Raw genomic sequence first — 934,206 nt, 5'->3', positions numbered from 1 at the left:
TTCTGTGACCTTAAAATGCTGCAACTTTGGTACGCTGGTCGGCGGCACTTGTTGGGCTGGTTGATTGGTCAGTTGTGGTTGTGCGGCCGACGCAGCTTATGCAGCCAGTAGTTGTTGTATCGTCGTCAGCAGGGTTGCGATTTATTGGTTCTGAAACTGAAAAACTTGTGTTGTATTCATCACATTGGCTGTCTCCAGCTGAGGCGCGCGGTCAGGGGGTGGAGGGGGCGAGGTAACCATGGTTTATACAACTACATTATAGCAAAAGAGCAAGCAAAGCGTCTGAAAAAAAATTTCATTAGTTATGCGGCCCCGCTTCATTATATGAAAGAATACAATAACAAATTAGCAGATTAACACTTGAACACGAGCACCGTGCAAGCTAAAACACAAGAGAAGCAAGCAAAATCTTAGGCCAAGTTGATTATCTTCGATCGCCACTGAATTATCCTCATTGGTACTGTAGTATCCTTGTCACCTCTGTAGTATCCTTGTCTCCACTGTAGAGTCTTGTACTGTAAGGATGCAAGGCAGAGGATGTTATGGGTGGCCAGTATCCTCTTCCCACAATAGAAATGCACATGTGGATTAATAAGGTTCTTTACTTACATGAACTCGAAGTATTTACTTATCTTGAATAGAATCCATGTCTTGTGGTATAAGTGCATTAGTATTTGTCCTCTTACAGACAGTATCAGTAATCTTGCTATTACAAACTTTATTTCTCTCTGCCAGTCTCGCTGTAGTCAAAAATCTGGTCATTGTGTACTGTTGTAACCTGTGACCCGCTCTCCAAGTGGACTAACAGACGCCAAACCGGAAGAGTCAGTGAGTCAGGCCCTCTGGCCAGCAGTGGCGGCCTAAATACTTGCTGTTGGGAGTGCGTTGGCGGTATGTTGCTTGTCGGTGTGTCTCTCGCCTCTCTCGTGATGGACGCGCTTGATCCAGAGCCTACTAATCGATCTTTGCTTAATGTTTACTGACTGGTGTGCTAGCAACAGCTTATGCCAGCACAACCAGTACCATTAATGAGTTGCAAACAGCGTACAAAGGTCTACCTGAACATGTGCAAAACCTGTCATTGCAATTAAGCAGTGTAAGTTTACATACTCTGTTCATGAGAAAGGAGCAAGACAGGATAGATAAATACATTAAGGAAATAAAGAGTAGAGCTGGGGCTGGTATCCTAGACCAAGGGGCAGTACTCTGGTGCTGGAAGTAGTCCAGGAACACAAGTATTATGTATATGTGATTGAGGAAGCAATGATGGTACATACGACAGAACCAACAGCTGAAACAGATCAGAGGTTGAAAACAATGGAGGAAAAATCGCTGACTAACATAATCAAAAAAAAAAAGCTCTGAGCACTATGGGACTTAACATAAGAGGTCATCAGTCCCCTAGAACGTAGAACTACTTAAACCTAACTAACCTAAGGACATCACATACATCCATGCCCAAGGCAGGATTCGAACTGGCAACCGTTTCGGTCGCGCGGTTCCAGACTGAAGTGCCTAGACCCGCTCGGTCAGTTAACATAATCGGTAACATTGAAAAGGAAAGAGAACATTGAACCCCAAGCTATCAGGTATCAACAGAAAGTATAGATAATCCTAACATCTTTTCCCTCAGGGGGCTCAGCATTCGTTTGCTGTGTACGGGCTTGGCGAACCCGGGGTCCTCGAGCTGTGGAATGGTGTGCGCCGCCAGTCTGCTGATACCGTAAGCTCTGGGCATGCTTCAGCAACCACCGTTTGGCGCAACGGTGGAACGTTGTGTGTCTTAGGGACCGGGGATCTTGGCTTGGTTGCCTGGATCGCGAGGACGGTACATACCACTATAAAAAACTCTTCAATCTTAAGGTGTGCTGCGCGCCGATAAGATGCATGGATGTTGAGGTGGAACAGTCGCTAGCGGGCAACCTCTGGGGAACCTGCCGCACCTCAGTTGTACAAGGCTTATCCAGGCATGCGGGGCTCTGTCTGGATGGACGTAAGTTTCTCTAGCTGCTCGTGGAACGACCATGAATACCACGAATTCTTCCTCTTTTCCTCCTTCTAATTTTTCGCTGGACAGTGGGATGGGTGGACAGGTGGTAGGTACTACCGCCCAATCCAACAAGAGGGCTAGGTTAGCCAGTCCTCCTGACTCCGGCGTCAGCAAACGTACAGCAGTTCAGAGTAACAGAGCACATACTGAAAACCAGAATGTGTTTTTAACTATAAAAAGGAAAGAGGGTTCCTTTGAAAAGGTTTCGCCATTCTATATCCAAAAGGGTCTAGAAGAAATAGATGGAACTTTAAAATCAGTGAAGCGTTTACAGATTGGGACACTACTTGTTGAAGCACCAACTGCTCAGCAAGCAGTTAACCTTCAAACAGCTAAAAGCTTGGGGGAATACACTATCGATACAGAGCTTCACGGCACCCTGAACTCCAGTAAGGGTGTTGTTACCTGTAGGGAACTCGTGGACATTCCTGTAGAAGAATTAAAGAGTGAGTGGGCTCAGGAGGGAATTGTTGACGTTCAGAACATCGTGAAAAGGGTGGATGGGAACCTGGTGAAATCAGACTCCTTCATTCTTACTTTCAATACCCCCAAACTCCCAGAACACGTCAATGCAGGATTTCTTCGACTAAACGTCCGGTCTTATGTCCCAAACCCAATGCGCTCTTTTAAGTGCCAGCGTTTTGGGCATACAACTCTAGGGTGTAAGGGAGAAGCGATGTGTGGCAACTGTAGTAAGTGTGCCCATGACGGAATTGACTGTTCGTCGCCTGTCAAATGTATAAACTGTTTGAAAGCCACCCTGTTTGGAGTAAGGACTGTAGAATCTTCCTAGAGGAACATAAAATACAAGAAATAAAAACAACTAAGCGTATCCCCTACAGTGAAGCCAAAAAGATCTTTAAGGTCATGCAGCCCCCCACATTCGTTACGTCTTTTGCTTCCATTGTTCAGAAGCCGCCTCTGAAGGTCGATGCATCTACACAGACGGAGGTTGTTAGTGCTGGCACCGAACACGTGCACATGTCAGTGCACTTGCAAGGCAGCAACTGTATCAGAGCCTGTAGCCCCTCCTAGAACAGCAGAGAAAGGTACACTAGCTAACACTGAAGAGCCCCAGGCATCTCCGACTGCTGAGGCTGTTCCAAAGCCTAGCATTGTCATAAACACCCTAGCTCCGGTTCCAGCAAAGCCCTCTAAACAAAGGAAAGCACATATGAAGCAGCACCAACAGATTAAATCGGCTGGTAAACCCTCGGATCATGTTAATGTGGTCCCGCTAGACGCTTCATCAGACTCTTCCCCAGAGCTGATGGAGTCTGAGAATATGGGGCAATCATCTCGCCCCAAGACTGAGCCTCCACCCGCTGCAGTCTCCCCACCTCGGCGGAAAGAGAGGCAGAAAATACAACCACCGTGATGGCTCCCATACTACAATGGAACCTGCAAGGGTTCAGGACACATGTGGAGGAACAACGTCTATTGATTCAGGATAGACCTATGTGTGTATGTCTGCAAGAGACAAATTTCAGTGAAACATACACCCCAGAGCTACGTGGTTATGTCCTCCACAAAAAGGACGACCTGAGTGGACAGAGAGCTCGAGGAGGAGTAGGTATCTTCGTCAACACAGACTACCACTCCTCGCCTCTCTCCCTCACGACAGATTTACAGGCAGTTGCAATATTAGTACATGTGCGCCATATGCTAATAGTATGTTCGCTTTACCTGCCCCCACATGATGTACTTGACGAAGAGGCTCTCAGTGATCTTCTTACACAGCTCCCCCACCCCTTCATCCTCTGTGGTGATTTTAATGCACACAATATGCTTTGGGGCTCTGTGAGTACTTGCCCCAGGGGTAGAGCAATTGAGAGGCTTCTTCTGTCTACCAGTGCCTATTTTCTCAACACAGGTCAAAGCACGCATTTTTGCATTGCAACTGCGTCGTTCTCTGCCATTGATCTATCGCTTTGCTCTCCAGCCATCGCCCACCTGCTGCATGGGAAGTGGTTGATGACTTACACGGCAGCGATCACTTCCCCATCCGGATTCACCTGCCACATGCATTGGAACCAGAAAGGAAACCGCCTCGATGGGTGCTCGCTAGAGCCAACTGGGCACTGTATAGTCAACTCGCCCAGTTTTAACATCGGGTCAGTGTCCAGGAATGGGTGGATCATATTACTGAAGTGATCCACCGCGCCCATCCCACAGTCCACGGGACAACCGAAGCGGCAGCCTGTCCCTTGGTGGAACGACGAATGCCGCTGTGCAATCAGGACTAGGCGGACAGCTCTGCGTAGGTTCAAATGCCGGCCAACTGTAGAGAAGCTTGCAGCTTTTCGGGTGGCGAGGGCAAAGTGTCGTCGGATTATACGAGAGAGCAAGAAGAGGTCGTGGCAGCAGTTCCTTAACACCATTAATCGTTCTACGCGAAGTTCCATTGTATGGGAGACCATCAGGAGAATTTCTGGGAGAGGTGGGAGGTGCCCTATGGCTGCTATAATGTGGAATGGTACTCTCCATACGACCCCAAAAGATATTGCCAATCTATGGCGGCTCATTTTGCAGGTATTACTGCAACCGCCAGTCAGAATCCAGCTTTCCAGCCCCACAGAGTGGCTGCTGAGAGGAGTCGTTTGGACTTCCGTTCACCCAATACAGAAGAGTACAACTGCCCGTTTTCCATGTGGGAACTGGATTCTGCATTGTGTGGGGCTCGTGATACATCCCATGGTCAGGATAGAATCCACTATAGCATGCTGCGGCACCTCACAGGGAGATAAAGAAATCTTCCTCCGACTTTTTAATTTAGTTTGGATGTCCGGTCACTTCACCGACTCGTGACGTGAAGCAATTTTAATTCCTCTTTTAAAACCTGGGAAGGACCGCACGTGCTCGGGTAGTTACCGTAGTGTTGCCCTCACTAGCTGCGTGGGAAAGACCTTGGAGCGGATGGTCAACCGCCGCCTTGTCTGGATGCTAGAATCCAGACAACTCCTTAGTTGCTTTCAGTGTGGGTTAAGGAGGTGTCGTTCCACCTTTGATAACCTGGCCCTCCTGGAGGCGGCTATACAACAGGCTTTCCTGCGCCAGCATCACCTATTGGGAATATTTTTGGACATTGAAAAGGCATATGACACTACTTGGAGGCATCTTATCATCAGTCAGCTCCACGAATGGGGTTTTCGTGGACGTCTTCCCAATTTTATTCGGTCCTTCCTGTCGCCACGTTATTTTCGGTACCGAGTCGGAGACGTACTGTCTAGTCGCTTTGAACAAGAGAACGGTGTTCCTCAAGGTAGTGTTTTAAGTGTGACGGTCTTTGCTATTGCTATTAATAGTATTACGTCTGTTGTGAAAAGTCCTGTGCAGTGTTCCTTGTTTGTGGACGATTTCTCTGTATTTTGCTCTTCTCCCAGCCTTGCATCGACGACTCGTCAGTTGCAACTCCCTCTCCGACGTTTGGATGACTGGGCACAGAAGAGTGGTTTTCAGTTTTCAACTGATAAGTCGGTGTGTGTTCTTTTTAACCGTTCTCGTTCCATTTTTGACTTGCCTGAGTTGAGGATGAGGGACACCGTTCTGAATTTTAAAGACACGGTGAAGTTTCTGGGCCTCACTTTTGATTCTAAGCTTACGTGGCTGCCACACATTAAGGAACTGAAAAAAACGGTCTCTTAAGGCGCTGTCTATTTTAAAATGTCTTAGTCACCTCACATGGGGAGCAGACAGGACTTTTCTGCTCCGGTTTTACAGAGCCTTCGTGCGGTCCCGGCTTGATTATGGATGCACGGTGTATGGGTCTGCAAGGCCCACTTATTTGAAGCTGTTGGATGTGGTGCACCATGAGGGGATTCGGCTGGCCACTGGGGCGTTCAGAACGAACCCCATACCGAGCCTGTGTGCAGAGGCAGGTGAACCGCCACTTCACCTCCGGCGGCGTCTACTAATGGTGCGCCAGGCCTATCAAACATTATCCACACCATACACGCCTGCATACCACACTGTTGCTCAGCCTCCACTGGAAAGGCTTTTTCGCAACCGGCAACGAGCAACAAGGCCCTATGGGATTCGCGCAAAGGATTGCATTTTAGAGATGGGTGTGGCCGATTTTAATGTTTCATGTCGAGGTTGGAGCAGATACCCACCTTGGCTCCTCCAGAGGCCCAGACTGATTTTAGATTTGGCAAATTTTAAGAAAGACAGTACACCAGATTTTACTTTCAAATCTTTATTTTCTAACATTTTAGATAGGCATCATGATTTTACAGTAGTATACACTAATGGATCCCAACAGGGGGATTTTCTTGGCTGTTCAGTAGTGTTCCCCGAACGTGTCATCAGTATTCGCCTTCCCCGGGAATACACTGTTTTTTTCCGCAGAACTTCACGCGATCCTGAAGGCATTGGAGCAGATACGGTGCACTCAGGGCAAAAACTTTCTAATTTGCTCTGACTCAATGAGCGCATTACAGTCACTGCAGAACCTGTACCCAGCGGAGAAGTTGGAACAGCTGGTTTACGACCAACTGTACATCCTCCAACGACAGGGCAAGCAAGTGTCCTTTTGCTGGGTGCCAGGGCATGTGGGCATACGGGGAAATGAACAAGCTGATAGAGCTGCCAAAGACGCCTGCAGATTACCGGAGGTGACACAATGTTCTATTCCTTTGCAAGGTATTGTTTCTGTGCTGCGGCTGAAGTGTATGCAATTGTGGGAGGAGGAATGGCTGTCGGTGAGGGAAAATAAGCTGCGATTGATGAAACCCACCATCCAGCGGTGGTGTTCCTCCTGCCGGTCACCTAGGCGTGACGAAGTGACCCTTACACGTCTTCGCATAGGACACTGTCCTCTTACGCATGCCTTCTTACTACGGCGAGAGGAACCCCCACTGTGTGATGCCTGTGGCGTACGAATCTCTGTACGCCACATTTTAGTTGAGTGTGATTTATATCGTTCTGTCAGGGCGGAAGTTAATATTAGTGGGGATCTGCCCTCGATTCTAGCCGATGACGAGGCGAGTGTCAAGAAAGTTTTAAGGTACTGTGATGTTTCTGGGCTTCAGCCAAAAATTTTAGGTTGTAATTTTTAGTGTGTTGTCGAGTGGCTTACCACTCCTTTTTATACTTGTAATAGGCCAGTTCCAAACATGTGCTATGTGTTTCATTTTAACCCTTTCACCTACGTTCTCTTGCGGTTATCCTCTTTATGTGCTGCATTCCACTTTGCAACTATTGACGTGCAAACTGCCTATGTAGCCTTTCACTTTTAATTTTAGTCCTATTTTAGCACTTGCTACATTTTAGTGACACTCGTCCGTTGTTGTTTCCGTTCGGGCGCTAAAGACTACACTATTGAGCGCCCATATCCACCATACCCATCCCATCTGATATCTTTCCACACTTGAACTCTAACCTGTCAGGTGAAATAGATCGCAACTATGAGATGCAGCAAGCGCTGCCGACTTCCATCCCTGTTGCGCATAGGTATTCGGAATACGATCCGCCACGCCGGCAGCGGACAGTGCTGCATGCCTTTCTACTTTGCTTGAAGATGAGGGCATATTATGCCATAGTCAGTTTCCTATTTTTTCTTCAGAAGGTAAGCAAAAAAACCCAGTCGTGTTCGTAAGGGCCTTTCGGAATGTCTTCCGAAGGAATTGTATTTGAAGCATAGAAGATATACTTTTTGGTAGGTTGTGCACAGGATAATGTATTGCCATGGGTCATTGACAGGGCAAAAAGTGTCACACCTGCGAACAGTTTGAAAAGACATTCCTAGATGAGTTCTGGTCCACTGAAGTACAAGAGAGGTTGAGGCACGAACCATTTAACCCTGCGCCATTCAGCAGTAAACAAGGAGGGCTCAGAAGATACTTCGAGAAGTATCTAAATAAAACTCTTCACTGAGGAAACCTGACATCGCACGTAGTTGCTCTAAAAAATTTGAAACACTGATAACCGTCTAACATAAGAGAGGAATTAATAACGCTCCTGAGCAAGATACAGATATTTTACTCTCAGTTCTCGCTTCCATTGATCTTATCTGCGAGGAGAGGCCCGCCCAACCACAAAATGACAGCACACAGGCAGATCCCACAAGAACTAATGAACAACATGGTCCGAATGGCAATAACAACCATCACAAATGGCAGCCATATCCCCCCCGTAGCAATACCAACAGAAACCAGTTTTCTAAAGGAAAGGGACGAAAATTCAAGCAAGGATGCAAAAATAACCAAATACAAAATTTTAATCGGTCAGGATTCAGTAGGCAGAGAGGTTACAGTCAGCCAACGTACAATGCACCGCCGACCAGGTGCAATAACCCAAACGACCAATTGTTAGGGCAGACTTCAACTGGGCCACAAAATAATCCGCCGCCGCCTTACTGTAATCGGTAAAATCCAAATTACGTTTGGAATAGTGGCCAGGGACAACGAAATTTCAAATAGAGAGCCGCACAAGATACTAATTGGTGGAACCAGATGCATAATGTGCGCATAGTCGAGGTTACCCCTAATGAGGAGTTCAGTCCTCAAGGTAATTCTAAAAACTCGTACCGGTCTGGTACCAGTAATAGCGTGGGGGCATAGAACTAGTTAAAAGCTATATGACAAAAAGTACCACCACAACTGTCTCTTGCGAATGTCATGCGATCACACAACTAGTTTTGGAGGCACATTATCGCCATGCTCAGACCCCGCCACTGCCAAAAGAGTGTTTGATTTCCTTGGCGCATTTATTGTGGAGTCCTTGTTACTAATATAAGTGGGCTAGCTTTCACCAGATGTCTATACTCGGCACCATATTGTCTCCATCAGTTAAAGTCTGTTTTCTTAGATATGACAGCTGTGGTGATATCAAAGATGACTTGTGTCAGGAAGATATTACCAACTGTGTAAATGAAAATGAAGACATAACACAAATGCCTGATTTACGGGTATCCATAATACAGGACATTGGAGCTATCACGAATATAATTTCACAGGGTCTGATTGATCAGTTACAGTAATGAGGACACATACCGACATTTCCAGTCCAAAACTGTAAAATCCAAACAGCTGTAGGAGGTAAATCTAAAGGCATAAAACTGCAGGCATCGATACCTATTTAAATTTATAGCTTTTCTTAACAATCCATTTTTCTTTTGGCTGAAAGGCTAGTAGCATACTGACTTATCGGCATGGACACCTTTGCATTTTTCTTTTGTCAGAAAGGCTAATAATAAACTGCCTTATCGGCATGGACACCTTTAGGAAGTACGAAGGACAAATTAACATTGGTAAGGGAAGTCTCGTTTCCTTTTGAACGACCAATAATATTCAGTAGACCTAGTCAAGTCAAACGCCAGAGGAAGCAAACCAAAACAAGCTGCTGATATTCAAATAAAATCCTTCTAACCTACCGTCATATTTGTAAACACAGGGAATTGACCAATCACAGGAAGAGGAAATAGGCCCTGAGACTGTGTGCACCATGGTGAGTCAGAATATCTTACAGAAGAACTCAAGGAAGCAGTGAAGGAGCTGTTAATACATTATGCTCACGTTTTTTAATGAGACCCTGGCATAACAATACAAAATGGTGTTTTACCCACATGAAACCTTCTGCTTTTCGTCTCATCCAATTCCAAGGGCCACGAAGGAGGCTGTGAGGAAAGAGATCAACAGAACGCAAAACTGGGAAACAATATAACCATCCTGATCTCCACTGTAGCCGCATTTTGGTTGTCAGCAAATCAGACAGTAGTGTCCACCTCGTGCTCGATGCACGAGGAATAAATAAAATTATTGTGCCTGTCAAGAAGCAGCCTCACAACCTGGAAGAACAACTTCTAAAACTCTATAACGTTAAGCATCTCACTATAATAGGTCTCTGACCCTCGTAATGGCAAATTGCACTACATGAAGATAGCTATAAGTACACTCTGTATGTGGGGGCAGGGGCTATGAGTTCTGCGTTCTTCCTTTGTTTAAACGTCAGCGCAGGCGTATTTATTTCTGTTTTAGATCGGGTCTTAGGATATGAATTGTTATGCAGAGTCACTGTGTACATTGATGATATACTTACTGCTACCCCCATGTCGTCAGAACACTTCTACTTCTACATCTACATCTACATTCATACTCCGCAAGCCACCCAACGGTGTGTAGCGGAGGGCACATTACGTGTCACTGTCATTACCTCCCTTTTCTGTTCCAGTCGCGTATGGTTCGCGGGAAGAACGACTGTCTGAAAGCCTCCGTGCGCGCTCCAATCTCTCTAATTTTACATTCTCCACGGGAGGTATAAGTAGGGGGAAGCAGTATATTCGATACCTCATCCAGAAACGAACCCTCTCGAAACCTGGCCAGCAAGCAACACCACGATGCAGAGCGCCTCTCTTGCAGAGTCTGCCACTTGAGTTTTCTAAACATCTCCGCAACGCTATCACGGTTACCAAATAGCCCTGTGACGAAACGCGCCGCTCTTCTTTGGATCTTCTCTATCTCCTCCATCAACCCAATCTGGTACGGATCCCACACTGATGAGCAATACTCAAGTATAGGTCGAACAGGTGTTTTGTAAGCCACCTCCTTTGTTGATGGACTACATTTTCTAAGGACTCTCTCAATGAATCTCAACCTGGTACCCGCCTTACCAACAATTAATTTTATATGATCATTCCATTTCAAATCATTCCTCACGCATACTCCCAGATATTTAACAGAAGTAACTGCTACCAGTGTTTGTTCCGCTATCATATAATCATACGATAAAGCATCCTTCTTTCTATGTATTCGCAATATATTACATTTGTCTATGTTAAGGGTCAGTTACCACTCCCTACACCAAGTGCCTATCCGCTGCAGATCTTCCTGCATTTCGCTACAATTTTCTAATGCTGCAACTTCTCTGTATACTACAGCATCATCGGCGAAAAGCCGCATGGAACTTCCGACACTATCTACTAGGTCATTTATATATATTGTGAAAAGCAATGGTCCCATGACACTCCCCTGTGGCACGCCAGAGGTTACTTTAACGTCTGTAGACGTCTCTCCTTTGATAACAACATGCTGTGTTCTGTTTGCTAAAAACTCTTCAATCCAGCCACACAGCTGGTCTGATATTCCGTAGGCTCTTACTTTCTTTATCAGGCGACAGTGCGGAACTGTATCGAACGCCTTCCGGAAGTCTAGGAAAATAGCATCTACCTGGGACCCTGTATCAAATAATTTCTGGGTCTCATGAACAAATAAAGCGAGTTGGGTCCCACACGATCGCTGTTTCCGGAATCCATGTTGATTCCTACAGAGTAGATTCTGGCTTTCTAAAAACGACATGATACTCGAGCAAAAAACATGTTCTAAAATTCTACAACAGATCGACGTCACAGATATAAGTCTATAGTTTTGCGCATCTGCTCGACGACCCTTTTTGAAGACTGGGACTACCTGTGCTCTTTTCCAATCGTTTGGGACCTTCCGTTCCTTTAGAGACTTGCGGTACACGGCTGTTAGAAGGGGGGCAAGTTCTTTCGCGTACTCTGTGTAGAATGGAATTGGTATTCCGCCAGGTCCAGTGGACTTTCCTCTGTTGAGTGATTTCAGTTGCTTTTCTATTCCTTGGCTCTTGTTTGAAGTCCTGTATAGGTTTTCCGAATTCGAAGTCAGAGCCAACCTAATGTCACATTTTGGCAAGGAAAGAGTTAAATTCGTTAGACACATAATACCACCTCAAGACATACTTCCAGATCCTAAGAAGCTCGATGCTATAAGGCCCTGGACCTCAAAGTAAGAGAAACAGGTGAAGGGTTATCTTGGATTAGCATCTTTCTTCAGAAAATTTATACAACAGCAGCTTTTAAATAGAGATGCTCTATTGAATCTTCAATGGAATAACCAGTCCTGGTTATCGACAAAGGGTGGTAAGCTGAATCACAAGTTGTAACTGCTGTACACTGGGTCATTTATCATATCAAAATCCCTCATCTCCCGATATGTTAATATACTTGAACAGTGGTAAGGAAAAGGTTTTTACCGACACAAAGATTTACATGAATTTCTGCACTAAACAGAATTTGACACTGGTCAACCATGGCTTAGAGGAATGTTTATAGTGTACATAAGGGATGACCTATTGTCCACTTGAATATACGTATTACAACTGATATTTAGTGTTAAGAAAAGATTTCATTTTTGACTATTTCATGTGTGTTCCCTTATTAGGACATAAGTTTTAGTTATGAAAGATTTTCATTGTATGTTTACAAACCGAAGAAGCTCATAAAACATTACCCTACCGAGCACGAGAAATTATTTAATTTGACATTGTACTATTTAAACAAACAGTACGCGTGTGATTGAGGTGCAACACATGTAAGTAGTGAAATGGAGTGGGGACAGATAAGCGCATGAGCAGAAGCTATCTCTAAGGTTGACAACCTCTGTGCATGCGCGCAGCACAGCGTAGACCCGACGGATCGCCGCCTGAGTAGCTTAACAAAGAGACACCAAGAAATCTACAATTAGAGAAACTTTATAATATGAGTTAACTAGTAAAGAAATATAGCGTTTACGCTACAGAAGAAACTATGAGTAAGAAATTAGGAAGAAATAAGCTAAGAAATATATACAGAGGACAAAGCAAACACTATCTGGAGAAAACTAGCTGCACATCGCGATGCTACATACAAGTTACCATTCACAAGTTGCTACTTGCGTGCTACACGAAAGTGGAAATCTGTGTGAGGAATGAAGGAATATAACTTAGATCTACAACAACACTTTCCTTTCCAGGTTCAAAAAGGCAAGTCAAAACGATAACTGCAGAACGAACATGTTCGCTCTTACAACTCATAAATAAAACAGATAAAGAATGAACTGCGTACTTATAGAAATTGAATATATGAATATTGGAAGTGTGATGCATTAGTAGCCAGCGAGCATCTATGCACTGTATTTAAGTGTCCTTCCAGCGATCGTGCATAGTCACCTCGTGGGTAAAACAGAGAACACAATAGTTAGGTGTTTGGTACCAAAGCATAAGGCACACAAAAAATAAATAATTACAATTATAAAAATATGTGTGCATGTAACAGTGTGGATCTGTCTATGAAAAAGCTACAGTATGCCAGATGTATTAACGGTTGAACTTAAGTCATGTGCTACCAAATGAAAAGGGATCAGACCAAGCATTACAAGTCTATGTGACTGAGAAAAGCGCCAAGCAAGAGCTATTACAGAACATTTGAACACGAGCACAAGTTGTCTCAACATTGTTTTATATTTGTTCATTGACACAATTCTCGTAGAGGCTTATTCATGCACATCAGTATACACATGAGTGATAGCCTATAGCAAAGAAAGTGTAAGTCACCGACAATGAAGTACTATGTTTACAGCTGATGATGACATTTGTATAAATAATATCGTACTGCCAGAATGTATCAGTAGCTAGTAAACACGAATTAAGTGGATTAACACGAGTAGATAGTCATGAAATGACGTACTCAATGGTTCCCCGTGATCAACGAAAGATTGCAATGATACAGTAAAAATGAATGTTCCTTCCTGCCGTAACATTTCCTGTAGACCAGTAGACACATCCTGGGAGACTTGTCAGAGGCGTAGCTAAGCGTAGATGTGTAGGCTTATCCCGATTTCGTGTTATGAAGCTATTCTTTCTCCGCATCTATAACGTTGGATACTCGCGTCGCTTGCGGTGTTTGAACACAAAACTCATGCACATACGTGATAGTGTTATATGCAAATATTTTGCCAATACTGGGAAATGAGATTGAAAAAAAAACCACAAGCTGTGTAGCATTAAAGTAAGTTGAGAACGTGAATACAGATTGCTCACAAATGAACATTAGAAAAGGGTAATGGCCGACAGCAAAATGTCATAAAAATGATAATGTAAAAACTGAAAGATATTACGTGACTTAAAATATCAGGAAATGTACGTAGTATTAACTGACTTGTATGTATAATTTATGTTCAGTAGTTACGTTAATTTTTGTATAATATTTATGTAAAACATGTAAATACCATATGGAAATGTATATGCACTGAGTAATAAATACGGAGGAAGGAGCACGATCAACCTGATATTTTCTATCCGTCAACTGATAGAAAAAAGTTGGGAGTATAACAAAAGGTTATAATAGTTTTTATAGACATAGAAAAGGCATATGACTCACTTGACAGGGAAAGACTCTGCGAAGAACTGAAGAAGATAGATATAGAAGATGGATACATTAATGTTATAAAGACAATGTACAGAGGCCACAATTGTAGAATTATAATACCACTGGGGAACTCTGAATACTTCGAAATAAGACAAGGTCTTAAGCAAGGACGTATTCTATCTCCTGCGCTTTTTAATGTTGTGATGAAGGGAATGAATAGGACAGTTAAAGATATAGTAAAAGAAAAAGACAAAAAGATGATTTTTGCAGATGATTATGGTAATATGGGGTGATAAAGAGGTAGATGTACAGCTACAGCTTGATGCGTGGAAGGAAATAATGAAAAGGTATGGATTAAAAATAAATAAAGGTAAGATTGAAGTAATGAATTTGGAAGAGAGAAAGGAATCAATGGAAATATTACCTTGAACGGAGAACCCCTCAAAGTGGTAGAAAGTTTCACTTATTTAGGGAGTGAAATATCTAGGGATGGAAGAATAACTGACGAAATTAATAGGAGGTTACAGAAGGGAGGCAATTTCTACCAAACAATAAAACATCTGATTTGGAATAATAAGGTTTCAGAAAGAGCAAAACTCCTTATGTATAAGAATTATTACATCCCTGTTGTCACCTATGGTGGAGAAACATGGACAATGACAGAAAGGGACTGGAGCAGACTGCAAGCAGGGGGAAATGAAATTCCTCAGAGCAGTTAAGGGCAAACAAGAATGTACAGAGTAATGAATGTAGAGATTAGAAAGGACCTCAAACAAGAAAGTATGAGAGAAGAAATGAAAAGAAAGAGATTAAGATGGTATGGGCATGTTAAGAGGATACATGGGCAGAGACTCCCCAAAATTATGGAAGAACTAAAGATGGGTGGGAAAAGACCTAGAGGGCGCCCAAGAACACGGTGGAAAATGGGAGTGAGAATATATGTTGAAAGGAGAGGTGTGACCTGGGAGCAAGTGGAGGAAGAAAAGTGGTGGGAGGACCGAGCCAAATAGAGAGGACTCGTCAGCACCCAGACCCGGCAGTAGCTGGAGCGGGATTCGGATATAGATAGAAGACATACGCAAACCCGGCTTGTCAATATACACTCCTGGAAATGAAAAAAAAGAACACATTGACACCGGTGTGTCAGACCCACCATACTTGCTCCGGACACTGCGAGAGGGCTGTACAAGCAATAATCACACGCACGGCACAGCGGACACACCAGGAACCGCGGTGTTGGCCGTCGAATGGCGCTAGCTGCGCAGCATTTGTGCACCGCCGCCGTCAGTGTCAGTCAGTTTGCCGTGGCATACGGAGCTCCATCGCAGTCTTTAACACTGGTAGCATGCCGCGACAGCGTAGACGTGAACCGTATGTGCAGTTGACGGACTTTGAGCGAGGGCGTATAGTGGGCATGCGGGAGGCCGGGTGGGCGTACCGCCGAATTGCTCAACACGTGGGGCGTGAGGTCTCCACAGTACATCGATGTTGTCGCCAGTGGTCGGCGGAAGGTGCACGTGCCCGTCGACCTGGGACCGGACCGCAGCGACACACGGATGCACGCCAAGACCGTAGGATCCTACGCAGTGCCGTAGGGGACCACACCGCCACTTCCCAGCAAATTAGGGACACTGTTGCTCCTGGGGTATCGGCGAGGACCATTCGCAACCGTCTCCATGAAGCTGGGCTACGGTCCCGCACACCGTTAGGCCGTCTTCCGCTCACGCCCCAACAACGTGCAGCCCGCCTCCAGTGGTGTCGCGACAGGCGAGAATGGAGGGACGAATGGAGACGTGTCGTCTTCAGCTATGCGAGTCGCTTCTGCCTTGGTGCCAACGATGGTCGTATGCGTGTTTGGCGCCGTGCAGGTGAGCGCCACAATCAGGACTGCATACGACCGAGGCACACAGGGCCAACACCCGGCATCATGGTGTGGGGAGCGATCTCCTACACTGGCCGTACACCTCTGGTGATCGTCGAGGGGACACTGAATAGTGCACGGTACATCCAAACCGTCATCGAACCCATCGTTCTACCATTCCTAGACCGGCAAGTGAACTTGCTGTTCCAACAGGACAATGCACGTCCGCATGTATCCCATGCCACCCAACGTGCTCTAGAAGGTGTAAGTCAACTACCCTGGCCAGCAAGATCTCCGGATCTGTCACCCATTGAGCATGTTTGGGACTGGATGAAGCGTCGTCTCACGCGGTCTGCACGTCCAGCACGAACGCTGGTCCAACTGAGGCGCCAGGTGGAAATGGCATGGCAAGTCGTTCCACAGGACTACATCCAGCATCTCTACTATCGTCTCCATGGGAGAATAGCAGCCTGAATTGCTGCGAAAGGTGGATATACACTGTACTACTGCCGACATTGTGCATGCTCTGTTGCCTGTGTCTATGTGCCTGTGGTTCTGTCAGTGTGATCATGTGATGTATCTGACCCCAGGAATGTGTCAATAAAGTTTCCCCTTCCTGGGACAATGAATTCACGGTGTTCTTATTTCAATTTCCAGGAGTGTATTTTAAAATGTTATGGCATCTGTGACGGAATATAAAGCTGAATGCGTTTTTCATGACTGTATATGTGAAATAACAACTATAAACGTTTTACGAACATTTTGTGAAGGTTTGAAACCCGTAATTCTGTATGAGTTCCAGTGAAAAACGTGTGCCAGTGCTGCACAGGAACGAACATTTATATCCTCAATGGAATCTGGTACCGACAAGACATTCTACCACAGAGAAGGCATGGAAACGAATAATGGCATAATTTGTAAAGTGTCCATTAAACAGAATTAGATATACTTTGTAACGATACTTTCCGCGACTAAACAAGGTAAACTTGGCCCCGAATATACGTCTTAGTACTCCGACAGGACAAGAGTTTAAAGTACAGAAAAGGTGCAAACAATGCAATATACCACCTCTGTATTCTGGCGTCCAGTGATACGGATCACGCAAGTATACAGTTGGAGAAGGGAGGGAGATATAAGTTCTTTAATGACCTACAGACCCACATATATGAATAAATATTCGCACCCTACCCGTGAGGCAAAGATATCGTAGGGAGACATGATTACATCTACGCTGACAGAAAATTGAAGAGCAAAACTATCATTTTTCTTTTGTACCTCATTTTTTTATACAGATCTCCATGTCTGTCGGTGTTTTAAGCTGGTGTGAGAAAGACGTATGTAACTGAGTAGTCTCGGTACTGTTTTAACTAAAAGTTCTAATATGCAGAAGTCCCAATTTTTCGTTCTACTACTGAAGTACGTCCTAATTTACCTCTCCCTATGAGAGGACTTGCATTATTAAAGGGAGCTTTTCAGAAATGAAGTCAATGCGGAGAGAGAATAGCCGCCGCAGCCACGCCGACATTATTGTACATCATTCGGCAGAAAAGGTAAAACGTTAATTACTTCAGATCTGGACAACTCCCATAATCTCTCTCCTTAACCACTGTACTACAGAAATGATTTGCAAACAAATGATTCTTAACACTAACTAAATGATATAACGAGGCCACAGTGGCTTACTGCCATATTCTACGCAAACTTCTGCTGCGGTTTCTATTTAAGGGGTCAAGTGGTCTGATTTCCACTGTGTCATTCTCGTGATCACGTTGCGGACTTCGCTTATAAATCCTCCCATTATTCCTTGTTTTCTCTGAGTTCCAGACGGGTTAGAATTTTGCATTTACCTCCTGTGTTATTTCTGTTTTCTTGAAAATTACCGCAATACCTTACTTCCCTCGTCTGCTTCTATCATTTAACTCACGCACATTATTAAATCTTTGGCCTTGGTACTGGTTTCTTGTTGCCCTGTTTCTATTCGCATTCAGCCCGTCATTATTTCCACCAGATGCGCCCTGCGAATTTCGTTTGTTATGTCTCATTCGGTCCCTCGCGTTTTGTGCTTCCTTGAGATAGTCTTACTCTCGTAGAGAGCTTTTACATCACTCTGTTGTGTCATTACATTTTCCAGTGGGCAGCTCCTGGTGCCTCAATAGCAGTTTCATGTAGCAGTGTCGTATTATCTTTTTCTCACTATAAGGTTGGTCCATGTAATGGTTCTTGTTGACAAACGTGTCGAAAAACTTTACCGGTCTGCGGCACCCCGATAGTTCGTAATCCTTCTCTAACACAACCTCCTGTTTAATCCTTTCTTGGGCGTCTTGTGACTAGTAGGTATTGAGAAAAGTCTGCGGCAGTTTGCTGCAACGCTACGCATGTGTTTTGCTATCGAACCTTCCAGGTATCCACAAACTAATTTCATTTTGTATACTAGTGGCCATCACTCGGGTACTACCCTGTTATATCGAGCAATCCATGACTTGGGATGTAATAAATTGTGGTTCTCTTTGTAAAACAGAAAAATTTGAATAGAGGGAAAATGTCTTAATTCGAAATGTTCATAATTTTGCGGCCCTGGAGTATCTCTTAGCTTCTGACACGAATGGGCCCAAGATTTCATGGCCGACAGATCCCTGAATGCTGTTCTACCTCGCCTCGCGTCATCAGAGTGATGTAGTAATGTACGTCTGAGGCGCGAGCAGTTGTGATCTGGCTCGGAACTTTGTGAACTACGCGGCCCTCACTGCGAACGCTCCGCCGAGCGCTGTATCCCGTCAAGTGGACGTTTCCTGCCGTATATTGCCCTGTGTCGGGGATGTGGCAACGGGTTGAATTGCAATATCTTGTCTTTGACATTCCTGGTGACCAACGAACTCACGGCCACGTGCTGGTACTTCTGGCTGGAATTCTACACGAACGACCCTTTCGCACATTTTTTTCATCTCATCCGACAGCTCATTCTGCCGGGTAGTGAGACGTCTTTGCTCGTCTTTGATTTCTGACATTTCTTTCTGGGCCTTTTCAACTACTCTCCGTCCCAGTTTTTTAAGACCAGAAATAGCTGTCTTATCTGCGCTCACTTCGACGTTTGCCAGCGCTGCCTGATCTCGCGCTATTTGGGTATTTTTCGCGCATTTCGTACTATCCTAGCCTTACGTTTCGACTCTACCGCTACATACCGCGTCTCATCTCAAGTTTTCCTAATGTCTTCAACCTACGCCTTTACACGCTTTACTTTATTCCTGACCTCATTTACATTTTCGACAAACTCAGCATCCCTTGTAACGGTAACACCGACCACCATAAACGGCAATCGACTCTAACGTTAAACCTCTGCCAGGAATGTCTGAGAAAGTTGCGACCGTGGGATAACCTAATGGGAACAGAACAATCAGACTGGGATTCGTTTCCGGAACATTCCAGCAGAATATAACCGACAGTAAACAGATGGGTCACGAACAGATAATCTCCCAGCACAAAAGCAAGTTGTAATATCACGTATTAATAACGGTCGCCAGCCCTATTAGGCATTCTTTTGTCAAGCATTATAATAAAGCAGAGGGCAGTGCTAAGGCTAACCTAACCATCCCCGACATACATACTAAACTCTTTCTTTATATCTGTTCACCTACAACACAGTAACCTAATATTGCAGACAAATGTACTACTGACTTGGAAGTCAGACAAACAAATGACCAATGAGATAGCAAACAGCAACAGGTGCCTCTCAAAAACTTTAAATGAGCCTGATGCAGCAGTTTATGGAACCAATTACCAACTAACATGAAACTAATAGCAATACTAAACAGGGAAGGGCATGAAATGATTCTGGTTTAAATCAGGGTGTCTATTAATGATCATACTCCATAACATCATTGTTTAGTACAGGGTCTCTGTGCCTGTCCATTGACCGAATTGCAATACAATAGCTAGCACAGTAAATACTTCTTTCTAAAGGTTATTTTGAAGGAATGAAACAGAATGCAAATCTAACTACTCTGACTCTGAAGGAGCCTTTGATTTGCTTCATTCACTAACCAACCTAGCAGATGAGGACCCTTAAATTTTCATGGTTTGAAGAACCATGCACATTAACAAAACTACACAAGTATGTATGAGAAATGGGAAATATTGTCATCAATAACTAGTAATTAGGTAAAGAACAACAAACTATAACTCTTTCATTAACAAATGTGCTTTGATAAGCAGTCTTTTAACTTATTCAAAATATAGTTGTCTGTGCAAATGCCAACAAAACATTAAATTATAGTTCAATCACTTTGTCATGAAATGAACACTGATAAAACTTCATAATTCTGATCAAAGTGCATAAATGCTACAATTAATAATCTTTTTCATTTCAGATCATTATTATCTTTCTTTTAACTGTCAACGTTACTATTTTCAGGCAGCTTTTCCAGTAAGGCAAATTATTTAAGAAAGTGACTGCAGATTCATTTAAAAATGCACTGGAAATGGAGTATTTCTCAAACTATAAAATTGGACTTTAAAACACTATATCTCCACACATAAGACAGCAATCACAACTATTTTTACAGTTGCCGAATAAGACTTTCCATAATAAATTAGGACACTCTGAATTAAATTCACTAGGACAGAATTCCTATCCAAGTTTGTGATTTGGGATAATCACAGGTGTAAGACTGAATTTTAGCTACACCACTATTGTTATTAAAACCAACCACATTTCACAAATACCTGGTCCATTTAAGAGTGCCAAATACAAACAATTTAGTGGAAGGCTGGTGGCACTGGTGACGTAATTTGTAGTGGCTGTTAAGATGGCGGCGGTGAATTCATGGTAGTACTGTTGGCCTCGCCGTGTTGCAGATCTTTTTGGCAGCGGAATTATATTTTTACAGTGCCAAAAATCGTGCCATGATAATACTGTTACCAAATACAACATACGAGGCCCAGAAATACTGCTCTTAAGCTCATCTGGCCTCAAAACTCCAAGAATATGAGCCAAAATGGTCCGCTACTGCTATCGAGACGTTAACCACGGCACTGTTCAGCCCCGACACAACGAACGAGATACCACTTGCGCGCCAACCACACCTTTCCCACTCAGCCAGGCTATTTCCGTAGCTGTGGGGCTTCCCCACATCTTTTACATTCAACCCTACTTTCCCTAACTATGGACCAAGTCACTTACATTACATTATGTAACAATCATTCCAGTTGTTATTTAAATCCATAAGCACAGTTTAAACACCATCGTTCAAAACTTCACATAACTGAAATATGTATACATAGTCAAAGAATTTCCATGACAGATACAACACTATACATAAGCAACACTTCAAATTTACATAGAAATATCGATACAAATAAAAACAGGTCAAAAATAGATGTTACGCCGTCCTCTGGATTTCCTTAATTTATTTCATGACTTCGTCTTGCCTCTTTTCTTCCTTGTCTAGTCGCCTCTGAATTTCGCTAATTTCATTATTGAAGATTTCCTGTCTTTGGTCTTCCTGCTGTTTCTTTTCTTCCCTTTCCTGTCGTCTCTTCTCTGCCTCTTGCATCAACTGGATAATCGATACTACTTGCGCACTTCCAGTAACGTACCCAGGAGTAGGCGCACCCGATTCAGCTGCTCTGTGACGCCTTATCCGCAAAATGTGGCTTCCTCCATACACTTTCTGCCACCTGGCCACCTTCTCAACGGACTGCCGCGCAGCCCAGGTAAACTGTTTTGCGAACTGGCGCCCTTCTCTCCGACCCTAAGTGGAAGGAGGAGAGGTTTCCAGTCAGAAATCCCTCTGTAGGTAGGATCCACAGTGCGCTGTTTCCCAGAATTACTTACACATCCTGGTTGCTTAACTCAGCATTTAAGGCTCCCACTTTATCTCTCTGTTCTCCATTGTTTCCACGGTGGCCCCTGGGGTACAAGTTCTCTACAGGTTACACATGCAGTTAACGCAACATCCTGTCCACAGTTTCCTCTTGTAAAGACGTAATAAACGACACATACCAAATGCAGTACTGGGAAACACCCAGATCATGAAATAAAATATGAATGTTAATCTGACTGACAACATTGTTAAAGTGAGAAAGCAGCGTGCCATCTGTCAGTGAGACGGAGGTAATCTCCTTGGTTGGAATGGGTGCTCAGTTAAAACTGGTTGGTAATTTTCATGAGAGCAGCAGGATTGATCTACTGAACCAGCAAGTTATTAAACTTAGACACTTCATTTATTGTTCTATCAAGACACTTGTTTATTGAGATGTCAAACCAAAACCCCTTAACAGAATGTCAAATGCTTTCAATAATCACTAGGAAGGACCTTTATCAGAGACGAGTGCTTTCACTGCCACCCGGTCTGATAAGCATTTGCCCCGTAGCCTAAATAATAAATCATCAAATCTTTGAAGTAATTCACTGTGAATCATGAGCCACTTGACCTACAGTACAATTGCCAATCAGTGACTTGCTCCTCGAATTCATCAAAATTCCTCTAACTTAGAGACAGTCAGTCTCTGTTCAACACTATTCCAATGAATACTGAAAACTGTTACTTATCTTACAGTTTCCAAGGGTTCACCAGAGTCCGTCACCATCTTCTCATACTTAATGCGTCTACCGCTCCATCAGGTGTTTTTGAGGAGCGTCACTGCACTCTCGCTGCTCAGATTACTCGCTGAGTCTCTCCTCTCTGTTATACTACTATTACTACCGCTGCCCTTCTCTGAGCATTTCTTCCGTTCTAAATTTGTTCTGGATGCATACGGCCCTCTGCAATATCTGTTGGGAACATTCTCTTGGAAGCTTTCCTCGAAATTTGATCGTCTTAATTTGTGACCGACATTCTAAATTGTACTTGGGGTTCTTCCACTGCGCACGCTGGAAAGTCCGCTATCATGCCGTTGACCTCGACCCTCGACGCTGCTGGCGAGGTGTCGCGTGTACTGCTTGTGGGCGTTTTTTTACCAGGCCCGCAGAAGCCAAAAGTATCCAGTACCTTTCAGACGCAATATCTGCCCCGTAAATCCTGTTTAACGTCCTTCGGTCACACACGACGGCAGCCTTACATAAGGAACCAAGCTCACTTCTTACCTTATGATCTAATACGTAATTAAAATTATTAACATATCCGATCTGACTTGCTAGTAAAATTATTAACATTTTCTACGGTCATGACCCAGGCACACAGGTGAACAGTGGAGTGAGGTTTGCATACAGTGAATGTGGAGGTGGCGCTCAATGCAGTTATATCACAGTCAACATACATAATGCCATTTTGAGTAATTTAAAATTTCTCTTTATGTGCGACTATGTGTTGATTAATTGTAACCTCTACTGTGATTCAACCGTTTTTAGATGCTTTTTGTAATCGTTGACTGTCATACAACTGAGCGCCACGTATGTCTATTCTCTTCAGTCACGGTATGAAAGCCTCATTCCGTTGCTGGTCTGAGTGCCCGCTTGATGCAGCACCGCTGTGTGTTCTGCGTAAATGTGTATACTTGTTTGTCAGTGTGGTCCTACCTTCGAACCATTATGGCCTGCGGATACGACATTATTAATGTATGCTTCGTTCAGTTTTATTATTTATTTAACATTCTGTCAATCCATTACATGTAATACATTAGTTGTTTTTCAGCAGGCCTGTGCGTGTTCATCTGATTTTATGAGTGCATGAATGTAGCCCACAATCGTTCTATGGTTTTCTCTAACATTGTAAAAGAAACATTCTGAATTAGTAACAATTCCTTATTCATATTTAGAATCGTGCTTGCTAGGACAACGCTCTGATTTCTGGTTGTTATCTATATAGATAATCTGAAGATGTGCGACGAAGCAGAAACGTGTTGCTAGTAGAAGAATAAATCACAGCCAAGATTGCTTTGATTGAAAAAAAAAATCCATCTAACATATTTATGCTGCTTAAACGCCAGTCATATTTACAACGTTGATGTAAGAGCATTGATGTAAATTCTTGTAGAAAGGCCCTTACTATTTTGTTCTAGAGCTCATCGCAAGACACGCCAGACTGGGTGCAGATTTCGTGTTTTTGTGTTTTCTCTGTCTTTATTAATGTCCTTTGTTATCGTGACACAATGCGAATGTTCCATGACGAATTGAATATTTTTCATTGTTCTTCCACGGAAAAGGCCACACATCTGAAAGTAAAAAATGATTAAGCTTTTAAAACATCTGCATAGAGGAAAAGCGTGCACTATATAGAAGTATAACTTGATGTAGCAGCTTTCATTGAATATACATTTTTTAACAATTAAAAAATCAACTCTGCTGAAGAGACGTTATTTGGCACCTTAATGAACAACCCGAAGCAGGTTAATTGAAATAGTGTTTGATGGTTTATATTTCTGTATTTTGGATGGCAATAAATGTCGATCTTTCGAAATCTATTGATGATATTTTTCCTGTTGTTTCTCTTCTGAGCAGCCTGTCATACAAACTTTGTCAAGAACATTCGTTATCAGTTGTTCTGGTCACTAACAAAACTTGCCATTGCTATTTCCTTAATTCTGATACTATATTCATACATGTATCTCAGAACCCCAGTTTCACCTTTCGGTAGTGGGCTACGTTCAGTGATGTGGAGTCGACATTCCGTTAAGTGTGAACCTACCATTATCTGACAGTGGCGTCAGCCTCCGTTCCGTTGAATTTTGGTGTAACTCGGTCTTTACGAAGTTGATGTACACTGAGGTGACAAGAGTCGAGGGACGCTTCCAAATATCGTGTCGGACCTTCTTTTGCTCGTTGTAGTGCGTCAACTCGAAGGCGTCGAAGTCCCCAACGGAAATACTGAGCCATGCTGTCCTTACAACCTCCTGTGCCGCTGCAGGATTTTATGTACTAACTGACCTCTCCATTACGTTCGATGGGATTCGAGTCGGGCGATGTGCTTGGGCAATTCATTCACTCGGACTGTTCAGAATGTTCTTCAAATTAATTGCGAACAATTGTAGCCTAGCTACATAAAATCCATAAAATCCATAAAAATTCAATCGCTGTTTGGGGACATGAGGTCCATGAAAGGCTGCAAATGGTCTCGATGTAGCCGAACATAAACATTTCCAGTTAGTGATCGGTTTAGTTGGACCAGAGAACCTAGACTATTCCATGTAAAAAGAGTCCACACCATTATGGATAAGCACCATCAACTTGCACAGTGCCTTATTGGGCCCATGGCTTCGTGGGCTCTGCACCACACTCGAACCCTACCGTCCCCTCTTACGAACTTTAAACGGGACTCACCTGGCCAGGCCGGCCGAGGTGGCCGACCGCTTCTAGGCGCTACAGTCTGGAATCGCTCGACCGCTACGGTCGTAGGTTCGAATCCTGCCTCGGGCATCGATGTGTGTGATGTCCTTAGGTTAGTTAGGTTTATGTAGTCCTAAGTTCTAGGTGACTGATGACCACAGCAGTTGAGTCCCATAAGCTCAGAGCCATTTCAACCATTATTTCACCTGGCCGGGTCACGGTTCTGCACTCGTCCAGGGTCCAACCGATATTGTCATGGGACCAGGAGGGGCGTTGCAGGCGATGTTGTGCTGTTAGCAAAAACATTCGCGAAGGTCGTCTGCTACCATAGCCCGTTAACTCCAAATTTCGCTGCTCTGTCCTAACCTTATGTCACGAAGTCTTGCTCGTCTGACAATTCTTCGCGGACGCTGCTGCTTGCAGTTGCTAAGTGAAGGCAATCGGCCACTGCGTTTTCTGTGGTGAGAGCTAATGCCTGAAGCATGGTATTATCGACACACAGTTGACACTGTGGATCTCGGAATACCGAATTCCCTCGCGGTTTCCGAAATGGGACGTCCCATGCTTATAGCTCCAACTACCATTCCGCATTCAAAGTCCGTAACTCCCGCCGTGTGGCCATAATCACGTCGGAAACCTCTACCTAAATTACAGCTCCGACAATGCACCGCGCTTTTATGGCCTGTGTACGCGATACTACCAATATCTGTAAATGTGCATAGCGCTACACCTCGGTGTCTTTCCCTTCATGAAAATGTTTTTGGAACGGAGTGTAACAGTTTGCCCTAGACCAAGGCAGGCAGTTGGGATCCCTCAGTTTCCCTCCTGCTCCGTCCTCGGCCCGCTTTTGTCGGCGGCCGAGCCGCACCGCGAGATATATTGCAGCGTCACCGCTGGCTGCGGCGCCGTCGTCCCTACCTGCGACCCCAGGATTGCTTTCTGTCTGCCTCCCCCGCCGCATTTCCACCCACGCGGTGCGCCAAATGGAGGCGGCTCGTGTCATAGCTCTCGCTGTTCTCACTAACGGAGATATATGGCTGTGTCTAGGTTTCCGTTGCGGTAATAAGAGCGGGAAAAGCTTTTACGTTTGATATTGACGCGGGAGGCGGATATCAGACCTCGACTGGGTAGTACCGAACACTCACTGCGCCTTGCGCTGAGTCAGAAATACACTCCTGGAAATTGAAATAAGAACACCGTGAATTCATTGTCCCAGGAAGGGGAAACTTTATTGACACATTCCTGGGGTCAGATACATCACATGATCACACTGACAGAACCACAGGCACATTGACACAGGCAACAGAGCATGCACAATGTCGGCGCTAGTACAGTGTATATCCACCTTTCGCAGCAATGCAGGCTGCTATTCTCCCATGGAGACGATCGTAGAGATGCTGGATGTAGTCCTGTGGAACGGCTTGCCATGCCGTTTCCACCTGGCGCCTCAGTTGGATCAGCGTTCGTGCTGGACGTGCAGACCGCGTGAGACGACGCTTCATCCAGTCCCAAACAGGCTCAATGGGGGACAGATACGGATATCTTGTTGGCCAGGGTAGTTGACTTACACCTTCTAGAACACGTTGGGTGGCACGGGATACATGCGGACGTGCATTGTCCTGTTGGAACAGCAAGTTCCCTTGCCGGTCTAGGAATGGTAGAACGATGGGTTCGATGACGGTTTGGATGTACCGTGCACTATTCAGAGTCCCCTCGACGATCACCAGAGGTGTACGGCCAGTGTAGGAGATCGCTCCCCACACCATGATGCCGGGTGTTGGCCCTGTGTGCCTCGGTCGTATGCAGTCCTGATTGTGGCGCTCACCTGCACGGCGCCAAACACGCATACGACCATCATTGGCACCAAGGCAGAAGCGACTCTCATCGCTGAAGACGACACGTCTCCATTCGTCCCTCCATTCACGCCTGTCGCGACACCACTGGAGGCGGGCTGCACGATGTTGGGGCGTGAGCGGAAGACGGCCTAACGGTGTGCGGGACCGTAGCCCAGCTTCAAGGAGACGGTTGCGAATGGTCCTCGCCGATACCCCAGGAGCAACAGTGTCCCTAATTTGCTGGGAAGTGGCGGTGCGGTCCCCTACAGCACTGCGTAGGATCCTACAGTCTTGGCGTACATCCGTGCGTCGCTGCGGTCCGGTCCCAGGTCGACGGGCACGTGCACCTTCCGCCTACCACTGGCGACAACATCGATGTACTGTAGAGACCTCACGCCCCACGTGTTGAGCAATTCGGCGGTACGTCCACCCGGCCTCCCGCATGCCCACTATACGCCCTCGCTCAAAGTCCGTCAACTGCACATACGGTTCACGTCCACGCTGTCGCGGCATGCTACCAGTGTTAAAGACTGCGATGGAGCTCCATATGCCACGGCAAACTGGCTGACACTGACGGTGGCGGTGCACAAATGCTGCGCAGCTAGCGCCATTCGACGGCCAACACCGCGGTTTCTAGTGTGTCCGCTGTGCCGTGCGTGTGATCATTGCTTGTACAGCCCTCTCGCAGTGTCCGGAGCAAGTATGGTGGGTCTGACGCACCGGTGACAATGTTTTTTTTCCATTTCCAGGAGTGTATATAAATGCAAGCATTGAAAGTCTTTCTGACAGTATTTATCTAGAGAGGAACGTCATACGATAGTAAAACATCGACGAAAAACAGTGCAGACAAATAAAGAAAAGAAATTTGTGTATTTGGTGCTACTGGAGAATGCTGATGATCAGAATAGGAAAGAACAGAATTATGGGGCAAAGCTTGATGAAAATAGGAGTTACACTGACAAGAAACTTCAAGGAAAAATTTATTTTGCTTTTGAAGTGCGAGGGGTGAAAATTGTAAGCATCTTTAAATGGATACAGGCTGCAAAGCTGAACAGACGTTGACTAAATGGACTAAAGTGGAGAGCTACCTCAAACGATTCTTCTGAGAGAATACGGCAATAACAACAACAATAACAGCAACAGTGACATGGTGATTTTGATTTTTGGTGGAGGTGAGGTAAAGTGTAAAGATCGACTGTCGTCCAAACTGGCAGTGACGCATTCCGCAACTACACTCCTGGAAATGGAAAAAAGAACACATTGACACCGGTGTGTCACACCCACCATACTTGCTCCGGACACTGTGAGAGGGCTGTACAAGCAATGATCACACGCACGGCACAGCGGACACACCAGGAACCGCGGTGTTGGCCGTCGAATGGCGCTAGCTGCGCAGCATTTGTGCACCGCCGCCGTCAGTGTCAGCCAGTTTGCCGTGGCATACGGAGCTCCATCACAGTCTTTAACACTGGTAGCATGCCGCGATAGCGTGGACGTGAACCGTATGTGCAGCTGACGGACTTTGAGCGAGGGCGTATAGTGGGCATGCGGGAGGCCGGGTGGACGTACCGCCGAATTGCTCAACACGTGGGGCATGAGGTCTCCACAGTACATCGATGTTGTCGCCAGTGGTCGGCGGAAGGTGCACGTGCCCGTCGACCTGGGACCGGACCGCAGCGACGCACGGATGCACGCCAAGACCGTAGGATCCTATGCAGTGCCGTAGGGGACCGCACCGCCACTTCCCAGCAAATTAGGGACACTGTTGCTCCTGGGGTATCGGCGAGGACCATTCGCAACCGTCTCCATGAAGCTGGGCTACGGTCCCGCACACCGTTAGGCCGTCTTCCGCTCACGCCCCAACATCGTGCAGCCCGCCTCCAGTGGTGTCGCGACAGGCGTGAATGGAGGGACGAATGGAGACGTGTCGTCTTCAGCGATGAGAGTCGCTTCTGCCTTGGTGCCAATGATGGTCGTATGCGTGTTTGGCGCCGTGCAGGTGAGCGCCACAATCAGGACTGCATACGACCGAGGCACACAGGGCCAACACCCGACATCATGGTGTGGGGAGCGATCTCCTACACTGGCCGTACACCTCTGATGATCGTTGAGGGGACGCTGAATAGTGCACGGTACATCCAAACCGTCATCGAACCCATCGTTCTACCATTCCTAGACCGGCAAGGGAACTTGCTGTTCCAACAGGACAATGCACGTCCGCATGTATCCCGTGCCACCCAACGTGCTCTAGAAGGTGTAAGTCAACTACCCTGGCCAGCAAGATCTCCGGATCTGTCCCCCATTGAGCATGTTTGGGACTGGATGAAGCGTCGTCTCACGCAGTCTGCACGTCCAGCACGAACGCTGGTCCAACTGAGGCGCCAGGTGGAAATGGCATGGCAAGCTGTTCCACAGGACTACATCCACCATCTCTACGATCGTCTCCATGGGAGAATAGCAGCCTGCATTGCTGCGAAAGGTGGATATACACTGTACTAGTGCCGACATTGTGCATGCTCTGTTGCCTGTGTCTATGTGCCTGTGGTTCTGTCAGTGTGATCATGGGATGTATCTGACCCAAGGAATGTGTCAATAAAGTTTCCCCTTCCTGGGACAATGAATTCACGGTGTTCTTATTTCAATTTCCAGGAGTGTATATATTTTTTCTATGAGGCCTCTTAGTTTCATACTTAGGAGACCAACTTTTTTTTCACGACTTGTCAAGAGAACGATGAGAGATGTGCATCCGTGTTTATCAGTTTCCAGGCCTGGTAAGGAAGCAACACGTCATAAGCTAAAACATGCTATTGTTGTGGTCCTCAGTCCAAAGACGGTTTTATGCAGTTCTCCAAGCTACTTTATCACGTGCAAGCCCCTTTATCTCCGAGTAACTACTGCAACTTACATCCTTTAGAATCTGCTTACTGTATAAATCTTTTAGTTTCCCTCATCGATTTCTCCCCACACTTACCTTCCGTACCGAATTGGTGATCCAATGATGTCGCAGAATATGTCGTACCAACCGATCCCTTCTTCCAGTCAGTTTGTGTTACAAATTTCTTTTCTCCCTAGTTGTCTTCAGTACTATCTCCTTAGTTAACTGATCTGCTCACCCAATCTTCAGCAGTGTTTCTGTCGCACCATATTTAAAAAGATTCTAGCCTTTTCTTGCCTAAACTATGTATCGCTCATGTTTCACTTCCATGCACGGCTACACTCCATACAAATACTTTCCGAGAAGACTTCCTAGCGCTTGAATCTATATCGACGTTAAGAAATTTCTCCTCTTCAGAAATGCTCTCCTTGCCATTGACAGTCTACATTTTATATCCTCTCTACTTTGGCCAACAATAGTTGTTTTGCTGCCCAAATATCAAAACTCATCTACTACATTAAAGTGTCTCGTTTCTTAGTCTAATTCCCTAGCATCATCTGGTTTAATTCGACAACATCCCATTATCCTTGTTTTGCTTGTTCATCTTACATGCTCCTTTCAAGCCATGTCCATTTAGTTCAACTGCTCTTAAACGTCATTTGCTGCCAACGGAAAATCTTAAAGTTTTTATTACTTCTCCCTGGACTTACATTCCTACTCCAAATTTGTCTTCTGTTCCCTTTTGTAGCCCTCCGCTCCCTTTATTTTATTCCTGCTATCCCCAGAATTTCAAAGAGAACATTCCATTCAACGTTGACAAAACTTTCTGTAAGTCAACAAATACTACAAATGTAGGTTTGCCTTTCCTTGACCTATCTTCTATGTTAAATCATAGTGTCAGTATAGCCTGACGTGTCCTTACATTTCTCCGGAATCCAACAGATCTCCTCTGAGGTCGCCTTCCACCAAATTTTCCGTTCTAATGTAAGCAATTCGTGTTAATACACATATCAAAAAAGTTTTGCATTACCCCGGTTCCCAGAACTCCTGAAGATAGACGTTGATTTCATATTATGTAACAGACACAGTCCCTTTGTCTGTTTAAAGATGTCACTAAACCCGCCCAAAGATGTAAACAACCATATATAAGCAGTGCCTATTAGACAGAGGAGTCCGACAGCCAATCAGTTCCAGACATTGTACCAGGAAGAAGGTACACGGCTCGTGTTGTCTGTTGTTCAACCATGCCTAGACGGTCAATACCTCAGTTCGATCGCGTCCCCATTGTTACGTTGTGCCAGGAAGGGCTCAACAAGGGAGTGTCCAGGTCCCGGAGTGAACCAAAGCGATGTTGTTCAGACATGGAGGAGATACAGAGAGACAGGAACTGTAGATGACATTCCTCGCTCAGGCCGCCCAACGGCTACTACAGCAGTGGATGACCGCTACCTACGGATTATGGCTCGGAGGAACCCTGACAGCAACGCCATTATGTTGAATAATGCTTTTCGGGCTGCCACAAGACGTAGAGTTACGACTCAAACTGTGAGCAATAAACTGCATGATGCGCAACTTCACTCCTGATGTCCATGGCGAGGTCCATCTTTGCAACCACGACACCATGCACGCGGTACAGATGGGCCCAACAACATGCCAAATGTGTCGCTCAGGATTGGCATCACGTTCTCTTCACCGATGAGTGTCGCATATGCCTTCAACCAGACAGTCGTCGGAGACGTGTTTGGAGGCAACCCGCTCAGGCTGAACGCTAGCCAGAGAGTGCAGGAAGATGGAGGTTCTCTGATGTTTTGGGGTGGCATTATGTAGGGCCGACGTACGCCGCTGGTAGTCATGGAAGGCTCCGTAACGGCTCTGCGATACGTGAATGCCATCCTCCGACCGATACCGCAACCATATCGGCTACATATTGGTGAGGGGTTCGTCTTCATGGACGACAATTCGCGCCACCATCGTGCACATCTTGTGAATGACTTCCTTCGGGATAACGACATCGCTCGACTAGAGTGGTCAGCACGTTCCTCAAATATGAACCTTATCGAACATGCCTGAGATAGATTGAAAAGGGCTGTTTGTGGACGACGTGATCCACCAACCACTCTTAGGGATCTACGCCGAATCTCCGTTGAGGAGTGGGATAATCTGGACCAACAGTGCCTTGATGAACTTGTGGATAGTATGCCACGACCAATACAAGTATTCATCAATGCAAGAGGACGTGCTAGGTACCGGTGTGAAGAGCAATCTGGACCACCATCACTGATGGTCTCGCTGTATGGTGGTACATCATGCAATGTGTGGTTTTCCTGAGCAATAAAAAGCGTGGAACTGATGTTTATGTTTGTCTCTATTCCAATTTTGTGTACAGATTCCGGAACTCTCAGAACTGAGGTGATTCAAAACTTTTTTGATGTGTGTATTTTGCAATAATGACTTATTAAACTAATAGTCCAGTAATATTCACAACTGTCAGCACATTCTTTCTTTGGGATTGGAATTACCATACTTTTTTTTGAAGACTGAGGGTGTCTCGTCTGTTTCATACAGCTTGCTCACCAGATGGAAAAGTTTTGTCATTTCTGTCTCTCCCAAGCGTGTCAGTAGTTATAACGGAATGTCGTCTACTCTCGGGACCTTGTTTCGACTTAGATGTTTCAGTGCACTGTCACATTCTTCTCATAGTATCATATCTCCCATCTCAACTTCATCTATGTGCTCTTCCATTTCTATAATACTGCCCTCAAGTACATCTCCTTTGAGTAGACTCACTATGTACTCCTTCGAACTTTCAGCTTTCCCCTCTTCGTTTACAACTGGTTTTCCACCTATGCTCTTAATATTCATAAAGTTGGTTCTCTTTTCTCCAAAGGACTTCTTTATTTTCCTAGTGATAGACGCTTCTAAATCCTTACATTTATCCTCTTCCCATTGCTGTTTTGCCATTTTGCAGTTCCTGTCAATCTCCTTTTTTTAAAAGTTTGTATTCCCTTTTGCCTGTTTCATTTACTGCCCTTTGTGTTTTCTCCTTTCATCAATTAAATTAAATATGCCTTGTGTTATCCAAGGACTTCTAATAGGCTTTGTCTTTTTACCTATTTGATCCTCTGCTGCCTGCACTATTTTATCTCTCAAAGTTTCCCATTCTTCTTCTACTGTATTTCTTTCCCCTGCTCTTGTCAATTGTTCCCTAACGCCCCTCTCAAACCCTCAACAACCTCTGATTGCTTCAGAGGCTGTTTCCTACATTTTTGCAATTTCTTCGCCAAAAAAAGTAAATGTCGTGTGACTAGGGCCTCCCGTCGGGTAGACCGTTCGCCGGGTGCAAGTCTTTCAATTTGACTCCATTTTGGCGACTTGCAAGTCGATGGAAATGAAACGATGTTGATTAGGAAAACACAACACCCAGCACCTGAACGGATCAAATCTCCCACCTAGCCAGGAATCGAACCCGGGCTCTTAGGATTGACATTTTGTCGCGCTGACCACGCAGCTACCGAGGGCGGACATTTCGTTACTTGTTACCTGTGGTTCATAACCAATAAATTGTGGTCAGAATCCACATTTGCTCTGCAAACGTCTTTCAATTTAACATCTGGTTCCGAAATCTCTGTATTACCATTACGTAATCAAACTGAAACCCTCCAGTGTCTTCAGGTCTCTTCTACGCGTACAACCTATTTTCATGATTCTTAAACCAAATCCTAGAGACGATTAAATTATGAAAAATTCTACCAAGCCCTTCCTCTTTCATTGGTTACTTTCCTTTCTCTTCCATTTTCTGCTACCGAATTCTATTCCCCCACGACTATTAAATTTTCGTCTCTTTTATCAGAATAATTTCTTTTATCCTACTACATATTTCTTCAATTTCTTCATCGTCTGCGTAGCTTTTTGGCGTATAAACTTGTCCAACAGGGGAGTGCGTGAGCTTTTTGTATATCTTGAGTACAATAATGCGTTCACTATGCTGATAATAGTAGCTTACCCGTGCTCCTGTTTTCTTATTCATTATTAAATCAACGCCTTCAGTACCCCAATTTGATTTTGTACTTATAACCCTGTATTCACCTGGCCAGAAGTTCTGTTCCTCCTGGCACCGAATTTCACTCATTCCCACTATACAGGGTGGTCCATTGATGGTGACTGGGCCCAATATCTCACGAAATAAGCATCAAACGAAAAAACAAGGAACGAAACTATTCTAGCTTGAAGGGGGAAACTAGATGGCGCTATTGTTGGCCCGCTAGAAGGCGCTGCCATAAGTCAAACGGATATCAATTGCGGCTTTTTTTTTAAATGGGAACCCTCATTTTTTATTGCATATTCATATAGAACGTAAGGAAATATGAATGTTTTAGTTGGACCACTTTTTTCGCTTTGTGATAGATGGCGCTGTAATAGTCACAAACTTATAAGTACGTGGTATCACGTAACGTTCCGCCAGTGCGGACGGTATTTCCTTCGTGATACATTACATGTGTTAAAATGGACCGTTTACCAATTGCGGAAAAGGTAGCTATCGTGTTGAATTATGGCTATTGTGATCAAAATGCCAAACGGGGTGTGCTGTGTATTTTGCTCGGTATCCTGGACGACACTATCCTAGTGTCCGGACCTTTCGCCGGATAGTTACGTTATTTAAGGAAACAGGAAGTGTTCAGCCACATGTGACACGTCAACTACGACTTGCAACAAACGATGATGCCCAAGTAGACGTTTTTGCTGCTGTCGCGGCTAATCCGCACATCAGTAGCAGACAAATTGCGTGAGAATCGGGAATCTCAAAAACGTCGGTGTTGAGAATGCTACATCAACATCGATTGCACCACTACCATATTTCTATGCAGCAGGAATTGCATGGCGAAGACTTTGAATGTAATGTACATTTCTGCCACTGGGCACAAGACAAATTACGAGACGATGACAGATTTTTTGCACGCGTTCTATTTAGCGACGAAGCATATTCACCAACAGCGGTAACGTAAACCGGCATAATAAGCACTATTGGGCAACGAAAAATCCACGATGGCTGCGACAAATGGAACATCAGCAACCTTGGCGGGTTAATGTATAGTGCAGCAATATGGGCTCTGAGCACTATGGGACTTAACATCTGTAGTCATCAGTCCCCTAGAACTCAGAACTACTTAAACCTAACTAACCTAAGGACATCACACAACATCCAGTCATCACGAGGCAGAGAAAATTCCTGACCCCGCCGGGAATCGAACCCTGGAACCCGGGCGCGTGAAGCGAGAGGGAGGAAGGATAATTGACCCCCATTTTATCGATGGAAATCTAAATGGTGCAATATATGCTCATTTCATACGTAATGATCTACCGATGTTACTACAAGATGTTTCACTGCATGACAGAATGGTGATGTAATTCCAACTTGAGGGATGTCCGGCACATAACTCGCGTGCGGTTGAAGCGGTACTGAATAGCATATTTAATGACACATGGATTGGTCGTCGAAGCACCATACCATGAGCCCCACGTTCACCGGATCTGACGTCCGCGGATTTCTTTCTGTGGGGAAAGTTTGTAAGTAGGCTGTTTAAGTTTTTTTTATTGGTAACGCCACATAGCACTCTGTATGAAAAATCACTGGCTGTGCTGTGCGCATTCTGTGGCTAGTTTGCATTGTTGTCTGCCATGGTAGTGTTGGGCAGCTGCAGCTGGATGTGAACAGCGAGTAGCGTTGCGCAGTTGGAGGTGAGCTGCCAGCAGTGGTGGACGTGGGGAGAGAGATGGCGGAGTTTTGAAATTTGTAAGAATTGGTGTCATGAACTGATATATATATTATGACTATAAAGGTAAACACATTGTTTGTTCTCTATTAAAATCTTTCATTTGCTAACTGTGCCTATCAGTAGTTAGTGACTTCCGTAGTTTGAATCTTTTAGTTAGCTGGCAGTAGTGGCGCTTGCTGTATTGCAGTAGTTCGAGTAACGAAGATTTTTGTGAGGTAAGTGATTTGTGAAACATATAGGTTAATGTTGGTCAGGGCCATTCTCTTGTAGGGATTATTGAAAGTCAGATTGCGTTGCGCTAAAAACTATTGTGTGTCAGTTTAAGCACAGTCGTGTATAAATTTTTCGAAGGGGACGTTGCAAGTTGAAGGATATTTGCTATCTTAATTCACCGACAACGCCTGACAACATGCGTCAACATATTGTCAAAAAAATTTTCAAATGTGTGTGAAATCTTAAGGGACTTAACTGCTAACGTCGTCAGTTCCTAAGCTTACACACTATTTAACCTGAATTATCTTAAGGACAAAGACATGCACCCATGCCCGAGGGAGGACTCGAACCTCCGCCGGGAACAGCCACACTGCATATTGTCAATGCCTGTGCGAACATTACGGAAGGCGAACTACTCGCTGTTGTTGTTGTTGTGGTCTTCAGTCCTGAGACTGGTTTGATGCAGCTCTCCATGCTACTCTATCCTGTGCAAGCGCCTTCATCTACCAGTACCTACTTCAACCTACATCCTTCTGAATCTGCTTGGTGTATTCATCTCTTGGTCTCCCTCTACGATTTTTACCCTCAACGCTGCCCTCCAATACTAAATTGGTGATCCATTCATGCCTCAGAACATGTCCTACCAACCAATCCCTTCTTCTAGTCAAGTTGTACTACAAACTTCTCTTCTCCCCAATCCTATCCAACACCTCCTCATTAGTTATGTGATCTACCCATCTAATCTTCAGCTCGCTATTGAGAGGAATGTCGTTACACGTATTGCCAAATGCATTGATAATGATGGATATCATTTCGAGCATTGTTGCATTAATGTGGTATTTACAAGTAATCACGCTGTAGCAGCATGCGTTCTCAGAAATGATAAGTTCTTAAAGGTACATGTATCACATTGGAACAACCGAAATAAAATGTTCAAACGTACCTACTATTTTATTTATTGTAATTTTGATACCCGTATAAGAAGAGGTAGGCTGGCAGCAGCACCTTGCGCCGCTCTTCAGCCTCAGAGTTAACAATGATAAAACAGAGAGAAGACACATAAGAGTTTGAACAATTGGCGGGTAAAAACAGTAGAGACAGAACATAAAAAAACTTGAAGCCATTCACACTAGACAAAAAACCACTAAAATTGTCGACACGATGCACAGACGCTGATGATGTCAACGGCATATGTGTACGTCGAAGCGTGATGGCGGACACTAAACACAAACATGATGGCACACACACGAGAAACTGATGGCGATGATCTTCGGCGCGCGAATGTCCACGTAGCGTGTACAATTCCAGGGACCTGCCAAGACGGGAAGGGGAGGGGGAGGTGAAGGTGGGAGAGCAAAGATGCCAGTGGCAGAGGAGGTAGGAGGAGGAATGGAGGTATTGGGGTAGGGGAAGTCCAGGGGAGGAGTGGGAGAAAGGGGGGAGGGAGGGAAGGGGAAGAGAAGGGAGAGAGGCCACTCAAAGGAAAAGACATAGGAAGAGGTAGGGATGATCAAAGTTGGTAGGAGGGATAGATGGAGGGGAGGAGGGCATCATCAGGGAAGGGGAGCTGGCGGAAGCCACCTTGGGAGAGGGTATGGAGAGATGGAGGGCAGATGGGACATGGAAGTACAGGTGCGGCAGCAGATGGGGACGGGAGAGGATGGGAGAGACCAGCGGGAGAGGAGGATCAAGTTTGTGGGAGGTGTAGGGGACCCGTATCCGTTCGAGGAAAAGGAGGAGGTGGAGGAAAGAAATAAGGTCGTATAGGATCTGTGTGGGGGAGGGGAGATGGATGCGATAGGCGAGGCGAAGAGCATGGCGTTCGAGGATCTTAAGGGATTTGTAAGAGGTTGGGGGAGCGGAGATCCAGACAGGATGGGTGTAGCAAAGGATAGGTCGAATGAGGGATTAATAGGTATGGAGGATGGTGGAGGGTTCCAGATCCCAAGTACGGCTGGAAAGGAGTTTGAGGAGAAATAGTCTGGAGAGTGCCTTGGCTTGGATCGTCCGGAGTTGGGGAGTCCAGGAGAGGCGACGGTCGAGGGTGACACCAAGATACTGAAGGGTGGGGGTGAGGGCGATAGGATGGCCATAGATGGTGATGTAGAACTCGAGGAGGCGGAAGGAAGGGGTGGTTTTGCCTACTATGATCGCCTGGGTTTTGGCAGGATTGACCTTAAGCAACCACTGGTTGCACCAAGTGGTGAACCGGTCAAGATGGGATTGAAGAAGGTGTTGGGAGCGCTGCAGGCTGGGGGGAAGGGCAAGGAAGGCGGCGTCATCGGCGTACTGGAGAAGGTGAATGGGGGGTGAAGGCGGCGGCATGTCCGTAGTATATAAGAGGTACAGAAGAGGGAAGAGGACGGAACCCTGGGGCACACCGGCGGAGGGGAAAAAGGTGTAGGAATCCGTGTTGTGGATGGTGACGCAGGAAGGACGTTGGGTATAAACGTACCTACTTTCTGCATTTTATTTTAAAAAACCTACCTGTTACCAACTGTTCGTCTAAAATTCTGAGCCATATGTTTGTGACTATAACAGCGCCATCTATCACAAAGCGAAAAATGTAGCCCAACTGGAACAATCATACTTCTTTACGTACTACACGAATTTATAATAAAAAAATGGGGGTTCGTATTTTAAAAATCGCAGTTGACATCCGTTTGACCTATGGCAGCGCCATTTAGCGGGCCAACCATAGCGCCATATGGTTTTCCCCTTCAAGCTAGACAAGTTTCGTTCTTTGTAGTTTTTTTCAGTTGACGCTTATTTCGTGAGATATTTGTCCCGGTCACTATCAGTGGACCACCGTGTATATAACATTAACCAATCCATTTCCCTTTTTAAGTTTTCTAACCTACCTGCCCGATTAAGGGATCTGACTCTTTAGGGAACCATTTGCACCGGAGCACAGACAATATTTAATTTAGTTAACTTAGATTATATGTATCAATTTTTTAAGACAAGAGAATGCAAAATAAAGAAATTAACAGCGCTCTCTTGTCACAGCCAGTACGCATCTACACTCTTATGTCATTCGTTGTCCTACAAGGACGTGATATGGCTCCACAGTTAGCCATATTGATATTTATTTGCAGAATAAGTCGCTCTCATTTGTGAATTATTTGCAGTTATTTAGATAGAATTTTACTAGTTTTGATCACTCCATTTTCATGATTGAAGCTCAGGTCATATAGCAGACTTTGTCTACAAAGAAATATATATACAATGAGCCCTGGCTACGCTCCTTACATCTTCGGACGTGCGAAGCTCGATGAATTCACCACCTAAATTTTTAATCTCTCAATTACTTAGTCAACCAAACAAACAATTATTATTATTATTACAGATTATTATTATAATTATATTATTATTATTATTTTATTTTATTTTTTATTTGTTAAACTGGCGACTATGTGCCAGGACTCGTTATTGTATCTGTACTACTACTAATTGTTCTTTTTCATGTACATCCTGACCGGCAACAACCTATGTGACGAGAAAATTGAAGAAAACGAATAAAATCTGGAGATAATTTGGACTGGAAATGCAATCTTCGCATTAAGACGACATGTACGGTAAGACGCAGCACTCGCGCATCCACAATTGATTCCAAGCACATTTTTCATTCCTAATTATTTTTTCTCAGCATTAAATTCAATATTCAGTTACCATTTAGTAATTTTTTCCAAATTACGAGAAACCTCATTATTCAGACGATTGCACTCCAATCCAACAATACGCAAGTTACATTGCACAATATGGCCGACATTGTACAAGATGCAAGCAACATGGCTAGTCACCATTAACGTGTATGCTACTTTCGATCTTTGACGTCATCTCTCAATCATTCTCAGTCATTTCAACACACACATAGGCAGTACATTTTCACACTAAGTGTTTAAACGATTTTTTTTCTTGCACACAATTTATTCACGATATGGTAGAAACTCGACACCAGTACACAATGGAACAACAATCAAGTAACGCAAACATGGATACACAGACACATTCAGACACAGAAAATAATACAGACACGCAAGCACATCAAAATAACCCGCTACACACATACACAAACACAGAAAGGAGCAATTCAGATCCAAAGATGAGAGACCACGTCCCGTCTAATGACGCGGCGGGGGCAAGCTCATTTTGCAATCAAAATTTTGCCCCTGTACTGAAATCAATTTTGGAAGGCATATCAAATATTAAGCAAGATGATGACGAAAAATTCACACAATTAATGACAGATAATGCCGCTTTCAGAAATGAGATAAAATCAGATTTTGCCACACTGACTCAAAAGGTAGATGAAATTAATACACGTCTTTCCAAACAGGTCGACGATCTTACAGAAAAATTTGAAAATTTAGAGTTGCGACAAAGCGACAATGCCAATCGCATCCATGAATTGACAAAAACCTGTGAAACTATTAATTGCAAATTAGAATCAAACACGCATGCATGTGACGAAATCAATTTAAAGGTGAATACAATAGAAACAAACATAGCTGACATTCACAAACAGATTCACACAACAATACAGATAGAGGCTGATCCCCATTTGTCTCGCATTAATTCACAATTCAAAGAATGGACAGCACACAAAGACGAAATTTTTGAAGAATGTATACAAAACAAATTGCCACACATTGTGCACGATTCTGTAGTGGAATACATTAACAACAGTAGACAAGTAATCGATGGCGTTATGCAAACAACGACAACTCAATGTCAAGCACAACAGAATAGTACACCCACTACACATTTTAACACACACAAAACAAAAACTCGATTCGGAAATGAATATATGTACACACACGAATTTCAACACTCAAATACACAATACACTGACACACATAGCAACAGATACCCATGACATGAAATACAATACAATTATCATTTTGATGAAGAACCATGTACACACAGGGAAGAATTCAATGATTACACGGAAGGAAACAGACGAACACGTAATAAAGAGGAAGAAAGTCTATTCAAGCACCGTAAATTCCAACCTTTTATACCGGGCAAAAACGCTGTACACCCTGTCATCTCCTTAAAAGATTTTAAGAACGCATTCCCACGTTCGTGGAGCGGCCACAAACGCATTGCATACGTTGTGGATTACGCTGCTGTCTGGACTTACCATGAAAGCGACAGATGTGTAACATACGAGCAGTTTGAACGCGCCTTCTTGAAGAAGTTTCGGTCACCCACTGTGCAGGAACGTATCCGCAAACAAGTCACTGACCCCCAACACTTCAATCCTAAAAACTGCAATCTGCTCCGATATTTCGAGAAGTGCCTAAACATGATACACTTCCTTAATGAACCAGTGAAACCAAAAGATGTTATCCGATCACTGAAAGCAAGACTTCCTTTTAATATTAAAGAAAAATTACTGTACTTACCGGACGACGATCCTGAATATTTTTTGAAAAGTTAGATGTTGTTGATTTACTGTATGAAGAACAGGAACAAACACACAACTCACGCAGTAGGAATCAACATTTCTACATTGCTACATCACCAAACACGCAGCAAAATTCACAACACACAGTAAACATGCAAAACAATTACCAAAACTCACAGCTGCACACAGTCAACAACTGTAACTATACACATGGAGATTACCAGTACAAAAAACAAAGAAACGACAATTTTAATTCAAGAAGGAATAACGAAAAAAACAACGGACACAAAGCCAAACAGAAACACTGGCAAAGAAACAACAACACAGATTACACAAGAAATGGAACTCCTACACCGCACTTTAACCAGAACAACAACCAGTATTATGTGAGACAGTGGCAAACAAAATGGTTCAAATGGCTCTGAGCACTATGGGACTTAACATCTATGGTCATCAGTCCTCTAGAACTTAGAACTACTTAAACCTAACTAACCAAAAGACAGCACACAACACCCAGCCATCACGAGGCAGAGGAAATCCCTAACCCCGCCGGGAATTGAACCCGGGAACTCGGGCGTGGGAAGCGAGAACGCTCCCGCATGACCACGAGATGCGGGCAGTGGCAAACACAGCAACCGCCACCACAAAATCATATTCATAGGCCACAAGGGAATTTTGCACAAACAAGTAACACAAACCAACAAATGACATCAGGCAACAGAAAACAGGCGGGCGATTGGCAAAGACAACATTCTAATGTGAATATTATTGAGGTATCCAGAATCATCTCATTCTGGAAACATCCCCCAGGCTGTGGCTAAGCCATGTCTCCACAGTATCCTTTCTTTCACGAGTGCTAGTTCTGCAAGGTTCGCAGGAGAGCTTCTGTGAAGTTTGGGAGGTAGGAGACGAGATACTGGCAGAAGTAAAACTGTGATTCCCGGGCGTGAGACGTGCTTCGGTAGCTCAGATGGTAGAGCACTTGCCCGCGAAAGGCAAAGGTCCCGAGTTCGAGTCTCGGTCGGGCACACAGTTTGAATCTGCCAGGAAGTTTCATTATTGAGGTAGCTAATGAAACTACACGTACACTTGCCAATGATCAGACAAATCAGGTAAACTAGAATCAGTCATCACTGAGCCCCAGGTTGTGACTGAGGAACATTTGGGGGCAACTTCAATTTAGAAACTATGTTTGAATATACACTTGCTAGTGAAACTGTGAAACAAGAAAACTTAACATTTACGCAACAAGAGTTTTCTACACTATTCTTAAGATATAATGAAAGTGGAAACTTAGCTGATGATCTGAGAAATGACAACACACAATGTCACAATGCAAAGAAGAGATTTGTACTGTCTTCCACCTCAGGCAGTGTAGGAGTTATACCTACTAACATAATTATTGATACAGAAGCTGCTGTCAGTGTGATTTCTCACAATTTTTATACTATGATGAAGAACACTTCTAAGGTACCAGAGTTCCCAGTTCAAAACTGTTTAATATTAACTGCATTAGGTAATTAGTCGAGTAGAGTTAATAAGCAGGTATTTGTGACTGTTAATATGGGAAATGGAATCGTACAATGGCCTTTCCTAGTAGTCCAAAACCTTGCTGCCAATGGCATATTGGGCATTGATTTTCTTTGCAAGAAGGACTGCGCTATAGACTTCTCCAAAGGCATCTGTTATTTTAAGTATCAAGGCAGAGATATAGTTTTGAACTTGGACACTCGACTAGTAGACCATAACAAGAACTGTTCTGGCTACAAGTTACAGATTATACACGAGACTGACGTAGATTCTACACGACAACCTGTATCACACAGTGAGGTACTGAATGATGTAGTTACACAAATTAATTCTAAGTTATCAGAATGTGATGCTATTAATGAAGAGGAGAGATCCCAGCTTAAACATGTTTTACTTGTGAGTAAGGCTGTTTTCACTAGTAAGCCAGGTAGGATCAACACATATATGTATACGATTGAAGTCAAGCCTCACCAAATCTATTACCACAAGTCATACAATGTACCTCTAGCTCTGCGACCTGCAGTTTGGGAATAACTAAAGAAAATGATTACATAGAACCCTCAAAATCTTCATATTGTAGCCCTTTGCATGTAGTGAAAAGACACAATGGAAGTATCAGGTTAGTATTAGATGCAAGAGCTATCAACCAAATTATCTTACCTGTGAGGACACAACCAGAAAATCTTGACGAACAACTTCAGAAATTCTTGGATGCAAAATATTTCTCTACAATAGACATTAAATTTTCGTTTTGGCAGGTGCCAATAAGCAAAGAATCTAGAAAATATACAGCCTTTATGTTTGGTGGTAGAACTTACCAATTTTGTGTATTACCATTTGGCCTAAATGTAAGCTCAGGAGTATTCATTACTGCACTAAACTCTGTACTCGGTGATGATTTCCTAGAAACTGTAACACACTATGTAGATGACATACGGATTGCTTCAAAAAACTGGAAGGAACACACTGATACCCTGAACACTTTACTATGCATATTCACACAAGCTGGAATCACTGCCAATCTTTGTAAATCTAGATTTGCTTATTCTGAAATCAAATATCTAGGACACATCATCGACACACAAGGCATTAAACCTGATCCTTCAAAATTAGATACTATCAGACATTTCCCCAGTCCTATACAAAGAAACAGTTAAAATAATTTCTCAGTCTATGCTTATTTTTCAGACGATTCATACCTAAACAGTTACTCAATGTAATATGCTTACTAAACTTATTAAAGAAGAACCAGATATGGATTTGGAACCAAGACTGTGAAAAGGACTTTACTAAAATCAAAGAAGCCTTAGTAAATTCTAACATGCTGGAACATCCAGACTTCAATTTGAACTTTTGTATTGCTTGTGAAGCATCAAACATTGGTTTGGGATGTTGTTTATTTCAACTTGTTAGAACAGAAACTTCAGAACATATTAAGATCATTGGTTTTGCCAGTAGGACTTTAACGGAATGTGAAAGATCTTAATCCACCACAGAATTGGAAACATTATCTATTATATTGGCATTTAAAAAGTTTAATTATTATCTGTATGGAAGACACACCATTATATACACTGACCACAAGCACTTACCTTCCTGTTGTCATGTAAACTCATTATCCTAGACTTACACGATGGGCACTTGCATTACAGAATTACTCTTTCGAAATTTACATGATAGCTGACACACTTTCAAGACTACCACAAGAATTACACCATAACAATACAGACTTCGAGAACACACATGATTACAGAATACTACTCATGCAAGACAAACAGTTTACGCAATACTACAAAGACCTATGCAAGAACATGGCAACACTACAAGATTCAGATCTACACTGGTACAAAATAAAGCAAATAATAGTACAACAACACAACGACACTTAACAAGACAGATACATGTCACACAACAACATACTTTTCTACAAAAGACACACAAATTCTACTAACTGGTGCGTTTGCATACCACAAGATTCTGTACACAATCTCATTGCACACGCTCACACAGTTTGGGAACACTACGGAACAAAGAAATGTCTAAACAAGTTACATACATATTGCTATTTTCCAAACATGAGAAGAAAAATACATGATGTTATCAGCAAATGTCTCATATGTCAAAAATCCAAGCCACAAAATCAATCCACCAAGACAGATTTGCACTCTATCTTACCTACTGGACCTATAGAGATACTTTGTACACATGTTACTGGACCTCATCTAACTAACATCGGTGGTTGTAAATACATTCTAGGATTTTATGACATATTTTCTAAGCACATCAAAGTTTTTGCCATAAAGTCACCCACAGCAAACACCATCATCAGAAGATTCACAAGTGATTACATGCCATACCGTGGAAAACCTAAAGCCATTCTTTCAGATAACGCCACGTATTATGCAGGATTCACCTGGAGAAAATTTCTAAAGGACAATAACATTAAGAGTATCTTTATTTCAAAGTTTCGTGCATCAGCCAACCCTTGTGAGAGAATTTTTAGAAAATTAAATAGATTCTTGAGAACTTATACCTCAACATTGCACAATAACTGGATACATTACCTAGCACTTTACAACAATTTAAATATAAACAACACACCCTACACTCCCAGAGAAATCATGTTTGACACAAAGGAAATTAATGAATGGAGCAACCCACTACCAAAATTTTCTGACACCAAACCTTCACACCAGGAAAAGGTAAGGGAAGTACTCATTGCAATTACTGGACAAGCTGACATTAGAAATAAGAATTATGGTGCTAATCTGAAAAGCAGGCAAAACTTTACAATAGGCATGCAAGTTTTACTTAAGACCCACTACAAATCGTCATCACCTTTAAAACGTAATGATAAGTGGCGTCCATTATATGAAGGTCCTTACACAATCTTTGATATACCACACCCTGGAGCATATCTTCTACAAAACCCCAAGAATAAGAGAATTTTAGGTTTGTACTCTCACAAAGATTTGTAAACTTTTAGCCCTTAGCAGAGTATGTTGATACAAAAACAAGGTAAGTCACATCTGGTACTTCAACCTGGAAGAAGAAGAAGATATAAGCTATAATCTTAAGTATCTACATTTTACTGCACCAGCAACAACTGCAGCAGCAAGAAGATAAGACACAGGAAGAACTAACAATTTTCATGCAAAGCACAGCTGCTGATTATATTTATTAATATCCTGCAGACAAGCTGACAGACTAAATGACTGGAGACAATTTCTGCCCTGAACCTGATATATTAATTGGCATGATAGACACTTTATTTGCTATTCACACTCGCACCACACTCCACATGAACACAACATGCACAAAAAACACTCTACAGGAAATGACAAATGAGATTAATTGAGCAAGGCTATAAACTTTATTTTATTTGTAAATGGTACTTCGTGTTTGTGCTAATTTGGAATTTATTGTGGATGTGACGTGTCGTGTCTTATTGTAATCATGACTTTTCAGGATAGATCATCTCCACGGTGTTTTTAACCTACTATGACAGTTTATGTTGCAGGAAATATTTAATGAGGAAGAACATTTATTGTGTAGTACTGATGCAAAGGAAAATATACTTAAAAGGAAAACTTTATTTAAAAAAACACTGAACCTATAAGATAATTTTTTCTATGTCTGACCCATATGTATTTGTAAATATCTAGTTTAATGCAACTGAAAAATGTAAAATATGTATATGTATTACCAAACAATGTAATGTAAATGTATAGGTACATGTTACACAGGAAATTTTTTATATCTATGTAAATATGTACTAGAACACTGTACTCAATGTGAAGTGATATTTGTTATGTTTTGTGCTCTCTTTTGTGAACAAACAATTTGTTTTGCAACGAACAATGCATGAAAAAAAGTTCTGTGCAAATTAGAAAAAAAACGGTTCACAGCACTAGTGATGGGACACTATAGGTGACGTGAGTCGCAAAACCACGGCACACTTTTCGACGAAACGACGACACAATATCCATGAGACGACATACGCCTTTTGGAAGATGAAATATGGAGTTTATTGAGTAGATTTCACACGGACTGGTCAGTATGGAACCACTGACACCATGTATTCCTGACAAGACGAAACCACATATTAACTACGTCTTCCAAAGCACGCTTCATTGCGGGATTGTTGATCTCCAATTTATCTTTTCAAGAACTTTCGTCTAATCATAAACAAAACGTGTGACACGTGATATTTATTTTAAAGTGCAAAGACCTTAGAACAGTATAAACAATTTCTAACAAGTGACATTCTACACAAAATACGTTCACATATCTCTAAATATGGACAAAAACATTAATTAATTTTATTTATCGAATGAACATGTGTAATAACATTTTGAAGTGAAAGAAAACAATACCCAACAATTTTTTACAAAGTGACTAAGCACAAGTGAATACGAACTGTGAAATGATTGTTACAGTCTATATATACATGCTCTTGAAATTTGTCGTGAAGTATGCATCAACAGCTACGTACTAGCGCCCTCGACTATGAAGCAAAAGTGCGCGGGTTCAATTCCGCATGGGAACAATTGCTTTTTTTCTTTCTTTTCACTTTCATTTAACTTGTATGTAAAACAACAACACTTAATTAATCAAGTCAATAAATTTGATTAATTTTCCACTTGATTAATTTTCTAACAGCTGTTTTTAATCACATACCAGAATTTTGTATTGGAAAAGAACACAGTTTTGTTCAAGTACAAAAATGTTCCTTCTGGTTTAAACTGTGCTTCGTCTGACTTATACTCATACCTTGAACTAACCTTTAGTAGTTTGAAAATGCTCCGATTATATAATTTCACGTTACCTAACTGAATGATTGGTTTCCTATTCAGTGATTCCAAAGGTGCGCAAACTGTCCGTCCAGTGTTTGGAACACACATACAGTGTCAATTGTCGATAATTAACACACAATTGAGGTGTGGAAAACTCTCTGAAAATCCTGTTGTAACTTTAGACATTCAGCATTTCTCCACTTCTTTCAATTTTTCTTTTAAAATAGCGGATAGGAGATCTTCTGCAACTCGAGAACAGAATGGCGGTATCAACTAACACAAGTGATAAAAAATAACTTTTATACAAAATGCCAAAAAGTGAAAGAACGCATAAAGCTGGCGCTAATTATCGCTGTTTCGATGGGAGTGATATAATAAACACATACAGGAACTGGACCAAAATATGGTAACACCGCGAGAATTTCACGCTTCAACATAAACGCAGATGCAACCATGTCTGTATATTGCGCTGTTGCATCTGAGCACGAGTCGCGCCTGTTCTCAATATGCCGCAAGTATCAGTCGTCAGGATAATGTTCTGTGTAGTTGTCAGCGCATTCTTTCGGATCTAGGTGAATCCGAAAGTGGGCAAAGTGTTGCTGCTCCTATGGAAGACGTTTCCGTAACTTTGGTAGGTCGCATCGTCCAGTCCTGGTTTTGTGAACACGAGGTTGAACTGGCGCATCTCCCCTGCCTACCACAGCCGACAGATCTCAACATCATCGAGCCTTTGTAGTCTACTTTGGAGAGGAGGATGGAACTTCATTATCCCCTTTCATCATCATTACCTGCAATTCGGACTACTTTGCATGAAGAATGGTATAAGATTTTCATGTAAACCACACATGTAATTATCCATTCCAAGGTAACTGGAAGCTGATTTGAATGCCAACGGTTTTCCTACACCGCATTAGCTGTTGTCATGTGCTTTTGGCGTTTTTATACAATCGGACCACCTCTGTCTGCCGGAACCGGTCATAGCGGCCCCTTGTCCGTTAGAGGGCCCGCACAACAGACAAGCAAGGTGGGCTGCCGACGTCCCTTCAAGAGCTGGCGAGTGGATGTAATCATCAACAGCTTTCCCGCATAAACACGGCACTACATCGCGAAAAGCCACGTGACAGAGATCATCCAATTGGAACTAAAGTGACTACGTGTAGCACTTCGCCAAATCGGTGTTGCAAGCACGACAGCAGAGTCAGACCGGCGGTTTGTACCTACAGCTAGGACAGCTCTGGCCAATACTTATGTCGGCTCAAGCCTAGTAGACACTCAACGTAGGGTTCAGTAGAAATTTGTATCTTGTTGGGCGTAACGCCACTTTGTAATTGTGTAGCGTAGTATTTTGGTTACTATTTCTTTTCATTGTCTTGTATTCTTACTGGCTTCTGTACAACAAAAATTGATGGGTTTCTTATTGCTCTTGAATTTGGAAATTAGTCCACGCCAAGAAGAAGTTTTAGTTAAACAAAGTGTGTTCAAACTTAGTCGTTAGCTCTTCCCTGCCGACCGTAGGACACTACAGAACCAATAATGTCAAGGATGACGAAGGGATGTCTGGTGGAAATCTGAATGTAATTACTGAAGGCGTTTTATTTGCGAATTATGTGAATGAGAAAAGAATCTGTTACATGTCAGTTAGAATTATAGACCTGTAGAACTGTACGCTATCTATCTAAGAAACCAGAAAGATGAAAGACACACACAGAGTGAGAATAAAGAGAGAGGCAGACAGAAGATTGTGTGTGTGTGTGTGTGTGTGTGTGTGTGTGTGTGTGTGTGTGTGTATGTGTGTGTGTGTGTGTGGAGGCAACACAGTGAGATGCAGAATGGACCTCGACTAGCAACAAACTCAAGTGTTCATACATGGTGACCGTACATGGGTACGATTCACTGTCATGACACAACAGAATAATTCTCATCATACAGATCATTTGATACATTCAGACAACCATAGAGTTTCAGTTTTCTAAGGATGTTGGAAGATAACGGAGTCAAAACGTTGAAAACTGTGAATTAAATTCGAGGTGAAAGGATATCATCGACATGATTAACCGATGAAGAAGAATTATGCGATCTTTTGAATTAATGATCAATGTAAGTAGTGCACACTGTGGACTGAGAGTAAACCTTAGAAACGAAAGTAATGAGGAGCGGAAGAAATGAGATTAGTGGCATACTTATCATCAAAATTGGTGATCAAACAGTAGGCGAACGGAAGGAGCTCTGCTACTCTAGAAACAAAATAAACTCATGCCAGACAAAACAAAGACGACATAAGAAGCAGACGCACTCAAGGAAAGATAGCGTTCTTCACTTAGAGTGTCAAACAAAGGTCTCAGTATGAGAGTGTACAGTAGGTACACAGAATTATCAGGAAGCGAATCATGGACTGTGCGAACCCGAAAAGATTAGAATCAAAGAGCTTTAGATTTACTTCTCTATAAGGTTGTTGAAAATTAGGTGATAACAAATAAGGAGGTTACAAGCAGAATCGGCAAGCGAGAAGTCAACTTTGTAGCAATACTGAAGACAGTAAGTGAAGCATTTTTCGGCAAAGAAAGGGATTACTGAAAGAAGTGTTTACAATTTTATTTCTGTTTTCTCTTCCACTATTGTCTTAGTTCACACTTACTAACCTACTGTACTTGAAAGAGGAAAAGTTCGTTCATGCTCTCTGTTCATACGCAAAAATTAAAACAGTGGTTCTTATATTTAATTATTAATAGCACTCAAATTGTGTTCAGGGAGATAACGGATGAAACCCGTCTCCGACCATCCAGATACAGGTTTTTCACGATTTCCCTAAATCGCTTAAGGCGAACGCCGCGATGGTTACTCTCAAAGGGAACGGCCGATTTCCTTCCCATCCTTAACCAATCCGAGCTTGTGCTCCTCCTCTTACAAACTCGTTGTCGACCGGACGTTAAGCCCTATTATTCCTTCATTCTTTAATAGCATTGCACTTTACAGTAATATTCGTCGACTGTCTTACTGCACTGCCGTTTCTGCAGTACTTTGAGCGATTTTTATTTAATAGTCAATTGTTAACAAGTGACCATCACAGATAATTCATGTCTTATATAACCAGTCATGGATGTGAATCTTAAGACTGTGTAGTTTTCATTTTTCCAGCTGAAGCCACTACCTTCATCTAATTTCATTAGTAACTGCGCTCTTTAGCATAACCGGTAATGGTTGGGGCAAGTTACGAGGCCGTGCCTCCGAATTTTTTATGTTAAAACTCTTAAAGCTCCTCTCTCAGCTTTATCACCCTGGCGACTAACACGTATCTCCCAATTAGAGACCATTTTGTTGATACTGTCACTGTAGGTTGCTCAAATTTGTCGAAAGAGTCGCAATCTCACCTCTGCTTGCAACGTTTCATCACTGTCAGTGTGAAGTTTCGGAAGCTGACGAAAATGGGACGGGGCCGCCGGATCTATTTCGAGGACTATTGATGACAAAGAACCCAAGACGTCGCATTGCTGCAGGCGTCGCAAGCTTGTGTGTGGGCTTTGCCATGCTGAAGGAGAAGGTGCACAATGTATGATCGAACTATTCGAATTCGAAACACGATTACACGACGCTGTTTCTCACGCATTGACAAAGTCACGTTACCCACCACCATGTTAGACGCTAAAACTCAAAGCTCTCTAGCGGCAGAGGGTTGGAGCTTGCGTCAGCGAAGCGAGAAAGTCGACCGAGTGATGCGCATGACATCTAACGGTTCAAATGGCCCTGAGCACTATGGGACTTAACATCTATGGTCATCCGTCCCCTAGAACTTAGAACTACTTAAACCTAACTAACCTAAGGACAGCACACAACACCCAGTCATCACGAGGCAGAGAAAATCCCTGACCCCGCCGGGAATCGAACCCGAGAACCCGGGTGCGGGGAGCGAGAACGCTACCGCAGGACCACGAGCTGCGGACGTGTCATCTAATACATCAACCATAGTTTAAATACACACAGTCCACGAGGTCGTCGCTAATTGGCTGTAGTTTTATGGTTGTAGCTCCACAACTGAGCACGAGTCACGCAGTAACTGTAAATTACGGGCCGGCGACTTATGGGCGCTGAGCATTCCAGCAGCATTCCAGAGATTTAGAACAGGCCTGTTTGGTAGCTAAGATGTCAAAATAAGTTCACTGTAAAGCTCCACAAACCACTGCAGTACGATTCTGGCGCTCGGATAGGGAGCGTTACTTGCTGCTAGATGCCACTGTCTTGGGAAGTGACATCAAAGATGAAGGGATGTGAGTGGTACATATCTACATTCTCCTAGTTCACAGCTGTTATGATGTCTCCGATTACTACCACACATCCAAAAAGGCCAGATGAATGTACCTTATAGCATAATACTGCCCACATAGCCTGCATGTTTCCAGCAGCCATTCCCCTCAATGACGGCTGTCAGAAACCGACCATTGAGCTGGTATAGCCAGAAACGTAGTTTGTCTACCAAGCGACAGTACCCATTACTCCACGGTCAAATACAAATGATACAATATCTTACGCAATCCCTAATTATGATATCGCTGGGTCAACATTATAACAAATAAGAATTTAAGGAAGATGTGATGGACAGGGTGAGTTGCAATCTGCGGCTTTTTGCTGATGATGCTGTAGCTTACAGAAAGATGTCCTCGTTGAGTTACTGTAGAGGGATACAAGACGGCTTAGACAAAATTCCTAGTTGTTGTGGTGAATGGAAACAAACTCTAAATGTAGAAAAATGTAACTTATGGAGATGAATAGGAAAAACAAATCCGTAATGTTCGAATATAGCATTGGTAGTGTACTGCTTGACACAATCACAGCGATTAAATAACTAGGAATAACGTTGCAGATCGATATGAAATGGAACGATCATGTAAGGACGGTAGTAACCTGACCCTCTCCTGTCATTTAACTACTCTAAAAATTATTACTCATGATTATTTTCCCAAACTGTGCAAAAACTATGTTTTCGTCGGAATAAAATGTGTTCACCTGTGTAAAGCATGAATATGAGAAAGAGAGAGAGCCAGTAATCGGTATTTTGCACGTCACTTATTATTCTTTGAACAATGTACATTCTTTCTTTTAATGGCCCGGTCTTCGTAGGTTTATGATTCTTTGAAGCTAATACTGCAAAGAGGTGTCGGGAGACGGTTTATCTGTGCATTAAATAAGCAACAGCGTGTAGCAGAAATGTTTGTTCTTCTCAATTACATTATTTCATTGTTTCCAGTTTTCAAGAATTAAATCACTCCTTGACACTAATCATTTACAAGTGTACAAGAACATGCTTAGATTCCAACTGTTTTGCCCCCAAAAAAACCTGTCACACAAACTCCAAGTGAAGAAGAATAAACAGTACATACATTTCAGTAAAAATATAAGTTTACATAATCGGTATACTCGATACAATCGTCGTCTTTGACCAAAGAATTACGATTGATTAATTCTTCATAGCAATAAAAAGTAATGTAGTTTTTAGTGAGTTGGTCTTTTTGAACATTTATGAAAAACAAGATGTACTATATTAACAACAATTTTGCTTGTATCGTGTACTTCTACTCTTCTCGTAAAATTTCATTCCAGAGGGAAGGCGAATGGTCGATTCCGGTTTATTAGAACTATTTTAGGAAAGTGTGGTTCATCTGTAAAACATACCACATATCGGACACTAGAGTGACCCATTCTTGAGTACTGCTCGAGTGCTTGGGGATTCCCACCAGGTCGGACTAAAGGATGACATAGAAGCAATTCAGGGGCATGCTGGTAGATTTGTTACCAGCAGGTTCGATCAACACGCAGGTATTACAGAGATGCTTTGGGAACTCGAATGATAATCCCTGGAGAGGAAGCGACGTTCTTTTCCTGGAACGCTGTTGAGGAAATGTAGAGAATCGGAATGTCAAGCTGACTGCAGAAAGATCCTACTGCCGCCAACGTATATTTTGCTTAAGGACCACGAACATAAGATAAGAGGAATTAGGGCTCGTACGGAGGCATATAGACAATCGTTTTTCCCTCCCTCTATCTGCAATAGGGACAGGAAGGGAAATGACTAAGTGTGGTACAATGTTCCCTCCGTCAAGCACTGTATGGTGGCTTGGTGAGCATGTATTTAGATGTAGATTATCATCTGCGGAGCCTCACCTTCTACAACGTTCACTGAGCTGTGATCTTCAAACACCTGTGCCTGTATCAGTCTTGTACTCTGTCGTCATATCTTTCACGGATCGCCGCGTATCCCACTTTACAGAGTGTGCAAAGACCGAACTCCAAGCTCTGTGATACGCGGACGTCCACCACTTTAACTGCTCATGGTTAAAACTCCTTCAAGCACTTTTCATAGTTGCTTACAACAGTACCATGAGAATAGCCTATTAGGTTCGTCGTTTCGAAGTTACTAGTTCATATGCGCGGGGCAATAACAAACTGCTCTTTGCCACAGTCATTTAAGTCAGTGGATTTTCCCATTTGGGGCCTGCATTAACGCTAGAATGATTTGCCATTCGCTGGTACTCCGCTTATACGCTTCTCTTGCTGCGTCACGTGACCACAGCGTCACAAACAGCATTGAAACTTGCAGTAGGCAGTGGTCAAAATGTGTAATATCAGTCACACATATCTTCTGTAATTTATACAAACGTTAATTGTGAATGGCACATAGACCCAATGGTCACGAAGACTAGCTCCTGAGAATGGTTTTTCATTTTCACTCTGGCGCATCTCTGACTCACCTTTGAGCCATCGTGGCAACAACAGCAGCCTGGCAACGTGACCACTGTGGTGACGCTGGTCGGTGACCGCAACGAGACGCGCTTGGCACGTGGCCGCTCGTTCACGTGGCTGCCATTCAGCGCTGAAACGTGCATCGCGTGGAGTGCAACAGCAGAGCCCTCTCACAGCTTATCGATTTTCCTTCCGTATATTTATCACGAATTTAACAACAGCGCTGTCTAAACAAAACCTTAGAGCAACTCTGGTAGTAAATGAAAGTTACAAGTTTAGTATGCACTATGTGATCAAAAGTATCCGGACACCTGGCTTACAAGTTCGTGGCGCCCTCCATAGGTAATGCTGGAATTCAAGATGGTGTCAGCCCACCCTTAGCCTTGATGACAGTTTCCACTCTCGCAGGCAAACGTTCAATCAGGTGCTCGAACCTTTCGTAGGGAATGGCAGCCCATTCTTCACGGAGTGCTGCACTGAGGAGAGCTATCGATGTCGGTCGATGAGGCCTGGCACGAAATCGGTGTTCCAAAAGATCCCAAAGGTGTTCTACAGGCTTCAGGTCAGGACACTGCGCAGGCCAGTGCATTACAGGCAAGTTGTTGTCGTGCAACCACTCCGCCGGAGGCCGTGCATTATGAACAGGTGCTCGATCGTGTTGAAAGATGCAGACGCCATCCGCGAATTGCTCTTCAACAGTGGGAAGTAAGAAGATAATTAAAACATTAGTGTAGGCCTCTGCTGTGATAGTGCTACGCAAAACAACAAGAGATGCAAGCCCCTCCATGAAAAACACGACCACACCATAACACCACCGCCTCCGAATTTTACTGTTGGTGTCACACACGCTGGCAGATGACGTTCACTGGTCATTCGCCGTACCCACACCCTGGCATCGGGTCGCCACATTGTGTACCGGCATTCGTCACTCCACACAACGGTTTTCCACTATTCAATTGTCCAATGTTTACGCTAATTACACCAAGCGAAGCCTCGTTTGGCATTTACCGGCGTGAAGCGTGGCTTATGAGCACCCACTCGACTATGAAATCCAAGTTTTCTCACCCCTCGCGTGTCTATCATAGTACTTGCAGTGGATCCTGATGCAGTTTGGAATACCTGTGTGATGGTCTGGATAGATGTCTCCCTATAGCACATTACGACCCTCTTCAACTGTCTGTGGTCTCTGTCACTCAACAGATGAGGTCGGCCTGTACGATTTTGTGCTGTACGTGTCCCTCCACGTTTCCACTTCACTGTTACATCGGAAACTGTTGACCTGGGGCTGTTTAGGACCGAGGAAATCTTGCGTACAGACGTATGACACAAGTGACACCCAATCACCTGACAACGTTCGAAGTCTGTGAGTTCCGCGGAGCGTCCCATTCTGCTCTCTCACCTTGTGTAATGACTACTGAGGTCGCTGATATGGAGTACCTATCAGTATGTGGCAGCACAATGCACCTTATATGAAAAACGTACGTTTTTGGGGCTGTCCGGCTACTTTTGATCACATATTATCTATGGTTACAGAGCCCTAGAAGAAAAAAGAACTTGAAAGTATCTTCGCTCCCATTACCTGACAAGCCATTTCTCTTCAGATGAACCTAACGACAACCGACAGCAGGCACCAAGATTTGTAGAACGCCAACGAATGTCCGCGTGTCAGTGTCTTCCATTGTCTATATGATTTTTCTCCGTGCAGTCACAATATTATACGCAAGTGCACATTCCTAGAGGCCGTGTTGCTAGCTGAAGACTGAAACTACAGCACTCTCAAATGTGAGTCTCTTGCCCATAGAACTGCGGCACCGCGCTCGGTATCTCAGTTCAAAAAGTAGGTCTTGTCTCGCTGAAGTAAAGTAAGTGCACCCTCGCTAACGTTCAGAATTATTCGGTTGATTCCCTACAGTTAGATACCTACTTGTCTTTTAAATTTACTAATATATTGCACTTACAATGAGCTGTAACAATAGCATTCTCGAATAACTTCTTTCTCTCAGCCCTCGTAGCTTACCATAATCTTTCCGAGAAATCCTCGCTAAAATAATCGATTAATTTTCGCTTTGTTGACGAAGGACTTCTACATCTACATCAATGCGTACATACTCCGCAAGCTACTGTACGGTGAATGGCGAAACGTATTTACGAGAAATGTATGTTAGCTGCGATAGAAACATTCCGCAGACACTTACCAATGCGGGTTCTTCACATTTTCTCAGTAGTGCTACGCGAAAAGAACTTTGTCTTCCATCCAAGGAGTCTGTTTTGAGCTCGCAAACATCTCTATAACACTCTCGTCTTGACTGAACCGACAGATAACACATCTAGCGGCCCAACTCTAAATTGCCCCAATGTCTTCCTTTATTCCGACCTGGTGGGGATCCCAACACTGGACCAGCAGTCAAGAATGGGTCGCACAAGAATTCTACACGCGGTCTCCTTTGTGGATGAGCTACACTTTCCTAAAATTGTCCCAATAAACGGAAGTGGCTAATTCGCCTTCCCTACTGCCGTCATCGTTGCACTTTTACACTTCATTTCACTTTGGAATTTTTTTATTCTTTCTTTTTTTACGTCGCTCTTCTGACTGGTTTGATGCGTCGCGCCACGATTTCTTCTCCTGTGTCAATCTTTTCATCTCAGAGTAGCGCTTGCAAACTACGTGCTCAATTATTTAGTGTACGTATCCGAATTCTCTCTTCTTCTACAGCTCCGTCCAGTGCCAAGGGCGTTATTCCCTGTTGTCTTAACAGATGTCCTAGCATCCGGTTCCTTCTTCACACCGATTCTTTTTCACACCGATTCTGCGGAGAACCTCTTCATTCCTTACCTTACCAGACCATCTAATTTTAAACATTGTTCTGCAGCACCACATGTCGGACGCTTCGATTCTCATTAGTTCCAGTTTTCCCACTGACTATGATTCACTACCATATAACGCTGCGCTCCAAACATACGTTCTCAGAAATCTCTTTCTCACATTAAACCTTACGTTTGACACCAGTAGCTTTATCTTTGGCCAGGAGTATCGCCCTTCCCTGTGCTAGTCTGCTTTTTATGTCTTCCCTGATTCGTCCATCACGTATTATTTTGCTGCCAAGAAGTCAGAATTTTAACTTCGCCTACTTCTTGACCACCACTTCTGACGTTAATTTTCCCGTTATACTCATCTCCCCTATTTCTTATGACTTTTGTCTTTTTTCGGTCTACTCCGAACTCATATTCTGTACTCATTAGACTGTTCAATCCATTCAACAGATCCCATAATTCTTATTCACTTTCCCTGAGGATAGAAATGCCATCAGCGGTTCTGAACACTGATATAATTTCACATTGAATTCTTGAACATTCACATTCATTTCTGTCATTGGTTCATAGACTGAACAGTAACGGCGAAAGGCTACATCCCTGTCATACACCCTATTTAATCCGTGCACGTCTTTCTTGCTCTTCCACTCTTAGTGTTCCCTGATGGTTCTTGTACATATTTTATATTGCTCGTCTCTTTCTATAGCTACCCCAATCTTTTACATCGAATATGTTACACCATTTGGCTTTTTCCAGGCCAAGAAGTCCAACGGATTTGTCTTGATTTTTCTTCAGTATTGCTTTCATTTTCAGAACTGCCTCTCTGGTGCTTTTATCTTTCCTAAATCCAAATTGATCTTCATCTAAAATATCGCCAATTTTCTTTTCCATTATTCTCTGTATTATTCTTGTCGCCATTTCACCCATTGTTTTAGAAACTCCGATGGAATGTTATCTATACCTTCCGCCTTATTTGGTTTTAGGTCTTCCAAACCTCTTCTAAATTGTGACTAACAATGCACCACCTATGTGTTCCTTAACGACTTCTGTTTATTATTCTATTACATCAGACACGTCTTCCCCCGCATAGAAGCCTTCAATGTACTCTTTCTACCCATCCGCTCTCTCTTCTCCATTTGACAGTAGAGTTCCTACTGCAATATTATGTTATCGCCTTTGCTTTTAATTTCACCGAAGGTTGTTTTGTCATTTCTACATGCTGAGATACTCCATCCGACAATCATTTCTTTTTCAATTTCTACACATTTTTCACGTAGCAGTTTCGTCTTAGCCTCAGTGCACTTCCTGTTTATTTCTCTCCTAAGTGACTTGAATTTCTGTATTCCCGAATTTCCCTGAACATTTTTGCATTCCCCTCTTTCATCAATGAACTGAAGTATTTCTTCCTTTACCCGTGGTCATTGTATTATTTCCCGCGAATCTTCGTTTTTCCCTCCAATTTCTGTGATTGCCATTTTTATAGATGATCACTTCTCTTCAGCTGAACTGCCTACTGATCTATTCCTTATCGCAGTATCAAAGACCTCAGAGAACTTCAGGTGTATCTCTTCCCTTACTACTACCATATTTCACTTCTTTGCACACTGATACTCCTTGACTAGTTTCTTGAACTTCAGCCCATTCTTCATCATTATCAAAGTGAGGTCTGAGTCTATATCTGCCCCTGGATACTCTATACAGTCCAATATTTGATTTTCTGAATCTCTCCCTGACCATGATGTACTCTGACTAAAATATTTTCATATCTCCCGGCCTTTTCCAAGTATACATCTTCCTCTTGTGGTTCTTGAACAGTGTATTCACTATTACCATCTGAAATTTATTGCAGAACTCAGTCTTTCTCCTCTCTCATTCCTACCACCAAGCCGATATTTTCCTTTACCCCTTCTTGTGCTTCCTCCCCTATAGCCGCATTTCAGTCCCCCATTAATATAACATTTTTATCTCCCTTTACGTATCGAATTACCCTTTCAATATCCTCACATACTTACTTTGTCCCTACATCTTCTGCTTAAGACGTCGGCATGTATACCTGAACTATTGCCGTAGGCGTTGGTTTGCTGTTGGTTCTTATAAAACCAAACCTATTACTGAACATTTGTCTGTAACTCAGTCTCTATCCTGCCTTCCTATTCATAACGAATTCTACTCCCGTTACACCATTTTCTGCTGATGTTGATTTTACCCTATACTCATCTCACCAGAAATCCTTGTCTTCTTTCCATTTCACTTCAATGACGCCCACTGTATCTAGATTTAGCCTTAACATTACCCCTTTTAGATTTTTTAGCTTCCCTGTTACGTTACAATTTCCAACATTCTAAGCCCCGACTCGTAGAACGTTATCATTTCGTTGGTTATTCCGTTTATTTCTCAAGGACACCTTCCCCTTGGTAGTCCCGCCCGGAGATCCGAATGGGTGACCAGTCTGGAATCTTTTGCCAATGGAGAGATCATTATTACACATGCCCTGTGGACACAAGTTATGCGTCTTTAATTCAGTGATTTCCATTGCCGTCTGATCACTGCAGATTCTTCTGTCTTTCAAGGACAGTTTCCCACACAAAGGGCAAGAGAGTGCCCTGAACCTCTGTCCGCTACTCCACCCTCTTTGACAAGTCCACTGGCATAACGAGAGTGACTTCTTATGCCGGAATCTTCGGCCGCTATTGATGATCACTTTTATTCAAAATAAGTAGGAAATGATACACAGTCAGTCATTTCGGAACTGATGTCCATAATCAAAATCAGTATGACGTGTGTCTCCCATCAGGAGCGAATTCACTCATGTATTACTTATGGTAGTGCAGCTAACAGCCTCCAAATACTTTGAGTAACTACTTTCCAAGCGTGCAAACACATGTTGTGTCATTGTTGGCTGGAGATCCCATCACATCCGATCAGAGACGTTCTCTGTGGGTGACAGTTCAGGAGACTGGGCAAGGCTATATATACATTCGTCAAGGAGTTTGTGGTGTTAACTGCACTGTCATCTTGGATTATACTGCTGGAATATGACATTTCATAGCCTGTCGTTAAGGGTATTACATGGTTTATCATTCACGCCAGACACTGACAAACAATCAGCCTCCCATCAAAAATGGAAAATCAACTCTGTTTTTGTATCCAATAGTCCTTCACAACGCGGTTCCGGGAGCGGAAAGAATTGTTGCTTCCTATGACCTTTCACAAGGTCGTCAACGGACGCGGTGACGCCGACCTGATCGCCTCAAACAGAAGTGAGACTCATCGCTGAACACAACAAAACGCCACTCACTATATGACTCGTATATGACTAGATTTGCGAAACTGCAGTCTCTGTTGTCTGCGCTTAACAAGGCATGATAGCTCGAGGCCCGAACCCAGCTTCCAGTAACCCATTCTCGACGTTTCGTGGTGACACACTGCCTGTAACATCTATTGGGATTTCATCTGTTGTCTAGTGGTCAGAGCCAGTAGAGCAATCCCATCATCTTCCCATGGCGTAGCCCTTCTGGAGAATCCGTTCCTACCCTTCTTGCCCCGCTATTGTCTTCAGTCCATCTCGTCACCATCCGATCTGTAGTCGTTCTACAATAGCCAGTTGTCTCGGCGGTCTGACGTTGTGTCTCTCATGCCAATGATTTGATCTTTCTCTAAACCCGAAAGTCGTTGGTAAGCTACATGTGACTGTACTCGGAGCATGCTGTGTTGCGAATTTCAGGACAGACACACCCAACAGGAACACTTGTGCAAACAACATTCTTATTCCTTAGGAATGGCTTTTTTATGTATTGAAATTTTGTTCACTGTGTCCAACAGACTTGTAAATGCTGGAGTATCAATTAAGAAGAGTTCAGCCACTTCCCGTTTCGTTTAGCGCAGCTTGTCCCCTACATAGATAAAACCAGCGCGTTTGTCATGTGTACAGAAATGTCACGCCTTGTGAATAAGATACTGTGTTTAAAATGCACAGATAATTAATCAAGTTATGGTGGTTCTTTCTATAGATAATGTCATGTTTAAGACTTCCCACACTTTCGTAACCAACATTCGATTCTCCTACGCATTAATATACAGAGTGTACCAAAAAGGACTTTACAGCTTAGAAAATTCTTACGAACTTATTCATACGCATTACAGACTTAGTCTTGCTGTCATCTTGAAGGAAAATAGATCACGTTTTGACCAACGTGGTACGCTAGTACCGAAACGGGCCACAGCAAGCACTAGGGGCACTTGCAGAAAATGTTCTTTTATGACAGCTGGAATCCGACACAACCAGGAGACAGTAGCCGATAGGCCGAGCCATCGACGATAAGACGTCGAAAACCATAGGAAGACAACAACAGCGATGGGCGAACGACGACGACAACGCGATAGAATGACATGTCTGGAAAGTGATAAACATCACGAGCTTACACGTAGCAATATCAGGAACCAAGTAACGCTGAGTTGAATGAAAATTACAAGAGCGCAATCTTAAAACGACAGAGGTCCGAGCCCATGCGCCACTAGCTTTGTAGCGCTGCTGCATGCGTCGGTAGGTTGGTGCGGGAACGTCTTCCACATCTAGTACTAAGGCGGCGACACAAGCGCTCGCAAATATTAGGTGCGCCACCTAACGGCTGTCGTCTTGAGACCTTTACTGGCCCCGAGACTGCTCCCTCTGTGTTTTGGTCTGAAGCATCTAAGTCCACAGCTGTCCAATATAGTTTTCATACAGAGTATGCTAAGGATGCTCCCAGTAGACGTATATTTATGAGTGGCGTAAGTGTTTTACTGAAACTGGATGGTCTGTAAGGCATGACAAATCCTCAGGTCGTTCCAGTGCATTGGACGTCATAAAGCAAGTGAGACCAAGCTTTGTGAACAGTCCTGTTAAGAAAGTGGTTGCATCTCAAACTACACAGGTTTACAATGGTGCAAGAACTGAAACACACTGATAACGATTGCTTATCAGGACATTTCCATGGAAATGTTAAATAAGTTGAATGTAGCTGGAGATTTCATTCGAAAGATCACTTTTAATTACGTGGCGATTTTTTGCGTTAGTGGTAAAGTTGATAAACATAAGTGTAAGATTAGGAGCAGTGAAAACCCACAAAAATTCTTGGAACATGAATGTCATAGCGCAAAAATTGAATTTCTTTTTTACCCTAAGTTTAAGAACCTTTCGTTTTCCAAGAGAATAGTGTCAGCGGAGTAGTGTACTTACAAGGAATCCCTTGAGTGGTTGCTCACAAAAGGCCCATGATGTTTATGAGATTCGACAGCTCACATATTGTCTACGATGTAGCCATAATATTTGCTAATAATGGCAACAGGAGGCGGGACTGGAGGTATCCAAAGGTGAGCACAGCATGAGGCTATGAGAGTAGTTGAATTGCTTAGTCGACAATAACTCATAACAGTGCTACAGTGGGGTCGACACGAAAGCAAACATTGCGTTATATCTACAGTAACAGTTGCCGAAGTAGACATTTCGTCAGAAAGGGACCCCAAGAATTTCACAGAGTGAAAAAGAAGTAGCAGATGAAATATTTCCGTTTCTGCGAAATGTGTCAGTGGAATGTGTGGTGTCTTATACGCTTGACTGTACGGACAATGTGCATGATGATTACACTGGTGACGATACGTGCTTAACAAATGAAAGTGATATTGAAACATGTGTCGAGCCATGTAGTTAATCATCCTTATCGGACAGAGAGCCTCAAATCCCGACATCAATGAAACATAGTAAAGGACAATCGTTATCCAACGGGCGGGTACTAAGCATAATTACGTACATAGATTATCATACACAAATAGTAAAAAGACAATTCTGGACAGATTTCGAAGAAGCCATAAGCAATATAAGGAAAACTACGGATATTCGTAGTAGGATAAGGCGCACTTGTTACAGGAACTAGTGTTTGCGCTTTTCAAGGATGCTCAATACAATTTACTGGATGTCCATGACAGTGATCTACTTCGTTACGCGAACTGCACGCAACATTGATTACAGTGATTTCAAGGGAAACAGTGGGTAGTTGCATAACTTCAGACAGTGCTACAGAACTAGAAGACGTAAGATAGCGAAATTTCAAACCGTCAAATTGACGATGCACACCAAATTTGTAGATGAAATAAACAAACTTATCCCATCGTTCAGTTAGGAATTTGTTTTTAACTCTGAACTATGAGCATTTGAAGAGGGTAAGTAGGCTGTTTAGATTTTTTTACTTGTAACACCACCTGTGTATGAAAATCATTGGCTGTGCTGTGTGCAGTCTGTGGCTGGTTGGCATTGTTGTAATACTCGCCATTGTAGTGTTGGGCAGTTGGCTGTTAGCGGCGCGTAGCGTTGCGCAGTTGGAGGTGAGCCGCCAACAGTGGTGGATGTGGGGAGAGAGATGGCGGAGTTTTTAAATTTGTAAGAACGGATGTCATGAACTGATATATATATTATGACTATTAAGGTAAATACATTGTTTGTTCTCTATTAAAATCTTTCATTCGCTAACTATGCCTATCAGTAGTTAGTGCCTTCCGTAGTTTGAATCTTTTATTTAGCTGGCAGTAGTGGCGCTCGTTGTATTGCAGTAGTTTGAGTAACGAAGATTTTTGTGAGGTAAGTGATTTGTGAAACATATAGGTTAATTTAGTCAGGGCCATTCTCTTGTAGGGATTACTGAAAGTAAGATTGCGTTGCGCTAAAAATATTGTGTGTCAGTTTAAGCACAGTCTTCTGTAATTGTTCTAAGGGGACGTTTCAAGAGAAATGCTTATGAAAGAATACCTGGAAATTCGAAGTACCAAGAGAGTTGTGTCAAGATCTAGTAACAACAATGCCTTAATACATTCGAACACAATTATGATGACTGTGAATCTGTGTCTTAAATTGACTGGAAAGTTATTTATTGCCCCGCGTGAAGTTGGAGGTGCTGTGCCCCCTATGATACTTTCTTATGTGCGTGATCTTGCAAGGGCAGTAGGGAATATTTACGTCACAGAACGGAAGAGCGTGAAAAGGCTGTAACAGAACAACAACTGTGGTATGAACACTGCTTTTGGTCTACAGCTGGTCAAGATAATTTGCTTTTGCTTGATCCCTGATATGCGTATAAAATTCATTTAGGGCACACTACCCCTTCTGAAAAGTGGGTGATATAGCAATTTTTACGGGACAAATTCAGCCTCTGGATGTTATTTTTCGTGCCTAAAAAACATATTATCGCGCTATTTTCAGGTAAAGGATAGATAGTTTCACAGTAAGCTCTACAATAGACTGTATTTCATTCGTTTGCAAGCCATCATGCATCAGTTCTCATCACCCCGTTACACCACTATGCTTCTGCATGTACTTTTTGAGAGTGGATACCTGTCTGAACGTCCGCCACGTTTTGTAACTGCTATGGAGTTCGCCTTCGATCTTGATGACGCTAATATTTGTGCTCACTTTGGCACGCCATTTTTCATTCGGTGTTCAAGGTGCAAGTTAATGGTTTAGTGTTCTTAACATTTCTCCAATGTCGACGATGTCCATTTTGTGAAATGTAATACATACATCCCACAGAAGATTGATATGTGCACCTCCCAGACGCTTATTTACTGTCGCTCTCCTGATGCACATGGTGAGTCATTAGCAGATAATATTTTTCCTGTCATAATTAATGAGCCTTACTAAAGACTGAACTTACGACCTCGCACTCAAGAAGTTCCGTGTTAGATATACTGAAACTCTTTTTAATCTCCATATTGACGTTATGCTAAATGATACATCGCCGCACTACTTCTCCAGAATTCGGGATTTCCTAAATGTACGCTCTCTAGATAAGTGGCTGGGCCGAGCTGCGCCAATTGCTTGGCCTCAACGTTCACCAAACCTGATACTTCTTGAGTTTCTCTTTTGTGGAACAATCAAGGGTACCGTCCATTCTAAACTTACTGGCTTCTCTATGTGAACTGAGAGATAGAATTTACCTCGCAGTTGAACAATCACGCCTGACATGCTGCAGAGAGTTTGGCAAGATCGACTTCAGACTGGACGTGTGCCACATAACCAACAGCGGTCACGTTGAACCCGTTTAAGTAAAAGGTAAAGCACTTGATGTATTTTGCTACAAAGTGACAGCAAAACCAGCTCTGTAAGTTAAATGATTACATCAATATCAATTTTCCAAATTTTGAAATCCTTTTTGATATACAAAATATAAATAACCGCTCAATACATGTTTTACTATATCTGTTTGTACTACCACGTCCTACGTTACTACTGAAGTGCAGAATAGAACTCTCTAAAAATGCGTGCCTATCTTTCATACCAGACATTATCGCAATACTACGCGAATTAGCAGAGCAACGTTTGCTCGGACCACCCAAAGAGTTTTTAAGTACTGTTGTACGACGAAAACAGCTTTTGTAACTGCAGGTGTCAACTAGATTCCAAGTACCACGAGTTCAATACAGATTTTTTATAGTGGAATGCATCAATGCGATGACACAGGGAATTGAGCAATGTCCTCGGATGCTACAACGTTTTCTCCGACTGCATCTACATCTACATGACTACTCTGCAATTCACATTTAAGTGCTTGGCAGAGGGTTCATCGAACCACAATCATACTATCTCTCTACTATTCCACTCCCGAACAGCGATCGGGAAAAACGAACACCTAAACCTTTCTGTTCGAGCTCTGATTTCTCTTATTTTATTTTGATGATCATTCCTACCTATGTAGGTTGGGCTCAACAAAATATTTTCGCATTCGGAAGAGAAAGTTGGTGACTGAAATTTCGTAAAAAGGTCTCGCCGCGACGAAAAACGTCTATGCTGTAATGACTTCCATCCCAACTCGTGTATCATATCTGCCACACTCTCTCCCCTATAACGTGATAATACAAAACGAGCTGCCCTTTTTTGCACCCTTTCGATGTCCTCCGTCAATCCCACCTGGTAAGGATCCCACACCGCGCAGCAATATTCTAACAGAGGAAGAACGAGTGTAGTGTAAGCTGTCTCTTTAGTGGACTTGTTGCATCTTCTTAGTGTCCTGCCAATGAAACGCAACCTTTGGCTCGCCTTCCCGACAATATTATCTATGTGGTTCTTCCAACTGAAGTTGTTCGTAATTTTAACACCCAGGTACTTAGTTGAATTGACAGCCTTGAGAATTGTACTATTTATCGAGTAATCGAATTCCAACGGATTTCTTTTGGAACTCATGTGGATCATCTCACACTTTTCGTTATTTAGCGTCAACTGCCACCTGACACACCATACAGCAATCTTTTCTAAATCGCTTTGCAACTGATACTGGTCTTCAGATGACCTTACTAGACGGTAAATTACAGCATCATCTGCGAACAATCTAAGAGAACTGCTCAGATTGTCACCCAGGTCATTTATATAGATCAGGAACAGCAGAGGTCCCAGGACGCTTCCCTGGGGAACACCTGATATCACTTCAGTTTTACTCGATGATTTGCCGTCTATTACTACGAACTGCGACCTTTCTGACAGGAAATCACGAATCCAGTCGCACCACTGAGACGATACCCCATAGCTCCGCAGCTTGATTAGAAGTCGCTTGTGAGGAACGGTGTCAAAAGCTTTCCGGAAATCTAGAAATACGGAATCAACTTGAGATCCCCTGTCGATAGCGGCCATTACTTCGTGCGAATCAAGAGCTAGCTGCGTTGCACAAGAGCGATGTTTTCTGAAGCCATGCTGATTACGTGTCAATAGATCGTTCCCTTCGAGGTGATTCATAATGTTTGAATACAGTATATGCTCCAAAACCCTACTGCAAACCGACGTCAATGATATAGGTCTGTAGTTAAATGGATTACTCCTACTACCCTTCTTAAACACTGGTGCGACCTGCGCAATTTTCCAATCTGTAGGTACAGATCTATCGGTGAGCGAGCGGTTGTATATGAGTGCTAAGTAGGGAGCTATAGTATCAGCGTAATCTGAAAGGAACCTAATCAGTATACAATCTGGACCTGAAGACTTGCCCGTATCAAGGGATTTGAGTTGTTTCGCAACCCCTAAGGTATCTACTTCTAAGAAACTCATGCTAGCAGATGTTCGTATTTCAAATTCTGGAATATTCCATTCGTCTTCCCTGGTGAAGGAATTTCGGAAAACTGCGTTCAATAACTCCGCTTTAGCGGCACAGTCATCGATAACAGTACCATCGGCACTGCGCAGCGAAGGTATTGAGTGCGTCTTGCCGCTTGTATACTTTACATACGACCAGAATTTCTTCGGATTTTCTACCAAATTTCGAGACAATGTTTGCGTTAAGATAATCTGTCTCTCTAAAGAATTTAATGTGTTTCGTGCTGTGATGTGTCCTGATCTCAGTGCATTAGACCAAATGAAGCATGTGATCTGAAGGTTGGAGTTTCTTATCTGAGTTCTGAGTACAGCATTCATATTCTGCTCCAAAAAGACAAATGAGACCGGGGTTCTAGATACGTTCTTGTCTAAAACATTCTCTCCTCCTGAAGTTATAGAGAAAAGAGACGCTATGCCACCTGATAGCATCGTACCCATGTAAATAAATTAGTGTGTACTACAACCAGGAACGCAATTTGGCTACATACGTTCAGTTACTGTCCTGTCCATCTGCTTGCTCTGGTGTAGTTTTTGATAACTGTTGTCGTCAGCTGAAGGTAGTGAAAAACAAGTTGCAGTGTTGAAAGCGGTCTTACGAAAAGAAGGAAAGAATATTACACATTTGCGTCCCTTCGACATGGTCAAAAGAGATAGAGTGAGAGCTCGGATTTGGGTAAGATGTCGGAAGAAATCGGCAATGTACTTTTGAAAGGAACCATCCCGTGATGCGACTTATGCGAATGAGGAAAACCGTAGAAATCTGGATATGATAGGAGGATAAGGACTTGATGCTTGACGGTCCCGAAAGCTCCCTGCAATCCCTTAATCTCGCTCGTACCAACAATACGATTATGGGATGCAATCCTCTAACAACTGTAACCAGTGAAGTCATTCTGTTTTAGAATAAGACACTACAACTAATCTGCACTTCGCAAGCCAACTTACACTGTGTGAGAGTATTTTGAGCACCTCTGAGCCGGCCGCTGTGAATGAGCGGTTCTAGGCGCTTCAGTCCCGAACCGCGCTGCCGCTATAGTTGCAGGTTCGAATCCTGCCTCGGGCATGGATGTGTGTAATGTCTTTAGGTTAGTTATGTTGAAGGAGTTCTATATCTAGGGGACTGATGACCTCAGATGTTAAGTCTCATAGTGCTTAGAGCCATTTGAACAATTTTTTGCTTTTCTGACACTTCCCTATTTGCTGTCCCAGCAGCGAATAGTTCTAGGGAAGAACAATTGTTGGGCCTTCCTGTGAGCTGCAATATCTCTTATTTTACATTCCTTATCTTCTTTCGGGATATACGTAGGAAGAAGCAATACATTTGTTGCATCTATTAGGAACGTATGCTCTCGGAGTTTTAACGATAAACTATACCGTGAAACAGAACGCCTTTGTAATGCTTATGCGTCTGTAACGACCTGTAACAAAACGTGGTGCTATTCTTTGGATCATCTCTGCTTCCTTTATCAGCCCTCTCTGGTTTGCATCCCAGGCTGACTAGTAGTAGTCAGGTATTGGTCGAATGAGGCTTTTATAATGTATTTACTTTGTGAGTGGACTATAGTTTCTTAGACTTCTTCCAACGAATCTCTGTCTGACATCTGCCTTTCCTGTGATTAGTTTTATATGGTCGTTCCACTTTAAATCGCTCTGTATACGTGCTCCTAGCTATTCTACGGATGTGACTGTTTCCAGTGATTATTCTGTACTCACTTAGACGTACAACAATGATTCCTTCTGCCTCTTAATGCGCAGTATGTTACATGTGTTATGTTTGAATGAACTGCCCGTCACTGCACCAAACATCTATCCTCTTCAGGTCTTTCTGCATTTCTGTACAGTTTTATAGTGTTGCAACTTTTTCTATAAACAACAGCATCGCTCCTCTTACATATTTCAAACTGTGCAAGGTCGCAGAATTTTACTGTTACAAAACATTGAAAAATATTACGAAATGTCTTATACAGCATAACAATTAAATACATGTCAGTGTGTACTCTTTGGGAATAGTAATCAGTAATACTGCTCAATTTATGATTTATTTCTAAGTCCAACAAGAGTTATTCGATGGGAATTATTCTTGCCAATGAATCAGGCACAAAAACTTTTCTGAAAAGGCCTGAAAAAATCTGCATGAAAGTAGCAAGCTCAATTTCTGTTAGTTAACATATTCCCCCAGGAAGAAATTTTCGAAAGGACTGGGGGAGGGGAGGGGCGGTCCACAACGAACTTCAGATCACGCACGTAAATTCAAAGTCGCACTTTAGTATCAGAGTCAGTTTCACGTATTTCATGAAATGCATCTTCAAACAGAAGCAGACAGTCTACCCCACCTTCGGAATCTGTAGTAGACGTTTCACCCACTAATCCACTGGAGACTGTGATACCTGGACTGCCATCAGGTACTGCAGAAGCGCTTGAAACCGTAAAAATAGTAGCTGCATCAGATTCTCCTACAAATTTTCAATTTTCTGCGTGCTCTTCTGTAATGCCTTCATTAGACGATTAGTTAGAAATTCATTTGTCATGGAACTATGCCGCCACAGTTAAATATCATTCTAATACACTAACGGGAAAAAGCTTGCAGCTCCGAAACATAATTGCTCTACTGCCCATAGAAATTGCTACACCAAGAAGAAATACAGATGATAAACGGGTATTCATTGGACTAATATATTATACTAGAATCGACATGTGATTACATTTTCACGCAGTTTCGGTGCATAGATCCTGAGAAATCAGTACCCAGAACGACCACCTCTGACCGTAATAACGGCCTTGATACGCCTGGGCATTGAGTTAAACAGAGCTTGGATGGCATGTACAGGTACAGCTGCCCATGCAACTTCAACACGATACCACAGTTAATCAAGAGTAGTTACTGGCGTATTGTGAGGAGCCAGTTGCTCGGCCACCATTGACCAGACGTTCTCAATTGGTGAGAGATCTGGAAAATGTGCTGGTCAGGGCAGCAGTCGAACATTTTCTGTATTCAGAAAGGCCCGTACAGAACCTGCAACATGCGTTCGTGCATTATCCTGCTGGAATGTAGGGTTTCACAGGGATCGAATGAAGGGTAGAGCCACGGGTCGTAATACATCTGAAATGTAACATCCACTGTTCAAAGTGCCGTCAATGCGAACAAGAGGTGACCAATGGCACCCCATAACATCACGCCGGGTGATACAGCAGTATGGCGATGACGAATACACGCTTCCAATGTGCGTTCACCGCGATGTCGCCAAACACGAATGTGACCATCATGATGCTCTAAAACGAACCTGGATTCATTCGAAAAAATGTTTTGCCATTCGTTCATCCAGGTTCGTCTTGGAGTACACCATCGCAGGCGCTCCTGTCTGTGATGCAGCGTCAAGGCTAACCGCAGACATGGTCTCCTAGCTGATGGTCCATGCTGCTACATTCGTCGTCGAACTGTTCGTGCAGATGGTTGTTGTCTTGCGAACGTCTCTATCTGTTGACTCTGGGATCGAGACATGGCTGCACGATCCGCTACTGCCATGCCGATAAGATGCCTGTCATCTCGACTGCTAGTGAAACGAGGCCATTGGGATCTAGCACGGCTTTCCGTATTACCCTCCAGAACCCACCGATTCCATATTCTGCTATCAGTCATTGGATCTCGAAAAATGCAAGCAGCAGTGTCGCGATACGATAAACTGCAATCGCGATAGGCTACAATCCGACATTTATCAAAGTCAGGAAAGTGATGGTACTCGTTTCTCCTCCAAACACGTGGCCTCACAATAACGTTTCGCCAGGCAACGCCCGTCAACTGCTGTTTGTGTATGATAAATGGGTTGGAAACTTTGCTCATGTCAGCACGTTGTAGATGTCGCCACCGGCGCTAACCTTGTGTGAATGCTCTGAAAAGCTAAGCATTTGCATATCACAGCATCTTCTTCCTTTCGGTTAAATTTCGCGTCTGTAACACGTCATCTTCGTGGTGTAGCAATTTTAATGGCCAGTAGTTTAATATAGAGTAATGAAATTTCGGCAATACGTTTGTCTAGGCAACGTATTTAAGTGATTAACACTGCAAGATCACAGATTAATGTAAGCACGAGGTAAGCCGTTGCAAATATGAAATGCTGGCGCGTTAATAACCGCTGTAACCGCCTGAATGTTGAATGCAATCATGCAAACGTGTATACCTTTTGTTACATAGGTGCCGGATGCTAGTTTGTGGGATGGAGCTCCATGCCTGGTGCACTTGTTCGGTCAATACAGGGATTCGGTCAATACAGGGACGGTTAAAAGACCCTGCAACTGCGTGGCCCATCAGGGTGGCGTGCACGGGCCTGTGGAGTGTGAATGAGAGCGCTAATACGCTTCGCGAACTTTGGCGGAAATTGCCGAAGATTACTGATGCTAATGACAGCAGTCTGAGCGCATATACAAGCGACTGGCACAGCAGCCTCAGCCGCGCGGATTTCACGCTCCTGTACTCGCTTACGCACAGGATGCGAATTTAGAGTGTATGCATATGCGGTGCGCTTCACTTAACACCGGATTTGGGCATAATTTATGTGATTGACGAATAATGAATGTAGTTATGAAGCACTGTTCGTTATTCGTGAGTAAAAAGTATTATTCGAAACATTATTCACTTACACTAATAAAAACAGTATTCGTCATCACTAAATAAAAAGTGTTAGGGACAATAGATAAATTTTAAATCCAGTTGCATTTATATTTTCAGGTATTTGTCATTTCTTAAACCAACGTACTTTTTGTTTATTTTAAATTTGTTTTCAGAACTTTTCCTTTTTTGAAACGTTTCATCGAAAACTTTTATTTGTTTTACGGAAATTTAGCGTTGTGACACTAAAGAAAATACGTTCTTCACATCCAATGCACTCGTGAATTCGTCTTTAATCATGACTTCGGTGTATGACTTTCAGCTCATAATCCGCTTTAAAAAAAAAAAAAAAGAAAAACTGGAAATCATCAATTTCGGTGTAGGTTTTGACGAATAATTCGATGTGATTCCACTTTTACTTCACTTGTCAGATCACATTCCTAATAAAATCTTCTTTTTACGTCATAATATTATTCGAAACTCGTGACCCGATTTATTTGATATTTTTTTTGGCTATTGTATGTCTGAAGTTTGTTGTAAACTTCCCTTGGTCATGGACAGTAATATAGATGAAGTACTTGTTTTCAGTTGAGGGTAAGACTTTGCTGCAGTATTTGCAGCTGGTATAGAAAGGCGAAAAACGTGTTACAATCGTCTCTTGACGCTTTCACGGTACACAATTTGTAAGTGGGCTGAAATATTACGAAATATTTTATATACTCGAACTCAATGTCTCTTCAAAATTTTTGAATCTCAAACCTCTACGTTATTGCATAGATGAATATGGGATCGAAAAACTATTCCATATTCTATCGGCAAGCTCACTCAGAGTACTTTTTGGTGTGTGTGTGTGTGTGTGTGTGTGTGTGTGTGTGTGTGTGTGTGGTGCTTTGCACAATATGGTGATGTGCAAATCATATAAGTGCTGCATATATTTTGGAATATTTGAAAAATACAATCCTGCAACTTCGCAACAAAATCGAGCGGAATTTTAGATGGCACCAACACATCAAGAATATTTCGCCACATTGGAAGAATAAAAATCGAAAACTGACGATTATGTAAAATGTATCTTGCAAATCTTGTGAACAGCCGTCTGACGATGAAGTTGTATGTTCGAAACCTGTTACGGCGCTATTTACTTAAATAAATAGCAGTATTAATAGTGGCTGGTTGCGGTCTTCTTTGTAAGAATCACTCAGAGTTAATTCAAAAACACTTCGGATGACTCTGAACGTCCAGCAGCATGCCATAAACGTTTTTATAGACTTTACACTAAAAGTAAGGTGATGTTAATCGTTAGGAACCACCGACTTCTTGGTTGGTTCACTCATTTTGTACCACTACAGCCACGAATTCCGTAATAATATTAAGGAGACAAGCATATCCGATAGTGTATGGCAATCTAAGAAAGATTTTGAAGATTGAGTTTTTGTCGGGGTGCATTCTCATCGCTGGATGCATACAGAGAGTTTTTGAGCCACGTTAACAGTGGGAGGGAGAACCTACGGGCAAGTGCAGAGACAGATGACGGGGCCCGAGTCGATAGCGTAGAAGGCTGTAAAGCACTAGGCAGTCCATCTGCTGCAGCCAGTAAAAGAATGACGTGTTCTGTAGCCCGAGCACTGGCCGCAGCCACTGCCAGCTGGCTGCGCGCGGTCAGTTGTGAACAGGCTGCCTCGTGAAGAACTTAATGCCTGCCTTCAGCGTCCGCGCTCTTGTAGAAGCAGCCAGACCTTCCTTGCATTCTGAAAAAAAAATCATAACGACTTTCGACAACTTGTAGAACTTGGGGGAATTTCCAGTTCTTGAGTGACGTACAGTGTACCTTTAAATTTATAGCCATCTCTTTCTGGCACATTATTTTGTAAAACGCAATGGCAATTGTAAATTCATCTCTTGGGCCATGAGTAATTCGCGGCGCTCTATCTATTTGTTTTATAAACGGTCTAGTTCGAAACGTCGACTTTTAAATGTTATTTTATTATTTGTTTGGCTCCTTCCTCGATAAGGACGCATTGAATTTTCAGGAGTACAAAATGCCTCGTGTCCGACAATGACACACAGCATCGGTACTCCCTTGTCTGATACGGGGCTTTCCTTCGATATTTGTAAACTTTTACTAACGAGATATTCGTGCAAAATTGATTGATAAAAATAGATGAGTCATTATATTTTCCGTACGCAAAACTGGCTTCATGAAAACAGATGAGTCATTACTTTTCAGTATGCTCCAACATACTTGTAAGTGAACTTATAATCCGCGACACATAAAACAAGTAAAACGACGAAAAAACCATATGTGTGACTGGAGTAAAGTACGTTTGTCATGAGGAAAAAGACATAACATATTCCGAGTTCCACCTCGCTCGGCTGATCTGTCGCGACTGTCCGTCAGCTGGTTGACTAAATTGGCTTCTTAACATTGCGGTTGGCTAGTACGTTTTAGCCCAAACTGCTGAGGCCGCCGTCTCTAAACCTGTGCTCAACTTGAAGAATGGTTTCAACAGTGCAGTGTTTTACTTGGCATGGTAGTGTGCCCTTGACATCTTCCCACCTCTGAATAGATACAGCAAGTTCGAGGGGGATCTACATTTCAACATGAACTCTGAAATGCAACTTCACTTGGCATTATTTTCATTGTTATAGTTGAAAGAAGCCATAAGAACAGAGAAAACCTTTGGACTAACTGGGGATGGAACCCGAAGCCGAACTTTTGTACTCTGGAATTTAAGCCACTGAGACACAAAGGCGCACTTCTGGACAAACGATTAATAAGTTATTTATAAAACAGAAACTGCACTGAGCCAAGGGAACATATACTAATTTTGTAGAAGCAGTAAACGAAGAAAAAAGACAGTGGCATTTTATGTTATCCGTTATTTTATTTACAGATAATTTATTGGTGAATAAATTTGTTTGCATGATCTGGTTATTACAATAACTATCCAGACAGAAATCTATTCGAATAATACCTATCCATTTCCACCAATACGCTGTACGCTTCAAACGGTGCAAATGGATCTGAGCACTATGGGACTTAACTTCTAAGGTCATCAGTCCCCTAGAACTTAGAACTACTTAAACCTAACTAACCTAAGGACATCACACACATCCATGCCCGAGGCAAGATTCGAACCTGCGACCGTAGCGGTCGCGCGGTTCCAGACTATAGCGCCTAGAACCCCTCGGCCACTCCGGCCGGCCCCTTATGCTTCCTTTCTCTTTATGCTCATATTATTAAATGTAAAGAGTCCTACTAATTCACTTGCTCGATTTCCTCACTAAATCCTATGGTGTACTGGAATTGAAGTTTGTTTAGTTAACTGTAAACAAAATTGACAATTATAGTTTGTTGTCACATTCTCAACGTAAATCTGTTTAATTTGTTCTGTTCAAATTACGTCTAAATGTCAGTGCTGTTTAAGCCGCTGACTGTACGCGAGCATTAATTCATTAAATGTTCTTTCAAGGAAATAAACGGCCCCACAGCTGAAACAATGACCTCCAATAACATTCAATATAAGATTATAACCATAATTTTCGTTATACTGTGGTAACACTTGGAGAATATCACGTATAGGCCTCACACCTTCTTCTTCTTCGAAGCTGTATACGTGGAGTCTGTGTTTCCTTACGAGTATGGCTATGCCACGCGGCTGTTGGCCGTCGCTCGGTGAGTGAGCGCCACGTGATACCGAGTGAGTGAACTGCCAGCCACGTGCTTCTGCTTACGCAAGCATACTGAATGATGTACAAAGCACTGTTCACTCGTATTCCCCACACGGCTGCAGTACTCTAATGGCTAATACCGGATGAAGCTGGAGTTGTCATCTAATGGTGTCCCAATTACGCTCGATTGGAGACAGATCTGATCGAGCTGGGCAAGGCATGCCGCGCGGGATTAGCCCAGCAGTCTTAGGCGCTGTAGTCATGGACTGTGCGACTGGTCCAGGTGGAGGTTCGAGTCCTCCCTCGGGCATGAGTGTGTGTGTTTGTCCTTACGATAATTTAGGTTAAGTAGTGTGTAAGCTTAGGGACTGATGACCTTAGCAGATAAGTCCCATAAGATTTCACACAAATTTGAACATTTGGTCAAGGCATGTCGACACTCTGTAGACCAGCCTCACACTCCATGACTGCACCGCCTTAGACCGCCCGTCTAATCCCGCGCGGCAAACTCTGTAGAGTATGTTGGGTTACAACAGCGGCTTGTGGGTGAGCGTTATGCTGTTGGAGAACGCCACCTGGAATTCTATTCCTAAATGACAACATACCAGGTCGAATCACCAGAATGACGCACAATTTTGTAGTCAGGATGCGTGGGATAACCACGGAAGTGCTCCTGCTGTCATACTAAATTGCACCCAGACCAGACCTTCAGGTGTTGGTCCAGTGTATCTAGAACGCAGACAAGTTGCTTACAGACCCTTAACTGGTCTCCTAACCAACACACTGGCACCGAGGTAGAAACAGCTTTCATCAGAAAACGCAGCAGACCTACACCTTGTCTTAGAATATGCTCTCACTTGGCACCGCTGAATAGCAGACGGCCGTGGTTTGGGTCAGTGGAATGCACACTCCAGGGCGTCTGGTTCGGAGCTGTCCTTGACGTAACTGATTTGTAACAGTTCGTTGTGTCACTGTGGGGTCAACTGCTGCTGAAATTGCTGCTACGGATAGAGTATGCTGCGCCAGAGCCATGCGCTAAACACGATGATCTCCCCTATCGGTAGTGCCACGTAGCCATCCTGAACCGATCTTCTTGCGACCATATATTCACGTGAACACCGCTGCAAGATATCATGTACAGTGGTTTACATTCCTGCCCAGTCTTTCTGTAACTTATAGTAGCCCTATTACACGACCTCGTTCAAACTCAGTGAGGTGTTAATAATGGCGTCTTTGTCGGCCTTATGGCGCCTTTAACGTAAGTCAACACGTCCAATCTCAGAAGTAACTAACGCCCAACTCTGTCACAGCGTGCATTATAAAAAAAAAAAGAAAAAAACCTGATTTTCATCCTTACAGTGGAGATACCTGAGCCACTCTTATGCGCCTGTTGCGAAGTTTGAATAGATATCATCATTCAGATGTTGAGACACGCCTATTAACTTTCGGTGACGTCGCACAACTCATCCTTTGTGTTGCGATTTTTTTTACGTCAATGTGGATTTAAAAGGAGTATTCACGAATGGCAGTGTGATCCCTCAGTCTCCAGGGCGACTAGGCAGTGTTTTACAAGAAACTACGTGCGTACTATGCTGCCATTAAGAGAATCGTCGCCCTGACTACGTGACAGGTGAAGCTACCACACACTGAAGACCCGTTCGCCGCAGCCAGAGCTGGACCACAGCTGATGCAGCGAAAAGACACGAGCCAGACTTTGGGCTCTCGCCACAGTTTAGTTGTGGCCTACACGATGAAAAATGATGCCCTTTAAAAACAATGTCAGGCGAAGCCTGCATCAATACAGCCCATCCAGGCAGTATCAGTCACTACTTGTACCCAGCTACAAGAACCCATCTCCTCATGTGGGTAATCTAACTGCCATTATTAGACGCCACATCCTCTAGCTGCTACTGGTTGGGCGTACGCCTTATGCTGCAGGGAAATGATTGTTACCTGCAGCCGGGGCCACGTATTGGCTGACTGCTGACGACTCCAGGAACCTGAGCACCTGCAGGGTCGCCGCTTGTCTGCGTCGGACACACTCTACACCTGCAGGCCATTACTGCTGCTGCCCACATTGTGGTCGCTGGTTCAGCTTAGCGCGCTCACTGCCTTGAGCCGCGTCCTTTAGCTGCCAACGCAACTGGCTTATGTGGACGCCGCACGATGCAGCCTGCTTCCATCCAGACAGCCTGAAGGAACTTCTACAACTTCCAAAACGCTGACGGCATTACTGTGCCTCACTGCGACATACTGTAAGCTGTCTGCAAAGACTGTTTGTTGCCTTCTCCACACTAGAGACCCGAGGTCCAACTCCGGCCTCTGACTCCGACAACGCAACTGCTCCAGTACCAAACGCGCGGCTAGTCAGCTCACTACCGGTATCATGGTATCTGAGTTAACACTAGAAGTTCCACGTGGGTTATTTTTGACCCACGAGCGTTCTTCGAGGGCCCCAACCCCCTCTATAATCACTGCTGGACCAAATGCTTCCGTGACTTTTCATCATGGGGTTGAACAACTCACCAAAATTTCATCTCTCTATCCCACCTAGAAGACTGTAAAATTTACCTGTTATACAAAACCTATACATTGAAGAGGCGCTGAAAAAAGTAAGGGAAATTTCACAGACACGTGTAGTCATTCGTGGCCAACGAATAGATATGATAAGATATGCCGATGATATAGCTGTCCCAGCTGAAAGTGAAGATCTTGTAGTCCTACTGAACAGAATGGATAAAGTTATGGGGGAAGAATATAATACGGGAATTAATAAAGCAAAAACAAAAGTAATGGCATGCGACAAAAAAGATCAACTGAAAGTCCAAGTTCATGTAGGCAATGAACTGCTTGAACAAGTTGATAAATTTACTTATCTGGGCAGTAATATTATCAGGGGTGAAAGGAGCAAGGCAGAAGTGAGAAGTAGAATTGCTCAAGCAAAGGCTGCTTTTCAAGAAGAAAAACATCTCAACATCTAAGAGCATCAGCCTTGAAATGAGGAAAAGATTTTTGAAATCATATGTGTGGAGTGTGGCATGCTATGGGTGTGAAACATGGACTCTCGGGACAGAGGAAGACCAGAAGCTAAATCTTTTGAAATGCAGTGCCATACACGCATGCTCAAAATATAATGTATCGACAAGGTCACAAACAAAGTGGTTCTGGAAAGAGCAGGTGAGCAGAGAAGCTTCTAGAGTTTCATTGTTAAAAGAAGAGTGCAATATACAGGCCATCTATTAAGACGTAAAGGACTCCTGAACACAATCATAGAGGGATATGTCGAGGGAAAAAGACCAAGAGGAAGACCACGACTGAGGTACATGGATCAAATCGTGAAAGATGTGGGATGTATCACCTATAAAGAAATGAAGAGAAAATCTTAAAGAGGCACAGAATGGAGACAAGCGGCCATTGTAGCTGTTGTAAACCAATCCTTGGCTTGACCACTATACAAGAAGAAAGACATATGTGGGGCATTTTCGACCCATACACGTTTTAACGCAATTTGATAACAGTAACACCAATGTTCAGGCACTAAATAGTTTCTGGGGTTGCCCTGACTTTATTCACGAGATGCTGGAGTATATTTGCAACACTTTGCGCCAAAAAGAATGCAAAATAGGAAGAATTCGGAGGTCAGGCGATACTTTATATCAGCGTGGCTTTCCGTTTTATACGGGCGACGTGCAGACGTACGGAGTGACACTGGGAAGCTACAGAGTAACATATTATACAGTATAGTGGGAAAGCTGCCGCCTCCACCCGTCGCCCCACAGCTACATCGCTGCCTGGGGTACTACTAAAAGTTCTCTTACACAGCAGCAGATGTCAGACGCGTCGCCCCTACGGAACATTACGACCGGCAACTTTTTGACCTCTGTGAAACCTGCAGATGAGCTGGAACGAAAAGGAACAAGTGTAGCTGGTACTCGTCGGAGATCACTTAAAGAGATATCTCCTGCGACGTGAAGAGGAAATGATGCATTGTATGCAACATACTTGCAAGTCACGCGACAATCATCGAACAGCATACCAAGGGAAAAAGAAAAAAATCCTTATTCTGAGTAACATGTATGCTGGATGCCAGATGACTGAGAATACTGAGAAGAAACTTGCAGAAACGGTGAAGTTTTATAATAAAACTAAGGTTGGAGTCGATATAGTTGACCAAATGGCTAGAAGCTACAGTGTCCCAGCTAGCACTCACCGATGGCCTGTCCATGTCTTTTGCAGTAATTTTGACCTTACCTTGATCAACACTAATTTTCAAATTATTTGCCCCTAAGATTCCTCACCGACACTTTATTCTCAGAGCAGCAGATCAGCTTGCTCTCATCTACAAACTGCAGAGATGAGCCAATCTCCTCTTGCAGCTACTCGATACTGGCGCTGGCTAATATGGAAACAGAAGGTGTTAGGAAATTCAGGTTTCCTGCAAACAACAAAGGGGAATAAAACATCAAACATGTGCTTCAAGTGAAATAAGTATGTGTGTAAAAGCTGCCATCAAAACCTCTTGTTGGGTGTCTGAGCTGTGAGCCCATCCCGCCTAAGGCAGCTGTGTCTAGTGTGTATTCCTATATATTCCCAAATATTTATAGTTATAGAACGAAGTATTTTGTTCTTATGTTTTAGTTCCTCGATTACAATAAACAAGAAAAAACGCAAAGCATTTGGGTCAGCTGATGTGTCTTAGAATCTTTCACAAATATTCGGTAATTAATCTGTCTGTAAAAGAGGGAAAAAGCTGCTAGTACTCACGTTAATAATATGTTTTGGTTGTGTTTCAATCTTTTTATAAAGAAAAACATTGAAATATTGTTTTACTTACTGGTTTTAATGATGACTGATGAAATACTGTGGAATTTCTTCCGTAAAATTCAATATAAAAAAGTTTGTTGCTGAAGATTTATATTTGACATTGTACTATTCATTTTAGAGACCAAATTATCGTTTGGTTACGCTTGCTACTAGGGATACTGCAAAGTCCGGTATTTCTAGTATTAAGCGCCATCCCAACACTCCGCTACAATATACCTAAGCAGTCTGTCAGATAGGATGAGCAGCAATTTGTGATTGTCTGACGGTGACTCTGTAGTGTAAGGGAAAGTGCCTCCTTTGTGTGATCATAGGAGGATACAGGATGACATAGAATTTCTAATTGGCGTGATGGATAGCAGCTTGCTCTAAATGTAGAAAAATGTAAATTAATGCGGAAGAATATGGGAAACAATTCTCTAATGTTGAATACAGTATTCGAGGTGGATCGTGCCTCACCGCCCTAGGATCCAGAACCGGAGTGACGTGGGCCGCCGGCCTGTGGCTGCACTCATTACCGGCAACGACTATGCTCCTTGGAACAGGGGAATTCCTCCCTGCAACCAGGGAACCAACAATCAATGGAAGAGGCAGATCCAACCACAGCGCCCTCAAAGCGCCCATGAAACCGGCAGCGGCGTAGCGATGGGATGCATTGAGGAAACAGGCAGACGAAAAGTGAAGAGATTGTAACTTCAGCGCCGCGCGGGATTAGCCGAGTGGCCTGGGTCGCTGCAGTCGTGGACTGTGCGGTTGGTCCCGGCGGAGTTAGAGTCCTCCCTCGAGCATTTGAAGTGCGCTGTTTGACGCAGCCACGTCGATTAACTATCCAGGCGTAACGTTGCAAAGCGACACGAAATAAAATAAGCACGTAAGGTCGGTAGGAAGGAAGGCAAATTGTAAGCTTCGGTGTTCTGTAAGAATTCTAGAAAAGTGTAGTTCATCTGCAAAGGAGACAGCGTACAAAACATTTGTGTGACCCATTTTTTAGTACTGTTGGAGTGTTTGGGACCCCAACCAGATCCTATTAATGGAAGGCAACGAAAGTGGCGTGCGGCTAAAGTTGTTACAAGCACGTTCGACGAACACTCTAGTATTACAGAGATGCTTCGTTCCTTTTGCGGAATACTGTTGATCAAATTTAGAGAACATTGGTGAAGTATCGGCGGAGCTCGGCCACATGAGGCAGCCGTCAACAGCTGTTGTGCGACAGCAACTGTGCAATAATACACTATGTCGTCAAAAGTATCCGGAAACCTGGCTGCAAATGACTTAAAAGTTCGTGGCGCCCTCCATCGGTAATGCTGCAAGTCAGTATGGTGTTGGCCCACCCTTGATGACGGCTTCCACTCTCGCAGGCATACGTTCAATCAGGTGCTGGAAGGTTTCTTGGGGAAGGCAGCCCATCCTTCAAGGAATGCTGCACTGAGGAGAGGTGTCGACGTCGGTCGGTGGGGCCTGGCACGAAGCCAGCGTTCCAAAATATCCCAAAGGTGTTCTATAGGAATCAGGTCAGGACTCTCTGCAGGCTGGTCCACTACACGGATGTTACTGTCGTGTAACCACTCCGCCACAGGCCGTGCAGTATGAGCAGGTGCTCGATCGTGTTGAAAGATGCATTCGCCATCCGCGAATTCCTCTTGAACGTGGGAAGCAAGAAGGTGATAAAAACATAAATGTAGGCCTGTACTGTGATAGTGCACGCAAAACAACAAGGGAAGCAAGCCCCTCCATAAAAAACACGAACACTCCATAACACACACCACCGCCTCCGAATTTTACTGTTGGCACTACAAAGGCTGGCAGATGAAGTTCACCGGGTATTCGCCATACCCGCACCCTGCCATCGGATCACCACATAGTGTACCGTGATTCGTCACTCCACAAAATGTTTTTCCTCTGTTCAATCGTCCAATGTTTACGCTCCTTACACCAAGCGAGGCGTCGTTTGGCATTTACCGGCGTGATGTGTGGCTTATGAGCACTCGACCATAAAATCCAAATAATCTCACCTCCCGCCTAACTGTCATAGTATTTGCACTGGATCCTGATGCAGTTTGGAATTCCTTTGTGATGGTCTGGATAAAAGTCCACCTATTACACGTTACGACCCCCTTCAACTGTCGGCGGTCTCTGCCAGCCAACAGACGAGGTCGGTCTGTACGCCTTTGTGCTGTAGGTATCCCTTCAAGCTTCCACTTCGATATCACATCGGAAACAGTGGACATAAGGTTGTTTAGGAGTGAGGAAACCTAGCGCACAGACGCATGACAAAAGTGACACCCAACCACCCGATCACGTTCGAAGTCCGGGAGTTCCGCGGAGGGCCCCATTCTGCTCCCTCACGATGGCTAATGAGTACTGAGATCGCTGATATGGAGTACCTGGCTGTAGGTGTCAGCACAACGCACTAAATATGAAAAAGGTATGTTTTTAGGTGTGTCCGGATACTTTTGATTTATATCTTAACGAATTATTAGGCGTCCTTTCTCATTTTAAACTGCCATCATTGACAATTTCTACGAGTCATTCAATAAACTGACTTCGTTTAATAGCTATTTGTATTGAAATTTTTGTACGTACAAGCTGCGGGAGTCGCTGTTTAGCTGCTCAAAGTTCAGTCGCCATAGTGTTGATACGCAGTCTCGACTGTCTCTAGGTAGTTCATAACGGGCGGTTGGACGAAACTTCCTTCTTAGAGGACCGAAAAGAGGCTTTCAGAGGGTATTTGGTCGTTAATAACCGGCAGCTCTCCCTTATTACAATATTCATGGATTTACTGAAGTACTTACAAAATTATGCGCATGCTTGCGAGATCTATGGAGCATTCATTTGGTTAAAGTTTCGCATGAGCGTCAAATAATTTTCTGTTTCTTATTACTTATGGCTCTGTTGAGAACAAATATGTTATACAATACATCCCTACAACTTTTGGTTACTTCTATACGACTGTTTCTTTCGCCAACGATGTCCCATTAGTTTCGGCGACTTTTCGGAAGCAGGTAGCGTCTTTTAATTTTCGGGTATTTGCACAAAATATTATGAACACTACTTTGTGAAGTTTTGTTCAGTAGCGAAACGCTGTTTGTCTCCATTAAGTGTAACAATTGTTATAACAAAAGGAAGGAACTATTAAATAATTGTGGAGAGTGATTGGATTTATCATCATTTTAGTGATTTGCACAGTTGAACAAAATATGTTAGCCTTTGTAACGATATTGAAGACCATCTTCTCGTCAAGAAGGTATTAGTGTTTAAGAGTCGCAAGCGTCATCCGAAGATGTTACACGTCATGAATCTGATGAATAAAAATGAAATCAGTAATCATGCAAACCTTAAGCTATGAGAAAAATGCTATTTAACGATCAAAATATGTTACAGCTGAATAGTTCATTCCACATACATATGCTGCGTCTATAACACAAAATCTTCATTGTAATTGTACATTATTATTTCCCATTACTAAGTGGTAATTTACATATACATCAGCACATGAATGTGATTTCGCTTTATGCATCGATACCTAAGTTCTGAAAACGGTACGTTACATATTGTCTTTATACGAAGTTAACCTTCTTCTGTCACGATTATTGAAGAACATGTTTCCTAGGCAATGTTAAAATGTACTGAAAACATTCTGAGGATTTTACTCCCCTGTCATAAACACTTCACCATTTTTACATTTCTGCCTTTCTTCGTATATTTAACAACCGAATGAAAAATGCTCCTATCGTAGCGGAAAAACAGGTATGTCATGGGTAGAGGCAGGGATGTAAATGAGGGGAACTAGATTTTCGATTTATTTGGCAGCTTCAAAGACACTAAAACCAAAACATTTGTACATATTCGCGCTACTTAGTATTAGCACCCATGTCAAGTAATGTATGGCATCGTTTCAAGTAAAGTAACATTATACAAGACGTCATATCGCATATCACGACACATGCCAACACATCATCCAGCATGGCATTTGTCATGTCGTACAAAATGAGACTACGTATGTTAATACAGATGCATCCCCGTCCCCTCTGATACCTCCTGTTGTAGATGCATCCCACTCTCTAGAAACACATCAATTTGTGTCCGTTTGTTCTCACATCCGTCTACATACATGTAACAGGGGGTGGGGTTGGGGGAGAAACTGGTCCACTCGGGGAAAAAAATCACCCCCCCCCCCAATCCCTCACCTCACCCAGAAATCAAAATAATTGTTCCAGCATCCTCCCAGGAACAAACCCACTCCCAGAAAAACTTTTACCTGTCACATATGATAATATACAGGGTGTTTCCGTAAGAGCTTCCAAAAAATGTAACAGGAGAAAGAGAATGCTCCACTGAACAATTTGAGGTAGGGAACCTGGGGTCGGAGAATACAGCTTAAGGAGATATGGAAGTTAACTTGTCTACCACTTTGCCTACCATTACTATGTTTACAACTAACATACGTACAAGTTTACACGCAAGAAAACAAGGAGGACGAGCATGATTACTAGGCAGTCAAGATGCAGTAGGCCGTCTGAGTGGCCACCTGTACTTGAGGTTCGTGCAAAGAGTTCTACCTGAGATGTTGGAAAACGTACCCTTGGTTGCTGGTGAGAGAATGTGGAAGAACATAACGGTGCACGGTCTCACTTCAGTGTGGATGTCCGCAACCATCTCGATACTGTATTTTCTGGTCGCTACATAGGAAGGGGTGGTACTATTCCATGGCCTGCGAGTTCACCTAACCTGAATCCCCTTGATTAATTCCTGTGGGGATATCTAAAGTCACTTGAGTATGAGACCCCAGTGGATACGGAGATAGGAATTAGTTGCCACAATTGTAGCTGCTTGTGATTCAAAACATACCAGGGCTATTTGTCAGGGCGCGTCAGAATCTTGTTCGCCGATGTCATGCTTGCATGGCGGTTGATGGCCGTCAATTTCAGCGTGTTTTGTAAGATAGTGGACAAATAACACGTTCATTGTGTCAGTGAGGATATTTGCAGTTAATTGTAACTAATGTAAATAAAAAAAAGTCCACAACGGCTTCTCCGACCAGGTTCCATACTTCAAATTGTTCAGTGGAGCATCCTCTGTTCTGTTAAATTTTTGCTCGCCCTTACGGAAGCATCCTGTGTAATATTTACTATGACAGGCGAATCTTCTGGATTTGGAACATATAATCAGGGACTTTAGCCTATAAGCTGCAAGATGCAGGTGTTCCAACTCATTGCAGCTAGGAAAGCTGACGGCTTTAGACTAAACACACTCAATTTCGTTGACACTGCAGCATGATAACAAGATCCTACCAACTGTTAACTCCGCATGTTGGAAACAAGATTACATCCATGATCTTTGTGAACCATGAAATCACCCGATACTCAGAACTGAGTTGATCGGGTCGTTCCTAGTACCCAACATCGTCTAATTATTAGCTGAATGAACACAGTGACTCAGCCACAGATTACTTTCTTTCGCGGTAGATTTAACGCAAGCTGAGCAAAAATCTACTTCGTCGCTAAATGTGTATATTGTCCACATGCCAAATTCATAAATGCAAGCTTTAGACACCGAGGAATATTGTTCACATATTGCATTTTTACCGAGGTTGCAGAACACAGAATATACGTTGATGGAAAAAAGTCGTTACACTAAAAAATAATTAATGTTCTTTAATGAAAATTCGGGAATACATTTTTCTAGGTAATACATGTAGGTGATTAAAACTGCAAGATCACACGTTAATGTAAGCACGAGACAGCCACTCCACATGTGAAATATTATATTACCCTGCTCAAAAGAAGAAATTAATGTTTTTCAAGCTGGTAATATTAAACTCGTTATTGAACTAGTGTCTGTAGTGTCTCTATTTGTATGTCTGTGACTTGATCGGAGTCGACTACTACTACAGCATACGTATTTTCTTAGACGTAGACAAGTTAATCTCGTGATGGAGAAGCACCTGCCGTCTCCGGCGGATGCCTCTAAAATTCTTGAATTGGTTAAAATAGTTCAAATGACTCTGAGCACTATGGGACCTAACTTCTGAGGTCATCAGTCGCCTAGAACTTAGAACTAATCAAACCTAACTAAACTAAGGACATCACACACATCCAAGTCCGAGGCAGGATTCGAACCTACGACGGTAGCGGTCGCTCTGTTCCAGACTGTAGCACCTAGAACCGCACGACCACTCTGGCCGGCATTCTTGAAATGTAAGAGGAAGGAAACTTCTATAGGATCTTCTCGGACTGGAACACTGCCATTCGCATTTGGTCATTCGATGATTGTATGCGAGCGAATGAGTTCTTTTTAGCAGACGAAACTTTCTCTATACTTTTGGCCGTGTTATTGAAGCAGGTTCTACAGCAAACATAGACCACCAATAGTTCACCACAGATTCATTTGATCAAAATTAAATACGCGCAGTTACATTTGAAAAACTTCACATTAACATTACATATCGCTTGTGAATCTCAAAATACACAATTTATCCAATATGGCAGCTAACAATGACTGTTTCACTGCACACACTTCCTACACGTCCTCTGGTTATCTTGACTCGTAACGAAGTCCAGTCACATTCCGATTTTCTTACTTTTCTTTGCTCGCCATGGAGCAATGCGGAGTCAAGGAATAATCATTTCGCTCGCGAGGGTGAAACACGCCGCCTCGTGATATGCATTTGTTCACTTTAAACCGATAGCAGCAGAAGGGTCGTTGAACCGATAACTATCTTCCAGCAGCTAGTACGGGCCAAGGAATGCTATAGAAACGTACGTTAGTAGCGGTATTGTTTGGTCGCTGGATGTAAGTTTGTGGGATGGAGTTTCAGGCCTGCAGTTTCAGGCCTGTAGCACTTGGTAGGTCAATACAGAGACAGTTAATTATGCCCGATTGGAGACAGATCTGGTGATCAACAAGCACACGGCAACATGTCGACACTCTATAGAGCATGTTGGGTTACAAACTTAGGTATGTGTGCGATCGATATCCTTAGTCTATAAACCACCAACCTTTGATGATCTCAACAACTTTAAAATGTTAACCATTAAGTTAGTCAGGAGATAGATACCCATGTAAACTGTGATGCTGTTGTGGACTAAGTAGCATAAACTATTTTGGCACTGCCGCTTGATAAGAAATTCCTAACATCTGCTACAATCCTCATTCAAAACGAGACTGCAACTAAGCTCTTTGTGAACAATAAAATCATCCAACATCAGAGAAGTCAGTTCAACTGGCCATTCCTTGTACCAAACATCCACTAATTATATGCCGAATTAATGCAGTAAAAATGCCACAGCTTATTCTCTTTCGTAGCATATATAATGTAAAGTAAGCTGATGTATAAATCTACTTCATCTGTAAATGAATATATTGTCCATGTGGAACTTGTGCCAAATTCATGTCGATAGTTTGCTGACACTGTGAAATATTGTTCACATATTGCTCATTGAAACTGCTGTGGCCTGTCTCACCTGTACCACAAAAACTCTTTCAGCTAAACAAAAATCGCCGAAGGGAATATTGTTCATAGATTATAGAGTGTATAAATAATACTGCCAATCACTTACCACAGAGGCCATCAGTGTTGTTTGTTCTTGAGCCAATACTAAGAGTGTGAGGTAGCAGTGGGACAAAGACAACACCAACATGATTTGTTAGTGTGGGTTGCCAACATTCAGGGGCAAGCATACATTCAGGGCAAACCTATTGTTTTCTTTTGATGTCCTCAACCTATTGTTATGCTAAATGGATTCTGATCCCCTGGGGATAATCCCTCCTTGACCTATTGTTCCCCCACTCATACCCTCCCCCTCTTCCTCCCTCTCACCAACCTCCTCCTTCATCCCTCTGGGAATTCCCCTTGCTGATACAATTACACTCTTAATAACAATTTGATTGACTAATTAATTAAATTGATAATTAAACTCATTTTCTGGGAAGTCCCCAGACCTTCCTCTCCTCGCCCCCATTTGGAAACTGGTGGGAAAATGAATCAGACTGTGCTGGAAAGGAAGGATCTCATGACAGGAAAAACTATTGTATATCATAGGATATACTGTTTAATTATAAAATTTTATTTTGAGAAGCTGGATCTATCTCTTATTTAGTGGGATCATCTCACATGAAACAACTACATGACCTAATTACGTAATTGCGCTACTCTAGAACAGAGGTGTAGTCGCTTTAGAAAATTTTCGTATGTGTGCTAAACTTGACATATAGGGATTACATGAGCTAGTGCACAATGCCACAACCAGACGATGTCCCATCCCCTATCCTACCCCTCACCCCTTCCCCCTCCCTCTACCTACTCATCACTCTCTGCTAGAGAGGAAGGATGACCGTCTCTCCTATGTAGATGAGAGATTCAAATATTGTTAGAAGATATCATCACAAGGAAAAAAACGCTAAGTCAAGAATCATACCTGTGGTTCCCTAGCCATCGCCTCCACCTGCAAGATGTGTCATTGATATCAAATTGATAGGCTAATTAATTAAATTGATCATAAGAGTTACTTTGCATGGTGAGCAATTTATCATTTTTAGTAGTCAGGTTAGATTCACTAGGCAGTTCAAATGGGAATCTCTGGAGGGAAGATGATATTCTTTTCGAGGGACACTATTGAGAACAGACATTTGATGCTAACTGCAGAAGGACTCTACCGACGACAATATAATTTTCGCGTGATTACTGTGCTGTTAAAAACCCAGTCACAACGACAATGTTACGGTCACCCTGCATAAAAGTCAGTCTTGGTTCAACAGGCACACGCAGGAGCCACTAATAGTGTTACACTTCCTGATAGAAATGCTCTCTGCAATTTGGAATCAATTCTATCCGGTCAACCACATACCTGCGTTGGATCCTATGGAGTCGTCTTTTAATGATTACAGCCACTGGTGAACCATATTCATGCCACTTTCATATCTCGAAACGATTCACCTTTTCGAACCTATCTTCTACAGCAAAACGCCAACGTGGCTTTGGACAGTCACTCTGTATCTTGTCACTGTTCCTCTCTCCCTGAGGTTTACCTGAGTTAATGTGACAGGACTGTCTTTTTTGGCCACGTGGTGGAAATGGGGACATATTGTCGTAGCCCCACCAATGGTTTACGACGTGTATGGCAAGCGCCAACACGAGATCATATGAAAGACAGTATGGGAAGTGAAAGAGGGATGAGGAGTTAAGACATTGCATTGCAAAGCTTTTCCAAACAACATACAGGTACTAAAGTCTGAAAGGGGTCTGCATCCCTCAGCGTGCATTCATGTTTGTCACCCCAACATTATCTCTATCATCATTATTCTGTACCATCCAACAGAGGAAAAAACCTACATACTATGAAAGCTCCACTAAGTTCATGCCACAGAATTCTCAATAAGATTTTACTGCATCTCCCTCTTCCAGTATATCGAAAATAAGTACCGTATGTGTGCTAGCATCAAGCTTATACGGCGATCCTATTAAATATATAGGCTCTGATCCATTGAAACAGGTGGCCAGTGATTGAACTCGCTTGCACAGACCAGTGTAAAGTTTCATCGCCTGTACTGTAAGAGGTCCTTATCCCACAGGGTATCAGTCGCTAGAGAGGGTCCCTGTTTTCTTACCTGATACAGTATTTTTTCTGCTGTAACATGTTCAGTCAGTGTATTACTACAGCTTTGCACGTTGCCATACATTTTGCTTTTTTCCACCACGACTTCGAGGTCTGTGTAAAGTTATAAACTGACATTAACATATCTTGATCCATTGGCTCTCACAGAAAATGGTGTAGATCATGTTGCTGCTGCTCCCACCACACACACATCGGATGATTGATTTAAAAAACAGTCACAACATAAGAGAACTGGAAGAGATTTGCAGCATTGTGGAGCGTTTCCAAACAGCTGTCCGAAGGTGATTGATGACCTCTATATTTAAACTTACCTTTCACAGTGTTGGGGTAGTAGATGGATCTGTGTTCCGTATCGAGTGATTCCTCATATTGCAGCGATGTACGTGATCACTGTTTCGTTGTTAGCCATCCTAAGGAAATGTTGCCCCTCCACCAACGCTCTTTCTCCATCTCAAACAAGTGACGTCAGTCAATCATTATGTGGTGTCAACACTGTACTAGTGGACAGATGGGAAGCATTACAGTCGATAGTGCGACAAATTTTAGCAATTTTACTGGTTTTTTAGTGGCAACCAATGACACCGCAGCATGCTTCGCAATAAGATGATTGTGTAGTACATCCATTCGTTGTTAATTATCGAACATTTACGCCAAAGTATACCAGAAAGCGATCTACATATTTCTAAGCTCACAGTGCGTAATTTACGATTACGACTACCCATCTTGGCATAAGTGGATGGGAGTCACAGAGCATTCTCGTATTCTCAGGGTAAAGTTACAGATTTAAAGATCTCCTCGCATTGTCTTCGACCAACACTCCCTGCATCATTGTCGTCGATTTCATTTTTAGCTGAGCAGATGTAGACCGCCAAATTACACTTCTCGTAAAGGAACAGAGCGAGCCAACTCCATAGGTGCTGTTCAGCGAACACGGTTCCGCACCAATCTTACTCACAGTACCAATCCAAGTACACAAGATCTCTCCAGATGCGCGCATGTCGAGGTGTTTAGCACCCCTTATCGGTCTGTAATATATATGGGAGTGTTATGTCTTATCACTGACGGTTATGAAGAATAAACGTGTGGTTTATTCGTGATTGAGCTCCAAACGGACATACTTTGAAGCATTTTATGTAAATCAACTGTGCCATCAGTCCGATTTTATTCTAATGTCAGAGGTCAGTACCAAGAAGATATTAGTAAGAGAGAAATGATCGTGGAACATAAAAACATGCATTCCTAAGGCTACACAGATCTGCATTCAAAACATGCTAAATGCTAGACTAGTGTGGCTTCCGACCTATTAGTAGTGAAGAATGCAGCCCTGCTAATATTTCAGTGTAAGAAATATGTCCCCAACACATGACATATATTCTGCATGCAAGTTTCTCTACGATAAACTATGGTGACCAACTGTAAAGTGATAGAACTGCTATCTTGCGCATGAAAGAAAACATCGATTCTTTGTAACACAAACACTATATTGGTTGCTAGAGGTGTACGACACCTGCTGTTTGCAAATTTCATGCCCGATTGCAGTTCGTAATTATGTTATGTTCACAACAGCCGTATAAAATGTTCGTCGATAGCTGAAAATGCATACAAAGAAGCATTGCCTCCTTAGGTGAAAATAAATAGTACGATCAATAGCCAGGTGTGATGTAACAGTCTTACTGCAGTTTACCACCGCCGCTGGTAACCTTCCTCTTTCACACAGAGATCAAAGCCAGATGATAGGCTGTATTGCTCATCTGCAGGACGATACTGCCCTTTCGCCTTGACGTCACGTCACTGGAATGCCTCCTGTCTCCACTATCAAGGTGTGTATCTGTAGCATCATTTTCTCTCCTCCTTCAGAACAAACAATTGTATTGATTTTGCTCAATACTCTTTCAATGGTCTCTAATTTTATGTATTCTCAGTCAATTTCCGTAACCTACAAGGTGTTCGCGATTTTATATATTTCATGGTCTTTCTCTCAATTTTTGCGTATCTCACGAAAATTTCTCGTGATTATACAAGGTTTTCCTAGAATTTTACCGATTTTATGTCATCTTCCATATTTTTCCACAGCATGTATATGGTCATTCTGCAGACGTACCCATGTGCTGTTTGATTTTCTATGAGAATATCTGATCATTTTATACATCAAACGACTAAAAAGTCCATTTGCATGCATTTAGGGTAGGACGATCATGGAAAGTACAGTAACAGTCGTTTCATACCTATATGAAACTGAAGATTCGATCTGGGTCCAAGATGTGGCAGAGAAATTGGGCTATTTCGTATACGTCTTCGTTCGTCTAGAGGAGGGTACAGAAACGGGTTTTTCACTGATGGACGTGTTTCATCGCAGATGAGTTGGAAGTCCTCTAATGAGTGTCGTTTGGAGAGGTTTCCTGTTAACGATTACCGAACACACATTTGTATACAAGTCCCTCGCAGGCTATACAGTACAACTGATACGCCCTGAGAGAGCAACAGAAAGAATGGTTAAATCTGTGACAAGTGACCTGCAGCAACGTCTCCCTCTCTCCCTCTCAGCTGATCACTCCATCTACTTTCTATCGTTCTTTCACGCAGATCAGTGTAAGTTTAGAGGCAGATGGCTCTCTTTTCCAGGAAAGCACCAAAGACAGCAGTCATCTTGACTGTGTCACTATTACCTCAATATACATACATTAGAATGTTGCCATACAGCAAATGTTTCTTAGCTGACACCGCAAGATTGTGGTTGACAGAGAGTACAGAAAGCATTTTATCACTACTGTTTGTTAGAGTTAAAAAAAATGGTTCTGAGCACTATGGGACTTAACTGCTGAGGTCATCAACCCCCTAGAACTTAGAACTACTTAAACCTAACTAACGTAAGGACATCACACACATCCATGCCCAAGGCAGAATTCGAACCTGCGATCGTAGCGGTCGCTCGGTTCCAGACTGTAGCGCGTACAACAGAACCGCTCGGCCACTCCGGCCGGCGTGTCCAAGAAAAAAGGAGAACTAAATAGTCCTGCACTGGGTCAAACACATGATCCATTCTGTAGTAGTTGTAAACAGTCACCCCAGCTGGTGACACAACGCTCTATAGCTAAAGACATTTTATAAAAATTTATGGGGTGGTCTTGTGATCTGACACACACACACATATATATATATATATATATATATATATATATATATATATATATATATTACACTTGAAATTTGGTGGTAATCCACTTTAAACAGTCTATTCTTACAGTCTTATCACTGACGATGAAAACCGATTGTTTCCGTGATTCCCGGTGTTTCCACTTCAACATTCCCTTGTATGCCTCGTGCTGTCACCCACTAGTTCCCATGTACAAAAATTGCCCAGCACCAAGCAGAAGACAAGCAAGTACTACTCCATTTCCCCAAATTTCGGTTTAGTTTCTCTAAATTTATCGTACTTGCCGTCATTTTTTATACTTTTACCGATTTTGTCACTTCAACCCATGCGATCATGACATCACTTCTAATTCCGTATTCTAAAATTGCCTGTAAACGTAGTACAGTTGCTAACACCTAGCGCAAATGCACTATTTTTCTGGTCTGACGGCATAGTACAGCACTGTACTCAAACCCACCTAGTCACCTCCAACCACATTTTCCACAGTTGCAATGTGGCTGCTTGGTTCTCTGTATCTATGTGTCAGTGCAATCGTAATCGTAAATAATGCCCTATGATCGAAGTGCTAGAAATATGTAGATCGCTGTCTCATATACTTTGGTGTATATATTTGAGAATTAAAAATGAATAGACGTACTGCACAGTCATCTATCTACAGTCATATATCTACATTCGCAATGGTAATAGCAGAGTAGAAGAGGCGTCGTTAAGCAACAATACGAAAATTGGGAAGAATGTTGCCGTGTTACTGATCGGCGTTGAATCGCACTGTCAACTGTGATGCTCCTTACAGTAGATCGACGATATCTTTTCCATCCCATCTGTCCACTGGCACACTGTTGATTACCACTTGAAACAAAACACAAAGCCATCTGCTTCCCCAACACTGTGAAAAATAAGTTTAAATATATAGGTCATCAATCACATACGGACAGCTGTTTGGAAGTGCTCCATAATGCTGCAAACCTCTTCCAGTTTCCTTATGTTGCGACTGACTTTCATTTCAATCATCCAATTTGTGTGTTGTGGGTGGAGCAGTAACATGATTTACACAGTGCGATGTCTAGTTTTCTGTGAGAGCCAATGGATGGAGACATGTCAATGTCAGTTTAGAGCCTGACACAGACCATGAAGTCGTGGTGGAAAAGAGCTGAGTGTATGGCGATGTACAAAGCTGTAATAATATTCCGCTTGGACATATTAAGCAGAAAAAGCACTGCATCAGACTAGAAAATATGGACCCTCTCTTGTGACTGTTATCATGTGGGATATGGACCTCCTAAAGTAGAGGCGATGAAAGTTTACACTCGTCTGTGCAAGCAAGTTCGGTCACTCGTCAGATGCTCTAATGGATCAATACCTATATATTTAATAGGATCGCCACATGTGCTTGATAAGAGCACACAGACGGTACTTCTTTTTGATATATCGGAAGAGAGAGGCAGTAAAATCTTATTGAGTTCTCTGTTGGATGAGGTTAGCAGAGCTTCTATAGTTCGTAGTTCTTTTTCTGATGAATGGTACAAAATAACGATGATAGAGAGAATGTTGGGGTGACAGACATGAATGCGTCCTGAGGGATTCAGACCTCCTTCAGACTGTAGTACCTGTATGTTACTTGGAAAGGCATCACAAACAATGTTCAAATGTGTGTCAATTCCTGAGGGCCGTAAGTACTGAGGGCATTGGTCGCTAGACTTACACACTACTTAAACTAACTTATGCTAAGAACAACACACACATCAATGCCTGAGGGAGGACTCGAACCTCCAGTGGGACAGGGCCACGCATTCTGTGAATGGCACCTGAGACCTTGTGGTCACTTCACTCAGCACAGGCATCACAATGCAGTAACAAATTCCTCATCCTTCTTTCAGTTCCCATACTGTTTTTTATATGATCTCATGTTGCAGGATAAATCTATGATCAAATGTTACCATTTCCACCGAGTGGCCAAAAAAGACAGTCCTGTCGCATAAACTCAGCTATACCTGTTTCCTCATGAGTTGCAGCAGGAGGTAGATAAAACGCTCTCTGACTTCTGTTCAGTTCTGACTTAAACTGGCTTGATCACATAGTTGAGCTGTAGGGGGGCGGGGGGCGGGCAGAGACAGAGGAACAGTTATAAGATGCAGAGTGACTGTCTAAAGCCATGTTGGAGTTTTTCTGTAGCAAATAGGTTGCAAAAAGGTGAATCATTTCAGTGGCTGTAATCATTAAAAGACAATTCCATAGGATCCAACGCAAGTATGTGGTTGACCAGATAGATTTGATTCCAAACTGAAAAAAAAAGGTTCAAATGGCTCTGAGCACTATGGGACTTAACATCTATGGTCATCAGTCCCCTAGAACTTAGAACTACTTAAACCTACCTAACCTAAGAACATCACACAACACCCAGCCATGACTAGGCAGAGAAAATCCCTGACCCCGCCGGCAATCGAGCCCAGAAACCCGGGCGTGGGAAGCGAGAACGCTACCGCACGACCACGAGATGCGGTCTCCAAATTTCAGACAGCATTTCTACAAGAACGCGTAATGCTATTAGCGGCTTCTGTGTGTGCACGTAGAACCAAGGTCACTTTTTATGCAGGGTGATGGTAACACAGTAGTTACAATTGTGTTTTTAATAGTGCAGTCCCTACACGAAATGTATGTTGCCCCAGTTGATTCCTTCAGTGATCATCTTCAAATGTTGGTTCTCAACAGTGTTCCTCGAAAAGAACGTCATCTTCCGTCCTGGGAATCCATCTGATCCACCTAGTGAGTGTTATCTGACTACCGAAAAACATAAATTACTCGCCATACATGCTGACTTTCATGAGCAATTTAATTAATTAGCCTATCAGTTTGATATCAGTGACGCGCCTGGCATGTGGAGCCAATGGCTATGGCACCACATATATGATTCTTGACTTGGCGTTTTTTTTTTCCTCGTGGTGATATCTTTGAACAATATTTGAATCTCTCACCTACACAGGGAAAGACGACCATCCTAATAAAATCAGATGTATTACTGAGTTTGTAAAGTTACACATATCTATTTGCAACTCCTGTAAGCTTTTACGTTAAGAGAGAATCCAAAAGTGAGGAGGCGTCCTACGACTGGTAGATTTTAGCACTCCATCATTAGCCGAGAATGAGTTTAATATTCTGCTCCTCTGATTACAGAGAAGAAAATATATTTTTCTAGCTGATGAAATAATACTTCGAGTGAATATGGCCTATGCCGTAGTCCTGTACATGATTTTCGCAACCAGTAACGCCTGTATTGTCCGATTTCTTCTATTTTCGAAAATAACTCGTATAAACGAGAAGAATCCACATTTAGCATGAAAAATTCAAGGTGTATGATCAACAACGTCGTTGCCTCAGATTGGGTAAAGTGGATTTTTAAACTGGTGGGTCTACATTGGGTGGAACTGTTAAAACTACTGTGTATATCCAAGCTGCAATTGTTCGTTTAGCAGTGCACTGCAGCTGGTTGCAGTGGCTCTCACTAGGAGTTACCGAGCGAGGTGGCGCAGTGGTTAGCACACTGGACTCGCATTCGGGAGGACGACGGTTAAATCCCGTCTCCGGCCATCCTGATCTAGGTTTTCCGTGATTTCCCTAAATTGCTTCAGGCAAATGCCGGGATGGTTCCTTTGAAAGGGCACGGCCGATTTCCTTCCCCATCCTTCCCTCACCCGAGCTTGCGCTCCGTCTCTAATGACCCCGTTGTCGACGGGACGTTAAACACTAATCTCCTCCTCCTCCACTATGAGTTGGCAACCAGAAGTAACAGATTAGCTCAGCCTGGGCCAACTACAAGGAATGCGCCAACCTGTCTGTTCCTGCCCACGGCAGCAACGAATGGCGAAGAGACCAGTTTGCCAGTGAGCAGCGACAGAAGCTGATGTGTGTGTATTGCGAGAGAGGATTCAAAACGATGGACGTTTGCGTCGGACATATTGACAACATTCGAATTCCTACCACTCCAATCATCCCAAAACGACCTCTAAGGCCGGGGGTGGTACACTCTGGCAAATACGCGCATCCACAACTGCACTGCGAGTACGGCAATAGTTTTCATTCACGTTCAGCACTGTCAGTGTACAAGGGGATGGGCGTGCTGTTTGTGGACATCTGCAAGGTGACTACGTGGGATGTGTTAGTGTTTCAGCTACCTCCGGCAACTACCCACAGCAACTACTGCCATACACTAGGTCATGGTTTAAGTGTGTCATGTTTAGTGCATCTCAATACGTCGCACTGCACTCTGTCTTGCAGTGGTATTTGCTGTTGTCTCTATACTATCATGCAGTAGGACCTCCTCCTTGCGAATATAGCAGAGAGACGCAATTCAAGAATTATATAGTAGTTAAAAAATCTAGTCACGACGCCAAATTCCCGATTGGGAGACATGACAACATTTTATAATGGACTTGATCGTGGTTTAAATGTGTCATATTTAGAACTTCTCATTACATGAGAGTGGACTTTGTCTTGTAGTGGTATTTGCTGTTCTCTTATCTATCACGCAGTAGGCCTTCCTCGTTCCAAACGTAGTGGATAGAAGTAATTTAGGAATTCTATAGATCTTTAAAATCCCAATCGCAAAGTCAAAATTCCGATTGAACAGCTTATTGTTTCAATAGTTGTACTGAGTGCATGCATGCATTCCGTATGGGCAGGCATACCTAGCACAGGTGTGAGTCTCTCTAACCTGGCCTGTGTCGACAGTGTTACCCTGCAGTCAGTCGACAGCACACTTTGTGATCGTGGCTTTGTCGGATAAGCAGAAATTTTTCTCCAGGTATGTTTAATGCATACGTTTTCATGGAGGAGGATGTTTGTTTCTCAAATGTCGGTGCTACAATCTATTAGCGATGAAAATTTCATTACTCGACGTGCATAATGTTTGTGTGTGGTACTCAGGCGTTTAAAGTATGTTTTATTATGAAGAAGGCTCCTTGTAAGGTGGAGGTGAGTGTTTTAAGCGATGTATTTGACTGCTGTATATTGTTGTCTCCAGCATTAGGCAATAGATATACAGTACTTTGAGGAGAAATGAAAATCAATTTTTTTGTGTTTGGAGACAATGGTTCACACAGATCTCTTGAGAGAGACACACACATGAAGTGGGCCTGGAACTTGCCGATCAACAGAATGCCGCCACTTGATGATTTGTTTCGGGACCATGAGATCAGAGGAGGCCTATATCCAATTGGTGGTCGGTGGCATTTAGTAACATTATCTGTAATTAGGACAGTGAATCTTCGTTGCGACACCCTGGCGACAGACACATACGACGGAGACACCAAAAGGTGGTTACTATATCGCACTTCATTCCATTCCCTGGTAATTATAGATCACTGTAAGATGGAGGTAAGTGATTTAAGCGATGTATTTGACTCCTGCAAATTTTCAAACAATTAATTCGATAGATTATTGCATATGGATTATTTCACTCTATTTTTGATATCTAAATTGCGTCAACTTTCCCTTTGTCTCCAGCGTTAGGCAACAGGAATGCAGTATTATGAGGAGAAATGAAAGCGTCCATTTTTGTGGTTGGAGACGTCGGTTCTCACTGACCTCTTGAGAAAGAAAGAGACATGAAGTGACTGGAATATGTCAGTCAACAGAATGCCACCACTTGATGCTGTGTTTGGAGACCACAAGATCAAAAGAGTCCTATATTCAATTTGTGGTCGGTGGCATTTAGCAACATTATCTGTAACTAGGACATTGGATCTTCATGGCGGTTCCCTGACGATACACACAAAGGCGGGAGACACCAAAAGTTTATTTCTATACCACTCTTCATTCCATTCCCTTGTGATTACAGTTATTATGTCGTGGTGAGAAAGGTTGGGGGGTAGAGTCATAATGCCTACCCCAGTGAGGGAAACCTATCTCCCACAAACTGATTAAATACAGAAAATGTTTCAATATGTTATTTACTTTGATCTGAATCTCGTGTCATGAGATCCTTCCTCTCCAGCACAGATTGAGTCATTTACCCACCAATTTCGAGATAGGAGACAGGTGGGGAAAGACTGGGGGTTTACAAGAATGAGGGTTTTATTAATTTATCTATTTAATTAATTAGTCAATCAAATTTATATCAGAAGTGTGCTTGTATCAGCGAGGTGAGTACCATGAGGGATAGGGGAGAAGAAGGGGGAAAGGGAGGATGAATGGGAAGGGTATGGGTGGAGGAACAATAGGTTAAGGACCTGTCAATCAAAACGAAGTATTACCCAAAAGGGGTCATAATCCTCTTAGCAGAACAATAGGTTAAGGACCTGTCAATCAAAAGAGAACAATACATTTGCACCAGAATGTATAACTGCCCCTGAATGTAGGCAACCCCCACTATCAAAACACACTGATGTTGTCTTTGTCCCACTACTTGAGGTGGCTCTTTGGGCCCCATATGAAGTAATCTTATTATTAATTGGTAATCTACATGAATAGTACGTTATGAGCACCCATTTGACCAACTATACGAAAAACATGATAAGTTGACTTCCAGTCCCAAATTACTGATAAATTGGTACCAATTGGAACGTTTCGTGTGGACTGTTTCTGTTTCAGACTGTCGCCAATCTCAGCGACATGTCATTTTTCTTCTACTCATTCCATTGTACTATAACAGCCATAATTTAATTCTTTATTTCGTGCTACGGATAAGTACCACATGAAGATGGCTATCTCTTATAATGCACACTCATGAATCCATATTACTACTACTTGAAATTAAACCACAGCAGCTAATTGGTACAAGGCATACATGCATATACGTTGTCAGCACTGCATGACAAACAGTAAAATATTACCCAGCTTGTATCCTCTAACCCTGCAGTGGCCACGCCATTTCACCCTGTCCCATGAGGCAAGCGGCCAGTATTAATTCGCTACAGTCGAATTCACCAATGTTGGGTAGCTATAGTCTGCATAAACTCTTAACGCTAGTCGACGTTTTTGGATTCGGCTGTTAGTTATTACATGTACATTATTATAAAATGTGGTTAAAACCTGTAGGCTACACCAAAAACTGATTGTGGCCGCATATGGCCCATGAACCGCAGACTGATGAACACTAGGTTGGCCCCTTAGCACCGCATGACGACAAACCTGAAAATTTTTCAGGCTGTAAAATAAAGTGGACAAAAAGAACATGAGATTAATGAACTAACACAAACACACACACACATATATAAACACCCGCTCCTGTAGAAAAGTTTCTAATGATGTGAAAATATATGTATGGATTAAAGGACTTGCTGTACTTTCTGAGAATATTGCTGTAACTGGTGATATTACGCTGTATTACAATTATTAATAAAGTGTTATCCTTGACTCCTGTAACCTGGGGCGTCAGCCGAGAACCGCTACATGTAAATCTGGTAATCGGGGGCTCAAGGATGCAACAATTTGAAAAAATTAACAAAGCATAGTGCCGCACTGCCCGCTGGGTGCCTAGTCGGGCGGTTACAAAACCCGCTTGGCTCGGCGCCAGGCCGGCGCAGCAGCAGACTTGCGCTCATAGTACAGCTAGAGCGCGCGTACGCTATATTTCTCTCCCGCCGGTGCGCCCAGAGTCTAAGTTTCATATCAGCGCGTTACGTAATGAAGGTCACGCGTTCTCTATATAAGCGGGCAGTGCACGCCAGCGTGCGTATATATAAGAGTACGAAGGGGTGGAGATCTCTTCTGATCTGAGCAGCACGTTGCAAGGCATCCCAGATATGCTCAATACTGTTCATGTCTTGGGAGTTTGGCGGCCAGCGGAAATGTTTAAACTCAGGTCAGTGTTCCTGAAGCCACTCTGTAGCGATTCTGGACATGTGAGGTGTCGCACTGTCCTGCTGGAATTGCCCAAGTCTGTCGCAATGCACAACGGACATCAATGGATGCAGGTGATCAGTCAGAATGCTGACGTATGTGTCACCTGTCAGGGTCGTATCTAGATGTATCAGGGGGTTGCACATCACTCCAACTGCACATGCTCCATACTATTACAGAGCCTCCACCAGCTTAAACAGTCCCCTGCAGATATGCCGAGTCTGTGGATTCATAAGGTTGTCTCCATCCTGTATGTCCATCCCCTCGATACAATTTGTAACGAGACTCTTTCGACCTGGCAACATGTTTTCAGTCATCAACAGCCTAATGTCGGTGTTGACGGGCCCGGCGTAGGCATAAAGCTTTGTGTCTTGCAGTCATCAAGAGTACGCAAGTGGGCCTTTAGCTCAGAAAGTTCATATCGATGGTGTTTCGTTCAATGGTTCTCATGCTGACACTTGCTGATGGCCTAGCATTGAAATCTGGAGCAATTTGCGGAAGGGTTGCACTTCTGTCACGTTCAACGATTCTCTTCAATCGTCGCTGCCCCCGTTCTTGCAGGATCTTTTTCCGGCCGCAGCGATATCGGAGATTTGATGTTTTACTGGATTCCTGATATCCACAGTACACTCGTGAAATGGTCATACGGGAAAATCCCCAATTCATCGCAATCTCGGAGATGCTGTGTCCCATCACTCATGCGCCGACTACAACATCATGTTGAAACTCTCTTAAATCTTGATAACCTGCCAGTATAGCAGCATTAACCTATCTAACAACTTCGCCATACACCTTTTGTCTTATATAGGCGTTGCCGAACGCAGCGCTGTATTCTGACTGTTTACATTTATTTGCATTTGAGTACGCATGCCTACACTGATTTCTTTGGTGTTTGTATAGGATTGTGTGTGCAGTAATGACTCATTACAGTTGTAGTTTGTGCAGCAGTATGAATCACAGCAAACTGAAAAGGCATGTAAAGACAAAGGACATCAGAAATATATTAATAGTTTAAAGCGGTGCTCCAAAGAGTGGCCACCATAGCTATACAGATTCACAGCGACGGCGCATGGATCGGTGTACATTAGAAAAGATGTCAGGCTTGTTGATCACATTTCCAGCACCAACAGACCAGCGGGCAACTAGATCTTCTTCCGATGTGACGGGGCTCTAGAACACCAGGTTTTTCATATGACGCCACAAGGATACCTCTGTGGCCAGGGATCTGGACTGCCCCGTCCAATCGACTGATGGCCGTAGACAGTGTCTAGGTGATTACTGACGTTTCGGCTGAAGTGAACTTGGGCTCTGTAGTACTGGAACCACATTCGTCTGCCGACAGTTAGAGGAACATCGACCACATATTTAGGTAAGCCCTTCTGCACCAAAATATTGTATGTGAGGCCAGTTATATGACAGGTACAATGTACGGTCATACTAAGTCCTTGTGCACAATGCCTGCCCAAACATTAATGGAACACTTTTCTTGGTAGGCACGTGCTGTTATCTCTTGTGGGTAACCATGAGCCCATAGGTGAGAATAAGGGACGTTTAATATACCCGACCGCGTAAAGGTAGCCTCATCAGTAAATAAAACATCTGTGGGGAAGGTTTCGTTGGCTGCAGTCTGCTATAGGTACCAATGAGCAAAGTTTAGACGTGGAAGATAATCGTGAGGGGCATTGCTTGCACTCTCTGTAAATGATAGTGACGCATTCCGTCTTAATATAAAGTCCTAAAAACAATTTGATGGCTCACACCCATCGCACGTCCTACAGCTCTCTAACTTCTCGATGGATTATCATCTAGTGTTAGTTCTTCCACTGCACGAGTTGTGAGGTATCTTCCAACGCCCTGGAAGCATAAAACGATCCACTCGTACCTAATTCCCGATGAATACGCTCAAATATTCGCCGATCCGGCTGATTCCTATGAGGGAGTCGCTCCCTGTACATCCTCTGAGCAGCAATCCATTTCCTTGTGCGGCTTGTTGGCCAGATCCGCATTGGCAAACGATGCTTGGTGCTCGAGACCCGTGCTGGAAATTACGCAACACGCTATCGAAGCGCTTTTATACGCCCAGTCACCAGCGCCCTCTTTCGGCTCAAGGCGGTATTACCCCAGAAATATTCCGCTCTCCTCCACCTGCAGTTACGTTTTTAACATATACACGCATTACAAAAAGTTTTGCATCACCTCGGTTCCGAGAATTCCGGAATATGTACAGAAAATTGTGTAGAGATCAACATAAACATTATTTCCGCTCTTTTCATTGCTCAAGAAAACCACACATTACATGTTGTACCACCATACAGCGAGACCTTCAGAGGTGGTGGTCCAGATTGCAGTACACACCGGTACCTCTAATACCCAATAGCACGTCCTCTTGAACTGTTGCATGCCTGTATTCCTCGTCGCTTACTATACACAAGTTCATCAAGGAACTGTTGGTCCAGATTGTCACACCACTCACCGGCGATTCTGCGTAGATCCCTCAGAGTGGTTGGTGGGTCACGTCGTCTATCCTAGGCATGTTCGATAGAGTACATCTCTGGAGAACATGCTGGCCACACTGGTGGAATGACAGGAACTGATTGGCTGTCGGTCCCCCTCTGTGTAATAGGCGCTGCTCATGCTTGGTTGTTTACATCTTCCGGAGGGTTTAGTGACATCTCCGAACAGTCAAAGGGACTGTGTCTGTGATACAATATCCACAGTCAATATCTCTCGTCAGGAGTTCTGGGAACCGGGGTGATGCAAAACTTGTTTTTGTGTGTGTAGTTAAGGACCATCCTGTGTAGAGGATGAGTATAAAATGTACAACATTGCAGGTGTAGCTTTTATCGACCTGAAAGCTGTTTATGATACTGACAATCATGGCCAATCACTCGGAAACAGTGGGTTATATATAGACTCTCAGAGACAATGCAATCGATAGAAATGAATGATAAATGTGTTACGACAAGGAAGTACATTGAAACTTGCTCATTCGCTTGCTATATTGTCGCTAATTGTGCCACAAGACGTAGTAGATATTAAATCACAGAAATACGTTAACTAAATACTTCGATTTCACAATTTCTCCGAAAGAAACAATTTCAATATCTTTCCAGTTGCAAATAACATTTACGGGAAATTAAATACGCCGAATAGGAATTTACGCTATCGCATAACTAATTAGAAGATGAAATTAATTTCTGAATAATGAATACTTTACCTATTTCATTATCTCGTTTTAATTCGGAAATGATGGCTCCATCCTTTCTACAATGTTGGCTACTCGCCAAATCTTCGGATAGCATTAAGCTTCCGTAAACGTCTAAGTGAAAATGAAGGGGAGCTGATGAGAAAAATGTAATGTTAATTAGCAAAGTTTTAATTACATTCCAGTCAATGACATTGTAGCGTTTATTAAACTTGCATCAAAGGGGTGCTTACTCGTTTCTCATATCCTTCACTTCGCGAACTTCACGACACCATCCAGATGACCGAACCCAACGGATCCTTAGAAGAAAATTATGCCGCTTGTTAAAAAATAAGAGTTATCCCGCAGAGACTCTTCTTTAAGTAGAAATATTTTTTTTTTAAATTGTCTTATAGAAAATGCGAAAAGTTGTCTACTGAATATTAGTTCTTCCATAAGGGGTTCATATTCGTTTGACATCTTTTTTTAGATTATCTCCTTCTTGTTGAAGTAGCTACGTATGTTATCGCAGACGTACAGTTATATAGTGTGTTCCAAAAATTCCGGAAGTTGTAGAAGGAAATTAACAGGAAAAATTATCCTTATAACATGCTTTAGGAAATTAACTTTTTTTCATACTACGAGGAAAACAAATTTATTTCGACAGAGACGCGTCTTTCATGAGGAAAGTTGCTTTCAACCGTCAAAACAGCCACTTTATCAAATAAATAAATCTTGATGCTACACATTCCCCTTCTATTATCCTAAGTTTTATGCCATTCGATAGATATAATCGATGGTGATATACAGATCCTTCTACCCAGTCTATTCGGTCAAAAGTGCCTTTGTTTTAGGCAAGAAGTATTGGTGGTGTTCTGCGAAAATGTGCCAATTGGCATTCAAGTGGAAATGCCGACTGAGTATTCTGTACCATAAACACGACAGGCAATGCTCGCCTGTCCGACGGCACTCGATTTGAAGGTTATTGTTGGTGTCGTTGTCGATGTTGTGATTGTGCTGAAATAGCCTTCGAATCTTGGTGGTGGCAGAAATTTCCACAGTCCATGTTTGGCCGGCAAAGGGAGAAAAATGGTTCAAATGACTCTGTGCACTATGGAACTTAACATCTGTGGTCATCAGTCCCCTAGAACGTAGAACTACTTAAACCTAACTAACCTAAGGACATCACACATATCCATGCCCGAGACAGGATTCTAACAAACAACAGTTGCGGTCGCGCGGTTCCAGACTGAAGCGCCTAGAGAAGCTCGGCCACACCGGCCGGCCAAAGGGAGCAGAGGAAGTGGCATAAAATTCCTGATCACAGGACTTAGCGCCAGTGTCCTGGATTGAATTACAAATCTCTCGGCGTTGTTTCATGGAGTCACACTCCTGTGGGTAGTATTATAAGTTATGTAATTAACATATTCTTGCTCCCATGAAAGTTGACATTTTTTTTTTATTTTTGCATATGACCGGTTTCCGAGTGGAGAAGAATGTTCTCCAAGCCCGCACGGACAGGTCTGCCCGACGTCAGAAATTCCGACTGTCATCAAGGAATGTAGATCTGATAATGGTCTTACAGAAGATCAAAACCGGATATCTAAAAAACAAAAAGTAACGACTTTAATGCAATAAAGACTATTTTCATTAAATAAGTTATAATATTAACAGAGCACTGTTTTCCTGGAACAATGGTCCAAAAATTATTCATAAATGTATTATTAATTATTTAGAGTTGTTTACTTATAAACATTTCGAAAAAATGCGAATTCTACAAAAATACAAATACTACAATTACTTTCTTCCAGTACAAAACTACAATAAACACCCCTTAACCAACTATTCAACTACTGCTGCTGTCAGTGCAACAGATTCTGCTCCGTTTATTTCCAGTTTTTAGGGTGCATGAAACAGTTGACGTACATGTACGTTGCTGGATCCGCCTGTATACTAACCCCGGCAATAGCCATTGCTTATTGGATTTCCTGGACAAAGGGCAGCGCAGCATCACCATAAATATAACATCACACTATATAACATCGATTACAGTCACCTAAACTCAAAGAATGCACTTAAAACGCAACACAGCTTTCACATACTTCTCGTAGGAAGACTATTCTTTTCGATTAGGAGCCTGAACCTATCCCTCGAGATGTTCCAGACACCAATTCCATATAACTCTTTCTTCGTTCTCAAGCTCATCAGCTATTTGAAATAACAGAGGACTGCAGACTGCACTGCACAATGAAACGGTATTATATTCATCAAATGAACCAATGATCTGGAATCGATGGTCATAAAACCGGGACAGATTTACGTAGGTGGTGGTCTGCCTGTCTTGAGATGAATATTGTAATCTTTGCAGTAGCCTGTTTAATTTCCATCCTCCCTACCCTTGACGTACAAAGATTTTAAGACCCGCTCTAGGTGCAGTGCCAGCCTAAGATCGATCCACAGAGATTGCACAAATAAAGTTCCTAGCTGCTTACGATTAGTAAAAGTTCAGTCCACACGGAGGGTATATAAATTCCTAAGAACAATTATAGCACTGCAAAAATCACCTAGTTAATCCCACTAAAATTTGAATACACTGTCCAAAGCTAACCTCAAACAAACAATCAGTAATACCAATTTATCTAACGCCAGTCTACAGATCACAAAGTCGCGATTGCTGTAACTCAAGAACTATATTCTCTAAAATCCAACACAAATGTTGCGCCTCCCTGGTTGACTTTACGTATTTTCAGTGAAGGCAAATACAATGTTCACTCAGTCAAAAAGCATTGGCCATGCACATAGATATTTTCAGTATACAATTCAAGAAGAAACTGAACGTAGACCAGACATTTTTCCATTTTTTCGTTCTTCCGGAATGGCGTTATGAAACTCCTTCACGGTTGGGCTTTTGCTTTGCTGTCACTGCTTCTGCATCTCCCCATCTCATAACCAGATATTGTAATTCCCTGTAGCGTCTGCATATTAAAGGTTTTATTTTATTTGTACATATAAAGATATACAGTATGTGAGAATATATATGTTATTCTAACTTCAGTAACTCAAATTTCATATTTCAGTTCAATAAAAAGAATAACAATGTTCACCGATGACTGCTTTTTAGGCTCTCACAATGTTGAACTTGACAATGACCCTAGATGTGGCTATTTCATGACACTATTCCTTTCGAATTGTTTCCAATGCACCTCGTTCTTCGAAACGCGGATGCAAAAATAGATATAAACTTAATCAATTCATACATGAAACAGTGAATGCATTCCATGGTCTCTATCTACAAATCAGTACTTTAACTTTTGTTTAACAGTCTTCTGAGAACGTAGTGTATAATGTAATATATGTTTTTACAATAGTGACTGTGCTTCTGACCTATCTGTATAACAGTTCAAACCAAATGCGTTTTGAATTTAATAATAACTGAGCGCAATGGCGGATTCTGTCAAATTCACTGAGATGCCAACTCGAGAAGACGGACCCTACGACAGAAAAGTGAACATTGAGTGATAAAACAGCCTATGAACGTAATTCGATGCAGCGATGTATAAAAACTGTTTAGCTTTTTCTCTTGTTCTAAGAATGTTTCTCTCGTTGCAGATACAAAAATTTCACTGACGTCAGTGTTGGTGTTATATCCGCAGGTACATCGAGATGTGGTAAGGCTCAGTTCATAACTTCTGAAACACAATCATACAATCATTAGCACAAATAAATCCTCCAACTCGCTGAAAGTTGTCCACTCAACAATGATTAATGACAACATTTTCCTAGGCATACCATATGTCTGTGGATTAAAAGGAATGTTGGCGGACGCACTAGACAATACACCACAACTCATCTGACAGGAATACGAAATATTATCGCGCTCAATGCCAACATAGCTCTCACTAGCTTGCAAGTCTTCTGTGCTCCGATAACGTCTGCACATTTCACCTTTGAGTGTCATTTTGTGGTTCTGTCAGGATCTGCAGAAAAAAGGGACAGATAATTATTGAATTCATGATAAGAAAGACTGGAATTCAAAACTGTATTTTAATTCACGTTGAGGTTTTCTGTGGTCTCCCTAATTTGTTCCAGAGTAAGGCAGGATTAGTTAAATACACTTCACCAAAGTTTATTGCTACCCTCCTCTGCATCAGTCAGAATTAAGATTTGAAGAAACTTCCAATAGCCAAGATCGCGTTCAATGCTACTCTGGTGTAAAAAATTAAAGCAACAAATTTTTTCAAGGTTTTATTTTGCCGCAAAACAGCGTAAACAAGTGATAACACAGCGGAAACAGTGTAAAGAATATAGAACGTAAACAACTACAATATACACAATGGTAGACAAAAATGTTTTTCGTTTTATCCAGCTTAACGGGTTGGCACACACATTCAGACAGCTTGTTAATGTGCTCAGTATGAGTTGTGACCACCTCTGGCAAAAATATAGGCCTGACAACGTCGGGATATGCTGTGAATGAGGTCGTTAGTCTAACGTTGAGACAATACCGCATATTCTTCCTGCAGAGCTGTTCGCAGGTCCGTAGATGATGACGCCATGCAACCCGTATCCCTAGTGCATCCCAGACATGCTGTATGGGATTCAAATCGGGATAGCATGCAGTCTACGCCGTGCATGCAATATCTTCCGTTCCAAGAAAAGAGCAACCCTTGCTCTATGAAGTCGAGCATCATCGTCCATCAGTATGAAGTCTGGGCTCACAGCGTGCCGCGCGAACAGCGCATGAGATCACAAGATTTCTGTCACGATTCACCTTCACAATTTCACGAAGAGCTGTTCGAGTGGTCAACGTAATCCTTGCCCACACCGTTAAGGTTCAATTGGTTCAAATGGCTCTGAGCACTATGGGACTTAACATCTATGGTCATCAGTCCCCTAGAACTTAGAACTACTTAAACCTAACTAATCTAAGGACAGCACACAACACCCAGCCATCACGAGGCAGAGAAAATCCCTGACCCCGCCGGGAATCGAACCCGGGAACCCGGGCGTGGGAAGCGAGAACGTTACCACACGACCACGAGACGCGGGCACACCGTTAAGGATCCTCCTTGATATCAGTCCTTTTTTCATGATGTTGGGGTCCCGAAATCGTGTTCCACGTTCCCTCCAGATGCGAGTCCGTTGAGAACCATCGTCCAGACCAAATCGGGAGTCATCTGTCAAAAGAACAATGGCCCACTCTTCGGCCGCACAGGTGGCACGTTGACGACTCCAGTCTAGACGTCTCTTTCTGTGAATCCGCGTCAGAGGTAAACATACAGCAGGTCTCTAACAATAAAAGCCACTCTGCCGAAGCCTTCAGTACACCGTGCATCTCGATGCAACGCGTCTAGTGGGTGCTGCGAGGTCAGATGCCAGTTGCCGTGCAGTACTAAGTCGGTACCGTCGTACCCTTACAGCCAAATAACGGTCCTCTCTCTCTCTCTCTCTCTCTCTCTCTGATGCCACACTTGGCCGGCCCTGCCCTGATCTTCGGGATACAGTTTCGGGCTTTATAAACTGTCGCCACATCCAAGAAACAACAGAACGACTCACGTTAAACGATCGTACCGCATCAGCTTGCGACTGTTCTGCTTCCATTCTTCCTACGGCCCTACACCGTAGAGGGTCTGTTAGGCGTCTTCTGTGTGCAATATTGCACCGTCGGTGACTGTGTACTAACCGATTGTAGATATGGGATTATCCGACAAAACCTACCCCTTTTGGTAGGTGCCCTGATGCCATCGTTAGCGTTGTTGTCTATTGACCGGACCGCCCTCTTTCGTTCGGTACACGATCGTACGATCATCTGTTGACAGTTTGTACGGCTATGTCGTGATTAGACACATGACGGGGAAATAGCGGTTTGTTGTTTTAATTTTGGCCACCAGAGTATTTATTCCTGACCTTCAAAAAACTTGATATTATACGTTCTGTTCCATTATGACTGTATCACAAATGTCATGTTGACATTATGGTGGATAGAATTTAGCATATTCTGCACAGATTTATAAAATTGAAAACAGGCTTGTCACAAACAGAAACAATACAAGTTAAAGGACCCTTTGTAGCTAGAGATGTCCATGCACGTAACATTCCACTGTTGCTTGTTAGATATTGAACTAGGTAAGAGTGCACATTAGTGCTCATGTTTACATTTACAAGACGAATTAACGCGTTTCAATACCACGCTTTTCAAAGTACTGCTTAAGACACAAGCAGTTTTTTAATACTATAGCAGTATCTGTTTTGTATTGGTATTATGGCACCCAACCCACAGATCTGTAGGGCCTTAATGAATGAATGGACCATTGACAATATTCCATTCAAATGATAATCGTACAAAATCTAATCCACGGGTAGAAAAGTAATTTTTTTAATTATGACAGTGCTGTGCAAAAAAATTAATCATTCATTTCGGGCAGAGTCATCACACAGATTGTTGGTGTACAACAGTAACCAGAAACAAATTGGTTTTAGACTACTTTATTCAAAAATAGGCCTACCATTAAGTGAACTGCAAGACTGAATCTGCCAGGTTAGCGAATCCAAAATGTTGTTTTGAATATGGTACGTAATTTAAAACTAGGTTGTGGCTAAATGCTGCCGTATGTCATCAACAATCTGTGTCACAAAACAGCCAAGACCTCCAGTCAAGTTTTCACTTGACGAAATTGCACAGTCATCACAGTTTATGAAGATTTGTGTATGAATTTTACAATGACTGTTCCGCGTCCAATGTGAAGATGCTTTACGTTATTAAAATAAGGGGAAGAAAAGTTTCCATGTATGATGGTAATCTAGAAGTTGGTTCCACAGATCTTCATTTTGTCCTACAGTGGACACTTGGTGAGGATTGTTACTTATGCTTCTAAGTTATATGGAAGGCTCATAAGAAGTGGATCGATGTTGTTCGGAATCTGTTGGAATACAAAATACAGAAGTTGAAAGAAAGCATCATACAGCCAAATACGACATCTATAGTCAAGCACAGACAAAGAGTCGCGATGAATCAGTTGATCAATATGCAGAAAGTAAAGGAGAAACATGATTAACAAAATGGAATAAACAAATTGAAACAACAACCGTAAATAGTCTTTACGGGTTTGCCGCCAGATCACATTGTACATATTCCACAATATTTCCTTGGAGCGACTGTCCGACATCTACAGATGGTTCAATCTTGCTGGTCGCTAGGTAGCGGCAAGGTTGAAGGACCTGAAGATGTCGGGCGACTGCTCCGAGGAAATATTGTGGAATATGCACAACGTGATCCAGCGGCAAACCCATGAAGACTATTTACAACATATCCGGTGGGAAAACTTGAAGCGTCACAACATTAAAATCGACTTCCAAAAAATAGACTGCAGCTAATAAACAATATACAGTAATTTTGTTTTGATATTTCAGTAATTATTTATTAGATTGAGTTATCACACTCAGAGTTAAGAAGCCGCTGTCAAATTTAAGCAAGTGAAATAAAATAACAATTAAAAATAAAGATACTGGCGGATTCTTTTCATTCCATGGTAGTCATATTGTAGTGTAACACACACTAACACAGATGCGTAGTTGCAGAGTGGTTCCTGCATCCGTCGTTCATTTCTTCTTCTTTATTGCTGTCACTGCTGTTGCTGAAATTAAAAGAGGCAGACCTCAAAGAGTTTGACACTGCTGTTATTAAAGTTTGTTTAGTTTTTCTCTACAGTGTTTATTGCCTTGCGAGCACACCCAGGGCCCTCTTTCTGTGTTGCACAACAGATAATAACAACATGATGCTTTATTTTCTGCAGAATAAAATAAGAATGGAATAAAGTACTGCTCAGCGGAGACTGATATACAGACATTAAGCGTAGGTATGTTACTTTTACGTAGTAAGCAATATATTTTACAGATATTTATCTTCCATTTATTTACATCACTATTTGGTATAAAAAAATTAGCATCAGATCAGTTCAGCACTAAAACTTGCTGTTGGCCGCATGGTTTTGCTCGCATTAATAATAACACAAATAACTTTCTTTATTGAAATACGTTAATAGTACATAAAATACAATAACAGATATGTAATATTTGACAGCGTTTTTTGTCAAATTATCGATTCCGTGCCAGCACTAACGAACGAAGCAGTGATCATAAGTCTGGGCAAGTGCACTCTGTGATTGTCTTGAGATATTGTAAGAGATTATTTCACTTCAGAAATTTTTGAAACTCTCTCGATTTCGTAATCGAACATCCCTTGGAATGACAAGAGTTATTTTTGTCAGTGTTACAGTAACGATTTAACAAGCAGAAGTGCGTTAGATTATTAACTGATTATCTGCAGGGAATGAGGTTCGCAACTTAAATTAGTAAATAAGTTCGACATCTTGTGGTGTAAAAATGTAGACAGCTCGTCAGTATATCATTAATATTAATCATATTGTAATGCAGGTTGCCAAAGACTTTGTAGCTATTCAAATTAATGCCTACCAGTGCTACTTTGGAAGACAGGCAAATGAGCTATGTACTAATAGAGTGTGCTAGAGATTTGTGAGCGTTATTGTGATACATTAGTCACACTGATTTTTCATTTAAATAGCTTCAGACAACTGATCGGAAAAAATTTTCCCGCTAGCTATATACACACATTGAAAACGATGGACGTACAGGCTTAAGCGCAAGATAATATCGTGAGTAGTGCAAATAATAAATGGATATTTTAAAGCAGTACTTTTATTGCTCAGTACTTTTAGAGATCATGATCATTATTATCATTAATGTTTTTTGTGGTTCCATAAAGAAGTGATCGGATCAGGGAAATGGTGGTGAAATACAGGGCACATTTACTCATTTCGAAGTTACTTTGTTATACCTGTTGCTGATTTATGTTGTCTGCTCGACATAGTCCTCTAACTATCTTACAAATATTATATTCAAAACTTAATTTCAATATGACGTTTAGTTAATATTATTCATTACATAACAATGAAACAGCCGGGTTGTGATTTAATCAGATTCAGTGCGATTTATCGGGGTTTGCGAAACGAAATATGCACCATCTAAGAACCTTACTTTCGAACCACATTATCTTTCCCTTGTTTTCAAATTTACATTTTATGTCGCATTGCAGATATTAGTAGCATTCAGTGATCTCTTTCACTACTGCAGAACGGATTAATAGGGAGCAAGATTTCAATTCCGCGCTAGCTGAAGTAACCGCTAGACCATCTGCCGCTGCTAGCTGTTGGAGGGTTAGGGCGCAATGGCTAGTTGTAATAAAGTCAGGTGCATCAGCTCACACTACGGAGAGAACCAGAGCAATGCTGGTCATGCTGGTTTTGTATGGTAAACATATACTAATAAAAGCCACTTTTCCCATTTCCGGTATTAGGAGAAGCCTACCAGTCACAAGCACTTCCTTACACCAATATCAGTATGGAAGAAATCAGTCGTTTCAATAAATAAATGAACAATATTCAAGCTAAAGAAGTTCTAAGAACAGCTACGATGTTTAACGACTGTAAGTACGAGATCTCGACTCCACGCCAATCTCGCCAGTCGCCGACAGGATACTTTCTGATTCTGAGCGTGTTCTGTTGCAAGACCATACTCGAGAAGAGTGCTAGTTTTTGAGTTGGTAAAGTATTATAGCCTTCATTATTATCATTTTACGATGTTTTCGCAAATAAACACATCATAATGGCATCCACAGCTCTATTTCACCAACCTACATCGACGCTTAAATTACAGGGTGCTGCTACAGATTCTACGAGGGGTATCACGAGAGCCTCACGGCAAAACATTTAGGAGGACAGCCTACACGACGATTCAGTGAGATAACTCATGGACAGATTGTTCTTAATCTTTGCAAATCTCGGATGGAAAAGCAAGCAAGTCCTACAGTACGCCCCTTATACTATCGTCTTTGGACTCGCTAGCTACACTGAGACACTCCAGGATATTTTGTAAAGTGAGAGTATTTGCAACCAGAGTCACACTCAAGCATGAAACATACACAAAGGATATGTGCAGCAAATCATTTACAGCGATTTTATTAAAATGAACTTTCGATAGGACTTACAGAGCACTGCAGATCAAGGAGGTGCACATTGGTTGGCCCCATGAATTCAGCACAATGACATACAAAACTGCAAAAACTGTTGGGCATAAATTTTCCATGTGTGTAAGTAATAATGTTGCTCATTAACTCTACCTTACTGTACATTCTGATTAGGATTACGAGACTTTGCACATTCAGGATGGGACACATGGTGGCTGATGGCCAAAATCTACCATTTTGGTAAAAATTCAATAACTCAGACGTTATTAAAGTTAAGCATCCATGCGAGGATTCATTAATATCAAAAAGAGAAGATCTCACATTAAATTTAGGTAAAATGAACTAGCTTTAAGTTGGAGGACATGTAGTGGCTGATTGTCAAAATCTGTCAGTCACACAAGAGGAACACCATCACAATTTAGACCAAACAGAAAAACAAAACGCGGTTTATGGATATAAGGAAAATAGAATCTATTCATAAGCAGTGTCCCTCATCTTCATAGTGTAGATTCTTAGCACATAGCCCTGGCTCTAACGGTCGTTTCCCAAAATAAGGTAACGTACACTAAGTTCCTTCAGTCATGTACTTTTACATCAAAACACCAAAATATTAAGATTCATAAATACTGTGCAGTGTCACGATGAACAATCGTTCTGCCGGCCGGGTGGCCGTGCGGTTGTAGGCGCTACAGTCTGGAGCCGGGCGACCGCTACGGTAGCAGTTTCGAATCCTGCCTCGGGCATGGATGTGTGTGATGTCCTTAGGTTAGTTAGGTTTAATTAGTTCTACGTTCTAGGCGACAGATGACGTCAGAATTTAAGTCGCATAGTGCTCAGAGCTATTTTGAACAAACAATCGATCTAAATCGATGAAAATATCAAGTCGATACAAATTTACAGAAAGATTTATTCACAATCTGAGAGAAGAGCAAGCAAACTCCATCCATTTGCATACCAGTCACAAATGAACAGTGATCTCCCAGTGTGCCTCTCCTCCAGGTGGCTGATCGGGAAAGAACAAAAGGCACTTGCTGCCAATACCTGCACCTTGCAACGCAATGGAGTGTTCACTTTGCGTCGCTCAGTTATGTCTCTGGTCCTACACTAACAAGTTGAAAAGTTGGTACTATTCGCCAATGTCACAATTATACCCTCGCATTACGGAGGAAAGAGCTTCAAAACGTTCAAACATTCCCAGTTACATCCACTGCGCAACACAATCAAGAGATCACTTTTCCGAAACACCGTAACTGTCTGCAATTGAGACGTAGGAGTTTGAAATTTGCACAAGGGTGGCTACAACCTTTCTCTGTGACAGTACAAAATCACGGAGCACTGTGACGTCACCCTTGGATCTAGCGACGCTTGAGATAGCGAGGTGTAAACGCATGGGAAGGAACGCCAGAGTTAAGAAGTTCATGTGGATTAATGATGTCACATTGACAACAAACTCCAATATAATTCTGTCTAATGTCAGCGTGGCCGTATCACACCATGGGAATGTCGTCACATCCCCTCTTACCCACATTTTGACCTACCTTTGACGCTTCTGTGATGGAGATCAAAAGCGCCACACCCAATGTTGAAATCACATGAATTTTTATGTGCGGCAAATCAAAGAAATTCAGACACATCGCCGCTCAGAATCGAAACGAAAATGATTTTGGGAGTGGATAAAGGGTGTCATTGAACTATGTTTTTCCTTGGAGCTTCGATTTCCACACATTTCGCGGCCACAAACGAAAGTTCGCAATGTGATGAGCAACATGACGACGTTTTTGACAACCTTTGATACTGCTGACACCGACAGGACGATTCATCTCTTCTGTAAGCGGATCGTCGGCCAGTAACCAATTGAACATGGTCGCACATCATTAGAGTCCAGAGCGAACACAGGTTTTTGCTCTGATGTTGAGAGTGGAACCCCTAGAGGCTGTTTAAAACCATTCGACGAAATCTGAGCGCCACTCGAAGCAGCAGAGGATGATTATGCTTTTACACCACTCCTGTTTCACGTTCTCCTGTGGAGTGATCACAGAGGGGTGAGACATTGACACACGAGTGAATAATTTGGCAGTGTGTCCCACCAATGTGCATGGTGCCAGCCATCTGTGTTTGTTGAGCACTTTAAAAATGTACCTGTACAGAGACAAAATGTAGCGCAGTTCGAAATGCCTGCAAACATACAACCCCTTGACATCTCTCCGATTCTGCATTCTTACTAAGAGGCCCAAGAGCAGCAGCATGCATAGTCTGCCTGCAGGGGACTAGGACTCTCGTCAAGGTTTGTCTCTGTACAGGCACGTTTTTAAAGCGCTCAATAAAGGCAGTGAGGTGTCGCAAAACGGCTTGGAATAGGAAAAAGCATAACACCTTTTGCTGCTTTGGATGATATTCAAATTACATCGAATGGTTTTGAAAGGTACCTGATCCCATCATATATACCACATTAAAAACTGTGGTCATACAGCTCTCCAAAGGGGTGCGATCACTTCAGCACGGTTGCTGGCCCATGATGTTCTTACAGAAAAGCTAAATCGTCCGAGGGGTGTCATCAGCGTCAAGAGATGTCAAGAAAATCATGCTGTTGCTTATCACAGCGCAAACTGTCGTTTTCGACCGCTAAATGTGTAGGACTCAATGCCCCAACGAAAGGGATGGTTTCATTTAACACTTTAAGCCACCATCCTGTGACCTTCTCCTGTCGGTTCTGAGCGGCAGTGTGTCTGAGATATTTTCCTTGACCACTCATAAGAAAATCGTGCCATTTCAATGTTCGGCGTCGCGGTTCTGGCCTCCGTAGTGAAGGCGTCAAAGAAAAGGTGAAATGTTAGTAAGAGGGGATGTGAAGATCTTCCCATTCTGTGACACATCTGCGACGGCGATGGGTAGAATTGTGGTGAAATTTGGTGCCAATATAACGTCATTAATGCACCTTATGCCTAACATGGCTCTGGCCTTTTTTTTTCGTTTTTCCATGTACCGACGTCTTGCTGTTTGAAGTGTTGCCCGAGGCTGACGTAGCATGGCGCCACACTTTTGCACCATTACGGAGTGTGGAGATAACGGATAACAGGGAATCACAAAATATAACTGTATCATGGAAAACAACACTTCCTCGAACCTCGATGGATAGAATCGACTGTGTTCAATTACCCGGACTGACAGTACTACAGTCCGTCTCCCCTAAATTTATTGCGTCCGGAAATTTTAAGTTAATTGTAACCAGGAACACTCTTCTTTTCTTCGATTTGGCTAAACATTGCATTGACACAACAAGTAATTATCCGAAATTTCTAACATTGCTAATAATAACCTATAGCCCAAATAAAACAGATTACCGCTGATAAAATATTCTCCTACACAAACTGAACATGTCATGATGTGTTTTTATCTTCTGAGGCAATGGCTGATAATGCACAGCGTGAAAAATTCATGGTCAGAGCACAATAATTCGTATGAGGTTAAACGCAGAACATGCAGTTGTACGTAAACACAGACTGCAGAAATAATAAAGCATTGACAAACGCAAATGAAAAGAAACCAAGACGCAGAAGAGCTCCTGTGAAGTTTGGACGGTAGGAGACGAGGTACTGCCAGAATGGAGGCTGTGTGGACGGGTCGTGAGTCGCACTTGGGTAGCTCAGATGACTTTCGGTCACAGGGTTAGCTGCCCTCTGTAATAAAAGAAGAACTGAGTTAATCGATCAACAATGAACTTAAACGGATGTCTTATGACGTCCGCTCCGAGCAGATGCAAAAGCGAACAAAATGCGATTAAAAAAAGATGATAGAGCACTTGCCCACGAAAGGGAAAGGTCCCGAGTTTGAGTCTCGGTCCAGCATACAGTTTTTTTTATCTGCCACGAAGTTTCAAACCAAAACTGTTCAACTTTTATCTCAGTATGTTAGTAACTTTTGTTTGCAAAACTGTGTCGGTAATTAATGGCTCTGCAAAGTTATTATGATTACGAAAATAAATTTTTAAATGGATGAAACCAAGTTTTAACTACTGTCTGAATATTACTGAAAATAAAGAACAGTATTACAGTATGGCAGTTGGCAATTACGTAAAATGCATGACCAAGAAAAGATATTGTTGTTTCTAAGTAGAGTGTTTTTACATCACTGTCAACGTGTAGCTCGCGCGTCTCTTAATGATCTTTCAATACAGTTCCCAACTAGCTAATGTTGCTGGCGAGTCGTCGACATCCGCGTCGTTAATCTTTGATCCTTGAGCACAATTGCTCTTGTCATGTTGATGAGCACCTAGATCGTCAACACCAGTTGTGAATGTAACAAGTACGCTCGGTGTTTGCAGAATTAGTTCGAATCTCTCGTGTCTACATACGACGACGAAAATAAAACACTCTTCTTCTCGTCGACCCATGACGTACCCTGACGTTATAATGTGAGTTATCCATTTTAGCCACAGTTTTCAATTTTATGGTTTATGATCGCGGTACGACATTTGTTACAATATATCCGTCCGCATTAATGGAAGTAAATCAAGTCGATTGTACTGTAATTCATTAGTCCGTGGTTTGAACAGAACAATCAGTGCCGTGCGCAATTGTCTACGCAATCACTTCAGTCATGTGACAATCAGCACACCGTACATTCACTGTTAAAGTTCTTCGTATCCATATACGAAACAAAAAAGTGTTGCCATATTTTCTGTTTCATTCTTCAGTCCATGATATGCAAAAAACCTCGTGCGGTCTACAATCGGAAACAGCATGTGTACGGTGTGCACATATCTTAACGGTCCGCACATCAAAGTTTTATGTTCAGTGAGTCAAAATGCAGCCGGCCGGAGTGGCCGTGCGGCTCTAGGCGCTAAGGTCTGGAACCGAGCGACCGCTACGGTCGCAGGTTCGAATCCTACCTCGGGCATGGATGTGTGTGATGTCCTTAGGCTAGTTCGGTTTTATTAGACTGATGTCCTCAGAAGTTAAATCGCTTAGTGCTCAGAGCCATTTGAACCAATTCCAAAACGCAGTTCCGGTAAAAGAGCAAAGCGGCCTGTAAAGCAACTAGTTCATTATTCCCTGTAAACACCGAGATCATAAATGTAGCACTGTCCAGACACTAACCACGAACACAACTTGTAGCAGTACACGTGCAGACTGACAATCACTTTCACTCTCCTCTTATCGCTCCCGACTTCTATATCAAACTATCGATACGATTGTACATCGCTTATACACATCGCTTTACGTAACACTTACGAAGATTCTGATTACATCGATTTACAGTTTTCATGGAAGTAAAAGAAGAAGGGAGATGGCATTATAGACTTAGACTGAAAGTTATTTTGAAACCAGTATGGCCACTTTTAAAACAGTATTGGACACATCATGATATAACATAGTTCATATACACTGGGTTTAACATAATTACAAACATAGTCTGACAAGAATGGGACAAGCAACCGGCCGTGGTCTCATAGTAGCAACCATTCTGGTATTTGCCTGCAGTAATTTAGCAACACCATAGAAAACCTGAATCAAGACAGTCGGATGAAGATTACAACCTCGATCCTTACGAATATGTGGCCAGTCTGTCAAAAGTAGCGCTACCTCATTCGATCTAACTTACAATACTGTCTTACAAAGAATTTAATAATGTAAAAGGCTAGTGCTACATTATTCACTGATTTCTCACTTCCAGCCACAATACACACAACGCACACACACTATTTCCATACAAGAAAAGAAAGAAAATGAAACATAGTTTGAAAGTGCAATGTGAAATAATAGATGCTTTATTATTACTATAGTTATTATTATTTAGTCATGTTTTTACGAAATCCTTTTTCTGTGTTCTCTAAGTAATTCTTCACGGTTCGTTTAAAATGCCTTTTTTAAATAAGTTCGTTTTAGTCATCTGTTTAAACTGCTGTCTCAGTTTGTTGAAGACTTTCTTCCATGGTAGAAAATGATTTTTTGAGTCTTATGTTTATTCTTTCTTGGTGAATATAAATTTGTCCGATGTCTTGTTCCATGGTCATAGATAGAGCTGTTTGTACAGTAGTTACCAATGCTATTTGCGATGTGAACAACTGATTAGCAAATATACTCACATGCTGTAGTTACAATAGCCAGTGACTTACAATGACCTCACCACTACTTTAGATTATTATTTATGTGGCACTTCTCTGTAGTTTGAAAATTGTGTTCATATTTTGTGCTCTTATACCTTAAAAAAACTCCATCACTAAGAACTGATTGTGCATCTCAGTAGCATGTAATTAAAAGAGACTGGCTATTACGCACTATTAACAGGATTCCAAAGTGTGAGCTTGCGCAATACTTGATATTTAGGTAGCACGCTGGTGCTTGTAGTAATTTTAGGCACTATCACCGGATATAGTTGTTATCACCAGCATGGCCGCGAGGCAGTCAGACAGTCGGTGTCAGGACCCGCGTATACACCTAGCCCGTGGCGTGCCGTAATGAAGAGCGCGTTACACGGAACTTGGTAATGTTTCTACGAACAGTCTGAATGTTCTTAAGAACAGTACGAAAGTATTTTTATAGAAATATAATGTATTCACTAACAAATGGTGTTGCTCGCAGGGTTTAATTAAACACGAACATGAATTTTTATCAAGATATCTGTGAATGATTCACTGTGAAGTATGAGTAATTCCACTGAACTGAACCATATATATATATATGATTAGGGAATAATATATAGATATGATTAGGGTATAAGTGCAGATATTTTCGTTGGTGATTGAAGGTGGTATACTGAAACGCAGTACATCAGTATTTATTTCTTTTGCAGACTAATAATAATAGCAAGTAGGAGCAATATGTTTGTAGGTTGGTTAGCATATGCAAGTACATGTGGAAAGAGTAATCCACTAATATTTATTAGCCCATTGGCAGCACGTCAGGTATTAAAGTGTGGTCGTATGGATGCAAAGTGGATAATCTATACTGCAGAGAACTTAGAGGTTCAGTTACGACAATGCAGAAAACATCAGGTAGTTTATTACGTGATGTGGTTGTGGGAAGACTGTTTAAAACATACAACCAACACACTGATGGATGTATATACACTACTGACCATCAAAATTGATACACCACGAAGATGACGTGCTACATACGCGAAATTTAACTGACAGGAAAAAGATGCTGTGATATGCAAATGATTATCTTTTCAGATCATTCACACAAGGTTGGCGCCGGTGGCGACACCTACAACGTGCTGACATGAGGAAAGTTTCCAACCGATTTCTCACACAAAAACAGCAGTTGACCGGTGAAAAGTTGTTGTGATGCCTCGCGTAAGGAGGAGAAATGCGTACCATCACGCTTCCGACTTTGATAAAGGTCGGATTGTAGCCTATCGCGAATGCGGTTTATCGTATGGCGACATTCCTGCTCGCGTTGGTCGAGATCCAATGACTGTTAGCAGAATACGGAATCGGTGGGTTCAGGAGGGTAATACGGAACACCGTGCCGGATCCCAACGGAATCTTATCAGTAGCAGTCGAGATGACAGGCATCTTATCCGCATGGCTGTAACGGATCGTGCAGCCACGTCTCGATCCCTGAGTCAACAGATGGGGACGTTTACAAGATAACAACCATCTGCACGAACAGTTCGACGACGTTTGCAGCAGCATTGACTATCAGCCCGGAGACCATGGCTGCGGTTACCCTTGACGCTGCATCACAGACAGGAGCGCTTGCGATGGTGTACTGAATGACGAACCTGGGTGCACGAATGACAAAACGTCATTTTTTCGGATGAATCCAGGTTCTGTTTACAACATAATGAGGGCCGTATCCGTGTTTGGCGAAATCGCGGTGAACGCACATTGGAAGCGTGTATTCGTCATCGCCATACTGGCGTATCACTAGGCGTGATGCTATGGGGTGTCACTGGTTACACGTCTCGGTCACCTCTTGTTCGCATTGACAGCACTTTGACGTTAAGCCGTCGGCACACGGACCGTACTGTCGAACGTTAACGTTGAGCGTGCCAAGTTCAACGTGCTGCTGAACGCTCAGGAACGATGCGACTTGTGCATACAGTACGTGGGCCCCAACGTAATATACGCCATTGCATCGCACTCCAGCATCAGTTGAGGGACATTTCTAGTTCGTAAATCACACTGTTTACTTAACGGGCGCGCGTAAAATTCCCACCCTAGCTCTATTAAAACTATCCACAAAAAGGAAGGTACCATGTTCAATCAATAAGTACACAGACTTATAAAAGTCCCATTATAAACAGTGTGTTGCAGATTTGGAATACTTCTCCGAATAAGATAAACATTATTTCATCATTCCCAATTTTATTAAACCCCAAGGTCAATCCTACTTGATCACTGTTCCTACCCAGTAGCAGAATATTTTTAACATGTGAATTACGAAGCGTAAAAGAAAAAGGAGCAAAATATCTTTATACAACTAGCGCAAGCTGTCCTTTAGATTAAGCCAATCGAACAGTCACCCCACAAAAAAAGCTGGACTTCTATTTACACTCCTGCAAATTGAAATAAGAACACCGTGAATTCATTGTCCCAGGAAGGGAAAACTTTATTGACACATTCCTGGGGTCAGATACATCACATGATCACACTGACAGAACCACAGGCACATAGACACAGGCAACAGAGCATGCACAATGTCGGCACTAGTACAGTGTATATCCACCTTTCGCAGCAATGCAGGCTGCTATTCTCCCATGGAGACGATCGTAGAGATGCTGAATGTAGTCCTGTGGAACGGCTTGCCATGCCATTTCCACCTGGCGCCTCAGTTGGACCAGCGTTCGTGCTGGACTTGCAGACCGCGTGAGACGACGCTTCATCCAGTCCCAAACATGCTCAATGGGGGACTGATCCGGAGATCTTGCTGGCCAGGGTAGTTGATTTACACCTTCTAGAGTACGTTTGGTGGCACGGGATACATGCGGACGTGCATTGTCTTGTTGGAACAGCAAGTTCCCTTGCCGGTCTAGGAATGGTAGAACGATGGGTTCGATGACGGTTTGGATGTACCGTGCACTATTCAGTGTCCCCTCGACGATCACCAGAGGTATACGGCCAGTGTAGGAGATCGCTCCCCACACCATGATGCCGGGTGTTGGCACTGTGTGCCTCGGTCGTATGCAGTCCTGATTGTGGCGCTCACCTGCACGGCGCCAAACACGCATACGACCATCATTGGCACCAAGGCAGAAGCGACTCTCATCGCTGAAGACGACACGTTTCCATTCGTCCCTCCATTCACGTCTGTCGCGACACCACTGGAGGCGGGCTGCACGATGTTGGGGCGTGAGCGGAAGACGGCCTAACGGTGTGCGGGACCGTAGCCCAGTTTCATGGAGACGGTTGCGAATGGTCCTCGATGATACCCCAGGAGCAACAGTGTCCCTAATTTGCTGGGAAGTGGCGGTGCGGTCCCCTACGGCACTGCGTAGGATCCTACGGTCTTGGCGTGCATCCATGCGTCGCTGCGGTCCGGTCCCAGGTCGACGAGCACATGCACCTTCCGCCGACCACTGGCGACAACATCGATGTACTGTGGAGACCTCACGCCCCACGTGTTGAGCAATTCGGCGGTACGTCCACCCGGCCTCCCGCATGCCCACTATACGCCTACCGCTCAAAGTCGGTCAACTGCACATACGGTTCACGTCCACGCTGTCGCGGCATGCTACCAGTGTTAAAGACTGCGATGGAGCTCCATATGCCACGGCAAACATGTTGACACTGACGGCGGCGGTGCACAAATGCTGCGCAGCTAGCGCCATTCGACGGCCAACACCGCGGTTCCTGGTGTGTCCGCTGTGCCGTGCGTGTGATCATTGCTTGTACAGCCCTCTCGCAGTGTCCGGAGCAAGTATGGTGGGTCTGACACACCGGTGTCAATGTGTTCTTTTTTCCATTTCCAGGAGTGTATATAACATCAAATATCATAGTATATACTTATATTAAACTAATAATAAAGTATCAGATCCTAATAAAAACGTGAATGTTAGGGAAAAAATTGGTTGTGTCAAGACGTGAACCACCGCCCCAACAAAATAACTCCTATTGGGTCAGTGACGCTACTCATTACACTAAACCAACATCACCCATTTTATATCTAATCACTTGCTGAAAAACTTAATCGCATATGTTACTAACTGAAATTTAATCATAACGAACTGTACCAAGAACAATGCGTTTTGTATGGATCTTCAGTGTCTCGCTGATTTCAAATAGCCTACTCTGGTAATACGCAAGTTACGATAATTCTTTTGCCACGAATATGATGTTTTTCATTGTGTTATTGGAACGAATCACACAGTTAACAAAGGGTTTTGCAGTGATTCTCAATTTGCTGGTGCTCAGAAACGGCATGTACGTATAGGCTTGAAATGAATGCCAATATGGCGTCTCAGAACTCTGTACTGAAAAGAGCGGCGAGCTTGTGACGTAGGTGGCGTTGTGCCATCTCATTGGTCAACGCTCAGACACACGCTCAGAACATATGACATGCCAGAAATTGCTCTGCACGTTTGAAAAGACTCCCGAGCGTGCTACTCCACTTTATGACGTCAGAAACTCGGGACGCTCGACGTTCGGATGCACGGTCCGTGTGCCGACGGCTTTACATTTCAGACATGTTTCGACCCGTGGCTCTACCCTTCATTCGATCCCTGCGAAACCCTACATTTCAGCAGAATAATGCACTACCGCATGTTGCAGGTCCTGTACGGGCCTTTCTGGATACAGAAAATGTTCGACTGCTGCCCTGGCTAGCACATTCTCCAGATCTCTCACCAATTGGAAACGTCTGGTCAATGGTGGCCGAGCAACTACCTAGTCACAATACGCGAGTCACTACTCTTCATGAACTGTGGTATCGTATTGAAGATGCATGGACAGCTGTACCTCTACACGCCATCCAAGCTCTGTTTGACTCAATGCCCAGGCGTATCAAGGCCATTAATACGGCCCGAGGAGGTTGTTCTGAGTACTGGTTATTCAGCATCTATCCACCCAAATTGTGTGAAAATGTAATCATATGTCATTTCTAGTATAATACATTTGTCCAATGAGTACCCGTTTATCATCTGCATTTCTTCTTGGTGTAACAATTTTAATGAGCAGTAGTGTATTAAATTACTACATATAAAATATTTGCACTTATAACTACTACACCTGATATAAATACATAGGGTGTAACATATATAGCAAACAAGACGCTGATGTGTGTGCATATTAAGGTACAACATATAAAAATATCTGCACTTACGCTTCTCCTCACAGCTATAATAATTAGCCTGTAAATAAGTAAATAGGTGTATTGTTGCTCTGTCCTCAGTCACCAATAAAAATATCTCTGTGCGTGTAGCACCCATGTCTGGGGAGTGTTTTCGTGTTAGGGAAGTAGCCGATTTTGACCTGCATACTGTGCGCAGAATTTTTTTTTTCATTGTGCATGTTCCTGAGATTGAATGGACACTGCGTATCTGCAGTTCTGGACGACAAGTGCAGTCTCTCTGTGCGTTGCTGCACCTGCTAGTTGGTCAGTTACTCCGTGCGACTACCGTCCAGGTTCGGAAATACACTGAGGGCTATGAGATCCCGAAGATCGTGACAACAGTGCTGACGTCACGATAAATGAAGTTGGCCTACTATAGCTAGACTAGAAATTGGTAAATGTGTGAAGACAAGCATTTTCCATTAAGAGTTGCAGTCGAAGTGTTCCAAATCGTAAATACGGGATACAAGAAGAGGTGGATATCATTTCTTAGATATTGGTTTTCCTAGAACGACATTTTAGCTAGGACCAAAGACGCAGCCAATAAGTGGGGGTTTCCTAAATGAAACTACACACGACATGATTTTCAGTCATATGACGAAAATGAGATACGTATTATCAATAGCCAGCAAGGCCAACGATAGGTTTGAGCTGTCTCCACATCCATTGCAATATCGGCTATCAGCCATCCGTGTTATACCCCATACCAATTGTTAGGTTTCCTTGATCTCAGTTATTTTTTTAGTCAGTTCATTTCTTACTTACAGTAGAATTTAATGTACGTTCTATCGTTTATTGGTTTTGTGCATTGTGCTGTTGTGATAGTTTATAATTATGGATAAGTTTGTAACAAGAAAGAAAAGGAAAACCGATAGAGATTTGTCCACTAGCGCTATGGTAAGTCAAAAATATGTAAGCACTACTATAACAGCCTAATTACCTATCTATAGTAATTTAACATTATGGAGTCGTTATTTGGATGCTGGTAACTCTTTGGGGTTACAATACTTCAGTATTTCACAAGGCAGCAAGCGGTAAATATCATAAAAAGTAAGATTAAATTGAAATCAGTAAATAAAAATACATTTGGATTTCGCTGTGTCGCGCAAAAATCGTCTTGATCAAGAAAAACGTGGCCTAAATGGCTAAGACTACATTTCTTTAAAAGTTTGCTTAATATTCTGTCATTTATAATCCAAATGGCTAACAATCACATGATCTGGTCACCTGGGTGGTATTGGTTACGAAAACCAGTTCCGTTACGGAACAATGTGGTGTGGGAGTTGGAGGGGGGGGGGGGGGGGGGAGATAGAGGGTTGTGAACAGCGGGGAGGATATGGATATGTGATGACAACACATTCCTTAGTTCGTCGTTTGTAACATATTTCTTTAGTGGACTGCTTGAATTCGTCCGAGCCGACTGCGCCCATCATCCCTCCCTCCCCCTTTCGTCCAGAATTTATTTACGTACTTGTAACACTATAATAACTGAAAAAACTGGAAATTTATGGTAAGTTTCTTTGGGACCAAAGTATTGAGGTCATCGGTCCATAGGCTTACACACTACTTAATCTAACTTTAACTTACGCTAAGGAAAACACACACACACACACACACACACACACACACACACACGCACACACACATGTCCGAGAGAGGACTCAACCCTCCGACGGTGGGAGCTGCGCGAACCGTGGCATGGCGCCTCAGCTGTAGCCACCGATTTCATGCACAATTAAAACTTAAAATGTACACTCATTTATGCACTGTCAAATGACTAACATGCACATATAAGGGAAAAGCATGCACTGCCAGATTTCAGTCTTTTGGGGGTGTGATGCATTTTATTTTTCTTTAAAACAACGTACAACAACCAATTTTTGTAAATTCTCCGTCGACTGCGGGTAGCTCTACGTGTTGAGCCGCTAAGCTACCAATCCCTGGATTTGGGAGGCGACGTGATTTGAATTCATCCGTCGGCTACCGTGAAAATGATGTTCAGTGGATTCCCGTTTGCAGTTATGAAAATTCCGAGGCTGGGCCCTTACTGTAGGTCACAGCCTACTGCTTCCGAACACCTTTATGCAACCCCTTTGCTTGAATGAAAAGAGCTGCATCGAAGGTGAGCCGAGCATCTCTCCGGAGACTCCCAGCAATAAAAGTGGTATGATAAATAAATGACAATGCTTCTCATTTAGGCGCACGCAATTGTTTGCTGGAATGGTCTTTAATCCAGAAAATTATCTTTCTCTTATTGCAAGAAGTGTCATATACACGCTTAAATGAGGAAGTATGGGGAAGTGTAAAGCTGCATGATTCTAGCTCGTTTGCATTTTCGGCGCCAAAAATTATGCTAACTTCTCCGTCGAACAGATTATATTTCAAAAACCCTGTCGGAATAATTACGGTACCTCAAAAGATTAGTACGCATGCATTCCTGATCACTCCCTCAGCTGAAATCCAGACTGAAAGAGAAATAATTTAAAATGACCTTGGATGGTGAAGGGAGACTGAAACCTGACTGTTTCTTCGTGGTTTGTCAATGTACAGCACTACTAAATAACGGTAATATACAAGGTGACAATTATTGAACTATATGACAAAAAATCTAAATTAGTTACAAACTACGACGTGCAGACACTTTACTCAACATGTAAACGTCACTACAGATATTCGGGTTTAGGTTATGACATGTTCGATATGCCTGCCATCCTTGGCGATGATGTGGCGCAGACGAATAGCGAAATTCTGCATCACCCGCTGAAGTGTCGGAATATCGATGCTGTAGATGACCTCCTGAACGGCTGCTTACAGCCCAGAAATGCGGTTTCCAAAGTGCTCCTCCAGGACATCAAACACTCTCCTGCTTCGATGGGGTCGAGCTCCGTCTTGCATGAACCACATCTTGTGAAAATAACGACGATGAAATCATCTTCCAAAGCCTTCACGTACCATTCGGTAGTCACCGGGCCGTCAAGGAATATCGCACCGATTATTCCGTGACTAGACAGTGCACGCCACACAGTCACCCGTTGAGGGTGAAGAGACTTCTCGATCGTGAAATGCGGATTCTCATTCACCAACTGCGCCAATTTTGGTTGTTGACGAAGGCAATCTAATGAAAGTGGACTTCGTCGCTAAACCATGTATACTAATTTCCATCACGCCCCGAGGCCAACCTTGCAGTTTGAATGTCCAACGCAAACCGTTCAGACGTTATGACGATTTTATTTCATATAGTTCAATAATTGTCACTCTCTATTTCTGCTTGATTAAAACTTCGAGATCAGTTTGGAATAAAATGAGTTATTGTTCTTGTTCGTAATGAAAATTTTGAAAATAAATTATTCTCTGTACGATTCTCTTTAATAAATCGGACTCCCCCATTGACAAAATCCTGGCTACGTTCTTGCTGGTACAGAAGAATATGGTATAGTGATGGAGTCTGCAGCTGCGAAACCATTTCATTATCATTCTGCCAGTGGACTGCAAAAAAAATGCAAAATGCAGAAGATATTTATAAACTTCTTAAAATTTTAAGTTAGAAATTTTAATAATCAACGTGACCTAAAATTTCTCTGCACAGCTAACTGGCACACACGACACGGAACATTCCAACTTGGTTACCGACAGTAAGACACCAGCACCTATAAACTGTTTTTGAATATTAGGCCGTAAGTGGTTATGATACTGCTCCCAAGAGCAAAGACACTTTTTCTCCCCACTAGTAACGTTATTGGAAAAGTGACAGATGAATAAGAGGACCACTATTGGTCGTAACATACAACGTGAGGAACTCGTATATAAATGTTTTTGCATTTTGATAAGTGTTTCACTACAACTTTAGTCTTGTTTGAGGTTTGTGTTATGTCAGCTGATTTTATCCTGTCTTGTACGTATGATCAGAATTAGTCATTACCATGCTTTTTATCCAAATGCTTCTAGCTTATGTAGCAGAACTTATGATTAACGGTATCAAAAGCCTTTGAAGAGGTCTAAGATCGCTTGTGACGCCTTGCCCCTTGTTAAGAGATTCAAGCAATATTGTACTGAATTCTGTTATGATTGATTCTGTGCTTCAACCACTACAGTACCAAAAAGGCGATTCACTTATAAGGCTGTAATTACACTCCTGGAAATTGAAATAAGAACACCGTGAATTCATTGTCCCAGGAAGGGGAAACTTTATTGACACATTCCTGGGGTCAGATACATCACATGATCACACTGACAGAACCACAGGCACATAGACACAGGCAACAGGGCATGCACAATGTCGGCACTAGTACAGTGTATATCCACCTTTCGCAGCAATGCAGACTGCTATTCTCCCATGGAGACAATCGTAGAGATGCTGAATGTAGTCCTGTGGAACGGCTTGCCATGCCATTTCCACCTGGCGCCTCAGTTGGACCAGCGTTCGTGCTGGACGTGCAGACCGCGTGAGACGACGCTTCATCCAGTCCCAAACATGCTCAATGGGGGACAGATCCGGAGATCTTGCTGGCCAGGGTAGTTGACTTACACCTTCTAGAGCACGTTGGGTGGCACGGGATACATGCGGACGTGCATTGTCCTGTTGGAACAGCAAGTTCCCTTGCCGGTCTAGGAATGGTAGAACGATGGGTTCGATGACGGTTTGGATGTACCGTGCACTATTCAGTGTCCCCTCGACGATCACCATAGGTGTATGGCCAGTGTAGGAGATCGCTCCCCACACCATGATGCCGGGTGTTGGCCCTTTGTGCCTCGGTCGTATGCAGTCCTGATTGTGGCGCTCACCTGCACGGCGCCAAACACGCATACGACCATCATTGGCACCAAGGCAGAAGCGACTCTCATCGCTGAAGACGACACGTTTCCATTCGTCCCTCCATTCACGCCTGTCGCGACACCACTGGAGGCGGGCTGCACGATGTTGGGGCGTGAGCGGAAGACGGCCTAACGGTGTGCGGGACCGTTACCCAACTTCATGGAGACGGTTGCGAATGGTCCTCGCCGATACCCCAGGAACAACAGTGTCCCTAATTTGCTGGGAAGTGGCGGTGCGGTCCCCTACGGCACTGCGTAGGATCCTACGGTCTTGGCGTGCATCCGTGCGTCGCTGCGGTCCGGTCCCAGGTCGACGGGCACGTGCACCTTCCGCCGACCACTGGCAACAACATCGATGTACTGTGGAGACCTCACGCCCCACGTGTTGAGCAATTCGGCGGTACGTCCACCCGGCCTCCCGCATGCCCACTATACGCCTACCGCTCAAAGTCGGTCAACTGCACATACGGTTCACGTCCACGCTGTCGCGGCATGCTACCAGTGTTAAAGACTGCGATGGAGCTCCATATGCCATGGCAAACTGGTTGACACTGACGGCGGCGGTGCACAAATGCTGCGCAGCTAGCGCCATTCGACGGCCAACACCGCGGTTCCTGGTGTGTCCGCTGTGCCGTGCGTGTGATCATTGCTTGTACAGCCCTCTCGCAGTGTCCGGAGCAAGTATGGTGGGTCTGACACACCGGTGTCAATGTGTTCTTTTTTCTATTTCCAGGAGTCTATTCAAGTAATTCATTAGTTTGTCATTCTTAATTTATTCTGTTATTTTTTATTACATAAAGCCGGGAAATGAGACAGTAATTTACTATGTATTCTATACTACCTTCCTTTAGCAGAGGCACAAGTTTTGCCTGTTGTAAACGTTCTGGAAATTTCCCTGATGCGAATATCTCATTTATTATGTTTGTTACGAGACTCGTCTACTCTGTATTCGTTGTTTCGGTACAAGTATTACAACTACATCTAAGATTACTGGCTTCTTATTACTTTATCTTTCTCCATTGTTATTATATTATACTTTTTGTCTCTCCCTTTTCTGTTTAATGACATCTCCAATTGCGTTTTTTTTTTCTTTGTGTTATATACTATGTTGTCACTAATTGCATTTGTTGCAGCAGTCAGTGTCTTCCAATAAACCTTTGTGTTCTTACGACAAAATTTAAGATCTCAGGCACATTGCGATTCTTGTTAGTGGAACTGTGGTATTTAGAGTTTAGCAATGTGTTTCTAATATTAATTATCAACTTTTCTTTTGTTTGGAGAAAAGTTGCTATTAACGTAGGTATTTCTCAAAAAGTTCAGTTTAAATGATTTTGAGAACTCAGAGAACCTCGCATGTACATTGATTTCTCTGTACATTTCACCCTAGCTATGGTTTGTTAATCCTCTTGAAAAATCTTGTGTTACGATTTCTTAGAAATGTCTTTTGTAGAACTGCAGTTCAGGGATTTTTTTCTGTATTCGATTTTTCTGTCATTACTTGGCAGAAATGATCTGAGAGTCCAAAGATATTATATAGCTACATCGCACTTTTCCCTTCCCGTGTTCCTGGCTACACAGACTATTAGTGAAGTAGTCGTTGGAATTACTCCTGTTCTACTACTGATCAAAAGGGAAGTGCTGGAAGCCTGAACGATATTTATGAGTATACTACTAGGTTCTTTCGCAACATTTGTGTTTGTCTCCACACAAAATTATATTTACTTTCGTTGTAGAGACTTTACTTAGAACATGCGTTAATCGCCACTGGGTGATCGATACACACACAAAATGATTAGTTTCTTATTGATTTCAAGCTCCATTAATCCAACAGTTGTCACGTCAGTGTTTGTCCTCAGCTGCTGCACTAAGGTCACGTCTTGATATAAACTTTCTTCTTTTCCTGAACTAAATGCGTGGTGCTCCATCCACCCTCTGAAGTGATACTGGAATGATAAATAAATAACATGCCCACTGTATTGCCGAAAATCTCTTAGGTTCATTACCATGGTTTCTAATTGTTAATCGGGCTTCAGTCTGACAATGGCACGTGGAAGCGCACCTGACCCGACTTTCATGCATTTCAGACATCAGCACCGGCCCCCTGTGGTCTGTCTCTCTTTGGAGCAGGCGTCTCCTGTCTGCCATCGACGCTCCGTCGTAAATGTAACAGTGTGTCAAATACCAGTGTAAGCAGCAGAAAATACCTGCCAGTACTTCATCAAGTATTCCCAGTTAGTAATCCACTCGCGTTACATCCATGTTATCTTTATTTCTTACTTTTTTAAGGGACATGAATTCGACGACGGTCCACAACAGAGAAAATAACTAAACGGACCAAAAAAAATCTTTTTTTAGTCCAGATAGATAGGAGGTGTTAGCATAAAACTGGCAACAAGGTTACTCGTCATATGCCGAGCGGAAGAGTTAAATCGTGAATTGATGACAATTTTATTTAAATTTATTTATTTGTTATTCCATCCCAGGGCATTTCAAAATTAAGTGTGTGTTTCTCCATTGCACTTTACTAAGGAGCTGAAGATTTCTCTCCTGTCCAAGTCTTATGGAAAGGACATACAGCTGTCGCCGAAAATTGTTAATCGGCGTAGCTTGGCGTCCTGTTTTGGAAGCAATGAGGCACGAGCGACATAGCTTGACGTCCTGTTTTGAAGCAATAAGGCACGAGCGACATCACCCAGTGTGTCGTGGATTATTCGAGTGTGGAGGGAGCGCGCCGAATAGAGCGCAAACGCGAGGCAGGGCAGCCATAAAGTTTTGGAAAGACCGTTACGGGATTTAAATGTCTGTCGGGGCAGACGCCTGTGTGAGAAGACGGACTGCGGCGCTCCAACGTAGCAAAAGGTCGAATCTCGCTCTCCCTATCCTTAGACTCTGCACAACATGCGGCTGTGTTTCATATACCCGCTTCCTGCCCAAGCGCCACTGCTTTTCGCTTCAAACCAAGTACGTACCCCTAATTTCATCTCTGCTGGTTATCCTTCATATGTGACACAAGGTAAGTACGGGGTCAGTTGTCCCAGTTTCTTTGTTTTCTACTTGCCTTGACATCCTAAAATCATCCCGTCATTTCTATACACTCTAATAATATAATAACACTCCATTTCTTTGCGTCCATGCCAGACTTCATGCAGTCAAATGATCCCTTAACTCTGCTGCTGCATCAGCTCTCCAAAAATCCAGGAATAAAATTGTAGGGAAAAGCTATCCCTCCCTGAAACCTTGTACCAACAGTACGAAACCGCTGTCTGCCTAGCCAACACCTGCAAATACATGGCTCTGCTATTCTACCAAAAAATTAGAATACCTACATCCTAGTGATCTAAAATAATCTGTTAACATCCATCATTCATATACTAAAGACATTCGCCTGCTCCTTATCTATGTAAATATTGTATGGATCTCCCCCTCCCCTCCTCCTAATTTTTTGTCTCTGAGTGGCATAAATTCCTTCTCATTGTTCACCATCCCTATATTCTACCCATAAATACCCAAAATCATGAAACATATTCGTCTGGCCTCCTTCTCACGTAAACCTTAACTTCAACGCTACAGATTAAAAACATTCATGAGAAACCTAGACTTTTTCGTGTCTTCACTGACTCTTTCTATGTTCCTTACATCGCCAAACAGTCCTCAGCTTTTCTGGGACTCATCTGAACAGTCCTTTTCTCCCTGTCCTCGAAGTCATCCCTCAAACTTACTCACCCTACAACCATAAACTTTCTGTCTATACATATCCAGTGGTGCTTCCAATAAGCCCATTTCTTGCCTAGCCGCAATCTTACATATTTTGTAACACCAATAGCCGATCAATATATATCACTTCTATCTCCATATGGCATTTTCTGTACTTGTGTTACCACCAGAGGCCTCTACCCACAGTTCTCAGATGCTTTCACCATCATGATCTCCGTAGGTCATTGGCACAACATCGTGTCAGGAATTCAGTAAGCATACACGCCGTAAACTCTACTCATATTTCAGGCGTTGTTATGCATATATTTGTCAGTCAGTCGAACACTCCTACGATGTTCTTGAGATGTAGTCCTTCCGGAAGCACTCATGCTACTCTAATTGCCACAATGTTGTCATGAGTCCACTTTATCACCACTCGTCCTCTAGTCGTTGCACTCCAAATAATCTGTGGTGCTCCCGTGTCCAGCACTGCAGTGATCAGGAAGATGGCGATAAATTACACGTGTACTTCCTCTGATCCTGCTGAGTTGCAACCTCCACCTCAAAACTTCCACTGTCATTAGAAACACCCAACAGTCATCATGAACTCGCACTGACATGTCGCGACGTTACGCCTACAAGATCGATAACAAATCATACATACCGAAAAGCAGATTTCCTGGTGTTTCCCTAGGCGGTTGTTGCGGATCAAGGGAATTTACTTGCTTTTGCGATGTATGTAACCGAAAATATTAGGTTGGTGCATAACTTCGTAGCGATTTTCCCATAAGTTTAATAAACACAACAGATACACGTAAGAGAGACTCTAGCCATCAATAACAAATTCTCCTTCACTATTTACAACAGACCATCAACTCTGGGATAACTTTTTGATTCCGCAACTGTATATATCACGTGATTTTGAGGCAAAGAACTAGTTGAGACATGTTCAGAGCGCTTCTTCATCCACAAAAAACGTTTTTTCTAGGATGAGATTTTCACTCTGCAGCGTAGTGTACGCTGATATGAAACTTGCTGGCAGATCAAAACTGTGTGCCGGACCCAGACTAGAACTCGGATTCTTTGCTTTTCGCGGGCAAGTGCTGTACCATCTGAGCTACACAAGCACGACTCACGCCCCCTCCTCACAGCTTTACTACCGGCAGTACTTCGTCTCCTGCTGGTAGAGCACTTACCAGTGAAAGGCAAAGGTCTTGTGTTCGAGTATCGGTCCGGCACACAGTTTTAATCTGCCAGGAAGTTTAAAGTTTTTTCTAGTTTGTTCGATAGGGAGCGGAAAAAGTGAAAATCTGAGGGCACAAGATCAGGTGGATAAGGTGGGTGCGGAATGAATTCCGAACTCACATCCTGAATAGTGTTTTTTATCATTCTAGCAGAATGAGGGCGGGCGTTATCATGGAGTACCATCAATTCACGCTATCCTCCTGGTCACTGTTCTTGGATTTCTCCTGAAATACGTTTTATTTGTTGAATGTTGTTAAATGTAAGCAGTGATGGTTACACCTCGAGGAAGCAATTCGTAGTCCACCACACCGGCGCTGTTCCACCAAATGCATAACATTATCATTTTTGGATTCCCGCAGGTATTTTTTCAGAGAGCTGCTGCTTTGTTTGGGCTCCACCATTTTCCTTGCGTTAGCATAAAGACACAATTTCTCGTCATCAGTAACGATACATGTTAGGAATGGTCGGTAGTGATAACTAGCAGACGGAGATGTCATAATGTGACACTTTTTTATTGTGGTTTAGAGTACGCAGTACTCATACACCCAATTTTGAACCTTCCCCATTGCATGCAAATGTCGCACTATTGTGGAATGGTCACATTTCATCACATGTGCCAGTTCTCGAGTACACTCACGTGGATCATTGTGGACTAATGCTTTTAAACAATATTCGACAAACGTCGAAGGTACTCCTGAACTCAAAGAGCCACTAATGTCGAAACGATCCTTCTTAAAGTGAGAAAACCATTTTATTGCCATGCTCTGTTCAATGACATTATTCCCACACACGGTGCAAATGTTTGTGACTGCCTACGTTAGTGTCACCCCCTCTGTTGAACTCGAACAGAAGCATATGTTAACAATGTTCCAATTTCTCCACTTGGCACTCCATTTTCTAGCAGCCACAGCTCCACTGTTGTTGCTGTTGTGGTCTTCAGTCCTGAGACTGGTTTGATGCAGCTCTCCATGCTATTCTATCCTGTGCAAGCTGCTTCATCTCCCAGTACTTACTGATCCCTACATCCTTCTGAATCTGCTTAGTGTATTCATCTCTTGGTCTCCCTTTACGATTTTTACCCTCCACGCTGCCTTCCAATGCTAAATTTGTGATCACTGTCTCCAAATGACAACCTGCGCTATGGACAAAGCCCTGGGTCGCTGCGATGCCACCGATGGACCTGTCCTCGTGAATGTATATATCTTAAAACTTTAAAGTATTCTAAGGAAACTTCAACTCCGTGCATAGACAGAAGAACTTAAATATTTTGTCGAAATTTAACTCCACGCGTGGCCGGGAGTAATTAAATTTTTTGTTAGTTTTCAACTCCGCTTCAAGACGGGGTAAATAGGCTCCTAGCTGAGCTTTGCTTCAAATCGGTCTCATTGAGAGTTAGCACCTTTGGGTGACTCGTTTTCTAAATTACAGCCTTTCGTCTTACAAATCTTGTATAACGATGCGTCAGAATGGACGAACAATGTTTCCCATTTCTGAGAATAAACTTTTTGAAGAATCTGAGACAGTTTATGGTGCCGCCTAACGGCGGATTCATCACACACCATTTTTCATCTGCGTGATTTTTTTTTGTGTACTGAAAGTACCTAAATAAGATCACGTAAGACAGAACTTTTCATCATGGAAATACTGAAGTCAGTTCGGTAGCATTTTGTCGAAGTATTCGTGGTGTGACACTTTCCATTTCTTTCGGTGTATTGCATAATGAAGTTATTCTTCATGGGTCACGGGTCTCTTTATTGGGACACACTTTGTAGTACCTCCCGTTTTGTCTCAGATTTCTACTTCAGGGTTCAGGGATAGTGTGAGGACGAGCTAAGAGGGCGCGAGGCAAACGCTCTTGTGCGGGCTGTGGTCAGGCGGGTGGTGGCAGCCCTGCAGGCCGGCGCTAACGAGATTAGCTGTAACAAAACAGGCCTGCCAACTCGCGCAAACTCAATTCCTGCAGTATTGCCGCACGGTCCGGCTTCTGGTGAGCTGCTGGCTTAAGCGTATCTGCAGCTCTTAGTCGCCACCCATTGGCTCGGAGCACCGGTTTGAGCCCTCCAGACGTAATCGGATGAGAGGAACATTGCACACAAGAGCGTAAGAAACACCCGGAGCTCATTTCGCGCCCTGTGGTGCCTCCTCTAACGCACATTGTTATGACCGCGAAGGGTGCTGGCATGGTTGGAGTTTTCACTGCAAATGCTACTTTTTTCGTATAGTTTGTCAACGTTAAATGATTCTTTCATTACTGATTGGCAGATCAGTTCCCCACTTGTAGCTAAATCCACAGCCGTGAACGTGATGCAGTTTTAACTGTAAGCTACTGATGATCAGTCTTCTCACTAGCTTGACGCGATCCGCCACGAATTCCTCTTCTGCGCTAACCTCTTCACCCCAGAAAAGCACTTGCACCCTACGTCCCCAATTGTTTGCTGGATGTATTCTAATCTCCGTTTTCCCCCGTTCCCCTGCAATTCTTACCCTCTACAATACTCTCTAGTGCCATGGAGGCTATTTCATAATGTCTTAAAACATGTCCTAACTTCCCGTCCCTTCTTGTCAGTGTTTTTGAAATGCCCGTTTCTTCACCGATTCTGCGGAGAACCTCCTCATTCCTCATACAAGAGGTGACCGTGACATGTAACCGACGGCACAACATACCGTCATGCTGGGTGAAAGGCCAGTATGCCGATGACGAATACATGCTTCCAATGTGCGTTCACCGCGATGTCGCCAAACACGGATGCGACATCATGATACTGTAAACAGAACCTGGATTCATCCGAAAAAATGACGTTTTGCCATTCATGCAGCCACGTTCTTCATTGAGTACACCATCGCATGCTGCTGCAAACATCGTCGAACTGTTGGTGCAGATGATTGTTGTCTTGCAAACGTCCCCATCTGTTGACTCAGGGATCGAGACGTGGCTGCATGATCCGTTACAGCCATGCCGATAAGATGCCTGTCATCTCGACTGCTAGTGATAAGAGGCCGTTGGGATCCGGCACGGCGTTTCGTATTACCCTCCTGAACCCACCGATTCCTTATTCTGATAACATTCATTGGATCTCGACCAACGCGAGCAGCAGTGTCGCAATACGATAAACCGCAATCGCCATAGGCTACAATCCGACCTTTATCAAAGTCGGTAACATGATAGTACGCATTTCTCCTCCTTACACGAGGCATCACAACAACGTTTCACCAGGCAACGCTGGTCAACTGCTGTTTGTGTATGAGAAATCGGTTGGAAACTTTCCTCACGTCAGCACGTTGTAGGTGTCGCCACCGGCGCCAGCCTTGTGTGAATGCTCTGAAAAGCTAATCATTTGCATATCACAGCATCTTCTTCCCGTCGGTTAAATTTCGCGTCTGTAGCACGTCATCGTCGTGGTGTAGCAATTTAATGGCCAGTAGTGTACATTCAGAGAAATTTCTTCCTTAAATTAAGGCTTCTGTTTGATTCCAGTTGACTTCTCTTGGCTATTCATGCACTCTATGCTTGTGCTAGTATGATTTTTGTCTCCCCTTGCTTCACCCGTCCTGGGTTATTTTGCCTCCAAGGTAGCACAATTCCTCAACGTCGTCTAGTTAGTGACCATCGGTTTCAATGTTAAGTTTTGCGCTATTCTCATTCGCAGTGCATTGGTGGAACTGTCTTCTGTACTCTGGTGATTCATGTGAAAAAATTTTCAACGTTATTATGGTTTCAGGACGGGAATTAACAGGCTTCGAACGCGGAATGGCAGTTGGAGCTAGACGCATGGGACATTCCTTTTCGGAAATAGTTAGGGAATTCGATATTCGGCGATTCAGCGGATCAACAGTGTGCCCAAAACACCAAATTTCAGGCATTACCTCTCATCACGGACAGCGCAGTGGCAGACGACCTTCACTTAATAATTGAGAGTAGCGGCGTTTGTGTAGAGTTGTCAGTGCTAACATACTAACAGACAAGCAACACTGTGTGAAATAACCACAAAAATCAAAGTTGGACGTACGACGAATGTATCGTTAAGACAGTTCGGCGAAATTTGGCGTTAATGGACTGTGGGCGCAGACTACCGACGCGAATACCTTTATTAACAGCATGGCATCGCCTGCAGCCCCGCTCCCAGGCTCGATGACCATATCGGTTGGACTCTGGACGAGTGGAAAACCATGGCCTGGTCAGATGAATCCCGGTTTCAGTTGATAAGAATTGATCGTAGGTTTCGAGAGTGGCGCAGACCCAGCGAACCAATGGACCCAAATTGTCAACAAGGAACTGTGCTACCTAGTGGAGGTTCCACAATCATATGAGCTGTTCTTACGTGGAGTGTACTGGGTTCTATAGCCCAGCTGAATCGATAATCGTCTGCAAATGTTTCTGTTCGGGTAATTGCAGATAATTTTCAGTCATTCATTGACTTGATATGACAAACAACGATAGAGTTTCTATGCATGAAAATGCGCCCCGTCACCGGCCACAGTTATTCGCAATTGGTTTGAAGAACATTCTGAAATGTTCGAGGGATTGAGTTGGCCATGTAGATCGCCCGACATGAATCTCATCGAACACTTATGGGACATAATCGAGATGTCAGTTCTTGAACAAAATATGGCACCGGCAATTCATTCGCAGTTGTGGACGGCTGTAGATGCAGCACTGCTCAATATTTTTCCAATGGACTTCCAACGACTTGTTGAGTCCATACCACGTCGAGTTGCTGCACTACGCCGGATAAAAAGAGGTCTGACACGATATTGCGAGGTATCCCATGACTTTTAATAGAATATTAGCATGCATAATGCACGGAGAATAAACAAACTAAGGAATATTTCTCTACAGGACGGATAAAGGCATAAGGCGGCCTCCCATCCACATATTACGTAAATTTCGAAAAAAATTATCACACAGTTGCTCGATTATTTAAATCCAAAATATAAGTATCGCGAGCACAAATATTTAACGGCTGCTTCGACTCTCGTAAACAGTCAATCAATTGTCACGTGGTCTTAAAATCATACAAAAGCGACAAACTTCTATCTCATGAAAATGTGTGACAAATGGTGCTCACATTGAACATTTATATGGTTTTTGGTAAAATTGTTTGAGTTGTTCTTTCATTTGACATACCATTTATAGCTGTTAAGCTATTATAAACCGTTAAAACCCCGATATTCATTTATAAACACCCTGTACTAATGTCAGTTATGGCGATACGAAAGTAAGGGCAAGATAGTACTCAGCTGCCGAGCAAAGAAAATCTCTGACGGGCCGGGAATTGAACACAAACCCCATCACTTAGCAATCAGCCGTGCTGACAGTACACGTACCGAGGCCGACCACTGAAACGTGTCTTATAGCTTCCTAAGCATCAATGCACATAGCTATGCCACAAATGGGTTAAAAGGTGAAAAGTTGTAGGCTGGTCCATCTTAAATTATAGATTGTAGCGACACTGTATCTGCAAAGCAAAAAAGCTTTGCGAAGGTGGTGACAGTGTGAAACGGCGTCGAAAGTGACGACTGCCTTGCGAAGGTTGTGACTGGAGGCGAAGGCGATGACTGCCAATGACTGGCAACGATGACTGGCGGCGAAGACGATGTCTGGCGGAGATGACTGTTGAAGATATCCACGGGCGTGCTAAGTAAGTTTTTCCTATCAAAATTTCAGCCTAGATAGCACCCTAAGCGGCTGGTTGGTTGGTTGGTTGGCTGATTTGGGGGAAGGAACCAAACAGTAACGTCATCGGCCGTATCGCGTTAGGGAAAGATGGGGAAGGAAGTCGACTGTGTCCTTTCAAAGAAACCACCCTGGCATTTGCCTGAAGCGATTTAGGGAACTCACAGAAAACCTAAATCAGGATGGCCGGACGCGGGTTTGTAACGTCCGTCAGTGCTAGACAAGATGACATACTACATTAGATTCATACCAACTGCCCCTCACATCGCGGCTCCATTGCATCGCTTGTGTTGCAAAACTGTACCTTTTGTGTTGAACGTTAAGTGTCACAGCGCATTTCAGAAACTCAAAAATGCCTTTCTCAGTGACAGATGTTTAGTGCATTCCGACCCTGTCAGGCCAGTAGTTTTTGCAAGTCGAATGCGAAACTCAGCCCTGTGGTCATGGAGGAGAAGGTGTTGGAGGAACGTCCTCCATCTCCTCCCTCAGGGAGCCCTGATTTTTAACTGTCGCCATCCTGTTGACCTCCCCCATTCCCATCCTCAATCCTATCACTGCCAACACTGTCTCCCCTAGAACGGCCACTTCCCTTTAATCTTCAAGAACCTCCCCCACCTGCCCCCACTGTAAAGTCTCCCACATCCTCAGTGTCATAGCCATGCCTCTACTCTTTCCTGCAATACCTGCAATGAACCCCACCCCACCTACTCCTCCAAATGCAAAGCCAAATCTCCTCCAACCAACCCTGAGACCACTAACCCCATTTGCCCCATTGACCAGCCCATCCACTCCAACAGTTCCTTCTGCCCTCTCCCCATGGCCGAAGACATCATCCGGTTCCTGACCATTGTCCTCCTGACTATCCACCCCCTCCAACGCTCCCACACCCTCCAGCAGATCTCCCTTACCACCCACTCCATTTTCAATTTGAATACCTATGCCACATACTCCCACAACCACGCCTACTTCACCTTCACTCACCTCAACACCCTCTTTTAAGACTCTCTCTACTCCTCCCTCTGCTCCCTCTCCACCTCCCACCTCCTGGCTCATCAACAGTATTATCTCCTACACCTAAACATTTACTTCCTCCCTGCCAACAAATATCTCTTCATGCATTCCCTGTCCCAGCTCCAGATCGACTCCTTCATCTTTAATCAAACCTTCCTCCAACATCACCATGTTGTCTGCACCCTTCCCTGTCTCCTTCACTACACTGACAAACCTCTTCCCCTTGCAGAAGGCAGGATCGCTATTGGCCAACTCAAGGATATTGCTGTTCAGCCACAACCCGCTGCTCAATGACCTGACTGAACACGTTCTTCTCAGTATCTTTTTTCCCTCCTCCCTATCACCTGTGTCACTATGTGTGTCTGTCCCACAGCTGCTCTCCCCTAAAACTTCATTTACCATGTTGACCATATCTTCTTCACCAATGTGATTGCTACTGGCCTCAACATCCACAGTTGTGACCCTGCTTCCTCTTGGTGGTGGCACCAGTTCCTTGTCACCCTCCACAGTGAACTAGTTCCCCTTCCACAGCGCACCCATCCTGAAAGTAATTCCACCCCAATGTCGTCCTCGATTCCCCCAACCTCCTTGGTCGTATCGCCACAGACGTCCTCGACCCTGTTGGTACCGACCATCTCCCAGTCATTCTCACCATCTCTTCAGCCCATTGTTCCCTTCCTGCCGCCACTCTGCTGCCGCTCTGAAGTCCATCCATGACTACCGTTGTGCTGACTGGGATGCCTACCAGGAATCCATTGCTTCACAGGTCAAAAACCATCCCCCTACCTTTCACCAGCCTCCTTACATCACTGATGCCTCTTCGTTCTTCCTTCCTCCAGAATACCATCACTGACGCTGTTGAGTCCCACTTTCCTACCAAACTTATCTACCCTCACCACCTCTTTCTTCCTCTGCAGGTGGTCCTTCATCTCTGTTAATCCCACAGGCTCTAGCACTCCGTACTCAGCACCCATGACCAGGATAAGCTCCTCCACCACCGACAATCGCAATGAAACATCTGATACCTCTTCACAGCAAAGAAACGCCAGGACTGGCACCAGACATGTACATGTCTCCTCCTTACTGGTAGCCATACCACGTCACATTACCCTCTTCTCCAAGACAACTGCCCCTTCCCTGACATCCTTAGTAAGGCTAACTATTTTGCTTTCCACCTCTCCGAGGTTTGTCCATTGCTGATGATCTCCATTTTGATTACCCCCTCTTACCAACAGTCCTTGAACACATTGATACCTCTGTCCTGCCAATTGCCCCCGTGTTTCTGGTACTTGAATCAGTTACCTGTCCTCAGACATAAACACCACCATTACTGCACACGACATCAAACTCGTCCTCCACTCCAAACACAACACCATCCCTGGTCATGATGGTGTTACCTAGTAACACCTGAAGAAATCACCACTCCTCCCTGGCTGATCTTGCTACCATGTACAATGTCCTCTTCTCCACTGGCTTTTACCCTGACCTGTGGAAGACTTTGTGTCCTGCTGTTCCCTAAATCCAACCAATGCCACTCTGACACCTCTCCCTATAGTTGCATCTGCCTCACCCATATTCATCACCACCTAACCAGCACCACCTCCTTCCCCTTACCCATTGTGGCTGCCAGTGCTCCTCAGCTGACAATAAGCTCTTAATCCTTATCAGTCATCTTTTCCTCCAACATAACTCTCATCACTTAGCTATCTTTGTTTTCCTTGACCTCCAGAACGCCTACAACCATGTCTGGCATCCCAGGTTCATCTTTAAACTTCAGACCTACACTCTTCCCATCAATTTCGACCATCTTGTTGCTTTCTTCCTCGCCCATCGTCCCTCCTATGTCACTGTCCACAAAACCAACTCCTGTACTTTCTACCCCAATGCCAGGGTGACCCAAGCCTCCATCCTTTCCCCTCTCCTCTTCTCCTGTATAATGTAGATATTCCCAAACCTCCCATACTTTTCAGCTCCTCCAATTTTCTGGTGACACCGCCTTCCTGGCCCTTTATCTTACCTTTCAATGGTCGCAGCACACCCTTCAAACCCACCTCGACCAGTTCACTACCTGCTGCAACCAGTGACTCCTTTGCATCAACCCTTCCAAGAGCCAGGCAATCATAATCGGTGGTACTACTCACTCCTTCTGGCTCCACGGCTTTTACCTTACCATTTATCGTCATCCTATCCACCTCATTCCTACCCTGGAATGTCTTGGCCTCACTCTCAACTGTCTCTGCACCTGGACTCCCCATCTCCTTACGATCCAACACAAAGCCCACAGTCGACTCCACCTCCTGAAACTCCTGTCCAGCTGGACATGGGGACTGCACCCTTCCACTATCCTTCACACCTACAAATCCTTGATTCACCCTATCCTTTGTAATGCCAGTGTCACCTGGATTTTCGCCCTTCCCAGATTCTATAAAACCCTCCAAAGCCTTCAACACCAAGCAATCCACCTTACCTTCTGTATGCACCTCCCGTCCCTCATGCCAATCCTCTACAACCTCATCCCCTTCCCACATCTCCTTCTTTCTCTTAAAAAGACCTGCACGCTATACATCATCTACCAACTCGATCCCCCATCCCCTGGTGTCTTCTATTCTCCCTACCCCCAGACTGTTTCCACATCTTTACCATTATGTCCCGCCATGTCTCCACCTCCACATCCACCACCTCTCTACTCATCACAGCTTCCAGCATCCACCCTTCCCAGATGATGAGCTTCGCCCTGATTTCTACCCCTCCTACCAACTCTAACCCTCCTACTCCAAAGGGCTCCCTCTCCAATCCCCTTCCCTTTCCCTGGGTGGTTTTCATCTCTCTTACATACCCCTTCCTTTCCTGTGCCTCCCTTCTGTGTCTCTCCACTCCCTCCTGACTTGCCTTCCCTCTCCATCTCTCACCCCGCCCGTCTCCTGCCTATTGGTACACCCCAACCCCCCTTTCTCTTTTCATCCCACCTCTTCCAGCCACCCCTCCTCCATTACACCTTCCTCTCCCTTCTTTTCCTCCTTTCAGGCCTCCTCTCCCTTGGCAAGTCCCTCCCATCAATTTCTATTCTTCGCTGTATATGCTCCATCCCATATAATAGTTTTTAAGTGTCATCGCTCTGGAATATTTAATACTGTGGCCAACTTTCAACCTGTGCATGTTACTTCAATGTTTTTCTGTGCTACACACATGGTCCACTATGTTTTTAATTAATGTGTATTTCTTTAACTGTCCCATTGGCAGTCTCCATGAACATGTGTATTTTAACCCCCAATGTCTCTCCTTACTGTATTCTTATGCCCCTCTTTATAGCTTTTTACGAGGGTTGAAACTTAAATAGTGGCAACTTTTTATTTACAAGCGATACAAAAGAGTTAAATGTTTGCACCTATTACTGTCCTTCAAAGTAGTCACCAACGTTGTGTACAGCCCGTTGCCAGTGATGTGGAAGGCGTAGTATGCTGTTAGCAGAGACTGTTGTGTTGATGGTGCGAATGTAGCGGTCTAAAGTTATGGTGATGGTGTTATCCTAAGGCATTACGTTCCTCCACAGCACACCGTCAGTGCACAGTATTATCATTCGCACCGTCAACAGAACAGGCCCTTGCAAATTATAGATTGCAGCGATCAGTCGTCCTTTTGAAATTTTATTGTGCAGATCTAGATTTCGGCTAGAAGCTAGCCATTCTCAATTCATTATTATTTTCGCTCAATACATGTAATGCTTGTTGGTTGGGCTTCATCCACAGTTCTCTGCTAACGGTATACTACCCCTTCCACAACGCTGGCAACGGGTTCTACACAACGCTGGTGACTTCTTTGAAGGACAGTAACAGGTGGAAACATGTAACTATTATATCGGTTGTGTGTAAATCGTTGCCACTATTTAAGTCCCAACCCTCATAAACGTCTTGTGTTCCCTCTCTTTTATCAACTGTATCACTCAGCTGAAGATCGGCGGATTTTTCTGTTGACAGCCCTGCCATGCCCATATGGGGCAGCGGAATGAAATCACAATGAAGAAAAATATCGAAGGCTCCTTGCACTATGTTGTTGCTTACGTTGCTATTGACTTCTACACCTACATCTAAGTGATTACTCTGACAATTAATTGCCAGGCAGAGGGTTGAATGAACCAATTTCAAGCTGTCTCTCTACCATTCCACAATAGAACGGCGCTCGGGAAAAACGGGCACTTAAATTTTTCTGTGCCGGCCCTGATTTGTCTTATTTCTCGTGAAAATCATTTCTCCCTATGTAGGTGAGTGCCAACAGAATGTTTTCGCAGTCGGAAGAGAAAACTGGTGATTGAAATTTCATGAGGAGATCCCGTCGCAACGAAAAACGCCTTTGTTTAATGATTGCCACTCCAGTTCACGTATCACGTCTGTGGAACTATCTCCCCTATTTCGCGATAATACAAACCGATCCACCTTTCTTTGAACTTTTGCAATATCATCCGCCAGTCCCACCTGATATGTATCCCACACCACACTGCAGTACTCCAGAATAGGGCGGACAAGTGTAGTGTAAGCAGTCTCTTTAGTAGATATGTTGCACTTTCTACGTGTTATGCCAGTGAATCGCAGTCTTTGATTTGCTCTACCCACAACATTATCTATGTGATCGTTCCAATTTAGGTTATTTATAATTGTAATCCCTAAGTATTTTGTGACTCATCGCGTAATCTAAATTTAGCAGATTTCTTTTAGTACCCCAAGAAAAGTGTGAAGTTATTCAGCTTGACACTTTTCTTTATTCAAGGTCAATTGCCACTTTTCGCACCATATAGATATATTATCTAAATCATTTTGCAACTTGCTCTTGTTGTGTCGGGTCCGCCCTTCGCTCAGTGCTGTTGCTCGACTCCGGCGTGGATTTGAGTCCTGTCCACAGGTGGTCTTTCCGCCTTGCGTCGTCATAGTATCTCTCCTGTTTTCTGGCATGTGCACCAGTATCCGGCTACTCCCAGATGTAGCAGAATCTGTCTCCAGTCGAGCATATATGGCACATCATCGGAAGACAACTCCAGCATCATCCACAAACAATGTTAACCGTCCATGTATTGACCGACCAAGTGCAACAGGCATGGAATTCCATCCCACAAGCCGGCCGCGGTGGTCTAGCGGTTCTAGGCGCTCAGTCCGGAACCACGCGACATCTACGGTCGCAGGTTCGAATCCTGCCTCGGGCACGGATGTGTGTGATGCCCTTAGGTTAGTTAGGTTTAAGTAGTTCTAAGTTCTAGGGGACTGATGACCACAGATCATAGTGCTCAGAGCCATTTGAACCATTTCCCATCCCACAAACTGATTTTCGGCACCTGGACAACACAATGCATGCACGTTTGCTTGACTGTATTCAATCTTCTGGCGATTACACAGTTTATTAACGTAGCAGCATTTCACATTTGCAAAGGGTCACCTGAAGTTTACATTGTTTGCAATGTTAGTCGACTTTCCGGAATTTCAGTACTCTGCGTGAATTATTATCGGTGCTGTGACTTTTTTCCGTCGCTGTATGAGCAATACCGAATGTGGCACTTCGATTTTGCAAAAATTTAAAACAACATAGCGTGCAATCACCTTTCAACGCAAACTTGAACCTTCGCTAATCTGGGTATCGTGCTGTCATCCCCGACTTCATCCACCAATAATGTAATGTTGAGTAAATACTGAAACAATCTCACTAGGGAAGGCTTCAGAGACGGCTCATAACTGGGAGCTCGGACTCAACATCCCCCCCCCCCCCCCCATTTTTGAGAAAACCACCCTAATTGACAGGCTATATAGATAACTGAAAACTGAGTCTTTCGTCGTCATATGTGGCGACTGCAAACACCAGTTTTGCTACAGACCTAGAAAGAAAACTATTACGAGTGTCGCCGATGTACCTGCTCTGCAAAAGAGCTCCCTGGTTTTGCGACCAAGGCATATGGCTGAGAAGGTGAGAAGAGGTGTTTTATTTCCAAATGCGTTCTACAAGGTACTGAAAAAGAATAACAACAATGTAGGCAAAAAAATTTCTCGATACTTCATTAGCGCAGAATCTAAGTTTTATTTCATGTTATCATATATTCGCTCATTAATTCACTCTGCTACATGTCCTCACTTCCCTTCGAACAACTACATCGATGGTACTTTCGAAGCAAATGTACTGGCGGCAACTATTACATCTAACGAACGCAGTTTTCGTGCAGTTACATCGTTCCTTCCAATGTCTGGGCATAAAATGGTTTACGTTTAAAAACATTTCTTTTTCGGAAATCAGTATGAATGTATAGCATGCATACCACAAAATCGCCAGAAAAGTCGGTGCTGAAAGTTAATCATTAATTATGCTGTGGATCGTTGTTACGTCCTCGCGGTTGTATATTTCTTGCTGGGTATCTATAAGCACATTGTATTCTGAAACCATCAAATAAAGGTCTGTAGCACGCCTCGCTGTAAATTAGCATCGCGATCTTGGCTGTCTGTGGTCCCTCGTGACGAATCCGCAACTGTTCTCATATAACGATGATTGAGATATTTATTGTTATTTTGTTGTTATTCAGTATGGATTACCGTTTTATCTCTCTCATTCCTTCTAGTTTCGGTATGCAATAAAATACAACTAAAAAATCTGCAGAATGCATTTGGAAATCGAGCACATGTTCGCTGCTCGCTAGGGAAGGCTTCAGAGACGGCTCATAACTGGGAGCTCGGACTCAACATCCCCCCCCCCCCCCATTTTTGAGAAAACCACCCTAATTGACAGGCTATGTAGATAACTGAAAACTGAGTCTTTCGTCGTCATATGTGGCGACTGCAAACACCAGTTTTGCTACAGACCTAGAAAGAAAACTATTACGAGTGTCGCCGATGTACCTGCTCTGCAAAAGAGCTCCCTGGTTTTGCGACCAAGGCATATGGCTGAGAAGGTGAGAAGAGCTCTTTCGCCAGCGGCGCTTTCATTGAAAAGCATTTACCTTGAAAGTCGCGAGCCCTATCCTCTTATCTCGTGTTTTCTACTGAAAGTCTCGTGCTTGCACTCTTGTTAACTTAACTATTACAGAGATCGCCTACACTCTATTTTATTTTATTGGTTCTGTGCGTAACAAATAACTTACTTGTCTTTCTGCTGCCACTGCTTGATCTTCCGCGTTCTATTATTTAACAAAAACATAAAAAACCTGTTATTCATGCTTAGTGCAATGCATGTTCTGTATGGCAGCTCCTGCTGTTGCTGCAGCTGCTGTTGCTTACTAGAACTACATATAATTCAAGAAAAAGGGTTTGGTCAAATCTAAACTCGATAAATGATAATCCAAACACATAGTTCTATTTTTTAAAAAAAAACTTTATTCTGAAAGCGATTCTTTCTCATTCAATTCAAAAAGATGGAAGCTCTTTGAACAATCGCTACGTATGTCAATCCGCCTCCAGTGGCATTAAACCAATATTGCAAATTGATCAAACTCTTAGGACAGACTGAAATACTGCTCAATTAAATACATAGTGAAACAATTCCCTGACAATTACAAAAGAAATCAATGACCAAAATCAATACCTAATCTAACAATGGTTTCCCTTAGGAATTCAACTCCTATCAATATCGAAATTACCGTCTGCTGGTACGCACATACACAAACCCTTTTCTTTAAATTAATAAGCACTCTGCAAATTATAAAAAAAAATCAACTAAATACCAAATCCTGTATCGCTGCTGGCGGACACGGCAGTACGGCAGCACGGCAGCTCGGCGACGACCCCCTCGCCCAACACATGTGCGCACCACAGCGGGCTCCTACACTGGCCTCCAAATTGCTACTAATTAATCCGTGCGCTGCGAAGCGCAACAACAATATCTTAGATTCCAGAGCTTGTATATGCGCGCTGTAGCCAACTTTTAAATCCTAAGAGAGTATTGCCAACTCTCATAACCCCTAACCTCATTTTTGAAAATTTAGATCTGCGTTCATACTTGCTACTGCGCCAGCAATGTTTTTGGGGCTTGCACTTATGTACAGTTGGATGTCGTCGGCATAAAGATGGTAGTAGCAGGAGTGAATCACTAAAGAAATATCATTGATGTACAGTGAGAAGAGTAGTGGACCAAGGACGGAGCCTTGGGGAACTCCAGAGCGCACACTTTTCCATGATGACTTTTCCGACCCACAAATGACTTGTTGACGTCTGTTTTTGAGGTAGCTGTCGAACCAGTGTATTGCGCTGTTTGAGAAATTCAGCTGTTTCATTTTAATTAGTAATATATCGCAGTCAACTGTGTCAAAAGCCTTGCTAAAGTCAAGCAGTGTTAGGATAGTAGCTTCACGTCTGTCCATTGCATGTTTAATGTCATCAGTTACTTTGATTAATGCAGTTACTGTACTATGGTGCTTTCGGAAGCCTGACTGATATTCGTCATGGATGTTATGAGTTTTGAGGCAATCCGTCAGCTGTTCATGGACGATGTATTCTAGGGCTTTAGATATTGCAGGTAGTATGCTGATCAGCCTGTAGTCACCTGGCGACTTAGGGTTGTCAGTCTTGGGTATAGGCTGAATTAAACTTTGCTTCCACTCAGTAGGATATGTACTACTGACAAGAGACAGGTTGAAGATGTCTGTGATAACTGGAATAATAGTGTCTACGACGTTCTTAATCATGCCAATGCTCACTCCCTTTCCTACTGCCTCGGAAGAGATTCTCATTATTGCCTTGTGTACTGTGCCGGTAGTGACATGTTTTAGGAAAAACCTGTCTCTCGAGAGATTGATATCTTGGGGCTGGTAATTTGTCGCTGCGTGGCAGTTTACAGCTGTTGAGAAGAAATCGTTTAATTCTTCTGCAGACGCTTGATAAACAGCGTCAGATCTTCGCTTCCCTATACCGAAACTGCGCAGCTTTTTCCACAGTGCAGCAGGTTTTGATATGCCGCATACGACAGAGCGGGCATGTCTGATTTTGGCATTCCTCACGCTTTGCTTAGTTCTGTTTCGGAGTTTCCTATAAGCTTCGTACGCCCCGGGAGTTGGGTTACGCTTGAAGGTCCTATGTGCAGCATCACGTTTATTCATTAACTGGCGTAATGCAGTGGTGAGCCACGGAGCGGAAGCTCTCTTTACCTTGACAGGGCGTTGAGGAGCATGTTTATCATACAGTGCAATCATTTTGCGACATAATTGCCGAATTTTTCCGTCTAAAGTCGGTTCATTGCTTATATCATGCCAAGGGATGTATTATATCATATAAACAGGCATGTGAGCTCTGAGCTCATTCAAATGTTTTCTTTAACTTTATTGCCACAGCAATTACAGATTTGTGGCATATATCTCAAGTCATGAATAATGTGAGGCTCACCACACGGTGGCAAAATCAATTTTCTTTAAACTTCTTGCTGCAGCAATCACAGATTTGTGGCATGTATTTTTCTATTCAGTCATAATTTGAGGCACACCACACGGTAGCAAGTTAATTTTCTTACTATTAGTTTGTCCAATAAGAGTGGCAAAGTTTTGATTGTGACCACGAATCATTACAAATGTGGCACCACACAAAAAATATTATTTTAATTTGTTACAATATTTGTTACAATAATTGTGTAAATTTTTGTTATAAAATATTTAAATAACCCTACAAATTCCATAGTGATGCTATAATAAATGTTACAAAATCATTTAGAAAAAGTCTACCCAACGGCTGGTCAAATAAATTCATGAATATGTACAAAATTTAGTGAATAATTACGTGACTTTGCGTCAGAATCTTTTTACACTAGTTACTAAGTTATACCAAATTTATAATTATCAGTCTGTAATAACTCTCAATATTTCTGATGTCAAACGCCAATGTCTGTGGTATAACGTCTCAATCGTTTTTATATGGAGTTCTCATTGTCTGTGTTTGGAGGCCTCCTTAGTCTTTGTATGAATCTGTGTGGCCATATCTTGGATGGTCACAAAGAACAAGAAAAAGAAACAACCTTCAAAGCAAACAATAAAAAAATAGATTATTCACACAATGCAACACATAAAACCCCTCCATCTGTCCGGTAGAAACTGAAAGAAATGGTTTATTCATCAAGGTGACAAGAAATAAACTTATGATATGACAAGAGAAAAATCATCACCTTCCAATTAACCTCGTGCTGGAATCGGCACTGCATCACTAAATGACAATCATCAAATAGAAAAAACAAGATAAATATTACATGGACTTATTTTACACTCCTATTTACACATTCATTAAATATGGCAGATACTCTCACCTCTTGGCCTAAGAGCCATTTCACTCTGGAAAGAGAAAAGAAATCGTTTAATGCACGACATAATTATTTAGGTCATAACTCGGTGTTTGTCACGACGGACTGTTTCTGGAACGTCTTTTTCTCGCGACACTTAACGCTAAGCGTGCTATGCTCCAATCTGAAAATATCGTCTACTACAGAAAATTACGTCACGTTAAGTTCTTTCGTTTCTGCAATGGAGAAAACATCTGTTGCGATCATGTTTCCTGTAATAAAGTCCTGCAATAAAGCCAACCTTAACAACAATAAGAAGAGAAACAACACTATCATTCTTACCATTCGGCACTTTCACAGAGAAAAAGAAGAAAAAAAATTCTTGGCATTCATTCATCACACAATTCAACACTCTGCCGTGTATTTGTATCAGAACTCCTTTCGTGACTCATAGCTATGTCTTAACTTTACATGTTACTTAGATTTTAAGTAAGTGTGTACTCTACCTTAACATTACTGTGACTTAAATTTTACGCAAATGTGTGTAAGCTACATCTTCCTTCATAGAATACAGTTGTGGGTTTCTTTGTTTAGAAGTGTATCTTTCTTACCTTCTCTTGTTCTATAAATGTCTGCTAAGTGCTTCCTCATTGTGTCACACTATTCATGAGTGGTCCATAAATCCTAATACGCCTTACCTGGCAAATTAATAAACACGAAAAATCCACATAAATCCTCACTCTTCAAACTACCTCATAAATCAGAACAAGTTCCAGTTCGAAGGTTTCCTAATTTTACCATTGCCCATCAAATATACCTTCTCAATTCAGAGCCTCTTATACTCTATATTTTACCTGAAGATAATTTATTTCTCCCTAAAAAAACGTACATAGTTGTTTCTCACATTTTCCTTCAAATACGCGACGAAAATTTCATTGTTTCAGTGAACAATCTCAAGATTTGAACAGCTGGTATAATCTTCTTGTCAGAAATGCCCCTTTGCAAAGTTCTCATTCCCTCAAACAATACAAATCATTCATAATCATTCATTCTTGGTCTTTCATACTGGAAGATTGATAGCAAAAAATTAATAGATAAATAGGTTAGTCAAAGATTATGAAACAGTACTGAAAATAAAAGTCGGAAGAATATAATGTAACGGCTGGAGCACCTATGCTCGCCAAACATATTTACTAAAGATCGGTAAACCCCCTAGGGCCTCATTCCTTGAAAATTTTAATGTGTGATACGTGATGAAGACCTCGCGATTTGTGTGTTCGTATAGTCTCAAGTTCCACAGCGTTTGTGTGTGCAATGCGTCATATACGGAAGGGTCCTTCATGCACCAAGAAAAACTTCCTACTCAAATATTTTCCTTTATGAGATAGTCGATGTGATCCAAGCAAAACTTGTTGACCTACTTGTAAATTCTTGACGTTGACTCGTGGATTATGCAGCTTCTTTCTTCTGTCTGCAGCTTTCTTGATGTTCTGTAATGCTATACTTACCACTTCATGGTGTTTTTGCAATAGTTCACCTAGAGTCTGTGGTCTATCTGTTTCAGGTTTGATTACTGTGTTAATTTGTGTGGAATCAAGTACCGGTCTAATGAAATTATCCCTTTTCTTAACCACATTTAATGAGCTGTTATATGAACTCACAGCAGGTTCGATAATTCCCTGCTCTAACATGGGTTGTATTTCCTGTTTGACTGTCTCTGTATTTCAATGGGATGACGTACGGTGGTACAGAAAATTTATTATCTTCCTTCACCTTGAATTCATAAAGAAAGTTACGTATTGTTCCTGTCTTGCGAGAAAAAACTTCTCAATTTGTTTGTAATATTTCAAATAACTCATCAGTACCTGCATTAGGATTACTTCGTCTCTGTAAACTTTCCTTTTAATTAATTGTTCTGTACTAATGGGTTGTTCTGTTTCACAGTAAAATGTAGTGATGTTATCAGTGCAACTATTAGACAAATTCATTGACTGTTGTGCCTCAAGCGGGACGAGAAAACGCAGATAATTCACTTCCTCATTCTCCTTTGTTAGCCATCCTTGAAATTTAAGTGTGGCTAGCATTTGATTTACTCGTAACATGACTTCAGGATTGCAAAAGTTTAACATTGCTTTATATCCACGTAGGAATTCCACACCCAAAATCATTTCTGTTGATAAAAGAGGGACGACTAAGAAATGTGCAGAAACCCGTATCCTTGACTCCTAAAAACTGAAGAGTCTGATTGCATACGTCTACACTCTTTCCATGAATGACTCCCTTTAATTTGGTCTTTAATAATGGCAAGGATGGACAAACAGATGCCTGTTCACACTTCTTAAACATTGTCTTGCTAATTACATTCACAGGGCTGCCAGAATCAGCTGAAAGTAGAATATTTCCTACTGAGATTTTTATAATTGGATGACTATACATAAAATTGTTGTTGTCATTTTGTTGTAATAATGTGTCCTCCGGTCCAAAGAAGTTGACATAATTTGTGTGTCGGTTCGTTCGTTTGTAGTCTTTGTTTCTAGTAATTGTTGTACCAGCTCGTGTTGCGGCGAATTATTGCTTGGGTTGGGTGGTCTGATTTCTACATTGTCGACACGCTCTAAATTGGAATTTCTGTGACCCTGCCAATTTTGATATGTCCACTCATTATAACTGTTTTGGTTCTCATAATTGTTATAACCATAATTATCACGTGGGCTCGATGCTCTGTATTCTGCATGAGCACCGCGTTCCAAATTGTAATTTGCATGTCCGCGCCAATTTCGGTTGTCTCTACCGCAACCATTTCTTCTAAAATAATTGTCATTTCCATAACGCCCTTGCTCTCGCGGTCCTCGATCTCTATTACTGTACTGAGAGTACCTATGACCATAAAAATTATTTCTCTGGCGTCTACGATCTGTGTTATACGGTTGATGCCGCATATCGCGCCTATCTTCTTCCGCCCTGTAAGCATGAGGTTCGTCCGAGTTCCATACTCGTTTACTGTCACGTGCGGATTATTATTTTCCCAATACTGATTACTATAATCTCTTTGTGTATTTTCATATTTGTCAAATTCTAATTCATACAAAAGAGCTTGGAATGCCTCCAAGTCATCTTTGCACCTACCTGCCAAAATTATGTGGCCTAATCTGATCGGCAGTTTTGTCAAACAGATACGAATTAATTCCGACTGACTGTACGGATTCGTTAAACATCTGTTCATGTGCATCATGTTTTCAAAATATTGCACTGGAGTTGAAAATTTCGACTGCTCATAACTTTGCATCATAATAACGTAATGTTTTACGTGGTCTTGTGTAGTCTCTGACCAGTCAGCAGATAAGAATGAGTGATTAAAATCACCATGTGTGTGACATTCACGTACTGTTGTGCGTATTCTTGTTGCAGGCTCTCCTTCAAGATAACTGCAAATGAATTCCAGTTTGTGGCCAATTGACAATGTTGGTGGTAAGGAATAGTCAAATTGTTGTAACCACTCATGGGTGGATTTCGTGACTAGCATATCGAAAAATTTTAAACGCTGTGAGAAAACGCTTATAGTCAAACTCGTCATTTTTCTTAGCGGGCGAGTTTTCTTTTACAGCATGACTCACGTTTCCTTCATTACGCCCCGCAAACGTGTCATATCCATGAGAAAAGTGGTCGGCATTTCCATAATTAACGCGCTCATTGCCGTTACCCATTTGGTAATTATCAGATCTACCAGTGTCATTGCTGCGATCGATCTTTTCTTCGATACTGGCAACCTGTTCCGGTATGTTTTTCACGTCTCGTTTGTTTTGCTAGTTAATTGTCATCTGCCCTTATTTAAAACGTTGCGGAGACAAATTCTTCGGTATCCGCGATCGGTACCGGCTGAGTGTCATCTGACCTCGTCTCTAACCCGCTACTCAGTTCCGTCACTTTCATGGATAATTCATCTACCTGTTTAGTTACTGTCGTTAATTTAGTTTCTATGTTTGAAACTTCATTGGTGGTCTGTAATTGCAATGACTCAACATTTTTCGCTAATTCCTCTACTTGCAGGTCTTGTTGTGACGTCTGTCGTTTCACTTCAACAATATGAACATTTTGTACGTGATCAAGTCGGGATAAAAGATTATTAATATCTTATTTGAATTCTTCACGTAGCTGACTTTTCTACTGACTGGTCATTTCTTCAAATTTACTATTTAAATTGTCATTCACCTCACCCAGAAACAATGTGAGATTCTCGTTAATTTCGTTCTGAAGCGATTTGATATTCTTTGCATTATTGTTGTTAAAGGCAGTGAGTTTACTCTTAAATGCAGTGAGTTTACTCTTAAATGCAGTGAGTTTACTCTCCTGTCTGTCAATGCATTCAGTGAGTTTACTCAGTAACAATTATAAAACATCATTACTGAGGGCAGGGAGTGCAACATTACTCTTCTCAGTTAAAGCAAAAGCAGTACCTGCATTTCCACTGACAGAAGGAAAGGCAAAATTACTCCGCTGTATTGGAGTCGCAACCAGACCTGAATTTCCATCGAAAGTGGGGAAAACGAAATTACTCTGCACTTTTGAGGCGGAAGCCACACTGGAATTTCTCATAACGAGTTCGGTTTGCGTCACTGTATTGTCATGTCCTAAGTTGCGTGTAGTACACAGTTGTTCACCACGCATTGCTGTAAATGATCGCCTACACTCCGATTCTCCGCAGTATTGTTCGAAAATTCCCAGATCTCAATATTCTCAAAATAATTTTCTACTCTGTTCCGAATTTTCGGAAACAGTGTTTGAAACCGCTCCTACATTCATGTCGCAACCGTATCTACGTTCGCGTTTGTAGTAGCATCTGCATTATTTCCCATTTTCTTTTGTGTTCGCGTCATCATTGTCGCAATACGAACGAAAACATGTCACTAAGATACACCGCTATCCTAAAAATTCCACTGTTCAATTAACTATTACACAATGCACCAACAAATTCAAAGACAAAACTGCTGACATAAAATTATGTGTTAATACAAAGCAGTGCGCAAGCGATCAAAATGCTGTGCCTCCACTAATGATTACTGTTGCGTAAGCTTGCAGCTGGCAGTAGAAAGACGAAGCATATCTAACTACGACTCATCCAAAAAAGAAAAAACGTATCCTGGCAGGCATGTCGACAGGTGAAAGTCGCGAGCTCTATCCTCTTATCTCCTGTTTTCTACTGAAAGTCTCGTGCTTGCACTCTTGTTAACTTAACTATTACAGAGATCGCCTAAACTCTATTTTATTTTATTGGTCCTGTGCGCAACAAATAACTTACTTGTCTTTCTGATGCCACTGCTTGATCTTCTGCATTCTATTATTTAACAAAAACATAAAAAACCTATTATTCATGCTGAGTGCAATGCATGTTCTTTATGGAAGCTCCTGGTGTTGCTGCGGCTGCTGCTGCTTACTAGAACTACATATAATTCAAGAAAAAGGGTTTGGTCAAATCTAAACTCGATAAATTATAATCCAAACACATAGTTCTTTTTTTTAAAAAAAAAAAACTTTATTCTGAAAGCGATTCTTTCTCATTCAATTCAAAACGCTAGAAGCCCTTTCAACAACCGCTTCGTATGTAAATCTGCCTCCAGTGGCATTAAAGCAATATTGCAAATTAATCAAACTCTTAGGACAGACTGAAATACTTCTCAATTAAATACATAGTGAAACAATTCCCTGACAATTACAAAAGAAATCAATGACCAAAATCAATACTTAATCTAACAATGGTTTCCCTTAATTATCGAACTTACCGTCTGCTGGTACGCACATACACAAACCCTTTTCTTTAAATTAATAAGCACGCTGCAAATTATAAACAAATCAACTAAATACCAAATCCTGTATCTCTGCTGGCGGACACGGCAGCACGGCAGCTCAGCGACGACCCCCTCGCCCAACACATGTGCGCACCACAGCAGGCGGGCTCCTACACTGGCCTCCAAATTGCTAATAGTTAATCCGTGCGCTGCGAAGCGCGACAACAATATCTTAGATTCCAGAGCTTGTGTATTCGCGCTGTAGCCAACCTTTAAATCCTAAGAGAGTATTGCCAACTGTCAACCTTATGGGAACATAATCAGCAGCTGCAACAGTTTATCCTCGATTTTTAGGAAAATATGCTGAAAGTGTCCTTTACTAATTTATTTTCGTTTGATTTGATTGTGAACTGGCTTGGTTATAACTTTGCTGTTGTTTAGGTTTTGCCGTCCGCGGTGGTCTCGCGGTTCTAGGCGCGCAGTCCGGAACCGTGCGACTGCTACGGTCGCAGGTTCGAATCCTGCTTCGGACATGGGTGTGTGTGATGTTCTTAGGTTAGTTAGGTTTAAGTAGTTCTAAGTTATAGGGGACTGATGACCACAACAGTTGAGTCCCATAGTACTCAGAGCCATTTGAACCATTTGTTTAGGTTTGGGTGACCTTGTGGATTACTAAATGCGATAGAAACCAAATATATCTGCATGCGAGAATATAATGAACTGGCTCTGTTTTATAATATTTGATAGAAGTGCAAACTGATTATATCCTGACCTTTACTATTAATCTCTTCAATTAAACAAAGAGGTCCCTGTGCGTTAATGATCTGCCTAATAATGCTGTGTATGACATGGTCCCTGTACGTTGATAATTTTCGTAGCAAACTAATTCTGAAATGAAAATATTTTAACTCGCAATGTATTTGCTTAGGAGCACGGTGCCTGCTGCTCTCTGTACACCAGTTGCAAATTTCTACAGTTGCTGAGAGCTTAGTGCAATGCTACAGACGACAACTGAACTATTTTATAACCACCACTGAGTGAGGCACGCTTTAAATGAAGTTAGCTTGGATCGAGGATGTGGACAATAATCCTAGGTGAAATATCTCTTTAACAATCTGTTTTTAAATTATCTGTTACTTTATTAATTGTACGAAAATCATGTAACAACACTCATTAACGCTGACAAAGGAAAACACTGTTACTAAGCTCTTACTCTCACAAATGTTAGACAAATCATTTACAAACATGGCAGATATCTTATCGTAAAAATCACTCAAACTTTAATGAAAAATCTAAACTTCCATGATATGGCTTTCTCATTCAACAATGATCCTAACTACTAGCGACTCCAGAGCCGATAAATAAAAATATTATCTTCATCCCTCTTCATGCTCTTTTCACTCTGAATCACTAACCAAATCCTTCTCGTCTGTTTCGCAATATTCAGACACAAATCATTTTACCTAAACACAGGTGCACTTCACGTATATACTGCCACGAGTCCTCTGCTCGGCGTCTGTCTCTCTACCACTCAAACGATAGAACTACCGCGCTACTCGCTCCCAAGCAGCGATGAGAAAACAAACACCTTCCAGCGACAGGGCTACTCTGACAAAAGGCTGCGCGAGAATAATAAGCGATTCTAAACTGTCGCTGAGCGTTTAATACATCCAAAGTATGTACAAACTCCAGAGATGCAAATAACAAACCTCTAGTAGACCTATTTCAATGCTTGTACGGACCCTGTACAAACCCACTGGACAAAATGTAGTCGCTTCTAGAGAAATCATTACAAGATCATTTAATACCGTCCACCCCTGAACTTCATGACCACCTGGATTCGGTTAGGAAGTGGGTCCACAAGGTTGCGCAGGTACGTCGCATCCTCACTGAGGATTTGATCGCGCAGTTCCACCAAATGCAATGACGCTGATGTTGGCGTTTTACCCGCTGTTCCAACATGTCCCACAGAGTTTAAATGAGTCTGAGCACTATGCGACTTAACTTCTGAGGTCATCAGTCGCCTAGAACTTAGAACTAATTAAACCTAACTAACCTAAGGATAACACACACATCCATGCCCGAGGCAGGATTCGAACCTGCGACCGTGGCGGTCGCTCGGCTCCAGACTCTAGCGCCTAGAACCGCACGGCCACTCCGGCCGGCCCCACAGAGTTTCGATGGGCTTCAAGTTAGGAGATTTTCCATCCAATCGAGATGCAATACAATAGGGGAATGTTCAGAAGACCAGTCGTATATTGCCAGAATGAGATTTTCACTCTGCCGCGGAGTGTGCGCTGATATGAAACTTCCTGGCAGATTAAAACTGTGTACCGGACCGAGACTCGAACTCGGGACCTTTGCCTTTCGCGGGAAAGTGCTCTACCAACTGAGCTATCCGAGCACGACTCACGCCCCGTCCTCACAGCTTCACTTCTGCCAGTACCTCTCCTGCGAACCTTGCACAACTAGCACTCCTGAAAGAAAGGATATTGCGGAGACATGGCTTAGCCACAGCCTGGGGGATGTTCCCAGAATGAGATTTTCACTCTGCAGCGGAGTGTGCGTTGATATGAAACTTCCTGGTAGATTAAAACTGTGTGCCGGACAGAGTTTCTGTAAAGTTTGGAAGGTAGGAGACGAGGTACTGGCAGAAGTGAAGCTGTGAGAACGCGGCGTGAGTCGTGCTCGGATAGCTCAGTTGGTAGAGCACTTGCCCCCGAACGGCAAAGGTCCCGATCTAGAGTCTAGGTCCGGCACACAGTTTTAATATGCCAGGAAGTTTCCGTCTTTTATTGTTTCAGCACGATGAACTTTGCTGTTGATTGAAAAATATGGGTGGTTCAAATGGTTTAAATGGCTCCGAGCACTATGGGACTCTACATCAGTGGTCATCAGTCCCCTAGAACTTAGAACTACTTAAACCTAACTAACCTAAGGACGTCACACACATCCATGCCCGAGGCAGGATTCGAACCTGCGACCGTAGCGGTCGCGCGGTTCCAGACTGAAGCGCCTAGAACCGCGAGGCCACCGCGGCCGGCAAAAATATAAATGATCAATGGCCTTTCGCGCGATCCCAGACTCCAAATGTTAATTGCAGGCAGTTGCCGTCGCAGTTTTCTCTCTCTAAACCTTGGGCATTGACCTTCATTCTCTGCCTGCAGCAATTCCTATCGGCTTTGGAAGCGATGTTGATTCAGAATCCATGAAACCTGTCTCTACTTCCTCTATCAAAATTTTTTTCGATCCTAATTCTGGCGTGTTTCGTGGCCACATGTGTTACACCATTGCTTGTGCATACGTTGAACAGTCAGCCAATGAACACCAACAAACACAAAGACTTCACACACCGTATGGCCATGGGTATGGCCAAACGTGATTGTCTCTTTTTGCCACTCTGTCACTGCCTTACATTTACCCGTGTTTAAGTACTACGTCCGCTTGAAATATAAATGTCTCAGTGATCCCTGCTGCCTTATGCTCATGTAGAGGTAGTGCTCGAGCAGTTGAGCACGTGACTCGACCGCTGCGATATCTGTAAATGCTTACTGTCCGTGAACACTGGGTTGACTAAATTTTTACCTGTTGGATTTATGATGGTGAAAAATAGTCAGTTTTTATTTAGCTATGGAGCCTGTCAATTTCGAGTCGATTAAATATCAGAGGGGGGGGGGAACTTTAGGGGTGCGTTGCTCAAAACTAGAGAGGTGATGAACAAAGTGTCGTACAGCTTTTCATTTTAGGTTGCACGCAAGTGACCTGCCAAATACGAGTCGAATAGGTTGGTCATGTCTGAGGCCGTTGCCTTGTCGGTGTTCTCCATTACGGCCTCAAACACGTTTTCATTACGTCACATATACTTAGTTTGCTGTGACTGGCTGACAGAAAGAAACCGCGCAATGCTGATTTGTGTGTTTTGCGTGTCTTGAGGGCTGTATTTGGTTATTTTCGTATTTATACTTCCGTACTAAGAAAATATACCGATTAACTTATTGCGTTAAAAATCTCTCCAAACCACCTCATTTTTAGTTCGGGTTGTTGCACAGAAATAAGGGGAAATGTGACGTTGCCGATACAACCATTACCTGTTTACCACGTTAAAAATGTCTGAAGAGTTCTTCGTTACTAATGGAAAACGAAAGACAGAGGTCCGTGGTGCCAGCGAACTCTTCTAGCAATTTGGTCGCCGTCTAGCTGGTGTTTGCCGTGCCAGCCCTCGGAAGTCTTCTGTAAGAGAGCAGGCTGCCCGCGTAACTTTGATGCAGTTTCGGTTGTCGGCTGAATAGGCGCAAATCGTACTCGCCGCAGGACGGATATAACAGCAAGAGGAGAAGGATACACTGAGAGGCACGAGTTGCTCTTCAAATTAGGCTAAAATTATGGTCACGCATTCATCTAAGTCTGCATCCACAGCTCTGTATTGTTTAAATCTTGGAATGATAATGAGCTATATGAATGTCGACATAGTAAAGATTCTTTTATTTATGTCTGAAATGACAAGTGCGAACTGAGAAAGATATTGCGATGGGGTAAAAATCCTTTCTTAATGTAATGGTAAAGCAGCTTTTCATGCCTGCAGGGTATATGGACATTGTCAAATGCCTGGTGTTGTGCTGGAGGCAGTTTGTTTTCTTTGTTCAAATGTAGACTGAGCAGCTGTTTTCACACTGCAGTAAAGTGTCGGTGGATTGGTTTCATAACGCCTCAGAAGAGAAATTTGAAGCTATGACCATGCTTTCTTTTCAAATACTTTTCAACAGTTCGTGATTACGGAGATTTTTTCTATGAAACAATTACATTTAATAGCAATAAAAATATTTTTTTTCAGAAAAGTAAATAAATGTTATCTGAGATGTCAGTTTATGCAGTAATTGATAGATATATATTTATTTTAAACATAACACTCAAAAACGGAAATAAGACGAACAAAATAAACATACGGAACTCCAAAATATTTATCAGATATTAAAACAAAAACTCACACCAAAATTGGCGGAGACTACCACCGAAATACTTAAAAAACAACACCGACATTAACAAAAATTTGGTAAAAATTGTCACCGAAGTCGACCACCAAGTAAAACAATATTTTACTATCTGTTTATAAGCGATGTTAAGGACAACACATTAGATGGAAAGAACGCCTCACGTGTCACTGCGAATCCTTCCATTAGTCATGAGAGAAGTGGGGCGACGTGATGGCGCGGCTGCGATCGATGGCGGGAAAGGCGGTCTGTGGGTCAGAGCGGGCGTCGAACGTGACGGACGCAGGTGCACGTGCGGTCACTAGGGCATGCACGTGCGAGCTGTGCCGCTGCGCCACGTCCCTCGCAAGGCGCCGCTCGTCTCACACAGGGAGAGGCCCGTGGAAGGCGACCGCTGTAGCTCACCTAATTAAAGTCGCGTGCATTTCGTCTCAGAATGCAAGTGTACAGTAGATTACCTTTGGTAGTAAAACTCTAATTGGAAGTTCATATGACTTTGTAAAGTAATTTCCATAGTCGTAAAACAATGTCAAGACCTCAATGTTGTAGATGAAGTTTTTTTTTCTTTTTTTTTCATCAGTCTTCTGGCTGGTTTGGTGCAGCACGGCACGACTTACCCTCCTGTCGAATTCTCCCCATTTCAGAGCTCAACGTCAATTATGTGTAGGGTGTGTTCCAGTCTGTCTTCCACTACACTTTTTATCTCCTTCTGCTTCCTCTATCATGAAACTTATTCCCTGGTGTTTTGTAACACATGCCCCATCGTCCGGTTCTGTTTCTCACCAGTATTCTCCATGTGCTCCTTTCCTCTCATTCCTGCCTTATCAGTCCACCTGACTTTCTGCATCCTTATATCTTTCAAATGCTTTGTTTCTCTTTTTTTCTGGTTTTCCCGCACCCGATAGTCCACGTCCCGACAATGATTTCCTTCAAACGTAAATTCTCAGAAACTATTTGCTAAAATACTTGTAAATTAATTTTGACTTCACCTGTGCTAGTCTTTTTTACGTCATCCTTCCTACGTACGTCACGTGTTAACCTTGCCTCCATGATACCAGAATTTCTTCACTTCATCCACTCCGTCACCAATTCTGATGTAAGTACATTGCAAACGACATTTCTGCTACTTCACATTAATTTCGATACTCTTCGGTTCACTCTCAATCCATATTACCATTGTACTTTTCGTCCCACATAAAATTTATTGACAGTTCATATTGTATCACAGGTATTTAAATACGGTGATAACACTATTAAAATATAAAACTGAATGAAAAGTACAATAGTCTGCTGTACCTGTATTTATTTAAGTCGCTTAGAGACTTACACAACATCTTGTTGAGTATGTAAATACTACGTCATGTGGTATATGGAGTTACAGAATGCCCCAGATTAACAATTTTCGTGGCTAGGGAAAGTTCTCAGCCCTCCGAAAGAACAGACACTAATTATACTATATATAACATACACACACATATATATATACATATACATACATACATACACACACAGACACACATACTTAGGGTTAGTCACGTGAGACGTGTCATCTTTTGTTTAGTGAGTGGTTACTCATATCGTAACGCGGTTTTCGACAAATGTTAGAGCGTTGAAGGGCACATATGCTTTTCCTTGGTTAATGTTTTTAGCTCTGGTATCAAAGGAGATAATGAAGCAAGCAGGGTTTTTTAATGGAACCGTATACTTTTTATAGCTGCATTCGATAGCTCTTAAGAAGACAATTACGGTGACATAGCGTTTGTTACTGTTGACTTTGAAACCTGTTGTAAAAAAAATTCGAGGAATGTCCTAAAATCTGAGAGCAAAGTGGTCGGAATCAGCATTAGCGGTGCAAACACCGCCGAACAGAACTCTCGTAAATGAAATACCGCAAAACAGTACAGTGTTATAGTGCTATCCGGATCGACGATGTACGATGCGCCAGGCGACTGCACGAATTATTAAGGCGTTAGTGCGAACAGGCTTCTTGGACGTCAAAAAGAGGACAAGAAAGAAGACAGGATTTGAGTGAACACGAGGAAGAAGTTCTGGCTAGGACGCTAATGAATCGCACATTGATACGTGACATATCAGCAAGGAATGTGGAATCAGGCAGACGAGTGTCATTTGGATCCTGCATCGGCAGAATTTCCATCCCTATCATCTGTCACTACATCAGGCACTCGACGATCATAATTTCGAAAGTCGTACAGAATTTTATCTGTTTGTCCTTCATCAACTGAGAGACGACACTAAGTTTTTCCAACGTGTGCTCTTCACCGATGAAGCTACGTTTACTGATCATGCTAATGTAAATTTGCGTAGCATTAGCTAATTGGCAGCAAAAAATTCACGCGGGCTCCGTCAGGTGCAACATCAACGGCCGTTGAGTGTAAACGCATGGTCCGACATCGTAGGAAATTACATTGTGGGACCTTACTTCACCTCAGGTGTTCTAAAGGGCCACTCGTACGCACACTGCCCGACGAACATTCTTCCGGTTCGTTTAGCAGAGGTACCACTGTATATTCGATAGTGAATGTGGCTGTAACGCGGCTGTGTAGCTCACTCGTTCCGTGTTCCATCGCGAATACGGAATGAGAACTTTCCTAGACGTTGGATAGAACAAAAACCTTTTGTCAAATGGCTGCGAGGTCCCACGATTTAACTGCTCTTGATTTCTTTGTTTGGGGAGACAAAGATGCAGCCTATGACGAAGCCCCTACGACGCCATACGATATGTATAATCGAATCTCCCTTCGTGCTCTATCACATCACCCACTGTAATTATATCTGTTCATCGTTCTTTCAAGCGTCGATTACAAATGTGCCATCCAGTCCATGGTCAGTAGTGAACACATGCTTGAATAAAGGACAAAGTTATTTATTCGAAGACAAAATTTATGGTGTGTTATTTGTATGGTTACCAAATCATTTTTAGTAAATTATTTATTTCATTTGCGTGTCTATGAAATTGCATTGCATAGTCAAATAGGTCGACACGTAGTTGGTAACATGGTCATCAAGTGCTTACGTTCACCCTGAAACGTCATTTCGTTATGAGGAATATTTATTTTCTATATGCAAGTGGTCACCAAAATATTTTTAATAAAATTTTTAGTTCAACGAATGTATCTCATATGATATGAGCAGTGTAGATAGAGACAGTTGTAAGACAGCATGTATTTTATCTCTAACAAGCACACAACCACGTAAGGGAAAAGATAGGACAAATCTTCCTTCTAACATTTAGATATTAATACAGTAGTTGATTTTTGCTCCGTGTAAGACCTCTTTATTTTTTTTTCAAGTAGTCGGTTGATTTCTGTGTTTCAGCTCACGTAAATCTGGGAGGATACAAAAATGTGAAATAGTATTCCTAACTTCTTTGTGATACGCTCGATTCTAGCCTATGTCATATTTCCACATTCGTAAATGAACCTCCATCTAGGTCGTAAGTTGGCCCAAGGGGAAGTAAAGCTCTATTCTCGCAAAGGAGATCTACTTTACGATATACACAATGCAGCCTGGTCCGAGACGCTAGCTTGGCAGTGTTTGCACCGCAAATGCCGTTTCCGGCCACCGTGCTCTCATATTCTAGCAAATTTCCCGAATTTTCTTACGACGTCATTATTAACAAACGCTATATCACTGTCAGTGCCTTCTCAAGAGCTATCAAATGCTGTTGTAAGAAGTACATGGTTCCGTTTAAAAAAATACTTACTTCAACATCTGGTATCAGCTCTAAAAACATTAACCAAACAAAAACAAACGTGCCCCTCAACATTGTAACATTTGCCGGCCGAAAACCACGTTCCGATATGTGTAACCGTTCAAGAAATAAACAGTGTGCTACGTCTTACGTGACACACCCTATACCTATAATATTTGTTTACCATTTTACTGTCTGGAAATTGTCGCAAGTGTAGATTCATTTGTGTGTACTTGTAACTATGAGTCATCTATGTGTAGGAAGTAGGTATGACTATTAAGTTCCTTTGTTACTGTCATCGGTGTTCAGAAAGTAGGACTGGCGATTACGTTCCTTTGTTACTGTCTATGTTGCTTTTCTCTGAGTCATACTGAATATTTTCGTAGCCGTTAAAGTTGAAAGATGTCAGTCAATCCGCCTCTCATACAATTTTGTGGTTTTGCTTTATCGAGTTCGGCGTTTTCCCTTATTTTCCGCGCAAGGAAGGAAGATCAGGCTAGAAAGAGAAATTGTGTATGTTTATTCTCATCTTAATTACAGTATGTAGTCAGTACAACCGTCAGCACAACCTGTCCCAAACATGGATTATCGCTGGTTAGAACGGATGTGTGTGTAATTACAATTGTATGCAACTACGCAAATTCAAATGGAAGTTCTTCGTTTAGCTTTGCAGTAGCAGCCTGAGAATTCAGTTGAATGTAATGTTCGAAGTCGGTGCCGGTGGCGAACTTTACGCTCCTGTCTTCTGACTGGAGGAAATGCCTGGCAAACTCATCTAGTACCACTCGGCCACACCGGCCGAAGTCCTGATCACAGTTGCAGGCATTTCGGGCAGATGTTTCGGTTTCTTTTGTCCATTGCATCTTCCAGGAATGCTGTTGGTTCTACCTTCTGCAACGTCCTCATCACCCTATCTTTACACCTATTCCTTGGTCTTGGACGTCTTCCAGTCAGCTGGGAATTGAACACTTGGTTGGGGATAGATTCTCCAGGTCTTAAGACATGTCCCAACCACAGCTTTCCCAAAACGTCGGTACAAGTCCTCTTTTTGCCTTCTTTCCCATCTTCCATTTTCTCTGTTGAACGTAGGCCCAAAGATCTTTCTGAGCACTTTCTTTCCAAATGCTCAAATGCGCTCTTTAAGTGTTTGTGGAAGTCGTCCATGTCTCGCAGCCATATAACAGATCCGGTTTTAACAGTGCCATGTGAAGTTTGATCTTGCTGTTTTGTGAGATCAAGTGTGACTTGATTAAGTTATTGAGACTAGAGAAGGGACGACTAGCTTTAATTATTCTCTGTTGAATCTCTTTCTCAATCTCGCTTTTATTAGATAGAATCGATCCCAGGTACTTAAATTTTTCTACTCGTTCAAAATTGTGTCCATCTATATTGATACTGGTAGGGTTCAAATGGCTCTGAGCACTGTGGGACTTAACATCTTAGGTCATCAGTCCACTAGAACATACAACTACTTAAACCTAATTAACCTAAGGACATCACACACATCCATGCCCGAGGCAGGATTCGAACCTGCGTCCGAAGCCGTCCCGCGGTTCCGGACTGCAGCGCCTAAAACCGCACGTCCACCGCGGCCGGCTGATACTGGTAGGGAAATCCTGTCGGCGTGAGATGATCATATATTTGGTTTTCTCGTGGTTGACAACTAATCCCACTTTGCAAGCCTCTTTCATGAACCTAGCGGTGTCAGAGACTATCAGATTAAGTGAGTTTCCCATTATTACCACATATCGGCAAACTCCAAGATCGTTTCAGTTTCAATCATATCCATCTCCCTATCATTGCGAATTTTACGTCGTACCTTTTCCAATGCAATGTTGAATAGCACTGGGGACAAAGAATCTCCTTGTCTCAAACAGTGTTGAACAGTGAAAGGCTCTGACATTTTATCTCCAAACAATACTTGACAGCTTGTGTCTGTATAACATACTTCACCCACTTTGATTTACTTTCTTGTAATGCCCAACTCCTGCATTATCCTCCGTAATACCGTCCGATTAATGCTGTTGTAGACCTGTCGGAAATCTATAAATATGAGGTGTAATTATCAAATTCATAGTACTTTTCCATTAGCTGTCGTAGTGTAAAGATGTGATCTATGTTGGAGCGTGCTGCCATGAATACACGTTGATATGGTCTTATGATCTCTTGTAGAGAGGTTTCAGGCGACTAAGTAACAGGGAGGTTACGACTTTATAACCTATCTCAAGTAGCGAGATTCCTCGATAATTTTCCACTTTTGTGGCACCTCCTTTTCAAAAAACTAGGCATACAATTGCTCCCTTCCATTCAACTGGGATCTCTTCTGATGACCATATTTTGGCAATATGCTGTCTTAGCGTCTCCGATAAAACTTCCCCTCCGTTTCTAACAAGTTCTGCTCTAATACCACTACCACCTGGCTCTTGTTTTTGAGTGACTTTACTGTTGTTTTTATATCTTCCACTGAAGGTTCACCTACTTCCTCTCCCTCTGTATTTAACTCCCATTTTTGTTCTATACGTCCTTCTGGAGTTCCTACATTTAGCAATTTTCTGAAATGCTTTCCAAACTGATCTGCTTGCTCCATAGGAGTTACCACATTCCCTTCTGCATCTGTTAGGATCAAAGTTTGCTGTTTATAACTGCCTCGAGCAAAACCTGCCAATTTGAAAAAGGAGTGTGCTGTTTTCTTCGATCCCTCAACTGCCAGCAATAGTTTCTTCCCATATTCTCTGTCCTTCCTTCTAATGAGCCTGTCTAAGTCGTCTCTCTTCTGAGTATGTTGCAGTGTATCTTCTGACGGGTGATTTAACCAGTGTAATCTCTTATACATTCTATTTTTAACAGCCGATTGGTATTCATCATCAAACCATGGTTTGTTTTTGGTCTTAGGTTGTCGTCTCAGTTCTTCCTTTGCACTCTGGATAACCACTTCCTTCAATTGAGTCCATATTCCTTCTACATTATCCGGGGCCTTTGTTGATAAAAACGAGTCAGTGACAATTATGTGTAGGGTGTGTTCCAGTCTGTCTTCCACTACACTTTTTATCTCCTTCTGCTTCCTCTATCATGAAACTTATTCCCTGGTGTTTTGTAACACATGCCCCATCGTCCGGTTCTGTTTCTCACCAGTATTCTCCATGTGCTCCTTTCCTCTCATTCCTGCCTTATCAGTCCACCTGACTTTCTGCATCCTTATATCTTTCAAATGCTTTGTTTCTCTTTTTTTCTGGTTTTCGCGCACCCGATAGTCCACGTCCCGACAATGATTTCCTTCAAACGTAAATTCTCAGAAACTATTTGCTAAAATACTTGTAAATTAATTTTGACTTCACCTGTGCTAGTCTTTTTTACGTCATCCTTCCTACGTACGTCACGTGTTAACCTTGCCTCCATGATACCAGAATTTCTTCACTTCATCCACTCCGTCACCAATTCTGATGTAAGTACATTGCAAACGACATTTCTGCTACTTCACATTAATTTCGATACTCTTCGGTTCACTCTCAATCCATATTACCATTGTACTTTTCGTCCCACATAAAATTTATTGACAGTTCATATTGTATCACAGGTATTTAAATACGGTGATAACACTATTAAAATATAAAACTGAATGAAAAGTACAATAGTCTGCTGTACCTGTATTTATTTAAGTCGCTTAGAGACTTACACAACATCTTGTTGAGTATGTAAATACTACGTCATGTGGTATATGGAGTTACAGAATGCCCCAGATTAACAATTTTCGTGGCTAGGGAAAGTTCTCAGCCCTCCGAAAGAACAGACACTAATTATACTATATATAACATACACACACATATATATATACATATACATACATACATACACACACAGACACACATACTTAGGGTTAGTCACGTGAGACGTGTCATCTTTTGTTTAGTGAGTGGTTACTCATATCGTAACGCGGTTTTCGACAAATGTTAGAGCGTTGAAGGGCACATATGCTTTTCCTTGGTTAATGTTTTTAGCTCTGGTATCAAAGGAGATAATGAAGCAAGCAGGGTTTTTTAATGGAACCGTATACTTTTTATAGCTGCATTCGATAGCTCTTAAGAAGACAATTACGGTGACATAGCGTTTGTTACTGTTGACTTTGAAACCTGTTGTAAAAAAAATTCGAGGAATGTCCTAAAATCTGAGAGCAAAGTGGTCGGAATCAGCATTAGCGGTGCAAACACCGCCGAACAGAACTCTCGTAAATGAAATACCGCAAAACAGTACAGTGTTATAGTGCTATCCGGATCGACGATGTACGATGCGCCAGGCGACTGCACGAATTATTAAGGCGTTAGTGCGAACAGGCTTCTTGGACGTCAAAAAGAGGACAAGAAAGAAGACAGGATTTGAGTGAACACGAGGAAGAAGTTCTGGCTAGGACGCTAATGAATCGCACATTGATACGTGACATATCAGCAAGGAATGTGGAATCAGGCAGACGAGTGTCATTTGGATCCTGCATCGGCAGAATTTCCATCCCTATCATCTGTCACTACATCAGGCACTCGACGATCATAATTTCGAAAGTCGTACAGAATTTTATCTGTTTGTCCTTCATCAACTGAGAGACGACACTAAGTTTTTCCAACGTGTGCTCTTCACCGATGAAGCTACGTTTACTGATCATGCTAATGTAAATTTGCGTAGCATTAGCTAATTGGCAGCAAAAAATTCACGCGGGCTCCGTCAGGTGCAACATCAACGGCCGTTGAGTGTAAACGCATGGTCCGACATCGTAGGAAATTACATTGTGGGACCTTACTTCACCTCAGGTGTTCTAAAGGGCCACTCGTACGCACACTGCCCGACGAACATTCTTCCGGTTCGTTTAGCAGAGGTACCACTGTATATTCGATAGTGAATGTGGCTGTAACGCGGCTGTGTAGCTCACTCGTTCCGTGTTCCATCGCGAATACGGAATGAGAACTTTCCTAGACGTTGGATAGAACAAAAACCTTTTGTCAAATGGCTGCGAGGTCCCACGATTTAACTGCTCTTGATTTCTTTGTTTGGGGAGACAAAGATGCAGCCTATGACGAAGCCCCTACGACGCCATACGATATGTATAATCGAATCTCCCTTCGTGCTCTATCACATCACCCACTGTAATTATATCTGTTCATCGTTCTTTCAAGCGTCGATTACAAATGTGCCATCCAGTCCATGGTCAGTAGTGAACACATGCTTGAATAAAGGACAAAGTTATTTATTCGAAGACAAAATTTATGGTGTGTTATTTGTATGGTTACCAAATCATTTTTAGTAAATTATTTATTTCATTTGCGTGTCTATGAAATTGCATTGCATAGTCAAATAGGTCGACACGTAGTTGGTAACATGGTCATCAAGTGCTTACGTTCACCCTGAAACGTCATTTCGTTATGAGGAATATTTATTTTCTATATGCAAGTGGTCACCAAAATATTTTTAATAAAATTTTTAGTTCAACGAATGTATCTCATATGATATGAGCAGTGTAGATAGAGACAGTTGTAAGACAGCATGTATTTTATCTCTAACAAGCACACAACCACGTAAGGGAAAAGATAGGACAAATCTTCCTTCTAACATTTAGATATTAATACAGTAGTTGATTTTTGCTCCGTGTAAGACCTCTTTATTTTTTTTTCAAGTAGTCGGTTGATTTCTGTGTTTCAGCTCACGTAAATCTGGGAGGATACAAAAATGTGAAATAGTATTCCTAACTTCTTTGTGATACGCTCGATTCTAGCCTATGTCATATTTCCACATTCGTAAATGAACCTCCATCTAGGTCGTAAGTTGGCCCAAGGGGAAGTAAAGCTCTATTCTCGCAAAGGAGATCTACTTTACGATATACACAATGCAGCCTGGTCCGAGACGCTAGCTTGGCAGTGTTTGCACCGCAAATGCCGTTTCCGGCCACCGTGCTCTCATATTCTAGCAAATTTCCCGAATTTTCTTACGACGTCATTATTAACAAACGCTATATCACTGTCAGTGCCTTCTCAAGAGCTATCAAATGCTGTTGTAAGAAGTACATGGTTCCGTTTAAAAAAATACTTACTTCAACATCTGGTATCAGCTCTAAAAACATTAACCAAACAAAAACAAACGTGCCCCTCAACATTGTAACATTTGCCGGCCGAAAACCACGTTCCGATATGTGTAACCGTTCAAGAAATAAACAGTGTGCTACGTCTTACGTGACACACCCTATACCTATAATATTTGTTTACCATTTTACTGTCTGGAAATTGTCGCAAGTGTAGATTCATTTGTGTGTACTTGTAACTATGAGTCATCTATGTGTAGGAAGTAGGTATGACTATTAAGTTCCTTTGTTACTGTCATCGGTGTTCAGAAAGTAGGACTGGCGATTACGTTCCTTTGTTACTGTCTATGTTGCTTTTCTCTGAGTCATACTGAATATTTTCGTAGCCGTTAAAGTTGAAAGATGTCAGTCAATCCGCCTCTCATACAATTTTGTGGTTTTGCTTTATCGAGTTCGGCGTTTTCCCTTATTTTCCGCGCAAGGAAGGAAGATCAGGCTAGAAAGAGAAATTGTGTATGTTTATTCTCATCTTAATTACAGTATGTAGTCAGTACAACCGTCAGCACAACCTGTCCCAAACATGGATTATCGCTGGTTAGAACGGATGTGTGTGTAATTACAATTGTATGCAACTACGCAAATTCAAATGGAAGTTCTTCGTTTAGCTTTGCAGTAGCAGCCTGAGAATTCAGTTGAATGTAATGTTCGAAGTCGGTGCCGGTGGCGAACTTTACGCTCCTGTCTTCTGACTGGAGGAAATGCCTGGCAAACTCATCTAGTACCACTCGGCCACACCGGCCGAAGTCCTGATCACAGTTGCAGGCATTTCGGGCAGATGTTTCGGTTTCTTTTGTCCATTGCATCTTCCAGGAATGCTGTTGGTTCTACCTTCTGCAACGTCCTCATCACCCTATCTTTACACCTATTCCTTGGTCTTGGACGTCTTCCAGTCAGCTGGGAATTGAACACTTGGTTGGGGATAGATTCTCCAGGTCTTAAGACATGTCCCAACCACAGCTTTCCCAAAACGTCGGTACAAGTCCTCTTTTTGCCTTCTTTCCCATCTTCCATTTTCTCTGTTGAACGTAGGCCCAAAGATCTTTCTGAGCACTTTCTTTCCAAATGCTCAAATGCGCTCTTTAAGTGTTTGTGGAAGTCGTCCATGTCTCGCAGCCATATAACAGATCCGGTTTTAACAGTGCCATGTGAAGTTTGATCTTGCTGTTTTGTGAGATCAAGTGTGACTTGATTAAGTTATTGAGACTAGAGAAGGGACGACTAGCTTTAATTATTCTCTGTTGAATCTCTTTCTCAATCTCGCTTTTATTAGATAGAATCGATCCCAGGTACTTAAATTTTTCTACTCGTTCAAAATTGTGTCCATCTATATTGATACTGGTAGGGTTCAAATGGCTCTGAGCACTGTGGGACTTAACATCTTAGGTCATCAGTCCACTAGAACATACAACTACTTAAACCTAATTAACCTAAGGACATCACACACATCCATGCCCGAGGCAGGATTCGAACCTGCGTCCGAAGCCGTCCCGCGGTTCCGGACTGCAGCGCCTAAAACCGCACGTCCACCGCGGCCGGCTGATACTGGTAGGGAAATCCTGTCGGCGTGAGATGATCATATATTTGGTTTTCTCGTGGTTGACAACTAATCCCACTTTGCAAGCCTCTTTCATGAACCTAGCGGTGTCAGAGACTATCAGATTAAGTGAGTTTCCCATTATTACCACATATCGGCAAACTCCAAGATCGTTTCAGTTTCAATCATATCCATCTCCCTATCATTGCGAATTTTACGTCGTACCTTTTCCAATGCAATGTTGAATAGCACTGGGGACAAAGAATCTCCTTGTCTCAAACAGTGTTGAACAGTGAAAGGCTCTGACATTTTATCTCCAAACAATACTTGACAGCTTGTGTCTGTATAACATACTTCACCCACTTTGATTTACTTTCTTGTAATGCCCAACTCCTGCATTATCCTCCGTAATACCGTCCGATTAATGCTGTTGTAGACCTGTCGGAAATCTATAAATATGAGGTGTAATTATCAAATTCATAGTACTTTTCCATTAGCTGTCGTAGTGTAAAGATGTGATCTATGTTGGAGCGTGCTGCCATGAATACACGTTGATATGGTCTTATGATCTCTTGTAGAGAGGTTTCAGGCGACTAAGTAACAGGGAGGTTACGACTTTATAACCTATCTCAAGTAGCGAGATTCCTCGATAATTTTCCACTTTTGTGGCACCTCCTTTTCAAAAAACTAGGCATACAATTGCTCCCTTCCATTCAACTGGGATCTCTTCTGATGACCATATTTTGGCAATATGCTGTCTTAGCGTCTCCGATAAAACTTCCCCTCCGTTTCTAACAAGTTCTGCTCTAATACCACTACCACCTGGCTCTTGTTTTTGAGTGACTTTACTGTTGTTTTTATATCTTCCACTGAAGGTTCACCTACTTCCTCTCCCTCTGTATTTAACTCCCATTTTTGTTCTATACGTCCTTCTGGAGTTCCTACATTTAGCAATTTTCTGAAATGCTTTCCAAACTGATCTGCTTGCTCCATAGGAGTTACCACATTCCCTTCTGCATCTGTTAGGATCAAAGTTTGCTGTTTATAACTGCCTCGAGCAAAACCTGCCAATTTGAAAAAGGAGTGTGCTGTTTTCTTCGATCCCTCAACTGCCAGCAATAGTTTCTTCCCATATTCTCTGTCCTTCCTTCTAATGAGCCTGTCTAAGTCGTCTCTCTTCTGAGTATGTTGCAGTGTATCTTCTGACGGGTGATTTAACCAGTGTAATCTCTTATACATTCTATTTTTAACAGCCGATTGGTATTCATCATCAAACCATGGTTTGTTTTTGGTCTTAGGTTGTCGTCTCAGTTCTTCCTTTGCACTCTGGATAACCACTTCCTTCAATTGAGTCCATATTCCTTCTACATTATCCGGGGCCTTTGTTGATAAAAACGAGTCAGTGACAATCTTGGTGTCGCTGTCTTACTTGCTTATTTGAAGGTTTGTGGTTATCATGTCTAGCTATTCCTTTCCTTTTCCTTTGCCATTTTGTAGGGAGTTTTAGACAGATATCCAAAACAACTAAAAAGTGGTCAGAATTCATATCAGCACCTTGGTACGTTCGTACTTGCTCGGTGAATCCACAATGCCTTCCATCCACCAATGCATGATTAATCTGATTTTTCGTCTCATCATTTGGTGATATCCATGGGGCTTTATGTATCTCTTTTCGTGGGAAGTAGGTGCTACTAATGATCATTCTTCTAAGGTCAGCAAAATTTATCAACCTAACACCGTTATCGTTGGTCACTTCGTGTAGGCTGTTCGGCCCAGTTGTGGACGATAGTCATATTCTTTTCCAATTTGCGCACTGAGATCACCCAGGACTAAATGAATCCAATTCCGGGGTAGTCTGTCAATAGTGTCCTCCAAATCAGCATAAAAGTGGTTCTTTATCTCATCATCCGTATCCTCCGATGGTGCATGACAGTTAACAATGCAAATCTTGTACGGTGATGCCTTCAGAGTGATCGCACGAATGCGATCATTTATTGGAACCCATTTACTAACTGCTGAAAACACCATGTTGCGAACAGCAATGTTCAATGCCTTCATGGAAAAAATGGTTGACACTGCCTACGGAGCCGTCGTTGTACTCCGGCGTGCAGCTCTTCCTCCAAAGCAAATCCACGGCCATTAATATCTTTTTTCAGCACTCCGAAAATACGGAAATTTAATCCGGAGAGACCTGGGCTGTGTGGAGGAAGTGTAAGGGCTTCCCAGTGAAACAACCCTGGCAACATGAGGGCGGGCGTCGTAAATATATGAAAGTACAAGAAGCATACTGAAAGATACTTAGAAGTAGCATATCAGCTTGATAGTACAGGCCTATACAAATGCGATTAATTCACTCTCAGTTATCAATCTGTGGTTACAATTACTTCATACACTTTGCGACCCCTCATGGCATTATGCTTCAGTGGCAAAGTGTTGCCCGCTCTTTATTGTTGGAATAAGCCGATATTAAGTTTTTTGGTAACACCTTCCTGTACTTTAATGAAGGGGACGCTCTGGGAAGTAATACCTCTGATTTTTTTATTTAAAGACTCTTATGGCTTTTTAAATAAAACAAACTTTATTATCACTACGTCTTTATTTTTCATATCTACATATTTTATTCTCAACACAGTCACCCTGACGACGAACACATTTCTCCCAACATAAGACGAGTTTGTTGATACCGTCACACTAGAATGTTTGACGCTGTTGACGGAGCCATAATCTCATTACTTGCACCGCTTCATTCCCATCAAAGTGAAATCCTGGGAGGTGTTCTTTAAGTTTTGGAAACGAATGAATATCGGATGGGGCCAACCGTGGCTATGTGGAGGATGATCGACGAAAGTGAACCCACGGCATCGGAGTGTTGCAGATGCCGCAGCGCTCGTGTACGGTCTAGCATTGTCAGGCTGAAGTAGAGGGCAACCCATGTGTGGACTGTTAGAAACTCGATCAGTGCACGACGTTTCTCACTTATCGGCATAGTTACCTCACTCACCGCCGTGTTACACGTTACCCCTTTAGCGGCAAATGACTCAACTTGGGTGAGCGAAGTGAGAGAGTCGACCGAGTTATTCGCATGACATATAATACCTCTACCGATATCGAGAACACAATAAAAAATCTAGAGCCATTAGTTTTCAGTAGGGTCACATAACCATAATTTATGTTCTAATGATTTATATTTTTCTAGACGTTAAAACTGTACGAAGATGACATATTAATCGGTCGAAACCGTTTAAGTGCAATTAAATATTCCAATTGTGCAGCTGACAATTGAATTTTTTAAGAAATGGCTGTTTCTTCCAACCTAGTATTTATTTTGTCTGATTCAAATCCTATACTTTTTAATCCTCTAGGCAGTGCACTTTGAGGTCCTTTCCATCTCTATTGAGTTCTGTCATGTTTTGCCCTCTTGATGAAATACCACGAAAGGAAATTGTTAAGTAGTGTTCACATTACACGTAAGCCCTCATTAAGTGGAATGAAGTTGGACTGCATAGTATTACCTTCATTCAGTGTCATTAAGTCCTTCCGCAGCTCTGCTAGGAGACAGGAAGAATGCACTGTAGATGTCAAGAACAGTAAATACACGAATAAAGTACTTTATCTGCGTCCTTGTAGCACCGAAACTAAACTTGTGGCTTATTTTTATCAGTTCAAGCAGTTCGACGCCAATATTGAATATATACTAGATATGAAAAGTTCTGAATGGTGGTGTACAATTCCATCTCAAAACCCCATTTACTGTGAACAACAAGGCATACGATAAGCGTGGAGACAAGTCCAGCACTTCGAGCTTCTACATCCTGTGTGTGCTGCAAACGAGGGTTGTTACTTATACTAACAAACGAACATAATGACGTTGTAGACAATTTCTGTTAAATTTTTCAATGTGTTGTCTGAAAAACAGTTGCCCCTGTTTTCTGTAACACAGCTAGACCTAAAAGCAAATGTTGACAACCAGTGTAGCCAGGACACTAGGATTGCATGGTATTTGACCTTCGAAAAGGCATTCTTCCTCTGTAATTTGTGCTTTCATTTTGTCCCATGCTGTGCTGCATATTTGAATTCCCCACCGAGGCCGAAATGGTCACAGCGATACACGGTTGTTTGGGGAGTTTTTGGTTGGCCAGAAACGAGGCGGTGGCTGTAGAGAAGAGGGTGGGAAGCCTTGACATGCCGGTACGTTGCGGAGCTGTCATAGTACACTGAGATGAGAAAAAGTCATGTAACAGCGACATGGATATACACAGTTGACGAGAGTACCTCGTAGACAAAGAATGAAACGTCAGTACATTAGCGGAGCTGTCATTTGTAGTCAGGTGATCACGTGAAACGTTTTCTGACCGCACGACGCGAATTAACCGTCTTTGAACGCAGAATGGTAGGTGGAGCTGGACTCATGGGGCGTTCCATTTCGGGAATCGCTATGGAATTTCATATTCTGAGACCCACACTATCAAGAGTGTGCTCAGAATAATAGGTATTTTAGGCATTACCTAAAATACCGTCGGTCTTCACTAAACGATCGAGGACAGCGGCATTTGCATAGAGTCGTCAACGCTAACAGAAAAGCAATGCTTCGTGAAATAACCACAAAAATCAATGTGGGACGTACGACGAACGTACCTTTTAGAACAGTGCAGCGAAATATGGCGTTAATGGGCTATAGCAGCAGACGAGTGACGTGTGGGCCGTAGTCGAGAGGTCTCTTCGTGCACAAAATCCTGCACCGACAACTCTTTCGCATAATGGTCGTTTATAGCGGCAGCAAGGCTCAGTATTTCTGCAGGCTACCCCGTACTAGTCATTTCCTTTCTTCTTCCTTTCGCAAATTGAACGAGGAAAAAACCACAGCCTGCATGCCTTTGTACGAGCCCTAATTTCTCAAATCATGTCTTCGTGATTCTTGGGCGCAATATAAGCTGGAGGCAAATGTAATGGACATCAGCAACGCTTTTAAGATCAAGAATGGACTACCTTGAGGCTCACCCCCAGCACCACTATCATTCAACATCTGCATCAGCGGTATGTCTTACACAGTGAGCAAAAAATTCGGATAGGTTGAAGACCTCGCCATAGCAGTACAAAGCTTATCTCTTGAACAAGGGGCAAAAACTTTAACGGATACTACAGAAGATGGCGTCTTCACCCAAACCGTTGTAAGACAGAAGTCTGCGCTTTTCACCTCAAAAATGAAGCCACCAATGAAAGACTGACCGAGTTATTTGACCAGCAGAGGATAAAACACAACTTCCATCCTAATGTTTGGGCGTAACACTGGACAGGACTCCAACCCAGAAAGAACAACTTAAAAATATTGGTCAAGAGCTCAAAAAACGGAATAATAATATTATTGGGAAATTAGCGTGTGGTTTCTGGGATGCAGATGCGTCAACTCTACAAACAGCAGCAACGTCAATAAGCTACACCACCGTAGTATACTGTGCTCCTGTCTGTCGCAGAAGTCAACATACCATATGGTAGACGCTTAGCTTCCCGATACCATGCGTATTATCACTGGGACATTAAAATCTACCCCAATACTACGACTCTCCGTCGTTGCCAACATAGCACCGCAAAAACAGACGACAGGAAACATCTATTAAAGAATGGGAAAAATAACAAATAGATGACGCAAAATGCCTACCTATTCAAGACGTCATTAGAAATTTACCAAATCGCCGATTGAATCCACGAAACCTGATATGGAATAACAGCTACATAAGAGGAGAGGATAGCTTCAACGTAACAGGCGCTTGGAAAAAGAAATGGGAGAAATCAATCAGTAATTATCACCTTACAACTGACCCCTCAGAAGGGCATCTGATGCAGTTACGGGATCTATCAAGAGGATTTTTATCACTTTCGTAATTTCACTAAGAACACTAACATTTTTCCAAGATGAACTTCAGCAGATCACTTCATTTGCAAATATTCGTAAATATCAGACCTACAAAAAAGTGTTACCTGAGTTTCTGGCTTATCGTTACTAATCATGAGATACACTTAAGTTGTCAGCACTACATCTTTTGTAGGATGATCATTCTTAAAACTAGGGAGCAATTTAGCGGCTACTGAGAATTTAATGGTGGAATATCTCTTCATTATGTAAACATACACACAGTCATTCGCTTCCTTAGCTTTACCATAAGCGCCTTTAAAGGATTCCGTCAGTAGTTCGAGTTTCTTAATTCCAAAATAGAAGTTTTGATCACGCTAATTCCGAGATTGCATTTGCTTATAAATTATTACAAAATGAGGCATAAACGGGCCACAAAGCTCTAGCTAAGACGAAATTATCATCAATCAGGTGTTGCACAGTTCCTGTAACTACTGCAGTGATTTCATCTACGAGGGCTGTTTAATAAAGAATGATAATAAATTTTTTACGGTCATAATTTCTCGCGCTAAAATTTAATCGTATGATATTCTCTTAATTTATGAGCAACAAATACGTCGTAGTAGTCTTATTGTTGGGACTCCTGGTTTCCGCCTTTGAGATGCAGACAAGGTCACACATGTTCGGTATCGTCTACGCTGCAATGGAGGTAACACGCGACGAATAACACGCGGCTTTGAAATTCTACTTTCGTCACAACAAATCTACAGCTGAGGCCTATACCATGTAACAGGAGGCCTATGGAGAATCTGGTCTTCCCTAAAGCACAGCTCGAAGGTGGTTTAAAATGTTTAAAAAGGGGAGACCCAAGACTTGATTCACCAAAAAAGGGATATTCACGTGCAGGTCTGCATGCAGTTGAAGTTGATGTTTGAGGAAGATCCGGAGTTTCTTTCGAATGTAATCAATGCTGATGAAAATTGGCTACATCATTTTGATCCTGAGAGCAAACAGCAAATCTCAGTTTAGAAATCTCCTTTGTCACCAACCCCCAAAAAAGCAAAAGTGGTTGCTGCTGCTGTGAAAGTTAAGGTCATCTCATTCTTTGATATTCATGGAATGGTTTATCAGCATGTTGTACCTGCACACATATCAGTAACTGGACAATACTACAGAAAAGTCCTGGAAACATTGCAAGTCCATATCAGGCTGATGATGAAACTTGGCTACATCATTTTGATCCTGAGAGCAAACAGCAAATCTCAGTGTAGAAAACTCCTTTATCACCAACCCCCAAAAAAGCAAAAGTGGTTGCTGCTGCTGGGAAAGTTAAGGTCATCTCATTCTTTGATATTCATGGAATGGTTTATCAGCATGTTGTACCTGCACACATATCAGTAACTGGACAATACTACAGAGAAGTCCTGAAAACATTGCAAGTCCATATCAGGCTGATGATGAAACTTGGCTACATCATTTTGATCCTGAGAGCAAACAGCAAATCTCAGTGTAGAAATCTCCTTTATCACCAACCCCCAAAAAAGCAAAAGTGGATGCTGCTGCTGGGAAAGTTAAGGTCATCTCATTCTTTGATATTCATGGAATGGTTTATCAGCATGTTGTACCTGCACACATATCAGTAACTGGACAATACTACAGAGAAGTTCTGAAATCATTGCAAGTCCATATCAGGCGCATAAGATCACATTTCCGTGAAGCAGGCTGAATGCTGCACCACGATGATGCACGGCCGCATATTGCCAATGTTGTTGCTGAACATCTTGCAAAAATCAACGTGAAGTGCATCCCTCACCCTCCCTAAACTCCGGATTTAACCCCATGCGACTTTTTTCTATTCCCTAACATGAAGAAAGGCCTTCGTGGAAGGCATTATCGATCATCAGTAGCAGTGGTGAAGGCTGCGGAGGATTTCGAAGGACCTCTCAAAAATTGGTTTCCGCAAGTATTTGAAGACTGGCAGTAACGCTGGGACAAGTGCACCGCATTCATGGTAGACTACTTTGAGAAGGACAGTCAAAATTGTGAGGATGAGTAAAGGTATGTGTTCTTTATTGAATAGCCCTCGTACATTTGATGTTCACTGAATTTCAGTTGGGCTGTTTCTTGAAGGTTGCAAATTTTCATGGCCTTTGTTTGTGGTGCGCATATTGAAGTTCCACCTTGTAGAAGATGTACGTGGAATGCAAACGTCCATACGCTTCTTGAGAATATACACACGTTGTGGTAATCTTGGGAAGAAGAGTGGAATCGCCACAATATTAGAGAAAATAGTCTTCCGTTTCGTGAAGTGCTTGCTACATTTCTCATTACTAAATTAAGTTCATATGCATGACAGCGAATGAAATGTGCATTACCATTAACTGCTTTGGTATTTGCTCTAACTCCAGCTTTTTTGCCTTTATGACATTAGCACCATCAAATATTCGAGCTATCAGTTTTTGTCAATTTCAGTAAAGGATTACGTTCAATTGCACTACATTTCTGTGCCATCAGCAGTTGGACTGTCCAGAATAAAGAATTCCCAAAAAATGCTTTACTGTTTCTCTATTTAATACATACCGTAGAATAAGAAACAATTGACCCTGTTCAGACACATTTGTTCTGCCATCAGCCATGAGTATTACAAAGGAAACTTCTGATTTCCGTCATTTCCTTTGTGGCAGGCAGTCATGCATCTAATTCTGAACTGCCTTAGAAACACGTCTGAAGACTGCATTGGTTTGTAAGTGATTCTTCAAATCTGAATCTCATTTAAATACAGGACTTGCTAATCTTCTAAATAGGCCCGGATTTTCTATATCTCCTTCTTCATCAGGTTTCAAAAGTTTTGAAGAAGATACTGCGGTCTATTATTATGAACGAAATTTCAATGTTCCTTTTAACTTTTATCTTATGCTCATTGACTGAAAGTCGTGTGCCTCACTAAGTTTCTCCTTAACTCTAACATTTTTTGAAATTGACAGAGACACTACATCATCAACTTGTACTTAGACGTCTCATGCTTTTCACTTTTCCTATCTCATTTAGTTTACATTTCTAAAATCATCTCTTTCCTTGCTACATCACCTTCAAACATTAAACAGCTCTTTTTTTTCTTTACGGCTGCAAAGCCAACTTTTCGTTTGAACCACTCATAATTAAAGCTACAATATAATTCTTGTTGTTCCTTATGACTGGCTTATACATCCTAAGATTAGGGGATGAACGACCTCTTTTCTTAACTTTAGCTTTGTCACAGACAGGCAGCTGTGAAAGGAGAAGCTGTTGAAGTTTACTTACAGTCACAAAACTTAGTAGTAGGTGTGCAACAAAAACGTTAAAATATTCTCAAAGAACCGAAAAAATTAATCATATGGAACAGGTGATCAGGATACATTCTACGCTTCACCTTCTTCAAGAAAATGTTATGCGGTTAAGCACAACATTGCGCAGTTAGAAAGTGCAAACAACGAATTGGTGGATGGCTACTGACAAAGCTGAAGAGTTATACACTTACGGAAAATAAAATTGCAACATATAATTAATGTACAGTAATGAAATTTCGCGAATACATTTGTCTACGTAACGTATGTATCTGAGTAACTTTGCAACATCACAAATTAATATAAGCGCCAGATAAGCCATTGCAAAGGTAAAATTCAGGTACACTAACAACTGGTGTAACTGCCAGAATGTTGAATACAAGCATGCAAACGTGCGTGCATTGTTTGTACAGGTGCCGGATGTCAGTTTCTGGGATAAAGTTCTATGTCTGCTGTTGCACTTGGTCCGTCAATACAGGGACGATTAATGCTGCTTGTGAATGACGCTGCTGTCATACGAAATCGCATCCCAAACCACAACTCCAGGTATAGGTCCATGTGTCTAGCAATCAGACAGGTTGGTTGCAGACCCTCAACTGACCTCCTTCAGACCAACACACAGTCATCACTGGCACCGAGGCAGAAACAGCTTTCATCAGAAAACTCAACAGACCTCCACCCTGCTCTCCCTCGCTTGAGACCACTGAAGTCGCAAACGGAGAAGGTTTGGGGCCTTGCATGCTACAGGTCGTCTGTCTCGAAGCTGTCCCTGAAGTAACCGATCTGTAAAAGGTTGTTCTGCCACTGTGGCGCCAACTGCTGCTCAAATTGCTGCTGCAGATACAGAACTATGTGCCACAACAAGCTCTGTCTTCTTGCGACCGTACATTCTCGTTACCACAGCTGCCAGCAATCATGTACAGCGGCTGCATTTCAGGCAAGTCTTTTTGCAATATCGCAGAAGAAACATGCAGTTTCTCGTATCACTGTTACACGACCTCGTTCAAACTCAGTGAGGTGTCAATAATGACTCCCCTTTGATCCCACAAAACTGAATCTTTCCGATGGACGACACAGACATACAACGCAGATGCCTTCCATCCATTCATCTGATTATTGTTCCCTACTTGTCATGAAGTACCGTCCACAGCATCCACAGCAACAAACGGGAGCACGAAGTCAGTTTAATCTGTGTCGAACTTTGCGTATAAATTTAGCTGACATTTGCTTTTGCTCACCGTTAAAGAGGTGTAAGACCTACGTGACCTAAAGCTTCCTGAACAGTTATATCTTCATTAAAATATGTATCATACTCTTGCTTTTCGTTTTACGATAAAAATAGGTTCGACTGAGATTCGACGCCCTGATCAACACTCTAGGCACGCATTTTACCAATTTGCCACAACGTTAGACGTTTCTCATGGTTCATCAACATTTCATCGCCGACTGTCCAATACAACGGTATGCTACCTGTTTTCATCCGTGGCCTCAGTTTTGGAACGTTCCTCACGTAGTCAGCTTGAATTATGGCCACAGTTAAATACAGTCGCTCATTTCTTAACCGTGGAAATTAAAGGATTTCATTCCTTGCAAACTTTAATCAACTTTGTAATAATTTCGGTTAGACATAAACCACCTAAAACAAAGAAATAAATAAATGACAACAGAGTAGATCAGATTACATTGATGTTCAGAAAAAACTGAACACCTTGAACGACTAGAGACAGAACGTTCATATCCACAGGACATGTGCATTAGTATGTTCTGCAGAAATGATTAGCGTCTCAGTTACCTCGGTTCAGCATGTGTCCTGTTGCAGAATGGGCACAGCGTCCGCCATGGGCCTTGGTAACTAGGTTCCCGTGTGACGGCGTAGACGCGTATCAGGCGAGAACGGCGTCCTTTGATCTAGCCATCCATGCTGCATTCACCTGGTTCCAATGTTAATTTGTCTTGGCTGACACTGGGTGACAGCGTTGCACCCATCGGTTCACCATAACCTACACATTTTCGATTGGCGACACGTCTGGTGATCTGGAAGACCAGGGCAAAAGACTGACAGCCTGTGACACCAAGAAGACGTGTTTATGCAGCGGCATGTGGTCATGCACTATCCTGCTGAAAAATGGCGTCTATGGAACTGCATAGAATGGTTTTGGCCACAGGTCGCAACATGTCATTCACGTAGGTCGGTTTGATCACAGTGCCCTGGACACGTACGAGCTGTGATTTTTGGTTGTATCCAATAGCAACCCACACCATGAGGCCCCGAGTTGGCGCTGAATGTCTTGTACGAATGCAGTCGCTGTAATGCTACTCCTCCGTCTTCGGCAAACCAAAATGCGGCCATTTTTTTTCAAACAAACAGACCCTGGATTCGTCCAAAAACACTATATGATGCCATTCCTGTCGCCAGTGACGTTACATACATCACTGTCGTCTGGCATGTTACCGCACATCCGTTAAAGATAGTCAGAGAAGTGGACAACGCGCACTTAATCCATGCCGTAATTAACGGCGGCGGACTGTCACCCCTGGTAGTGTACGATGTCTTACACTGTTCCACTGCTGCGACAGAGCTGAGGGGAATGCAGATCTGTCCTGCTGTGCCATTCGGATGTGGTGTCGATCTTCTCAAGGATTGGTCTGGGTGGTGCAACCTGAACCATCACGTCGTATTCTGTGATCTTCACTGAACTATTCTGCAGATACCGGCTGCACTGCCGAGACATTTCGTCCCACACGAGCAGCAATTTCCAGGATGGATGCATCACATTGTCTCATACCAAGAATGTGTCCTCTTTCAGAGTCACTCATTTGACAGTAGGATTCGCGCATACGTCTGCGAGGCATCTTGTACCTCTGCGCGAGTCACACTGATGCATTACCTTCTGTTCATTGCAACAACGACAGACGTAGGAACATTTTACCGGCAGGTGGTGTTGCGCCGCGATATCGATGTTGATCTTGAACCTGAGGGCCGACACAATTCAAATGCTAATCATTTCTGCAGAACATACTAATTTGCATGTCCTGTGGATATGAACGTCCGATCTCTAATCGTTCAAGATGTTCTGTTTTTTGGTGAACATGACTGTACACATTTTCACAAAAAACTCACAATAGGACAGCTCCAAAAAGCAGTAAAAACAATACGGATGCGGGGATAAAATTTTCGCTTGACTTACGTTACGGCTTAACAGGTGTCAATATAAGCCCGCTGTACTAAACATTTGTCACCTCCAGGAGTCATCACGTTGTAACACCGATAGACAACATTTACAGGTAAACATATGATGACACATAACCACTGCACATTGCAGCAAGCAGCTACTGCGTGACACATGCGCCATCTACACGGTAACATGCTGGGCCAGGGCGTATGTATGATAGTTGGAGAAATACACTGCGTTGGCAGCCTCCACGTAGAGTGGCCCCCGAAGTATTGCCGCTCTAACTTACCACCCACAGGTCCACCCATCAATGTCGGTCAGCATCGTTCAATAAGACCGCTTGCCAGACAATACTGCATCTAGCACCGCAGCACCCGAGAGTCGAACTTTTTCCGCGCAATGTGAGTTAAATCCTCCAGTGTGCAGAATTCCTTGTATCATTTAAGAAAACAATCTAAATGCTTTCAGTCTGCTATTCCAGTGTCTGCGTGGTTTAACCAGTTGACGATGTGCAGCTTGTATGTGACACTGTAGAAATGAACTCTTTTAAGTCATCCTACTCCAAATGACCATTGCATGTAGTTCCCTTTACTGTGATCTTTCGCAAAACGGTAAGATAGACCTCCATTCACTAACAGCATCCAGAAGTTTCTGTCGGTTATCACTGATAAGACGTGACACTCGATTCCAGTCCCTCCCAGTTAAGATACACTACTGGCCATTAAAATTGCTACACCAAGAAGAAAAGCAGGTGATACATGGGTATTCATTGGACTAATATTATACTAGAACTGACATGTGATTACAGTTTCACACAATTTGGGTTCATAGATCCTGAGAAATCAGTACCCAGAACAACCACCGCTGGCCGTAATTACGGCCTTCATACGCCTGGGCATTCAGTCAAACAGAGCTTGGATGGCGTGTACAGGTACAGCTGCCCATGAAGCTTCAACACAGTGTAGGAGTAGTGACTGGCGTATTGCGACGAGCCAGTTGCTCGGCCACCATTCACTAGACGTGTTCAATTGGTGAGAAATCTGGAGAATGTGCTGACCAGGGGCGCAATCGAACATTTTCTGTATCCAGAAAGGCCCATACAGGACCTGCAACATGCGGTCGTGCATTATCCTGCTAAAATGGAGGGTTTTGCGGGATTGAATGAAGGATTGAGCGACAGGTCGTAACAACTGAAATGTAACGTCCTCTCTTCAAAGTGCCGTCAATGCGAACAAGAGGTAACCGAGACGTGTAACCAGTGGCACCCCATACCATCACGCCGGGTGATACTCCAGTATGGCGATGACGAATACACGTTTCCAATGTGCGTTCATCGCAATGTCGTCAAACACGGATGCGACCATCATAATGATGTAAACAGAACCTGGATTCATTCGGAAAAATGACGTTTTGCCATTCGTACACCCAGCTTCGTCGTTGAGTACACTATCGCAGGCGCTCCTGTCTATGATGCAGCGTCAAGGGTAACCGCAGCCATGGTCTCCGAGCTGATAGTCCATGCTGCTGCAAACGTCGTCGAACTGTTCGTGCAGACGGTTGTTATCTTGCAAACGTCCCCATCTGTTGACTCAGGGATCCAGATGTGGCTGCGCGATCCGTTACAGGCATGCGGATAAGATGCCTGTCAGCTCGACAGCTAGTAATACGAAGCCGTTGGGATCCAACACGGCCTTCCGTATTACCCTCCTGGAACCACCGATTCCATATTCTGGTAGCAGTCATTGGATTTCGCCCAACGCGAGAAGCAATGTCGCGATACGATAAACCGCAAACGCGATAGGCTACAATTCGACCTTTATCAAACTCGGAAACGTGGTGGTATGCATTTCTCCTCGTTACACGAGGCATCACAACGTTTCACCAGGCAACGCCGTCAACTGCTGTTTGTGTATGAGAAATCGTTTGGAGACTTTCCTCATGTCAGCACTTTGTAGGTGTCGCCACCGGCGCCAACCTTATGCGAATGCTCTGAAAAGTTAATCATTTGCATATCACAGCATCTTCTTCCTGTTGGTTAAATTTCGCGTCTGTAGAACGTCATCTTCGTTGTGTAGCAATTTTAATGGCTAGTAGTGGATTTTTCGACTACTATTGTTAAGCCGTGGCACATCATTCCTTGATGACAAATCGGGCAAGTCACTAGTAGTGGTGCAAGAAATCCTCTATCATGCACCATACGATGGCCTGTGGCATATGAACGTAGATGTAGCTACACTAACATATCAGGGAACTGTATTGTATTCATGGTGGTGTTATGGGCGTGTCCAAACACGATAGCTACTAAAATAAAAATATGGCATTTCAGTCTTAGATCGCAGTTTCTTATTTTCAATGATAGGTTTCAGGCTAGCTGCCCATCTCCACATCTGTTAGACAAAGTTAAAAATATAATTAGTAAGAGAGATACATTTACTGATAGAAATATCGTAGTTTACAAAAAGTATATTCACTATTAATATGTACGGTGAAAAAATAACATATGAACAATTCCTATAGGTTGAGGGCACATTATAACTGTTTCCAATCAGGTTTCTCCAAAACTGCGATATAAGGTTTTAACAGCTTAAAATTTACTTTAGTTATGACAGTGAGCCGATATTTCTGTACTGACAAGTTACTCTGTAACTGCAATATATGGTATGTTGGCATTTAACACATTCGAAAATTTCTTCTTTTTGACGCTACTTTGGCTGTAAAAGAATTAGAAGTGCCTGCTCCTCCAAATCTGCAGAAACTTCCTGGGTTCCTCACTGTCTAGATAACGACGCACTACTCGGAAAATCCCGAGAAAATTCGATCAAAAGTTTCTTAGGTGCCTTATGAGTATAAAGTGTTAGTACATTGCCGAGCCGCCGTCTGGCGTACATGGTTAGCGGTCGGGTGCTTACGCCTGAGATCTCGGGTTCGATTCCTTCTCCGGCACTTTTTTTTCTTCTGTTGCTTGCAAAATTGCAGCGCATTGTTACAGGAGAATCGTGAAATTAATTCGCAGGACGACTGTATAGAAATTCATTCTGTAATTCACCATCAGTTATCGTCACCAATGGTTCAGAAATGGTTCAAATGGCTCTGAGCACTATGGGACTTAACATCTGTGGTCATCAGTCCCCTATAACTTAGAACTACTTAAACCTAACTAACCTAAGGACATCACTCACATCCATGCCCGAGGCAGGATTCGAACCTGCGACCGTAGCAGTCGCGCGGTTCCAAACTGAGCGCCTAGAACAGCGAGACCATCGCGGCCAGCTCGTCACCAATATTCCGAGACATGATTCAATATGCCTGGTGTGCCTCAAAATTATCAGCAACTCAAAACATTTTCGTACAATTTAATGGGGCATATTTTTGTTCAGATTTATTGCAAACGCCCTGTGATTGTAAAACATCCGCTTTTATATGTTGCGCAAGATGTCGCCAAAATTATTGCTTTGCTTCATTTTACGATAATTACAACTGCGGTTCTTTTTTATAATTATTATATGTATAAAAATTGAATGTTTCCCAATCGAATTTGTTATTCTGATTAAAAACCCAATGATTCTCCTTATATACTTTACAATGAAAAACCTACCGCCATGAAGTGTGTTGTTGGACAAACAGAAAATTTTTATTCAATAGTGTAACTAATTTGTTAAGGATAATGTAGGTCTGGGAAACTTTCTGAATAATTGGTGGAATAACAAAAGAAAATGAAACAAGAAAAAAGTGCTGAAGGAGGAATCGAACCTGATACCTTTGACCTAACCATGTAGGCCAGACGGCGGCTCGGCAATGGACTAACATTTCATACTCATAAGGCATCTAACCTCCCCCCATGAACCATGGACCTTGCCGTTGGTGGGGAGGCTTGCGTGCCTCAGCGATACAGATGGCCGTACCGTAGGTACAACCACAACGGAGGGGTATCTGTTGAGAGGCCAGACAAACGTGTGGTTCCTGAAGAGGGGCAGCAGCCTTTTCAGTAGTTGCATGGGCAACAGTCTGGATGATTGACTGATCTGGCCTTGCAACATTAACCAAAACGGCCTTGCTGTGCTGGTACTGCGAACGGCTGAAAGCAAGGGGAAACTACAGCCGTAATTTTTCCCGAGGACATGCAGCTTTACTGTATGATTAAATGATGATGGCATCCTCTTGGGTAAAATATTCCGGAGGTAAAATAGTCCCCCATTCGGATCTCCGGGCGGGGACTACTCAGGAGGATGTCGTTATCAGGAGAAAGAAAACTGGCGTTCTACGGATCGGAGCGTGGAATGTCAGATCCCTTAATCGGGCAGGTAGGTTAGAAAATTTAAAAAGGGAAATGGATAGGTTAAAGTTAGATATAGTGGGAATTAGTGAAGTTCGGTGGCAGGAGGAACTAGACTTTTCGTCAGGTGACTACAGGGTTATGAACACAAAATCAAATAGGGGTAATGCAGGAGTAGGTTTAATAATGAATAGGAAAATAGGAATGCGGGTAAGCTACTACAAACAGCATAGTGAACGCATTATTGTGGCCAAGATAGATACGAAGCCCACACCTACTACAGTAGTACAAGTTTATATGCCAACTAGCTCTGCAGATGATGAAGAAATTGAAGAAATGTACGATGAAATAAAAGAAATTATTCAGATAGTGAAGGGAGACGAAAATTTAATAGTAATGGGTGACTGGAATTCGAGTGTAGGAAAAGGGAGAGAAGGAAACATAGTAGGTGAATATGGATTGGGGCTAAGAAATGAAAGAGGAAGCCGCCTAATAGAATTTTGCACAGAGCACAACTTAATCATAGCTAACACTTGGTTTAAGAATCATGAAAGAAGGTTGTATACGTGGAAGAACCCTGGAGATACTAAAAGGTATCAGATAGATTATGTAATGGTAAGACAGAGATTTAGGAACCAGGTTTTAAGTTGTAAGACATTTCCAGGGGCAGATGTGGACTCTGACCACAATCTATTGGTTATGACCTGTAGATTAAAACTGAAGAAACTGCAAAAATGTGGGAAATTAAGGAGATGGGACCTGGATAAACTGAAAGAACCAGAGGTTGTACAGAGTTTCAGAGAGAGCATAAGGGAACAATTGACAGGAATAGGGGAAAGAAATACAGTAGAAGAAGAATGGGTAGCTCTGAGGGATGTAGTAGTGAAGGCAGCAGAGGATAAAGTAGGTACAAAGACGAGGGCTGCTAGAAATCCTTGGGTAACAGAAGAAATATTGAATTTAATTGATGAAAGGAGAAAATATAAAAATGCAGTAAATGAAGCAGGCAAAAAGGAATACAAACGTCTCAAAAATGAGATCGACAGGAAGTGCAAAATGGCTAAACAGGGATGGCTAGAGGACAAATATAAGGATGTAGAAGCTTATCTCACTAGGGGTAAGATAGATACTGCCTACAGGAAAATTAAAGAGACCTTTGGAGAGAAGAGAACCACGTGTATGAATATCAAGAGCTCAGATGGCAGCCCAGTTCTAAGCAAAGAAGGGAAGGCACAAAGGTGGAAGGAGTATATAGAAGGTTTATACAAGGGCGATGTACTTGAGGACAATATTATGGAAATAGAAGAGGATGTAGATGAAGACGAAATGGGAGATACGATACTGCGTGAAGAGTTTGACAGAGCACTGAAAGACCTGAGTCGAAACAAGGCCCCCGGAGTAGACAACATTCCATTAGAACTACTGACGGCCTTGGGAGAGCCAGTCATGACACAACTCTACCAGCTGGTGAGCAAGATGTATGAGACAGGCGAAATACCCTCAGACTTCAAGAAGAATATAATAATACCAATCCCAAAGAAAGCAGGTGCTGACAGATGTGAAAATTACCGAACTATCAGTTTAATAAGCCACGGCTGCAAAATACTAACGCGAATTCTTTACAGACAAATGGAAAAACTGGTAGATGCAGACCTCGGGGAGGATCAGTTTGGATTCCGTCGAAATGTTGGAACACGTGAGGCAATACTGACCTTACGACTTATCTTAGAAGAAAGATTAAGAAAAGGCAAACCTACGTTTCTAGCATTTGTAGACTTAGAGAAAGCTTTTGACAATGTTGACTGGAGTACTCTTTTTCAAATTCTAAAGGTGGCAGGGGTAAAATACAGGGAGCGAAAGACTATTTATAATTTGTACAGAAACCAGATGGCAGTAATAAGAGTCGAGGGGCATGAAAGGGAAGCAGTGGTTGGGAAAGGAGTGAGACAGGGTTGTAGCCTCTCCCCGATGTTATTCAATCTGTATATTGAGCAAGCAGTAAAGGAAACAAAAGAAAAATTTGGAGTAGGTATTAAAATTCATGGAGACGAAGTAAAAACCTTGAGGTTCGCCGATGACATTGTAATTCTGTCAGAGACGGCAAAGGACTTGGAAGAGCAGTTGAACGGAATGGACAGTGTCTTGAAAGGAGGATATAAGATGAACATTAACAAAAGCAAGACGAGGATAATGGAATGTAGTCAAATTAAATCGGGTGATGCTGAGGGAATTAGATTAGGAAATGAGACACTTAAAGTAGTAAAGGAGTTTTGCTATTTAGGAAGTAAAATAACTGATGATGGTCGAAGTAGAGAGGATATAAAATGTAGACTGGCAATGGCAAGGAAAGCGTTTCTGAAGAAGAGAAATTTGTTAACATCGAATATAGATTTATGTATCAGGAAGTCGTTTCTGAAAGTATTTGTTTGGAGTGTAGCCATGTATGGAAGTGAAACATGGACGATAACTAGTTTGGACAAGAAGAGAATAGAAGCTTTCGAAATGTGGTGCTACAGAAGAATACTGAAGATAAGGTGGATAGATCACGTAACTAATGAGGAGGTATTGAATAGGATTGGGGAGAAGAGAAGTTTGTGGCACAGCTTGACTAGAAGAAGGGATCGGTTGGTAGGACATGTTTTGAGGCATCAAGGGATCACAAATTTAGCATTGGAGGGCAGCGTGGAGGGTAAAAATCGTAGAGGGAGACCGAGAGATGAGTACACTAAGCAGATTCAGAAGGATGTAGGTTGCAGTAGGTACTGGGGGATGAAGCAGCTTGCACAGGATAGAGTAGCATGGAGAGCTGCATCAAACCAGTCTCAGGACTGAAGACAACAACAACAACACAAGGCATCTAAGAAACTTTGGATCGATTTTTGCCGGAATTTTTCGGGTAGTGCGTCCTAATATTTTAACCATGTGAGGTGTTAGGGGTCCTCTTTCAGCACACAATATTTCGGACAAATCCCCGACCCCACGCTCGTGCCGTCTCCTTGTAAGACATAATAAACGTTAATGTACACATTTGTAGCCAGAGTGTCTGAAAGAGTTAAGAACTACAATCAAAACTTGCTGGCATTTACAAACCAACAGCAGAAAATTAAATCTTACTTCACACAAAATTAAGTCTTAATTCGTTCCTCCCACGCTGTAACATTAAGTTTTATTCCGTTCTTAGTTTTTAGCACTGAAAGTCACAAAACGTGTTCGGTAACTATGTGTTTTACAAAGTCGCTTATGTCATGAGAGTTAGTAGCTGGAAAATTTTACTAATATGTACGTGAATTCTTTGCATAAGTACAAACGAAAAACTACTTTCCCTTCTTATTAAAACTATTCTGGAATTACGAAATAAGAAAATTTAAGATTTATGTTTAAACATCGATTAGTAACAATCGAACCAGAGCAGATACATTTTTGCACCCAATAAAATGGTAATTAAATTAATGACAATGTAATAAACAATTTTGAAAAAGACCAGATAAATGAAATAATATTACAAAATTAATATAAGTCTGCAAATGAGGCACCCGGATACCTGAGGTCAACACTTCATGTCGTACCTATCCTATCGTTCATATATTGGTACGTTTTAACTGTTATTTTGTTTTACGAGCTTATGTACCAAACATATCAAAAACCAGAATTTCGGCGGTACGAACGCCATCTCTGGTCGCGGCGAGAAATCTTCCCCCTGCACTAATACATGTCCGAAAGGCGTGAAAGGTCACACTACGCGTTTGCCACCACAGCGTGGTTGAATGAAACGGTAAGAAGCTATCTGAGTGGCCGCCAGCAATTACAGAGCGGAATGCGAGAACGTGCCGCATCCCAGCGCACCCCAACAGACATGCGCCAGCAGCTAGCTGGTCTCGGCCGCCAGCGGGAGCACAACAAAACCGCAGCCACTGGAGCGTGACGTGACGTGAGCTGCGCGCGCTGCCGCCAGACAAAAGCCTATTGTTGCCGCCGTGCCTGCTGATGTGCCGCGTATCAACACTCGCTCTGCCCGTAAACATGCTCTGGCCGTGCCCTTTCCCTCTCACTACACACCTCTCCGCCTTCATCTCTCGCAACACTAGGTGTTCTCTCTCCCTCTCTTACATTTCTCTACTCTCACACACCCAGCCATACATTAACAACATCTTAATGTTCAACACAAACACAACGTGTAAAATCAGAACTATATTACGTTTAAAATTAGTCGATAGTTGACGTCTGCCACTTGGCGCTACAGTGTTGCCACATCTGCCGACGGAAACCGCTCTGCTATAGGCGACACATGGACGCAGCGGGTCACTTCACAAATGCTATTGATGTGTAATCACTAAGGTTGGGGTCACCTATGTCACCAAAACTTTAAATTATTATTAGACTTTCTGACAAAAAAAAGCACCACAAAGGAATTATCCGAATAGTACGGAACTCAGTAGATGTGATGTACATGTACAGATAAAGAAGTAATTACAATTTCAGAAACATAGGATTATTTATTCTAGAGGAGAAGCAAGAAAATAACACGTCGGTCTACCTCTAGCACTAATGCAAGCAGTTATTTGGCTTAGTGTTGAGTGATTGAGTTGTTGGATGTCCTTCTGAGGGATATCGTGCCAAATTTTGTGCAACTGGCTTGTTAGATCGTCAGAATCCCGAACTGGTTGGAGGGCCCTGCTCATATTGCTCCAGAAGTTCTGAATTGGAGACAGAGGCGACGACCTTGCTGGCCAAGGTAGGGTTAGGCAAGCACGAGGATGGGCGATAGAAGCTCTCGGCTTGCGCGGGCGGGCATTATCTTGCTGAAACCTAAGATCAGCATGCCTTGCCATGAAGGGTAACAAGACAGGGCGTACAATGTAGTGAATGTGCCGCTGCAGTGCCTGCTATGAAATGTAGTGGGACCCCAGAACATCACTCTTGACTGTCGAGCTGTACGGTGTTCGACAGCCAGAGTCGTATCCCAGTGCTGTTCGGGGCGTCTTCGCTGGTCAGTTCGAAGTGGGAGGCATCAATGAATGCTATGCCAGCCAGTGAGATTCCGGGCTAAATATGCTCGACAACACTGCAAAAGGGCTTGTCGGCATCGAGCAGAAGGGGCGCTGTGAGCTCAGTCCCCTTTCTATGAGCCTCCTATAAATGCTCCTTGCGGTCACTGAAGCATCAATTGCACGTTGGATCGGTGATAAAGATCAATCCGGAGCTCTGAGTGGCTTTGTGAGGATTGCTCGGTTCTCCCTAAGTTGACCACTTTCTGCTTGACACGCGGTTCGGCCATGGTTCACACATTTCTGTTAACATCGTAGAATTGTGTCATCTCTGCTCTCAGATATCCAGCGATTCACCGATTAATCTAGTCAGCTTCTTAGAGCCCAACTACACATCCTCTCTCAACTGCTGACATCTGCGTATATTGCTCACGCGCCTGTCTGCGAGGCATAGTTATTGTCCAACCGTGTAACCAGAACGAAATACGCCAAGACTTTATGCCCTGCTATTGACATGTCCCCTGTTAACTATCCTTCCTAGCTGCGTGTTGAAATTGCGCTGCAGCGCCACACATTCAGCCATCGTCTGCCATAGTGTACGATTTTCCATTTTCCTTCGATACCTGTGTGAATATCAGTTTTTGATCAATACGCATAACTTCTTCGTGACGCGTCGATCTTTTTCTTTCAATTACATTATGTATAATATTATATTACATTATTGAAATCGTAGGCTTATGTGGCATGTTAAAAGTGGTGGTGACGGCAAGTTATATTTGTTGGAGCGGAGGGAGAAGGGGGAGGAGGAGTGGAGAGTAATAATCTCCTCGCCTAAAACCGAACCCTGCATCCGAGCCTGCACTGACAGCCTCGCCGTTACAGCGGAGAGTCGGAGAGAGGCGCAAACAGAATCTACATAGGAACACAAATTTTCTAAACCACACATTTGAAACTTTCATGAAGATTAATACTGTGTGCTGGGCCGGGAACTGAACCCAGAATCTTGCCTTACGCGAGCACTACTCTTAGCGACTAAGGTATCCAGGAACGACATAGCTGTTAGGGCGGGCCGTGAGTCGTACCAGGCCAGTACAATTAGCTTCCAAAAGTTAGCTGAATTCTGTACTCTGCTTTAATCAATAAAGTAGGCCTCTGTTATGAATAACACGAGTTTGTTTAGAATGTAACTTCAGCCGTGATGAATACAAAACCACCAAAATTGCGGACTTTTACTGTTTTTTTCTTTCTTTCAAAGGACGCTGCATAAGTTTACGTCAACGGCCAGGGCAGGTAACCGGAACGTTAACGGCCACAAGGCAGAAAATTCCGCTGGTGCACTTCAATTGCAAATAACCAAATACAGTTAGACTCCAGTGGACGGCGGCTAAACCATCGCCAACTCGAACACACACGTTATTGCACGGGAGAATGTCACAACAGCCAACAACGAGAACCAGGCGGCACAATGTGAAGTCTTGACTTACTGATAAATTGAATCCAAACTCAACTTTCGTGTCCAGGGTCGGTGAGCCACGGAATTCGGAGCAATGGGAACAGCGCCACACACTCCGACACTGTGTAGGGACCGCCAGTGGACCTGGCCAAACTACGCCCCGTGATGTCCTCGCTGCTCCAAGCCAACCGACCGACTGCTCGCACACAGCACAGCCGGAATCTACTGTATAAGCACTAGACCAGCATAATCGCAATAACCGCGTAAAACCAAACACAGAATAGGAACCAAGGTTTAAACCAACGCATAACATGAGCCCAACAAGGCTCAGACAATAGTGGTAGAGCATCAAATAGGGTATTCAAAAAGTCAAAGAAAGTGACAAAAAACATAGCTGGTAAGTAAATATCGCTATTATTCAATTATATGCACATCATCTGGTGTTTTACAGTTTGTTTGATGCCTTAAAAGAAGCAATTGACTTCGTAAAACCAGATTTCGTTGTAGATGGGGGCTTTTTGTTGCATTGAGTGGCTTAGGAGCCAAAAGAACTATTTGCTTCCATTAGCACAAAGGACCATAAGTATTTTACAACAAGCATTTGTACAGCAGAAAAGTCACGACTGTGTTTGATTGACGCCCTGATGTGACAGGTGACAGAAGCACGAATCAGCTCAGCGGCTGCGTGGCGCTACTAAAAGAACTGCACCAAGTGTCAAGTTCAATGAAACAACGTCAGCAACCACGGTAAAGGTTTTTTGTCTGTCGAACTAACATAATAAACAGCGCCTCATTTCTTTACTGAATGCACAACTTGACGGTGAGCACTTCAGTATTAAGCAAACTCTGAGGATACGATACTCTAATTGTAGGTAGGAAGTACTGCTGTTGACGTTGCTCAGTACTCCGCTTGTGTTCACTTTGTGAATAAGACTGACCTTGTGGCTCTGACCGCTCAAGTCCCATTCTCTCCAAACATTTTTATGAAGACGCCAGGCAAAGGCAGACAAAATGTAGTCTACAGCACCCTAAATTTTAAGTGTCCTCAGTAACAGAACGTAACGTTCTGTTCATACATGCCCTCAGTGGCTGCGATACGATTTCGTCTATTTTTAGCAAAGGGGAACAAACTCCTCAAGGCTCTGGAGATGAGAAACAACCTATAGTAAGCATCCGTGATGCTCAGCAGTTCCAGCGCCGCTAATGAGATTGATGAGGCTGCACAGGAAAGTTCGTAGCAGCCCTGTACTGCGATGATGAACCGTAACCGTTAAATATACTTCGCTGTCAAATCTTTGAAAAACGTATATCAAAGACATCTTGCAAGATCGCATTCTGGAGATACAGCTGCTCCGGTCGTTCCAGGAGGGAGGAGGAGGAGATTATTGTTTAATGTGCCGTCGACAACGAGGTCATTAACTTGCCCGTAGTTGCAAGTGCAACCGTGGAAAAACAACGCACTAGATCCACTGCAACGGGGCTGGAACGCTTCAAAATTCGACCTCCTGCAAATTCCCAGTACTAAAGAAGCACCAATTGCGGAATTGCTCAAAACCATTTATCGCAAATGCGGCTCAAGATACCATGGGAGTTTTTCCTGCAGGCGAAACATTATTACGTCCACCGCCATTTGTAAACCATGTAAAGGCCAATCCTGCACCAATGTTCCAAGTGACATCCGTTTGATATTGACGACTGTAATACAGATAATGACATTTTGAAAGAAGGAAGGAAAGATCCCACCGAGGATTTGAATACAGAGAAATGGAGGAAACAGAGTTAATGTTATGTGGACCCTCATGAGCCAAGTATATAAGGAAAAAACACCATAAAATTAAGCAGAATCATTAATACAACGCTAAACATAGATCTTTTACTCTAAGTGAAGACACTTTGTTTTATTCTATAACTTTAACGCAGTTTTATATAGTCATTTCTAACTCAGTTCATTGTCAACTGAATTAAATTCATTTATTCCAAATAAAACAATAACAAATCTAAGGTATTTGTTTCACTAGCACCGCTGCAAACAATTTTTTTGGCCGTTATGTAATAGTGATAAGCTAATTTCATAGTTTTCAAATCTCTTATGTGGATACCGTACGTACAGGTTAGGCATCAGGTGTCACCATAAAAATAAAAAAAATGAATATTGGAAAAATCCATTGAATGAAAAGTACAACGTTGATGGTTTGTATGGAATTGAATAATGGCAAGTTTTACCTACCGGTTAGGTTTCTTCTCATTTTCTTTAATGTTTTGAAAACGCAGTTAGTTATTCTATAATATTACTCGTATAAGATTTTGCGTTAAATTGGACAATTCTCAGATGGTACAAATTTTATTTCGTCGAAATGACAATTCTTCAAAACGTGTGAAAAAGTATCATTTTCTGGCGTAGTCCTATAGGAAAATTTAATGAAATCGCATAGTTTTCGTACTCAATCGGTGCTGATTGAAATGTTTACATTTTTGGTAACCTTGACTTTTTCGATTCAACACCTAGTTTCGAATGAATTTGGAAAAAAGACAAAGCAAGGCCGATATTTTGGTGGTTTCCTTTCCATAAAGAGATGAGGCTCCACTCAGAAATCGGAGCAGTCTCAAATTATTTATATCAGAGGCCTGTTTGAGTGATTAAAACAGTTTTTAGGATTCGGCTAGTTTTTGGAACCAGCACTCTGAGTTTTTTTTTGTCCTATCTTCAGATTGAGATATTAATTCTCGTGACCATTTGAATTCCGATGCTACATATTTTCGGGAAACCTAATATACAATGCCTAATTGCCAACCATGCTATTACATATATATCTTCTGACAATGGAACAATATTTTATTACCATTTATGCAAGAGCAGTACTAGGATAATTTCATGATGCTAAACATAAATACGTTTTAAGGAAAAAAAGATGCATCGAGAAGCAGTTATCCAAATGGGACGTGAATCGGTAGATGTGGTGTACAGTACAGACACACAAATTGTCATAATTTCAGAAAAACTGGATGATTTGTTTAAGACAAAGAGATTCATAAATTGAGCAAGTCAATAACGGGGTGGTCCACGCCCGGCCCCTATGCAAGCCGTCATTCGACTTGGCATTGATTGACATAGTTGCTGGATCTCTTCCTGAGCCAAGTCGTGCCAAATGGATCGTCAAAATCCCGAACTGGTCGTGGGGCGTTGTCCATAATGCCCTAAACGTTCTCAGTTCAAGTGAGACCCGGCAGCCTTGCTGGTCAAGGCAGGTTTTGGAAGTACGAAGACAAGCAGTAGAAACTCTCCCTGTGTGGGCGTACATTATCTTGATGAAATGTAAGCCCAAGATGGCTTTTCATGAAGGGCAACTAAACGAGGTGCAGAATATCGTCCACGTACCGCTGTGTTGTAATGATGCCGTGGATGACAACCAAAGGGTCCTGCTGTGAAAAGAAATGGTTCCCCAGACCATCACTCCTGGTCGTCGGACCATATGGCGGGCGACATTAACGTTGGTGTCCCACCGCTGTCTAGGGCATTTCCAGGCACGTCTTCGGTGATCATCGCGGCTCAGTTCGAAGCGGGACCCATCACTGAAGGCCGTTCTGCTCCAGCCAATGAGATTCCAAGCCGAAGACGTGTCTGGATATGCCTCGGAGAGTCGTGGGTCACAAGTCTGTATGTCAACCGCCATACAGCCCGACGACCAAGACTGATAGCCTAGGGGGCCATTTCTTTTCATTTCAGGGCCCCTTAGGTTGTCAATCGTGGTACCCTTCCAGCACAGGAGAGCGTCGACGATATTCTACGCGCTGTTTAGTTGCCTTTCATAGCAAGCCGTCCTCGGCTTTCATTTTAGCAATATAACCCTGCATGCACACCGCGACAGTTTCTACTGCTTGTCTTGGTGCTTGCCAAACCGTACCTCAGCCAGCAAGGTGTTCAAATCTCGCCCTAATGGAGAATGTTCGGAATTTTGACAATCTAACGCAACAGTTCTCAGCAGTACATACAACAACTGCGGCAATGAGTACCAAGCCGAATAACTGCCTGCATACGGGCCATAGTTGGACCACCGTATTATTGAGTTGCTCAATTTATGAAGCTCTTTCTCTTGAATGACACATCCAATTTTCTGAAACTGTAATCATTTGTTTGTCTGTAGATGTAAATCACATCTACCGATTTCCATCCCATTCGGATAATTCCTTCGTGGTGTGTCGTTCTTTCTTTTTCATAGGGTGTGTTCTTTTAAGTTTTCGAGTTTCAATAGGGTGTTTTCCTGTATGCTGCAACAGTCTGATCTTCCCAGTTTTGATGGTCATCCAGTATTATACCAAACCCTTCTGCTGATTGATTTTTTTTAACGGTAATAGGATATCATGAAGAAGTATTGGAGTACCTGTTTCACGAAAATGCCTCCAGCTGAAGTTTCGGTATCATATGAGGATGACCTATGACTTCTTGGGTTTTAATTTAAGAGTCAGATACTGTGCCCTAACGATATTAAGCAAAAATCAACATTTCAACTTGATTCAGCAACAGCACTGTTCGTAGAGCTGGCAGTTGTGTACATCTGGATACCGTCAGCACGCAATCTGCAGTCACCACTGTAGCGGGTGTGCATATGCTCTTCTCATGGGGGAAAACTGCACTATGAAATGTCGGCTCGATAACTCGCCGATTCCATCAACATCTACATGAATACCCTTCAAATCAAATTTAAGTGCCTGGCAGAGTCTACATCGGAACGTTTCACAATTCTCTAGTATTCCAATCTCGTATAGCCACGTGGTAAGAACAAACACCTATATCTTTCCGTACGACCTCTGATTTTCCTTATTTTATCATGGTGATCGTTTCTTCTTATGTAGGTCGGCGCCAACAAAATACTATCGCATTCGGAGGAGAAAGTTGGTAATTTGAATTTCGTGATAAGATTCCTCCGTAGCGAAAAACGCTTTGTTTTAATTATGTCCACCCCAAATCCTGTATCATTTCAGTGTCACTGTCTCCCCATTTCGCGATAATACAAAACGTGCCGCCCTTCTTTGAACTTGTTCGATGCACTCCGTCAATCCAATCTTGAAAGGATCCCAACAGCGCAGCAGTATTCTAAAAGAGGACGGGCAATCGTAGTGTAGGCGGTCTCCTTAGTAGATATGTTACATTTTCTAAGTGTCCTGCCAATAAAACACAGTCCTTGATTAGCCTTCCCCACAACATTTTCTATGAGTTCCTTCTATTTTAAGTTGTTCGTAATTGTAATTCCTAGACATTTAGCTGAATTTATGGCCTTTAGATTTGTCTGATTTACCGTGCAATCGAAGTTCAACGGATTCCTTTTGGCAGTCACGTGGCTGACCTCACACTTTTCGTTCTTTTCGTTATTTAGGGTCAATTACCAGTTTTCACACCATATAGATACCTTTGCTAAATCGTTTTGCAATTTGTTTTGATCCTCTGGTGACTTAAATAATCGATAAACGACAGCCTCATCTGCAAACAACATAAGACGGTTGCTCAGATTGGCTCCCATATCGTTTATATAGATAAGGAACAGCAAAAGGCTTATAACACTGTCATTGGGAACGCCAGAAATCACTTCTGTTTTACTCGATAACTTTCCGTCAATTACTACGAACTGTGACCTCTCTGACAGGAAGTCACAAAACTGAGACGATGTTCCATAAGCATGCAGTTTCATTAGATGGCGTTTGTGTAGTACAGTGTCAAAAGCCTCAATTTGAAATTCCTTGTCGATAGCACTCAACACTTCATGCGAGTAAAGACCTAGTTGTGTTTCAGAAGAACGATGTTTTCTAAATCCGTGTTGATTGTGTGTCAATAGACCGTTTAGACCGTTTTCTCCGCGGTAATTCATAATTTTCGAACGCTATATATGTTCCAAAATCTTGCTGCATATCGGCGTTAATGATATGGGCCTGTAGTTTAGTTGATTACTCCTAGTACCTTCCTTGAATATTGGTGTGACGTGTACAACTTTCCAGTCTTTGGATTCGGATCTTTCGTCGGGTGGACAATTGTATACGATTGATAAGTATGGAGTTTTTGCATCAGCGTTCTCTGTAAGGAACCTAATTGGTGTATAGTCTGGACCAGAAGACTTGGTTTTATTAAGTGATGCTTCACTACTCCGAGGATATCTACTTCTACTTTACTCATGTTGGCTGCCGTTCTTGATTCGAATTGTGGAATGTTTACTTCGTCTTCTTCTGTGAAGGCATTTCGGAAGGCTGTATTTAGTAACTCTGCTTTAGCAGCACTGTCTTCGATAATATCTCCATTGCTATCTCGCAGAGAAGGCATTGATTGTGTCTTGCCACTAGCATACTTCACATACGACCAGACTCCCTTTGGGTTTTCTGTCAGGTTTGGAGATAAGAGGTTCGTCGTGGAAACTATTATATCCATCTCGCATTGAAGTTAGCGCTAAATTTCGAGCTTCTGTAAAATATCGACAATATAGGAAATTTCGCATCTGTTTGATTTGGCATTTTTTATTTTTTTCATTTTTTTCCGTTGCCGCGCGGGGTAGCCGCTCGCTCTAGGCGTCTTGTCACGGTTCGCGCGCCTTTCCAGTCGCAGGTTCGAGTCCTCCCTCGGGCATGTGTGTGTGTGTGTGTGTGTGTGTGTGTGTGTGTGTGTGTGTGTGTATTTGTGTATGTGTTTGTGTGTGTGTTGTCCTTAGTGTAAGTTAGATGAAGTGGTGTGTAAGCTTAGGGACCGATGACCTCTGCAGTTTGGTCCCATAAGAACTTACAACAAATTTCCAATTCCAATTTTTTTCGCTGTTTCTGCAACAGTGTTATGATCCGTTTTGTGTAGTATGGAGGATCAGCTCCGTTGTTTGTTAATTTATTTGGTATAAATCTCTTAATTGCTCCCTATACGATTTCTTTGTATTCAAGCCACATCTGGTCTGTACTTACATTGTTAATTTGGAAGGAGTGGAGATTTTCTCTCAGGTGGGTGTTATGTGAATTTTTATCTGTTTTTGAATAGGTGTAATTTTCGTTTATTTTGGGAGGATTTGGGGGTTACAACATTCAATCTTGCTACGACAACCCTGTGTTCACAAATCCGTTTATCCGTTTTGATGTTTGTTATTGCCTCAGGATTACTTGTTGCCAAGAGGTCTAGTGTGTTTCCGCAACCGTTTACTATTCGCGTGGGCTCTTAAACTAACTGATCGAGATAATTTTTGGAGTATTGATTTAGCACAATTTCGGATGATGTTTTACGCGTGCCTCTGGATTTAAAGTTGAATTTTCGCCAATATAACGAGGACATACTAAAGTCACTACTAACCAGAATTGTATAAGTAGGATGTGTGTTTGATATTGTACTCAAGTTTTCTTTGAACCTTTCACCAATTGTATCATCTGAATTGCGAGGTCGGTAAAAGGATCCAATTATTATTTTATTCCGGCTGCCACCAATGACCTCTGCCCATACTAACTATCTACTTCAATTTCGCGACAAGGTAAACTACTTCCAACAACAACAAACACACCACCACCAACTGTGTTTAGCCTATCCTTTCGGCTGAACTTATCTCCGGCTTTTGCTAGCTTACAGTGGCTAGGAGTATAAATATTTGAGCATCAGTGCTTTCTATTATCGCTTGGAGCTCTGGTGCTTTCCCAACACAGCTATGACAATTTACAACTGTTATACCGGTGGTTCCTGTATCTACGTTCTTCCGGTGTTCGGCCTGCACCCTTTGTGACTGAAGCCCTTTTTGTATTTTTCCTGAGATCCTCTAACCTAAAAAACCGCTCCGTCCACCCCACAAAGCCACTGCTACCCGTGTAGCCGCCTCCTGCGTTTAGTGGACACGTGATCTATTCAGCGGATACCGAAACCCAACCACCCTATTGCGCAAGTGGAGGAACCTGCAACTCACACGGTTGCAGAACCTTCTGAGCCTCTGATATAAACCCTCTACTCGGCTCTGTACCAGAGATTCGCAATCGTTCCTGTCGACTATGCTGCAAATGGTCAGCTCTGCTTTCACCTCACAAGCAAAACTGGCAGCCTTTAATACCTCCGTCAGCAGCTCGAAATCAGAGGGAATCTCTTCCGACGTAAAGTAACACACATCATTGGTACCGACGTGAGGCACCACCTGCGGTTGGTCGCACCCTGTACTCTTCATGGCATCCGGAAGCCCCCTTTCCACGACTGGAATGACTCCACCCGGTATGAACACGGAGTGCACATTGGCTTTCTTCCCCTTCTTGGCAGGCACGTCCCTAAGGGCCCCATAACGCGTTAGCGTTGGAGCTCCTAACTATCAATATCTATGACCTGCCTTGCTGTCCAGTCAGTGTTTATACATGCCAAAGCAAGCCTGTTGTGGTGTTGCTGCTTCAGATATCACATACGGTATTTGCTGATGTGTCTCAGTTTTCGGTAACCACCCATACACTGACAGGCAGGCAGGCGCTGGTGCCCAGCGGGTGTCATGGCACAGTGCTGTGCCAGCATATTGCTGCAAGAGGGCCGTCTTACGATGTCAAGACCTCTTACTCAGGCCCATGGCGTTACATTCCTTTCCTCTTCAAATAACCTTCCTCTGCAAATTCTTTCTATTATTGTATTTGGACCTAGATAATCCTTTATTGTTTATTTTGGATACTGAGCCGTGTCGGCTCGTTTTCTGGGCTGTTAGATCTTTGATTACTGGTGCAATCTGTTTTCCTATTAGGCCACCGGGTGGCTCTTCGGTTTTCAGCTGATGTGTGCGTCTCGATGATGTTGATTTTCTATGGTATCCGCCAACCCTACCTTATTTTTGGATGATGTACTTCTGTTTATGAATTCTGGCACATGTGCTCCGGTGCTGGACTTGCTCCCGTTAGGCTGGTTTTCCCGCTGTTCTCCGTCACTCAGTACTCAAGCTACTGAATTCGCCTCCACCCCTTCTCTGTGTGAACTTCCTTTATGTATGATATATTTGAGTGTATTTAAACTGTGTTTCCTTTTTATTGCTGTCGGTCCAGCTTTTCGGTGATCTTTATCATTATTGCTTCGGCATGAAATTAATTTGTTGTAATATGTTTTAGGGCATCTCATATATTATTGATCGCTGAGGTCGCATATCGAGGTTGACCGTTAAGGTAGCAAGTTCTCGCTTGCCTGACTTGGGCATGAATAGTAACATCAGGCATGGCCGTGGTAAGCAAACGCCAGCGGCCCGATCAATGTTGGCGCGTTTTCTGTACTCAGCTTAGAAGATCGTGGTGAGTGCGTACGGAAAGAAGCCAGTACTGCACTGACGTGATAGCGGCACCTTGCTTCGCAGTGTATGCAGCCCTCGATATCAGACTACTACTCGTCATTTTCATATCTCTACCTCACACCCTTGCTACCCTCTAAATGGTGATTAATTTTTAAGATAAATAAAGTTACAGACTTGAATGATAAGCTACACAAGTCCCTATTAGCCCATAAATGCACATTATCACGATCAAAATAATACACTAATAGTGCGCTTTTTGATCTCAGAGGGATAATAGCGTTTGCGGCTGGTCCCGGCGGAGGTTCGAGTCCTCCCTCGGGCATGGGTGTGTGTGTGTCGCCTTAGGATAATTTAGGTTAAGTAGTGTGTAAGCTTAGGGACGAATGACCTTAGCAGTTAAGTCCCATAAGATTTCACACACATTTGAACATTTTGAGAGATAATAGTGACGTTGCCTTGGGACCAGTTTTCATTTGACGGAGCACGTATGTTTTCTCATGGTGGAGGTGGAATTAACAAGAATACATACATTTCTTTTGCGCTGGACGAATTTTGCATCTTTTTCGTTTGAAGCGTGGAAGCATAGTACTTTTTCAGACAACACTCTTCCTCTACTGGAGCACATTTACAATTGTATTCACAACATTACTTAATCTTCGTCTTCCACCCTCCACAGTCTCACAAAATACAGCTTCATTAGAGACCATCTCGTCCCGTCGATCGGTCATTTCGTGCTGTAAGTGTTGCTGTGCAACAGCGCGATCGTACACTCAACTCGTGTATTAAGCTGTGATTAGCCTCTTTCCTGCACGCTTCAGTACGAGAGGACTGTAGTTGGAGTCACGAACGATGACGGTCGAGTTTAGGCTTGTTCTGTGCATCTACGTCACTTATTCTCCGACATCCAATGAGCGTACAAGAGCGTTATCAGCGCCCTGCTGTGAATGTTGCAGCCAATGCGAGCATTAAATGTGGCCGTAGCGAGTTATTTAGTGAATTGTCACAGCTGATGGTGATGGTGAGCAACAAATTCTGCACAAGCAAACGAGGCATAATTTGCAACATGTACGTTTTCTTTAAGTGCAGAGCACCTGTATGAACGTACTATAACCATCGTTTGGAACCAGCAACAATACAGTCCCCATCCGTGTCTCGAGCTGCGAGACCCGAATTCGTTCATGGATCGGACCAAGGTCGGCGAGAAGAAAGCGACCATACCGCCACCGTTCCTCGAACCCGTTACACTCGAGGACGGAAAGAAGCCAGTACTGCACTGACGCAATAGCGGCACCTTGCTTCGTAGTGTATGCAGCCCGCAATATCAGTCTACTACTCGTCACATTTCATATCTCTACCTTACACCCTTGTTAAGCTACCTTTCCCGTCAGATTAAAACTGTGAGAGACGCTTAGATGGTTCAGTCATATTGCCGGCACGTTAGCTCAGCGCGTTACAGGCCAACGAACGGATATAATATGAAAAAATATAAATAAATTAATTAAAAAATTAAAAAGCAAAAAAAAATATTAAAATCAAAAATTAATACTTAAAAAACGTATTTCATTACTTATTGGGATGTCCTATCCACTACACCTGTCACTCTTAAGGATTGATACTCGAACGATTGCCCTTTTTGTTTTCTTCGTTTAGTTTCCTTTTCTGGGGGGGAGGGGGGGGATGGGTGAAGTGGGGGGTAGCATAGATGTAGTTAGGATGGCAAAGCCTAAATAGGAATCAGTTTATTTTTGTTTGCTAGGATCACACGTGGCGATGGGCGATAAGTTTAATCCCGCTTTTTTGTACTTTCTTTTGCTTCATACCCTTAATATGCCAATAAATTTAAAAAAGTGGTAATGAAAAAAGGTAGCATCTTTTTCTTTAAAAAAAGTTCTGTTGGGTCAGAGGATTGCGTGCCCCCTGTAATAAAAATGAAACTGAGTGAAGTATTCAACCATGAATTTGACGGGGTATCATGTGATGTCCGTCCAGACATGATTACAAGAAAAAGTCGGTAAATCTCTTCCTTGCGAAAGGCAAAGGTCCTTGACTCGAGTCCCACACTGGGACCAAGTTTTAATCTTACAGGAAGTTTCAAATCGGCACACACTCCGTTTTATAGTGAAAATTCGTTCTAGATACTTACAGCGAGTTTCCACTTCCTGCTACAAGCCGATTTTAGTTGTTACAAATTACTTCTCTGTCACCCGCGTTTAGTTCAACTCCATTCTTCTCATGATTTCTGATATCATATTCAGTTTTCTTTTATGTTCTATGTTGATATTCAGTTTCATATATTTAAAAAAAATTGAATGCAATATAAATCGAATACTTTGTGAAAACTAACCGAGAGAAGCTAGTGTATGAAAAATAGTGCGCACAGCGTACAACGTTTGTCCAGAACTGAATAGCAGAATTAACAGTCATGAAAAGACGAGAAAATACTACCATACAATTAATACAGTGTGATGTATGAGCGAAGTGAGATAGGTTTTTACGTTATACGACTAGTCATCACACGTAATTTTTGAATGATTAACCGCAGCTTACAGGTGCTAGTTGGAGACTCAAGTGCAACAAGACGACGTAACAACATTACAAGTTCTGAAAACAACACGGCAATGAATAACATAAATTTGAATGAACGTGCATCACTGACCACAAGTTATGACAACTGGGCACCACGGTGGTGCCAGAACTACCCCTAATCCACACGGTACCCTCCTTTTTAACCTATATCTCAATGGGCCGGCCGCGGTGGTCTCGCGGTTCTAGGCGCGCAGTCCGGAGCCGTGGGACTGCTACGGTCGCATGTTCGAATCCTGCCTCGGGCATGGATGTGTGTGATGTCCTTAGGTTAGTTAGGTTTAAGTAGTTCTAAGTTCTAGGGGACTGATGACCAAAGATTTTAAGTCCCATAGTGCTCAGAGCCATATGAACCATTTTTTTATATCTCAATGGGGTTCGATGGTGGTTCGAATTCTCAAAGTACAATGGAACACTACATGTCCTCCCGTCTTTAGTCTGCGCGTACGCTAGGAGACTTTTGTTGTTACACCGCACGATTAGACAGATTGGCGAGCCTAGCGATGGGTGGAGGGACTGCTGTTGTGTAGCAGGTCTCTGATGTATTGCTCTCAGCTGGATCTCTGAAGTTGTAGTCGTCTCTATAGAGCGGTGGCAGAGATGGTTTTACCTGCAGAGCAGCAGAGCATTTCCAGCAGCTAGTTTACGCGTATTGTTGGACACTAGTAGGTTATATGACCCCGATGCGCGTTACGAGCTAGCGCACCACAGTGACGAATTTGTCATATTTTGGAGAAACATCTTGCTGCCGTGGAGCGATCATCACAGTGATGCCTCTCTCAAGGCACTTTGTCAAGGGCCCACCTAAAACAGTGTTCACATACGCCGATGGAAATGGAAAGTGCTTCACAATCCGATATTCACCAAACTTTGTGTAGATGTTAGTCACATCAGCAGTGTTAAAAAATTAAATTTAATTCCATTTGGAATTGATTTTCACCATCGACTCCAGTATGAGTTGTAATTACACATTACACGGCCCGGACTCAAACAGCCTCCGATTGTCATATTGAGAAAAATCTTCCGGTGTCTGAAACACATTGTTCATGATAATTGCTGTCTGGAGGCTGATATGCATGTACAATCTACGTCTCGTCATTTCATTCCAGACAAGCTCCACGAGTGACAAATCAATGCATCGGGTAGGCCAGTCAAGGATGTGTGCATTCCTCGAGGCGTTTATGATGTGAAATGCAGTCTGCAACGTCTCTTCAGCAATTACCAGATCAATTCCATTATCATGTCAAATACCTCCACACATCATGATTCAGAGAGCTGGAGCGATATGAGGCCAGAGCATCGCTACTTACCGTAAAATTTCACCGGGTCGTCTATGGACTCGTCTGACTGCCATAAGCAGCGAGGCTCATCGCTGGTCAGCACAGAATAGCAATGAGTGTCCCAGTTGACTTCACACCATGCAAGTCTCTGTTGTCTGTGGTGTACTGTCAGCGGTAAACGACGAATGGAAATTTCAGATCTCAGCCCAGCTTCCAGTAATCTTTGCCCTACGGTTCGTAGTGACACTCAGCCTGTTGCCGTTGCCCAGATATTAGCTGTTTTCATCTGTCTATTCGTCAGAACCAGTCGACCAAACTTACGATATTCTGGAGCTGTAGTCACTCTGGAAGGAGCCCTGCCTACTCTTTTTGGCATCCTGTTGCCCTGAGCCGATCTCGTCATCGCTAATTCTGCAATCATTGCACTACGACCTACTGTCTGTTGGTAAGGCGCTCCCGAAAGATTGGTGACAAGTTGCAAAAGGACGTCTTCTGGCCTTGCTATGTTGCGACCTCCGCCTGAAAAATTCCAGAAATACAATAACCATCATTTATTCATACCATTTTTCATCTATAGTAATGTTCTTTTTTCCTATATCGAAAACAGTATTACATAACGATGACATTTGATTCCATTTTTTTCACTATCATGGACATAATGGAACGTTTTGGTAGCGTTCGGAAAAGATGTTCATGGTGCAACACTTACACTTCCATCAGAGGCCGGCATTGGAGGTATCAAGGAATGTGACGCTTAGCGCACATTGTGATACGGTGAATCTGTAAGTGCTGGTACGAAAATCTGGCGACATTGGAGACAGCTACAAAGGAGTGCTAGAACTGAGGAAAAAGCCGTCCCGATCGGTACTGACAATGCAGACGCTCACTTTCTAGCTTAGCTTACGGGTATTCTGAAGAGGAATAGAGGCCAATGCGACCAAAAGGCAATCCGGTCAGATTCAAGGCTCATTTCCATGGTGGCAAAGAAATGAATAAGCCGCATCAATGGTCGTGGAGACTGCCTTCGGCTTCATTCTGATGCGAGGTGTAACGTAATATTCACGTGATCGTCCTCTGGTAGCCAGCTGTGATTACTTTTTAGACAGATGGCCTAGAAGCTGGCTTAATATCAGCTCCCTTCTAAGAAATATACCTTTGCGGCCCGACCTGGGAATGCTACACTCCTGGAAATGGAAAAAAGAACACATTGACACCGGTGTGTCAGACCCACCATACTTGCTCCGGACACTGCGAGAGGGCTTTACAAGCAATGATCACACGCACGGCACAGCGGACACACCAGGAACCGCGGTGTTGGCCGTCGAATGGCGCTAGCTGCGCAGCATTTGTGCACCGCCGCCGTCAGTGTTTGCCTGTTTGCCGTGGCATACGGAGCTCCATCGCAGTCTTTAACACTGGTAGCATGCCGCGACAGCGTGGACGTGAACCGTATGTGCAGTTGACGGACTTTGAGCGAGGGCGTATAGTGGGCATGCGGGAGGCCGGGTGGACGTACCGCCGAATTGCTCAACACGTAGGGCGTGAGGTCTCCACAGTACATCGATGTTGTCGCCAGTGGTCGGCGGAAGGTGCACGTGCCCGTCGACCTGGGACCGGACCGCAGCGACGCACGGATACACGCCAAGACCGTAGGATCCTACGCAGTGCCGTAGGGAACCGCACCGCCACTTCCCAGCAAATTAGGGACACTGTTACTCCTGGGGTATCAGCGAGGACCATTCTCAACCGTCTGCATGAAGCTGGGCTACAGTCCCGCACACCGTTAGGCCGTCTTCCGCTCACGCCCCAACATCGTGCAGCCCGCCTCCAGTGGTGTCGCGACAGGCGTGAATGGAGGGACGAATGGAGACGTATCGTCTTCAGCGATGAGAGTCGCTTCTGCCTTGGTGCCAATGATGGTCGTATGCGTGTTTGGCGCCGTGCAGGTGAGCGCCACAATTAGGACTGCATACGACCGAGGCACACAGGGCCAACACCCGGCATCATGATGTGGGGAGCGATCTCCTACACTGGCCGTACACCTCTGGTGATCATCGAGGGGACACTGAATAGTGCACGGTACATCCAAACCGTCATCGAACCCATCGTTCTACCATTCCTAGACCAGCAAGGGAACTTGCTGTTCCAACAGGACAATGCACGTCCGCATGTATCCCGTGCCACCCAACGTGCTCTAGAAGGTGTAAGTCAACTACCCTGGCCAGCAAGATCTCCGGATCTGTCCCCCATTGAGCATGTTTGGGACTGGATGAAGCGTCGTCTCACGCGGTCTGCACGTCCAGCACGAACGCTGGTCCAACTGAGGCGACAGGTGGAAATGGCATGGCAAGCCGTTCCACAGGACTACATCCAGCATCTCTACGATCGTCTCCATGGGAGAATAGCAGCCTGTATTGCTGCGAAAGGCACACTGTACTAGTGCCGACATTGTGCATGCTCTGCTGCCTGTGTCTATGTGTCTGTGGTTCTGTCAGTGTGATCATGTGATGTATCTGACCCCAGGAATGTGTCAATAAAGTTTCCCCTTCCTGGGACAATGAATTCACGGTGTTCTTATTTCAATTTCCAGGAGTGTATATTGCTGTCATTCATTTATTCATTCATCCATCATGTTCTGTAGATCCCATAAAGAAGGGAACCGTTCAGGAAAGTGGGATGAGTGAAGGCATAGATCAACAACAGACAAGACAATGACAGAAACTCAACGTATACACTCTTTTAACAATAAACAACTACACTGCTTAATGCTATTCATGCATATGTCATCTAAATTTAATCGGGTAAATTAGAAAGCTAGCTGTTACTTTCAAAAAGCTACTACCTCTGAGATATTTCGTCTTGCTGCTGTTTATATGCTGCCGGCCGGAGTGGCCGTGCAGTTCTAGGCGCTACAGTCTGGAGCCGAGAGACCGCTACGGTCGCAGGTTCGAATTCTGCCTCGGACATGGATGTGTGTGATGTCCTTAGTTTAGTTAGGTTTAATTAGTTCTAAGTTCAAGGCGACTGATGACCTCAGAAATTAAGTCCCATAGTGCTCAGAGCCATTTGAACCATTGTGTGTAGACATCGAAGAAAAAAATATTTTCCACTGCTTACTACGAGGATGTTTCATCATATTACCTCACGCTGAAATGACCATACGACAGAAAAGATTTATTTACAGGCAAAAGGAAAACGTCGAACCCGTCTGCAATAATATAATACGTGTCAGAATTTAAACAAAAATCTATGGACTCATGAAAACTAAAAAAAAAAAAAAAAAAATTCGCTTGTGTTCATTTGTTCTCTATAATAAAAATTATGTGAGTAAAAAACAGAATACTGTCATGTGATAAGTAAAATTAACAACCAACGTGTAACTGTGCTGCCGCACTTACCGCGATCCTTATGGAATGGCTGAAACTCCAATCATACTGGTCGCTTCGTAGCATGAGAACAACGTGAACTAAAGAAAGGTGGTTGTAATTCAACTTTCATCGCCCAGAAATATTAGTGAAACTCTTGTGCCTAATAAGTGTTGGAAACAAACGTCGGCGATTTTAAGGTAATATCTGCCCCTGCGAAAATTCTAAATCTTTGTGTGTGACAGGAGTTCCAAGAGAAATAAACAGATTACTGATTCTTTACCAAGGTTTCATTCTCTTCTTACACTACGTTAGAGGCTTTACATGCGTGCTGTACAGGACGGTTTACGGTAGTAGGAAACTTTCAACATGCACTAAACGAAAACATGTAAACAATTTGTTGATATTATTTAGTATCTCCATCATATATGTATGATGATATTAAATTTTACAAACAAATAATAATTGGCACTGTTCATGCGTACCCAAAGGATTACAGCGGCAGTTCAATTTTGTAATATCCACCGTCATAGACAATGCAAATACAGTAACCGTGCTTTTGCATCATAAGTAGTACTTCTTCATCTGTAAGAGTGTACCCTGCCGCAGAAAGGCTGACGACACAATTCTGGGAAAAAAAATGCGCCCCAGCTTCTAGGAAGTACTTCTCAACGGATGTCCTTTCGGTACTTATTTTATGACACCTCGCCTTCCTAAGGAGCACATTATCCGATGGCTTGAAACTTTCTCCATTTCCGTAGCTGCAAACTTTTCCTACATCACTCCTTCCTTCTGAATGCCTTTACGATTCCACTCCATTAAACACAGAAACCACAGAAAACGTGGTTCGTAAAGTCAACTAATCTATTCACGTTAGTTTTGCTACAGCGTAAATTTTTACTGCTACCAGGTTTTTGTACGCTCACCTAAAGAATTTGTTGCAAAATTGTAAAATTTTACATGTTTTTTTTCCTTTACGACATTCGTAAGCAAATAGCATATCGAATTTTGGGACCACCGTAGTATTGTCTACCAGGTTTAGAGTACATACATTCGCTTCGTGAATTCCAGCTGATAGAGATGTTACTGGTAGGAATTCTTTGCCTGTTTCTTTTTGTTCTTGGTTCCACAGCAGAGTCAAATTTCTTGAAAGAAGTCATGTTCTTTATTTTTGAAACAAACACTTATTTTCATTGATATGCGGATAATGTCACATCCTTGGGTATTTGAGACAGCATGAGAAATTTATTTTACTATGTTTATCTCGCCATTCGTATTTTATTTGAAGACGTGTGTGCTGGTGCTGTGACAAGACCAGAATATGGGTTGCACGTTGTGCCAAATAAACGTATATCATTACTCTGTAACAAACTCCTTTTCAATCAAACTTTTAATACATTTTGTTCAGGTGTAGTTTAATTCAAACATGAGACCTATGTTACCTTCAGATTAGTGTTCTCGTGATGAGAATCATTTCGATGGACAAAGTGGAGACTTTAAGGCATTTGATCGAATAGTCCACGGATTTCGGCGTTCAGAAATATCACTTTCGTCTGATAAACATTTCGAAATATAGGATATATCAAAAAGCACTTTACAACTTCTAAAATTCCTACAAACTTGTTCATATGAGTTATAGGCTTCGTCTTGGTGTCATCTTGAAGAAAAATAATGCAAGTTTTAACTGTTTTGTATGACGTCTGGGATTTACCAAATGACCGATTTCCGTGTAAGGGAATGGGTCGAGATGCTCTAGTTGCATGGACCCCACGTAACTGGACCTGACACTTATTGACTTTTTCTAATGAGCAATCATCAAGAGTACCTTGTTTGTTTCACGATTACCAGAGATTAGGGCTAGGATCTACCTCAGAAATCAAGTCAGCCTTATATCTTGCAACGAGTCTGGCAAAGAGTCGACTTCAGATGAAATGTGTGCCACATAACCAAGGGAAGCCATTTTAACCTATTTAAAAATATGGTAGAAAGCTTGATGTATTTTGCTAGAAAATCACACCAAAATCGTGTCTATAGGTTCAATGAATGAATCAGTATAAATTTTCAAAGTTTTAAAGTCCTGTTTGATAAATCTTCACAGCGCCCCTCTCACTACTAAAGAGCGACTAACTGCCTTTACGCTCGTCCATAACGATCATGCTTTCCGTAATTTTTTATAGCTAAGAATGGCCCAGAACTGGGTGTGTTAGCTTGTGTACCTTAGCCAAGACTGTAGTTCCTATGTTCTCTATTTTCTGATGAAATTTTAAAAAATCCATGTGGTAACAAAGCAATAAAAAAAATTCTCTCTTTGCTAAACCCGTGGCAGGGGCTCTGTATTTGGTAGCCTTCGTGCCAATACGTGACAGTTTCACTGTGTAAGGCGTGACCACGAGACAACTTCTGTCTGTTCAACTTTGCCCACGCATTTACATTTCCTGCAACATAAGCATGCATGCGTACTTGTGAATGCGTAATTTGCTCGAGCTGAAGGGCGTGAATAATAGAGCATTGATCCCCGGGTTTGGTTTGATTCTCTTGCAGTGTTTAGCAGACAACAGGCAGCTGGTGCCCATGTGAGTTCCGTTGTGTTCTCTTTTGTGATTATGCGATTATGTTTTTAGACAATTCAAGTGCAACGGTTTTTGCAGACTCGAAAGAAAGCACACTCAAATTTGAGACGATTAGAAAGAGAAGTCTTACGGAACTCCACTTCTAAAGGTTATTTGAACAAAAATTTGAGGCGCGACGCCCTGACTGCCAAGTATGGGCTTGTCTTGGTGGGACCTAAAGTTAAAATAAAAAGCCTTCGGTCATATTACTGTAAATAATAAAATAAATCACGAAGAAGGGAAAAAGAGAAAAAGCAGCCTACAAATTTATGAAAAGAGTATGTGAAAACTGTGGACGAATACTCATACCTTAACGACTTGATAGCACAAACTACAAGAAACTATAATGAAGGGCACTGACGGTACAAGATACAAATATGACATTCCCGATTTTGTCGAGTCCGAGGATGTTAATTTATAATATTTTCTAAGTACAGTTTTTATGAACTATTTTACCTTACTTTTTCATGCACAGAAGCCATATCATAGTCTTTCGGTACAGTACTGGGCCTTCTCTAGACCTTCTTTCTTGTCCAGCTACAAGTCGTGACGTTTGCTTCTATTGGGACAGTCTGGGCAGGACAGGAGGCTTTCCACGCCTTGCACAGCACCACAGTTGCACTTGCCGTCATCCACGTTCCAGTGACCCCATCTGATAATGTTTTTTTTCACCGGGACCACTCCTGATCTTATGTGGTTCAGTTCGTTGTGGAGCCGCCAGGCACTACTGGTGCTGGTGGACAGTCACATGGTGATTATTCAGTAACCGTGTTAGAAACCTTTCACGGGATCTCAGTCATCCAAGCTCGCGCTCGGTGCCAAAGAGAGGCTGTCGATCATCGATGGTTTGTCTGAGCCTCTATGAATTCGTGAGATGTTCTTCTTGAGATGGGACTTGCAAGATCAGCTGATGTCTAATGTTTTAGTAGGGACGTGAGTTTCATACATACCGTTGTTATTTGAAATGTCCCATTAAGGCTAATGTCAACTTTTTCGTTTGAGTTGCTCTGGTTCATAGCAGGCAGGTACATTCAGCCGTAGATGAGCATAATGCTTGTGTGTTGGTGCTCAGAATACTAGGTTTTGCGCCCCATTTGCTACTTAAGAGTTTCCGGAAAACATTATTCTGTTGAATCATTTCTCAGTGGTGTCTGCCTATATGTCAAAGATCAGTCCAACGTCACACCAAGATAGGTTCGTTTATCTGTGTGTTCCAATGTGGTATTACTCCAGGTAACGTTGAGCTTTCGCTTTCCTTGCCGAAATTGAAAGTAGAAAGCAGTTACCTGAGCCTTTGATGATTCCGTTTAAGAAATTCGTTTTGATAGTTTTCTGAAATGTCTCTGAGTGTTTTCTCCAGCTTCTACTCCACGTCCTAGAAAGTCCTCCCCTGAACTATAATTGCTGGGTAGTCTGCATATAGTAAATGCTTAGCATGATTAGATTTTGGATGGCGGTTAGTGTACTGGTTACTCATAAACAATGGTGTGGACCAGTATGCTTTTTGGGCCAGTCCATTTCTTTGATTTTTGTCATACAGAACGACGTAAAATTGTGTATACTGAATGAGAGACTCAACGATCTTGACAAAATGTTTCTGAGTTCGTTATACAGTTTCTGCCGCTCGTGGTAGCCGCGCGATCTAGGGCGCCTTGCCACGGTTAGCGTGTCTCCCCACGTCGGAGGTTAGAATCCTCCGTCGGGCATGGGTGTCAGTGTTGTCCTTACCGGAGGTTAGTATAAATTAGATTAAGCCGATGAACTTGGTCCCATAGGAACTTATAACAAAAAATACAGTTTCTGGAAGAACAACTAATGGCTGACCGTGTCCTATGCAGAGCTTTTCGTATCCTTCTTCAATATGTTCTGTCAGGTACAGAATTTGGCTGGTGCCTGATTTGTCAGGTCTAAAACCAGCTTCTCGAGGGATAAGTTTCAGATCGGTACAGTCTGACATACACTTCAAAATGAGTCTCTCATTCAGTTTGTACAGGTGACACAGAAGTGATCAAGGTCAGTAGTTCTTTGGCGAGCATGGTTCCTTCCCATGCTTCAGCAGTGCCACTATCCTTGTCTTTCTGTACATCTTAGGGATCCTTCGCGGCAATGGTTGATGAGCTGTAGGGTCTACATTTTTGCACTCGGGCCAAAAGTTTGGTCTGCTCCGTGCACAGACCATCCACCTAAGCCTTTTTAACGCTTTTCATACAGGGTGTTTCAAAAATGACCGGTATATTTGAAACGGCAATACAAACGAAACGAGCAGCGATAGAAATACACCGTTTGTTGCAATATGCTTGGCACAACAGTACATTTTCAGGCAGACAAACTTTCGAAATTACAGTAGTTACAATTGTCAACAACAGATGGCGCTGCGGTCTGGGAAACTCTATAGTACGATATTTTCCACATATCCACCATGCGTAGCAATAATATGGCGTAGTCTCTGAATGAAATTACCCGAAACCTTTGACAACGTGTCTGGCGGAATGGCTTCACATGCAGATGAGATGTACTGCTTCAGCTGTTCAATTGTTTCTGGATTCTGGCGATACACCTGGTCTTTCAAGTGTCCCCACAGAAAGAAGTCACAGGGGTTCATGTCTGGCGAATAGGGAGGCCAATCCACGCCGCCTCCTGTATGTTTCGGATAGCCCAAAGCAATCGCACGATCATCGAAATATTCATTCAGGAAATTAAAGACGTCGGCCGTGCGATGTGGCCGGGCACCATCTTGCATAAACCACGAGGTGTTCGCAGCATCATCTAAGGCAGTTTGTACTGCCACAAATTCACGAAGAATGTCCAGATAGCGTTATGCAGTAATCGTTTCGGATCTGAAAAATGGGCCAATGATTCCTTTGGAAGAAATGGCGGCCCTGACCAGTACTTTTTGAGGATGCAGGGACGATGGGACTGCAACATGGGGCTTTTCGGTTCCCCATATGCGCCAGTTCTGTTTATTGACGAAGCCGTCCAGGTAAAAATAAGCTTCGTCAGTAAACCAAATGCTGCCCACACGCATATCGCCGTCATCAATCTTGTGCACTATATCGTTAGCGAATGTCTCTCGTGCATCAATGGTAGCGGCGCTGAGGGGTTGCAGCCTTTGAATTTTGTATGGATAGAGGTGTAAACTCTGGCGCATGAGACGATACGTGGACGTTGGCGTCATTTGGACTGCAGCTGCAACACGGCGAACGGAAACCCGAAGCTTCTGTTGGATCACCTGCTGCACTAGCTGCGCGTTGCCCTCTGTGGTTGCCGTACGCGGTCGCCCTACCTTTCCAGCACGTTCATCCGTCACGTTACCAGTCCGTTGAAATTTTTCAAACAGATCCTTTATTGTATCGCTTTTCGATCCTTTGGTTACACTAAACCTCCGTTGAAAACTTCGTCTTGTTGCGACAACACTGTGTTCTAGGCGGTGGAATTCCAACACCAGAAAAATCCTCTGTTCTAAGAAATAAACCATGTTGTCCACAGCACACTTGCACGTTGTGAACAGCACACGCTTACAGCAGAAAGACGACGTACAGAATGGCGCACCCACAGACTGCGTTGTCTTCTATATCTTTCACATCACTTGCAGCGCCAACTGTTGTTGAAAATTGTAACTACTGTAATTTCGAAAGTTTGTCCGCCTGAAAATGCACTGTTGTCCCAAGCATATTGCAACAAACGGTGTATTTCTATCGCTGCTCGTTTAGTTTTTATTGCCGTTTCAAATATACCGGTCATTTTTGTAACACCCTGTATATAGAGGCCCTGGTTGAGTTCTTTCAATGTGAAAGACGCCGAGAGCGTATGGATTTCCGATTGTAGCACCCTGTTGTTTTTAACTTTTTAGTGTGATATACTGAAAATCAAATAGGGGTAATGTGGGAGTATGTTTATTAATGAATAAAAAATTACGAGTGCCGATAAGCTACTACAAACAGCATAGTTAACGCATTATTGTGGCCAAGATAGACACGAAGCCTACACCTACAACAGTAGTACAAGTTTACATGCCAACTAGCTCTGCAGATGATGAACAAATTGATGAAATGTATGATGAGATAAAAGAAATTATTCAGGTAGTGAAAGAAGACGAAAACTTAATAGTCATGGGTGACTGGAATTCGAGAGTAGGAAAAGAAAGAGAAGGAAACGAAGTAGGTGAATATGGATTGGGGCTAAGAAATGAAAGAGGAAGCCGCCTGGTAGAATTTTGCACAGAGCACAACTTAATCATAGCTAACACTTGGTTCAAGAATCATAAAAGAAGGCTGTATACATGGAAGAAGATTGGAGATACTGACAGGTTTCAGATAGATTATATAATGGTAAGACAAAGATTTAGGAACCAGGTTTTAAATTGTAAGACATTTCCAGGGGCAGATGTGGACTCCCTTCACTATCTGAATAATTTCTTTTATTTGATCATACATTTCTTCAATTTCTTCGTCATCTGCAGAGCTAGTTGGCATATAAACTTGTACTACTGTAGTAGGTGTGGGCTTCGTATCTATCTTGGCCACAATAATGCGTTCACTATGCTGTTTGTAGTAGCTTACCCGCATTCCTATTTTCCTATTCATTATTAAACCTACTCCTGCATTACCCCTATTTGATTTTGTGTTTATAACCCTGTAGTCACCTGACCAAAAATCTAGTTCCTCCTGCCATCAAACTTCACTAATTCCTACTATATCTAACTTTAACCTATCTATTTCCCTTTTTAAATTTTCTAACCTACCTGCCCGATCTGATATTCCACGTTCCGATTCGTAGAACGCCAGTTTTCTTTGTCCTGATAACAGCATCCTCTTGAGTAGTCTCCGCCCGGAGATCCCAATGGGGGACTATTTTACCTCCGGAATATTTTAGCCAAGAGGACGCCATCATCATTTAATCATACAGTAAAGCTGCATGCCCTCGGGGAAAATTACGGCCGTAGTTTCCCCTTGTTTTCAGCCGTTCGCAGTACCAGCACAGCAAGGCCGTTTTGGTTATTGTTACAAGGCCAGGTCAGTCAATCATCCAGACTGTTGCCCCTGCAACTACTGAAAAGGCTGCTGCCCCTCTTCAGGAACCACACGTTTGTCTGGCCTCTCAACAGATACCCCTCCGTCGTGGTTGCACCTAAGGTACGGCTATATGTATCGCTGAGGCACGCAAGCCTCCCCACCAACGGCAAGGTCCATGGTTCAATAATATAATAAATCGAATCCCAAAGAAAGCAGGTGTTGACAGATGTGAAAATTACCGAACTATCAGTTTAATATGTCACAGCTGCAAAATACTAACGCGAATTCTTTACAGACGAATGGAAAAACTGGTAGAAGCCGACCTCGGGAAGATCAGTTAGGATTCCGTAGAAATGTTGGAACACGTGAGGCAATACTTACCTTACGCCTTATCTTAGAAGAAAGATTAAGGAAAGTCAAACCTACGTTTCTAGTATTTGCAGTCTTAGAGAAAGCTTTTGACTACGTTGACTGGAATACTCTCTTCAAATTCTGAAGGTGGCAGGGGTAAAATACAGGGAGCGAAAGGCTATTTACAATTTGTACAGAAACCAGATGGCAGTTATAAGAGTCGAGGGGCATGAAAGGGAAGCAGTGGTTGGGAAGGGAGTGAGACAGGGTTGTAGCCTCTCCCCGATGCTATTCAATCTGTATATTGAGCAAGCAATAAAAGAAAAGAAAGAAACGTTCGGAGTAGGTATTAAAATCCATGGAGAAGAAATAAAAATTTTGAGGTTCACCGATGGCATTGTAATTCTGTCAGAGACCGCACTGGACTTGGAAGAGCAGTTGAACGGAATCGACAGTGTCTTGAAAGGAGGGTATAAGATGAACGTCAACAAAATCAAAACAAGGATAATGGAATGTAGTCGAATTAAGTCGGGTGATGTTGAGGGAATTAGATTAGGAAATGAGACACTTAAAGTAGTAAAGGAGTTTTGCTATTTGGGGAGAAAAGTAAATGATGATGGTCGAAGTAGAGAGGATATTAAAATGTAGACTGGCAATGGCAAGGAAAGCGTTTCTGAAGAAGAGAAATTTGTTAACATCGAGTATAGATTTAAGTGTCAGGATCTCGTTTCTGAAAGTATTTGTATGGAGTGTAGCCGTGTATGTCAGTGAAAAATGGACGATAAATAGTTTGGACAAGAAGAGAATAGAATCTTTCGAAATGTGGTGCTACAGAAGAATGCTGAAGATTAGATGGGTAGATCACATAACTAATTAGGAGGTATTGAATAGAATTGGAGAGAAGAGGAGTTTGTGACACAACTTGACTAGAAGAAGGGATCGGTTGGTAGGACATGTTCTGAATCATCATGGGATCACTAATTTAGTATTGGAGGGCAGTGTGGAGGGTAAAAATCGTAGAGGGAGACCAAGAGATGAATACACTAAGCAGATTCAGAAGGATGTAGGCTGCAGTAGGTACTTGGAGATGAAGAAGCTTGCACAGGATAGAGTAGCATCGCGAGCTGCATCAAACCAGTCTCAGGACCGAAGACCACAACAACAAAAACAACAACAACGACAACAACTGAACTTGCCATTCAGGAGGAATTGAAGAGTCACTTGGTTGGGTATTACCTAAGCACCTCAGCAGATTGGAGCCTTTTGTATCACCGTTGAGCTTTTTGATAAGAGTGCTGGCTGTTTTGCTGCTGTGTTTCACGTCCGTTCTCTGCAAGGTCTGTCTGTCTATTTTGCCTCACTTCACTTAGCATTCCCGTCAGCATCGTACATATGTAACAGTTTCTTCATTAAATGGGGCTTTGTGATGTAGTTTCTCATAACTAGTGAAGAGTTTCTTTGAGCTACGTGACAGATCTGAAGTTAAAACTTCTTCGGAACGACGTCACAGTGACCTTAACTGCGGGATACACTTGCATCCCAATTGGTCGTACTGGGATCAAGGAATGGCCTGTCATATCTTTTTAACACAGCAGACTTTTGCTGGTATATGAGCCGATGATACATTCATGAAGTTATGGCCACACTTCCATATTTTACTTGAGAAGAAGAGGGAAGTTTTGGGTCATAGGATAGAGAGACTACTTGTGTCTGACCATTCCTCCAGTAGATGTCAGTTGTCACTTGTTTCGTTGAAGCCTCAGTTGATACTGCGTCAGTTTAAATCTGCTGTTATGAATCTGAAATTTTAACTGTTAAAATTTTTTAGCAGTGAGAAAGCGAATTTTTCTCCTGGAAGATTGCACACGGATGTGTATGTGTATGTAAGTTTTCCACTTTCTATTATTAGTATTTCAATGCCTCTACTTGCGGTTTTAGCGACAGAGGTCACGATCAGGTCTGGGATAATGAATATGGCACATACACGCATGTGATGTCGTGCTTGGACAGCTAGTAGCATTCGTTTTATATCGGCTGTTTTTTTCTTCTCCGGCTCTCTGAGGTTCTTGAATACGTCCGATTTATGTGCTTGGCAGAGTGTCAGTGAGATGTCTTTCTTGTTCCTCGTAATTCCCTTGATGTTGATCGTCATAGTTGGCCCTGAGACATGCCTTTTTTAGTTCTGATTCTTGAACATAGTTTTCCGGTGGTGGAAGAATTGGCCATTATTTTTGTAGATAACGTATCCAAGGGACGTCGTCATTCTTCGGCCTGCTTTCCCACTTCTAGAACGCTCTCGTGGAGGCTCCTTCCTTGTCCCACTTTTTTATGAAATAAAATACAAATGACGCAACGAAAGTCAACTAATCATCATATAACCACTAAGAAACTCCTTGAAATATTTCTCAGTTCCATGTATAATAACTGACATTCTTTATTTTGCATTGCGAAATACATTGCTTAAACGGGTACATGAGTCGCCGGTTGCTAAGTAATGAACTGTTATTGTCAGCCTTGACCCTGCATAAATTTTTTACGCTTAACAGTATCTCCGTTAAAGAAACAATTTCTCAGTTCCCAATCAGAAATCAAAATCCTGCTGCGACGTTCTTCTGACATTTACAAGAAAAACGTCGCAGTCACTTTGTATTTTTCGCATGTAATACCTCTGTTATTTAGATACTGTTTTACTCCCATTTGCCTTCGTGCTTTCTTTTTCTGTTACCTTTGATCGCAAACTGCCGAGTAAAGACCTGGGTGCACAGCAGGTTTTTTGAATGATGAAGCAGAGTGTGGACACAAAGGCGCATGCGTAGAATACATTTTTGTCGCTGATTTTTGTGCATGTGCTTGTTCCCACATGTCTTCGCCTGCGCAAGAGGAAAATGGTATCATGTGGACACACTTGTACGATCTTCGCTAGGATATACTTAAAAAGTCAAAGTGAATTGCAATCCTACATTCAGAGAAAATTTGTTTCACGGTATCAAATAAATAAATGTTCACATAGTACATGAACTGTTATAATATTTCTCCCCTGTTTAAACTAAGTCCTTTAACCAGGTTTAAATATTAGAAGGCTCAACTGTCATACGATAATGCACTAGTGCATCGTATGTCCAGACGAATAAGTTGAGAGTATCATCGGTAAGTAGTTAATATTGCATTTCTACCAGCAACTGGGTAACGTAGCACCAGCATTATAGATATCCCATATTTGCAAAAAATCAATAAGTGGATGAGTTCGTCGCAACTTTTTTATTCTGGATACTGAAACTGGTAACTATGAACGTTACCCTTGACAGCATTCACATATCAATAGTTTGTTATGACAAGTGATGGTATGTAAGCTACTGTAGTACAATAACGTCAGCTGTCTCCATGTGTCCGTGTGTAGGTAAGCTTAGCACATGATGTGCCCCACACTCTCGCCGCTCCCAAGCTGTCCAAACGCACGATGCGTCGGCATGCACAGTGTCGCTGCCGAACTGCGCACATACCGCTTTAAACTTTTCCTATTTAGCACGCAATAACACGGAAACTAGTTATCGGATGAGTACCAAACTTGGTAGCATTAATGTCCAGAGTATGGGGAGCATGATTTTTATGCGTAACAGCGCTATCGTCCAGTTCCAACTATGGCCACCAGGCGCCGTTACCAATCATCCTGATTCAGTCTCACACGCCTGTCCAGTCTCAGTGCACTTGTTGGCGTGTCAACATGAGCTTGTACAAAAGGAGCAGGACATTATTGGAGAAGCTGTATTATCGAAACAACAGTAATGCTGTAGCTGCACATCGAGAATATCGCCAGCTGAAAGGATTATGGAAAGATCTTCTTTCTCCACCTGCCGTGCGGAGCATGATGAGGAAGTTCGAATCCACTAGAGAACTGGCCGTCGCTCCGGGAAGAGGCCGACGACCGGTTGCAGCACTGGCGGTTGGCGAAATCTCTGTTGCTATGGCAGACAACGTTGCGCGCACTTCCCGATTGTCAGGCAGGACGCGTGCTGTGTCGCGACAGTTGAACATCTTGTTGTCGACTGTACGGTAGAAGCTTCGAACCATTCTCAAATGGTATCCGTACAAGATCCACATCGTACAGCATCTGCACCACAGGACGCACAGCGGCGTGTTGACTTCGCTCTCCACTTTCTCGCAAGAAATGAAGTTGAGGAGGGCTGCCGCTGGACCATCCTACTGAGAGATGTAACTCCCTGCGAATTCTGGTTGGGGGGCTACCCGAAGGACAGGGTTTACCAGGGGAACATTCACATATGTGCTGATCTGAAGTGCAGCATACCAAAAGAGATTGCCAGCATACCTAAGAATATGCTTCGTTCTGCTGTGCAGAATGCATTTCTCCGCTTTCAGACTCTTCTGGACACTGATGGGTGCCATACTGAGCCCCTTTTGTAGCTGTAATGGTATTGCTATGTAATGGTATGATGTCTCGTAGCAGCAAATTAAAAGTGTTTCAGTTGAACAGATTGTGCATTATTTCTCTTCCCCACGTCCTTAACATTAATGCTACCAAGTTTATTCCTCGTACGGCAATTAGTTTCCGTGTTATAATGTGTTAAATAGGAAAAGCTTAATTATAACCACCCTGTAGAAGAGGGCCATGGCCACGAACGCGCGTCTACGCGTCGTGCTACTGAACAAGCTATACATTATACAGCGTGTACCTTACGCAACAAATAGTGTGCAAGCATGGATTAAACACGTTGAAGCTTATATAAGCATTGTATTCATTACTTTGAATCATTTCACGTAGCACATATCAACCAATGAAAGCATTTTGAGGAACGTGCTAAAGTTAAAAATTCAGATTAAATAGCTTTTTCAAAGAACAAATGTTTTTCCCTTATTCACGTAATATTCTTCAAATCAGTATCTTGTGCTACACATTTTCTAAAGTAGCCTATGATCTTCCTCAGGATTCAAGCTATAACCACATCAAGTTTCATCCGATAAGGTATTTGTAGACGTATTTCACTAGTTTCGGCGATTAGCGTGTTCAAACAGACAGACGGGCACAACGGTCTTAGGTAGCACTTTAAATCACGATATCTTTCTTTTTTCCTCTAACCTGTTTTGACGAAATAAAGCCACAGTCTATGTTCAACATGCGAAAATCCCATGAAAAGCGGTCTAGTAGTTTTAGAGGAGCGTGTTCAAACTGTTGCAGCCACATGTAGTAAGCGTTGCTTCACACAGTGGAGAACGGCAAAACAGAGGCACGCCAGCGACCGAGGCGTTGCGAAGTAGGCAGGCATAGATAGCCTTGAGGACAGCAGCAGTCTACCAACATGCTGACGCAAGGACGCACACAGACCGAGCGCCGAGCGAAGCCTGGAGACAGCTGAGTAAGGGGAAGTGAGGCCAGCACGCTAAGTTACGCTGCAATATACTGTGGGAGTAAAAACAAAAAGATACCACCGAAAGTAAAAAAGTCCTCCTGCCGAATATAAATAGTGGAGCACAGGCAGCAACAGACAGAAGCCATTAAAAAGCAGTTCGGATCTGAGGACGGACGTGGTTCGTGTCCGAATGTTCACTCTTCGTAGGTGACGATTCTTTAAGTCTGTTCCAGCTCGCAGGAGTCATCCGTTCGCTGCCAGATGTCAACTTCAGCTCTGGAGGTCGGCCTGAGTTAGGTCAGCGCCATGGCTGACTAACTACAGCGAGAACTCCCAGCAGGACCGGCCACAGCGTGATCTTGGTCACAGGCGCCACCGGGGACTGACGCCCGGACTTCATGGCAACCCGGCCCCATGGCGCGTGGTCCGCCCATGACGGGACCTCGCGGACATTGCGACTGACGGCTTCCCAGCCGCCAGTGCAGCAGGCGTCGGCAGCTGACCTCATAGCGATGCGACTCCGGGAGGTGCCCGTACTGGGGCGCTGAGCGGTGACATCTCAACCACAGAGCATCCTGGCTTCAGCGGAGCACTGGTGGCCTGAGGCTCCCGAGTGCGATCAGTGGCGTGCGTTGTGTGCATTGTCAGAGAATCTACACAGCAGCAGCCAAGCGGAGGGATCCGCAGGGCTAGACAGCGACGACGAGGGAGAAATTGTAAAGAAAGTTCAATAAATAATTGTAAAATTCCACGCCGTCTCAGTCTTTGGCGCAGCCACTATGTCTGCTGCTAACAAGTGGTGCAGAAGTCGTAACAAAATAGACACACACGACAGTTTTACAGTTTTATTAATAATACACATTGCTGTATGGATCATGGCATGATGACAAAAAGAATGACTTTGCTTGAAAATGCTGAAGTGGAGAAAGTAGCTAATTGACGATTAAATAACAAAGGTTGATGCAGAAAAATTACTTTTAAAAGAAAATTTACAAAATGATAGAATCGGTTTTTGCATTCCAAAACGTTTCGCAATCTCAACTCAAAAGTAAATAAAACGTTGAGCAGGGCTGAAAAGACGCGAATTTTCGGTCCTTCCAAAATACGAAAAGAAGCTGTACTTTAGCCATGAAAAATATTTGACTCTGTGGAACTTGCTAAATCCTTTGCGAAGAGGTATGAAGGTAACCAGATTAGTCGGTGAACGTCTAGGACAAATGTATAACTACTACGAATATGACGGGTTTCAGATGAAAGTGAAAACAATGAAGTGCATACTTCATCTACGTACGTTTACACTCTTTGATGCTGTACTAGACAGAGTCAGTGCCATTAACATTTCCATGTCTCTGTGCGACCCCTTGCTAAAGATGCAAAGAATAAGTACTATATTAATTATAAAGACTGGCTATTGATAGCCTCTCTTCGATTCCCACTCCTTTATTCAAATGGTTTGCTCTCATTGTGCAATAATAACTTTAGTTTTTGCTTCTGTTTGTGAGTGTTATTAACTTTTACAGTTCAAATTTAGACATCTAGTCGTTCAGTGTCTCTTACGTCAAAGAGCTGGACAAAGTATATGAAGACGTAACATACCAATCATCCTCGGAATATGATCAAGAATTTGAATCGACGCAAATCAGAGGACATACCACGGCGCACCACAACGTACAGGGGATAAGGATATGTTCTCAAAACGTCATAATGCACCGTGAAACCAGAGTTATAGGTTGACCGACGTCGGTCGTCATATCCTCAAAACAAAATCAAAGAGGTACAGCATCAAAAAAGCCAAACCCATTCTTTAACGGGTGTTGGGGTAAATTAACGCTTCGTTTCTGCCTTCCCAGTATACAGAACTTTGATAGATAACTTTGAACAAAGGAGAGATGTCACAGTATCTTCAAATTCATCAAACTATCTTATGCATACAAGACCCTACAAGTAAGGAGTTATTCTTCTATTAGATGCAATTCCGATCCTTTAGAAAACCCTATTATACTTATTCAGGATACTCATCTCAAAAAATTTTGATTGGCTTTAGCAGTTATTTTTTCTGTCGTTGTAGACACTGGATACACTGAGATAGTGGTAGAAAGCTCATCGTGCACCACTTCTGTTGTCAAATTGACCAAATAATTAAACTGATTAGTTAATTACTCTCCTCCCAGTCAGTGAAATACCCAACCCTTCAAAGCAGAGTGCCCCCCTTCTCCTCTTGAAAATCCTCAGTGCTCTCCACACCTTCCCATTCCGCTCCTCTTCTACCATTCTCTTCACCGTTTCTTCCGACCCCTCCCATCCGCACTGCTTCTCGAAAAAAATTGGAGCGAAAGATCGCTCAGTGCTTAGCTGTTGGACTGGAAGGATCTTATGGCACAAAACTGAAATCAGTGTCAGTTACAATGTAGAGGATATATTGTTTATTCATTAACTTCAATTTGTGTATTCTTCATTTAATCTTTTTGTGAGAGACAGGGCTATGGATATCTTTCTTTGACAGGAAACACAATGTGTTCAGTTGATTAACTGGTGGTGTTGAACAGAGAGGGTTTTAATAACCCTATTACGTTTAAGTATTCAACCAAGGACTGTGTCCATAGCAACCTACATGAGGATTGGAAAGAAAAGATAATGGAGGAGCTTAAGAAAAAGAATACCTTTCCGTAAATAATGGCAACACAGTGGGATTAGCTGAAGATGTATTTTGGAACTCATACACATAGTTGGTTGTGCTGTAACTGTCTACCTTTTTTGAAATGACCAGTCAATATTCCTACGAGACAAATGCGTGCTCTTCAACAACCACAGACCAACTGAGCTCGTTCATGATTCCGTCACCAGAGGCTGCTCAAAATAGTGACATCAGAGGTTTCTCCCCACTGGAAACTGGCAGGAACCAAAAGACAAGCGACACTCTCCCCTCCTCCAACTTGAAAATTGGTGGAAATGCTGCATCTGGTCACGTGATAATGACATATGGTAGCGCAATGGTCTCAGTCAGTGAGAGATACACAAAGTGTCAGCAGCAAAAACCGAAACCATTCAACGCCACAGTGTAATGGTTGAATCTGATGTGGAGTGTGTTGCGGAGGCAGACCTCAAATACCCTATTAGTTTGCATGCTGCACACAGCAATGTCCAGAGCTACATTTCGCAAGGAAACTCCATCCCCAGACTGGTGACAATGCTGAGCAGCAAACAGAGATACATCATGCCTTACAGAAACCTCCAGCAGTCTCTCAGCTTACGGATGGAGCCAGTTAGAGTGACCTGTGCTATCTCCTTCAAGCAGTCACAATGGTTGAAGGAGTATATTTGTTTAAATACCGAAATGAGGGCTTCTGTGAAGAATGATTTCCAAAAATATTTTTTTAAATTAATGAATATCGCAGTTTTCGGCAAGACAATGGAAAATTTGCTGAAACACAACAAATTCTTATGGAAACGCAATGGGATGGCGTTATAGCATATGGGAACGTGTTGCCAGATAAAAAATTTCGAACAGGTCACAATCTTTAAGAGATTTTTATTACTGTTGAGATGACTAAGACTGCAGAAGAGTTCATGAAACATGTCTATGTGGAGATGTGCATATTACATCCATTCAAACTCCACATGTAATGATTCTATTATGAGTTTGCGAAAATTCGTTTTGCTGATCTGAAGTTGCATTATATGGGTAAAGGTAGCATCGTTTATTGGGTAAAGGGCTGTTACCCATATGAAGTAATACAGTGCCACACCCATGCATGACACATATTCCAACACAATTGATAATCCTTACAGGAGGAAAATGGGATGCCAGTTTTGGAGTTTCTGGATCTTAGATTCTACATCCACAGCATATGGTACAGCAAACTAGTATTTAATCGCAGGGGCAAGAGACATACACAGTGCTGCAGTCTAAAACTTGCCCCATCACCTCATGACAATAATGGGTCATTTGTGAGGACAGGATTGAAATTCACTTGTAGCTACTATTTACTTGATGAGAGTGGTGTGAATGAAACAGAGTGAGAGTGTGTGTGAATAGTGATTTTATGGGAAATAGTATGGTCCATTTATCACCCGCCAGGGTAGCCGAGAGCACTAACGTGCTGCTCCATGGACTCGGGTAGGCGCGCTGGCCCCGGATCGAATCCACCCAGCGAATTAACGACGAGGGCCGATGTGCCGGCCAGCCTGGATGTGGTTTTTAGGCCGTTTTCTACATCCCGCTAGGTGAATACCGGGATGGTCCCCATGTTCTGCCTCAGTTACACAGCTCGCAGACATCTGAACACATTTGCACTATTCCATGGATTCCACTCGATGCAGACAGTTAGGGTACACTAATTCCATCCCAGGGGGGTATGGGGTGGGGGCAGGAAGGGCATCTGGCCACTCGCTAAACATTAACATGACATATTCGATAAATGATGGCTGACCCTGCATAACTGTGGGACAAGGCTCAAGCGATGGAAATAGGTATGGTCCATTTAACGTAGCATAAATATATTTAGTGTAAACATATATGTATACCATGCATTCTGACATAGTTGTAAATATATGCACACTTTGTGTGCAGTAAGAGTGTAAGAAATTCTGCAGTGGGCATTACAACATGTACCAGTTTCCTGGTAGAGCTCTCCACAATGTGCTTTGCTAATAAGTCACTTGGGGAAATGCAGACACCTAAGACAAGATACAATGATTTTTTGACAACTAGGATGAAAGGAGCTGGAACATATCTCTAATCCAATGTAGTTATAATCGTCTCCTTTGGAGATGCTGACTGATAAATTCAGAGAAATGAATAGATCCAACAGTTTTGTTTGTAACTTTACTATATTTATCTGGTTTGTTTGCATTGAGGCTATAAACATGAACTGATGTACAGGTACACTGTACTTGAAATTTTGTAATGTCCTGGATCTCAATGGGGAGCTCAATACTGTCAATATGTTGGCTGTATGGAGATGGACAATGATGATGATCCTTGTGGTTGTAATTTTTCTCACAAGCCAGGGCTGACCATATAAAACAATAGTTTTCTGTTTTATTTTACATTAATTCATGCCGTCTTATTAGCCACATATGTAGGAAGCTTGATACAGCTGGACCCCCCCCCCCCCCCATTTATCACATCAGAGATGCGTGTGGATGTCAGGGTGTAGTGCTCAGCTAAGTGCGTTACCTGAGCCTCTGACTAACTCGGAAAACTTGGTCTGTATGGCACTCAAGGTGGGATCATGAAACCACTTAGCGACTGAGATGCTGTGTGATTCCACGCCATTTTTAACCTAAATATATATAATCCTCATCTCCTAACATCTGAATCCCGTTTGTGGGGATGTATAAGCTCACAACACAGCACATCACTACACTTAACGCGATGTTCCACAAATCATTAATGGTTTTCGGAAGCTCTGCCACCAGCATACGAAGGAACATTTTCAGAAAGCCAGTTGGGTCTCTGTGCCCTCCTTCTGGGTTTTCTATGTGAGAAAAGGAGATGCACTTCTCGACTAACCTGGCATCTGTCTATAATTGTGGGAGAGGGAACTGAGACTATCCATAGGACCACTATTACTACCACCATGACTATCAGCCGAGGACTGCTCCCACCCTTTGGGTGAAGCCAGCTGTGGGGTGGCCATTGACAGAGCGGTGCAGCTGTGTCATGGCAGAAGGAGAATCCAGGCTGCGGGGATGGCTGCCGTGAGCTGTCCACAGCTCCCAGTCCTGACCAGTTGCCAGCAGGAGTTGCCAGCGATCTTGCGACTGATGGAGTGGAGGCCCATGGTCGTCAGAGCAAAGTGGCATTGGTGGGAGCAGTGGAGGCAATGGCGATGGCAGTGACAGTAAAAGACATGTCGGTGGCTGAGACAGCTACAGCTCATGCAGCTGTCAGCTTCATCTTGGCAGGCAAGATGTATCACACAGGATAGCCTTTTGGAGATACTGTGTTGCCCTGCGCTGGTACCTGCGCCACTGCGTTTTGCAAGAATGGCGGAGAGGATCACACCCTAACACTGATAGCTCGCCAACTGTAAGGAATGAGTAATGAAGAATAAGTATACATGTTATAAACTCGCCTGCTGTTGCAAAGAAAGAGAGAACAGCGATTATATGTGCTAAAAATAGATATGGGTACATTAATTACCTGAGTCAACATTGATAATAACGCCATATCACAGACATCGTCATTGGTGACTGCCTACACCCAGTCGAGTCTCTGTGATTGGACTTCACACAGATCTCACTCCATTTCCTCCACCCACTCCGGCATCTCATCATCGTGCACTCTTCCATCCAATTACTCCTTGGAAGCTGTAACAACAAGAAGAGTTTGGAACCAATCCCATCTAACATATGTACTGTAACAACAATTGTAACATGCTAAATCTCAACATGAACTCTTTTTCTAACGAAAGTATACCATAACATTTTAATACCAAATTATTTATAAGCACCTAAACAGCTGCTCTGTCGGCTGAAAGGCTGCTGGGGTTGTACAGGCCCACCAGTCTGCACCCTCTAAGCCGCCAGCTGCCGATCGAGGTCAGCCACTACTTCAGGAATGAATCATGTAACAATAATGAAACTTTTTCCTATTGAAAATATACTACAGAATCTATAGACTAATGCTGTGAAATAACAGAGATATACGTTGAAATCTGAACATTTGCTACTTTTTTCATTCTAAAGAAATCATGCTACAAAGTATGCGAACACATGATGAACATTTGCTATTAAATTCGAAAATCTGAACACTCAAGGCAATGAAATAGCGAAAATATACTTCAAAAACTAAAAACTTGCTAATAAATTCTTTTTGACGAAAACATGTTATGAAATATATGAACACATGTTGGTTTGATGAACACTTTCCAGTACATTTGTTTCAACACTGAACACTTAGAGTACGTAACAAAATAACGAAAATATTCATCGAAATCTGAAGACTCAGAGCAACGAACACAAGCTAATTTGATGAACTCTTGCTATGTAAATATGTACTTACATGGAAATTCCTCCAAGTACTGCCTCAGACGTTTCCAACTACCACTGACGCTGCTTGAAAATATTGAGTGCTTCATGGCAGTGTTAGACGATAACAACTCGACAAAAGAGAGAGACGGGTGCATCAATGATGACAACTGAGCGTAGTGGCAGAACAGAGCAGAATGAAGACGACTTTGGAGGGGGTATGGCTGATATAGACTAAAGCTCTTCTCGCTAATTTGGCAGGAACCAATAGCAATGTTACAGACGAAAACCCTGCTCAGCAGGTTCAGACACAATAGGTGTTGTTGTCCCACAGAATGCAGTTGAAACACTAAGCAGTTATTCTTCCTCCAAGACTGTCTTTGTCAATGTTTACCGGTCTTCCCAGAAAAAACCTTTTGTTGACTATATCAAAGCGAGTGTGGAATCCTCTGGGATGGGAACCACTCACAAGGTCAATGTTCCAGTTCATCTGTGTTCGCCAGTCCTCCCCAGAAAACCTGTTGTAAGCCAGAAAAAAACCAAGGTCAGCGTCCTGGAGTCTGCCATACAGCTTTTCCAGATGCCTTTGAAGCAAGCGCTTGTGTGCGTGGAGGCAGGAAACACCATTTTTTTGTCGGTCTTTCTAAGGTCGTATTTGCCGTTTGGGGGGAGGTGATTCACAAAGCCACAGCGTTCTTCTCAGAACACAGGAGGCTTATTTTTAAGCATTTTGTTCTTCCCAGAAGGATGGAACGGTTGGTGGATGGCTAACAAGGGAAGAGTGGCGTTTCTGGGAAATACATCCAGTTAGTATGTGTTCCGAGACAGCTTTGTTCAACTGGCCTGCTGACTCATGCACATCCAGTACTGTTCGTAAGGGATGAGTATAATGGATGATTGTTAATAAAGGATGACGTGTTTGCACTGCTGGGCTCCCCTGGGACGTTAGGTTACCTGCGAGTCCAGTGAGTCATCTGGGGAGCAAGTAGGTAGGCAGCTAGACCAGCACCTATGCAAGCAGGTTCAGGAACCCCTGGGGCATTATAGGACTCGAGACAAAGTGAACCACATACCAGTCCGTGGCTGGCCACAGAGCCAGCAGAGTTAACACAGGCATTGCCACATGGTAGGCACTTCCAGGGCAGGTTGCATCACCCAGCAGACCTCTCACTGCTGTGATGTGTGAAAGTACTCTCAGCAACGAGTCATACAGTGCTCGAGGCGTAGTGCCGAATGGTGTTTTCTAGCACTGTGCATCTGCTTGGGTAATTGCAGAAATCATTATAGACTACACATATGAAGTTTGTGATGCAGAGGAGTAGATTAGTGTTAAACATCCCAGGAACAACAAGGTCATTACAGATGGAGCAAAAGCTTAGACTAGGGAAGGACGGGGAAGGAAAACGGCTGCTCTCTTTGGGGGGAACAATCCTGGAATTTGCCTTAAGTGATTCAGAGAAATCACGGAAAATCTAAATTAGGATGGCCGGACTCAGGATTGAACTATTGACCTCCAAAATGAGACTCCATTGTGCTAACCTCTGCACTATCCCGCTTGGTGCATGTTAGATGACATGTTTAGATCTTTATTAGCTTCTGGCTATAACAGGGCAGGATAGGGAACTATCGCTAGCCACAGGATCACTATTACTACCGCTGCAACTAGCAGTCATGAACTGCACCATCGTGAGAGAGAGTTCATACACGCTCATCTTTTCACAGCTATTTACAGAGAAGACCTGAAAGTTTCTCCTGTCATGCTAACTAAAGAAGAAGACTTTGACTGTGATGACAAATAAGTTTACCATTCTCATGCCAGAAATTCTATATTCTGTATTTATTTATTTTCATTCCACAGCACAACACGAGGATGGATTGAGTGAGGCAACTAGCTGCTGTTGTGGCTTTCTAGAAATTGTACAGAAGATATTGTCGGCGATTATGCAGTAAACAATTCCAAATGAGCAAAACTGCAGTGAGAAGTAAGGAACACAACACATGGTTTGCGATAACACACATTTTACTCAGCAACCACACATCATGCTTACATTTGGCATGGGTGGTTTCTACGTCTATTGAGATAGACTTTGGCATCAGATTGATATATGAATGAACTGGAGCACTGTGCACTACGCGCACGAAGATAGTTTACAATGTCATTGTATGCAGTTTGAACATAAAGCAAACGGCTGTTCAGTCTCTCCAGCACAGTAGATGAGACCATACTTAGTCCAAAGAAGTTCGTAACGTTGGAGTGCTGTAGCTAAATGGTCAGGTCCCCTGATTTTACCTGGAGTGGGGTACCATCATAAACTGTTCTAACGAATAGTGTCAGACCAGTGAGGTATATCTACCTCGGAAGAACAATATGGATAATACTCTGTAGCCATCTATGCACTGATGTAGGGTATAGCGTGGTAAAGCACACTTTAATACCCTTCAACAAATTTTGATCTCCATCACAACACACCAGTCACAGTGTCATAAGACACAGTGTGTCATAGGAACGATGCCCTTTTGTAGTAATTCCCGCTGAGCAACATTATAGCGAGAGGTAAGGAAAAACAACAGACGGTTTTTGATAATATACGTTTTATTCGGCAGTCATACAGGGTATCCACTATACTGTAATAATAAAGTCCCCTGGTTCATTCTTTTTCGTCAAATCAGCGCAGTATTTAGTAAATTCATCAACTGCTTCTAGTGCATATTCAGCAAGTATTTTCCTCAAACTAATAGGTGCAGCATGAAACTTAGGTATTCCATGCGTTAATTTAGCATGATGTCTTCTATGTCTATCGAGGTCGACTTTGACACTGCATTGACATATGAACTGAAGTACTGTTTTAAATCATTCACATGAAATGAAATGATGGTACGGCATTGTTGGCCGGGAGACCCCATGCGGCGTGTTCGGCACCGAAATTGCAAGTCCTTTTTAGCTGCCGCCACTTCGGCGACTTGCGAGTCAATGATGATGAAATGGTGAGGGAATACACACAACACCCAGTCATCTAGAGGTAGAGAAAATCCCTAACCCCAATGGGAATCGAACGCGAGACCTCGTGCGCGAGAAGCGAGAATGCTACCCCAAGACCACGAGCTGCGGACATCATTCACATGTAGACTATGCACACGAAAGGGGTGGACAATGTCACTACCCAACACCTCATCCAGCAGTTCAGTCCCTGCAACACAAGAGCTGACACTATACTTAGTCCAAATAAGTTCTTTACAGTGGAGTGGTGTAGATAAATGGACAGAACTCTTGATCACCTGGCGCATTATGTCACTGTACACTTTTGTGATGATTACTGTCAGACCAGTACAGTAAATGTCTGTGGAAGAACGTGATGAATAATACTCAGTAGTCATCTGCACACTGATGTAGGATACAGCACAGGAAACAACACTTTAACATTTTGACACATTTTCTATCTTCCATTACAACACACCAGTCACTCTCTGTTGCTGCTCCTATAACAATATTTAGAAACTTTGAGCGACTACCAGTTAAATTAGCTACTGAATAGAAAAGCAGTAGCGCACTGGAAGCGATAGGCACTTTCTCATCCACAACATCTACACTTTGTCCTTGCAGTATCAATGGAATGATCTCGGATGGTGCATATGTCGGAATCCAGTACCCATCTGAATCATGCTATTTATGGCCCCCAGTGCCCTTCTACGAGTTAGGGATAGGCTAGGTGTATTCACCGGTTAGTGTAACAGACAATAGCAGACCATTGTCGTGCTCCAACATGCCGACAACGTGCGCTACAGGATGCCATGTGCCGGCAGATGCTGTAGGTGATGGCACGGTAGAAGGTGGTTCAAATGGCTCTGAGAACTATGGGACTTAACAGCTATGGTCATCAGTCCCCTAGAACTTAGAACTACTTAAACCTAACTAACCTAAGGACATCACACAACAGCCAGTCATCACGAGGCAGAGAAAATCCCTGACCCCGCAGGGAAACGAACCCGGGAACCCGGGCGCCGGAAGCGAGAACGCTACCGCACGACCACGAGCTGCGGTCTCAGAGTGTGGTTCTGGTCGTAATAAGATAGAGGTCACCTCTACAGGTCTGGACATGCTGGAGACAGGGTTTGGTCCTGACAAAGTGGAGAGCAGGTCTGGACCCATCGGAGACTACTGAACAAGAAGAAGAACCATTACGTGTGGGAACAAAGACATGGGGCTTCACCAAGAAGAAGCAAAAGCGAAGACATGTAATAAATGCTTACTTTTCCGCTTCTTCCTGTTCCGCTGGGAGGCCCTGGATGATCGCAGCTGCTGCCACTGATGGATCTTCCACTTAGTGGGACCAGTGCGCCACTGCATTCACCTTATGACCCACCCCTACGTCATGTGACTGAATGCAGCGTTCCCTCCAATTTCCAAACGGGAGGAGGAGAAGATTGTCGCTTTTCTGTTGGTTCCCGCCAATTTCCGAAGGGGGGGGGGAGTCTCCCCCGGGTGGCGGAATTGTAAACTAGCTCATTTGGTCTGGGGTTGTTGGAGAGCACACATTCGTCTCTTAGGAATATAGACTGGCCATTTCAAAAAAGGTAGACAGTTACAGCACAAGCAACTATCTGTATGAGATCCCAAATTCATTTTCAGCTCATCTCACTGCGTTATAATTATTTGTTGAAAAGTATTCTTATTCTTACGCTCCCCCATTACCTTTCCTTTCTAATCCTCGTGTAGGGTGCTATAGACACAGTCCTCAGTTGAATTCTTACACGTAATAGGGTTATTAAAGTCGTCTCTCTTCAACACCAACAGTTCATCAACTGAACACAGCCCTGTCTCCTGCAATTTAATTGACATCGATAGCAATTTCGCGTCGCGAGATTCTTCCACTCCAATAGCTCAACCCAGATTGAGCGATTTTTCCCGTCAATTTTGTCCCAGGAGGGGTGGGAACGGGAGGGATAGGCAGAGGAAGAGGAAGCAAGGGGAAGGGTTGGGGAGCGCTTTTCCAGAGGGGGAGGGGGACCCTCCGAAGAGCTGGGGATTTCCTACTTAATTAGTCAGTTTAAGTAATTAGTCAATTAATTTGATTTAATTTTATATTAAAAGTGGCGCAGAACTAGGTTCCACTACTACTGATATCCACCGTATCTGCGTCCGAATAATTACAGTGTGGACTGTACGATGTGTTCGGTATTCTGCCTGTGTCAATTTGTCTGCTGTAAGGACAGTGTAAACATGGACTCTTGACAAACACTTAACGTTTACCGTCACCAGTAAGTCAGGTTGGTGTTGCTTACAGCGCAGAAGATCATGACATTAACGTGATGCAATTAAGATATAAGATTAACTAAGAAATCAACGTCTTGTCAATGGTGAGATCATTAGGGATGGAGCTCAAGTTCGGGAAGGACAATATAGTGAAGGAAATCGCTCATAACCTTTAAAAAGTAATCATCCCGGTATTTCCCTTAAATGGTTCCCGCTCCTTCCGAAAGAGGGTCCATTTCCCTAGCCACTACAATACCTCGCTCGGGACTGTATTACCATCTCTGTCACATATCTTTGGTTAATACAGATAATGGTGCGTCATTCCATTCTTTTTCTATCTACTCTGTGCCATAGTTCATCAGTCGTATTATCTGGCGAGCAGTAGCGTGTCAATCGTTCAGCAGCCTATGACCAGATGTATTCGCCTAGTGAGAACATGGTGACCGCACCAACGCTCGAACGCCCTCTCTATCTGGATAGGTCAGGACATCACGGGCCACATGAGGTCTTGTTTAAAGCTGTCACGCAGACCTCATAGATAGGGCACAGCCAACTACCTTAACAAGTCATGCATGTAACGACTGCTGTGCAAACTATCTGCTTAGCGAATTAGAAAGGATGCAGCTGTGTGCCTAATGGCACCAATCGCTGGGCACGTGCGGCAACTGCGTTCCTCTAGAGCAGGGCTTTCCAAACTGCATTCTGCTTAATATATGTATTCTACGGGAAGTAAGTGCTCAGCAAAAGTTATGATTTTTTTAAAAATTTGATTATGTTTTCTGTGTTACTAGTTATGATTTAGAATCACAGTAATCACTGAATAAAACAAGTTTATCCCAATTTTTAAAATTGTATTGATGTTCGAAATAAACAAGGCGTTCCAGAACTCTCAAAATGTTCTCTCCGTCCGAACAGGCCTTGGCGGGCCCAAACGGCACCGACCGGCCGCCGTGTCATCCTCAGTCCACAGGCGGCACTGGATGCGGGTATGGAGAGACATGTGGTCAGCACACCGCTTTGGCGGCCGTATGTCAGTTTACGAGACCGAAGCCGCTACTTTTCAGTCAAGTAGCTCCTCAGTTTGTCTCAAAAGGGCTAAGGGCACCCCATAGCCAACAGCGCTAGGCAGACCGGATGGCCACCCATCCAAGTGCTAGCCCAGCCCAACAGTACTTAATTTCGGTGATCTGACGGGAACCGGTGTTACCACTGCGGCAAGGCCGTTGGCTCTCAAAATGTTCCGCCAGAGGAAAAGCTTGGGAATTCCTGCTCTAGAGCAGACAGATACGTCCATCATGATGAAGCACACATAACTGTAACTCAAATGAAATTAGTCATGTTGCCCCTCTCGTCTCCAATCCTGTCGTTGGAGGCGCGCCTCTCTCTCTATTGCCGCCTTGATGGAAGCGTTTCGATGAAATGTCGCCGCACTCGCCCTGTGGATACTTGTCTTGCTATAAACATGCCTCTTCTCTCACTCAAAATTCGTTACGTGCCTGTTATGCGCAGTCGAGCAAACAATAAGTCTGTCCTCCAGGTCGTTAGTCGCGTAGGATTCTTGACATGCCGTGTGGTGCTGGGTACTGTTCTACTGTACCCAACAATTTGAAAGATCCGTATCCAGAGACTGGAAGGTTGCACAAGTCACACAATGCCCAAGAAAGAAAACACGGATAATACGCTGAATTACAGACCCATATCACTAACGTCAATTTGTTGTAGGATTTTGGAGCACACACTGTGCTCGAACATTATGAATCACCTCGAAGAAAACGATTTATTGACAAATAGCCAAAACGAATTCATAAAATATGGTTCTTGTGGAACATAACTAACTCTTTATTCTCTCGAAGTAGTAACTTCTATCAATAAGGGAAGTCAAAGTGATTCCCTGTTTTTACATTTCCTGGAGGCTTTTGACAACGTTTCTCACATGCGACTTCTAATTAAGTCGCGTGCCTGTGGAGTGTCATTTCGGGGATTCTATGACTGGATTCGTCATTTCCTGTCAGAAAGATCACAGTTCGTAATAGCTGACGGAAATTCGTCGAGTAAAACAGATGGAATATCTGGCGTTCCCCAAGGAAATATTATAGGCCCCTTGTTGTTTCTGATCTACATAAACGATTTGGGAGACAATTAGAGCAGCCCTCTTAGCCTGTTTGCGGATAACGCTGTAATGTCATCAGATGATCAAAACGAACTGCAAAATGATTTAGACAGGATATATGTATGTTGCAAAAAGTGGCAATTGACTCTAAATCAAGAAAAGTATGAAGTTATCCACATCAGCACTAAAAATAATTCGCTAAATTTCTGTTACACGATAAATCATACAGCTCTAACGGGTATAAACTCAACTAAATACTTAGAGATTACAATTACGAATAATTTAAATTGGAACGCTCACTCATGTAATGTTGTGGGGAAACAAACCAATGACTACGACTCATTGGCAGAACAGTTAGAAAATGTAATAGATTTACTAAACAGACTGCTTTCATTACACTTTTCCGTCCTCTTCTGGAGTATTGTTGTGCGTTGTGCAATCCGCATCAGATGTGATTGTCGGATGGCGTCGGAAAAGATTGAAGGAAAGCAGCTCGTTTTGTATTACCGCGAAACAGGGGAGAGTGCCACGGGTACGTATGATACACGATCTGGGGTGGCAGTCATTAAAACAAAGGCAGGACCTTCTCATGAAAATTCAATTGCCAATTTCCCCCTCACAGTGTGAAAATATTTTGTTGGCGCCCATCTACATAGGGAGAAAAGATCACCACAATAAAGTAAGAGAAGTCTGAGCTCGCACGAAAAGATTTGAGTGTTTGTTTTCACCGCGCCATTTTCGAGAGTGGATCGGTAGAGAATTAGCTTAAAGGTGGATCGATGAACCGTCCGCCAGGCACTTAATTGTAAATTACAGAACAATCATATTACTTACTAACCTGACAGTCGTGAGATCCCGGACAACACGGGCAAAATTGTCACCAAGTGATAAACCGAAGTTTCAATATTCCGCTCTAATGTGATGGCGTGAGGGAGCAAGAACTGAACCGTCATCTGCTACGTCACCAACGGTGCCTAAATCGCATGGGGGGGGGGGGGGATGGGGAGGGAGCGAGGGGGGGGGGCGAGGCCTGTGAGGGCAGCTGTTCCTAATGAGAATACGTTTAGTCTACGAACATGTAAATGGACCTTTAACGCAAGGCCCAGATTTTTATGACGTAATATACCTGGAGAAATTACGTAAATATGATACAAAACTTATGTAAAGTGATTTATAAAATGATCAAGAGCATTAAAAAATATTATTGGTGGTTGGAAATGCAAAAGGATACTTAATCGCTATGTTTTTCCTTAGGGCGAGGTTCTTCGAAGAGAAACAAAAATAGTAAACTGTTCTAGAGCTTGTGTAGTGTATCACAATCAACATGCAGAGGTTCTCGAAAGCCATGGAAAGTCTGTTATCGGCCAGCACCTACTTTCAAGGTCCGTACAAAAATAAGGTCGAGCAAAAACCGTTATGTGCCGCTACTGGCTGGCGATGCAACATGGCTAAGGAACGGCGTCCGCTTCGGGAACAGCACTGTAACTTGTGGGACGCGCATTTCTGCGAAGTATTAGAAATATGTTTTAAAGTCTACTGAAATAATTTAACGTAGGCTGCTATCGTGCTGTTGCTAGAACGATACGTTCTGTAACTTGTCCAGTTTTTAAAGAGACACCGCAGATTTTTTTTTTAATCGAGCATCTATCGAATCGAAACACGAAACTGCGAAAACGGCGCACAATGTAATCGATTTCCAGACGCTCTTGGACGCCCATTGTAACAACCTTCTGATTTCATTTCGGTTCGAAAATCTTTCTTACGTGCTTGCAATTTTAATGCACATGTTTTTCAGGAGAGCATTTCTCCTCTTTAATACTACTACAGAACTGCGTAAACTGGTTCTGTCCTTATCATTACAAACAACTAAATTTATCAGCACTCTTCTTCTAAGATTAAGGCTTTTCTAAAGTCTCTGTGCTGCTTCAGTTATACCAAGTTCTGTTGCATTAGGTGTGCTGTTGCTGGCGCTACTACTACAATGCAAATTGCATACTGGAAACGCATCACTCTTAAGTATTCGTTTCAGCGACAAATTTAGCGATCTCGAACGCAGGTTGCTAACATAAACAGTTTTTTTTTAAATGACTAGAACATATTCCAGATTGTTCAGCATCCACAGCAGTTTTTACAGCTCTTCGACAACAAAATCTTCAGCAGACGTGTACCGCGAGGGAAATCATGAGCACTACTTCACTCCCTTCAGTGTTCCGACTGTGAGAATTACATCCAACAACAATACAAGATAGCACTGCTTGTACAAATTCAAAACGCTTTCAATTGCAAATCACTTACTACGCTAAAGTAACTAAGCGAAGCCCCTTCTCCCCCTCCTCCCTCCCTCCCCCTGCGTATTATAGTTAAGAAATCTCCCAACATTTCCTGAAACAACTGGAGCGTACACTTTGATATTTTCCTTTACTTTCGAAAGCGAACCTAAAAACCACACTCGCGAACATCGATATTTCAGAAATGAACATTACTTTTTGGTACAATATTGACGCGAAATATCCATAACTTCGTTTCAGGGCTCATACCTGGTACAAGTTAACAGTACCAAGAGAACAACAATGACAATAAGCAGATGAGCCACCAGTTTATTGCTAAGATATAGATTTTGTTTTACTTTCAGTCTTTTTCAGAAAGATTATACAACTTTTATCTTGTGTCCTCCGGTGAAATGTTTAATCTATTGTGTGCAACATTTTATATCAATATGCACTTACGTTCAGAAACAAAACATAACACATTGAACGACTAGAGATAGAATGTTCATATTCACAATAGTATGTTCTGTAGGAATGATTAGCGTTTGAACCATGTCGGACTACGAGTACAAGGTCAACATCGATCTAGCGGCGCAACACCCCCACAGGTAAAATGTGTTTGCGCCTCTCGTTGACACTATAAACCGAAATTAATGGATCAGTGTGACTTGAGCAGACGTGCAGGATACCTCGCAGAAGTATGCGCGAAGCGCAAACCGTACAGTCACATCAGCGAGCTCGAACAAGGCGTGAGAAAATGTGATGCATTCATCCGGGAAATCACTGCTCTTGTGGGATTAAGTGATTCAGCGGTGCAACGGGTGTGTGCAGAATGGTTCACGGAAGGCCGTAGAACACGACCAGATGGGTCAGGTTCCACCATCCAGATCACCCTCCCCCCCCAAACCCCGAGAAGACTCATTGCAGAACATATCTGCATCCTCCTAAGCCCTGGGCAACAGTATAAAAATTTAACACATCATGCACTACCAGGGGTGACAGTTGCCGTTTGCTACGGCATGGGTTACATGCGCGTCGCCCACTTCTCCATTTACCTTTGACGAAAGTGCAGAAACATGTTAGACGGTGATGATGTACGGAACGACATCACTGGGGAGAGAAGTGGCATCAGATATTGTTTTTGGACGAATCCAGGTTCTGTTTATTTGAAAATGATGGACGCATTTTGGTTCGCCATAGACAGGGGGAGCGACATCATAGTGACCACAATCGCGCAAGACATACAGCGACGACTCATGGTTTCATGGTGTGGGGTTCAATTGGATACAACCACAAATCACAACTGGTGTGTGTCCAGGGCACTGTGACCCACGTGACAAACGTTAAAGACATCCTGCGACCCGTAGCCATACCCTTCCTGTACAACACCCCAGACGTGAAGTTTCAGCAAGACAATGCACGACCACATGTTACTGCATGAACGCGTGCCTTCTTGATGTCACACGATGTCAGCCTTTTGCCCTGGCCCCCGAGATCACCCGACTTGTCACCAATCGAAAATTTGTAGGATATGGTGAAACCACAGGTGCAGCTTTCTGACCCAATGCCAACCACCACAGATGAACTGTGGAGCCGGGTGAATGCAGCTTGGATGGCTACATCACAGGACGCCATTGGCGCCTTATACTCGTCGATACCATCACGGATGGGCAACTTATCACGACCTAAGGGAGACACCGTGCCTACTAGGCAATGGGACACATGCTGAACTGAGGTGACTAAATACTAATCATTTGTGCAGGACATACTGTTGTACGTGTCATGTGAGTATGAGCGTCCTATCTCTAGTCGTGCAAGGTATTCTGTTTTCTCTGATCATGTGTGTAGTTTATTTTAGTAATATTTTTGAATAATGCTTCATTTTTCTAAAGTCATTTAGAATGTTATAAAATTTGCTAAATCTGTGTGGGAAACAATTGCTGAAATGTAGTTTTATTGGTGGGCGCTTCGGTTGGGGATGGGGGCCATGAGGAGGGCGCAGAATTGGGGTTTCTGCCAGGGAAGCAGCATAGCCTCTGTACGGCTCTCACAATGTAGATTGTGGAATTAGTATATTGCGCAACATGCACTAACATAACAAAAACTATATCATTTGCTATGACCTTTGCGTGCCAGGACGAAATAAGTAAACTGAAGGTCCGTAGTGAAAATGTTATGACATACTTAGCAGATAGCTGCAAGGTGCTATGTGGGGAAAAACGATGTTGAGAATTGCTTCTCAAAGGCTGAGGGCCAACTGGTTTACTCAGCTTGAGTAATAATGATAAACAAGCGTAGAAGCGAACATTTGAGTGTGTTTCGTTGCTTAACCGTGTCGAGTGGAAATATCTGTTGAGTCACTATTCAGATACGCAGAACACATTTTGTGTTCTCGTCATTGAGTTGAAAAGAGGAGGAAGATCGCGCTATAGACTTACGCCGTACGTTGTTTTGAAGCCAGATTGGTCAGAACCTGCAGCCATCTTAAATAGTCTAAAACATTAGCAGACTAGTGTTTGCTATTACTTTTGTTCATTATTTCTGTCGTGTGCAAGCAGCTTTTTTAAATTCTGAAAGTTACAGCGCTTACATGAATAACATAGTGTAAGGAAGGCAATGTCGAACGTTCTTATATTCTTGAATGCGTATTTACTCTAGTAATATGACACATTTGGCCTCATTCATGTAACTTGTTTTTGTTGATATATTTCGAATAACAAAGACGAGGAGTATGTGATGGAAAAGGATGCTCTTGTAACACATTTTAACCCACTTTTATTATATTTGCATCGACAGTAAATAAAACTGCTGCTCTGAAACTAATACTTGTTTGCTTGCTAGGCGACTTCTTGTTCGTCACGACTAATAAAGTCATCAGAAGATTAAAAAAATTCCAAATCGATTTAGAAAAGATATCTGAATGGTGCGAAAAGTGGCAGTTGACCCTAAATAACGAAAACTGTTAGGTCATCTACATGAGTGCTAAAAGTAACTCGTTAAACTTCGGTTACACGATAAATCATTCTAATCTAAAAGCCGCAAATTCAACTAAATACTTAGGTATTACAATTACGAACAGCTTAACTTGGAAGGAACACATTTATGGGAAGGCTAACCAAAGACTGCGTTTTATTGGCAGGACACTTAGAAAATGTAACAGATCTACTTAGGAGACTGCCTACACTAGGCGTGTCCGTCCTCTTTTAGAATACTGCTGCGCGTTGTGGGATCCTTACCAGATAGGACTGACGTAGTACATCGAAAAAGTTGAAAGAAAAGCATTATCGCGAAATATGGAAGAGAGTGTCACAGAAATGATACAGGATTTGGGCTGGACATCATTAAAATAAAGGCGTTCTTCGTTGCGACGGAATCTTCTCACGAAATTCCAATCACCAACTTTTTTCTCAAATTGAGAAAATATTGTGTTGACACCGACGTACATAGGGAGGAACGATCATCACGATAAAATAAGGGAAATCAGAGCTCGTACGGAAAGATATAGGTGTTCATTCTTTCCTTGTGCTGTACGAGATTGGAATAATAGAGAATTGTGAAGATGGTTCGATGAATCCTCTGCCAGGCACTTGAAAGTGATTTGCAGAGTATCCATGCAGATGTAGATGTAGTGCTAGTCTTGCAAATTTCGCAGGAGAACTTCTGTGAAATGTGGAAGATAGGAGACGGGGTACTGGCGGAAGTAAAGCTGTGAGGACGAGTCGTGACTCGTGCGTGGGTACTCAGGCGGTAGAGCACTTGCGAGCGAAAAGCACTTGTAAATAAATACATCAGATTGTTACCAATATGCCCGCAGAAAGCAGAGTTTCTGATTTCGATATTCGGTTCAGTGCAATGCCATATTGATAGTAAGATCAATAACCCAAATACTGTCCCGACATCATCGGAAAGATAGTTTGTAACACATTATTGCCAAATCAGTTACTGTGATAGGTGATAAAACAAATTTTCGGAGACTTAGCGGCACCTGAAGGGTTGAAAAAGTGTGCTCATGGAAAAACTCAACACCCCAATGAAAGTGTAAATAGTGTTGTATAGTCAAGAATCTCGAATACCTGATTTGTTGGAATAGAAACACTTCACTTTGGTGTGTATGATTCTGTTGCTACTTTCAATTATGGCACTGCTCTAAGGTGCACAGTATTTCGAAATATGGGAATGAAGATAGATTCCAACATGGTACGAACGACACTTGCTTTACACAAGTTAGATCTTTGGGCTGTTGACAGGACTGTAAATAGCCTAGAAATACAATGCAGAGTAAACATGAGGAGGACAAAGAGGAAGCTGGAGAAGTAGTTTCCAGAAGATGAAGACAGTCCATCCTGTGGACCGGGAATGCACTAAAACGGTAATCCAAATTTCGTCACTCGATTCCCAAAACTTTTATTTTTCGTATAAAGTGGATCTACCTAGCCAATTTGCTTAAAATTTTGAAAAAAATGTTATACAGTCCCTTCTGCGCACTTGACACAGCCCTTTTTCAAAATATTCTTGAATTTGCAAATGAAAAATGGCACAAAAAGGTAGTGAATTTTCATTACAATAGAAAAAATTAATCTCTAACAACTGAACTCAAATTTTTAAAAGTATCTTACATTACGCAGGTATGAGCTGTCAGAAATGCATCAAGAGGAAAAAAAATCTAACTCCTATTCAGTCTCTTTTGAGGTTCGATCCATAAATAAGAAATGGAAATTTTTCAAGCTGTGGATTTTAGTTGCTTTTTATGTTTGCTAGCACTATAATGGAATTCGTTATTAGAATTTAGTGGAGAAGATGGCCAAAGACTTCGCTCTACAATCATACACTTTTCCACATGTAAAAGATTTAGTCAAAATGCGACCAAAATAGCAGAGTTCGTCAGTGTAATCGCACAACTCAAACTTTTTTCCTTCCTTGTATTTCTCTTTGCACCTGTACCAAATACAGTTATTCACCACTGGTATTACGACAAAACAACTGGTGAAAACGCAATAAATACATACATTTTACGTTCCGAATTCTGCAGAAAACGTAAGCAAATAGCTTCGACTCAAGATCACGTGACAACCCAACCTTTATGTTGAGAACAAGTGCAGCACCCAAATGCTCAGTCCAGAGATATCTCTACTTAATGTTTAACGGTCACGTCTGACATCCGGCGCCGGTGGAGGTAACAAAGTTAATTACGCAGTACGCCGCTCCGTCACCTTTCCCGTCGCGCGAGCGACCGGGCCCTTCTGCCGCCGTGGTTTCACTGTCGTTGCCCGGGTCGTCTGTGGCGCTGCGGGGGTGGAGGCGGGGGCGAGAAGGATGGTGTGGCCATTAGCACTGCGGCCTCCGCTGTCATTACGGACTCCGCTCCGCAACGCCTACGACGTGCGCGACGTGGTGATCATCTGCAGGGACGTGGCGCCTGGAGACGTGGCCGTGCCGCCCCTCCGACTCGCAACCATCACGGTTTCCTCATTATGCGTCGCCTCCGGAGCAAATTGTCTTATCTCTCCAAGGGTACTCAGAATATTTTGTTCTATGCTTGACATATGTAGCACATGCAGAATTACTCAGAGTCAGCATCTACCCCATTGTTAAACATTTAAACACAAGAGGGAAAGTGAAGGAGGCTCTCTGTGTTATACGTGGATCCTAAGCAGACTCACCGCGAAGTGGCTGATGCCAGTTGCAGGATTAGCTAGCTAACGACGCTGTGTTAAAGCTGTGTGCGGCTACATCAGCAGGGAAGTCACATGGAATTAACAACCGCTCGAATAGTACGAAGGTTGGAACTTAAATAGTGGGAACTATTTATTCATAACCGATACAAAAGAGTTACATGTTTGCACCTGTTACTGTCCTCCAACGTAGTCACTAGCGTTGTGTAGAACCCATTGCCAGCGATGTGGAAGGCGTGGTATACTGTCAGCAGAGCCTGTTCTGTTAATGGTGCGAATGGAGCGGTTTACTGCCTGTCGAATCACTGAAACAGTTTTGAAGCGAATGCCACGAAGTGGTACCTTCATGTTCGGGATCAAATCAAAGACACAAGCACTTAATTCCGGGAAGTATGGCGGATGGTACAGTACTTCCCAGTCGCATCGACCGAACAGAGCAGCCACAGCTTGCGCTGTATGCGTCCGTGCATTGTCGTGCAAAATGATTGTTGGGTTGCGCAAAAAGTGTCGCCGCGTCTTTCGCAAAGCTGGTCACAGTTGAAGCTCCAAAAACGAACAGTAATGCTGTGCATTGACGGTCTCCCGTGGAGGAACGTAATATGTTGGTTAACAACATCACAGTTGTACACGACAATCGTCATAACTTAAAGACAGCTCCATTCGCACTATCAACAGAACAGGCTCTGCTAACGGTATATTACGCCTTCCACATCGCTGGCAACGGGTTCTACACAACGCTGGTGATTACTTTGAAGGACAGTAACAGGTGCAAACGTACTTTGTTGGATGTGCAAATGATAAGCACTTTAGCACAAGCGTGTAAATTACGTCGGTGTGACGCCATCTGCATTCTGTGTGTAAGGGAAGTTTATGCAGCGGGTTTCTCAGTTATAAATCGTCTTCTTTTTAATATTCGTTTACTGTGAGAAGATCATACTATAAACCGTGTAAGGAGCGTAAACGTCGAATATTAGGTTTCTGACTTCGATAGCAAAACGATCGTGGTCTAAGGTTACGATAACAAGACCACTATGTCTTGATAGCCCTTCTTTGGATATTGTTTAGGCCAGAGTGATAATTAAAGGGGGGGGGGGGGAGACAACCAAGTGTGCTTGTCACCAGAGATATATGTCTCAGTGAAAGAAAAAAAACGATTTACAGGGAGTGGACAAAAATGTGGAAACACCAAAAGCACAACACATTACCGTGCCTAATACTCTGCAGGAAAATCTTTATCATTCAAAACAGCTTACAGTCGTCTTGGGATCGATAAATACAGGTGCATTATGAGAATGAGATTTTCACTCTGCAGCGGACTGTGCGCTGATATGAAACTTCTTGGCAGATTAAAACTGTGTGCCCGACCGAGACTCGAAATCGGGACCTTTGCCTTTCGCGGGCAAGTGCTCTACCATCTGAGCTACCGAAGCACGACTCACGCCCGGTACTCACAGCTTTACTTCTGCCAGTATCCGTCTCCTACCTTCCAAACTTTACAGAAGCTCTCCTGCGAACCTCGCTTCTGTAAAGTTTGGAATGTAGGAGACGGATACTGGCAGAAATAAAGCTGTGAGTACCGGGCGTGACTCGTGCTTCGGTAGCTTAGATGGTAGAGCACTTGCCCGCGAAAGGCAAAGGTCCCGAGTTCGAGTCTCGGTCGGGTACACAGTTTTAATCTGCTAGGAAGTTTCAGGTGCATTATGGTTTTCAAGGGAACCTTATATCATTCTACCTGCAAAATAGTGGCAAGATGGAGTAACGTTGACAGTGGTGCACAGCGATCACGCACACTTCTCTCCAAAGTGGAACACAAAGGCTCAGTAGTACTGAGATATGACGAATGTAGTGGCCAGGGGAGATCCGACAGTTTATCCTCTTCCTCACAAAACCAGTCCTGGATGACGCGCGCTGTGTAAACCGTAGACGCGCCGTCTTGGAACATAGCTTCCCCACTGAGGAACGACCATTGTACCACGCGACGGACGTGATCAGCCAGACATGATCAGCCAGAACGCTCATATAATCGTTAGCAGTAATGTGACCTTGTAGTGTAACCAAGAGCCCACGGAGTACTACGATATGGCTGCCCAAATCATCACCGAACCTTCGCCATGTTTCACTCTTGGGACATAAACTCAGCCAGAAGCTGGAAACGACTCATCCGAAGAAACGACTTTCTTCCATTCGTCCGTAGCCAAGCTTTTATGGCTTCGACATCACATTTCCCCGTTAAGGGACATTTGCACCATTCATGGGTGGTTTTTGAATCACGGCTCGCCCTGTATTTCCCGTTTTTTTTTATTTATTTTTTTTATTTTTATGGATCTCACTTCGTGTTGCTTTGGTGTTGACAGCGTTAACGAGAGCGACACTCATTTCTGTAGTGATTTGTTCAGCTGTCGCCCTCTTTTCGTCAAAGTCTTCAACGAACATTCGTCACGATCATTCAACACAGTTTCGTCCACGTTGTCGATATTGATGTGTTCCCGCTTTCCCTGTATGCGGTGTAAAACTTCGATACGGTGCCTCTTGAAACACAAAACACTCCGGCTATCTTGTTTATAGAAGCACCCAACATACGAGCACCAATAATTTCTCCACGTTCGAATTGACTTAGCTTCGACAAAGCTACTCACAACTAGAGAGAACTCTGTTCTAACCGTGACTAACATTTGGAACGTGTTGAGGGCATTGCACAGGATCCTTTCGTGGTCATTTACACAGCTCAACCAGCACACTTGGCTAGCATGTGCATTTATGTTCAAGCATTCATTTCTTACAGTGTTTCAGTAGTTTTGTCCAACGTCTGTGTATGATGTCCCCCAAAAGTTTTATGGTTCCTATCTCTTGAGTAACGAGTGACGTGAAGGGACGCCTGCAGGTTTTCATGACAGTAGGGGCAAAACACCTTCCTCCATAAGCGTGATTTAGGAATTTTAAGGACATTGTTATCTGCTCATATTTTCCCGCTGTTGGTTGGCAGTGCTCTTTTCGCACCTGATTAGTGTTACAAACATAAAAAGAGTATGTCCGCCATTTACGTTATTTTCTGTTGGTCCCGTCGTAAGACATATTCTCCCAAATAATTGTTTTCCGATACTTAAAAATGTCGTATGAATAACATCCTTCATCTTGCGCTTGTGAACCACTAGCACAAACTTCAACATCAATTTTCAAATCGGCTTCTGTGGAAAATACAGCGTGTTCCCGCTCACGCACGACCTGTGGTATAATGCACAACATGACAGTAAAGTTCGTTTCAGAATCTATATCATTTTGGTTTCTATGACAAATAGGAATGGCATTTTTAAAGCACTTTCTACATCTTTCCTCAATGTTTCGAAACCTGACTGTATTCTGAACTGCAACAAATCATAAAAACAGTATCTGGATTTGTTTTTCCTCTTAAAGGCAAGGCATAGTTATGCACAAAACAGTACACAAGAAACAAAATAATTTGAACTCCGGGCGGTTAGTTTCTACTAATTTCGCAAGATTCCCATGGACAAGTTCTGCACTCGTCATTTTGTCTGTCATAATATTAACAAAATTATGAACTACATCTTTATGCCATTAGGAATTGTGAGTTGTCTGCTTGTGAATGTGCCATGACGACTGCCATGCGCTATACAGGGTGTTACAAAAAGGTACGGCCAAACTTTCAGGAAACATTCCTCACACATAAATAAAGAAAAGATGTTTTGTGGACATGTGTCCGGAAACGCTTAATTTCTATGTTAGAGCTCATTTTAGTTTCGTCAGTATGTACTGTACTTCCTCGATTCACCGCCAGTTGGTCCAATTGAAGGAAGGTAATGTTGACTTCGGTGTTTGTGTTGACATGCGACTCATTGCTCTACAGTACTAGCATCAAGCACATCAGTACGTAGCATCAACAGGTTAGTGTTCATCACGAACGTGGTTTTGCAGTCAGTGCAATGTTTACAAATGCGGAGTTGGCAGATGCCCATTTGATGTATGGATTAGCACGGGGCAATCCTCATTTCTGTGCAAATGTTCTCTTTACGGATGAAGCTTGATTCCAACGTGATCAAATTGTAAATTTTCACAATCAACATGTGTGGGCTGACGAGAATCCGCACACAATTGTGCAATCACGTCATCAACACAGATTTTCTGTGAACGTTTGGCCGTACCTTTTTGTAACACCTTGTATTTGGCCGGAAAAGCACTTATTAACTGCTTTAAAATAAACCAATCATGCATGCAATGAAAGACAGTCCAATTGAAATGTTCTCTTTATGCTGTCTATTTGAGATTACAATTTTTGTCAGGTTGTCAAGGAGTTTATAAAATCTTATTCTTTAGGGAGTCGTCAGTTTCCTTTTTTTTTTTTTTCAACGTAATTTCCGACACTAGATATACCGACCAGGGGACTACAATCCTTTTTATCGAAGCACTTAAAACCAGCAGAGGTAATCTCCATTTATTTATTTTATCCAACAGTACAATTTTAAAAAGAGGTATTTTGTGTTTGGCTCACGTTTTCTTGTGATATTCCACCGCTGATGGTGTACATTTCGGTTCCCTCACTTTCATTTTTGGTTTTCAGTCGTTCATGAGGTACAAAAGTACGAATATCGGTTATTTTTTACTCTATTTACTATGCTTTTACACCTCACAGTGCACAAAACCCTACGTAAACGACGTTACTGAGCCGCTGCTCACTTACAACTCGTTGTTGTGTATGGAAAAATTGAGAGAGAGCTCCATTCAGCGTCGACAGAACACTTGCACCGTACCGAACAGCTGAGTTTCATAATGGTCGTTACAGAAACCTTCATACTCAATGTGACGCTTATTTGCAGTAGTGATTATGATTTAATTAAATGAAGGTTGCTGTGTGTCACCCATTGTTGGGTACCACAGACTGGCAGTAGTTCCAATGACGGCGAGTTTCCACCACAATTATCCAAAATGTAGGGATAAATACAGCAGATTAGCCATCACACCGTTGAAATGAAAATCCCTTTGGCAAACGAAAAGAACCATAACACTATATACTACTTTACATTGGCACCCAACTGTGGCATACCATTATTTGAACACTGAAGGTGTCGAGTGTGGTTTGTCATCCGACTATCTTGTTGCACCAATAGGTATTAGAGTTTTATGAAGATGTGTGCACTTAAGTGATGTGGGAACTTGAAAGGTCCTGTTTAATTCTCTATTAATGCAATATTTCTGAGAGGGCACTCGCACAATGGATATCTTTCTTATGGGACCTCGAACACCCTCTCAATTGACAGGTTCATTTCATTTCATTATGGCTTTTTAGTAATGCCCGGAGTTTGTTAACACGAAGTTTTCCTTTCTTTGTGAGCTAAAACCCCCAATATTCTGGCCACTGAATTTTATTTTGCACTTTTCGTCATATGGATACCATATTTTATTGAATTCTTCAAGCACGATTTCATTTTTTAAAGATTTTATGTTATTTTTTACCTCTTTGTGCTCAACGTCAATGTGACACAATTCATTATTTTAATGTTGGCAATAACTAAATAAAAATGGACGTACCTCTAGGAAAAAAGCAAGAATGTTGTTCAAGAATGTTTTACGTTAGATTTAACACATGTAATAAAGAACAGACTTTATTCTTTCATCGTAAATTGTTTCAATGGGTAACTTAATAGCCACAGAAACCACAGAAAATGAAAGAAAGGCTGTAGTGAAGATCTGAGACAATATTTTTTAAGATATGAGACAATGTTTCTTTCAAGGAATCGTGTTTTTATCGCAGTTTTAACCTGCGTGTCTTTACTTTTGGCCAGACAAACTCATTATGTCATTAAGATCAATTTTAGAAGCTGTGTTATATTCTGTTGAAAATATAGCTACAGTTTTCAGTCCACTTTCACCAGTAACCCACCTTAATCATCTTTAACTTTGAAAAACTGCGTTAGTGAGATGCCCTGTGACTGGTATTGTCATAAATGTTTTGAAGCCTATTTCGAAGTTTGTATAGCGTCTGTTTTGCAACCTGCACCACGCAATCAACGAGCAGCCTTTAGTGGTTCGCAATCACAGTTTTCTTTATCTTAAATATCTTTGTGACTAATGCCTTTTGGCATATTTATTATTTTATAAATGACATATAAGTACTGCCAGTCTTTCGCCATGATTCCGTACTTATACTCTATCATACGATTTTAGTCATAATTCTGTGACCATGTTATAGCATATAGACCATTCTTTGATTTAAATTCTGGGGAAGACTCTCCTAGCAGTGTTGAAACCCGGTTAATTCACTAAAAATAGTGACCGAGGGCTGTTTTCTTTCAATTGTTTGTATAGTGTGATAGAAGAGTTCATAATGACCGGTTAGGAAGACACGTTGATGATCTTCACCAGGGCGTTCACCTAGAAGTTGAAAGAAGCTATTTCGTTAATTGGGTCCACAGTAGCAATATCTTTGCTACTTTTGCTACTAAAACCACCTGCACATTTTGAAGATAAGATACAGAGCTTTTATTTAAGGCGTTTCCTGGCAGGAAATTAAACTCACATGAAATGGTGTGATACATGTGTGAAATATTTTCAAGTTATTGTCTTATCTAATACATTGAACAATCTCTATTTCCAGTCCTCGTGAAGCCTGTTTTCCGTTAACGTATTTTTCTATCAAACACATTGAAATCACTATATCAAACATCACTGCTCCAGTTCTCGGTCGATAGAAATCAGTCAAACGGCACGTTTGCTCCAGCACCCACTCGCCAAATTCTGAGATCTTAAAAAAACCACAGAGAAGTACCAGCAAACACTGCGTAGTTGAACATTAGTGTGTTGTGGAGGTAGCAGTTGTGTGAACCAAGCACAGTGTTGCCACATAAACCAAGTTACGCTGTGCTCACACTTTCACTGACACACAAGAGTGCAGACGACCAACACTGACTAAAGGCGGCTCATCTTGAGAAACTAGTACATCAGTACATGCGCTGTCTCAATGTATCCAGTCTCAACACCTGAATGTAAATTAGACCTGGGCTGACAGACAGTGGAATTCAAATCAGTTCGTTTTCTGTAGTCGAATCGGCCGACATTCCTGCTCATAAAACATGGGTTGGTAGAAATTTGTAAAATTAGTACAAGAAAGGAGTTTATAGCATCCTGAAGATGGGGAAGATAATATGGTTATGTCTCAGACTCTTTGATCTGCAGTCACTCGTTTATTGAAGACCACAAGTTTCGAACAGTTTCAAACTTTATTGATAATGTACAGCATTGAGCGTTACCTTATGTTACATTATACATGTTTTGTGGATGTCTAGCCATTTCAGCCTCATATCTATACTTAAAGCAGCATGTCATTTCCAACACAGGAAAAATTCATGTGTAAACTTTAGGCCTAGATTATACTCTCTAAAATTATATTTTTCAAGTGAGAAAGAGACATATGCCCATTTTGGAGGTGATAATTTCTGTAATTGATCTGTTTTGGATTGTGATAGGTGGTCATTAGCTGTCTAAGAATTTTTATAACTGCTTACTGCCTTTTTATGCCAGTAGGGTTTCTTTCACATTTATGATGAATGGCAGTCATTGAAGGTTAATTGACATAGAATTTATTTGAGTATGTGCAGAGTGTTTCTAATCTTGCTTTTAATTGTCATCACGAATCATCTCGAGTACGAAATGGAATGTTTCTCTCTTCATCCCATATATTCTTAAAACGTGCCTAGTTATTGCAGTAACTGAGGAAATTATGTAGTACTCGCCACGTTTTTTCCGGCACATAAATAGGTAAGAATAGATGCTAGCCTCCCTGACCTCTCCACTAACTGATGAAGGAGATACTCCAAACTGTCAGCCGATGTTATCAGGCGACGTCTGGCGACGGCATCTGATGACCATTGTTAGTCTCACTGTGAATGCACCCATAGGTTACGGTCACAGTGGATCTGGTACCGATGACCGACATCAGACAATATATTAAAATCAGTGCACCACCACATGCATGGCCACAGTGTAGTCAGTCTCGTCCCCCAAGCGTGCAGACTTCGGAAGATAATCAGTGAAATCCAAATCCATTTGTTTTCTTTACTCAAATCGGCCGATGTTCCCATACACGAAATATGAACGATGGAAAAGTGATAAGTTTAGTCCAAGAAAAATGAAGTTTGCGGCATCCTAAGAATGAAAATTACCATAATCGGGATACAGTTCAAAATCTGTTGACTGAAACTGTAGGTTTATTGGAAACCACAAGTAGGCAAAATCAGTATCGGAAATGTTAGGTGTAAATTATAACCTACACAAATAAGATTGCTCAAAACTGCTGTAGTGGATATGTTTTTTGGATGTGGTAGGTGAGCATCGGCTCTCTGCAAAATAACGTTACTGCTTACTGGCTTTATTATGCCAGTAGAGTGGTGATTGTATTATACGAAGTGGTTTGACAATTTGATGAATGTAATTGCACTTTTCAGAGGTTTAGGTATTCAGAGCATTTTTTCTAAACTTTGTTTGTCCTTCACATGTATGCTGAATGACAGTAACTGAAAGTTAAATGATGTACGTTTGCACCACTTCAAATAAATTCAGCAGTACGAAGTGTCTATAGCCTCGCTTTCCATGGTCACCATGAATCATATCCACTATGTAACAGAACGTTTCTCCTTTCATCTTACGTACTCGTTAGAATTTTCTGGTAAAGGTCAGAGTGTACAGTACTCCCCACGTTCTTTTCGAGACAGATATAGCTCGTTCACACGCAGTAGTCAGGCAGCAGTAGCGGACCGCGACAGTCGCAGCAACAGATAAGTAAACCGCTTTTGTGACTTTTACGAGTTCCTAACCAGGAGCGAATTTTATTATATCATCTGTGTGCTTTAATAGTTTAGTTTCTCGAATTTCTGCGTGTAAATTTAAAATCTAATAGCCACAGTTCTCGCGGTTTAGTTTGCGTCAGAAAGTAAATAGATTTTGTGATATATTACAAGTTCCTTATCAGGGGCAAATTATTTAGTTTCACCTGAGTGCTTCGGTAGTTAGGTTCTTGAATACCTGCGTATTACTAGACACAGTTCATGTGTTTTCGTCAGGGTCTACATTAGAGTTGCGCAGCACGTGCCGATAGCCCGCTTATCTTCATAGTTTAGTTTTCTACGGACAGGGACTGCGATTGTTGTGTGCGGATGAGAGCCGAGTTGGTGACACTTCGCTCTCAGTTTCAGGCTGTGATGGCTTTGGTTACACAGCTTGATGCTGCAGTGGATGGGCACCACTGTGTGTGGGCCGGCTGTGGGGATCCAACGGACGTCCAGGGTGTCAGAGTCCTCCGATCGGTCCTCACCGGTGGCGAACCCAGTTACTGCTCGTACTGAGGCTGGCCCTTCACCTGTGGTCGAATGGGAGATCGCCCCTGCGCGAAGCAGGCGGCGAAAGGCTTCCCAGGCGACCGCATGTAAGGACTCCCCGGTTTGTCTGACAAACAGGTTCCAGGTGCTGTCTGTGGCTGACACTGTCACTGAGCTGGATGCTGACGTCTGTCCTGCCTCAGAGGAAACCACTCAGCCTGCAAGATCCGGGCAATCGCAGAGGGTCCATCGGTAGTTGGGAGCTCCAACGTTAGGCGCGTTATGGGACCCCTTAGGGACTTCGCTGACAAGGAGGGTAAGAGAACCAATGTGCACTTCGTGTGCATACCAGGTGGAGTCATTCCAGAGGTGGAAAAGGTCCTCCCGGATGCCACGAAGAGCACAGGGTGCAGCCAACTGCAGGTGGTTGCTCACGTCGGTACCAATGATGTATGTCGCTTGGGATCAGAAGAGATTCGCTCTGGTGTCGAGCGGCTAACAGAAGTGGTAAAGGCTGCCATTCTTGTTTGCAAAATGGAAGCAGAGCTGACCATTTGCAGCATAGTCGACAGGACCGATTGTGGACCTCTGGTACGGACCCGAGAGGAGAGTCTGAATCAGAGGCTCAGAGGGTCCTGCGACCGTGTAGGTTGCAGATTCCTCGACTTGCGCCAAAATGTGGTTGGGTTTCGGGTTCCGCTGAATAGGTCAGATGTCCACTATACGCAGGAGGCAGCTATACGAGTAGCAGGGGCTGTGTAGCGTGTACTGGGCGGTTTTTTAGGTTAGAGAGTCTCAGGAAAACACAAGATAGGCTTCAGTCAAAAAGAGTGCAGGCTGAACACAGTAAGAACATAGATACAGCAACCTTTGGTATAACAGTTGTAAATTGTCGTGGCTGTGTTGGAAAAGTACCAGAGCTCCAAGCGCTAATATAAAGCACTGATGCTCAAATCGTTATAAGCACTGAAAACTGGCTAAAGCCGGATATAAGCTCAGCCGAAATTTTTGTGAAGAACCTAACGGTGTTCCAAAAAGATAGGCTACACACGGTTGGCGGTGGCGTGTTTGTTGCTTTTGGAAGTAGTTCATCTTGTCGCGAAACTGAAGTAGATACTTCCTACGAGTTAGTAGGGGGAGAGGTCATTGTTGATAACCGGAATAAAATAATAATTGAGTCCTTTTACCGACCTCCCAGTTCAGATGATGCAGCTGCTGAAAGCTTCAAAGAAAAATTGAGTTTAATTTCAAATTGGTTGTGACTTTAATTTATCTTCCATATGTTGGCGAAAATACATGTTTAGTTCCGGAGGTTCGCATAAAATATCATCCGAAATTGTGCTAAAAGTATTCTATGAAAATTATTTTTTTCGAACTGTTCGTTCATGAGCCCACGCGAATAGTAAATGGTTGTGAAAACACACTTGACCTCTTATAACCAATAATCCTGAGTTAATAACCAGCATCAAAACCGATATAGGGATTAGTGAACACAGAAAAATAAGCGCAAGATATACCTATTCATAAAAGCAGATAAAAATCCACTTCACGCCTTCCTGACAGACAATCTCCACTCATTCCATATTAATAGTATAAATGTAGACCAGATGTGGCTTGAATTAAAAGAAATAGTATCGCCAGCAATTGAGAGGTTTATGCCAAATAAACTAACAAACGACGGAGCTGATCCTCCTTGGTATACAAAACGGGTTAGAACACTGTTGCAGAAACAACGAAACAAACATGCCAAACTTAAACAGACGCTAAAACCCCAAGATTGGCTATCCTTTACAGAAGCTCGAAAGCAGATTTCAATGCGAGACACCTGTAACAGTTTTCACAACGAAACTTTGTCTCGAAACCTGGCAGAAAATCCAAAGAGATTCTGATCGTATGTTAAGTATGTTAGCGGCAAGAAACAATCAATGCCTTCTTTGAGCGATAACAATGGAGATACTATCGAAGACAGTGTTGCCAAAGCAGATTTGCTAAACACAACCTTCCGAAATGCCTTCACAAAAGAAGACGAAGTAAATATTCCAGAATTCGAATCGAGAATAACGTAGAAGTAAATATCCTCGGAGTAGTCAAGCAAACTCAAATCACTTAATAAAAGCAAGTCTTCTGGTTCAGACTGTATACCAATTCGGTTCCTTTCGGAGTATGCTGAGGCATTAGCCCCATACTTAACAATCATATACAACCTTCGCTCGACAAAAGATCCGTACCCAAAGAATGAAAAGTTGCACAGGTCACACCAGTATTCAAGAAAGGTAGTAGGAGTAATCCACTAAATTACAGGCCCATGTCGTTAACGCCGATATGCAGCACTATTTTAGAACATATATTGTGTTCGAACATTATGAATTACCACGAAGAAAACGGTCTATTGACATACAGTCAACATGAGTTTAGAAAACATCGTTCCTGTGAACCACAACTAGTTCTTTTTCACATGAAATGCTTAGTGCTATTGACAAGGGATTTCCGGAAGGCTTTTGACACTGTACCGCACAAGCAGCTCGTAGTTAAATTGCGTGCTTATGGAATATCGTCTCAGTTATGTGACTGGATTTGCGATTTCCTGTCAGAGGTCACAGTGCGTAGTAATTGACGGAAAGTCATCGAGTAAAACAGATGTGATTTCAGGCGTTCCCCAAGGTAGTGTTATAGTCCTTTGCTGTTCCTTATCTATATAAACGATCTGGGAGACAATCTGAGCAGCCGTCTTCGGTTGTTTGCAGATGACACTGTCGTTTATCGATTAATAAAGTCATCAGGAGATGGAAACAAAGTGCAAAACGATTTAGAAAAAATATCTGAATGGTGCTAAAAGTGGCAGTTGACACTAAATAACGAAAAGTGTGAGGTCATCCACATGAGTACTAAAAGGAACTTGTTAAACTTTGGTTACACGATAAATCAGTCTAATCTAAAAGCCGTAAATTCAATTAAATACCTAGGTATTACAATTACGAACAACTTAAATTGGTAAGAACACATAGAAAATGTTGTGAGGAAGGCTAACCAAAGACTGCGTTTTATTGGCAGGACACTTAGAAATAGTAACAGACCTAATAAGGAGACTGCCTACACTCCGCTTGTCCGTCCTCTTTTAGAATACTGCTACGCGGTGTAGGATCCTTACTAGGTAGGACTGACGGAGTACATCGAAATTGCGAAATATGGGAGAGAGTGTCACAGAAATGATACAGGATTTGGGCTGAAAATCATTAAAAGAAAGGCATTTTTTGTTGCGACGGAATATTCTCACGAAATTCCAATCACCAACTTTCTCCCCCGAACGCGAAAATATTTTGTTGACACCCATCTGCATAGGGAGGAACGATCACCACGATAAAATAAGGGAAATCAGAGCTCGTACGGAAAGATATAGGTGTTCATTCTTTCCGCGCGCTATACGAGATTGGAATAATAGAGAATTGTGAAGGTGGTTCGATGAACTCTCTGCCAAGCACTTAAATGTGATTTGCAGAGTATCCGTGTAAATGTAGATGTAGATTCTGTGTCTTTTTAAGAGGAAAAGACGCACTGCAGCTCCTTCTCAAAGCACAGAGTCATTGTGGTATCCATCCCATCGTAGAAAGTTAAAATCTAACATACTTCATACACAAAATAGACTGTAACCTAATCTAATCTCCCTGACCCCGCCAAATACTAACAGAGAAGATCGGAGGCGCAGTGACCAAGCTGTCAGCTGATTTTATCAGGCCACATTTAGTGACAGCGTCTGACGACTTTCGTAGGTGCCACTATCAACGCAGCCTTTAGCGGTAGACGTGTCCACGAAATGAAATTGCAGAAATGAGAACGTGACAACAGCGTTCATGTGCCATTGCAGACCGAGCAGAAAACTTCATATGTGACAGAGGATTGTAACACGAAGGTAGAATTCAGTACCTCTACCAGTTAACTCATGAAATGTCTCCTTTTTTGGTCAGCTTTTGCACCCTTCTGTACCTCTGCCTGCAGTTTGTTCACAAGAAGAAGAGGGAATTATGAGATCGATGCTGGGAGTGGATAAGAATACACCGACTCCCAGCACATAGGCTGTCCAGGCGAGAGCTGCAGTACCGGTTAACATGGCGCTCTAACGTCACGCATTGCCGGCAACTCACTTGCGTTTACATACGGTTTGTGCTCTAAGCGACGTTGACAGGCCATCTGTTTGCTTTCAGCTTCTACGAATTGCGCATCTACTAAAGTAAAAACTGAGACACGACACGGGCGTAATAAAATTTAACTGGATTTGTGAAATTAAAATTGATTTAATGTTGAATGTTGTTGCTTATTGCTACTAATACCATATCAGTCGTTATAGACAGTTCTGAATTTAAGGAAAAAAAGCAGTAGTAAAACTTACATTGTGACAATGAGAAAGAATCAGTAAAATTTTGAAAATTTGTTCTGGTTAGCAATACTGGATTGTAAGCAGGCATAGATAACTGAGAATGACTCTCATTATCTTCCTCATCTGTTACGATGCATTATTGTCGCTATGTCCGATTAACATGATTTCGTCTATTGCAAGTTCGACGACTCCAGGACGGCTTCACCAACTTTCTTCCAGCCGTTGGACCTTCCTGCTGTACTACCCTTCCCAGTAATCATGAATTACTGACAGAAGGAATTCACCTGCAATCTTAAACAGATTGTCTTTGGACATGTTTCTGAAATATTGCGCTCCCTAAAAAACTATTTTACTTTTGCCTGTGCCAGTTCTACTGCACTCGAATTACTACCATAGGGTGATAATCGAACAACCATGTGGCCTCTCTCCTTTGTATTTCATCTATCACCTACTTTTTTAGCTGGTCTATGTGCTTGAACTAGAGCGAACAAAGCCTGTCTCCTCATGGTCTTGTTACAGGTAACAAGCCTCTTTTATAGCCATTCCAGCACCATCAGTTTGGTATCACATCGTGTCAGTGTTTTGTCTACCTGTCTGTCACGCTACGAAGCGTAGTCCATTGCAATGACTGACTTCGGAGGAAGATTTGGGAGAATCATATTTGCAAAACATCTTTCAAAATTTTGAGAGATAATTTGACCATTGTAACCAACTTTCTTTGAATTTGCCCAGAATTTTAGTTGGGCCTCCCAGATGAACCCCTATCTCAATCCAACACTTCCTATAATACGTATTTTAGAGGAGGTCCCCCATCCCATAATGCCGCCATAATCGTCCTTCTGCCAACATTTACCAACAGTCATATTACTGTCTATCCAAGTTTCATCCAGATAGAATATCTCTATGGCTACTTCCCTAATATTTCTGATTTCTACAATGAAACGCGACTGCCAGTCAATAACGTCTCCGCGCTCTAGCAGTAAGGAGCACATTTTTCCATGTGAATCCCATGGGCAATAAAATATTCCGCAGAGATGTAATACCTCAAGTCCAGCCGATCTTTTTCCCAAGTGTTGGCCGAAGTTTCCGCAGATGGAGACTAATCTTCTGCTCCAAATAGAGGTCTTCAATAATCTGTCTCACATCTCTATCAAAGTTATCCAACTAGATTTTCCCAGTAGATCTAGGACTTGGTGAAAGGGAATTTAACAAATGGCAGAAAGTAGAATTGCATTTTATGCAGAATGCATAGTTACAGGTAACAAGGAGAAGTCACAAGGGAAGGCTCGACGTTTTGAAGCCATCTATACTTTAGTGAAGTTATCACATTATGTAGCCACACATAAATGAATAAAAATAATGACGACTGTCAGTTCTGTTATTATGTACATTATGCGACAGGTCTCGTTCCCACCACCTTCAGCATACCAGCCAAGTATCTTAACCACTACACTACAGAAGGATTTCTGACAAATCGACGTTATTACTGCACCTTTAGCGACCTACTAGATGACAAGAAATTCTTTTACACAAACAAGCAAAATGACCACTTCAAAGTGATTCAGACAGAGGGGTAGACAGTTTCAGAGCACTGTCGAAATTAAATATTTGAACTGAAATTTATCTCTTATTGCCAGGATTTTCCAGTAATTTCCAACATTACCATTACAAAATATGCGAATTCTTTTCATAGAGCTTAAACTTGCCCCTGTGTATATCTAGTCGACCAAGCAAGAAGGTGGAGTAATTCTTTATTTTGCTATCCTGCTCGCAACGTTCAGCGAAATTATTATTTATTTTTCTTGTTGCAATCTGTAATGTACTACCCTTTGCCCCTCTCCGAGGAATGGAAGGAGTATCCAGCGATGCCCTTCATGATCCAGGAAGTGCTTCATCACTCATCGTGAGGTGTAATACTTTACCACGGAACACAAGTCACTTCTCAGTTGCTACATACTCGTGGTTTACTTTAAACAGCTGAGGTTGGCAGCTGCTGTACGCAAAACATGAGCAGACCGAAGTTGGCCGACTCCTATGGATTTGTGCTGATCCAGATCCATAGTCGAGCCACTGTAAGAAGGTCCCAGACAGTTGCAGTGGGCTGAGTGCAGCAACTCCGCGTACTTACAGAAACCATTCACGTTAAGCGTTGCCGGAGCTATACTGACGGCTATTGTTTGGTCTGCAACCGTTCGCACCATGTAGTTAAACGTTGGCCACACTCCCGGCAGGGCCTGCACACAATGTATGTAGAAACCTATCAGTAGGAGCAGGCTCGGATCTAGAGGGTGTGCGGGGCGAGTGGTAGGGGAGGGGGGACAAACCGTTGTATCTGTCCCGGGCGACAACTTCAGTGGGCGCGCCAGATTCATGTTCTTGAAGAAAAAAACCTTTCACAAAGCGCCTAGCATCCAGCACACGTTGGTCTATCGACTATTCACAAGACTTTGAAACGCATCTCTGTTGGTTTTGAACATTTTTGAACACATTCTAAGTTGATTTCTGAACGAATCATAAGTTGATTTTTCAATGTGTGCACAATATACGTGATGTCTCTGTCATGGGAATCACCGTTGCATCTACAAATAAAAACTTTCCCGCAGACGAAATGGGTTGGGGCTATACGACCTGAGCCGAATAAACCCGAACGGCTGAATGCCAATCGCTGTTGTTTATGTGTTTGATTGGGTGTGCAAATTGTTGTTATAACTGGTAGCAAAATCCATAGATTCAGAGTACCAGAGTGGAAATAAACGACCAACGGGAATAACAGGTAAGAAAAATTACATATTATCTTCTCAGTTATCCAAGAAAATGAAATTTTGGCAGAAAATTTTTGCCATATCGCTATACTACTTAGAGCCAGTTGTACAGTCCCCAGTTAGCAGCCTCTTAAGTTCAGTTCTCGGAATAGTGGAGAAAAACGCACTTTACTAACACGTAATAACGGCTAACTGGACAATGAACGTGGGATAGTTAAACCGGTGATTCTGGCGGTGTTAGTGAAGTTAACCGGAGAATAGGTTTTGACAATGGCAGGAATAGTTACAGAATTAGTGATGGCAAGATAGTTTGTTAGAACGAGGAAGGAGGAAACCAGGGACAACACACAAATTATGTGGAAGAATATGACGATAACAAATTTATAAAAAAAAAAAATTACTTTTCGATCTCATGCTTGAGAAACTTGAGCGTCTGATTAAAACATGAACTTTTGCTTGCAGGAGGCATAATAGGCATGATACTTCCTGAATTATATTCTGTCGTATTATTGATGTATACGAGGTACATAAAAATGACCATTTCTGCCAAAGCAGTCTCCCTCATTTTTATCTATCTCTTGTCACATAAGACTGCGCTTCCGTGCACAGAGACGGAGCAGCGAAGGAATGAGAACTGCGCATGCGCGGCAGCAGAGAACGGGCAAAGTTCACGTTGCCGAACTGCATTGCTGCGGACAACAGCCAGGCTCATATTATACGTTCAAATCTATGAGGGGAATAGTAGATATTGAAACATATTACGATCAGTCGTCATGAGAGAAATATTAAATTCACGACTTGACCACGTTGTGTCCTCTGCTTCAAAGATTTACTTCACGTGACACTGGGAGGTGAAAACAGCTCACACAGCTTTGTGAAGATGTGAAGTACACTTTTCCTCAACATGACAATTGTCTAACGACAAGATCATTGAAGCTGCTTACAATAATTATCATTTACTACGATTTGCACTGTATTATAAGTCAAAATTTAATACACAACCAAATTAACTTCAAGCACAAACCGAAATTATTGTATTTGCTTGACAACTGCTTCTATTCAATAGAATTTTTTTAAAATGTGTATAAGTTGTGTGTGTTAATGTGTCTGACTGTAGTTAAGTGTAATCACTGCACTTAAAAAAGAATTAGTGCTAGAAAAGACTAGTGAAAAGAGTACCACAAAAATGGTCAGTACGTTGTCATATTTTTCGCGGTTACGGGCATTATCAGTGTAAACTAACTCGTTCGACATTACAGTGAGAGACCGCATTTGTAATTCATTGAACAAGCAAACAATTAACCATCACCTGCGAATAACTCAAGGGAGTGATGACCGATAACATCGAAAACGACCGATATCTCGACAAGTAACAGTTACTAACATTTTAGGGCCTTATCCCATTCGTACCTTGGAAATGGCAAGGGTTAACATGTTGAAATATCGAACTTTTGACGAATTTATCCAACTGCATCCTTGGGTGTTATTAGAGCATACAGCATGGTGGGAGAAACTTAACTTCTCCTTCGGCAATATGTTGAACGTTATAGCCTACATAATTCAAAGGAAACAAAGTCCTAATCAAAAAGGCCAGGAAGTTCTCATTATTATGTACGAAACTGATATGCTGATAAATACATTCTTTAAACCAAGAGTCTAAACTAAGAAATATTATTACTTTGTTCCAAAGTCTACATCGTAGTACCACCGTCACTTCTACGAGAGCTGAATGAAAAGTAATGCCTCGTTGTTGTTGTTGTTGTTGTTGTTAAGGTCCTCAATCCTGAGATGGTTTGATGCAGCTCTCCATGCTACACTATCCTGTGCAAGCTTCTTCATCTCCCAGTACTTAACCTACATCCTTCTGAATCTGCTTAGTGTATTCATCTCTTGGTCTCCCTCCACCTTCGTTAATTGGGTTTGAATGGGAATATTTTAACCAATCAAACGAAGAAATAATCCTTAGAATGAGATCTTTAATTACCAATATTCACTTTTCTCCACATAATCACCAGCCAATTGGATACATTTCTGCCAACGATGGACGAGTTTTCTGAAGCCGTCACAGAAGAAGTCGACACTGTTTCCGCAACCACAGTCTCACAGTTTTCGCAACGTCTTCATCAGAAGCATAATGATGTCCCTGCAGATATCGTCATTCATTATCAGGAACAGATGGAAGTCAGATGGTGCAGGATGTGGACTGTATGGAGGATGCCGTACGGTGGTGAGATTCGGTCTCAAGTTCTGCTATGATCTACATCTACATGACTACACTGCAATTCACATTTAAGTGCTTGGCAGAGGGTTCATCGAACCACAATCATACAATCTCTCTACTATTCCACTCCCGAACAGCGAGCGGGAAAAACGAACACCTAAACCTTTCTGTTCGAGCTCTGATTTCTCTTATTTTATTTTGATGATCATTCCTACCTATGTAGGTTGGGCTCAACAAAATATTTTCGCACTCGGAAGAGAAAGTTGGTGACCGAAATTTCGTAAAAAGGTCTCGCCGCGACGAAAAACGTCTATGCTGTAATGACTTCCATCCCAACTCGTTTATCATATCTGCCACACTCTCTCCCCTATAACGTGATAATACAAAACGAGCTGCCCTTTTTTGCACCCTTTCGATGTCCTCCGTCAATCCCACCTGGTAAGGATCCCACACCGCGCAGCAATATTCTAACAGAGGACGAACGAGTGTAGTGTAAGCTGTCTCTTTAGTGGACTTGTTGCATCTTCTAAGTGTCCTGCCAATGAAACGCAACCTTTGGCTCGCCTTCCCGACAATATTATCTATGTGGTCCTTCCAACTGAAGTTGTTCGTAATTTTAACACCCAGGTACTTAGTTGAATTGACAGCCTTGAGAATTGTACTATTTATCGAGTAATCGAATTCCAATGGATTTCTTTTGGAACTCATGTGGATCATCTCACACTTTTCGTTATTTAACGTCAACTGCCACCTGACACACCATACAGCAATCTTTTCTAAATCGCTTAGCAACTGATACTGGTCTTCGGATGACCTTAGTAGACGGTAAATTACAGCATCATCTGCGAACAATCTAAGAGAACTGCTCAGATTGTCACCCAGGTCATTTATATAGATCAGGAACAGTAGAGGTCCCAGGACGCTTCCCTGGGGAACACCTGATATCACTTCAGTTTTACTCGATGTTTTTGCCGTCTATTACTACGAACTGTGACCTTTCTGACAGGAAATCACGAATCCAGTCGCACAACTGAGACGATATCCCATAGCTCCGCAGCTTGATTAGAAGTCGCTTGTGAGGGACGGTGTCAAAAGCTTTCCGGAAATCTAGAAATACGGAATCAACTTGAGATCCCCTGTCGATAGCGGCCATTACTTCGTGCGAATAAAGAGCTAGCTGCGTTGCACAAGAGCGATGTTTTCTGAAGCCATGCTGATTACGTGTCAATAGATCGTTCCCTTCGAGGTGATTCATAATGTTTGAATACAGTATATGCTCCAAAACCCTACTGCAAACCGACGTCAATGATATAGGTCTGTAGTTAAATGGATTACTCCTACTACCCTTCTTGAACACTGGTGCGACCTGCGCAATTTTCCAATCTGTAGGTACAGATCTATCGGTGAGCGAGCGGTTGTATATGAGTGCTAAGTAGGGAGCTATAGTATCAGCGTAATCTGAAAGGAACCTAATCGGTATACAATCTGGACCTGAAGACTTGCCCGTATCAAGCGATTTGAGTTGCTTCGCAACCCCTAAGGTATCTACTTCTAAGAAACTCATGCTAGCAGATGTTCGTGTTTCAAATTCTGGAATATTCCATTCGTCTTCCCTGGTGAAGGAATTTAGGAAAACTGCGTTCAATAACTCCGCTTTAGCGGCACAGTCGTCGATAACAGTACCATCGGCACTGTGCAGCGAAGGTATTGACTGCGTCTTGCCACTTGTGTACATCACATACGACCAGAATTTCTTCGGATTTTCTACCAAATTTCGAGACAATGTTTCGTTGTGGAACCTATTAAAGGCATCTCGCATCGAAGTACGTGCCAAATTTCGCGCGTCTGTAGATTTTAGCCCATCTTCGGTATTTCGCGTTCTTCTGAACTTCGCATGCTTTTTCCGTTGCCTCTGCAACAGCGTTCGGACCTTTTTTGTGTACCACGGGGGATCCGTTCCATCTCTTACCAATTTATGAGGTATGAATATCTCAATTGCTGTTGCTACTATATCTTTGAATTTGAGCCACATCTCGTCTACATTCGCATAGTCAGTTCGGAAGGAATGGAAATTGTCTTTTAGGAAGGCTTCTAGTGGTACTTTATCCGCTTTTTTAAATAAAATTATTTTGCGTTTGTTTCTGATGGATTTGGAAGAAATGGTATTGAGCCTAGCTACAACGACCTTGTGATCACTAATCCCTGTATCAGTCATGATGCTCTCTATCAGCTCTGGATTGTTTGTGGCTAAGAGATCAAGTGTTTTTTCACAACCATTTACAATTCGCGTGGGTTCGTGGACTAACTGCTCAAAATAATTTTCGGAGGAAGCATTTAGGACAATCTCTGAAGACGTTTTCTGCCTAACACCGGTTTTGAACAAGTATTTTTGCCAACATACCGAGGGTAGGTTGAAGTCCCCACCAACTATAACCGTATGAGTGGGGTATTTATTTGTTACGAGACTCAAACTTTCTCTGAACTGTTCCGCAACTGTATCATCGGAGTCTGGGGGTCGGTAGAAGGGGCCAATAATTAACTTAATTTGGCTGTTAAGTATAACCTCCACCCATACCAATTCGCACGGAGTATCTACTTCGACTTCACTACAAGATAAACCGCTACTAACAGACACAAACACTCCACCACCAATTCTACCTAATCTATCTTTCCTGAACATCGTCTGAGACTTCGAAAAATTTCTGCAGAACTTATTTCAGGCTTCAGCCAGCTTTCTGTACCTATGACAATATCAGCTTCTGTGCTTTCTATTAGCGCTTGAAGCTCAGGGACTTTTCCAGCGCAACTACAACAATTTACAACTATAATTCCGACTGTTCCTTGATCCAAGCACGTCCTGTAATTGCCAAGCACCCTTTGACATTGCAGCCCATCCCGCATTTTCCCGAGGCCTTCTAACCTAAAAAACCGCCCAGTCCACGCCACACAGCCTCCGCTACCCGTGCAGCCGCCAGCTGAGTGTAGTGAACTCCTGACCTATTCAGCGGAACCCGAAACCCCACCACCCTATGGCGCAAGTCAAGGAATCTGCAGCCAATACGGTCGCAAAACCGTCTGAGCCTCTGATTCAGACCCTCCACCCGGCTCTGCACCAAAGGTCCGCACTCGGTTCTGTCAACGATGCTGCAGATGGTGAGCTCTGCCTTCATCTCGTAAGCAAGACCGGCAGCCTTCACCAAATCAGATAGCCGCTGGAATCCAGAGAGAATTTCCTCAGATCCAAAGCGACACACGTCATTAGTGCCGACATGTGCCACCACCTGCAGCTGGCTGCACCCTGTGCTCTTCATGGCATCCGGAAGGACCCTTTCCACATCAGGAATGACTCCTCCCGGAATGCACACGGAGTGCACACTGGATTTCTTCCCCTCCTTAGCCGCCGTATCCCTAAGAGGCCCCATTACACGCCTAACATTGGAGCTCCCAACTACCAGTAAGCCCACCCTCTGTGATTGCCCGGACCTTGAAGGCTGAGAATGATCCTCTGAAACGGGGCAGGGAGCTGCATCTGGCTCAGCCAGAGACCGTGCCTGAAACTGGTTTGTCAGACGCACCGGGGAGGCTTTCTGATCAGCCTCCGTGGAGGCCTTTCGCTGCCTGCCACGCCTTGGAACGACCTCCCAATCAACCACAGGCGAGGGCTCAGCCCCACTGCGGGCAGCAACCGGGGCAACCATAGTGGCAGACCGATCTGGGGACAGACGGGACGAGGTTGACATCCCCGTGATACCCAAGTCCGGCTCCCCACAGTGGTGCCCATTGGCAACAGCCTCAAGCTGCGCGACCGAAGTCAGCGCCGATTGCAGCTGTGAGCGAAGGGATGCCAAGTCAGCCCTCATCCGAACACAGCAATCGCAGTCCCTGTCCATTCTAATCGATGTTGAACAACAGTTACTGAAACACGAGTCCGTGCCTAGATAACGCAAACGAAACACGTAAAGAATGTATCAATTAACCTGTACAAATCCCTAACGACTGCGCTACAATCTGCTGAATTTACGATTACAGTAACTAAAACTCGAAATTGCACCTCCTATACGAAACTCACACGCAATTTAAATAAGAATCTACCAAGTAAACACTAAAGCGCGATGCTGCAACTGTCAAATACTATAATACGCCCGAAATATATGAATTAAACAATGCAAGTACCCAAAAACACGCAAAGAAATTAATTTAACTATCTAACAAACAAGTAAGCTAGGGTTATACGACTTGCTGCTGGAGCTGCTTATCCAACGGCGGCAGGGAGCACAATGGCTGTGACCAACCGACACTGGCTGTTCAAAACAAAAACAGAAGACAGACGACTACGCGAATTTACACTATTCAGGTACTAAGGCGCGATGCTACAACCCTCAAATACTATAATACGCCCGAAATATATGAATTAAACAATGCAAGTACCCAAAAACACGCAAAGAAATTAATTAAACTATCTAGCAAATAAGTAAGCTAGGGTTATACGACTTGCTGCTGCAGCTGCTTATCCAATGGCGGCAGGGATGGCACGTGAAGTCTCTGGTTTGGCATTGTCATGCTGCCGGAAAACATTTCCCTTTTCCTTTCGGACCCTTGTTGTCGTCGTTTCAGATTTCCCAGCGTTGTTATGTAACGCTCTGAATTTATTGTTGTTCCACGATCATGGAAATTCCAAGATCATGGAAATCAACATGGATAACACTAACTGCGTCCCAGAACAATGTGGCCATGATTTTTCCAGCTGAGGGCTGCGTCTAGAATTACTTTTTCTGGGCCACATCTTTGTGTCGATATTCCATAGGCTCACGTTTCGTCTCCGGGTCGTAATGGTGTACCCACATTTCGTCTCCTGTCACAATTGAATGGAGAAGGGCGTTACTTTCATTCTCGTAACGCGAGTGGAGCTCCTGGCAAATTTCAAATCTGTGTGCTTTTATTTCAGGAATCAGTATTCAGTGTACCCATCGTGCACCCGGTAGCTGAGTGGTCAGCGCGACAGACTGTCAATTCAAAGGGCCCGGGTTTGATTCCCGGCTGGGTCGGAGATTTTCTCCGCTCAGGGACTGGGTGTTGTGTTGTCCTAATCATCATCATTTCATCCCCATCGACGCGCAAGTCGCCGAAGTGACGTCAAATGGAAAGACTTGCACCAGGCGAACGGCCTACCCGACGGGAGGCCCTCGTCATACGACATGATGATGATGACCCATCGTGCACAAATTTTCCGGTAGTCAAGCAAAGAAATAATGTTGTAAATGCCGATTGTGCTTGCAATTTCTCTCTGAGTGATACGACGATTGTCCTCAATCAATCTGTCAACATTTTGCTTGTGAAACTCGGTGGTTGCTGTCACAGGACGTCACGCAGGTCAGATGTTCCCACCTCAGCATCTTTAAACTTACTCACTCAACGACGCACACTACTCACATCAACACAATCACCATAAACTGCTTTCATTCTCTGATGAATCTCCTTTGCGGAGACACCTTCTGCTCTCAAGAATTCAATGACTGCACGTTGCTTAACTCTTTCAGGGGCAGTGGTTATCAGTGTTAACCACATGTTTTTGGCTCTTTGAGGGGCAGGATTTTTTTTAGGATGAAAACACGTGATTTGTCAAAATTATAAAACTTCTTACCAAACAAAACAATTTATTTTTATACAGTTTTACAATATTTTGCTTACTTTTCTAATTACAGTCAATTAAATTGTGGTTACCTCTGTTAACCACCACCCATAATATTCATTAGTTACTTATTTGGTGAGAGATTTTGAGCGGTAAAATTCTGAAGTTTTCTTAGGAAATTATTTACACAAACAACTCAAAAAAGTACATCACTATTGAGAATGAAATGTTTGAAAGCAAGTTCTGCCTTTTCGTAGACAAAGAGGTACATTACATGAAGAACACATCAACACTGTTCTAACAGGAACAGCACGTGTGCTGCATACTGCACATCTTCTTGAGGTTGCCTGTTTTGACTGATGTGCACTACCTTCCAATCTGATTTGTTTGTCCACGTGTGGTTTATGTTTACTGAGGGTTACGCTCTTCCCTTTTTGACGTAGGCCACTGCAATGGACAATTGCATTGGCAAGCAGTCCTTCGTACTCTTTCCTTCGGAAGTCTTTATTCGTGAACTGTTCCATTTTAGTTTCTTTGTGTATGATAAACGCATTCACTACACACACCAGTAAAGTGGTAAAAAAAAAACACTTTGCCACCAGTTTTTACTTTTGCGATCACAACCATAGTATCATTTTAGACGATCAAAATTGACAACAAAATTCATGCTCATGTTATAGTCACTCAATTCACAGGTACATGCCACTACAGTAGTTGCTCCATCTTTTTCCTTCCTATTTACACTTGTGGTGTCACTAGGATCATGCGTAGTAGAGATCAAATTCACAGCTCGTTTTTCCATTCACTTGTAAAATGCTACACCATGATTACTGACTTTGCTGTCAAAGTCCCCTCGTCTCATCTTTTTATCTTCCTTCAGTTTTGGGAGGAATTTACGAGTAGGGTTCACAGTTCCAACTGCAAATGTTTTCTCGGCTTTTAATAGGACAAAAAGATAATAAGATGTGAAGAAATTATCTATGAAAAAATTATTTTTGCCATAAAGTTCTTCACATAAATCTGCTACTACTCGTGCACCCAGTCCCAGTTCAGACTTCTCTGTAGCTAATCTTCCAATATAAATTTGGAACTTCAAATTTCATGAAGATTCATCACACAGCATCCATATTTTATAGTCTCTTTTCACAGGCTTGTCCCTCATATATTGCTTCATTGAGCTTCTGGCTTTAAATTTCACCATTGACTCATCAATTGCTTCTTTTTGATGAGGCTGATAGCATTGTGCAAACCTTTTATTCAACATTTCAACAAGAGGCCTTATATTAAAAAGCTTGTCAAAATTGGCCTGTCCCCTTTTAGGCATCATCTAGTTGTCATTTGAATGAATATGACTGAGGAGAAAACTGAATTGTCACATATATATGACTCATTTAAATTTGGAGATGAAGACCAATAATCTTAATAACTTGGTAATTTTTTGACACTCATAAATAAATTGATGCCTAAGAAAAACCTTATCTCATCTTCAGTAGTTGGGATGAAAGGCTTTCCTTTTTGTGTGCTGTACTAATTGGTGTGAAATGCAATATGTTCTACCATTTCATCAGTAAAAAATTCACAGAATATTTTATGTGGTGATGGATTTGACATCTCTGTAAAAACAGCTGTAGAGCCAATTTTTTCCACAAAATTAGGCAGTGCTTCGACTCTTAAATTTTGGCTCCATTGTGGAGGATCATCCTTAACAATGAGTACACTTCCAGATCCGCCAGAGTTAGCAGAATGATTCCTGATGTTTGGCTGTATATGTGAAGAATTAACTGTTACAGATATCGTTGCTTTAGCCAGTGGTGATCTCAAACGTCTAGGCATGGACAGAGAAACTGATTCAGAGGCAGACGAATCATCATTTGATGGTATTGTAGCCATGCAAGATTGTTTATTATCGCACACGAGATGATTACTTTCTGGTAAATTATCATCTGCTTCATTGTTACTATCTTCAGAACATGATAATACAATATTATCACAATCAGGTTCATATGTAGGATCAATGTCAGAGTCTTCTAACAAACTTATTTCACTATCTGAGTCTGATGGAAGGTCCTGGAAAAGCAGTTTTCGTATTTCATCATCACCAAGACACCTAGCCATACCGAATGAAAGCTGTATCCCAGTTGCGCGGTGGTTAGCAGCGCTAACCTAGATTAAAGTAACAAAAATATGAAATAAGTAGACTTGTTTCACGTAACTATTGCATTGGACGTCATTAGCATGAATTAAATTTACATATGAAAATACTTACTTGGAAATGAAAGTAGTATATATGGGCCAAATTTGTTCTTCAAAACGTACACCAACTAAACGGCACAAAACTGCTGCAAGGCAACAAACGAATTGTGCTGTACCAACAATAGGAAAGCAAAATGCGTGATATTCACTGCCATGCCAACTAGGGAGAAATCCCTCAATTAACTGTGTGGCTCGCAGTGACAACTGCTGCACCATTCGGTCACCAGGTGTCGTAAAATAGGTGGTTAACACTGATAACCACCGTCCTTGAATGAGATAATGCCTGGTGATAGCCACTGCCCCTCAAAGAGTTAAATTGGATTGACCGACCGTCTACGCAGGGTTCCATACTCTACACTGTAACTACACAACCGATCACTGCTAAGGCTTCCCGCCAACTGGAGCTGTAGAAAAGAGGCTACGGAACAAGCCAGTAAGTGCCGCATACCAGTTCTGCCAACTGTTGAAGAGTTACGAAGGTGGAGACATTACAATCAACCCTCGTATTTTAATCTGTTTTCGAACAACCTCACTGTAAATAGGTTCAAGGCTTTTATCCATCATCACTTCCCTCTCAAATTATTCTTTCTGACGCTGTGCAGCATGTCGCACAGACTGTGCCCACGCTACATGTGGGATGTTGTCTATTGCCTCATGCACAAGCGATGCAGTGAATGTTATCTCGAATGTTTTTTTTTTTTTTTTCAATCCCACTTAGCATTATCCTTTGCCCAAATTAATTCCATAGGGCTACATTGACAGTGACATATGGGTAAACTCAAAACTGTGTGACTCCATTCACGTGCAAGGAAGTCAAATTTGTATGTTCTGTCACGTGACATGTATAAATTAAGGAGCTGCAGGAGGTCGCCACGGGTCTGGTTTATACTGTGCTTAATATTTGTCTTTTTAAACCAGGGCAAAGTATTCGATTTTCTGGTGTTTATACTTGGTGTTTTGTCTGTAACAGTCGAATTATAACGGGCAACGGCCGACTTCGAAGCAAGGTATGAAAAGAATTGTGAACCACGTCACGAAACTGACAGCGTTCTTTTCTGAATTATAGTCACTGCTGTTTTCCTTACAAATAAATACAAGTTTACTCTCAGAAACAAAACCAGACAAAGAATCAGCATGCTGAATAATTATCTGAGAACCTCTTCCTATGCAAACTTTAAAACCGCTAGTACCATCACTCATTTTCCAGCAGATCTTCCGGGATTGATTCTAATTGATCCCTGTTTCATCAAGGTAATACACTGGTGAACTACCTCCTTCTCTTGTATCGTCAATATTTAAATGGGATGTAGTTCGTGCTGCACCTATGTCACTTCTTTGAACTAAAACCTCTCTTCTTAATATATATCAGGAACCAATTTCTTTTAAAATTCTTTACGTTGACGAAGCGCTCACCATTAAAGCTAATTTTCTCCTGCATAACTGCAATACGTTTTTGTGATGTCAAGCATTCATCATTCACATGGAGAACTTTAAAGCACAGTTATTAAAACTGTCAGTTTGTGTTACAGGTTCCTTGCGATTTCGATGCTTTCCAGGCGACACGAAACCAACTTGTTCTCGGTTCCTATAACTCTGACACTTTGTTTACTATTATCTTTACAGGTCTCTTGCAGACGCTACATGGTTCTGGAGTCCGTTCTTGTGTCTTCAAATGTCAATAATAGGAGACCTGCTTTCAAATTCATGTTTTAAAAAGTTATAAATGCGGTAAATACTCCCCCTTGCCTGCTTATGAAGCTCTTCACATTTATTGCCGTCACCTGGCTGTTTTTTTTTTTAATCGCACTTAAACATTTACAGATACACAGTTACACCTATATTGCTACAGGAAAAAAATGGCAGTTGAATGAATAATTCGGCTGTCGCCAAGTGCGGCAACAGTGCAGCATGTAGGAGCGATATTCTCGCTGTCTAGCATTAAGTCGCTGCTACCCAGTCGGAAAGAGAATGGATATTGCTGGCTGCCAGTGGCTAGTGGAGGGGGATGCGCAGAACGGCTAAAAATTGGGCCACCTTCCAACATGACGCGGACTGTAACAGTGACAAAATAAAGGTAATCAAATAGAGAAACCACACCAGTCTTGGGTAGGCGTACTATTCGCGTTAAGAACTTTTTCAGTACTGGACATCGACATTTTGATTTTTCATGCAGCAAACCGTTTGACGAACTTAGCTGAGGCATTAGATTCTTTAGCAGAAAGGAGAGTATGCCAAGCTGTAGCAAAATTAGAGAGCAAAATGGTTGTGACCTAAGGACTGAAGAATGTGTAATGTCTTATTTGCCTCTTGATTTTGCTTTTTTTTATGTTTTCTGTATTTAATTTTATATCACACATAAGAGGAAGTTATTAGCTAATAGGCAACAAAGACTGCAAATTTTCTGAAGAATTCTTGTTTTCCCTGGTACAAATAATCAAAAAATGGTTCAAATGGCTCTGAGCACTATGGGACTCAACTGCTGTGGTCATCAGTCCCCTAGAACTTAGAACTTCTAAAACCTAACTAACCTAAGGACATCACTCACATCCATGCCCGAGGCAGGATTCGAACCTGCGACCGTAGCAGTCGCACGGTTCCGGACTGCGCGCCTAGAACCGCGAGACCTCCGCGGCCGGCTGTACATATAATCCCACCCAGTATTAATTGTGAATATCTCTTTAAACCGGGGTAGGATGTCAAACCGGCCGACTGGGAACTGTAGAGGCATCACAGAACATTTTAATTTCCACTGTCCTGAATATAATTTTGATGGCTTCCATTATAGAATATACGCGTTTGAATTCCACAAAGCAAAATACAGTGACGTGCGATAGAAAATTGCTGTGTGAAGAGGCACGGCATTTCACTTTGTCACACTTAAGACCAAATAACATGTCTTACATATGTACTTACATATGTTTTTTTTATATATCAAATCACCTTCAGAAAGATTTGTACTATAAAATGAACATTTTTTTAAATTGATTTTTTAAATTTTTTGATGTCCTATCTCAAACGCCCGTGGTGGGGGGGGGGGAGGGGAGGTGGAGGGGAAGGGGAAGGGGACAGCGCCACTATCAAGATTTTGCCCCTGTTCGGAAATACTATAGATCCTGGGCTGAGCAGGAGTGTGACAAGTGTGTCATCTCTCCTGCTGTACCTCCAAATACAAATTCGTTTGAGACAGGACAATATTTTATACGTGAATATTCTACTCGCGCTCTGTCTTTTCCACTGAAATCAAAAGCCACTCATTTCAATTCGCCGTAAACTCAGACAAGGAAAAGAGCGAAAGAACACAAGGATATAGCTGTTCAATAATTCAAAAGCAGTCTTAATCGCAATTATTATTATTATTATTATTATTATTATTATTATACTAATCGCTACTTCTCTCCACAACCATGTTGTCCAAAAAAGATATAGCTATTGTCTAGCACTGTGTATCTTACTGTGCTTGGGAGAATAAAAAGAAAAGTTAAGTCGTCAGTCACTCGCTGTGGCAGATCAAAACTATACAGGGTGTTACAAAAAGGTACGGCCAAACTTTCAGGAAACATTCCTCACACACAAAGAAAGAAAATATGTTATGTGGACATGTGTCCGGAAACGCTTACTTTCCATGTTAGAGCTCATTTTATTACTTCTCTTCAAATCACATTAATCATGGAATGGAAACACACAGCAACAGAACGTACCAGCGTGACTTCAAACACTTTGTTACAGGAAATGTTCAAAATGTCCTCCGTTAGCGAGGATACATGCATCCACCCTCCGTCGCATGGAATCCCTGCTGCAGCCCTGAAGAATTATGTATTGTATCACAGACGTCCACAATACGAGCACGAGGAGTCTCTACATTCGGTACCGGGGTTGCGTAGATAAGAGCTTTCAAATGCCCCCATAAATGAAAGTCAAGTGGGTTGAGGTCAGGAGAGCGTGGTGGCCATGGAATTGGTCAGCCTCTACCAATCCATCGGTCACCGAATTTGTTGTTGAGAAGCTTACGAACACTTCGACTGAAATGTGCAGCAGCTCCATCGTGCATGAACCACATGTTGTGTCGTACTTGTAAAGGCACATGTTCTAGCAGCACAGGTAGAGTATCCCGTATGAAACAATGATAACGTGCTCCATTGAGCGTAGGTGGAAGAACATGGCGCCCAAACAAGACATCACCAACAATGCCTACCCAAACGTTCACAGAAAATCTGTGTTGATGACGTGATTGCACAATTCCGTTCGGTTTCTCGTCAGCCCACACATGTTGATTGTGAAAATTTACAATTTGATCACGTTGGAATGAAGCCTCATCCGTAAAGAGAACATTTGCACTGAAATGAGGATTGACACATTGTTGGATGAACAATTCGCGGAAGTGTACCCGTGGAGGCCAATCAGCTGCTGACAGTGCCTGCACACGCTGTACATGGTACGGAAACAACTGCTTCTCCCGTAGCACTCTCCATACAGTGACGTGGTCAACGTTACCTTGTACAGCAGCAACTTCTCTGACGCTGACATTAGGGTTATCGTCAACTGCACGAAGAATTGCCTCGTCCATTACAGGTGTCCTCGTCGTTCTAGGTCTTTCCCAGTCGCGACTCATAGGCTGGAATGTTCCGTGCTCCCTAAGACGTCGATCAATTGCTTCGAACGTCTTCCTGTCGGGACACCTTCGTTCTGGAAATCTGTCTCGATACAAACGTACCGCGCCACTGCTATTGCCCTGGGCTAATCCATACATCAAATGGGCATCTGCGAACTCCGCATTTGTAAACATTGCATAGACTGCAAAACCGCGTTCGTGATGAACATTAACCTGTTGATGCTACGTACTGATGTGTTTGATGCTAGTACTGTAGAGCAATGAGTCGCATGTCAACACAAGCACCGAAGTCAACATTACCTTACTTCAATTGGGCCAGCTGGCGGTGAATCGAGGAAGTACAGTACATACTGACGAAACTAAAATAAGCTCTAACATGGAAATTAAGCGTTTCCGGACACATGTCCACAAAACATCTTTTCTTTATTTGCGTGGGAGGAATGTTTCCTGAAAGTTTGGTCGTACCTTTTTGTAACGCCCTGTATAAAAAGTTATTGCTTCTTTTTTGTACTTTTAGTTATACAAGTTAGTTCTTTAGTACAACTGCCTGGTCAATGTAAGACCATCTGCACGATTTGTTGATGTGCACTGTAAAAGGAAACGATGTGCTTAGCACATTCGCCCACTTCCAACAAAAAATTGTTGTATAATGTTGAAATGGAACATCTTGGTGCAGTGAGAAATACCTATCTACTTGACATACCACACTGATCTGCACCAGTCATCGTAATATTATCTTACTTCTTCACTGGAATGAACCTATGTGCAGCTGTCAGCTAACTAAGAGCAGAAGAGAAAGGAATATTTATTCACTATTGAACATGTTTACATGCTATCGGTGTCGACATATAAAATTTATATACATTTACACACTGAGGAGATAAGTCATTGAATAGCTCATATAATAGCGGTAGCATCCTGTACACAAAGTAAAAAAAATGTAGTGCTTTGGCGGAACTGTCTTTTGTACTCAGGCGACTCATATGAAAAGGTTTCTGCTATGATTATGGCCGCACGATGGGAAGTAACAGATTTTGAGCACAGGATTGTAGTCGGAGCTAGACGTATGAGACATTCCATTTCGAACGTCGTCGGGAAATTCAGCATTCCGCGAGCCAAAATGTCAAGAGTGTGTCGAGAGTGCCACATTTCAGGCCTCACCTCTCACACAGTGGAAGGCGGCCTTTACTTAACCACCAAGCAACAGCGTTTGCGTAGAGCTGTTAGTGCTAACAGAGAATCAACACTGCATGAAATAAGCACATAATTCAATGTGGAATGTACGACGAACGTATCCGTTAGGACAGTGCAGCGAAATTTGGCGTTAATGGACTATGGAAGCAGACGACCGACATGAGCGGTTTTGCCAACAGCACGACATCGTCTGCAGCACCTCTCCTGGGCACGTGGCCATATTAGTTGGACCCTAGACGACTGGAGAATCGTGACTTGGTCGGACGAGTTCCAGTTTCAGTCGGTAAGAGCTAATAATAGAGGCTGAATGTGGTGCAGACCTCATGAAGCCATGGTCCCAAGCTGTCAACAGGGCTCTGTGCAAGCTGGTGGTGGCTGCATAATGGTGTGTTCTGTGTTTGCATGGAATCAGCTGGGTCCTCTGGATGCTCTGCCACTTGGAGACCATTTTCAGCCATTCATGGACCATCTACACCCAGTACAACTGTTAGACAGATGACAAGTGCACCTACGTAGAGAAGAAACAACTGCTACAGCTCTGTTACACAGCTACTCATGCCCAGAAAAATTGCAAAATGAATACTTCTCTGGCTGTAAATTATCACGTCCACCATTACCTCTGAACGAAGATAAGTCCACGGGTTCCTGTGGCTTCACAAAAGTAACTCTAAACATCTTGTGACCGAGCGAGGTGGTACATGTTAACACACTAGACTCACATTCGGGAGGGCGACAGTTCAAACTCGTGTCTGGCCATCCTGATTTAGGTTTTCTGTAATTTCCCTAAGTCACTTCAGAAAAATGCCAGGATGGTTCCTGTGAAAGGACGCAACCGACTTCCTTTCTTATTCTTCCCTAATCCAATGGGATATTTCATCCCCTCCCCTGAGTCAACCAACCAACCCACCTTACATCTTGTGCCCTAGCTCACACAACTATGTTTGATAACAAGAGCGAAAATAGAAAATAACACAAATTAAACTTACACTCGCCGTACCACATTGTGCTGAACTGGTACCACCCAACCTATGTAAGTGCCAGTCCCTCACTCACCACTCACAGAAACCAACTCCCTCACAATAATGTAATGTTGGACGTCGACGAACATATTCCGGCACAATGTATTGTGTTGGAAACCAAAACGACAACTTCCTGACAGCAGAATGTTACAACCCCTGGAGCTCAGGGATTGCAATGTATCAGAACCACCAAGAGGTATAGTTTGGGAGAGAGGGATGATTCCCACTGGAGCAAGCAGGGAAACACAGGCAAGTGTCTCCTTAACTTTATTGCATTGAAGGTACACAGCTGCCCTTCCACTGATCCTGGTGAAGGTGCTGCACAACATTCATGTGTGGGTCAGTGCTAATGTGAATGCCAGAATCTGCTGTGTCAGTGTCTGATCACTCAATGTTGCAGATGTAGTGCTCCTACTCTTGCCACAGCTAAGTGGCTGGTGCATGTATTAACTTCACCAATAGCCTCGGAAATGGGTGACTGTTCCTTCAAGGGTGACTCATGCGCCCCATGTAGAAAGCTGAAGTCCATCACCAGAGGTTGTTGCGGTTGGGCTACTACTAAAATAATCTTCATTCTCCCCCACTTCTAGACGAGTACGGAATGGTGACGCGAGTGCTTCATTTGAGTCTCTGGCTCACTTATTATTTGTCTTTCCGTGTGTCTTTGATGTAGTTCCTCTGGAGAGGACCAGTGGAGAGTTCCTTAATAAATACAATGTCATCTTCCTCAGCCCGCTTCAGCCCATGCACATAGGTCATTATGCGCCATAGTAACTGCAATTTATGCGTTCTTTATAGGACGTGAGTGCCCTGTACTGCTCGAATTACTTCACACTTGTATACTATGCTGGCCAGGCCATGTCCTCACATCTGTGAGTGGTGATATAGACCTGCCCCGCAGAATAGTTTGCTAAATATCAGCATCACCCACGCCTGTCATCTGGTATGCCAATTGCTCCCTAAAACACTACCTTCCAGACATAGCTGCGCAAAATTTACAAAAACTCCCCAAACCCATGGCTGTACTTACTGGTGGTGCAACACAACAGTGGAATTTTTATGCATCACAGTCCATGTCACTAGGCCACAGTTGCACGCAATTTGTTTGAAGAATAGCCTGTACAATTCGAGCAAATGTTTTGCCCAACTACACTCCTGGAAATGGAAAAAAGAACACATTGACACCGGTGTGTCAGACCCACCATACTTGCTCCGGACACTGCGAGAGGGCTGTACAAGCAATGATCACACACACGGCACAGCGGACACACCAGGAACCGCGGTGTTGGCCGTCGAATGGCGCTAGCTGCGCAGCATTTGTGCACCGCCGCCGTCAGTGTCAGCCAGTTTGCCGTGGCATACGGAGCTCCATCGCAGTCTTTAACAATGGTAGCATGCCGCGACAGCGTGGACGTGAACCGTATGTGCAGTTGACGGACTTTGAGCGAGGGCGTATAGTGGGCATGCGGGACCGCACCGCCACTTCCCAGCAAATTAGGGACACTGTTGCTCCTGGGGTATCGGCGAGGACCATTCGCAACCGTCTCCTTGAAGCTGGGCTACGGTCCCGCACACCGTTAGGCCGTCTTCCGCTCACGCCCCAACATCGTGCAGCCCGCCTCCAGTGGTGTGGCGACAGGCGTGAATGGAGGGACGAATGGAGACGTGTCGTCTTCAGCGATGAGAGTCGCTTCTGCCTTGGTGCCAATGATGGTCGTATGCGTGTTTGGCGCCGTGCAGGTGAGCGCCACAATCAGGACTGCATACGACCGAGGCACACAGGGCCAACACCCGGCATCATGGTGTGGGGAGCGATCTCCTACACTGGCCGTACACCTCTGGTGATCGTCGAGGGGACACTGAATAATGCACGGTACATCCAAACCGTCATCGAACCCATCGTTCTACCATTCCTAGACCGGCAAGGGAACTTGCTGTTCCAACAGGACAATGCACGTCCGCATGTATCCCGTGCCACTCAACGTGTTCTAGAAGGTGTAAGTCAACTACCCTGGCCAGCAAGATCTCCGGATCTGTCCCCCATTGAGCATGTTTGGGACTGGATGAAGCGTCGTCTCACGCGGTGTGCACGTCCAGCACGAACGCTGGTCCAACTGAGGCGCCAGGTGGAAATGGCATGGCAAGCCGTTCCACAGGACTACATCCAGCATCTCTACGATCGTCTCCATGGGAGAATAGCAGCCTGCATTACTGTGAAAGGTGGATATACACTGTACTAGTGCCGACATTGTGCGTGCTCTGTTGCCTGTGTCTATGTGCCTGTGGTTCTGTCAGTGTGATCATGTGATGTATCTGACCCCAGGAATGTGTCAATAAAGTTTCCCCTTCCTGGGACAATGAATTCACGGTGTTCTTATTTCAATTCCCAGGAGTGTAGATCGAGTCACATGAATCCCATCGAACACCTATGGGACATAACTGAGAGGTCATTTCATGCACAAAAACCTGCACCTGCAACACTTTCTCTGTCATGGGCGTCTGTGTATGCAACATGGTTCAATATTTATACAAGAGAGTACAAGACGTCGAACAACTTGTTGGGTCCATGCCACAACAAATTGGTGACCTATGTTGGACAAAAGTCCAACACAATATTATGAGATATCCCATGACTTTTGTCACCTCACTGTAGTTACAAAATTAGTAATTTTACATAGTTCTTTACCTAAGTATGTTACAAGGAGACCTTTATGTGAGTAACTATGTAAGGAAATTACATTGCTATACAAACTGATCACTTGTTGCAAACATAAAACAACGCACCACACTGAATTACCATATCATGATACTACCTTTGCATCTATTTAACTAGTAAATAATTATAATAATCATAAATTTTATCTCTGTATTACCTTATACATTATGGCACAGTGAATCAACCTTCCACACTGCTAGCTTCATAAAATATTACATTTTATAATTTTGTACACCGGTACTCCCATCTCAAAACTCCAAGTCCTCTATTGTACATTCTGCAGATCCCTTAATTATGTAGAATGATTTACCCTTTACTTACATTTGTGTATTGTGTATTGAATTGTGGACCTAGAAACGACTGAAAGGCTTCATCCCCGCCGTAGCCCTCAGTGGTTCACAACCCTACAACAGGCCACAGCAGTCCACTCACACCACTGCCGCCCCACACCAAACCCAGGGTTATTTTGCCGTTCGGCCCCCTGGAGACCCCCCTGGGAAAGTCTCATACCAGACGAGTGTAACCCCAAACTTTTGCGTGGTAGAGTAATTAATGGTGTACGCGTATGTGGAGACAGTGTTTGCGCAGCAATCGCCGACACAGTGTAACTGAGGTGGAGTAAGGGGAACCAGCTCGCATTCACCGAGGCAGATGGAAAACTGCCTTAGAAACCACTCACAGGCTGCCTGGCACACTGGACCTCGCCACTAATCTGCCGACCAGATTCGTGCCAGGGACCAGCACGCCTTCCCGTTTGGGAAGTAGCACGTTAGACCGTGTGGCTAGCTGGGTGGGTGACTCACTTTGTTACTACACTTTTAAATTTATTCAGGGGCACTGAGTGGGCATTTTTGGGCAGTTCATTAAAATTTGTGAACCCTAGATACTTATAGCTCTTTGGGCCTTTGCTAGTCTGGCATGTGGCTCGTCAATGTATGTGTCTGTAGTTATAATGATGTATTGACATCCTTGCGTCGGCATTATTCAAGTTTTCCTTTGTGTACTAGACAGCCATAAGTATTGGTTGGTGCATAAGTTCTTAGTGTTTTTCTGTAAGTTCAGTGAACACAACTTATACACATAAGAGAGACTTTAATCATAAAATATACGTGATCCTCCACTATTTACAACAGTCTGATAACGCTGGGGTAGCTTTTGCATTCCACGACTTGATGCATTATCTGTACAGACCCATGTAATTTCATGTAATTTATCGTCACAATAATGATGGAAAGCACAAAAATATGCGCTTATCTTTTTATTTATTGTAAATAACTTCAAATCTAAATAATACATGTAAACTAATTTTGTGAAATGTTATTATTAGTAATGGGATGATGGGACTCTTACCACAATTATGGTATGAAATTGATATCTAAATTAAATAATTGATCAATTACCACACCCCCAGATGATGTCATAAGTTTTCTCCAGCTGGCACGTGGATCCTCGCCCAATCCCCCTCCACATCCCTTCCCATCCTCCTACCTCCTCACCTGCCCTATTGGCGAGAATTTCGAATTTTGGCGGAAATTCTGAATTGTTTATAAAAAACGAGGATAAGTGATAGAATTCGAAAAAAATCAGAGGACATTCTTTCTGTGTGTTATACGAGATTGGAATAATAGAGAATTGTGAAGGTGGTTCGATGAACCCTTTGTCAGGCACTTAAATGTGGTTTACAGAGTATCCAACTAGATGTAGATGTAGATCAGGGAATTATGCTGTACAAAGGACATACTATGCATTTCTTAGCTTAGGGATACTCTTGCTTAATTTCCAGTGCCATCGTATACTGCGATTACACCATCATTAAGAAGCTCCACGGCGCGCCACTGGTTGCTACACATGGCGTTCGAAATCGCATATTTAATGCCCAACGTGGCACGGCGAGGGGTCGTGGCTGTCTGGTGAGGGGTGTCGCTCATGTGGTGTTTTATTGCTGAATAAGCACATGCCACTCATGCACCACTTGGCACGGTATCTGGCGGCAGGCAAGGAACTGTGGGACCCGCCACAGGTCTGCTCACAGATGTGTCGCATGAAGATGCGGGACCCGCCCACACACATTGAACTGCCTCCTTCGCCCCCCCTCCTTGTCGCTTCTGCTCAGCGCCCAGTCGCACAGGGTCACAGATGTCCAACGCCCGGCCAGGGATCAAAGGGAAGTGGAAGACGATTCTAATCTGAGCCACTGCTCCTGAGGCATTAGACGGTGGGCGCCTGCCTCATCCTCTAGAATGAACAATAGATTTGTTTTTGAATATTAGGTCTTCCTCCCACAGCTGTGCCCTGACATCATGTATTTTGAGGGACGCAGCTGACGCTGGATTCCAGCGGCTATCTGATTTGGTGAAGGCTGCCGGTCTTGCTTACGAGATGAAGGCAGAGCTCACCATCTGCAGCATCGTTGACAGAACCGACTGCGGACCTTTGGTGCAGAGCCGGGTGGAGGGTCTGAATCAGAGGCTCAGACGGTTTTGCGACCGTATTGGCTGCAGATTCCTTGACTTGCGCCATAGGGTGGTGGGGTTTCGGGTTCCGCTGAATAGGTCAGGAGTTCACTACACTCAGCTGGCGGCTACACGGGTAGCGGAGGCTGTGTGGCGTGGACTGGGCGGTTTTTTAGGTTAGAAGGCCTCGGGAAAGTGCGGGATGGGCTGCAATGTCAAAGGGTGCTTGGCAATTACAGGACGTGCTTGGATCAAGGAACAGTCGGAATTATAGTTGTAAATTGTTGTAGTTGCGCTGGAAAAGTCCCTGAGCTTCAAGCGCTAATAGAAAGCACAGAAGCTGATATCGTTATAGGTACAGAAAGCTGGCTAAAGCCTGAAATAAGTTCTGCAGAAATTTTTACGAAGTCTCAGACGGTGTTCAGGAAAGATAGATTAGGCAGAATTGGTGGTGGAGTGTTGGTGTCTGTCAGTAGTGGTTTATCTTGTAGTGAAGTCGAAGTAGATACTCTGTGCGAATTGGTGTGGGTGGAGGTTATACTTAACAGCCGAATTAAGTTAATAATTGGCTCCTTCTACCGACCCCCAGACTCCGATGATACAGTTGCGGAACAGTTCAGAGAAAGTTTGAGTCTCGTAACAAATAAATACCCCACTCATACGGTTATAGTTGGTGGGGACTTCAACCTACCCTCGGTATGTTGGCAAAAATACTTGTTCAAAACCGGTGGTAGGCACAAAACGTCTTCCGAGATTGTCCTAAATGCATTCTCCGAAAATTATTTAGAGCAGTTAGTCCACGAACCCACGCGAATTGTAAATGGTTGCGAAAACACACTTGACCTCTTGGCCACAAACAATCCAGAGCTGATAGAGAGCATCATGACTGATACAGGGATTAGTGATCACAAGGTCATTGTAGCTAGGCTCAATACCATTTCTTCCAAATCCATCAGAAACAAACGCAAAATAATTCTATTTAAAAAAGCGGATAAAGTACCACTAGAAGCCTTCCTAAAAGACAATTTCCATTCCTTCCGAACTGACTATGCGAATGTAGACGAGATGTGGCTCAAATTCAAAGATATAGTAGCAACAGCAATTGAGATATTCATACCTCATAAATTGGTAAGAGATGGAACGGATCCCCCGTGGTACACAAAAAAGGTCCGAACGCTGTTGCAGAGGCAACGGAAAAAGCATGCGAAGTTCAGAAGAACGCGAAATCCTGAAGATGGGCTAAAATTTACAGACGCGCGAAATTTGGCACGTACTTCGATGCGAGATGCCTTTAATAGGTTCCACAACGAAACATTGTCTCGAAATTTGGTAGAAAATCCGAAGAAATTCTGGTCGTATGTAAAGTACACAAGCGGCAAGACGCAGTCAATACCTTCGCTGCGCAGTGCCGATGGTACTGTTATCGACGACTGCGCCGCTAAAGCGGAGTTATTGAACGCAGTTTTCCGAAATTCCTTCACCACGGAAGACGAATGGAATATTCCAGAATTTGAAACACGAACATCTGCTAGCATGAGTTTCTTAGAAGTAGATACCTTAGGGGTTGCGAAGCAACTCAAATCGCTTGATACGGGCAAGTCTTCAGGTCCAGATTGTATACCGATTAGGTTCCTTTCAGATTACGCTGATACTATAGCTCCCTACTTAGCACTCATATACAACCGCTCGCTCACCGATAGATCTGTACCTACAGATTGGAAAATTGCGCAGGTCGCACCAGTGTTCAAGAAGGGTAGTAGGAGTAATCCATTTAACTACAGACCTATATCATTGACGTCGGTTTGCAGTAGGGTTTTGGAGCATATACTGTATTCAAACATTATGAATCACCTCGAAGGGAACGATCTATTGACACGTAATCAGCATGGCTTCAGAAAACATCGCTCTTGTGCAACGCAGCTAGCTCTTTATTCGCACGAAGTAATGGCCGCTATCGACAGGGGATCTCAAGTTGATTCCGTATTTCTAGATTTCCGGAAAGCTTTTGACACCGTTCCTCACAAGCGACTTCTAATCAAGCTGCGGAGCTATGGGGTATCGTCTCAGTTGTGCGACTGGATTCGTGATTTCCTGTCAGGAAGGTCGCAGTTCGTAGTAATAGACGGCAAATCATCGAGTAAAACTGAAGTGATATCAGGTGTTCCCCAGGGAAGCGTCCTGGGACCTCTACTGTTCCTGATCTATATAAATGACCTGGGTGACAATCTGAGCAGTTCTCTTAGGTTGTTCGCAGATGATGCTGTAATTTACCGTCTAGTAAGGTCATCCGAAGACCAGTATCAGCTGCAAAGCGAGTTAGAAAAGATTGCTGTATGGTGTGTCAGGTGGCAGTTGACGCTAAATAACGAAAAGTGTGAGATGATCCACATGAGTTCCAAAAGAAATCCGTTGGAATTCGATTACTCGATAAATAGTACAATTCTCAAGGCTGTCAATTCAACTAAGTACCTGGGTGTTAAAATTACAAAAAACTTCAGTTGGAAGGACCACATGGATAATATTGTCGGGAAGGCGAGCCAAAGGTTGCGTTTCATTGGCAGGACACTTAGAAGATGCAACAAGTCCACTAAAGAGACAGCTTACACTACACTCGTTCGTCCTCTGTTAGAATATTGCTGCGCGGTGTGGGATCCTTACCAGGTGGGATTGACGGAGGACATCGAGAGGGTGCAAAGAAGGGCAGCTCGTTTTGTATTTTCGCGTTATAGGGGAGAGAGTGTGGCAGATATGATACACGAGTTGGGATGGAAGTCATTACAGCATAGACGTTTTTCGTCGCGGCGAGACCTTTTTACGAAATTTCAGTCACCAACTTTCTCTTCCGAATGCGAAAATATTTTGTTGAGCCCAACCTACATAGGTAGGAATGATCATCAAAATAAAATAAGAGAAATCAGAGCTCGAACAGAAAGGTTTAGGTGTTCGTTTTTCCCGCTCGCTGTTCGGGAGTGGAATAGTAGAGAGATAGTATGATTGTGGTTCGATGAACCCTCTGCCAAGCACTTAAATGTGAATTGCAGAGTAGTCATGTAGATGTAGATGTATCTGTTTGTTACAGAATAAACAAAGGGAGTTTTTCGAAAGTTAGCAGCTGTGTCCCGTTTTCCAGCCACATACAGCCACCTACCAGCAAACAAAGAATGTTTTCGAAAGTTCCCGCTATCTGTTTCTCCCTTTTTTTTTTTTTCGGATGTTCTTCCTTCACAGCAGCATTCTGTTTTCTCAGCCACCTGCGCCAAGCTTGTTTGAAGAAAAAGATGGCAAATTGTAACTTGCACGAATGGCTTCTGAGTTCCTATTGGTGCTCTGCAAAATAGAGGGTGGAGCCTCAAGTTACATAAAACCCAACCCCTACCCGAAACCCCCTCCAACCATCATCAGTTTCTGACAGTGCCTAGTTGTGTTTGTGTGCTTATTGCAAGATGAAACGTCAGTGAGTAGCATCGCCAGCGACAGTGGTGATGGGAAATGCCCAGACTTGGAGCAGTTGCCGTGTGAGTTTTTATAAAAAAATTATCAGTTCAAGTTGTGACAGTTATAAAATGTCGTAGCAACGTATTCATTTTTTTCGCGATTGTGATACATTTTCGTAACAAGTGGTTGTAACAGTTCTCTTTCTTGCTGTCGCAGCATTCATTCCCAAACTGCTGGCTGACTTCGAGCGTCATCCGGCAGCTGAGAAGCAGTCGTGCAAGTACTTTTCCAAATTCTATGTGTTATAGTTTACTTGTTCAGAAAACATGTCTAGAAGTATTCAAATTGTAACAAGTGCTTAGAACATATTTACTTTTCTAGCATTAGAGCGGCAGCTGGATGCTGAAAGTCGACAGCTGTAGCAAGCGAAACAGGTTCTGCCGTCATCATGTAAATATTTCACCATGTTCTGTGCGTGTGATATTTTACATGTTCAGAAAACAACTCTTGATGAATTTAAATCATTACAAGGGTGTGTAAGACTTTATATCTTACTGTTGCAGCATTAGAGTGGCAGCTGAACAACTTTCAGTGGCTGTTGGAGGCAGTGGCAGCAAGAATGTAAGTACATTTGTAATATATTACTGTTGTACAATTTTTTTCATCGTATACTATTTTATGAGACATACATTATTCATTGTTGTAGATGCTGCTATGGAACAGGAGGAGAAGAATCTAGCAGGCATCTGTCAAGGATGATGATCGCGAGTCATAACTTCCACATGGTATGAACTTCATTTTTTAATTTTTTTTCATAGAAACATATAATCAGTATCTTGTTGTAGACGACTTCAGTGAGATGGATTGATGGCTCCATGGCAGTTCCGGTGAGGGTGAAATATCGGAGTGGGTGCATGAGGTGGCGGCTGATGAGGGAGCTGAAAGGCAGCGCCCTGTCGCCCTTTTGGGTGAGGGGTACAAAGTACTGAACTGAGTGGAAGAAAAATCAGAAAGACTTACTGAACTGCTCAGTCCTTCGACCCAGAGTGCAAGAGGTGATTACCGTGCAACTGTAATCGTTACAGTATATAATTGTTACTATTATTCTGGAATTTTCATTTACTTAATTGTTGTTATTTGTTTATAGCATATGTTACAAATCGTGAGTGTTGTTCTTAACTTTTTTCGTTATTCTTCTGATACAGAGACATAACCAACACTGCCACCACAATGCCATTGCTATTGCACGGGTGCCTAGAGCGATGGTTGTGGGGGCAGGCCTCAAACTTGCACCCAAGTGGCGTGCATTATATTGATATGATGTGGTGTAATACACTGGTGAAAACATTTTCTAATAAAGTTAGCATGCATCCCATAGATTTTATGCAGCACTGTAAAGATTATTTTGTGGCGAACAAGACCAATTTCATTAAAATTAATCTTGTGTTTTAGATGTGTAGCATTGTTGTAAGCAAATCAAAATCTTTGCACCAGCATATCCTTTTCAAACTTTTGAAAAGAAATTCTTAGAGATATTTTGGCCAGAAACAGAGCAGGCACATAACAAAAGGGAATTCCTGAATGGACCAAGGTACAGAGAGGAGACAGACAGAGTGAAGCGATTTTTCCGGAAACAAATATGAAAATTACCACTCATTAATAAGCCTTAATAAGCCTTTTGACAAATTCACGAAGATAGATGTTTTAAGATGTAGATTATCTGCTGAAATTCAGTGGGGTCTAGTATATGGAGCAGATGACACACTTCAACTGTTTTTAAAGTATGTTGACAAGTTGGATAGCAGTTTGGAAAGAATATCAAAACAGCACCATATTTACCTCAATTCTGCACACAAAAATGGGAATCAGAATTGAGGAAATAATAATTATCACAAAAAAGAACACAAAGATTATCACCAACACAACAACTTTTCACTGAAGTATCATGGTAGTCAAGGTGAAAACAATCAGAACCAGCAGAATGGTTATCACACCACAGTTTGGCAATGGAATGAAAACAGACATTTTGAACACAGCTGGAGACATTGATAAGAGCACCACAATTCTAGAGAATACCAAGAAGCAACTATACATTAAGTAAAAGAAAAGCAAAAAACCAATTGGGGCTCCACTGTCGGTCAACAAGTTAGGAACAGAGAAATATAATAGTAAATTAAGCAACCAACCTAATTATCAACAACAAACAAAGTCATCTGATGTAATGAATAATTATTTTAATGAACTTTGTTATCCTGTAAGCACCAGTACAGTAGAGAAGAATGAATATCACATAGGAAAACAAAACAAAAAATAACATGACGAACAACACAGATGATAACACTGAACATGAAGTAGGAATGAATTTAGTAGATTTTTATGAGTTGGCAGAAAACAATACTTTATCAGAACATGTAACTGAAGTATGCAATGATGATGATAAGGAATGAGAACAAAAAGAAACGCACTGAAAAATATGTACAAAGAAGACTTATTGTTGAGATTCAAATTTTACCGCCACATAATATCGTTGGTGTCCACAGATGTTGTTATGTACACAGCTGTCCTAGCAGCGTGTGTTCTCTGTCTGTGTGTGTTTCTTGTTCAGTGTGCGGTCCTTTTATGAATAAAGTTGTTCGTTAAACACGCGTCGTTGCCGTAACTTCAAGTACTAATCCTAACAGGTTATGGGCCCAGGTCACGCGATCGGTAAAAGCGATACTCTTCGTTTATACGAAAACGGAAATTTGTAAGCTGAAGTGCGGGAATAAACTGAGTTCGTTAACGCGGCAAATATAGCGCACATGGCTGCTGCACAAGGAGTTCGAATGGAAACGTTATCACGCGATATCGATAACTACGACACATGGGGAATTCAAGTCGAAGAAGTAGTCATCAAGAACGACACGTGGAGATGTGTATCTGGAGACATACCGCAACCTGCAGTGACTGGTGAAGGCGCCGCACTCGCAGACCTCATTCTGTCCATCAGCCCCATGGAACTGAAGCAAGTGAAGAACTGCAGCACATCACGTCAGGTATGGCTCAAACTGGAATCAATTTACGCATCCGAAGGACCTGCTCGCAAAGCAACGCTATTGAAACGTCTTACTCTTCCAAGATGCAACCTAGTGACGATGTAACACAGCATCTTAATGAATTCTTCCATGCAGTGGACAAATTACAAGCAATGAACGTCTATATAAACGGTGATTTATTGTCGAAAATTTTGCTCTACAGTTTGCCAGATAGTTAGGCCTATGATAATTTTAGGTGTGTAATCGAATCTCGTAATAACCTACCCGATGTTGAGACACTAAAAGTGAAAATCTTGGAAGAAAACAACGCGAGAGTTCAGAAAGACAGAGATAATGCGAGTGCTGCAATTTTTGTCAAACCAGTCAGGCCTAAACATTTCGTAAACAAATCAAAAGGTGCATTAAGTGACTGTGCCAAATCGGAACAAAAATCAAAACAGAAGCAAAAGCGGGAAAAGTTATTATTCAGGTGCAGTTTTTGCAACAAGAAAGGCCACAAAGAAGAAGAGCGTTTCTTAAAAAGGAAGCTAATTCCGCAAGCTGCAAATAAAGTTGATGAAGCTCATTGCTGTTTCTCCATTAACAAACATGCTCCAGAGTCTTGTTAACCAAACGTTTTGTGGTGTATAGACAGTGGTTGCAGATCACACGTATGTAATGACCCTAAAGTGTTCATAAGCGTAACCAAAGCGCAAGAAAGTTTAACGCTTGCAGACAACAGTGCTACGCAAGTGACAGCTAAAGGTGACGTACGCAACAAAATCTCAGCCACTGATACCAACTCCATTACGCTGAAAAACACTTTGTATGTGCCAAAACTCAGAACCAATCTAATCTCAGTTGCAAAGGTTGTGGGACAGTAATCACACTGTAACCTTTGACAAATATCGTGCAGTTATAAGGGACGCTAACGATACAGTTAAGGTGATTTCAAACAAAGTTGGTAACCTGTTTTACTTGCATGAAAACAGTCCAAAGGCCTGTACAGCTGCTGAGACAAAAGTTACGAAAAGTGAGAAGCAAATCTGGTATGCTCGATTAGGACACTCTGGAAATACGATTAGAATGCTCAAGGATGAGCATGTGGCAGGCTTGAAATTCAGTGATGCAGATTCACTATATGTCTTGAAGGAAAGATCACATCCACCCCTTCACCAGGCGGGCTGAAAACAAAAATGACCTTGGGGAGTTAGTATATTCAGATATCTGTGGGCCAATGAGAGAAAAATCTGTAAGTGGTGCAAGATATATTGTAACCTTCAGAGATGACCACAGCAGATGGTGTCAAGTCTATTTTCTTCGACATAGGGGCGAAGTTGTGGACAGATTTGTTGAATTCAAGAACTTCGCTGAAAATCAGACTAGATGTAAAATCAAATCTTTCCAGTCAGATAACAGTAAGGAATACTGCAATGAAAGGATGAACTCCATCTTCCAAGCAGCAGGAATATAGCAACATTGAACAGTTCCTTATACACCACAACAGAATGGTGTTGCTGAACGAAAGAACCGATCCTTGATTGAATTGGCACGCTGCATGATGCTGGAGTCTGGACAGCTTCCATCACTTTGGACCGAAGCTATTAACACAGCCAACCACATCCGAAATCGCTGCCTGACCAAAGGGCTTTCAGGTGGAACTCCATATGACAAGTGGATGAAGAAGAAGCCAGACCTGGGACACAGTCTTCGTGTATTCGGTGAAACTGCCATCATCCTGGACAAATCGCCAAACAAGGGGAAGTTTGATCCGAGAGGCAAGCAAGGAATCTTCGTAGGCTACTCAGACAACTCAAGTACCTATCTTGTGTGGGTGACAAAAGACCACAAGATACACACATCACAATATGTCAGGTTCCTTGATCATAACAGTTTTGAACCCAAGCAAACCTATGTAGACCTATCTGCATATGAACAACATCATTGCCAAAGAAGAAGCATCTGCATGGACCTTTCACCAGGAGACTTGAGTGGCAACATAAGCTGTGAGTCAGAATCATTCTCTGATGAAGAACCACTTTACAGTTTTGAAGAAGAAGTCACCTCACTACCATACAATATCATTTCAGATGATAGCCTGTCATGTGACGCGGACAGCAATTCCTCAAGTGTCACACCTGCTCCACAGCTTGCACCAGATGTTTCAAGTCATGACATCAACTTTGCTGCTAATGCAACAGAAATCAGTGTTGAGATTGTAGTGAACAGTCCAGATAGTCAAGAATGGTTTAGCGCTATATACCATGAAGTCAAGTCGCTAGTCAAGAATGAAACCTAAGACATTGTGGACAGACCAGCAAACAGAAAAATAATTGATTGCAGAACTGTCTTAAGAAACAAATACGGCAGTGATGGATCCTTGGTACGAAGAAAGGCCAGAATAGATGCACGAGGATTCAACCAAAGACCCGGAGTTGACTTTGGGGAAACATTCTCTCCAGTTGCAACAGTCGAATCATTCAGACTCTGCGTGGCTCTGGCAGTGAAGTTTAACTTGCATGTCTATCAGCTGGATATCACCACTGCTTTCCTCAATGGTAAAATTGATACTGAATTCTTCATGGAACAGCCGGACTCATTAGCCAAGTTCTTATAGAAGATTAGAGATGTAAATGATCACCATCACATAGCCAAAACGGCAGATGATATGCTCCAGAAGCTAAAATCTGGTGTCAAAGTGTGCAAGCTTACAAAAGCCATCTACAGATTGCGCCAAGCTGGCAGACAGTGGCATGCCAAATTAAATGCCACACTGATGTCATTTGGATTGCAGCCCACTAGTGCAGATCCTTGTGTATAAGTGGACAGTGTGGGAAATTCTCAAGTCTTCCTGTTCACTTATGTTGATGACATCATAATTGCGTCATCAGACCTGGAAAGGAGAAGGCAGATCCAGGACAAGTTATCTGCTAGATTCGGGATCAAGGATCTTGGTCCTGTGAAATGCTACCTGGGCATTGACATAAATTAGTCCGTTGACAAACTCACGCTGTGTCAAAGTGGCTATATCAGAGAAGTTTTACACCGATTCCGAATGGATGACTGCAAGCCCATAAGAACCCCATTGGCGACCGGGATCAAACTGGATGTTGCAGCTGCAAGTACAGCAGATGGGACTGAGTATCTGTTCAGGGAACTGCTCAGAGCGTTGGTGTACATCGCCATTGGCACTCACCCTGATATATGCCATGCAGTCAACAAGCTAAGCCAATACAACAATAGCCTTAATCTTGTTCACTGGCAGGCAACTAAACGAATCCTTAGATACCTCGAGGGGACAGTTAACAAGAAACTAACCTACGTCAAGGGTAAGGAGGAAATATTCGGTTTTGCAGATGCAGACTGGGGAAATTCTGATGCTGACAGGAAGTTGTATACTGGTTTCAACTTCATCTTGTGCAAGTCAGCAATCTCATGGTGTTCGCACAAGCAGAGGGCAGTCGCTCTTTCATCAGCTGAGGTTGAGTATGTGAGTATCTCCGAAGCAGCAAAGGAGGCAATTCACCTATCAACCTTCGTGAAGGAGCTGGGTTTAGTGCAGCTGTCAAACGTTGTACTGTTCAGTGACAGCCAGTCAGCTGGAAAATTGGCAAATAATCCAGTTTTCCACTCAAAGACAAAACATATTCACATAAAGTACCACTTCATTCGCCAGCATGTACGACATTCATTACGCCAGAGATTGGAATTGTGTGCAGCAAATGATGGCCACCGCAGTGAACATCTATTGCCCTGACATGTCAGGACAAACTCTATTCCACCCCATAATTGAAAACAGAAACCACGTGTGTACATTTACCTCACCCCTCGTGGTAATGTACATGTGCATCAGTGAAAAAGACCAATAAAAAGGTGTTTGCATGTGGACGTAATGTGCTGTTCCAGTCTCTTTTGTACCTAAGGTCCATCACTGTTCCCTTTGGATCCCTACGTAATTTGGTGCTCTACGATACACACGATCAAACAGCGGTGGAGTGGTACTCAAGCGTCAACTTTAGGTTACAATATCTCCGGATGTAATTAACATTTTACAATACAACAAATGGCACTGATTACGTATTTGTTTATGTGTTCAGATGTGCTAACAAAACTAGCGGGGTTCCATTTAAAAAATGTAGGTTTGTGTTAAAAAACATACTTCCGTGCATTTTTTTATGGTTTGTATTAACCAAGTACACTAGCCCCTCTCCTCACATTCGGTCTGTGGAATCGATTCATCAGTATTTGATGTGGTTTACGAAATATATCCAGCGGTAATGTTAGGTGACTCACCCTGTATGTACTGACATGAGACATTTATATTTATTATCCAAGTTTTTGTAACAAATTAAATATAAGAAATTATATTGTAATTGACTACATCCATACAATGTATATTGTTAACAGATGAATAAAGAGATTCAATTGAATTTAATTGAATGATTCTGGTATCAGTCAATTTATGGGGGCACCAAGTAAGTCAGAACCGCAGACTGTGTTATGTGAAACTGACTCTCATGAATGTAGGTATGAAAATGATGCTATGTTTAAGGGTGATTTGAAAGGGTAATGTATTTATAGTGCTGTTTTTAGTTAGTAAGATAATGATGACTTCATGGGGGAAAAGTGAGGAAAAGAAGTATTTCATATATTTAAGGAAGAAGATGAGGTAAACCATGATAAGGAGGGAATGACATGCATAGTAGTGTTGTAGAAATATCCAAAGACATAGTTGAGAAAATGAGTAATTGTAATGATATGTTAAAGTTACTAAGTTTCTGAGTTTATTTTCGTGTAAAAAGTTATGTCCCGGTAGTGAAGATACTTCAGTTAACATTTGTGAGAGTAATGACAAATTTTTGGCTGAGACTAATAGTGATGAAGTGTTTTTTTACAGCTTGTGGTTAAATAGTGACGCTGTTCAGAATGGTGAAAATTTTAGAAAAAATATTAATTAATTTATTTTAACTTAGTGTCCAAATTGGTGGCACAAAATTAAGTACAATATATGTAAACAACTAAAAGATAATTACATGAGTGACCAATTGTTAGTCACGTGATATTTCTTGGATAAGTGACTTTCTAGGTGTGAATAATACAAGTAATGATTTTTCTGTTAGTGTGAAGAACATTTGTAATCCAGATAAAACCAGTAGAAGTAAAATACAAACCACAGGTGGCAGTTTCAAAGAAACTGTTACATGAAAATATTAACCACAGCTATTATGATGAAATTTGTAGTCCCTTCATTAAAGTAAAGACAGGATCACGGGAAGGCAGGTACCTTATCAATAGTGGGATGCAGGTGTCAGGAGTTTCTGAGGCCTTAAGCAAAAAAAAATAAAGGGAGGAAGAAGTTATGCTGAATTGGAATTAATTGGAATTAAAACAGAGATGCTACAGATAGACACTGTAAAACAGTGAAAAATCAGGCTCTGATTACTTTTAGTATTGAATGAGTACAGTTTACTCAAGGATGTCTTATAATTGAAGAACTTTCAGTGGATTTTGTACTGGGGAGAAATTTGACAGGAAAAGTCAGTGTAGACTTTGTATTCCAAGACTAAATGGAGGCTTTCTTGTAACCAATTTTCCCAAGTCAGATTTCAACAGTAATAGTGAAGTTTATAGTTTTCAGTTTTTGAAAGAAGGAGTAGGTGTGAACTATGACACTCTTGGTATAGACACAAATGAGGCAGAGTTTGAAGAATTTGTTGACACTAAAATAAGACAAGCTGTCGGGCTCAGTGAACAGCAAAAACAGGAATTAAGATCTCTACCTTGGGAATGCAGAGATGTCTTTAGTAATGTGCCAGGAAGAGTAAAAGGTTACCAGTGCACTCTACAGTTGAAATCTCATCAACCATTTCTTACAAGACCTTGTGGTGTACCAATTTCCAGAAGATCAGCAGTAGATAAAGAATTACACAAACTGGAAGTGTGTGATGTTACTGAAAGACGTACTAGTTCTTACAGCAACCCACTTCTTGCAGTTATGTAAAGAGATGGAAGTGCGAGATTGATGTTGAGTTCCAGACTGTTAAACAAATTTTTATATGGAGAAACAGATCAGCCTGAAAACACTGATGAGCTCTTCACAAATTTAGGAATGTACAATTTATGTCAAGCCTCGATTTGATCGCAGGATTTCACCAGACACCTCTAGTAACAGACTCAAGAAAGTATCCTGCCTATTTATATAGTGGTCATTATCAATATTGTTTTGTACCATTTGGTTTAAATTCAGCTGAATTTATCAGAGCATTGAATCATGTGCCCGGTAGAGAAGTACTATCACAACTGACAATCTATCTAGATGGCATTTTGGTAGGTGGACAAGACTGGAATGAACAGTTTGAACTCCTGAGACAAGTATGCAATAAAGTGGAGAAGCTGGGTCACAGAAAAGAACAACTAAAAAGACTTATCAGAAAGTTAGCTTTTGTCCAACAAAGCCTTTGTCAAAAATAGACGACATAAACACATGCACACATTCATGCAAATGCAACTCACACACACACACATGACCACAGTCCCTGGCAGCTTCCATTGTGTCCTGGATTTTCCATTGCATGAAGTTTTCACTAAACATAGACAAGATTGAATGACATTTAAATTACAGATGTGTAAAATTGCTGTGCCAGAACTTCAATTTTTAGGTCATGTTATTCGTAAGATGGATTCTTGCTGACCTTGAGGAAACAGAAGCCATTTCCAAATTTCCAGCAACACATAACAGAAAGCAGCTAAAGTTGTTTTTTGGTTTCTGTGGGTTGTATGGAAAATTTGTTGGTAACCAATGTCTGAATACACCCTGTGTGAATAATTTACTTAAAAAGAATACTGTGTGGATCTGGAGTGATGAATGTTATAACGCCTTTGAATGCATTAAGAAAGAATTGAACAACTAACAGCTATTTCCTTCGCCAAGATGGCGTCGGGTATGCAAATAACAGTCAAGTGTTCTGTAGAAAAGCCAGTTAGATACAATTTAAAGTGCATAAACTGTCAAAATAGTGTTTACAGTGGTATTTGTTCATGCTCTTTCACACATCTGTGGATCCATAAATCGCACACAAAGTAGGGTGCTTATCTCAACATTGATTTCCTTGAAGAATCTGCTCGAAAGTCCCAATTACTAAATTTAATGGCGTTACTCAACCTAAATATGAAAGTTATATGTCCAATGAGATTAAATAGAGACAGTTACTACGAGAAGAAGTTACAGTGACAGTAACATAAATAACTTTGTACTTACTTTAAAGAAAGAAGACTGGCAAAGTATATTTACCTCTTCAACTACAAATGAATAATATGACACTTTTCTGCAGATACACTCCTGGAAATTGAAATAAGAACACCGTGAATTCATTGTCCCCGGAAGGGGAAACTTTATTGACACATTCCTGGGGTCAGATACATCACATGATCACACTGACAGAACCACAGTCACATAGACACAGGCAACAGAGCATGCACAATGTCGGCACTAGTACAGTGTATATCCACCTTTCGCAGCAATGCAGGCTGCTATTCTCCCATGGAGACGATCGTAGAGATGCTGGATGTAGTCCTGTGGAACGGCTTGCCATGCCATTTCCACCTGGCGCCTCAGTTGGACCAGCGTTCGTGCTGGACGTGCACACCGCGTGAGACGACGCTTCATCCAGTCCCAAACATGCTCAATGGGGGACAGATCCGGAGATCTTGCTGGCCAGGGTAGTTGACTTACACCTTCTAGAACACGTTGAGTGGCACGGGATACATGCGGACGTGCATTGTCCTGTTGGAACAGCAAGTTCCCTTGCCGGTCTAGGAATGGTAGAACGATGGGTTCGATTACGGTTTGGATGTACCGTGCACTATTCAGTGTCCCCTCGACGATCACCAGAGGTGTACGGCCAGTGTAGGAGATCGCTCCCCACACCATGATGCCGGGTGTTGGCCCTGTGTGCCTCGGTCGTATGCAGTCCTGATTGTGGCGCTCACCTGCACGGAGCCAAACACGCATACGACCATCATTGGCACCAAGGCAGAAGCGACTCTCATCGCTGAAGACAACACGTCTCCATTCGTCCCTCCATTCACGCCTGTCGCCACACCACTGGAGGCGGGCTGCACGATGTTGGGGCGTGAGCGGAAGACGGCCTAACGGTGTGCGGGACCGTAGCCCAGCTTCAAGGAGACGGTTGCGAATGGTCCTCGCCGATACCCCAGGAGCAACAGTGTCCCTAATTTGCTGGGAAGTGGCGGTGCGGTCCCGCATGCCCACTATACGCCCTCGCTCAAAGTCCGTCAACTGCACATACGGTTCACGTCCACGCTGTCGCGGCATGCTACCATTGTTAAAGACTGCGATGGAGCTCCATATGCCACGGCAAACTGGCTGACACTGACGGCGGCGGTGCGCAAATGCTGCGCAGCTAGCGCCATTCGACGGCCAACACCGCGGTTCCTGGTGTGTCCGCTGTGCCATGCGGGGTCACAAAAGATATTAAAACTTCAGCATAAAAGTCAAGGCTGCTGCAAACTAGACAGTGGCAAATCCAAAGAGTTCGAGATCACTATAAAAATTACAAAACCATATACAGGAGAGTTATGAAATGGGCTAAAAGAGCTCATAATGATAAAACAATTAGGTGCTCTTCCAACAAATGTAAGAGCATCTGGGGTATAGCAAATGAACAAATTGGTAGGTAGTTAAGGATAGAGGATAAAATCGCACTAAATATAGAAGGACAAAAGACTAAAAATGCACTTACAATTGCCAATAATTCAACAGCTATTTTTCAGAAATTTCCATAAATCTCCTAACCAACTCTTCAAATACTGTACACTCTCTCCCCACAAATCTCCTTTCTAACTCTCCAAACACTGTATACTCTCTTCTCTAAAACAATACCCCTGTGCTCCTTTTTCCTACCTCCTACAACACCATATGAAATTGAAATATTATTAAAAAAAGAGTTAAAAACATTTATTCTCCAGGACAAGATATGAGATCTTGCTTCTTAATTCATGTGTTCAAATTACGTCAATGGACCCCTGTCAAATATCATAGATGCCTCATTTCTAGAGGAAACATTTCCAAACCAGCTAAAACTTGCTGAAATTATAACTTTCTATAAGAAGGGAGAGAAAACGGACATGACAAAGTATAGGCCAATTGCTATACTATCTGCCTTCTCAAGAAAATTTGAATACTGTATGTCAATTAGATTAGAAATATTTTTAAATTCCAATAACATAATTACATCTTAACCAAAACGGATTTTGGAAAAATAGGTCCATCATACATTCTTTGTATGCACTTCTAGAAAAGTGCTCAAGTTCGGTGACCATAAACAACCTGCTGTTGGTATATTTCTTGATCAGTCCAAGGTCAACCACAAGCTAATGCTTATAAAACTCCAGAATTATGAGATTAGAGGTGTAGCCCAGAATTGGTTCCACAGCTAACTTAGTGAAAGAAAGCAGCATGTAAAAATAAGAAAATCAAAAACATCCAGGCACTGTGGGTCAGATACACTACATACAACAAATGGCATCTCTCAAGGATGTGTTCTTTTCATAAATGATCTCCCAGAACACATACCAAATACCAGCTCCTTTCTATATGCCGATACACAAATATCCTGATAACCAGTGGAGGTGACACATTGCAAGATCCAGTCAATGAAACTACTTGTCAATTACAATCTTGGTTTGAAAGAAATAGACTAAACTTCCACACTAGACAAAATCTCACCCCCTTGAAGGCAGCTATAGTTACTGGAAAAGATGACATTACAAACAGGCAGGACACCAAATTTCTTGGGCTTCATGTCAGTACCTCTCTAAATGGGAAACCACATATTGGGGCATTGTCACAAAAGCTTAATAAAACCTGTTATCTATTAAGATCATTAAAAAACAGCCAGTGTAGATAACTTGAAGTGTGTGTATCATGCGCTGTTTGAGTCTGTCTTGAGCTATGGTCTAATCTTCTCGGGAAATAGCTCTGATTCTCTCATAATTTTCAAGTTAAAAAAACAAGTGGTAAGAATAATGAAGTACAACATTTGGAATCCCTCTACAGAAATGCAGAGCGCTACACACGTGACACCAGAAACAAAACCCAATTACAAATTATAGCGCCCAACACAAAATTGTATGTGAGTGGGATTAAGTGTATGGGCATTAAAATTTACAACCACCTCCCAACAGACATAAAAACAAGCAGAAACCCAAAAATAATGAAAATTAAGTTAAAGGAATTACATTTAAATTGTTGTTTCTAGTCCATACATGAATTTCTTGAAACAAAATTTAATTACTTGTAATAAGCTGTGATTCTAGAGTTTCTCCCGGCGTATTTGACAATCAAAATATCCACGGGTGTACTGCCGGTCTATAGTGTCCAACGGGCACAATATTTCGGCGATCAAACATGTCGCCATCATCAGGTGAACTGACGGACTGAGCTCCTGTGAACGTGCCGGCACGGAGCTCCGTACGCTATGGCTGCTCAGGGGGAACTGGGTTCGGTCGCGGCGGCGGCTGATTTAAATACCCTCCGCCCGCGGCGCGCTCCCTCCGCCGTCCGCGCCCCGCGCCACGGTAGCGCGGTGGAACAGATTGCGACGGCGTCTGAGATGACGTCGGTGTGATGGCTCTGTCCGCCGTGGTCGTCACAACTATGCGTTTGCTCGATTTACTCTTGATTAACCCAATCGCTGGTTCCCAAGCCTTGTTAAGATTATAGCCACAGTCACGGTTTATGAGGTCGTCATTGGTGCGAATTTCGATGGCCTCTCTAACAACGCTGTCCCAGTATCTCGACGTCTGTACCAGAATCCTCGTGCGGTCATACTCCATAGCGTGATTTTCCGACAAACAATGTTCAGCGACCGCCGACTTGCTCGGATACATCAGTCGAGTGTGCCTCTGGTGTTCACGGCAACGATCCTCGACGGTACGCATCGTCTGACCAATATACGACTTGCCACATTGACACGGAATCTGGTACACGCCGGCCTTCCTCAAACCGAGGTCATCTTTGGCGCTCCCCACCAGTGCACGAGTTTTATTCGGAGGACAAAACACAGTTCCGACCCGGTGTTTCTTCAGAATGCGGGCGATTTTCCCCGAGAGTGCGCCTGTGTATCAAATAAATGCAGTGCCTACCTCCTCCCTCGTGACTTCATCCATCTCAACAGGTTGTGCTGCAGTGGTTGGGCGGAGAGCACGTTGGATTTGCCACTCTGAGTACCCATTCTTTCGAAACACACTTATCAGATATTCCAATTCCTGGGGTAGACTCTCTGTGTCAGAGATAGTGCGCGCCCTATGTACTAGAGTTTTAAGTACCCCATTCCTCTGTGAAGGGTGGTGGCAGCTGTCTGCGTGCAAATACAGATCAGTGTGTGTTGTCTTTCGATACACCCCATGACCTAGGGTGCCGTCAGCCCTTCTTCTGACCAAGACGTCAAGGAAAGGTAATTTACCCTCCGTTTCAGTCTCCATAGTGAATTTGATGTTGGGGTGTATGGAGTTTAGATGTGTAAGGAAGTCAAGGAGTTTATCCATACCATGTGGCCAGATGACGAACGTGTCGTCCACGTAACGGAAAAAGCAAGTAGGTTTCCATTCGGATGACGACAGGGCTTCCTCCTCGAAGTTCTCCATGTACAAATTCGCTACCACCGGTGAGAGTGGGCTACCCATGGCGACTGCCTCCGTTTGTTCGTAGTATTCTCCATTAAAAAGAAAATACGTGGAAGTCAAGACAAGCCTAAAAAGTTCAGTGGTATTCTCGTCAAACCTCTGACCAATCAACTCTAGCGACTCTCGCAGGGGTACCCTCGTAAACAAGGAAACGACGTCAAAACTCACCATGATATCTGACTCATCCAACCTGAAGCTATCAAGGCGTTTAACAAAATCCACGGAATTACGGATGTGATGAGGGCATTTACCCACATAAGGACTTAATATTCCCGTCAGGTATTTGGCCAACAAATATGTTGGTGCCCTGATGTTGCTGACAATGGGGCGTAATGGTACCCCCTCTTTGTGAACCTTCGGGAGTCCATATAGTCTAGGCGGTACCGGACCTTGGGGTGTTGTGGATGCTTTGACATCTGCGATCACTGGGGCCCTCGACGCCCTCCTACATTCCATTCCCCAACAAATTGCTGCTGCCCTTTCCCACTCCCTCTCCCCCATCACCGCCACCCTCCCCACCCCCCGTCATGGCTGTTAGACTTCATGGCCTCACCGTCCTCGTCTGGAATGCCAATGGCATCCACCGCCAGCAAGGGGAATTGCGGCAGTTTCTCCTAGACGAAGGTGTCGATATCTGCCTCCTCACAGAATCCCACCTCAAGCCAGGGGTCAGCGTCCGGGTCCCCAACTTCTGCTGCTACCGGACCGATAGGCCGACCGCGTTTGGAGGTACCGCAGTATATGTCCGCGCCTCCCTCCGCCACCACCCTATTACCCTCCCCGCCCTCGCCACCCTTGAGGCCACAGGCGTCGTCGTGCACACTGTGCTAGGACCTATGACCTTTGTGGCCATCTACCGTCGGCCCCGTGGCCTCCTCCATGCCCCTGACTTCGCCAGAGTCCTGTCATTAGGCGGCGACCTCTTTGTTGGGGGCGACTGCAATGCCAAGCATACTGCTTGGCACAGCCGCCTCACAAACAACCATGGCCATCGCCTCCTTCGTGTGGTCGAAGCTCATGGTGCCCGTGTAGTCAGCCCGTTTGATCCCACCATCTTTCCCCATCGTGGCCCTCCAGATGTCCTTGACATCGCCCTCGTGAAAGGTCTCCCCGTCCCTATCACCGCCACCACCCGAGCAGCCCTAGCCTCTGACCACGTCCCTGTCATCTACTCCATCGACCTTGTCGGGTCCTTGGAGCCGCCCCGTGCCTCCTTGGACTTACGGGGCATCGACTGGGACGCATACCGGCGACGCGTTGAGGCGGCTCTGCCCACTATCCCCGATGCTGCCAGGGTGGGGGCTGACCTCACCCTCACCCACTTCACAGATGCTGCCATAGCAGCTGCGGCTGCTGCCACCCCTCACCATCCCCCGCTACCGCCTTCCCACTTGCGTCCCCTACCCCCTGCCATCCGTGCCCTCATCACGACAAAGAATCGGACCATCCGTGAATGGCAACACACCCGCGACCCAGCTACCAAGCGCCGTGTTAACCGGATGCAGCGCGAGATACGGGCCGCCATACAAGCTCATCGCAACGCCACCTGGGAGGCAAAGCTCACTGCTCTCACCCTCCGCGACGCTTCTGCCTGGCGCCTGGTCTCCCAGTTCCTCCAGAAGCGTTCCCGTATTCCCCCCCTCCTGGTCGGTGCTGCGGCTGTGTGCGATCCTGACGCTAAGGCCAACACCTTGGCTGATGTTTTCGCACGCAGCTTCACACCGGTCGAAGACCCCATCGACCCCGCCCATGTTCGCATGGTCACGACCCATGTCCACCGGTTCCTTGGCGCCCACGACCCTGACGATGTCATCACCCCAGTCACGGACGAGGAGGTCGCCCGGGAGCTTCAGTGCCTCCATCCTAGGAAAGCCGGCGGTCCCGACAACCTGACCAACACGCTTCTCCAACAGCTTCCCCCACCCTCCATTCCCATCCTTACCTCTGCCTTTAATTCCATCCTCTCCACCGGGCAATTCCCTTCCCTTTGGAAACATGCGGAGGTGATTGCCATCCATAAACCCGGTAAAGACCCACGCTCCCCTTCCAGTTATCGTCCCATCAGCCTTCTTCCCGCCCTCTCCAAGCTGTTTGAGCGGCTGTACCTCAAGCGGATCCTTATCCATGTCGCCCGGGAACGCGTGCTCCCAGACGTTCAATTTGGTTTCCACCGTGGCCATGCCACCACACACCAACTCCTCCACCTCATCGAGGAGGCGCTGGACGCCATCGAGCATAGGGAGGACTTCGGGGCCATCTTCCTCGACGTCTCCCGGGCCTTTGACTCAGTCTGGCATGAGGGTCTGCTGTATAAGCTCTTTCACCATGGCTTCTCCACCTGCCACGTCCGTCTCATCGCCACGTACCTTGAGGGCCGCACTTTCCATGTCCGTATCCCAGGAGGTACCTCCACCAGGAGGCGCATCAGGGCGGGTGTACCTCAGGGGAGTGTGCTCGGCCCAGTCCTCTACAGCCTTTACACGGCCGACACGCCCACCATTCCGCGTGTTCATCTCGCCCTGTATGCCGACGATACGGCAGTTTACGCTCGCTCCCGGAGCAAGGCCCTCCTCCGACGACATCTCCAATCCGCCATCGACACTCTCATGGAGTATGCGAAAAAGTGGCGCCTCGCATTCAACCCTGCGAAAACCCAGGCTCTCATCATGTGTAGGCGCCGGTGGCCCATCAACTACCCCCCCCGTCACTGTCCTTGGCACACCTGCCCCATGGGCAATGACTGCCAAATATCTGGGGGTCACCCTGGACAGGGCAGTCACCTGGCGTCCCCACATTGAAGACATCCGGCGCAAGGCCTTGGGGCGCCTGGGTCAGCTCTATCCCTTCATAAATCCATCTTCCTCTCTTCCCCAGCATCTCGGAATCCTCCTGTACACATCCCTGATCCGACCCATCCTTGAATATGCTTCAGTTGTGTGGGGCAACGCCGCTCCTACGCATCTCCACCGACTCCAGACGGTGCAGAACCGTGCTCTCCGGCTTGCCCTCCGACTCCCATACCGTTTCCCCACCCGCGAACTTCATTTGCTTGCTGGTGTCCCCCTCCTTCACGATCGCGTCTGCTCCTCCGCCATTTCCTTTTATCACCACTCCCGCCAATCAGCCAATCCTCTCATCCTTTCCCTTGGCACCCGCCTCCATCGCCTGGCCACCACCCGATGGCCTGACCTCCTTGCCCACTGATACCTGGTCCCCCCTTCTCCCTTCCCTTCCTGCTCCACACCTTTCCATCTTTCTTTTTCCACCTGTCGACGCCAACTGCTCAACGCCTCCTCTATGTTCTCTCGTCCTTTCCCCTCCTTGCTCTAGTAATCCAAACACACCCTATGCTTTCTTCTCCTGGGACCTCTCCCATCTCACTTACTGGTTCCCCAAACCATCATTCTACGAGTGTCTGCCTCACCGTCCGTGTCGGCACACGAATTGGTGGTCATCGTTTTTCTGATCTTCTTCTCTCATTCTCTCTTCCTTTTCTTCTCTTCAATCTAATTATAGACTGGCTTGTCAATTGAGCCTTTCGTCTTCCTGCTTCTCTTACTGTCCCTTCTACTATCCTATTCTCTAATATATATTAAAAAAAAAAAACCGTCACCAGGCCAGTCACTGAGGCCTTTCGTTTTCCTCCTCTTCTACTGTCTCTCTCTCACTCTTCTGTCTTCTTAAAAAAAAAAAAAAAAAAAAAAAAAAAAAATATGCACAACGCCAAGCCTTTCACTACCGCCAAGACTCCACTCGCCACACCGCCATGAGGAAGGCGAAGCGCATCAGCGCTAGAACTTTCTACTCAAGCCGAGGGTCCACCCTCACCTGTGCAGCGACAGCGACAGCGACAGCGACCTTGGGGTAACAATTTCTTAGCGACACCCTCCGGTAAATCTGCGTCCTTGAGAAGAACCCTCGTCTTGTTCTCCACCTTCTTTGTAGGGTCAACGCTGATCTTCCGGTAGGAATCGTCATTTAGCAGGCTCTGCATCTTATCAGTGTAGTCCTTATGGGAGACAACAACTGTAGCATTGCCTTTGTCAGTCGGTAAGACAACAATTTCAGAGCGTTCCCTCAGATCACGAATGGCCGCCCTCTCTTTACTGCTAATATTTGACTTCATCGGCTTGGATTTCGTCAACTCACGACAAGTTTCACGACGTATTTCCTCGGCTGATTCTGGCGGAAGTCGAGCTGCAACCTGTTCAACAGCACTAACAATTTCTGCGACCGGAGTGAACTTGGGGGTGGGAGCGAAGTTGAGACCTTTCTGCAAAACCGAGACCGCATCATCACTCAACACCATGCCACTCAAATTGATGACAGTCTTGCACGGAACCTGCAGAGATGGTTTGTCAAGGAGACGTGAGAACTTAGCTGATTGACGACCCGTAGCCTTCTTATGGGTGGAATCAGCTGACACCCAGGTGACACCATCAATCCAATCCCAGGAAAAAGAAGTGAACTTAGTAGCCAGTTGCAAATGTAATTTGAGTAATTCCTGTTAGATAAACTCAAGGCTCCGGCGGGTGAATTGCACTCTCTCACGTACCAATGCGAGGCTGGCTTGTTTCTTGATTCTCCTAGCTGCTGCAGAATCGATGTGATGCATAACCTTAGCACAATTTGGAACAATGTTCTCGGAACGACATCTCTTTAGAAAGGCAAGAGTACTTAGCAAACGACATCTACGGTGGCGCAACTTTTCAAATTTCTTCATGCTGAGATACGTCTCCTCCCCGTAAAGGTGTATGATGTGATTCTCGAGTTTCTCCCGGCGTATTTGACAATCAAAATATCCACGGGTGTACTGCCGGTCTATAGTGTCCAACGGGCACAATATTTCGGCGATCAAACATGTCGCCATCATCAGGTGAACTGACGGACTGAGCTCCTGTGAACGTGCCGGCACGGAGCTCCGTACGCTATGGCTGCTCAGCGGGAACTGGGTTCGGTCGTCTCGTCTCGTCTCGTCTCGCTTAAATCACGGACATCCTCTGTCCGGAGATGATGGAGGCTAAGCAGCGGTGCTGCTGTTCCTCCTTTATCGTCTGTGTTATGGTATGGATGGCCTCACGATTCGAATGGGCCTCTGGCTACCCCGCTGAGTTTAAACTAGCGAAGTAGTTGGTCGCTGGCATGTCCTCTGGGGCAGGCTTACGCCTGCCGGAGCGCCACTCCTCTTTCACCCACTTCTCTGCGACCTGGTAGATGTGTTCCCAGTCGGAGGGGGTGAAGATGGGGCGGCTGTTGAGCAGTATTAGCTCCTTCCTCGTTACCACCTCACGCAACATGCCTCGCGTGTGGCGAAGGTCGCACGGTTGGTGAGGCAGTGATGGTTTTGCGTGTGCCGGCGTGAAGGGGTACGGATTGTCCCCATGAGGATACGACCCGTCCTTCAGCGACGCCACGATCTTTTTCAGGAAGGGCTGCACGCTCCGCTCGTCCGGAAGCGGAAGGGGCAGTTCTTCGACGGTTTCCTCTTCTTCGGCTTGCGAAGAAGCCGGCGGCATCTCTTCCTCGGATTGTGCTGCTTCTTCCACGTCTGTCTCCGAGGGAGTGGACAGCGCAGGCGTCCAGACGTCGACTTCCATGCTCGAAGCCGCCTGCATCGTTGCAGGAGGCGAGTCAGTGGACGTCTGTGTGGCGGCGTCTACCCCCACTGGCCGCCTCACGGGGGCGGCGGGAGCAGGGACAGGCGGCGCCTTCTTGAAAAGTCGCAGCTCCTCTCGCAACTCTTGCAGCTGCCGGTGTAGGCCGACGATCTCCTTCAGCATGGCCGCTCTCTCTGCCGCCATCGCGGTTTTGAGGGCTGCCACGGCGTCGTCGGTAGCGGCGCTGGGCGAGATTGCGGCCGCCCCGTTGTCCCCCTTGGGCGGGGGTGGCGGAACGGCCGCCTCTTCTTCGTGTACCGCTTTCTTGGCGGTTGTTGTTGGTGGTCTCCGCTGCTTCAAGTATGCGCACCTCCGTGCGTTTGCGGCGTGCGAGCCGCCGCAGTTTACGCACGTCGGCGCGACGTGTGAAGGCTTGTCGCAGTCACGTGTATCATGTGCCTTTGCACATTTCAGACACGCAACTGCTTCCCTGCACGACCTGGCGACGTGTCCCATCTTCTGGCAACGGTAGCACTGCCTCTTGTGCTGCGGTCGGCTGCGCTTCTTCTTCTTGTTGCTGCCGCGGCCGTCTCCTGCCAGCGTGAGCAGAAGCTTTGCCACAGCAGCAAGTTTGCCTCCCTTTCCGCGTCCGGACATGGCGATGGGCTAGTTTCGAAACAAACAAACAAGCGAGAGAGCACAACGCAACGGTGCGAGCCGCAGCGGTCGCGGCGGCGGCTGATTTAAATACCCTCCGCCCGCGGCGCGCTCCCTCCGCCGTCCGCGCCCCGCGCCACGGTAGCACGGTGGAACAGATTGCGACGGCGTCTGAGATGACGTCGGTGTGATGGCTCTGTCCGCCGTGGTCGTCACAACTATGCGTTTGCTCGATTTACTCTTGATTAACACAATCGCTGGTTCCCAAGCCTTGCTAAGATTATAGCCACAGTCACGGTTTATGAGGTCGTCATTGGTGCGAATTTCGATGGCCTCTCTAACAACGCTGTCCCAGTATCTCGACGTCTGTACCAGAATCCACGTGCGGTCATACTCCATAGCGTGATTTTCCGACAAACAATGTTCAGCGACCGCCGACTTGCTCGGATACATCAGTCGAGTGTGCCTCTGGTGTTCACGGCATCGATCCTCGACGGTACGCATCGTCTGACCAATATACGACTTGCCACATTGACACGGAATCTGGTACACGCCGGCCTTCCTCAAACCGAGGTCATCTTTGGCGCTCCCCACCAGTGCACGAGTTTTATTCGGAGGACAAAACACAGTTCCGACCCGGTGTTTCTTCAGAATGCGGGCGATTTTCCCCGAGAGTGCGCCTGTGTATCAAATAAATGCAGTGCCTACCTCCTCCCTCGTGACTTCATCCATCTCAACAGGTTGTGCTGCAGTGGTTGGGCGGAGCGCACGTTGGATTTGCCACTCTGAGTACCCATTCTTTCGAAACACACTTATCAGATATTCCAATTCCTGGGGTAGACTCTCTGTGTCAGAGATAGTGCGCGCCCTATGTACTAGAGTTTTAAGTACCCCATTCCTCTGTGAAGGGTGGTGGCAGCTGTCTGCGTGCAAATACAGATCAGTGTGTGTTGTCTTTCGATACACCCCATGACCTAGGGTGCCGTCAGCCCTTCTTCTGACCAAGACGTCAAGGAAAGGTAATTTACCCTCCGTTTCAGTCTCCATAGTGAATTTGATGTTGGGGTGTATGGAGTTTAGATGTGTAAGGAAGTCAAGGAGTTTATCCATACCATGTGGCCAGATGACGAACGTGTCGTCCACGTAACGGAAAAAGCAAGTAGGTTTCCATTCGGATGACGACAGGGCTTCCTCCTCGAAGTTCTCCATGTACAAATTCGCTACCACCGGTGAGAGTGGGCTACCCATGGCGACTGCCTCCGTTTGTTCGTAGTATTCTCCATTAAAAAGAAAATACGTGGAAGTCAAGACATGCCTAAAAAGTTCAGTGGTATTCTCGTCAAACCTCTGACCAATCAACTCTAGCGACTCTCGCAGGGGTACCCTCGTAAACAAGGAAACGACGTCAAAACTCACCATGATATCTGACTCATCCAACCTGAAGCTATCAAGGCGTTTAACAAACTCCACGGAATTACGGATGTGATGAGGGCATTTACCCACATAAGGACTTAATATTCCCGTCAGGTATTTGGCCAACAAATATGTAGGTGCCCTGATGTTGTCTCCCATAAGGACTACACTGATAAGATGCAGAGCCTGCTAAATGACGATTCCTACCGGAAGATCAGCGTTGACCCTACAAAGAAGGTGGAGAACAAGACGAAGGTTCTTCTCAAGGACGCAGATTTACCGGAGGGTGTATCTAAGAAATTGTTACCCCAAGGTCCGGTACCGCCTAGACTATATGGACTCCCCAAGGTTCACAAAGAGGGGGTACCATTACGCCCCATTGTCAGCAACATCAGGGCACCTACATATTTGTTAGCCAAATACCTGACGGGAATATTAAGTCCTTATGTGGGTAAATGCCCTCATCACATCCGTAATTCCGTGGATTTTGTTAAACGCCTTGATAGCTTCAGGGTGGATGAGTCAGATATCATGGTGAGTTTGACGTCGTTTCCTTGTTTACGAGGGTACCCCTGCGAGAGTCGCTAGAGTTGATTGGTCAGAGGTTTGACGAGAATACCACTGAACTTTTTAGGCATGTCTTGACTTCCACGTATTTTCTTTTTAATGGAGAATACTACGAACAAACGGAGGCAGTCGCCATGGGTAGCCCACTCTCACCGGTGGTAGCGAATTTGTACATGGAGAACTTCGAGGAGGAAGCCCTGTCGTCATCCGAATGGAAACCTACTTGCTTTTTCTGTTACGTGGACGACACGTTCGTCATCTGGCCACATGGTATGGATAAACTCCTTGACTTCCTTACACATCTAAACTCCATACACCCCAACATCAAATTCACTATGGAGACTGAAACGGAGGGTAAATTACCTTTCCTTGACGTCTTGGTCAGGAGAAGGGCTGACAGCACCCTGGGTCTTGGGGTGTATCAAAAGACAACACACACTGATCTGTATTTGCACGCAGACAGCTGCCACCACCCTTCACAGAGGAATGGGGTACTTAAAACTCTAGTACATAGGGCGCGCACTATCTCTGACACAGAGAGTCTACCCCAGGAATTGGAATATCTGATAAGTGTGTTTCGAAAGAATGGGTACTCAGAGTGGCAAATCCAACGTGCTCTCCGCCCAACCACTGCAGCACAACCTGTTGAGATGGATGAAGTCACGAGGGAGGAGGTAGGCACTGCATTTATTTGATACACAGGCGCACTCTCGGGGAAAATCGCCCGCATTCTGAAGAAACACCGTGTCAGAACCGTGTTTTGTCCTCCGAATAAAACTCGTGCACTGGTGGGGAGCGCCAAAGATGACCTCGGTTTGAGGAAGGCCGGCGTGTACCAGATTCCGTGTCAATGTGGCAAGTCGTATATTGGTCAGACGATGCGTACCGTCGAGGATCGATGCCGTGAACACCAGAGGCACACTCGACTGATGTATCCGAGCAAGTCGGCGGTCGCTGAACATTGTTTGTCGGAAAATCACGCTATGGAGTATGACCGCACGAGGATTCTGGTACAGACGTCGAGATACTGGGACAGCGTTGTTAGAGAGGCCATCGAAATTCGCACCAATGACGACCTCATAAACCGTGACTGTGGCTATAATCTTAACAAGGCTTGGGAACCAGCGATTGGGTTAATCAAGAGTAAATCGAGCAAACGCATAGTTGTGACGACCACGGCGGACAGAGCCATCACACCGACGTCATCTCAGACGCCGTCGCAATCTGTTCCACCGCGCTACCGTGGCGCGGGGCGCGGACGGCGGAGGGAGCGCGCCGCGGGCGGAGGGTATTTAAATCAGCCGCCGCCGCGACCGAACCCAGTTCCCCCTGAGCAGCCATAGCGTACGGAGCTCCGTGCCGGCACGTTCACAGGAGCTCAGTCCGTCAGTTCACCTGATGATGGCGACATGTTTGATCGCCGAAATATTGTGCCCGTTGGACACTATAGACCGGCAGTACACCCGTGGATATTTTGACTTGTAATAAGCTGTTTATTCACCTGTAGGTATTTCTACTTAGTGATATAATTTAATTATTGTATGTTATTAATAATCTGTACCACCACTATCATCTCTCATCATACACCACCTTTTTTTTAATATTTTGTCTATACATCCTATATGTATTCTACTATGTGAGTTATGTACCACTAACATCATCTCTCACCATACACATCTTAATATAATTTTCAAACTGAATTGTCCTATATCATAATGTGCTTAGCTGAACAAATTGTTTAATCTACAGGGCCACTAATAAATAAATAAATTACACAGACCTGATTTAATTTTGTCTTTTTGCTTTCACACTGACAACAGTAATTATGGACCAGGTGATAGGTTATTTCAGGAAAAAGGAATTTATGGTAAAATTGAACATTGTCCAACTGCTTTTGGAAATAGAATGTTACTCAGACATTAAAAATGTTAGACGAGCATTAAAGGCAGCATGTAATTACCAGCAGTTTTCCTGCACGCTAATAAAGTCACATGATCTTTGTACATTTTAAAACCAGGAGCAAGGTCTTCTGCTTTTGATGCCAGGCTTTTTGTTAGCAATGCCCTAAAGTTAAGGCCAGTCTCGTCAGCATTATATATTTGTAGGGGAGAATACTTTCCCCCTCTTATCATTTTTTCCGACTGACCCAAGTATTCCTTCGCTGCATCACGGTGAGAAGAAAGCCTCTCTCCTGTAATTGTTTTTTGAATCATACTAACCAACCCATACTCGCATTAAAAAATTGCATCAAAATTCATTAACTTGTTTAGGTGTGCAGCCTTCTCCTGGACTAGTGCTCCCCTTTCCCAGTCCTGCATAAACTAAAGGAAAAGTGCTTCACCCATTTTATTGTACAGGGACTGTTTCAAAGTCTGGCGATTTTCGAGTGATTTTCCTGAAGACGTTGCACAGGACTGTCAAGTTTTACTCAGTTCTTCTTCCAATAACAAATGGTTGATTTACCAACACCCAGTTCCTTTTCCAGTTTAGATACATTCTCACCATTGTCTATCCGCTTCAAAGCATTTAGTTTTTCTTTGCGAGTGAACATTGTATGTTTCCATTTATTCGTGATGAAAATACGTACACCACTACACATGAACGAATACAATACAACTGTTATGTGTGCCAGCGATTGATAATTAACTTGCGAGCCAACTGGCAGTGCAATGACCTCAGACACTACAAAGGTCTCAACAATGCACAACAACAAGGGCAGGAAGTGAGAGTGAGCCATTGTTCCCACACTTGTTCCCATTTGTCACCATGATGTACCTATTATCTGCTTGGTGTACTTCATTCTAGAAACTCGTGACCGTAATTCCGCCTAATTTGAACAAATCGGTAATCCAAACAAGGTCTGGTCCCAATTACTGCAGATTAACGGGACTGTACGGTATATCAGATCACAAAGCATTATGTTACCTTCAAGAGTGGAGATTACACCAAGAAAAACTCATAAAATGAGGTATATTTTTACACAAATTTGACTAGTAAGTAGTGTACATCAAAGGTACTGACAATGTTGTAGCAGATCCTCTACCTAGGTTTCCCTTTGGTGGAATTATGAATTACATAACCAGGAGTAGGAAAAGGAGTTTAAGACGAGATACATGAACGGTGTTCATGATGAGAAAATAGTTAAAGCAATGTTTAACAGAATCAAAATCAAAATCATGATACAAAATGGAGGTTAGTCAAAAGCTGCATAGGTAAGAGAGGGTATGAAAAATTAGATAAGTTTTATAAAGTACACCAAGGAACACTGGTTAGAAGTACAGATTCTGATTCTGACAACTGGAAGCTATCTTTGCCAGAGGAGAAAGCTGAAAAAATAATTGGGTACACTCATGAATCACATGAACACTGTCACATTCAAAAATGCATTCAAAAGCTACAAGAAAATGATTATTTTTACAATATGGTTAAAACAGTAAGAAGAAAATTGTTATCCTGTGATAGATGTCAAAGAGTAAAGTTAAGTAATAGTACATGTGAAGGTGAAATGTAGAACAGCATTCCTGAAAAAATGTATGGATTTGGTAACTGTCAATTTCTGCATCTACATCTACTTTTATACTCTGCAAGCCGCCCAATTGTGTGTGGCGGAGGGCACTTTATGTGCCACTGTCATTACCTCCCTTTCCTGTTCCAGTCGCGTAAGGTTCGCGGGAAGAATGACTGCTGGAAAGACTCCGTGTGCGCTGGAATCTCTCTAATTTTACATTTGTGATCTCCTAGGGAGGTATAAGTACGGGGAAGCAATATATTCGATACCTCATCCAGAAACGCACCCTCTTGAAACCTGGACAGCAAGCTACACCTCAATGCAGAGCACCTCTCTTGCAGAGTTTGCCACTTGAGTTTCCTAAACATCTTCGTAACACTATCATGCTTACTAAATAACCCTTGGATGAAACGGCCCGCTCTTCTTTGGATCTTCTCTATCTCCTCCGTCAACCCGATCTGGTATGGATCCCACACTGATGAGCAATACTCAAGTATAGGTCAAACGAGTGTTTTGTGAGCCACCTCCTTTGTTGATGGACTACATTTTCTAATCTCAATATGGTACCCGCCTTACCGACAATTCATTTTATATGCTGTATGGATTTGGTAACTGTCAATTTCTGCATCTACATCTACTTTTATACTCTGCAAGCCGCCCAATTGTGTGTGGCGGAGGGCACTTTACGTGCCACTGTCATTATCTCCCTTTTCTGTTCCAGTCGCGTATGGTTCACGGGAAGAACGACTGTCTAAAAAGCCTCCGTGCGCGCTCGAATCTCTCTAATTTTACATTCGTGATCTCCACGGGAGGTATAATTAGGGGGAAGCAGTATATTCGATACCTCATCCAGAAACGCACTCTCTCGAAATCTGGCGAGCAAGCTACACCGCGATGCAGAGCGTCTCTCCTGCAGAGTCTGCCACTTGAGTTTCTAAACATCTCCGTAACGCTATCACGGATACCAAATAACCCTGTGACGAAACGCGCCGCTCTTCTTTGGATCTTCTCTATCTCCTCCGTCAATCCGATCTGGTACAGATCCCACACTGATGAGGTATACTCAAGTATAGGTCGAACGAGTGTTTTGTAAGCCACCTCCTTTGTTGATGGACTACATTTTCTAAGGACTCTCCCAATGAATCTCAACCTGGTACCCGCCTTACCAACAATTAATTTTATATGATCATTCCACTTCAAATCGTTCCGTACGCATACTCCCAGATATTTTACAGAAGTAACTGCTACCAGTGTTTGTTCCGCTATCATATAATCATACAATAAAGGATCCTTCTTTCTATGTATTTGCAATACATTACATTTGTCTATGTTAAGGGTCAGTTGCCACTCCCTCCATCAAGTGCCTATCCGCTGCAGATCTTCCTGCATTTCGCTGCAATTTTCTAATGCTGCAACTTCTTTGTATACTACAGAATCATCCACAGAAAGCCGCATGGAACTTCCGACACTATCTACTAGGTTATTTATACATATATATTGAAAAGCAATGGTCCCATAACACTCCTCTGTGGCTCGCCGGAAGTAACTTTAACGTCTGTAGACGTCTCTCCATTGAGAACAACATGCTGTGATCTGTTTGCTAAAAACTCTTCAATCCAGCCACACAGCTGGTCTGATATTCTGTAGGCTCTTACTTTGTTTATCAGGCGACAGTGCGGAACTGTATTGAATGCCTTCCGGAAGTCAAGAAAAATAGCTTCTATCTGGGATCCGGTATCTAATATTTTCTGGGTCTCATGAACAAATAAAGTGAGTTGGGTCTCACATGATTGCTGTTTCTGGAATCCATTTTGATCCCTACAGAGTAGATTCTGCATTTCCAGAAACGACATGATACGCGAGCAAAAAACATGTTCTAAAATTCTACAACAGATCGACGTCAGAGATATAGGTGTATAGTTTTGCGCATCTGCTCGACAATCCTTCTTGAAGACTGTGACTACCTGTGCTCTTTTCCAATCATTTGGAACCTTCCGTTCTTTTAGAGACTTGGGGTACACAGCTGTTAGAAGGGGTGCAAGTTCTTTCACGTACTCTGTGTAGAATCGAATTGGTATCCCGTCAGGTCCAGTGGCCTTTCTTTTATTGAATGATTCCAGTTGCTTTTCTATTCCTTGGACACTTATTTCGATGTCAGCTACTGTTTGGTTTGTGCAAGGATTTAGAGAAGGAAATGCAGTGTGGTCTTCCTCTGTGAAACAGCTTTGGAAAAAGGTGTTTAGTATTTCAGTTGTATGTGTGTCTTCGTTGTTTCATTGCCATCATCATCCTCGAGTGTCTGGGTATGCTGTTTCGATCCACTTACTGATTTAACGTAAGACCAAAACTTCCTAGGATTTTCTGTCAAGTCAGTACATAGAATTTTACTTTCGAATTCAGTGAACACTTCACACATAGCCCTCCTTACGCTAACTTTGACATCGTTTAGCTTCTGTTTCTCTGAGAGGTTTTGGCTGTGTTTAAACTTGCAGTGAAGCTCCCTTTGCTTTTGCAGTAGTTTCTTAACTTTGTTGTTGAACCACTGTGAGTTTTTCCTGTCCCTCACAGTTTTACTCAGCACACATTTTACGATTGCCTTGAACTTTGTCCATAAACACTCAACATTGTCAGTGTCGGAACAGAAATTTTCATTTTGATCTGTTAGGTAATCTGAAAACTGCCTTCTATTACTCTTGCTAAACAGATAAACCTTCCTCCTTTTTTTAATATTCCTATTTACTTCCAAATTCAGGGCTGCTGCAACGGCCTTATGATCACTGATTCCCTCTTCTGCGCTTACAGAGTCAAAAAGTTCGGGTCTGTTTGTTATCAGTAGGTCCAAGATGTTATCTCCACGAGTCGGTTCTCTGTTTAATTGCCCGAGGTAATTTTCAGATAGTGCACTCAGTATAATGTCACTTGATGCTCTGTCCCTACCACCCATTTGAAAGAACAGGAGTTAAACACATTTTGATTTCAGTGTGTAACCCGTTGTCATACCCTGCTTAAAGATACATGAAGAGGTTGGTCATCTATGTCATACATATTGTAGTTATAATCACCCTGCTCGGTTTGAACTCATTAACGATTTTGAGGACATCATCAATTTCTATGGATATTTGCCAAAGAGTAGAGTTGGTCACAGTTGCAACAAGTATACTGTGTCAGAAATGTCACAAATAAAGAGATTATTTCGAAGACTGAGAAGAGTTACTAAAAAATATAGGTAAAACAAAAGCCATTCTGTGAGATAATGGATCACTGTTCATATCTAAAAATTGGAAAGCATTGTTTGAATGAACAGCAGCTAAACACATTTTGATTTCAGTGTGTAACCTGTTGTCATACCCTGCATAAAGATACATGAAGAGGTTAGTCATCAATGTCATTCATGTTGTAGACATAAGCCAAACAACAAAAATAAAGATGCATTATTAATATTCTACTTTGTATGTTGCCTGTAATGTTTGTTATATGTATGAATCTTTGCTAAATTACTTCAATATCTAGTCCTCAGGATTGCAATACAAATTGTATTTTATCTTGGAAATACCTAACCATGTCCAATATTCTTGTATATATTCTACACATATAGGATTTGAAGGACTAAATACAATAAATAAATAAAATAATAGATCAAAGAGCTACCTTAAGAGAAATGAAACAGAGAGAAAATATTGAAACCTACAGGCAGCACCAGAAGAAATACAGGCAGTTGATAAGACAAGAAAAAGCAAAATCAATCAGTGAGACTATTTCAAAATAAAGAAATAAAATGAGAGCAGCTTGGATTGGAATATAATTAACTCTGAGAGGGGCAAGAAAAAATACTCACAGGAAACAAATGCAATAAAAACTGTGACAGTAAATAACATGATCATCACAGATAAAACAAAAATTGCCAACATTCTGAATAGTATCTACACATATGCAATAGAAAAACTAAATCATGGATATAATAGCCAAGGAACTCACCAAACTATTGTAACAGATAAGCCAGGCTACTCAATGTTCCTGAAACGAGTGTCTGAAAAGAACTGACAAATGTTACGAAAAAGCTAAAAGCAAAAAAGTTTGCTGGACAAGATGAAGTGTCAAACTACCTAATCAAGCCTGTGGCAGCAGAAATAATTATGCCACTACTGGGTATTGCCAACTGCTGTTTCTAATAAGGAGTCTTTCCAGATAACGTCAAATTAGTTGAAGTAGTAACTGTATACAAAAAGGGAAAGCATGATGACCTTGACAACTACAGGCCAGTATCATTAGTATGCAGCTTCTCCAAAATATTAGAAACTCTTATGCTAAACAGGCTAACAGCTTATTTGAAAAAGAAAAAAACATACTGTAATAACTCCAGCACAGCATGGATATTAGAAAGGGAAATCAACGGAAACAGCAATCAAATCATTAACAGAATCAATTGTACTGCCCTTGGACAACAAAATGGTAGTTCTGGAGTTTTTCTTGATCTATCCAAGGTGTTTGACACAGTTGATCACACAGTCCTAGTAAAGAAACTAGATAATACTGATATTTGTGGACATGCAGCAGACTGGATAACATTATATCTAAGTAACAGGAGGCAATATATAGCCATTAATAACTCATACAGATCAGAAGTTAAAAGCATTAAGTATGGTGTACCTCAAGGATCTGTAATGGGACCTGTTCTCTTCAATTTATTTGTGAATGTTAAATCAAAATATTTTATGCAGATAATATGACTGTGCTAAATGTTTACAACAATTTGGGGGCACTTGAACAAAATACATTCATATCAGTCAGTAGTATAGCACAATGGCTCTTTGAAAATGAGTTAATTATTAATCTGAAAAAAACTATGTACATCGTCTACAAAAATAAACAAAAATAAGAATTTATTGATGTTATCTGAGATGAAAAAGGACTGGAAGAAGTAGCTTCAGTTACCTTTTTGAGCATTACAATAGACAGTGACATTAATTGGAAACAGCAGATAAATACTGTTTCCAGTAAACTAAGTTCAGTGATATTTATAATGAAACAAATGGCTCGGTACACTCACTGAGACATCTTGTGCACTGTCTATCATGGACTTCTTGAACCATACATGCAATATGGAATCACAGTATTGTGGAACTCAACTATCACAGGAATGATGAGAATATTCAAATTACAGAAGCAAGCCATTCAAATTATATTGAAAAAGAATCGTGTAAAACTTGTTTCAAAGAACTAAACATTCTAACATTTACATCATTGTATATATTCAAGACCATTGTGAGTGCGTTACATGATCACACAAAACTGGAGACTAATGAGACTGCTCATACACACAACACAAGGAACAGAATACAATTGTGGTGCAATCCACATAGACTTAAGACTTTTGAAAAAGGACGCAAATACTCTGGCATCAAGTTAATACAAGCAATGCAAGGGAATTACAAGACCTCAAAACTGAGAAAACGTTTCCCACAACTCTAAAAAAGTTTATGATACAGGGATAATTTTATAGTGTAGCTGATTTTATTAGAAAACAGCGATCAAAAGTTCATCCTGTGCGTGATAAATCTCATGCATCATATAAAGAACTAGCAACAGAAGTCAGTGTTAAAGAAATTAACTATAACCACTGCTGTATAATATAAGCTAATTATATCTCACAAAATTATTATTTTTTTGGATGTGTCATGTATTGTAAGTCATTTTGTACCATGTAATATTATGAATATACTGCATCATAAGGATGTAATATGACATATATACTGTGAAAGCTCCTATTTATACTTAATGAGTAAGCTATTTTAGATACTTTTAAACTTCATATTATCTAGAGTAAGCCTAATGACCTGTCCTATGTAACTAGTACATATCTGTACAAAATTACAGGACCTATAAAAATCACGATCACACAATCATGAAAGTGTTTTACACTGTATGGACCAAGAGAAGCTGAGAAAGTCTTTATCAAAGACCAATGTTGAACACTACCTGACTCAGTTGACTCCTCCATTCAACCATGATTCACCTAAATGGACCAAAAATCACCCCATGTTCACTTCCCAGAGTTTCTTAATCTCAAGCCTTGCCTCCAATCATTCCCCAAATACCTCAACATGCAAACTAAGCTTACATCCACAGAAGGATCTGCAATCCACCACCTAATTACTGATACTGACCTTATAATCCTACATGCTGACAAAGGCTCCACATGGTCGTTTTGAACCACAAGCATTACCTAGCAAAAGGACTCCACCAGCTGTCAGATTCATCCAGCTACAAATTCTGTCACAACGACCCCATTCCAGAAATCCAGTAGGATCTCCAGTCTCTCCTCAAGTCGTTAGACCCATTCCAGAACCTCTCCATAGAATACATCTCACTCCTCACCCTTACCACTCCTTACACTCCCACCTTCTATGTGTTTCCTAAAGTCCATAAAACCAACCTACCAGCGTGACCCATTGTGGCTGATTAGTGTGCCCCCACTGAGAGATCTCTGCTCTCATAGACTAACACCTTCAACCTATTACCCAGGACCTATACTCCTATATAAAAGATTCCAGACATTTCCTCCACCGATTTTCCACAGTTCCTGTCACTTTACCATATGGTGCCCTGCTTGTCACTGTTGAATAAGCCTCCCTGTACACTAACATTCCTGATGCCCATGACCTTACTGCTACTGAACACTCCCTTTCCAGACACCCTATGGATTCCAAACCAACAACCTCCATCCTAGTCACCATGACCAACTATATCCTTACCGTAAATTACTTCTACTTTGAATGCATTACTTACAAACAAATCTGGGGTAAAACTATGGGCACTCACATGGCACCATCCTATGCCAACCCCCTATTCATGGACCATCTAGAGGAATCCTTCCTAAAAACCCAGAATCCTAAACCCTTCACCTGGTTCAAATTCATTGAAGACATCTTTGCTATCTGGATTGAAGGTGAGGACTCTGTACCCACATTCCTCCAGAACCTCGACACCTTCTTCCCCATTTGCTGCACATAGTGCCATTCAACCCATCAAGCCACCTTCCTTGAAGTTGACCTCCACCTCAAAGATGGCTGTATCAGTACCTCTGTCCATACCAGACCTACCAACCATCAGCAATACCTCCACTTGAACAGCTGCCACTGAGGAGCATTTCCCTCTCAGCTTGTTCCACCCAGGACTGGACCAAATGGATTACAGTCTCTGCCAGGATTTTGACTACCTCTTGTCATGCCCTGAAATGGGAAATATCCTGCCCACTTTCCTTCCCACACCTCCCACAGTGGCATTCCACCACCCACTGAACCCACAACAATATCCTTGTACATCCCTATGCAACCCCTTGCCTCATGGCTCATATCCATGTAATAGACCTAGACGCAAGATGTGTTCCATTCAACCTCTCACCACCACCTACTCCAATCCAGTCACAAACATCACCTACCCATCAGAGGCAGGGCTACCTGTGAAACTGGCCATCTGATCTACAAACTAAGCTGCAATCACTGTGCATTCTACATTGACTTGACAACCAACAAGCTGTCTGTCCACATGAATGGCCACTGACAAACTGTGGCCAAAAACAACAGAACTACCCTGTTGCTGAGCATGCCACCTGACTTGACATCCTTAATTTCAGTGATTGCCTCACAGCCTCTACCATCTGGATTCTTCCCACCAATAACAGCTTTCTTGAACTGCACAGGTAGGAACTCCCACTGCAGTATGCCCTTTGTTCCCGTAGTCCTTCTGGCCTCAACCATTGTTAGTCATTTGTTCTTACCCATCAGCCCCTTCCCTGTTGCCATTCCAGCACTACACAGGCTTCTATTCCAGCAACACACCCACTCCTTTTAATTTTCTCGTTTTCCACTAATCCACATCTCTTCCTTGCCCTCTGTGTAGCCTCTTGAGTGGACCTAGCTGCCCTACTCTCCACCTTGTCCCTGCACATTTCCAGCAGCTCAGTTGCCCCTCCCACAATGCGCTGCTGCTTACACCTGGTCTGCATTTGCCAGAGATTATGGTCATGTGTGTATAAGTTGTGTTTGGGTGAGTGTGTGTGCATGTGCTTGTATGTGTGTGTTTTGTCTACTTTTGACAAAGGCCTTGTTGGCTGAAAGCTAACTTTCCAACAGCCTTTTTGTTGTACCTTTCTGTGACTAAGCATCTTCGCTATATGGTGAGTAGCAACTAATGTTTTTATTACACTGATACATTCTATCCCGGATTTTCCATTGTTTGATTTTGGCATAAGAACTTTGATTGGTTTTCATCATACAATGTCACCATTAAAAGTCTCAAATATTGTTGCATGAGCAATCTTACTAGCTAGTGCCACCAAACAAAATGCTTCAGAACTGTTCTCCGAGCAAATTCTATTTCTCAGTCTTTGCTGACTTATTTTGCTGGTCTGTACCAGAAGCAACCTGTAAAGCCTCAGAATTATCCTCTGAGCATATATTGTAATTTATGGAAATGCTCTCATGAAGTCTTAGAACTGAGCTCTGAGCAAGTCTTTATCATACGAGCATGTGACCTCAAAACAGGTCACTGTACACTATACACTGTAGACCATGTACTTGTATATACATTTATCCATTTGAAGGAGTTCTCACTGTTCTTTCATGCTTGTACTGTAAATATTGATAAATCAACATTTTCAATATCTGAGAAATTCTCAGAGCCTTGTAACTAGTTGTGAGGTTTGTCTTCACTCTACAGGTTTGATGGACTGTTAATTAGAAGTCATTTCTTTAACATCTTACCATAGTATTTCAATATTTTAATTGCAACCATTTCTTTTATGTAACTAATCAACATACAATTATTGTAAAACATGTTCTAACTAAACACAGTTGTCTTTATTCATGAAAAATGAAAAGTACTTTATTTGCCTCATTATGTACAACATAAGATCCTTTCACTTTTACTTTAATATTGTTGTAAAATACACACATTCATTTAATGAGCTCAGTATGATATTTACCACACTGGAAAACCACAGTAAAAATCAGATACTCTTGAGAGGAATAAATATGAGGAAAACCCTTTTGCTATAAAAACTAGCAATTTTGCCAGTCAGCACAGAGGTCATTGTGCGCAGTAACAATCCTGTAACTAAGTATACCCATGTGTACAGAAGAAGGGAGAATGGAAAGGAAAATAAAGTAATATTTTTTAAACCTGTAGGTACCTCTAGGGAGTAAAGTGGGACTAAAACATTTGAAGAGGATTGAAAAACTTATTGTTAATTAATGGGTTTACTGTATGCAGATAAAGTAATAAATATCATATTGAGCTGAATTTGAAATAGAGATGATATACTGGGCTATTATAGTAAAGAGATGTTGTATTGAGGTATTGAGAAGGTTGATCATGTTTTTGTTGCTTGTTGCACGCATATTTGTGAAATGAGGCAATTTGTGATGAATGGGGAGTGGCTTTATGGTGAAGAACATGAAGCTTAAATAAGTGTGAGAAAACTGATTCAGCTTTATGATATAAAAACATAGTTATAGCAAAGCAAGGGAAGTCAGACTTAAAAATGCAAGTGCCAATGAACTTCCTCTCTCACTTTTTCCTTTTTTTTTCTTTAAGGTAGACAGAAACTAGTTGTCTGATTAATGAAGCAACGCTTACAAATCACTATTGAAAAGTAAAAAAAAAAAAACAAGTAAAAAAACCAAGTAGTTAATGAATCACACTAAGCACATTTGGTATAGTTTCTCAGTTCTTTATACTAATTGCTTTTGTATTATTTTACTGTGTGTTTTATGCTGTGTACTTTTACATTATCCCTAGTTCCTTGACAACTTCCTTCATGTTTTACAGCCCACTATGTTTTATGTTGCCAACCCATTCTGAAACCCTTTTGTGATTGTGAACTGTATCTTCACCAGTCAGTGACAAAGTGTTATATCTGTCGATCTGTTGTAGTTTTCTTCAGAAACATGTAATGATGGTGAAGCAGTATGGGGATGCATGATACAAGTCATCCTAGAGAACTGCAATAGGGGAAATTCACAATGCCATGGACAACAGGTCAAAAGAGCCCTTCATGAAGAAAAATAAGAAATAATGTTTTATATTGTATAAAGTGTAAAATAGTGATCAGACCAGTCCCCTTTATGTTTTTGTCAGCCTATTGTCATTCTCATGCTCACATTCTTACTGATGGGCTTGTGTGATGAAACTGATCTGACTACATCATGTTCTATGTACCAAGTGTAGTTTCCAATGCAAGATGTTTTATAATCAATGGCAAATCCAGGATGGAATTTAACAATATTATGAGAGTGTGGTTTCAGTTGCCTGAGACTGCAGTCATGTGTGTGAGCTGTGTCTGCATGAGTGTGTGCGGCAAGGGTGTTAATCGCCAAAAGCTTTAATTGTGAGAGTCTTTTTGTTGTGCCTATCTGTCACTCAGCATCTCTGCTACATGATGAACAGCAACTTCCTCTCGTAAAATTGTTAGATGTTTTATCATACAATTTAAGATATCCTTTTCAGTTATAAATTTAGTAAATATTTCTTTTAAAAAATTATATTGATTATTTTGATGGATGTGAACATCAGAGAGGTGTGTAAGCATGGAGAAATTTAATAAACTTTGACCATTGTTTAGCATCTTTGTATTTAACAGTCTATAGTCTATCAGTGGGTGAAGTAACTTACCTGCTGGGGAGTAGTTTGCCAAGAGAAGTTTTGTGTGGCTGCATGTGGTCAATGTTGGGTGAGTGTTTCCCATTATATCTAAGTAATAATGCTCAAAGTACCTTTTTATAATTGCAATCACAAAGAAAAAGTGTTATTTAAAAATTATGAAACAATTTCAAGAATATATTTACATAGTGAAAACTGAAACCTGTTCATGATTACAATTGATTCTACAATATCAAACCCATGAACACCTGCAAATCCAAATATTTTGTCAATATTCCACATGTAAGCTAGGAAGAAGACCACTAGATGTGAACTACGACAAACAATGAAGAAAAAATTTTACCAGCTAAGTACCCTGTTTTCTCAGTGTGCTATTATGAAGAATGAAATATATGTCTTGAATATCAGCAGAGAGAGAAATTAAGTAAGTAATAGGGTTGGTAATCAGAGTACGTCGAAAAATATTTTGCAGATATTCATCATCATCAAACAAATCTGTGACAGAGAAAATTCCTCTCTACCTTAAAAGTTCTGGGAGTTTTCACATACAACTACATCCTCCCAACGTGTAAAAAAAGGAATATTACATTTTATTTTCAGGCAATTTCCTATTATTAAGACAGACCACTGTCTTTAAAACTGTCATTAACACCATGTAATTTTTGTTCTCAGACAGTGCAATCACAAATATATCAGTGTACTTGGTGATTGTCTAAATTCTTTCTGTACTTTCAATTGGATCTTTTTATCCTGAGAAGATGCTGCCAGCTTTTCTATTTGATTTTTTTGTGCATGATTCCCAATCTTCTTCAGATCTTTCCTCAATAATTTTTCATCTAATACGTGATCCTCATAAGAATTACCAAGTGCTGTCTGCATGTTTTTTTTCTTAAGTTGTTGACTATTACCTGACACACGTTTAGAAGAATTTTGTGACATTTCAAACAAGTGTTCCATGTCTTTTGGACTGTGGGTATTCCCTAAAAATACAGTACTGGTACTACAAGTTTGGCTATTGGCAAGTATCTGAGACAGCAAATGGCTGACTTACTCAATCATATGAGCTAGGTGCTGTCAACTCTTGCACAGAATCAAAACTGTTCTGCAATGCATTTTAGAATGGGTGCTGGGCAGGATTGAATCTTTTCTTCAAATGTGGAACAATGTTACTCCTGTGTGCCCTTTATGGTATGTTATTGTTACCTGGGGATTAGTTTCAAATTCCAAGATTCCAATTTCCATGACAATCACATATATGTAACAAAATTTAGTAAAATTTTATCAAATTTTGATCCTTTGGGAGTTTGGTGGCTAAATTGAAACTAACTAACAACCAGTTTGCATGGTAATAGGACTGTAGTCTAATATTCTTCTATACAAAAAGAATTATTTTATTTTATTTGAATACTTGCACTGAAGAAATACTGAGATAAATTTTATTTTGCTTCGATGCTGTTGTGTGTTGACTGCAGTAGTAGATCACTTATGACAATGTTGCACTGAAATGGCTTTGTGGTAAAGTTTGTCCAGTTGGACTGTTGTTTGTTTCAAAACTATTTAAGTTCATTTCCTGTGAGTAACTTATTCACTCAATGTTAATATTTATTTCTACTACTGATCTGCCCTATCGCTAATGCTTTATTCATTAATAAATCCATACCAGAAATATTGTCACAGATGAGTGAGTTGTCATTTCCATTCTCAGAAGTGTCATTTTTGCACTTTGCATTGGCAGCATTTGAAACTTTTGCTTCCAAGATCATAAGATACATGACTACACAGTCAAGTGCTTTGACTGGTCACAGTGTATGGATGCTAAAAGCTTCTCAACTTGTTTATTGCATTGCTTAAATAGGAGGCCATAGTTTGTCTCCCATCAGTATGTCAAGGGTGTTAATTACCTTATTAACAAATAAAAACAAAATACTAGCAATTAAAAGTGGATTAATAGAATTAGTTGCTGGGTTTTGTGTTTACAATATTAAATACAACAACAGGATGGGCAGCAAAATAAATGAACAGAAGAGTACAAACAGTTGCTCAGTGAGCAATCTAATGGATCAGTGAACAGTAAGAACCAAAATGCATAACTGTTACTGTGAAGAAACTGAATTGGAAGAGGAGACATATAGTGGTAATTGACAGTTGATGGACTAAGACATTCTTTGCTCAAATACAAGGAACAAGGGAGGACTGAGATGTTGACCTAATGGAAGGACAGAAGATGCCATTTCAGTACTTACAGGAAGACCATAAAGATGTGTAACTGAAGACCACAATGCATAGAAAAGTCTAGATCATACTTCATTCAAGTTCTGCATCTCATTCTTGAAAACTTGTGAGTATGCTTTCATGGGATACACTTATTATTATTGTCTAAGCTGTTATTTCATATTCAGATGACTTCTTGTTGAAACCCACATTTGGTCCTGTCCGCAGAGGACAACTTCTTTCCTGCACTGAAGTACAAGGCCTCCAAAAGGTAATGCAACTATGGATGATAGCAGTGCTATAAAACACCTGAATGAGGATGGTAACTTATCGTTCTCTCTGGTGATGAGGGCAGTGCAGCAATAATTATGAATAAGGTCATCTATATTAGTAATATTACCAAGTTATTAGATCCACTGTGATACAGGAAGAGAAGGACTTTACTGACAAACTTCGTAGAACTGTCACAGGGTTAATAAGAAACTCCTCAATTGAACAGAGCACTCAGAAAGGTCTGCTAAATTTAGTTGTACTGTCATTGAGACTTTATGGGGACCACATGTTGCCAAGGTTGTTTTGGCTATGCTGCAGAAGTTTTGGTGGAAAGCCCTAACACATCCCGGTCCACATCTTGCCGAGATTGTTTCAAGAACACAACCAAAAGTTTCTCTGTGAAACCCTTACAAATTGTCCATACAGTCCCAATCTCTCCCCCTGTATTTTCATAGCTTTGGAGCTCTGAAGGAAGACATTCACGGCAGTTGATTTGCTTCAGATGATGAGATGCATGCCTGGGTACAACCACAGTTCCTTAGGCAACCATGAACATTTTCCCATTATGACGTTGACCATCTTGTCTCAGAGTGAGATAAATGTGTTAACAGTTATGGTGATTATTTTTGAAATAAATAAACAGTTTACTAACTTTTTTCCTTTCAGCCTATTCTCGTTTGGTTCCCCTTATAAAATGAGACATCATTACCAGAGATGCTAAGAAAAACTAACTTGCAGATACTTTAACATAGGAGCAAACTATCATGTGGAATTATAAACTGGAAATGTCAGACTGATTAAAATATTCTGAGCTATTATATCATGGTCAGATTTTTTTTCAGTTTTCTTTTGCTCCCACATATATTTTCTACACCAGGGTCTAAACACCATCATCAGTAAATCCCAGCTACTAACATTTAAAACAAGTGTTTCTCATGAGGCTGAAATATACAATATTTGTGGTATTACATCAGCAGAAACAGATAACATTAAATTTCTTGGTGTCAATCTGAACAAAAAATCTTTGTTGGGTAAACCATGTTACTTCTGTATGTTAGAAAATCAGCAGGAGCTTGTATCTGGTAAATCAACTGGCAAAAATTTTTCCAACTGAAGCACTAAAAATTGTTTACCATGGAACTGTTATCGATTTCTCCATTATGGTATTCAACTGTGGGTTTGCACGGAAGTATTATAGGAAAGAGCTATTAGGTTTATGCATGAATGAACTTAAGTCCAGAGAGTCCTGTCATGAAACCCAACATAAATATTTAACAGTATATTCCTTGTATTTGTAAAAACTTTTTATATTTTTTCTGAATAGTAAAAACAAAGTAAATAAGTGTAGTGATGCACGTAATTATGATACTAGTAGCAAGGATAACTACTTCAGGCAGAGGGAAAAATTAAAAATAACTGAGAATAGTCCTGATATTAACTGGCAGATGTGGTTCAACAAGCTGCCATATGCTATGACAACTTGTGAACCAAAGCTCTAATACAGGGAGTTAAAAGCCTTCTTAGTAAATAAATGTTTATATTCACTCAGTGAATTGTAATCTACTTGTCCTCTGGTGTAACATGTAATATAATTAGAATATTAAGCTGAATGTATGCACCACTACTGTATGTAAGTGTCATCTATATTAAGCTACTCAACCTATGTATGACATTAGCAGAAGTCATCAGCTTGATGGCCCACATACAAAAAAATGCAAATAAATAAATAAACAACAGCAAGAGGACACTAAGTTTTTATAACTCTTGCACTGCGAGCAGAGAGGTATATTTGGATTGATTGATTTGTTTACTTCTTATCTGAACTCAATGTTTTGACTTGTTTCCTGACACCATTTTGATGACCATTACTAAGTCCTTTTTGTGGTTCAATGTTGCTGGAGGTCAGTGAAGTTTCACACTTGGTAGGGTACTCTCCCACTGAAGAAATGGCATAAAGAAAAGTTCATAAGGCTCACATTGCTAAGCCATCATTATTAGCTAGCTACTAGTCTTAAATGGTGCAGTGAGGGTAAGTTTTATCAAAACAAATTGGAAACAAGAACATTATTGTTGTCCTCCTTCCTAGTTGTATGTCCATTTTTTGTAATACATCTGAAGTTACTATTCATTTTTGCCAATGATGATGTGATCAATTTAAAATTGTTCCTGATATTGCCAATCACTGTCTCAAGTTGAGTACACTAGCTCATATTAATTTGCATTACAGACTAAGATACGCATATATTGACAACGGTTGTGTGTAGATTGGATAACTAAAAATAATACATATTATTAAATAGCGTAGGTGTTGAAAAAATAGTTACTGCAACCAAATGCGTAAATCAGACCTCAGATTAATGCCTATAACCTGTAAAGGTGTATTTTGAGATAAAAGAACAACAACATGAAAACAGGTAAAAAAAAAGAATGAAAGATTATCTCATTGTTTTTCAGGATGTTTTATAAATGCAATAAATATTTACAATAATTTATTTTTACATATAAATTATATTCCCTAAAGGCTCAATAACAGCCACAGTGATCTTCAACATCACATTTGAACTACTCTTATAATCATTGTGACACTTTCATCTGCAGATAATAGAAACAATTGAATAAGTTTACATTCTTTGTCATGATGAACCATTATACAAATTTCATAATCAACATTTTTTTCTTGCCTGTCTTGTTTTTCCCTTTCCATTGTTTCAGCAGAAACATGAATGTGGTTGTAGCCTAATAACTGTTTATTCATCAGATAATTTGATACTCCATATGTGTCATACATAAATTATTGATTGCAATTCGATTCAAGTATTTCTTCTGCTGAGCCATTTGCTTCTGTCAGCTGTTGTGAAGGGATTGCATCAGTCTTCTTCTCGTAGTAAAAGTCTTCTGCAATCTGAAAAAAATGAAGAATACTGTTTCATATTTTATAAAACGTTTATGATGTGTGGTAGATCATGTAATAAATAAAATGGATTTTGTGGCATCATATTATATTATGAATGGAGCAATCTGAGTTTCAGATATTCTTGTGGCAAAATTCTGGGAACAATTTCTGTTGTGTATGACCACAATTTGCCATTATAGTCAGAATATCTTTTTCCTTTGGAAACATTGTCCTTAGAACACACCAGATTAAAAATGTGTTTGAGAAAATTGTTGTACACATGAATCCATAATGTGTGTACTAAACCATACAAATCTTAGATGAATTAATTAGAAAGACAATTATCTCATGAGTCTGCTACCTACTTTACATTATTTGCAAGGGAAGTATAGAGTAAATATAAAAAATGTTGGAGATTAATATTACTTTGACACCGAGGTCCTTAGAGAACAAACAAAAGATAACACTACGTAAACTTTAATGTTCATTAGCATTTTAAATATTCAAAGTGTTATAAAACTGTGCTTATTGTCACACATTTCCACATTTTATTATGTTTATTCTGCAGCATTTAATACACATAGACAATTATTTTGTCAAATGTACTTGTTGATCAGATACATCCAAATTAGGATTTTTTCTGCTGATTGAAACTGTGGTGTATCTGGAGCAAACAAAATTTGGTTCTCTCCAAGTTTTTCCATGGAAGATAGAAGTATTCATGGGATACAGAAGAATCATTGAGGAGGAGAATACATTATGTGATCTTCAAGAATAGTTATAAAACTTGAAATTCAAACTACCATATTTAAAAACAGATTAAAACAATCACGCTGAATGAACTAACAAGGAAAAATAGGATTAGGGTAACTTCATCTCAAATGTTTTGTTAGTAACCTGAATTACAGAAAACCAAATTTCATTTAAGTATCTGTTGCAAATGTATACAGAAGGTTGCTATTGCCATGTTGCCATTGTGGGAGGAGAGAGAGTCTATGGAGCATGTAAAAATAAGCTCATGCTAACAAATTATGTTGCCTTCATATATTCAATTCTAATCACAGGATAGTTTTCAAAAACTGTATAAAGATTTCAACGTGAAGACCTGACAGTAATAGACATTGGATTTGAAAGTAGTAAAAATAATTACTGGATGCACAAATGTAGATCACTGTGCTATGATCAGCCATGAAAGTAGAAATTATCATGATATGCTATATGTGGTGTATAGGAATGGAAGCAGTGAATATGATTTAGGGAAGTTAGTTGAAAGAGGTGGAAGGGGGGCAGGCTTGCAATCAGATGAACACAAATACCTGTAGTCATTAGGATCAGAGGGATAATTTTTTTAGCTTAAAATCAAAATTCACACCCAAAGTACCAAACCAAAGAGCTAGAAGATTACCTCTGTTAAATTAATTTGCTTGCTTCAAATATAGAGCACAACCGAATAAAGTAAATAATTTCTAATTGAATTTTAAAGCTTCTAACAAACTTGTGGAATATGAATGTTTGAAAACAGTTTAATAAAAGAGAAAAAAATCTGAATGTAATTGGGTACATACTAATACAGTACTCAGATTAATCTAATATGGGTTAGAGAGAAGTTATCACGTTTGTAAGAAACTGAATATGCATTCAAAATATGGGGTATTTAGCCAAAGTGTTAACCTTGTGAGAAATGGGGTAGTGGCAGTGAGATAGTAGAATAGTGAAATAGCACAGAGATACAATTTCCACACTATTTATTGGTAAGCACAATATAAATAACTTATGTAAACATTATGAGCGTATACAGCATACTAACTCTCACTGTGTAATGGGGCAGTAATCCTCCTTTTACTGAGTCAGAGAATTTATGCTACGACAACCATATATTTCCGGAAGTGTTTTCAGCCAAATGAATTGCGAAAAAGTCCTCACTAAATTATGTATAGTATCTTCATAGCTATATTAATTACAGAGATGACAGTATCAACTTTGCTTTTTCAAATGTAAATACAGTACTTGAGGACCATCTTTACAAAAGTCCACATGTAAAAAAAAAAAAAAAAGTTTTGTGAATTACTTTATTAGTATATGTTGATGATGCCTTACAAAATTAAGTTTCACAAATAAATCCTAGATACATAAAACAACTATGGGAAAACATTTCTTTAGCTTTCAGCTGTGAATAAAAAACATGTTAAAATCATGACTTTTTTCCCTAACTGAACTTCTATAGATTAATTATTTAGTAGCAGTAATGTTCTAGTGTATGTTAGCCTATTATTTATTTATTTATTGGCATGTGACGAGGGCCTCCTGTCGGGTAGACTGTTCATCTGGTGCAAGTCTTTCGATTTGATGCCACTTCACTGACTTGTGTGTCGATGGGGATGAAAAGATGATGATTAGGACAACACAACACCCAGTCCCTGAGAGGAGAAAATCTCCGACCCAGCCAGGAATCGAACGCGGGCCCTTATGATGGACAGTCTATCGCGCTGACCACTCAGCTACTGGGGGCGGACTGTTAACCTACTGAACAAATAGTATTTTAATATATTATTTTATTAAGATATTGTACTTCATTGTTTTCATTGTGATGTTCATCACAACACTCTAGGGCCTTCCAATAAAACTTCCGACCTTCTCCTGGTGATATATCAAAAAAAGATTTTTAGTTTCCTTACATCACCAGCTTTTTTGATACACACATGGTTTCTTTGTTTTATTAAAGCTCACTGATCCATGTCCTTGAAGCAATCTATGTTAGTTTTCTTCACCTCAACAATGATTGAGGAGAAAAAGTATGTTGTTTCAACTTTGCAGATGGCATCATCTTTCTTTGTTTCTTTTATGAATTATAACTCTGCTGCCAAACATTTTGAATAATGAATCTATTTTATTAATCTATTAGCAGTGGTCTTGAAAGCATAGACATGTCACTCCTTGCTCAGAACTGTACATGTACCAAGGTGGCTCAGAACATCATGATAGTGTAATGATAAGGTTATAGTTTCAGGTCTTTTCATCTCCTTTTTAATGATGTCAAATATCCTATCAGAGGAGATGTAGCGAGTGAGGTAAATATAGAAATGGCTGGGGAAATGCCTGCCGACTATATAATAACTCCCAACTGCTTTGACAAGCCTTACAATATAATAATTTGAGGAAGGGAGCAGTGGGGGAAAAAACAGTTCAACACCATACAGGAGACATCATTTGGTTCACTGATGGGTTGAAAATAGACCAAGGTATTGGGGCAGGGGTGTACAGGGTTCAGTGAAGACTGGGGGCATCATCTCTCTGGGAAAACTGGCCTCTGTCTTCCAAGCTGAAATTACTGCAATCAGGGCATGTGTGAAGGAGAATATGCATAGATGCTACAAGGACCGTAGCATCTACATCTATTTAGACAGCCAGGCAGCTCTGAAATCATTGGCAGCTCCTGCAACAAGATCTAAGATTGTTGCAGAATGCTACAGGGCTCTGGTGGAGCTAGGGGGAAGCAATAGTGTAAACCTAGTGTGGGTCCCTGGCCACTCAGGGATTTGTGGCAATGAACAAGCCAACAGATTGGCTAAGATGGGGGCAACAACTCCATTTATTGAACCAGAATCTGTCCTGACAATCACCAAGGCTATGATTAAATTATAACAACGGAACTGGCTTAGGAAACAGTATGTAGGATATTGGACCAAGGTCCATAGACAAAAACATGGTAAGGTAATGATGCCCAATGATGATGATGAAGTCCCATACTCCTGGACAGAGCGTAGGGCACAAAGCAGGTGACCCGGACCACTGTACTAAGCAAGGTCCTAGTGGAGATGGTTTGCCATTGCCTTCCTCTGAACAGAATGGGGTGAATGATGATTATGAAGACAACGCAACAATACCTAGACATCTCAGGGCAGGTGAAAACCCGACCCCACAGGAAATCGAACCTGGCACCCAATGCTCGGGAAGCTAGAATTCTACCGCGAGACCACGAGCTGTGGACTATGAAACCCATGTTTTAAAAGAAGCTCTGTAATCCTGGGATTGAACAGGAAAGCGATCAAACTCATGACTGGACTGATGACCGGCCATGCGAATTTCAAAAAACACCTACACACAATGGGTATAACAGAAGAGGTCCCTAAATGGGATTTGTGATGAGGGTAAAGAAACGGCATCACATCTAATCTTCAAATACATGGCACTGGAGAGTAAAAGATAAAGAATCTTCAGGGCAACTAGACCAGAAAAAATTGTGTCTAACAAAAAACTGTTGAGGGGCACCGGTTGGCTTTACTAGGTAGACAGGGAGTGATACTGCGCTAAACTTAGTTTTGGTGCCTGCAGTGGCAGTTTAGACCTAAGCTGTTGTAGCTTCCCTGTCAAAATCAAATCAAATCAGGGAGCATGTAACTTAGATATCAGGTTTGGAAAATTTCACAGTTTTGTGTGCATGGTTAAATAGACAGGTAGTAAGTTTTTACAAAATCCTTTTTTTGCAATGGATTAGACTCATTTAGAAGTAAGCAAATACATTTAAAATTAATTTTTTCCAATTTTGTTGTTGTTTTGTGAAAAGGGTCCTCAATTTCTGCAGCTCTTATCAAAGTATTAGGAGAGACTAGTTCATTGGCATTTAGTAGTTTTGGAAAAATTGTAATATTTATGACACAGGAATTATCTGATTTTAAAGTGAAACTAAAGGCTGTCTTATGCAAAATTTCAGGTTTTTTGTATGGAACTGTTCTATCAGGCTCACTAGATGCTAAAGCTAGACAGGCTAAGAGAGTCTAAGTACAAAAGCAAAATAGTGGAGAAACGGTTACTTTAAAACTGATATTAATCTCACGAGGCTATATGTGGTTGGGCTGAAACACCAACTGAAAATGAAATGACGTGGTATCTAAGGACAGTTCACCAGTTAACTACAGTAACAGTTCTACCCTTTTTCAAGAAAGCTCCACATCAAAAATTGAATAAACTTCTAAAACATCAAACCAAGGTTTAAAACTGTTAAATAATAACTTTGCAGAATGAGTTTAGTACCAAGATACACATATTGTAAAATTTCATCAGAAACACTAACAAAAAGGAAATCACAAACAAAACTGATCATTAACACTTCCTCAAAATCCATTTATTTCATCAAGTGCTGGAAATATCTGCTGTCTGCAGAGTGGTACATTTGCAGATGCTGGTGCAGGGGTTTCTGGACAGGCTGAAGAGATTCGTTTAACATTACTGCAAATGTTGCAACAATGACATGTTTTAAGTACTGTTCACTTCATTCCTTCATTCATTCTTTATTGACCCACTGAATCATTTCATGTACAGAGAGCTCTACATGATATGGGACAAGTCATTATAGTAGTTAAACATTTAAAAATACATAACACCAAATTAAATACAGCTAGACTAACACAATTGTATGATAGTTAAAGATTACAAGATTATATTATACTCACAAGTTGTTTAAAATTAAGGTGAACTAGGTCTAATTAAAATTAAAATTTGAGGATACATTTAAAATCAAATTAAGTACAGATAAGCATTACATAATTTAAACAATAGTTAAGATTTAGTAGATAAATATAATGAGTACATACAAGTAGGTAAATTTTTAATAGTCTATTAGGCCTTATTGAAATTAACATTTTGAAGATAAATTATGGTACAGAAAGATAAGTGCACAAATATATTACACAGAAAAATCACATTCAAAATATTCATGTAAGTTATAAAAAGAGTTTTTTAATAATGTTGATTTAAGGCGTATTTTAAAATGTGCTGGGTTGTTGATGTTTCTCATGTTTGACGGTAGATGATTATAAGGTTTAATCCCCATGTGTTTAACACTATCACCATATAATTTGGTAGAATGGGGAAGCTGTGTTACCAAGTATTTTGCTCTAGTATTACGCTGGTGATAGTCCAGATTCTGCTTCAGGCTGCCAATATTTAGTTTCCTAAACTTAGTATCTCCAATATGTACTTGCAAGGAAGTGGAAGAATACCTAGTTTTTGGAATAGTTGCTTACATGAGCCTCTCTGCTTTTCAAATAACATTATCCTGATAGTTTCCTTTAGGAGAATGAATATTTTATTGGATTCAGAACTGTGGCGCCAGAATATGAGGCCATATGTTAGGTTTGAGTGAGAAAGAGTGTGGTATGCCGACATTATGTGTCACTTCCCTGACTGACAGAAACAAAAAACATACTTTACTTAGCTTGGTAGCTAATCTGTCAGTGTGCCCTTTCCAACTTAGAATGTCAGAGATAGATATTCCAAGGAATTTATTAACATTTTCCAGTTCATTACTATTTCCAACTATTTGTATAGTTGGGACAGTGGGATTTCCATTCTAGACTGTGTAAAATGTTAGGCCTACAGTCTTTTTTGCATTAAGAAGTAGCGTACTAGCTGTAAGCCATGGATGCAGTAGAGCTGTACATTTGTTGACTGCAGCTTCAATGTGATTATCTGAGTGAGATATCAGAATATTGGTGTTGTCACTAAAAAGGATGGTATTGCAAGTTGGTAGGTGAAGAGGAAGATCATAAGTGAACAGGAGAAATAGGAGAATAGGGCCTAAAATTGATCCTTGATGGACACCATGTTTTACAGTTTGCATATCAGAACATGAAACTGTGGATTTTCCTGAAGGGATTGGACTTGTAGACAGACTTCATCTCTGAGTTCACCCAAGTGACATCATATCACACAAATGTGCAGGCCAAATCCTTTCATGTCTTCCGGCTGGTTAATCTACTGCTGAAATTATGCATGATACAGATGGAAGCTGTTGAGCTGTTTGCCTGCAAAATGTGTTCAACACTTTAGAGACACTCACAATTTCTCTGCTACACTCGTTTCAGGCATGCTACTTAATTTCTGTATAGTGTTCCAGCGCCCTTTCAACAGTAATTGTTTTGCACATTTGCTGAATTGTCATTCTTGTTGGACCCTGTCTGTCAGGATATATTTGTGTCCAGAGCTCAGCTGTTCTCTTTATGTTCCTTCTACAATCTCTCCAAAGAAGTACCATATCTTATTTCTTTTAGTTTATAAAAGATATTTATTTTTTTAGACTAACAGCACTTGAGGCACATGTATGACAGAGAGGAAATGAAAACTAGATGCCCTCTGTGCCCTTTTTATATTCTTATTGCAGCAGTGAAATATTGTTTTTCACCTTATTTGAAATGATGTGTTTCCCTATAGTAGTTCATGTTGATAGCATTGTTTATCACAGGTTGACATTTTTTTAAGGAGATAGATCCTGTGGGTTGTGTTACATTTACTGTCACTGGCAAATGCTATGAGAATCTTTTTCACACCAACATCGTTCCAATACTTCAACAGCATGGTTGTGTGGGTAGGATAAATTTTATGCAACATGGCACTCCTCTTCCCATTGTACATCCAGTGTAGCAGCTACTGCAGAGGCATTTCGGAAATGTTAGAATTATCAGCCATCACTTCCTTACAGCCTTGCTACCCAGATCATTTGATGTTAATCTGTGTCACTTTTGGTTGTTTGATTATCTGAAAGATGCTGTGTTCAGTGTTCCAACTACAAACATAGCCAAATTGAAGGCACACATTGCGCAATGCATTCTGAATGTGATGACTGAAATACTATGATCTGTTGTGGAACATGCTATTTCTCAAGTTCAACTTTTGTCAGCAGTTATGAGACTGTATTTGGAACAGGGATACACACCATATGTTAACAACTGGCATTACAGCCCAGGCTAGTTTCTCTGGCTTCACAACTCCAGACCAACCACATCTGCCAGTGTTCTTAGGAATAGATGAAACATGCCAAAACTATAGAAGAAGTTGAGAATTGACTCAAGGAAAACTGAGTTGGTGTCAAGTGAGAAGATGATTGCTATCAAGTGTTGCAATAAAAGAAAGTGTGAATGTTGAGCACATGTAGAACAATACAATTTGTTGCAGAAAAGGGTGGACAGCATATTAAACATGCCTTGCACCAGACTCAAAACAATTAAAAACCAACTTCATTGTCTCTTTTTATGCATCTTATTGCCTCAGGACAATTAAAAACTGCTTTCAGTGTTGATTTTATGTGATTTTTGACCTCAGGGAAATTAAAAACCAATTTTTCATACATGATGTGGTAGGACCTTGTTGAAATGGATGGTTCATCTAGCTAACAGTGCCACAACTGTTGAATGCCAAACTTGTGTGGTCACGCACATTGACAGTACAATTGGTTTAATTTGCAAATCACGCCATAGTTGTTGTACTGCTATTCATTTGTCATTTGTAGCTGAAGCCATTTATGTTATGGTGATTTATAGGGAAAATTTTTGTTAAATTCTTTTTTGTTTCGATAAAGTTTCCCCCTTCTTTGAAAATATTCTGTTCAAGTCTGACACCATTGGAAGTAGCAGCTCTTTCTTTACCTGATAATTAATCTCTGGATACATGCCTGTGTATCACTAGGAAAATTGTTGAAATTCTCCATATTAAAGAAATCCAACATTTAAATTTGAAATGCATTAGAACTTCAATACATCACCAGTTTTTTTACAGATATAGTATAATTTATGAATTTGTTGTTTAATTCCTTATTTCAGATATCTGTGATGCAAACAGATTATGAAATGTGCTACCTCCAAAATTCACGTTTTCCAGTGGGGAAGGCCTTCTCAGGTATTATTTTCAAGCTAAACTCTTTTCTAAATTATTGTAGGGTTAATAGCTATAAGGAAAGTGGTGGGTTTTAATACACATGGAAGACACACAACCAGTCTCTCTGGGTCTCTCAGATATAGCAGCCACTCATTCAGCCTCAGAACTTTGAAATTTCTCATTTTCATACACTTCAATTTGAACGGCATCCTGTCCAATGTAGTCCTTCAGGGAATGGTACAATTTTCTGTGTTGTGCATCAGTCACTGCACTTTCAATCCACATGCTGCTGTAGTAGTAATAATACTATACTAGTGGCACAGTCTGCAGTTGATAGCAATGTAACTGCTTCTATGGTAAGGCAGGCTTCTTTGTATCATACAGATATATAAGAGTTAAACAGTCTTACACTGATTAATTTATATTGCATATTTATTACATTGGAAAATGTGGTACTATTATAAAATTCAGTATCAGATAAACCATAAACATATTAATATGTTACTTGTGATGGAACTGAAGTTTCCAGTGGTTTAAAAGTTAGATAACATTTAAAAAAATGCATTTACATAATCTTTTGGTGAAGCACCCTAAAATGTATTACAGAAATTAAAACTAAAATGAAACCATCTCTCAGAAGACTCTGACTCTGAAGTTCCAATTTCATACAATGAAAAACTTATCACTTTAAGCAAGCCAATGATACATGAGATTAATGCTTTGGTACCACATTAGACATGACAACTATGCTTTTATTCTGTACAAAAGTGAGTCCAAAAGCAATTCTGATCAAAGCACAGTACAATGGCCATTTGCAAAGTGATGTGTTTAATAGTGACACTATAACAGTACTGGTAACGCTTTGTCTAACAAGAAACAGCTGCTGAGAAGTTTTTGTTTTGGTGAACTATACCTAAACATTATGGAAACTGAAACTGAAAGCATATTTCAAAACGATAAAGAAAAGAAACCTAACTACTCTTATGTGTGGAACTCCCTATATTTAAGACCAATATGTCCAGCCTGTGGCCCAATTGCCATGTATGGTCCTTTTCAGTGTGTCATTTGTCACCCCTTATGCCTTCTGGATAATATCACACTTTTTAAACAAAATTGAAATCCAGAACTGCATTCAACCTAAAAGCATGCAAAATGAAGAAACACACATCATTCATGGAGTCTACTACAACATACTAGTACTGCATAGCTCTTTGAAGTGTCTTGAGTTGAATGGGTAAGCAGCTATCAATAAATCTTCAGGTCCATATTGCTGCTGATACTACCATTGAAGAGAAAAGAAAAATAGTATTCAGTCATTTCATCAATAACTTTTCTTTCCAGTTACTCTTTGGGATGAATCAAGTACAACTGAAAATTTCCAAAATTTTTAGAACTGAAATGGGGGAGTAATTTTGTAAGAAGGGATGAAACTTTCTGGTATCACTTGGAAATGAACAACAAAAATGTGAAATACTGTTGTCCTAGAATGAAATAATTTATATTTGTGGTAACAATGGAGGCTTCATACTGGTTGCTGGTATTACTACTGGCTGAAGAAACAACCAAATTTGCAAGTATGGAGCACTCCTTTCTGGAAGTATGAGTACCTGAACACATTAATTCAGAAACACATCCATCCAGCCTGCTTCCGGTTCCTTATATCCAGCCAATGCCAGGTGAGGACATGTATAGTACATATCCACTTCCACAGAGAAACAACCTATTACTATGGTGGGGTTGCCAGTCCTGAAGGCATTTTAAAGCTGCTGCTAGCTCCATGCCCCCCCCCCCCCTCCCCCCCTTTCTCTCCCCCCATCCTCACCTCCCTTGGAGAGGAATCTATGCGCTTCTTCTGTCTGCATCTAGTGTACATCTCATGGTTAAATGTAACAACATTTTTCAGAGCATTTGTGACTTGCATAACTGAAGTGAGATGTGGGAACCAGCCCAGAATTCATCTCAGATGATGTTGAAAGCTGTCTAAAAACTACACCAGACTGGGCTGGACACTGGCCCCATTATGCATCAGTGAAGCTAATTCAATCTAGGGCTGCATTTGGCTGTCTGTGCAGGTTAATTCAAAAACATGTATGAGCAAAACATTGTGGGATGTTTTGCCAATCTGAAATGTCATCTATCAAAATTATTATATCTTTTCAAGTTTTTAACTGAATATGGTAACTTTAGTTGGGCAAGTGTATGCTGGTTGCTTTATGATGGCAGGAAAAGGAGAAGGTGTGCAAGCAGAAACTAAACATAACTATCGAAAAGTAAAGTTTTTGCATTATTCCTTACATCACCTCAATCTAATTGTGCATGCCCTACATGAGTTATCAGCAATAAATGTTTTAAATGTAGTAGATAAGTGATAATCACAATTACATCTCTTTGGGGATGTTCAATCAGAAGTGATTCATTACCAAATATTTTAAATTTGTGTGAAAGTCAATGGCTATACAAGACATAAAAGAAATCAAATTTTTTACCTAACTTTATAAAAAATTATGAGCCAGTTAGAGAATTTCCCTCAGGATGGCAATAGCTTACCAAACCAGATGGCATGCCCATTGTAATATGCTTGCACTTACTGCAAAGCCAATATTTTTCTGTAGAGGCAAGTAAATACTCTTCAGCACTGGAACCAGTGTGTCAGGCTTTGCAGGCTCTGTTGGTTTGTCATTTATTTATTTACTTATCAGTGACTATTTTGTCTCTAACTCATTCACATCTTCTAATTCCATCACTTTTGCTTTTGATGTAAAGATATTTACATTACATTCATGCCTACATTCAGAAGCATGTATAGCCTACTTTATTGACTAATTTCTGTTGCAGCTTAAATTAACCAGTGTACTGTGAGGAGCAATTTTTTTAGTGGTCTTGTGTACTCAAAATATGGCAGATGTTAGAGCTCACAATTGTGTAAGTCCTTGGAGTATTTCAGCTTGCATCGATCAACTTAAAACTTCAAAATTAATTTCCATCATACATACTTTGTATTACTTTTACCTGTCCAGCAAGACTTGAAGTACTTTGGTTGCTTTACCATAACACTTGTAACGTAAGTAAACAAAGGAAAATCCAGGATGGAATGTAACAATATTAGAGAAGGAAAGTTGCTACTCACTATATAGCAGAGATACTAAGTCATGACAGGCACAACAAAAAGATTCACACAATTATAGCTTTGGGCCATTAAGGCCTTTGTCAGCAACAGACACACACACACACACACACACACACACACACACAAGAGCGCGCGCGCGCGCGAGCGCGCGTGCGTGTGCAAATGCAACTGGCACACACGTTTGCAGTCTCAGACAACTGAAACCACACTGTGAGCAGCAGCACCAGTGCATGATGGGAGTGGCAACTGGGTAGTGGTAAGGAGGAGGCAGGGGCAGGGAGGGGGAGGGATAGTATTGTGGGAGTAGTAGACAGTGAAGTGCTGCAGTTTAGACTGGGGGCATGAGAGAAGGTGGGGAGGAGGGGAGGGGGCTTAGGTAGTAGAAAGGAGAGAAATAAAAAGATAAAAAGATATTAAAAGACTGGGTGTGGTGGTGAAATGACGGCTGTGTAGTGCTGCAATGGAAACAGGGAAGGAGCTGGATGGGTGAGAACAGTGACCAACAAAGGTTAAGGCCAGGAGGGTTATGGGAACGTAGGATGTTTTGCAGGGAAAGTTCCCACCTGTTCAACTCAGAAAAGCTGGTGTTGGTGGGAGGGATCCATATGGCACAGGCTGTGAAGCAGTCATGTTTGGTAGCATGTTCAGCAACAGGGTGGTCCACTCATTTTTTATCCACAGTTTGTTGGTGGCCATTTTTGTCATACCTACATACAATGCTTGGCTTGTAAATCACATGACTGGATTCCCAGGTAGCCCTGCCTTTGATGAGGTAGGTGATGTTAGTAACCAGACTGGAGTAGGTGATGGTAGGAGGATGTATGGGACAGGTCTTGCGTCTGGGTCTATTACAGGGTTGTGAGCCATGAGGTAATAGATTTGGAGCAGGGGTTGTGTAAGGATGGACAAATATACTGTGTAGGTTCGGTGGATGGCAGAATACCACTTTAGGAGGGGTGGGAAGGATAGGGGGCAGGACACTTCTCATTTCAGGACACGATGAAAGCTAATCAAAATCCTGTTGGAGAATGTAATTCAGTTGCTGCAGTCCCAGATGGTACTGAGTTACGAGGGAAACACTCCTCTATGGCCGGACTGTGGAACTTCGGGAGGTGGTGGGAGACTAGAAAGATAACGCATGGGAGATTTGTTTTTGTACAAGGAATAGGGTCACTGTGGCGAGGTTTGTAGGTGGAAGTATCTGACAGCTAACACAGTCCTTCCACCAGGTAACCCTTGCGGTTAAAAACAACGGATGTGGAACCTTTTTGTGCAGGTAGCATTATAAATTTGGGATCAGTTTCAGATGGTGGACTGCAGTTCCTTCTGCAGACATGAGGGTAGTTTGCATGTTGAGGGATTTGTGCAATGATGGTGAGGCAAGGTTTGAGGTTAAGAAATTCTGGGAAGTTAAAAGGCAGTGGTTTGGAGGAAGTGGGGGTGGTTCACAGTTGAATAGAGGAGCAAACTGAGTTAGGCAAGGTTCAGTATTGGTCTTTGGTTGAGCCTGATTTGGGAGAGGGGCAAAAGGTGAGACCTTTGAAAATGATTGAAATTTCTGTGGGACTAAGGCTTCTGGAGGAAAGGTTCATGACTGTGTTGTGGGTCTGTTTAGGTTCTGGGTTCTGTATGGTGGTGGGAGAGAGTTTTGGAGGGTGCGGAAGAGTAATAGGTCTGCAACGCAGGGTTTGTCAGCTATGAGGGGACATGGTGGAGGTTTGGAGGTTGTCATAGAGGTGGTGGACAGTAGTATTCTGAGGTGAAGCTAAGCTAAGCTCTTACCATTGTGATGCATTCTATGTAGGCATGACAAGCAACAAGCTGTCTGTCCAAATGAATGGCCACCAACAAACTGTGGCCAAAAAAACAAGTGGACTACCTTGTTGCTGAACATGCTGCCAAACATGATATCCCTCATCTCAATGACTGCTTCACAGCCTGTGCCATATGGATCCTTCCCGCCAACACCAGCTTTTCTGAATTGTGCAGGTGGGAACTTTCCCTGCAGTACATCCTATGTTCCTGTAAGGCTCCTGGCCTCAACCTTTGTTAGTTACTGTCCTCACCCATCCAGCCTCCTTCCTGTTCCCATTCCAGCACTACACAGCCGTCATTTCACCATCACAGTATAACAGAACATAAAATCATGTATGTCAGTAATTTCTTTATGTGTAATGTTTTATGTAAATATAGCCTTTGACTGCGAGTTTAACAACTAAGAGACGGTTATCTTTGGTCACGCGGGAAGGAGGTCGATCTTTGAAGGAGGTGGTTGATGGTCTTTGGATCAGGAGCATGGGTTGGAGGAGGTGGTGATACAGATGTGATGTAAAACAATGTCTTATTTCATATTATTGTAGAAGTGTTAAATGCAAATAAATGAATTAAATAGTGATGTGCAAAACTAATGTAACGTTTGCTCTCTAAAAACCAAAATACCACGTCGCCCTACAAACCAGGTAGTCTCATCCAAACACAAAGAAAACCGTGGGAACATCGCAGTAGAATCACCTCTAGACTTCACGAAGACAACAACGCAGCCATTGACATGAGTTATGTACCAAACTGTTTGTACTTGTTAACGACCTTGGACTATAAATTTGAATCTCCTGTAGTGCCTGAAGTCACCATGTGGACAAAGGAGTAGGACAACTTATATACTGTGGATATCTTAGGAAGAGGTCCGTTAAACTTGGGGGCTCATCCGGGATATTACAGTTAAATGCGATGAGACTAATTGTGCTTTGGTTGCGAAACGTTATAAATTTTATAATTCGTAAAACATGAATAACATTGTACACATTTCCTGGCCAGAAAATGTAGTGTGAGAACCAAGAAAGTGCTGGCTTATCGGAGAGGTGATCGACGTCGTGGTGTGAAAAGATAAGTACAATTCTGCTTTGTTTTAAACTTTTCGTCAAAACTTTGTCCAAACACGTGGTGCCATCATCACGCTATCAGAAGAAATTAAAAAGGAAGTGGGAGAAATGATAGACTCGAACATATGTGGTGTAAGTGACGATCCAGATGACTCAGAAACTGAAAGAAAACCGGATCAACAGGACTGGGTAAGTTTACTCTTTGCCAGAATGGGACAAATGCAGTCTGAATTAACAATGGCAATGAATTCAAATAGTGAATTCCTAGAATCAAAAATAAATGCATCCAGTGAGTCGCTAGAAGTGAAATTAAACTTAACTAGTGAATCTCTGGAAGCAAAAAGGAAAAGCAACGGTGATGTACTGAAAGAAGAAATCTCAAATTTAAAACTTCAATTAGGAGAAAGTTTGAAGGGTGTGAACTCCAAAACTGAGGCTATAGAAAATAAGTTTGACCTTAGAAAATAGATTGGCCACAGTTAGCTCAAGTCAAGGGAAAGGGATTGAAAGGTTAACTGCAGCTCAAAGAACTGTGGAGGAGAGAGTAGATAAATTAAGTCTAGATACAGAATAAAAAGTTAACTCCTTAGATGCTGAATTAAATAAGATACAAGAGTCTGTAACATGTAATTTAAGTGTAATAGACAAGAGATTCACTGAAATGCAAGATAATTTTGTGTCTAGAAATTTATGTATGAATAGTGGGAGTGTGTGGAGTAACTCACCTGTAAAAAGTTTTCCTTGTGATAATTTATACCCTGTAGACTTTTTACAACACTGCTCTGAAAACCTTGTTCCTGGCATGTCTGATAATCTAAAGATTAAATGTGTAAAAAAATTTCTTGAGGGAGAAGCTTTGTCTTGGGCAAACCAACATTTTGATGAGTGGAAAACGTTTTATGATTTTAAGAAGAGTTTAGCTTTGGTCTGAGACTGAACAGGGTAGAATAAAAAGTGAATTTTTAAATGGGCCTAGTTTCAGGGACAGAAACCATTCAATGAACGACTTTTGCAGGGATCAACTTAGGAAACTGGTGCATCTAGATAAACCCTTCTACAAAATGACGCAAATTGATACCCTTAAAAGTAGGTTACCTGAAAGAATACAGTGGGAATTAGTGCATGGACCTGACGACTGTTTAGACCAGTTTCTAAAATATATAGACAAATTAGACAGGGCAATGGAGAGAAATGTGCAACAGTTTAGTAATGGAAACCATTACAGTGGGAGGTGGAATTCTGATTACCGTGGGGAGAACACTAGAAGGGACGATAGAGATTTTCGGAATGAACAACAATATGATAGGACAAGAGAGTACAATGCTAATGGGAGAGGGAGTAACTGGGAAAACAGTGTTGTAACTAGGAACAACAGATGGGAAGGTAACAACAGAATGAATACAAATTGGAGGAGTGACAATAGAGGTAGACATCCGGAAAACTCCAGACCACCTCAATGAGGGTCCACAGCTTTGGGGCGAACAGATTTAAACATAATAGGACAACTAACGTTCACACAAAACCCAATAGTGTAAATAACTGTATCATTAACTAACAGGTTAAAAACCAGGAATACTAGGTGAATTATATAAATTTTGATAAAAAAATTTGGGATGCTATGTGGCACAGTAGACCACCACAAAACAAACATAGGAGAGATCAAAGTTCTGAGTCAATTCTGGATGAGGAGATGTTAAATGATTTTTACAGCTGGGCAAAAAGGAGAGAGCAAGCTAATAATGAAGAGAGTAATAAATGTTTTAGTTCAGAATTGGAGGGGGGGGGGGGGGGGTGTTCACACAAGAAGGTAATAGTGAATCAGCTGACGATATACCTAAGCAACAGGAAAAAGAATCAACCATAGAAAATGAGAAACAGAGAGAAATAGATGAAACTGGCAGTAAAGTATACCATAGTAGTGATGATGTTAGTATTATTGATGTGAAAAGTATGGTAAGCAAACCAGAAGGTGAGTACAATGTTTTTATTGAAATAAATAATGAAGTGTTGAAACTTGATGAAAGGTGTGGTGATGAATCAAAGGAATATGATAAGAATAATGAAGTGACAGCTGAAAATCAATTGCCACATGTCTGTCTGGATGATTTCATGGTTAACCAAAGTGGTGATAACAAAAGTGAAAAAATTGTGAAAGAATTAAATTTGCGTGATATTATTGAAAGTAGAGGAAGCCAATTTTTAGAAATCCTGTGGAACCAGTATAATGAGAGTTGTAGTAGCAAAGTTTTTGGTATCATCTAAGCTGGTGGGAGAGTAAAAGAAAGAGTCTGAGTGAAAGGTACATAAACAGTAGGGAGATATTTTGTGTGCAGCCAAAGTATAAACTTGACACTAGTAACTTAGAATCTGAAACTCAGGTAAACCTGATGAAGACTGAAAGGGAGGAAGTAGATGGAAATTATAAAGAAATTGAAAAAGATTTATTATATGAAGTCCCTGAGGGGAAGGCAGATGAAAAGGAATTAGGCTGTCCATACATTAAAATAAGAGTCAATCAATGGGAAGGGCACTGTGTTATTGATACAGGAAGCCCCATATGTGCAATATCAGAAAAATTTAGAGATAAAATTAGAGATGGTAAGAACTTTGTAGAAATGCCGGTTGCAGGGGTAAAAATCAGAGGTTGGCAAAGTAAGGTAGTTAAGAGTCAAGTATTGTTAACGTTTGAAATTGAAAATGTAGAATTTGAGCAGGGTTGCCTCATGGTCCCAAGGTTAGAAGAAAAAATAATTTTTGGCATGGATTGGCTCTTAAAAGTGGGTGTAAGCTTCTCTTGGGAAGATAAGTGTGTTATAATTACTGAACCTGAGAAAAATAGTATTCTGAAAACAGAAATGTTCATCCTTAACTGTAGTAATTTTTGCAACCTTATCAAAGCTGTTGTAAGCGAGGTAGATAATCAACCCATAAGTGATAACACACCCTTTGACCTTATAAATGAACAAAATTTCTAAGAATTAGTCGAAGTCAAATTGAAGGAAGCTGTAAATCTAAGTGAAAGTCAGAAAAATCAGTTAAGAGAAGTGTTATGGGAATTTCAGGATACATTTAGTGAGAGACCAGGGAAGGTAAAAGACTATCAGTGCAGACTTCAACTCAGAGATCATCATCCTTTCTTCTTAAAACCATATGACATTCCATTCTCCAGGAAAAAAGATGTAGAAAGGGAAATCCAAAAAATGGAAACTTGGGGGATTATAGAAAGAAGTAGAAGTGCTTTCAACAACCCACTAGTAGTTGTGTCTAAGAGAAATGGTGGGGTTAGACTTGTGCTTGACTCTAGGCACCTTAATAAGTTCTTGATTAGAGAAAATGACCATCCTGACAATATGGATGAACTTCTGCACAAATTTGATAATGTAAAATTTATGAGTAGCCTAGACTTGACATCTGGTTTTCACCAAATACCACTTGAACTTGATTCTAGGAAGTATACTGCCTTTTTGTATGGTGGCAAAAGTTACCAATATTTTGTTGTCCCTTTTGGATTGAATGTACCTGTGGCTGAATTTATCAGAGCACTGGATTTTGTATTAGGTGATGAATTGTCTTCAAAAGTAATAGTATATGTAGATGACATTCTTGTAACTGGAAAAACCTGGGAAGATCATCTAAACCTTCTGAGTCAAGTCTGTTCAAAATTGAGGGAAAGGGGAATGACTGTAAAATTGGAAAAAAATGTTGTTTTGGAGTTAATGAACTGAAATTTTTGGGGCATAATATTTCAGAAAAGGGAATCCTACCTGATAAGGATAAACTTGAGGCCATTGTAAACTTTCCTAGTCCCAAGAACAACAAACCAACTCAAGTCCTTTTTTGGTCTCACTGGATTCTATAGAAAATTTCTTAGTACCCAAGCTTTAAATTCAAACTGCTCATGTAACTTACTAAAAAAGAATACTGTTTGGGATTGGAGACAAGAATGTCAGAATGTCAGGATGCATTCATGGAAATAAAACAACTGTCCCAAAGTCAGATGTTGTATAGACTTGTTATGTCGTTACCATTCTGTGTAATGACAGATAGTTGTGAGACAGGTTTAGGGGCACACTTGTTTCAAAACATAGAAGTAGAAGGAAAATTAGAACACCATTCTATTGCTTTTGCTAGCCGGGTTTTACAAAAGTATGAAAAATTATATACAGTCACAGAGAAGGAACTACTTGCCATCCACTGGGCATTTCATAAGTTTAAAAGTTATCTGTTAGGGCACAAGGTAATTGTTTTCTCTGACCATAAAGCTCTATCTTACATTCAGGAGTGCAGACTCTATCATGACCGTATAACAAGGTGGGTTTTATTCCTTCAACAGTTTGACTATGAGATCAAATTTATTCAGGGTAAACATAATGTAATTGCAGATGCCCTTTCCAGACTACCAGTAGGTGCAGATGTTGAAAATACTTATGGAAAAGAGGAGAAAGAGTTCAAACTTATGTACTTAAAGGGTGTAAAATGAAGCTGAAATACTGAGAATCTGTAATGATATTCGTAGAAAGCAAAAACATGATGAAAATTAGAAGTTGGTTAAAAGTAATATAGGGAAAAAGGGAGGAAAAAAGGTAGATCAGTATTATAAAGTACAAAAAGGGATTTTCTTTAGGAGACCTAGACCTGACTTAGACAGTTGGAAACTATGCTGGCCTGAGCAATGTATTGACACGTTAATCAGTTACATACATGAAAGCTTTGGACACTGCGGAGCAACACAATGTATACAGAATATACAGGAAAATGTATACTTCTATAATATCAGTAGGAGAGTGAAGAAAAAAACTTTAAACCTGTGATCGTTGTCAGAGGGTAAAACTGAGTAATCAGACTTCTAAAGGATTGATGCAAAACATTTTACCAAATAAAAACCTTGAATTGACAGCTATTGATCTATATGGATCACTACCAAGATCAAGGGGAGGGTACAGTTACATCTTCGTTATAGTTGATGTTTTCTCTAAATTTATAAAATTGTATACATTAAAGAGAGCAACCAGTAAACAAATTATCATCAAGCTGAAGAATCATTATTTCACAAATGTTGGTATATCCCTGGCCATCATGTCTGATAATGGGTCACAGTTTACATCTAAATTATGGAAAAATTTTATTGAAGATACAGGAATGAAACATATTTTGATTTCAGTTTGTCACCCATCAAGTAACCCAGCAGAAAGGTACATGATGGAAATTGGAAGGCTCTGCAGAACATACTGTAGTAAAAATCATGTTAATTGGATTTAAAATGTTACTGACTTCGAGGATATAATGAACAGCCTACAGCATTCATCCACTGGTTTTTCACCTTATGAAGTAATGTTTAATAGACGACCTGCAAATTTGATTTCTGAGAATTTCGATTTCCCACCTTGTCAAACTATGACACCCCAGGAAAGAGAGACAGCTGTTAGGAACACTATGAAAAGGCAAGGAGAGGTAAGAAAATGGAGACATGATGCAAGAAGTAAAGGAGTACAGTTCAGGATGGGAGATCTGGTTTTAGTAAAACACAGGAAAAATCTAAATTGATGAGTTCTGAAATAAAGAAATTTTTTGACATCTATATAGGCCCCTTTGAAATCAAGTAAAATCCACACCCTAATGCCTATAGGCTAATCTACCCAAAATCTAAGAAGTTATTTGGACTGCACAATATTACAGAGTTAAAACTCTACAAACATGACCCATAAAATAGTCATTAATAAGTAAAATGCTGCTCGGAAAGAACTAGTTGACTGGCCCAACTATATCACTTTATTGCTTCATCATTCAAGGAAAACTTCATGTCAAAGTGTGGGACTATATCAGCTAAAAGTATGAAGCAGATTTTGTATTAATGTGAATTATGTCTGTACCAATTTCTCTTTGTTCTCTAATATACCCATTCATTAAATTTGGTATGAGATCAGTGTGTCGGACTACGAACCATTCTACAGTGTCATAGTAATGTCTCCTAACAGAAACCAAAGTTAATGATGTGGACACTTTTAACGTAATAAGATATGAATAATGATTGTCAGATGGAACATTATTTAATGGATAAAGCAAACTGGAGGTACTTGTCACATTATGAGAGTGTGCATTGAAAGACCAGGCATATTATAGTATGTTAAAAATATAGTGGGTAGTCATGAAATTTAATTATGCAAATTAAGAATATATTGAGGTTTAGAGCATTACGGAGTTGTGCTACTTTTGAAACCCTTGTGATGGATTGAAGATTATGTGATACTAATTTTGAGGTTTATATTGTGGGAGAATATTTTCTAATAGTTTAGATAATTTAATGCTAAAGTGAATGAAGAGCTGTTAGGAATTTATCCCATACCCTGTTACACAATTTTAAATAATTTCTATTCATGGCAATATGCTATATGAACACAGGAGAGTAAATAGAAATGAAACACTGTTTAATAATGATGTAAAGTTAAGGTATAAGTACTAACAATCTTACACAATTTAAGTGTAGAGTTTGTCATAATTTGATCTATAAAGCTGACATAGATGTACAATGTGAGGATACTGCAACGATAGTCACAATCATATATGGAATGTCTCAGCTACCTCATTATAAAGGACCATTAAATCATAAATATGTAAACGAATCTGACTCTGAAAATACAGTGCTGATCACACATAATTAAATTTGCACTGGTTCCACCATGTGATTATATTCATCACGTATACATGAATTTTCCCTAAGAGACAACCATTTAACATTGTGTATAAGTATTACAATATTTTGAACTATGTCTATTTTATATATGTGGTTAAAAGAACCTGTTTATTTTAGAATAATGATTTCTTTAGATTTAATGGTTGTTTTGGGCACAAGCCATGCCATAAGGTATTTTATTGAAGCACTAATATTAAAAGATTGTGAAAGATGCATCATTGCACAGTACACTTAATACATTCTAAAGAAACCACAGACAATGTTTCCTGCTATCAGAAGAGACTATCAGACTAAGATGCATTAAGTCAGTATTGAAGTAAACTCGAGTTTATACATATACTATATAATTGTGTAGCCATCTTAACACGGCTCTGCAGCTTCCATGACCAATTAAATATAAGGTGCCATATTTTATTGTTAGTTATAAGCTCATTACACTTATTAATCAATACAGCCAATGTAACCTTGAAATTGTATATCATGGAAAGTACACACACATATATATATAACTAAGATCACTTGGGAAACCAATTTTATTACTAACTCTCAGAACTGGAAATTTTATCATGATGTGTGTAAGATATATTTTATTCCATAGTGATACACAATCCCATACATGTCATGCATGGACTTGTATGGGGGGGGGGGGGGGGGGGTTATTATAACAGAACATAAAATCATGTATGTCAGTAATTTCTTTATGTGTAATGTTTTATGTAAATATAGCCTTTGACTGCGAGTTTAACAACTAAGAGACGGTTATCTTTGGTCATTCGGGAAGGGGGTCAATCTTTGAAGGAGGTGGTTGACGGTCTTTGGATTGGGAGCATGGGTTGGAGGAGGTGGTGATACAGATGTGGTGTAAAACAATGTCTTATTTCATATTATTGTAGAAGTGTTAAATGTGAATAAATGAATTAAATAGTGATGTGCAAAACTGATGTAATGTTTGCTTTCTAAAAACCAAAATACCACGTCACCCCACAAACCAGTTAGTCTCGTCCAAACACAAAGAAAACCGCGGGAACATCGCAGTGGGTTCACCTCTAGACTTTACGAAGACAACAACGCAGCCATCGATATGAGTTAGGTACCAAACTGTTTGTACTTGTTAATGACCTCGGACTATAAATTTGAATCTCCTGTAGTGCCTGAAGTCACCATGTGGACAAAGGAGTTGGACAACTTATAGACTGTCAAAATCTTAGGAAGAGGTCCGTTAAAACACTCTCTTCTTTTTGCTACTTCCCCCCCCTCCCTCCCCTTCCCCACCCCACCTTCTCTCCTGCCCTCCATCTAAACTACAGCACTTCACTGTCCTCCATCCCCACCATACTATCCCTTCCCCTCCCCATCCCAGCCTCCTCCTTACCTGCACCCAGTTGCCACTCCCACCATGCACTAGTGCTGTTTGCTCGTAGTGTGGTTTCAATTGTATGACACTGCAGACGTGTGTGCAAGTTGCATTTGTATGAGTGTGTATGTGTATGTGTGTCTATTGCTAACTAAGACCTTAATGGTCAAAAGCTATAATTGTGTGAATCTTTTTGTTGTGCCTATCATGTCTCAGCATCTCTGCTGTATAGTGAGTAGCAACTTTCCTTCTCTAATATTATTGTAATGTAAGTAAATATTCATTGATTTTCTATTGAGTTTGTTTTGTTGAAAACAATCTATGTATGATCTCCTGTTTCAAGTGTAATTTATAACTGCTTCTGTTAATATGGTAACTCCCCCCTGTATTATCTTAGCGTATATTTTATATGTTATGCATTGCAACATTATACTCCTCTTGCACTTTAAATTTCAATTCCATTCTTATATATATTATATTCCATTTCTCTGCCACATGTCCATATTTCCAACAATAGTTTAAATTAATTAAAAAGGTATCTTCCACTTTTATGCATATTAAACAGTTTGAATCTAATGCATAATTCACAGTGGCTTTCTACATCTTGGTGTTGGTAAAGCTGCTTGAAATACTCCATTGTTATTGAATCTACAGTACCTGTTAATAACAGTGGCAACAAATTCATGTCTGGTTTGAAAAATACACAAGTGGGTGCTCCACACTACTATTTTTGTGATACAATGATGATCTACTCCACCACGTTCAGTCAGATACGATACTTTATTCAAAATACTCAAGAGTGAGAGTTTTCTGTAAAACTGATAAAGACTTAATCCGCTGTCTTGAGCAAACACTTCTGGAAGTAGAGGCGCAGCTCAAAAATAATAATTTGAAATTAAATTTAGCAAAAACAGAAATTGCACATTTCATCACAAAACAATCAGCACAATGTATAAGTGAAATAATCCATACAGATAAAAAGTTGTACACTGAAAACTGTATAAAATTTCTGGGTGTATTAGTAAATAAAAATATGCTGTGGATGTGCCTTGTAGTCAGCATACTGAGTTGACTGTACAGTCTTGTGTGTGTCTTGTACATCTTACATAGTATCACTGATATATGAGATCCTTATTTTCATAAAGAGAAACCTACAACTTTTTGATGCAACTACTTCTTCCATCAATATGAGACTAAACAAAAGGAAAGTTACACCTTTCTTCCCACAGAATTGGAAGATCTGGAAAGGTTGTGATTTGCTTCATCTACATCTACATAACTACTCTGCAATTCACATTTAAGTGCTTGGCAGAGGGTTCATCAAACCACAATCATACTATCTCTCTACCATTCCATTCCCTAACAGTGCGCGAGAAAAACAAACACCTAAACCTTTCTGCTCGAGTGCTGATTTCTCGTATTTTATTTTGATGATCATTCCTACGTATGTAGGTTGGGCTCAACAAAATATTTTCGCATTCGGAAGAGAAAGTTGGTGACTGAAATTTCGTAAAAAGATCTCGCAGGGACGAAAAACGTCTTTGCTATAATGACTGCCATTCCAATTCGCGTATCAAATCTGCCACACTCTCTCCCCTATTACGTGATAATACAAAATGAGCTGCCATTTTTTGCACCCTTTCAATGTCCTTTCATCAGGAAAATTCTCATGGAGCAACATCTATTTTGACAGATATTACAGCTCTATAAATCTAGTGTATACCTATTGAAGATAGGAGTTCAGGGTTAGGAAAAACCAAAGGAAGTAGAACAGCAAACTGTAAATGTCAATGTGAAAAGCTGCTGAAGAAAGAAGTAAGTGGGTATTCTGACTGTTGGCAAAGTGGACGTTTTTTCCATTTTGTATAAGGACAACAATCGTCTGTTTCCTATCTACTTTTGTCAATGAGCTTCCAAAATCTAAAGTGAAAAGGTTTAATGGAAATAAGAGAGAGCAGAGAGTGGTATCAAAAGGTTTGACATAAAGAAGAGAGAACACAGAACGGTACCATGTCCTGTTGTTGTTTCTGTTTACAGTTCACATAGAGGAAATGTAGATTTATTAGACAGCAACATTATAATAAGTCACATACAGATTAGACCAAAAAAAAAATGGCATTTATATTCATTTTCCATCTGACTGATATAACTGTAATAAGTCCATGGATTCTCTACAAAAGTCTACACACTGATAAAAGAACAGCAGACATGCCATCAAAAAAGATGAAGTTTAGAATTGAATTGGCTCAAATTCCTTGCCAGACTGGTCTTGAGCAAAAAAGTGAGGTATACCAGCTAGCAAAGATCCCATACAGATCAGCAGATTTAAATACAAGGGATCATCATTATCTCCAGAGGATATAAGATTAGATCCTTTCTATCAGAGGTCAATGTGGACAACAAGACACAATCACCCTAAGTGCAAAGGCTATATCTTTGTCATATATGAGAAGTGAAAAGCAAATTTATATTTAAAAAAGAAAAAATTCCTTTCTTGCATTCCGTAGTATCTGAAGACGTGCCATTCATCTATTTTCAAAGGTACCAATAATTGTATCATAACTATTGTTCATTCGGTGTTTGAAACTATGTTTTATATGTAAAAATTGTTTATTAATGTTATAAATTTCGTACAGTTGTGTATAACTGCAAAGTGTCACATATGAGTGAATATGATAAGTTTCATACAGCTTTGCGTAATGCACAGTGGAAAAAAAAAAAAAAAAAAAAAAAAAAAAAAAAATAGCAGAGTGGAATGGGTGGTACAGACCTTTAGAGGTTCTTTGCTATCAAGCGACAAACAGAGAAAAAGTACAGAAACACCTTTAAATATTTTTTTTAAATATGTGTACTTTTAATCCCTTCACAGTGTATCATAAGATCAGTTGGTAGAGGGGGGGGGGGGGGGAGGAAATAAAAAAAAAAAAAATAAATAAAACTGATACACCAACTTTAGGACCAACATTGCACAGCAGCTGCTAGAGAGTCGACAGCTTTCTTAGTGCTCTGTTTATGGGCAATCATCATCAAGTATCACTCCCAAGAGAAGTCAAAAATATGGGCTCATTTCTACATCTATATCTAAATTTATACTCTGCAAGCCACCCAACGGTGTGTGGAGGAGGGCACTTTACGTGCCACTGTCATTACCTCCCTTTCCTGTTCCAGTTGCGTATGGTTTGCGGTAAGGACGACTGTCTGAAAGTCTCCGTGTGTGCTCTAATCTCTCTAATTTTACATTTGTGATCTCCTCAGGAGGTATAAGCAGGGGGATGCAATATATTCGATACCTCATCCAGAAATGCACCCTCTCGAAACCTGGCGAGCAAGCTACACTGCGGTGCAGAGCGCCTCTCTTGCAGGGTCTGCCACTTGAGTTTGCTAAACATCTCCATAACGCTATCACAGTTACCAAATAACCCTGTGATGAACCACGCCGCTCTTCTTTGGATCTGCTCTATCTCCTCCGTCAATCCGATCTGGTACGGATCCCACACTGATGAGCAATACTCAAGTATAGGTCGAACAAGTGTTTTGTAAGCCACCTCCTTTGTTGATGGACTACATTTTCTAAGGACTCTCCCAATGAATCTCAACCTGGTACCCGCCTTACCAACAATTAATTTTATATGATCATTCCACTTCAAATTGTTCTGCACGCACACTCCCAGATATTTTACAGAAGTAACTGCTATGATTGTTAGTTCCGCTATCATATAATCATACAATAAAGGATCCTTCTTTCTATGTATTCACAATACATTACATTTGTCTATGTTAAGGGTCAGTTGCCACTCCCTGCACCAAGTGCCTATCCGCTGCAGATCTTCCCGCATTTTGCTGCAATTTTCTAATGCTGCAACTACTCTGTATACTACAGCATCATCCGCGAAAAGCCGCATAGAACTTCCAACACTATCTACTAGGTCATTTATATATATTGTGAAAAGCAATGGTTGCTTAACACTCCCCTGTGGCATGACAGAAGTTACTTTAACATCTGTAGATGTCTCTCCATTGATAACAACATGCTGTGTTCTGTTTGCTACAAACTCTTCAATCCAGCCACACAGCTGGTCTGATATTCTGTAGGCTCTTACTTTGTTTAACAGGCAACAGTGCAGAACTGTATCGAATGCCTTCTGGAAGTCAAGGAAAATAGCATCTACCTGGGAGCCTGTATCTAATATTTTCTGGGTCTCATGAACAAATAAAGCTAGTTGGGTCTCACACGTTTGCTGTTTCCGGAATCCATGTTGATTCCTACAGAGTAGATTCTGAGTTTCCAAACATGACATGAAACGTGAGGAAAAAACATGTTCTAAAATTCTATAACAGATCGACGTCAGAGATATAGGTCTATAGTTTTGTGCATCTGCTTGAAGACTGCTACTTGTGCTCTTTTCCAATCATTTTGAACCTTCCTTTCCTCTAGAGACATACGGTACACTGCTGTTAGAAGGGGGCAAGTTCTTTCATGTACTCTGTGTAGAATCGAATTGGTATCCCGTCAGGTCCAGTGGACTTTCCTCTGTTGAGTGATTGCAGTTGCTTTTCTATTCCTTGGACACTTATTTCAATGTCACCCATTTTTTCGTTTGTGTGAGGATTTAGAGAAGGAACTGCAGTGCGGTCTTCCTCTGTGAAACAGCTTTGCAAAAAGGTGTTTAGTATTTCAGCTTTATGTGTGTCATCCTCTGTTTCAATGCCATCATCATCCCGGAGTGTCTGGATATGCTGTTTTGAGCCACTTACTGATTTAACGTAAGACCAGAACTTCCTAGGATTTTCTGTCATGTCGGTACATAGAATTTTACTTTTGAATTCACTGAACGCTTCATCCATAGCCCTCCTTACGCCAACTTTGACATCGTTTCATGAGGCACATACCTCCAACTGACACGAAAAATGCCCCAAAAATGTGTGTTACACACTACTCAAGGGAGAAAAAAGTGGAAGTGTATCACAGCGTAGAAATTGTGGCATTGTTCTACTGTTTTGAGCTCTACTGTTCCCAACTATCACACTAGCATTTCTTCTTTTTCTTCTTCTGCATTCTTGTTTTCTTGTTTTGTCCCATTCAACTGTAGAGTTGGCACTTATTTGTGTGTACATGCAGGGCCATATTTCGGATATGTGACACTCCTATGCAGAAATTTATTTTACGACCCCCCCCCCCCCTCTTTTTCCTAAACTTCAGCACTACTATTTGTTTAATGACTACCATCAATAAAGCTGTGTAATCATTAACTTCAGTTCTAAACTTTGCTAACATATTTAAATAGCATTAGATTCAAAGCACATGTGCAAGTTAAATATTCAAAAATAATGAAGTAACTACTACAGTTCACCAGCCCTTTTACTGAAAAATCACAACATAAAAATCAAATTTTGACATAATATATCATAAAAATACAAATAAAATCATTACAGTTTAATACCCTATGCCAAAATACTTCACTAAAATATGAAATTTAGTGAGTCCCAAATACAATACCATTTAACTGATCTTACCCAGAATATAGCAAACTTAGTGAAATTAATTCCTTCTCACTTTTGTAATTTGCAAATTTATTTATCACATCCTGAAAACTGACAGTCATGCATGATTCTGTGGCTAGGACTCCAAGATACATCAGTTGTTCTTGATTTTCTGTTGTCTGTAGGTAGTTCTTAATCTGTTTTAAAGTAAAAGCTGAACAATTTGTTGCTGTTGTACATCTGTAAATCTTTAGTGCTGTGTACAAATTTAGAGAGACATCACATTCCTTTCTTTTTGTTTTAAACAGCAGATAAATGGAAGAGATGACAACTTCTCACCATGTTCTTTCTTCATAGACAACAGATAGCTTTTAAAATGTACACATTCTTTACCAACATTGTTTTCTCTGTCAGAATTGTAGATGGCTTTAAGTTTCTCTGCAGTTTCAGATATTTGAATAACTTCTAGATCAGTGACATTTGAGAGAAAACCTTACTTTATACTCTCTGTAGACATAACTCTCATTTGTTACTCACCTCGAAGAGGTTGTATAACATTAGAATATGGGGTGTGATGTGCACCATCTCCAAGATGGTGCACCCCAGGCAATGGGCTGCGATAGCAAGATGGCAGAAAGTCTACACAAATGGCGGCAGAACTAGATCATTGATCTCTCATGGCCATACACAGTGGCAAAACAAGAAAAAGAAAAAATGCTGTCACCAAGACTGGCTCTTCTGAGAGCCAACAGACTAAAGATATTGGACCATTATCCATGTTCTGCAAATTAATGTAGAAGGCCTGACAAGGAATAAATGTGACTACATAAGCAAACTGGCCAACAAGCATAAAGTCAACATCATAGCACTTGAAGAAACTCATCAAGTGCAGGAGCGCATAACAGCCTACACCATTCCAGGCTACAGGATGGTTGCAGCACTGCCATCGCACATTCATGGATCCACTCTGTATCTTGGTTATAACATTGCTGGGTACAAAAAAAGTGATAAGCCCAGAAATTAATGACATAGAAATAATTGCTATTGAACTTAATGGAATGACCATAGCAGCCGTTTATAAGCCCCCACAAAGTAAAAGGCCAACACCAGCTTTACAAGTACCACCCAACTACTACATGTATGTGGGGGATTTTAATAGCCATCATACTCTCTGGGGGTATGGCAATGTTGATGAAAACAGAGAAACTCTGTCTGAGTGGATTGAAGCACAAGACATGTACGTGATATATGATGCCCAGGACCCTGAGACATTCCAATCGGCCAGATGGCAAACAGATACCAATCTTAATCTCTGCATTGTGTCCACTGATCAGAATAGAGTCCCACTATACCATACAAAAAGAGTCCTGGAACACTTTCAAAGAGCCAACATCGCCCCACCATACTTAACATAGGCCTCCAAATCCCAGTAGTAAAATCTATCAATAAACTGTGATGGAACTTTAACAAAGCTAACTGGGCAAAATATGCTCAAGAAGTTGATCAAAATTTGCACTGGATTACTCAAAAGCAAGAAAACTATAAACGACTCACTGGAGTCATCATAGCTGAAGCCAAACAGAATATACCACATGGACAAGTATTAGAGAGACTAAACACACACAGAAAACACAAGTGGCAGGAACTCACGTCCCAGCTGAATTTTGCACATTCCAGCAGAAAAGCCTGGTCATTACTGAGGAAACTTGATAACTCCCCTTTTCAGCATGCCACCAAGAACCTAAAATAAAATGGCATTGCGCATTAAGGTGTGTGCTGGGAAAACCCCTCTTGATCCAACAACTGAAGCAGAAACTAAAGAAGAACTACAAGAACTTGATAAAACTCTGGATTATGATACATTGCTTAGATCACCAGTTAGTGAAAAGGAAATCAAGGGTGCAATAAAGACGGTAAAAATATGCAAAGTGGTGAGATTGGGTGGTATATTCCTAGAATTTATAAAACACCTTGGACCTAATGGAAAAGCATTGCTAAGAAACTTTTACACCAACATTTTAAACACTGGAATAGTTCCACCACAATTTAAAATAACCCACACACACTAGCAATCCTTAAACCTGGAAAGCTACCAGAAGATTCAACTAGCTACCGCCCCATGACCCTCTTGAATGTATGCTGTAAGTTGTTGGAATGCCTAATACTTAATAGAATTCAGGACATCGTGGATGGAATAACCCCTCCATATCAGACAGGTTTCAGAAACAAGCGCAGCTGTTGTGAACGAGTTTTAGCCCTAACATCATGTATAGAAAGCAGATCCCAGAACAGGATGAAGTCAAGTGCAGTTTTTGTTGATCTGTCATTGGCATACAACACTGTGTGGCTCCAGGGTCTTATGCTTAAGCTCAAGAGACACATACCTACTTTAAAAATGGCAAGCTTAATGAAAAACATGTTGATGAACAGGTCTTTTAAATTGAGCAGCGGCCACAACACCAGCAGATCGTATAAAATAAAAAATGGCCTTCCTCAAGGATCTGTGTTGACTCCAACCCTTTATAATTTGTATATTAGCGATACTTTCCAAATACAGTCAGCAGAACATTTTTCTGTGCTGATGATTTGGCACTAGTTGTCCAAAGTAAAACACTTGAGGAAGGAGCGAACGTACTCACAGAAGATCTGGAGTACTTGAATTCCTGTTATAAAAAATGGCGACTCTGCCCTAATCCAACCAAGACTGAGGTGTGTGCTTTCCACTTGAACAATAAAATGGCCCACCAGGAACTGAATGTGAACTTCTGTGAACAAAGAGTCAAACACAACTTCAACCCCAAATACCTTGGCATAACACTAGACTGCTCCCTGACATAAAAACATCTAGAAAACGTAAGCCAAAAGCTAAAGAGTCACAACAACATCCTGAGAAAATTGGCTTGCTCGACTTGGGGAGCGCAAGCATCCACCTTACATACTGCTGCAATAGCCCTGGTGTATCCTGTTGCCGAATATTGCTCTGCTGTCTGGCATTCGAGCACTCATACTAAGAAAATCGACATCCAGTTGAACGAGTGTATGAGGTTAATAACATGTACTATTAAATCCACCCCAGTTCCTTGGCTGCATACTCTAGGCAATATCCCACCTCCACAATTGAGAAGGCAAGAAGCAGCAGCAAGAGAGTGGTCAAAAATTCATGACTCAGATTACCCACAGAATCTACCAATCCATGATGTTTTGAACGAAATACCATCAACCCGCTTGAAGTCACAGAAGCCTATATGGGTTAATACACAAAAACATCAACCTGACATCAAGGAGCAATGCTGGCACTTTTGGAATGATTCTGGAATTAATAAACAAGGTATCCAAGATCCTACTCTGGAATTACTGGGCTTTGACCTGAAGTGATGTACCTGGACTAAATTAAACCATATCAGAATGGGCCATGCAAGATGCAATGCATGTAAGTACAAGTGGGGTCTATGCGACTCACCAGCCTGAGACGGAGCACCAGAACAGAACATCTGCCATATTATTGAGGAATGCCCCTTAAGAAGAACGTTGGACCTGTATCTGAGGTTATATATGTGAAACCCTCTGCTTTGGATTGGCTGTGCAATCTAGATATTGAGCTTCAAATATATGTATGAGTTTCTAGTCAGACTTGCCAAGCTTTTAACGTGTAGTTATTTTGTCTTGAGTGTTTGTACTTTATCCTTTTGTGCTATTGCTTGTTTTTTAGACATGTACTATTCACACATTGTTTTGTTTTATACATTTTGTTTACATATTGTCGCTGTATTGCCATAGGCAAAATAAAATAAATAAATAAATCTTAGAATATGATATTTTCATTTTTCTCCTGATTTCAATGCTGTCTGGTTCTGTTTCTTCTTCCGGCCATTTGTGGTATTCTTCTGAGTCAGATGATGAAACAAAGAATTTCTTGCTTTTAATTTGATGTTTCCTTTTTTATTCTCAACAGCTGGAGGAGGTTGAACTGATTCCAAATTCCTGATCTCCACACGTTTCTTTTTCAGCTTAACCCTTGTGAATTGGAAAAGATGTCTGAAGTGTCTACATCCTCAGCTTACAGTTTTTTCATTGCTTTGTAAAATTGTTGCAGAATACAACCTTAAACTGATGTCAAATGTACAAAATGCACATAACAACAATTCTTGGCTAGGAGAATGTACAAGATATTCATGGTTGACAATTTTCCCAGTCACCAAAATCCTCTAAAACAATTTTTTGCTGCAAAAGTACTGACATACATCGGCACATTGCCATAAGGACATAGAAAATTCAACATTTTTATTCCAATTAGTACCAATTTACAACCAAAATATGTGTCCAATCATGGTATTTTCTGTAGAAGTTTATTATCCCTTTGTCTTTTTCCTTCAGCTATCTTTCAAAATGTAGCACTACTTAATGTAGATTATCCATCCATTCCACTATCATCAACCAAATAAAAAAATCTGCAATATAGAGTGTTGGAAAATGAACATGTAGTTCACTTCCAAATTATCTGGCCTAATGTGCCAGAAGGCCAAGCTGGACACACACACAAAAAAAAAAGGAAAAAAAAGAAAAAAAGAAACTGATGAGCTAAAGTTTTATAATTCTATAATTTTCCATCCAGTCCCCAGCAGTACCATTAAAAACACCATTTCTTATATCAAATCCAAATTTTATTAAAGTTTCCTGGAATCCATAGTCACTACAAGATTTTTTATTTCATTTATCACCTACTTTGAAATTTTTATTTAAATACAAGGGACCACACGAAACAACAGTGCATACACTTTGGTCATTAGATATGTAGCTGAAGAAATCAACACAGGATTGCCAAGAGAGTTGTTCTGGATATGTTTTCATTGTTATTTGTGAGCATTTCTCGGTATCACTTTTTAAAGAGGGGTTCTGGTAATTTATTCAGTGTTACATTTGTGACTCCAAATGAGTTAAAAGCACAAGATGTATAAAACATTTTCTAAGGCCACTCAGCATTGTAGCTAGCAGCCAGATTGTTAAAGTTTTGGAAAAGTGCAGAACATAAAACAAATTAATCCTCATTTTACTATGAAACAGTATTATTATGACATTCATTAAAAAGGATAGATAGTCTAGTGGCCAGATAGTCATGAGTCTGATAGTCAAGAGTTCACTGTACTTTGTTTATATTAAATACAACAGAACCAACTTCACTATGATAAGTAAGTATGAGACTTACACTTATTTTCGGAAAAAACAACACCTTCAACAAGTACCGATAGGACATTCATATTCACAGGACACGTACATTAGTATGTCCAGCAGATATGAATTCCATTTGAACCACATCAGACTGTGGGTTCAAGGTCAACAATGATATAATGGTGCAACAACATCTACTTGTAAAATCTGCCTGTGGCTCTTGTTGTCACCGTAAACTGAAGATAATGGATCAGTGTGACTTGAGCCGGCACGCAGGATGCCTCACAAATGTATGCACGAACCATATTGTCAAATCAGTGAATTTGAAAGAGGGTGCATTGTTAACAGTGGAAGACATCATACACTATCAAGGTTGACAGTTCATCACTATTTATTATGGCATGGGTTATGTGTGCATTGTCCACTTCTCTACCTACCTTGGTGAATGTGCAGAAACATGCTAGATGGCAATGGTGTATGGAATGAAATCATGAATGGGGACAGGAATAGTCATAGATAGTGTTTTTGGATGAATCCAGGTTCTGTTTGTTTGAAAATGGTGGCTGCATTTTTGTTCACCACAAGTAGCAAGAATGGCATCACTATGACTGCATTTTCATGAGACATACAGTGCCAACTTAAGGTCATATTGTTTGATGCTATTGGGTACAACCACAAATCACATTTGGTGCATATCCAGGGCACTGTGACAAGTGTGACCTACGTGAATGGTATCCTGTGACCTGTAGCCACACCCTCGAAGCACAACATCCCAGAAGCCATGTTTCAGCAAGACAATGCACGGTCACATGTTACTGCAAGAAAAGGTGCCTTCTTGTTGTGAAAGGATGTCAGCCTTTTACTCTGGCCTGTCAGATCACCCAGACTTGTCACCAGTCGATAATGTGTGGGATATTGTGAAATGATGGGTGCAGGGCTGTGACTCAGTGCCAAGCACCACAGATGAACTTTGGAACCAGGTGAGTGCAGCATGTCTGGCTATACCACAGGACACCATTTGCACCAAATAAGTGTCAGTGTCATCATGCGTGAAACAAGTTTTCAGGTCACATGGCAGACCCTGTGCTTGCTAGGTGACAGGACATATTCTGGACTGAGGTGATTGCTAATCATTTCTGCACAACATACTGAAGCATATATTCTGGGTGTTTGAACATCCTATCTCTAGTTGTTCAAGATGTGCTGTTTTATCTGAAGATGAGTATGCATATCTTAATTTTCAGTTGAGACACATGTTAAATGTTGCGTTGTGTATGAATGCAACATAGCAATGAACAGATGAAGAATTAAACAACATGCTAGTTACAATATCTTGTAAGGAAACTGATTACATGGAGAGTAAGGCTGTGTGAAACAGAGAGCAGGCCACCCATGCTCTCAGAGTGCTCTGTTGCCTGCTGCAGTTCATTATGGTCAAACAGCATGGGCATGCAGTGGCAGTCATTGTGAGTGAGTCAATTGCTTGTCCAGTCTGAAGTAGTGCTGGAGGTAACTAACACCATGAATCCTCCTACAGAGCTGTCCATAAATTCATGAGTATGAGGGTATGGACATTGCTTCAAAGAAACAAAGCAAGTGAAAATCTAAAATTAACACTAAATGACAAGACAACATTGAATTTCACCGTCTTTTAAGGACACTGTACTCTTGTGAAGATCATTTCTTCAGTTATTTTTGAATGTCTCACAAACAGTTGGAAACATTACATGAGCACGTTTAACCAAAAATCTAAAAAATGAAATGAACAAGATAAAGCCCATAGGTTCAGAAGAAAGTCTTGTGAATTTGTTTGAGGTGAGTACATTATTTATGATGCCAATTGATTCTTCTGTCACTGCTTGATAGAACATTATTTGCAGTAAACATTATTCATGTCAGAAATCATTACTTTATTTTATTATTTACTATAACTATATATTTTCAGAAGTAGTAATAATCCTAAAACATAACTCTACATAAATAAAATATAATCTGAAAAATATTATCAGCGACATGTGCAAACAAGAGTGAGCTACGGGCCAGTCGTCAATCGCCTACACTGAAACAAACTTATGGCTTCTGACACATTTCTCTGGTGCTAAAAAGAACATTTGAAGTTTCATACTTCCAAATTTGCAAAGGCGACTTCATTACATAAAATACACTGAAGTGCCAGACAAACTGGTACACCTGCCCAATATCATGTAGGTCCCCCAAGAGCACACATAAGTGCTGCAACATGACGTGGCATGGACTCGACTAATGTCTGAAGAAGTGCTGGAGGGAACTGACACCATGAATCCTGCAGAGCTGTCCATAAATCGTATGAGTATGAGAGGATGGAGATCTCTTCTGAATAGCACATTGCAAGGCATCCCAGATATGCTTAGTAATGTTCATGTCTGGGGAGTTTGGTGGCCAGCAGAAGTGTTAAAACACAGAAGAATGTTCCTCGAGCCACTATGTTGCAATTCTGGACATTTGGGTTATCACATCGTCCTGCTGGGATATCCCAAGTCCATTGGAAGGCACAATGGACATGAATAGATGCAGGTGATCACATAGGATGATTATATACATGTCACCTGTCTTTCCAGAATGAGATTCTCACTCTGCAGCGGAGTGTGTGCTGATATGAAACTTCCTGGCAGATTAAAACTGTGTGCTGGACCGAGACTCGAACTCGGGACCATTGCCTTTCGGGGGCAAGTGCTCTACCAACTGCGCTATCTGAGCACGACTCACGCCCTGTCCTCACAGCTTCACTTCTACCAGTACCTCGTCTCCTACCTTCCAAACTTTACAGAAGCTCAGTCCGTCACATATTTTTAATCTGCCAGGAAGTTTCATATCAATGCACACTCCACTGCAGAGTGAAAATCTCATTCTGGAAACATCCCCCAGACTGTGGCTAAGCCATGTCTCCGCAGTATCCTTTCTTTCAGGAGTGCTAGTTCTACAAGGTTCGCAGGAGAGCTTCTGTAAAGTTTGGAAGGTAGGAGACAAGGTACTGGCAGAAGTGAAGCTGTGAGGATGGGGTGTGAGTCGTGCTTTGGTAGCTCAGATGGTAGAGCATTTGCCCGTGAAAGGCAAATGTCCCAAGTTCGAGTCTCAGTCAGGCACACAGTCTTAATCAGCCAGGAAGTTTCATATCAGTGCACACTCTGCTGCAGAGTGAAATTCGCATTCTAGAAACTTCTTCCTCTTGATCCCCATCCCCAGGAAGTGGTTCCTCTGACTCTTCAACATTTTATGTATGGCGTGGTGACAGTGTGTCAGGAAGAAACTCCAAATGAAATGCCCACGGCCAATTACGGTACTTCTTGGTTGGACCTGTGCCTCCGTTGATTAATTTTAGGTGGTATTGTAGATTCTTCCATTTTGCTGGAACAGCCTCACCTGTCTGCACACCACATACAAATTATTTTATTTCATATAATTTATTTATTACTAATGAGCAGTGCATTTTGTTCCAGATGTTTGGCCTCCGGTGATGTATACTACACCATCGCTTTTAAACTCCACAAGGGAATCAGCTTACATTTAGTCAAATATGTGTGTCAAGAACTATACTATGTCTTACAGCCACAGTATATACCTCAGCCAGCAGAGGAAATCTGTAAGCAAATTGGAATAGGTCTGATGGGATGGAGGCCATTTCCTAACTGCACTGGGAGGGGGATGGGGGGGGGGGGGGGGGGGCATAGGTGGGAAGCATGTTAAAAAGGAGTGTGCTAAAAGCAATGGCTGAAAATATTTTTGTTACAAAACTAGTTTTCAATTGACCTGCTTGCAGTTATTGATCACTGTTACAACTCTAAGGTCATCATTGTGGGCAGCTATGGCAGGCACAGCGACAGCACAAGGTTTGAAAACTCTGCATTTTACCATGAATTTGTGGGAGGAAATTGTTTGATGTACAATAGTGTCAATTTTGTTTCTTGTTGCTACCTTTTACAGTGTCATATATAATACAAAAATACATTCACATGCATCAACTCAGTCAGTCTTTCTGTTTCTACCATCACTTTGTGCACACTTGCCCATCATGGACTTCAGAAACTGGCAGATGCACGCCACAGGCAAGTGTGGTCCAGTACAGGCCCCTGCCTCCTGTTTGACCAGCTTAGCATAGCCATGGCTTAGCATAGCATGCAACACAGGGACTGTGGTGGGTGCCCACACGGGTTGCATGCTTCCTGTTTGACAATGCACTCATGTATGGATGACATTATAGAGGCAGAATAGTAGTAAAATACAAGTTTAATACCAGGTAGAAATGTTTTTAATACTTTGTCAATAAATTATTAGATGCCTGAATGTTGACGCAATGAACATTAAAATTGCGCTGAAAAAATTGTTTTTGGATGGCAACATTTTGCCGCCCCCAAAATTTTGCTGCCCTATGCACATGTTGCACCTGCCTAAATATGGCCCTTTGTATATGTGTTCAAGCAATGTTAGTGACAGTGGTGCTCTGGATGCCTTTACTGATGTCACGCCTTCCCCATGGAACAGAATTCATGTAACCCATCTGTCCGCATCTACAGTAAAGTACATATTCCAGTGTGAGGTCGTTTTTGAAATGTTTGTGCATTGTGTATCTTAGATGAGATGTGGGAACCAGTACAGTATTTACCTATCTGTTATGTGTAAAACAACCTAAAACCACATCCAGATTGGTCAGCATGCCAGCCCTTATCATTAGTCTTCTAGGTCAGTTTAATTCAAGGCTAGTGTGTCTTTCTAAATCTTGGATGTTGTGCATAAATGGGCTCAGTTATCCAATTGGTTCAACAGTCATACTAGTAGGTATGTAATAAATCATATTTCACAGCAAACACAATCTCACTGGGTAAACAAATTTCTGTGACAGTCTCGACAGTTATTATTTACCTTAAAATGAGGCTACATGTAATGTTACAAAGGAGGGAGAAAACAACATGAAACTTCATTAAATGTGACAGTGTTCAAAAATGGTTCAAGTGGCTCTGAACACTATGTGACTTAACTTCGAGGTCATCAGTCCCCTAGAACTTAGAACTACTTAAACCTAACTAACCTAAGGACATCACACACATCTATGCTCGAGGCAGGATTCGAACCTCCGACTGTAGCGGTCGTGCGGTTACAGACTGTAGTGCCTAGAACTGCTCAGCCACTCCAGCCAGCTGTGACAGTGTAATCTCTAGGAACTAGTACCTTCTCAAACTTGATATCACAACACAACTTATCAGGCAAATACAGGTTTAAGAATTCTAAAGCCTTTGTCATGGCTGCACTACAGTTTATTAAGCTATCAATAATAAGATCATCTTGGTTTGATCCTATGCTGGAATGAGCAACTTTGGTGTGGTTTTTAGATCATCACATTATCCTAGGTAAATACTGGATATGGGTTACTTGTTACACAAGAAACACAAATGTCACTTTGAATATTTGTTTCTTAAGCTTTATAGATGTGAAGGATAATAATAAAAAACATGAAAATAATTCACTACATCTATTAAAATGAACAGGAGTGAATTTTTGTAAAGTTTTATAAATAAATGTGCTCTAAAATATTGTGCCTCTCCCTTGGTTTCACTTCTGTAGATGCTCATAATGGTGTTACACACTGTTCGTATTCTAATGAAAACTGATATCATAATAATGTTTTAAAGATAATTAGATCTGCTTTTTCAAAGCCTAAATATTTTACTATACATATAAGAAATGTTTTGTAAACTTACAGTTGCTGCCACTAACTGTTCAAGTGCTTCCTTCTTCTCCCTTCTAAAAAACCCTGCCTATAAAAATAGAAATATATTGGTTATTTGTGTTTCATAAAATTTAACACAAAAAAAGTTTTTAGATGCGACCCAGTATGAATATTAACAGGCTTCCTATATTATATTTAGTTGCTCTGAAGTTAATTATTACTGAATATGGTATAATTAATAATTACAGTTAACATTTAATATTTATGTATTACATAATGATTTTTACAGTACATAAGACTGTTTAAAGAAAAATTTAAAAATGCTTCAAAGCTATGTTAAACTGTTGATTACTCCTCATATGAGTTACATTGAGGTAACAACTGACAAACAATGAATGCCATTTGATGACTTAATAATAGAAGAAGAGAAGAAGAAGTGGAGAGGTTTTGAGTGCACGACAGCAAGGTCTTCAGCACCCCTTCAGTAACATAGTGAGACGGGTGTCAAGAAAAATCCCAGAACAGAAATATAAAACAAAACAGGGCCAAATCCAGTTCCCATACTGTGAAGGGGCAGTTGTAGGGTTCAGAATTTGGAGACCGGAAGTCCAAGTGATCCCTCTCGATGGCAGTGTGATAGCTTCAGAAATCTGGATTACAGTTGATACTGGAAGTAGATTCCGCAAAATGCATGGCCAGTGTCTGGGCAATGTCTCTCGGCGCCGTGAGGAGACATCCCTGATGCAGCAATGCCGTGACAGGTAGTAGGCTGCGTTTTCCGGAAATCCTCCTGATGACTTTCCATACTTTCATAGAACTAGTGGAGCAGGAGATGGAGTTCAAGAATGATTGTCATGAACGTCGTTTGCTCTCTTTAATCACTCGCTGTGCCTTGGCACTTGCCACTCGAAAGGCTGCAAGATTGTTAGCTGAGGGACGGCACTTGAAGCGGCGCACAGGTGCACGGCAGGCTCGGATGGCTGAGTGGCACTCAGTGGTCCACCAAGGGACAGGATGCCTCTTGGGATGACTTGAGGACTGTGAGATTGACAATTCAGCAGCATGGGAGATCACAGCTGTAACATGGTCGACCAATTCGTGGACGCTGGCACGGTGGTCCAAAACAGCTAAATGGCTGAAAAGTGTCCAGTCAGCTCTGCAGAGGTGCCACCTGGGCGGCACTGGTAACGCCACAGCCTCACCAAGGAGGCGAATCCAAAGCCGGAAATGGTCACTAGAATGGAGGTCAACGGCAACCTCCCACAGAGCAGAATCCACGAGTGCTGGAGAGCAAAAGGAAAGGTCAATAGCTGACGATGACCCAGAAGCAGTACAGAAGTGAGTGGGAGCACCAGAGTTGAGGATGCACAGTTCTTCGGACGCCATGAGGCTTTCCAGTCTATTGCATCCTGAGGCGGTAAGTAAATGGAACAGAAGAAGAAGTAGAGGGGTTTTGGAAGCACGACAGCAAGGTCTTCAGCTCCCATTCAGTAACATAGTGAGACGGGTGTCAAGAAAAATCCCAGATCAGGAATATAAAATGAAACAGAAAACATGGGTAACAATCGTTGAAAAACATGTGCTCACCCACACCAAAGTGTGGGATGAAGCAGAGCGTCAGCAGTAAAACTTGGACAACACAGGAAGAAAATGATAGAGGGAGCTAAAACAATGTAGCAGATGGAAGTGGCTGGCTGACCGCAAGGAAAAAGGGGAGGAGTCAGCCACTCTGCAATACACTAAAACCTCCAGCCTAAAAGTTTAGGCCAGAGTCCAGACACATTACAAAACTTTAAAACCCTAGACACACAAGTCTCATCATTAGCTAAAACAGAAGGCACATCCCCATCACTTTGTGCTTCTGCTCATGCATCACGGTATAAAATGCAGTCTGTTAAAATGTGCCGGACAGAGATGTGCACACCACAAGCATCACAAAACGGATGATCCTCCAATCATAATAAAAAGCTATGTGTGAGAGGACAGCGCCCGATCTGAAGATGTGTGAGGGCCACCTCGTCCCGCCTGAGCAACCGGAAGGAGGAACGCCACGACTGAGTGGTTGACTTCATCAACCACAGTTTATTGGCCGTCACCGCCAGCCATTCGTCCTTCCACAACTCCATGCACTTCCTGTGGAGTGCAGCGATGACTGACTGCAAGGGAATAGGATACTGGACCAGGCACCCAGCAGAAGGATACTTCTGTACCCCACCGTTGGAGCAAGTATAGTTGGTCATGTATCAGCTGGACCATCTCCTCAGTTGGGTACAGATTCTGCAATGATCGTAAGGCACTAAGAGAATCGGAGCAGAGAAGAAACCAATCAACCCGAACATGATTCATCTGCTCCAGTGCCTTCAGGATTGCATGGAGTTCCGCTGCGAAAACAGTATATTCAGCAGGGAGCCAAATCCGGGTAACTTGATCAAGGAACACTACAGAACAGCCAAGGAAATTCTCCTGTTTGGAGCCATCAGTGTAAACGACAGTGAAACTGTGATGCACATCTAAAACGTTAAAAAACAGAGATTGGAATGTAAAATCTGGTGTGCGATCTTTCTTAAAATTAGTCAAATCTAAAATAAGTTTGGGTCTCTGGAGGAGCCTAGGTGGAGATCTGCTCCAACCGTGTTGCAAAACACGAAGACCAGCCATAGACATCGCAGTGAGGCAATCCTGTGAGCGAATCCCATAGGGCTGCATCGCACGTTGCCGATTATGAAATAACTGTGCCAGAGGAGGCTGAGCAATGGTATGGTATGCAGGGGTGTATGGTGTGGACAAAGTTTTATACGCCTGGTGCACTGTAAGTAGCTGTCGCCACATATGAAGTGGCGGTTCACCAGCCTCTGCACAGAGGCTCGGTTTGGGGCTAGTTTGGAATGTCCCAGTGGCCATCCGAAGCCCTTCATGGTGCACAACGTCCAACATCTTTAAGTAAGAAGGCCTCGCAGACCCATACACCATGCACCCATAATCGAGCTGAGATCTCACAAACGCCCTGTAAAACTGGAGCAGACGAGTCCTGTCAGCTAACCATGTACTGTGGCTAAGACATTTTAAAATACACTCCTGGAAATGGAAAAAAGAACACATTGACGCCGGTGTGTCAGACCCACCATACTTGCTCCGGACATTGCGAGAGGGCTGTACAAGCAATGATCACACGCACGGCACAGTGGACACACCAGGAACCGCGGTGTTGGCCGTCGAATGGCGCTAGCTGCGGAGCATTTGTGCACCGCCGCCGTCAGTGTCAGCCAGTTTGCCGTGGCATACAGAGCTCCATCGCAGTCTTTAACACTGGTAGCATGCCGCGACTGCGCGGACATGAACCGTATGTGCAGTTGACGGACTTTGAGCGAAGGTGTATAGTGGGCATGCGGGAGGCCGGGTGGACGTACCGTCGAATTGCTCAAAACATTGGGCGTGAGGTCTCCACAGTACATCGACGTTGTCGCCAGTGGTCGGCGGAAGGTGCACGTGCCCGTCGACATGGGACCGGACCGCAGCGACGCACAGATGCACGCCAAGACCGTAGGATCCTACGCAGTGCCGTAGGGGACCGCACCGCCACTTCCCAGCAAATTAGGGACACAGTTGCTCCTGGGGTATCGGCGTGGACCATTCGCAACCGTCTCCATGAAGCTGGGCTACGGTCCCGCACACCGTTAGGCTGTCTTCCGCTCACGCCCTAACATCGTGCAGCCCGCCTCCAGTAGTGTAGCGACAGGCGTGAATGGAGGGACGAATGGAGACGTGTCATCTTCAGCGATGAGAGTCGCTTCTGCCTTGGTGCCAATGATGGTCGTATGCGTGTTTAGCGCCGTGCAGGTGAGCGCCACAATCAGGACTGCATACGACCGAGGCACACAGGGCCAACACCCGGCATCATGGTGTGGGGAGCCATCTCCTACACTGGCCGTACACCTCTGGTGATCGTCGAGGGGACACTGAGTAGTGCACGGTACATCCAAAGCGTCATCGAACCCATCGTTCTACCATTCCTAGACAGGCAAGGGAACTTGCTGTTCCAACAGGACAATGCACGTCCGCATGTATCCCGTGCCACCCAACGTGCTCTAGAAGGTGTAAGTCAGTTACCCTGGCCAGAAAGATCTCCGGATCTGTCCCCCATTGATCATGGTTGGGACTGGATGAAGCGTCGTCTCACGCGGTCTGCACGTCCAGCACGAACGATGGTCCAACTGAGGCGCCAGGTGGAAATGGCATGGCAAGCCGTTCCACAGGACTACATCCAGCATCTCTACGATTGTCTCCATGGGAGAATAGCAGCCTGCATTGCTGCGAAAGGTGGATATACACTGTACTAGTGCCGACATTGTGCATGCTCTGTTGCCTGTGAATATGTGCCCGTGGTTCTGTCAGTGTGATCATGTGATGTATCTGACCCCAGGATTGTGTCAATAAAGTTTCCCCTTCCTGGGACAATGAATTCACGGTGTTCTTATTTCAATTTCCAGGAGTGTACTTAAAGCCTACATTTTAAAATACTTAAAGCCTTAAGTGACTGCCATTTCAAGTCTTTAAGATGAGGTAACCATGTGAGCTTCGAGTCAAAAATGAGCCCCAGAAACCTCACCGTGTCTTTAAAAGTAAGAATAGTGTCCCTCATCTTCAACATAGGGATGGTTAAAATCGAACGAGAATGGTTAAAAAGAACACATACAGACTTCTCGATGGAAAACTTAAAACCACTCTTCCTCGCCCAGTCATCCAAGCGCCTAATCGTAAGTTGCAACTGACGAGTTGACGGTACAAGGCTTGAAGAAGAGCAAAACAAAGAGAAATCATCCACAAACAAAGAACACTGGACAGGACTTTTCACTATGGACATAATGCTATTAATATCGATGGCAAAGAGAGTCACACTTAAAATACTACCCTGTGGGACACCACTCTCCTGGTCAAAGCGATCAGACAGCATGTCACCAATTTGGTATCGAAAATATCGTGGCAAGAGGAAAGACTGAATAAAAAGAGGAAGACAACCACGAAAACCCCATTCGTGGACCTTCTCCAGGATGAGATGCCTCCAAGTGGTATCGTAGGCCTTCTCGACATTTAAAAATACACCTAGAAGGTGATGACTGCGTAGGAAAGCGTGTTGTATAGCCACCTCCAGGAGAGCAAGGTTATCGAAGGTGGAACAAAACCTTCTGAACCCACACTGAAAGCGACTAAGGAGTTGCTGGGATTCTAACATCCAGACAAGGCGGCAGTTGACCATCCGCTCCAAGGTCTTCCCTATGCAACTAGTGATGGCAACACTACGGTGGCTACTTGGGCTCGTGCGATCTTTCCCAGGTTTTAAAGAAGGGATTCAAACTGCCTCACGCCACGTGTCAGGAAAGTGACCCGACGCCCAAATGGCATTAAAAAGTGCTAGGAGGATTTCTTTGTTGCGCATTGTGAGGTGCCATAGCATACTGTAATGGATCCTGTCATGACCAGGGGGTGTGTCACGAGCTCCAGACAATGCAGAATCCAGCTCCCACATAGAAAATGGGCAGTTGTAAACTTCATGACAGATGGACTGGAAGTCCAGACTACATCTCTCAGCAACAGCTCTATGGCGCTGGAAACCTGGATCTTGACTGGTTGTTGCAGTAACTGTGGCAAAATACGCTGCCATAGTCTGGTCAATGTCTCGTGAATCCGTGTTGAGAGTGCCGTTATTCATTACAGCAGCTATGGGGCACCTCCCTCCTCTGCCAGAAAGTCTCCTGACGGCCTCCCACACGATGGAACTTTTGGTGGTACGGTTAATGGTGTTCAGGAACTTTTGCCATGACCTCTTGGTGCTCTCACGAATAATGCGGTGATGTCTTGCCTTCATCACCCAAAAGGCTACAAGATTCTCAGCAGTCGGCCGACACTTGAACCGACGCAGAGCCGCACACCTGGTCCTGATTGCAGAGCGGCATTCAGCACTCCACCAAGGCACAGGTGGCCTCTTCTGGTGGCCTGTGGACTGAGGAATGGATGCTGCAGCGGCATGGTGGACCGTTTTGGTAATATGAGCCACCCACACCTCAACATTCGCACAGTGTTCGAATTGGGCCAACTGGCTATAAAGTGTCCAGTTAGCTCCACTGAGCACCCATCGTGGTGGTCTCCTTTCAGGGCAGGTGAATCCAGACTGGGAAATGATCACAGCTGTGCAAGTCAGGGACCACTTCCCAATGAGCAGTGGCAGCAAGAGCAGGAGAGCAAAGTGAGAGATCAATGGCAGAGAACGACCCAGTCGCTGTGCAGAAATGAGTATTCTGTCCTCCATTGAGCAAGTAGGCACAGGATGACAGGAGAAGCCTCTCAATTGCTCTACCCCTGGGGCAGGTAATTGCAGAGCCCCAAAGCAAATTGTGGGCATTAAAATCACCATAAATAATGAATGGCTGGGGGAGCTGTGTCAGAAGGTCAGTGAGGGCTGCTTCATCAAGTGCATCATGTGGGGGCAAGCAAAGCGAACATACAGTCAATGGATGACGCACGTGCACGGACACAGCGACGGCCTGTAAAGTGGTTGTAAGTGAGAGAGGCGAGGAGTGGTAGTCCGTCCTGACGAAAATACCTACGCCTCCTCTAGCTCTCTCTCCACGCAGGTCATCCTTTTTGTGGAGTGTATAGCCTCGTATCTCAGGGGAGTATGATGGATGGAAATACATCTCCTGGAGACATAGACACAGTGGTCTACCCTGAGTGAGTAGATGAAGTTCCTCCACATGCGTCCTGAACCCTTGCAAGTTCCACTGAAGTATGGGAGCCATCTATGTTGGGGGTAGCACCTTCATCCTGTCTCTCCGACGGGGCAGGGAGATCGCAGCAGGTGGAGGGGCAGGCGTGATGATTGCCCCACACATACATCAAATTCCATCAACTCAGGAGAAGAGTCAGATGAAGCCTCACGTAAAACAACATCCGCATGGTCAGATGGTTTACCACGAGATTTGACCTGCTGTTGCTGCTGTACAGGAGCTTTCTGTGGTTTGGTGGGCTTTGGGGGAGCTGATGTGGGAACGGTAATTGGAGGACTGGGCTTGGGAACAGCCTCAGCTGTTGGAGGCGCCAGGGGCTGGCCCAAGTTCACCACTGTTCCTTTGTCTGCCGTTCGAGTAGGGGCTACTGGCTCTGAAACACTGGCTGTGTTGCAAGTGCACTGACAGCTGCAGGTGTTAGTGCCAACACTCACCGCCTCGGTCTGCGTTGAGGCATCAACTTTTGGAGTAGGCTTCTGAACCAGCAATGCCAAAGATGTAGCAGATGTGGGAGGTTGCATCGACTTATAGATCTTCTCGGCCTCACCATAGGGGATACACTTGGTTGTTTTTATTTCTTGTACTTTGTGTTCCTCTAAAAATATTCGGCAGTCCCTACTCCAAACAGGGTGGTTCCCAGAGCAATTAATACATTTAGCCCAAGATGAGCACCCAACCCCTACATGAGCAGCCTTACCACAGTTTCCACAAGTTGCTTCGCCTTTACATCCTAAGGTGGTATGCCCAAAATGCTGGCATTTAAAACAGCGCATTGGGGTCGGGAAATAAGGCCTCACACTAAGGTGAAGGAAGCCAGCTTTAACATGTTCAGGAAGTTTTGTGCTACTGAAGGTCAGAATAAAGGAGTCGGATTTGACAAGATTGCCATTAACCTTCTTCATGATGTGTTGGACATCAATGATACCTTCCGGAGCCCACTGACATTGCAGTTCATCCTTGGGAATGTCAACTAGATCCTGGCATGTCACAACACTTTCGCTGTAGTTCAAGGTGCTGTGCAGTTCAGTGTCTATGGCATACTCCCCTAGGCATTTAGCAGCTTGCAGTTTAGTTGCTTGCTGGGAAGTGGAAGTTTCCACTAGCAAGGTCCCATTATGTAAGCACTTCACCAATTTCAAGGAGCCACAGATGCCCTCCAATCCCTTTTGTATATAGAAGGGCAAAACCTTCTCAAAACTACTCTCCTTCCATTTCACAATGAGAAACACATTCAGATTACCAGAATGCATTCTGTTACCTAAGACTGGACTTGTCAAAGAAGTGCTGGAGTCAGGGGGACTGACTGCACGAGCCCTATTAAGAGACTGGGTGTTAGAACTTTCCAGTGGCCCACCCTTTCCTCTGGGAGGAAAACAAGAGGATTTCAAAGGATCCATCTTGGTCCCACGAGCAGCTAGGGAACTAGAAGTCCACCTAGACAGAGCCCTGTGTGCCTAGGTAAGCCTTATACAACTGAGGTGATGCAGGTTCGCCAGAGGTTGCCCGCTAACGACAGTTCCACCTTAACAGTCATGCATCTCATCAGCGAGCAGCACACCTTGAGATTGAGGGGTCATTTATAGAGGTTTATGCCATCCTCGCAATCCAGGCAGCCAAGCCAAGATCCCCACTCCCTGAGACACACAACATTCCACCGCCACGCCACATGGTGATCATTGAAGTATGCCCAGAGCTTACGGTGACAGAGGAATGGCGGCGCTTACCAGTCCCCAGCTGAGGAACCTCAGGGTCGCCAAGCCTGTACCCAGCAAATGAATGCTGAGCCCCTGTGGGCAACTTAATAATAGTGATAGCTATTGTTTCTCTCTAGTTTAATGTTTTGCATGTAAAATTGCCGCTCTATTTGTCTGCGTGCCCACTTGCACACTTGTCAGAACACTATTAAAAATCCATATGAAGGTTTTATTTTACCAACAAGTCACACTAATGATGTGATGAAATCCATTAAAAACCAGTTGAGGCTACAGACAACTATTATTTACTGTACTGGGAGTGTATGGGTGATCATAAGAATATCTTCCTGGTGCAATGATGCATCTAGTAGAGATGCATGTGGAGCAAATAACAAGCATTTGACTGAGACAGACAGGCAAGTCTGTAGTGGCATAGAGCAGTGATCATGAAGAATACATATCTAGCTTAAACAAACAAAAATTCTATAGTATACTAATGGGTCCTGAACATAGTGATGAAACAGTGTAACTATGCTTTATTATTTACTTTATAACTGGAATGGTAATTTATAACTAAGATTGACATTCATTTCTGAAATAATATAAATTAGGTACAACGTACTCAGATCAAATAGGCAAAAAAAAGAATGGCACATCAAATAATAGGTCTACAGCAAGATGTCAAGAATTCTCCAGACCCTTATTACCCAATCCTCCACCATTGCCCTTGTTGTACTCTTACAAAATCAGATGATTTGTACCTTTGATGTTCCTCTGGGGAGGAAGAGTCTACTGCAAAATCTATTGCTTCTTACAGCACTGCCTGAAAAAGGCAACATGGGAACTTTTTTAAAAAGCTGCTTCAAAATGACATTCCTACCTGCTTAAAAACCTGAGATTTCTTTCACCAGTAGTTGTTTCAAATTTTACTCTGCTATAAGAGTCCATAATTATACTTAGGGTATGTCAGTGGTCTAGGGGTAGCATTGTTGATTAGTAATCAAAATGTCCTCAGGCCTGCATTACAACCCCACCACTGCTTAAAATTTAAATAAAAATAATTAGTAATGGTGGCTGAAGACTTCTGACATAATAAGTCACCTTCATTCTGTCAATGGCCTTGTCAAACAGGGTGGAAGAGCGGACAGAGACTCAGGGCACCCTCCCGCCCTTGTGATGGGAAACTGCTCCCAAAATATGAAAGAATCAGCAAAAGTCAACAACATGAGAGTGCAGAAGGCTATGGAAACCACTGTGTCATTATGATCTCTCCATGGCAAAAGATTCTAGAATTGTACCCCATTCAGATATCGAGGAGGGAACTGCCAATGGGTAGGTGACCATGAGAATAACCATTGAAGAACCAATGAAATGATAACATTCTATGAGGCAGGGCATGGAGTGTCAGATATATGAATGTGGTAGGGAAATGTTAAGGCTTGATCTAGATATGTCAATCAGTTAAGTGAAATGGTAAGAACACAAGGATTTCTACTCAGATGAGCATAAGGCAATATTATCAGCAGCAGAAAATAGTACAAGGAGTAGGGTTCATTGTGAATAGGAATGTAGTGTAGAGAATGAGTTACTGTGAACAGTTCAGTGACAGGGTTACTCTGAGCAGAACTGACAGGTAACCAACACTGACAATGATAGTTCAGGTATGCATGCAGAAGTTGCAAGCAGAAGACAAAGAAATAGAGACAGTCTATGAGGATACTGAATGGGTAATCCAATATGTAAAGGGAGATGAAAATCTTATAGTAACGGGGAACTGGAAAGCAATGGTAGAGGAAGGAGAAGAAGAAAGGCTTACAGGAGAATACAGGCTTAGTACTAGGAATGATAGACGAGAAAGATTAATTGAGTTCTGCAATAAATTTTAGCTAGTAATAGCAAATATTCTGTTCAAGAATCACAATAACAGGAGGTATACTTGGTAAAGGTTGGGAGATACAGGAATATTTCAGTTACATTATGTCATGGTCAGGCAGAGATTCCAAAATCAGATATTGGATTGTAAGGTGTACCCAGGAACAGATGTACATTTAGCTACTGTGAAATGTCTGCAAGAAAAATGAGAAGAAATCAAAAAAGAAATGATTGTCAGAAGGACTGAATATGCGTGTATAAAAGTCAAAATTATGTTTGGTGAAATTAAAAGCAAGGGTGGTAACATTAAGAGCGCAATGGAAAATCCAGTGTTAAATGCAGATTCGAGAGCTGATAGGTGGAAAAAGTACATTGACGGCCTCTATGAGGAAGAAGAATTGTCTGATTATGTGACATAGGAAGAAACAGGAGTCAATGTAGAAGAGATAGGTGATCCCGTATTAGAGTCAGAATTCAAAAGAGCTTTTGAAGACCTAAGATCAAATAAGTTAGAAGGGAGAGATAACATTCCATCAGAACTTCTAAAATAATTGAGGGAAGTGGCAATAAAATGCTTATTCACAGATGTGAGTAAAATGTGTAAGTCTGGAAATACATCATCTGATTTTTGGAAAAATATGATCCACAAAATGCTGAAAATTACAAGAGCTGATGAATATGAGAATTATCGCACATTCAGTTTTACCCTTCATGCATCCAAGTTGCTGAGAAAAGTAACGGAAAAGAAAATTGAGGATCTGTTAGATGATGATCAGTTTGGCTTTAGGAAAGGCAAAGGCACAAGAGAGACAACTTTGACACTGCTGATAATTGAAACAAGACTAATCAAAAATCAAGACACATTAATAGGATTTTTTGATTTGGAAAAAGCATTCAACAATGTAAAATTGTGTAAAATGTTTGAAATTCTGAGAAACATAGGGGTAAGCTGTAGGGAAAGACAGACAAAATGCAGTATGTATGAGAACCAAGAGGCAAGAATAAAAGTGGAACACCAAAAATGAAGTGTTATTTTTTTAAAAACTTACAGGACAGGGATGTACTCTTGCACCCATCCTGTTGATTCCATACATTGAAGAAGCAATGACAGAAATAAAAGAAAGGTTCCAGAGTGGAATTACAACTTGGGGTGAAAGTATATCAATGATAAGATTTGCTGATGAACTGCTATGCTCGGTGAAAAAGAAGAAGAATTACAAGATGTTCCAAAAGGAATGATCAGTCTAATGAGTACAGAATATGGCCTGAGAGTAAATGGAAGAAAGATGAAAGTAATGAGAAGTAGCAGAAATGAGAGCAGCGAGAAACTTAATGTCAGCATTGGTGATAGTGAAGTAGATGAAATTAAGAAGTTCTGCTACTTAGGCGGGAAAATAGCCAATGATGAATGGAGCAAGGATGACATTAACAGCAAATTAGCACTGGTAAAAAGGGCATTCCTGGCCAAGGTAAGACTACTAGTGTCAAATATAGATCTTAATTTGAGGAAGAAATTTCTGATCATGTATGCCTGGAGCACAGCGTTGTATGGTAGTGAAACGTGGACCATGGGAAACTCAACAGAAGAGAATTGAAGCATTTGAGGTGTGATGTTACAGAATAATGTTGAAAATTAGATAGATTGATAAGATAAGGAATGAGGAGGTTCTCCACAGAATGGGCAGGAAAGGAATATATGGAAAACACTGTCAAGGGGAAGGGCCATGATGGTAGGACATCTGTTAAGAGATCATGGAACAACTTTCATGGTACTGGAGGGAGCTGTATAGAATAAAATGGTAGAGGAAGATAGAGATTGGAATAAATCTAGCTAATAATTGAGGACATAGATTGCAAGTGGTACTCTGAAATGAAGAGGTTGGCACAGGAGAGGAATTTGTAAGCTTAACAAACAAAAATTCTAAGAATAGGCATTTCATCATTATTCATGGGTGAGATGCAAGTCCTCAGTTACAAGAAATGATAGGGGCAGAGTGATAGTTGTAATGTGAGATTTTATAGAGGATGATGGGTGGTAATAGTATAAGTGATGGGAAACTGTTTTGACAGAAGATAGGCCTATGAGGTAGGTGGTGACCCTGGCAAGACAGCCTCCATAACATGTGGCAGTTAACATGTACTACATTGAGCTGACATAATATCATGATTGGGCATGCATTAATGGTGCTGCCGGTTGTATTACTACAGTCCTGCAGATAGCAACAATAGTTGCTGAAGTTTCACAAAACAATGATTACACCTTATCACACTCAGGAAATAAAGCTGATTGGCTGCTATATGAAAGCATAGGGGCTTCAGCCCACACATCATCAGGAGAAATGGGCCTCATCAAACTAATGAGTACCTCTATTAAAACAATTTATCAATCAATTTATAAACTTTACCTGCTGTTCCACAGATCAGAGATTTTAAAATGCATCAAAAACTGTGCTTATGTGGTATCAGAAGGAAAACATTATAACAAGTAAAACTGAAACATATAAAAATCCAAGGTTCATCATCAAAAGAAGAACTCAATAAAATATAAAATAGAGAAACCAGGAGTTGAAGCCTTTAAAAATCACAGGCATATGTAATTGTGCAGAGAGAAGTACATCACATTCTTTCAATCAGAATAAATGAACATAAGATTTTCTAATAATATATCTTTGTTTTTTAATTTCAGTTTGCTATCTAAATACACCAATGAAGAATTGAATTAGAGATACTTAGCCAGTAGTATGTAGCAGCCTCAAAAAAGTATACATAAACACTCAAATCACACACAACCTGACTGCAATGAGATATGGTCTGTCATTGCACATCCAACAGCTTTTACTGATGATGTTCCTTCATTGTATGTAGCTTTCAATCTTTCCATGGAATGCCTTTAATTTAATTATCAATATGCAGTTTTCTTAGCCAAATATACTGTTAGTAATATACATTACAAAAAATGCATTGTTTACATTTGCTGATATTACATGATGTGAAGTTAAATGCTGGAAGATTTAAGTAATAAACTGTAGGTAAATTACTCTGTATATGATGGAGCCAGCAGAAAGATATATTAACAGTTTGCTCATTTTACAGGACAATTGGTATCTATCTTCAAGAATCTGACAATTCAGCTTTTCCAGCATTTCTGTGATGCCCCTGAGTGAATTAAACAAACATTTGTGCTGCCTTTTGTACATAATCAGAATTACTTTGGGTTTTGTTAAGATTCTGCCATGATAGTCATTGAACACTTCACACATTGTCCTTTTGACAAACAAATATGATTCATTCAGTATCTGTCTATCTATAACACTATATTTGTTTACATCTATTAGACAGTAGTCAGCATTTCTTAAGTAGCTTCTTTACAATGGTTGTAAACCTTGGAGGGTTCCTCCCATGACAAACTGTTTTATTAATACATAGCTTTGTCCATTACTCTTTTGAACTTGAGCCACAATGCCTCTATAGTCTGCTGCCAGGAGGTAAATATATTGAGTTCCTTTGTGAGGCATGACAAAACACAGTGCCATGCTCAAATAGAACATGTTTATTTGATGGGATCAGTTACAATATCTTTCCATCATGTTTCGGCTTCTGAATTATTTGTTCCAAGTAGAGAAAGCACTAACTTGTTTTCACAGGATGTTTTGTCACATCCATAACTTACAATACTGTACTTTTCTCAATTGATTATTGTTTGATTAATGTTTCCTTCAGTGATGACAACAAGATTGGGAAACATTTGTACTAGAGAACTGAGATTTACCCTACAGTTTTTTGTTAGTACTAGGTGTGTGTTGCAGTCAATAAAGGGTCCAGTTATAAGTCTGTGTCCATCCTTGATATGATTCTTGTCCAAACAATCATGTACGCTCCTTCTACTTCTATCTCAGTGGATTTGCTTTTTTTTATCTTCAGTGGTAAATAAATTATCTCTATTTTTCATTTCCCTATCCTTCTCATACATACCTGTATTTAGTCCAAAAATCTCACTGATGCCAGTTTTTGAGTTTCAGCCTGCTTTCTGTATCTACTAGTTTAACAGGCTCTATTGGTTTGAGGAAAACTTGAAACAATGGGACTTTGTTGTGAATGCTTCGAGGTAGCTGATCACTATCATTTTAATGTGAATGCTTCAAGGCAGCTAACCACTAACATTTTAATCATTTCATCTTTGGGGTTCTTCTTCGTGTCTTGCACTAACAATTTGAGAATTTCCTACAGCTTTCATTATCTGGATTGAATGACAAATCATCTATATCCTTTTTATGGGGCAGTTAGAAGGGTGGGGGAGAGGGGGGGGGGGGGGGGGGGAGTGACCAACCTTGTGTGCACTCCACACACAGTCATCAGTGGGACAGTAGTCTCTAATGCATAGGGGGACTCTATAGTTCTCAGACCTATGTTGCAAGTTGAGATAAACCCAGCTTAGCTTTTCTCAGAACCTTTGAAGTCTTTTGAGTCAAACCATCTGCTTGGTTTAAAACTGGAGGATGCCAATCAATTCTAGAGACTGCTCTGAGTAATGTGAGCTTCAGTGAAACTCTATTAGCAGGTCTAGTCTTCTCAAGCTTTAGACGATAACCAGAATGAACTAAGTGTGACCTCAGAGCCTACAAGACAGGTATTGTTGATTCCTATGTGGTGCACAATCTGTAGTTCATTCCACCCTGTTCTTTCAATTGGTGATGGAACAGCTTCTCAAACATGTTGAATGAGGCCTCTAGGGACATTCACAAAGTGAACAAGGTGATTCTTCCCTGCCCTAGCTGCCATTTCCCTTAGGAGTTTCATTATTCACTGTGAATTCAATCTATTCAATCTGCTGAGGATTAACATATCCCACCACATTTCATTTCCCTTCTGCAGACAGAGTGCAACAGGCTTCCCTAAGGGTGAAGTCTGAGTGGAAGGTGACACCTGAAACTTGTTGGTTGTGGTTATGGTTGTAGCACCTATAATTTTCTGTAGTCATTTTCGCTGCTGAAAGAGCCCCTAGACCTGAGCATGTTGCTCAGTCAACTGGATGAGCGCTGATATATCTTGTACTTACTATAAATGAGTCACTATCTATGAAAGAAGGTATTAGGTAGTACTTGAAGTATCTCTGTTATCTTGGGTACATGATTCTCAGTAATTCACCCAGCACACTTATCCAAAGCAGCTTCCTTTCTCTTGACAGTAGACATAGTGATTTGCTTCTGCTGACAAACATCAGATCTCTAGGGACATCCACAGTGTACAGCTTTCACAGTGTAGAACATTCACAGTGTCACTGGTTAAATGTAGTTTAGGGACTTACTCAAAAGCTACTTAGTGTTACCCCCCCCCCCCCCCCCTCCACCCTCCCACTGCACTGCTGATGGAGAAACAATCAACGTACATCTGTCAAAATCAGCTTCATTAACTCAGAGGAGGAAGACTAAAGGTGTGCAGTGAGATATAAGGAAAGTAGATTTAAAAAAGTCATATAATGAGCCACCTGTTACATCATGCAATAATGATGAATAAGGGGCATTATAAAACCTGCTACAGTGATGGGTCTATTTCTTTCGGTCTCCATTGTTTTTTATAGTCAGGAGAAACTTCATTTCTGTAACAGTTTGTAACAGCTAATCAAGAACTGCTATAAAAAGCACATTCTATATAATGTTACAGTTCTTTCTCACCATGTAGGTTTGGATAGAGAGGCTCTATCTTGTTTCACAACACTCCTATCAAACCTATTTGTAGGACATTTTAATGTGCATAATGCGCTATGGGTAACTATGCCCATCTGCCTTAGAAGCTGAGCATTTAAGAGCCTCTTTGTATGAGAAGAGCTACATTATCCAGATATGAGTGGCAACACACATTTTAGTACTGCATCAGGGTCATTTTCCACTGCTGCTATTACATTATGCTTTCATTTCCTTGTGACATTGTTCAGTAGGAGATGGTAGATAGTTGTTATTTAGTGATCTATTTTCACCTTAGACTACCTCTCACAAAGAGAATTCCTTGGAAGGCAGCTACTACTATATACAATCAGCAGGACAAACTGGATGTTGTGCATCTAGCAAGCTCATTTCAAAGAGGGAGACATCAGCCAGGACTGAGTGGATAACATTACAATTAATATCCAACATGTTTCTAATGCATCTTGTTCCAAGTTATGCAACTCATTTTGGAGCACCATATCCCAGAATGTAACTGCATTTTGTTCCACAATAATAATCAGAAATGTAGTTTTGTGACATTCTAAAGGCCAATTTTTGCAAATAACTCCACAAACTTTCATGGTTCCTGGTCAAAGACACAAAGGACAAAAAAAGAGGGCAACATGAGGGCATTTGAAAGACATTTTCACCTCAACAAATTATTCCATTAGCTCTCCAAAGATATGGGTATATGTAAAGCATGATTTCTGGTGTGTATGGTAAGTTATGAAAAACGACAGCATTGAAGCAGAGCTAGCTCGTAACAACACCTGGAGACTCATCATCTAGACAGTATAACTTTCATCACTCTGCCAAAAATCAGTACCAGCTTTGTGCTATCAATAGGAATTAACAGTGACAATATCTGGAATAATTAAGAGGAGAAAAGCTGCCCTTCTTCATATGGAAGCCATGTTCTGCACTGCCTTAGACTCAAGTAAAAGTACCATCTTATGATTGTCTGCTTACATCCCTAATGCCCTAGTTGTTGATGAGATATTAAACTATTCTTCCTTCCTTGATGCTGTATAACACCTAACTGAACCTTCAGAAGGTAAAATAAGTGCAACTATCAAATTTTAATACAGTCTGATTGATATTTCGCTTTGCTGTCTCCAGAAGGATGTGATTTTGTCTCTCTCCTGAAACCTACAAAAACTAGCATCTGCTGGCTGCCTACATATGCTTCAACAGAAACATTTCTCAATGTTTGTGTTTATTTGTGATTATCCAAAAAACTGCAGAATACACAATATATGCAGTGATTCATTTCCTGTGTGAAAGTTGCGAAAATTCATCAGCACATCAGTAAAGACTATTGTAAAAATCCCATGAACCACGGAATACTAAGAAAGCCACTTAGAACTACTACAGTCATCTAAAGATGAGCATACTAAGTTTCATGTAGAAACACGAAGTGGCCAACAATCTGTTGTCAACAAAGATATGGTGTAGGAAGTTGCTACAAAAGCTGAAGAAAATATACTCGTTACAGTTTTATCCATATCTAATGAGTTTTTACCAGTTTCAGGAATTATTTTTATGAAATTCTTACAGGTTGATTAGATTACCTAAGTTTTACTCAGAATGTGTATTGAAAATGCTGACTTAGCTACGCAAAACCAATCAAGTGGCTAATGCTTTCAATTTCCTTCAGCAGGGCAGTGATACAGATGATAGATTTCTAGGTGACAATAGGTAGGTTGCTCATGTTGTTCCAAAATCAAAATAACAATCCCCAGAATGCACAAAATGAATATCACCAAAATCAATGTGCTCTATGTTTCTGGATAGGCACGGGTGTTGCTTGTGGATTTTTTATGACTGAGTACTGCAAAATATTCTACTTTATGCTCATCACACTTTTTAAAATTTCATTCATTGGTTTTAATTTTTATTAATAATGTACTTTTTAATAGGTACTGGTGCGTAAGTATGGTTCACAACCTGAAAAACCTTGTAGCACAATCTTTGCAGTACCAACACTGTTTCAATAACGTGTTTTACCAAATGGGAGTTACTTTATGATCACCACAAAAAACTTAAAAAAAAAAAACCTAAAAATTTCATTATTTGTCATTGACTTTAATTCACTACATACTTTTTAAATGTATATTGATGTGTAAGAATGATCTTTCATCTGAAAATAAAAACGAGACATTTGTTGTAAATCAAACAATGTAAAATCCAGTATGCAATGTAACAACACATGAAAAGTTAAGTTCCTACTAACTGTAGAGCAGAGATGTTGAGTTGCAGGTAGCCACAACAAAAAGACTGTCACAAATTAGCTCTCAGCCAGTACAGCCTTCATCAAAAGTAGACAACACACATACACACACTCATACAAACGCAATTGACACACACATGACAGCAGTGCAGTTGCCAGAGACTGCAGTCAAGTGTGTGTATGCGTGTGTGTGTGTGTGTGTGTGTGAGAGAGAGAGAGAGAGGGAGAGAGAGAGAGAGAGAGAGAGAGAGAGAGAGAGAGAGAGAGAGAGAGGGGGGGAGAGAGAGAGAGAGAGGAGAGAGAGAGAGAGAGAGAGAGAGAGAGAGAGAGAGAGAGAGAGAGAGAGAGAGAGATCTATTTGTGACATAGGCCATACTGGCTGAAAGTTAATTCGTGATAGTCTTTTTGTTGCGCCTATCTGTGACTCAGCATCTCAGCTACATGGTGAGTAGCAATATTTCATAATATTGTTAAATATGTTGTAAAAAGTTACACACATTACTATCACTTACATTTTTAGTTTATATGTTACTGAAAATCAATTATGGAACCTAGTAGAAGAAATTTTTTCTAAATTTTAAAGTATGAAGTACATTACCAGAATAACTAAATTACAATATTCTCAAAAGGTGAGCATAAAGTACTCCCTCTCCCCAGATATTGTTAGGATTAATATTGGTAGAAATTATTCTGAAATGTAGATTAATTTTTTTAGCTTTCACATAATGATCAAAATGTTTTAATAGTGTAATTTTTTCAATATATACAAATTATACTTTAGAAGAGTGCCCCATATATTAACACAATTTCAGCAATATTACTTCAAGAAATATTGCTAAATTCATAAGAAATACATATTATTTCTCTTCTTTTACATGCTACAAAGTATAAGGATTTTTAGGAGTCAAGACAAAACTTATTTTATTGAGTAGAATAATATGAAACTTCATATGAAATCTAATTTTATGTTCACAATTCTACATTCATCTGTTTCTAAAATGTTTAATTATACACAAATATTGAAAATAAATTGTCACTAAAAACTTTTGACTTGAAGGAGTTTGACATCTTTCACTTCAACAGAGTTTGTACTGTTGTACTGGAATGAATGTTCCACTCATCAGGTAATATTTGGCCTAAAATAATCATCAAAAAGAAGATAAGAGCATACCTTCATCAGCACAATGACGATCAACAGCAACACAAAAATACCACAGACTGCAGAGACAGCAATCACCCACACCTCAACTTTTTTCTCTGATATCTCAAGGACAAAGGATATTGTTACCAATGCAGTGTCCATTCTAAAAAGAATAAAATAAAATATCTTTATTGTATTCACTCCTAAATATCTCTCCATTACACATTAGGATTTTACAAAAATTCTGTAAAGTTTTCAAGTAACAACAAAGGAATTTCTTAGAAAGTAATGAGTATGTTTAATAAAAGTAAGTGTGGTGTGCCTGTGTGTGCCGCCAAAACTTCATAAGTAAATTTTGCAGTCCTATGGAAGTTTTATGGTGTGTTAACCCTCCACCACCCATTCATGAGGAATATTTTTTTTTTTTTAATTACAAGTGATAGTTACGAAGATATGGGTCCCTCAAGAGATCATTCGTTCGTGACAACACAATAAAGGTAAGGGTATTTTGTCTGCGTGTGCTGCTATGAGTCTGTCACACACTGCTGCAGCCTGATGGGTGGTATATGGCAAAGAAGCTCTGCATTCCATCCATGAAGATGATTTGAGTTGGAATTACATGGATTGGATTTTAAGATATGAGTCTCAAATGAGGACATCACACCAATGGACTTCTTATGGGAAGAGGGTGAAGCAGCTTGGAATCGAGTGCCAAAGTGCCAAAGACTGGCCAGAATGTTTGTTCCAAAAATGTTGAAAAATGTTGTAGAATGTTCCAAAATGTTATAAAATCTTCCTGGAGATTCAGGAACGTTCTAGATCTCCAATTTAATATAGAATTAATGGTAGGTGCATGAGTGACACATTCTGTACATTTTTGTTAAATGGTTCCCATTATTTAGTAGATGAAATCAATGCATGTTTGAAGAAATCATTTCTTTGGCTTTGAGTAAGGAAGGTATATTGAGGAACAAATATGAGACTTCAACTTTCCAGTGATAAACAAGTGAAAGATTTTGTTGAAAAACTCTTGCAAATTAGTGAAGGCATGCTCACAATAGAGTGTGCAAGTGGTTAAACTAAACTTAGAAATGATTTATGTAAAATAGTCAACAGCTCAAATGAATTAATAGACAAAGCTTTTCCAAAACTTGTACAAATTTAGTTAAGTTGGTTACATGAAAAAGCCATTTTAGGAGTAAGAAATGCAGTAGCTAATGATATTCTTTTAAAAATTCAAAGCAAGAAATTTTCATAAGCATTCATAGAACAACATAATTGAAGCAAAAACAATATCAGGAAAAGATAAAGGAAAAACAACATTTACTCTGAGGACTCCACTCATATCTAACAAATAATTCATTTCAATTCAAAAGAATGCAATTTCAAGTAATATCAGCATTTAATATCACTATAAGTAAGACAAACATTAAGATGTTGTGGTATTAATTTGAAAGAATCGTATTTTATATGTAGCTTGCACTAGGGATATGAAACTGAAAGAATTTATGTATATACTCACCAGATAAAAAGACGACAATTTTGCAGTTCACAAGCAAGTATTACTTAATGATTTATTGATGTTGTTGAGCTTTTATCAATATTTTTAAATAATAGTCATTGTTTTTTAATATTCTAAAATATTCTTGAATGTTGTTGATTTTAGAATGTTTTAGAAAGTTATATTGATTTTAGAATGTTCCAGAAATTTAAAGTAATTTATTCCATATTATGGTATTGTTGAATACTTCAGTGGATTTAAGAGTCTGGTGAGTATTTTTGAGCATTCAAGAATACTTTTTATGTGGCATACTAACATTTCTACTATTTTTTGAATGTTTATTTTTACTATGTTCTCTACTCTGAATTGTTCACAGGAAACAAATGAAAATAAACCCATGTGAAGTATGTCATTTTCAGCTAGTCATATTAAAGAAAATAATTAAACCAAAAGATTATATTAACTCAGGGAGCCACTCTGAAACTTAGATGGAGGGAGGGGGAATAGGGGGACATGAGATTACATCTATCATCTTTATGTCACGCACTATATGTCACAGATTATGAAGCTGATTTTAATTTTTTTTATAATATAACTCCCAGACCTCCGTAAGATGCACAGCTGCATCTTACATGATATCCTTACTACTCACTTTTGAAAAGAATCACCATCGATATTGTAGTTGACTTATACCATAAGTTACATAGCATGTAACAACAATCTGAACTAGTGTGACTGAAGTTTCTTGCAGCATGCTGTTGCCACAGTTTACTATTTGCATCCATTTGCAAACTATTGGGCCAAAAAATATTTTTGACCAATGAAATGTGCAGGAAAAATCCAGTTCTCTTCACCTTTGTAAATAGGTGTTTTCCACTAAAAACATGTTTCAGGTGTTAGAATGGAAATAATGAAAAAAGGCTGAAAATCTAGAGGTTTTTCACCCTCCCTCCATAAGTTATTAGAGAGTCCTTGAGGTCAAAAACATAAATTCTTCTCCACAGAGTACCTATGAACAACATAACAAAAGATCATTAATTTCTGAATACATTCCAGGTAGAAAGTACCTGACTGCTGGACTATAGGCAATAATGAATACCCCAGCTTTTATAGGCAATTATGGAGGATTTCATAAACCAACAGTTAGTTGATGGAATAATAAGGGAGAGCACTAGCCCGTGGGGGAGGGGATGGGGTTACCATAGTGGCTGTGCCCAAAATGTCAACACACAGTTCCAAGAAGTATAGATTCTACTGTGCTTATCACCATCTTAATGGTAAGATGGTAACTGATGCATAGCCCATACCCAACATCACAGAGACCATTGATAACTTGGGACAGTGCCAGTTGCAGTTGGTTCTAGAGGATCGAACAAAGAAAGCATTCTCAGCTCCATGAAGCCATAATTATCAGCACTGAAGTACGCCATTGGGGTTAAGAGATGTATCAGATAAGTTTCAGCACTTGCTGGACAGGGTACTAAGGGGATTAAAACTTCAGCAACATTACATGTACATCAGTGATCTAATTGTGTTTTTGACAGATATGGAGGAACATATGCAATGATTGAGAAAGTATTTTAAAAGTTTGTGGTCACATGTTTAACACTGAGGATGGAAAAGTGTCATTTTACCTAGGAGGAAGTGGGTTAATTGGGAAATATAATTAGCAAGAAAGGTGTAAAAAGAAAAACAAGACTGATACAAGTATTGCAGGGTTTTCTGGTTCCTAAGTTGTGTATTTTTAGGGTTCCCAAATTAGAACAGAAAATGTGTGAAGTGGTTTGCAGATGTGGCATGACCACTCATGCAACTATTGAAGAAGGGTATGAAGTATGGTTGGAGGGAGCAATGTCAAGCCACATTCAGGAGATTGAAGAAACCTTTGATATCAAGCCCAGTTTTGATATTTCCAGACTGTCACAAGGAGTTTGTGCTGTCATGTGATGCATCCACTCAGGTATTTGGGTGTATTTTGAGTCAGGTGGTGAATGATGAAGAATATCCTATGGCTTACACTTTATGATAATTTAATATGGCAGAGAAGAACTATTCCACTGCAGAGAAGGAGACCCTCAGCTTGATATATGGAATTATGTATTTTTTGTGCTTTTTGTATGGGAAAATATTCAAGGCAGTAATTGATCACACAGTTCTAAAATTATTATTAGCATTGAAGCACACTTCTAGCCAGCTTACAAGGTGAGTAACGAGACTCAGTGAGTTTGGTTGTGAAGTGATGTATAAGCCAGGGAAGATGCATGGAAACTCAAATGGATTGAGCAAGAAAGTAGCAGTAGTGCATGATGGGAGATGACCTTGCTGAGTGACAAGCAGCACACTGCTAGTGTCGATTGCAAGCTATACACAATTCACCTGCAGTTCAGCATGTGTGATGGCCTATTATGTAGGTCAACCAGATTGGTGCCATGCCGGTATGCTTCACTCATCATTACAAGAAAACTAATGTAAGTAAACACAAATGCGATGATTGGTCAGCAGGCATAGCACACCTACCTGGTGTTGTTACACACTCAGAAGTAGATAAAATTTATGTAATAAATATATTACTACTGTGTTGCTTTAAATGAATCTTCAAGATATGCTAATGTATTAACAGCCATTGACATTTATCTTAGTTATACTTTGGCTATGTAGTTTTTGTTTCAAAAATCCATTACATTCACAATCTCTCTAAACAAAAGTTGTGCTCTGATTGGTGCACTGTTAATATGTACTGTGAATTTGACTAATCCTGCTTCCTGCTTTGTAGTGAAACATGTGCATGAAACACTGTTAAAAATGAAGAGAAACTTGTTCTTAATGTTTTTCACAAGATTATGGAGAAAATCAACTTTGAAGGTTTTTTGATAAAGCATGGGTGTTAAGTATAAGGCATTTCTTTGTAAGAAATGAGAGGCTTAATCAGTAGCATTGTAAACTGGTAACTGAAAATTCTGAAGTTCAAATCTCAGTGTGATTTTTCTTTCTTTCTTTTGTTTTATTCAGCCTGAATACCTATATCATTTAAAGATGAAATTCATTGAATATATGCTAAATAACACATAATTAATCACTGGTTTTGTGGAAAGTGCATGCCGCCTTCTTTGTAATAGCACATTACACACAGAATTCCAGTTTTCATTATAAATATGAATTCTTAATTATCAAAATAGTATAAAAGATTGTTTAAGTTAAGAAAACATTATATAATTAAATTTTTGGAGAAAATGAAGAATCAAAAACTCTGTATTTTGAATATGTCTGTGGTTTTATACCACAGACGTGGTTTCACATGAACCAGAAACATGGTAAACTATAATTTTTCATGGTGTGACACAAACTGTACAAATCCACCATTTTTACAGTTGCCATTGTACCAATGCAGTATGAAGCCAATAAAGCTGATCTTGATTAAAGTTACTGGATTTGTCATGAGAAATAACAAGACCCTTAAGCTGCCAGATTTACTGGAACTAAAGCATGTAGCTTTTTAACTAGTCACTGCCAAATGCTAGTGAAATGCAGAGCAGCAAGTCATAAAGGAAGAGGAAAAAAATGTGGTTTTTAGGTGGCTTCACAGTTGGCAGATGACAGATCCACTATTAAAATGTATCACTTGGACTCAAGATATGAAAGTAGTTAAGAGATTAGCAGACAACTGAATATACGTAATACCTTCATTGACTTCAATATTTTATTATATACTGAAATCCCTGCAATACACTTTTATGTCACATAACTCATGCAGAAAAATTCCATCATGCTTGATTTTAATTACATTATTATATCAGCTAAGAATGAGAGCATGTTGCAGGTTGGCAATTATTGAACTACATGAAATAAAATTGTCATAACTTCTGAACAGTTATGTTAGGATGTTCAAACTGCACAGTTAGCCATGGGGCACGATGGGAATTAGTATGCACTTGAGCATGCACCTTGTTGTCACCCATTTTCATTTGGTTGTGCTCATCAGTAATCAAAATTGGTACATTTGGGGGACTGAGAACTCACATTTCATTATCAAGAAATCCCTTCATTCTCAGGGGGTGACTATGTGGTGTGCAATGTCCAGTCATGGAATAATCGGTGTGTGGTATTCCTTGATGGCATGATGACTATAAAATGTTATATGAAGGTTTTGGAAGATGATGTCATCCCCCTTATCTAATGTGACTCTGATTTTGAGAAGATGTGGTTCAGGCAAGACAGAGCTGAATGTCATTGAAAAGGAAAGTGTCTGATGTCCTGGAGGAGCACTTTGGGGACTGCAGTCTGGCTCTGGGTTATCCAAAGAGTATTGGCATGGGCGTCAATTGGATGCCATACTCTCTGGACCTGAACACCTGTGACTCCTTTTTGTAGGGCTATATTACAGACAAGGTGTACAGTAATAACCCCAAAACCATTACTGAGCTGAAAACAACCGTTCAGGAGGTCATAGACACCATCGATGTTCCGACACTGCAGTGCTATTCATCTGTGCCACATCATTTCCAATAATGGCAGCTATATCAAACACATGATGACAAAAATCTGAACATCTGTAGTGATGTTTCCATGTTCAACAAGTGTGTTCATGTCATAGTTTGTAACTAATTTATGGTTTTTTATATAGTTCACTATATGTTTTCTGTCTGGTCACCCAAAAAACATATTGCCAGAGTTTTGCCACATCTTATATAATTCTGCTTACAAAATTAAATGAAATTTGAAGTTATATTGTTTCTCTGCTTGTCTCTTTTTGTGTCTTAACTGCAACTGTTCTCATCATTACAGGTTAGGTGGACCACTTGGCTGGCCAGTGCTGTCAAAGTTAAATGCACTGGTATTATCACTGACTCAATGTGTACACAGCATAAAACATATCCTTTTTTCATAACTGACTATATTTGAGGCAACTTGGCTTCTGCTCAACATGAAATGAAATCCAATGAAGTTCCAGCATATGTGGAAGAACACAGAATAATGTTTGCTTCAGGTTTACTCTTACAATGAACACAGTCTACTAACTGCTAAGGTCAATGGGGAAGTACTGAAGGATGCACGTGATTACATGCTATGAAGATATGGCAATTTTAGGGTGATGAACTTGAGGGTAGTGGGAAAACACTGTTGAAAGGGAAGGATGAAAAACGTAGGCCAATATGTGGGGAGTTGTGCACAGTGTCCATAACAAGTGGACATAAACCATAGGCAAATACCATTGCAGAAGTTAACACAATCAAAAAAATCATTTCAAATGACAGTGGTGGATGTTTTAAGTCAGTTTAACCAGACTTCAGCAGGAACCATTTTGTTTTAACAATCAATGACCACTTCTCACTTGATGTGGAAATGGCAACCATCCTGAAACAACAAATTGCCTGGAGATGCAAACATCGGTCAACAATTGGTTGCTCAAGTTTGCTGTTCCAGAAGCCATGAAGGACTAAGGGACAAATTTCATGTCATACTTGATGAAACAATGTGTCATTTGGTACCAGTTTCAAAATTAAGAACTATTCTAGTGGTAGAACAGTCCAGATGCACTGTACTATTGATTTGATGTTGAGCTACTATGCGAACTCTCATCACAATGACTATGATACATATATTTCATTCATTGTGGCAACTTAGAGCTCAAAAGATCACAGAAGTACAAGATTTGCATGTATGAGGTGAAGTAGGGGAGGAAGATGCCATCATCATTTGATACGGTTAGAGCAAAGGTCGGCATGGACAGAGAGTCAGTTCGTTATTTTGTCTTAATGTTAAGAGATGTACGAAAATGTGTTCAGAAAGCAAATACCAAAGCCCCAAAGTAGCAAGAGGCAGCAGATAAATATATAGAGGGATTACCACATTATAAGGTAGAGTAGTGGGTAATGTTGTCAGGTCCATATAGCCCAAAGAGTAAGACAAGAGTTTTTGTTACAGGTTACCAGGGTCCGTATTTGGTGATATAAACTAAGTCACTAGTCAACTTCAAGCTCCAGTTACCAACAGGAATGATTACAGTGCATGTTAGATGCCTATGCCCATTCTGAGGTGCTCCAGATTCGTCTCCACAGGTATCATGACCAATGTGTGAGAAGAAAGTGAGAAGAAATAAATGGAAGAGTGAGCACAAGTGTATAATGGAACCAATGTGGGAGGTACCTTATGTATTTAGGGTGAGAGAGTGAGGTGGAGTGTGGGGTGTATTTTTATATGTATGTGGTAGTGCAATCAGGGAGTTATGTGAGTTTAGGGGGGAGGTACCTTATGTCCTGAGGGTGAGAGAGTGAGGTGGAGTATGGGGTGTTTTTTTATATGTATGTGGTAGTGCAATCAGGGAGTTATGTGAGTTTAGGGGGATATGTGTAAGTATTACAAGGTGATATTTTGTTGCAGGATTTTATAGGGAGTAATCTTTTTGTATCATAGTATTGTAGTATTTATGTTAAGGACTTATTATTGTTTTTTCTGTAATAAATGTGACTCATGACAGTAGAGCTTACAAGAGATAGGTGGTGGATGGTGGGAGTGAGTCATTGTAGTCCTTATTCTCAGGTTGTCATGCATTGGGGATAAAGGTGAAGGGGATTGTAGTTGTGGCAGTGCTTCACCTCTTTGCCAGGGGCAGAGTGAGGTCACTGCAGAATCATTTGCTGAGTGAAGTGCCATTTACCATTCAAGAAGATGTGGTGATCATTAGCCATTGATGGGTGTTGAGACCAGTCTTTAACACATCAGAGATGAGGAATGAGGTGAGGAGATTATAGAGTGTGTTTGCTAGACTGCGATAGGAAGCAAAGGGCAGTAGTTCATTCAGAGGAGTTTTGGGAGAATAGGATGCACTACATAAGTCAGATGTGATATGACATTTATTTGTTGTCCTTTGGAGAGAGAAGTTTGATCATGAGTTGTACTTAAAGGGAGCACACATGGCGACCAGTGAGGCCGGCTCAGCCAGGTAGTGGGTGAGACCAGGAAGGAAGATGGTGGTGAGCAAGTGATCAGTGACAAATCCATTCCATATAGAGCTTACACAATCTTACAAGTGTTTGCCCCATTTCAGCACACGGCTTTAAGACAATGCTTTATCCACTTTTGCATTGATTACATGAAAATCCATATTAGTACAACAAAGTATGATACAGCAAATGAAAGAGGAGTTTGAGATGAATCAGCTGAGATACTGATATGATTTATGTAAATTTTATATCAAAAGATATTAAATAAACAAATCTGCAATATGTACAATTTACTGAATAATTTATGACTTTGAACCAGTGCAGGTACAGAATAGAGTGAGTGCTCATTTTAATGGTCTTGTTGAAACACAACAACTGACATACTTGTCTGAATTGTAGCATTAATATTTAACTGATAAATCACAAAATCCATTAATTTGTTACTAATAATTAATTTAAAAAGTAATACAAGACAGACACATGAACAGCAAGGCAGTGTATGGTAGCAGGTGTCATTATACACATTTCCACATGACTAGTTTGTGATAATTTTAATGATATGTTGTCTTGGTTTGTTAATAATTTTCCCCATATTTGTTAGCCTTTGTGTATACAGAAATTCTGATCAGCACATCAGAAAGAGCACTTCAAATTTAGGAAAAATGGTGCATTATAAAGTACAGTAGTGTTATTTAGTAACATAAATGGACTAAAACTATTTTGCATCTCGCAAAGCTAACTGAAAAACATTAAAACATTCATTCTGGGCAAACTATTGCAGCTACAAATTTGCGTGACATATGTTTTTTGATGAGAATTTGAGCACACATATACTGGTGCAGACAGAATTAATATTGCTCCTTTATGTGGAAAGTTATGCAATTAAGTGGTGGTTAATGGAAAGCAGTTACTTGACATAGCTTCTACATCTACATCTACATTTATACTCCACAAGCCACCCAACGGTGTGTAGTGGAGGGCACTTTACGTGCCACTGTCATTACCTCCATTTTCTGTTCCAGACGCGTATGGTTCGCGGGAAGAATGACTGTCTGAAAGCCTCCGTACGTGCTCAAATCTCTGTAATTTTACATTCATGATCTCCTCGGGAGGTATAAGTAGGGGGAAGCAGTATATTCGATACCTCATCTAAAAATGCACCCTCTCAAAACCTGGTGAGCAAGCTACACTGTGATGTAGAACACCTCTTCTGCAGAGTCTGTCACTTGAGTTTGCTAAACATCTCCGTAATGCTATCACGGTTACCAAATAACCCTATGACAAAACATGCCGCTCTTCTTTGGATCTTCTCTATCTCCTCCATCAGCCCAATCTGGTACGGATCCCACACTGATGAGCAATACTCAAGTATAGGTCAAACGAGTGTTTTGTAAGCCACCTCCTTTGTTGATGGACTACATATTCTAAGGACTCTCCCAATGAATCTCAACCTGGTACCCGCATTACCAACAATTAATTTTATATGATCATTCGACTTCAAATCGTTCTGCATGCATACTCCCAGATATTTTACAGAAGTAACTGCTGCCAGTGTTTGTTCCGCTATCGTATAGCATACAATAAAGGATCCTTCTTTCTATGTATTCGCAATACATTACATTTGTCTATGTTAAGGGTCAGTTGCGACTCCCTGCACCAAGTGCCTATCCGCTGCAGATCTTCCTGCATTTCGCTACAATTTTCTAATGCTGCAACTTCTCTGTATACTACAACATCATCCGCAAAAAGCTGCATGGAACTTCTGACACTATCTACTAGGTAATTTATATATATTTTGAAAAGCAATGGTCCCATAACACTCCCCTGTGGCATGCCAGAGGTTACTTTAACGTCTGTAGACGTCTCTCCATTGAGAACAACATGCTGTGTTCTGTTTGCTAAAAACTCTTCAATCCAGCCACACAGCTGGTCTGATATTCCGTAGGCTCTTACTTTGTTTATCAGGCTACAGTGCAGAACTGTATTAAACGCCTTCCAGAAGTCAAGGAAAATAGCATCTACCTGGGAGCCTGTATCTAATATTTTCTGGGTCTCATGAACAAATAAAGCTAGTTGGGTCTCACACGATCGCTGTTTCCGGAATCCATGTTGATTCCTACAGAGTAGATTCTGGGTTTCCAAAAATGACGTGATACATGAGGAAAAAACATGTTCTAAAATTCTACAACAGATGAACGACAGAGATATAGGTCTATAGTTTTGTGCATCTGCTTGACGACTGATACTTGTGCTCCTTTCCAATCATTTTGAACCTTCCTTTCCTCTAGAGACATGCGGTATACTGCTGTTAGAAGGGGGCAAGTTCTTTCATGTACTCCGTGTAGAATCGAACTGGTATCCCGTCAGGTTCAGTGGATTTTCCTCTGTTGAGTGATTCCAGTTGCTTTTCTATTCCTTGGACGCTTATTTCAATGTCAGCCATTTTTTTGTTTGTGTGAGGATTTAGAGAAGGAACTGCAGTGCAGTCTTCCTCTGTGAAACAACTTGGGGGATTTCAGATCAAAGGTATTTAACCAGAGCTGACATAAAGCTCCTGGACAAAGTTCTACACAGCTTTGTTGACACCAGTCCTGTGTTGATCAGCATGACAGTTTGGTAACAGTTTTTGCAGTTCCAGAAGTGTTAAACGTAGCCAAATTTCACGTTTATGTGCAAATGGAATACAGAATTTTCCACAAAGAATGTGGAATTATGATATCTTCACTGTGTAATACAGTGAGGACTTGGGCTTTTCACGTCTTGTGTCTTTTGGTGATTGTTTTTGTAAGCAAATGGGACTTTGCTGCAAAATTGTAGCTGTGGGACTCTGTTTCCATTTGAGCACTGCCACACTTAGCTGTTGAAGCATAAATGGACGAAAACTATTTTGCACCTTGCAAAGATAACTGAAAAACATTAAAACATTCATTCTGGGCGAACTATTGCAGCTACAAATTTGTGTGAAATATGTGGGACTCTGTTTATTTTTGAACATTCTGAACTGTGTTTTGGGATACCAACAGAATTTATCTTCTGATATGGTCAGGTTGTACTCTAATTACTTTCACCATATTTAGGCGATTGATTCTGAAACAGTGTCAACTTGGACTTTAACTGTGTTTAAAGAAGTTGGGACTTTGAATTTTTTGTGGTGTCCGACACTTAGGAATTCAAGCTTGTGTCACAGAGGCTTGAGGTCATTGGAATTAAGGCAGTGTTTTAGTGAACTGATCAGTTTGCTAAATATTAATCAATGTTCTTTTGCATTCAACAGCTTTCATTGAAATTTATGGGGTGTTCAGTATTGCTATTGGGGGCTCGAGCAATAATTAAAAAATCACATAACTGTTTGGAAGATGCCATGCTTGGAGGTGACATTAGGGATTTGAACAGGGCAGTAAAGCACTGATGAAGTGGCATACCACACAGCTGTCAATTTTTGTACGGGAGGTATTGAATAATATGCACATATTACAAAAATTGACAGATTAAATGACAGGAGTTTTCCAAGGCACCAGTGATGCCATGTATCAGGATCTGGGAGTTATGCTGCCATGAGTGGATGTATTGGTTGCAATGGTTCCTATCACAGTGCTGTTGCAGTCATTAGTAGCCCACATTTGGTATGCATGGGTGGTAATGATAAGCATACAGGAAGTCCTTCACCATACAGTGAACAGACAGATGACTCCAGCACTGCTAACACCAGAGCAGTACTTGATATGGTTGTAGAAGACACAAGAGGAGATGCCACCTGAGCTGGGACTCATCATAGAGCCTAGTAAGCAGAATTTGCTCCTGTACTGTCAGTGTAGGATTGGTATAGGTTAGACGATGCATTGTTATATGCACTGGTTCAGTTCCTGGTAGTGGATAGTAACATGCTGTTTTAGTCTTTCACCATTCAAGCTTGCCAGTTGAGGTGGGGGCCTTGAAAACATTCATGTGAATGAGAAAAGTTGAAGTTTTACTTATATCAGAAGAGAGAGGACAGGCATGCCTAATTACAGAGGAACTCCAGCACTTTAAGAGGGAAGAATTAAGTGGGTCCAATTGAGGTAATTCAGACTTAAGCAGACATGTGCAAATTCACTTGTTCTTGGACAAACATATGGCCAGGGTTGTCTGTGGGACATTACTAAACTGAACTCTACTTCCAAAAAGCAGGGCTATAGTGTATCTACTCCACATATGACACCAGAGAGGTGGTACCAAAATGCTACAAGCAGGGTAGACTCGCAAGGGCAGTAATTGGAACTGAGTGGAAGTCAGATATTAGTTATTTGAGCAATGTGTGACATAAGGGGACCAACATTCTATCTACTACCCACAGCTACAGTGATTACCAGGTTAAATATAATGCAATCACAGTTGTACTGGTCATTGACATAACTGGGCCAATATTCCATCTACTAGCCACAGTCACAGTTATTACCAGATTAAATGTAATGCAGTCACACATATACTGGTCCAGCAAACCACTGGAGGTACTTTCAGTGCAGAATGTAGCCTCCCTCAATAAAACATTGAAACCAGAACTGATCTGCTCACTCAACTAGCTTCAATCAATGCAAGAAGGGTGTATTTCAGCAGAAAAGATGGTACAGAATTAGCAGTAATGCACAACCATGATCTTAAATGTCATGACACCTGGTGCCATAGTAACTGTCACTTTGTTCTGCGCAGCCTTTGTCTACCTTTGGCAGAAGCTTGATGAGGACCCCCCCCCCCCCTCCCTCTCCTCATCGAATACAACCTGGTAGCACAGACCACAGACCCTGATAGTGTGGATCACAAACCATGCTTAAGGTTGTAATAAATATGAAGAGTGAAATAGACTATATGTGTGACACTATGAAGTGTGTGGTAGTAAGCAATGTATTTCCTAACATTATAAAATATAAGGCTATTGGGCAGATCTTGAGGGCCTTGAAAGCATGATGATGTGTTAAGTAGTATATGAAGATTTGTCAGGATGAAATGGCTAACAGGATGCTAGGAGTTATAGTGATTACCAGGTGTTATACATTCTCACTAGAACTAATGGGAAAGTAAGTAGTGTGAGAAAGATGTAATATTGTAATTTTAGTTAAGAACCCAATGAACTAAATCATCATCATTATCATTTAAGACTGATTATGGCTTTCAGCGTTCAGTCTGGAGCACAGCCCCCCTTATAAAATTCCTCCATGATCCCCTATTCAGTGCTAACCTTGGTGCCTCTTCTGATGTTAAACCTATTACTTCAAAATCATTCTTAACCGAATCCAAGTACCTTCTCCTTGGTCTGCCCTGACTCTTCCTACCCTCTATTGCTGAACCTATGAGTCTCTTGGGTAACCTTGCTTCTCCCATGCATGTAACATGACCCCACCATCTAAGCCTGTTCGCCCTGACTGCTACATCTATAGAGTTCATTCCCAAATATTGCAGGAAAAACTGACAGCCTCTGAACATTGTCGTTCCAGCAAGCTAGAACTTGCAGAGAGTAAATTCTTTTGTAAATATTGTACTTTGTTGCCCATGTACACCGAGTTTTGCTGCAGAGCAGTCCAGAGTAGTGACCTGGCAGTTGGGACTTCCAAAGGAAGAGAGTGTTTTAGCACTGCCCCTAGTTTTGGGCATTCTGTGGAGGCATAGCAGTGCAGTATTCTGAAAGACATAGGCAGCCATGGAGCTCAGGATATCTGCATGCCAGTTACCATAATGGGACTGTTAATACATAGTGAGACAAACCAGGTCCACTGCTGTAAGCCTGGCAGTGTGATAGAATGAGTGTGATCTTACAGAAAGGACCAAGCAGTTTCTCCACAGTGAGCCATGGAAATGTTAATTGGGACAGTACCAGGAGTGGCACTTTTGTACAACAAATGAGCTACTATCTCATATAAATAGCTGTGAGGTTTTAGCAGAGATATTCACAGTCCTGCAGGCCAACTACCACATGGGTGCTTCACCATTCACTGATGCACTATGTGTCAGCAAGCAGTAACAATGAGCTTTGCAAGCTCCTACCATGGTACCATCTACTAGTGCCAGATCCTCTTTCCAGAATTTGGTGCTCCTCCACTAGTGGGACACACCAGTCTGGCTCCAGCACAGTTCGCCTTCTGCCCATTGGTCAGCAGGTTGTGAAACGGTGGTATAGCCACTCTTCCATCTACTTTGGTTTGGGCACTGTGACACCTGGTGTCACTACTTCCAGAGATGGAACTTCCCACCAGAAGGCTGATGTCCTCTGCAAGAGCTCCTGTCATCTTCTAATGCCACTGATGCTGGAAGCAGGCTGCCACTGTCATTACTCAGGAGAACTTACAATAGTACTTGGCGGATGCTCACCAGCCTACACCATGCAACACATGCCTACAACTCCACATGTAGTGAAGGACATGGTTGCCAAACCATGGCATCTGAGTGTATATGCATACACTGAAGGGCTGAAGAAACTGGTACCCCTGCCTAATATCGTGTAGGGACCCAGTGAGCACACAGAAGTGCCGCAACACAGCATGACATGGACTTGACTAATATCTGGAGTAGTGCTGGAGGGAAATGACACCATGAACCATGCAGGGCTGTATATAAATCCTAAGAGTACAAGAGGGTGGAGGTCTCTTCTGAACAGCACATTGCAAGGAATACCAGATATGTTCAATAATGTTCATGTCTGGGAAGTCTCGTGGCCAGCAGAAGTGTTTAAACTCAAAAGAGTTTTCCTGGAGCCACTCTGTAGCAATTCTGAATGTGTGGCACGTTGCATTTCCCTGCTGGAATTGCCCAAATCTGTTGGAATGAACAATGGACATGAATGGATGCAGGTGATCAGACAGGATTTTTATGTACATTTCACCTGTCGGAGTTGTATATAGATGTATCAGGCATTCCCTATCACTCCACACCACTACAGAGCCTCCACCAGCTTGAACAGTCCCCTGATGACATGCAAGGCTCATGGATTCATGAGGTTGTCTCCATACATGTACATGTCCATCCACTCAATACAATTAGAAATGTCCAACCAAGCAACATGTGTACAGTCATCAACAGTCCAATGTCATTGTTGACAGGTCCAGGCAAGGTGTAAAGCTTTGTGTTGTGCAGTTGTCAAGGGCAAATGAGTGGGCCTTCGGCTCCAAAACCCCACATCAATAGTCTTTCGTTGAATGGTTTGCATGCTGACACTTGTTGATGGTCCAGCACTGAAATCTGTAGCAATTTGTGGGAGAGTTGCATTTCAGCCACTTGGAATGCATTCTATAGTCACTGGTGGTCCTGTTCTTGCAGGATCCTTTTCCAAACACAGCAGTGTTAGAGATTTGATGTTTTACCAGATTCCTAATATTCACAGTACACTCATGAAATGGTCTTACAGGAAATTCCCCACCTAATTATTACCTTGGAGCCGCTGTGTCCTATTGTTCAAGCACTAAAACTATAGCACCATGTTCAAACTTACTTAAATCTTGATAATCTGCCATTGTAGCAGCAATAACTGATTTAACAACTGCATCAGACACTTGTTGTCTTATATAGGCATTGCTCACTACAGCACTGTATTCTGCCTGTTTACATATCTCTGTATTTGAATACACATACCTATACTAGTTTCTTTGGCACTTTAGTATAACAAAGTGACTGACTGGTTAACATTGTTTTAATGAGCTACCACTGGCTTACATCCTCACCACAACAGTCCACCACTTGATGCTGTGCAGAAGGAAACCATTGCCTCCAGGTTAACTTGAATACACTCAATGTAAGACTGGTAGAAAGATAAATCTGCACTGCCTGAACACAGTTTCGGAGAGAGGCACACACATATAGTTAAGGGAAAATTCAGTTATCTTTACTTGGAAAATATAGTGAAGGAGACAACTAAAATACATATATATCAAATATTATTAATTATGATGTAATTTTTAATCTCACCACTACCTGACAGTCTTTATTGGAAGCAAAGAAATGGGAGTGATAACTGTGATCCTCATATGAGATTAATGGTAAGTGGGTATGAAGTGTCACTCCCATGATTGAAACACTCACTACTGGTCATGCCTGTGCATAGACATGACCTATGATGAACTGGCAAATATCAGAAGATTAGAGGAGATAAACAAGCTTCTTGAAACTTTACAGGCCTCCCAGAGATTAATGGAATCAGTAACATGAGAATTTTGTTTCATATACTAGACTGAGCTTCTTAATTGACTTCTCTTTGTGTTTATTCCATGTTAGTTTGCTATTATTCTGGATATATGGAATTTTACAGGTTGTTACATTTAGTGCATGATCATTGTCTATTTCTTCTGCCAGTAAGCTATTTTTGGTTGCTTGCAACTGCATAATTATTGAAGTTTTTGTGGGTTTGAGTGTGAAACTATTTTTTGTTATCTATTTGTAGGCTTGATGTACTAGCACCTATGATACGTCAAACACAGTTCATTGTTAGCCCTTTGAAGTCATTTCAAGGTCATTCATGTGGGCTATGATTGGAGAGAATCTAGGATATAACTAGGCATGGGAAAACAGGGCGGGGCAATGTCTCTGTCACCCCAAGGACTGAAGGGCCTCTGGTGTCCAGAAGAATGGAAGAAAAAGAAAAGCAAAATTAAAATTGAAATACAAAGTAGACCACAGAAAATAGAACATGCATTAAAGCACATCAACAAATGTTCATAGGATGTTAAATTAAAATTGAAATACAAAGTAGAACATACAAAATAGAATATGCATTAAAGCATGTCAACAAATGTTCATAGGTTGTTTATGGACAACAGCTATAAATATGAGGCAAATGTCCATTCAACCTTCACCAATAGCATACAGAAAACTATTATATATACAATGGGGTTTGAATTCTGCTAGTACATCACTGCAGGAGATAAAAAGTACTCCGCTTCATGGAATGAAAAGAGAAAACTCTGACCAACAGAGTGTCTTTGGTGACTTGTGTAACAGTTGGTGTGGAAGACTTAAAACAGAAGCTGTTTCATTCATGTACTGCTAGCTTTGGCCCATAGGCAACCAATTTCTACTGTGGTGTTGTGTTCTCTATGTGGAAATTTTCTTCAGTAGTGAGCTTTTGATATTTGCTGTGAATGACTTTAAGAATTAGCAAGTTTGTATCTAAGTTATTTTGGGTAATGGTTGAGGGCCATAAAGACAGCAGTATATGTTCAAGGTGTGCGTTTGCTTTCTAAGATGTTAGGGTACTTAAAAAAGTTGGTTTTAAAATACCTACATGCCCGACTTAACAAGCAGATCAACAGGAGGTGCAGAATTAGTGCATCAGTGGCACTGAATAAGTAACACAGGTCTGGTTGAAAAATTCAGAAATTTGGTGGGATTTCATCAAATATTCCAGCTTCTGCCTCTGCAGCTCCAAGAAGTTCTGATAGGTGGTGGTGTTATATGCAGCCTTCAAAATGGCATGTATAATGGAGGAGGTGCATTCTAAGCAGGGAGTTGCCATTGTGTTTCTTTTGATGGAAAAGCAACATTTCACAGTTATTCAAGGGTGCTTATGCACTATCTACAGAGACCTGGCAGTGAACAGAAGCATGGTGAGTCATTGGAGAAGGCATCTGTCATCACTGCAATGAAATCACACAGGCCTGTCCTATCTCCTGCATTCCACCTTCTGCACTCTGCTGTGACTCTTGCAATGTTGGAACCTGTGCACAGTCTCATTTGATATGATCACTGAATCACAAACAACCACCTCATTGCACAATGAGGATCTCTGTTGGTATTGCTGACACACTTGTCCACCAGTTGGGGTACTCCGAGGTTTCTCACCACTCAACAGAAGACCACAAAGAGCAACAAAGGACCATCTGTACAGAATTGCTTGTTCCTTATGACGCTGATTGTGACAACTATTTGTTGAAGATCATCATAGGTGATGACACAAGGGTTCATCACTTTGAACTGGAAACAAAACAGCAATCCATGGAATGGTACCACATCACTCTCCTCCAAAGAAAAAGTTCAAACTCACGCCATCAGCCGGTAAAGTCAAGGTGACAGTCATCTGGAACTCTTAAGAGGTCATTCTGTTTGAAATTCTCCTTCATGGTGCAACACTCTACTCTGAAGTGTATTGTGCTACCCTCCGGAAATTGAAAAAAACTGGAGTGTGTTCATCACATCAAAAATACAAAGTCTTCTCCTTCTCTATGAAAATACAAGGTTTCACACAAATCTGAATGTCTGACACGAGCTCATAAAACTTGATTGGGCTGTTCTTCCTCTTTCACATTACAGTCCAATCTTTCACCTTCCGACTTCCTTCTGTTTGACCCAATCAAGAATTTACTCTGCAGGAAGCAGTATGATAATGTGGTGGTTACTGATGGAGAAAAACATTAGTTCCAATGTTGACCAGTAGAGTGGTATCATGAGGGAATATAAAACCTTCTGATGAGGTGGTATAAGGCCATTGCATTGAACAGAGATTACTTTGAAAAATGAGGTTTTGTAAAGAATGGGGAATAATGTGGTTACTGGAATCGAGAATAAAACTGACCTGCTTTCAAAAAAAAAGTGTTACATTACTTAGTGAATGTATCATCTGTTGTAAGTACTTCTACATTAAAGTGTGTGTACAGTACCTTAATTTGAACTTCATACTTCTCTAATATATTGCCTGCTTTTGGAATAAAATTTGATATTGTAATTGAATAAGTCCATCTCATTTTTTGTTTAAAGGGAGGAATGGTGGATTACTGTTTTCTGTGTGTTGTTTCCAGTTTGCTCAGTTATATGTTTTCTTAATTTTATGATCATATTTCTACCAGATGGCTATTATACATATTGTATAAATCTGTTTGTTTTGTTGTGTTTAATTCTTGCGTGTAGCTGTATTCCTTTTTGGGTGTTATGTTTAATCTGCCAATTATTTATCGGAAAATTACTTATTATATGGCACTTGGTAGTAGATTGTTTGCAAATGGTGATGCTTACTACTGTGGGGTTTTGTTATAAAGTGGAATCACACCTCATAACCTAGGAAAGCAACTGCTCAGGTTCTGCATATACTGACCATACAATGGCCCACAACCATTAGACATCACATACAGACATTGCCACAACCTATATCAAAAACTCACTGCTGATGAAAATTTCTATCTACAAAAGACAAAGACATGTAATGGCATACATGCAACACAATAATGGAATCATACATAAATTATTTCAGAGAAAACATTCGCAAAATTATATTTAATTTTCCTTGAGTACAAAAATAAAATAGACTCATTTTGAAAATGTTTTCCATGTGTTTTGATATAAGTGGCGGTGTAGTTCATGTGTGTGTTGTAAAGGAGTTGGTGAAGAGGTTGGAGAGTTGAGGAGGGAGAAGGGGGGGGGCATTTCTAGTGGTATAAAACTTGATGCTTCATCATTCCATTTGGGGAACAACAGTCAGTGCCACACTGCTGTAAGTTACATTTCTTGTGAAAGGGGGGCTAATTAGACTGCATACAAGGCCACAAAGGATTAATTTACAACTTAAGTATTTCAAGGTACAGGAAAACTACTATGGGTGAGTGTAGGATCTAATTTTCCAGCAAACACATTATGTGTGGTTGAGCTACAATGAGAAGTTAGATAGGCCATGTTGTCTTGTATGTGAGAAAGTGGTACATGTACAGATATTGGATAGTAAGTAGGTAGTCACTGTCAGAGCAGATAATTTTGGGACCAAAGACATGGACATATCTAAATTGGTTGCTGATCTCCAATTTGGAAATTTTAGAGGGAGATGATCTGGATAGAAAAAATTATTTCTGTCTATGAGATAATTAGTAATTGAATAAATGTTTGGCTGGACTCCTGATGCAACTGAAGCGTTTAATGCTTCAAACAGAGTGTGCCATTACCACTGGGAAGCACTTGCAGTCAGCAACAGAGTGACATAATGAAATTTTATGTTATTACTGCAGATGTCAAGTAGCATCTGGAAAGGTGAGAATGCAGTCACAGGGTGAGAAAAGTCAGGAATAGGGGGAAAAGCCACTGTGATGGTAGAGTCCATATCAGGGGACTCACTGATGAGATATCAGGTAGATATTAGTCAACTGATGAAGACTCTGACTGGCTTTCCATTAAGCAAAGTGTCATAGATGGTGGCACCACATTAAAGAACTTAATGCAGGCCCAAGAATGAGTGTCAGAGTGGAGCATGGACAGTATCATCATGCAGTATGACAAAGTTGCAAGAGCATAGGTCCTTGAGGGCAAAAATTTTAAGAGGGGTATGGGAGGAGGACAATGTTACATGAAGGTTGGCAGTGTGATGTCAGATGCTGTCAACCAATGCAGGAAGTGATGTTTGACATAGTGGGGGTGATTGGAAGATGTGAAATTGCTGGGGAGGGGTAGTGTCTCCCTTTATAAAATCTCAGCTAGTGAGGCATTGAGGTCTTGTTTATGCACTATGCACACACCCAGCAGCACCCATGGGAGTTCATGGGACCTGTTACTCCTGTGGCACATAAGAGCAGCCTTCAGGGTGCAATACCACTTCTCGACAAACTCATTAGCTTTAAGGTGGTAGGTGGTGGTTGCCAATGACCTTGCCATAGTGGTAACACTGTTTCCCATCTGATCACTGAAGTTAAATGCTGTTGGACTGGGCTAGCACTTGGATAGGTGACCATCCAGTCTGCCAAGCCCTTGTGAGGCAAACTGAGGTTACTTGATTGACAGGTAGTGGCCCCAGTCTCATGAACTGACATACGGCAAGGAGAATTGTGTGCTGACCATATGCTCCTCCATATTTGAGTCCAATGATACCTGTGAGCAGAGGATGACACAGTAGCTGGTCAGTAGCATTGATCCTTCATGGGTTCAGGCAAAGTTTGGTTTTAGGTAGGTGGTGGTTCTGTAACAGGTAATGCTGCACATTTTATGAATTGGGCAAACAGCAGGGACTCAAACTGCCTACCTTGATGTAGAGATTAGATTAGATTAGATTAATACTTGTTCCATAGATCATGAATACGACACTTCGTAATGATGTGGAACGTGTCAGGTTAATAAAAGATGTCTGTACAAGAAATTACATTACACAAAATATTGCATGACACTAATGATTAAGTTTTTATGTATGGTTGTGGAGTATGGCAGCCAAGATGTGCAAACCAGATAGACATGAGAGCTTTGGCAACTGTTTCAGAAGTGATGTCTTAGATGGGGGTAGCCTATACGCAATGTGTTACCTGGTCAACAATGGAGAGGAGGTAGCAGAGGATGCTGGATGGGGGAGGTGGCCAAGCACTCCAGATGAATGTGTTGGAAGCATCCCTTCTGTATCTGGAATGTTCCTAGCTGGGACAGAGTATGCTGGGTGATTATGCATCACTGACATGGTACACAGGCCTTGGTACACAACTTGCAGTCTTGCTTAACATGGGGCCAAACATATCAATATTATGAGAAGGAAAGTTGCTGCTCACCAGCAGTTGAGTCACAGATAGGCACAACAAAAGGACTTTCACACTTAAAGCTTTTGGCTAATGGCCTTTGTCAACAATAAACACACATACGCACACCCACACTCACGCAAATGCAACTCACACACATGACTGCTGTCTCAGACAACTGAAACCACAGTGTGGGCTATGGGTGGTCTATGGATGGTGTTGACTAGAGGCTGGTAGTCCATCTAAATGATATGGGGACATCTTTCAGTATCTTTCTGTAGTACCAGACAGTCTCACAGGGGCCCACAAGGGGGAAGACCTTGGTGGCCCAGAAGAAAGCCTAGGTAACCTCACTATGATAGATCCAGATGGATAAATTGGTAGCGGAAGAATGTGCAAGAAGACAGAGTGAGCAGCGAACCTGCTGTAACAGTAACTGAGGGTGATACCGTAGTTGATACAGTGATCACTGTCTGTAATAATGATGAAAACAGAGTACCGGTCAATGAGGTAGAGGTGACTACTGTTAAGACAACAATGGTGCTACAGGCTCTAGTACAGTGCAATTTGCCTGCGGCAGTAGAAGAAGAATTTTTAAGAATAACTTTGATGTGAATTTGGGTTTGTTACAGGGTAATGAATCTGAAGGTGTACTGAAATTGTAGTACTTTCAAGACGGAAGGATGAAAGAAAATGGAGAGTATTTATAAAAATATGTGTCATCATCAAAGTGAGGACAAATGCTTGAAAATTGTGAAGACTGAGTATGAGGAAATAAATAAAGATGGAGAAAAGTTGAGAAAGTATTACAGAATGTACAACAATACCATGTATATACGCAAAGATGAAAATAGTAACACTTAGTGGATGTGTTGGCCCACTAAGTATATCACTGAAATAGTAGACTATTATCACTTAGGCTACGGTCATTGCAGACCAAAAAAATGTACAGAGAAAATGGATGAGGCTGTGAATTCTAACATGTTAAAGAGAATAACAGATAGGATAAAGACTTGCGATAAGTGTCAGAGGGTGAAAGTGATCAATTGCACAAATCATGGCCCTATGCAGAGCATAAGACCTGACTATGTACTAGAGTTAGTGTGTATGGACCTATATAGCCTTCTGAGGGGAGGGGGGGGGGGGGGGGGAATTTCGTCTACATATTAGTAGTAATGGAAGACTTATCAAAGTTCATTAAGTTGTATCCAATAAGACAGGCGATAGATACAGCATTTTATAACAAACTTTCAAATGGTTACTTTGTGGATATTGGCAAACCAAAAGTGATATTGTCTGATAATAGGACACAGTTGACTTCAAAATTATGGAATGAAAGTTTGGAAAGCAATAGGGTTGAAGTGATACTCATCTTGGCCTATTTCCTGGCCAGAAATCCAATGTAACAATACATGTGCCGGCTGGGGTGACTTTGCTGAACAGATCACAGAGCATGGGGCAAATATATAAATGGCTTTGAAAAGATTGTGAAGGAAAAATAAAGCTGAGGTGTGAATATGGTGTCATGATGTGAAAGCATGGTTTGCTAAATTTGCAATTGGCAACCTCATTCTCATTAAAGTGCATGAGAAATTGAGCAAGATTGATAATGAGATTTCAAAATTTAAATTCGTTTATAATGGACCATTTACAATTGTCAGTATACCTCACACTAAAGCTTACTGTTCAGGTCTGTGTATGCATGTGAATATGGATACTCTTGAGTTATCCACTGGAATAGAAACACAAGGACTCCTTGAGATCACTCTGGAGTGAGTTTTCAAAGCATGTAAGGCAGATGGACATTCTGGAATGCCAATACACAAACAGAGAGAACAAGCATGCTGGTGTGGCTCATGCAACAGTGCTATGTTGGGACTGAGCTGCTGCCAGCTCTTCGAATGCTATGGCATCCTTTGTAAATTCACATATGGAATGAGGCATTTTTCTTTTCAGCACAACCAGTGTAAATCTTTGTTGTAAAAATTTAAGTAATTTTAGGACACTTGCCTGAAACACACAAACTCTCATAATGAGAAATGGAATCTGTTAATAGTTATGATATTTATGAAAAATAAATAAATACTATCTAAAGTAAAAATTGTAGCTAGTGATTTCTTATCTTGCTTCTTACACTTTTACTCATTTTTTTGTAACCTTTAATTATGTTACTTGCAATTTATTGCCCAGTAGTGATATGAAAATTTAATTTCAAATGTAATGGTTTCTTGAAAGATGTAATATTGTTGTTTAAAATATGTTACGATACACTATGATGTTTTGAGTCATAATGAAACAGTATTGTCATGATATTATGTGCCCACGCATAATTAATGAAAAGCTCAATGAGTGATTAACAAAATTTATGTAGACAAAACTGAATGCATTTGCACATCTGCATTTTCATTTGTATTTCTTCAGACATTCCCTTATTTTGTTCCCTTTCAGGAAAAAACTCATGGAATGTGAGGCACCTGTAACACTAAAAATGCAGATAGAATACCTTCTGTACCATCCAAAATTTTCATCACTTAATATCCATTGATATCTAGCACTGTACTTTTTGACTGTACATATTTGATTGTAATTATAATGAAAATATTGTAAATTGCTGGGTAATAGCCAGGGGAAATTTTATTGAAATGTATCAATAGCAATGGTGAAACAGGAGTAACTCTGCCATTGTTTATCTTTGTGTATGGAGAGTCTCTTTTGCATTGCGAGCAGAGAGAAGGCAGAACAGTTCGATTTATGAAAGAGTGTGGAAGTGTTGGTTGGGTGCTCCCACTGACATGGGATGCAGCTATGCTCACATCAGTGTAGATGTTCCTGATTCATTAACCTGCAAGTATTGACAGCACAGTAGGAGTGGATAGTCAGAGGATGCTGTGATTCTAACTATTGCCTGCCCAATAATCATACATGGCTCTGGAGATGACTCAGGTTTCTCGAACAGCAGCAGCGGCACCAGTGGCAGCTCAGCATTGTCATTGGCTACATTTTGCATCATCCACACTGCTACAACATTATAAGACTCTCCGGTGACAGATATAATAATGTAGTGGCTTTATCCAGTTAATTTCTTTCAAAAAGTTTGAGTAACTTGAATAATAATGTGCAATAGTTAAAACTTGTAGAGAACTTGTGTTGTCATTGTCCTCAGACATTATTACCAAGCAGGGTCCCTTTTCCTTTCTGTGCAATCACTGAGTATTGTAAGAATATGAAAATTGATTAATTATTTACTGCCAGTTTTGTGTGTTTGCCAATGACCAGTTTCAGTCTAAATTTTCTAACCCAGTAACTGTTCATTCTTGTATTGCATGACTGTGACTACTTAAAGGAAATTAAAATTTTACTGCAAAACTAATAACTAAAGATAAGCACAAATTAAGAGTGTGCAATTTCATTTATTCTGTATCTAGCTTAGTGAGTGACTTCTGCTGGCTTGGTATGTACAAGAGTGGTTTCAAAAGGTCTTGGAATCCTCACGAGAGCTCAGCAGTAGTGCAAGTTATTCACATGATATTCACTGGACTGTTGCCTGTAAACATATGCCACATCAGTGCTCTTGGAAGAGAGCTGTGCTGGTGATGTGTCTCTGTTCCCATGTAGTGATTTGCAAAGATGGAAAAAATGGAGATCCGAGCAGTGATTAAGTACTTAGCAAAGAAAGATATGAGAGCAAAGAACATTCATGCTGACTTCCAGAATGCACTGGGGAACTCCTTCATATTCAGCTGTTGCCAAATGGACAAATGAATTTTAATTTGTTTGGAAGAGCTTAGATGATGATCTGTGCGGTTGTCGGCCAATATGTGTCACTACTCAGAAACCACTTTAAAAGTGCACAAAATGGCCCCGGAGGATCACAACTGAAAGTGTGTGAAATTGCTCATGCTTACCAGATGTCATCTGAAAGGCTATATCACTTTTTAACTGAAGAATTAGAAATGAAAAAATTATCTGCAAAATGGATAAAAATGCATGAGAATGAACACAAACAACATTTTTGGCCCCAGTTTGTGACCACAGATGAAAACTTGGGTGTACTTCTATACCCCAGAGACAAAAGGTCATGACATCAGTGTTCTGGGATGCAAAGGGGATCCTTTTTGTAGATTATCTCCCCACTGGGAAACAATTACTGGAGAATACTATGCTAACCTCCTGAAAAAAAGCCAAGTTTAGCAAGGAAGAAAGTCATCTCCCATCAAAACAATGTGTGCCCACACACATGTTCCATCACCATGGCAAAATTACATGAACTAAGGTATGAATTGTTGCCACACCCAACTTATTCACCTGATATGGTTCTGTCAGACTTCCATCTCTTTCCAAAACTGAAAATTTTTCTTGGTGGATGAAGATTCACTTCAAACAAAGAATTGATAGCCAGACTTGACAACTATTTTGCAGGCCCAGAGGAAACTCATTTTTGAGTTGGGATCAAGACACTGGAACATTGTTGGACCAAGTGCATTAATCTACAAGGGGATTACACTGATAAATAAAAAGTGTTTCAGTGATGTAAGTACTATTCTCTATTCCATTCTGAGAACTTTTCAAACCACCCTTGCATTTTATTATTGTTATTGTAAAAGTAAAACTAATTGCCCATTTGCTTCAAGTAAATTCAGTCTGATCTTTCAATAATCAAAAGTAAATTGCTTGCCTTTTTCTAAATTTTGCATTACATTACACTGAGATTACAGGAAGTAATTTTTTTCTACATAACAGAGTTTAAGTTAAGCCCGTTATTCATTTAACAAGTAGCTCCATTTAGTTTCAACATTTATTATTCCAGAATAAGTAACTGCAAACTCAGTGCTTTCTGATTCATTTATTTTCTCATGAACTGTTGTGCTATGGAAACGTGTGACAACCTTCTGTTGCCATGCCAGTGTTTGTTTGCTTAAATGTATTTGCCATTACCTTTCTCAAGATGCTGGGGATTCATTGGCCTAGCAGGCTGTCAACCATTTAATTATTCCTTTTTAGCTAATCAGTGTTTTATTGTGTTATCAGTGATTTTTGTATTAAATATTATGTGGTACCCTTTTTCAGCCCTGTGTGATTTGGGAGCAATTGCACTATATGCCACCCATCGCAAAATTACCATCAGTATTTAGCTTAAGTTCAGAATAGTCTTCCTTCAGGAGAATCTGTTGTACAATTTCCTCCAACAAACCAGTGTTATTTTCCTTCAGTAATGATAGCCTTACTCATTGTAAAATTTCATTAGGCATATGCGATCATGGTCAGTTACATCACAATGTAGTAGGCCGATTAGTAATAGGGGGGTTACTCTGTGACTTGTTGTATTTTTGCCTATGATGACCAGTGTTAAGGGTTATTGCAGGGCAGTGGCAAGGGGACAAGTGAGATGATAGGAAACAGCACAGCTTGTGGTAGTCGGACGGTGGCAATAGATTATGAGTCAGCTTGGTGCCCTCTGCAGTTGGGCAGATGGTGGGAGCATTAAAAATACAGCCCAAGGAGGTGACTTGCACCTGACAGAGTTGACACTTGCCAGTACTGAATACTGCACCATTGGCTTAGAGAACATCAAGAACTGTTTTGAGGTGGGCAGATTGTGAGCCATGTCTGGCGAAAAAACTAGGATATAACCAGACTTAGCTTAATAAAAAGAAAATTTAAAAAGCAGACTGTCTATATAATATTGCCAGGCTTGTGCAGCATTTTTTAGTTCATAAGGCATAAAAAGGAACTCAAAATATCCTTAAAGTGTAGCTGTGGCAGTCTTGTGAATGTCATCTTTGTACACTGGTTTCTGCAGATACATCTTCTTTCAATCAACTACACTGAACACTTTAGCATTGGCAAGATAGTGTGTGAAGTCTTGGATATTAGGGACTGTATAACTGTTCATGACTATGCAAGCATTCAAGACATGGCAGTTCCTGCAAAGTTTGCCTGTGCCATCCCTCTTAGGGACAAGGTAGATGGATGAGGCCCAGCTGCTATCTGATGGGTGAATAATGCCAACTTGTAGGAACTTGTCCACTGCTGCCTCTGACATGGAGAGATGGGCTGGGGGTAAATGTCTGTGGTCCTGATTAACTCATGGACTAGGCGTAGTGTTAAAGTGGTGGACTATGCCACTGTTGATTGTTCACAAGATAAATAGATAATGCAAAGTAGAGCCACTGGTTGAAAGTTTCTCAGCACAGGCTGCATGGAGGTTGATGTCCTGAGCAGCAGGAAGAGTACCTAATGTCAGGAGCCAGATTGCCTGAGCAAGGTGGTAGTCTGTGCATGTTCAGTGTGGTCAGTGAGCTGCAGAATCTTAGATGTGGCTGCACTGCATGTAGCTGCTGGCTCAGTCCAGGGGGTGATGGCATCAGATAGCAGCCTCAGATTGGAGCTGGGCTGCCCATGTGAAGGTGGTGTGTGTACAAGAATGGCATGATCATTAGGCTGTAGAGGTTTGGTCATGGTGCAGCAGGCAGCACAGGGTGCATGTGCTGGCTCGACACAGGCTGTAGTGTACTTTGAAGGCACAGGTGCAATGCAGGTGAGGCCAATTTGCCCAGACATGAGCATGGAGCAGGAGGCATTGTTTGGCATGGGTTTGGAGTGGCTGTGTCAGGTGACTTGAGGTGTTGGGTGACAGGTTCTAGTCTATAGGCATATATGACAGGTGAGGAATGGAAGCACTCAAGGGTGGAGTGAGTCTCTGTGAGTTCTGCCTGTCCTGTTTGGATGCAGCTGCATATGGATGCACCATCCTGTCAGAGATGAATAAGTGTGTCTTGCGTGTCCATTTACTGCTGACAGATATGTAGTAAGTGTTGTATGTACCATTGCGTGGGTGTGGCTGAGGGCGAAGGAGTGTCGGTGTTGTTGTGTTGGGGCAGTGAGGCTGCCAGTGTATGTGTGCTACCAGCAGCACAGTCAGGAGGCATGTAGGTGAGTTTTTTTGTATGCAATATGGGCACAGGGTGAAATACCCATAGGAAATCAGCACCCAGGAACAGATCCATAGCGTCAGCAGTGATGAACAACCATGTGAAGGTTGTAGTAAAGCTGAGGTCTAAAGTCAATGCCTGGATACCCCTCACAGTGATAGGAGAGCAATTAGCAGCTGTCAAGCAAAGGTGCAAATGTTCACATATAAGCAAGATAGGCATGTGAAGTGATGTGCCCATCTGTGACCTGGTGTTGACCAGGAAACTTAGTCTACTGATGCTGTTGAAGACGTATAGCTGACTGTTGGCAGTGACATCTGAAGCTGGTGGGCAGGTGCCAACTTTGTGTGTGTCGAGGCAATTTATGCATCATTCACAGCTCAGGGTGCCTCTCATAGGCCATGAGGTGAGTTTTAGTACTCACATGGTTGATAATAGAGTCATGTGGTGTCACCAAAGCAGGTGTGGTACCAATAGAGGTGAGACTGTGAATGCATGGCTGCCGATGTACAGGGAGTGACAGCTGGAGCCGCGTTTGTTTCTTAAATACAGAGGGCAGTGACCATCATGACATGAGTGTTGGGTGGGGCTTGGAACACTAGGTGACTGCCAGTGGCTACTGGAGGTCTCATGCATGGCAGTGCAGAGAATGTTGTTTATGCTGTGCCTAAGTTGAGAAACAGTGAATATGTGGTTGGCCACGGCAATTGGGCATCAAGAGACTGGTTACTAGTGGCGAGTAAAGTCATCTTCACCTGGGGTGGGAACCTGATGTTCCAGATTGTCTACAGTGCCTTGTCAGGCATTACACATGGGTCTATTTTGCTGCAAAGATGCCACCACAATTTGGAGGGCTTTCCATCCTTTAAATGTTCACTGTAAAGTATCTTTTGTAGTTACTCTTTGAGATTCCAGAAAAGGCATCATAAAGTGGTGTTTTGGCGCTCCTATATTTGCCTGTAGATGGTAGTGCCAGGATGATGTCATAGATAACATCAGTGTGAGTGCCAAATGGCTGAGTAGAGAGAGGTGCTTGTCTCGTCTGTGAAATGGCATTGGAGCAAATATGCTTTTGATGATTGTGAACCACAGGCATGGGTTGTCTGTACATAACAGTGGTAGTGTGAGCCATGAAGTAGTTAACTCTTTGATTTGGTAAATGGAAATGACATGTGGCTAGGGCCTCCCGTCAGGTAGACCATTCGCCTGGTGCAAGTCTTTCAAGTTGGCGCCACTTCGGCAACTTGTGTGTTGATGGGGATGAAATGATGATGATAAGGACAACACAACACCCATTTCTTCGCAATGACCACTCAGCTACCAGGGGCAGATGTTCAGTTTGATAATGTGGTTGGAATATGTCCACACAGCGTGGGGAACACTGCAGGTTGACAGTGGGCAGAAATGCAGGCAGCTTTAAAGGCTGGAGAATGAATGGACTAGTATGTGACATGGATGAGATGAGCAGAACCATATCCAATGCATATGACAACAGCCATAACATGGTCATCATGGATTGGTATCCAAGTCATGAAAATGTTGACAGAATGTGGAGGAGATGTTACACTGGCAGAGTGTGTAACGAAGCCAATAAGCAGATTGTCAGTTGTATTGCACTGTGCTTAGGCTGTAGTGTGAGAAGTGTTACTGTCACTTTTAATCACTTGGGCAACATAAGGAGTACTGTATAGTGATGGTGAGATGCACAAGAGATTGATGAAATTTGCAGTCAGTGTAACACAATGTTGATGTGGTGGCCACATTGTTACAATGTGAATTTGCACTATTTTAGCATTCACTCAGAGTTAGGGGTCACCAATGTGGAACTCCAGTATGTAGTGATGGTGAATGATAGATGACACATTAGTACAGATTACACAACACCCTTTATTGAATAGAAATTCTATACATTCTAGAATACATGACATAGCACATTTGAGTCACACAGTGAACCAAACTATGAGTAATTTTCTCTGGCCAGCAATGCTAATGTTCCCACAAGCTCTTTGCATATCTTTCACACTTTTACAAATTTCTCTTACTGTTTTACCTTAATATAATTGTAAAGTATAATCTTTTTGTTAGTAAGCCTATTAGAGCCACCAAGGTATTACCATTTTCAATTTTCTTCCCTGAGTTCTCTTTTTAATTTCAGAAGCCTGTCACCCATCCTCTTTCAAATATGTCCAATACATTATAGCTTCTCAGTCTTACAATCAACTCCTTAAGGATCACTATCAAGGACGGTTTTAAAGGAACTAGAATCACAATCACCAACAGACTTGATGTACTGTACCCCATATCTTTCAACACTTCTTTGAAATATAAGTTTCATACCAGCTGCTTCCATCCTGAACGACTCCTGCAGCACATTTCTTTATATTTACTCTGCTGTTTATTCTCTTCTTCTGTACTGTTACATTTCTTCCCAAGAGCATGAACATTATGGTACTTGCCTATCACTTGAAGATCAAGTATTTTGTCATTATCGATACTAATCACAGATGCCTCTCACAGTGAAGTGTGAGCATGCTTCATCCATGTGCCATCACAAGAAAGATATAAATCAATGTTGGGCACATTACATTTTTTTACCTGCAAGCCACTATTTAGTATCATAGCCTCCTGCACTGCAGAAGTAAGATTTTGTTTACATTCCTCCTCTACTTCCTGCCTTAGTAGCTCCATATGCCAAAAGAGGTTAATTTGACCATAGCTGTCAGATTTTTCTGCCATGGGCCAATCTGAGTACTTTTTTCAGGAGGTAGCTCAATTTGCAGCCAGTTTGCCACACATACTGCTTCCAGAGGGTCAATGAGTGGTTATGGTTTAGCATTATTGAAGAAAGTACTAGAACTTTGGGAGCACCATTGGTGATCGAGCCAGAAAAGGGCACACGCGGTGTAAAGGCGTATTGGCTGAATTATGGATACAGATACCTCAATAGTCTCAAGCATACAGATGCTTATCTGATCCCAGGTGTAATGGAAGCTTTGGATAGTCTGGGGCAATACAGGTATTTCTCCCGATGGATCTATGAAGTGGCTATTGTCAGCTAGAAGTAACACCAGAGAATATGCCAAAAAGAGAATTTACAGTTCCTTTAGTAGACTATAAATATTGATATGACACAGCACATCTGACACACAGTATAGAAAAATGTAAGTTTGCTTTGCTGCAGCTGCACACAGATGTGATGCACAGGCCCACATGCAGCAACATTTACAGAGTAGTAGTTGGTCTGAAAGCCAATGATCATGCCCTTTTGGATATCAGATAAATCATTCTGTTTCTGCATTATGTCTATGACTGCACTGTTTTCCATATCCCTACTGACACATTTAATATACCTTCCACTGCTAGTGCTGCTGCCTGACATCTGTGAGTGGTTGTTGCAAGCTGATGTCAAACATAGATGGTGGTCAGATTAATGTGGCTGAACCATGTACATTCTTTTGAACATAATAAAGATTGCTTAAAGAAAAACTAATGAGGTAGTCCATGTTGCACTGATTTATGTTCCTTTGTAAAGGACATTTATTGCTATGTTAAAATATTTTGCTAACAGCATTTCTTAAAAGTCAAGTTATGAATTTGTTTCCATGAAGGAAGAGGTAGGGATTTTGCACTAAAATGTGATTGTTAATTAATAATGATATTCACATTCATTGTTATAGTTCTCAATACTGGATACAGTGTGGAAATAGGTGCATTGTTTGCCTTTTGCCACTAGCATTTTCTTGAATACCATGTGTTAGAGATTTTCTATTGATATGATATTCACTTATCCTATGAAGTGGATAAAATTAATGTGACTGTGAGTTTACCATTACGTAGTTTTTCATTATGGTTTGTTTATCATTTGAGCAGCCCCTCTTACTGATTAATTTCACATTGAAACTTCATGTCACCATGAATTTCCACACAGCAATTTATTTTCTGAGATGCAGGGATGTGTGAGGATCCTAAATCCTTCCACATCAACATACTTGTCATTCTTTGGGATATTTGGCATAAGTTTATCAATTACATTCATCACAGCTTATGTGTTATGTTATTGAAGTTGTTGGTAGATTGGCAGGGTCCAGCATTTTTGAGTAACAATTGTCTGTTTACAATTCATTCTGATACATTCATTGTAATTGTTTCGGGTGCACGCTTGGTGTTGCAGACTAGCAGCTGATTTCAGCACAGACTGTGTTTGTGAGTCAACATTGGTTTGTTATGACTGCTAATTGTGCTCAAGGGAGAGATGTGCATTTTTGGAATAAATGGATTCAGTTATAATTATTGCTGCATGTACTTTATGCTGCATTCTCATATTGATCGGTTCTGATCAAACAAAAGTTGCAGTGGGGAGTTGGCTAGAGTCTGTCATTAACTGACCACACTCACTAATGTTTTCAGGCTCATTATCAATGCCACATTCTGAAGGTTGAAAGATTTCAGTGTAAAGTGGTTAATGTTGTGTTGTGACTCATAGTAAGTTGCTAAAACTGATTGTAGTTGAACTCTTTGAAATAAGCAATAATTTAGATAATAAAGTATACAGTCTGTGATTCATTAATAAATACTCTCAGTCAGATTTGGCACAGTCTGCATTCTATATAGTTACCAGGAAGAAAAGTAATTAGGGCAGTATAAGAGGAGAGAGACAGCATTGTTTAATATAGCACAACAGCCAGTTGTGTCATAATGAGAGGTTTATGGAGTCTGTGGAATCAAGTGCAAAAAGCAAATACAAAGGCCCTGAAAGGTCAGAAGTAGGTGGGACAATGGAATGCTATGTTACCTGAATACAGTACAGGACAGTGGGTGATGTAGTTAAGTCCTTACACCTTAAAGTGCAAGACAAAAAAATTCCTCACTTGTTTTCAGGGTCCATAGCAAGTAGTCAAGATGACCTCACTGGTGAATGTGAAACTGCAACTTCCTGACCATATTACTGTCTTTCACTTCAGGCAAATCTGACCATTATGGGGTGCTCTGGAATCTTTATCATCATTCCAGCATCAGCCCCAGAAAGGGGAGAGGAGATAGAAAGGAGAAGAAGGCATACTGAGTGAAGCTGACTGCTCCTTTGCAAATTGTGCAATCATTGTCTTTTGCATCGAGACCTAGAGTTGGTCAATGTAAAAAGGAAAGTATAGGGCTTTAAAACTTTATAGAGTTTTATTAGGTGCATTTTTTCATTTTATGTGCAATGATAATGAAAATGTGTGGAGGAAATGATGTACAAATGGTGGAGGTGTGTTGTTTTTATTTTTGTGTTTTGGGTTTGTACATAAGTTCATGGCGTTTTTCAATAAGTTCAATAAACACAACAGATATACACAACAGAGACTTTAGTCATAGATAATAAATTCTCCTTCACTATTTACAAAAATTTGCCAACACTAGGGTAATTTTTTGGTTCTGCAACTGTAGAAACTGTGTAGTTTTTGTGTGAAGAAATCATCGTATGATGGTCAGGAAGCATTTTTATTTATAAAGGAAGTTCTTTGAAGCTGTTCAATAGAGAGCAGAAAAGGCAAAAATCTGAGGGCACTAGATCAATTGGAAAATGTAGGTGTGGAATAACTTCCTGTACAGTGTTTCTTGTCTGTCTAGTAGAATGTGGGCACAAATTATTGTGGAGTAGCATCACTACACATAGTGTTCTGTTCATTGTCCTTGGACTAAATCTACAAGACTTCTCAGTTGTTCATAGTAAATGTCTGTAGTGATGGTTACACCTCAGGGAACCAATTTGTAGAACACCATGTAGTCATTGTTCCACCAGGTGCACATTTCTTTTGAGAATTTGCCCAGGCCTTTATACAGGGAGTTGCTACTTTATTTGGGCTCAACCATCCCTCTGTTTTCCTTATGTCAGCAGACACCATTTCTCACCATCAGTAACAATACAGGATAGGAATGGTCAGTGTTGTTCATGAGCCAATTGATGATGAGCAAACAGAGGTACACATATGGTCACCCACTGATTTTGGTGATTTTGGCTTAGAGCATGTGGTACTCTTACACCTGATTTTTGGACCTTCCCCACTGTATGCAAATGTTGGACAATGGTGGAATGATGACAGTTCATTACATTTGCCAATTCTTGAGTACAATGACAGAGATCATTGTGGATTAATGCACCTGAACAATCTCTGTCAATCCCCAAATGTCTTCCTGTGTGTGGAGAGTGATTAATGCCAAAACAATCCTCCATAAAATGAAAAAAATAACAAACATTTTCTTGCCATGCTCTCGCAAATGGCATTATCCTCATACACAGCACAAATGTTTCTGGCTGCCACCACTGCCGTCAGCGCTCAATTGAACTTAAACAGAAGAATACATTAGAAATGTTTTAATTCCTCCACATGGCACTCTGTTTTCTAATGTCCACAGTTCCACTAACTGTCTCAAATGACAAAATGGCAATATGTATCATGATGACAGAATTTTTTTGATCATGTATACAGCCAGTCATGCACTGTGGTTTTCACCTCTTTACCATTTCTGAAATGCCTGCCTTGCATTGATTCTTTGAGTGCATCAAACAGATGACAGTCACTAGGAGTGAATTCTAGTGAATAAGGAGGATGCACCAGACATTCAAATCTAATTTCTTGAATAGTCTCAACTGTATTATGGGCTGTATGTAGTTGGCTATTGTTATTGTTGCAGTACCCCTGAAGTCAAAAGTCATTATCAATTACTCCTGATGATTGCAATGGGTAAAGTCAATTTTTTAGCATGTCTGTATAAGAAATACTGGTTATCATCACTCCCATATCTGTGTAATACTCCAAAATTGCTCCATTTGCATACCAAAAGAGAATGAACATGACTTTTCCAGCAGATGGTTGAGTGTGCAATTTCTTATGCCTTGTTTGATCTTTTCATTTCTGGTTGGTGACAGTGGACCAAAGTTTCATTGCTAACAATGATTTTTACCAGATATACATAGCCTTGAACATGGAAAGGATGGAAAAGTCCTTCACAGGCGCCACATGGGGTAGCTGCACATTCTGAGTTGCCTTGCCACAGATCGAACAGCTGCCCCCATCAGTGGTTTGAGTCCTCCGTTGGGCATGGATGTGTGTGTTGTCCTTAGCGTGAGTTAGTTTAAGTCAGATTAAGTAGTGTGTAAGGCTAGGGACTGATGACCTCAGCAGTTTGGTCACACAGGAACATACCACAAGTTTGCAAATTTTTTTCTTCACGGGCACTGACGTGATGGTCTTTCAATTCACCAGTCAACTGACACGGCACCCATCTTGCAGTCATCTTATTGAGGTGCAGTACATTGGGTACAATGTTCTATGCTGAACCAATACTAATCTTCCAAATAGTGTCTGTGTCATTCAGAGTTATGTATATGTTTTCCTTTACAAGCTCCTCCACCAACAAAATGTTCTTGTCCATCACTACACGATGGTCTTGGGGCATCCTCCATAAAATTTACAGCACTTTTAAACTTCCTACACCACACATACACTTTCTCCAACAACAAACATAATACCATACTGTGCCATCATTCTGTGATGAATTTTATTTGGTTTGACACCTTCACTATACAAAACTAGCATCACAGATCACTGCTCTATCAGGGTACATGTTGACAGTGGGAAAGTTATCTTGTAGTTGATGCTGCTGTCTTCGCCTGCATTGGTCATCTTGATGTGGATGCTGCTGCCTTCTCCTGCATTATAGCATCAATCTGTCACCTGTTGATCACTTTCTGAACCTCAGGGACCACTACTGCCACTTACCAAATTCCATCATAAAACTTTTCAAAATTTTATGGGATTTTAAGGTTTTCATTTGAATCACCCTTGTAATATGGTAATTTTGGGGTTCATTTTGTTTCAGAATAAACTTTATGTGATAGGAGATGGTGTTAGTTTAGCATTGTTATATGTATAGTGTAAGTGAAATACACCTATGGGTATTCTCAGGTTGTAGAATTAGAACGAACAGTGGAAGCAGTTTATGGATTGCCATTCCATGTTGGTCTGAACTGTCACAGAGACATACAAAATGGAGTTGTTTCTGGAGAGACAGGTGTGCAAGAATGTCCTAGGGGACATCTCACAACACAGCCATATTTTCAGAAGGCAGGACCGCATATGCCATGTACAACTGAATTGTAGTACGTAGGGAGGTTCAAGGGGAACAGAATACTTAGAACTATGGAACAATAGGATGCTATGAAAAGAACAAAGTGTGGCAACTCCAGGCTGACTTTTCAGCTTACAGCAACAGTAACAGGGGCTACAGAACTGGACTGACCAATAGTACTGTGTTATTTCAAGTTATTCACAATTTTAGAAGGAGCCTTGCATTTGGAGGACTGAATTATCCTAAGGTGGGAAGGAATATTGTTGCATCAATCACAGACCAGACATTGCAACCTTTATAGGACATGTAGGCAAGCCACCTATGAAGTCCTGCTGTTGGATGTTAGAATACTGCTGGGATAGGATACTGCAATATAACTGTCTGCCACAATGATGTGCTACACTTTCACATGTCATGGCACAAAGCTGTGCTTCCAAAGCCATCTATGCAACCAGGAGGCACATTCCTGTCACAACATAACTGGCCAGAGCAGCCATAAATGCCCAACACCCAGCATGGTTCCTGGACTTCTGGATGAAGCTGACACCAAGACAGTCTCCACATAAGCCATCAGTCCAATGTGAGGCCAAGCAGCTTCAAATTTCCCTAGCAGCATAGTGAGCTACCTGCTGGTCTCTAAGGCACTACTAGATGTGATGGTTGTGAGTCTTGAGCCAGTGCCACCTAGTGAGCACCTGCTCTAGGATGTCTTCATCTGTCACTCCAGGTGACTCCAGGGGCTCTGAGTTTCGTGCAAGGCATCAGTGTGCCTGACATGCTGTTCACGGCTGCAGCCATGTGAGCTCACTGGCTGCTGGGAAGCCTTTTGTGTGTAAGTAAGGTCATCTCACTGTGCCCAGTTCCTGCACTAAGACAACAACTGGCTCATTAGTCCATATTTTCAATTCAACTAAGCTAAGCATACTACTGAGAGTTATGTTGAAGTAGCAATGATTGCCATGGATGTCTCTGCAAGGAAGTCTTGCAGAATAAAGACTGTTAATACTGAATGAACTTTCCTGATTCTGTCTCATTATGATACCAGTAGATTGTAACTCATAGTTCCTGCATGTGCCTTCAAGGGGCAGGGCAGAAGCAATCATCCTGGCTGATAGTGGTGGCGTGTGCATTGCCGGTAACATTAGATTAATTATCAGGCTTCTTAAACCTCCAATGTTCTGTTAGAAACCTGAAAATGCATTTAATTCTTTAAATTGTCCATGCTGCAACCTCCCCCCCTCTCCCCATTAACTGTTGCAACTGTATCAGTTGTTGTTTGGAGGGTATGTCTTTTGGAAAATTTTACTTCAAAAGTGATAAGTAAAAATATCACAGACACTGGACAGTCAGAAGTCCTATCACACTTCAAAGGAATTAGTTTCATTCACAGTTAGTGTGGCTTACAGAATTTGTTTCAAACAGCTTCTTCTCATTGCTTATTTGTACCTTTACTTGGTCTGTATCCCTGAAGCTTATGATTTTATCTAAAGAATATGGTAAATGAATGAATGTGTTACTATGATTCCAGATAGTCACAGCAAGACAGTAATAAGAAAGGAATGCAATCACTTTTTTATTGTTCTTCTCCTTTTATTGCTGTGGCAGTCAGTTGATAACATAGGACACTTTGTATTCTTAGGAATATTGAGGATGACAGTAAATGAGATGAATGTAGGCAACACTGTCAGCTGTGATGTTTAGTGAGGTAACACACTAAGTAGAATTCTGTCCTGATGCATCTTATTAGAAGTGAGGCAGTCATTTTTATAGTTTAATTATCATGGGTCAATGGGTGAATATAAGTAATTTAAATAGTAAATATAACAAGTCACTGAATAGTTGAAGTACTGCATTGTTAATAGGTACATCATGAGTGCATGCATATATATATATATATATATATATATATATATATATATATATATATATATATATATATATATATTAAAAACAAAGATTCCAAGACTTACCAAGCGGGAAAGCGCCGGCAGACAGGCACATGAACAAAACACACAAACACACACACAGAATTGCTAGCTTTCGCAACCGATGGTTGCTTCTTCAGGAAGGAGAGGGAAAGACGAAAGGATGTGGGTTTTAAGGGAGAGGGTAAGGAGTCATTCCAATCCTGGGAGCGGAAAGACTTCCCTTAGGGGAAAAAAAGGACAGATGTACACTCGCACACACACACACACACACACACACACACACATATCGATATAGTGAAATATGTCTGCTTGTGTCTGTGTATGTGCGGATGGATATGTGTGTGTGTGTGTGTGCGTGTGTGTGTGTGCGAGTGTACATCTGTCCTTTCTTTCCCCTAAGGGAAGTCTTTCCGCTCCCGGAATTGGAATGACTCCTTACCCTCTCCCTTAAAACCCACATCCTTTCATTTTTCCCTCTCCTTCCCTCTTTCCTGATGAAGCAACTGCCAGTTGTGAAAGCTCGTAACTCTGTGTGTGTGTTTGTGTGTTTTGTTCATGTGCCTGTCTGCCGGCGCTTTCCCGCTTTGTAAGTCTTGGAATCTTTGTTTTTAATATATTTTTCCCATGTGGAAGTTCCTTTCTATTTTATATATATATATATATATATATATATATATATATATATATATATATATATATATATAAAAGAAACTTCCACATGGGAAAAATATATTAAAAACAAAGATTCCAAGACTTACCAAGCGGGAAAGCGCCGGCAGACAGGCACAATAAACAAAACACACAAACACACACACAGAATTACTAGCTTTCGCAACCGATGGTTGCTTCTTCAGGAAGGAGAGGGAAAGACGAAAGGATGTGGGTTTTAAGGGAGAGGGTAAGGCGTCATTCCAATCCCGGGAGCGGAAAGACTTCCCTTAGGGGGAAAAAAAGGACAGGTGTACACTCGCACACACACACACGCACACATATCCATCCGCACATACTTGTATGCCTCTCAATCTTTCTTGAAAAACCTTAATCCTACTCCCAACATCACCACATCTGAAGCTCAGGCTATCCGTGATCTGAAAGCTGACCGATCCATCATCATTCTTCCGGCTGACAAGGGTTCCACGACCGTGGTACTTGATCGTCAGGAGTATGTGGCTGAGGGACTGCATCAGCTTTCAGACAACTCTACATACAAAGTTTGCAAAGGTAATCCCATTCCTGATGTCCAGGTGGAGCTTCAAGGAATTCTCAGAACCTTAGGCCCCCTACAAAACCTTTCACCTGACTCCATCAAACTCCTGACCCCACAGACACCTCGCACTCCTACCTTCTACCTACTTCCTAAAATTCACAAACCCAAACATCCTGGCCGCCCCATTGTAGCTGGTTACCAAGCCGCCACAGAACGTATCTCTGCCTACGTAGATCAACACCTTCAACCCATTACATGCAGTGTCCCATCCTTCATCAAAGACACCAACCACTTTCTCGAACGCCTGGAATCCGTACCCAGTCTGTTACCCCCAGAAACCATCCTTGTAACCATTGATGCCACTTCCCTATACACGAATATCCGCCCGTCCAGGGCCTCGCTGCAATGGAGCACTTCCTTTCACGCCGATCACCTGCCACCCTACCTAAAACCTCTTTCCTCGTCACCTTAGCCAGCTTCATCCTGACCCACAACTTCTTCACTTTTGAAGGCCAGACATACCAACAATTAAAGGGAACAGCCATGGGTACCAGGATGGCCCCCTCATATGCCAACCTATTTATGGGTCGCTTAGAGGAAGCCTTCTTGGTTACCCAAGCCTGCCAACCCAAAGTTTGGTACAGATTTATTGATGACATCTTCATGATCTGGACTCACAGTGAAGAACAACTCCAGAATTTCCTCTCCAACCTCAACTCCTTTGGTTCCATCAGATTCACCTGGTCCTACTCCAGATCCCATGCCACTTTCCTAGACGTTGACCTCCATCTGTCCAATGGCCAGTTTCACACATCCGTCCACATCAAATCCACCAACAAGCAACAGTACCTCCATTATGACAGCTGCCACCCATTCCATATCAAACACTCCCTTCCCTACAGCCTAGGCCTTCGTGGCAAACGAATCTGCTCCAGTCCTGAATCCCTGAACCATTACACCAACAACCTGAAAACAGCTTTCGCATCCCGCAACTATCTTCCCAACCTGGTACAGAAACAAATAACCAAAGCCACTTCCTCATCCCCTCAAACCCAGAACCTCTCACAGAAGAACCCTAAAAGTGCCCCACTTGTGACAGGATACTTCCCGGGACTGGATCAGACTCTGAATGTGGCTCTCCAGCAGGGATATGACTTCCTAAAATCCTGCCCCGAAATGAGATCCATCCTTCATGAAATCCTCCCCACTCCACCATGAGTGTCTTTCCGCCGTCCACGTAACCTTCGTAACCTCTTGGTTCATCTCTCAGAAATCCCCAAACCACCTTCCCTACCCTCTGGTTCCTACGCTTGCAACCGCCCCCGGTGTAAAACCTGTCCTATGCACCCTCCCACCACCACCTACTTCAGTCCTGTAACCCGGAAGGTGTACACGATCAAAGGAAGAGCCATGTGTGAAAGCACCCACATGATTTACCAACTGACCTGCCTGCACTGTGACGCTTTCTATGTGGGAATGACCAGCAACAAACAGTCAATTCGTATGAATGGACACAGGCAGACAGTGTTTGTTGGTAATGAGGATCACTCTGTGGCTAAACATGCCTTGGTGCACAGCCAGCACATCTTGGCACAGTGTTACACCGTCCGAGTTATCTGGATACTTAACACCAACACCAACCTATCCGAACTCTGGAGATGGGAGCTTGCCCTTCAGTATATCCTCTCTTCTCGATATCTGCCAGACCTCAACCTCCGCTAATTTCAAGTTGCCGCCGCTCATACCTCACCTGTCTTTCAACAACTTCTTTGCCTCTGTACTTCCGCCTCGACTGACATCTCTGCCCTTACTCTTTGCCTAAATATGTCTGCTTGTGTCTGTGTATGTGCGTATGGATATGTGTGCATGTGTGTGTGTGCGCGAGTCTACACCTGTCCTTTTTTTCCCCCTAAGGGAAGTCTTTCCGCTCCCGGATGACATTGTGACAAAGTTGGTGTTCCTTTGCACTTGGTTCCTGGATGCTATCAGAGCATATGGCAAAGGATATTTGTCTGCAGATTATGTCTGGGTCAGTGAAGGCTTCAGCATACTAGAAAAGGGACTGCTTGACACTACAGATGAACTACCCTTTGGTGACCACTTGACACTACAGATGAACTATCCTCAGGCAACCAGACTATACTGAAGTGACGCTTTGGCATGGATGGGATAGCAGGTATCAGACTGCATGATCTGTTGTTGATTAGTGAGCTTGATATGGACAGAGGCTTTGATGGAGTCATAAGAAAAGTGGAGGTCAATGTCCAGGAAGGTGGGGCACTGACCTGAGGAGAACCTGGTGGAGCAGATGGAGGAGATGTTGCAGCTGCAGAAGAATTTGGATATAGTGTCTTCATCCTGGGTCTAGATCATGAAGATATTGTCAGTAAACATGAATCCATCTTGGTGTTTGGGATTTTGGGTATCTGGGAACATTTCCTCTAGATGGTCATTAAACAGGCTGGCATAAAAGTTTCCATATGGGTATCCTTGGTGATTGTGTGGGATTGGCTGATAGTTGGGAAGTCATTCCTATCTGATGTGGGAACTGAGGGCATCTAGTTGAGGTATTGGTTAACAAGAGCTGAGATCCTCTTTGTGGAATTTGGGATTGTCAGATTTATGGATTTTGAGAAGCATGTAAAGGAGGATGTGTTGGGTGGTTGGAGGGGGGGGGGGGGGGTGAGGAGGGAGAATGATTCTGGGTAAATCTTCTGAGATGGGCCTCAGGATTTGAGCAGGGACAGGTTATCCTGAACACTTTTGGATGGAATCATCAAGGAAGAGCTTGTAAGTTGAAGGATCAAACATTTTCTGGATGCCTTCTGTCAGACAATCAACCCACCAGCCAAGCAACTGTACAAGCACATTGTAGCTATAATGATATGTTTGAGTTTACTATTCAGTTCTGAAGAAGGATTTGTCCAAAAATTTGCAAAGTTTTTAGTCTAGTTTGTTTGCCTATTTATGAAACTACTAAATTCATATTATGTACCATCTTGCCATGTAGCTTTAGAGACATACCTGTCAGTATCAGAACGAATTAAATTTTTTGGTTCTTTCACATCTACACTTCCATTGGTAGATAGCAGGATAATGTTCTTTTTCTTCATTATGTTTCCTGAAAAGTGAAGAAAAACAATAACAATTCAGTCTCTGTAACTTTTATTAATGTAGTAAAATGTCAATTTAGTATCATGAGAGACAGTTTTTGATGTAAATGTATGTAAAAAATTAAAAATGTGATTATTAAAATTATGCATTACAATAATATGAACAGTTTATAGTTCAGACATCTGAGGAGCGAAGCTATGTTTAGAATGAAAAAAAAAGCACTTTAACCAGAAAAATGCTTTGATCTTTCCTCATCTCATACTTACTTCCCTTTGGTGGATATGCTGGTGTATATACTGACCCATGACATGCATTTAAGGAAAACTCAAATCATGTGCTACTGAAATTATTTTGAATGTGCAAATAATGGTAAAAGATGTTGAATGACAAAGAGGGAGGACTCACAAAAAATAAAATTATAAAATGGGATGTTAGACTCTGAAATCATGGAACCACTGGATCTAAAGTGTAATGAAAAGGTAAAGTGTGGTCATTTCTTCATTTAAGTATTGCGTTTTCTACAAACAAAAGGGTACTAAAAGGCAGAAATTTAAGCAAATTGGTCACAGAGAAAGGAATCCATATGAGAAATAAAGTTTTACTTCTATCACTGCTTAAATAAAAAATATATATTTATCTAATTCTCTACAAAATTGAAGGAAGAGCACTTTCAACTTCTGAAATAAACAAAAGCTTGCTTTATTAGGATTCTCTCTCTCTCTCTCTCTCTCTCTCTCTCTCTCTCTCTCTCTCTCTCTCTCTCTCTCTGTGTCTGTCTCTCTGTAAAACTCTCTTTATACTCTGAATCATTTGATATGGTCTATCACAACTTCCTCTCCACACCCATTTCAGAGCAGCACTCCAATTGTTTTTTTGGATACATTTCAATCTCTTTTTTACCATTTCCCTCTAACACTGTGGAAATTATTCCTGATATCTTAACATAATGTCTGTCATACTGTCTCTTCTTATTGTCAATATTTTACACACGTTCCTCTCCTCACTGAGTCTGTGAAAGACCTCCTGACTTCTTATCTTATCAATCAACCTAATATTGGAGATATTTCTACAGCATAACATCTTAAATGTTTTGTAGGGAAGACATGTGTCCTCAGAGGTGTAGTTGGTATTTTTGATCTGTATTCTGGAAATCTGTGTTTTATATCCATCATTATCAATACTGGGACTGAGTGCAATACAGAAAACTGACAGTATTTGTAGTGTATTCTCATGGCTGGCAAGTGATTTTTGCTTAGGCATTTTCCAGTCATGCTTTATGAGTTGTGAGGAGTAATAAGTATGAATGTGTGTGGTAAGTTACATCTATATGAAAATTGGAGATTTTAGCTAATTGGAGGTGGTAGTTACATAAAAACTGAAGGACTTGGCTAGAGGTTTTTGTTACATAGTGAAAACTACATCTGCATAGTGCAAATCCAATAGTGATGCTTTTATAGTGAGCTTCTCCTGGTTGATACTGAACTGTATTCCCATTTGGTTGTCAGGTAATTATCAATGGCAATTGCTAATAGCAAGTTGAAAGTGATTTAGTGAACTGTTAGTCATGACACATTTCAACCCACTCATTGGATCCTGGAATAATACCTGGAAGTAGTTAGGTGGTAGTCAGATTTGTGAGAATAACCCTGTCTTGCAGGTCAAAGTGTGGCTGATTACCATTATTTAATCTGATTGAGCAGTGAATCATGTCATTGGTCTCACATTCTGCACACTGCCTACAGAGAATCTGGCCATTGCTGTGAGTGTGATTTCACATGACGCCATGGAAGCTTTATATATAAATAAAAGGAATATTTCAGCTGGTGACACCTTTGCCAGGATTGAAATCGCCACACAGAACTGCATCTTCTTTGGCTGGAAGCACCAGCAATCATACCTTTACCAGCCAGAGACATAAACTTTGCATCTTTACCCATGGGAGAGATCAACTGTTGCATCAATTTTAACATCATAATTGGCTGCTTGTCAAAGAAAAACAGTAAATTATATGCTAAGGCTGAGCACAATTCATGTTTTACAGTTTGAGTGTAAGTTATTGGTTTCGTATTGTTTCAGCTTTTTCTCAATAAGTCCTTCAGATTGCTGAAATCTATGATGATGATTTAGCATTTAGGGGAGATATTTGTGAAGGAGTGGCTGAAAGATTTTAAGTGTGAACTTTTGGCAAGTTTGGATCACTGGAGAAGGTGGAAAGCCAATGTATGGTACCCACAAGAAGGAAATTGAAAAATCCAATGTAAGAAAGAAATTTTGAAGCCATTTTAGTTTTGAAACCTAATGTAATAGCACATATTCCAGATAATGTACTGAACAATATAATTAATGACTTACACAATATAAAATGGAAAAATATATGAGTGCTAACTCAAATTCTGGACAGTGAGCTTATGGAGGAAGTGAACAGCATCAACACAAAATGTGTGAAAAATGTGGGAGTACAGAAGAATCTAAGCTATCTTCTGAAGGAGAAAGTGAGAATTTAAAAGAATGTGCAAAAGAGGTTATTTAGGAGACAAAATTTGTTATTATCAGGTTGGAATAGTATATATCACAGAAGTAGGGCACTATAAGAAGCCGTAAGTATCTAATCATGTGTTTGCAGAAAGCTCACCGTAAGAAGCTAATACAGGACCTGAAACAGAAGACTCAAATGAAACTGAAGAGATGGTATCTGAATTTGAAACTGTTGTAGCACAGTCAGATGTGCCTGAAATTTTGTCTGTGTCTGATAGCGAGAGCTTCCAGAAATGGGAGCTATTCCAGTGCTAAAGCTAGAGAAAGTTTATTCTGCATCATTATTGGAAAAAATATGGGTAATTTAGCATGTTACAATCAACTGCATGATCCATCTGGCACAAGGAATCCATGCAGGAAAGGAAGTACTGTTGCCTCTCATGTCTATATGTTTGGAAGTGGGAGAATGCTGAGATTCTCCAGAATCTGTGGGTGAATCAGAAAGGTGTTGTGAAAAGTGCATCTATCAGTTTTAAGAGTGAGAAGTGTTTGTGTATGCATTTCATAATGTAAGAGATGCAGGACGAAGACACACAAGAAATGAAAGAACTGGTCCCAAGGTTTTTTCAGGAGTGTAGGAGATTTGGAGGAAGAGGAGGTCGGTCCCGCTGCGACGGAGGACAGAACTGTTCCAGGCAGGGTTCAATATGAATAGTGTCTTGGGGAATTGGATCATTAGGAGTAGGATTAGGATTATTTTTCTTCAGGCAAAGTGATATTTCCAGCAGAGAGTATGAGTGTAGGACAGTAAATTTTTGACGAGGGTTGTTTGGTTGAATCTGGGAGTAGGGCTGAAGGTAAGGCCTTTGGATAGGACAGAGGTTTCGGATTTGGAGAGAGGTTTGGAGGAAAGGTTAACTACTGAATTAGGGTGTTGTGGTTCCGGATTGTGTTGATTAGAATTTTGAGGTTTTGGGGGGAGTGGAGCTGGAAGTCGGAGATAGAGTAGATGGGAGAGACTGGGTCTGTGTGCAATGAGAAGAGGTTGAGGTTTGCTGGAAACGTTGTGGAGGGTGAGTGAGTTGCCTTTCTGGAGGTGGGAAAACAGGAGATTGGATAGTTTTTGGAGGTGGAGGTTGGCATGCTGTTCTAATTTGCGGTTGGCCTGTAGGAGGACGCTCTGAACAGCTGGAGTGGATGTGGGTGAGGAAAGATTGAGGACTCTTATTAAGGATAGGAGTTGATGGGTGTGTTCATTGGCTGAGTTGGTGTGTAGGTGAAGGATTAGGTGGGTAAGGGCTGTGGATTGTTCAGTTTGGAACCGGTATAGGGGCTGATGGAAAGAAGGATTGCAGCCAGAGATGAGAACTTTAAGGGTGAGGCCTTTGGGGGTAGTGCCAAATGTCAGATAAGTGTGAGTAAATAAAATATGGGAGTGTAATCTGTCTAGGGGAAAGGCATGTTTGTGGAGGGAATGTAAATAAAACTCAATGGGGTCGTTGTGGTGATGTTGTGAGGGTGACATGGTATTAGAAGGTGGTAAGTGTGACATGAGGCTGAAATAAAAATGAAAATAAAAATATATGGGGAGACATATGGTGAAATAGAAAGCAACAGGAGATCTGGTGCGAAAAAAGTCGAAAAAGTGTTGGTAAAAGCAGAGCTATGTTGATCCTGTGGTGAAATTGGGTTGGTAAACAAAGATGTGCACAAAGGTCAGGTGATTGTGTTGCCGCCAAAACACGTTAAACAGCGGAAAAATTTGGGAAAATGTCGAAAAAACTGCATGTAAATGTATTAAAAGGAGAAGTTTTGTGGTGAAAGATTATGAAAATGAGGCTAACAATTGTCTGACGAAGAAATAATGACATTAAAACCTGTGGGAAGCGGCTAAAAATGATCAGTGATGTGGGAAAAACGGAAATGGAAATAAAGCAAAAGTGGTTAGAACTAGCCAAAATGGTTGTTTAATAGGTGAAAAGAACTGTTTGTGAACTGGGAACGGTGTAATGTATAGCAGCGGGAGTGTTGAAAACGGAAATAATTTTTTGGTTATGGTTTTTAAGTGGGTTACGTATTATTGAGTCTATATAGGCAAGATAAAATTGTACGGTGGAGTACGGTAAAAAGGAGAAGGTGAATACAGAGTGAGACTACGTGCACAAACAGAAAGAGAATGTGAGATGACAGAAAAGAATTCGAAATGCAACAGTGACAATAACAAACGTAATTGTTGGGTTCAAATTAATGATATAATAGAGGGAAACATTCCACGTGGGAAAAATATAGCTTAAAACAAAGATGATGCAACTTACCAAACGAAAGCATTGGTATGTTGATAGACACACAAACAAACACAAACACACATACAAAATTTAAGCTTTTGCAACCAATGGTTGCTTCATCAGGAAACAGGGAAGGAGAGGGAAAAACAAAAGGAAGTGGGTTTTAAGGGAGAAGGTAAGGAGTCATTCCAATCCCAGGAGCAGAAAGACTAACCTTAGGGGGAAAAAAGGACAGGCATACACTTGTGCACACACACATATCCATCCACACATATACAGACACAAGCAGACATATGTAAAGGCAAAGAATTTGGGCAGAGATGTCAGTCGAGGTGGAAGTACAGAGGCAAAGATGATGTTGAATGACAGGTGAGGTAAGAGCGGCTCCTACCCTAGTAACCGCCCCTGGTGTAAAACCTGTCCCATGCACCCTCCCACCACCACCTACTCCAGTCCTTTAACCCGGAAGGTGTACACGATCAAAGACAGAACCATGTGCGAAAGCACGCCGTGATTCACCAATTGACCTACCTACACGGTGAAGCTTCCTATGTGGGAATGACCAGCAACAAACTGTCCATTCTCATGAATGGACGCAGGCAGACAGTGTTTGTTGGTAATGCAGATCACTTTCTCTTTCTGTTTGTGCAAGTAGTTTCACTTTGTATTCACTTTCTCCTTTTTACCGTAATCCACCATACAGTTAGTTCCTTTCACCTATTAAACAGCCATTTTGGCTAGTTCTAACCACATCGCTTTATTTCCATTTCCGTTTTTCTCACTTCACTGGTCGTTTTTAGCCGCTTCCCATAGGTTTGAAGGTCATTATTTCTTCGTCAGACAATTGTTAGCCTCATTTTCATAATCTGCCACTACAAAACTTCTCCTTTTAATATATTTACATGCAGTTTTTTCGAAATTTTCCCAAATTTCTCCACCCTTTACCATACTTTGCCGGCAACACAACCACCTAACCTTTGTGCACATCGTTGTTTACCAACCCAATTTCACCACAGGATCAACATAGCTGTGCTTTTAAAAACACTTTTTCGAGTTTTTTCACACCAGATCTCCAGTACATTCCCTCCACATACATTTCTTTGCCCTAGCCAGATTACACTCACATATTTTATTTACACAGACTTGTCTGACATTTGGCATTACCCCCAAAGGCCTCACACTTAAAGTTCCCATCTCTGGCTGTAACCCTTCTTTCCATCAGTCCCTATACCGGTTCCAAACTGAACAATCCACAGCCCTTACCCACCTAATCCTTCACCTACACATCAACTCAGCCAATGAACACACCCATCAACTCCTATCCTTAATAAGAGTCCTCAATCTTTCCTCTTCCACATCCACTCCAGCTGTTCAGAGCATCCTCCTACAGGCCAACCGCAAAATAGAACAGCATGCCAACCTCCACCTCCAAAAACTATCCAATCTCCTGTTTTCCCATCTCCGGAAAGGCAACTCACTCACCCTCCACAACCATTCCAGCAAACCTCAACCTCCTCTCATTCCACACAGGCCCAGTCTCTCCCATCTACTCAATCTCCGATTTCCAGCACCACTCCCCCCAAAACTTCAAAATTCTAATCAACACAATCCGGAACCACAACACCCTAATTCAGTAGTTCACCTTTCCACCAAACCTCTCTCCCAATCTGAAACCTCTGTCCTATCCAAAGGCCTTACCTTCAGCACTACTCCCAGATTCAACCAAACAACCCTCGTCAAAGATTTACTGTCCTACACTCATACTCTCTGCTGGAAATATCACTTTGCCTGAAGAAAAATAATCCTAATCCTACTCCTAATGATCCAATTCCCCAAGACACTATTCATATTGAACCCTGCCTGGAACAGTTCTGTCCTCTGTCACAGCGGGACCGACCTCCTCTTCCTCCAAGTCACCCTCTCCAAACCTTCCAGGAATTTCTCACTTCCAGGCTTGCCTCTCAATCCTTCTTGAAAAACCTTAATCCCTCTCCCAACATCACCACTGCTGAAGCCCAGGCTATAGTGATCTGCAGACTGATCGAACCATTGTCATTCTTCCGGTGGACAGGGGTTCCATGACAGTGGTACTTGATTGCCGGGAGTATGTGGTTGAGGGACTGCGTCAGCTTTCAGACAACACTACATACAAAGTTTGCCAAGGTAAACCCATTCCTGATGTCCAGGTGGAGCTTTAAGTAATACTCAGAACCTTAGGCCCCCTACAAAACCTTTCACCTGACTCCATCAACCTCCTGACCCCACCGACACCCCACACTCCTACCTTTTACCTACTTTCTAAATTACATGAACCCAGTCATGTCGGCTGCCCCATTGCAGCTGCTTACCAAGCCCCCACAGAATGTAACTTGGCCTACGTAGATCAACACCTTCAACGCATTACATGCAGTCTCCCATCCTTCATCAAAGACACCAACCAGTTTCTTGAACGCCTGGAATCCTTACCCAATCTGTTATCCCCAGAAACCATCCTTATAACCATTGATGCCACTTCCTTACACACAAATATTCTGCACATCCAGGGCTCTGCCCTGATGGAGCACATCCTTTCACGATGATCACCTGCCACCCTACCTAAAACCTCTTTCCTCATTACCTTAGCCAGCTTCATCCTGACTCACAACTTCTTCACTTTCGAAGGCCAGACATACCAACAATTAAAGCGAACAGCCATGGGTTCCAGGATGGCCTCCTCGTACGCCAACATATTTATGGGTCACTTAGAGGAAGCCTTCTTGGTTACCCAGGCCTGCCAACCCAAAGTTTGGTACAGATTTATTGATGACATCTTCATGATCTGGACTCACAGTGAAGAACAACTCCAGAATTTCCTCTCCAACCTCAACTCCTTTGGTTCCATCAGATTCACCTGTTCCTACTCCAAATCCCATGCCACTTTCCTTGACATTGACCTGCATGTATCCAATGGCCAGCTTCACACATCTGTCCACATCAAACCCACCAACAAACAACAGTACCTCCATTATGACAGCTGCCACCCATTCCATATCAAATGATCCCTACCCTACAGCCTAGGAATTTGTGGCAAACAAATCTGCTCCAGTCCTGAATCCCTGAACCATTACACCAACAACCTGAAAACAGCTTTTGCATCCCGCAACTACCCTATCGACCAGGTACAGAAGCAAATGACCAGAGCCACTTCCTCATCCCCTCAAACCCAGAACCTCTCACAGAAGAACCCCAAAAGTGCCCCACTTGTGATAGGATACTTTCTGGGACTGGATCAGACTCTGAATGTGGCTCTCCAGCTGGGATACGACTTCCTCAAATCCTGCCCTGAAATGAGATCCATCCTTCATGAAATCCTAACCACTCCAACAAGAGTGTCTTTCCACCATCCACCTAACCTTTGTAACCTCTTGGTTCATCTCTCAGAAATCCCCAAACCACCTTCCCTACCCTCTGGTTCCTACCCTCGTAACTGCCCCCAGTGTAAAACCTGTCCCATGCACACTCCCACCACCACCTACTCCAGTCCTGTAAGCCAGAAGTTGTACACGATCAAAGGCAGAGCCACGTGTGAAAGCACCCACATGATTTACCAACTGACCTGCCTACACTGTGAAGCTTTCTATGTGGGAATGACGAGCAACAAACTGTCCATTTGTATGAATGGACACAGGCAGACAGTGTTTGTTGGTAATGAGGATCACTCTGTGGCTATACATGCCTTGGTGCACTGCCAGCACATCTTGGCACAGTGTTACCCAATTCGAGTTATCTGGATACTTCCCACTAACACCAACCTACCAGAACTCCGGAGATGTGTACTTGCCCTTCAATATATTCTCTCTTCCCATTACCCACCAGGCCTCAACCTCCGCTAATTTCAAGTTGCCACGGCTCATACCTCATCTGTCATTCTACATCATCTTTGCCTCTATACTTCCGCCTCGACTGACATCTCTGCCCAAATTATTAGCCTTTACATATATCTGCTTGTGTCTGTAGATGTGCAGATGGATATGTGTGTGTGCCCGAGTGTATACCTGTCCTTTTTTCCCCCTAAGGTAAGTCTTTCCACTCCCGGGATTGGAATGACTCCTCACCCTCTCCCTTAAAACCTACATCCTTTCATCTTTCCCTCTCCTTCCCTGTTTCCTGATGAAGCAACCATTGGTTGTGAAAGCTTGAATTTTGTGTGTGTGTTTGTGTGTCTATCAACATACCAGTGCTTTCGTTTGGTAAGTTACATTGACTTTGTTTTTAGATAAATTTTCTCAAGCGGAATGTTTCCCTCTATTATATTCATATCATCATATTACTGATAAATATAGAATTATTGCAGACAGAGATGTCTGTCTACAGTATATCTCTTGTAATATGACAGATGCCAGAACAGCTGATCAGTATTTTTTATGTTATTCAAATTATAGTAACTGTTGAACATGCTAAAGATACTAACTGTTTGCTAGCATCTTCCTGTACACTCACTTCTTTCTAATGTCTTAAACAACAAATTCATCAGTTACCATAATGTTGTTTTTCTTCCAGATAACAGTACTCCATACTTTTTATGAAGTACTGGAAATTAAAATTTTAAGTCAAATATGTTGCCTTTTCCTGTTGCAATTTTCTGCTCTTAACTGTAGCAATAATGATAATATTAAAGGTTAACTGACCTAGTGCTGATGTGTTGAGTTTTCCAATGAATTTTATACTGAGCAGTGCTTTTGAATCAGTAAAACCTGATGTACAAGTAATGTTTTGGCAAACAACATCCTCACGTGTACAATTTAAGTACAGTATGTTATCTGTTGAAGAGACACTGTCATCACTGTTCACTTCAGGAAGTTTTATAGTCTTTGTCGCCTCTCTCTTTGGTCTTGATTGGTCCATTTCTATACTGTTTATTTCCTGAATTTCTGGTATTATATCATTGTAGCTGCTGGTTGGCAATGGAGGGTCTGATTCACATTGGATGACATACCTTCCTTGTGTTACCTGAAAGGAGAGTATATGATATAAATTTTATTTGAATGACCCTATAGTTAAGAAAAATAGACACTCATAACTTAGGGATATGTCAGCATTTTTTATGAGTGCTTAATGGTTCTTGAAGCTGATGCTAGTTCTAGATATGCAGTAACATAGTTTTAACAAAACAGGGGGAAGCCTTGATCCGTAGCAATGTCTGATGCTAGTTCTAGATATGCAGTAACAGTTTTAACAAAGCAGGGGGAAGCCTTGATCCGTAGCAATGTTTCAAGAACTATACAGTAATTTACATGAAGTTAAATAAGGAAATAATTGTAATAGAGTGTTGTTGCTTGAAACTGAAACCTGACTGTAGCACAGGCATTGAAAATGTGGCACTGTAATGTACACAGGTGAACAAATTCATTTTAGTTGAAACTTCAGAGCTGCGAGGCCATGGTTGATGTATGAAATTTTCACCTAACATTTCATCTCCATCTGTGGGAGACATCTTCTGAAGTCATCTGGCTACTTCCGGATGACGTCAGAAGATGTCCCCCGCAGATGGAGATGAAACGTTAGGTGAAAACTTTATACATTGACCATAGCCTCTCGGCCAGGAAGTTTCAACTGAAGACAACACCAGCCATGAAAGCCTACACTATAAGATTAAATTTATTTTATGTAATAATCTATAAATGCTAGCTAACATATGGATGAAGAGGTGTGAGATGAACTGTTACAATGAAAACAGAAGAACAAAGATTTAAAAAGTTGTCTCATGGATAACTGTCACTGAAACAGTAGAAGAAAACATGTTATTCTAAATTACCATTGGTGGTTTACAGCACCTATGGTTATTTTTCTGTGGTTATGCTATCTACAGCAACTAGAATATCGTTTCTGGTAAAATATATTGTGACATTCTAGTTCACTTCTGATAATGTTAAAAATAAATGTTACGATGTAAACAAGTTCTGCTTGTTTCATTATTGTGACTGGATTACCTATGATGTTTCTCTTTTTCAAAAAAGACAATGAAGAATGAAGAAGCATTTGTTCTGCTAAAAAGAAGTCCATTTTCTCTGCTTGAATGATGTGCACATCACAGGAAGCGATTTATTGAACGTTCTTGGGTTAACCTGATGTACTCTGTGGCATACATAAGAAACTGTGTTATAAATAGCAACAACTATGAAAAAACACATTGTGAATTGTGGACAGGATGAAAGCCCACTGTACAATACTTACATGTAATAGAATGTGAAGGTTTCATTCATGTACCTAGACAAAGATGTCTCTCTAAATTATTCATGAGAGAAGAAAAAGTCATTCTCAAAGAATACTCTCTATACAGCTGCAGTTTCAGATTTTGCAGGCCAGCAACAGGACAAGTTGTGGAACATAGGGAGTATATATTTAAGAATTTTTGAATGGTAAATACTGAATTGAAAATCAAGAAAAGGAAAATTCCAAAGGGAAGGCTTATATTGCAGAAGTACAAACCAACATTGTACAAGGGAGGAACAATGGTGAACCACTGTATATCATGAAGCACTTAATTCTGATAAGGCAGTTAAATGGGTGGTTGGAATGAATGAAGGAATTAACTCCTTGAAGAAGCATGATGCTTAGAAATTGGTCAAGCAACCATCTGTTGTCATTGCAATAAAGAACAGTTTTGTATTTAAAAAGAAGGCAATTGGAGGAAAGGAAAATTTTAAAGCCTTTTTTGTTGCAAACAGCTTTAGTCAAGTTGAAGGCAAATACTAAATTGAGCTTTATGTTTCTCTTTCCAATTTTCAAACAATTCATCTACTGATCACAGCCAATGATGAGAAAAATTGGCATACTGGTCAACAAAGTGTGAAAAGTGCATACAAACATAGCAAATTAAGGGAATATATATCTTTTCTTTCAGCAGAGCTGGACAATTCTGTGAAGTTTGGAATGTATTGGTGGAAGTGAAGCTATGAGGATGAGTCATGAGTCATATTTGGGTAGCTCTGTTGGTAGAGTATCTGCCAGTGAAAGGAAAAATCCTGGGTCTGAATCCTGGTCTGACATTAAGGCCAGGTGAGTGTTGAGAGCCAAAGACATGTAAAACCAGTTTCCACTTGCAGAGTTCTGAGATACAATTGTCTGGAGGAATAATCCAGATAGTATGTGTATGTGTGGTATGTTGTATGATTGTCATGTTGTGTAACATGCTCTGCAACAGGATATTGTGTGCTGGCAGTATACACCCTCTGCCTAAGTCTATTCTTCCTAACTGATAGCTTGGTGGTACTCATGCCAATGTAAAAGACCAAACATTGTTTGCATAACAGCTGGTTTATGATATGTTTCATTTCACAAGTGGTTCTCCCTTTGATAATATATGAGGGGCTGCTGGAAAATAGGATTCCCCTGTTGACAGTGGGCAGAGTTGTGTGATATGGGCAAAAGACAACATGGCAGGTGAACGTGCATGTGCAAGACACCTATACACCATTGGGTAGAGGTCAACTGCAACCAAGCAGATGGCACTTTTGCAGTGCCTGCACAAAGCGGAGGCCAGCCGCTCAGTCTTTTCCCTGAGCTATGGAGAGAATGTGCATTTTGAAGGCATGGTCAAAGATGGAAGTGAGAGCTGTTATTCACTATGAATGGGTGCCTGGAGAATCAAGCACAGAAATTCATAAGTGATTTGTTGAGGTGTATGGGTCAGGTGTGATGTCAAGGCACATGGTGCGGGGATGGTTCCAGCAGTTCAGGGATGGACGTCAACACGTGCAGGACATACTGAGACCTGGACAGACGTGCATGGCCACTACAGATACAAATGCCAGGAAGGTGGAAGATATGATTAAAGACAACCGGCGTATCACCATCGATGGTGTAGTGGCAGAACTTGGGATCAGGCATGAGTGAGCTCATAAGATCATCCATGACATTCTTCAATACAGGAAGGTGTCCGCACAATGAGTGCCCCACCAACTGACCCTGACATACATGGAACAACGCGTGGTGTTCAGCCTGGAACAGATCGTGCATTACCATGAATCTGGCACTGACCTTCTGTTTTGGATTGTGATGGGGGTTGAAATGTGGGTGCACCATTACATGCCTGAATCAAAGGCTGCATTCATGGAGTGGAAACATCCATCCTCACCTATCTGAAAGAAGTTCAAAAGCACTCCATCTGCAGGTAAAGTGCTACTCACTGTTTTCTGGGGGACACCAAAGGAGTTTTGCTGTTGGACTTTCTGGAAGATGCAACCATCAATGCTGTGTGGTACTGTGCCAGTCTGTTGAAATTGAAAGAAGTGATTCGGAAAAAGTGGCCTGGCCTTCTCAGATCTGGCATTCTGCTGTTGGATGACAATGCAAGACCACACAAGGCAACGGCAATGCAAAACCATATGGAACTCTTGGTTGGGAATGTCTACGCCATCCGCCTCATAGTCTGGATCTAGCACCAAGTGACTTCCATCTGTTTCCTGCTTTGAAGAAGACTCTCGGCAGAAGGCACTTTGGCAGCAATGCTGACATCAAACAAGCTGTTCAACACTCCTTCCATATGCAACACCCTGATTTTTATCCTGGAAGGTTTTTTTAAGCTTATAAAGCTGTATAACAAAGGTCTCAATGTACTTGGAAATTATGTAGAAATATAAAAGATATGTCTTGTCTTTAATGTCTCATTCTCTTTTTTTTCCTTTCACACACAACTCAGACCACAGATGACAGGGTACACTTATTTTCCAACTCCCCCATGTATTCTGTTTTACCAGTAACAGGGCTGGTATAGGTGGTGACAGGAGGCTGCATAGGACATATCTTATTGTGGCGGTGGTCACAGGAGTAGGAGCCATGTGATAGAGAAATGGGTGCAAAAGAAGCCTAGGGCCTCATAAGGGTATCGTGCAAACATATGTCATATACTAGCTGTTACGTAAATACCCTTCAGCCATTTAAATATGCATAACTACCACTATATTGTTGCAGAGATTGCTCTACAACATGATAGTCATGACCTCAGTTCCTGTTTCACTGAAAGTACCATTGTCCTCCAGACACCTGTTTCTCAGAACTCCACAAGTAAAAACTGATGTTACAACATATCGCTTGTTCTCAACTGTTCATTTTCTGACCTGCCTATCTATTCCTGCCACCGCTACTTAGCTCTACGTTCCTATTAACTCACACATGATGTTTTGTCAGTAATCTCTGTTTTGCATATTACCATGTCTTCCATCTTTAAGCCCTCGAGTTGTCAATTGACATCTGGTGCAGTCCTCAACTACCATTCTTTCCTTCTAATGCATTTAGTAAGTCTTACGTGGCCAAGTGTTTGGGTGGCTTTTTTGAACTCTCCCCATTTTCTAAACCTCACCAGTTCATTTCCTTCAGCCCTCTTCCTACTGCCAGAAAAAGGTAGTCACTGGATCAGAAAGCTTGAAAATTTAAATAACTTCATATCAGTGTTCTCCTGCCACTGCTTGATGAGTGATTCTTTATCCATCCAGTAACATTGTAGAGTGTGTATAGTTTGAATTATCAGTTCCAAGTGTATCACATAAAAATAACAGTTACAAAGCAAATTTCTAGCAGTAAGAAGGAAAACTATTACAAATGATGTAGAGCTTAAAACGTAAAATTGTCTATTTCAACATATGTTTGATAATGAGAAACAAATAAATAAGCAAAAGGAGATACTGTTAAGTGCATAAAAAGTATAATGAAGTGCCAGGCCATAGACTTCAATGAGTACTTCACTGAACAGGTTTCTGAGTGGAGTACTTCAGTAATACACTTGGAAATGTATGATATAAAAGTAAAATGGAGATGCTGAACTGCAGATAAGCACAACAAAAAAGACTGTCAGAAAGTGAGCTATCAGCCACCAAGGCCTATGTTGGAAATAGACAACATATACACACACACTCACCTAAAAACACCTCACATGTGGGAGTGTATGGGGACTGTGTAGTGCTGGATTGGGAGCAGAGAAGGGGCTGGATGAGAGAGGACAATGACTGATGAAGGTTAAGGCCAGGAGAGTTACAGGCATGTAGGATATATTACAGGGAGAATTCCCAGCTGTGCAATGCAGAAAGCAGGTTTTGATAGGAAGGATTCAGATAGGACAGGCCATGAAGCCGTCATTGAAATTAAGGTCATCTTGGATGGTGTGCTTAGCAATGGGATGGTCCAATTGTTTGTTGGCCACAGTTTGTCAGTGGCCATTCATGCAGAGAGACAGCTCATTGGTTGCCATGCCCATGTAGAATGCAGCACAGTGGTTGCAGCTTAGCTTGTAGTGCACATGACTAGTTTCACAAGTAGTGCTGCCTTTGATGGGACAGGTGATGCTTGTGACTGGATAGGTGTAGGTGGTATTGGGAGGATGTATGGGACATGTATTGTATCCATATCTGTTACAGGGATATGAGATATGAGGCAAGGAGTTGGGAGCAGTGTAGTTCTGATGGGCAGCAGAATACTATTGTGAGAGGGGTGAGAGTGATAGAGAGCAGCACATTCTCATTTCTGGGAATGAAGAAGGTAGTCAGAATACTGACAGAGGATGTAATTCATTTTCTCCAGTACTGAGTGGTACTGAGTCATGAGGGGAATGCTCCTCTGTGGCTGGGTGATGGGACTTTGGGAGGTGGTGGATGACTGGAGCCATATGGCACCAGAGATCAGGTGGGTGATTACACTCTTTGAATCCTCAGTGATACCCTTGGTGTATTTTGCAAGGGGCCACTTGTCAGTCATGAAGCAGTGCCCTTGGGTGGCTAGGCTGTAGGGAAGGGACTTTTTGGCATGGAACGGGTTACAGCTGTCAAAGTGGAGGAACTTCTGGTGGTTGGTAGGTTTGATACAGATGGAGGTACTGATATAGCCATATTTGAGATGGAGGTCAACATCAAGAAAGGTGGCTCGTTGGGTTCGAGTAGGATGAGGTGAAGTAAATGGCGGTGAAGGTGTTCAGCTTCTGGAGGAAGGTGAGTGTTATAAAGATATGTTTACATAATGTGTATACATAAACATACGTTATAAACGTCCCCGTTCGTAGTCGCTAATTATAACAATATGTTTCTTTTGTGCTGCAACATATAGCTATAATCAGTGGTGGAAATATATTTGCGAATGCCGACTGTGTGCGGCTGCCTCTTGTTGGATCGTCTGATCAGTCGGAAGTTGCATTGCAGAGGAGAGTAAATGCCTATTCAAAGTATAATTATTTTTGGATAGCTCAACATGAATTTCCTAAGGGACCATAGTTTACCATGCATTTACCAGTAGAATGTGGTGCGGAGAAAATATTTCGCCACATACAACTTCTGTCCGATTTCGACGAAAGAATTCGTGACTGTGAACTCTCTATTTGGCAGAAACATAAAGAAAATTAAATAACTTCATGAAGGAGTGAGACATAGATTCTACACTAAATAAATAGTCCATACGCCAATTCCATTTAAATCTGAATTTATGGCAATTAATAGAAGAACTTACACTGCAATGAAAGATTTAACATGGATGCCGTTTTTGACTGGCACTTGTCTTCTGGTAATGACAGTAATTCCTTTGACATTTTCACATACACGTCGCACAATAAATTTACTCCTATGCAGTATTGCACTTTTAGTATTCCACTTTACTTTACACTAAAATAATATTATTTTTAACGATAATAATATGGCGGCAAGGCATGCGCGTCCGACACAAGTTGAAACTTCCACATGGGAAAAATATATTAAAAACAAAGATTCCAAGAATCTTTGCCTAAATATGTCTGCTTGTGTCTGTGTATGTGCGGATGGATATGTGTGCGTGTGTGTGTGTGTGTGTGTGTGTGTGCGCGAGTGTACACCTGTCCTTTCTTTCCCCCTAAGGGAAGTCTTTCCGCTCCCGGGATTGGAATGACTCCTTACCCTCTCCCTTAAAACACACATCCTTTCATATTTCCCTCTCCTTCCTGAAGAAGCAACCATCGGTTGCGAAAGCTAGTAATTCTGTGTGTGTGTTTGTGTGTTTTGTTCTTGTGCCTGTCTGCCGGCGTTTTCCCGCTTGGTAAGTCTTGGAATCTTTGTTTTTAATATATATATATATATATATATATATATATATATATATATATATATATATATATATATATATATATATATATGACGATGTAAATAAAACAGAAAGAAACTTCCACATGGGAAAAATATATTAAAAACAAAGATTCCAAGACTTACCAAGCCGGAAAGCGCCGGCAGACAGGCACATGAACAAAACACACAAACACACACACAGAATTACGAGCTTTCGCAACTGGCAGTTGCTTCGTCAGGAAAGAGGGAGGGAGAGGGAAAAATGAAAGGATGTGGGTTTTAAGGGAGAGGGTAAGGAGTCATTCCAATCCCGGGAGCGGAAAGACTTCCCTTAGGGGAAAAAAAGGACAGGTGTACACTCGCACACACACACACATATCCATCCGCACATACACAGACACAAGCAGCGGATGGATATGTGTGTGTGTGTGCGAGTGTACACCTGTCCTTTTTTTCCCCTAAGGGAAGTCTTTCCGCTCCCGGGATTGGAATGACTCCTTACCCTCTCCCTTAAAACCCATATCCTTTCATTTTTCCCTCTCCCTCCCTCTTTCCTGACGAAGCAACTGCCAGTTGCGAAAGCTCGTAATTCTGTGTGTGTGTTTGTGTGTTTTGTTCATGTGCCTGTCTGCCGGCGCTTTCCCGCTTGGTAAGTCTTGGAATCTTTGTTTTTAATATATATATATATATATATATATATATATATATATATATATATATATATATAAGTGTAAAAGTATTCTTCTTCTGTCCGTTTTTATCGCCGCGGTTTTCAAAGTCAATAACTCACTGCATTTCTGATGGCGCTTCGGCAATAAACAAGTTACGTCACAGGTCGTTCACCTTTTACATTCTCGCAACATTATTTGCTAACTGTAGCTGTTGCCGAGCAACTGCTCGATTAGTGAATGATTTAAAATGATAAGGCAATCACATAATGTTACAGTGTCCTCACCCTTGATCTAGATCACAAAGATGTCATCAGTGAACCTGAAACAGGTGAGGGGTTTGGGATTCTAGGTGTTTAGGAAGGATTCCTCTAGATGGCCCATCAATAGGTTGGCATAATAAGGTGCCACGCAGGTGCCCGTAGCCATACCCCAGATTGGTTTGTAGGTAATGCCTTCAAAGGAGAAATAATTGTGGATGAGGATACAGTTGGTCATGGTGACTAGTACAGGAGGTTTTAGATTTTGAATCTTGTGGGCAATAGGAAAGATACTGTTCAACAGTGGTAAGGCCACTGGCATTTGGGACATTAATATGAAGGTAGGTGGCATCAGTAGTGATGAGCAGGACAACATGAGGCAAAGGAACAGGACCCGATTTGGAAGGAATCAGGAGAGGACGCAAATGCGAAATTATGTAGTAGAGATTGGGAACATGGCAAATCGAAAGAGATTTATTACATGAGGAAGAAGATGTTGATGATACTGAAGTGGGCAACCTTTTGTAAAATAAAGAACCTGTGGTAGGGAAGAGAAAGCTTTGTTTGATATGGGCAGTGAAATTAGTGAATTAGCTGAAGAATTCTGTAATTGTATAAAAGATGGTAATGAGGTAATGGATGTTCCAGTGTTAGGGTTGAAAACAGTAGGTGCCACAGGTAAACAGAATAAAGTTGTGAAGCGTCAGATTATTTAAAATCTGAACTAGGGGCATAGATTTGGTACACAATTTTTTGTGGTGTCTGGTCTGAGAGTGGATATTATCTTGGGTATTGGTTGGTTACCGGTAATACAGTGCAAAGCAGAAATTAACTGTGTAGATGGTTTTATCAAATTTGATAATCGAGGATCAGAAATGAAGGTGAATTTTTGAGGGCATGGTGATAGATAACAATAATTTTGTAGGACAATTGGAGGTAAGATTGATGCCAATAGGAATGGACATTGGGTATTTAGAACTGAACCTAGACTGTGGTACTAATGAAGGTGAAAGAGGAACAACAGAAGAATTGAATGTCCAAATGGACAAGGTAGAAGGGTTAAGTGAGCAGCAGACAGATAAGCTAAGAGAAGTCCTATGGGTGAATAGAGAAGTATTTTCAGAGAAGCCAGGTAAAGTTAAGAACTTTGAATGCAAGTTAGATCAGAAACCACATTAACCCTTTGCAAGAAAACCTTTTCCTATACCGTTCACTTTGAGAGAAGCTGTACATAAGGAAATTGGAAGGATGATAGAGTGTCATGTTATAGAGACAAGTAAAATTGAATACAATGGTCCATTAACAGTTGTTGGCAAGAAAGATGGTAGTGTGGGATTGGTCATAGATGCTAGGAAGTTGAATACCATAGTGAGTAGAGAGACTGATCAAACTGAGAATATGGTACTGTGGGAATGGTCATAGATGCTAGGATGTTGAATACCATAGTGAGTAGAGAGACTGATCAAACTGAGAATATGGCTGTAATATTCCAAAAATATTACAATATGAATTATCTGAGCAGTCTTGATCTGACAGCTGGGTACAGGCAAGTCCTGTTCTCGAAAGAGTGTGTTTTTTTTTTGGTAAATATTAGTTGGCTTAAATATTAGTGTGTCAGTGTTCATTCTGGCCCATGACCAAGTATTAGGACCAGAGATGAGTTCTAAAGAAACAATGTATGTGGACAACCTTTTGATTGCCACTGAGCCTTGGGAAGAGCTTCATAGATTGTTGGATGAGGTGTTTCAAGCTTTGAGGAAAGGGAGTGTGATCCTTAGTCTTAAGAAATGTGAGTCTGTAAGAAAATAAATAACATTCTTGGGTAGAATCTTGTCTACTGCTGGTAATAAGGTTAACCCTGAAAGTATGAAAGCAGATAAAGAGTGTCTATCTCCAAAGACTCGGAAACAGTTGAAGTCATTCCTAGGTTTGTGCAATTTTTATAGAAATTTTGTGTCTGGACAAGTGTTCAACAACTTATGTTTAAACAAATTATTAAGTCCTAAAGTACCTTTTGTTTGGATGGATGAATGCAAAGAAGCATTTAAACATTTTAAAGAGGCCATGAAAGAGGAGAGGATTTTGCACCATCTCAACCTTAAGCAACCTTTTTGTCTGGGAACTGATTCTAGTGGTTTTGGTATTGGAGTTGAATTATTTCAAAATTTTGGGGATGATGAGAAAAGGAAGATCATAGGACAATTGCTTTTGCAAGCTGATCATTAATGAGGTATGAAAGAAATTATAGGGTGACTGAAAGAGAAGCTCTGGCAATAATTTGGAGATTCAAAAAATTCAGAGACTACCTGTGGGGCAACAAAACTCATTTACACTGATCACAGAGCTCTTATTTTTTTAAGAAATTATATTGATGCATACACAATTGATGATGTGGACAGTGTTAATGCAACAATTTGAGTTTGAAATAAAAAACCTCACAGGCACACAAAACAAAGTAGCAGATGTACTATCAAGGTTACCATTGGGAGAAAATGGAGAAGCAATACAGAAAGTAGGTGAAGAATATGTTAAATTGTTCTATACAAAGGGACTTCCTGGTGAAAAGAAGATAGCAGGCATCTGTAAGTACATGAGGAGTTATCAGAATCACGACGAAATATGGAAAATGATAAAGAGGGACTTAGCTATGCAAGGTACTAATAATAAATTGGCGGAATATTATAAGGTGCATTGTGGGGTTTTATTTAGGCAAACTAATGAAAATTCAGAAGATTGAAAAGCGTGTTGGCCCAGTGAGTACATAGATGATATAATTCGTTTGAGTTTTGGAGACATAGCAGCAAAAAAGTGTATAAAAAAATTGAAAGAGTGTATAATTTTTGACAACATGGTGAAGAGAGTAAACAACCATATTAAGATGTGTGACAAATGTCAATGACCCAAGGTTACTAATCAGATGTTCAGACTTCTCATGCAAAATGTCAAACCAGAAGACAGTGGAATTGTCAGCAGTGGACTTTTATGGCCCCTTGTCAAAAACAAAAGGGGGTTTTATTTATATTTTTGTAGTGTTGGAAGTATTGTCTAAATTTATAAAACTCTATCCTTTGTGTAAATCAACTGGCTAAGTGAGAGGACTATTTCATAAAGTTTAAAAACTGAAGGCCATATTTCCTGATAACTGGTCACAGTTTACAAGTAAGAAGTAGAAGGAAAGCCTTGCCAACCATGGAATAACAGTAATATATACGGCAACTTACCATCCAACAGGAAATCTTGCGTGATGTTACATGAGGGAAATGGGCTGACTGTGTCGTACATATTATAGCAATAACCATAGTTCATGAGGAGATATTGTGGAAAATATTGAGGATGTAATGAAAGCTGTAAGTCATGATGTAACGGGATTTACTCCTTATGAAATTATGAAGGGAAAGAGATTTTTGGGTTTTGTTGAGGAGATATTGTCTTTTCCCCACAGAGAGGAATTAAGTTGGGGTGAGAAAAAGAAAAGAATGAGAGAATTGGTAGAAAAGAAGTTGGAGGAAAGGAGGAGGCAACATGATGAGAAAATAAAGAAGGTTGGTATTAAAGTAGGAGATCTAGTCTTAGTGAAGACATATGAAAAATTAAAAGAGATAAGTAATAAGATTTCACATTTTTTTGATAAGAGTCCATTTGAGGTAATGCATTCTATTTAGTTTACCGAAAGTCAAAGAAGAAATTTGGTCTTAAGAATATAGTAGATTTGAAACCATATTATACTAAAGTAACAAAAACTGTGAGCATGAACAAGATGGGAATTGTTGAGAGTAATATTTGGGCTACAGGATGAATGAGTAGAGGCAGAGTGTATAATTTTGCTTTGAAAGACAAGAAGATAAATTTGATGAATGGGTACTTGAAGGCAGTACTCGGAATGTAGGTGGAGGACTTAATTCCAATATTGATGACTTAATCGAAAGAAATGGTTAAAGAGGAGTTCTTGCATGTGGGATAATGTAGCACTGTGATTTGGAATAATGAAAAAGTAAGCTGACAGATGGGCCGAGAGGTTTGTAAATGTGATGGGATATTTAATTAGTAATTTGATAATTGAGTTTGAGTTGTTACAGCATGTGATGAGAAGCAACAACTTCCAAGAGATACACCATGTTATGAAAAAAACACATGCAATGACTATTTGTAAAGGGATTTAATGACAGAACATTCAAGTATACAGACAAAAGCAAAAAATTAGACTTGCTGATATAGAGTCATTCATATGAAGCATAGTAAAGACTCTCAAGGTGTGATGAAAAGCATAGTGTAATATGTATTGTAGGTAGAGAAGTGATTGGATATGTCTTCAGTTTCAGAATGTAAATTTATGGTAATTAATTATTTTGCTTGAATATTTGTAATAGTGCAGACATTTCTTGTTACTCTTTTTGGAGTCACAAGCCCAATGACATGTTTAATTGTGGAACTTTTGATATTATTCTGTAAGAGGTTTGTAATACACTCTTTCATTATTCTTGGGTAAATTTCATACTTCATCATGATATATTGGATTATTGAGGCTATATGTTGTGAAAGGTAAATGTTGTGAAAGGTAATTTTAAAATTTAAATTAACATAATCGAAGACTATAACTAGTTTTAGGTAGATGGGACTCACATGTGTCAAGGACATTTTATCTTGAAAGATTCTTGGGAAAAATCTCATGATAAAATTGGGAGGGTTGGGAGGGGGGGGGGGGGGGGGCACAATGATTCTATGACTAATAATGAGATGTAATTTTTTTCCTTCCTTTTACTGCCCTGTACTTCATATATATATTTTTGATGATGTAGAATATATTTCATTTGGTTATATAGTGTAGAAAATGAAGTGTGAATAATTTTACTTTGCTGTTTTATGTACGAGTCCCTTATGTCGAGACTTCGATTTTTTCTGATGATCTGTCAAATAGTTTTATTAAATGTGTTGTGTGAAATAGAATGCAACGGGCAGAAGTGTTGTAAGAACTGTGGAGTGAGAGAGTTATCAGTAGTAGTCGAGTTGAACAGTGTGGGGCAGAAAGTCGCAGATGACTCGTGAGCATGGAAATAGTAATGGTGGGTGATATTAAAACCAGACATTAGTGTGTTAGACGTGGTTTTAAATGTGATTTTATGATGGAAATTCTAAGCAAACATTGTATTACACATATGCTACTGGTTTTTGGACAATGAAGCTTGTGGCAGTGACAATGCACTCATGAACAGTCAGTATTGCCATTGGTTTAGAATTGAACTGTATTACATAAACTATGAATTGTAACATTTCTCATTTTCTTTACTATGATATATGATGTATGCTAAAACACTAACTGCCAATGTGGAAACCGTGAACTGTGTTGCTACATAAGTGACTGTTTTTGCGGGAAGAGTGTTATCATGAACCATGAATATTAAGAGCAGGTGGACTGTCTAACTTTGCAGTTGACCAATTATAGCAGATAGAATGTTAATTTAAACACAATGTGTGGATTGTGCTAAACTATTGTCTGTGAAAGTTTCAGCTGAACTAATATTACCTTCAAGTGCTGCATAAACAGTTACTCTGATCTGACAAATGGATGCTACAAACTTATTATCACTGCTAGCCAAAACCAGATGCAAGGAAAGAGGATTATTAATGCCAAGGACATGACTAGATGAACTTATGGGATTAATATCAGCAACTTCAAATTGCTTCTGGTGCTATCGTCACATCATACCGATCCAGAACAGATAAGACTCAAAACCATTCCTCTATAGAGAAACTCACAACTGTAACCAATTTAATTTCTTTCTGTTTTGTAACAGACAATCCCTTAATGTTTCACTCTGTAAATAAAAGTATAGTAGTGTATTGCAAAGACTGTTCACATTCAGTGATAGTTGACCCCACCACTAACAGTAGTTACTGCCATCCTTTTATTTGGTTTTACATTTAGGTACATTTGTACTAGCTGTTGCATGCATTGTGTGCATATTTTGAGGGGTAAATACAGTTGTTTAGGCAGGAGAATTTATGTGTTGTACTGTGAAATGTGGCCAGATGTGTAAGTTGAGTCATGTGTGTAAGTTGAGGCATGTGCTATTGAAGTTATTTACACCGACCAACTACAAAGAAGTAGCTTATTCGGCACTGGTTCAAGTTAATGTATGAGAGGGAACTTTGACTCTAACAGCAGTGAAAGTATGTGATCTTTGTTTACATGCCACTTCATGTCAAATTTCCATTCATTCATGTTTAGATGCAAATTTATTTTGGTTTAACTGTTACTGGTAAGCAAAATTACACTATACTGTGCCCTTATTTATCAAATTAACTTCAGAGAGTTTTACTGTTTTCTGCTAACAAAGGATATTATTATCAGAATTTTAGCAGGATTGGTAAACTTCTCATATAGAGGTTTGCTAATGAAGTTTTGGGAAGTAAAATGGGTCCTTGGGGTTTATGCAATGTTAATTTACTTCATGCTGTTTTTCTTTAAACATTTTCTGAATACAAATTCACAGTCACAGTAAACCTCCAGGAACTGTTCACATGCTCCATCTCTAATGGCTGCACAGTTTGCTGAATGTTAAACTCTGATGTTTCTTTCTTCCATTATGAACTATACACAATAAATTCAGAAGTCCAAGAACAGATATAAGGAAAATTATCAGCCATGAAACGAATAAATTTTGTAATGAAAATCAAATCATTGATCAATAAATTCATTAAATCCTTTAAAAGAAGCTCAAAACCCAGGAATATGAGACAGTCATCTAAGGCAGATCTGTTAGATTTACTTAAACAAGTATGCCATACTTGATCATCAGACATTAATTTTGCCAAACAATTAGTTAGTGAGATTGCAATTTCATTAGGTCACTGAGAAACAGTAATTCTTCTGGCTGTGACAATACTATAATCAAAGCATTAAATTCTCGGTGGACTTAGTAGTACCCTCCTGCCCCTCCTTATTTTTCATTGTAACTAGTCAATGATCCAAGGTGTATTTTCTGAAAGACTTAAACATGCAGTAATAATGCTAGTATACAAATGGAGATGAGCACCAGACCATTAGTTACAGATCACTCCCCATCCTTCCCGTGTCCTCAAAAATATATAAGAAGGTACAAAAGTGTATTATAGAATCATTCTGAGCACAACAATGTAAGGACATCTCAATCTGGCTTCTGTAAAGGTTGCTCTATCAGGAATACAATGTATAATCTCATAAGCTCATTTCTAGTAGAGCTGAGAAAGAAAATTCATCTTTATAATATCTTCTGTGCTCGTGCAAAGGCCTTTGATTGTCTAAATAATAAAACTGTGTAATATGGCATAATGGGACAACATATCAGAATACTTTGATAATATGTCAGCTAAAAATTACAGAACTCCATATTGGTCATTGTGTACATAGATAACAATCAAGTATCTGTTTTATATGAATGTCATTTGCAGAAAACAAACACTTTGAAGTACAGCTAGCTGATTTTCATTGTAATTTTAATATATACTATTGATAATGATCATAATCAGAATTTTAATGCAAACAAATGTTTCATTTCTTCATATATTTGTCATTTGAGTCAATCTTGTACAAGTAATGCTCAAAATGATGTACATGAACATTATGAATCCTCAAATTTTCATGCAAAAAAGCAACAGTTATTTTTAAAGCATTGAATGAAATATTACTGAAAACATGTTAGGAATATCAGAATTCATATAATTAAAAATAATTTACATTTTCAACAATTTGACATAATTCATTGTTTACTAAACAAGAACTGTATATCCATAAGAAATGGGTAGTGTAAATCTGCAAAACTATTACTTTGTATAAAAAATTTTCTCAACACCAAGTGTTTTTCATCAATTAACCATTCATATCAGCAAAAACTTGATTGTAATTCATAAAATGTAATGATCACCATCTATGTACTCTCCATTATTGTCTTTTTAAGTAATTCATGCAGTAGAAGCCATTGTGTGGCAGTGCTGGATCAGTTTTTGTGCCATCAACTCTGTGCATGTCTTTATCACAGTTTTAATGTTGCAATAAACGGTAAAAATCAATATTTGGTGTGTCAGCTACATTATTTAGTAATCAATAAGCTGCAAAATTGTCCTGATATTGCATACTGAACTGCAGGCACCATTTACAAGAGAAATTATTTATATTTCATCATGTAGTCTCATTCAGAAGAACATTTGTATTTTATCTCTCTGTATATAGCATAACAACATTTATTTAAGTATTCATCAATAATTGATATATTAATTTGTGTTATTATGTATAAAGGTATATTATACGTTAATATTAACAAAAAAATCCAAATAGCTCTTGCATATTGTGCAGCTGTAGATGAAATGGATCAATACATCAAAATAAATCTTGCTGAGTTATGCTAGCCACACACTGCACTGCAGACTTGAGGTCAAGTATTCAAGTGTGTTCATAGCAAGAATAGCACAGTTCAACTTTCTGGAGATTAGCTTGATATGTGCTTAAAACTTCAAGACTGGCATAATAATTTTTTCTCAGTTTCAGATTTACTCTAAAAAGCAAAAATTTGGAAGAAGAACAATAAAAAATCACAGAAGACTATAGACACCAAAGCCAGTATTCTTACCCAAGAATATGACTGCACAGAAAAAAGGAAAGTAAGAGATAGCTAGCCAATAATTACTAAATAATTACCGCCCAGGCTGTTACCTTCCAGTAAAACTAAATTATATACACAAAATTTACTTAAGCAATCATTTTCCTTTTTCAGCTTGAGTATGAATAAGCTAGAAAAGAAGCTAAAAATTTTATCTGAGGCGTATCGTGGAAGAGAGAAGGGAAAAATGCATTTTCTACATGGTGACACCCATACTCTGGTTGAGGTCTCTCTTGATCTGTGATCTGCTTTCCAACTTTCCACTCCCATAACTTTTTCCACAACTGTCAACCTTGAAAAGTAACCTGTGTTTCAGAGTGATACATTTTGAATTTATTACACTAAAAAGTGATGTTTGGTCTTGGATAAATTTAACTCAGTATAACCTTTCAAATCAAAATTAATAGATAATATCAAAAGAAGTTTCTAACTTCTGAGCATCCTCCTACATAATAGCAGTTGTGAGAGTTGAACACCAGAGTGGAATGTAACAGATCAACTTTGATAGCAAACTGAACAGTTCAGTAGCACATTCTTCAGCTCATTGAGGACTAAGAAACCACCAACATTCAAATTAATAAGATAACTAAAATGTCATTACCAGTAATCACTACCTATAAAATAATACAATATACAAATGAATGTACCTTGTGTATGCATCAAAGCAATAAAGTCGTCGATTGGTATGAACATCTGAAATTGTTATATTCTAGCATATAATGGAATCATGTTACAAGTTGCTCATTTTTTATTATCAGCTAAAATACTTCAGACAAAGCTTAGTTCACAGATATTATTCAGTGTACATCTATTAGTCATCAACATGATCTACATATGTAACTATATTAAATATTTTGTGAATTATTGTAACTCAGATTTTATAAACAAAGTCTAAAACTTACTTTCTGTTTTAAATGTAAGAACTTCCATTGACACTGATAAAAATGTTTGTTTAGTTAAATGTTTAAAACATTATAGAAATGCTGTACCTAATTTATTTATTGAGTAATTAACAAAACTGTAAAAGTCACTATTTGTGTTGCATATCTTAAGCAAATTCCTAGGCTGACATCTTTTTTTGGACTGAGTTTGTATATTGATTGTATGGTAGCATTTCCATCTGGTTGCTAAATTAAATGTAATATTTTTTAATTGTAAGACATGAACTCTCTACTGACAACACATTACCATTGTCATGAAATGTATGTAAGTGATTAAGCTTTTCAGTTTGTGGTTCACTGTTGATCCAACTCATGTGATGTAAATTATTTGTATCATTGTGGAATAAAATGTTGTAACAAGCTTTTCAGTGTACCTCAGACTCATTTCACATTGCACATCATAGGACCTCATTTCCATTTCAAAGTAGATTAATTATTTTATATTCTAAATCTTAATTTCACAGCTATTATCATTAATTGAGATTATCCTTACATGTTTCTATAATATATAACAGCCAAAGTTATTCTTGGATTTATATAGCACAAACATACTGATATTAATGAAGGTACTTACCTCAAACTGTATAATCTTAAGGAACTCCTTCTTTTCACCATTAGGCATCCACAGTAAATATGGTACATTAACAGTGATCCCTGCTTTTCTCACAGGGCTATCACCAACTTTGTATACCTAAATAATGAAGACATTATCTTTGTTCTGAATATTATATTTTTTGTGTATCAAAGACAGTACAAGATGTTGTAAAAACATAACATATGAAGGTAAATATTTACATTTAATTGAGAACTTCATTTTCATTTTTGTGAAATGTTATCATAAGTTTCAATCCCTAATTGAGTCTTATGGTGCATATTCACTTTCTACAGAACATTTCTACATCTACATCTACATCCATACTCCGCAAGCCACTTCTTGACAGTGTGTGGCTGAGGGTACCCTGAGTGCCTCTATCGGTTCTCCCTTCTATTCCAGTCTTGCAATTTCTAGTATTAACATCTTACCAACAGCTCTAAGATTGAACATTAATGTTTATTCACCTCACACACACAGACACACACACACACACACACACACACACACACACACACACACACACACAAACACACACACACACACACACACACACACACACACACACACACACACACACACACACACACAGAAACACAAAATTGTGCGGTATAATATCATCAAATACAACCACTGAAAATGTGTTAGTAAGAGGATTTGTAAAGTAATTAAGACACAATAAAAAGCTTTGTTTGAAAGTCAACATTCAATTTCATATGAAAGCACTAAGCACAAAACCTTAATAATATCACAAGATTAGTATTGATTTAAACTATTATACAAGATAAGAAACTGTTGTAAACAATTTTTAATGTAATTTAATTAATGTAACATTGACAATAACGAAATGCATTGATTATTGTTGTATTATGTGAACTGCTCAACAGTGGCCATATGGTTCAGTCAGTCAGTCTTTCTCAGAGTTCAGTCTTTAAAAAGTAATGTATTTTGTTGATATTAATTAATAGAGTGGAAAATAAACTTCAAAATTGTGTGTTAATTTTTTTCATAAATAAAGTGCTACCTTTTTTTAATTCCTTCATGAAAAATGAACTAGTTAAAAATGCACTGCTCTGAAGCAAGATCATTCATAACCACCTCACACAACAATGTAGGAAATCTAAGGGAAGTATAATTATAATAGAAACAGTTAGAACAATTTGCAATACACTTGGAAAATAAACTAGAAATCAAGCCATAGGATCTGATATTTAACATTAGTTTTAAAGAGTTGTAGTAGAATTGTTATAACATACACTATGTGATCAAAATTATCCGGACACCTGGTTGAAAATGACTTACAGGTTCATGGCACCCTCCATTGGTAACACTGGAATTAGTATGGTGTTTCCCCACATTTAACATTAATGACAGCTTCCACTCTTACAGGCATATGTTTAATCAGGTGCTGGAAGGTTTCTTGGGGAGTGGCAGCCCATCCTTCATGGAAGGCTGCACTGAGGAGAGGTATCAAGTTTGCTGTTGAGGCCTGCCATGAAGTAAGGGTTACAAAACATCCCAAAGGTGTCCTGCAGGATTCACATCAGGACTCTGTGTAGGCCAGTCAATTACAGGGATGTTATTGTTGTGTAACCACTCTGACACAAGCTGTGAATTATGAACAGGTGCTGGATCATGTTCAAAGATGCAATCGCCATCCAAAAACTGTTCTTCAACAGTTGGAAGCAAGAAGGTACTTAAAACATCAGTGTAGGTCTGTGCTGTGATAGTGCCATGCAAAACAACAAGGAGTGCAGGACCCCTACATGAAAAACACGATGACACCATAACACCACCACCTCCAAATTCAAATTTTACTGTTGGCAATACACACACTGGCTGATGATATTTACTGGGCATTTGCCATACCCATACCCTGCCATCGGATTTCCACATTGTTTATCATGATTTGTTACTCAACACAATGTTTTTCCGCTGTTCAATTATCCAATGTTTATTCTCCTTATACCAAGCATTGCGTCATTTTGTATTTACCGGCTTGATGTATGGCTTATGAGCATCTGCTCAGCCATGAAATCCAAGTTTTCTTCCCCCCCACTTCACAGTCATAGTACTTTCAGTTGATCCTGATGCTGTTTGTAATTCCTGTGTGATGTTCTGGATAGATGTCTGCCTATTACACATTACGACTCTCTTCAACTGTCGGTGGTCTCTATCAGTCAACAGATGAGGTCGGCCTGTATGCTTTTATGCTGTATATGTCCCATCACGTTTCCACTTCACTATTGCACTGGGAACAATGGACCTAGGGATTTTTTGGAGTGTGAAAATCTCATGTACAGATGTATGAGACAAGTGCCACCCAATCACTTGACCACATTCGAAGTCTGGGAGTTCTGCAGAGTGCCCCATTTTGCTCTCTCATGATATCTAATGACTACTGAGGTCTCTGATATGGAGTACCTGGCAGTAAGTCACAGCACAATGCACCTAATATGAAAAACATATGTTTTTGGGGGTGTCCGGATACTTTTGATCATTTGGTGTGTACCCACAACCTGGCTACTTGTCATTCGTATGGGTTGAAAAATAAACTGTGAAACATTTGTGTCACCCATGAGATGGTATTTGGATGTAGCCTCATTTCTTAAGTATTGTTTTAATCTTGCACCTTTTTCAAATGAATAAATCAACTGAAAACCAACTATGCAATAGACTTTAATATAATGTTTAAAGATTTATCTATAGGCAATAAACACTGAAGTGCCAAAGAAACTGATATAGGCTTGCTTATTCAAACACAGAGGTATGTAAATAGGCAGAATATGGTGGTGTGGTCAGCAAAGCCTATATAAGACAAAGAGTGTCTGGCGCTGTTGTTAGATTGCTTACTACTGCTAGAGTGGCAGGTTATCAAGATTTAAATGAGATTGAACATGGTGCTACAGTCAGCAACCAAGTGATGGGACACAGCATCTCTGAGGTAGTGATGAAGTGGGGACTTTCCCATATGACCATTTCACAAGTTGTTGTTGTTGTTGTGGTCTTCAGTCCTGAGACTGCTTTGATGCAGCTTTATTATACTGCAAATATAAGGAATCTGGTAAAACATCAAATCCCTGACATTGCTACAGCCGGAAAAAGGCCCTGCAAGAAGGGGACCAGTGATGACTGAAGAGAATTTTTCAATGTGACAGAAGTGCAACCCTTCTGAAAAATTGCTGCAGATTTTGACACTGGGCCATCAACAAGTGTCAGCATGCATACCATTCAATGAAAGATCATCGATATGGGCTTTTGGAGCTGAATCCCTATTTGTGTACCCTTGATGACCGTATGTCACAAAGCTTTATGCCTCGCCTGGGCCCCTCAACAGCAGCATTGGACTGTTGATGACTGAAAACATGTTGCCTGGTTGGATGAGTCTTGTTTCATATTGCATCGAGCGGATGGATGTGCACAGATATGGAGATAACCTCATGAATTCAAGGACCCTGCGTATCACCATGGGATTTTTCAAGCTAGTGGAGGCTCTATAATAGTGTGGATCATGTGCCATTGGATTGATATGGGAACCTGATATGTCTATGTATGACTCTGACAGATGACATATACATAAACATCCTTTCTGATCACATGAATCCCTTCATGTCCTTTGTGGATTTCAATGGACTTGGCCAATTCCAGCAGGACAATGCAACACCCCTCACATGCAGAATTGCTACAGACTAGCTCCAGGAACAATCTTCAGAGTTTAAACACCTCCACTGGTCACGAGACTCCCTAGACATGAACATTATTGAGCATATCTGCAACATGCAGATGGATTTATGGACAGCCCCTAAGGATTCATGGTGTCAATTCCCTCCAGCACTACTTCACACGTTAGCTGAGTACATGCCAAGGTATGCTGTGGCACTTCTGCATGTTTGCAGGGGCCCTAAATGATTTATGTCGGTGTACCACTTTCTTTGGCTCTTCACTGTATGTATATTTTGTTTCCACTTAATGCTTGGGAGGAAGCAGTATAAAGTTGCCTGACAAAGAAAAAAAGACTCTTCTAGAGAAGACCAAGCATTTGAAATGTTGGACCCTATGATTTAGTTACTGTCATTTGAAAAGGTATTCATTCCTAGAAACTGAACATGCTTTAATGTGAAAGAATAGTGCCTTATATAGCAATTCATCTAAATGAGTACACAAGAGCCTTGTTCCATTAACCCATAATGGTGTCTTTGAGTCTTACCTTTAGGACAAAGTTTATGAGTGAAAATTCCATGTATTTCAATAAGTTTAGGTAATGAACTAGGGAATAATCGGGAAACTTCTCTTTACAGACAGTATTAATGTAAGAGTAATATATCAGCCCAGGAATATTATTCATGATTGTTATATAAGACAACACTGTCACTTATGAGAGCAAGGCTAAATCTGTTAAACTGTCGAGTAACAAATTCAATAGTGCCAAATCCATGATGGAATGTAACAGTAATAAGAAAATGATAGTCACTACCCAACATATAGCAGAGATGCTGAGTTGCAAATAAGCACAGCAAAAGACTCACAAAGTGAGCTTTCAGCCCACAAGGATTTCATTGGATATAGAACACACACAGGCACACATTCATGCAAATGCAACTCAAATGCACATGACCCCAGTCTCTGACTGTTGAAGCCACACTGCAAGCAGCTGCACATGTTGCAAGACACAAGCAGCAGTTGGCATAAGGAGGCAGCTCGGGAGGGGAGGGGTGGGGATAGCAGGATATGGAGGAAGGACAGAGAAGTGCTGTTTGTGAGAGTATGCAGGAACAAGGTGGAGAGAGGGGATGGCAGCAGTTAGCAGATTAGACAGAGGGTGGGTGGTTAGAGGAAAATGAGAGATGTAAAATGATTGGGGGTGCATTGGTGGAATAGGGGACTGTCTAGTGCTGAAATTGGAACAGGGAAGAGGTTAGAGGGTAAGGACAAAGACTAATAGTTGAAACCAGGAGGGTTATGGGAAAATAGGATATATTGCAGAGAGATTTCCCAGTTGCACAATTCAGAATAGCTGGTGTTGGTGGGAATAATCTAGGCAGCAGAGGCTTCAAAGTAGCCATTGAAATGATGAACGTTCTTCTCTCATCAAGTACAAGTAGCAGTTAACAAAATTCGATATATTGAAATAACCATTCCAGAAAATGATCATAATGCTGTATGTGACATAGTAATTATGTTCAAATACTAACAAAGAGATAGAGGGGCTGGCCAGTACTTACCTCAGCTCACTACAGCCAATAGATACACAAAAAACAACCGAAAATTTACGTTCCTAGCTTTCGGAATAAATGTTCCTTCATCAGGGAGGAGAGAGGGCAAAGAAAGGGAAGAAGGGAAAGTGGATTTAGTTACTCACAACCCAGGTTATGAAGCAACAGGGAAAGGAAAACAGGGAGGGTAGCAAGGATGGAGGCATGGTTGTCAGAGGGAAGCCAAAGATATTCTATTGTAAGTACTGTGCCAGCTTCAAACCAAAGAGGATGCATACAGAAGTAAAGAGGTATGTAGTATAAAGATGTAGGATGAAAAGATGCATGAATGGCTAAAGAGGAAAGGGAAAGAGGAGAAGACAGAAGAGTAAATGGGAGTGAGGTTGTTTAACGTAGGTTCAGTCCAGGGGGATGGCAGGATGAAAGGATGTGTTGGAGTGCAAGTTCCCATCTCCGCAGTTCCGAGGGACTGGTGTTGGGTGGGAGAAGCCAAATGGCACATATGGTGTAGCAGGTTCCTAGGTCCCTAGAATTATGCTGGAGGGCATGCTCCACTACTGGATATTGAACGTCTCACATGTGGCCCTGCCTTGAATTGTGTATGATTTACCAGTAGCGGGGCTGGAGTAGGTAGTTGTGGGGGGATGCATGGGGCAGGTTTTGCAGCAGGGTCGGTTACAGGGGTAGGAATCACTGGGTAGAGAAGGTAGTCTGGGAATATTGTAGGGTTTAACAAGGATGTTACCGAGGTTAGGGGGCGACGAAAGGCAACTCTGGGTGGTGTGGGGAGAATTTTGTCAAGGGATGATCTCATTTCAGGGGTTGACTTGAGAAAGTAATATCCCTGGCGGAGTAATTTTTTGATGTATTCGAGGCCAGGATAATATTGGGTGACAAGGGGGATGCTTCTGTGTGGTCTGAGGGTAGGAACATTGTTGTTGAACGGGGAGGAACGTATTGCTCGGGAGATGTGTTTGTGGACAAGGTCTGCAGGATAGTTGCGGGAGAGGAAAGCACTGGTCAGGTTATTGGTGTAATTGTTGAGGGATTTGTCACTGGAGCAGATACGTTTTCCACGAATACCTAGGCTGTAGGGAAGGGAGTGTTTGATGTGGAATGGATGGCAGCTATCAAAGTGAAGGTACTGTTGTTTGTTTGTGGGTTTGATATGGACAGAGGTGTGGATGTGAGCTTCAACGAGATGAAGGTCAACATCCAGGAAGGTGGCTTGGGTTTTGGAGAAGGACCAGGTGAAACTCATATTCGAAAAGAAGTTGAGGTTATGGAGGAAATTAAGGAGTGTTTCTTCACCATGAGTCCAGACCACAAAGATGTCATCTATAAACCTATACCAGGCTGGGGAAGCAGCTGTTGGGTCTTCAGGAAAGCCTCCTCCATGCGGCCCATGAAGAGGTTGGCATAGGACGGAGCCATCCCTCTGGACTGAACCTACGTTATACAACCTCACTCCCATTTACTCTTTAGTCTTCTCCTCTTTCCCTTTCCTCTTTAGCCATTCATGCATATTTTCATCCTACATCTTTATACTATATACCTCTTTACTTCTGTATGCATCCTCTTTGGTTTGAAGCTGGCACAGTACTTACAATAGAATATCTTTGGCTTCCCTCTGACAACCACGCCTCCATCCTTGCTACCCTCCCTGTTTTCCTTTCCCTGTTGCTTCATAACCTGGGTTGTGAGTAACTAAATCCACTTTCCCTTCTTCCATTTCTTTGCCCTCTCTCCTCCCTGATGAAGGAACATTTATTCCGAAAGCTAGGAACATAAATTTTCGGTTGTTTTTTGTGTATCTATCGGCTGTACTGAGCTAAGGTAAGTACTGGCCAGCCCCTCTATCTCTTTGTTAGTACTTGTTTCACATCTTTATATGAGATTTTCCATTAATTATTTAGATCACCTATATGGTCCACATTCGTCATTGTTTTGTCCCTTTTGTTAGCTATCACTTACATCTGTCATCTAAACACTTTCTCTTCTTCAGTGTTTTATATATACATAAATAAATATTTTCGTCACCAACTGTGCTAGTTTCATTTGCCTCCTATTATCTTGTTCCGTTTATAGTCCACTTCTCTTTTTCTGTTTATTGATTTATTTATTTAACATTCCATAGTTTTAATGTTCGTTATTCGCTGTTTTCCAGCCAACAATCACTCACTGCCAACTATCTCTTCCACACCTACCAGTATCATCCATTTCCGTCGATTTCGTGTTGCTGGTGATACTTTTGTGCCATTGGCTATCTTTCTCTGCCACAGGAAACATTTTTTGGGACATTTCTGCGTCACCCATGAACATTTTTGCTGCACGCATGAACTTTTTTGCGGCACGTGCAAACTTTTTTGTGGCATGCGCAAGCTTTTTAGCGCACGCGTGATCTTTTTTGCGCACGCGCGATCCTTGTTTTTGCTACTCGCTATCTCTGTTTTTGAGCAACGTATGTTCTTTTCCCCTGACCTGGACATACTTGCTTGGTCTGGTCAACTTTTTCCGTATTTTTCTTATTTAGTGGTCTTCCTTTGGTATTGTACATTACCAACACAATTTCTTTCTTTCTCGTCCTTCCTTCCATGTTTTATTCTGTCTTATGATTACTATTTTAACTTTAGTTATTTAATTTCCCTACCCACCAGTTAACCCACTATGTACCCTAATCCTATACCACATTATTTACATTCATTCCGGAAACATGCATTTACCGTAGCTAAACTGCAATCCCAAATACTTTTCCTCCGTTCCTGCTTAACCTTTGGAATTACCCCTAAAGGACTTACCTTAAAAGTTCCCATCTCTGGGTGCAGTTCCTCCTTCCACCAATCTCTCCTGGACTTCCAGAACCTTCAATCCTTAGCCCTTACCCAACTTGTCCTGAATCTCTACACTACTTCGTGTAACCACCACTCCCAACAGCTCCTATCTCTCTTCCAATTCCTCCACCTCTCAAACCCTTGCTTGGAGAACACACTCAGGAACATCATCCTAGAAGCCAGCTGCAAACTTGAGTCCCATGCCACACACGACCTGAAAAAACTATCCACAGTGCTAGTGCAACACCTAAGAAGTAGGGTCCCTCTCCCTATCCCTCACGAACACGAAGCACAACAGAACCATCAACAAACCCCCCTCATAGCCAACAAACCTAGCCTAGCTACCCTACTCAATCTCCCCATCCCAGCACATACCCCACACTGACCAAATATCAACTATAACCACAGTCAAATGCCACATATCACCAACCTCAATTCAGTTCTAAACCTCTCATCCAGATCCCTCTCTCCTCCAGAGACATCTGTTCCATCAAAAGGCTTAACCTTTAGCCCCACACCTAAATTCAACCACACTGCCCTGGTTAAAGATCTCCTCTCATACACCTGGAACCTCAACTGGAAATATCACTTCTCTACCCAAACACAGCCCCCAAATACTAGACCCAGTGTTGAACCTTGTCTAGAACAGTTCTGACCACCTTCTCAAAGGGATCCTCCTCCCCTCCCCCAAAACCATCCCTTGCAGACATTTCAGGAATTCCTCATATCCAGTGTTGCCTCCCAGTCCTTCTTGAAGAACATCCCGACAACCCCCAACATCACCCCAGCTGAATCCCGTGCCATTAAGGAGCTGAAAACAGACCGCTCTATTGTCATCCTCCCGGCAGATAAAGGCCCCACAACTGTGGTACTTGACAGTGTGGAGTATGTGGCAGAAGGACTGCGTCTACTCTCCGACACCTCAACCTACAAAGCTGTTACCCAGGATCCCATTCCCTCCATCCAGACTGAGCTGCAGAAAATCCTAAAAATCCAAGGTCCCTCACAAGGCCTCACAACGGCTTTCATAGACTTACTCACTCCACGTGAGCCACGACCACTACCTTCTACCTATTACCCAAAATCCACAAAGAGAACTATCCTGGCCATCCCATTGTAGCAGGCTTCAAAGCCCCAAGAGAATGTATCTCAGCTCTGGTAGACCAACACCTCCAACCTATCATCCGCAGACTCCCATCCTACATCAAGGACACAAACGACTTCCTAGAACGCCTCAAATCCATTCCCACTCCTCTCCCATCTGAAACCTTTCTTGTCATCATAGATGCTACATCCCTTTACACAAACATCCCACACACCCATGGTCTCTCTGCCCTTGAGCACTTCCTCTCCCAACAGCCGTATGAAGATCTTCCAAAAACCTCATTCCTTGTCACACTTAGCAACTTCATCCTCACCCATAATTACTTCAGTTTTGAAGGCCAGACCTACAAACAAATCAGGGAACCAGAATGGCTCCATCCTATGCCAACCTCTTCATGGGCCACATGGAGGAGGCTTTCCTGAAGACCCAACAGCTGCTTCCCCTGGCCTGGTATAGGTTTATAGATGACATCTTTGTGGTCTGGACTCATGGTGAAGAAACACTCCTTAATTTTCTCCATAGCCTCAACTCCTTTTCGAATCTAAGTTTCACCTGGTCCTTCTCCAAAACTGGCTGAGCCCATGAACGGACACAGACGAACTGTCCGCATAGGAGACGTCCAATACCCATTAGCGGAGCATGTCCTCCAGCATAATTCTAGGGACCTAGGAACCTGCTACACCGTATGTGCCATTTGGCTTCTCCCACCCAACACCAGTCCCTCGGAACTGCGGAGATGGGAACTTGCACTCCAACACATCCTTTCATCCTGCCATCCCCCTGGACTGAACCTACGTTAAACAACCTCACTCCCATTTACTCTTATGTCTTCTCCTCTTTCCCGTTCCTCTTTAGCCATTCATGCATCTTTTCATCCTACATCTTTATACTATATACCTCTTTACTTCTGTATGCATCCTCTTTAGTTTGAAGCTGGCACACTACTTACAATAGAATATCTTTGGCTTCCCTCTGACAACCGTGCCTCCATCCTTGCTACCCTCCCTGTTTTCCTTTCCCTGTTGCTTCATAACCAGGGTTGTAAGTAACTAAATCCACTTTCCCTTCTTCCATTTCTTTGCCCTCTCTCCTCCCTGATGAAGGAACATTTATTCCGAAAGCTAGGAACGTAAATTTTCAGTTGTTTTTTGTGTATCCATTGACTGTACTGAGCTGAGGTAAGTACTGGCCAGCCCCTCTATCTCTTTGTTAGTATTTGTTTCACATTTTTATATGAGATTTTCCATTAATTAATTAATTATGTTCAAATAAATTTGGTTCTTTGATGTTCAGCACATATAATGATGTTATATGAATGGCAGACTGTTTATCCATGACTGCTGATTTTCCCCATGAAGTAACTTTGCAAAACATCAACTGTGCTGCAAGAAATAAAATACCAGGTTGGATTCCCACAGCAAGCAAAAAAATCTATGCTTGACAAAAGGCAAAGAAAGATTGTGTAAGGAGAAAATGACGATTTATTTGCAGAAACAAAACCCTGTAAACCAAACATGTTGATGCTGATAAGGAGAGAGGATGAAAGTGCAAACATAATGATAAATTTATACCTTGGTAGTAAATGAGGCAGTGAAAATCTGGAAAGAGAGTTCATGAGGCGCTTCGAGTAATGTTTTTATGGGAGCATATATTGTACTTGTGAACACCTTTAAGATAATCTTTTGATTATGGCACTTGCGCCAGAGAAAGATAAGCTTCATACAATAAAAAGTAGTGTCACATTCTTAAGCAATCTGCAACACTTAATGTGTCATATACCTAGCAGCAGCTGCATTTAAATACATTTGTAGCTGTGCAAGAGGTAGTAAGGAATGCTGCAAGACCATCTGCTTGTGTTACCTTCCAGTCATTTCTGACATGCATCCAGAGTCTCAGAAGAGAAATGAGATGCAATAATATTGCAATTAGTGTTGAGTCGCACTAAATATGCTTTTCTAGTTGCAGAAGTTGGGGCTGATAAATTATTCATGGTCTCGAATAACAATATATTTAAAAGGAACATTATTAAACCCAACACAAATACAAAATCTTGGTGAGTAAAAGACAAGTTATTTCCTGGCTAAGTGCATACGTGTTGAGAGTCAGAAAGACAAATAGCCTTCCCAGATGCAGTACATAGATTATTTAGACACTACAATATGATCAAGGAGGAAGTTAATGAACAACAGGAAAATTACTGAATATACGTATGCCATAGTACCAACAGTTGTCAATGGAAAAAACATCAGTTGCCATTTCTGATGGTTGTCAGCATATTCTTTAGAACTGCAGCACACATCTGAAACACGTGTGTCCAGTTAAGGGGACTGGTCCATGAATACCAGGGGAAGTCTTGAAAAAACGGTCAGTTTTCTAAAAGGTGTAACTCAAAGAATGAGGTTTGTAAGCCCCTATAATGCTTACCATCTTTTAAGACATGTTTTGTAAACATTTTTGTATATGAACTACATAATTTTTTTTGCAAGTGAAATAAACCATGCTAAATATTTATATACATCATAGGTATACCTTACTCAAAATACAAACAAAGTAGATGGTTTTTTTTCCCTGTAAGTAAGCCAGCACTCAGTGACAACAAAGTATAGAGTTAAGACACACATTTGTTTGCATGCTGTGCTATCTGTACTGTTTATATTGTATATGTCTTTGGAAGTGACTTGTCCATACCACTGCAGAGAATGATCAAAGGGTGATGAAATATAGTTATTTTCATGATTTTATAAATTACCTGATATGTTTGCTCAAAGACAGCATCAGTTCCACTAGAATATGACACCACCTCTTTGGCAGATTTCCTAGACATGAAGAAAGGGAATATTAAATTAATTTAACAGACAAAAATTGCAAAATATGGCAAAAGTGAATTTAGTAAAACGAAAAATTGGTACTTGTTGGAAGAGTATTTAATATACATTAATATACATATATATGTATATTTATACATATTTATTAATACACATTATTACCAAAACAAGACTAAAAATGCAAAACTTTTTCCCATATACATTGAAAACACAGAGATATTTCCTCTCAAATTACTCTAGCTCTCATTGTCTATGGAATTTATGTAAGTACCTACTTTCCAATAAATCCCAGCTTCAGCCCAGGTAAATGATACAAATTCAGTATGTAACACACTAGTGAGAGCATTCATGTCACATACTGATGCTGTTCAAATAACATTCAACTTTATTTGCTGGAATGACCAAAATAATAATCCTTCTATGGACACAAGGGAGCACTTCAAATTAGTAGTGTACAAACTCTGTTACAGAATACTCTGTGTAAACTATAATAGCAAGAAAGTGCCTTAACACTTTACGTTTGAGCTTTTCAGTACTGTAGAGCACAATGAAATATGACAGATTAGAATTTTTCACATCATCAGACAATTGGTTGGAGTTTGGTTCTGGCTTCTGTTTGTATTAATCTTCACTGTCAGTATCTAGCTTCTGTTTGTGCTCTTAGTTAATTCCTTGCATAGTTTTTTTAGTTTTTCTTTTTGTTCTTTCTTTCTTCCATTTCCTCTTAACATTTACCATCATTTATTTTTCTTCTCCTTTCTTGTATTTATCTTTTATTTTCTCACTTTATTACTGGTGTTGTCCTGTCAAAGTCATCTGGATCTTACCCTCATCACCAGCTTCTCTGAACTAAGCAGATTGGAGTTATAATTACAACACATCCTCCACACCCATAATCATCCTGGTCTCAATCTCCAGTAACCCATTGTCCCTACACCCTCAATTCAACAGTTTTTAATTCTGTTGTCCTGTAACCCCCTAATAATTCCCATCCCCATGTCACCTGCAGCATGTGTCACTCCCCACAGGCTCAGACAATCATGTACCACATGCACAGCCCATGTAACTGCCACCACTTCCTTCCTGCATTCCTGTACTCCATATGTTGAGAGAAGAGCTCTGACAGTGGGCAGTGCAGTTGCCAGTATTCAACACAGATGGGCAGAAAGCCAGCGGAAGGTGGAGCTGGGTGACAGGCTTTCCCGTCCTACTCTTCTGCCCGTGGAAACAATCAGCTCCTTTAGAACCTAACAATGCCCCATCATTCATTGCAGCATTCCTGTAGGGGCAGCATTCTGCTGACTGATGTGTTGTTTGGTGGAATATTTTTTCACATGTGCTACCAGCGTTTGTCACCTTACACAAACACACACATAAATATGTTATTTCATGATGTTGCAGCCATTTGACTGCAACAATTTTTATTTTATTGTTGTACAGTTCAGATTTTGCTGTATTTCATATCAGTCTGATATCTTTTGACATATAAATAAGTTACTGTACTTGAAAATGGCCTATGGCTGAACTCTGGATCATATAACAATAAAATCAAAATTATTACCCTCAAATAGCAGTAACAACGTTAAAAAAATTACCATGAGTATGGTTCCAGCCGAAATAAAAACTACACACAAACAGATTTTCAACATTAGCAAGGTAAAGCAAATTGCACGAATGTTATATGTAAAATATCAAATAAGGATGTTACTTCTATTTTTCATGTGGGAGAACGGAAACCCCAAGATCATCATTATGTGATTGGATATCTCTCATTATGATCACATAGTCTTCGGTACATTTGCTGCTGCTGTCCTCATTGTGTGATAAAGAAATTACAATATAATGAACAGATTCTTCAATGTTTGACCTTGTAATCTATTTCCACATGTGGTTCACAACTTTCTTCCAATTTTCTGACATTATTCATCTGACAGCCTCATATACCAGCCTCTCTGTGTCTTGCAACATAAGGGTTTTGTTTCACTCTGCAACATCTGCTTTTATTTCAGCCCAGATGAGTTCAATTGCATTGTAATGGCAGTGGTATGGTGGAAGACATATAACTTTGTGGGTATGGTTCTCTGCTAATGCATCAATCACATAATGTGTCTTCTGAGGCTTGTATCATTTCACTAATTCCAGAAGTTCCACTTTCCACATATTCTGTTCAAAGCCTATTTTAATATCCTTCAACCAGCTGGCTATTTTGTCTCTCCTTTCAGCAGCTGTTGATGCCTTATTTAATTGTACAGAATTGCATGGCATACTGTCCATTACAAAAACAGTACCAGAACTGACATTTAGTAGAAAACAAGTAACAAACCAGTCTTTGAATGTATCTGCATTCATCTCCTCATTATAGCTGGCAGTTTTTTTAACTGAAACATCATCATAACACTGGGCACAAAATGGTTCATACAGCCAGGATGAACTATAATTAGTCACCATCCCTTACCAGTTGGCACACTCACAGTTCCATGGCGCACATCATCTGTTCATGCGACGGAATGTGCATGATGCATGATGACCCATGTTTTGTCAATCCATATTACATTTTCTGGATTCACTGCTAGCAATTCATGCAGGAAACATCATCTCCATGCTACAATGTTTCCGTGTTCCTTTAATACCTTTTGTCCTGAGAACTTTTTTAAATGGAAGCTATTTTTTTAAAAAACAATGAAGAGACTTGTCGTTCTGCCTGTGAAAACACTCCTGTCCATCAGTGACCCCATCAACTTTTTAAGTGTTGAATACTGCTTCCTGCTGTAGTATGGGTATATGTTTTGCCTGATTGCACTTCCATCAAAGTTGTCTGTTTCAGATACACGACATCATCTCTTCCTTGACCTTCCAGGCATCACAATAATAGAGCTTGCAGCTGAGTTGGCAGCCTCGTTATCATTTGTTACTCTCTTCACTATTGTTGTGGAGATGTTCAATGCTTCTGCCACTCTGTCAACTACTTTACTCATTGATATCAAAGGCCCAACATTGTTCCTTTCTGTTTCAAAGCAAATACGCAATCTTTATATAAATTTACGTGCTTGCGATTTCAGTGTAGCTTCTTTCCCTAAAGCCCTCTTCTCTGCACTACAGACTTTTCCACTTATACACGCTTTTCCTCTTATATACATGGCAAGGAACTCATAGAAGTAGTGGAAGCACACATATATTTATCAATTTGTAAATCTTTGTTTATAATTATCACATACAATGTATACAAATTTGGATATGTTATGACATTATACTTTTGTGAAGAAGATGTTGACATCTGCTAAACCAGTATTAATTAATACATTTCCAGTTTACATAAATGTAAGCCCAAATGTCCAAGTTCTAATGATTTATAATATCACAATTTTGCAGGCTTCTTAAGATTATAGATTAGTCTGTTAAACTAATAAAGCAAAATAACAATAATTATGCAACTGACAACTAAATTTTATTCTGAAGTATATACTACATTTGCTCTGCAAACAACAGCTATGAATAAAGTCATAGTTCTAATTTCCATTAGTATTGAAGCAAGTGAATGTCAATAAAGGCTGCTAGCACTACCATGGGTAAACTAGATCCGAAATGAGTTAGTTATAAATTGTATATAAATTTATAAAATTGTCATAAATAAAGACCAGGGTCATTCAAACCTGTGAGAGAGGAGAGCTAATACATGTAAACATAAAGCATGGTGAAGCACATGGATGCTTTTGCAGCTCAGAACAAAGTGGCTTTCTGTCTTCAGTTCTGACAACAGTGTGGTATTATGGTGTGGGGGACAGGCCAGACACACCACTGCAATGCTTAGAACATACTTTGTGCTGTGTTTTTCCAGAACTTCAACATTTTGTGTTATTGTTGTAATAAAAACATTTCAGTTCCTTATTATTTTAGTGGCTCCTAATTTTTGCATGTGAAGAAAAAATCTTTGCAACTTTTCTTATCAAGTTTCATGACCAATTCTTTAACCATTGTATGGTATTGTATTGTTATTGGTCCTGTAGTCTACAAAAGCAGCTTATGCCTAAGACACTGGAGAAGTCAGTCATATGTATACAGATGAAAGTGATTTCTATGATACATATTTAAAATTAAAAACATTTCAAGGCAAATTAAAAAAATTATACAAAGCAATTCATATTTTTAAATATCCTACAGTGGAATAAAATCAGTGATGCTGTAAATATGACTTTAAAGATGTAAGCCTCAACATTATCATTTACATCTTGTGAAGTTTGTATAGATTTTAATTTCCATGTGGAAGGGGTGTTTTTAGTTTTATCTGATCATGAATACTGCTTTTCTTGCAGTCTTCTGTCCTTACTTATTACATTTACTTTAAAGAATATAAGGGTTCCTAAAATGTAGATATATATAAAGGAGAAACTTCAGAGATCTTAACAGAACTTCACACAAATTACTAGGTTTGCATCCAAATATGAATCTAATGACCCTTTTTGGTGTATGAATGTGCTGACAGGTGCTTTATAGTTCCCTCAAAATGTGATCTTATATTAAAAGGGAGCATTTAAGTGGGCTTCATATATACTTTTCACTGTTTTCTCACTACAGCTACATTTTAGTGAGCAAAGAAGGTTTCAGGTCTTGCTCAATGGGACACTGAGACATTGTATCTGCTTACTCAAATTTAAATTCCTTTGAAGCCAAAATCCCAAGAATTGGTTTCTGTAATGTCACCAAATAGATTATCATTGCTAGAGAGGAATGAGATGTTCATACCCTTGTTCAAGTCATTGTAAAATTTTAGTGCAGTTGCTTTCATACTATTTAATAAACGCTGTTTATTCTGTGCTCAGAGATTAAATTAGTTTGTGACACTGTTTACTGACAGCTGCAGTTTTTCCTTACTTTTATATTTTAATGGAGTTTTTGTGTCATCTGCAAATTTTATCATTTCATGATCTCTGCTTAGACTGTTAATGTACGAAAGGAACATAAGTGTTCCCATTACTGATAGATGGAATTTTAATATTCTGTAAGGTAGCTTTGCAAAGAATATTAAATTCACATAACAAAAAGCACAATGTGTTTAGGATGACATTGAAGAGTAAAACAATGAAAGAATATGAAATTAAAAACTTATTTAAGTAAAAATCAAACAATAGCAAATCCAGGATGCTTGCAATAATATCATGAAAAGGGAAGTTACTACTCACCATATAGCAGAGATGCTGAGTTCCAGATAGGCACAACAAAAAGACTGTCACAAATAAAGCTTTTGGCTATTAAGGCCTTTGTCAACAGTAGATGATAGACACACACGCATACACACATCCATGCAAATGCAAGTCACAAACACAACTGCAGTGTCAGGCAACTGAAACTGCAATGGGAGTGGCAGCACCAGTGGATGATGAGAGTGGTGACTGGGTGGGGGTAAGGAGGAAACTGGTGCAGGGAGGGGGGGGGATAATACAGTGGGTGTGGTGGACAGTGAAATGCTGCACGTTAGATGGATGGCTGTGGAGAGGCAGGGATGGGCGGAGAAGTATTGGGAAAGGAGAAAAGTAAGACTGGGTGTGATAGTGGAATAAAGGCTTTCTAGTACTGAAATGGGAACAGGGAAGGAGCTGGGTGGGTGAAGACAGGGACTAACAAAAGTTGAGGCCATTAGGGTTATGGGGACATAGGATGTATTGCAGGGAAACTTCCCACCTCACCTATGCAGTTCAGGAAAGTTGGTGTTGATGGGAAGGATCCTTATGGCACAGGCAGTGAAGCAGTCATCATTTCAGTGTTGGTGGGAAGGATCCACGTGGCACAGGCTGTGAAGTAGCCATCATTTCAATGACTACTTCACTGCACGCTTTTCTGAATTGTGCATGTGGGAACTTTCCCAGCAATACAGCCTACGTACCCGTAACCCTCCTCGCCTCAACATTTGTTAGTTACTCTCCTCACCCATCCAGCCCCTTCCCTGTTTCCATTCCAGCACTATACAGCTGTCTTACTACCATCTCACCTAGTCTTTTTACCTCTCTCCTTTGCCGATACTTCCCCCCTCTTACCCCCTCCACCATCCCTCCATAGCCCTCAATCAAACCTGTAACACTTCACTGTCTGCCACGCTCACCATACTATCCTTCTCCCTCCATACACCAGCCTCCTCCTTACCCCCGCCCAGTCGCCATTCCCATTATGCACTGCTGCTGGTGCTCGCAGTGTGGTTTCAGTTGCTTGAGCTGAGATGGCAGTTGTGTGTGTGTGTGTGTGTGTGTGTGTGTGTGTGTGTGTGTGTGCGCCTGTCATCTATTGTCGACAAGGCCTTAATGGCTGAAAGCTTTATTTGTAACAGTCTTTTTGCTGTGCCTATCTGCAACTCAGCATCTCCGGTATATGGTGAGTAACAACTTTCCTTTTTGTAATATTATTATTTAAGTAACCACTTCCTAACAAATAAGACAGTCTGATGTTAACCCAAATGATGAGGCAATTTTGGCTGCTTCTTGAATTTCCATGTGGAGGTCCATATTTCCCCCTGAAATGGTAATTTCTAGTGCAAACTATCATTTTAAAAAATACACAAGCTTAGAAATTCTTTTTACATCCTTAGAAAAGATGGTATAAACAGTTACAAAATATTTTAAGTGGTGTTCAAAAAATATTTCACACATGTTTAGACATTCTGGAAATATGATTTCAATGTCTCATAACTCTCTTCAGCAAGCTGCAGTTAAGGTTCACAGATAGTCAGTTGCTTAATATAATAACCAGGTTGGTGTGAAAATTCATAGTGTTTTTCCATTAGTGTAATAAACACAACAGATACTCATAACAGAGGCTTTAGTCACCAAATATATATTCTCCTTCACTGTTTACAACAGTATGTCAATGCTGGGGTAACTTTTCAATTCAATGATTGAAGAAGTCATGTGGTTTTGAGGCAAAGAACTCATTGATCCATGATCGGAATGCATTTTCATACAGAAAGGAAGATACTTGAAGGTTGTCTGATAGAGAGCAAAAAAAAGGTGAAAAATCCATGGTCGCAAGGTCAGGTGAATAAGATGGGTGTGGAATGAGTTCCCATTGCAATATATGTATGGCGTTTTTTGTCAGTCTACCATGATGTGAGCAGGTGTTACCACGGAGTTGCAGCACATCACACAGTCTTCCTGGTCATTGTTTTTGGATTCTGTCTGAAAGATGTCTCAGTTGTTGACAATAATTTTCAGCAGTGATGGTTACATCTTGGGGAAGCAGTTTGTAGCACACCACAGCATTGCTGTTCCACCACATGCATAACACTATCTTTGTGAATGGGCACAGGTCTTTTTATGGGGAGTTCTTGCTTTGGTTTGGCTAGTCATTCCTTTCTTTTCCTTATGTTTAGCATACGGGCACAATTTATTATCTCCAGTAACAACACATGCCATGAATGGTTGGTATTGTTTACAAGCCAACTGATGATGAGCAAGCAGAGACGCACATATGACCACCCACTGATTTTTGTGATTTTGGCTTAAAGCATGTGGTACCCATGCAAACAATTTTTGAACCTTCCCCATTACATGCAGATGTCATATGAGGGTGAAATGTTCATAGTACATCACATTTTCTAGCTCTCAAGTCCATTGATGTGGATCATTGTGGAGAAATGCATTAAAATGATCTTCATCAAACCTTGGAGATCTTCCTGAATGTGGAGAGTCACTACTATAAAATGATCCTCCTTAAAATGAGAAAACTATTTTCTTGCCATGCTGTCCAGTGTCATTATCCCTATTCATGACACAAATATTTCTGGTTCCTTCTGCAGCTGTCACTCCTCTATTGAACTCAAACAGAAGAATAAGTCAGAAATGGTCTGATAACACCACTTGGCACTCCATTTTCTAGTGTTCACAGCTTCACTCATTACCTCCAAATGACAAAATGGCAATATGTAAACTGGAATAGCAACAATCAACTACAAATAAAAAATGACAACTGATAACTTAATCCATGGCTACTGGAATACCAACATGCAAAACAAAAATGCTAAGAACTTATACACAACCTAATATATTATAATTAATATAGTTTTCTCTTTGTCCTCATTTATTAATATATCCTTTCACTATGCACCATTTACCATCAGAGGTAAAAGAAAAACCCCAATTCACAGCCCTTCTAAACCATGTACCAGAGTGTTTTATTCACTGGTGCTGAAGACAGAAGGCCTTACAATCATCCACAATTTGTATTATCAATTTTATTCTCTAATGTTGAGCTTAGTGTGTTAAATTTGCTAAAGGTCTTTCTGTATGACAGTTTTTCTGAACTTGTAGTGGTAATGACTTTTTCAAGATTTTGAGGGTAATCATTTTGCACCTTCGTGGAGCATTAAGCCTCATTTTATAAGTCCGCAGCATTGTCTGATATTTCCCCAGCATATGTACATACCAGTAAATAGTGTACGACACATTATTGCAAGTGAGATATCCAGAGAAACTACATTTAGTTTCATTTTCAAAATTTAAATGAGTATAAGGAAATTATGCTTGCCACTGTTTCCTCTTCTGGTACAATGATGAAAGTATTTGCATAATGATAACTAAGAATAATATACTGTTCCTGTCAAAACTTGCACTTGTGTCTGATACTTCCCTATCTCATTGGTATGCCTTATTTAATTAGATTATAACCTGACAACTGTTCAGAAATAGATTTAAGATTGACTTTCGTGTGTTTCACTCTCTCTGCTTGCTTATCTTTTCTCAGGCAGCATCTCATCCAACTATTAAACAGACCTGGAGCACCATAATTTTCAAGCTTTCACAGCAGAATCTTATGACATGCCACATTAAAAGCTTTGAATAGGTCAATGAATACATCTGGTGATACCTGTTTCTTGTCTGTCAGGCTTAGTGTATACTTTCTGCACTCATAAACGGCAGCTATTATTGACTTCTTATTTGTGAATCTATTTTGTTTATTACATAGGATTTTGATTTTATTTACAGATTCCATAAGTTTATCATACATAACCTTTTACAGTACTTTTGAAATGGGAAAGGAAATTGTATTGGGCCCTTACTCTTTGCCTTTTAATATGTCTGCTTGTGTCTGTGTATGTGCGGATGGATATGTGTGTGTGTGTGTGTGTGTATGCGAGTGTACACCTGTCTTTTTTTCCCCCTAAGGGAAGTCTTTCCGCTCCTGGGATTGGAATGACTCCTTGACTCCTTACCCTCTCCCTTAAAACCCACTTCCTTTCGTCTTTCCCTCTCCTTCCTGAAGAAGCAACCATCGGTTGCGAAAGCTAGTAATTCTGTGTTTGTGTTTGTGTGTTTTGTTCATTGTGCCTGTCTGCAGGCACTTTCCCGCTTGGTAAACCATACTTATAGGTGTATGAAACTCTAGAATTTTCCAACCCTATTAAAACTGTAAAAACTGAGATAATTAACTATAAAATTTCTAAACATAAAGTTTAAAATGTAACAGCTCATTCATATTTTCATAAATTAAATAAATTCTACAGTTTCATACACCTGCTGTATGGTTTGTGTGCTTGCCATGGTACACCTTTTATGTATTTGTCTCTTCTTGTGGCATGAAACCCTTGGTCCCATGCTTTGTTCTAGTATTGCTAAAATACAGTTTTGAAATAATAGGTTAATCCATCAGTAAAGGTGTTATATTTTTCCCGTAGGTCATTAAAATTATGAACCTGTGACCATTCTTCTTTGTTTAGTAAGCTTTTGAAGTAGTTTATTTTATCCTGACCATAGTATCTACATATATATTTAAATATATGCCGTTTGCAGTACTCTCTTTTATTTCAAGCTTAGTATTTGAGGTGGTTGTGACTCTTCAAGCTTTGAGGTGGTTATTGGAGACTGCATTGAAACTTTTTACAGAAGTTTTGAGTAAACTCTTCTTGACTAGAAAGTGGTCTGACACTGTTTTCTCAGGTAACAGCATGTGCTTCAGTCTTTAAATTGTAGGATGTAGTATGGTTGGGAAGGGTTCCTCACTTGTCACCTTTTGTAAGAAAATCAATGTTGAAGTGCCCACAAATTATAAATCCAATTCTACTTTATTTACTTTCTTTATCAATAACTCCAATTTATTTAAATTGGTAAAGTGCAGCAATAATAAAGATGAACTTAATAACTTTTATGGCTGCAATTTCATTGTCCTTTTCAATATTTTTTTGAATTAAGTTAGGTAAGATAGTGAAAACCATTTTTTCTTTATGCAGTTTACTGCCTCACTCTGCTTGCTACAAATTCTGCACTAGTAAGAAGACAGAATGAATTTAGTTATTTCTGTGTTTTGATTTAATTCAGGATCAGTCCATTGAGCAGAAAAGCATATTACTGAGATATCCTTTAACTAATCTATTAGTAATACATTAATTTAATATTATTATGCTGGGATTGTACATCGTGGTGACAATTTTTATATAATCCTCAATTATGGATGGATTGTCCTGTGTCACATTTATAGCATCACATATCTTTAGTTTAACCTTCAATCACTGGTAGTGTTAGACTTTCTTTCTTCTTCCTTGTTTGAGTTCATGCACTGGTACATAGCTGTTTCAATTAGGATATTTTGAGCCTGTAAATTAACATGATAAGATTGCTTACTGGAGCTGTTTAAGAAAAATAGGTTTGTGAATCAAATTGGAATTCCTGGAGGGAAGACTACATACTGTTCATGAAACATCATTGAGAAAACGTAGGAACCAGCATTTGAAGCTGACTGCAGAATGAGTCTACTGCCACTGATGTACATTTTTCCTAAGGACAACCAACATAAGAGAAATCAGGGCTCATAGAGAGATATAGGTCAATTTTCCCTTTCTCTGTTTGCAAGTGGAATGCGAAAGAAAATTACCAATAGTGGTAGAAGATAATCTCTGCCATGCACCATACAGTGGCTTGCGGAGTATAAATGCAGATATAGTTTCAGATTGTGCAATTATTTCACCTACGTATGCCATAATTGCTGTATTCTGAGGAGTACATAATGATTTTTCCTTACCTGTTGATGCATGCTGTGGTCATCAAACAACTCTACTAAAATTATTTGTACATGGAACACATCCACAACTAAAGAGCCTGATCGAACTTCACAATTTATCAGTGAGAGACGGTTGGTGATATGTTTTTGGAAGTGCTAGTGAGTGATGTTGGATTCAGCATACCAATGAGAGGACATTAATCAATAGTTGCATAATAGTTATGTATGGACTTTGCTTAAATACAATCCAGTGCTACCTGATGATTGTGACTGACTTTGTAAAGCCAGCATACCAGATACTAATTGAATTGAATATTAATGAATACACCATTGAGTATTCACAACCCAAGGGGCCTGTTAATTGTTGCATATCAACTTTTGATATCTATTCCCCATGTGTTGCACATGTCATAACTACTTTTCATTTTAAAAATTTCTTGTAAGGTTGTGCAGTCACTCTTGAGATATGAGAAATAAGCAATGTATCTTGTAGGATTAATAGTTGTCCAGAGGCTCTATCACTTTATACTACACCTACATAGGTGAAAGTGGAAGTCATCCTACAAGCTACACAATGTACTACCTATTTAAGTCAAATATATTTCTGATGAATTGGTAACTTTGTAAAAAGAATTAATATTTCTTTCTATTTTGTATACTTCTACTCTTTTTGAGAATTTTTGTGAATGAATAGTACTATGGGAATTTTATTGTATTTTAAAGTCTTAGTGTATAATATTGGTATCAGAGCATCTATATCTCTCTATTTGTATATATGTATATGTGTGAATTAGCCTATAAACCTGAAAACTAATCATATATTTCATACACTAATTATCAACCTTTTTCTATAAGCAATTAATATAATTATATCAGACAACATAAGAAATCAAAATTGAATAACTAATTTAATGTGTAATTTTAGTATAAAAACACAATTTTGAATAATTGAAGTTAATACTCACCCAATTATATATATGTCGGCTGTAGCTTTCAGTTTTAAATCAAGTGAACATCTGTCAGATGAGCCATTGTTCAAACTTGCTGTGGTCAGCCATGCATTGAATGTGACAGATAGCAAATCCTTCTCAACAAGATGAGACATATCAACCTCAACAATAAGTTCATCCTGCAGATGATAGCATTATTCAAATTACAGTGAGAAAAATATATGTTATGTGCAACATTAGCATTCAGCTGTACTTAACATGTGATGAAATTATGACCTAAATGGATTCCATCTCACAAAACTTATTCATAAAACCTTTAAGCATAGAACAGCTTGAAAAATAAGTATGTGAAGTAATAACATTATATGCTAAGATTATAAATATAATGCCAAGTTAATCAGACAGCGTAGAAGGTCATAAAGTGAATCTGGAAAACTTGAAGTGATTTTATTCACACATTCTTACATAAAGCGTATTTAGTAGAACTCAATATGAAAGGGGCTATTTAGGAACATGTAACAAATCAAATTACATATAAAAAGATTAGAAAGTTTCTTTAACGAGAAAGTGATACTAATCTACTGAAACCTACTTTTATTTAGGAAGGGTGTAAATAAACAGAAAAGTACCAGATAAACAACAACTGCACTGGAAAAAACTGCTGCTTTCGCACTTACACTAAGTGAGCAGCTCATTGTTTATTACCAATTGCTTTAAGTTTACACATGTTGTCTGATAACTTTCAAATGATATAAGCTACCTATGAGATATGTCAATAGTGGCCTATTTACAGTGAGCATTGTTACAGTCTCACTTCTAATGTGGATCTTCAATCTCCCAACATAGTGCTACTGGTCATGAGAGGAATGGTTAAGAAAGTATTTCCCAAATTATTTCTTCATGCCAGACATTATGTTTTGAAATTGTACTTTAAAAAAATGCAACTTTTGATGCTAGCAGCAAATGAAACTAAGAAGTATATAAAAAGAATTGGAAACATTGTTGTAAGAAATAAGAGTTAGAAAATTTGTGGCAGCTGTCGACCTAAATGACAACATCACTCACTACCAAGAGTGACTTTGTGGACTCCCTCTGACTGTTTAGTAAGCACTACTACTCTGTTGATGGGTGGATGTCCCGTGTATATTGTCTTCTATAAAATGTGTGTTGCTCTACTTATATCAGATTGTGTATCTAATATGCTACAGCTATCCATATTCTGAGTTCCCACATTGGTGACCATGACAACTTGGGGCAATCGTGTATGAGGTAAAATTCATGCCAATACAGTTATGACAGTGAGACCTGCATATAACCACTTTTGTGCAAGTGATGTGATTCTATACAGTGGATCAACCTACACCTCAAGTCCTAGACACTGAAAGCTACAGACGATCCACTGTGGCACCTCATCACTGTACACTACATGCAGATACACTATGCACTGGACTGTAACATTCCTGCTGCGTGGATTCTTGTCATTCACCATGGACAATGCATATTTCACACTACATGCAAATTCATTCGAACTGCCCTTATTGCTGCTGGTTGCCTGGCTTTTGAAAACAACCACAGAAAATACCCAGGTTCATCCAGACCAACCTAAACCTGGCCTACTATTGTTGGACACTTTATTTATAATTAGTGGTATCATAAATGAACTTTTACATCAACACTATTCCATGAAACACCAACATCACATTCACATTGATGACAACCATGCACTGCAATAACAGGTTCTGCATTCTTCCTTGCACATAGCAGCCAAGCTGATTGACTACTCCTGATAGCTTCCAATTCTGACATCACCATGCTTGGCTGGAATAATAACCTTTGCAGATCAACAAACCACAGTCTCTCCATGACCTGCCCTGCACCTATACACGTTCTGTGTCATGCCTGGGCCTGTGCAGGATTCTGCCAATATTGCCACTCCTGTACCTGTACAGGAAATCACAATCCTTGCTGTACCTGGGCATGGGTAGACTGCTGCTGAGTACACTGCATTCTTGCCTACACAGGACATTGTCACCGCAGTGCACAACAACTCTACATGGCCGACTCTGCCATATCCGAGCAGAGCCACTTCATTGTCATCATACACTGTACGCCTCCACTGCAGCTCAGTACAGTTACTCGCAGCCTATCAAAACAAATAACTTTGCGCCATACAACCTTGCCCTACACACTGACACATTCAAGCACGATGTTCACTGGCTTGTGACTACTCAATAATGCTCACACCAAGTATATCTATTTGAGAAGAATATCCTAGTCACCTCAATGTTCTGCACAACAGTGAATCTTTTCTCTCTCTCCAATGACAACTGTTTCTGGAGTTCACATCTCCAATTGCACACATGAATATGATCTTTCCACTGACTCAAAATTCTGACGCGTGTTCTGCGAGGCTTTCATCCCTGCCTGTCCAACACCCACAACTCACATGCATATGGCCACTGTGCACCCAAAGATGACAGTGGCCATGTGTGTCTGAGGTCTGTCTCATAGCTTATAATATCTATCAGTCTTCTTTCAGTGTTCCTATCAGCTGTTCAACATAACTATGTGATTAACAACAAACTGTCCTGTTTCATATTGTTGCTAAACATCTTCAACAACTATAGAAGAACTGAAGATCTGAAACAAAACCATTAAGCTAGGAGTTTGCAACCAAGCAGAAACAAACTCTAGCTAGAAGTTTGCAACCAATGAGAAAAAACTGATGTTACAAAAACTCAATGTTTATTAGCAACATAACTAGAGAAGAAGTAAAAGCTATCAAGGAACTATTAAATAAGCACTCAATTGGCATTAACGGTAGACCTAGTCTGAACACAAATAACTGTTATAAAAGCTGAGTGAACCTCTAATACATATGTGTAATGGCATGCTCCAGACAGGAATTTTTCCAGAAGTGCTTCAAACATAAAAAATCATACCCATTCACAAAGTGGAAGAGATGTAATTAGTATCTAATTATAGTTTTTCAAAGTATTAGAATGATAACAATGAAAATAATCAGTTTTTGACAGTATAATGTGACTGTACATATAAAAAAATATGGCAGGAGGATAATACAACACAAGGTTTAAGTATGCAAGCTTTTGGAAAAGGGGTACAATTTGGGAAAGTCAGCCAGAACCCTGAGTCAGGGGAGATTTACCGGATGAGATGAGAAGGAAAAATTGATTTTGGGAAAGGATTTTTAGATAGATTTTGATGAGACATGGAACAAGCTAGAACAAAAAGTGAATTTCTCAGTGCACCAAATTACACAGAAGGGTGTATTAGGGTGAAACAGTTTTGTACAAATCAAGTTAAAAAATTAGCTCAGCCAGATTGACAGTTTAAAAAGGAGATGGTACAGTGGGACCCAGTGTATGGAACAGATGATACAATACACCAGTTTTGGAAAAAAGTGAAACAGAACCACAATAGGCATTTTGAAAGAGATAGTAATCAAAATTGGAACAGTAAAGAGGAAACATAGCAACAACAATGGTAACAGTTATCATTGGTAACAACAAATGGTAACAATTTTAATTTTGGAAAGTAACATAGTAATAGTTGCAACAACTATAAAAACCATGAACCTATTCCATGTAAAGAACTATGTATTCACAGTTTTTGATGGATTTGTATGCAAACAATTTAATTGTGGTCACCTATTATTTTTGCTTATGCTGTCATACTTTTTTACATGTTGTAAATAAGTCATGATTTGTATTTTATTGTGTTCTTTCATGAGAAGTACTAAGCTTCTTTTACAGTGTTATCTATCAATTTTTGGAGTAGTGTTTTAACTAACTAATCACTTGAAAAACTGAAGCTGTAAGTACAAATCTCAATCAGTTCCTGACCATTTATCCATTTTTAATATAACTTTCTTTGTGGTACAGATGTGTTCAAATTATTAGACTAAATGATTATTGTTGATACTCTTATGTTTCTGGTGTAAAAATAGGAGTGAAAAGTGTAATAATTGATTTGTTTTAATGGTTTGATCGATACAACGATATTTCACTTCCAAGAAAATTACGGATCACAGAATTTTTTACATTTGGTAACATTTGGCCTTCTTCCCTCGAAATTTTGTTGGCGTTAGTCGTCAGTGTACATGTGCTGAAACTTTGTTTACAGTAATGTTTAATGTTTCTGTGGTGTACTTCAGCTTGTTATTTATTCTGTCAACTTCTTGCTACATTAACAAGACATTATATGGCTTGTGAACTTGCATGTTTTTAGCTGTAGAAATACATTGTGGAGTATCCAAAGAAAGTGAGGTTATGGGGAAGACAAAAGATGTTTCACCTCAGAAAGTTTTGGCTGTGGTAGCACTTCTTGCTGAAAATCATTACACACAGCAGAAAATTGCTGTCAGAATGAGAGTATTATAAAAACTATAAGCAGAATCAAACTTCCAGTCCAGAAAGTTGGGGAATACAAGCCAGACAGGAAATGAAAATGTGGACGTAAAAGAAAAATCAGTCTTAGAACAATGAGAAGACCTGCAATCACAGCAGTAATGAACTATAAACTTATTTCTACAGACATAAGGCATCAGCTGAAAGGTTTGAGTGTTGAAGTTTCACCTATAACAGTGGGCTGGAGGCTGTTTGAAAGTGGTTCAAAGGCATGCAGACCAAGGAAAAAACAGAAAATCACACCTGCCATGGAAACCAAAAGATTGCAGTGGGCTAAACAACTTCAGGAGTGGACAATTGAGGACTGTGCTAAGTATGTGCAATGATATGGTAAATTAAGTCAGTCTGGTGGCTAAAATTAGAAGTTTTGACTTGAAATTATGATGTTTTATTGATACTGAAGACATGCACATTTGAATTTTGAGACTGTTGAAGTCTCCTATGCTATTATTCCCAACTTTTCTAACTTGCAATTCTGTACAAATGCTTCAGGTACGCTTCATTGAGGAATCTGTATCTACTGTGACGGAAGAAGGCAGCCAGTATGATTGTCGGAGACATGGAGAACAGTTCAAAGCTGAATGTGTGCAGCAATTTGCAAAGCATCCAACTTCTGTTACTGTCTGGAGTGTGATGTCCTTGAAAGATCCTGACAGATTACACCTTGTTCAAGGGACAATCATTTCCCCCAAATAAATGAGTGGTTTCCTAATAAAGATGCCATTTTTATGCATGATGGGGCACCTTGCCACAAAGCCAAAATTGTTGCCAAGTATGTGGAAGAAAAGCAACTGAAAGTGTTGTCCTGGCCTGAGAATAGCCCTGAGATGAGCCCAATTGAAAATTTGTAGAATATTGTGAAACAGAGGACAAGGAAATTTACAGTTACAACCACGAAGATCTCATGAAGAAAATAGAGGAAATCTGGTACCATGACAATGATATTAAAACACCATGTGAAATGTTGATAAAACTGTGCCACACAGGATAAAAATGTGTATTAAGAACAAAGGCACGCACAAAGAGTATTGAATGTACAAATATAATGTGTATGTGGATGTAAATGTGTAATAAATGGAAAGTTTTGGAAAAAATGTCTTTAGTCTAATAATTTTAACACCTTCGTATATAATAAATTAGTCCTTGTGTCATTTCCATGTTGTTTTTAGTCATGATATTTGTGTAAAAGGACTCTGGAATCTGAAAATAACTGTTATAGCATTACTGTCTAGAATTATTTATCATCAAATGAAACTTTGCTATTTCTTGTGTTCTAGTTTTGGGAATGTATGTGGAAATCACCACAACATTTCTCATATAATAACTGCAATTTCTTGTGCTGCATATAATTTACTTGTGTTTACTATGACAGAGATTTTTTATGTTGTCCCACTGAATTAATGTACTTTATGTAGATGTGAAAGAAGAAATTAAATATGACAGTGACAAATAATAAATGGAGAGCATTTTAAAGAAAATTTCAGTGTTGTCGACATATTTGGCACAACTTATGGTCATATTTTCCAACATAAGTAGCTAAATAGCTCAGTTTTCAGAAAAACATGTAAGAATGAGCTAGCTATTTCATCCTGCAATATAATTTTAAAGACCTGAAAACTAGTTTTTCATATGTTAGTGCATAATCCATTACGTGATATGAAAACTAATGAATGCAAAATGTTTGTAGTAATCACAGACTAAAGGACAAAATGAGTGATAAAATTAATGATCTTCCACATCAAATTAACATAGAGGGTCTTGTGATTTCCACCACTGCTTGGTACTCACCAACCCTAGCTGGGTGTATCCATCCTTATTTTCTGGTACACTCTATTCCAAGTCTTTCCAATCTGGGTTCCACTCCCACTGTGTTCTTCAGTTTTTGTTTTACTCTTTTCTATTCAGGGTCTATCCTAGTTGATGCTGCCACAACTCGTGTGGATTAGAGGACAGTTCTACACTTAAAGCATCTGCCATTTCGTGCAGAAAAAGATTCTACCAAAGTAGGGAAAGAAATAATTTTTTTTGTAGTTTATTTTTATATTCTGAGGGTTCAATGTTCTGTATGAAAGTTAAATTTGGAAGTAAGAAGGTTCTGGTATCCCTTTGGGATGATAAAGTAGAGTCAACTGTGGAGTTTGGTAAAATTTGAGTTTGGTAAAATGTGGAGTTTGGTAAAATGAATGACATAGAAGGTTAATGATGGGCAACAGTAACAATATTGAAGAAATTAAAGTGGAATTTGCTTCAGTGAAAGTCAGTGATTGTTGAGTACACGCAGGAAGGCTTGCAGCTGATATTTATAGAGATAGTAATGACCAATAAGGGGTGTTTACTCCAATACAGATGTGAACATTTACAATAAAGATGCAGTGGTTTCTGTGTCATATGTTGTGGTCAAAATGGTAATGCACAAAATAATGCTTGCTTTCGAGAAATAAGAGAGGTTTAAGTGGAGAAAAAGGTGTTGATGTTGTTATGACAGCTGAAGCTGTAAGCAATGAAATATAGTTTAATGATGTATGTTCTGTTTTGTGTAGTATGAATGTATGTGTTGAGGAGGCACATTTGTTTTATTAAACCATGTGAAAGTGAGATAGCAAGAGAATTGGATTCTGGTAGTTAGAGAGAAGAAACAAATATAAATTTCCAAAGTGATGTGTGATGGTAGTGTATTATGAAGGAGATGAAGGTATTACTGAAGAATGTAAGAGACACTGTAAAATGTTGTTGGAAAAACATTTGATTTGTGTTCTAAGCAATTGGAGTAAGCTCCTAACTAAGTACATTAATTTTGTTCTGTGATCTAAAGCACAACAAAGAGCCAAAGAAACTGCTACACCTGCTTAACATTGTGCAGGGCCTCTGCAAGCATGCAAAAGTGCCATAACATGATGTGGCATGTATTTGATTAATGTCTGAAGGAGTTGACACTATTATCCTGCAGGGCTCTCCATAACTTAGTAAGAGTACGAGGGGGTCGATATCTCTTCTGAACAGCATGTTGCAAAGCATCCTAGATATGCTCAATAATGTTCATGTCATGTTGGTGGCCAGTGTAAACTCAGAAGAGTGTTCCTGGAGCTACTCTGCAGCAATTCTGGACCTGTGGGGTGTTGCACTGTTGTGTTGGAATTCCCAAGTCCTTCAGAATGCACAATGGATGTGTCCGACAGGGTGCTTATGTATGTGTCACCTGTCAGAGTCATGTGTCAGGGGTCCCATATAACTCCAACAGCACACACCTCACACCATTACGTAGCCTCCACTAGCTTGAACAGACCCCATGTTTTTAGTCACCAATGGTCCAATGTCAGTCTTGATGAGCCCAGGCAGTGCATAAAGTTTTGTATCCTGCAGTCATCATGGGTACACGAGTGGGCCTTCAGCTCCAATGATGTTTCGCTGTATGGTTTGCAGGCTAACCCTTGTTGATGGCCCAGCATTGAAATCTGCAGCAATATGTGAAAGGGTGGCACTTCTGTCACGTTGAACGATTCCCTTCAATTGTCATTGGTCCAGTTCTAGCAGGCTCTTTTTGTGGCCTCAGTGATGTTGGAGATTTCATGTTTTGCTGGATTCCTGATAATCACAGTACGCTCATGAAATGAAAGTCCCCACTTTACCACTAACCCAGAGATGTTATATCCCATTGATCATGTGCTGACTGCAACACCACATTCAGACTCACTTAAATCTTGATAACCTTATATTGTAACAGCAGTAACCAATCTAACAACTGAGCCAGGCACTTTTTGTCTTACATAGGCATTTCCAGGCACAGCACTGTATCCTGCCTCTTTACATTTGAATGCCTATACCAGTTTCTTTGCCACTTCAGTGTATTTTGCTGCATTTTTTTTAAAGCACTTCAAATATTTTGGCTGTAGTGTTCTCTCAGTCAATAATATTTCATTAATTGAGAGATTTATAAATGTTGTTTTATGAAGGCATATAAAGAAATGTTTTGTGTAGTTGTTAGTTATAGACATTTGTTGATCACAAGACTTTTAGGTATATTAAAATGCTTAGACGTTCTCATGAAATACAGATTTTACTATCTTGCCACTAGGATACAATCAATGAACATAGCCTTAAGTCAAAGGACAGAGATATAAGTAGGTATTTTTGTTATGTATATCATCTTTTGTTTATCTCATTTATGTTATTGGCAACAATTTGAGAGCTACAGAATAGGTAAAAGGTTAAACTTTGTAATTGTTTTGAAAATTTGTGAGAAGAGAACTATGTAAGGCAAAATTTTACTCTTGCCCTCATTTGAATGAAGTAATGATACTAAGGTAGTCAAAACTGCTGTATATCAGGTAATGAAGAACTTAGGAATATTGATTTGTTACACTCGCAAATCTTTTTGGCATAACAAGGTTTTTTTAATTGCGAATCAAAACTTTTCTCACATTTTATGCTTTCAAAGTTTTTGGAGGGAAATTGTAATAAAACTAGATATGGTTAGATAAAGGTAGTAACTGATATAGGATCATATGAACTGACCGATTCCCAAGTTGAAGACTCAAAACCCAGAAATCCACTACCATACAGCTGTACTACAATGTGTAAATATCAACTTATATAAACACTTAATGTATGTATTCAACAACAGAAAGTCCACCAGTGATCTTACTATTTAACAAAATGAAGCTGAGCATCCTCTAGATCATTGTAAAAAGTTGCATTTCAGAATGCACTGTAAGTGTGCAATTTAAAACAAAGAAGAATAATAGATGAGTATTATGAAAACTGTTTATACAAATTATATGATTGCTACTTCTCCCTGCACACTAACTCACCATGCCACGTGCTGTAAAAAAGTGACCAGTCACCCAAATGATTAATTTGCTTCAAAATTCATAAATCGACTTTTCGCTACATGAGGGCTACACGAGGGTAATGACGGTCAGAAGTACATGGAGTTCCTCCATGGAAAAGGTCCATGTTTTTTGGGTACACCGATCTAACTATGTGTTGTTGTTGTTCTCTTCAGACCTGAGACTGGTTTGATGCAGCTCTCCATGCTCTCCCTGAGCAAGATGTATGAAACAGGCGAAATACCCTCAGACTTCAAGAAGAATATAATAATTCCAATCCCAAAGAAAGCAGGTGTTGACAGATGTGAAAATTACTGAGCAATCAGTTTAATAAGCCATAGCTGCAAAATAATAACACGAATTCTTTACAGATGAATGGAGAAACTAGTAGAAGCCGACCTCGGGGATAATCAGTTTGGATTCCGTAGAAATACTGGAACACTTAAGGCAATACTGACTTTGCAACTTATCTTAGAAGAAAGATTAAGGAAAGGCAAACCTACGTTTCTAGCATTTGTAGACTTAGAGAAAGCTTTTGACAATGTTGACTGGAATACTCTCTTTCAAATTCTAAAGGTGGCAGGGGTAAAATACAGGGAGCAAAAGGCTATTTACAATTTGTACAGAAACCAGATGGCAGTCATAAGAGTCGAGGGACATGAAAGGAAGAAGTGGTTGGGAAGGGAGTAAGACAGGGTTGTAGCCTCTCCCTGATGTTATTCAATCTGTATATTGAGCAAGCAGTAAAGGAAACAAAAATCGGAGTAGGAATTAAAATCCATGGAGAAGAAATAAAAACTTTGAGGTTCGCCGATGTCATTGTAATTCTGTCAGAGACAGCAAAGGACTTGGAAGAGCAGTTGAATGGAATGGACAGTGTCTTGAGAGGAGTATATAAGATGAACATCAACAAAAGCAAAACGAGGATAATGGAATGCAGTCGAATTAAGTCATGTGATGCTGAGGGAATTAGATTAGGAAATGAGACATTTAAAGTAGTAAAGGAGTTTTGCTATTTGGGGAGCAAAATAACTGATGATGGTCAAAGTAGAGAGGATATAAAATGTAGACTGGCAATGGCAAGGAAAGCGTTTCTGAAGAAGACAAATTTGTTAACATTGAGTATAGATATAAGTGTCAGGAAGTCTTTTCTGAAATTATTTGTATGGAGTGTAGCCATGTATGGTAGTGAAACATGGACAATAAATAGTTTGGACAAGAAGAGAATAGAAGCTTTCGAAATGTGGCACTACACAAGAATGCTGAAGATTAGATGGGTAGATCACATAACTAATGAGGATGTATTGAATAGGATTGGGGAGAAGAGAAGTTTGTGGCATAACTTGACCAAAAGAAGGGATGGGTTGGTAGGACATGTTCTGAGGCATCAAGGGATCACCAGTTTAGTATTGGAGGGCAGCGTGGAGGGTAAAAATCGTAGAGGGAGACCAAGAGATGAATACACTAAGCAGATTCAGAAGGATGTGGGTTGCAGTAGGTACTGGGAGATGAAAAAGCTTGCATAAGATAGAGTAGCATGGAGAGCTGCATCAAACCAGTCTCAGGACTGAAGACAACAACAACAACACATTGTTAGATTGGTGTTTGCAAAAAACATGGACATAGAATAAAGAAAAGTGAAGAATCTGGTGACAGAAATCTGTCAGACAAGATGTTCTTGTGAAATGACTAATTCGTAATATGAGTTGAAAATTGAGCTTGAGTTGTAGTCTGACCAATAAACCAGGTTGTGGCCAGTACATAGCCTGTTATTCTTCATATTAAAAGTAGCATTATGGGAAGAACAACTGGAAGAAATGAGATTCTCTCTGGTATAAGGTAAAAGAATACTTCAAGGTAGCAGAAACACCAAAGTTATCCTGTTGGTGTGTTCTGTGATACTGTTATAGACACTGATGTTGAGGACTATAAACTTCCACCTACTGAACAAGAATTTTATCTCATTAATGCAATCCCTCTCGCATGGATGGAGTCTTCTCTTCAAAGTAGAAAGTAGGGAGTCATATTGACAGAGTTTTATCAGAAGAATGAAACTGATCTCAAAATGGGGTAATGTAACATGTGGTAATCAATATTAATCCCACTCTTGTACTAAACCTATACAAATGATCTTCCAGTTAGTTTAAAGGATGACTGAGGTACTATAAAGTTTGTAAAGAAGCAAAAATGACTTGCTATCATCATCAATTGCTATAAGAGCTGAAACAATCTGGCGAAACTTTCTGCATAAAATTCATTGGGTGTCCAACTGAATAACAAGTTTAACTGTTCTCAACATTGAAGGTAATGAGATGAAATCTTCATCAGGTGATATTTCAATAACCATGACTGCATGATAGCTTGCTTATTTATGAGAGATGCACACCAGACAGCAACCAAATTGTTGACATATACACATTCTTGAGAACATGTGCCATATGTTAGCCCAGAGGATGGACTGTGATTGGCTGGGGGTTGGAACTACCCTGCCATAGTGAAGCAAGTGGGCTGTCTACAAGTAAAGAGGCAGAAGTTAAAATCCTATAGTGGCATTTTGTGTTCTTCACATGTCATTATATTTTGTAAAAGAATAAAGACATTCAGTAGGTGAAAACAGTGAGCTGTGTTTACATGAAATGGACTCCATACCCTGGACCAACTGAACAAACAATTGCCTGGAAGTCACTATGTTTTGCTACTTGGGGACCATTTGCAACTATACGTGTACTTAATGTTCCCAAAAAATAATGAGATGTTTATCAATGAGTATGTGGCATGTCACCAAAACACAGTTCTTCATGATTGGTTTGAAGAACATTCTGGGCAAGTCAAGTGAATAATCCTGCCACCCAGACTGCAGGACATGAATTCCATTGAACACTTACAGGACGTAATTGACAAATCAGTTCATGCACAAAATCCTGCACTGTCAACACTTCTGCAGTTTTGGAGTGCTACAGTGGCAGAATGACTCAGTATTTTTGTAGGGGACGTCCAATGACTAGTTGAGTCCATGCCTCATTGAGTTGCTGACTACACCAGACAAAAAGAGGTCCAACATCATATTAGGAAGTATCCCATGACTTTTGTCATCTCAGTGTATCTTCTCTTCTTAGTGAGTTCTACTTTGGATATGTTATATGCTAATCTATTGATACTGATAATGAAACAGTAATATGCACCTTACCTCATCATTATAATCCAGTGGAGACTTTAGGTTACAATGTAGAACTGTCTCCATCAAACTTATAGTCTCATAACAATCTTTGTGGAGCCTAAGACGTTTTACAGGTTCTGGAATTTGCACATGCAGAATGGTCTGGTAAGCTGGTTCCTTTTTATTAGTAAAACCAAACAGTAGTTTCAGTTCACTGCTTGAACCAATCACGAAAGTTCCATTTACACTAAAAAGAAAACTCAGATTACTAAAAATAATTAAAGGTGTTTTTAAAAAGAAAAACAGATTGTGCTTCAACATTAATTTAAATTATGCTGTTATATTGCATTAATAAATTTTATCTAAATTATCTCACATTAACAAGTTGTCTGTGCTTGCAGATAGGCACTGTAAACTTTGTCTAACAGCAAACTCAGTTGCCTGGTTAGGTAATGGGACACCATCACAACATTAACTTCTAAAAGTGCTTCAGTAACCGTATCATTTGGGCTCTCCTCCCAGCAACACTCCTCTGAAGTACTTATTTGGAATCTGTCCCTCCCCCAAAATACCCACGTTAAAATATCCACTAGTCCTCATTTTTAACAAAATCCTTTCCATTCTTTTCCTCTCACCAATTCCTCCCCCTCATCATTTTCTCTCTATTATTTTCCTTCGTAACTGTTTCATGACATTACATTGCCCCCAACCCCCCCTTCTCTTTCCACATTTTTCTTCACTCCCCCTCAGTCACATTTCTTGGGCCTGCTTCATTAAGTTATGTGATTTTTTCTATCATTAATCCTCATTTTACTGAGGTTTATCAGTTTCCCTTCCCATCCTCTCTCTACCTGAACTTCTAATTTTTCCCAAATCATCTGCTTGAACTGCTAATACATGTTGTTGTTGTTGTGGTCTTCAGTCCTGAGACTGGTTTGATGCAGCTCTCCATGCTAATCTATCCTGTGCAAGCTCCTTCATCTCCCAGTGCCTATTGCAACCTACATCCTTCTGAATCTGCTTAGTGTATTCATCTCTTGGTCTCCCTCAACTATTTTTACCCTTCACGCTTCCCTCCAATGCTAAATTTGTGATCCCTTGATGCCTCAGGACATGTCCTACCAGCCGATCCCTTCTTCTAGTCAAGTTGCGTCACAAACTTCTCTTCTCCCCAATCCTATTCAATACCTCCTCATTAGTTATGTGATCTACCCACCTAATCTTCAACATTCTATACATAGTCCTTGTCTATACATAGTCAGTGCTATTGCTGCCACTGGACTGGGTGTATTTGTGTGCAGTGACTTCATGAAGTTAGAAAAAGCATAGAAGTAAAATTATTACTCTGAGCATGTATGTTTGCATGTCTGTGTGGTTGTGTGTGTAAATGTGTGAACTCTTACAAGAAAAACAGCAAGAGTTTGAAAGCTAGTGTTAAGTGTTTTTTATCATGCATTTGTATGTGTCACACACTGATCCTCTGTAGGAAAGGAGTTGCCTTTCCCTTATTCTGCAAACTTGCCCATCCAGGAATTTCAATTATTTTACAGCCTACAGCACTGTAGCACATAAAATGCCATCCCTGATGGCAATATCAAGATGACATATCTCATCTGAAAATCTCAGCTGAGATTAGTTAATCTTGTGAGTGTGTCTGTAACTCTGCATAATATCATCTCAAAATGTTACAGGATAGGCATTTTGGGAACAAGTCTGATACATTATTCCAAAAATAAATTCACAGTAAGGATCTAACAATGTATGCAGTATTATATCTACATCTACATGAATACTCTGTGAACCACTGTGAAGTACATGGCAGTGGGTATGTCCCATTGTCCCAGTTATTAGCGTTTTTTCCCATTCCATTCACATATGGAGCAATGGGAAGAAAATGATTATGGAAATGCCTGTGTGTGTGCTGTAATTAATTTAGTCTTATCCTCATGATCCCTGTGGGAATGACATATAGAAGTTTGTAGTTTATTTCAAGAGTCATGATTTATAGCTGGTTCTTGAAGCGTTGTCAGTAGAATTTCTCAGGATAAGCTCCATCTGTCATCAAGAGTCTGCCAGTTCAGTTCTCTCAGCATCTCTGAGCCACCCTCCTATGGGTTCATGCTGTGCTTCATTCATGCTGTGCTTCTCTGTACATGTACAGTATTCCTGCTAGTCCTATTTGGTAGAGGTCCCATGCACTTGGGCGGTACATAACTGCATCAGCTGCAAAAAGTCTGACACTACTAAAGTGGCCAAAATAAATCTTCCATTTTGCCAAAACTTTAATACTGAAGGTTGTAATGCAAAATGCATTATCATATCAACTAACTGGTTTGTTTTTAATGTAATTCTGGTGAGAACAATCCATTTTTCTACCGTGAGGGTGCAATAGGCACAGTCTACGGCAATCGTGTCACCTGTAAACAATACAGTACTTGAGCTGAGTGTCATTGTGAGAGTTGTGAGGCTCCATATAGTCACACTAATGCTGCAGGGAATGAGACCAGCAGATGCAGAAGGGAATATCATTGTGAGTCAAAAGTGATGTCTCTGCAGTCTGGAACAAGTTTCTAGCAAAAGGATCAGCTGGGGATCATTGTAGAAGTAGCCAAAGAAGAAATCAACAGCTGTGCAGGACCAATATCTGCATACAACAGCAAATAGAAACTGCCAATACATTGCTATATGTCTATGGTGGCAGCTTCAAACAGCTGCAGGTGTGCAGGTGGCAACACAAACAATATGAAACATGCTCCACCAGCAGGTATTATGTGTAAAAAAAACTTCTCATGGCAGCTCCTCTAAATTGGATTTAGAGCAGGGCTCGTGTCACATAGGCACCAAATCACTCTTTGTGGACTAAGCACACTGGGACACGGTGTTCACATTTGATGAGATTCATATCAGTCTCCACCCAGAAAATACCGATATTCACATTTGGAGGAATCAATGACAAGGTGTACACCTGAAATGTATTATAGACCACCACTCTTATCAACGTAGTTCAGCCATATTTTAGGGAGGAATCATGTGGCCGAAAGAATCTCCATGTGCCACTACATGGGAAATTTACTGGCCTTTAGTATAGGAACAATATCACTGCATGCAATGTGGTCCCATTTGGTGAACATATTGAAGCAGGATTCATGCTGATGGAGGGCAATGCTTCTTCTCATAATCACAATCTTGTGAACACCCTCAGTTGCATTGAGAATGCATCAAACAAGCTAAAATGAGTAGTTTGCAATTGTCCTACCCTACTAGTGACCTTACAGCACATCATAGAGGCCACTATTGGGGAATGGACAATATCCCATAGGCTTTGCTGGTTAATTTAGTAAGGAGTTAGCCAGTCTAACCAGTGTCTTCATTTATGAGAAGGGGCAGTCAGTAGTGTTTGCAGTGGAATCTTTTATAAAGCTCTGTTTTTGTTCTTTTTTGTATTTATCATGAGAAAATTTGTTCATCTTCTTTATTTTTGTTTTCTTATTACTGTCACTGACAGAACAAAATCAGTTTTGATTCCTATTATGTCCAGTATCGCCAATAGAACAATATTCAGTGTTTATTTTGACCACTTCATTAATACTGACTGTAAGATTATTGATATAGAATGTGAACAGCAAAGGACCTAACATACTTCACTTGGGTACACATAAAGTAATTTTACGTCTATCAATGAATCTCCATCAAACATGACATGCTGCATCCTCCTATCAAGAAATCCACAGTCCAGTCACATATTTCATCTGATAACCCATATGCTTGTACTTTTGATAATAAGTGTAGATGTGGTGCACTGTGAGACACATTAATATCCTGTCTTTCAGAATTTTGCACCAAGCTCCTTGTTACCATGTATAAGAGTTACAAGTGAAATCATGCTTTGCAAACAGCCTTAAAGGCAAAGAAAGACAGTGTAATGAAACTATACAAGAGCCAACAGCATTACAAATACAAAGGTTCTCACACTTTCTCTGGAGAAAAATCTAGGAAAAATGTGTAAATTCCTGTTGAGAATTTGTTTCCGAATCACTGGGTTCATAATGCATCTACATCCACTGCCTGTGGAGTACCAACAGTGAACAATTAGTGAAGAATAATTATTCCAAATCCATACATACACAGGTTGGTTTAAGTATTTCAGCAATTTCATCAAGAGTTACTCCCATATTTGATTTGCTTCCACTGAAGCAATACCTGAAAATGTTTGCAAGTAATTCAACTTTTATAATGTTGTCCAACACATTAATAATTTCTTCCAAGTTTGAATATTTCTGTGTAAGTGACATAAGAGAAAATAGAAAAAAGTATTTTAGGTATTATCTGTTATGAAATTTGTTATTAGACATCATACAACAGTTATTATTTAGTCAGTAAGCAAATAATGCAAGTTGTATAAAAAATGTTAGTCTCTGTGGGAGTGAGAAAGAGTGTTGCTGGCACTGGGCTACTCATTGGTTGTTGAGCTTCACATCAGACCTCATAATTCTGATGTGACAAGTTACTACCTATTTAAGTTATTAAGACAAGATAATAAATGTTATATGCACTTAATGTAGATAAATATCAGCATGTAACTGCTGTGACAGAAATACCTGAGAATACCAAAGTGGCAAAAGCTCCACTGGATTTTTTAAATCTTTGAACCTAAATCAAATACCATATACTAATTTGATTTTCAAAAACTTGTTTCTGTTTGTGTAAATGTGAAATGGAAAGCAAAAAAGGACCTTTTGGTGGGGAGGTAAATTTTCAATACAAGCAAAAACGTTCATTTTTTGTGTATTGTAGGAACTTATTTCATTCTGGACATGCCCATGTTGATCTGAAAGTTGTTTGAATCCAACAGGGGTCATTAACATCTTTGAAAGCTATTGATGTCAGTCTGCTGAAAAATTATCACTTGTCATTATGGCATAGCAGTGGTAGTGGCAGTGGCATGACAAGAGGCCCTTTCTTAAATCTCACAGCCGCGTATGTAATGCTTCACAAAACTGTATCTCCTTAATTTTATAGGCATTTTAGGGAGCTCAGAGCAGCTTTGTATAAAACAGAAAGTCTTGTGAATACATGTCTGCCAAACTAGAGAAGTGGTCCCTTTCTGTACGAGAGTTACAAATGCCTAAAGATATTACCAATTTGCTGTTGGCAGCCCTAAATTGACAGCTGACAACTGACATTATTGTCACAGCAAAAACCTACACTCTACAATACATATTAACTCTGCTGTTACTGCTAGAAAAGACAAAGGTGAATATTTATGATAGGCTAAATATCCAGATGAATAGTAATGCTAACAAAGTACCTCACATAACTAAATACACCCACTTTAAGTTCATTGTTAGCTACAGAGTTAGTGTACATTGCCAAATATACACTGATGGAAATGAATTTGCATGCCATATGTTACATGGAGAAACTGGACCTGTTTGATTTCCAAGTGCAGTAATTCTACCATGGAAGACAAGGCAATCAAAATATTACATTTTAAAAACAGCAGGATCTATTGCACAAAGAAATAAAAAGACTTTCTACATTCTGAAGTAAAACCAGAACGAGAACCTGAATCAGAACCTGACAGTGACAGTGACAGTGACAGTAAAAATCCTGAGGAAGAACTTGGCTAGCCAGATATTCTAGAACCAAAGAAGATGAAGCAAAACTCTGTGAAAAATCTAAAAACCCTTTCAGCACAAGTATTTTATAAGTAGAAAATTAAATCCTTTGGTCACTTTTAAATATAGTATGTGAGAAATATATATTTTTAGTACTTTTGTGAATTCACAATTTTAGATGGTTTTGGGTTATAGATTCAAAATTAAAATTTGGGGTAAAAGATGCTATAACACAAAGTAAAAATACCAATAATTTGCCAAAAAAGTGCTGATATGCAAATTTCTCTATCTGGGAGAAGTTTATTTGTTTTTAAATATTTGTTCACTATAATGTGCTGAAAGTCTGAACGGGTTAATCACTTTATTGTGTAATGTTAACTTAAAAATAATAATAATAATAATGTGCTGTAAGTCTGAACGGGTTAATCATTTAATTGTGTAATGTTAACTTATATATATATATATATATATATATATATATATATATATATATATATATATATATGAACCATTTGACAAAGGTCATTTTAAGGGTAATATACAAGCAGAATTTGTTTCTTAAATGTGTAAAATTAAACAAGAGCAATAAAATGAAATTTAAAAATTCTTTATCACAAAAAAAATCTATTTTCCATCACTAATATTCAGCTTCTTAGAGTTCATTCAGGTAAATTTATTTTATTCTTTTTATTTTTTATTTAGTAAGTGTTCAGAATTCAATGCTGAACCTCAAAATCGAAAATTTTCTGCTAGAGGTCCCTTGTCAATTTCCATCTCACAAATGATGATGCAATGGAACACTAACAAGAGCATATGTGGATTTTCACTGATGTAGAACCTGCCAGATTAGAGTGACAGAAGCATAAATAGAATATAAGTACTGTTCACTAGATTATCAAACAGTTATCTGCAGTTTATGAATGTGATGATGGTATTGAACCAACAGTCCACAAGCAGGTAGTGATTTGATAATTTGTATAATTTTTTTCAGTTTGTTTGGTTGCTGTTTATCACTTTAAATTTCTCCATTATGTGGAGAGTATTTCAACTCATACTCTTTACTTTAAAACTGATTAATTTAGATTTATGAAAATTGTCTTCATTTCCTTTTGCATCTCATAATCTAGTCACGACATTTATGGGCATGTTACTTTTAAATTTGCTCTTTAGTGTGCACTAATGTTTCACAGTTTCTCACATCTATAACAAGTATATTTGGATCTTGCACCACACGTACCTTGAGACATAGGTGTCACTTGATGCCTTGCTGCAAGACAAATGCTGGAAATGAATGCAGCAAATGGGCTGCTACCTTTAAAATGATTATGTTTTGTTTGTACATCTAATAGTCTATGTTTCACAAAAGATCATTTAATTTTATCACTTCACAAAGTTTCCAGAACAGTAACAATAATTTACATTCTGGAGGCATACTTATTAATAAGCTGCACACGTATCAATTTTTTCAGTATTATCACCATGAGCTATCAAGTCATGTAATGACTTACCAGAGTTCAAGAAATGATTTTCAGGTGATCACCATTTGCATTAAACCTCATTGTCAACAAAGCTTTTTGTAATAGAATTTGACTAACCATAATTTTCCACTCAAAAGTTCAAGTCAGGAATTACTCAAATTGTGTACAGTTTCCTTGACTCGAAGTGACTGTCTTAAATTCGCTGGATTATTTATGTGTTACATTTCCTGTAATTTTTGTGAGGTTTCCCCACTGAATCCTTCTTCCATCCACTGAATTAAAAGTCCCCATGTTTTCAGCTGTGTTAAGTGATTAAAATTACATAAGACTTTTGCCAAGCAGTCCCTGGTCAATGTCAAGTGGTATGACTACCAGTGGGCTGTTGGTATGTCCCTTACATAACTTGTTGTTATGGCCAGTCTTATATCTGAGAAACAGTGCACACTGTAGAACAAAGCAGGAAGGAACATTAGATGTTTTATCACATATGCTACACAAAAAATCTGCTTTAGCTGAGCATGCTATAGAAAATGGACACTGGATAAAATTTGATGAAATATATGACAAGGCTTGCATTAATGGCTTCTAAAACTTTGTAATTAAAGAATCCAGTGAAATAAAAATTACCAAAAACACTCTAGATAGAGATGGTGGCCTGTAGCGCTGCCTGTCATGGAATCCAGCAATCATGCAGTTGATGTAGGCACATCAAACACCAAATCAAGATATGCCCTTATACAGTGGTACTGCAAGCACCAGTGATGCTACAGCCAGATGTTAAGTCCCATAGTGCTTGGAGCCATTTGATTTGAATAGGGGTGCTCGCAGGTCTACATCTCAGTAGGGGCAAAACATTTCCCACATAAAAGTGTTTTAGGAATTTTGTGAACAGTGTTAACTGCTAATTATTTTCTCCTATTGGTTTTAGTATCCAGCAATAGCATAAACATAAACACACTAACCATATATATACAGTAAAACTTGTTTTCACAGTCCTGGATTTTACTTTTCCTTGGCATTTACGTCATTTACAGTTGGTTCCATTGTAAACTCTGTTCTCTCAATTAATCATTTCCATCTCATTAAAATTACTTATGAATAGCATTTCCCATACTTTGCATTTTTGATCAACTACCACAATTTCAACATCAATTTCCAGTCATTTTATGTGAAAACTACAAATTTATTTTAATTTATTTTTCCTCTTAAAGGCAAGTCATATAACATACAAAAATAACTGAGAAACAACTGATTTCATATTATTATAATTAGTTTGTACTAATATCTCAAGATTCTAATTAATGAGTTCTTCTACATTCTTAGTTTTGTCTGTCATAACACTCTCAATTACATCTTTATGCCCTTCGGAATTCATAAACATTTTTGCAGATTCATGAAAGTTTTTGAAATACACACTTTATGAATATGCCATGATGAGTGTCATGGGCTGTGTGTTGTGAGCAAAGCCACACAACTTACAAAGGGCACTTTTAACTGTTTAAGAATATACAAACCATGCATATAATGATAACCAGTCCACTCAAAACGATATCAATATGCCACCTACATCAGTCCTAAAATCATAACAGTTTATAGTTATCTTGATACCTATTACTATTAGCACTGCTACAACAGCATATACTACTACTACAGTAACAAACAATAAGAGCATTGCTATTATAAAAAAACTCCTATGGTATGTTGTACACAAGGCATAAAAGGGCAGTGCATTGGCAGAGCTGTCATTTGCATTCAGATGATTCATGAGAAAAGGATTCCTACATGATTATGAGAATTAACAAACTATGATAGCGCAATGGTAGTTGCACCTAAATGCATAAGACATTTCATTTTAGTAACCATCAGGGAATTCAATAGTCCAAGATCCAATGTGTCAAGTGTGTGACAAGAATAACAAATTTCAGGCCTTACCTCTCACCAAGAGAAACACAGTGACAAACAACCTAACTTAATGACTGACAGCAGCAGCATTTGAATAGAGTTGTCAGTGCTACCAGACAAGTGTCATTGTCATTGGCTCATACTCATATCTGAGTTTTCATTTCTCTCCTGAGATTTCCTTTGTCATGGTTCAGGTGTGGAAATGTCTTTCATGGCTTAGTACTCAAATCCTAGCATGGAACATGTGACCACAAAAATTACAAATGATGGAAGGTGGGGGATGAGGCTGGGCCTGGAGGAGTTTGCATCTCTGGCATTTGTCATTCTTCAGTCTTTGACATTCCCACTCAAAGTTGTGAAGAACATTTGAGGTAGTTGAGTGCCAGTGACTGCAGTCTTCTGCCATGGTGGATCAGTTACTTGGATCAATGTTCAAGGTTTTTAGATTTTCCTTATGGTGTTTCAAAGGGCATGTCACAGCCGTTTACCTGTGCTCACTTCAATGTCAAGGATTTGACATGGAAATCTGTCTTCTCTCATCTGTTGGACATGCCCAACCCATCTTAGGTGGTGCCCAATAATGAGAGCTTCTATACAATTCATTTTTGCTTTCTCATGAACAGTGGTATTCGATATAGTCATCCCATTTCATGTTCATGATGTGTCTTAGCTTCTGTTGGTTGAAGCATTCTAATTTCTTCAGAACACAGCAGTATAATGTCCAGGCTTTGCAACCATAGAAAAGCATTGAGATGACAACAGCTTCATACACTGTCAATTTGGTGTATAGTGTTAGGTCTTTATTCAGGAAGACTCGTTTTCTGAGACGACCAAATACTACATGGGCAGCACTTATTCTGTTCTCCAAGTCTTTTTCAGATGAGCAATTAGTTGACAGTATGCTTCTTAGATAAAGGAAATCGTCCACTTGTTCCAAGGGTGTATCCAAAAATGGAAATGCTGAATTCAGAAAGGGAAGAGCCAGGAGCTGGCTGTGCAAGCACCTTTGTCTTTTAAGTATTAATGGAAAGACCAAATCATTTGTATGCCAGCCAAGCAACACTGTAGGAAATTACCCCAGAAATGAATGCTGAATATATGGCTAACATGTCCATTGGGAGAGAGAGGCAGAATCTGGCATTCATGGGCTATGGTAGCAGGTGACCGAGTGAGCGCCTTCCCTAACAGTATGAGATAGTGGGCAGTGCCTCTCTTGGGCTGGCAAACACATAAGTTGGACCATAGATGACTGGAAAATCATGCCCTTGTCAGATGAGTCCCAATTTCAGTAGGTAAGAGCTGACCATAGAGGTAGAGTGTGGCACAGATCCCACGAAGCCATGGACCATGTTGTTGTCAATAATTCACTGTAGAAGTTAGTGGTGAGTGCATAATGGTAAGGATTGTGTTTTTATGGAATGGACAGGGTCCACTGGTTTAAATGAACTGATCATTGACTGGAAACAGTTACATTCAGCTACTTGGAAATGATTTGCACCCATTCATGGGTTTTGTGTACACAAACAATGACGGAATTTTTATAGATGACAATGTATCATGCCACTGTCCAACAATGGTTTTTGCTGTTGGTTGGAAGAAGATTCTAGACAATTCAAGTAAATATTTGGCCACTGAGATTGCCTAAATAGAATCTCATCAAACAACTATGGGACATAAATGAGAGGTCAGTTTGTGCACAACATTCTCCACCACAACGCTTTCACAATTATGGGCAGATATAGAGGTAGCATGGCCCAGTATTTGTGCACAGGACATCCAACAAATTAGGAGCCCATGCCATGTTACTGCATCACAGCAGGCAAAATCATGTCCAACACAATATCAGGAGGTATCCCATGACTTTTGTCATCTCAGTGTAATATGGCTACAACCACTGAAAATTATGTTACTAATACTAACACTTAAAATACAGTTACATATGAGAATTGTAGGGTCACTGGCTCCTGGAGAACAGTTAAATAGCATAGTGCCTTGTGTAGCTTTTCTATTTCCCTTTACTGTAGTCAGAGATGGACACACACACACACACACACACACACACACACACACACACACACACACACACACACAAAATATACTACTACCAGAATGCATCTAGTTTCTCTCTACAATTCATGCCAGTTTGGAGCTCCACTGGGTCCAGAAATATTCTTCTGCCTCCAGATAACATGTCAACATGTCACGTGCATCATTTATATTTCTCTGAATCCCCCAGCCTTGATAGGTATACTAGTGATCATCTCCCTTCACTATTCCATTACTCGACCAAGCACTTGTAGTGCTGCTGGCTTCATTCCCACTCCATAGAGTAATACAGGGTGATTATGTAAGAGGCAGTCAAATGAAAACAGAGCACGTGCCACAACATTCAAAGAAATCACCACAAACATTAAGACATTTATCCCAGTGGGAGATGAGGTATGTATTTAAGGGGCTGAATAATAGTACACAGGTGGCACCAAGGGTTTTACCACACTAGAGCAGGTGTTTGCCATTTTATTCCTGGGCATGTCAGTGCTGCAGCATCCCATGGTCATAAGACGTCGTGAAACAAGAGGGCTGAAAAAGCATAAACACCCAAGTCTGCTTCAGGTCACATTCAGTTTTCATTGCAGGATTTTGAACAGTCCCTAATGATTCCACCCAGTATATCAGAGCAGAAATTGTGGTTGTACTACACTAAAATTGTGTCAAATTACATTCAGAGATGTTGCAGTACCATGGTGACCTAGAATAAGGTTGAATCATCCATTGGGTGTCAACACTGTTGACAATTATCAAGAACATCATCATATTGATCATTGCACTACAAACTTTTGTTTTTGACCAAAAAATGTGTGGAAATCAATAACTCAAGGACAGGGGTGGTATTATTGATGCCTTCATGATGGATTTTCCTGCAATATCTGAGTGGCAGTGTGTCTGAATTTTTTTTCTCATGCAACAGTGCCAAACTGTTGCTGCTGAGTAGTTGCTCTCCTAATCAGCATCTCATACGAGCAACCAGGTGTGTCTTTAATTGATATTGTTCACACCTTAGGTACTTCAGCTGCACACAGCTCTGTTTAACATGAACAGCTTGCTGTAGTCATAGGGTCAAGCCATGCTAATCAGCATACATGCCCCACAGCAAACTCACTACAAAAATTAACCAGTAGCTGTAATTCTGTTGTCAAATATTTTATGCATTGACTAAAACTGCGAGTTATTAAGATACATAGAATTACAACATAAATGTTAAATGTATTATAATTGAATAACAAGGGTTCTATTCTTACATCTGTAATTGACATAGATAACAGGGAATTACATTGACTAGAGTTTATTCAAGATATGACATCTCAGATAAATGGGGAGTTGTCCTATTATATGCAGTTAAAATATGGACAGAAATTACCCTTATCAAATGCAATAAAATATGAGCACCTCTTTAAGTTTCTGAATAAAATCTAAAAACTCATCAATGGGATTTGTTGGACTATGGACAAAAATTCATTGTAAAAATTCCAGTTGTTGCCTCTCATGTGTCGTAACCTCTGTCAATGGTACCAGCATATGATTTATATGCTTCAGTATAGGTAGTTCACACACACACAAATCTGGCATCAAACCATTTCAGTGTTAGACATATGACCTTTCTTATGAACTCACTCTGGAGTCATGTTTGTTTTGCTCCACTCCAGAATTTTTTCAGGAAACAACTCTCAGACACTTCATAGGTGGTGAATGAAGCACTTATTAATTTGCCAATGATTGTACATTGCCCTCAATATGTCTTCTAGTAAACATAATTTTTGCCTCTTTTGACACCTAGAAAATCAACTGGGTGGTATTTTCCATAATTTGCAAAACATTTTGTTGTTCCTCAATTAGCACAAGGAACACCTATCACAGTAGTAGCCTGATTCGCTGCTAAAGAATTTATTTCTGTCCATAGGTCTTTACTCTGCGGTTCCTGCCACAAAACTTTATTATTTATTTCGTCTTCCATTTGTTGTCTATTTTTCACCATCTCTTTTTCACAGTCTACCAGGCAAATTGTTAATAGACTATTTGGTCACTTCCTCAAGTGCATTTTGCCTCAGCACACAATTCTTAACATAACTACCCAGCTCTTAATACATCTTTTATGGCCTTCCTGGAAATCTTTTGCCACTTTGTTGATGCTAGTGTTAACTGGACCAATCTCTTCAGAAATTTTGCCTACATCTGCCCTTATAGGTTCTAATTTTGAATCCATCTTCCCTTCTACATCAGATTTAATTTTCTTAACCTCAGATTTTACACATTCTGCTACATTTGTCAACTGAACTTATTTCTGTTTTTATTGAACCTATCTCTGTACCCAGTAACCCCATCTTAGAAATGAAATTTGTCAAAATTGCCCTTAACAGTGCCACTGAATCACTAATAATTACACTTCCTGTCTCTGATTTCTGATGATCTGCCCCACTAATATCATCCCTATCAAAGTCACCATTTTCAGAGTTTGGACTAACGGGCCCACCAACATTATCTCTACCACACATGCTGGGTGACAACTTAATCATTGATGATGATGCTTCAGAGCCAAGTATTTTAACACAATTGGTGCATGTACTTAATTTGTCTGTCATCCTAGCTTTTTCTGCTCTAATGCTGTTGCCAAAAAAGTGTAGATGATTCCGATGATGATGATCTTGAAGTCAATGTAGGTAGTCCACATTGCCATGGTTACCACTGCTGCTGTGCTGCCATCATGGTGTCTGCTGCTGCTGGTCTCTGTAGACTCTAGCTCCGCTCCGCATGCCCCTGCATAGGCTTCCTCTTCTCTCTTGAAGTTCTGCCCCTAATTTCACCATGCCTATCTTTTGCTACCAATTCTCACTCATGTAACTGCTGCAAAATCTTGTGCTTGGAGCCCCCATGCAAACTGCCAATCATGAAGTAGATTCGGGACCTGGATCATAGAATGTTTTAATGTGTTGGAATTGCAATTCTAATGTGATTACACTCATATCACAGGCAAGAAAACCCCAATTTCGACTGTACCTAATTCTTACTGCTGAGTAGTTGCTCTTCAAAATAGTACCTCATATGAGAAAACAAGTTGTATTTTTACCTGTGCTTACTGATGACTTATGTACTGGACTTGGGCTGTGCAAGGCTCTGTTTAAAAAGAATAGCTCAATGTTGTCATAACTTTGAGCCGTGCTTGTCTGTTTTCATGGCCTGCAGCTAATTCACTGTGAATAATTACCTGTAGCTGTGATCCTGTATTCAAATAGTCTATGCAATGGCTATTCTTGAGAGTTAATAAAATGCATAACATCTATAACCAATGTAGATGACAGAAAACTATGTTGAACAGTGTTTATGCAAGAAATGACACCTCAAATTAATGGTAAGTGGTCCTATGATATTCAGTTAAAATACAGACAGAAATAAACCTTATCAAATGCAATGAAGTTATACTGAGAGCATTATGAGAATGGTAGCAAACTAAATAGTCATGAAAGCTAAATGAAAACTAAGTCCATTTCATAATTCCAATACACAAAATGTTCACCAGTTCACAACAGTTCAGAGTTCAACATGAGTTTTCACAAATCAACACATGCAAAACTAAGAATTGTCAGAGCATTGTAGTGGGCATTCACTGCCAGGAATGCATCACTATACTACTGAATCATGCCTGTTACCATGGGTAGATCTGTCATCTTCCAGCACTTGACACAGTGTCCAGAATTGTTCCCTCGAGCTCTTTGCTTTGAAAGTCCCAGTCTCCACTTAACTCCCACAATGTTACAATACTATTTGCTTTTCCATTGGCTGAAGGCCATCCCATCAAACATTCACCCATTATAGACATGATCTGACTCCTATTGACCACTTCCTAGACTAAACTAATACATTACAACAATGTTTAAATAAAGAAATGTTAGGAATATTACATCACTTTCAGATAATTTATGATAATTATAAATAAGAATTTGTATATAAGCAAACAAGCCAGTACTCTTTCACAACTACATTCAAGTTAAATGACAAAGAACTTTTCTCAAATAGTATTTAAATGATTATTAATGCTTTCTTGATAGAAGTATCTTTTGGTTTTGTTTTGGATTATGATTTCTACTAACATATGTGTTTGAACACTTTTGAATTAACACAGTTTTTAATAGCACTTGTAATCAACATTTAAATAAAGTTACTGGGAAAGTAGTAAAGTGTTCATTAAATGAAAATGTTAAATATGACAAAATATGAGGTAGTCATGTAAGTTCATTTACTTTGTAATTGTGGCAGATGACAAATGTTTGCATAATGGAACAGATATAAAAGGATGTCATAAAGCAATAATTAAAATAGATACAGATACATAGCTTTCAAGGCTGACAGCTACGGTGCAATGCTGTCATATGAGATAATGTTTGTTGAAATTTTGTGAAGCATTTAAAAGTTAATTTGCAGGCTCATTGTGTAAAGTTTTATTCACTGTGAAATATTAACTTTCGTGGTTTTAAACATATCAATAGTTGTTGAGTAATTGGATGTGCCACATTTTTCTGGAATTTCTGATTTATTCTGATTTGCACTAACATTTGGATGTAAGTTATTATAGACTCTCAGAGAGCTGTAAGAAGCCATCTTTCTGTTAGTGTCAAAGTCTACAATTTCTGGGAGCACAGCTGGCTCTCTCAAGTGATCAAGGCCTCATCCAAATTCCCCTTGTTGGGACTTTTTTGGTTTCCAGCCATGTGCTCCTTGTTTCACCACTGGCTGGCCTGGAGCATCTGCTGTGGCCTGACATGATCTCCTGGGCTACTAGCATCCAGTCATACAACAATTTCATCTCTTACCAACAATGGCCAGCTGATAAGCTCACCTATATATGTGTAATGCTACACTTGACCACCCATAAGAAAACTGCATGATTTCTAAACTGGGCATTGTACTTACAACCACCAGTGCAGAGACATCACAAGAGGGGTGAAACGTGGGTGAGAGTAGGTGTGATGAACTACTGAACATGTGACATATTCATGATGGCACTGGGCAGAATTTTGGTGAAACTTGGTGGCAACACACCATCAGAAACTCAACTTACACCTAACATGAACTCCCAAGGTGTAGTCTTTTTATTGCATGTGTGGGTGTCTTGCTTTTTGAAGCATTGCCAAGCCTGACAGTAATGCCACAGGACTTCACATTTGCTCTCCATTTCAGAGAAAGGCTTCTAACTGTTTCTGACAACACGAGACAGCATGGTACTGGGGTGCAAGACTCACATGTTTCTCACAGATGACTTATGTATTGTGTGGAGCTGACCTTCTTCTCAGGTCAGGCAGCTGTGTTGATCTTCGCATCTTCACAAACTCTACTTCCCTGAAGACTATGGCTGGTTAAAGGAATTTCAAAATAGACTTCTTTTCTGCTCTTGAAATGATTCCATGCTCTCAGGATACTTTTTGTTCAACTCTGTTATAATTTCATCTCCACCATAAAACAACTTAACAAGTTTCACATAATCATTCAATTCTGGCAAGGTAACCTCATCTTGGGCCATTAGATACTAACGGATATAATGACAATATGTTTGGTTTAATAACATCTATAAAACCAGTTCTTGCTTCTAGCAATTTCACCACCAGAAAATCAAATGTAAGTGTCTTCAGTTCAATAAGTAATTCATTTGTTCACCACAATTACAGTCATTACACCATCAAGGAATAAAGTATGCTTGCTACTTGTACTGGACATACAGCTTCTATGGTGTGAGCAGCAAACACTTGTCCATGCTGATTGACTGTCACTATTGCAATATTCTCCCAATACATGCCCATTTTGCACAAACAGAAACCGGCGGTGAGGTACACAGATTACAAAACAGGAGTTGTTAGGACTTGCAGCATATGCTGTGTACTTGTTACTTCTAATGCACACCAGCAATTAAGATTCCCTAGAAAATAATTGTTGCAAACTCACCTTTGCGCTTAAAATATTGGGTGTTCAAGATGGTGGAAAGCCGAGTGTCTTTAGAACTTACACCAAAATTCTCGAGGCACTACAGGCTGCAGGTAGCTTTGAGTCAAATTTCAAACTTAAGTCTCACAATGGTTAATTCTGTTGAGCTATGTGTTTACTGTATGGGTACTCAATTTATAGGAGCGATGTTCAGACTGTGCACTGCAGGATCTGTGTTGTCAGTAGAGTTAGTGTCATGATGTGCAATTACACAATGGTAATGGCATGGTGACATGGTGTTTAAACAGTCATCATTGCGCATGCAGCTGCACATGGTCAAAATGCATCTGGACAAGGTGAGCAGGGCTTTACTCATATAGCTGTTTTAACAAAACAATAGCAACAGTTCTGATGCTCTTTGCAAGTATCAACACATTAAAGGAACATAGAGAGGTCGTCTTTCTGCACCATGTTTGAAGAACATGGTTCTGAACATTAAATTAACTGGAAATTTGAGAATTGCTACTTGGAGATGCCAATGGCCAATTGTGCCTCAAATGGTTGAAGAAGTTACTATTGCCATTGATGAGAGTGCCAGATGGGATGCATGCTCTTCAAGCAGTGCAAAAGCTGTGGAATGACACCTGAACATACCATGACCCATTGTTTGAAAAGAGCTAAGAACAATATTGTGAAATGGTATCTCTTGCTCAGTTCTACGCTATTGTGGATGGATGTGATTGTCAAATGGGCAACATTTGTGAACTAGAATGAAACAATGGTACACAATTAAAAAATGTTAGACTCTCATGGGGAAATAAAAATGTCCTTCAATGTTTTGTTCATTATTTCTCTTCTGCATGTCCTTACAATTGCTTGCCTTAAGTTTCATTCTCTTACAATCAGCCATTTTCATGGGGCTTCTCAAGTAGAAAAAGTTTAATTATAACCCCATTATATACAGCCATACCTCATCTCTGGAGTGGCATGTGTTGGCTATATTGCACATTGTTTTTTCTGAGACAGCATCAGCTACAATATTTGTGTCTTTTACTCTAATTATGGCAAAAATGATTATACCTCTTAAAGTGTGCCAAGCAGTCCTTGCTACATCTTCAACTATGATACAACCCCTTTTGACATGATCTAGTGTGCTGATATTGCTACAGCCACAACTGCTCGTTGTCCTCTTACCTATACTATTAACATATGTAGGATGCAGTCCACATCCTGAAATGCACCCCTACTTGCTTCAAAATGTTTTATCTGAAGCTTTTCGTTTACATCAGGAGGAAATTAAAGTGTAATCTTTCCTGTATCTGAGGAATTCCACCCCTGCTGCCTTTCCATAGATGCTATATTCTTTGTTAGTAACTGATTTGTTACCAATTCCCCAAGGTTGTAGTTTCATGGGACACATACCCATCAAAATAGTTAGCCTGACTGTAAATGTGGCACTGAAGGCTCCATAACATCATAACAGGATTCACTTCTGTACTTTTCTCACTGTAGTGGCGGGTCTGACCAGTCGTATGCTGACACTATAGCCCACATTTGCACAGTATGATAACATTCATGGTAGAAATTGAGCCTCCTTTGACCACTTACTAATAATTTTGTTCATTATAAAATTCCTTTTCCCTCCCGAAAATTCTGTATGGGCACTGAATGTCCAGTGTTCATCCAGGTCACAAACATAAACACCTTTTGATGGTATGCTTTTGAATTATCTTCTGATTTGATCAACAGAGTCCTAGCAAGCCTTCCTTTAACATATGTATTGATTTTTGTGGTACTGTCTTGGGTCACAACTGTGAGCATCAGTCATGTATGATTCCAAATTTTGCAACAATTATTTCCTAGGGAGTCTTAACTGCTGGTGTGCATTAGAAGTAACAAGTAAACAGCATATGCTGCAAGTCCTAACAACTCCTGTTTTGTAATCTGTCCAGAAATAATTCTAAGTTATCATTCCACAGTTCAGAACTGCAAACAAAGCTCTGAGGGAGTCCTTTCATAACATGTTTGGTAACTGTTGATGTGGGATCAGAAAGTGTCACATATTGGTCTCTTGCTGCAAGCTGACTGCCATAAGTGTATGGCAGTCAGCTTGCAGCTATAAGACAATTATACAACAATTTTCATACAACTTCAGAAAGTGAGATTTCCTAAAGAAGACTATAGTGATTCTAAATTAATTATCATTTTTGTAATTTAAGTTCCAACATTATAAAACTTTATCATTAATCTAAATCATTTTAAGGTCTACTTTACATATGCTTTATTTCACTTTATGTAATTTTGTCAGTATTTTGAAGTGATTTTAGTGTAATTTTCCAGGTATTTTATGTTACAAAAATCTGGGCCCAGCAGTTACAGATCCTTTTTCATATTATCTTTAGGGCAATTGCACTCAATGTCACCCCCAACCCCCTGTGGGCACCTCTGACCAGCAAGTCACTGGTAGTCATAACACTTGACAATGTTTAAGGAGTGTATTGAAAAATGCTTGTGTAATTTTAGTCACTTGACATGGCTGGAAACCCAAGATATTTTTTTTCAGTATTACTGATATGAACTCTGCATTCTTATATTTCTTCTGTGCATGTTTTTCAGTTGAGCCATCTTGAGCAGACACCACCATTTTCATGTAGTGACTTTTCACAAATCTCAGCAACTCCATTACTCTTATGTTTCAGTCCTAAATTTCTGACTGCTGAAGTTTGTATCATCAATTTGTCACACCATGTTACACACCTCCTATGAGATACTATTCAGTTTCTATGGTGTTTGGCCCACTGAAGACATGCATCTTTTTGTATTGTTATGAGTAATGACCTTTTGTGAGGTAGCTGACTCAAAATGTTCAATGCATGTAGCTCCCTTGCCGTAAATTGATTGTGATGGACTTGCATTCACTGACAACTGAAACTGATTGTTACTGACAAGGCAGGAAACTTGTTCCCATTCCCTGTCCATTAATATATTTTTACAACTACTTTTCTTACACCAAGTTCCATGGCTGTGAGCAGTACACCATTACTTATACATACGTTGGGCAGTGTACCAATAAATCACGCAACTTAATTCATGGTGTAATCATGGGAAAGCCTGTATGGAAGGTCATTTTGCTACCTATCCTTGTCAGCCAGTCTAACCACACTGATTATTTCATACAGGCAAGATTCACACACACACACACACACACACACCAATTAACTGCTATGACTAAAATCAGTGGTGGATGGTCGCATCTGACCTCCTGGTAACATTTTTCTACCACCTATAGGACTGTAAAGTTTCTAGTTTGTCATTCTATGAGAGTGACTAATGTTTTGTGTCTGTTGGTTCATCATGGACTAGGGACTTCAGCTGGTTAAGTAATTGTCAATGTTAATGAAATTCACCAACAACCATGTAATTTAAGATGTTCAAAATAAAATAAAATAACATTTTAAGTTACAAGGCTGTTGGTGAATTCCACTGACATTGACAATATTTTGTCTTGCGAGCTTATTTTGATGGTGGACATTCTTAAATGTAGGCATCTGGTTGACACCACCACATAAACCCTAATCTGTCTTAATTCTTTTCACCAACCACATCCTGAATCATAAGTGTTTCACCTCTGAAGGCCAAATCTACAAACAAATCAGTTTAATTGCTATGGGTTCATGGATTGCACCATGCTATGTTAAATTGTTCCTAGGACTTGTATTGAAATACTTCCTATACACCCAATAACTCTAACCACTTATGTAGTTTGGATGCACGGATTTTGTCTTCATGATCAGGCTTCAAACCTCTGATTTCTTGTCCTTAACATTTCAGATCAGCTTCACCTTGTCCTTCACAATTAACTGACTTACCATACTAGATGTTTGTCTCCAGTATCAGATGGCTGCATTAAAAACGCTGTTCGTATCAGATGCTAACTAGTTAACTACCATTAGTACCTCCATTTCAATAGAAACCCAATATACTGTATTATAAATTCCCTAACTTGCAGACTCAATACGGTAATAAAATTGATCATGGTGATGTAAATGTACTAACCAATCTTAGATCACATGAAGTGAATGATACCACACTTAAGACAAAAAAAAAACACTACCACTTAGCTATGTTTAAATGTCAATGCTTATAAATACTTAATGTAATTAGAATGATAATCATGGACTTCTCGAAAAAGATAGACCATTACTTGTACTTTATTTATGAAATGCACGTTCCAAAGATAGTTTTGAATAATTAGATCAATATAGAGAATAATTTCTTTGCTACATGTTGTTAGAGGTAAATCCATGTTCTTTTCTGCAGTTGGTTGTACTAGTTCGAACTATGAGGATGGAGAACGAGTTGTGTGTGTTTTATTGATTCATACTGTGAAGTGAAATGACAGAAAATATATGTGTAATTCTGCAGAAAGTACACCAGAATTCATATTATTATTTAAACATCAACATGATCATCCTCTAGATGATTACAGAAAGATAAATCACAGAATGGAAATGCACAATCAGCCATCAATACATAACAAAGAAGAGCAACAAAAAGATGAATATAACTGTTATTAACATAGCTGGTTATTTAAATTCAACTGTCCCTGTTGCTCACTGCAGTGTGCTACTATCTCAGTGTGGAAACTGCTTTGAAAATTTGATCACCTGCCCTAGTTACTAAGTTACTCCAAACATTAATAAACCAACTTTGGGAACTAAGACGGTGGGCATGGTCAGAACACTCACAGACATAGCATCCATAAGGGGAACAAGAGTTTAGTGAAATCAGATAATGATCTTTCTAGATACCTTACAAACAAAGGATTTCCAATGGAGGTAGCCCAGAAACAGATTAAGAGTTCATAACTGAAGCAACACCCACACTCTTTTTCTAAATACGCAAGTTTCCGTGTAATCTAGTACCCATGCCCAAGTCCCACCAAATGCTTCACCAAATTTAGTTGAGTTACTGCAGCTCAAAGAAAAGATGGTTCTATGGAAACTAACCTTGTCAAAAGTGTTTGTGATAAAAACAACCTTTATCAAATGACAAAAGCTTTTCATTTGTGAAGATTGGGGACACTGTGACTTGAATGTTTGTTGTCACCTTTCTAGTAACTCTTGAGGTCTGTTAGCCTAGTCCTTGCATGTGTTGTGTTTCAGTAGCTGAGGTTCTGTAAATAATTCTGAAGATAGAGTCCAGTTGTGTAAAAAACCAAAATGTCAAGAAAGAAAGAAAAATGCGATAAAAAATATGAAGCTAATGAAAGAGGAACATGTAAACCATGTTGGCAGTAATGTTCTTATGAAACACTTTGGAGAGGACAGCAATAAACAACAGTTTTAATTCTTTCCTTCTCTCTCTGTCTAAATTTTTCGCTCAGGAAAGTATGTAGGTGAAGCGATATATGCACATTGGTTGCATGTGCAATGGATTGTGAAGCTTTCAGCCAACAACTGCTCAACAATGGGAACAAAAAATTTTATATCATGAATTCAGAAGATTTAAAGACATAGCCTTATCACAGCTGTTTATTATAACAATTAAGGCAGTTGAAAATAGTGCTTAGAGAGGGTGCAAGTCGAGATGATGGCGCAAGTTCATTGTTAGGTACTACTTCTGCTCATGGCATACTTTTATTATGAAGTCTGGGTTATTGGTGATGCTATAGCAACAGAGCTACCTGTGTCTAGAGAGACTGGTGCTTGTAGAGAATGATACATACACCCCTGGTGTAAATTGTCTTTAATTTTTTTTAAAAATTCATTGCCAACATTATATGATGACATTTAACACATGTAAGATAGGGAATATTAATGTCTTAATATTTGGTCTATGACTTTGAGTATTGTAATGACTCAATAAGAAGCACTTAAATCTGATCTTATGAGCAGTAGAGTATTGACAATTTATGACATGTATTATGTGAGTAATGCTGTTATGTTATATATGCACTGCTGTAATATATTTTTTGGAAAATTTTGCTAAGGGAAGAAGAGCATTTGAAGATGGTGCTGATAGTCTTGCAACTGATTACTAGTATACAATTTAAAAAATTAAAAATCATCCTTGCCACTAGAGACTAATTTATTTATAACTGCAAAAGGTATTTCTGACTTCTGACTTTTCACTTTTCATGTAATCTCTCGAAATCAACAATGCAAACAACAGTTCTCCACAGGATATGAGGATATAAAAAAAACAAAAAACAGGCATCATGAAGTTTCTCAGGCATTCACAGGCCTTGTTGAATATCACATATCCTTATTTACACCAAGAGTTCCAAGAGTTTTTCAACAAATAAAAATCCATCTGAAAGGTATCAACCAGAAGAAAATACACAAAGATTTTATGGGCAAATATTATATTAATGTGCCCTATGAACTCTGTTGGGATATTCTTGTGTGATACTTCTCTACCTGTGACACACTGGGGAAGAATATTACTGCTATTAGCAGTAGTGATAAGCCAGATTAAGTGTGAAAAAAGAAGTTTGCTTAAGAAATGTGGAAAACTTTTAAGATGTAAAAACACACTTCAAGCAAACTGCTCAGTAGGGCTTACTGATAGTTGTATCTCTAGATTAAGTGCTCCGTACACATCAGCTAACAAGTAATGTTATATTTTATGTGACATGTCTTCTTATTTCCAGCTAAATTGTCTGACAAGAATAGCCTGTATCAGTGAGAAATGTAGTTTGATAAACCGTTTCTTGTAGCTGGCCTGAAAGGTAAATTAAGCCTGTAACATAATAATGGTTTAGATATTCCTTGGAAGCAATATTATGAACTCTCCAAGTATTACTTTGGTGAGCACTGCATACATCACCAACAGAAATTAGTTTATAAAATGTGATCTCAATGGCGATTTCAAAATTTGTTATGTCATTCTCCTGACTATGATGATATTTCTAGGGCAGAATTAAATCTTGTACTAACTTGACAGATCTACTCTTATGCAACTTTATAACCAGTCAGTGACTTACTTCCCACATCCTGAGAGACTGATATATGCTGCAGTAAGACCCATCTACAAATCTGCAACTAAAGACCACCTCTGAGAACAGATTCATTTTATGCTTTTCAGACTTTTCAAAAGCTATTGGGGGTGTAGTTGGAATACTTATTCAGTTTTGTGTGTAGGACTTGTCAGCTACCTCTGTGTTTAGTTTTCATCCAGGATTCTCTAAAGGAATAACAAAATGTGAGCTCACTAATGACATCCCATGGAGCTAAATAGCAAAAATTATGCTAATGGTGAATTCCATAACCACAGAATTCTGCTTGCTAGCCAAAAATATTATGGCACTTGTTAAGATGTTGCTAGTTGTGACCTATATAGGAAGTTTTTTCTCTGTATTCTTTCTTGCTTTTCTCGTAGTTATACATGAATTTCTAGTGATATAGCATAGTGTTTATTTTGTTATACAGGGTGTTTATAAATGAATATCAGGGTTTCAATGCTTTATAATATTTGTTACATTAAACTTACAGTTCTAAATGATATCTCAAATGAAACAGCAACTCAAACAGTTTTACCAAGAACCTTATAAATGTTCATTGTGAGCACCATTTGTCACACACCACACATCAAGTCTATAGCCAAGTTCTTCCCAAACATTGATAAGTTTGTCTTCAGTGATTGTAGCAACAGCTGTTTCAATTCAGTTTCTTAAATCAGGGAGGTCTGCTGGTAGTGGAGGCAGATGCACACCATCCTTGATGAAGGAAAAAATTGCATGGCGTTAGGTCGGGTGAACGTGGAGGCCATGCAAAGCAAGCCCAGTCATTGGGCCTCTTGTGGCCTATCCAGCGCTTGGGTACAGTGAAGTTCAACCAGTCGCATACTTTGCTATTATTTAAAAACAAAGATTCCAAGACTTACCAAGCGGGAAAGCGCCGGTAGACAGGCACAATAAAATAACACACAAACACACACATACACAAAAAATATGTCTTTATATATGTCTGCTTGTGTCTGTGCATGTATGGATGGATATGTGTGTGTGTGTGTGTGTGCGCGCGCGAGTATATACCTATCCTTTTTCCCCCTAAGGTAAGTCTTTCCGCTCCCGGATTGGAATGACTCCTTACCCTCTCCCTTAAAACCCACATCCTTTCATCTTTCCTTTTCCTTCCCTCTTTCCTGGCGAAGCAGCCGCCGGTTGCGAAAGCTCGAAATTTTGTGTTTGTGTGTTATTTTATTGTGCCTGTCTACCGGCGCTTTCCCGCTTGGTAAGTCTTGGAATCTTTGTTTTTAATATATTTTTCCCATGTGGAAGTTTCTTTCTATTTTATTTGCTATTATTTAACATTTATAAGGTTCTTGGTAAAATTGTTTGAGTTGCTCTTTCATTTGACATGCCATTAATAACTGTAAGTTTCATATAATAAATATTATAAAGGGTTAAAACCCTGATATTAATTTATAAACACCCTGTATAATGTAATGGGTAATTGTTTGTTGTAAAAACAGTAATAAACAACTGATATTATTTCCCTTTTGGACATTAATAATTAGGTTTTCTTGTCTATTGAATATGTCCTTGCCACAGTGATAACACTGGAAGACCACTGAAGTTAACGCCGTTGGGTTGGGCTAGTGCTTGGGTGGGTGACCATCCAGTCTGCCGAGCACTGTTGGCAAATGGGGTGCACTCAGCCCTTGTGAGGCAAACTGAGGAGCTACCAGATGAGAAGTAGCAGCTCCTGTCTTGTAAACTGACATACAGCCAGGAGGGCAGTATGCTCCCACATGCCCCTCCATATCTGCATTAAGTAATGCCTGTGGGCTGTGGATGACATGGCAGCCAGTTGGTACTGTTGGGCCTTCCAAGGCCTGTTTGGATGGTGTTTAGTTTAGTTGTCTATTGAATATGTAAAATATTTTGATTTGTCATTTATTGCATTAATTTGATTGGAATCACTTAGTGAAGTTAAATGTGTACTGAGATATTGTACAAGCAGAGTGAGAGCAATCAGAATATTGATTGTGAGAGTCAAACAGTGTGAGAAGAATGGGTGGCACTCTTGTTCGTAGTGAGAAGGCGGAAGGAGGTTAAAGAGTGCTGATTGTATGGCATCATGAAACAGTCAGTGTGAATGACACTGATTAATGATGAGATACATTTCTGTTTTTTTCCTGTAATGGAATGTAAAAACATTTAAAGTAAACAGAGAAGTTGGACTGTGTAAAACTGCCAAATGAACTTGTCATTTAACTATGACAGTTAGTTCTGGAAAGAACTGTGTGCACTCTGACTGTGCTGTGTGTATTTTAAATACTTTATAACTTCCCTGCATATTCAGGCTGTCACTGACTACCATGTGCATGAATCATTAATTGTGCCACAGGCATATAGAGACTGCTTATGAAGAGTGTGCATGTTACTGCCAACATTGGACAGTTGTGGTCATGTTACTCAAGTGTTAAATGAACAGACTGTAATTCTGTGATCAAAATATCTTTAAAATCCTCTATTTAACTGTGTTACTTCAGACTTGTGCATGGGAGACATTATAAATTATCATGCAAAGCAGAATATTGGTGACAACTGTAACAAAGTCCAACTATACAGTGGCCTATAATATGCCACTGATGAAATTGTCGCCATGTGGAAAGTAAAATTCCACATGAGATAATTCATTTGCAGCATCTACACTCGACAGAGCTTATTCCAACACGACATCTGCAATGATAAGCTACTGAAAACATTACACCTCACTGCTTGCATCATAACAGATAAGGATTGCTGCCTTAGGTCTAGCCAAAGACTAAAACATATATTAAAATTGTAAATTTTCTATTTGGAACTTGTTCAAAGAAACTAATCTTTAATTTGCTTCTTATTTAAAATAAATGTCATGATAGCAATATTTTGTTATTAATGTAGAAATTGTTGACCTCAGTGTACTTGTTTCCAGACATACGTCTATTTATTTCATTCATAATTTTGGTGCAGCTGCCACTGCCTACTATTTAAAGTGTCTTTTGGTGAGTGTGAAATGTGTGCACCAAAATTTCTGTGAGTGAATTTAATTTGCATTTATTTAGGCATTGTATTTGTTTGAATTGTGGAATTCAGCATTAAGCTCAATGCAACATCCAGTGACAGCAGAGCTGCTTACACCCGATTTGTGCAATAAATGCAGATGTGAGTAATCACAATAACAAGTGTTAGACTGAGCACTGCACCATAATTATTACATAAATCCCTCCCTGCTCCACAATTCCTACAATACAATGCAACCAACCACAAACAAAAATGATTTTTTATCATTAAGGCACCATAACATCACTGCATCATGACTATAGTGCTTGAAAGTTGCTTTCATTACAGTATAACAGTCAGTTTTTTTCTGTTGGTATTAGCTTTTAGAAATAAAGTAGTTTAATAAGTAATTATGAAGACTGATGTTAGCAATCAGTTCAGTTTCAGTTTCAAATTCATCTCAATAAACACTACTTCAAATTTTAACTCTGCAGATTCCTATAGCTCTGCTACTAATAAGACATAATTATAGTTGATGGTCTTCTAATCAACCATGCAACAAATATATGGAATGTGATTAGCTGCACATCAAAATTATTTGAAGAGTTCTTTATTGGAAAATGCTTAGCACAAACATTTTGAGTTAACTACCTTAAATGTAAGTGATTAGTACTCACATATCAAGGAAACTACACTGTAAGTGAAGCTCAGAATTACAAATCTCATCATCTCCACAGTCAGAAAATGGCAGTTTGAGAGTATCAGACAGTTTTGATGTTTTCCAGTTCACTATTGAACAATTTCTGCAAAATGTATCAATGCCTGTGAAAAAATTGAACATAAATAAACTGCTTTCTCTAAAAATATGTTATTTATCTTTATCAGTAGTCAATTATTTGTCAATATTACCATGAAATAATTACCTATTATTAGATCAATTTTTTATAATCTCTATTTGATTTGAATCTACTACAGATGCTGATGTGTCAACATAGCTGAGTAGAAGGAATTGTTGGTAAATAGATATGAATGTTTTTGAGAAAAAGAAATCCAAATTCTTTTTCCTGAATTAAACAACAAACAAAAAACTCTGAACTTTAAGGAAAGACTGAAAGAAAAAATTAAATTATATTTATAATTATGATTGATCAGAGAGAATAATAACAATAATAAGCTTACATTGCAGAGGTTTCTCAAACAGAAAGAACATACTTGTGTCTTAGATGGATTTGGTTTAAGCTGGTGAGCACTGTAATACCTTGACAATTTATCAAGAACATTAGTGGAGGTGTTTTCCACTAATTGAAAGTGTGTGCTCTGTGGGGCAAAAGCATATCATCAGAATACAAGAAACTCCTGGTGTTAGAAGCCAACGATTGATCATTTGTATAGAATTTGTGTGTGTGTGTGTGTGTGTGTGTGTGTGTGTGTGTGTGTGTGTGTGTGTGTGTGTGGATGGGTGGGTTTGGAGGGGGGAGGAGAGGACAGAGGAGAAAGGATCAAGAGAAAATAAAAGAATAAAATTAAGCACCCACAAGGATGGAGAAAACAAAATAAAAGTTCTTGGGTTGAAGAGAGTATATAATTTTGTTTTCGGGGATTTTCAAATATGAGTCAAGTTTATGAAGAACTTGGTAATACGAAGCATCTCTTCAGTCTAATGTTGCATCCCCTCTGGTCTGGATGCATGCTCTGATTCAGTTTGGAATGGTGCCATAAAGCCATTGTATTTTCTCCTGAGGCAAGCTGGTCCACAACTGCTGTAACTGATGTTTGATATCCTGGATACTGGCACTGGGATGGAGTTTATGCCTGAGCTGGTAGTGAGTTCTTGTGACACATGTTCTATAGTGGAAAGATCTGGGGATCTTTCTGACAGTTTGAAAACCTCAACATCATGCAGACAGCTCATAGAAACATGTGCTATATCTGTATGAGTTTTTTCCTTTTGAAAATTGGCACTGTTATTAGTGTGGGATGGCACAGAATGTTGCAGAGACGTTATTACTTTTTCTTTGAGGGCAGCTGCAGATATGAAGGGGTTATAATGTGTTGGGGCACAATGTGGTGGTCCTTCCTTAAGTGGTGGTTAGACATGCTTAAATACACTACCATGCCAGGTGACAAAACTAAACAACAACAACTCTAATGCATTCTGATGGCTATTCCACCTGTCACAGAGAATTGTAGTTTTAATCATTTACTTATATGCTGATAGTGTGTACTTGTCTGAAGATAAGTTGTCATCCAGTCATGTCTTCTGGGAGCTTCACTTTTTTTGTTGAGATAATGTATATAGAACAGGACTGAGGATAGTACACATCCTTGAGGGCAACTGTTCTTCTGTAACTTCCATCAGCTGTGATGTCCTTGAAAATCAATGTGCAACAATTTATTCTGCAGTGTAAAGGAAAGGAACTGGTTAGGCTGACGTCCACAGTCACGTTGTGGAGTGTAGAAAACAGTAGCCAATGTGTGATGGTGTCAAACATTGCTGATAAGTCACCTGATGAACTTTGAAACCAACTTCTCTTAACAGCATGTGATTCCAGAATTTTCCAGTTACCTGCATGAAGTCCAACGTCCTGAGGTATAATTAGGGGCTCAATTACAGGCAGAAGGTGATTTAAGATCAAGGGAAGAAAATAACTTTATGACTAAAGAGTTTTCAGAAGGAAACTGTTTGTAGAATATGTAAATGAAATAAACTAAAAGTTTAGAAGCTGGATGAATGCTTCTCAGCCTTGGAAAATCAAATAAGTAGAGGTAGACAACGCACAGAAAAATGGCTGATGAGAACACTAAAAGAGAACTTAAAGAACAAGTAAATATTTTTCTCACTATGTGAGAGAAAGCATGTCAAGGAACAATAAATTTTCAGGATGTATGGAAAATGTGGAAGATCAGTCACAAAAGATAAATTATCCTAATGGTAAGGAATATTGGAGAAAAAGACAAAGGTCATTCAAGACCAATAATTGAAAGAGATAATGGGGCAGTATATGGGAGCTTTCACTTAAAGGCTGAGAGAAATCTTGCCTCTAATGCTAGAGATTGTTGGAAGAGTTTTGCATGGAAAGTGGGAGTCATTTAGCTAATGATATTCCTCAATTTAAACCAGTAGGTGACCTCATAATACTTTTGAGAACATTTGAAAATGCATTACCCTTCCTTTGGATAGTAAAAAGAAAGTCATATATTTTATTGGCCACATAGAGATAGATTCATTTCGGTAGCATGTATTACATTGGAATGAATTTAGCAAAGAGTGTCAAGAAGAGTAACAGTTACAAGGCAGTCAGTCAAAAGTGTCCCTAGAGATGTTAGATCCACAGTACTACCTAAGTTGTGTGAATTTTTTTGATGACTAATTAGTGAATGACATTTAATGAAGGTGTACTGATTAGTATTATGTTCATACATGTAAAGGAATAAATGATAAACCATGAATGGTTTTCACTCCCAGTTACTTAAAACAGCTGGATATTTCAACTGGAGCTAGGGAAGATGAGTGAGTACTGTAACATTAGATAGTGATGAGATTTAACAAGGATGGGAAATTTACTGAAAAGAAACTGATGCCAAATGAAAATTCAAACATAGCTATAATATGGGAATAAAAGAAACAACAATAAAAGAATCATTGTGTGCAAGGTCACCAGTTTGATGAAAATAACCACAACACTATTGCAGTGCCAGTATTTAAAATATGGGAAATGAACAGGGTACATGGAAGAAGTTCTATTAAACATACTAATGAATGTAATATAAAGACCCAAATTAATAGGATTAGTGAGTGTGGAAAAGCAATATTTTCTGACGGAAGAATTACTGTATGAGAGTTCTACCTCCAGGGAATAATGTAATGTTAAGCAGATAATAAAGGGAATACCCAAGATCAGTTATTGTGATCGGTTCTCAGTTTTGGTTATAGATAACTTGATACCAGTGTCTGAGTTTAATTTGTACATATCAGCACTGAAGATGATCACTATGTGATCAAAAATTCATTCTGCTATCAATAAAAGATCAATGTTGTGGCCAATGCTGACCTTCCTTTTAATTTTAATATCCAAGATCATTTTCTTAATCCATTTCTTGATTCTGGCATAGACATCATTGTAATACATTGGAGTTTATAAGAGTGAAGGGGAAAGCTTTTCTACTGGCCACAGTGTTTATTCTCAATTTCCCCATAATTCTGAAGTATTCGACCACTCTAGTATGTCTCATTTGAACAAGATGGTACTCCTCACAGACCAGCCTTTGTAAAAGACATAAATTGTTCTAAGGTTGTTAAAACTGGAAACAACCTGGAAATCTTATTACAATAGAGATCAGGGATATTAATTTATAAACAAATCAATTAACATACACTCCTGGAAATGGAAAAAAGAACACATTGACACCGGTGTGTCAGACCCACCATACTTGCTCTGGACACTGCGAGAGGGCTGTACAAGCAATGAAGACATGCACGGCACAGCGGACGCACCAGGAACCGCGGTGTTGGCCGTAGAATGGCACTAGCTGCGCAGCATTTGTGCACTGCCGCTGTCAGTGTCAGCCAGTTTGCCGTGGCATACGGAGCTCTATCGCAGTCTTTAACACTGGTAGCATGCCGTGACAGTGTGGACGTGAACCGTATGTGCAGTTGACGGACTTTGAGCGAGGGCGTATAGTGGGCATGCGGGAGGCCGGGTGGATGTACCGCCAAATTGCTCAACACGTGGGGCGTGAGGTCTCCACAGTACATCGATGTTGTTGCCAGTGGTCGGCGGAAGGTGCACGTGCCCGTCGACCTGGGACCGGACCGCAGCGATGCAAGGATGCACGCCAAGACCGTAGGATCCTACGCAGTGCCGTAGGGGACCGCACCGCCACTTCCCAGCAAATTAGGGACACTGTTGCTCCTGGGGTATCGGCGTGGACCATTCGCAACCGTCTTCATGAAGCTGGGCTATGGTCCCGCACACCGTTAGGCTGTCTTCCGCTCACGCCCCAACATCGTGCAGCCCGCCTCCAGTGCTGTCGCGACAGGCGTGAATGGAGGGATGAATGGAGACGTGTCGTCTTCAGCGATGAGAGTCACTTCTGCCTTGGTGCCAATGATAGTCGTATGCGTGTTTGGCGCCGTGCAGGTTAGCGCCACAATCAGGACTGCATACGACCAAGGCACACAGGGCCAACACCCGGCATCATGGTGTAGGGAGCGATCTCCTACACTGGCCGTACACCTCTGGTGATTGTCGAGGGGACACTGAATAGTGCACGGTACATCCAAACCCTCATCAAACCCATCGTTCTACCATTCCTAGACCGGCAAGGGAACTTGCTGTTCCAACAGGACAATCCCGTGCCACCCAACGTGCTCTAGAAGGTGTAAGTCAACTACCCTGGCCAGCAAGATCTCCGGATCTGTCCCCCATTGAGCATGTTTGGGACTGGATGAAGCGTTGTCTCACGCGGTCTGCATGTCCAGCACGAACGCTGGTTCAACTGGGGCGCCAGGTGGAAATGGCATGGCAAGCCGTTCCACAGGACTACATCCAGCATCTCTACGATCGTCTCCATGGGAGAATAGCAGCCTGCATTGCTGCGAAATGTGGATACACACTGTACTAGTGCCGACATTGTGCATGCTCTGTTGCCTGTGTCTATGTGCCTGTGGTTCTGTCAGTGTGATGTATCTGACCCCAGGAATGTGTCAATAAAGTTTCTCCTTCCTGGGACAATGAATTCACGGTGTTCATATTTCAATTTCCAGGAGTGTATTATAACTCAACAAATCAGGTAATGTATTATAACCCATAACAAAACTGTCCCTACGCAGAATTCCAATAAAAAATAACAGAAAAATGTTGCTACTTACAGACACTTTACTTTACTATGAGGTACTACTTCCTTCATTTCTGAGTTACTTTCTTTATACTCTAGTCACAAAGGAAAAATACTGGAAGAATTGCCATATAATGATCTATTTGGCTAAGCAGGAAGTTATATTTACATTTTATGCACTAGCTTTCGTGTCACAAGAACTCACAACAACTAACAACTCAGCTTTATCAAGCTACTGTCAGTAAAAGTCTTTCAAAAGATGTAAAAGCCCCTTCCCTGTTATTGAAACCTAGAATAAGCATGGAGCTCAAAACAACATAAAAATAGGACAAAGCTTAATGTTCTACAGTTGGCAGCATTACCATAATGCTTGATGCAGTTTGCTTTTCTCTAATGCACATCTTCATCTATTCTACAGTATACAACCCTTCCACTTTTCAGTCATGAAATCTCGCACCATTACTGATTTATGGTGCACTGCCTTTATTTTTTTATAAGACTTTTTCATTTGGGTGGAAGAACTATATAATTTCATTTACCCCACCTTGAAATTCATTCTGCACTTTTTGAAGATGAGATAAGCTCCATGGTGTTACAGTTTCAGGAAATTTTACATATAAATACCTGAGTGTAACAATGTTTAGGGATATGAAATGGTATGATCACATAGGCTTAGTCATTTCTAAGGTGGGTGTCAAGCTTCTGTACATTACTTTGTTGGTTAATTTGGTAGAGTGGCCAGACAGCGAGGTCATCGGTCCCATCAGGTTAGGGAAGGTTGGGGAAGGAAGTCAGCCATGCCCATTCAAAGGAACCATCCCAGCATTTGCCTGAAGTGAATCACAGAAAACCTAAATCATGATGCCTGGATGTGGGTTTCAACTGTCATCCTCCCAAATGCAAGTTAAGTATGCTGACCACTGTAACTTTTTGTCATCTGCATTGTCAGATAGGGAGATAAGCCATCTGTTACATTAAAATATATGGATTAAAACCCTATGTCAAGATCATAAAAATGTTATTATTGATAACTTGTGTCAGCTCATTGATGAGCCATCTTCAGCCTTTACGTACAGAAAATTGCATACAAGAGGTGAACAATAGGAAAGCATATTTAATAACTGATCTTTCATTACATGATACAGATATATAAAATTACTATTTTGTTCAGTGTGTATCAGCCACCAAGCATTAGAACATTGTCTAAATCTGTTGAGCTCAATTGCTCATATTAAACTGAAGGATCATAGGACAACTGCATATTGGGAAATATATTAGATCATGAAAAAATAAAGACATAAAAAGTATGTCCGGTAAGTGGTATCAGACTATTACTTTAATAAAGCAAAGGTTATCATTTTTAAAAGTTGGCCATTTACCATATATATTAAAGGGCAACATTCCATGTGGGAAAAATGTATCTAAAAACAAAGATTCTGTAACTTACAAAATGAAAGTGTTGGTACGTTGATAGAGGCAATAACAAACACCAACACACACAAAAATTTCAAGCTTTTGCAACCCACGGTTGCTTCATGAGGAAAAAGGGAAGGAGAGGGAAAGACACACACACACACACATACACACATATCCATTCGCACATATACAGACACGAATAGATATATGTCAAAGTCTGCTTTTATCTGTATATGTGCGGATGGATATTTGTGTGTGTGCGAGTGTATACCTGTCCCTTTTCCCCATATTGTTATTCTCTATCAACATACCAATGCTTTTGTTTGGTAAATTACAGCATCTTAGTATATATATCCATTGTTCATATTTCCACACTGGTGTGTTAATACAAAGTGGTTGATAGCAGTAGCAGTTATGTACTCCATGTGTGGATGTAAACAATACAGATCATTTGTAACACAAGTTACAGAAACAAGGAAGTACCTGTACTATGACTGTCAGAGAACTAGCTGATATGTAGAATCGTGGTTACATGAAAATACTAATTTCCAGATGGCACTACCAACCACCTACTTTTATGAAATCATGACTCTATAATAAGAGAAAGAATGCCAATTTAACAAAAATTTCTACTCCATTTACATTTTATAAGAGCAAGAAACTGTATTCCATTACACTAAATCTGTAGTAAACAACATATCAAACATTACTCTTCATGAAGAGAAACAAAACCACAAAATACTGAATGAGGTGGAATATGGTGCAAAGTCACAATTGTTCAGTATGGTACGGACATACATTAATCCTTGTTCAATAGATCATGAATACAACATTTCATAGTGTTGCTGAATGTGTCACTTTAACATAAGTTTTCTTTACATACAATAATTAATTAATTATTTTTTTACAGTTACTACTTCATATTTTTTGATTCAGGAAAGTATGATAGAACATCATTCTGGAAACATCCCACAGGCTGTGGCTAAGCCATGTCTCCGCAATATGCTTTCTTCCAGGAGTTCTGGTTCTGCAAGGTTCGCAGGAGAGCTTCTGTGAAGTCTGGGAGGTAGGAGATGAGATACTGGCAGAATTAAAGCTATGAGGATGGGGTATGAGTCATGCTTGGGTAGCTCAGATGATAGAGCACTTGCCCGTGAAAGGCAAAGGTCCCGAGTTCGAGTCTCAGTCTGGCACACAGTTTTAGTCTGGCAGGAAGTTTAAAACAACAGTATAACTGTAATATTGAACATTAAATTGAGGTAATACTGTAACACAAGGTATTTGTGCCAAATACAACCAGTGTTATATGTGTCTGTGATTAGAAATCAGTAAATAAATGGATAAAACATAAAGTAAGTACAACTGAGCCATTAGATGTTACATGAAAGCAGGATGCAAAAATAAAAATTAATTAATGTAATTATAGTATGTTATGCCTAAGTGTTTGCTATGGGCTATAGCATCAACTGATGACACACACACAAGGCATATCAAGGTACAAGTAGACTGATGGTCAATAAGCAATATTTTGTTTCTTTTGTAATACATGTTAGTGCAGTCACCCATATTCCAAGAACAAGATGCAGAAGATGTAGAAATATATATATAATCCAAATGTAGCTTACGATCTCGATGTTACATACATAATGATATACTCAATAAGGAGCAAACAACTGAAAGTTACATAAAGTTATAATCTGAAGTCTAAGTTTCGAGTGCAAACAGCAGTTATATGGCTGCTACTGAAAAACCAATAAATAATAAGAATAACTACATAATTATCGAACAAATGAAAGGATGGCTGACATAGTGTTTAGTGTAACTGGGATTGTAAAACAGTTAAGATACTTAGACACCAGAAAGGCATCTGGCCCAGATGGTATCCCTGTAAGGTTTTATGTTGACTGTGCTACAAATATAGCCCCATCCTTATCCATCGTCTATCAGAGATCATTGGAAAGGTGAAAGTTCCATGGGACTGGAAGAAGGCCCAGGTCATAGCAATCTATAAAAAGGGTAGAAAATTGGATGCACATAATTACCGGCCAATTTCACTGACATTGATTTGTTGTAGAATAATTGAACATATTTTGTGTTCAGACATGACCTTTCTAGCACTGAGAAGCTAATCTCCAGAAACCAGCATGGTTTTAGGAAACAGCGGTCATGTGAGTCACAGCTGGCCCTCTTTGTGTGTGATATACAACAGGCTCTAGATACTGGCTCCCAGGTTGATGCCATATTTCTCAATTTTTGAAAGGCGTTCAACTCAGGTCCGCACTGTCACTTGCTACAAAAAATGTGTGCTTACAGTTTATCCAGTGACATATGCGGTTGGATAGAAAGTTTTCTAACAGACAGGGAGCAGTACGTCATCCTGAATGGGGTAAATTCAGCAGAAACAAGAGTAACTTCAGGTGTGCCCCAGGGCAGTGTAACAGGTCCTCTTCTTTTTATGATTTACATAAATGATCTGGTTGATGGTATTGACAGCAACCTCAGAGTGTTTGCTGATATGTTGTAGTCTACAAGAAAGTAGTATTACACAGAAGTTGTGAACAAATCAAAGAGGATTTGCAGAAAATAAATGCATGGTGTAATGACTGGCAGTTATCTCTCAATAATAGTAAGTGTAATCTACTGTGTATAACAATGTGAAAATCCCCATTAATCTAGGGGTATAAAATAAATGATCAGTCTTTGGAAGTGGTAAGATCAGTCAAGTATCTGGGTGTGACTATTCGAACTGATCTCAAATGGAATGATCAGATTACACAAATAACATGTAAGGCAAACTCTACATTGCGGTTTATTGGTATAATCCTGAAGTGAGCAGGCCTTCAACAAAGGAAATAGCTTACAATATGTTAGTTCATCCAGTCTTACAGTATTGTTCGTCTGATTGGGATCCTTACCCGTTGGGTCTGATTCAAGAAATTGAGAACGTCCAAAGAAGAGCGATAAGATTCATGACTGGTACATTTAGCCATCATGAGAGCATTACAAATCTCGTAGAAAGTTTGAAGTAGGACACACTTGCAGATAGACGATGTGCTAAACATAAGGGGCTCCTCACTAAATTCTGAAATCCAATCTTCACCAAAGATGTAGAGCATATATTATTATCACCAACTTTCAAATCACATAATGATCATCATTCAAAGATAAGGGAAATAAGAGCTCATACTGAGGCGTTTAGACAGTCATTTTTCCCTTGTGTGATTCGCGAGTGGAAAGAAAGAGGGGAGAGAGGGGGGCGGGGGGGGGGGGGGGGCAGGGGGGCAGGGGAGTGGGGAGGCAGTGGGGGTGGAAGGCTGGGGGCTCCGGGTGGGGGGGATATGACTTTGACACGAATTGTGCTTTCCGCCACACACCGCTTGGTGTCTAGTGGAGTATATATGTAGATGTAGATGTAGAATTGAAATCGTTGAATGTTAATTACAATCATAAGCAGCCTTATGGCTCTGTATTTGATACACAATTAGATACCAACTAATCATATGTGTAGGACTGAATGAGTAGGAAAATGTTACAAAGGTCAGTTGAAACAGTACAAAATTTTAGGATACAACAAAGCATGAACAGTACCACTGATCAAGAAACAGTGTATGCAGTGTAACCCAAGACCTATGCACCATATAGAACCAACATTATATGTGGCTATAATTGCAAATGAGTGACTAAATGGATAAAATCTAAAGTATTACAAATGAGCCTTTAGATGTTACATTAAATCAGATGACAAAAGTCTAAATTCTTTAATATAATCGTAGTACCTTATACCACAGTATTTGCTCTCGAATATATTATGTAACTATCAGCTCTTCTTATATTATACGTAAAATCTTTTGGTTACCTTACTCAATATGTTATTATGTATGTAATATGTAAACCTAAAGCTACATATATATTTCTACATCTTAGTCTTGGTCTTCAAATATGATTGATTTCACTAACATGTATTATAAAATAAAGAAATTATTGCTTATTGATCAACAGTCAACTTGTATTTTGACATATGTTGTCTGTGTTATCAATTGGTGCAATATTCCATAGCAAATACTTAGGCATAACGTACTATTTTGATATTTGCGACCTGCATTTATGTTAGATGTAGAGGCTCAGTTGCTCTTACTTTATGTTTTATGCTTTTATTTACTGGTTTGTAATTATAGTCACACATAATGATGGTTGTATTCTGCACTTAGACCTCATGTTCAATATCATGGATATACTGGTTTTAGATCATTGACACTGTTCATATTTCTCTGTATTCAAAATTTTATACTGGACAATTGTGACTTTGTGTTATTTTTCTTCTCACTCAGTATTTTACAGATTTCTATTACATAATGAACATGCATTGCTATAGATTTAGTAAAATGAAACATAGTATCTTGCACCTTATAAAAGATAAATTTTTCTTATATTGTCATTCTTTCTCTTATTATAGTCTCATGATGTCAAATTAGTTGGGTGGTAGCACCATCTGGCAGTTAATGTTTTCGTGTAGGCATGACACTACAATCAGCCAGTTCTCTGCAGCCACAGTACAGGCACTTCCTTGTTCCTGTAGTTAGCATTGTGAATGATATGTCTTGTTTACATTCATATACTGATTATGTAATTCAGTAGGGCAGTACCTGTATTTGACAGTGTCTGTATAGTTTGATGCAAATTTCAAAAGAAGCATTGCATAAATCTATACAGACACTGTAAAATACAGAAAATGCCCTACTGACAGGTAAGATAATGTCTCTCCCTGTGCAGTAATCACACAAATTGTGTGTGAGCACAATGAGAAATAGACACTATGACATATGGAAGTTTTGTTCAGACTCAGAGGTGTATCTGGATGGCCATTGCATTTAAGGTGAGAACTTGCACAAAGCACGAAATCCTGGTTCAAGTCCTGATCGACTACAAATTTTCTTACTTTACCAGTAAATCATATAGCTATTGTATATTCATGTGTGCAATTACCAAATGCATTTCATAATTATGTAACTGTTATCCCTGTCAGTCACTTTGTATTAACACACAAGTGTGGCACAATATGAACACCAGATCTATATATAGTAAATGGTCAATATTATAAAAATGGCAACATTTTACTTTAGGTTAGATAATAGTTTGGCACTACTTACCAAATATACTTTTGCATGTCTTTATTTCTGATATGATCTAATATAGTATTTTCCAGTATGCAAGCTATGATCCTTCAGTTTAATAGGGGTGATTCAGATAAAACAGATTAAGACAAAGTGGAATGCCTGGTAGCTTATTCACATTCATTAAAATAATAAGTTTATATTGGTTTTATCAAATAATGGAAGTTCAGTTATTAAATTATCTTATTATTGTTCACCTCCCTCTTATATGGAATTTTCTATGTTTTAGATCTGAAGATGGCTCATCAATGAGCTGAACTAGTTATCAGTAAGGATGTTTTTGTGATCTTGACCAAGAATTTTTAGTGTACATATTTCTGTACATTAGTAAGATACTGGGAAAATGTAGTCTACCTGCACAGGAGACCATTAACATATTACTTTGTATTCCATCTTAGAATGTTGCTCAAGCATGTGGGTTCAATCCCAGATACGACAAACAGTCTATAGTAAATGTATATAAGGAAGAACAGTATGAATGTTCACAGATTTGTTTGACTCTTGGAAGAGAGTCATGAAAATGTTAAAAAACAGAATTGGCAGATAATTGCAGATAGGTACAAATTCTGACAAGAACCAGTTTACAAAATTATAAGATCCAGTATTAAGTGAAGAATTTAAAGATATTCTTTAGCCTGTAGGGATTGTGAAGACAAGACTGGACTAATTGCACCTAGTTCAGAGGTAATTAAGCAGGCATTCTTCCTGTGCTCCAGACACAATTGGAATGGCAGAAAACCCTGATCTATGGTGCCATCCTGAGTATCCTCTGCCATGCACTTCACTTAAAATATCTACTCAGAATTTTGTATTTGTGGGGATCCACAGCCTCCAGATGCTCAATAAATGTAAAGGTGTCACTCTAGTGTGGATCCTTTCGTAAAAGGATGAAACATGGCTACTTTTTACTTGTGATTAAAAGTGATTTGAAAATGTGCTTCACAATGACACTTACTCAAAATTAGCTGATCACGCAATTTAATAAACATCACATTACAGCCTATTATGGACCATGTTTACATTTATTAATTATCTTCATAGAGGTAGAAAAAATTCTGGCACATTGATTTATGATACTGTAAATTACTCTTTATTATAAATGACAATGCTTGATGATTAGTGTATATGTTTTTCTGATGTCCTGCTAAAAGGTACCAGAAGAGTTTGAAACTTCATATCTCATTGAAAGCTCCTTCCTCAGTTACTGTAAATCATGTTACTTAAAATTACCTCTGACTGTGACTGTGAAACTGTAATGTTTGTCTTTGTTATTCAACAAATCCTGAGAAATCTCACAGTCTATTCAGAAATCCCATGCACCAGTAATCACTATAAATACTTCCTTGAAAGTAGTACTTTCTGTGTTGTGTGCTCTTTGATCTTACGAAAGGCCCCCTGTTCCTCTCGAACCCAGTAAAATTTGACATTTTTCATTAACAGTTTAGTAAATGATCATTTGTTAGCCTTTACCCAGTAGGAATCTGTTATATAAAATCTGACCATATCCAAGAATGATTTGAATTGTTTGTGGTGTTGAGGTGATAGACATTGTGTGATCACTTTCAATTCTGGAATGAAATTTTCACTCTACAGCAGAATGTGTGCTGATATTGATTACTGGTAAAACTGTGTGACAGGCCAAGAGTCGAACGCAGGACCTCTGCCTTTTGCGAGCAAGTGCTCTACCAACAGAGCTACCCAAGCACGAGTCACGCCTTGTCCTCACAGCTTTAATTCTGCCAGGACCTCATCTCCTACCTTCCAAACTTCACAGAAGCTCTCCTGCAAACCTTGCAGAACTAGCACTCCTAGAAGAAAGGATATTGTGGAGACATGGCTTAGCCACAGCTTGGGGGATGTTTCTAGAATGAAATTTTCACTCTACAGTGGAGTGTGTGCTGATATGAAACTTCACTTCTAATTCTATTTGCATCAGACCATATGCATCGTTTGTCAATAACATGTCCTGGAATTGTTATTTATTTTCTTCTAAATGGAAATTTCTGCAGTTTCACTGTTATGTAATTATCCTGGAACATTTCTGGGACTCTTTGTAATAAACATTTGTGTTCTTCCGAAATTCATTAATTACCACAATGTCATTGATATAAAATACTAAATCACAGTGCTGCTCTTTACCGGTAGCCAACTCTAGAACCTGTATAAATACAGAGACTGATACAATTAAGCCAAATGGGAGTACTAGAAGTTGATAAGATTTTCCTTCAAGGATAAAGGCAGTCCATTTCATTAAATCAGGATGTACCAGAACTTGTTAGTATCCATTCATTTAATTCATGCCACTGGTGTATTTAGCATTCTGTAATGAACATAAAATTTTTTTCATAGGCAATTCTGGTCTCTTAACTCTTCTATTACCTGGTTAAGCACTTGAACTCCTAATACTACATACACTTGACCTTCTGTTTTATATACTTCACAGATTTCCTATAGGCACTTTGTGGCATCTCAGTAATACTTGAATTTAATATTTCTGTTATCTCTGCTTAGTCTGCTTCTCCAGTGTTTTTAGAATGATATAAGGTGCTTGATTAAGGCATATTTCACACTTTATTTTGAATTTACATTCGTATTCTGCATAATCATTGGATACCCTCATCCTCACTAAAGGTGAATCTCTCTTATCCCAGGGTCTGGGTAACCCACTCTTCCTCTTTTATCTTCCCCAATCTAATCCTATCTCCTACCCCAAAGAGAAACTGTTAGTTCCAAAATCTAGGAAGTATATTACTTTTATGTTAGGCAACAGTGTTACAAATTTTTTACTTCTGAGATTAAGTTCTAGCTCATCATTTATTATGAACAAGTAAAATTGTCTTCAAATGAATATGCAAAACAGATGGTCCCAATTATACCAAATAGGAGTTATGTAAGTGAAATACCTATAACTGACTGGATGAAGGGTTGCATGACTTGTGAACAATGCCTTGGATTACAAAAACCTCAAAAGGCTAGATTACAGAGTTACAACTTTCAATATAGCAAATGTTGCATTGGAGTCCTGCTACCCTTGTGTGAAAGCCAGTGTCTTTTAGTTACATACTATTTATGTATACCATCAGATGTTAGCTGTGGAATTATTTTCTGGGGATCAAATGCACAAAACATGAACATAATTTTCATACTACAGAAAAGGACCATAAGAATAATAACCATAGACAGTATTCATGCTCATTGCAAAGATCTGTTCAAGACACTGGGTTTTTAACTGCACCATATGAATCCATCCACAAGGCTGTTGTACACATCAGAAATAAAATGATCATGGGATAAGATGTAGATTAAACTTACATTTACCAAGAAAGAAAAACATAGTGCGTGAAACAACATTTTCTATCAAAGAGTGCAACCATACAATAATAATAATAGGAGATTAAAGAAATTACCAAAACAAATGTATTTCAAAAGTGTCTGTTAATCCAGACATTCTATACACTGGAGGATTACTTAGAGAATGCAGAGTAGAGGTTAAAAAGATAACACAAATACCAATAACAATAACAAAACATTCCACATAACAATTTTGCACTGTATTTTTTTCTTCTTTTTTTCTTTTACTCCAAAAGCAAAGCAATGTCTAATTCTAACAGTTTGTCTTCTTTCTGAGCTCAACATCTTACTCACTATAGATGGATTTTTAATTTAAAAGAAATTCTTATCTTACAAAAGATTACCCACAGTCCTACACAAGCTCAATGTAGACCTCTTTTCACGAAATTAGGAATACCTACTTCACCATCACTCTATATATTTAAATGTTTAATCTTATTCTAAGCAAAGCTAAGCAGTCTCCACATGAATGCTGACTACCACAACTATAATACAAGGAACAGGAATGGCCTCCACATAAAACACATGAAAAAAGCGCTAACTCAGAAGCTTGTAAGTTCTACACAGCATTGTCTCAGTACATTAAGGACTTGCAGGATGATGTAAATTTTAAATTAGAATTTAGAACATTTTTAATTGATAAATGTTGCTATTCAGTAGATGAATATTTTCAAGATCAAGAAAATGATTTTATAAATTAATCTGCAATATTGTAATGCAGTTGTGTGATAAATCCTGTGAGAAGTTTCTATCTTTGTTTGCTTCAGTCTATTCTATACTAATTTACTACCTATATTAGTTTATATTCTCAATGTACTTATAACCAGGAAATAAGTTATTACACACCGTTCAAGTCCAAAGAATTGTAAATATATTGGTATATGTACATTTCATATTTTTAATTTCTATTTATGACAAGTTCAGTCATTTGTACAATAACATGGGTGCTAAATAAATAAAATAAAATAAAATAGTATAAATAAAAATGCTGACTCAGCTTTTCAGGCTTCCAAGGGGAAAGTTAAAGCAAACAAAATGGTTCTGACACGTGCAATATTATGTGCTGTGCTGTGAAACAATATGGGTATGGTGTGTGTAGTGTGTGCAGTAACAAAGTGGGAAATTAATGATCAGTGTAGCATAGTCTTTTATCACTATTAAATAATTCATTTGTAAAACAATATTGTACACTAGGGGTAAACTGAATGGTGTAGCACTATTTTCAACAGAGTGACCTTATGTTTAGGAGGGTGGATGCTCCAATCTTCATCCAGCCATGCTGATTTACATTTTCCATGTTTTCTCAAAATTATTTGAAGCAAATGCTAGGATGCTTCCCACTATGATGATTTCATAGGAGACTGAATATACAACCTCTGTGAAAATGGTTCTTGTGTCTGTGTATGTGTGGATGGATATGTGTTTGTGTGCAAGTGTATACCAGAAACTTTTTTCCTCTTAAGGTAAGTCTTTCCGCTCCTGGGATTGGAATGACTCCTTTTCCTCTCCCTTAAAACCCACATCCTTTCGTCTTACCCTCTCCTTCCCTCTTTCCTGAAGAAGCAACCATTGGTTGCGAAAGCTAGAAATTTGTGTGTATGTTTGTGTTTGTTTGTGTATCTATCGACCTGCCAGCGCTTTTGTTTGGTAAGTCACATCAACTTTGTAAACAAAGATTCAAAGACTTACCAAGTGGGAAAGTGCCGGTAGACAGGCACAATAAATAAAACACGCAAACACACACACAGAATTTCTAGCTTTCGCAACCGACGGTTCCTTCTTCAGGAAAGAGGGAAGGGGAGGGAAAGACGAAAGGATGTGGGTTTTAAGGGAGAGGGTAAGGAGTCATTCCAATTCCGGGAGCGGAAAGACTTACCTTAGGGGGAAAAAAGGACAGGTGTACACTCGCACACACACACATATCCATCCCCACATACACAGACACAAGCCTGTGCAGATGGATATGTGTGTGTGTGTGCGCGCGAGTGTACACCTGTACTTTTTTCCCCCCTAAGGTAAGTCTTTCCGCTCCCGGGATTGGAACGACTCCTTACCCTCTTCCTTAAAACCCACATCCTTTCATCTTTCCCTCTGCTTCCCTCTTTCCTGAAGAAGCAACCGTCGGTTGAACAAAGTTGATGTGACTTACCAAACAAAAGTGCTGGCAGGTCGATAGATTCATAAACAAACACAAACATACACACAAAATTCTATCGAGGCGTAAGTACACAGGCAAAGATGTTGTTGAAAGACAGGTGAGGTACGAGTGGCGCCAAACTTGAAATTAGCGAAGCTTGAGACCTGGCAGATAACGAGAAGACAGGATAAACTGAAGGGCAAGTTCAAATCTCCGGAGTTCTGACAGGTTGGTGTAAGTGGGAAGTATCCAGATAACTCGGACGGTGTAACAGTGTGCCAAGATGTGCTGGCCGTGCACCAAGGCATGTTTAGCCACAGGGTGTTCCCCATTACCAACAAACACTGTTTGCCTGTGTCCATTCATGTGAATGGACAGTTTATTGCTGGTCAGGTGAGGTATGAGTGGCGGCAAACTTGAAATTAGCGGAGGTTGAGACCTGGCGGATAACGAGAAGAGTGGATATACTGAAGGGCAAGTTCCCATCTCCAGAGTTCTGACAGGTTGGTGTAAGTGGGAAGTATCCAGATAGCTCGGACGATGTAACACTGTGCCAAGATGTGCTGGCTATGCACCAAGGCATGTTTAGCCACAGGGTGATCCTCATTACCAACAAACACTGTCTGCCTGTGTCCACTCATGTGAATGGACAGTTTGTTGCTGGTCATTCCCATATAGAAAGCTTCACAGTGTAGGCAGGTCAGTTGGTAAATCACGTGGGTGCTTTCACACGTGGCTCTGCCTTTGATCATGTACACCTCCCGGGTTACAGGACTGGAGTAGGTGGTGGTGGGAGGGTGCATGGGACAGGTTTTACACCGGGGGCGATTACAAGGGTAGGAGCTAGAGAGTAGGAAGGTGGTTTGAGGATTTCATAGGAATGAACTAAGATGTTATGAAGGTTAGGTGGACGGCGGAAAGACACTCTTGGTGGAGTGGGGAGGATTTTGTGAAGGATGGACCTCATTTCAGGGCAGGTTTTGAGGAAGTCGTATCCCTGCTGGAGAGCCACATTCAGAGTCTGATCCAGTCCTGGAAAGTATCCTGTCACAAGTGGGGCACTTTTGGGGTTCTTCTGTGGGAGGTTCTGGGGTTGAGGGGATGAGGAAGTGGCTCTGGTTATTTGCTTCTGTACCAGGTCGGGAGGGTAGTTGTGGGATGCGAAAGCTGTTTTCAGGTTGTTGGTGTAATGGTTCAGGGATTCTGGACTGGAGCAGATTCATTTGCCATGAAGACCTAGGCTGTAGGGAAGGGACCGTTTGATGTGGAATGGGTGGCAACTGTCATAATGGAGGTACTGTTGCTTGTTAGTGCGTTTGATGTGGACAGATGTGTGAAACTGGTCATTGGACAGATGGAGGTCAACGTCAAGGAAAGTGGCATGGGATTTGTAGCAGGACCAGGTGAATCTGATGGAACCAAAGGAGCTGAGGTTGGAGAGGAAATTCTGGAGTTCTTCTTCACTGTGAGTCCAGATCATGAAGATGTCATCAATAAATCTGTACTAAACGTTGGGTTGGCAGCCCTGGGTAACCAAGAAGGCTTCCTCTAAGCGATCCATGAATAGGTTGGCATACGAGGGGGCCATCCTGGTACCCATGGCTGTTCCCTTTAATTGTTGGTATGTCTGACCTTCAAAAGCGAAGAAGTTGTGGGTTAGGATGAAGCTGGCTAAGGTAATGAGGAAAGAGGTTTTAGGTAGGGTGGCAGGTGATCGGTGTGAAAGGAAGTGCTCCATTGCAGTGAGGCCCTGGACGTGCGGAATATTTGTGTATAAGGAAGTGGCATCAATGGTAACAAGGATGGTTTCCTGGGGTAATAGGGGTAAGGATTCCAGGCGTTCGAGAAAATTGTTGGTGTGTTTGATGAATGATGGGAGACTGCATGTAATGGGTTGAAGGTGTTGTTCTATGTAGGCAGAGATACATTCTGTGGGGGCTTGGTAACCAGCTACAATGGGGCAGCCGGGATGATTGGGTTTGTGAATTTTAGGAAGAAGTTAGAAGATAGGGGTGCGGGGTGTCGGTGGGGTCAGGAGGTTGATGGAGTCAGGTGAAAGGTTTTGTAGGGGGCCTAAGGTTCTGAGAATTCCTTGAAGCTCCACCTGGACATCAGGAATGGGATTACCTTGGCAAACTTTGTATGTAGAGTTGTCTGAAAGCTGATGCAGTCCCTCAGCCACATACTCCCGACAATCAAGTACCACGGTCGTGTAACCCTTGTCCGCCGGAAGAATGACGATGGATCGGTCAGCCTTCAGATCACGGATAGCTTGGGCTTCAGCAGTGGTGATGTTGGGAGTAGGATTAAGATTTTTTAAGAAAGACTGAGAGGCAAGGCTGGAAGTCAGAAATTCCTGGAAGGTTTGGAGAGGGTGATTTTGAGGAAGAGGAGGTGTGTCCCGCTGTGACGGAGGACGGAACTCTTCCAGGCAGGGTACAAGTTGGATAGTGTCTTGGGGAGGTGGATCATTAGGAGTAGAATTAGGATCATTTCTCTTCATGGAAAAGTGATATTTCCAGCAGAGTGTACGAGTGTAGGACAGTAAACCTTTGGCGAGGGCTGTTTGGTTGAATCTGGGAGTGGGGCTGAAGGTGAGGCCTTTGAATAGGACAGAGGTTTTGGATTGGGAGAGAGGTTTGGAGGAAAGGTTAACTACTGAATTAGGGTGTTGTGGTTCCAGATTGTGTTCATTGGAATTTTGAGGTTTTGGAGGGAGTGGAGCTGGAAGTGGGAGATTGAGTATATGGGATATATATAATAGAGGGAAACATTCCACCTGGGAAAAATATATCTAAAAAGCAAAGATGATGTGACTTACCAAACAAAAGTGCTGGCAGGTCGACAGACACACAAACCAACACAAACATACACACAAAATTCAAGCTTTCACAACCAACGTTTGCTTCTTCAGGAAAGAGGGAAGGAAAGGGAAAGACGAAAGGATGTGGGTTTTAAGGGAGAGGGTAACGAGTCATTCCAATCCTGGGAGTGGAAAGACTTACCTCAGGGGGAAAAAAGGACAGGTATGCACTTGCACACACACACATATCCATCCGCACATACACAAACACAAGCAGACATTTGATCAATGCAACATACTTATATTAGCTCTTCAAGAAACAAGGTATCTGGATGAAAATTCATTTGAATCAGGTGGATACAGGATCTACAAAGGAAAACCAGCCATTAAAAATTCCAAGAATATGACTATATTAGGGACCGCATTTATAGTCAAACAGCAATTTACGGAATCAATAACTAATTTTAGCTTCCCATCAGAACGAATTTCATTTTTGATGTTCAAGTCAGGCAGTAAACATTACACTATTATAAATGCCCATGCACCTATTAACCAACATAACAGAACAAATGTTGACAAAGTGGAAGATCTTTGGGAAATGCTAGAACACAAAACATCCATATTACCAAAAGAACATATAAAAATGTTAGTGGGGGACTTAAATGCACAAGTTGGCAAAGAAATAAAATTAAAATCAGTAGTTGGAGATTATCCAGCACATGCAAGAACCAACAGAAATGGGGAAAGACTCAGAGATTTTTGTAGACAGTTTAATGTAAAACTAATGGCGACATGTTTCAGGAAACTTGCAAGAAAGAAAAAAAACGTGGGTATCACCTAAACCAAATCAAGGTGAATATCAGTTGGACCATGTGGCAATAATGACTTGCAACTACAAGGAAATCTTGGATGTCAGATTGAGGAAGAGCCTAAACATAAACTCAGACCATTATCTGACAGAAATAAAGACCATGTTCCAACCGAACAAACCTAAACCAAAACCAAGAAGATTTCCTAGAGTAAACACTAAATTTCTCATGCAAAATCAGGACAAATTCTGTCATATACTAAACACAAGAAAAATGGATGATTGGGACGAAATTAAAGAAACAATGCTAGAGTCAGTTAAAGAAATGGGACAGCCACAAAGAATACCAAAAGACAGATGGTGGAATGAGCTGTGTGATGAAGTAATTGACAATTGACTAAAGGCATGGAAAAATGGAACAGTTATAAGAAACACAAATATTGGGAAGAGTTCAAAGAAGAAAGGTAAAAGACAGCAAAAGTCATCAGATCAGTGAGAAGAACATATGACAAAGACAGATTAGAAGAAATGGATTCAGACTTTGAAAGGAACAACACTAGAGACTTCTATAAGACTTTCAGAGAAGTTTTAACATGATTCCAGTCTCCAAGTTTACATTTTAAAGAAACAATGCTAGAGTCAGTTAAAGAAATGGGACAGCCACGAAGAATACCAAAAGACAGATGGTGGAATGAGCTGTGTGATGAAGTAATTGACAATTGACTAAAGGCATGGAAAAATGGAACAGTTATAAGAAACACAAATATTGGGAAGAGTTCAAAGAAGAAAGGTAAAAGACAGCAAAAGTCATCAGATCAGTGAGAAGAACATATGACAACGACAGATTAGAAGAAATGGATTCAGACTTTGAAAGGAACAACACTAGAGACTTCTATAAGACTTTCAGAGAAGTTTTAACATGATTCCAGTCTCCAAGTTTACATTTTAAAGATAAAAATTGAAAAATGGTTTTAAGCAATAAAGAGAACTGCCAAATTTTAGCTGAACACTTTGAAACTCTATTACATTTTGAGGATCCTAATGACAGGTTACAGTTTCAAAAATCACTACATGAAAATCCACCATCAAAACCACCTACAGTAGAAGAAATAGAAAAGATTATCAAAGCATTGAAGAATAACATAGCACCAGGTGAGGATGGAATAGTAGCGAAATGAGGAAACTAGGGGGCTTATCTGCAAGGTAGAAAATTCACAAAGCAATTAAAGGCATTGGGACAAAAGGAATCATACCCAGTGACTGGAAACAAGCATTGATCCACCCTCTCCATAAAAAAGGAGATAAAACATACACCAACAACAACAGGGGCATATCCTTGTTACCAGTGACATACAAAATACTTTCTAAAGCACTTTTAAATAGAATAGAGAGACAAGCAGGACCTAATATAGGAGATTATCAAGCAGGATCTAGAAAAGGTAGATCATGTGCAGAACAGATTCTTAATTTAAAAACAATTTTGAGAGTGAGAGTTATACAAAATAAAAATACAGTAGTTACTTTCGTAGACTTCAAGAAGGCCAATGACTCCATTGACAGATGAACACTATTCCAGATACTTTATGAATCAGAGCAAGATGAAAACAGCAGATAACTTGTTGAACAAATGCTCACAGATACGACATCAAGAATTAAGTTTCAATGCGAAATTTCTGAACCATTCAAAATTAAAACAAGAGTTTGACAAGGAGATGGACTGTCCCAATTCTCTTTAACTTGATTTTAGATGAAATAGTAAAAACATGGGAAATCACATTAAAAAACAGAGGCACAAAGGGTATGAACCTGGGCCAAGAAAAGAACAAATTTGAAGTGAAATATTTAGCCTTTGCAGATGATATGGCATTGATAACTGAAAACCAAACAGATGCAACAGTTATGCTTGATCTGTTACACGAGACTGCTGAAAAGACTGGGCTAAAAATATCCTATGAAAAAACCGAGTACATAGAACACAAACGTAATACAGAAAATTTTATGAAAACAAAGTATGGAAAAATTAAAAGAGGTGATAGATTCAAATACCTGGGGGAGAGTATCCAAGCCAATGGACTGGATAACACAACAAATAAAGAAAGAATAAAAAAGTTAGAATTCGCATATAAATTAACACAAAACTACTACAATAAGAAATCAACATCCATACAAGCAAAGATTAAACATTATAATTCAGTTATTAGGACACTAGCAACGTATAGATCAGAGTGCCTAACATTGAATAAGAAAGGTGAACTAAGAGAACTAGAAAAAATAGAGAAAAAAATTACTAAGAAAAATTCTAGGTCCAGAAAAAAGCAAGGAAAATAGGTGGATTAAAAGGAGAAATGAAGACCTACACAAAAATACAGAAAAAAATCACAAATACAATGAGGAAGAGATGGCTAAAATTTTATGAACATTTAAAATGAATGGAAGAGACATGGATTACATAGAAAATTTTTTAATTACGTTAGTAAGCTGAAAAAAAAAAAACTGTAGGGTAGATAGAAGCAGTAAAGAAATATGCCAACAAAATAGGTGTTACAGAAGAAATAATACGTGACAGGAATCACATTAGGCTACTTATAGGAAACCAAACTATGAAGAAGATGACCCAAAACCTCGACCCAAGAGAGTGTGGAGAGATGAGCAGAGATGAGCAGTTGGCAAGAAAATGAAGAAGTACTGGGAAGAACGGACTTACCAAATGGGTAAGCACTGGTAGTAAGACACAATAAAAAATACACAAACACACACACAAATATCAAGCTTTCGCAACCCATGGTTGCTTCTCAGGAAAGAGGGAACGAGAGGGAAAGGTGAAAGAATGTGGGTTTTAAGGGAGAGGGTAAGGAGTCATTCCAATCCCAGGAGCGGAAAGACTTTTCTTAGGGGGAAAAAGGGACAAGTATACACTCGCACACACACACATATCCGTCCGCACATATACAGACACAAGCAGACATATAAGTTTCTTTCTATATATATAAACCTCATCACAAAGTTGCAAAAGTTATTGTTACCAAACCCACAGCACCAAATCATCTGGAAATGTCACTTTAAATTGTACCAGCATCGATAGGGCTATGCAATCTGCAATTAAGACAGACTGAAACTAAGGGACTGGGTAGACTAGACCAACTGCCATTTAGTATATGATGCTAAAGATCAATACTCCTTCTAGTCAAGGACTAGGGACACAACAACATCACCTGATCTGTGCTTTGTAACAAAATCAACACAAACTATAGTCTTAGCTCAATTTCCAAAGAGCCAACACTGTGTTTATCAACTCATGACTATGGCTCTAATTACCCATTGTAAGAAGAAAAGTATTTAAGCACTGGAAATTCAGGAAAATCCCAGAGGCACCTACTTTCATAGAATGTTGGAAAGACAGTAAGAAGAATAGTTCTGATACCAGACAACTGCATACAATTTATGAAACTGATGCTTTAATATTGCTATAACAAATGTGACCCCCTTGGTGGATTAAAGAATACACAGTCCTTCTGAAAGAGTGTAATATAACTGAAAGCCATGAATGCAAAGAAAAATTAATCAATCTTCTGGATGAAGAAAGACAGAAAAGATGACATGAGACTATGGAAAATATTGATTTGACATACTGAAGCCACAGAAGTTGGGGACTCCTAAGGAAGACAAGAGAAACCACTCATCAGTCCAGGCAAATGGGCAAAGTAACTCCAAACCATGATAGTCCTAGCATACTTAAGTCTTCAAAAATACTTCTGACTACAGAGAAAAACAAAATAATTATGGAGAACATGAAAGAAGCAATGAATGACTGTGAGGATGAGACTATGCTGGCTCGTAAAATAACAGATAGAGAAATCGAAAATTCACTAAAACACACAAAAAATGGAAAATCAGCTAGCATAGAAAAACTACTCCCTGAATTCTTGAAGAATATTCATGAGGATGCAGTGAAGTGGCTAGCAGAATTGTTTGCAATGATCATATATGTCGGTATGATTCCAAAACTATTAAAAGAATCTAGAATTATTGTTCTCCATAGGCCTGGAAAAACTGAAAACCACCCAAAAGCCTTCAGCTCAGTTTCACAGCTGTGCACTACTTACAAACTATTTGTGAGAGTACTAATGGGCAAAATAGACCAATTATCAACCAGATACTACCATAATGCTGAAAGCAAGGGGAAACTACAGCTGTAATTCTTCCCGAGGGCATTCAGCTTTACTGTATGATTAAATGATGATGGCGTCCTCTTGGGTAAAATATTCCGGAGGTAAAATAGTCCCCCATTCGGATCTCTGGCCAGGGACTACTCAAGAGGATGTTGTTATCAGAAAAAAGAAAACGGGCGTTCTATGGATCGGAGCTTGGAATGTCAGATCCCTTAATAAGGCAGGTAGGTTAGAAAATTTAAAAAGGGAAATGGATAGAATAAAGTTAGATATAGTGGGAATTAGTGAAGTTTGGTGGCAGGAGGAACAAGACTTTTGGTCAGGTGAATACAGGATTATAAACACAAAATCAAATAGGGGTAATGCAGGAGTAGGTTTAATACTGAATAAAAAAATATTAGTGCGTGTAAGCTACTAGAAACAGCATAGTGAACGCATTATTGTGGCCAAGATAGACACAAAGCCCATGCCTACTACAGTAGTACAAGTTTATATGCTAACTAGCTCTGCAGATGATGAAGAAATTGAGGAAATGTATGATGAGATAAAAGAAATTATTCAGGTAGTGAAGGGAGACGAAAATTTAATAGTCATGGGTGACTGGAATTCGTCAGTGGGAAAAGGGAGAGAAAGAAACATAGTAGGTGAATATGGATTGGGGGGAAGAAATGAAAGAGGAAGCCGTCTGGTAGAATTTTGCACAGAGCATAACTTAATCATAGCTAATACTTGGTTCAAGAATCATAAAAGAAGGTTGTATACATGGAAGAATTCTGGAGATACTAAAAGGTATCAGATAGATTATATAATGGTAAGACAGAGATTTAGGAATCAGGTTTTAAATTGTAAGACATTTCCAGGGGCAGATGTGGACTCTGACCACAATCTATTGGTTATGAACTGTAGATTAAAACTGAAGAAACTACAAAAAGGTGCTAATTTAAGAAGGTGGGGCCTGGATAAACAGAAAGAACCAGAGGTAGTAGAGAGTTTCAGGGAGAGCATAATTGAACAATTGACAGGAATGGAGGAAAGAAATACAGTAGAAGAAGAATGGGTGGCTCTGAGGGATGAAGTAGTGAAGGCAGCAGAAGATCAAGTAGGTAAAAAGATGAGGGCTAATAGAAATCCTTGGGTAACAGAAGAAATATTGAATTTAATTGATGGAAGGAGAAAATATAAAAATGCATTAAATGAAGCAGGCAAAAATGAATACAAACGTCTCAAAAATGAGATTGACAGGAAGTGCAAAATGGCTAAGCAGGGATGGCTAGAGGACAAATGTAAGGATATAGAGGCTTATCTCACTAGGAGTAAGATAGATACTGCCTACAGGAAAATTAAAGAGACCTTCGGAGAAAAGAGAACCACTTGTATGAATATCAAGAGCACAGATGGAAACCCAGTTCTAAGCAAAGAAGGGAAGGCGAAAAGGTGGAGGGAATATATAGAGGGTTTATACAAGGGCAATGTACTTGAGGACAATATTATGGAAATGGAAGAGGATGCAGATGAAGACAAAATGGGAGATAAGATACTGCGGGAAGAGTTTGATAGAGCACTGAAAGACATGAGTCGAAACAAGGCCCCAGGAGTAGACAACATTCCATTAGAACTACTGGCGGCTTTGGGAGAGCCAGTCATTACAAAACTCTACCATCTGGTGAGCAAGACGTATGAGACAGGTGAAATACCCTCAGGCTTCAAGAAGAATATAACAATTCCAACCCCAAAGAAAGCAGGTGTTGACAGATGTGAAAATTACCAAACTATCAGTTTAATAACTCATGACTGCAAAATACTAACGAGAATTCTTTACAGACAAATGGAAAAACTGGTAGAAACCAACCTTGGGAAAGATCAATTTGTATTCCATAGTAATATGGGAACACGTGAGGAATACTAACCTTATGACTTATCATATAAGAAAGATTAAGAAAAGGCAAACCTACATTTTTAGCATTTGTAGACTTAGAGAAAGCTTTTGACAATGTTGACTGGAATACTCTCTTTCAAATTCTGAAGGTGGCAGGGGTAAAATACAGCAAGCGTAAGGCTATTTACAATTTGTACAGAAACCAGATGGCAGTTATAAGAGTCGATGGGCATGAAAGGGAAGCAGTGATTGGGAAGGGAGTGAGACAGGGTTGTAGCCTCTCCCCGATGTTGCAATCTGTACATTGAGCAAGCAGTAAAGGAAACAAAAGAAAAATTTGGAGTAGGTATTAAAATTCATGGAGAAGAAATAAATACTTTGAGGTTCACTGATGACATTGTAATTCTGTCAGAGACAGCAAAGGACTTGGAAGAGCAGTTGAATGGAATGGATAGTGTCTCACTGCAAAATGAGAATAATGGAATGTAGTCAAATTAAATCAGGTGATGCTGAGGGAATTAGATTAGGAAGTTTGACACTTAAAGTAGTAAAGGAGTTTTGCTATTTGATGATGGTCAAAGTAGGGAGGATGTAAAATGAGACTGGCAATGGCAAGGAACTTCTGAAGAAGAGAAATTTGTTAACATTGAGTATAGATTTAAGTGTCAGGAAGTTGTTTCTGAAAGTATTTGTATGGAGTGTAGCCATGTATGGAAGTGAAATATGGATGATAAATAGTTTGGACAAGAAGAGAATAGAAGCTTTTGAAATGTGGTGCTACAGAAGAATGCTGAAAATTAGATGGGTAGATCACATAACTAATGAGGAGGCATCGAATAGAATTGGAGAGAAGAGGAGTTTGTGGCACAACTTGACAAAAAGAAGGGACCGGTTGGTAGGACATGTTTTGAAGCATCAAGGGATCCCAAATTTAGCATTGGAGGGCAGTGTGGAGGGTAAAAATCGTAGAGGGAGACCAAGAGATGAATACACTAAGCAGATTCAAAAGGATGTAGGCTGCAGTAAGTACTGGGAGATGAAGAAGGCTGCACAGGATAGAGTAGCATGGAGAGCTGCATCAAACCAGTCTCAGGACTGAAGGCCACAACAACAACAACAACAACAACCATAATACAGGGAACATTCAGAAAGAATAGAAGCTACTGTGACCAAGTCCTAGCCATCACAACCAATCTAGAGTGAGGTTTTCAAAATAATTTGTAGATTAGAGTGGGTCTGTTTGACCTCACATCTGCCTGTGACACAGTCTGGATTCAAGGTCTTATCTACAAGTTAATGAAGTCTTTCAAATAAAAGAAAACTGGGAAACCCCTAAACAACATGCTAAGAAAACAGAAATTTGTAGTAGAACTAAATGGGAGAGTAAGCAAACACAAGGTTTTGAAAAATGGAACAATGCAAGGATCAGCACTTGCACCAGTTCTCATCAATCCCCTCATATCTGATATCCCAGTTTTAAATTAAATATGTCTCCTAATGCCACTGACCTTGCAATAGCAGTGCAAGTGAAGTATTTTGAGAAGTTAGATCAATTATTTAAAACTGGTATGGAAAACCTTGAAAAATACTATAGTGAGTGGCATTTAATCACCAACCCAAATGTAAGTACAGTGATGCACATAGAAAATAGGGAAGTAAACAAAGAACTAACACTAAATGTAATGGGCCACGCAAAACATGAGAGAATCACTAAATACCTGGGAATGAAACTGAATCATAAATTAACATATACATACCACTTGGAAGATGTAGGGTATGAAATGAAAACAAGAAATAATATAATAGGGATGCGAGCAATTACAACCTCAGCTCAATGGGGACATTATGCACTTCAGCACTGTCTCTTTTATGCAGTGTTGGTTTGTATTGTGCCCCAGTGTGGGCCAGGAGCTTCAGTGCAAAAGAGGTTGGCATCCAGTTCCATGAAGCTATAATGATAATCTCAGTAACACTGTGGCCAATCATTATTCCCTGGCTTCCAGTCCTAGCACATACTGAAACTCCACACATACATGACAAGCAGGAGCTCCCTGGATAACCATATCAGTCTGAGACAATCATATTCTACTTATCCATCAATATTTTCCTACAGGTAATTAGGTGTAGTATTATTTTTTGGGGTCTTAGACTGCTGAGCTTTTATATTACAGATTTTCACAAAGAGAAACCCACAATTCCTTGAGTGCAAGTCATTTTCGCATCAGTGCAAGACTGGACACAGATCTATTTATTTATTTAGTCCAAGAATGATCTCGTACACCTGATATGGGACAGGGCAAAACATGCTTAATTTACTATTAAAATACCAATAGTCATTGTGACCACATGGTCAAAACAATCAAAGTGCATAAAAATATAAATTAACATAACACTACATTGCTGTGTTACATCTGATAGCGCACACACACACACACACACACACACACACACACACACACACACACACACACACACATACACACACACACACAAGGTTCATCGAACTACCTTCACAATTCTCTATTATTCCAATCTCGTATAGTGTGCAGAAAGAACAAATACCTATATCTTTCTGTATGAGCTCTGATTTCCATTATTTTATCATGGTGATCATTTCTCCCCATCGTCGTTGGAATCAACAAAATATTTTTGCATTTGGGGGAGAAATTTGGTGATTGGAATTTTGTGGAAAGATTCCTCCACAATTAAAAACGTTTTTGTTTTAATTATGTCCATCCCAAATCCTGTATCAATTTAGTTACATTCTCTCCCCTATTTCACAATAATACACAACATGCTGCCATTCTCAGAACTTTTTTGATGTACTCTGTCAATCCTATCTAGTAAGGATCATGCACAGTGCAGCAGTATTCTAAAAGAGAACAGAGAAGTATTGTGTAGGCAGTCTCCTTAGGAGACCTGTTACATTTTCTGAGTGTCCTGCCAATAAAATGCAGTCTTTGGTTAGCCTTTCCCACAATATTTTCATGCATCCTTCTAATTTAATTGGCTCATAATTGTAATTCCTAGGTATTTAGATGAATTTATGGCCTTTAGATTTGACTGATTTATCTTGTAACTGGAGTTCAACAGTTTCTTTTCAGCACTCATTTGGATGACCTCACACTTTTAATTGTTTATGGTCAATTGCCAATTTTCGCACTTTGCTAGTCGATAAATAACAGTGTCATCTGCAAACAACCTAAGATGGCTCCTCAGATTGTCTTCCAAATCATTTATATAGATCAGGAACAGCAAAGTTCCTATAACACCATCTTGGTGAATGCTAGAAATAACTTCTGTTTTACTTGATGACTTTCCATCAATTACTACAAATTGCGACCTCTCTGACAGGAAACCATGAATCCAGTCATGTAACTGAAATGATATCCCATAAGCACATTATTTCACTACAAGCCACTTCCAGAAATCAAGAAATATGGAAGCAAACATCAACTGAAGAACCCGAACATATGCCAACAGGCAATTTGTAATACAATTTTGGTATTTACTGTTACTTTTCTCTGTTAGAAAGACCATTTATAGCTTTCAGTGTAGTGCTAATCTATAAATTTCAACAAGAAAAACAGCAACTTTTTGTTAATAATTATAACAATAAATAAATAAAACAATGAAAATTCCAGATAGGAGGATCACCAATTTAGGAAAGGAGAGATTGCTACTTACCATAGAAATGACAAGGTGAGTTGGAGTCAGGCAACATTAAAAGACCATTACGCACAAGCTTTTGGCTACTCCCTTCACCAGAAAAAGAAGGAGAAATACACACCATCCACTCACACATGCAAGCACACCCTATGCACACATGACCACCAGCATTCGCAGTTCTGACCCAAGTTTCATGTGTGCATGAGGTGTGCATGTTGTATGAATGAATTGTGTGTGTTTCTATTTCTTTTTGCAGTGTTGACTGTGGCACAGAGCTTATGTATAAGTGTCTTTTAATTGTGCCCATCTGTAACTTAATGTCTCATTTTATAGTAAGTAGCAATCTATCTTTTCCTACATTGACTATAAATAAATAAATAGAACAGAAAGACAGAGAAATTAATTGGTTGATATATAGCTAAAACATACAAAACAACTGACGTTGAATTTACCTGCTACATTCTGGTTCTAAGGAAGCTGAAGTCAGGCAGTGACTTGGAAAGTTTACAATGAAAACTACACATATATTTTCTCCTCTCTGTACATTCCCAACAAAAAAGTTATTACTATAGAATGTTCATTTGTTTCTAGAAACTTAACACTAATTGTCAGAATTTCAGATTTGCCTCAATTTTATATGTTTACACTGATTATAATATTTCAGGAGAGCATAGCTGAAAGTATTTACCTGTCTTCATCCCATTAGTTTTTATTAGAAGAGTTGTTTGTGCTTGTTCATAATTATTTAAGGTCTGTGATGCCTCAATTACGATGCTATATTCGGTGTTCCCTTTGTCTTCCTAAAACAGCATGAAAATTCAATACACATTTCATTTCTACATGTCACAAATGTCTTATAATCGATTAGAGTTAATTATAACTATGCATCTTAAGTTGCATGTTTAGCCAAAAGTCATTCATTATGTTCCACAAATTTCATTATGAAACAGAATGTCCAGAGATGTAAAATTATATATCACAAAGTGCAATAGCAGTTAGATATTATTTCTGCAGTTTGCACTGATGATTAATCATTAGAAAATTGTCTGATTATAGTTAAAAAAATGTAGCTTCTAATTCAACAAAGAAATCCTTTTCACTTCTCATTAATAATCACTGACAATTTTGTTCAATGCAATTAATGATGTGTACATGAAAAATTACATCACCTCATTACCAAATTGTAGTAAGTCTTGCACCACTCAGCTCATTAATTAAGATAATTGCTAGACATAAAATTGATTCATATTTGCTGCTATCCAACATTGAGATCATGGTTTCGATTTGTTTCAATAAAAACTTGAATTATCCTGTCCTCTTTCTCTTACAACCCTGATGTAGGTTATTGTTGTCTTCCCAACATTTGAAATTAATATCATGCAACCTGCAAATCTTGTCATCTCATTTATTTGACATTCATTGAAATAATTCCTCACTCTGAATGAGGTATCATAAATACCATCCTCAGCATTGGGAAGATCTACTTCATCAAAGAAAGTGGCAGTAGAGTGCAATAGTTGTGCTTATTTTTCCATAGTGCAAGCAGCATTAGAATAGCTGAGCGCTATAAATGGCAGCAGTAACATTATGAATAGGATACATTACTAGACTGTGGTCAAAGTTTTGAAGGTGGGAAGGATGTTCTAGGAGTGCTAAAAGTCTTCTACTTTTAGTCTGCATATCTCCAATAGATTCACTCCCCTTGAGATTGAATGTTAAGCGACAGATTTGTAAGATACAGAAAATAATGTACAAGCTTAAGTATAATAGCAGTCAGAGCATTAAAAAGGCCAAGAAGGCTTGTCATCTTGAGAGTAGTCATCAAACTGTATGTAATGTTTAGTACAGAACTCCCTGGATAGTGAATAAAAAGTAAGTAGGATTTTATGCAGCTGACATTCAATGCGCTGAAATGTCACACATTATTAAAGTTCTTTGGGGAGAGACTATATAAAGAATACCTTACTGTTTGGATTGTTTTAACTTCAGTTGCGTGTTTACGGATGAAATCGGATGCTTGTGTGAGAAAGCTCCTTACACTAACATGGAGATTTTATCTCATTTTGAATGGTGTTCCCCAGCCCTAAATGAAATGTTCAGTCAAACATGTAAATGTAGATCTTTAGCTGTTACACAAGGAAATGTGGTGGTAAATGGGATGATCAATACATCACCTCTGACATGGCCATGCAACACATGGCATGGTGAGCATCTGAAAGTTTCTATTAAGAGGTCAATTGCTAAGTTGATTTCCAGGAGCATTCTGTTTAGCCAAGCATTGTCCTTAAAATCCCTGTGACTACCAACATTCGCACTAGTGCTTGTTATGGGTAAATATTTCTGAAACACAGCGTTCCTACAATTTGTGGAGGAACAAATAAAAGAATGTTGGACTTACCACATCACTTCAAGGAATACAAAACTAAAAAACTGTTTTTACGGATGTGTAATGCTTAACAGAACATCATTTATAAGCAATGGAGATTAAATTCATATATGCAAATGGATACATTTATTTATTTATTTTATCCATCTTTCAGCATTAACATGCAATCGATGTCGTCAGAAGAGGTACAGCTATTTGTACATTATGTTTTACATACCAAAATATTACATAGTAAAATTATAGCAATGTTGTAAACTATTAGCTTACAACAGCCTCTACACCTAGATCTATACATAACAGTAAGCCATAATTTATCAGCTATTAACATGCAATCAATGTTGTCAGAAGTATTATAGCTATTTGTACATTATATAACAAAAATATTACATGGAGAAAAAAAATGACAGTGTTGTACCCTATTAGCTTATAGCTAGCTGCCTCTACATCCATAACTATACATAACAGTAAGCCTTAGTTTATCGATAAATTAGATCATCTTTACAACTATTCTGAAATTCTTCTATACTGTAGAAAGTATTTTTCTTCATCCACACTTTGGTTTTAGTTTTGAAAATATCCATTGAAACTAATTGAGCCTGTACGGGTAAAGTGTTGAATAATTTTATGCCTATGTATTCATAGCTAGATTGGGTTTTCTTAAGCCTGGTTGTGGGTATATCAATCATATTTGTTTGTCGAGTAGTGTGTTGATGAACTGATTTTCTTATAGTGTAGTGGTTTAAGTTTTCTTTTATGTTTAATAGGCAACAATATATGTAAAGAGATGGAACTGTGAGAATTTTTAAGTCTCTAAAATAAGGTCTACATGAGGTCTTGTTGTCAGTGATTCTGTAAAGACGTCTAATTGCTTTCTTCTGCCAAGTGAAAATTTTTTTGGCTCCTGGAGAGTTACCCCATAAAAGAATGCCATATTGTACATGCCAATGAAAGAAGGCATAGTATGACTGAAGCAATAAATCTTGTGTAACACGTGTGTAGTTTGGCTAGTAGGTAGATAACTCGTGGTAGTTTTCGACATGCATAATTTGTATGTGTGTCCCAAGTTAATTTTGAGTCAATGTGTATTCCTAGTAGTTTAACAGGTGATAACTCCGTGTTAATGTTTGATAAACTGAAGATTATCTTGACAGTCTTTCCATGGTTCATAGATAAGTCATTAGCTTTAAACCAGATATTAGACATTTTGAGACACTCTTCACTTCCCTCCTTCAATTTGTTTATATCCTTTCCAGAATTAGCTAATGTTGTGTCATCAGCATAGAGGATAGATTTACAGGGTTCGGAAAGTCATTTACAAACAATATAAATAGTAGAGGGCCAAGCACTGAGCCCTGCGGAACACCTCGTTTTATTCTTAGAGGCTGTGACTGTTGGTCATTATGCTTTACTATTTGTTTTCTATTGCTGAGGTATGATTTAATTAGTGAGAGTTCCAAGTGTTTGATTCCATAGCAACACAGTTTATCTATTAATAATTTGTGGTTAACTGAGTCGAAAGCCTTACTCAAGTCAATTGGAATGGCTTCAACAGATAATTCTGACTGAAATGCGCTTAGTACAAAAGAGATAAGGTTTTCAACTGCTTTGACTGTTGGTAAGTTTGACCTAAATCCATACTGAGAATCATTTAATATATCATTGTCTGATAGGTGTATGCATATTTGCTGCAGTATGCAATGTTCTATTATTTTTGAGAGAATAGGCACAAGTGAAATTGGTCTATAATTATTGATACAAGGCTTGTCACCCTTTTTGTATAATGGTACGACAACTGCTTTTTTTTTTAGACATTCTGGAAAGTGTCCACTTGAGAGCATCCAGTTTATCAGTATGCAAAGAGGATATGATACGAGATCTACAACTTTTTTAATTACATAGTTTGACAGGCCATACACATCTTCAGATCTAGAGTATCCTAATTTAGAGGTTGCTTTAATTATATCAGTTACTTCTCTCCATTTACAAGCTGACACTATGTTTGTAATGTTTTGTTGAAAATTTCTGCCAGATATGGGGTGAGAAATAGGTGTATGTGTTGAACTGGAATTCTGGTTGCTGTGGGTTGGAAGGCTAAGATTGGCAGAGTTGACAAAAATTTGATTGAAATCATAAGCAGTGATGTTAGCAGCATTTGTGTTGTCTTTGTAGTTTATATCCATACCTAGCTCTGCTTTTATTACTTTCCATGCAGCCTTACATTTATTGTGTGATTTTTTAATGAAATCACCATTTGCCTTACACTTGGCTATTTTAATTTCAGATCTATATTTTCTTTTCAGGTTTTTGTAAGTTTATTTATCTACTGCTCCCTTTTTGACCTTATCATGACAAGTAATTACCAATAGTCTCAGTTTTTGTAATTGGGGTGAAAACCACTTCTGTAAAGTTGAGTGGCTAGGTTTCCTAACTTTCTTGGTTTTTTTTTTTTTTTTTTTTTTTTTTTGCCAGTGGACAGAATGCATGGAAGATTTCAGAAATGATTTTGAGGAATGTGCTGAAGGCTTCATCAACAGTATTCCAATCTATAGACTTAAGTTCTTCTCTATACTTGCTAATATTTGTATCTGTAGATAGTCTGACACACTGAGTTTGTTCCTCGTCTTCTTTTGGTTTTTTAGTAATTAGTTTCACCCATATACCTCTATGATCTGACAGGTAATCAACATTAAATAAGACTAGCTCAAAATCACATTTGTATACATTTGTTATTAGATTGTCAAGACAGGAGGAGTGCCTTGTAGGACTTTCATTAGCACAAAAGAGATTATAGGATCTTAACATGTTTACTAAATTAACATTTCTGGCACTCATTTTCCTAATGTCTGTGTTTAGATCCCCAAAGACTAAAATTTTGTATTTAGTATATTTTTGTATACTGATCACAAGTTTTTCTAAATGTTCTATAAATTGTTCTACATCACTTTCAGGAGTGTGATATAAAGACACAGTTATGAGCTGTATACTAGATATAACAAAAGCAACTGCTTCAAAAACACCTTCAATGCATATGTCACTAACTTCAAGAACAGAAAACTTTAAGTCTAGATCATTGCTAATATATATGGATGAACCCCCATAGGATTCACCAGGTCTGCAGTAGTACATAGCTAATCTGAAACCTGATGGTACATACAGTTTTATATCCTCTTCCTTTAACCAATGTTCGTTTATACATAAAATCATTCTTTTGTTACTTTTTAATAGTATACCAAGCTCATCAGCTTTATTTTTCAGAGACCTGACATTTAAGTGCAGAAATAAGATAGAGTTACTGTCACAGGAGGGGAGGAGTACAGTATTATGGGGCGATGAAGAACATTTAATTGTTTTTTCAGCCCTGGAATCAATGTTAGGTGGCGTTTGGACTTCCTTGGGATAAACCATAAAAAAATCTTCATTTCTCTTTGGTAATTTTTTGGGTTAGTTTGAAACACGGATGGAAGTTTGTTTCACTTCACTGTCCACAAGTTTTATAGGAACATGTTTTCCCAAATCATTTGGTATCACTTCATCATGAGACAAAAATGATACTTCACTTACTGTGACTGGTCTATTCTTTTCTGCTGCTCTTGAAGGTGATGGAGGAGGAGCTGGTACTGTTTCTGCTGTTGGTGAAGTTGGTTTAGTTCCTGCTGGTGGAGGAGTTGTTTCTGCTATTACTGGTAAAGGAGTTGGTTCTGCTACTGCTGGTGTGGGAGATGGTGCTGCTGCTATAGGAACTGGTTCTACTGCTGGAGGAGTTGCTTCTGTTGTTGCTGATGGTGTTTCTTCTGCTATTGCTGGTGGAGAAGTTTGTGCTGCTACTGCTGGTGAGGGAGATGGTGTTACTGCTGTAGGAGCTGGTTCTAATGCTGGAGGAATTACTTCTGCTGTTACTGAACGTGGTTCTTGTGACGCTGCTGTTGATTCTACTTCTGTTAGTATTGCTTCTTTAGGTACTTCTGCTGGATTTTCTGTTACTGTATCTGATTCTGCATTAGTCATTCCTAGAGATACTTTCTGTGATGATGATACAGGTACCACTGCTGATGTTGTTGGTAAGTATTGCAGTCTCTGAATAATTTCCATTAGCTTTAATGTAGAAAGTTGCTTTCCAAGGCCATTTAAGTGCAGCCCGTGAGTAGTGTGGAATCAGCGTCCAATGGTATTAATATTAACAACAGAAACTTTTCTATATTGTTTGCATATACTGGAAAAAGTTCATTGACGGCACTAATTTCCTTGTTTACACACGACCAGGACATCAAGTCGTACCTTTGTGGTATATTTACGAGGATAACGTTTGTATGACTTAGTTCAGATAAACACTTGTTTAATTCGCAGCAGGCTTTATAAATGTCATTAGATACACCAAAGAGGACAACAAAATCTTTCGAAGACAGATTTTTTATTTATTCAGAAAAAACTAGTTTTCTTATTTCTGAGAGGGGCGCCCCAGTCTTTATAAGGCTCGTTGATTTCACATTTGAAGCTTTATTTATGCGTGAGACAATACCGCGGCTGTGGCTATCACCTAAAATATAAAGTTTTGGAACATGGTCGGGAGTTTTAGACTGATGTTTTCTTTCGCGCTCGCAACAGGTTACACCACTGTTTGTGTTTTTCCCGCACTTCCTACAAACATAACAGAACAGTTATTAACAAAGGTTACAGTATCTTGAGGTAAAATGCCGAGCCTCTTTGCTTCTTTTTCATACTGTTCGTGTTCGTGATGTTTTATAACTGAAAACTCTTCCAGTAGAGCACTGATAACTTCGTCTTTGGTGTTTCTCATATTAGGTTTTTGGCCTAAGTCTCCTTTGAAACAGCTATTGCAGAACCATAGTTTCCTTTTAGGATTGACATTAACACACGAATAATGAAAAACCGTTTTACAATTTAAGCACATTATACCCTTTACAACACGTTTGTTGCAATGCCATGTTGTATCAGAGTTCACCATTTCCCACGAATGAGTCGAAGTACTTGCTGCATGAGATGCCTGATAATAACATTTTCCTGTTACCAGGTTTTTTTTGGCGTCTACTTTTGCGATAATATAACATGGCATACATGTACTGTCATAATACACACAGAATTTGTTGCATATCGAACACTTTTCCTCGCTTTTTTTTTACTTTTGTACGGGACTAACATACTCCTGATCTACACTAGGCGCCATCTTACCCTCCATCACATGTTAGTATCATATTACTGAAGGCATAATATAGTGAAAGGGAGAATGGCTCCATATGAAAAAAAAATGTAATAATGAACAAAGCTGTATGTTTAAGAGAGAACAACATTGAACAGCACTTTGAGTGATGTGCTTCAGTAATAGACTTCACAGTTTTTCATGATACTACCTCCTATCATCAGTAACATAAAACATAAAAGAGAAATTATGTGGGGAGATGTGAATAAGAATTCAAACGTACTTAACCCTTATGTAATTGCATGATATTATGATATACAAACAATGTGACAGGTGTGTTGGACATGAAACTACTAAATATACAAATGTTAGTAATTCCTACTTGCTGCGTTCTACTCACTGCAATAATACTTATTCTTCTGTGGAATAGAAAGAGTTGTCAAGGAAAAACTTTTTCGGTTAGTTTTCAAATTTTACTTTGTTGTCTGCCAGATACTTTCTACCACTGGGTAAGTAATCATATAATGAGAAGGATAGTTGCTATTCACCATATAATGGAGATGCTGAGTTGCAGAGAGGCACAACAAATGACCTCTCTCTCTCTCTCTCTCTCTCTCTCTCTCTCTCTCTCTCTCTCTCTCTCTCTCTCTCTCACACACACACACACACACACACACACACACACACACACACACACACACACACACACACACAGATGACCACAGTCTCTGGCATTTGGAGCCAGACTGAAAGCAGCAGGGCATTATGGGAGAGGCAACTGGATGGGGGTAAGGAGGAGGCTGGGGTGTGGAGGAGGATGGATAGCAGGATAGGGGTGGGGAATGGTTAAGTGCTGCTGGAAGTGTGCAGGGATGAGATGGAGAGTGAGGCAGCTAGGTGCAGTCAAGAGGTTAGATGGAGGATGGGAAAGAGAGGGGGGTTAGGGGAAAAAGAGGGCATTGAAGAGACTGGATGCATTGGCGAAATAGACGCCTGTTCAGTGCTTGAATGGGAACAGGGAAGGGGTAGATGGGTAAGGGCAATGCCTAACGAAGGCTGAGGCAAGGTGGGTTATGGGAACATAAGATATATTGCAGTGAGAGTTCCCACCTGTGCAGTTCAGAAAAGCTGGTGTTGTTGGGAATGATTCAGATGGCACAGGTGGTGAAGCAGCCATTGAAATGAAGGACATTGTGTTGGGTGGCATGTACAGCAACAGAGTGGTCCAGTCATTTCTTGGCCTCTGACAAACTGTGGCCAAGAAATAACTTTTTTGGGTAAACAATCAAAATTTTTGCTGCAGCATTGTATGCCCATTTTTGTGCTAAAGATAACCATAATATGAAAACTGAATAGTATTTTCCTTCTGGTATTATTATGTACATTATCATTCAATTTAAACTGCAAGAGACAACTATTTGAAGTATATATTTTTATTCCCTTTTAGAAGGATATTAATCATTTCAGTGATAGTTTAATCATCTTTTATATCCAAATAATTGATTTTTGAACTTAACATTAATTTTTCAGTACCGAGGCATAACATCTTACACATTACATGGTGTAAACTATTCATTTATTATCACTGCTACAGGATGTGCAGATCACCTTGCAGTGCTTTTTCCATGAATGTGTGGAACAACTTATACATACAGTGGAATGCTTGATGTCATTGTTTTTAAACATATGTAACACTTTCTCCCTTTGTTAGGCAGTGGTAGCATGTCATATTCCTCACACGTGCATGTCCTGGCACCAAATCCTCTTCATGCTAGATAAAATGTTATTTTTGATTATAGTTTTTGATGCCTATAAGAAGTATTCATGCTTTGCACAACATGGTCAGTTAGGAACCCCTTAATTACAGTCTTCCCAGATTCAAGCCACACCCCATTCTTCTGTCAATGATGTCACTATTGCACACTTGATGACATATTATAATTTCCAGCAGTTTCTGAGAGCCTATATATCCATATTGACCTTTCCATTGGTATGCATTGTGGAAATGAATGAACACTTTTGAATAAACAGTCTTGATTTCAGTAAAAAGAGAGAGAGAGAGAGAGAGAGAGAGAGAGAGAGAGAGAGAGAGAGAGAGAGAGAGACAGAGAGAGAGGGGGGGGAGGAGAGAGAGAGGGGGGGGAGGAGAGAGAGAGGGGGAGGAGAGAGAGAGGGGGAGGAGAGAGAAAGGGGGAGGAGAGAGAGAGGGGGAGGAGAGAGAGAGATAGAGAGAGACGGGGGGGGGGGGGGAATAAGCAAGTGAAAAGGACCTTGCGGTACTTCAAACAATTGAAATCTGGGTTACTGTGTGAAAAAAGACCCAAATAGATAATAGATTCAAATTGGATTTTCAAAATCCCAACATCAGAAATTGAATATGGCCCCTGATATAAAGCTCGACTTGTCATTCAAGGCTGCAATGATATTTTCTTGCCAGGAGTGAGGTATGGTTCACTACGCACTTTGCTTATGATTTCAGCCAAAAAAGAATTTGAAATGTTGCAATTTGATGTAAAAACCATGTCTTTATATGGAAAATTAAATGGAGAAATTTATATTTGAGTCCCACAAGGCACAATGCTAGATTAGAACAAATGGTAATGCAAGCATAAAAAATCATTGTACAGTTTGAAGCAGGTGTCCCATTGTTGGAGTCAAACATTTTGTAAAATCTTGAAGATGTTTCATTTCAAAGGAATACAGATAAATGTATTTTTGTTAGGAAAGTTAGTAATGATCTGGTCTTATTGGCTTTGTGCTTTTGACTAGAAAAATCAAAGAATACCTCATGGTCATTGTAGAAGAAATAGCGGTGGTGGTGGCGGTGGTGGTGGTGGTAGTAGTAGTACCAGTAGTAGTAGTAGCTTTATTCATCTGTAGATCTCATTTTACAAGGATATAGGACAGGTCAAAGTATTTACAAATTTATATTAAAAACAAAGATTCCAAGACTTACCAAGCGGGAAAGCGCCGGCAGACAGGCACAATGAACAAAACACACAAACACACACACAGAATTACTAGCTTTCGCAACCGATGGTTGCTTGTGTTTGTGTATGTGCGGATGTATGTGTGTGTGTGTGTGTGTGTGTGTGTGTGTGTGCGCGCGCGCGAGTGTACACCTGTCCTTTTTTCCCCCTAAGGGAAGTCTTTCCGCTCCCGGGATTGGAATGACACCTTACCCTTTTCCTTAAAACCCACATCCTTTCGTCTTTCCCTCTCCTTCCTGAAGAAGCAACCATCGGTTGCGGAAGCTAGTAATTCTGTGTGTGTGTTTGTGTGTTTTGTTCATTGTGCCCGTCTGCCGGCGCTTTCCCGCTTGGTAAGTCTTGGAATCTTTGTTTTTAATATATTTTTCCCATGTGGAAGTTTCTTTCTATTTTATTTACATATTTACAAATTTAGATCAATTTAAAAGAAACTAATTCTTATACACATAAATTTACAGACTTCTAGTTAGAGACAAATACTTTTTTTTTTACAAATATCTTATTAAATAATGTAATGCCACATTGTTCATTCATATCTCACTATCAGACGCTGCACACACTATACACACATTGTTTCATTCACTCACCACACACACACACACACACACACACACACACACTGGTGATCTCAGGGCCATTTTCTGCACCGTAACTTTCCATTTGCTATCCTGAAAAACTGAGTCACCATCCTCCATAATGAATGAGATGTTGAGCTCAGGAAGAGGAAGAGCTGTTAGTATTGTGCTATGCATAGCTTGGGGGTAAGTATTTCTAGAAAGGAAAAAAAAAAGAAGGAAAAAACAAAGTGAAGGTGTTATGTGAAATGTTGGATATTTTATAATCATTATTATTATTATTTATTTGTATAATATTTTTTATCAAACCCCTACTCTGTTTTAGCTAAGTAATCCTTCAATGTATAAAATGTATTGTATAACAGATACGTTTTACCTACCTTTTTAAATACGTGTATTTTTGCAATTTCTTTAATCTCTTATGGTAATTTACAGTACAGTTTGATTTCTTGGTAGAATTTTTGTTTATTTTTTCTTGGTAAATGTAAGTTGAATCTATCTCTTGTTGCATGGTCATGGACAGAGCTGTCAGTGCAGTAATTATCAATGTTATTTTTGATGTGTACAACTGACTGGTAAATGTATTCACATGGATCAGTTAAAATCTCCAGTGTTCTGAACAGGTCTTTACAATTTCAGAACTAGACTCCACAGCTCAAGGTACCACAACATTTTACTATGTGGTGACTTTGACAGATTTTTTTTAACTCCCCACATGGATTTATATTTATTCCTAGAGTAGAATATAAACTGTCAGTTGTACAGTTTCTTTGCCTCACAGTCAACCTTCTTGTTTTTACTTCGTACTCTTCAATATTGTTATGTAGCATTTCCAATCAGGTTTACATCTACACAGCACTGCAAAAAGCTAGTAAGATGGAATACAAATTTCTTGAAGGAAAAAAAGTTTTTGTGTAGCTTACACCAGAATAAAGGACAATAAATTTCATTACTATTTCAAAATGTGTAAGGATAACTCCCATTTGTGCAGTTCTAAAAAGTTGGTGCTGGAGGAAAGAATCCAGGTGGGCTGAGCTGTGAAGCAGCCATTAAAAATGAGCATGTTATGTTCAGCTGCATGCTGTGGCATCTCTCCATGGGACAGGCATCCCAGGCACACCTCTGCACCTTCTGCTGGATGCTGCTACTATGCTATCTTTACTGCTTACATAAAATCTCTTAAAATGAATCTCTTGCTCTCCAGTACCTGGAGGAACATTTCAGACACCATATGCATGTTATCCAACTTTCTGACATCCTACCAGCACCTGGCCGTGTGAGGGCTACACTGTCCATCCCATATTGTATTTTCAGAGTTCCTCCTCATCAACCCCTTATAGCCTTGCCTACCTGACCTTTTTAATTTGCCATATCCCCCACCAGTTCCTACCAACACCTAACTAAACCCAGAGTTGAAACATTCCTGAAACATTGTTATTAACCTTTTCAACAAAATCCTAAGCCACACAGAAGTTTCAGTTTCATCCAAAGGCCTCATGTTCAGCCCTACACCAAATTTAACCATTTTTGACGTGTCATAAACATACTCTCCCTCTCCCAATCTGTGCAATGGATACACTTCTTTGTCACCATTTCCTCTAACAAAAGCCAACCTTATCCCAACATTGGACCCTGCCTATCCCATTTCATATCACCATCCAAATGTGATCCTCCCCCTCCAGCCTACCTAACCTCATGTCACCTTCCAGAAATTCCTTACCTCCAACTTGACCTCACCATCCTTTCTTAGCTCTCTTCCTTAAAACACCAACTTCTCAACAGGAGAAACGACAGCCATAGACTGCATCAAAACAAATCCTGACCTTATCATCAGGCAAAGGTTCCACCACATTCAGTACAAAATCATAGTGACCACCAGGCAGGAGGCTTCTGTCAATTATCTCACTCCTCTGTCTACGAACTTCGTCAGAGTGATCCCATCCCAGAAGCCCAAAGTAACTTCCATTCTCTGCTTAGAGCCTTCAGCCCTTACCAGAACCTCTCCCTTAAATTCATTCCCTCCTTACCACTGTGACACCCTGCACAGCCAAATTTAACATGCTCCCCAAAATCCACAAAACCAAAAACACTGGGTGCGCCATTGTAGCTGGTTATTGTGTCCCCACTGAATAAATTTCAGGCCTCATTAAACAACATCTGCAACAAATTGCCTGAAGATAGCCTCCCACATCAAAGATATCAGCCACTTCCTTCAACAAGTCTCCACCAACCCCACCCACCCCTTTAGTTCCTAGATTCCTACTCATCACTTTTGATGCCACTTCCTTATACACAGATGCCCCTCATGTCCATGGTCTTGCTGTTATTGAACAGTATGTCTCTCAATGTTCTTTAGGCTACAAACCCACTACCCCATTCCTCAAACATCTTACTAATTTTATCCTAACACAACTACTTCTTCTTTGAAAGTAATGTACATGGACAACTGCACAATGTATACTTGGGCACCCATGAGGACCCTCCTATGCCAACTTGTTTATAGGCAACTTGTGTAGCCCCCAAAAATCCTGAACTCCTGATCTGATTCAGATTCATTGATGATATCTTTATAGTCTGGACTTAGAGTCACGGCAACCTATCCTCATTCTTTCACAACCTCAACACCTTCTCTCCCATCGACTTCATGTGGTACTTCTCAACATAGCGCGCTACCTTCCTCCATGTTGACTACTTCCTCTCTGATAGCTCCATCCACAACTCTGTCTGCATTAAACCCACCAACCACCAAAAGTATCTGCATTTCAATAGTTGCCAACCCATCCACACCAAAGAATCCCTCCCATACAGCCTGTCCACCTGGGGATCGCTTATCTGCAGTGACAAGAACTCCCCTGCCAGTGTGCTGGTCTCTCCAAAGCCTTCACAGACAGGCACTACCTCAAACCTAGTCCACAAACAGATTTCCTGTGCAATTTCCCCACACACACCCAATCCTCCCATTTCCCAAGGAGTGCTTTCGTCATCAACCAGTACCACACCAGATAGGAACAATTGAACCACTTCCTTTGTCAGGGTTTGATTACCTATCATGTCCAGAAATGAGGAAAATATTACCCAAGACTCTTCCCATTACTCCTAAAGCAGTATGTCATTCCCCCACTTAACCTTCACAACATCCTAGTCCATCCTATGTCACTCTCAATCCCACCCCTTTTCAAAGGGAACATATCCATATGTAAGACATAGGTTAATGAACTGCCCTCTCAGAATTTCCTATTCCAATACTCACACAGTCTTATCATATTCCTCGAGGGGTTGGCCACTTCTGAAAGCAGCCATGTCATATATCCCCTCTACTGCAATCATTGCACAGCTTTTTATAGGCACAATATGCATATGAACATAACATACTTGAACAATCTTGACCATCTGGATCCTCCTTTCCACCACCAGCTATCCTGAACTGCATAGGTGGGAGTTATTCTTAAAAAAACATTCCCAGCCTCAACCTACAATAACATCTTGTCACCACATCCTCCACCCAAAAGTTTCTGCCCTTCTGTCCTATCACCTCCTCCCTATTCATGTCACCTCATTCTCATTGTGAGCCACTCTCCTCCAACAGATCCTTCTGTCTTTCCCCTTCCATATATCTCTCCTTTCCCAATCCGCTCCACCTCCCTGCCTCACAGTGTCCTAGAACTACACATGGCAGTCCTGTAATGCCTCCATCTAGTCGCTGCATGCTCCTCCAAACAGTGCTCTTCTCCCCCCACATTTATACCCTGCTATCCCCGTCTTTTCCCTGCCCTACTCAAGACTTCTGCTTTCATTTAATGTGACATTGGCAATGCAGTCCAGGCTGCTGCAGGAATCCCTATTGCTCACTGGCAAGAAGCTGGAAGGGGAACTTGTTGATTTCATTAACATATGCTACCCTCAAATTACATTTTATTCAGTGACCAATATTTTGGACAGACTGACAGTTTTGCAATGGGTAATCTCTTGTCACCCATTCTGGCCAATCTTTTTACGCAAGATTTTGAGGAGAGACTCCATCCAGGGGAGTTAAAATCTATATGCATTTAGAGATATGTGGATGACATCTTCGTCACCTGGCCTGGTGGCACTGCATCACTGGGTTCATTTTTGCAACACCTAAATTTTCTACATTTGAATGTCAAGTTAACAATGAAGATCAAGGAGAATAGCAAACTACAGTTCCTGGACATGTTGGTATGGAGAAGAGACTTATACTTCTAGCCCATCAGCTGTCACCATCTTGCACAACATAGTGACATACTATGGACATTGGCACACAGAGCTCTAGCAATATTAGATTCAGACAGCTTATCTGATGAGCTACACCACCTCTGTACCATATTTTTAGAGAAGTGATATTCTGATAGGAGATTCACTGTACCTTATTGTTGGCATGGGTCAGAAAATGTGAGAGCTGGAACAAAGAGGAATTGTCATTTTGCCAAACATCCACGGTGTTTCTTTGAAAATAGGGAAATAGAAGGATTTAGTACGAGAAATGTAAATTTAAATGCAAGTTCTGTCCAACAAAAAAACTCAGAGCTATCTTAAGCTCAGTGAAAGATGATGTGGTTTAAGAAGGGCTGGTGTCTATAAGATTTACTGTTGCTGCAGGACATCACATACTGCACAAACTTGTCACACTGTGGAGGACAGATGCATTGAGTATTGATGAAAAACACATCCAGACCAGCCAGAGGAATCTGGGGTGGCTAAGCATTGTCTCAAATATTGACAACACACACATATCTGGACCAGCCAAATGAATCTGTGGTGTTTGAGCAGTATCAGTACAGGATACAGTGTGGAATACACAAAAAAAAAATTCTCTTGTCAATGTCCTCAAAATACTGGGACGGAAGTATTAAAGAAGCTGTGGAAATTCACAGCTTGCTTAATCATGTCAGTTAAATACTGAACAACGTAGAATGTCACATTTGGCCACTTCACTAAAATATGGAGAGATATACTTACTTACAGTGGCTCAAAGTATGTAATTTGAAGACACACTGAAAGGAACAACCATTTGAAATAGAGCTCAAGAATCAGGCTCACAACAGAGAAATTTTCCTTTGCTCCGCACCATGTCAAATATTAGCAAAATAAAAAAATATTTCAGAACATGGTGACCCAATATGAAATGGAGTATGCAAAATGTGTAGCTACGTACTGAACTGAGTTTTTGGTTAATTTGTCTGTATGATGACTCAGTTTTATCTTTTGCTAAAGTTAGACCCAAAGGAATTTTATGCTGAAGTTGTAATTCAGTTTACTAAGATTAATGTTAGATGCTATTTTCCTGTAGATGCTTTTTCCTTGACTTCCGGTAGGCATTCGATACAGTTCCGCACTGTCGCCTGATAAACAAAGTAAGAGCCTACGGAATATCAGACCAGCTGTGTGGCTGGATTGAAGAGATTTAGAAAACAGAACACAGCATGTTGTTATCAATGGAGATATGTCTACAGACGTTAAAGTAACCTCTGGCATGCCACAGGGGAATGTTATGGGACCATTGCTTTTCACAATATATATAAATTACCTAGTAGATAGTGTTGGAAGTTCCATGCGGCTTTTCGCGGATGATGCTGTAGTATACAGAGAAGTTGCAGCATTAGAAAATTGTAGCGAAAAGCAGGATGATCTGCAGCAGATAGGCACTTGGTGCAGGGAGTGGCAACTGACCCTTAACATAGACAAGTGTAATGTATTGTGAATACATTGAAAGAAGGATACTTTATTGTATGATTATATGATAGCGGAACAAACACTGGTAGCAGTTACTTCTGTAAAATATCTGGGAGTATGCATACGGAATGATTTGAAGTGGAATGATCATATAAAATTAATTGTTGGTAAGGTGGGTACCAGGTTGAGATTCATTGGGAGAGTCCTCAGAAAATGTAGTCCATCAACAAAGGAGGTGGCTTACAAAACATTCGTTCGACCTATACTTGAGTATTGCTCATCAGTGTGGGATCCGTACCAGGTCGGGTTGACGGAGGAGATAGAGAAGATCCAAAGAAGAGCAGGGCATTTCATCCCAGGGTTATTTGGTAAGCGTGATAGCGTTACGGAGATGTTTAGCAAACTCAAGTGGCAGACTCGCAAGAGAGGCGCTTTGCATTGCGGTGTAGCTTGCTCGCCAGGTTTCGAGAGGGTGCGTTTCTGGATGAGGTATCGAATATATTGCTTCCCTCTACTTACACCTCTTGAGGAGATCACAAATGTAAAATTAGAGAGAGATTCGAGTGCCCACGGAGGCTTTCCGATAGTCGTTCTTCCCACGAACCATACGCGACTGGAACAGAAAAGGGAGGTAATGACACCGGCATGTAAAGTGCCCTCCGCCACACACCGTTGGGTGGCTTGTGGAGTATAAGTGTAGATGTAGATTTAGAATGTCCACTTCTGGTGTTAATAGGTCAGTTATAGTTGCTCCAAACTGTACAGTATCAGTCCTTGTGAGTTATAGTGCTAAGTACAGTTAGTGATGAAACTGAGGCACTTAGATCTAAACCAAAAGTCACAGGAATGAAACTCCCTTACAGTGGATTAGTGTGTGAGAAATCAATTGGAAGATCAAAAATCTGTAAGCCTAATCATTCCCCAGCCTATTCTTTCAATCTTTACACTATTAACACGTTTGAAATACTGAAAAACGACGAATCAAAATACAGAAGAAACAAAAATGATTGTGAAAACACAAGCAGGAAACAGGAACAAGGGTCATACAAGAGCCACAGTCGATTACAATATGAAATTTTTACTTTCACCTGACAGCCACATTAAACATTCACTGCCCTGCGAGCTGGAATTGCTTCAAGATTCCACAATATTTGGATTTGATAATTCAAGTGGTTGCCTGGATAAAGTGACAGAAAATATAAGTCAAAAAGTATGCATTGTAACTAAACAGAACTGTATTGGTATTAAAGACAAATAAGACAACTTTGACACAGAAGCTCTGAACTTCAAAAAACTGTTATGTAACTGATTCCAAAAATAACTCATACCAAAGAATAGTCCCTGTATAGTATCATACTGTTTTTTTCTAATTTCAGTTCAAATTGTAAACTATGTGTGGTATACAAGGTGCTCTAAAATTCCCCTTACAAACTTCTAAAACTTGTGGAGAGGAACTTTACCATTTCTGTACTATGACCATTTGAAAACATGATGGTAATGTGACCTCTTTTACAAGTAATTAATGAGGCATGACACAGTACATCACTTATTTAATCATTTTTGATAATACTACCATTTACTATTAAAATTAAACTGGTTTTGTTCTTTTCAAAGGAGGGTTAGCATTTCAACCAACTACAAGTAAGGTTCTATGGGCTCAATGTGGTGACCACCAAGTCCAGTGCACACATTGTATCTACAAAGGATTTTGTGGTGTACGCTCTATCACACCTGGTGTCTCTTCAGTCTGTCCTGCAGTGACCATAACTCATGCCACAGATCTTCGTCTATCTCAATAGGAGCTTCATAAACCAAACTCTTAATTTAACACCAGAGGAAAATGTCTGATGGATGCAAATCCAGTGATTATGGCTGCCTATCCATCTGAGTCTGAATTGTTGGTTAAAATGTTTCTGAACATGGTGTGGAAAGTGAGCAGATGCACCATCTTGCTGAAGCCATGTGTGTTGATGGACATTCAGTGGCACAGCATCAAACAACATGCTCAATAATTGATGTAGGAAGGTCAAGTAGATGGTAACTGTGAACTTGGGAGGAAGGGTGTACAGTCCAGTCAAGTGATAATCCAGAGTATGTGCCTACATATTGATACCAAATCTGTGTTGTAAACCCTGGGAATATGTGGCCTTGAAGTATTCATGTAGCTAATTTCTACACATGTTAGGAACACCAGCACTTAATTACATGCTGGGTATTAAACACTTCTATGTATGGTAGCTATTTTTGCAGTTTTCATCATCAAGAAGGTTTTTTTGAGTCAAAACTCTTATTGTAACATAAAGTTCAGACCAAATCCAATTTTTCACCAATTTGAGATGTAATAATGTTATCGTGAATTATCAAAATTACATATCTAACAATGTGAAACTTTAATAGCTATTTTAGGAAAGTTATATAAGCATTGGGACTGAAGCCAATTTGAAGTCAGTCAGTTCCAAGGTTTCAAGCATGCAACCTTTGTGAACCACAACAGTTGTAATGTAATGGTGCAATCATGTTTTGTTGTGAATACAAAGATGGGCAGTGACATAGGACAGTTAACAATGATTACTGATTAACTTTAATATGAAAGTGTCACACATATTGTTCATCTGCATTGTTGGTTGGTTGGTTTGTACTGCACAGTGACTATTGTTGAATAATTATGGATGCAGTATGGGACTATCTGTTAAATCAAAGTTAATTACATAATTAAGGCATGGACTGGCTATAGCTAATACAGTGAGGAGGCTCTAATGTTTGTAGAAGTAAACCCTGTGAAATCAAATGTGTGTGTGTTGACCAGATTATTGGATGTAGATAGCACAGTACCCACCAAAATTTACAGCCAATTTTTCATCATGGTCACTGCCACTGATATATGACGAGGTATGTCACAACAGAAGGAAGTGCTGCTGAGGTACAAAATGTAGATAAGACCCTCTGAGCACAGTAAACAAATAACAAGTCTGTGTTACTGCAGAAAGCTATAGGTTATGTTAAAATACAATACATTATAGCATTGAAAACAACATTTCTTATATTTTTTAACAAAAGAGGAACAGCTATACTTAGAATCAACAGTTGATAGAGTATTTACTACTGCTTTGCTGATGAGACTGACATGGCTTTTTGAAATGTTTTTCTCTAAAAGCATGACCAAAATTAAGTTAAAAGTTTTCATTATATTTTTAGCTTCTGATTATACAAGTGACGCCAAAACTGGTTCTTTTCAAACTGCAGCTAGGTGATGTGAATGTGTTAAATAATAATTCTTCAAAGTATTCATTCATTCTTCCATTCTACCATTATGTTGTGTCAACTCCATCTAGAGCGACAGCCTTCAAGATGTGGAGTGAGCCAAGTTACTCATTAACATATAGAAGCAACCATTGGTGGCTAATTCTCTAAAGTATACTAACAATAAATTATGATTAGTTCTAATTTATCCTGACTGGTGATTATGATATTTTCTTGTAGATTACTTTTTTCATGTTCGCTGGGAAGAAACAATTACTTAAGAAAATCTACAGTTCTTACCTCAGCGTCAAGCTGCTGTTATTACATAGTACTTTGAATAAAGCCTGTTAACTTTACACACACTGCCATTAGATGCAATATACTGGCAAAACCAGTATCTATTTAATACAGAATTAGACATATGCAGGACTTACATTCATGGATCCAAGTATTCAGATATACTGTAGGGAGAATGGCTAGTGAAGTATTCCTTTACTTTGTATTTAAATTCTGGGAAATTTTCAATTTCTTATTTCATGCCCACTGGTAACCTGTTATAGAATTTGGCATCAGAACGTAAAAACACCATAATGAACCCTGGAGAGGGATGCATAGTCCATATGGAAATTATTTGTGCTTCTAGTATTGTGATTGTGAAATGCTAAGTTCACCTTTAATTGTCTGTTGTTATTAACTAAAAATAACATCGGGCATATGGGTATTGCCATGAAAGTATGGTAATCCCTATGTCCTTCAAGAGGTTTCCGCAAGATGTTAAATTTCAAATTTAAACAATGTCCTTACTGCATACTTCTGTAGAATAAACACTTTCTTTCACCTTAGCTATATTTTCCAAGAAGATTATGCAATAGGACAGAAGTGAGTGAAAGTGTGCAAAGCATAGCAGCAATCTTGCCTATAAACCATCAAAACAGAGAGATGTCTGGGCACAAAGCAGATAGAACACAGCATTTTGGTTAATGTATGCACACACTGGTGCAACCACAGTTTAATATCCATCTGCATACCCAGAAACTTGATATATGGAACCTCATCCTGCGTATTCTCACTGATCTCTACTAATGTTATCTCTGAGTCATTTTTATTTTTTGGGATTGCAGAACATAAGCCTTTTGAAGATTAAGGTTTCAGGTGTTGGCTGTTTTTAGACCCTATCTCTTCTTTTTCATATAAATAAATTCTCAACTCATGTATTGTGTAAGGATGTACCCTACATCAATGACATTATACTAATAACAGTGGGAGAAAATTTACAAAATGCTCAAAATTACAGCAGAACTGACCTAATCATTAGTGTGTGGACCACCAGCTGGCTGTTAACAACACAAAAACTGAAGAACTTTACTTGTCTGGGAATAAGAATGTGAATTTTCTTGGAATTAACAGTTGATAAAAGCTTGTCATAGTATGAAAAAATTAAATACTTCAGCATCAAACGAGAAAGAGTACACTTTTCATTACATTAGGTCAATGTTTCATTAAGAATCTGCTACTGTCCTCTTATTAGACATTTTTGTACTTGCACCTACAGTAAGTATGGAATACTTTTGCGGGGAAATGCATTAGAACAGGCAGAAGAGAATTGTTAGATGTATTCTAGGTTTGCCTCCCAGGAATACTCACACAAATCAGTCAAATCACTTAATGTAATGAAAGTCCTCAGGTTCTACACATGTAGTTCTTTAATTTATGCCAGTGAAAACTTTCACAAACTTAGACTAAGAGTAATGTTCATTTGCAAAACACAAGAAGTATCATCAAAATAGATTTATCATACTCATAACATTTTCATTCACACAGCAGCCATAAATAAGTGACCCTAAGATTCATCATCTAATGATCAAACATTAGGCACCTGCTTTCCATAACTTAGTTTAAAAATTTTTTAGTAACTTGGCTAAAAGCGTACAATTTTCCTCAGTTAGTGAATTCAAGGACAGTGATCTTCAATAATTGTACTTTGCATAGCTGTGTTTATCAGTAAAATTGTATCTAATAATTGTAAAATTAGAATGATGGATTTATATGTAAGTAACTAGGTAGACTAGTATCCTATGTTACTTTGATTAGCGATAAGTACTTCTAGATGCATATATTTGTATTGCTAAATCTACACTGTGTGTTTACAGGGTGAAGAAAAAATACCACAATTGAATGTTGGCACACAATTCCCCATCCACTTTCAAGATAAAAATTATTTAGTAAAATCAGATGAAGTGCATTTTAAAAACACATGTATGAAAAGAGGAGATGGGAACACTGTCACCTCACACAGCACATTGGAATGTACAGAGAAATGTGTATTACCTCAGACTACTGTACCAGCCTTCCTAGCTCAATGAGTAGACTGCTGGGACATCAAACCCACAACCAACATGGAGCTATGGTTTGAATCCTTGTCAGGTTCCTTTTTATTTTTTAGATGTCAATTCCACAGTTCTCACCATTTGTAAGCAAAAAATGACAGTGGGATCCATTAAACTGCATGCATGTGTCTACTAACATCATAAGTGATCCTGTCAAGTTCATGTAAGGTAGCTTACCAAAGGAATACACAAATATTGAATATGTTAGCATGCTTTTGGTGCAGGGTGCACCCCATAACCAAGCTGTTCCTGCTGCTTGTATGCAAGCTGCATGATACCATCAAAGGCACCACCCCAATAAGAATGTTATTCATCACGTGGAGTGATGCCTTCTGGAAACCAGTAATCTTCATCCACAAGTAATGGACAGAGGTCATCCATGGATTAGACATACTCTACAGACAGAGGACAAAATTTTTGAAACAGTTCACCAATCCACCAATCACCTCGGCGAAGCAAATGTAATATTGCAAGGTAGTTCCAGACGTCTGAAGAGACAGATTATTGAAATGTTGCAAGGTGAAGAACTACATCAATAGCATTACAGATTAACTTAACACCAGCAGACAGAGGACCACATTTGATGTGCACAATTTGGGAATTACATTTTGACCAAGTGGAAGATAATGACCATGTTATAAATAACATGATTTGGATTGACACATCTAGCCTCACTTGTGAAGGTATTTTCAACATCCATAACAGCCATTATTGCTCAGGACACAAGTCACATGTCACCTTGAACATGGCTTTAAGGGCATAAATCTATGGGCTGGAATCATGGGAAGAGTGCTCTTTGTCTCTTACCTATTGCTGCAGAGATCAAGTGCACTTCTGCATCATGTTTCCTTGTAATACTTTGGCTGATGCATTAGGAAATTTTCCATTTGGTGTTCAGTGACAACTGTGATTTCAACATGATGATTCACCTTCACAATTCAGAATGAATGGCCATAACTATTTTAATTATATGTTTCTAAGGAAATGTATTGGCATAGAAGTCCAATGTTATGAGCACCTAGACCTTGATACAGTAGATTTTTATTTGGGGACACTTAAGGGACCATGTTTACAGTATTTCACACATGGATGTACATAACCTAGTAGTTTGCTTGCATGCAATAGTAGATACAGGAGTGCAGCAAAGTATGACCAAGTGAGTGGCAAAGGGTTTGCAAATGCATTGTGGTCACTTTGAACATCTTCTCTAAAATGAACATTGCACACACATGTATGAGACATACTGAATGGTATTACTGTGTGTAGCACAATGTGCAGTCTAGTGTGGCCTGCCTATTGTGTTTCTTACACCCCACTGGATACAGATGATGTTACTGTCTCCACTGTCATTTTCTACTGGCTTTATTTATGGTGTGGATGAAACAAAGTGGTTGTTTATGTATGTAAGATATTAATTACATGTCTTAATATTTAATTAAAGGTAAGAATAATAGAAAGAAATATACAAGATACTGCATTGTGGAGCTGTTGATTGTATGCTACTGGATACTTTAACGAAAAATTAAAAATTAAGAAAAAATTTTTAAAAAAAGTTTGGTGCAAACATGACTCCAACATCAGAGAGTCTGTGTATCTAATATACACAGCATTTCCTCATCTCATTGAGCTAGTGAGCCAGCTCCTACACAGTGCAGAGTTCATGCTACCTGTTTGTACCCACACTGTATGCCATTACAACATTGCTAGAGCCTTGTTTCTTAAATCGAATTTCCATTAAACCTATTGGTGAGACTAAGTTTAGCTAGATACACTTTTGTCTTGAATTGTGATGAGTGTGTGTGTGTGTGTGTGTGTGTGTGTGTGTGTGTGTGTGTGTGTGTGTGTGTGTGTGTGTGTACACCACTGGCCCCAACAAGTGAAGTGAACTTCTCTTCTTTCCCTTCTTTTTCATATAGTTTGCACCATATTTCACATCACAGCAATTAGTCTTTAAATGTGAAGAGTTATCTTGATCACATTCCAGATATTCAGATTTCATCTTGGAAGAAGTGCAACATTATCCAAGTTCTTCCTAATAAGTGATGTTTGCTGATGGTTGTTGTAGGCACAGGCATTATTTATCTTCAGTACCATGTTACGAGCTCAGGGTCCCTGTATACCAGATATTGAGATGACATCAGCTGTGTGTCAGTAGTTGTGCTTTCCCTAAATCCATTGTTACTGCATAGTGGGTGAAGAAACCAGCACCTACAATATATTCATTGATGCTGGCAACCATAAATTTCCAGATGAAGGGTACAGCAAAACCTTTTTTCATAGTCAATACCTTGTTGCCATAGATGGTAACCACCAAAGGGTGTACCACTTACAGTCATGAAATGTCTGGAAGTGTGCTGACATCTGGGCCATTGTCAACCAGGAAGATCATGCCCATCTGCCTGTCTGCCACATAAAACCTTTGTGATTCAGTGGGATGTGTCAGTGGCAGTAGTGTTTGAGAAGTTTGTGTAGATGACATACTGCTGCTGTGGAGGTTTCAGCTTTTACTGTGAAATTTGTTTATCACTTTGTCATGACATTCTATCTGTGGATTATCTTGCTTTCACAGCTGGAAAAGCTTTTTGTTCCACTTTCTGATGAAACTAACCTGCTTTTCATAGTCTGTCTTCAGTAATGTCAATCTCAATCACCTCAAAGCTGAAAATGTAATTGACTGTCAGATAATGTTTGTTTATTGATGCAGAGAAGGCCATATTTTTGATGAAAGTGATAAACACATTTTATTTCTGAAGAAATTCACTTATTCAGTACAGTTATCAAATTTTACCCTAAGAAAAGTTTACCTAAATATGACATAGTTCACTTTTACACAGTCCTTTAGTAATTCATCAAATATAATTACACTGTGACAGTTCATTTAAGCTGGTCTATAATTAATATCACCATATCGAACTATCACTTACTTGGATGACAGTAATATGATCACAGCACAGTTCAGGCAGAATACTCACTAATTGTATGTAAGGAACTCACTCAAAAGTAATTAAGCATTGAAGTTCATGAGCTTTGTGATTTCTATTGCATATATTCTTACAAAATATAACAAAATATAAATGATTGTGGTATAAGTCTAACAGTGGAGGCACACTCAAAATAGATGTTACTCTTTAAAGTTCAAACTGGCGACTTACTACTTCAGGACTGAGTTGGTCTTTTAAATCTGGTATGGAAACTAACTGTTATTTTGACAGTAACATGATACTTTGAAATTTGCCTAGGTTGTATTTTACCATTTTTGGTAAATTGTAAGAACCAATATAATTTTGTAGTACAGAAAATGTTACTGGTTGCAAATTTATAAAAAAAGAATGGACAATATTTTCCTTCTGTTATGTGAACACCATCAGATATGTGTATGAGTGCCATAATGCAAATCAAGGTAAATTACCTGAAATTATTTATTAATGAGTGAACTGTATGCTGTATGCTTTTTTTCAGAAAAAATAAGATAACAACAAAAGTATGTAGTCAAAATTCAGAGTCTTACAGTACTTTTCATGAAATCTGAACTGGAAAATGGGACTGTTTCAGAAATCCAAGTTTAATTGTTGCAGAAAATAATGTTTTTGGTAGTTAAAAATTCTTTACAGGGAAGTTTCAGATGGTGCACATGTATTTTATATGAGTATCAGCACATAGGATTTTGCCTGTAGTTAACTATATTGCTAACTTCAGTTAATTGTAACTTTTAATTAAAAATGCCCTATTGAAAACTAATACCATAAATGAGATCAAAACACTTGAAACAATTATCTAAATAATAAATTAGATTGAGATCTAGTCAAAATAACTTCAGGTTTTTAGGTAAATCTAAATGTCACTACGTAAATGCATCAAAAATGAGATAAAATTTAGCAAAGAATTTGGTTATTGTTGGGAGTATAAAAGGATAATAAACGGGAAGAATCCACCTTCTTTGTCAGAACTTATGACAGCCATTTTGGCAGGAACATGGTATTGTGTATTTCAGTACTTGTCAACCAAAAAGCCTATGACAATGGCAAATTTTAACTAAACTACCCCCAGACTGCTTGTAATCTGTGGATGGACAGCACGGCATGCTCGGGTTCTGAATATTTATTTGCTTCCTCCATTGTTGCTGCACACAAAACTGTCTGGCCAGCACTTCAGCTGCAGTGCATAAACTCCAGAGCTCTTTGGAAGTGCCTAGAAAACATTGGGAATGTCATGGCAACTATCGCTGGTGACTCCAATGCTACATGAATTCTACCAGCTGCTCTGAGCAATTTGTTTAATGGCTGACCAGCTTGCATGATCAGAGCTATCTGTACTTGTGATGGTAGTTGCTGTTACCAAAATAGATGCTGCCATAATTCTAAGTGCTTTTTGCACCTCATTTTTCTTGATAAAGCACTTGTTTGAATATTTTGTTTAGTGAATTGGTGCTCTGAGTAATTAATTAAGATTTTAAGACAAAATAAACTTCCTAACATGGAGGATATGTAATAACATCCATCACTAATGCAGTTCCCTGTTGTTCCAAATTGCTGATCAGTAATGTAAATTACTTGTGATCATCTGAGATGTACTAAGGTATAGGAATATTTTCAATGATCACACACCAAATCTGTGGTTTGTTGGACTTAAATGGCAGGGCATGTAATCACAAACAAGGCATAGAAGAACTGCTTCAGCTAGTAATGTAAAAATCACCATGACACTTACTAAAAAAAAAAAAAAAAAAAAAAGGCTTAACTTCATTTCCTGATGCAGCAGAAATATCCAATGCACCACTGCTAACGTTTGTTTAGTAAATGAAGATTTTTGGACTGTATATCTGTTTGGTCCTTTACACTGAATTGGGGCCATAGTTTTGCACTGCATGAAGAGAGAGCTCCAAATTGTGGATCTTATGGCAAATTTCATGAATCTTGGTATGAATGGCATGCACTAGGTTATGATTTTCTTCCATTATGGTATTGTATTTTAATTATCATGAAATAAACTGTCCACACTGAAACTTGAGTGGAAGTAAATCATAGCTCCATTATTGAAATTCTTGAAGACAATGCCACTGATGTTATGAAAAATTGAAATTTTTGGTAAGTTCCTATGAGGCCAAACTGCTGAGTTCATCAGTCCCTAGGCTAACACACTACTTAATCTTACCTAAACTAACGACACCACACACAAACACACACCCATGCTAGGGAAGGTCCTGAACCTTCAACATGGGTGGGCCATGCGAACTGTGGCGAGGTGCCTCAATCGACATGGCTATACTGTGCGTCTGATGTTATGACGTGGATGAAAAGCCAGACTATATTGTGAAACAATTTGAAGTGTCTGATGAAGAAGCTGACAATAATGTAGAGTTGTGACCCATTCAGGCCTCTGCTGGACCAGTGCAATATTCTCATGGCACAGAATCTGAACTTACAAATGCTTCAGTACACCTATAGTTTGTATTGGGAGAAATGATGTGTGGAGCATTTATGAACATGAAAGAAGAGGCCAGCCATTAGCCAGGATCCTGATAACTCATTTGCCAGTTGCCAAGGGACAGGCCAAAGATATAAATAGCCCATTTCACTTCAGGATCTAGTTATTGATCATATTGTTTTTACAGAAATAAGTACTAAAACAAATAAAGAAATAGCTAGGGTCCTTAGAGAAGCTGGAACCAAACAAAGTTACCATAATGACGCTTTTAAAAGTGAGCATCTGTCATTTCTTGATTTGCTGTGTCTATCTGGAGTAGAAAGAAACTTTGACACTAATGTAGATGAATTTTTGTCTGCCAGCATTGGAAGCTGTAGATATTGGGAGAATAGATTTAATTTCTTTGGGAAAATGTCTAAGATTTGATGACAGGAAAACCTGGCAGATTACAACAGTTGCTCCAATTCATTTGGAAGAAACTCCAATTATATATCCTCAGAGTTGTGTATTATCAATGAGCAATGGCTGGGATTCAGAGTCAGTGTCCATTCAAGATTAACATTAGAAGTAAAATTGGTAAATATAGGACCAAGACTGTAATACTGAGTCCATCCAAACATGAAGGATTCCATTAATGCCATAACACTTTAGTTTACCTATCAGAGCTATGTAACACATAGGTTTAGGCAAACCAACGACGTATAGATAGAGGATAATTTTACTCATTTAGTCATAACAGGACTTCATTTTTGATGTACTGTACTGCTTTTTGTGCAGAAGGCTCTAGGAAAGCTATATTGAGAGGGATTTAAGAAGTTCTGCTCAGTTAATGAGTAAATGTTCTACCATAGCATGTTCTATCATAGCATTTTTGAAAAGATGGAAGAAATGAATTTCATTGGAGGTTACTTGCTAATTTTCAATTTCACACAAACTGTCTTTGTAGGAATGGTCAATATTCAGAGATAAAACAGGAAGCATCATTTAAAGCAAAAAACTTCATGTGGACAGATGACATATACCAAACAGTTTCTAAGATAGAACAAATTTAATATGCATTTGTTTTTTGGATAGTGGCATGCAAACATATGGTTTATCCAACCAAACTTTTGACATTTTATTCCAGCCCAACTTACCTTGTTGCTTTCAACCTCTTTGCTCAGGGTGTCTTTCTGCCATTAAACTAGCCTACTTAACATGCAGTTGACCATGGTGTCTTGTGAGTGAAGTATTGTGAGGAACAGAGAGTGTATTGAAGTGTGACATGTCATTCTTTGAATGAGATATCCTGCTTCCCTACTCTACATTGGTTGATAAAGATGTTCACAAGTTAGTTAGTAAGTAGAAAGCACCCCACTTTTTGGAGGTGCTGTACAGTCTGCACAGATCAGAGTTGTAACTATACTGTGCTACCAGCAAGGCAGGCCATGAATGTGTGTCTCTACCTGCTGGATGAAGTTGTATGCTCTGTGGTACCATGGGTGAAGGGTATGGACAGAATGTGATCTCCATGACAGCAAAGAACTACTGGCCAGAAAACAAATGATGTTATAATATGTTTGTACCAACTGTTATTTGCCTTGAAAGACTTCAATAAGCTTACAGTCTCCTGTTCAGCACAAAAGGAGATGAAGTCCATTGGAAAGGGCTGATCCACAGCTTAAGGGGCACTGATTAGCAGAACCCTTTCAGGACTAGAAATGTAGCAACTGAGAAATATGTTGCAAGTACTTTGAGGAATTAATCTACAAAAATTCCACAGATCAACAAAACATCTGTTTTAGCTGTCAACACCCACCAGCACAGTAGTAGAAGTAGGAAAATTTCAGTATTACAGAGAAGCATCATTTAACTGCATTTGTTTGCATGCTGTCTAAAAAGCATCTTGCAACATTTCCTAAATCTTGCACATATTTACATGTGAAAACCTGACTGTATAGTAATGATACAAAGTAAATGACAGATTTAAAAAAACCTACTCACAAAATGGTGGCAGGGGAACACTGGCACAAAAGGATGGAAATTTCACAAACAAGTGGCTCCTTCTTCTGATGTAAGAGTTGAAGCAGAAGGAAGAGAGGTGAAGGAAAAGGACTGAAGAGGTTTAGGGAAACGAATATAGATTAGAAAAGTCACCCAGTGAGTGTATATTGAATAATACAGAGAATAAATAACAATGTACCTTAAATGGATTGTCTGTTGGAAACTGTTTGAAATAGGACATACACTCCTGGAAATGGAAAAAAGAACACATTGACACCGGTGTGTCAGACCCACCATACTTGCTCCAGACACTGCGAGAGGGCTGTACAAGCAATGATCACACGCACGGCACAGCGGACACACCAGGAACCGCGGTGTTGGCCGTCGAATGGCGCTAGCTGCGCAGCATTTGTGCACCGCCACCGTCAGTGACAGCCAGTTTACCGTGGCATACGGAGCTCCATCGCAGTCTTTAACACTGGTAGCATGCCGCGACAGCATGGACGTGAACCATATGTGCAGTTGACGGACTTTGAGCGAGGGCGTATAGTGGGCATGCGGGAGGCCGTGTGGACGTACCGCCGAATTGCTCAACACGTGGGGCGTGAGGTCTCCACAGTACATCGATGTTGTCGCCAGTGGTCGGCGGAAGGTGCACGTGCCCGTCGACCTGGGACCGGACCGCAGCGACGCATGGATGCATGCCAAGACCGTAGGATCCTACGCAGTGCCGTAGGGGACTGCACCCCCACTTCCCAGCAAATTAGGGACACTGTTGCTCCTGGGGTATCGGCGAGGACCATTCGCAACCGTCTCCATGAAGCTGGGCTACGGTCCCGAACACCGTTAGGCAGTCTTCCGCTCACGCCCCAACATCGTGCAGCCCACCTCCAGTGGTGTCGTGACAGGCGTGAATGGAGGGACGAATGGAGACGTGTCGTCTTCAGCGATGAGAGTCGCTTCTGCCTTGGTGCCAATGATGGTCGTATGCGTGTTTGGCGCCATGCAGGTGAGCGCCACAATCAGGACTGCATATGACCGAGGCACACAAGGCCAACACCCGGCATCATGGTGTGGGGAGCGGTCTCCTACACTGGCTGTACACCTCTGGTGATTGTCGAGGGGACACTGAATAGTGCACGGTACATCCAAGCCGTCATCTAACCCATCGTTCTACCATTCCTAGACCGGCAAGGGAACTTACTGTTCCAACAGGACAATGCATGTCCACATGTATCCCGTGCCACCCAACGTGCTCTAGAAGGTGTAAGTCAACTACCCTGGCCAGCTAGATCTCTGGATCTGTCCCTCATTGAGCATATTTGGGACTGGATGAAGCGTCGTCTCACGCGGTCTGCACGTCCAGCACGAACACTGGTCCAACTGAGGCACCAGGTGGAAATGGCATGGCAAGCCGTTCCACAGGACTACATCCAGCATCTCTACGATCGCCTCCATGGGAGGCCATCTCTTGGTCTCCCTCTATGATTTTTACCCTCCACGCTGCCCTCCAATACTAAATTGGTGATCCCTTGATGCCTAAGAACATGTCCTACCAACTGATCCCTTCTTCTTGTCAAGTTGTGCCACAAACTCCTCTTCTCCCCAATCCTATTCAGTACCACCTCATTAGTTATATGATCTACCCATCTAATCTTCAGCATTCTTCTGTAGCACCACATTTTGAAAGCTTCTATTCTCTTCTTGTCCAAACTATTTATCATCCATGTTTCACTTCCATACATGGCTACACATCATACAAATACTTTCAGAAACGACTTCCTGACATTTAAATCTGTACTCGATGTTCACAAATTTTTCTTCTTCACTAACGCTTTCCTTGTCATTGCCAGTCTACATTTTATACTCCCCCTAGTTTGACCATCATCAGTTGTTTTGCTCCCCAAATAGCAAAACTCATTTACTACTTAAAGTGTCTCATTACCTAATCTAATTCCCTCAGCATTACCCAACTTAATTCGACTACTTTCCATTATCCTCATTTTACTTTTGTTTACGTTCCAAGATACTGTCCATTCCATTCAACTGCTCTTCCATGTCCTTTGCTGTCTGTGACAGAATTACAGTGTCATCAGACAACCTCAAAGTTTTATTTCTTCTCCATGGATTTTAATCCATGCTCTGAATTTTTCATTTGTTTCCTTTACTACTTGCTCAATGTACAGATTGAACAACATTGGGGATAGACTAAAAACCTGTCTCACTCACTTCCCAAGCACTGCTTCCTTTTCATGCCTCTCTACTCTTATAACTGCCATCTGGTTTCTGTACAAATTGTAGATAGCCTTTTGCTCCTCTGCATTTTACCCCTACCTTACTGATAACTATATATTATTGTTGACATTTGACCAATATTATTGGAGAAACAATTCATTATTGATTTTACATGTGAACCACTGAATATTGTTGGGTCTAAGTCAGAGGCTTCAATCCTCAATGGGAATTTCACCATGGCAAATAACCCAAAGTTGGAGATTAATACTTCTAGGTGCCCTCAGCCAGTACTATGTAATGGAGGATCGTCATTAAACTCCCAGAAAACATTGATTCTCCCGTTAAGTCTGCAGGACTTTATTAAAGCTCTATCTTTCTGCATTGTGAATCTAAAATATTTCCAGAACATGGTCAAACTTTCAGGCTTGTGTGTTTCCTCTCCCATTAATGTGGCACAGTTGTCAAAGAGATATCCATTGATATATTCAATAAGCTGCAGGGCCTGGAATTTAAATCCATCATTTGCATGTATAATCACATCTCATTACTTCTTATTTTTGGTATAGTAGTAATAAATTAGCTTGTTCAAACTCCGATTAATCCACCTCTTTCTATTATTTCTATGTAATGTTCTGTAATCACAACCAATCTGCTGCCAATCCAACTCTCCCTTCATTTACTATATGATATGAGAACTTCATCATTTTTATTAATGTGGCTTCTAATGATTTGATAGACACACTAAATGCACTTTCTTTAATGTACATGGACTTGTCTAAATTGCTGTGTTTTGTTCTAACTATACCTGCTGTAACTATATTTACTCTGCTCTGTCTAATATATAAATTTACTCTAAAATGTGTAGAAAACACATGGGCAACTGCTGGTTAGGACAGATACTGCTTTGGTCAGACAGGATGCTTCTGGCAATTTCTTGCCGGAAGCATTGAGATACAAATCGCGCCATATATGATGCAACTGACTGAGGCAGTGTCCTCCCCTGCAATTCTTTCCAAGTCTGTTGTAAGATGTTAAACTCATTGCTCCATCCAGGGTTTATCACACTGCTCAAAAGCTTCAGAACAGTATTAGGAGAATTCTCAGTAATTTGCCTATTGTTATCCTGAACTGTATAGTTAAGGTTATGGTTCAAAGTGCTGTCTGAAGCCCCTAGTATTATTGCATGGTCTTCGTTTTCAAGATCCTCCTCTACAGAGTTTAAGTCACATATGACATTGATGAGTCCCGCACTTGGTTTAAAACACTTGTAATCAATTCCCAAAGGGTTCTGTATCAGTTTTAACAGTCCCTTCTCATGAATACTGTCTAGCAGTAGGACTTGGTTTTCTTACAAATTTGCATCCTAGACTTAGCTTAGACATTATGTCCCATACTCCCAGACAACTTTTGAACTTCTTTTGTTGCCAGAATACTTTTACGTGCAACCTCTGCAGCACTGAATCTGTTGAAGATAGCTAGACTGAAACTAACAGGCATGCAGCATCTCAGCAGTGTTTTCAGTAATTTGGAGGGCTTGTCAGTAATTCACTCTTCCAATCTAGCCCTAAAGTTATTGCTGCAGACTGCTAATTCTTCAAGTGCTACTGTCAAATCAGTTCAAAGTTTCAAGATAAGCTGCTCTTTTTCATTACTGGAATTATGTAGTGGCAGTGATAGCCACTGCATCTCCAGAAGTAACCAGCATGGTACTTCAAATATATTGTATTACAGTGTCCTACATGAAAACAAATCTGACATTATTTTTTATTTGTAATTTATTCTTTTTTATTATTAAGTTTTATTTTTGTTTTTATTATGAATTGTTGAATCCACATTGTGATAAATCATGAGGATTTCGGATGAGCCAGATTTACAAGTGCACAAAAACAATAAATGTAATAAACAAATAAACAGTAAAAAAGTAGCATAAATTGGTGTACAAGCTTAATGATTGAAGTAAAATTAATAAAATATATTCCACTAACACAAGATAATTACTGAAAATAAATTTAGAAGAGAAAAAATTATTTATACATTATCTATCTCAAACTAGTGATTACATGTGTCTCAAAACTTAGAATACCAATAATAATGCAAATTTATAGAAACATTCATTGATTCATCTGCAGCTACTCATCTCAGAGAGTAGAAAAACTTTCATAAAAGGCATTTTCTTAATTTATATTTAAATGCAAGCAAGGCATTAATGTGAACTTTAATAACTGATAGAAATGTTTTTCAGGCATAATAATGAACACCTTCTTGTACAAGACTTAGAGGTTTTAGACCTCTATGTAAGTCTTTTTAGAACTTTCACTATGATTTTGGTATGCACTATTAAATCTAAAAGCACTGAAATGTAGTGGTTCATATTTGGTACTTATGGAATAAGTTTCTGCAAAAAGATCTTGAAAGATGCCATTCACAATTCTAGCTGCTGTCTTTTGTGCAATAAATATTTTTTTACCTAAATATTGATTCTCACAGAAAATTATGTGATATGATATGACTGAGTGGAAACAGCCACAATATGCAACTTTTATATAATCCATATCAGCAGCCAAAGTAATTAGATGCAGAGCATATATTGTCAAAGTAAGTCTTTTAGAAAAAGTTAACTGTTTGCCATTCCTGATGATTCTGTGGCAGTTTTCACAATTGTCCATTTTGACAGTTAAACTTAAAAGCATTGTTTAAAAAGACAGCTTATAAGATATTTGTAAACATGAGTTGTTGATAAAATAGTTTATAAAGGATAATAATTTAGTGTGATTGTTTTACAGTATTTCATTTATATACAGCTTTTAAGCTTAAATACTTCATAATGAAATAGAAAACATACACACATTCACACAAGCACAACTCACACACATGAACCCCATCACCAATCTCTGATGCTGAACAGCCAGCACCCATAGAGAAAGGCAGTGTATGAGTGAGTTGTCCTTGTGTGAATTTGTGCATGTTTCCTGTTCCAGACCAAGGACTTTTTTGTCCAAAAGCTTAATCCTTTGACTGCTGTTGACAAGTTTACTTGTCATGCTGCGTGCTGCTACCTGGGTGCTACTGATGATATAATCGCGGCTGCCAGTTTTCCCGTAAGTGCTGTTGCTGAGTTAAATCACAACTGTTTGCTGGCCACTGATGACTAATATAGGCACACCACTACCTGAGTGCTGATGAGGAGATAACTTGGACAGTGGACTTCCCGTCCCATGTCTCAGTAGCCTTTGGCAGTTCTGGCCTCTAGCTTGTCTGTTGTGAGCCTATGCTTTGCACTACAGTTGACAGTTCATCGGAATTTACATCAGTGTTCTTCACATCCTGTATTTTACAAGGAAAATGGCAAGACGTCATGGTTGCATTGAGGAAGAAATCCTGCAGACTCTTATGAGGAGTGACAGTGATGGTGAACAACTTGATTTTGATGAAAGTAATATCTCTTCCACAGAGTCCGAAAGCTCTATTCATAAACCATCCACATCAGCAGGGGTATCAAAGCAGTCTCATGTTTCAACAAGAGATGTTAGTTGTTCTGAATCTGAAGAATCAGAAAGTGATAGTGAAACGCCTATGTAGAAAGCATGTCTTAGTGATACATTTGATTGGAAAGGAAATTACTTTCAGCCAGTTAATCACGCATTTGATGATACACTGTCAGGTCATGTGTGTCAAATAGGGAATGAGTCAAGTATTCTGTCAGTCTTCATGTTACTCTTTACACAAGAAATGATGAAATATATAGCTGACGAAATGAATCAGTTTTATTTATTCACCAAGGAGAATACTCCCAAATCAGTGCATTCTTGAATCTCAAAGTGGAAAGATACTGGATATGAAGAAATGTATTGTTTCATAGCTGTTTGTCTTCTGATGCCTCATGTGAAAAAACTGAAAATTAGCCAATACTGGACCAGAGATGTTCTTCTAAATACGCCAATTTTTAGTGAACTCATTTTACTTTTTAGTGAACTCATTTTACTTGCACACTTTTCTTGGATTGCTCACTTGTTATAACGCCTGGAGAATGCCTTCCCACCAATCTTAGAGGATTATCATCAGAACACCTTCCTCTGCCAGCTTTTCTGTACTCTAAAGCATATGTTGTTGTAAGTTCCCTTACCAGTGTTACTTATGTGAATGTTACATTTCAGTGACAACTCTGGCAATACAGGAGTAGACAGATTATTCAAAATTATGAACATTGTCAATAAAGTTTGTACAGCTTATCATTGTGCATTTAATCCACATCAGAAACTCTGCAATCATGAAAGTTTGTTATTATTCAAAGGACACTTATCTTTCAGACAATTCATTCCATCGAAACGGAGTAGATTTGGTATAAAAACATTTGTGTTATGTGATTGTAAGACTGGCTATGTCTTGGATTTCATTGTTTATACAGGGGCATCAACAGAAACTGAGTTCCACAATTTGGGGAAAGTGGTGACATAGTGGCTACACGTATGAAGCCCTATTTAGGACATGGACATACCCTCTATGTCGATAACTGGTACTCAAGCCCAGACTTGTTTGCCTGGCTTCACAGTCATGGGGCAAATGCATGTGGTACTATCCATAAGAACAGACACAACATGCTGAAACTTCAGAAGAAACTGGAACGTGGAGATATTCAATTTATGTGTACTGATACAATGCTTGCAATAAAGTGGTGTGACAAAAGGGAAATGTGGATGTTGACCACATGTAACACCACAGAAATGGTTGACACAGGAAAAATTGACAGTAATAAGTGAGAAAAAAATTAAGAAACCACAAAGCTTTGTAGATTATAATTTGAATATAGGAGCAGCTGACCATTCTGATATGCTGCTTAGCTCTGTCAGATGTATATGGAAAGCAATGAAGTGGTATAAAAAGTTCTTTTTTCACGTTCTATATCTGTGTGTTTTAAATGTTCATGTCCTACACAGATCCCTAACAGGTCATAAAATGATCATAGCAGAGTTTCATCCATCACTGGTAAGGGAACTTACAAGAACATATGCTTTAGAGTACAGAAAAGCTGGCAGAGGATGGTGTTCTGATGATAATCCTCTAAGATTTGTGGGAAGGCATTCTCCAGATGTTATAACAAGTGAGCAATCCAAGAAAAGTGCGCAAACGTGTAGATGCACTGTTTGCTGGAAACAAAAAAGTGCGTCGAGAAAGCAGGTACGGGTGTAAAACTTGCAAGGTACCATTGTGTGTCGCACCACACAAAATATAATTACTAATTGCAGCATAGAATCAATACAATAATGCTATTAGAAAAAACTTCAAAATCAAAAAACAAATAAAAATATGAAAAGGGAAAAACAAAATAAAAATGTTTTTAACTTCGCCAGTGCCGGTCCAAAGCTTGGATCAAAAAGAATGATGGGAAACATATTTACAAAGTGTAAAAGTAACGCCTAAATTTACAGTTCATGACTTTGAATTTTCTCTATAAGTGAATTTAATGTTCTAAGAAAAAGGCAGAGGTTTCACAGCTTTGTAATGTTGGAAAACCTGTTGAATACTTACGTACAACAATCACAAGTATTGTACAAATTTCATCAAAGAAACAAAATTATTCATAATCGGGTAACTACAAAGCACAACAAATATTCGGGCAATTCAGCGATACAAACAGTAGGCCATGTGCAATTTCTTATCACACAAGAATACGAATTTACTGATGTGAAGTAAAATTGTTCTTATCATTGCTCACAGTAAATTCTGATGATGTAGTGCGATATGAAAGATGACCTATATGTCGCTTTCTCCAATAAACAATGAAATACGATGTTCTGAACAACAAAAATAACATCAGTAATCTATAATCTATGGCTTATTTTATTCATTCTTGAGTTAGTACAGTGAGGAATGCATAGATGAATGCAGACATTATAAATGGGTATCCAAGAAAGAACAATAAACTATTGAGGTAAAGCTAAAAAATCACGTCACTTTTGGCATAATCTACAAAAATAGTGCAAGAAAACTACAAGTAAGATATCATTCTTGGTGACGGAAAATAGTTTTACCAGACAGTTTGACTCTGTAGTAATTCACCTGCAGGGGAACTACATAGTGAGAGCATTTATGAGTATTCTGTATCAGCCGTGAGAGGACACAATATTTCGCATAGAGTCGCAGTCACTGCAGAAATGTTCAGCACAGGGTGGGTGGGGCAGCGAGGGGTGCTCCGCCCCAGGTGGCAGCTCAAGGGTCAGGCACATTAGCGCAGGAATACGGATGACAGTGCAGACCGGAGCACCTCAGCGTGCCAGGTGGATGGTGCGCGTCCAGCAGTCAAAGGGTTAAATGTTAGTAGTCCTTCTTATTGTGCCTATGTGTGACTGTATGCTGCCTCTAGTTTGTGAGTAGTGATCTATTGTTTTTAAATTGTTGCTATTTTGACCTTTCCACTGTTTCACATTATGAAATTGATTTATTTATTGAAATGAAAATTATTCATGAAAAATAACTTTATTTGTAAAAGAGTAAAATTATCTAGGAAAGATCACCTTCACAAAATTTTTAAGAGCATTTTACTTGATGTTGTGTTTTATTAATGAAAATTATTTGATAGATGAAAATGTTTACTGTCACAGGAATGGACCTCCTGTTCACGGTCGCTACTCAATAGATATAAAATTTAGCAATTTGTCAGTTAGATGATATTAAACATACAGTTTTGAGAACATTGTTATTACATAAAACTAATAATTGCAGAAATGTGCTAATATTTTTTGTAAAAACTAAAACTGAAAACTTTTCGACGATCACTACCTGCAACCTTTCTTTCTTTCTTTTTTTTTTCTTTTTTTTTTTTTTAAAAAAAACAAAATCATAAGAAATTATATCAGGGCTGCAAACTTCTTCTCTGATGACTTTACTATGCGACTTCATCTTTGTTTTCTTACATTTATTTTCTAGCTGAAATTTAACATAAGGATGAATATTACAGGACAGTTCAAATAACTCACAGGAATGCAGTGGGTGATGTCATGGACCACTGCTGATATTTTGACTTGGTGCAGTTTTGCACAGAAAATGTCACGGTGTGCTCCCTTCAAAATATTGGCATTTGCTCATGATCTCAATGTGTTGCATCCCTATAAGTTATTTGAACATTTTATATCTTGGGAGAAACTAAGGACTCATACAACAGAACTTCTTACGTTTCTTCCTCCATCCACTGGAACATGAACACTCCTCTTTCGCTGTTCATATCCATGGTCTTAATCTTTGAGTATCATGTTTAGAATCACATATGTCAATTTTTACTCGTGGCAAATAATCAAGTTTATTCTTTATAGTTAAACATTATTCTATTTTTCTTGAAAAAAATAATTACCTTCATATAATAGGACCATTAAAAATAGTTAATAGAATATGTGAGGAACAATAAAATTGATTGAAATTAGTGACTTACATGAATGAAGACATCAAATGTGTTGCAAGATCTCTGACCATTTTGGAGTATTATCTCTTCTTCAAGTAAATTCTTTTTCCCATTTTCATCTTGTATGTGGATTCGATAATACTCAGTATCCAAGAAAATGTTCCTTGTCACACCTTGCAAAAGTAATTAAATTTCTATTTGAAAGTGCAGTATGTGTATAAATTTCATAACATCTTATATAAATTGTAAGTTTTGTTTAAACAAAACACACCCATAATTGAAACTGAAAAAAGGTAAACAATGAAATGTTAACATACAGGAAATACAATTGTGGTGCATGTGTGTGTGTGTGTGTGTGTGTGTGTGTGTGTGTGTGTGTGTGTGTGCGTTTGTTTGTTTGTTAGGTTATCAATGCCTTAGTTACAATTATTCAAGACAAATATGGTCACAACATGTCAAATTTAAAAAGGTATAAAACAGAGTCCAGTTAAAGTCGCACAGTGACTTTCAAATTTTGGTGTTCATTATTTCTCACAATTTAAGTCCATCACAGTAAATATAAATAGTAAAAAAACATTCTAAAGCGTGTCAAAGAATGAACTGAGTGCTCAGAAGGTATGGAGCACTGATTACTGACATAGTTATTGTATGATCCTGACACCAAATTTTAAGCTACTGCCTAATTTATTCATTCATTTACACTTTACATCCAGCAAATCCTTCATGAGGCAGAGCCTTCAGTGATGTGAAATGAGTGAAGCTATACATTAACAGGCAGAAGCAGCTACTGCAGATTACTTCCATATAGTATACTAACAAAAATTCTGACTACTGCTAATTGTCCATACTGATAATTATGGAATTACTTATAAATTACTTTACTTTAAATTACTTTATGTACTACATGTTTATGAATATTAGGAGAAAAGTAGAAAAGCAGTAACATTGAAAACATCCAGTGCATCTCCTCATCTACTATTGAGCTGCTGCTTCTATCTAATACTTATAACAAAAAATTTATGTGAAAGTTGGGATCTGGTTAACATAAGCATTTAAAGTTGTGAAATTTACATTACTGAGTCCTAATAGCCTGATTAATTGTAAGAATGTCTAAAGAGGGATTCTTTGACTTTGTTTCAACATCCTTGATTTTCAGTTTCCTGCCTGACACAAGATGGTAAAGTGTTATGCACTCTGAACCAGAGAACAAAACTCCATTCTGCGTCCTCAATAGGGTTGTTTACCTTACTTTTGTTATTAATCATAGATACTATGAGGGTGTATATGTACTGGCATGTACAATGAATTACACCTAGTTCCCTGAAGAGGATTCTGAAAGATGCTTGGTTATCATCTTTACACAACATTCCTATTGCAGATTTCTGCAAAAAGAATATTTTTTAATCTCAGATGCACTGCCGAAATTTAGAAAGCTCAATATATTTCCTACAAATTATTAATAGTCATTCCACAACAAGAAGGCATATAAAGTGATAAGCTAAGTTCTATCTTTTGCCTGGTTACAAAACAGAAACAATACCTCTGAGCAGAGAAAAATGCATTTTTAGACTGTGTTCTGTGCTTAGTGAATAATAAGAACTTCATTCCATCAAATTTGGTGGACAGAACAATACAAGGTTCCAGTATAGATTTTATCAATGACAGCAAGATGTCAATCATTCCCAGCTGTTCTTCTTCCCACTGACCCTTGATTCTGTACTTCAACAAAGGGACAAGACCACATAGGGGAACACCACATTGAACCAGAAGAAGATTAGTAAATTTGTCATTGGCTGTCTGCCATACACGCTAATTCATTTCTGAATTCCCTTTTCCACTGGTATCAAAGAAAATAAAATCTCCTTTCCAAGACTTCGTAGGTAGAAAATGTCATACGCTCTTTAAGGCTCTTCACAGATGTAGTTGTCTACATCAGAGTAGCAGTGCCAGAAGATTTTAGGAATTTGCAGAATGACCTGCAGTGAATTGATGAAGGCTCTGGCAGTTGACCCTGAACATAAATAGAAGTGCACATATGTAGGAATCAAAATCCACTACTGTACAGCTACACTATTGATGACAAACAGCTGGAGACAGTTTCTGCTGTACAATATCTAGGTATAACTATCCAGAGTGACCTTAAGTGCAATGACCACTTAAAACAGATAGTGGGAAAAGCAGGCCTCAGACTCAGATTCATTGGAAGACTCTTAAGGAGATGGGACTCATCCATGAAATTTGTGGTTTATAAGGTGCTTGTTTGCCCAATTCTTGAGTATTGTTTATCTATCTGGAACTCCTATGAGGTAGGACTGATAGAGGAGGTAGAGAAGATCCAATGGCGAGTGGCGTGTTTCATCACAGAATTGTTTAGCTGGTGAGAGAGCATTATGGAGGTGCTAAACAAACTCCACTGACAGATGTTACAAGAGATGCATTGTGCATCATGGAGAGATTTACTATTGAAATTTTAGGACAGCGCTTTTCAGGTGGTGTCAGAAAACATATTAGTTCCTACAACATACATCTCGCTTATTGACCACGAGGAGAAAATTAGAGCCAATATGGAGACTTAACGACAATCATTCTTCCCATGCACTGGCAGTGAGTGGAACAGGGTTGGAGGTATCAGATAGTGGTAACAAAAGTAACCTCCACCACACACCATGAGGTGGATTGCAGAGTATGATTTAGATGTAGATGGTTAAGTGAGTTCTGAATTATTTTATGTGCCTGATGCATTCATTATACTGCGTAAAATGCACTCAAGGACTCACAGCAAATGAGAAATATAACTAAAACACATAACACTCCTTAGCTTCATAAATTTTTAAGACATATAAGCCATTTCCAGAAAGTAAGAGAACAGGGTTGAATTTCTGATGCTCAAAAAGATATTTTTGATGTGGCTGGTAGTTCTGATTCAAGGACAAGGTGCTTGCAGCAGAACATATGGTGGTTTGTCTCACTCAGTTGAAAGCTATTGCCATTGTAGCATTCTGAAATGAATTTCTCTGTTCTGAATCCTGCCAGCTGCAATGGGAAGAGTATAATATGGTTTGCTCTTGCAAAAGGAAGTGCACCACACCAAAGTTTTAACAAAATCAAATATGTTTGTGGGGATAGTGTGGTGGATCACACTAAAGTGTACAATTTGTGTTACGAATTTAAAGCCGGTTCAACAAATTTTCATTATGAACAAAGGAATGGGCATCATACAGTCATGACTGATGAAACGGTGAACAAGATAAAAAAAAGGTTTCATGGTGAATCCTGACTGACTTGGGATGAGATGGATTAAATGTTTCCAGAAATATCAATTTCTATATCAATTTCTCTTCTTCATGAACTCATCACTAAAAAAAAAAAAAGACCAACTCACATCTTCATGGGAATTTCTCAAATGTTGTAAAATACAAGGGGAACAATCCCTTGATTATTGTGACTGATGACAAAATGAGGATGGTCCCTGTACCCCTGAGATAAAAGACAATCTATGCAGTGGCAACATCCCTTCTCTTCATCAGCAAGAAACTCAAAACCATCATTTCAACACAATAGATCACAACATCTGTCTTTCTGGTCTATAAAGTGATTCCTCACTGAATATTTGCCCCCAGGAGAAATAATTAATGCTGTGCAGTACCATGAAAACCTAAAAAATTAAATAGGGAAATACAGAGTAAAAAAGGGGAATGTTTATCAAGGGAGTGTGCTTGATGCATGGCAATATACATGTCCACACAGCCAATACCACAAAGTAATTTTTGGATTAATTCTTTATGGAGACAAACCCCTGCACTCACATTTATTATCTGGCACCTACAAGCTTTAATCTTTTCACCTTTTTGTAGTTGTTTCCAAGTGGAAAAAGTTTTTGCTGATGATGAGGCCCAGAGTGCCACCAGACACTGGGCCAAAGGCAGCAGAAGTCTTAATTGGTGATAATATCACACAGATCTTTGGTTGGATCACAAATTGCAGTTAGAATGAAAGAAACTATATCAAAAAATGTTGTTTAATGTACTTCTGATTATTTGTAAATTTTTCATAAATGTATTGCCTTTTCTATTTTTAAAGAATTGAATACTCTTAATTTCTAGGCATTCCTGGTAATTATGGGTAACAAGTCTAGATATCTTGTCTATGTATTATGGATACCTATGTATTGTTGTAGGGTTCACTTAAAATTTTACAATGAACTAAAAATACATCCAGAAGTGTTGGTCTAAGTTTATTGTGTCTGATTTCAGAAGCCAAGACAATAAAAAGTTTTTACTAATGGTTAGGGTAAGTACTTATCAGACTTCAAGTGCTACTAACTCATACTTTACACAAATCGCAAATGAGGTCCTCACATATGACTTTTGAAAGTCTATACCATGCTAGTGCAAGCAACAGTTTTGTACACTGGTAATTATGGAGTGATAAACCTGTGTGCCTAATATATCATGAAGAGCTGCCTCTGGAAGGCATATGGTGGCTTTTCAACATCAACAAAGAGACTGGTTAATGCACTGGTACTGAGGTCATCTTGATTCCCTAGTGATGGAGAGCTCTAACGATTTTTAAGTATGTACATTTCATGGTCCATTCATTGAACACTCACCCTCTAGCCGTATTTGAAGAAAAGATAATCAAATCATCCAAAAACATGGAGCACTGCATGAGAATCCTTACTGTGGATCTTGTGTTACTGATGGCATTGGTGATGAGAACACCACTAACTTCAACAATTCAGCACTATGATAGAAATGACTGAATTAAATGAACATATTACCAAAGGAACAACATTTATAGGACCATCATAAGAGATTGTGACTTCACAAGTGTCATATATGTTGTCTATATAAAAAAGTACTGCTGCTTAATGATGCCCATATAGGAAAGGAAGCCTTTCAGCATTGTCTTACAGTCACTTCTGTAAAACACCATTGGAACCCAGAAGTTAGTCAAACTGAGTCTTTAGTCATCAGTAACCAAAGGATACAGATAGCCATACCGTAGGTGCAACCACAACGCAGGGGTATCTCTTGAGTGGATAGACAAACGTTTGGTTCCTGAAGATGGGACCGAGCTTCTACAGTAGTTGCAGGGGCAACAGTCTGGATGATTGACTGATCTGGCCTTGTAACACTAACCAAAACATCCTTGCTATGCTGGTACTGCGAACGGCTGACAGCATGGGGAAACTAGGGCCGTAATTTTTCCTGAGGGCATGCAGCCTTACTGTATAGAGAAATGATGATGGCGTCCTCTTTCGTAAAATATTCCGGAGGTAAAATATTCTGGAGGTAAATTATTCCGCACGTAAAAAAGTTGCCCATTTGGATCTCCAGGTGGGGACTACTCAGGAGGACATTGTTATCAGGAGAAAGAAAACTAGCATTCTACAGATAGGAATGTGGAATGTCAGATCCCTTAATTGGGCAGGTAGGCTAGAAAATTTAAAAAGGTAAATGGATAGGTTAAAGTTGGATGTAGTGGGAATTAGTGAAGTTTGGTGGCAGGAGGGAAAAGGCTTTTGGTCAGGTGAATACAGGGTTATAAATACAAAATCAAATAGGGGTAATGCAGGAGTAGGTTTAATAATGAATAAAACAACAGGAATGTGGGTAAGCTACTACAAACAGCACAGCAAACACATTGTTGTGGCCAAGATAGACATGAAGCCCATGCCTATGACAGTAGTACAAGTCTAAATGACAACTAGCTCTGCAGGTGACGAATATTTTGAAGAAATGTATGATGAGATAAAAGAAATTATTCAGATAGTGAAGGGAGATGAAAATTTAATTATCATGGGTGACTGGAATTCGATAGTAGGAAAAAGGGAGAGAAGGAAAAATCACAGGTGAATATAGATTGGGGGGAAGAAATGAAAGAGGAAGCCACCTCATGGAATTTTGCACAGAGCACAACTTAATCATAGCTAACACTTGCTTCTAGAATCGTAAAAGAAGGCTGTATACACAGAAGAAGCCTGGAGATACTGACAGGTTTCAGATAGATTATATAATGGTAAGACAGAGATTTAGGAACCAGGTTTCAAATTGTAAGACATTTCCAGGGGCAGATGTGGACTCTGACCACAATCTATTGGTTATGAACTGTAGATTAAAACTGAAGAAACTGCAAAAAGGTGGTAATTTAAGGAGATGGGACCTGGATAAACTGAAAGAACCAGAGGTTGTACAGAGTTTCAGGAACAGCATAAAGGAACAATTGGTAAGAATGGGAGAAAGAAATACAGTAGAAGAAGAATGGGTAGCTTTGAGGGATGAAGTAGTGAAGGCAGTAGAGGATCAAGTAGGCAAAAAGACGAGGGCTAGAAGAAATTCTTGGGTAACAGAAGAAATATTGAATTTAATTGATGAAAGGAGAAAATACAACAATGCTGTAAATGAAGCAGGCAAAGCGAAATACAAGCGTCTCAAAAATGAGACTGACAGGAAGTGCAAAATGGCTAAGCAGGCATGGCTAGAGGACAAATGTAAGGATGTAGAGGCTTATCTCACTAGCGGTAAGATAGATACTGCCTACAGAAAAATTAAAGAGTCCTTTGGAGAAAAGAGAACCACTTATAGCAATATCAAGAGCTCAGATGGAAACACAGTTCTAAGCAAAGGAGGGAAAGAAGAAAGGTGGAAGGAATATATAGCGGGTCTATACAAGGGTGATGTACTTGAGGGCATTGTTGTAGAAATGGAAGAGAATGTAAATGAAGATGAAATGGGAGCTATGATTCTGCTTGAAAAGTTTGATAGAGCACTGAAAGACTTAAGTCGAAACAAGGCCCCGGGAGTAGATAACATTCCAATAGAACTACCGACAGCCTTGGGAGAGCCAGTCCTGACAAAACTCTACCATCTGATGAGCAAAATCTATGATACAGATGAAATACCCTCAGACTTCAAGAAGAATATAATAATTCCAACCCCAAAGAAAGCAGGTGTTGACAGATGTTAAAATTACTGAACTATCAGTTTAATAAGTCATGACTGCAAAATACTAACAAGAATTCTTTACAGACAAATGGAAAAACTGGTAGAAGTCAACCTCAGGAAAGATCAGTTTGTATTCCATAGAAATATGGGAACACGTGAGGCAATACTGACCCTAAGACTTATTTTAGAAGCTAGATAAAGAGAAGGCAAACCTACATTTCTAGCATTTGTAGACTTAGAAAAAGCTTTTAATAATGTTGACTGGAATACTCTCTTTCAAATTCTGAAGGTGGCAGTGGTAAAATACAGGGAGCAAAAGGCTATTTACAATTTGTACAGAAACCAGATGGCAGTTATAAGAGTTGAGGGACATGAAAGGGAAGCAGTGATTGGGAAGGGAGTGAGACAGGGTTGTAGCCTCTCCCCGATGTTGTTGAATCTGTATATTGAGCAAGCAGTAAAGGAAACAAAAGAAAAATTTGGAGTAGGTATTAAAATCCATGGAGAAGAAATAAAAACTTTAAGGTTCACCAATGACATTGTAATTCTGTCAGAGACAGCAATGGACTTGGAAGAGCAGTTGAACAGAATGGAGAGTGCCTTGAAAGGAGGGTATGAGATGAACATCAACAAAAGCAAAACGAGGATAATGGAATGTAGTCGAATTAAGTTGGGTGATGCTGAGGGAATTAGATTAGGAAATGAGACACTTAAAGTAGTCAAGGAGTTTTGCTATTTGGGGAGCAAGATAACTGATGATGGTTGAAGTAGAGAGGATATAAAATATAGACTGGCAATGACAAGGAAAGCGTTAGTGAAGAAGAGAAATTAACATTGAGTACAGATTTAAGTGTCAGGAAGACATTTCGGAAAGTATTTGTATGGAGTGTAGCCATGTATGGAAGTGAAACACGGATGATAAATAGTTTGGAGAAGAAGAGAATAGAAGCTTTCAAAATGTGGTGCTACATAAGAATGCTGAAGATTAGATGGATAGATCATATAACTAATGAGGTGGTACTGAATAGGATTGGGGAGAAGAGTTGCTTGTGGCACAACTTGACAAGAAGAAGGGATCAGTTGGTAGGACATGTTCTTAGGCATCAAGGGATCACCAATTTAGTATTGGAGGGCAGCGTGGAGGGTAAAAATTGTAGAGGGAGACCAAGGGATGAATACATTCAGCAAATTCATAAGGATGTAGGCTGCAGTACATGCTGGGAGATGAGGAAGCTTGCACTGGATAGAGCAGCATGGTGAGCTGCATCAAACCAGTCTGAGGACTGAAGACCACAACAACAAGAACAACAACAACAACAAAGTTTCGTACCATTAAAAGGGTACAAAGCTGCCTCCATGTAATTACTGACACCTTCTAATCCATGTACTTTACCTTCTACCTATTTCCCAAATTAAAGAAAAGTAACCATATTGGCCTAGTGTATCTGTCACTGAGAGCACCCTACCAATATAAAAGATGTCAATCACTTCCAGGAAATTTTCAAATCAATTCACTCTTTTCACACTTGGAATCCTCCTTGCTATTTTAGTATGAGTGCACTCTACTCACCAGCCTACCACTGTAGCTCTCCCAAGATCCACCTGAAAGTCTCCCTAAAAACTTATTTATTGTTACCCATCACCTTCAGGATTAACAACAACTTATTCACATTCGCAAGCTTGACCTATAAACAAATCATCTGGACCATTATGCAAAACCAGATCCCCTATCCAATGGCAAACTTTTCATGTGCTGTAAGCAATAGGAATTTTTCAACGCACAGGTGCTGGGTGTCAAAATCAGCACACATTTATAGATTATATTTTTGTGGCCTGGTATCAAGTGGAAAGAGAGTTCTTCTCCTTCCTGTAACAACTTAGCTACTTCTTCGAATTCAAATTAACTGATTCATTTTCAAAACACAAAGCCAAATGCAATGACATTGACCTATATCTCAGTTAAGTTACTATTACATAAAACCAAACAAGAGGCAACAACCAATTGTACTTTGAAAATTACCACTTCTTTTACATCAATATTCTCTTCTTCATGGGCAGGGCATCAACTGAAATTGTAACTGCACATCTGCCAACTCTCTGAACATTTATACCAACAACTCCTCCCAGGTTTTCTTGCCTCCAACCACCCCACAGACCTTGTACACCCTACTCCTGAACTTACCTTTTGCCAAGACCATTCCTCCTTCTTTGGTACTATTTGTATATTCATTCTATTACTTTTTCTTTTTCACCTCCATATCTCATTCTCCCCCTTTCCCCTCTCTCTTGCAATGATTTCCCTTTTTCCTTTAGCATTTTCTCCTAGTTCTTAATTGCTCTATTCGTTGTACTACTCTTCTTCTTGAACCATCTTCAATTTTTATTGTCCCTTATAAAATTTTGGAGTGACATTGGCACAGTGCTTACCTACGTACTACCTCTGATGCCTGCATTTTTGCATTTGTCTTTCTTTGCTCTCACAACATGCGGGTTCCTCTAAACCTGGTCCTGAGTGACCTGCCCTTCCTGTGTAATCTCCCTCAACTTATCCATCCTTCTTCTGTGAAGATGGTGCTAAAGGTTTTCTTTTTTCTTTTTTTCACTTCTATATGTACTCCTTAAAAATGAAAGTTATGATCACCTGTTCTGACACATTTCAATTTTACAGTTCATTCAATTATTTTAATTCAATTCTGAAACAAAAATTTTGTCTACTTTAATGTTTAAAAGCAAAAATATAATTTGCTCTAAACTGTAGCTACCTAATTATTACTCACTTACTTATTTGTGAAGGACCACACGCCGCATCATACCAAGAACAAACTGTGAGTAAAAATTGGTGATTACTTTTTTCAATTGTTTTTATTGAAGAATTCAGCTGTACATATAGGCTAATGCCAGGGTAACTTCTCAGAACAGCCACATGTCCTGACAGGTATGCACCTATGGCCATATCTGCAAATGAAAAACCATAATTATATAGTAATGAAGAATTGCTTCCATAACTTCAAACAAAAAAAAATAGTGTAAGTGGCCCTGAAGTACATATTTATGGCCACATGATAAATGCAATGTCATGGCTCATATACTTTGGTGCTCAAACTAAGAACAGGGTAAGATGGCACTGACCTATTGCTAGGGTGATGAAACAATCATGAAATACACAAGCTGGAATATTTCAATTGAACTGATACGATTAACAATTCCACTAAATTTTGGTAACAGGCTAACATTAATGATAATAGTGATTATGTAATATACAGTTGTATTTCATAAGAGCCACTCACTTCTGTGACCAACAAATTTCTAATTCATTCAATGTGTATCTCACTACTTTGAAGAAAATATTATGGAAAGGATAGAGTGCTATTCACCATATAGTTGAGATATTGAGTTGGAGCCAGGAACAGCAAAAAGACTGCTAAACATGTGAGCTTTCAGCCAAAGAGCCTTCTCTTGAAGCAGACAACACACACAAATTCATGCAAGCACATGTCACACACACATATGAACACAGTTCCTGGCTACTTTGGCTGGTCTGCTATCAGTTGCACGTGATGGGAGAACCAATCTGAGGGGGTTATAAGGATAAGTCTGGGGTGGGTAGGGGGAGGGATAGCAATGTAAGAGTGGGGCATGGTAAACTGCATACAGGCATGTGGTGGGGATAGGGAAGGGCAGCTAGGTGCAGTCAGGAGGTTAGACAGCATTGGCGAAGTGCTGGGGGGAGGAGAGATGTAGAGGCTCTGTAGTGATGGACTGGGAGCAGGGAAAGGAATGGAAGGACAGAAACAAATTATGGTCTTGCATTTTGGTTTATTACAGGGTATGAGCCATGAGGCAAGTGGTTGAGAGCAAGGATGGAGTAGGGGTGGATGAAGAGTTCAGTAGCCACCAGAGGATAGCATGTAGAATGTTTTTCATTTTTGGGCAAAACAAGAGGTAGTCGAAACCCTGATGGAGAATGTGATTCAGTTGATCCAGTCAAGGATGGTAATGAGTCATAAATAAGGGGAATGCTCCTTTGTGACCAGATCATGGGAATTTGGGAAGTGGTGGGTGACTGGACAGATAAGGCAAAAGAGCCCTCTTCCTGTACAAGGTTGGGAGGGTAATTTCATCTGTGAGGGCCTCACAGGTTATGTTTGGTGAGAGATGCTTGTCACTATAGATGTGACAGTCATTAGTGACTGCTGTATGGAAGGGACTTCTTGATATCAGCTAGGTGAAGGTATTCCCGGTCGTTGGTATGTGTGATGTGGATGGACAATATCGTCATTATTACATCCCGGATTTTCCATCATTTGATTTTGCCCAATGGCTTGGTTCCATCCCACAACCCAGTGATGTTTTCCTTCAGTGCTGCTTTCCTTTGTAACTTTTTCTTTTTTATAATGCATTAGTTTACTCATTGCCCATGCTTCCTTTTCTCTTTTTCTTGTGTTTTACATGTCACCTTTCCAGCTGCACCACATGCTCTGTCTTATGAGCCACACTGTACCAATCATCTCATTTTCACACAACACATGGCTACATGAATGTGTTGATTGTTGGTGCAGTATCTTATGTTGCACATTGGTCCCACTGATACAATTAATCCTAGACCTTCAGACTGATCACTCTTTGTGCCCTACTCTTGCATATTTTCACGTATTATTCTCCGTACCTTCCTATGCTACACAAATTTGTTGCACCTCATCCCACCAACATCCTCCCTACACTCTACCCATTCTCCTGTCTTATTCCAGCACTAACCTCAGCTAATCCCTGTTCTTCATACATATCTGGCCACCAACCTACATCCCACATTATTGTTTTTTTAATCTCATTGTGTTTTCATACCAACATCAGTTTGTTTCTGCTTTTCACTATTGGCCCTCTTTCCTCAGGTTTCACCTTGTGTCCTCACACTTCACCTGTTCTGTCCCTGTCATGATTATTCCCACATAGTGTTCTCAAGTAGATGCATGGCCCATGGAACACTCCAAATGATCTTGCCATAAAATTACCAATCTCTAGCTGCTGCAACGCCTCCATCCACAACGACTTCCATCTCTTCTAATTCCAAAAGTCCTATGCCCTTACCAACCAAGTCCTTCAAAACCATGTAAATTAGGACAAAACCTCATTGTGATACCTCCTCTCCATTCATAAAATTATCCTGACCTGAAAATAAAAATTCCTATATCACATCTCTCACACTGAAACTCTTGGCCTCCAGGACCTAGAGCAGCATGCACAATGCCACCTCAAAAACCCTCCAACTTGTTCACCTCCAACTCCTGCCCTGGACTATCACTATCAACCACTCTTACAACAGCCTCCAAACCTCCCACATATCCCCTTATAGGTGACAAACCCTGCCTCACATACCTACTACATTATCCACAACCTCAGTAACCCTGTCCCACCACCATACACAATCCAGAAACCTAAACATATCTGAAACACAGTCATGTACCTTTTCTCCAAAAGGCTTAGCCCAACAAATTATCAGCCTCTACCAAATGTCTTACCTTTGGTCTCACTACCAAATTCAATCCTGCTGAACTTGTTAAAGACCATCTTCCTTCTCACAGTCCGTACAGTAGAAACTATTCTTCACCACCAACTCTAACAATCAGGCTCAACCCAAAACCAAGGTTGAGCCCTGCCTGACTCAGTTCCCCTCTCCGTCAACCATGATGCATCCCCCCTTCCAGAGTTTCTTAACCTCAGACCTTGCATTACTGCCATTCCCCAAATACCTCAAGATGGAGACCAGCCTTACACCCACAGAAAGAACCACAATCCACCACCTAAAAACCTATCCTGACTCTATGATCCTACCTGTTGACAAGGGTTCCACCACTGCGGTTTTGAACTGCAGGGATTACCTGGTGCAAGGACTCCAACAGTTGCCAGATTTTTCCACCTACAAACCCTACAACAGTTACCTCATTCCAGAAATCTGAAAGGATCTCCAGTCTCTCCTCATATCCTTAGGCCCATCACAGAACCCCTCCCATGAGTCCACCTCTCTCCCCATCACTACCAGCCCCTGCACTCCTATCATGTACATGCCCCCTATAGTCCATAAACCCAACCAGCCACGGTGCCCCATTGTGGCCAGTTACTGTGGGCCAACTGAGAGAATCTCTGCTTTCATAGATCAACTTCTTGAATCTATTGATCACAAACTACCCTCCTACATAAAAGACGCCACCCATTTCCTGCACTGACTCCATAGTTCCTGTTCATTTACCACATGGCTCACTGCTCATCACTACTGATGCCACTTCTCTTTTACACCAATGTCTCTCATGGCCAAGGCCTTGCTGCTGTTGAACAGTACTTTCTCAAGTGCCCAATGGATACCAAACCTACAACCTCCTTCCTTGTTACCATGACCAACTGCATCCTCACCCACAATTCCTCCACCTTTGAAGGTATAATCAGCAAACCAATTTGTGTAATGGCAGCGGTTACACACATGGCATCATCCTATGCCAAACTACCTTTATAGCCACCCAGAATCCTAGACCACTCACCTGGGCAAGATTCACTGATGACTGTAGGTGAGAACACCGTATCCACATTCCTCCAGAATCCCAACACCTTCTCCATTCGTTCATCTGGTCCCTCTCAACAGAACAAGCCATTTTCCTCAATGTTGACATCCACCTCAAAGATGGCTACATAAGTACCTCCATCTATATCAAACCCACCAACCATGAGCCACATATTTCATTCCAAGTAGTCCCTTCCATACAGATCAGCCACTAGTACCAATAACATCTGTAGTGACAAGCATTTCTTCTCCATATACACCAAGGGCCTCAGAGAGGTCTTCACAGACTGTTATTACCCTCCCAACTGTGTACAGAAATAGATCTAGTGTGCCTTATCCCTCATATCCCCCACTACCACACAAAGTCCCAATGTGCAACCACAAACCACAAAGGAGCATGCCCCTCTCAGTTACTTAGTACCACCAAGACAAGAGGAACTGAATCACATTCTCCACCAGGGTTTTGACTACCCCTCGTCATGCTGATAAATATCCTACCAATTATGTTCCTCACACCTGTTGCAGAGATATTCTCCTACCCACCGGAATTACATTATAACATTTTCTGACCCTATTCCACATTTGCTCCCAACTCCTTGGCTCATGGCTCATATGCCTCTAATAGACCTAACTGCAAGACCTATCCAATACATCCTCCTAGCATTACCTACTCCAGTCCAGTCATGAGCATCATCTAACCCATCAAACACAGGGGTACTATGAAAGCTGTCACATGATCTACAAGCTAAGCTGCAACCCCTCTGCTGCTTTATACATGGGCATAACAATCAACATGCTCTCTGTCTTAATAATTGGCCATTGACAAACTGTGATGATGGCATATGCCACCTGGGGATAATAGATGTACTGATAATAGTTTCAAGGTCATCTTCCAACAGATAGCATAGTACCAGAGCTACCACAGTGTCATCTGTGTCCACCCTTTAGTAGGGAATACTCACAGCAGACATCTCAATTTGGTGCAAATGTGTAAAGCAAGCAGACAACCATGACATGGAGATGCTCTCATGCTTTTTACAGCCAACTTAGTAACTTGTGTCAAATTGTGGCCTTTCAAGTGGTGGGATGGTCCTTTCGGAGAATTGACACACAAGTTGGACATGCTGCATCACTTATGCAATAATACTGGTACAAGTGCTCATGTGAAAATTCTCACTCCCATAGATGAGTTTCTAGATGCCCATGCAGCACAGTATCTTCATATTGTGATGACAGCAGTGACAGATAGAACAGCTACCACAGCACAGATAAGAGGGCTTGTGAGCCCCAATGTGTCAATACAAACTGTTGTAAACCAATTATTGTCAGAGGGACTTAGGGCACATAAACCTGTAGCCCGTCTTCCACTCATGCCACAGCATTGATGTGTGTGGCTTAGCTGGTGCCATCAAAGGATCTGTTGGAAGATGGAATGGTGTGGTTTGGTCTTCAGTGATGAAAACAAATTTTGCCTGCCCACGATTTTGACCTCTAGAGTGATGTCTTGTGTAGTGTATTCATCTAAGAAACACTGGCTCCACCCCTTTAAGTCTGGGGTATCATAAGCTATAACTCTCTTTCATCTTCTGTTTGTGGAGGAGATGCTAACCAGTGCTTGGTATCTGCAGAAGTTTGTAAGACCTTTTCTTTTGCCATTCTTGCAACAGGAAGGTGATGTGTTGTTGCAAAATGATAATGCTCACCCTTGAAACTCAGTGTGCTCTGTAAGATGTGCAGCAACTTCACTGGCCAGCTTGACCTCTGGACTTTACTCCAATCAAGCAAGGTCTGGGGCACTCTCTTGTTCCTGAAGTAAGAAATCATCCCTAAAAGCATATGAACCAAGAGATGGCCAACAGCATAGAATGGGAAACCACTATGGATATTCCCTCATCACAGTTATGAGTGAGTCTGAAGCATAATGTTCCAGATATAGTCCTCCATTCAGATCTCTGGGAAGGCATATTTTGAGTGAAGCACCAAGCAAACAGAAATGACCTGATTTAGACAGTAGGATATGCACATTTTAACAAACAAAGTTTATTGTATATCTAAATCAATCAAATTTCCAATTCCATTCTGAGTTAACTAAAAGTTGCACTTCCATCTTGTTTTCTGGTAATATTTATCCTGATTTCAGTCAAGCAGTATGAAATGCATGGTCTTTTTACACTCTCTGAAAATAAATTAGCACAATCTTTCAGAGATTTCATATTCACTCAAGATTTATTGTTGCAACTGTGCATATGGAAAATATGAAATGATTATGTTTATAGACCAATAGAACAAGTGATTATGAGGTACCAAGTACTAACCCAAGATGAAACACTCATATTAAGATGTGGCATAGCCACCACAACCAGAAATGCACGCACTGACTCTAGCATCTAGTTGGTCCTACAGATGGTAAATATTGTTCTGCTGAACTTGTTCATGTACTCCTGTAAGAGGTGGTTGATGAGTCACATGAGTCACTTCTCATCCATCATATTCCAAGTGTGCTTTTCTGCAGACAAGTCCAGAGATTATGCTGGCCAGAGAAGTTGCTGCATGTCTTGAGTTTCACAGGCAGTGTGTGGGCAAGCATTATCCTGTTGGAAAAAAACCACCTTCCTGTTGCAAAACTGAAAAAATAAGGGTCTAACAACATTCTGCATGCACCAAGCACTGGTTAGCAGCTCCTCCAGAAACACCACAGGTGAATAAGTGTTGTAGCTTATCACACTCCAGACCATGAGGCCTGGGCTGCGGCCAGGGTGTCTTGGTTGAGTGCACTAAATGTGACAGCACTTACAAGGCCTATTTCATATGCACAAGGGATGATCACTTGCATGCAGGAAGAATCTGCTTTCATCACTGAAGACCACAGTCCATCTTCCAAGAGATCCTCCGTTGGCACCAGTCCAGCCATGCACATCAGTGCCATGCAGTGGGTGGAAGATGGCTAGAGTTGTGAGTGCCATAGTCCCATTGTTATTAACCAGTTTGTAACAGTTTGTTTTGATGCATCTGGGCCCACAAGCCCACATATCTATGCAGTGACAGCTGCTGCTCATACAATAGGACAACCCTGGTGGGCATCAGTGCTGCGTGGACATCCAGAAACTCATCTGTTGGTATGAAAATGCTCACGTGATCACTGATACTAGCATCATTGCACAACTCACACAGTACATACAGCTTGTATGCCAATCCTCCAAAAGGACCATTCCACCACTTGGAAGGCCATAATTTGATTCTTTTCAAAGTCACTCACTTAGCCATAGCAAGTATGGGTGTGTCCACAAGGCTTGCTTCACTCATCTACACTACACCTCAGTCTGTGAGCATTCCCTTTTAACAGGCAGACACAGATGGCACTCTGGTAGCTATACCACTACACTATCTGTTGGCAGGTGACATGAAAGTATTATCATTGCATCTGTTATCCTCAGGTGGGATGTGCTGTCATCAGATCAAAATCAATGTTGCCTTTCAGGTATACAAATTTTTTTCTGGCAGTATATAACTACACTACAGTCTGAAGTCGTTATGAAATTAAACTTTTTTCCAAATTTGTTTATAACATTATTTCACTCTTTTGTGAACTATTATGTGAATGATTTATGGCATAAAAACTTGGTCATCATAGAGATTTCACTTTCCAAAGATATTTTATTCCTCTTGAAAAATGTAGTTTGATTTGTTTCATATCATTTATAACTAATGCAATGAGAACTTCTTATTTTCCAAATTTAATTTAGGTTATGAGAAATTAAACTTTATTGCCCACTAAATTAACAAACTTCATCATATTTCAAAAACACATTCTGTTTCTGTAGAAACAATGTACTGTGATATAAGATCTCAATGTGAACAAACCTTGTGAAGTGGCATATTTTGTAATTTTAGATTTTTATTGTACAGCTACAGCAAAAAGTTTTTAATACCACTTTTACTCAAATTTTTTCATGCGTAAGAAAGACAACGTCTACTTAGATTATAATTTTTTTTAAACTGGATGTTATAGTAAGCTTTAGTTTGAACAAATAGCATCTAGAACATGCTGGGAAAAAATGGTTTGCTATATAGACCTGAATGTATGCCAAACCAGTCACTCTGTATTTAATCTGTGGTCTGACTGCATTCAGTTATCAATCAGGCTGTCATCTGTAAGAACTTGTACTGTCCATGTAGACCGCATTTGTTTTCAAAAACTTTTGCACAAATCAGTCTCTTATTTGTAAAAACATGTGTGAAGTACTTTGCTTTTGTGGGCAGATGAAAACATGAAATAAAATGAGAAGATACTGTGTGAAATTGATTTTTATTGGAGGATAATGTCCTGTGGACTATATAATCTTTTTTGTAAAATGACAAGCACTGCATTTTTACAAGGAAAAGATAAGTTTATTCATCACATTTAGTATTGAAGATCCATACTTTCCATTTATGTAAAAAAAATGATTAAACTTTCTTGTAGTTTTAGAAAATAGGCCTTTTCATGTCTGGTTTCTCTCCAGGATTTTAAACAAAACAGTGAAAACACTAAAAGTGATTTATTTTTTATATGAATGAATAAAACACTATATTAAAGTCTGTGTCAGTAAAATAGCAATGTGAACACCAATGATGCAGTGGGAGGACTGGAAGTACACTGGACATCCCCAGAAAACAAAATAGTGTGAAAAAATTCATCTCCGAAATAATTACTGTTGGTGAATTAAAGAAAAAGAGTTCAACAGAAGTGCATGACTCAAAATGCAGAAGAGAAGACTAGGTAAGTGCCACAGAAATACTGAAGTTTGTTCTTTTTGGCTGTACAGCTTAAAAAAAAAAAAAAAAAAAAAAAAAAATTACAAATACAAAATCTGAGGATTCATTTAGTGAAAGAATGTTGGTATTGGAGGGGTTGAGGGTGGGAGAAATCAATTGTGAATCTAACCATAGGTAACAAAAAGAACATTCAACAACTAGAAACCAAATTAGAGGAAAACAATAATCAGTTGCATGAAATGAAATTAGTAACTAAATGCAAAGTGAACAATTATAAACTAAACGAGTGGAAAAGAGTAACCAGTTGATAAGTTTTAAGAAAGAGATTAGTCAACAAATTCTGGATAGTACCAATCACATTACAGAATTAAAAAAAAACAACAATACCATGAAAAAGGAAAGTTTCCTCTCACCATATAGCACAGATGCTGAGTTGCAGATAGCCACAATAAAAAGACTGTCACAAATATAGCTTTTGACCAGGAAGGTCTCAGTCAGAATTAGATGACAAACACACACATACACACTCATGCAAATGCAACTCACACACACATGACTGCAGTCTCAGGCAACTGAGGCCATACTACAAGCACCAGCACCAGTGCATGATGGAAGTGGATGGTGGTAAGGAGGAGGCTGAGGCGGGGAGGGGGAGGGATAGCGAATATGAGTAGCAGACAGTGACATGCTGTTGGGGAGTGCACAGGGATGAGGTGGAAAGAGGATAGGGCAGCTATGTGTTACCAGGAGGTTAGAAGGAGGGCAGCAGTGGGAGAGGAGACAAAGGGGATAGTGAAAAAGGTGAGAAGTAAAAAGACTGGGTATGATGGAGGAATGAGGGCTGTGTAGTGTTAGAGTGAGAGCAGAGAAGAGGCTGGAAGGGAGAGGACAATCACTAACAAAGGCTGAGGCCAGGAGGGTTACGGGAACATAAGATATATTGCAGAGAAAGTTCCCACCTGTGGGGTTTAGAAAATATGGTGCTGGAGGGAAGGATCCATTTGGCACAAGTTGTGAAGCAGTCATTGAAATGAGGGATGTCATGTTTGGTAGCATGCTCAGCAACAGGGTTGTCCACCTGTTTATTGGACACAGTTTTTCAGTAACCATTCATTTAGTCAGACAGCTTGTAGGCTGTCATGCCCACATAAAATGCAGTGCAGTGCTTCCAGCTTAGCTTGTAGATCACATGACGGGTTTTACAGGTAGCCCTGCCTTTGATGGTATAGGTGATGTTTGTGATGAGACTGGAGTAGTTGGTGGTGGGAGGATGTATAGGACAGGTCTTGCATCTAGAACTATTGCAGAGGTATGACCCTTGAGGTAAGGTGTTGGGAACAGCAGTTGTGTAGGGATGGTTCAAATGGCTCTGAGCACTATGGGACTTAACATCTGTGGTCATCAGTCCCCTATAACTTAGAACTACTTAAATTTAACTAACCTAAGGACATCACACACATCCATGCCCAAAGCAGGATCTGAACCTGCGACCGTAGCAGTCGCTTGGTTCCGGACTGCGCGCCTAGAACCGCGAAACCACCGCGGCCAGCTGTGTAGGGATGGATCAGTATATTGTGTAGGTTCAGTGGGTGGGAAGGATAGTGGACAGGACATTTGTCATTTCATAGCATGGAGAGAGGTAGTCGAAAACCTGGTGGAGAATGTAATTTAGTTGCTCCAGTCTTGGGTGGTACTGAGTCATGAGGGGAATGCTCTCCTGTGGCCAGACAGTGTGACATTGAGAGGGGTGGGAGACTGGAAAGATAAGGCATGGAAAAATTGTTTTTATACAAGGTTCAGAGGATAATTATGGTTTGTGAATGCTTCAGTGGGACCCTCAGTATATGTCAAGATGGACCTCTCATCACTGCATATGCAACGACCATGGGTGGCTAGACTGTGTGGAAGGGACTTCTTGGTATGGAATGTGTGGCAGCTGTCAAATCTGATATAGACAGAGGTACTGATGTAGCCATCTTTGAGGTGGAGGTCAACATCCAGGATGGTGGCCTGTTGGGTTGAGTAGGACCAGGTGAAGCAAATGGGGGACAAGTTGCTGAGGTTATGAAGGAATGCGAATAGGGTGTCCTCGCCGTCAATCCAAACTGCAAAGATGTCATCAGTGAATATGCACTACGTGAGAGGTTTAGGATTCTGGGTGCTTAGGAAGGATTTTTCTAGATGGCCAATGAACAGGTTGGCATAGGATGGTGCCTAACAGATGCCCATAGTTGTGTCCTAGGTTTGTTTGTAGGTAATTTCTTCAAAGGAGAAGTAATTGTGGCTGAGGCTATAGTTGGTCATGGTGAATAGGGGTGGGGGTGGGGGTGGGGGTGGTGAGATTGTTGGTTTAGAATCCATTGGGCATTGGGAAAGGTAGTGTTCAATATTGGTAAGGCCATTGGCGTAAGGAATGTTAATGTACAGCTAGGTGGCATCAACAGTGATGAGCAGGGCACCATGTGGTAAAGGAACAGTAACTGGGGAGAGTCGGTGGGGGAAATGGTTGGTATCTTTTATATAGGAGGGTAGGTTCCGGGTAATAGGTTTAAGGTTCTCTCAGTGGGGGCACAGTAACTGGCCACAATGAGGTGGTTGGGTTTGTGGACTTCAGGATCAATGTAGAAGGTAGGAGTGTGGGGAGTGATAGGGGTGACTGAACAGAGAGATGGACTCCAGGGTGAAGTTCTGGGATGGGCCTAAGGATTTTGAGGAATGACTTGAGATTCTGTTGAATTTCTGCAATGAGCTCACTGTGGCAAGGTTTGTTAGTGGATGGATGATTCTGACAGTTGGTGGAGACCTTCTGCCAGATAATCTTTATGGTTCAAAACAACAGTGGTGGTGTCTTTATCCTCATATAGAATTATAAGGTCAGAATCAGTTTTTAGATGATGGATTGTGGTTGTTTCTGCAGCTCTAATGTAAGTTTGCATGTTGCGGGATTTGGGGTATGATGGTGAGGCAATGTTTGAGGTTAAGGAATTCTGGAAAGTTAAAAGGGGGTGATTTGGGGGCAGTGGTGGTGGATCACAGTTTGATGGAATAGTGAACTGAGCTAGGCAGAGTTCAGCATTGGTCTTCTGTTGAGTCTGATTGGTAGAGTTGGTGGCAAAAAAATATTTCCACTGTAGGGGTGTGAGAAGGAGAGAAGTTCTTTAACAAGTCCTGCATGATTGAACATGGGAGTGAGGCAAGAGGTGAGGCCTTTGGGAAGGATTGATATGTCTGTAGGGGTAAGGCTTTTGAAGGAAAGTTTCTGAATTAAAAATCATATGGAGGGTAGTCCCAATAACATCCATTCTGAATTTCACACCCTTTCAGATATGTCTTTGATAGTGGATGTAGCTGAGAATATGTTATTCTTTTAGAAGATGTATCTAGTAAAGAAAGTTGTAAGCAGGAAATGACTTTAGAAGAACTGAGAACTGCACATAAAAAATGTAGGAGAAAAATTTACTAATTTAAATACTGATACAGAGGGAAAGTTATTAAATTTAATTAAAACAGAGTTTTGAAGAAAAGAATGCAACTAATGATGTAATGTTTTTCATTAAAAAATAAATAAATCTAAGAAAATTTGGTGTCTATGAGATTATGTGCAAACAAGGGTATTAAGTGGTCCAACTTACAAGTGGAAAGTTTTCCTTGTGATCATTTACATCCTCTCAGAATGAATTTTTCACTCTACAGCAGAGTGTGCACTGATATGAAACTTCCTGGCAGATTAAAACTGTGTGCCAGACCGAGACTCGAACTTGGGACCTTTGCCTTTCGCGGGCAAGTGCTCTACCGACTGAGCTACCCAAGCATGATTCACGCATCGTCCTCACAGCTTCACTTCTGCCAGTACCTCGCCTCCTAGCTTCCAAACTTTACAGAATCCCTCCTGCTAACCTCGCAGAACTATCACTCCTGAAAGAAAGGATATTGTGGAGACATGGCTCAGCCACAGCCTGGGGGATATTTGTAGAATGAAATTGTCACTCTACAGCAGAGTGTGCGCTGATAGGAAACTTTCTGGCAGATTAAAACTGTGTCCCAGACCAAGACTCGAACTTGGGACCTTTGCCTTTCGAAGGGTAAGTGCTCTACCGACTGAGCTACTCAAGTAGAACTCACACCGCATCCTCACAACTTCACTTCCGCCAGTACCTTCCCTCCTACCTTCCAAACTTTTTACATCTTATCAGTTTTTTGAAACACTTTAAGATAACTTTGGGTCTAGGATGACAGAAAATTCAAAAATAAATTTGTCAAAAAGAGAAAAAGTAAATACTGACATGGGCAAACTTAATTTTGACCAGTGGGTAATATTTGATGAGTTTGAGAAAAGTTTTTTGAATAAATTTTTTGCGTAATCCAAACATTTAGACCTACATCTACAAGGATACTCTGCAAACCACTTTTAAGTGCCTGGCAGAAGGTTCATTAAACCACCTTCACAAGAATTCTCTATTATTCCAATCGCAAACAGTGAACAGAAAAAATGAACACCCATATCTTTCCATGTGAGCTCTGATTTCCCTTATTTCATTATGATGATCATATCTCCCTGTGTAGGTCAGTATCAACAAAATATTTTCACATTTGGTGGAGAAAGTTGGTAATTGAAATTTGATGAGAAGGTTCTGCAGCTACAAGAAATGGCACTGTTTTAATTATGTCCACCCAAAATTCAGTGGCACTCTCTCCCCTATTTTGTGGTAATACAAAATGTGCTGCTCTTCTTTGAACTTTCTTGATGTACTCAGTTAAGCCTGTCTGATAAGCATCCCAAACTGTGCAGCAGTTCTCGAAAAGAGAATGGACAAGCATACTGTAGGCAGTCTCTTTAGTACATCTGTTACATTTTCTAAGTGTTCTTCCAATAAACTGCAGTCTTTCGTTTGCCTTCCCCACATTTTCTAGGTGGTTTTTCCAATTTAAGTTGTTCATAACTATAATTCCTAGGTATTTAATTGAATTAACACCATAAGTCTGTCTGATTTTTCATGTAACCAAATTTTAAATGATTCCTTTTAGCACCTATGTGGACAACCTCACACTTTTCATTATTTAGGATCAACTTCCAATTTTCACACCACATAGATATCTTTCCTAAATTATTTTTCAATTTGTTTTGATCTTCTGATGACTTTACTGGATGATAAATGACAGCATCATCTGCAAAAAGCCTAAGATGTCTGCCCCTGTCATCTCTTAAATCATTTATATGGATATGGGACAGCAGAGCACCTATTACATTACCTTGGGGCATGTTTTACTTGATGACTTTTCATCAGTTATTGTAAACTATGACCTCTGCATCAGAAAATGACAAATACAGTCAAATAACTGAGATGATATTCCATAAGCACACAATTTCATTACAATCTGCTTGTGTGGTACAGTGTCATAAGTCTTCTGGAAATCTCAAAATACAGAATCAATTTGATATCCTTTGTCAATAGTACTTGACACTTTATGTGAGTTGTATTTCACAAGAACAATGTTTTCTAAATTCATGTTTACTGTTTCTCACTAGACCATTCTCTTCAAAATAATTCATATTGTCTGAACATAATATATAATTCCAAAATCCTGGTGCGTGTCAATGTTAATGATATGGGCCTGCAATTTAGTGGTTCACTCCTACTATCATTTTTGCATATTGGTGAGTAGTTGTATATGATTGTAAAGTATGCAGCTATTGTATTAGCATACTCTGGAAGAAAACTAATTGCTACACAGACTGGACCAGAAGATTTGCCTATACTCAATGATTTAAGCTGCATCACTACTCTGAGGTATCTACATCTAAGCTACTCATGTTGGAGCTGTTTTTCATTCAAATTCTGGAATATTTACTTCTTTTTTGGTGAAGGAAATTTGGACGGCTGTATTTAGTAACTCTTTATTGTCAACATTGTCGTTTACAGTATTTCCATTGCTGTCACTCAGAGAAGTCATTGATTGTGTCTTTCCACTAGCATACTTTACATACAACCAAAATCTCTTTGTATTTCCTTCTAGCTTTCAAAACAAAGTTTCTTAGTATTGTGACACATTTTGTGTACAGATGGGGATCAGCTCCATTGTTTTTAATTTATTTGGTATAAATCTCTCAATTTCTGTCAACATTGTTACTTTGAAGTCAAGCCACATCTGGTCTACACTTAAATTGTTAATTTGGAAGGAGTGGAGATTGTTTCTCAGAAAGGCATCAAGTGAATTTTTATCTGCTTCATTCTTGCTACAATGACTCTGTGTTCACTAATCACTGTACCCAGTTTGATGCTCTTTATCAGCTCAGAACTATTGGTTGCTAAGAGGTCAAGCGTGTTTTCACAACTGCTTACTATTTTCATGGACTCATGAACTAACTGCTTGAAATAATTTTCAGAGAATGTGTTTAGCATAATTTTGCATGATGTTTTATGCATACCTCCAGATTTAAACATGTATTTTAACCAAAATATTGTGGGTAAATTAAAGTAAGTGTAATTTGTATGAGTCAGGTACGTGTTTGAACCTTTCAGTAACTGTATCATCTGAATTGGGAAGTCAGTAAAAAGATCCAATTATCATTTTATTGAGCTTGTCAAGAATGACCTCTGCCCCTACTACTCACAAGAACTATCTACTTCAATTTTGTTACAAGATAAACTACTAACAGCAGTAAACACACCACTTCCAATTATGTTTAGCCTACCCTTTCTGAACACCATTAGGTTCTTCACAAAAATTGGAGATCAACTTACCTCTGGCTTTACCCAACTTTCAGTGCTGGTAACTATTGGAGCATCAGTGTTTTCTATTAGAGCTTTGAGCTCTGCTACTTTCCCAACACAGCTACGACAATTTACAACTGTTATTCCGATGGTTTCTGGATCTACATTCATGCCATGTTTGATTTGTACCTTTTGAGATCAAAGCCCTTGTTGTGTTTCCCTAAGACCCTCTAACATAAAAAAAACCTGCCCAGTCCATGCCACGTAGCCCTTGCTGTCCATGTAGCCACCTCCTGTGTGTAGTGGCCTCCTGACCTATTCAGCAGAATCTGAAATTCAATAACCCTATGGTTGCAAGTCATGGAATCAGCGATCTCCATAGCCACAGAACCATCTGAGTCCCTGATTCAGACCCTCCACTTGGCTCTGTACCAGATGTCTTCAATCAGTCCTGTTAACTATGCTGCAAATGGTGAGCTCTGCTTTCATCCCACAAGAAAGACTGCCAGACTTTATTACTTCTGTTAGCCACTCAAAACCAGAGAGAATCTCTTCTGATCCAAAGCAACACACATCATTGGCACTGACATGAGCCACCGCCTGAAGTTGGCTACACTCTGTGCTCTTCAGGCCATCTGGAAGCATCTATTCCACATCTGGAATGACACCACTTGGTATGCACAGATGGTGCATATTGGCTTTCTTCCCTTCCCTGGAAACCATGTCCCTAACGGGCCCCATAACATGCCTGACATTGGAGTTTCCAACTACCAATAATCCCATCCTGTGTGATTGTCCAGATCTTGCAGGCTGAGAGGTTTTCTCTAAAACAGGTCAACGACTGCATCTGGCTGAGGGACAGTGACAGCCACAGACAGCACCTGGCACCTGTTTGTCATAGTAACTGGGGTGGCCTTATGTGTGGCCCCTGGGCAGTCTTTTAACATCTGCCATGCCCTGAGTTTACCTTCCACTTGACCATGGGTGAGGGGTCAACTACAGTGAAAGCAGTAACTGGGCCGGCCACCAGTGCGAACCAATTGGCAGACTCAGATGTGCTGGAAGTCCATTGGATGACCAACTCTGGCCCACAACAGTGGTGACAATCCACTGCAAATGTTTGGAGGATGTCTTTAGTAGACTATGATAGGCATTGTGATGGTAAGTGTGGACAAGTGCCATTTTGCACAATTTCAGGTAAACTATATGGGGCAAATGATTAGTGAGTGTGTTGTCCACACTGATCCTCACCTTACAGGTGCACTTCAAAATTATCCAGTACTATAGTTTTTCACTGGTCTCTGTAATTACTATAAACAATTAGTGAAAGATTTTGCAAAAATAGCAGGACTCATGAACAAGCTACTGATGAAGGGGATGAAGCTCCATTGGTCACAGGAATTTCAGGAGGCATTTCAAAATTTTAAACAAATGTTAGTTTCAGATCCAATGTTGGTTTTTGTGGATTTCAAGAAAGAGTTTACCCTTTCATGTGATGTTTCAAATGAAATAGTTTTGATGCTATCTGTATGATAGGAAGTTTAAGGTCATGACAGAGCATGACTCATTGAAATGGTTGCTTGGTTTCAAAGATCCATCTAGTAGATATACTCAGTGAGGCAATCTATAAGCCAGGGAGGTCACATCCAAAAGCAGATTCATTAAGCCATGGCATAGTGATATTAAGTATGTTGGCAAAGAGTATTGAAGAGTGGCAGCAGGCACAGGCAAGGGATAAGGACTGCCAGGCATTTCAGTCATGTTATACTGGAGGGTTTGATGTGTAGAATGATGAGTTGTGGACTATGTTTGGTAGTTCGAGAAGGTTTTTGGAAGGAAGTTTTGCATTTTAGTTGTCAGATCATGATGGGTGATGTGCAATGGACAGACATGTAGCAGAACAGTTTGGGAGGAGGAACAGAAAACAAGACATGGAGGAGTATGTTAAGGCCAGTGTGCCATGCATGCAGATGGCCAACTTTACACATCAAAAATTGCTATTGTAAAGGTTACTAAAGGTGTCCACTCCATTTTCTATGGCAAGGTTACATGTCCTTGGGCCATTAAAAAAAAATAATAATAAAAAAAACCACCTGCAGGAAATAGGTATGCTCTCATGATCACTGATCATTTTTCTTGATTTTTGGCAGTGGTACTGATGCTGGACCAATGGGCTAGTACTGTAGCACAAGCATTAGTCAACAACTGAATATTACAGTTCAGGGTGCCTGAGACCATAATTAAAAACCAAGGTATGAATTTTGTCTTAGTTTTAATGAGACAACCATGCCATGTGTTAGAACTTAACTTTTCCCGGCTGATCAAATGTTCAAATAACTTACGGGTTTGCTGCTGGGTGACGTCGTCAGACACCGCCGATATTTCGACAGGAGCACACCCTTCCATTCTGAAGGTACAAATGCAAGGAAGAAAAAATGTGCAGGCAAATTTAATACCTCGGTTCATAGAGGAGAACCAAAGAAGATGCCACACACAGAACAAGTGTCAACACAACCAAAGATAACCAATGTCAGAAATATCGATGGTTACTATTAATCAACAGGTGAGGCAGCACTATTTTTGTCCCTCTGTTTTTTGAGGAGAGACAGAGGCGGATTCCAAGCAGCATTTAAATAAAAACCACCATCTCTGTTAATAACGTTGCTTGATAGTCTGATTTCAACAGCTTCCTTGATAACTCTATCCCAATAGTTTGACATGCAAGCCAGAATCTCCATGTTGCTGTATTCCATAGGATGACCGGTGTCAAGGCAATGTTCTGCAATAGCGGATTTGCTTGGCTGTTGTAAGCGTGTGTGACGCTTATGTTCAATACATCGGCCTTCCACAGTCCTGATTGTCAGACAATGCCATGTCATTTGAAGTGCCATGGGTTGCATATACGGAAGGTGTGGACTAATCTGTTTCATCTGCAGACCAATGGAAAAACAGAACATAAGTTCAAGACAGTTGTAGAGATGTTGAGCTGTTACATAGGTTAAAGGCATTATGATTGGGGCAGCTATTTATCATACCTACAGTGTGCCTATAATCTGAAGGTTCATACTGCAATGGGCTTGTCACCATTTCAGGTGGTGTACAACAGGAAAATGTCATCTCCCTTTAATGTTTTGATTCCTAAAATAGGACTGGATGGTGAGTTGGTGAGGAGGTTTTCGAGGAGAATTAGGGATCTTCAGAGGAATGTGCAAAAGGCAAACACAAAGGTGCTAGAATGCAATGGAAAAACCAAACAAACACATGGGAAAATTGACAAAATACAGAATGAGGTAGTCCTTATCCATCAAAGGGGATTATGAACAAATTTTTAACAAATACCAGGGACAATATCAGATAATGGAAACAATTTCAACAGTCAATGTGAAGATACAGTTCTCCACAAAAGTGTCTGTTAAACATGTCAGTCAAGTGAAACCATTTAAAGGAATGGTGTAGGGGGTACCACAGTTATTGGCAACCAGCCAGGAGATGAAAGTTATGAAGTTCAATACAAGGACCTGGATTTGATGAGCAACATAAAATGCATGATGATACGTAAAGGTGAAGGGGGCATAAATAAGTTGTATGACTGTAATTCCTTGCTTTTTTATGTAGGTGTAGTATATCAGGGAGTACATATTTTTATTGCCGCAGGGATATTTGTTGTTGCATTTTATTTGGAGTTTTAGTTTTTCATGTTGTTATTACTGATATTGTCTTTTTGAGGATTTTGCGTTCTCAGAAAGAGGGAGGGGGTAACAGAGTAATTTGTGATCAGTCAAATTGGCCAAGTATGGACTGATATGCAGACATGTGAAGTTAGTTTGTTTCTGGGGGAATTAGATGGGACAAGTTGTGGGCAGGAGCTTCTGCCAGTCTGAACATACTTCCAGAGGGTGGATACACATTGGTTATACTCCATATTCACACCAGAAAATGTATGGTTGAATTGGTATGAAGGAGACAGATTGGTAGGATTAAAAGTGGAGTGATCATTAATGATGTGACTTTGGAGGCAGTTAGGATGGATTTTTGTCTTCTGGCTATACCTACAGGCTAAATTGTTTTGACATTGTCTTGGAATATGTTGTGTTGGCCAGAAGGATCTCTGACAGTATTATCTAAACAAAATTTAACTCATTTAAAAGACACACTCAACCCAGAGCTTTTGCAGACCTTGTACAGATTAATAGAGCCCCATCAAGGGGGAATGTCAATGGGACAAATGTGGCTGCACATACATCTTTTCCAAAAACAACAGGAACACACAAAATTAGTGGTGAGTGTATCGGCCATCAGTTGTGGCATGTTTCTAGCAGGCTTTTGCACACTGTATTTCTGGGTAAGATGCAAGAGGGCACAGGCTGTGGGCATGCCAACACACCAATTACCAGTAGAATGGTTGACTGACATTGATCAGGGAAGCAGTTAGTTTTAAAGTCTTAATTAGAATATAATGGTATGATAAGGGATAAATAGCAGTAATACAGCATGAACATAAGTCCTGTGTGGTGAATTCAGAACATTGTTCTCAATATGTAAGCTGTTACAGTTAAGGTATGAGTGGGAGCACACTGTTACAGACTTGGCACAAATCTTCTCAGAGGGGAGGATGTTTGCTGTACCGCAAATAAGTACAGGCATTGATGTGAGGAATTCTTGTAGATTTCATGCAGTGGAAGGTAGTAATTAAGAGACCATTTGGCACATCAGATGGCAGACACAGCTATGTTGATATTTTGGCAAATGATTCTGAAAGGTAGGTTTAAAACACCATTCACAGGTCGGAAGACAGCCCGACAAGCATTGTATACAATTGTGAAGTAATCAGGGCACCACAGAACACTGTCATGTTGCAGTTACAACAGCGTGTAGTTACTGTGTTTAGGGGCCAAAGTGGGCTGAGGAAAGCAGATGTTGTAATTATTAATGAGCACTCCACTTGTCCCCTCCTGAGGAACTACATCAGAGGAATGTATAAATAAGCAAGCCCAGAAGATCAAATCAGGCAGTTGTGTCACCATTATGTGTATATCTAGAACTAGGAAGAACAATGATTGTTGAAGTTGCAGGCCAATAACGATGATGTATTGGATATTTGCAGCCAACAGGCCCACTGAAACCACCGCAGCATGGATGCATCATAGCTGTGGCAGCTCATGCCACACCTTGGAGCTGCAGCAGTATGAGGAGTGAGAGGTCTGCTGACCTCCAATCTCTGGGTGACATTGTCTGGTAGATTGCAAGCTGACATCCACAGGGTGGAGCTGGGATGCAAACTTGCAGTCTCCTAAATCCCGAGCCGTCTGTGGTCAATGACTAAGCTGCCCTGGGTGGTTGGTCAGAGCTGCTAAGGCTCACTACAATGATGATAGTTGGGTGTTTCGTTTTCCTTTGGCACTGTACATGAGGTCCACAAGTCATGCTTGAGGGAGCAGAGATCCGTGTTCTGGTCTAGCAAGTACAGCATGAATAGGAGTGCTACATCCACAAAACTGGGTGACTGGGCACCAAATCTGCAGATTCTGGCAGTAGCATTTTCTCTGATCCACACATGCACAGTCTGCAGCACAATCACCAAGTTCAGCAGAATGCCTGCTATGTATCTTTGATGTAATAAAGTCAATCACACACTTGCCTGCGTTTCTCTGCATGCTTCGACATGAGTCACCCCACCCTCCCAAATCATACCTCTCAGCTTAATCGAATTAAGAGAGAATTTCTGAATGGACTTAATTATAGAGGAATGGAGGTATGAATAAAATTTGTAAAAGCCAACTAAAAAAAATTGGCACACATGGATAAACCTGTTCCATTAAGTTTTGGGTGTGCAGCCGCAAGAAATCTCCTTCTTGCTGTGAAGAAGGAGATTTCTTGCTGCTGCACACCCGACACTTAATGGAACAGTCTTTGCGCTGCCAAAACCTGAAGATGCACATGGATAAACCTATTGCTGAAGTGACTCAAATTGACATACGTATAAGGAGACTACCTGAAAGACTCCAACGGGATATAATTCATGGACCAGATGACTTAGAGGACCAGTTTATAAGCAAGACAGGGCTTTGGAAAGATAAAATAAGCAAAATTTCAGTCACAGAAATTGTCAGTATGAGGCTCGAATTCAAGTTTTACTGGGGGAAACTAAGGGAGAAGAGAGTATGGGAATGATAAAAATGAGTTCAAAATGATGAGGAAAGAAGAGATTGTAACAGGAATGGAAGGGAAAGAAATTGGGAAAGATATGTGGATAATGGAGATAGAAGATGAGATTGGGGGAACTGAATGTCAATTATTGGGAGACAGGATAATAGGAGAAACCAACTGGGAACCTCTATATTGCTCCTATGAGGGTTCACAGTTTTAGAGTACACAAATCAATAACAAAAGGGCTACTGATTTTTTACTGAAATACAAAAAGAAATTACAAGCATAGGTACCATGAAAAAAATACCATGACAGAATGCCAGATAAATAGGTTGAATTGTGACAAAAGGTTTCTAGGACCATATGAGGAACAATGGCAAATTAATAAACAATGATAAATGAAAGAGTGTTGAAGATTCTGATTTAGGTATTGATGCTATTACAGATGAAAATGAAGATGTCACAATGAATTTAAGTTTTGATGATTAAGTTTCCAATGATGACGTTAGGGAAAAGAACACCACCGAGGAAATTGTGTAAGCGAAAAGTTTGAAAGAGATATCAAGGTGGTAAGGTAATGACCACAGTTCTCTCCTCTAATCATCAATACTTTTATTAGACGACAAATATACAGGTCGAAGACTAGGTGGGAACTGAGGTCCTGGAAGTATAAAACAAAACAAAGATCAACTCGAAGACATAATACACATATGATGTCCTGGCCTATCGATCCATGGATTGATGCTACATAGCCTCGCCCTGCAGTACGTACCCGAAGGTAGGGCGAGGTGGGGGGGTGGGGGGGGGGGGGGGTGGGGGAGGGGGTTGGCAGCAGGTGAGGTTGCTTTCATGTAATATGTATGTGCACATGTATGCTCCCTAATTGTATCAAATGGCAAAGTCCACAATGCAAATATTGTATTTATTAAAGGTTAGGATGTTAAAAGTTTGGCTTGTTAAGTGCTGCATGTTGAACTGCCATCAATGAAAACCATTTCTGATTTTGATTGGTACCCATCCGATAACCATTCAGACCTGGAATGTAATGACTAAATTAAACATGTTTAAACTTCTGTGACCATGAAGATGGAAGAGAAGAGTGAGGTAGGGGCCTTACAATGGGATGCATGACAGAGGGCTTCAAACCCTGTGCCACCTTAAGATTGAGCCAAAGAAAAATCACAGAGAGTGTCCAAGCAAATGTTTCACAGTACCACAAAAAGTCTGTGTTGCACAAGGTGCAATGGTATAACTCAAACTATAAAAATGGCTAGCACAATTAATGTTATTAATAAAGCACAACTTATCAAAAGTGTATTATTGAATGATTTGGTAGGAGAGAATTTCATAAAACTGAAGAAACTCAGAGAAATGGGGATGTAGACTTTCATTTGAACATACCAACATGAAGTATACAGATAATGAATATTCAAAAACTGGAAATGAATGATTTGAAGTATGGCTTGTCCGAGAAATGTAGAACATGAATTCTAATATTCAAGAGATGGATGATAAGATGACTTCTATTCAAAAGATATATGTTTGGATAAGTTGTATTCAAGGGATGAATGCTAGATAGGATCAGGAAAGAAATGTGTTATATGTAAGTGGTTGCAAAGAAATTCCTCTGTTGTTGTTAACATCTTGCTTATTGCCATTCTTATGTAGTGGATGTATGAAAGCTGCCTTCCACTCTCCTGAGAGTTTTCCTGCTTTCCAAGTTTCCTCAAAGATTAATTTTAGCTCATTTTTTATTTTTGGTAGAGATCATTTCAAAATTTCTGCTGTTACAGTCTTCTCCACTGGCTTCCTAAGGTGTTGATAACTTCTTCAATTCCTTTGACAGTTGGGGTATATCTTATAGATTTTCACTAGTGTTCGAGTATCCAAGCTAATGAATTGGTTATGGACAATTAAGAAGCTGATCAAAATATTTTGCCAAGTATTTAAAATGTTTTAGTGTTATATAAGACAAGTAAGTGAGCTTCATCCAGTTTATCCAATAATCATTGATTGTCTGCAACTCTTCTATTAGTTCAAAAAATTTTCTGATGACATGACCGTAGCTTTTACAGTTGTATCTCATGCAAACATCCTCACAGAGCTACAAACTTTAGTTGTGTGGTTGGTTTATGTCTAGTGAATGGTATGTCATCTCACACTTCTATCAGAAGCAATTGATGCTACTTTTACTTCTGATTTTATGTCCTCACTGAGAATGACCTGCTGCATTCTTTTAAATAAAAGGCCTGGAAGTCAAGAAACATCAAATCTACATGGGATCTGCTATCAATGGCTTTCTGAATTTTGTAGATTTGCTAGCAAGCCAATATTCTCAAAATCGGTTCTTGCAAAATTCATGTTGATATTACTAAGGAGTTAACAGTCTCCAAAAATGTCATCACAGAGGATGTTTCAAAAATGTTTTTACAAGATATGGGGATGGGAAGAAAAAAATATAAACACATATCTGAAGATACTTCATTTTTAAGTTACTAATGAGTGTTTACAGTTTAGGTGGCTGGTGCTCATCAATATATAAATTCATAAAATATCCTAAAAGTCCTTCTTTTACTTCCAAACATGTGTGCACTCATCACATCATGGACTGTCACGCCCTTTCAAATACACCCTGATGGTTTTGAATAATTTTGTAGTCTTCCATGATATTGTGATGAAGAGTTTCTGCATCTGGGTGGTCTGCTGCATAGACCAATTGTTTATGCTGCACCCCCCCCCCCCTCCCAAGATAATAATCAAAAGGGCTGAGGTGAGGGGGAATGTGCAAGTCATGGAACTGGCTCTCCTCTATCAATCTGTCTCACAGCAGATGCCACCCAGTGCATCATGGGTGCTGAGACTGCAATGTGCTGGAGCTCCAACATGCATAAATCACATGTTTTTTTTTTTCTTTTTCTCTTTTTTTCTTTTTTCCCAGGGGCAAATCAGCAGGTCTTGGAATTTGTTCTGAACAAAGCTGCTGCAGACAGCACCTGTAAGATGTACTGGCAGAATGTATGATGCTGCCACACTGTTACCTACCATTGCAGTGCATACATTAATCTTAAACTGAGGTTGATGACTTTTACTGCAGCATAAGGATTGTGCTCAGCCCATAAATGTAGGTGGTGAAAATTTGTTATATCATCTCTTCCAAGTGTTGCCTCATCTGTAAACAAAACTCCATACACAAACAATGGATTGGCAGTTTGTGGCACAAACTATTGGCAAAAGTTCTCTTGTGGTGGCTACACAGTAGGTATAAGTCCCTGCACTCTTTGGAGATGATGTAGACACATGAGTTGCTCCTTAAGTATCCTCCATGTTGAACTTGCCAGTGTACCACTTGCCAGGCCCACTTGTCGTGTGCTGACACCTGATTCTTTTTTGGCAGCTCATGGAACATGCACTTCCTAGTCAGACACACAAGAAACATGTGGTCTTCCTCAGTCAATTGTCTGTGATGCTGTGGATCCTATCTCAGCAGTGTGATGGCACACAACACCAAAGGTTGGACATCTTGGCTGTCTGCGGTCTGTAAACACTGCCTGGTACAGCCATGCAGTCTCGTGTCAATTACTGTTCATGCAGCCATACAGAAAATCCATGTTTTCTGGCTCATGAAATGAATATTCTGCCATGTTTGAATGAAGCACTTTCAGTTAACACATTACCTATAGTACATAGACACAATGGTCACAATGAAGACAGATGAATAATGACTGTACACAAGTCCCCCTGGCAACACAATACTATCTAGAATACAATGAGTCAAACAAGTGCATAGATGGTGAAGATGCTAGGTTGTACTAGGAAAGCCATTTTTTTTATTTTAACCCAGGAGCAGGCATGCCAATTTATCATAACACAGTTGATTGACTGTCTTGATTCCTCCCTTTGTTATATTGTAATCCAAAACTATCTCTGGTATATCAGTAACTTTGTCAATGGTCCCAAAATCATGCGTATTTGAAAGTAACACAACTGCGTTGCTTTTTTTTTTTTTTTTTGGCACATACAAAACTAGTGTCATAGCATTATGAATATAAAGTAAAGAGTTGATAGCTGTTCATTTATCAGATAAAACTTCTTGTGAAATATTGAATTTGTTTTTTCTCAATGTCTCAATGTATGTTAGTCACTTTTCACACGAGAGTTCGATAAGGAATAGCTAGTGTGCCAATTATCCATTGTAACATTTCTTCCTGAGCCTTCAGGGTGAGTAACCAGCCATCCTACAATATGACAGGGAGAATTAGAAACACTGTGTGGGTCTTCAGGTTTTTATTCGCAATAAACTTCAATATTACTAGTGAAGAATATTTTACCATCAGCTAAAACAAATAACTTAATCCTGTACTTTGCTGGTTTGTTCAAGATATACTGAACAAAAGAACAGCAACCCTGGAAAAATTGCAACTTTTCATCTACTGTCACAAATTGTCCTACACTATAAGCATTCTTGCAGTTCACCACAAAGGCCTGCAATATTTGCCTTATTGCAGCAAATTTATCAGTTACACTTCTTTCTTGCCTTGTACTCTTGATGCCAAAATAGATGTACCATAAAAGAAACATAAATCTGCTGTAGCTCATCACAGATCTTGTAATCCACATACCAATACCATCTGCTGTCCACACTTCCGTGACATTTGTATGGCTTGCTTTCTTAGTCCTAATGATATACAGCAATCCCAACAATGTCATTATTTCACACCTTGTAGTTTCCTTAGCGTTCTTTTCTCTGAAATATTGTACACATTCTTTCTTAGATTGAATGTATATGTATTTCACACTTTCATCAATCATTTCTAGGCCAAGTATTGTCCATAAAGCCTCCGTTTCACTTGTGACCCCTCTGACAACAAGTGTAGTCCCAGGGAATATTTCCCAATATTCTTTCTTTTCGTTTTCAGAGACACATTAGAACATATTTTATTCAGATTACATATTTTGTTCCTCCCAAGAAAAATACCACCAGTGGAGAGTGGTTCCTCACAGTCATCATCTGAATCATGGATTTGAACATAATCTGAATCGTGGTCACTTCATGTGATAAATTCCTCTTCTTTTTCATTGTCTGGTATAGCGTTGAACTCTGGATCCTCATTGAGTAACCAATTAGCTCACTGTCCACTGGCTTTTCTCTCACCCTGCACAATGATATACTCACTTGTTACGTGTTATCTTGTGGTCACTTCATGTGATAAATTCCTCTTCTTTTTCAGAGACATTATTTTCATTGTCTGGTATAGAGTTGAACTCTGGACCCTCACTGTGTAACCAATTAGCTCACTGTCCACTAGCTTTTATCTCACCCTGCACAATGATATACTCACTTGTTACATGTAATCTTTTGATTTGATTAAAAGGAAATGAAATAAAAGGGAAGGAAAAATTACATACATGACTGGGGGCATGGTGCACTTTGTACACACTCACAGTTTAATTTAAGTTACTGTAGCTCACATAAACCTATAACAACATGACTTCTCGCTGTGGTAGCTGAAACAATAATGCAGGAATAGGTAGACCCTTGCTACTGTATAACAATGGGATTGTGCATGACAATTTATACACAGGGGTGTCCACTCAAGGGTTAATAACTCAAAAGTGAAGGATTTTCAAACATATATTTATAAGACTTTTTGTCCTTGATTAGTAAAGAGGAGCCAAATGTTCTGCATATTCCACACAGAATGTAACTTGTGTATTATCAGTCCAATGGTTCTTTAATTCTATAACTGCCTCCCTCTGGCAGTTGAATAAAGAAACTTAATTGTGAAGGTTAAAAAGAAAGAATCTAATAATACTTTCATTACCTTACAATTTTCCATTTCAGTGCCATCATGATCAATGAATACCTAAATGGTCAACTTTGATTGATTGGGTCATTGTCCCAATACTTCCCACGGTTGATTACTTTTTTCCTTCTTGCATGTGTTATATTTGCAGAAAATGCATTGTTTACACTGTTGCAAGAATCTCTATACCTGCCTCCTGTTGTAAATATGAGCATCTCCCAAACTACAGCAAACAGGGAAAAATCTGCTTCTAACATGATTCTATTGTCAGGAAAATTGTATGTACATTTTTCAAAGCATTCTCTGAAGTATTCTATCACTTTGGTACTTTATGACAGTGGGCTACATAAGCATCCAATTACTATTACTGAACCAACTTCTATTTATATATTCATCCACACTATTTTACAGGGTGTTTAAAAAATGACCGGTATATTTGAAACGGCAATAAATACTAAACGAGCAGCGATAGAAATACACCGTTTGTTGCAATATGCTTGGGACAACAGTACATTTTCAGGCGGACAAACTTTCGAAATTACAGTAGTTACAATTTTCAACAACAGATGGCGCTGCAAGTGATGTGAAAGATATAGAAGACAACGCAGTCTGTGGGTGCGCCATTCTGTACGTCGTCTTTCTGCTGTAAGGGTGTGCTATTCACAATGTGCAAGTGTGCTGTGGACAACATGGTTTATTCCTTAGAACAGAGGATTTTTCTGGTGTTGGAATTCCACCGCCTAGAACACAGTGTTGTTGCAACAAGACGAAGTTTTCAACGGAGGTTTAATGTAACCAAAGGACCGAAAAGCGATACAATAAAGGATCTGTTAAAAAAATTTCAACGGACTGGGAACATGCTGGAAAAGTAGGGCGACCACGTACGGCAACCACAGAGGGCAACGCGCATCTAGTGCAGCAGGTGATTCAACAGCGGCCTCGGGTTTCCGTTCGCTGTGTTGCAGCTGCGGTCCAAATGACGACAACGTCCACTTATCGTCTCATGCACCAGAGTTTACACCTCTATCCATACAAAATTCGAACACGGCAACCCCTCAGCGCCGCTACCATTGCTGCACGAGAGACATTCGCTAACGATATAGTGCACAGGATTGATGACGGCGATATGCATGTGGGCAACATTTGGTTTACTGATGAAGCTTATTTTTACGTCCCTGCATCCTCAAAAAGTACTGGTCTGGGCCGCCATTTCTTCCAAAGGAATCATTGGCCCATTTTTCAGATCCGAAACAATTACTGCATAACGCTATCTGGACATTCTTCGTGAATTTGTGGCAGTACAAACTGCCTTAGATGATGCTGCGAACACCTCGTGGTTTATGCAAGATGTTGCCCAGCCACATCGCATGGCCGACGTCCTTAATTTCCTGAATGAATATTTCGATGATAGTGTGATTGCTTTGGGCTATCCGAAACATACAGGAGGCGGTGTGGATTGGCCTCCCTGTTCGCCAGACATGAACCCCTGTGACTTCTTTCTGTGGGGACACTTGAAAGACCAGGTGTACCGCCAGAATCCAGAAACAATTGAACAGCTGAAGCAGTACATCTCATCTGCATGTGAAGCCATTCCGTCAGACACGTTGTCAAAGGTTTCGGGTAATTTCATTCAGAGACTACGCCATATTATTACTACGCATGGTGGATATGTGGAAAATATCGTACTATAGAGTTTCCCAGACCGCAGTGCCATCTGTTGTTGACAATCGCAACTACTGTAATTTCGAAAGTTTGTCTGCCTGAAAATGTACTGTTGTCCCAAGCATATTGCAACAAACGGTGTATTTCTATCGCTGCTCGTTTAGTTTGTATTGCCGTTTCAAATATACCGGTCATTTTTGAAACACCCTGTATGTTCTTTTTCTGTGTTCAACTCATGAAACATTACCAAGGTAATTACAAGGTAATAAATACATCATGTGACCTCTTACATATGCATTCTATTTGGAATGTAACCTTTCACAGTTATTTTTCAGTGGTTTCAGCCAGTTTCCTGTTCCAGGTATTACATTTACGTTATTATCTTTATGTGAGGATATTTCTAGGACTTAACACCAAGTACATCTGTAATTGACTAATATTAGGCTTATAATTTATTTTTCTGTCCTGCATGTAACTTCATGCTCATTTATACTGAAAATATGTTGCTGTACCTACTATTCACTCTGATAATTGGCTCCTCTGAGGATTATCTCTTATCTAAAAAAACTTCAAGTGCACACAGCAGTTATCTTGTTACCCAAGAAGCTGTTCACTGAGTGCAGTATACACTTAATCCATTCATGGGGGAAGGGGCTGCAGTTCTCAGCTTGAGAAGACAGGGCAAGAAATTTGCTTGAAAGTTTTTCACAGAGTCCAGAAAGCTTCTGCTTAACACTTTTCATCTGGTTTTTAACTAGAAGACTGTATTCAGTTCTGAGGATGATGACTTAAATTGTTGACTGAGCTTCACCTAATGGGCAGTAATCTCCACCATTTCAATCTGTACATTTAGCAAGACACCATGGAGAAATTTAGAAAGAGAATTAAGGTTCATGAAGAAGTTATTAATTTTTTCAGATTTGCCACTGACATTTCAGTTCTGTCAGTGAGACCAATAGACTTGAAACACCAGTTGAACAGAATGGATATTGTTTTGGGAAAAAAGATATTAGAATGCAACAGTCTGCCAATAGCAATAAAAGCCCTTCCAAAATAGAGGAGTCTGTTAACACTGAATATACATTTAAGTGATGGGAAAACTTTTCTGTCAGTTTTTGTCTGGACTTCAGGTGTGCAAGACAGTAATACTTGGGTAGTAAACAACTTATATATGAAGAGCATTGATGCTTCTGAAAAACTCTGCTGTAGAAGGTTGCTATAGATTAGATGGTTGGATTGAATAATTAATGAGGAGATACATAACTGAGCTGGGGAAAAAGGAAGTTAAATGTACAATGTGACTGAAAGAAGGAGTAAGTTGATGGGCACATCCTGAGGTATCACGGACTCTTCCATTTGACAATTGAGGGAAGTGTGAAGGGCAAAAACTCTATAGAGAGACCAACACTTGACTATGGTAAGCAAGTTAAAATGGATGTTTGTTGCAGTAGTAAATCAGAGATGAAGATGATTGCACAGGACAGACTTGTGTGGAGAGCTGTATGAAACCAGTCCTAGGACTGTAGACTACAAGAACAAAATAATAAAAAATAATTATAGACAATCAAACACTTTTCAGAATATTGACAAACACTTACATGCTTTATCACGTTCACACGTCTCAACTGTGTGATGAATACTGATACCAAAACCTCTGAGTGATGAACTTATTTGAGCAGCATCTATGACCTGTGCTAGCGAGAGGCCATTCTTTCCTCCAATATAGATGTACACAGTACCTCTATAGTCATTACTGTATGGAGCTCCCACCGCTATATCTGAAAAATAAGGTTACATTTATGGATTTCTTTGTATAAGATCCCTGAAAAACTAACTGTGTTGAAATGCCACAACAATGTATGATAGTAAGTGATGTATTAAAATTATGATACACTCACACATCAATCACAGTTTTTTTTTAAGTTAGTCAAATTAATTTCTTTTAGTAGGGACAAACTTGTTCAGTATTAAACATTGCTTGCTTAATAATCGAACTATATAATTAAAGCCCTGATTTACTGTAGTGATATATACAGTAAAAGACTGCATTTTCTATAGTAATTATCCACTGGTGTTACACTCTTGTCTGTAAGTTAGAGAACTTTTCTGATCCATGAGGCAATATGAACTACAGTGATGTTATTTTCACTACATGATGATGCCCTGGCAAAATTGTGGCACAAAACAGTATTACCAATATGGAAGGTATAATTGAAAGCTAAGCAAGTTGGACCCATTCCCATTTCATTTTCTTTTGTTATTTGCCTCCTTAGATGCATTTTTTTTCTTATCATTAGTGTTAGTGAGAGATGTGCCATAACATATAGCTGTCATTCTGTAATTCCAAATATAAGGCCAGGTCCTACTTTGCTAAATTGCATTAGTCAGAATAATTTCCTAATTATTTTGAATCATTTCAAGTAATTAGTTTTGCCAAAGCTCAGTTCACTTAACTGACAGCAACATGGTTGACAAGTAAACCGATGCGTTACTATATTACCAATAAAAGTAGGAACAACTGATTGTTCCACAAGGCTATAGAAATCTGAAGAGACACCATCTAGCAAGAGGTGAAAAACTGAGAGACTCCAGTGAAGTCTCTAGGCAGATAAGTATAGTACTAGTTGTATGTCCTCATGCACGTAAAGCAGGATAGTTTTTCTGATGTTGGGTTGTAACATGATTGCCATTCAATTACAACTCCTTCCAGCAATTTTCTCCATGGTCTTGAAGTAGTACAGCAGGTGACATTCAGTTAGCAGCCATCACAAATGTTGGGTATTACTGCGAGAAAAGCATCTCCAGTGCTGCAGTATGTCAGGTGCACAGGCAGTCAAAGAAATTCTAACACTTTCTTGGATGATAAGAGACAGTGCAGTGTTGGGTTGCATGACTCACACATCTCTTCCAGTTGACTTACACATTGTGTGTGCAGCTGATCCTCTTCTTTGTGTTATCAGCTACATTGCTCTCACTCTTTAAGTCATTTCTGAAGACATTATCAGCTTAAAGGGAATATTGTTAACCAGCTCTATATTCTTGATATAAATTATGTACTCATAGGATCTCATCAGTTCAACAACAATAAACACTCCTGGAAATGGAAAAAAGAACACATTGACACCGATGTGTCAGACCCACCATACTTGCTCCAGACACTGCGAGAGGGCTGTACAAGCAATGATCACACGCACGGCACAGCGGACACACCAGGAACCCCAGTGTTGGTCATCGAATGGCGCTAGCTGCGCAGCATTTGTGTACCGCCACCGTCAGTGTCAGCCAGTTTGCCGTGGCATACGGAGATCCACCGCAGTCTTTAACACTGGTAGCATGCCGCGACAGCGTGGATGTGAACCGTATGTGCAGTTGACGGACTTTGAGCGAGGGCGTATAGTGGGCCTGCAGGAGGCCGGGTGGACGTACCGCCGAATTGCTCAACACGTGGGGCGTGAGGTCTCCACAGTACATCGATGTTGTCGCCAGTGGTCGGCGGAAGGTGCACGTGCCCGTCGACCTGGGACCGGACCGCAGCGATGCACGGATGCACGCCAAGACCGTAGGATCCTACGCAGTGCCGTAGGGGACTGCACCGCCACTTCCCAGCAAATTAGGGACACTGTTGCTCCTGGGGTATCGGCGAGGACCATTCGCAACCGTCTCCATGAAGCTGGGCTACGGTCCTGCACACCGTTAGGCCGTCTTCTGCTCACGCCCCAACATCGTGCAGCCCGCCTCCAGTGGTGTCGCGACAGGCGTGAATGGAGGGACGAATGGAGACGTGTCGTCTTCAGCGATGAGAGTCGCTTCTGCCTTGGTGCCAATGATGGTCGTATGCGTGTTTGGCGCCGTGCAGGTGAGCGCCACAATCAGGACTGCATACGACCGAGGCACACAGGGCCAACACCCGGCATCATGGTGTGGGGAGCGGTCTCCTACACTGGCCGTACACCTCTGGTGATCGTCGAGGGGACACTGAATAGTGCACGGTACATCCAAACCGTCATCGAACCCATCATTCTACCATTCCTAGACCGGCAAGGGAACTTGCTGTTCCAACAGGACAATGCATGTCCGCATGTATCCCGTGCCACCCAACGTGCTCTAGAAGGTGTAAGTCAACTACCCTGGCCAGCAAGATCTCCGGATCTGTCCCCCATTGAGCATGTTTGGGACTGGATGAAGCGTCGTCTCACGCGGTCTGCACGTCCAGCACGAACGCTGGTCCAACTGAGGCACCAGGTGGAAATGGCATGGCAAGCCGTTCCACAGTACTACATCCAGCATCTCTACGATCGTCTCCATGGCAGAATAGCAGCCTGCATTGCTGCAAAAGGTGGATATACACTGTACTAGTGCCGACATTGTGCATGCTCTGTTGCCTGTGTCTATGTGCCTGTGGTTCTGTCAGTGTGATCATGTGATGTATCTGACCCCAGGAATGTGTCAATAAAGTTTCTCCTTCCTGGGACAATGAATTCACGGTGTTCTTATTTCAATTTCCATGAGTGTATTTTCAACTCTCATCCCAAAGTAACAATTATTCTGTACAAACTCCAGGAAGCCAACTGGTTCCAAGATTAATGTCAGAATCTACTAAACACTCATATAGTCACAAATGTTCTGCCTCATGCAGAGCCAAGACATAAAGTAAGGGTATCTATATAATGCATGCTTCATATGTCTCTGTAACAAACCATGAAACATTATCCAAACACTCTTTGACTTATATCTATAACTTCACAAACCACGAAACATTATCCAAACACTCTTTGACTTATATCTATAACTTCCAAGGCGCTGCTGGTAACCACTTGTCTGAAGCAGCTCCTGGCTCCTTGTGACAGCTGTCCTTTCTGCACACACAGACATATGTTGCGCAGTAAAAAGCTCTCTTACCCTCATCATTAAAATATTAGGTGTTTGAGACGGTGAGTCAAGTGTTTCTAGAATTTACCCCAAAATTCTTGAAGCACTACATATCCCTCCCCTTAGCTCGAATATGTGATATTTTACACATGTACATTAATATTTATCTCAACAATAATTTCCTTTTCAATCAGTTTATATATCATTTTTTTCTAGCAAACGTGTACCAAATAGATAGCTCTTCTTTTTCTTTTTGTTTCATAATAATTGTCTGAGGATTGCACGTAATATTGAAGTTACGACTTTCATATATATGAATTGTGCAGACAATATTTCTAACCTCTAATCACAGACTCCAGGTGACACACACACTTGATTATGTCATTCTTCACTCTACTCTTCTGTACTGTTTTTTCCTTAGTACGTGTTAATTTCATTAACTACCATTCCCCGTAGTCTAGAGTAAGCCTGGGCAAATAAAAAGGTTCATTCTGACACTTATTAATATAAAACTGGACAATACTAGTGGAATAGAGAATTCAAACTTACCAGAATAATCTCTACAAAATGTGTGACTTTTTTCATGACACTGCCCTTTTCCTTTTAGGCACAGTACCTAAACCTTACCTTTGGGTTTATCCTATGGATGCACTCCCTCCTACTGTTTTGGTAGATATGCCCCTTTCCTATTCCTATATTCTATGGTACAGGTCAATCCCCTTCTTGGTGCCCCTGCCCGCACAGTATAGGTCAGCCTCTCTTTGGTCTGCCTATCTGCCCTTTCCTTCAGTCAATAAAGCTGGGTGCACCCCCTTATCCTCTGTGAGTAGGCCTCATGGTTCATTGCACTAGTATACATCTTGATGTATACTGTCACTAAATATTACCTGGCAAAGCTCCGTTCAACTTCACACTTCACTCTTACCTCTTGGTACCTTATTGATCCCCTAGAGTCCTCCACTACTTTTCAACTACTACTCTTTCAGTAGATCTCATATTTATATATAATTCACTCTATCGTACCTTTCTTTATTGTAGACTTGTCCCACTATCCTATAAATCATCAGAACAAATATTCAACTGATATTCCTAACTAATTATCACCATTAGTTCCTCTCTGGCTCAGGCTCATTAGTTCTTCATTTCTCATACCTATGTATAAATATATAGGAAGCGACAGAAAAAACAAGGGGGTGATGCAGAACCATCATACATCAACCATACAATACGTGCATCTACTCAGATGTACATAGATCATTATTCCCCTACATCCCTTGGTGGTTCTAACATCATTTTAGTTTTTTAACCTGTGATTTTCATGTTTGTGTCTAAGTGTAATTTTGTGTGTATGTTGATGTGTGTTTGTGCAGCCTGATTCTTCGACCTACTTATTTGAAATAAGTTCAAGGTTATAGGAAACAACGGAGAATGAGAAGGACTTCAGTGATAGAAGTATATGCATATGGAAAGATAAACCAGTACTCAGATGAGTATTACTTCCAAGGGTGTTCGTCCAGTTGATAAACGAAATTTTGTTGCCCAAGACATGTGCTCTTTATGGCCGTATGAGCGGCATAACTTCCAAATTTCTTACATAACCATTTCACATGGATTACAAGATGGATTACAGTTGGAGATTAATATTTGATGAATATTTTCCCAAGCTAGAAATTCTTTAAACTCATTACTAGTGAACTGTGGTTTGCCATCAGAAAGGAACTGCTTCAGTTTTCCTATCTTGAGAAAGTATTGTTGCAGACAATGTCTTACCTTTAGTGTGTTTGCTTTCTTAATGGGGTACAGCTTAACATACTTCAACCAACATTCTATGATATACTCATATGGATATGTTGTCTGTTCTTTTGGACATGTCCAAAAGAACAGACACCACTGATGACCTGCAGCCATCTAGAACGAAATTAGAATTATGTATTAATACCTTCAGCTGCTGACAGGCGGTTATATATATCAACGGGGACAGGTGAAAATGTGTGCCCTGACTGGGACTCATACCTGGGATCTCCTGCTGACATGGCAGATGCTCTATCCATCTGAGCCACCAAGGGCATGGAGGAAAGTGCAACTGCAGCGACTATGTCATGCATGCCTCCCCCGAGACCCCCATTCTCACCTTACATGTACACACACTACATTCATAGTGACCCTACCCAACACACTCATTACTCATGCAAGACATTCTTACCAAGTCCTGTAAGAGTTCAGGTAATATGTTTTCATCTTCACGGAAGAGGAATATCATGACCAGTACTGTCAGAATTATATATTTATATGGATATGGTGTCTGTTCTTTCGGACATGTCCGAAGGCTGCAGGTCATAAATGGTACCTGTTCTTTCGGACATGTCTGAAAAAAAAGACACCATATCCATATAAGTATATAGTTCTGGCACTACCGGCCATGACCTTCCTCTTCTGTGTGGATGCACACATATTACTGGAACGCTTAGGGGACTTGGTAAGAAAGTTTTGCACGAGTAATGAGTGTGTTGGGTAGGGATACTATGAATGTAGTGTGTGGATGTATAAGGTGAGAATGTGGGTCTTGCGGGAGGCATGAGTGAGATAGTCCCTGCACTCACACTATCCTCTGTGCCCTCAGTGGCTCAGATGAACAGAGTGTCTGCCATGTAAGCAGGAGATCCCAGGTTCGAGTCCCAGTTGGGGCACGCATTTTCACCTTTCCCCATTGATATATATCACCACCCGTCAGCAGCTGAAGGTATTAATAAAAAATTCTAAACATCCTATGAGGACAAAAATGTAAGCCACTCCTCTCATTCCTTTTGCAATTGATCCAAATAAATCTGCAGCTGTTAGATTGTGTAATGCTTTAGGAATAATTGGGTGCATTTTATATTTAATGTGAGTGTTATCCTCTTTTACCTCCTGACAAATTTCACAAACTTTAAACTGAAGATACTGCAAAAAGGTGGGAATTTAAGGAGATGGGACCTGGATAAACTAAAAGAACCAGAGGTTGTATGGAGTTTCAAGGAGAGCATAAGGAAGCAATTGACAGGAATGGGGGAAAGAAATACAATAGAAGAAGAATGGGTAGCTTTAAGGGATGAAGTAGTGAAGGCAGCAGAGGATCAAGTAAGTAAAAAGATGAGGGCTAGTAGAAATCCTTGGGTAACAGAAGAAATATTGAATTTAATTGATGAAAGGAGAAACTATAAAAATGCAGTAAATGAAGCAGGCAAAAAGGAATACAAACGTCTCAAAAATGACATCGACAGGAGGTGCAAAATGGCTAAGCAGGGATGGCTAGAGGACAAATGTAAGGATGTAGAGGCTTATCTCACTCGGGGTAGGATAGAGACTGCCAACAGGAAAATTAAAGAGACCTTTGGAGAAAAGAGGACCACTAGTATGAATTTTAAGAGCTCACATGGAAACCCAGTTCTAACCAAAGAAGGGAAAGCAGAAAGGTGGAAGGAGTATATAGAGGGTCTATACAAGGGCGATGTACTTGAGGACAATATTATGGAAATGGAAGAGGATGTAGATGAAGATGAAATGGGAGATACAATTCTGCGTGAAGAGTCTGACAGAGGACTGAAAGACCTGAGTCGAAACAAGGCCCCTGGAGTAGACAACATTCCATTGGAACTACTGACGGCCTTGGGAGAGCCAGTCCTGACAAAACTCTACCATCTGGTGAGCAAGATGTATGAGACAGGCGAAATACCCTCAGATTCCAAGAAGAATATAATAATTCCAATCCCAAAGAAAGCAGGTGTTGACAGATGTGAAAATTACTGGACTATCAGTTTAATAAGTCACAGCTGCAAAATACTAATGCGAATTCTTTAAAGACGAATGGAAAAACTAGTAGAAGCCAACGTCGGGGAAGATCAGTTTGGATTCCGTAGAAATGTTGGAACACGTGAGGCAATACTGACCCTACAACTTATCTTAGAAGCTAGATTAAGGAAGGGCAAACCTACGTTTCTAGCATTTGTAGACTTAGAGAAAGCTTTTGACAATGTTGACTGGAATACTCTCTTTCAAATTCTGAAGGTGGCAGGAGTAAAATACAGGGAGTGAAAGACTATTTACAATTTGTACAGAAACCAGATGGCAGTTATAAGATTCGAGGGACATGAAAGGGAAGCAGTGGTTGGGAAGGGAGTGAGACAGGGCTGTAGTCTATCCCTGATGTTATTAAATCTGTATATTGAGCAAGCAGTGAAGGAAACAAAAGAAAAATTCGGAGTAGGTATTAAAGTCCATGGAGCAGAAATAAAAACTTTGAGGTTCGCCGATGACATCGTAATTCTGTCAGAGACAGCAAAGGACTTGGAACAGCAGTTGAATGGAATGGACAGTGTCTTGAGAGGAGTATATAAGATGAACATAAACAAAAGCAAAACAAGGATAATGGATTGTAGTTGAATTAAGTCGGATGATGCTGAGGGAATTAGATTAGGAAGTGAGACACTTAAAGTAGTAAAGGAGTTTTGCTATTTGGGGAGCAAAATAACTGATGATGGTCGAAGTAGAGAGGATATAAAATGTAGACTGGCAATGGCAAGGAAAGTGTTTCTGAAGAAGAGAAGTATGCTAACATTGAGTATAGATTTAAGTGTCAGGAAGTCATTTCTGAAAGTATTTGTATGGAGTGTAGCCATGTATGGAAGTGAATCATGGATGATAAATAGTTTGGACAAGAGGAGAATAGAAGCTTTCGAAATGTGGTGCTACAGAAGAATGCTGAAGATTAGATGGGTAGATCACATAATCAATGAGGAAGTATTGAATCGGATTGGGAAGAAGAGAAGTTTGTGGCACAACTTGACCAGAAGAAGGGATCGGTTGGTAGGACATGTTTTGAAGCATCAAGGGTTCACCAATTTAGTATTGGAGGGCAGCGTGGAGGGTAAAAATCATAGAGGTAGACCAAGAGATGACTACACTAAGCAGATTCAGAAGGATGTAGGTTTCAGTAGGTACTGGGAGATGAAGAAGCTTGCACAGGATAGAGTAGCATGGAGAGCTGCATCAAACCAGTTTCATGACTGAAGACCACAACAACAACAACAATGACCAATGCTATTCTATGTCCTAGCTTTTTAAAGTAGTAGAACTTATTTGTATGTGCAATACATTTATGTACACCAAAATGCCCATACTCCTTATGAAAGTACCACACTGACTTGTCTTCCACTAAATTTGGTATACACAAAAGCCAATGTTGTATTGTGTTACTGTCTCTCCAGAAAAAAATATGTCCTATAATCTTACACCTTCCATCTTGATTAGGTGGTAACAATTTTCTAACACACGTAACAAATATATCTGTAAAATAGGTAGCATGTTGGATGTTATCTGTTATTTTCTGAACCATTTCTTGTACCTTGTTATTTGGGTATTCTAATGTTAAAAAATTAACCACAAAAATTATACCAGGTCCTTTTGTACACTTTAGTCCATTCATGCCTACTGGTAGCCAAGACGAAGCGTCAGGTACAATATTCTCCACTTGCCCACGAAAGGCAAGGGTCCTGAGTTCAAGTCTCGGTCGGGCACACAGTTTTAATCTGCCAGGAAGTTTCATATCAGCGCACACTCCACTGCAGAGTGAAAATCTCATTCTGGAAACATCTCCCAGGCTGTGGCTAAGCCATGTCTCTGCAGTATCCTTTCTTTCAGGAGTGCTAGTTCTGCAAGGTTCGCAGAAGAGCTTCTGTAAAGTTTGGAAGATAGGAGACGGATACTGGCAGAAGTAAAGCGGTGAGTACCGGACGTGAGTCGTGCTTCGGTAGCTCAGTTGGTAGAGCACTTGCCCATGAAAGGCAAGGGTCCCGAGTTCGAGTCTCGGTCGGGCACACAGTTTTAATCTGCCAGGAAGTTTCATATCAGCACACACTCCGCTGCAGAGTGAAAATCTCATTCTGGAAACATCCCCCAGGCTGTGGCTAAGCCATGTCTCTGCAGTATCCTTTCTTTCAGGAGTGCTAGTTCTGCAAGGTTCGCAGAAGAGCTTCTGTAATGTTTGGAAGGTAGGAGACGGATACTGGCAGAAGTAAAGCGGTGAGTACCGGATGTGAGTCGTGCTTCGGTAGCTCAGTTGGTAGAGCACTTGCCCGCGAAAGGCAAGGGTCCCGAGTTCGAGTCTCGGTCGGGCACACAGTTTTAATCTGCCAGGAAGTTTCATATCAGCACACACTCCGCTGCAGAGTGAAAATCTCATTCTGGAAACATCCCCCAGGCTGTGGCTAAGCCATGTCTCTGCAGTATCCTTTCTTTCAGGAGTGCTAGTTCTGCAAGGTTCGCAGAAGAGCTTCTGTAATGTTTGGAAGGTAGGAGACAGATACTGGCAGAAGTAAAGCGGTGAGTACCGGATGTGAGTCGTGCTTCGGTAGCTCAGTTGGTAGAGCACTTGCCCGCGAAAGGCAAGGGTCCCGAGTTCGAGTCTTGGTCATACACACAGTTTTAATCTGCCAGGAAGTTTCAATTCAATTTATGTTTGTGTACACTGTGGCTAGCAAAAGCTATTGACCTATGCTCTACACTTTCCAAACCCCATCTGCATTGGAAAAGTTCTGCGGCTATACCATAATCTGAGGCATCGGTTTAAATCTTAAGTGGTTCACCCATCACCAGATGGTGCAATATTGGTGATTCTGATAGTGCCCTCTTTACACTTTCAAATGCATTATGTGCTTCTTTGTCCCAAATCCATGGCATTCATTTTTGTAATAAATGCAAAAATCGAGGATTTGTCAACTCTTGACTTTGTATATAGGATCTGTATTACCCTCACATTCCAAGAAATCCCTTCATGTGTCTTATGTTTCTAGGTGGTGGGTGCTCCTTAATGGCCTTTATACTTTCTTGATTGGGCTTAATTCCTTGTACACCTAGAATATGTCCCAAGAATTTTAGCTTTCGCCTTGCAAAGTGTGATTTAGACAATTTTATTGTAATACCTTTTTCTTTAAATCTTTTTCGGGTTTTTGTCATGGTCAGGTAATGCTCATCACAAGTGGGTGATATTATCAGTATATCATCTACATATATGATTAAGTCCTTTAATAAGTTTCTCTCCATCGCTTCATACAGTGTGCATGTAAGTACTGATACTGAGATTTAATCCAAATGGTAACACATTAAAATGATAGGATTTCCATCAAGTAGAAATGCTGTATATTTCCTTGTATCTGGATGTACCCAGATTTGCCAATATCCATCAGTTAGGTCCATTGAGCTAAAATACTGTGCTTTCTCAAATTTTGACAAAAAGTCATCAATGCTGATAGGTCTATCTCTTTCAGTTTCTATATGTTTATTTAGGGTGCGCATGTCCAGTCCTAGATGCACGCCTTCTGTAGCCTTTTTCACTACTATCAACGGATTATTTATAACACTCATACTGTGTTCTATTACTTTATTGTGTATCATTTTATCTAGGTCCTCCTTAACTGCTTCCTTTAAGCTTACCAATATCAGGTAAGGTCTACAAAAAAATTGATCTTAAATTGCCATACATAGTCACTAATACTAACTGGACTTTCAGAAAATACCATTTCATATCCTAATAGAATTTTAATTATATCTGAGTTTTAGTCATTGGTTAATATTAGGGATTCATTTACTTTATTTTGTATGCCAGCCTGATGTGATACATGACTTATGTTTTCCATTGTGCTGTCACTGTTAAACATACATGCTGGTGTTCAGTTGTTTATTTATCAATATAACTGTCTGTTAAAACTTAACACAGTATTTATCCTCACTTAGTCCAAAATAAAGACAATTCTCTTCAAACTCAAAATGACATTAAATTCTGATAGTCAATCTAGGCCAAATAACACCTCTCTATTGATGTTATCCACTACTATAAGTGACTGATGAAATGAGACATTCCCAATGTTGCAGTTTACTTGAGTCTCGTGTTTGACAACTTTGCTCTTTGTTCCAGTAATATCTATTATGTATACTTCTGTTACTGGCAATAGTGGTAAATTATGTTTAGTTCTTAATATATTAAAGAATCCACTAGAAATAAGTGACACTTCACTATCAGAATCAATAAATATGTCAACTTCGAGATCTTTCTACCTTCCCAACTATAATTGGTTGGGGATTAACTGTAGCTATGCCAGGTTCCTCTAGTAGCAACCATTCTTATGTTGGCACTTTATGTGCAGAGCAAGCATATTTATTATGAGGTATGCCTTCTAATGTATTTCCATGACCTCAGCAACAGCCCTGGATCAAGATCGCACGACGTTTTCCTCATTATTGGTAGTTACTGGCTGGTTACCAAATTGAGGTATTACATTTCCATTTTGAGCTCTATTATTGCTAGGTACAAATTCCTGTGTAGTTAATGAGCCTATATTCAAAGGTAGATGTTTTTTTGATAATTTTCATTTCCACTATTCTGTTTATACTGGTGTACTCAATTAGTTTCAGGTCTTTTAAAATTACTATTGTTATTATTATTATTTCTTTCCTTTCTCAGACGTTATATCTGGTTAAAAATGGAAAGTGACGTGGACCTTGATCAAGCGTGACTTCCTTTTAACTGTACGGTATATATTACATTGCATTTAGGAACTTTCGGGTAATTGAAATGTATCAATAATTACAGATTTCTGTAGTTGTATATATATGTTTGGATGTAGCTCTATTGCGTTGGTGTACTGGTGGCTATTGTGTGGTATGACTCCTGTAGTTGATAGTATAATTGGTATAATGTCAACTTTATCCTGATGCCACATGTCCTTGACTTCCTCAGCCAATTGGATGTATTTTTCAATTTTTTCTCCTGTTTTCTTCTGTATATTTGTTGTATTGGGTATGGATATTTCGATTAGTTGTGTTAATTTCTTCCTTTTATTGGTGAGTATGATGTCAGGTTTGTTATGTGGTGGTGTTTTATCTGTTATAATGGTTCTGTTCCAGTATAATTTGTATTCATCATTCTCCAGTACATTTTGCGGTGCATACTTGTATGTGGGAAAGAGTTGTTTTATTAGTTAATGTTGTATGGCAAGTTGATGTACTATTTTTGCTACATTGTCATGTCTTTTGGTGTATTCTGTATTTGCTAATATTGTACATCCACTTGTGATGTGATCTACTGTTTCTATTTGTTGTTTGCAAAGTCTGCATTAATCTGTTGTGATATTGGGATCTTTAATAATACGCTTGCTGTAATATCTGGTGTTTATTGTTTGATCCTGTACTGCAATCATGAATCATCCCATCTCACTGTATATATTGCCTTTTCTTAGCCATTTGTTGGATGTGTCTTGATCGATGTGTGGCTGTGTTAGATGATACAGGTGCCTGCCAGGTAGTGTTTTCTTTTTCCAATTTACTTTCTTCATATCTGTTGATGTGGTTGTAGAAGTGGTTATGAAATTGCAATGGTGTAGCCGATGTATTTATATGAGTGACTGCTTTGTGTATTTTCTGGTTTATGCCTCTTCTATAAAGAATCTTCTTAAATTGTCTACCTGTCTATAATGTAGGAAAGCGCCGGTAGATAGGCACAATAAAAAAAACACACACACAAAATTTCGAGCTTTCACAACCGGCAGTTGCTTCATCAGGAAAGAGGGAAGGAGAGGGAAAGATGAAAGGATGTGGGTTTTAAGGGAGAGGGTAAGGAGTCATTCCAATCCTGGGAGCGGAAAGACTTACCTTAGGGGGAAAAAATGATACGTATACACTCGCACACACACACATATCCATCCACACATATACCAAATATATATATAATATATATTAATATATTTTTCCCATGTGGAATGTTTCTTTCTATTTTATTTATGTCTATAATGTAGGTTTTTTATGTCGATAAATCCCCTTCCTCCTTCCTTTCTGCTTAATGTGAATCTTTCTGTTGCTGAATGTATGTGATGAATTCTATATTTGTGGCATTGTGATCGTGTAAGTGTATTGAGTGCTTCTAGTTCTGTGTTACTCCATTTCACTACTACAAATGAATAGGTCAATATTGGTATAGCATAAGTATTTATAGCTTTTGTCTTGTTTCTTGCTATCAATTCTGTTTTCAGTATTTTTGTTAGTCTTTGTCTATATTTTTCTTCAAGTTCTTCTTTAATATTTACATTATCTATTCCTATTTTTTGCCTGTATCCTAGATATTTACAAGCATCTGTTTTTTCCTATCACTGTGGTTATCCAATAAGTAATCTTGTTTTTTATTGTCTTTTCCCTTGACTATGCTGCTTTTCTTAAATTTCTCTGTCCCAAAAGCCATATTTATATAATTGCTGAATACTTCTGTTATCTCTAGTAATTGGTTGAGTTGTTGATTTGTTGCTGTCAGTAGTTTTAGATCATCTATGTATAGCAAATGTGTGATTTTTGTGTTGATATGTTCAAGTAATATTATATCCATAATTGGTATTATTTAGCATGTTGGATAGTGGGTTTAGAGCAAGGCAGAACCAGAAACGACTTATTGAGTCTCCTTGGCATATTCCACGCTTAATCTGCATTGGCTGTGATGTGATATTATTTGAATTTGCTTGGATATTAAATGTGGTTTTCCAGTTTTTCATTACTATGTTTAGGAACCACAACAATTTATGATCTCCTTTGTATATTTCCAATATCTGTAGTAACCATGAGTGGGGTGCACAGTAAAAAGCTTTTTGGTGATCAGTCTATGCGTAGTGTAGTGACCTTTGTTTAGTTTTAGGTTGATATGTCACCTCTGCATCTATTATCAGTTGCTCTTTACATCCTCTTACTCCTTTGCAGCCTTTTTGTTCTTCATTTATAATTTTGTTCTGTGTTGTATGTCTCATTAATTTCTGTGTAATGACTGAAGTTAATATTTTGTATATTGTTGGTAGGCATGTTAAGGGGCAATATTTTTCTGGGTTTGCTGTGTCTGCTTGATCTTTAGGTTTCAGATAAGTTATTCCATGTGTAAGTGTATCAGGGACTGTGTATGGATCTGCAATGTAACTGTTAAATAATTTAGTTAGATGTGAATGTGTTGAAGTGAACATCTTTAGCCAGAAATTTGCTATTTTATCTTTTCCAGGGGCTTTCCAATTGTGCATAGATTTAATTACTCGGGCGACTTCATGTTGCAAAATTGTCACTTCAAGCATTTGTGGTATCATCTTGTATGTGTCTGTTTCTGCTTGTATCCACTGTGCATGTCAGTTGTTGTACCGGGTTTGACCATACGTTGCTCCAGAAGGGTTCCATGTCTGTTATGTTTGGTGGATTGTCTATTTTAATGTGTGTGTTATCTATTGTCTGATAAAATTTCTTTTGGTTTGTGTTGAATGTTTGGTTTTGTTTCCTTCTACTTTCACTTTTTTTGTATCTTCTAAGTCGTTTGGCCAATGCTTGTAATTTCTGCTTCTTTTCATCTAATTGCTCTATCACTTCTTGTCGTGAGATTCTACCTAACCTTCTTCGTTTTTTGTCTGATATTTAATTTCTTATAAATTGTGTTAAGTGTCCAATGTCCTTTCTCAGCTTTTCTATTCTGATCTGTACCTTTTTTGCCATTATGGTTTTGTGGGTTTCTTCTGTGTGTTGGTTGCTTCTGCTCTGCCTAGTGTGTATATTTAGTGTAGTGAGTGCTCCTATATAAACCAGTAGTTGTAACTCTTCCATAGTTCTATTTTCATTTATTTTGTTATGTGTGATTGTATTGATAGTTGTTATTGCTGTTTCGACTTGTGGGTTATTTGGGGGTCTATGCAAGGAAGGTCTAATGTCTGTATTTGTGTCTTTGTATTCTATATATGTCAGATGAAATTTTTCTTCTATATCTAACATGTGTGTCACTTCATGTTCTATTTGTGCTTGTTCTGGTGGCTGTCTTAAGATTTCATTTTCCTCTGATTGTTTAATTGATGCATGTTGTTCTTTGTTTGTTTGATCTGGGATGTTTGAGCCCATTACTGTATTTTCTTCTTCTTCAGATTGCACATTATTTTGTTCCAGTATTTGTTGTACTTGTTGTTTGATGTTTTCTAATTCTGACTGGAGTATCCTTTTATTGTTGATAGTTACACGGATCTGATCAGCTAGTCGTTGTTCTGTTAAAAATTTTAATTCTGGGTATCTGGTAATAAATTTTGTGTATATTTGTGATCTGTATCCAGTTGTGTTTGTTCCTAAGTTTGCTGCTTGGTAATAACAGAACATTAGGTGTCTGTTAACTTCATCTGACCATCTCATCCTCTGTCTTTGTTTTCCTTCTAGAGTGGTTGCAGGATGCATATCCTGCAAAACACCTCTATTTGGATTTAAATAATTTTCCATGTGGCTGGCATGACAGTGCTTGTCCGGGGCTCCATTAGTTCCATCCTGAACCAACTAATAACAGTCAAAGAGGGGTAAGCCGTGTTAATGGTTTGTTCTTTTCGTCGCCTTTTACAACTGCAGAACATACCGGAGGCCTATTTTTTTCCTGGTCCTTATTATTATTATTCTTATTATTATTATTCCTTTTGTAGTTCTGATTCTCATTTTGATGCACATTCTCATTTCAGTCCTTATTGATGCCATCAAGAGCGTCTTCAAAGGATAACAGTTCTTCTACCGTTTTCCACCTGCTATATAATATGTCTCTCCTAGTGTAAGTGGGTATTTGCCTTATCAAAATGCTTACCAATCCCTTTTCCTCCATGGGTTTATCTAAATATTTTGCCCTTGTTAAATGCCAGTCAAAATATTTTCTCATCATACCTCATGTACTGTTATAATACTTTTGGTCCCACTAATCAGATATTAACTTTACTTGGGCACTTGTTGACCAATACTTCTCCTTAAACCTTATCTGAAAGTCTGCCCAAGAGAAGAAATTCTTTATAGTCACTGTGCCCCATTCAGAGGCCTCTTCTAGAAGGTAACCTACAGCGAATTCTATCTTTTTTGCCTCTTCCCAATTATTTGGCAAGGCTTGATTAAATCATTTCAAGAAATGAGTTGGGTGTATGTCTCCATCTGGTTTAAATTTGGGAAATTTTCTGGAAACTCCAGAATTTGCTCCCCATTGTAAATCTGTCACCACCTGGCTAGTGACTACATTCAGTGAAGCCACCCTTTTCTCTACTTTATCCTGAATAAGTTTAAACTCCTTCCACAAATCGTCCATGGCTCTCTTAGTATCATTAACATTTGAAGCTAAACGGGATGTAACAATGTCTAGGTTTACCCTTTCAGTAGCTTTTCAGTCAATTAATTCCTCTACGTGTTCCTCCCGACTGCTTATATTTATTGTGTATGAGGTTGCTAGCTTTTCTTTAAAATTTCTCTCCACGACATCAACTCGAGTGTTGACACTTGCAATTTGCAATTGGACAATAGGGATCAGCTTATTCTGTCTTTCTATGCTATTGTTTAAGGTAAGTAGTCTTCGTTCCACTGCATCAAATGTAACATTAAACAGACTCTGAAATGAATTTTTCATTAAATTCAGAATCTATATTGTTACACTTGTCTTCAATATCAAATTACAATCTCTGGGTCAGCTTCTGAAATTGAACATTCTGCTTTTGGCTAAAATCCATAAACATTTGATTCATTTGGACAGTTAAAGAATTACTTAATTCAGTCTTTAAATCTAATCATAAATTTTTCACTTTATCATTTAATACATCAAACTTAGAATTTAGGGCTTCACCCTGTGTTTCTAACTTTTCACTTAGAGTAGTTGTATTATCCTTCTGTTCTAGTCGCTGGTTATCTAATTTAAGGCTTACTGCTTTAATTAAATTTTCTATCTCAGTCCAGTATGGCATTTCCTTTGTTATCGGCATTCCCATGGCTGGCTCTGAAGTTTGTTGCTGTTCTTGATCCATAATTTTATGGATCTTGGACCTAGTGTGCGTCTAAAGAAAATTCACCACTGAATACAATAACTATACAACTGTTTATCACGCAATTGTCCCCTCAACTTTACCAAAAAATTATTGGTTTTTGCTCACCCGGTATAAAGTTTTAGGCTGCATCAGTGAGCAAGTGTAGAATCAGTACCAGTGAATAGCACAGGCGCCATCAGCAAAGAACATTGGCTATGACATCGGTGCCGGTGAATGGACACAAAATCAGCAACAGTGAACAGCAGCCTGGGACTGGTTACTGCATCTGTGTTGGCTCGTACTGCATCAGTGTTGGCTGGTTACTGTGTCAGCATCGGCTGATGACTGCATCGATATCGGTGACTGTTTACTGCATCTGCATCAGCTAGGTTGACGAATGTGTGAGGACTGCTTACTTCCCCACACCAAATCTTCTTAGTCAAACTATCCTCTGTGTCTTCCTTTGTTCAATGCTTATAAACTTGTTCACCCTTTTTTTATTTTAGGCAGAATCCAGTTCTGAGTAACAGTTTCATCGTCTTGTTGCTCTCAGCTGCTATGGCATCTCATTAGCTTCTTATCTTGATTTCTGTCATAAAATTTCCGCTTTCTTTGGGTCCTGTCACTTGGGTCGCCATGTTCTGGTGGTTTCTTGGATGAGAAGAGACAGTGCTGTGTTAGGTTTCATGATTCACACGCCTCTTCCAGTTGACTTATACATTGTGGGTGCAACCAGTCCTCTTCTTTGGGTTATCAGATACATTGCTCTCACCATTTAATTTATCTCCAAAGGCTTAATCAGCCTAAAGGGAATATTATTAACCAACTCTATATTCTTGAAATAAATTATGTACTCATAAGATGTTGTCAGTTCAACAACAATATATTTTCAACTCTTATCCCAAAGTTCAATTATTCCGCACAAACTCCAGGGAGCCAACTGGTTTGAAGATAAATGTCAGAAGCTACCAAACACTCATACAATTACATATGTTCTGCCTCATGTGGAGCCAAGATATAAAGTAAAGATCTTTATATAATACACAGTTCATATGCCTCTGTAACAATCCTCATGACACCACCAACCACGAAACATTATCCAAACACTCTTTGACTTTTTGATATAACTTCTAAGGTGCTGCTGGTAACCACTTGTTGGGGCCACTTGTCTGAAGCAGCTCCTGGCTCCTTGAGACAGCTGTCCTTCCTGCACACACAGACAGGTGTGGCACAGTAAAAGGCTCTCTCACACTCGTCATTAAACTACCGGTTGCTCGAGACAGTGGATAGCCAAGTGTTTCTAGAATTCACCCTGAAATTCTCAAAGCTCTACAAAGTTCTGACAACCAGTTTTATAAGCCATAAGACAAGCAGGCCAAGCCCTGCAATCTTGGTGATGTTGCAGAAAAGTAGTGCAACTATGAACTGGCCTGAGGGAACTTTCCACACCAACGGACCAGGAAGGTGTTGATCTGTACATGAGCAGAAGCAATATATTAGCACAACAAATGTGCCATTATTAACTATAAATACCATTTGATTCTGGAACAGTTATATGCAGTCTGCCAGAACCATCCACAACAAGAGTGTCATGCAAGTCTCCACCATGTTTAGAGACAGAAAGGCTGAAAACATAAGTTTTTGTTGGACACTGGGGTGTATGTATTGGTAGCAAGTATGCACTTTGTGGGATTGTGGTGATCAAACCCAGCTTCTTGTAATTTACATGGACTAGAAGTAGTGATGTGGAGTATTTGGGTTCTGCAAGAGTAAATTGCCCCAAATTAGAGAAGGTTTCTGCATCATCTTAGGGTTAGACTTTCTGGCAATACATCATGCCAAAATTCGACTTTGGCAATGTGTAGTTGAACTTAGAGGGACAGTATTCCAGCCAGGTGAGGCTGCTGCTAGTGAAGTTCTTTCATAATGTGCATCAGTCCTGAGGGATGAAGCACATTTGAACTGGGTGATGGGGATGAGGAGGAGGCTGAGCTGGGGAGTTTAAGGGATAGCAGGGTAGTGGTGGGAAATAGTAAAATGCCGCTTGTGAGAGCATACAGGAATTAGATAGGGAGAGGGTAGGAAAGCTAGGCACAATCAGGAAGATAGAAGCAGGGTGGGAGGGGGTGACAGCAGAAAAGGAGAGAATCAAAAAGATTGTTGGTGCATTTGTGGAACAGAAGGCTGTGTAGTGCTGGACTGTGAACAGGGAAAGGGGTAGGTGGGGTGAAGAACAGTGACTAATGAAGATTATGGCCAGGAGGATTATGGGAATGTAGGATGTACTCCATGGAAAGTTCTCACCTTGTAGCTTAGAAAAGCTGGTGTTGATAGTAAGGATCCAGATGGCAGAGACTTTGAAGCAATCAATGAAATGAAAAAAAGTTGTGTTGCACAGCATACTCAGCAACTTGGTGGTCCAGCTGTGTCTTGGCTACAGTTTGTCCGTGGACATTCATGCAAATTGACAGCTTGTTGATTGTCATGCCCATTTAGAATGCAGCACAGTGATTTCAGCTTAGCTTGTGAATCATATGACGGGTTTGACAAGTAGCCTGTAACACCACATTCAACTGTGAGCAATTGGTACAGTTCAACTTTATTTAAGAAGTGTTTACTTGTTACTAGTTAAGTCCTTTGCATCATTTGAGGAAGGTGGTAGTTTATGATGTATAAATTGTTTGGTGTAATAGTGTCTTTAAATAATGGAATTTTATTAAATATGTTTGTCAATGTATGAGAAACAGCAATGTAAAAACTGATTCATACTTACGATTTTTGTATTGTATAAAATAAAAGACATAGTGATTCCCCTTCACTACAGAAGTGGTTTGGCACACAAAGAAAAAGTGGAATGGTTTCTGAAAAGTATGCTTAGGGACAGTTTGTGCCCCCCTCCCCCGAACCCCTTTTCAATCTTTCCTATTGGGAAAGATCAAACTGGATAGAGTTTTTCTAGCTACAGAAATCTGAAGTATTTATATAAAAGGGTCTATATAAAAGGGATGTGTATAGTGTTGGTTTATTGCATTGCACCTGTGTAAAGGGGTGTTATCCTAACTTTAACTCTGGTCAGCCGTCATTTAGTCTCATGTTGTTATGAGAACATCCTCTGTGATAAATTAATAAAAGGGTGAAGTAATGATTGTAGTTAACAGGGATAAAAATCATTTCATTACAGTGATTACTAAACTGTACTGTCAATAATTACTACAACTCACTGTGTAGTTCATCTGGTTGTAATAGGTGTTCATAGCACTTTACAAAGAAAGTAATTATGAAAATTCCTTTTTTCAAATGTTTTCACATTATTGTGCTAGTGACTGTATTTTGTTTCATTCACTGGATCTTTGTTACTAATATTTCTTATAAAATTTTAGTCTTTCTGTTGTCTGCCAATTGCTACCCTTACAAATTTCATGTTCAATATCTTGGGTAACACACAGTCAAATACAAAAATCATTCCAGAGGGTAACACTATACTGTATAGGTTTAAACCAAATTTGGTAATCATTAATTTATGGTAGTATTATAATCTCTGTCTTTTCTGATGGGCTAGGGATGCTTGTGATTGGACTGGGGTAGGTGGCGGTGGTTGGAGGATGTATAGTGTAGGTCTTGCATCTAGGTCTATCATAGGTAAGTGAGTAATGAGGCAAGGGTTTGGGAACAGGTGCTGAATATGGATGGATGAGGATATTCTGTAGATTCAGTGGATTGGGGACTACCACTGTTGAAGGGATGGAATGGAAAGTGAGTAGAACATTCATCATTTCAGGGCATGAGAAGAAGTAGACAGGACCCTGGCAGAGAACATGTGTCAGTTGTTCCAGTCCTGTGTGGTACTGTGTCACAAAGGGAATGATCCTGTGTGGCCAGATGGGGGGCTTTGGATGGTGATTGATGAATGTGGGATAAGGCATGGGAGATCTCTTTCTGTTCATTTTTGGGAGTGTAATTACAGTCTGTGAAGGCCAAGGTGAGACCTCAGTGTATTTTGAGAGGGATTGTTACAAATGTGACAGCTGTTGGTAGATAGGCTGTACAGAAGAGACTTCTTGGTGTGGAATGAGTGGCAGCTTTTGAAGTGGAGGTATTGCTAGTGGTTGGTAGGTTCAATGTGGATGGAAGGACTGATGTAGTCTTCTTTGAGGCATAGGTCAACATTGAGGAAGGTAGCGTGTTGCATTGAGGAAGACCAGGTGGAGAAAATGGGGGCGAAGATGCTGAGGTTCTGGGTGACTGCAGACAGGGTGTCCTCACACTCAATCCAGATCATAAAGATGTCATCACTGAATCTAGACCAGCTGAGGGCTTTGGGATTCTGAGTCGTTATGAAGGATTCGTCTGTATGGCCCATGAATAAGATGGCAGAGTATGGTGTCCTGCAGATGCCCATTGCTGTACACCATATTTGTTTGTATTTGTTGCCCTCAAAGGAGAAGTAATTGTTGGTGAGGGTATAGTTGGTAATGGTGACCAGGAAGAAGCGTATAGGTTTGGAACCTGTCAGGCATCGTGAAACGTAGTGTTCAATAGGTCACGGCCATTGGCATTAGAAATGTTAGTATAAAGGAGGTGGCATCAATAGTGATGAGCAGGGCACTGTATGGTAAAGCAACAGGAACTGTGGTGAGTCAGTGAAGGAAAGGGTTGGTATCTTCTATACAGGAAGGCAGGTGATGGGTAATAGGTGGTCTATGGGAGAACAGATTCTCTCAGTGGATGCACAGTAACTGGCCACAATGGGGCATCCTGGATGATTGGGTTTATGGACCTTCGTGTTTTGAGTCTACCTAAATTCTGCATTCTGAATGGTGGTGGAAGGATGCTTGTGAGTGTAGGAAATGTAGGTCTGCAAGTCATGGTTTGTCAGGATGTGGGGTTGGTTTGGAGGCTATTTAGAGGGAAGGATAGTGGTAGCCCAAGGCAGGACCAGGAGGTGAACAGGTTGGAGGTAGGAATACAGGCAGCAATAGGGGTGAGGAGAGAGATAGACTACACGAATAGGTTCTGCTATGGACCAATTGATTGGAGGAGATGCTAGAGATCCTGCTGGATTTCTGAAATGGGGTCGGTGTCACAAGGTTTGTAGGTGAATGAATCAGAGAGCTTGCAGAATCCTTCCTCCAGGTAACCCTTGTACTTCAAAACAACAATGGTAGAGCCTTTATCAGCAGACAGGATTGATTAAAGGTGGGGTCAGCTTTTAAGTGGTGGATTTTAGTTGTTTTTACCCAGATCTAAAGTTGACTAGTATGTTGAGGGATTTGGGAATGATTGTGAGGCAAGGTTCAAGTTCAAGAAATTCTGGAGGAGTGAACTGAGTCAGGCAGGGTTCAACATTGAAGTTTTGCTGAATCTGAATAGTAGGGTTGATGCCAAAGAAGTGTTTCCACTGTAGGGACTAGAAGAAGGAGGGAAGGTCTATAACAAGTCCAGTATGATTGAATTGTGGAGAGGGACAAAAGGAAGAGGAGGAGATTAGTGTTTAATGTTTTGTTGGCAACAAGGTTTGCTTGAAGTAATTTAGGGAAATCACAGAAAACCTGCATAAGGATAACTGCATGCAGGTTTGAACCACTATCCTCCAGAATGTGAGTCCAGTGTGATAATCACTGTGCCACTTCACTCAGTGGAGGGAAAAAGGTGAGGTCTTTGGAAGGGACTGATACTTTTGAGTGACAAAGGGCTTTGGTGGAAAGGTTCATGACAGTGTCTTGAGTCTGCCTAAATTCAGCATTCTGAATGGTGGTGGAAGGATGCTTGTGAGTGTAGGAAATGTAGTAGGTCTGCAAGACATGGTTTGTCAGGATGTGGGGTTGGTTTGGAGGCTATTTAGAGGGAAGAATAGTGGTAGTCCAAGGCAGGGCCAGGAGGTGGACAGGTTGGAGAACTTTTTGAGATGGTGTTGTGCATACTGCTCTAGTCCTGGAGGCCAAGTGTTTCAATGTATGAGTTGGGATCCAGAAATTTTGAGATAACAAAGCAGGAGAATTTTATAGATGTAGATGAGGCATTGCAAGGAGGTTTTATTCTAATTTCCATTATTTTGCAGGACTCAGTTGGTAAGGGTTTAGAACTGTTGGATTCAGAACAGATGGAAGTCGTTGTGGAGGGAGGGGTTGCAGCTGGAGGTGGGTAATTTGATTGTGAGCCATTTTGGGTCTGCCATGAACAATGTATGGGACTAGGTTCTGCCTATGCCTAAGGAAACTGGAATCCACCATCTAAAAGCTGATTCTGACCCTATAATTCTGCCTGCTGACAAAGGCTCCACCTCTGTTGTTTTGAAGTGCAAGTATTACCTGTGGAGGGACTCCACCAGCTGTCAGTTTCAACCACCTACCAACCTTGCCACAATGACACAATTCCTGAAATCCAGCAGGATCTCCAGCCTCTCCTCAAATCCTTCGACTCAGTGCGGAAACTCGCCTTGGAGTCTATCCCTCTGCTCATCCCTATCATTCTCCACACTTCTACCTACTACATGCCTTCTAAGGTCCATAAGCCCAACCACATGGGATGCCTCATTGTGGCTGGTTGCTGTGCATCCACTGAGAGAATCTCTGCTCTCTTAGACCAACACTTTCAGCCCATTATCCCTAACCTACCCTTCTATATAAGAAATACCAAACATTTCCACTGCTGACTCTCCACAGTTCCTGTTAATCTACACATTATGCCTTGCTTGTCATTATTAATGCCACTTCCTTTACACTATCATCCCTAATGTCAATGGTCTTGCCACTATTGAACACTACCTTTCACAATGCCTGACAGATTCCAAACATACAAGCTCCTTCCTGATCACCATGACCAACTATATCCTTACCCAAAACTACTTCTCGTTTGAAGTCATCACTTACAAACAAATATGGGATACAGAAATGGGCAAGTGCAGGACACCATCCTGTGCCAACCTATTCATGGGCGATCTAGAGAACTCCTTCCTAACCACCCATAGTCACAAAGCCCTCACCTGGTTCGGGTTCACTGAAGACATTTTTGTGATCTGGATTGAGGGTGGTGAGGTTGAGGTCACCCTATCCATATTCCTTCAGGACCTCAACACAACATCTTCTCCCTCATTCACTTCACCTGGTCATCCTCAACCCAACAAGCCATCTTCCATAATATTAACCTCCACCTCAAAGATGGCTAAAACAGGACCTCCAGCCATATATAACCTACCAACCACCAGCAATACCTCCACTTTGAAAGCAGTCACCCATTCCATACCAAGAAGTCCCTTCCATATAGCTTAGTCACTCATGGCCATCACATCTGTAGTGATGAGCAGTTCCTCTCAAAATACACCAATGGTTTCACTGAGGCATTCACAGACTTTAATAACATGCCCAGATCTCCCATGCTTTATCTCACCAGACATCAACTGCCTCCCAGAGTCCCACTGTCAAGTCACAGAGGATCATTTCCCTTGTCCCTTGTGATACAGAACCACACAGGACTGGAGCAACTGAATCATATTCTCTGTCAAGCCTCAACTACTTCTCATCATGCCCTGAAATGCAGAATGTTTTACCCACTTTCCTTCCCACCCACCAAACCTACAGAATGTCCTCATCCATCCTTACCCAATCACTGCTCGCAACCCCTTGCCTCATGGCTCATATTCTTATGATAGATCTAGATGCAAGACCTATCCCCTACATCCTCCCACCACCACCACCTTCTCCAGTCTAGTCACAATCATCACTTATCCCATCAAAGGTAGGGCTACTTGTAATACCAGTCATGTGTGCTGTATTCTCTGTGGGAATGACAACCAACAAGCTGTTTGTCCACATGAATGCCACTGGAAAACTATGGCCAAGAAAAAGCTGGGCCACCCAGTTGCTGAACCTTATGCACAACACAACAATTTTCATTTCAATGACAGCTTCACTGTCCCTGACTTATCTGGATCCTTGCTACCAACACCAGCTGTTCTGAAATACATGGGTGGGAACTCTCCCTGCAATACATCCTACATTCCCATTACCCTTCTGGCCTCAGCCTTCATTAGTCATGTTCTTCACTCACCCATCCTTTTCCCTGTTCTCACTCCAACACTACACAGCCATCTACTCCAGCAATGCACCCACAGTCATTTTACTTCTCTTTTTTTCTGTTGCCTCTCCCTCCTTCTCTGCCATCCCTCTAACCTACTCCCCATGTCAACCTCTTAGGCTCTCACAAGCAGCTCTTTACTGTATTATTACTCCTTCTTATGTGTGTATGAGTTGTGTTTATGTAAATGCATGTGTGTGTGTGTGTGTGTGTGTGTGTGTGTGTGTGTGTGTGTGTGTGTGTGTGTGTGTCTCTGTGTGTTGTCTAATTCAGAAAATTAGAGGAAGGCCTACTGACCAAAAGCTTACTTGTTTAGCAGTCTTTTTGTTGTGTCTATCTGCAACTCAACATCTCCCCCATGTGAAAAGTAGCAATCTATCCTTTTCACAGAAGATATGATCATTTTGTGGAGGATATAGCAGAAAATATGCAACATTTATGTGAGGTTTTTGAAGGTTACAGGTGGCACATTTAACACTTAGCACTGATAAATCTTACTTTGCTTTAAAAGATCTAGCATCTGTAGGGCACATGAATAGCAGTGAATGAATTAATATGGATCTGTCATTGGTACTGGGAGTATGCGAGTTTTCATTTCCTTCTAATACTAAGGAGTTAAAGGCTTTCATGGATTTAACAAATTATTATAGAAAATTAATAAATGGGACAAGCAGACACGTTGAAAAAAAAGAACCATTAATTTGGAATAGGCAAAAGAACACCAAACCACATACAACGAATTAAAGAGAGCATAGAACATTAACATCAACTTCAGAACAAATTTTTATGGACTACGAGAATGAGGTTTTTTTTTTTTTAATGCTTGTAATCAGGCTGTGGGGTGTGTTCTCAGTTGAACAGTAAACAGAGAATAGCATGCACATGCATCCAGGCAATTGAACAGGGTGGAGAAACAATACTCAACCATACAAAAAAAGATGCTTATCATAATATAAGGAATCATATATTTCCCCTAGATGCAGCTCTCAAGTGGTTGTTTGATCTTACATACTGTACTAGTTCACTAAACAGATAGACATTAAGATTGAGCACATTCAGATATGAAGTCACACACAAGCCCAATAAGCAACATACAAATGCATATGGTTTAAGCAGAAATGTAACTGTGGTACAGACATTGGGTCACAGATTCATACAAAGGAAAGCAGTGTGGCATCCTGGAGTTGTCGAACAACATACAGGAGAGTAGCAAAACACTGAAACATGTGTGCTTGTTTCACGCTCCTTTCATTATTTATATCATTTTTAATCTCATGATAGGATGATACTATTACTCTTAATTTGCTACATCAAAATTGTATTGATACCTGGAGGAGTATAGAAGAAAAGTTTCATTTTTTCTTAAATTCAACACTTTTTCTCCTGTGGCCATAATGATTTCCTGTCCAACCTTGACCATTCAGCTTGAAAGTATGGGTGGTGTTGTAGAGGCTAGAGAAGTTCATTTACTTATTCTCCCAAGTTGTAATACCAACCTTTAGAATCTCACTTTTCACATATTTTTGGTGATGCAAAGAGGTCTCCCTGAGCCAACTTTAGCCCATCTCAGGTCATCCCACCTCATTCAGGTTGTCTTATGAAACAGTAGGTAGTTTATGCACCTTTCCTGCCCATCCTCATTGGTTGGTAGAGTGGCACCAACTTCCTCTTCTAAAAAATTCTGCCTCCACTCTGAATGAGGGACAGTGGTTAACTTTGTGGAACAGTCATGTTCTAGCCCTTCACTGATAAATATGTATGTTCCAAGTGGACACAAAATTATATTAAGCCATGATGTGTTTGAGTTAGGCAATCAGTAAACTTGAAAGCTTCAGCACTTTCTTGTGCACCAGTAAATTCTTTGTGTATTTTCTTATGCATTGCATGTGAAATTCACTTTGAGCCACATTTGACTTTGTTTTAGTCATTCATCCATTATTCAGTTTTCATACCTATGGATCCATTCGGTATTGATGCTTGGTAAAATTTTTTCAAGCTTATATTTATCAGTTTTATCTCTATTGATTTTCCACCCTGTACTTCAATGCTTGTGCTAAAATGAATATTTCTGTGTGAGTAATTTGCTGGGGATAGAATCTTGTTGCTTTTTGTGAAATCTTGGGACCATGAGGCAAGTGGCTGACTCTTGGTAATAGTGGAAAGAACTGATAAATATTTCTGTTTATTACAATAATTTTGCTTTCAAATGATTCAAGAATTATGTGAAGAATTTGCTCTGAAGTTATGTAAAAATGTGGATGGGACGCCATGTTGCTCTTTTAATTGCCTTGTAGTGAGTCCTCCTATCAATGTACTCTGCATGATAGTAATCCCCAGTTCTTTGCAGCCACTATTGTAATTTTCATTCTGAAACAGTCACACTCCCACATATACCTTTCTTTTCCCATCTAACCTTCTTACCATCAGAGCCATGGCAGGTGCAGAGAAAAAGACAATTGTGCATACCTCTGTTGATCTTATGACTGTTCCTGGCCTCTACATCTATAAGACAATTAAGTTGATACCAATGATAAGATTTTGTACATTATGTAAATATGTAATATTTTATACCGTTCTGTAGTTTGTCAATTCCAATATCATGAATGTGATAATACAGGTGCTAAATAAAATACATAAATAAATAAATACAGTTTCCTAAACAAAACCCTCAACTCTTTGAGGATATCCCGTTTAAGCACGATCATGAAACAAGAAACAAATATCAGTATAAGTTACCAACTCATAGGCTAAAACTGTTGGAGAAGACACCTTACTGTAGGAGTATGAGGCTGGGAAATAAAATATGTGAAAAATTTAAAAATTATAAACCAGAAAAATTTGGACATCATTTTAAAAAATACCTAGCAAGTAAATATTATTAAAGTGTAGAAGAATTTATGACTGACTGACACAAATAACTGTGCTTGATGTTATGTTTTATTCTTTCATGCTAAAAATGTACCCTAAGTTAATAATTATTCTTATTTTACTGTATTTTCAACATGATAATCTTAAATCATTTTGTGGTACTTAAAATTACAAAATACCTGTACGGGTAATTATTCTGTATGCTTACAATTAGAAAGTAGCCTTAAACTGATGAGTCACCTATGTCCCAACCAGCTGATTGCATATGACACATTATGTGCAAAAAAATTTCTATTCTATTCTACCCAATTCGTTATTAGGAGAGATGCCACTGCTGGGATGTCTGTTAATCCAATTAGACGAGTTTAAATTGGGAGATGATAGACTGAATTTCAAAAATTAGTTATTCTTGTTATCTGTACTCATAAGTAAGGTAGTTTATGTAATTAATTTGATGTTTGCTTAACGATATTGTGACCCCATGAGATAAACATGTGTCATCCACAAGTTCAAACAGCATATCTCGACCATTGCAAGATCTTTGACTCTTTAACCCTCAAACAGATGTACCTATTTCCATGAAATGAGCAGGCATGTGGCACACTTTGTACGTTACTAAGGGAAACAGGTATGAGCTAAATCACAGTTTAATTTTAGTTTATTTAAACAACAGTACAAGAAACGTATATTACATTGCTAATTTACTATTTGATTAAGAAAATAATAAACTTTCATATCACCATGTTGGCAGGAAATGGAGGGATAATATTTCTTTCCACTAGCTGAGGCTTCATAACAGACAGTGTTAAATCTTTCAAGATAATTCTTCTCTTCTTTTTGGATTTGCCTCATTTGTATGAAAAATTATTTGAGCATTGATTCCTGCTATATCCATTAGAGCACAGAATACAACAAATGACCATCTGCTTGTCACCTGTTTGACAGAATACGCACCACCCAGTTGATTGGCTGTGTTGACTTCTCCATTTGTTATATTCTAATCCATAAGTATCTCTGGTTAAGCTGTAACTTCATCAATGGCTCCAAAATTGTACATAGTTTAATGTAGCATAACTGCCTTGTTTTGTCTTGGCACATATGAAACTAGCGTCAATCATTCTGAAAACCAAACAAAGAGGAGTGGATAGCCCTAGATTTTCCAGATAAAAATTCTTGTGCGATTTTGTGTTTATTTTTCCTCAATGTGCAAATTATTGTTAGTTGCTTTTTCAAAATGGAGTTGGCTAAGGGATAACTAGTGTACTAATCATCCAGCCTAATGTTTCTTCCTGAGCCTTCAGTTTGAGTAACTAGCCTTCCTACAATGTCACAGGGAGAATTATGAACATCGCATGGTCCTTTAGGTTATTTTCCACTTTATATTTCAATATTGCTAATCAAGAATGTTTTAGCATCTGCTGAAACAAAAACTGAATGTATATGTTCATGTATTTTATAATTTCATGAGTCTTTTCTGGACTAAGTATTGTCCATACAGCCTCTGTTTCACTTGTGACCCCTCTGGCAACATGTGTAGGCTCAGGGAACATTTTCACAATATTTTTTGTTTTTTGTTTTGTTTTTTTGTTTTTGAACTCACGTTAGGACATGTTTTATTCCATATATACATTTTGTCCCTCTCGATAAAAAGACAATCAATGTAGAGTGACTCTTCACAGTCATCATCTGAATCGTGGACTTGATCAGAATCTGAATCATGGTCACTTTGTGTGATAAATTCCTCTTCTTCTTCAGAGTCATCATTGTTTTTGTTGTCTGGTACAGAGTTGATATCTGGATCCTCATTGAGTAACCATTCAATCTCATTGTGTGTCAGCTTTGATGTCACCCTGGACAGTGATTCATTCACTTGTTATATATTATCTTTTGATTCGATTTGAAAGGAACAAAATGACATATATCAAGTCTTACAGTATTATGTGTGTTTTCATTGGGCTACAACTGAATAGAATTCCCATAACCACATGAGAGTTTGCAAAGCACTTGTCATTTAAAAAAAAAAAAAAAAAAAAAAAAAAAAAAAAAAAAAAAAAAAAAAAAAAAAACTTTAATTATGTTGGATCTTGTGTTAATATTACATATTGTTTGATGAGTTAGTTTTATGACAAGGCTTCTTCTCTGATCTGGTACAACCTTTGAAAATCTCTCAGACATATGCACATGAATTACTTATCATTCTTTTATTCACAGCAAATTAATATGCCTCATTAGCTGGCACTATACTGAAATCAACTTGATGGTGAAAGAGAGTATATTATTAGGCAACATATGGTGAGATATATTAATTACAGTCATCTTAGGCAGTTTCTTCACCCTTTTATGTTGAATCATCTTTTGACTGAGAAACAACTCACTGAATGTAACGTATACTAAAATCCCACAATGCTACTTCTCACTAGCAGACAGCTCTTTTATATGGTGACCCTCATATTCAGGATCCCATCTCTGGAATTCCTCTGATTAGCCCCAGACAGACTGGAGAATCAAATAGAGTAAATAATTGGTGTTTTTGCAGTTCTCTTTCTTTTTGGAAGGAATCAGTTTTCCCCTCACAACATTCCATTTGTGTTAACTATTTAGAGGTTTTGTGTGTGTGTGTGTGTGTGTAACTGGGGGGGGGGGGGGAGATAGCTAATTAGCTCTGATATTGTGTGTTAGTTAACAGAGAGAGAGTTAATCTGGTTGTTCATTAGATAGTGTATTTAGGCATGGTATTAATGATGAGTGTTATGACCCAATTAGGTGCAAGAAAGTTATCAAATCTTGACGACATTCCCAAAGTTATGTTAGTCATGGCAGAGTGAAATGCACTTGTGAGTAACCAATGGCTAGAGGGAGAAACAGGCATGTTATGTAGCACAATTGAGGAAGCTGCCAGTGAGCCAGAGCTGTTGGCTGCATGGAATGCAAAAGCTGTACTGGTGAACAGTCTCTCACACCACAGCCCAGGCTGTGCAATGTAAAGATAGCCTCATGGAGCAATGCATGACAAACACAGGTACATATAGAATTTGTGGAACCCACTAAACATTGAGAGATGTGCTGTGAAGGATGGAGAGTGACATCTGTATTCTTCCTTGCATCCCGAAAGCCCTGGCGATGTGGAAAAATGGCAAGTAGCAAACTCAAATGAAAATCTGTGATTAGAGCACCAAGTTAAATGAATTTATAACAGAGACTATGGGTGTAACAATATATCTTTTGTGAGAAATGAAAGAACAGAAAGAAGATATAGAAGCAGTAGAATCATGGAAGGAGGAGTAGGCTGGGTATACAGGTGATGCAATACAGGACCATTCAGAGATGTAAAGCTGCTGGATAGTCATATAACTGGTGTTGAAAGTAATGAAGTTAGCATTACTGGTGCAGTAACAGTAGATCCACATAAATTTGCAAAGTTCTTTTTGAGGTAAATAAAGAGCATTTAAACTAGTGCAAGGGATTTTCCAGCAAGTTTCATGTCATGAAGAGGAAGTCAGTTAAGTCTTATAGCAGCTAAAGTGCACGTCATTTATGACGGCGGCCGAGTTTAGGTTCATTCTGCGCATCTGACATCACAAAACACAATCAGCCAATGAACAGAGAATGACATTGCCAGAGTTTGACTGCAGAGCAGAGCACAAATGAGTGTCTTCAGTTTTAGAAATGTTCAGTCATAAATAAAGTAATTGAACAAAAGCAATATCTTGATAGCATACTTTCTTTTACAGCAAATTTGGAAAAAGTATTCTTTATACCAATTGCCTCATATTCTATTAATTAATTAAACCAAACAAGCAATGAGCCTCCTAATTCAGGTGATAGCAAGGAAAGGTGTTTGTATCATTCTCACTAACTGCTTTTTCGCAATAAAGAACAGCAGTAATTGTTTATTTCCTATTGTACTTCGACAAACGTGAATATTCATAGTCATACCAGCAGTGTTTGTCGGTATCTTGCATGACATTTCAAAGTTCTCCAGGAGTGTTATTTCATGAGGAGTTGCGTTAACATAATGGTTAAAGTGTGTGGCTGCTAAGCAAAAGGTTCTGAGTTCAACCCTTGATCAGTGCAAAATATTTTCTTTATTTAAAAACAATATCGCAGTATCTTTCTTCTTGAATTTTATTCGTTTGAATATAATTTTTTGAAATTTATAGTGGCAACTAATATCGACCATACGGAAAGTATACGCTATGGACTTTTACCTCTGCAAACTCTTCAAAATTTCGTGCAATGGTTTACTGCATCTAATGCTGCACAATAACTGCGTTGAACATCGAAACAAAATTAAGTCATTTATGGGGGGAAGGTATCAGTCAAGAAGATGTGTAAAAATCAAATTTTTGGGCCAAATAGTTTCTGTGAAATCAAATCATAAAGTGTGTCAAAGCAGTCAAAACACCATATGTCTGCACAGGTGAGCAGTGCAATGATGACAAAATCGCGCACATTGCGGAATGCGGGGAACATGTCTCTGTAGCAGCGGAAGGTTTAACGCGGCCATGGTGACTTTACTTCATAAACTGTGCACTCCCCCCTAAACATAAGTTTGCAAACTATACTATTGCGGTACTTCTCTTGGCATGTACAACTGGCAACGCAGCAATCTCCCACGTCTGGGCGGGCATGTGTGAACCACCAAGATAAAAGAATTGAACTATAGAGACTCTGACTGTTATACTCGAACAACTGCCTAATAGAAGTGACAGAAATCCTGATTGCATGTATCCAGTTAGAATAAATGATATGTGAAGAGGTTCAGTCCCACCTCACTAATTTATGAAGGTAGTGAATCACTGACTACATTTTCATTTCTTTTGTCAACATGCTCCTGAGATATGTCTAATATACATCCATGAAAGATAATAAGAATAAAATAATAGCTGATGATAGGTCTCAAAACGTGAAAACAAATTTGGTTTCTGATATAGACTTGGGAATAACTCATTGTGATTTATCTAAAGGAAAACAAAACACAGGGCAATCAAATGATACATTTAGTTATGATGGTCCTCTATATTAACAACTACATTTATAGTCTGCAAACCCATGTGAAGTGCATGTGTGTGGGACCATGACTGTTTAGGTAACTCTGGGAATTGGGTAATTGGTCTAATATTGTAAGTCTTGTCTTCACAGTCCCTACAGGAGCAATACATAAGAGGTTATCACATATTCAAACTTACAACTGGTTCTTAAAACTTAACAATTAAATTATTGTAGGATAGGTGGCATCGCTTTAGAAGTGTCTGCCAGCTCAGGATTTTCAGTCCTTCTGTAACACTCTCCTCTGGATCAAACACACCTGTTATTATTCGTACTACCATTTTTTTCATATGTCAATATATTTGGTATGGGTTCCACATACTCAAGCAATATTCTATGTCAGATTGCACAATCTCCATCATAGACTTCATACAATTGTACAGTATCCAATCAATGAATCAAAGTCTAGCATCTACTTTATATATAACTGAGTCCATGAGGTCATTCAGTTTTGTATCCTCACATATTGTTGCACTGAAGTATTTACTTGAGTTTCAATCGTATTCTTCATGTGAATGGAGAGTTGTAAATGACATTCATTCAAGAAAGGTCACATGGTCCATAAATACCCCCTCAGACATGCAAAGTTTTCTTCATGAAAACCAACCACAATATTCAAATCATGATTGTTTGGTACTGTAGTCATACTATACTATAGTTTACAATTTTGTGAAGTACACAGTTTTATGTTTATGAACCATTACAGTACATTGGCAATATCTTAAATGCTTTGAAATCTTATCAAGATCTGGCTAAATATTTTTGAAGCTGATTTAAAAATTTTTTCTTTTCTGCCCCTTTCCTCTTCCCCCTGTCCCCTCCCAAATAGGACTTCATTAGAGATAATGGCATTATCCGTAAAAAGTCTGAGGTTACAATTAAAATTTTCTGCCAGCACATTGACATAAAACATGACGTTAATAATTCCCAAACACTTCTCTGCAGTATGTCTGAGGTTACTTCTACATCTGTTAATGACTCTTCTTTGAAAATAACATGCTGCATCTTTTATCATTAACCCAATGAATATGTTGTTTAACATCCTGTATGACCTAAATTTCATTAAAAATATAGACTTGGTATTGATTCAAATGGTTTTTTTTAATTTAAGAAATACTGCATCTGCTTGATTTCCTTGGCCATGGCTTTCAGGATGCCATATTAGGGATGCACTAGCTGGGTTTCACATGACTGATGTTTTTGGAATCATGGATCAGGTCATTTTTTTCAAGGTACCTGATTATATTGGCTGTCTGTTTTGTCAATCACTTCAACTGCCCTTTTAGTAGACTGATGCAACCTATGCCTTCTTCCAACTTCTAGGCACAGTTTTTGTTTGAGGCGTCTGTAGTATGACTAAATAAGGATTTACTTCAGCACAGATACTGTATAGAAAACTGTATAGAATCTGATATGGTTTGCATCAGGCCCTGTGGTCTTGTTCTCCTTTAGCAAAATCTGCTGTCTCTCAAAACCATGGTAATAGTAATGACAATTGTGTTGCTTCATATTTTCTGCGTTTTACTAGTAATGGACTTACATATCCAGAAGCACTTTACCTTCAAAACCATCATTGTTAATGTCACCAACTGCTGCTACTGTTGTCCCAAACTGTGCATTCCTTATTCCGCCATCAATGTGTTCCATTTCTTTGTTCTATAAAAGAAAAGCAAACCAGTATACAACAATAAAAGTGATGTATTTCACTGTTTGTTACAGCTTATGTCCAAAGATACTACATTGCTTTATTTTCTACTTCTCTAAGTGCACAAAAACACTGGATACATAATGTAGGTACTCAGAGGTCAGATATTTCTATGGTTATCAGAATTTTAATTACATCAGAATGACATAGTTTATTTATGGAAATAAGTAGGTTTACTTACAATTATTTCACCTCCTAAAGAGATATATATGCGACCTTGATCTGGGATAGAGGCAGTTGAATACCTTGGTGCACCAATGATCATATCGTCATAACCATCTTTATTTATGTCTGCAGTTGCAATGCTGGCACCAAAGTACTCTCCAACCTGTGTCCCTGTTATTTCAATGATGGGTGCAATATGATATTTTGCACTGTAGTCATAAAGCAGCACCTGTAAAAATTGTAATGTTAAAAATGTGGTATTTATTGATTTAAATTGAATAAAAATGAACTTTGACAGTTGAATATGAAATGTGTGGAGAAAATACTCATAGCAGAAATAATGATGCTAATGTTATACAAAAGAAAACATAAACATTCAGTACTTACTAAAAATTATGAATTACACCAGTTACATATACATCCCTGTTTTATATTATACAAAAGAATTTTGTTTAGAGCTTATTAAGAAATCATACCAACTTCATCTACAACAGTAAGAAGGCAGTTAAACACTACATTTTTATTGGTTTTCATTAAGAATACATTGCACACCACAAGGGCTATTTATAGACTGTGTAGCCTTTCTTGAATGCTTTTCATTTACCACTGTACACTGGAACAAAGAATGTGATTTCATATAGCATAAGACAGTATATTATATTACAAGGGGTTTCAATAAGCAATGTAACACAATTTTTTCCTTGGCCAATGTCAGATGAAAAATGCAGAATTGGTTGTGAGACATCATGAAATATTCCTGCTTCAGAACCTATAGTTTCACAAAGTTTTAACAGATGGTGATCCAACATGTAGCCTTCAAAAATGGTCCCTGTAATGTCCGTTCATTCCTAGAAGAGAGCTGTCATTGATTTTCTTTTTGGGGAAAACCAGAGAATTGCAGATATTCATAAGCACTTGCAGAATGCCTATGGAGACCTGGTAGTGAACAAAAGCATGGTGAGTCTCAGGGTGAGATGTCCGCCACCATCACAATGAGGTCATGCAAACCTGTCCAATGTCTCATGTGCTGGCCAGCTGGCAACACACAGCTGTGACTGTAGCATTACATGAATATGTCCAATATAGTTGGATCTAATTTGCATCATGTGAGTGTAGGGGAGTCAAAACAAGTAGGTCCTTTACTGTTCTCGATATACATTAAAGACTTACCATTCCATATTGATGAAGATGCAAAGTTAGTTCTTTTTGCTGATGATACAAGTATAGTAATAACATCCAAAAACCAAGAACTAAGTGATGTAATTGTAAATGATGTTTTTCACAAAATTAATAAGTGGTTCTCAGCAAACGGTTTCTCTTTAAATTTTGATAAAACACAGTGTATACAGTTCCGTACAGTAAATGGCACAACTCCAGTAATAAATATAGACTTTGAACAGAAGTCTGTAGCTAAGGTAGAATTTTCAAAAGTTTTAGGTGTGTCCATTGATGAGAGGTTAAACTGGAAGCAACACATTGATGGTCTGCTGAAACGTCTGAGGTCGGCTACGTATGCTATTAGGGTTATTGCAAATTTTGGTAATAAGAATCTCAGTAAATTAGCTTACTAAGCCTACTTTCATTCACTGCTTTCGTATGGTATCATATTCTGGGGTAATTCATCATTGAGTAGAAAAGTATTCATTGCTCAAAAATGTGTAATCAGAATAATTGCTGGAGCCCACCCACGGTCATCTTGCAGACATCTATTTAAGGATCTAGGGATCCTCACAGTAACCTCACAGTATATATATTCACTTATGAAATTTGTTGTTAATAATCCAGCCCAGTTCAAAAGTAACAGCAGTGTGCATAGCTATAACATCAGGAGAAAGGATTATCTTCACTATGCAGGGTTAAATCTGACTTTGGCACAGAAGGGGGTAAATTATGCTGCCACAAAAGTCTTTGGTCACCTGCCAAACAGCATCAAAAGCCTGACAGATAGTCAACCAACATTTAAAAATAAATTAAAAGAATTTCTAGATGACAACTCCTTCTACTGATTGGCTGAATTTTTAGATATAAATTAAGGGAGGGAAAAAAACTAACTTAAGCATTAGTATCATGCAATATTTTGTGTAATGTAATATCTTGTACAGACATCTTTCATTAACCTGACACGTTCCACATCATTATGAAGTGTCGTATTCATGATCTATGGAACAAGTATTAATTGAATATAATCTAATCCATGACATCATATCAACTTGAGATTTTTTATACATGTAATTGATTTCTAAATTTTATTGATTATTTGCAGAGTAAAGAATTTAATTATGTACAGCATTTAATAAGTAATGAGTTCTAATGAGATAGATATAAATATGTTTTAACATAGCAAATCACTGTGCTGCATTATGCATTATACATATTCACTTCATAAGAACAAAAACTTCCATGTTGCTCAAGAGCACGATCAAGTGGTCATCAAGTGCAGATTTGCTGTGACCTTCATGAATGGGCATAGATTTCTTTATTTACAAACTACAGATGATTTAAAAATTATTCTAGAGAACCACAGCCTAACTTTGGTGCAAACAAATTGCTCGCAAATTCTCAAATATCGGTATGGAGTTTAAGATACGGAGCTGAATAACAGGCATTATCGTCACGTGTATGATTCAGTAACATTAACCTCAATTTATGGACATTAGCTTGACAATAACTATCAAAGACTTATATGAGCAACATAGTAATCATCTTGTTGCTTAAAGCAAGAGAGAAGCGATTTACTGATGGGATACGAAAAATTATAATCATTGCACAGTCAACTTGATATGTTGCTTAGCAACTCATAATTGGACAGTGATAGAATTACTGATATGATCTTTAAGTATCCATGACCAGTACACACACACCAGAAACTAATTACTCTAACTGTGAGTGACTTCTGGATTGGATGAGTCTTTTTCTTTTATTTCAGCTATTTGGTATTAATAAATTTCTTTCAAGGTTGAAACTTCATCAATGGTGTCATGCTCATTCAGTTTAGTTGAACGATAGATAGTACCAGCTACGCTACTGTTTATGGTTTTAAAAGAAAAGAGAGCACATACCTGGTTTTCTTTTGAGAAATGTTTGTATTTCAGTCATCAGTCTTCTCAAACCAGAGGCACAAGTGACACTCCCTCATAGCACTACAATATCGTGAACCACCACAACATGTGCCCCCTACTAACTACATTTCTGCATTTAAAACCCTGAGATATAGCAGCAGTATAAAGAAGGATGAAAATAGAGGAAAGATCAGTGAAAGAAACGGAGCAAAGAGAGACGTGGAGGTCATAACTCCTGCAATGCTGGAACATGCAGATACTCTCATCCAAGGTAGTTAATTGATGGAAATCAAACACTTCACTGTACAAATGGATGTTTCTGTCGGTAGTGCTGACACATTCACCCACCATCTGGGGTACTACTCAGAGGTGTGTGTCTTCTGAGTTGCTCCTCACCTAACTGAAGACCATAAAGAACAATAAAGGACAATCTGGAATTGCTTGTGAGCTATGAGGCAGATTGAGACAATTATTTCTCAAACATTGTCACAGGTTCATCACTTCGAACCAGAAACAAAATGATAATCCTTGGAGTAGTGCCACAGCCCCTCTCCTCTGAAGAAAAAGTTCAAAGCCACACCCTCAGCTGGTAAAGTAATGGTGATAGTCTTTGGGGACTCTGAATGGCTATTCTGTTTGTAATCCTCCCTCGTGGGATGACAATCAACTCTGAAGTGCATTTGTCTACCTTTAGGAAACTTTCAGCAGATTTGTCACTCCAAAAAAGCAAACAGACTTCTCCTTCTCCATGACAATGCAAGGCCTTTCACAAGTCTGTGCATGATGCTCTCTGAGAGAAGCAGTACTTAGATAATGGGGAAGTTATGGATGCAGCAAGGCATTAGCTCTGACCTCTACTGGTAAAGTGGTACCATGAAGGCATACAGGCCCTTCAAATAACATGATATAAGGCCATCATATTGAACAGAGATTATGTTGAAAAATAATATTTTGTAGACTAAAGAGTTGGGAATTATATGATGTACTGCAATCCTGAATAAAATCAGCACATTTCTAGGGGGAAAAAAAACATGTGTTGTATTACTAACCAAATGCCCCTTGTTATATAAGAAATGTTTTTAATGTTAGAACAAAAATGAATTCCTTTCATTCAGTAACATCAAATGATGTCTTATGTTATTAAATACTGTGATTTATGTTATTTACATGTTGGATTCCCCATTGTATATTCCATAAAAAATTATATCAAATAGAAAAGTCAATTAAGAAAACAGAGCCAAATTGTAGTCCAGTACTCACTTCCAGGAGCTGAAATATTTAGTACTGCCAACAAACACATACAAAAGTAAAAGTCTACAATTGTAGATCTGTACTCTTGTTCTTGTTACAGGTGAGTTTCTCTCTTCCTCATTCTGACTAATCAGTTTTTCTTTTTAGCTTTTCTCAGCTGAATCCTGGAATGTATTTTTGGTGCAAGTTGTATGGACAATATTGCTATTTGAGAACCTGTGTGATCTCTGTAAGCCCATAAATATTTCCAAGCTGATGGCTGATTTAAGGAGCTAATGTATAAATTTGGAGATCACATTGGCCAGTGAAAGCTTGGAGGTAGTAGCTTATAAAAAGAGCATGTACAAAGGCTAATTAATAAATAGGTGTAATTGGGTTGCAAAAGTTATGTTGTTTTTTACATCTTTTTAATGATTTCAGAATTGTAATTGTTGTTACCTTATTGTTGTTTAAAATATAGTGGTTTTTATATTTGTAAATTTTGTTCAAGCTTTAATATTTGGGACTTCACACCAAGCAGTGGCACTGGCCAATATTGTGTAAATAGATTGGTAAAGAATTTTTATTTAAAAAAAAAGGTAGAAGAAGTGGACAGTGTTAAATTCTTGGGATAACAGCTTGATTTTAAATTCAACTGGGATGAGCACACCACAGAACTGCTGAAGCATCTTAACAAATCTCTATTTGCAATGCGAATTGTGTCAGACATAGGGTACATAAAAATGAAAAAGTTGGCATTTTATGATTACTTTCATTCCATAATGTCATATAGGATTATTTTTTGGGGTAATTCATCAAGCCAAGCTATAGTTTTCTGGGCACAAAAACGTGCAGTAAGAGTTATATGTGGTGTGAACTCAAGAACATCCTGCAGAAGCCTGTTTAAGGAACTAGGGATATTAACTACTGCCTCCCAATATATTTATTCCTTAATGAAATTTTTCATTAAAAATATATCACTTTTTCAAACCAACAGCTCAATTCATGGAATCAATACTAGAAATAAGAATAATTTTCACAAGAATTTAAAGTCACTTTGTCTTGTACAAAAAGGTGTGCATTATTCAGGAACACACATTTTCAATAACTTGCCAGCAGCCATAAAAAGCTTAACAACCAATGAAATTCAGTTTAAGAGAAGCCTAAAGGATTTATTGGTGACCACCTCCTTCTACTCGATTGATGAATTTCTCAGTAAAACTAACTGATTTGTGCATTTCAGTGCTGTAATGTGTTCATTGTAAATAAGTATTATAGTAGTTGTATTACATGTTCATTACCTTATAAGTAAATAAAAATCTTTTTTGTTTTAAATTCAGTGTATTAGTATTTGTAAAATGACTCTTTCATATAGTGTTCATTAAAAAATGTCGATCATTCCACTTGGGACCTGTGGAATGGTACATTAGCTTATTTGTTTTAGTTGTAAATATTTGTCATGTATTGTTTTAATTCTGACATGTTCTACATCCTGGAGGACCTCCTCATTACAGATCAATTGGAATGAAAGTAAATCTAATCTAATCTAATCTCTCTCCTTCCTGAGGGGGCAAAAGACAGTACCAAAGTCTTAGACAGTAGTTCTATAAGAATACTTTCAATGCCATTCCCATTGACCACATTTGGTACATTTCACATGTTTGTTTGGCATTGCCCATATGGCCTAGTAAATAGTTGAACTATTTCCTCTGATTACATGGTCAGAAATACAGGATATTTTTAAGGAAATGTCATGGGAAGTCACAGAGCAAGTATTGTTCTTTGGAGTAACATAAACCTGTCCTCTTCATTGTTCTCACTTATGATCTCACTATCACTTTGAATTATACACTGTGCACTGTTGGAAAAGTTCACAGGTCTTTGTGCCTCTGCTTCATGAACTACTATAAACCTAAAACTGATGTATTGTGAATGTGGGCCAACTGTGAATCATGACTCATAAATCCACATATCTCACTAGTCGTGGATGTGATTTGCATCCATTATCAACTGCTACAACTTACTATTCCTCCAGTTTTGACAATCAAAGGAAATGGAATGCCAACAATTATGTGCTGTCCTGACATCTCACTAGTGATGAACTGCTAGAAATCAGAGCATTTCAGGCTACAGTGATTCGACATTTGACGCCAACCTTGCAGATCAACAGCCCTGCTGCTCAATGACCACCTTTATGCCAATGTTGAACGTTGTGTTTTGGCTGGACTGCATTTTGAGTGTACTATGCAAAAATATTTATGTTAGAATAATAATGTCTTCTATAGAAATGTTGACTTTTATTGAGTAAATGTAATTTCAGTTCCGTTCCACCAGCTATATTTGGATTCATGCAAAATGCAACTTAAGTGTGGTAGACATTCACAAAAAGCCCTGAATAGAGGATTCTTTCCCTTAGTTGTACTTACAATGAATATTATTCCTCACTTGACACTCCCATAACCCACTGATCTTGGTGTTCAGCCAAACTGCTGCCTACACTTCCTCTTTCACCAGTCCTGAAATTACCAGACTGAATCTATGCATAACCTTGATTACCAAAGCTTCATCTAAAAATGTAAGATGACCTCTTATTTTTAAAATGATGGATTTGAGAAAATACTTTTCTTATAGTCAGACAATTACAGAAAATGTCCTTGCACTGTATCAAACCCTGGAAAGTTTCCAAGAATTTCCACAGTCAGTTTGGCTTCTTCCATTCTTAAAACATTTTTCAGTTCATCTTAGAGCTGCATAATGAATAGCTATGACTTTAAAACCAATTCTGAATTTATATTTTTTCCTGATGATAAGAGCCTCACCATGAGCTGTGGTGGCTACATGGCAGACAGTTATCGCCCTCTGTCATCGGATTGGTTTAAGGCCTAAGTGACACATAGGGTGCCAGTCTGAGATGGGTGCCAGAGGTGCCACAGCCATAAGACATATGGGGAATGAAAGAGAGAAGAGAGAGAGAGAGAGAGAAGGAAAAGGTGAAGGAAACTTTAAAGTAAACTCTGAAACATCTGTGGCCATGAATTTTCTGATAATGCACAGAAAACAACAAAGTGACCATTTCTCAAAAAAAAAAAAAAAAAAAAAAAAGGATAATGATGTGAAATTCTTAGGCACATCATGTGTTATATGGTAAGGGTACTAAGTAGTCACAGCCTCTTCACTGAAGTCAATACACCAACACACTACTTTATACTTTAGTGTACACACATCTCCCTTTTCTGGCATTAGGGCAAACTTACAGGTGACATAATATTATCCTATTCACCTACTGCCTCTCCTTCCCAGCCATTAACCACAAACCTTCAAACCTTCCTACCCCTTTCCAGATCATATCCCCCCTTGCCTACTAAAACCTACACAACACATCACCTAAGCCAAGCTGCACTGTTGGAACAATATAGTTCCTGAGGACAATACAGAAGCACATCACCTCAGAGCCTAGGAGCAGCCTTCAACATATAATACATACTTTTAAAAAAATGCACAGGAAAATAAACGTACAAATTTGAAAACTCTAATTAAATGTGATATGAGAATTGTATTGTTAAATGTAAGCTTTTAAAGACAATTTCCTACATTTTGAGCACCTAGAATATATAAATAAGAAAATATGAGAGCTTAGAACACAAATTGCATCTCAGGCATGCAAAGTACATTTTCCATTTTTCTCCCCATAGTACACCAATGAGAGAAAAACAGAAACTATTTAAAGTCCAAATACATTAATTTCTACACAAAACAATTCAGTGTTTTCAATCTAGCCACATGGCAACTAAGAAATACATCAAAAATAATGGTGAGTAACTTCCAGAGACAATCTTTGACAAAATGTCACAGAAGAAGTGATAAAATTACAATTTCTAGATTCTGTTTACCTTACAATCTACAGTATAAAATAAGTGACTGCCTTTAACATTCTGTAAATGGATGAGCCATCTCAACATATAGTTATGTTATACTGCTCATTTTTTTCTAGACCTGCTCCACTAAAAAGCTTTACTGGACATATTCACCACACAATCTGTCGTAGAAATAAGTTGATAGAGGAGCAGGAACATAAGATCTGTGACCTCGTGGACAGTTACAATATGCAAAGGAGGAAGTAGATAGGTTGAGGAGGGTGAAGGGTGCTGGGGAATGGGAATTGGCAGTTGGCAAGAAGGTGGTGAGGAGGAGGAGGTATTCAGACAGTTTTACTTTGTATATATGCGATAGATATGACCAACTCCTAGAGTTGAGTGGAAAGGAGACTGTTGTAGCTGTATGTGTATGAAACATACACCAATCCTCAGCAATCAGGAGGTCTAAGCCAGTTGCAAAGTGTAACAGAAAGAAAAAGTTTCTGCTGCTAGATAGTGCACATGGTAGAGGCATGGGCCAGCGGTGGCAGGATGTGTCGGATATTGAGTACCAGGAGCCTAGTGTAGGTTTGGCTCAGGTGAGTGACAGCACAGGTGAGTTGTGCAGGAATTTTACAAAAGAGGATCAGGTAATGATTGTGGGTGGAACAGGGATAGGGATGAGGAATATGATGTAGGTGGTGACATAGTAAAGATAGTTACTTAAACTGGTGGCACTAATGTGCATTTTATACATTTGTTTCAGCCTCAAGATCAGCCTCATCTTAATGCGGCTGTTACATGTTGTTAACATGGGGATGGAGAAATCACAGATGGCAGAGGACACGGGTCACATTGCAATGTTGCCAGTTGAATCTATCAATAGATCGGATTTCCCTAGGCATGGCCAGTACTTCAATAGCTATGGGAAGAGGAGGCTGGTAAAGCTTATAGGTGACAGTGTAGTGGGTGGTGGTGGGATCACTCATGGAAAAATTCCTGTAGTAGTTGGTGTTAGAGCTGTAACTTTTTTTACTTAAAGGAAGTCCCTCTTACTAAGGCATCACCTTCAGACATTCAGAGGAGGCCAGGTATCCAACTGGAGAAGGAATTAGCATATTTCATTGAAATATAAGAGGTATTAGAGATAAAGTTAGTGAATTGCTTATACATGTTGACTCTGACATTATTGGTATATCAGAGCACCACATAAATAATTTGGCATTTCAGCCAACAAATGTTCTTTCTTACAATGAGGCAATCAAAAAATAATTACATCTACATGTAAATGACTACTCTACGATTCTCACTTAAGTGCATGGCAGAGGTTTCTTTGAACAACTTCCAACAATTTCTCTACCTTTCCAGCCCCTAACAGCATGCGAGGAAAATGAACAATTAAATGTTTCTGTACCAGCTCTGATTTGTCTTATTTTATTATGTTGATCATTTTTCCCTATGTAGGCTGGTAATGATAAAAAGTTTTCAGTTTCAGAGGAGAAAGATGGTGACTGAAGTTTTGCGAAAAGACCTAGTCACAATGAAAAATGTCTTTGTATTAATGATTTCCATCCCAGCAGGCTTACTAAATCTGTCACTCTCTCTTCACTTTTTCATGATCACACAAAATGAGTTACCCTTCTTTGAACATTTATGATATCCCATGTCAGTTCTATCATTTAAGGATCCCATACTGCACAGCAATATTCCAACAGAGGATGAACAAGCACAGTGTAGGCACCCTCTTTAGTACACCTTGAAGTGGGACATCCTCCAAACTACCTTTTTTTAATAGAAATAACCGATACCATTTATACTATCGATTCTTCTATAGATGAAAATTCTCGGCTGTTTCACTGATGATTTTGTATACATTGTACAAAACATCAGGCTAAAATTAATTTGTTACAATCAATATGTATTTAAGGTTAAAATTCTTCTTCTTCTGGAAATGATAGAAACTATACTTAAAATTCCTATTATTAATTGCACAATCTGAGAACAATTATAAAATTTATTTTTGGACTCATTTACAAAGTAGTGATGTATTTTGGCAAAGATTTGTCTTTTGTCAAGAAAGTATGTAAACTCTTTCACCTTGGAATATTGTGAGTACCACAGAATGTAGGGAGCAGTGGGTATGCCTCTGATGGAAATGCACATATTTTGCTAATTTTGTAATCAGCCATGTAATTAATGGTTTTATGAACATGGAAATTGTGAAGTTGGTGTGATATAGAAGAATGGAATAAAATAAAATAAAATCATAGCAACAGATAGTACTTCATCAGTTATTTAGTCAACAGGAGTGTACAACACTACAAATCAAAATTTCAACCACAAGAATGTACCCCTAGACACAAGACTTAGAGCCAACAACAAGAGAAAATGAAGATAAGCAAAAAGTTTTGTTTTTGTACATCTTATGCCTCTCAAACCTTTTGAATATAATGAAGAGACTAAGAGAAATTTAATAGTGATGTGTCGGAGTGTAAGATTACAAGTGTGGGCATGAGCCATGATCTGTTGACTGATAATGAAGTCTTGTCTGTTGCTGAAGAAGAAAGGACAGTGTTTAGTATCATTTCCAGTTTTTATATACATACAGAAACTCCAATCACTTGACAAAAGAAGACCCGAGAGCTGCTCGACAAAGTTGGATAAAATATGACAATACAATATAAAAAATGGCAGACTGGATCAATTGAAACAGTCAGCAAAGAAACAGTGCAACCAAGTATTATGGAGTTGATTTTTGCAAAATTGAGCACAGTTACTGATCAGTTAACCGAAATACAAACTGAAAACAATCATAAAATGGACAGGGTGCAATACTAAATAGACCAACTTAGTAATCAGGTTTGGGAACTAAAAAATGGTTTGTCACATGGATAAGAAAGTGTGAATTAAAAAATTGATGTCTTAGAAAATAAATTTATTGTTTTGTAAAATGAGTTAGTTGCACATTCTTCCAACAGGAGAAGAATGTTAATGACATCAAAGAAAAAAAAAAAAAAAATGTATTCAGACAGTCAAAGTTTTCCATCAGACAATTTACATCCAGTGGATTTTCTGCACCACTGCAGAGACAGTTTGTGTCAGGTATGAGTGACAATAAAAAAAAAGTTAGTTAAAAGATGTCTTAAAGGTGAAGGACTGTCTTGGGTAGATCTAAATTTAAGTCAGTGGGAGACAAATCAAAGTTTCACAAAAAGTTTTTAAACAAATTTTGTTCAAAAGCTGAACAAGAATTAAAAGTGAATTTCTGAATGGTCCAAATTATGGGAATAGGGATGAAACTGTGAAAGAGTTCTGGAAGAATCAACTTAAGAAATTAGCCCACCTTGACAGGCCAATTGACCAAATGACATTGATTGATGCACTAAAAACGAGATTACCAGAAAGATTGCAGTAGACCTGGACCTGGACCTGACAATTGCCTTGAAAAATTTTTAAAATATGTTGACCGGCTGGTTAGGGCAGCAGAAAGAAGCATATATTATAACAATCAAAATGATAAAGATCACGATGGTAACTACAGAATCAGAGATAATGGTAATTTTTATCTAGGTTGAAATGGCAACAGAGATACAAACTTTGAACATCAGCAAAATATGAATAAGGGGAAGTAACCATGGTCAGTTCAATAGAAGAAATTATCATAGAGGTGGCTGTTCAGGAAAGGGCAATTCACCTCCATGAAGTCCACAGTTTTGGGGTGAGGAAACACAACAAGTTCAGGACTCCTAATTTAGTGACCGATGCGGTCGCAGGTTCGAATCCTGCCTCGGGCATGGATGTGTGTGATGTCCTTAGGTTAGTTAGGTTTAAGTAGTTCTAAGTTCTAGGGGACTGATGACTCCAGCAGTTAAGCCCCATAGTGCTCAAAGCCATTTGAACCATTTTGAACACCTAATTTACACTTACATTTAGACTTTAATAACTCTGTATCTTCAGATTTTTGTGATATCAAGACTTTTCCATAAAGTTTCATGCATCGAGCTGCATAAATTTAGATTCTGCTTCTAATATTTTGGCTGAATATCATCCAGCCATCTTCAGGGTGAGCCGAGGTGCATATGCAGTGGTTCGGCCCTCGGGTTTAAAAGGTCAGAGCAAGTGGTGGGGCATTAGTCACCTCAGCTCACTTTGAAGATGGCCTGGATTGTGTTCAGCATAAATATTAGAAGAAGAAGCTGAATTTATATGGCTGCACATCCAATACCTTGTGGAATAATAACGTGTCACAAGTATCTGAAGTTGAACAGAAGGAACAATAGATTTCTCATATACATTTTGATCAAAAGTTTTGAAGTAATATAGATACTAATCACAAACCAGAATGTGAGTGTAATGAGAATTTTGATGTATTCTGTTTTAATCATTATTTCTCTTGGTCAGAAAACAGTGTTATTGACATTATGCAAAACAGGTGATGACTGTATTGAATATGAATTAGGTGGCATTTTTTATGTAGATGTGAATGAGAGCTGTAAAATGACTGAGGTTGGTAAGACTGAGACTGGTAGCTTATTGGAAATGAATGTATGATGGTTATGAGACTTGTGTTGTTATTGATGTTATTGATGAATTAGTTTTGGAAGCAAATGATGATTATGATGATGATGATGATGATATCAGGTTTTTCTAGAGTTTAAGAATAATGAATTTTCAGAGTTAGTTGAGAATACAAGTGTGGTAGGTGATGTATGTGATGATGAAAGGGTCATTGAATACCAGTCATGTCAAAACAGTTTTTCATTAATGTCATGCACAGTAATGATCCAAACAGTAAAGCTGAGTTAACTGTAAGTGTAGAGCATAAAGGTGAAAACTTTTTGAAATTTCTTTGGGACCAGATTGGTGATAACATAGATAGATGTGCATCCTGGAATAAGTTAGCTATGGTTAGTCAAAATTTGTATCCAAATTGGTGGAATGAAGTGAAAGAAGATCTAAGTAGGAAATGAAATTTTGACAGCAATTAATTTTGTGCTCCTTTTGTAATAAGTAATGTTAGTTGTGCTATGGAACCCATTCAGTATGTTCAATCTTTACCTGATAATGTAATTAACTGAAGTAATACTGTGCTACCAGTAAAGTTGATAAAACCCTGTAAGAATAGTGTGGATGTAGCATTTGATGAAATTGAAAGTGATCTATTGCGTGAAGTGTCTAATAACAGAGATGATGATTCAAAGTTTGGATGTCCTTAAATTAAGATTAAGATTAATCAGTGGGAAGGGAACTGTTTGATTGATATAGGTAGTCCAATTTATGGTATATTTAAACAATTTAGAGACAAAATCCAGTGTAGTAAGAATTTGGTGGCAATGCTCATTGTAAGTGTAAAGGTAAGAGGAGCTACAGGTAAGCAAAGCAAATTAGTAAAATCTCAGGTCCTTTTAACATTTAGTATAGAAGGCAAAACCTTTGAACATGGATGCTTAGTGATCCCTAGTCTGGAAGAAAATATAAATCTCGTCATGGGTTGGTTAGTGAAAGTTGAGACTTGTTTTGTAACCAAAAAGTAATGCACTTGTGAAAACTAATTCCTATATTTTAAACTGTGGGAAAAGTTGTAACTATCTGCAAAACATTATGAACCAGAGTGAGTATCAGATGTTTGATGACATAGATTTTGATGAGACTGACAATCAAGATTTTGAATTTGTAGTAGATTCTAAAGTAAGGGAAGCTATGACTCTTAATGACATATGAAAGGAACAACTTAGGAATTTATTATTGAAATATAGAAATGTGTTTAGTGATAAGTCAGTGTAAGTGAAATGCTATCAGTGCATACTTTGCCTTAAAGATCAGCAACCTTTCTTTCTCAAGCCATGTAATATACCATTACCAAAAAGGAATACTGTAGAGAAAGAAATTCAGAAAGTGGAAACATGGGGTGTCATTGAGAGAAGTAGGAGTGCTAACAATAATCCTTTAGCTGTGGTAAATAAGAGAAATGGTGGAGTGAGAATGGTTTTGGGTTTTAGACATCTTAATAGATTTCTTATCAGAGAGAATTAATATCCTGAGAACATGGACAAGATGTTACACAGATGTGATTATGCAAAATACATGAGTAGTATGGACTTAACATCTGGGTTTCACCAGGTCCCACTTGAAATTAATTCTAAAAAGTATACAGCATTTTTGTATGGAGGTAAATGTTTTCAATATTGTGTGGTGCCATTTGGGCTAAACGTACCTGTAGCTGAATTCTGTCTTAGGAAGTGAAGTGATTTCAAAACTAATTGTGTATGTCCATGACATTCTGGTCACTGAAAATGCATGGGAACAACATTTGAACCTGCTACGAGATGTGGTCTCAGAATTAGAATCTTGAGGCATGCTTTTGAAAATAGGTAAGTGGAAGAAGTTAAATTTTTAGGACAGATTAGATTAGATTAGATTAGATTAATACTTGTTCCATAGATCATGAATACGACACTTCGTAATGATGTGGAACGTGTGCAAAAGGAACTGCACTCGATAAAGAGAAATTTGAAGATATTGCTAATTTTCCTACTCCTCACAACAAAAAACAGCTTAAATCATTTTTTTAGGTTAACTTCTTGCTACAGAAAATTTTGTAGCAGCTAAGCTTTGAAAGTTCCATGCTTGTGAGAATTTTTGAAAAAGAATACCAATTGGGATTGGAATCAGGAGTGTCAGGATGCTTTTGATGAGATCAAATGACAGTTGTGTGAAACTCAGGTTGCGTTCAAACCAGATTCGTCTATTCCTTTTTGTATTATGACATACAATAGTGATGTTCATTGGCTGCAAATTTATTTCAGGAGGTTAAAGCTGATGGTGTTATTGAACACAGATCTCTTGCATTTGCTTGTAGAGTACTGCAGAAACATGAAAAGACATACACTGTAACCAAGAAAGAACTTTCAATCTGTATATTGGGCATTCAACAAACTTAAAAATTATTTACTAGGTCACAAAGTCATCATCTACACTGATCACAAAGCATTATGTTATTCCAGCAGTGTAAGCTATACCATAACAGAATTACTTGTTGGGCCTTGTTTTTACAGCAATTCAATAATGAAATCAGGTACATTTAGGGTGCATACAGAGTAGTTGCTGATGCTTTGTCTGGGCTACCTTTAGAAAGTGAATCATCTAACAGCTTTGCGGAAAGAGACAGAAGTTTTAAATTATGTACTTGAAAGGCATGAAAGAGGAAAAAGAGATCTTAAAAATTTATAAAGACACCCGCTGGTATCAAAATTACGATGGAAATTGGAAACTATTAAGAGCATGTTAGGTATGAAAAGAGGACAAATGACTGATCAATATTATATGGTACACAAGGGTATTTTATTCAGGAAACATAAGACTGACTCAGATGATTGGAAACTATGTTGGCCGGAACGGTGTATTGATACTTTAATTAATTATACACATAGAGTTTTGGTCATTGTGGATCAACCAAATGCTCACAAAAGATTCAGGAAAACATCTGATTTTATTACATAGGTGGGAGAGTCAAGAAGAAGGTTGCCAGCTGTGACAGATGTCAAGGAGTGAAGGTAAGTAACCAAACAACTAGAAGCCAAATACAAAACATACTGCCTAATAGTAACCTTGATCTCATGACTATGGATGTTTATGGACCCTTACCTAAGTATAAGAATGGATTTTGTTATGTTTTTGTGGTTGTTGATGTATTTCCAAAGTTCATAAAGTTGTTTCCTCTTAAGAAAGCTACCAGTAAGCAAATAATCAATAAGTTTGGAAACACATATTTCCATCAGGTCATCAGGTGGATATTCCTAAAACAATTTTTCCTGATAATAGTTCTCAGTTTGCATCGCAAGCTTGAAAGGATATTGTTGATCACACAAAAGTAAGATATGTTCTAACCTCTGTGTACCATCCTTCCAATAACCCTGCACCAAGATATATGAGGGAAATTGGAAGACTGTTTAGAACATATTGTAGTAGGAATCATATCAGATGGATAGATTATGTCAGTGATTTTTAGGATATTAAGAAACACTTACAACATTCTTCAACAGGTCATATCATGTATAAAATGTAAAACCAAGTTAGCCATGGAGGCATCTTCTTCTAAAACAGAAGGAAGGGTGTCAGGGAGACTAAAATTCCGACTTAGAGTGGCGAGATGTGGACAGTCCACCAAAAGGTGGGCCACTGTTAAATGTGAGCTACAGTGACAACATGATGGGGCCTCACGCCAGAGAAGATAGCTATGCGTCAGCCAAGTGTGGCTGAAGTGGCAGAAGACCACAGAGCCCCTTTGAGAAGCCCATAGAGAAGACTTCCACTCATTTGTGCTCCCCTTGATGGCACACAGTTTATTAGGCATAGCGAAGCTGTACCATGTTTAATCACAGACTAGCTAACTTTATTTCTGAAAATGTTTCTGTTATAATGTCAAGTTGAACACATATATTTCAAAACGACACAACACACGTACATCACTGAGCAAGTTGACAATGCAAGACATGTGAACACGGTAACATTTGAATGAGCACTGAGTCCAAGTCTAGCGGCTGCTGGCTGCTGACACTTAGGTGGCACGGCTGCTGCATGGCTGGCAGACAGTGCCGCATGTAGAGGAAGCACATAATAGTTTGGCGACACTTTGAATGATCGGTGAGTCACAACACTTTTCCCCCCTTTGAAATTTTTTCACTGGTCTTGATGGAGGTGTCCTGTAGATTGGTAACATCAATAGGCATTGTTTGACTGGCCATAAAGTCTTGAGGATGAGGCTTCCTGTACAGATGGAAGTGTCCCAGATGATAAAGGGTCGAGATGACAGAATACGTAGAAGTTGAATCTGCTAGGGCCACATGCACCAATCTGCCCATTGTGGCAAGTCCAGTTGATATAACAGGAGACATGGGTGATGTGTCAGTGTCCGTAGGAGAAGAAGGCAAGTAGATTGGCTCCGACAGATGATGGACATCCGGTTCCTGCAAGGGCACGTCTCCTGGTGGCGTCCGTTCTTGTACTGGCACTGAGAAGATGTTAAGAGAGTTCCGTAGTGAGTAAAGAGTGATGCCAAGATCCCGAGCATCAGGTAGAGCGGAAGGTGGTGTAGTGGCATTCTAAACAGGTGTTGCCGACACACGAGGCTGAAGCTGGTCTGAATGATGCACTGCAACACCCGTGTCCATCTGGATTTCATACAGGCATCAGCCACGGTGTCGTAAGATGAGGCCCGGACTCCATTTTGGCTGCCTGCTGTATTCCTATACCCAGACAAGGTCATCGGCGGTGAACCGGCCAAGCAAAGGCACCCACAGACGTGAGATGGAAGGCTGCAGAAGATGAAGTAGCGTGTGGGGCTGTCAGCCATGTAAGAGCTCAGCAAGGCTGTGGTCGCCCATGGGTGGTGAAACGGTAAGAAGCCAGAAACTGGAGAAGTGCATCATCAACACCAGAAGAAGTCAGGAGTTTCCGCATCTGAGCCTTAAATGTGCGGACCAGTCATTCAGCCTCACCGTTTGATTGTGGATGTAATATAGGCGCCGTGACATGCATAACACCGTGATGAGCACAAAAATCCACAAATTCGGAATAGGCAAATTGTGGACCATTATCAGTAACAAGAGTAGAGGGAAGGCCTTCCAAAGAAAAAATACAAGTGAGAGCACTTATGGTTGCCGTGGTGGTATACAACATGAAATGGACAATGAAAGAAAAGTTGGAGTAGGTGTCAATTACGAGGAGCCAATAAGTACCTAAAAAAGGTCACATGTTGATGGATGAAACAAGGAAGCAAGTGGTTTGTGATCCATAACAAGATGGAACTTGGATCCATAGAGAAAAGCACTAAACTTATGAAGAGCATAAATAATGGCCAAAGCTTCGTTTTCAATTTGAGAATGTGTTTGTTGGGCATCCGTGAGTGTTTTGGAGGCATAAGCAATGGTTTGTTAAGAGCTGTCAGAAAAATGGTGTGCAAGGACTGCACTGACCCTGTGTTGAGAGGCGTCCATAGCAAGAGCAAGATGTTGGCCAGGTCGATAAGTAGCCAAGCACAGGTCCTGTTCCAGCATCATTTTCAAGTCCCGGAAAGCTGCATCGCAAGACATGGACCAGTGAAAGGGCACGTTTTTATGCAACAGGTGAGGCAACGGCTGAGCCATTGAAGCAGCAGATGGTAAAAACTTGTGATAGTATGCTATTTTCCCCAAGAAGGCCATGTAATTTATACACCCAGGGACAGGGAGCAATAATTGTTCCAAGAATTGCTGAAAGAGAGCAGGGGTGCTGGCAACTCTGAATGGCAATCGTTGGTATTGATAGAGGCCGAAAGGTGTGTTAAGAACCAGAAATAGCTGGGAAGCAATGTCAAGAGGAAGTTGATGATAAGCTTCTGACAGGTCAATTTTAGAAAAATACTGGCCTCCTGCAAGTTTAGTGAACAAATCTTCAGGTCAAGGCATAGAGTAAGTGTCGATGAGGCATTGTGCATTTACAGTTGGTTTAAAATCATCGCAGAGACGAATATCACCATTGGGCTTAGCAATGACAACGACAGGAGAGGACCGCCCACTGGAAGTGACAGGAAGCAAGACCCCAGAAGCACTGAGATGATCCAGCTCCCGTTTTACCTGATCATGAAGGGTCACAGGAATGGGCCGAGCCCGAAAATACTTAGGCCGAGCAGTGGGTTTGAGTGTGATATGAGCTTCAAAATCATTTGCACGGCCTAACCCAGGAGAAAAAAGGGACGAAAACGTCATCGACAAGGAACCCAGTTGAGCATAAGGAATAGCATCAGAGATGATATTGACAGAGCCATCTATGGAGAACCCAAAAATGAAAAAGGCATCAAAACCAAAAAGATTCTTTGCGTTACTCTGGTCGAACACAAATATGGGAACAGTGCGAATGATGGATTTGTAAGATACCTCAGCATTAAATTATCCCAAGAGAGGAACCTTCTGTTTATTTTATGTCTGTAATTGCCGAGTGACAGGTGATAGGAGTGGAGAACCCAACTGAAGATACGTCTGAGAACTAATTATAGTGGCAGCAGAACCAGTATTCACCTGCATGCGAACATCCCGACCAAGGATTTGTACAGAGTGCAATTGACAGACAACACAGAATCAGAATTAGTGTCATGTTCATGAACATCATGTATGTGGTCGGATTTGCAAACGGAAGACACATGACCTTTCTTTTTGCTATTGTGACACACAGCCCAATGTTGGGGACAATCCTCGCGTGAATGTTTCGTAAAACACCACGGACATGAAGGAAGTTGCTGGGGGTTTTGCTGCAGTTTCTTAGAGGGTTGTTTACAGTTAGGCAGAGTCTGCATGTGGGAGCACACTGCGGTGGGGATGCACCACATGCGTTGTCAGCAGTACACAGAGGTTGTATTTCCCCGAGGTCGGCCCATGCCTCTATTTGCACCCCAGCGGCACAAGAAATTTCAAAAGAGTGTGAGATGGATAGGACTTCATATAGAGTTGGATTTGTCAACTGAAGGGCATGTTGCCTCACTTCTTTGTCAGCTGCCAAGAGGATAATAGCATCCCATACCATGGAATCGGCATAGAATTTCTTGTGAACGTCAGTAACAAATTGACACTTTCGACTTAGGCCATGAAGTTCAGCATCCCAAGCGCGATAGGATTGATGCGGTTGTTTTTGACAATGATAAAAGGCAACATGAGAGGCTACCACATGCGTTTGCTTTTGAAAATAGACAGACAGAAGTGAGCACATTTCAGCAAAGGACAAAGATGCAGGATCTTTCCAAAGAGCCAATTGCGACAACAACCGATACATTTGAGGTGAAATCCATGAAAGGAATGAGACTTACAGATTTGTTTGCCCTTGACATGAAACGCCAAGAAGAGCTGTCGAAGACAATTTTCGTAATCAGACCAGTCTTCCGCCGTCTCATCGTAAGGAGAAAAAAGAGGTATAGACAATGATGAGAAACGCCCTGCATTTGATGCTGCAACAAAATCGCGAAACACCAATGTTAGAAGCATTTGCTGTTCAATGAGACCTTGCAATAGTTGCTCGACAGTAGCCATGGAAACCTGTGGGTCAACGATGAAAAGGAAAATTCCACTACCTCATCGCCAATTGTTATAACGTCAAGTTGAACATGTATATTTCAAAATGACTCGACACGTATAAGTCACTGAGCAAGTTGACAATCCAAGACATATGAACACGGTAACATTCAATAAGCACTGAGTCCAAGTCTAGCGGCCACTGGCCGGCTGGCCGCTTAGGTGGCGTGGCTGCTGCATGGCTGGCAGACAGCACCGCATGTAGAGGATGTGTGTAATTGTGTGGCGGCACTTTGAATGATCGGCAATTCAGACAGTTACTATGGAGAACATGTCTTGTGTGATGTGAAGGAGGTATTGAACAGCCTATTTAGTACACAAAACAGTGTTTTAAGGTTTGATGTGAATGCTAGATGGAAAGTTACCTACTCATTGGAGCATGTGATGAGAACTCTAGGGAGGAAGCTGAAAGATGCAGGCAGATCCACTCCCCACACTGCTGTATCACTGTACCCTGCTGGACCAGTCAACTTGCAAGAGATTGTGGGTGCTGTGTTATGCACTTGAGCATCAGTAAGCTGGATCTGTATTGCGACTGATATTTGTGTATTGTTTGCCAAAGATGCAAAAGACAGTATTATTCAGCATGAATGAATGTTTTGTCAAGTACAGTGCGCTATGCAACTTCATATCAGTACGTATTTTTTTATCAATTGTAAATTGATCTTCTAGGTCTTTCTGTAAGTACATTAGGTTGTATGGACAGTGGAAGACATTTACTAGTACAGACAATATAAGAAGATGTATACATGTCTGCTTTCATATACTGACTGTGGTCCTCAGGCTACTGGATTGTGTTTTCATTCAAAGCTAACCATGAATTTTTATGTATATTTATCCTGAATATTGCAATATTGTATCTGATTGGAACTTGAGTTTTGGGCAGACTCATACTTAGCTCTGTTTTGGGCACCCCTGGTCATCGCAACTGTCTGGGTCTGTGTGTGTGTGTGTGTGTTTGTGTGTGTGTGTGTGTGTGTGTGTGTGCGTGTACTCAAAGAGAGTGTATAACCATTGATTGAGGCTACATGAAGCTTACATTTACTCATTGCATGTAATTGAACTTATTGTGATGATTATGAACTTCATTCATTTTGTTGTGAAGAAACTTTTTTGCTGCTTTGTACCAGGTGTGGTCTGGATTCTTGTGTCAATCTCTATGTTGTAAACTTAGGCCCTAATATTTTTTCATTATTTGGTTCTTTCATGAGTCAGTAATCTAGTTTATGTGGCTGATTGATTGCTACTCATAACTGAGTATATTCTTCTGATATATACCCATTATTGTGACTTTTTTTGTCAGCTCACTCATATACAGGATGCATCAAAAAAATGTATACACACTTTGAACTGTCATAGACATTTTATTTCCCGTTCTACAAGGTTAAATATCTGTGAGAAAGTAATGTTATGTTTCTTCAACAGGTGGCAGCAGTGGCAAGGAAGTAACTACAACATGGCGGACGTGTGTTTGAGCTTTGAAGTATGGAAGCAGATAATTAAGTAGTACTGGAAGTTTGAGAATGTAGCTGCACTTCGAAGACAGTGGAGAAGTGAGTATGGTACAGAACCACCTTCAAGGTTAACAATTATACATCTATGAGACAAATTCTAAACACATGGAACAGCGTGTGATGTGCATAAAGGTCGATCAGGGCGACCTCATACAGCTACAAGTGAAGATTCCACAACTGCAGTCTTGGAAGTGTTACAGCGTTCACGTGAAAAATCTTCAATGCAAGTGGCATGTGAGAGTAATGTAAGTGCTAGTAGTGTGCTACGCATTCTGAAGAAAGGCAAGATTCAGGTGTACATTCCAAGGTTAGTGCAACAGCTAAGTGACGATGATCCAGATTGAAGGCTAGAATTTTGTTAATGGGTTCAGGAAATGGTGAGATGTGAACTGGGATTTATGGGTAGCATAATTTGGTCAGATGAAGCCCAATTTGAACTCAATGGAACTGTCAATAGGCACAATTGTGTGTACTGCGCTGAAGATAATCCTAACATTACAGTTGAAAAGGGTGTGAATTTGCCTGGTGTAAATGTGTGGTGTGGTTCGTCTGCAAGGGGACTCATTGGGCCATTCCACTTTGAAGATACTGTTACTGGAGATTCATACCTAACAATGCTCGCTGACTCCATATTCTCTGCCATTCATGCATTATACAGTAATGATGAGTTTTATTTCCAACAAGATGGCACCCCGCCGCACTATTATAGGGACGCTTGAGCATACCTGGATCACAATGTGCCAGGCCAGTGGATATGATGCAGGGGACCAGTTGAGTTTCCTCCATGCTCTCCAGACCTCACACTGCTGGATTTCTTCTTATGGGGCACAGTAAAAGATGAGGTGTACAAACGTAAACTACATAATCTGGACACACTTTGGAATGAGATTCAGGCGGTGTGCGCAGAAATCTCATTGGACACTTTGGCACGACGTATGGAATCAGTGGTGACTCGTATTCAGAAATGTATTGATGCTGAAGACCACCAGTTTGAACATTATTCACATTTGCAAAGTACATTTATTTTTCCGATTGGACTTTAAGATTTCCATTTCCAGAAATTTAACATTGTGGTACGGGAAATAAGTTTTCTATGATGCTTCAAAGTGTGTATATATTTTTTGATGCACACTGTGTGTTGTCACAGAAGAAGCTGAGTAGCACAGTGGTGTAGTTGTTGCTTGGAGGGACATGAGTTCAAACCTCACGTGGACTGTACAATTTTAATTTCTATATTTGGTTCGAGATCATTCTAGAAGTATTGACAAATGTCAAGAATCATTGTACTGGAATGTAATGTGGCTATATATAAACTGTATGTGTTATGACCGGAGGCAGTTCGCTCCATGCTCTTGTATGAGGAAGTGTTGAATAAACCTTTGTTAAGTGAAGTTAGTGCTCGTCATTCATCTACTTACACCTTCTTCTATGTGACATTATTCTGGTGGAGGCACCAGGTATTTGATCTGTGATGGCACCCATTATCAACAAAAGAGTGGCACCCATCAGGCCATGACAGATCTGCCATTTATGTGGCAAGAAACCACAGTTTGAGCCATATTCAACAGATTGCCCTCTATTAGTGACAGAAGAAGAAGAGGACGTGACGATGACAGCAACTGTGTGCCACCACATGAGACATCCTTCTGGGTTCTGTGGTGCCGATGGCCAAGATCCAAACAAGTGGCTGAAGGTATATGAGCGTATCGCCAAATTAAACAAATGGGATGATGCCATGTGTTTGGCTAAAATATTTTTCTACTTGGAGGGCACTGCCAAGCAATGGTATGGGAACAACAATGACGAGTTCACAAGCTGGGAAGTATTCCAGGTGGAACTGCGCAAGTATTTCAGTGACACATGATGACAAAATTGCAAGGCCGAAGATATACTAAAGTGCAGGGAACAGTGTCCAGGAGAAATTAGAGCATCCTACATTCATCTTGGAATTGTGTAAAATAATGGATCCTAGAATGAAGGAGGAAGATGAGGTTGCACATCTCATGAAGAGTGTTGCTGAGGACATGTATCAAGCCCTCCCACTCAAGGTCTTCATAAAATGGTGCCAGTATATCGAGATGATGCATCAAAAAAGATTTACACATAAGAAGTTTGAATGGCTTCCAAACATCATATCGATGTCTGTGGAGGAGGAAGCAACAGATTTCACAAGTGTTCTTCATTAGATAGTGAGAGAGGAAGTTCAAAAGGCACTTGGATTGCATAGTGAGCAAAAAACTGAGACGCTTCAAGAGGTCATAAGGGAGGAAGTGGAACAGACATTGAACCCAATCTCTCGTGCTTCATTTCCCTTTAAAACAGTGATAAAGTCAAGACCCAGTTGGTGTTAGGTTTCTACAATGCCACACGAGGGACCTGTTTGGGCACCAAAGAAGACTGATGTCCAGTGGACTCAGTATGTTTCCACTGTGGACGACTGGGACATGTGGTGCACTATTGTGAAGAAAGATGGTGGATACCTAATGACACCCACACCAGAAGACAGCAGACTGATCTTAGCCGATGCCAACTCCGGGACAACGAAGGTGAACAAGAAGATGTGGGTGCAGGATGACGTAGTTCAACATTGCTGCATGCTAGCCACTAGAGAAGACACTCCCCAACATGCCGATCTAGGTTGCCATCACCATTTAGAAGCTCCAGCCAATCACAATGTGGCAAACTAAAGGGTGCAACCTTCCTTGGAGGTAAGGCCACCAAAGAAAAAATTCCTCCACCGTGGATCACTACAAAAATGATAGGAAACTATGTCAATATCCTCATGAATGGTGGACCAGCCCAACCTCTTGTGGACTCTGGAGCATCATATTCAGTCATTTCAGAGAAGTACCATCACCAGCTTCAGAAAACCATATTCGCTGACAGCAAAATATCTCTGCTGAAAATGGCTAATGGGAAATATGTAAAACCTACAGGAAGATGTACCATACATGTGGTTATAAGTGGAAATACACAGCCCTTAGAATTCATCATCTTACAAGAGTACAGTCATGACATCATTCGGGGATGGGATTTTTTGAAAGCTTCTCAGGCAATTGTAGATTGTGGTCACTCGAAGATTATGCTAGATGAGATGAGTTACTGTGGACAGGAAGAAGGGCATCTGAGTGTGTGAACAAAAAATTAAGTACTTCTTGTTTTGTGCTGCATACATTAAAAAATTGTACCAGCTACAACACCCTTCAGTGTGTATATTATGCAGTTGTACACTCTCACCTCCGGCATGGGAGAATGTTCTGGGGAAATTCTGGAGATGCCATCAAAACATTCAAAATAAAAAAAATAAAAAATTATAAGAATAATGGAAGGGGTAGATAACTGCAAATCATGTAGACCATTGTTTCAAAAAAGGATGATCCTGCCACTTCTTGAAAATACAATGTATTTAAATCAAAACTTACATGCAAAAGACCACTCATCACTCAAAATCACACAATACACAGCTATGATGCAAGACAAGAATTGGATGTACGTGTTCAAAGTGCCAACACAAAGTTATTTCAAAACAGCCTTATCCACCCTAGCATCAAACTATACAAAGCCTTACCAGATACCATGAAACACATACAAAACATTGGTCACTTCAAATCTAAACTGAAGTCATATTTGGTTGATCACTGCTTCTGCACAGTAAATGAATACCTACAAAACTAATTTTTTGTGTGTTTACTCAATGTAGTTTCATTCAGAACATTTGTATTTTATCTCTCTGTATATAGCATAACAACATTTATTTAATTATTCATCATTAATTGATATATTAGGTACAAAGGTATATTATATTTAAAACTGTTAATATTAACAAAAAAATCCAAATATCTCTTGCACATTGTGCAGCTGTAGATGAAAATGGATCAATAAATGAATCAATCAATCAATCAATGATAGTGGGTGGACATATTACAAGCTCTGCTGAGTTAATATTGTTAAAAAAGATGATTGTCTCTATAAGTGATAGTGGGCTGACATATTTCAAGTTCTGCCATGTTAACATTGTTAAAAAAAGTCTGTTTGTCTCTATATTTGGTAGTGGGCGAATGTATGAAGAATTCTGCCACATTAATATTGTTCAAAAATGTGTATTCTAATTACACATTAAAGGTGTGTTATAAACATTATTTGGGAAACAACGTATATTAAAAAGAACCATCTGTTCATCATTCCATGACACACTGAGAACCCTGTGTCAACAGGATCGAAGCAAACAAGAGGAATTTGCATGAGCAGAGGAGGGGCAATCTTCATAACCAACTCTACACACAATGGTGATAATGAAAAATGTGTAAATTTAAATGGTGAATGTTGATCTTAAATGTATTGAATATTGAAGCTCTGTTGATATTAGTGACAGTTAAAGTTCACTTAGGATTACCAATAATTTGCCAGCCAACATAAAAAAATTTGTTACAAATAAAGATCAGTTTAAAAGAAGCCTGAAATACTTACTAGTGGCAAACTCCTTCTACTCCATTGATGAATTTTTTAATGATGTATTGTATATGTATTCGTACTATTCTACTCCATTGACACATTTTTTTAATAGAAACAAATGGTGTATTGTATATATATATTCATACTATTAGTATTGTTATTTCAGTTCTCTATAAAAAAAAATAAAAGAAAAGTTGGCATGTTCCACATCCAGAAGGATTTTTTCAGCACGGATCTATGGAATGAAAAACTAATCTAATCTAATTTCCGCTTTCTTTCACTTATTATTTCAAAATTTCTCTTTTAATTATTTAAGCAGCTGTTATTAGTCAGTTTCCGATATATATATTACATTTTACCCCTCCCCCCCCCCCCCCCCCCCTGCACTGCTATTCAATGGGACCGTCATATGATGGCGCTGAGCGGTATATGAACAGATCTTTCAATTTTTTTAGACAAATGATCCATTTTATCCTTACAAGAGACTAATGAGGTTTTTGTTCCATTTGTTACATGTCCATGAGATTGGAACTAATAAAAACTTGAAGGATCAAATTGAAATTAAATTCTGCCTACAAACGAAATGTGCTGGAAATGCGGATTTCAGCAGTAAAGATAGGAAACTGCTACATTGTATGCTTATATGGCTGTGCTCGCAGGAAATAATCTCTCTTACTTCCAATTAATATCCTTTATGCAAAGTGCATTTCTATAGGAAAGACGATAATTTATGTAAAGTCAACATCAAAGTGCACAATAGTTCATTCAGATTCTGTAAGACTGTATCATAGAATAATCAGGTTCATTAATGAATATGCAAATAAATCTGTTTCAATTTAAAAGTACCAATACAAACAAAATTTCATGTTTAAAATTTTTTTCTTTTCATAATTTTGTTAAACATTATTCGCGATGGAGTCAAAGGAAATGGCCATTGTTGAAATTTCATTACAAAATGCAATATGCCAAGACAGCGGGAATTGGAGCTTGGGAACAGTTGAAACTAATGCACCAACTTATGAACTGACTGATGGATACCAAAACAACCAGAATGGCGACCCACTATTAAAAAATGATGACACTGGTAATATAGGGGAGAATGGGCCACTCTGAACCACAGGGCACAATGAATCAGTATAAGGTGGTAAATTATTTTGTCCTCTGTGCATATGTTGTCAGTACTGCTCTACCAACTGCCACTTGTTTTCTGCAGGATCTAGCTCCCACCTTTAGTGTCGTACTGGTGATATGTTAGTTTCACTACAGTGAAGTAATTTGATTGAATTTTGTTCAGTCCTTTGTCACCAAATTTTAGAGAAAGTAAGTCATTGTAACAATATCAATACTGTATTTTAATGATATAGATCTTCAAATATTAACTATGTACATACATAACCTCACATGAGCTTTGTTTGAAATATGTGCTGTTGGGGCACATTGAACCAAGTTCTCCCGGGGCACAATGAACCATGGCTCATTGTGCCCCAAGAATCTTTTAATTGTCCAATACAAGCACTCTGTACTTTGTTTCTTTAGCATGGGTAAAACATATGTGTAGGAATTTAAGGCTTTTAAATCACAAACGTTCAGCAGTCCTGTTTTATATTGTCAGGTTTGAAGACAGTTCTTTTATACCGCAGGAAGAAGGACAGAGGTAAAACTGACCATTCGTTATTCAAGAAGCTGCACAGGATGTTCATAATAAGTTACCCAACTCTTAATTGATATGTTCAAGACATTAAATGTGGTTCCATAGAAAGACTGACACCAAACTATGACAATCGTAAGGTATTTTCTGTGGAGCAGGAGAAATAATTAGATAAAGAATGAAGCTTTTCTTCCAGGTAGCTACATACTTCATGTGCTCCCATGACCTGATACTGATGGTGTGACAAAGAGACAAAAATGATATTTCAAATTTGGAATCAGCTTCAAGTCCATAGATGTTCAGTAATTCCAAAATAAGTAACATGATTGTGTGCCTACAGATTTAATTATGTGATTCACTCATGGAATATATGTAAACATTATGTTTAAAGTATATTTACACTTATTTGTATGCTAAACAGGTTCTTTCAATGAACCTGTTTAAAGTGTCTCATTCTACCCCACATGTGGGGCACAATGAACCATTTACCAAATTTTCTATGAAGGCCTTCAGCTAAAAAACACTTAATGACAATGTAATCATATAAGGCCATTTGATATTTGGATGATTAAACTGTAACATCTGTAAATCACAACTCGGTAATAAAATTTTTGGATGAGTAACAAGGAGAAATATCTTTTATGGTTCAAAGTTCCCCAATCTCCCCTATCTAAACATGATGCCACTTTTATGACACTCGATGAGTTAATTTCACAGTTCTCACTGGGAATCATTTATCCATATAGTGAAACTGAAGTGCGTGACAGTGAAAATTCCTTTGATTATTTGCTCACTATCTCACGAATGCAAGAGCTGGAAACATTTTGAAAAAGCAATGTCAATACTAGTGACACCCACAATTTGACACAACTCATGCAACTAATAACATATCAGGTCTGCAAAACAACAGAAATTTCAGGAAAATTTAGGACAAAAATTTGCACAGCACAAGCAGGCATTTAACAATTTTAAGAATAGTATTAGTCAACATTTCAGTGAGGTGAGCAAAACTATGTTCAATGAATTATCTGATGAATTATCTGACATGTTCACAGAGACTGGAAAAAACTAAAACAAGAAATTGTTATCAACATGTCCTGCAATGTAAATACATAAACAGAAAGAGTAACACCAGTAGGTTATAAACAGGAACAACTTGCAGGTGAGTTACAAAATGTTAGTTATGTGCAGATGTAAAGGAAATAACTGAAAAGGCTGAAGCCAGGATGCTGGATAAGGGCAGTACCCTTGCTGAAAAGGTAGTGTCAGAATGCAAAGTTTATGTAGGTACTGTAGAAGAAGCTCTAAAAAAGAAAGAAAGTCAGCTTTTAGCTAAAATAGACTTGGGTTTAAAGGAAACAGAGGAAAGGTTATGAGGCAGTGTTGCCAAATCTACTGACATTCCAAAACAACATATGACAGAAAACAAACGTATGATTTTAGAGAAGTTAGATACCTTCACTGGGTACCTTCAATAAGCAGTTAGCCCATAGAAGGAAAATAGCACAGGCTACACAGTGCAACAACACATGCCAGCTGTTGCGCCTGTCAAGCAAGCGCAGTTGTCATGCGCTACCCGACAAGTGAACATAAACACACCTGTCACTGATAGCACAGTGTTTTTGTCAAGATTACGTGCAGGTGAGGGATTACTTAGGCATTGACAGTTTCCGATATTTACTTCTGAAGGGAAAAGAACACACTCTATAGTTGTAATCAGATCATTTCAAAATGTTTTACTTCATACCTGGACCAAAGCCCAGAAAATTACATTTATTGTTGGATACACAAATGGTGACATTCTGCTATGGGCTAAGGAGATGGCAGAACATTGCCAATATTGTGAACAGTTTGAGGGAGCATTTCTAGATAAATATTGGTCTTAAGCTGTACAAGAGAGGCTCAGATGTGAAGTACTCAACCCAGCTCCTTTCAATAGCAAGTATGGAAGCTTAAGGGGCTATTTTGAGAAATATTTGAATAAAACCAGATACTAGATGAACCTGGTACCTCAAGTAGATGTGCTGAAAATTTTAAAGACACCATGACACCAAATACTTTCTATCTGTACTGGACTCAATAGATTTAATATATGAAGAGAGACCAATACAACCAAAACCTGTTAATCAACTGATAGCAGCACAGAGATTTACAGACCAACAAGCAAACAATGGATTCATAGTTCAACATGGATCGCAACCTCACCCCACTTAGACCGATGGTAATGATAATGGTAATCACAACAGCAATGGAGAAAGCCATGAATACAAAGGTGGATATAAAAGAATTGGGCAAAAATGTAGCAAAGACAATTACAATGGGCGAGTATCGTATGGCCAGACTGTAAAATATGTACAGACACAAGCAACTGGCAGTAACCAGCCAATCGGTTGGCAAATGCAAAACAATAACAGACAACCAAATAACCCATAGACAGCAGAATTTGGCCAGCAAAGTAATACACATATACTGAATAACACACAGAGGCAAAGAAAATTTCAGTCAAGAGCCTCTCAGGACATAAATTGGTGTAACTAAACACCAATGGTGAACATAGTGGAAGTTACGCCTAACCCAGAGTTTAATGCCACTGTGACACCAGAAACCTTGAACTGGTCTTATTAGGCCCCTGTTCTGTGACCTTGGAGGGGAGTGGGGGTACAAGCTTGGTCAACACTTGCTTTATCAGATACGATCAAGGTAGGTATAAACTCTAAGTTCTACATGTGCATAATAATATTAGATTGAGGATCATAGTTGCAAATTTAAGTAGTGAAAGTACACACTCTAATTATAATTGAGGGACCAGAAAACTCTTGCTGCAGGTAAACAAGTGAGTACAATATGAGTGGCAAACTGAATAAGAGGTTGCACCATGCCTATAATGCACTTTATCTTTCAGATTTATAAAGTAAGTAGAGACGTGAATATGACATTAAATGATGTGATAGCATGACTGCACACACTTAACTTAATGAATACATGGTTTAATATAGAAAAGATGTATTAGTGACCATCAAGTCACTGTACACTTATCTATGAAGATTTAGTTTTATGTTAGTGTTAAGTTTTTTCATCCAGGGAAAACTGCATTGACACGTCCTAAAGTGAAGAAAGATAAATGCTTATCGAGTGTTGGGTACTATATAAATATAAGAAAGGGAGGCACCACAAGTAAATATAGTTGTAAGTTTATGTTACATATGAATGTGAAAGTGTGAAAATATGTGTAGAAGAATACAGTTGCAGTGCGTCACATATCACGATCGTGAACAATGTGGAGCACTACCAAATAATCAAAGGCTAGAAACCTAACTACTGTGAGCATTGACTACTCATGAAAGTGTCAAACACCTGATTTATATTAAACTTCTTTTGCATGTTTGTTACTAATTTTTACACTATTTTACACTCATTGTACATGACACAGCTGAAAGTGTGTGAGCACCCAAAACAAACAATGTATTATTGATGATACAACTCTGTATACCTCAGCATATGAAATGGTTATCCTTTATACAATGTGCATATGAAATGGTTATCCTTTATACAATGTACATAACAAGTACATATTGAGATGCACTTTAAACACTGAATAAGTATTTGATACAATTGGTATCATCAGATTTGTCTTATGTCTATAAACAACGAGCTATTTAGTTCTGGGGATCACAATTAAGTCTGGTAATGAGATGTAACTGAGCATGTAAATGCCTTTCCGTGAATTTTCCTCAACTCTATAGTGTGAGGATCCTTCCCGGAGAGTGCTAGAGAGGCAAGGCCATGTGTACCTATTTAAGCAGTGCATAGAATCTGTTGTAGCGAATATTGTTTACTTCTTTAATTCTTTGAAATTGATAAATATGCTCCGACAAAAAGTCACTGTGTATTCGAATGAAATGTATGCCAATTTATGCCATAAAGGAAACATGAATCTATTATTGTATGGATGTTATGCAAAAAATGTAAAACCAAAAGAGAGAAAAACGTGTACTCTTATAATTGGAATTGAACAATGTAGTGAAATTATAATTTAACAAAAAGTACTACACAAAATGACAGTTAGACTGTGACGTATATAACCAATGATAATGGCATGTCAGCAAATGAATAGGATAAGTTTATTTTTGTACCTTTTTTTTAATTTTTTTGTAGTTTGTATAGTATGTGGAAAGGATGCTACAGAAATTTTGTTTAATGCAAATGGTACGAAAGAAGCTCAAAAATAAAGTGCAAAAACATACAAAACCTGCATGCAAAGTTTTGCGTGTCTGTGTGAGATATGTTGGCATGCACATGATGAACTAAAAATAACAATACCTCATGTAACATGAGTTTTCTGTGCTCAACAATGTTGTAAAAACATGAATTTTCTGTGCTCAACAACGCTGTAGAAGCAGCAAGAAACTGACCTTGTTGGTGGATGTCAGATATATGACTGGTGTCTCCATTGAATAAGTCCAAACAACAAGTTGAAATACATTCATTAGGCTGCTGATATGGAATCCAGTTGTCCCCAGACTGAAAATTCCACAAAGGATCATGCCGCTGAACACAAGCTTCACGAACCTGTGCAGTGAAGACTATGTGAACACACAACATTGGCATTCTGACTTTGTATTAAACACATGAAAGTGAGCAGGGATGGTAACAGATGTCAAGGTGCATGCACATGCTTCTCGGGCTAAAAGTTGGGCAAATACTCACTGACCATAATGGGATTATGCACTTACAGCAAGCACTTTGTTATGATGAAAAATCTATGTATGTATGTGGTAAGCGAGCTGACATGCCTATATAAATTGAGAACCATATAGGATAACTCCAATGGCCAAAGAATAAAGGCTATGCCCATACCAGCCAGGGTTATCAACCCATAAAAAGAGAAATAAGCTCAGACACCATACACCTCTGTATGACAATGCACAGTGGGGAGGGGGTGGGGCAATTGTAATGTATCATATTATTATTATTATTTTTTCTTTTCTCTTCTCCCTCATTTTTTCTTTTTATACATATAATATAGATAACATTGGCATAGAAACAAAACAAGTACAGATATGTTCTTCAGTTTTTTAATTTCTTTTGATTCATTTGTTCATCTCTGTAAGTGATATTGGGAGGACATATGAAGAGTTCTGCCACATTAATATTGTTCAAATAAGGGTATTCTAATTGGACATTAAAGAAGTGTTATAAATGTTATTTGGGAGATGGCGTTTATAAAAAAATACTATCTGTTCATCATTCCACAACACGCCGAGAATCCTGCATCAAGAAGATCAAAGCAAACAAGAGGAATTTGCATGAGGAGAGGAGGGGCAATTCTCATAATCAGCTCTACACAAATGGTGATAACGAGAAGTACTATATTGAAATGGTGAATGTTGATCTTAAATGTATTGAATATTGAAGATCTATTACAAACAAAGATTCCAAGACTTACCAAGTGGGAAAGCGCCGGTAGACAGGCACAATAAACTACAGGACAATGTCCGTCTAACTCTGTGGGAGATGTGTGTAAGCCCTGTTGCGTACTTCTGACACGGTTAAAAGAGGTTAACAGGTCAAAGCAAGGTACGGCTGCCACAGAAGGAGTTACTTGCATGTTACCGGCAAATAACCGCCCTCTCACCTCAATGCCTCATTCAGCTGTCTCCAAAGGAGGTGATCTCAAGTGGAAACTTCACAGGACCCAAGAAAGGGTTCTCAAGTGACCAGGATACTCCAGTGAGTCACGTTCCTGATGGAAGTGACAGACGCACAGGTTCTGTTTCTGCTATGCATGAAGAAGCAAATACTCAGCCTGCAACGACCCATTCAGAGGAGGCATCCAAAGGAATGACTGCTACAGAGAGCAACGTGGAGGAATTGTTGGCTATGCTGGACGAGACAGGTAAGCGTGATGAGGCAGAAGGCTCGATTTCTGGTCCACGAAGCTGTTCTCCTGCGTGTAGGTCACCGTGTGGGAATAACAGCCAAAGAGCTTTGATCGCCATAAAATCTCACACCCAAGTGACCTCACCAGGTGAACAGAGGCAGCCCAAAACAAAACTTCTAAATGGAATTAGAAATTTCATTTTTATTTATTTTATTGTGCCTGTCTACCGGCACTTTCCCGCTTGGTAAGTCTTGGAATCTTTGTTTTTAAGATATTTTTCCCATGTGGAAGTTTCTTTCTATTTTATTTACGTCATGAATATTGAAGATCTGTTGATATTAGTTAAAGTTTACTCAGGATATGTGTACCTTCCAATTTCTTTCAATTATTATTTCAAAATTTCCATTTTAATTATTTAAGCAGCAATTTTTAATGAGTTTCCAATATATATATTACATTTTAACCCTCCCCCCCCCTCCCCCCCCCCCCCCCCCACTGCTCTTCTGTTCTTTTTATGGCAAGAAAGTATGTAAACTCTTTCGCTTTGTAAATTCTTCGGAATATTGTGAGTACCACAGAATTCAAGGAGTAGTGGGTATGCCTCTGATGGAAACACACATGTTTTGCTAATCTTGTCATCAACAATGTAATAAATGGTTTTATGAAAATGAAAATTGTGTAGTCAGTGTGACATAGAAGAATAGAATAAAATTAAAGAAAATCATAGCAACGAATAGTACTTCATCAGTTATTTAGTCATCAATAACCCACAACAGTATAAATCAAAATTTAAGCTGCATGAATGTACCCCTAGACCCAAGACTTGGAGCCAAAGACAAGAGGAAATGAAGGTAAGTAAAAAGTATTTTAAAAAACTGTCTTTAATAACTCCACTTCAGTGGTACTATTATCTGTTGTATTAGCATTGGTACACTCCAGTTAAGGTATTGATTGCATCTTGCTGCTGGTGTATTTTATATATGACCAGAATGCCATCGGATTTTGTGTCGGTACTGTTAAGATCATCTCACATTGAAATCTGCAGTAAATTTGGAATTCGAACCATTCTTGGAGATTTTGTGTTCTTTTCAATTTGGCATGCATTTTTAGTTGATTCTGCAACAGTCTTCTGATTTGTTTTGCATACTGTGGGTAATCAGAAGCTTGTATAGAAATCTTTCCATTAACTCAGATACTATTTATTTGAATTTAAACCACAACTCATTTTTTAAGAAATGTTCTAATTTTACTTTTGGTGGATTTGGATGTTGTGGTGGTCAGTCATGCTACAACAGTCTTGAGGTCACTCACCCCTGTGCCCCGATGGTACTCCCTTTTTTATTCAGGATATTTTTTGATAAGAAGTCAAGTATGTTTTCGCTAAAATTTACAGTTTGACTGGGCTCCTAAATCAAGGCTCAAAATAATATTCAGAGAAAGCATTTAGTACAATTTCTACTATGGGACTTACAAACACATATTTTTCAATAAATTGAGAGTTGATTGATATAACTACCAAATATAATGGTATGAGTGGTATACTTACTTATGATAAAACTAACTTTTCCTTAACTGTTGGGCAACTGTACCATCTGAGTCAGAGGGTTAGGAAAAGGAACCATTTACTTACTTATGCCATTTTTCGAGTAAAACCTCTACCCATTGTAACTCACAGGAACTATCTACTTCAATTTTCCTACAAGATAATTTACTTCTGATGGCTACAAATATTCTGCCAGCAACTATATTTAATGTACCCTTTCTAAACACTTTTAGGTCTTCTGCAATATATCAGCTGAACTTATCTTCAGCTTTAGTCAGGTTTTAGTACCTATAGCGATTTGAGCTTCAGAACTTTCTATTTGTGCTTGAAGCTCTGGTTCTTTCCCTACACAACTACAACAGTTAACATTGACTGTTGCTATGTCTACCCACTTCCTGTGTTTATCCTACACCTTTTAATCTGAAATCCTTTATGCACCTTCGTGAAAATTTCTAATCTAAAAGACCATCCAGTCCATTTCACACACCCCTTGCCACCCATATAGCCACACTCACATCACTACTTGCACAAAGTGCACACCTGACCTATTAACCAAACTCCAAAACATCACCACCCTATGATGGAAGTCAAGAAATCTGCAACCTACACAATCCCAGAACTGACTGAGCCTCTGAATCAAACCATCTAATTTGATTCTGATGTTCCTATGAGCACATATGAGGAGGTAATTAATTGAAATATCTCCTTGTTTCTGTATCTGTCTTGTAATCACATTAGTCAACAAACCATAACTGGGGCACTGTACTGCAATGTCTCAACACCAACTGCATTCCTATTTGTTAATAAATCAACACCAGACCATCTCAAAACTCCACAGTCTGTTTAAAAATAGAAAAGGACACTTACAGCTTCATACTGCAAATGAAACATAGCAACAGAATAAAACTAGGCAAAATTTCATTTTCCCACTCAGAAATTTTGCTCTGCCAAACCAGATATTCATAATCATCCACATAGACATTTTTAGACCACTTCCATTATAAGAAGGCTGTGTTCGTCTTGATAGTAGTTTACAAATTTACATATGGTCATCTGTGTTTGTTGGAAAAACATAATTCCCTCCCGGCATCCAAGACTTCCTTTTTTCAGGTATGTTTAGTGTGTAACAGTTGATAACTTATAGTCCTATCCAATTCCCACAATAAATATACCAGAAGAACTTTATAAAGTCACTTTGCTGCCCATGAGCCATACATGACATTTCTCACTACCATATATATTCCACTATAAGCAGAATAATCTACTTTATTTAAAACTGGTGACTAGCTCCAGCTTTGTACAAGTAGTATCTATGGGCACTCAATTTCTCTGATACTGTGGTAATTTTATTTACAGGCATGATGTAGAGTTATGCTTAAAATTAAGAGAACAGTGTTAGGTAACTGAATATCATTACTTTATGATTTAAGGAGTGCATGCTAGAAAAGTTTCACGAGGCACAAACACTATCTGTTCCATATTTAGTTGGTGTTTGGAGTGACAATTTGGGGCAGTGATGGGAGCTGCATGCCTGTCCACTCAAATGCAGTGTCAGGTAAATGCAGTCTCTAGCCACTTGTCAGCTGCCAGCTTACAGTGCCAGTTGAGCATGATCTGCAATTCCTGTGTGATCTTTTCCCATTTCTAGTGAATAATGGCATATATGGGCAGGCAGATAAGTAATGGAAACTGATTAATAATTGCTGCTTAAATAATTAAAAAAATAATTGGAAAGAATAATTGAAGAAAATTGTAAGGTACATATATCCTGTGTGAACTTTAACTGGTAGTAATATCAACATACCTTCAATGCCAATACATTTAAGATCAACATTTATCATTTAAATTATGTACTTCTCCACATAAATTCCTCTGTGCATACTCCAGATATTAAAAATTTCAATGCAGGAGTGCCCCTCTGCTGCTCAAGCAAATTCCTCTTGTATGCTGCAAACCTCCTGATGCAGGATTCTTGGCGCAGGTGAAATGATGAACAGACAGGTACATTTGATGTGAATATATGAATAAAACTTTACCTTCCCAATAACTTTTTATAACCTCTTCTAAGGTACACTTGGAATACACATTTTTAAACAATACTGGTGTGTCGGATCTCGCCATTTGCCTGCCCACTACCACTTACAGAACCAAATAGGTGGAGATACAGAGATTAATCAATTGAAGAGTGTATCTCTTCTCTTTTTTGTATCAAAAGATTATCTCTGCTACAAAACAACTTGTTACTTCATCTTTGGCTTTGTGTATATATACCATACATGTATGATAAGAAAAGAACAAAGAAAGAAAAAATAACATGATTCAACATACTTGCCCCTCACTGTGCACTGACACCATACAAAGGTGCACAGTGTCTGAGCTTATTTCCTTTTTTGAGAATTGATAACCTTGGTCGGTATGGGCGTAACCTTTATTTTTGGCCATTGGAGTTATCCTGTATGGTTATCAATTTATATGGGCATGTCAGCTTCTTTTAACATGTGAATACATAAGTTTTCTCTCCTAACAAAGTGATTTTATAACCGTGTACTCCCATTGTTGTCAGTCATCATCGGCACAGTGTTTAGCTTGTGAAGCATTTGCATGCAGCGCAATTTCAGTTATCTTCCCAGCTCACACTCGCATGTTTAGCACAAGGTCAGTGTGTTCATGACATGCATTTACAGTAGCTTTCACTGCACAAGTTCATGAAGGTCATATTCAGTGATGTGATCCTTTGTGAAATCTACAATTTGGTGACAAATTGTTTCCATACTAGCGGCCCAAGAAATTTATTTTACCTCACCGCTCTCACTTATTCAGTGGGGACACCAGCTGTACATCTGACATCCGTCAATAAAGTAAGTTTCTTGCCACTCTTACGACATTGTTGAGCACAGAAAATCCATGTTACATGAAGTATTGCCATCTTTGATTTATCACATGCACACCCACATATATCACAAGTGCACTTAACACTTTACAGCCAGGTTTTGTATGATTTTGCACTTTGTTTTTTAGAGTCTTTCATACAGCTTCATTACATAAAGTTTCTGTAGTGTCCTTTCCACATACTATACACATAACAAAAAAAATTACAAATCCAATTACAAAATAAACTAATCCTATTCATTTGCTGACAAGCAATTATTGTCGATTATATACATTAAAGTCTGTAATATATTCTCTTCCCTTTGTTATATATATTTTCATAGCTCATTGTTTTGATAAATTACAATTTTGTTACATTATTCTAATCCAATTATATGAGTACATATATTACTCTCATTTCATTATACATTCTTTATATAACATTCATACAATAATAAATTCTGTTTTCCTTTATGGAATAAATTGACATACCTTTCATTTCAATTTACAGTGACTTCTTGTTGGACCATATCTATCAACTCCAAAGTATTAAAGAAGTAAACAATACTCGATACAACAGACACTACACACCACTCAGATAACTATGCACGGCCTTGCCTCTCTAGCATACTCAAGGAAGGTTCTACACAATACAAGGTTATGTGCTCAGTTATGCCTTGTTAATAGAGTTAACTGTGATCCCAAGACTAAAATGGGTTGTTGTTTACTAACAAAACTTAAATCTGATGATACCAATAGTATCGAATACTTATTTAGTGTTTAAAAGTGAAGATCAGTAATTACTTGCTATGTTCATTGTGTAAAGAATAACCACTTCATCATTGTTGTGGTCTTCAGTCCAGAGAATGGTTTGATGCAGCTCTCCATGTTACATTATCCTGTGCAAGCTTCATCATTTCCCAGTGCCTACTGCAGCCTACATCCTTCTGAATCTGCTTAGTGTAGTCATCTCTTGGTCTCCCTCTACGATTTTTACCCTCCACGCTGCCCTCCAATACTAAACTGGTGATCCCTTGATGCCTCAGAACATGTCCTACCAACCGATCCCTTCTTCTGGTCAAGTTGTGCCACAAACTTCTCTTCTCCCCAATCCGATTTAATACTTCCTCATTAGTTATGTGATCTACCCATCTAATCTTCAGCATTCTTCTATAGCACCACATTTCAAAAGCTTCTATTCTCTTCTTGTCTTAACTATTTATCATCCACAATTCACTTCCATACATGGCTACACTCCATACAAATACTTTCAGAAACGACTTCCTGACCCTTAAATCTATACTCGATGTTAAAAAACCTCTCTTCCTCATAAATTTTTTCCTTGCCATTACCAGTCTACATTTTATATCCTCTCTACTTTGACCATCATCAGTTATTTTGCTCCCCAAATAGCAAAATGCGCAATACGGGAGTGGCGTGTTCACCAAACCAGGCCTCCAAGTGAGGATGACGGATCACACTGAGAAGAGAGATATTGAGATTACCACGGTGGAATTTGGCAAATACATGGTGACCTCACTGTATAAGCCCCCAAATGTAGACCTTCACTTTGAACCACCAGTAAAATTCGGTAAACAGAAAATGGCTTTCAACATCGGTGATTTCAACAGCCATAGTCACGTATGCGGAAATGCAGAACAAGACAAAAACGGTGATGCTGTTCTTGTGTGGGCCGAGTCAAACCACCTGGTACTTATCCACGACAGCAAACTTCTCACGTCCTTCAACAGCTGAAGGTGGCGTAGCGGATACGACCTGGATCTCTTATTCATCGGTGAAGAAATAGCACGACAGTGCTTTAAGTCCATCTGCGTCCCCAACCCGAAGACACAAAATCACCCAATAATGTGCCAAATGTTGCCAATAGTTATACCATGAAGAGTAAATTTCAGAAGGAGATATAATTTCAGGAAGGCAGACTGGCCCAAATTCACCAGAATACTAGAAGAGAGAGTCCAGACATATAGCCCAGATCCAGAGAACTATGACAGCTTCGTGGACACCATCAAAACCTGCTCTCAAGTGTCTATTCCAAGGGGATGCAGAACAAGTTACACACCAGGACTCACCAAGGAAACTGTGGCCCTACTGGAAGAGTATCAAATGCTCTTCAAAAGAAACATCTTCAGTGAAGAAACCTTCATCAAAGGGAGAGGTATTACCTCATGGATATCAGAAGTGAGAAGGGAGCAATGGACCAAACTGATGGAGGAAACTAATTTTGGCAGTGATAGTCAAAAGGCCTGGAAACTCATAAAATGCCTAGCCAATGACCCCACCAAACCAAATCTACACGCGAAGTCATAGCAGACCAAACTGGACACCAGCTTCTCAAAAATGAGAAACCACCATGATACGACAACCTAAAGACGAAAAAGAGGGGCATAGAACAAAACCCCCCTCAAGAGACCGAAGAACTATCCAAGCCATTTACCTTGGCAGAACTGAAGAAGGCAATCAGTAAGTGCAAAATGTGAAGAGCAGCCGGCCTTGGTGATATATGCATTGAGCACATAAAGCATTTTGGACCTGTAACAAGGAAATGGCTAGTCGATATGATGAACAACTGCATGACATCTTGCAACATTCCAAAAATCTGGAGAAAATCGTGAGTCATTGCCATCCTAAAACCAGGCAAAGAATGTGACAATCCCAAAAACTACAGGCTGATGTCTCTGCTATGCCATATGTACAAGGTTTTGGAAAGGATGATACTCCACAGAATTACGGACACCATCAAGCCCCTCCTGATCCCACAAGAAGCACGCTTCAGACAGGGCAAATGCTGCACGTCACAGGTGCTAAAATTAACAAAACACATAGACGATTGGTTCAAGAACAGGAAGATCACTGGGGCTGTCTTCCTATACCTATCAGCAGCTTAAGACACAGTCAACCACCGACTGCTCCTGGGAAAGATATATGCAATGAGTAGGGACTACAGACTAACTTTACTAATTGGAAACCTACTCCAGAAACAAAGATTCTTTGTGGATTTTCAGGAACAGAGTAGCCAATGGAGGATACAGAAAAATGGCCTTCCCCAAGGAAGTGTACTGGCCCCAACACTTTTTAATATATATACTAATGACCAACCCCTCCCCCAAGGCACCGAAAGCTTCATATATGCAGATGATTGCGCCATTACCGCTCAAGCAGACAGCTTTGAAACTGTTGAACAGAATGGGGGGGGGGGGGGGGGGGCACAGCTTGGAATAGTGAGAACCACAGCTCTTGGTTTCTGCTATTCAACAGCAGAGTATGCATGCCCAGTGTGCTACAATTCTAGCCACACCAAGCAATTGGTCATATCGCTTAATGAATCCTGCCACATCATCACAGGCTGTCTGAGACCAACCCCGTCTGATAAATTGTACTGCCTGGCAGTCGTGGCCCCACCAGATATTAGAAGGAAAGTAGCAGCCAGGAAGGAAAAGACAAAGGCGTTGACCTTACCTGCTCACCCACTGTACAAACACCAGCCAGCCCACCGTCGACTAAAATCTAGAAAAAGATTCCTGCACACAGCAGAAAACATCGCCGGGACACCGCAGCAAGTGAGGCTGGCAATGTGGTGAGAAGAAAACGTGCACCTTGGGGACTGGTTATTCCCAAATGAAGAACTCCCTCCCAGCCATATGGAAGCATGGACAACATGGAAATCTCTTAATAGGCTGCGCCCTGGTGTCACACAATCCAAAGAGAATATGCGCAAATGGAGTCCCTCAAATGAACCGGCGCCGTGTGTGTGTGGACACACTCAAACCACCATCCACCTCATGCAGTGTGTGCTCTGCCCAAGCACTTGCAACATGAAGGATTTGATGATTGCCACCCCGGAAGAGCTGGACGTGGCCAGGTTCTGGTCCAAGACTTCATAAAATAGAAAAAAAACTACTTGACCCTTCTGATATATCTGTATACTTTTATACTCTTTTTGTATTTGTTATATACTTGATATGTATGAGTTAATCATTTCTGATTTTATGTATGATGCTTCTGACATGAATAAATAAAAAATTAAACTCGTTTACTACTTAAAGCGTCTCATTTCCTAACCTAACTCTCACAGCATGACCCAATTTAATTCGACTACATTCCATTATCCTAATTTTGCTTTTGTTGATGTTCATCTTATATCCTCATTTCAAGACACTGTCCAGTGTGTTCAGCTGCTCTTCAAGATCCTTTGCTGCTACTGACAAAATTACAACGTCATCGGTGAACTTTTTATTTCTTCTCCATCTATTTTAATTCCTACTCCATATTTTTCTTTTGTTTCCTTTACTCCTTGCTCAATATACAGATTGAATAACATTGGTGATAGGCTACAACCCTGTCTCACTCCCTTCCCAATCACTGCTTCCTTTTCATGCCCCTCAACTATTATAACTGCTATCTGGTTTCTGTACAAATTGTAAATAAGTCTTTCGTTCCCTGTATTTGACCCCTGCCACCTTCAGAATTTGAAAGAGAGTACTCCAGTCAACATTGTCAAAAGCTTTCTCTAAGTCTACAAATGCTATAAACGTAGGGTTGCCTTTCCTTAATCTAGTTTCTAAGATAAGTTCTAGGGTCAGTATTGCCTCATGTGTTCCAACATTTCTAAAAATCCAAACTGATCTTCCCCAAGGTCAGCTTCTAACAGTTTTTCCACTCATCTGTATAGAATTTGTGTTAGTATTTTGCAGCAATCACTTATTAAACTGATAGTTCAGTAATTTTCACATCTGTCAACACCTGCTTTTGTTTGGATTGGAATTATTATATTCTTCTTGAAGCCTGAGGGTATTTCACCTGTCTCATACGAATTGCTCACTAGATAGTAGAGCTTTGTCAGGACTGGCTCTCCCAAGGCTGTCAGTAGTTCTAATGGAATGTTGTCTACTCCCGGGGCCTTGTTTCAACTTAGGTCTTTCAGTGCTCTGTCAAACTTTTCACACAGTATCATATCTCCTATTTCATCTTCATCTACATTCTCTTCCTTTTCTATAATATTGTCCTCAAGAACATTGCCCTTGTATAGACCCTTTATATATTCCTTCCACCTTTCTGCTTTCCCTTCTTTGCTTAGAACTGGGTTTCCATCTGAGTTCTTGATATTAATTCAAATGATTCTCCTTTCTCCAAACGTCTCTTTAATTTTCCTGTAGGCACTATCCATCTTACCCCTAGTGATATGCACCTTACATCCTTACATTTGTCCTTTAGCCATCTGTGCTTTGCCATTTTGCACTTCCTGTCAATCTCATTTTTGAGATGTTTGTATTCCTTTTTCCCTGCTTCATTTACTGCATTTTTATATTTTCTCCTTTTATCAATTAAATTCAATATTTCTTCTGTTACTCAAGGATTTCTACTATCCCTTGTCTTTTTACCTGCTTGATCCTCTGCTACCTTCACTATTGCATCTCTCAAAGCTGCCCATTCTTCTTCTATTGTATTTCTTTCCCCATTCTTGTCAGTCATTCCCTAATGTTCACCCTGAATCTCTCTACAACCTCTAGTTCTTTCAGTTTATTCAGACCCATCTCCTCAAATTCCCACCTTTTTGCAGTTCTTCAGTTTTACTCTACAGTTCATAACCAATAGATTGTCATCAGAGTCTACATCTGCCCCTGGAAATGTCTTACAATTTAAAACCTGGTTCCTGAATCTCTGACTTACCATTATATAATCTATCTGAGACCTTCCAGTATCTCCAGGCTTCTTCCATGAATACAACCTTAATTTCATATGCTGAGGTAAACAAAGTTGTATCACCAATACGACATGTTATGTACAATGAGCGTAAAACAGTGTTTACGTAAGTAGGAAACATGCATAAAAATTTCAGTGTAAACCAGATGTTTGACACTTTCATGGGTAGTCAATGCTCACAGTAGTTAGGTTTTGACCCCTTGATTATTTGGTAGTTCACAACCTTAGTTCAGCATCGTGATATGTGACCTACTGCGAATGTTTTCTTCTACACATACTTTCACACTATCACATTCAAATGTATCATAAACTTATAGCTATATTTACATGCAGTGCAGTCCTTTTATATTTTAATCTGTTACCTAACACTCTACAAGCATTTATCTTTCTTTACTTTAGGATGTGTCAATGCATTGTTCCCTAGAAGAAAAAACTTAATACTAACTTAAAACTAATTCTTTATAGATTAGTATATAGTGGCTTGATAGCTATTAATACCTTTTTCATATATTCAATCATGCACTCATTCACTTCAGCTTGGAGTCACACTTTCACAAAACTTATTTAATGTCATGTGCATCCCTGCTTACCCTATAAATCTGAAAGACAAAGCATATTAAAGGCATGGTGCAATCTCTTATTCAGTTTTCCACTTATACCATACTTGCTTGTTTACCAGCAGCAAGACTTTTCTAGTCCTTCAAGTATAATTACTGCATGCACTGTCAATACTTAAATTTGTAAATATTGTGCGTATATAGATATAATGCATATATTAGCATAGCTTAAGTAGATATAGTTTAATTTCCTTTTACTGTGTATATAATCCCTTAGTTTATTTTTGTATGTGTGTATTGTGTAGATAGTTGTAGTTGTAGCATAGACTCTCCCTTAATTTTAATGTCCCTGTTTATGCAACAGGCTTTACAAATGCTAGTGAAGGCTGTAGCTCATTGGGTTTGTTTGTTTTTGGCCATCCAACACCCCAAGATGTGCCTGTCTTGTGCACATGCTTGTAGATTGTTGACTAGCATGCTCCTCAGTGTGTGTGCACTGCATCATTCTTATGTGACTTATGAGATGGCGAGTTGTTTATTGCATTGTGCACTACAAAGCATCTAACAAAACCACTCATCTTATTGTTTACACATATGACATATAACAAAAAAATACAAACAAAAATTTTCCTTATCAACTAACAACATAAATTCTGGAATGTCTCTTTCCTGCATCCTAAACCTAATGTTATTATACATATATAAAACTTGGATGGCATACAGCCCTTCTTGAATAGACAAACATTCTCAAGTCTTTGTGTGGGTAAAGGCCCCTTTCTTTCCCCTTGGTCATGTGTGCCAATCTGTATGCCACTGGGTAGGGGATTTTAGTAATTATGTATGATCCAGTGTATAGTAATTGCCACTTATGGTTCAGTTTTCCAATTTTTGTGGATTTGGAAAGTGTTTTAAGTGACACCTTTTTTCCTATATAAAATTATGTTATATATTTCAACTTTCCATCATAAATTACTTGCCTATATTTATCCAAGGTTTCAAGGTTATTACTGCTTGTAATATTTTATCATCCAGTGATAGTTCCTGTATTGGTAACCTGGGCAAAATTTTTCCCACTCATCTACTTGTTTGCAATTGTACATCAGCTCATTGGTGTAACCAGTGGATGTATGGGGAAGCTTGTTAACAGCTTGTAAGAAGGAAGTGACATATTCAACCCAAATGATAATACCTGAAATTCATAGTTCCTGCCCCCACATACAAAGGTGGTATACTACTGTTTTCTACACAAAATCCTTAATGATACCTGGTCGTTTTTCAAATCCATATATATATAAAGCAGCTATCAGTTCCCTAAGTTCTGCTTGTTGTTCTTCAGACAAGCACATTGATTCACTTATCTTTGTGCTTATTGTGTCAATGTTTACTTCTTCTGCTGCTGACTGTTCATTACTGTGTGTGCTGACAAATATAACTATGGGATTTACCAATTGTACCTCAAAATCATGAGTAACTTCAGTTTTATGACTATTAGTACTTCCACTGATTGGGTTTATTGCTAATAATTGGTTATTTACAGTGAAATGACATTGTCCCTTTCCTGTATCAATTTGTACTCGGTATGTCCTAAACGTATCCATACTGACTAAACAATCAACTATTAATTATTCTACTATCAAAAACTTGCATCATACAGAAAACTCTCCTAATTGTATATGAATTAAGGACTGTATTTTGACTCCTCCTGATTCGTGGCCAGTAGCAGTTTGTACCTTGCAATTTTGCCCTGGCAGTGTGGGTATACACCTACATTTCTGAAGTTCTTGAAAGAACCCCTGTGACATCTAATTAATCATAGCACCTGTGTCAAGCACTATGGGTATATCCAGGTCAAATATTTTGCCTTTAATAGTAGCTTGTACTTTACCCTCTGTCAAGTCTTTCTGCGACCCTTCTTTCTTCAATACAGCTCAAGTGTTGCATCACTACTATGATCGTATCTGATAGAGCAAGTGTCAATCAAGCTTGTGCCCCCACTCTCCTCCAGGGTCACAGAAAGGGTGCCTATCATGATCATTCAAGTTTTCCAGCATTGCAGTGGCATCGGTCTATGGGTTAGGTGTAACTTTTACTACATGGACTATTTGTGTTTGATTATGCCAATTAGTATCCTGTGAGGCTATCAACTGAAATTCTCTTTGCCTTTGTGCATTGATGAATACTGCTGTCTGTGGATTATTCAGCTGTCTAATATTTTTTGTGTTTGCCAAGCAATTGGCTGATTATTGCCAGTAGCTGGTGTCAGTACATATTGTACAGGCTGTCCATAAGCTATTTGCCCGTTGTAATTGTTTTTGTCAAATATTTGCCCATTTCTTTTATATCCGCCTTTAAATTTACAGCTTTATCCATAGCCATTGTGACTACCGTTATGGTTACCATAGGTCTCTGTGGGGTAAGGCTGCCATCCATGTTGTACTACAAATCCATTGTTCACTTGTTGGTCCATATATCTCCATGGCACTATCTGTGTATTAAAATGCTTAGGTTGTACAGGCCTCTCTTTGTACATCAAATCTATTGAGTCCAGTAAAGATAGAAAGTATGCAATGTCATGTTCCAGAATGTTAATGAGTTTTTCATTAATGTGGGCAGGAAAATGGCTCTTTAAAATTTTCAGGATGTCTGCTTGAGGTACATGGTTCATCCAATATCTGGTTTTATTTGAATGTTTTTCAAAATAGCCCTTTAAGCTTCCATGTTTGCTGCTGAGTGGAGCAGGGTTGAATATTTCATGTATGAGCCTCTCTTGTACTGCATCAGTCCAATATTTATCCAGAAAGGCTCTCTCAAACTGTTCATAGTAGTGGTAACATTCCGCCATGTCCATAATCCATAGCAGAACGTCACCCAGTGTAGATTCAACAACAAATCTAATTTTCTAGGCTTCAGTATGAGGGAAAACATTTTGAAATGCTCTAGTAAGGACCACCAAGTTTGTTCTTTTCCCTTCGGAGGTAAATAGCGGAAGTTGTTTAAGCTTAAGCAATTCCTCATCTCCAAGAAATGTTCACAAACATGCTGTGCTGTCAGTGACAGGTGTGTTTATGTTAGGTTGTGCAGTAGTGTGTGGAAACTGTGCTTGGTCAACAGGTGCAACTGCCGGCAAGTGTTGTTGATTAGTGCAAACTTCGCTATTTTTCTTCTATGGGCTAACCCCGTATTGTGAGTAACCGGTGAAGGTATCTAACTTCTCTAAAACCTTAGGTTTGTTTTCTGTCATATGTTGTTTTGGAATGTCAGTAGTTTTGGTAACACTGCCTCATAACCTTTCCTCTGCTTCCTTTAAACCTGAAACTATTTTAGCTAGAAGTTGACTTTCTTTCTCTTTTAGAGCTTCTTCTACTGTATCTACATAAATTTTGCACTCTGACACTACCTTTTCAGCAAGGGTGCTGCCATTATCCAGCATCTTGGCTTCAGCCTTTTCAGTTATTTCCTATACATCTCTCTGTTTTTTTGGCAAATCTTGACTCTAAACTTAACTGTTCTATGCTTAGACTTCACTTTTGTACTTTAGTAGGTAAGCTTTTGTATACGTCTTGTAGTGTGCTGACTGTGTCCATCACTACTTTTACTGATGAATCTGCTTGGGATTGCATCCCATGAATTTGAGACTATGCTTCACTAAGGTTTTGTAACTCAACTACAAGTTGTTCATGTTTATTATCTACAGATGTTACTTTTTCTGTTAACATATTTATATTGTGGGATATCTCAGTAATTATTTCTTGTTTTAGTCATTTACCTATCTCTGTCAACTTCCCGGATAGTACATCAGATAATTCAATGTGTATAGTTTTACTGAACTCACAGAACTGTTGGCTAATACTATTCTTGAAATCGTTAAATTCCTGATTTTGGTGTATAAACTGTTTGTCCTATACCTTTAAATTCTTATGTTACACTTTCCTGAAATTCCTGTTGATTTGTGAACTGTTGTGTTACACTTTGCTGATATTACTATTGTTTTGAAAACTGTTGTGTTACATTTCCCTGAAATTTCTTTTGTTATGTTATTAGTTGCATGAGTTGTGTCAAATTGTGTGGCTCACTAGTATTTACATTGCTTTTATGAACTGGTTCCCGTTCTTGCATTTGCAATGTCTTGAGCAAATAATCAAAGGAATTAATGCTGTGAAGCACTTCAGTTTCATTGTTTGAAAAAAATGTTTCCTAATGAGAACTGAGAAGTTGTCTCATTGATCATCATAAAAGTGACATCATGATTAGTTACACTATGTGATCAAAAGTATCCACACACCTGGCTGATAATGACTTACAAGTACTTGGCACCCTACATCTGTAATGCTGGAATTCAATATGGTGTTGGCACACCTTTAGGCTTGATGACAGCTTCAACTCTCACAGGCATACATCCAGTCAGGTACTCGAAGGTTTTTTGGGGAATGACAGTCCATTCTTCACGGAGTGCTGCACTCAGGAGAGGTATTGATATCAGTTGGTGAGACCTGGCATGAAAGCGGCATTCCAAAACATCCCACAGGTGTTCTACAGGATTCAGGTCAGGACTCTGCACAGGCTAGTCCATTACAGGGATGCTATTGTCATGTAACCACTCTGCCACAGACTGCGCATTATGAACAGGTGCTCGATCATGTTGAAAGATGCAATCGCCATCCCCAAATTGCTCTTCAACAGTGGGAAGCAAGAAGGTGCTTAAAACATCAATGTAGGCCTGTGCTGTCATAGTGCCATGTAAAACAATAAGGGGTGGAAACCCTCTCCGTGAAAAATGTGCCCACACCATAAGACCACCGCCTTCGAGTTTGACTGTTGGCGCTACACGTGCTGGCAAGTGACGTTCACTTGACATTCACTATACCTACACCCTACCCTCAGATTGCCACATTGTGTACCATGATTTGTCTCGCCACACAACATTTTTCCACTGTTCAGTCATCCAGTGTTTATGCTCCTTACACCATACGAAGTGTCGTTTGGCATTTACGAGCCAGATGCATAGCTTATGAGCAGCTGGTCGACCATGAAATCCAATTTTTCTCACCTCCCACCTAACTGTCATAGTACTTGTAGTGGCTCCTGATGCAGTTTGGTATTCCTATGTGATGGTCTGGATAGATGTCTGCTTATTACACATTACAACCATCTCCAATTATCAGCGGTCTATGTCAATCAACAGCTGAGATCGGTCTACGTGCTTTTGTGCTCTACACGTCCCTTCACATTTCCTCTTCACTAACAGATTGGAAACAGTGGACCTAGGGATGTTTAGGAGTGTGGAAATCTTGTATACCAGCATATGACACAAATGATACCCAGGCACTTGCCCACACTGGAAGTCCGTGAGCTCCGCAAAGTGCCCCATCCTGCTCTCTCACAATGTCTAATGACTACTGAGGTCGCTGATATGGAGTACCTGGAAGTAGATGGCTGCACAATGCACCTAATATGAAAAATATATGTTTTTAGGGGTGTCCAGATACTTTTGATCAAATAGTGTATATTATCAGTGTCATTTTTTTATAGTGGGATGCCAACCCCTTTATTTTGGTTGACATCAGCCAGTTCATGAACTGGTGCATTAACTTCAACTGTTCATCTACGTGTGACTACTCTGCAATTCACATTTAAGTGCTTGGCAGAGGGTTCATCGAACCACAATCATACTATCTCTCTACTATTCCACTCCCGAACAGCGAGCGGGAAAAACGAACACCTAAACCTTTCTGTTAGAGCTCTGATTTCTCTTATTTTATTTTGATGATCATTCCTACCTATGTAGGTTGGGCTCAACAAAATATTTTCGCATTCGGAAGAGAAAGTTGGTGACTGAAATTTCGTAAAAAGGTCTCGCCGCTACGAAAAACGTCTATGCTGTAATGACTTCCATCCCAACTCGTGTATCATATCTGCCGCACTCTCTCCCCTATAACGCGATAATACAAAACAAGCTGCCCTTTTTTGCACCCTTTCGATGTCCTCCGTCAATCCCACCTGGTAAGGATCCCACACCGCGCAGCAATATTCTAACAGAGGACGAACAGGTGTAGTGTAAGCTGTCTCTTTAGTGGACTTGTTGCATCTTCTAAGTGTCCTGCCAATGAAACCCAACCTTTGGCTCGCCTTCCCGACAATATTATCTATGTGGTCCTTCCAACTGAAGTTGTTCGTAATTTTAACACCCAGGTACTTAGTTGAATTGACAGCCTTGAGAATTGTACTATTTATCGAGTAATCGAATTCCAACAGATTTCTTTTGGAACTCATGTGGATCATCTCACACTTTTCGTTATTTAGCGTCAACTGCCACCTGACACACCATACAGCAATCTTTTCTAAATCGCTTTGCAGCTGATACTGGTCTTCGGATGACCTTACTAGACGGTAAATTACAGCATCATCTGCGAACAGTCTAAGAGAACTGCTCAGATTTGTCACCCAGGTCATTTATATAGATCAGGAACAGTAGAGGCCCCAGGACGCTTCCCTGGGGAACACCTGATATCACTTCAGTTTTACTCGATGATTTGCCGTCTATTACTACAAACTGCGACCTTCCTGACAGGAAATCACGAATCCAGTCGCACAACTGAGACGATACCCCATAGCTCCGCAGCTTGATCAGAAGTCGCTTGTGAGGAACGGTGTCAAAAGCTTTTCCGGAAATCTAGAAATACGGAATCAACTTGAGATCCCCTGTCGATAGCGGCCATTACTTCGTGCGAATAAAGAGCTAGCTGCATTGCACAAGAGCGATGTTTTCTGAAGCCATGCTGATTACATGTCAATAGATCGTTCCCTTCGAGGTGATTCATAATGTTTGAATACAGTATATGCTCCAAAACCCTACTGCAAACCGACGTCAATGATATAGGTCTGTAGTTAAATGGATTACTCCTACTACCCTTCTTGAACACTGGTGCGACCTGCACAATTTTCCAATCTGTAGGTACAGATCTATTGGTGAGCGAGCGGTTGTATATGAGTGCTAAGTAGGGAGCTATAGTATCAGCGTAATCTGAAAGGAACCTAATCGGTATACAATCTGGACCTGAAGACTTGCATGTATCAAGCGATTTGAGTTGCTTCGCAACCCCTAAGGTATCTACTTCTAAGAAACTCATGTTAGCAGATGTTCGTGTTTCAAATTCTGGAATATTCCATTCGTCTTCCCTGGTGAAGGAATTTCGGAAAACTGCGTTCAATAACTCCGCTTTAGCGGCACAGTCGTCGATAACAGTACCATAGGCACTGCGCAGCGAAGGTATTGACTGCATCTTGCCGCTTGTGTACTTTACATACGACCAGAATTTCTTCGGATTTTCTACCAAATTTCGAGACAACGTTTCGTTGTGGAACCTATTAAAGGCATCTCGCATCGAAGTACGTGCCAAATTTCGCGCGTCTGTAAATTTTAGCCCATCTTCGGGATTTCGCGTTCTTCTGAACTTCGCATGCTTTTTCCGTTGCCTCTGCAACAGCGTTCGGACCTTTTTTGTGTACCACGGGGGATCCGTTCCATCTCTTACCAATTTATGAGGTATGAATATCTCAATTGCTGTTGCTACTATATCTTTGAATTTGAGCCACATCTCGTCTACATTCGCATAGTCAGTTCGGAAGGAATGGAAATTGTCTTTTAGGAAGGCTTCTAGTGGCACTTTATCCGCTTGTTTAAATAAAATTATTTTGCGTTTGTTTCTGATGGATTTGGAAGAAATGGTACTGAGCCTAGCTACAATGACCTTGTGATCACTAATCCCTGTATCAGTCATGATGCTCTCTATCAGCTCTGGATTGTTTGTGGCCAAGAGGTCAAGTGTGTTTTCGCAACCATTTACAATTCGCGTGGGTTCGTGGACTAACTGCTCGAAATAATTTTCGGAGAATGCATTTAGGACAATCTCGGAAGACGTTTTCTGCCTACCACCGGTTTTGAACAAGTATTTTTGCCAACATACCGAGGGTAGGTTGAAGTCCCCACCAACTATAACCGTATGAGTGGGGTATTTATTTGTTACGAGACTCAAACTTTCTCTGAACTGTTCCGCAACTGTATCATCGGAGTCTGGGGGTCAGTAGAAGGAGCCAATTATTAACTTAATTCGGCTGTTAAGTATAACCTCCACCCATACCAATTCGCACGGAGTATCTACTTCGACTTCACTACAAGATAAACCACTACTGACAGACACAAACACTCCACCACCAATTCTGCCTAATCTATCTTTCCTGAACACCGTCTGAGACATGGTAAAAATTTCTGCAGAACTTATTTCAGGCTTTAGCCAGCTTTCTGTACCTATAACGATATCGGCTTTTGTGCTTTCTATTAGCGCTTGAAGCTCAGGGACTTTTCCAGCGCAACTACAACAATTTACAACTATAATTCCGACTGTTCCTTGATCCAAGCACGTCCTGTAATTGCCAAGCACCCTTTGACATTGCAGCCCATCCCGCACTTTCCCGAGGCCTTCTAACCTAAAAAAAACCGCCCAGTCCACGCCACACAGCCTCCGCTACCCGTGTAGCCACCAGCTGAGTGTAGTGAACTCCTGACCTATTCAGCGGAACCCGAAACCCCACCACCCTATGGCGCAAATCAAGGAATCTGCAGCCAATACGGTCGCAAAACCGTCTCAGCCTCTGATTCAGACCCTCCACCCGGCTCTGCACCAAAGGTCCGCAGTCGGTTCTGTCAACGATGCTGCAGATGGTGAGCTCTGCCTTCATCTCGTAAGCAAGACCGGCAGCCTTCACCAAATCAGATAGCCGCTGGAATCCAGAGAGAATTTCCTCAGATCCAAAGCCACACACGTCATTAGTGCCGACATGTGCCACCACCTGCAGCTGGCTGCACCCTGTGCTCTTCATGGCATCCGGAAGGATCCTTTCCACATCAGGAATGACTCCTCCCGGAATGCACACGGAGTGCACACTGGATTTCTTCCCCTCCTTAGCCGCCGTATCCCTAAGGGGCCCCATTACGCGCCTATCATTGGAGCTCCCAACTACCAGTAAGCCCACCCTCTGCGATTGCCCAGACCTTGAAGGCTGAGAATGATCCTCTGAAATAGGGCAGGCAGCTGCATCTGGCTCAGCCAGAGACAGTGCCTGAAACCGGTTTGTCAGACGCACCGGGGAGGCTTTCTGATCAGCCTCTGGGGACGCCTTTCGCTGCCTGCCACGCCTTGGAACGACCAGGCTTGTTGCCAAGCTCAGATTTCCAAGATCTTGCATTTTGTAATGAATTTTTAACAATGCCCATCTCCTTTGACTCTCTTGTGAACAGTATTTAAAAAGATTCTGAAAAACAAATTCGAAAATGAAGTTTTGTCTGTATCGGTATTTTTCAATTAAAGTAGATTTAGCTGCATATTCACTTGTGAACCTAATTATTATCTGACACAGTCTTGTAGAATCTGATGACTGATCTTGCACTTTAATGATGGTTTTACACAAATTTTTGTCTTTTCTGTAGAAATGCACTTTCCGTAAAGGATATTAATTGGAAGGAAAATAGATTACCTACTGCTAGAGAGACAATGACAAATACAGCCATATAAGCATACAACATTGCAGTTTCCTATCTTTACCACTGAAATCAGCATTTCCAACGTGTCTCATTTGTAGGCAGAACTTAATTTTAATTTTCTCTTTCAAGTTTTTATGAGTCTCAATATCGTAGACATGTAACAAATACAATGAAAGTTTCATTATAGTCTTATAACAATAAAATGAATCATTTATCATAAAAAACTTTTTATCTCAACATTTGAAAGATCTGTTCGTATTTCACTTGGTTCTGTCCCTTAAATGGTCAGCATTGAATAGTGGCAGAATGATTGTATGTGGGGGGGGGGGGGGGGGAATAATGGAGATGGATTAATAACTGCTGCTTGAATAGTTGAAAAATTAATTGGAAAGAATAATTGAAAGAAATTGTAAGGGACACATATCTTGGGTGAACTTTAACTGGTACTAATATCAACATACCTTCAATGCCAATACATTTAAGATCAATATTTATCATTTAAGTTATGTTATTCTTCACATTAATTCCATTGTGCAGAGTCCTGTGTATAATAGAGGTGATGCAGGATTGCTCCCCACTGCTCATACAGTTTTCTCTTGTCTGCTTCATACCTTCTGATGCAGGATTCTTGGCATGGGTGAAGTAATGAACACACAGGTAAGATCGGTGTGAATATATGGCTAAAACTTTAACTTCCCAATAACTTTTTATAGCACCTTTTAATGTTCGCTTGAAATACACATTTGTAAAAATTACTGGTGTGATGAATCTCACCATATGTCCACCCACTACCACTTATAGAACCAAACATGTGAAAATACAGAAATTAATCAATTGAAGAGTGTATCTCTTCTCTTTCTTGTATCAAAAGATTATCTCTGCTCCAAAGAACTTGTTACTTTATCTTTGGCTTTGTGTGTACATAGCTTACCTGTATAAAAAGAAAAGAATGAAGAAAGAAAAAATAATATGATTCTTCATACAATCACTTGCCAGCTACCAACCTACAGCACCAATAGAGCATTATCTACAATTTCTGTGTTTTCTTTTTCCACATTTCCCTTCACACACCTTAAACATTATTTCTTCACCACAATACCTTGTTCTTATCAACTTAATATCTGTTACACCCTGTGTCACAGATTGTTTAGAAACTCGAGGTAGCTCATGCCATCCTTCTAATAGCAGTAGCTTTCACTGGCCTGGTACTGCCTTACATGATTCAAAGGAGTTTTGCTACTCAACACTAGATATCAATGGCTTCATTTTCTCAGTGATGGGGGCATTAATTCTTCATAGTTAAGCCATTTTGCATTAAATATTTATAAATTGTATACAAAAATCTTATTTATAAATCAGTATTACCCTCCTGTTCACTACCCCCCTCTCCCCCCCCCCCCCCCCCCCCCCCAAAAAGTGGTAATGATATTTAGCAATAAAATGATAAAATGGACATGACATATGATCAGTGTCACCACTGGAAAAATGTTGAAAGAGATTGATGAAGAGATGTGTACAGCTGATGAAATTTCTTATTTGAAGAGTCTGTATAAAAACAGCAAGTATCAGATTAGTGTCAATACATTTTCTAATTATTAAGTGCTCTGCTGAAAATAGCAACTAAATGTGTAAAAAAAAAAATACTTTGTCCACACTCACCATTCCACTTCCTTGAGAGGCCCGTGGTGCACCTACTGCATAAACAAGGCCTTTGTCTGGAAATAAGTTCCCAGCAGAAACAGCATAACCTTTGGGAAGGAGATTCAAATTTCACACAAGATTTGAGAAATTGTATTTCCAATCATTTAAAGCTGCATTTATAATTATGTGTTCATGTATTTAAACTCAAATGAAGTATTATGAAAAGTACAAATATAGAAGTATAATACAGAAGAAGTAGAAGAGAAATAAATTTAAAAAATTAAATAATTGTTCAAATGAAGTTACACTTTGATGTTTCTGTATCTTACCAAAGTAAACTGGTTCAGTGTTCAAGTCTGGTCCCCTTATGTGGCTGCTGTATGCCCCACATCCCTTTTTTTGTGATATATTATAAGAAATTGTAGCCCCTAAAATTAAAAAAAATGAAGTAAGTTATGAGTAGTTATCTTCTACATAACTTAAAATCAGACGAGGAAAATAATGATGCGTCTCTTATGAAAACACTGATCCCTTCATTGTAAACTTAAATGCATGGCAACTGAGAGCTGTTTCCAGATTAATAGACTCATTTTGCACTGCAGTAATAACTCCCCCAAAAAATTATAAAACATTCTGTTGAATGTATCACACAGTGTGGATCATAAGTGTTGCAGATTAGGCAAAAAACAAAGTAACATCATATTCAGGGTCCAGATTAACAAGAGGTAACATTGGAAAATTATTCCTTGCTGTTAGGAAGGAAGGTTTGGGTGTATCATTTTATCATTGACACAGCCACACCAAATACACCTGAGGGAATTGGGTGATAGTTGTAGGTAAACAACTAGTATTCTCTCATATGACAATTTATTAGCACTTCACGTCTACACCGATACAAGTCCATGAGGCTAACTAACTCGTTAGCATAAAACATCCTCCAAAACTCTCCATCTCAAAGATAGCACACTTACACTCTTTACAAATATCGATATTTACGGCGCTGCACGCCACATAGCCCCCCCCCCCCCCCCCTCGCAGTATGGAGTACGTCCCTGTGAATGGGGGGAGGGGGGGGGGGTGAGAAGTTAGGAAGGTAACATACAGTTCTTCAGCGTCAGGCGGAAGCGGTCGACTGGTAGGAGACCGGGGGGGGTGAAACCCGGTACGTCGATGGCAAAATCAGCAAGCGAAGCCGGCGGCCGAAGACGACGTCCTGTCCTGGAGTGGAGGTGTAGCACTTCGTCTGCAGGCAGGCGGAGAATCACCTTGCCAGAAGGCCTAACAAAGGCACGCAAATTGCCACACGCAGCACTTGTGCTTAATTTAAAGCGACGCACCACACGAGTTTCTGCACTTCCTCCCTCCATTTTGTCACACGAGAGTAACACACACGCCTTATCACCATCAACAACAACAGATAATTTATGTATGTCATCAGGATGTACATGTGTTGTGAATTCTTGGGTGGCACCTGTACGAGCCAGGGGGGGGGGGGGGCGGCAGGGAGGTGTGGGGAAGCCATGGCAGGGAGAAGCGTTTGCGGAGAGGGGTGTGGCAGGTGCACTGGACTGCACAGGCGACAACCTCGGGTGATCAACTGACGGCCGATGGAGTGTGGCCGAAGGCAACGAGGAGCCCACATGGATTGAACGGCATGACCAAGAGCTGTCACATGAAGATGGTGACACAATGGTAGAAACCAAGTGGTTGGCAGCTCGACTGCGAGGGCTGGGAGGAGTGAAGCCTCGAAAAGTTTGGCCACTCGAATTAGATGAGAGCGGAGAAGAAGCAGTGCTCGGCAAAGAAGCCCGCTGTGGAGAATCAGTACCCGAATGTATGGTATGAGAAGATGAGTGGCCACTTGAAGTAGGACTGGAAGAGATAGGGGCTGAATCAGGGGGGTCCACCTGAGGCTCAATGAAAGCTGGTTTCACTCGGTTGAGTGAGACCGTGGTTACAGAGTCTTTTATGAGGAGGTCCATGTTATTCCCAGAGCGTTTGACAACCTTGTAAGGACCTGTGAAGGGTGACTGAAGTGGGGCTTTGATTGAGTCATCTCTGAGAAACACATACCCACAAGAGTCTAGAGTGCGCGGTATGTACACGCGCGGAGGTGTATGACTAGCCGGAAGTGGCGGCTGAAGTTTGCTGCAGTGCAAGCGCACTCACTCAAGAAGTGAAGGGAGTTCGGAGGGCCGAGGAAGTGGGGTGGGAGTGACTAATTCTCCAGGCAAAACCACCGGTTGGCCATACACAAACTCGCTTACGGAACCCTTGAGATCTTCCTTGAAAGTCGCACGAAGGCCAAGAAGCACCAAGGGCAGTGCTTCTGTCCATAGTGAGTCATGACAACGCAAGGCAGACTTTAAGGTACGATGCCATCGCTCGACAAGCCCATTGCTTTGGGGGTGGTATGCAGAAGTATGAATTTTGACAATACCACACATTTTACATAAATCGGAGAAAACTGAAGACTCAAATTGCCGTCCCTGGTCAGTAGTGAGGTAAACAGGTGAGCCAAATCTAGAGATCCACGAATCTAAGAATGCTCGGCTTATTGTCTCAGAGGTAATGTTTGGAATAGGCACGGCCTCAGCTCACCGAGTCATCCTGTCAATGGCTGTAAACAAGTAACGGAAACCCTCGGAGGGGGGCAAAGGTCCTACGAGGTCCACATGAACATGATGAAACCGGCCTGGCGATTGGGCAAAACAGCCAAGGGATGGGGAAGTGTGCCTGGAAACTTTGTTCTGTTGACACAACAAGCATGTCCGGGCCCAAGACTGACAGTTGCAGTGCATGTCTCTCCAAACAAACCGTTCAGATACCAGACGGGTGGAAGCTTTGACACCGGGGTGTGCTAATGTGTGTAATTTGTCAAAGACCTGGCGCTGAAGGGGCTTAGGAATGAACGGCCGCAACGTACCAGTCGATTCATCACACCACACTAATTCAGGTATGCCGGGGAAAGTAGCGCGTACCGGTTTGAGAGAGGAGCTGTGGTCCGAAATCAACTGCATGGTATCAGGGTCCGCCGATTGCAACCGAGGTAGGTCTGTTAAGTCAATTAAGGTTGTGACAGCACCTACACGCGAGAGAAAATCAGCAACCACATTGTCCGCTCCTCGGATGTAGCGAATGTCATTTGTAAATTGCAAGATGTAGTCGATGTGACGAAAGCGTCGTGGGGGCGGATCAGACGAAGGATTTTTTATCGCAGGAACCAACGGCTTGTGATCAGTGAGCACATAGAAATCTCGTCCCTCAACATCAGTTCTGAAGTGTTTTATGGCCTCGTACACTGCAAGTAATTCTCTGTCGAATGCTGAGTATTTCTTCTGTGCAGTGTTTAACTTTTTTGAGAAAAACTGCAGGGGTGTCGCAACATCATTGTATGTCTGACTCAGTACTGCGCCGACAGCACTGTCACTAGCGTCAGTAGTGATAAACATTGTCGCGTCTGCACGTGGGTGAGCAATAGTGACAGCGGAGGCCAACAGCTGTTTGAGTTCGTTAAATGCCTTGTCCATGTCTGGTGTCCATGGGACTTGGCGGGTGCCGGAAGTTTGTGAGCCTGCGAGTGCATCTGTGAGAGGTGCCTGCATCGCAGAAGCAGCTGGCAAATGTTTACGGTAATAATTAACTGTTCCGATGAACCTGCGTAATTCCCTATAGGTCTGGGGGCGTGGCATCTCAAGAACAGGCTTGATCTTGTCCTGCGGTGGTGTCAGACCGTCCGACGACACAACATAACTTAGGAATGTGACGGATGACTGGTGCAATTGAGTCTTTTTATTGTTCAGTTCTATACCAGCAGCTGCTAACGTGTCTGTCACGACTTGAACATGCTCCTTACTCTGTTACAAAGTATGAGCAAAAACCAATATGTCGTCCATGTATACGAAACAAAAGTCTAAATTGGATAAGGTTTGATTGATGAAACGCTGCCACGTTTGGGGGGCGTTTTTCAACCCAAACGGCATAAATTTGTATTGAAACAACCCGAAGGGAGTGGTTATGGCAGTCTTTTCAATATCCTCCGGAGCCATGGGGATCTGATGAAATGCGTGCTTGCAGTCCAAAACAGAGAAGTACTCTGCACCTGCGAGCGCATGATTGAAGTCCGCAATGTGTGGGACCGGGTATTTATCAATGGTGGTGCGGGCATTTAAACGCCTATAGTCTCCGACCATACGCCAAGTACCGTCTTTCTTTTGATCAAACAAGATAGGACTAGCCCAGCAACCGGAAGAAGGTTCAATTATTCCCTTTTGTAATAAATCATCTAATTTTTCTTTTGCAATTTTCATAAATTCCGGCTTGAGGCGGCGTGGGCGTTGCGATATGGGCGGCCCAGCGGTTAGACGTAACCGGTGAACTGTGCCATTAGTGACTACTGCAATACGTGGCGCGGCAAAACAGTCAGATGTCCGTGAAGCGGAGCAGGCGGTGGCAGGCAAGCAAAGCTGTGGCGCTGAGGCGTGCCAATCACTCGAAGGCTGCGTAGCGAACGCACGCATGTTAACCTGGGCGAGGTTGGTACACTGGTTTTTGGTAGCGGGCCGTGCCGCTACGCGCGCTGTAGGCCCGAGTGGGTGTGGCCTAACAGCAGACGGCTGTATTTCATTGCCACGGGTTTGGGAGGTTAATTGTTCATTCGAAACGCATGGAACATGAGCACACAGGCATACACTGTCATTACAAGGGGGAATGCTGACACAGTTTGCAGAGTTCACAACATTGTCATTAATGTGTGCGGGCACGGGAACACCAGATTGGCACGGACTAACCTTGTCTGTAGCCGACGAGTCGTCCGCTTGTAGTGACGCGAGGCGTTGTTGTGTGGAGGTCAACTCGTGATGTATGTCGCGGGGATGCAACAGCATTTCCCTGCGTTCCATCCGCAAGTTCGGAGACTCGGCGCGCTCCGCTAGCCACTCGTTTGTCCAAGATAGGTTTGGGCACTTCTTAGCCCAGCGCACATGTTTGGTGTTAGCCAAACTGTCACTCGGCGGAGCGAAAGGAATATGTTTGTTCAGTGGGGGGTAAAACACAGTATTTTTCACAAAATCTAGTGACAACTGATAGTGCCTGAGGAAATCAATTCCGAGAATAGGTTCTTCAACTGTTGACTCTAAAAACGTCCACTTCAGCTTGCACTCGGGCGAAAGTTTCACTGTATACAGTGTAGAACCCGAACACTGTAAGGTAGACAAGTTCACTGCATGAAGTACTGTTTTGTGCGGTTGCACTTTATTGGTCGCTAGGCGAGTCGGTAGCAAAGAGACATCTGCGCCAGTGTCTACCAGAAACCGTACACCCGATTGTAAATCTCGGACATAGACTCGACCACACTTACTGTTGTTGTCCAAAACTGAATGCAACGTTGGATGGTGCACGTTGTTTATGTCGCAGGAGGTGGCACCGCTGCCTACCTGCGGTTGGAGTTTGGGTAAGAGCACGGCGACTGGCATTTGCGTGCTTGCTCCCCGAATCTCGCGTGGAAGAAACAGTAAGATTGAGCGGGCCTGTGCTCCTGTGGGTAGTAACTAGGTGACGGAGTATGCGACACAGAATCTTCCACCGAGGCCGGTGCGCTGTCGTTGGGCGGAGCTGGAGGTGCAGGTAGGGCGGCTAGTTTAACAAACTTGTTATTAGCAGCACCAGACAAGGGCGTGGTGTTGGACAGCTTCCTAGTGCGGTCACGTCCAGAATGCAGTGCGTGGAGCTCACGCTGCCTGGCGGAGTAAGCTCTATCGGCGGCACGTAAACGTTCATTTACTGGCCTATCCTCATACGCAGAGATTGCAGTCTGGACAGGCAGAGGCAGCTTTTCTGTCAAGATTTCTGCGAGTATGTCATCAGGCATAACTTGCTCGTCGACGAGAAGACGGATGCACCGCCACAGCTGGGACGGAGACCTGTCGCCGAGACGCTCTTCGTAAATTAGCTGTCGCACGTTTTCTCTCCTGGTTTTTGAGACGCACTCCAGTATCGTCTGTTTCGCCATAGCATACTTCTCTGCTAGGGGCGGTGCTTTGACCAGATCATAAATTAAATCGACGCGGTCGTGAAGGTGGTTCATGAGGCACACGAAGCGCTCGTCGTCATCCAAAGCACAGACATTGAATGTTTGCTCAACCAGGTTGAACCAAAATTCCGGGTGAGCGGGTTTGAAGTCTGGTAGTTTCGGCAGATTCGGCACAGCAGTCACTGTGGAGGTGCACCTATTTCTTCGGATGGGAGTAGAGCACGAAGAGGATAGAGTGTCCGAATTATTGGCGTCCTGTAATGCGGGTATCGCAAAGTTCACTTGACACCGGGGGGGGGGGGGGGGGGGGGGGCGGCTGAGAAGCGACGGACGCACGAACAGTGTGAGAATCGTAGTCACAATGTGCATTCTCATTGACTAGATAGCTCGGAGAGAAGCCGCTAGTACTTACGTACGCCGGTGAATGTCCGTTATGCACTCTGTATTCATTCGGCCGTGAATGGTGGGGGTGGTTGTAAATGTCCGGGTAATTACTGTCCAGCACAGAATTGTTGACTTGACTATGAGCAACACAAGGATCCCACACATGTCCACAAGGATGCACACTCGATGTGATATTGTCTGTTTGGCGAGCATTGAGCACATGTTGACTAACCGGCGCGGAAGGATACACACGTGGCGGGAACTGGCTCGGGATTGAATTTACTGCTGGATTTTCCAAAGTTGCAAGATTCCGCTCGACACCACGAACTGTATTGAATTGTGCGTTCGACACAGGAGTAGGAATGTTCCGAACAACACTCTGTGAAGAACACGTGGAAAAGTCTAGGCTAACAAAGCCAGAGTCCGCGACCGTTGGCGGTTGGTAGAAACTGGCTGCACTCGATGAATTCCACTGCATGTTCGGGCTGAAAGATTCCGAAGGATCTCGCGGCATATCCACTATGACGGCAGGGATGCTGGAGAGATGTTGCTGAGATCCGGGCGGCGGTGAGTGCTGAAAGGCCATTGTCTGAAGCTAAAACACCGGCCCTCGCGAGCGCGAAAAGAAAACCGACGCGGTAGGCGGGTAAATAACACTTCGTGCCATAACTTGAATGCGTATTACACAAAACGGGGTCACCAGTGAGGGAATTGGGTGATAGTTGTAGGTAAACAACTAGTATTCTTTCATATGACAATTTATTAGCACTTCACGTCCACACCGATACAAGTCCATGAGGCTAACTAACTCGTTAGCGTAAAACATCCTCCAAAACTCTCCATCTCAAAGATAGCACACTTACACTCTTTACAAATATCGATATTTACGGCGCTGCACGCCACACACCCAAAACAGCAGCCTGCAGTTCTGTTACATCCTTCTCAGGTTACCTATGAGCTGTAATTTGTAGGTAATGCTCACAAGATGGTTTTACGGGCCAGAGTCAACCACAGTAAGGCATGTCTTCAATATTTTGTCTCACAAAGGCAGCTGAATGGTAGAATGATGTTACTGTGGTGCTAGCCAATTTGGCAACCCTTCTTCTGTAAGTGACAATGTGCACATGAAGTGATCCTAGAAGACATGCTGAGTGACTCAATATCAACAATGTAGGAACAGATACATTGCTACATATCATAAAATTTATATGCTAAGTTGTAGACAGTCCCAATTAGAAGATACTTACACATAAGCTTTTGGTCACAGCCTTTGTCAGAAAAACAGAAACACCTACCATTCATTCAGACGAGCTAGCACACATCATGCACATGACTGGCAACTCCAGCAGCTCAGTCAAGAATGTTACAGGAAAGAAGAAAAAGAACAGATGCTGAGAAGAGTAATGCAACAGACAATAGTAACAAAGGAAAACATCATGCATGGAAAAAAGGCTGTTCAGCAAAATCAAACAATGGAAGCTCCACATAGGAATATCAACAAATTAGGAAAAGATCAATTGCTACTTACCATAAATATGACAAGCATAATTAAAATATGCCATAGTCCAATGTCATACATGAAAGCTTATGTGGAATCATATTTTAATTATGCCTGTCTTATTTATGGTAAGCAGCAATTGAAATTTTCCTATTTGTTGATATTCCTACTGGAGTTTCCATTCTTTTGATTTTGCTGAACAACCTTTCTTCCACCCTACAACCCTGTCATGTTTTCCTTAGATCCTATTATCTATTGCATTACTCTTCTCAGTAGCTGATCTTTTTCTTCTTTCTTGTAGCACCCTTTCCTGAGCTGCTGCAATTGTCAGTCATGTGCGTTATGTGTGCTAGCTTGTGTGAATGAACGGTGTGTGTTAATGTTTTTCTGACAAAGGCTGTAGCCAGAAGCTTATGTGTAAGTATCTTCTAATGGTGCCTGTCTTTTAAGTGTGTCTGTCTTTTTCCTTCACCCCTCTTCCTTCCCCTTCAATCCTTTTGCCATAACAAAAGGGCCACTAGTACCAAAAGCTTAAAATGTAATACCTATTGTATGTGTGTTCTCCTGTTGCCACTTGGTGACTAGATTTTTTTGTCTGTCCAACTACACTCCTGGAAATGGAAAAAAGAACACATTGACACCGGTGTGTCAGACCCACCATACTTGCTCCAGACACTGCGAGAGGGCTGTACAAGCAATGATCACACGCACGGCACAGCTGACACACCAGGAACCGCGGTGTTGGCCGTCGAATGGCGCTAGCTGCGCAGCATTTGTGCACCACCGCCGTCAGTATCAGCCAGTTTGCCGTGGCATACGGAGCTCCATTGCAGTCTTTAACACTGGTAGCATGCCGCGACAGCGTGGACATGAACCGTATGTGCAGTTGACGGACTTTGAGTGAGGGCATATAGTGGGCATGCGGGAGGCCGTGTGGACGTACCGCCGAATTGCTCAACACGTGGGGCATGAGGTCTCCACGGCGGAAGGTGCACGTGCCCGTCAACCTGGGACCGGACCGCAGCGACGCACGGATGCACACCAAGACCGTTGGATCCTACGCAGTGCCGTAGCGGACCGCACCACCACTTCCCAGCAAATTAGGGACACTGTTGCTCCTGGGGTATCGGCGAGGACCATTCGCAACTGTCTCCATGAAGCTGGGCTACGGTCCCGCACACCGTTAGGCCGTCTTCCGCTCACGCCCCAACATTGTGCAGCCTGCCTCCAGTGGTGTCGCGACAGGCGTGAATGGAGGGACGAATGGAGATGTGTCGTCTTCAGCGATGAGAGTCGCTTCTACCTTGGTGCCAACGATGGTCATATGCATGTTTGGCGCCATGCAGGTGAGCGCCACAGTCAGGACTGCATACGACCGAGGCACACAGGGCCAACACCCGGCATCATGGTGTGGGGAGAGATCTTTTACACTGGCCGTACACCTCTGGTGATCATCGAGGGGACACTGAATAGTGCACGGTACATCCAAACCGTCATCGAACCCATCATTCTACCATTCCTAGACAGGCAAGGAAACTTGCTGTTCCAACAGGACAATGCACGTCCGCATGTATCCCGTGCCACCCAACGTGCTCTAGAAGGTGTAAGTCAACTACCCTGGCCAGCAAGATCTCTGGATCTGTCCCCCATTGAGCATGTTTGGGACTGGATGAAGCGTTGTCTCACATGGTCTGCACGTCCAGCAAGAACGCTGGTCCAACTGAGGCGCCAGGTGGAAAAGGCATGGCAAGCCGTTCCACAGGAGTACATCCAGCATCTCTACGATCGTCTCCATGGGAGAACAGCAGCCTGCATTGCTGCGAAAGGTGGATATACACTGTACTAGTGCCGACATTGTGCATGCTCTGTTGCCTGTGTCTATGTGCCTGTGGTTCTGTCAGTGTGATCATGTGATTTATCTGACCCCAGGAATGTGTCAATAAAGTTTCCCCTTCCTGGGACAATGAATTCATGGTGTTCTTATTTCAATTTTCAGGACTGTATATTATATATTCAAAAACTGACTATGTTCATTGATATAGACTGCTACAAAGGATCAACAATTTTGGAACAGCATATGACTTGCAACCATTGGTATACTACTAAATATATTGCCCACAACAAATATTCAAACACTTATCTTCTGTCAAATAGATATACTTTGCAGTGAAAGAAAGCTTATTATCTGGATGAGAATATTGCTGTTCTAGGAAAAGGGGTGACTTCAGAAAAGTCACTCAAAAACCCAGATAAGATGAGATAAGAAGGAAAGACTGGTTCACGTAAGGCAGAAACAGATGGCTGTTTGAACAAGATAGATGACAACAAAAACTGACAAGAGGGTTACATAAGAAGTAATGATGGGCACATGGGCTAATATATCAATATATAATAAAGTAATTAACATTGGAAAATATAATATAGTTGGGTAGATCAAAAATCTACTCATGAAGCCCCAACAGGAAAATACAAAGTTAAAAAGTGTTGCAGTTTTCAAACTTTTGAAGCCAGTGCCTCCACCTTAAAGGAAAGGAAAGGATAGGAAAGGGGGTGAAGGAAAATGACTGGTGAGGTTTAGGAAAAGGGTTAGAGATCAGAAAAGTGGGTCAAAACCCTGGGTCAGGGAGACATATCAGATGGGATGAGAAGGACAGACTGATTGTTGGGGACTGCAACAGATGAGATTTGGAAACCTGAGAACTTAAAGATGGGAGATAAGGTAATACACAAAACAGAGGTTACTCCAAAACATTGCACACAAGTTAATAAGAGCAGAAAGCTAAGTGCACTTTATATGATAACTTTCTGCTCTTATTAACTCATGCATGATGTATTGGCAATAATCTCTGTCTTGTGTATTACCCTATCTTCCACCTTTAAGCTCTCAGGTTTTCAAACCTTGTCTTGTTCAGTCTCTAACAATCAGTCTTTCTTCTCATTCCTTCCAGTAAGTCTCCTCTGGCCCAGGGCTCTGGGTATCTTATCCAAACTGCACACCTTTTCCTAAACCTCACCAGTCCTTTTCCTTCACACCACTTCCTTGCCCTTCAAGGCTTCTGAAAGAAGAAGAAGCTTCTGACTGTGAAATTTTACACACTGTAATACCTTTTGTGTGGGTGTTATCCTTTTTCCACTTTGTGAGTAGATTTTTTATCTATCTAACTACATTATATCTTCAATTATTGATTACTTTAATTGAAATATTAGCCCATATGGTTCCTTCTTATGTGCCCTCTTGTCAGTTTTTGTTGTCTTCTATCTTGTTCAAACTGTGGTCAACAGTCTACATAAATTTGTTATTCTACTCACAGGCCTGTTTGTTCTAAGACAATATTTGAAATCAAAGTTCTTATAAAGTTGACAGTTTCTACATAACTGTTTCTATCATATCATGTTTCATTTACTTCTTTCTTGAATAGCAGTGGAAAATTGTCTACATTTGTCTTAACTTACCGCTTTAGTCTGTTATGTGATCTGATAGTGAACATAACAAAAAAACAGTTCCATAGGCAAATTTACCTCCAGGGAGTCAGGATATTTCATCCCAGGTTTCTGTCACATTATAATCCAAACCATATTCATGGATATTGCAACTTATGTCATTAAATGATACCTGAAATTCCTGTAATGTAACAGTCTCTCATAAAAAAAAAAAACATGTGAGTCTGATTTCAAATTATTACGTTATTGTTGAGAAAAGAAATTGAAACAACTTGAAAGGTTGTTGGGCATAGTGTTTGATTGTGTCATCTAAACTACATAATATTTCCATTAGGCTGCTGCTCATCATCTTCAGGGGAGACTGTAGCTAGCTGTTGTAGCTCACCACTTTATACACTAGTTTGCTAGAAAAGCACAGATGTCAAGAGGTGCAGTGGACATTGACATCCAGAACTGTCTCTCAGAGAAGTAAGCCATGGACACCACATCTGCAGTATAGTGAAGTTCATCCATAAGTTATGGACCACAACAGATGTGTGAGAAAAAATCTCCAGGGCTGGATGGGATCTCTGCTAAAATAATACAAGCCTCATTTAGATGTAGCTGTAGATATGAACAAATGACCAATTAGATACATACTGGTGCAAACTTTACATTGAGATCACTTGCAAGGAACGATCTATACTCCATGGCAGAATGCTGAGGCTGTCATTATTAGTAAACGACAAGAGAAGGGTCAGATGATGCCAAAATCCCACAGAACAATTTCACATGTAAACATTCTCAGTAAAATATTTGAAAACTGTTACGCAAAATAGTAAAAGATCAAAGATGCTACGTGGGATCAGCCCACATCAGTATGGGTTTAGTAGAGGCAAGTCAACTCAAGACATAATAATGAAACTGCAATCTTGCTACTGTCAAGCATTCATTCTACATATACTCTAGTGATCTACAACTACACATATACTTCACAAGCGCCATACTGTTTAGTGTGGAAGCCACCCTGTAGCTCTACTAGTCATTTCCTTTCTGTGAATCATTCTTTCCTAAACTTCTCCCAATAAACTGAAGTTGACCATTCGCATTGCACATCACAGTTCTCACATGCTCATTCAATTTCATATTGCTTTACAGCATTACACCCAGATATTTAAATTACTTGACTGTGTCATGCAGGACACTAGTAATACTGTGTCCAAAAGTTATAGGTTTGTTCTTCCTATTCAAGTGCATTAATTTACATTTTTTCACACGTCCAGAACTGTCTCTTAGAGAAGCAAGCCATGTACACCACATATGCAGTATGGTGAAGTTCATCCACTGTGACATTCATCACACCAACTGGACATTTTGTCTAAATAGTCTTGTATCTACCTATAATCACTCAATTCGACACCTTACAATTCACCATAGCATCATCAGCAAACAAACAACTACCTGCCAAATATTTTATGTATATAAAGAACAACTGTGGTCTTATAACACTTTCCTGGGGCACTTCTGATGATACTCTCGTCTCTGATGTCTATCAAGTACAACGTACTGGGTTTTATTACTTAAGAAGTCTTTGAGACACTTACATATCTGAGAAATTATTCCTTATGTGCATACCTTCATTAACAGTATAGAATGGGCCACCATGTCAAATGCTTTTCAGATACCTAGAAATATCAAATGTGCCTGTTGCCCTTCATCCATTGTTCACAGTATATCATGTGAGAAAAGGGCCAGCTGAGTTTCACATGACCAGTGCTTCCTAAAACAATGCTGATTCATGGACATAAGCTTCTCCATCTCAAGAAAGTTTATTATATTCAGACAGAGAATATGTTCAAGAATTCTGCAGTAAAACCAAAATTAGGGCTATTAGTCTGTAATTTTGTCGATCCATTCTTTTACTCTTGTTTTATACTGGAGACACCTGCATTTTTTTCCAGTTACTTGGAACTTTTTGCTGGGTGAGAGATTCACAGTTAAAGTAGGCTAGGCTAAATACTCATGCAGTACTCGAGAATGAGTCACAAATATGTTCTATATGCAGTCTCCTTTGTAGATGTGCTACACTTTCCAAAAACTCTCCCATTAAATTGAAGTCATACATTCACCTTCCCTGTTGACAATCTCATGTTTCATTCCATTTAATATTACTTTGTCTGATCACACCTAGATATTTAATCAACATGTCTTTCTGATGCAGCACACCATTAATTATCTATATGAACATTACCAAAATGTTTTTTCTACTCATCTGCATAATGTACACTTTTCTACATTTAGAGCAAGCTACCATTCATGACATGAAATAGAAATTCTAAGTTATCTTGTATCTTGCTATAGTCAACAAAAGCAATACTTTCCTACACACAACAGCTGGTCATCCTATCTATCATTTCATTTATATCTATAGAGAACAAGAGCAGTCCTATCACATTTTCCTGGGTCACTCCAGATGTCTCTGATGAACAATCTCCATCATTGACACATTCTAGTTTCTCTTACTTAATAAGTCTCCAAGCCACTCACATAACCAGGTATCTAAACTGTAAGCTCTGAAATTTGTTAACAGTCTGCAATGGGACACTAAGTCAGGTGCTTTCTGGAACCCTAGAAATATGGACTCTTCCTGTTAGCCTTCATTCATGGTTCACAAGATATCATGTAAGAAAAGGAAAAGCTGAGTTTCACATGAGCAATACTTTTTAAATGCATGTTGATTCGAGGACAGAAGGTTTTCATGCTCAATGAAATTTATTATACTCAAAGTTCAAGTGTTATGCAGCATGCCAATGTTAAGGATATGGGTGCGTAATTTTTTTAGTTTTTTCTTTTCTCATTCTTATCTAGTAACCTACTCTTTTTTCCAGTTGCTTAGAACTCTGAGCTGGGTATGCAAGCTATGCAAAGGGCCAATGCAGTAGTGTACTCTCTGTAAAATGGAATCAATATTCCATATTGACCTGGTAAATTATTTTTTTCAACACTTCCAACTTTTATTATTTATTTATTTAGCCATCTGTGGACATTTTAAAATGTATGGATGTTGTCAGTTGTGTACATTTATATATTTATACTGCTTCTCAATAACAGAGATGTCTATTTATATGTCCTCCATACAGCTGTATGTGTGACAACACCAAATGATGGTATATTTGTAAGATCCTCCTGTGTGAATATTTACTAAATTTTAAATTTAAGACTTCAGCTTTTGTTTTGTTGGTTTCTATTGTCAGAGCAGACTAGCTGATGAATGACCCACCTTGTGATTTTATGTAGGACAAGAACTTTCTAAGATTCTTGGCAAGATCCTTCACTAAGATATGATGATGAAGTTGTACCAAATGTGCATAGATCTTTCTGCAGACCCATGAATTTCTGTTTACTTTTGGCTGTTAACATTTTCACATTCTCTTTGGGCCCAAGGGTACACCTATCCTGCTCCCTCAGCACTTTTGAATTTTGTTGTTAAACCATAATGGGTCTTTTCCATCCTTAATCCATCTTCTCAACACATACTTCTCCAGAGCATATTTTAAAGTTAATTTAACCCTTTCAGACCCGAAATTTTTCTGGAGGAAGAGAACTTTTTATTTATGTGGTAGTGGTCTTAGGTGATTTTTTAATGATTTTAGGAGCAAGATTTATACATAAATATGTACCCGTTTACAAAATGTACTTTGTTCACTTGGCTTCAATTTAAGGACTAAAATAACTAATTATGAAATATTCTCTATTGTAATAAATAGTAAAATGATCATTCAATAATTTCCATGCAAAATAACAACAACAGTACTCAAGTATGCACTGGAATATAGCAAACCGTGTATTCTGGTGGTCACGAGTTGCAGCGCAGTGCTGCATTGACTTGCTGATATTTTTATAGTGATGCCTAGCAGTTAGCAGCACTTGCATGCGATGAAAAGGTTGAACATTTATTTACAAGTGCATAGCTCAGGTTCACCTAGGGAAGAAATACTTTTGTTGCAGCTAACAGACTGTAAAATTTAATGTGCACAATTGTAGCCCGAGGGTCTGAAAGGGTTAAACTTTGCCCATAGCTGCTTCATGTCCAACATATTGGAGCTAAGCAATGTCTGTTCACTGTCTGAGTATTAAGCTAACAACTGCTTATCTGATCTTTCCAGAATAAATAATTCCCTAATCTCCCTGAAAGAATACTAACTTTGGTAGCCATTGTCACTATGATGACATCACGATCAATGATCCCTGTCTCTGTACTGGCACTGACAATTAGGTCGTCTGCTTGCAGCTAAAAGATATAAAATATTTCCATTTCATTTGGGCTGTTGCTCTAGCTGTCCAAGATAGTTTTGGAAAACATGTTCAGAGCTACTTGACAATACTGTCTGCCAATACCAATTGCAATGAATCATAGATATCTGAGTCTATACTTGGTAGTTTAAAGTCACCTCCAACTAATATTACATGACTGAGTTATTTTTGCACTACTGTCTATACTCTTTCTTGGAACGACTCTAAAATTATTGTGGCAGAATTGGGTGGCTAGTAAAAACACTTGATTATTAACAAGAGTTTCCTGAGGTCAGTTACTCATATCCAATCTCAAAAGTGACAATACTTTCATTAACTGCAATGAACACCATCAGTCCCATAATGTCTAATCTGTTTTTATGATGTATGTCTTATACCTTGTTAGATACTTTTGAACTTTCTGCTTCAGGTTATATACAGCACTCAGTTCCAAGAATAAACTGACTGCAACAACTTTCCTGGAGGGCAGTAAATTCAGGAACTTGGAAAAATTCTTTGGCAACTTACTGTTAAAATTTTAACATACAAAGTGCCTTTGCTTTGTATGTAATCTGGTTTCAATATCTACATACTGACTGCCAAGCATTCATAAGACGGTCTCAAACTATTGCCTGGACTTAAAATAATAATAATAATAATAATAGTAATTTTTAAAAAAAGTCATGTGCTCTCCTTTACCCAAGTAACTGTTGCATGAAGTGCAACCTGACCTATCGAGAGGGAACCTGCAAGTCTCCAATCCATAATGCAGGTCCAGAAATCTGCTGTCAAGACCATAACAGAATCAACAAAGCCTTGGCTCCAACCCTCCATTGGGCTCTAAAGAAAGCAGCATAATCAATTTTGTATTGTGGTACCACTGCCAGACACAACACTTGCTAGGTGGTAGCCTTTAAATCGGCCGTGGTCCGGTAGTATACGTCGGGTCCACGTGTCACCACTATCAGTGATTGCGGACCGAGCGCCGCCACACGGCAGGTCTAGAGAGACTTCCTAGCACTTGCCCAGTTGTACAGCCAACTTTGCTAGTGATGGATCACTGCCTACTTACATTCTCAATGGCTGAGAAGATAGTTTAGCATAGCCTTCAGCTACGTCATTTGCTACAACCTAGCAAGACGCCATTATCAGTTATTATTGATATTGTGAATCATGTACCATCAAGACTGATGTTAATCATTAATGGATTAAAGTTAAGTATTCCACCAGCTATGTCCATTTTTCTGAAGTCTAATTTCCTTGTCCTGTTCCAGACCTCACGCTAGCCTGCGTGAGCTAAAACGCGTGCCTTTCGGCCTCCTCTAGTAACACAGTGTTGGCTCTCCTGCCAACCACAACATGTATATTATATTCCAGATGGTGAGCTCTTCTTGCACCTGGTGAGTGAGGCCAGAAGTGCCTGCCACTTCTGCCAGCTGCCCGTACAAACTGAGGATGGCCTCAGAACCTAACTGACAGGTGTAATTGATGTTGAAGATAGCCCAAGCCCACTGATGACTGCACCTTGCAACCTCAATAGCCACTGGCAGGGCCCTCTTTCACATCCTTGATGAGGCTTCCCAGCAGGCATAACTACCACACATTCAATTTCCATCTTGTCTTGGACACTATTTTCCTAAAGTGGTCTATAACCCACTTACTTTGGAACTTCCTATATCTAGTAACACTTACCTCCATCCCCACGTGCTTGCTCAGACCCTGCTGAAGAAGTGACCACCTGTCCACTCACAGGATGAATGAGCTTGGCCAGATGGCCAGATTCTGCATTGAACCTTCAGTCAGAGATGGAAGCTCTTTCCAACCCAACAATCATCCTATAGTGAGGGCAGATCTCTTGTGCTGTATATGCTGGAAGGTGCTTACATGCCCAGAGCTCGAGTGATACCTGAGGTGTCCTGTCCAATGTGTCATGTTCTTTGTATCCTCAGGCAGCAGCCTGAAGAAAGCTGATCATGGCCAACAATGTCTTCAGCTTTTCATGGACCAATGCAAGCTACTCCTGCATCCACACACAGAATGCACCACCAGACTCACTTCCTGGTATAACCAAAAACTTTAGAGAAAATGTATGTTTGCTAGTGCATAAGTTCCCCCAAACTGGAGAATATTCAAATCATTCGACAATCACAGTTTTGTTGGTGATGGACAAGACAAGACATTCTGTGAAATATTACCAATTGCTTCCCCTGAAAACTAGATAGAACAGAGAGTTAGAATCCCACTCATTATACAAATATATTAGATATAATGGCAACAAATAGACTTGTTCTCTTTGAGGATGTCCACTCAAAACTGGTGTCAATGATCATGAGGCAGTTGTGGTAGCAATTATAACAAAAGTACAAAGGCCAACTAAAAGAAGTAGAAAAATATATATGTTCAGAGAACTACACAAAAGAGCAATAATGTGATATCTCAATGAAAAAAATAGAAATTTTATGGCAAGACAGGAGAATGTAGAGGAATTATCGCTCAAGTGCAACAAAATAATTAACAATGTTGTGGGGAAATATGTATCGATCAGAACAATTCGTAAGAGAAGGAACCTCCGTGGTATGCAGTAATCTCCCAGTACCTACTGCAGGCTACATCCTTCTGAATCGGCTTAGTGTATTCATCTCTTGGTCTACCTCTACGATTTTTACCCTCCACGCTGCCCTCCAATACTAAATTTGTGATCCCTCGATGTCTCTGTGGTGTCACCGCCAGAAACCACACTTGATAAATGGTAACCTTTAAATCGGCCGTGGTCCGATAGTATACGTCGCACCCGCGTGTTGTCACTATCAGTGATAGCAGACCGAGCACCGCCACACGGCAGGTCTAGAGCGACTTCCTAGCACTCGCCCCAGTTGTACAGCCAACTTTGCTAGCGATCGTTCAGTGACTTCTACGCTCTCATTTGCCAGGACGATAGTTAGCATAGCCTTCAGCTACGTTATTTGCTACGACCTAGCAAGGCGCCATTATCAGTACTATTGATATTAAAAAACCATGTATCGTCAAGAGCAATGTTTGCCATTAATGGATTAAAGTTAAGTACTCCACCAGCTATGTCTGTTTTTCTCAATTCTAATTCCCTTGTCATGTCATGTTCCAGACCTCACGCCAGCCTGCGTGAGCTGAGACGCGTGCATTTCGGCCTCCTTTAGTAATACGGTGTTGGCTCTCCTGCCAACCACAACATTGGTGACGAGGCAAAACCGTGTTCATATCGAAATTGCTCTGATTTACTTGTGTAATGGCTTCACCACAATGTCCAGATGTACTGTCTGAATTTTATCGCTTACAGATGCAGGCCTTAATGGATGCCATTGGACAGCTCATCCAGGGTCAACGTGCAGTGCAAAACGATGCAGCAGCAACCGCTTCACCACTACCACAGCCACAACACACTGTTGCACCAACTTTTCAACCTTTTGATGCTGCACTGGAAGCTGGACGGAGTGGTCATGCCAATTTGGATTCCATCTTGCAGCCTACAGAATTCAAGGTAACGAGCGGCAGCCTTTTCTGTTATCGTCCGTCGGCGTGACTACGTACCGTGTGATAGTCAAATTATTTCCCTGAGGCGATGTAGCGACTCTGTCCTACGAAGAAATTTTGTCTGCATTAAATGTTTCAAAAAATCAGTCAATGTAGTTGCCAAACGGTATAGCTTCTTTCGTACAAAACGTACGGCAGGTCAGACTAATCGGGAGTGGGTTGCAACCTTGCAAGGCCTTACTAGGGATTATGCTTTTGAGTGTCAATGTGGACTCCCTTATTCAGATACTATGGTACATGACGCAATTGCACACTGATGTTCATATAAGGGAACAGATTTTGAAACTAGTCAGTCCCTCCCTTCAACAAGTGATGGACATATTGGATCGGCACGACGCATTTGACTTTGCTCAGCAGTGTGTCAGGTTTACTGGCCCGCCGGGCGAGCTGCTCGGAGCAGTAAACAGCCCTCGCGCCCGACCGCGCCGCTGCCGCCAGGCTCTCAGGCACGTGTGCCACGCAGGCAAGCAAATGCAGTGATCAAATCATGCCCGCGGTGTGCTACTAAACATTCGCGTGAGAATTGCCCATCACGCCAAGCTATTTGCTTTTATTGTAATAAAAAAGGACATGTTCAGAGTGTTTGCCAGAAAAATCTCAGATCGGAAGCTCAAAACCATTCCAGGACCTTTGCTTTGTGCCGGAATCAGAATCGAACCAAGGATACTCCGGCTCGCAAAACTTCGCCCATGGAAATTCATGTAGTTCATTTTACTCCGCGCAGTGCCACTCTCTCTAACAGTGACTGTGTTCATCCCAAAAATTGTGTGCGTGGACATCGCCGGAACTCCCGTCAAGTCGCAAGTGATAATGTACCAGTGTCAGTTCACATTGCATGAGACAGTCGCTCTTGTCGTCAGCAGGACAATAAACTTTTTGTGGACTTGGACATTAAAGGCAAAGTGATACCATTCCAGCTCGATACCGGAGCTGCAGTTTCACTGATAAATCAAGACACTTACAAACTGTTGGTCACACCTCCATTGCGTGCCACAAATGTTAAGTTAAGTAGCTATTCAGGTCAAGAGATCCCTGTTTTAGGACAGTACAGCCTTCTTGCAACATACAAAGGACAAGGAAAACTTGTGTCATTTTACGTCCTTCATTCTTCTTCTGCAGTGAACTTCTTTGGTTTCGATTTATTTCAGTTGTTTAACTTGTCTATAGTAAATCAGGTCCTATCAGTGAACCAGACTGTGCCTTAGACAGTGTTTCTCGTCTATGTGACGAATTTGCAGACATTTTTGCACCGGGCCTCGGTTGCGCTAAGAACTATGAAGCACATTTGGAACTGAAAGTAAACGCGCACCCGAAATATTTCAGGGCGCGCAATGTTCCCCACGCATTGCGTGATGAGGTCGCAAAAACATTACACGATTTGGAATCACAAGGTGTAATTGAACGTGTGCAGGCTTCTCTCTGGGCATCGCCCTTAGTAATTTTGCCAAAACCTTCAGGAAAATTGAGACTTCGCGTGGATTTCAAGGCAACAGTGAATCCACAACTAGTGATTGCAACTTTTCCTTTACCCCACCCGGAAGGTCTTTTTGACAAACTGTGCCCGGGTAAATATTTTTCGAAGTTGGACCTCGCCGATGCGTACTTGCAAATACCAGTGGACAAAGAATCCGAGCGCGTTTTGGTGGTTAAAACTCATCTTGGTTTGTATCGATTCAAATGACTGCCATTCGGGTGTGCATCCACCCCTGCATTGTTTCAGCAATATCTACAAATTGTTTGTGCGTAGGTCCCTACTGCAGCAAATTATCTGGACGATATTGTGATTTCTGGAAAGAAGGAAGAAGAACATTTCGCCAATCTCAGAATATTATTTTAGGTCTTGCGACAAAATTGTCTTCGCTTGCGGAAGGACAAATGTGTGTTTTATGCTCGTGATTTGCCATAACTGGGACATGTAATCAATGCCCAAGGTATACATCCCAGTGCCACGCACTTCGTGCCATACAAGACTTGCCTTCGCCGCAGAATTTGAAGCAGCTACAGAGTGTGCTGGGAAAAATTAATTATTATCGCCGTTATATACCACACGCCTCTTCCATTTCAGTTCCGCTTCATCGCTTACGCCGTAAAGGTGTTCCGTTCGTCTGGATGATGGAATGTGAACGTGCCTTTCGCCATTTGAAATCGGCGATGCTTTCCAATATTTGCCTTACGCCATTCGATCCCCAGAAGCCCCTCTTGTTGATGGTGGATGCATCGGATTTCGGGATTAGTGCTGTGCTTGCGCACAAAGATGGATCGCACGATCACCCTATTGCCTTTGCGTCCAAATTACTCTCGTCTGCGCAAAGAAATTATTCACAGATCGAGAAAGGAACATTGGCTCTTGTATTTGGTGTTACAAAGTTTCATGATTTCTTTTATGGTCGTCACTTTACCATAATCACAGACCACAAACCTTTCACACCGCTTTTTAATCTGACCAAGCCTGTACCTCCACGTACAGCGCAGAAATTCATTCGCTGGTTTATTTTCCTCTCACAGTACCGCTACGATATCTTGTATTGGTCCACTGCTAAGCACGGAAACGACGATGCGTTGTCCCGCTTGCCTGTTGCTGAGGTTAGGGCATTCAATTCCTCCAAACTTCCTTCGATGTTCATTGATGGTTCGCTGATTTTTTGCTCACAAGGAGAAACTTTTTGTATGACGTGGTGTTTTGCTGTTGCGTTCTGATAATGATCAGTCCAGGGTCGTGGTACCACGTTCGTTACAGTCCTCTGTCTTACAGATTCTCCACCAAGGACATTAGGGTAAAGTGAGAACGAACAACTTGCTCGTCAGCACTGTACTTGGTTTGGAATCGTTGCCAAGATTACGAATATGTTCTCTTGTTGCATGGTGTGTGCCGAACAACAATCAGCACCACCGCGGAAATTCTTTGCATGACCAAAAGCCACTTCCCCTTGGCAACGCTTACACATCGATTTTGCTGGTCCATTCTGGAATGCTCGATGGTTGGTTGTGGTAGATTCATTCAGTAATTTTCCTTTTGTTTTTCGTATGTCTTCCACGACGTCATCTGCCATCATCCACGCGTTATCCACTATCTTTTGCATTGAAGGTCTTCCACAGATTATTGTTTCCGACAATGGCCCACAATTCATGTCCGCAGAATTTAAATCATTCTGCAAGGCCAATGGTATTCAACATCTGACGTCCGCGCCGTTTTCGCCACAGTCAAACGGTGCCGCTGAATGATTGGTCAGAACTTTCAAGTCACAGATGTTGAAGTTGAAAGAATCGCATTCTCGGGAGGAGGTGTTATTGCTCTTTTTGTCGTCGTATCGCTCTCAGCCCCAACATAGTCGCTCGCCGGCTGAGTTGCTGTACAGTCACCCTCATCGAACCTTGATGTCTTTGCTACATCCACCGCATCAGGTTCCTGTGTAGCAGCAGCCACCTGCTTTTGCTCCAGGCGATGTTGTCTACTATCACCACTAACGAGGTGCACGGCGTTGGCTCTAAGGGCACAGGGCGCATTCTTCGCTGCCTCGGATGCGCTATGTATCTGGTTTTGGGGGCCTCTGCTGAGGGTCGCCGGCATCTCAACCAGCTGCGCCTCTGTCGTCCAACGGAATCTGCCACTTTCAGCGACGGTCAACGCCCTGGCGACCCATCTACTGACTCGCCTCAGCCCCAGGTGTTACCGACGCTGCCTTCCATTTTGCTGCCTGTTCTCCCGCCGGCGACGAGCGCAGTGGACGCGTTGCTGCAACCGCCGGGTGCCTCCCAGGGTCACGCACCTCAGATCGCTTCCCGTGACCAGTTGTCATCTGCTCGGGACCATATGTCGTCTTCGCCTGTCGGGTGCCCCGGACCGATGGAGGTCAACCCTTCGGCATCTCCTGTATCTCTACAGTTGCATACACTGCATGTTGGCGTGCACCCTGCAGCAGGTTTACAGGCCTTTCCTAGCTCCCTACGGTCCAAATGGCAGGGTGCGGGTGGCACAGCCTCGCCTGTTGTTAGGCTCCCCACCTCGTCGCATATGTAAACATGCGATCCTCCCCAAGGCGGGCAGAAGCCTTATGCCACAACCGTACGCCGATTTGCAGGGGAGGAATGTAGTGTCGGAGCCAGACACCACACTTGCTAGGTGGTAGCCTTTAAATCAGCTGTGGTCCAGTAGTATACGTCTAACCCGTGTGTTGCCACTATCAGTGATTGCAGACCGAGCGCCGCCACACGGCAGGTCTAGAGAGACTTCCTAGCACTCTCCCCAGTTGTACAACCGACTTTGCTAGCGATGGTTCACTGACTTCTTTGCTCTCATTTGCCAAGACGATAGTCAGCAGAGCCTTCAGCTACATTATTTGCTATGACCTAGCAAGGCGCCATTATCAGTACTATTGATTTTGTAAACCATGTATCGTCAAGAGCAATGTTTGTCATTAATGGATTAAAGTTAAGTATTCCACCAGCTATGTCCGTTTTTCTCAATTCTAATTCCCTTGTCATGTTCCAGACCTCATACCCGCCTATGTGAGCTGAGATGTGTGCATTTTGGCCTCCTTTAGTAATATGGTGTTGGCTCTCCTGCCAACCACAACAGTTTCAGAACATGTCATACCTCCAATACCTTCTTCTATTCAAGTTGTGCCACAAACTCCTCTTCTCAACAATTCTATTCAATACCTCCTGATTAGTTATGTGATCTACCCATCTAATCTTCAGAATTCTTCTGTAGGACCACATTTCAAAAGCTTCTATTCTCTTCTTGTCCAAACTATTTATCATCCACGTTTCACTTCCATACATAGCTACACTCCATACAAATACTTTCAGAAACAGCTCCCTGACTCTTAAATCTACACTCGATGTCAACAAATTTTTCTTCTTCAGAAACGCTTTCCTTGCCATTACCAGTCTACATTTTATATCCTCTCTACTCTGAACATCATCAGTTATTTTGCTCCCCAAATAGTAAAACTCGTTTACTACTTTAAGTGTCTCATTTCCTAATCGAATTCCCTCAGCATCACCCAACTTAATTAGACTACGTTCCATTATCCTTATTTTGCTTTTGTTGATATTTATCGTATATCCTCCTTTCAAGATGAAATCCATTCTGTTCAACTGCTGTTGGAAGTCCATTGCTGCCTTTGACAGAATTACAATGTCATCGATGAACCTCAAAGTTTTTATTTCTTCTCCATGCATTTTAATTCCTACTCCGAACTTTTCTTTTGTTTCCTTCACTGCTTGCTCAATATACAGGTTGAATAACATTGGGGATAAGCTACAACCCTGCCTCACTCCCCTCCCAACCACTGGTTCCCATTCATACACCTCGATTCTTATAACTGCCATCTGGTTTCTGTACAAATTGTAAATAGCCTTTCACTCCCAGTATTTTACCCCTGCCACCTTCAGAATTTGAAAGAGAGTATTCCAATCAACATTATCAAAAGCTTTCTCTAAGTCTACAAATGCTAGAAACGAAGGTTTGGCTTTTCTTAATCTATTTTCTAAGATAAGTTCTAGGGTCAGTATTGCCTCACGTGTTCCAACATTTCTTCGGAATCCAAACTGATCTTCACCAAGATCGGCTTCTACTAGTTTTTCCATTCGTCTGTAAAGAATTCGTGTTAGTATTTTGCAGCTGTGACTTATTAAACTGATAGTTCGGTAAATTTCACATCTGTCAACACCTGCTTTCTTTGGGATTGGAATTATTATATTCTTCTTGAAGTCTGTGGGTATTTCGCCTGTCTCATTCATCTTCCTCACCATATGGTAGAGTTTTGTCAGGACTGGCTCTCCCAAGGCTGTCAGTAGTTCTAATGGAATGTTGTCGACTCTGGGGGCCTTGTTTCGACTCAGGTCTTTCAGTGCTCTGTCAAACTCTTAACGCAGTATCATATCTCCCATTTCATCTTCATCTACATCCTCTTCCATTTCCATAATATTGTCCTCATGTCAATCGCCATTGTATAGACCCTCTATATAAAAAAGCATGGTGCTCTATGTATAAGCCCAACAAAGCATGGGCTTATACATAGAGCAAGGGTGAATGACCACATTTGGTTGTCAAAACAGCAAGCCTTCAATGACTACCATAGCAGAATATTGTCAAATGATCTTTCACAAAAGCCAAAGAAATTCTTATTATATGAAAAGTTTGTTAATGGCACCAAGTTAGTGTCCAGTCAGTCACAAATGACACAGGAACTGAAACTGATGGCAGCAAAGCAAGAGTTTAATCCTATTTTGAAATGTTTATTCTAAAGGAAGGCCCAGGGTTATTACCCCAATTTAATCCTTGAACCACTGCAAACATTTGTCTACATCTATATCTACATCCATACTCCGCAAGCCACCCGAGGGTGTGTGGCGGAGGGTACCATGAGTACCTCTATGGATTCTCCCTTCTATTCCAGTCTCTTATTGTTCATGGAAAGAAGGATTGTCGGTATACCTCTGTGTGGCCTCTAATCTCTATGTTTTTATCCTCATGGTCACTTCATGAGAAATACATATGAGGGAGAAATATACTGCTTGACTCCTCGGTGAAGGTATGTTCTCACCACTTAAACAAAAGCCTGTAATGAGCTACTGAGTGACTCTCCTGCAGAGTCTTCCACTGGAGTTTATCTATCATCTTCGTAACACTTTCGCAATTACTAAATGATCCTGTAACGAAGCGTGTTGCTCTCCGTTGAATCTTCTCTATCTCTTCTATCAACCCTATCTGGTACGGATCCCACACTGGTGAGTAGTATTCCAGCAATGGGCGAACAAGGGTACTGTAACCTACTTCCTTAGGATTCTTCCAATGAATCTCAGTCTGGCATCTGCTTTACCAACGATCAACTTTATATGATCATTCCATTTTAAATCACTCCTAATGTGTACTCCCAGATAATTTATGGAATTAACTGCTTCCAGTTTCTGACCTGCTATATAGTAGCTAAATGATAAGGGATCTTTCTTTCTGCGTATTCACAGCACATTACACTTGTCTACATTGAGATTCAATTGCCATTCCCTGCAGCATGCGTCAATTCGCTGACGATCCTCCTGCATTTCAGTACAATTTTCCATTGCTACAACTTCTCGATATAACACAGCATCATCCGCAAAAAGCCTCAGTGAATTTCCGATGTTCTCCACAACGTCATTTATGTATATTGTGAATAGCAATGATCCTACAACACTCCCTGTGACACATCTGAAATCACTCTTGCTTCGGAAGACTTCTCTCCATTGAGAATGACATGCTGTGTTCTGTTATTTAGGAAATCTTCCATCCAATCACACAATTGGTCTGATAGTTCATATGCTCTTACTTTGTTCATTAAACTACTGTGGGGAACTATATCGAACACTTTGCAGAAGTCAAGAAACACATCATCTACCTGGGAACCTGTGTCTATGGCCCTTTGAGTCTCGTGGACAAATAGTGCGAGATGGGTTTCACACAATCGTCTTTTTCGAAACCCATGCTGATTCCTACAGAGTAGATTTCTAGTCTCCAGAAAAGCCATTATACTCAAACATAATACGTGTTCCAAAACTCTACAACTGATCGACATTAGAGATATAGATCTATAGTTCTGCACACCTGTTCAATGTCCCTTCTTGAAAATGGGGATCACCTGTGCCCATTAGTGAAATATGAATTAATATCAGAGAAGTTCAGAAACAGCTGAAACCATACAAACTAAACAGTATTCCAGGTCCTGAGCAAATCACTATCATATTGCATATTTAATTTTCAGGTGAGCTAGCCCCTATTTTAACTACAATCTATTATAGATCCCTCAGACAAAACTCAGTGCCCAGTTGTTAGAAGAAAGCACAGGTCATACATATCTATAACAAGAGCAATAGAACTGACCCATAAATCTACTGCCTAACAGCCTTGACAATGGTTTGTTGCAGAATATTAGAACATATTCTGAGCTTAGACATAATGAGGTACCTTGAACAGAATGAACTCCTCCATGCCAAACAACATGGATTTCAAAAACATTGATCATGTGAAAACCAGTTTGCACTTCCCTCATATGACACACTGAAAGTCTTAGATCAAGGCCGTCAAGTAGATGCAATTTTTCTCAATTTCTGAAAAGCATTTGAATCAGTACTACATCTATGTTTATCAACAAAAGTACAATAGTAAGGGATATCAAATGAAATTTGAGACTGGATTGAGGATTTTTTGGTGGAGAGGAGCACAGTATATTTCCTTGGATGGAGGGGCATTGACAAATGAAGAAGTAACTTTGGGTGTGACTTGTGATAGTATGGTGGGTGCCTTGCTGTTCATGATGTATATTAAAGACCATGCAGACAGTATTAATAATTTTTCAGATGATGCTCTTATCTGCAGTGATGTACTGTCTGAGGAAGCTCTATAATATTCAGGCTGATCCTAAGATTTCAAATAGATGCAAAGATTTGTGACTTCCTTTAAAGGTTCAGAAATGTAAAATTGTTCATTTCACAAAACGAAAAAAAAAAAAAAAAAATGAAAAAAAACATACCGTCCTATGACTATAACATCAATTAATCATATTTGTAATCAGGCAGCTCATACAAATATCTGAGTGTATCACCTTCTAGTAATATGAAATGAAATGATTACAAGGATGCAAACCATGTGTAAAGCAGGTGGCAGACTTTGGTTTATTGGTTGGACACTGGGGAAACACAATCAGTCTACAAAGGAGATTGTTTACAAATCACTGTACAAGACATCCTAGAATACTGCTCAGGTGTGTGGTACCCATTACCAAATAGGACTAATGTTTGATATTGAATGTATGCAGAGAATGGCAGCATAAAAGGTCACAAATTTGTTTGAGGCATCAGCGAGTAACAAAAAGATTCTAAAAAAACTGAACTGGCAGACTCCTTAAGATAGATGTCAACTATCCTAAAAAAGTCTACATACAATGATCCAAGGAAAAGCTTTACAATGTGACTCTGGGTATATACTATATCTATCAGTCCTGTAAGGATCATGAGGACAAAATTAGATTAGATATAGCACACACAAAGGCATTTAAGTTATCATTCTTCATGCATTCTAGACACGAATGGAACAGGAAAATACCCTCATGATTGGTACAATGGGATGTATGGTCTGCCATGCACTTCACAGTGCTTTGCAAAGTATAGCTGTAGATATAGTTGTAGACACACATTATCCACCCTAGTACTACTAAGAATTAAGAGCGCACAGGAAAAGCTAACTATGGGGGTCAGTCAAATGAAAAAGGAACATCAGGCACAATGGGATCATGTAATGGTTCCATTCAAAAGTAATCATCAAATGCTAATGCATTTATAACACCGGGAATGAGATACTCTATTCCAGTTTCATGGACCATAGCTCACCACTGATAGATCCACAACTACACTTAGTCTTGGTGCTTCCTCACCCAGCTGAAACTAATGTTAATGCACGTATTTCTTCAGATTGCCAATTATCCAGGCCATACAGAGGATTTTGCAGTGTTTCCCAACCAAACCACTGAAATGTTGACTTAATACACTTGTCAGTATGGAGAAGGGGGTGGGGGGCAGATATTATAATGCAACAGGATGATTCTGTCCAACGGCATTCTGATGGCCTGAGAGCAAACAGTAGAGCCAACAGTGGAAACATTTGACATATCCCCTGCCAGAGACAGAGAATAGTATAAGTCCAGGTAAGGTCATGATTACCTTCTTGCTTGACTCCAGAAGACTCAAGACTCAAGAGTGGAAAAACAATTAATGCACAGTGCTAGGAATACACTTTGCAGAATCTGTGATGCCTCATAAAGCCAAAATGACCAGGAAAGTTGTTGTACAGAATCATCGTGTTGCTCTACAATGCCTACCTGCTCCATGTCAACCAGATTAAGGCTACACTTCTGTGATCATGTCTGGGAAACACTGCAAGATTCTCCATACTAACCAGACCTTTCACTGTGTAATTTTCACAACTTTGCCAACCTGAAGAAAAGCATATGTGGACATCAGTTTAAGTCAGATGAGAAGGAGCAAGTGTGGGTGTGGTTGTGGAATTGTCAGCAACTAATCATCTTCTATGAAATGGAAAGTGATCATCTCATCTCCCAGAAAATAAACATTTTAATGCATGCCTTGGTTACTTTTGCATGAAACTATTCCATGATACCATTGTGGTGGGCACTCGATTTTCATTTGACTGTTCCTTATACGTAACTTGCTTCTCTCCTGTTGTATCAGGAGCCAGCCTGAACTTTCTCTAATGGTTGCTAGTTGTACAAAACAACTGGCAAATACACTACAGACTGCATGGATCTGCATCAAACAATTAACTAAAACTTGGGACTACACCTCTTAAATATTCAACACATTAGGTATTTAAGAACTGTAAAACCAAATATTAAAAGCTAACTAGACAATGAGTTTTTGATAGTATATTATAATTATATAGATAAAAAAATCTACTCACCAAGCAGCTGACAGGTGTAAGAAAATTGGTGAAGTTTAGAAAAGTCAGCCAGGACCTCAGGTGAGGGGTGTCTTTCCTTCTCATCCCATCTGGTAAGTCTCCCCTGACTCAGAATTCTGGGTGACTTTTCCAAACTCCACCTCATTTCCTAAACATCTCCAGTTCCTTTCCCTTCAACCCTCATCCTTCCCCTTCATCCCTTTTGCTGGAAGAAGGACCCAGTGGCTCTGGAATCTAGCATAAGTAAAACATTTTTGTATGTGTATCATCCTGCTGCTGCTTGGCAAGCAGATTTTTTACCTATCCGATTACATTGTAACTATGTAACCTGCTACTCTCCTGATGTGGAGAGTCACATTATTGTTGGTTGTTTCAATAATCTGCAGTAGCTATCGTTCTTTGGTCATCTTGGGGAGTTGGAGACTCCAAAGGCACTGTAAACTGCCTGAGAAGCTAATGCAGCAGGAGACTTGCGTCTTTAGAATGCCAGAAAAGGAAATAATGAAAAGGTTATCCATTGGGAAAGTGTATGGTCCAAATTTTTGGGATACTACAGAAGTTACATGATGATTGTAACATAAGCAGATGGGCAACATTTACACATGTGTTCAGTATACATAGTGACTCCAAAAGAATTATAGAGGAGAAATATAAGACAGTACTAAATTGTAGCTCATAGCTCATAGATACAGGTCAATGTATGTTGGCTTACAAAGCACACTCCATTTTCATCCACTTATATGTTGAAACAATTACTTGGGTACAGGAAGTTGATACGTTATAAAAACTGAAGACCCATTGTTACCCAATTTGGTCGTATCAAAATGGTATCACCTACATATCTTCAAAAATATTTTTATTTCAAAACTGCTGACTAAAATGCTTTGTCCTCAGAATCTTCCATAAAAAGATTAGCTACTATGTGAGGTAGATAGCTATCCACAGCACTGTTCACTAATGTGAACAAGAAGACGACCGAAACTAATGAATACATTTTTGGCTCAAGGCATGAATTATTGAACTGTCTTATTAAATCATTGTGAATATAGTATTCATATTTCACTACCAAATGTACTCAAAAGAGAAGCCTGGTGTTTTGGTAAGTATTATGTTGAGACTCCTATATTACCCATGAAGGGGCGAATCAGAACTCCTTTTCTATGTATCTTTGGTAGCTTATTAAATATCCACGCAACCAGCACCATGCTGCTCCAGAGTATTTTTGCTTATGTTCAGGAAACTGGCTGATTCTGAGGGAAATAGACGCCATCCACTGCACTGATTAGGTGTTGCAGACAGAAGGACTTTGGTATTTGCATTGTCAGCAGGTTGCATTACTATTTCTGTGTTGTCTCTTATAGATCAAAGTGTATTTATCCAGCATAACATACCTGTGTGTGTGTGTGTGTGTGTGTGTGTGTGTGTGTGTGTGTGTGTGTGTGTGTGTGTGTGTGAGTGTGTGAGTGTGTGGAGGGGTTATATATTTTTGTACTGCAGCTCAAAAAAAAGATAAAAGGAGTATGCCTGAGTCTTGTGGATCCCTAGAAGTGATTTCTCTGCAGTAACAAGAATCCCCTCTGCTTACATTGGCTGAAGTAGTGTGCATAACCTTCTGCATTCTTTTTGTTACCTATGACTGTGTCTTCTGACTGCCTATACCATCAGAACATTCCACATGAGGATTAGTTTAAGGTGGCGGCCAATTCGAAAATTCGTCATGTTTCTCTGTGGAAAAAAGCTAATTCTATCGGTAGAAAGAAAGTGTGTACAAAATGAAAGGATGATATAACAAAGTTAGGCCTAAAGGAACGTGTATAGAGCCTACAATTTATAATCAGTGCTATGAAAGGAGATATTTCGAAATTTCAGCTCAGAAAAAGTGAGAAGAATTCTCTAAAAGTCCCGAAAAACATGGCTGCTGCCAGTGAAAAGTGGACTAAAATCACATACATGAAAAATACGCAAGAACTGCAAAATTGTGTGAATAGTAAATGTAATGACAACGCAAACATTGTGCATGAAAACGCTTTCAAAGAGCTCTCAATTATAGGCAGTGATAATACAATGAAATGTGTCAAGCTGCATGGGAAACAAAGCACAACAAAAAAGCTTTAAACCCCAGGGAAAGTACAATTCATCAACGAGTGTGATTGCCAACAATGCTTCAAACTCAAGAACTTCTCAAGATGGATTATTGACTACTGTGGACAAAATACAAGAAACAAACTGTGTCAACAGGCAACACAAAAGTTCAGGTAGGCCAAATCACCATCCAACAAATTCTGGGAAAATAAACCTGTTTGCGGACAGTCAGGGAAGGAACATAGCAGCTGAATTTCAGTGTAGAAGCATTCACAGCATTACTAGTACAGTGAAACCTGGCGCAACATTTCAAGCAGTGACTTCTACAATTCATGTTGAGAAAACAGCTTCAACAAACAAAGCCTTTTTCATGTTCTTAGCAGCAATGAACGATGTAGCAAAAAATGAAATGGAAAGCCTAATGATCTCACTCAGAAGGAAGCTACATGAACTTACAAACTCAAATGTTGTCATCTTCTCTGTTCCACATCAACACGACTTACCAAACTAGTCATGTGTAAATGAAGAAGTGCAGCGAGCAGAAAAGTAAATACTAAATATATGCTCGAGATTCAAAAACATAACATTTGTGGACATAACCAGCATAGGAAGAAGATTCCACACAACCCATGGTCTACACCTCAACAAACTAGGAAAGGACTTGGTTATAGCACAGATCGAAGAAACAGCAAACAACAAACTGAATGCGGAGTGTTATGCTACAGTGGCTATTCCTCTGTAGGACAAAAATCACGAATTCACAGATGAATCAATCACAAATTACCAAGTCGGTGATACAATACATCAGCAGGACAAAAGTGACGTTTTTTTAGGACAGTAAAACTTTCCGCCAGTACAACACCAGATGCAAGTGTATGTGATCCACATATGCCTCAAGCAGACTTCAGTTCAAATGAGTACAATTTATCATTTCTGCATTACAATGTACAGGGTTTAGGTAACAAAATAGATGCATTTGAATCATTCATCACAGAGCTAACTCCACATTTAGTAATAGTCACAGAACACAAAAAACAGTAGACAACATTCATTATTTCAAATAAGAAGACTATAACCTAGCAACACTTTAATAACTGTCTTTCAGCTTTGTACTCATACCTTGCCAGTTCAGTATTCCAGGGGCACCAAGTAAAAGTTCATGATTACCATTCTTCTGGAAACATTAAATAAGAAACATTAAAATATGTCAACATGAAACTATTTTAATTCGATTACATTCGTAATCTAAATTACTAAAAACAATTACATTACATAAAAACTAAACGCTCTCAAGAGAACAACTAGACTTTGTTACAAGGGGTGGTACGTTACGAGTAATGGAGCACCTGTCTATCACTAGTGTAATACACAATCCCACTCTCACAGAAAAATTTGTTCAACACCTGATTTCTTATCTCAAACAGTTCATTTTAAGAAGGAAAATATTTAAGGTTTTTAAAAGTACTGCACAAATTCTGCTTACACATATAACAGATAAAAAGCTAATGTCTATCATTACCAGAAATGCAGGCTAGCCAAACATCCTACATTTGTGACAATAAGTACTTCCAGGAATAATCCTGTTACTCCCAGTTTATACACTAACTTGGCCATAGAAGAAACCTTTGAGATCACAAAGAGGAACCTGCTGATCTAAGTTATAATCCCTTTAAATTTAATTGCAAAGTACATAAACACATACAAGGACTTGCCACAGAAAGTTATTTCCTAAAAATTTTCATCAATGATTTTGAGTAAAAGTCTGTTTGCAAGAACCAAGAAATAAAAGATGGTATAGCAAACTAAAATACGTGGACAACATTATGGTGTCCTGTATCATGAACGAAACTCTTAAATTGAACCTGAAGGACAGACAGTATGTGATTCATAAACTACACCATATACTCTTGCTGTTAGAATTGTCTGTGGGTGAGATATCTGGGTACTTTCCTTCCAACAAAATGTGATGGTAGGGGTGCAGTGGTCAGTGAAGACAGTGAAGCGGCATTCTTCAACTGAGGGTTGAAAACATTTAACTGCCTCATGAAGTGCAAGGAATGTATGGTCATATGTGCTCAATTTCACTGTGGCTCAGACAGATTTTTTTAAACTAAGGTCAGCATCTGTCAGGTGTCCACAAAGCACTGCTGGAGGCTAGTGCCTAAGGCAGACTGCCTAGCATCAGTGATGACTGTGAGCAGGGCAGTAAGGTGGTGGGTGGGTGAGAATGGTGGTATCAGTTAATTAATGCTTCATGTGCTCAAAATTGTCCATCAGTTGGACATTCCTGGGTACATGGTGATTTCATTTTGTGTGATCACCTTAGAGTGCAGCAGTGATGGTTTCCTGTATGATTGTGGCATTTCTAAGGTGGTGCTTTTCATGCCAAGGAACCAGTAAAATTCCTTAAAGGTCATGAGGTGCAGAAATTTGGTCATTGCCCAGACCATATCAGGAAGTTGTTCGAAGCCTCTGGAAGAAATAGTTGGTCCCAGAAATTCAGTCTGTGGAGCACCAAAAATACATTTCTTCAAGTTAGTTATAATGCTCTTGGAAGTATTAGTGTTTCTCTGTGAAGTTGCATGGGTAGATAAGGATATATTTCAGGTATGCAAATCATCCGGAGGCACCTCAGAGAAATTTTTTAGAAAGGACTGCTACATTTGGGTTGTGTTGAGGAGCCCAAATCGCTCAAAAAAGATCCTGAATAGGCCAAAAGGGATAATAATTGCGGTTTTCTCAATATCTACTGGGGTGACCAGAATTTGCATGAATCTTTTCTTGTCTTCAGTCTTGCTGAAGATGGTCATCACTTTAGCTTCATAAGAGGGGCATGGGACAATAGTTGGGGATTGTCCTTGTATTTAGCACTTGATTGTTGCCACAAGGGTGCCAAATTCCATCTTTTTTGGGTACCACGTGCAAGGTTGAGGCCCACAATCTTTTGGAGGGGCAGAACATACCTATGGCAATCAGTGCCTCAATATCATACTGAGTGGCTCTTTGCTTTGCAGTGAAGTGCTCCCCAACCTCTATGCCTGCCACTAATTTTCTCTAGTAGATGACACAAATGCTTCAGTAGAAGAAGCATGGGCACATGCCATGCATTATTTGCATAGTGAGCACCATGGTGACATAAACTATCTCCCTGGCCCCCCTTTCTCCCCAGGTTGGGTTTTCCAATGTGAAAAATGTTGTTGGAAGCTTCTCCCCTGGGCTGGCACCCTTCTCAAGGACGCAGAGCAAGTGACTTCCAACACCATCACTGAGTGATATGTAATGTTTAATCACACAAGATACAACTTAACAGTTTGCTTCATAATGCTACAAGACACATGTATGAGAAGCAACAAGACTATGTACTGGTAAGTTGACCCTGTGTAATTATGAAGTATGAGCATTGCAGGCCCCATACACTCACCAGAGGCACTATGAACAAAGCAGGTTGTGTGCCCACACAAGTGTGTTCATGATCCCTCACATACTTTTGACTAGTCACCTACCCACATGCATGTGACCTATGAGTGTGTGCAATAACATAATTGTATTAACTCTTTTACCTGAACTTATGGTTAAATTTATTCACTATCTGTGTAGTTATTGTTGAACATTGTATCCTTTTTCCTTTCTCTAAATATGCACTACTGGACATTAAAATTGCTACACTAAGAAGAAATACAGATGATAAACGGGCATTCATTGGACAAATACATTATACTAGAACTGACATGTGATTACATTTTCACCCAATTTGGGTGCATAGATCCTGAGAAATCAGTACCCAGAACAACCACCTCTGGCCGTAATAATTGCTTTGATATGCCTGGGCATTGAGTCAAACAGAGTTTGGATGGCATGACCATGCAGCTTTAACATGATACCACAGCTCATCAAGAGTAGTGAGTATGCTACTCTATCCTGTGCAAGCTTCTTCATCTCCCAGTACCTACTGCAACCTACATCCTTGTGAATCTGCTTAGTGTATTCATCTCTTGGTCTCCCTCTATGAATTTTACCCTCCACACTGCCCTCCAATACCAAATTGGTGATCCCTTGATGCCTCAGAACATGCCCTACCAACCGATCCCTTCTTCTTGTCAAGTTGTGCCACAAACTTCTCTTCTCCCCAATCCTATTCAATACTTCCTCATTAGTTATGTGATCTACCCATCTAATCTTCAGCGTTCTTCTGTAGCACCACATTTCAAAAGCTTCTATTCTCTTCTTTATCATCCATGTTTCACTTCCTTACATGGCTGCACTCCATACAAATACTTTCAGAAATGACTTCCTGACACTTAAATCTACACTTGATGTTAACAAATTTTTCTTCTTCAGAAATGCTTTCCTTGCCATTGCCAGTCTACATTTTATATCCTCTGTACTTCGGCCATCATAAGTTATTTTGCTCCCCAAATACCAAAACTCGTTTACTACTTTAAGGGTCTCATTTCCTAATCAAATTCCCTCAGCATCACCAGACTTAGTTCGACTACATTCCATTATCATCATTTTGCTTTTCTTGATGTTCATCTTATATCCTCCTTTCAAGACACTATCCATTCTGTTCAACTGCTCTTCCAAGTCCTTTGCTGTCTCTGACAGAATTACAATGTCATCGGCGTACCTCAAAGTTTTTATTTCTCCTCCATAGATTTTAATACCTACTCCAAATTGTTCTTTTGTTTCCTTCACTGCTTGCTCAATATACAGATTGAATAACATCGAGGAAAGACTACAACCCTGTCTCACTCCCTTTCCAACCACTGCTTCCCTTTCATGTCCCTCAATTCTTATAACTGCCATTTGGTTTCTGTTCAAATTATAAATAGCCTTTTGCTCCTTGTATTTTACCCCTGCCACCTTCAGAATTTGAAAGAGAGTATTCCTCTCAACATTGTCAAAACTTTCTCTAATTCTGCAAATGCTAGAAATGTAGGTTTGCCCTTCCTTAATCTAGCTTCTAACATAAGTCGTAGGGCAAGTATTGCATCATGTGTTCCATTATCTTCCTGAAATGTAGGGTTTCACAGGGATTGAATGAAGGGCAGAGCCACGGGTCGTAACACATCTGAAATGTAGCGTCCACTGTTTAAAGTGCTGTCAATGCGAACAAGAGCTGACTGAGACACGTAACCAATGGCACCCCATACCATCATGCAGGGTGATAGGCCGGTATGGCGATGATGAATGCATGCTTCCAATGTGTGTTCACCATGATGTCACCAAACACGGTTGCGACCATCATGATGCTGTAAACAGAACCTGGATTCATCTGAAAAAATTACGTTTTGCCATTGGTGCACCCATGTTCGTTGTTGAGTACACCATCACAGGCACTCCCATCTGTGATGCAGCGTCAAGGGTAACTGCAGCCATGGTCTCCAAGCTGATAGTCCATTCTGCTGCAAATGTCATCAAACTGTTCATGCAGATGGTTGTCATCTTGCAAACGTTCCCATCTACTGAATCAGGGATCAAGATGTGCCTGCACGAGCTGTTACAGCGATGCGGATAAGATGCCTGTCATCTTGACTGCTAGTGATATGAGACCATTGGGATCCAGCATGGCATTACATATTACCCTCCTGAACCCACTGATTCCATACCCTGCTAACAGCGATTGGATATCGACCAACAAGAGCAGCAATGTCACAATATGATAAACGGCAATGGCGATAGGCTACAATCTGACCTTGATCAAAGTTGGAAACGTGGCTGTATGCATTTCTTCTTCTTACAGAAAGCATCACAACTATGTTTCACCAGGCAACACTGGTCAACTGCAGTTTGTGTATGAGAAATTGGTTGGAAACTTTCCTCATGTCAGCACATTGTAAGTGTCGCCACTGGCGCAACTTTGTGTGAATGCTCTGAAAAACTAATCACTTGCATATCACAGCATTTTCTTCCTGTCGGTTAAATTTTGCATCTGTAGCATGTCATCTTCATGGTGTAGCAATTTCAATGGCCAGTAGTGTAAATTCATGTAGGCATATTGTTTATAGTGTTTTCAAAGAGTAGATGCAAGTCATGGAGAAAGGTCTCATGCAATGCACCAGTTGTGTTCTGTGCCCTGCGAGAGTGAATTTGTAACTATTCCTTTGTTTTACTCTGGGACTTGAAATGGTAGCTTGACCACTGTACAAATGTTTTCCCTTACATTTTGTACAAACTCTGCTTGGTAGTGTGGGTGGCATGCTTGTACATTAATTCAGTATTTATCTGCAGCAGTAGATACATATCTTGTTCAATAAATATCACTTGCATGTCAGAGCATTTAGTTTGTTTTTATGCTTCCCTTGCAGATGATCATCCCTGAGCAATCTGATTGTAAGATAATTACAGCTGTGCTAGGGAGTAGTGTAGGGATCACTGCCATAAAGGTATGGACTGGTCCTCTAATACTCCAGACAGTCCGGGCCTCCACCCTCCTGCAGCTGTTCAATGCCCACAACTGATTCTGGTTTTCTTCTGTTGGAGTTATATTTGCCCATTCCTCAATTACTATTGAGTTCACAGAATGCACAGTTATGGCCTCACAACATGAGCCTACAAATGCTGTGGAGCCACATGCCATCATATCAAACCCACCACAATCCTACAGTTTTGGCATGCTATAAGACCATTTGATATCATGATTAATGTCATCCAAGATGCAGCACACAGACACACAGACACACACACACACACACACACACACACACACACACACACACACACACACTGTTTCTGTCAGAAGAATGCACTGACATGCAATCCTTGCAGCTGCTCCAACACTTTCATGCCCTTGCTGAGCTGATCATAATGCATGAACAGCTATTATTCCTGAATTGGCTCATTCAACCGTCCATCATAATCTACACAGCCCTGGGTACAATGATCACATGAATCTGATATGGTTGTCATTTTAGTAGAAAGATTCTTTGACACACTCAACCTCTCACTGAGCACTATCATTACCATCTTCTGGCTGCGGTCGACCTTCCCCTCTACTGCTCATTGCAGTTATTGTCTCCATCATCATCAACTACTGTGCCCACGCCCAATCCATTGATATAGGTCTCAGCCAAGATTTCCTGTGGATTTGCACTGTTTCCAGTGTCAAGGACTCTGTCTTATGCACCAGTTTCTTTCTCAGTATGGCCTACTCCTCAACCTAGTGGATTGCTTCATTGTCAATGGCACATCTCACTGTCACATTCCCTGCCAAACCCATCCAACCTAGCTGTCTAGCAGCTATCCTATTCCAGCCCCTTTTCTGAGCTCCTCACATTGTTACCTCTTCTCAGCTGCACTTCCACTGCCCGCCAGGGGGTACATCAGCACATAGTGCACTACATAGTCACAACCACTGCCCCCCACCCCCTTTTTCTGCAGTGCCTGCTGGCTCCCATTGAACAAACAAAGAGCCACTCTGGGTGAATAATCTTTGCCAGAATACATTTATAAGAGAAATAAATGAGTGTTTTTTTAAAACTAATACTACGTCAGTAACTGAATATAAAATCATTTGCTAATGCGTAAATGTCACATTGTGTGAAATATATGTAACATTTAAAAAGGTATATATTATAAATTCATTTGTTGTAACAGCCAGTATCGTAAGCTATGTAGGTCATATATATGACAATGATGCCAAATACAAAAACAATCCTTTGGATTTGGAATATACCAGCACTGTATGGTTACATAACAGTGTGGAGAGGAACAAGAATTGGTGGCCAGATAGAACTCTATGACATTTGGATACGCTATTCATGTGGCTGAAGTTGTGGATTGTGATTCACACCTGGATAGCTCAGTGAGTGGGACCACTGGCCATGAAAGCCAAAGCTACATTTTTTACACCCAGTGCGGCACACTCTCATCAAAAAAGCAAAAAACAAACAGTTTTTTGTGTAGAGAATGTGAGAAGTGAGTGATGAAGGGTATTTTGTGTGCCAAGTGCAACAACTGGTTGCACAAAAAGTGCACAAAAGTGAACCTAAAATTCATCACTCATGATTTACCATGGACATGCTACATTTGTTTATGAGTTGAGAGAGCCAAACCTGTAAGTACAGTGGACTCAAAAAATGAAATTGTAAAGTTGCTGCAAAAGGACATTGAAGCATTAAATACTGAAGTAGTGACTATAAAAAAAGAAAAAGATAGATTAATACAGGGAAACAGGCCTGTGTGTGTGAAAGAGAAATAAAAGAAGATACAAAAAACTAAATTATAAAGCAGCTACACAAAGACATTGAAGCATTGAAAATCAAATTACTGACGACAAAGAAAGAAAATGTTAGATTAACTCAAGAAAAACATTACTGTGTGTGTGATATCCATCAGACAGAAATAAGCAAAACTGAATCCAGGGTTTCTGAAAATCACCAGCAAAGTATGAAACAAAACCTTCAAAATACACATGGTGTGAGAAATGTGATCAAAAACCCACTAAAACCGCTATCTGTAAACAAATATAAATGGGAAACAGTGACCTACAAAAAGGAAAAAAAGTGGAAGTGCTGCAGCAAAACCAATTGAAAAAAGGGACTTTTTTGTTGTAGGTAACTGCATACTGAAAAATGTTATATCTCCAGGCTGTGAAATTGTGTGTCCCAGCATAAAATCATCAGACACATTCAAAATATTCTAAATTTGAAAGAAAGTGAAACTGAAAGTGGAAATGAAAAAAGGGCAAATACGAAGGTGTTTATATTCATGTCGGAACAAATTCTATCAGGAACATAAGTGAGGAAGAGATAATCAGTGTAACATAGAACTTGATCCGCTCAGCAAAAAGTGTGTTTGCAAATTCAAAAACTGTCATTAGTGTAATTTTACACAGTAGGTCAGTAAGTGATACATACATAAATAAGATAAACAGTGGAATCAGGGAGTTGTGTGATAAGTTGGGTGCAATTTTTGTAGGCTCAAATAAATTTGTAAGTGGTAAGGGTCTGGGAAAGGATGGGCTACATTTGAATAGGTTAGATACAATAACTTTCAGCAAAATGATCTTAGACATCTGCAGAATCAATAAAGCAAGGGAAATTGAAAACTTCTGAAAGGAGTGAGAAAAGAAAAGTTGTTATCAAAAATGGAAACTGTAAATATAATGGAACAAATGAGGCTCTACAAAGTATAAACACACTCAAAAATTCTGTCTTGATGCATCTAAATATAAATGGTTTAGCAGAAAAATGTCCAAATATAGGTTACTCTAAAACTGATGAACTGCAAGTTATACTTTCTGAACTGGCAAACATAAAGGTGGTCTACTTAAACAAGCAATGGTTCACAAAAGAATGCATAGATGCTCTTAACAAAATTGGTAATTTCAAACTTGCCAGCAGCTTTTGCAGAAAAAACAAATCTCATGGGGGCTCCTGAACCTTACTGCATGCCTCCTTCAACTTTAATGGGAAAGAAGATTTTAGTTATCTAGATGAAGAATGCATTTTTGAAAGCTGTTGTGTAGAGCTGTGTAATTTAAATACTGTGTAATATCAATTTACAAAATTCCTGGGAGTTATGCTACTAAATTGTTCTTAGAAACATTTCAGTATCTCTTAGATATTACAGACTTCAAAATGGGTGCATTAATTGAAAGGAGTAACACCGAAAAATTTCATGATTTAATCCAGAAATCTGCTTTCAAGCTAAACTTTAGTTCATGCACTAGAGAAAACTGCCACTCCGCAACCTGCATAGATAATATTATTACAAATGATCAGTTTGATGACAAAAGAAGTTTTGCATAGATTTAGGGATATCTGATCACTGAACTTTGTTTATAGAGCTCCAAAAAACAGATCAACTAAAATCTGAATCTTATATCAGAAGGAATTTTAGCAAAGATAACTTAGATTTTTTTGTGATTAGTTAAGTGTTATAAGCTGTCTCTTTTTCTGGACCACTGTGATTCAAGAAACAAAAATTTTGATACATTTCTAGATGGTTTTTGGGTGTATTCAATGAAACATTTCCCCAAAAATCTTATCAAAAAAGACTCAGGGATAAACGAAATTGGATTACATCAGGCATAAAAATTTCAAGTGCCAGAAAAAGACAGATACACAATGCATACAAAGTAAATAATAATCTTATTTTAAGCACTATAACACTATATCCAAAAAAGTGACAATGGCAGGAAAACTACTGGCAAATAATATATTCATAAACAAACAATGAAAGAAAACAAAGGAAGTCTGGTCTGTTTTGAAATCAGAGTTGAGAGTGAATGTTAAAAGTGAAGAAATTCTCAAACTAGCTTTCAGGTTGATTTATTGTAAATCATGTTCAAATGTCAAACTGCTTCAATGATTTCTTTATCAATGTAGCAAAATGCATTACAGCCCATCAGGACAATATGATTTTCAGGCATAGAGATGACACTCAAAACATTTTTTTTTAAAAATTCAGAAAAATAACGCAGAAAGATGTGGAGGACACAATGTTATCATTAAAAAACAAAATTTCAGCTGTATGGGATGGAATACCTTCCATGGTAATCAAAGCAGTGTGCCATATTATTTCATACCCATTGATTATTATTGTAAACCAGTCCTTTGTACATAGGTCTTTCCCAGATGACCTAAAATATGCAGAGATTAAGCCAGTATTTAAAACAGGATCACCAGAAGATATGGGAAGCTACTGGCCCATCTCTCTCCTTCCTGTTTTTTTTTCTAAAATATTTGAAAAACTTGTGAGGAAACAACTAGAAAATTTCCTTACAGTAAATGACATTATTTGTAAAAGTCACTTTGGTTTTCAAAGAGGAAAAAGCACCGTAAACGTCACCAGAGAATTTACAGAAAAAATAAGCACATCACTAGACCAGGGTGCAAAAGTCTCAGGAATATTCTGTGATCTAACGAAACCCATTGACTCTGTGAACCATTCATTATTACTTCACAGACTGGAGAGCTATGGGATCAAAGATACTGCATAACAGTGGTTCAACTCTTATCTCACAGAAAGGAAACAGAGAGTTATTTTAACATCATATTCAGTTAACTACCACTGCGAATGTAAAACAGTTTCCCAAGGAGTTCCACAGGGTTCAATACTGGGTCCTTGCCTGTTCTTGTTGTACATAAATGATTTACCATTAAATATTGATGCTCATTCAGTCTTGTTCAGAGATGACTGCTCAGTCCTAATAGAAAATGATACAATAGAAAAAATTCTAGATAGTATAGAAAATGTTCTGGAGAAAATGGAATCCTGGTTCCATAAAAATGGACTAAAGCTCATTGTCACTAAGACCCTGACAATGCACTTTGTCTCTAAATTGTCAGCAATATAATAATCAACAGAAGACATAAGTCAGTCTTGTGAAATTCTTGGGTCTAAACCTTGATACAGACTTCCTGGCAAATAGATTAAATTCCCTAGCTTTTGCAATGTTTATCTTATCTGGTGCCACTCATGTGGATACAATAAAGACAGTCTACCTCAGTTGTTTTGAATCTGATATTCGGTATGGGATAATTTTCTGGTGAAACTCTAGAAGCAGTACAAGGCTACTAATTCAGAAGAAAATCATCTTAGAAACATGTGAACAGCCCTAAAAAATGAGACATGTCACCCATTGTTTAAAAAAATCATAAAAACTAACAATTACTTCGTTGTAAATTTTTGAAATTTTGATTTTTCTATTTAATAATCAACATAAGCTTGAAAAGTTCTGTTTTAAGCATAGCTATGATACTTGTCACAAGGAAAACTTCAAATTTCCTTTGCATCACTTAAAGCTTTATGCTCTGACATCACTGTACATGGGGCTAAAAATATATAACAAAATTAAAAGGAAAAAAAAGATATTAACAATGGACCTTGGTTCACTGAAAAGTTTACTCAACAATATTTTAATGGAGAATGTTACTACAGCAACGAAGAATTCATGGAACACAGTCTGACACTTTGAACAATGAAAATCTATAGCTAATACTGTAGTGTTGTCTGTGTAAAACAAAGGAAATTGGCAAACTGTCAATTTGTAGTAAATATTGTAGTGTTGTAGTTATTGGCATTATTCTTAAAATAGTGAAAAATGAATTTCTGTAAATAATTATACATAATATTTTTGTTAAACTTGATGTGTCTCCTGTACAACAGATCATACTACCTGTATAATGTATGTAGGCCTAATGAGACTAATAAATCATATTTTATATTTACATTTAGATTTACTCATTATAGACACCACCACTGAACTGTGGCTAAACTATTTTCCCACAGTATCCTTTATTTCTGGAGTCTTCATATAGTGGTTTGACCAGGAAAGCTTTTGTGAAATTGAAAAGTAGGACAGAGGAGCCTGTATGCTGAAGGAATCAGGGTATGCCATTGTCTGTGCCTCAATAACTCAGTCATTAAGAGTATTATTAGCCATTACAGTCTAGGTTCTGGTTTCAAATCTTAGTACAGCATACAGTTGTAATGTGTCAAGAAAATTCAAAACATCCTACACTCCTCTCTTAGGTGATATATTTATGATAATTACTCTTATAAGATAAAGTTTATGATTATTATTCTTATAAAATACTTCTTAATTAAGAATATTCAAAATTAATTAACATATACATAGTTTCAGTGCCCAAGTTACTTTATGTACAATATTTGACTTACCTTTGGATAGTGAGCTGAAATTCCTGCCTGACCCAAAGCTGTGTTAGAAATACGGACTGTCCTGCTTCCAAACTTAACTGTCTTGGTGTAATATCTTGTATCTGAAAAAAAAAATTGTTCTCATTTAGGAAATGTTATCAACAAACTTCATTATTGCCACAGTTCAAGCACTGGTTTCTGAATATTTATTTATGTCTGTGGATCATTCTGTACTGCAGTATTGGACATGTCATGTTTACATGATATCTGAATAATGAAAAGGTTCAAAATTATCCAAATAGAGGCATATGTCAACAAAATGACTGATGTCTTAAAAATATACAAAAATAAAAAAAAAATTAAAAAAAACATATTTGCACAATTACATATGAAATGCTACATTAATTATTAGCTTCAAAATATTCTTTAACACTGTATAGGCAAGTTTCAATGAAGTGAAATTTTAGTTTATTTTTCAAAAGCGATATGCTTTCAGTTCGGACTGTAGTATATAAGGGATTCTGCTTTAATAGGCTTTTTGTTGGTTAATCTGAGTCAATTTTCTTCAATAGTTATGGAACATTCTGTTTAATAGAACAGCATATATCCTACTGTTAATATATTTAATTCAATGAATATATTTTTGCAGCTATCTTATAGCCTTATTTTCTAGCTTTAGTGCTCTTTTTATATACATATCTTCATAATTTACACAGATCAGGATACCTTATGAAATTTATAAATGAACTAGCTCATAGTACACTTTTATTACTGATTGTAAGTTTAAAGTCCTTGACTTTTTAATTATAAATATACTTGAACTCACTGTTTGACAAATATTATTTATATGTATCTCCAGTGTCAAGTAACACTCCACTCTCAGTCACAAAAATTTAGAAGCTTCTGTCTCTTTTAAATTCAAGTCTCCAAGTTGAGAGTAATATTGTTCAAGTTATTTGTTTTCTTTGCATGTGTTTGCATATAATATATGGTTTTCTTTACATTTATAATAAGAGAATTTCCTCTGAAGTAATTATTTCCATTTTCCATATTTACATAAGGTTGCCTTTGTAAAATATCTGTTGAAACATTGCTTGTAAGAAATGAAATTTCATCTGCGTACATGACAGCATCTATTTTGAGAATATCCTTTTCTTATGAAATAAAAAGTAGCGTCAAGGCAGTGACCCTTGAAGCATTGCATATTTAACATATTAAAAATCTGAATAAAGATTTCTAATAAAATTGTTCTCTATTTCCCATTATTGATTTTACAATTTGGCTATGTTCCCCATTATAACATAATATGTTTTCTTTTCTAGTTATATATTGTGACATGCAAAATCAAAAGCTTTTGAAAGGTCAGGAAATGCACTGCAAACTTTCTATTGTTGGTCTGGTGTGTGATATTCGCCTGCTTTATTTCTTCATTGATGATCCTCAGTGTCATCGTACTGCATTGTCATACTGGCTGAAAAATGAGGGATGGAAGTTCAACACTGACTACTACAAATGATATAGCTGACAGTTGCACAGTTAAGTTTCATAGTTCTTTACTTTCACTGGTCACAACACCCCCCCCTTCCCCCCCCCCCCCCCCCCCAATGCCCACCAATAACACACAGTCATATGGCCAGTGAACTATTTATAAATGTTGATAAGCCTCATTAATACTTTGCAGGCATACATCAGCATACTGCTACAATAGTTTGCAGTTGAGCATCTATGAGCAGTAAAAACCTAACTGCTCATTTCACAGTCTTTCAGATAAACTGAACAGACACTGTCAGTGTTTCAACAGACAGCCTATTTGTGTTACACTTATTTCACAGTTAAGTTGATGCATTGTTGTTGACATAACCAACACTGGGTTCTTATCTGAAAATTGGATGTGTGCTGACTGTCTTGAGACCAAAAATTGGGCTTCTGTTTATCATCACAAGAATTGGTACTGAAATGATAATTGTTTGAAGTTTAATTTATAGAAATTACAATTAAAATATAACTCATTAAATTAACTGAATACATCAAAAAATTGGTTCTTTATAACAGTTACTTCTATGAAAAGGGTTAAGCCAAATTATTTGTTAAAATTATGAAATTAACAGATACAATTATACACACAATACTTGTGACAAAAATGGTAATTACTGGGGAATTAATTAAGAGCTGGATTTGCCAACATGTTTTTGAATAGAGAAAAATAAACACTTTAAGATTCCTAGTGATTCTTTTTGCAAATGTTTATCATTATTACATAATTTATATTTGTTTATAGCTCAAAAGCAGAATGTAAGTTATGAAACAATTACTGATTTCACCCAATAACAAAAATATTAACTAGGAATAATCAAAATAAATTAGAAAATCAATTACACATACTAAACTATGCACAAAAATAGATCTGGTGTTATGTTCTTTAAACCTGACGGCAAATTTTTCTCTTTTACAAAAATGCAGATTATACTCATGCACGTTAATGGTAATTAGTTAAAAGTGAGGAAAAAAACGAATTTAAGAAGGCAGATGGCAAAACAAGAGAGGAAATAAAAAGATCCCAGCTTGCTTCATCTCAAGTGCCTTAGTTACACCAGCTATAACGTCAATTATTGCTTGTTGGTGCATCTATCCTTCCTAAACCCAAGCTGGGCACCATTCAAAGTATTGATTTTTTTATTAAATTTACTATTCTGCTCGTAATTACACATTCTTTTAACACTATTAAGACAGGTGTAATAGTAATTGGTTTGGAATTTTTTGTATCTTGCTGCATGCTTTGGAAACAGGGATCACTTTCCTCCTATTTAAACATGTCAGAAATATTCCTTCTTCCATGGCTAAGTTCATTAGAAAAGTCAGAGACTTTACCAATGACTGCAGGCAGCATTTAATCAGCCTAGTAGTTACACCTGCTGGTCCCTCAATATTTTTGTTTTTAATTGGTATATTACTTTTATTAATTCAAGTTCATTTGTTGCGAGAAGGAACAAACATTTGTCTTGTGAGGAGTATTTTGTAAGTATTTTGTTTCAGGCGAGTTTTGGTTTATTAATTTGTCTACTACCCCAACACAATGATGATTGAAAATGTTGCTGACTTCTTTAGGGTCCCTGATTTCCATTCTTGTTTATAGTTATGTTCTCACCATTTTTCATGTCTACACCATCCCTCTCTTTCTTTATGTGTAAATGTGTTGCCTTTGTGATACTATTAGCTGCTGTAATTATGTTTATGTTATTGTCTTTGGTTTCCTTTATCATGATCTCTTCTTGTACCTATAGACATCAATGTTTGCATGTTTAATCATGCTTAGCTTTTTCTCTTCCTTTTTACAACTGCTTTGACCTAAGTTTTAATGCATTTAAAATTTTTCTTCCTACCTGCTAATGGACATGTTGTTGTTGTTGTGGTCTTCAGTCCATATACTGGCTTGATGCAGCTCTCCATGTTACTCTATTCTGTGCAAGCTTCTTCATCTCCCAGAACCCACTGCAACACACATCCTTCTGAATCTGCTTAGTGTAGTCATCTCTTGGTCTCCCTCTATGATATTTACCCTTCATGCTGCCCTCCAATACTAAATTGGTGATCCCTTGATGCCTCAGAACATGTCCTACCAACCGATCCCTTCTTCTGGCAAAAGTTGTGCCACAAACTTCTCTTCTCCCCAATCCTATTCAATACTTCCTCAGTAGTTATGTGATCTACCCATCAGATCTTCAGCATTCTTCTGTAGCACCACATTTCGAAAACTTCTATTCTCTTCTTGTCCAAACTATTTATATTCCATGTTTCACTTCCATACATGGCTACACTCAATACAAATATTTTCAGAAACTACTTCCTGACACTTACATCAATAGTCGATGTTAATAAATTTCTCTTCTTCAGAAATGCTTTCCTTGCCATTGCCAGTCTACATTTTATATCCTCTATACTTCGGCCATCATCAGTTATTTTGCTCCCCAAATACCAAAACTCGTTTACTACTTTAAGTGTCTCATTTCCTAATCTAATTCCCTTAGCATCACCAGACTTAATTCGACTACATTTCATTATCCTCGTTTTGCTTTTCTTGATGTTCATCTTATATCCTCCTTTCAAGACACTATCCATTCTGTTCAACTGCTCTTCCAAGTCCTTTGCTGTCTCTGACAGAATTATGATGTCATTGGCGAACCTTAAAGTTTTTTTTTCTTCTCCGTGGATTTTAATACCTACTCGAAATTTTTCTTTTGTTTCCTTTACTGCTTGCTCAATATGTAGATTGAATAACATCGGGGAGAGACTACAACCCTGTCTCACTCCCTTCCCAATCAGTGCTTCCCTTTCATGTCCCTCGACTCTTGTAACTGCCATCTGTTTTCTGTACAAACTGTAAATAGCCTTTCGCTCCCTGTATTTTACCCCTGAAACCTTCAGGATTTGAAAGAGATTATTCCAGTCAACATTGTCAAAAGCTTTCTCTAAGTCTACAAATGCTAGGCGCGTAGGCTTGCCCTTCCTTAATCTAGCTTCTAAGATAAGTCGTAGGGTCAGTATTGCCTCACGTGTTCCAACATTTCTATGGAATCCAAACTGATCTTCCCTGAGGTCAGCTTCTACTAGTTTGTCCATTTGTCTGTAAAGAATTCGCATTAGTATTTTGCAGCTGTGACTTATTAAACTGATAGTTCGGTAATTTTCACATCTGTCAACACCTGCTTTCTCTGGGATTGGAATTATTATATTCTTCTCAAAGTCTGAGGGTATTTCACCTGTCTCATACATCTTGCTCACCAGATGGTAGAGTTTTGTCAGGGCTGGCTCTCCCAAGGCCGTCAGTAGTTCCAATGGAATGTTGTCTACTCTGGGGGCCTTATTTCAACTCATGTCTTTCAGTGCTCTGTCAAACTCTACATGCAGTATCGTATCTCCCATTTCATCTTCATATACATCCTCTTCCATTTCCATAATATTGTCCTCAAGTACATTGCCCTTGTATAGACCCTCTATATACTCCTTCCACCTTTCTGCTTTCCCTTCTTTGCTTAGAACTGGGTTTCCATCTGAGCTCTTGAGGTTCATACAAGTGGTTCTCTTTCCTCCAAAGGTCTCTTTAATTTTCCCATAGGCAGTATCTATCTTACCCCTAGTGAGATAAGCCTCTACATCCTTACATTTGTCCTCTAGCCATCCCTGCTTAGCCATTTTGCACTTCCTGTCGATTTCATTTTTGAGACGTATGTATTCCTTTTTGCCTGCTTCATTTACTGCATTTTTACATTTTCTCCTTTCATCAATTAAATTCAATATTTCTTCTTTACCCAAAGATTTCTACTTGCCCTACTTGATCCTCTGCTGCCTTCACTACTTCATCCCTCAAAGCTACCCATTTTTCTTCTACTGCCCCTGGAAATGTTTTACAATTTAAAACCTGGTTCCTAAATCTCTGTCTTGCCATTATACAATCTACCTGATACTTTTTAGTATCTCCAGGCTTCTTCCATGTATACAGCCTTCTTTTATGATTCTTGAACCAAGTGTTACCTATGATTAAGTTGTGCTCTGTGCAAAATTCTACCATGCGGCTTCCTCTTTCATTTGTTTGCCCCAGTCCATATTCACCTACTACGTTTCGTTCTCTCCCTTTTCCTATGACTATGACTATTTCCCATGACTATTAAATTTTCATCTCCCTTCACTATCTGTATAATTTCTTTTATTTCATCATACATTTGTTCAATTTCTTCGTCATCTGCAGAGCTAGTTGGCATATAAACTTGTACTACTGTAGAAGGTGTGGGCTTCGTATCTACCTTGGCCAAAATAATGCGTTCACTATGCTGTTTGTAATAGCTTACCCGCATTCCTATTTTCCTATTCATTATTAAACCTACTCCTGCATTACCCCTATTTGATTTTGTGTTTATAACCCTGTAGTCACCTGACCAGAAGTCTTGTTCCTCCTGCCACCAAACTTCACTAATTCCCACTATATCTAACTTTAACCTATCCATTTCCTTTTTCAAGTTTTCTAACCTACCAGCCCGATTAAGGGATCTGACATTCCATGCTCTGATCTGTAGAACGCCAGTTTTCTTTCTCCTGATAACGACCTCCTCTTGAGTAGTCCCCGCCCGGAGATCCGAATGGGGGACTATTTTACCTCCGGAATATTTTACCCAAGAGGACGCCATCATCATTTAATCATACAGTAAAGCTGCATGCCCTCGGGAAAAATTACAGCCATAGTTTCCCCTTGCTTTCAGCCGTTCCTGTACCAGCACAGCAAGGCTATTTTGGTTATTGTTACAAGGCCAGATCAGTCAATCATCCAGACTGTTGCCCCTGCAACTACTGAAAAGGTGCTGCCCCTCTTCAGAAACCACACATTTGTCTGGCCTCTCAACAGATACCCCTCCACTGTGGTTGCACCTACGGTACGGCCATCTGTATCGCTGAGGCACGCAAGCCTCCCCACCAATGGCAAGGTCTATGGTTCATGGGGGGAGGATTGGACATGTAAGATCTATATAAGAGGACAATGTTTTCGAGAATGACTCCCAGTCCTTATTAGTAAGCTGAGCAAGTAGTTGGGAAAAGAACTTGCAGAAGCTCATGACAAGTCTAAGCTTTGAATCATTCTGTCAAGCACACACAGAAAAAGCAGATTGTGGCTTACTGCCTTTGAATATCATGAATGCATTCAGGTTACATTCAAGCATTCATTAATGTTGTCACTTGTTATCAATATATCACACATTCACAAAAGAGAAAAGTAATCTTTTCTCCTTAATAATCCTAATGCATTGAACAATTTCCTTCTGAACCTATTATCACTTAAGTACAGCTAGCCTCATGCTAATATGGAAAAGGCTCGTCATCAATTGGAAAGTGTGGACACAAAGCTTTCTCAGCATTTTGAAGGAAAGAAGGAAGATTAAAGTTTAATATCCTTTTGACAGCATAGGTTTTAGAGATGGACAGCATTCGAAAAGTATTTAGGGAAGTTTTGAGACAGTGTTTGAGGCACAATTTCATGAGACAATTGGTTAACTGCTGCCCACAAGGGATCATGTCTATATATGAATCCCATCCCACCAAAGAAATTTTAATTTCCCCATATATTAATTACTTGTTTTAGAAGAATCCTATGTCACCAGTGAAATAATGAAGACATGATTCCATGTGTTGTTTTGTTTACAAATGACTTGTGCCTCCAATTTTGAATTCCTAATTACTTTTCATGTAATTTTAAACTCCTCCTTTCTCCACATTGTTTCTGCTCCTTACAGTCTTCAACATTTACTATTTCTATAATTGATTAATCCAATGCTATGACAACGATTTTGTAACTACGAAAGTGCTGATGTAGTAATTAATAAGGTGCTTAAATTCCTGAAATGGATATAAGCTAATATAGCAATGAAAGTAATAATTTTTTGCAATATAATGAAACTGGATAGATAAAAAAATCTACTCACCATATGGTTGTAGGAGAACACAGATATTAATAAATAAATAAATAAATAAAAGAAGCAGATTTTGTAAATGCAAGCTTTCATAGCTAGCTGTTCCTTCTTCTTCACCTACATCTATGTTACATGATTCTTAAAGCAGATGATGTCAAGGGGAAGGAAGAAGGGTGAGGAAAACGACTGGAGAGGTTTAGTAAAAGGATTAATCCAGAATGAGATTTTCACTCTACAGCCCCCAGGCTGTGGCTAAGCCATGTCTCCGCTATATCCTTTCTTTCAGGATTGCTAGTTCTGCAAAGTTCGCAGGAGAGCTTCTGTAAAGTTTGGAAGGTAGGAGACGAGATACTGGCAGAAGTAAAGCTGTGAGTACTGGGAGTGAGTCGTGCTATGGTAGCTCAGATGGTAGAGCACTTGTCCGCAAAAGGCAAAGGTCCCGAGTTCGAGTCACACAGTTTTAATCTGTCAGGAAGTTTCAAAAGGATTAATGTTTGAAGAAGTCACCCAGACCCCAGGTCAGGAGAGTCTTTCCTTTTCATCCTATTCAGTAATGCTGACCGCAGCTGTGATTCTAGGTGATTCACTCTGGAACCGCGCGACTGCAATGGTCGCAAGTTCAAATCCTGCCTAGAGCGTGGATGTATATGTATATGATGTCCTTAGGTTAGTTAGGTTTAAGTAGTTCTAATGCTAGGGGGCTGATGACTTCAGATGTTAAGTCCCACAGTGCTCAGAGCCATTTGAAACATTCAGTAAGTCTCCTCTGACCCAGGGTTCGGCATGACTTTTCAGAACACTAATCCTTTTACTAAATCTCTCCAGAAAGTTTTTGGAAAAGTCAGCCAGAACCCCAGGTAAGGGGAGTCTTTCCTTCTCATCCCATCCAGTAAGTCTCCCCTGACCCACAGTTCTGCATGACTATTCAGAACATACAGGAATACAAACGTCTCAAAAATGAGATCAACAGGAATTGCAAAATGGCTAAGCAGGGATGGCTAGAGGACAAATGTAAGGATGTAGAGGCTTATCTCACTAGGGATAAGATAGATACTGCATACAAGAAAATGAAAGAGACCTTTGGAGAAAAGAGAACCACTTGTATGAATATCAAGAGCTGTACACCTCTGGTGATCGTCGAGGGGACACTGAATAGTGCACGGTACATTCAAACCGTCATCGAACCCATCGTTCTACCATTTCTAGACCGGCAAGGGAACTTGCTGTTCCAACAGGACAATGCCCGTCCGCATGTATCCCGTGCCACCCAACTTGCTCTAGAAGGTGTAAGTCAACTACCCTGGCAAGCAAGATCTCCGGATCTGTCCCGCATTGAACATGTTTGGGACTGGATGAAGCGTCATCTCATGCGGTCTGCATGTCCAGCACGAACGCTGGTCCAACTGAGGCATCAGATGGAAATGGCATGGCAAGCCATTCCACAGGACTACATCCAGCATCTCTACGATCGTCTCCATGGGAGAATAGCAGCCTGCATTGCTGCGAAAGGTGGATATACACTGTACTAGTGCCGACATTGTGCATGCTCTGTTGCCTGTGTCTATGTGCCTGTGGTTCTGTCAGTGTGATCATGTTATGTATCTGACCCCAGGAATGTTTCAATAAAGTCTCCCCTTCCTGGGACAATGAATTCACGGTGTTCTTATTTCAATTTCCAGGAGTGTAATTTTGCTTAAGTAAAGCCTTCAGCTGTTGGTGTAAATTCTTGTGCCTTAAAAGGAATTATTTAAGGGTATTTTAATTTTACTTAAGTAAGGCCTCCAGTCATTTCTCTAAGTCCTTGAGTTTTAAAAGGAATTATTTAATCTTATTATTGAGAAGTTACTTCAGCCCTAAGTCGTGAATTGATCCTTGTTGTTTTAAATAGAAAACTGTGCATTGTGCTTTCAAGGAATAAAGTTCTGTGTTCTTGTGTAACTAACAATAACTGATCTTGGCCCCTTTCCACAACCTGATACACTCTGTCCTGTGAAACCAGATTTCAATATTTTTTCACGATTTCATGATTTCCAAAATAAATGAAATGATAAAAATTTTGCTTGTGTTTTTGGATGCATCTAGGAAATACAGTCCACTGTTTTGTCATGTAATTGCATGGATAATGATGCCGTATGCTATGTGTTATTCAAGAACCAATTTTGAGAGATTCATTTGAAGCCATATGCCCAATTTCTCAAAATTAAATTGTGTTTCTCGCTGCAATTTATGTTCCAAAATGTGATTTGCAGATGAATTCACTGTACTCACTCTCAGTTGTACCAATGCCTACTACACCCAGATTTCACATGGGATTTTCCCATTGAACGATCTTTTTGAGCATCTATTCTGGATGTAGAAGGCCAACATCAGAGCATCCCACAAAAGTTGTTGTGCAAACCACCATGGAATAGTAGCACTTCACCATGGATATGTGTGTTTGACTCAGGCACTTGCATTTCCTATTGGATGGAGGAGCATAAACTGTGGTTTTCTGATCTAGTATGCTCTCAGCCTTGAAAAACTCTTAAAATTCTCTCTTGATGTAGTAAGTACCATTGTCTAATGGAATATATGCAGCTCTTCTATTTCTCACATTCTGCATGTTCCTGAAACTTGACAAAGACAAATACCTCACTCTTCTGCTTTGGCACTTTCAGTGCTGAATATCTTGAGTGATCATCCAGGTAAGTAGCATAGTAATGTGCTCCACGCAAGAAGATTTTTCTAATATACATAAATCACCGTGTATCAGTTCTATAACATTTTAATAAGTAATTTCTCTAGGCGTTATAGGCTGTCTTTTTTTCTCTTGCATATACACCTTACTTGTATCTTTGTACTTAGTAGCACCATGTATTTTGTGCTAATCTTCTTTGTATACAAGTCTTTGGTGCTATAAAATTACTGCCACATACTGTTGCTTCATTCTCCAATTGTTGATGTGTTTTGTCATTGTGTGGCATCACTTTGTAATGTTCACAGAGCACTAAATAGACATCTCTACTTGATGGTCAGTCTCCACTGATGGTGCTGTAATAATCCTGAACTGCTTTCCTCATCTTCAGCTATTGCAGAAAGCTAGATACATTGTCCTAATCAGTTGTTGCACCTAATTATATTTCTTGATGAACTCCACCACACTTATACACTTCTGTAATTTTAAGGTGCATGATGCTATTGAGATGTGGGTGAGAATAGGTGTTTGAAATTGTAACACACACACCGTCACTGTTTATAAGTGTATTCCAGGTAAACACATTCATACATAAAGAGAAACATAACCTAGAAATCCTGTCAGTTTCCAACTACAGTGGAAATGGCATTGAATCCAAATGAAGGCCACTGCATTAAGTAGACAGAATTACAACATTTCAAAAAGAATGCCGCCTATAGACAAGAGTATTAAAATGCTAGCAGCTAATTGCTGAAGCATTCACAACAAAGTCCAGGGTTTGAAGCAAATCTGAAAAGCAGAGAAGCTCGTATAATGCTTGGTACAGAACCTGGTTGCCACCAGAAATTGATCCCAGTGAAATTTTTTGGGAAATTTCTTAAGTGTTTATCAATGAATAGGCAAATAGGAAATGGGAATGCCGTGTTTGTCACAGTAGACAAAAAACTAAAATCCACTGAGATAAAAATTGAAGCTACATTCAAAATTGTTTCAGCAAGTTTCAGAATCAAGGGTAGGCATAAAATTGTAACTGAAATCTTCAGTGCAAACCTCAGTTCGATTCTACATTAGTTCCCCAATCATACTGTAACCATCAGTGGAGACTTTAATCAGCCAACAATAAGATGGGAAAATCACTGTTTTGATGGTGATGAGGGTCACAAGACATCCTGTGAAACATTACTAAATGGTTCAGAGCCCCACTCATGAAGGAAATATGTTAGATCTAAAAGCAACAAACAGACCTGAACTCTTCAAGGTTTTCCACACCAAAATGTGCCAGTGATTATGACATGGCTGTGGCAACAATGATAACCAAAGTACAAAGGTCAATAAAAAATAGAAAGATACACATATCCACTAAATGAGATAAAAAGACTTGTGGTGTCATACCTCAATGAGGAACTGGAAACTTTCAGTACAAGACAGAAGCATGTACAGGAACTGTGGATTAAATTGAAAATAATAATTTGCCATGCACTGGATGTAAATGTACCCAGCAGAAAATCAACACTGTAAGAAAAATCAGATTACCAGCGACTGTAAGAAAGGCACACCAAGTTGCAAACAGGCATGATTAAAAGACACTCACATAAAGCTTTTGGCCTCAGCCTTCATTAGTAAAAGAGGAAGAAATGACAATGTTGTATTTGTTGCAGTAGACAAAAAACTGAAATCCACTGAGATAAAAATTGAAGCTACATGCAAAATTGTTTCAACATGGTGCATAATCAAGGGTGGGCATAAAATTGTAACTGAAATCTTCAGAGAAAATCTCAGTTCAGTTCTACATTAGTTCCCCAGTCATACCGTAACCATCAGTTGAGACTTTAATCAGCCAATAATCAGATAGGAAAATCACTCTTTTGATGGTGATGAGGGTCACAAGACATCCTGTGAAACATTACTAAGTGGTTCAGAACCCCACTCATGAAGGAAATATATTAGATCTAAAAGCAACAAACAGACCTGAACTCTTCAAGGTTTTCCACACCAAAACGTGCCAGTGATCATGACACTGCTGTGGCAACAATGATAACCAAAGTACAAAGGTCAATAAAAAATAGAAAAATACACATATCCACTAAATTAGATAAAAAACATGTAGTGTCATACCTCAATGAGGAACTTGAAACTTTCAGTACAAGACAGAAGCATGTACAGGAATGGTGGATTAAATTGAAAATAATAATTTGCCATGCACTGGATATAAATGTACCCAGCAGGAAATCAACAGTCTAATAAATGACAGATTACTAACTACTGTAAGAAAGGCACATCAAGTTGTGGACAGGCACTAGTAAAAAACGCTCACATGAAGCTTTTGGCCTCAGCCTTCATTAGTAAAAGACACACACACACACACACACACACACACACACACACACACACACACACACACACACACACACACACAGTGCACATAAGCAAGGACACATCATGCACAGGAGAGGAGTGGGGAAAGATGGATGTGTGCATTGGCAGGAGGCTGCATATAAACAGGGTGGGAGATGAGATTGGGGAGGAGATGACAGGAAGAAGAAGGCAGAAACTGTTGGGTGGAGGATGTGGTGACAGTATGTTCCCTTAGGTTGAGGGCAGGATAATTACAGAAGCAGAGAATGTGTTGTTAGGATAACTCTCAACTGTGCAATTCAGAAAATCTAATTGTGGAGGAAAGGATCCAGATGGCTGAGGCAGTAGAGTAGCCATTGAAATCAAGTTTGTTATGTTTGGCTGTTCTTCTTCTAATTCTTTAGCCATACACAACGTAAAAAAAAAAAAAAAAAAAAAAATCCTGACCTCATCAGCCTACCTGCAGATGAAGGCTCCACCACTCATGAATTGTGTTGAGTACCCATCAGAAGGCCTCCACCAATTATCTGATTCCTGCACACACGCGAGACAGATACAATCTCCAATCCCTGTTTAAAGCCTTGGGCTTTCCCAGAACATCTCCACTGAATCCCATTTCCCTCCTCACCACTACAACATGCACACATTTAGCTTCCTCATGCTCCCCAAAATCCACAAACCCAACCATTCTGGATGCTCCATTGTGGCTGGTTATTGTGCTCCCACTGAGAGAATTTCGATCCTCATTGATCAACACCTCCAATCAACTGCCTGTAATTTAGCCTACCCACGTCAAAGACATGAACCACTTCCTTCACCTGACTCTCCACCATGTCCACTCCTTTTCCTCCTGGATCTTAGCCCATCACTGTTGAAACCACCTCTCAATACACCAACATCACTATTGCACTCTACCCTTTTCCAACGTCCTTCAAATTCCAAATCCACTATCTAATTTATTATACATCTTAATAACTACTTCTCATTTTAATGGAAGGTATAGAAACAAGTCATGCTGAACTGCCATGGGCACCTGCATGAACCTCTCCACCTCTCCTTGGCCAACTATTTGATGGGCCATCTAGAGGAGATGTTCCTAGCCTCCCAAAACATCAAACCTCTAATATGGTCCAGGTTCATTGATGATATCTTCATGATCTGGACTCAGGGCCAGGTCACCCTATCTTCATTCCAACAGAACCTCAACACCTTCTGTCCCATCTACTTCATGTTGTCCACCTCAGCTCAGTGTGACAACTTCATAGATGTTGACCTCCTCCTCTCTGATGTCTTCATCTGCACCTCTGTCCACACTAAAACTGCCAACTACCAACAGTACCTGCACTTTGCCAGCTGTCATTCCTTTCACTCCAAAAAATCCCTCCCAAATAGCCTGGGATGACATATCTGCTGCAGTGATAAACATTCCCTTGCTCAGTATGCTGAGGACCTCACAAAGGACTTCACAGAGAGGTGCTATCCATCAGATCTAATCCTCAAACAGATCTTCCATGCCATTTTCCCTCACATCCACAATCCTTCCACCCAACCTCCAAGAACCAGCCACAAAGGAGTGTTCCCTTCATCACACAGTACCATCCTGACTAGAACAACTGAGCCACTTCCTTTACCAGGGCTTTGATTACCTATCATCATGCCCTGAAATGAGGGACATCCTATCTGAGATACTTCCCACCCCTCCTAAACTGGTGTTTCAGTGCCTCCCCCCCCCCCCCCCCCCAAACTCAACATCTCAGTCCATCCCTACCACCACTACCAAGCCTACCCCATCAGTGGCCAGGCACCCTGAGAAAGCAGCCATGTCATTTACCAGCTCTGCCACACTCTTTGCACAGCTTTTTATATTAGCATGTCTACAAACCAGCTGTCCACCAGGATGAATGGCCACTGCCAAACAGTGGCCAAGAGCAAAGTTGACCATCTTGTGACACACCTGAGCCATCTGGATCCTTTCCTCTGCCACCAGCTTTCCTGCACACCACACGATGGGAGTTATCCTTACAACACATTCTCTGCTCCTGTAATTATCCTGGCCTCAACCTGTGTTATTGGCAACATACTGTCACCACATCCTCCACCCAACAGTTTCCATCCTCTTCATCCTGCCACCTCCTCCTCAATCTCATCTCCCACCCTGTTTATTTGCATCCCTCTGCCAATGCGCCCATCCCACCTTTCTCCACTACTCTCCATTTTTGCTCCTTTTTACCTTTTTACCTCATTTTCCCTCCTCCACAACTTCCTGATGCTGCACCTGTGGCAGTCTAGTGCCTGCACACACAAGCAGACATTATTCATCTTTCCCACACCCTTACACTACTATCACTTCTGCTTCTCTGACCACTCTGTATTGTTGCTTGCATCCCAAATGATGTTGGTTTGTGGCTTGAGATGCTGGAGTTGACAGTTGTGTGTGCATGAGGTGTGCTTGCTTATGTGTATGTGAATGGTGTGTGTGTGTGTGTGTGTGTGTGTGTGTGTGTGTGTGTGTGTGTGTGTGTGTGTGTGCATCTCTTTAACTAATGAAGGCTGAGGCCAAAAGCTTTATGTGAGTGTCTTTTAATTGTGCCTCTCTGCAACTTGATGTGTCTTTCTTACAGTAGCTAGCAAACTGTCTTTTCGTACATTGTTGCAATCTGTCATTTCTTACATTGTTGAATTTCTGCTGGGTACATTCATACCCAGTGCATGGTCAACTACTATTTTTGACTGCAGCCATAGTTCATCTACAAGCTTCTGTCTTATTCTGAAAGTTTCAAGTTCTGAGACTGTGTTATGATTGTATCTAGAGGTTTTGATCAGTAACACTGAATATGAAAGTGAGTCCCAATGACCCAAAACTGTAGAGTATATGGTCTTCCAACTACCAAGAAGAGAACTCAAGAAAGAACTAAACTATAAGTTGTGTTGCACATGCACCTAAGTCTTTGTTTATTGCATTTAGTTATTAAGTACATTAAAATAATAGATTAAGTATTATTTTTTAAAAAAATAGTGAGTGTTGTAAGCATGTTTTAATTGTGTGCAATAAGGTGTTGATTAATGGTGTGTTTGCAAGTCCTCATAATGCAAAAACAATGGAAAGTGAACGAGATGATTGTTCAGATGTGGAGTGACTTAAGTAAAATTACACATGATGTAGCTACTGACTTAAACATCTTAAATAATAGAGGGGATGATGTTTACAAAAAGTAAATACTCACATGGATGAAATATATGGCCAAACAAAGGGAACTGTGATACATAAAAGAGATAGCACTGACCAGGTAGTAGAAGTGGGCTTTGGGGCAATAGACAATTGTTAAGTTTACTATGTGAAAAGAAAGCATTACTCAGATTTAATACTTGTAAAAGGTAAAGTTCTGTGTTCTTGCCCTGGATGGGCCAATTGGGTCTGACTGAGCACCATTTCATCCTCTGCCAGTAACATTGTTGGATGCCGTATGGAGGAATATATTGTCAGCACACCACTCTTCCATTAATAGCCAAATTTTTTGTCATTGAAAGAGACACTAATCAGCCAAGTAGTTCCTCAGTTGGACTCACAGAGCTGAATGCACCCTGTACAAGTCTTCCCATCCAGGAAAAATTTCTGGCAGTACTAGGAATCAAATCCAGGTCCCCCACATGGCAGTCATACATGCTGACCGCTCATCTATGGTGTGGATTGAAAAAGCACTGAATTTTACTGTAGTACTTAACTGCAGTATAAGATCATAGATGAAGGCAAGAATAAAATAAAAGAGGTGTAAGTGATAGGCAAAACTTCTGTTATTGAAAAAGTTCCAAATTACATTTTGAGACGTATTCCAAAATACTTACAGTGACACAGAATGCAAAGGAGTATTTGAATCAGTATTTTGAGGTCAGTATATTTAATCAGTAAATGAGGTTAGTAGAATTTTTTACATATTTAAAATGTGGAATTAACTCATAAAAGTTCACTTGAATCATTTATGGAGCACATTTTTGAAATAATTAAAAAGAGATCTGATTGTTGGGGTGAACAGTGATTTACTGAATTATTATATATATTTGTACATATATTTTTGTGTGTTTCATCACACAGTACATACATATTTATATAGGTTAAACAGCTTAATACTCAGTTTTATTCAGTTACATATTCATGCCAATCTTATATCAGATATGAAAAACAAAAAAATCTAAAAAAACTTTGTGCAACACTAAAACATACTCTACATAAAAATTATATAAATTATAATATGGATTTAATGCAAAATGTGTTTATATTTGTAGTCACCACCCAAGGAAGAGAATACATAAGTTATTGGGTGCATTCAGTCATGTGCAGGCAACATGAAATTGCTTTTTGGAGAAATATGGAAATCTCTGCTTCTGCTGCACTTACTAGACTGTTCATGTTATTTATTTTTAATGTAGACAATACAAGTCTTTTAATTAAAAGGAGCTACACAGGACTGAGTGGTATCCATGTTGCAAAGTCTGTTTAAGCCTCTACTTTTCTTGATATGGTTGTTATTTCACTGACATATTTTTCATGTACAGTTTTTTTGCCACTGGAACATAGATGAAGACATGGTTAAAGTGAACCAAAAGTGTATTTTATTGACGGAAGACACAGAAGGTGAGACATTTCCACTAAAGAAACTGCCCACAGTAGCTTGTCCATCCTATCCTAAACTACTGCTATGTGGTACGGAGTGCTTAACAGGCAGTACTGATGGAGGACATCAAAATACTTCAAAGAAGAGCAGCTCAATTTTTAGTTTATTGAAATAGGGCAGAGAGGGTTACATACATGATATGAGAGTTGGGGCAGCAATGATTAACTCCTAAGTGTTTTCCATGCGGCAATATCTTTTCATGACATTTTAATCTCTAGTTTCTCTACCGGATGTGAAAATGTTTTGTTGGTCCCCACCTACACAGGAAAAACTGATCACTGTAATACAATAAGAGAAATTAAGGTTCACACAGAGAGATTTAAGTGTTCTTTTCTTCTGCACACTTTTTAGGAGTGAAAAAAGCAGAAAAATAGTGTAAAAGTGGTTTGGTGACCCTGCCGGGCACTTAAATGGAATTTCAGAATAGTAAGGTAGAAGTAGATGTCCATGTTGGTAGGTCAAGGATCCATGTGAAATAACTCAAAATCTTGTAACAGTATTTTATTACACTTTTGAAGCATCACTGCACAAATACTCACATGCCACCTTGATAAAAAAAAAAAGGGTGACTATAATTGCATGAGGTATGCAACAGAAAATAAAATAAAAATTGTATTTCATGCAAACTGTAGCAAAAATAATAGATACATATTCCTGTGTTAATCTGTATTGCAGATTTTTTGAAGCAATGAAATGCACCCACACAATATAGCAGTTGGTGCAAGTTTGTACAGCATGTGCCTGTCACAGAGTTCCCAGCACTCTGGCCAAAACACCCCTCAGATTTGATGGCTTCACAACAATGATGATTCGCTAAGCAGGTTCCTCAGTATCCATTGGGATCTGTTAAAACTAACTATAGTAAATTACCAGAAAAAGATTCCTTTAGTTTATCATTCAATACACTCTCCAATAGTGAAGCGCTATGCTCCATGTAATGTGCAGTCAAATGTTTTACAAATATCATTTACATCCATGTCTCCTTCTGTTTGTGTTTTATGCATACCAAAAATGTCAGTATATGATTACCCATGTTTAGGTAATGTCATATAAAATTATTATTCCTATATTAAATATATTTCACAGTGTAATAAGAAACCATCCAAATTAAAATGTGTAACTCATAATCAAGTTATTGTGTAAATGAAGCTGTTACAATTTTGTGCACAAATTAAGATAGCTTAGAATTCATTGTTTGAGAAACTGTGTTTATTAAAATTTGTGTAAATAGCTGGCTTTTTCTGAAATTTTGGTTATGTTAAACATTTTTCAGAGATTAACAAAACAAAATAATGTACTTAAAGTTTTATAAGTTTTAGCTGTAAGTGCTGTGCTGGATTAGCCAAGCGGTCTAAGGTGCTGCAGGCATGGACTGTGCATCTAATCCCAGTGGAGGTTCAAGTCCTCCCTCGGGCATGTGTGTGTTTGTCCTTAGGATAATTTAGGTTAAGTAGTGTGTAAGCCTAGGGACTGGTGACTTTAGCAGTTAAGTCCCATAAGATTTCACACAATTTTTTTTACTGTAAGCTGTAAAATTAACCAATGCAGGGAAATATCTTCACTGTTACAAATGTGTAAATATTATTTCAGTGTTGCTGCTTATTAAGTTCAAGTTTTGAGTTCTGTACAGCGAAGTATCCAGCACACAATAAAGGAATTATGCATAATCAAATCATTTTACTAATAATGACAAATGATATTTATTGTTTAGAAGAGAGTGTGGAGGAGTTCCTATCTGCAATGAATCCAGTAATATATGAAATGATCATATGGCACTGTCAGCCTGGATGAACCACTCGGGTTTGGTCGCAAAGTGCAAGTCTTATTTCAGTTGGTGCCACATTGGGTGACTTGTGGCTGATGATGAGGGTGAAATCATGATGAGGACAACACAACACCAAGTCCCCGAGCCCAGAAAATCTCTAACCGAGCTGAGAATCGAACCCTGGCCCAGTACATGGGAGGCAGGTGCATTACCACCCAGTGAAGGAGGCAGACAATGAATCGAGTCAAATCTTTCTTTAAACAGCAGTGTAGAGATCACTGGCAGTGCAATAATCAGACATTAAGCAACAACAACATGACTTTCCACTGCAATTTCTATCTTCATATGGTATTTAAAGAAAGTTAGAAGTTCATTTTAATACCATTTGTCCCTACCAGTTGTAGTGGTAGAGGTGAGCAGAGGTATGCTGGAAACATAGAATAAGCACTCTTTCAAATTGCTTTAAGTTTCAGATATCAAACAAATCGGTTGTGAAATTTTGGAATTTTTTTTTATAGCAAACACTGACCTAAAGACGGAAGACTATATTTTAGAAAACAAAATTGCATATTGCTTACCACAAAAAAAGGTATAGCAAAATATTGAAGTGGAAAAAAGTGTTACTTGCAGACTGAACTGGGACTTCACTATGATAAGAACGAAAAGATAAATACAGATTTTTCTTAATTTGTAATAATTTTGTGCTGTGACTGTTGACTTTGAACATGAAAGTATTTTTTGTATTATAAAACTGAAAAGACATAGCAACAAGATTAAAGTTAATTGTAAATAATTTTGGACAATATGGCAGCCAGTGGTTGCCAATCCACTGAATTCGCAAAGGGTGTGAACTCTCCTGGGACCTTAAATCTTTTAATCATATTTATATGGTATAATCGTTTATATTCCCAGCATCATGCTCCATTAGATATACTGCTTTTGGATGCAGAATATTCTGAACTTTGAAAGGTCCACTGTAATGTTGAAAAATTTGTTTGTTTCCTTCTTTAAATTTGAGCCATGATGAAAATCATGTACTAAAGATGTAGAAAATACTCTCAAAAGTAGGTGGGGTGGAATCTCAGATTTTGAATTTTGGAAACTGCTTTGATTACATTTCAGTCATAACTCCTCTAACAAATTACTTGATAATCCATTGTTTTTCACTCCTGACTTCTTATGGATTTAGGGCTTAGTACTCTCAGTAGCCTCTCAGAGGCTCATTAGTTCGTGAAACTTCCTAGTAGGTTAAAACTGTGTGCTGAACTGATACTCACACTTGGGACCTTTGCCTTTCATGGGCAAGTTACCTAGCATCTGAGCTATCCAAGCATGACTCATGCCCCATCCTCACAATTTCAATTCTGCCAGTAGCTCATCTCCTACCATCCAAACTTCACAGAAGCTCTTCTGCAAAGCAACAGAACTAGCATTCCTGGAAGAAAGGATATTGTGGAGACATGGCTTATCCACAGCCTGGGGGATATTTCCAGAATGAGATTTTTCACTCTGCTTAGGAGTGTGCACTGAAATGAAACTTCCTGGAAGATTAAAACTGTGTGCCAGACTGAGACTCTCTGAACCCACCAAAAAATTCTTCTTCTTCAGATCTACCAAGAAATTACTCCATCATAATTAAAACATTCTTTTAGTCAGGTGTTGACATTGATACTTGATAAATAAATTTAATTGAAATTGCCATGATACTTGCATATAGGTGCACAAGTATGGTTTGTCTTCAGGTTTTGTGACTTGTTTCAATATTTCCTTTTGCTTTCTTCTTAACAGTCATTACTCAGTTTAGATAATATTGTTACACCTGTTCACTTATAGTTTCTTCTTTTGTTTAATCCTTGTTGCTCTTAGCTGTGGGATAATTTATTTTCTTTGACTTTTATGATTTTGTCAATTTATAGTTCCTTATTTTCTTTCTTTTGCTCCAATGTTCCACATTATGTACACTGGAAGCTAAATGAAGCATTTTTATTGTTGGTTTAGGATTTTATATAAAAGTTGGCTTTCTCCTTGTAGTTCATCTGTCACCCAATGTAATATCTGATATACTCATATATCTCCCTCCCCCCATTGAATGAGACAAGGGGAGCCATAGTATGACATTAATTTTTTTGTTGCTAGTTGGGGTTGCATCAGATATATGAAAGTCAACTTTATTTTCTTTAATGGGATGCTATTGTTTGGTACTTATTTTATGACAGCAGCTATCAATATGAGTCCAATGATGTGTAACGGTAAAAAACAAACAATGGAAAATCCAGGATGGACTGTAACAATATTAAAGAAAGAAAGTTGCTACTCACCATATAGTGGAGATACTGAGTTGCAACAGGCAGAACAAAAAGATTCACACAATTATAGCTTTCGGCCATTAAGGCCTTTGTCAGCAATAGACACACTTATACACATGCACACACAAATGCATCTTGCACACACATCTGCAGTCTCAAATGTAACAGTAAGGTCTTTGAAGGTCAACGAAGGTCATAAAGTTGTCATTAACGTCCATTTGAAGTGGTGACTATTGCTATCGATGCAATGCTGCAATCTTCTTATCATGGATTGAGCTGTATTCCTTATCACATCGGCACTTATTGAAGCACATGCAGTGACAATTCTCTCTCGTATATCTTCAGATGTAGTTGGAATGTCTTTGTAAACAATGTCTTTTACGAATCTCCACAAGAAAACATCCAGAGGCATCAAGTCTGGTAAACAAGCTGGCAATGACACATATCCTCTGCATTCAACCCAATGTTTCTGGAATTGTCTCTGCAACTCATTTCTAGCCATAAGCGAAAAATGTGCCGGGCACCCATCATGTTGATACCACATTCTGTCCCTTGTTCCTAAAGATATTTCTTCCAATAACAGGCCAATGTTTCTTGAAGGAATATGGTGTACTTCCTACCATTAACATTTCCTTCAATGAAATAGGGGCCTATAATTCTGTCCTACAGAATCCCACACCATGTATTCACTGGCCATGGTTTTTGGCGAGCGACTTGCCACAGCCAATATGGATTTTCAGTTGCCGAATAATGCATGTTATGCAAATTAACATCACCATGGCTTGTGAATGTAGCCTCATCAATAAATAAAATCAAATTAATAAATCTTTCATCCCTCTGAATCTGAACTTGAGCACATCAGCAGAATTCAATGTGATGCATAAAATTTGTACCAATTAATTCTTGGTAGAGACTGATATGGTAAGGATGATATTTATGGCAATGCAGTACATGAACAACACTGCTCTATCTCATGCCAGCTTCCCTTGTGATTTGAGGCAAAGTAACACAAGGATCTTGAATCACAGTGGCAAGAGTACCAATTTTCATTTCCTCTTTAGTAGCTTTCCTTTGCCAAATATGTTTCTGATGCATTAAAGATCCAGTTGTAATCAATTTATCATACACATATTTAAATGTATGATGTGTAGGGTAAGTGCATTGAGGATATCTTTCAGTATATAAGTCTCTAGTTCTCACTGAATTTCTTTGGCATCCTCTGTGAAAGAGAAGCATATCGACTTGTTCCTTGAAGGAATACATCATTCATGATCTCTTGATTCGATGACACTAGTCTCACCATTCCTATTAGTGTTGTATTGTGAAACTGTCGAATGGTGTTTACATGTCAACGGCATGTTAGATGGATATGCCATATTCAGTGAATATTTACTGTTTCCATGATATACAACAGAGGATTGTCAGAGCATGTGCTTCAATAAGTGCCAAAGTGATAAGGAATACCACTCAGTCCATGATAAGAAGATTACATATATCTGAAGTGACCCCACGTAGCAACAAAAAACTAATGTCATATTATGGACCCCTTTGTCCAATGCAACATTTCTCCCACAAACTTTTCAGGTCCTATCATACTTTCGAAGTTATTCTAGGTGGCAATAGTTAGTGACTCACCCTGTATAATAGCTGCACCTCACTTTCAGATACTTCCTATAGTAGATGCACCCCATTCTCTAGAAGCACATTGACTTGTTTCTGTTTGTTCTTACACACTTAATCATAAATATAACAGGTAGTGAGTTTGGGGGAGGGGAGGGGCAGGGTTAAATGATCCACTCAGGGAAAAAAAATCATTTCTCCCAACCAAAAATCAATTAGTGTCCCCCCCCCCCCCCCTCAGGAACAATTCCATCACAGAAATTTTACCGCCCCCCCCCCCCCCAAAAAAAAAAATCTTAACTATTATATTTACACTCTTCAGCCATGTGATACTACATTCTAAGACAAAAAAAGCCAACCTCATGAAAGAATTATCCAAATGAGATAGAAATCATTAAATATGATTTACAGGTATACACAAACATATGATTACAATTTTAGAATAATTGCATTATTTCTTCAAGAGAAAGAGCTTCACAAATCAAACAAGTCAATAATACACTGGTCCAACTCTGGCCCTTACACCAACAGTTGTTCAGCTTGGCATTGATTCAAGGAGTTGTTGGATGTCATCCTGAGGGATATCATGTCAAATTCTGAACAACTGGTGTGAGTTAGATCATCAAAACGCTGAGATGGTTGGAGGGATGTGACAATAATGCTCAGACATCCTCAAGATATTCAGTGACCTTGCTGCCCAAGGTAGAGTTTGGTAAGCATGAAGACAAGCAGCAGAAACTCTCACTGTGTGCTAGCAGGCAGTATTTTGCTGAAATGTAAGCCCAAGCTGTAATGCTATGAAGGGCAACAAAACAGGTGATAGAATATCATCAGTGTATCGCTATTCTGTATGTGTGTCACTGATGACAATCAAAGGGGTCCTGACATGAAAAGAAATGGCACCCCAGGCTGTCACTGCTTGTTGCTGGGCTGTGTGGTGGGGCAATAGTCAGACTGGTATCCCATCTCTGTTCAGGGCTTCTTCAGACATGTCTTTGAAATGGAATCTCATTATTGAAGCAGAATTTTCTTCATTGGTGAGTAAGGTTTTGAAATGAGCTTTGATTACCAGCAAAGGTACATCTGGAAACGCCATAGACAATACCGGGATACCACCATATGGCCTGGCAACCAGGAGTGATGGTTTGGCATTGCATTTCTTTCATGGTGGAGAATCCCTTTGGTTGCGATCTATACCACCCTTACAGCACAGCAGTACATTGATGATGTTCTATATCCCATTTTGTTGCCTTCGTGGCAAGCCATACCGGGCTTCCATTCCAGTGAGATAAAGCGTGCCCGCACATATTGAGATTTCCTACTGCTTGTCTTCATGCTTGCCAAACCCTTCCTAGGACAGCAAATTCACAAGACCTCTCCACAACTGAGAACATCTGGAGTATTATGGCAGGGGGCTCCAACCATCTCAGGATTTTGACAATCCAGCACACCAGTTGGGCAGAATTTGCAACCATGTCTCTCTGAAGAGCATCTAACAACTTCACCAGTCAATTCCAAGCCAAATAACTGCTTGCATAAGTGCCAATGATGGACCAACACATTACTGAGTTGCCCAACTTGTGAACCTCTTCCTACCAAATATTTTTTCTATGGCTGATGAATCTTTTGGGTTTTGGACACACGCTCGAGAATTTTAGTGTGTAAACTGTATGAAGCAGGTATAACCTCTCCTTGCAGCTAAGAAAGCTCGCTGTACTGGGGAAGATAAGTCAACTCATATGAAAGGATGAATATGTCTAGAGTTCTTGATTTTAATGTCTTCAAAGCTGCTAGATGAAGCAAAAATCTAATTTGCTTCTGTTTCATCCCTACCTCTGCCCAGGATGTATTCAGTAGTTCTGCACTATGATCAAAGCATTTTTGATTCTGGTACTTTTACTCTTCCATAATTTTCACATTACACTACCATAATTTGGCAACCAATGTAAATTTTTGTTGACTCGTGTGATGACAGTCTGGTTTAGGTTTACTTATTGCTTTTTAAATAATGTTGCATATATCATGGCAACAGATAAAAATTTCAAAACATTGAGATGACCAGTAATTACATGTATTTATCTACATTCTTAGTAGTTTTGACCAATGCACACAAGTCTGGAACACAAAGGTGATTAAATTTTAAAAAAACTCACAGAAACATGTTTTTTGCAAGTAAATCCAAATGAAGCCAGATTTTTTCAAAGTGAGTTTTCAGTTTTCTTGTAAGAATACATTTTTAATTTATGAAATTCATTTTAAACCATTTCCAGGCATACAAGTCACCTAAGAATGAATTTTAAGTGCTACATTTAGCTCCAATTTAAACCATCATATCTCAGCAACAGATACAGGTTACTGTATAAGAAGTTTTGTTTTCATTATATCCATTTATCAATCTTTGTGTACAGTTTGAAACAATTCATACAAGTTAAAAGTAATGTTATAATTATGTCTAGTTTCTGCAGTGGCCATCATTTCAATGTAGCACAGTTTCCCGAGTACTCAGAAACCAAAGTGATTTCTAGCTTATGTCTCCCTTTTCTGCTTGTACTCTTTTGCAGCAGCTGTAAAGTTCACATCAAAAGATGTCTGGGTAAATACTGTTAAGTGATGGCAGCAAGAGACACAAAACATATTGAAGTCAGTGTGGAATCTCTGTTTCATGTAAAATAATTGCTTGAATTGTTCATTTATGTAGTCCTGTATGCCTTTATTTGACTTTCCTTAGACATACAATAGTAACTTCTGTACCTCAACAGCAACTGAACATTTGCTATATATCTATACAAGGTTCTGAACTAGAAGTCATCCAGAGTACAGCAGGTGGAAATGTTTAAAGTTCCTTGAAGGAGCATAAATAAGATCTAGCTTTCCATACAACATTCTTGAATGGATGAAGTAAATCTATAAATGCAGTCCGAATCCAGATATCATCAGTTCCCAATGGTGCTTTGCAGAAAGCACTAAACAATAGTATCACTTTGACACCTCAAAATCGGCTTTATGAGTTCTTTGCAAATACACTTATTAAAGGCAATACATTGAATACTTAAGTTCTGTTCTGATAATAGTGATAGCTTTCTGATAACACCATAACTGAGACAGCATGTAATGATTAATGGAAATCTTCAAAAACTGAATCATTACATCTAAAATACCAACTGATCGGTCTTATCCAAATAGGAGTCTTGATTTCATTATTACATCACACGCATTTATTTATGTGTTTGTCCCTTATAGTAATTTTATGATCAAAAGACGTTGCACTCACCATTTAATGGAACAAGTTTACATTGTTCCTGTGTCTCTCTATTGCCAATGGGGATAATATAGCATGAACCTGTCATTATATTGCTTTTTGGATAACTTATGTCCCTCCGTCGGTGGCCACAGACCTGTAAACCAAAATTATTACTGGAAGCTTTCATAAATTACTTACTGTAACATATTAAATTAGTTCTTCAGTTACTTGTTATATACATTGCAATATAATAAGGTGTTATTTTATAAATTTATTATTAATTACAAAATTTACTTTATATACCAAATTTAAAAACATCCTTTCCAGGATCATTTTAAAAAAAATATTTATGAGGTTCCTCTACAAGCATCAGATAACAGAACTCCTCCATCACAGAATTTTTGGGTACTGTAGTACTATCTGAGCAATGCAACTAATAAATTTGATGATATTGTTTTCATTTACACTTCCTTTCTTAATCAGTCTCTCTATGACTTTCAGGTTTCAGCTACCTTATGTGTTGTATTCAGAAATTTTGTGTCTATTGCAATACACTTAATTGTTGTATTAATGTAAATCTTATACAGTTTCTATGAGATGTTAATATTCATTACTTGCAAGATGTTTTCCCTTCATTTACACGTATGTGTAGGACTCATGTCAGCCAAGATATATTGCTCCTACTGCATGAATGTGGACAACAAATTAGCTTCATATTGACCAAGGCAAAACAAGCAGGTGATACATTGTTATTAGTACTGAAATATTACGTTTTTTGTATTGTTTCTTACACTTCACCATTTATCAATATACATAATTGAAACAGGATATTGTGCAGTCACAAACTTCTGACTGCTATTTTTTCAAATACAGTGGTTTTTCTGTAGGTACTGGTAGAGGATCAGTAGGTAGGCAAGAGTTAAGACTGCAGTCACTACTGTAATCTTGTTTGCCATTTATGACGTAGTTGTCACACATATATGACCATAATGATTACCTAACAAATGGAATTCACTTAAGTTGTTCTTCAACAAATCAGACCTCTGCCCAGTTGCTTTCTTAAAATCAATAGTTGAAGTACATCAGTAATGAGGTATATACTGTCAAAATCAGTATGAAATACACTCCTGGAAATGGAAAAAAGAACACATTGACACCAGTGTGTCAGACCCACCATACTTGCTCCGGACACTGCGAGAGGGCTGTACAAGCAATGATCACACGCACGGCACAGCGGACACACCAGGAACCGCGTTGTAGGCCGTCGAATGGCGCTAGCTGTGCAGCATTTGTGCACCGCCGCCATCAGTGTCAGCCAGTTTGCCGTGGCATATGGAGCTCCATCGCAGTCTTTAACACTGGTAGCATGCCGTGACAACGTGGACGTGAACCGTATGTGCAGTTGACGGACTTTGAGCGAGGGCGTCTAGTGGGCATGCGGGAGGCCGGGTGGACGTACCGCTGAATTGCTCAACACGTGGGGCGTGAGGTCTCCACAGTACATTGATGTTGTCACCAGTGGTCGGCGGAAGGTGCACATGCCCGTTGACCTGGGACCGGACCGCAGCGAAGCATGGATGCACGCCAAGCCCGTAGGATCCTACGCAGTGCCGTAGGGGACCACACCGCCACTTCCCAGCAAATTAGGGACACTGTTGCTCCTGGGGTATCGGCGAGGACCATTAGCAACCATCTCCATGAAGCTGGGTTACGGTCCCGCACACCGTTAGGCCGTTTTCCGCTCATGCCCCAACATCGTGCAGCCCACCTCCAGTGGTGTCCCGACAGGCGTGAATGGAGGGACGAATGGAGACGTGTCGTCTTCAGCGATAAGAGTCGCTTCTGCCTTGGTGCCAATGATGGTCGTATGCTTGTTTGGCGCCGTGCAGGTGAGCGCCACAATCAGGACTGCATACGACCGAGGCACACAGGGCCAACACCCGGCATCATGGTGTGGGGAGCGATCTCCTACATTGGCCGTACACCTCTGGTGATCGTTGAGGGGACACTGAATAGTGCACGGTACATCCAAACTGTCATCGAACCCATCGTTCTACCATTCCTAGACCAGCAAGAGAATTTGCTGTTCCAACAGGACAATGCACGTACGCATGTATCCCGTGCCACCCAACGTGCTCTAGAAGGAGTAAGTCAACTACCCTGGCCAGCAAGATCTCCGGATCTGTCCCGCATTGAGCATGTTTGGGACTGGATGAAGCGTTGTCTCACGCGGTCTGCACGTCCAGCACGAACGCTGGTCCAACTGAGGAGACAGGTGGAAATAGCATGGCAAGCCATTCCACAGGACTACATCCAGCATCTCTACGATCGTCTCCATGGGAGAATAGCAGCCTGCATTGCTGCGAAAGGTGGATATACACTGTACTAGTGCCGACATTGTGCATGCTCTGTTGCCTGTGTCTATGTGCCTGTGGTTCTGTCAGTGTGATCATGTGAGGTATCTGACCCCAGGAATGTTTCAATAAAGTCTCCCCTTCCTGGGACAATGAATTCACGGTGTTCTTATTTCAATTTCCAGGAGTGTATGTGGAAACTATAGCATGACTTCTGTTATTAACTTTTACCTTTCCTTCTTTTAGTTGCTGGAGAAAGAATTTAGATCTTCACTGATTTAAAAAATTCTCACATATGCCATTGTACTTGCCTGTACACTGTTGACTGTTACTTGATTTTTAAATCTGATGCATTTATATGTATCCTAATGGCTAATGCCTCCCCCCATGAACCATGGACCTCGCCGTTGGTGGGGAGGCTTGCGTGCCTCAGCGATACAGATGGCCGTACCGTAGGTGCAACCACAACGGAGGGGTATCTGTTGAGAGGTCAGACAAACGTGTGGTTCCTGAAGAGGGGCAGCAGCCTTTTCAGTAGTTGCAGGGGCAACAGTCTGGATGATTGACTGATCTGGCCTTGCAACATTAACCAAAACGGCCTTGCTGTGCTGGTACTGCGAACGGCTGAAAGCAAGGGGAAACTACAGCCGTAATTTTTCCCGAGGACATGCAGCTTTACTGTATGATTAAATGATGATGGCATCCTCTTGGGTAAAATATTCCGGAGGTAAAATAGTCCCCCATTTGGATCTCCAGGCGGGGACTACTCAGGAGGATGTCGTTATCAGGAGAAAGAAAACTCGCATTCTACGGATCGGAGCGTGGAATGTCAGATCCCTTAATCGGGCAGGTAGGTTAGAAAATTTAAAAAGGGAAATGGATAGGTTAAAGTTAGATATAGTGGGAATTAGTGAGATTCGGTGGCAGGAGGAACAAGACTTCTGGTCAGGTGACTACAGGGTTATAAACACAAAATCAAATAGGGGTAATGCAGGAGTAGGTTTAATAATGAATAGGAAAATATGAATGCGGGTAAGCTACTACAAACAGCATAGTGAACGCATTATTGTGACCAAGATAGATACGAAGCCCACACCTACTACAGTAGTACAAGTTTATATGCCAACTAGCTCTGCAGATGATGAAGAAATTGAAGAAATGTACGATGAAATAAAAGAAATTATTCAGATAGTGAAGGGAGACGAAAATTTAATAGTAATGGGTGACTGGAATTCGAGTGTAGGAAAAGGGAGAGAAGGAAACATATTAGGTGAATATGGATTGGGGCTAAGAAATGAAAGAGGAAGCCGCCTAGTAGAATTTTGCACAGAGCACAACTTAATCATAGCTAACACTTTGTTTAAGAATCATGAAAGAAGGTTGTATACGTGGAAGAACCCTGGAGATACTAAAAGGTATCAGATTATATAATGGTAAGACAGAGATTTAGGAACCAGGTTTTAAGTTGTAAGACATTTCCAGGGGCAGATGTGGACTCTGACCACAATCTATTGGTTATGACCTGTAGATTAAAACTGAAGAAACTGCAAAAATGTGAGAAATTAAGGAGATGGGACCTGGATAAACTGAAAGAACCAGAGGTTGTACAGAGTTTCAGAGAGAGCATAAGGGAACAATTGACAGGAATAGGGGAAAGAAATACAGTAGAAGAAGAATAGGTAGCTCTGAGGGATGTAGTAGTGAAGGCAGCAGAGGATAAAGTAGGTACAAAGACGAGGGCTGCTAGAAATCCTTGGGCAACAGAAGAAATATTGAATTTAATTGATGAAAGGAGAAAATATAAAAATGCAGTAAATGAAGCAGGCAAAAAGGAATACAAACGTCTCAAAAATGAGATCGATAGGAAGTGCAAAATGGCTAAACAGGGATGGCTAGAGGACAAATGTAAGGATGTAGAAGCTTATCTCACTAGGGGTAAGATAGATACTGCCTACAGGAAAATTAAAGAGACCTTTGGAGAGAAGAGAACCATGTGTATGAATATCAAGAGCTCATATGGCAGCCCAGTTCTAAGCAAAGAAGGGAAGGCAGAAAGGTGGAAGGAGTATATAGAAGGCTTATACAAGGGCGATGTACTTGAGGACAATATTATGGAAATAGAAGAGGATGTAGATGAAGACGAAATGGGAGATACGATACTGCGTGAAGAGTTTGACAGAGCACTGAAAGACCTGAGTCGAAACAAGGCCCCCGGAGTAGACAACATTCCATTAGAACTACTGACGGCCTTGGGAGAGCCAGTCATGACAAAACTCTACCAGCTGGTGAGCAAGATGTATGAGACAGGCGAAATACCCTCAGACTTCAAGAAGAATATAATAATTCCAATCCCAAAGAAAGCAGGTGCTGACAGATGTGAAAATTACCGAACTATCAGTTTAATAAGCCACGGCTGCAAAATACTAACGCGAATTCTTTACAGACGAATGGAAAAACTGGTAGATGCAGACCTCGGTGAGGATCAGTTTGGATTCCGTCGAAATGTTGGAACACGTGAGGTAATACTGACCTTACGACTTATCTTAGAAGAAAGATTAAGAAAAGGCAAACCTACATTTCTAGCATTTGTAGACTTAGAGAAAGCTTTTGACAATGTTGACTGGAATACTCTTTTTCAAATTCTAAAGGTGGCAGGGGTAAAATACAGGGAGCGAAAGGCTATTTACAATTTGTACAGATACCAGATGGCAGTAATAAGAGTCGAGGGGCATGAAAGGGAAGCAGTGGTTGGGAAAGGAGTGAGACAGGGTTGTAGCCTCTCCCCGATGTTATTCAATCTGTATATTGAGCAAGCAGTAAAGGAAATAAAAGAAAAATTTGGAGTAGGTATTAAAATTCATGGAGACGAAGTAAAAACTTTGAGGTTCGCCGATGACATTGTAATTCTGTCAGAGACGGCAAAGGACTTGGAAGAGCAGTTGAACGGAATGGATAGTGTCTTGAAAGGAGGATATAAGATGAACATTAACAAAAGCAAAACGAGGATATTGGAATGTAGTCAAATTAAATCGGGTGATGCTGAGGGAATTAGATTAGGAAATGAGACACTTAAAGTAGTAAAGGAGTTTTGCTATTTAGGAAGTAAAATAACTGATGATGGTCGAAGTAGAGAGGATATAAAATGTAGACTGGCAATGGCAAGGAAAGCGTTTCTGAAGAAGAGAAATTTGTTAACATCGAATATAGATTTATGTATCAGGAAGTCGTTTCTGAAAGTATTTGTTTGGAGTGTAGCCATGTATGGAAGTGAAACATGGACAATAACTAGTTTGGACAAGAAGAGAATAGAAGCTTTCGAAATGTGGTGCTACAGAAGAATACTGAAGATAAGGTGGATAGATCACGTAACTAATGAGGAGGTATTGAATAGGATTGGGGAGAAGAGAAGTTTGTGGCACAACTTGACTAGAAGAAGGGATCGGTTGGTAGGACATGTTTTGAGGCATCAAGGGATCACAAATTTAGCATTGGAGGGCAGTGTGGAGGGTAAAAATCGTAGAGGGAGACCGAGAGATGAGTACACTAAGCAGATTCAGAAGGATGTAGGTTGCAGTAGGTACTGGGAGATTAAGCAGCTTGCACAGGATAGAGTAGCATGGAGAGCTGCATCAAACCAGTCTCAGGACTGAAGACAACAACAACAACAACAATGGCTAATGCATTTTCAATGCAACCATTCTCTTCAGTCATTGGCTGTTTGTTTGAGTTCCGTGTAGTTGTTACATCCTATTCTCATTTCCCTATATTTTCCAAATACTTCACTCTAGGCTACCTCTTCCTTTATTTCCCAACACTTTCCCTTCAAGAATGTTTATGATAAAAGTGTTGTATCTGATAACAAGTCTAATAAATTTTAGTGTTCTTTTTCCACTTCCTTCAACACTTTGGCACCGAAACCTGAGTCCAACTTGAGCCACGATGCTGTGTTCAAAAGACCACACCCGAGTATTACTCAGGCTGCAATTTTCTTAACAAATGAGCCATGCTTTGCTAGAAAACTGGACTCACTTCATATGAAAGCAATATAAAAATGTCTCACTACCTCCTTGTTGACAAGTGATACCTTCTGTTGTCAATTTATAGAATTATGTTTAAAGGAACAATGGAAAACATATATGAAAGCAATATAAAAATGTCTCACTACCTCTCTGATGACAAGTGATACCTTCTATTGTCAATTTATACAATTATGTTTAAAGGGACAGTAGGAAACATAAAAGCAGTTGTTGCAAGTGATTGGGACAATGTGTACCCCTGTTGTGAGTTTCATGCCTACGCTCATTATATTTTACGGTTTGCTGGAATTATGGTACAAGTATGTCATGTTTGTTGAGTGGTCAAGAAATTTTGAAAGCTGAAGAGGAAAAATTCAGTGATTCTGGATGTCAGGGAGAAGTACATCAATGGATAAAGAAAATTTATGCTCAGGTAAGCTGCAATCTGATACAATTTTTCAATGTTAATATTGTTGTTACAGATACTGCTGCTGTAATAACATTTAGTTTTGTTTTATTTGTCTTAATCTCCTCTTTTTTTACAGATGAATCTCATGATGAAGCAGCACCCAACAAAGGTTACCAACATTTAGAAGTTAGTTTCTTTTTTCCATCCAGTTCATTCTTGTCATTTTCCACCTTATCCACATTTCAATAATTTCAGGTTAGTTCTTTTTCTGTTTACCCAGAGTCCAACTTATACCACGATAGAGCAATGTACTCCATACAAGTGATTTTGCAAATGACTTTATGAGATCTCTATTTACTGATTAAAATATTTTCCCTAGTTATAAATGTCTGTTTTGCCAACACAAGCCTTCTCTTCACTTCTATTAAGCATCTATGGTCATCCAAGGATAATTTGAGTATTTGTTAGTAATTGCAATACTTATTGAGTATTTTATTTTTTTAAGGCTTTAGTCAGTTAAAATGAAGTGTATGTGACTTCTGAAATGAAATACGTGTTTACTGCTGTAGAAATATAAACAATACTTACCACCACACTCTCATCTTTTTTTCCATTGATAGCAGTCATTGAAGCTCCTATCCATGCATTAACTCTGCTTTCTTTCTGAGGATTTTTTTCGTTGGCTGTAAATATAAACATGATTTTAAGACAATTTGTCACACACATTTCCATGTTTCCATGTTGTAAATCAAAATAGATATTTGTCCAAATTTGAATCCAAGCACAAATGAATACAAGACACACAAAACACTACCCTAATTTTCTGTAAATGGAGGTTATCAGAAAGACTGCAGTAGAGTTTGGAACACACACCTGACAAGTGTCCCGAACAGTTCTTACAATCTGCTGACAGGCTGGATAGGGCAGTAGAAAGCAGTATGCACCACAATAATAATAAAGATAGAAATCACATGGGGAGTAATAAAAGGAACAGAGATAACGGTAACTTCCATCAGAATCAAAGTGAAAATAGGGAGAGAAATTCTGAACAATAGCAGGATAGGAATAATGGGAATAATCATGGTCAATTTAATAGAAGAAACAATCAAAGACTTTACTTCTCTGAAAAAGCAGTTCACCTAAATGAAAGACCACAGTTTTGGGGTGAGGAAACATAACAAGCACAGGGTCCCTAAGTTACAGTTACAAGTAGAGAGTAACAACAGAGTTAATGATATGGCACATGTATCTGAAATTGGACAGAAGGAACATCAGGTTTCTCATTTACGTTTTGATCAAAAGTTTTGGGATACTGTGTTTAATTATAGTGATATAGGTGCTAATCACAAACCAGAATGTGAGAGTGATGAGAATTTTGCTGTAGTGTGTACCAATTATTTCTTCTCTTAGGCACAAAACAGTGTTGTTGATGTGTGTAAATCAGGTGATAACTGTAGTACATCTGAACTAGGTGGTATTTTTGATGTAGATGTGAATGAGGGCTGTGAAATAACTGAGATTGGTAAGTCTGAGGCTGGTGGCTTATTGCAAATGAATGTAGGTGAGCTAAGTGACTTTGATGGAGATGAGACTTGTATTGTCAGTGATGTTGTTGATGAAGTAATTTTGGAGGAGTATGATGATGATCAATATCAAGTATCTGTGGGCTTTAAGAATAATGAAGTTTCAGCGTTATTTGTACATGACATTGACAATACAGGTAAGGTAAGTGAGGTATGTGAGATTGTAAGTGAGGGTCATGGAATACCAGTACAATCAAAATAGTTTTTCAGTAATGTCATACAAAGTAATGTTTCAAACAGTGAAGGTGATGTATCTGTGAGCCTTGAGAATAACGGTGAAAACTTTTTGAAGTTTGTTTCGAACCAGATTGATGATAACTTAGATAAAGGTGCATTCTGAAATAATTTATCCGTGTTTAGTCAGAATTTGTATCCCAATTTGTGGAATGAAGTGAAGGACGATCCAAGCAGGAAGTGTAATTTTGACATTAATGTGTTTTGTGTTCCTTCTGTAACAAGTGATATTCGTTGTGCCATGGAATCTATTCATTGTGTTCAATCTTTACCTGACTACATAAGTATTCAAAGTAATGATATGATACCTGTAAAGTTGACAAAACTTTGTGAAGACAATGTGGATGGAGCCTTTGATGAAATTGAAAGTGATCTTTTTCATGAAGTGTCCAAAAACAGGGAGGATGATTCATATTTTGGGTGTCCTTACATTAAAATTAAGATTGTTCAGTGGGGAGGCAACTATTTGATTGACACAGGTTGCAAGATGAGAGGAGCTACAGATAAGCAAAGCAAATTGATAAAATATCAGGTAGTTCTAACTTTTAGTATAGAAGACAAAAAGTTTTAACATTGATGCTTAGTGATCCCTAGTCTGGAAGAAAATATAATTCTTGATATGGACTGGATAGTGAAAGTTGAAGCTTATTTTGAATGGAGTGCTAAAGAATGGTTTATTTTGGAACCTAAAAGTAATACTTGTGTGAAAACTAATTTCTGTATTTTAAGCTGTGGGAAAAGTTGTAACTATTTGCCAAACATTGTGAACCAAGGTGAGTACCAAATGTTTTATGATGATATAAATTTTGATAAGACTGAGGATCAGCATTTTGAAAGATTAGTAGGTTCTAAAGTGACAGAAGCTGAAACTGTTAATGACCAACAAAAGGAACAACTTAGGAATTTGTTATTGGAGCTTAGAAATGTATTCAGTGAAAGACCAGTGAAAGTAAAAGGCTATCAGTGCATGCTTATTCTTAGAGATGATCAGTGTTTCTTTCTCAAGCCATATAATAAACAGTTTTCAAAAAGGAAAGGTGTGGAGACATTCAGAGAAATAGGAGTGCTTACAATAATCTTTTGGTTGTGGTAACACAGAATGACCATCCTGAGAACATGGACGACCTGTTACACAAATTTCATTATGTAAAATTCATGATTAGTTTGGACTTGACCTCTGAATTTCACCAGATCCCACTTAAAATTAATTCTAAAAAGTATACAACATTTTTGTATGGAGGTAAATGTTTTCAGAACTCTGTGTTGCCATTTGGGCTAAATGTATGTGCAGTTGAATTCATAAGAACACTTGGGACATGAAGTGAGTTCAAAATGAATTGTTTATGTTGATGACATTTCAGTCCCTGAAAAGACGTGGGAACAACATTTGGATCTGTTATGAGATGTGTTTTCAAAATTGGAATCAGGAGGTATGACTCTGAGAATAGGTAAGTGTAAATATGGCGTAGAAGAAGTAAAATTTTTAGGACATGTTATATATGAGAAAGGAATTCAACCAGATAAAGTGAAACTTGATGCTATTACTAATTTTCCTGCTCCTTGCAACAAAAAGCAGCTTACATCATTTTTTGGGTTAACTGGATTCCATAGACAATTTTGTAGCAACCAAGCTTTGAATGCTTTATGCCTGTGTGTACTTTTGAAGAAGAGTACTGTTTGGGATTGGAATCAGGAATGTCAGGATGCTTTTGATGAGATCAGAGGATGGTTGTGTCAAACTCAGATATTGTTCAGACTGGATTTGTCTCTTCCCTTTTCTATTATGACAGACAGCAGTGATGTTGGTTTGGGTGCTCACTTTTCAGGAGATTGAAGTTGAAGGTTGAACATACATCACTTGCATTTGCTAGTAGAGTATTGCATATGCATGAAAAGACATATACTGTAACTGAGAAAGAACTTTGGCTGTACATTGGGTGTTCAACAAGTTTAAAAATTATTTACTAGTTCACAAAGTCATCATCTATACTGATCACAAAGCATTGTTTTCTCCAGGAGTGAAAGCTATACCATAACAGAATTACTTGTTGGATCTTGTTTTTACTGCAGTTCAATAATGAAATCAGATACATTTAGGGCATACACAATGTAGTTGCTGATCCTTTGTGTAGGCTGCCCTTAGGTGGTGACTGATCTAACGACTTTGGAGAAGATGAGAAAAAAAAGGTAAAAATGGTTCTAAGCACTACAGGATTTAACATCTGAGGTCATCAGTACCCTAGAACTTAGAACTACTTAAACCTAGCTAACCTAAGGACATCACACACGTTCATGCCTGAGGCAGGTTTCGAACCTGTAACCTTAGCGGTCGCGTGGTTCCAGACTGAAGCACCTAGAACCACTTGGCCACTCCAGCTGGCAGAGGAGACAGAGTTTAAAATTATGTACTTGAGTGTTGTGAAAGAGGATAAAGAGATCTTGAAAATTTGCAAAGATATCCGCAGGTATCAAAATCACGATCAAAATTGGAAATTGGTTAAGAGCATGTGGGTAAGAAAAGAGGAGAATAGACTGAACAATATTGTAAAGTACACAAAGGTATGGTGGCCAGTACAGTCTATTGATACTTTAATTACTTATACACATGAGAGTTTTGCTCATTGTGGATCAAACAAATGTACACAGAAGATTTAGGAAAACATCTATTTTTATAACTTAGATAGGAGAGGCAAGAAGAAGAATGTTTGCTGTGACAGACGTAAAAGATTGAAGGTAAGTAACCACACCATACTTATAGTAATGTAGACCTCAAGTCTATGGATGTCTGCTAAGGCTAAGAATGGATTTTGTTATGTTTTTGTGGTGGTTGAAGTATTTTTGGAGTTCATAAAGCTGTTTCCTCTTAAGAAAACTACCAGTAAGCAAATCATCTCTAAGTTTAAAAACACATATTTTCATCAGCTGGGTATTCCTAAAACAATTTTATCTGACAATGGTTCTACGTTTACGTCACAAGCTTGGAAAGACTTTCTTGATCATGCAAAAATGAGGCATATTCTAACTTCTGTGTACCATCCATTCAGTAATCCTCCAGAAAGATATAGGAGCGAAATTGGAAGCCCATTTATAATATATTGTAATAAGAATAATGCCAGTTGGATAGACTATGTCAGTGATTTTGAGGATGTTATGAACAGCTTACAACATTGTTCAACAGGTTTTTCACCATTTGAAATCATGTTTAATCGCACACCAGCTAACTTCATTTCTGAGAATTTTGAGTTCCCACCATATAAAATTCTGTCACTACAAGAGAGAGAAGAGTGTGTCAGGAAGATGCTGAATAAGCAAGGGGATAGGAGAAAGCAATGACATGATGATCAAGAGAAATTTTCTAAGTTTGAGGTAGGAGATCTTGTGTTGGTGAAGGCCAAAGAGAAAACTAAAGTGCTGACATCTGAGATAAAGAAATTCTTCAATATTTATATAGCACAATTCGAAATTCTTGAAAATCTGCATCCTAATGCTTACAAACATGTGCATTCTAAATCTAAGAATTTGTTTGGATTATGTGATATCATTGCACAGAAATCTTATAGACATCATCCATAGATATATAATTCTTTTTTCTTTCTCCTTAGTTAGTAATGTTGTATGTAAGAAGACATGATTTCTAAAGTTCTGTCTTGTCTGTTGACAGAGTTTAAGTCTATACCACACTACATTTACAGGTCCGTGCAAGTAAATAACTCAGTTATGTAATAGATTTGTGCTTTAGATTTTGATACATATATGCCATGTGACTAAATGGGTAGATCCTTTAACTATTTTGAAATGTGACAATGTCATTAAATATCTAGTGATAGATTTCTGATTTTGGAATGTTATTAGTGTTAAATATTATTATTATTATCCTTGTGTGCTCTGCAGAAAATGTTTTAATTTAATTGTCAGGAACTCTCTTTGGTAAAGTCATGGGTGTTGTGGTGAACTGAGTGAAGTCTATTCCTGTGTACTGTAAATATTAGGTATAGTATTCTGAAATTTCATATGTGCAAAGCAAATGCATTTGTATGTTAAATACAGAATTCTTATGCCAGTACAAAGAGGTCTACGGTCTGTACTTCATTTTGTAGTCATTTGTCGGATGCTGCATCAGTGCAGTCCAACTTGTCCTGCTTGTGTACATAACTTCTTTTAATCTGATTACTGTCAAGTGAATGTTACTTTAAGATATATTTAGTATATATGAGTATACTGCCTTACTAGTTCAGTTTGCCATTGCATTTAGTTCTTTTTATTAATGTACCAGATGTGTGATCTCTTTTTAATCCATCCTGACATAAACCTACCATACTTATATTTTTTTTAATATAGATAGGTAAAACAGTTCAATGTGATGTGAGGGAGGTATTCAACAGCATACTTTGTACATAAAACAATTTGCAGGACTCAGTGTGAAAGTAAATAGGTAGTTGCCTATCCATTGGAGCATGTGATGAGAAACCTCAGGAAGAAACTGAAAGATGTGGGTGGATCCACTCTCACACTCCTGTATGGCCTCACCCTTGTTGGTCTAGTTGACTTTCAAGAAATTCTCGGTGCTGGGTAATTTTTTCAAGAATCTGATAAGCATTAGAGGAGTCTTGTGATCTATTTCTTTTGATTGAAGCAGGTTCTTCTGCATTATGTAATTCAATGATAAATTGTGTGTGTAATATACAAATGTATATTATGAATTTATTATATATAGCTTGTATTTCATTATCTTATGAGACAAAGTAATGTACATATGTATGTATAATGACAACATCCATAAAAATATACTTGTTTATGGATGAATAAATAAATAAATAACTGCCAGTATTGTGAATGAAATTTGTAAACTGTTAGCCAAGAAATTATCTTATATGCAAATTAATATTTATATAAATTTCAAGGAACTATTTGTTTGGAAAAGAAGTCACTGCTATGGACAGTGTTATACTACATACATGTATGTCTTTTCAATTTGAGAGTTAACTTCCCATTACAACACATTGGGTACAATACTGTGGAAGGTTATTGTTCTATGACTGATGAGTTATTATGTTCAGAACAGAAAATTTAAAACTTAAGAAGTTCAGGAGTATGTTCTATGTACCCTGTTGTAAACAATTATCAGAATCTGATACAATTAGGCACTGTTAGTTTAGTAGTCATTCATGTCAGTGAATTTTCTTAACTCAACACTCAGTATTTTTTTAACCAATTTAAACGTACTTTCTAGGTTTTTATGTATGTAGGTTAGTTTGTATGAACAATTAGCAAATAGTGTGGTAGATATTTGCATCTGTGAAGTCTGCAGCTTGTGGTCTTGCGGTAGCATTCTCACATCCCATGCATGGGGTCTCAGGTTTGATACCCGGCAGGGTCAGGGATTTTTTCTGACTTGAGATAACTGGGAGTTGTGTGTCTTTCATCATCGTTTCATCCTAATTCACTCGCAAGTCACCATAGTGGCATTAAAGAACTTGTGGAGCAGTGGCCCAACCGCCCCGCGAGCTGTCTCCCGGCATACCAATGTCATACGCTCATTATTATTATGTTTGTGATCATAAATTGTGTGTAGACTGTTTAACAATATTAATGCATTCCTGATTTCACACACTGATTTAGGTCCTCTTCTACTTGATTGTGTCATTATTCCAAACTGTTCATGACTATGATTACACACATTATCCCAAGTATTGCATTACTCATCTCATTGAAATTTGAGTTATGTGAAAACTCATGCTTAACTCTGTATTGGTTACCCCTAGTCATCACGACTATGTATGTATACTCAAGGAGAGTGTGCAACTATTGACTGAGGCCAGATGCTTCCTCTAATTATCCTGTACATATGATAGAATTTATTGATATATGATTATGAACTTTATTCATTTTGTTGTGTCGCATCATTTATGCTGGTGCTGTACCCAGTGTAGTTTGGATTCACGGGTCAGTCCCCACCTCATAAGCATAGGCCCTAATATTTTTTCATTATTTTCTCTTTTCATGAGTCAACATATTCTTACATACTTTGGTTTATGTGGCTGATTCATTTTGTGCTGTACTTTTATCTGTGATTGTGTGTATTCTTCTGGTCAGTACCCGTCGTGAGTTTTTCGAGTCAGCTCACTCATCATACATTTAGGCTCTGAATTTTTTCTTGTCTTTTGATGATTTTGAAGGTGCGACTTTATAGATGTAAACTTGCAGTTTGTAATTCTAGTACTTTACATTGCCTCTGCACTTATTTCTATAGTTTAGAGTTGTAGTTTTGACTTTGTATCATTTGTCTTGGGACAGAATGTACAACAGATCTGAAAATTTGAATTCCATGTCTCATATGTGTATAGATTATTACTTGTATAGTAGATATTTTTCTTATGTTTTCTGTAAACTGTTAAGATTATGGATTTGGGATCATTGTAATTATGTTCTGTAACACACTAATCTAAACCTGTATTGCATTAACATTTTCCTTTCTTCTTAAGTTGCTTATTTGAAGCAGTATTCTAGCATTCCTTCATTCTTAATTAATCTTCAGTCTTAAGTATATTGGTTAATGGGACCTATAAACTAGTGATCAATTATTGATAAAATTATTTAATTGGATAGATAAAAACCTACTCACCAAGCAGCAGCAAAACACACACATAAAAGACTGTTGTAATTGGCAAGCTTTTGAAGCCCGTGATTCCATCTTCAGGCAGAAGGTATGACAGGAAAGGAAGGAGGGTGAACGAAAAGGACTGGTGAGGTCTAGGAAAAGGGGTTAGATTTCTGGAAAGTCACCCAGAACTGTAGGTCAGGGGAGACTTACTGCACGGGATAAGGAGAAAAGACTGAATATTGGGGACTGCATTGGACAAGATTTAAAAACCTGAGTACTTAAAGGTGGAAGAAACAGTAATATGCAAGACAGAGATTACTAATAAAACATTGTGAATGAGTTAATAAGAGTGAAAAACTAAGTGCATTGTAGATAACAGCAGTGGGAAGTATGGGAAGACGAAAGGGTGGGTGGGAGGCAGTGAAAAATAGATGGGAAAGATCATGAAAGATGTATAAAACTAAAACAGCATGAAGAAAATAGTAGTTACAGTGAAGAAATCATGAGAGGGAAGAAATTAACATAAATTAAGGCCAGGTGGGTGTCAAGAAGCCACTAAATGCTGTGGTGCTAGTTCCCACCTGCAGAATTCTGAGAAACTGGTGTGTAGGGGAAGAATCCAAATGGCATGTGCAGTGAAGCAGGTCACAAATTCCATGTTGTAGAGCATGCTCTGCAACAGGACATTCTGAGTTGTCAGTAACACCCTCTGCCTATGCCTCTTCATTCTAATTGATAATTTGGAGACAGTCATGCTGATGTAGAAGTCGAAACAGTGTTTACATAGTAGCTGGTATATGACATGTGTCACTTTTCAGGTAGCTCTCAATTTTATAGCGCAAACGCAACAACATGCTAGACTTCACCTCAAAAAGCTATCTCACTTTCTCCTAGACTACCTGAACAGTGTTACGTCACTTCCTGTCCATCTGCAGCTCCCTAAGCAACCACATCATCAACTACCACTCTTCTCCAACAAACCCAAACTTGGCCAACCTCCTTAACATTCTACAGGCTTCACCACTGCCTCCCAGACTGAAAATAACCCATAATCCCAAGAACCATTCACTTTAGTACAGTGTCCTTAACCTCTCATCTAAAGTAGTCTTCCTCCTGAGTTATCTGATTATCTAAGGGCCTCACTTTCAGTACTAAACCTATATTACATCGTGCTGCTTTGGTGAAGGACCAACTTCTCTTCACAAGTAATATCCACAGGAAATCTCACTTTCCAACCCAATCCCAAATCTTTCCAACAGCAAACCTGATATTGAACCATAGGTTGAACAGTTCAGGCCATGACCCCAACTTGATCCACCACCACTACCCAAAAATCTTCCCTTACAATCCTTCCAAGAATTCTTCACATTCCTCATGTCCTTACAACATGATCCTAACCTGTCCTTTGCAGAACTCCAGGTTCTATGTTCCCTACAAGCTGATGACTCCATTATTATCCTCCCTTCATACACCAAAGATACTAACCATTTCCTAGATTGTCTGAAATCCTTGCCTGTCCCACTCCCACCACACATCTTGCATGTCACCATGTCACCTCCATCTATACCAACATCCCCCATGTACATGGTCTGTCTGCTGCTGAACATTTCCTCTGTCAGCACTCGCCTGATTCCAAACCTATGACATCCCTTCTACTCATCTTAATCAACTTTATACTTACCAACAACTACTTCACCTTTGAGGGGCAGACATACAAATAAATCAGGGGTATGAACATGGGAAACAGGATGGCTCCTACCTATGCCAACCCTTTCATGGGTCGACTGAAAGGGGGCTTCCTGGGATCCATAAGTCTTCAACCTCTGGTTTAGTTTAGATACAACGATGACATCTTTAACATATGGATTCATAGTGAGGCTGATCTGTTAAAATTCCTGGAATCTCTTAACACCTTCTCCCAGTTTACTTTTAAAAGGTCCTATTCTGAATCCCATGCCACTTTTCTTGATGTTGATCTTGTCCTCACTGAAGGCACGGCTACACACTTCTGTCCACATTAAACCTACCAGCAAACAACAGGACTTACATTATGACAGTTTCTATCCTTTCCATGTCAAACATTTCCTCTCATACAGCCTTGGCATTTGAGGCAAACGTATTTGTTCAGATGCAGATTTTTTACACCAATACACCACCATTCTCACCCCACCCTTCACTGGGCATAATTACATCACCAGGCTAGTTCAAAAGCAGGTTTCGCATGCCACCGCATCAAATTCTGGTACTGCTGATCCGTCCAAAAAACAACTTTGGAGCACATCACTGGTCACTCAGTGTTATACAGGTCTGGAATATATTAATCAGATACAAGGCCATGACCACCTAAAATCATGCCCTGAAGTTAGATCCATAGCAGCTTAAATTTTGTCCACTACACCTAGAACAGCTTTTTGTCATTCTCTGAATCTTTTCAATATTTTTGTCAGACCTATTCTCTATATTGTATGGCTCCTACCCCTGTGACTGTCTCCACTGTGAGACTAGGCCTATGCACCAACCTACAACCACCTATACTACCCCTATAACTGTCAAAACATTTGCTACCTGTGAAACAACACATCATACAACAGCTGTTATGTACACACTGTTTGGCTTTTTACATTGGCATGTTGTTGTTGTTGTTGTTGTGGTCTTCAGTCCTGGGACTGGTTTGATGCAGTTCTGCATGCTACTCTATCCTGTGCAAGCTTCTTCATCTACCAGTCCCTACTGCAGCCTACATCCTTCTGAATCTGTTTAGTGTATTCATCTGTTGGTCTCCCTCTATGATTTTTACTCTCCACGCTGCCCTCCAATACTAAATTGGTGATCCCTCGATGTCTCAGAACATGTTCTACCAACCGATCCCTTCTTCTAATCAAGTTGTGCCACAGACTTCTCTACTGCCCAATCCTATTCAATACTTCCTCATTAGTTATGTGATCTACCCATCTAATCTTCAGTATTCTTCTGTAGCACCACATTTCAAAAGCTCCTATCGTCTTCTTGTCAAAACTATTTATTGTCCACGTTTCACTTCCATACATGGCTACACTCCATACAAATACTTTCAGAAACGACTTCCTGACATTTATATCTATACTCAATGTTAACAAATTTTTCTTCTTCAGAAACGCTTTCCTTTCCATTGCCAGTCTACATTTTATATCCTCTCTACTTCAACCATTGTCAGTTATTTTGCTCCCCAAATAGCAAAACTCATTTACTACTTTAAGTGTCTCATTTCCTAATCTAATTCCCTCAGCATCACCTAACTTAATTTTACTAATGACTACCACCAAATTATCAATTAGGATGAATGAGCACAGGCTGATGGTGCATATGAACAACGCACAATATCATCTTGCAGAACATGCTCTAGAACATGAGAATCATGACCTCGATGCATGTTTCATCACACGTGCCATCTCAGTTCTTCCCCCAGGCATCAGAACTCTGCATGTGGAAACTAACACTACAACATGTCTTTGATTCTTGCCTCCAACTTGACCTTAATTTACATTATTACATTAATTTCTTCCATCTCGGTATTTCCTCACTGTAGCTAATCTTTTCTTCACTCAATATTTTACATCTTTCCTTGTCTTTCCCATCTATTTTTCACCGTCCCCCCCCCCCCCCTGCATAATGTACAATGCATTTAGCTTTTCACTCTTGATAATGCATGCAAGATGTTTAAGCAGTAGTCTCTGTCTTGCATATTACCCTGTTTTCCACATTTAAGCTCCCAGGTTTTCAAATCTCGTCTGATGCAGTCCCCAACAATCACTCTTTTCTTCTCATCTCATGCAGTAAGTCTCCCCTGACTGCAGGTCTGGGTGAATTTTCCAATAGCTACCCCTTTTCCTAGGCCTCTCCATTCCTTTTCCTTCACCCCTCTTCCTTGCCTTTCAACCATTCTACCTCAAGAAGGAGCCACTGGTTCCAAAAGCTTGTCTAATTATAACCTCCATTTAGATGTGTGTTTTGACAGTGTTTGGTGAGTAGAGGTTTTATCCATCCAATTAAATTATTTTGTCAAATATTGATATCCAGTGTGTGATCTTTTCAAGGGATGCCAAATTTGAGAAAAGTAATTTTTGCTATAATACACACATTAATAGTTTTGCATCAGCTCGGTTCCCAGAACTCCTGAAGATAGACATTGATTGTGGATATTGTGTCACACACTTCATACTCATGAAGTAATGACAGGGGATGTCAAGTTGATTCCTTATTTTTAGATTCCTAGAAGGCTTTCGACACCGTTCCTCACAAGTATCTTCTAACCAAATTGCGTACCTATGGAATATCACCTCAGTTGTGTGACTGGATTCATCATTTCCTATCAGAAAAGTCACAGTTCATAGTAATAGACGGAAAGTCATTGAGTTAAACAGAAATAATATCTAGCATTCCCCAAGGATGTGTTATAGGCCCTTTGTTGTTGTTCCTGATCTATACTAATGACATAGGTGACAATCTTAGTAGCCGTCTTAGATTGTTTGCAGATCATGCTGTCATTTACCATCTTGTAAAGTCATCAGATGACCAAAATGATCTACAAAATTATTTTGATAAGTTATCTGTATGATTCAAAAAGTGGCAATTGAACCTGAATATAGAAAAGTATGAAGTTATTCACATGAATATTTTTAAAAATCCAACAAATTTCGATTACATGATAAGTCGTACAAATCTGAAGGCTTCAAATTCAACACCTACTTCAGGGTACAACTACAGATACCCTAAATTGGAATAATCACATAGATAATATTGTGGGCAGAGCCAACCAAAGACTGTGATTCATTGGCAGAACACTTCAAAGGTGCAACAGGTCTACTAAAGAGACTGCTTACACCTCGCTTGTCCGCCCTATTCCGGAGTATTGCTGCATAGTGCCCGATCCGCATCAGATGGGACTGACAGATGACATCAAAGAAGTACAAAGAAGGGCAACTCATCTTGTATTATCATGAAGTAGGGGAGACGTGATGTGTGAATTGGAGAGGCAATCATTAAAACGAAGGGATTTTTCTTTGCAATGGGATCTTCTCATGAAATTTCAATGACCAGGTTCCTCGTCCAATTGCAAAAACATTCTGTTTGTGCCCACCCACATAGGGACATATGATCATTGTGATAAAATAAGAGAAATTGGGGCTTACACAGAAAAATTTAAGTGACAGTTTTCCTGCACACCGTTCGAGGGTGGAACAGTAGAGAGACAACTTGAAGGTGGTTCATTGAACCCTCTGCCAGGCACTTTATTGTGAATAGCAGAGTAATCACGTAGATATAGATGTACATGTTCACAGTCCCTTTGACTGCTCAGATGTGTCACTAAACATGCCCAAAAGATGTAAACAACCATGTATGAGCAGCACCTATTAGATGGATGGGGTCTGACAGCCGATCAGTTCCAGTCATTCCACCAGGAAGTAAGTATACAGCTCATGTTGTCTGTTGTTCAACCATGCCTAGACGGTCAATACCACAGTTCGATCATGTCCACTTTGTTACTTTGTGCCAGGAAGGGCTCTCAACAAGGGAAGTGTCCAGGCATCAAGGAGTGAATCAAGTCGATGTTGTTCAGAGATTGAGGAGATACAGAGAGACATAAACTGTCAATGACATGCCTCACTCAGGCTGCCCAAGGGCTACTACTGCAGCGGTTGACCACCACCTATGGATTATGGCTCCGAGGAACCCTGACAGCAATGCTACCATGTTGAATAATGCTTTTTCCCTGAAAATTTAATTTAAGATCTATACGATCACATGTAGTACAGCACTTCCCCATTAACGTCCAATGCTGGGGTGCTATTCCAATGTCAGTGAGCCCTGGTAATAGTGACAATGTAAGACGACATGTGAATTGAAGTTTGCATTGGGGAGTATTTGACTTGGGTAGTTCATGCAGCTATCTTGACCTTAATGCTGTGGTGGTGTAATGGTCAGCGCAATTGCCTAGTAAGCAAGAAGACCCGGATATGAGTCCGAGGTGCAGCACAAATTTTAATTCACCTCTTCAGATTCCAATGTTATCATAGATAAATTAGAGACTAAAGTGTCTCAGGGAAAATTTAATTTAAGATGAATGCAATTTGTTATACTATGAAAATTATTTCTGGCTGCACATTGAAAGAAACATTAAAAAACATATATTTTAACCAGGCAGAACCCATACTTTCTACATAATCTTTTGGGGAAACACATCTGCTACCAAAAATTGTTTTATATGCCAAAAGAGAATTGCAAGAGCCATGGAAAATGCTAACTCAATAAGCTCACAAAACTTCTCATTTAAGAAACTTCACATTCTTCCACTACCATGTCTATATATTTTACAAATAATAATATTTTTTTAGGATAATGTTATAAAACAGCAACAATCCTGTATCAACTAACCAGAGTATGCATCTCTATAACAAAAGGAGTTAGCAGTACATACATGTTCATTCAACATGACTACACAACACTAAAACAGAGTGGACCACTGAAAATATGAAACAGATTATACAGTAACCTACCTTCTAATATTAAAACAATAAAAGACACTTCAAAATTCAAAACTGCTGTCCACAAATATTTATTGCAAAAGTATTGTTATAGTATAGATGACTATCATGAAACATAAAAATTTATTGCCAAATGTTAGAAAAAGAATGTATGAAATATTATCAAACGTTTAAAATCACAATGACATGTTCAATTTCCTATTATACAAGAATAACTTGTACAACAAATGATTAAAAGGACCAATAAAAAATTAAATTAAATGAAGTGAAGGCAGACTGGCTTCAGTTGCCAGAGACTGGTCATGTGCGTGTGAGCTGCAGTTGAATAAGAGTGTGTGTGTTCCTTGCCTTCTTTTGATGAAAGCTTATTGGCTGAAAGCTCATTTTCTGACAATCTTTTTGTTGTGCATCTCTGTAACTCAGCACCTAACATTGTTACATTCCATTCTGGAATTTCCAATGTTTGACAAAACTACACCTTTGTTTGAAACATCAGCATTTTTATTATTTTCCTTGCATGAAGGAAAAACTGTGCTATTACTCTGTGTGTAGTACCCTATAGATTAAGAACTTGTTTTAAATTTCAAGATAGAAGTTGCATACTGCAGGATTTCCATCTTGGGCACCTCTTATTTTGCACACAGCAACTTTAACTCCTTGGATGGGGGCTTAATTACTACTGAGGATTTCCTTAAAAAATCCTATATTCTCCAATAATTAATAAATAATGTGAAAAATATTTAGATCTATGTTGATTACTTCATTAGTTTTTCCAAAAAAATTGGAAAAATGCATATTTTATTGGTTGACTGAAGAGAATGGCGCCTTACAGAAAAAAATTAGCGTATGTTGTGTTTCGGTTAAGAAGTACTTGCAAATTATTATTTTTCTGTAATATAGTTCCATTCTTTTGATTTGCCTTCTTTGTACATGTAATATCTATCCCTGTTCATATAAGTGCTTTGTTAAATACCTGCATCTTTTTTATGTTGATCATCACATTCCACCACTCCCCAGGAGATAGACTTTAGGGAGAGTTTCTGGAGTATGTCTAAGTTTTTGAAGAATGCTAGAGATACTGCTGGATTTTTGGAATGGTTTAATTGCCTCAGGATTTGTAGGTGGATGATTCTGGCAGCTGGTAGAGTACTTCCACCAGGTAGTCCATGCAGTTCAGAACCATAGTGTTGGAGTCTTTGTCAGCAGGCAGGGTAACATTGTTGGGATCTGTTTTTATGTGAAGGATTGTAGTTCTTCAGCTTACATGTTGTGGGATTTGATGAGTGATGATGAGGCAAGGTTTGAGGTTAAGAAATTCTGGAAAGTTTACAAGGGGGGTCTGGGGACAGTAGGGATGGATCACAGTTGGATAGAGTAGTGAACTGAGTCTGGAAGGGTTTAGCATTCGTCATCAGTTGAATCTCGTGGGTAGGATTGGTGGCAAAAAGGTGTTTCCACTGTAGAGACCAGGAGAGGATAGAAAGTCTTTAACAAGTCCAGCATAACTGAATTTGGGAGTGGGGCAAAGGTAAGATGTTTGGAGAGTGCTGATACTTCTGTGGGACTAATGCTTTTCAAGGAAAGTTTCATGAGTGTGTGTTGGGTCTGTTTAGGCTCCAGATGGTGGGAGGGAGTTTCTGAGGGTGGAATAAATCTAGAAAATCTGCAAGGAATGGTTTGTTAGCTATGAGTTGATGTGTGAGGGATGTTGAGAGGTTGTGGAAGAGATGGTGGAGAGTGGTAGTCCAAGTGAGGAATAGGTGGTGAACAGGTTGGAGTGTTTTTTGAGGTGGCATTGTGCATGCTGCTCTCGTTGTGGGGAGGGGATGGGGCAAGGCTGTGTAAGATGGGATACAGGAATTAGGAATTTTACAGCAGGAGGCTTTTATGAGTGGAAAGGAGGTATTATGGGGACATTTGGGCCTGGTTTACTTGGATTTGAAGGACTGTGTTGCTGAGGGTTAAGTACTGGCGAAATCTGAACAGATGGAGATCTTTATGGAAGGAGGGGCTGCAACCAGAGATGGGTAATTTGATGGTAAGGTCATTTGGGGGATTCCATGAACCAGGTAACAATGTAGGAGTAGTATGTGGGACTGGATACTGGCTAGAGATAAAGACATTTTTCTATATTGGCAGACAAGGAAGGAGCAAGGATCCATGGTGGGTGATAAAAATGCTTAAAAATACGTAACTAATATTGAAATACATGCTAAAATATTCGATCTCATTGTGTCCTGAAATGAGGAGTGTCCTTTCCATTATTCTTCCCACCCCTCCCTAAGTGGTATTCAACTGTCCATTGAATCTATGCAATATCCTTGTCCCCCCTCCCCTGCCTCATTGATCATATCCTTGTAATAGACCGAAGCACAAGATCTGTTCTGTACATCCTTTCACCACCAGCTACTCCAATTTGGCCACAAGCATTAGCTATCCCATCAACGGCAGAACTACCAGTGAAACCAGTCACATGATCTACAAGCTAACCTGTATTCTTTGTGGGTGTGACAGCCAACAAGCTATCTGTCAGCATAAATGCCAACTGACATATCATGGGCAACAAACAGCTTGGCCACCCATCTGTTAAACACACTCCCCAATGCAACATTATTCATTTTAATGACTGCTTCACATCCTTCCTGCCAACATCAGCTTTTCTGAACTGTGCAGGTGGGAACTCTCCCTACAATTTATCCTACATTCCCATAACCCACTTGGCTTTAAACATTGTTCATCATCATCCTTCACCTGCCTATCCCCCTTACCTGTGCCACTCCAGCTCGCAGAGCCTTGTGTTCCACCAATACACTTAAGTCTTTTACTTCTCTCCTTGTGTGTGAGTGTTGTTGGCTTTAGAAGGAAGTCTTTTGAATGGAAGCTCACAAGCTTAGCAGTCATTTTGTTGTGCCCGTCTGTGACTCAACATCTCCTCTATAAGGTGAACAACAATCCATTCATTACAAAATACTGTCATTATTCCATCCCAGATATTGTATTGTCTGATTTTAACATGCCAAAAAGACAATTATGACGACTGAATAATGTACCAACAAATGCAGAAAGAAATATCAATGGAATAAGGCTTTGTAATACCAAGTATCTATCAGATCATGAAGAGAAATGGTTAAAACTGCTGGAAAAAGCCCCACAGAGCAATGACAACAAATCCCCCCCTGCCTTTTCAAAGGCACCTGCTATGGTGGGCAGCTTGTGTGCTCTGGAGAAGGGTAGGTTGCTTGTTCTGAAAAAATTGGGGGCTATTGCAGCAGTAGCATAGATACTGCCAACTCTTCATCTGCTCAGCAATCAAAAAATAGTATAAACTGAATAATATTAATAGAATAAATTTTGATACCATTATTATTGCACCTGACAGAATGAATCACATATTTAATAATTTTGGTAGTATAGGACACCCAGCGCAACAAATTGGTAACTATAAATCTGTCATTAATAAACATCCAGGATAAACTACGTCATTTGTGTCATAAATTGTGAAGGCAACACTACAAGCTAATACATATTTTTTGCTTTTTGCTATTTTTTCTTTTAATTCTTTCCTCCTGTATTTTCATCTTTCATGGAAAAGGTTATTTCAGAATAAGTTTTGTAAATTTAATTGTTGATATAATTATGTTTTTGCTTACATAATGTAGTTTTATGAATGTGATTACCATTTTCAACTATTATGATGTTGTATACTTTCGTATCTGTTAATGTGTTATTTGTATTTATTTCCTATGGACAGAGTGATATGAAACTTTAATTTTATGTAAAACATTAAGTCGATGTAATCAGAACCTTCAAAAGTGTTACATGAACTGAGGTGTATCAGCAATGTGAATCATACTCATAGATCAAAAGAGAAGGCATCAGCAAAGAGTCAGGAGCAAGAAGAAGAGGATGGAGGTCATTATTATGCCATGTATGTGCTGCTACACGTAATTTCCATGGCCAGTGGAAAATATCAGTGTTTGGATAACGTACATTTGTGATGTCAGTGTGTACCACAAAAAAGAAACAATGACTTTAAATGTTGCATTGCTTATTTTCTGGGACTGAGTTCGGCTCATTAAACATGACATTTTGATAAACAGACTGGTAAGCAATGTGCACACTATAAAAATGCTGTTTTCATTTGTACACAGCACAAACTGTTTAATGCAAACCACAGACTTTGGATTGAAACAGAAAATATGTATACATTTTCATGTCATATATTGATACAAAGAACTTTAACTGTGAATGTACAATCTGCTGATCACCACATGATTGAAGTGATTACATAGACAGTTGTTAATGTGAACTAATGATTTACAGTTGAATTTTCCACCTGCATAACTGAGTGCTAGTGGGTTTGCCTAACATGCAGCAGGTCTGGGTTCAATTCCTTGCCAGTTTGGTGTTTTTTTTTCCATTTGTGGACTGGATGTTGTGTTGTCCTCACCATCATTTCATCATCATCAGTGGCGTGCAGGTCGCTAAATGTTGTGATGACTGAAACAGAACTTGCAACTTGGCACCTAAACTTCTGAGATGGGTCCTTCTGAGCATCAATGCCTCAAGATCATTTCTTTTTTTTTTTTTTTACAGTACAATTGACTTTATTTGTTTTCATAGTGCAGATGAATGTACTGTGAGAAGTGTGGCAACATGATCATAAATTATAAATGTGAAAACTGTCACTAGAATATGTAGCAAACACTATCACTTCAAGTCACATCACAAGTTAATGAAAAGAAGTGTGTTTAATGCTCATCATTGCTTGTAGGCATACAGATTGGAATTAATTATGCAAACTTCAAGCATTCCTGTTAGATATGCAAGAAGTGCTCCGAATGAAGGAGATAAGCTAGACAACACCAATTACTGGATTACTTGCTCTAGGATCATGGACTAATGATGAGGATGTTGGTGACAGCAGTATTAACTGAGTGGAAACTGTTTTGAAGGGACATTAGCTAAGAGAGACCACAAACTAGAGCACTTTAATCAGTAATGTAAAAATTCTTTATACAGCAAGAACAATAACTTGGGCATTCATTTTATACAGTTGTAAATTGTTATATTATAATATTATTCAGCTTTATTTCCAATAAAATGCACAGCAGCAGTTAAAACGTGATTTCTGTCATTTAATTATTTGTTGTACATTATGTCTTTCACTTGCTTATACAGAATTTGTTGCTTATCATTTCCTGTGCCTATGATAAATTGCAACAAATGGAAGAAAATTTCACTAAATAACTACAGCAATGTTTAATGCTTGCATTGGTTATGATATTCACAGCAGAGCGCTGAGAATACTACTATTTGCTCATTGGTTTTTGGAGAATGTCAGATGTAGATGGGCTGAACAAGCCTAAATTTGACCACAGTTAGTCATGGCTCAAACTACGTATGATACTAACAAGATTAGAGTTAAAAAAAATTTTCATTCACTTTTAATTGTCAATGTTTATTTAGATACTCTGTAAATGTTTACCTAGATCTGCATGTTTTATTGTTTCACTTTTGATCTCATTGTGCATTATGTATTGCCAACCATTTCTTTATTAGGCAGAAATATGTCACAAAAATATTTTATCAGTGGTAATCTGTTTGATTTGGGCAAATGGGTGATCATTCATGTTGTTATGTCTTGCACGTAATAACTTTCATGTGTGAATGTAATGTTCAGCCTAACTGAAGAAAAGTAGAGCTTTCCTGGTCTCAGATAACTTAAAATTTCTGGGTATGTTCTAGGAGGTGCTCTTTTCGGATGATACAGTTACATTTTATGATACCCTCTGATCCATTATCCTGCAATGTCAAGCCTGAAAAATCTGCATTCAAGTGGGCTAAAACTACTGTCACTGTCACAGCAGCTGCAGCAAAATTAAGTGACTCAAAACTAGAAGACTTATATGGTCTGTCATAAGTCAAATTTTCCCATCAAAAAGATAGTGCGCATTATACACTGAGGTGACAAAAGTCAGAGATAGTGACATGCACATATACAGACTGTGCTAGTGTCACATACACAAGGTATAAAATGGCAGTGCTTTGGTGGAACTGATATTTGTACTCAGGTGCGTCATGTTAAAAGATTTAAAATATGATTATGGCTACAGGACAGGAACTGATAGACTTTGAACATGGAACTATAATAGGAGCTAGGTGCATGGGGCATTCCATTTCAGAAATTGTTAGAGAATTCAGTATTCTTATATCCACAGTGTCAAGAGTATGCCAAGAATACCAGATTTCAGGCATTACCTCTCACCACAGACAATGCAGTTGCAGGTAGCCCTCACTTCACGACTGAGAACAGCAACATTTGTGTAAGGTTGTCATTGATGAGCAAGCAAAAATGTGAAATAAACATAGAAGTCAATGGGGGATATGTGACGATTGTATCCTTTTAGCACATTGCAGTGAAATTTGTCATTAACGGGCTGTGGCAGCAGACAACTGACATGAGTGCCTTTGCTAACAGCACCACATCATCTGCAGCACCTCTACTGGGCTCTTGACCATATTGATTGGACCCTAGACAACTGGGAAATCATGGTCTGGTCAGATGAGCCCCAGTTTCAGTTGAAAAGAGCTGTTGGTGAGGTTTGAGTGTTGTGCAGGCACCACAAAGTCATGGATCTAAGTTGTCAACAAGGCACTGTGTAAGATAGTGGCAGTTCCATAATGGTGTGGGCTGTAAAATAGATCTGATCACTGATTGGAAATGGTTTTACATGGCTTCTTGGAGACTATTTGTAGCATTCATGGATTTCATGTTCCCAAACAACAATGGAAGTTTTATGGATGACAGTGCACCATGACACTTTGCTACAATTATTTGTGGCTGGTTTGCAGAACATTCTGAACAATTTGAGGAAACGATTTGACCAACCAGATTGCCCAACATGAGTCGCATCAGACATTTATGAGACATAATTAAGAGATCAATACATGAAAAAAATTCTGCACTGTCAACACTTTCGTAATTATGGACACCTGCAGAGGCAGCATAGCTAAATATTGTTGGAGGGGAGTTCCAATAATTTTTTGAGTCCATGTCACATAAAGTTCCTGCACTATGCTGGGCAAAAGGAGATCCAACTTGATATTAGCTAGTATCTTGTGATTTTTGGCACTTCCTTGCACTACAAGAACTTTGTATTTCAATAAATTGGATTTTTATGAATTGTTCTTTAGTGGCTTCTTAAAAATAACAGAAGTTGTTCATCTGCAAACAAAGGACACAAGTCATGTGTTGATAGCTACTGTCCAATTTCTCTTGTGCCAATACTTCAGTGTGTGTCAACAAATTTAGAAACATTTGACTGTAAAGGAGCATTGACTTACACTCAGTATGGTTCCCAACAGAAATTCATCAACAATGAAGCTGTGGAAAATGTTGTTTAGACAATACTTAGCGCCTTTCAAATAAAACCCATCAATCAATGCCCCACAGATTGGTCTGAATAAGACGTTCAAACCTGTTAAAGATAAAGCACTCTTCCCTACTGAATTATCTGCATTATCCATGGGTCTCACTTTCAGCTGTAAATGTACATTTAATCATGCTGTTTTGGTGAAGGTCATATTTTCCCTCACATGTACTGTCAACTGGAAATATCCCAAAACCTTTTGCAACAACAAATCTGACATTGAACTCTGCCTTGAACAGTTCTGACTGTGATTGCAACTTGATTCACCATCACTACCTCAGTATCTTACCTTACAAGCCTTTCAAGATTTCCTCACATCCAGCATTACTTCACTAACTTTCCTCAGATCGCTACAACATGAGCCTAACCTGTCCTCTGCAGGACTCCAGGCTCTGCATTCCCTACAAGCTGATGACTCCATCATTATCCTCCCAACAGAAAAAGGCTCTACCACTGTGGTACTTTACCAACAGGAGTATGTTAGTGAAAGTCTGCACCAGCTCTCTGCACCTCTACATACAGAATCTGCCATCTGGACCTCATCCCTGTGATTCGCACTGACCTGCAGTCCCTCCTTAAAATCTCAGACCCTCACAAGGACTAACACTTCAATCAATAGAACCTCTTACCCCACCTAAACTGTACATGCCCACCTTTTACCTTCTTCATAAGGTCCACAAACCCAAGCATCATGGCTGTCCTATATTTGCCAGCTTCAAAGCACCCACTGAACATAAATCTGCCTTAGTTGATCAACACCTGCAGCCCATACTACAAAAACTTCCATTCTATATTAAAGACACAAACCATTTCCTAGATAGTCTGAATTCCACACTCATCTCACTCCCACCAACCACCTTGCTTGTCACCACTGTTGCCACCTGTCTCTATATCAACATCCCCCATATACATGATCTGTTTGCTGCTGAACATTTACTCAGTCAGTACACACTTGATTCCAACCTATGACATTGTTCCTGCTCACTTTAATCGACTTTATGCTTACTAAAAACTACTTCAACTTTTAGGGAAGACATACAAATAGATCAGGGGTATGGACATGGGAACCAGGATGGCACCTTCCTATGCCAACCTTTTCATGGGTCACTTGGAGGGGGCTTTCCTGGGATGCATAAGCTTTCAGCCCCTGGTTTTCTTTAGGTACATTGATGACATCCTTAACACTTAGGCGCCAATGCCCATAAAATTATGGGCATGCGCAGCCTTCCCGAAAGTCCAGAGCCCATAATTTTACGGGCATGTGTTCTCATTCTCCCCCTTCCTTCCTTTGTGTGTTCTTACAGCTCCAGCTTGTCTGGGAGGCGCTGCATGGACTGTAGTTCAAATATTGGTCTCTAGATGGTGCGTGCATGCTGTGGAAGGGTGTGCTTCCCAATTTATTTGTCAGGTTTTGTGACCAGCAATTTTTTCCCGCACAGCCACAGTAGCATCGATATGGCGAAGGGTGGTTTGATGGATGAAGAAATTGCTCACGAGTTATATCATGATTTAGAAAAAACTGATGATGACTTGTCAGAGGAAGATATTGTAGAGGACTCTGATGATCATGTGGACTGTGTTCAAGAAGAAGTTTCTGGCAGTTCAGGTAAAGAATTCTGTCAACAAAACATGTATAATTTTTGTTCAGATTTTCACTGAAAAACTCTCAGTATGTAATTATGATTTTATTTGCAAATACTACTCATCTGATAGATTCAGAAGAGGAGTGCAGGTGTCGAAGCACTTCAATAGCAAGTAATCCCAGTGATAATGTGCCTGAAGAACGAGCGAGACTGACAGCGAGGGGGAAAGCCGACACCTGGGTGCCGCACTGATTCTGAGGATGGTTGGACGACTACTGACCATGCACCAGATATCGATCTATTCTCAGGACAATCTGGAATATGCAGTGTTGTCAGTTTAGACTAGAACAGTGCACCTCTAGAATTTTTTTCATATTTCCTGACAGACAGTATGACGAAACATATAAAGGAACGAACTAATCTGTATGTTCAACAACGCATCAGGAAATTATGAAGCACAAATTCCCTTTCACCCACCTGCTCATTATCAATGTGGAAGGGAGTTACACTTATGGGAATAAGGAAGTTTCTGGCAATTGTAGTCCATATGTGTGTAAGTGTGAGGCCATGTATACGAGCAAACTGGTCCAAGAATCCTGTTGTGTCATGTAATTTCTGTCCATATATCTTGAGCCATGACAGATTTCTTTCTATTTTGAGAAACTTCCACATTAGTGAGAATTCCTTAGCTAAGAGGAAAGGAGAAACTGGCTATGGCCCACTGCACAAGGTGAGACCCCTCCTAGATAATGTGTGTGCTAATTTCCAGTGTGCGTATACACCATCTCAAAAAATTACAATAGATGAAGGCATGTGTAAATTTTGAGGTCATGTGTATTTCAGACAGTACATGCCACAAAAACCAAATAAATATGGTATGAAACTGTACATGTTATCCGAATTTGACACAGGTTACATCTGGAATTTCTCTGTTTACACTGGTGAAAGGCCTGACACAGTGATTCTGGTAAAGACATTGCTTACAAATCTGTCAGGAAAAGGCTGCACTTTGTTTACAGGCAGATTCTACACAAGTCCAATACTTGCTTCAGAACTGGAGGCTACAAAAACTACTCTTGTGGGAACAACAAGAAAATCTGAGCAGGGATTGCTTCGTGCTATAAAAGATCTGAACCCTCAGCGAGGTGAATTTATTTTCAGGCATATATGTTAGCACTGTGTTGGAAGGACAAAAGAAATGTGCATATGATAAGTTCAAGGCACACTTCCAAGATGGTCACTTTCACTGATCAGAAAGGAAGATAGAAGTCAAAGCCAACCTGTGTAGTGGACTACAAGAAAAACAAGTTTGGTGTTGACTTACAGATCAGCGATTGTCCTACGGCGCATTTGAACATCGAACTGTGAAGTGGTGGAGAAAGTTGGCATTCCATGTTATACTAATGGTGATTGTGAATTCCTGCACATTATATAATTACTGGAAAATGCCTTACAATGTCTCACTTCATGACAGTTACCTGTGCAGATCTTTCACAAAGCAAAGATCTTGAACACCGACCTGGTCCATTTAGACTCTCAAGACTGTCAACTGGAAATCATTTCCTGGAAAAGACTGAGACAGAAGTAGGTAAGAAACAGAAACAAAAACAGTGTGTAGTGTGTTCGCTGAGAGGCAAAAAACTGACTGGAAAAGTGTGGCGAAAGACACAAGCTACCAGTGTAATGAATGTAAAGTAGCATTGTGTAAAATGCCGTGTTTCAATATTTACAACACAAGGAGAAAAATTGCATTTTAAAATAGTTACAGGAGGTTACTGTAGATACGACATACTGTATCCATCATAATTACAATTTTTGCGTGAAATAAAAAAAATTTCCTTCTAGCAAATACAGTGAATATACCTTTGACCAATTTTTCCTTTTTTCAAAAACAATGTTATAATAATAACGCTTGTCAAAAGTATGTATTAATTCAAGAGAAAGGTATTATGTATGGTTTTAAACAAGAAAGTCTATGTTTTTCAATAAGAGTAATTTTATTGCTATAACTGAAACCTTTCATGAGTTGTAGTAGTTTAAAATACGTTAAAATCAGCCAGTCTTTATGGTAGACACCTGCGCACCTTGGCTCAGGACCCAAAGTGTTAACATATGAATTCATGGTGAGGCTGATCTGTTAAATTCCTGGAATCTCTAAATACATTCTCCCAATTATATTTCATATTGTGCTATTCTGAATCCCATGCTGTTTTCTTCGATGTTGATCTCATTCTCACTGAAGGCCAGCTACACACTTCTGTCTCCATAAAACCTGCTAACAAACAACAGTACTTATATTTTGATAGTTGCTATCCTTTTCTTATTGCACGTTCCCTCCTACACTGCATTGTTGTTCAAGGGAAATGTATTTCTTTGGATGCAGACTCTTTACAGCAATACACCAACATTCTCATCCCAGCCTTCTCAGGATGTAATTACCCCACCAGCCTAGCTCATATGTAGATTTCCTGGGCCACCACCTCCAATCCTGGTACTGCTGATCGCTCCAAAAAACAACTTTGGAGTACACCACTTGTTACTCAGTATTATCCTGGTCTTGAATGTATTAATCAGCTAGGCCATGACTTCCTAAAATCATGACCTCAAATGAGATCCATTCTGTCTGACATTTTGCCCACCACACCTAGCAGAGTTGTGCTTGGGTAGCTCAGTTGGTAATATCACTTGCCCGCAAAAGGGAAAGGTCCCAAGTTTGAGTCTCAGTCTGGCAAGCTGTTTTAATCTACCAGGAAGTTTCATAGCAGCACAAACTCTGCTGCAGAGCATAAATTTCATTCTGGAAACACCTAGAACAGTCTTTTTTTGTCCTCCGAATTTCTGCAATATCCTCATCAGACCCCATGCTCCTTCTGCACCCACCTCCCCATCATATGACTTCCCTGCTGCAAGACTTGCCCTATCCACCCTCCTACCACCACCTACACCAGTCCTGTAACTAGCAAAACATATACTATCAAACAGAAAGCCACCTGTGAAGCAACACAACATATACCAGCTGTTATGTAACCACTGCTCAGCCTTTTACTTTGGTGTGACTACCACCAACTTACCAGTTAGGATGAATGGGCATAGGCAGAGGGTGTATACCAGCAACACAGAATAACTTGTTTTAGAACATGACAGTACCTGTTTCACCACACACACCATTTGGAGTCTCCCCTGACATACCAGTTCTTGGTTCTTGCCACTCATCCCATCCTAACTGGTGTTAAGTGCTTCTGACTCAGCATTCTTCACAGTAACTATTCCTTTCTTAACCCCATTTCAGTTCTCCACATCTTTGAGTTTCTGACCTGTCTACTTTTCATTGACCCCGCCCCCAGCCTCTGTTACATATAATTCACAATATTTTAGTGGCAACTTCTGTCTACCTTTAAGCTGTTAGGTTCTGGGTGACTTTTCCAAACCCTACCCCTTTTCCTTAAGTTCTCCAATCCTTTTCCTTCACCCCTCTTCCTTCCCCTTTAAGCCTTCTGCCAAAAGAAGGAGCCAGTGGTTCCAAAAGGTTGCGTACATGAAACCTTTTTTTATGTGTTTTCTCCTGCAGCAACTTGGTGAATAAATTTGTTTACCTTTCCAATTACATTCAATATTTTGAGACGAGTGTCTCTGGGAACTTTACTGGTTGTAATTATTGTTAATGACTTAACTAAAAATATTCCATGTAAATCTGTTCTTGATACTAAGGATATCATTTCCTCTGTCACTGTAAATCATGTAGAGTACCTAATCTAAAAGGAACAAAGCAAAGCCAACCACAGAATTTCCAGCATCTGGTTGGAAGACTGAAAACCAGTATAAAATTGAAAAGTCATCTTTCATTTATGCAATATTAACACTGACCCCATGTCTGTTAAACTTCTAGATGTATACTTGGTTTCCAGATTAACTTGAAACAATTTCACTGACTCTATATGCATTAAAGTATCATGAGCCATTTTGTTGTTGCATAATCTTAAAGCATGCCTGAAAGAAAAAATCTTGCTGATGCAATTGTTTACAGCCATACAAAATACTGCATACTGCTATGGAGCAGATTCTCTGGAGAAAAATGTGTTTTTGTGTGGCAGAAAAAGGCAATCCGATGTGTAGTAGGTACACTACATGTTTTGAAACATACTGTATCCTGTAGGTCACTTTTCAAGAAACTGTGAGTAATGATAATTCCATCATTATTGACTCTTAGATTCTTAATCCACATAAAAGGAAACCAAGAGAGCTATAAATTAAGGCAAAAATTTGTAATGATTTGAGAATTTCTGTGTAAATACTAAAACCACACAGCCTTATACCACCTTGAACACATGATATTCTGGATGTGAGTGTAGGATGGTAGATTCCTACCGACTGCAAGTTACATGTTTGTGTGTGTAGGTTTAAAATCAGTCACGGAAAGAAAGCAGACGTTGCACATGGATGGCACCTAGAAGTACCTGTCAGGTAATCCATAGATGTTTTAGTGAGTGTGTAAGGAAAAATCATGGAGTTTATATGCAGCTGTGTGCTTATTGTGTCATTGGCTATTGCTGTTCAAACAGGAACAGTTGAAAAAGTAATCTTGTAGTCTCTTAACACAACCTTGTTAGAGGCAAGACTCATTTTATGATTCATGTTAAGAAGGGTGATGGTATCAAAGCCAACTTTCTTTTAACTGTAACTCAATTTGTTTCTACCATCTGACTTGCAGGAAGGTTCATGTTCATGTGGAAAGTGAGATTTTTATTGTGTATGGAGGTCAAATACATCGTTAGCTGACGAAAAGTAAAGTTTGTATGTTTAAGTAGAAAGAGTCTAAAAATTAATGTACCTAGCGTTATTCGCTGGGGAAGAAGTCAAGAGGGTTTCCAGGAGTGAGCTATGCAGCAAAGAAGAGTGGCTGCAAATTCCTAGTAAGTCACCTCCTAAATAAGTGGAAGGTGATTTGGGGGAATAGGCCAATATAACCCAGAACCACACTCACACTTTAAGTCGGTAGAACATTAGGACATGGCAACCTGTGTGAAAGGACTGAGAAAACAAGAATTTTAAGTTAAAAATGAGAGAAGAATCCTGGACAACATGGTTGTGGAGATGAAGCTGTGATTAGTATGATTAATCAATTGTTCGAAAACAGTCTTAATCTCATTTATTATTATTATACCACCAACCGGTTTCAACTTGATGTATGGATAATCTTCTGGGCGTTTACACTGTGAAATTATAGATACCTGTCAGAAATATTCCATTACATAACAGCTAAAATTACATAAATTTAAAATATGTTACCCATTGGTCGACTGCTGGTGGCAACACTCCTGTCTATATAACGGCAGGAAACTATGCAAGACTAACCCTTCATATGGGCTTAAATAACATGCTGAGATCATGTGAATAGATGACAACACCTCCAGTGGCGATCAACGGCATTTAATACAGTTTATTATATGTAATTACTAGTCACCTTGGTTTAACATAAATTTAAGTGACAGTAAATAACAGAAAACGGAACCATTCCATTTAAAAAGACTTACAATTATAGTGTTACTAATAAAACAATAACTAATGTTCTGTAGTCAACTCATAAAATTCGAAAAAGTATATTACATTATGTGCCGTAATATAAAGTAAAACAATTTGTGACACACAAAAATTGGTGTTGTCTTGTATTATAATATATCTATTCGTACATTTACATAGAAAACATTGGGTCAATTTACTAAACTGACTAATATGGAAGGACTACAATGCCCTCTATTCCTTGTGGTGAGGACACTGTTGCCATGGATTATAAAGCATATATCAGGCGCCCTCTAGTCTGTGTAGCGAGGACGCCGTCATCATGGTAGCAGCTGGTGTGTTCGTATGGTGTTATCTTTGTCCTGGCCACAGTGTCTGTTGCTGCGGTAGTGATATGTCATGGCTCTTCATCCACAGAGAAGTTGTAACTTATTTGAGTTTATAGAAATTGGCAATCAATGATAACGTAAAAAATCTAAAGATCGGATAAAAATATATGACACTTTTACAGTATTAAAATAATGAAAGGAAAGGTAGCATCATTGTGTACAAATAATCCTATCTTTAGATTTAAACAAAGTAAAATAAGAAAAGAGTAGAGAAATAGTAAGCAAAAGATTGCTCAAGAGAGAATTGTTATGGAAAGGAAAGATATGTATATAAACATACACTCCTGGAAATTGAAATAAGAACACCGTGAATTCATTGTCCCAGGAAGGGGAAACATTCCTGGGGTCAGGTACATCACATGATCACACTGACAGAACCACAGGCACATAGACACAGGCAACAGAGCATGCACAATGTCGGCACTAGTACAGTGTATATCCATCTTTCGCAACAATGCAGGCTGCTATTCTCCCATGGAGATGATCGTAGAGATGCTGGATGTAGTCCTGTGGAACGGCTTGCCATGCCATTTCCACCTGGCGCCTCAGTTGGACCAGCGTTCGTGCTGGACGTGCAGACCGCGTGAGACAACGCTTCATCCAGTCCCAAACATGCTCAATGGGGGACAGATCCGGAGATCTTGCTGGCCAGGGTAGTTGACTTACACCTTCTAGAGCAAGTTGGGTGGCACGGGATACATGCGTACGTGCATTGTCCTGTTGGAACAGCAAGTTCCCTTGCCGGTCTAGGAATGGTAGAACGATGGGTTCGATGACAATTTGGATGTACCGTGCACTATTCAGTGTCCCCTCGACAATCACCAGAGGTGTACGACCAGTGTAGGAGATCGCTCCCCACACCATGATGCCGGGTGTTGGCCCTGTGTGCCTCGGTCGTATGCAGTCCTGATTGTGGCGCTCACCTGCACGGCACCAAACACGCATACGACGATCATTGGCACCAAGGCAGAAGGGACTCTCATCGCTGAAGACGTCACGTCTCCATTCGTCCCTCCATTCACGCCTGTCGCGACACCACTGGAGGCGGGCTGCACAGTGTTGGGGCGTGAGCGGAAGACGGCCTAACGGTGTGCGGGACCGTAGCCCAGCTTCATGGAGATGGTTGCGAATGGTCCTCGCCAAATCCCCAGGAGCAACAGTGTCCCTAATTTGATGGGAAGTGGCGGTGCGGTCCCCTATGGCACTGCGTAGGATCCTATGGTCTTGGCGTGCATCCGTGCGTCGCTGCGGTCCGGTCCCAGGTCGACGGGCACGTGCACCTTCCGCCGACCACTGGCGACAACATTGATGTACTGTGGAGACCTCACGCCCCACGTGTTGAGCAATTCAGCGGTACGTCCACCCGGCCTCCCGCATGCCACTATACGCCCTCGCTCAAAGTCCGTCAACTGCACATACGGTTCACGTCCACACTGTCGCGGCATGCTACCAGTGTTACAGACTGCAATGGAGCTGTGTATGCCACGGCAAAGTGGCTGACACTGACGGCGGCGGTGCACAAATGCTGCGCAGCTAGCGCCATTCGACGGCCAACACCGCGGTTCCTGGTGTGTCCGCTGTGCCGTGCGTGTGATCATTGCTTGTACAGCCCTCTCGCAGTGTCCGGAGCAAGTATGGTGAGTCTGGCACACCGGTGTCAATGTGTTCTTTTTTCCATTTCCAGGAGTGTATGTAAGAAATGTCTAGTGTTAAGTTATGAAATGTTATTATGAGTTATACTATTTGTATAATGATTATGTAGAAAATATCATATATCATGTGTTCAACCTAAGGTGGGGGGGGGGGGGGGGGGATATATAGTGATTCAAGAATCTCTGTGAAAATTCTAGAACCACTCAGCCTTCTATCGTCTGAGACACGCGATATTCTCGATATGAGTGTGGGATAGTGGAATACTACATACTGTGAGTCACATGTTTGTGTGTGCGCATTTAAAATTAGTCAAGGGAAGAAAGTATACGTGGTGGGTGGATGGCACCGACAAGTACCTGTCGGGTAATCCAGTGATTGTGTAAGGAAGAACCATGGAGTTTATATGCAGCTATGTGCTTATTGTGTGATTGATTATTGTTATTAAAACAGGACAGTTGAAAAAGTACTGTGTTAGACTCTTGACACACCCTCATTATAGGTAGGACTCATTTTAAGAAAGGTCATGATATCCAAGCCAACTTTGTTTTAACTGTAACTCAATTTGTTTCTAATGTCTGACTGTATGAGAGACTTGCAGGAAGGTGCATATTCATGTTGAAAGTGCCATTTTTATTGTGTATGGAGGTCAAACACATTGTTACTTGTAAAGTTTGTATGTCTACTTATTTCATAAGTAGGAAGAGTCTAAAAATTCCTCCTAGCTTTCTTCCATAGAGAAGAAGTCAGGAGGGTTTCCTGCAGCTGCCTATTCAGCGAAGAAGAGTGGCTGCAAATTCCAAGTTTGTCACCTCATAAAGAAGTGGTAGGTGGTTTGTGGGAATAGGCTGATATAACCCAGATCTACACTCACACTTTATGTCAGCAGAATGTTAGACATATTGTTATCATGATACATGTCATGAAGACAACTGACCTTCCATTTACTAGATTAAGAAAGACTCATTAATTTTATACAGTTACTCATTCATCCTTTGATCACTGTTTAGAGTCATACTGAGTACATCAATATAGATTTACAATTCCATTTACAGTGAAAGTTACAATTTGAGAACATATATTATTTTACTGTAGACTTACTCATACAAATATGTATTCTAATTAATGAAAACATAGAGAAAATGAAAACTTTGCTAGGCATAGGCACCCAGTTTCACTTTCTGATGCAGTGATAGAATGTTGATGAAACTAGAAAGTTTCACGTATGATTTTCATTGATATAATATATGTAGCTCATTTCTCAGGATCTTGCTTAGTACCACAATTTCTTTTAGGTCTTTTGATCAAGTCTCAAAATATTCCTTAAGCATGGTGCAGTTGTGGTGTTTTCAAGCATTATGTTAGTTTTGTTTTTAAGATAGCCAGTGTTTCATATTTTTTAAATACTTGGTATTCAATTGCATAATAAGCACCGAGCCTTAGCAGGGACCTTATCAGCCAGTTGTGTAGTGTCATGGGTTAATTTGTAGAAAATAGTATATTACACTCAAGGCTTAACTTGGCTAACGATATGTATTGGAAGGTATCTTAATGTGTAATTTAGGCAAAAAGATGGGTCATGTGCAAGAAATGTGAAAAATTGTGTGCAGAGATGTTGTAATCCATGGAAGCCATATGTCTGGGTAATGTTACTTGTGTTAAAATGTCACCACTAAAGCCGTGGCGGGGCTGCGTCAGGGATGAGTTCAGCCCATGGAACAGCACCATGGATGACAATGCACCACCTCTTCTCTGTGCAGAGGTATCAATTTTTTTGATTTAGACTTCAGGTGATGACCTCTCACATAGAGAACATTGTCTTCTCTTGCAACCATGGAATTAATCTGCTGTTAGATGTTCATGGGAAATGTTGTTTATGATTGTGAAGAATGTATAATTTAAACTTACATCTGAGTATTTGTTGATTTGGTTATGTTAGCTGGAGAACTGCCTCTCTTACAGCTGGTGAGGATATGAGATTTTCCAGGTGGTTTTTTGCCAAAGTTTGGAAATAAATAATTTCATTGAGTGGAAATGGAATCTCATACTAATATCGAATATAAATGAACAAACTCTATTAATAGAAATATATGCAGTTTTTTGTTATTCAGAATAATCATTCACAATATGAAGTTTTAATAATTATGTAAGAGGATTTATTAGGGGAGAAGTTACATTTTGTGTATTTTATCATTTGCATGAGGTATTCTGACTGGTCTCCATGCCATCCCAAGAGAGCTGAAGACCTGCTTGGAGTCTTAACAGACAAAGTACTCAAATGTGGCAAAGAATTTTATGGACCAGTCATTCTGTCAAGAAACACCAATGACTAGAAGTATTGTATCCATAGTGTATACATGTAAGTACTGAAAAAAAATGCTTGTTATTAATTACCCAGAAGGTCTCCTGTAATGTAAATGTGCTATAAAAGCCTTAAAAGATCAGAGTTGCTAAATCTCCATTTTTAATAAAAATTAAATTGTTCTACAGATAAGAAGAATTTTTTAACAAGTTAGGGATTTGTAAACTACTCTGAGGTGAAGAGCATAATAAGGTAATATAAAATATAAACAAACATTTGCATGTGATGACCCTGGTGTGAAACAAACTGGAAGATGATTAAGTAATATAGGTATAGCAAACCAAAATTTGGGTAGCAAGATTTTATGACAACAACAAAGATCTGGGCACAAAAGTTCAAGTGCTACTACAAGAAGCCACTATTAACCAAGCAGTGTGGAAGTAGTCAAAATGTATTCTTCTTTCCAGATGTAATGAATTTAACAAAGTAATATTTGTTGGTAACAGATACACTAACCAATACTAAAAATACTATTCAAGAGCCAATAGAAACAATTGTATGGTGCTGAAGCATCAAGGATCATTACAGCCAAAAGCATAAAAAGTGGAGTTTGACAAATTTGAACAACAGAACTCATTTTTCCATATTTTGGAATTTTGGTCCATGAATGAATATATTTACAACACCACCACTTGAATTCAACTGTTAAGCAACTAAACAGCTATGGAATTATGACTACATAGACTACATTTACCAATATACAGATAACCAGTGCACCCACAACAAATGGCCCTACATGTGGTTCAGAGCATAGAACAGTTGTCCCACTGGTCACAGTTGGACAAACTGCCATGAGATAGCACGCTGATATCAACAGTACCAGATGACACCAAACAGCAGTCATCTTTGCAGCTGTCCACATGTCACAAAATGCCATATGTCAGATGGTTCTGTTTTTCTTTTTTCTTCATCTTTTCAAAGCACAGTGGAGTGAGTACATGAATAAAAAGATTAAAGCAAAGTACTAGTATAATAAATTGGTTGCAACAACTGTGAATGTAGCTGCTTACAGTCATGACACGGTGACATTCAGACTTTCTAGTGCTATGAGTACCATATTATTACACATAGTAAATACAAAACCAGCCATTACAGTGTATATCCCCACATCCCTTTCATGATTAAGACATCTTATCTTGTATATAGTTCACTACAGCAACCTTAATATATGATATAGATATAAATTTGTTTAAGTTTGGTAATAATGCAATGGCCAGCATAGATAACAACATGACCATGGAAGAGCTAATGCAATTAGTTTTACAACAGTTGGCTTATTTAAATACTACAGTTATGCATATGGGTGACAAGTTCACACAAGTAGAAAACAGACTGATGCACATCTACAACAGACTCATGAATTTGGAAACATGATTTTTACACTTTCTCTACCCAACTTAACAATAGATCTAAAAACAAAGATGATGTAACTTACCAAACAAAAGTGTTGGTATGTTGATACACACAAACACACACACAAAATTTGAGCTTTTGCAACCTAAGGTTGCTTCATCAGCAAAGAGGGAAGGAGAGGGAAAGACAAAAGGATGTGGGTTTATGGGAGAGAGTAAGGAGTCATTCCAATCCTGGGAGCAGAAAGACTTACCTTAGGGGGAGAAAAGGAAAGATATACATTTGCACACACACACACACACACACACACACACACACACACACACACACACACACACACACACACACACACATACATATCCATCTGCACATATACAGACACAAGCAGACATAGTAAAGGCAAAGAGTTTGGTAAAGGATGGGTGCTGGGGTTGTGTAAGGATGGATGAGTATATTGTGTAGGTTCGGTGGATAGTGGGCAGGACATATCTCATTTCAGGGCATGACAAAAGGTAATCAAAACCATGGTGGAGAATTTAATTCAGTTGCTCAAGTCCCAGATGGTACTGAGTTACGAGGGTAATGCTCCTATTTGGAAAGACTGTGGGACTTTGGTAGGTGGTGGGAGACTGGGAAGATAAGGCATGGGAGATTTGTTTTTGTACAAGAATGGGAGGATATTCATGGTGAGTGAAGGCTTCAGTAGGTTGGTATATTTTGAGAGGAGCTGCTCATCACTGCAAATGTGAAGGAAATGGGTGCCTAGGCTGCACGGAAGGGATTTCTTGATATGGAACGGATGGAATGTGCCAAAGTGGAGGTATTGCTTGTGGTTAATAGGTTTGATGTGGGCGGAGGTACTGATGTAGCCATCTCTGAGGTGGAGGTCAACATCTAGGAAGGCGGCTTGTTGGGATGAGTAGGACCAAGTGAAGCAAATGGGGGAGAAGTTGTTGAGGTTGTGGAGGAATGTGCATAAGGTGTCCTCACCTTCCATCCAGTAAGCAAAGATGTCATCAATGAATTTGAACCAGGTGAGTAGCGTCTAGTGTGATTGTCAGTAGTGATCAAGTGAACAGAAGTTACATTTATGCCTTAAAAACAGGTGTCTATGGGAATTGTAGTAGTGAAATCGTGAAGCTAAAAGAACGAATTACAAAAACTGTGGACGTTTTAAGATATGACATTTCGCATTTAAGAAACAAAAATGCTGAAAGTCCCGTGCAACACGGCGCCAAATGTAAATAATCAGTCGAATTACTCCACAAACAAGAGTAAAATTTACGAAAATATGTGTTGCTTGTGTAAAAAGTACAACACTTTCAGTGACGGGATGTGCTTAGCTTGCACTAAAATATCAAAAGTTGCGGAAAGGAGATATGCAGAGTCAGAGAAATTCCAGTGTGTAGCAACTACATGTAACGAACAAAACCCAACGTTGAGTCGAAAAGTTTCAGGACTCTGCTACTGTGGACATCGTGTCTGTAAAGGAATTATGTGCATAAAATGCAAAACTGTGCTTCATTTCTCTTGTGTAAATGTGAACTGTAAACAAAAGTTCTGGCTGTGTATGGAAGACAAGTTAGGACTAGACTTGAATAACAAAGACTGTACTTATGATATAATCAATGTGCTCATTGATGAAGTTAAAGAATTAAAAAGTAAATCTGATGAGCTCCCACAACAGAAGTTACAAAATGATGGTGAAATACTCAGAGACAAAAAAAAAAGGTTCCAAAACATGCGAAAACAAAAACTCTATAAACAAAATCGCTGCAAAAACCAATCAGTATATTACGCCTAAAACAACATCTAAAGCTGTGGAAAAAATTGTGAATGATTCCTTGTTATACATTATGACAAGGAACAGGTTTGATGTGCTACAAAAAGATGAAAATTGCGAACAACAAAGCACTGAGGTAAATAAAAACTTCATAGTTCAAGAAAATAGAATAAGTAGCCAGAAACATTCATACAACAGACACAGCAGTAACATAAAAAGCTCTCTTAAACACAAAAAAAGAATAACAGTGTTTGCAGACAGCCATGTGCAATCAGTTGCAGCTAACTTAATGCCTCAAAGTCATAATAATTTCATAAACCAAGGAAATGTTATACCAGGTGCACCATTAACTTCAATACTTAAAAGCTGTAACAACTTACAGAATTTCACAGTGACTGACACAGTTATAATCTGGGGTGGTACAAATGATGTAGCCAGAAACGTAGCAGACAAGGCACTAAATGCTATAACATCAGCATTAATTAAGCTTCAGCACACGAATGTAATCATAGTAGGGATACCCCGTAGATATGATCTTGAAAACTGGTCTTGCGTGAATAATGAAACCAGGCGAACAGATAGGAAAATAGCGAAAATAGTGAAACCTTTCCAAAACACTCAGTTTGTAACAGTCCCTGAGAACAGAGACTGGTACACTTCTCACAGACTACACCTAAATGCTACTGGCAAGGAAGAAATGGCCAGAACTTTACTTGCAGTCATCTCTCCAAAAAATCAAATAAAGCCTTCAATATCACTTGAGTGGAAAGATCCAGATGGAACTGAGCAAATAATACCACAGCAAGAAAAAATTACAGTACCAGAAATCAACCACAATGTTGTCAAGAGGACAGTAACGAACAATGGAGTAGGAAGATCAGTTTGCAGCAACAGGATATTCAAAAGTCCAGAAACACATCGTGATCCTAGAAGATCCTCAAGACCAATAAAACTCAGAGTTCAAAGTGACATGTTTTTGTGGGAAAGTAAAGCAACTAACAAATTCCTAGGACTGGGTAAAAACAACTTGCCCACCCAACTAGTTAAAACAACAGAAGCTGTGGCATCAATTGCAGACTCTTCAGCATCACTTACTCAATCAAATGTGGTGGAGTATACAACTCCAGTTACTGCAACACCAGGCAGTTCGGCAACTCTTCGGGCTGTACGGAGCAAGAAGGCACCTCAACAGCTACCTTGACAACTAGACAGACAGAAGCCAGGTTCAGTAGTAAATCGAGAAATGCAAGATTGCCAAAGAACAGGAACACTTTTAATGCCTGAATCCAGAATTTATGTAAGTGAACCAACTCAGTGGATTTTAAAGGAAGATAATCAGAATAAAAATACCACTAAGGCTCATACACCTAAACATACAGTACCTTAGAAATAAGCTTAATATATTACAGGTTTTTATAAATGAACAGTCACCTCATATAGTAGTGCTAACTGAGCATGGATTAAAATCTGATGAAATTATTTACTGTAAACTAGAGGGCTACTCCTTAGCAAATAGTTATTGTAGACAGCAACATAAGGGTGGTGGTGTGGCAGTTTACATTAGTGAGAATCTTGAGTACAAGAAAATAAACTATCTAGACCAGTACAACAAACAAGGCTTGATTGAAGTGACAGGCATTGAAGTCCACACCAAGGATTGTAGAGAGGTTATGAGAAAACATAAAGTTATTGGGATTTATCATCCACCAAAGGCTGCTGTAGTTAGCTTCATAGACATATTTAGTAGAGTAGTGGGACGTTGTGGTCCCAGTGACCTAACTATACTTGGTGATCTGAATATTGAGGCAAAATCTTCCAGTTTGTGTAATATGAGATTGATAGATACTCTTAACCCATATAATCTCATAAATGTAGTAAATAATGATACCAGGGTAACAAAGTGCACATCTAGCAGAATTGATTACGTTACACTGTGTTAACATATTAAAGACAGTGTTAGGTGCTGTAATATGGATTTTCACTACTCTGACCGCAAATGTCAGCTTGTAGAGTATGTAAACACAAGCATCCCAAAAATGACAAAAGTTATCGAAAATAAAAGAATCCTAAAAGAGGGTAACATCCTTGCCCTAAGAAATAAATTAGCTATAGAGGACTAGGATCTGGTTTACCAGACTGAAGGATCTGAAAACAAATGGGCCAAATTCTATGATACTATGCTAAGACACTTTGACAGATGCTGCCCTGTTAAGAAAATACAAAGAGTGCTCATCCATAACCAAAGTGCAAAAACCAACAGACCGATACGTCCAGCAAATGTGATAAAACTCAGGCAAAACATCCAGGACCTGGATGTGTTACACAAGTCAACAAACCTGCAGGTTTTTAAGGCCAAGTACATCGAAGCCAAGAAAATCTTTAAGAAAGAGCTTTCAAATCTAAGAAAACAGATATATAGCACTGAAATAGCTCAATCAGACAATATAGCCAAGACCTCATGGAGAATTGTAAATCAATTTTGCAAAGTCACACCAAAGCCAGAAACTGAAATTGTAAATATAAGACAAGAAGGAAACACAATTAAAGATCCTAATAAAGTCTGCAATGTTTTCAATAAATACTTTATATATGCAGTTGTTTGTCCAGTTAATAACACAATTGTGAGTAGTGAGGTAAAAGTCTGCCCCTTTGAAGAGCCACCTTTTGAATTCAAACAAGTAAGTGAAAAAGAAATAGGCAGGATAATAAATAACCTAAAGAATAAGTTCTCATCTGGATGGGATGGTTTGAGTAGTACTGTGATTTAAAAATGTAATAAGGACTTAGTTAAAATAATCACCCACCTGGTAAATACATTACCAAATGTATTGATATGGAGCACAGTTAAACCAGTGCATAAAAAGGATTCAAAGAAGAGGTTTCAAATTTCAGGTCCATATCATTAATACCTGTCTTCAGCAAAGTATTTGAAGTTGTGCTGCTGACACAACTTAGTGACTATTTCTTGAAAAATAAGTTCCTAACAGAGATACAACATGGAGTCCAAAAAGATCATAGTACTATCACAGCAATTACGGAATTTCTTCACAAAACATATGGTGCCCTTGATCAAGGAATGCAAACAGCTGGCATATTTCTAGACTTTACTAAAGCCTTTGACTCGGTAAATCATGAGTTACCTTTAAGTAAACTTGAGTCATACAATGTAAATGCTGCATCCATGCAATTCCTGGCTACATATTTATTTAACTGCAAGCAGTGTACAAAGCCGACTTACAAAATGAATAATCAAATCATTAATTTCCAGTCCAAATGTGAGGCAGTCATACAAGGTGTACCACAGGGCTCAATTTTGGGCCCTTTCCTTTTCCTAGTGTACATAAATCATATAAAGCAATCTTTCAACTCCCAATTGGTAACCTATGCAGACAATACCTCACTGTTATTTCTTGGTAAACGAAATGATGAGTTAACACTGGTAGCAACTGAGGGACTACGTCAAATAACTACTTATTTCCAAGATCAAGGTTTGAAAGTTAATATCAGTAAATCTCAGTTATTTCCATTTAAACTTACAAACTCACACCAAACCTCTATCAGTGACACAGGTGGAATTGAAGTAGTGGACACAGAAGGCTGCAGATTACTAGGTATTCACCTAGATGAAAATCTAAGGTGGGTAAACCATATCAAATTTTTATGCAATAAAATCAGCAGTTCATTACATCTAATCAGCCAGTTATCAAAAGTAGTCCCACATCAGACATTAAAAACAATTTATTATGGAACCATTTTTACACAGATTAATTATGGGATAGAGAAATGGGGTTGTGCTGCCGACATACATATGAACAAATTATTAACCCTACAGAAAAGAGCAATCAGAATTATCCATGGATTAGGGTATAGAGATTCATGCAGGGAAATCTTTGTTCATCATAAATACCTCACAGTCTACTCACTGTATCTTTACAAATTAATTGTATTTTTGTGACACATTAAAACAAAGCAACAAAGTGCTCTGATATGCATGCCTATAATACAATAAATAAAGACTGCTACTACAGACAAAGAACAAAATTAAAAACAACAGACCATAGTCCATGCATTAGTGGTCAAACATGGTACAAAAGATTACTGAGATCTATAAGGTGCCACAAAGGGAACTTATTCAAAGTGAAACTGAAATATTTCTTGATTGACAAGTTTTTATATTCTTTAAATGAATATTAATATTAAACTAAAATAAATTATTGTAAATTCTGGGTTTTTAGGAAGGTTCCTCTAGATGGCCCATAAATAGGGTTGGGTTGGGTTGTTTGGGGGAAAAGACCAAACAGCGAGTACATCGGTCTCATCGGATTAGGGAAGGACAGGGAAGGAAGTTGGCCATGCCCTTTCAAAGCCAGGTATTTGCCTGGAGCGATTTAAGGAAATCACGGAAAACCTAAATCAGGATGGCTGGCCATAAATAGGTTAGCATAGTATGGTGCCATGTGGCTGCTCATAGCTGTACCATGGATTTGTTTGTAGGTAATTCCTTCAAAGGAGAAGTAATTGTGGGTGAGAATATAGTTGGTCATGGAAGGAGGTTCTTGGTTTGGAATCCATAGGGCATCTGGAAAGGTAGTGTTCGATAGAAGTAAGGCCACGGGCATTAGGAATGTTACTGTACAGGGAGGTGGCATCAATGGTGACCAGCCGGGCATCATGTGGTAAAGGGACAGGAACTGTGGAGAGTCGGTGGAGGAAATGGTTGGTATCTTTTACATAGGAGGATAGGTTCTGGGTAATAGGTTGAAGATGGTGGTCTATGAGAGCAGAGATTCTGATCATGACCTTAAAATCCTACCTGCAGACAAAAGCTACACCACCATTGTTTTGAACTGCAGGGATTACGTGGAAGAAGGACTCTATCAGCTGTCAGATAATTCCACCTACAAACCATGCCACAGTGATCCCATTCCAGTAATCCAGCAGGATCACCAGTCACTACTTAAATCCTTTGGCCAATCCCAGAACCTCTCCCCAGAGTCCATTTCTCTACCTACCACTACCACTCCCCAGACTCCCACCTTCTACATGCTTCCTAAAGTCCATAAACCCAATCACCCAGGATGCCCCATTGTGGCTGGTTACTGTTCTCCCACTGAGAGAATCACTTCGACAGCTGCCACCCATTCCATACCAAGAAGTCCCCTCTGTACAGCCTAGCCACCCATGGTTGTCACATCTGTAGTGACGAGCAGTCCCTCTCAAAATATACCAAAGGACTCACAGAAGACTTCACTGATCATAATTACCCTCCTGTCCTTGTACAAAAACAAATCTTCCTTGCCTTATCTTTCCAGTCTCCCACCACCTCACAAAGTCCCACAGTCCAGTCAGATAAGAGCTTTCCCCTCTTAACTCAGTACCATCAGGGACTGGAGCAACTGCATTACATTCTCAGCCAGGGTTTTGATTACCTCTTGTCGTGCTCTGAAATGAGAAATATCCTGCCCACTATCCTTCCCATCCCTCCTAAGATGGTATTCCGCCGTCCACAGAACCTACACAATATACTCGTCCATCCTTACTCAGCCCCTGCTCTCAATCCCTTACCTCATGGCTCATACCCCTGGAATAGCCTGTCCCATACATCCTCTTACCACCACCTGCTCCATTCCAGTCACTAACATCACCTATCCCATCAAAGGCAGAGATACCTGTGAAACCAGTCATGTGATTTACAAGCTAAGCTGCAATCACTGTGCTGCAGCCTGACAACCAACATAATATTTTACAGTTTTCTTTGAAGCAAACTTCACTAAATCATATTTTCAATGCAGCTGATGTGTCAAAGAATACGGAAGGCACTGTTCAAAATCACACATTGAAAGACAAGCCTTCACATTTTATATTTTTATGTCACCAAAGAATTAAAATAACATTTTATGCTTTCTGTAAATGTTCATTCAAGTGTTAAATTTGCCCATAAAAACTAGTTTCAAATTCTAAACTCATAAATGCTTCTAATAATAGGCAAATGTTTTTGTGGTTGTGGAGGAACTTTTATTTTGAGAAAATTATTTTATTTTTTCGTGTTGATATACAACGTTATTTCATATTGACTGTTAGATCATCTGATTGTATTGATTATTGGTGATATTTAATGACTCTGACCTTAGTCCCAAATTTACATACGAGAGGGCAGTATTAACTTTTAAAAGGTGCTAAATTACTGTTCAAAGTCACCTCACCACTCAAAGTAACCCCGCCTCATGGTAACATAGTGTATTATATAACTTATACAAATTACTGACATCAACAGAACGTCAAATACTCTGAACTGGAAAGTAAATCAATGTAAAAATAAATCTTGGGGAAGTTAAAATATGTCATACAGCGATATCCAAAACAATTATTGATAAAATTATGAATGTTAAGTGATTGTAAAATGATATTTTGATGAAGATCATTCTCTCACTATGGTTAAATTAAGATTTCTCCCATCTAAAATGAAGAACCCAGAGGACCCAGAAAGCAATCAGATATGACTTCATTAGAACCAATATTAGAACAGAAATTACAGACAAATTTAGAAAATAAATTCAGGCAACTAAAAAAGGAAATGGCATGGACATTAGAATTTATCAAGAATAAAAAGAAGACATGGTGGAAGAAGGAGTGTGATGAAGCAATATAGAAAAATTTTCAAAACAGGAAGAGCACCTAAAACCATTCAAACCTCTCAGGAAAATAAAAAGAAATACAAGAGAATTACACCAAAATAATACTAGAAAATTTTACAAAACTGCTCAGTTTAATGACAGCATTCAAATGAATGTATCTGGTTTTTGTATGTCTTTGTATAACAATGTCTTGCTTTGTTGTGTTCTATGGACCACACACACCACATACACACACATGCACGCCCACACATACATGACCATTCTCCACTGTGGCTGCACTCCAAATTGATTCAAGCAAAAATCACACACACAAGACAACTATCTCCAGCCTCTGTGGCCAGACTGAATTGTAATTGTGAGTGATGGGAGCAGTTTTGAGGTGGTGGGAGTAAGGATGAGGCATCGGAAAGAAGTGAAGTATAGGTTGGGGGGCTGCGAGGAAATACGAGAGTGGGGTGGGCAAACATGTAATACAGCCTATTGGAACATGCAAGGAAGTAATGGAGATGGGATATGGGTGTTAAATGTAATCAGAATGTCTGGAGGGGGGGGGGGATAGGAAAAGGAGAGGAGAAAAATATTGATGGAGAAAAGAACTAGTGGTGCATTAGTGAAAATATGTATAGTGCTGGAACAGAATCAGAGCAGGGTGTAGGTAATTTGAGGACAGGGGCTAGCAAAGATTGATGGCAGGTGTTTACAGGAATGTAGGATAAATTGCAGATTGACCTCACACCTGCACATTTCAGAATAGATGCTGTTGTTTGGGAGGATGCAGATGCCACAGACTGTGAAGCTATCATTGAAGGGAAGCACATTGTATTGGGCATCATGTTCAGCAACTGGGTGGTCCAGCTGTATCTTTACCACATTTCATCAGTGTCCATTCATGCAGACAGACATATTGTTATTTGTTATGCCCACATAAAAAGCAGCACAATGGTTGTAGCTTAGTTTGTAGCTCACATTACTGCTTTCACAGGTACCAGAGCTTCAAGTGCTGAAGCTGAAATCGATGTAGGAATAGAAAGCCAGAGATAAATTCTGTCCAAATTTTTGCAAGGGCACAAATTGTGTTCAGAAAGGATAGATTAAATAAAGTAGGTGGTGATGTGTATGTGTCTCTTGGTAGTAGTTTATCTTGTAGTGAGGTTGAAATAGATAGTTCCTGTGAATTACTATGGGTAGAGGTTATACTCAACAGCCATACCAAAATAATAATTGGCTCCTTCTACCGACCTCCTAACTCATGTGACATATTAGCTGAATGATTCAAAGAAAACTTGAATCTCATTACAAATAAGTACCCCACTCACACTTATAATTGGTGGAGACTTCAATCTACCCTCGATTTGTTGGCGAAAATACATGTTCCAAGCCAGTGGAAGACAGAAAACGTCTTCCAAAATTGTACTAAATGCTTTCTCTGAGGATTACTTTGAACAATTTGTTCATGAGCCCACACAAATTGTAAATGGTTGTGAAAACACACTTGATCTCTTAGTCTGTTGCAGAAGCAATGAAAAAAGCATGACAAATTCAGAAGAACACAAAGTCCCCAAGATTGGCTAAGTTTCACAGAAGCTTGAAATTTAGTGTAGACATCAATGCAAGATGCTTTTAATAGTTTCCACGATGAAACATTGTCTCAAAATATGGTAGAAAATGCAAAGAAATTCTGGTCATACATAAAGTAAACCAGTGTCAAAAAACAGTCAATACCATCACTGCGTGATTGCAATAGAAATGTTACTGATGATGGTTCCACTAAAGCGGGGTTACTAAGTACAGTTTTCTGTAATTCTTTCATGAAAGAAGACAAAGTAAATATTCCAGAAATCAAAACCAGAACAACTGTTAGTATGAGTGACATAAAAGTAGGTATCTTATGTGTCTTCCAGTCCAGATGGTATACCAATCAGCTTCCTGTCAGAGTATGCAGACACAATAGCACCTTTCTTAGCAATCATACAACCGCTCACTTGACAAAATGTCTGTTCCTAAAGACTGGAAAGTAACACAGGTCACACCAATATTCAAGAAAGAAAATATGAGGATACCATTGAATTACAGACCCATATCAGTGACCTCAATTTTCAGTAGGATTTTGGAGCATATACTGTACTCAAACATTATGAATCACCTTGAAGAAAATGATTTATTGATACATAACCAACATGGATTCAGAAAATATCATTCTTGTACAACACAGCTAGCTCTTTATTCCCATGAAAAAATGATCTCAGATTGATTCCATATTCCTAGATTCCCACAAGGCATTTGATACTGTTCCTCACAAGCAACTATTAATCAAATTACATACATATGGAGTATTGTCTCAGTTGTGCGACTGAATTCATGATTTCCTCTCAGAGAGGTCACAGTTCGTAGAGATAGATGGTAAATTATCAAGTAGAACAGATGTGATATCTAGCATTACGAAAGGTAGTGTCGTAGGCCCTCTGCTATTCCTGAGTTACATAAATTGTCTAGGTGATAATCTGAGTAGCCCCCTTGGATTGTTTGCAGATGATGCTGTAATTTGCCATCTTGTAAAATTGTAGGATGATCAATTTGAATTACAAAATGATCTAGAGAGAACTTCTGTATGGTGCGAATAGTGGCAATTGGGACAAAACAAAGAGATGTGCAAGGTCATCCATATGGATACTAAAAGAAATCCAATAAGTTTTGGGTATATGAAAAATTTCGCAAATCTCATGGCTGTCAATTCGACTAAATACCCAGGAATTACAATTAGGAGCAACTTAAATTGGAAAGACCATATAGATATTATTGTGGGGAAGGTAAAACAAAAGTGTGTTTTGTTGGCAGAACACTTAGAAGATGCAACAAACCCACAAAAGAGACAGCCTACATTACACTTGTCCATCCTCTGCTGGAATATTGCTGTACAGTATGAGATTCTTACCAGGTAGGATTGACGGAGGACACCAAAAAAGTGCAAAGAAGGGCAGCTTGTTTCAAGTGCTATAGGAGTGAGAGTGTCACTGATATGATATGCAAATTGGGGTGGCAGTCACTGAGACAAAGGTGGTTTTCTTTGTGGTGAGATCTATTTACAAAATTTCAATCACCAACTTTCCCTTCCAAATGCAAAAGTATTTTGTTGATGCCCACCTACATAGGGAGAAATAATTATCACAATAAAATAAGAGAAATCAGAGCTCGAACTGAAAGATTTAGGTGTTCCTTTTTCCCACGCACCATTCGAGAGTGGAATGGTAAAGAAGTAGTATGAAAATGGTTCAATGAGTTCTCTGCCAAGCACTTAATTGTGAATTGCAGTGTAACCAAGTAGATGTAGATGTAGATGTAGCCCTGGCTTTGATGGAATAGGTGAGACCTGTTCTGGAGAAGGTGGTAGTGGGAGGATGTATGGGACAGGTCCTTAATCTAGGCCTATCATAAGAATATGAGCCATGAGGCAAGGAGTTGTGGTACGGGTGGAGTAGGAATGGACAAGGATATGTGTAGGTTTGGTAGGTGATGGAAAACCACATTTGGATGAGGGGGAAGAAAAATATGTAGGATATTCATAATTTCAGGGCATGGCAAGAGGTAGTTGAAACCCTGTCTGAGAATGTAATTCAGTTGCTCCAGTCCTGGGTGGTACTCAGTCACAATGGGAGTGCTCCTTTGTAGCTAGATAGTGGTCATGTAGGAGGTGATAGGTGACTGGAGAGACAGGGCACATGAGATGTGTGTCTGTACAAGGATGGCTGACTAATTTTAGTCTGTGAAAGTCTCACTGAGACCCTCAGTATATTTGAAGAGGGACTGCTCATCTATGCAGATGTACTGACCATAGGCTGCTAGGCTCTATGGAAGGGTCTTCCTGGTATGTAATGTATGGCAGCTGTTGAAGTGGAGGTATTGCTGGTGATCTGCAGGTTTAATATGACTGATTCATCCATCCCTTTAGTGGAGGCCCACATAAAGGAAGGTGAAGTGAACAGGGGAGAAAGTGTTGAGGTTCTGGATGAATATGGATAGAATGTCTTCTCACTCAGTCCAGATCAAAAAGAGGTCATCAATGAATCCACACCAGTTGAGAGTGTTAGAGTCTGGGTGCTTAGAAAGTATTCATCTAGATGGTCCATGACTAGGTTAACATAGGATGATGTGATGCAGGTGCCCATTGCTATACCATGGATTTTTTGTGTGTGGTGCCTTTAAAGGGGAAGTAATTGTGGGTGAGGATATTGTTGGTCATGATGATCAAGAAGGAAATTGTAGGTTTGGAGCCAGTCAGGCATTGGGAATGGTAGTATGGCAATGGGGATTGGGCATGTTAGTGCATAGAGAGGTGGCATGAACAGTGACAAGCAGAGTGGAGGAACAGGAACTATTGTGATCTGGTAGAGGAGGTGCTAGGTGTCTTTTATATAGGAGAGTAGGTTATGGGTAATAGGCTGAAGGTATTGGTCCACGAGAGCAGAAATTCTCCAGTGGGGGCGCACTAATTAGCCACAATGGGCGTCCTGAATGGATGGGTTTGTGGATTTTAAGAAGCATGTGGAAGGTTTGAGTGTGGGTAGTGGAAGGGATGAGATGAGGAGAGAGACTAGGGTGAGATGGGTGGAGGGAAGGGGGAGAGGTTCCTGGGACAGGATCTGAGGAGGAACTGGATGTCCTGTTGGATTTCTGGAATAGAGTCACTATGGTAAGCTTTGTAGGTGGACAAATATGACAGCTGGTTGAGAAACCCAATCAGGTAATCCCTGCTGTTCAAAACCACAGTGGTGGAGCCTTTGTTGACAAGTTGGATTACAAGATTGGGTTCAGTTTTTAGGTGGTAGCTTGCTGTTCCTTCTCTGGATGTAAGGTAGGTTTCCATTTTGAGGGATTTTGAGAATAATGGTAAGACAAGGTTTGAGGTTAAGACATTCTGAAACATTATCAGCAGCTGGTTACGGGTCAGTGGACTTGTATTATGGTTGGATAAAGAAGTGAACAGAGTCAGGCAGTGTTCAATACTGATTTTAAGTTGAGTTTGATTGGTTGAATTGGTGGTGAAAAAGTACTTCAGCTGTAGGGACCAGGAGAAGAAGAGATAGTCTTCAACAATCAATGAATGTGGAAATTAGGCAATAGTGAAGACCTTTGGAAAGGATGGAATAGGACTGCTACTTCTATGGGACTAAGGCTTTTGGAGAAAAGTTGCTGACTGTGTTCTTGGTCATTTGAGGTTTCAGACTATGTATAGTAGTGGGAGCGAGCATTTGAAGTTGTCATGCATGATTTGTCTGTTATGAGGGGCTGTGGGGGAGGTTTGAAGGCTGATGTAGAATATGTGGATAGTGGTAGTCCAAATGAAGAGTGAGAAGTGTGAAGAATATTCTGGGTAATTCAAGCAAATTATTTGGCCAGCCAGATCATCTGACATGAGTCTCATCAAACATTTATGGGACATAATTAAGAGATCAGTTTGTTCACAAAATTCTCCATCGGCAACACTTTTGCAATTATGGATCTCTATAAGAACAACATGGCTGAATATTTCTGTATGGAACTTCCAGCAGCTTGTAAAGTCCATGGAATATGAAGGAACTGAGTGAAATTATTTTGTGTTCTGAGAAGTGTAAAATTATCCTGAACACTACCAATTGTTAGCAGATTAATGTCCATCATATTTGGGTTAAAAAGTGTGGCTTTGCTTCTCATTAAACATTTCTTTACAGGGTGTCTCAGGAGGAATGGCCATTATTCAGGGATATTACAGGGAAGCTCACTTGAAGCAAAAAACTCCATGTGGACAAATGACCATATCTGAATGGTTTCCAAGACAGAACACATTTAATTTCACTTTTGTATATTTTTCTTGAATAATTCAGAAGCTACAGCTTCTAGCAAAAACATGTAACAGTACAAAATTAAACAATGGAAAATCCTGACTGGAATAATGATAATACTATATATCTCACATATTTATATTCATCCTCCATTATACAAGGGTTGGAACTTAAATAGTGGCAACTATTTATTAACAACCAATACAAAAGAGTTACTGTCCTTCAAAGTAGTCACAAGAGTTGTGTAGAACCTGTTGCCAGAGATGTGGAAGGTGTAATATATTGTTAGCAGAGCCTGTTCTGTTGATGGTGCGAATGGAATGGTCTACTGCCTGTCGAATCTGTGGAACAGTTCTGAAGTGAATGTCATGAACTGGTTCCTTCATCTTTGGAATCAAATCAAAGTCACAAAGCCTTAAGCCCAGGGAGTATGGTATATGGTACAGTACTATGCAGTCCCATCGACCAAAAAGAGCAGCCACAGCTTGTGCTGTATGTGCCCACACATTGTTGTGCTAAACAATTGGTGGGTTGCACAGAAAGTGTTGCCACTTCTTTCTCAAAGCTGATAGCAGGTGGTGCTCCAAAAAGAACAATAATACTGTGCATTAATGGTGTAGCTTGGATGAACGTAATGTGTTACGATAACACCAACACAGTTATACACAAGAGTCACCATAACTTTAGACCACTCCATTTGCACCATCAACAGAGCAGGCTCTGCTAATCATATACTATTCCTTCCTATCGCTCGCAATGGGTTCTACTCAATTATGATTACTTTAAAGTTGCCACTATTTAAGTTCCGATGCTCACATTAGTACGAAATAAAAATACATTAAATTTCTTATAAAGTAAGTCCTTTTTGCTTTTTTGTAGGACTAATAGTTTTGTGCAAAGAGACTGAGAGAGAGAGAAAGAATATTGAAAATCTCACGTGATCAGCATGTGCTGTAGCTTAGGTATTTTTGTAGGTCAATTCAAGACAATTTCCCACTTTGATAAACTACTAGTCTCCTATATCTAATTGTTTGTCTCTACTTGCTCTAAATTAATTTGAGACATTGTAAACAATGGCAATGTCTTGAAAAATATAGAAACTAAATAAAAGTATATATTATGTATGTGGTGTTGATATAAACATTGACTCACAAATGAGGAATCTCTCTCCACTCACCAGTTCTTTGGACAAAAAGTTTGAGACCATTCAGTCTGTTTATGAGATTTGTCATATACACACATGTAGATACTTGTACTTAAATATACATCTGTATCAAAATATAAAGTAGAAGTGTTTGATTTCAGGATAGTAACACACCACATTCCCACACTGAATACCCCGTTATGAATTTCAAGTACATTGTGTGCCTCCTGCATCAGTTCATTGTGCTACAAGTGACTATTTGCCACAAACACAATACTTTCCTCATGGACTTGGAAGCTCAAACCAAATTTCTGGACATATTCATCACATCTTGCATCACTGTATTTTCTCTTGCTAACTACAATCCATTAACTACACCCACGACACATGGGATATTCGACTCGTCACAATGACTGTTTGCTGCACCTCGGGCCAGAACAATTGAATTTCTATCACTAGATTTTATTCATCACCATGTGGCTTTCAACTCAGACAATATTGAGAAAAGTATTTCTTGCCATTGTAATCGGAATGCACAGGTTAGGTTGCCTCCACAGCTGAACATTCATCCATAGCATGCTCCTGAAACCCTTATTGTTGAGCCATGTGCAATGCCACCATAACCGCAACATGTAACATGTTTCAATCAGCCATCATCTGCACCTGTCATGACTACTGTGAATAATAGCCAATGACATATCATCACTAATAGTCCACCATGGGAATTCCCCAGGACTTCTTCACAGGCGGCTGACCATAACAGTACAAGTTCAGTTTTATGGGCCAGCACATGCTTCTAGTGATGTGCAACTGATGGATACATACCCCATTCATGATGGAAATATATTGAATCTACTGGCAACAAATAGACCTGACTTCTCTGAGGATGTTCACACTGAAATTGGTGTCAGTGACCATGAAGCAGTTGTATCAACAATGATTACCAAAGTGCCAAGCACAACTAAACGAAATGGAAGGATTATATTTTCAGCAAACTAGATCAAAAGGCAATACTGTCATTTCTCAATAAGAAATAAAAATATTTATCTCTTGACAGGAGCATATAAAATAACTTTGAGTCAGGTTTAAAAGAGTAATTGACCATGTGCTTGATAAGTATGTACCAAGTAAAACAGTTCATGATTGGAGAAACACTACACATATATTGTCACCAAGAAAATTCTATAGAAACTGAGACCACTGTATAATAGTTGTGAAACAAAGAATAGGGTTATATATACAGAGATGCTGAATGAAATGCATTTGGCTGTCAAGAAGACAAAAAATGAAATCTTCAGTGACTACCGTTATGAACTATTATGGAAAGCTCTCTAACAAAGTAGAAACAAATTTGGTCATGCATAAAGGCTTTCAGTGTCATCAAAGTTAGTGTCCAAATGCCAAAGGGACCAAAAAATGGGGTAACAAAGCAAAAGTAAAAATGCTTAACTCTGTTTTCAGATGTTAGTTAACAAAGGAAAATCAAGGGGAGCTGCCCACATTTAATTCTTATACCACTCCAAAGATGAGCAAAATAAATATTAGTGCCAGTGGTATTGAGAAAGCACTGAAATCACTAAAAATTAAGGAATCTCCAGGATCTGACGGAACTCATATCAGATTCTGTACTTAATTTGCAACTGAGTAAACTTCTATATTTACTATAATCTATCATAGATCACCTGAACAACAAACTGTGCATGGTAGTTGGAAGAAAGCAAACATCACAACCATCTACAAGAAAGATAGCAGAAGTGACTCACAAAACTACTGTCTAATACCCTTGATAGCCATTTGTTGCACAAACTTAGAACATATTCTGAGCTCAAACATAATGAAGTAACTTGAGCAGAATGACCACCTTTGTGACAACCAGCAATTCCAAGAGCATCAGTCACATGAAATATTACTTGCACTTTTCTCATATGACATTCTGCAAGCTATAAATCGATGTAGTATTTCTAGATTTCCAAAAACCATCTGACTAAGTACCACACTTACACTTATTATCAAAAGTATGTTAATGTGTGATACAAAGCAAAATTGGTGACTAGACTGAGGTTTTATTGGTAGGTAGGATGAAGAATATTATCTAGGACAGAGAGTCATTGACAGATGTAGAAGTAACTTCAAATGTGCTCCAGGGAAGTGTGTTGGGACCCTTCTTGTTCATGTTGTTATGATCTTGCAGACAATATTAACAGTAACCTCAAACAACTCAGATAATGCAGCTATCTATCATAAGGGAGGGGGGATTGCTAAGGCAGTAGTGTGTGAGAAGTTGGGAATTTCAGAATTTCATACAGCATAAATGATTCTTAGAACAAAAACAGTGACAGAAGCATGATCATGACAAAATTCTGCAAATCAGTTGTAAAGAGACTCTTCTGAAAATGATTGATTACCTAGAGTTGAACATGGTGATTCTAGGCACTGTTGTTGGCTTATACCTGTATGAAGCTCGCAAAAAATCATCCACTGTAAACGTTCACTTGAAATTTCCAGTCTCCCCACAACATTGTTTCCTTGTGAAAAGTGACATAATCATAGTGAAGAGCATAGAAATCCAATGTTTAAAGCTTGTAGTATTTAAAAGTCTCAAGTCCACAATTTTTTCTTCTTTTGTGTTACAACTGGTTTCAAGCTTCATAATCAATATCTCGACATATCTGACGATGATCATATGGGTCAAAACTAGTCACAAAAGAAAAGAAATTTTTTTGCCATCAATGACTATTTCAAATTCCACAGGAATGAATTAGTAAATGAAAATATGTTTAAAATTTTCATCTTACTGCTGTCACACACTGTCAAGCAGGGTTTCAATATGATCTATGAAGATAACTTTAGTTCATGAGATATTTTGTAAATAGGTTTTATGTACACTATGTGATTAAAAGTGTCCGGACACCCCCAAAAGCATACTTTTTCATATTAGATGCATTGTGCTGCTGCGTACTGCCAGGTACCCCATATTATCAACCTCAGTAGTCATTAAATTAGAATGGGGCACTCCTTGGAACTCAGGGACTTTGAATGTGGTCATTTGACTGGGTGTCACTTGTGTCATACACCCTACACGAGATTTCCACAATCCTAAACATCACTAGGTCCACTGTTTCTGATGTGATAGTGCAGTTGAAACATGACGGGACACATACAGCACAAAAGCGTACAGGCCGACCTTGTCTGTTGACTGACAGAGACCACTGACAGTTGAAGAGGGTCTCAATTTATGATAGGCAGAGATCTATCCACACCTTCACACAGGAATTCCAAACTGCAGGATCCACTGCAAGTACTATGACCGTTAGGCAGGGAGGTGAGAAAATTTGGATTTCATGGTAGAGCAGCTGCTCGTAAGCCACACATCATGACGGTAAATACCGAACAATGCCTCGCTTGGTGAGAGGAGTGTAAACATTGGACAGTTTAGCAGTGGAAAAACATTTTGTGGAGTGATGACTCATGGTACACAATGTGGTGATCCAATGGCAGGGTGTGGGTATGGTGAATGCCCAGTGAATGTCATCTGCCAGTACGTGTAGTGCCAACACTAAAATTCAGAGTTGCTGGTGTTAAGGTGTGCTCATATTTTTCATGGAAGGGCTGCACCCCTTGTAGGTTTGCATGGTATTATCACAGCGCAGGCCTACATGGATGTTTTAAGCATTTTCTTGCTTCCCACTGTTGAAGAGCAATTTCAAGATGGCAATTACATCTTTCAATACATCAAGCACCTGTTCATAATGTACTGCCTGTGGTAGAGTGGTTAAATGACAATAACAACCCTGTAATGGACTGGTCTACACAGAGTCCTGACCTCAATCCTATAGAACACATTTGGGATATTTTGGAACGCCGACATTGTGCCAGGCCTCACCAACCAACATCAAAACCTCTTGTCAGTGCAGCACTCCTTGAAGAATGGGCTGTCATTCCCCAAGAAACCTTCCAGCACCTGATTGAACAAATGCCTGCAAGAATGGAAGCTGACATCAAGGCTAAGTGTGGGCCAACTCAATAATGGATTCCAGCAGTACCGGTGGAGGGTGCCACATACTTGTAAGTCATTTTCAGCCAGGTGTCCAGATACTTTTGATCACATAGTGTACGTTTATATTTCTGACACGGACACTCTTCCTCAGTAGCTCATCAATATGGATCTACAGAATGAGCAAAGTGTCTTATCTAATTAAAAGATTCTGTAAGGGCATTAGGGCAATCAGCTTGACCTCGGGTGGAGACTTGCTCTACTGCTGTGCTGAAATGTTCAGTTTCTCCTGTGTCAGGGCAGCATACATTCTCTACCCTTAGAGTATACTTAACAACTCAGCCTGCAAGGCAAATTGAATTACAACCCCACTGGGCATCAAGTTAGTTGAAATTCTGCTAAAGGAGAAACAATACAGACAAATGATTGAGAAGCTTTATGAAAGCTCCAGTGGTTAATTGGTCATGTGACAGCAAGTAGATTGACCACAATGTTACATAGAGTGACACAGGTAGTGAAACAGTAACGTCTTGTAGCATGGTGATTAGAGTGACAAGTGAGATGTGAAATACAAGGCTGATAAGCATGCCCACTTCTTCATTTAGATGAACCTCTGTGCAGAGCTGATAGTTCCATTGCATATGGGCACAAGAAGAGCTAAAACTTGTCTCTTCAAGATATTTACATATATTTCTCGTCTGCGCTATGAATTTCTGCTACTCCAAGTGAGATCTAATCTTTCTAGTTACACTGTAGCATGTCCATTATTTACTGGCTTCTTGTTATTTCCTTTTTTACAGTTCGGTGAGAATTTTAAATCCATTGCAGGTGGGTTACAGGGGTGCCAGAATTATTGGAGTTTTCCTCTCTGATACTTTACACTCTTCTTTTCAGACATTTGCTCAAATCTTCCTTGCATATTCCTTTTGTGGAGAAGGAGTGGAAGGTGATTAACTGAGCTAACTAATAACTCTTTGTTTCTGTGGAGGTAGGTATCACATTTTTAAGAACATTTGCAAGACTCTTAGTAGTAAGATCAGCTACCTAACTGAAAAATAATTATTTCCTACAAACAGTATTGCCTCTTTCCACACGGTATGTATGTGTGTGTGTTTTGTGTCTTAAGTGTATATGATGTGGGCAGGTGACTGTAATAGATGTCTGTAAAGTGTGCTGTTACGTGTGTTGTATAATGATGAGAGACGGGTGGTAGTGAAGCCCAGTGCCGACAAACATCATATACTCTCAAATAGCACCAATGGGGACAATAACATTAACATCTCATAGATTAACTTTTCATCTTTACTAGTGTCACAAGTCCACATCTCCATGAGATATTGCAAAGAGGTTTAGTATTTAATCTGGGACGTTGATGATAAGTCTGATGATCAGGAACAATACACAAATATCTCTCATACTCTTCCTGGCTAAAACTGTTAGGACAAATTTTTTTCATTGGCAAGATTTGAACCATTTACCTCCAAGCTGAATGACACAGTGCAGGCATTCATTAACAACCATGGCTACAGATGTATGTTTAAACTCTAAAACTTATATAGCCAGTTAACTGAATGCTGTATATAAATTTGACTGAGCAGCGTATCGTATATAATGGCAAAAATTTGATGAATTTAATCCTTTCATCTGTGTAGCTACATTAACTTAGCTAGGTTCTGCTTCATGATTGACTTAAGTGACTGAACAAAAATTAGCTGCAATCGGTTCTATTTAGGTTTTAAAATTTATTTTGTTATTCTTAATTGGTGTTTGGTCATTTGGAGATACTAAATAAAGCTCCTGATGTTTGCACCTGCAACACCCCCATTCGGTATCTGAATTAAATTTTGGTTCTTGAACCCTGCTCCTTTAATTTTGTTTTATCAGTATTGCTTTAATCATAAGGTACACTATCACAGTTCTTAACAGTGTGTGTGTAAGTGACAACTGCTCTATCAAATTCCTAATCTCTATGCTCCTCATGACTAGCTCAGTAATACCACAAAAATGATGATGCAGGTCTCATGAATTTGGAAACAGTTGGCATTACACACTAAATGTATTGTACAGAGTCTGCCAAAAAATATGCAAACACGCTTTAACGGATGAAAACTACGTTTTATGTGTTTGTTTTACATTTAAATACAGATCACATATGTAGTACATGGTTAGGTTAGCTCCCCAAAATGGCCACTGTTGGCAGCTAGCAGCTAGACACAAAGAAGAATGACAAGCAGTCACCACAGCTACATAGATGAATGTTCCATTGGATATCACTTCACATGCCACTGTACTCTCCTGGCAAAGTCCACCAACATGCATGTCATGTCAATATACTTGATCTACAACAGTTATCTGTTAAGTCCATAGAGGTTAGACCTGGGGACCATAGAGGAAACTAAATGGGCCCTCTTCATCCAATCCAATGTCACTGCAGAGTGCAGACTGTCATCCAGGATAGCTCATATTGCTAGGTTGTAGTATGGTGGTGTGCTGTCCTGTTGGCAGAAGACCTCTTTGTCAGTTCCATAAACCAAACATACACCTACCAGAATTAATCCACACAACATTTTCAAGAGCACTTCATAACATTACTGCAAAAGAGTAAGGGTCCTACTAAGACCCTAGATGACAGTCCACACCGCAAATGAATCCCTGGTAGATTGACTGCCTTATCCACATGAACATGAAAATATTTTAGTGCCCTGTAGACTCAGTTATGTTGATTCACTACCATTTTGTTTAAACTGGGCCTCTTCAGTCCACACTACCTCTGTCACAACTGTTCATCTCCAGTTATCATTTACTGGTACCATTTGAAAAATTGTATTTGACAGTCAGGATCATCATTGTTTATCATATGCAGTACTATTGGATGCAACCTTTCTTCTTAGCAGCTTTAGGAATTTTGTTGTACCCTTGCACTGTTAATTTCTCTTTTCACACGAACACTGCATAGCAGACATCTGTGGAGAAGTAACAAACTTTTCCAATATGAGAACTGATGAAGCAGGACTTGTAGCTGATTGCAATCTTTCAGATGTTCCTTTGAGAATATCAAACATTGTTATGTGTACTTCAAACTTAACAGTAATGTGTTTAATTCCAGATTGAACTTTTACTCTGCAGCAGAGTGTGCACTGACTTGAAACTTCCTGGTAGATTAAAACTGTTTGCCAGACTGGGCCCCAAATTTAGGTACTTTGCTTCTCATGGGCATGTGCTCTACCAACTAAGTTATTTGAGCATGACTCATGATCCACCCTCAGAGTTAAATTACACCAACACCTCATCACATACTTTCCAAATCCCCTACATAACTTTGGGGACTAGCATTGCTGGAAGAAAGGATACTGCAGAGAAATGGCACAGCCACTATCTGGGGAATTGTTTTCAGAATGAATTTTCATTCTGCATTGGAGGGTGTGTTGATATGGAAATTCTTCACAGATTAAATGAGCACTTACCCATGAAAGGCAAAGCTTCTGTGTTTCAGTCCCAATTGGACACAAAGTTTTAATCAGCCAGGAAGTTTCAGTGTGTTTAATTGTACAGGCAGGTTTTTTTTCTTCAAATTCTTACCTCCTGTGATGCTGTTCTTCAATTTCATTATTGAATTTGATAAACAATTTTAGAATGCATTTTTGCTGCTTTTCAGATTTAGTAGGATCGTCTTAAAATATAATATATTTCTCATTTTCACACAGAATTAATTTGAACAGCTACCCTTATCTTTCACACACTGATGCTTGATTGCTTGCAGTGTTCTCTGCAGGCTTGGCCAGAATAAACTGGCTCATGTCAAAATCAGCAGGAATCAAAATGATTGTATTCTGGGATATTGGGGCATCAACTGTTCTTTGGTCTGGCAGAGAAAAGTAGGGGCAAGATTCAATAAATAGGAACACATATAAAGGACCAAACATATGGACTAATATGGACTAATAAACTGGAAGCTGCCACTGAAGGTGCTTCACAAATTAAAGGAGGGAAATGCATCCAGCAAAAAAGAAACTGCATTTCATTTAGTTGCATAGTCAGAAGATTCCTCCATGAAGTCAAATGGGGTGTTTGCTGGAATAGTTAATTCTTAGTGCAGCAATGTGCATTACATTCATGACTCAAGGGCTATCCTGACAATTTCTGGCAAGCAGCTTGACTTTTACATATGAATACAGTATGGCTACATTTTTGGCAGTTGATGAACTGCAAAGTGTTTCAAATAAAGTCATGAACCTTGGGCTATAATTTGAAACTACTTGTACCGTGTACCAGAAAATCTGGCAAACTGAATGACAAAATAAAGTTAATATTCACTGAGGAGCCCATTCAGTAATTAATTCATCAGTGCTTTTGCACTTCAGTAACATATACTTTCTTCCATATCTCTACAACTCAAGATGATCCTTGTCTTGTTCAGTAAGTCTATGCATGATATGACCCCATAGTCAGAACTGACAGTTTCATGCAACTGTATATCTATATTTACATTTACAGCTATACTTTGCACACCATGTAAAATAAACGGTGGTGGCGGTGGTTGAGTAGTGATAGGGGGAGGGGAGGGGAAGGAGAGGGCGGGAGTGTGCTTCCCATTGTACCACATATTAGGGTTTCTTCCTGTTGCACTTGTGTATGGGGGTGAGAAGAATGACTTCTTAAATGCTTCATGAGAGCAGCAATTCATCTATTTTTTTCTTTTAACAATGGAAAATCTAGTTGATGTCTACCTTCAAATCTCTGCCAGTTCAAAATTTTCTTCATTCCATGAATATCTCTTTTCATTGAAACAAAGCTGTGACCATTTGTAGTGCTCTTCTTCTTTGCACACATTCATTATCCCTTTTTCTCCTATGATGTACAGGTCCCACATAAATGGGCAGTGGTTCAGAATGGATTGAGAATGATTGCCTTTTCATAGTATTGTACCAATGAATCAGAGTCTGCCACCTGCTTTGCTTTGAAATGAGTCCATGTGATCATCTATTTCACATCCCAACAAACTGCCACAAATATTGTATTTGCATTTTAGATTTCATCAAAATGCTACACTCAGGTATTTGCATGAGTTGACTGAGCCCATTTATGAAGTAATGATATTGTAGTCATAATTTTGTTTGTTTCTCCCAATTCATAAACAGGGCTGTGCTCTCATGTTTGTATTTGGCACACATTCCAGCTGCATATACCATACTGCCATCTGGGACTTCTGTAGTGAACTTACTGGTAAAAAGAATGTCTGCTTTTCTTGTAATGTGTACATGACGGTGTGTGTCACATGGCTCATTTTGTAACTGTTTAGCAATAAAACTTTGTTATTATAATACAGTGATAACCAGTTTTGCTGCACTGTGACTCCTTTAATGGGTTATGGGTCCATTAATGACTGAGTACAAGTTTTTTGTGACATAAATAAAACAGAGTACAGTGTACAGTATCAAAAACTTTCTCGAGAAGTTTTGAGGTTATTTCTGACATGTGCAAATAAAAAATAACCATTAAAATAAAGGAAAACAACATTACAAAACTTACAAAGCTACAAGGAATTGAGAGCTGATTGGCTTGCAAATTTTAGTAAAACCATAAATGCCATGGGAACTTGGGATATTGTCATTGGCCAAACAACTAAACCTATGTATAAGAATGATCCACTAAAGGCATATGAAAAGTAACTCACAGCATGGAAAAAATGGACAATGCAGCTCAGAAAATTATTAGAACATTTGAGAAGAAATTGAGAATCATCACCTCTCATGTGGACCAAACTACATTCAGTTTAAGAACAGGAAAACAATGTGTAATGGACTCCCCCCTCTGACATTATCTTTCCTTATAGAAATAGCAAATACAAAAAATTGTTTTGATTCTCATGTTGTTGTTGTTGTTGTTGTTGTTGTTGTTGTTGTTGTTGTGTTCTTCAGCACAGAGACTGGTTTGATACAGCTCTCCATGCTACTCTATCCTGTGCAAGCTTCTTCATCTCCCAGTACCTACTGCAACCTACATCCTTCTGAATCTGCTCTATGATTTTTACCCTCCACACTGCCCTCCAATACTAAATTGGTGATCCTTTGATGCCTCAGAAATTCTCCTACCAACCGATCCCTTCTTCTAGTCAAGTTGTGCCACAAGCTCCTCTTCTACCCAATTCTATTCAATACCTCCTCATTAGTTATGTGATCTACCTGTTGTTCTGTAGCACCACATTTCGAAAAATTCTGTTCTCTTCTTGTCTAAACTATTTACTGTGCATGTTTCCCTTCCATACAAGGCTACACTCCATACTAATACTTTAAGAAACAACTTATTGACATTTAAATCTATACTCGATGTTAACAAATTTCTCTTCTTCAGAAATGCTTTCCTTGCCATTGCCAGTCTGCATTTTATATCCTCTCTACTTCGACCATCATCAGTTATTTTGCTCCCCAAATAGCAAAATTCCTTTACTACTTTAAGTGCCTCACTTCCTAATCTAATTCCCTCAGCATCACCTGACTTAATTCGACTACATTCCATTATCCTTGTTTTGCATTTGTTGATGTTCATCTTATATTCTCCTTTCAAGACACTATCCATTCCGTTAAATTGCTCTTCCAAGTCCTTTTCTGTCTCTGACAGAATTACAATGTCATCGACGAACCTCAATGTGTCTTCTCCCGAATTCTACTCAATACCCCTCATTAGTTATGTGATCTACCCATCTAATCTTCAGCATTCTTCTATAGCACCACATTTATCATCCACATTTCACTTCCATACATGGCTACACTCCATACAAATACTTTCAGAAATGACTTCCTGACACTTAAATCTATACTCAATTTAATAAATTTCTCTTCTTCAGAAACGCTTTCCTTGCCATTTCCAGTCTACATTTTATATCCTCTCTACTTTGACCATCATGAGCTACTTTGCTACCCTAATAACAAAACTCATTTATCACTTTTAGTGCCTTATTTCCTAATCTAATTCCCTTGGCATCACCTGATTTAATTCGACTACTTTCCATTATCCTCGTTTTTCTATTGTTGATGTTCATCTTATTGCCTCCTTTCAAGACACTGTCTACTCCATTCAACTGATCTTCCAAGTCCTTTGCTGTCTCTGACAGAATTACAATGTCACTGGTGAACTTTAAATTTTTTTTTGTCTTCTCCATGGATTTTAATCCCTACTCTGAATTTTTCTTTTGTTTGCTTTACTGCTTGCTCAGTATACAGATTGAATAACATCAGGGATAGGCTACAACCATGTCTCACTTCCTTCCTAACCACTACTTCCCTTTCATGCTCCTTGACCCTTACAAATGCTATCTGGTTTCTGTACAAATTGTAAATAGCCTTTTGCTCCCTGTGTTTTACTCCTCCCACCTCCAGAATCTGAAAGAGAGTAATCCAGTCGACATTGTCAAAAGTTTTTTCTAAATCTACAAATGCTAGAAACATAGGTTTGCCTTTCCTTAATCTATCTTCTACTATAACTTACAGGGTCGGTATGCCTCACGAGTTCCAAAATTTCAATGGAATCCAAACTGATCTTCCCCAAGGTCAACTTCTACCAGTTTTTCCATTTGTCTGTAACGAATTTGTGTTAGTATTTTGCAGCTGTGGCTTATTAAACTGATAGTTTGGTAATTTTCACATCTGTCAACACCTGCTTTCTTTGCGGTTGGAATTATTATATTCTTCTTGAAGACTGAGGGTATTTCACCTGTCTCATACATCTTGCTCACCAGATGGTAGAGTTTTGTTAGGCCTGGCTCTCCCAAGGCTGTCAGTAGTTCTAATGGAATGTTATCTACTCCCGGGGCTTTGTTTTGACTTAGGTCTTTCAGTGCTCTGTCAAACTCTACATGCAGTATCATAACTCCCACTTCATCTTCATCTACCTCCTCTTCCATTTCCATAATATTGTCCTCAAGTACTTCGCCAGTGATTAGACCCTCAATATACTGCTTCCACCTTTCTGTTTTCCCTTCTTTGCTTAGAACTGGGTTTCCATCTGAGTTCTTGATATTCATTCAAATGATTCTCCTTTCTCCAAACGTCTCTTTAATTTTCCTGTAGGCACTATCCATCTTACCCCTAGTGATATGCACCTTACATCCTTACATTTGTCCTTTAGCCATCCGTGCTTAGCCATTTTGCACTTCCTGTCAATCTCATTTTTGAGATGTTTGTATTCCTTTTTCCCTGCTTCATTTACTGCATTTTTATATTTTCTCCTTTCATCAATGAAATTCATGCAAGTGGTTCTGTTTTCTCCAAAGGTCCCTTTAATTTTCCTGTAGGCAGTATCTATCTTACCCCTAGTGATAAAAGCTTTTACATCCTTACATCTGTCCTCTGGCCATGCCTGCTTAGCCATTTTGCACGTCCTGTCAATCTTATTTTTGAGACATTTGTATTCCTTTATTCCTGTTTCATTTACTGTATTTTTATATTTTCTCCCTTCATTAGTTAAACTCAGTATTTCTATTGTTACCCAAAGATTTGTACTAGCCCTCATCTTTTTACCTTCTTGATCCTTTGCAGCCTTTACTACTTCATCCCTCAAAGCTACCTATTCTTCTTCTACTGTATTTATTTCCCCAATTCCTGTCAATTGTTCCCTTATGCTCTCCCTGAAACCCTGTACAACCTCTGGTTTAGTCAGTTTATCCAGGTTCCAACTCCTTAAATTCCCACCTTTTTGCAGTTTCTTCAGTTTTAATCTACAGTTCACAACCAATAGATTGTGGTCAGAGTCCACATCTGCCCCTGGAATTGTCTTACAATTTAAAATCTTGTTCCTAAATCTCTGTGTTGCCATTATATAATCTGTCTGATACCTTCTAGTATCTCCAGGTGTCTTCCATGTATACAACCTTCTCTCATGATTCTTGATCTGTGATTAAGTTGTGCTCTGTGCAAAATTCTACCAGGTGGCTTCCTCTTTCATTTCTTACCCCCAATCCATATTCACCTACTACATTTCCTTCTCTTTCTTTTCCTACTACCAAATTCCAGTTCACCACGACTATTAAATTTTCATCTCCCTTCACTGTCTGAATAATCTCTTTTATCTCATCATACATTTCATCAATTTCTTCGTCATCTGCATAGCTAGTTGCCATATAAACTTGTACTACTGTGGTAGGTGTGGGAATCATATCTATCTTGGACAGAATAATGCATTCACTATGCTGTTTGTAGTAGCTTACCCATGTTCCTATTTTTTTATTCATTATTAAACCTACTCCTGCATACCCCTATTTGTTTTTGTATTTATAACTCTGTATTCACCTGACCAAAAGTTTTGTTCCCCCTAACAATGAACTTCACTAATTCTCATGATATCTAGCTTTAACCTACACATTTCCCTTTTTAAATTTTCTAACCTACCTGCCCGATTAACATCTCTGACACTCAATGCTCTGATCTGGAGAAGTCCAGTTTTCTTTCTCCTGATAACGACATCCTCCTGAGTAATCCCTGTCCAGATACCCAAATTCGGGACTATTTTATCTCCAGAATATTTTACCCAAGAGGATGCCATCATCATTTAACTATACAGTAAAGCTGCATGCCCTCGGGAAAAATTACAGCTGTAGTTTCCCCTTGCTTTTAGCTGTTGAACCTCATATGTATTAAAATTATCTCAGCTGTTTTATGTGGTACTATATACACTGTATTGTATTTCAGGCTAAACTGTATAAAACAAAATTAATTTGTTACAGTTGATACAACTAAAATTATTCTTCTTTTAAAAATATTTGAAACTATGAAATATCTGGCATACTTAAAATTTCTATTATTACTTGCAGAATCTAATGCTAATTATTAAATTTATTTCTGGATTCAATTAAAAAGTAATGATATAATTTCTTGAAGATACTTCTTCTGTTAAGAAAGTTTGTAAACTCTTTGGAAAAGTGTGAGTACTGCAGACTGTTAGGAGTAGTGGCTATGTCTCTGATGGATATGGTCATGTTTTTAATTTTGCCAATAACAGTGTAATTGTTCGTTTTATGGAAACAGAGATTGTGAAGTCAGTGTGATACAGAAGAATGGGATAAAATAAAAATAAAATCATAGCAACAGAAAGTACTTTATCAATTATTCAGATCAACTGGAACCCACAAAATCAAAATTTCACCCTCAACAACATACCCTGAGAAGAAAGAACTGCAGCCAACAAGAAGAGAAAATGAAAGTAATTAAAAGTTTTTCTTTTGTATACCTTACACCTGTCAAAGCTTTCAAAACTTTTGCAGAGACTGAGAAATTTAATGGTGTTATGTGGGAGGGTAAGTTTACAAATTGGGGCTTGTCTGGGATCAGTTGACTGATAACAAAGTTTTGCTTGTTGCAGAAGAAAAAAAGATAGTGATTTGTGTCATTTGTGGGTGATATGAATGTCCTGATCACATGAAAAAAGAAGACCCAAGGACAGCCCAACAAAGTCATATCAACATTTGAAGCCAACCTTTATGTATCAACTTTCACAAAATACTGTCAGTAGTGACAGATTCGATGAACTGGAAGAGGACCTTACGACTATGATGACAGACTACAATAAGATGAAAGGTAAGTACAAACTCTTTGTGATTTTTTTATGGACTCAGGTGTCTGCTAGGAAAATGAAAAGAGATGAGGGGAGAAGTGAAAGCTGTAGGACACAGTCTGAACATGTCTGAAACAAGTGAAAGTGTTGTTAGCAAACAAACAGTTAAAACTGATATTTTGCAGTTACTTTTGTCAAAATTAGAGGAAATGAAGACAGATAACTATAGCAAATTTAGTGTAGTCAATGATCAGTTAAAGGAAATACAAACTGAAAACAATAGTAAAATGGATGGGGTACAATACCAAATAGACCATCTTAGTAGTTAGGTTTTGGAGCTAAAAAAGGGCTTATCAGAGGGATTTAAAAGAGGTGAATGAAAAAGCTGATATCTTAGGAAATAAATTTATTGTTCTTGAAAATGAGTTAGTTGCCGAATCTGTACAACAAACGAAGAATGTTGATGTTGTCAGAGTTAAACAGAAGGCTGTTGCAGAAGAAATGGAACAGAACTGTAGTAGTTTAGATAGATCAATAAATTTTAAATATTGAAACCAGTATGCTAAATAATGTAAATATTTTAGATAAAAAAGTTTCAGCAGTTCAGGAAAATTGCATTCACAAAAATCTGTATTCAAACAATGGTACTGTGTGGACCAACATCCAATGAAAAGTTTTGCATCAGACAATTTACATCCAGTGGATTTTCTGCACCACTATAGAGATAGTTTTATGTCAGGCATGCGTAACAATCAAAAAATTAAATTCATTAAAAGATGTCTTGAAGGCAAAGCTCTGCCTTAGGTAAATCTAAATTTAAGTTAGTGGGAGGCATACCAAAGTTTCAAAAAAAGGTTTTAAATAAATCTTGGTTGGAAGCTGAACAATGGAGAATTATAAGTGAATTTCTTAATGGTCCAGATTATAGGAATAGGAATGGAACCCTGAAAGAATTTTCTAAGAATCGATTTAAGAAACTAACACATCTTGACAAATCATTTGATGAAATGACATTGATTATGCATTAAAAAGGAGATTACCAGAGAGGTTGCAGTGGGATTTATTACACAGACCTGACAATTACCTTGAAAATTTTTATGATAATTTGTCAGGCTGGATAGGGCAGTAGAAAGAAGCATGTACCGTAATAATGGAAATGGTAATAACTACACAAACAGGGATAGTGGTAACTTCTATCAGGGTCAAAATGTTAATAGAAACAGAAATGTTGAACATCAGCAGCATAGGGATAATGGAGATAACCATGGTCACTTTAATAGAAGAAATAATCATAGAGACAAACATTTGGGAAATGACTGTCTGCCTCAGTGGAGGTGCACAGTTTTAGGGTGAGGAATCACAAGTACAAGACCCCATATTTACACATACAATTAGACAATAATAACAGTATTAATAATGTGGCACCATTACCTGAAGTTGAACAGAAGGAACACCAGATTTCTCATTTATATTTTGATCAAAACTTTTAGGATACTATGTTTAATTATAGTGATGTAGGTGCTAATCACAAAACAGAATGTGAGAGAAATGAGAATTTTGCCACAGTATGTACCAGCAATTTCTTCTCTTTGTCAGAAAACAGTGTTATTGATGTATGTAAAACAGGTGATTACTGTATTGAATGTGACTTATGTGGTATTTTTGGTGTAGATGTGAATGAGAACTGAGAAATGACTGAGGTTGGTGAGTTTGAGACAGGTAGCTTATTACAAATGAATGTAGGTGAGGTGCATGACTTTGATGGTGATGAGACTTGTGTTGTTAATGATGTTACTGATGAAGTGATTTTGGGAGAATATGATGATGATAATGATGATGTTGATGAGTATCAGGTATTTGTGGATTTTAAGAATAATGAAGTTTCAGAGTTATTTGCATGTACAGATAAAGTAAGTGATGTTTGTGATGATTTAAGTGAGAGTCACGGAATACCAGTTCAGTCAAAGCAGTTTTTCATTAATGTAATGCAGAGTAATGATTCAAACAGTAAAGGTGAGTGGTTAGTGAACATAGGGAATAAAGGTGAAACCTTTTTGAAATTTATTTGGGACTAAACTAATGATAACATAAATAAATGTGCATTCTTAAATAAGTTAGGCATGGTAAGTCAAAATTTGTACCCAAATTGGTGGGATGGAGTGAAAGATGATCTAAGTAGGAAATGTAATTATGACAGTACTATATCCTTCTGTAATAAGTGATGTTAGTTGTGCTATGAAATCCATTCAGTATGTTCAGTCTTTACCTGACAACATGAGTGACTAAGATAATTCTGTGATACCAATAAAGTTGATAAAACCCTGTAAAAATAGTGTGGATGTAGCATTTGATGAAATTGAAAGTGATCTTTTAAATGAAGTGTATAATAACAGAGATGATTGTGGCGATACCTGTAAGACACCGCTAGCCTACGCCTCTCGCGGTGTGCGTTTAACCCCATTTAAATGACGCGCCAAGCGCGCGCCCAGCGGCTGTACGATTAATTAAATAATCGGCGTGCTAATCACAGTTGAAATCTCTGGTCCAGAGGGACGTGAAGAGGCTGTGGTCCAGAGAGAGAGTCGTCAGTCGAGTCTTGTTCAGTCTTAAGAGTCAGTCGAGCTAGAAAGTGTCTTGTGAAACGATCATTCTGTGGATAATATTAGTGTGATGATTTCTTTTATATGTGTTGTGTTGTCTTCTTCGATGAGTAAAAAAAAATATAGGTAAAATAAATTTTTGTGATGTCCATCAATAAGTTCATTCCAGTAAAAATAGAACCACTTCCCTTCACCTTTATTCACCCTTTTTTCTTTCTTTCCTTACAACAAAACAAAAAAAACAAAAAATCACCACCCTCCCTTTTATTTTTAATTCCGGACATCACACTGGCGACCGTTTACAGGACGCCAATCTTCGGATTTTACTGGAATGAACTGAACAAGGGCAAATTAAGGTAAAATCATACGTGTAGTAATATTTATTGTCTTGTACATTGGCTAAAAAAAACTGTAATTTTCTCTTTCATGCCCAATATGAAAACGAGAGCTAACGTTGTTTCAAGGTTAACAAGATTTCTGCAAGCTTCAACGCAGCGCGGTGAGTAGCGCAAAAGCATTTGTTCTGCTATGCCATTGTCCAGCGTGCGCCTCCCGCCTATGCTAACTTTTATTCCCATTTCCCATGCCTTTCCCTAAACAAGAATCATACCCTTTGTCAACGGAATTTCTATTATTGTAACATTGAAATTCAACAGTAAGATATGCAGAAGTCATTGTCATGAGTCAATCCTATTTGTTACGTCATGTCACCACTTTCAGATTAGCTACGCGAATACGGTTACAACCACAATAATAATTCAGACATTTTTGGAAATTCTATCAAGTAATAGTTATTACCGTCTAACTATTTAAATTTTATTTATCTTTTGTACTTTGCAAGCCATCGCCATTCTGGGTGTACTATTTGTATATTTCACGTTTGTTAATTATTGGCAAAAATGGAACAACAGCAACAGCAAACTGATAACGGTGATGCTACTGTATCATCAGCATCCCCTTTCCTAGGCTTTTCCAGCCCAGAATCTATGGAATTTACTGCAGGTGTATCACATCAAATAATACTAAGTAACGAAAGTAATTCATCAGGTGACACACCCAATAATCGTGACCCTATGGAAAACGATAGTAGACGTGTCCAACTAGGGATTTCCCACTCCGATCCTAATTTGCACAACTCTAGTGAAAGGAACAATGATCCAAACATTGATCCGAATCAGTACGGAATTTTAATACAACTTCTTACGCGAAGTATGGATAGCATCCTTAATGAAAGGTTTGATAAACTAGACACTAGATTTGATAAACAGGAGCAGAGTACAAAAGAATTAAACAGCAAAATCGATCAATTGTCTTCTGAGGTAACATCTACTCTGGAAAAACAGGCTAACCAAATCTCAGAACTTAATTCAAAAACGACACAATTGATCGAAAGTTTCAACGAATTGTCGTGTCGTGTAAACACTCACGAAAATTCCTTTGTTAAATATCAAACAGTGACAAATTCCGAAATGCAGTCATGTAAAACCAAGTTGGATCAGGTCACGAACGCTCAGGCTCAGGTCAATGATCTAGTTCAGAATTTCGTGCAAAATCAAACCACCTCACAAAATAAAATTTCGATGGATATCGAAGGTATTACTCAACAAGTTAGCGTAGTATGCTTACAACAATTAGAAATGAAAGAAAAAATTTCCCATTTGGAGGAAAAAACAGAATCGCTTTCTTTAGAGTGTAACGCAAACATTGCAGAAAAATTAGTGCACGAATGTGGTATTTGCAACAAGCTCATTGAGCAAAGGGTAGAAACCGCTACAAAAGAGATTTTACACCAGGCCATGTCGCAGGTGCAAACCGAGACCAACACTTTAAAAAACCAAATTTCTCAGTTATTAACTCCCGATTCTAACGTAGTTACTGTTCCGCCTACAACCCCACTCACAACGAGTTCACCGCCTAATTTCACTGTGCAGTTTGTTCCACAGTCTAACAGCGAATCACTTGCGAGCGAAAAACATCAGAGCCGCTCTCAGTGATCGCACAAAACAGTAATTCTCAACCACCCTTGTGCCATGAAGTTTCACCAGGGAACAATAGTTCAGGCCCTATAGTGCCTGCCGGTATTGTTGACGGTAACATGATTAAACATGCCTATTTTCCAACGTTCAGTTCCGATGATACCCAAGCGGTGCACCCGATTGTTTTTATTAGGTCTTTTGACGGAATGTTTCCGCACAACTGGTCAGATGAGGAAAAGATTTTTTTTGTAAGTAATCTGTTGAGGGGGCGAGCATCCAGATGGGGAGCTGAAATAAAAAGGCAAAATTTAACTTTCAAGCAATTTGAAGAGACTTTTCTGCAGGAATTCTGGTCAGAACATGAGCAAAAACAACTTCGACGTGAAGTTCACAATCCCGAACCATACAACCCTCGGAAAGAAACTTTGCGTCAATATTTTGAAAGATACCTGGACAAAACACTTTATTGGTCAAAACCGGCCGATCTTGCCGATGTGATTAACACCTTAAAAAGTCATTTACCCCTGCATTACCGGACACAATTAATTGGTGTTCCGGAAACTAACATCAAGAAATTTCTAGATTATTTGAATGAAGTAGACCTTGTGTTTAGAGGAGATTCAGGGAACACTCCACATATTTATAATGCTAATTCCAACTCTCGCCAAAACAATTGCCATAATTTCAATCAAAATAACAACAGCGGTAACATGTGGAATGCAAACCCGCTTCCTCAAAATCAGGGGCAAAAATCACAACAGCCCAACTTCACACAATATTCGCAGCAATCTTGCGATCCCCGATTCCAAAATTCCAACAATTACAACAGTTTTGGTAATGGTCAATTTTACCGAAAAAGTAATAGTAATGGCAACAGACGCAATGGTAGTTTCAACAACAATCAGTACTCCAGAGGCAACAACAACCGTAACCGAAACAACAACAATCATAACAGACGTCAGGATGGAAGATACAACCCTGGTTATTTTGAGAGAAATTCGCCATATCAGCAGAATAATTCAAATTGTCAAAATTCTAGAGTCAGTTATCCACCCCCGCAGTGGGGAAACCCGAACTATACACCACACAACTACAATTATATGTTTCCGAATGCACGACACTTTGTACCAACAAACAATGCTAATAATCAGGACTGCGGTAATCAAACTCCACCGAATACCAAACATGTCCGTGAACAAAGGATAAATATTATTGAGGTAAGTGATGACCAAAATGCGTCGCCTAATAACGCGGCGGAAAACATGAGCAGACCGGCGTAAGCGCCCAACCCCGGTCGAGAACGTGAGCGCGGGCGCAAATAATCTTGCAAATTGTTTTTTGAGATTCCAAGACGGACACACTATGGAACATGACCTTCTTGCCGAGAATAATAAGTCTAGTATTAACGACAAAGTAAAGGTAACGGTTCAGGCAACTGCTGTTTTATCGTTAGAGAAATCCATTGTAGAAGTGTTATTCGACACTGGAGCGTCAGTAAGCGTGATTTCTAGTTCCCTGTACTTGGATCTAGATAAAGGTTCTAAACTTCCGACGTTTCCAGTGCAGAACTGCCGAATCATCGGTGCCACTGGAAACAAATCAAAAAATGTCAAATTACAAGCTCTTCTAACTTTTGTTGTTTCCAACGTGCATGTTCGTTATCATTTCCTTGTTGTGAATAATTTAACAGTTCCATGTCTTTTCGGCATCGATTTTTTAAATCAGTATCGAGCAGTGATTGACTTAGGGAATGGTATCTGTCAATTGACGGTTGAAAAGCAAAGAATTTTGATACCTTTATCTAAAACAATTAATAACAACAATTCTTATCGGGACGTACGTCACTTGAAAGTACAATCTGTGCCCATCACTAATTTTTCTATGACAGACAATTGCAATTCTTCTTACAATGCTGATAGTAAAACTCTGTGGGAAAAGTGTGCCTAAGCCTACCATCTAACTGATTTGCAAAAACAGAATCTGTTTCACCTTCTTCAACAATTTTCAGTAGTCTTTCAAGATAAACCTGGTATCATACGTGGGTATGTGTACAAGATGGATGTCAAACCCCACCTAACATTTTGTCGTACACACTCCAATATACCGTGGTCTAAAAAACCAGCGGTTATGCAGGAAATTAACAGAATGCTACGTTGGAAAATCATAGAAAATTCGCACTCGCCGTATTGCAACCCTTTGTTGTCAGTTTCGAAACCCGATGGAAGCGTGCGTCTTGTTCTCGATGCACGCGAAATCAACAAAATTATTATACCGGTAAATACTCGCCCTGTAAATCTGGACGAACAACTCCTGAAATTTCACAACGCCAAATTTCTGACTAATATCGACCTACGATCGTCCTACTACCAGGTTCTTCTACATCCTGAATCACGTAAATATACCGCATTTTTGTGCGAAGGACGATCATACCAATTCCGTGTTTTGCCATTCGGGTTACGAATAAGTGCAGGAATCTTTATCGAGGCGCTTGACGACGTCCTCGGGCCAGATTTACTTTCACAAATCACTCCCTATGTGGATGATTTAGTTGTGGCGACTGCCACCTGGGAAGAACATGTCGATCTTCTAAGACAAATTTTGATTAAATTCGCCGATGCAGGCGTGACAATCAATTTGGGAAAATCAAGGTTCGCCCGACAACAGATTAAGTTCCTTGGCCACATCATCACGCGGGAAGGCATCAGGCCGGACTCTAAAAAGACTGAAGCAATTCGCAACTTTCCTGCACCCCGAACCAAAAAACAACTTAAAGCATTTTTGGGTCTTTCGTCATTTTTCAGAAAGTTCGTGACACAGCAAGCTCTTAACAGCCCACATCTTCTAAATCTTCTAAAGAAAAATTCCCTTTGGCGATGGACTACAGAATGTCAAGCCGATTTTGAAAAAATTAAACAATCATTAATCCACGCACCACTCCCCTGTCATCCGGACATGTCAAAAGACTTCTGCCTATCGACCGATGCGTCATCTTATGGACTTGGGGCCTTTTTGTTTCAACTGTCTGTTGAACATGATCGAACAATAGTAAAACCTATCAGTTTTGCCAGTCGCACCTTAACTGAATGCGAGAGATCGTATTCAGTTACGGAACGCGAGACCCTTGCAATTATTTGGTCTATGCGAAAATTTCAATATTTTCTCTGGGGAAAACATACACGCATCTATACAGACCACCAAGCTTTATCATTTTTACTGTCTTGCAAATTACTTCATTCCCGGCTCACTCGTTGGTGTTTGTCGTTACAAGAATACGATTTCGAAATTATTTACATCTCCGGCGAAACCAATATTGTTGCGGACGCTCTTTCTCGTCTTCCGCACGATGCGAAAAATCTTTCAGATTTGCATGAGCAGACTTCCGACTTTAAGGTCATGTTAATGTATGAGTAATCCTACAACCGCTACTATCACCGAATCTGCAGGGATTTTGCACAGTTACAAGATGCCGATCCTAGGTGGTCTACAGTAAAAACAAAATTATGTCAGAATTCAAATTCTAATCTTCAAAATTACTACAAGATCAACAATGGTGTACTGTTTCATCGTTCCCATCTCGTGTCAGAGCGTTGGTTGGTATGTTTACCGGAAGCTTATGTTGACGACTTCATTTTGTTCACCCACAAAACCTGGGGACATTATGGCATTAATAAATGTGCCGCCAAGATCCTACGCTTCTGCTATTTTCCTAACATGCGACGTTGAGTCCTGCAGGTCATTCGCAAATGTATCATTTGCCAGAAGGCAAAATATTTGAACAAACATGCATCAATTGAATTGCATCCCATTCTTCCAAAGCAACCGCTTGATTTGATTTCCGTAGACATTGGCGGACCCTATCCACAATCCCGCGGTGGTGCTGAATACATTTTGGCTATATTGGACGTTTTTACTAAGTATGTGAAATTGTACGCCTTGCGCACAGCCACTGTTGCGGCTATCATTCGACGCTTTTCGGCCGACTACCTAGCCCGCGTCGGAAAACCTGTCGCATCGTACTTTACGAGTGCAAAGTGGAAATCATTTCTGCAAGATTCCGATATTAAACATGTTCTTACTTCCCGATTTCACCCACAGGGTAACCCCGTTGAGCGAATTTTTAAAGAATTTAATCAATTTATGCGCATCCATTCTTCTACAAAACATTCGAAATGGATAGAATACCTCGCTCCGTTCGAGTACATTGTGAACAATTTGCCACATAGTTCAACCGGATTCTCACCTGCCGAGTTATTATCAGACGAACCAGAAAAAAAAAAAACTCATGGTCAAGTCCCCTGCCTAAGTTGTCTTCGAACGATATTTCTTTGCAGGAAAAGGTAAGGCAAGCTGCCATTACCCTGGCACACACTGCGGAGCTCCGGAAGAAAAAATTTGATAAACGGGTCAGACCGTCACGTGTGTTCGAAATTGATGATTTGGTATTGCTCACAACCCATCCCAAATCTACGAGGCTAAAACGTTTGCTTAAGAAATGGCAATTAGTTTACTCAGGTCCATACCGGATCGTCGATATTCCTCACCCTGGATGTTATTTATTAGCATACCCTACAACACAGAAAGTTAAAGGACTTTACGCCCACCACCACTTAAAGCAGTATGTAAAGTAAGAGAAAGAGAAAGGATGTGCTAGTTACAGCTAAAATGTTAGTGTTAATTGTTAGTCAATGCAAAGAATCATAAAGCATTAAACTATAGCAAATCTACGTTAAACATTACATGCAATCCAAGAACTATTTAATCTACATTATATTTACTATGCTACGAATAATTTGACTACTAGCCAAGGACAACGAAGTTAGCGACCAAACTTACTCCTTAAACAGGCATTTTCTAGAACAGGTAACTATGTACAAGAAAAAAGATTTTATTATGTTAATAACTGTGATGAATTTGAGAGCCACCAGAATGCTATACTATACGCCAGCATGAGTGAATGATTGTGCTGAAATGAGTGTGAAAGAATGAATGTGAATTTTAGTTTATAAGGTAGTTTTTATGATGATGATGAGGTTTTCGTTGTGTGTGAGCCAATGATGCCACCACATAGTATTATTTGATGATTTGCGGTTTATATTGAAGCTGTTCTATGAGAAGAAAGGTGAATATTAATTATATGAAGCTGTATGAATGAAAACGATACGTGTGTATGAATACTGATAGATGTTAATGAGAAATGATTCGCCGTGTAGGCAATAAAAAAGGAGAAAGAAAAACTTATTTGGTATGTGCCCTATTTAAAAAACCATTATCTCACGCTTGGCATAAAGAGTTTGTGTGCTCTCCATCGTAACAAACGTAAATTTTGTACATAGGTCATTGTGGAGGAAAAATGTTTATCAGCCACAGCGAAATAAATAATCTGCTTACGTAGCGAATAAAAATTGCTGTCGTTATAGAATCTCATTCTTTACACAGGCTAATTGTGTAGTACCATGCATGCAGGCTGCCTTCGTAAGATTCGTATTCTACATTTACGAAGGTCGTGTTTAATGGTTACGAACTTATGAACTCACTAACATTAACACTATTTAAAAAAATGTGTTTATCCTGTGAAGTAATTTAGGTGAAATCTAGCACTCATTACTTGATACTGTGAGGACATGGACATATGTATTTGTGCAAGTGGGATAGTATATAAGTTATGCAATTTTATGTAGTTCTGTCTGGACCAGAGTTAAGAAAATGCGACTCTCATAAAACAATTGCTAGGATACGAAGTCTCCCGCTCTCTGCTCATGTTCTCGACCAGGAAACAAAAACTACACGACTACCGGTACGACGTACAATTCACGATTACAAGAAAACATACTTTGGTGTATGAGATTTTTCTTTCTCTTTCAGCAAAGTGGATAAGTTTTTGAAGATTTGTGTGTGAAGCAGTACGACGCAACTGTCTTCGTGGACACAGCGATTTTCTTGTCTTTATGGAAACTAAAGCGCATTCATTTTCCTTTAACTACAGGAAATTCATATATTTATTTTACTACGTGATACTCACTAAAGTACACCTCTTATGGAAGGATCCTATAGTCATTTATTAGTACGTTTACTGACCGAATTTTTTTCAGGAATATAAACTACCGTGTCATTAAGCGCGTATTTACCTAAACATGACTGATTCAACGAGTGAATTAAACCATATACGGTACTCACATTGATTCTTGCAAAAATCTTTGACTGATTTACAGGAAGTGATTGACAATGATCATTGAATTTCTTTTTGCTTAAACAGCAATTCGGATCAACTTTAAAGGATGAAACTGAATACAACATGAATTGGCTTAAAGTCAGTGACACTTGCGCAATGGCAAAGTTTATGATGCATACGTTACGCAAACAGATACACTATTCGTCGCACACATGTGTGAAAACACTACTGTATTGATGAAGATTTTGTAAATATGAATATAACCCAATCCTTCTATCTTGATCCTACTCCCACCTCCTTGCCCACTGCTGGACGATGGATAGTGGGGTAGTGAGGTTTTTGCACTATTCTTTTGTATATTTTGTCCATTCATAATTTGCAGCACTTAGGGTCTCTCGTCGAGTTTTGCAGAATTCTTGATGGCAGATGCCATAGATTTCAATATTCTGTAAAGAAGGAGATAGTACTCCGTTAGTGCTCATGCACAGCAAGAAATAGATGGCACAACCTGAATTTCGTGTACATAAATATGTCATGTCATGTCTAATTGTAAAATTTTGTAAATGTAAACAACTAGCAATCTCAATATAAATCTGAATTTTGTAAAGTTTCACAGGACACGACTAGCAAAACATGTCTAATTGTAAGTTTTTGAAGATGTAAACAACTAGTATTCTCTATATAAATATGAATTTTGGGAGAGTTTCACAGGTCACGACTAGCAAAGTATTTCAATGGCTATGTAGCAACTTAGCTACGAAGAAGTTCATTTGTATTATGTATATTGAATTTCATGTCTATAGTAGGTAATCATTTTATGTATATGTACATGTCCATTTTTTCTATGTAATTTTGCACTTGCCTATTCAAAACTTAAATGTCCTCTTGTGAAGGCTACACACAAAACAGTCTTACTATGTGCACCTAATATAAAAGGAGAAAAGATGCAAAGTGTAATTTTGCTCGAAAGTGAAGTGTCTGTGAAAATGTGTTCTCAGAAGGAACAGGACGTCGAACGTCCCTTCTGAACAGTGTAAAAAAAAAAAATCAAATAGTGTTGATAAAGAGAAATCAACCAGTCAAGAGTAAAAATATGATAGAAAAGTGTTTTCCGTACAAAGTGATAAGTTTAATCTCAAATTCTACGATAAAGTGCAATGATGCGTATCACAGTCGTATCACAGTGATCCCTACCTTGGAAAGTGCTTGGAAGTCTGCGTTGTACGGTCTTCGGATGCGGCTACCAGTACTGTCGCGTCCGTCGTAAGGGGTGGCGCCGCCAGACGTGTCACCGCCTATTATACCTCAACAGCGGACCCGAGCGCGAGGCTGTATGCAGTGCCGCGGTGCGTGGTGGATGGACCACTTTATCAAAATTACTGCACTCGTGCACGCACAGCCACTCTTAAACACCAACAATACTGACATGAACTTTGTTGTCATTGACAACTTAAAACCAAATTGTATGACCTTTTGTGTTCTTTTGTCGTAAGCAGATTCATTACCTATTGTCCTGATGTGCAAACTGTAAAGTAAACAAAGTTGTGGTGCTGTGACTTTTACTGTGCTTCGCACGACGCACCACACTGAACTGAGGCAAAGCATAGTGCTCACTGGTCGACACAATAAGAACTGTGAATACAGGGTAGCAGCTATTGTTTTAATAACAGGACTGCCAACGGTGCAGGCATCTCTCTAAAAAAAAAAATGAATCATCCATTGATCAATTTCAAAGTGGCTATTTTGTAATGTGCAACAATTTATGTATATTTACTTAAACGTTGTACTTTAGGCTATAATTCTTTATATATGTATGTACTTGTCATATGTTTGAAAATGTTGTATAATGCTGGTGCAAACACTGCACAACCTTGTTCGTCAACTCAAATCTGGTACTGCCGCGAAGTTTGAAAAACTTACGCACCAATAGAGGGGGCCGTGTGGCGATACCTGTAAGACACCGCTAGCCCACGCCTCTCGCGGTGTGCATTTAACCCCATTTAAATGACGCGCCAAGCGCGCGCCCAGCGGCTGTACGATTAATTAAATAATCGGCGTGCTAATCACAGTTGAAATCTCTGGTCCAGAGGGACGTGAAGAGGCTGTGGTCCAGAGAGAGAGTCGTCAGTCGAGTCTTGTTCAGTCTTAAGAGTCAGTCGAGCTAGAAAGTGTCTTGTGAAACGATCATTCTGTGGATAATATTAGTGTGATGATTTCTTTTATATGTGTTGTGTTGTCTTCTTCGATGAGTAAAAAAAAATATAGGTAAAATAAATTTTTGTGATGTCCATCAATAAGTTCATTCCAGTAAAAATAGAACCACTTCCCTTCACCTTTATTCACCCTTTTTTCTTTCTTTCCTTACAACAAAACAAAAAATCACCACCCTCCCTTTTATTTTTAATTCCGGACATCACATGATTATTCAGATTTTGGATGTTCTTACATTAAGATTAAGATAGATCAGTGGGAAGGGAACTAGTTGATTGATACAGGTTGCCCAAACTGTGGTATATATGAAACATTTAGAGACAAGATCAAGTATAGTAAGAACGTTGTAGAAATGTCTATTGCACATGTAAAGATAAGACGAGCTACTGGTAAGCAAAGCAAATATGTAAAATCTCAGGTACTTTTAACACTTAGTATATAGACAAAATCTATGAACATGGATTTTTAATTATACCTAGTCTAGAAGAAAATATATCCTATGTTTGTAGATTTATAAGACTATATAATTGTGTTTTGTTTGTCTGGAATGTAGTATGGAAGATCATGAAACTTCTAGAGTTCTATCTTATCCATTGATTGAGTTTAAATCTATCTGTAGATTCATAAGACTATATAATTGTGTTTTGTCTGTCACAAATTTATGTTATTATTAGTCTTCTGTCTTATTCATTGTCTGAGTTTAAATCTATCTGTAGATTCATAAAACTATGTAACTGGGTTTTGTTTGTTATCAATTTAGTATGTAAGATAATGTGATTTTTAAAGGTCTATCTTAACTATTGTAAAATCTATGATACACTATACAATTATGTTTTGGTAATAAATTGGTGCTTCAGAATTTGATACATATATGCCATGTGACTAAATGAGTAGATCCTTTTACAATTTTGAAATAGGACAGTACTCATAATGTGTGCTAGTATCTTAGTGTACCTGTGTGGCATGTCACCTTGTTAGGTCCTTTTTTTGCATTTAACTCTGATTATTAAGGGTTTCATATGTGACCACTTTTTAATCACACCTGACATAAATCCCATATAGCTGACTTTGAAAAATGAATAGGGAGAGCATATCTCATTTGATTGCATAACATATTTAGTACACAAAACAATTTTTCAGGATTTGATGTGAATGCTAGACAGGAAGTTAAGTACCCTTTGCAGTGTGTGATGAGAACTCTAGGGAGGAAAATGAAAGATGTGAACATATCCATTTCCCACACTGCTCTGTGTCTGTACCCTGCTGCTCAAATTGGCTTACAAGAGATCTTAGGTGCTGGGTAATGTACTCGAGCATCTGTCAACTACATCTGCGTTGTGACTAATATTTGTGAATTGTTAGCCAAAACCACTGAAAACAGTGTTATTCAGCACAAATGCATGGTTTTTTTTTTTTTTTTTCAAGTAGAGGAATTGACTTTCCAATGCACTATGTAATTTTTAATTACTTATTTATTTACTTTGTATTCCTCTGTCAATTGTAAATGAATCTTCTTGGTCTATGTGTATGTGGTTAGTGTGTATGGACAGTTAGCAAATAGTGTGGAAGACATCTACTAGGATAGACAATATAACAAGATGTATACATGACTGCATTTGTACTCTGATTTTGGTCCTCAAGCTACTGGATTGTGTCATCATTCGAAGCTAATTATGACTATGTCCACCTGTATTTATGTTGAGTATTGCAATATTGTATCTGATTGGGACTTGAGTTGTGCACAGACTCATGCTTAGCTCTGTTTTGGGTACCTTGGTAATTGCAACTGTGTGTGTGTGTGTATGTGTGTGTGTGTGTGTGTGCGTACTCAAGGTGAGCATACATTGATGCTAGATGCTTCTTACAATTATTCTTTGCATATGATTGAAATTATTGATATGATTATGAGCTTCATTCTTTTTGTTGCATCAAAACATTCTTTGCTGGTTTGCAGTTGGTGTGGTTTGGACTCATGGGTCAATCCCCACAATGTAAACTTAGGCCCTAACACTTTTCCACTATTTTGTTCCTTCTTGAATCAACATATCCTTAAATACTCTGGTTTACATGACTGATTGCTTTTGTACTATATCCCTACTCATGACTGAGTATATTCTTTTGCTTTGTACCCAGCATTGTGAGTTTTTCGAGTCAGCTCACGTGTCTGAAATTTTTCTCTTCTCTTTTGTGGATTCTGAAGGTTTGAATGTATGGACGCTAATTTACAATATGTAATTTTGGAATTTACCTTGCCTCTGTATTTATTTCTATAGTTTAGTGTTGCAATGGTGGAGTTTTAACCTTGTATTATTTGTCTTATGACAGCATGTTCCACATGTCTGAAAATTTGAATGCAATATCCTGATTATGACTTGTACAGTAGATATTTTTCTTATGTTTACTGTAATATGTTATGTATCATACTTCTTCACGTGTATATTCTATCTTTTGGTATCATTTTGTAGACTATAAGGCAAACGTTATAGTCTGACACAAAATACTATAAACATACTTTTTCCAAATTTTGTGAGGAGATATTGTAATGGGACATGCTGCTCTGACATTACCTTCCCTTTTAGAAATAGCCGATACCAAAACGTATTTTGTATCTTGTATAGGTTAAAATTATCGCAGCTGTTTCACTAAAAGAATTTCATATGATTTTGTATAACATGTGTTATATTTCAGGCTAAAATGAATAAAAAGAAATCAATTTGTTTCAATCAATGTGGCTAAAACTCTTCTTCTAGAAATATATGAAATTATGAGGTATCTGGCATACCTAAAATTCATATTATTAATTGCACAATCTAATGCTAATTATTAAATTTTTTTCTGGATTCATTTTCAAGATTATGATATAACTTGGTGAAGATTCTTCTTTCGGTAAGAAAGTTTATAGACTCTTTGCTTTGTAAACTCTTTGGAATATTGTGAGTACTGCAGAATGTTAGGAGTAGTGGGCATGCCTCTGATGGAAATGGACATGTTTTTAATTCTGTCAATAACAGTATAATTGTTGGTTTTATGGAAATGGCGATTGTGAAGTCAGTGTGATGTAGAAGAATGAGATAAAATTAAACAAAGTCATAGCAATTATTCAGATCAACTGGAACCACAAAATCAAAATTTCACCCTCAAAAATGTACACCTAGATGTGAGAGTTGCAGCCAACAATAAAAATGAAAATGAAGGTAGTTAAAAGTTATACTGTTGTGTATCTTATGCATCTTGAAGCTTTCAAAACTTTTTCGCAGACTGATAAATTTAATGGTAATGTGTGGGAGGGTAAGATTACAAATGGAACCATACATTTACTCCAAAATCAATTACACAGCTTAAAAATGAATTTTTCAAGTGCTATGCTTACCTACATTTCACAGTTATGAGACCTGACACATTGCTTGAGTAATCAAGGTGAAAATATTTACACCTCTATGGTGATAACAAGGTTGTTAATGATGTTACCCATGAATGTGTGGGAATAAACACATGCTAATCAACAAACATTAGATAATTTGATCTCAAGTTTGTTGATGTGAGAAAAACTCTAAATCTCCAGTAAGATACAAAGGGGGAGATGCATCTGGCAGGTAAACAACAGAGATACAATCACATTAAGAATAACCCTCACCTTGAATATAAACAGGTATATATTTCCCATGTAATAAACCTGTCCATCAGACAAAAGGCTGTAGAAGATTTTGCTTCAAATAGAATAAACTTGGACATTGTGCAAAAAGATTGCAGAAATCCTATGTGAAAAAATCAAGGTCAGAGGCAATGTAAATGGAGAAGAGATGTACTGTTAAGCAAAATTCTCTCATCAGCATCAGAGAAACAAGTGGTTAAAATGAATGGTTTTAAATTCTGGTCCTACAGATAACATGTGTAATCAAACTGAATGGTTATAAGTTACAATCCAAATGAGGGTGAAGTCCCAATCTCTGACAGCAGTGGTAGCTTTAATCCATCAAAAGGAAAGGGTGACATAAAAATTTTAGCCTTTGATGGAAAATGATGGAATGAGAAACATCTGGTGAATGCTTTATACATGCCATGGACTCTGTTCAATTTATTCTCACTTGGAGTAGCTTTTGACTTGGGAATAACATTTAAATCTGATGAGGCAATACACACACTATCAAGGGAGAAAATGTTGTTTTAGTGGGAGTTCACGTAGAAAAATTTTATAACATGAAGTTTGAGATTCCATTGAGTTAAAAGTTACATTATCCAGGCAAATATGGCCACTAAGATAGATTTTAAAATATGGCATGAAAGACTTACACACCAACATTTTTCCCATGTAAAAAAGTTTTTGAAGGACATACAAATTCAATCTGAGGAAGAAGATAAACTGAGGAAGAAGATAAAAGCATATTTTTAGGATTGCATAATGGGATTTTTTTTCCAAAAAAAGTGACTCAGAGCCAGAAAAGACAGTTGAGTTGATTAACAGTAATTTTTGCAGTTATATACACGTTAATTTAGTTGGTGGTTTGTGTTACTTTCTTTTGTTAAAAGATGACTATTTTCATTTGTGAACTGTATATTTCTTAAAACTTAACTCTAAAGGGGGCAGACACTTGAAATTTCATAAAAACCATTGATAAGTGAGCTGAGCATGGAATTAAATTGAGCATAACTGATCCAGGACTAGAATTTATTAATTAAGAAGTGCATAAAATAATGCATTGGATAATGCATAAAGAAACCAGTAGTCTACAGCCCCCAACAGAACGGTGCAACTGAACACGAGAGTTGAACTTTGTTGGAGATTTCATGAACATTTCAAGTTAACCAGCTGCAAATATGATTACGAGCTGAAACCATAGATATGTCCATTTATATAGTAAACGGAACACATACAAGTAGTGTTGATGGAAAAACACCTCACAAATATTGGCCAGGACTGGAATGTGATGTTGCTGAACTCAGGATATTCATACAGATGGTTTATATAAACAATCCAAAGAACAGATAAGATTCCAAAGCTGAAAAAGGTTTGCTGGTTGGATGTGATACAAAGCTGAAAGGATATTGCACTTACTTCTTCAGAAAGATCATGACACTGTTTTCATTGGTAAATTACACAAGGATTGTATACCTAGGAAAATTATAAAGAAAGATAATCAACTATTCCTAATATCCTAGGCCATTCAGGACATACAGCCTACTCAAGAGGAGAGCCTGAATCAGGCACAAGAGGAGGAAACTAAATCACTTGGAGATAATCTAAATTCCAAAATTAACTGTACTAAAGAGTAAGTCAATGAAGATTACACAAAATCTGTGTAGTAAATAGGAAGAAACTTATTAAACAAGGCAAAAATGAAAAAACCTATTAAAAATTCCATTCTTAATATAATCTCTGCGTGTGTGAGACAGTGTTGTGGGCCTGTCTCTTATAAAGATGCAATGGATTGTGATAACTCAAAAAACTGGAAGAAGCTAATGCATGTGCTTAATCTTAATGAAATACACAAAATAAAGGATTTTTGCACTGCATGCAGGCACAACAAAAAGACTGATAAAGTGGCCCACACACACACACACACACACACACACACACACACACATACACATTACCACTGTTTATAGCCACTGATGCCAATCTGATTGAAATGTATGGCAGTCTTTTTGTTATGCTTGTCTGCAGCTCCACATCTTCTTTATAAGGTGAGCAGCATACTACCATTTTCACACATTTTCATTATTCCATCCTGGAATTTCCATTGCTAAGTCTTATGACTGAACCCCCAGAAACAAAGAAAACAGATGCAACTGTGGATAGACTTTACTAGAATATTTCAACAGAGGCACAGCACTGACTGCACTGAAACCTTCAGTCTTCAGTCCAGGGGTAAGGTTTGACTCCATTAGAATAATCTTTTCTGTCACAGAATCCAAAACCTTGAACATGAGGCTGTTCGATGTTGAAACTGCATTTTTATACAGTGAAACTGTGATACTGCAGTGTATGTGTAACAACCAGAGGGCTTTGAGGCTGGTACCAAAAAAGTATGCTAAGTGAAGAAAAATATCTGTGGACTCAAACAAGTATGGAATCAATGATTCACCTATGTGCTAAATAAAATTGACCTGATAGCACACATGCATATTCCTGTGTTTTTGTAAGTGATGAGGGTGGACTATAGACCATTCTAGCTATTCACATTGATAATCATATGGTTGTATCAGGGTCTAGAGAAGTCATCACTATGTTTCTGAATGCGTTGGAGGAACTTGATGTACCTAGGAGCTGTGTTAGTTATTATCTAGGTTTGCAAATAGAGCAGTTTCAAGATGTCTCTATCTTCTTAAACCAAGACACATATGTAACAGCTATGTTGGAAGAGTACTACATGGGGAATTGCAGCGTTGCAGCAATACCTGTTCATGATTGTCAAATGTACTCTGAGCTGGGACTCAGTTCAAAAATTAACAATGTACAATACAGTCAAGTTGTTGGAAGCTCGTTCCATCTTTCAATGGTAACTAGACTTGATATCATGCTTGGTGCGTACATTGCTGATCAGCACACGGAAAACCATAAAGGACACGTTGGAGTGCAGTGAAGAGAATCTTAAAATACCTGATGAGAATAATGAAAATAGTCTCTTATGCCTTATATTCTCCAAGGAGTTTATTCATTTGTTTTTAGTGGGTCATATTATGCAGGAGGTGTGCTTGTTCGAAAATCCACCACAGGTTTTGTTGTCAAACTTGGTGAACCCACCATAATTTGGGTCTCTCAGAAGAAGACAATGGTAAAATTGTCAACAACAGAATCAGAATATCTAGCTTCCGGTTAAGCCATAAAAGAAATCATATTGATCCAGTTATTTTGAAAAACATTATCAAACTAAGAAAAATAACAAGTACTTTGCATATATATATTCAAAATACCATCCAGTTGTTCAAGACTGCTGACTATTATAAGTGAAAAATCACACATTAATATGAAGTATCGCTTTGTATGAATAAATTCAATCGGTAACTTGTCAGCTCTGCAGATCAACAATCTGATATTTCCATTAAGCCCCTCAGTAAAACTATGTCAATAAATTAAAGTAGCTGATTTCTGTTCTTGATGCCAAGAACTTTTGAAACAAAAGACAGTGAAAGTGTTACTATTTATTAATTGAAGTGGGACTGTTGTATTAATCAATTAAAATATTCTATTTTGTTTGTTTCTCTGATATTCATACTCCCACTTTTGTATTTGGCTCACTTTCAAGCTGCATTTACTATGCTGTCATCTGGGACATACATAGTGAAATTATTGATTAAAGACTGTCTTTCTTCTTGTAATATGTATGTGACTGTGTGCAGCACATGACACATTTTGATTCTGTTTAGCAATAAAACTTTGTCATTACAGCACAATGAGGGTAAGTACAGTTTTACTGTGACTCCTTTAACAATTATTTCAAGGAGGTATTCTGATGAATATGAAAATTTACAATTAAAAGTAGAGATAAATTAAAATCTTTAATGATAATAACATGAGACTGGATCAAAATGTAACTTATCTTTAAAAAACAAATAAATGTTCACTACTCTTTCTGCTGATTCAAAGTTTGGAGTAACTTTTAATTGTTTTATAATTACTATATTTTTCTTTGTTCTTCTCTTTGTCTATCAGCCATGAGGCAGGAGATTTAGTAATAGACAGATCCTTTAAAAGATAATTTTTACTAAATGCCTGAATGTATTGTCCAAAAATATATTTAATACTAAAATAAAAATTCACTGCAAGTACTAATTTCAACATGATAATTTAATATTACAGGTCCATTAAGGAGTTTTACCTGTGCCACTGAGATTGACTTCAACACATGTTTCTCCAATTTGACACTGATAAACAATGCCAGGTTCGCTCACACTTCTGTCATGTGAAGAATTTCCTCTAGGAGCTCCAATCTGGATCCTAAACATGGCATAATTATTAGATGGATTGCTGATTTACCTACTGCATATGGACTTTCATAGAAAAATAACATGTCATGTATCGTATGTTATTTTTCCATTAAAGTCCCTGTGCAGCAGTTAGAATTAACTGTACATTACAAACTAGCCCATGAATCAATAGCCTAAATACAGAATTATCAGGGCCTCTTCAACTTAGTAATAAAGGCAAAAGGGAAGGAATTGTATCACATAATTATTACCATCCAATATCATCTGTGCTAATAACCTGCAAAATGTCTGAGTACTGTGTATGCCATCACTTAAATCAGTATTTAGAATAAAATTATATACTAACGGTCACACAATGTGGCTTCAAGGCTAACCATGCCATCATCAGAGCAGAAGAAATACTTTGTGTTGTTGCTGCTGTGGTCTTCAGTTAGAAGACTGACTTGATGCAGTTTTCCATAATACTTTATCCTTTGCAAACCTCTTTATCTCTGAATAACTACTGCAACCTACATCTACATGAATGTGCTTACTATATTCATCCCTTGGTCTGCCTCTAGAATTCTTACCTCCTCCCCTCCCCCCCCCCCCCCCCAACTGCCAATACAAAAAACTTCCCTCCATTATCAAACTGACTATTGATGCCTCAGGATGTGTCGTCACCTGACCCCTTCTTTTAGTCAATTTTTTAGCTAATTTGTGCCATACATTTCTGTTTTCTCCAATTTGATTCCTTACTCAGCCAGCATGTCTAATCTTCAGCATACTTCTGTAGCACCACATTTGATAATCTTCTATTCTCTTCTTAGGTGAATTACTTATAATCCATATTTCAACTTCACACAAGGTTACACTCCACACAAATATCTTTAGATAAGGCTTCCTAGTACTTAAATTTATATTGGATGCTAACAAATTTCTATTTTTCATAGGTGTTTTCCATGCTATAGGCAGTCTGCAATTTATATTCATGTACTTTGGTCATCATAGCTTATTTTGCTTCTCAAATAGTAAAACTCACCTACTCATTTTAGTGCCTCATTCTGTAATCTAATTCCCTCAGCAGAATCTGGTCTAATTCACCTACATTCCATTACCTCCGATTTAATTTTTGTTGATGCTCATTTTATAATCTCTTTTTAAGTCTCTATCAATTCCATTCAACTACTTGGTAAACCTCATTGTTTGTATTTCTTCTCACTGAAATTTAATTCCTTCTCAATTTTTAATGTTAGCTTTATTGCTTGTTAAGTGTGCAGATTAAGTAACATTTAGGATAGGCTAAAAGATTGTCTCGTTTTCTTCATGGTTAGTACTTCCTTTTTATGTCCTCCAATTGATGTAACTGCTCTCTGGTTTCTGGATAAGCTGTGACCTTTCAGTCTCTATATTTTATCCCTGCCACCTTCATAATTTCAAAGAATGTACTCCAATAAACTTTGTCAATAGCTTTCTCAAAGTCTACAAATGCTATAAATGTAGGTTTGCCTTTCTTTTCTTCAAACATACATCATAAGATCAGTATTGGCTTGAGTGTTCCTATATACTGATGTGTCCCAAGAGCAGTTTCTATCAGTTTTTCCATTTTTCTGTAAATAGCTCTTGTCAGAACATTGCAGCCATGACTTTCGTAACTATTAGTTTGACAATATTATGAAAAGGGTAGTTGCTACTGATCATATGGCAGAGATGCAGAGTCACAGATAGGCACAACAACAAAAAAGAGGACTTTCAGAAAGAAAAACTTTTGGCCAACAAGGCCTTAGTCAGAAATAGACAACACACACCCACATGCATGCATGCACATGCACACATATGTGCACGCGCGCACGCACACACACACACACACACACACACACACACACACACACAATGCCACTCACACACACATGACCATAGTCTCCAGTGGCTGATGCCAGACTGCTGTAGTAGTGGTCTGGCTCCAGCTCCCAGAGACAGTGGACTTGTGAGTGAGTTGCATTAGCATGTGTGTGTGTGTGTGTGTGTGTGTGTGTGTGTGTATTGTCTAGTTTTGACAAAGGTCTTGTCAGCTGAAAGCTTCCTTTCTGACAGACTTTTTATTGTTGTGCCCATCTGTGGCTTAGCATCTCTGCTATGTTATGAATAGCAACTATCCTTTTCATAATTTTCTTACATTTAATCCTGGATTTTTCATTGTTTGATGCTTTGAGATTATTCACACCTGTCAGCCATTGCCTTCTTTGGAATGGGAATTGTTACATTCCTGCTGAAATATGGGGGTATTTCATCTGTCTCAAATTTCTTGTATTCCAGGTGGAATAGTTTTTTCATGGCTGTCTCTCCTAAGGAGAGGCTATTTTTTTTACCTACACCTTTCAGTGCTCTGTCAAATTCTTCTTGAAGAATTGCATCTCCTACTGTACATTCATTTACTTCCTCTTTCCTTTCTATAACATTTACATCAACTTAATTTCCCTAGAGTAGCCCCTCTATGTATTCCTTCCATGTTACAGATTTCCCTTCTTTACTTAGTTTGCCATCTGAGCTCATAATATTCATATATTTGCTTCCATTTTCTTCAAAAGTCATATCAATCTTTTCCACAGGACATGATTTTTTAAATAAGGACACCATATTTGCCACTGACTGCAGAAATTATGTATTCCACACTTTAACTTTTCATTTTGTGTTGAGGATACAACTGGCTAGCATTACCAAAATAATACAGGAAGCTGTAATTGGTAATTCAACTATTATAGCTGAAGACAGCTCAATATTAGGTCCACTATTGTTCTTCATACATGTAAACATGTAAACATGTAAACTCGATTTAGTTCTCTCTGCAGATGACACTAGTACTGTAATCAGTTCAAGCATACATACAGAAACAGAACAGATGCCAAACAAAGTTCTTAAAAAAATCACCGATTAGTTTTCTGGGAATGGTCGCCCCTCAAATTTTAGAAAGACATAACATATTCAAGACAGACACAAGGCCCACACCTACCACAGTAGTCAAGTTTATATGCCAACTAGCTCTGCAGATGATGAAGACATTGATGAAATGTATGATGAGATAAAAGAAATTATTCAGATGGTGAAGGGAGATGAAAATTTAATAGTCATGGATGACTGGAATTTGGTAGTAGGAAAAGGAAGGGAAGGAAATGTAGTAGGTGAATATGGATTGGGGGTAAGAAATGAAAGAGGAAGCCACCTGGTAGAATTTTGCACAGAGCCCAACTTAATCATAGTTCAAGAATCATGAAAGAAGGTTGTATACATGGAAGAAGCCTGGAGGTACTAGAAGGTATCAGACAGATTATATAATGGCAAGACAGGGATTTAGGAACCAGATTTTAAATTGTAAGACAATTCCAGGGGCAGATGTGGACTCTGACCACAATCTATTGGTTATGAACTGTAGATTAAAACTGAAGAAACTGCAAAAAGGTGGGAATTTAATATTTATATCACCAATGAACATGTTGATGAGGCTCTTCTTGGCAGTCACTGAGGAAACACTGGATGACGAGTTGTGGACTATGGCACATCAATCATGTCTCTCATCTGGACTTACAGGTAATATCTGAATAATTTCAGGGATTGAGGGAAAACGTTGAGAATGCCAGTGTTTCTCACAGAATTATAACTAATCTGAAGATCTACAGCATTGTCAAACAATTGATGTAATGACCCGAAGTCAAATAGTAAAGGGCATGAAGCAGAGACAAGACAGGGGTCTTCAACATATGTCATGGGGTTGAGAACTGTACTATCCCCTGAATGTCTCAGGCATGACACTACATATCAGCCTGATTGCTACCCAGGTAACTTAATGTGTGTGGGTTGCATGCAAGGGTTTATTAGATTAGATGACTCTCTGTCCAGTCCAAGAGACCTCACAGTACTAGAAAACAACCCCCCCCCCTCCCCCCAAATTCCTCCCAAAAAATGTATGGGGGAACAAGTGAATGTAGGACTCAAACTCTGATGGATATGTACAAATGTAATAATAATAATAATAATAATAATAATAACATGTCTTTTAAATGGGCAACACTTTGGCAAACTGTGTGTCCCTAACCTACCTCAGTTATCCAACCAGGGAAAGGGCACCTACAGTTCAACTTTTAATCTGAACCGTGTGTCATTTCTTTCTTATGATTCCTCACATAAGAGGTAAAGGCTAGGTTAACACAAAGTATGAAAAATCCATAGTCAGTGTGAGATTTGATCTTACGATGGTGCAGTTTCCATTGACAAGCTTTACCACGAGACCACTAGGCCTAACATGTATACACATAGTTAGTCAGAAGCTTTTGATGAGTGAGTTTGTGAGTATGAAAATATGGGATAAATGGCTGCATCTTATGATTATGTTGACTTAGAAACTTATGTTCTTACATCAGCAACAGAACATACACCAAAGTATTTCACATAAATTTCAACTTGATATAGCTACCCATTCTTAAGAAAAACAGGTCTTAACATACAGCTGTATCTTTTGATGACACTGGCTTAGAAGCTTAAATTTTTGACCATCGATCTTATTATTTGACAAAAATTTCTTTTTGAAACCTCTTTCCATGCCTGAGAAAAAGGGATCTTAAAAGAGGGACAGACAGACAGATGGACAGCAAATAGCACAAAAAATATTTTGCTTAAGTGATTTATTAACAAATTAACTGTTTTTTTATTTTTTCCTTTACTTTTACTGTGAAACATTGTTTTGTACCAAATGTATGATTTTAGGTTAACAGGAAGCACCCTATACATTTTGATGAGTGAGTCTGTGAGTACTAAAATTTGTGACATAAATGTCCATGTCTTTTGATAGCAATAACACAGAAGTTTGAAGTTTTTACACCACCAACAGATGATAGACCTCAGTATGACACATAAATTTCAACATGAGACCTCTAGTCATTTCCGAGAAAACGAGCTTTTAACAGATGGATAGATGGACAACAAAGTGATCCTATAATAGCTATATTTTTACTAATTGTGGTGCAGAATCCAAATACGTTGAGACTATCACAGTCATAGTGAGACTGTCAAAATCCTTGTGTCAAGGACTAACAGATTTGCAAAAAATTGATAGGTACTGAAGCTGGCTAAAACTCAAAGTTGACAGGAGTGAGGTTTTAAGAGTAAATCTAAAGCTATGTCAAAATGTTAGGCTAATGGAAAGTGGAGGTATTTGTATTCGTTACAGTAAACAAGAATGTCTATTCCAATAAAGTAGAAACTGAAGCTGCATGTGAGATCATTTGGGAAAGTCTCAGTGTCAAGGGTGGTAATATACATATAAAAGTATCCACAGATTCGTCCTGCAAAATACAAGGTCAGTCAGAAAGGACTTCCCAACTTTGGAATGATATAGAACTTTACTGCAATAAATTACATAACTGGTAGATGTGTTACTCTGTGGCTTTTACAGTTTACTTCTTCAGTTAGTATTGCTAGGATGGTTAGCGCATGTCCATACTGTGGACAGATGCAGGAAGAGCTTGCTGCAGTTCTCAAAGAGCTGAATGCACTTTTGGTTATGATCAGTCACTTCACTGCAAGTGAAGTGTAGCAATCAACAAGGATGCTGACTGCTGTATTTCACCTTGCCATTTGGTAGCCCTGTGAGATCTAATCATCAATGAGTGACATCAGGTGGACATTGTATACCTGAAGCAACTTCCTCACCAAACAGAGACCATTATCATGGCAAAAAGAAGTGTCACATGGTATTGGCATGATATCTTCTAGAACTGACTATTTTTTTCCATTGTACTTACATGAAAGGGAAAATGTATTAAACCACCCACATCTACTCTCAAATGTTACTAGTTAGTGTGGCCAAAAGTCTATGAGGCATCACTTAAAATCACAGGGCCCCATTCCACAACATCCACTTGTACTCCATAAACACTCTACAGAAGTAGAGAGAAAGCAACAGGAAATGTGAAGAGAAAAATAAAGACAACCTTCTGAAAGCTACTGTTTTCACTTGAAAACAGTGAAAACAACTCAACAGATACTGATGTACATATGAATCAATCAAAATGCTCCTCTACCATTTCATCTAAAAGCCAGTGCAGTTCAACCAGGTGAAAAGAATAGTAGAAAAGAAATGCTCACCAGTAAATGTCTTACGTCCTTGAGTGGAATTCAGAACTGAAGTAGAGGTGCTAAGAGTCCTAGAACAGGGAAGGACACCCGACAGATGCTGACAAGAATTTAATTTAAAAGATTCTTCTGTTTCTGTGCTAAGTTTACACACTCTGCAAGAAGGATGATCATGCTAATGAGAGACATAAAGAGATGTGGCCATGTTAGCCAGTAGGACATACCACTCCATCCCTCATCATCCTTTTAAAAGCAAATACAAATTCTGTGGTTTTTTTATGTGTCACATAAAATCATCATTTGCTTTGTATATCTACTGCTATATGGCCCAACTGAGAGAGTGAATCTTCAAGAGCTGATTAAGGATCTTTCTCATTTGAACCTTCCTGGAAGATAAAAACTGTGTAACAGTCCAGGATCTGAACCTAGAACCTTGCCTTCAATGGACAATATTCATGCTGACTAAACTACCCTTGTATGACTCACAATCTACATTTACAGTTGTACTTTCACCAGGGCCGCTCTTCTACTTTCCAATAAACTTCACTTGCTGGGATATTGTTCCTGGAAAAAAGGTTATTGCAGAGAAAAGATTTAGCCGAAGTATTGAGGACTGATTCTGGAATGAATCTACCACTTTGCAGCAGAATGTGTGTGGTTTCAGAGCTTTCTGGAAGATTGAAACTGTGTGCCTGGGCTGGGATGGAGTTTAAGCTTGACCCAGAATTTCAACACTCACAGAAAAACACTGTACACTCTGCAGCAGAATGTAGAAATTCCCTTTCTCATTACTCCTCCTAGTTTTAAAGACTGCCATACTCTATGGGAATTCACAAACACCTGCTTCAGGTGCCAAGAACTTGAAAATCTTGTTTAGTCAGAGGGCATAAAGCATTCTGAAGAAAGGCCAAACATCGCACTTCAGTTCAGCAACAGATTCATTTCCACTTTTTCACCAGACTTGGAGACACTGCTTGTATGAAGTTTTTACTGATCTCCACACAAGCTAACACTTCCCAATTTGGTTACATCTCCCAAAAAGAGAAGCCTTTGAAAGGAAACTGTGAAAATGTGTGTTCAGCACAGCAAAGAGGCCATTGGGCTATATTTGAATAACAAGACAGCATCCAGGACTGGGTGAGCCACATCACAAGTGTGAAGTACCACTTAGTTGAAGCATCTGGACTACAGACCTGAGGACAGCAGAAGAGGCATCCTGTACACTGGAAGAATAACAAATGTCACTCTGGCCTCAAGGATCGACAGGCTGCAGTGTGAAGCTTCAATTGCAGACCATTAGGAGAGAACCTAGCAGCTTTCCTGCAAGGGCAGACTCTCAGAAAATAATTAAAGAAATTTCAAATATGTTATGGAGACTGTCTTTCAGTTAGAAGAATAATTTCACTGTGACTGCAAGTGTATTGTAGTCAATCAGAAAGAAAGAGTATAAGTGCAGTAGCTGTCATACAGCGAAACAGTAATCATACCACATATTCATACATTACATGGCAAGAAATTGGAAAATACATCCACAATACAACTTAAAATGCATGGAAAGGCTGTGTGATCTACTAAAATGTTACAAAATAAATTAACATAAAAGCCAAAATTCTGCGATGACAAGCTTCAAAATTATTTAAATCAATTCAACCATGAGGACCTAAAATTTCAGCTTCAAGAATCAGACCCTTAGACAAGAAGAACTGAAGCAAGCTCCACAAGAAAAGAAGAGTAAACTAAAAAGCTTTGTAATCTTACTCCTTCCAGATCTTCAGGAAAGAATTTGCTCATTATGGACAAAAGCTGCAACTAGAAAGGAGGGGTGGATTACAAGTGTGGGTATCATCTGTGAATAATTGACTAATAATGAAGTTTTGTCCATTGCAAAGAGTGCTTTATTTTGTTATTTTTTAAAATTTATGTACTTTTATAAATTTTCGATCATATGGATCAAAACGCCAAGGGCTGCCTTAGATAGGAAACCAAACCAACAGTGACAATGTACTACCAATAATGACAGACTACAATGAATGAAAGTGAAGAGGACTTTATGAATACAACCAGGAATGTCAAAAAGAAAGGTAAATGCAAATTATTTGTGAAGTTAAATTGTTTGTGGATGCATGTTAGCTGTGAGCATTGAGAGAATCATCCCACCTAAACATCAGGTTGAAGCTGTTTGGAAAACATAGTGTCATGATACATGAAGAAGTCCATAACTGCCTCCTGCACATCCTTGTCTCGCAGGGATCGTCAACCACCAAGGGCTTCTTTATAGTACTGAAGGCATGTTAATTGCATGGGGAGAGATCATGACTTTTGGAAGGGTGCTTGTATCTCCAACTTGAATTGGTGTAACTTCTGTGTTACGAGTTTTGTGAAATGGGGACAAGCATTATTATGAAGCAGCAGCACCCCTTGTTGCACCATTCCACAATGGTGGTTTCCAACATATATGCTGTCCCATACACAATTTTCATTCTCTGATAGGTGCCTACTGGTGTTTGTACCTTGGCAGCCAAGAAAACAATAACAGCATGTTGGTCCTGTTTGGTTGCAGTTAGTTGCTACAGTTCATGTCTCCACACTTACTGAATATGTGTTGGAAAGATACAAATTCCATTCTAATTCCTTGCCTTCATGTTGGCACTTATATACCCACACTGGAGTTGCACTATGTTGCCTACACACTGCAGCAATGCTTTCAAATGGGAACTTTTTAATTTCTGCTTACACACACACACACACACACACACACACACACACACACACACACACACACTCACTCACATACACACACACACACACACACACACACACACATTCATTCCTCACTGAGATGTGAAATATAAATGTTCTGAGGCTTCATTACTGGAGTGTTCCCACCAGGAAAGTTTCTAAGAACTAAGAAAAATAATACTTCATACACAAAAAATGAAGGTACTTATACAGGCTGGCTCACAAATCATCAGTATTTCTGATTTGGCCTACACATGTTTTACAACGTACATACCAGGTGAGGAAAAGAGGAAATTTAATGTTGCTGGACTACTTTCTGGACTAAAATACCAGACTTCACATCATATACTTCTCTTGAATAACAGAAAATAATGGTCTAAGTCTGCTGCAAACATTTTTATCAGCATTTAGCATGATTAAAGTTGAATATATTTTCTCTGAGTAATGCAAAAATGTCACAATAACAATCTGACATACATGAGAAGCAAAGCATACCCTTTTTCATAGCATTAAGCAGCTGAACTAACCAAATGATTTTAACTACTTACCAATATCAACTTTTTCAAAGGCTGTAAATTCTGCTTAACACTAACTTCCTCTATACTGGTAAGTTTAAGACTATATTAAGGACTTCACTTTACAAGTATATAGATAGCTGACAGTGTTGCGTGTAAAGTAATATGAACACTTGCAAATATGTGTTGGATTCAAACAACATTTGGGAAGTGTATGGTCACAAACTGCTATTTTTTTCAAAGGGGCTACATTTCTGACGATATACATAGTAATAATGTAACTGGAAGTTAATATTGCCTAATGAGAAACCCTTCATTGACACCTTCTTCTAGTTAATATTTCACATTCCTCAAGGGTTTTATTAATGACAGAATGTATAAAGCAAAATGTAAGAATGAGTGAGTAAGGTTTCCTGGTTACAAGAAGAATATTCTGACTGGATAGCTATGATTTTATTTTTGAATAACACTTTGGCAGGACATATGCAACTGTATGTAGTCAATTTAGCGCAGTTAAAAATTCATTTAACTGTCATTATTCAGTTAACATGATTTCAGGAAGTCTTTCAAACATCTGTTTCTATTATAATGTAAAACTGTGCATCTTTACAAATGCAATATGATTGTTCGTGTTTACACATTACGTCACACAATTATAGTAGTAGTATAATTTTGTCAGCATTTATGTATTTATATTTTATTTTGTTTATTATTAGAATATAGACAGTATAAATGGTTTTAGATAAAAAGAAAAGCAAAGTGGAATTTAGTGTAGACAAAGTGAAATACAGATGTAACTTTTGATATTCAATGTTCATATTAAGAACTTTAAAATAATATTTGTAAAGCTTTGAGGAAAATATAAAATAATTTAATGAATACGATGTATTTTTTGTAGCAAATTCTGTAAAATGACAGAACACTGGTTATTAGGAACTCTCAAAGAATTTGTCTTGTTTAGGTATGCCTTATTAGAGAATATCTGTTATTAGAATCTTTCATAATTAATTTTATACTATAACATAATAAGAAAGGAAATTTTTGGAATGCTGTCAACACAACAACACTCCATCAGCAAAAATGCTTAAAACAATGTGTGGCTTGTTATTAAAGTAATAAAATCTGAATAGGTTAAAATTTGGGGAACAAGAAAGGAAATCTTACCTGTTACATCTTTGTCTGATGTGTTATGTTGCTCCTAAAATAACTTATGGTTTCAGTAATACAGAAAACAAAACAAACAAACAAAATGCTGTACTTACCAGTGCTCTTTTCCTGTGTGTATAACAACACTGTATCCAAAGTATGTTGCTCTTGATCGATTAGACATAACATCCTCATATACAATGGAATGTTTTGTATCAATATGCAAGCTGAGAACAGACATGACACTTATAAAAAAGTTAGTTGTTAAGATACAAAACTTTGACTGCAGCATTTCAGTGGTTTTTTGACTGGTAATGGATATTTAACACTTATAATAACATCTCCCACTTGAACCAGGATCTGTCAAGAAAGGAAGGATATAGAGATACCACATCCTTTCTGTGGCCAGAACAGGAAATACATGTAATGATGTGTTATCAGACCACATTCTATTGCATGCATTCCACATTGCTAGTTTATTGCAAAACATTAAAGGATCAAAGTCCCACTTGAAACATAGTAAATCTTTGAATGAATGTTACTGTATATTCAAATTACCACAGATTAAAACTAAGACCTTTGGCTTAAAATCTCTAACAGTAAATGTATATGATGAGCAAAAATGAGTATGACATGAATGTCTTAGTTGTGTGAACAAAGCAATCATATTTAAAGAATGGAATGAGGATCAGATTTCAATAAACACATTTGATTATTAGAGACAGTGTGCAGATGACCCCTTTAATTTACATCCTCCGTTTGTAACAACATTCACAAACTAGTTTCTTTGTACCAGTATGTACTCATTTGTGACCTTTTTTTTATATCATTAAACAACACTAATCTCAGGAAAGTAGACCATGTATTAGATTGAGGACAAAAAAATGTCATATTAATACAATTTGTGAAATTATCTGAAACTGCAGTTTGTATTTTGTTGCTCCTATTGTGTACAAAGCAGCAAGTGCATTAAATATCAGACAAGTCAATGTATAAGTATTTAGACGAAAGTGATTTCTATACTACTTATTTGTGTTGCTGTTGTGGTCTGGCATCTACAGGCTGGTTTCATGCAGCTTTCCATGCTGCTATATCCTGTGCAAGCCTCTTTATCCCTGAGTAACAACTGCAACTTATATCCTTCTGAATCTGCTTAGTGTATTCATCTCTTGGTCTCCCTCTACAATTTTACCCTCCACATTTCTCGCCAGTACCAAATTGTTGATACCTCAGAATGTGTCCTATCAATTGAACTTTTCTTCTAGTCAAGTTGTGCCACAAATTCCCCTTCTCATATTAGTTATGTGACCCATCGACCTAATCTTCAGTGTTCTTCTGTAGCGCCACATTTCGAAAGTTTCTATTCTCTTTTTGTCTTAACTGTTTATTGTCCATGTTCCACATGTTTCACTTCCATATATGGCTGCACTCCACACATATTTCAGGAAAGGTTCCCTAACACTTAGATCTAGACTAGAAGTTAACAAATTTCTCTTCTTTAGAAAAAGTTTTCCTGCCATTGCCATTGCCTACATTTTATATCCCCTCTACTTCAACCATCATCAGTTGTTTTGCTGCTCAAATTGCAAAACTCATCTACTACTTAAGTGTCTCATTTCCTAATCTAATTGCCTCAGCATCGCCTGATTTAATTTGACTACATTCCATTATCCTTGTTTTTTTTTTTTAATGTTCATCTTATATTCTCCTTTCAAGACACTGTCCATTCCACTCAAGTCCTTAACTGTCTCTGACAGAATTACAGTGTCATTGGCAAATGTCAAGGTTTTTATTTTTTCTCCTGTTTTGAACTGGCTAGTTCTTCATCAGACAGTTGTTCACATGATTTTCAAGATACACTTTATATGTATATGTTTGTAAATCTGCAATCTTTGTGATAACTTCACATGTGGCAACCTTTTTGGTGTGTGTGTGTGTGTGTGTGGTACTTTTCACAATATGGTGATGTACAAATTACATAAGTGCTGGATAAATTTTGGAATATTCGAAAAATTCAATCCTGCAACTTTGCAACAAAATCACACAGAATTTTCGATGGCAACAACACACCAAAAATACTTCACCACAGTGGAAGAATAAAAATTGAAAACAGACAATAATGTAAAGTGTATCTTGAAAACCATGTGAACAGTCCTCTGATGATGAACTAGCCAGTTCAAAACTGGTAACAGCGCTATTTACCTAACTAAAAAGCAGTATTAAAGTGGCTGGTTTGCTGTCTTCTTTGTAAGCATTAACCTACATTAATCATACACAGCCACGGTCTCACCATGTCAGTTTTAGACAAAATAGCACGACTTCAGATATTTTCCAATTATTCTGACCTCAGTAACTACTAATATGTTTTCAGGAAGTTTTTATAAGGTTTAACTCCCAATTTGAATGTACCATTGGTCACAGGGATGTGTTGATTTGGGTCATATATAAGTTTTTGTTTTGTCTCATAAAGTGATCACATACATCACAGTTTTCTCTTCATTTATTTCTATTTTTTTTAAAATCTGCAGTCCTTACCTATTACATTTATTTTGAAGAATACAAGAGTTTCCATAATGTAGATATGTGTTAAAGTAGGAAGGCCAGAAATCTCAGACAGAAGTTTATGTGAGTCTTTAGATTTACATCTGAACATGATTCTAATGGCCCTGTCTTGCACTTTGAAAGTTCTGATAGGTGCTTTAGGGTTTTACCCAGAAAGTGACTCTATATTTAAGGTGAGAATAAAAGTAGGTATGATATGCATGTTTGGTTAACTTCTGAAATTTAATGATTTATTTCCACATGTTACATTACATATACACCAGATTCCCTAATAAATGAAGCATGGAATACTAAATTAAGTTGAAAATCAAAGAATAACATAGCCAATAGAATTGTACATGTCAGAGAATATTTATGTACTCTACCACTGTGTTTTTCATCATTGTGTAATGCTCTACATGACTCTCCGCCACTGTTGACAGTATCTGAGGTTGAATTGGACATGACATCCAGCACATGTTGTTACTTTTACCTGGAAACCAGATATTTTGTTATTAAATTTTATTAAATTTGGTGGTACCAGCTTTTTGTGGGGGAACTGCACTTGGCATCACTTTCTTCATTACCATACCTGTTCATTGTTGTATCTTGTCAGCATCCTGTTGGACACACGTAATTTCAGGTACTGCCTCTTTATCTTTGGCAGTCACAGGGCTGTCTGTCTTCATTGCATAGGCAGGCTTGAGCCTTTCAGTGGATACAGTGGTAGGCAAATGTCTGACGTATGTCTTAAAAGTGTTGTTGTGTCTACCAAGTGCTTTACAAGGTCTCCCATATGATGGGAGTGGCTTGTGCAATGTGTCATTCCATGAGAATACATGGTTGCAGCTGCAGAGATCTTTGAATATGAACAGGTACCATCCAATTAGCTCTCTTGGTGTCACTGGGTAGAGTTGTCAGATGCGCTACCATAATTTGATGACAAACTCTGATGCATGAACTGCATCATGCATCACATTGCACATGAACCATACCAGTAGGTACAGTAATTGTCCATACACTAATTCAGCTGCTGTAGCTTTCAAGTTGCTCTTAAATGATTTATGGAGATCAAGAAGCACAATGGGTAATATCTCCACAGAAGTTTGTGTAACATGACACCAAATGGCTGACTTGAGTTAGTAATACAGGCATTCTACTATTACATTTTTGTCAGATGATAAGCAGTAACATTAATGCGCTTAGTGCCCAATAAACTGGCCAATGCTTTGTATAAGTAAGCCTCAAATTGGCATCCTTGGTCTGTTGTAATGTGTTGTGGTGCATCAAAATGGGCATCCCATCCACAGAAAAAAAGTTTGTTTTGCAAACAAGTGACTGTGATAATGACTTTCCAAATGATCATGAACTTGAAAAAGTCAGTGAACTGAAAATGAATAGCATTTTTACAAATAATGTCAACAACAAACACAGATCATCAGGGAAAAAGGGTAATGTACTATTACTAACAGAAAGTCATGGCAGGCATCTATCCAGCATGCTCCGTGAGAAAAATGGCGACATAGCAGTGACTAGTGTAGTGAAACTGGGAGCGGGATGTAAAAATGTTGTAGACATAAACTCTCAGACGAAATTAATGCAAGAAAATGACTTTATCATCTGTATAATGGGTTCAAATAATGTGGCAAAAAATGAAGCAAAGGTTTGCGTGAAAATGCTACAGAATTTTTTACAAGCCAATAAATGCAGAAAAACAGTAGTTGCCACACTTCCTCTTAGGCATGATCTGATTTATAGTTCGTGTGTAAACAAAGAAATTCAGAAACCAAACATTAAAATAAGGAAACTGTGTTCTCAAGATGCTAAGTGTGATGAACTGGATATAAACATGCTGCATTAAAATCTGCACACGAAGCATAGAATGCATTTGAACTATGAATGGAAAATATTTGTTTGTGATAGTGTTAGTGAAATAATTAAAGAAAGACTTGTAAGGGATAGAACAATTTATCAGCTTCATGAACATCCTTCCAACAGCAAGGAAAACGAAATAAACAAGAAAGAAGAATGAAAATACAACACTGCTGACATTTCTAATTTAAACTAGAGGTATGTGATGCTGTAAATATGATTCCCAATTACCAAATTGTGAATACGCCCGAACTAAAAATTTATCACCATAATGTGCAATCCCTGCATAATAAGATTGATGAAATTAATGTTCTATTAACACATGAACTTAATGATATCTCAGTGTTATGCATTTCTGTGCACTGGCTTAACTCAGAATTAATCCAGAATACAAAAATAAACAAATTTGCTTGGATGCTCACTACTGCAGGAAAAACAACAAGCAGGGTGGGGTAGCAATTTACACAAAGGATAATGTAGATTTTATTACACTACCTGACTTAACTAGGGCAAATGTTGAAAAGGATTATGAAATTGCAGCTATAAAAATTACTCAGTTCAACCTGGTTATTGCTACAGTTTACCGATCACCATCTGGGAATTTTGAACTTTTCTTAAACAAAACCGAGTCATTGCTAAATAAAGTAAATAAAATGGATTGTGAATTGATAATCTGTGATAACTTCAATATTGACTTCCTCACAAATAGTGGAAATAAGGAGACCATTTTGAACCTTGCAACGTCCTACAATTTAAAGGCTGAAGTAAAAGCAGCTACCCGAGTATCAGAATCTTGCCAAACAGAGCTTGATTAGTTTCTAGTCAAGAAGAGTTTACACAACACCTCACCAAAAATTTAGAATGCAGGTTTAAGTGATCATCTTGCTCAAATATTAAGCATAAAAGTACAAGGCAGTATTATTAACAACATGTCTCTCAGAATAGCATATCGAAGTTGTAATCAACATAATGTGAACTACTTCAACAACTTATTACAGAAAGAAAAATGGCTAGGAGTGTACAAAGTGAAAGATATAAATGAAAAATTCAACACTTTCACTGATACATTAACCCATTTCTTTGAACTTGCACTCCCACTGAAAACATTAACCATACGGGGAAACTCTAGAAGAAACAGCTGAATCACAAAGGAAATACGGGTTTCATGCCAGAGGAAAAGACTACTTCATGAAATATGTAACTCAAAAAATTCCTCACCTGTAGTATGCACATACTATAAAAAATACTTCAAAATATTAAGAAAAGTAATAAAAGCAGCAAAAATAATGCATAATGATGAAATCATTTACAATTCAATAAATTAAAGGCTACGTGGAGTGTTATAAAAAAAGAATGTGGAGAATACAGACAACCTTGCAAAAATATAACACTATCACATAAAAATAAAAAAGTAACAAACCCCTTAGAAGTAGCCAACACATTTAACAACTTTTTCACAGGTGTTGCTGAAAATATGTTACAATCAAACTTCAAGAGCACCCAGGCAAATGAATATAAAATAAGTGCATGTAGAGGATCAATGTACATCAGTTCTGTTTCACAAGATGAAGTAGCTAAAGCAATAAAAGGACTAAAAAAATCCCAATCGGCAGGTATTGATGGTATACCTGCAACAATGTTAAAGAAGAGCGCATAAAACCTAATTGAAGTACTCACTTCAAGCAAGCACTTTCCCTGATGTGTTGAAAACATCAAAAGTTATTCCTGTGTATAAAAAGGGGATAAAAACAATGTAAATAACTACAGACCCATCACAATTTCTTCCAGCATCTCTAAAGTACTGGAAAAAATTATGTATGAGAAACTTATGAAATTTATAAATAAAAACAGCATCCTATGTAATGAACAACATGGATTCAGAAATAAGAGGTCAACAACAACTGCTGTGTATGAGTGCATCAATTCCATCCTAAACCTGATAGACAAAAAACAGGAAACAATAGGAGTCTTTATTGAATTGTTAAAAGCTTTTGACATGGTGGACCATAAAATTCTGCTATCAAAGCTAGAAAGATATGTTATTCGAGGTCTGTCCAACAAGTGGATCAGTTCCTTCCTGACAAATCGTATGCAGGCAGTGTGCGTCAAGCACACAAATATTGAACTAAAAACTGTATCGAATCACTTATCTGACTATAAACAAATAAAATGTGGTGTACCCCAAGGATCCATATTGGGACCCCTTCTGTTTCTTCTTTACATAAATGATCTAAGCTTAAATATTGATGCACACAAAACAATCATATTTGCAGATGACACCACGATTCTACTAAAAGGAGACGACGATGAACAGTTACAGCAGACAGTAAACACGGTCACGAAACAACTTAGCAGCTGGGCACAGAGTAATCAGCTTGTAATAAACAGTAAGAAAACCAAATTCTTAGGACTTTGGCTGCAGAGTAGCATCAGATGGAATAAGCATATTGAATATCTCAATGCAGAACTGAGCAAAACATGTTACCTTCTTTGTTCATTAAAATCATGCTGTAGTGAGAAAACAGTATTGAATGCATACGAGTATGATGCGTACTTTCATTCTCATCTTAGATATGGGGTCACGTTCTGAGGAAACTCTAAAACAGCTAATGGCACTTTTTTAAACTACAAAAAAGGGCCATTAGAATCTTGTTTGGGTGCAAGCCTAGAGACTCTTGTAAACCCCTGTTTTAGAAATCTGGTATTCCTCCATTACCGTGTGTATACATTATGGAAACCCTTTTGTTCTTTAAATTAAATGTAATAGGCAAAGACCAGAGACTGCTAAAAAACTGTGATATACATGAGCACTTTACCAGACAAAACAGAAGCTTACATATGACTCAAATCAGCACAGCACTGTGCCAAAAAGGTACTTTTCACATGGGAGTTAAGCTTTATAACAAACTTCCTGAAAACATAAAAGCTGTCACTGAGGTCAATACATTTGGAAAATCTCTAAAGTCATGTATACAGCATCACTGCTTTTACTCCATTGAAGAATATTTAAATTTATGAAATGTGTTATATAAATACTTATGTGTAAAGTGTATTATTGTAAGCTTAAATGTGTATGCCTTGAAATGACTTTCAGCCTGTATATTTATAACTTGACTTGTCCAATGTCTTATGCATAACCTGCTATGTAGACAACAGGACCAATAAAATACAATCCACAACCATCTCATCTGTAATGTCTTTCATAGGGAAAGCTTCATATCATCTCAAAAATCAGTCCATATCTTTGAGGCAGTAGCTGTAGCTTTCTGATACTGGAAGGGGCCCCACAATCTCTGTATGAACAGGTTCAAAGTGTTGACTTGGCAGCAGAAATGTGTCTAATGATGCCTTGACATACCAAGTGATTTTATTTTTCTGGCACACCATGCAGTTTCTAACAAATGTCTTACATTCTGCATCCATTTGTAGCCATACAAACTCTGACTAATTTTGCTGTGCTCTGGACCCTAGGATGAACCAGGTTGTGCACTGATGCAAGTGGTTGTGATTGAAATCGGTGAGTATGAATGATTGTACTTTCATACCAGACAGGTCACAGTATAACACAACATTTGTTTCTGGTACAATCAGGCATTGTAACTTTAATCCCCTGGGTTATTAAATAATGTGCATAGCTCATCATCATGCCACTGGGACTGAGCTACAACCCTGTAATCAATTGCAGTGTTATAAGTTCAATATGTGAGAGAGTATCTGCTGGCACATTTGACTTTCCTTGCCATAGTGTATGTGAGCCATTGATGGAGAGTAGTCAGTAATCATCACAGTTGCAGCATGGAACTTGGGTTGTCAGGTAAACTAACACATACATTCCTGTATCTACTGAATAATGTATTTTTCTGGCACTGTCCATGATGAAAAGATGATGTCAGCTATTGCCAGGAGTAGGTGCCGTATATATGCAATCTGCGTGATGTTCCCATTTGCATGGTGGCTTACATTTCCAGGCACTGCTGCTGAACCTTTTATGATCAATTGCTGCTTCATGACAATTGACAACGTAGCTGGCAATCAGCTGTACATCATTTGCAGTGCAGAGAATTATGTTGTCATTTCAGCTAACTGTGGCTGCAGGGATGGAAGAGCCAGTGCGGGCATGTTATCTTGTTGTGAAACTAATGCTGACACACTCACAGACAAATATATTTCCACTAACCAGAGTCTTCACTCTATCTTCTCGAGCCACTTGTAACTAATGGTACCTGCTATTCAAACCCATTGTTGAGATGTACCGGCACTGCCCAAAATAATCAGTTTATGTAATGTTCAGAATACAGTAGGATCTGTTGTAGTCCCACTACTGAAATGGATGTAGTTGTAGTTGCAACAGAATTGTAGAATTGATATTTCCTTGAACCCTCTGTAGACTTCCTCAGTGCACCATTCCTGCCTCCCCCCCCCCCCCCCCCCCTGCAGGTACTTATCTCTTCTATTACACTATCAGCCAATTTCTGATTGATGAAATCTTCCAGAATAGGTCATAGAGACCATGGTATTCTGTGCCAGTGCTTTGTTCCCAATCAGAATCCTTTATTGTATCATAGGCATTGAATGTAACAGCTTTTGTCATTGAAAGAACTGGTCTTGAAATTCTGACAACAGTCTCTCTATCTGCAGCCTCATGGGACACTTTAAATGCTTCAGTTCTCATGAAGTGCAGCCCTAGCAGCATACTGGGTCATCTTTCAGCTCACACCTTACATGGGAATCTTCTCAATCTGTAATTTCCAACATTGCCACTAATGTTCCATTACAACTTAACCTCCCATCACCAAATTTTACACACTGACTGTTATCAGCTTGCCTCTATCCCTTCCCTGTGTGCATATGATACTCTGTCTCACTAAACAACTTGCTGAATCTAATACCTCATTATCTGTCAGTGGTTCCACAACACTTAACATACCAATCAGTAAGTCAGGCTCCATGATCACACATAGCAACTACCTGGCCCCACTAGACACATAACCATATGAATTAAGCCTTGGTATCATTGTTCACAATGTAACTAGATTGTCCTGCACAACAGATGCTTCTAACAGCGGATGAACATTGACAACAGCTTTCCTTAGCCAGAATGTCTTCCTACTAAGCTCCACTATATATCATCTGAGATCATACATGGTGCTGATGCAGAAAATCTAACCCTAGGATCGTGCTGTGGCCCTTGCTTACATGAAACACTAATTTGAGAACTTTCAGCATTGCAGCGTGTCAGCAATCGTAAATATCTAAATAAATTATGAATAATCCGCCTTGATTGTGAAAATTCCCGGTGTTTAAGCCGGGTTTCAACGTGTATAACCACGCCTTCTTCAGAACAAAATAAAAAACGGCTTGCCTAAATGGCATAGTCAATTTCTAAAATGAACACCCACAATGGCAGGTCCCCATAAAATTTATTAACATTACACGGTACATCCGTACCAAGTCAATAACACTACTTAACGGTGTGTGATGTCTCGCCCCAGCCAACGTGCGATGGGTCACAGGCTCTCCACTGCACTAAGGCCTCGCCGGCTGTTCCCCTGAGCAACTGTCGACAATCTCTGCGCATGCGCGCGGCTAAGAAGCGCTCTTCTTATGCATAGAAACGGGATACATCAGTTAACATGAATCGGGGCCTAAGTAACTACAAAAAGTTGTCGCCCAAATAGTAAGTGATACAAGCATTGATGAGGAAATTACGACATATTAATTCTCGACCAACATTGCGCACAGCTCATGCATCAGCCTCTAACTAATATGGAGGCACTAAAATTAGGTAAAAATTACAACTAACCTACAGAAATGGCTATGCATGAGGACATAGTAAAGTGCAATCGGTTCCAAACCATACTACATGCGGGAACCATTAAGTTGTAACTCACAGAGCAAACGGTCTGCAAAACTTGACACCTTAACGAATAATGGTGTGGTGGCGGGGAGGGGGGGGGGGGGGGGGGGGGCGGTGGAAAGAAAATCTCAAATGTTGGTAACAGATAAAACCACAGAATTTCTGCTAACAGAAACCATTACTGTCGCTACATTGTCAAAATGCTAAGTGGCTGAGCAGGCCGTAATCAAAAAATATAAAAGATTTAGGATGTATCTTGGCTCCACGATCTTATAAATATAGAAGCCAACAAAGATACAATACGTCTTAAAAGCGTGCAGCGATATGAACTTATGATTACCGAAAGGTGTTCATCTTGGCTAACCAAACCTTCAATTCACAGAAAGGGAAAGGTGCCAAAAAAGAGAGGGGGAGGGGCATCCTTATCATCCGTTAACAATCAACAACCTGTGCATGCATCAGCCAACTTCCACGTCATGTGGTTTAATGAAAAGAATTAAGTAAGGGACCAAAACCTTCAAAGAAATTTCTGTTTTTTAATTGTAGCTGATCGTTGAGGACATCGTTTTTGGCATACTGCAGGTGTTTAAAAATCTGCATTTCCTCTAAGATGTCCAATTTTGAGCCCTTAACTAATTTGAGACACGGTTTGGACTTGGTTGGATGAAGAAAATCTCATCCTTACCAACCCCAGTGCTCATATATCAATATCAGCTACCCCATACAAATTATAATGTAGTGGGTTCCATCTCCTCTCGCTCACTAAATTTCTAGAGGCTACTGATACATGAACCCTCATTTCCAACAGAAACTTACACCCTTTACCAACTATTACATCTACTACAGCTCATTACACATCTGCATTCATTTTCATTGCATTTACTTTTATGCAAATGCATTTTGGCAAGTCTGGAGTTCATTCTTGAGTTTTATGGGTGCTTGTTACCACCCAGACACAAGTACCATTACTCTTATACCCCTGTTGCTGATCCATACTACCTCTATTACTATTCTGATTAAACAACTGGTAGTTCATACCGTTGGTGTCAATGGCACTGTGCATTGTGCTGCAAAGGCATTCCACCAGGCAATTACCCCTACCTCAGCCCCACATGTGTTTACTGTGGTGCTGTGGGGTAATGCTGTGCCTGGGATGGGACACACTGCCCTCCAGCAGGAACTGGACAGCAGCTGGCACTGAGGCACCAAGTCTTACAATGAATTCACTGCTGATGCAGATAGCAGGTCACAGGGGATACGGCACCAAGTTCCAGAAGAAACTCAGTGATGGTGGCAATTGACCCAACCCAGACTCAAATCCATGGCTGTTACCAGTGATGCCCAGTCATCTCATCATCCAGCATGACTCTGGTAACGTAGTGGTGCTGTTGTACTCTGAAGAAGTATCTCTGCCTTAAAATTCAAACCCATTGCACCAAAACATGGCCCCTAGTCATGTAGCACATAACAAAAGTCTTGCCCTGGTTTGGTGACATCAGTCCACCTGCTGCAGCCATTACCACTGCACGATCAGTTTTCTTCTGAGTACAACTAACCCATCTTGCAATCCTTCTGCATACATTTTGTTCTGCCCCACATCTCATGACATTGCAGCTACCAGCCCTTGGCTGCTGCTGCAATACTCCACATCATCTTTCTTGCCACCTCTTATTCATTTAACTAAAAACTGAAGAGTGACATTACAGTTATTATTTCGTGAACTTTGGCTATAATTTCCCTGGTAAAAAAGTGGCTATAAGTTTCATGAAGGCAGTAAATTAACTTATCAACATATTGTTCTGGACCTGCTCTGACCTGTTTGCTTAAAGTTTATTTTTTTTTAAATGTATCTGATGGCCTTGTCACAGTGGTAACACTGGTTCCCATCAGATCACAAAAGTTAAGCACTGTTGGTCTAGGCTAGCGTTGGGACTGGTGACTGTTCAGGTCTGTCAAGCTAACTCTGTTGGAAAGCAGGGTGCACTCTGCCCTTGTGAGGCCAATTGAGGAGCTACTTGATTGAAAAGTAGCAACATCACTCGTGAAAGCTGACAACAACTGGGAGAGTGGTGTACTGATCAAATGCCCCTCCATAACCACATCCAGTCACACCTTTGGCAGACGATGACGCGGTTCACAATTCTACAACAGGCCACAGAGATCCACCCCCACCCATTCCACCACCACCCCACACCGAACCCAGGGTTATTGTGTGGTTTGGCCCCCAGTGGATCCACTCCCCCCCAACCTCAATGGAATGTCTCATACTAGATGAGTGGAACTCCAAATGTTTCCATGATAGAATAAGTATGGTGTACCCGTACGTGAAGACAATGAGACAGTGTTTGCGCAGCAATTGCGGATATAGTGTAACTGAGGTGGAATAAGGGGAACCAGCCTGCATTTGCTGAGGCAGATGGAAAACCACCTTCCTGCTCAGGAAGCAGCACTCAAGACTGTGTGGCTAGCCAGGTGGGCTGTAGTACTGTTTCACCTTTTATTCACCATCTGAACTGAAAAATTGTTTCACCAACCTCAGACTAGGATCTTCAGTTTGTTCCCTCCTTATTTGTTTGCAAATTTTTCTAATTAATTTTTCATTTTTCATGCCTTGTAAATAAAATAATATAATATGACTCTTATTACACTCATTATTTTTATCATTTATTCTTCCCACTGGCATCCTGGAAACATCAACTATAATTCTAACTTTTCCTTTAACGAAATGAATTTCAAGGGCAAATTGCTACAGATACAAGGTCCCTCTACTCAATGTAAGATGTTTTAGTGTGCACTGGGCATACTATAGTTTTGTTTCAGTCTACACTGTATATATTGTAGTTTTGTGGCAGTGCCAAATTGCCTAAACGATATGTGACAAGTGCAATATGCCCTTGATTTCTCAGTGCCTTTATTATTTCCAGTTATGTTTTGTTTTTTAATGTTATCACCCATTTATTTTTTGGGTGTATACAATAAAATGGAAATTATCATACAGATAGTCCATGTAAGAATTTTATATGTAAATGATTGTCTCCCTACATAATTTGAAACATCACAGAAGAAATTGTGTTGTTGTGGGTAGGTTACTTGCAGTGATTTGCACAGATATGTGCGATCATAACTACCATACATAACGCACAGTAAGGCATCAATGGCACCATCCAGGACATACAAAATGAGATTTAGGTGCTACAGTGCCCATCTCCTGTACTTAAGCCACTGGATTCTATGCCACACACCAATCCAACTAAGAACATCATTGTGTCAGCCATGACAGTTGTGCTATAGGATACAGTGATGCTACCATAGAACAATATTTCACACAGACATACAGCAGAGTTAAGTGACATTAACCCCTATGTGAACTTGTTCTGGGATCCTTCATCTACACTAGTACCAATTCTGAGAGCAACAAACTTTCCACGCATCAGCCCTTGCAGTCCTTCTGCACCATTTTTGCAAATAAGGGGCCAGTCACTTCCACCTGATCAACCAGAAACACGATTTGCAATAATGCAATTTTCATCTAACAGCATATCTTTGCTGGCTGGAAACAGGATCACCGCATAGCTAAGATGCATCAGACCGGTCTGTAATAGTTTGGACATCTTCTTGAATGAGAGAAGTTGTGGTGCCCACCTTGACATGTGAGTGGAACACGGTGTGACCTCTATTGGCAACTTAGAGCAGCTTGTATAATGGCTGTCCTTTTTAAGGAGTTAAGGTTAACTGAACTTGAGGCAGCAATTTTTGTTGCCAAATGTGTAGTAGCAATGTGTTTGAAATGATACTGGCTTCAATCACTCTGTCGAAATGTCTCCAGAGTTCAGATAGTGTCTTGTCGCTATGACTCTTGTGGTACAGGATTTGTTAATGATCCATTGGTTTTGTGCAGCATGAGATCAGTCCCTTCTTGAGAGTGTTGTAGGTGTGCTGGAGAGGGATGTGAAATAATATCCAACACCAAAGAAGTAACTTATTGCTCAAGGCAAACTCTTCAAAATCATTGTTGTCTGCTTGTGTCTGTGTATGTAGGGATGGATGTGTGTGTGTGTGTGTGTGTGTGTGTGTGTGTGTGTGTGTGTGTGTGTGTGTGTGTGCGCGAGTGTACACCTGTCCTTTTTTTCCCCCCGAAGGGAAGTCTTTCCGCTCCCGGGATTGGAATGACTCATTACCCTCTCCCTTAAAACCCACATCCTTTCGTCTTTCCCTCTCCTTCCTGAAGAAGCAACCATCGGTTGCAAAAGCTAGTAATTCTGTGTGTGTGTTTTGTTCATTGTGCCTGTCTGCCGGCGCTTTCCCGCTTGGTAAGTCATGGAATCTTTGTTTATATATATATTAAAAACAAAGAATCCAAGACTTACCAAGCGGGAAAGCGCCGGTAGACAGACTCAATAAAATAACACACAAACACACACACAAAATTACGAGCTTTCACAACCAGCGGTTGCTTCGTCAGGAAAGAAAAAATGAGAAGGAAAGATGAAAGGATGTGGGTTTAAAGGGAGAGGGTAAGGATCCATTCCAATCCCGGGAGTGGAAAGACTTACCTTAGGGGGAAAAAAGGATAGGTATATACTCGCACACACACACACATATCCATCCATACATATACAGACACAAGCAAGACTTACCAAGCGGGAAAGTGCCGGTAGATAGGCACAATAACTAAAACACACAAACACACACACAGAATTTCGAGCTTTCGCAACAGGCGGCTGCTTCGTCAGGAAAGACGGAAGGAAAAGGAAAGATGAAAGGATGTGGGTTTTAAGCGAGAGGGTAAGGAGTCATTCCAATCCCGGGAGCGGAAAGACTTCCCTTAGGGGAAAAAAAGGACAGGTGTACACTCGCACACACACACACACACACACACACACACACACACACACACATATCCATCCGCACATACACATGTGCGGATGGATATGTGCGGATGAATATGTGTGTGTGTGTGTGTGTGTGTGTGTGTGTGTGTGTGTGTGTGCGAGTGTACACCTGTCCTTATTACTGAAAAAGGCTAAATTACAACAACAGAAAGTAAGAAAGTATGAAAGTGACAATCAAAATTTCGTACTATTTTGTAGTTTATTAGAATCCCATTTCTTCTTAATAAGAATATGTAAGGTATGTCTAACATTTTTTGGATGACATGAGACAGTGTGGTACTGAGGTGCAAGACTAACACATCCCTCTGAGTTGCCTTATGTATTGTGTGCAGCCGATTCTCTTCTCTTGGTTATCAGCTACATTGATCTCCTGCATTCACACCTAAAATATAGAGTGTTCAAGATGGTTGAACGCCAAGTGTTTCTAGAATTCACACTGATATTATTGAGGCACTACATACCGTGTATGAACTAGAAACTGTGTTGATATTTTCCAGCAGAATGAAGAAAATCATACAACACAATAAAATGGAAGATGAGATAAAGTATTTGTGTAAACCAATAAACAGTCAAATACAGAGCAACCAAAAGTACAATAAGTTGATATAGCTTGACATTACAGAAAAATGACACACTTGCTTTAAGTAAGGAGTAAAGGAGTACAGACCTGGTGTCTGGAGGGGGAGGGGAATGTCCAAGCCCCACCCCCACAGTGCCATGAAAGGAATTTATTTAAGTGGGTTTAAAGTCACTCATTAGTTGTAATTACTATGAAACTGAATTTTCTTTTTCAATGCTTACAATAACTGTTAGGTTTCAAAGTTTGGGAGCAGCAAGAAGTGGAACGATGTCTTTAAGTTATTGACACTAAATTGGGCTTCGACTCCCAACCTGCTATTTGTACATGTTAGTACACTTCATGTTGGCTGTCTTATGTTTACAACCACTGCCAACTTTGATGATTTAACAGGTGTAGCACTACCGTAGAATAAGAACTCATATTGCATGTCAATTGAAAATTAAATAGAATAGTGAGTGTGTTTGAAAATGAACGCTCAGTGATATGTTTGCATAAACTTCTTATTTTTGTGTGTAGTTTACACCATAGCTGGTGATTGTATGTGCATCTGGTTGCCTAAAATTGCATGATTTTAAAATTATATATGAAATGGACATCATTGCTCCACTTAGGTCTTCTTCAACATGGCAACAAAGTTGTCCTTCCTTCCTCCTCCATGTCTCACACTCCACTGCATTTGAAACTTAACTCAGTGTTGATTACTCATAGCTCTTACATTGCTTTCTATCAATTTCTGTGGAGCAGAACTATTACATACATAATCACTAAATTTAGATATAAAAGACATGTGGATTAAACAACATTGTAATTATCAATAAATTGAAGGCTCTTAATGTTTTATTCTTTAGAGTGTGTCAGACTTTCTTTCTCAGTGATGTAACAGTGATACACCTAATATATAATTGGACCTATTTCCAAAGGCATAACAACACCCAGTGGCTATGCCCTATGGTCATAAGCAGTCACTGAGTATGTGTCTGTTTACTTTAGGGTTACATGATGACCAAAATGTGTGAAAGTTTTAAAACATTTCATCACATTGATAGCAAGAAAGGAGTTCTAGTACATAGCATGACTGAGACACTGTTGTTTGTCTAGAACATGTAGTGTTTTGGGTTATTTGTGAACATGCCAATACACCATTGAAAAGCTGTTGAATAAGAATAAATGTAGTGGGAAAGGGAAACAGTGTTTTCCTTTCTTGTACACAGTGAATGTGGAGCAGTGGTGGAGCTGGTGAGAAGAGGACAGGTAAAAAAAACAATGGTATTACAGTCACTGGTTGTCCGGGAGTCATTTGTGCCATGGTGCAGCAAGTGCCTAAATCCAAGAGCCATGGAGAGAATGACACATCAATGAACAATTGAACAGCAGTAGTTGTTTATCTGGTTTGCTCTCTCGGGTCCAAAATTATTTATGTATGCATGTTTTTGAATGTACTCAAGAGAGTGGTATTACTGTTGCAATTGTTTGTTGTGCATTAAAAGAAATAGTGAAAATGTTGTGCAAAATATATCCCTGTTTGTGATAAGTGTGGTTATTTATTTAGCAGCACAGTAAAGAGAACTTGCAGAAGCATTCCAGGAATCTTCACCACAGTTGGATCGAAGGGAGGTGGCATGGAAGGATCTGGACCACCAAACAACTACTCTGAGAAGAGAGGATGAAGGCAATATTACTTTCATCTGGCCGTGTATTAGGGTCAGCAAAATATTGACCATTTATGTCAGCATAAGGGGGTGACTTCCTGCTACTGCAGGTGTAAGACCCACCACAAACCCTACAAAATATACATCAGCAGGAGAAGAGGGAAAAATACACTACATGTGGTGTCCCTGCAAGGATAATGCAAATGGAGAATGCCCCAGCAAGTAAGTGCAGAAAATTGATTTGTGTCAGAACTATGACTTCAAAGAATAGAAGACAGAGAAGTTGTCCCTGGCAACTAGTGATCAACAACAGTGCCTTATAATGCATGTGACAAAAAAATCAAAAATAATTCACAGCTTCTTTTGAATGAATTGTTTGTAGTAGATTAGTAAATGTCTAATGGATGGAAACTATAATTTATTGTCACAAATCTGAAACGTGAAGAAAGAAGAAGACAGTGGCAGTAAAATGTGCACCCATAATACAAGCAGTGAGTGTGCGGAATTAGTTCAAAACTTAACAGAGTCGTTTCAATGGGATAACGCATACGGCGGATGTCAATCCAGTGGGAGTTATCAATGCAGAACAATGAGAAGTTATGCGAATATGGGATGCTGTATTGTCCAGTCAGTGATAGCGGACAGCACCAGAGCAGATGTTGGCATTAACTTCAGCACCAGCTTCAGATATTCTTCAACTACCATGCAGTTCACTGTCCACAGAAGGGTGAGCCAGGAACATTTAAAAAACTAGAGACATTACTGTGAGTATAGAGTTCAATATTAATACTGTCGATTGGTAATAAATAGTGTATGCTGATCACAAGAAAGATGGATAAGGTGATACTGGAAGGTATAATTAAAGAAAAAGCAGAGGAGGATCAGGTGATACTGGAAGGTATGATTAAAGAATAACCAGAGAACAGAATTAGTTGAGTCCATCAAGGAACAAGTTACTGAATCAATCGATGACATACTCACCCATAAAATACAGTAGGTTAAAGCTAACTTAGAATCTAACTTTAATGTACAAATTATTGATCAGAACATTAAAATAATGGAAATAAATTCTAGAGTAAATGAATTATGAGAATCAGTGCCAATAGTGGCGCAACAAGTAAATAAACAAGTGCTAACAGATCATTTATAGGAAAGTGTACACAGATTAACAACCCGACAGTAGATAGCCTGTTCAGATAATGTGAATTCTTGATTCCAAGTGGTGCTAGCTAATATTTCAGACACAAATAAATGCATCATGTCCATACAGGAAAATGCTGTAACAGGGACAACTGATGCTATAAAATGTTTGGGAAAACATTTACAGTTATTCATAGAAAAAGATGAAAATGAAATAATGACAAAATCACCACTGGGGAAGGTACAATTAACAGTAAACAAGAACTTGATAGAATACAGAAAGCAATAGAAGATAATAAAAACAAATTAAAAAATAGTAAACCTGAAACTATGACATAATTAACTAAAGATGTAAGGGTTTATCTATAGATAATGTGTTTAATTTAGCAAAGCAATTTCCAAAGTATTAACCAAATGATGATGTACACTCATTTTATTTTTCACAAGCATTTGCCAGATCTTTACTTAAAAATTGTGATGACTTAAAGAAAATACATTTCACATTAGAATATTTAATGCCCCCCCCCCCCCCCCCCCCCCCCCCCCCATGAACCATGGACCTTGCCGTTGGTAGGGAGGCTAGTGTGCCTCAACGATACAGAAAATCATACCATAGTTGCAACTACAATGGAGGGGAATCTGTTGAGAGGCCAGACAAAGGTGTGGTTGCTGAAGAGGGGCAGCAGCCTTTTCAGTAGTTGCAGAGGCAACAGTCTTGATGATTGACTGATCAGGCCTTGTAACACTAACCAAAACGGCCTTGCTGTGCTGGTACTGCGAACAGCTGAAAGCAAGGGGAAACTACAGCTGTAATGTTTCCTGAGGGCATGCAGCTTTACTGTATGGTTAAATGAAGATGGCGTCTTCGTGGGTAAAATATTCCGGAGGTAAAATAGTCCCCCATTTGGATCTCCTGGTGGGGACTACTCAGGAGGAAGTTGTTAACAGGAGAAAGAAAACTGGCGTTCTACGGATCGGAACGTGGAATGTCAGATGACTTAATCGGGCAGGTAGGTTAGAAAATTTAAAAAGGGAAATGGGTAGGTTAAAGTTAGATATAGTGGGAATTAGTGAAGTTCAGTGGTAGGAGGAACAAGACTTTTGGTCAGGCGAATACAGGGTTATAAATACAAAATCAAATAGGGGTAATGCAGGAGTAGGTTTAATAATGAATAAAAAAATAGGAGTGCGGGTAAGCTACTACAAACAGCATAGTGAACGCATTATTGTGGCCAAGATACACACAAATCCTATGCCTATCATAGTAGCACAAGTTTGTGTGCCAACTAGCTCTGCAGATGACAAAGAAATTGAAGAAATGTATGATGAAATAAAAGAAATTATACAGATAGTGAAGGGAGACAAAAATTTAATAGTCATCGGTGACTGGAATTTGGTAGTAGGAAAAGGGAGAGAAGGAAACATAGTAGGTGAATATGGATTGGGGGGAAGATATGAAAGACGAAGCTGCCTGATAGAATTTTGCACAGAGCACAACTTAATCATACCTAACACTTGGTTGAAGAATCATAAATGAAGGTTGTGTACATGGAAGAAACCTGGAGATACTGACAGGTTTCAGATAGTTTATATAATGTTAAGACAGAGATTTAGGAACCAAGTATTACATTGTAAGACATTTCCAAGGGCAGATGTATACTGTGACCACAATCTATTGGTTATGAACTGTAGATTACAACAAAGGAACTGCAAAAAGGTGGGAATTTAAGGAGATGGAACCTGGATGAACTGACTAAACCAGAGGTTGTACAGGCTTTCAGGGAGAGCAGATGGGAACAATTGACCAGAATGGGGGAAAGAAATACAGTAGAAGACGAATGGGTAGCTTTGAGGGATGAAATAGTGAAGGCAGCAGAGGATCAAGTAGGTAAAAAGATGAGGGCTAGTGAAATCAGTGGGTAACAGAAGAAATACTGAACTTAATTGATGAAAGGAGAAAATATAAAAATGCAGTATATGAAGCAAGCAAAAAGGAATACAAACGTCTCAAAAATGAGATTGACAGGAAGTGCAAATTGGCTAAGCAGGCATGGCTAGAGGACAAATGTAAGGATGTGGAGGCTTATCTCACTAGGGGTAAGATAGATACAGCCTACAGGTACATTAAAGAGACCTTTGGAGAAAAGAGAGCCACTTGAATGAATATCAAGAGCTCAGATGGAAACCCGGTTCTAAGCAAAGAGGGAAAAGCAGAAAGGTGGAAGGACTATATAGAGGGTCTATACAAGGGTGATGTACTTGCGGACAATATTATGGAAATGGAAGAGGGTGTACATGAAGATGAAATGGGATATACAATACTGCGTGAAGAGTTTGACAGAGCACTGAAAGACCTGAGTTGAAACAAGACCCTGGGAGTAGACAACATTCCATAAGAAATACTGATGGCCTTGGGAGAGCCAGTCCTGACAAAACTCTTCCATCTGGTGAGCAAGATGTATGAAACAGGTGTAATACCCTCAGATTCAAGAAGAATATAATAATTCCAATCCCAAAGAAAACAGGTGTTGACAAATGTGAAAATTACCAAACTATCAGTTTAATAACTCACAGCTGCAAAATACAAATGCGAATTCTTTACAGATGAATGGAAAAACTGATAGAAGCTGACCTCGGGGAAGATCAGTTTGGATTCCATAGAAATGTTGGAACACGTGCGGCAATACTGACCCTACAACTTATGTTAGAAGCTAAAATTAAGGAAAGGCAAACCTACGTTTCTAGCATTTGTAGACTTAGAGAAAGCTTTTGACAATGTTGACTGGAATACGCTTTTTTTAAATTCTAAAGGTGGCAGGAGTAAAATACAGGGAGCGAAAGGCTATTTACAATTTGTACAGAAACCAGATGGCAGTTATAAGAATCGAGGGGCGTGTAAGGGAAGCAGTGGTTGGGAAGGGAGTGAGACAGGTTTGTAGCCTCTCCCCAATGTTATTTAAACTGTATATTGAGCAAGCAGTAAAGCAAACAAAAAAAAAAAAAAATTGGGAGTAGGTATCAAAATCCAGGGAGAAGAAATAAAAACTTTGAGGTTCACCAATGACATTGTAATTCTGCCAGAAACATCAAAGGACTTGGAAGAGCAGTTGAATGGAATTAACAGTGTCTTGAAAGAAGTATATAAGATGAACATCAATAAAAGCAAAACGAGCATAATGGAATGTAGTCGAGTTAACTCAAGTGATGCTGAGGGAATTAGATTAGGAAATGAGACACTTAAAGTAGTATAGGAGTTTTGCTATTTGGGGAGCAAAATAACTGATGATTGTCGAAGTAGAGAGGATATAAAATGTAGACTGGCAATGGCAAGGAAAGCTTCTCTGAAGAAGAGAAATTTGTTAACATCGAGTATAGATTTAAGTGTCAGGAAGTCGTTTCTGAAAGTAATTGTATGGAGTGTTGCCATGTATGGAAGTGAAACATGGACAATAAATAGTTTGGACAAGAAAAGAATAGAAGCTTTCGAAATGTGGTGCTACAGAAGAATGCTGAAGATTATATGGGTAGATCACATAACTAATGAGGAGATATTGAATAGGATTGGGGAGAAGAGAAGCTTGTGGCACAAATTGACTAGAAGAAGGAATTTGTTGGTAGGACATGTACTGAGGCATCAAGGGATCACAAATTTAGCATTGGAGGGCAGCGCGGACGGTAAAAATCGTAGATGGAGACTAAGAGATGAATAAACTAAGCAGATTCAGAAGGATGTAGGTTGCAGTAGGTACTGGGAGATGAAGGAGCTTGCACAGGATAGATTAGCATGGAGAGCTGCACCAAACCAGTCTCAGGACTGAAGACCACAACAACAACATGTCTGTGTGTATATTTTGGTCATCAGACAAATGAAAAATAACAATATACATTGTCGCAATGCGACTACAAAACATTTACCCGTACCTATTGATTACAAAGTGCACACGAACACAGAGGCATGTGACCTCAAATAAAACTGATCAATTAATACTGCTTCACATGCAAATATAAATGACAACATTTCCACATAATCATAATGATCTAAGTATGAGGTAATGCAAAATCTTTTGCATTATGAAGGCAAAGCTACTACACGTAAACAATTATAGGCAACACAAGGGCATATAGTACATGAGTCGGTTTCAGTTCCATGAAAAATGAGTTCTTTAAGAAGTGATTTAAGAAAGGATGAATAGCATTTCCTTAGTAATTCATAAACCAGAATAATATTCCTTATACTCTCCCCAATGCAGGAGGCTATGCCAAAGCGTAGTTTTTGTGTATTACTTTGCGTCAATAATATTCGGATTTCTGAATATGTTCAGAGAGTTTACTGAATTCGTCTAGTCCCTGTGGTAATCTGGATAGTGCATATGCGGTAATATTCTGATAGCTTTTTATGTATATTATTTCAAAATTGAATTCCTGCAGGTACAAACACCCTCTAGGTAGGCTTTGGTGTAACAGTTTATGTGTTAAAAGAAAAGATAATGAATGGTGATCATAATAGACCCTAGCGTTTTTACCCCAAAGAAAATACTCAAATTTCTTAAATGCCCAAATTACTGCTAAACATTCCAGTTCTGATACGGAATATGATCTTTCTGCCTCTGATAAAGTTCTGCTGGCAAAGCTGATGACTTTGGGAACTGTTTCTCCTTCTTCTTCTTGTATGTGGAACAAACATGCCCCCAGCCCCTGAGATGAGGTATCTATGCTTATACAAAAGTCCTTCAACATGTCAGGAAGGCTCAAAATATTTGCTGATAGTAAAGCATTTTTAATTTTGGTTAAGTCCTCCTGGCATCTCTCATCCCATAGCCAAGGTTTATTCTTTCTCAACAGGTTAAGAAGGGCATCGCTATTCATAAGCTGTTGTTGTATAAATTTTCAAAAAAAGTAGGGTAATCCTAGGTATGCTTTCAATTGTGTTTTGTTCCTTGGGGGTGGGCAATTACGTATGGCATCTAGTTTCTTTGGGTCAAGCTATATGGAAAAATAAAAAAAACTTCAAGGACTAAAAACAATTCTCATGCCAAAGTGAACAATGAAATAGACGGTGGTATCCAAACGCATGTGCAATAGTGCAACGAATAAATTGTGGTAACATCATCCTACGCAACGTCTGATATATTAATCAGCAAACTACAATTGTGCAAGCATCACTTACCTTGATGTCAGGTGTTGATGTACAGTACCCACCCCACTGAAAATGTGGTTATGGTGGAGAAGATCCTTCCTGGCTCGTATCAAAGGTGAATTATCTGCCACAGCTTATGTTCTAGGAGAGCAAACGCACATACACCACACTCACAATGGAAGACCAAGCCACAGCAAATTATTCAATGGATAATACAGCACTCAGTGTGAAAATGACACTAAAGCAGGAGTGGAAGCACGAATGACTGTACACAATAGTGCATGGAACATTAATGGCTCTTGCACAGCCAACAAACGTATTTCATGCGCATGCACACAGAGACTGGCAATCTTGGCAAAAGGAAAACTACCTGCTTTTGCAGCACTCTCATGTAAATACTAAGTGAATTATCATTCCATAGGTAAGCTGTGTATTTCCTGTAAGATAATGTGTAAGCAAGACAAGCTGGCATCTCCAACCCAATGAATAAAGAAAAATACACCGACAAATAAAGGTCATTGTACCCCTTTTGGTAAAAATTTAGATTTAAGCTGTACAGGTGTATACAAAACACTGTGAGCCTCCATTGCATGTCATCACACAGTGTGGGAGCAATTGTATAGGTACATAAAGGAAAAGCCCCAACACACTACGATAAACACTAGCGTGGCAAAGAACAAGCTGGCTGTGGGAGCCTGTCTCAGCTGTACTCCTCCTTGGGAGAACCCAGTACAGGGTGACCCTTCACTTAGTATTGCAGTGTGGATGCTTTTGGTCAGCACACCTTTCTTCAGTTTGTAGGAATTGTGGTGTCAGGGCAGTTTATCTTTGTTATTTGTTCATGTTATGAAGGACATTCACAGATCAAATGGCTGTTTGCACAAAATGGTGCAGTCTAGTGTTCTATCATCATAAGCCTTTAAAACTGAATGGGAATCACAGCAGAAAGGGATGATAATTCTCAATGTCTATAATGCAGCCAAATAATTGACAGCTACTGTAAATCTGTTACGAACTGACATTACAACACCTTGCAAAAAGCACTCAAAGAATTAGCCGACAATAAAAGAGCAAAAAATTACAACAGATGACAGATATGGTACACTGTTCTAGATGTCAAGAAGCACTCTGAGCTTCATTTGCAGGCACTGAGGACATGAAGAAATTGGTGGTATGAACAATGAAATTTCTGAAGTCACACACATTATTTCACTATCAGTTGTAACAGTTTTCAATAAAACTGAACGAAGAGAATGGGAACTTTATACACACAATCAAAAAAGTTTTGCATCACCCCAGTTCCTCCTGAGATAGATGTTGATTGTGGATATTGAATCACAGACACAGTCCCCTTGACTGCTCAGAGATGTCACTAAACCTGCCCAGAGATGTAAATTACCATGCATGAGCAGCACCTGTTAGACAGATGGGGGTCCGATAGGCGATTGGTTCCAGTCATTCCACCAGAAAGGAGGTACATGGCTCAGGTTGCCTTAGTTCGACCAAGCCTAGATGGTCAACACTTCAGTTCAATCACATCTGCATTGTTCCTTTGTGCCAGGAAGGGCTCTGAACAAGGAAATTCGAGAATGTAGCCGAAAAATCACCACCAAGCCCTCATCATATGTAGAAACAATTTTTTTATAGTTTTTTAATATTTATTTAGTTTTTATAGAGAATCAAAAAGCACATTATACCCTAAATAGCAAACTAAGAAAAATTCCAATATGATTTCAGGGATTGTATATGTTCATGTGTATGTATACTGCATTTATACACATTTCACAATAGAACTGGAGTGATACTGAGTCAAAACACTAAACAAAACAAGAAAGTAAACTGAGAAAGAACCAACTGAAGCGAATCAGATGGAAAATATACATAACCAGGACAACACCTATCATAAAAAAATGAAGTTAAAAAACACCCTGCTGACGGAAAACATGATTCAAAATGTTGGCAAAGAGGTTTCAATATCAAGGAATTTGCAGGCATTTCCAGTAGGCCGTGATCATGTACTGAATGAAGTTTGTGTGATCTTCCCCCTCACCTTCTATGACATAATAAACAAATTGTCCCAGTAACCACATAACGGTATGGGTTTTCGACCATGGGAAGAAGAAAGAATCTGGTCACAATACAATGTCTGTAGTGTAAAATGTCACAGAAGATTGAGTAAGGAAGTTCAATTACCTCCTAGTCCAAGACCAAGATGCCATATGACCTCCACAAATAAAACAAAGATGTATCGTATTTGTAGACCTACAACTACATAAATCCATGTCACTAAGCCCAATATAGGTAAGTCACTCATTCGTTGGAAACAAGTTATTTGCTACCTTATACCAAGAGGATGCTATGCACATTGGCAATATTGGAAGACTGATATTGCACCAAACTGTTGCCCAATTTGTTGCAGCTGTCCTCTTTCAACGAGTTTGGGCAAGGGACTGTTTTCCAATGTGTCTGTAGGAATTTCATGGTGAGGACGGGACTCCATAACATGTCAGCCCCTAAATAGCTCACGACAAGATAGAAGTCACAAATATGTTTTAACTTGTAATTTGTGCAACCAACATCAATAGTCAGTTCAACACTAGTAGGATGGACACAGAGAAATAAACGAGATGTGTGAGTTTCTTGAGTTATAATCAAAACAGTTCATCGCACATATAGCATTTGCATCTTCCTTCGTATGTCAGCCAGGCCCAACCCCCCACAGGAACAAGGCTCCATGACCACCCCATACCATTAGGAGAAAGATATGTCCTTTCCGTAAGAAACAACCAGACATTTGCTGTAGTTTTTTTACCATCATCGAGGGAAACATAAGTGTCCAGTATTCGAACTTTCTGGAGCAGAATAAGAGAATGCCTTTCATGTTCTAATATCACCCCTGAATTTTTTCTGTAACAGACTTCCAGTTGAGCACCACCACTTTGAGTGAACAACGATCAACGATAATACCGAGAGACATATGCCATTCCACCACAGCAGCCCTTGGAACAGCAGCATCATCAAAACCTTGCAAAGTGAGACGCCTGCATTTACCTGCATTAAGTAGTGTACCTGAACTCTGACAATAATAATTGATTGTGGCCTTCAGTTGAGGTATCTCCACAGAATGGTGAAGGAGGAGCATCAAGTCATTCGCATATGCACGAACAGCTATAGTCCCTCCGGAAAGCCTCCAACCTTTCAGGTGGGATGCTAGCATCAGAAGTAGGTGCTCCAGAGATAACAAAAACAAAGTCATTGACAGTGGGCTTCCTTGAGGTACTCCCCGATGGATATATATTGGGGACATCTGTTGCCCATTAACAACCACCAAAGCTGAAATCCCTGCAAAGAAATTTGAGATCACTCGCTGTGTGTCAACAGTAAGACCAACTGCCTCCAGAATCCAAAGCAAAAAGTTGTGATTAACATGATCAAACGTCTTATCAAAGTCTAGGATAGCAAGGGCACAAGGGATGGATGATACAGCAGCAACCGAAACCACATCACGACACTTGACTATAGGAGTAAGAATGGTATGACCAGGTACGCAGCTTTGATGTTTTGCAACAGTCATCTCCATCAGAGCTGACATCCTATTATTAACTGCCCTCACCACAGTCTTATGATCAAAGTTTAACAAAGTAATTGGGCAATAGCTATCAGGAGAAGCCGGTCCAGGGCATTCTGGGATTAAAACAATTTTTCCAACTTTGAACAAGGTCAGCAGTGCTCTATCCTGTAACACTTCATTCAAATGACACTTAAATGTAGCACCCAACAGTGGCCAAAAGCACACATCAAATTCTTTGAGGAGTCCCCCCAGATCCGGAGACTTTTGAGAAGGTGATCCACAAAAGTTTGTAAACTTCCTCAGGCTGAAATGCAGCTAAGAACATTTCATTATGTTTAGGTGTAATTACTGTATCCAATATTCTGACTAGTAGGTCATAAGACATTGCACTAAACTCATCGATGTCATAGATGCATACAAAGTATTGGTGTAAGACATGCGCTATATCAGCTTGCTCTGACAGGATATACACATTATTTTTCATGAGAGAATGAATACAAGCACATCAGCAATGGGTCTGATGCTGAAGCAAATGATACAAGGAAGTCAGATCTTCTGTCACCAATGATTGTGGCTTGGATTGCATTTTCAATCCTTCCTCTTGTATTCTTTTCAAGATCAACAATTTTGCCTTAACATTCACTAGTCAAAGAGGTGCATGATCCACAGCATCATAAAGTTCACACAGGATGGAATAGTAATATTCTTAAGTACTCTGAGACCTCATGCTTTGGCAGCACAGAAAAGTATAAAAGTTTGCCCGAGCCTCAGTTTTGTCAGCTGTGTCCACCAGTCAAGGATGGAAGAGTACTTCCCAGTGGACCATAGAGTATGCTCCGATATGGCTCTCATCACGTCATTGGGAGAGGGGTCAGCAAGGTGAGCAATGTTTAACATCAAGAGAGTGCGAAGCAATTTGACTGGTTGCTGTTCTAGATTGAGGGTTGTAGTCACAGTACAGTGATCTGTAAAGGAAGCTGGGATGACTTCAACATGAATAATGCAGTTGCGCAGGCAGTCTGATAAGTAAAACATATCTAACTGGATACTAGAAGTTAAAGTAAAGTGGACAAATTTAACTAACGTTGGGTATTTACATACCAAGATGTATTGCAGACATAATGAGCAGACCAATGCTTGTAATTCATGACAGAAATTAAAATTTGGTGATTGATCTGCAGGACATAACACACAGTTAAAATCACCACCCAACAGAATACTCAGAGAACTGTTATGCAACAGATAAACAATATCCTCTTTAAAAAAACGGAAATGATCCACTGTACGACCAGTGCCAAGGAGCATATAAAATAACTAAAGTAAGATTAAAAAGTTGTCAACCTATGCCCCTGCCAGAATCCAACATTTCCACCTCAGAAATAGGAATGCCTTTGCGAAAGAATAAGGTGGTCCTCGAAGAATATTAGGGTGCTACGTTAAAGATCACACAAAAACCAGGCAAGAAGAAATGCATAAATATCACCTCCTCTAAGAAGAGTATGTCCACACATGGACCATAAATGAACTGATGCAGCAAAGGCAGTTTTGATTCAATGTGTTTAATGTTTAAGGAAAGGAATGTGTAGGCTTGGGTCATTAATCACAGCTATATGTGGGTATACAGAATATCTGAGCAGAATTAGGTAGACAGCTGAGAGCTTAGTTCCACTGGGGAATCTACAGAGGAATCAGACATCGTGTGGACCAGAACCCCCATCATCACAACCTTTTTTCTTAGATTTCTTACATGACATCACACAGTCAGCTTGGATGCACTGTTTCTGTGGCTTGGTGGCCTCTGCAGGTGGATGTATTGGAGGCGTCAGAGGCACAGCTTCCTGCCCCACAGAACTAGGGTCATGTAATGCACTTCCAGTCACTAAGGTGGAAGAATTCTGGCAATGCAACACGTGATACTGGATCAGTAATTTCATTCTCCTCAGGAGATGCTGAAGTCGGCAAATGCAGAAAACTGTTGGCGGCTGAAGACAAAGGAGCAGAAGGACACTGCATCATAGATTAGATTAGATTAATCATCTCAGACTGTAATGGAGGACACAAAGATGAAGGGGGGGGGGGGGGGGGGGGGGGGAATGCACTCCCTCTCCACACAAAGGCAGCTTTGAAGGAACCACTTTGCGAGCAGTTAGTATACTAGAGATATCTTCTTTGTCACTCACCTTACCACAGATGGGAGGTATTGTAGCATTGAGAGAAGCAGTGGACACAATTGATGCAGAAGAAGTTGGTGCAGAAAGCACAACCAAATCCTCACTATTACCATCCTGAGTGTGATGTTGCTTGTCTGTCACTGTTACAGGTACTATCTCGAGGGCAACAAGATTTAGAGCCTGTCATGGTGGAGGTAAAGGCGGAAATTCATTAACATGATTATCACAATTCACTTTTTGTTCATTACGATCCAAATTAGAAGTACGTCTGATGGTGGGAGTGGAAGGAATGATATGGCTCTACTACAAAAACTCTCCACAGACAAATAGACTGCATGTGTCCACTTTCATTACATAGGAAGCAGGTTCCCTCTTGACCAGTATACATGACATGGATGCATTAACCACACACTTGTAAATGTGATGGAATATTGCATTTGATATGCATTTCCCCGAAATGAATTCCACTGTAACACTGTAATCTGTGTTGAGTAGACCAGTGTTCATGACAGATATTTTTCACATTAGCATAAAGAGTCAATATGTCCTTTAGAAACTTGTCATCAACCTCTATCAGAAGGTTGAAGACTTGAACATTGATTTCAGATTCTGTGAGTGACACCATACTAACAGAATTAACGTGATGCTTGAATGGGACTTGAAAACCATGTCGTGACAGTAATAGTTCAATGTGAAGGGGATCCATAAATTTCATGTACTACACATACTCATCTGCATCAAAATAAGCAGTGAGGACCTGATCAGAGTTCACATGAATTATATCAACAAACCAATCATGGATTTCTAGAGGCCCAGGATCCATGTGTTGCATTGTTTTATTGAAAGTAAAGCTCACAGTACCTCTTCGTGGAATACACGTGGAAACCATTGTAGCCATAGCAGAGCGGCCAATGCCACTGCAAGAAGATGAACACAAACAGACAGAAAGGTAGAGCAGATGTGCTACAACTCACTTGGCAGACAGCACAACACTAACGATGAAAACTTCACACTCAAAGTGGAACTGCCATCAAGGACACAGAGGACGGTGTGACTGCAGGGCTCACTCCCCATGAAACCCACATTTACAACTTACTATCCACACACTACATAGATAGTGCTCCTGCCCACTATATTCATTACTTGCAGCAGCCAATCTACCAGTTCCTGTAAGAGTTTGAGCAATGTGAGTGCATCCACACTGAGAACATCATTGGCCAGTAAGCCTTATCTATATGAAGATGGTATCTGTACTTTCAGACATGGTGATCTAGCAGCTCCCAAAGAACTAAATTACATTGAAATCCAGACGATTAGCTGTTTACAGGTGTTGATAAATATCAACAGGGACAGATGAAAATGTGTGTGCCAACCAGAACTCGAATTAAGGATCTCCTGTTCACATGGCAGAGGCTCTGTCTGACTGAGCCATCAAGGACACAGAGGATAGTGCAACTGTAGGGACTTATCCCTGGCACACTGCCCGTGGGACCCACATCTCCATCTTACCGTACACACACTACATTGATAGTGTGTCTACCCACTACACTCATTACTCGGGGCAATCAATCTACTGATTCCCATAAGAGTTTGAGCAATTTGAGTGCATCTGCACTGAAGAAGATCATTGCCTAGAAAGCCTTAGATATTATCTTCATATAGATAAGGCATACTAGCCAATGATCTTCTTCCAGTGCAGATGCATTCACATTGCTCAAACTCTAATGAGAATTGGTAGATTGACTGCCATGAGTGATGAGTATAAACCTGTAAGCAGCTATTGGTCTGGATTTCATTGTAATTTCATTCTACAGTCACACTGTCCTCTGTGTCCTCAATGACTCAGCTGGATAGCGCATCTGCCATGCAAGCAGGAGATCCTGCATTGGAGTCCCAGTCAGGGTACACATTTTCAACTCTCCATGTTTATTTTTAAGCAGGTAATGGTCTGGTTTTCATTGTAATTTCATTTTTCATGAGATGCAAGATCACCAATGTCCATGTCCATTAGCTGTTTACAGGTGTTGATAAATATCAACAGGGGCAGATGAAAATATGTGTGCCGACCAGGAGTCAAAATCAGGATCTCCTGTTCACATGGCAGATGCTCTGTCTGACTGAGCCATCAAGGGCACAGAGGATAGTGCAACTGCAGGGACTTATCAATGGCACACTGCCCATGGGACCCACATCTCCATCTTACCATACACACACTACATTGATAGTGTGTCTACCCACTACAGTCACATGTCCAAAAGAACAGATACCATCCTCATATAGAAAAGGCTTACCGGCGAATAATCTTCTTCAGTGCGGATGCACTCACATTTCTCAAACTCTTACAGAAATTGGTAGATTGACTGCTGCGAGTACTGAGTATAATGGGCAGGTGCACTACAAATATAGTGTGTGGACAGCAAGTTGGAAATGTGGGTCTCACAGGGAGCTTGTCAGAGATAAGTCCTCTGTGTCATTCATGGTTCAGTCAGATAGAGCATTTGCCACATAAGCAGAAGATCCCAGGTTGAAATCAAGGTTGGGGCACACATTTTCAACTGTCCCTGTTGATTTTTATTATGGCCTGTAAGCAGCTAATGGTCTGGATTTCACTGTAATTTTATTTTCACAATGTGTATCTTTAGTTGCATATGACTGAATAAGTTCCTGGATCAGACATATTTATCTCCTGATATCCTATTTTCCATTCAAATTCCTTCTCTCTTTCGAGGATTCTACCCAATACTGCAAATTACATAACTGCACAACTTCCTCCTTCCCTATACCATACAGTCAAGCAGA

The 934,206-nt window shown here is 40.1% G+C and overlaps 1 protein-coding gene and 1 pseudogene across 1 annotated transcript; both read right to left on the bottom strand.

Moving 5' to 3' along the window:
* Nucleotides 1–240,588: 240,588 nt before the first annotated feature.
* LOC126268245 (5S ribosomal RNA) lies at nucleotides 240,589–240,706 on the bottom strand (annotated as a pseudogene).
* A 93,067-nt stretch (nucleotides 240,707–333,773) lies between these two features.
* Nucleotides 333,774–902,362, bottom strand: LOC126268030 (integrin alpha-4-like). Its single transcript, XM_049973452.1, has 24 exons — nucleotides 902,114–902,362; nucleotides 891,384–891,502; nucleotides 806,056–806,150; nucleotides 798,719–798,842; nucleotides 772,625–772,725; nucleotides 761,117–761,171; nucleotides 728,596–728,694; nucleotides 728,285–728,373; nucleotides 672,679–672,891; nucleotides 672,352–672,448; nucleotides 637,691–637,870; nucleotides 607,243–607,416; nucleotides 597,545–597,687; nucleotides 558,744–558,855; nucleotides 527,495–527,639; nucleotides 499,888–500,104; nucleotides 487,463–487,626; nucleotides 475,448–475,514; nucleotides 463,532–463,648; nucleotides 445,070–445,391; nucleotides 435,553–435,649; nucleotides 392,511–392,643; nucleotides 373,091–373,147; nucleotides 333,774–334,020 (listed from the first exon to the last, which is right to left on the bottom strand). The coding sequence occupies exons 1-24, from the start codon at nucleotides 902,287–902,289 to the stop codon at nucleotides 333,910–333,912; spliced, it is 3,207 nt and encodes a 1,068-aa protein (XP_049829409.1). The 5' UTR covers nucleotides 902,290–902,362; the 3' UTR covers nucleotides 333,774–333,909.
* Between the last annotated feature and the right edge of the window lie 31,844 nt (nucleotides 902,363–934,206).

The sequence above is a fragment of the Schistocerca gregaria genome, chromosome 4 (assembly GCF_023897955.1).
Source record: "Schistocerca gregaria isolate iqSchGreg1 chromosome 4, iqSchGreg1.2, whole genome shotgun sequence".
Taxonomy (NCBI): Eukaryota; Metazoa; Arthropoda; class Insecta; order Orthoptera; family Acrididae; genus Schistocerca; species Schistocerca gregaria.
The sequence above is the reverse complement of the archived record's forward strand: the minus strand, read 5'-3'. Positions and strand labels throughout refer to the sequence as shown.

What these genes read in the sequence shown, in the direction of transcription:
- LOC126268030 (XM_049973452.1), bottom strand. Translation starts at nt 902,289, where the DNA reads ATGCTGCAGTCAAAGTTTTGTATCTTAACAACTAACTTTTTTATAAGT. An exon ending in ACTCAACACATCAGCACTAG is followed by an intron (nt 435,650 to 445,069) that starts GTCAGTTAACCT and finishes TTCACTTTTCAG; the next exon opens with GAAACATAATGAAGAAAAAG. An exon ending in ATTCGTTCTGATACTGACAG is followed by an intron (nt 392,644 to 435,552) that starts GTATGTCTCTAA and finishes TATTCTTTTTAG; the next exon opens with AATGGACACTGCATTGGTAA.